General features: G+C 42.8%; 15 protein-coding genes, 4 long non-coding RNA genes, 1 other non-coding gene and 1 pseudogene across 64 annotated transcripts; 10 read left to right on the top strand and 11 right to left on the bottom strand.

Moving 5' to 3' along the window:
- Positions 1-13,533: 13,533 nt before the first annotated feature.
- EMX2 (empty spiracles homeobox 2) lies at positions 13,534-20,586 on the bottom strand. Its single transcript, XM_005671489.4, has 3 exons — positions 19,329-20,586; positions 17,194-17,378; positions 13,534-15,030 (listed from the first exon to the last, which is right to left on the bottom strand). Exons 1-3 carry the CDS (start codon positions 19,732-19,734, stop codon positions 14,863-14,865), a joined length of 759 nt encoding a protein of 252 aa, XP_005671546.2. The 5' UTR covers positions 19,735-20,586; the 3' UTR covers positions 13,534-14,862.
- Positions 20,433-150,572, top strand: LOC110256768 (uncharacterized). Of its 14 annotated transcripts, none has more exons than XR_014827046.1 (5): positions 20,433-20,872; positions 76,717-76,828; positions 98,226-98,289; positions 141,232-142,303; positions 146,099-150,572. XR_014827046.1 is itself a non-coding variant. In XM_084995750.1 (5 exons), the coding sequence occupies exons 2-5, from the start codon at positions 61,266-61,268 to the stop codon at positions 141,311-141,313; spliced, it is 285 nt and encodes a 94-aa protein (XP_084851876.1). In that variant the 5' UTR covers positions 20,433-20,872; positions 60,846-61,265; the 3' UTR covers positions 141,314-143,713. The 14 variants fall into 14 exon arrangements, 5 of the variants coding, with proteins under 5 accessions (XP_084851876.1, XP_084851874.1, XP_084851875.1 ...); XM_084995750.1 differs by lacking the exon at positions 146,099-150,572 and adding an exon at positions 60,846-61,292 and having other exon boundaries at positions 141,232-143,713; XM_084995748.1 differs by lacking the exons at positions 141,232-142,303; positions 146,099-150,572 and adding exons at positions 60,846-61,292; positions 130,628-135,817.
- LOC102163817 (uncharacterized) lies at positions 140,081-143,166 on the bottom strand. Its single transcript, XR_002338714.2, has 3 exons — positions 142,807-143,166; positions 142,424-142,589; positions 140,081-142,341 (listed from the first exon to the last, which is right to left on the bottom strand). It is a non-coding gene; the product is annotated as an uncharacterized LOC102163817 (long non-coding RNA).
- A 17,790-nt stretch (positions 150,573-168,362) lies between the features above and the next one.
- PDZD8 (PDZ domain containing 8) lies at positions 168,363-270,054 on the top strand. Its single transcript, XM_001927541.5, has 5 exons — positions 168,363-169,436; positions 200,224-200,349; positions 227,755-227,857; positions 260,881-261,043; positions 265,429-270,054. The coding sequence occupies exons 1-5, from the start codon at positions 168,571-168,573 to the stop codon at positions 267,633-267,635; spliced, it is 3,465 nt and encodes a 1,154-aa protein (XP_001927576.2). The 5' UTR covers positions 168,363-168,570; the 3' UTR covers positions 267,636-270,054.
- LOC146397088 (uncharacterized) lies at positions 200,128-203,949 on the bottom strand. The gene is made up of 3 exons (XR_014827067.1): positions 202,908-203,949; positions 202,111-202,620; positions 200,128-202,048 (listed from the first exon to the last, which is right to left on the bottom strand). It is a non-coding gene; the product is annotated as an uncharacterized LOC146397088 (long non-coding RNA).
- Positions 270,055-273,396: 3,342 nt separating the features above from the next.
- On the bottom strand, positions 273,397-309,793 carry SLC18A2 (solute carrier family 18 member A2). Its single transcript, NM_001315654.1, is given in 16 exon segments — positions 273,397-273,605; positions 279,983-280,116; positions 280,272-280,391; positions 282,384-282,447; positions 283,247-283,298; positions 283,485-283,563; positions 293,508-293,603; positions 296,766-296,826; positions 296,895-296,938; positions 297,044-297,133; positions 297,792-297,884; positions 298,157-298,240; positions 298,517-298,575; positions 307,399-307,750; positions 309,131-309,266; positions 309,766-309,793. Coding segments are annotated over 15 exon segments (1,554 nt in total). The 5' UTR covers positions 309,252-309,266; positions 309,766-309,793; the 3' UTR covers positions 273,397-273,500.
- A 17,497-nt stretch (positions 309,794-327,290) lies between these two features.
- KCNK18 (potassium two pore domain channel subfamily K member 18) lies at positions 327,291-343,625 on the bottom strand. The gene is given in 12 exon segments (XM_084997504.1): positions 327,291-327,400; positions 328,113-328,382; positions 328,660-328,663; positions 331,148-331,368; positions 331,811-331,939; positions 331,942-331,986; positions 331,989-332,247; positions 332,249-332,466; positions 332,469-332,595; positions 332,597-332,613; positions 340,621-340,746; positions 343,406-343,625. Coding segments are annotated over 12 exon segments (1,746 nt in total).
- Positions 343,626-377,531: 33,906 nt separating this feature from the next.
- Positions 377,532-377,626, top strand: LOC146397087 (small nucleolar RNA U3; annotated as a pseudogene).
- Positions 377,627-391,858: 14,232 nt separating this feature from the next.
- On the top strand, positions 391,859-398,882 carry VAX1 (ventral anterior homeobox 1). The gene is made up of 3 exons (XM_001927239.5): positions 391,859-393,436; positions 394,591-394,778; positions 396,603-398,882. The coding sequence occupies exons 1-3, from the start codon at positions 393,196-393,198 to the stop codon at positions 397,173-397,175; spliced, it is 1,002 nt and encodes a 333-aa protein (XP_001927274.1). The 5' UTR covers positions 391,859-393,195; the 3' UTR covers positions 397,176-398,882.
- Positions 398,883-405,724: 6,842 nt separating this feature from the next.
- Positions 405,725-493,909, top strand: LOC146397086 (uncharacterized). Of its 3 annotated transcripts, XR_014827064.1 has the most exons (6): positions 405,725-406,248; positions 451,610-451,800; positions 453,510-453,623; positions 476,803-476,868; positions 493,484-493,674; positions 493,802-493,909. It is a non-coding gene; the product is annotated as an uncharacterized LOC146397086 (long non-coding RNA). The 3 variants fall into 3 exon arrangements; XR_014827066.1 differs by lacking the exons at positions 405,725-406,248; positions 451,610-451,800 and adding an exon at positions 453,141-453,289; XR_014827065.1 differs by lacking the exons at positions 451,610-451,800; positions 453,510-453,623; positions 476,803-476,868 and having other exon boundaries at positions 405,771-406,248.
- Positions 493,910-494,319: 410 nt separating this feature from the next.
- Positions 494,320-594,344, top strand: SHTN1 (shootin 1). 6 transcript variants are annotated; one of them, XR_014827010.1, is made up of 19 exons: positions 494,320-494,482; positions 507,589-507,641; positions 517,461-517,521; positions 524,267-524,361; positions 530,885-531,053; positions 533,257-533,354; positions 535,317-535,398; positions 539,573-539,667; positions 544,733-544,879; positions 547,320-547,473; positions 549,634-549,733; positions 555,966-556,048; positions 562,896-563,005; positions 564,459-564,579; positions 566,253-566,306; positions 571,487-571,607; positions 576,232-576,424; positions 587,255-589,728; positions 592,583-592,991. XR_014827010.1 is itself a non-coding variant. In XM_001925635.6 (17 exons), the coding sequence occupies exons 1-17, from the start codon at positions 494,425-494,427 to the stop codon at positions 592,803-592,805; spliced, it is 1,896 nt and encodes a 631-aa protein (XP_001925670.2). In that variant the 5' UTR covers positions 494,320-494,424; the 3' UTR covers positions 592,806-594,344. The 6 variants fall into 6 exon arrangements, 2 of the variants coding, with proteins under 2 accessions (XP_001925670.2, XP_005671544.2); XR_014827008.1 differs by lacking the exon at positions 564,459-564,579 and having other exon boundaries at positions 592,583-594,344; XR_014827009.1 differs by lacking the exon at positions 587,255-589,728 and having other exon boundaries at positions 592,583-594,344.
- Positions 594,345-596,177: 1,833 nt separating this feature from the next.
- ENO4 (enolase 4) lies at positions 596,178-622,599 on the bottom strand. 13 transcript variants are annotated; one of them, XR_014827007.1, is made up of 14 exons: positions 622,379-622,599; positions 618,998-619,126; positions 618,025-618,215; positions 615,773-615,921; positions 613,842-614,011; positions 613,623-613,754; positions 612,221-612,274; positions 608,377-608,433; positions 606,127-606,294; positions 603,670-604,564; positions 602,139-602,334; positions 599,974-600,041; positions 599,329-599,446; positions 596,178-596,972 (listed from the first exon to the last, which is right to left on the bottom strand). XR_014827007.1 is itself a non-coding variant. In XM_003483559.5 (14 exons), exons 1-14 carry the CDS (start codon positions 622,541-622,543, stop codon positions 596,842-596,844), a joined length of 1,854 nt encoding a protein of 617 aa, XP_003483607.2. In that variant the 5' UTR covers positions 622,544-622,599; the 3' UTR covers positions 596,178-596,841. The 13 variants fall into 13 exon arrangements, 8 of the variants coding, with proteins under 8 accessions (XP_003483607.2, XP_084851809.1, XP_005671541.2 ...); XM_003483559.5 differs by having other exon boundaries at positions 603,670-603,795; XR_014827005.1 differs by having other exon boundaries at positions 613,623-614,011.
- Positions 622,314-799,766, top strand: HSPA12A (heat shock protein family A (Hsp70) member 12A). 5 transcript variants are annotated; one of them, XM_084995682.1, is made up of 15 exons: positions 635,511-635,646; positions 635,758-635,817; positions 635,993-636,083; positions 648,728-648,757; positions 761,396-761,481; positions 763,033-763,160; positions 769,104-769,290; positions 771,787-771,891; positions 777,561-777,677; positions 784,933-785,101; positions 788,953-789,039; positions 789,635-789,739; positions 790,774-791,032; positions 793,998-794,101; positions 795,522-799,766. In XM_084995682.1, the coding sequence occupies exons 3-15, from the start codon at positions 635,993-635,995 to the stop codon at positions 796,157-796,159; spliced, it is 2,106 nt and encodes a 701-aa protein (XP_084851808.1). In that variant the 5' UTR covers positions 635,511-635,646; positions 635,758-635,817; the 3' UTR covers positions 796,160-799,766. The 5 variants fall into 5 exon arrangements, with proteins under 5 accessions (XP_020929058.2, XP_013839241.3, XP_084851808.1 ...); XM_021073399.2 differs by lacking the exons at positions 635,511-635,646; positions 635,758-635,817 and adding an exon at positions 622,314-622,544; XM_013983787.3 differs by lacking the exons at positions 635,511-635,646; positions 635,758-635,817; positions 648,728-648,757 and adding an exon at positions 622,314-622,544.
- On the top strand, positions 642,825-642,900 carry MIR9851 (microRNA mir-9851). Its single transcript, NR_128545.2, is given in 1 exon segment — positions 642,825-642,900. It is a non-coding gene; the product is annotated as a microRNA mir-9851 (primary transcript).
- On the top strand, positions 652,182-663,806 carry LOC146397085 (uncharacterized). Its single transcript, XR_014827063.1, has 2 exons — positions 652,182-654,536; positions 658,102-663,806. It is a non-coding gene; the product is annotated as an uncharacterized LOC146397085 (long non-coding RNA).
- A 1,252-nt stretch (positions 799,767-801,018) lies between the features above and the next one.
- SPMIP5 (sperm microtubule inner protein 5) lies at positions 801,019-811,821 on the top strand. 2 transcript variants are annotated; one of them, XM_084995673.1, is made up of 7 exons: positions 801,020-801,095; positions 802,248-802,313; positions 805,243-805,461; positions 807,148-807,334; positions 808,104-808,204; positions 808,316-808,488; positions 810,527-811,821. In XM_084995673.1, exons 2-6 carry the CDS (start codon positions 802,259-802,261, stop codon positions 808,462-808,464), a joined length of 711 nt encoding a protein of 236 aa, XP_084851799.1. In that variant the 5' UTR covers positions 801,020-801,095; positions 802,248-802,258; the 3' UTR covers positions 808,465-808,488; positions 810,527-811,821. The 2 variants fall into 2 exon arrangements, with proteins under 2 accessions (XP_084851798.1, XP_084851799.1); XM_084995672.1 differs by lacking the exon at positions 810,527-811,821 and having other exon boundaries at positions 801,019-801,095; positions 808,316-808,679.
- A 9,531-nt stretch (positions 811,822-821,352) lies between these two features.
- On the bottom strand, positions 821,353-842,670 carry PNLIPRP2 (pancreatic lipase related protein 2). Of its 3 annotated transcripts, none has more exons than XR_014825625.1 (13): positions 842,612-842,670; positions 842,247-842,348; positions 839,221-839,375; positions 837,209-837,334; positions 835,627-835,761; positions 834,727-834,838; positions 832,604-832,723; positions 828,868-830,826; positions 828,226-828,714; positions 827,597-827,726; positions 825,070-825,181; positions 823,998-824,165; positions 821,359-821,478 (listed from the first exon to the last, which is right to left on the bottom strand). XR_014825625.1 is itself a non-coding variant. In XM_021072050.2 (13 exons), exons 2-13 carry the CDS (start codon positions 842,320-842,322, stop codon positions 821,415-821,417), a joined length of 1,443 nt encoding a protein of 480 aa, XP_020927709.2. In that variant the 5' UTR covers positions 842,323-842,348; positions 842,612-842,670; the 3' UTR covers positions 821,359-821,414.
- Positions 842,671-848,490: 5,820 nt separating this feature from the next.
- Positions 848,491-863,723, bottom strand: PNLIPRP1 (pancreatic lipase related protein 1). The gene is given in 13 exon segments (NM_001142897.1): positions 848,491-848,609; positions 849,995-850,162; positions 850,748-850,856; positions 853,151-853,280; positions 854,439-854,557; positions 856,012-856,131; positions 856,231-856,350; positions 859,523-859,631; positions 860,472-860,606; positions 862,232-862,357; positions 862,834-862,988; positions 863,544-863,592; positions 863,709-863,723. Coding segments are annotated over 12 exon segments (1,404 nt in total). The 5' UTR covers positions 863,709-863,723; the 3' UTR covers positions 848,491-848,545.
- Positions 863,724-871,597: 7,874 nt separating this feature from the next.
- PNLIP (pancreatic lipase) lies at positions 871,598-888,785 on the bottom strand (the record flags this gene model as incomplete). The annotated part of the gene is given in 12 exon segments (NM_001177912.2): positions 871,598-871,660; positions 874,278-874,442; positions 875,497-875,605; positions 876,690-876,819; positions 879,196-879,314; positions 879,794-879,913; positions 880,030-880,149; positions 881,679-881,790; positions 883,876-884,010; positions 886,388-886,510; positions 887,112-887,266; positions 888,739-888,785. Coding segments are annotated over 12 exon segments (1,397 nt in total), but the record flags the coding sequence as incomplete, so codon positions are not given.
- Positions 888,786-923,452: 34,667 nt separating this feature from the next.
- Positions 923,453-981,293, bottom strand: PNLIPRP3 (pancreatic lipase related protein 3). 2 transcript variants are annotated; one of them, XR_014827001.1, is made up of 13 exons: positions 981,215-981,293; positions 971,018-971,172; positions 964,995-965,114; positions 964,209-964,340; positions 961,746-961,854; positions 957,140-957,259; positions 956,937-957,059; positions 952,230-952,348; positions 949,412-949,544; positions 947,213-947,324; positions 944,741-944,908; positions 944,304-944,473; positions 923,453-924,810 (listed from the first exon to the last, which is right to left on the bottom strand). XR_014827001.1 is itself a non-coding variant. In XM_021073715.2 (12 exons), the coding sequence occupies exons 1-12, from the start codon at positions 981,261-981,263 to the stop codon at positions 944,410-944,412; spliced, it is 1,404 nt and encodes a 467-aa protein (XP_020929374.2). In that variant the 5' UTR covers positions 981,264-981,293; the 3' UTR covers positions 939,432-944,409. The 2 variants fall into 2 exon arrangements, 1 of the variants encoding a protein (XP_020929374.2); XM_021073715.2 differs by lacking the exon at positions 923,453-924,810 and having other exon boundaries at positions 939,432-944,473.
- Positions 981,294-1,022,814: 41,521 nt separating this feature from the next.
- On the bottom strand, positions 1,022,815-1,112,001 carry CCDC172 (coiled-coil domain containing 172). 5 transcript variants are annotated; one of them, XM_021073407.2, is made up of 9 exons: positions 1,111,646-1,112,001; positions 1,111,345-1,111,488; positions 1,111,067-1,111,152; positions 1,089,541-1,089,657; positions 1,084,772-1,084,937; positions 1,063,160-1,063,261; positions 1,062,392-1,062,494; positions 1,025,390-1,025,477; positions 1,022,815-1,024,371 (listed from the first exon to the last, which is right to left on the bottom strand). In XM_021073407.2, exons 2-9 carry the CDS (start codon positions 1,111,421-1,111,423, stop codon positions 1,024,330-1,024,332), a joined length of 783 nt encoding a protein of 260 aa, XP_020929066.1. In that variant the 5' UTR covers positions 1,111,424-1,111,488; positions 1,111,646-1,112,001; the 3' UTR covers positions 1,022,815-1,024,329. The 5 variants fall into 5 exon arrangements, with proteins under 5 accessions (XP_020929066.1, XP_084851793.1, XP_084851794.1 ...); XM_084995667.1 differs by having other exon boundaries at positions 1,111,905-1,112,001; XM_084995668.1 differs by having other exon boundaries at positions 1,111,950-1,112,001.
- Between the last annotated feature and the right edge of the window lie 41,432 nt (positions 1,112,002-1,153,433).

The following is a 1,153,433-nucleotide window of genomic DNA, read 5'->3' as shown; positions in this document are numbered from 1 at the left end:
ACACCATATACACATGCACATCCATATATGCTCATAACACACCCACGTATACATCCATACAAATATACACACCCTTATACACACCTGTTATACACATAAACACATCCATGCATACTCATACACACACACACACACACACACACACACACACACACAGCTCTCTGGGGGCCTCTCCCTTCCCCTCGGCCCCCACAGTGTTATCCACACACCCCTGACTAAGCTTCAGGGCCCTTTCTCTGGCTGCAGACCCGTGGACCCTCTCAGCCCGGACTTGAACCCCCTGCTGCCTGACCTTAGAGGGCTTCTCAGATGCTGCTGGGAGGGCCCAAAACCCTGGAGGGTGGAAGAACGTGAGAGATGGTCGGTGGGTTGTGGCCATGGGGAGAGACCGGGCAGCACAGGGACGTCCTGACTGGAGGGGCCAGTGACTCCAGACACACACCACAACTGCTCCCTGCTGGCCTCTGCGTCCCTCCCGCACTGGGCCACCTTCTGGGGCTGTAGATCCATCTCTGATGCCCCCCCCACCCCCGCCGCCCTCCTCGCCCCAAGGCCTCCAAGGCCCCCAAAGCCCACGGGCCAACCTGGCCCCACCACAGCCCCAGGGTATCCATTTCTCCCTCACCTCTTGAGCGCAGGTAACAACAAGGCTCCAGAGGAAACTCGAGAGGTTGGCTCCCTTGAAACAGAGAAGGAGGTCAAGAGACACGTTTCCCAACTTTCAATAGGCACTGTTTGGGATAATTAATGTACACATCACCAACACCCAGGGATCGTTTTAAATCAGAAGACGTGTCATTAAGGAAACAATAGCAGGTTCATTGTATATTTTGTCCCTAAAGAATGCTAATTACTTTCAGCACCCTGACGCCTCCAATATTTAGAAATCCAACAGAGGTTGGCTGAGAGGTATCTCTTTGCCTAGACTCAGAACAGGGAGGGTGATGGAACAAAACAGCCCTCTGGCCGGTCTCAGAATCAGCTTTGGGGCCTGGGACTGCTGCCCTAGAGAGGAAAGCCCTTGCAGTTGCTAAACTGCACTCCCCACCACTTAATGACACCTTTGGATCAGCACCTAATTTGCTTAGGGTGCAAGTGAGCTGGGGTGGGTGTAATTACTTGCCAGGGACACTACTTAACAATGCAGCCAAGGCCGGGGGAGGGGGGTGGAATGGGGAGCCACGCTCAGCTCCGCTCCAAGAGGCCGTGGCCCCGTGGCTGTGGTTTCCAGAGCCACGGACCCTAGCAGAGGCCAGAATGGAGAAAGGCAGCCCTGGCCCAGCTGTTCCCCAGAAGCTATGTGGGTGCCAGGAAGCTCAGAAAGGTCCAGAGAGCAGCTAGGAGGACCCTCCCAAGCTACCCGTCCTGGTGGGTCCCTCCCCAGCTGAGAGGTAACTCTAGAGAATGACAGTAGCTCTGCCAGGCTGTGTCCCATGGGCACTCCACAAGAGGACACAGTAGGGGAAGTAGCACAGGCACCTAAGCCCCAGGGCAGGGAGCGAAGCCCCCTCTCCTGGGACCCCTCGAGTCCTGCCAAGATCTGCAGAATAGTCAGATGGTCAACATCAAGAGCCACAGTACCCATAGAGGAATGGGGAGACATCTAGATTGCTCCCCAAAACAGACTTTCTTGGAAGGGAACTCCTCCAAGTGGGAGGAGGGCACCAGCATTTACAGATGCACCTGCCCTCTATCCCAGATAGGCTGTTTGACACTTGTACCCACGGGGAGTTCACACCCCGGGGCTGGGGTAACACAAATGGGTCCATCACCTCACAGAGGGGAGAATGATCAAGAAATCACGGTAGTGTGATTCAGCTTCTAAAGGAATTCTGTTTGAGATGCCTCCTAAAATTGTGAAAGACATGATGTCCAGAATTTTGCTTCAACATAGTGATGGGATGGGGAGTGCCTGAGAAAGACAGATGGAACAAGAGTGACCTCGAGTCTATCATGTGTCTTAGTTCGCAAGGGCTGCTGAAGCAACTATCACACTCAGAATGGTTTCAACGGAACTTTATTTTCTCACAGTTCTGGAGGTGAGAAGTCCAAAATCAAGGTGGCAACGAGGGTGGCTCCTTCCAGACCTCTTTCCTTGGCTTGTAGATGCTGCCTCATCTCTGTCTCTTCCACCTGGGCATCAGGGTCCAAATGTCCGCTTTGTATAAGAACTCCCCTCATGAATGGATTAGGGCCCCTGCTAACCACCTCATGTTAATTGCTACTCTAGGGACCCTATCTCCAAACAAAGTCACATTCTGAGATACTAAGAGGTCCTGAGGCTTAGGATTTCAATGCATGAATCTGAATACATGAGCGTAACTGTTGTTGAAAATGGGAAATGTGTCCATTACACTGTCCACTCTCCTAGAGTTATAAGTGTGTGCTTTTTCATAATAATTGGAGGGAAGAAGGCATGCAGGAGGCAATGTTTCAAATGACTGTCATGTCACCAGGTCAACTCCAAGGAGATGAGATGTTCCTCAGAGCTCAAGGAAAACCCCAAAACTCAGAGCTGTTTCTGAAGAGACAAGGCAACTTTGGGAAGTGGTGAGCTTCCAAGCCCTGGAAACATCCAAGCCCAGACTGGGTGACACCAGTGAGGCCCTCCGTAGAATTCCTTCTCAGAGGGGAAGCTGGCCTGGCCAACCTCTGTGACTTTGCCCGACTCTTGGTTTCCCAAAACACCAATGCTTTCTTGCATTAAAGTCCAGCGGGAGTTCCCGTCGTGGCGCAGTGGTTAACGAATCCGACTAGGAACCATGAGGTTTCGGGTTCGGCCCCTGGCCTCGCTCAGTGGGTTAAGGATCCGGCATTGCCGTGAACTGTGGTGTAGGTTGCAGACGCGGCTCAGATCCCGTGTTGCTGTGGCTCTAGGGTAGGCCAGGCGGCTACAGCTCTGATTCAACCCCTAGCCCGGGAACCTCCATATGCCACAGGAGCGGTCCTAGAAAAGGAAAACAAACAAACAAACAAACAGACTGTGGGCTCCACCCATACCAGTTCCTTTTGTATCCTCCCAGAAAGATTATAAACAACTTCAAACAAATATACACACCCCTCATTTTTTTTACACTAATGACGGTGCAAGAATACGCTTTTTGCTTTGATCAGTGAACATGTACGTATCTCAGAGATCCTCTCTTTCTAGAACAAAAACCATGCCCCATTCTTTGTAACTGCTGCAAAACATTCTATCCCAGGGCAAATTATTTCACCAATCCCCTAACAATGGACACTTAGATTGCTTCAAATCTTTCTCTAGAGTAAACAATACCTAATAATTAATCGCATACATATGTCACATCACATGAATGAGTACATTTGTGGACTAAACATCTATAAATAAAAGAAGGAAAGAGAGAGATGTTTCCATTATGGCTCAGCAGAAACAAACCCGACGAGTATCCATGAGGATGCAGGTTTGATCCCTGGCCCGCTCAGTGGGTTAAAGGAAGCTTTGAAGGAAGGAAGAGAAAGAGAGAGAAAGAGGAAAGAGACATCCAAAGAAAGAGCCGGGCTCTGGGAGGCAGCTCTCCACTCTTGCTGGAGACAGACATGGCGACATGGGTATAAACCACCATCAGCCAGGCACCAGGAGGGGCACAGGGGCACAGGCTCTGGGTGGGGAGGGGGCTCTGAGGTTCCTCTCTCTCTCTTTTTTTTTTTTTTTTTGTCTTTTTGCTATTTCTTGGGCCGCTCCTGCGGCATATGGAGGTTCCCAGGCTAGGGGTCCAATCGGAGCTGTGGCCGCCAGCCTACGCCAGAGCCACAGCAACGCAGGATCCGAGCCGCGTCTGCAACCTACACCACAGCTCACGGCAACGCCGGATCGTTAACCCACTGAGCAAGGGCAGGGACCAAACCAGCAACCTCATGGTTCCTAGTCGGATTCGTTAACCACTGTGCCACCACGGGAACTCCTCCTCTCTTTTTACAGCAACTTCCACCCCAGCCCAGCTTCCTTCCTCTGACTGGTAGAAGAGAGCAAATAAGGGCCTGGGAAGAAGAGGACACAAGGCCCCCTCCCTCCCCCGTGCATCCATCCCCCATCCATCTGCACCGGGGAGGGAGGCCAGTGAGGGCGGGGGGCAGGAAGACAATAACAAGGATCTGATCTACGGCAGGGGGAGGGCACAGACTGAGAGAGGCTCAGAAAATGCTGGCATGTGGGAATTCCTGTTGTGGTACAGAGGGTTAGTGATCCAGCTTGTCTTTGTGGAGGCACCTGTTTGATGGGGCCCAGTGGCCCAGCATTGCTGTAGTTGTGCCATAAATTGAAGCTCTGGCTAGGATTTGATCCCTGGTCAGGGACATATGCTGCATGGGGTGGAGGGGGGTCAGAAAAAAAAATTAAAAAATAAAAATGAAATGCTGGCACATGGTACGTGTTTGGAGCAGAAGCACTGGCTACTCAGGCCCTGTCGATGGGTTGACCTCCAATCTGGCCCAGTGGCTGGAGATGGGGAGGGAGCTCCTGAGATGGGCAAACCCAACACAAACTCCCAGAGGCTTCCAGAGGCTCCCACCTTTCTCTTCCCTGGGGCCAGGGACCAAGTGACCCCTCTAGACTGTTCTTCCTGGGGATTACACTGTACTTGCTCAGACAAAACCTTTTCAGAGAGCGATGAGCAACTGGGACCTCTGTCGTTGGTCCACACACTCACATTACATGAAGTGCACACAGCCCAACCACACTCTTCATCAGCCTTCCTGAGACTGACAGGAGGGCCTGGCCTGTGACACATTCTAAATCTCATCTCTTTTTCAGCTGAGAAAACTCAAGATTTGGGGGATGAGGGGAGCAGAGGATGTGGGCAGAGAAAAGGAGCCTTGAAAATACCCTGGCTTTCCATAAACTTCAGCAATGACCCCCCCTCCTCCTCCCACCAAGGTCCCTGGAGCTGAATAAGGCCCTTTGCTGCCCCTAGACAACTAGAAGAGAAAGCCAGCTCTGAGTCAGGATGGCATTGCTTTCTTAAGAAAATAGCAGCCTTCCACTTGAAGTCATCTGCAGTATTAGACACAATTTCTGCTTGTCATGGAAGACAGAATTGCAGTCACTTAGCATGTGGGACAGGGGGGCAGAGAGGGGAAGGGCAGGGAGCCCTTCCCAAGGCACAGGGGGACCCCTGTGAGGCTGGGGGAGCCAGGACAGGGAATCCAGCTGCATTCCCCAAGCCCTTACATGGCTCCTACCAACACACACAGCCATACCTCCCTGCTGTGGCCACACCTATGCCCCTACCCACACACACACACACACACACATACACACACACACACTTGCAGCCCTCTCCCACACATGCAAACAAATGTCCACAAGCACATACATGCTCATTCATCTGCGCTTGTGAACTAGCTCTGTCATGCAGCCTCATTCACACGTGCAAAGGCACCTGTGGTTGCCAGCCTTTTGCATGACATTTAGGAACTTTGTGGTGGCACAGAGTGGTGGCTGTTGCATCCAAAACCTCGTGCTGGGAAAGGAGCAAGGGGCAATCCCCAGCCAATGAAGGAGGGACCATTCAGAACAAAGAGGATTCTCCATCATAAAGCCACTTTCCATAATATCACACCCAACATACAGAATCCCCACCAGAGCCCAAAGGTATGGAATACAGATTGTGCATTGCTTAAGAGGTCTGGGAGTGGGGTGGGGTGGGGTAGGGATGGATAGGGTGGGGCTGTTCACTGAAATTCGGCTCACATGTCACCTTCCACCCAGAAGAAGGAAAACCCTTTCCTAAGTTTTGCAGACACAGTACAGGCTCCAGCAGCCTCTTCGCCCCAAGGCCATATGCACACTTACACATCTATGTATGTGTCCCTGTGTTCAGGTTACATGCTGTCCAAGCCACATTCATGTACCGCCACTCCTGCACCCATAGCTACCAGCATGCAAGGTCCATGGCCATCTTCAGGCACAAACTCTCTTCCTTACCGTGCTCACTCCCAGGGACCCAGACACAGATTCCTTGATTTGCCCTTCATCATGCACTGATGATGACGCCCTCGGCCCCCATCCCAGGCCCTGCACCCCAGAGACAGGGCTTCAGAAGTGTAGGGCAACCCTGGAACCCTCCTCCCAGGCCTGCAGCCTCTTGGAACCAAACTGGGAGACACCACATCAGATCTCAGATTGCTAAATATAACAGACCCTTGGAGTTCCCATCATGGCACAGTGGAACCTAGTTCTGATTAGGAACCATGAGGTTGCGGGTTCAATCCCTGGCCTCGCTCAGTGGGTTAAGCAGCTGGCGTTGCCGTGAGCTGTGGTGTAGGTCACAGATGCGGCTCAGATCTGGCATTGCTGTGGCTCTGGTGTAGGCTGGCAGCTGTAGCTCTGACTAGACCTCTGTTCTGAGAACTTCCATATGCCACAGGTGTGGCCCTAAAAAGACAAAAAACAAACAAAAAATTTAATAAATAAATATGCCAGACCCTCTGACAAGAAGGCAGGGTCCCACTTTCCATCCCCTAGGTACACCTGTACCTACCCAGAAAGCACAAAGAAGTCACCAGGTAGGCCTTGGGACAGCTGGCTTTAATGACCTCACCTCTGATGAGGCCCAAGATATTCCTATCTCCCGCTGGGCCTCCCTACGAGAAAGAGGCCCTCCAACCTAAGGAGGCCTAGAAGGAGCCCAGGAGCCCCCACATCTGCTCAAGCACAGCGCCCTGAAGGTGGGGGCAGGGGGAGGAGGACCAAGCTCCAGACTATACCATCCTTCTATCCCCACCTTTCAACCCGGACAGGGCAGGGTCCAACCCAGGGCACCCACTGACCTGGGATGGGGGCGAGCAGTCCCCGTGGCCTCCCTGCCCCCTCCCAGCTCCAGGCCAGCTCCTCTGGTTTAGGAGGGATGGGGGAGGCATCCTCCTTCTCTGGGGAGCAGAGCAAAGCCCCGCGAAGTGACCCCGTTTCTGAATGAAATTGAGCTGCCATTTTCATCTTCTTCCCAAATGTCAGCAGCGTTAGATCAGATTAGGAGCTAATCTCTTGCCAAAATTCATTTCTGAACAAGAGAGGTGGCTGCGGGTGGGTGGAGGTTTGCCGTTTGTGTCAGTATTTCTCCCCACCCGCCCTCTTTCTCTCGCGGTTACCAGGGTGGAGATTGGGGTAAAAGTTAGAACAGACGGCGCCGAGGCCCCTGGGGGCGCAGGGAAGGTCCGGCAGAGGATGTAGCGGGATGCAGGCGGTGGAGGTGGGAGAGCAACCGCCTTGGCCCCTCGCCCCGCAGTAGCGCAGCGCGTTTGTTCTCCAAACGTTCGACGGCTCCCGGGGCGCGCCCCGGTGTCCTTCCGGGCCAGAAGAATGGGACCGAGTCCAGAGCGAGCGGGGCCCAAGAGCCAGGCGCTGCCTTGAGGCCTGAGCCGCATCCTCCCCTGGAAAAACCGAAGTCCCTCCCCTAAACCCCGCCTACCCTACCCCAAGCCCCCAGCCTCCCACCCCGCCAGGGTGATAAAAGGAAAAGGGAAAGGCAATTGCAAACTAAAAAGAAAAGAGGAAAAGGAGGAAATAAACGTCCAAACGAACTGGTCAGTACCTTGCAGGAGGCCTCGTTTGACAAGTGACCAGAATACAGCCGCTGGCCTGAATGCATAATTACCCCCAAGTGAAAATTCCCCATCTAATTTGATATTTGGTTCTTTGCAGAAGCTATAGCCTTCGTAAATAATATACAAAGTAAGAAACCTAATCCCGCCTGCTAGAATGTTTAATTCATCATTATGCGAGCTAATTGGAAGGTGATTATATGGTAATTGCTCATTAGTGGTGTATATTTATCGCTGTACCTTATGTCAAGGCCATGGGAATTGTGTAGAGTCTGTTCTCTCATTTCAAGGATCAGTTTCAGAAGCAGGAGCGAAGCAGGCAAGATCAAGTTCTTCCTGACGTCAGGGTCCAGCCGAGGGCTGTGGTGACCCAGTATATATAGGACCTGGAGCGGACTGGGGGCAGGGGCAGCCTGGGGCTGGGCAGAGGTGGGGAGCTGGGCAGCCAGACCACTGCCTGGCAAAGCCAGTCCTCCCTGGAAAAGAGAGGAGAGGCGGGCCTTGGGGCCCTGGACCGTTTTCCAAACGCGGCCCCATCCCAATTCCAGGCACCTCCCTGATCCTTCAGGTGCGTCTTGGCCCCTGGGTTTATGCAAAAGGAAGAGACCTCGCCCCTGCGCTTTCTCTAGGACCCTCCTCTGGTGACGAGCATTGGGGCCGAAGGTGTTAAGGAGAGAGGGGGAACAGGAGGCTTGATGTGTACGCTGCGGGGGAAACAGGGAGAGGGAGGGAGAGAGAGTCTCAATTTGGAGAGCCAGGTAGAATTGGGGTGGTGGAGACCCAGGTTTCCTCCTCCATCTCATCGACTCTTAGTAGTTGGTCAACTCCCACTTCCTTGGCGGGCAGGAAAATACTCTCAATTCCCCCGCCCATCAAAGCGGGGTGCTGGCCCCACGAGAGTGCGGGGTTGGTGCCTGGGAGGGGGACCCAGAGCCTCTCGGTGGTACGCGGCTAAAGCAGGGCGACAGAAACACGAAGGGAAAGGCAGGACGTGAGCCCAACCCAGCCCCAAGGCCAGCGCCTGAGCTGGGAACTTGGGAGAGGCAGGAAGGTAGGTCTGAAATCCCAAAGGCGTGGAGGTTCAGTCTGCAGGTGGAGGTGGGGGCAGGGACGAGGTCGTGGGCCTCAGCAGCTCAGAGGATCCGGCCCCCGGGCGCTCAGAGACCAGCCTCCAGCTGAGCATCCTTGCACGTGGGCGTGATCTTTGGCGCGCTCTGGCGCCCCCTCGGAGGAGTGCGACGCGCCTTTGCCGCACCCAGACCCTTTCCCGGAGAGCGCCGGGCACCCCTACTTGCAGCCCCGGGGCCTTCGCAAGTTCCCCCCAATCCCCCGCCTGGCAACAGGCACCAAAGAACAAAAGACCAATTAGACGCTGGGGCGCGGCTGATGAATGGACCTTTCGTTTTCAAACGAGGCACCGCCTCGGTTCCTGGTACTGGGTCAAGCCCAGAGCAGCCACCTCCCCGAGCGCGGTCACAACTGGGTGAGCGGGTTCTCAAAATTCCCACTTCCCCCTCGCTGAAGGCCTGGTTGGGGGAAGTAAAGCCCGCGGCCGGCCGGCGGGCGCAGGAGGAGCGGAGGTGCGACGGGGCGCCCACCGGGGCCCCTCAACTCGGCCTCGGGGCACCGCGCCTGAGCGCTGCAGGCCCGTTTTCTTCTCCCGCCTGGCGGCACCCAAGTAAACCAAATGCCGATTGCTGGAATGAGAAAGGCCGGCCTGGAAAACTGCGCAGTTACCCCCCCAAAAACGGCTGCTGTTGGCCCAACTCCGAAACGGGCGGCGCGCTGCGGAAACAATCACTGAACTTGCGCCTTCTCGCTACCCACACATCCAGATTCCGAGACACACAAATCCCGCCCTGGTGCCCGCACGGGAGCCATCGCAGGGGACCGCCACCCAAACACAGAGCTATGTTCCCGCAAGTACATATGCACTGAGGCCATTCCCATCCTCTGAGACCCACGGCTACAGCCGGGCTCGCAGCGACCGAAGCTGGCACACGCCATCTATACACAATTGCATTACTGCACCTTTGTAGGCACTCTAATCACAGCCGCACAGGAGCTGGTTCTTGCCCTCACTCAATACAATCCAGAGGCACAAGGAAAGCTGGACATGTTGGCACTCTCACAATCTACACACGTAGCACTGGCCTCTCCAGCCTCTAACGCACGCCGTTAGCACAATTAGCACCTACACATCCTGACTTAAATCCTGGCTCAGACACACAAACACAACTGTTTCGCAGACCAAACTCATACGCTCAACCAACCTCTAGGAACCCGCAAGCACAGCCTCTCGCCCTAACTCACATCCACCCTTATTGGCCTCTCGCCCTAACTCACATCCACCCTTATTCCGACTTGAAACAGCCTCGGTGCAGGGAACCCAGCCCCGATCTCCCCAACCGCGGCGCAGGGCCAGGCCTCCGACCCGTCAGAGTTCCTCCCCTATCGGCCTGCGCGTCCGAGACTTTGTTTCCTGCGACTCGAGGCGGGGACGGGGAGGAGCCGAGGTTTCCAAGGCCGCGCGCAGGCCCGAGCCCCCTTTCTGCCCGGCCCGCTTGGCGCGGCTCTCCGCCTGCCACAATCCGCCCCCAGTACAAAAGTGGCCCGGCAGGTTCCAGGCCGCCGCCAAAGCTCCCGCTCCGGCTGCGCTCGGCTGCCAGGAACAGAGTTGGAGGGAGGCAGGAGCACCGGACACTCAGAACAAGAGGGAGAAAGGCGTAACGGTCTGGACGTCTGAGGCTTTGAGCACCCCAGGAGTTTCGTGCTCCTTGAACAGCGCTCTCAGCCCTCACCCTCGCCCAGCCGGCCCGTTGCTGTGCGGAGCAATCCGACCCGAAAGGAGGAAGGCATGCGGCGCCCACGTGTACCTCACAGGAAGGAGAATGTAGCCAGGGCACCCTTGCTTTGTACCTTCCGTTTGACTCTGTCAGGGAAATGCGAAGTGAGAACCCACGCCCCTCATCTCCCCAGACTCACTTGGCACAAGGGGATGGATGCACAGGGAAGGCCCACACGTAATCAACAAGGGAGCAGGACTTGGACAAACGTGTAACCTGCGTCCACATTCGGAGTAACAGGCAGCACCCAAGGCACCAGGCATGCAGTTCCTTGTACCGAGAGGAACGCTGACCTGGCCCTCGATGTCCGCCGAGCCCTTCCAGGGGCATCCAGGCCTGGCACCCAGGTACCACGAGGGAGGACGCAGACCGGGAGGACGCAGACCCGCAGCACGCAGCTCCCACGCTTCCCTGCTCCAGCCCAGCACGCGCGCACTGGGAGAGGGACGCAGCCGCTAGGCACACGCGTCCCGCGCCCTGCCCCGCGCCCCGCGCCCGGAGAGTCATCGTGGGATGGCATCTCGCAAATATTTATATTCCTCAGTGCCACGGCAGCCCGCGTCCACATTAGACGCTCTAATCCTGCCACTTTAAATAGATGAATTAATAAAGCAAACGAGCGGCTAATAAGCTGACTGTCCAGCCTTTTTGAGGCGGGGGAAGGACTCGAAAGTGCGCCAAATTTGTTTGCAGTGGATCAAGGCGAGCCGCCTCTGCTTCACTTTCTTTATCTTAATTCCGACTTGAAAAGATATAATTATCTAGTTTGAACAGAGCTGCTATCAAATCCTTCTTTGGGCCGGGAAGGGGGGCGTTGGAGTGGATTGCGGCTCTCTGAGCCGCTCCGTGCAGCCAGAGATAGCGCGTAATGAAGATGTGGAGGCCTGAGATACAAAGGGCATTAACCTCATTAGCATGAAACCTTTTCTTCTTACCATTGTGGGACCCTTTCAGCCGCCTAATCCCCCCTTTTTTCAAAGCTTGGTTTGTAATAAAGCTTTTAGTTTTTTTTTTTCAAAGCTAATAGTATTCTCTGATGATTTTATTGCGGTTACACTACATAGGACATTTACCAAAAAAGAAAAAAAAAAACCTTCATCGCCCTCCCCCATTCTTGTACTTAAAAAAAAAAAAAGTATATGGTTCTTGCAGAAATAAGACTTTCAGCAAGATGGGAAATTTTCTTCAGGAAAGGCCAGTCTGAATTTTAGCAGGTCTGTACCCTGTGTTTGAAGCATTCTGGGTTTGAGGAAGTGAGTAGAAGGAAAAGGCAACTCGCTGAAGGCAAAGAGGTGCAGCGATGCTGTAGCAAAGACTTCGGAGCCCTCAGGACATGAAGGTCCCCCTGTCCAAGTGGCTGGAAACCTCCACTTGAGTTTCCAGGATATGCAGGGCAGCACCTGTCCCTTTGAGAGGCAAGCTGGCATCTCCTGAGGCGGCCCCCTCTTGCCCCAGCATCTTCCAGCAGCATACCAGTCTCTCCCCAATACACCCACACCTCCCCAAGGAATCTGTGCGGAAATGCACTATGAACAGCTAGGGTTCTCCAGAGAAACAGAGAGGGAGCAAAAAGAGAGAGAGAGAGAAAAGCAGAGATAAGGGGGGGAGGAAAGAGGGAGAAAGACCAAGAATGAATTCTACTTTAGAAGAGAGGAGGGGAGGGGGGAAAAAAGAAAGAAAGAAAAATTTCCATAGTGCCCTATAGTCCCCACACGTGCACGGAATGTCTAATCTTAACTTTTCAAGGCAGGATGTTAACAAAGCTTGTATTTTTGCCCTGCATTGTAACTTGGCCTTATCACAGTGTAAAGGGTGGGGAGATTGTCCTAAATTATGTCCAGGCAGCCCCCCTGGATCTGTGGATTAAGAGATTAAAGGAGACCACTGGGCAAGGCCTCCTCTTTCCCCTTCATATTCCTGGTATGATAATTGCTTAAACTGATTTGCACTTTCACAAAAGCTCGCAGGACGCTTTGTAGCTCGAACAGAACAGACGAGGTTTCTCTATCAATGGAAATAAAACTGATTAATGCAGCCTATCAGGATAAGAAGCAAATGAAGCATGCAAAAACAACCTCGTACCCCCAGAAGGGGGAAGGGGGGAGTTAAATTTCCTCCAAGACTGGTTACAACTTTTTTCTTTAAAGTTAAAATTAAGAGTTGAAGGTTTCTCAGAATGCTTGCCTTATAAGGCTGCTGAGGCCCTTGGGCTGCCTCCTCACCTTCAGCTGATTGGGGCCAGAGAGGGAGGAAAAGAAAGAAGGAAGCCAGGATGGGAGGATGGGGAGAGGGAAGGAAGGAAGGAAGTAGAGGAGGGGAGGAAGAGAGAAAGAAAGAAAGGAAAGAAAGAAAGAAAGAAAGAAAGAAAGAAAGAAAGAAAGAAAGAAAGAAAGAAAGAAAGAAAGAGAGAGAGAAAGAAAGAGAGAAAGAAAGAAAAAGAGAAAGAAAAAGAGAAAGAAAGAAAAAGAGAAAGAAAGAAAAAGAGAAAGAAAGAAAGAGAAAGAAAGAAAGAAAGAAAGAAAGAAAGAAAGAAAGAAAGAAAGAAAGAAAGAAAAAGAAAGAAGGGGGGGAGGAGGGAGGAAAGAAAGAGAAAGAAAGATTGAAAGAAAGAAGGAAAGGGGAAAAAAGGGAAGGAGGGAAGAAAACAGGAAGGAAGACAGAGAAAGAGGGAGAAGAGAAGAGGCAGGGACATTTGGACTTTGGGGTTTGAATTCAGAAATACAGTTTAAAAGTCCTAGGTTTTCTGATTCTGCTAATCCAATCCTGAGGGGAATATTGGTCATTGCATAACTATATTCCAGGTTTTTTTTTTTAATAGCTAAAGGTTAAGAGTAGTGAGCATTTTTAACCTGAAATTCAAATTAAACCCCCTCTTTAGCTCTTGCTGTGGGCAGAGGTCTGGTTGGAACACTTTTCTCCCATTCCTTTTCTGAAGGACTTAAGTTTTCCTAATCCTCTCCCCTTTTCCACCCTCTTCTCTCTTTAAAATGCCCAGGAATCCATCAGTCTGGCCCTATTGTGGGTGGGAAGCCTGGGTTTCTTGAATCTAGTTGGGTTAGGACCACACTCAAGTTAAAGAGATACTTCTTTCTAAAAGATTCACTTCAGTTTCCCAAGACGACTACTCTGAGGGCATATTGATAAATCTTTATTGACAAAATATTGACATTGACATACTTCTTGGAAGTATATAGTGTGTTAGAATTCTAACAAATTAACACGAAACACAAAAATATTTACATTCTGGTATAGAAGACATTAAGGAAGCATTTGTCACTCTCTTTAGTAAGTCTATGATCTTGGAATAGAAACTCAGTGCTTGAAAACTTGCCGCCGTGTCCTTGGCCATAACTTATCATCCCCGCTAACTACAGTCCTTCGGTTTTTGCAATAGATATATTTAAAGTTTGAAATGGCCCTTATGGCAAATGGTTGAACTCGGCCGATATCTCCAACCACTAAAAGGAGAAGTTTACTTCGTGGGTTTAAGCCTCGGGATGTTAGGAAAGGGAATGTCCAAGAAATATAATTAATTTAGGGTTTTTTTTTTTCCAGCACAAGTCCTGACTCCTCTTGTGGGCACCCTCCCCCGCCACCCCCAGCCCCCCATCCTGCTCCCCGGTTCTCTGTAAGAGGACCACTATCGCTGAGCCTACTTCATTTAGCTTTCACAATCACTTTGACAGTCAGAAGGTATCAAAAAGTGTTTACAGACTGCACGTTTCGGAAAAAAACCAAAATAAGAACACGCAGAACCTGTCTTTAAAAGGAAAAGCATATGACAATTCATTTTCTGTCTTTAGACTCTTTAGACACCATTCGCCCAACAACTGCTACATGCAATTCAAGTTTTTGAAAAGGTGTGGGATGGGGCTGGATATGGAATTTCGATTGTTAAGATTACTAATTATTTTTAAAGATTGGGGGAAAAAAACACTCGAAGTGCAAAATAAAGTCCTGTGCCTGGTTGAGTTTTTTCTTTTATCACCATCATTATCATCATCATTAAAAAAAAACATCGGACTGCGATAAACGGAATACCTGCCAATCATCTTGTCTCGCTGGTTTGGCGTTTGACTGACAGCTCCCCTTGTCAGAGCCCTTCGGCTTTGCCACCTTTGGATCTCTCTCCCTCTCTCCCCCTCTCTCTCTCTCTCTCACTCTCACTGTCTCATTCACTCACTCAGCTGCCTCTTTAGACAAGGGTTGCATGTTCATCAAGGAGCCTCCTTCCTCTGCCATCTCTGCGCGGCCTCGGATCAGGACCCTGCGCTCTGGCTGCCCCACGTCTGCGACGCGCCGCTCCTCTGACTCCCTGTCCCCTTCTCGGTGAATGTGTGTGTGCGGTTTGTTTTTGTTTTGTAGGGTTGTGTGGTTTTTCTTTTTTTCTTCTTCCCCTCCTATCCCTGTCTCTGTTTTGCTCCGTGTTGTCCGTTTCGTGGGGTTCTGTTTGTTTTTAATCGTCTGAGGTCACATCTATTTCCTCCGGACTCGCCTGCTTAGTGGCGATTCTCCACCGGTTAATATGGTGCGTCCCTTTTTTCTTTTGTTGAGAATCTGAGCCTTCTTCCTCCAGCTTCTGCCTTTTGAACTTCGTCCTTCGGTTCTGAAACCATACTTTTACCTGCAGGAGAGGCAGATGGGGCGAGTTAGTTCCTCCACTGCGCCCTCCTACCACCTCCTCTCTTGCTTGGCCCAGACCCGGGCCTGAGACTATGAAAGTCCTGTTCCCTGGATGTGTGTCCTATTAGCCAGCTTCCCCAGGCCTCCCCTTGGGGAGCAGAGCTCCTGTTCCTAGGCAGGTTTCCCACCTGGCTCTCTGCCCTTCTGGACCCTCCCGGGACACCTTTCCCCCAGCCCAGAGGGTCAGAGGACTCAGGTACCCCTGCTCACTTTGTCCCACCTGGGACACCCACATCCTGTTGAGTGCAAAAACCTTGCGAACACTGGGAAACCCCCTATAAAATAATAGGTAGGGGAGAAATAAAAAGAGACACGTCCCTGACTCCCTCTACCTAGCCGGTGCAGGAAAGAGCTCACTCCTGCTGCTGCAGCTTCCTGCAGGGCCCAATGTGCTTTCTATTTTCTGTGGGTTTCCGCAGCCACTGCCAAAATACAGCGCCTCCTCTGCAAGAACTGGGCCCTGGGTAGGTAGGCAGGATCTGCCTGAGCTTCCTCCTCCTGGCCCAGGACTCTTGCAGGTGAGCAGAGGCAGCTGGGGGCAGGAGGACTTCTGGAGGAAGCCAGGGGGATGGCAGACCCTGGGGACCAACCCAGCTGTATCTTTCCAGCTTGTTAAAGAGGTTCAAAAGTGAAAGCTTCTGAAAGACCCGTGGGATAAAGGGGAAATAAGAGAAAAACTGAGCAAGAGAAGAACGAGCCCCTCCATCTTCCTGCCAGGCCAGGGCCAAGCTCCCACCGGGTCACATCACTTCCCACCAGGGTGAGGCGCGCGGCCAGGCCTCCCCAGAGTGCTGCTAGAGATCTGGGGAGCAGTGAGGTGGCTGTCCCCACCGTCCCTTGGGGCAGCTGATGAAGGGTCCCCATTCGGAGACCAGACCAGACAGCAACCTTGCCCAAGCATCCCCACAGCGAGGGACAGGTGAGGAAAATGGTGGCGACTGCACCTTCCATGCCCCTGGGGGGCTGTCCCTATTCTACTAGCAGCACCCCAGGCTCTTGAAGTCCGCTCTACTCCCTCCTTTGAGATGGCAGGCCCAGGTCCGGGCTTGTTCTCCCCGAGTGCCCCCAGTCCCCCAAAGTGCCCCATGAAAAAGCCGAGCTGGAACAAGGCTGAGTTTAATTTGCTTTGAGTTTGCTAATTGAGGGGGAGGACGGTTCATTTCTCCCCGGCGCTCGCCCAAGGCGCGCGTCGGTGCGCTCGGGGCTTGACACGCACACAAAGACTCCAGGCAGCGTGGGCAGCGAGGCGGACAAAGACCACCGCCGCCTCGGCTGTCCGGGAGAAATCAGCCGGGCCCCGCCTGGTGCCGGGCCCCGCACCCACGCACGAGGCCCTCCTCGGTTTTGTCCGGGGGGAACGTTTTAAAACAAAAGCCTCGACCTCTTTGAGGCTCCCAGAAAAAAGTGTTACAACTTAATCTGCCCGAAAATGTTACTGTTTGCCGGGAACTTTGACCCCGCCCTGCGGCTTCGCGTACAGTAGCGCCTACAGTAACCCTAAACCCCCTCCCTGCCCCGGGGGCAGGTCAGAGCCTGGCCCGCCTCGGGACCCTGTTGCGCAGGAAGGGTCTGCTTCCTGAAGCAGCCCCTTCTCCGCAGCCTTCCAGCTCTGTTTCTCTGATTTAGGGGCACACCCAGGATGCTTGGCTCGGAGGCCTGACTCTCCGATCCCGAGCCCCCTAAGCGTAGTAACTGCAGCCGTCGGTGCAAGTCGTTGAGCCTGTGGTTGCGCAGAACCCGCCCTTAACCCACTCCCAGCCCTCTCTCCAGCCGAGAGCCCCAAACACGCTGACACTTCCTAGACCCCAGCAGTGTCCTGAAAGTCTCTCCAAAAGTGCAGAGATGCCTTATGGAGGAGCTGCAAATCCAGCCCAGCCTTACAGAAGGAGTAACTCAGCCCGTCCCTGCAGAGCCTGGGGCGGCTCGGCTCCAGAGCCCCTTGCTGGAACCCAGGGAAGCTAAGAGCACCTCCAAACGTATACACCTTGAGCCAGGGCGTGGAACTAGTTCCCCGCCTGTTTCCCGAAAGCGCCCTGAGCTCTGGCGGCTGCGTGAGTCCAGAGATTTGGGATGCGGTTGCCGGGCCTGGAGCCCGCTCACTCACCTGAGTTTCCGTGAGGCTGAGGCTATGCGCCAGCTGCTTCCTCTCGGCGCCCACCACGTAGTGGTTCTTCTCGAAGGCGTGTTCCAGCCTCAGAAGCTGGGACGGGGAAAAGGCGGTTCTGATCCGCTTCGGCTTTCGGGCCAGCGCGTTGTGCAAAAGGAAGCTCTCTGGGCTTGTGTCATTCCCTGCGGGGAACACGGCAGAAGTCCCATTAGAGAGGGCCGCGCGCTTCTCCTGAGCCGGGCTGACCCGGCACCGCGCTCATGGCCTCCTGGTAGCGGGTACGTCTGGGCCTACGGGGGCCCGGGGGCCTCCAGAGGCACGAAGCGGACACTGTTCCAGCTGCCTGGCCTGGACCGCTGGGACCGTACCTGTGCAGCACCCACCCAACAGTCGCCCCGGCGGGGCGAGTCCCCAGGCTCCCGACCTCGGCGGGCTTCGCAGCCTCCGTGGCGCCACGGGCCTCGCTACCTCCGCGCCGCACCGGGTGCAGGGGCCAGAGGAGGGGGCAGCAAGGCTGGGCTCGGGGATGGCGCCCAGGACCCAAAGAAATGGCTTTCCCTTCCTTCTAACCTCTGGAAGAACTTTGCCCTGGGGATAAGGGGCGGAGAGGCGAAGGGTAGCTATCTAGAGTTTTCTCCCAGACCAATTTTTTTTTTTAAGTGTTAAGTCTTTCTTCTCCAGCAAAGTGCAGAGGCCGGGCGTGTCGGTGCAGCCCGACTGGAACTGAAATCTCGCCGGCGTTTGCACAGGATTTGTTCTGCCGCAGCCTTCCGAAGCCCCGGCTCACCCGATGCCCTGCTGCAGAGAACTAGGAGACAAGAGCCCAGGCATCGAAACCCGGGGAGGGGGGGGACCAAGCTGCGGGCACCAGATGGGACTGTTCGAGGCCCCGGAAGATCCGGGCTACTCTGGGCCTGGTGCGGGGACCAAGCGCGTGGCAGGCAGAGAACAAGAAAAGGGAGCCTTAAACTTTTCAAGAAAAGCCAGGGAGTTTTGGGTTGACTCATTAGAATGGGAAATCGATTCACCAAAAACTCAAAGAAAAACAGTTCGGGGGAGTGGAGACAAACTGGGTCTGGGAATAAGAGTAAAACGTTTTTGTTTGATTTTTTTCTTTTCTTTTTTTTTAGTTATGGGGGAGGGGGAATCTACCTGATTCTAGGCTCAGGCAGGAACACAAAGGGTTAATGAAGGGACAAGCCTCTGAGTATTGATCCAGAGGCCTCGGGAGGTAGGTCTCCCCCCCCCCCCACTCCTGCACTGATCACTAAACTAATTACTCGCCCCTTTTTCTGGAGTTTTAACTTTCCTCTCACCACCACCCAGAGGAAAAAAATCCAAACATTAGCAATAATGGAAAACACTCAAACAAATCTTCTCCTCCAGTCTATCGTCCGACCTCGTTCATTTCTTTTACAACAAAAACAAAAACCAGACTGAACCTGCCTTCCCGCCGCGGCCGCTCGCCGCGCGAACAGAGCAGGTCGCGGCGAACAGTGCTGAGCCCCGGAGGTTTCCACCCGCGCGGGTTCCAGCCCCTTCCCGAGCCTCTCGGGGGAAAAAAAAAAAAAAAAAGATTAAAACAAACCCCAGACTATGCAGACTATGCCATGGGGTCGCGAGGGTCTCTTCGTCTCCGGAAGAGGGTCAGAAACCAAGTCGCGGGTCTGGGATGCAGGGGCTCGGAGTAGGTGGCGAACAGGATCGAACGCAGTCGAAGGCGAACCTGGCCGCCGGGCCCTGTCCGCGCCCCCTCGGAGCCTGGGTGTCTAGGGCCTCGCGGAGGAGACGGAGAGCCTGGGGACCTCGCGGGCTCCGGATTCCTTGCTGGCAGGCACTCGGAGCTGCCTGGGACAGCCTGCCTGGACCCGAGAACATTCGGGAACAAGTCCTCTGTCTGCACCCTTCCCTAAAAGGGACCAGCAGCCGCAGGCCGGCCCCCAAACCGGCCGCTGCTCGGAGACTGGGGACTAACACGGTGCCCGGCCCCTTGCCGCCCTGTTTCCGTAGCCGGCGCGCGCGGACGGTCGAGCCGGAGGAAGCTCCGTCCAGGCCTCGCCAGGCGCCTATCCCGAGCAGGCCGAGGGTGGTGAGGGATGCGGCGCGTTGCAGCCCCGCGATGTGGCACGTACCTTGGAAGCGGTGGCCCAGATATCGGTAGCGGTGGATGAGCCAGGGGTAGAAGGTGGACGGGTCCCGCTGCTGCGAGGCGAAGAGGGGGTGTGGCGAGTGCGAGGAGGGCAGGGGGTGGGCGGCCAGGGCGTGCGGCGGCGGCACCGGGTGCACTGGCACGGCGGGGTTGGGCGGGTGCGAGACCGCCTCAGCGAACACCAAGTCCGGGTTGGAGTAGACGCCCCTGCCGGCGGCGGCGGCGGCGGCCGAGTGGAAGCCGTTGAGGAACGGGTTTATGGGGCTGGAGTTGGCGTAGCTGAGCGCCGCGGGACGGATGGGGTCCTCGGAGCGCGAGGCGGGCAGGGGACTGTCCTTGGCCACCAGCGACTCGATGGTGAAGCAGCGCTTGGGCGCCGGCTGGAACATGCTGTGCCGAGGAGCGGGCGCCCGGGGCTCCCGGCTCCCGGCGACCGCGGCGCGCTGCCTCCGCCGCCCGCTGTCCGCTGCCCGCGGCAAGGACGGACGGGAATTGGGGACTTGTTTGTTGGGGGTGGGGGTGGGGGGAGGAAAGGAAGAAAGAAAGGAAAGGAAAGGAAAAAGGAAAGGAGGGGGGAGGGGGAGGGAGAGAGAACGCCGTGGATCCCGAGAATCTTGCACCAAACGCGCCCAACCTGGAGAGAGGAGGAAAAATCCTTCCAGAAGAATTTGCAGGCGTGGATTGGGGTAATTTTTTTTGGGGGGGGGGCGAGATGGCGTGGGGGGATCGGAGTTAGAGGCGCGCGGGGGGGGGAGTTTCTCGGGGGAGGCAAAAAAAAAAGTTTTCTCTCCTCTGCAAAAGGCGGGCAGGGCGCCCTAAGTCCAAGGACAATCCATGGAAGTGTTCGCTTCTTCACAAGTTGTGCAAACGATTTGTTAGTTCATGAGCCTAATTAGTGCGGGGATCACATAAACAGCTTCCTCCGAAGCCTGGTAAATGGCTTGATGATTGGTCGCTATTACTCGCCCTGAGGTGGAAGGGGGGAGACTCTTTAAAGTGCGTCAGAGGGAGGCGAGCGCCTGGGAACCCGGAGGCCTGGATCCGGGCCGAGAGTGGAACGGAGTCGGCGCCGCTGCCTTGGCCGAACCTCCTGCGCCCGCCGGGCCGCCTGGCCTCTTCGCGCCGTAACCCCGCGCTCCTAGCTCACTCGCTCCTGCGGCGCCCGCTGCGGCTTCTTCTCCTCTTTCGCCTCCTCCTCTTCCTTCGGCTTCTTCTCCTCCTCCTCCTCCTCTTCCTCCTTCTTCTCCTCCTCCTCTTCTTCCTCCTCCTCTTTCCCCACCTCCTCCCCCTCAGCCACCGCCTCCTTTTCCACCACCAACACCACTCCCTCCGGGGCACCCCGGTCCTTGCAGAGTCCCCAGCCGGCGCGGCCTCCGCTGCGATCCCCTGGATCCTGAACCTGCTGAGCCCAAGCTGGTGGGACAGATGGACACAGTGACACAGATTTCTTGTGCGTAGCTCTCCTCTGCTACTGCCCCCCGCGGCCCGGCATCAGAGGACCTGGGATCGCCCCGGGAGCACGCGAGGGTAAGCGGGCAAGGGTTGGTTCCGGACGAGGGTAACGGAGCTGTTCGGTCGGACCAATCCCCACCCCCAGCAAAACTCCTGTCGGTTTCCTAGGTGAGGAGAGAGGCCCGAGCAGGGTGTCCTCCAACTACGCAAAGCTTTGAGGTCCGGGGTCGCTGCGTTCGCGATTCTTGGCTGGGCTCGTCCGTTTGCGAGTTGGGACGGAGCGGCTGAACCTTCCCCGGGCGGCGGGCTTCCCACTCTCCCACAGGCACTTAATTTTTCTCTCTGGGAGGGTGCTCATCCCCACCCCCACCCCCCAAAAAAACACAATTCCTTCTGCAACATCTGGGACTGGGGGGGATCCAAGGTCAAGGGAGAGGCTAACGTGGTACTACTATTACTGAGACGTTGTCGTTATTGTTTCGGTTAATGTGGTTGTCGGTGTTATTATCGCTGCTGTTATTATTACAGTTATTATTATTATCTCTATTTCTATTATTATTCTGCCATCTGTTGTCCCAGGCGGCGGATCGCTGTGCAAACCTAGGGCTTGCAACTAGGGAGTACAGATCGCTTCTCCGGTCCCAGGCCGTGTCCGCATTTTCGAGCTCGCCTTCGGTTTTGGGATGATTTTAGGGCTGAGTTCCCTCGTCCCCATTGGCTCACGCAGCGGCATAATTATGATCACATCCCCCAGGCTGCTGGCGCTGCTCTCTGTTTATTGGTGGTTAAAGATCTATTATCTATTCATCAGTCGCCTCTTTTTTCCTCTTTTTTTTTTCTTTCTGCCAATTACATTCTTCTAAATTGAAGTACCAGCAGGTATTTTGCACGTTTACAATTAATGATTTTTTTTAATCTGACGTCGTTTAAATCTATTACTTGGAGGCCCATGTCATTTCTCTTAAGGTTGAAGAAATGCCTGTGTTTGGAGACTAGGTTGCTGTGAGACCCCAAAAAAATGTCAGCTGGGAGAGGGAGAAGAGGGAAGTCCTGTTAGGTCAGACTGCAACACCAGCAGTTTCATCAGTTGAAGGTCCCCAAGTCTTAGACGTGTCCCCTTGCTTTCCCAGCTACCCCCTCCCTGCCTTGGGATCTCCCCCTGATCCTCTGTGGTTTCGTCTGCTGTGTATTTATGTTTGTGTCAATTTCTCGACTTTTTTCTTCCAAGGATAGTCTGTGTTGGGGGAGGGTGGCAGGAGGAGGGTCCAAACTCCTTTTGGAAAACACTCCAGGCAAGTAGTTAGGAATGTGTTTTCTGGGGTTGTCTGGGCATCTGACCTTAGTGAAAGCCCAATGAGATCATCTGTACTACCTCACCCAGTGTTCTCAGGACACATATACTACACACACTCATACACACATGCATACACAAGATAGGTATGGGCCTCAGCTCTGCATTCACACCCCAAGAAATCTACTCCTGGCTCAGGCTGTGGTCCTCTGATGCTGGCTCTGGGTGGGGGCCTTGGCTGGGTTTTCCCCCCTATCGGGTACCCTATCGGGTACAAGGATCCAGGGTGTTCGATCCAGCCTTACAGGGGGGTTACATTTTGAATATGCAAAAATATTGCCTCCAGCTCAGAAATCCTTCTTCCAGTTAGGCTGAGGGACATGAGCCACAGTGTTCTCCGGGGCAGCAAGGCACCTGAAGCCACCAGGAAAAGTGGAAGTCTTTGGGCTGTGCTAGCCAGCCAGTCTGTGTGGAGGTAGAGGTCGGCCTTTGGTCCCTGGAAAGAAACACACTCTTTAGGTGGGCTGTGCATCCCGGATCCTGGAGCCCGTGGGAGCGGACCCCATTCTCCATGGGAGGATCTCCAGGAGGGCTGGAGGGGCAGGCTCGTCCTCGGGCCAGACCTTCCACCTGGGCCTTAGGCTCCAAGTGCAATACTTGGAGTGTGAAAAGCCCCACCCTGGCTGCATTTACCGCACAGTCAGTATTCTTGATCTTGGCTGGGGATGTGAGAGCAAAAGGGATGCATTCAATGTCCGGGTGGTGGGATGAGGCCTGCCACGGTGTGCGATGCATTTCCCCTCTCCTAAGCTCTCAGGCTGATTGCTAATGTGCAGTTGGTACCGCCTTCAACCCTTTCCCCAATTTAGCCAGATTGTGGCCCACGCGGTGGTGGTGGGGGGGTGGGGGGTGTCCCAAGGAAGTGAGCAAGTCTGGAGCCCAGAGACACTCAGCCTCCCTCTCAAGGCAGGGACAGTTGGCTGGGGCAGAGGGCTGTGCCCAGTGTACAACATCCTTGCAGGCCACCGCCTCTTGCAAACTGCCATGAAAGGGCCAGCTTCGCTCCCAGGGGCTGGCTGGAGTTATCCAGCAGGTGAGTGAGAGTGAGAGAGTCTTTTGACCACCTTCCTGGCTGGAGTAAAATGTGCCAGTTCCTCTGTCCCTATGTGCTGCTGGCCGCAGGCCTCTCTTGGGCCCCCACGAGGAAGAAGTGTGTTTCCAGTGAGTCAGGGACCAAATTCGGAAGCCCTGGGAGCTCTGCTAATTCATGCACCTGGACCGAGGAGGGGAAGGTTCGCACTGCCTGTTGATGTGCGAGAGAATTAACTAGGAAAGTAACTCATTAACCTGGCTGGGAGGGTGGAGGCACGCCAGGGCACTGGGCACTTCAGCCTGGACTCAGACCCTGAGCTGCCTCTAGACTCCCCTCCTGGGAACCAGCGGCCACCTTCCCTTTACAGGTGGCTTCTTCAGCCTTGCAGAATGCTGGCCCTCTTTGTTCCTTGGTGGCCCTGGGAGGGTGGGTATTCAGTTAAGTACCGGTGTGAGCGGTGGGAAGTGGGGGGATTTCTGAGGCTCTCTCTTAGAGCAAGAGTCTCCTGACCCCTGCACCCCAACGACTGTGCTCTGGAGCTTCAGGAACCTACACCCTGCAGGCAGCTGGACTCGCAGACACCTGATGAAAGTTCGAGTCTCATATCTGTCACAGACTGACTGAGCGATCCGGGGCAACCCCAACCCCACAAGCTCTGCTGACCTCTATTTTGTCATCTGTAAAATCACAGCCAGTGCTGCCTGAGAGGCCAGTGGAGGGTAGGAGGCCCGGCTGGTTGAGGGACTGATAGAACCCTTCTACTTCCTGGTCATCGTGGTCATACCACATCTGAATGTCTTTTTAAAGCTCATAGAGTTGTACACTACAAAGGGTGCATTTAACTGTATTTATGTTATACCTTAATAAACCTGCTTCCCTGTCTCTCCAAAAGAGTCAGGCCTGGCTGGGCATTTACCTAACCTCTCTTGTTGCCTGTTATCTCTTCTGTGAAATTGAGATACATAATAGTATTTTGGCCCTTGGGGTTGTTCAAGAAGATAAGCTAAGCAAACTGCTTAAACCATGTCTAGCCTATAAGGAATGAGCTATAATAAAAGTTAGCTCCTGTCCTTGATCTTGTTGTTATTAGCGTTACCTACCCACCTCCAGAGATTGCTGCTGAGCTTCAAGACTGAACAATAAAGTTGTACAAACATAATAATGCTCGCACTCCTGCCATGCTCTCTTTCACACACACACACACATACACACCCCAAAGCCCAGAGGGAAGCTAGGGGTGAAAGAGGCTTGGATTCCTGGCTAGTGGGAGATGGCAGAGGGCAGAGATCTTTCCTGATCTTGATACCATCCGCTCTGAGTTTCCCAGCAGGCCCCCTACCTTTGGAAGAACAAACAGCAGTGCTGCTCCCTTGCCCCGCTCCTGCTAGGCCTGTGCGGTAACTGGGGTGGATGCCTAGCTTAGCTTCATACAACTCAAGAGAGGCGGCCAGGTCCTGCCTGGTGTCTCTACCTGTGTGACCTTCCCTATCTTGAGCCTTGGTTTCCTCATTTCTGAAAAGGAAATATCAGCATCTTAACAGTTGCTTGAGAGGAGTGAACTCATCCTTGGCCATTCATCAAATATCAGCTTATGTCAGACTATAGCCTTGTACGTCCAGCCTAAGAAGTGAGCTCAGCTAAATTCAGATGAGTGAGTACCCTGAGGCTGCACTGTGCGCCCCGCCAGGCAGCGCGGGAAGCACTGATATCAGTGGAGGGTGAGCCCTTTCCCGGGGCCCAAGGCATGCGGAAGGTGTCGCGGGATGGGAAGATCCGGTTAAGAATTGCTCCAACTCACTGTGATTCCCAGTTATTCGGCCTCTTCAAATGCGTAGGACGGCGGTGGTAAAACAAAAAGAAAAATTAATATCCTAAAAACATTTTTTAAAATTATTATGGCAAATCTCTTTCTGGTGTCCTCCCTAGAGGCCGCTTGCCGGGCAGGCTCGGCGGCACGCGGCGGGTATCTGCGTGTGCGCAGCGGCGCCTAGTGGCGAGGGCCGGGCGCGGGCAGCATCCCTGCGGAGCCACTGAGCCGCGTGCGCCCCGGGAGTGCTGGTTGCGCTCCACTGCGAAGACCTTGCAGGGACCGCAGACTGAGCCAGGAGAGGAAGGCAAAGGAGGCTCACCGGCCACAGAGGGGAGAGGACGACTTGGAAATGCTCCCCTCCTGCATCCATCAGCTCCAGCTCTCGCCTCGGACGGAGTTCACCACCCAGGCTAGAATTTCAGCTCCACGAGGAGTTGGACTTCCTTCCGAAGGGTGCAAGGGAGAGGGGACGGGTTCTGCTCTTAAAAAGACGAGGAGGCCGTGGTCGCCTGTGCTGGGGCGATATGAAGAAAATGTAGCCACAACTTCGTGCCTGTGGTCCCAAACTCCGTGGCGTGACCACGGTGGCTCAGAGAATGGGCCCGTGATGGCCTGCGCTGGCCTCGCCTGGGGTGGAGTCTGAGGACCTGGGGTCTCGGGTGCAGCTCTGCTAACTTCACGCCCCCTCGTGGCTGGCCGAGGACCTCCAAAGACAGGGTTCCTGGTGGTTATTGCTGAACTAGTAGTGGATCACCAGCCAGACTGGACGGCTGCGACCTGGCCGGATGACCAGCCCCTTCCTCTTGCAGCGCGCGGACCCGTATATGTCCCGACGCAAGTTGATTCCTCCAGTGAGGTGATGCGGAGAGTCCGCGCGGGGTTCTTTAGAAACCAGTGCGTAACTGTTCAAAGCATCCACCGGGGGATTGAGCCCTCGCAGGAGGTTCCGGGACCCCGGTCCAGGACTCTGATGCCCCGCCCGGCTGCAGGAAACAGGCGCCATCCTTCTCTGGACATTAGCGGGAGCCGACGAATGTCTAGGTCTCCGAAGTCCTTCTGTTTTGAGAGCCACCATTTCAGAGCCAGGAACTCCGCACTGACGCGTGAAGCCACAGGCAGACCTGACCATCGAGTTTACCACGTTGAAACTCGTCAATCTCTCAACACACAAACTGTCCCGGTTCATTATTGAAAGCAAGGAAACCCATCAGAGGAGGTGCCCGTTTCTTTCTCCCTTGGCTGCCTTCAAATGAAAGTCTTAAAAGCCAAGCAAGGAAAGGCCAGGGGCGGACTGAGGGACATAGGGACGCAGGAATTAGGGAATATGGATGCTCTTGGGCAGGCGACTGCCTGGCAGGGGAGGAGACAGCTCTGTCTCTCCTGGACTCTCTCTGCTGGTGGGTGGGTGGGGTTGTCACCCCCCGACTTCGCCCCCCCCCCCCCCGCCGCCGCCTGCAACTGTCCCAAAAGCTTTGGCTTCATTGGTCCACAAGGTCACGGACAGTTGCCAGGGGCTCTCTGCCTACGGATAGGACCAGCATGGGGGGAAAGCATGTGCCAACTTTTCTGCCGCCTTCTCTGGCATCTTTCTGTTCCAGGCTCAGCCCTAGTCACGGGTCACAGACTTTGTAACTTGGTGTCCAGTTCTATAAGAAGCACCCTGCGGTCATCAACAGCAATCCACTCTCCAGTGTAGGTGCTGCTTTTGAAGCATGGCATCCACCAGCCCCTCTCTCAGAAACCTCTCTCTCTCATACTCTGGGAGTTGGGGATAGCCTTAGAAAGGAGATCGTGGCCAATTGAGGAAAGAGAGAAACTGGGGGCTTTTTCTCTTGGAAGCAGAAGCTCTCGCTGAAACCTGCTGGAGGATGCTGGAAAGGCTTAGGAGAACAGTTCCTCTCCCAGGGTCAAATTTTAGCTTCTAAAGGCATGTTTGCTCAACTCGATCTCAGTGAACCTCGTAATCTCGTGAGGAAGAAGTCATGATACCCATTTTCCAGATGAGAAAATCGAGGCTCAGAGAAGTCACTCCTAGAGGATCCCTGACAGCTCTGCCTCCATCCGCAGCTCCCGCCACCTCCCGCGTTGCCGGGCACCTGCGTTCAAGCCAATGAGAAAAGGCAACGAAGAGCCCTTGAAGGCGGCCGGGGGGCCGGGGGCGGGGGGCCCCCAAACCCTCGCACATGGCGAAGCTTGTCCAGGTGGCCTCATACTTGCCTCGAACCCACTTGGCCACCATTGTCCTCCAGGCCACTTTTTTCCAGCCCCGGGCCTCGCCCCACGCCCTCTTGCCTATTCCCGGGTCGCCTCCCGCAGACTCAAGCCCCAGCTTTAGGACTAGAGAGGGGCGGTGGCGGCCTTCCTGCGACCGGGAAGCGGAAGAGCTGGGGGGCAGCTCTGGGCGGCCTCGGCCGAGACTCCGTGCGCTCCGCACGCACTCGAGTTGTTCTTCAAAGCATCCCTGAAACCTCCGGGGACGCCCACAGATGGGCCCTGCGCCGGCGGTCTGGTATCCCTGAGCGCAGCCGGCCGGAGACCCCTGGAAGCCAGCAAGGCTCCCCGAAAGCCCTGGCCCAGCGACCTCCGCCTTCCTGGCTCCTCTCAGCCTTCGGGGAAGAGGCTGGGGGACAGAAGAGTGGCCCTGGGCTGGGAGCCTCCGAAGGGACCCAAAGAGAGGGTCTGACCGCCGCCTCCTCCTGAGTAGAGCCCCCTCTCCCGATTCTCGGCCCTGGCGATCCGTAATTATCGGTTACTTCCTCTAGGACGATCGGAAAGGAGCCTTCTAGTTTGGGGCCGCAGCAGAACTACCCTACACACACACACACACACACACACACACACACACACACACACACGCACCCAGAGGTTGGACACACCAGACCCGCTCCCCTATTTGCGTCCTCTCCACGTGGGTGGAGAGTACAGCCGATCCTGGGCGTAGGTACACCCCATGTGCCCCGCTTCCCCCGCGACCCCGTGGAGCCCCCGGCGGCTGGAGGAGAGGCGTGACTGCAGTCGCCCTCCGCTTAGCCCGGCCGCCAGCGGCTCGCCCTGAGCTGCGCAACAAAGGGTGGCATCGCGGCGGCGCGGGCAGGGACCTCATTGGTTCAATATTAGCTTTTCATTCCAGTCTATTGTGCCCATCTGAGATAATATTGACTCTGAGGTGAGAGCCCACAGACGCCAGGGCTTGTCTAACACTCCGCGGCAGGGCGCTCGAAGGAAAGAAAACCAGAAACGGAGAGTTAAAGAGACTGCAAATAAAAGCTGCTGGCGCGGCAGCGCGCCCCTGGGCCGCGCAGGGCCCGGCAGCCAGGCGCTCCCCGCGGCGTGCGCTGGGGCCTCCGATCCGGGAACCCAGGGTGGGGAGAGGGTCTTGGGTAGCTCTCAGAAGCGGCACTGGGCGTTCTCATCGAAACCTGCCCTCGTTTAAAACACCCCTCCCCCATCTTCCAGACAATTGATTTTGAGGTTCCGCTTCTGGCTAATTCTGCGGAAAAACGAGTTTCTATGCACGTTGTTCTAGTACGCCAGTAAGCCCACTTGGGCAGTCGAGATATTTTCCCCTTTTTAAGCCATGTGATTCCTTAGGATAACTTTGCTGTCGAAGTGTTTCTATTCCGCGGTAGCAGAAAAGTAAACATGCGCAGCGATTATCTTTAGGCTGCATTACCTGCGAGGGCGCGGTTAATAGCGAATTTCCGTCTATGCTTTTTCCTCTGCCCTGAATCGCCGCCTTATAGCCCATCCGAAGGTTTGTAACCGCCTTTCTAACCAAAACTTTAAAGGGCCTCCGGAACGTCCAAATCTTGCATATGAAGATTCATTTCAATTTCCAAATTGCCTCTAAAGGGCCGCATTGGAAAAATGACACTTAAAGCTGTCTTAGGTGTCTGAGAAAGACACCTAGGTTTACACTCGCGGGACCAAACGCCGAAGGTTCAGGGCTTGCAGTGAACGGTGGGAATGGATGCGCTCCCCGTCTCCTTTCCGAAATTTGTGTCTCCCCCTTAATGGAGTCTGACCTCTGTAGGAGGAGCTCCCTTAACTCTATTACTCCAATTTAGAATCTTTGCATTTATTTCCAAGACACTCAGGCATGTGAGGAGCTAGGATGGGGCAAGGGACGAATCTGGGCCACCGTTGTGCGCCTCCCTCCTTCCGCTTAGGCTGTCTACGCTGCGCTGGGGCTAAGCGATCCCAAGCTCTAGCGCCCTGGATATTTCACAAGAGGACGTTTCCTTTTAACATATGTGATCTATAATATATATGGTCCATTTGTATTATATATAATTTAACATAGAATATTAATTATATTGTTTCATCATATTAGGTACTATTTAGTATATATTTAACTTCTATTTCCAATATTCTATTAGTTATTTAACATCTTTTTATGTATTATATCGTATGTGGAGATAGGTCTGATATATGTGCACATTTAAATGTATTTGTTTTGTGTATGTGTGTAAAAGTATTTGGAGGAGTCTAATCTCCCTGCAAGTATATATTTGTTCGTTTTAATGTTATGTTATTTAAAAGAAAAATTCTAATCGAAACCACTTTGACACCAGCTATGTCTTTATAACAAATACCCTGGGATCCAATTTCAGCTCCAGAAAGGCAGGACGAGGGGAGTCGGGTAACTCTGCCATAAGGGACAACAGGTCCTCTCTGGAAAGTGGTTTTCCAAATGCTCATTCCCTGGGGACAGAGGAGACAAGGTTTTGGACCCGGCGGCCGCCTCCTCTCCTCGATTGCGTTGTGGTGGTTGTTTTGGTTTTTGAGAGAGGCTGTTTAGAGGCTCCGATGGTCCCTACCCTGATGTCATGAATTAAAAATGAATTTGGGAAGCGCAGCATATGCTCAGCTGAGGCGTCTGGGAGAGCAGCGGAGGCCTTTCACCCCAGCTTCTGGGTTCCAGACGCTGGGCTGACGGTTCCGGCCTCAGCGCCCGATGCGGGAGCGCACAGTGCTCCGGGGTCAAGGGCGTTCCTGCTCCAGCCTGCAGCCGTCCTCCGACCCCGCGCTAGGAAAAACTATCCGTGGCTTGGACCGCTTGCAGATCAGGTGGTCCCAACTACGGTCCGCTTCTAATATTGATTAAGAGCCAGCCGAGGAAAGCAGGCAGCAGGGAACTCCTGCAGGAGGGCAAGGGCCGGGCGGAACAAAATCCGGATCTCCGAGGTCCGCAGGTTATCGCCCCGCACCGGAGACCCACTTTAGGGAGGGAGAGAAAAAGACAAAAGTCAGGTACGGCCGGCCGGCCAACTAAACCTCGAAAATGAGGAATGCCCCAACTTTACAGCCTGATGAATGAACACGAAGAGTCTACTTCCGAGGCCTGGGAGTGGGGAAGAGAAGTTGGGGGGCCAAGGAGGAGGAAACGGGTGAGGGGCGAGGAAGACTTAGGGAAAGGGCGAGAGGGGTCAGAGACCGCCAGGATGCAGGACGCGGTGGGTTGTTTTTTTCTTAAAAGCGAAGCCTCCAAATGGCTACCTGGCGAACAACATGTAAAACAAAACGATGCAACGTGGCTCAAATCTGACCCAGAGACGGGGCTTCCCACTTCAGACAAAACCCCGGATTCAGCGAGTCCCGGCGGGCGGGCGGCGTTCTCCTCTGATCTGGTCCCATCCCCCCAGCGTCGGAGGCGTGTGGTTTAAAGCCTTGTGCTCTGTCCCTGACTGGGCTCGGGGTATGTGCTAAGATGAGCCAGGGACCGGAAAGTGAGAAACCATCCTCACGTTGCTAAAAATAAAACAACCGACCCCTCCCCCTTCCCCAAGGGCTGCAGTCTCAGCGCCTGGCTGCTAGGGGAGGTGTCTGAACAAGCACTGGATGCCAAGGCTTCCAGATGAAGGGTGGATCACAGTGCCAACCATGTGGATGTGGGTCTCCCCCAGATGGGCTCACATCTGGCCCATCTGTAGTATTTTCGCCATCCAGGTGATCCATCTTGCCCCTGCCCAGGGTGGTGGAAAACTTTTTGTAATTGTGGAAGCATCAGAGTTCCATATTTCTGCCCCTTGCTCTGAGCTCCCACTATCCTGGTTTAAGAGCAGCTGCTCAGGTGTACTGGGAACAAGAGAGGGTCTTTTCTATTGCTCATTTGCCAGTGGAGCATCTTCATGAAAGAGACCATTTCTGCCATTCCTGGCACCTGTTGAGGATACTGCGCTAAGCACCTTTTATGAGGATCCATCACTTCCATTCCTCCAAGTGACCCATTGAGGTGCATCTCTTCTCACTTTCCAGATGAGAAAATTGGGGCTCCAGATGTGAAGGGATTCACCCAAGGCCACACACACAGCTAGTAAATGAAAAGGTCTGGAATCCAGTGCAAGTTAATTTGACTTCAACATTTCCCCCCCCACACACACACACACCTCCTATTTCCCATCAAAATGCCCACCTTTCCCCAGCAAAGAAATCCCACAGGGTAAGAAAAGAGTTAACACTTTGCCCTGGAGTCCCCACAAAAGTCTAAGACCAGAGGATACAGAGCCTGGATCCCACATTCTCTCCGGAGCATTTATTCCAGGTCTGGAAGAAAATGAGCAGCTGGCATGTGATGTACATGGTTTACAGAGAGCTTGCTCACACCTCACTGTAGTCACCTCTCGCACTAGCCTTCAGGGGGATTCTGCCCTTACTGCTCCCATCTAGAGAGGCAGCAACGGGCTCGGTGCGGGGGAACTACTTGATCACTGCCCAGCCAGTTTGCACAGAGCCCTGGCACGGGCCTGGGCCGGCCCATTCCAAGCCTCACAGCTCTGCAGATACCACATATGGGACCATTTAACCAACAGAGCCTTGCATTCTGTTGTGAAATTGCTAGGTTGTTTTCTCTTTGTTTTAAGTGTTTCTGCAAATGTTATTTCAGGATTCAAAACTTTCTCTTCATTTACACCTCTCTTACACTCATTCTTTCTCCATGTACCTACCAATCTGTATTGTTGGACTTAAAGAAACAGAACAAGGAGCTCCCCTTATCTCTATTCAAAAGTTACCCAGAGACCATCATGTACAGATTTTATCCATTTTTGCTCTATTATCTTTGCTCTATTATCATTTGCGTATTTGACTCTATTTCCATTTGCTTTACGTGCATCACTATCACTCAAATGTGGGATTGAGGGTTTGAAATGGTGTGTGTATAGTTTTTATGACTTTAATAGTGTTTTTAGCACTTGTCTGGAAGATGCTTTCTCTTTGCTAAGATCTAAGGGGGAGAATGTGAGCTTAGAAGAATTCTTTGAGCAAATAATTCCATATCCAAAGGGATAACTGAGACTCTAGATAGGAAAGGACTTGAAGGGTCTCTAACCTTGAGATGATGAAGCAAGTCCCACACCACCAGCAAGAAACTGGCCGGGGGTGGGGGGGGGGGTGTTCTCAGCCTTCAGACAGCCAGGGGTCCATCCCCACACTCATTCTGAACCTTGCTTGTTCACTCTGCAGAAGCCCCCATCTTATGAAAAAGCTTTATTTGTTCTCATTATCATAACATTGTATGTATATTTCTATACTAGACTAGATAGACTAGAATGTATAAAGAAGAAAGTAACAATCACTTAAATTCCCCCTGGCCAGAGGTCACCACTGTCAAATATTTGGGGATGTTAATTTTTGACACCTTGAAAAGTGCATGCTTACAATATGTGTTCTAGGAAATAAAATAAAGAAATATACTATGCGATTCTGTTTACATAAAGTTCATAACTAGATATTAATTCTCTGGGAGAGGGTTCACTGGAAAAGGGCACAGGGGAACTTTCTGGCGTCCTAGAAATGTTCTATATCTTGATTCAGGCCATGGTTAACACAGATCCATAAAAATGCCAAAACTCATTGAACTTAAGACCTGTATATTTTACTATAAAATGTTATACCTCATTAAAGAAGAAAAGAAAAGAATTCTGGACAAATACTATAGCAAAAGAATGGCTAACTGGGCAGGTGGGAAAGAAGCAACATTTTAAAAAGCATGAGATGGGAATTCTCGTCCTGGTGCAGCGGAAACGAATCTGACTAGGAACCATGAGGTTGCAGGTTCGATCCCTGGCCTCACTCAGTGGGTTGAGGATCTGGCGTTGCCGTGAGCTGTGGTGTATAGGTCGCAGACATGGCTCGGATCTGGCGTTGCTGTGACTGTGGTATAGGCCAGCGGCTACAGTTCCAATTAGACCCCTAGCCAGGGAACCTCTATATGCCACGGGTACAGCCCTAAAAAGACTAAATAAATAAATAAATAAATAAATAAATAAAAAGCATGAGATGCGGAGCTAAAACAAGCCACACACAACACCTGCAACCTGACAGAAGAGAATACCAGGCTTGCTCCCCCACCCCACTTCTGCCCCAATGCACCAGCCTCTCTAAATCCAAGACGGCTGGATTCTTTAAAAGGAAATACAATCTTAAGATCCTGCTGGGGCCCACCATTTACCAGACTTTCTCTTCTTTGATGCTATTACTCCATGTTTGCATTTCCTGATAGAGGCAGGAGGGAGGGGTCCCTTGGCGTCTAAGAAGTTTCTTTCTTAATCACTCTCTAGGACTCGGGATGTTTGAACCTCCTAGAAACAATGTTATAAATGATGGTCAAGGTTCCAAGTGTCTCCTCCCCAAAAATCTATTAAATGCCTACTCATAAGCTATGTAATTTTAGGCTTGGTAAGAACATAAGTACATTGCGTTATAGTGGTTGTGTGCCATGTAAAAAAATGAGAAGAAAGCAAAATTCCTTTTCCAAAAGCATATCTGCTATCTGCCATTTGAGATTCAAAAATAAAAACTCGCATCATGTCTTCCCTCAAGCAGCTCCTTATCTAGCGGAGAAAGACTACCTTGTAAATAAATAAGTGCCATAAGGTCTTATAGATGTTTTCATGGAGGTTGTCATAATTAAACAAATTTAATTTAAACATAATTTCAACAAAACAGAAAAATAGAAGTGACTGTTAGCTGGCGAGAGAAAACATAATTTGCAGCAGGCAGAATTGATGGGATAAGGAAATAGAGGAAGACCTAAGAGAGACTCTAAGAGGCTATGGGGCATTTTGGCCCCAAATCTGGTTCTTCTTCAGAATGTGTCTTCCCTTTTCACTGCCCTCAGAGCGTTACCACTTGACTTCACAGTCCTGACTAGGGTAGGTTATTGGTTTTGCTTTCGGAGGGAGGAGTTTCTGCTGTGGTGCAACAGGATCTCTGCAAGTGCTGGGAGGCAGGTTTGAACACTGGCCCAGCCTAGTGGAGGCATAGAAGTGGGTAAGACTTGCAATTCCAAAAAGAAAAGGAATTTCTTTTTCTTACCAAGCCTTCCTCCTAGGAGAAGGATTGTCGGAGCTAGATTTAGCCAGGAGCAACAGAGGAAAAAGCATAACCCCCAACACTGAAGAAAGAAAAAGCCATTCCCCACACCAGCCACCAGATGGTGAGGTTGGCTTAGAACAGCTTGGTTGCTGTCTTGAAAGCAGAGTGGATTGAAAGCAGAGTGGATTGGAACCACTTAAAATCACATATTTATTGTATTGGGGGATCATTTGTTCATTCAACCAGCATGGTGCATTTGCCATTTATAAGGAAATTTGCAAGTGACTTGCAATTAACAGGGTTAAAATATTGACTGAGTTGTGGTCCTTGCCTTCAAGAACAGTTTGGAGAACTAGAAAACTGTTACTTAATGTACCCAGACAGTGTTTTTCCCTCCTGATAGTGTTTTCATCAGTAAGTTGGGAGTAATGAGAATGCAGGATCTGCTGACCTCACACAATTGTTCTGAGGCTAGAATATGATCAGGAAATAAAAAATACCTTTGTAAAACTGGAGGTGTTAGACGAGCATTCATCATGAAAATAGTTTTCAGCTGCATCCTCCCCTGGTTGGTCAATTATTCATTCAACAGATGTTTATTGTGCACTTAGGCTGAGCAGTCATAGTTCTGGACACTGGGGACATAATAGTGAAGAAAACAGACCAAATCTCTGCCTTCATGGAGCTGACATTTCTCAGTAGGGCATTCTGCTGACACGAATAAAAAGACTCATCAGCCACATGAGGGAGGCCAAAAGCTTAAGGCTAAAAAACTATCTATTCACTGTTCAGAATATTGAAAAATTGGCAACAATCTAAGCATTCCTTGCTGGGAGACAAGGTTTGTTGTTTTTTTTTAAGTTTTGATACTTAGCTACAACAGAAAACTGTGTCAGTATTAAAAAAAATGGAAGTAGCTATCTGTATAGAGTATCGTGGAAAGATTTCTAAGACCTGTTAAAGGAAAGCTAGTTCCAGAATAATGCATAAAATCATCCAGTTAAAGTTTCAAATTTACCCTACTTGTTTATGTTTTATTCACATCCTAACATATAGGTAAGTGTGAATACTTAGATGGAAACTCGGAGAAAAAGTCTGGAAAGATACACAGTTGACAGTAGTGTTACCTCAGGAAAGGAGAGGTGAACTGATGGAGGTGGGGTGTAGACAGGGCACTTTCACAACTACGGTGGTAATTTCTGACAAAGAGAGTGCGTTCATTTCTGCCTGTGTAATTAAACAAGGAGACACATGCATGTGGGTATAATTGAGTTATAGCAATATGTTTATGGATGATAATTGTTACTCTTTAAATCTCCTCTAATATTGTTTTAATATATCTATAGAGATATATACAGAAAGATGAAATGATGCCAAAACATAAAGGGTGGAATTAAAACATGGTGTCCTGGCTCAGAACTCTTGCCTCTCCCCACCCCACCTGCAGTTTATAGTGAAACCTTTTTTTAAGAGCATCATGGGATGTTGGATAGAAACCCTTGATCTCCCAGTTCTGAGGCACATGTAATTATTTCATAGTTAAGTAGCCTCAAGGATCTTTGCAAAAGATATGATTTCATTATGAGAGCATCATGCCTCTCCCAGGAATAATTGAGTTTCAGCTGGAGCCAATGCAGGGGTTCTGGTATGTGATGGGTGGGTCCCAACTGGGTCCCCTGGTTCCCAAACCAAGCCAAGTGAGCTAGCCTTAGCTCTGGCTGATTTCTGAAAACCAGCTCAGACATCCCGGCCAAATTTTCTCCATTGTGTGTGGGTGTCTCTCTCTGTGACCTTGAGCAGGCCTTTGTTGCTGCTGGGTTAATGGAAGAAGCTGGACTGTATGGCCTATAACTTCATTTCCAATCTTAAACTTCTAATTTCTATTGTGGCAAGTTGTTATGAGAAAAGACCACATTTGTTCCCAAGCACCTGCCATGTGCTGGGACAGAGAAGCAGAAAAACAAGGTCCTTGGCCTTAAGGAATCATGGTGGAGTCAAATTCTTGCAGATGTTGAAGCTGATGAAACTGCTAGAAATATGGACTCAGGACAGAAGCATGGAGATCTTCCTCCACTGCTGTGGTCCCCGGCTCTATATTTCTTGGATAAAACTGACCTCTGTTCTTCTAGTCTCCTTGCTCTGAAATAAAGCTGGTAGTAGAGCCCCTAGCCATTCTGCTTGGCTCCAGGTCCCAGAGACACCCACATCCATGTTACAGGAGGGAAAAAAAGTCTCGGGTGGGGCAAGGATAGCCTGAGGTCAGATGAGCTCTAGGAGGGCTGGAAATGGGACCTGGGTCTTTACAGCCAATCCACCGATTCAGCAAACTCACAATGAGCACCTGCTGTATGCCAGGCACCTTGCTGGATTGTGGGAGCACAGGTGGGAATCAACCAAACATAGGGCTTACTGAGCAGGGCTTCAGAGCTTAGAAGCCTCCCCTGGGCAGGACCATACCCTCCTTTAGAAACCCTCAGACCTGTGCCCTTCTCCAGGGCCCCCTATATCCGGTCTAGCCACCAAGGCTACTAGCATGCTAGACACTGAGTCAGAGGCAAGGGGGTCAGAATTCATCCTAGGCTATGCAGCTCCACAGTGCCTCCAGCCATTCTCAAGCAAAGGGAACTAGCTTCCATGGGCTGTGGGCAGGTAGGAGTTTTCCCAGAAGAGAAGCAGCAGTGCAGCAGGAGCAGAGAATTAGCACCAAGATGACCCTACCTCTCATTCCCTCTCCAGACCTCCTCGCTGTGGGACAGGCCAATGCCTCAGCCTCCTGAGCCTCAGTTGTTTCTTCTGTAAAATGGGAATAACAACATTCACACCAATTCTTCTTCCTTCAAGAGATGATGCTGGAGATCAAATGAGGCAAAAGGTGGAAAAGTCAATTATAAAGCACTTTCAAATACAAGCTCACGGTGTGGCACACTTGGAAACAGTGATCTTCCTGCTATCTCCCCTGTATGGCCTGCACCCCATCAGGAAGACCCTTTGCCAGGCAGCTGTGCGAGGTTTACGAGTGCAGTGAGTGCAGGAGCGGTAGCTGGGGTGGCAGAAGAAACTCTGGGCCCGCTCACCACTCGTCGGCTGGAGGGGTCCTTCCAGAGCCCGAAGATTCCCTCCCCAGATTTTCCTTATGAGGCAAGCGGGCAAGCTGGCACTGGCACTGGCTGGGCAGCCCCAGGAGATGGGGCTGGAGAGGCTCCATCACTACTATGGGTTCAGACCTCACCCTGAAACCCATTAAACCCATGTCTTGTAAGCCCTACAGGTGGTGTCAAGAGGAATTTTCAGGGCACTGACAGGCTTCTCCAAAGGGAGAGGCTCTAGCTGGGTCTGTGCACTACTCTGCAGGAAGAAGCAGTGTTTAGGGGCAGCAGGATCTGGGGCATCAGGAGAACCACCGCCTCTGGTCCTCACGTGCTGTCCACCTTGGGCGATCCCCTCCCTTCACTGGGCACAGCTGGCAGGTGTGCATCATTTTTTGTTTGTTCTTTTAAGTTTTATTGAAGTATCGTTGATTACAATGTTGTGATAATTTCTGCTATACAACAAAGAGATTCAGGTATACATGTACACACATCCATTCTCTTTCAGATTTTTTTCCCGCATAGGTTATCACAGATGTGCATTTGTTTTTTATTTTAAAGGTGACCCATGATCATAAGACATGTAAATGTGGCAGAAGAGGAAAAAGTTGGTGACAGTGCCTCCCCCATCCTACGATCCTTGATAGTCTGCTGTAAAGTTTCTTCTCAATATTCAACTAACCATGCACGCTTCTGAAATGGAATTTGGGATCACACATACATCGCTCTCTTGGGCTTTCTTGCTATCCATGCCTAGGTCTGCCGCCTTCCTTCAACCAACTGCAGAGTATCCCAGCATTGGACTATTTTGTGACTATTTCCACAGGGTAATCCCTGAAGTGAGATTACAGGATCAAAATATTTCTCTACCTCCTCAATATGTTGCATTTTATCATTGCTTTTTCGAATTTTGGTAGTGATGGGTGAAAATGAAATTGTGTTCGAATTTTAAGTTGCTTAAGTATTCATGAGGCTGAGCATCTTTTTTCTTTTTTCTATGTTTAGTGGCTATTGTATTTCTTCTGCAAAAAGCTTGCTTGGGTGGCAGCCCAATTTTTCTCTTGGAATGATGCTATTTTTTCATATCTTTTAAAAAATTTTTAGAAATTTTTATTGAAGTAGAGTTGACTTACAGTGTTGTGTTCATTTCTGCTGTACAGCAGCGTGATTCAGTTACACATATGCACATATCCATTCCCATATAGGTTATCACAGAATATTGAGGAGATTTTCAGGGGCTATACGCAGGGCTCCATTTACCCTGCATTCCGTATACCATAGTGTGCCCGTGCCATCCCAAGCTCCCCAATCTTTCCCTCCCCCCGACCTGGTATTTTTCTTAATTTAAAACAGCACTTTATATAATAAAGCCCTCAATCTACTGTTTGTCATACATTTTCCCCTCATTTATCTTCTGTTTATGGTATGTGTTTTGCACACACAAAACTTAAATAATTGTGCAGGTGAAATTTTTAATTTTTTCCTTTCTGGATTCTGAGGTGTATCTCTTTTCAAGAAAGGCCTTCTCAGTCTCAAGATTATGGAATTCTTATTTTTTTAGTTTCTTTTCCTATTTTTATAATTTTTCAAAATGTATATACATCTTCATTACATTGCAATGTATTTTGTGTGTGTGAATGTGGCATGAGGTGAAAACTCAATTTTTCCCTCCTCCAGATGGGTAACTAATTATTCCAGCATTGTTTATGGAAAAATATTTAGTCTTTCTCCACTAACAAGAAATACAATCTTTATCAGATACTAGATTCCCATATATACACTTTATTTTATTAGCCTATTTTATTCTATTTTACACTCTATTTTATTCATTTATCTATATGATCTTCCTACAACCTTGTCATAATGCTTATTATTCTGACTTTGTATTATCTTTTAAAATCCAATAAAGCAAGCATCCTCTTTTATTTTTTTACAAAAATTGTTTATTCTCATGTATCCATCCAATCTTCTAGACAAAAGTTCGAATCAATTTGTTCTTTTAATCAGAAATTTAACTGAAACTTATAAACTAACTTGGAGGAGAATTGAAATCTTCACAACGTTTAGCCATCCCAAGCAGAAATACAGTATTTAGTTTATTTAGATTTCCTTTGATATACTTCAATATTTGCTTCTAAACAGGTCTTAGATATTTCTTGCATGAATAAGTCACTGTATTTTCAGTTTTGTGGGTGATTTATGCTTTGTTTTGTTTTTGCTATGGTGAATGGAATAATTTTCATTTTATATTTTCAACTTATTACTATTATATAAGAAAGCTAGTTTGTGTCTGGGAATCCTTGCAAACTCTCTTGTTTTTTCTATTAAGTAATCAGTGGAGTCTCTTGGATTTTCCATTTAATAACTGCTTGACTTATTAGCCTATTACAGAAAATGAAAACATAAAAAAGGAAAGAAGCGAACAGTACCTGTAAAATCAATTCTTCTGAAATAGACATTGTTAAGATTTTGATGAATGTCCTTCAAAAAAGTATGATATATATATATACACACACATAGGTACTTAAAGAGTATCATAATATATAACACTGTGCATATATCTACTGAAGTAGACAAACATATATGTCTATGAATTAAGTAGAATGTATACCAAATCTCACAGACAGCATCATAACATGAATATTGTTTTCTAATCCACTTTTCCTACTTAATAAAATGTTATCCAACCTTTTTTCCATGTTATTATTCTACATTAGCATTTTAATGACTGCATTAAATGTATGAATTTATTTAAGCGATCCTCTCACTTTGAACAGTTGAGTCCATTTTGCAATATTGTGATTCTAGAGTAAACACCTCATTACCAAAATATTTATGAATATTATGATTCTTTCTTTAGGAGAAATTTCTAGAAGTGGACTTTCTGGATGCAAAAGGCTTTTGCGACGAAGCTGACAAGTTGCCTTCAGAAAACTTATTCTCCCACCTCTGCTTTTAAATACATATTTCTGCTTCACATCTCCCCTTCTTCAACGAACATTATACAACAGGCATTTCTTAAGTTCTTAACCTCACTGGCAACATTATTTTAATAGTAGTATTCTGTCAGCCACCAACCCTCCTTGGAGCCTTCACAGTTCCTTCTGTTTCCTGGGATAACCCCCAAATTCCCAACTTCCAGACCAAGTAGCTTCATTTGACAACGGGGAGCCTCCCCTGGGGGTTCCAGCTTCTAAAGTCAAAATAAAATGGTTAACTCAGCCCAATCCTGTTCACTCCGTGCAGCGGGAAGGTCGCCAGGAGGCACCATGAAATGGAAATCATTCCAAGTTTTCTGCCGTGTATTTTTTCTACACGGTGGAGAAGATCCATTTGTGTTTTAAACAAAAACGCCCCCTTCTTGTCATCTTCTCTCAGTCAAAAAGGTATCATCTTTTCCCCCAACAGGTATTTGCTTGGCAAGAAACTCCTCATTCAGAAACCCTTCCAGCAAGGGGATAAATTTTTCTAAGGCAGCGAGTGACTACACACACATCTGCATTGACAAGTCACAACTTATAGCCTTCTATGGTGTTTCTGCGCTTTTGAAAATGTTAATAAAAACTTAATGTGGAAAAAAACCAACTTTTTCCAAATATGTGTACCAATAAGCCCAAGGCAACTCATACTTTCTTATAAAATAAAGTAGGTCACTCACATCAATCATGTTGTCTTAGCACATTTTTTCCAAATTAGGAATTCTCAATCCATCAGACCCGGTTATGGCATCTCTTTTCCAAACATTTCCTTTTAATATGCTCTTTAACATGATAAGCAAATCTAATAGAATACATTAGTGTCACTTTTCCGTGATGGAGTGTTTCCTCCTGTTGTGACCCACGATGCGTTCAGGGAAAGATTTTTACTGGTTCCCCCTGGAACAGCGATTGTTTATGGCACATGTGCCAATGGCCCTAAAGCTGCCAAGGCTACACTTGGGTGCTGACCTTAGAAAGACCCCAGGACTCTGACCTCACCTCTCCAGGGATCATAGATGTAGAAAAGTCAAAAGATGTGTGTTTCCCAAAGCAAAATAATAAATCCAGATTCTGTACGTGAGGAGTGTTTAAATTGAGGCTGTCGATACAGTAGAGTTGCTCATGCACACGGACTATCCCATACAGATCAAAAGCTTGTACTGGGCTTCATTTTAAAACCACATTGCTTGCAGAACATTTCCAAATCTCCTGAATCACGCAGCAAGGGAGGATCCTTGGCTTCAGACACGTGGGATGCTCCAAAACCAGTTACCATCTTCTTGCAAGTGAATTTGGACATTGTATGAGATGCACGCTCTGTTTACAACCCACTGGAGATAAATATATTTGTATGTTCATATATTTGACAACATTTACCTGGCAAAACCAGAGTCTTTGTTTCCACTCATACCTCTGGTTCCTGGACTCGTGTGTTCAGTGTTAGCACTGGCCTTTCTTTTATCTGGACAGAGTTTGGGAATAAAACACTTGTGAAAGTTGGGGATTGGGAGAGGTTTGTGGAGCGCCCAGGAATTCAGTTGTTCAGACTTTTTGGCCACCCAGCAGGAAAACATCTGAATGGAAAAGGAAAAGTTTAGTTTGTCTTCTGGATCTTTCGAATGGATACGTAAGGTCCTGCGGACACTGGTTTCGATGGCCCATCCTGTAAGTCACATCACTTCTTCCTAATGTCCTAGGAAACAAGAAAGTAACGTTATGGCCTCTGATCAGCCATAGCTTCCTGACCCTGCCCCATTGTTGCCCAGAGCTAATGACTTGAGGCTCTGTGTGTCCATCACAAAAATGTGTGTGCTAGGGGCAGTGACGGACACATAAAGTCATAGCTCCTGCCCTTGAGATGCTTGAGGTCAGGCTTGATATCAAGTAGAATACAATAAGGAAAAGAAAAAAAAAAATCCAGGGAGCTCAGAGGAGGGAGAGGTCATTGCCAGGTAAGGGTGAGTGCAGAAAAAGATTGAGAAGACGGTCTTCGAGCCGGGCCCTGACCAGTGAGTGGGCTTTGGATCTGCACAGATGGGGGAAGGGCATTCTAGGTCAAAGGCACAGTGAGAGTAAGGGGCGGGGAGCAGGCGTGGGAAAGCATGCAGGGAGCAGAGGCATGACAAACAATTGAGGACCAGCTGAACACAGGCTGCAGAAAGAGAAGCATTAGAGGAAATCAGGGAAGGGAGATTGATGCTAGTGTGTGAGATGCCTTGAGTGCCAACATAAGGAGAAAAGCCTCCAGGGAATGCTCCCCCTCTGTACCCCCAAAATTGTTCTGGTCACATCACCACGTCTGCCTGGAATAGGAAGATTATTAGGGTGATCATGTTTATGTGGGTGCATTTAAACCCCCTCAACCTTTTGTCTCTTTAACCCTTCTTCTCTACGTAGGCTAATGCTATGGCAAATTTAAGTGTTTTCCATTGCTGACGTTTGGAGCACCATCCTGGAAATTCCTGCTGGCCTCAAAACCACTGCTTACAGAGATTTAGGATTCTTGCAAGTTCAGTGGTTTCTCTGAGTCGATTAACATTTGTAGAAGCTGCCCCTTTCCTTGTGGCCCATGGACCCAGAGGGGACTATGCAGTGCAAGACTTGAGGTGTTTCGGTAAACCCATCACTTTGTTCACCACACATTTATTGAGCAACTACTATGTGTCTTAATATTGCTCCATGTGCTGAGGACGAAGTGTGTAAACAGAACAGACAGGGTTCCTTGTCTTCATGGGGTTTACTTTCTGGTGGGACAGACAGAAAGTTATCGAGATCATTTCAAAGTTATAAGGAAAACAAAGGAAATAAGCTAAGCGACATGAAAGAGTGACAGGAAGCAGGAGAAGGATGACCACGTTGGAGAAGATGGACAGAGAAGGCCTGAAGGAGGGAGGCTGGGAAGGAGGCAGCTAGAGGAATGGCTGAGGGAGAAACATGGAGAACAGAGGATGCAGCAAGTGCAAGTGTGGGGTGAGCTGGAAGAAGCTAGGAAATGAGAGGGACAGGGAGCAGATAGGGCTGGAGCAAGGCAGGAGCCCTTTTGGGATTTGAGGTACCATGGGAAGTTCCTGCAGGGTTTGAGGCGGGAAGTGACCAAGCTATGAATGTTCGAGCCACCATGAGGCACCATCTGCTCCGCCTCTCCGTTGCTGGCTTGCCCCGCAAAGTCAAAACGAGTGCTCGGAGTGCATCAGCTTTTATTTTTACAGCAATCTTTGTACCCAAACCACCGTAGCATTTTTAATAACAAACTGGCAGGGAGTCAGACATCTGTACTTGAAAAAAACAGCCCAAGCCAAGTATTTCTAAATGTTTTATATTTACTTGTAACATTAGAATAACCATGAGGTTGCTTTTTGCATAATCGGAACCATTCTCATTAGGGTTCGACAGATCTCATCCTTCATGGGCTTGGGTGGTGGTTTTCATTATGGCAGTGACATTGATCTGACGGGAGTGCATCTCTCCTTGAACGTTTGTGGATAAAAGAGGAAGAAGATGAGAGAAGTCAGGGCAGGCCAGGAAAATGAGAACTCTACAAAGATAACCATCAGCTTGGCATTGGGGTGCCCTGAAAAGAGTCCAGGTTTCAAACTTCAGCAGATCTGGGCTAGAAGTTCAGCTGGGTGACCTTGGGTGAGTCACTTAACCTCTCTGGGCTCCTGTCTACTCATAGGCAGAAGGAGGATGATAATAGAAACTACTTCATGGAGTTGTGGTGCGGTCTTAATGCAATAACATGGGTAAAGGGGCCTAGTACAAGGGTGTTTTCTGCTTGCCTTCCTCCAAAATTAGCGTTTCACATCCAAGATGGAGACACTACCCTCCATCTTTTTTCTAAAGTAGGCTCGCAAGATTTATCAAGCAAAAATACAGTATATCCAGTTCAATTTGGATTTCAGATAAACAACAAATACTTATTTTCTATAAATGTGTCCCATGTAATATTTGGGACACACTTAGAGCAATCAAGGAATCCTTTATCTGGAAACACTGTTCTAAAGGTTTACTGATCCCAGGAGTTCCCTGGTGGCCTAGTGATTAAGGACTGGGCATTGTCACTGCTGTGGCTCAGGTCACTGATATGGAGTGGGTTTGATCTCTGACCTGGGAATTTCCGCATGGCATGGGCATGGCCAAAAAAAAAAAAAAAAGAAAAAAGAAAGAAAAAAGAAAAAGAAAAAAAAGGTTTAATAATCCTAAGAAAGAAGGGTTTTGAGGCCCAGTCTGGTCTTGGTATTCTACCTGGTCACCTGGTTCAGAGACAGCTGATATCCTTGTAAAGACTGTCTTTCTTGCTCACTGAATCTACAGTGCCTAGAACAGAACCTGGCCTATATTAGGTGCTCAATAAAAATGTATTGCATGAGCAACTAAAAAACTGTAAGACTTCAAGTCAATCAGATTTGGGAAGTGCATATAAATATATTTTAAATAAGCCTTATAAATCATGCATCCCCTATACCTGAGGTCAAAACGAAGACAGAGCCATTGACCACCCCAGCCCTCACTCCCCACCCCCAGAATCCACCTGGAATCAAAAAGGAGGGCAGCCATCATGTTCTCACTGCCTATTAGCCACCTGCAACCCCTGCCCTGAACTCAATTCCACCCACCCCCCAACCCCCCCCCCGCAAAAAACATGGGTTGCAAGAATATTTCATATCAACTCATTTCATACTTCATTTATTTTATTAAAAAAAAAGATAAACTTACACATTCAGAGTCCACTTTTTTCTCCCCCTTCCTTCTGGCAAACAGGAGACATCTGGGCTGGGAGGTGGGGGAATGGCGGGGTCTCAGGTTGGGAGAAGCTGCGGGTGTGGGGAATAGAAGTCAGGTGTGGCCCCTTCTGAGCTTCCCAGCCTGGCAAACGTCTACATTTCTCGGGAAGTTGTGAGCACAGAGGATTTCCCCAGGAATCCAGGCTGGGCTTGTAAAGAAATGATCCCAACATCAAGAAAAGAAACCGGCCAGTAAAATCCTAGTTAGTTCATTTTCTAAGACTTCTGAATGTGTTTTGAATTTTCTCTAAATTAAGATAATCATAAAAGGTTAAGATATTTAAACAGAGCTCCACCTGATCCCGGGGCTTGATGTGTATGCTTAATTAGTTCCCGAACATATGGTTCAGAGCTTCTTATAAAAACAGGGTAATGACTCGAGGTATATTTGGGTATTAGATTGAACGATGTTAAAGGGACATTCAGACCCATCTCAAAGGCCCTAACCTGCCCTTGATCTGTGCTGGAAGCTTTTGCTGACATCTGTTTCAAAGAGATATCAAAAAACTTTCCAGTGGCCTCATGATAAAACAAAAATCCACACGGAGATAGATATCAGGCATTAAAATACTTAGGATTCGACATCGCGGGAGGAATGTGTGGCCCCAGAATGTAACAGTCGGGGAGGGGGGCGGGCGGGGGGGTTAGTCGAGGAGGGCGGCTCTGAGAATCATGATGCCGGGGCTCCATACGGAGAGGGAGCAGCTGGGTCACAAATGTCCCCAGGGCCCTTTGTTCTCTCGTGTGTTTCAGCCCCTGATAATAAACCAGGTGCTCCCGTGCGAGGAACATAACTCAGGTCGCCAGGAGTCCCTTCCACAGCTCCCAGGCAACCCCACTCTTCCCTGACCCCACGCCGGGAAAGCGCTGGTGGCGACGCCCCCGAGAGGAGCGAGGGAGGGCACAGACTCAACGCCACGCGCGGTCCGCTCGGGTTGCGTGCCCAGCCCCACCCCTAACCCTGGTCCCCAGAGAAGGTAACGCGAGAGTTCCTCTGCAGCACACAGCGGCCCCTCCCCAACCTCCAATCAGATTGCAGCTCCTAACCCCTTTCTGCGTGAGCGCCCTGGATCCTGTCTATTTGTGAAAATTGGGGCCGTAAAACAGGCTCCGGAGGGGATCAGACTCATCTCTTCAGCTTTAGTGCACCTCACTCTACCCGAATTCATTTATTCGTTCCTACTGTCGCCCATCCTTTCAACAAAAGTACTCAACCAAGCACCGATCGTGGGCGGGGCCGGGGGACTAGGTAAGGAAGCGCTGTGGGTGGGAAAATCAGAGTGGCTTTCAGTAGCGTCCTGCCCTCCGGGGGCTCACAGTCTAAGGACATGAGGCGGATATGGGAAGATGTCTGTGGCGAGGCCATCACAGGTGTTTGAGAGCAGGGTAAGCAACGTGATATAGGAAACCTGAGAGGAAGAGAGCATTTCAGGCAGAGTAATGACGACAGCTTCACAGAGGACCTGGCGTTTCCCCTGGGCTCTGAATGATGACCATCTGGACCGTGGTCACTGAGGGTGACAAGGCAAAGGAAACCATTGTGGCCCCAAAACAGTAAGTCGCTTTTCAGGTGGAAAGAGCATACCCATACCCCCTCATCTGATCCTCAAACATCCTTATTTAGTTGATAAGACAGGGATAATTGATTCCACTTAATAGATAAGGAAGCCAAAGTGCACTGAGGTTATATACATTTCCCGAGGTTTTCACAGTGGAGCCCAGATTCGAACTCAGGCTTAAGCTTCCCAGATCCACCTAAGGCTGAAAAGTTAAGGAAAGGTCAGATTGCCAAGGGTCTTACATTAAAAGCCGAGGAGGTTGCTATTTCCTCTGTGGTCACAGGGAGTCATCGAGGACTTTGAGCAGGGCTTGAAGATCCACTGGGCAGCTGGGAGCAGAAGCAGCCGGAGCAGGACGATGAAAGAAGGGCGGATGGCTGTCCCTCAAAATTCGTTAAATCCAACCCGGGCTATGAGCCAGAGAGAAAAGAGAACGAGGGTCCAAGAAAGCGGGAGTTAGAGTCCCGTCATGCAGAAGGCAGAGAAAAGGCTCCAAGAACCACTGTAGGCTGTGCTTCTAAAGAGCTGGCTCTGATTCCTCCCAAAGTCAGCTGAGACCTCAGCATCCATGACACTACAGTTTAGAGTGAATACAACGAGCCAGGCACTTTCACATATATCTCTTCATGTAATTCTCATAGCAACCCTTCGACGTATCTCATCTTATCACCCCTCTTTTACAGATGAGCAAACAGAGGCTCACAGTGGTTCAAGAACTTGGCAATGGCTGCACAGGGAATAAATGGCTTAGGCTGGAATGTGAACAGGTCTTCCCACCCAGAGCCTGGATTCCTGACCATGACCTCCCACCACCCCCTCAGGTCTTCCACGCCACTCAGAAGGCCAGGATGTGTGGCTCTCTTTGCCCATCAAAGTGTGTCTGCCTAGCTGCCCTCGGCCTGCAAACCTCTCCCCGGTCTGGCCCAAAGTCACCTTTTTCCTTTGTTACCTCCCCCTGTGTCCCTCAGCGGGGGCGGGGGGTGGGGGTGGGGGGAATCCATAGCCCAGCAGGCAGGAGGCCAGATCCAGACTGTGATATTGTGAGACTGCGTCCCTGTGCACTGGAGTTACAGCCTGGGGCAGCCCAGCGGGGGACCTCAAAGCTCAGGCCAAGCTCCAAGGGACTGAGATCAAAGCCAGCGGGGGGTGGCAGAGCAACAAAGAACAGAAATGAGCAAGGGCAAGCGAATCTGGTCCCATATCATTCCTGTGGCTGCATTGTAGGGCTGAGACTTCTTTGAAGGTCTGGAACAACCCCCACCCCCACCCCCACCCCGCCCCATCCCTGGATGCAAGGCCCCCCCGGGTTCCCTTTCAGGGGCTGGGGGCCCAATAAAATGGGGGCTGAGAAAGTTGTCTGTGGGTAAATGAGGGTTCAGCCTGGTCTCAGTGACCTCTCCTTCAACTCTGTTGCCGGCAACACCTCAGGGACCCCCACACCCACGTTCCTGGGCATAGCTGTTTTCATTTTCCTGCACAGAAAATGGGTGTGGCTCCCTGGTGTTTGGGTCTGTGATGCTTTTTTGTGGCTCTGGGCACAGCACCATACAGACTGGGGGATTTCCAGGAATCCTGGGGACCAGCCTGATGGAGCGACCCATCCTTCGTATAGTCCTAGGTCCATGAAAGTGCTCAAAAGGAACATTCAGTGAGAGCTAAAGGGGTCCACAGCGTAGGAAGAGCACTGGCCAGGGGAGTTCAGACCCAAAGTCCTATCCTAGCTTTGCCAGTGACTTCCCAAACAAGTCATGTCCCCTCAGTTTCCCCGTCTGTGACACTAAAGAGAAGCTGACTCTCCTAAGGTTTCCACATGCTTCCACATCTTCTCCTGTGGCCCCTGTTCTGGGTCATCTCCTATGAGAGGCCCTTCCTGACCACTCAGGCTACAGCAGCCCCCTCCCCTCTCCAGACAACTTTTACTATGTCAACTTCATTGTCTCCGCTTGACTTTTTCCTTTTGGATTTTTTTCTTTTTTCTTTCTTTTTTCAGTCTTTTTAGTGCTGCACCCGCGGCATATGGAGGTTCCCAGGCTAGGGGTTGAATCAGAGCTGTAGCCGCCAGCCTAAGCCAGAGCCACAGCAATGCCAGATCCGAGCTGCGTCTGCAACCTACACCACAGCTCACAGCAATGCCGGATCCTTAACCCACTGAGTGAGGCCAGGGATCAAACCCACAACCTCATGGTTCCTAGTCAGATTCATTTCTGCTGTGCCATGATGGGAATTCCTCTGTTTGGGTATTTTTCCACTTGCTTATTAACTATTCCCCTGAATAGGATGTAGCTCCAGAACAGCAGGGAGCCTGTTGGAGCTTGCCTCTGCTGCTCCTTGCTCTGTCTGGCCCAGGATACAGCCCAGCATGGAGGAGGTGTTCAGCTAATGTTTGTTGAGTGAATACATGAACTATGCACTTTTCTGTGTCAGAAGGTGTTCTTCAAAAACCATGTTTATAATGGCTACAAAATAGTCCAAAGTATGGATATATTAAAATATATTGAACAAATCCCCTGTTGTGGGATATTTAATTTAATAAGTACCTTTTACTAAGCACCCAAGGAAGGTCACTTTTGTGTCTCTATGTTTTGTCTCCAAGGGAGACACTTGTGTACCACTGTTCTCTGCCCCAAGCATGGCCTGGCACACAGGTGCTATTCAAAGGTGTTCGTTAAATAAAGACTTTTCTCCTCCTGGAATTTCCCATTGTGGCTTAGTGGTAGCTACCCCGACTAGTATCCAGGGTTCGATCCCTGGCCTTGCTCAGTGGATTAAGGATCTGGTGTTGCTGTGAGCTGTGGTGTAGATCACAGACGTGACTCAGATCCCGAGTTGCTGTTGCTGTGGCACAGGCTGGCAGCTGCAGCTCTGATTCGACCCCTAGCCTGGGAATTTCCATATGCTGCAGGTGTGGCCCTAAAAAGAAAAAAAGAAAGAAAGAGAGAGAGAGAGAGAAAGAAAGAAAGAAAGGAAAGATAAGAAGGAAAGAAGGAAGGAAGGAAGGAAGGAAGGAAAGAGGCGTTCCTGTCGTGGCACAGTGGTTAACAAATCCGACTAGGAACCATGAGGTTACAGGTTTGATCCCTGGCCTTGCTCAGTGGGTTAAGGATCTGGCGTTGCCGTGAGCTGTGGTGTAGGTCACAGACGAAGCTGGGATCCCGAGTTGCTGTGGCTGTGGCATAGGCCGGCAGCTACAGCTCCGATTCGACCCCTAGCCTGGGAACCTCCTTATGCTGAGGGAGTGGCCCTAGAAAAGGCAAAAAGACAATAATAAATAAAATAAATAAAAATAAAAAAATATAATAATAATAAAAAAAGAATTTCCTCCTCCCCAAAACATTTTGAATTATTTTACTTCTCCCTACAGTTCTATTTTGAAAGTTGTTTGTCTACCAAGCAAATGAACTTATCACGAATTAATTGCTTTCCTAGTTTAATAAGTCATTTCTAGCTGCAATCCTGCCTTTCCAGCAGCTCTGGCTATCATGAGAGAATTGGCGTCACCACGTGCAGCTGATGTCATTCCAGATCACTGCAATGGAATGTGAAGTGTCAATCAGCCTGAGTGATCCTGTAGGGAGTAATCTTACCACTTCATGAGGCCCTTCAAAATTGCCACAATGCTCAGTAATGGGCAGAATGGTCTAAGCCAACCCTGAGGCTCTGGGATCCCTGTACTGTACATCCTCACTCCTACCAGGGGTCCTGAAACCTTTATCTCTGTCTCTTCTTATTGCCATAGAACCCTGCAGAGACCCACAGACCATGCTTAGCACTGAGGCCAGGGCAGGAGACGAACCAACTTCCGGAATGTCCACTTTGTTCTGGCCCCCCAAACACGTGGAGCACGGAAACCTGGCTGGGCACATGAGCCTCTCATGACTGTGCAAAGCAAGTCCAGATGGCACGAGATGCCATGAAATCCTAGCTTTGCCCCTTGGGGAGCCCCCTCCAAGGGCAGACACAGCCCGGACACGATGCATTTCGCGATAGCCGTCCGAAAAAGGACAGAACCACCAGCCTATAAAGAAAACATGGTGAATATGGATCATGTCATCTTTAATGTGCTTCCATCATTTTAATTCACATCTGCAAGGAAACTTTTGACCCTTCAAAGGTTTCCCACAGGCAACATCCCCTTTAAGCTTCATTCAGGAGGAAGACAGCAGAAATTGTGAAGGTCGACAAAGATATTGTGACAAATCTGAAGTCAACCAGAAAGATGGGGCTGGAGAGGCCAGGTCCGGAGCCTTGTTGCTCACACTGGCCTTCAGCCAGAGGATGCAAACAGGGACTGGGTACCATGAGGAGGCTGTTAAGGAGTTAGGAACAGGATCATCCCAGACAGCTGGGCAGGTTGTGCACTGCATCAGGGCACCTCCACCACAGGGATGCTAATCACGTCTTAGACATGGCAGATCTGTATATGTATTCCATTTCTGTGGACTGCAATAAAGTGTTTATTCTAATAATCAGTCTGTTATAACACTTCTCCAACAGATTGAGGTAAGTGTCTTGGGAAAGAGGCCACCTTTTAAAAATCTGCACAGAGGTGCTGTATGACTGGTGGCAACCCTGAGAGAAGACATTCAGAATTGGGAAGCCTGGGCAGAAACAGAAAGGAAGAGTTCCGGTCTTGCTATGCCCCCAGAAGGTTGCCTGCCCTAATGGCTGAGGCGTCTGGGAAAGGGAGCATGCAGGATAAAAAAGGTATCTGCAAGCCAGTAAGGTAAAAGACAAAGAGCCCAAGAGGACAGTGGACAGTGGCAAAAGTTGTCTTTTCTGTAAACTGGCCAGGATCCAGTTTCTATTGCTTGCAAACAAGATCTTTAATCATATTAGCTTAGATTATGATTAGCTGCATAGGAGAAATAACATTAATAATAATGGCTTAAACAAAACTGACATAAATAAATGAAGTGCAGAGGTACAGAGTCTAGAGCTAATAGGACAGCACCCAGGTCTTGCCATCTCACCCCTCCATCCTCCTTAGCAGGCCAGTCCAAGATAGTTGCTCCTGCTCCAGTGATCTTGACACATTTCAGGCAACAGAAAAGGAAACACGGGGTGGAAAAAAATCAAGCTCTTTCCCTTTAAGGACACATCTGGTAAATTGCCTGCAACTCTTCTACTTGCATCTCATTGACCAGAACTCAGCCAGATAACCACACCTAGCTGCAAGGGAGGCTGGGAAATGTAGTTTTTATTCTGGACAATTATTTCCTCTCCTAAGAAGGAGAGGCTCTATTGAAGAGGAGGAATGAGGGTTTGGATATTGGAGTGTATGACAGATTCCATGTATGTCACACAATTGCCAACCTCAACTTCATGTAATCGAAGAGAACATAAATTAACAAGGAGAATATTTTTGTACCCATTAGATTAACACAAATTGAAATAATTGACAATATCCACTGTAGTGAGGCTGTGGGGAAACAAATACTCATGCACTGATGGTGAAAATACAAATTGTACAACCTCTTTACTGAGAATAAATTTATTCTCTCTCTTGGCAGTATTTATTTAAAAGCACCATATGCACAAAGATACACATATAAAAATACTCTGGTATTAATGGAAATTTAGAAATGAGTTCAACATCCAGAAATAGGGGCAGGGAAGTATAAACTCGAGTAGCTGGTTTGCAGAATCGGCAGAGGTGAAAAAGACAGGGACAGTCCTATATGTACTAGCATAAAGATAATTCAGAGAGGAGTTTCCTTTGTGGCTCAGACGTAATGAACCCTACTTGTAACCGTGAGGATGTGTGTTCGATCCCTAGCCTTGCTCAGTGGGTTAAGGATCTGGCGTTGCCCTGAGCTGTAGTGTAGGTCACAGACACAGCTCAGATCCTGCTACAGCTCTGATTCGACCCCTAGCCTGGGAAACTCCATATGCCACGGGTTCAGCCCTAAAAAGACAAAAAAAAAAAAAAAAAGATAATTCAGAGATATATCTACAAATGACGGTTGAAAAGAGAGATGCCTTTTATGTTTAATCTCCTATGAGCACAAAGAAAAGGATTGTTTTTCTGATCGTACCCGTATAACCAAACACACAGGAAAATATATGAATAGACACTCTATGAGCTGTTAACAGTTGTTGTGGCGAGGAAGAGAAGTAGAATTTTGCTATATTTATTCAAACTTTTTTTTTCTTTTTTCTTTGTTTTTCTTTTTAAGGCCACACCTGTAGCATATGGTGTTCTCAGGTTAGGGATTGAATTGGAGATGCAGCTGCCAGCCTACCCCACAGCCACAGCAACGCTGGATCTGAGCCGCATCTGCAACATATGCTGAAGCTTGTGGCAACGCCAGATCCTTCACCCACTGAGCTGCCAGGGAACTCCTGAGCATTAATTTTCTTAACTGAGAAAATCCATATAATATGCTTAGCACACCCAGCATATAGGAATGGTTCTATAAGTGTTATTTATATATCTTGGTATCTCTGCTCTCCCCTTGCCCACAATCCTTTCAAAGCCTTAGTAGATGCTTACAAATTTTGGTGAATGAATAAGTTGCTAGTGGTAACACTTTTTCTGAGTGTAAAAATAACCAAGAGAATTAGGTTTAGAGAGCCCAGATTTTACTATTTCCACATGTCTTCCCACTCAGGGTTCTTCAAATTATAGGTCATAATCAATTAGAGGGCTTTCTTTTTTTTTTTTTTTTTTTTTGTCTTTTTGCCTTTTCTAGGGCCACACCTGCGGCACATGGAGCTTCCCAGGCTAGGGGTCTAATCGGAGCTGTAGCCACTGGCCTACACCTGAGCCACAGCAACTCGGGATCCGAGCTGCGTCTGCAACCTACACCACAGCTCACGGCAACGCTGGATCCTTAACCCACTGAGAGAGGCCAGGGATCAAACCCTTAACCCCATGGTTCCTAGTTGGATTCGTTAAGCACTGAACCACAAAGGGAACTCCAATTAGTGGGCTTTAAGACAATTTATTTGTTAGAAACTAGTATTTAGAAATATAGAATAGGCTGACGTCATCTTGAGCTCAGCCCACCTGCTTCAGATGCCTTAATAAATCTCTCTTGCTTCACGGAAAAAAAAATACACATATGGAATAGAAAAATATCAAGTGAAAGAACAAATCTTGTTACAGGAGATTCATTTTGTGGATGTGTGTACTAGATTGCAATGTAAGATGTAGTTCTTACTGTTAATTGCAGTAAAAATTACATGGGGAAACCCCGCTTCAAGTGCAATCTTATTAAGTCTGAGTGTAGCCTCCCACTGCTGCCCAATTCCATGCTAAACGTTATGAGCTGAAGAGAGGCAGTCTTTTGCAGCAGCCACATGGGCCTGTCAGGTGGACAAAGATGACAGGTGTCCACATGAGAGCCTCCTATCTCCCTGCCTGCTGGGGTCTTCCCTTCATCACCATGATGCTGGAACTTGGGCAAGTAGAAATCTCTGGCCCTGTATTAGTTTGCTAGGGCTGCTGTAACAAAGTACCACAAACTGGGTGACTTAAAATAAATTTATTCTCTCATAATTCAGAAGGCTAAAGTCCAGGATCAAAATGTCATTGAGGTTGCTTCCTTCTGGAGCCTCTGAGGGAGAATCTTTTCCATGCCTCACTCCCAGCTATTGGTGGTTGCCAGAAATTCTTGGCTATTCCTTGGCTGCTCCTTGGCTGAGACAGTATAACTCCAATCTCTGCCTTCTTTGCCTTCACCTTGCCTTCTAATCCCTATCTCTCTATTTGTCTCTGTTTCCAAATTTCCTTCTTATGACACCAGTCATTGGATTACGGCCATCCTAATCCTAGTCCGTTATGACCTTAATCTTAACTCAGCTATATCTCCAAAAGCCCTATTTCCAAATAAGATCATATTCACAGGTTCTGGAGGACATGAAATTTGGGGGTGGGGTGGGGAGAGGGACACTAGTCAATGCAGTACCTCCAGTCCCAGAGAGAGGAAGGAACCATGTGGATGCTTCAGTCTGGGAGGCGGGGATCAGGATGGAGGTGAGGTCCTTCTCCGGCCAGTGTGCTGTGAGCATCAGTCCAGGAACCTAGAACTCACAATCCTTGGAATAGAAGTTCCACTTTGCAGAACCCATGTCCACACCTTTAGAAGAGTCAGACTGGTTTATGTACTTGACACTAAGATTGGGGACATTCATTGACTGAAGTTTTTTGCCTGAGGGACATTAAAGATCATATTTTATAGCTAAAAAACCCTGAAGTCCAGGAAAGTTAAATTTTTTCATGAAGTTACACATTTTGAGAATGGTCAAGTCAGGGCAAGAGCCCAGCCCTGGACTCTGCCCAGCGCATGACCATAACCTTTTGTCTTAATTACTTAAGTCTAATAACAATTGTGGCACCTACAGGTGGCTTGCAGGAATGAGGGAGAATCCAATTTCTCTGCATTCTTCAGCCTCCCCACCAATGGCACTTCAAATTTTTAAAAAATACATAATTCAGTATAGATTGTGCTCAACCTTATAAAAGTGCGAAAGCTATCTCTATCAGGATCTTTAGAAAACTTTGCAAATGTTTGTTGTTGTTGAACCCTATGACCGAAGCTGATGCAATAGCCTTGATTTTAACTCTTGCAGCTCCAGTGCATGATTCTTAATCACCCCCTCCTTTTCCAGTCAGACGGTCTCCCACAAGCCCCACTGGTAATGGGATTCTAGAGTCTAATGGAAGAGTGACAAGGCCCCCTGCTGCCTCCTGAGTGCCTAGCATGTGCCAGGCCATGTTAAATGCTGTATGTGAATTTTCCCATTTTCCCTTCCAACAGCTTCTATCTGCTCTAGCAGATGGGGAAACTGAGGCCACATCTTAGCAAAAATAGGCATTTTTAAAAATCTGAACGTCTCTATAGGGGACACACACTGTCTAGTGTCATTACGGGTCCCACCGATCCATTATGGTAACCACTCCCCCATAAAAAATAAGATACTCTCTCTTTTAAAATATTTTCTTTTTAAAAAATAGCTTTACTGAGATAATTCACACATGATACCATTCATCCCTTTCGAGCATACAATTCGATGGTCTACAGTATATTCACAGCCATGTGTAGCCATCATCACAGTCAATTTTAGGACATTTCCATCACCTCATAAAGAAACCCTGCACTCTTTAGCTATCACCTCTCTATGCCTCCACCAGCCCTAAGCAGTCATGAGCCTACTTTTTGTCTCTATATATTTGCCTGTTCTTGACATTTCATGTAAATAGAACCATACCATATGTGGCTTTTTGTGTCTGGTTTCTCTGACAACATAATATTTTCCAGGTTTATCTACATTGCAGCATATATCAATACTGCAGTTCTTTCTCCCGGTGACTAATATTCCATTGCACGGATATACCATATTTTATTTATCCATTCATCCATTGATGGACATTTGGAAGATAGTTCTTTCTTGATACTATACACCAGTCCCTGTTTGAAGTGCTTTATTTAATCCTCACAACAGCCTCACGAGGTAGGTGTTACTATTACCTCTATTTTACAAAGAAGGAAATCGAAGCACAGAGAGATTATCTAACTCACTCAAGATCATACAACTAGGAATAGCTGCTTGGCCAGTGAGTTTGTAGTTCCTAGTGGCACATGCCCCTCTTTTTAGTGGAGTCTTCAAGGGCAACTCACACACACCTCAGCACACTCATGTATCCAAAATGGCACACCAAGAGCCTACCATCCTTGCCCACCTCCCCACTCCTCGGCCCCTCCCCCACCACCCAAACTTGGCTCTGTCTCCAGCCTATTCAATCACCCCCTCAGTTAGGAACATGGAAAAATCTCTCCTGTAGTACAAAACAACACCTTTATTCAACAAAAGATGTTTGGTCAATACACCCCTTCCAAAGGTGTCGTCTGAGCTCTATAAAACCCTTATTATTTGGGACCTCACTAATTCAATATTTGTAATCTTTTCAAGAAGCTGTGCTGGGCTAGAGTATGATCTGGTTAGCAAACTTTTCTTCACTATGAAGTTGCAATTCATAAATTAATTAATTGCAAACAAGATTGTAGAAGGTGTGTTTAAACAATGTTTTCCAAGTTTCTCAGAAATCACAGAAACCCCAAAAGCAACCCAATAACTGACATGAAAATTACAGTCAACTCTTACCCTTTCTTTATGTAGATCCCTGAAAAACCTGAAAGATAGTCTTGCTAAATGGGGCAGGGATAAGATGCCCCATGCCACGGCCACCTCCCTTCAAAATACATAGTATTGCAGACGCACTCTCTGATTCTCCAAACTGCGCTGGTCCTCAGCTTCACTTCTTCTGTAGAAAAGCTTGTTTCTGCCAATCGGACATTCAGCAGAATGGTGGGTAGTGAAGCCCAAATTCCCTCTTGGGCTGAGCAATATTTAAGTTCAGGTTCTAGGAGGAGACCAGCAGGAGAGGGACTCCGGAGGGACCTCTGAGCTTGAAGACCCTTCCTTCCTTTCACAAAACTATTACTTTTCCCAGACAGAAATTCAGCCTGGCTGAAAAGTCTGAGGACAGCCTGCAGCCAGTCCAGACAAGCGCTCAGCCTACTGAGTCCTGGCTGCTTTTGATCTTGGCGTTTCCTGTGGTCCATCAAGGGAGAGAGGGGTGGGAAAGGCTGCAGTGGGGAGTGTCTGCCAACTTTAGAGTCTCCAAAGTGAAATCTGCCATTTCTTTCGAGAATCTTAGACTCCAGATTACAAAATGCCATGGGTTCAAGCTGCCCCAGTCTGTCTCAATTTAGGGATTAATTATTTTAAAATAACAAAGAGATTTCAATCTTCTGCACTTTTCCAGAGAACGCCTTTCATCCTGTTTGCAGAGCGGCTTCAGTGATATCCTATCGGGTCCCTGGGAGAGAGCAGAGACCCAGCAAAATGTGGAAGCTTCTGATCCACTGTACCTTGGCTTCCATCAGCCCCACTGGGGTGGATTCGGAGAATACCAGGCAGGGAGACCAGACAACCACTGCTCAGAACTGGCTTCCTAACTGGCTTCATTCATAGCTGACTTCTCTCCAAGCCCCCATTTCTCCTGCCACAAATGGAACATTCAGTTGGAAGGGATTGCAAATGGCTTTCAAGTTCTGCCCTAACACTGATCTTTTAGTAGAGGCTGCCTGGAGAGCTGTGCTGAGAAGGGTTTTGAGGGATCGTGGGAGAGAGAGAGCTGGGATCAATTAGCAATGTCTGCTGAGGGCACAGGAAGGAGAGCAGAGCCACGTTTCCTTGCCATATATTTCCCACCCCTGACATAGATCTCCAAAGTCCTCTTTGGCTCAGATCTTGCACAATTTTATGAGTCTTCTTTTCTGGGTTGTTTTCTTTGCCTTCCCTGAAGACCTATCTCGAGTGTCCCCACCCATTGGGAATTGACAGTGGTGACAGATAATTGCTTACAGGGTTTGGAGCGTGCCAGTTAGAGACCACCAAGATGAGAGGAGACCAGCTCTCCTCTGTGAGACTAGAAATAAGTCCCCAAAGGAGTCTTTCTCTATCAACACTGAACTGAAACCCACAGGGCATGAAGCATGGCCAGTGTGGATGACCAGATGCCAGGTTATCCACTAGGAGACAGATGTCAGATGTGGCCTCTATCTGCAGGGTTGAGGCATGGAGGACTGAGAAAGCCAAATGCCATCTGAAAAAAGGAAAAAGAATTTAGAGCAGAGGGCTGCTGGGAATAGGGGAGTCTCCCCATCTGTCAAGCAGAGATGATACAAATACCTCCTCCTAGAATGGGCATTGTGACAGTGCAGTGACATAATGCACACAAAGGGCTCAGCACTGAGCTTGGCACCAGTGCCTGATGCCCAATAAGAGCGATCCAGCGTCCACAGTATTATTATTCTCCAGGATCACCCTTTGGTGGCCTGGGGCCTAAGACATAAAATCTGTTCTGAAGCCAGCCCTCCCATCAGCAGGGCGGGGGCCTGCGATCTCACCACCAGGGCCCTGTTGACCAGTTCCAATAACATGATTAGTCATTTTTCATTCCGGAGATGTCTACCCATGGGTGGGTGCCTGTGTGCACGTGTGAGTGTGTATGTGCCTTCCAGAGCAGGGGAAAATCCATATTCTCTCTCTTCTGACCGAATTAATCAAATAAATCTTCTGTAAGGAGTTGCTAAATGAATCACAGATGGCTCTGCCCTTTTACAGGTTGCAGAAAGCACCCGTTACAGTTCTTTTAATTTATCAGAGGAAAAAAGATGCCCTTGTGTGCCCCTTCCCGTTTGCAATAATAATCAGAACCAGTCTATTTTCCAAGGGTCCGAGACTCATTTTCAAAAAATGTGTATCAATAGATGTAACAGCGGGAAGATTATTTTGCCAAGTTCCAGCCTCCAGCACAGCAAAGGTGCCCTGGCTGGGGAGAGCGTTTATAAAACCACATTTAATAAAAGAGAGTGTTATATTAAGTATGTTTGCTAGTGTATTTAAGCATATGGTTTCCATATCAGGCGTAAAGATGGCAAACACATGCTTTACCTTCGTTCTAACCTTTCCTCGAGACGTCCTTTCTAGGCGGTGGTGGGATAGGAGGATTCGGGGTGGGTGTGAGTGAGTGTGTGTTGTTTTGTTTTGCTTTTTACAACTCTGGCTCACATGGAAAAGCACTGAGGATTGTTCAGGAAAACATGAGAAGACTTTTCGCCTTTTCTATGTATGTAATTCGCCCAAGAAACATGCTTTGCTTACTTTCTTAAACTGTCCCAATGGTCTCCCATCTCTCCCTTGCCTCCTCCAAGGCGCTGGAGACTGGCTGACTTTACAGTGTGAATCCATTTCAGCTGCAAAGAACTTGAGCTCCTGGATTTTGAACGTGAACCCTTTGGAAAAGGGAGAGCTCTGAGGATGGTCACCCCCGGCTTTGTGTCCACAAGTCCTTGTTTACCAGCGAGCTATCCAACTCCAGCTCCCCAATTCGCCTGCCCAGAGATCTTTTCGTATTTGGGTTGGGTATCGGGAACTTTATCTTCTTCCATTAGGTCAGAGGCTGTGCGTGCTGTGGCCCTGCAGGTCTGGGATTCCCAGAAAGGCAGCCAGGAAAGGACTCCACAGCTCACCACCACCACCACCACCACCAAACAGTTTAAATAATCCCCCTGTTCTGAGACAATCTCGGAAGCCAAAATGCAAAACTAGGAAGGGGACTGGATGGGGGCAGCTGCAGCAAGGCCTCCCTGCCACCCCCACCAGCCCAAACAGATTTGCCTGAGCGAGTTATAAATCTACTGGTACCATTTCTTTTTCGTCACTTGCCTAATCCTGTGCCCTTCGTTTCATGTGCTGTAATTATTAACATCTGCTTTCTGAGCCTGGCCCGCATGGAGTTTGCAAAGGCAGTTTTCAGCCCAGAACAATGGTGACAGCTGTTTCATTTAGCCTAGGGCCAGCACTTCCTGTTCAGTCTACATCTGCCCTCCTGTGTCCAATTTCTGATTTGGGGTTTTCTGTTTTGTTTTCTGGCGTTTTTTTTTTTTTTTTTTTTTTTCCCCTTCATCTGACCTTACTATATGTTTAAGAAGAATTTCTAACTTAGCACTCCAGCTAGTATTTCTAGCACATATGCTTATTAGATTGGCGACAGGCAGAAACAGAGATAGGAGAAAACCAGGATTGTCTTCAGCAGCTAACACGGTGGAGGGTAGAGGCACAAAGTAGGGCTGACTAGGAACCCCCAGGGGACCAGGCTAAGGAAATTCCTGGGCCTTAAAAATCCAGGAACAGACTGACCTCTCTGGAAGCTAGACACAGGAAAAATGAGCTTAGCTCATCTGTCCCTTGGCCTCGGGTCATCTCCACAGCTTATTTGGTAAGAGGTCACCAAACATACCACTAAGGCAACTGTGTGTCTGGGTGGCCACCAACACACAGGGGCCCTTCTTTGGTAACCAAGTGAGCTCATCAGGTGGGGCAAGATTCAGAGGGCCCACATTCACTTTTTCCCACTGAGTCTCCAAGAGGGCAATACAAATCTTTCTAATTTGTACAGGGAGGTATATGGGATGGGGAGAGGAAGTACTGTAGATGGAAGAAAGGAAGCCAGGCTTAGATGATCTGCCTGGACCCCTTTACATATACAGCCGTGTGTGACTAAAGAGAATGTAGAAGGTGCCCTGATCCTGCCCTTCCATCCGCCCCACCTATAGCAATTCCATCCGATGCACGCCTGGGCTCCCCAGTTCGACTGGCACGAAGATACCAAGTTACCATCTGAGACCTCACCACAAGGGCTAGAGACTCCAGGATGTGTGAAAGCTGTCCTCAGGCAGTGATGGATATTTATGGCCAAAGAGGGCGAAACCCAGTCTTTGCCTGGAAAAGAACTGCAGAAACCTGGAAGTACCCTGTCAGCGCACACGGCACAACGTGGGAGCCCCTGACTGGCTGTGACCACCCATCCCGACATCCGAACTCTGTCTCTGCCTCTCGCGAGATCTCGAATGTGCGTTCGTACTTCTCGCGGGATCTCAGGGCATCAGGATTGAAGATTAAATGATGCCCGCCCTAATCCCTGAGCGCCAGGGACCTGAGATGCTGGGTCTGCGGTTGTAACCTGCTCAAGCTTGATGCTATCGACAGAGAAACAAGTGAAGGTAAATCTGTGTTGCTTCTAGGAGCTTGAGGCATTTTCACCAGCTCCGTACGAAATGTCACCTTCAACCCCAGACCCTCTCCGCCCTTCTCAGTGGCTCCCTGCGAAACAGCTCGGACCTCCACTCCCAGGTGGGGACAGTGAGGCAAGTTCAGGAGACCGCAGCCTGGCTGTTAGTACTTTAGACCCAGACCATGACCCATTCTTCTGGCTGCCAGGGAAGAGCTGAACCCAGCATTCTTGAGAAAAGAGTTTATGCTGACACGGGGCGTGGGGGATGTTGTTACAGGGGTTCCTGGCAGGTGGCCGAGGCTCCCATGTCTTTGCAGGGCAAATAGAGCTCAGGTGTGAAAGAGATGCAGCTGAGAGGGCCCTTCTCCCTCCCCACCATCTCTGCCAGATGTCAGGTGTACAAACTGGTGCATCCTGGACCGGAGGAGACCCATCACTCCCATCGCTTGGCTTGAGCCGGCGGGGTGGTGGTGGTGGTGGGGAGTGTCACAAAGGGCTGTCCCTAAATTCTGGAATCAAAGGAGCTGATGGTCCAAGGGAGGCTGGGGTTTGTGTCCCTTTGCCCTGCGGGGAGAACCTCTGGCACCCAGCTCTTCCGGGCCTGCCAACCCCACCCCCTTCCCTGCCCCCACTCACAGTCTCCTCGCCTCCTGGCCTCCCCCTTTCCCCCTTCCTTCTCTCTCTCACTCACTCCTTTTCTTCTTAAAGTTAATTGCAACTTTTTTCTCAGCGCCCTGATCTGGATAAGCCACATCTCATTAGAAAAAGATTTAGCTGGAGCCAAAGCAGGCTGGAGAAGGAATCCCTAATCAACAGAGAAAAGATTTGGGTGTAATTGCTCTCTCCCGCCATTCTCCCCCCTCCCTCCTCCAATCTTTCTCTGCTCATTAATCTGAAAAGAAAGTCGCAGTTAAACGTCCTGGTGTTCAAGTATCTGCTGCTGTGGCAAACAGACCTAAGTGCCTCGGGGTTTTCTTCTGTGGGGAGGGGCTGCACCGAGAGCTTGGGCCGCTGTGCGTAGGAGTAAAGCGTTTTTTGCTCTTGGGGGGATGTGTACGAAGACCTTGCTTGGGGGAGTAAAACTCTTTAGGGGATGTGTGTGTGTAAACTGCTTTGGTTGTGGGGACTTTGTGGGTGGGTGTATGAACCCTTTGGTTGTTGGGGTGTGTATGTGTGTGAAGCTCTTTGGTTATTGGTGTGTGTAAATGAAGTGCTTTGATTATTGAGTGGGTGTGTGAAGCTCTTTGATTATTGAGGGCTGTGTGTGTGTGTGTGTGTGTGTGTGTGTGTGTGTAGACCTTTGGTTGAGGGGGTAAAAGCTCTTGGTGTATGTGTGAATCGTGTTGGTTGTCGGGTACATGTGTGTTTGCGGGTGTGAGGTATGGTTGGAGGGGGTGTGGGAGGCAACCCTTCAGTTGTTGGTACAAGAAGATTGATGTGGTTTAGTTGTCAAGGGGTGCAGTGTTGCCCTCTTGGGTTGTTTGGGGGGTGGTGTGTGGTGACTTTATTTGTTATGTGCCTGTATATTCATTCACATGTGCTAGTAGCCCCTTCGATGTTGTCCTTTTGCCTCAATTAAATCCCAGCCAGTGCTTAAATGGGGACACATGGAAAATGAATTTAGGATCAAACCTTCTCCCCAGGTAGGGACCCCAGGTCTGCAAACGTCAAACAGTGAAACAACACGTCATTTTCATGTTCTTCCTTCAAAATTTGGAAATTTCTACAGTGGCCACGTACCTCTGTAATTGGTGGGGAGGGGGAGGATATTTTAATTAGTTTAGTTTTTATTGAAAAAGTACTGCCTGCTCAAAAAGAAGACAAGCTAGCTATACTACACTCTCCTGGTATAATGTGAGTATTAGAAGCATCTAGATAGTGAAAAGGTCACCTCTCTTGCACCCCTCACTTACTCCTCAGCCAACTTTTATTTAATTGTTATTTTTTATTGGAGTATAGTTGATTTGCAATGTTGTATTAATTTCAGGGGTACACAGCAAAGTGATTCAATCATATATACATATATATCCATTCTTTTTCAGATAGGTTATTACAAAATATTGAGTAGAGTTCCCTGTGCTGTACAGTAGGTCCTTGTTGATTATCTATTTTATATATAATAGTGTGTATATGTTAATCCCAACCCCCTAATTTATCCCTCCCCCCAACATTTCCCTTTGGTAACCATAAGTTTGTTTTTGAAGTCTGTGAGTCTATTTCAGTTTTGTAAATAAGTTCATTTGTATCTTGTAAATAAGTTCATTTGTATCTAAAGATTTCACATATAAGTGATATCATATATGTGTCTTTACCTGACTTACTTCACTTAGTATGATAATCTGTATGTCCATCCATGTTGCTGCAAATGGCATTTCCTTTTTTATGGCTGAGTACTATTCCATCGTATATATGTACCAAACATCTTCTTCATCCATGCATTCAGCACAATCCCTATCAAATTACCAGTGGCATTTTCATACTACTAGGACAAAAATTTTTTTAATTTGTATGGAAACAAAAGACCCCCAAATAGCCAAAGCATTCCTGAGAAAGAAAAACAAATCTGGAAGAATCAGGCTTCCTGACTTCAGACTCAGCCAACATCAGGAAGGAGCTGAGCTATTATCCTCTTCATAGATGGGGAGGTTGATGCTCAGAGAGGGTGGGTAACTTGCTGAAGTCACACAGCAGATGGCAGAGTCACAATTTGAACTCAGGCCAACTGAAGGCAGAGCTCTGGCCTTCAACCACTGTCTTCTAGAGGGAATTAAGGAACTGTCTGGGAACTGGTGAGGAAGGAAGAGGAGGTAGGTCCTACTGCTGTCAGAGCTGCTGGAGCACCCAGCCCCCTGTGTCTAAGTTGTCCCACCTACATTTCCCACTTGGTCTCATCCCGGGCTCATAAGTCCCTCCTTGTTCCCATCAGCCATCTTGCGCTGGCCCTCTCCCCTAAACCCCAGTGGCTGCTGCTGTCAGGAGCACCCAGGCAGATGGGGGCTCCCTTCCCCCATCCCAGCCCCTGAGGATGAAGTTCTCTGAGCACAGTGGGTGCACAGCTGCAGCCCTGACCCCAGAGAATCTTCACATGTAAGGACTGGCCACAGGAGTGGAGCTTCTTGGTAACGAGGGGGTTTCAGGTCAGGCCACAGGGTTGAGCGGGGTGTGGCCAGCTGCGATACTGAGCTGGAGAGAAGGGACAGTGTCCAGGTGATCAGGGTGGACACCCCAGGATCCCACCAGGCGGGGAGGACACAGTTCCTCCAGCTCTCCTGTTGCTTCACCCTCCCCTCCCCTCACCGTCCTCATTGGAGCTCGGTCTGTCATGCAATTGTTATGAACACTCCTGTCATACCAGGGGCAAAATGGACATGGATTTTCGCAGAGAACACAAAAATCCTGTTCGCGACGCTGAAGGGAGTGGATCTGGGAAAGGATTTTCAGAGTCACCCAGTGACCTTGTCAGAGCAAGGAGAGGCTGGGGATTTATCCCCTCCCACTGCCAAGCTAAAAGCAGACCCATCAGGGTCCCAGCAGATCATCTTCAGATGTACACGGTCTGCCACAGACAAGGTATAAATACATAGACTCTTAAAACATGGAGCCATGTGCTCAGAACATTTGTCAAGATCGAGAACAGTGGTGTTCAACTCAGCAGCCACTTGCCACATGTGAAACATGGCCAGTCCAAATTGAGACTTTCCATAGGCACAAAATACACACTGCATTTTTGAAGGTTTGGTATGAAATCAAATGTGAAGTATTCCCTTGTAATTAATCAACTCTATACAGTTGTGTACATTGTGGCCATACTACCCAAAGCAATCTACAGATTCAATGCATCCCTAGCAAATTACCCATGATATTTTCCACAGAACTAGAGCAAGCAATCCAAAAATTTATATGGAACCACAAAAGACCCAGAATTGCCAAAGCAATCCTGAGGAACAATAACCAAGCAGGAGGCATTAACTCTTCCAGACTTCAGGCAATACTACAAAGCCACAGCAATCAAGACAGTGTAGTACTTGTACCAAAACAGACAAACACAGACCAATGGAACAGAATAGAGAACCCAGAAATAAATCCAGACAACTATGGTCAATTAATCTTTGACAAAGGAGGCAAGAATACAAAATTGGAAAAAGTCTTTCCAGCAAGTGGTGCTGGGAAAGCTGGACAGCCACGTGTAAACCAATGAAACTGGAACACACCCTCACACCATGCACAAAAATAAACTCAAAATGGCTTAAAGACTTAAACCTAGGACAAGACACCATAAAATCCCTAGAAGAAAACATAAGCAAAACATTCTCTGACATCAACCTTACAGATGTTTTCTCAGGTCAGTCTCCCAAGGCAACAAAAATATAAGCAAAAATAAGCCAGTGGGACCTAATCAAACTGACAAGCTTTTGCACAGCAAAGGAAACCATAAAAAAAAAAAAAAAAGACAACCTATGGAATGGGAGAAAATAGTTCCAAATGATGCAACTGACAAGGGTTTAATCTCTAAAATATACAAACAACTTACACAACTCAACAGCAAAAAAGCCAACAACCCAATTGAAAAATGGGCAAAGTACCTCAATAGACGTTTCTCCAAAGAAGATATACAGATGGCCAACAGGCATATGAAAAAATGCTCAACATTGCTAATTATTAGAGAAATGCAAATCAAAACTACTGAGGTACCACCTCATACCTATCAGAATGGGCATCATTAACAAGTCAACAAAAAACAAATGCTCTAGAGGGTGTGGATAAAAGGGTACTATCCTCCTGCACTGTTGGTGGGAATGTAAATTGGTACAACCCTATGGAAAACAGTATGGCGGTACCTCAGAAAACTAAATATGGAACTATATGACCCAGCAGTCCCACTCTTGAGCATATATCTGGACAAAACTTTCCTTGAAAAAGATACATGTACCCATATGTTCATTGCAGCACCTCTCACAATAGCCAAGACATGGAAACAACGTAAATATACATCAACAGAGGAAAGGATTAAGAAGATGTTGTATATATACACAATGGAATACTACTCAGCCATAAAAAGAACAAAATAATGCCATTTGCAGCAACATGGATGGAACTAGAGACTCTCATACTAAGTGAAGTAAGTCAGAAAGAGAAAGACAAATACCATATGGTATCACTTATATCTGGAATCTAATATATGGCACAAATGAAGCTTTCCACAGAAGAGAAACTCATGGATTTGGAGAACAGACTTGTGGTTGCCAAGGGGGAGGGAGTGGGATGGACTGGGAGTCTGGGGTTAATAGATGAAAACTATTGCATTTGGAGTGGATAGGCAATGAGATCCTGCTGTATAGCACAGGGAAGTATACCTAGCCACTTGTGATGGAATATGATGGAGGATAATGTGAGGAAAAAGAATGTGTATATGTATTAGGTGTGTGTGTGACTGAGTCCCTTTGCTGTACAGTAGAAGTTGACAGAACACTGTAAATCAACTATAGTGGGAAAGGTAAAAATTATTAAAAGACAATTACGTACATTGCAATCAATTGCATATTGGTTAGATAGTGAAATAATATTTTGAATACATTGGGTTAAATGAAACGAATTACGAAAATTAATAATGGTGTGTGTGTGTCAAGTGCTTTGGTTCTCCTATTTCCTTTACCTTTATTTAATGTGGCTACTGGAAAATTTTAAATTACAACATCACTTGCTTTTGTGGCTTGTGTTATGTTTGTGTTGGACAGCACTGGCCTAGAATATAACATACCCTTTCATAAATACCGTTATCCCTGTTTTACCAATGAACAAGCCAGCTCAGGTTGAGTGGCTTGGCCAAGGCCACCAGCTGCAGAAGCCAGAATTCGCATTTTGAGAGTGAAGCCAGGATCTAGAGAGTCTACTGCTTGATGGAACTCCTAAAACAAGAGATGTGTCATTGTGACATGATCTTATACAGAACTGTTTAGTGCCAGCAAGGACTGAAGCACATTTGGAGTCTGGGGGAAATTAAAAGCCTGTGACTCAGGGATGAAGATCAGCTCCTGACACTAGCCAAGCATGATAAGCACAAGATAGCTCTTAGTGCATGGTGCTTGGGCAGGCTTCTGGGTTCCCCGTGTGAGCTTAGACCAGTCCCTTCTCCACTCTGATCCTCCACTTCTCTCTCTGAACAGGGGAGGCTGATTTAAATGTTCCCTGCTGTCCATCAGTGTCCACGGTGGATCTCAGCAGATTCCTCCCTCCCTCCCAGAGATTGAGAGTGAAATCAAGAGCAACTTGCTGGGTCCTTGCTGTGTCATCTGTGAGATGGAGATGAGAACAGTGTGGACTTTTGAGAGTTGCCCTGAGAATTAGTGAGAGAACACAAGGGGTACACGCAGCACATGCCTGGCACACAGGACGCACCCAATAAATGCTAACTCTCACTGTCAGCATACCTGTTAACCAGGTTGACCAGCTGGCTTAGATAGTTCTGGGTCAGCAGACTCAGATTGGCAAGCAGTATCTTCCTTGGTGCCTCCCCACTGACCTGACACACTCTTAACGCCGAATTCGATCCAATCCGGGATCACCTTGAGCTTGGCTTTTGAAAGGTTTGTTACCACTGCAACTTGATTCCCTGACTGCATGGGTAACAGAAACATCCAGGAAGAGTGCAACTTGGCAAGGGCCCAGAAGACAGTACTGCGGAAGGAGACTCAAGGTTCTTGTAATAGAGCATCTTCTGGACTGTTCAGAGGAAGAAGTGTTGTTAGTGTTATTTTTGTCCCTCCGTGGTATAGTGGTCAAATGTCACTTTTCCATCCTCTGGAGGAGTGATGCAGATCTGAGGCTGTTGGCTTTCTTCACCCATTTTTTCCCACCGTGGGAGGACTCTGACCTCAGTTCTTTTTTACAAGCTGCTTTCATTTTTTTTTTAAACCCCTGAATTGTGAGTAAACAGTCCCTGATAGTAGATAAAGGCTTTATCAGCTCTGCAGCTCACCTCCTACATCCAGCCTGTTTCTCATGAATACAAATCTGCCGTGGGGAGTAAGTTGAACTTGAATTTGTTGGGTTGTTATCTTGGATTTAATTGGGAGGAACCTTAAATTCAGAGTATAGGCTCCCAAGCTGTCTCTGGCGTTCATCCACCGCCATCTGCTGGGCAGTTCTGGTATGACAGGGTCTCTTTGGCTGGCAGGCTAAGAGATGAAGAGTCCTTGAGTCAATCAAAAAATATTCATCTGGCAGGACCTGGGTGCCAGGCATAGCTCTAGGCACCTGGGATTCATCAGTGGACAAAATAAATATTTCTGTTCTTCTGAAATTACATTTTTTTCAGGTGCTAATATTAAGGCAATCAAAAATAAAAATAATAAAGAAAGAATACCATATTTTACAAAGTGATTGGTGCATGGAAAAAAAAGTAGAACGTGGGAGGGGAATGGGCAGTGCTGACTGGGAAAGGTGAGTTGCAGTTTTAAATTTTCAGGGTCAGCCTCCCTGAGAAACTGACTTTCTAATGAAGGCTTGATGGAAATGAAGGATTCTGCCGTGGAGGAAGAGCCTAATGGGTGTGCAAAGGCAGTGGCATAGAAATGCGCTGTGTGCCTTTGGAGAACACCAAGCAGCCAGGATGGCCAGAGAGAGTGGGCCAGGGAAGAGGAATCAGAAGGGTGGTTGAAAAGAAGGAGAGGGGCTGACAGCGCAGGGTCTTGTAGGCCATCATAGAGGACTTTTTCTGTCTTGACTGGCTTAGGACACCATAGCCACAGTGCCACAGCCTGGGTGGCTCACACAACAGGCACTTACTTCTCACAATTCTAGAGTCTGGGAAGTCCACCTTCCAGGTGCCAGCCGACTCAGTTTCTGGTGAGGGGCCACTTCCCACTTGCAAAGGGCCAACTTCTCCTCACTCTGTGTCACATGGCCTCACCTCAGCTTCCTTCTGTCTTCTTCTTATAAAGCTACCAACCCCATCACGGGCGCCCCTTCCTCGTGACCTAATTTAACCCTAATTACCTCCCAAAGACTCTGTCTCCAGCTTCCATCACAGTAGGAGTGGGGGCTTCAACATATAAATGGGGGGGACACAAACATTCAGTCTGTGATATTGGCTTTTACTTCAGAGCTGTCATTCTAGAGAGGAAGCAAGGCTACAGCCCCACAGTGCTAAGACATCTGGGAAACACTCTCAAACCCACAACCGCTCTGGCAATTCCCTTCATTCAGTGAATCTATAAATAAGATGGGAAAAATGGAGACATGCCATGTGTGTCGAAGGTGGTGTGTGTGTGTGTGTTCACCCTGTGTGTGCATGGGCGTATGTGCAGATGGGTTTGATGTGGGTGTGAGTATGTGTGTGTAATGCTGAGCACTCACTGAGTGGTTGATGCATTATGCTTGAATTTTGGTGCCTCCTACAACAAAACAAAACAATTTGCTCCACAAGCCTGCTTTCTAAGCACCTGTTTACTAGGACAAGTGCGCCTTCTGCCAGAGCCCCTCACTTTTCCTTCCCCATCCAGCTCAGCCCCAGGAGCTGTAACTGGGAGGGCTCTGTCCTCGTGGCACATTGACATACAGCAGGCTGTACTGCCTCTTCCCTCAGTCCTGCGAATTCACCTGGATGTCTTTCCTTCTGCAATTTCTGCTTCCTACTTCCTTCTCAGGAGTGGAGCCCGCCCTTCACCCAGCCTCCCCTGGGGGGTGCACAGGGCTATGGCCCTGCCTGAAGGAGATCACTATCTCCTGGGTCGCCAAAGTCATGACTTAGACTTAAGGGCCCAGTGTAGAGAGATAAAAAGCACCACGTGAGATTTGGAGGCGAGATTGCGTGGCTTTAAATCCTGTATTTGCCACTTCCAGTCTCAAGGATTAGAGGAGAATTCTTTCACCTCTCTCTGCTCCAGTGGGAAAGTCAGTACCCATCTCGTGGCGTGCTTGGGGGGACTAACGGAATCCGTCATTTATGTCCCTGATTTCCTGAGCACCTACTATGTGCCAGGTGCTGCTCTGGAGTCACAGCAATGAAGTCTCATGGAGTGTATGTTCCAGCTGGTTGCAATATTAACTGGCACAAGACGTCAGACTTCCAAAGGCAGGTGTTCAAGTTTCTTAAGCACCTCCCCAGTATGCGCCCAGTTGTTAAAATTTTATGTGTGTGTGTTTGTGTATGTGTGTGTATGCACACACACACTTATGCATGCATATGCTTAGAGAATGGACGATTCCAAAGGATAGATACTGGAGATAGTGTTTAATAGCTTTTGTGTTTGTTTAAAAAGCACAAACCAGGCTATCTGAATATGTTTAACATGTATTTGGGTAGTAATACTATTAAAACATTTACCAAAAATAACATACGAACAATTTCAGGGTAATGTTCCCTGGTGAGAGAGAATGGAATATGGAATATAACGTGTTAGTTCTCAGGGTTTAGTTCGGGGTTTTAGAAAATCCCCAAAGCAAATATGTGGCAAAATAATAACTTCCATCGAATATTTTAGATGTATTGTTTCACTTACTAAACATAAATGTAAATTCTAAATCATGTGTGTTGTTTCTGTATTAAAGATCAGTAAACTGAGGCTCGGTGAATTATTACACCAAGCAGGAAGCTGGTAATTGAAACGTGTATCTGGATTTGAAGTCTTAGCTCATTTCATTAACCAATCTCCTGAGTATATGCTAAAGCATAGTTGTGTTCTATTTGCTAATATTTTGTTGAGGACTTACACATCTAAGTTCATGAAAGATTTTGGACTGTAGTTTTCTCTTTTTATTATTAAAAGAATTAGCAGCTGTAGGATCACAGCAAAATTGAGTGGAAAGTACAGAGAGTTCCCTTCGCCCTCAACCCGCCTCCAGCCTACCCCCCCCCGCAATTATCCACACTCCCCCCCAGAGTGGTACATTTGATATGATTGATAACCTACATAGACACATTGTTATTACCCAAGGTGCACACTTTACACTAAGGTTCACTCTTAGTATTGTATATTCTGTGGGGTCGGACACAGGTATAATGACATGTATCCACCACTGTAGTGTCGTACAGAGGAGTTTTACTGCCTTAAAGGTCCTCTGCCCTGCCTCTTCATTCCCTCCCTGTCACCCTTGGCAACTTCTCATCTTTTTACTGTCTCCATCGTTTGCCTTTCTAAGTGTGTCCTGTAGTTGGAATAGTACAATATGCAGCATTTTCAGATTGGCTTCTTCCACTTAGTAGTGTGCATTTAAGATTCCTCCATGTCTTTTCATTGCTTGATAGCGCATTTCTTTTTAGAGCTGAATAATATTCCTTTGTCTGGAATATTATTTATTCATTCGCCTATTGAAAGGTACCTTGGTTGAGTTCAAGTTTGGGTCACCATGAATACAGCTGCAGTAAACATCTGTAAGTTTTTGTGTGTATGTTGTCAGTGTTTGGATTTTGGCCATTTCAGTAGGTGTGTAGTGGTATCTCATTGTTTTAATTTGCATTTCTGTGATAGCATATGATATAGAGCATAGTTTCATAAATTTTTTTGTCGTCTGTGTATCATCTTTGGTGAGATCTGTTTTGATCTTTGGCCAGTTTTTAAATCAGATTGTTTTCTTATTATTGAGTATTAAGAATTCTTTGTGTATTTTGGGTAACAGTCCTTTATAAAATGTCTTTCACGGATATTTTCTCCTAGTCTGTAGCTTGTCTTATTTCTCTTGACATTGCCTTTCACTGAGCAGTTTTTAATTTTAATGAAGTTGAACTTATCAATTATTTCTTTATGGATGGTGCCTTTGGTGTTGTATCTAAAAAGTCTTTGCCATACCCAAGGTCATCTGAATTTTTTCCTGTGTCAATTTGCTCTTCTTTTTCTGGTTTTCTAATGTGGAAACTTAGATTATTGATTTTAGACATTTCTTCTTTTCTAATACAGGCATTCAGTGTTGTGACTTTCCCTCTAAGCACTGCTTTTACTGTATCCCACACATTTTGATAAATTGCATTTTCATTTAGTTAAAAATATTTTAAAATTTCTCTTGAGATTTCTTGCTTGACCCATGTGTTATTAATACTTTTTTTTTGGAATAAGTGTATTTTTTAATCTCCAAGGGTTTGGTGATTTCCCAGCTATCTGTCTATTGTTAATTTCTAGTTTAATTTCACCATAATCTGAAAGCAGGCATTGTATGATTTCCATTTCTTTTAAATTTGTTAAAGTGTGTTATATGGCCCAGAATATGGTCTTTCTTGGTGAATGTTCCATGTAAGTTTGAGAAGAATACGTATTCTGCTGTTATGAGATGAACTAGTCAATAAATGTCAATTATACCCAGTTGACTGAAGGTGCTGTTGACTTTATGTCCTTACTGGTTTTCTGCCTGCTAGATCTATTTCTGATAAAGGGGTATTAAAGTCTCCAACTATAACATTGGATTCTTCTTTTTCCCCTTACAGTTCTGTTTTTGCCTCTCGTATTTTGATACTCTGTTGTTAGGCACACACACACTAAGAATGATTATATCTTCTTGCAATGTCGACCCTTTTATCATTCTATGCCCCCTCTTTATCCCTGATGACTTTCCTTGCTCCGAAGTCTACTCTGTCTGAGATTAACATAGGTACTCCTCCTTTCCTTTGGTTAGTGTTAGCATGGTACATCTTTCTCCGTCCCTTTACATTTAATCCACATGTGTCTTTGTATTTAAAGTGAGTTTCTTGCAGACAACATATAGTTGGGTTCTTTTTCTCTTATTACTAGTTCTGACAATTCCTTTTAACTGGGATATCTGGACCACTGACATTTAAAGAGATTACTCATGTAATTGAATTAACATCTACCATGTATGTTAGGGTTTTCTATTTCTTATCCTTATTCTCTGTTTCTGTTTTTTGTCTTCCACAATTTTTTCAGCCTTTTGTGGTTTTAATTGAGCATTTTGTATGATTTCATTTTCTCCTTTCTTAGCACATCATTATACTTAAAAAAAAAAATTTTAGTTTTTGGCCCTAAGTTTGCAGTGCACTTTTACCACTACTCCAAGTCCTCTATTTTTCACACTATACCTCTTCACAGGTAATATAAGTACCTTATAATAACAACAAAAATAACATATAACAACAAAAACAAAATCCTAATTCTTCCCTGCCATCCCTTATGTCGGTACTTTCCTTCAATGTGCTTTTCCATAAGTACACATAAGTGTGTGTGTATGTTTATATACAATATAATACATTGCTCTTGTTTTGAACAAATTCTCTTAGCTCACTTAGGAATAAGAAAAAATAAAATTTTTTATTTTACCTTCGCTTATTCCTTCTCCTCTGCTCTTCCTTTCTTCATATAGATCTGACTTTCTTATCCGTCTCATCTTTCTTTCCTCTAAAAATCTTTTGACATTTCTGGAAAGGCGGGTCTACTGATAACAAATTCCCTCACATTTCATTTATCTGAGAAAGTTTGTTCGTTTTGGTATTTACCCTGCTTGATGTTCTCCGAGCTTCCTAGATCTGTGGTTTGGTGTCTGACATTAATTTGGAGAAGTTCCTAGTCATTGTTACTTCAAATATTATTTCTGGCTTTTTTTTTTTCTCCTCCTTCAGGTATTTCCATTACATGTATGTTATACCTTTTCTAGTTGTCACACAGTTCTCGGATATTTTGTCCTGTTTTTCCAGTCTTTTTTTTTTTTTTCCTCCTTTTTGCTTTTCAGTTCTAGATGTTTCTATTCAGATAGTCTTAAGTTCAGAGATTCTCTCCTCAGCCATGTCCAGACTATTAATAAGCCCATCAACGGCACTCTTCATTTCTGTTACAGTGTTTTTGATCTCCAGCATTTCTTTTTGACTCTTTCCTAGACTTTCCATCGCCCCACTTAAATGATCCATCTATTCTTACATGTTGTCTGCTTTTTCTATTAAAGCCCTTAACGTGTTAATCATAGTATTTTAAAATGCCTGATCTGATCATTTGAACATTCCTGCCATATATCTGACTGAGGTTTTGATGCTTGTTCAGTTTCTTTAAACTGCTTTTTGCCTTTTGTATGCCTTGTAGTAGCTTTCGAAACCGAGACATGATGTTGTAGGTAAAAGGAACTGCTCTAAATAGGCATTTAGTGATGTCGTGGTAAGACGTGGGGGGAGAGGGGCATTCTTTAGTCCTATGATTAGGTCTCAGTCTTTTGGTAAGACCATGCCCCTGGTCTGTGAACTTCACCAACGCATCTGCTCCTCTCCCCCAACTTTGGTGGGACAGGATGGCTAGAGGGACTGAAGCTGGTATTTTCATTCCTCCACGTGGAAGACTAAAGCAAACTGGAGCTGAGTACTTCTCTCTATGTAGGTGGATTAGACTCTGCTAAAACCCAATAAGTTAGTCTCTAGCAAATTGTTCTGCTTGTAAATGGAGGGCAGGCTTGTTAAAAACAGAATTCTCTGGCATTTTTCAATATGGTTCCTTTTCCCATCCCCCTTACTGGAAGCACAGGGGATTTTTCTCCAGTATTCACTGGTACATCCCCTGGAGATAAAACTCACAAAAATGTGGGGATCCCCTGTGACTGGGCTTGGTGGAGAGTTTAATTCACAGACTTGTCCACACCGAGCCTTCAACTACTTGTCAATTGCAGTTCAGGTTTTCCTACCCCTTCACTGGTTTCCACAGAGACTTCTGCTCATGGGTTTCTGCTTTGTTAAATTATAATTCTCTGTATCCTCTTGTTTGTTTTTCCCTTTTTGAGGCAGAAATTTGCCCTGTGACTTCACTTCTCTGATGAATATAAGGAGTTACTGACTTTTCGGTTCAGCTTTTTATTTGTTAGGATGCATTGGTGACTTATAAGCTCTATACCTGCCATGCCAGAAACTGAAAGTCTCATGCTTTTCTTTTCTTGTACCGTTTTTGTCTGCTTTTGGTATCAGGGTAATATGAGCTTGATAAAATGAGTTGGAAAGTGTTCGCTCTTCTTCTATTTTCTGGAAAAGATGATGTAAATTTTATGTTACTCCTTTAAATGTTTGGAAGAATTCTCCAGGGTGCGGCAGGAGATTTCTTTTTCAGAAGCTTTTAAAATTACAAGCTCAATTTCTTTAATGGTTATAGGGCTATTCCAATTATCTATTTTATCTTGGTTACATTTGGTAGTTTGTGGTTTTTGAGGAATTGATCTATTTCTTTTACGCTGTCAAATCTATGAATATAAAGTTGTTCAACATATTTGCTTATTACCGTTTTAGTGGCTGCAGGATCTACAGTGACTCTTGTCTCATTTCTAGTGCTGATCATCTATTTCTTCCTTTTATCCTTGTCGGTCTGCTAAATGTTTATCCATTTTATTGATGTCTTTATAGACCAACTTTTGGTTTCATTGATTTTTCTCAATTTTTTTTCTTTTTAAATTTTCAGTGATTACTGATGCAACCTTTAATATTTCCTTCTACTTAGTTTGCTTCTATTTTTGTTCTTTTCCTAGTTTTTTTTTGATTTTTATTTTTTCTATTACAGTTGATTTACAGTTTTTCCTAGTTTCTTAAAGTAAGAACATAGATTTTTTTGATTTAATGTTTCCTCTTTTCTAATGTAGTAAGCATTTAGTGTTACACATTTCCCTGTCAGTTTCTTTGTTAGCAGCACCCCACATATTTTGATGCTCTTTTTAAATTTTCATTTAAGTTCTGTGTATATTTTATTTCCTTTGAGATTTCCTCTTTGACTCGTGAGTTGTTTAGAAGTGTGCAACTTAATTTCCAAATCTTTGGAGATTTTATTCTTGTCTTTCTCCTCCTTGGATTTTAATAATTATCTCTGATAATATTTGATCTCCATGAGAATGGACTTTTCCCATTTATTCTACCCATTATATCACTGATGCTGAGAACAGGACAATAGTTTGTGCTCAAAAAATAAGGATGAATGAGTTATGAAAATATGTAACTTAAAAATCAAAAAAGAGAAAACTGAAAGTTAAAAGGGGGAGAGAGGCATCAGAACATTGATGGTGATTATTGCTGAGAGGGCTAATATGGATATGGATGCCTTTTATTTCTTTTTTTTTTTGTCTTTTTTTGTTGTTGTTGTTGCTATTTCTTGGGCCGCTCCCGCGGCATATGGAGGTTCCCAGGCTAGGGGTTGAATCGGAGCTGTAGCCACCGGCCTACGCCAGAGCCACAGCAACCCGGGATCCGAGCCGCGTCTGCAACCTACACCACAGCTCACGGCAACGCCGGATCGTTAACCCACTGAGCAAGGGCAGGGACCGAACCCGCAACCTCATGGTTCCCAGTCGGATTCGTTAACCACTGCGCCACGACGGGAACTCCCCTTTTATTTCTTTTTGTTTGTTTTTCCTATTTTCCAAATTCTCTGCAATGAGCATGCTTAACTTTTATAATTAGGTAAAGGAATTATAAAAGTGGAAGCTACTCTTTCTGATAATTCTCACTTTCTCTCCAGCAGGTCATATCAGAATTTGAATTGCCGAAACAACTGGAGATAAGAGGCAGGGCCCCAAAAAGATCCTGTAGAAGGTCCCAGAACGGAACCGACCCACCCCTCAGGGAGCCAGGTAAGGACCCTGCTAAGCCATCACCTTCTGTCAGCTTCTGAGATTGCTGCTACAATCACTTTCTCATGAAAACCCTGCCCATTTTGAGTCACAAGGGTCAATTTCATGCTTCTTTTCTCACCTCCCCGGAGGCCCCTTGAGAGCTCATGAATGAAAGTTCATCCCTGAAGATCTGGTTTGCCATTGGAAATAAAATAATCTCTCTACCTAAGTCCAACCTACAAAATTCCTTTCACAGTTTATGTTGAGGAAGCAGTACTGGCATTTGCTTTTTGGGTTCATGGTGTGCAAAAGATTACCAAAAATAAAAATAAAATAAGAGAGAACAGAGCGGAGATACTGTCTTTTTAAAAATGTAATTATCTTTTACACCTTTAGTCACAGTCTCTTCATGGTTTTTCAAGGTAATTTCTTTGAGAAGTCAAGCAGATAAGTCTATTTGATGGTAACCCCAGATGGCCAAAGCCATCTCCCAAATAGTTTTTACCTGTGGACAATGCCTGAGGACAACTGAATATGGCTTTTTTTGCTTTTGAAAACTGTGCTGGGAATTTGTTTCACTTTTTTTTTTTGTTTTTTTTTTTTGTTTTTTGTTGTTGTTGTTGTTATTGTTGTTGTTGTTGCTATTTCTTGGGCCGCTCCCTCGGCATTATTGTTGTTGTTGTTGCTATTTCTTGGGCCGCTCCCGCGGCATATGGAGGTTCCCAGTCTAGGGGTTGAATTGGAGCTGTAGCCACCGGCCTACGCCAGAGCCACAGCAACGCAGGATCCCAGCCGCGTCTGCAACCTACACCACAGCTCACGGCAACGCCGGACCCTTGACCCATTGAGCAAGGACAGGGATCGAACCCGCAACCTCATGGTTCCTAGTCGGATTCGTTAACCACTGCGCCACGACGGGAACTCCTGTTTCACTTTTAAAATATTTTTATTCAACAAAGAAATTGTCTAGATTTGGACTTTTTTTTTTTTCACCCTTTCCTACTTTTGAGGTGAAGTGACTCGCTACAAGTTCCAGGAATTTCCTGGGGGCCCAGGATTGGGCAACTGTGTAACCTGACGTCTGGGGGTGGCACTGGATATCATTCCTGGGGGATACCCCACACATGGAGGGGAGTGTGGCAGCAGCTATGTTTTCCTTGGAGCTGAGCCCAAGAGAAGGCATCAGGATCAACAGGCATATCTATATCAGTTTGTTGGAGTCTTAAAGACTAGCCAAGGACATGAGACTCTAGAAAATAATGGCATAACGTGATGGGGAAAAACAATAATTCACATCCCGGGAGTAATTCACATCAAATGAAACAGGCTGTGCTGAAACTAGCCAGAAATATTTATTATAATATAAACCAGTCTGTCCATTTTAAAAATCATTTGATTTTCGTAATTCCTAGACACTTGATTTCTGACTCTTTGTTGCTGTTGCTGACTTGACTAACTGGAACAGTGTGTCAAAAGGCATAGATTTGTTCAGTCATTTCATTTTTATTGACAGTAATGTTCAATTAAATTCAAAAGCACCAGTTGCCCCTCCAGGGTTCCCCAGTAGAGACCACCCTTGCCCCCTGTGGAAACTATTTCTAAAATATTTCTGGCTCCCTGCTTTCTGAGCATATAGGGACTCTGCCTCCCCACTTGTAAAAGTGAGGTATTGCCACTAGTCTTGCCTTGGCCAAATGAGATGTGTGCATAAGTGTAAGTGACACAGTGGGCAGAAGCTTCCGGCCAGGGTGTAATTACCTCATCTTCTTCCCTCTTCTGTTGTAATTGGGGATGTGCATGTTAAGATAAACCGTTCTGGGTCCCAAAGTAACTGTGACATACAGAGCACCCCTTGCTGATCTGTAATGGACAGGTAGTGTGAACAGAAAGCATTCACTGTGTATAGCTGCTAAGATCTTGGGTTGTTACTGCAGCACAACTTGGCCTGTCTGCGCGCGCGCGCGCGCGCGCGCGCGCGTGCACACACACACACACACACACCGAGTACCTATGTGTGTAAGGGCGGGACCCAGGGCCATGGGGGAAATGCAAGGTAAGATGCAATCTCTGTCAAAGCGTTTGCAAGCTGGTTTGGCAGATGAGATATCTAGACAATGTAGACCGATAACACAATAGTGGGAAGTTCAAGAGAAAAAAATAACAAGATGTTTGTGTGGCTGCAGCTCTAAGAAGGAATTAGTCAGGTGGGTCCAGCATGAATGTAAGAAAGCCTCCCGTGCCAGCTGTCACCTCTGGACCGTCCACATTCCCCTCTACCCTTCTCCCCCTGCTCCCAGTCCAGTGGCTGCGGCACTGACCTGTCTGTACTCATTACTAGGCTCCCGCCCCTCTGGGTCCCAGGCAGGTTAAGTCAATGGGGGAAAGGGTGAGGGCTTAGCAAGGAGGGGAGTGAAGCTGGAGGAGTTATTCCTCTGGCTGCCTTCTCACAGGTCCACTTGGGCTGCCTGCACCCTGGGCTGAAAGTCTCAGCTCCTCCCAAAATGACCCTCCCCACTTGACCGGCTCCTTCCAGATTTCCAAAATGCTCTCTCCCCTCGCCCCTTCAGGCCCAGGGGTAGTAAGGGCCCCCCAGTCAGTGATTAGCCTCAGCACCCAGCCCTGTCCCCCTTGGTTTCCCTGTGCCCTGCTCACACCTTTGTAAATGGTCCTTTATTCTTAAGGAGGCCTTAATTTTTCCCATTTTGATCATGCCATCTGTTTCCTGATAAACCCTGAACTAATCTGGCTTTGGGTAGCCAGCAATGGATCAGGAATGACCATGCTTTGTCTAATTTTAGGGTCACTTGGTAAAAGAGGCAGGAAACTTTAAAAATGATCAGTTCTTCATTAAGAAATGGATTTTTAAGGGACTTTGCCTCTCCCACCCAAATTGGAAAATTCTGCTCCAAAGTAGAAAAGGGTTGGCAGTAAAGCTTTGGCCTCTTTGCACCTAGGAGGAGAGAGTGGACCCAACAGAGCTTTTGCTTCACAAAGGCCTTTGCAAATGCTGGGGCCACGGGAGCCAACCAGGATGTCACGTCACCTCCAAGGAGCTTCCCCATTCCCCCTTGTCTGGCAAAGTTGGCACCAGAATTCCAACCACTATTTTCATCTTGAACCTGAGGACAGAAGCCTAATTTTTAGCTACTGAAGAAAATTTATAGATCTTTCTTTGGGGTCCTACATGTGCCATAGAGCCTCTTGGAAAGGAGATACCATCTCTTTCCATAACTTTACCCACCAAGAGTTGGCCTGCGTCCTGCCTTGGGGTTCCTCTGTCAAATTCACTGAATTTACTCATTGGCTACTTGGTTGGTGGGTTGGTTTTCCATGTGGAAAACCAAAGAATTCTTTGCAAGAGTTGGTCTTGGGAGAGTTCTGAGCCCCCTTCTCTATTCCTGCCCCCCACTTCTTAGCTGTCCCCCACTCTGAAGGTGCAGCCAGGAGGAGGCTGCTACCTGGAGCCCTGGCATTTCCCAAAGCAGCAGGAATGAGCAGCTGCTGGGGCTGGACCCAGGGGTGGGGGCCGCATCCTCTTGGGTATGTTAGGATACAAAGTTAGAGCAAGTGCACGGAGCAGTTTGGAAGATTTAAAAGTTCTTGCGCTGTTGCTGGAGTTTACTGTGGTGTCCTTGGCACACGTTTACATTCTCTCCTGAGCAGGTGAGAGGTGGGGAGAATCGACCTTGAGCCAGATCTGCACAGCTGGGCAGATGAGGAAGAATGCGGAGGAGGAGGAGGGCAGGGATCGTCTGGGAATCTGAACATCCTGTTTCTCCTTGAGTGCCAGCGGGAGCATGCCAGGGCCAGGGTGGGACCAGAGAGGGGCGATAGAGCTCACAGCAGCACCGCTTGCATTAGCAGCTCCCCTGGATTAAAAACACCCCTTGCATGGAAACAAATACAGATTCCACCAGCAAACAGCAGAGGTTTCTCAATATAATCATGAAAAAAGGCAGGGCTCTTGAGCAGCATGAGTGTCAGGAAAGGAGAAGGGAGATACTCTGGCAGGAAGGAGCAAGCGCAGAGTGTGTGCCCCGCACCCACATCCTCTTGATCAGATACTGGGAGCGCTTTCTGGAGTGGGGAGAAAGGGCCACTCCTGCTAGCTTCTCTTCCTGTGGTGACCGAACTGTAGCAGGCCCGAAAGCAGGGCTCTCAAGCTTTTATATGCACACACAGCCCCTGCAGATCTTGTTGAAATGCAGCTTCTGATTCCATAGGTCTGGCCTAAGAGTTTGCACTTTTAACAAACTCTCAGCTGAGGGCGAATTTGCTGGCCTGTGGCCCCCACTGAGAGTAAGTAACCAGGTGTGGGAGGGTGCTGCCTTGGCTCAGCACCACTCTTACCTCCCTCCAGATGACTGTACAACAAAGGCAGGTGTAGACGACCCAATGTGGCCACCTGGGAAGTTAGGTGAAATGACCCAAATGGCTGCACCAGGAGCTCCTTCTCCAAACTTGACTTACTACCCACTAATTCGTTCATTTCTTCAACAAACACTTAGTATCTGTTACCCTAGACACAGTGCTCAGTGCTAGGGGTCCAGAGATAGGGTCGTGAGATTGTGTCCTCATGAAGCTCACAGCACAGCCAGCCCCGGGGCACGGATCCACTCCATGAGGGCATGCGGCTGATGTATACAAAAGAAAACTGATGCGCTTATTTATTACGGTGTTTGGGTTGTGATGATGGCAGCTTATGCCTTTGTAAAGGCCTGTTATGTCCTCACCAGTGTGCTACGTAAGCACTTTGCAAAGATCATCTCATGAATCCTCACAACAGCCTATGTAACAGGTGCTATTATTAAATCCACTTCAAAGATGAGGAAACTGGGAGTTCCCGTCGTGGCGCAGTGGTTAACGAATCCGACTAGGAACCATGAGGTTGCGGGTTCGGTCCCTGCGCTTGCTCAGTGGGTTAACGATCCGGCGTTGCCGTGAGCTGTGGTGTAGGTTGCAGACGCGGCTCGGATCCCGCGTTGCTGTGGCTCTGGCGTAGGCCGGTGGCTACAGCTCCGATTCAACCCCTAGCCTGGGAACCTCCATATGCCGCGGGAGCGGCCCAAGAAATAGCAACAACAACAACAAAAAAAAAAAAAAAAAAAAAAAAAGATGAGGAAACTGAAGCTCAGAGAGGTTAGGTAACTTTCCAAAGGATACCGGCTAGTGAGGAGAGGAACTGGGATTTATACCCAGGCAGGCTGACTCCAGTCCAGACTCTTGGCTTCTATGCCTGTGGACTAGGTCTGTGCTTCCGCTCATGGACTCTTTCCCTCCCTGGGGAAGGGCTCTTGGGAAAGCCAAATGGCTGAGCAAGTTTGGGATCTGATGGTGGGGGGCGGGGCTTTGGATGCTATGGGAGATATTAATCACAGACGCATCACACTATAAAAACTTACCTATCCCCCTAAATGGTCACACCGTCAGCACAGGCCCCGTGCCTGAATTCCTGTCCCAATTGTCCCTCTTTCCCCTGGGGAAAGCCACGGACGCACTCCTTGGCTCTCCAAGTCTTGCTCTCTCTTCCTGGGGTCTCCCCAGCTGTGTACACACACACTTCTGATGACCACACTCTTTCTTGGATACGTTAATGCAGTGAATTGAGCGAAACAAAGACTTTGTTTCTGCTCGGAACTATCATGTTTGTCTTATAGATGAACTCTCCGAAGACAACCCTATTTCTCTGAATCCGGGCTCCACTGGGGCCCCTCTCTGTGGCCCAGAATTTCTTTCCACTTTTAAAGCCTCCAAATGGTCCTGTAGGGCCACTTCCCTTGACACCCGGGTGTGAGATAAGAGGAGCCTGAAAAGGTCTGGGGTGTTGATGGTTTTTTTTTAATGTACTCTCAGTGGGAGGCTGGAAACTTGGCACCCAGTTTTCCTATATCTTGGGAGCTGCTGTTTGGTTCTTGTGCTGGAGAATCTGTCCTGGTCAGCTTCCATCTAAGCACTGCAGCAGTTGCCCTCAGCTCTCCACCCCTGCGTATCTCTGCATAACCCCGCGTCTGCGCATGCTGGGCCAGTGTACCTAGCAAGCCTTCTGCGGGCATTCCTTTCAGATTTTCAGTTACCACCTAACCTCCAAACTCCTAATACCAGCAGATAAGAGAGGCTCTGCTGTGCTGTGCTTGTTTTAAAAGTTACAAATGCTATCCACCTAGATTAAGCTCAGCCTTGGAGAGACAGAATATAAACACCTAAGGAGGCCAAGCCTGCCCACCGCCACTGAGTTCCTCAGACACTAGGTGCTGTAGGAGTTGCAGAGGGAAGATGCCCTGAGCTTGTGTGGGAGCAGAGGCTTCCTCCAGGAGGTGAGACTCCTGATGGACCTTTGCTATGGGTTGAATGATGCCCCCCCTCCCCGCCCCACCCCAGTTCATGCATTGAAGTCCTCAGAATGTCCACTGTCTAATAATATAATCCCAGTCAGCAATTAACTAAGTGCTTCCAGAGGCTTTGCATGCTTTGCTTCCTTTGTACTTCTCACCTCCCCTCATGCAGGAGGTCCTGTTATTCTCATTTGACGCACAAGGAACCCATGGCCAAGGTCTGAATGATCACCACTAAGCGTCCAAAGTGCTCTACCTGGAGCCTGCGTGCTGCCTTGGGAGCTTGGGACTGACTTCAGTGGGGTGCAGGCTATAAGGACAGAACAGTATCTGAGCTGCTCAGCGAGTCCTCAGCAGGCAAAGCAGAAGGGAAAGGAATTCCTGGGTTTCAAAGAGTACAGTTAGGGGCATGCATCCTTTGTTTAATTCTGGAATTTAAGGCTTTCAAGGTAGTGATGGGAGAGAGGCAGGGCCAAAATGATAAAGAGCTTTAAATGGCAGCCTATAAAGCACAACTTCTGGAAGGAATAGGGAGCCATTGAAGGTTGTTAAGCAGAGGAGAGAGCATCTGAAAGATCCCAGGGCAGTAGAAGTGAACCGTATCGTTAGTGCCCTGAATGATAGGGACAGGAGCCTGGGTGCGCTAGGCCGAGAAGGTTCCTGGAGGCAGGGCCCTCTGTCAGAGAGGAGCATCCAGCTGGGCTCAGTGCCCCAGGGGAGCACAGCATGCTGAGAGGGAAAGGCAGTTTGTCGAGGTCAGCCATGAGCAGAGAAAATCACACCTGGAGCAGCTTGGACTCAGTCTAGATTTTCACTGCACCCACCTCAGCATAGGGAACTAAAAAAGAAACAGCTAAGAAAGTGTCAGGTTTATTAAAGCAGCTGAGTTCCTGTTTCCCTCAAGCTCTCTAGCTCTGACCTTCCCACTATTTTTAGATGTTCCAGAATTCTCCGCCTAGCCATTCCCTACACCCCCATGAAGAGTGGGTGTGTTTCCTGCCTCTCCTGCCATTGCCAACCTCACTTAGCTTCCTGTCTGACCCCGAGGCCCAGTTTCTGGTGGGAGTCTTGGGGACTCCAAGTGTCACAGGCCCCTCTTCTCCCCGAGTCTAGATTCCACAAAGAACCACCCAGGACTTGGACTCTTGAAGAAAAGAAAGCCTGAAATCTTTCGTTGGCTGGGTTTTTCACCGTGACTGGTTTTCATTAGCTTTTCAAGTGGAAAATAAATTCCCTGCAGTGGAAACTTGCCACTTGTGTGCAGAGAGTCATTGTTCGTTTAATATTTCTTTTTTATGCCGAATGACCCAGGCCCCAGTCTGCTGGGGCTCTGGCCAGGGCGCTGGAGAAGTATGCTTTAGAAACCTTCCTGGCAGGCCCTGTTTGAGGAGCCAGTGGCCGCTTGCCTCTTGTTAAAACTTCAGGGTTGCAGAAAGGTGAGCAGCTTTGCATCTGCTCTCCGCTGCCCAGCCCAGTCTGCAGAGGCCGGACCCTCTTCTCAGCTTTCCCTTCCAGTCCAAGTCCTGGTTCACCTGGTGGAGAAGCTTCTCAAAGCCTCCTCTGCCTCCCAGCCTTCCTCACCCTGGAGCTGAAACGGAGGATGGGGCAGGGGGAGAGAAAACCAAATCAAGGAAGAAGTCCAGCAGAGAACACCCCAAGTCACGCTGCTTTGTGGAACCAGAGGGGGCCCACCCAGGCTCCGTTCTCCCTCTAAGGGGCCTACTCTGCAGGGCTGAGAGTAAGAAGGGTCTGGGTTCCCAGGCCAGCCCCCAGGGGCTTGAGTGACAGCTTAAGATACGGGTGAAAAAGAAGAGAGACAGATGGGCAAGAAGTAGAGACTTGGCCAGTGGCAGCAGAAATGGCCAGCGGGGGCCTGTGTGACTTGGGATTCCTTTGCCAGCTGGATTCCCCATGCCAGGGGATGAGGAAAATTTAAGTCTCTACCAGGAAAATTCAAGCCTGGAGATAATTTAAGCTTTCCTGGGACTCTGCCAGCCATCTCCAGGGTTTTGTCAAATTTTCCACCTACTCTTTTGCCTCCGAAACCTCAGTCTCCATCTTAGAAACCCCACCCTCAACACCAGCCCTTGGTTATTCTGGGGGGTTTGTAGATGAAGATGTGTGGGGTAAGGGGTTTCCGGGAACTGGCTGGGGCTATGCCTTTTCTCCCCCACCCCACCCACCTACCCACATGCACACATTCTTGTGTAGGGGACACTTAGAGAATCAGGTATTGGGTTGTCCTGCTTTCACCCCTAGAGAAGTGCCAGGCATCCACAGAGCCCAGGACACCCCCCCACACCTCCTCCATTGCACCTGCTTAGTAATCCAGGGTCTTTTTTCTACTTTATTGTGGAAATATGGAACCAAATCCCACAATATATGAAAGTGTTACATAAATATGTATTTTTTAATATCACAGTCTTCCCCTCTCTCCTTCTATTCCCATCTGTCTAAGGATTACTATTTTGATATGTACCTTGGTTTTTTTTTTTTTTTTTCCCACTTATAAAAACACTTTGACAGAGTTCCTGTTGTGGCTCAGCAGTAACAAACCTGACTAGGATCCATGAGGATACAGGTTCAATCCCTGGCCTCGCTCTGGGTTAAGGATTCAGCATTGCCAAGAACTGCAATGTAGGTCGAAAACGTGGCTCGGATCTGTCGTGGCCACTGTGGTACAGTGGGTTAGGAATCTGACTGCAGCAGCTCGGGTTGCTGCGAAAGCGAGAGTTTGATCCCTGACCTGGTGCGGATCCCTGGTGTGTTTCGGGATCCGGCATTGCCACAGCTGCAGTGTAGGTCCTAACTGCAGCTCGGATTCAATCACTGGCCTGGGAACTTTATATGCTGTGGGTACGGCCTTTAAAAAAAAAGAAAGAAAGAAACTCATTGACCTACTGACTTTTGTCCCCCCTGGACAAAGTGGGAACACACAGTATTCCTAAACTAGCTTTGTTTAAAAAATCTAGCATATGTCCGGTTATTGTTCCAGCTAGGGAGCTATGGATCTGACTCATTGTTTTTTAACAGCTCTGTTGCATCCCATTGCGTGGATGTGCTATTGTCTTCTTAGTCCTTTCAGGCTGTCATAACAAAAGTATTACAGACTGGGTGGCTTATAAACAACAGGAATTTATTCCTCGCAGTTCTGGAGGCTGGGAGGTCCAAGATCAAGGCACTGGCAGGTTCAGGGACTGGTGAGGGCCTGCCCCCTCTTTCACAGATGTCCTCGTGTGGCAGAAGGGGCGAGGGAGTTTTCGGAGGTCTCTTTTCTAAGATCGCTAATACCATTCCTGAGGGCTCCACCCTCATGACCTCATCACCTCCCAAAAGCCCCACCTCCGATTACCATCTCACTGAGGGTGAGTTTTCAACATCTGAAAGTGAGAACACAAGCATTCGGTCTATAGTAACCATGATTTTAATAACAGTCTTCTGCTGATGGACATTCAGGTTGTTTCCAGGTTGGGTTTTGTTGTTCTTGCGGGGTGCAGGGTTGTTTTTATTTTGCTATTATCATCAACAATCCTGTAATAATTACAGTGCATCTCTCCAGACATACTGGGGTTTTGATGCTATAGGTCAGAGTCCTACAGAGGGATTGCAGAGTCGGAGGAAATGTGAGTTTAAATGGTACCCAGCACTGCTCAGTAGTAGCTTCTCAAGATCTTGCAGTTCACACTCGTTCAGAATAATCTTCAACTCCCAAACCAGAGGGTGATAATTTCTCAGGGAAAGCCTTTTTTTTTTTTTTTTTTTAATATTTCATGTCACTTTTAGGCAAAACATGTGAAATTACTTCCTAAACTCTAAAGTGTTTATGGATCAGATATCAGCTGGTAATAACTTGCTCCTCAATTTCTAAGTAGTAATGCTTCCATTCTATAGATTTTCCTAAGTCATTGCCTCGTCAGGGTTTCTGAAAGTTCTCTGCGAGGAGGGGTGGGGGGAGAATGCAGTTTTAGGGTCACCTCTGATTCCTCTCTCTGGGCAACTGTGAAATCATTCTGTTAATAGTCTCACACATGCCGTTCTGTCCTGTGCCACATTAATCCAGATTGGTACCCAGCCCTTTTCTGTGACACACACACACCCCTCATACACAGTTGTTCATATGTGTCCAGACTGCTAAAACTTTAGGCAAATGGAAGGATATACATCTTAGGATACATATAACCTGAAATGCAGTATACCTATGGCTAAAAATCCCCCCAAACCTTTCTGAAATGGGCTCTAGTCTCTGGATTTTTGCTTGGCCTTTCTCCTTCTTCCTGTCTTTCTGTCCTCTCTCAGAGGAGCAGCAACTGACAAAATAATAATAAATCCCTCCTTTTCCTATGCACTCACATTTAGTCCTCCCACCCGCCCTGTTCCTGGATTTTGCCACAGCAGGACTGAAGAGCCTTTATATAATGAGATCACTCTCCTTAGAAAGGAGCATGACTTATAAATAGTAAGGTCTTCTGTCCTTTCCACACCAAAAGGATCATTCTTTTAATCCACTCTCCACCCCAAGCAGAGTGTTGTTTAAAAAATGTAAATCAGATTACATTGCAACCCTGCTCCATCCCTACTGGCTTCCCAAAGCCATTAGAATAGAATCCAAACCCCTTTTCTGGGCACAGACCTGTGCCCTTTCCTGCATCCTCCTGGCGTGCATCCATCTCGGTTCTCAGACCTCCAGATGCATTTTAGGTTCTGCCACGTGCCCTGCCTCCCTTCTCCCTGTGCGCAGTGTACACGGGAGCGCAGCCGAGGAGGAGCCCACCCCAGGCCTCCTTTACCCCTTGCCCACCCAGCCCCCGCTGGTAAGCACTGGATCTCCTCTCCTGGGGGCAGGGGTTGATCACACAGCTTTCCAGATCTTTTGTTCCATACTTGGACTCTGGCTTTCAAAACTCTTGTTCTCTGCCTTATGCTGCAACTGTCCTCTCTTGGGGTGATGGTCTGACTGCCCCAAGTTGGGGAGGGAGGGGTACAAGGTGACAAGAAGAACCAGGAGCAAACATTTGAATGAGTGTATCAGCTCCTATTCTCTTCGCTAAGACACCCTATCAAGTCGGCTAGTTTCTTTCAGTGAAAACTTGGATAAGCTGGGGAGGGGGGGGCGGTTAGGGGGTAGGGAGGCACCCCAAGGGGCGTCTTGAGGGGTAGGGGGCGGTTTCTGTCCAGCCAACCACCTGGCTTACTTCAAGAGAAGGGTGAGCGCCGACAGGGGATCCAAGGTAATGAGGACGTTTCGAGAGACTGTACATTAAAAGAAAGAGGAAACCTGAAGCAGGGAAGACAAACTTTGCGGAAGGAGCAAACATCTCCAGAGCATTTCTCTGGTGTTTTGCAGTCACGACATCCTGCTGCCTCTTTCCGGGCTACGGCGACAGTGTCCTCACTCTCTCCCATGTCCCCACCAGAGCGTTCCCCACACACTGACAGAGTGACCCTTCTGCAACGCAAACCTGATTGTCCCTTTCTGCCTACAAGCTTTGGTGGCTCCCCATTGCCCTCGGAATAAAATCCAGACTTTCCAAGTCACCGCGAGGCTCTTCATGATGTGGCCCTCTGCCTCCCATCCCTCCGCTCCTCACCTTCCACTCTTGACTTGGCAAATCACACTGCTGCCCTTACTTCACTCCCAGCCCTCCCTGTGCCGGACTTTTCCTCACCGCTGGGCCTTCGCACAACCACACACCTCCCCTGGAACTCCCTGCCTTCTCCTCCAGGAGCTTGATTTTATTTTTTGCTTTTTTTTTTTTTTTTTTTAAGGCCTCAGGTGTGGCCTACAGAGGTTCCCAGGCTAGGAGTCAAATGGGAGATATAGCTGCTGGCCTCGCCACAGCCACAGCAACGAGGGCTCCAAGCAGCATCTGCAACCTACACCACAGCTCACGGCAATGCCGGATCCTTAACCCACTGAGCGAGGCCAGGGATCGAACTGGCATCTTCATGGATACTAGTCGGGTTCATTACCGCTGAGCCACAACAGGAGTGCCCTCCAGGAGCTTTCTTAATCCTCACAACCAGCGTGGGAGGAGGGGATACTTATCCTGGTTTTAGCAAGGAGGAAACTAAGGCTTGGAGCATTTCAGTGCCATGTGGAGGCCACATAACTTTAATAGCAGAGGAGCCAGGGTTTCAAACCAGGTCTATCTGACGTTTCTGCCTTTTCCAACATAGTGCTGCCACCGAGGCCAGCCATCTCAATGCACAGATGCGTAGGGGGAAACGTCGTGATTTATCTTTAGAGGACAAGAACGACCTAGATGCTGTTACCTGACAGGACATGGAGGCCAGGTAGTTGTGCTGGTGGGAAGGAATCAAGAAAGGTCCAGAAAGACAAATAGCATCTGATGCCACCTATATGACTGTACCTAGAGTAGTCAGATTCATGGAGACAGAAAGTAGAGGGGTGGTTAGCAGGGGCTGGGTGGAGGGGGGAATGGGGAGATATTGTTTAGTGGGTACAGAGTTTCAGATCAAGATGATGAAAAAGTTCAGGAGATGGAAAGCAGTGACGGTTGTACAAGGATGGGAATACACATAATGCCACTAAACTGGACACAAAATGATTCAAATGTGCATGTTATGTGTATTTTACCACGAATAAAACAACTTTTAAAATTACATAATAAAAATTATAGAGTTCATAGAAAAAAAGGAGTTAGGGCATAAGACTTGAAAACTTGCTCACTTACACATTTTTAAAAATACATAGGAACCTAACAAAAACAGCAATGTTTTACAGGTGTTAAATGGTTTTAAAAAATACATAAACACTACAGTAAAGACGATACTTCACCTTGAAGGAAAAAACAAGATACAGAAGAGAGAGTCTCAAATTTGTTGGTCTCAAGACCCCTTTACCCTCTTTTTTTTAATAGTTTTTTTTTTGTTGTGTTTTTTTTTTTGTCTTTTTGTCTTTTTTAGGGTTGCACCTGCAGCATATGGAGGTTCCCAGGCCAGGGGTCCAACAGAGCTGTAGCCACCGGCCTACACCACAGCCACAGCAACACGGGATCCAAGCCACATCTGTGACCTACACCACAGCTCACAATGCCAGATCCTCAACCCACTGAGCGAGGCCAGGGATCGAACCCGCAACCTCATGGTTCCTAGTCAGATTCGTTCCCACTGCACCACAACAGGAACTCCCCCTTTACACTCTTAAAGCATTTTGAAGAACCCCAAAGGGCTTGTGTGTCTGTGGTTTAATCAGTATTTTCCATATTTAAAATTAAAGCCAAGAAATGTTTAGCAAACAAGAACACAGGAGCACACAGTCCGCTGGGGTGATGACGTCATCACACATCACATAGCCTCCAGAAACCCCACCACACACTCGTGAGAGAATGAAAGGGAAAAGGCAAATAACATTTTGATATTCTCTTCTTATGAGAACAGTTTCGGCTTGTGGGTCTCCTGAAAGGACCCAGGGGACTCCCACACATTCCCAGAACACACTTTGAGGATTGCTGATCTATTCTAGAGCTGAGATAGGGTCTCTAGAGGGGCCTGTGGAGGGGGTGGAAAAGTGGGGGCAGGGTATCTGAATGGGAAGTCAAGTACTGTCAGGAAATGTCCCCCTAGGGAGGAGCTCCAGAAAGGCTGATGGATGCAACAGGAAGGGCAGAGAGGCCCAGCCGGGCTCGCCGGGCCCAGGTACAGTGATGCCCACAGCCAAGCCATTGGCCCAAGGCTGCCCACATGGCACTGCTCCCCAGGAAGATGCCTTCCAGCCTTCCCCTGGGCCCCAGCGGCAGGGATCTGCAGGTTATTCCCGATTTGAAGAAGGAAGGAGTGGTTGTTCAAGATCAGCTTTGTTGCTGGCCCAGACAGGGGTGGCCAAGATCTGCCCTGCGATGCTCCCGCAGATCCAACGTGAGTGGCAGCCAGTTTAATAAGGCTTATTTAAAAACAAAACAAATCAGCTTATTCTTGGTGTGAAATGAGTTGTGTTTGGCCTTAGTCCCCTGTGGTCAGTCCGCACTCAGGGGCTATGCCAGCTGTCCCAGTCCCCGCAGACTGCCTTAGTGAAGGTTATGTCCCCTTTCCAATGACGAGGAGCAGAAATCCAGTAATGCATTCAGTGCCGTGAAAACCTAATCCCAAATATCATTTTTACTCATCTGAGGAATGTTAACTTGCTGAAGATTCAATTCAACAAACACTGTCTCTGAATTGAGGTCATCCATTTACTTAATTGTAACATTGCTGCTTCTCACATAAAGTCTGACCAACACCCAGGTCAAGGCTCTCCTGTGGGTAATATTTACCAGGTTTTCTGGTCCCCTCCCAGTAAGTGAAGCCAAGACGGAGTGGGGATTGGGAGTGTCCCCACGCCAGTGCCAAGCAGAGGCCCCAGAACACGCAGGCATTGGTGGATCAGGAGGGGTCACAGGCACAGGGAATGTCAAACAACCTGCCCCTTTGGGGGTGCTCAGATGCTGGAGGATCCTCTTCAGCAGGGGAGCTCCCGGGCCACATGGGGGAAAAGGGGGCAGGGCTTCGGAGCCTCACAGGAGGGCCCTGCACTACCGGCGTAGGGCACTGTGGAGGTCAAGGTTCTCTAGAAAATAGAGCTGATAGGATGTTCGTATATGTAGAAAAAGATTTATTCTAAAAACCAGGCTTACACAACCACAGAGGCTGACAAGTCCCAGATCTGCAGGGTGAGTCGGCAAGCTGGAGACCCAGGAGAGCCAGGGATGTGGCTCCAGTCTGAGTCTGAAGGCCTGAGAAACAGGAGCACCAATGGTGTCAGCTCCATTCCGAGAGCTGGCAGACTCAAGGCCCGGGAGGGGCCAATGCGTCAGTTCTGGTCAGAAAACAGGGGGAAAACCAACATCCTGGGCAGAAGGCAGGCATACAAAAGGAATTCGCTCTTCCTCAGAGGACAGTCCCCCTTTTGTTCTATTCAGGCCTTCACCTGATTGGGTGAGGCCCACCCACAGTAGAGAGGGCCTTCTGCTTTGCTTAGGCTACTGATTTAAAGGTTAATCTCATCCCAAAATAGCCTCCCAGAAACAGGAGAATAATGTATGACCAAATATTTGGGTATTCTGAGGCCCAGGCAAGTTGCACGTAAAATTCACCCTCACAGGCACCCAAAGAAAAAGGAGACAGTTATCGCCACAGCAGGAGAGAAAGGGCGGTACTCACTCAGAAGCAAGGAAGAGAGGAAAACTGGCAGCCCCATCTCAAGCTGGCGGTTGCGGCGGGGCTGGGGCTCCCGTTGTGGGTCCTTCCTGGGTCCTGCAGCAGTGAAGAGCATGCCTTGGTGATAGGCTAACCTTGAAGGGCCTACGCACCTGTATCTTTAGAAAGCCAGGCCAAACAACCTAAATGTCCATCAACAGATGATTGGATTCGGAAGATGTGGTATATATACACAATGGAATACTACTCAGCCATAAAAAAGAATGACATAATGCCGTTTGCAGCAACATGGATGGAACTAGAGAATCTCATACTGAGTGAAATGAGCCAGAAAGACAAAGACAAATACCATATGATATCACTTATAACTTGAATCTAATATACAGCACAAATGAACATCTCCTCAGAAAAGAAAATCATGGACTTGGAGAAGAGACTTGTGGTTGCCTGATGGGAGGGGGAGGGAGTGGGAGGGATCGGGAGCTTGGGCTTATCAGACACAACTTAGAATAGATTTACAATGAGATCCTGCTGAATAGCATTGAGAACTATGTCTAGATACTCATGTTGCAACAGAAGAAAGGGTGGGGGGGAAATGTAATTGTAATGTATACATGTAAGGATAACCTGACCCCCTTGCTGTACAGTGGGAAAATAAAAAAATAAATAAATAAAAATAAAAAGCCAGGCCAGGAGACACCACCCCCACTTCTGAGGCCAAGGAGGACCTGTCACCAGCTGCTGGGCCTTTCAAGATAAAGTGACATCCTAGACCAAGGTGTCTCCTGATGACATTTCTACAGCTTTATTGATTAAGGCCAAGTCTCTAAACAGCCAACAATGAGAGAAAAGGGCCTTTACAATGGAGAAAAGGAGGGAATAAGAATCCAGAGAACCTGCCCAGGACACTGTACAGGCAACACCTGACAAGTTTATCATCTCATAGAGCCATGAAGAAGGTCACAGTGGCCTCCTGTAATTAATTAATCACAGTCAACATAACTGAGTGCCTCTAATAAACCTGCTCTTAACTCATTTGTTCTGTTAACACATTAACTGGAACAACCCCAGAAGGTGGGAACCAGTATCCGCCTCATTTTATAGAGGAAGAAAGTGAGGTGCATGGGAATGAACTGGCAGGGAATCATATAGCTTCTGCGGGAAGAGCTGAGATTTGAACCCACGCAGTCCTTCCAGAATCGACCACTCCACTATACCACCTCCTCACGTGAGTGGGTTCCCCACATGGGGTCCCCTGGGTTTGGGTTATACACTGGGCCCCCAGGAAACTGAACTGAGAAACACAGTTGGTGCAGACTCGCGGGTGTAGACCCAAGGGCGCCGCTGAGTGGAGTGAAAAGTGGGCTCGCCAGTGATGAAGAGAAGGCACACCAGCTTCCAGTCTGGATCCCTCTGTCTCCTGTCTTCTCCCTGCCATGACCATTGGCAGCCCCAGGGAGAGGATTACCAGGAAATTAGGAAAGAAACAGATGGCCACTTGTTAAAGAAAAAAGCCAGAGGCCCAAAGTGGCATCACCTGTGCTAAAACCTATGCTGCTAGATCTGGGTTTCAGAGCTGAGCTAAGCCTAGTTGTGACCTTTCCTGGACCGTAGTGGTAGCCAGCACCAGTGAGGCAGACTGTCACGGGGAGGGGGGTTCTCCCTTCACCTACCAAGGGATGGAGATGTCATATGCGTGGTAGACCCTCCCCCTAGCGCCCCCCCCCCCAGAAGTGACCTGGTCTTTTCCTTTGCTTATGGCTTCCTTGCCCCAACCTCCTCCTGCCTATAAAAACCTTCCATTTTGTACAACCCCTGTGAGCGCCCTTCTGCTTACTAAGTGGGCTGCTGCCACCTTCATGAATCATTGAGGGAAGCCAATTAGATCGTCGCATTTCCTCATTTGAATTTTGTTCTCTAACACACTTAAAGCAACCATGGGGGAGGTGGCAGCTCTGAGGACGGCAGTAGGGGTGCCCTCACCTACAGGAAGAGCCGATGTTCTGGGACAGGGTGTCAGGAGGCTCTTTGCTGTCTGAGGGTCCTTATCATCCTGTGCCCCCTCCAGGCTCTCCTGTTAAGTCTGTAAACCCATGCTGACAGTGACTCTAAACACAGCAGACAATCCATCAACCCAGTGGCCCCTCTGCTCCAAACTGCTGCGACAACGCTTCCCCAGCCAGCCTTGGGCCTCTCTTTATCCCTGAGGAAAACAGTGAAGGCTGCCCTTCAAGTCCAGAGCAAGCTCTGAATTTTAATTCTGGGTTTAATTCCATGTGGGTTGAGCCAGGAGCCTTTCGGAGACGGATTAGCAGCCCTGACACTCAGCGACATAAATCAGCACCCAGTAAGCCCAGCCCCAGTGGAAGTCTCCCTGTGACTCAGCTAATGCTGCTGGGAATGACTGCTCTGGGCTAGTTCGCCATCTTTTCTGGATCACTCTGCTCACCTGGAGCAGGATTCAGCAACGTGATGGGGAGGCAGCCGGGGAGAAGGATATGGCAGAGATAAGAGGTATTACTGTAATACCAGTGGCCATGACTCCTGGGGTAGGAGGTCTCCCTCCCCATGGCCCTTGATGGACACACACAGACACCAAAACCAAGAGGACAAAAGGGAGTCTGAGGAACTAGGGCTTGTAATCGGGTTATCCCGAAAAACAGAACCAATAGGAGGCACACGGGTATAATCTAAAGGCCTGAAAACCAAGACAGTTGATGGTTTATGTTCTGGTCCAAAACCAGCAGACTCAAGACCCAAGAAGAGCTGATGCTTGGTTCATGTCCAAAAGCAGGAAGAGCCTGATGTCCCAGCTCAACAGTAGACAGGAGGAATTCTCTCTTCCTTGCAGAAGGGTCAACATTTTTGTTCTCTTCAGGCCTTCAGCTGTCTAGATGAGGCGTACCCATAGGAAGGCAGCAACCCGCTTTTCACAGTCTATGAATTCAGATGTTAAGCTCATCCCCCAAACCACCCCCACAAACGCACCTAAAATACCGTTTGACCAAATATGTGGGCATGCTATAACCCAGTCAAGTTGACACACAACAGTAACTCCCGCAGTGCTCAAGGTAGAAAAAGAGACTACTTAGCCTAAAAAGATAAAAGTGCTATGCAGGAGAAGTCACTTTGACCCAGGAAGGGCCTGATTGTCTTGGGATAGCTCAGCCTGAGGCCAGAGCAGGTGCAAAGCCAAGTGAGACTGAGTGACTGTGGGAGTGAAGAAGAACCCTGAGGAGGACCCTTGGCAGGGGCCCAGGGTAAGGGGACATGCAAAATACATACAACCTGGGCCATAATTAATTAATATGCAAATCCACAAGAGACCACTACCTTCTGTTCTCTAAGCAAAATCACTCAGGCTGACATTTCATCTGAGGGATAAACACTGTAGCACAAATTGTTCACTCAGTCCGTCCAATAATTACAAACCCATTTGTGGAGTGATTTGTCTTTGTTCTGGCTTCCACCAGCTGGCAAGCCCCTGTCTGAGCCATGGATGACTATCACAACTGCATCAAATTCTTCCAAGGGTGTCCCCATCAAAGGGATGGTCACTAGGTCCCTGGCACCTAGTGTTCTGTTGCAGCCAGTGAAGCATGGCCTTGCGCCCACACATCATGGCTAGGAACACACACCTACCACATGGTCTGGAGGCAGAGTGCCCCTGGGACTTCCTTGCCACCAGCTCTGCTATGCCCACCAGCGCTGGCTACTCTGGAGTGGTGGGCAGGCATGACGCTTACCCTCGCTGCCCTTGTCCATTTGCCCTTATTCCCGCACCTGACCAGCTGGGAACCCTGGGCTGCCAGGGTCAATGTCATTTGATGATTTGTAGTCTCATGAACTCATAGTTATTTTTACCATCTGATATGAGAGGACTTCAGTATTTTAACCACAATGAGGGCTTACCAGTGGGTCCTCACAAAATAATAGCCCTGATTAGAGGGACCTGGGGACATGAGGAAGGAGTGGAGATAGAGGGGGACCAATGAGGAGGGGTTTCCATATTGGCTAGACAGGAGTAGCTGAGTGAGGCCACCCAGGAATCTAGAACGAAGGCCCCCACCATCACTGTGGAGCTGGAAAGAGAAGCTAGAAGTACAGGTTCTGCTTTGAACATCTTCTGACCTCTGCACACCTGACCACCCAGTGGTAAGAATTAGAGTGGAGTGCTGGGCATACATACCCTGTACCAGGCACCTACTCCATGCCAGGCCCCATTTCTCAAAAAAATCTCTTTAAAGAACATATTAGCTCCTATTTCACATGAGGACAGTAAAGCTCAGAGAGTGTACTTACTCATTCATCCCATAGGTGAACATACTGGATACTCTGCCAGGCACTAGGTAAGACCCAAACAGACATGGGCCCTGTGAAGCCCTGCCTTCACAGAGCTCACAGTCTGGTGAGCAAGGCCCACATTAAAGGAATGAGCCTGCAAATAAATAGACAAGTATACATCACCATAAAATACAGTAAAAAAAAAAAAATGCCATGGGTCCACCTTCTGTCTGCAGGAGCCCATGGTTACTCAGCCAGTGGTGGCAGAACCAGGATTCTAACCATATCCTTGCTCCTCCCACTGCTTCCCCAGCACTAAGCAAGTGGGGATGGAGGGCTGATCCATCTCCCCTTTGGACGTATCTTAGGCCCCTGTGGTCCCAGGTTTTCACCTCTGCATTCCCAGGTCTATCCTCCCTCCCTCAGTGTATGGGGTTGAGATCAGTCAGACATGGGATGCTGGCAATGGGGTCCTTTCAAGTATGTTGAACTGTAGCCGGATGCCTTGAGGCCCATTGCTGACTTGGCTACTTACCAAAGATGAGACATTTGTTTTACCCACACTCTGAGGGGGTAGATCATGGTGGCCTTTTACTAAGCCACCTACCACCCCTCAGGAGCTGCATAGCTGCTTTGAATGAGCATTGTCATCTGTGGTTGACTAAATTATCAACCCTGAGTCTTTACCCCCTCCCTGCACCCATGCTCTTGCCATGGGCAGGTCGTGGGCAGGCTATGCTCTCCGATCCCTGTCACTGGGCTCCGCCACATGACTGACTTTAAACCACGGGATGTTCGTAGATAAGATGCAGGCAGGGACTTGAAATATGCTTGAGCTGTCTTTTCTAGTGTCTCTACTGCCATTGCTGTGAGAGGAGATTCCCCCAGGCAGTGTTGCCACTTCAGCCTGGGCCTTCAGTGAGATTCATGGAGTAGACTGGAGCCAGCCAGACCTGCAGCTGGAATCAGAGCTGCCCAGCCAATCCCAGCGACAGCAGCTGGTCCTGGCTCACCCTTGGAAACATTGAAAATAAACAGCTTATTGTTGGATGTCACTGAGATGATGTGGTTGATAGTTACAAAGCAAAAGATATCTGATACAGTATTTTAGCCTCATAACAACTCTGGGAAGTACTGTTCTCTACCATTTTACAGATGGAGAAACTAGAATTGAGGTATATACTTTCGCCCATGTCATAAAATTAGCTTGTGGCAGAGTTGAGGTTTAAATCTAAGACTTTCTGGGGCTAAAGTCCAAATTATAGTCATGGATGCTGCTTCAGTAAAATCCTTGCATTGATGCTGATCTTGTGATGATGTAAATTTCAGTGTGCTGTAATTGACAACTGGCCCCTAGAGCCTGGCTACTTACCAAAGTAGCTCAGCTGCACAAGCTCACCCCAGTTGTTTTATAAACTTACCAGTGATGCTACCCCATTTCTTGTGTGTAAATTTTGAGTCTCCATTTAATGGCATTACAGCAGGTCTTATTGTTTTATAATTAGCTAGAGATTAAGAACAATTTTTCAAATAAAATTTCAGTGTCTGGAAAAGAGAAATGAAAGGAGATGGTTTGTATTTAAGAATATAAAAATTCCTGTGAGGGGAAGGAGGAGAAAATGATCTTATTCTTTATTTCAAAGGGCTGGAGAGAAGCTATCACAACACCCAGAAGATCAGCGAGGAGGCTCCTGTGGTTATCATCAGGCAAGTGACGATGGTGACATGATCCAGGTGAAAGGGTTAGGAGAGCACCTGTAGAGTGAACACGAAGTTGGACCAAGTGCCCTAAAGCCATGCTGTGATGGCAGCGGGCAAGTAAACCAACTTAAGCTCAGTGGACTCCCCCAGGTTCTTTCTCCCCATCCAAAGTTACAAGCCACAGAGCCCCACTTGGCTCGGAGCCGGTTTCCAGTTCACTGGGCACCACTTCTCTTCTTCACCCGGGGGAGGGGTCCCCAATTAGCTGGAGGAAGGGTCCCCAGCATGGTCCCATGTCCTCACAGCAGGAGGGCAGCTGCGTAGTCAGGGCTCCTCCCTCTTCCCATGGCTCTGCCAAGTCCGCATGGCCAAGGTATGTCCCCACTCCACCTGGAACTGCTCCAGCCTCAGGGGGAGGAAGGACTGGGTTGAGGCTCCAGAAATTCTGGAGTGTCTTCTGGTTTTCACAGAAGCCAAATCAGGGGGCTGGGAGTGGGGCGGGGAATACTGCATATGAATCCAGGGTTGAAATGCTTTCCATCAGAGACTGGTTCTTCCATCTTTCATACATGAACTGAAAGCCAGGAGGCTTGATTTGCCTGCCAAAGGATGTCCCAAACCTCTGTTCTTCACCCGTTCAGGCTCAGCTCTCAAGGAAGGCCAGGAGACAGGAATCAGAAGCCCCCGGCCTGTGTCTGGCTGTCTCTGGTGGCAGCAGGCGTGTGCTTCCTCCTCCCTTAAAACTCAGTAGTGGAGACTTGGGGGAAGTAAAGGAAAACCATGTGGGTCACCAAAATATACCACGATCATGGCCTTACTCTCTCCAGTGTCCTCTGACTTGACTCCAGAGTCCATTTCTGCTGGGGCAGGGTACACCTTTCCCTGCTTAAGCATCTGGGTCATGGCTTTGCTAAGTGTTTGTTTCTAAGCAGACTGACTTAAGCGGTGACTAAGCTTGGAAGTCATAAAACCTGGTACTAAACCTGTCAGTGAGGCTGTTAGCTGAGCCACGATGCAGACTCTGGGTGTCTTTGGCAGCAAGGCAAGGCCTCTTGTTCCAGCTCCTCCAGCTGCCCCAAGCAGTCCCTGTCTGACCGGCACTGATATCTACAGGCTCCCAGGAGGTCCAGCTAGGACCCACCTCGGATGCAGAGCCAGACTGAGCCTGGGTAGAAAGATGGATCAGGATCAGTGTGACCAGATGACCTAGGCTTGGTCATTTTTTGAAACACTTTCTGCATCTCTGGGAAAAGAATCTATGGGCAAGGATTTGATGGAGGGGGTTGTCTCCTTAGGGGTTTCCAGCTCGGCACATTGCAAAACCTTCTGACTCCTGTGGATGGTTTCCACACACAGTGGCCATGAAACCCGCAGTCCGAGGAGCCTGACCTCAGCTCAGCTCAGCCACGGGACTTAGGCAGGCAGCGTCTTCTCTCTGAGCCTCAATTTTGGTCTGCTATAAAATGGGAATGATGGTATCACCTGCTCTGCCTGCCCCACAGGCATTTGAAAGGCTTAAGTGGAATACTGAATTCAGAGAATCTGGAAAGGGGGAGGGCCTTGTAACAATGAAGAATAACATGTCTTGAGTTCAACCCAGCAGACCTTTAGCAAGTGCCACCTTTGTGCCAGACAATGTCTGGGCACCAGAGACGCAGAGGTGAGGGAGAGAGAGAGATTTTCACCCCCATGGATTCAGGACCCTGCAGGATGCTTGGAGGAGACAAAGAGGTATCCTATTAGTAGCACTAACAATAATAACAGCTTGGAGTTCCTGTTGTGGCTCAAAGGAAACGAACCTGACTAGTATCCAAGAGGACTCAGGTTCAATCCCTAGCTTTGCTCAGTAGATTAAGGATCCAGCATTGCCGTGGGCTGTGGTGTAGGTCACAGACGCTGCTTCAATCTGGCGTGGCTGTGGCTGTGGCTGTGGCATAGGCCAGCGGCTACAGCTCCTCTTGGACCCCTAGGCTGGGAACCTCCATATGCTGTGTGTGTGGCCCTAAAAAAAAAAAAAATAATAATAATAATAATAACAGCTCTTTCACTGAGCCCTTGCTATGGCCCAGGCTTGAGCTAAATACTTGACATATGTGGGATTCTAGAACAACTATGCGAGGAAGGCATTGTTTCCATTTTGCAAGTGAGGAAACTGAGGCTCAGTGAGGTACAGTCATTTGCCCAAGGCCACTCAGCTGGGAAGTGAGTTCAAATTCCCAAATCACTGTGACCCAAAAGAAAATGATAAGAAAGCTCATACTCAGGTTTCTTCCTCATGGAGAAATTGAAAACTTTGAAACACTTTTTCTTTGTTTCTGCTGCAGCTAATTCAATAGTTCTTAAGCTTGAGAGTGTATAGGAAATCACTCGTGGTGTCTGTTAAAAGGCCAATTCTTACCCACCTTGAGATACCCTAGTGCCTCAGGTCTGGAGTGGAGCCCAGGAATTTGCAGTTTAAGTTGCCCTTAAAGAGACCCCACTGAGAAAACTGAAGTTTGGCATTCCCATTATTCACCAAGGTATTGAGCTGAAGGTACTTTTCCGCCTCTCTTTCTCTCCTCTCCTTGTGTGACCTCAGCTTGCGATTGCATCATCGAGGGCATCTGATGAGCCAGGAAAGAAGACATTTCCTAAATATGCTATAACTCGGCCAGAATCCCAGTCTCTACATAGAGGAAGATGTGTAGGGGTGAGGCAGAGGTTATCAGCTGCCTCCCCAACAGCCTCCCCTTCCCTGGTCCCCCTGTCCATGTTCTTTCTTGCTACATAGAACCCCAGTCCTGTTCAGGAATCAGGGATATGTGTTTTACAGCAGCTGGTTCCCAGCCCCAGGGAGGAATCTTGATTGGTCTAAATGAGGGGTTTGTATTTATTTATTTATTTGTCTCTTTGCCTTGTCTAGGGCCGCTTCCCACAGCATATGGAGGTTCCCAGGCTAGGGGTCTAATCAGAGCTGTAGTCACCAGCCTACACCACAGCCACAGCCACGCAGGATCCGAGCCACGTCTGCGACCTACACCATAGCTCACGGCAACACCAGATCCTTAACCCACTGAGCAAGGCCAGGGATTGAACCTGCAACCTCATGGTTCCTAGTCAGATTCGTTACCCACTGCGCCACGACGGGAACTCTGAGGGGTTTTCAATCTTGGCTCTACATTCGAGTATCTGAGGAGACTTTAAAGACACCCAAAAATGGATCCCATCTGAGATCAGTTAAAGTTGAGTCTCTAGGACTGAGATCTGGGCATAGACGGTTTGGTGGTGTTTTTTACAAGTCTGCAGGTGATTCTAATGTCTAGCGTGGTGAAGGACCAAACCAATCATAATAGTAATTCCATTCTCCTTGCCAATGATTGACTTAAGAATGGACACATGACTTGTTTATGGTATGAAGGTAGATGTAAACAGAAGTCTGGTCTATATTCTTTAAAAGGAGCAGGACTTGTCTTCTGCTGGCATTTGAACATTGTTGTGTGAAAGTGATGGCAGCTATCTCGTGACCATGAGGGGTAAGCTTGCAAAGGTCAGTATGCTGAAGATGGCAGAGCAAAACCATGGCAGGAACCTGGGTCTTGTATTTGCCATGGAAGTCTTGCATTTGCTGCTGAACTGCTAAGTTAACCAACCCTGGAGCATCTCATCTCTGGCTTCTGGTTACATGAGATAGTAAATATTCCTTATTAGTTAAATCACCGGTTAATTTTTTGTTGTGGCGGTGGTGCATTTTTGGTGGTTTTTATTTGTTTTGTAAAACAAAGCAAAAAGCATCTTAGTTGACACAAGACAGATCCAATCAAGGCCGCCCGTCGGTTCCAAATGCCCTTGTAATGACGCCCTTCTTATCCCTTATGCCTCCCTTCCACAGCACCTAAGCTGAGTCTGGCTCCCTTAGGGTTCCAGAGAGGCAGAACATCGTACTGATTAAGCCCATGGCTCTGGCACTCAAGTCAGCCTGCCTGAGTTCAGACATGCATTGTAAGCCTCAGTTCACTCATCTGTAATTTGGGGATAATTTTTACCTATTTCCCAAATTTAGGAATTCGACATGTAGATTTCATGAGATAATCCATGCAGAAATCCATTTAATGACGTTCTTGGTGCCTCCAGCTTAGTATTGAGTCAGACCCAGAGAGTCTGAATTTACTAGAACATTCCCAACTTTTCCTTGAAGGCAACTCAGTAGTAAAACTAAAGGCCTCTCTATGATTATTATTGTAAATGTCAAGAAAAGGCTATCACAAGGCTCTGTCTCGACTCCTGTTTCAAGACATGAGGTCTCCATGGCCCTTCCAAGGAAAGGAGTGAGCATGGCTTTATACATCCTCTGACAAAGCGGAGATGAGGGGAACAGTTATCAGACACAGCACGGACACACGTGTCACCACAAGCTGTTCTTGCCACTGTAACTGTGAACTTGACAATGCGTTTCCTGACACATGATTCATCAGGCTCGAGATATCCCATGAAGATGCCTGTCTGTCCCTGTGTTTCTGTGACGTCTGTTGCCTGGTACTCAGGAGTACTTGAAAGAGAATCACAAAGGTGCGAGAAAGCAGCCTCCTGGCCTCTCCTGGTGAGCTGTGACCCAAAGGCTGGAGACTCATCAAGCCAAGAAGTAGGTCTGCCCCTTCTGGAATGTCCTGATTCCAGGGCATGAGTCTGGGTTACAAGTTCAAGAAGTTCCTAAGGCAACCCCCTCAGCAGCGGTGGCCCTTTCTGTAGCCACTGCAGCCTGCAGTATCCGTGGGCAGTATCCAGGCAAAGGACACCAGTGGCTAAAGACATCTGCCTGGTCTCCCTGGCATTCCAGCCTTGGACTGGGCTTTGCCAGCAGTCACATGCCCACGTTGAGGTTCAGCATGGCTAGCTCTGAGGGCTGGGATTAGACAGGAGGCAAGGTTGTCCATATTTTACTTTAATTACCTCTGGTTGAATTTGTTGCTCTGAAAATGTGGGGTTATCAATACATTGTTTTTTATTCCCTTAAAATGAAGATAGGAATTGGTGGGGAGCAGAGGGGTGGGGTGGGGAGCTGGGGTCCAGGGACCCTTCTATGACTTGTCTGTAGTGAGAGCTTCCTGTTGACTTAACCCAGATGGGGTCTGGACAGCGAGCGTGAGGGAGCAGTGCCCAGCCTTGGCCTTCTTCTTCCCTTCTTGCTTCCAAACACTGGGTTTGGTACCCACAGGCTGAACCCACCCTTGCCCTTCAAGGCTTGATCACTCTGTCCATGAGGCTTATTCAGAGGCTGGGCTCAGGCCCCAACACCAAAGCTGATCTGGATGCAGAGCTGAGGTGAAGCCCCATACTGCCACCTTTTGATTATTTTTCCTTGTGTGCCTGCCCTTGCTTTGGCTGTATTTCTACCAGTCCCCTTTCAAAAGATTTAATTTTGGCACTTAGCTATAGCCCCAAAGTATAAAATATAACGTAATTAACACCCATATGTCCACCGCCTAGCTTGAGAAACAAGTTTTTAAACTGAAAAGCTTTTGCACAGCAAAGGAAACCAAAAAGAAAACAAAAAAAACAAATTACAGAATGGGAGAAAAATAGTTTCAAACAATGCAATGGACAAGGGCTTAATCTCTAGGATATACAAGCAACTTATACAACTCAACAGCAAAAAAGCCAATCACCCAGTGGAAAAATGGGCAAAAGACCTGAATAGACCATTCTCCAAGGAATATATACAGATGGCCAACAAACACATGAAAAAATGCTCAACATCGCTGATTATAAGAGAAATGCAAATCCAAACTACCATGAGATACCACCTCACACCAATCAGAATGGCCATCATTAATAAGTCCACAAATAACAAGTGCTGGAGGCGTTGTAGAGAAAAGGGAACCCTCCTTCACTGCAGATGGGAATGTAAACTGGTACAGCCACTATAGAGAACAGTTTTGAAATACCTTAGAAATCTATACATAGAACTTCCATATGACCCTGCAATCCCACTCTTAGGCATATATCTGGATAAGAGTTTCCTTGAAAAAGACACATGCACCCGCATGTTCATTGCAGCACCATTCACAATAGCCAAGACATGGAAACAACCTAAATGTCCATCGACAGATGATTGGATTCAGAAGATGTGGTATATATACACAATGGAATACTACTCAGCCATAAAAAAGAATGACATAATGCCATTTGCAGCAATATGGATGGAACTAAAGACTCTTATACTGAGTGAAATAAGTCAGAAAGACAAAGACAAATACCATATGATATCACTTATAACTTGAATCTAATATACAGCACAAATGAACATTTCCACAGAAAAGAAAATCATGGACTTGGAGAATAGACTTGTGGCCACCCGGGGGGAGAGGGAGGGAGTGGGAGGGATCAGGAGCTTGTGGTTATCGGATACAACTTGGAATGGATTTACAATGAGATCCTGCTGTGTATCATTGAGAACTATGTCTTGATACTTACACTGCAACAGAACAAAGGGTGGGAAAAAAATGTATACATGTAAGTGTATCTTGGCCCCCATGCTGTACAGTGGAAAAATAAATAAATTAACAAAAAAAAAGTAACAAGTTTTTACCAATAGAATTGAGGCTGATCACACTCTCTCCTGCCCTCTCCTCGAAATAATCTGAATTTGGTGCCCATCTGATATGTCAATGGGGATTAAATTTGGCTACAAATAACAGGAAAACCAAACAATTGCTTAAGCAGGATAGAAGTTAAAAAGAGATCTGGAGAAAAACAGTTCAGGGCTGTGGTGGGAGCTCCATGGCACTCAAGGACCAGCTCTCTGTGTACCACCATCTGCAGCACAGTTTCCACCTCCTGGACTAAGACAGCTGTGAAGATCCAGCCATTTCATCTACTTTCAAGCCAGAAGAAAGAGAAGGGAAAGAAAGGAGGTGATTTCGTGAAAGCTGCATTGGTTATCACTTATCCCATTGCCCAGAATTTAGGCACAAGCCAAACCCAGTTGCAAGAGAAGGTCGAAGATGTAGTTTTATTCCAGCTGGCCCTGGGCCTAGTTAGAAGTCTCCTAAGGAGGAGAGGGAGAGTGAAATTGGGAGGCACCTAGTGGTCTCTGCCACATCACAGTCTTAACCAGAATGCCAGTTTAGGACCTCGACATGTTAAAGAATTGTTTTTAAAAAGAACATCTCTATCTATTTAGTGTTCTTCAGTAAAAACTATCCAAATAATAAAGCTCAATGAATTTTTTACAAATGGATCAAGAAACAGAAAATTACCAAAAACCCAGAAAGTCCCCATAAAACAAGAAAGAATTCAATTAGAAAATAAAATCCCAGGTTTGCAGCTAGCTCATTTCATGTTGGCCCACGAGAATTTAATTTGTACTACTCCTTGATCTTACAGGGGTATAATCCCACTTTCTCTTGCATAAATCTTTGGCCTGATGAACGAACTGAAACTGAAGTTGAACTTTCCTTAAAAGAACTCCTGACTGACAAGAGATATGTCCATGGACTTGGTTCTAAGCAACATTAGATATGGAGAGATGGCATTTGTTGTGCATCTACGATGTGCTAGCGGCTATACTGAGTAAAGATGCCGCTTTGATGCCATCCCCATTCCTGGATCTGCCATTGACTGGGGGGTGTGAGCTCTACCTTAGGCTTCTCATCTGCAGAATGGGAATAATATTGTTGTGATATCAAGAGAAAAATGTTGCCCAGGTAGTCTATCAGTTTGAAGCTCAAGCTCAAGACATCACTCTGTTCTTTCCAGGAGACCAAATTTCTGAGTTCACCTGGTACCATCATCCCGCAGCAGATGGACAGCTCTGTGTCTGATGGTGCCTCTCAGCTTCCATGAAGGCAAGAGCCACCCATCTCCCATCGCAGAGCTGATGGCAGTGCGAGCACTAAAGAAGCATCTCTCTGCTTGGGAGAGCCAAGGGCTTGCTCTTTTTCCTTTTTCAACTGTATCTAAGTTGTGACCCCTTTGCCTGGTGCTGTGACAGCCCTCCCCTAGGTTTCTGGAACTCTCAGGCTGTCTACGTGTTTGACTTTTGGGCTGCCTTCTTCCCTCCCTCCCTTTCATGCTGCGCCAGCCCATATAGACTTAGCTCTTTTAATCTTGCTTCATAAATCATTTCTGTACGTCAAGTCCCTGAAAGTGTTTCCCCTGAACTCCCTCCAAACCATATCTAAAGCTCTTACCTTCTGGCAAATGCATCAGAGCCAATTCAGTCTGCCATAGCTGCTGTCTTGCCCAGGAGGAAGATGATGTGGAAAGTGCTGGAGGAACAGAAAAGGCAGGCCCCGGCACTCTAGGGGGTCGCCCTTCCCCACCCCCACCCCGTTATAAAGATGCTGAAACAGCATTGAAAGATCTCAGATGTAATTTGCTTTTTAGTCTTGACCACAGCAATATAATTTGGTGGTTAAGGCTTTGGATTCTAGCATAAGTGCCTGGGTTAATATCCTGGCTTCATCACTTGTTTGCTATGGGATCTTGGCCAAGTCACTTAACTTCTTGGAGTCTCAACTTCCTAAGCTATAAAATGGGAATGATGAGTGTTTATCTCACTGGGCAGTTATGAGAATTAAGTGAGATAATGCATGCCTGGTACTTGATAACTGCTCAATGAGTGTTGCCTGTTGTTGGTTTTTTCCTGTGGCCTACCCAGTGTCTGTTCTCCTGTCATCATTAGCAGAACCCTGATTTTAAGCTGGGTGCCAATACACCTCGATTTAAAACGATGATGCTAATGTTTTCTGGCTTCCTTTGCACCCAGAAGTAGTCAAGTGACAGTTCTTGCCAAGGTGACCTCAGCTGGAATCCCTGGTAGTGCACCCAGGAAAGCTTTTTAAAGAGAGAATGAATTGGCATGTGCCTGTCCGCCCTTCTCCTTTTCCTCCTTTTTTTCATTTAGAATGTGAATGTGATGTCTGGAGCTTCAACAGCCATATTCTAACCATGAGCCAAATTTGAAGGTGGCAGCCATATGCTCAGAATGATAAAACAGAAAAGTAAAAGGAGATGATGCCCTGGAGCTGCCATCCTGGCCTGGAGTGCCTGCCTTCAGACTTCTTGTTACCAAATAAATGAATGAATAAATAACGCCCATAATCTGCTTAAACCTTTATTTGTCAGGTTCCTTATTACTAGCGACTGTGCACAATTCCTAACTGTTAGCAGCACTAGGCTTCTGCTGATGAGGACAAACTCCACTTAGAGCTGGGTAGGAGCCTGAAGTGGTTTTCAAACTGTGTGCCACAGAGGTTGGGGGGTTCCATGAGCCCCCTGTCAGGCTGGAGATTTTGAGTAGGGGATTAAGGGACCATGCTGTCTCTCCCTACCCCATCTTCTTTTCCAGTGTCATTTTAACGTTTTGCAGAGGGAGAGGTGGCCCAGTTAGCTTGTGTTTAAAGAACAGATTCCAGGGCAAAAAAATTACAAGGTTTGGAAACCAGTGTTTTTTTCCAACCCCCTCATTTTTACAGAAGAGTGATCTGAAGCCCCAAAAGTAACAGTGAGGCCATTTGCCCAGTCAAGCTCATCCAGGCAGAGCCAAGAGGAGAACCCAAGTTTTCTGCTCTTTCCAGAGACCCTGCCAAGTGCTGGAACTGCCACTAAAAAAAAAAAAAAAAAATAGTTCAGATCCAAAGAGTTTACAATGCCTGACGAAGCCCCAACCCACTGAGTCCCGATCAGCTGCCCGCTCTAGGGGGAATGGACAGACCTCTCCAGTTAGAACTAATGAGGGCTGGGAATGCCCTTTCAAGGCTCCAGGCAGCCAGTCTGCCCTCCTGCTGAGACAGAGTTGGACCTGTTTCCTCTTCTAAGTAATTCATTAATTGTTTGTTTATTTTTTTTTTAAACACACACACACCATAGATGCAAAGGAGTGAATGGGTGGTGTGAAATTCTCAGCACATGGGGTTCTTTGTTCTTGTTCCTGTAGTTCTCCTTTTCACAACGCTGGCTTCATCAGTTCAAGATCAATGGCTGCTAAGTTGCAGCTGTAAACACTGCCTCATTCAAGGTTAGTTAGAGTAGCCCAGAGTTCTATAGCAGGAAGTTAATTGTGGGAGGGGTGCTGGAGGGCCTTTATCATGGAGCCTTCAATAACTGTTCAGAGGCACTGTCCTTGCAGAGTTGCCCTATTTGGGCCCACTTGGTCCACTCAGTAGAAAATAAATTGCCACTTGAGTGGAATAACCAGATGTAGTAACAATTCAGAATACTCACTCTAGGACTTGAACTCTTTTCCTCATCCCCCCATTCCACCCAGCCCTCCATCCATCCATCCTGCATGTATTTATTGAGCACCTACTCATGGTTCTAGCACTGGCCCAGAAGACAGCCATGGTCTTCTCTGGAGCTTACTGGGGGGGAGTGGGAAGAGACTAAAAACCATCATGTTTAGGCAGACAACAGCAGAGCCTGTGGAAGCTGCCCACAGGAGGCCATGTAGCCCCATGTAGCCATTGCCAATTGAGCAGAGCTGGCAGGAGACGTAATATCTATATGGCATCCTTGAGTCGAAGTATCACTGATGCCACCATCCTCCTTGCAACCATAAATATCTTTGAGATCACGTGGGACCTTAAAATGGTTTCAATCATGAACAGCAAACTGCAGGGTGATTAGTTCACCAACGTGCTGGTTGAGGTTCCTGGTTACAAACGATAGAAGGCAACTCTGGCCAATTCAAGAGAAAATGCCAAATCTATACCGAAGACATTGGGGTGCTCACAAAATTGAAAAAGAAACAGAGAAAAGAGGCAAGACCATGGAATTTAACAGGAAAAGCTTTATTGAGACGTCACTGTTGGCACCACTGGATACTCCCCACCACAGCCATTTCATTGGCAAGCCAGTGGCTGCCACCCTAAACAACCTCTGCCAGCCCACCTTTTCTGGTCACTCCAGATTCCAGGTTCCAGGGCAGAGAGCCAGTAGCCACTATGAGTTAGGTGCTGCCCCCTAGTGGGCAGGAGCAGAGGCCCTCTGCCTGAAACCTTCCTCAAGGAACTGGAGGCTCCACCTCCCACGTTAACCCCCACTATGGGAGAGTGAACCTACTCCTGATCAGGTTCACATGCTAGATCCCCTTAAAAGAGGATCCCTTTTAAGGGGATTGGTAGCACAGCTCAGCCCTAATTCTCCGAGGTCTCTTGCCTTGAGATAATTACCATGGGATAGTCCTACTAGAAAAGACTTTTGAGATCTATAGTTCAGCACTCTTGTTTCAGAAGCTCAGAAGGCCTGGTTTGCCTCAGCTGGGACTAGAAGACAAGCCTCCCAGCTCCACCTCCAGTGGTTCTCTGCCCCACTGCACTGTCCTCCAGCCTGCAGCTGGTCTGCTCCAGTGTAGGACCAGAACAAAGGGGAGGCAGGTGTTGCCATAGCAACTGCTAATCCCTGCTTTTCCAAGTATGGATGAATTTCTTGAGCTGTCATACTTTTCCAAGAAGAGATGAGTAGTAGCTCTATGTGATTTAACCCTTATGCCTCTGTAAACATAACTTTCAGGTGAAGACATTAATAATCCAGCAAAACAACCCTTTGCCTGGCTCTGTATATTCTTTCTGAAAATATAATTGCCTCAGGGACAGGTCCATGAACACCACAGCAGGGGTCTCTGGGCAGCAGGGAACCACAGTGCCCGGAGTGACAGGAGAAAGAGGAAGCAGGAGGGAACCTGGGCTGACAGAGAGGGAGCTGGGACTTTCAGTGACTTCATTATTTTTCATCAAGCTGGCACAGCAACCCTGCATCTTGGCTGGACAGGGCAATTAACAACTCCCCAAGCTCCTAATGAGTCGTTTTCTCGAGGTTTAAGAATTTAAGAGTCCCTCGGAGTTTCCCAAGGGAATTTATTCCTGGGAGCTGACTTCCCCAAAGTGTCCTCCCCTGGGTGCACGTGGTTCACCCATGTGCACGTGGGCTACTGGATTTGGCCAATTGGTTGGAAACCGGGAATTCTGGGTTCAGAGCCATGACCTGTGATTTGCAAGGGGTGATTGGTAGCACAGCTCAGCCCTAATTCTAACATTTGTAATCATGTCTGCCAAGGCCACTTCCCCTTCTGGGGCAGCTGAGGGGTCCTGCTCCCCCAGAAGCTTCTTCTGAGACTCTCTTTCCTCGGAGGGGCCTCCATGCTTTGTACCTAGTTCACCTGGGATTGGACCCAGCCCCAAAAGGCAGGCCTTATAGTTGATCAGGGGCTAAAGCTCTGTCCTAGAGCAGAGCCTAAGGGATCCAGACTCTCTCCTGGGGAACTTGAACTTGAGACTTGCATAAAATCTGTTCCTGGGTAATAGCAAGACCACTGGAACTATTTGCTGAGAGGAAGTTGGTCTCAGGAGAGAGAAGACTCCTGGGGCTTGGCTGCTTGAGAGGATGTGGAGCATCACATGATGCACCCTGTCACCTGCAGCACCCTGAGTTCATCTCTTATCTCTGTGACCCAAAGATCCTCTTTCACAAACACACACATGTACACACACACAGGCACGTGGACAATGGGACACTTTCATTCGACTGACTTAAGCCTGAAGGACCCTACCTTTGCCTCACTGAGAAGATATATGAGATCCCTCAAAACTCAAAAACTGTCTCCAGTTCCTCACTTCAGTTCATCCCTGAAACATGGGCAGGGTCAAAATCTAGGAGCAGTTGATTCCTCCACAAGGGAAGATATTCTCAGTGGTCCATAATCTTCCAAAGTCCTAAACTCTCACCTTTAATAGCCATTCAAGAACCGTTAACATGAGCCAGTGGAAGAGGCCTTGGGCTTAGTGGAAAAGTGCTGAGCTTCAGTAAGTTATGCAGGAGTCTCAGTTGCCGGGCCTGCAAATTTGAGTGTGGCTTGCAAAGCCTGGGCTGGTCCTTGTGCACCTCCAGCCCTTCACCCGCCTTCTGGGAGCAGCTGCAGCCATAGCCAGTGCTTCCACAGTACTGTTTCATGTCTGCATGCCCAAAATGTCCCCCCCCCCAAATTCCTTTCCAACCTTCAGTACTGTAGGAACTAGAATTTTTTTTATTGCAAGGTATGGAAACTGACATTGAATTGTTAGAAGGCTCTGGGATGCCTCGCAGATTCAAAAGAATAGTTTAAGTACCATATCTTAAACTATGGTAGTTGGATATGGATATTGAACATGGATAGGACAGCTCATGAACCTGGGGGCTGTCACTCTAGAGAAGTGGTTCTCAGCTAGGGGATGATTTTGGCAATGTTTGGAATCATTTCTGATTGTCATGACTGGAGACGAGGCATTAGAGACATCTACTAAGTGGAGGCCAGGGAGGCTGCTGAACATTCTACAGTGCACCAGACAGCTCCCCAATACCACGCCCCCCCAAAATCCAATCAATCCAAAATGTCAATAGTGCCAAGATTGAGAAACTCTGCTCCTGAGGGCTGCTATCAACATGATTTGGCTCCAATGACATCCAGCCTCTGAGACTCGCCATTCCAAATTTCAGTGTATTGGGCCACCTTGAGGCTGTGTCCACCTGCCTATCAGCTATAGCCGGGGAAACAGAGGGACCTAACAGAGATCTAGCCACTGGGGGCCCTTCTTTCCATATTAGGGGATTTTTTTAGTGGCCATGCATCCCAAGAGCTGTGGTCATGGATCAGACAGACATCACCCTGCAGGGAGCCATCCCAGCTCCCTTAAAGTTGAGATACCCACCTGCTTTCTGGGCTCCAAGTCTATCTTGTACATGTTTGTTTTCACTGAATTGTGATTTGGTTTTGTCCATGTGTCCATCTCTCACAGGAGACTGTGAGGTCTCTACTGGTTGAAACGGGTCTTACCTCTGAAAGTGTCAATGTCCCAGTTACCTATCACAACATAACTACCCCAAAACTTACTCACTTAAAATAACAACCCTTTTACATCATGATTTTGTGAGTCAGGAATTTAGGCGGAATTCAGCCTGGTGAATTCTTTTACAAACAATCTCAACTAGGGTGACTCATTGATAGTCAACTGACCACTGGGCTGGGCTGGAGAGTCCAAGATGGCTTCTCACATAACTGGTGACTTAGTGGGATAGCTGGCAGTCTGGGCTCTGCTGGGACCCTCTCTCTAGTCTCAGGGCCTCTCCACACAGTGTTTCCAGAAGGGTGTCACATTTCTTATGTGACAGATCCAAAAGCAAATGTTTCAAGAAAATGTAAGCTAAAACCAAAAAGCTCTTAAGACCTATCACTGGAAGTCCCAGAACATCGTTTCAGCTGCATCTTATTAGTCAAGCAAGTCCCTAAGAACAGCCTAGATTCTAGAAGGGAATTAGTTCCCACTTCTTAGTGAGGGGTAGCATCCATGAACAGAAAGAGAAGAAACTGGTGACCATCATCCTTAGAGATAATCTCCCACAGCCTAGTATAGTAATTACCCAGTAAACATTTAATGGATACATGAATTAATACAAAGACAGATTAGCCCTGTGAGTTCACGCAGTTGATGGAGTTGTTCAATGAAAGTAAAGCACATAAAAAGCTTTCCAAACCATCAAATGCTGCAGAGAGATAAGGAGTTTGCATTAGGAGAAAACTACCAAGCTTATTCTAGTTTACAAAGGGAGGTTTACAAGGTTCACACCTTGTGTGCGAGGCTTTTGCCTCCCACACAGATTCATGACAGACATCACTAATCAATCACAGCTCTTTTTTCTGCTGACGCTGCACATAGTGTCAGAATCCTTCTCAACACAACATTCCAGTCACCCACTAATTGATCAATGTTATCTAAGTTATCATGGGACCTGGAACCTATTTGCTATTGTTCTTGCCTAAATTCCAATTGCTAAACTATCCCCTAAAAGCTCAGGCCCTTTGTTTCTTAAAAGCATCCAGACAAACTGCTTCCTTTTTTTAAAAGAGAGAAATAACAAAGTTTAAGCTCTGAAGAAGATGAAATGGCAGACACTGTCACCTTCCAAAATTGGATTTATAATGGAAACAGATTAATGGCAGTGAGCTCTGCCATTATGAATTATTTGAAAAGAAAATAACTGCATGCAAGAATAGTCACATGACATCTCATAAAGGAGAGAATCTGTCTACCTTGACATATTTTCCTCCCTGAAAACTGCATTTCACGGTGAGGCAAACCAAAACTTGTGTATCTGGATGAACAAGAGTTATGCTGACTGACCACCATCTGCCTCCATGCCCGTCACCCATTCACAGGTTCCCCTAACACCCACCCTGCTGGCTCTTCAGGCTTTTGGAAAATACATTTTGACTGCTCAATGAAAGTCCTCAAGGAAAGACAAAGAAAACACAAAACACAATCACAAAACAGCCTCCGGTTCTGAAGTGGCTTTCTGCCATCTGATGGGTGATGCTGCGAGGCCAGTGGTGGCTCATGCATCCCATGGAGTGAGGGGTCCTAAAAACTGTTTCTCTTCCCTTCTCAGCCTCAAGGTCCCCTACTGTCCTCAAGCAAGAAAATAAGAGGCTTGGAGTTCTCTTGTGGCACAGTGGGTTAAGGATCAGGTATTGTCACTGCAGCAGCTTGGGTGGCTGCTGTGACACAGGTTCAGTCCTTGACACAGGTTCCACATGCCGCGGGCATGGCCAAACAAAAAAAGAAAGAAGAGAAAACAAGAGGCTGAAAATGAATTTGGGGAGGGTAACTGGCTGGCTAAGGGATTTGGAATGAGGAGACTTGAGTTCAAGTCTTAGGGAGGTCACATTATTAGCAGACTACCTATACCTGAGAGTCCATTTTCCCATCTGTGCAATGGGAGCAATAGTAGGATGACCTCGAAGGAGCTGGATGGTTCAAAGGCAGTGATGAATGGAAGCCGGGAGCTCTTTCTATACATCTGTGCCAGGGGCCACCGCAGCGTATGGAACTGAACAATTGGAGAGTCAGCTTTCCAAAGGTTGGCATCCCAGCTTTCTCAAATGTGGAAAATCCAGATCTGACAAGCTGCCCTTCCCCGAGTCACAAGGATCAGGCCCTAGCGACTGGGATAATGCTTCACGGAGCCATATGCCTTGTGATCTGCTTAGAAACAAGTGAAGTAAAAGAGTCATAGCTAATCCTGCTGGTACTGCACCGTGCAGCAGCTCCTGCACCAGTTACTTACAAGCAGTCCTCTGAAGCAAGCACGAGGTGTGAGTTACACCTCATGTTAGTTTCTCACTGAGACACAGAGAGGTTATGGAGCTTGCCTATTATTTCCTAGTTAGAAGATGACAGACTTGGGTTTTAAACCTGCAGAATCTGGTTCCTGTGGCTTTAAACTCTAGGTTACCTCTCCAGAAGATAAGGATGGCTAGAAAGAAGTTGGGACCAAGCAGCTCAGTTAGAAAGGGTTTCTTTCCCTCTACTTCTTCTAACACTTTGGAAGCAGCATTTTCATCCTTATACAGCAGGGAAAACTAAGGAACCAGAGCCACAGGTAAAAACATGGGCATTTAGGTTGTTTCCAAGTCTTGGCTGTTAGTGCTGCAAAGAACCTATCTACAAAACAGACCCAGACTCATAGATTTAGAGAACAGACTGTGGTTGCCAAGAGGGAAGGGGGCCGGAGTAGGATGGACTGGAGTTTGGGGTTGGTAGGTGCAAACTATTACGTTTAGAATGGATAAGCAATGAGGTCTTACTTTACAACACTGCGTACATCAGTTATGCTTAAAAGAAACCGGGTAAATCTCACCTTTGATATCAAACACTGTGTTGAGCAACGAAAGGATGCTACACTATGATGTCATTTATATAAAGTTTCAAAACATACAGAAGATATGTTGTCTAGATTTTCAGACCTTTACAGCAGTACCAAGACATTCCTTGGCATGAAAAAACATCACCTATAAGATTCACCTGGGGGGCAGGTGCATATTGGGGATGGGCATGCAAAAGCCTTCAAAAATATCTGTAATTCTGGGAGTTCCCATCGTGGCGCAGTGGTTAACGAATCCGACTAGGAACCATGAGGTTGCGGGTTCGATCCCTGCCCTTGCTCGGTGGGTTAACGATCCAGCGTTGCCATGACCTGTGGTATAGATTGCAGACGCGGCTCGGATCCCGAGTTGCTGTGGCTCTGGCATAGGCTGGCAGCTACAGCTCCGATTGGACCCCTAGCCTTGGAAACTCCATATGCCGTGGGAGCAGCCCAAGAAATAGCAAAAAGACAAAAAAAAAAAAAAAATCTGTAATTCTGAAATCAGTTTCAGTGGTGGGGATACGAATGTTCAGTAAATTTCTGTGCCTTCCTGGACGTCAAAATTATTTTCTATTTTAAAAAATAATTTTCTGCCTTAGAATGCTGACATCTCAATATTGACATCTAGTTCATTTGTTGTCCCTTAGTGGGTTTTTTTCACCCTTTTAAAATTATAGTGGATTTACAATGTTGTGCCAATTTAGGCTTTACAGCAAAATAACCCATATATATATCTTTATATTATCTTCCATCATGATCTATCACAGGAGACTGGATATAGTCCCCTGTGCTATACAGCAAGATCTCATTGCTTATCCATTCTAAATGTAATGTTAGCATCTACCAACCCCAAACTCCAAGTCCATCCCTCTTCCTCTCCCATCCCCTTTGGCAACCACAAGTCTGTCCTCCATATCCATGAGTTTGTTTCTGTTCTATAGGTATGTTCATTTGTGCCATATTTTAAATTACACATATAAGTGATATCATACAGTATTTGTCTCTGTCTTTCTGACTTATTTCTCTTAGTGTAAGAATCTCTAGTTGCATCCATGTTGCTGTAAATAGCATTATTTGCTCTTTTTATGGCTGAGTAGTATTCCACTGTATATATGTACCACATCTTCTTATTCCATTCATCTGTCCATGGACATTTAGGTTGCTTCCGTGTCTTGGCTGTTATAAATAGTGCTGCCATGAACATAGGGATGCATGTATTTTTTTTTTTTTTTGAATTGTAGTTTTGTCTGGATATATGCCCAGGGGTGGGATTGCTAGATCATATGGTAGTTCTATATTTAGTTTCCTGAGGAATCTCCATGCTGTTTTCCATAGTGGTTGTACCAATTTACATTCCTACCAGCAGTGCAGGAGGGTTCCTTTTGCTCCACACCCTCTCTAGCATTTGTTACTTGTAGCCTTATTAGTGATGACCATTCTGACCAGTGTGAGGCAGCACCTCATTGTAGTTTTGCTTTGCATTTCTCTAATAATTAGTGATATTGAGCATTTTTTCATGTGCCTGCTGGCCATCCATATGTCTTCTTTGGAGAAATGTCTCCTTAGGTCTTCTGCCCATTTTTCAGTGGGGTTGTCTGTTTTTTTTGGTGTTGAGTTATGTGAGTTTTTCGTATATTTTGGACATCGAGCCCTTGTCAGTTGCATCTTTTGCAACTATTTTCTCACATACTGTATGTTGTCTTTTCATTTTGTTTATGGCTTCTTTTGCTGTGCAAAAGCTTATAAGTTTGATTAGGTCTCATTTGTTTATTTTTGTTTTTCTTTATGTTGCCTTGGGAGTCTGTGGCTGTCCCTCAGTTTATATCAGCTTCCATCCCTTTGTCAGCTGATGCTCAGGAGGTCCTGAGCACCTGCTAACAGTAACATTAATCATAACAATAGCTAACACTTGTCGGGAGCTTAGTATGTACCAGTACTATTAAATGCTTTACAGACATCAGCTCACTTAGTATTCGCAATAACTGCAAGGTAGGGGCTGTTATTAGCCCCTGTTCATAGATGAGGAAACAGGCTTAGAGGAATTGGGAAGGTTTCTGTGGTTCCTCAGATATATGTGGCAGAGCTGGGATTTGAATCCATGTCTGTCTGACCCCAAAGCCTGACTTCAAGCAAAGCTCAGGTGCGGGGGGAGGGAAAGGCAAGCAGGAAGGGTGGCATGGTCCCCAACCTCAAGGGGCATTCCGTCAATAGTGGACACCATGGTGGCTTCGTTCACCCCAGCTGTCGGAGGTGCTGCTAGCTGCAGCTCTCGGCTCAGTCCCTTTTCAGGACTTGCCCTTGCCTGAGGAGAGACAGCTCACCCAAGATCTCGCCTTTTTCCCAGCGCAGCAGCATCCAATGGCTGTTGACATGGGTGTATAAAAGCCCAGCCTTGCCCAGCATGGAGGGCCCTCCCAGGTTCCGAGCTCCTGGAAGTTGGCTGAGATGGTGGTCGCAGGGTTGCAGCTCAGCTTCTCCCTCTGCCCACTCCTGCAGCTGTCATTCCCCCATGAGACTGGGCTCAAGAGCATTCCCCAGGAAACTTGCCTGCAGAGAGCCTGCTTCCCAGGGAACTGGCCTGTGACACTGTCTGATGGGGAAAGAAAGGATGCAAGAACGAGCCTGTGCTGCACTGTGAATATCCCAGGGAGAGGTCAAGAGGCCTGAGGAATTACAGAAGTTTCCTGGAGCACGTGGCGAGCAGGCTGAATTTTGAAAGATAGGCGGAATTAGAGCATTATTATTTGTCCATGCAAAGGAATGGACAGGCAAACCTTGGAAATGTTATGCTGAGTGAAAGAAGCCAGTCCACAAAGCAAAAGACCACATGTACGGATTCCATTCCTATAGAATGTCCCAAACAGGGACATCTGTAGAGAAAGAAAGAGGCTTCCTGCTTGCCTAGATCTGGTAGTGTGAGGCTGGGGGATTGGGAGGTGATTGCTAAAGGGTATGGGGGTTCTTTTTCTAAGGTGATGAAAGTATTCTACAGTTAACTGTGGAAGGTTGCATATGTCTGTGAATATGCTAAAACCTATTTTGTCGTACACTTTAACTAGATGAATTGTATGGTATGCGAATTATATCTCAGAAAAGCCATTTTAAACAAAAAGAGAATGCGGAGGAGAGTGGGAGAATTGCAGATGGACAAAAATGCAAATATGTGGAGACTTGTGTGAGTGTGTGCGTGTGTGTGCGTGCGTGTGTGAGTGTGTGTGTGTGTGTGTGTGTGTGTGTGTGTAGGTGAAGGTGTGTATGGGTGTGATGGGAAGTAGCAGAAAACATGGCCAAAGGAAGGAAGGTGGGAAGTCCCTGCAGGGCAGAAGTTTGTCCTGGAAGATCTGAGAGTAATAAGATAAACATGGTGCTTTAGGCTGATGAATCTGGCAGAAAGGAAGGTAAGTACAGTGGGGAGGCCAAGAGACCAGTTAGGGGGCAATCTAGGCATGTGGGCTGGGGGACAGTGTCCCTGTTACAAGATAATACCTGGTATACAGCACACACACGCTGTCGTGTTAGATGTCCTTGTATGTCTTTCTCAGTTATCCTGCTCATCCCTGCTTCCCTCCCTGATGGTCCACCTGTCCCACACCCTCAACACTCAATCGCATCAACATCCATCATAATTATGTTCCTATAATGTTTCTTCACCAGGTTATAAAAGTTTCCCTTAATGTGGGATGAATTTACAAAAATGCTGAGCCTCCCTGTAAATCTTGTCACTTACCTCAAAGGTGCCTTCTCACCTCCTAAATCAACACTGTAATTTGGGCAAGGATTTTCATGTGGTTAAAGATAAAAGTAATCTTGCCCTTCTCCCCGGACCCCACCCATCTGCCATCTAGGACTTCATTTTGTTACTCTTACCCACTATCAAGGGTGAGCTGGGAGTCTGCCCACCTTGAATAAGGTCAGTCAGGTGCAACTACCCAGGTTTCCTTTAAGAACACAGAGCATTAGAGGTGGATGGACAAGAACGGTCCTCCAGCTCCACTTGGCCACTTGACAGGTGAGGAAACTGAGGCCTTCCACTGATCCCTCACTGAGGGGCTGGGGGGCGGGGGCTCCTCTTCCCTCTGGGTCCCACCACTTAAACCACTAAGTCTGGCCTTCAACCCAGAAGTCAGTGTGGCATAGTCCACTCCCCAGGATGGTAGGCCAGAATTCCCAAAGACCTTTGCTCCAGGTCCTCCTCCTTTCTAAGACCCCAGCGCTTCCCACAAAGACACTGTGTGAAAGCCCCCATGCTCACCCAGCAACCCCTGGACCTGTGGTCAAATGTCAGCTGAGAACCCCAGAAAGTGAGTCCCTACCTAAAACTGAAGGCTGGGGTCCCTGGTTTCTTATGGTTGTAACCCCACCTGGCCCAGGGCCAGCTCAGGGACAAAAATTGGTGACAGGAACCTGCATACTCAGTGTCACTGCTCCAGGCTCCTTCCTGCTTCCTGGCTTAAGAAAGTAATGGGCACCAGATATCAATTCCCACAGGCAGGGACCAAGTATGTTTTCTTTTCTGCTCTAGTCCCAGAACCTAGATAGTGAAGCCAAAAAATACATTTTATAACAAAGGGATTTGGAGACAATGGAGAAAAGATAGTCTTTTCAACCAGTGATGCTGGAACACCTGCATATCCATATGCAAGAAACTCAACCTAGAAGGTCCCTTGTTAAGGATCTGGCAGTATCACTGCAGCAACTTGGGTCGCTGCTGTGGCAAGGCTCAATCCCTGTTCCAGGAACTTCTACATGTCACAGCCAATGCCAAAAGAAAAGAATCTAGACACAGACTTTACACAAAAATTAACCCAGAATAAGTCATAGAGCAAAATATCAATCTGCTGTAAGATAAACAGGAGAAAATATAGATGACTTCAGGTTGGTGATGCCTTTTTAGATACAAAATCGAAATACTATCCATTTAAAAAAATTGCAAGCTGGATTTCATTAAAATTAAAAAATTCTGCTCAGCAGGAGTTCCTCCTGTGGTGCAATGGGTTAAGAATCTGACTCCAGTGGCTCAGGTTGCTGCAGAGGCACAGATTCAGTCTCCAGCGCAGCACAATGGGTCAAAAGATCCAGCATTGGAGTTCCTGTTGTGGCCCAGTAGTAACAAACCCTACTAGTATCCATGAGGACACAGGTTCAATCCCTGGCCCCACTCAGTGGGTTAAGGATATGGTGTTGTCATGAGCTGTGGTGTAGGTCGCATATCCGGCTTGGATCCAGCATTGCTATGGCTGTAGTGTAGGCTGGAAGCTGCAGCTCTGATTTAACCCCTAGCCTGGGAACTTTCATATGCTGCAGGTGCGGCCAAAAAAGAAAATAGAAAAAACGAAAAGAGATCTAGAGACACTAAGGGGGTTGCTTGAGGTCACTAAAAAGAAAACAAAAGTTCTGCTCTGCAAAAGACAATCTCAAGAGAATGAGAAGACAAGCCAAAGACTGGGATAAAATATTTGCAAATGACACATCCAGTAAGAGACTGTTATCTAAAACATACCAAAAACTCTTAAAACTCAACAGTAAGAAAACAACCTGATTTAAAAATTGGCAAGATATCTGAAGCGATTTCACCAAAGAAAATATTCATGTAGTTTAAAAAAAAAAAAAAGCTTATGAAACCATGCTTCACATCAGATGTCATCAGGGAAAGGCAAATTAAAACAGTCATGAGATAACACTGCATACCTATCTCCATGGCCCAAATCCAAAACATTGACCACACCAAAGGCTGACAAGGATGTGGAGCAGCAGGAACTCTTACTTGCTGCTGATGGGAATGCAAAGTGGCACAGCCACTTTAGAAGACAGTTTGGAAGTTTCTACAAAACTGAATACTCTTATCTGGTCATCACACTCTTTGGTGTTTATCCAAACAAATTAAAAACGTATGTCTGCTTAAAAACCCAACCATGTACATTCATAGCAGCTTTATTTATAATTGCCAAGACTTGAAAGCCAACAAGATGCTCTTCAACAGATGAATGGATGAACAGTTATACATCCAGACAATGGAATATTATTTAGGACGATGAAGAAATGAGTTATCAAGCCCTGAAAAACATGGAGGAACCTTACAAGGGTGTGACTAAGTGAAAGAAAGCAATCTGAAAAGCTACAAGCTGTATGATTCCAACTGTATGACATTCTAGAAACAGCAAAACAATTGCTGTTTACTGGAGATGGTAAAAAGATGAGTGGTTGCCAGGGGTTGGGAGGGAGAGAGAGAGGAATAGGCAGAGCTCAGAGGGTTTTTAGGGCAGTCAAATTACTCTGATACTGTAATGGTGGACAACACATTCTTATAAATTTTCCATATCTGTAAAATGTGCACCACCAAGAGTGATCCCTAGTATAAGCCATGGACTTTGGGTGAGTGATGTGTCAGCACAGATTCACTGATAGTAACAAAGCCTCTACTCTGGCGTGGGAGGTTGTTGGTGGGGGAAACTATGGGAATTCTGGGAATTCTGTACTTTGTACTCAGTTTTGCTGTGAAGCAAAATTTCTCTAAAAATAAATTTCATTTAAAATATTTCCAATTTCCCCTCATATTTCCATTTCCACAAAGATGCCTAAATGCGTCCATGAACCAGCCCTGGTCACGGCTTGTAGATTACGCAGTCCCCTGATTGGTAGCCAAGTGCCTTCTCCATGATTATGCAGCCCCACGACTGACCTGACCCTTGATAGGTCAGCCTCTCTGAGGCTTGAACTATCTCTGGCAAGGGTAGAAATCCACACCACAGGCCTAGTGAAATTAGGGAGAAATACATATTCTTGCTGCCTTATGCTCAGTCTAGAGATGACCCACAGCAAAGGTTTCTGGGCCCCAGAACATCACATAGCCACTCAACCTTTCTCTTAAATAATCTCATGCTGTGCTCTGGGTGGCTAGTTGAGAAGGTACTTGGCTACCAGACACCCCGGTCCATCTTTGATGGCCCTGTTGCTAGGTTTCTATCTGTGGGGAAAGGCCCCTGACAGTATGTGCACCAGATTGAGTGGCCTTGGAGGTGCCTGGAGCTACAAACAGCTTCCAGGGCATAGGAGGAAGGATGGGGATCATCTGCCAGTTTGGGGGTATCAGAATAGGTTGAGGGGTACAGGCAGCACTAGGAAAAGAAGGGAGGGTGCCAGGAAGCTGGGCTGGACCAGAGCTTTGCCTGTGTGGGCTGTTGAATCTGCCTTCCTACTCCGGAATGGTGCCACAGCCATCTGGGCCTCTCCCCAAGACACAAGCCTCCTTGGCCTCATCTTCCCTCGGTTCTAACACTGGACAAGGCCCAGTGAGATCATGGGAAAAACACATGAGACTGTCTGGGAACTTCAGTGCTTAGTCCCTGCCCCAGGCCTCCTTCCTGTGCCACCAACGTTATGTGATCATCGGCAAGTCACCTGGACTCTGTGGGCAAAGGGGAAGGGAGGCAATGTGATAGAGCAGTCAGGAGATGAGTTCTGGAATCGGGCAGGCCTGGATTTGGAGCCCACTTCTAACCACTGGCTCCTCAGACAGGTCACTTAAGCTCCCTCAATCTCCATGTCCTCATCTTGCAGTCCCTCGAGAGGCTGCTGTAGGGCCCAAAAAGGAGGGAATGAATTAATCCAGGATCGCTGAATCTCTAACCCCCAGTGCCATCGCGGCCAGTCCATGGGTCCACCCTCCTTTCCTTCCCTTCCTTCCACATTAGTAGCTATGTTTTAACACTATTTTTTGCTTCTGTCTTAGTAAAACTACACAATCATGTAAAATTTGTTTTTTTGCTTTTTTTTTTTTTTTTTTTTTTTTTTTGCTTTTTAGGGCTGCACCTGTGACATATGGAAGTTCCCAGGCTAGGGGTCAAATCGGAGCTACAGCTGCCAGCCTGCCCCATACACACAACACCACCAGATCGAGTCTCATCTGCGACCTGCATCACAGCTCATGGCAATAGCGGATCCTTAACCCACTGATTGAACCCACACCCTCATGGGTCCTAGTCAAGTTTGTTACCGCTGAGCCATAACAGGAACTCCCATAACCACCAAATTTTAAAGAATCATATAGTTCTACAAGGCTCCCCCGCCACGCCCAGTTTTTCCCATTTCAAAGGCAGCCACTTAAACTGTTTGATTTATGATACACCTGAAGTTGTACCATCCTTCAAAAGGGAATTACAACAGAGATGTTGTAACCTTTGCTTGGTGTTCCGGTTGTGCACTTTCTCTTGCCAGAACAGCTAAATCGAACAACTTAAAGGGGGAATCTGAGAACAGCAGCCTACAGAGATGGGGCCTTGGAAACCCAACTGTTTAATTAAAATAGGTAGTCACGGTACACTTTGCTTTTGATCAACATGCCCCTCCTGTTCCATTTGAAATCCTGGCACCGGTGGCTCTGCCCTGCCTGGGAGGAGGTTCTGCTATCAGGCGTAGATCAGTACTGACATCCAGTGGTCACAGAGAATTGTCTGGCAGAGGCTCTCCATCTCTCTCTTCCCAGAATCCAGTGGGTGTTTACCCAGAGGAACAAGGACTGATGGAGGCCGACAGCTACCAATGGGTGCTATTAACGTGGAGAACTGTGTGATCTGCAGCCAAAGGCCAAGCAACCCCGGGTGAGGCCTTGCAAGTTTACAAGCTACACAGGCATTATTTGAATGATAATCCTGGAGTCCTAGGGAGAAGTGGGGCCATCACTGGCAGTGTGTTAAGACCATAGAGAATTTAAATGATAAAAGACCATAGGTCCTTGGAAAACATTCTGGATTTTAAGTTAGGAACCTTGATTTAAGACCTGCTGCTCTGGGGAGTCCCCATTGTGGTTCAATGATAATGAACCAGACTAGTATCCATGAGGACACAGGTTCGATCCCTGGACTCGCTCAGTGGGTTAAGGATCTGGCATTACCATGAGCTGCAGTAGGCTGCAGACATGGCTCGGATCTGGCATTGGTGTGGCTGTGGCATCAGCTGGTGGCTACAGCTCTGATTCAACCCCTAGCCTTGGAACTTCCATATACCTCGGTGCAGCCCTAAGACACCCCCACCCCCACCCCCCAAAAAAGACCTGGTGTTCTGTGTCCCCTTGAGCAAGTCCTTTAAGCTCTCTTTGCTTTAGCTTCCTCATCTTTTAGGTGAAGCCGACACTGCCTGCTCAGCCAGCCTCACAGGGTGTGATAAATGTCAATGAGAGTGTTTGCGAAGCGTTTGGTAAGCTGAAAAGAGCTGTATGGCTGGGACTACCTAGGATGAAATGGTGATGGACCGGGCAGGGCAAACCAGAGCTGGTGAGGAGGTCCAGAGAAGTAACTTTGACCCCAGAGGCTTGGCCAGATGACAGATAACATTTCCAATTTCCAATTCCACTGAAGCTTTGGAAGACCCACTGCCAGGGTGACCCCATCAGAAAAGGGCATTCTCCATTTTCCTCTGGACTCAAGTCTCTGAAGTAAACATTAGTGAGTAACTTCAAGGGCCATCTAACTTTAAAATTCACACATCAAACAGGTTTTTAAAAATAGAATATGGGAGATCCCATTGTGGCGCAGCAGAAACGAATCCAACTAGGAACCATGAGGTTGCATGTTCGATCTCCGGCCTCACTCAGTGGGTTAAGGATCCGGTGTTGCCTTGAGCTATGGTGTAGGTTGCAGACTCGGCTCGGATCCCGTGTTGCTGTGGCTGTGGCGTAGGCCGGCAGCTGTAGTGCCGATTCGACCCCTAGCCTGGGAACCTCCCTAGGCCGTGGTGTGGCCCTAAAAAGCAAAAAAAAAAAAAAAAAAAAAAAAATTAAGAAATAAAATAAAAATAGAATTATGACCCAAAGGAAAAATATGAGGCACCGTTCATTCTAATGTCAAAGGCAGCTATTGTTAATATCAACTGCACTAGTAGACTACACCCTTGTACATTTCCTTACTTTTTTTTTCTTGTTTTTCCATTTCTATTTGGCCTAGGGTTGGAAGTCTTACGACGTGGCTCTAAGTGAACTTATGAGCTGACCAGAGGTAGAGAAGTGGTGTGTGCACAGGAGAGAAATGTAGGGAGGTGATTTTGGAGGCTAAAGACCACAGCCCTGACTCAGTTTGTGCCATCAGATTTCATAAATTACCAGAATGGAATTTTTAAAAGTTCAGTCCAGTCTTTCTCCTTGAGTTTAATTTAAAAGAAACAAAACCCAATTTTCTCATGCTTTCTAAAGGTGTCAAAGGGCTTTGAACCCAAAGACATACATACCATGTTGCTGCTTCCAGATTTCCATGTAAGTGTATCTGCCAAGAAAAAAAAAAAATCTATTCTAGCCCCAGAAGGGGTTTGTTACAGTTTAGAGAATTATAGGAAGGGCTGGGCGGTGGGGTGGGGAAAATAATTTCCAGTTACATAGTAGAATCAAGCCAGAGGGGAGCAGTTGACTTTTTTTTTTTTCTTTTTGTCTTTTTGCCTTTTCTAGGACTGCTCCCTCAGCATATGGAGGTTCCCAGGCTAGGGGTCTTTTCGGAGCTGCAGCCACCGGCCTTCGCCAGAGCCGCAGTAACGCGGGATCCGAGCCATGTCTGCGACCTACACCACAGCTCATGGCAACGCCAGATCCTTAACCCATTGAGCAAGGCCAGGGATTGAACCTGCAACCTCATGGTTCCTAGTCGGATTCATTAACCACTGCACCACGACGGGAACTCCAAGGGGAACAGTTGACTCTTCTGTTACCAAGAAGCCATCTACTGACCTCGGAAGCTTCTAACCCTCAGCTCCTCCTCCAGAGAACCAGTGTGCTCTGCATGCTGCCCCCCAGAACAAGGGATGAGACTTGCAGACTTTGGGTAACACTGCCTCCAAAGAGCCCGGTGCCCCCTCAGCTGGCTGAGCTTGTCAGCACAAGCAGCAGCTGAGCAGCCTCTGCTTCACATCCTCCTTCCAAATCTCACCTAAATGTGTCTCACTGGCTAAATCTAAGCCACACCTGGAATCCTACTGTAAAGGGAGCTGGGAATGTAGTTTTTCAGTTTCTAGCTTCTGCACTGTGGAAGGGACACCAGGAGAGTGTAATGAATGGTGAGCACCAATCAACCGTGCCCCCACCGTGGCTTATTTTTATTTTATTTTAGAGTGATTTTAACTCTTCATTTCAATCTTTTTTTAATTACAAAAGTAATATATGCTTGGAGTTCCCATCGTGGCTCAGCGGTTATGAACCCGACTAGTATCCATGAGGATGCAGATTCGATCCCTGGCCCTGCTCAGTGGGTTAAGGCTCCAGTGTTGCTATGAGCTATGGTGTAGGTCACCGACAAGGCTCGGCTCCCACATTGCTATGGCTGTGGTGTAGGCTGGAGGCTGCAGCTCCGATTCAACCCCTAGGCTTGGAACTTCCGTATGCCTTGGGTGCAGCCCTAAAAAGACCGAAAAAAAAAAAAAAAAAGTTGTACCTGCTCACTGTCAAAGACAACAAACAATACAGAAATGAAGTAAAAAAATGAAAGTGCCCTGTTCCAGTCCAGTTCTCCAAAGGGAACCACTGTTCATAGTTTGGAAGGTAGCCTCTCAGTGGTTCTGTGCATTTGAGGGCAGGGGTTGGACTGCATACTGTTCTATAATTTGTTTTGCCACTTGAATATATATCCTGGATGTCTTTCCATGAGAAGAGGTGTGATTGTAACTCGTGTTTTAAGAGCAGCCGAGTGTCCCATCAGAGAGGAACCCCACCAGTGGACCTGAGGGTGCCTCTGATTATTCTCTATTCTACATACTGCAAAAGCAACAGCTGTTCAAGCATTTGGAAAGGTCAGATTTCCAGAGTGAAAGACATGAACCATATTTTGAAGTTGGGTCTTCCTAATCACCAGTCAGGGGACTTTAGCTGGCCAAAATTTAAGACTCAAAAATTTTGGCCTGATCACCTTAAAGTGTTTCCCTTGCAGTTGTTTTTAAAACCTTCACTGCAGCTTGTCTCTATGCAAGCTGGGCTGCCCCAGCATCTCAGCCCATCCCAACCTACGCCTGGATACCCAGCGGCCTGGGCAGTAAGTGTTGCAGTGGACATATGCTGTTCTGCCCATCACATCATTTCCCTGCTTCTCTCCCCAACAGTGGCTTTCCTTTAAAGAATTCTCCCTCCTCCATTCTCTGCCATGGAATCTGGACAGAATTGCCTCCCACCCTTCCTGCAACTCAACCACCTTCCTGGGCCAGTGGCTTACTCAAGGATAGGCCCCTGATTCAGCTTGAGCCATCAAGGAAGAACAAATCCCAGCATGTCTGTAAAATCAATAGTAAAAAATACCCTCTCTTGTTCTGAAGGTCTGAAACTGAGCCATGCTGCTCTTTTAGGGAAAGCCTGAAGCCTGATAGCTCTGGGGATATTCCTGTAAACCCCGAGGCAAGCGGAGTAGAGAGGTAAAGAAATGACTTCAGGGACATCATTAGAGCCTGGATCAAGCATCACCTGAAAGCAGGATTTCTCTAGACTTCTAAATTAAGTTAACTATTAAATACTTTATTGACTAAACCAGTTTAAATTGGTGTTTTCTATCATTTGCATCATACAGAGACAGACACTTTTTTTTGCATATCATCCGCAGGGTCGTTTTCTTTATATGGCCTCTAAAAACAACGTGTATGCAACCTCTACCACTGCTCCTCGGGCAGCTGCTGGCCCCTCAGTGAGGGCTCTTTGAATATATGTCCTAGAAAGTTAACCCAAACTGACTTAGACAAAAAAGAGGAGGGACAGGGGAGTCAAAACAAGGGCTTTCAGCACTTCAGGATTCTTGATCGCTCCTCAGCCTTTGGCCTTATTCCACAAACCTTTTTTCACAAGGCTGGAACACAGCTACCCTTGGCTCTGGGCTCAATTGCACAATTATTGCTTAAGAGAAAAAGGTTCATTTCTCCAGATAAAAGTATAAAAAATTCTAAGAACAATTCTGATTAGGCCAGTTTGAGTCGCACGTACACACCCTTGGGCCAATTCCTGCAGCCAGAGAAGTGACCTTCCACAATTGGCCCAGTTTGGTAGGTTGGTTGGTTAGTTGGTTAGTTGGTTGGTTGTTTGGTTAGTTGGTTGGTTGGTCTTTTGGTGCAGGGCAGGATCTATTGCTATGGCCCTAGATCCAGTTTGTTGGAATGAGGAAGGCACAATTCCTTAAAAAGGGGGAGCAAAGCTGAGAAAGAGAATAAGGGATATTGACAAGTAATAATAAAAATGTCCATGACACCTCACAGAGCTGTTGTGTAGATCAACTGATGATAGGTGTGAAAGAGCTCCCATAAAATGGTTCTGTTTAAAGCCTAGCCTGTGATGCTTACTGTCATTTGTAGACAGAGAGTCACTGGTAAAACTCAGAAGCCAAATCATTGGCTGACCAACCCAGAACTCAGAGGTAGGTGTGATAGGTTTGTAACTAGCATTGAGACCTAGGGGCCCCAGACCTCTCCAAGTTCATTCCTATAAGGATTAAATGATATAATGTGCCTGGCACAATGTCTAAGCTTTTAGTATCTTTCTCTGAACACTTAGAATCATTATGGAAGAAGAATTTAAAAGCCCAATTGCGAAAGTCTTTTCTCAAGATGTCAGCAGCTGGAAACTTCAAAATGTTGGGCCCCAAACTGAATGGGACCCCATTGTCCAAGAAAAGAAAAAAAAAAAACAAACCCATGCCAAATCAGCTTTCAACTAGAAAAATTTCAAAATATCATCCCTAGCAAAGAGATGCCAAAGGAAGGAAGCAAAGGAAATGTGAGTTCGGGGTCAGGGGAGATATTTTTTCCTCACTCAAGCCATTGTTCAGTTAATGTACTTTTTTTTTTTCTGAAGTTGAGTCTTACATCAGTTCTTGGGGTTTCAGAGTCCAATTCTGGCTAAGCAATATGCATGGGGAATTCTTTAGCCATTTACCTACATCCTTCATTGGCGATAGGATGCTGGGTGTATAAGCTAACAAGACAGTTTTATTACCATGGTAGCCACGTGCCCCAGATCTAGGACTGGCCCAGTATCAAATAGCCTACCTTGCTCTCTTCAAGAGCTTACTCACTCACTCTATGTCCCATTTTGTTTTCTTTTCTTTTTCTTTTTTTTTTTTTTTTTTTTGTCTTTTTGCCTTTTCTAGGGCCACTCCCGCAGCATGTGGAGGTTCCCAGGCAAGGGGATCTAATCCAAGCTGTAGCCACCGGCCTATGCCAGAGCCATAGCAATGAGCCACATCTGCAACCCACACCACAGCTCACAGCAATGCCGGATCCTTAACCCACTGAGCCAGGCCAGGGATTGAACCCGCGACCTGATGGTTCCCAGTCGGATTCGTTAACCACTGAGCCACGATGGGAACTCCCCATTTTGTTTTCTTTATAGCACTTCTCTATTCAAAATTTTCCTGTCTACTCATTTCTCGGTTGACTTGTTTATTTTCTGCTGTTCCCATAAGGACATCATCCGCGTAGAAGCCGCCCTCATTTGCTCTGCCCATTGCAGGATCACCAGCTCTCAAAACCAAAACTGGCCTGTGGGGGCCACTCAGCAATATTTATCAAATGGTAGTGAACTGAATCAAATGATTGAGGAGTTATCAGACCATTTGGCCTGTTTTTTGTTTCACAGGAGAGTTATAGCACTTGAATTGGGAACTTCATTCCCACTTGAGCCTTACAGTAAACTCGTGAGTTAGGCATTATGATTATCCCCATTTTATAGATGAGGAAACATTCAGAGCGGTTAAGTGGTTTGACATCAAGTGACAGAATCGGGGCTCCCAGTCCAGTGTTCCTTCTACCCTAGCACACACATGTCAAGGTTAGCTGCGGATCAGAAGAAGCCATGAGGAGACTTTGAGGTCGGAAGTAGTTAGGGGACACTAGAAGTTGCATTTTATTTGTTTGGTTCTGGAAGCTCTTTCTGAGAACGTAAATTAATTTCCTCACAGCCATTTCTAATTTGCTGAACTCTCTCATGACATCATCTTATACAGGTGCTATGGTGTTTCTTAAGATCCAGGTGGGGGTTTTAAAGACAAAAAGCTCCCAGCATGTCAAATGCTTGATACAGTTTTGATTCTGTGACACTATGGGTTGCAAGTGACAGAAAAGAGGTATTTCATCTAACTGTGGGAAGGAGTCTGCAGCTGGGCCACAGGGACAACTGAAACCAGGAACTCCCACACTGCCTTTCCTCTGCCCACTGAGTTGATTCTCACTCCCTGCCACCCGGTTTTCCCATGTGGTTGAGAACATGCTCACTTACATCTTCCATCTCCCATCCCAGTGCTCCCACCTCCAAACGGTTCCAATTTTTAAAATACCCAGGAAAGAACTCTGAGCTTGAGCCAGATACCCACCACTGAACTAATCAATTGCACGGTGGCAGGAGCCTGGGATTATATAGTCCAGACTTGGTCCTATTCCTGTGAGCCTCCTTCAGGGAAAAGGCATTTGTTGTGATCTGGGCCTCCTCCCCATCAGTATCTGCTCCAATCTGCTGTGTGATCACTTTGACTGCCATGTGGCCTCTTCAGTTACTTTCATGGTGCTAAGAGGTTCACACTCTTCATGAATTAAAACAAAACCAAACCTCCTTCTACTTTCCTTATTCTTAAATGGAAAGGCAGAAATGGGCTGTTGCCAACTCCTCCCCATCTGTGGTTTCTGGATGGCAATTTCTCTTTCGTTCCAACATCTTTCCTAAACCTGAGCATCCCTCTGCTGTACATCTTAGGATCAGAAAACCCAGTTCCCAGAGAACCTACGGGTGCTGGAGAATAAACTTGACTGAAGAGGATGAAACTCTGTTTCATGGCACCCAACAGGAAGAAACTACCAGCCTACAAAGGCAGCAGTCGGCAGAGTCCAGGTCTTCTAGCTCCTCATTCACCAGACTGCCATCCCTGGGAGCCCAGAGCCTCTGAGGCCTCATTGCCTTGCAAAAAGCCACTTGGATGTGCCCTTCCATCACTCCCTAGACAGATGAGTGTGTCCCCCGCTCCAGAGCCTCCTTGAAAACACAGATTTCCAGGATGGAGGAGTCAAACATGTAAAAGGCCCCGATACTGCAGTGGTGCTCTGCCCTTCGCTCTGTGGGAAAGAGACAGTGAAAACCAAGAAGGTAGACGGCGCTTCCCCAACAGGGATTAGCGCTCCCAGCAGTTACTGCTGAATCATAAAATGAAAATAAATGCAAGAAACTTAATGTTTCTCATGGTGGCTCTCAACCTTCTGAATCTCAAAAGAAAACTGAAACAGAGGCTGGTGCCTCTGTAGTGCTTCTTCCACCTAAAATGTGCCTGTATATTACAACGTCATGCCTGAGACACCTCTGTCGGGTGTATTTCTTTGGTCCACAGCACTGAGCTGGGTGTAGAAGAAGGTAGCAGTAAGTGGGTGACATTTACCTGCCACTTAGAGGACAAGATGTAGAGGAGGTGATGCTGGAGCTAGTAACTCAGGGAGTAGCAAGTAGCCAAGTAAAGGCATAGAGAGAGAGCAAAGAAAGGGTATGTGAGCATGCAGCATTCTAGATAATTCTTGACCAGGGCATAGGGTTGAGATCAAGGGTGAGCTCATGAAGACTCTGAATGTCATCTGACACATTTAGACTATGTGCTTTCTAAGAACCAAGCCAGCACAGATTACTTTCCAGGTGGGGAAACCGTGACCAGAAAAAGGAGGGGGCTTGTGAGCTATACATGCCCAAAGCAGAGCCCAGCCCGTATTGCCCTGCCACCCTCGGGGACGCCAGCCTGCTCCCTTGCCAGCTCGCTTACTGCAGTCAGCTGCCTGGAGAAGGTGAGAGATACAAAGACAGGAAGGGCAACATGCAAAAGATCCATCCACGATCAGCCGAGCCTGGGAGATGGCAGACGGCAGTTTGGAGGCTGGCCATGGTCCGTCAGCCCCACGTTAGAGCTCCTGGTGTCAGGCCCGTGTTAGAAAGGAGGGCCATTTGGACCCAGAAGACACTGTGCCTTCCCAGCAAGGCTTGGAGGGCGGTGGGGCTCAGGACCACAGGAGGTTTATCAGGCCTGCACCAGGGAAGCCCCTCCTTCATGGGCAGTGAGATGCCCTGGGTAGAAGAGAGGCAGTTTGGTCAGAGTTGCAAACGCTCAGGCAGCCCAGAGAACCACTTGGCTGCTCCCTCTGCTCCTGGAAGCCACGGGGGCCCCAAGAGAAACAGGCACAAAACTAACAGGCGTGGATCATTGTGGCTGTGCCCTTGTCCCTAGACCCTCCTTTTAGTAAGAGGCAACTCTCCTGATTAATTTCTGCCTGCCGGTCATTGTTCCTGACATGTCGTCTGTCTCGAGGTGTGCCAGGATGCTTTATAGTTACTTGGAATTGCTTGCGTCAGCCTGCTGAGTCGGCAATCCTATTAGCAGAACTTTTTTCCCCATTGTATTTGTGAAGTGAAATAAAATAAAAAGGCCCCATCTCCAGAGAGCTCTTCCTGCTCCATTTCTCTGAGCACCATCAAGCTCTGGGGAGCTCATGAGGTCCTTTTGGGGGGCCAAGGGTACGCCTCTGCCTTTGGGGAGAAGGTCTAGGAGAAGGTGTTGCTGCCTCCTCCAGCTGGGGGCAGGCGGATGAAAGTCCTTCCTGAAGTTAATGAAGATAGACTTATGGTGAGGGCAGAGGAAGAGGTCCTTGACCAGCCACAGTGAAGAGGTCATGCAGCTGATCACAGCCAAGATGCTGTGGCACAGGATAGGGGCGGGGAGCAGGTTAAAGCAAGGAGATGAGTCCTAGTCCCAGTTTGGCCCTTCCTACCTGGGAGCCTTAAGCATGTAATTCAGGCTCTGTCTCTGAGTGTCACTTTCCTTGTTTGCAAAGTGGAGAGAACAATTCCTGCCTCATAAGGTGCCGTGAAGATTAAATGAAATTTCATATGCATAATTCCTTGGCATGATGCCTAGTGCAGAGACATCTAGCAAAAATTTTAGTGATTCCTTTTGGGGCATTACATTCTATTGTGCTACATATTAGAGTGTGGCTTCTGATGGCACCGGAAGAGAAGGGGACCTTTCTCTGGGAACTTTGGAGGAAACGATAAAGATTTAGGAAAAGCTTCTCCAAGCCTGAAACATTCATATGACTCAAGATGAGAGGGCAGCGAGCTGTCCTGAAACTGCTCCAGGGAGGTGATTTATTGCCAAGAAGCAGAGGTGCTCCGGAACCACTAACTGGAGAGAACCCGAGAGCACTTTTCTGGGTCCCTTGCACTTGTCATGCTCCACGTGAATAGTCTCTGTGTCGGAATTTATAAGAAGTCTATTCTTGGCTGGGCTTTGTGGCTGACTTCATTATGGTAAGCACGGGCTGCAGGCAGAATGCAGCCCTCTTGATTCATGCTGGAGAGAGTGGGGAGCGTGTTCCCTCCTCAGGACAAGGTAAGGAAATGTTTTAAGCAATAGTCATAAAAAAGAAAACCCTCCTGCAAATCCCTACCTGTATGGAAATCTCAGTCCAATCTTGCAATAGAACATTATACAGTCAGTAAAAATGCTTATGTTGAAAAACGCCTGTGCAAAAAGCAGAGTACAAAGTTGTGCATACTCTATGATCTAAGCTATGTTAAAATGCGTTTTACAAATTTTAAGATGGGGAATTCCCTAGTGGCCTAGCAGGTTGAGGAGCCAGCATTGCCACTGCTATGTCAAAGGTTCCATCCCTGGCCCAGGAACTTCTGCATGTTCCAGGCACAGCTGAAAAAAAAAAAATAAGGTGAAAATATACCTCCTTGTATCTAGCCAAAGGAAGATGAAGTTTCGTTTTGTTTTGTTTTTTCTGGCCTTCTGACTTTGCTGTGTTTTACTAAGTTTCCTATGAGCATGTGTCTTTAGAACAATAATAAGGACAAAGAAAAAGGATGAGGAGGTAAAGAACTCAAAAGTCTTCTCAAGCCGCTCTGTATTGCTGGTTCCCATCTTAAAGTCACACTTTCCTTCTTTGGATACCAAAAAATCACTGAAGATGCAGAAGCACCATGGTGTCAAGTCCATGGGCATCAGACTAGAGTCTACAGCTGCAGGACTCAAGGCCATTTCTCGGGCCTGCAGGATGCTGACAACCTAGGGAATAACACACCCACGTGTTGACTTTCTCAGCATCTCACATGCTAGAGAAAGAGAAGATTGATGAGGCTGGTGGTTCTCCAAAGGAAATCTTATACAGAAGTTCAGTACATAAAGCAGGTTGCAGAGGAGCCAGACAGCTTATTAGGAGGGAAGGAAGGAGGGAGGGAGGGAGAGAGAGAGAAGCCTCCACCATCCCCACTCAGCCCCCCGTTGTCCCCACCCTCCTCCCACCTCCCACTTGTCCATGAGGCCATTCTTTTGATTTCTGCGGAAAGGACACACAGCTTGAAAACTTTGTAAGGTTCCACAGGCCCGTCATGGGGAGAACAGACAAGATGATAGTGGGGAAGGGGGAGAATGCTATTTCTAAGTAATTGAGAAATATCTTTTTGCTGCAAATCTATTTCCATTTAAACAGGTGCATCCAGGAGTTCAGCGATAATGAGCCTGACTAGTATCCATGAGGATGCAGGTTCCATCCCTGGCCTCACTCAGTGGCCTAAGAATCCAGAGTTGCCTTGAGCTGCCATGATGAGCTGTTGTGTAGGTCACAGATCCCGTGTTGCGGTGGCTGTGGCATAGGACGGCAGCTGCAGCTCCAATCTGACCCCTAGCCCGGGAACTTCCATATGCCACGGTGCAGCCCTAAAAAAAAGACAAAAAAATAAAAAGCTGCCTACAGCTCTGTTTTAGAAACAAGCAATAGGTTTTTTGTTTGTTTTTAACCAAACAAATGTTTCTTTTGGGAAAGGTATAACCTTTGATTTGTGAATACATTTAAGTCTTGACGTATCTAGTTGCTTCATGGGCCCTACAGTTTATGAGGTTGAATAAAATTGTGATTAATAGCAGTTGATCAGGCTTCCAACAAGTTATCTGCTCCTGGTGAGTTCCGTGCTGAGCTTCCAAGGGAGAAAAGTACCCTTTTAGATTACTTTCCACCTAATTGTCTCCTGGAAGAGCAGATTGCTCTGGGTATTCGTTTCTTTACTTTCTTTTTTAAAATAAAGATGACTTTGTATATTATTAGAACTCATTTGCAAATTTGATCTAAAATATTAAAGGCATGTGTTTTTCTCTGCATTTGGACCATTTAACTTGTCTCAGCACCTTTTTGCGTCTAGAGCCTAGTGAATGGAGGCTCTCAGCAGCCTTCAAACTCATCTGCCTTCTCAGTGTGTTCAGACACCAGGGGGGTGGGGACTGAGGCTTTTCTTTCTTGTGTCTTTAAAGAGAGGCAGCCAGAGAAGGCAGGAGGCCTTCTCAAACATGCTGGTGCAAGTGTGTATGTGGGCGGGGGTATGCAAGGGTCACTCTGAGTGCACTTCTGGACTGTCCTGTGCTACGTGCTGCCAGGATCCAACTGAGAGAGACCTCAAAAAAGGGTCTGAGAGATGCCATTCTTTCCTCTGCGCCAGAGGTGGCAAACACCTCTCTGCAAGGATCCTTGCTGGGCCACCGCAGAGACCAGGGAGCTTTAAGCACAGGCTCTAATGGGAGACTGCCTACTCCACCAGCTACCTCCTGGGTGACTGTGGGCAAGTTTTTCCGCCTCCGTGGGGCTGTGCACTCACTTGTAAAATGGAGATAATAGCTGTAGCTCCTTCTGAAGACTGTTTACATAATCCCACTGGCATTGTGACTGTGTAAGAAGATACCCATAACTTTTAGAGAGAGAAACAAAGTAGGTAGAAATGAAACATCATGCAGTCGGGGTTTTAAAATAATAGAGCATAAATATAGTGAGGGGTGATCCCATATACATCAAGTTCAAGAACAAGCAAAACGAATCTACGATGATACAAATGAGAATGAGAATTGAATGAAATGAATGAAAAGACATGAAAAATGAGATGTAGAAAAGAGCATCAGGCAGCTGCTTTCTGGAGTGCTGGGAATGTTCTCTAACCTGATCTGAGTGATAATTACATGGACATAAATATTCAGCAAAACTCAACAACCTGCAGTGGTTATGAAAGATAACAATAATAATAATAATAATAATGTGTTTGTAAAGTCTGATAAAGCAAATGTAGTAAAATTTTATATAGGAGTATATAGGAATTCTCTGTTATTTTTGTAACTTTCTGTAAGTATGCAAATAATTTCAAAATAATAAAAGTTCAAAATTTAAAAACTCATACCTGTACACTTAATATCTGTGCATTGTATGGTATATAAATTCTATGTCAAAGAAAATTCTTAAAGGGGGCTTAGGAAGTATACATGCCAAGATCTTGATCAATGTTGAATCTGAGTGGTAGGTATATGGAGGTTCATTATACGGTGTTTCTACTTGTGTGTGTGTTTGGCTATGCTTATGATGCAAAACGAATTTTAAAAAATTAAAAACAACCAAAATATCCGTCAGGGTCCTGGCCCTGTGCCTGGCAGAGGGAGGCTTCCGCCTCTGAGAATGGCCCTGTCAGGGCCAGTCTGCACTTTCTTGTCAAGTGATCAAAGAATTGCATCTATAGCAGCCTGTTGGATGCTGCCCTTGCCTGCGACCACACTGGACACAAAAATGCACCCGAAGCTGTTCTTCTCTGCCCTTCGACTAAAATAAGGTGAAACAAATAGCCAGACAAAGTTGAGGATACGTGTCCTTTCCAAACACCCACTCTGGTGAGTCCCTTTGCCAGGGGTCTTCCTTCTACAGAAGCAGCTACAGCCACAGCAAGGCCACAAGGAAGGAGAAGTCAGGGAGGGCAAAGGCGGAGACGTGTAAATACCTTGTAAAACAAGCAGGAACTACTCGGGATCTAATTTCACTTTTGCAGAGTAAACATTTGCCTTGGCAGAGACGGGGGGAAAGCGAGGGCTGATGACCTTTGAAGTGAGTCAAGCACGTCTTTTAAGAAAGTCTCAGTTTTTATGAGGACACTGACCCAGGAGGGGGAGACCTGGGTCCTCTCCCATCCGCATCACTCGTGATCCATGTGACCTTGGGTGATCACCTCCTCCTCCCTGGGCCTCTTTCCTCTGCCCACAAATGAGGATTTGAACCAGAGGAACCCTCGGGAACAATCCAGCCTTGGGGTTCTTTAAAACAAACATCGGGACTTAGCTGGAGAATGGCTCCAGGTGAAGGAAGGAGCACAGCTGGCCCATGGAATCCACCAAGAGTCAAGGCTTCGTGTGCTTCGGGAGCCCACACAGGAGACAAATGAGGATGCAGGCAAGACAGAGACTGAAGGAAAGATGCCTGGTGTGGCTAAATCTTCCGAGTTTTCCAGAAGCTGAAAAGTCTAGATTCTTATGCTCAACCTCCTAATTTTCAAATGATAGTCATTATTTCACAATAAAAAAAAAAAAATGCAGTGTGAGCCTAACAGAAATATCTGAACGGAATTCAGTTCCCCGGGCTGCTAGATTGGGCCTTTGATGTGATGTCATAGCCTCCTGGCTGGGGGCTGAATCTGAAACTGATAACATCTCTGACTCAAAAACCCAGCCAAAACCCAGATTGGGACTTGAACCCACGAGTTTTTTGTTTTTGTTTGTTTTTTTTTTAGAATCCCTCACCTGGTGTCTGGACTTACTGAGGCTCAGGTTCTTTGTGTCCCAGCATAGAAGGAATTCAGTGAGAGAAAAAGTGATAGCCAAGAAATAGATTTATTAAGTTAGGACACCTATGAGAGATGCAAGCAGGCAGGCGAGGAGGCTCTGCCATGAGGGTTAGATGGGCTGCAGTTTTAGAATCCAAGGAAAGTGGGGAGGGGGGAAAAAGACCACATTCTTCCTCATTCTTCAAATAGACATCAGGCTTACATCACCAGCTTCCTTTTATTGGGTAAGAGGGTATTTGACCCTATGAGGTCATGGTGTTTATTCAAATCAGCAGAACAGTGGTAACATATGCTAAAATATGTTGAGTCATTTGAGGTTTCTGTATAAAGAGTGTCTCCTACTTTGGAATGTCATCTTTCCCTTAAACTCCTGTCCTTGATCCCAGGGACCATTATCTTGCTGCACTTGAATGCAGGCCTCATTTTATCTTTCACTTAATGACTTGAGACGTGTCTCATGCTTTTATTTATGGTTTTATAGTTGAGCAGGGCTGCTTCGTTCCATGACATCCTGATGCCCTTCCTGAGTGATTGATTTCCAGGGGTCTCTCAAAGTTCCCTGGGTTTCCCTCTATCTCTGGTCACCTAGTGGGACTTCTACAACTACCTGTGAAACCATCCTACTCTATCCCTATCAGATCCAGGGTCTCTGATCTTTTCAACATTAGGGTTTGGTGCCTTCCTAGGTCTCAGAGATTACAGCTGAAGGAAAAATTTAATGACAAATATTTTGAACATTATTTATCATAACCTGCAGTAAAAAAAAAAAAAAAAACCATTTATGGTCTGTCTGTGGTCACACACATGCACACGAATATATAAAACTGAACTAAAGATGCACAAAATAAAATCTTACCTCACCACAAGTGATGCCCTCTGAAATTTTTTCTTTCTTTCCTTCCTTCTTTCTTTCTTTTCTTTCTTTTTGTCTTTTTAGGGCTGCACCTGTGACATATGAAATTCCAAGGCTAGGGGTTAAATCAGAGCTGCAGCTGCAGGCCTATAGCACAGCTTGCAGCAATGCTGGATCCTTAGCGCACTAAGTGAGGCAAGGGAATGGAACCCAAATCCTCATGGATACCAGTTGGATTCTTAACCAGCTGAGCCACAAAGGAAACGCCCATGAAATTTTCTAATCTATTTTATGTGACTTTATTTTTTAATTGAAGTATACTTGATTTTCAATGTTGTGTTAGTTTCTGGTGAGCAGCAATATATTCAGCTATCTATATACATATACTTACATATATGTATATATACTTTTTTGAATTCTTTTCCATTATGGTTTCCATTATGGTTTATTACAATATATTGAATATATTGAATATGTGCTACATATGGGATGTTAGCTAATTCCCAGCTCCTAATTTATCTTTCTCCCACCCCTTTCCCGTTTGGTACCGTAAGTTTGTTCTCTATGTCTGTGAGCCTGTTACTGTTTCATAAATAAGTTCATTTGTGTCACATTTTAGACTCTCTATATAAGTGATATCATATGGTATTTGTCTTTCTGATTTACTTCACTTAGTATAATAATCTCTTGTCCCTCTACTGCAAAGTTACTGCCAATGGCATTATTTCATTCTTTATTATAGCTGAGTAGTATTCCATTGTGTATATATATCACATCTTCTTTATCCACTCATTTGTTGGTGGACATTTAGATTGCTTCCATGTCATGGTTATAGTAAACAGTGCTGCTATGAACATAGGAGTGCATGTATCTTTTCAAATTATAGTTTTGTGTGGAGTGGGATTACTGGATCATTTGGAAACTCTTTTTAGTTTTTTTAGAGGAAGCTCCATACTATTTTCCATAGTGGCTGCACCAGTTTACATTCCCACCAACAGTGTAGAAGGATTCCCTTTTCTCCACACCTTCTTCAGTATGTGTTATTTATAGACTTTTTAATGATAACCATTCTGGCTGTTATGACAGGGTACCTCATTGTGGTTTTGATTTGCTTTTCTCTAATAATTAGCAATGTTGAGCTTCTTTTCATGTGCCTATTGGCCATCTGTATGTCTTCTTTGGAGAAATGTTTATTTAGATCTTCTGCCCATTTTTAAATTGGGTTGTTTGTTTTTCTGTTATCAAGCTATATGAGCTGTTTGCATATGTTGGAAATTAAGCTCTTATCAGTTGTATCATTTGCAAATATTTTCTCCCATTCCATAGATCATCTTTTTATTTTGTTTATGGCTTCCTTTGCTGTGCAAAAGCTTACAAATTTCCCATTTGTTTATTTTTGCTTTTATTTCTACTGACTCGAGAAACTGACCTAAGAAGACATCGATACAATTTATGTCAGAGAATGTTTTGTCTGTGTTTCTAGGAGTTTTATAGTGTCACCTTATTCAGTTTTTTAGTGCTGATGGCAACCCATTAAATCAATTTCATTAGGTCATGTTAGAACAACATTGTCTTAGCATTCACAGTTACTTAACTCTCCCTCCTACCTTATGAGGTAAGAATTATCATCCCCATTTTACAGAATAGAAAAATGAATCTCAGGCTTCACACACCAGTTCTGATTTTCTTTCTTTTATTCTTTTAATCAAAAGAGGCAAGAACTAGAGGAATTATGAGACTCCAAAGGCCCAGGTCAGAGAGAAAATATTCCAGAGTTTAAGCAATCAAGGACCTTGGGGAGAATAGAGAAATCAAGCAGGGGGATAAGGCTGTATGCTGTGGGATGTGCGATTTAAAGGCACCCCTTTGTCTACCCTGTGAAATCTGCAGTAAAATCTACATGGCTCTTCATGCTGTGGGTGAGTGGCTTCTAGAAGGAGGGACCAGATTTGTCATCCAGGTGGCCCCAGTAGACTCAAAGGGGATGAGAAAGTTGCTCATCCCTCAGGTCACCTTCATGAACTTGAAACTCTCTAGCTCCCAGACTTGTAGGGATGGGCGATTGGTGGGAGAATGGATAGGATTCAAATCCAGATCCATTTGACTATCAAGGCTGGCCTGGGAAACGTCATCATTCAGCTCTCCTACCTCCCAGTACCTCATTCATGAACTAACAAAAGCTCTGTGTCTTCTCCATAAGCAATGATCAGAGACGATAAGAGACAGAAGCTTAGCCTAGGAAATTAGTGGGGGAGATTGGTTGCTTAAGACACTGATGAACTTTGCTCCTAATTGGACCAGTCAGCTGAGCCTAATAATACTGTTTCTAATCAAGCTTTGCAGCCATCTGGTCTGGTGGAGAGTCTGGCAACACCCTAAGTAGCCCAGCACAACCCAACACTGCCCAGAGTATCCTGGCCTTCACTTGCAACCTGTCTGGGCTGTATTCTAGGATGGTGGAGTCTCTCCTCATCTCTTTGCCTCTTTTCCTTGTGTTTTCCACCTCCAGACTCCCAAAGAGAGCCAATGGAGTTGAGTGTCTGTTTATAAAGCCCAGAGGCCATGATTTCAAGCATTTGCTTTGGGTAGCTTTCTGCTTTCTCCAAAGTGTGTGGTATGAGTGCAGTTGTTGAGTAATGTTTAAAGCCAAGGAGTCTTAGATTAGCATCGCAAAAGTCAATTAACATGGCAGTTTCTTCCCTTGGTTTGTATTTGTATATTATTAATGAACTACAGGGCCTCCTAGTGCGGTAAATTAGCCTAGGTAACTGGGGAGCAGAGTACAAACATTTTTTTTTCCTTAATGGCCCCAAACTTTTATCTCATACAGGGAAAACTATACACAAGCACAAGAAGAGCTCCTTGTTCTGGCAGCCGCAGAAGCACATCAGAACAGCTCTGATAAATATTGATGTCTGTTTATCCAAGTGCCACAGACCAAACTGGCAAGCTGCCACCCCCTCCCACCCTCGAGCAGCCCTAACTGGCAGGACTCATTATGCAAGAAGGAGATCCAGGAACCTCGGCTGCCTTTGCTGAAGGACTTTCAGCCTTTGTTTCCTGAACACACAAACACACACACACACACGTACACACTCACGCACACACATTAGGGGAACCAGTTGTCCTGACCTACAAGGGTCAGGAATATAACAACAAAAAAAAATGTGTCCTGTCTTAAATTGAAAGGCAGAGGTATATACTCTTATGTACAGAGAATGGTAATTGGAAGATTCCGCCTCACTGAAAACGAATTTAAGAATGTGTGACTTCTACTTCGGAGTTCTGCTTTGTTACAGAATCAATGCCATTAAGAAACAAATTGTGCTCCGTATATGCGCCAGAACATTGACATGGAGACACTGATAACCACGCATTCGATAAGTCACAATTGCACACCTACTATGTGCAAGGCAGCGTGAACAATACTCTTCACTTAGTCCCTACTCATCTACTTCTAAGCAACGTGATGCAGCCTCCAAATGTTTGTGACTAAAAGCTGAGTGAAAATTAAGAAGGTCCATGTATTCATTCCATTAATAAAGACTTACCGAATGCTTATCATGTCAGTGCCAGGTGCTAGGCGCAGAACAAGAACCGAAGAAAACACAGTCCCTCAAAGAGCCAGGTGGCTGGTCCGGGAGACAGGCAGTCAAAGCACTATAAAGCAGGCCATGTGAGAGGTGTCACCCGGGCTCCTGGGACACACAGCAAGGAGTGGAATATCAGGGATGGCCAGTGAAGGTTAATGTCCTGGGGAGAAGCCGAGTGCCCCCACTAATGTCCTCTTCTTTGCCCTGCATTGATTTCTCCTCCGGGGAAGAAAACCTTTGTCCTCCAGGTGGCGCTCTAGGAGGACGGGCAGACCTCAGATGGGCACCGCTCAGATGGCGTAATCTCAGGTGGGTGTCGCCTCAGCCCCAAGACTCCCAACGTCTCCCTTTAGAGACAAAAATAAAACAGAACAGCTCTTCCTTTCAGCATGAATTTGCTTTCTGACAAAAATCTGTTTTCTGTCTTACTGGGCGCCTTTAGATGAGAGCTCTTGATGCTCTCTAGAGGAAGCCGACCTGAGGGAGCCCCAAGGGCACTCAACCTGTCCCAGGGTGCCCAGACTCTCTTTCAAGGCTCTACGGAGAGCTACATGGGGTCAGAGACCTGGGGGGAGCGTCCTGTGGCCTCTGGTACCTGCAGGTGTGCAAAAAAGTCAAGTATAACTGCCTGACATCTCATTTCTTCATAAGGCAGTGAGTCTGCCTTTGTGTGTGTGTGTGTGTGTCTAATTTACATTTTATGGGTTTCTGCCTGGATGGCATAATGAATATCTGCATGCAGTGTTCCCTTTGCCTGCAGCCTCCCCAGTCTCCCGCCTCTATCATCTTCATCTCGTTAAACACCTACTCACCCTTCAGATCGCAGGGAAATGTGCCTTCCACAGAGAAGCAAGCCTTCCTTGACCGCCTCGAGCTAACTGCTAATTATTCACTCTCACTGTGCCAGGCACCTCTTCTCCATACACTTTGTTATAGCTAGCAATTATACATTCATCTGGGTCATTTTCATTTATCTCTGCCTGCCCTTCCCATGGTCACATGCTCCACGTAGGAAGCACGGTGTCCAACTTATTCCCCTCTTTAATCCTAGCTCTTGCTCAGTGCTCTGCATGTAGTATGCACTCAGCAAATTCTCCTTGACTGTTGAAGGAATGTTGAGGAAGAGGGTTCTCCCCAGAACCTGTTTCTCCTGTTCTGCCACACCCTTGCCCTGCTTGGATTTCTGTTTGGTTTGAGGCTTTGCTTCCCTGATCAAAGGCATTATAGGTAAAGGCAAAGTCCTTCCACCCCCAGATGTCTCCTGTGCCACTTGGCCTAAAGGAGCCTTTCAAAGGCAGCATGCAAAAATAATAAACAGGAATTTTAAAAAATTAAGAGTCCAAACAAGCCAAATACTTTGCCAAGAGTAGTACATGTTGTTGTTTCAGAAGGCTGTCATATATACAAATCAATAATATTTTTGTTCCAGTGGATTAACTTCATGTTTAGAACAGGAAAAGGGTCTAATGGACAGCTCTTTGTCTGCTTTGTCCTCCTCTGCATTATGATGTGGTTATGCCAGAGAGAGGAGAGAGGAGCTTGAGGACACAGAAGGTTAGAAAGCTAAGGACATTGTCTAATGCAGGAAGGAAGATCTGAAAGAAGGTCAGATTCTCCCTGACATGTCGAGTTGGTGAATAGAATTGTTTATGCACTTGTATAGATCAATGGAACAGAATAGAAAGCCCATGTACCTACGGTCAATTAATCTATAACAAAGGAAGCAAGAATATACAATGGATAAAAGACAGCCTCTTCAATAAGTGGTGCTGGGAAAACTGAATAAAATTAGAACATTCTCTAACACTATATACAAAAAGAATGTGTAAAAGAATAAAATTAGAACATTCTCTAACCCTATATACAAAAATAAACTCAAAATGGAGTGCCTTGGTGGCTCAGTGGGTTAAGGATCCAGCATTGTCACTGCTACAGCTCAGGCCGCTGCTGTGGTGTGGGTTCGATCCCTGGCCTGGGAACTTCCATATGTTGCAGGCCTGGTAAAAGAAACAAACAAACAAAACTCTCAATCGATTAAAGACCTAAATGTAATACTAAATACTATAAAACTCCTAGAGGAAAACATAGGCAAAACACTTGGACATAAATCTTTGTGGATCCATCTCCTAAAGTAAGGAAAATAAAAACACAAATAAACAAAAGGGACCTAGTTATACTTAAAGGCTTTTGCACAGCAAAGAAAACCATAAACAAGATGAAAAGACAACCCGCAAAATAAATAACATATTTGCAAATTATGCAACCAACAAAGGTTAAACTTTCAAAATTCACAAATATACTCATACAACTCAATTTCAAAAAGACAAACAACCTAGTCAAAAAATGGGCAGAAAATATTTCTCCAAAGAAGACATACAGATGGCCAATAGGCACACAAAAAAATGTTCAACATCACTAATTATTAGAGAATTGCAGCTAAAAATCACAATGAAGTATCACCTCACACTGACCGGAATGACCATCATCAAAAAGTCTACAAATAAGAGTTCCTGTTGTGGCTCAGTGGATTTTGAATGAGACTAGTATCCATAAGGATTCAAGTTCAATCCCTGGCCTCACTCAGTGGCTTAAGGATCTGGCATTGCCGCAAGCTATGATGCAGGTTGTAGATGCATCTTGGATTGGCGTTGCTATCGCCATGACTGTGGCATAGGCCAGTAGCTACTGCTTTGATTCAGCCCCAAGCCTGAGAACTTCCATATGCCATAGATGCAACCCTCCTACGTTGTTGGTGGGAATGTAAATTGGTATAGTCACGATGGAGAACAATACAGAGATTCCTTAAAAAACAAAAAATAGAGTTACCATATAATCCTGCGATCTCACTCCTGGGCGTGTATCTGGAGAAAACTACAATTCAAAAATATACATGCACTCCAGTGTTCATAGCAGCATATACAATACCCAATACATGGAAGCAACTTAAATGTCCATCGTCAGATAAATAAAGAAGATATAGTGTGTGTATATAAAATATACACACAATGGAATATTACTCAGCCATAAAAAAGAATAAAATAATGCCATTTGCAAGCTACATTAATGGCCCTAGAAATTATCATACTAAGTGAAGTCAGACAGGGAAAGACAAATTTCACATGATATCACTTATATGTGGAATCTACAAAAAAAAAAAAAAAAATAGATACAGGAGTTCCCATCATGGCGCAGTGGAAATGAATCCGACTAGGAACCATGAGGTTTCGGATTTGATCCCTGGCCTTGCTCAGTGGGTTAAGGATCCGGCACTGACATGAGCTGTGGTGTAGGTCGCAGACACAGCTCAGATCTGGCATTGCTGTGGCTGTGGTGTAGGCTGGCAGCAACACCTCTGATTAGACCCCTAGCCTCAGAACCTCCATATGCCGTGGGTGTGGTGCTAAAAAGACAAAAAGACCAAAAAAAATGCAAATTAGCTCATTTACCAAACTGAAATAGACTCTCAGACATAGAAAATAAACTTATGGCTTTCCAAAGAGGAAAGGGAAAGGGAGGGATAAATTAGGAGTTTGGGATTAACATATACACACTACTATATGTAAAGTAGGTAACCAACAAGGACCTACTGTAGAGCACAGGGAACTATACTTATATTTTGTAATAGCCTATAAGGGAAAAGAATCTGAAATCAGTTATATATATGGTATGGTATAACCTGAGACTAACATGACACTGTAAATAAACTACACTTCAGTTTTTTTAAAAAGATTGTTTACACACTTAAAATGCAGTGCAAGGACATGTCACATTGAAGGTGCCTATTTCAGCTTCCTTTGTAAGAACGAGAGAAAGCCAGCCTGCAGATAGAAGATGACAAGAGAGGTCAAGTGTCTATGAACAAGAGAGCCACCCCAACGCCAACTTCTAGTCCTGGTCCTCCTCCCTTATGGGGCCAGTCTGAACTTCCCATCCTTGGAATCCATGATATACCCATGATATATGCATGATGTCCTCCTAGAAAATACCCTCTCTCCACCTTTCTTGTTTCTGTTTCTGTTCCTTATGTATTAGTTTCCTATTGCTGCTATAACAAATGACCACAAACTGGGTGGCTTAAAACAACAAAAATGTATTCTCCCACAGGTCGAGAAGCCAGAAGTCTGAAATCCAAGTGTCAGCAGGGCCATGCTCCTTCAAAAGTCTCTAAGGGAGAATCCTACTTTGTCTCTTCCAGTTTCTGGTGGCTCCTGACATTCCTTGCTTGGCTCGTGGCCAGCATCACTCCAGTCTCTACCTCTGTCTCTACATAGCCTTCTCTTCTGCCTGTATTTCTCTCCATTTGTCTCTTCTAAAGACATTAGTCACTGGATTTAGAGCCTGCCTGTTAATTCAAGATCATCTCTTTGCAAAATCTTCAACTTAATTATGTCTGCAAAGACCCTTTTTCCAAATGAAGTCACCGCGAGTTAGGACTGGACATATCTCTTTGGGTGGAGTTGAGGAGTGTGGGGTGCACAGTCAGCTCACTATACCTTGCAACCCACTGAGCCTTCGGATGGATTTGCCAAACATTCCTGACTGGCCTTGCATAGTGTCCGTGACAAGCTGATGCACAGCCCACGACACAGACTGTTTATAAATTCTGACGAAATGAATAAAAAGCAATTTGCATTTTCTTGTGGGAAAAGTGCTTTGTGGCAGACTGTTTATGAATATTCTGGGATGGAGTCAAGCCTTGGTCTGTCACATCTGAACTGTCTTCCCTAGACTCTTTTATTTGTATTAATGAAAATATAGCAGAGTGTATTGAGCACTAGCTAGGTCCCTGGCTGTACCCAGCTCTTTATGGGGCGGCACAGTGATCTTCGGAGGGTGGTATGATTATCCCAGGAGTCACACTCCAGTTGGTCTTTCACCACCAGGATGACCTGTTTGGAGATCTGGCACCTTTGAAGGCTGTGGATATCAGAGGGAAGAAAAGGTGCTAGTGTGGGCAGCACCTACTATGTGCCAAGCCCTGCGTTTGGTGCTTCACGTTTATTATCTTCTTTGATTTTTATTATTATTATTATTACTATTACTATTATTATTGGCTGCACCTGAGGCATAGCCTGGGTGAAATTCCCAAATTGAAGCCACAGCTTCAATTTGCCACAGGTGCGGCAACTCTGGATCCTTAACCTACTGTGCCAGGTAGGGATTGAACCCCATCTCCAAAGAGACCTGAGCCACTGCAGTCAGGTCCTTAACCCACTGTGCCACAGCGGGAACCTCTCGTTTGACCTTTATAGCTCCTCCAGGAGAGAGAGGGTGCAGAAATTCGTGGAAGCCTGATCACATTAGCCAGGGTTTCCCATGGACACAACTCCCCTGCTGAAGTCAGTAGGACAAAGTCCCAGATGTTCCTGCTCATCAGCGCCCGGGAGTATCAGCCCCTACAGTCTACTCCTAACAACTTAGGGAAACATGACCCATGTAGACACCAGAATGGCCTTTGTAAGCTGAAGGTGAGACAGTACCTCCTGAATTAGAATACTCTTCTTGTTTGAGAAGCTGCTAATGTCACCTCCCAAGTTGTGGGTCTGGACAGGAACTGAAGTGAAGCAGCCTCCAAGGTCATACCGCAAAGGAAAAGCCTCTCTTGGCATAGGTTTTGTCTTAGTAGTTTTGTACCCCAACCCTAGGAAAGGATTTCTTTTCAAAAGCCTCACCCTAATCTCATAGTTTCCCTTTTCCTCCTTATAGCCAATGGTATCTTCCCCCCCAACCTAAAGTTGAGGACACAGTGCAGATCAAGATCCCAACTGACTTCCCCCTTTATTCCACTTCATGCAGCTCCATCCACACAGTCACCACGTCAGCCACCAGGACATTATCCTCAGCTCTCCTGTGCCCCAGAGCCATCAGGCATCGAATCCTGCTGCTCCATGACTTCCTCCCTCCTCTAGCAATCACTTCCCTGGATCAAATCAGTTCTTGCATTTTTTTCCTGGACCCAATCAGTTCTTGCTACCCCCATTAGCTTTCTTTTTTTCTTTTTCTTTTTCTTTTTTTGCCACACCCTCAGCATGCAGAAGTTCCAGAACCAGGGCTCAAACCTGCACCACAGTAGCCATCCAAGCCTCAGCAGTGACAATGGATGGATCCTTAACCCTCTGAGCCACCAGGGAATTCCTGAGCTCATCTTCTTTAAGAAAGAGACCCACTCTGGACCCCACCCCCATAGGCCTTTGAGGCAACTAAGAGCATGGAAGAAGAAAGGTCTGCCCAGCTAACCAGTTTTATGGAGAAGATCATACACTCATCAGACAAGAGTCTTAATTACTGTCACTCTGATGGGAATGACCATAAAAAGGCCCATGGTCTAAATTGGGCCAGATCAATGTCGTTAGCCAGCTCTTGAATTGTCTTCAGTCCAAAGATATTTTGGTCTAAGCCAGGAAGTGAAACAGTGAGGGTAAAAACATCTGAAACCTATGGGCATTTTCCACCTATTGATCCAAAGGCATCAGACGATGTAATGAACCCAAGCGTGGTTTGAGGAAAGTAGCTTTAGCTCAAATGAGAAGAGAATTTCCTGGGTTTGAATGAGCGTCTAAGTCAATTTCTACAGAGTTCCGGGAAAAGAGGAGTTTTGACAGCCATCCATTTGTTTGATCAATGCATTTAGGTCCTCAAATGGGTTACTTTCAAATATATGTGTATAAAGCCTGACAAGGCTCTTAATAAACCCATACTTGTCAATGAATCCAGTAATTGTCAAAGTTCCTCTTCAGTCTGCATAAGAAACATGCCCACAAATGTGACTTCTAAGGTCAGTTATAAAATTTAAGTTCACATATATCACATGTATCCTGATCTTTCTTTCAACACACTCTGAATTCCTGGGGCTGGAGTTATAAAGACAGATAGAATGTGGTCCCTGCCCTCAAGAAGCACAGTCTAGCTGGAGTGACTGGCACGTTAGCAAATGAGAGGTTTCTGTGGAGGGACAGAGTTAAGGATAGACGTATGTACCAACACGAGTGAGGTCCAGAGGAAGGGGTGTTAGGATGCCTGCGGAGGAGACAGAGTTTTCAAGCACAAAGGGGGAGTCTGGCAGGAAGGCAAGGGCCCTCCATTATGGGTGAACTGCTTATGCAAAGGCCCTGAGGTATGAAGTCTTAGTATTCAGGGGACTGCTAATGGTTAGGTATCATGAGTATTGGAACAGAGAGGGAAGGCATGTAGGATAAAGGTAAGGAAATATATGGAGTTCCTGTTGTGGCTCAGTGGAAACGAATCTAACTAGCATCCTTGACGCAGGTTCATTCCCTGGCCTTGCTCAGTGGGTTAAGGATCCGGCATTGCCATGAGCTATGACATAGGTCACAGACGTGGCTCAGATCCCACGTTGCTGTGGCTGTGGTCTAGGCCAGTGGCTACAACTCTGATTCAACTCCTAGCCTGGGAACCTCCATATTCTACAGGTGTGGCCCTAAAAAGGCAAAAAAAAAAAAAAAATCTAGCAAGAAGTCACGTCTTTCACTCACTGCTTCAGACAGCATTACTGAGTACCTGTTATAACATGCCAGGCAGGTACTGTTTGATACAGCTCTGAACAAGACAGATGCAGCTCCTGCCCTCATGGAGTTTCTGTTCTAATGGGAAGAGACAGAATAAGTTAATAAACATCATTTTAGATAGTGGATGAGTGTGAGGAAGGAAATAATCAGGGAGATGAGACAGAGTAATGGGTTTGGGAAAAAGTGTAGAAAAAGCATGGTCTGGGAAGACCATTCGGAGATGACGGCCATTAAAGAGGTAAAGGGTGAAAAGGCCAGAAATGAGGACTGAGCACCAAATGTAGAGTTTCCTATCATTTAGGGGACAGAGAGAGGAAGAAGAGGCAGCAAAGGAAACCAAAATAAATAATCAAAGATTAAGACATAAGTTGGGAAACGACAGAGTGATGGAATACAAGGGCAAAGGGAGTGTGCAGAGAGAGAGACCTCCACTACATCATTCACCTTTCACTTGGTGTTTTTAAAATAGATGGTTATTGGATTCCCAGATGAAGATAGTGAATGAAGCCAAGCATCTGATTTTCTGCCTCTTAAAACCTCACTTAAAACTATGTTAACCTCAGAAAACTAAATATAAAACTACCATATGACCCAGCAGTCCCACTCTTGGGCATATATCTGGACAAAACCTTCACTGGAAAAGATACATGCACCCTTATGTTCATTTCAGCACTATTCACAATAGCCAAAACATGGAAACAACCTAAATGTCCATTGACAGATGAATGGATTAAGAAGATGTGATATATACAGAAAAGAAAATCATGGACAGGGAGAAGAGACTTGTGGTTGCCAAGGGGAAGTGGGAGGGAGTGGGATGGACCGGGAATTGGGGTTAATAGATGTAACTGTTACCTTTGGAATGGATTAGCACTGAGATCCTGATGTATAGCACTGGGAAATATGTCTAGTCACTTATGATGGAGCATGATAATGTGAGAAAAAAGAATGCATACCTGTATGTCACTGGGTCGCCTTGCTGTATAGTAGAAAATTGACAGAACACTGTAAACCAGCTATAATGGAAAAAATAAAAATCATTATTTAAAAAATGTGGTATATATACATGATGGAATATTACTCAGCCATAAAAGAACAAAATAATGCCATTTGCAGCAACATGGATGAAACTAGAGACTCTCATACTAAGTGAGATAAGTCAGAAAGAGAAGGACAAATACCATATGATGTCACATATCTAGAATCTAATATATGACACAAATGAACCTTTCACAAATAAATAGAAAAGAAACTCATGGACTTGAAGTATAGACTGTGTGGTTGCCAAAGGGGATGGGGAGGGAGTGGGATGGACTGAGAGTCTGGGGTTGATACATGCAAACTATTGCATTTGGGGTGGATAAGCAATGAGATCCTGCTGTACAGCACTGGGAACTATATCTAATCACTTGTGATGGAACACGATGGAGGATAATATGAGGAAAAGAATGTATGTATATATGTATGGCTGGGTCACTTTGCTGTACAGTAGAAATTGACAGAACACTGTAAATCGACTATAATGGAAAAATAAAAATCATAAAAAAGTTTTAAAAAAAGAAAGGAAAGAAGGAAAGAAAGAAAGGAAAACTGTATTAAAGGAGGAGTTCCCTGATGGCTCAGAGTGTTGGGGATCCATTGTCACTGCTATAGGTCGGCTTCGATCTCTGGCCCGAGAGCTTCTGCATGCCATGGGCATGGCCAAAAAAAAATTTTTAATTAAAAAAAAAGCCTATATTAAATGAATTTTTTTGGTAAGACCTAAACCCACAAGCACAGGGAGAGTTACCTAGGAGACAGCATCAAAAATCTGGAATGTGGATGGGTGAGTATTAACTAACTTAACAGACACAAGGAAGCCAAGTCCTAAACTGGCAGTAGAGGATGTGAGAGCTAACATGATATAATGGAATATGGAGAAAATTCAAAAGACTCAGGAACTGGTGGCACCAAGTACCTTAGAAATGAAGATGAAGGTAGGTGACTCAAATTAGGAGGACTGGTTGAAAGCTGTTTGAGAAATAGCTAGCTTCCCTTCTCCCACTTCACATTATGTGTCTGTCCCTCTCTCACCTGGCAGAAGACGGGAGATGTAATTCTGGGAGAGAGTAAGTCACAGCTGAGGGCAGGAGCACTGTCGCAAAATAATGGAAAATTAGTAAACGGATGCAGACTGAGCTCTGGCTTCCTCCTGATTTCTGACCTTATTTGGTTGCCAGAACCCTGACATTCTAGTCTTTACCTTCAAAGCAAGAGAGTCAAAGAGCATTCCCCAAGAAACCTGATTTGCCCAAGAGGAAATAGCTAAAAATAAAACATGAGCAATACCCTAAGAATGGCTGATTTAGATCAATCTATAACGAAGTGTAAAATCTAGGAGCCCACCAACATACACAAAGTTCCCATTAGCTTTTTTGGCCCACCTCTCTTAAATATGTGCAGATGGCCATGGATTACTTGACTCCTGAGAAATGAACTCTCACATTCACAGTCAATTGATTTTTGAAAAGGATACAAGATAATTCAATGGAGGAAGGAACAGTATTTTCAACAAGTGATCTAGGACAACTGGATATCTATATGAAAAGCATGGTTAACCCCCTATCTCACACCGTACACAAAAATTTGGACTATAAACCTAAAAGTAAGAGCAAAAACTGTAAAATTACTAGAACAAAATATAGGAGTAAATCTTCATGATCTTGGGTTAGGAAATGATTTCTTAGGTATGATGCAAAAGGATAAGCAACCAAAGAAAAAAACAGATAATATGACCTCATCAAAATTGAAAACTTTTATGGTTCAATGGACACAATCAAAAAAGTGAAAAGACAACTCACAGAATGGGAGAAAATATTGCAAATTATATCTCTGAAAAGGGCCTTGTATCCAGAAATACAAAGAACTCTTACAAATTAATAATAAGGATGAATAGCCCAATTTAAAAATGGGTAAAGGATTTGAGTAGACATTTCTCCGAAGAAAATCATCATTTGATGTGAGGGAAATGAATATCAAAAGCACAATGAGATACCACCTCACACCCATTAGGATGATTAAAATCAAGAATACAAGCAATGGTGAACAAGTGGATAAATTGGAACCCATATATACTGCTGCTGGGAATGTGAAACGGTGCAATTGTTTTGAAAAATCGCCTAGCATTTCCTCAGAAGTTTAGATATTGTGATAACATATAACCTAGCAGTTGTAGTCATAGGTGTATATGCAAGAGAAATGGAAATGTATGTCCACACAAAAACGTGTACACATAAGTTCATAGAAGCATTTTTTAAAAAATTTTTGATGTGTAGTTGATTTACAATGTTGTGTTAATTTCTGCTGTACAGCAAAGCAATTCAGTTATACATAGGTATACACTCTTTAAAAATATTCTTTTCCATTATGCTTTTTTATTACTCAATACATTTTGTTACATTTATAGTTGTACAATGATCATCACAACCAAACTTTATAGCATTTCCATCCAAACCCCCTAACCTGTCTCATTGGGAATCCATAAGTTTTTCAATGTCTGTGAGGCAGCATCTGTTCTGCAAAGAAGTTCATTGTGTCCTTTTTTTAGATTCCACATGTAAATGAGGATATTTAATGTTGGTGTCTCACCATCTGACTGACTTCACTCGGCATGATAATTTCTAGGTCCATCCATGTTGCTGCAAATACCCTTATTTTGTTCCTTTCAATGGCGGAGTAATATTCCACTGTGTATAAGTACTACATCTTCTTTATCTACTCCTCTGTCGATGGACATTTATGTTGTTTCCATGTCTTGGCTATTGCAAAGAGTGCTGCAGTGAACATTGGAGTACATGTGCCTTTTCGAGTCATGGTTTTCTCTGGATAGATGCCCAGGAGTGGGATTGCTGGATCCAATGGTAGTTCTATTTTTAGTTTTCTGAGGAATCTCCATACTGCTTTCCACAGTGGTTGCACCAATTTACATTCCCACCAACAGTGTACTAGGGTTCCTTTTTCTCCACACCCTCTCCAGCCGTTATTGTTTGTAGACTTTTTGATGATGGCCATTCTGGCTGGTGTAAGGTGGTACCTCATAGTGGTTTTGATTTGCATTTCTCTAATGATGAGTGATGTTGAACACCTTTTCATGTGGTTTTTGGCCATCTGATGTCTTCTTTGGAGAATTGTCTGTTTAGATCTTCTGCCCATTTTTTGATGGGGTTGTTTGTTTTTTTTTGGTATTGAACTGCAGAAGGTATTTATAAATTTTGGAGATTAATCACTTATCAGTCGCTTCATTTGCAAATATTTTCTCCCATTATGTGGGTTGTCTTTTTTTCTTATTTAAGGTTTCCTTTGCTGTGCAGAAGTTTAAGTTTAAGTCCCATTTGTTTTTTCGTTTTGGGTTTTTTTTTTACCGTTACTCTAGGAGGTAGATCTAAGATGTTGCTGTGGTTTATGTTGGAAAGTGTTTGCCTGTGTTTTCCTCTAAGAGTTTTAGAGTATCTGGTCTTATATTTAGGTCTTTAATCCATTTCGAGTATATTTTTGTGTATCATAGAAGCATTATTTGTCGTAGCGAAAAAGTGGAAAAACCTAAACATCTAACAGCTGCGTAATGCATAAATATATTGTATATTCATACAATGGAATATCATTTGGTCATAAAAAGGAGGGAAATACTCATAAATGTTATAGCATGGATAAATGTTAAAAGCATTATGCTAAGTGCAAGAAGCCAGGGACCGAAAAAGGCACATATCGTGTGATTCCTTTTACATGAATTATCCAGATTAAGCACCTAGATAGAGACAGAAAGTGGTTTGAGGTTGCCTAGGCTAGGGTGACAGGAAATGGGGAGTGATTGCTAATGGGCATGGGATTTCTTTTCAGGGTGTTGAAAATGTTCTAAAATTAGATTATGGTGATGGTGTCACAACTCTGAATATATTAAAACAAATCAGCTGTACATTTTAATCTTATGGAATATGAAAAATATTTCAATAAAGCTGCTAAAATCTCATTAATCATAAAGATATCAACCAAACTTAAAGATACTGTCAATATCTTCATAGCACTACACTGTGTTACCCCATCTTACTGCTTAAGGCCCTCTTGGCACTTTTTCAACTTGTAATAACCTTGTAAAGCCGGTTGATCTGCAAAAGTAAGATGAAGCAAGTCAACGTTTTGTAATTAGAGGGAAGAGGTCCTTCCAAGTTCAGTGGTTGGTCAGGTTTTTAATCAATAGGAAGGGGTATGTCAGTAAGTGTTGCTTTACAACATCTTATAACCTAACACTTTAACTTTTTTTTTTTTTTGTCTATTTTTGCCATGGCATATGGAGGTTCCCAGGCTAGGGGTCTAATTGGAGCTGTAGCCACTGGCCTACACCACAGCTACAGCAACTTGGGATCAGAGCCACGTCTACAACCTACACCACAGCTCACGGCAACGCCAAATCCTTAACCCATTGAGTAAGGCCAGGGGTCAAACCCGCAACCTCATGGTTCCCAGTCGGATTTGTTAACCACTGAGCCACGACAGGAACTCCTAATATATGTTTATTAACTGTTTGCCTGGTATTCATAAGACTTGCTTGTCTTTTGGAGAACCTGAGGAGTAAGCAGAAAAAGATGCTCAGCCAGAGGTCCTACTGAATTTGTCTTCACTAATGTTGATTATATGATTTCTCTGGATGTGAGGCCGAAGGGAGCAAAAAGCCAGTGTGTCATGGTTGTCACTAGGTCCAAATCTGGACACAAATGAACCTGGCTTGGAATTCTTCCCTTACCACTTAGTAGCTGTGTGACCTTCTGCATGCTGCTTGCCTCTCTGTGCTTCCATTTCCTCTCTGTAAAATGAAAATTCTATCCTTATCTCCGTTTTCAGTTGAGCCCCCAGCCTGTTGTAGGCACCATTGTTTTAAAAAGGTTTTTAGGAGTTCCCGTCGTGGCGCAGTGGTTAATGAATCCGACTAGGAACCGTGAGGTTGCGGGTTCGGTCCCTGCCCTTGCTCAGTGGGTTAAGGATCCGGCGTTGCCGTGAGCTGTGGTGTAGGTTGCAGACGCGGCTCGGATCCCGCGTTGCTGTGACTCTGGCATAGGCCGGTGGCTACAGCTCCGATTTGACTCCTAGCCTAGGAAACTCCATATGCCGCGGAAGTGGCCCAAGAAATAGCAAAAAAAAAAAAAAAAAAAAGACACACACACACAAAAAAAATTAAAGTAATTACTGATAGACATTAAAAAAAATAAATAAATAAAATAAAAAGGTTTTTAATAGGCATTTATGAGCAATACAGCTTAGTGATTTTTCCTGACTTAAAAAAATTGTGTTGCCATTTTTTACAGATCAGTATCTTATCCTTCTTTCATTAGTTTTATTTTGATGTGTTTGTTATTAAGTTACTTGTCAGAGTACTTCCCTGAAACTCGGCTGTCAATCAGGAAATAAAGAAGTAAAGCATTGATTGCTGTGTATTTTGTTACTTAGCAATTGTGGCTCTACTGCTGCTTAGCAAAAGCATGTAGAGTGCAGATTCAGAATGAGGACGCCTAGCTGAAGAATCCTGTTCTTCTCACATGGGGTCGGGGCAGTAAAGGACAGTGAGGGCAACAGGCGTTGCCTATCTCCTCAGGTCAGACTTGCCTTTTAAGGCCCCATTTATCCTGGGGATTCTCTGAGGGCTGAATAGGAGTCTTTGTTTTGTTTTGTTTTTTGGCTACACTCATGGCATGTGGCAGTGCTTGGGCCAGGAATTGAACCTGCACCACAGCAGTGACCCAAGCCACAACAGTGACAACACCAGATCCTTAATCCACTGAGCCACCAGGGAACTCCAGTCTTTGTTACAATGCAGATATTTCTTGGCCATCAGCAGCCCCTGAACAATAATAATTAAATTCAGTTTTCTCTGCTATTTTGCCAACTTTCAGTCATATAAACACTAGAGTTTTCCAATTTTTACAAAGTTTTGTCATACTGAAACCATATTTGTCAAGCTAGAGGAAGAAGACAAATCCTTTTTTTTTTTTAATTAGAGTATAGTTGATTTACAGTGCTATGTCAATTTCTGCTGTACAGCTTAGTGACCCAGTCATACAAAAATATATACATTCTTCTTCTCATGTTATCTTACATCATGTTCTATTCCAAAAGATTGGACATAGTTCCCTGTGCTGTACAGTGACAAACCTTATTTGACAGCGTAATGTTTAGTTTTCAATCATTTTGAATATTTGTACTCTAACCCTGACCCCACATACTTTAAAGATGGGCCCAGTGGCTTCAATCAGATAATCAGAATGTTCTTTTTCTAAAATTTAGCCAATTATTATTATTTACACTAAGTGTATGTGTCAGACTTCCTATTAAGTATTTCTACATATTACCTTATTAAATCTTCCCAATAGCCCTATGTCAGAGGTAATTTTATTGTCTTTGCTTTACAGAGAAGAAACTGAAGCTTGGAGAGTTTAAGTGACGTGTTCAAGGTCCTATAACGTTTAGGTTGGGAGCTGGGATCTGACCTCAGGAGGCCCCAGGAACTCTGGAAAAGGGTGTGTAGAGACAGCTGACCTTGATGCATCCCCACATCCCTGTGGGGAACCTGGACAGAAGGGAGGAGATGTGGGAGGGTCAGGGTTTTGGGAGAAAGGACTGTGAGGATACGCTCCAGCCAACTCTGCAGTCAAACTGGAGATGTGATGTCATCTCCAGGGAGAAGCCCCAAGTGCCAAAGGCTACCAGATGTCTGAATAGGTGGGAAGGAGTGCCGCGTTGCCAGTTCTTCCTGTGCTCCTGATTTTAACAATGCACAGGTAAGAAGAATGTCCTTTTATTTTTGTTACTCTTAGATGCTCAGTCATTCAACAGCAAATTCAGAGGACTGATTCCTCCCTCCCTCGAACCCTCTCTCTTTCTCTCCTTCTCTCTCTCTTTCTTCCAGGAAATACATACTGAGCTACAACTATGCATTAAGCATTATGCCGAGTATTGAACAAAACAGACTGGGCCTCACCCTTATGTCTTTTGGAAAGACAGACAGCAACTTATCGTAAAGAGCCTGAAAATTATGACACTAAATGCCATGAAGGAGACACATGTGCTCTAGGAAAATAAGTACTAGGGAAATCTAGCCCAGGCTCAGGGTATCAGGGAAGGCTTCCCTGAGGAGGTGACATTTGCACAATGATTTAGGTGGTGGTAGAGGTTAATCGTACAAAGATTCAGGAGAATATGTCAGGCTGGGAGCCCTATGAGGGAGGGTTGGAGCATGAAGGTTCTGAGTAGGCAAAGTATGACCTCCTGCCTATTTTAGCAAATGAGGTGTTCTTGGAACAAGACCATACTCGCTTATTTAACTACTGCTTAAGGCTGCACGCGGCTATGGTTGCAGAGTTGAGTAGTTACAACAGAGAATTTTGGCCCCAAAGCCTAAAATATTTACTCTCTGCTCTTTACAGAAAAAGTCCGCAGACCCCTGATCTAGGGGGAGTTCCCAAATGAATGCAATGCTAGGCAGACCAAAGAAAAAAAATTCCAAACAACATCAGGCCTGCTGGATTTGCCAGGCAGGTACCCACAAGCTTTGTAGAGGAAGCCACTTCTGCTCTTGTGGCCAGAGTTGAGCAGAACAGACATCAGTCCCAGAGCAGCCTGCAACATACATCAGCTGGACACAAGGGAGGCTGATCAATACTGAAGTGACTCAGCACAAAAGGGCATGGGGTGGGGGGCATATGGGGGGCTCCACTGATGGGAACTAACCAATCAGACCTTCTCTTTTGGAAATGTAAATGCCAGGTCAGCAAAATAAGGAGGGCTTTTTGCACTCAGATTGATAAGGCCAACAACTGATAAAGCCAACAACATTTAGAAATGTCCTGGTTTCTGTATAGTTCACTCTACATCCCAGGGTATAAATAAGAATCCATATAATAAACCTCCTTGGCTGAAGGAAAGCCAAGCCTGACTTTTCCTCCTAAGGAATTTACTTGTCTTTTTTTTTTTTTTTTTTTTTTTTTTTTTTTGCTTGCATCTGTGGCATGTGGAAATTCCTGGGCCAGAATCAAACCTGCCAATCCTTAAGCCTTAACCCAATAACCCAGGGAACTCTAGAACTTGCCTATCTTGATCCCTACAATTTGATGCTCTGGGAATATCTTCCTCTGCTTTTTCAAGGGAAAAATATTTCCATCCTTGAATTCCACACAGTAAGAAACAAACTTCTCTTCTCACAAGGAATAATATAGTCAAAAGAAAGATTCCCTCATTGAAAGAGAATTTAAGCACCTCAGTAGGTGGCCATGGAGACATAACTACAAGTTTTCTGGGGAGGAAGCTGAAGTAAAATCTAAGCAACCACTGGTAGTTGGGTCAGAGACCTGAGTTCAAGTCCCTGCTAGGACACCAGGGGCAAATCACTTCTCTTCTCCTCTCCTCTCCTCTGGGGAATGAAGCTTTCTGCATTTTTTTTCCAAAGCTATAGAATAATGACTGGATCAAGAGGACATTGTGGCTAGAGTGATAAAAGTAGAAAGTGGGAGATGAAGCCAGAGAGGTGACAGGGACCAGATCATTTGGAAGCTTGGACTTAACTGTATTTTTTGTTTTGTTTTGTTTTGTTTTCAAATGATTTTTGTGTTTTCCATTATAGCTGGTTTACAGTGTTTTGCCAATTTTCTACTGTACAGCCAAGTGATCCAGTCACACATACACATGTATATTCTTTTCCTCACATTATCCCCCATCATGCTCCATCATAAGTGACTAGATATAGTTCCCAGTGCTATACAGCAGAATCTCATTGCTTATCCATTCCAAAGGCAATAGTTTGCATTTATTAACCCCAGATTCCCACTCCATCCCACTCCCTCCCCCTTGGCAACCACGAGTCTGTTTTCCAAGTCCATGAGTTTCCGTACTTCACTGTTGAACTTCAGTTTCAGCTTGCATGAGACAGGGAGCTTTGTTAGCTTCTTGTGGTGGTTATAGCAAAGTGCTATAACCTTTAGTGGCTTAAAGCAACATAAATTTATTATCTTATAGTTCTGGGGGTCAAGAGCTGGACTGAAATTAAAGCGTTTGCAGGGCTGTGTTCCTTTCTGGAGGCTCTCTGCCTTTTCCAGTCATCACATCTGTATGGGTATCGAACAGGCAACTGGCAGTCGCTATCACAAGCATCGCGACAGAACAGGATGTTATATAAGCATGTATCAGGGGCCGCGTCAAGGCCTGACCTGGACAGCCTCTTAGAAATAAATATTTAGACTTGAAGGGTAGTGGTTGCCTACAAAGGGAAGAGGAAAAGAGTTTCAGGTAAAAGAAGTAGCATGTGAAAAGGCCTAGAGGTAAGAAAAACAACTAGGGACAAGGAGGAATCACAAGAACTTTAGGAATCTTGGAGCACAGCCACGAGCAGGGAGGATATTAAGAAATGGAGTGGGAAGGTGGACAAGAGCTAGATAGTGAAAGCCTGCTTCTGAAATGTCTCATAAGTCCAACCTACTACTGTAGTCTAGTCCCTGATCCTCTTTTGCCTGGATTCTGGCAAAGGTTCCTCATGAGTCTCACTCTCCCTTGATATAGATTCCATTTGTAATTTGCTACCAGCTATATCTTAAAACATAGCATTTATCCATCTATCCATCCATTCATCCTACGAGCATGCTCACTAGTATGTACTTTGGGGGCTGAGGGTACAGAGACAAGAAAGCTATGGTCTTTGCTCATGAGCAGCTCACAAGTGTACTTGTGATCCAGAGCAAATCATAGGAAATCTCAGAACATGGTAAGAAATGCTGTTTGGGAGGGGACCACAGAGTTCACTGAGAACAATGGAGAAGATGCTAACCCAGACTTAGAGGAGGGCAGGAAGGACAGGGGTGGGGTGAGGGGTGAACAGTCAGGGAGAACTTCCTGGTAGAGGTGACATTCCAGTTCAGTCATTAAAAAACCCCAAGTAGGAGTTATTCAGCCAGTGGTCAGGGCTGCCAAAAAGTGTTAAGATCAGAAGGAAAGTATTCATTCACATATCCACAAATATTTCTGGAGTACCATCATGTGCTAGGCAAGAATGACAAAAATAAGAGAAGAAAGATAATTTTGTGTTTAGGAGTCTTCAAACAGTCCCATACGGCTGAAGAGCAGGGCCAGGATTAGGGTGAGATGAATGAGGCACGCACCTTGGGCACAAAATTTAAGGGGGCACCAAAAACCCCAATCATCAATATAAATAACATTTTTTTCTTTTTTTCTTTTTTTTGGGGGGAGGGGCTTTTTAGGGCCTCACCCATGGCATATGGAAGTTCCCAGGCTAGGGGTTGAATCGGAGCTACAGCTGCCAGCCTATGCCACAACCATAGCAATGAGGGATCTAAGCCACATCTGTGACCGACACCACAGCTCACGGCAACTCCACCAAGCGAGGCCAGGGATCAAATCTGCATCCTCATGGATACTAGTTGGGTTCGTTTCTACTGCACCACAACAGGGATTCCACGATAAATAATATTTAATGCAACATCTAAAAAATAAAAATAATCTATCTATGATAAACAAAATATCAAGATTTCATGTAAAGACAGGATCTGACAATGCCATGCCAAGAAATACTGGTGCCTGAGACAACAGGAAAAATGTGGACAAAAAAGGGTTGCCTCCTATTTCAGTAAACAAAGAATGTTGCCTGCCATCAAGTCATCAGCCACAACAGCCATCCCCTATGGTGTACCCTGAGGAAAATTCAGAATGGACAAAAACAGAACACTGGCCCTGGATAGTTAAGATTCGTATCTAGGTGATCATGTCAATGAGCTCAGATGCTTGCATTTTCCCATATGTAGAAAAGCACCAAAACCATACACTTGAGATCTCAGGGGGGAGGGGGTTGTGATTAGCAGTAATCTTTTGATATTCAACTACATGTTTTGTTTCGTTTTCAGCAAAAATTCCTTTATATCCAGGCTCCTCCCTCCCTCTTTGGAGCAGTTCCTCAGAGCTATCTGAGAGGCTGTTTCCCAGGCTATAGTTCCCAGCAAATTCTTCAAACGAAACATAACTCACAACTTTTAGGTTGTGCATTTTTCTTCAGTTGCCATGTGAATCTCTCTATATGCTTTTTTGTATATTTTAACAGCTAGTTTATTGCAGAATGTTGAAGTAGTTGAAAATATGCTGAAATTTTGAAAAGTAGATATATTAAAGTTCACATTAAGTTTAAATATTTTATTTATACCCCAGAGTTTATTATAATTTTACTTTCCTGGCCTTAATGAAAGCAAATTCAGGTCATATTCAGGTCATAGGTCACAGATGCAGCTCAGATCCAGTGTTGCATAGGCCAGCAGCTACAGCTCCAATCCCACCCCTTGCCTGGGAACTTCCATATGCCACAGGTGCAGCCATAAAAAGAAATGATAATAATAATAGCCGTAAAAAGAAATAATAATAATAATAATATCTTCAACATCTCCTTATGGATTGGTGAGAGAAGAAGCTGAAGCGTAAGCAAAGGGCATAGTTTGCCATGCTAATGAGTTTGGACTGTATCCTGAAGGAATATTGACCTAAAATGAGAGGTTTGGGGGTCAGAGTTTGTTCAGATTTCCACTCTTCCACTTAACTACTGACTTTTGGCAGATTATTTATCTGGATCAAGTGTCTGTTTCTTCATCCATGAATGAATGATTGTACCTGTTTCTAAGGACAACTGTGAGAATGTAAATGCTTCTTAAGTGCTTAGCACAATGCTTCCCATTTACTGTGCTCTTGGTCGTGATAACTATTACTATGAATATGGTTGGGAGGAGCCACTGAAGAATTTTTAGCAACAAAGTGACAAAGTCAGACTTGTACTGGAGAAAGATCATTGTAGCAGCAGTATGGAGAATGAGTAGAGTGACTAGGTTGGAGAAACTGAAGAATTAAAGTCATGGCAAGAGAAAAGAAGAGAGCCTGCAATAAGGGTCTGGTGATATGGCTAGAGAAGTGGGGACACACTTGAGATATACTAAGGAGATAGAATTAAAAGAATTCAGGGAGTTCCCGTTGTGGCTCAGTGGTTAACAAATCCTACTAGGAACCATGAGGTTGCGGGTTCAATCACTGGCCTTGCTCAGTGGGTTAAGGATTTGGCGTTGCCGTGAGCTGTGGTGTAGGTTGCAGACGTGGTTTGGATCCTGTGTTGCTGTGGCTCTGGTGTAGGCCAGTGGCTACAGCTCCAATTAGACCCCTAGCCTGGGAACCTCCATATGCCGCGGGAGTGGCCCTAGAAAAGGCAAAAAGACTGAAAAAAAAAATTAAGAGAATGTGGGAGAGTAAGGGGGCAAGCGAGGTTTGGATGGGTGGGAATGGTAGGGAACACAGAGGAGGGGCCAACTTGGGAAGGATATTTATTAGGATTAGGTTTGACTGAATATATAACAGAAAATCCAGGGCTGCTCTGGTAGCTCCAAGAAATCATCAGGGATCCAGAGGTCTGTCTGCTCTGCCAACTTTAGCATCTGGCTTCCATCATCAAAGTTACCTTAAGGTCCAAAATAGCTGCTGGAGCGCCAGAAATCCTGCACTACATTCCAGACAGTGCAGTGGAAGGAGGAACAAGAGGGGAAAGCAAAATGATGTAGCTTCCAGCTAGTCAGTTTCCTTTAAGAGACTTCCAGGAGTTCCCGTCATGACTCAGTGGAAAGGAATCTGACTGGTATCCATGAGAACGAGAGTTTGATCTTTGGCCTTACTCAGTGGGCTAGGGATCCGGCATCGCTATGAGCTGTGGTATAGGTCACAGATGTGGCTCGGATCTGGCGTTGCTGAGGCTGTGGCTGTGGCTAGCAGCTACAGCTCCAATTCAACCCCTAGCCTGGGAACCTCATATGCTGTGGGTGCGGCCCTAAAAAGACAAAAAAAAAAAAAAAAAAAAAAAAAAAAAAAAAAAAAAGAAAGAAAAGAGAGACTTCCTAAACACTTCTTAAATATCAGAAACCGGTAACATGGCCACATCTAAATATAAGAGAGATTGTGGAATAAGTGCTTTTTATCTCCATGCATTGATATTCATGATAAAATGGGAGTTCTCTTACTAATAAAGAATGGGAGAATAGACACTGGGCAGGCAACCAGCAGTGTCTGCCAGAAGGAAGACATTCAGTTTGGGTCAAGTTAAATTGGAGATGTCTCAAGTATAGGTAGGAGAGATGGGTAGCTGGAGAGGTGAGTTGAAGTCTTTGAAATGGATGTCTTCATCCAGGTAAAGGATGCAGAGTAAAAATAGAGGTGGACCAAGAAGAGAACCACAGAATTACTCAAAAATGTTATGGGCTAGTAGAAGGATAGTAGCCCTAAAAAACAAAACCAAAACAGAGAAAGAAAAGCATGAGAAATCAGCATAGTAATGTTTAATCATTCAGGGGTACAAAATGTAGAGGTTTTTTTGTTTTGTTTTGTTTTTTAAAGAATCAATAACTCTCCTCTTCCTTACCTGAGTTCTGAACTAATTAAGGGTGAGTGTGGCCATCAAGTAGATAGATGGTAGCTAAGATAATAGAGAGAAATGTCTGAGTTGCCTTGAGGGCCAGATGAGAACAAAGACCATGAATTTGTAGATGCAAGAGGGGAGGAGGTAGATGATTGGATTGGTCCAGAGCTGAGGTTTTGCAGGTGGAAATGATGGAAGGAAAAGGATTAATGTTATACTCTTGGTTAAAAGCCTTTGGAGACTTTAAAGGCCACAAAGGAGTACCTGTCGTGGCTCAGTGGAGATGAATCTGACTCATATCCATGAGGACTCGGCTTCGCTCAGTGGGTTAAGATCCAGTGTTGCCGTCAGCTGTAGTGTAGGTTGCAGATGTAGCTCGGATCCTTCGTTGCTGTGACTGTGGTGTAGGCCAGCAGCTACAGCTCTGCTTCGACCCCTAGCCTGGGAACTTTCTATTTCACAAAATAGAAGCCAAACTTGTCCCGGTATTTAAGCCCTCCATCATTTGGCTCAAGTCTACCTGACTACCTTACCTCCATCTCTCTTATTCTTTGTACTGACCCTATTCACGCCACCCTCCAACCATCCTGGTTTTAAGTTCCCTAAATTCTGTTGGATTCCCAACTTCTGAACTTTGTTCTTCTAAGCCTTAAAGCCTAATGCAAATTCCATTTGTCACAAGAAGCTTCCCACCTTCCCCATCCTGAATTTCCCTTTCAACTTCTATTGAACTAGAATTGCCCATCTATGCTCATTCTCAATCCTCTCTCCCTCCTTGGAGAAGCTGCCTCACCCACCAGAAGAGGCAAACCCCTTGGGCATAAATGATAGTATTAGCAGAGCCCAGCTGCAGTGACTGGGCTTGAAATAGCAGGTCACATTAGGTACCCTATAGAAATAGAGGACCCTATAGATGTGGGTGCAGAGCTGATGCCTCCCAAAGTTGCCTGCGTGCTGAGGTTATGGCGGAGTAGGAACCAAGAGCCTTATGGGGGGAAACGGCAGGGACTTGCATAGAGATGCAGAGACAAGATACTCAGTGGGGCCAGAAAGAATGAGAAAGGGAGAGAGCCCTCTCACTTCCAGGTTGCTGGAGTTTTCTGAGCCCCAGCTGAATGCCTTGGAGTTCAATGATGTCTTTAACGTGAATCCAGTTTGAGTTAACTGGAGGCAGTTTCTCTTCCTTGCAATCAACTGTATCTACCCTTGAACCAAAAGGCTCTCATCCCACAGTGCTCTGGGTACTATCTTTTAACATCAGTTACGTAGGTGTATGTCTGCTTCACCTGGGCCTGGCACCCCTGAGGGCAGGGACTCTGACCTATTCATTCAATATCCCTGGAGCCTGGCACATGTTGGATGCTCAAAAATATTTGTTGAATTTGAATTCTGACACTGCACAAAATGGTTTAATGTATCATTTTTTGGCAAACAGTCTAAACTTCTTTACGCTTTTCTCCATATTTTGTGATATTTGCATTATTTTATATCATTTTTATCAAGTTAGCTTGCATGCTACTCACACACTCCCATACTCACCTGCTTTGGCTTTCTCAGCCTATTTCGTCACCAGGAGGGATTCAGAGTTTAACAGCAGAAGTGGTCCATGCTCACTCCAGCTGGTGAGAATGTTAGTCTTACATGCATGCCATCTTCCAGTATTCTTCCCCTTGAAATGGATACTTCCCATGAAACCTATTTGGGCAGCTTAATTTCAGTGATGTCACTTAAGACTCATCAAAAGGTCAGCAAGCAGGCTAAGTACTTCTTCCTTCAAAAACTTACTCAGAATCGGAGCTGAGGAAGCCAAAAGTTCTCAGACTTCTGAGTTTCTTTGAACTAGGATTAATTTTTTTTAAAAGTTTGCTGAATTTATATTCTTCCAGGGAATGCCATTTAAAATAATAAGCTTCTATCAACACTGCATTCATCACCTCCCACAATGCACAGGACAGACCTCATAACAAAGACTTTTCCAGCTCCAAATGGCAGTAGTGCAAGGTTCAGAAACCCTGCTTAGTTGAATCACTGAGTGAAAGGCAAAAGAAGAAAAGCCCCCAACCTGGCAGACATTTGCAGGTTGACATGTGGGGGTTGATTGGCAGGTGTGCTATGTTGAGGTCAGCCAGCCAAGAGCTGGACTGGCTACCCCAGGCCTGGGCAGGGTGGAGGGACAGCTCCAACACTCATGGACATTTTGATTTTTAAATGAGATAAGGTATATTAAATGCTTAACACTATGCCTGGCACATAAATTCTCTATAAATATAATAATTTATTGTTATTGTAAGTATTCAATACATGTTTGCTATTTTAACACATGGGGAAAATATTTTTTTCCCCAAAATGTGCTAAGCTCCTTCCTGGATTTGGAGTGCACTCCTCAGGGGGCAAGTTTTGCTGGGGACCCTGTATAATGGATTGAGAAGATTTGGGATTCCCAAAGGTAATCTGAGGAATAAGGAAGAGGTATGAGGGAGAAGAGGGAGGCACCTGCGAGATGGAGTATGAGACCAAGTACTCTTTCCCAGAAAATCACCGACTTTCCTTGTGGGGAAGGGAGGTGGTTGAAGGATATTTTAAGATGCAGAATGCATTAATACATTCTTGGAAGATTTTGTGTCTCAGTAATATGAAGAATACTCAGATAATCTTCCACCCCACCTCCCGCTTCTGTGGCATCTCCAGCTACAGTGGTGCAGGAGGGTTATGAATTAGGTTTTGGTGGAACTTGAGGAACGGTCTATAGTTCCCATTTGGGATGAAACAGTGTAGAACTGAGATAGCAGCCCAGAAGCAGAGGCCAGGAGCCAGAGGGGACCACAAGCAAAGAAGTTTCCTGGAACTCCCAGATATCCTGGCAGGGCTCTGACATCTACAGGATGTGGATTATGGTTTTCAGCCGGCTTCCCTCAGCCTGCTTACCTTTGCAGAGTAAAGGAGCCATTCTGGTCTCACACCTGGACCTGAGTAAGTGAGATGAGATCCGCCGCGTTCCTAAGTTCTATACCTGCTTCGGTTGGGTCAGAATGGGGAGAACTCTGTTTTTTTGTTCTAGAATCACCCAGACTTAGGACAGGCACTGGCTTGGAGATCTTCCAGGGCTAGAGAGGAGCACTGCCCTGGCCCCTTAAAGACAGCCAGGCTCAGCCTGACTTTTAGGTATGGAATAGCTGACCCTGGTTGGAGTAGGGGTAGATCGTTGGAGTATCCATGTAGTTGGAACACATTAAGCATTTATGATGTAACCAGAGGGCAGGAGGAGTAATAGTGTTGCTGGGCAACCTGGCTTCATTAACTCTGGCTTTTGTCAAAGTGCTACCCTATGCAAAATTCCCTGAAGTACCTACCCCCCCGCCCCCCGCCCCCGCTCCGAACCCCTGCCCAACTTCCCCTTCCTGTGCACCTGGATACAGTAAACCCCCTTCCAACTCTATGGTATCATAGTCCAGAGTAATGGACAAGAGTTTAGGATTTAGTTTTAGAAAAATCAGTCTCCACTGTGTGACCCTAGGCAACTTCCTTAGCCTCTCTGCGCCAGTGTTTGCATCTGTAAAGTGGGTGGTGGCTAACTCTGTCTCTTAAAAGGACTAAATGTAATCATACGCTAAACCCTGCAAGAACTTGACAGTGAGGCTCTATACATCTTCCAATCATCCTGCTAATTCATCTCGCTCAACCTCGTACTGGCTCTTTTACGTCTCTATCATTCAAATCTCGAATATCCACCTAGGTGATAAAGTTAGTTCGCATCTGACGCCTTTTTTCTCGTCCCTCCTTCCCAGGGCCCACCCTCCGCGGACGCAGAGCGTCCGCTGGTCAGACTGATGGTCGGCGACGGTAGTCTCTGAGGCAGTCTAATCTTGTCCTCGGCTTGGAAAGTCGCAAACGGCCAGCTCAGATCCTCTGCGGCGCTGCCCTGCAGGGAAAGCCGTCAGCCTATTCTCTGGGGTGTGAGGGGAAGAATCACACTGCAGCAGAGGTAACAGACAGGGATCGCGGCCAATGAGGGGGGATGGGCGCGTTAGAAGATAACGAGAAAACCAGGATCAAGAACGCCGCGTGCCATCTCCGCCCGGCCTCCTTATCCTCCAACTGGTGGCCCCAGTTATCCTCTTGATTCCGACAACGACTTCAGAAGTGACAGCCACGTGGATTGCGGGGGATTGGAATGTTGGTCTGGGGGGGCGGGGCTGGAAGGGCGCTAGGAGGTGATGAAGGACCCGCGTACGCGTACCCGGGCGCTGGCTGCCAGGCGACGCCGTCGGGAGCGAGCACGTTGCTGATGTCACGCGCCGTTCTTCCAATGAGCGGAGGTCGGAGGAAGACGCCGTCCCGCCCCCTCCCGCCCCCGCCGCCTCCGCCTCAGCGGCCGCCTACGGGAGTGTCTAAGGAGGCGCGGGCCGCTGCAGGCTCTGGCGCTGCGCCGCGCGGGCCGGAGCCGCTGGACGAGGCCGACGGAGCCGCTCGCCCGGACCCCGTCGCCCGATGTCCTCAAGATGGTGGCAGCGGGGAAGGCGGCCTGAAGAAAGCAGCGCAGTGGGCGCAGGGACAAGGGCCCGGGCGCCCCGGGCGGAGGCGGTGGCGGGATGGGGCTGCTGCTCATGATCCTGGCATCGGCCGTGCTGGGCTCCTTCCTCACGCTCCTCACCCAGTTTCTGCTGCTTTACCGCAAACAGCCCTTGCCGCCACCGGACGAGGCCGCCCGCGCCGCCGAAGGCTTCCGCTACATCAAGCCGGTGCCGGGCCTGGCCCTGCGGGAGTACCTTTATGGCGGCGGCGGGGCTGAGGAGCCCGCCGGCGGGTCCCCTGAGGGCGGCGCGACCCCGACCCCCGAGACCCCCGCCCCGCCGACGCGGGAGACCTGCTACTTCCTCAACGCCACCATTCTGTTCCTGTTCCGGGAGCTGCGGGACACCGCGCTGGCCCGCCGCTGGGTCACCAAGAAGATCAAGGTGGAGTTCGAGGAGCTGCTGCAGACCAAGACGGCCGGGCGCCTGCTGGAGGGGCTGAGCCTGCGGGACGTGTTCCTGGGCGAGACCGTGCCCTTCATCAAGACCATCCGGCTTCTCCGGCCCGTGGTGCCCTCGGCCACCGGGGAGCCCGACGGCCCAGAAGGGGAGGCGCTACCCGCCACCTCCCCCGAGGAGCTGGCTTTTGAGGCGGAGGTGGAGTACGACGGAGGCTTCCACTTGGCCATCGACGTGGACCTGGTCTTCGGCAAGTCCGCCTACCTGTTCGTCAAGCTGTCCCGGGTGGAGGGGAGGCTGCGCTTCGTCCTCACCCGCGTGCCCTTCACCCACTGGTTCTTCTCCTTCGTGGAGGACCCACTGATCGACTTCGAGGTGCGCTCCCAGTTCGAAGGGCGGCCCATGCCCCAGCTCACCTCCATCATCGTCAACCAGCTCAAGAAAATCATCAAGCGCAAGCACACGCTGCCGAGTTACAAGATCAGGTGAGAGGGAGGTGGGGTGGGGGCCTGGCTGCTGGGAACTCGGGCCTGCCGACTGGGTTGGGGCAGGAAGAGCAATGATATATCCCCAGCCCTGGACAGGGCCCTAGATAAAGGCAAGTAGTGCCCACATTCTTTGCTTCCGAAGGGCATTAATAGGAGCTAGAAAACTCTTCTTGTGTCTTGGGCATCCAAGGAGCTGTCAGCGTGGCTCAAAGCAGCCTATTGAAAATGGAAGGGAAGTCCAGCCTCCTGCCCCCACCCCGGGAGTTGGCTCTGGGACTGTTGAGAAACTGTTCTGTACGTGGTTGCTGCATTGAAGGCAACTTTGCAGCATCACCTCGGCTTCATTGAGAAATTGTTCCTGGATACGAAGTGCAGGCGTGAAGCGTGTGCTGGTAGCCCAGGGCTGTTGTATTTTGCAACTGCGGACCAGTTTTGGCGGTGATGCTTTGGCAACTTTCGGGGCAGAGGGAGTATCCATCGGAAACGAAAAGTTTTCCTCAGCAAATTGGAAAAGAGTTGGAAACGTATTGTAGTTCTCTGTACTTTCTGTATTACATTTTTTGTGTTAATGTCCTCTGCCCTTTTGTGGCAGCTTCTATAGCGCAAACCCAGATTCTAGCTTTACTGTCTACTCTCTGTGGTTGTAACTTCCTCATACAGTACCTGAAATATAGTACCTGCAGACAGTATTTTAAGGATGGGTAGTGATTTTAACTTTTTAAAGGCATCCTGTATCTGGTGGCTTGATTTTATGTAGTATACTATTTTGGTTAATGTACAAGGTGTTTTTTTAAAGTCAAAGAAGTGAAAGGGAAGAGGAAGTTTTAAGACCAGAGGCTTCATCCACTTTGGAAAGACTTGTAGGCATCGAAGTGGGGTCATATATGGCTATTTCTTCTAAAATAGATGAATTTTAAAATTTTACTTTCAGTTCTTTAATTTTCTGTTCATTTAAATGTTTGATTTTTTTGAAATTTGTTCTTTAAAATTCTGCTATTTGCCTTACCTAATTCCCTTTAGTGGAAGTTACATATTTCTGGATCACTAATTTTCTACCACAGTTTCAAGTATCAGTGACCCAGATAATTCAGAAATATTTTATGTTTGGGTTTGGGATGGAGTATTGACAATATGTATGTGGCAGACTTACCTTACAAATATAATTGTGTTTTGTTTGGGCTAATAGCACAGAGTGACAGCTTAAAACTGTCAGGTGGCAGGAGATATTTATAATGGAAATATTTCCATAGATTTGCAGAGTATGGTCAACTTGTCATTCACAGTTTGATTTCCTGTTCTGTGAAGTAGAACCTACTTTATAAATATTCTTTCAGCTGTGTAATATAAGTGACTAAATTATAAATGAATTCTAGTATTTAAAGCAGTGAGATGTTCATAGCAGTGTGTTGCTAAGTAAGTCATGAGAGAAAGTTGTTACAGATTTTGATATTCTATCAACTTCAATTCTTATGTTTTCTGGGTGACTTTCAAATGATAAAGCTTGACTAAGTTATTATTTGGAGATTATTTGCAGGATAGCTAGTGGTAATGAGGTTACATGTCATCTTGACATTTGTTCATTTCTAATGTAAACTTAGAATTCAGTTAAATTTGAAGGAAATTATGATTAGGAGTTATGAAGCTATTAATGGGTTTTTTGCTTTGAAGGAACTTTATCATCTGTATCATTGAATAGCATCATCATTTAAAATACAGCTAAATTCCCTTTCATTTCCTCCAAAAGGATTTTTTAAAAAACAGCATATGTTTGGTTGTGTATGGTATTTCAACTTTTAAAACCTTAATTATTTATAATATTTAAAGGCATTTCAATGGTCAGTCAGCAAATACTGCACAGAACATATCACTTGATCTGTAAATATTTTTTTCAATCTGTAAATGTTTATTGTACAAACCTTCTATGTGCTTATCTTTATTCTAGGTTCTGGGGCTTCAATACTGAACATTCTCTGGGAGTTCCCTTCATGGCTCAGCGGTAATGAACCCAGCTAGTATACATGAGGACCTGGGGTTCAATCCCTGGCCTTGCTCAGTGGGTTAAGGATCCAGCGTTGCCCTGAGCTGTGGTGTAGGTTACAGACACAGCTCAGATCCCTTGTTGATGTGGCTGTGGTCTAGGTCGGCAGCTGTAGCTCTGATTCAACCCCTAGTCTGGGAACTTCCATATTCCTTGGGTGCTGCCCTAAAAAGACGGGAAAAAAAAAAAACACCTGAACAGTCTCAACCCTCATGGAGGTTGGAGTTTAGTGAGCATTGAATTAGCTATACCTGGTAAGATTTAAACTGGAATGTAATCGATGAGGTTGAAGTAACTAGGAAGCTGATTTTAGTTTAGTAAAAGAAAATAGTAGAAATGTAAGGATGAAAAGGGCTGCTTCAGGAATTTGAGTTCTCTCATTTGTGTGTGGCTGTTCTGCCAAGAATGCTTTAAACCACTGATGCTGTGGAGCAGATTCAAATTTCAGTTAAGAGAATGAGTTAAAATACATTTAAGATGTATCGCAATTCTCATAATGAGAATTAAAGTAGCTAGTGTTTATCCTTTTTTATAGATGAGAGAAGAGTGCTCAGAGTAGTTAAATAACTCGCTTACAGTCACACAGTTGTCAGGTGGTGAAATCTAGCTCTTATAAAACCAAACTGCCTTTTTTCCCTTAAACTATACTGTGTTGTTCTTAAGGGATTTTTTTTTTAAGTGTGCCATTAATATACTATATATGGGGGTATCCTTCCAAATTAACTGAGAACTCTGGGAAGAGTGTGACTATAAAACTTTTTTTTTTCTTACATTGAAAATTTTGAGAAAGATTTTTTTTAAAGATTAAATTCTTTTAAGATTAAATGATAAGGTTAAATCTTTGGGTGCTGCCCCACATAGCATTTCTTTTTTAATCCAGTAGATTTTGTTTCCAAATAGAAGGTCTTGCTAGTTATCCTTTTTAGCCATCTAATCTACTTAGTAGAGCTAAAGCAGTAAGGAAATTGTATTGAGTTTTAGGATCCTTTGGCACTGTAAATTATATAACAGAAATATCTTGCCAGTTAACATGGTTGTCACTTCTTCCCCCTCTTCATTTGTTTTTCCATTTTCATGTTGCTAAAGTAAAGGTGGCCCATCAGGATTGCTAGTTTCCTGATGTCTCATCCAAAAATGAGAAGGGAGCTCAAGTGGTTGTTTTCTTTGTAAGGACCCAATTGATAGACACTTCATTTTACCCAACTAACACAGTCTGTAAAGCATTACAATATTTTTTAATATGTATTTATTTTCTGCGTATGATAATTTTAATTTTATTAATTTTATCAATATTTTCATTTCACCACCTCAATGTTAATTTTTTTGATTTTTTTCCTAAAATGTATATACTTTAATAAATTGAAGTCAGTTTTGGAGTTTTCTTGTGGCACTTTGGGTTAAGGATCTGGTACAGGTTGCTGTTATGGCATGGGTTTATTTCCTGGCCCTGGGAATTTCCACATGCTGTGGGGGCAGCCATAAAAAAAGTCATAGTTGGTGTTTGTTTCTGTTTTAATTAACCAAAAATTAGCCTTCAGGAGAGGAAGATTACCACTAATGTTCTTGACTACATGGAGAATCCATCTGCAACATGAAATCTTAGTAAGTCCTGATGAGTTTAGGGTTTGGAAGTCAAATGTTTGACATTCTTACTGATGCTTCTGTTTCTAGAGTATTATTACTGTGTAGTTAGCACTGGTTACATTCCAAAAGGCCAGATTGAGTTTGTAGGTACTTTTTTTTTTTTTTTTTTTTTTTGTCTTTTTGTCTTTTTGTTGTTGTTGTTGCTATTTCTTGGGCCGCTCCCGAGGCATATGGAGGTTCCCAGGCTAGGGGTTGAATCGGAGCTGTAGCCACCGGCCTATGCCAGAGCCACAGCAACGCGGGATCCGAGCCGCGTCTGCAACCTACACCACAGCTCACGGCAACGCCGGATCGTTAACCCACTGAGCAAGGGCAGGGACCGAACCCGCAACCTCATGGTTCTTAGTCGGATTCGTTAACCACTGCGCCACGACGGGAACTCCTGTAGGTACTTTTAATTTGGCCTGTACCATGGAGTTTTTTTGGTTTATTTCTTAATTGCCAACATTGAAAAGTGGAAAATTTTGCATGACTTGAATTTCTGGTTTCTCTTAGGAAAATTTGGACAATCTTGTAACACCACGCGTGCATTCATCCTAGCAATAAGATAGAGAGATGGAGTCTAGCAGCAGCTCCAAGAACCTCTTACCTGTGTAGTTTATAGTCCCTACCCACTTTCTACATTTACTGAAGGTACTTGCCTGGTCTGGCATCATATGAATTTGAGATGCTTACTAAATGAGGAGCAATACTGTTGCTCTTCATTGAAAATGAGAAGTGTTAATAGCTTGATACCAGAGGGTGATACTTTTTAACTCCTCTTTAAATATATCTTTAAAGACACTTTCACTAAGTGATTTTATTTTATAAAAGAAATTATTATAATGTTGAATTAAAAAAATGATCTATTAGCAGTCTTTAAAAATCTCTTGAAACGTGTTTTTTGTTTCTCTACAGTGTAGTGATAGTAAGCAGATTGCTTTAATGCAAGCTGTGGGTCATTAATTAACTATATACAAGCATTTACTTTCCTGATCTGTAAATAAAGGGGCATCTACTATTGACATTATTTGAATTTAATAAATGGGTATGGAATAAATATTTGAGGAGAACTTTACTTTTTAGGTTCATGTGATGTCTTCTGAACATGACTGTTTTGTTCTTTTAAAAGTATTCTGATATGTATTTGTGGAAAATTTTCAAATACTTTTAGTGACTAGAGATTGAAGAGGCAAGGACTGGGGCTATATTTGGTTAGGGTCTTTTAGCATTTTTATATTTATCTGTATCATCTCTAAATATACCATTTCAGAGAACTAAATTGGGCTTGGTCTGGAAAGCCTCATATTCTATAAAGTGGTTTGTAATTGTGTAATTTCTTCCTTGGTCTTCCAAGATGAGGAAGAAAAACATCTATTCTTAACGTTAATTACACCTTTTTAAATTTTACTGATTATTTGAGGTAAAGATGGTTTCAAGTAATCCATGTCTTAAACACTTTCAAAGTAAATTCACTGAAAGCTGACAAAATCATTTTAAAGTGTAAAGTACTAGATTTATTCACTCACTCTTTCATACTTTTCTTTATCTGTATATGGACAAGTTTTAAAAGGTGTCTTTGCTTAGGCTGGAAAATACTTTAAAATAGGTACTAAAATTCCTTAGTAATTGTAGGGATCATAATTTCACTTACTAATGTTAGTAGAAAATATAATTTATCTTTGATTCTTTGGGAGAGTGGAGACTTGATAGTAGGGCGTCACTGTAGCTGTTCTAGAATGATGATGTAGTAGATAATTTTTTAATCTATTGTACTTTTTCTTATACTCCTGCTCAGATGAGTATCTCTGTATAAGTGGAATTGTAAGATCATTGTCCCAGATAAGTAATTGTCATTTTTAAACTAGTCACTTATTTTCAGTAACTATTTCCTGAGGACTGCCATACCTAGTATTGTGATGAGAGTATGGTGCTAGAAATAGTTATGACGTAATTCATGCTCTCAAGCTGGTTAGTCTTCCTGAGGAAAACAAAGAACAATTAGAACTCATTGTAATGCTATTTGGATATGTTTAGGACCTTCAGTTTTGTGAGAATCAGAGATCAGTGTCTCTGTTAGGCAAACCCTTGATAGCTTTGTGTTTGTGTTCCTTGGTGCTCCTAAGTATACTCCGGTTTAAAGCTGGTTTTACTTCTTACATGTTGGGTTTTCTTAAGCTGATTTGAACTACTGTGATTTAGGTATTTACAATATTTTAGATGGAAAATAATATATTGAAAATTAAATCTTTGCCTAGAAATTTGATTTACACATTGAAGGGAGAAGAATAATTATGAAGAAACTGTTGGATTCTAATCAATAATGTTCAGATCTGTCGGCTCTCTGGAGAATCCCCACTTTGTTCCTGGAAATAGCCAAAGTAGATCATTATAACATAGATTGCATTGGAGGAACATGTTTGATTAAATGCTTAGTATTGATTTATAAATATTACTAATCTGTCATGTGAGGCAGAGGCACAGGTAATGAAAATCAGTTTGCTAATAACTATGCCAGGTATTGTGTGTGCAGTTCTGTACGCCTATTATCTCACTTAATAGTTAAAGCTACTGTGTAGGAGAGGTCAGTATCTCATTTTTACGGATGTGTTAACTTGAGACTTGGGGTTAGTGACCTTCTCAACGTCCTTTAAAAAAGTCCTGGACTCCCAAAGGCATGCTATGTTATTTCTGCAGAGATAAATCAGAAATTACTGTAAATAAACCAGAAGTTTGCAGATGAGCTGGTGTTAGGCCCACAAATTAAGGATGATTTTTACATCTTTTAACTTTACATTTAAAGCTGTTCAAAAAAAGAAAAAGAGAGGACTGATGTTCAACAGACCATGTGCACCCACAGAGTCTAAGATATTTATTATCTGGCCCTTTATAAAAAGAGTTTGCTAATCCCTGCTAAACCCTTAAGCAAAAAAAACTATGTCTAAGTGTCTATAAAAAAGGAACATGTATGCATATATGTTGAAAGGTACTTTTAAACCTTTTTTTTTTTTTTTTTTGAGCATCCTGTCTTTTTGGAAAGCTAATGAAAACTGTGAATACTCTGCAGAAAAATGCATGAACAATTTAATTTCATGAAAATTGTAAGATCCCCTGGAAACCTGTCTGGGATCCTCAGACTCCAGGTTGAGTAGTAAACGCAGACAGAAGGATACCGTTTTCTTTCCATAAATATAACTAAAACTAACATGCTAAAATAAGTATTAAATACTTCATACTTTTACTGGCCTTTTATGGCTTGTATGGCTTAGGCATTTCTAAAGAGCCTCTCTCTATCCAAGAAAGAATAATCTGTCTCTTTTCATTTTCCCCCTTATAGTATGATTCCCTTATAGCAGGCTGAAACTTTCTAAATCATTTGTTCAATAAGAATATCTGGCATTTCAAGTTAGTTTCTACCACTGAATACCTCATATAGAAGTTAAATACTGGAGTTCCCGTCGTGGCTCAGTGGTTAACGAATCCAACTAGGAACCATGAGGTTGCGGTTCGATCCCTGGCCTTGCTCATTGGGTTAAGGATCTGGCATTGCTGTGAGCTATGGTGTAGGTTCCAGGCGAGGCTTGGATCCCGCGTTGCTGTGGCTCTGGCATAGGCCGGTGGCTACAGCTCTGATTCGACCCCTGGCCTGGGAACCTCCATATGCCGTGGGAGCGGCCCAAGAAATGGCAAAAAGACAAAAAATAAATAAATAAATAAAAGAAGTTAAATACTGACCCAGTATTTTTTCTCTTCACATTCTCCATTTTTCTCAGAACAATGTCACCAAGAAAAAACTGTTATTAAATCCCTTTGTTCCTTTCTAGAGCCATAGGACCTACCAACACTTTTGGCATGGCAATAGAGCACGTCACACTTTGTTGGAAAGTTGGAAAGCAACTTCCTGGTCATTAGAAGTTTTACAGGGTGGTTTCAAAATCTCTTTTGCCAAATTGCTAGAACTCCCAAAAAAACACATGTACTCTTTTTGTGCTGGGGGAAATGAGGTGTAAGAGTTAATTATTTACTTTCAAATAAGTAGAACTGCAGCCGCTACTAGACACTACCAGTAATAAGGAATTACTTCATTCTTTTGGGTTGAGACTATAGAGAAGTACTTAAATTGTCTATTCCAGGTAGATAGAATTTTGGGTTAATGTGTACCCGATTTCAGCACTCTATGGAGCAAGAGCCCTTGGACAAAAGGCTTTATCTTCTCTTAGCCTCAGTTTCCATATCTATAAAGTGGAAATAATATCTGTGTCATTGGAGATAATAGACATCACATATGATACCTACTGAATAAATGTATCTTTCCTTTAGTAATGAGTTGAATATCCTACGTTGGTCAGACTTTTTTTTTTTGTCTTTTGTCTTTTTAGGGCCGCACCCGCTGCATAGGAGGGTTTTCAGGCTAGGGGTCTAATCAGAGCTACAGCTGCTAGCTTACGCCACAGCCACAGGAATGCCAGATCCAAGCCACATCTGTGACTGACCCACAGCTTACGGCAACACCAGATCTTAACTCACTGAGCAAGGCCAGGGATTGAACCCGAAACCTCATGGTTCCTAGTCTTACTCGTTTCTGCTGTGCCACGGTGGGAACTCCCAGTCAGACATTTTGCTAGAGATATGTCAGACATTTGCTAAGTAACACATTCCAAAGAATTTCCCTTTTCAAGTGAGTGATAAGCTCATTGAAAAAATACAGACAGAAAATATGAAATATCGGAGTGAACATATTCTGTGACATGTTTTCTTACAACTTAAATTCAGGGACCGTCCTCTTTCTTTTGGCTCTGCCCACGCCAAGTTCCTGGGCCAGGGATCAAACCCACGCCAGAGCAACGACCCAAGCTGCTGCAGTGACAGAGCTGGGTCATTAACTTGGCTATGCCACAAGAGAACTCCCCAGGTACTGTTGTATACTTTTTTCTAAATGTTTTCTACCTTGTTACTAATTTGTAAGAACAAGGTCATAGTTGATACCCTACTGTTTGCATCTTGAGTTTTGTCTTTTTTTTTTTTTTTCTTTTTAGTGCTGCATCTTTGGCATATGGAGGTTCCCAGACTAGGGGTCTAATCATAGCTGTAGCTGCTGGCCTACACCACAGCCACAGCAACGCCAGATCCAAGCCACGTCTGTGACCTACACCACAGCTCACGGCAATGCCAGATCCTTAACCCACTGAGCAAGGCCAGGGATAGAACCCGCAACCTCATGGTTCCTAGTCGGATTCGTTTCCACTGCACCATGACGGGAACTCCTGAGTTTTGTTTCTTTGTTTTACTCATTATATCTTAGGTTTTTAAATATACCTTACTTTATTTGCTTTAACAGGTGCTTAGAATTATTACATGGGTTGGAAGTACCATAAGTTAACCTATTTCTTGTTTTGTTTCTTAGTTTTTCACTAATGGTACCATAAATATCTTAGTACCTATATCTTTGTGTGGATACGTTTTTCTTTTGATGTTTTTAATGTTTGTTTTTTTTTTTTTTTAAGTTTGTTTTTGTTTGGTTCTGGTCAGTTTTTTTGTTTGCAGATAATCAAGTAATGCTTAGGAGCATTACAAAGTTAAAAATGTACTTCTCTCCCTTTTAATTTCATTCCTTTGATATAACCACTGTTTTTGTTTTGGCTTGCTTTTATTTTCTGTTGGCCTCACCCATGGTATGTGGAGTTCCTGGGCTAGTGATCAAACCTGTGCCATAGCAGCAAACCAAGCAACTGCAGTGACAATGCCAATTTCTTAACCTGCTGCACCACAAGAGAACTCCTGATATACCCAATGTTAAGTCTGAGGTGTACACCCAGCTCTATGCTCAAACACACATATACAAGCCTCTTATGTATTCAAGAGGTGCCTCTCTCTCCCTCTGCCCCTTCCTCTCCCACCTTCCTCCCCCTCCTTTTCTCCATAATAATAAAATGGGGGTATAATATAAATGTGACCCTGAAAATTGGTTTGTAGGTATATCCTGGACAGCCCTCCAGGCAGTATGTTTGGATCCAGATCATTCACTGATTTACCCTTGGCCATACTCTCTAGCACTGACCTTATGTTCTGAATTCTTCCTCTCAGTAGTCTGGTCTGGCCTCCTAGGTGTTCCCAGGCACCAAGTTTGCACCTGTCACAAGGCCTTTGCTAGTCCTTCTGCAGGAATATTTTTCCCACAGACAGCCAAAGAACTCACCCTGTCACTTTTTGGATCTCTGCTTCCATATCATCTTTCAATTATCCTATGTAAAAAAGTACATTCGGTTATTAAATGTGGAATTTTTTTTGCACAAACTTTTTATTGACACATAGTATGTGTGTTTCCATGTGTGTATACAGAAGCTGTCCAAATCCTAAGTATGTACACTTAATACATTTTCACAAAGTGAACTTAGCTGTATAACTGAAGTGCTGGGATTTTGAATTTTGAATTTAGTCTGTCTAAAGGATACCTGTTCATTGAATTTCTTTCTTTCTTTTTTTCTTTTTTTTTTTTTCAGGGCTGCACCTGCGGCCTATGGGAGTTACCAGGCTAAGGGTCGTTGAATCAGAGCTATAGCTGCCAGCCACAGCAACACAGGATCCGAGCTGTATCTGCAACCTACACCACAACTCATGGCAGCATCCAATCCCCGACCCACTGATCAAGGTCAGACCCACATCCTCACGGATACTAGTTGGATTCGTTTCTGCTGCACCATAATGAGAATGCCTGAATTTCTTTAAACATTGTGTGGAACACATTAACCTTTTTTTTCCTTAGTGGTTGAAGGTTGTTTTAAACACAGACTGATGATATGTAACCCAATTCAGATAGTAAAATCAGTGTTGAAGAAGAGTGCCTTCCCCCTCTACACACACATGCACATGTACATCACACACATGCGAAAGATGCTAATTGAGGTCTCCAACAGTTCACAGTGCTGACCTCAGGGTCTTTCAGGCACCTCATGGACACTGTCTCTCCTCCTCTCATTTGCACATACAAAGACAAAACATAACAAGAATATGTTTGCAACCTTCTCTAATGCTCCGGAGCCTTGATTTTTAATTTCACGTTCTTAGGAAGGGTCAGTATCTGTTAACTGTAGATTATCATTTTTCCCTTGGACTGATATCGAATGACAATAAAACTTATTTTCACTGGTTTGGTGCATAATTACCAGTTTCCGTGAAATCAGCAGAATGCTTGGAACATGTATTTCTTTTTTAATCAGCTTTATTTATGCCCAGGAATTCTTCGTGTATTGTAGGGAGAATGGAGCTGATGATAAGGGAGGTGAAGTATCTATGCTTTGATTTGTATAACTTTTCTTTTTAAAAAGCTACACAGTTTCCTACTTCCCAGAATAATTAGTTCTTCTTGGCATGCACTTAAAACAAAAATGCTGATTAGCAAGCACAGTAAGGATGTTTCAGTTGGGTTTGTTCTTTTGTATTAAGTACCTGTTACGTGTATTAGGTTCATTGGTAAGGTATGTACAAGTTGAATAGGTATTTGTAATCTAAGTATGTTTGGAAATAGTGTTTTCTGCTAGGATCAGCTCCGTATCCTGCCTGTATAATTTGTACTTTATAAGTGACATTTTTTTTTTTTTTTTTTTTTTGCTGTAAAATCTTAAGTAGCAGAAATGGGGAGATATTTCTGTTTAGTAGCTAGGTATTAGAATCTGTTTTTAAAAATGACTTTTGTGTTCTTAGATACCACTATTTTATGCATACAACAATATCTACTAAATAGTGCATCTGGTGTTCTATGCTAACTCATTGTCATTTTCATACAGTAGCTTTTCATGCATATTAGATTATATTCATACTCATTACCAAGGATGAATGTGGTTGCTGACTACACAGTCTTGCTGTCTTAGTCATTTGTTCAAACAAGTAAATAATTCAAAGCCTTTAGTTCTGTGAAACTTGCTGTGACTGCAATAAGAGCCATCTTCTATAGCTAATTTCGTTGTATGATAATTATTTTTATATACACTGAAAGTTTTATTTTGTTCTCACCGTTATTACACATTACTTACTGTAAAATTTAGGAAGACAATGCCTGGTCTATTTTAATATTTGGAAAGGTTATTCTCAATATTTAACTTTGAATTTTAATCAGGACTAGAATTACAAACTCTTGACATGAGAAGAGTGTAAAAAAAATGTTAGTAGCAGAATATAATTCTTTTTACTAGTGTTTTAGTGGTAGATAGCACAGATTGAATTTAGTTCAGATATTTTGAAGTTAGTGAAGTGTAAGGAGAAAATTCGTGACAATCTATAGTAAACCCCATGAACACAATTTATCTAAATTACAGGCCATTTTTGGGTAAATTGCTTGCTTAAAGTATTTAAGTAAATTATTCAAAATATTTGAATTTTTTAGTATAATAGAGTTAGGATTTGCTCATTTTGAAATTCATGACAGTCAACAAGCATTTATTACATCAGAGTCCTTGGTAATAATTATTGCAGCCTCTATGCTCTACAGGTTTCTCTTGAAAGTAACTTAGCCTCTTATCCTGTAACAGTAGGATTAGATGATGAGGAATAGCTGTTTACCATGGATTTCTTGATTTAGTATATACTTGGGTAAGTCACACAACTCGTAATTTTTGATACTGAATGAAATGATCTAAAATTTTTACAGTTCTTAGAGAAAAGAATTACATAAATGTTTAAGTGGCATTATTATTCACTGCTCTTTTATTTCTGCATAGGCCTAATGTAGGAATTTCTCCTAAATATGCAGGTACAAATCATCTTTAAAATATTTTAATCTAATAAATTGTGACTTCAGTTAGGTGATTGATTATAAACTGAGGGTAGCAGAGATATGAGTAATATTAAAAATAATTTATACTTCAGAAGATGCTTTACTACTTTTATTTGGATAGAGAAAAATGAGGGGAAAGCTGGACAATTATACTATTAAAGTATCAACTTTTGCCTCATTTCCCTTGTTCACATCTTTTGATGTTTCTTCATATTTTGAGTGAAGTTTTGGTCTGTTTAATAACATCTAGCTGGTTTAAGAAGAGAGACCTCTGTCATATACTTCATCTTTCACAGCTTTACCAAAGTAGAGAGATGATCATTTTGCGTTAAGATATTTTCTTTTCCCTCATCCGCTAGACTTCAGAAGAGATTTGGTTTACTCAGTAACTGTTTGATACCATCCTTGTCCAGGGCACTATGCACTGCAAAGAGATTGGTGCAGTGAGGCAATTAATAAAACAGTCTTTCCTTCCTTCAAGATTTTTTGTTTTAACCTAGCAGTGAGAAACTATGTACTTAAAGTAAAATAATGAGTTTTTATAACTTGGGATTTTAGCATTGCCATGACTAAGAGTTGTTACTAATTCAGGGGTTTTCAAAGTATAGTTTGGGGACCACTTTGGACCTTAAGAGCCTTGCAGAGGATTCTCTTAGTCAAAACCATTCTTATAATAATGCAGACGTGTTATTTGCCCCTTTTCACTCTCACCTCTCATGAATGTACAATGGAGTTTTCTAGGAATTACCTGATGTGTGATGACATCATCACCCTGAAGGATAATGGAATGTTAGCTTTTTTATTCTTATGTTTAAAAGTATTATGTCTAATTTCTAATATAGTAAGTATGTAGATATAACCCACATAAACAACAGCTTTTTGGAGTCCTTAATACTTTTTTAAAATGTATAGGGGTCCCGTGAACAAAATACTTGAAAATTGCTGGTTGAACCTGAAGTTTATTTTTACCATATGTAAAGAGGTACCCCTATTACCTCATTTCTGAGTCAGCTGTAGTGAATATTAAATGCATGTATTATTTTCCATTGCTTTATAGTATTGCTTGTGTATCTTGGTGTTGTAAGGAGCACAGGGCTGGGTGGATATGTTATAGTTATGATTGTACCAGTTACTATGTGATCACAGAAAACCACGTGAACTTCCTCATTCTTAGTTTTTTCACGTGTAAAGTAAGTCTTACTGGGGGAAAAAAAGAGAGTTCCCCTTGTGACTCAGTGGGTGAAGGACCCAATGTTGTCTTTGTGAGGATTCAGGTTTGATACCTGTCCTTGCTCAGTGGGTTAAAGATCTGGTGTTGCCATAAGCTCTGGCATAGGTCACAGATGAGACTGGGATCTGGTGTTGCCATGGCTGTGGTATAGGCTACAGCTCTAGCTCTTGATTCAACCCCTGGCTGGGAAACTTCCATATGCTGCAGATGTGGCTGTAAAAAGAAAGAAAAAAAGGAGTTCCCGTTGTGGCTCAGTGGTTAACAAATCCTACTGGGAACCATGAGGTTGTGGGTTTGATCCCTGGCCTTGCTCAGTGGGCTAAGGATCTGGCGTTGCCGTGAGCTGTGGTGTAGGTCTCAGACGCAGCTCGTATCCCGCTTTGCTGTGGCTCTGGTGTAGGCCAGCGGCTACAGCTCCGATTCGACCCCTAGCCTGGGAACCTCCATATGCCGCGGGAGCGGCCCAAGAAATGGCAAAAAGACGGAAAAAAAAAAAAAAAAGAAGAAGAAGAAAAAAAAGACTTATAGTGCTATTCATTGTTGTGAGTTAGAATTGAGGCTGTATATGAAAGTGTTGCATAATTTATAGGTGTGCTAGAATTGCAATTTTTTTTTGTTTACTTCAAGAGAATTACTTTTGTTCCCTGAACAACTCGTTTCTTTTGTTACTTTATCTCTCCTTCTTTCATGCATAGGATATCAGTTAACATTGACTCACCTTTTGAGTCACCAGCTATTGAGTTCTATTTTGAGCTACCAGAAGTCTGTTATCACTCTTGTTCTGCATGTATATAAACCGCTTCAGAAAACTGTGACGCATTTTAGATCTTGGTTATTCTGTGCAGAATTAGCAGTTTGGATAAAAGTGAACCTTTCATATTAGGAAGAGAGCACATGGATGGGTAGAAGGGAAAGTTTTTTAGTAACAGTAGTTGTTATCCTTGTTATTATTAGTTTCATTACTATTTGGGAGTACTTTTTTCTTACTAGGAGTACAGAAATTAAAATCATTTTCCTCAGCATGAACTTTGTCAGCCTAGTGCACACCATGGAATTCCATAAATAGAACAGTTCTTCCTAGGTTTCCTTAAGTTGCTTTCCTAATATATTCAGTTTAATATAAGCCTTAGTTATAAAGCCTAATGATGCAGAGGTAGAAAGGTGATACCTAAGGAAAGGAGGTATACTGACAATTATTTGTTTCCTTCCCCTTGCAAGTTTATATCTTCATAAAGGACACAATTTAAAAAAAAAATCAACTCGTATGATGACTGAAATCATGGCCGTGTGAAATCTGAAGTCCAAGGAAGACAAGCACCTATGACCTTGAACATCGTATGTAGTGACTACTGAGTCCTGAAATGGTTCCTTGTGGAAGGGAGGAAATTTGCTGTCTGATATGTCTCTAGGAGACCAGTCTTCAAATAAAGAGTTTGATAGGAAATATTTCTAGAGCACCTCCTGTGCCAAATGCTTGATGAGAACTTTCTCATCTTAAGAGTAACCCTATAAGAAAGGTGCTAATTATTATTCTTCTTTTACAGATGAAGAGACTGAGGGTCTCAAAGTCAAAGTAGCTTGCCCAGTGTTTCAAAGGTAGTAAGTGTTGAACCTAAAATTCAAAACTCAGTCGTGACTCTAAAACCTGTTTAAAACCTAATTTAAATACTGCTGTAAACTACTTTGTCTAAAAAGTTGAGAAGTGAGGGCTGCTAAGTGCTTTTCATTATTTCATGTAAGCCTTTTAATAGCACTGTGAAATAGGTGTAATTATTATCTTCCTCCTGCGTATGAAGAAATCAAGGCTTAAAATCAAGAGTTTGTGCAAGATCATATTGCTTGCAAAGTTGTAGAATGAGATCCCAAGCTAAGCTGTCTGGCTCAGAGTCTGCTCTTAGCTCCTATTCTGTACTACCTGTCATAGATGTTTCTCCTCCTCAGGCAGCTTCCAATTTAGTTAGGAAGAGCGGTGGTATGGGAGAGCTAGAGAGAGACAGACTTGTAAACAGGGTGATGAGTGGTGTAACAGAATAACGAACTTTCAGAACACAGATGAGGAAGCAGTGACCCGAGTGGGGTTAGAGAGGGGGTGACTTTGAAGGAGAACTTGAATAGTGAAAAGGAGCTTAAGCTTGTGGGCTAGTTACTGGATCCGAGTTAAGTCTCTTAAGAGAAATAGTATGGCTGTGCTAACCTTGCTAAGTGTGCAGGAGCTTGGTGTATGAATGACCTTTTTAATGTAATATCAGTTGAATTGTCTAAGTAAAATTAAAGATTGAAATTTAGGTTCATGGTTTACTGATAAGAAAATTAAGAGTGTTTTGATCCACTTGTGCTTTATTTCTAGTTATATGTTATTTTGCATTAGTGTGCCATTCTTTGCATAAAATGTGTATCATACAAGTTATGGCTAGTAGAGGTTTTGTGATCATATTTAAATGCAGTAGGAGAACTCATTATTTAAAGGACTAGTGAGGTGACTCTGAAGAACAATAAATGAAAATGCATTTTGAAAACAGTCACCATGGACTTATCTAGTTTATATATTTGGTTTAGGAGATTTTGGAGCATATTTATGTTTGCTAGCACCTAATTTAAGACAGCCAAGACTGTCAGACCAAAAGGCAAAAACCACACAGAATTCCCAATTATACCTGCTTGTTCTACTCTCTTCCTTAGGCAGGATGTAGTGCTGTTTGTATCCATGAGCCTGAAATAAGACTGTGGTCTCTGAATGCCTGACTTTAGTTGGTCTCTCTCGGCATATGGAAGTTCCCAGGCTAGTGGTTGAATCAGAGCTGCAGCTGCCTGCCTATGTCACAGCCACAGCAACATGGGATCCAAGCTATGTCTGCAGCCTACACCACAGCTCACAGCAACCCTGGATCCTTAATCCAAGAGCAAGGCCAGGGGTCGAACCCAAATCCTCATGGATACTAGTCAGGTTTGTAGCCCACTGGGCCGCAATGAGAGCTCTGGTTTCTTTATTCTTAAGTAAGCATTAGGGATGAGATGACATTTGAGTTGACTGTTAAGGAGTGGTGTAGCTTTAGATACAGGGAGATGGGGTGGAATACGGTGTAGGTAGAATAGCAAAGGAACAGAATCAGGACATTGTATATCTTTAGGGATTCTGAAGGAAGCCAGTTTAATAAGACTCAAGCATAGAGAAGGAAGAAAAGCAGAATTTGTGTACCTCTTATGTGCTGAGAGCTCTATGAGGTACTTCATTCACTTTGTGAACTCCCTAAATCTTTGTAGTAGTCTTCAAATAAAAGAGGCTTTTGGTTTTGGTTAAAAAAGTAGTCTTTTTTTTTTTTTTTTCTTTTTACCACTGCACTCGCAGCATATGGAAGTTCTCAGGCCAGGGGTCAAATTGGAGCTGGAGCTAGAGCTGCAGCCTACACCTACACCAACTCCAGATCTAAGCTGTATCTGCAACCTATGCTGCAACTTGTGGCAACGCTGGGTCCTTTACCCATTGAGCAAGGCCAGGGATCGAACCTGAATCCTCACAGAGATAATGTCAAGTCCTTAGCCTGCTGAGCCACAATGAGAACTCCAAAAAGTAGTCTTTTTTAAGAAGAGGAAACAAAATCTTAGAAATAAAAAAAAGTCTTAAGTAATCATTGAAAACCTGAACCAAGCTAGTGGGGAACACAGAAAAATAGTAGACCAGACATTTTTAGCAATATAAAGTTGGGGGAGTGGAGGGGTAACTGGTTGGTTGTGAGAAAAAGGAAAAAGGTAACTTTTGCTTTCTAAGACTATGAAATCAGTGGCCAATAACAGAAAACAGGAGAGGAGCAAGTTTGAAGAAAAGATGTTTCATTTGCTTTTGAGCATAAATAAATGGAACTTAAGCAGCGAGAGCAAATGATACTACCATGGAAAGTATAGAGGAGAAAGGAAACAGAGAGAGAACCCAAGTTGTTTTCGTATACAGAACTAACCTTTGAATTCTCCGTTATGGGAAATTTCAGATATACTCAGAAGTTGAGAATAGTTCAGTGAGCCCTTATTATCAGTAACCAGACAACATTAATCTGTATCTTCCCATGCTCCCCTCCCTTGATTATTCTGAGACAAATCTTTAGGAGTTGGGACTATAATCTATGTTTGTATGATTCTTATTTTTGTGTTCTTTACCTTCCTTCCTTGATGAAAACCTCATCTAACCTCTAGCTGAATATTTCTAGAGACAGAAGGCATGCAGTGCATTGAGACAACTTTGTCCTTTTTGACTAGCTCTGATTACTAGAAGGTTTTCCCTTTTGTTGAGCTGAAAAGTCTAGCATATTTATTATTTTGGCAAGGACACAAGAACCCATGCTGAAGTAAAGAGTGGATTTAGACCTCAGAATATTTTTATATTGGGTTCGTAGTAAACCCATTTTCTCTAAAGATCACAGTGTTTGCAAACAGTTTTAGTGCTGCCGTGTGATGGAGATGTCACCAGCTGGCATTCAGGGTGCTTATAGAGCAGTCTTGAAGAAACATCTTAGTCAGAGCAAAAACATATTTTAAGATGTTAAAAAAGATCTTCTCAGATCCACATATGAGAAGAAGGCTTGGCTTCTCTTGTAGGTGTAAAATTTTAAATATGTATTTTTAAAATGGTAGCAAAGTAATGCATATTTTAAATTAAATATGTTTTTTCTTTTAAACATTTATTGAAGTATAACTCATTGCTTACAAAGTGCAGTAATTGTAAAAATCCATTAAATGAACAGAACAAGGAATAGAATATCACCAGCAACTAGGAAGTCCTTCATATGCCACCTTCCCTGCTTTGCCTAAGAGTAACTACTGTCCTGACTTCTACCACCTTTGCTGGGGGGGTGGGGGGGATTGGGTGTTGCCTGTTTTTGAACTTTATATAAATTGAGCCGTAGTATATGCCCTCATTGTTTTTCTAGATTCTTTGGCTCAACAGTATGTTTGTGAGAATAATCCGTGTTATCGTATATAGATGTAATTTGTTCATTGTATTTGCTGTGGTGTATTCCACTAGAATGTACCTCAGTTTATCCCTTCTATTGTTGATGAACAGTTGAATATTACTGTTATTAATGTTTTTATACATGTCTTTCAGGGAGCATTTACACACATTTCTGTTAGATATGTAGGATTGCTGGGTCATAAGTTAAGCATCTTTTCAGGCATACTAGATAATGCCACACACAGTTTTCAAAGTAGTTATAATGCACACTAGCAGTTTCACATCCTTTTCAATGTTTGATAGTTTCTGTCTTTTCATTTGAGTTAACATACGTAATTTAAAAATCAGTATAAACAGAAGGACTTAGAATTAAAATCAGCAGTTACCTCTCTAAACCCTCTACTTTCCTCCCTGACTCTTCAGAAGCAACCATTTGTAACTACTATTTCTGTTATTTTTTTCTGGTATATAATTTTTTTAATTAAGTATAGCTGATTTACAGTGTTGTGTCAATTTATGCTGTATAGGAGAGTGACCCAGTCATACATACATGAACATTCTTTTTCTCATATTATCTTCCATCATGTTCTGTTACAAGAAATTGGGTATAGTTCACTGTGCTATACGGTAGACCTCATTGCTTATCCATTCTAAATGTAATAGTTTGCATCTGCAACCCCAAACTCCCAGTCCATCCCACTTCCTTCCTCTCCCCCTTGACAACCACAAATATGTTTTTATGTCTGTGAGTCTGTTTCTGTTCTGTAGATAGTTTCGTTTGTGCCATATTTTAGATTCGACATATAAATGGTATCATACGGTATCTGTCTTTCTCTTTTTGACTTCAGTTAGTATGAAAATCTCTAGTTGAAACTATTTCTGTTTTTAACAGCTTTTAAGAGGCAGTGATTAATAACTCAGAAGCCAGACTGCTTGGATTCTTTTTTTAGCTCTACCACTTATTGTGTAACCATGAGCAAGTTATTTAACTTCTGTGTCTCAGTTTCCTCATCTACAAAATGGGGATTCAGTATAGTACCTAAACGTAATGACTTTTACATGGTAAGTACTGAGTAAATGTTAGCTACGCTAATTGTGATGTTACCTCTGTATTGCTTTGCAAAGTCATGCAGCTATCCTGATCCAACAACTTTAGACACTGTCTGTTGATTGAGTTCCTACTAGGATAGATGAAGATTTAGCTAGGTGCCACCCTTTTTCACCTTCCCTTCTGGAGAAGTGGGTAAAGTCCCAGTCTGGTTATGTCACTATTTTCAATTCATTCATTGAACTACATTCTCATTTATATATATAATCGATAACATTTATGTTCTCTTCAGTGTTCAGTCTTCCTTGAATGGAGTATTTACATTATCATTAGGTCTATTCAATTTTTTGTTTTTGTTTTGTTTTGTTTTTTTGTCTTTTTGACATTTCTTGGGCCACTTCCATGGCATATGGGAGGTTCCCAGGCTAGGGGTCTAATCGGAGCTGTAGCTGCCAGCCTACGCCAGAGCCACAGCAACGTGGGATCCGAACTGCATCTGCGACCTACACCACAGCTCACGGCAATGCCGGATTGTTAACCCACTGAGCAAGGGCAGGGATCGAACCTGCAACCTCATGGTTCCTAGTTGGATTCGTTAACCACTGCGCCACGATGGGAACTCCCTATTCAGTTTTTTAAATTGCAGCACCACCTAATATGCAGGTTTATGTTTTCTTCTCTACATCCCAGTTTGAAGATCTTTTGTGCCACTCAAAGCATATTGCTTCCTAGAGTCACGTTTGAAGTCTTCTCTACTGTCTAACCAAATTGCCTTAACCAAATCTTTAAGATGTAATTGAAAAATGAACCTCTTCCTTCTCATTTCTTCTGCCTTGTCTATTCATTCTCTATTTCCTGGAGATCACTTCTTGGAGCTTTCATCACCTGCCCCAAACTGGACTTCTCTGTTTGCCACGCCCCTGTCATCTGGATTTAGGAAATCATTGCTTCCTTGACTTGGATCTACTGATTTATGCCCTCATTTTGCTGGCGTATATCTTCTTCATGCAGCTGTTTAATAAAGCATGCAGTCTCCAGCAAGACTCTGTTCTCTCTGAACCTGTTATGTGAAATGGGGAAATGATTTGCAACTGTGCCTCACCATGTCCCTGAGGATCAAGCGGAGTAATGTATTGGAAACCATGACCATCCTTGTCAGGTACCTCCAGACCAGGTTTAGAGCATGTATCCCAGCAGAAAACAGAATGGTAATCAAATCAGCCTCAGGAACTATAGACCAGGCTTTGGAGTTATATTTGAGTTCATTTACGGACAAAATTGTGACCCCAAAATGTTGAAGCCCCAACTCTCAATATAACTGTATTTGAGATACTAGGGCCTTTAAGGAGGTAATTAAAGTTAAATGAGGTCAAAAGGGTGGATCTAATCCAATAGGATTGGTGTCCTTAAAAGAAAAGGAAGAGTATGTATGCAGGAAAAAAAAGCCAGGAGAGGATGCAGCAAGAAGGTGGCTGTTTGCAGGCGACGAGAGAGGCCTTACCAGAAACCAGTCCTGGCACCTTGATCTTAGACTTCCACTGTGAGAAAATAAATTTCTGTTTTTTAAGCTACCTAGTCTGTGGTATTCTGTTATGACAGTGCCGGCAGACTAATACAGGTTCCAATTCTGGCTGCAATGTATACTATTTGTGAGACCTCTAAGACTGTTTCCTTATGTACAGTGTGCTAATGCCTAGAGACTTGGCACACCACTGAAATAATCCAAAAAGGGGATTAAGTGAGCAAATAGATGCTTTATACAGTCAGCATCTGGTATGGTAACCATTCAATAAATTTTGGCTTTTCATAAGCCTTAAAAGGTGCTATAAATTGTTTTAATGGAGATGTGTCATTTATGGTTTTGCTTCTAAAATTGGATAATTCTAACCAAACATTTACATATCAAAGCAATGACAAGAGCAGTTATTTTTGGGTAACTGAGCTTTATTGAGATATAATTCATACTACATACAGTTTACCTAATTAAAGCTTACAACTCAGTGGTTTTTAATGTATTCACAGATATTTACAACTATCACCACAGTCAATTTTAGAACTTTTTTTTTTTTTTTTTTTGGCTATTTTTGGGCCACACCCGCAGCATGTGGAGGTTCCCAGGCTAGGGGTCGAATCAGAGCTGTAGCCACTGGCCTGCACCACAGCCACAGCAACTCGGCATCTGAGCTGCGTCTTCAACCTACACCACAGCTCACGGGAACATCAGATCCTTAACCCACTGAGCGAGGCCAGGAATCAAACCTTTGTCCTCATGGATGCTAGTCAGATTTATTTACCGCTGAGCCAGGAAGGGAACTCCTAGAACATTTTTACCACCTCAGAAACAAAATCCCATACCCTTGAACCCATCATTCTCCTAACTCACCTACCACCCCCAACCCTAAGCAAACTTTCTGTCTCTGTAGGTTTCTCTATTCTGGATTGTCGTATGAATGAAATCTCGTAATCTCATAATTTGTGGCTTTGGGGCTTATTAGCTACCTCTTTATAAATTTTTTCGCTCTTCTTTCTTTCCTCCTCTCCTCTCCCCTCCTCCTGGCATTCCTATTATGTGTAAGTTGGTATACTTAGTGGTATCATTTCTCTAAGGCTCAGTTTATTTTTCTTCATTTCCCCCTCCCTTTGCCTTGTATAACCTCTGTTCCTCTGTATTCAAATCACTCCTTTTTTTTTTCTTCTGTCAGTTCGTATCAACTGTTCAGAGCCCTTTTGGTAAATTTTAAAATTTCACTGTACTTTAAGTTTTCTTGTACTTTTCAACTCCAGAGTTCCTGGTTGTTGTTGTTTTTTTTTTTTAATATTTCTATGTATATATTCATTGATATTACATATTTAATGTGACATTGTCCTAATACCTCCCTTTTTAAATCATGCTTTGAAAATTCTTTTGTGGCCATATTTATAAGGGCTGTTTTGAAGTCTTTTACTGTTAAATCCAACACCTGGTCGCTTGAACTGGCAGTTTGTGTTGCCTGCTTTCTTTCTGCTTTATGGATCATGTTTCCTGTTTCTTTGTAGACCTCATAATTTTTTTGTTGGAAACCAAATATTTATATAATATATTGTAGTAACTAGACACTGATCCCCCTCTCCCAAGGGCTTATTATGTTTTTGTTTTTTAGTGATTTGCCTGGATTATTTCAGTAGAGTGTTAAGTCTCTGGCATTGTGCGTATTTTTTTCAACAACGCCCTGGGGCATTGTTCTACAGAGTAATCCAATCAAAGTGTGGCTCCTTTTTTGTTAATTTAATTTTTAATTTTTATTTTATTTTGGCATATACTTGATTTACAGTGTTGTGTTAGTTTCAGGTGTACAGCAAAGTGATTTAGTTATACACACACACACCCACACACACATACATGCATTCTTTTCCCATATTACAGAATTACAGGTTATTGCAGAATATTGAGTAGAGTTTCCTGTGCTATATAGTAGGTCCTTGTTGATTATCTGTTTTATATATAGCAGTGTGTATATGTTAATCCCAAACTCCTAATTCATTCCTCCCCCCTACCTTTTCCCCTTTGGTAAGAATAAACTTTTGAAGTCTGTGAGTCTGTTTTTATGTTGTAAGTAGGATCATTTGTATCATTTCTTTTAGATTCCACATGTAAGTAATATCATATATCTGTCTTTCTCTGACTTATTTCACTTAGTATAATAATCTCTAGGTCTTTCATGTTGCTGCAAATGGCATTATTCTTTTTTATGGCTGAGAACTATTCTGTTAAATAAATATATACCACAACTTCTTTATCCATTCAGCCGTCTGTTGATGGACACTTAGGATGCTTCCGTGTCTTGGGTGTTGTAAATAGTGCTGCTATGAACATTAGGGGTGCAGGTATCTTTTCGAATTATAGTTTTGTCCAGGTATATGCCCAAGAATGGGATTACTGGATCACAAGGGAACTCTGGTTTTTTGAGGAACCTCCATACTATTCTCCATAGTGGGTGCACCAGTTTACATTCTCACCAACAGTGTAGGAGGATTCCCTTTTCTCCATACCCTCTTTAGCATTTGTTACTTATACACTTTTTAATGATAGGCATTTTGGGTGATGTGAGGTAGTACCTCATAATTTTGATTTGCATTTCTCTAATTAGTGATGTTGAACATCTTTTTATGTGTTTTTTGGCCATTTGTCTTCGGCAAAATGTCTGTAGATCTTCTGCCCATTTTTTGTTTGGGTTATTTGTTTTTCAATATTGAGCTGCATGAACTCTTTGTATATTTTGGAGATTAATCCTTTGTTGGTACTTTGTTTGCAGATATTTTAGCTAGATCCCACTTATTTATTTTTGTTTTTATTTTCATTACTCTGGGATACTGCTGCGATTTATGTCGAAGAGTATTCTACCTACATTTCCTCTAAGAGTTTTATAGTATCTGGTCTTACATTTAAGTCTTTAATTCATTTGGAGTTTATTTTTATGTGTGGTGTTAGAGAATGTTCTAATTTCATTCTTTTACATGTAGCTGTCCAATTTTCCCAGCACCACTTATTAAAGGGACTGTCTTTTCTCCATTGTGTATTCTGAGCCTCCTTTGTCATAGATTAACTGACCATAGGTGTGTGGGTTTATTTCTGGGTTTTCTATCCATTTATTGATCTATATTTCTGTTTTCATGCCAGTATCATACTGTTTTGATGACTGTAGCTTTGTAATATAGCCCAAAGTCAGGGGACTGGATTCCTCCAGGTCCATTTTTCGTTCTCAGGATTGCTTTAGCTATTCAGGGTCTTTAGTGTTACCATACAAATTTAAAATGTTTTTGTTCTAGTTCTGTGGAAAATGCTGTTGGTAACTTAATAGGGATTGCATTGAATGTGTAAATTTCTTTGGATGGTATACTCACTTTAACAGAATTGATTCTTCCAGTCCAAGAATATGGTATATCTTTCCATCTGTTTGTGTCATCTTCAATTTCTTTCATCAGAGTCTTATAGTTTTCAGAGTACAGGGCTTTTACCTACTTAGGTAGGTTTATTCCTAGGCATTTTTTTTTCTTTTTGATGTTTGATATTTGTTCTGATCCCAGGAGAGCTCCTCCCATCTGTCTTATTTACTAATTCTCTGCTGCAAACTAGGAAGCCTTTATTGTGGGCTCTATCTTCATTAAATCCGTGACTCTCCTCCCATTGGCCTTTCATCACAACCTCCATTGTTCCTGAAAACACCCTTAAGTTTGAGCTTCATATTCTATTGTAAATGTAGCTAATTCCCTTTGGGAAGAGTTTAGGAGCTATTTTATGCCCTCCTTTCCCTTTCCTTCTCCCTCAGCAAAATCTTTGAGCAGGGCTCTGGAGCTAGGGATGGGGACAATGGCCAGCTTCGCTGTGAGTGACTCTCCCACTCTAGCTGTTGGATGCTAGATAGAGGTGGAATGAGGGCTGGCAGCAGCCTGAGATCCTCTTGGCTTGCCTCTCATAGAACCACTGTGTCATGAGCTGGGGCAAGGATAGTCAAGGCCCCAGTATTCTTAGTGTGCTATGCCCAAGGTAGAGTCCCTGTTCCACAAGTGAGACTGGGCAAAGAAAGGCACTCCCCAATCTCTTGATCACCCTTGCCAGGATTTTATCCTAGTAGTAGGTAGCTGAGGGCCAGATGAGAAACATTCATACCCTCCTCTTCCAAGGAGGAAAACACTCTGACAGGGAGCTGGGGGGGCCAGACAGACTGTGTTCTTGGTTTCTGCAGTCCCCAGTGGAATCTCCTCCTTGTTGAGCCTGCTGGAGGAAGCATTCTTGGCTCCAACACCAGAGTCTCACCTTTCTTACCATATTTCTGTTTATTTTCTCTTTCTTTCCTTCTTTCTTTTCTTTCTTTTTCTTTCTTTCTTTCTTGCTGGCCACCCGCTTGGCATATGGAAGTTCCCAGGCCACGGATCAAATGTGAGCTGGAGGTACGACCTATGCCACAACTGCAGCAGTGGTAGATCCCTAACCCCCTGTACCATGGTGGGAACTCCATTTTCTTTATTTGCTATTTGCCCTTAGGACCATTTCTAGGGCCTTTAATTTTTGTTTTAATTTTTGTTTTAATAATTTCACCAATTTCACTGGGCAGCAGGTCAGTGGAGTATTGTGCTGTCATTTATATAAGAGGAAGTACAGGCAGCTTGTAAAAGAAGCCTAGTTTTCTGGGAACTGAAGTGAGGAAACAGTGACATTTTTAAGTTGATAGGAGATAAAAGCTAATGAATTCTAAGGAAGGATTTTGTGGTAGGATGGGAAGATAAAAGGAAGGGATAGAAGTAACCTGCTATCAAGTTTGGATTCCTTTATGGATTTGGGATACTTTAAGGGTTGCACTAAAAGTTTTGAAAACAAAATGTTCTTAGAGAATGTGAATGTGTAGATTCTGTTTATTAGCTTGCCGAACAAGTAGCTTTATCCCACTGTTTAATGTGTTATCTTTATCTTTTTATTTTTGTCTTTTAAGAGTTTCACCCACAGCATATGGAAGTTTGCAGGCTGTGGGTCGAATCGGAGCTGTAGCTGCCTGCCTATGCCACAGCCACAGCAATTCGGGATCCGAGCTGCATCTTCTACTTATACCACAGCTCCTGACAACATTGGATCCTTAACCCACTGAGCAAGGCCAGGGATCGAACCTGCGTCCTCATGGATACTGGTTGGGTTTGTTAACCACTGAGCTATGATGGGAATTCCTAATGTGTTATTTTTAAATGAAATACATTTTTCTGATTTTAGTTTATTTTTGTGTGTGAATCTCTTAGCAAACCCCTTAGAAGCATTAATAAACCCAAATTAGATTCTACTATTTATAACATTGAAGCCACATACCTGTGAGAAAACTTTTTATTGAATTTTAGCTGTCTACTTGACAAGAAAAGTTGATTCATAGAGCAACTGTGATTTGGCAAACTTGGATTATAATATTCAAAGTTACTAATGTATATAATGCTCTTTATGTTTTTTTTAATAGAGTGACAGAGTTACATGTTCTTTAGGAGCCATAAGGCTTGTTTATTAAAAAAAACTCTCAGCTACAACATTGTATTAACATGATAGATGTAATTTCTAACCTTTTTTCCTCTCAAAAATTTGGTGCCATTCTGTCTGAATCAAATGATTTCAAAGGAAGCTAAGAAAATGAAGAGGGCTTTCCGTTTTCCATCTATTTCAGAAGCAAGAGAAAAGCACTGAACATTATCTGTATATCTTCTTACCTTTCCCTAAAAAGTTTTTTCTTTAATCCCGTTCATTGAGAAATCATAAAATAGTATTCTTCTCCTCCATCAATATCTTTAAGTTGTGGGCTATTCATATTTTCCAAATGTTTATTTTTAATGTTGAATTTTTATATACCAGATCAACACATACTTTAGTCCTGATAGTATGTGTAAGGGTACAGACAGTTGTGGAATCGGGTCACATTTGAGATTTTAAGGCATAAATGCTCAGCAATTTGACTTCAAGCTAAAGAATGATAGCAGTGCGTGTGGTCTGCTACTGTCTAGGACCTAAAGCTGATTACAGTAAGTATTTAGGATTTGGGTAGACTTTGAGGGGTGGGGGAAACTTCCAGTTGGTACAAAAGACTTGAAAGCAGGAATCTGTGCAGTATATTCTAGGTATGTTGGGGTGACTATGCTTCCTAGATTGGAAAGTTTCTAATAAAGGAAAATAGCATCGGAAAGATTGATAGACCCCCAGTGTGAAACCAAGAACTTTTTTTTAGGGCCACACCTGTGGCATTTGGAGGTTCCTGGGCTACGGGTCAAATTGGAGCTGCAGCTGCTGGTCTAAATCACAGCCACAGCAATGTGGGATCGGAGCTGTGTCTGTGACCTGCACCACAGCTCACGACGACGACAGATCCTTAACCCACTGAGCAAGGTCAGGGATTTAACCCACATCCTCATGGATACTAGTTCGCGTTTGTTACCACTGAACCACAAGAGGAACTCCATAGAACTCTTTTATGGTGTGTGGTTAGTGAGAAAGCATTAAAGCTTTTTGAGCAGACGAATATGTCTAGTGACAGTGTGCAGGATTAATTGAAAACTATAGGCCCTTAAGCCCAATTGTCTTTCATTTTCTTTGTCCTTTGCTTTAATAGATTGAAGATTAGGAGTTCCCGTCATGGCTTAATGGAAACGAATCTGACTAGCATCCATGAGGATGCAGATTCAATCCATGGCCTTGCTCAGTGGATTAAGGATCTGGCGTTGCCAGGAGCTGTGGTGTAGGCCACAGACACGGCTTGGATCCCACATTGTGGGTATAGGCCAGCAGCCACATCTCCAATTGGAACCCTAGCCTGGGAACCTCTGTGTGCTGCAGATGCAGCCCTAAAAAGATCAAAAAGGAAAAAAAAAAGGACTAAAGATTATACACAGATTATGTTTCAGATTAAAGTTTTTTAACTCCTACAGTTTATAACTTGCCATGAGCTTCTCCATAAAAAACAAGGGTGCTAACAGCACATAAAGGCCTGAATAGGAGTTCTTGTCATAGCTCAGTGGTTAACAAACCTGATTAGTATCCATGAGGATGCTGGTTCAATCCCTGGCCTCGTTCGGGGGTTAAGGATCTGGCTATGAGCTGTGGTATAGGTCGCAGACACAGCTCAGATCCCATGTTGCTGTAGGTCGGGTGTAGGCTTGCAACTGCAGCTCCAATTGGACCCCTAGCCTGTGAACCTCCGTATGCTTAGGGTGCAGCCCTAAAAATAAAAACAATAATAAAAAAAAAAAGTCCTGAGTAATTCATGGGTAAATGAAATGCTACATAGTTTGGGCTTGATGAAGTGAAACTAGCTTGAGTTCTGGTTATACCACTCACGGTGTAATGTCACACAAATTCTTTAACCTTTCTAACCCTCATCTGGAGAGGAAAGTTAGTAATATTACCCACTCAGGATTGTGAGCATTGAATAAGATATAAAGCCTGTAATGCTCTTAGCAAACAAACGCTCTTAGTAAACATCTCTGATAAATACCTTTGCTGCTGCTTTTGCTGCTGTTATTTATCATTATCATGTACTAATCACTATCCAGTTATATTATTTCCATGGAACAATCCATTCTTTTTTCGGGGGGAGGCTTTTTAGGGCTTCACCCATGGCATATAGAGGTTCCCAAGCTAGGGGTCCAATCAGAGCTGTAGCTGCTGGCCTGCTCCACAGCTCGCGGCAATGCCAGATCCTTAACCCATTGAACAAGGCCAGGGTTTGAACCTGCAACCTCATGGTTCCTAGTTGGATTCATTTCCACTGTACCACAATGGGAACTCCTGCATTCTTTTTTTTTTTTTTAATTTATTATAGTTGATTTACAATGTTCTGTCTGCTACAGCACAGTGACCCAGCTGTACATTTATATACATTCTTTTTTCACATCATCCTCCATCATGTTCTATTACAAGTGATTAGATATAGTTCCCTATGCTATACAGCAAGATCTCATTGTTTATCCACCCCAAATGCAATAGTTTGCAACTACTAACCGCAAACTCCTCATCCATCCCTCTTCCTCTCCTGTCCCCTTTAGCAACCACAAGTCTGTTCTCCATATATCCATGAGTTTGTTTCTGTTCTGTAGGTAGATTCATTTGTGCCGTATTTTAAATTCCACATATGTGATATCATACAGTATTTGTCTCTGTCTTTCTGACTTATTTCTCTTAGTGTAAGAATCTCTAGTTGCATCCATGTTGCTGTAAATAGCATTATTTGCTCTTTTTATGGCTGAGTAGTATTCCACTGAATATATGTACCACATCTTATTCCATTCATCTGTCCCTGGACATTTAGGTTGCTTCCATGTCTTGGCTGTTATAAATAGTGCTGCCATGAACATAGGGATGCATGTATTTTTTTTTGTTTTTGAATTGTAGTTATGTCTGGATATATGCCCAGGGGTGGGATTGCTAGATCATATGGTAGTTCTATATTTAGTTTCCTGAGGAATCTCCATACTGTTTTCCATAGTGGTTGTACCAATTTACATTCCTACCAGCAGTGCAGGAGGGTTCCTTTTGCTCCACACCCTCTCTAGCATTTGTTACTTGTAGCCTTATTAGTGATGCCATTCTGACCAGTGTGAGGCAGCACCTCATTGTGGTTTTGCTTTGCATTTCTCTAATAATTAGTGATGTTGAGCATTTTTTCATGTGCCTGCTGGCCATCCATATGTCTTCTTTGGAGAAATGTCTCTTTAGGTCTTCTGCCCATTTTTCAGTTGGGTTTTTTGATTTCTTGCTCTTGGGTTGTATGAATTGTTTGTATTTTTTGGAGATTAGTCCCTTGTTTTTTGCTTCATTTGAAGGTATTTTTTCCTATTCAGTAGGTTGTTTTTTCATTTTGTTTATGGTTTCCTTTGCTGTGCAAAAAAAGCTTTTAAGTTTGATTAGGTCTCATTGGTTTATTTTTGTTTTCATTTCTATTGCTTTGGGAGACTGACCTGAGAAAACATCTGTAATGTTGATGTCATAGAATGTTTTGCTGATGTTCCCTTCTAGGAGTTTTGTGGTATCTTATGTTTACGTCTTTAAGCCATTTTGAGTTTATTTTTGTGCATGGTGTGAGGATGTGTTCTAGTTTCATTGGTTTACATGCAGCTGTCCAGTTTTTCCAGCAGCATTTATTGAAAAGACTGTCTTATTCCCATTTTGTATTTTACCTCCCTTGCTGAAGATTAATTGACCATAGTTGTCTGGGTTTATTTCTGGGTTCTCTCCTCTGTTCCGTTGGTCTTTATGTCTTTTTCCATACCAGGGATCAGTGCATTCTTAATTTTCATCATTTACTGTAGGAACACTCTTCCCATCTGGTCCAGAAAGAATCTCTGTCCTGCTGCACCCAAGTTTTAGGACCTACTTGGTGGGCTCTAGATGTTCTTTTTCTTTGTTATAGGTGTTCTGCCTTGTCAATGAGAGTATGCCAAAAATAACAGGAGATCTGGGTACCACAGAAGGCACCATTTGCTGCCAGTTATGGGGGAATATATTAAGTTTTGGTTTTGTAGAGTGCATGCAGTATTAGGTATTTGTTTTGGGTTGTTTTCCTACAGCTAGGTTTTGTTATTATGCTTTAAATGTTTATTATTCAGAAACTTAGACTTATCTTTACTTTTGTCAGGTTTAAGCCATTTTTCCCATTCCAAACCTTGAAAGGATTTGAAGAAGAGGAAGAAGAGCATATCCATATACAACAGTGGGCACTTACTGAAGGCCGCCTTAAAGTTACATTGCTAGAATGTAGCAGGTATGTTCTTTGTTTTGTCATCACTACATTATGGGAAAGAAAGTACAGTGAAAATGTATCTGAGCAGTATTTGTGTTTATTCCCTCTCTGTGTTAACTTACATTATATTATCTGTAAATTTTTTAAACATAAATTTTATAAAACTAGTCCTTTTCAACTTGTAAAAGATATAAACTGTATTTTAGAAAGCATTCTAATGGGGGAGGGGGATCATTTATTCTGCAGTAATTTCCAAACTTTTTAGATGCATAATGCTCTATTGGCATATTTCTTATTAGCAGTTCATAGCATAACAGTTTTCAGAATTGTTTGTAGTAATTGAAAATACACTGGAAAGTTGTAAAACCAAACCTGTAAACATACCCCTGTGATTCTTAACATTTTAGAGCTGGAAGAGAATCCTAGAAGTAATCTTGCCCGGCTTCTTTACTTTATTTTTCCAGCCCTATAGTCTAAGCTGTGTTCATATTTTGCTTAACTACTTTCTACATTAAGCTTCCTTACTTATCTCCTAACACTGGTTACATATAACAATCAGAATGAGCTTTTCACAATGCATATCTTATTGTTACTTTCCTACTTAAAACTCTTTAATGCCTTCCCCATTACTCAGAATTATAGACCCAAATCTTTTCCATAGCCTGCCTTCCTATCTTTACTTCTCTAGATTCTTCCCCCACCCTCCCCTCACTCAAGCCTTCCTAAGAGAAGAGGTTAACAGACTTTTTCTCTGAAGGGCCAGATTGTAAAATATTTTAGGCTTTATGATTCACATGGTCTCTGTTGCAACTACTCAACTCTGCCTTGTGGTATGAAAGCAGTCATAGACAATAAGTAAATGAATAGACATGGCATTGCTCTATGCCCTTAAAACTTTATATATGGATTTCATAATTATCATCTGCTGTAAAATTCTCCTTTTGATTTTTTTTTCAACCATTAAAAAATACAAAAACATTGATGGCCCACAAGCTATACAAAAGCAAGCAGTGGACTGAATTTGGCCCATGGACCATAGTTCATCATTCCTTGCCTTAGATATTTTAAAGTGTTAAACTCCTTGTGTTGACTCTACTATTTTCCCAACTGAAGGTTCTATCCTATTTTCTTTTCCTTGAAACCAGCCTTTCTCCTTTCACCTTTAAAGCTACTTCCTTAATGTATCTCCTGACATATTAACTACAAATATACTATCCTTATGCTACATTTCTCTTGCCATTTATTTAATAATCACTCTATTTTTATTTCCAGCCCATAATAAAAATAATTGCTTGAGTCCAGAGGTTTTATTTTTATACCTAATGTATTTGTATCCTTGCTAATAATTAGTTTAATTTAGAGAATACTAATAGTATGATAAATGTTTGTCTTGGAGTAAATCAACATTGTGCACCATTATGTCATTATGTCAAGAAGTCTAGTTTAAATGGAATTCTTTTATCACAGAAAGACTAAATATGCTGTATATTTTGTAAAAGGGACTGCAATATACAGTAAGATGATATGTACAATAAAAATATGGCTCTACACAAGTCTGAGCTTGAGGTAGCTAAGCCAATATGCTATGATAAGTATGAGAACTAAATTTACAATTATAATTTAGGTTTGTCATATTAAAACATTTGGAAGGATCTTTCAAGTGGCCTGTGTCTAAGGTAATTTTTGATTGATTTCAGTGAATTTTCACAGGCATCAAAACCTGTGGCCTGTGTCTAAGGTAATTTTTGATTGATTTCAGTGAATTTTCACAGGCATCAAAACCATACCATTGGATTCTCTTTTCTAAAATAATTACAGCAAGTTGTAAACGTTTGAAAGGCACCTTCGGACAAAATTTCTTGACTCTCCTGTTCTTAACTCCTATCTACCTATTTACCCACCCATCCCCAAACCTGCAAAGATAGCCTTAAAGGTGATTCATTGATTGATTCATTGAACAGATATTTGTTTAATACAGTGTATATGATGTGTAATAGGTACTGTGCTGGGAACTTCAAAAAACTAATTTTTTTGCCTTAGTGTTGCTGGTGGCATTATGGTTTGGTTGTTTGTCCATTGCTTGTGGCTTTTTAACCACTAGCTGTTGTCACCTTTGCTCACAGTTCTCTTGCTTTACCTAAGGTACTGCTCACTTAAAGCATTGCTGTCAGCCTTTAACCCAAGACTGCATGAAGGCATTGAGAGAGTGTAGTCAGGCATCATTGAGGTCCTGTTGAATTGAGATAAATGGTACAAAGAAAAATATTATAATTTTTCAAGTATTTTATCCTACTTTTTTTTTTTTTTTTGTCTTTTGTTGTTGTTGTTATTGTTGCTATTTCTTGGGCCGCTCCCGCGGCATATGGAGGTTCCCAGGCTAGGGGTTGAATCGGAGCTGTAGCTGCCAGCCTACGCCAGCGCCACAGCAACGCGGGATCCGAGCCGCGTCTGCAACCTACACCACAGCTCACGGCAACGCCGGATCGTTAACCCACTGAGCAAGGGCAGGGATCGAACCCGCAACCTCATGGTTCCTAGTCGGATTCGTTAACCACTGCGCCACGACGGGAACTCCCTACTTTATTTTTAATAAGGAAGTGTATAATGAATTTCTAAAACTGTGCTATATCATGAGTTGAAGTTCCCCATGTTAGTAGCATTTAGACATGCAAACATGCATATTTCTCCTGCTTGAATGAGATTTAAACATGTCCAAGTTGTTGTAATGTCATATGGATCATTTAGTGATGTTATAGTTTAAGCTTGATATTCTTATAAATGTTTATTTTTTAGAACTAAACGTTGAATAAGTTAAAAAGAATGTAACTTTAATAATTTTTTCCCCAAATCCATGAAATAGAACATCATACTCATCATTCACAGACAACAGTGGTTCTGTAGTTAGGATGTCTTTCTATCTAACTATCTATCAATCTATCTATCTATTATTTTTACTTTTTAGGGCCTCATTTGCAGCATATGGAAGTTTTCAGGCCAGGAGTCAAATCAGAGCTGAAGCTGCCCTTGAACGCCACAGCCACAGCAATGAAGGATCTCAGCTGCATCTGCAACCTACACCACAGCTCATGACAACACCAGATCCTTAACCCATTGAGCAGGGCCAGGGATCGAACCCACATCCTCATGGATACTAAGCGAGTTCCATTACCGCTGAGCCATGACAGGAACACTTTTATTTTTTAAACCGTTATTTTGAAATAATAAAATGGTTCTATGTGAGGATTCTTTCTTTTTTAACTGCTTATTTTGAAGTAATTTCAGACTTTCAGAAAGGTCTGTGTGAAGATTTTTATCACACCTAGCTTTTGTAAGGCTCTTAAAAGTGAATTTTGCCAGTGAGGAAACAAGTTAGAGGTATCCATAGACAACTGGTTACTGAAAATACTGGAGTGGTTGTACAACTAGAAGCTTCAGGCATCAGAAGGCAACATGAAGGGGAAATAAAACTGGCTTTGAGTTAGAAAGTGCTATGTTCAAGAGTTCCCTGGTGGCCTAGTGGTTAAGGATTCCGTGTTGTTGCTGCTGTGGCTCAGATTCCATCCTGGCCAGGAACTTCCACATGCCATGCCACGGGTACAACCAAAAAAAAGAAAAAGAAAAGGTGCTGTGTTCACATTCTAGCTGTGTTATGTGTTCTCAGGCAAGTTACACATCTGCAAAAATGGGCAAGGGTACTGCTACACTGCTGGTGATTGTGATCAGAGATAGGTAAATAAACCATAGTGCCTACCACATAGTAAGGCTTCAATAGATGTGGCTTCTATTAGTATGCCTTAATGAAATCGTTATAGTATTTATCAAGAAGACAACAAATCTTTAAACAAAACTGTGGCCTTATTTGCATATTTGGTTGTAAGAACTGAAATGTGAATTTTTTTAATTTGAGAGTGTCTCACATTGCAAAGGGAAGTTCTTTTCTAAGTATATGAAATGTAGTTTTGCATTTCCCAAAAAAAGCTTGTGAATGGAAAAACAATTTTTTTTGGAAAACTTGGTTCTAACACTTCGCTTTTATCAAATTTTTAAAAGATGCTATTATTCTGAATAGTTGCTTGTTTTTGGTATTGATTATAGCTGGCTTTCTAACCACCAAAAATCTCAGTTGCTATTTATAGTATTTATAGTACTGCTATTAAGAGACTAAATTATTTCACATTAGTGTTACAATCATATTAAGATTATTATTTCTGAATTTATAATTTATAGTCAATCTTCTTAAAGGATTTTAGGTATTTTGCCCATTTGCAGTTAAATACAAAATGAATTAGATTAAAAAATCCATGTAGAAAAGATCAATTTTCTAGCAGCAAAGGAAACTTAGCTTTTATTTCTTCTCTTTTTTTTTTTTTTGCTTTTTTAGGGCCGCACCCACAGCATATGGAGGTTCCCAGGCTAGGGGTCTAATCAGAGCTGCAGCTGCTGGCCTACGCCACAGCCACAGCCACAGCCACAGCAATGCCAGATCAGAGCTGTGTCTGCGACCTATACTGCAGCTCACGGTGATGCCAGGTCCTTAACCCATTGAGCAAGGCCAGGGATCGAACCCACAACCTCGTGGTTCCTAGTCGGATTTGTTTCCACTGTGCCACAACAGGAACTCCAGCTTTTATTTTTTGATAAACCGTTTCAGGGGAAAGGAAATGCTGAGTCAGATTGTGGGAGGGATTTGTCCTCTATGTAAAAGACATTGAATAATGTAATGGATACCCCTTCTCACCTCTTCTTATCTCTCTTCTCCTATTTTTTTATCAACCAGTTACAGATTTAAAAAACAAACTAAGGAGTTCCTGTCATGGCTCAGCAGTTAACAAACCTGGCTAGTGTCTATGAGGACACAGGTTCACTCCCTGACCTTGCTCAGTGGATTAAGGATCCACTGTGGCCATGAGCTGTGGTGTAGATCATAGATGTGGCTCAGATCTGGCATGGCTGTGGAATAGGCCAGCAGCTGCAGCTCCGATTTGACCCCTAGCCTGAGAACTTTGATATGCTATGAGTGTGGCCCTAAAAAGCAAAAAAAAATTATAGTCAGTGAAGGCAAAACTTATGAAGTTTTGTTGTGTGAGAATTCCGTATTCTAAAGCAGTATATATAGGGTAGTCTGTCCTAATTATAGATAGAAATTCTAATTAAGGTCAATTCTTCACTGAGTCACACTTCAGCTGTTCTTAAGCCTGTATTTTTATCAGCACCTTTTAGAGTGTTGTTTTGGTTTACTGGGTTCCAAAAATACATCATTTAAATTTTTTTTAAATGTTAACATAAATACAGAAAACCACAGCAGTTGACATTCTGCTTTTATTACCAAGAGTCCTCCCTATTTTGCAATTATCTTTTATCAGAATGAACTAATAGATTCCTATTTTTTTCCAATGGCTATAATGCTTTACCATCCTTAATTATTTTGGCACCTAAATTATCTCAGATCTGGCCATGCAGAATCTCTTCAGACTGCCTCCTATATGCCTATGCCATGACCCTTTTTTCTTTGCCTTTTTCCTCCTTTTTCGTTTTTTCTTTCTTTTTTTTTCATTTTTTGAGGTCTTCATTACTTTGTAGTATATGTAACAAACTGTTCTAGGTTCCTTTTGTATCTTCCCTATCACAGTCCTAGAATCAGCTGTTTTTCCAAAGAGCCCTGGTTCTTCTTAGGTAGAGATTGATTTGGGGAATCGGAATCTGGGGTTGGGTGTTTTCATTGCTACTTCATATAATCATAGGGCCCTTCAGTGTGCAGAGTTAGGAAATACATGTATGTGTAGACACTTAAAAATAAATATACACACACAAAGAGTTTAGAAATCAGGAGTTTACCTAATACTTCCAGTGCCAGTTCATCCTCACAGGGTTGTTCCTTGCCTTAGTTCTTCCCACTTCCATATTTTTATGTCCCTTGAACCCTGACTCCCAATAATATCAGCACTTTGACTCATTTACTCAGTTGTGTACTACATATTAGATAGTTTGAGAATTGCTTTTTCCCTGCGTGTATAAAGAACATACTTAACTAAAAGGAATTCAGGATTTATTTGTAGTTCTCCCCTACCCTACCCATTGAGGGCATATATATGGTCAAATACGTATTCATAAATTAGAATAATTTTTCCCTTTTAGTGTGGTTATGTTCATTTGAAATATAGTTGGGTTTGTTTCAGTTTATTTTCTCATCCTACCCCTGCCTTTTTTTTTTTTTTTTTTGTCTTTGCTATTTCTTTGGGCCGCTCCTGCGGCATATGGAGGTTCCCAGGCTAGGGGTCGAATCGGAGCTGTAGCCACTGGCCTACGCCAGAACCACAGCAACTTGGGATCTGAGCTGCATCTGCAACCTACACCACAGCTCACGGCAACGCCGGATCGTTAACCCACTGAGCAAGGGCAGGGACCGAACCCGCAACCTCATGTTTCCTAGTCGGATTCGTTAACCACTGCGCCACGACGGGAACTCCTTTTTTTTGTTTGTTTTTGTCCTGCCTTTTATCCTCATTGATTTTTTTATTTAATTCAATGAATTTTGTTATATTTATAGTTAACCATCATTACAACCTAATTTTAGAACATTTCCATCCCACCCACCCCCTCCAGTCTATCTCCTTTGGTAACCTTAAGTTTTTCCAAATCTGTGAATCTGTTTCTGTTCTGCAAATAAGTTCATTGTGTCCTTTTTTTAGATTCCACATATAAGTGATAGTATATGATGTTTGTGTCTCACTGTCTGACTAACTTCACTAAGATTTCTTTTCTTTTCTTTTGTCTTTTTTTTTTTTTTTTTTTTTTTTTTTGTCTTATAAGGCCAAACCCATAGCATATGGAAGTTCCCAGGCTAGGGGTTGAATCAGAGCTACAGCTGCTGACTACACCACAGCCACAGCAACTCGGGATCCTTAACCCACTGAGCAAGGCCAGGGATCAAACTTCATCCCCTTGTGGATACTAATTGTTTCGCTGAGCCACAACAGGAACTCCTAGCATAACCAGGTCCATCCATGTTGCTGCAAATGGTATTATTGCATTCCTTTTTATAGCTGAGTAATATTCCATTGTGTATATGTACCACATTTTCTTTATCCACTCCTTTGACGATGGACATTTAGGTTGCTTCAGTGACTTGGCTATTGTATATAGTGCTGCAGTGAACATTGGGGGTACATGTATCTTTTCGAGTCATGATTTTCTCTGAATAGTTGCCTAGGAGTGGGATTGCTGGATCATATGGTAATTCTATTTTTAGTTTTTTGAGGAATATCCATACTGTTTTCCATAGTGATTGCATCAATTTACATTCCTACCGGCAGGATAAGAGAGTTCCCTTTTCTCCACACCCTCTCCAGCATTTATTGTTTGTAGACTTTTTGATGACAGCCATTCCGGCTAGTATAAGGTGACCTTCATAGTAGTTTTGATTTGCATTTCTCTGATAATTAGTGATGTTGAACATCTTTCCCTGTGTATTTTGGCCATTTGTACGTCGTCTTTGGAGAATTGTCTGTTTAGACCTTCTGCCCATTTATTTGATGGGGTTGTTTTTTTGTTTGGGTTTTTTTTTTTTTTTTTTCTTTTTGGTATTGAGCTGCAGAAGGTGTTTATAAATTTTGGAAATAAATCCCCTGTCAGTCGTTTCATTTGCAAATATTTTCTCTCACTATGTGGGCTGTCTTTTTATTTTGTTTAGGGTTTCCTTTGCTGTGCAAAAACTTTTGAGTTTAGTTAGATCCCATTTGTTTATTTTTGTTTTTTATTTTCATTACTCTAGGAGGTGGCTCTGAGAAGATGCTGCTACAGTTTATATCAGAGAGTGTTTAACCTATGTTTTCCTCTAAGAGTTTTATAGTGTCTGGTCTTGCATTTAGGTCTTTAGCTTATTGGGAGTTTGTTTTTGTGTATGATGTTGGAGAATGTTCTAATTCTTCTACACATAGCTGTCTTATTTTCCCAAAATCGCTTATTGAAGGGACCATCTTTTCTCAATTGTATATTCTTTCCTCTTTTATCATAGATTAGTTGACCATAGGTGTGTGAGTTTAATTCTGGGCTTTCTGTCCTGTTCCACTGATCTATATTTCTGTTTTTGTGCCAGTGCTATAGTGTTTTGATGAATGTAGCTTTTTCATATAGTCTGAGGATAGGGACCCTGATTCCTCCAGCTCCATTTTTCTTTCTCAGGATGGCTTTGACTATTCTGGGTCTTTTGTGCTTCCAAACAAACTTTAAAATATTTTGTTCTGTGAAAAATGCCATTGGTAATTTGATAGGGATTGCATTGAATCTGTAGATTGCCCTCGGTAATATACTCATTGTAACAGTATTAATTCTTCCAATCCAAGAGCATGGTATCTTTTCATCTGTTTGGGTCATCTTTGATTTTTTTTTTTCTTTTTTGTTTTTGCATTTTAGGGCTGCAACTGCAGCATATGGAAGTTTCCTGGCTAGAGGTCTAATTGGAGCTGTATGCTACCACTACAGCAATGCAGGATATAAGCCACGTCTGTGACCTACACCACAGCTCACATCAATGGCAGATCTTTAACCCACTGAGCAAGACCAGGGATTGAACCTATGTTCTCATGGATACTAGTCAGAGTCGTTTCCACTGAGCCACAACAGCAACTCCCTCATCTTTGATTTCATTTCATTGACGTCTTATAGTTTTCAGAGTATAGGTCTTTAGGCAGGTTTATTCCTAGGCTTTTGTTTGTTTGTTTTTTGATGTGATGGTAAATGGGATTATTTCCCTAATTTCTCTTTCTGATCTTTCATTGTTAGTATATAGAAATATAGTCAGTTTCTGTGTGTTAATTTTGTATCCTGTGACTTCACCAAATTTGTTAATGAGCTTTAACAGTTTTCTGGTAGGATCTTTAGGATTTTCTAGGTATAGTATCATGTCATCTGCAAACAGTGATACTTTTACATCTTCCTTTCCAATTTGGGTTTGTTTTATTTCTTTTTCTTCTCTGATTGCCATAGCTAGGACTTCCAAGACTATGTTGAATAGAAGTGGTGAGAGGATATCTTTGTCTTGTTCCTAATCTTAGCAGGAATTCTTTAAGCTTTTCACTATTAAGAATAAATGGGTTTGGCCTTTATTATGTTGAAATTGGTTCCATCTATGCTCACTTTCTGGAGGGTTTTTATCAGAAATGGGTGTTGGATTTTGTAAAAAGCTTTTTCTGCATCTTTTGAGCAGATCATATGGTTTTTATTCTTCAGTTTGTTAATGTGGTGTATCACACTGATTGATTTGCAGATAATGAAAAATTCTTGCATCCCTGGGATAAATCCCACTTGATCATAGTGTACAATCCTTTTAATGCTTTGCTGGATTCGGTTTGCTAGTATTTTGTTGAGGATTTTTGCCTCTACGATCATCAGTGATATTGGCCTATAATTTTCTTCTTTTGTGATATCTTTGTCTGGTTTTGGTATCTGGGTGATGGTGGCCTCATAGAATGAGTTTGGGAGTGTTCCTTCCTCTGCAGTTTTTTGGAAGAGTCTCAGGATAGGTGTTAACTCTTCTCTAAATAATTTATAGAATTCGCCTGCAAAGTCATCTGATCCTAGACTTTTGTTTGTTGGAAGTTTTTAAATCACAGTTTCAATTTCCTGATATAGACGCCTAAGTTGATAATTATTTTCCCTTAACATTTTAAATATGTCAATCCCACATTCTGCTGAGAAGCAGTCAGTCTGTGGTTCCTCTTCATGTGCAGCATGCCATTTTTCTGTAGCTGCTTTCCAAGTTTTCACTTTATCTTTGACTTTCAGCACTTTGACTAATGGTTTTTTTTGTTTTTTTGTTTTTTTCTTCTTTTGTCTCAGTGAACATCTTGGGTTTGTGCATTAATTTTTTAATCAAATTTGGTAAGTTTCGGGGCATTAATTTTTCAGATATTTTTTCTGCCTCTTTTTTACCTCTCCTTATGGGGTTCCAAATTATGCTTATGTTCAAAGGCTCCATAGGAATCTGGGTTGGACCTGACTGCAGTTCTTGGAGGATCTCCTGCAAAAACAGGGGGTGACTGTGGCTCATTGTGTGGGAATGACATTGGAGGCAAAGCTCTCTGGAATATTCATCAGCATGTGTTTCACTGGAGGAGGCCATTTTGGGAAAATCTGGCCCCACCCATCAGTGCTGAGAAGCCCCAGGCCAAACAATAATCCTGGTGGGATCACAGCCCCACCCAGCAGTAAACAGGCTTCCTAAAGACCTCCCAGGCACACAGCCACCTCTAATCTCATCCAGAGACAAAGCCCCACCCACCAGAGGGATAGGAAACAGCCCCACCTACCAGTGGGGAGGCACCAGTCCTTACCATCAGGAAGCCAACAGCAAGCCCCTATACCAACTTCAGTCACAATGGGGGCAGTCTTCAGAAGTAAGAGCGCCTACAACTCTATTGTCTGCAAAAAGGACACCACACCAAAACCTATAAAAATGAAAAGGCAGACAACTGTAACTCAGATAAGGGAGAAAGAAAAAACCCCAGAAAAAAAATCTAAGTGATCTGGGGATTTTTAGCCTCCAGGGAAAAGACTTTAGACTAATGATGCCCAAGATGATTCAAGACATAGAAAATAAACTGGAGGCAAAGACTGATAATTTACAGCAAACATTGAGCAAAGAAATACAAGATTTTTTAAAGCTTACCCAAGCAGAGATGCAAAATACAATAACTGAAATAAAAAATTCATTAAAAGCAACCAACAGCATAATACAGGAGGCAGAATAACAAATAAGCAAGGTGGAGGACAGACCAGTGGAAATCACAGATGCAGAACAGAAAAGAGAAAAAAGATTGAAAACAAATGAAGAGAGTCTCAGAGAACTCTGGGACAAGGTTAAATGCACCAACATCCATATTATAGGGGTGCCAGAAGGAGAAGAGAGAGAGAGGGGACAGAAAAATTTTTCGAAGAAATAATAGCCGAAAACTTCCCTAACATGGGAAAGGAACCACTCACTCAAATCCAGGAAGCACAGCAAGTAACATATAAAATAAACCCAGGAGGAACACCCCGAGACACATATTAATCAAGCTGACCAAAATTAAGGACAGAAAATTCTTGAAAGCAGCTATGGAAAAGAAACAAATAACATACAAGGGAACTCTGATAAGGTTATCAGTAGATTTTTCAGCAGAAACTCTGCAGGCCAGAAGGAAGTGATGAAGGGAAAAAAACCTCCAACCAAGATTACTTTACCCAGGAAGGCTCTCATTCAGATTTGAAGGAGAAATCAAAAGCTTTACAGATAAGCAAAAGCTAAGAGAATTCAGCAATACTAAACCAGGTTTACAACAAACACTAAAGGAACTTCTCTAGGCAGAAAAGAAAAGGCTACAAATAGAAGCAAAAATACCACAAATGACAAGGCTCACCAGTAAAGGCACATGTGTAGTAAAGGTAGGAAATCATCCACACACAAATGGGCTACCAAAAATCAAAAGTAGTGAGAAGAGGAGGGTACAAATGCAGGACACTGGAGATGCACTTGCAATTAAGAGACCAACAACTTAAAACAATCTGGTGTATATATAGACTCCTATATCAAAACTTTAGGGTAACTGCAAACCAAAAATCTACAGTTGATACACACACAAATAAAACAAATCAACTCAAATATAACACTAAAGATAGCCATCAAACCACAAGAGCAGAGAACAAGAGAAGAAGGGAAGGAAAAAGAGCAACAAAAACAAATCCAAAAGTTAATAAAATGGCAGTAAGAACATACATATCAATAATTGTCTTAAATGTAAGTGGACTAAATGCCCCAACCAAAAGACATAGACTGGCTGAATAGATACAAAAACAAAATCCACATGTATGCTATCTTTAAGAGACCTACTTCAATACTAGGGACACATAGAAGTTAAAAATGAGAGGATGGAGGAAAATGTTCCATGTAAACGGGAATAAAAAGAAAGCTGGAGTAGCAATATTCACATCAGACAAAATGGACCTTAAAATAAAGAATATTTGAAGAGGCAAGGAAGGACATTACATAATGATCAAAGGATCAATCCAAGAAGATGTAACAATTTTAAATATATATGCACCCAACATAGGATGACCACAATATGTAAGGCAACTGCTAACAACCTTAAAAGGAGACATTGACAGTAACACAATAATAGTGTAACACCCCACTTACAGCAATGGACAGATCATCCAGACAGAAAATCAATAAGGAAACACAGGATCTGAATGAAGCTCTAGACCAGATGGACTTAATAGATATTTATAGGACATTCCATCCCAAAGCAGTAGAGTACACATTCTTCTCAAGTGCACACACAACATTCTCTAAGATAGATCACATTCTGGGCTACAAATCAAGCCTCAATAACTTTAAGAAAATTGAAATCACATCAAGCATCTTTTCCAACCACAACACTGTATGACTGGAAATCAACAAGAAAAAAAACTGCAAAAAACACAAATGTGGAGACTGAACAACATGCTGCTAAACAACCAATGAACCACTGGAGAAATCAAAGAGGAAATTAAGAAATATCTAGAAGCAAATGACAACAAAGATCAGACACTCAAACTATGGGATGCAGCAAAAGCAGTTCTAAGACAGAAGTTCATAGCAATACAAACATACCTCAGGAAACAAGAAAAAGCTCAAACAACCTAACTTTACATTTAAAGTAGCTAAAGAGAGAAGAACAGACAGGATGTAAAGTTAGCAGAAGGAAAGAAATCATAAACATCAGAGGAGAAATCAATCAAGTAGAAACAAAACCATAGAAAAGATCAATGAAACTAAAAGCTGGTTCTTTGAAAAGATCAACAAAATTGATAAACCCTTAGCCAGACTTATCAAGAAAAAAAAAGAGGACTCAAATCAATAAGATTAGAAATGAAAAAGGAGAAGTTAACAACAGATATCACAGAAATACAAAGGATCATAAGAGACTACTAATGCAACTATGTGCCAATAAAACAGATAAGCTAGAAGAAATGGACAAATTCTTAGAAGAATGCCATCTTCCAAGACTAAACTAAGATGAAAAGGAAAAGATGAGCAGACCAGTCACAAGTACTGAAATTGAAACTGTGATTTAAAAACTTCCATCAAACAAAAGTCCAGGACCAGATGGCTTTACAGGCAAATTCTGTCAAACATTTAGAGATGCGCTAACACCTACTCTTCTGAATGTGTTCCAAAAAACTGCAGAGGAAGGAACACTCCCAAACTCATTCTATGAGACCCACCATCACCCTGATACCAAAACCAGACACAGATATCACAAAAGAAGAAAATTATAGGCTAGTTTCACTGATGAACATAGATGCAAAAATCCTCAACAAAATACTAGCAAAGCACATCCAACAATATATTTAAAAGATTGTACATCATGATCAAGTGGGATTTATCCCAGGGATGCAACAAGGATTCTTCAGTAGCCACAAATCAATCAGTGTGATACACCACATTAACAAACTGAAGAATAAAAACCATATGATCCTCTCAATAGACCCAGAAAAAGCCTTTGACAAAATCCAACACCCATTTCTGATAAAAACCCTTCAGACAGTGGGCATAGAGGGAACCTACCTCAACATAATAAAGGCCATATATGACAAACCCACAGCGAACATCATTCTCAATGGTGAAAAGCTGAAAGAATTCCCACTGAGATCAGGAACAAGACAAGGATGTCTGCTCTGGCCACTACTATTCAACATAGTTTTGGAAGTCCTAGCCACAGCAATCAGAGAAGTAAAAGAAATAAAAGGAATCCACATTGGAAAGGAAGAAGTAAAACTATCACTATTTGCAGATGACATGATACTATACCTAGAGAATCCTAAAGACTCTACCAGAAAACTGTTAGAGCTCATTAATGAATTTGGCAAAGTCACAGGATACAAAATTAATACACAGAAATCGACTGCGTTTCTATATACTAAGAATGAAAGATCAGAAAGAGAAATTAGGGAAGCAATTCTGTTTACCATCTCATCAAAAAGAATAAAATGCTTAGGAATAAACCTACCTAAAGAGACAAAAGACCTGTACTCTGAAAACTACAAACGCTGATGAAAGAAATCAAAGATGACACAAATAGATGGAAAGATATACCATGCTCTTGGATTTGAAGAGTCAATATTATCAAAATGACTATACTGCCCAAGGCAATCTACAGATTCAATGCAATCCCTATCAAATTACCAAGGACATTTTTCACAGACCTCGAACAAAATATTTTAAAGTTTATTTGGAAGCCCAAAGACCCAGAATAGCCAAAGACATCCTGGGGGGAAAAAAAAAAAAAATGGAACTGGAAGAATCAGACTTCCTGACTTCAGGCTATACTACAAAGCAGCAGTCATCAAAACTGTATGGTACTGGCACAAAGACACAAATATAGATCAGTGGAACAGGATAGAAAACCTAGAATTGAACTCATGCACCTATAGCCAACTAATCTATGACAAAGGAGGCAAGAATATACAATGGAGAAAAGACAGCCTGTTCAATAAGTGGTGCTTGGAAAAGTGGACAGCCACATGGAAAAGAATGAAATTAGAACACTCCCTAACACAATACACAAAAATAAACTCAAAATGGATTAAAGACCTAGGTATAAGACCAGATACTATAAAACTCTTAGGGGAAAACAGGCCAAACACTCTGACATAAACGACAGCAACATCTTTTCAGATCCACCTCTTAGAGTAATGACAATAAAAACAAAAATAAACAAATGGGACTTAAATAAACTTAAAAGTTTATGCCCAGCAAAGGAAACCTTAAACAAGACAAAAAAAGCCACAGAGTGGGAGAAAATATTTGCAAGCGCCTGACAAGGGATTAATCTCCAAAACTTGTAAATACCTCCTACAACGCAATACCAAAAAAACAAATAACCCCATCAAAAAATGGGCAGAGGATCTAAAGAGACAGTTCTCCAAAAAAGACATACATCGGCCAAAAAGCGCATGAAAAGATGTTCAACGTCATTCATTATTAGAGAAATGCAAATCAAAACCACTATGAGGTACCACCTTACACCAGCCAGAATGGCCATCATCAAAAAGTCTACAAACAGTAAATGCTGGACAGGGTGTGGAGAAAAAGGAACCCTAGTACACTGTTGGTGGGAATGTAAATTGGTGCAACCACTGTGGAAAACAGTATGGAGATGCCTCAGAAAACTAAAACTAGAATTACCATTTGATCCAGCAATCCCACTCCTGGGCATCTACCCAGAGAAAACCATGACTGGAAAAGACACATGTACTCCAACGTTCATTGCAACACTATATGCAATAGCCAAGACATGGAAACAACCTAAATGCCCATTGACAGAGGAGTGGATAAAGAATACGTACACAATGGGATATTACTCAGCCATTAAAAGGAATGAAATACTGGCATTTGCAGCAACATGGGTGGACCTAGAAATTATCATGCTAAGTGAAGTCATTCAGATGGTGAGATACCAACATCAAATGCTATCACTTACATGTGGAATCTAAAAAAAGGACACAATGAACATCTTTGCAGAACAGATGCTGACTCACAGACTTTGAAAAACCTATGGTTTCCAAATGAGACAGGTTGGGGGGTGGGGGGATGCACTGAGGGTTTGGATGGAAATGCTATAAAATTTGGTTGTGATGATCATTGTACGACTATAAATGTAATAAAATTCATTGAGTAATAAATAAAACAAATTATACCTGTGTTAATGTGTAATTAGCACATTAACTATTTCATTTTCCCTGTAGGTCCTTGAGGTTCAGTTTGTTTCCTTAAACTCTTTTTTCTCCATGTACTTAGGATTAAGTAATATTAATCTATCTTCAGTTTCACTGAGCCTTCTGCTATCTCCAGTCTGCTTTTGAGCCCACCTAGTAAATTTTTAATCTCATTTATTATGCTATTCAGCACTAGAAGTTCAGTTTTGTACCAGTTACCATTTCTCTTTTGAGATTCCCTATGTTTTCATTCATTTTTGTGTTTCTTTCAATTCTTTGAATATATGTATTTTTTTTTCTTTGAAAAAAATATATAAATGGTGCATCGAAGTCTTATCTGGGTTTGTTAGGAGTCAGTTTCTATTGACTGCCTGTCCTGTTGACCATCAGTCATACTTTCCTATTTTCTTTGATTGAAAATTGGACATTGTACCTAATGAATTTTAACAATTCTGGATTCTATTATGTTCTTAGGATGATTTTATGTTCTAGTGGGCAGTTAACTTGCCTATTCTTATTACAAACTTTGTTTCCTTACTCTTCCCACCCTCCCCGTCTTCTCATTAGCAGCATATTTTCATGTTCTTACCTTTTTCTTCCCTCTGCTGCCTTTTTTTGACTGGTGCCCTGAGATCTTCTCCTTTATTAAGCAATCAGTCAAGAATTTGAGCAGAGACAGGGCTTACCCTCTTAGTGGTTTCTTTATGCCTAGGGATCTCTCTATAATTTCTAACTGCTCTGCTGCCAGGTTTGCACTCTAGCCTCTGATACTTGAAACTGTAAGGCCTCAGCTTTCTGCTACTTGAACTCCATCCACCACAATTTTCCTACAGCTTTAGTCCTGAGTTTTGAAAGCCCCATGTTAGCAATTTATACTCCTTTTTGCTGCAGTTTTTTGGAAGTAGACTGTCCTCTGGTTTCTCTCTGCTTTGGGAAGGTTGTCATTGTCTTTAAATATGCTTGTTTTTTTTTTCACTTTTGTATCCAGTTTTTATAACTTCTGTCTGTGGGGAGTTTGGGTGACCACTTTATATCACTGTTACCTAAAGTACTGTTGACTTGGTTTTATTGTAGTTGTTGTTGACAGATTTTGCCTTTGTTTTACTTTTGTTTTCCTGGTTATTTTTTGTGCTTTTATGGAGGGATTTGGTGAAACTCAAAACCTGTGTTACCACTCTTGCCATCCTTCTAGAACCAGAGGTACATATTTTTACTTTGATTTCATAAGGCAAGGGAAAGCATTTAATTATGTTGTTAAACTATTTTTAAATAAAATCAGCTGGTTTTGTTTCATATACTGGGTGAGGCAGCTTCAAGGTAAAAATTTGATAGAAGAAATTAATACTTTAAATAGCACTGTATCCATATTATATAGTGAAATGTTCAGTTTTATAGAGAAGGCTGTTGACATTATAGAATTTTGAAATTCATTTATGAGATGAGCTGTTTTAGAAGTTAAAACCAAAGAAATATTTCTAGCTTGTATTTGTGATCTTCTGTTTACTTTAGTATTGAGTTTGATTACATTCACTTGTTTTGACTCAAGTAGTAACTTTTTAAAAAATATATAAGTAAATAAGGCTGAAAATTAACTTTTCCTCCACTCGGTGGTTGATAAATGGGTGTTCTTTATACTCTGCATTTATTTTTGTTTGGCAGTTTATCTTTTTTTTTTTTTTTTTTTTGTCTTTTTGCTATTTCTTGGGCCACTCCCACTGCATATGGGAGGTTCCCAGGCTAGGGGTCTAATCGGAGCTGTAGCTGCCAGCCTACGCCAGAGGCACAGCAACTTGGGATCTGAGCTGCATCTGCAACCTACACCACAGCTCACGGCAACGCCGGATCGTCAACCCACTGAGCAAGAGCAGGGACCGAACCCGCAACCTCATGGTTCCTAGTTGGATTCGTTAACTACTGTGCCACGACGGAAACTCCAGTTTATATTTTTTAAAGAGGGAAAATATCTAGCAAAATTTGAAGATATATAGGGACATGACTCTCAAATACCTCTATTGTTATTAATAGCATTTACTTTTTACCTGCAATAGATAATATATAGTGGGCATTTTGCATTATTTCAGCCCTCAGAACATCTTTACGAGATTAGTATTATATCCATTTTATAGATGAAGCACTAAAATCCATAAGTTACTTGCCCAAGACCACATAGCTGAAATCTGAATCCAGGTTTATCTGACTTCAAAATCCTTCACTTTTCCATCTTCATTGCCTTAAAAAAAAAAAAAAAACTTGTTGAAAAAATAGTTTCCGATATTTTTCATACTGTGTTAGAAGTATATACCTACATGAAGGCAAGCCATTTTTTTTAAGACTATGTTGGCATATAGAAATTTGTATTAATAATGAAGCGTCATTTAGATCAATGCTAAAATTCTTCATGAAGGAAGAGATAAAAGGAGAGTGGCTCAAACATGAGACTTTTAAATTTGTATAAGGGAGAACTACCACTCAAAGTGATTGCTATTGAGAAACAGAATAATTACTTGGAGCTGCTGCTGAATATTATTCCTAGAGGCCTTTTTTTTTTTTTTTTTTGGTCTTTTTAGGGCCACACTCGTGGCATATGGAAGTTCCCAGGCTAAGGGTCAAATCAGAGCTGTAGCTGCCAATCTACACCACAGCCATAGATAGCAGTGCCAGATCCAAACTGCATCTGTGACTTAAACCATAACTCACAGCAACGCTGGATCTTTGACCCACTGAGTGAAGCCTGGGATTGAACCTGCATCCTCACAGATACTAGTCAGGTTCATTACCATTGAGCCATAACGGGAACTCCTTCTAGAGGTTTTTAAAGCTATGTAGATCTACTGTACAGCATGCTGACCCAGTTACACATACATGTATACATTCTTTTTTCTCACATTATCATTCTCCATCATGACTAGGCATAGTTTCCAGTGCTACACAGCAGGATCTCATTGCTAATCCATTCCATAGGCAATAGTCCACATCTATTAATCCCAAGCTCCCAATCCAGAAAATTGACAGAACACTGTAAACCAGCTATAATGGAAAATAAAAATAAAAATCATTATATAAAAGAAAAGAAAGAAAAAAAGAAAGCTGTATAGATCTATAACCATAGAAGTCTGTAACTCTGAATTTGGGCACAACTGAACTGAATTCCTGTAGAGGTCTTAAGACCATACCTGTATTTATTTAGCTGCTTGAGTTCCTCTAGCAGTAAAAAAAAAAATAATAAAAATTCAGTCATGTTTCTCCTTAGTTTCTATACATTTCTCTAGGATATAATTAAATAATCTTTCCTATAATTAGGTTACTTTTGACTAGAAGCAGACTTTGGAAGATTCCAAATTTGGAATTCATTTGTCCTGCCTTTATGCAGATATTCTTTTCTTCCCTCATCTCCTCTTCCCTAAGATTATTGTGTTGGAAAATAGTATTGTTTCTTTTGTAATTGTATAAATTGCAGGTATAGTTCCAGAACACCACAGTAAAGTGAATATGTAGTAAAACTAATCACTTGAAGTTTTTGGTTTCCGAGTGAATGTAAAAGTTATGTTTACACTATACCACAGTCTGTTAAGTGTGTGATAGTATTATGTCTGAAAAAATGTGCATAGATTAGTTAAAAAATATTTCATTGCTAAAAAATGCTAACCATCATCTGAGCCTCAGCGAGTCATAAGATCTTTTTGTTGGTGGATGATCTTGCCTCAATGTTGATGGCTGCTGTGACTGATCAGTGTCTGAAGGTTGGGGGTGACTGTGGCAATTTCTTAAAATAAGACAGCAGTGAAGTTTGCTGCACTCTTCCTTTCACAGACAATTTCTCTGTAGCATGCAGTGCTATTTGTTATTGTTTTTTTTCAAAATTGAAATCAGCCCTCTTGAAAGCATACCACTGCTTTTATCAGCTAAGCTCATATAATAGTCTAAATCCTTTGTCATTTCAACAGTTGACTAAGTTTGCAATCTTATATAGGTATGATTCATAGTGCCCCCAAATAATTACAATAGTAACATCAACAATCATTGATCACAGATCACCATAGCAAATATAATAATAATGAAAAAGCTTGACATGTAACAAGAATTAACAAAATGCGACACAGACACAGTGAGCAAATACAGTTGGAGAAATGATGCAGATAGGCTTGTTCAATGCAAGATTGCCACAACCTTCAGTTTATTTTAAAAAATGTATTATCTACAAAGTGTAGTAAAGCAATAAAGCACAGTAAAACAAGGATATACCTGTATACCTCTACTGGTATTTCATATAGTAAAACAGCTATTTCAGTTCTTCTGATGTCTGAATTGTAAGAGAATTTAAGAAAATTAAGTATGAACTCAGGTGACAAAAAACCAACACTGTGTTTTAACATGCCAGACTCCAACATGTTTAAATGTAATGTTGGCATGCAGTATACTTACATATGATATTCCCAACAAAGATGAACTGTAAAATGAACTGTGGTCAGAAAATAAGAATTCGGGAGTTCCCGTCGTGGCGCAGTGGTTAACGAACCCGACTAGGAACCATGAGGTTGCGGGTTCGATCCCTGGCCTTGCTAGGTGGGTTAAGGATCTGGCGTTGCCGTGAGCTGTGGTGTAGGATGCAGACACGGCTCAGATCCAGCGTTGCTGTGGCTCTGGCGTAGGCCGGTGGCTACAGCTCCAATTCGACCCCTAGCCTGGGAACCTCCATATGCTGCGAGAGCGGCCCAAGAAAATGGCAAAAAGACAAAAAAAAAAAAAAAGAAAAAGAAAATAAGAATTCAAGAGTATTATGTCTGACTTTGCCCTCTCTGCACCATTATGCTGTAACTGTCAATCAGTGCTTTTAATGTTTTTTGTTTGCAGGTAGGATTAATGATTTTAACCAAAAAAATACTGCCTTTTTTTCCTTTTCTGTCAAAATTTCTTGAACTCATTCACTCATTCATCTCAATTTACATAGTTCAGACTCTTCCTTTACTTGCTGTATAATCTTGGGCAAATTCCCTAACTTCTCTGTGCCTCAGTTTCTAAGCCGTAAATTAGGATAATAATAAATATATATTTTGTAGAGTAATTGTAAAAATTGAGTGAGATTAACAAATGTAAAAATTCTTAGAACTGTCCTACACTAAATGTTAGCTGCTGCCGCTATTGCTACTACTACTGCTGCTACCAACACCATCAACAATGAAGGCGTTTTGTCTGAATAGTTCAGAAAAGTGTGAGTCCTTGCCTGTGCTCAAAATTTTAAAATGTAGTTGGAGCTCACAGATAAGGACAAGTAAACAAGTAAGCTGGCTACACAGGGCCGTTTGATTTGAACTAAGGCTTAGATAGTACTATAGAAATTTAGTGCAAGGAAAAAGTATTTTGGAGTTAAAGCTGCTATGGAACACCATGGATAATAGGTGTCTCTTCCAAGACAGGCAGATAGATGGGTAGTCAATTTTAGGTAATTGGGTAAAGAGCCCATAAGGTAAAAAATCACAGTTTTGTCCAGTTATTTTCAGGGACCTGTCTGAAGTAAGTATAGATATTTATGTTAAAAATTAGGGCCAGGAGTTCCCACTGTGGCTCAGTGTGTTAATTATCCAACTGCAGCAGCTTGGGTCACTGAGGAGGCATGGGTTTGATTCCCCTGCCTAGGGCAGTGGTTTAAGGATCTGGCATTGCTACAGCTGTGGCATAGGTCACAGCTGCTGCTTGAATTCAGTCCCTGGCCCAAAAACTTCGATATGCCACAGGTGCGGCCAAAAAAAAAAAAAAAATCATGGCCAAATTTGCTAGCAAAAGAAGTTAGGATAGTTAATCTTTTAATAAGAGGGAGTTATCTTTTAATTAGAGGGAACTATTGAAAATGTCTGAAGGTGAATTAAGATACACTTGTTTTCAGAAGATTGTTGTTTGGTATAACTAGGCCAGGGTTTATTGATGACTGGATATGTGGATGGATATAGGTGAGGAAGGCAAAGGAATGTTAAGGATTTTGAGTCTAGGAGAATTATGGTCTCATTGATTTTGATCATCAAGTACTGATTTTTTTCTAATATTGGAGGATATAAAGAACAAGACAAAACTTAACGCCTTTAGGACTACTGGGGAAAATAGGTGCTTGTTTCAGAAGGAGATGAATTTGATTTTATATATCTTAAGTAGTAGGGTGTGGATTGATTTCCCTTTTGAAGTGTTCTGCAAACTTAAGGGTTTAGACGTGGAGAAGGAGAAAGACAAGGACTAGAGATTAGGTTTGGAAGTCTTCATCATAGACAGAAGAGTTGAGTCCTGGATGGGGATGATTTCTGAGAGGGAGAAATGTAGACCAGAGGTAGGCATGCATAGGGGGTCAGCCAAGTTCGATTCTTTTCACAACCTGTGAATTGATATTTAACTCCCTTAAGGCGTGAGGGTCTCCTTAAGTTAACCATTAAAAAAAAAAAAAAAAAAAGACTTGCTTTTCACTTTTGATTATAAAAGGGACTTTCTTACAGAAGGGTACATTGAGAATTCCTTTTCTTAGTGATTGGATCTTGAATCACATAAATTCTCTCTTTCCTTGTTTCTTGATAGGGGATGTTTGTGGTTATGCTCAACATAAGGTTTCAGTATACCTTTGCCCTAAAAAAATAAACATTTTCAACCTGGAAAGAACTTTTATTGAGCTAATAATAGCTCTTTGGGGAGACAGAAGGGTGTAAAGGCTTGCCTTTTTGCTCAGCAATATGGACTCCTTCTCCCTTAGAAAGTAGTAATAGCAGAAATATATTTGTACTCATTTCTTGCTTATTCAGTACTTGTTGAGTGTTCATTTTACCCAAAATATGCAGTGATTGTTGCTTCTTGTTTCTGAAGATTATATAATTTAAATGGAAAAACCTTAACTCAAGGTTGAATTGTAAATATAGAATGAAAATGGATACTTTCGTTTTAAATGTTCTGCCTGAACCAAAGCAAATATCCTCTAAATTCATGCAGTGTTCTGGTACTAGTGGTACAGTGGAAACTCATTTTTGTCACTTTTTCAAAAAATTATGTTTTTACAAATCAGTCAAGCTATCAGTCAAGAAATCAGGAAAATGGGGGCTACTATTTTTATTCTTCTGTAAGAACTAAATATTAACAGTCAACATAGGAGTTCCCTTCGTGGCACATTGGAAACTAATCTGACTAGGAACCATGAGGTTGCAGGTTTGATCCCTGGCTTCGCTCAGTGGGTTAAGGATCCAGCGTTGCCATGAGCTGTGGTGTAGGTCATAGACACGGCTCAGATCTGGCATTTCTGTGGCTCAGGTGTAGGCCGGCAGCTGTAGCTCCAATTAGATCCCTAGCCTGGGAACCTCCATATGCCGCAGGTGTGGCCCTAAAAAGACAAAAAAAAAAAAAAACCAAAAAAACAGTCAACATAATCTCATTAGTCGTTGAAAGAATCCGCTGGTTGCAAGCCAAAAGCAGGTTTAGGAAATGCTAAACTAGGAATGATGTCCTTGGGACCAGATCTGGTGCTTGTAGAAGAAAAACAGTCACAATTAGTCTCAGGTATTTCTTTTGCCCTGACTGTGGTGAGTCATTCTTGCAAATCAGTCATTTGCTAATGGTGAGTCATTCTTGCAAATAAAATTAATGTTAAGATGTTTATACACATAGTATACCTTACACTAATCCTAAAAAATACTTTTTTAAAAAAATATTTTTTAAGCAAAATAAGTCCTTATTAAATTTGCAGTTATGATGTATGTTTCTTTGTAGTGTTGTTAGCTTTCCTAGAGTACTGGCGATGACAGCTGGCTTTTTCCAGTATTTGATTATTCACCATAGGCTACAGATCTTCATAAGAACTTTAACAGAAGAAATGTGAACAGTAGAAGAAGTGAATTTTGTGGGATGCTCTGACACAAAATCACAAGGAGATCTAAAATCAGAATTAATAAAGGAGGTATCTATTTCAATGGCAAAACCAAGTTCAGGATAATCAGACAAAATATTCTCATCATTAAAAAAAAAGGAGTAGGAGGAGTTGCCCTCGTGGCACAGTGGTTAACGAATCCAAATAGGAACCATGAGGTTGTGGGTTCGATCCCTGCCCTTGCTCAGTAGGTTAAGGATCCAGTGTTGCCATGAGCTGTGGTGTAGGTCGCAGACGCAGCTCAGATCCTGCGTTGCTGTGGCTCTGGCGTAGGCCGGCGGCTACAGCTCCGATTCGACCACTAGCCTGGGAACCTCCATAGGCCGCAGAAGCAGCCCTAGAAAAAGTCAAAAAAAAAAAAAAAAAAAAAAAGAGTAGGAGTTCCTGTCGTGGTACAGCGGAAATGAATCCGACTAGGAACCATGAGGTTGAGAGTTCGATCCCTGGCCCCACTCCGATTCGACCCCAGCCTGGGAACCTCCATATGCCGCGGCTACAGCCCTAAAAAGACAAAAGACAGGAGTTCCCGTCGTGGCGCAGTGGTTAATGAATCCTACTAGGAACCATGAGGTTGAGGGTTCGATCCCTGCCCTTGCTCAGTGGGTTAACAATCCTGCGTTGCTGTGAGCTGCGGTGTAGGTTGCAGACATGGCTCAGATCCTGCGTTGCTGTGGCTCTGGCATAGGCTGGTGGCTACAGCTCCAATTTGACTCCTAGCCTGGGAACCTCCGTATGCCATGGGAGCGGCCCAAGAAATAGCAAAAAGACAAAAAAAAAAAAAAAAAAGCCAAAAAAAGAAATCTTATTGTAATATATTGATTCATAGTAATGATAAAGCAAACATTTGTCATATTTTTGTAACCAATCTTTGAAACTTTTAGTATAAGGCTAATGAACACTCATATTTCTTTTTCTCTTTAATCATCTTTATTGAGAAATAATTCACATACCATACAATCCATCCATTTAAAGAGTATGATTCAGTGTGTAACAATCTAATTTTAGAACATTTTTGTTCTCTCAAAGAAACCCCATACCTATTAGCAGTTAGTCCCCCAGTCCTCCACCCTTGGCCCTTAAGTAACGAGAGCCTACTTTCTGTCTATAAATTTGCCTGTATCCAGACACTTTCATATAAGCGGAATCATACAATATATGGTCTTTTGTGACTTTTTTTACTTAGCATGTTTTTAAAGTTCATCCATATTTTAGCATGTGTCATTACTTCATTTCTTTTTATTGCCAAATAATATTCCACTGTATGTATATGCCACATTTACTCATTAATTGGACATATGGGTTTTCATATTTCGGCTGTTATAAATAATGCTGTTATGAACATTCATGTCAAGGTTTTGTGTGAATATTTGCTTTCATTTCTCTTGGTTATACACCTAGGAGTGGATTTCTGCGTCATATGTTAACTCTATCTTAACTTTTTAAGGAACTGCCAAAATAGTTTTCAAGTTGACTGCATGGTCGTACAACCCCTCCAGCAGTGTGTGAGGATTCCAAGTTCTCCACATCCTCACCAATACTTGTTACTGTCTTATTTTAACTAGTTATCTAGTGAGTATGAAGTGGTTTCTCATTGTGGTTTTGATTGGCATTTCCTAGGTGGCTTATGATGTTGAATATATTTTCATGTGCTTATTAGCTATTTGCATATATTCTTTGTAGAAATATCTTTTCATATTTTTTATCCTTTTTTTTTTTTTTGGCTGCCCCACAGCATTTGGAATTCCCAGGTCAGGAATCAGATCTGAATGAGCCTCAGTTTTGACCTGTAGTACAGCTGCAGCAATGCCAGATCCTCTACCTGCCCAGGAAAAGAACCTGTGTCCCAGGGCTCCAGAGACACCACTGATCCCTTTGAGCCACAGCAGGATCTCCTCTTGTTCGTTTTTAAATTGGGTTATACTAGACACTTATGAGATACATGATTTGCACATTTTTTTCTCCCATTCTTTGGATTGCTTACAAAAAGTTCAATTTTGGAGTTCCCATCGTGGCTGAGCGAAAACGAATCTGACTAGTATCCATGACAATGCAGGTTCGATCCCTGGCCTCTCTCAGTGGGTTAGGGATCCGGCGTTGCTGTGAGCTACGGTGTACGTCACAGATGTGGCTCAGATCTGGCATTGCTGTGCTGTGGCGTAGGCTGGCAGCTACAGCTCTGATTTGACGCCTAGCCTGGAAATCTCCATATGCTGTGGATGCAGCCCTAAAAAGAAAAAAAGAAAAAAAAAAGTTTAATTTCAATAAAGTCGCATTATTTTTTTTTCTTTTGCTACTTTCTTAAGTGTCCTACCTTAAGAAACTATTGCCTAGTCCAAGGTCACAAAGATTTGCTCTTAGGTTTTTCTTAGACATTTAGGTCTGTGACTCATCTTGAGTGATTTTTATTGTAATTTTATAAAACATAGAAAAGGAGCTATGACAAAAAAAATGGGATGATTTATGATTTCTGGGTAGGATTTCCAAGAATTACGCTTTCTCATCCCTGAATTCTGTAACATCTGATGAGAATTGGGGAGTACTAGCTGGTGCATAACCTTCTCCGCTTGATAGTAAAGGCCTTTAGGTAGTTTGTTCTTTTGAACAGATGGTGGCAGCAGAGCTTTGATGAATGAAAATTCTCATTTTTCTACACTCGGTATTTTATAATTATGGATCTTAATGCTCTTAGCAGCACATTATTAATAATTTTAAATTTCCTTTTAAGATTAAAAATTTTTAAATTTAGGAACTTTTTTGCCTTGAGTTTATTCAGGCTTTTTAGTTTATAAAGCTGACTTGTGAGGTATGGGCATGATTTGCTTGAGTTCTCCAATCTTAAGACATGATTTTCTCTTATTGCTCTAATATCTTTTATCTATCTTTATTTTCTCACTCCTACTCCTGATCTTTGTGTATTGATGAAGTATTAGAGTGGCAGTCGAATGTTGATTAATACTAAAGCTATTCTCAAATTTACTCCTAAAAACATTGGCAGACTTAACATTCTGATTTATAAGAGACAAAAAGGAAGTTGAATATGTGGATGACAGTCTTTTTCTTCAGTAAGAAAAACTGCTTTATATCATCTCAAGATTGGACCCAAGATTTCCTTTTTATATCTGAATATTAAACAGTAAAATTAGGTGATGCAATTATTCCTTGAAAAGATAATAGAAAAATAAACATTTATTGAGCACTGACTGTTTGCTACAACTATGCTCAATGCCTTATATGCATTGTCTTTTATTCTCACAACAGCTCTAAGAGGTGAGTACTGTTCTTGCCTTGAATCTTCCAGAGGAAGAGATGGGTTTAGAGAAGTTAAATAATTTGCCCAAGGTCATATTAATAGATAGAGAAGTGTGTGTGTGTGTTCATAAGCAACTATATTATACTATTTCATGTGTGCGATTTAATTTTTACAGAGATGGTATCACAATATATATACATATAATATATACATACACATATCACTCCGCAACTTAATTTTAAAATTTAACAGCCTTATATAATAATCTGTAGCTTTTGCTACTGTGTATAGCTACTTGCTCAATTTATTTACTTCATGAATAGGTAGTACTTTCAATTTTTTTGATTTAGCTGCTGAAAAACTGCTTGTCCTGGAATTTCATTCAATTTTAGTTTTACTTCAGCCTTCCACTAGAGGGTGTGCCAAGTATTTGATTAAATTTTTTCCTCTGTTAATGGAGTAATTTATTACTTTTTGGTATAATGGTCAGAAAGAAAAATTTCAATATATATAATTGGTATAATAGTCTCCTTGTTTTATTTTTGTACTGCAGGTTACTTATTTTTGGATCCTATGATAGAGAGGCAAATATTCATTGCACACTTGAGCTGAGCAGTGGCGTTTGGGAAGAGAAGCAAAGGAGTTCTATTAAGACGGTAAAATGGATTTATATAGTTTTACATTTGTATAAAGTTTGTATTCTATAAATGTTGTTTGATTAATATTTTTGTATTCTGGAGTTGTTTTTGGTCATATGCAAATAATTATGAACAGCTTTTATTTGCCTTGTTACAGTACATCCATAATGAAATGAATCCCGTAAAACTGTAGTATTTGCTTACATAAGAAACCTTGTCTGACTAACTTTCCTTTTATAACTTTAAAATTGTTTCACGATTATGGAATCAGAAGGAAATGATTCTAAACACCTTAGAAGGCATGAAAATTCAGAGCATTCATTCAGTCATCAGATGTTAGATGAGCACTTACTGTGTACCAGGCACTGTGTTAGATGCCAAGGAAACAGTTCAGGACAAGAAAAGACCCTGATTTTGTGGTGTCCAAACAAGGAAGAGGTTTGGTAATTGTCTGCCTGTAGAAAGGTTTATAGGTGGACAGAGATAAACCTGCAGAGAAATCAGATCAGCTAGGAGACAGTTAGAGGAAGTGTTAGCTACTTTAGGTGGTAGCTGAGGAAATGGAAAGAAGAGAATAGATTTGGGGCATACTTCTGGTGTGGGAAGGACTTAAGAGTTCTGGTTTCATTTTTGATCTCTCTCAAAAGAGACTGTCGCCTTAATTGCAAGAAAAAATGTAAAGGTGTTAAATACTTTAAGTGCTATAATTAAAAAATAAACAAAAACAGTGCTTTACTCTCAACATGTTTTAACTGGACATGTTTGAATTCTTGGGTTGGGTTCTTTGGATTCCTAAATAAAAATTGTCACTAGGTTATTAGCCAATTTGTTTCCAAAGTTGAGTTGGTATTTATTGAATACTCAACATAGAGGTTTTAGTAGTAATTTTGACCTGCTTCCTGGAATTTGTATAAATCTAGTAGTCTATTAAAGGTTTTAGAACATTTATCAAAATGTTATCTACAGAGTTTCTTTATTAATAAGTGTATGAAGTTTCACAATGAAAATAGAATCCCAGAATTTTGCGGCTAAAAGAGGGAAGGAAAAAAATAAAAAAACTTTGCCCTGCTGGGATTTACAGCCTTTTTTTTTTTTTTTTTTTTTTTTAAGAAAATTTATTTCATTTTCTAAGCATATATTGACATATTATGGGTTTGGAATGTAGTAAAATTCCAAGAGTGCTTTTTGGAACTCCCAGACATCTCAAGTTACCTTTTAGACTATTTTAAGATAGGATCTATTTTGCACATCAGTAAGTTTTTACAGGAAGAAGTTGTAATTGTGTTCTTTAAAGTTGTATTTAATAAGGTAGATATTTAGCTGTTTCTATCACATTTAACTCTTCATGGCAATATAGCCAGTCCTCTATTATATGTAGCCAATATTTAGAAAAACAGTCTCTGTCATGTGCTCACTATACTGGTGAGTAGGTATTTTTAAACTGTTTTGTCTAGCTGATTTATAGTAATGGTAACATGCTTTTTGGTATTTCTAGGGTAATCTTTATTCTTCATAACATATTTTAAAATAGTCATAATTCTCAGTTTTCAAACCAGGTACTTAAGTGTATCACCATGTTCTTGAAGAATATGACTTTTAATAGTTATGTGATATTTTTATGAATGTTCCTTTGGCTTTTAATTTGTTCACGGTTTCTCTTTGTAATAATGGTTGTGAACATCCTTATAATAAAAATTGTAGTGTGAGATTGTTTCAGAGTAAATAGAGTAATTATGATGAGTATGAAAAAGTAGGGAGAAGCAGGCTGGAAAGAGAGGATGGGCTGACCCATAGAGTTTGAATGTATAAAAGTAGTAGGGAGCATAGGATTTGGGGCATGGGAATGACTTAGTCAAAATAATGTTTTTTTAGGAAAGTCTCCCCTTTTTCTTACAGTTGTTCATGCCCCACCATTCCTTTAAGTTGTATCTCCCAACAATTTGAAGCAACTTCTCAGAGAAATAAAAAGTGTAGGGCACAACTTTACAATTTGTTCTGAAATAAATACATAAAAAGCAGTATTTGGAGTTCCCATTGTAGCTCAGCGGGGTTACAAACCCAACTAATACCCATGAGGATGCAGGTTCAATCCCTGGCCTTGCTTAGTGGGTTAAGGATCTGGCATTGCCGTGAGCTGTGTTGTAGGTTGCAGATGCAGCTTGGATCCCACCCTCCTGTGGCTGTAGCTCTGATTCAACCCTAGCCTGGGAAAAAAACTTCCATATGCCACAGGTGAGGCCCTTAAAAGAAAGAAAGAAAGCAAGGCAATATTGTTTTCTCTGGGTAGGAAATGGTCATAATTTGCCATTGCTATTGGCATTTTCTATTTCCATTATTATACTTGGAAAAATATGAGATTAGACAGTTTTAATATTTTACAGCAAAGCTTAGCAAGACTTTAATCTTGAGTCATAATTTTAGATTTCAGCATCTGTCATAGATAGTTTTGGAGAAAGAATTCTAATTTACTAATTATATTTGGTGTCAAAAATGTCAGCAGCACTTAAAGTGGCTCCAGGCATTAAATTACATATATCTGAATTTAATAACTCTAGGGAGGAGAATTAGAGTGTTTTTCAAGACTACAAGGGGCCAGACCAAAGCATTGCAGAATAGGATTTGATTATTTGAGATATTTTGCAAATTTGGCTAGAAAAAAAGTACATCATTAAAAAATAAGTACGCTAAAAAGTATTGAGTTTAGAGGTGATCTCTGTATAAATAAATATTCAGGTTTAAATCATGTTTTTTTTGTTTGCTTTTTTTTAGGGCTGCGCCCATGGCATATGGAGGTTCCCAGGCTAGGGGTCAAATCAGAGCTACAGCTGCCAGCCTACGCCATAGCCACAGCCACGCCAGATCCAAGCCACATCTGCAAGCTACACCACAGCTCAAAGCAACACCAGATCCTTAACCTACTGAGCAAGGCCAGCGATTGAAGCTGAAACCTAATGGTTCCTAGCCGGATCTATTTCCACTGCACTACATTGGAACTCCTAAATCAGCGTTTTTTAATTTTGAAATTTATTAAGGGAAATTAGCCACCAAGTTCTTGAATATGCAAAATGAAAGAAACTTAATTTTATATTTTAAATATGTCTTGAGCTTTTAAAACATTTTTTGAAGCATAATGTACCTTTTTGTACAGTTAAATTAGGGAAGACCAATAATAAATGGAAAGTTTTAAATTAGTAGTATTTGCACAGATGTTGGGAGGAGTGGAGATGAAACAGTTGTAATGCAGTCACTGCAAGTACTAGCAAAATCTAATGAATGGTGGCTTAGCAAGGAAAGGACTTACTAGTCTTGTGTGATAAGCCCTGGGTTAGTATAGCAACCCAACAATGGTGGAGTCAGTCAAGGAGCATGACTTTTACTGGTTTCCTCCTGCCTCATCCATAGCCCTGGGTTTTTGTCCTCATGGTTACAAGATGTCTATTGTGACCCTAGGTGTCCACCTTTCAAGAAAAAGGATGAGGTGTAAGGCATGCCAAAGGGACATGTCAGCCGGGTTTTGGATTGTTTAATGCTTTCCTGGAACCTCCATTTATAGCTCACTGGCTAGAACTAAATCACATGGCCTCCCCCAACAGTCAGGAAGTATGGGGAATCATTTTAGTTTTTCAGCCTTAATAGTAGAAGACAAAGGAAAAGAGTTATAAATACCTTTTAGGTGGCCAGTCCACAGTCTTGCCATAAGAAAAAAAAATCAAATTTATTTAATAACTTTTTATTCATTGGTTTGCTTTTGTTTTTTACAGCCACACTTGTGGCATATGGACATTCCCAGTCTAGGCATCACATCAGTGCTGCAGCTGCCAGCCTATGGCATAGCCACAGCAACACCATATCTGAGCTGCATGTGTGACCTACACCACAGCTTGTGGCAACACTGGACGGGGCCAGGGATCCCATAACCTCACAGAGACTAGTTGGGTTCTTAACCTGCTGAGCCACAATGGGAACTCCTAATGACTTTTTATTTTTAAGGAAATTTTTCTTAAATTGGGATGTTAGGGAATAATAGAAAAGAATAATTTAACAAATACCCTGCATAGAACCTTATCCTACCTTATTAGAAATCAAGGAAAGTTTGGATTAAAATCACTCAGGTCAGTGTCCTCTTTATCAGCTCATTTGCAGACCAAAAGAGCTAATAGGATAAATGGTAGTGTTTGTTCTTGAAAAATAATAAATAAGGAAAGATTCCTCATATGAATTCCATAAGCTGTAATAGCAAATAAATTAGAAATTAGGCTTAAACAAAAAGTAGAGGATCATCTTGTAAGAACCAACAGTCAATACTAAAAATATGTTTACCTACACCAAAAGAGACAAGACAGTTTATGATTTATTTCTGTTTGTTGCATTATGCAGGTTTGTTGATGATAATTTTGCTTCCCTTTCGCTAAGGAAAAATTTAAGAAGTTTTCAGATTTTAAAAAAGTTTCAGGAGTTCCTGTTGTGGCTCAGCAGAAGCGAATCTGACTGGTATTCATGACGACGCATGTTTGATCCCTGGACTCACTCAGGTTAAGGATCTGGCATTGCCATGAACTGTGGTGCAGGTTTCAGATGAGGCTCAGTTCTGGTATTGCTGTGGTTATGGTGTAGGCCCACAGCCACAGCTCCGATTCAACCCCTAGCCTGGGAACCTCCATATGCCTCAGGTGCAGCCCTAAAAAGACAAAAAAAAAAAAACCCCAAAAGTTTCAGGCCATGACATTTCAGTAGGAAATTGTGAAAACAACTATGTAACTCTAGAATTTATAGAATTTAGCAAATAACATTCACAATAAAGTTAATCTGACATACAATAAACATTTTGAACACATAGTCATTATTGTTTGCATAATAAAGCAGATAGATCTCATAAATGACACATAGACATACATGGTTTTAAAGAGGGAGAGATCTTGAGTCTTACCCTCCCAGAACTGGAGCTCCCTCATCCTTGACCATCCCCTTGTTTTCTCCTTAGTCCCAGACGTAAAATAGGGTATCAGCAAATGTTCTTTTCTCTTAATCTCACTCATCTGTCCTGCCTGTGCCGTCCATGTCTTCTCTTCTGTCATTGTCCATACTGTCACTGGAGTCTTCAAATACTGTTTTATTCTTAGTGCAGCCTGAAATGCCTGAGATCATTTGGGGAGAAGAGAAGAAGGCACCACGAAAATGAGCTGTGCAACCTCTGAATCTGAGAGTTCTGAAGTAGAGGAAAAACATCAGGGGCCAGACCAAATGTTTTAACATACATTTTTTGGATACTGACCCTGTTCCCTCTCCTTCCATCCTACCACATTATGTACTCAGACATTTGATAGCAGTTGTCCTTTGTAATGGTCAAATCTTTCCTTCTCTAATTAGAGATAGAAGGTTAAAAATCTAAATAACTGTGAAGTCAGTACATTAGCATAAATAAGTTACTATCAAAGAGGAAGAAAGAATATTGAATTTCTTCCTTCGAAGGAGAAGAATTAGAAAGGAATCTTCCCTGAATATAGTAGATGGACAAGAGAAAGGTACTGGAACAGTCATGCGTTTGGTATAAAAAGAACTGGAAGCACTTTATGTCTTATGTAGCCTAATATGCAGGAACTAGAGGGAACTGTGGTTAAAGACAGTAGGAGATGTCATGATATTTCAGATCTGCCTGAAAAATTAAGAAGTAATAAATTCCTAAAGAGCATTTGACTAAAAGTTGGGGAGAATCCATAAATAGTAATTTGGAACTCTTAGTCGGGATGAATGTACTCCTTTTAGAGGGTTATATGGTGTCAACTGGCAACTCAGAATTGGCAACTGCTAGGAGAAGAGCTTTAGGTAGGGTCAGCCACCTCCAAAATTATGAAGTCAGAAGAATTCATCTATATTCTGGACATTCTTTTGATTTGACTAGATTGGTACTTTTCCTTCTCTCCACTGTTTCTTCCCTATCAAATCCTCATTTTTTGAAAGATGACTCTGAGAGGTAAATAATTTGTATCAGTTACCCTTCAATTTTCTTTTAAACACACCCTTACAAATAGACAATTTGAAGAGATGATGCCTGCTTTCTGAGAACTATCAGTGTAGGAAAAGAGACATGTGAACCAAGTATGTCACATATGTAATACTTTAGAATCTATGAAATACTTTTATCATATACAAGTAAAAGTCTTCTGCCGATGGGATCTGTACTTGTTCCAATAAATCCCACTACCGCTAATAAAAACTAGACTGTGTATGGTATTCTGATAATTAGGAGACAATTTAGGAGTGGTGTTAGTGGAATCATTTTAGAGTACAGGCAGGAAGAGCTCTGAAACTATGGGGAGATGGGATTTGAGTGGAAGGGGCTTCATAATAAAAGCAGCCATGTTCGGTTGCCTAAGAAGATTGAGCCTGAATCAGAGGCAGTATGCCTTATCATAGAATTCGGTGGTTCTCCCTTTACTTCCAGAGTAAAAGGGCTTCTGAATACAGGAAACATTTGGATTAATCAGTCGGGAGAAAATACAATATATAGGAAAAATCTTTCCTGTCTAATGTGAAGATGCTAAACATATAGAAGAAATGGAAACAAAAATGCATTTTCAACTTTCAGATAGTATGAAGAGCCATACCAAAGGTTCTCAGATCATCTAATTACTGGGAGAATATTTTGTCACAGATAGATCTGCCTTAAGGATATGAGACACAGGGTAAAAATGACCAGGTATAATATCCTGAATGATTGAGTCCAGGACTTGGATCAGTTTTCACAAATGATCTAAAATAGCACTGTGAAGTAGAAATAAAATGCATTCCACTTAGGTAATTTTAAGTTTTCTTATAGCCACATTTTTAAAATAGAAATTATCAAGTAACAATTTTACTAATCTTCTATTTGACCCATACACGTAAAACATTGTCATTCCCCCATGTAATCAACATAAAAATTAAGGAGATTTTTTTAATACTCTCTTTGAAATTGGGTGCATGTTTTACAGTTACAGCACATCACAGTTCATCTTAGTTTCAAGTGCTCAGCCACATGTGGCTTAGTGGTGACCATATCAGACAGCACAGATGTAGAGGAAACAGTGTACAATATAATATTCAGATTACCATGTCATTAAACTTTTCTGTTTTTAAAATTCCTGTTTCAAATACTTATGGGTTGTCTGTATTCTTATCAGTCCCTTACTAATTCACCAACCAGCTGTATACCAAAGAGTGTGAAACTCTTTGGTGCTGTCTCTCACAGTTGGGAGTTTTCATTTGTATTTGTATGATAATTTGTTTGGTGTTATCTCTACCAGTATCTTCCTTTGCAGTAGATGCCATGATTATTTTGCTTTCAGCACTTGGCAGTTAGTGGGTTGAATACTCTCCAGTTCCTGGGAAGACTGAGGCTATCTATTTAGCTATGAGCCTCCATTTACCTTTCGCTCTCTTCCATTAATTTCACCATGACTTAGTCACGTTTCTTCTCTTTTCTCCCTTCAAGGCTATCTCTGATATGTGCTTTAAGCAAATAAAAACATTTAGGTTGAGGAGTTCCCGTTGTAGCTCAGTGGGTTAAGAACCAAACTAATATCCATGAGGATGTGGGATCAATCCCTGGCCTTGCTCAGTGGGTTAAGGATCCAGTGTTGCCACAAGCTGTGGCTTAAGACACTGATGCAGCTCGGATCTGGTATTGTTGTGGCTGTGGAGTACACTGACAGCTGCAGCTCCGATTCCACCCCTAGCCCAGGAACTTCCATATGCTGCAAGTGCAGCCCTGAAAAGAAGAAAAAAAAAATTTAGGTTGAAGCAGTCCACAAAATGAAATTTACTGCTCAATATTCCTTCTGTGAAAAGCCTGTATTTTAGAGTGAGGTGTTTACAGACATGGTGCATAATGCTATAATGGCATTATAAAAAATAACAGAACTTCTTACCCAGTACATATAGTTCAACATAACCTAAATAAAATGACCGTGGGATCTAAAATTTTACTCGCCTCCCCTTTTAATTTTGGAGAGTTTTAGAAGTTCTTGCTGAATAATATCTATCCATGAATTGTTGAATGTACATACAAAGAGTCTAAAAGAGCTTCCTAAAGAAATGTGATTTCAAGTAAGAATTGAAAGAGTTTGGGTATAGTGATGGGGTACAGTAATGAGGTACTATCACTGATCAAAGGTCACTCTAGAGATGGATTTTTTTTTTTTTTGATATTCAAGTAAGAATATCAGAGACAGACAAGTTTATAAATGCATTAGGCTAGATGCTTCAGAGTTGGCATTTTGGTGTGTTTGTTTAAGGCCAGATGCCTTGCAGATAATATTTTGGTGTGCCTATTTAACCATTTGCCATTTACAGTCTTAATCTTGTCAAAAGGAAGAGAAAGATTAAAGCAAATAAAGCTTTTTTGAAAATGTCAGTTTTTATGAAAACTCTGGTTTAGTTTCATTTGACAATATTTGAGAATGCAGTAGGGACTTAATGAAATTTTAACCATATATAACATTTTATAGTTCAGCTTCTTAAATAAACTAAGTGCCTTTGAGCTTTAGTAGTAAATCCTATGAAGCATTTCCACTCTTAAAGTTCATCTTGGTTAGAAGTGAGGGATGCAGGTTTCTGTCTCATATTTTCTAAATGTGTTTAATATGATTGTGAAATTCTGTGAAAAGAGTAGGAACTTAGGTTAAAATATGGGAATATCATCTCTCCAAATCAAATCAGTTAATGTAAGACACTGTGAGTGTGAGAAAGAGGGAACTGAGTATGAGGTACAAAGCAATAAGAATGAGGTCCTTTCCTTCAAGGAAGGTAAAGCAGTGAGGAAATAAGCTCAACAGTATCACATCATAGTAATATTGATGAGCATTATCATATAAATACGCCGAGAGTTTCCAATTAAAGTACTATGAGCTTCTGTGGAGAGGGAGGTGACATTCTTTTGGGGAAGAATATTTTGAGGTAACATTTGCACCAAGCCTCACAGTATATGTAGGGTTTTGAAATGGTAGGGAAGGCATTTCAGGGTGGAAAACATGGGATAAACCCAAATAAAGAGAATATTTGAGTATGTTTAGGATACATTGAATTGTCCAGGTTGACTAAAGAATATGGTGATGTAAGGATAAGTGAGATTCTGTATATTAAAATGTCTTGTTGGACTTCCCATCATGGCGCAGTGAAAACGAATCCAACTAGTGTCCATGAGGAGGCGGGTTCAATCCTTGGCCTCGCTCAGTGGGTTAAGGATCTGGTGTTGCCGTGAGCTGTGTTGCTGTGGCTGTGGCATACGCTGGCAGCTACAGCTCCAATTCAACCCCTAGCCTGGAAACTTCCATACGCCGTGTGTGTGGCCTTAAAAAGCAAAACAAACAAAAACAGAAACAAACCAAAAAAAAACAATAAAATGTCTAGCACAGTATCTGGCATGTAGGAGGTGGTAAGATGTTTACTAAATCTGGCAGCAAATGGGTAAGGTCAAGCAAGGATGATTTGACAAGGAAAGACTTGAAACAGAAGAGGTGAGAGGTAATGAAAGGCTGAACCAGAACATGGAAAATGGAATCATTGTGGCTCTAATATTACTGGCAATGAAGGGGCTTTGTGAGAATGAGAGAGGAAGCCAGAAAGACAGGAGACTTGAGGAAGGAGATCTCATTCTGAATATGATGAAGTTCAGGCACAGTGATGGGGTACAGCAGTGAGGTACCATCACTGATCAACGGTCAGTCTAGAGATGGATTTTTTTTTTTTTTTTTTGATGTGCTGCTTTGATTATTTTGCTTGTTTTTAGTATTTTTCAGTGCTGTTGTTTGAAGTTTTAATATCTGGTAAGTTGAACAGTTTATTTGGAGTATATAAATTACTCCAAATAGTTTTTAGATTTCTTCTTTCAAGTAGGATAAAGAGAAGCAGAATGAGTCACAAAAGAGTAGCAAGAATTTAAGTATTTTTTTTTAAAAAAAGCTTTTGAGAACAAGTTAAGGAAGTAATGAAACTTAAACATTGTTTTGGGATTTTGTTTCTTAAACTTCCAGTTTACTGCAGTCTGAGTAAAACTGATTCATTCAGTCCATGTTTTAAAGACAAGAGTTTCAAATAGTGAAACATTTAAGAGTATCAGCAAGTTTACTAAAGGCTATTATAAAAAGGATAGAGATCAACTGGGGCCTTTTTTTTTTTTTTTTTTTTTTTGTCTCAACTGAGGGTAGAGCATTGACAGACATTTACATTTCAGGGACGTTTAAGATAATTAAGAACTTAGAAATAATAAGTGTTAATGCATAGCATAGGAAACAAAGTCTAGATGTCTTTAGTTAATATAATTTTAGAACATTTACGAAGTAGTAGAGATCTCTAGCACTCATTTTTGCATTTAACTATAATTTTGAAATGTTATCATTTATTACTTGAAGGTACTTTAAGATGAGTAGGCTAAAAGTAAAACCAGGTTAAAATTTGTGTTATCATCTTTAAACAGCCAAGTGTAAGAAGAAAAAAAACAACAGCCAAGTGGAAAGGGGCAGCAGCAATGCTTAATTCATATGTCCTATTAAATCAGTATCTCCATAAGGTGGTGTGTATTTCTGCACAGAAATATGGAACATGAATAGAGTTTAAAATAGGTTTGGGAACAGCTGCGTTTCCTATTTGTAAGCATATTGATTTACATTGATAATAGACTGTACTAGACAAATACATGGTTATATTTGAAAGATGTTTATATATAAACAGTATGCTCTATAGTGAAAGGGATAAGAATGTTTAATTAATCACTGTAAATAAAGACTACTTCTGGGTAATTCATTTTATTTAGAGGTTATCAAGTGATTCTTAGTGTATAGACAGATGGCTTGTTTTCTAAATGAATGATGTGTGAATTTTCTTTCTTGAATTGATGAACACTGAGAATGTTATCAGAAGTCTAAGTAAGAAACCATTAAGCATAAATAGGTATCGTGAAGTAGAGTTTGAATTTTTGTGATGGTAAACTGATTTCTGAAATTTGAGGCAACTTGCATATTTTAACAATAAAATCGGTAATTTCTATAAAAGTGATGTATATATGTTTGGAAATGGGTATGAGCTTTATTTTATTTTTTTGCCCATAAAATTCAGAAAGCTATATTTATGGTTCTTTAAATGAAAATAAAATGAGATTGTGTAATTTATAACCTACTTTTTTTTTTTCCAACTAAGCAGTGTACTAAGGGCATATTTTTGTCTCTGTACATATTATTGTTTCTTGTCTGCATGATATGCCACTTTATACGATAATTTATTTCACCAGTCTGATTGACGAACATTTAGACCTTTTCCAGTTTTTTGATGTTTAAAGAAATCTATAATGGCAGTATGTGTATATTCACACCCATTTATTAAATCATGGTTTGGCACACTTTTTCTATAAAAGGCCAGTTAGGAAATATATTAGACTTTGTGATTCATATAGTAACTGTAGCAACTACTCATCTCTGCTGTTTTAACTCTAAAGCAGCCAGAGACAATACATAAATGAATCTGGTTGTTTTCCAGTAAAACTTTTTTAAAAACAGCCCAGAGGCTATAGTTTGCTGACCCCTGATCTAAACGATTCCTTGGTCAAAGATTATGCAGAAATAAAAGGTTATTGGTAGGTATTTCAGAGTTACATCTCAGCTAGAATTAAGCCTGTAGATTAGATAATAGTATTTTATCAATATTAATTTTCTGATTTTGATAATTGTACTGTGGTTGTATAAGAAAATGTCCTTGTTAGGAAATAAACACTTAAATATTTAGGGATGAGGAGAAGTCTGCAGTTTATTTTCAAGTGGTTCAGGAAGAAATATGCAGAGAGAGAGAAACATGTGGGACAATGTTATTAACAAGTGATAAATCTGGATTTAAGATAAACAGAGAAACCCTTTGTACTATTTTTGCAACATTTCTGTAAGTTTGAGATTATTTCAAGATAAAGAATAATTTAAAAAAGTAAACAATCTGGCCTTAAGGCTTTCACACTTCCATAGTGAGATGTAAATCACCCTGCAGAAGAACAGTGATAATACGGAAAGCTGAGGGTCCACTTGGCGACTCCAAACAGATCTGTTTCTATTTGGCAAAGGAATTAAAAAGGGCAAGAGTGTTCCACTCCATTGTTTCCATAACAACTCAGACGACATAGATTTCAAAGCTTTTTATTTCACTGGAATGGTTGTATAAAATTTAAATTAGTTTCAAATCAAAATATTAAAGGAGGCTTCAATCGCACTGAGAGAGACAAGAAGAAACCTAAGAGTATTGCATGGTAATCATTTGGATGTGATTACTTTCCTAAGGGTCTTTGAACCTGGGCAGAGTATCGCTTTTATTCTTTAGATCTCTTAGGTCAATTGTATTTGTATAATGGACTTTACTTTCTCAGCATATTTCTATGTCTTTGTTGTCTCTTAGATGAGGCAATGAAAGAATACGTTCCTAATTTACCATCCAATTGCTTTTAGAAACCAGGTTATCAGATGGCCAAGCTGGCATTCTGTTTTGAAAATTGAGGAAGGGCTCGCTTGTATTTCCCCCCAGAAAGAAATCTTATCTTCCTAATCTACCTGAAGAGAGATAATGGGAATGCCTGAATTGTGCTAGACGTCTATTCCTGTAGTTCATTTAGTCTTGACAACAATCTAGTGTGATAGATTTTAGTATCCCCTTTTTACAAATAAGACTCATAGAGGATAACCCACTTGCCTGGGACTACAAAACTAGTAAATATTAGAGCTAGAATTCAAACCCAACACTGAATACAAGCCATCCTAGACACTGCAGTTTTTCTTCAAAAAAAAAAAAAAGAAAAAGAAAAAAAAAGAATTTTGACTCTGCCTTAGTACTGATGCACTGGTTTCAGTGTATTTGCTTTGCTTTAACTGTTCATTAAAAGGCAGTCGTTAAAAATTTAGGCATTCTGCTGTCAAAGAAAATGTTTACATGTAAAACCCATTAAAGAGAATTTAGGATTTATTCCCTGTAGTGTTCACGTATGCCTCTTTAAAAACCAACCTTCCTTTTTTTTTTTTTTTTTAAATAATTTTTGTCATCATTTGGGACAGGGAGCATGAAAATTTACATCTGCAATAGCACTTCTCTTTACTTGACAGTCTTTTTTATCTGGCGTAGGAGTTTAAGAGCGATTTTGATTTAAACCTTTATGAATTGGTTAAACTTTAACGACAAGTCTTTTGAGAAGTTCTGTGAGAGTTGATAGTAATTTGTATGCCAGGAGATTCAAAACAAAACAATAACAAGACATTTACCATATATCTGTTTCAAAAGTTATACTTTCCGTGAAAAAGACAGTTATAATCATGTGTATCTAAATTGTAAATCCTCTCTGCTAAGAGACAATTTACAAAGAAGATAGCTAATGGACACAATAGCTCTTTTTTCTGTTAGGGTGATAAACCTGAATGGAAGGCAACTGAGTATTTCGTTGACTCCTTGGAAGCAACACAGTTACTCAGTAGTTGAGTGTTCTATGAAATGTTTCAGTTTGAATCTTCTGTGCTGTTAAAACTGTCTGAGCATTAAAGTAGATTAGATTTATACAGAATGATGCTACAGAGATTCAACATTTTCTTTCATATGTGTTTCCTTTTTCATTCTATATCTTAGAAATTGTTTTTATAACTTCTCAGAATTAAAATTTATTGAAATATGCTTTAAAAGCAGAAATTGAATAATAGTACTTTAGTTCTGGCTCACTCCAGAATTGAACCAAATATTACTTATATTACTTTATACTCTAGGATGTTTGTATATGGAGAGAAAGAAGGAAAAGAGAGAATGAATATGAACAAGAACATCTACTTTTCCCTTGTGAGTGTTTAGCATGGCAATAATGGAATTAATGGAATCATCAATTATGGTTATGGTTATGGTTTTGAAAGGTGATGGATGTGAGTTCCCTTGTGGCACAGTGTGTTAAAGACCTGGCATTGTTACTGCTGTGGCTCTGGTTGTTGAAGTCCCTGGCCTGGGAACTTCCACATGCCACAGGCATGGCCCAAAAGAAACAATGACGGATGGTAAAATATGAAATCTGGCCCTAGATCTTCAACAGCTTCATTGCTGCTTCTCATTGAGATGGACAGTAAGCTGTTGGTCCTTAGCATGGCAGTAATCTGTGCCCTGTAACCATAAACAAATTGGTCTCACATCTCATATTCAATCAAATGACCAGAAAGTTATACCTCTAACATATTCTGTGCTGAGTATATTGTACATGGAAGTTCCTCTTGCAAACAGCTCAATAACTTATTTAATATAAAAGTTGTTCTACTATAAAACATTATCAAGGAAATTAAAGAAGATGTAAAGAAATTGAAAGATATTCCATGCTCCTGGGTTGGAAAAATTAATATTGTAAAAATGGCCATACTACCCAAAGCCATCAGCAGATTCAATGCAATCCCTATCAAATTACCCATGACATTTTTCACAGAACTAGAACAAACAGTCCAAAAATTTATATGGAACCACAGAAGACCCAGAATTGCCAAAGCAATTCTGAAGAACAAAAACTAAGCAGGAGGCATAACTCTCCCAGACTTCAGGCAATATTACAAAGCCACAGTCATCAAGACAGTGTGGCACTGGTACCAAAACAGACATGCAGACCAATGGAATAGAATAGAGAACCCAGGAATAAACCCAGACACCTAGGTCAATTAATCTTTGACAAAGGAAGCAAGAATATAAAATGGGAAAAAGACAGTCTTTTTGCTGGGAAACCTGGACAGCTACATGCAAATCAATAAAACTGAAACACACCCTCACACCATGCATGAAAATAAACTCAAAATGGCTGAAAGACTTAAATATAAGACAAGACACCATCAAACTCCTGGAAGAGAACATAAGAAAAACATTCTGTGACATCAACCTTACAAATGTTTTCTCAGGTCAGTCTCCCAAAGCGACAGAAATAAAAGCAAAAATAAACCAATGAGACCTAATCAAACTGACAAGCTTTTGTACAGCAAAGGAAACCAAAAAGAAAACAAAAAGACAACTTACAGAATGGGAGAAAATAGTTTCAAATGATGCACCTGACAAGGGCCTAATCTCTAAAGTAAACAAACAACTTATACAACTCAACAGCAAAAAAGTCAACAACCCAATTGAAAAATGGACAAAAGACCTGAGTAGACATTTCTCGGAGAAAGATGTACATATGGCCAACAAGCACTTGCAACAATGCTCAACATCCCTGATTATTAGAGAAAACTACCATGAGATACCATCTCGCATCAGTCAGAATGGCCATCATTAATAAGTCCACAAATAACAAATGCTGGAGGGGGTGTGGAGAAAAGGGAACCCTCCTGCACTGTTGGTGGGAATGGAAGCTGGTACAGCCACTGTGGAGAACAGTATGGAGGTACCTTAGAAAACTATACATAGAACTACCATATGACCCAGCAATCCCACTCTTGGGCATATATCCAGACAAAACTCCCCTTAAAAAAGACACATATACCCTCATGTTCATTGCAACATTATTCACAATAGCCAAGACATGGAATCAACCCAAATGTCCACTGACAGATGATTGGATTAGGAAGATGTGGTGTGTATATATACACAATGGAATACTACTCAGCCATAAAAAAAGAACGACATAATGCCATTTGCAGCAACATGGATGGAACTAGAGACTCTCATCCTGAGTGAAGTAAGTCAGAAAGAGAAAGACAGATACCATATGATATCACTTATATCTGGAATCTATAATATGGCACAAAGGAACTTTCTACAGAAAAGAAACTCATGGACTTGGAGAATAGATTTGTGGTTGCCAAGAGGGAAGGGGAGGGACTGGGAGGGACTGGGAGCTTGGGGTAAATAGATGCAGAATGTTGCCTTCGGGATGGATTAGCAATGGAATACTGTTGTGTAGCACTGGGAACTCTGTCTACTCACTTATAATGGAACATGTAACTGAGTCACTGTGCTGTACAATAGAAAAAATATACACATAAAGATAAAAGAAAAATAAAAACCAAAAACTGTTACAACTAATAAAGTTTCATAATACAAAATCAACATACAAAAGAAAAGTTGTTCTAGTTTTAGAAGTCAGCTTCTCAATTATAATTCCATTTTGAGGATAAATCTTTAATAGTCATAATTGCCTTGATTCCTGATATTCAGAATTCATTTGCCATAACCCAGAACAAGCCAAGTAAAGGTGATCATACAATGGTCATACACCATTATGATCATACACCACATCATAAACAATGATATTTAGTAACCTCTAGAAATCCTTAGCATGTAATTTTTTTTTTTTTTTTTTTTTTTTTTTTTTTTTTTTTTTTTTTTTTTGGTCCTTTTGCCATTTCTTGGGCCGCTCTTGCAGCATATGGAGATTCCCAGGCTAGGGGTCCAATCGGAGCCATAGCCACCGGCCTACACCAGAGCCACAGCAACTTGGGGTCAGAGCCGCATCTGCAACCTACACCACAGCTCACAGCAATGCCAGATCCTTAACCCACTGAGCAAGGCTAGGGATCAAACCCGCAACCTCATGGTTCTTAGTCGGATTCATTAACCACTGAGCCACAACGGGAACTCCAAAAATTTTGGTTACTTTTTTTTTCTTCTCTGGCTTTCTGGCAGAAATATTTGGGTGCTACAATAATAGAATGAGTTTTAAAGACCATTTTTAAAATTTGAATACTCCTAGCATATTCAGGATATTTGGTTGTCACAAACCGTTCAATTTTCAAGTACGTATTTTTGAAAACTTCTGTTTATAAGCTAATTGTTCTTAGAATCTCTATACTTGTTACTCTAATTCTACCCCTGTTTATTTAGGATGTTTCTCCGGCCAGAGGGCCCTTCAAGAATAGCGCACTTTTCTGGGGTAACTAGAGGGAGGAAGCTAGCATGAGTTCTAGATGGTAAAAGGAAGGGGAAAGCAGGCCAAATCTCTGTAACCTGTGAGAAGTAGGTGACGCTAGAGAATGGAGAGCTGGCCAATACTGAAAAGAGACCTGGAAGAGAAGAAGGTGGAGGTGTGGACTTAGTGTATAAACTGCTATATGGGATCCTTAGCCAGTTTACAAAAGCCCATGTTATAGCTGACAGGATTGCTGTTTTTTGTCGTTTTTTTTTTTTTTTCTTCAGTTTTTTAAAATGTAGGCAACAAACCACTGCAGATAAGCGGTGGTAGTTGACTACTGCAGTGAATAGGAAATCCTCCTCCTCCAAGAAATGTTTAACAGGGATTAAACTGTGTAGACAGCTCCTTCATCAAGACTCTCTTCTTTTGGAGTCAGATGCTTTTTGTCACTAGCCATCTGGCATCACTGTGCTTCTCAAAAAGAAAGCTCCTATAGGAAGCTTTTCTGTTATTCCAAGCCATCACTGCCCTAAGGTAATCTAGTACCTGGCCATTTGAAAAGAGCTGTGTTAAGTGGTTTTCCTTCCATGTTTTATTTATTTATTTATTTTAAAACAGCCGCACCTGCAACATATGGAAGTTCCTGGGCTAGGAGGGCAATCAGAGCTGTAGCTGCTGGTCTATGCCACAGCCATAGCAACACCAGATCAAAGCCACATCTGCGACCTATGCCATAGCTTGAGGCAACGCTGGGTCTTAACCCAGTGAGCAAGGCCAGGGATCAAACCTGCATCCTCACGTATACTGTATTGGGTTCCTAATCCACTGAGCTGCAGTGGGAACTCCTTCCCTTCCATATTTAATGTTTTTGTCCTGGGTCTTTGGTAGCTGGCTCTGGGATCTTACCCACTGCACAGGAAAATGAAGGAAGGTAGAAAGGAGAATTAGGTTTCAATCTGCCCAGACAGATGGGAATGAATTAGTCCAACGACCTTACCCCTTGGATCCTCGTTGGTCCTAGGGCTGGGCTGAACTAGCCCAGAAACTTAGCTGGAACTTGAACTGCCCCAGTCAGACCTGTTTCTATACTCCTCACTGTCACTGTGTGTAGGCATTCAGAACTCCAGCGTTCTGTCTTTCATAGCCCTGAGCAATCTCTCCAGGTGACAGGTCTTTTCAACAGCAGATCTCCCTGAGAAAAGCAGAGAGAACTTTATGGTTTTATTTTTAGGGCCTCAGCCTTTATTTAGCAATTTATGAATTGCATCTTTTTCAACATTCAGCTTTTGGTTAGGTGAATAGAATGTGTCCATAGGAGAAGTCTGTTTTCCGACTCCCTAGGTTTGTGCTTTAGGGCCTCGAGAGTACTGGAGTTTGGGGAATGTGGATAATGTAGAAGTGGCCTGTGAAAGGAAAAGCACTTAATGATTTACAAATACATGTATCTTTATGAAAATTTTTTGTAGATGGTATGTTTTATTTATAAATGGTATGTCTTACAGCAAGCAATCAAACTTAAGCAATTTGGAGCACAGTTTTAACCCATTTGACTTTTTAGGGTTTTTTTGTTTTTTTTTTTTAAGGAGAGAAAACCTTCCTCTTATGCTAATATTCATAAAATCAAAATTTTACCTTTAAAGGGCTTAGATGGATCCAAGTGTATTAAATATTATTTGCATTCAAGTTTCAGCCACATTACATAGCATGAATTAGCACATTCAAATGCTTTTTATACTGGTTATCATTCATCAATTTTGACCACCTTGGGCATGAAATTGGTAGTGGAACTGATATTATGCTGCTTTCCTTTGAGAGATTTTTTTTCAGTTGAATGAACCAAGGTTCCCTCCCTCTTCACATAGACTGAATTTGCCAAAGAGCTGTACGTTTTTCCACTTCTTCAAATACTTCGTGCTAACCCTCACCTCCTCTTTCAGACCTGCCGTTCTCTTAGATATATTGCCTCCGCTTCTGCCCTGGCCTACCAAACTCCAACTGATCCTTCATGTGTTGAATTATACTTGTTTTTAAGGGATGCCTTCCCTGCTTTCTAAGTGTCAGTTAGATGAGTTCTATTAAATCACACAGGTATTGTAATTATTCGTTCATGCCTACCTTTCCTACTTCCATGATGCCAGGGAAGCTCATCTGTGTGGTTCATGACTATACCTTTCAGACTCAGCACGAGTTTGAATGAGTGAGCGAAACTCTAAATACATTTCTTTCTATTACTTTTCTTCTCCGTAGGGTTGTTCTAGTTTATGCTAAATGTGTTTCTTAGGTCATTGTTGGTTTTCTGAAAATGTTGCCACTGTTTCATTTTGGAGAGAGAAGGTAAGAAATACACCAATGTGCCTGAAGGTCGTGGGCATCTTTTTTTATTTTAATATAATGACAATTCTGGGAAAATAGGTATTAGTTTACTTTATGGACCAGAAATGATTATCCCGTTATGGAATGAGAATGGTTATCTGCATTTAAAAGCCTGCTGTCTGGGAGTTCCCACTGGGATGCAGCAGAAACGAATCCAACTAGTATCCATGAGGATGCAGGTTTGATCCCTGGCTTCACTCAGTGGGCCGGGGATCTGGCGTTGCCGGGAGCTGTGGTGTAGGTCGCAGACGTGGCTCAGATCCCACTTGGCTGTGGCTGTGGCCGGCAGCTGGAGCTCCAATTCGACCCCTAGCCTGGGAACTTCCATATGACACAAGTGTGGCCCTAAAAAGCAAAAAATTAAAATTAAAAAAAAATTAAAGCCTGCTGTTTAAAAATTCAGTTTTATACAGGTGTCATATATGTACATGTATAGGTAATTGTGTCATTTCTCCCTTTCCTGCCCCACTTCTCCACTAAAAAAGCTAGGAATTAGTCCTTAGGATATCTTTTTCAGAAACTTTTTTGATGAAAGAATACTCAAAAGTATACCTGGTAAGAGTAACTTAGGGTCTTTCACTTAGTGATCCTTTTACTCTTTCTTATATTTTTGGTTTTTTGCTCAGTGTCACAGGCTCAAAGAGAGAACAGTTTGTAAAATAGTTATATTGATTTGTTATTAAAATATATCCTCTTCTTATCCATTATATAAAATGCTCATGTTAGGAAGGGATTAAAAAATCAATATGTTGTTTTTCCCCATCAAGTGAAAATAAGGCATCCCAGCTTGGGTCCAGGAAAGGCTAGAAAGAAGTCAGAAAGCGCGAGCTTTTAAAGGTTATCATGATGTTTTTAAGTAAATTGTTCTCCACCAGATAGGCACACATGCAGCTAGAATTTTTAACCTGTGTCTGACATTATTGGAGAAATTAAATGCAGAGTGTCTGCAATCTTGTATTACCTCATGATTCAGCTCATGTAATTGCTGTTTAGTTAGTATGTGTCAGCAATTGCTGACAGTTGGTAAATTTGTTGTTGGGGGTATGTCATACAAAAAAACACTAGCAATAGTATTTCTACTCTAGTAGAAATATTTTCATTTCAATAAAATTCAGGCTTAGTTGACACAGGCTAAGCCAGAGAGAAAATACTTTCGGTCCTACTTTTTTTTTCCTGTCTCTATTATAGACTGGTTTACTGATTATGTACAGTGACATTGCAAAGCGTTTCTTCATAACAGTTCAGACTATAAACCACTAAAATAGGAATTACAGATAATAAAGACCACTTTAATTTAGCACATGAAGGGTGCTACAAGGGCAGGCACAAGGAACATGCTCCTGGGCCAGCAAGGATGGCCCCCACTCCTCCCAGGCTCTCTGAAGCCATCATGCTGCCCTGGGGGTAGGGATGGCAGCTCAAGCATCATGGAGACGCTAGGTATGCAGCTTATGAGTTTGGAGGTGCCTGAACCTGCACCCTTCAGAGGCCCTCTCTGTTGCTGACACTCCAGGAGTCGCCAGCCTGAGGGTGCTCTTGTTATGGAGCAAAGGCTCATGTGTCCAAGGTGTAGAGAGCCCCACTTTTGACAGCAGGTGTTTGAATCAAAGTAAGAGTTTATTTGTAGGGTACCAAGCAAGGGAGTTGGAGACAAGTCTCAGATCTCTTCCAATTTGGTCTTTGAGTTAGGGCCTTTTTAAAAAGGAACAACAAAGGCTGGGATTAATCATAATCTTGTGACATTTCTGTGACTTTTTTTTAGTAATGTGATTTTTTTTTTAATTGAGGTGTAGATGATGCACAGTCTTAAGTTTCAGGTGTACAACATAGTGCTTTACACCTTTACAGGTTATATTCCATTTATAGTTATTATAAAATATTGGCTATATTCCCAGTGTTGTACAATATATCCTTATAACTTGTTTATTTTGTACGTAGTGGTTTTTACCTCTTAATCCTCTACGCCCACCATGCCCCTTCCCCCTTACCTCTCCGTACTGGTAAACCACTGTGTTCTCTCTCTCTCTCTCTTTTTTTTTTTTTTTTTTTTTTTTTTTTAAAGACCTCATCCACAGCATATGAAAGTTCCCAGGCTGGGGGTCGAATCAGAGCTACAGCTGCCAGTCACAGCCACAGCCACAGCCACAGCTCATGGCAACGCCAGATCCTTTAACCCACTGAGCAAGGCTAGGGATGGAACCCACATCCTCATGGATACTGGTTGGAGTCGTTTCCACTGCACCACAACAGGAACTCCTACTTTCTTTCTTTTTTAACTGAAACATAGTTTATTTACAGTATTGTGTCAGTTTCAGGTGTACACCAAAGTGATTCAGTGATTTTTTTTTAGATTATTTTCCATTAAAAGTTTACTATAAGATATTAAGTACAGTTCTCTGTGCTATACAGTAAATCCTTGTTGCTTATCTGTTTTATGTATAGTAGTTTGTATCCGTTAATCCCATACTGTATGTGACATTTCTTTTTTTTTTTTTTTTTTTTTTTTTTTGTCTTTTTGCTATTTCTTGGGCCGCCCCTGCGGCATATGGAGATTCCCAGGCTAGGGGTCGAATCGGAGCCAGAGCCACAGCAATGCGGGATCCGAGCCGCGTCTGCAACCTACACCACAGCTCACGGCAACGCCGGATCCTTAACCCACTGAGCAAGGGCAGGGACCAAACCCGCAACCTCATGGTTCCTAGTCGGATTCGTTAACCACTGCGCCACAACGGGAACTCCCTATGTGACATTTCTTAGTCATACTTTTGGGAGTCAGGAAGTCTCTGGTTATGATTCTCAGGCCAGGTGGTCCATGCCTCATGGGTCTGTTAGCTCATTTTACCCTGGAGAAAGCTTGAGTTTGTACATTAGTGATGATATTTATAACAGCAGTCTTAGCCCTGTGACTCTGGTTGATTAATGTTTAATTAGCACAGCATTAGGGTCAGAGGTGACAGAAAGGGAATAATGTTATAGATAGAATAACCGTAAACTCAGTAAGGAAACTCTGTTTTAGGAGGACTTGGTTTCACTCTGTAGGAGGATAGCACCACACTTTTGAAGCCCTGAGCCTTCATCAGCTCCTGGACAAGCCCCTGTTCGTGGAAGAGGCAGCCTCTGGGGTCAGGACTAGTGCTGTCGCACATGCTCCCCGCCTTCTTGGAGCCATCTTGCAGGCACCAGGTTCCTGCAAGGGCAGGTGGCAGATGCTAAGGTTAGGTCTGGTGGGTTCCATCCTACATTTATAAATATATTTGTAGCTTTGTAGTTAATAAACACAGGACTCTGAGTTTTAATGAGATACTATATAGGACAGTCCTTAACACAGTGCCTGGTAAACTAGAACCTGTTTGGAATAGATATCCACTAAAATTAGCTTAGGGAAAAAAGTGGGGGGATGCTTATTCTGAGGATACCATGGTGTTTCATGCCACAGTCAGTTGCCAGGGCCACTGTTCACAGTTGTGTGCACTAGGTCCTGCATAGTCTTTTCTTTTCTTTTTTCTTTTTTTTTTTTTTTTTTTTTTTTTTTTTGCTTTTTAGAGCTACACCTGTGGCATATGGAAGTTCCCAGACTAGGGGTCAAAACAAAGGTGCAGCTGCTGCCCTCACCACAGCCATAGCAACATGGGATCTGAGCCGTATACACGACCTACACCACAGCTCACAGCAATGCCAGATCCCTAACCCACTAAGGCCAGGGGTCAAACCCGCATCTTCGTGGATACCAGTCAGGTTCCTTTCCACTGAGCCACAACAGAAACTCCCCTACGTAGCTTTTAATAGGAGTGCAGTCAGGCCTTAGAAACAAACTGGAACCAAAAACTAAACCACTGTGAGGCCTTTCTCTGTTCCTAGATGTTTATGTGCTTTGTTCTTCACTCTGCAGATTGGCTTTCTCCCCTTCCCAGTCCAAGTGAAGATAACACAGTTACTCACAGCTACATTTATATTTATTCCATTCAAGGAATCTCTGAATCTGAATTCCCACCATCCAGAAAGGAACTCTGATTAGTCTAGCTTGGGTAAAGTTTGTGTCCCTGGACCATCTGATGAGAAAGAGCAATGGAACCATGTCATATAAGAATGGCTGTTCCCACTATAACCATACAAGGGATTAGAGGGTTGTAGAACTAGTCCCAGAGAGAGGGGAAGAAAGAATTTGGCAAACATTAGTGTCTTTTTTACTAAGCATATAGTAAGTATTAACTTCATTTCTTCTTTCTATTGTATCTACCATGCCCGAGTACAGGTTAAAGAACATGTTTATAGAAAATAGATATCAGTAGCAAACCCTATATACATTTATTGCAAAATAACGTATTGTAGGACTTTTTCCTCTATAGGATAGTCAGAATGTGTAGGATTCTGTTATATTCTATGAAATGTTTTCTGAAATGCTATTTCTTTTTCCTAGTAAAATGTGTTTTGTTATAATTAGGGTAGGAATTTTTCTCTCACATTTAAATCAACTGACATTATCATGATGGTTTTTATTTTCTGATGTGTCCTAAACTTTTTTCTCTATTTATTTTGCTCTACCAGTGTATCCATAGCCTAGAATGATTGCCTCTCCCATTGCATGCCACACCCCCAAGCCCCAGCTCCATGAGTATCTGTTCAGATTCTCCTCATACTTTAAGGTATAACCAAATACCATTCCCATATATGAAGCCTTCCCCAACCCAGACTATTCACCCAGAGACAGTCTTCACCTCCCTTGAACTCCTGTCACACTATCCATACATGTCTTGTGGCACATTGTGTGCTATCTTGGAATATAATTTAGATACTCTCTAAAACAATGCTAACTGGTATTTAGACACTGGCCACAATGCTTCCAACCCTTGACAAAGGAAGAGTCCTTGTGGTCTAAGCAATCTCAGGACTCTGGAGTTTATATAGTTTACATTGCCAGAGATTTGGATTTGGAAGATTTAGCCTAAAACTGAATATAAAACCAAGATACTGCTTCAAAGGGGAGAGGTGTTGTGACCTCATCTATTACCTCCTCTGCAGCAGAAATTTCGATCCCAATTTTGATCCTCACTTGGGACACTGAGGGATCAGGTTTCCTTGTTCTTTACAAGAAACATAGAAAGCAAACTTTCACTGTTTACAAAGATTTTGACTGTGAAGTTTTTACTTTTTTCCTTTATCCTAGATTATCCTTTGGAATAAGGGAGTACCCCAGTTTTGGTTGAACTTAACATCTAATTGGCTTCTTATGAGAAAGGAAAAGTTATTACATGATGATTGTTGGAACTGTCTGAAGGCCTCTCATCTGTAATCCATACCTATGTTTGTTATCAGACATTTTTGCCTTCACTTTTATCTTTTTTTTTTTTTTTTCTTCTTGTGACAATGCCAAATCCTTAGCCACTAGGCCACCAGGGAACTCTTAATCGTTTTTAGTAAAAAGTTTTCATGATTTGCAATCCAAAGGACAATACTTATTGTTCCATGTTCACTTTTTTCTTTGCTATGCTTTCATTTATCGAAAAGAAATATAATTTTTCTCTCCCTGCTCTTCCTTTTTTGGCTCCTTCCTTTTTCCTTTCGTTTGGTATATCTTTAGTCTACTACCTAGAGGAAACTTTTTAGTGGGATGAAAACATAATTTTGTAAAAGATATTTACCTCCATAGGTATAATTTCTTTTCTTTGGAAGTAAGGGCCATGCTTGACCCATTCTTCTTCTAGTAGGTTTGAACTGGCTGTTCTCTTACTAAATGTTGACATCAGTCATCATCCTTGTCTTTTCAGATAAGACGGTTTTTTAAAGTCATATGATCATGAAATTATTTTAGCTTCTCAATCTTTTTTTTTCCCCCTCATCATCGTAGATGGTATCTTTTTATTTATGTATTTATTGTCTTTTTGCCATTTCTTGGGCCGCTCCCACGGCATATGGAGGTTCCCAGGCTAGGGGTCCAATCGGAGCTGTAGCTGCCGGCCTATGCCAGAGCCACGGCTGGATCCGAGCCACGTCTGCGATCTACACCACAGCTCTCAGCAACGCCAGATCCTTAATCCACTGAGCAAGGGCAGGGACCGAACCTGCAACCTCATGGTTCCTAGTCGGATTCGTTAACCCCTGCGCCACGATGGGAACTCCAGCTTCTCAATCTTGATCCTATAAAAGTAAATTAATGTTTCAACAATATAAGGTAGTTTAAATATTCTAATGTCCTGAATCGATGTTTAGTTTCATAATATGTTTGCCTTGTTTCCTCAGCTGTATTACTGAGTTCATTCACAGCAGATTGGTTGTTAAATTTCTTTTGTATCCCATTTTGACTAGTAATGCTAAGTCTTATTAATAACGACAACAGTAATACTGCATTTATTCATAGTTCCTACATTTGAGAAAGACATCTCATTTTGCCAGTGACATTCAGAGAAGTTAATATTTGCCTGAAGTTATAGGCAAGGATTGTTGAAGACATAATATTTCAACCAATAAATATTTCAGTATGAATATTCTAAAAATAGGACATTTTGCATAACTACAATAGCCATCATCACACATAAGAAAATAATTCCTTAATTTCAGCAAAGTTTCAGTCTATATTAAAATGTTCCCAATGTCTCACAAATGTTTCTGCAGATTTTCTTTCCCTAAACTAGAATCTTACCAACTCATACTTTTTTTTTGCTTTTTATAGGCACACCTACAGCATATGGACGTTCCCAGGCTAGGGATCAAATCAAAGCTACAGCTGCTGGCCTGTACCACAGACACAGCAACACCAGATCCCCACTCCACCGAGCCAGGCCAGGGATCAAACCCGCATCCTCATGGATACTAGTCGAATTCATTTTCACTGCATCGCAACAGGAACTCCTGTCTTGTTTTTTTATTTTCTGTTTTTGTTTTTGTTTTGTTTTGTTTTTAATCTAAAACAGTTTATTTTCCTTTGGGAGGATTACAAAAGGGTGATTTTTTTCAAATCTGATCATTCCTTCTACATTTATTAACTGGCTTTTTTTTTTTTGGCAGAAGGGCAGGAAGTATAGAAAAAGTTCCTCTTGACTAGGTGGTAAATAATTTGATATGTAAAAGAATGGATAGATGAATTTAAAAGCTAGTTGCAGAAGCAGCATTTATTACATAAATCCTATGACAGTGATGTTGTTGAAAGAAAAAAAAGGCACCAAGAAAAACAAAAGGCTACGCAAGATAGAAAATATAAAATTGTCCAGGTTTGCAATAAATAACATGTAGATAGTCACAGTATTATACACATAGCTGACTTTAGTTTTTAGAATTAGTCAACCTTGATAACTTAAAAATAGTTGGGAAATAAATATAATAGTTATCAGCCTTGACAGTAGAGTTTAGAAAGTAGAAGTTGTAAAGAGAGATGAAAGATAGATGTCCTGATATCAGGAGAGATAATGTCAATAGCTGATGAAATAAGAAATACAGGGGCATAGTATACTAATTAAAGTTATAAAGAGGTTATTTAGAGGAACTAAAACTAATGATGTGATAAGTCAGCTGTAGTTTGAGGGAAGGAAAGTGGGCTAGCATCCTTATCTATTATAGTAGGAAGTCAGTAGACTGTCTAAAATTTGATATATTAGAGTTCCCGTCATGGCACAGTGGTTGACAAATCCAACTAGGAACCAATGAGGTTGCGGGTTCTATCCCTGGCCTAAGTGGGTTAAGTAAGGATCTGGCATTGCCGTGAGCTGTGATGTAGGTTGCAGACGCGGCTCGGATCCTGTGTTGCTGTGGCTCTGGCGTAGGCCGGCGGCTACAGCTCCGATTGGACCCCTAGCCTGGGAACCTCCATATGCCTTGGGAAGCAGCCCTAGAAAAGGCAAAAAGACCCAAAAAAAAAAAAAAAAAAGATACATTAAGAAATAATGACGTTAATTCCTACAATTAATGTCTATCCTTAGGTTAATACCACACTCTTGATTACTCTAACATTGTATAGTAAGCCTTGAGGGTAGTTTAAGTCCTTCAGCCTTATTCTGTTTCAGGATGGTTTGGGTTATTCTAGGTCCTTTACCTTTCCAAAGGATTTATAAGTGGGATTATTTTGAATCTGTAGATAAATTTGGGAAGAATTGGCATCTTTATAATAATGAGTTTTCCAATCTATGAACATGGTATTTATTGTTCTTCATTTATTTAGGTCTTCTTTAATTTACCTTTGCAATATTTTATAGTTTTCAGCATACAGTTACATTTAATCCTAAAAGAAGATGTCATATGTATAAACATGGTGGAATACTACTCAGCCATAAACAGATGAAATCTTTCCATTTGTAACAACATGGATGGACCTTTTGTCCTAAGTGAAACAAGTCAGACAAGACCTTGTGATTTGACTCATATGTAGAATATAAACAAACAAAATAAATGAACAAACAAAAACAAATACATAGATATAGAGAACAGAGTGGTGATTACCAGAGAGGAAGAGGCTCAGGGTAGGGGTAGATTGTAGTAATGAAATGGGTAAAGGAGATTAACTATATGGTGATAGAAACTAAATTTTTGGTGATGAGTAAACACTCGTGTATACAGATGTAGAAATATAATATACACCTGAAACATGTTATAAACCAGTGTTACCTTAGTAAACAAATTTTTAAAAATTTAATCCTAAATATTTTGTGCTATTATAAACTAATTTGGTTTCTTTATTTTCTAATTATTTGTAATATATAGAAACTCATTTCCTTTTTATTGACTTTGTACTCTGACCTGATTTGACTTATTAGTTCTAAGAGTAGTTTTGTAGATTTCTTGGGATTATCTCTGTATAAGATCATATTACATGCAAATACAGACCATTTTTTCTCCTCCCTTTTCAATCTTTATGTCTTCTCTTTTTCTTACATTTTGACCCTGACTATACTCTCCAATACAATACGGAGTTGAAGTGGTAAGAGCAAAGATGCTTTCTTTGTTCTTGATCATGGATAGAAAACAGGTCTTTCTGGTATTATGTCACTTGTAGATTTTTGTAGATGTTTATAATCAGATTTAGGGTATTCCCTTGTATTTCTAGTTTGCTGGTGGCTTTTTATTATAAACAGTTGTTGATTCTTCTCTCTTTTTAGGGCCACACCTGTTGCATATGGAAGTTACCAGGCTAGGAATCAAATTGGAGCTTTGGCTGCTGGCCTACACCACAGCCACCCCAGATCCAAGCCATATCTGTGACCTACACCACAGCTCATGTTAATGCCATATCTTTAACCCACTAGACAAGGCCAGGGATCAGACCTGCATCCTCATGGATACTAGTCTGATTTGTTACCACTGAGCCACAATGGGAACTCCCAACCTTGAATTTCTGAAATCAACTTTACTTGGTTATAATTATTATCCTTTTCATATACTATTGGGTTGAATTCTCTAAAACCTTATTAAGAAATTTTATATCCATACTTAAACATTAGAAATATGATTAGTCTGTAGTTCTGCCTTCTTGTTTTGTTTGGGTTTAGGAATTAGGGTAGCATTGACCTTAACACATAATTTGGGAAGCATACCCTCCTTCTCTGTTTCTGCAAGATTCCAAGTAAGATTATTATTTTAAGAATTCACTAATAAAGCAGTCTAGACCTGGGAAGGTTTTTTTTATGTGAACGTTTATGAACTGGATGTATTTGATATATAGAGCTATTCAGATTTTCTATTTTTGAGTCAGTTTTTATTATTTTTTGTCTTTCAAAGAGATTTTTTCCAGTTCATCTAGGTTGTCAAATATATTAGCATAATGTTGGGCATAATGTTGCCTTACCCTTTTAATGTTTGTAGATTCTGTAGTGATACTCCCTTCTTGTTTTGATTTTGGTAATATGTGTCTTTCTCAGGCTAGCCTAGAGGCTTATCAGTTTCATTGATATTTCATTGAATTAGACTTCATGATTTCTTTATTGTTTTATTTTCTACTTCATTGATTTTTGTGCTTCTAGTCCTTGCTTTTTTGGGGTTTCTAGTTTTTTAAGGAAGGAACTAAGATCACTATTTTTAGATATTTTTTCCTGATATAAGCATTTAAAGCTGTGAATTCCCTCTGAAGACTTTTAGTTGCATCCCACAAATTTTGATAGGTTGTATTTTCATCATCATTCCATTTAGAATATTTTTTTTTTGTCGTTTTAGAATATTTTAAAATTTCTCTTCTGATTTTTTTCTTTGACCGTGAATTACTTCAGCTGTGTTGCTTTACTTTCCAAATGTTTGAGGGTTTCCTCATGATCCTTTTGTTGATTGCTAATTTAATTCCTTCAGAGAATACACCTGAATTTCAGCCCTTTTAAATTTATCCAATCTTGTTTTATGACCTAGCACATCCTAGTGAATTTACCGTATGCACTTGAAGAGAATGTATCTTCTACCATTGTTTGATCTAGTGTTCTATAAATGTCATTTAAGTCACGGTTGATAGTGTTCAGGTTGTCTGTGTCTTCACCTATTTTTTTCTAGTTACATTGGTTGCTGAGAGAAGGGTGGAGAAACAGGTTGTATCTCTCATGGCAGATTTGGTAAAGTAATAATTGCAAAGAGACATATATTCAAGGATAGGAGAATTTGCAAGTATATTTTATAACCTACCAGAGGGTTCATTTTGCTTTTTGTGTTTTTGTTTATACTTAAATTTTTCCATAATAAAACCTTAAAAACTAAAGCCTTTCTGGTAATAATGTCATATTTCAGGGAGTGCATGCCTCATGCTATCCCAGAGGTAGGGAAAATATTAGGATTTCTATTTGTTCATTTTTATCCCATCATTTAAAAGGTTCTGTTTTGACATGTGTTTTGTAGTACATGGTCTAGCCAGTAATTTTATTTTATTTTTAAGCTTTTTTTTTTTTTTTGTCTTTTTTTTGGCTATTTCTTGGGCCGCTCCCGCAGCATATGGAGGTTCCCAGGCTAGGGGTTGAATCGGAACTATAGCCGCCGGCCTCCGCCACAGCCACAGCAACGCTGGATCCGAGCCGTGTCTGCAACCTACGCCATAGCTCACGGCAACGCTGGATCGTTAACCCACTGAGCAAGGGCAGGAACCGAACCCGCAACCTCACAGTTCCTAGTCGGATTCGTTAACCACTGTGCCACGATGGGAACTCCTATCCAGTAATTTTAAATAAAATTTTAAAATAGATACTTGGGTAGGAGGGAGAATTATATAGTTTAATATATTTTTTTAATCTTGTTTAATAATAATGAAGAGGTGTTTTCATACTTTTTTTTTTCTTTTTTTTTTTTGGTCTTTTCAGGACCACACTCACAGCATATGGAAGTTCCCAGGCTCAAGTTCGAATGGGAGCTGTAGCCGCCGGCCTGCACCACAGCCACAGGATCTGAGCTGCATCTTCGACCTACACCGCAACTCATGGCAATGCCAGATCCTTTAACCCACTGAACGAGGCCAGGGATCTAACCCACATCCTCATGGATACTAGTCAGGCTTATCAATGAGCTACAGTGGGAACTCGTACTTTCACTTTTGAATCACTATTAGAACTTAATTCTAAGTTTTAAATTTATTTCAGAGAATGCTGAAACTGTAATACCAAAACTCGATGGGTCAGCGGTGTGGAGCTTAAAAGGAAATAAGCTTTTGGAGTTCCCCTTGTGGCTCTGTGGTTAAGGAATCCGACTAGGAACCATGAGGTTGGGGGTTCAATCCCTGGCCTCCCTCAAGGGATACAGCATGGCAGTGACCTGTGGTGTAGGTTGCAGACGCAGCTCAGATCCCCCGTTGCTGTGGCTGTGGCATAGGCTTGCAGCGGCGGTAGCTCCGATTTGACCCCTAGCCTAGGAACCTCTATATGCTGCAGGTGCGGCCCTAGAACAAGACCCAAAAAAAAAAAAAAAAAAAAAAAAGGAAATAAGCTTTTAATAAGAGGTGAAAGAAATAATGTCTTAAGGTCTTTATGCTGTTTAAGTATGAAATTAAGAGCATTTACTAATAATCAGTAAATTTGGGTGAGGAAAGGGAGTAATTTAGTATTTGCCCTTATTAATTATTCCTACTAAAAACTTTAAATCTTTTTCTAGCTGGAAAGTTTACTTCAAGAATCATTTGAAACTAAGAAAAGCAAAGAGAATAATATGATTGGTAGGGAGAAAATAAGAAACTGAATTACGCAAAAGCCTGCACTAGCCTCAGTTCTCTCCTCAACCCCATCCCCTCAACCTCCATTCCACTTTACGAACAAAGAGTAAATCCCCCCAAAAAAACATTCCAAGTCTTAGGTTTTTGTTGTTGTTTTCTCTAATAGCCACACCTGTGACATATGGAAGTCCCTTTTCCAGGAATCGAATCTGAGCCGCAGCTGCAGCTTACGCCTCAGCTGTGGCAACACCAGATCCTTAAACCCACTGCACCGGGCTGAAGAGCAAATCTGCGTCATCACAGTGACAACCTCCAGATCCTTAATCCATGGCAGGAACTCCTAAGTCTTAGTTTTTAAAACTTAAAGTAATACTCAGACTCGTACAATTTAGTTTTTTACCCATTTGCTGCCATTAGCTTTTTGATAATTAGAAATTAGCATTTTGAATTACAGCTTTGACACTCTATATTAAGAATATATTTATGCTCATGATTTGAGAGAACGTGTTCTTAAGGGCTTTCATTAACTGAAAAACACTTATTGTAGTTATTTACTATATCATAAGGCAAGAATTGGACAAATGTTTTTAGAGGTTTAAACACAAATATTTTATTGGAAGGGTTGTTTGGGTGGTTGTAAACCTTTAGGTAATCAAAACCTGCCTGCATTTCCCATTTCTGGGACATAATATGATAAAAGATTTTCCTTAATCTAAAAGCAACTTTACAATATCTATTAATAGCCATATTAACAACGTTCAACAAGGGTTCTTTTACAGACCAACGTCATTAGGTAGGAGAATTGAATTTCTAGCTTTTAAGTGGAATTTATAAATTAAAGCAATATAGACAGTGATATATTTGGATATTAGCAAGTTATTTGGTAAAGTCTATCATGAGATATCTTGAAGAACGGACATGATCTGAATGATAATACAATTAGACTGGTTCGTAATTTAGCTCAGTAAACACAGATTGAGTTCTTGTCATTTAGAGGGATGTCGCATTCTATCCTTTTTAAAATCAGTGATTCAAATGAGGACAGATAGCATGTGTTGGTTTTTTTCATGGATGATGTGAATCTGGGACACATACTCCTGATAAATTGGATGACATTCCTGTAGAGAGCAAAATGATCTTGATGAGTTAGAACAGGATATTTCACAGGATAACTCTTAATAAAACATAAGCATAAACTCCCCCCCAAAAAAATTTTTTTAGCAACATATCATAAAAAATGGAGATTCTAAAGTGCATCTAATGACAATGTAGATTATCCCCATTATATTTCAGAAAAGCAAGATTCAGGATTATATTCAGAACGGGATTGCAGTATATCACATAATGGGATATATTTGTTAAAATAGATATATATTAGAAAGTATAACATGAATAATAGTTCTAGATAGTATGATTGGAGTGGTTTTCTTTTCATTTTGCCTTTATTTCCAAATTTTCTACAGTGAGCATGAATCTTTAATAAGACACACTGAAGATAAAGTGTATAATTTTTGATGGCCCAAATATACAGTCTGAGCATATGTTAATTTATATTGTCACAATAAATAAAGATTTCCAGAACTTCCTTTTTTGATTTGCATTAATAATCACTATGGTACAAAAATCAATGCCAACCATAGTATTCTCAGTGTATTAATGTGTTCTCACTCCACCACTATCAACCCATTGACTCTGTTTTCATTTTTTTTTTTATCCAAGGTTGAATTAATAAAGGGGAATTTACAAAGTGTTGGACTTACACTTCGTCTTGTCCAGTCAACTGACGGGTATGCTGGGCACGTCATAATTGAGACAGTGGCCCCAAACTCACCTGCTGCAGTTGCAGATCTTCAGCGGGGAGATCGCCTGATTGCGATTGGAGGTAATTATGCTGATGTGCAATATACCTGACACTTACAGGGAAACCAGAGAATCGATGGTTTTTCCTCTCTTCCTTCTTTAATTCTGTGTTACTTTTATAATGGAAAGAAAGTGGTAACTATACTGTAAATAAAAACCTGAGGGAAGCCTTAAACAAAATTTAAAACCCATACGCCATTTTAGTTCTAAGGTATAAATCTTTAAACTGTTTAATCATTAGACCATTTTCCTATAACCTCTCTAATTTTCCTTTTCTTCCCTCTTTCTGCTCCTCTTTTTTTACTGAATGTGAAAGAAAGGGCAGGTCAAGTTATCTTTCTGTATGCCCACCGCCTTTATTACCCTGGGCCTCAACTTGACAGTATTAGCATTATCACCCCTTTCACTCAGGACCGTATAATGAACAGGAGAGAGATTCCTTGTCTAAGAGGGCACACATGAAAATTTCCTGTGGCTCCATATTGTTCCTGATTTGGCCAGCCATTTGTCAGACTATCATTCAGAGTATAGCCCAAATCACTGTCACTGGCAGAAAAATGTCACCTCTATGCCTTCCTATTAGTTGGATTGATAACAGCAAAAACTCTCTGTTGATAGGCACGTTATTTTCTTGAATGTTTATAAATAGGCAGTAAGATCCACTGTGGACACCAAGGGGAAAAAGTTCAAACCTTTTCAGACCTTTATAGTATCTGGCTCACCCATTCTAGGCTTGTCAAGAGATTTCTCAAACACATGGTTACATTTGAGCTTTTAAAGGCAGTGTGGAATATTTTCTTGTAGTTCAAGGAGTTGTCCTTGGTTAAATATCAAAGAAACTGTCTTTAAATCAAATCCATCATGACAATAATGAAAATTATTTAGTTACACATCGGGAAGCCCAACTAAGTCAGTATATTCACATGGAAATCCCTCTGATTATGTCATAAACAGTGCTTTTCAGACTCTCTTATGGATTCCAGTCACCCAGGCGTGGTGTTCGAATGTGAATTCTGATTCAGGAGACCTGGGTGGGGCTCCAGGTTCTACATTTCTAATAAGTTCCCAGATGATGATACTGGTCCATAGACACTTAGCATAGATAGTAAGGCTATAAAATAGGCCTCATTTGTTACACAGTTATTTAACATGACAATTAATTCTCCCTCAGCTAAAAACCACAGTTCAGCATAAATTTTTTATTCCTACACATACCCTGTTTTGGTTTTACATACAACATAAAATTGTTTTTATTTATATCCTTTTATGAAAGATTTTGTTTTAAATTTATAAGTATCAAAAATAAACAAATTGAAGTGATATAAATATATGCAGAGTGAAAAGGCAAAAGTCTAACATTTGTTTAAAAAGTATTTGTTGAGGTAAGGGGCAGGCGTGATATATCTTTTTTTTATACCTGTATATGGGTATACAGCATTTTAAAAATATTTAGTAACAGGATTGGTGATAATTGAAATAAGTTTGGCAAAATGTTATATTTAAGCTTGATGATGGAGTTCATTTTACTATTTCCTCTACTCTGCATATATTTGAAATATTCCAAAAGAAAGTAATCCAGATTAGGCTGACCAGTCCCAAGAGGCACACTGGCCATCTCCAAAGAGTTCTAGGTTGGGAAAGAGATGGGATGATGGCAGATGAGTTTAGATTGAGTTGAAGTTCCTTGCCTACTTCAGATCATTAGGTGGACTTATTTTTTTTATTTAAGTCAAACTACAATTTTACTGGGACATACTGTGTTTAAAGGGAAACAGTGGAAGTTTTTAAGGCTGGATTAATTATGAAGTCATATTAGAAAGCTCTGGATTTCAGTATGATGAGTTTGTAGGCTAAAAGTTTTTGAGCCAAGGTTTTAGGAAAATAGGGAGGGCCTAAGTGAGGGGTTTATAATGAAGAACTGTTTGTTAACTGCAGTTGAAGCCACCAGTCAGGAGGATCTGAACTGGGAATGAAAATGGATTGGAACTGGGAGTTCCCATCATAGCTCAGCAGATTAAGAACCCAACTAGTATCCATGAGGATGCACGTTCGATCCCTGGCCTCACTCAGCAGGTTAATGATCCGGTGTTGCCGTGAGCTGTGGTGTAGGTCACAGACGTGGCTCAGATCCTGAGTTGCTATGGCTGTGGTGTAGACCAGCAGCTGCAGCTTCAATTCGACCCCTAGCCTGGGAACTTCCATATGCCTTGGGTGCGGCCCTGAAAAGACAAAAAAAAAAAAAAAAGAGAGAGAGAGAGAGAAAAGGAGGGGGGGAGATAAAGAAATGGACTGGAACTGTAAGAGGATTGACAGCAGAATGAATCTAGGGAGTCAGCCATGTCCATGATTCAGACTGGGTTAACTGGGAGGGTGGTACAGTAGTGAGGACAGGAGGAGGAGAAGGTCATAGAGCAGTTTTAATTACACTGAATTTGTAGTGTCAACGAAATATCCGGGTGGCGACAGCCAAAAGTAGTTTGGAAATGTATGACTAGAGCAAAGAGGAGAGGACACCAACCAAAGAAAAAGTTGATAGTTGAAACTCCTGAAAAGAGTGTGATCTAGGGAGGAGAGAAATAATGACAAAACCATAGGAATGTTTTCATACAAGGGCAGATACAGGTGGGGAGAAAAGAAAGCAAAGGAGAGATGATCAGAGCCAAATTAGTATAGTGTTGTGAAAACCAAGGAAAAGGCAGGTTTTAAAGGAGAAGCAAGGGAATTAAAATATGAAAAAGGATAATATTAAGTGCAAAGTCCTGAAGGAGATGGGGAGCAGGATCCAGAGTACAGGGAAAGGGTTGCTCCCTCCTCTGAGACAGCTCACTCCTGAAAATGACTGGTAGGGAGAAGAGGTGGCTTCTTGTTGGATCTTTTCAGTAAATTAAGTGATGTCTTCTACAGAATAAGAGAGGAGGACAGGTGGGTGTCAGGGAATAAGAAAGGCTTAAAGCTGGTGTTGAAGAGATTTAGTTGTTTAGAGACCACTCAAAAGAATGCTAAAACAGCACTGAAAGCTTTGCTGAAGGTGTATAGTGTACCTTGGTGCTGTAAACTGGTGATGAGTTCAGGAGCAGGAAAGGGAGATCAGAGGTCAGCACTGCTGGGAATCAGAAAGACAGGTAGATGATAGAAGAGGAAAGGGCTGGGGCACAAGAGTAAAAAAGCTTGATGTGAACATCATTGAAATCTGGAGACTGAGGTTGGGAGAAAAGCAAGTTGTATGAGGAGACCAGCTAGATCATGAGAGCACAGGAGGAATGACTGGACGTGGAAATCATCTCAAAACAGACTTAGCTAGCAGACAGGATTGCAAAAGGTGGGAAATAAGAGACTGTGATCTGAGGTTAATTTCCAAGTGAAAGATCTTTGATGTGGAAAATTTCCGAGTGATAACCAAGTCTAAAGCATGGTCTAGCCTGGGAGAGTATAGTGGCTGAGGGAACTCTGGAGTCAGGTTATTAGATGGGACGGAGCTACTTTGATTTATTTAGGGTGGCCTTAAGACCTCTGAGGTAAAGACCCCTTCTCACCTTTTTCTAAGTCCTACAGATAGGGATAGCTTAGGTAAGTACTATTTCAGGGAGGGTGGGAGAGGGCAGGGAAAAAAATAGAGCCTTCGAAAGGTACACCGAGAATCTCTCTAGAAGAATACATCAGAAGCTGCTGGCTTTGCTTGTCTCAGAGAAGGGACAGTATGGCTAAGAGATAAAGATGGAAGGGAGATTTTTTTCATTGTACATCTTTCTGTACCTTTTGAATTTTGAACTTTATTAATGTAGCACCTACTAGAAAATAAAATGAAAACTTAAAATAGATACTATAAATATAGATCAAATAGTAAACCACTTGTTTAAAGCCTGCCTTATTCTTTCGATCCTGAAAAAGATTAGTTTGATGGGTAGGGCTAATAAAAAGAATCTGTAAGGGTCTACTATTCATAGCATAGCGGGTTTTTGCTAAATTTATTTCAAGTACTGGTCTCTTAATTTAAATCATTAGCTTCTAATCCCTATTCAATAGAATCACTCCATCATCCTAAGCCTGGCTTAACTATTAATAAAATCCTTTTTAATTGGTCCACTCTGCTCACTTCAGTTCAGAGGAAAAATGTCATTTAAACCTAGGAAGGAAGGAATGAGAAGCAATTAGAAGTTAGCAGCTTGACACCCTCCTAAGGATTTTCATGTCATCCTTTAGTTTGAAAAGGTAAACATTTCCAGGACATGAGAGCAGTCAGGGTTTGAGAATTAGCACACTGTTATATCCATAAGCCAATAGTCTATTTTAGAGGCTTCACTATTACTCTTCCATTAGTTAAGTAATCGTGAATTAATGGCAATTAGCAAATTTAGGTAATTTTATTATAGTAATTTACATGTTTTCCATTTTAAAATCTTAAAACAGGCGTGAAAATCACATCTACACTCCAAGTGTTGAAGCTTATCAAGCAGGCTGGCGACCGAGTCCTGGTGTATTATGAAAGGCCTGTTGGCCAGAGCAATCAGAGTGTGGTGCTGCAGGATAACTTTGGACAGTTGGAAGAAAACTTTCTGTCAAGCTCATGCCAGCCAACCTATGAAGAAGAAACAACTGGGTTGGCAATAGATGCTGAAAATAGAGACCTGGATTCTGAATTTGAAGACTTGGCGAGTGATGTCAGAGCACAAACTGAGGTCAAAGATGAGGCACAGTCATTAAGTCATAGTCCCAAACGTATTCCAACAACACTTTCTGTTAAACCTCTTGGAACTATATCACCAGTTTTAAACCGGAAATTAGCTGTTGGAGGTCACCCGCCACCACCAAAACTTCCATCCAAAGAAGGGCATAAATCCTTAGCCCTGAAATCTTCTGAGATAACAGAACCAGCACAAATGTCAAAACCCACCCAAGGATCCACTTTCAAACCACCTGTGCCACCACGACCGCAAGTCAAAATTCCTTTGCCTTCTGCTGACACCCCAAATCAGGCAGAACTAGATATTCCTGTTGAAAAACCAGAGAAGGTGACTTTGCCACCACCTCTTACAGATAAACCTGCTGAAAAGCAAGTGAAAAATCTGGATCACGTGGAAGAAGCCGCTGCAGCTAAACAGTTTTTAGCAAAGCAGGAAGTGGCAAAAGATTTGACTTCAGAAAGTTCTTGCCCTCCTAAGGACAGCTCAGATGACCCTCAAACGTGGGAATCATCAGAAATTCCTTATCGTAATAAGCTAGGAAAATGGACAAGAACCAGAGCTAGCTGTTCTTTTGACATAGAAGCCTGCCACAGGTACTTAAACATTGCACTGTGGTGCAGGGATCCTTTCAAATTAGGGGGTCTCATCTGCTTGGGGCATGTTAGTTTGAAACTTGAAGAGGTGGCTTTGGGATGCTTAGCCACATCAAACATGGAATACCTTTCCAAATTCAGACTGGAAGCCCCATCACCTAAGGCCATGGTCACAAGAACCGCTCTACGCAACCTGAGTGTACAAAAGGGGTTCAATGACACATTTTGCTTCGGGGATATTACTGTTCACTTCAAGTATTTGAAAGAAGGAGAGCCAGAGCACCATGTAGTTACTAACTTAGAGAAAGAAAAAGAACTCCATTTGGTCGAAGAGGTTTCTGCCCTGACTAAAGAGGAGCACTTTGTTGGACAGACGGGTTTGACAGAAAATAAGCATAGTTTCCAAGATACTCAGTTCCAGAACCCAACTTGGTGTGATTACTGTAAGAAAAAAGTTTGGACTAAAGCTGCCTCCCAGTGTATGTTCTGTGCTTATGTTTGCCATAAAAAATGTCAGGAAAAGTGTCTAGCCGAGACTCCTCTTTGTGGAGCAACTGACCAGCGGATAGACAGAGCCCTGAAAAACCTCAGGCTGGAAGGACAAGAAACCCTCTTAGGTCTGCCCCCTCGTGTTGATGCTGAAGCTGGCAAGTCAGTCAACAGAACAACAGGTTTGACAAGACATATTATCAATACAAGCTCTCGTTTGTTAAATCTGCGTCAAGTCTCTAAAACTCGCCTTTCTGAGCCAGGAACTGATCTAGTAGAACCTTCACCAAAACACACACCCAACACATCAGACAACGAAGGCAGCGACACAGAGGTCTGTGGTCCAAACAGTCCCTCTAAGCGGGGCAACAACACAGGAATAAAGTTAGTGAGAAAGGAGGGTGGTCTGGATGACAGTGTTTTCATTGCTGTTAAAGAAATCGGTCGTGATCTGTACAGGGGCTTGCCTACGGAGGAGAGGATCCAGAAACTAGAGTTCATGCTAGATAAACTGCAGAATGAAATTGATCAGGAGTTGGAACATAACAATTCCCTTGTTAGAGAAGAAAAAGAGACAACTGATTCGAGGAAAAAATCAATTCTTTCTGCGGCTTTGGCTAAATCAGGTGAAAGACTGCAAGCTCTAACACTTCTCATGATCCACTATAGAGCAGGCATTGAAGATATCGAATCTTTAGAAAGTCTCTCTCTAGATCAGCACTCCAAAAAAATAAGCAAGTATACAGATGATACAGAAGAAGACCTAGATAATGAAATAACCCAACTAATAGACTCTCAGCCATTCAGTAGCATACCAGATGACTTATTTGGCCCTTCTGAGTCTGTTTAAGTCTGTTTAACCTTTCAAGTGATTAAGGAAAAGTTGTATCTCAAGTACCACAGGTACAACACATTGAAACCCTCTTATTATGCACTTTGGCCTGCTTCTCCACAGTTATTTGCTTGTGTAAGAACTAGAGTGGACAAGGTTCTCCAGCAAAAACATGACCAGCTCCCTAAATTGGTTGTTTCAGATTGTATTTATAGCTATGCTTTTTGGGTTTTTACTGGGAATTTATTTTTACTAATTTATTTTTAACTTTTTCTAATTACGTAAGCTAACTTTTGGTGTTTATGTGTGATGTCTTGTTATTTTTCCTTCCTCTTCCTAGTTTTTGAATTAGTGTTAAATAGGATACCATCCAGATTCTTAATATTTTCATTTCCATCATGGTTATAAAAATAAATTTGCTGCATGCCCAAATTGACAACAGTGATCATTGAGGGAACAGGTTTTGAATCTTATTTTGTGTTATGAAGTTTGACATCTCTACTTGCTTGAGATTTTTGTTATCTGGGGGCTTTGGGGGGTGCTTTTTGTTTTGATTTTGCCAAATGTAACATGAAAGCAAAATGCTGCAGCTTTAGTCAGTTACGCTGATTTAGTAAAAAGAAAAAAAAAAGTTTACATATACAGCTTGCTTTCTATGATTCTGTGAAATTTGCTTCCTAAAGTTTCTGTGCAGTTTTAGTAAGACTATAGTGATTAATTTGAAGAGCTTGCGTTGAAAAACAAAATGTAATAGGGAATAAATATAGAATGCAGTTGGTCAAGAATTTTGAGAGGATGACAAGGTTAAAAGAGAGTAACCAGTAGGATTTTGAAATATAACCTTTCAAAATGTTGATGCTTTCAAGTGAAAGTTCTAAACATTTATGATTAGTTTTCATCTTCACTTCTCCCATAGGAAATAAAGCATGTGCAAGGATATTTGAAGTTTCAGAGGACTGTTCTTAAAATGACCTTGCTTGGCTGTTTTGTTTTAGAAATATTGTCATGCATGAGAATGTTGTGAGAGAGGAATCATGCGAAATAGATTTATTCCTTTGTCTGACATCCTACAGGCTTAAGGAGTGGTAATCATTCTGAATGCTTCCATAGTTCAGACTGTCTTTGTTGATTTTTTTTTTTTTAAGTTAGATGGCATAAACACGTAGGAATTGGGACCAGTTCTCTTAAAATGAAGATCTGCTCGGATACTCAGTCCATCAGATGGATACCAGTAACACATGACTGAGGGAAAATGTGTGAGCATGACCTTTGTTGGTATACATAAAAGTTTTCACCTTTTCTATAAGATAGATTTATGTATGTTTTTCCCTTTTGTAGGTAACTACTGTGATAAGTGATATATATAGTGAAACTGACATGAATTTTAAACTAGGTGGAACAGCTTTCATGGCTGGCAGGAAAAGGCACAGTAGAGCATAAGGATTCTGGCCCAGATCTATAAGCCGGGACTCTATACTAGAGTTTATGGAGTTGGCCATTAGTGAACTGTGTAACCATAGGCAAGCCCACAAAAGGTCTCCGTGCTACACTCTCCCCAGCTCTAAAGTAGGAATAAACAAAACTACCTCACAGGCTTGTTGTGAGGAAAACAATAGCATAACTGCAAAAGCTCTCTGAACAGTGGAAAGCTATTCAAATAAAAGGGATAACTTATGTGGATGATTAAAAACATGTTTATGGGTAGAAAAGTTATTCCACTTTTAAAATCAATAGCCAATTCTCATTCTTGCTATTTTATTATTGAGTGAAATATTAGGAAACTAATCTTGGCCAAGTTTATATCAAAAATATATCTGTTTGTACCCCTCTTTTTTGTTTAAGCATGCTTGCATTTTAAAAGAACATTGCTGTAGAAGTCTTTATGCACCAAATTCACTGAAAGCAAAGTACTGTTCTGTAACATAGCTTGAAACAATCTGCTGAATGTAATAACCAACTTTCGTCTTATCATTAAAAAAAGTCACTTACCACTGATAACCTGGAAGGCAGAGTAAATGGCTGGTGTCTTTGGATTACACCATGGAAGTTTTAGTGACATCCAGGCATGCTGCTGAAACTGATGCATTTGAAAGAGCTGTAGAAATAATGCAAAACTTTGGTTTCAAAAAATCTACTCATGTTTTAAAAGTATTTAACTCTGTAGAACCACAGTTAGGAAATCTCAGTAATGCTGCTAATGATATTTGTAAAATATATCTTCAATGTAGTGTAATATTTCTATATTTACTGGGAGAGACAATAGAAGCATCACAGTTGTACTCTAGTGCAAAGAGGGAGAAATTCCAAATAGCCTAGGGAATAGTAAGGTATAAGGCTTCAATGAAAAGTTGTATTAGATCACATTCCTGATGTAATCTTTCTGCCATGCTATGTTATCAATAGCTAAAAAATAACAATAAAAAAACTACCATGAAAACAAGAATATCTTCATTTGATGACATCTGAAAGAGCTGATTGCTGCATTTCCATGGAATTATTGCCTGGTATAACTGGGCCATAAAAACAAGCTTAACAAAGTCCACTTTTGCTAAACAAAACTGCTATTCTGAAAACTGCCTAAAAGCATTAAATTTTGGTTTTACTATTTGTGAAATATCAGATTTATGGATTTACCTCTGCTATCTAGTAGTAATTAGGCTATTTAACATGTATTTTCTACTTGGTATTTAGATGAATGATTGGGTTAGACAGTCAAGCCAAGCAACATTTTAGCATTAGTTTAGAGCCTATTTGCTACATTTCTTAATATCAAGCCTTATATTCTTCAGTATCAGAACTAGTTGAAATGGCTACAGTTGTGCATAACTGTGTAGCCATTTTGTGATTCTGAGAGGAGAAAGCATGCTAAAAAATGTCAGTTCTAAATTTAAGTATTTCTGAATTTTTTGAAAGGCAGTTTGACAATATTTGGCTCTTGCTAATATTAAGTCCCCTAAAAGTTAATAAATTTAAGATCACTTTAATTTTAAAATGTATTTTCTTCACTTCTAAAATGAGAGATAATAGCTTTCTTTTAAAAACAGGGTGGTGGTGGGGTTCTCCTAACCCTGTTGAAAACCATAGACTCTCACTCCTGAAAGATACCCCCACACACACCCTAAGTTTTATGGGATTTCCAGGAGGCCATGGCTCTCCTGTATCCAGTGGCTGCATATCAATTATTTTTATCAGATAGTTATTCATAGTAATCAGAAAAACAGTATAACTTCAGAGGTGCAAGAATAACTTACTGATTTGTTCCACATTGACACCATGTAGCTAGTTACATATTTCAATGTAATACAATTTTTGCAAAGCCAAAAGGTATGGTTCAGACTAGTCTGGAGTGGATTTTACCTGATGCCTGCAAGCAAAGAATAAATAGTTTTTAACTGACTATCTGTAGTTAAAACAATACCTTCATACATATTTTACTTGGATGATAGTATCTGCTTGACAAAGGAGTACAACAGGCACAGTAGTATTCAGAAGATTTATTAAGTAAACTAGCTAAGACATGACATGACGAAGATGGATACACTTAGCAGTCAAAAGAATTGAATATTCATTGCTACCTCATTAAGCTTTTTGTATCTGTTTTGTCAGGTATAAACATAAAAACCACCTCTGCTCAAAAAATAAGTATTAAAAGAGCTGTGTGTTCTTTGTTTTGATTCACACATTAAAAAAAAAAAAAAAAAAAAACCTTTTCGTAGTCTTGCCAACCCCAGAATATCAGGCATATAAAATAAATTATTTACATTGTTTCCCCCTTCAGATACAACTGATAGTTTTGCTTTCAAAAGAGTTCTAAAAATCACATCTTTTATATGATCTCAAGACCGACATGTCTGCCAGTCATTACTGAATAGACTGACGTCTTAACAGGCAAAAATAAAAGAGGAGTAAGTTATATAGTATTGAGAGTGAGGAGAACCACAAACTCTTAAGAGAATTGATTTGCAGCACATTCTTAAGACTCTCCCCCTACATAAGTAGAGAACAAACCTGCCTTTGTACTTTAACCCTAGAAGTGCCTCCAGAGCCATCTTTCAAAGCAGCGGCCTGGTCTAAGTTGCCCAGTACAAATACATGAGTAGGAAGCGTGTCTGCCTCTAACACATGCACTTGAAAACTAGACTTCACGCAAAGCTCCACATACAAAAGCTTCATAAAAAAAAAAAAAAAAGAGGAAGTATCAGCTACTTTTCTTAGAAAACTACACGGCCGAGGAGTCCTTCCAAGTCAATAGAACACAATTTTAGCTTAATGAAGAACTGCCATTAGGTCCTTTTTGTTTACTGTTACAGAACTACAGAATGAATATTATTTGAGATATTCCACAGTATCTCCAATCACATACAGAACTCGATGTAAAGTGACAACGTTCACGAACACGGTATTTGCTGTTACATCAAAAAGGCACATCAACATCATCATGCTTAGAAAAACTACATCACGCAGCACTAGATGATACAGTGATAGGTAGACATTTTTGATGTTTGGGGGTTTTCTTGGCTATGAAAGGGGGTATGTCCTGACCACCCTATTATTTTTACCTGTTTCCCAACACAATTCAAGACATAATTTCATTCCTTCTTTGTCTTCATTTAAAATTTGTTTTCACATTGGTGTGAACTTTCAGAAATCTAAAAAATAATAGTTCCAGACAACTCAAAATTAACAGATCCCTAAAAAACACTTGGATGACTTCCAGGTCAAAGATAATTATAGTCTGATCTTTTTCCACATCACAGAAGCTATTAGCCTTTTAAATTTCTTTTCTAAATAAATGTTGATAGGTCTCATCATGCTTAAACTACCTTGACAGTATAAGATACATCTCTGCTGTTTGCTTTCAGCTGATAAAACAAGTATATATTCGAAAGGGAAAGCTTCCAGTTGTGCATAACCACACATCTAGGTGCTTTTCTCTGCTTACGGAACATTTACTGTTTTGCCCTTACTGGCTTTAGTGTTTGCTGCCAACCACGTGACACATAAACATGTAATTTACAACCGTCTGTTTCCAGGTAGGTAATTACTTAGCAAACTAGTGCCAGCTGAGATTCATGGGTAGCTCTGAGATGGCTGACAAGTTCTTGTCCTCTGCATTTGCGATAATGAACTTCTAACTCATGAATAGATTGATAGTACAGTGGACCCTGGAACAACACGGTTTGAACTGCACAGGTCCACTCAACATGCGGAGTTTTTTGAATACATACAGACTGCAGTGCTACACGGCCCCAGGTTGGTTGAATCCACAGATGTGGAACTATGGATGCGGAGGGCCAGCTGGAAAGTTGGACACAGGTTTTTGACTGCATAGGGTGTCAGCATCCCCAAACCCTTGTTGTTCAAGGTCAGCTGTAATTACAAGTTAAATAACTCAACATTCAGTGTCATTACGTAATATATGCTGTCTTACTTGATTCTGTTTTTCAGACTTCTAGGTTTTCATTGTTGGAAGTGTCTCAGAGATAATGTGTGCTTTTAGTTTTAAACACTCATTAACCAATATTCAGAAAAAATATAACACTTTTTTGCCCAAGTGTTCATGAATGTAAGTTAAAAAATTATATTTGATTTGGATTCAAATATTTATAGATTTACACTATATTTCATCAAAATATATTGTATAATATTTAATAAAATCAAATACATAAAATAAAGTTTTCAACACTATTTATACAAACCCCTAGAAAAGCTGCTTTTTCTTTATAAGGCTGTTGGCAATCGATCATAACCATGGAAAAAGAAAGAACCTTTGGTTGTTTCACTTTCACCAGGGATGAGCGGTATGACTAAGACAGTTCTGCATGAGTCAGTTCACTGGAAACACTGTTTTATACAACTAGATACTTGGATGACTGGAGGGTCTCAATCACTTTCAGATTCTTCATCGTCACCTATTGGATACGACTGAATATTATTCTGAGTATACATTTTTGTTTTAATGGGGCAGTTGTGATCCATGAGGATAGCCTAAAAGAGAGCAAAGTACAGATACATTAACTTATTGTTTCACAGAAAAGGTGGTTTGTTTCTAAGGATTAGTAGTTTGAAAACCACATTAGTACCCCCACTATTAACCAACCAGTCATTTGGTGCAACCACCAGATCCCTGGCCTAGAAGACCTGGAGTTCTAAACTCAGAATTCTAATAGGAAACAACAGAAGCAGTCTCTGCAGAATTTTCCTTATACCTTTAAGGGCCATAAAGTCGATTTAGGAGAAACTAAGCCATGAAGAAGGGGGAATGCAGGTTAGGTTTAGGAAGAATTATATTCAGAGTCTTGGAATTAGGGTGGGGGGACCCTGGAGGTCACCAATCCACTCTTATTAAGGATGTGCTCTCTCCTTAATGGGGCAAGCTCTGACTTCATGTTTCTACTCATGGATCGAGTTCTGATTGCAGCTGTCTTCACAGACCGCCCTTAGAATATTTTGGGACCACTGCCGTGGTCCCTTAGATTTCCCCAGACTAGACGTCACCAAACCCTGATCTTTTCAAAATGGCATTTCCACAATACCTCTCTCCAAATCCTGACTGGCTTCTCTTGCTCAGGTATATTTTAAAAAATACTCTCATGAACATAAAAATTTTGTGCTCTCCCTTACTGTTGAAAAAAAAATTTTAATGACCCTCAACTGATAAACATCCTCAACTGAGAAGCACTATAATCATCACTCCTCCCAAAAGTGTACAGCCCAAGCATGTCATCTGGATTATATAGCAGGTATTAAATCATGCTAGGACCGTGCTGAGCATTTTCGATGCGTTACCTCAACTTCACAATAACCCTCTGTGGTAGCTTGATAACCCTCTGTGTAGTCACCAAGGTTAAAGAACTTGACAAGGGACATGCAGCTAAAGGGCAGATGCACACCCAGGCAGCCTAGGCCAAAGCCTGCTCTCGCCACACTCCCCGGGATAACCAGGGCGGCAGACACGGCCACAGGACGTCGGGGCAACTGAAATGAACTCTCATCGGGCATGACTGAGTTTCCCTCCACGTCAACTATTCCCCCTGTGCCTTTTTGTGCAGTTTGAAAATCTAAATGGCAACATTTATCCGGATTAAAATTTATCTTCTGCTGACCTACTGCAACCTCTCTGGGCGTCTGTTAGCTGCTCCTCCCAGCTCTCATCCCACAGATTTGATAAGCTTCTGTGTCTTCGCTAAGTGCTTAACCCACTTATCATTTCCAAAAAAAAAAAAAAAAAATTCTACAATGATAACGCCTGTGTGGCATGTTAAGATAAGGACTTCCGTGAACCTTTAAGTTAGGCTGCAACTCAAATGGTCAGTGCAAATTTAGCTTTTTTTTTTTTTTTTTTTTAACTATGCTTCTTGTCAAGTGAATTGACACATGGGCTTAATAAAAGGCTCCATTTTTCTAAAAAGAAGTGACTGAAGCAGTAGACCCAGGACACCAGGACCTTTGTCCCCGTGTGGATGTGTGCTTGCAACACAAAAGGTTTAACCACCAAAAAGCTCAAGGTCTTGCCTCCCTGGATTAGTGATCCTCAAAGAAACATGCCCAAGAATTACTCAAGGGGACTGGTTAAAATGAAATTCCAGGTAACTATCCTCACGTGACACTGATGTGAACATGCCACAAGAAACGCCACCCTACTGATGTGGCCTCTTCTAGGGCTATAGCAGGATTACATGGGACAACAGCGAGCAGCTACCAGGTATGCACGTTGGTGCCCTTAAGGTCCTCTACCAGCGAGCTAGTGACCTCGCCACACACAAATAACAGCATCCACAGGTCTGCCGGCGCAACACTCACAGGGGTTAAGTGCTCAGGGAAAGCACCATGGAAGAGATGGGGGTGCACCTGAAGCTTGAATGATGGAAAGGATTTGCACAGGGAGGGAGCTGGGAATGACCACAACAGAGGTTATTCACCAAAATAAAAATGCTGCATTAAGTAAAGCAGCCTGTGCCCCCACCTCTGACCTGGTGATAAGGCTCAGGGGGATGTTCACTGGAAAGCCCCACCAGGGCCAGACTGCAGGGCCCTGCATGCCAGGCAGGGGGCCTTGACCCTAGGCCCAAAGGCAGCGAGGCAGCCTCGGAAAGGAGGACCATCATTCTACTTTATCCACACCTGCCTTCTAGCCCTTGGTTGGTTCATCATTATACCGACAGTACGTACATACAGACTTAAGGGCCTCTCAAACCCAGCACGGAGCACATAATATGGACTTAATTTAAAAACCGCATTCATGGAGTTCCCATTGTGGCTCAACAGGTTAAGTACCAACATAGTGTTGGTGAAGATATGGGTTCAATCCCTGGCCTCGCTCAGTGGGTTAAGGATCCGGCGTTGCCACAAGCTGCAGGTCGCAAATGCAGCTTGGATCCGGTGTGGCTGTGGCGCAGGCCAGCAGCTACAGCTCCGATCTGACCTCTAGCCCAGGAACCTCTATATGCCGCAGCTACAGCCCTTAAAAAGGGAAGAAAAAAACGGCAGTTGTTGCAAGGGAAGTTCAGTCAGACTGATTATTTGGCATCACACAGGCTTAAATGGTCAGAGTTTATCAATTAACCAAACTGCATCTTATTGACACTACCTGTATCAGATAAAGAAGCTTGCTTTCTTAAAATAGTTTGTAGCTTTTAAAGCCTAGCTTACTGGCTTCAGAACCTCTTCCGAAAGATACACGGTACACACAAGAAATCCTTTCATAGTTTTACTTTTTCACAAAATCATACATGATTAAGAAGGATGGCATTTAATAGTCCAAAAGTGCCACGAAAGGAGTGGCATTGGCAGGACCAAGTAGGTAAGTCGAGTGCCTGAGGGACGCGGGCCCAGTGGCCCGGGTGCAGCCTAGTGATCAGAGCAGCGCTCTGTGCATGCTGTGGGGAGAAAGGCGTGTTTGACTCTCGACTGAAGGACAAGGGAAAAGGAGAGGGTTGCTGTGCGCATTCAGAGCAAAGCTCAGTTCCTAAGAGTTAAACCCCATCCTGCCAAATTCCCCGTTTCATCTCAGACACATCAGAGTCAAGATCTCCAAAGTGGTAAAAACATGAGGGACCAAGTGACGTGGAAGAATAAGACAAATACGAAAGTGAGACAGTGAAATAGTAAAAGTATTAAAATGTAAGAGTTCCAGGCTTCGGGACTTTGAAAGATACCAGGCCTATACGCTAAAAAAGATTCATTTGCCACCTATCTTTAAAAAAAAAAAGTGATGGTTTTGCATCAGAGTCATCCAGTAAAGCAAGATGCAGTCCTCAAACCACATACTTTCCTGTCTGTGCAACAATTAGAAACTTCAAGATTAAGAGGTAAGAAATGTGCTTCATCTTTAAATATAACGCAACCTAAAAAAATAAAACTCCATTCCAGAACACAGCTTTCCTCACGGGGACGGAGAGCTAGAGGCCACGAGCAATTGTCTTATAACTGGAACAGTTTCCTCAAATGACAGAGCTGGTGTTTCTTCTACCTGCAAAGAGACTGGAGTTAACAGGCTTTTTTCTCCGCCTGTATTGATGACACTGATTTTTTTTTTTTTTAAATCAGAAATCCAGTAAACCAAATGGAAGAAAAACGCAAGTGCCCACACACTGGTTCACGATCCATAAACTAGCATGCCATATTTCCATTTCTAACTTTCGGCCGCACACCACTTTCTCAGAAGGCTTCCTAATGAAAGGATGATTTGCTAAGGTTCGTGTGCCTTATTGTGGGCCTCACACGCGCTGCATTTGCTAACTGCAGATCCTGAACGCCAGGAATTGTCGGTATTGGATTTTCTCAAGTGGTTGAGTAATCGATGGCTCCCCCCCACGCACCTGCCCTTGAGCCCTCGTTAGGCGCCCCGGCTTCCGCCCGCCTCCTCCTGCCCGGCCTGCCCTGCCCGGCGGGTGGGCGGCAGCTGCTGGCTGCTCCCTTCGCACGTCACTGTTATGCCAGTCAAACAGCATCGGACGTGGTGCCTTCGATTCCGGGCATCAATTAAGGGCAGGGAAGCGCACATTCTCTGCAGTTTTTCATGATTCACCTCGCCGGGCACTAGAGGGTTTTGACATGTGATGGTGAGAGTGGCTTTTGTCTCAAAGGCGCCGAAGCCTGGGCCTCTCGTGGGACAAGGCGCCGGGCCGCCTTCAGCCGTCGCACGGCGGCCCCCGCTCGTCCCCTGACCCCCTTCTATTTCCCCCCACGCCTCAGAGAAGCCCTCGTGCCTCGGCCGACACGCAGATGACGGGCAGCCGCTGACATTCACCGTTCGGCCGGGGCGGCCCGCGGGGCGGCCGTGGGTCTGAGGCGAGGAAGGAGGCGCTCGTCTTGCGGAGGGAAGGCGGGGAGGACACGGGGCTGCGGGGAGGACACGGGGCTGCGGGGCGGAAGCCAAGTCAGAGGCGGGTTGGAGCAGGAGAGGAGCGGGGAGCTAGGAGCCGCCTCCGGGCTCTTCCCGGGGGCGGACACGCGGGGGCGCTCTGCTGGGAGGCCCTCCTTCCATCCTCACATCCACCCCGGCCCCCGCGGGCCAGGCAGCTCGGCTGCAGGGCCCCTGCTGGCCCCTCACCATCTCCCGAGGGTCTCAACAGTCCCCGGATGGCAAAGGCATCTGCAGCTGACTTTCTTTTTCCCTCTTTTTTTGGGGGGCGGGGGGGTGATCTTCACTCAGCCTTAGTCACATGGACACGGCGGCGGCAGAACAAGAGTTGTTTTCTGCTGTTGCACAGAGAATTCTCTGACCCAGATTCGGACAATGAACTGTGCTGGGGTCGGACAAACCGAGCTGGTCGGGGAACCCAGCGGGCCAGGCCGGAAACGAGGACGCACCCAGAGAGATACACGGTGAAGTGCTAGGGTTGTTCAGAGCCGCCGAGGCTCAGGGATGCTGGAGCGGGGAGAGGGCTGGCTCCCGTCACAACCCTTCCCGCAGCAGCTTCCCCTCCATTCCTTTGACTCGAACAGATCACGGGTAATTTGAAATTATCTAGTTAAATCCGATATGGTAAAGGGTACAAGGCCAGTAGTGCTCAGAGCTAGATACAGTCTTTAAATATATTGAATGAATAAATAAATGCAAAAGATGCCTGAAACAAAGACTGCAGTAACCTAACTTCAGGGTCTGTCTCTGTCTCTAAATACACCTTTTGGGGGAAACCGTAAAAGGGCAGTTCAAGAAATGCCAAAACATTAAGACCCATTTCAGCGCCAGCATCAGCAAGACCTTCCCATGTGCTCCCCAGAAAACATCACAAGTGAGCCTCACCCATTCCTACACACAAAAATACCACTTCCCTGGCCTTGTTTCTCTCATTCTTTTTTTTTTTTTTTTTTTTTTTTTTTTTTGCCATTTCTTGGGCTGCTCCCACGGCATATGGAGGTTCCCAGGCTAGGGGTCCAATCGGAGCTGTGGCCACTGGCCTACGCCACAGCCACAGCCACACAGGATCCGAGCCGTGTCTGCAACCTACACCACAGCTCACAGCAACCCCCAATCCTTAACCCACTGAGCAAGGCCAGGGATCGAACCTGCAACCTCATGGTTCCTAGTCGGATTCGTTAACCACTGAGCCACAACAGGAACTCCTCATTCATTCTTAATCTGAGGCTCTCAACTAGACATCTTTCAACCAGATGAATGTCTATCACCATTGGATGGCTAAAAAACATATCCTAAGCAGCAGCAGCACCACCAGGCAAGAACGCTTATCAGAAAGGTTAAAATGACTAATGCATTTCAAAATTCAGATTTAGAATTGAAAACTGAATTTGTTCAAAGAAGAACACTTTACACGCAATACTATACCTTGCCTACAGCTATGATTCCAATTGTGAAATTACAAATTTAAAGGTCATACATGCTCGCGAGTGCCCAAAGGTGCATAAACAATATTTTTTCATAAGGGTCTGTAACCTACATCAATACCATCTCCAGAATCTTATGCAATAGTACTAAGACATTACACTGAAAGCTGTAAAGGTAAAGAGAAAAGCAAATGGGACCAAAAATGGTTGTCTTAGGAGTAAGCACAGGAGGCAAAAAAAAAAAAAAAAAAAAAAAGTCATGTTTAAGATTTTCAAGAACCTTAGAAAATTTAATTGAACTATCCCATGTTTACATTTGGTTGACAAAACATCTATACTATTAATCTATGTACAACAATAATTTCATTCAAATATATAAACATAACGCTTGGTACAGTGAAAGTAGTAGCTGTCCTATGTGATATGAACTAAAAGAAGACTCTTACCATTCACGTTTGGGGAGTTCTGCTCAAAAGGAGCAGAAATATATTTTAGAACTAAGCTGTAAGGCACAATCTGGAAGACCACACTAAAACGATGAAGAAATACTTCAGTGCATCATATAATTTTCTTACCATTTTTTCTTCCTTGGCAGGTGGACTTCGAAGGAAAAAGCAGAGAGGAGCAAAAAGAATATCAATTATTCCAATAATTGTCATGAGCCATGGAAATCCAATTGCCTTTGCGATAGCCCCACCAGCGGAAGGACCTTTCAGGAAACAGAAAATTAGATAAAGCTCTCCCTAAATGTCTTATAGGCAGAAAGATGCAAAGGTTTAAATAATTTTCAGTAGGCATTATCAATCATGCACTGAGAAAAAAAAAAAAAAAAGGTTGTTTTGAAAAGCGAATGAATGTCCTTACCTATAGCATATCCCATACAAAAGGCCACATCCGCAATGGCATACACGCTCCCATAGACAGACACGTGCCGCAGGTCGACCAGGTAGCCCATGATGGGCATCATTGACGAGTCCACCATGCCTGCAGACAGTCAGGGAACACAATCTATAGAAAACTGGCAGACACCAACGACGGGCTGAATGTCCTCAGGGACTGAGGGATTGTTCTCAACTCACAATCCTGCCAAGGTTCTTCCCCTTTCATCACTGCTACCTGCAAGTCTTGAGGCAAACTTCCTACAGCTCACCTTTCACTGAGAATAAACTGAAGATGCTGGAGGCTGGGACTGGAACCCAGACTGCCACGTGCCTGTTCTCTGCCTTGCCTCACCTCGTCCTCCAATGTCTCACCTGCTATTCTTCAGATTCAGAGGGATGCGGGTGACTGGCTGTGTGGACCCCCAAGTCTGCTCCCTGTGGGTGTTTTCCTGATTCACTATTTCTGGTCCACGCATCCCTTGCCCTCGAAGAGCGGGCACACACCTCCATGCCTCACCCAGCCTCACCCACACCTTGGCCTCACACTTAGACTATGAGAGGTAAAGCTGGAAAGTATTAGGGAGACTCTGGAGGAACCAGAACAGGAAGAAGTCTGAGAGGCCATCCTGCCCTCTTCAGGAAAGTAAAACTGAAAGAAGTTTGCTCATTTAGTTGGCTAAAAACCACCACCACCAAGACCTATATTAGGGTCTCTGATCTCTTGAAGAGTCAGGGACAGGAAGCATTAAGAAAGAACACATGCGGAGTTTCCATCCTGGCTCAGCAGTAATGAATCCAACTAGTATCCAAGAGGACACCGGTTTGATCCCTGGCCTCACTCAGTGGGTTAAGGATCTGGCATTGCCATGAGCTGTGGCGTAGGTCACAGACACAGCTCGGATCTGGCATTGCTCTTGCTGTGGCGTAGGCTGGCAGCTATAGCTCTGATTTGACCCCTGGCCTGGGAACTTCCATTATGCCATGAGTGTGGCCCTTAAAAAAGAAAAAGAAAAAAAGAGAACACATGTATTCAGATTGGGTCCAAATCCCTGGCTGGATGACACCACCATGCCTTATCTCTCTGAACAGCAGTCTCCGCATCGATAAAACGGAGATGATAAGGACTGGCTAAATGAGATGACGGCTGTGCACACACCCAGCTGGGCATTCAAATGTTAGCTCCCTCGCCCACACACCCACCAGAGGCAGGAGGATAAGGGAAATTTCTTTCATTCAACCGGTATTGGCTGATCACCAGAAAATGCACAAGGTGCTGGGATGCAGGGACAGACAAAACAAAGAGTTGAAAAATGAATTATGGTTGTGAATGATGCCATGAAGGTGCTGTGAGAGTGTGTGTGTGTGCATACATACATATACACACATATGTATGCACACACACACACACAGATACACTAGGAAAACCTAACATGGTCTGAGGGCTCAGCAAAGGCTCCATCCCTGCTTTGGTACCAAAGACTCAATTCCCGCTTTTACCATGTCACAGATTTAGCTCTACTCTTCATCATGATCAACTTGGGTCTTCCAAATGAGAAATAAGCGTTCACTATTGATCCAAAATATCAACAAGATTTTTCCTACCATGACTCACTCTTCCTCACATTACTGTTAAGACTCATCCCCTTCATCTGTGAAAATGCCCACATTTCACCAATACATTAGTTACCTTTTTCTGTACCAAACCTTCTAAAAAATACATACGACATCGTCGTCATCCCCCAGCCCCACATAGAAGGTCTTTGCAAAGATATGAGCTCAAACAAATGTGCTCTGAGTAAGCAATTCTCCTGTTTGCCCAAGCTCAGCAGTAGAACAGCAGTCAGCTTCTGTAAATATCAGGCTTTTACATTTCTGGTTTTCAGGAAATAGACGACCAGTATGTGGAAGCAGATAGCCTTCTCTGGATGATCTACAAGTTGCACTTGAGCTAAGCTGCCCACAGCCTCACGTCAAGCTTCTAGAAATTTTAGATTGAGTAACTAGAGTCTGCCCGAGTAAAAGGAACTTTTTCTTAGTAATGGGAAAAAAAAAAAAAAAGAGTTTTAAATTTAAGTTCAAGGTGCGTGAGACTTACCAATTGCAAAGCCAACTCCGAAGTTGGGAGCTATGAGTCCGTAAATGTTCTTTGCAAAAGGAATCTGTAAGAGGAAATCAAAGTTATGCTACAATAACATATGATAACCAACTCCAAGTCATCTTAGAAAGTCTTAAAGATATGTGTTCTCTAGCCTGTTATGCACGTTCCTTTCTGGAGGAAATAGAAGGTGGAAGCCGGATGGGGTCTGGGCAGAAAGGGACCCTCCAAATCTTTAACAGAGTTGAAATGGATTTTGTGACCGCTACAAAAAGCTAATTCACTGCTGTATGTGACAGGTCAGCCCAGTCCATACTCCATATTTTTGAAAAGGACCAGGAGGTCTCATTTGTGGTAGATATTGGCCTTTGATAGAATATCTTTTATTCTAGAAAAAATCTTGTTATTATTTCTGGCTAGTTGCCCTAGAATATACAAGACATTTGTATTGTTTAAGATCTTGGCCAGGGGGGGAGAAATGAAAACGATATAATAAAACATTCTAAATAATTTCTAATGGACAGAAAATGAAAATAAACCCTTTGGAGAGTTCTGTCCAAAATTTTTAAGAAGATAAAAAATGAGAGAGTTCCCTTCGTGGCTCAGTGGTAACGAACCCGACTGGTATCCATGAGGATGTGGGCAGCAGTAACAGCTCCAATTCGACCCCGAGCCTGGGAACTTCCATGTGCCGCAGGTGGGGCCCTAAAAGGACAAAAGAAAAAAAAGATAGAGAATGGAAGATGGAATAAAACTATCAACAAACTTCAAACAGCTATAAAACATTTCTTGGTGATCCTTGCCCAAAGCAAAAGTGTCATTCACAGATTATTCCCATTTGCAAAATGCCATCTTTTACTCACACATAAAATGCTGATTCCAACAATTATCATTCCTAGAAGAGCACAAAGCCACCTGTCAAAAAAACAAAAAAGCACTATCAATAAATGACTTCCCCTCCCTTCCAAGTTTTCAATGGAAATCAAAGCAATTACTTGTACTAGCTGAGCAAGGCAGAAACACTTGGAAATCCTTTTTTTTTTTTTTTTTTAAAGAACTACATTATTATAGCAGAATGAGTGGTGTTTCATTTCAGCTTACCTCCCCATTTTGTGCGCGAGGATCCCAAAAATATTGGTTCCAATGAGATAAGAGATACTAGCTGGCAAGAAAGCAACGCCTGTGAATTTATGAAAAGGACACCGTATCAGTACTGCTATCAGTCAAATGTGAGAAAAGCTAATAAACGGGAGCCACCACAGTGGTGATTAGAGGCGATGAAATGAAGCCCGGAGGCCCTGCTCCCAAGCAGCTAATATCCGGCAGCTGATGGAGCCAGTCCGGACCCTGCCTGGCTCATCAGTCCGCACGAAGCTGCTGAGGCACCCCAGAAATGAGATTCCTTCCTCTATCATCGGCTTCATCTCTCCTCCACCTCTGCCCGGTGGCAAGCTTTACCCGGGGACCAAGAGCCAGGAGCCACCAGCTGCTACCCACACAGGTGGCGAGCAGTGGTGGCATCTGCTTCTGTCACCCCCCTTTGCTTTGCATACAATAGAAGTAAGACACAGGAGTGGACAAAACTGGCAAACATTATGAGAGGCACAAAGGAAAAAGTTAAAATTATCCCACACCCATCACTCAGATAATCACCACAGTTGTTTTCCTTTAAGTGTATATGCACATAAATAAATGTATATGCAAAAGATTTTGGTGGCGTTTTTCCAAAAAAAAAAAAAAATGGGGTTATACTTCTGGTTCTACCTCCTGCTTTTTTCAATTAGCTTAATGAACATCTTTCCACGCCAAAAAAAAAAAAAAAAAAAAAGTTGATATGGTCACATTTGTAGTCAAGTCCTATGAGCAAGGGTGAACGCTCTCCCAGGAGAGGGACCTCACAAGCCCCAAGATGAGCCTGGTTTCCAGCTGCCGGTGGCAGTGTGGCCTTGAACGGACCCTCTTCATCAAACAGAAAAGCCTACTCAAGCCAACCCGGGCCTGGTGGCCAGGGTATCTGTCCGCATCAGCTCCACCGGGTCCCCATCCATTATTAGGACAACAGGACAATCTCTTTTCAAAAGATGCCGTCCCCCACGGGAAATTCTGGCTTTTCTAGAAAAGCTGGACTTCCTAGATTCTTATGTGAAATCTCCTGATTTTTAACTGCTGACAAGTTTTTTAAAAACATAAACTTCCTTGCACAGCAGAAATGATCACATTTTAAATCAACTATATTTCAATAAAACTTAAAAAATGAAAAAAAAAAAACCTAAAAAACAAAGCATAAACTTCATGCAGGCCAACAAGAGTACTAGCCAAGCAAACCCTACCTATGGGCTGAATTTGGCCCACAGACACTATGTGAGCGCAGGTCGAAGGAAGCAACTGGCAGAGAACCCACCCGAATGGCTTGTTGGTGACTCTTGACCCAGGAGCAAAGCATGAAGGCATCTCTGAAGCCAAAGCTTCAAAGCAGGGATGTGGACAAGCCCAGGGAAGCCCAAGACCAGCTACGTCTTCCTGAACCAGGGGGCCACTGAGCTCACACATGGGACCCAGGAGCAGCTTGCAATGTCTCCGTGGACAGCAGGAGGCTGACCCTTGCACAACATGGGTTTAAACTGCGCAGGTCCACTTGTGCACAGACTTGTAAGAGTACCATGCGCTCTGGAACCGCAGACACTGCGGGCTGACTAGACGTTACAGAGACTTTCAACTGTGCGGAGGGTCAGCGTCTCTGACTCGCGAGTTGTCCAAGGGTCAGCTGACTCTCGGATCGTAAACACCAACTTCATGATTCTCAAGCAAAAAGCCCAGAATGGGGGCCTGAAATGAGATGTTCATTTCAGCTGGAAACTTACCAGCTGAGGCTGGAGTGGGTCACTTTAAGCTCTCAGCGCCCACAACACAGCCACAGCTCCTACGGCTCCTACTGCATTCACCTCCATGGAAGAGGATCCCATGGCAACTGGCACAATAAGGGCCTTGGCACCTGCACTCCCAGTCTCACCCCGTGCCCTGCCACCTCTACAAAGCCCCTCCCCACCATGCAGCCCGGCTGGCTGACCCCGCAGGCTGCAGGAGGTTCCTGCCAGCAGAGAGCACTCCGACGGTCTCACCCGGCCAAGTCCACAGTGGCACACAGGAGCCCAGTACACGGCCAACCCCCTTTCCAAGCAAAGACCCTGCGTGAGGACTCCTGTCACAGAGCTGAAAGTATCCGGGCTGTTCCGTGAAGGTTCCGGGGGGCAGAGTCCTCAGTTCCCAGTCCAGGAACTCCAGGCTGGGACAGGACCCGCTGGATCTCGGGCCCCAGAGTTCCGATTCCTGTGTAGACACAGCCTCAGCAGCCTCTGCCTCACCAGAACCTCCCCCACTTCGCACATTCGACAGAACCGGCCTCTCTGACCTCAAAGAAAACTCAGCTCAGGAGCCCGTCTGGGGTCCATGGGCGGCGGGGCGGGCATCTAACTCTGTTCTGAGACCTGGGTCAGGGAGTCCACTCCTCTTCCGGACGCCCCTGCAGGAGCAGCTCCTACTGCAGGGCAGGCCTCCTAACACCGAGCCCTAAGCCTTCCCATCACCCACACCCACCGGCCCTGCTCCTGGCACACAGTCCGGAGCCAAGAGAAGCCAGTTTCAACCCCCTTGAGCCAGGCCTAAAGTGCGGGAAGAGCGAGCAACATCTTAGCCGCCACCCAGCTTTCCAATGAAACCCGACCAGGCTCTGGATTGGCCCCCGGTGACAGAGCACCAGCCATGGCCCCTTATACAAGTTCAAGTTCTTTCTCTACCTTGAAACCTGGTTCCCAGAACTTCCCCAACCTAGGATGGGCACAGAGCACAGGACCACTGGCATCTGAAGAAGGAAAGAAGGGCCAAATGAATGACTCCTCCTCTGCGGTCAGGCCCCTTGGTCAGCCATGCCTGTGCAGGCAATTCTGGAGCCCTGGTCCACTCGGCACTCAGCCGGCTTGCAGTGCACAGACCTGCACTTCCTCCAGGCCCCCCACTTTGCCTCCTTGGGGCATCTCCCACTCTGTGAAGGACTTTGCACTCTCACCAGAGGATTCCACCCCATCCTTTTCAGGTCTTTGTTTCTGCCTGTGGAGAGCTTTCAGAATCTGCAGCTAACTAGAACCTTTATCCCCCCAGCCCCCCGAAATTCCTATCACCTGCAAAACATTTTAGGCCTTTTCCCAGCCCTGTGAGAAAAGCCTTGACTGGGCCTGGGCAACCCTCAGTGCCAGGGCCACCGCCCCCTCCCCATGGCTGCTGGTGTCTCCTTGCTCACCTCCAGTCACAAGGGCTCACCAAGTGGTCTGCCCGTCCCTGATGTCCCCAAGGGCTCACTGGGAACCAGAATGGGCAATGGTCCCCTCCCAAAGGAGGCTCAGGAGTTCCCGTCGTGGCTCAGTGGTTAACAAATCTGACTAGGAACCATGAGGTTGCAGGTTTGATCCCTGGCCTCACTCAGTGGGTTAAGGATCCAGCGTTGCCGTGAGCTGTGGCGTAGGTTGCAGATGCGGCTCAGATCCCACGTTGTTGTGGCTCTGGCGTAGGCCGGCGGCTACATTCCGATTAGACCCCTAGCCTGGGAACCTCCATATGCTGTGGGAGCAGCCCAAGAAATGGCAAAAAAAAAAAAAAAAAAAAAAAAAGCCAAAGGAGGCTCAGGAGGCTGAAGTCCTCACATCCCAGAACCACGGGGTGTTGGCATTATCTTGTCTTTGCTACCCAGCCAGGCTGGCGGAGGACACGCCCGAGGTCACAGCTGGCTGGAGTAGCACAGGTTCCCCACCAGCAGGCAGAGTCCTTCCCTCCTTCCATCCTGCACTGCATCACCACACCTCCTTAAAGAACCAGAAGGGGAGTTCCCATCATGGCGCAGGGGAAACGAATCTGACTGGCATCCATTAGAACGCAGGTTCGATCCCTGGCCTCGCTCAGTGGGTTAAGGATCCGGTGTTGCCGTGAGCTGTGGTGTAGGTCGCGGACACGGCTCAAATCCCCGATTGCTGTGGCTGTGGCGTAGGCCAGTGGTTACAGCTCTGATTCGACTCCTAGCCTGGGATCCTCCATATGCCATAGGTGCCCTAAAAAGAAAACACACACACACACAAAAAAAAGAAAAAGAACCAGAAGGAAGAGCCTTGTAGGACTCTTGTCTCGAATCTGCTCCTCAGAGCTCAAGCTTCCCTTTCAGGGTCCCAGGCCTCACCATGACCGTGAACTTTGACTCTCTAAGCCTCTGGATGTCTCCGGGAACCTGACCCAGGACTTGAGGTAGAGACACCATGATGCGTCTCTCTCCACCAACCCAAACCCAGGGCCACCCCCAAGGGGGCAGTGCAAGGAGCTGAGGGGCCAGGCTCACAAGGGAGCCCTCCAGAGTGGGGGGGCGGCTGCACCTTTATCTCCCCCCAAAATCGCGGCCACAAACACAGCGTTCAACAAGAGCAATCGTGTGTCCGCCATGCAGCTCGTGAGATTATTCTGCTTTGACTTCAAATCCTCCAGCCTCTCTCCAGAAACTTCCCTCTTCACATGGGACTGGAGAGGACCTTGAACGGGGAGGGGCGGCTCCCGCCTCCTGCCACTGGGTCCTGGCCTCAGGGCCAGGTCCGCCACCTTCTCACTAAGGCTCAGAGGGGCCTAAGGGGCTCGGGAGGGGTGGGATGCAAGCTGCTGAGGCCCCAGAAAGGGGAGGGGGGGCGCTTCCTCTCACACCAGAAAGGATACGGCAAACAGGGACAGAAATTTGAGTCTCTTGAGCAAAACACAAGGCCAGCTCTGAGACAAGGGAGCAGTGACCTCAGTGGAGGAAAGGTAGGGTCAGGGGCCATCTGGCCTGAGTGATAAGCCCCACAAGAGGACCTCCTGATGAAATCTAGGCAGCCCAAGGCCTGCTATCTAAGCCGGCTGGCCCCGGGTCTCTGGCTGACGTGAGACTTTATAAAAGAAAGCCCCGGGCTGCGTCTGGAGAAGAGGAGGGCCCAGCAGCCGAAGAGCCCTGCACGCAGCCACACGCGTTCAATTAGCGTGTTAAGTCGGTTAAGTGGAGAAAACAGAGACACCAGAAGAGCGTCTCTGCCCGGGAGCACGTGCAAGGCTGACACGGGGCTCCAGTCGCAGCCACACACCCCCCACGCCGGGGCCTCCTGAGGACACTCGGAGGCCCCCCTCACCTCGGGCCCCAGAAAAACGGCTTCCCTGGGTCATCCTCCGCTATCAGCATCAAGGCCTGAAGAGCATCCACTCATCTTTTGCAAACCTGCTGTTTGCTAACTCGAGGAGAGAGAAAGTCAAGGGGGAAGGATTCTGAGAGCTAAACTCAGGCTAGTTCTTAGGCAGAAATCTGGCTCTGAACTTCCCAGCCTTGGAGACAGCAGAGGAAGCCCAGAGGCTCTCAAAGGCGCCAAGGAGGGCCCCCTACTCTGCAGGAGGGTGGACTTCCTCTCTCCTCAAACAGCAGTTTGGCAAAAGATGAGGGCATGCTCTTCAGGCCTTGATGCTGATAGCGGCAAATGACACATAACCAACCTACCACAAAATTCACCCTTTCAGAGTACACAGTTCACTGGCTTTTAGGATATTCACAGGGTTGTGCAACCATGACCACTATTTAACTCCAAACACTTTCATCACTCCAAAAAGAAACCTCCCACCCATTAGCAGTCTCCATCTGACCCAACTTCCAGCCATCTGGGACTTTTTGTCTGGGCCCACAACATTCAGGGCGCAGTGACAACGGCGGGTCTTCAACCCACTGCACCACAGGAGGACTCCTAACAGAGGACTTTTTGATGAAGGAACAGAAATTCAATGCAGAAGCCAAGAGGACTAGGGCTCAGGCCGGGCCCCCTGAAGCATGGCAGGGAAGACAGACACAAGCCCCAGCCAGGAGGCAGCAGCTGCCAAGACACCCCCACAGGGCAATGCACGTTCACCTGGGGAAGGTCTGGGGCACTCACAAGGTCAGCTTATTCAGGACGGGAGAGGCTGCATCTGAAGATGTTAACATAAAGGCAGAAAGGACCATGAAAAGCAAAACAAATCTCTAGGAAGGACAACTGATAAATTCTCACCAAAAAATCTGTGTGTGTAGGGACCAGCCTTCCAGATATGAAGCAACACTCTCAAGCTACAGTAATTAAATAGGAGGGAACTGACACAGGAATACAAGCAGACAACCAGAACAGAAGAGCAACGTCCAGAAACAGACCCAAGGACACACAGGCATTTTGAGCATGAAACGCGGGAAGAATCAGATGGACTCAGAGGGTAGGGCTGGCTGGCCGGACAGAAAACCGTAACCCCAGATCCCCACCACACACCTGAGGGCAAAGTGGATTCCCTGAAAATCCAAGATTTTAATGTAAAAAACAAGTCACAAATTTGCTGGAGGAAAACATGGGTGAAAAAAGCACCCTGGCCTAGATAGGCGAGGCCTTCCTGAGCTTGACCGGAAATGACGATGACGTAAAGAGGAAGCCTGCCCAATCTGACTCGTAGCATTTTAAATGTTCTGAGTGGCCAAAAAAAAAAAAAAAAAGAAAAGAAAAGAAAAAGAAAATCCATCTATCAAGTCAGAGACATACAACAAAGGGCAACATTTGCAAAACATCTGATAAAGATGAGTATCTGTTAAAATACTTACAATCAATTTTTTTAAAAATTCAATAGAAAAAAATGGGCGAAGGATATTAGTTAGAAATTCACAGTAAAGGGAATAGATATGGATAATAAACATATGAAAAGAGCTCAATTTCACTCACAAAGAATTTGTAAAAATAAATCAAAATGAGACCTTTTTCTCACACACTCTATTGGGAAAGATTGAAAGGCCGATCGATAATACCTGTGTTTGTTCAATGCTACCCAATATCAAAATGCAAATTCAAGTTTAGGAATTTGTCCTACAGTCACATGTACTTCACGTACTTCCAAATAGGAACAGGAATACACAGAAAGGTCATTCACTGCAGTATGGTTTCTGATGGCAAAAATTGGAATGAACCCAAATGTTCAGCAACAAGGATTGGTTGAAAATTTAGGGTCTAACCTTAAAGTAGAAAGACAGGCAATCATTAGCATGAATGACAGGCTTCCAGCTAAAGAGGGCTGATTGAATCTGTGGGTTTGCCATTCCCGCTCCAAAACTCATTTCAATTTTAGTAAAGGAATAAAAGAAAACTAGAAACCCTCCCCTCTCTGCTGAAGACAGACAACAGAAGAGGGGAGAGGGCAACCAGAGGAAGGAACACACAGGAAAATCAGCAAAGGATGCAGCACAGAACAATGGACCCTTCCACCTGCACATGGAGCGGGCTGAAGAAGCAAGAACTTTTGTGCCTCAGAACCCAGAACATTAAGAGACTGAAGGTTCCAGGTGTTGTGAACCTGGAGGGCGGAGGCTGTCAGCCAGAAAGAGGGTTGTTTTTAGGAGCAGTTGGACTCCCCCAGCCCTCAATGATTCACCCTGGCAGGAGAAGGTTTCTTAAAAGAACCTGTAATTGAAAAGGTTCAATGACCCCAGCAGACTGAAACTGACATAAGAGGCTGAAGTGGGAGGTGAAGAGAAGTCTTCCTACTAAATGGTAAGATATTATTTTGACGACCCCCCTACAGCCCCCACACATACACAAAACCACTGAGGGTAAATATGAAAGGACTCTTCAAAATTTGTGAAATGATGACACCAATTATAAAAGTCCAATAGAGTTTAGAGGAGGATGATGGAGAAATCAATGGAAATAGGGAAGGCAAGACAAGAAATCAAAAGTATAAAATGGAGAGGTCCAACATCTCACCAACTGGAGTACCAGTAAAGAAAACAGAAGAGAGGGGAGGATTAAAGAAGTCATACAAAAAGGTTTCCCAGAACTGAAAGAAGGGGTTTCTCAGCAGAGGAGACTGACCAAGCAAATGCCCAGCACAGTGCAGGAAAACAGACCCCCTGCAAATCACCATCATGGATGCTAATAACCTAGAGAGGAAGAGAAGGTCCTGCAAGCTCCAACAGAAGATGGGGAATGAGGACATGGCACCTCAACAGCAACCCTGGATGCCAGAGGATAACAGGACAGCGTCCTCAAGACTCTGAAGGAAAAGGATTTCCAACCAAGAATTATATACCCAAACAGATGAAGTTGACCAGACTTAGGATACAGCTGAGGCAAGATAAAGATGCCTGCAGATATGTAGAATCTCAGAAAACATTTACCTGCCAAGCACCCTCTTCTCAGGAAGCTGCTGGAGAATGTGCAGTGAGAAAGTAAGCCAAGAGAGAGGAACACAGGACAGGAGGGTACAAGAAATAGAAGAGAAGCAAAGAAGATGCCCAGGTATGAGAAGAGGAGAATCTCAGGATGGCCTGGAGAACAAGTCTAGACTAGAACAGGAAGACAGAATGACATGGGACAGATGTCCACCAGCAAGCAAATAACCAGAAAGCTTAGGTTTGCTGATATACCTGGCCACATTTAGAGGGTCTTTCATCTCTGCAAAAGAGGTTGAGGGATATATTCAGGAATGCTACACATAAATCTAAGGAAATGGAAATACACAGCAATTACCAACTCCAGGAAAAACAAAAGGTTTGTTAAAAAGAAAGGAATTACAGAACCCTAAAGAGCTCATCTTCAAACAATGTTTACATAGTCACAATAATATCAATACTGCATGCCAATCTAACCCAAATCAGAAGGTGAGAAAGAAAGGACAGAAGGTGAGAAAACATGTGAGTTGGTTGTTCATATTTTCCAGAAGAAAAATAATGGCATTAGAGCCTTGTCTACTCTATTAGGAAGCTGGTAGACAATAAACAAACTTGGAAATCAAAAAATAGGAGTGTACACATATTATTTAGAGACAAAGGAAATTAGCAGAAGAAACAACTACAAGAGTTGAAAGTGATCAAATCTGAGGAAGGGATTTGACATGAGGAGGCATGAGGCAAAGACTGCTGTTTTCTCATGATATTTATGATGCTACTTAACATAAAAATTACATGCATGTGTAACTTGATAAAAAATTAAGATTTAATTAATTTTGTAAAGTAAATCTACCCATTCTGACACAGAAACATAGAAAAATAAGTTGCACAATGATATAAATGGCAAGATGCCACTTCGGTTGGGTTTTCAAGCATTTCACACACATGGTGATAAATGCAGAACTATCTGGAAAAAGACACATGAATTGTTAACAATGAATGTCACAGAGGACTGGGTAGGGAGAGGACAGAAAGCTGAATATGAGATTTTTTAATTTTTACTTCCTCAGTCCCTGTACTTTGATTTTTTTTTTTTTTTTGGCTACGCCCATGGCATACAGAAGTTTCCAGGGCCAGGGATGGAAACTGCACCACAGCTATAACCAGAGCCACAGCAGTGGCTTCCTAACTGGATTCTTAATTGCTAGGCCATCAGGGAATGCCTTGATTTTTTAACAATAAGCATGCTTTATTTTCTAAATTAAAAAATACTTTCAGGGTATTCCTGTCGTGGCACAGCAGAAACGAATCCGACTAGGAACCATGAGGTTGTAGGTCGGATCCCTGGCCTCACTCAGTGAGTTAAGGATCTGGCGTTGCCTCGAGCTGCAGTGTAGGTCACAGACATGGCTTGGATCCCAAGTTGCTGTGGCTGTGGCGCAGGCCAGCAGCTGTAGCTCTGATTCGACCCCTAGCCTGGGAACCTCCATGTGCCATGAGTGTGGACCTATTAAGAAAAAAAAAAAAAAAAACTTTCAAAAATTCATCCTTTTAAGAACTAAGTTTGTTGTTTTTCTCACATAAATGTTATTGCTGTCTGCATACACTTAATATAATAACTAGTCCAGATCAAAAACATGGGGGGACGCCAAATGTACTCTTGCTCTCTCTCTTCCGCCCATGTCTGATGCCTTCGCACTAACCATGCATCCGTCGGGGATGACACAGACACTGGAGCTGAAACAAGCCCCAGAGCTCACTGCTTAACCTAAGCATCAACCCCTTTAAGCGTCAAACAGAAACAGTCACTTTATCATCCTGCTACCAGCAGCTCAGCAGGGCTACAAGAACGAGACCCACTCTGGGGAGAAAAGTTGCAGAATCAGGAGCACCCAGCCCAGTCTTACCCAGCTGCCACTTGGGCGAACACATGGTCTCCATCATCCAGATGGGCAGGGCCGGCTCCAGCATGGCAATCCCCATGTTTGCAAAGCAGATGGACCCTTTAGGGGAAGAAGACAGTCAGTGTCCTTCTGTTTGGGGTCTCGAGTGTCCCCCACACAGTGAAATCCCATGGGCCCACAGCCAGAACAATCAGCAAGGGCACCCAGAACTTCTACTTGTGTAAGAAAAAGAGAAACCACACGTTAAGGGATAGTGGGGAAGGCTGCCTTTTTTTTTTTTCTTTTTTGATCTTTTGGGGGCCACACTCACAGCATGTGGAGGTTCCTGGGCTAGGGGTCGAATCGGAGCTGTAGCTGCTGGCCTATACCACAGCCACAGCAACTCGGGATCCAAGCCGTGTCTGTGACCTACACTGCAGCTCATGGCAATGCCGGATCCTTAACCCACTGAACGAGGCCAGGGATCGAACCTACATCCTCATGGATACTCGTCAGGTTGGTTAACCACTGAGTCACGACGGTAACTCCGTGCTTTTTAAATTATTACTACTGAAAACAACCAGAACCCCAGAGTCATAAAGTTTGAAACTGGAGGGAGGCTTAGAAATCACTTGGTTTAATGTTCCCAATTTATTAATAAGTTACTTGCTTGAGGCCACTCAGTGACTCAGGCCACTTCCAGATCACACAGAGACTGACTCAGGCAGCCTGAGGCTCTTACAGCCATGTTTTCATCTGTGTAATGAACACAGATTATTTCTAAGGAGGCCCTTGGTTGCCCCAAAATCTAGAGCATTCAGTGCAAATATGCTGTTGAAGGATTTTTTTTTTTAATCAACTATACCTATAGCGTAGCCATGTAAATATCATTATCACTGTGTTAACCAGATCCCTTTGTAAATGTAAAACCACTTGGAAGAAAACACACAGAACTGTTCCCATCGTTCTGAGAACTTCCTGTGCCGTGTACGGCGGAACCTCTAATTTGCTAGAATCCTGATTCAAAGAACATCCTGCAGTCGTGATTAAGGTGCTCAGAATGGGAAGAAAGGTTTTTTTCACTCTTTGTAACATTTAAAGACAGACCATAAAAATGATGCTGAAATGGCTGGACTCCCCTCACCCACCTGTTCCGTGTTTTCGTGGATTCTGTACTTGACTATTTGACCTTAATTACAGGGAAAATCTAACAACAGAGTTGTTCACGCCTCCTGTGATCCGGAGCCCATACTCTGAGCCCCCCTTTATCTAACTCTGACCCACCCTGCCAGTATCCCCTGCACTTAAATCCTCCCAGGCAATGGGGACAGCCCCCAGACTAGAATTTCCTTTTTTTATTTTTATGGCCTCACCTGCATATGGAAGTTCCCAGGCCAGGGACTGAATCTGAGCTGTGGCCTGCACCACACCTGCAGCAATGCCAGATCCTTTAGCCCGCTGTACCCGGCCAGGGCTCGAACCTGCTCCTCCGCAGCAACCTGAGCTGCCACAGTCAGATTCCTAACCCACTGCACCACAGAGGGAACTCCCGGACTGGAATCATTTAAACTAGCCAATCCCAAACTGCTTACCCTGACCTGTCTGTCCCATGGAAATCCCGGGGCTCTGACCTAGACCTTCCCTTCACCCCTTTCAGCCTCCTGCCCAAACCTGTCACTTCCTTATGTGGCCCCAAGCAATGTCACATGCCCCCCCACCTTGTTTTATATTTTTGCCTTTTCTAGGGCCACATCCATGGCATAGGGAGGCTCCCAGGCTAGGGGTCTAATCGGAGCTGTAGCTGCCGGCCTATGCCAGAGCCATAGCAATGCCAGATCCAAGCCGCATCTGCGACCTACACCACAGCTCACGGCAACGCCAAACCCTTAAGCCATTGAGCAAGGCCAGGGATTGAACCCGCAACCTCATGGTTCCTAGTCATATTCATTCACTGCTGCACCACAAAGGGAACTCCCCCCCTTTTCTTGAGAATGTAAATAATAAACTCTTCCTTCAATGTGATTAACCTCATCACTCAGTCACCTCCATAAACTAAAATCCCACTGGTACAAATGAGACACCGCCTGGCCCCCAGCTCCCCCATCTAGGCTGGCTGGATCTCTATGTTTCTTCCGCGGGTAGGAGCAAGGCTGCGAGGGTCAAGGCAGCACCACCCGCCTGCAGGTCTGCCCCAAGGGGGCAGGGACCTGCACCTCTGGCCCCCACCTCTCACCACACATCTCCCCATCCCTACCTTGGACAGCCAGGGCTCCAGGGGAAGCTCAGCTCTGGAATCTTTTCCCTGTGTCCTGCTGGGGGCACTGAGAGCTCCCCCTGCATGAGGAGGTCACCACACCAGGTTTAGAACCCTTTGGTCAACAGGCATGACAGACAAGGTCTAGACTAGAGACGCCTATGTGCTGCCCTGAAGAAACCCACCAGCAGACGGCTTAACAAGACCAGCCTGGGGTTTTGAAAACAGCGACTCTGAATGCCCTCAGGATGGAGGGCCTCAGCTCCCCCCAGGCTCCCTCAGCCCCAGCGCCTGTGACCCTAACTGGAGGGAACCCTAACCAGACTGATGCCACACTGCACGGCTGTCCTCTCCGGCCCAACCCCAAGGGCCACTGCTGACCACAGCGTCTGGGCCCAGGCTGCATAGGCTGGCCCCTCCTGAGGCAGCCCCGGGTCTGTGCCCCTGGGATGGTCGTGGGAGGACAGTCACTCGGATGGATGCTGCCAATGGGCAGGATAATGCCCCCACCCCCAAGAGCCAGAGGACCCCAGGGTGTCCTCTGAGCCCACCTGCGCCAAGAACCCGAAGGGTGTCTTCCAGCTGGCCTGCCTGCCTCTGCACAGGATGGCAGCTCCACAGAAAGGAGGGGGGGCTCCCCTTGGCCCCTGCTGTGGTCTCTATTCAGAGACGCCAAGGTGACTCAGACCACCCACCTAAGCCACTGGCAGGAGGCCACGGACTCCTTCCCGAAGGTCAAGGCCAAACCATGATGGCCTCAGACACAAACACAGTGAGCAAATTTGGCCCCGAACAATCCGCTGTGGAGGGTATTTCTGGGACTCAGACATCTTTGCCCCAAATGAAAAACCACAAAGGAGCTTGGCTGTGTCCAGAACTGCTGATGGAAGAAAACCATTTCTCGTGACTTATGATCTCTTGTGTGCCTTTCATGTTTTTCTGCAGCCCAATGTTTCCAGCAGCAAAATGAACACTGGTCCTTGCCCCCGGCCCTTGGCTGGGAAGAAGCGGGGCAGCTGGGCACCCACCTGCGGCAATGAGGATGTACGGGTCCCTCAGCAGCGTGGTTAGCGGTGTCCCCTTCTGGCTCTGTTGGGAAAACAGGGGTTAGAAGAGGCCACACGGCCACCACAGGCCCACCTTGCCCTGCTGCTCACCTCTGGCTGCACCCGGGACGGCTGGAGCACAAAGAGCTGAATAGCTACAAGAGAGAAAAAGGAAAGTGTGGCCCCGGCCCCTGCCCACAGGGACCCCAAGCTCACTGCCCCCAAGGTCATGGCCAAGGCACCCACGTGGACTCACTCACCACCATCCAAGAGCACCAGGGCGGCCAGCACCAGGAACGGAGCCGTCTTCCCCACAAACTCATATAGCACACTCCCGAAGGGGGGGCCCACTGCAGGGAAGAGAGGGGCAGTGCCAGGCCCCAGGACTGACGCCCCCAATCCCCAAACGAGAGCCACTTCTCCCTCCACTCTGTTCCAAACACTAGGTGGGCTGGCCACCCTATGCTCCACTCAGCAGTGTTAAGCTGCCCTGAAAACTTCCTCCAAGTGGTAAAGTTTCACACCTGAGACATGAGCAAGAACCTATAAAGTTCACCCCAAAAGCAAAGGTCAGAGAAAACTAAGAACCCAGGGAACAGACGTGCGCAGGAAAAAGGACCAATGAGGGCTTCGTGGTGCTTATAAAGCAGCACAGCCAGGGACCACGGGCTCCCAGATGAGGCCAGCAGTGCAACAGAGGGTGGAGGACGGCTCAGCGGAGGTGCTTGCCCCGGGTCTGGGAGCTTGGCCAGGGCCGCTGAGGGAGGCAGGTTCAGAGAGCGGGAAGGTCCTCGGGTGGGATGCGACTCAGAGAACATTCGAGGGGAAGGACCTTGGCAGATCACCCTGTTCAAGACCTGGTTTTATATCTGGGCCCTCGAGGTCTGGGGAGCCCAGGTCAGAATCCTCCCACCGCTTTACAAAGGCTCCATGAAAGCAGGGGAGGAAAGAGGACAGCCGTGGGAAAGGGCCCCACCTCCCAGCTGGCCTCCGCAGCACCGCACCCACCTAAGACCCCCATGGCCAGGCCTCCCAGGGCGATCCCCATGGCGTTGCCTCTCTCCTCATCATCGGTGTACACGCTGGCCAGCATGCCCATCCCTAAACAGGAAAAGAAAGGCTAACAGCTGAGCTCTGGGAGCCCCAGACTCGCCCTTCCCACACCTGCCAGACCAACAAAACATACGGCCAAGCAGAATCACGAAGAAGTGGGCACCTCCTCCACGAACCCACTGCCACCCACCACCACCAATGCTTTGATTCCCTGAACCATTCCAACTCATTCTGTAGAGGCCTCCAGCCCGGGCAATGCCAGCGGCCCCTCAGACAGACCGAAGATCCCCAGGCACTGACTTCAGTGTGTCTACACCTACCAGCTACGGAGGAGCAGGAGGAACCGATGCCCTGCAGCGACCTGGCGATGAGCAGGAAGGCGTAACTGCGGGAGAAGGCGAACACTGCGGAGGGGAGAGCGGCCGAGCCGCGTCAGTGCGGGCCCTGCTGATGCTGTGACCACAGGGTCCTCTGCAGGGCTCCCCTCACCCCACGGGGCATTTCTGTACCAACCACCCCTGCAGGGTGCTTCTGCTCCCTGAAGCCCTCTCCTATGGGCTCTGTTCTGCAGCTGTTGCCGACACACCCACCCCCAGGCTGTGTTCTCAATTCCCAATGGGTGGCTGCAGTCAGAGCCCAGCCAGGGACCCACATTCAGAGGGCAAACATCAGCCACTTACTAATTGTGGAGATAAACATGATGCAGAAGCCAGCGAACATTGGGATCGGATAGCCGATTCTGCAAAACAGGACCACAGCGAAAACCTGGTGACTGCTTTGTAGTTTTTTTACGCCTTTCGATTGAGCCTCTCCCGCTTACCCCTTGGGATCAGGTGGATAAGTGTTCGGTCAACTTCGCTAAAAGTTCATATAGCAGGTGCTTCTTCCGACATGACCTTTTTTCTGTTTGACTGTCTTGCAACGTGAATACATTTATGGACTGCCTCTCTGAAGAGAAATTCCTCTGGAATAAATGTTAATATCGGCAAGGAACCCAGAACACATCCAAAATACACAGCTCCTGTTTCCATCATTGTGAACAAGGCTCTTTAATTATAGTCTTTGCTAGAGCTGCCCCAAAAGGGACAAACGGCAATCAAGTGCTTCTCGCAAAAGGTCACCATGTGAGTCAATGGACAGCAGACACAACGGCCCTACATCTAAGAGGCAACAGGCAGCAGCAGATTTTCAGATGTGTCTTCATGTTGACCCCGATGAGGCCCAGTGGAGAAAGACAGGCCTTGTTTTCTGTGCAAAAATTCAACATCCTAATTCCCCTCTAAGATGGGTGTCCATACAGGGCTCTGTCACCAGGTGGACAGGAGAGGTGGGAAGACCCTGGCTTCTGGTGCCAAAGCCCTGGCTGACACCTGGCCCTGCCACTCCACCCAGGCAAATCGCCCCTCAACCCCTTACAGCGAGCACCCCCCAACTCGCGGAGCTGAAGCGGGTAGTAAACGAGACATGAATGTTAAACTGCTACCAGACGCGCCTGGGACATAACAGTGCTTCAGAAATGTGTCCTCACTCATTCTCTTCCTTTCCCTCTGTTTCTGCAGATTAAACAAGCAGGTGGGTCCCTGTCATATGCACAGGGCATAAGAATGAGGGCACGAGGGAGTTCCTGCTGTGGCACAGCAGTAACGAATCTGACTAGGAATCATGAGGTTGCGGGTTCGATCCCTGGCCTCACTCAGTGGGTTAAGGATCCAGTGTGGCCATGAGCTGTGGTGTAGGTGGAAGACCCGGCTCGGATCTGGCGTGGCTGTGGCTGTGGCTGTGGCTGGCAGCTGCAGCTCCGATTCAGTCCCTAGCCTGGGAACCTCCCTATATCGTGGGTGCAGCCCTAAAAAGACAAAAAAAAAAAAAAAAAAAGTCATAATGACAATGTCTTCACCTAAAGGTTAAACTCAATTCTCTAAGTACTTACACCCATGAGCCAAATGATTTGCTAACTTTCCCATTTTACAGATAACTTTCCCATTTTACAGACAAGTCAGTGCCAAAAACTGACTTGTCACATGTCCTAGGGCTCACTCAGGGCTATTCCATCCAGTCTAGGACTTTTCCTTGCAAACTTTACCACCTCCTCAGGTAGACAGAAGGCCTATGTGGCTCAAAACTGAACCCTCCTAAAAGTTCTGGTCAAGCTCAATATTTCTCTTTTTTGGTGTCACCTGCAGCATGTGAAAATTCCCAGGCCAGGGATCAAACCTGAGCCACAGCAGTGACAACGCTGGAGGCTTGACCTACTGACCCATAAGAGAACTCTCCCAAGAGCCTATTTTTCTTTTTCTTTTTTTGTCTTTTTGCCTTTTCTAGGGCCACTCCCATGGCATATGGAGGTTCCCAGGCTAGGGGTCTAATTGGAGCTGTAGCTGCCGGCCACAGCCACAGCCACAGCCACTCAGGATCCAAGCCGTGTCTGCAACCTACACCACAGCTCATGGCAACGCCGGATCCTTAACCCACTGGGCAAGGGCAGGGATCGAACCCGCAACCTCATGGTTCCTAATCGGATTCGTTAACCACTGAGCCACGACGGGAACTCCCCAAGCTCCTATTTTTCTTAACTGCTTTATGAGCATCCAGAAACCAAATCATCACAAAATCATGACATTCCCAGGCAGTCGCCCTCCCACAAACACAGGCAAAGATTCCTCTATTATAACCTGAAATGAGCTTATAATTCACAAAGCGGGGCTTTAAGCCAATCCAGCGAACTAGGAATACCAGGGTTCTGAACCACTGTTCCGATGCCGTCAAACAGCAGCTTCTCTTGTCTCCGCAAGTCCCGAGCTGCCTGCTTTGTGCAGTTACCCATGTGGGCAAAAGAAGCCCATTCACAACATCGGGTCCAACATGGCCCCACTGGATACCGACTAAGGAAACTGCCAGAGGCTCAGAGAGAATTCACAGGTGCTTAGTTTTCCTTAGCAACTATCACATGTCTGGGGGAAGAACGGACATATGCCTGCTCTGGAATAAACACAGGCCTCTTTCTCACCCCCTTCAAGCTCCTACTTGGAGAAACCATACATGTGTCAAAGCTACTGGAATACCAGTGATGTTACATCCAGCCTCCAGCCCAGCCACTAGCCAAGGTCACCTGGCCACACACAGCGGGGGTGGGCTCCTTCTTACAGGGATGCTCCAACATTCCTGGAAAAAGTACACAAGGAACTGGTGTGCAGGGTCACCTGTGATTCTCACCATAATTCTGAGACCTAACTGGCTTTTTCCCTATTTTCAGATGGCCATACTGAGGCTCCAGGAATTTAAGTCACTTGCCCCAAATTCAGGGCAGTGGGTCTATCTTGAGTGCCTAAGGTGTGCCAGGTCCTGCTAACAGACACTTTGGTGGGCACACCAGTCACCAGAGCAGAAGTTCACATGGGGTGAGTGGAATGCAGGGTCCACAGTATCTTTTAGGACCAGGTGGCTCCATACCCACAGGGCTGTGTGTCGTGGAGGGTTCTTTTTAGCAAGGCCAGGTGCTGTCTTTTCTTTCAAAATGCTGCAGCTACTATTGTGGTTTTGGGGTTTTGTTGTTGTTATTGTTGTTTTAGTCTTTTCAGGGCCGCTCCCACAGCATATGGAGGTTCCCAGGCTAGAGGTCGAATCGGAGCTACAGCTGCTAGCCTACACCACAGCCACAGCAACGCAGGGTCCGAGCCACATCTGCAACCTGCACCACAGCTCACAGCAGTGATGGGTGCTTAACCCACTAAGCAAGGCCAGGGATCGAACCCTCGTCCTCCTGGATGCTAGTCAGCTTCGTTTCCACTGAGCCACGACAGGAACTCTGTGGTTTTTGTTTTTGTTTTCTAATTTCATTGGGATTTCAACAAAGCATGAGTGGAATAACCAAAGAGCAAAGCTAGAAGGAAACTCCTAGGCTGGCCAGTCCAAGCCCTCACCTTGGATGAGAAAGCCGAGGTTCAGAGGTGCACTGGCTCTCCATTCATCACAGAGCAAACCACCTGCTTCTAATGCCACTGGGCACATGCTGCTTCGTCTCATGACACATGCCCTACACTTCCCACACCGGCCACGCCGCTGACAGGGCCGCCCAGTGGAAAGGGCTGGGCAGCTTCCTTCCCTGGAGCCACCCCCAGGCAAATCCAGCTCCTGGTGTCCCCCCCCCCCCCCGCCCCAGACTCTCCTGCCCCTGAGCACCCTCCTCAGGAAAGCTGCCCAAGGCCCCAGGTCACTGAGTGATGGGCAGATCGCCACGGCCCTTCTCCTTCCCCACGACGCCTCCTCGCTGGACAGAACCTCAGCTGACATTAGTCATAAACGTCCGAGTCACCTCTTGTCCCCATTTAATGCCACCTCAATTACAGTGCCACTAAGATGACCTACATCTGATGTGGCGAACCTTTAGCCAAATATCCCATTATCATCCCCTCGTGAGTCATCCTGCAGAGAGAGCATCAGCGAGCGGCGGATGCAACTGGAGTAAGAATGAAAATCACATGCATGAATCCCGGAGAAAAAGCTCAAAGCCGAAAGCGTTATATTCATAACCTGTCCCTACCCAGTCAGCAGAGAAACCCCACGCTGTCCCTGAATGGGTCCTGACAATCGAGACGTTTTCTCTAATGCTACTAACTAGTTTATCTTTCTTCTGGAGATTAACGTAAACTCACTTCTCAGGCTTGCTCAGACTTTGGCTTCCTCTGCTATGTTGAGGGACTAAAGCAAGGGACAGGGCGGGTACAAGATGAGACAAGAGATGACATCTTGCTATTCAATGATCGCAACACCCCCGTTTCAGTGAACGGAAAGGTAGCTTACATTTGCTAGGATGTACTAGGAAGCTTACGGTCAACCTTTCCGCAAATAAAACAAAATTCTTAGGGTGAGCCCTGGGTCTGTCCTTTGCAGCTAGTAGATGCGTCCGGGGACCATCACACGCCTTGGATTTATTATTCTCCAGGAGTCCCCGACACAGCTCACTGAAGGCTCTGCTCCCACGAGAAGGAGCTGATTCCACCGCCGGCTTCTCCGGATTTCAAAGCAGAGACTCTGTCACGCCATCCCCAGCATCCTGCCAACATCTAGGATGGGAGATCCCTTTCCAGAATAGCTGGTTTCCCTGCTGCGGAAAAGCTCTTTGAAAAGGTCACTGCTTATTCCTACAAAGCCCACTCCAGACCCACTGCCTGAAGCTAGAGGGGAAAAAAAAAAAAAAAAAAAAAAAAAAAAAAAAAAAAAAAAACCCACGCACAGTAGATTCTGTAGAGATTTCATGCCCTGTGGCTTTCTCCCTGGGGTTCAGATGTTAGTGAAGATTTGCGAGGAAAAATAACTGCCTTTCAAATATACTAGGTAACTATGGAAATGAATTAGGCCACTGACGTGGACTTGATAAAAAGCAGACCCCTGAGACTTTGACAAGCTGGAGCCATCCTGCCCCCCGCAGGTTAACCCTTTCAGAGGGGCCGGGTTCAGTTTGCAGCATCTTGGGTCTGAAAATGCAACTGCTAGGGAAGCCTTATGTTAAGCAAGATGACAATGCCACGCGCTTCACCTGACACATGGGAGAGAGAAATGTAAAGCTGGTTTTCCCATTGTTTCCCTGGTTGCCCTGTCTGGAATGTTCCTTATGTGTGTGCCTGTCTAAAACATGCCTGCTGGGCCAAATGACAACTGGTGTTGCTAGTCTAAGTCCTTCCACACTCTTATACTGACAACTATGATCATGAAATGAATAAACCAGAATGAGAAAAGTCACACACACCTCAAAGACGGCGCTCAAGTCAAGCCAGGCACCCACAGGCGCTGGAAAGTGCGTTACTGGATGTGGGATTCCCCACCCTCACCAAAAATCAGAGGTCCTTTGCTCCCTAGCTGGTCACATAATTCTCAGTAAAAACACAGTCCTGGAGAATCAGTGACACAGGAATTATCTGTATCATACAACAGCCAAGGGAGCACGTACATGCTGCCCAAGAACTGTCATTTTTTTATTTTCAGGGTCTGGCTTGAGATCTTATCCAACATTTAACACAAGAGCTGGGCAGCCTGTCTCCTGTATTACCCACCCACGAAAAGCCCCTCGCCCCGCAGCACCGTGACCAGGAATAATGGGGCCCCAGGTTGTAACACAGGGGTTCGGGATATGACATGTGTGCTGGTGGGTGTCTCATTTCAGAGTATGTCCCGCTTACAGCAAGAAGCCCGTCTCTAGGAAGCTCACCGCACATCTTAGGGGAGGCAGGAGGCCTCGCTTCTCCCCACTGTCAGAGGCAGAAGCGCCACAGACACACTGGGAAGCCAGACCAGTTCACATTCTGAGCTGGAAGATCTTTTTCTAAGGCCAAACAGGTGAGGGAGGAACCACCTCCCAAAAAGGCTGATGTTTTCTAAACTGCCTCCCCTTGAATAAGAAGAGCACCCAACAACCCACTGTTTGGCTTTTACCCATTCAGCCTGTGCAGCCAGGGAGAGCCCAAGTAGGTGCAAGAAAGACCCATTTTGACCTGCATTACTTATTTATTGAAGCTAAAGGTACACACTGGTAACAGTAAGCAAGTGGAAAGAAAGAGAAGGGAGAAAGGCATTGGCCAGAGAGTCTGGACAAATGCTTTCTCCTCCTGAGTGGCAAACCCCTTCGCCTCTAAAATACTAAGACTGACCCAAAAGCTTTCGCTAAAGTCTCCTCGAGATCTGATGCTTCCTGTTTTAACTACTCTTCAATCAGAAACTAATATGTTTTACACCCAGCATCAAATGCCACTCTAAACTCACTTCTTTACAACACTGAAAATGTGAGTCACACATCTTGTTGGTAATTGCGGATGTGATTGGCACAAATTACATCAAAAGGCTATTTGCAATGGCCCACAAGGGAAGATTCTGCAAAGGGAAACGTATTCTTACTTCTCTATGCAGAGCCAGGGAGGGCCCGGAAATGCTGCATGTCCCCAAATTCATATCTACGGGGCTTGGAAAATGTTAGAAAAATTACTTACCGTGATCACTCTGGAGGGACCACAGAGTTGGTTCAATTTGTTGGCATTCCCACATCACGAGGCAGTGTGAGAAGATGAAGAAATTATTTTGAAATTTGCTGAAGAGCTGGGAGGATGCGTTGGGGATTAAAATTTTGTGCTCAGTACATTCCCAAGGGGATTATTCACCAGACACACAGACTAAGTTTCACAGGTCGCTAAAGGAAATTTGTTTCTTCTTGGATGATAATTTTTTTGGAGCCCCAAACCTGAGCCTCAGGGGCCTGCAATGTCAAATCATGTGGAGTATTTAAAATGAGAAAGGAAAAAAAAAACAAAAAAAACAAAGGAGTTCCTGTCGTGGTACAGTGGTTAACGAATCCAACTAGAAACTATGAGGTTGCAGGTTCGATCCCTGACCTTGCTCAGGGGGTTAACGATCCGGCATTGCCATGAGCTGTGGTGTAGGTCGCAGACGTGGCTCCGATCCCGCGTTGCTGTGGCTCTGGTATAGACTGGCAGCTACAGCTCCAATTAGACCCCTAGCCTGGGAACCTCCATATGCAGCGGGAGTGGCCCAAGAAATGGCAAAAAGACAAAAAATTTTAAAATTTAAAAAAAAATAAAATAAAATGAGAAAGGTCCTACTGGTTTTAAACAAGCTGCCTCCCTACAGCACAAGCAAAGCATTAAAAACATGAACAGGATTTTTTTTTTAAAAAAAAAAAGCTTTCCATTTGCCATTTATATTTGGAAGACTGGAACGCTCACACCATTTCAGCCGAGTTTCTGAGTCACGCGCTGTACAGCTAACACTCACGCCCAAGTAATTGGCAAGGCATGATTACAATAATGTCCTCAATTTTCCCATATAGTATTTGAGCTCTTTGCTTTCTCAGAACACAAAACCCTGAACTGTGTGCTGTAATTATACCACATGCATTTTAAGAAGCGCTCTTAGTCTTGAAAAAAGAAAGGAAACCCTGCAGCTACAGAGGTCTCTTTGGTTTTCCTTCTAAAGAACAGACGAACTGCTGAACGCCACCTTGACAATGGTGCCTCTTGGTGGGCTCACAACCAGCCCATCGTCCTGGGTTAATTTGCTTTGCATTTTATGTAGCTGCCTGACTACAGCGCACTACCCGCTGGAGGCGGGATGTGGCTTGGGATGGTTAAAATTGATTCAATGGCACTACTCCGTGCAGACAAGCAAATCACAGAAGTTGAAAACATGTTTCCATCTGACGTGCCATGAGTACCTTGCCAGCAACGTCTGTGTCAGAGGACAGGTAGTGAGGAGAAAGGCAGGTCCGCTGTCCCCTCTCTGAACCCTCGCCACCACCCCAAGCCTCATCACCTCCCAGACACGCCCCGCAGCCCCAGCCTAACCAGAGCTGGCCCTGCCTTCTCAGTCACACTCTGAGAAGATCTCATGCTTGCTTTGATGTTTCTGGGGAACATTAATAGTATCTGAATACAAGGCCCAACTTCACAGCTTAAAATGCCTAACAATAGGTTATTACAAGACCTGGCTGGCCCGGTTCCATCTTTCCCGAGGCCAAAGTCAGGTAAACCTAAACCAGGGAGTAAACCCAGGGGTGTTTGGCTCCCTCTCTCTCCACCTTGGCTCTACAGATCCTCAAGGGACCCCCGCCACACACACCCCCCCTCTCCTCCAGCACTTGGGCCCCAGCCCCGCCCAGCACCCCAGCCCTGCCCTCCTAAGTTCACCACCCCTCTCTTGTTCTCTTCTCCATCTCTAGTCCTTGTCTGTGTTCACGCTTCTAGGCCTAGTTCACAGGTAGAGCTCTGGGCCCTTACACCCCCACATTTCTCTCATTCTGCCTTTGGGGCCACACTGTCTACATGGCAGCCCACCCCCTGCCCGCCACCCCACCAGCTCCCACTCTTTGCAGCTGACCCCTCCTCCCTTCCTCTGCAAGCCCCCCCTGTCCTGTGCTTTGAGCCCCCATGTGCCAGGCAGAGCTGGGCCACCTCAGCTGTAGAAGAACAAGTATCTGCTGGATGGCCACAGACAATGGAAATGGAAACAATTATTCAAAATAATATGGGTCTCGAAAGACTCCGGAACATCCGGATTCATGTAAAGCTAGTTAGGGCAGCCCAAATTAGCCAGAAAAAAATTATCTTCCCTTCGTGCACATGGCCACAGCTCAGCAAGCTGCCGGGGGAAGAGGTGGTGCAGTGCCCAGGACCTCGGAGTCGGCCAGATGTTTCATGACACACAGCGGGACTGCAGGTCACCTCCTATGTTCTCTACCTGGCCGTCCACATGCGCCTTGGCCACGCCAGCCCTGGAGGACACCACCTCGGCTGTCTACTCGGATGTGCAGGACCAGAGGTGGAAGAGGAGAGAAAGCGGCATGGCACGTACGACCCCACGGTGGTGGCCATGGTGGCCGGGAAAAGGAGGATCAAACAGGAAGGTGACAAAGGACAGAAACCTAAGGCAAAGGAGACTGGATTTTCCCCCAGCTTTGGTTCTCCAGATGCTGATAAATGAATGTGAAACAGACTCCCAGGGGCCAGCGATTTGGAACAAGATAAACATCGAACTCTCCGACCAAAATAATATAACCTACCTGTTGGTCAACAGTCCGATGAACGGGTTGGTGAGAAGCTGGACGGTGGCTTTCGAGGCAAACAACAGGCCAACCTGCACGTTCTCATTCAGAAGGTCTTTGTCTTCCTTGGGACAGTCGGAAGGGGCAGCGGACCTGTTGGTCACCATGCGCTGTGTGGTGGCCTTCGGCAGCAGCCCCCCATGAAAGTCGCCAGTGTGGTTCCCAGTGGCCATGGTAGAGTTGTCGTAATAAGAGAAGATATTCTGGAAGCCGCCAGAGGTGGAGGCTGTGAGCACTGGCTTGGCTGTCTGGATCTCTGCAGCATCTTTCTCATGCTCAATGCTGTACAAGTAGCTTGGGATGATGGGGACTGGGGACAAGAATAGGAGAGTGGTGACTACACTGACCCTCTCCTAGGACGAAAGCCAGCAAAACTGGGGTCATGCCCAACGCTAAACGAGCCCAGAGAAGAGGCACGTCTGCCTCAGGAATGGGACCCCCACACCCACACGTAACAAGTTCGCATGGCTTAGCTCTGAGAGCAAAGCCGCCAAGGCTGCCAAGGCTCCGGCCGCTCTCAGGATCAGCCTCTGTGCACACCTGTCGGGCCCCAGAGACCCCCTTGTCCTCTGTGGGCTTTCTCTTCACAGGGCTTCTTCACGGGAATATTTTAGGAAAGCAAGACCTGAAGTCCAGTCAGTACTGACCTGGGGTCAACCAGTGCTTCTCAGAAAGAGGCTAGAAAGACCTTTAAGTAAATGAATCAAGGCAATAGAAACCTAAATTTCATTATGTGGCTTAGGAAAAAATAAACCTGCAGGAAGCAATAATTGGGAACCACTGCACCAGGCCCCCTTCATCTTCCTACTGCTTGAGTCGGAAGCTGCAATATTTTCTACAACCTGGAAGATTCAAGAATTTCTGAGACTCTCATAAAGGGAAAGAAAAACTGATGCAATTGAAGCTTTGGGCATGTGTCTAATAGAACACTCAAGACAAAGGAGGACTCGGGCCCTTGTTACAGAATTCAGATATTCCTGAAAGTGAAAACCTATCTGATGTTCTGAAAACCTTCACCAGAGAACCTTACATGGAGAGAAGGGAACCAACCCTTTAAAAAAAAAAATCACCTTATTCATTAAAAATTGGGATCTTTTTAAGGAAAAACATGTCAGATCTGTTGCTTTAATGGAGCTAATTAAGAGAACTGGATGTCAATTGTTTAGTTTTTCAAAAATCCATTCCAGGAAAAAGATTAAAACCAACACTGTCAAAATTGCTCTTGAAACGGGTCCTGCAATGTCTCCATCCCAAGTCATTCATGAAATCAATGCATTTAAATGTCCCCTCCTTTTGTGGAAGGCGGGATGACGACCTGTTCCTTTAGGGGATACACCCAAGTATTAACCCACCTTTACAGGTGGCATAATAATTATTACAACACTATTTAGAATCCTGATAATTGCTCCTCCTTAATAGGATTTTTTTTTTAACCGCAGTGAAAGTGACAAGGGGAAGTAGGAAATTATCAGAAGGAAACATAAGTTCCAAGTGTTATCAGATGTCACATTTTTTCACCGGGCCGCCAGGAAAACGAAGCCACAAACGCAGCTAGTAGCCCAGGTTCTGCAGCCTTGGGGAACGCATTTTTTGCCAAGCGGGTTCTCCAACTCTTCCTGAACCGCGCTCGGGTAAGTGGGACGCATGGCAAGGGGTGCTCGGGGAAGGGATACGCCCAGTCTCTACGTACCCACGACGGTCAGCAGCATGTTGTCGAGCAGCAGTGCCAGGAACACGATGAATAAGATGAGCTTCCGCGAGCGGTGGCTCTCCTGCAGCCAGCGGAGCAGCGCCAGCTCGCTCAGGGCCATGGCTCCGGGGCTCGGCTGCGGGGCGCGGTGCGCGGTCAGGGGCCGTGAGGGGCCGAGGGCTCCCCAACTCCCAGGGCTCAGACTTCGCCCGGCCCGGCCGCCGGAGGGGCGCTCCGGGAGCCCCGCGCACCCGGCGGAGCCGAACCGGCCCGGGCGTCCCACCCTCGGCTCACCTGCGGCCAGCGCGTCCTCCCCGGCACCTGCGCTCCCTGTTCATCAAGCCCACGAGCGCCGTCGGGGCCGCATCCCAGGCGCCTCCCGACTCCCCACCGCCCTCGCGGGTCCCCCTTCACCCCCCGAGCCCTCGGAAAGCGTCGCGGGACCCCGCGCACCATGCACCACATCCCGCGCCCCAGCTTTCCCGGGACGCCCCGGAGCCCCGCGCGCAGCACCTCGGGGAGGGGTGGAGGGGGGGCTTCCCCTGCCCTCGGCCGGGCCCCGCTCTCCCCCGAGCCCCGGCGGCGCTCTGTTTCCAGCGCGGAGCCGAGTGGGTCGGGAGCTAGGTCGGTGTTACCTCGGGCGCTCTGCGGCTGCCTGCCCTGGGCGCTGCGAGCTCCGTCTGTCCGGGCGGCTCAGGGTCACAGTCTCCTCCCCAGCGCCCCACCGCCGCCTCTCCGTTTACCGGGTCCGGCTCTGACGTCACGGCCGGCGCGGAGCGGGGGCGGGGGGCTGGGGCGCCCCGGCCTCCGCCCTCCCCGCGCCGTCGCTGCCTCCGAGTGGCCGCTGCCTCCGTGTCCCCGCCCCGGACCCGCGCCGCCCTGCGGGGCTCTGCGGTGGGGACCCCGCGGTTCCCCCCCCCCCCCCCCCGTCCAAAGCCTCCCAGGGGTACAGAACCTTGCCCGCCCCTGCACACAGCCGCGTGCCGTGGAGACCCGGCCGGGAGGAAGTGTCTGGATCACGGAGGGAAGAAGTCAGGAGCCTCAGGGCAAGGGGTCAAGGGTCCCGAGGTCAAGGGTCAGAAGCCAAGGTGAGGAGTCAGGGATTAGTGCTTTCATCTGGCCTCAATTAGGGGCTGACGCTCCCTTTCAGCCTCAGGGTTTCTCAATTGGCGGTGAGGACTTGTAGGCTAGTGAGTGTGCCAAGGAAAAGAGGTCCTAGGGTGTTGGGAGCCGGCGACAGATTTCTGGAGAAGCCACTCTGCACCCCGCCCCAACTCCCCCACCTCGAGAGCATGATACAGGCTGCCACTTGGAGGCTTTGACCATCAGGTCCATGGCTATGCTCCAGATGGTGATGTGGAAACAGGGACACCTCCCAGTGTCACCCCACAGTGAGCCTGGGGAGGTGGGGGCCCCAGATCTTTAAGTCCAGGTCTTAGAAAGTGGGGGCATGTCACCCTGGGCAGGGGACCCTGGAGACTAGGTGAGTCTTAGTAAGAAGGCTATGGGGCAGCTGCTCCATGCCCTTGTGTGCTGCAGTCTTAGTAAGAGGACTGGTGCCTTATAAGAGGGCTGGGGGGCAGCTGCTCCAGGCCTTGTGTGGTGTAGTCTTCGCCCCTCTGTGTTTCCCCAGGAATTCTGGTTAAGAGATGGTTAAAACAGCAAAGTGTCTGTTTGTGTCTGATCTGAGGCTGTCATCCTCACTGCCCCAAGTAGAAGCCCAGCTTTGATTTCCAAGTCTCTCCATTTGATAAATAACAGAGAAACAGACATCCTCTTGACACAGGTGGGGCTTTGGAGACATTTCTAGGCTTCCGGAGAAGGAGTTCCCATTGTGGCTCAGTGGGTGAAGGACCGAGTGTTGTCTGTGGGAGGATGCAGGTTTGATCCCTGACCTCACTCAATGGGTTAAGGCTCCGGCATTGCCGTGAGCTGTGGTATAGGTCATAGATGCAGCTGCATTGCTATGGCTGTGGCCTGGGCCAGCAACTACAGCTCCAGTTCAACACCTAGCCCAGGAACTTCTACATGCAGCGTGCGGCCCTTAAAAAGCAAAAAGCAAAAAAAAAAAAAAAAAAAAAAAAAATGAGGGCAGGAGAAGCAAAAAAAGAGGGCGAGAGAACCAGGAGCTGTTTTCTTGGAAAGCCACTTAGAATAAATGTCATCTGCTGCAGTCTCAGCAGTAGAGTCTGGCCTTGTTTTATTAATGTTTGCTTGTCAGCTGGAGACTGCTTAGAGCAATCGGGTGATGTGTGGGGCTCCCCACTCTGCACCTCCTTCCTTCCTTCCAGACACCCCCTCTGCTTCCCATTGCTGCCCCCGATGTGAGAAAAACGGTTGGATAAGTAAGTAGGTCAGTAACATGGGGACTCCGGGATGTCCCAGGATGTGTGCAACTTAAATATTAAACAGGAAGGAGAGAAGGAAAACCACTTAGGAGGAGAGAACAGATGGCAGGGAGCTGTTTAAGGTGGCTATGAGGGGCATCACGTCCATGGGGTGCCCCAAAGCACCTGGGGTTTCAGAACCCAAAGACACAGGCCCTGACTCTGGGGCAGAGAGGCGTCATGGTTAAGGGCACGTAAGGATGCCTGGATCCCAGTCTACTTCCTTGACGGGTGACCTCAGGCAGCTGATATATCCTCTCCATGCCTTACTTTCCCCATCTCTGAAATGGGGATGCCAACTGGATATACTGGAGGGGTGTCATGGGGATTAAATGGAGATCCACAGGCAGCCTTCCCTTCACAGAGCGCCTGGCACAAAGTGAGAGGAAGCACCTGCCGTTCATCCATCCATTTGTTTACTGCATGCCAGGCGCTGTGGCTGATACTGGAGAGATATTAATGGCCAAAGAGACAAAAATCCCAGTCCCCAGAGTGCTTTCACATGCTGGTAGCAGCACAACAATGGCAAACGCAAGAAGCCACACCCACTCCAACCCAGCCAGCTGGAGGAATGTGGCACCAGGGAACATGCCAACCCCTGTGCTCCCTCCTCCCAATCTCTGCCACCACCCCTAGAGCACCGTGGCCTACAACAGTGTCTTCAAAATTTTATTGACACTCACAAAAGAATTTTTTAAAAATAAATATGCCTCGGAGTTCCCGTTGTGGCTCAGCAGATTAAGAACTCAATGTAGTCTCTGCAAGGATGTGGGTTTGATCCCTGACCTTGCTCAGTGGGTTAAGGATCTGGTGTTGCTGCAAGCTGTGGCATAGGTTGCAGCTCTGTTATGACCCCTGGTCCTGGGAACTTCCACATGCCTCAGGTGCGGGCATCAAAAATAAATAAATAAATATGCTTTAAATATTTCTCAGTTGGCATCTAAAATGCTGTTTTACCACAAATTTAGATAGTTTAGGATATATCATGTGTATTCACCCTTGTATGTAAAAACCATTATAACTCTCTTTTGAATGTACCCAATGGATTATAAAACTGCTATTATGTTTTAAAATACAAACAAGTTTCTGGAGTTCCCTGGTAGCCTACTGGGTTAAGGACCTAACAACATCACTTCTGTGGCTCTGGTCTCTGCTGTGGCGAAGGTTCGATTCCTGGCCCAGAAATTTTGTGGATCTTTTATGTTTGTTTTTGTTTGTTTGTTTGTTTGGTCTTTTTAGGGTGAAACCCTTGGCATGTGTTCCCTACGTTCCCAGGCTAGGAATTGAATTGGAGCTACAGCTGCTGGGCTACGCCACGGCCATAGCCACAGCAACTCGGGGTCCAAGCTGCATCTGAACAGCCTACCGAAGCTCACGGCAAGAGATCAAACCCCTGTCCTCATCGATACCAGCTGGGTTCATTACCACTGAACAAGGACGGGAACTCCCAGGCCTGGAAACTTTTGAAGGCTGCCAAAAAAAAAAAAAGTTTTTCTTTAACAGTCAAAAATTTTACATTGTTTCCTTTATGCCTTTGAAGTATGTTTTCATTCTGATGCCAACAGAATTTTATCCAACTGTGATGTTTTTACTATTTAAAATTCTGTATTCAACACTTTATCATGTGAACTGCAGCAAATACATGAATATGCATTAGCTTTTAAAAATGTTCTCCTGGGGTGTTCCCGTCGTGGCTCAGTGGTTAACAAATCTGACTAGGGACCATGAGGTTGGGGGTTCGATCCCTGGCCTTGCTCAGTGGGTTAAGGATCTGGCATTGCCATGAGCTGTGGTGTAGGTCGCAGACGCGGCTCGGATCTGATGTTGCTGTGGCTGTGGTGTAGGTCGGCAGCTACAGCTCTTATTAGACCCTAGCCTGGAAACCTCCATATGCTGTGGGAGCAGCCCTAGAAAAGGCAAAAAGACAAAAAAAAAAAAAAAAAAAAAAAATCTCTGTGGCGCAGTGGAAATGAATCCAACTAGTATCCATGAGGATGCAGGTTCCATTCCTGGCCTCACTCCATGGGTCAAGGATCCGGCATTGCCTTGAGCTGTGGTGTAGGTCACAGACCCAGCTCAGATCTGATGTGTCTGTGGCTGTGGCATAGGCCGGCAGCTGTAGCTACCATTTGACCCCTAGCCTGGGAATTCCATATGCCATGGGTGTGGCTCTAAAAAGAAAAAAAAAAAAAACTCACTGTGTTTTTATGCCTCAGAACAATATAACAGAGTAAAACGGGATGAGTCAGGTTGGGGTGGGAGGTAAGCCTTTCCTTGTCCAGCGGGAGACAGGAGGTTATTGAAAGGCCAGGTGATAAAAGGGAATCTTCATGGCTCTACCTGAGTCCATCTCAGCCAGACCAACTTTTAATACAGAAATTAAGGGTCTCCTATAGTTTGGGAAGTCTTCATAGATTCCCAGAGTCCTGGAGTAGCAGGTTGTAGGGCAACCTGGGAGGCCCTGAGGGACTCCAAAGCCTCCTCTTAATCCCCTCATCTCCTGCCTTCGCCTCCTCCAGCCATACAGGTTCCTCTCAGTGTTTCTCTGCCTCAGGGCCTTTGCACATTCTGTTCCCTCTGCCTAGGAAATTCATCCTCTTCTTCTAGTTATAACCTCTTTCTTAATTACCAGCCCTAGTATCATTTCACAGGGGGACCCATCCTTTCATGGCCACCCCACCCCCAATATCAGACAGATCCTTCTCTTATAAAGGCTTGTGGAACTGTTACTTCCTCCAGAGTATGTCTGTCCGCAGGAAACAATACTCCCATGCCTGTGATCAGTTATCTGTGTCTCCCCAGGTATCAGGACTGGGGATACTTTTTTTTTTTCACTTATCACCAAGATGCAGGTGACAGTTGATGCTCATAAAATTCCTGCCAAGAGGTTGTGCCCTGGGCAGGTCGGGTTGCCTTCTGAAGCAGCGCCATGGGAACCAGAGGGAGAGGCATCTGTGCTGGAAGGCAGAGGTTAGATTCTTTGCTCTCCTCCTCACACCCCACCCCTCATGAGACGCCATTTCTCCAGAACCAGGGTTCGAGGAAGCCCCTCTACCCCCGCCCCCAGTGAACATGATGTGTATTTGCTCTTCCTGGGAACTCAGGACTGGTGAGCTCAGTTGCCCAGCCCCCTGCCTCCACCCACTCCCATCCTTTTCAAACACTAGGGATGACGAAGGGACAAAGGTACAGAGGGGTTGACTTTTTTTCACTAGATTTCAATATTTAGGAAAGATAAGGCATGGAGATTTCAGGAACATAGCAGTTATCTGAACTAGATCTTATTTGAGATAAACTAACATGCATTTAAGCTGTAGATGGCATCCCAATTGGGTCACTTTTATGATTCTGCAAATTTGGGCATGTTGCTAAACTTTTCTGTGCCTCAGTTTCTTGTCTGTCACTCAAGCAAGAGAAGAGGTTCCCTAACCGAGCTGCTTTGGGGATCCAGGGAGATGATGCTTGCATAGTGCTTGGCACAGAACAGATGCTCACACACTGTGTTCCCTGGCCTCGGGAGAGTGGGGGTGCTGATACTGGGAGGTATAGGTGGTCCCTGGGAAAAATCCTCCCCACCAGTGAACTTGAAAATAAGGAAAACAAACTTAGGACCCGGGCATTAAGCTGTGAAATGCAAATAGTGGAGCAGAGCAGAAATTAACTATGGCATCCTGAAGAGACACAAAACCTGAGACACAGGATAACATGAGGCTAGAGAAGGGAAGTGGAGGACCCAGTGGGGAGCCAGGCATAGGGTGGAAGAGACTGTTAGTAGAAGAGGAAGCCCAGGTGAGTTCCCATTGTGGCCCAGCAGAAACAAGACTGACTAGTATCCATGAGGGCATAGGTTCGATCCCTGGCCTCGCTCAGTGGGTTAAGGATCCAGCATTACCAGGAGCTGTGGTGCAGTTTGCAGACATGGCTCTGATCTGGTGGTGGTGTGCCTGTAGGCATAGGCTGGCGGCTACAGCTCTGATTCAACCCCTAGCCAGGGCACCTCCATAGGCGGAGAGTGCAGCCCTAAAAAGACCAAAAAAATAAAATTACAAAGAAGAGGAAGACCACATGGCTTACCAGGCTCATGAAGAGACACTCAGGCACTCTAGTGATCAGAGAAGTGCCAGTTAAAATGAGAGCATAATGCAGCACTACACCTGTCAGCCTCGCCACAATCGGGAAGTTGGGTAAAGGCCATTTTCTGTGACAATGTGAGGAAATGGGGACCCTTCCCTTGCGGGTGGAGTGGGGACTGGTGCAGCCTTTCTGGAGAGCAATCAGGAGTTTTTGGTGGAATTAGTCAGTATGTACCCTCTAATCCCGTCACCTCTCTCCCCATCTATGTGTCTGGACCTCCCCCTCCCACACCAAGGGGAAAGAGCTAGGGTCGTTGCCGTGTTTTCGTCAGCAGCAGGGAGTGGAGGCAACCTTGGTTTCCATCATTGGGGAACAGGTAAGTGAGATGGGAGGATGTCCCAAGTAGGGCTCCAGGTACACGGGATTCCCTGTGTGTCTGCGTGCAGATTTTACTAAGCCTTGAGTAAGAAGGACGAGGAGGAGAGCCCGTTCTGTAGCCCGATTCCATGCTGGTTCAGCAAAAGCACACAGAGCACCACTTATTTTAGAGGCTTCCTTCCAAGTCTAGGGTCCCTGTTAAGCCCATCAGAGTGGGTGCCTTTGCAGGGGAGGGGCCCAGGGGTGGGCATCTGGGATGAAGGGAGAAAGTAGAAAAAGTGGAAATAAACCAAGAAATGGGCCTTGCAAGGATCAATGATGATAGTATCCTCCAAACGGAGACTGATGAGCAATTCAACTCTCTGAGCATGTGGTACCCCCACCAAACTGGGCGGCCATTGTCCGTGGATGCCTAGAGAAGGCAAAGCCTTTCAGTGCAGAGTTGGCTGTTCTGAGTGCATAGGCTGCCCCTGGGTGGCATCTCCCAGGCCGAGCAGGGCTGTGCTCTGGCTCAAGCCAGACTGACTGACGGGAAATGAGAGCAGATAGAAACCCACATCCAGGAAATAACGGAGCACATCAGTCAAAGTTAACTCTGGCTAAACACAAAAGACACAGGTGGTTTTCTGACTTGTTTGGTTTTTGGCCTTCTCCCTCTTCTTTTCTTTATAAACCTTTCGCTGTTTAAAATTATGACATTGTCTTGAGGGATTTATGACCTGGGGACATGTATTACTTATAACAGCTATAATTTCAAGGATGAGGGTGGTCGTGGGGCTAAAGAGCAGCCAGATTCTATATTTTATGTGAAGCGGTATATAATTAACTGGAAGTGCATTCTAGAAAGTCCAGGATGGTACTGTAATCTCTAGGGCAACCATTGTAAAAGGAATACAAAGAAGAATAGTTAAATAGCTAACCAGAAAATTAAAAGTAAATGGAATGCTTTAAAGTGTTCAAATAATTAAAAGGCAGGAAAGGAGGAAAAGATGAGTCAAAGTAAATAAATAAGTAAACCGGAGTCAAGGAGAAAACAAAAAATAAAATGATAGCTTGAGCTCTAGCTACGCTAACAATTACACTGTATACCCGGGACACTATAATTAAAAGACAGAAATTGTCAGAAGGGATTTAAAAAAATAGTCCCACCTCCATGCTGTCTAAAGGAGATGTTCTTTAAATATAAAGACACAGGTAGGTTGGAAGTAAGTGGATGAAAAAAAAAAAAATACACCATGCAAACCCTAAGCATTAGAGGCGACTACATTAATATCAGATAAAATAGCTTTCAAAACAAAACTCTAAATGGTGACATAAAGAAGGCGGTTTCATCAAGATAAAAGTGAACAATTCAGTAGAAGACATGAGAAGCACAATGCGTATACAGCCAACAGAGCTTCAAACACATGAAATAAAACCTGACAATTAAAGGGAAAAAAGACAATTTCACAATCCAAATTGGAGAGTCTGACACCTAGAGCCAAAAAATCAGCAGACGTAGAAGATCAAAACAATACCATCATTGTTAAACCACCCTGATTTCATTGATATTTATTTACCCTGAACATATAGCAGATTTCGCATCCTTTTCAAGGAAGGTCCCGGCCAGGATCTGTCCCATTCACGGTTGCTTTTTCCTGGAAGCCAGCCTTTCCGTTGTCAAACACACATATAAAGAGCGAGACTACCATGAGGGGGAAAATGCATTTCATTTTCCTTCTTTTCTGCTTCTGTATACTGCAAAAGCACATTTTCTGTATAAAAGTTAACCAAATCTGCTGTTCTGGTTTTAGGACAGAATGGCACAGCAAACGTCAATTTACTTGAAGGAGGCCTTGCTGACCGCCAATGAAATTAACTCATAGATGCTCTAACTTAATAATTCAATCACTGGATTAACCGGCTTCATGCAGCATTATCTGTAGAATGCGGTTCTCCAGGTTTGGCCACTTTAATAGAATCACTAACCTGTCTGAGGCCATTTGCTATAATTGAAGGCTGCAGAGGAGCCAGCCAGCTGTGAAGGGCCGTGCTTCATCAGCTTTAGGCCTTGATGCTCCACTCTCACCTGGACTATTGCCCCCTGTGGCTACTCTGATGGCCACCCAGGCCTCCCACAGTTCATAGTCCTTGCCAGCTCCAGGGAGCTCCAGAATGCCAGTGTGGTCACCCCACACCCTGGTCTAAAGCATCCGTGGTCTTGCACGTGGCATAACGTCCAACAGCTTCAATGTGACCCAGCAGGAACCTGCCTGGTCCTGCCCCGACCATGCCTCCATCTTCATCTGCCACACGGCTCTTCCCCCTGATTTAAAATCACATTCCCTGTAGTTCCTGTTGTATTTTTTGGAAACAAACCCAAACAAACCCATCCATGAGGATGCAGGTTCAATCCCTGGCCCCACTCAGTGGGTTAAGGATACAGCGTTACCATGAGCTGTGGTGTAGATCCAGACATGGCTCGGATCTGGTGTGGCTGTGGTTGTGGCGAAGGCTGGTAGCTGTAGCTCCAATTCAACCCCTAGCCCAGGCACTTTGATACGCCACACCTGCTGCCCTCAAAAGAAAAAAAATTCAAATTCCCTTATAATTATCCAGCCTCTCACTCTGCTTCACATGTCTTTGTGTATCTCAAGGGCCCCAGCATTGCAGCCTGAGGAGCCCTGGCCAGTCCAGCCGGGGTCACATAGCATCTACACACCTCATGACACTTGGCCTCTGCCTTCCCCCTCTAGCCACAAAGGGCTCTTTTCAGTAGGGGTTCTCTGCCTCAGGGCCTTTGCACACTCCATTCTTTCTGCCTGTAAATCTCTTCCTCTCTTTCTTTGTCTGATTATCTTTTTCCTTCCTTGTCTCCCATCTGTTCATTCAGCCTGTGCTCCTTCTCACCCCAGAGCCTTTGCTCAGGCCATTTCTGCTGCCTAGAGTGTCTTTCCCTCTCCCTGCTCTATTTTTTTTCTTACTGCCTTACCTGTGGCATATAGAAGTTCCCAGGCTGGGGTGGAATTGGAGCTGCAGCTGAGGTCTACACCACAGCCACGGCAACATGGGATCCAAGCTGCTTCTATGATCTACAGCAGCTTGCAACAAAGCCAGATCCTTCATCCACAGAGTAAGGCTAGGGATTGAACCTGCATCCTTACAGAGACAACATTGGGTGTTTAACCCACTGAGCCACAGCAGTCTCCTCTTCCCCCTTTTAATTGGTTAATTCCCCCTTAGCTGGTATGTCACAGGTCAAGACACAGGTAAGCTGAAAATAAATGGATGGAGGAGCTCCTATTATAGCTCAGTGGGTAAAGAGCCTGACCAGTATTCATGAGGATGCGGGTTTGATCCCTGGCCTCACTTAAGGATCCAGTGTTGCAGCAGGCTGTGGTATAGGTTGCAGATGCAGCTCAGATCCCACGTTGCTGTGGCTGTGGTGTAGGCTGGCAGGTTCAGCTCCAATTCAGCCCCAAGCGTGGGAACTTCCATATGCCACAGGTGTGGTCCTAAAAAGAAAAAGAAAAAAGAAGAAAAGAAATGGATGGAAAAGGATCTCCCCTAACCCCTATGCACTTGTCCCCTGTACTCTACTGATAGGTTTCTAAACTTTTCATTCCTGGTACTTATTATAATCAAGTTTTACTGACGAGACAGTGGTTAATGCCTGACTTCTTCATCCCTCCCCCAACCACAAGCTGAGGCCAGGGCGGGGCCTCTGGTGTCTTGCTCCCCACATCATCCTCTGAGAGCCTTAGGCTGCTCCACAGAGTATCAATAAATGCAGTGGTTGACGTGGGTTCTCCCATCACTTAAGCAGTGAGCGCCCTCTGAAGGTGAATCACTGAATTAATCTCTGCTCAACCAGGCTGTCTAGTGCCAGGCCCAGCCCAGCTTACAAGCGTTTGCCAAAGTGACATCCTTCACCTGCAGGGTACACCCTCTTTCTTCTACCCACTCAAGCCCCTGCCCCATCCTACCTGGTTTGGCTTGAAAAACCTTTTTCCCACCATCCCACGAACTTACCAAAAAACCCACTCAATGTATGATGCCCCGAGGAATTGGTCTCGGCTTGTCAAGCCTCAAATCATTGTCATTCATGCCCCCTCCCTCCCCAGCAGTCACCTGCAGCCATCTCGCCCCCTTGCACCCCTCCATCTCTGGTCTTTCCTGACTCTGAGTCTTTGCTTAGGCAGATCCATCCCCCTGGAATGACCCTCCCGCCCTTGGGAAGGGGAACCCAGCAGGAAGCAAAACACCCAGATGACGTCACATGGCCACATTTTCACCATCAAAGCAGAAGACCCACAGCGCGGCGCAGGCTCCCCCTGATTCTGTGGATGCTCCTCTTTCCTCTTACCCCCAGTGCCTATCACCACCTCCTGCTCCAGCAGCCCCCTCACTGGCGCCCTGGCACCAACTCATCAGTGACTCAGCAGATTTCAATGAGCCACTGCTTCCAATCAGCCCCTCCCCGGCTCAAGAGTCTCTGCCGGCTCCCTAATACTCCTGTCTGAACCCTCCTGCCTGCGTTTCAGGGTCACCCCCCTTACCCCCCAGCTCCTGCCCTCAGGGCCCCAGCAACAGACATCGTTGGTGTTTTCCTCATGCCTCTGACTTTCCAAATCTTATTCCTGGCCCCAAAGTCAAGCTTGGGAGGACCGCTGTAGCCCCCCCTTGGGCTCCACCCCCAAGAACACCCAAAGCCCTGATGGCCTGTGCCCCCCCCCCCCAAAGTATCCACCAACCAGCACCGTTGTCCAAGAGGTCATCTGGGCTCATTCTTTTTCTTTTTCTTTTTCTTTTTAGGCCTGCACCCACGGCAAATCGAAGTTCCAGGCTAGGGGTCAAATTGGAGCTACAGCTGCCGGCCCACGCCAGAACCACAGCAACACCAGATCCTTAACCCAGGGAGCGAGGCCAGGGATCAAACCCGCATCCTCATGGATCCCAGTCCACGCTGAGCCACAATGGGAATTCCCATAGGCTCATTCTTTTTCTTTTGCCCCTCCATGGCACAGGAAGTGCTTCCTTCCTCCCCTGCCCCCCACCCCCGCCGCCCCCACCCCCCGAGTGGCTGCCCCGTGCTCTGTTCAGGGTAGAGCCCCGGGACAGCAGACCAGCATTACGTGCACAGTGCAGAGCCTGGGTCCAGAGCCGGTCTGTCCTGGTGAGTCTACCTCAGTACAGACACTGGATGGACCCGTTAGGCCTGCACTGTCCAGTCCAGTGGCCAGTCGCCACCCATGGCCAAGGAGCACTTGCAAGGCCCCGAGGTCCAATTGAGATGTGCTGTCAGTATGAAATACACACAAATTTCAAAGACTTGGTGTGAAAAAAGTGTAAAGAATTTCAATGTTTTGTATTGTTACATGCTGAAACGATAATATCTTAGATACACTGGGTTAAATAAAACATTATAGGAACTATTTCAAGAGTTCCCAGTGTGGCACAATGGGATCAGCAGCATCTCTGTAGTGCCAGATTCGATCCCTGGCCCAGCACAGTGGGTTAAGGATCTGGGCTTGCCACGGCTATGGCGTAGGTTGCACACTGCGGCTCAGATCTGATCCCTGGTCCAGGAACTCCATATGCCGTGTGGCGGCAAAAAATAACAAAAATATAAACCTCCTCTCATCACCTTTAAAAATGTAGCTGCTAGAAACTATCTATGTGGCTGGAGTTTGGGGCTCAAATTGTATTTCTACTGGACAGCGCCAGGATAGAATATCGCTGCTGGAAGAGCCTTGAAGCTTACCGAACCAAGCAGGCTCAGAGAGGGACAGAGACTTGCCTGAGGTCACACAGGTATGAAGTCAGGACAGCAAGGACTGGAACTCTACTTCCTGGGCCTTCTTGGTTGGGAGATAGCTGACGGCAATAGTGGAGGTGTTGACAGGTGGGCCTCAGCAGCAGAAGATGCTGGGAGGGACCATGGACTCCGGACGCAGCTCTGTGGAGGCTCCCACACCCCCTGCTTGGAGCTGTTCTCGCCCACTTGCTATGCTGACCGCACACCCAGATACCTGCAAGGCAGGAGATTTTAGTGGCTAATCAATAGTCCAATAGGGCAGGCTGCAGAGCCCCAAACCTAATTATTTTGTTCAGAAAGTTGTCTGTAACTAAAAGGCATCTGAGAAATCACTGTCACCCTCTCTGAGGGGGGAGAGAAATTCAGTCATTATGTCCAATTGGATTTATATTGACTGTTGTCTTGTTGTGGAAGATGTTGTCTCCCTGCGTCTGGGCACCACAAAGACACACACGCACACACTCACACATACACAGGCACTTACACACTCACCTCCGGGCACGTACACGCATGCACACACTCACACACATGCACGCACATGCACCACTCAATGGAGGAGCCGTCCCTTTTCGGGGAGACTTTGGGAAGGTTCTGGTCCACCCTTTTCCCACGGGTGGCCAGAGCTGCTGTTATCTGGGTGACTTGCTGGGTCCTATTTTTGAAGTTTCAGATTTTACTTCCCTAACTCCTCTGAAGAGAGCAGAAAACAAATCCCTTCAAAATAGCAGCATGGAGTTTCCACTGTGGTTCAGCCGAAACAAATCTGACCAGTATCCATGAGGACACAGCTTCGATCCCTGGCCTCGCTCAGTGGGTTAAGGATCCGGCGTTGCCCTGAGCTGTGGTATAGGTCACAGATGTGGCTCCAATCCCGAGCTGCTGTGGCTGTGGTGCAGGCTGGCAGCTGCAGCTTGGATTCCACCCCTAGCCTGGGAACTTCCATATGCTGCAGGCGCAACCCTAAAAATAAATAAAATAAAATAAAATAACAGCATAGAGTGATTGAGTGTCTTCTGCAACCCCAGGCACTCGCCAACGCCCCCTGCCATGAGAGAAAATACTTAAGGATGAGAAATCTTTTAAAAATTAGTTAATACAATTGTATTGTATTAACTGTAATTGAAGTCACACAACTAATACACTTGTGTGATTTCACCATTGCAATAGGGAAAATCTGGAAACTTCTGAAGGGTCCACAGTAGGGCCTGTGAAAGTAACGGTGGACACTCTTCCAGTGAAATACCCAGTGGCCGCTTAAGAAAATGAGGTAGCACAGGGTTTGCCTCGGAAAAATATCCAAGACAATCTTTAGTGAAATCAAAGTTCACAGGAGAGCCTGTCTGCCATGAGCCACTTAGGATGGTAAACAAACTTAGCAAAAAGGCTGCACACACATTCCTAGCGCAAAATGCAGACAGATCGGTTCTGGATGGATATTGGGTATTGACTGTATTTAGTTCCAGGGACTGAAAATCGTGGGGGGAGGGCAGAGGAGGAGGGTGAAGATTTTTCTCTCTCCCCAAGTAATTTTATGCCCTTCCATCCTTTGTGAAGCGCTATTTACCAGAAGCTTCTATTGTTTCTTTCTCATATTTTTATTATGAGATATGTTGTATATACAGAAGAGGGCACAAAATATATGTTTACAGGGCAAAAAACTAACTGTTCAGTGAGCCCCATGTGACCCCACCAGGGTCAAGCTATAAATCCTTGCTGGAAGCCCCAGAGCTCCCGAGGGCCTCTTCTTCATTGCAATCATCTCTTTCCCTCTAGACATCCTGACTTCTTATCTCTTCTCTGCTCTTCTTTATAATTCTACCACCTATGGTGTTTCCCTAAAAATGCAATTGAGATTTGCCTATTTTTTAATCTCTTTATAAGTGGAATCATCCACTTATAGGTATTATTTCTCTATGTGGTTCCTTTTCAATATCACGGTCGAGGTTCTTCCATCTCATGTATCCCTGAAGTTCATTCTTGTTCACTGCTGTATAGTATTCGGTTGCAGGACCATGCTGTAATTTCTTTGTTCACTCTGTGGATGGACAGTGGGGTGTCCTGCATTTGGGGCTATTATTAACAATGCTGCTGTGAGATGTGTGACCTGGTCCCAGGAGCCCTTGGGGACCTGGGAGGGGAACAGCTGGATCATAGGATACCCAAGAAATGTCAAATGCTTTCTGAAATAGTTACATGAATACATATTGCTAATTTTTAAAAATTTTTAAAGGTCTTTATGCAAATAGAATACAAGAAAGTGAAATGCATTGTAAATTGTGGGCCAACAGACCAGCCTGCTTCAGATCTGGACACAGTCCTCTCCCCACAGCTCACATCTCCCCGAAGATGAGGGAGGGGCTGGTTGGCAGGAATACTGGTGACAATGAACCCCACACGTCCCCCAAGGGAAGGGATTCCCCAGAACTAGTGAAGCTGAGAGGCCGCTGAGCCTACAGGTGCAGCAGCAGATGGCCCATCCCCCTTCTCTACAGCAGCCCCACTGTGTGCCCAGGACTGTGCAGGGCAACCTGAGGGCCTCTGAGCTCCCAATGGACCCTGCGATGATAAGGCAAGAGAGAAAAGTGTCCACAGCCCCGAACAGTACGGTGACTTTGCTGAGTTCAGGGTGTTTAGATAGAAGCTTCTCTCCCATCAAAAATCCCTCTTTGCTTTTCGCATCAATTTGGCCCTTGGGGAGAAAGGTAACAAGCATCCTAGAGAAAGAAATATGAGAAGACTCAGCCTAGGGGTAAAAATACTGGCTTGAGGAGTTCCGTTTTGGCGCAGTGGTTACAAACCCATCTAGTATCCAGAAGGATGCGGGTTTGATCCCTCGCCTTGCTCAGGTTTAGTGGGTTAAGGATCTGGCATTGCTGTGAGCTGTGGTGTAGGTGGCAGATGTGGCTCAGATCCAGCATTGCTGTGGCTGTGGTGTAGACCAGCAGCTGCAGCTCCGATTCGACCCCTAGCCTAGGAACTTCCACACGCCATGCATGCAGCCCTAAAAAGACAAAAACTAAAAAAATTCAAAAATTCAAAAAGAAATAATGAGCTCAACCCTCAAGTGGCCCAGGCAGCTCAATGGCTATAAATGAGATTGGCTGGACCGTGTGATCAGCCTTGGGGAAAGACTGTGATGGCCTTTGTAAAGGGGCCCAGTGTCCCTCAGTCACCTGTCGGGAAGGAGGAAGAGAGGATGCTGCCAGGGGAGGGAAGGAAGGCGGCAGAGGGCCTACCACGCTCTGCATTTCAGAAAATCCAGGAAAGGCGCAGGTGAGGGCAGGTCCCAGCACCTCATTTCCCAAGACTGCTTCCACAGACATCCCGCCCAGAGGGCGTGTGGTCCAGCTGGGCTGAGGGCATAGACCGGGCATCACAGGGCGGGCACACGGAGGCTGGTGGGAGGTGGGGAGAGGGGGAAGGGCAAGGCCAGGGCCCCAAGGTGGGATCCAGAGTCTGGGAGGGCAGAAGCCTTAAGAGTGAAGCCTGAGTTTACGAGGAAAGAAACAAAATGGGACTTGCTCTCTTTCCAGCACTATCTGAGCGAGGTTCTTTACGCTGTTTAAAATGAAGGCATGAAGTTGCCTTCCCAAACAGGCTTACATCCTAAACACACCTGTTCCTGTGGATTGGTCTCTATGTGACTGAACAGCCTGGAGAAACTGCAGTCTGCTTAGCTGCAGCAATACAGAATATTCCATCTGGAGAAAGACTTAGCAAATCCTCGGCCAGTGGTTTTCATTTCTAACCGCACTTCGTCCCCCGCCCCCTCCACCCCTCTGAGTTATGGGCTTCTATCTTCAAACAAAATATTATACAGAAGCAGAATATATCAAACAGAGTAAAGCAAAGCTACTCGGGCCAAAATGGGGAATAATTGTGGGTAAGAAGCCGGGATCGTTGCCTGGGATGCAGAAAGCTATTTGAAAACACCCCGGCTACTTCAGCCCCCTTGTTCTCTGGGGAAACTGAGGCATGGAGAAGAGGTCCTGACCATAAACTCTGAAAAAGTAGAGAGCTGGTTGGTCTTGTTCACCGAGAATTCCCAGCCCTCCCCCACCCAAGTCTGGGCACATAGGAGGCACTCAGTAAATATTTACCGGATAGTGACATGCAAAAAATGTGGACCTTCTTTGCAGGGTCATCTGTTTTTTGACACATGGAATTGCCTTTTGAACACACTATAGTGGGGTTTGAAACCTCCGAAAGGCCCCCTAATTGCCTATGTCTTGAATTTACAGCATTTGAAAGGGTTTTATTCTCTGATCTAAAAGGCAAGAACAAAAGCAGAGCCATAAAGGCCCCTGGAGGATGAAGCCACAATTTGCATCCAAGATGGAGGTGCCTTTGTTGTCCTTCTTCCAAGGCAACTTCAAAGTTCTCCGCTGAAGAGAAGGATGCACATCAGTTGCCATGGCAACAGTCTAGCGGCCAGGCCACCTGACTTGCCAGCCCACTGCCAGCCTGGCTTCTGGGGAGCTGATTGGGAGTGGGGGGGGTGGCACATGTGAGGCCCCACTCTCCTGGTCCCTCTGTCGTCCAGTTGTCATTGGTTCTCTGTCAGGGGACAGGGGTCAGGGGTCACTACCTCCACCTCAAACACCCATGAGTCCTGCCAGGTGCCGGGGCATCAGAAGAGCTCTCCTCGGAGTTCCCGTCATGGCGCAGCAGAAATGAATCCAACTAAGAACCACAAGGTTTCGGGTTTGATCCCTGGCCTCACTCAGTGGGTTAAGGATCTGGTGTTGCCGTGAGCTGTGGTGTAGGTCCCAGATGTGGCTTGGATCCCACGTGGCTGTGGTGTAGGCCAGTGGCTATAGCTCCAATTCAACCCCTAGCCTGGGAACCTCCATATGCTGCCGGTGCGGCCCTAAAAAGCAAAAAAGAAAAAGAAAGAAAAAGGGCTCTCCTCAAGGGCTGTGCCTCAGTACCTGGCACACAGTCATTGGACAAAAGTTTGTGGTAAATAAATGAATGAAGAAGCTGCCAGAGTCACTGAGAGATTCTAAAATATACAAATGCCAGGCCTCACCTGAAATGAGCTGCATAGGAATTGCTGGGGGGTACACTCAAGACTGGAGAGGCTTCTTTTTATTTATTCATGTAATTTATTTTTATTTTTTTGTTTGTTTATATAGGGGCTCCCCCACGGCATATGAAAGTTCCCAGGCTGGGGGACAAATTGGAGCTGTAGCCAACTGGCCTACACCACAGCCACAGCAATGCCAGATCTGAGCTTTGTCTGCGACCTACACCACAGCTCACGGCAACACTGGATCCAAAATCCACTGAGAGAGGCCAGGGATCAAGCTCACATCTCCTGGATACTAGTCAGGCTCCTTACCACTGAGCCACAACAGGAACTCCTGGAAGGGACTTCTTAAAAGCTGCATACATGCCTCTCAATCAGAGAAGGAGAGAGAAGAAAGTGGAGTCAAGACAGCCTCCCAGGCACATGGCTTGAGCAACCAGCAGGCTGGGGCTGCCTCTCCTGAGATGGGGCAGAGCAGGGCCCAGGGAGGAGCTAGCGCTTCCTCTTGGACTTGTCTGGGGAGAGGTCCTGGGGACGCTGTTGAGGCTGCAGTTCTGGGGTGAAGTCAGGACTGGAGATGGAGTTTTCACTCACCAGAGTGGCTGAGGACAAAGGAAGGGAGTGGAGACAGGGTCCCCTGAGGTGTAGCCCTGGAGCCCAGTGATGTGGGCCCAGCGAAACAGAGCAGCCATCAGCGGGAGCGCCAGGCACGTGGAGTTATGGAAGCCAAGAGAAAGACACAAACTCCGGCTGGGGACCTTCATACACCCCAGGTGAGATGCTCCCCCTCAAAAAAGCAGCAGCTAGTCAAACCCCAGGGGTCAGCAGAACCACAGGGGCCGCCCCTGCCAATCCTCTCCTCTCTGGAGAGACCCAGAAGCAGGTTCCAGCCAGGACTGGCACTCCCCTCAGGCCAGTGACTCCTGGTCCCTCTCTCTGTCCCCAGAAGCCCTCCCAGGAAACACTAGGCCTCCTCCAGCCCCTTCCCAGCGGAGCCTGCCTGGCCCTGAGCCTCCCCCACTCCCACTTAGGGCAGTGGTTTCACTGAGAACCACCCGGCAGCAGCTTAGAAACAGAAAGCTACCCACAGCCCCAATAACACAGCCAGCATCATGCCAGGGCCTCCGATCCATCAGATTTCAGGTGGGACAGGGCATCTCCACATCGTAGAAGCTTCCGGGTATCTTTCTTAGCAACAAAAGAACCATCCAGGGTGACGGAACGGGACACCACCTGTCAAGTGGCTGAGACAAGTGGTAATATTTCAGGCACTGACATGAGCTTGGCAGGACATGGAGTTTGAGGGACACCGACAGCCGACCGAGGCGCCCTCTCTCAGGGCTGAGCCAGGGTGAGGACAAGAGTCTGAAGAGACCTGTCTAGAGGGCTGGTCTGGGGACACAGGTTCGCGCTGCTGCTTCCGCCGGTGTCTGCGGCGAGGACAGAAGTCCGAGGTGTCCCCCCTGAGGGCCACGGGGGAAGACAATGGTCTGAGGCTCTCCTTCCTGGGGAGACCACCAAGTCGGGGTATTGTCTGCTCGCTCAGGTACCTTCCCGAGAGGCGCCGGGTGGCGGGTGCACCACCTGCCGGTTATGGAGCGCGGGGCCCACGCGGTCTTGTGGCGCCACCTGGTGGCCGCATAGGGAAGGACTCAGCTTGGGATCCGGAAGTGACAGGAGTGCCCTTAAGCCGCGGCTGTTCTCCTTGGCATCTGTGCACCCAAGTTCTACCCAGAGTTCTCCCATCGGTGGCAGACACCGCGAAGTGTGGATGGAAGGATTAAAAGAAAGAAGAACAATGAAAGTGAAAAAGACAAGCAGTTTATTTGGGCAGCTCAGAGTTTGGAGAGGAACTAGTTACCATCCTGTAACAGATGAAGGGATTACAGAGAATGCAGGGGGAGCATGAGGGAAACCAGGAATCAGGCGACACTACCCAGAGGAGGGGACATGCGGCCTGAGGCACGGACTTAAGTCTTCATCAATCCTAGAAAAGAGAATCCTAGCTGCAAGAACAGCTAGTGCGTGGTTCTCAACTCTGACTACACACTAGAATCAATTGGGGACCTTTTCAAAAAAGCCCAGATGGCACCCACTGACCAGTGACTTGCGAATCCCAGGGGGAGGGAGAGGGGGAGACACCTGAATTCTTTGAAGCCCCCGGTGTCTGAATACCAGGCAAAGTTGAGACCCACCAAACAAAGGCTCAGAATGATGAATTTACATTCCTGCCTGGGATGCAGGAGTAAAAAGCCCCAGGTGGATGGAATAGGGGGTGCCTGAAGCAGAGAGGCAAGAAATGAGGAGCAGGAAGGCGTGCTGGGCCATTTCCTCAGAACCACAGAAGAATACCCACTAGCAAAAGAAATACATATTATTTGCATAATTCACATTCCTGACAAACTCCATGCTTGCATTTGAACAGGACTTTTTTCTTTTTCTTTCTTTTTTTGTTTTTTGGGTTTTTTTTTTTTGTCTTTTATCCTTTTAGGTATACACCAGCAGCATATGGGGGTTCCCAGGCTAGGGGTCTAATCAGAGCTGAAGCCGTCGGCCTACACCACAGCCACAGCCACACTAGATCCCTAGATCAGAGCTGCATCTGCCACCTACACCACAGTTCCTGGCAATGCCAGATCCTTAAGCCACTGAGCGGGGCCAGAGATCGAACCCGTTTCCTCTCATGGATACTAGTTGGGTTCGTTAACCACTGAGCCACTACAGGAACTACTGAACAGGACTTTCTACTGCCTCGCCAAGGGAGTGGCTGAGAGACTCAATACCACCTATAATTAGCTCCACATTTCTGAGGATGTGCCTGATTGTTTCTGGAATTCTCTTTGAGCCTGAAAACAGCAAGCACTCAATGAATGTTGGCTGAACTGTCTGATCAGGTACTCTCACTTGAGTGGCCAGTCTTGATGACCTCTGGGTTCGAGGGGCTTTGCTGCAAGGAAACTGGACTGCTGTGACCTCAAGGACTCCAGAAGCTCCATAGAACCCACAGTCCCAGGGGCTGCTGACTGCAATTCCACATCCTTCAGCGATTCTTTGTCATGTTCCATTTCCTGTATCAATACTATTTCCTGAGGTAGGTCTTAAAGAACTGAAAGGGTTCAGAAATGAATAGTTATGAGGAAGAGAAGGAAAGATCCAGAAAGGAAGGCCTGTGACCCCTCTGAGAGCTGGCCCTTGGCACTGGCCAGAATCTAAGACAAAACAGAGAGGCCTTCAAAAATAGGCGCTTCCTTTCTTTTCAAACTGGAACCTCCTGGCACTTTTCACCAGTTCTTACAATTTTTGTTCGAAGCCTGGGAGCAGAGTTCAGCCTTTCCTTAGGAGCTGCCTTATCTAGCCAATCACAGGACACACGTTGATTTTTTTCCAAGATTCACTCAAAGAAGCAGTCAAGACAATTCGATTCTTTCAAAGAGACACTTCTCACAACTGACCAGGAAAACAGAGACCCTTGTACTGCCCTGTACCTGAGCCAACCAGTTCATACACTGGTTTAACACTCCTCTCGCAGGCTGGAAGTGACTCTGAGACAAGGATTTGAGTGCAAGTGGGTTGGCCGGGGGTGGGCCCAAGACAGATGGAGACACGAGACAGGGAAATGAAGGAGGCCGGTCCAGGGCACACTCATCACAGGTGAGGCTCGATTCCACTGGGGAACTTGGGGAGACAGTGTTGAATGTGGCCCAGGGTTATCCCGTGGGAGCCACAAGAAGCTGGGGCCATATGTCCACCCACTCCCATGGGTCACTGGTTCAGCGACAACTGCTCAGCACTACCAGCCTGCCCTGCACGTGCCCACACTTTAGTGGCCAGAGAGAGTCCTCAGGCAAAGGGAGCTGGGGTACCAGGCCATATGGGTGGACCGCCTCTAGCATTTGCCACCAGATCCCCCTCCGTTCACATGCTATTCATAAAGGATAGGTTCCCAGGCTCCACCTCCTGAATGTGGCCCTTCAGCTTGGAGACCTGCTGCAGATAAGGGAATAGGCCGACGCAAGATGTATGCTGTCTCCCAGAAGGTGGATGCTCAGACAATGGCCTGTGGCAAACATCTGCCTGCACAGGTTAACCATCTACAGAGATGCCCTCTGCTGTGGGACTCGACGCCCTACCCCTCCCTTAAATCGTGTAACCCTCCCCTCCTTCTTTATTGTTCCCACCACAAGTTCCCGCCACGGATCCTTTATAAGCCTAATATCTCCTTGACGTTGGGGCTGGCACCATCGTGAGCATCTGTTTCAGTGGCCTTAGTAAATCTCTCTTGCTCTACCGTCTTGGCCCTGCGCATTGCTCACTCGGCAAACGTAACAATGAACCCTCCAAAAGGGTACCCACCAGCCGAGCGCCAACCCTTCCCAGTACCCATCCAGCCACATAAGCATGGACACTGGTATCAGCCACCTCATTCCGGAGGTGCCATTGCCAGCACGGGCCGCTTGGTGAGAACACGGGTCTACGAATTTGGCGATCAGGAAATATCCCAGGCCCCGGCGAACACAGGTGGCAGTCCCACTCAGTGCCATCCGTGCATTTGACAAGGGCTGGGATGAGGCTGATCCCATTAACACAGTCATTTAAGAAAAGGTGGCTCAGATGAGCCGTGTCATTGAGGGAAAAGGAGAAGCAGCTCAGGAGGATCTGGATTTAGCTGAGAGTACAAATTGCAAAAAAAAAAAAAAAAAAGTAATTTTTTTTCTCATGTTGCAAGAAATCCAGTGACATCTGTAAGATGGTTTCATCTACATAATAGGTGGGGCTTTTGAAAAAATGAAGACGGGACAATTCATTGGACTTGGGGAGATGGTGACAACTTTTTCTAATGTCCTGATAGCTGCATAATGTCCTGGGGTTGCATGTCATGCCTCGAGAATGAAATCGGCCATCACGCAGGTTGGGTCTCCGAGGTCTCAGGTGACAGGCTGCAATGCCACCAGTTCTAACTCCACTGCCCCTAAAGAGGACAAGAGAGCCAGCTGGGCCGGCGGCATTGTCACATGAGAGCCAATGGAGCCTTTGCTTTTTAACAGGAGGCTGAAACTTCCCGTTTGCAAAGAATAGCCTGAGGCTTTCGTGGATGTGGATCAGCCTGTTTCGCACCAGCGTGAAAGCAGTGTACACCATCCCCATCCAGTGATGATGTAAATGGAGATGGGCCGGAGGGAGTGAGGGAGTCTCACACCACGTCCCCAGGCCCCGTGGTGGTTAGCGTGACGAAGCGGAAATGGAAGGCGTTCTCGAAGTCCAGCTGCTTCGGCCAGATGGGGAGGATGGCGGCCGCACAGGAAATGCAGGCGAGGACCACGGGGGTGATGACGGGGAGGGGGCTGTCCAGCCCCTCCAGCGGCTGCCCCAGGTTGCTGATGATGGAGGAGGAGAGCTGCCTGCACATCATCTCGGGACACGAGGTGCTCCTCTCCCTGGTCCTAGAGGGGCACGTGCGGTGTGTTTTCTTTCTCTCGTGCTAGAAGTTTCTCAAAGAGCTCCACGCTGCTGCTTGGGACTGAGGAGCCGCTGCCAAGTTTGGGGCCTTGGACGTTTTGGGCGTTGATGACAATCCTGGGGGGATGTCCACAGGCCTGGTGTCACACCTGCTTTTACAGGCGTCAGGAGCACCACTTGGGAAGGGGGCAGGAGCAGAAAGGGAGTTCTAGAATAGATTCTAAGACCTGGATAAGATGGTTGCCAGGATGTCACCTATGTCCATGAGGACCAGGAACATCAGGGGGATGACAAAGAGGGCGTAGAGGATGCGCAGGTACCTGCTGAGCCTGGTGACAGGGGTAGATGTGGCTGTAACCTGAAAGAGAGGACAGGGCTTGGGCTTTTGGTCTGCTCTTCCCCTTCCCCCTCAAAGCAGCTCCTTTTTTGTGTGTGTCTTTTTGTCTTCTCTAGGGCTGCACCCACAGCAATGGAGCTTCCCAGGCTAGGGGGTCTAGTCGGAGCTGTAGCCACCAGCCAATGCCAGAGCCACAGCAACGTGGGATCCGAGCTGCATCTGCAAACTACACCACAGCTCACGGCCACACCGGATCCTTAACCCACTGAGCAAGGCCAGGGACCGAACCCACAACTCATGGTTCCTAGTTGGATGTGTTAACCACTGAGCCACGACAGGCACTCCTCAAAGCAGCTTTAAAGAGACCTTCTATCATTTCCTTTCCTGGGCATGACATTTTACACAATGCATTTAAAATTCATATTTATCTTGGAGTTCCCTGGTGGGCTAGTTAAGGATCTGGTGTTGTCACTGCCTCTCTTGGGTCGATAGTGTAGTGTGAGTTCAATCCCTGATCCAGGAACTTCCATTTGCTATGGGTGTGCCCAAAAAATATACATATACATATCTATCTTAAAACATTCACCTGGAGTTCCCATCGTGGCTTAGTGGGTAGCGAATCTGACTAGGAACCATGAGATTTCGGGTTTGATCCCTGGCCTTACTCAGTGTAAAGATGAGGTGTTGCCGTGAGCTGTGGTGTAAGTCGCAGACGCGGCTCTGATCTGGCTTTGCTGCATCTCTGGCATAAATTAGACCCCTAGCCTGGGAACCTCCATATGCCACAGGTGCAGCCCTAGAAAAGGCAAAAAGATAAAAGACAAACAAACAAACAAAAAAATTCATCTGCTGTTAGGGCTGCTTTGGTGTGGGGAGCAGGAGGCAAAACCCTACCTCTCTTTAGAAAAGGAATAACTCATGTCCAGATATTTGGCTTGGCAGGAGAAAAGCACATGCTTGGGGGTGAGCTGACTGCCTTTCCTTTTGCCGTTTCTGAGCCTGCAAAACTGGATGGGCCTGGCTTGCCTGCAGGGCCTGGATGAGCGAGGCTGAGAGGGTAGGATGTCTCTGCGTCCATACCGGCCACCTCCACCATCCTCCACCAAGGCGGTGTGTTTTTGTTTTGTTTTCTTTCAGGTTCCCAGGCTAGGAGTTGACTTGGAGCTGCAGCTGCCGGCCTATGCCTCAGCCAAAGCGATGTCAGACTTGAGCCTCGTCTGCGACCACAGCTCACAGCAACACTGGATTCTTAACCCACTGAGTGAGACTAAGGATCAAACCCATGTCCTCCTGGATACCAGTTGGGTTTGTTACTGCCGAGCCACAGTGAAACTCCACCGTGTCGTTTTTTGCTTGCTTTATGGCTACACCCACAACATGCAGAAGTTCCCGGGCCAGGGATTGACTCTGAGCCTCAGCTGCTACCACTTGCTCTGCAGTTGCGGCAATGTTGGATCCTTTGACCCACTGCACTAGGCCAGGGATTGAACCTGCGCCTCTGCAATGACCTGAGCTACTGCAGTCGGATTCTTAACCCACTGCGCCACAGCAGGAACTCCCAAGGCATCAGTTTTTAAGAGGCCTCCCCTGTCTGGCTGGGATGTCTGCCCTCTGTGTTTCTATATAAGAAGCACCTATGGGCCCATGGTGTGAACAGCGGTGTGCACAGTACTGGGACAGTGGAAAAGTGGATAGTGAATAAAATACAATCGCTGCCCCGCCGAGCCGCTCGTGGTTTAGTGGATTAAACAAACATGGTCACAGACGGTAGCGAGATGTTGACAACCCAGCATCAAGAATCTTAGTCCCAATCCCAGCTCTGCCATTTAGTGCAGTTAATACCCAGCTCCCTTGCTCACATGTTCAGGGTTTTTGTGTTTTCTTTTTTTTTTTTTTTTTTTTTTTTTTTTTTTTGTCTTTTTAGGGCCACACCCATGGCATATGGAAGTTTCCAGGCTCGGGGTCCAGTCAGAGCTACAGCTGCCGGCCTACACCATAGACACAGCAACTTGAAATCCGAGCTATGTCTTCAATCTACACCACGCCAGAGCTTGACCTACTGAGCAAGGCCAGGATCGAATCTGTGTTCTCATGGATATTAGTTGGGTTTGTTACTGCTGAGCCCCGATGGGAACTTCCATTTTCAGGTTTCTTATCTGCCAAATGGGGATGACAATCCCTGCTTTGTATACAGAGCAGCTGGAAGGACTACAAGAGGCCAGAGCCACACACACAGTGGATATGTCATTCCTGGGAGGTTCTTATTCCAAAAAAGCTGGTTTTTGAGCCTTTACTGCGGGAGAGATATCAACCAGCCTTCATTGGTAGGTGTGGTTATCACCATCACAGATGGGGAAACAGAGGCTCAGAGAAGCCAGCCTTCAGATGGGGAAACGGAGGCTCAGAGAAGTGAAGCCACCTAGCAAAAAGCACATGGTGATGGAGCGGACTTAGGGGCCAAACTCCCAGGGCTGTCCAGCTCCTCCACTGGGTCAGGAGCACCAAGGGGGTGGGACCCTCCAGCCACGGGGACCAGGTCAGCCACGGGAGCCGTGAGCTGAGGCCCCCATGCTCTTCCACGTCCCCTTCCTCCATCCTGAACCAAGCAGGGCCCTGTGGGGTTCCCAGGCGCAAAGCCTTTGTGCCCCTCCCCGCATTTCTTGTTTTTTAGGGAATAAGCTTCAGTCTCTACCACCCTCCCTGAGTTCCAAAGGGCAGGTTCCAACAGTTGCTAATAAGAGAAGGGAGGGGATACAGAGACCAGGCAGGAACCCTCACAAAACAATAGCACAGCCTTGAGGTGGGGTCCTGGCTCCCCCTCAAGAGATACACAGAACAATAGCTTTGAGCTCTTCTGCAGAACTAAAAGCCCCAACAAATGAAAGATGCTAACTACGTGATGAAACTTTTTTTCTTTCCAGGAAGGAGGAGGACCACCAGAACCAGTCCTGGGGCCACTACACACCAGCTGTGAAGAATGCAAGCTTTTACCTACCCCAATCCTTATCTGCACCCCTGTTTTCCACTCCCGACTATAAAACCATCTTCTATTCTCTCCCAAAGGAGGGCACAGTCTTAAGGGCATTAGCTTGCTGTGGCCTCCTTTGCCTGGCAAAGCAATAAAAGCTATCTTTTTCTTCTTCATCCCAAACTCTATCTCCTGGGAGCTCCCCTGTAAATCCAACTAGGATCCATGAGGATGGGGGTTCGATCCCTGCCCTTGCTCTGTGGGTTGGGGATCCAGCATTGCCATGAGCTGTGGTATAGGTCGCAGATGTGACTCCAATCCTATGCTGCTGACAGCTACAGCTCTGATTTGACCCCTAGCCTGGGAACCTCCATATGCCATGGAAAAATAAAAGCAAAAACTCTATTTCCATGTTTCTATTTGGTACAGGTGGGCAGAAAGCTGAGTTTCAGCAGCAATCCCCTGGCCCCCAACCTCCTGTCTATAGAGGGGCTGGAGCAGAGGGAGGTCAGACCCCACAGTGCAGGTCATTGGCTCTTCTGGAGAGGGCAAATTTAGTGCCTTCAAACAAAGAGGGCGAAGCTTGCACATTGAATGCCAGTGTTTCATTTTTTGATGTCATGAGGGATGATTAATACAGAAAACCCCAGCCCAATTATGTAAATTAATTGGAAGGCAATTCCTAGGTTGGCTAAGCCCCAACCTCCTCCAGGGCTGCGGCCTCCTGTGCAAACTCTGGCCTCAGGCTCTGCCCTGCAGGCACACACAGGCCACCAGAGTCCTGGGAGAGAGCTGTGGCCCTTCTCATCAGCTTGCATCTGGCCCAGAGCCCTCCACGCCACCCTGGCTGCTTCCATGAGGTACCATTTGATGGCAGGAGCGGTGAACTTGCCGCATTCATACTATCTGTGCATACTGAGCGCTTCCTGTGTGCGCTCACATGCAGGCAACAGTGGTGAGCGAAGCAGAAAATGGGGTTCAACCTGGCTGAGCTTTGGGTTTAGCAGGGAAGGCAGTAATGAATCAAATAGCACCCTAGTGAATATGCAGTTACAGGTGGGGAGCAGTAACAGGACATAAAAGATGAGACCATTGCATGAAGGATGAGAACAGAGGCGTTGTCCTGGCTGAGCATGGAGCACTTACTCTGCACCAGGCTCTTGGGGCGGGGGGGGGGGGTGAGGGTACAATGAGGAACGACAGAGGCCCCGCCCTCTGGGAAAGGGAAGCAATGCCTTGAACTCAGCTCCCCCCTTCTGGCAGGACCTAACAGCACCAGGATCAGGAGTGAGCCCGCACTGGAGAAACCTCCCATCAGAAACCAGGGCTTGCTCTGCGGGGTGGGACTGGCTGAGAGAGTCTCCATCCTCTTCGTGCCTTCCCTGTTCCCTGCAGGTGTCCAGCAGCTCCGGGCCACCCCTCAGGGAGAGGAGGTTGCAGAAGTGACCTCAGGGCAGCACCTTGACCGGCTTGTTAGTGAGAGCCCGGAACCACTGAGGAGATGGCAGGGGGGTGGGGTCTCAGGAAGAGGGAGGAGGTGGGGGACAGAGGGGACCCTGGATAGAATGCCCAGTGTGCCCAGGACCAAAGGCTTTCCCAGAACCTGAGGCTTTCAGTGCCAAAGCCATGGCAGCCCTGGGCGCATGAGGGAGCTGGTCGCTGTAGCCAGGAAGGAGGAGGCGGTGAGATTCTTGAGCAGAGAAGAGGAGGAGGGAGGGGGCCTGGGGCCTCTTGTTGGCTAGGGGAGAGGGGGAGTTCAGAGAGGCTGGCATGGAGTCTTGGAGGAGCCCAGGCCCCACATGACAGCAAAGATTCCTGACCCCCAAGCCTGTCATGGGCCCCCCACTCTATAGGAACGTCAGCAGCAGCCATGAGGTCACAGGCAGGGGCCACCCTGCTTTCCAGATGTTGCCTAAGCCCCCAGGTCTCATGCACCCCTAGGAAAGTCAGGAGAGGCTCCCCAGTGGAACCCACTCCCCACCTCCAGGATGGAGTCCAAGGGTGAGGTCTTCTTAAAGAAAAGAACACTGCATTTCTTACAGGACTTATGGAATACAGTGACTTTTAGAGTCTGCGCAGCAGAACCCCTAATGTGGGCAACCCCATTATCACTACATTTAGTGGATGAGGAACAGGGAAGTCAGGTGACTTGTTGGGGTTGCACAACCTGCAGGCCACAAGGATGTGCACCTCTTGCCTGAAGCTCTCTTCCTACTCAATGCTCTTTGGCAAAGTAGAAACAAAGTCTTTGTGGCTGCCTCTGGGTGGAATATGTTTGCAGTCCACAAGATGCGCCACGTTCCAGAGAATGCGTCAAGGAAGCAAGACTCAGAGCACACACAGCCCCTAGGAAGGAAGTGAATTGACTCCCAATGACCAAATGTTGAAACGCGTCATGGAAAATCATATCAGTTCTCACAATGCATGTGCATATGCCAATCTCATCAGCCACTCCACTCAGCCTGTGCATATTCAAGAGGCCATGCACGTTGCTTCCTAATCCAGGTGGACTGAGCTGACCAGGAAATGACTGCGGACCGACCAACCTGGCACCAGGCAGGGGTCCCCTTTTCAGCAGCAAGGCCAAGGGCATTACAGGGGACCCAGAGACGCAGGACAGGAAGCAGTATTACCAGGAGGACCATTATTGATTACGGTCAGTGCAGAACCTCCCGCAGCCTCCTCTTCCAGTTGTAATTAGTGGATGGCATGATGTCCTAATGGTCTTGTACCAGGAGAGGCAGCATCGTATTCTTGGGATAGAAAGGAAACTAATGCATTTCCATTACATTAGTGGTTCAGACCCTGAACTTCCGTTAGAAACACCTGGAGAGTGCTGAAAAATACGAGGCCCAGGCGGGATTTGAGTGGCGTGGGGTCCAGGCAAGGTGGGGGAGGGGCATTAGGTCAGTGGTTCTCAACAGGGGGCAATTTTGCCGCCTAAGGGACAGTTGGGGATATCTCGGGAATGTCTGGAGACATTTTTGGCTGTTGCAACTGATGGAGACAGCAAGGGAAAAGCAGGTGCCGCTAGTGGGTAGAGGCCAGAGACACTGCTAAACGTCCTGCAATGAATGCACAGGACAGCTCCCACCACAAAGACTCCTCTAGTCCAAGATGCCAAGAGTGCCAAGGCTGAGAAACACTGCTTTAGATCAGCACTTTTTTGTTCTTGAGGAAAAAACTAACTCAACCCCAAATTCTCAGCCCCTTTGCTTCCAGTCACTGCCTTATAACTGCTGCTTCCCTGTAACTGTTGTCCCCTCGAAGCTTTCCCTTGAGCTGCGGGGTCCCTAAACAGGCCAGCCGTGCCCGGCTTCTGCCTTGCTGGCCACAACTTTCCTCTCCAGAGCCCAAGCTCACTGCTGAATGGGGCAGCCACATCACCGACCTACTAAGGCTGTCGTGAAAATAAAATTATGCATGTAAGGCATATTGACACCGGGCCTGACAATAGTAGGTGCGCAGTAGTGCTCAGTAGTGCAGCCATTAAGTTATTGCCATTCTTTCCGCTCCGTATGGGTTCCTGCCTTTATCAGCATCTGGGGAATGAGACCGATTCTGAAAGAAACCACGAGGGGGCGCCCTTGGACACAAGCATGTGCCCATTTACAACACAACGTTGCCGCACCCTGGTTGTCACTCCAGCAGCTACTCCCCCATCTTTCCCTGGAATGCCACTGCTCCCCACCTGATTTAGGGACAGATCCGATTGGTCTAAGTCAGCCTGGTAATCTAATCTCCTTGCGAGGGACTGGCTTGGGGGTGGGAGGCTTCCAGGAAGAGGTTTCTTGCTGATTACGACAGCCAGCCCTTCCTCTGTCTATGTGACTATGCCTGGCCTGGGCATGGACCTTAAGGGCCATCTTGTGACCCACTGAGAGAGATGGACAGAATCTGATGGTCAGTGTCACAGGTGAACTGCACATCAACCAGCCCGACAGCTGTCTCCCGGGACTTCTGACTTTGAGGGGGGCGGGGGTTGTGTGAGAAACATTTTCCTTGCAGTTTAAGCTAGCTGGGTTGGGTTTTCTGTTGGTGGCAGCTTAAAGAATCCTGGCTGCCGCTGATACAGCTGATCCTCACTCTGACCCTGAGAGACAGGTCTGGGAGGAGTTATAAATTAGGGGACAGGGCTCAGAAGGGCTACACTGCCCACTGGAGGTCACAGCTCTGGCCCGAGGTGGCTGAGAGTCGGTAGCCGGCCACTGTGCTCCACCCACCCTCGCTTCCACGCGTGAGCGGACCTCAAGACGACGGCCTTTTGAGGCCAGCTCCCCACTCCGGGTACCAGTTCTCTCTTAAACTGATGCTCTCTTGAATGAAGATGGGGCCCGAGTCCGTTTCACCGGCCAAGAGGGGCAGGGGCTGGGCAATGGGTCACACTCCTGGTGGGGACGTTGACCCGGGAGCTCCTGAGCTGCAGCGGAGTGGAGCTCTACTCCTCCGCTCCTGTGGCCCCGCCCCCAGCGGGGGCGGCTCCTGTCGGGTGGGTTTGGCCCCTCCCACCTGGCCCACCCTTTGTTCCTTGAAGGTCCTCCAATGCTGGCCCAGGCCACAGTGCCCAAGGGCAAGACCAGCCGTCCCTCATGGCCCACCAGCCTCAGTGGTCTCTCCCTCAAGCGGACCTTGAAGCTCCAGAGCTTGGCCTCTGGCTGGAAGCTCTCTCAGCGGTCTTTGCCGGGTGGATCTCTACAGATGCTTCTGCTCAAATGCCACTTCCACAGACGAGCCCCTCCGACTCCCCACAAAGCAGGACCACCCTCCCCATCCTGTTTCACGCTCTTCCACAGCCTGAGTCTCTTCTCTTGAGCTAAGGCCCCATCAGACTCTGGGGCCGCACCCACCCAAAGGAAGGGCGCTCTTCCCTAATTCACACAACTGGGCCCGGGCGGCTCTGTTGGCTGCGGTCTCATGAGCACAGGGTCGTTCTCCACAACCATTTCTTGCGCTAAATGAAGTGAACGTTCCAGCATCCCCACCAAGGGCCCCTGGCTCCCCCACTCCCTTCTCCCACCCCCAGCTTTCTCTCGCAGCCCTGCCCTTGCCCTGGGACTTACCCACCGTGCTGATGACTGTGCAGCAGAAAAAGAGTGAGCTCAGGAAGGACCAGTCTGCAGAGCTGCTAAACCACTGGGGCTTCTTCTGCAGCAGCTCCTGGAGATCCTGCTTCCTGCCTTCCTCAACTTCAGAAAGACGACCAGAGTGAGAGAGAAGGCTCCACCCTTGAAGACAGGGTGTGCCCAGGTGAAGGGGGGGTCTTCCCTAGGCCACGTGCACACCCCCTGCCGGGTGGCCCTCATCAACACCAAAGGTAGCTCTCCAGACTTCTTTTCAATGCCCACAGTTTAGGTCCTGCTCCAGCACCTGGAGAGAATAGGAAGCCACCTAGCCCCAGGTGACAAGCCCCCAAAAGAGATGCCCACAGTAGCCTGGCCTGAGGTCAGCCAAGGAATTGCTCTGTGGCCTTCCGGAACTTTCTGAGCCTTGCAGAGGGGCCTACTAACAGCTGCTCTGTCTCTCTCACTGGAATCTTGTGAGCTGAAAGGAAAAGGCTTTAATGAAATGCAGGCAGTCGATGACTGCAAACTCCTGGAGGCCCTTAAGCCTGGTGGAACGTGGTGGTCATACTGAAATCAGCTGCCTGAGGATGGCTGGGAAACCTTGGTAGAGGGAGGCTTGGGGGCCCTGGTTCTTAGGGAGGTTCCCAAATGGTTCCTTTGGCCTAGCAGCCAGAGGGGTTGGGATCCCAGAAGCCCCCTGCCAGCTGGTACAGTTGTAAGAGGATGTCACAGAGCCTTGCACACAGTAGGAAGTCACTCCTCATTTGAATGGGCACCAACCTAGGCGTTCAGACACCCGCCACCTAGATTCCAGCTCTGACCCTGACTGGTTGCTGTAGCCATAAACCACGCACAAGAGGCTTCTTTCTGAGCCTCAGTTTCCCCACTGGAGAGGCAGCATGACATGGTGGGTGAAAAGCTCTGGCTTTGGGATATCAATGCCTGGGGTTGAATCTCTGGCTCCATTTTCTATGGGTGCCCTTAGGCAAGTTAATTCCTGGTGCCTCCATTTCCTGATCTGTAAAAGAGGGACAAAACACACCTGTCCCCTAGGGTGGATGCGAGGATTAAGTGAGATAGTGCATGGAAAGCACTTGGCGCAGGGTCTGCACTTACTGAGCATTTTAATCTTCAGGAAAAGTTGGTACAAAATGGGGATGGACCAGCTCTGTTTTCCCACATTGTTCTGTGCATCAGAATCACCCAGGAAACTTTTTAAAAATAAGATTCCTCTGGAGTTCCCATTGTGGTACAGCAGAAATCAATCTGGCTAGGAACCATGAGGTTGCAAGTTTGATCCCTGGGCTCACTCAGTGGGTTAAGGATCCAGCGTTGCCATGAGCTGTGGTGTAGGTCACAGATGAGGCTCGGATGTGATGTTGCTGTGGCTGTGGTATAGGCCAGCAGTTGTAGCTCTGATTGGACCCCTAGCCTGGGAACCTCCCTATGCCAAGGGTGCAGGCCTAAAAAAAATTAAAAAAAAAAAAAATAAGATTCCTAGCCCAGCCCCAGAGATTCTGATTAAGTGGGTTTGGGGAAGAGCCTGAGAATGTATATTTTAGACAGGCCCCTTGGAGAATTCTGGTGTGTGGCCAGGTTTCGAAAGTCTTGAACTTGTTGACCGTCTAGACCCAGTGACAGTTAAAAGTGTCCAATGGCAGATGGCACCTCAGATCCGCTGAGTAGGCACGTGTCTGTCTGGCACAGATGCAGACAGGAGGAGAACCCTCCACGACCCTGCCACCTGTGACCTGCCTCTGGTCAGCCCTGCCGGCCAAAAGGACCTCCCACAGCAAAGTCAGAGGGGTTGTTCGCAACCCAGCTGAGGTCCTTGTGTACCAGGACCTTGTGTACCTGGTTGTCCCCTGACTTTTAGAGCCTGTTTTCCCTTTTTCTTATTTACTCTCTATTATTTTGATCTTGCTCTGTTGAATACATCTTTGCCAGCTTTGGGGGACAGAGAGAATAATAGAAATAAGTGTCAGATACAAATGAACAGTAATAAGGATGTATATAAAGTGCCTTGTGCCTCTCAAGAGGTTTCAGGTCTATTGTCTCATCTGCTTCCCACAGAGTCCCTATGATTGGCAGGCCTGGGATTATGGGCCTTCTGCTCACTGGCAGACTGAGACCCAGAGAGGGCAATTGTTCTGCCCCAGGTCACACAGGAAGCCGGGAAAGCAACTGGGACTGGAAAAAGGACCCAAATTCTTGTCACATCCCCCTCCCCCACCCCAGAGTTCCATCATGAAAAAGGCCATTTGTTAGAAAAAGGAAGAGACTAGGGGGAAGGCTGCTATCTTGGAGGGTCCAGGCCCAATTTGGATTGTCCCTTGAATTCTAGTCCCTGTAAACTGAGTCATGGGGTGGGGCAGGCAATTCTGAGGACCAGCCTAGGAACCTCCATCTCCAGAGCCGGCGACCCATCCACCCCACCCCTACCTCTTCAAATCTCCCAAAGTCCATTCTCCCCATAGCCTTCCCCCTCCCCGCCCCCCAAGGCTGGGAGCTGAGGCAAAGGGAAGGGAGCCCCTACTGGGTGCTCAGAGCCTTTCCTACATTCTTTACAGCAACTCCGAGAGGCTGTCCATTATTCTCCCCTGATGCACAGAGGGGAAAACCGAGGTTCAAAGAGAAGTCACTTGCCCAAGGCTCCCCAGGAATGGGGAGGATGCAAGCAGAGGGCTCCCAGACCCAGCCTCCTGCAGGGCTGCCCTCTGCTCCCCAGGGGCTGCCTCCACCCACAGAGAAAAGGCCTGCCCTTCCCAGGTGAGCCACCTACCTGTTGTGTTGCATCCCAAGAAGCCACAGAGCTTCTCCAAGAACACCTCAAACTCGGGGTCATCTGCCTGCAGGTCGTGGCTGCCCTCAATGGCTGAGAAGAGGGTGGCACCCTCTACTGCATAGGTCACCAGGGAGCAGAGGAAGCAGAGGCGAGGGAAGAACTTCTCCAGGGCCTCCAAACAGCACCTTCTAGCCACGGGTGGCCCGGTGGCCTCCATCCTCCCAGGAGCGGGCAGGACAGGAGCTGCTGGAACAGGCAGGAGCCCAGAGGCCCCGCCAGGAGGAGGAGGGGGAGTGCCCCGAGAATGGCCAGGCTCCGGCGCTAAGTGGATGGTGCCTGCCCTTCCCTAAGGACTCGGGAATCAGCTTGTGCTCATCGAATTCAGTTCCTGCGAATTTCTCAGATAGCGCCCCCCCAAAATGATATTGATCCACCTGCCTGGGGCTGTGTGAGGAATGCGCGGTGGTTGCTTTGGGCTTTGGCCTTTCCCATCCTGAGGTTGCCCTTTGGACTTCCAGGTACCAAATGCGACTTTTGGGTTTTAGCCAAGCGATTGTCCTTCATGGGGGTTGTCTGTGGACAGGTGGAAATAACAGTAATTAGTGCAGCCAGAGCTCCACAGTTTACAAAGGGCCCTTATCCTGTGTGGATCTCATTATTGGTCGCAATTCTTCCTTCTCCTGTGCCCTATCCAGCCTTGTCTTGGCCTCAAGGTGGGCGGAACATACACCCTGGCTTTTTAGAGTTGGACTAAGCCATGTGACTAGTTCCAGCCAATCAAGTGTTAGCACACCATCAAGATGTAAGCAGGGGTTTGAAATGAGCAGGTGTGGTTGGACTTGCTCCCTTGTGATCTGTTTCTGCAACAAGAAGAAAAGGTGCTGCAGGTGGTGGATGTGAAGATGTGTGTGGTTTCGATACCACTTCATGAAAGTGTTCTCTGTGCAGCTTGGAGGAGACTGGTCCTTGAGAGGCTCTAGCCACTCCTTCTTTCAGGGTTTGTCTCTGATTTCAGGCCCTGTTCTCCAGGAAACCCCTGTCCAATGACTGAACAAGGTGGAGATACAAGGGCTTACTCATTTCTGCTGCCTCGAGACTCCTCCAACCTGATATCTTTGTTCCAGAGCTCTCCATTGGACTGCCAAAGGTTTTTCAGGCCTGTATCGTGATCTGAAGGCTCCCATTGTCCCATCCTGCTTCCCCCCACCCAATGTCCCAATAAATAAAACTGTTGCCTGCCTCACTCTCTTTGTAAGAGTAAGCATCTTCACAGAGCATCCAGCATCCAACCTGCAATAGTGGGCACCGGAAGTGGTCTGAGAGAGCAGGATCTTTTTTTTTTTTTTTTTTTTTTTCTTTTTAGGGCCACACCTGCAGCATATGGAGATTCCCAGGCTTGGGATCAAATTGGAGCTGTAAGCGCTGGCCACAGCCACAGCCGCAACTCAGGATCTGGGCCGCGTCTGGGACCTACACCACAGCTCACGGCAACCCCAGATCCTTAACCCACCGAGTGAGGCCAGGTGTCAAACCTGCATCCTCATGAATATTAGTGGGATTTGTTTCCACTGTGCCACAATGGGAACTCCTGACAGAGCAGGATCTTATTGAGCAATGGGATACTCAACACCCACTGGTAATGCAGTGGTGTGCAGACAGCTCTTGGCTCGAGGCAGCTATCCAATTGTCAAACGTTTGCCAGTGGCGAGCTTGGATGGTGTGCAGGTGCAACAATTCAGGCATTTAAAAAATAGGGAAGGAATGATAAATATAAGCATAAGTTTGGATGGTTATTATGAAGTTGCACTGATCTCCTGAAGGCAAACTTAGAAAAGGAGGTTAGCAGGACAAAGCACAGCCTCCACTGCAGCTGGACTCAGACTGCAACTGATATTCGTAGTCTCCTTACTTCACTGTGCATTCTAAATTCCCCTTGCCCTGTGCCACACCTTTTACTGCTCTCAATGGCTTACCCAAGGGCATGACCCAGATCCTCACTCCTAAAAGGTCTGAGTCTTTTGTAACCATGGCCTTTTCAGGTTGGAGTTGCCTGGGTATGTTCATCCACAGACACACTCAGTTAAGAACTAGGTCACCTCATTTCCACCCATATTCTTCCCTGCCATCATTGTGCAAGTGTTTTAGTATTAGGCAGAGTGATTCCTCCTACCTTATTTGTCTTTTCAGGATTATTTTAGCTATTTTAAAGCCTTTTTAGCTTTAAAACAATCTTATCTATGTCTATATAAAACCTCACTGGGATTCTGATAGGAATTGCATTAAATCCATAGATTGATGTGGGGAGACATCTCACTGTGTTGAGCCCTCTAATCCATGAACATGGTCTGTCTCTCCCAGCCATTGCTTTTGAACAAAACCTGAATGTGCTCCCATCATTCTTTACTCAAGCCAAGAATCAACATTTTAAGATAAGAATGCATAATTATTATGTAATGCCCTCTGAGTGCTGTTTAATGAGTTTAGGGGCAGCGTTAATGGATGAAATTGTTAGATGATGGTGGTCAGAAAGTGTATTTGTACTCCTCTTTTTTTTTTTTTTTTTGTCTTTTTTGTTGTTGTTGTTGTTGTTGTTGTTGTTGTTGCTATTTCTTGGGCCGCTCCCGCGGCATATGGAGGTTCCCAGGCTAGGGGTCCAATCGGAGCTGTAGCCACTGGCCTACGCCAGAGCCACAGCAACGCGGGATCCGAGCCGTGTCTGCAACCTACACCACAGCTCACGGCAACACCGGATCGTTTAACCCACTGAGCAAGGGCAGGGACCGAACCCGCAACCTCATGGTTCCTAGTCGGATTCGTTAACCACTGCGCCACGACGGGAACTCCCCTGTACTCCTCTTTTTTAAATCTCTTTGGAAAATGTGTTTCAAACATCTAGAATAGTGTAGAGAATAACAGAGCCTGTGTACTCCTCACCCTTGACGATAAGTGTCATGACGCTATGCATCTTCTGGAGGTTCAGACAGGTTGCCGGGAAGAGTGGGAGCCTGTGATGGGCCACAAACTGACAATAAGTGAGCCCCAGCTCATTGGCCAGATTATCTAGTTGCATGTAATTCAACTATTCCTCAGTTTTGGCTTTTAGTCAGTGTACAAGAAAGAGTCTTTTCACTACCTTTGGGCCAATGCAATGCTGGCAACAGGAATAGGTTAAGAGCCCACAAGAGAAAGGGACTCTTGTAGATAAAGTCAGGGCCATGTCATCTAGCCACCCCTCTCCTTGGTGGTGATCTGGGTTTCTTTTGTCTCTAGGAAGGAGAAATTTTCCTGCAATACCATAGGTTATCCAGCCCCCTTTCCTAGGGAGGAAGTGAGACAGGGTAACAAGAGACCTGCCTCTCCCTGAAGCCTAAATCTCTCTCCTAATGAGGCATCAGATGGACATCAGTCAACCAGCCAACAAGCACTTCCTGAGGGCCTGCTAAAGACTAGGTGATGTGAGGGCAATTAGGGTCCCTGATGTCCATCAGAGAGGATGGAGATACTTAAATATAGTGAGGGATGAACTACAAAGTGATATCCAAACACTATGTGGCTTATGGAGCCAGAAGAAAGAGTGATGCTGTGAGGTGGAGCAGCCCCAGCAGCCCTCATGAAAGAGAAGAGTTCAAAAGGTATCATAGGATCAGTTGAATAAAGGCCAGGTGAGAGCAGATCAGTGATAACAGACTGAACTAAAGTCAAACTCTCTAGTTCTGGAGGTGGGATAGAGGTAGATGGAAATAGTAACACAGATTTTCCCCCTTCTAAACAAGTGGCCTCATGGCGCAGTGAAAGGAATCCAACTAGGAACCATGAGGTTGCAGGTTCAATCCCTGGCTTCGCTCAGTGGGTTAAGGATCCAGTATTGCCAAGAGCTGCGGTGTAGTTTGAAGATGCAGCTCAGATCTGATGTTGCTGTGGCTGGCAGTTGTAGCTCCAATTTGACCCCTAGCCTGGGAACCTCCATCTGCCATGGGTGCAGCCCTAAAAAGCAAATAAATAAATTAATGAATTAAACAAGTAGCCTTTTTTTTTTTTTTTTTTTTTTTGGAGAACACAATGAGATGGAAATTGCACACATCACTTCTGTTTTCATTCAGTTGATGACAACTTTGTCACAGCCACACCCAGGCTCAAGGTCATCCAGAAATTGTAGCATCTAGAAGGGGGCCATTGCCCAGGAAGAGGGGGGGGAGTTGATTGTGAGCGAACAACCGTCTAGGGGCATAAAACTCTGAACTCACCCAATCTCATCTGTGAGGCCACAACTGACCACAACCCCACCACCAAAGCAAGGACATCTTGAGACTTCTGCTAAGTCACCATTCCTATGGATGGAGTTTTTGAAAGGGCTTTCATAAAATCTCCTTTTGGAGGTGACTTCTTATTATAGCCTGCCTGCTGGTTGTTGAGCAAAGAATGAGGAAAGTCAAAAGATAAAACACATATGAAAGTGTTTGGGGAAATCTAAAGCACTGTATAAATTCATATGATCCAGATGCTAGAGGGAGCAGACAATTGCTTTAAGATAAGTGTAACTAACTTGTTAAAGAAATAGAAGAAAAGATTGACAAACGGATGAAAGAACAGTTTCAACAGAGAATCTGTAAGTCTATAAAAGACAATTAAAGAGATATTCTAGAATTTAAAATTAAAATATATGAAATGTAAATCTCATTGAGAAGGAGAATATGAGGCATAGATTGGGATAAGTATTTGCAAAAGATGTGCCTGCTAAAGCATTTATCCAAAATATATACATAGAACCCTTAAAACTCAAAAAAGGTAAAGAACAACCTCATTTTGCAATATATGAGTATCAAATCAATGCATTGTACACCTTAAACTTACACAAGGTTTTGCGTCAATCACATCTCAATAAAGCTGAAAAGTGAAATAAAAGACAGTCAATAAGTACAGTCAAGATGGAATAATGGGGAGTTCCCATCTTGGTGCAGTGGAAACAAATCCGACTAGGAACCATGAGGTTGTGGGTTCAATCCCTGGCCTCAATCAGTGGGTTAAGGATCTGGCATTGCCATGAACTGTGGTGTAGGTCACAGACGTGGCTCGGATCCTGTGTTGCTGTGGCTGTGGCTGTGGCATAGGCCAGCAGCAACAGCTCTGATTAGACCCCTAGCCTGGCAACCTCCATATGCCATGGGTGTGGCCCTCAAAAGACAAAAGACAAAAAAAAAAAAAAAAGATGGAATAACAGGGATAAGATTTAGAGGGGAAAAACCACTAGGTTTTTTTCTTACCAGGAAAAGAAAAAAAAAAAGACACTAAAACAGTATCAAAAAAACACAAAAACTGACTATCAGGCAACAAAAGAGAGTGACCCACAAAGAAAAGAATAGACAAATAAAAAATAAAGAGCAAGATGATAGACTTAAAACTAACCATAACAATAATCACATTAAATATATATGGTTTAAACATTCCAATAAAATGGCATAGATTGTCAGATTGGATTAAAAAGCAAGACCCATGGGTGCAGAAGGCAGAAGTGGGTACCCAGCTCTGAGGGGGTGGCTGCTGCCTGGCCCAAGAAGGATCACCCAGGGACCCCAGTACCCATAGCTGGTTTGTGAGCAGCTTGCTCCCGTAAGCCAAGGTCTCCAATCTGAGGCAGTTGGGAACAGGCCCTGGTTCAATGCCTGCTGGTAAAGATGGCATTAAATAAGCATTCCATGCCAATAGAAAAAAAAAAAGCCAGACCCAACTAAATGCTGTCTACAAGCAATACACTTTAAACATAAAAACACAAATAGGCTAGAAAAATGGAGAAACATATACTGTGTTAACACTGGCCAAGGGAAAAGGCTACAATGGCTATAATAACATCAGATAAAATAGATTGCAGAGCAAAGGATATTACCAGAGATAATGAAAGTCAATTAATAATCATAAATGGGTCAATTAATCAAGAAGACATACAATCTTAAATGGTTTTCTCTTAATGACACAGTTTCCAAAAAACATGAAATAAAAACTGACAAAATTCAAGAAGAAAAAAAATCCATTATTATACTCAGAAATTTCAATACCCCTCTTTATTACTTTTTTTTTTTCTTTTTAGGGCCACACCTGTGGCATATGAAAGTTCCCAGTCTAGGAGTCAAATCAGAGCTGCCACTGCCAGCCTACACCACAGCCACAGCAACGCTGGATCCGAGCGGCAACCATGACCTAGACCATAGTTCGTGGCAACGCAGGAAACTTAACCCACTGAGTGAAGCCAGGGATCCAGCCCACATCTTCATGGATACTAAACAGGTTCATAACCCACTGAGCCATAACAGGAACTCCCTCAATACTCCTCTTTAAATAACTGATACCTGGAGTTCCATCGTGGAGCAGTGGAAATGAATCCGACCAGGAACCATGAGGTTACAGGTTCCAACCCTGGCCTCACTCAGTGGGTTAAGGATCTGGCATTGCCATGAGCTGTGGTGTAGTTTGCAAACGCTGCTAGGATCCTGCGTTGCCGTGGCTGGGGTGTATGCCGGCAGCTATGGCTCCAGTTAGACCCCTAGCCTGGGAACCTCCATATGCTGTGAGTGTGACCCTAAAAAAGCAAAAAAATAAAAAGAAAGAAAAAAAGAAGATGACTTGGGCTTGAACGGCACTGATAGAGATGGATTTAAGAGTCTTTATTCCACCCACTCTGAGTCACATTTTTTTCACATTTATACTTCTCTAAAATCAAGACATATTCTTCAATCAATAGCATCTTTCAATTGCTAAGGAAACAGCTGTGAAGTAGTTGCATGGCGAAAACATTCCTTTGATACCTTCTGGTAAGATTAATTACCAGTAACAAAACATCTTAGATTTGATGAAATGTGGATATAATCATATGTGGGTATATTTCAGGCAGAATTGTCAGGATTTGGTGATGGATTGAATGAGGGGAACGAGGGAGAGGAAGATATCACAATTCAGGACATTCGAAGATGGAAGAGTAGCAGATTTTGAAAAAAAGAGATCAACATCTCACTTCCATTCGAAGTAAGTTGGAGGTTCCTGTATGACACACAAGTGAAAAATACCAGAAGGCATTTGGGTATTTAGGCTGGAGCTCAAAAGAGGGACGAAGACTGGTGATCTGCGATTGGGCGGATGGCATACGATGGCACATGAGGATGGCAAAGGACTCAACAAGACTTCCCAACACATACAGCGTGAGCAGAGAAGATGGTCCATGGCTGAGCCCTGAGAAACTCCAACTAACGGGGCGGAAAAGGAGAAACCTACAAACCTACAGGAGCCACTGGGGTCAGGCAGCCGGAGCAGTATGTGGGAAGTCACAGGGGAGTTCACCTCTGAAGCCAGGGCAGCCCAGAGTAGTCAGCCCTGACCAGTGCTGCCGACAGAACAAGTGAGATGCTAATGCATCTGCATTTCAGCACAGAGAAAATTCTGGAGGATTATACTTACACCATAACCAGAGATGATCTCTGATGGCTGGAATGCAGAGCTTTCCTTTTTTTAGTTTTATTTTCCAAAATTACATATGTCTGTGATTATTATTATTATTATTATTATTATTTTGCTTTATAGGGCCACACCTATGGCATATGGAATTTTCTAGGCTAGGGGTCGAATCAGAGTTACAGTTGTCAGCCTAAGCCACAGCCAAAGCAATGTGGGCTCTGAGCCTCGTCTGCAACCTACACCACAGCTCATGGCAAGGCCAGATCTTTAACCCACTGAGAGAGGCCTGGGATGGAACTTACAACCTCATGGATGCTAGTCTGGCTCATTACTGCTGAGCCACAATGGGAACTTCTAACAATTTGTTTTTTTTTTTAAGTTTCATATTTTTATCTTATTATTCAAAGTGAGAAAAAATTAGTAAATATATTTACACCGGTAGAAAATCTGCAATATTTTACAGCAATTTGACATAATTGGTACATTGTTCAAGAAACTTCACATATTTTATAAATAGTAGAAAATTATTACTCTTGGGCAGTTTTTTTTTCTCCTTTTTTTAAAATACTGAAGAGTTCCCATCGTGGCTCAGTGGTTAATGAATCCGACTAGGAACCATGGGGTTGCAGGCTCAATCCCTGGCCTTGCTCAGTGGGTCAAGGATCCGGTGTTGCCATGAGCTGTGGTGTAGGTCACAGACGAGGCTCTGATCCAGCATTGTTGTGACTGTGGTGTAGGCCGGCAGCCACAGCTCCCATTAGACCCCTAGCCTGAAAACCTCCACATGCCTCAGACGCCGCCCTAGAAAAAACAAAAAAAAGACAACCCCCCCAAACAAAACAAATACCCTCTCTCTTTCCTAGATCATCATTAAAAAATAAAATAAAATATTGATATTTTTGCTGTAAAATTCAAGAAAGAATATAGAGTACTGTAGTAAGTATGCACACACCCCCCAGAAATAACCAATATTAATACTTAAAATATACTCGCTTTCGGTCATTTTCCTTACTTATGTATTCATGAAAATTACATGGGTTTTGTGTGTGTGTGTGTGTGTATAGTGTGTCCACAATGTGTGTCTTTTTTGTTTGTTTGTTTGCTATGTTTTCTTAGGGCCACACCTGCAGTGTATGGAAAGGAACTTCCAACAATTTAAAAGAAAAAACTAATAAAGCAAGTTTGCAAATCATATCTATTTTGTGGGGGAGGATGCATGACAATGAAAAAAATCCCAGAAGGTGTTCAATACATTTTAATTTTCCTCTCCTCCCCTCCTCAGGCTTTGCAGTTTGAAAGGAGCCTTCCAAAGAGGCAAAGCCCTCGGAATGGTTTTAAGAGAGGGGTTGAATTTCTGATATCTCAACCAGCAAGGAGAAAAGGCCTGTTTGAACAGAGGACAGGTCCTTTCCAGACCCTGAGATCATGGCACAGAGGGGTCCAATGGCATTGCCCACAACGACACTGTGCCCACACGCTCTTTCCCTGACCCTGCGGAAGAGGCTGAAAAGGAAACTCAGAGTTGCCTTGAAATCTCAGCACAACTTAGAGTCATCATTCTTCTCTGAGATCTGAATGTTTCATAGCTTAGACAGGCCCAGCCATTCAGAAGGTGAACCGAGAGCCAAACACTGAAAAGAGCGAATACCCTGCTGGCGATTTCTCCAGTCTGACGTTCATTTCTGAGAATGTTCCTTGAGGTGAATAATTTATGCCATTATTGATTCACATTCCTTAAGAGGCCTGGGTTAGAGGAGGCTGGAGGTCTCCAAGTGCAATCTAAGTGCAAGTCCGGCTTCCCCACAGGCACTTCCGATCGTCAGGATGCTTGGCTGCCCTGGCGCTGTGGTTTGAAAGTTGTCCAACGACGCTCGTCCCACAGCGCCAACACATTTGCACCAAGATCGTGAAAGTCCTTGATGCAATGTAACTATGAAAGAGAAAAAGTAAATTAAATATTAAAAACACTCCTAGCCCCTTACAGAGAGAAAACAAGCCATTGGGATGGTGAGGTATAATCGTTCCCCTTCCTTACTCTTTGCCTCTAATACCACGATACAGCTCCACTCTGTCCTGTGACTTTGTAGGGCTCCCAATAGAGCCAACGACTCTTACATCCCTTCTCCACTAAAGATGGGCTTGGCCATGGGACTTTGGCCAATGAAATGGCAGCAGATGTGATGCCGGGAGAGGCTTTTAATGTGTGTGCATAGATCGGTTTGGTCTCCTGGGCTCCTGCTATGCACCTTGAGAAGAGCATCTATCTCTGAAAGGTATTTCCCAGACATGTGGAGCCAACCAGAACCCCTCACCCCAGACAAGTAAAGTCACGCCAGCCAGCTCACAAAGCTGCAACAGATCTGGGAGAATAAATAAAGAGGTGGTAGGAATTATTCTCCATCAGATGCTGGTGGAGATCATCTTCCCCTCCTATGACACATCATTCTGAAGTCTCAGTTTATTAAAAAGTTAAACAGGAGTTCCCACTGTGGCACAGTGGTTAACGAATCCGACTAGGAACCATGAGGTTGAGGGTTCGGTCCCTGCCCTTGCTCAGTGGGTTGAGGATCCGGTGTTGTCATGAGCTGTGGTGTAGGTTGCAGACGTGGCTCGGATCCAGTGTTGCTGTGGCTCTGGCATAGGCCAGTGGCTACAGCTCCGATTGGACCCCTAGCCTGGGAACCTCCATATGCCGCGGGAGCGGCCCAAGAAATAGCAAAAAGACAAAAAAAAAAAAAAGAGTTAAGCATAGACTTACTATATGACCCAGAAATTCCACTCTTAGATATATACCCTCAAAGAATTGAAAACAGGGACTCAAAAACAAATTTGTAGATGATTGTCCAAAGAAGCACTATTCACAAGAGCCAAAATGTGAAAACAACTCAAATGGCCATCAGTGGATGAGTGATAGATTCGTAATAGAATATTATTCAGCCATAAAAAGGAAAGAAGTTCTGATACATGCTACGACGTGTATGAACTTCAAAGACCTTACACTCAGTGAAAGCCAAATACAGAAGGACAAATACAGTAGGATTCCACTTCATTTACTAGAATGAGGTAAATCCACAGAGACACAATGCAAACTGGTGGTTTCCAGGTAACTGGGGATTGGGAACTGGGGACTGGGTACTAACTGCATAGGTACAGGAGTTTTCTTTGGGAATGATGAAAGAAAATAGACGGTTACGTAACATCATAAATTCCACTGAATAGTTCACTTTAAAATGGCTGATTTTACATTTTGTAAATCTTACCTCCATAAAAAGAAGAAAGAAAAGGTTGTCTTCACACAAATGGGGTGTTTAATACCTACAAGTGCCACCAGGGCTTAGCGTCATTTCTCTTTTTAATGAATCCACTCTGGTGAAGCGTACCAAGTCTCAGAAGTTGGCACATTTTAATCTGTGAGTCAATTTATGAGCGGATTTAGGTAATCTGGCTGTAAATCTACTTAAAGATTACTTCTAAATTACTAACTTGAAGTAAAGCCAAGGCATTAAGGGGGTGAATGACTAAGGCATCTGATCTTGTTACAAGCATATGTCCCTTTCAGCGATGAATAAAGCTTTGGGGACCTTCTTCAACCCTTTTATATATCCAAGTTTATAAGGTTTTACGAATTGTGGAATTTCTTATCATCAACCTACAAAATTAGATTTGCTGCCACAAGGGGGCAGTGGTGTCCAGGCAATGCCCCACCAATGAGGACGATGACAAGAATTCTTGAGTTGCAGATTCTAGTTCTCATCAATGAAAGTGGTAGCAAACAACCCCAGGCCATTGAACACACACCATTAGCTATTTTAAAATACATTGTATGTATATTGAAAAGAATATCGAGATCTGGCAAAGGATCTTTGGAAAACATGTACACCAAAGTTATGCAGATACTGGGTTCAGGGAGCCTCCCAGAGCCGCAGAACCAGGCCTCCAACCTGGGTCTGGTGTTTTCATGTCCGATGCTCTTGGAGCCGTACTCCCCCTGCTCTCTAGAGCTTTCCTTGAGCTTTCAGCGCGTCATGTCTGCGTGTTGAATTTGAGCACTTCTCACTGTGATTCCTGCCGCGGGTCTTTGTTCCAACCCCACGGCTGCCCTGGAACTCCTGCCGTGCTGCTCCAGACAGGTCCCCACTTCCAAGCCTAAAGCATTAGCGGAGAAGCCCGGCACACAGAATCAGAGCTGGCGGTCCAGGAGCAGTGAGTGGGGACCAGCGTCCTCACGGAGCTGACGAGCTGTCAAAGCCGCCACCATCTGTCAGGACCTATGAGAATTCACACGCAGGAGGCAGGCAAGCAGCTGACGCGGTCGGTCACCCAGCATCAGCCTCAGAGGCGCGCAGTGCAGTTCACCTTGTGACCTGCCCCGGCTCTAGCGTTCCTCCAGGAAGCACTCGGATCAGCAGCGGAGGCGCCCTTCAAAGATGGTTAAGGTGCCACCTTGGCGCTGGAGGAGCTGCCAATCTGGTTGGGAAACTGAGGCCCACCTAGAAAAGGGTAAGCAAGTATAGGAGCGCCAAAGCAGCACAGAGCAGATTTCCCAGTCCTCTGCACCCCAGGACACGTGCACATCAGCAGGGCCAGACGTCCGGAGGAATTTCAACTCCTCAGATTCCGAACGGCGGCCACCTTGCAGAGGGAGGGAGCGGACCCTTTGCCCCACCACTAAAAGGGTAGACCATCTGTTCTCCTATTGCTTGTTACCGAAAGCCCAGGCAGCCTCGGTGTCCCTAACTCCCCGCAAAACCCACAGAACTGGAGTATTCTTGATGACTGCCACCAGAGGGCGCTCAAAGAACAAGTCTGGATTTTCCTCGACGTTTACAAAGGAAGAGGAGGGGAAATGCTGCTCCCCGCTTTCAGCCAAGTCCAAAGACCGGTTAAACCCCCCCGCCCCGACAGTTTAACCTCATTCCTAACTTGGGAAAAGTACACAGGGTTCAATGATGCTCATCTACAGATTTACGGAATAGCTGCCCTCTTCCACCGAGAATATGAATATTTTCCCGAGAATATGAATATTTCAGACTCAAAAGATTCCCCCAGGCAGAAGTCCCGCGTTTAAACTCCGCCAGTAGGGCTCCCTCCAGAGGGTGGGATGCCAGCATTCTCCCAGCCTGGATTCACAGCCACTGGAACTGCTCTTCCAACAAAACTAAAGCCAGATTCTGTCTCCAATGGCAACGGGAGTGCCAGCCCCACCCCTCAGGCTCCCTCCTCTTTCCAAGCCAGCCCATGAACATATGACAACACTGATGTGACAGACTGTGTTATACAGGCATGGAAATTAAAATGGAAATTACTTCCAGCTACTCAACTCCACGTGCCTCCTTTTTACTGCAGAGCCTCTTCTCAGTTGGGGTGGCACATGGCACCGTGTGGCAGTGCAGTGTTCTGCTGCCAGGATGAAGTGACAAGATTCTCCAGGGAGATGCAGCAGCCATACCCATCTTCGATCACCTGTTGATGAGACGAGCAGGACTTCACGAGGTTTTCATCTTTATTGCCACGTGGGGATGTTACAACTGCTTTTCCCTTCTCCCAAGATTATTCTGCTCCTGCAGAAATTTCCTTTTCTTAAAATGTGTTTGGAGACAGAACTGTAAAGAAGGATGCTCCCTTGGCTTTGGTTTCCCTGCAGAACCCAGGGGGCAACCCAGCAGGGAGGCAGAGGGAACTGGCCCTGAATTTCTGGTTTGTGGGTTCGGCACGGGTTTGCTGTCCTGCGCTCCAGACTTGAAAGTGGGCTTGTGAACAGGGTCGGATGCACGGTTCCTACATTCAGGACATCCGAGGAGTGCATTACCACTCAGTAAGGGCGGTTGCTCTGGAGAAGTCTAGAAAGACTTCTGAAGACTGATGTCCCCTGGGCTTCTCCTGGTAGGCTCCTAGGTGATTGCAACCACTGCTCTGAGTTCACCCCTGAGCTGCCTTCTGGTCTGTGCCAGCACATGTTCCCCCACTAGAACCTTCTAAGTGCTTGCCAAGTCAGGTGAAAGGACCAACAGGTAGGTGGCTGTGTCATCCTGTGTCTTATCTCCCTCCCCAGGTCTCATGTGATATTCACGACTCACATCTGGGGTGGATGGATAACACACTTGCCCTCTGGGGCTCTGTAAATGAAAAAGTCCCTTTGCATCTCCTTTCTTCTCATGCTTGGTCAAAAACTCAGAGTCTTTGAGACAGTGTACACAGGGTTTAGTTTGGAGCCGAGTAGGTCCCTTAACTAGTTTTTCACCCACACGTCAACTTGTGCCTCATCTGAAATGGCCTAGAACGTCCATGCCATTGGCTTTGTGGCCATAGGCTCGACTTCTCTGGCCACCCTTATGTCCTCTGAATGGTATTTTTTCTTTTGCAAAAAGCGTTCACTTTCACTGTATTGTCCCCATCAGACAGATGAGGAAACTGCTTGCCAGCATCCAAAAGTCTGGTGAATTGGAAGCCATATTACAAATCTGCAGAATTGACAGTCTTGAAATCAAACTGTTGCTTTCACAAGCCTGCCTCCTGGATGGAGGAGAAAATGCTAATCTGAGGCACTTCATATTGCTCAAGCAGCTGTGCCTGAGCTTGGGGGAATCTCTGGAAAACCATCTGGATTCCAGAAACCGCATGAGCTGGGACTGCCACTGGAAGGCTGATGTGCTAAGTAATATCTTTTGAGTCCAATTTCACATCTATGGTGGATGACTTTGGTTTTGCTATCCTAACACCTTGGCTGCTCTCTCCTGAAACCTTGATTTTCCTAAGAGCAACCATCCTCTCTCACATTCAGTATGATGTTTCACCTGTATCGGGAATGAACATGTAACTCAGACTTGAGCATTTGGAGCCCTGCTTATTCTTGGCCACACTGATTGGTTGAGGTGTAAGCACACAGCCCAATCAGAAGCATTGAGGCTCCTGCCGTTATCAAAGATAGGCACTCTCTATCACAGCACTTAAACCTGAGAAGAATGCCAGCTTGGGGTGCCTGGCAGCATTCTTGTCACCATGAGGAACCCAAGAAACAGAGTGAAGAACTGAGGATACCATTGGTCTCTGGATATAGCTCTGCCTAAAATCAGTATTCCCCTGGACTTTTTTTGTCGGGTGATCCAATAAAGGCCTTTCATTTCTTGGGTCAGTTTTGAGTTAGCTCAAAGGTCCTAACCAGTGCAACATCTCTTCTGCTATAAATACCAGTCATCCCACTAGAAACACATTCATTCCATTTCTAGACAGTGGGCTGGGTCCTTGTCTCTGTCTCTCTTGTCAAGTCACATGGAAGCTAACTGAGAACTCCAGCTACCTATCCCTTGGTCCAATGAGTTGATTCATGGAATGAGGGCAAATGACAATACCCAGATGAAAAGAGCCAGGCATCGTGCTTGCTACCCAAGTCTGTCTCTCTTATTTATTTATATAAGGATACCTTGTACCTTCCTCACAACAAGGCCTTTCATGTCTTCTGAATCTGCACCTGGAGCCTGTTTTCTCATCTACAAAACAAAGGGGATGGACCAAGTAATTTCTAAAAATGCAGTACAACTGACATTCGGTTACCCACTTACACATTCTTTAAGAAAACACAGAAAAAGGTCCTTATCAAGGAAGTGTGGCCTGTGACCAGAGGGCTTTGGCATTTGGGAAAAGCCCGATGTTTCTGGAAAATGTCATTAAGGGGGACGTACCTGCAGACTTTCCATTTACAGCAACCTGTGACTCTAGAAATGTCTCAGTTTGGGGGGAAATAAGAAGGAATAAGTGAGAATAAGGGTCGAGGTGGGCCTGTGTGGGGTATTTTCTTTGCCCAAGGCCTCAGATCTGTAAGCAAGCGCCATCCAAAAAGAAGCAGAGGCGGGTCCCTTTCAGGGAAAACTTCTCATACCAAGGTTCCCAGAAAATTGCGTTTGGAGAGCTAAGAAGCTTGGCTGTGAGTAATTTGTTTTTTTAAATAGCCCTGTTAGTTGGTCCACATTGTGTTTTTCATTCCACCAGAGCCGAAGGTGGCGTTTCTTTTGTTTATGGTATTAGTGTTATATTATTGGTGATCTCATTGTTCTTGTTTGTGACATGTTTACCTCGGTGGGACAGTTATTGTAGGAGGCAAGTCGGGGGCCAATCTACCCACCAAACCTGCGGAACTAAAGAAAAAGACGCCAATCTGTCCTGCAGGGTGCATATTACTCCTCTCTTGGATTGTTAAAGTCTAATTATAGGCTGTTGATCCCAGTTAGAACCATTTATAAGCCTAAACACTGTTCTGCAGTGTCTTTTGCCAATAGGTGTGTTTCGTTCTTATTGTTGTGTAAAACATAACATTTGCGCATTTGGGAGACTAGAACAGGTTATGTTCCCCTGGAAAGTTGGATGGAAATAAATGTGACTCAAAACTGGGATGGGAGGAAGCAATAGACCTTGACGTTTATTTATTAGGAATTTCTGAAACCCCAGGACCATGGAGCACTTCTTTCAGATCTGAGCCCCAATGCCACCTGCTCTGGGAAGCTCTCCCTGACTGCTCACCTCACTTTCTTGGGACAGCAGATCTCCCCAACCCCCACCTCACCTTCCTGGCGTTTATCACCTTTCACATGACTGGGTGGGTTGTTTGGTTGTATTTTTCCACTCCATGGAAGGCTGCCTAGCGTGATGATTAGCACGTAGTAGGTGTTTAATAAATGCACTGTGTAATGTGTATCTGCTGTGTTATTTGAAAATACTGAATCATGTTCTAGAAGAAATACAAATGGGATAAATTAAGCTCTTAAGAGGTGTGAGGTATAGATGGCAAGCAAGTCCGGAGACTAAGAAATTTAAACCAGATATAGGATGTGTTCAGGATAAAGGATGAGTCACAAGTATGTGTGGGACACAAGCAAAATTCCCATGCAGGTAAATCAGCAACCTGATTGGAATAAACAGAGAAGATGGACAGAATAGACAGAAAATAGGATAGAACAAACCATAGTGCCAAGGACAGATAGAGACAAAAAGAACAAGTTATAAAGTACAATCAAGCCACCCGAGGGCTGGTAGCTATGTTATCCTCTAAACTAGCCACCCACTGGTGACAACCATTCATGGTCCCAGATGTGGTCCATTGAAGAAGCACAGCTAAACCCATAGATGTTCAGGAGGCTAACAGTAGAGTTCCTGCTGTGGCCAGGTGAACTTGACCATGGCTCTCTAATGGTGCAAGTGTGTGTCATTGCCTTGGGCACCTTCTGTCTGTTATCCCATTGCTCGCTCCAGACTCTAGGGCTTGTAACCACATCACTGAGGGGGAAGGTTAACATGGAAATATGGAGAGAGAAAGAAGGGGGGAGGGGACGTGAACACGCATGTGACATAACCCACTGTTCTGGGAGTGGTTCTCCCACCTGCTTACACCTTATCATATTTGTGCTAAGCTACCCCATCTCCTTCCTCTTCCTTCTCCCAGAGTGTTTTAAATTTATCCAATAATCCATGAGATTCAAGCACCTTAACTTGGTCTGTGTGCCTTTCTATTCTGTCACCTCTCGAATAGCTTGCCTAGCAGTGCATTTGGAGGCTAATTTCTTTACAACACGTTGAAAGAGTGTATTGTGAATTACCTACTATGACGGCTAATTAGGGTGAGGGGTAGGGTTAAACTACTTTCTGAATGTAGCTATAAAAAAAGAGCCATTTTGTTGCCACTCAACAGTTATCCACTGTGTTAAGTATTGCGAATACAGGGACAAGAAAACAGCCATGCAGCTTAGAGCCAAAGAAAGACAACCTGATGCTCACACAAATAAATGTAAAGTTTGGGGGGGGTGTTTTGTTTTTTTTTTTTTTAGGCCACACCTGCAGCATATGGAAGTTCCAGGCCTGGGACTGAATCTGAGCCATAGCTCAGACACAAGGGAGCCGCTGCAGTCAGATTCTTAAGCCACTGTGCCACAGTGGGAATTCCTCGATGTCAAGTTTTGTGGGGGTTTGTGTGTGTGTGTCCTTTTAGGGCCGCACTCATGGCATATGGAGGTTCCAAGGCTAGGGGAAAATAGCTGTAGCCACCGGCCTCTGCCAAAGCCACAGCCACACCAGATCTGAGCTGCATCTGTGACCTACACCCCAGCTCATGGCAACGCTGGATCCTTAACCCCCTGAGCAAGGCCAGGGATCGAACTCTCAACCTCATGATTCCTAGTTGGATTCGTTTCCGCTGCACCACGATGGGAGTTCCCTCAATGTAAAGTTTTAACAGTGATATGTCCTCATGAAGAGAAGGCGTGTGGTCCTCTGAGAGCATACGGCAGAGGAGTTTGACCCATTCCGAGAAGGTAGGTGCTAATGAAGCAAATGGAAAGATAGCAGTGCAAGGCCACGTTTGGGATGATCTCATCAGCCATTCATTCGGTTGGGTGCAAGACTACAGAGGAGAAAGACCAGCTCTGCCCAAGACAACTACAAGAAAACCGAGGAGAAAGACCAGCTCTGCCCAAGACAACTACAAGAAAACCGAGGAGAAAGACCAGCTCTGCCCAAGACAACTACAAGAAAACCGAGGAGAAAGACCAGCTCTGCCCAAGACAACTACAAGAAAACCGAGGAGAAAGACCAGCTCTGCCCAAGACAACTACAAGAAAACCGTCAGGCCTGGGAGACACCTGAGTCCTGACTCCCAGCCTTTCTTATTCTCACCCATGCAGGCTTCCATCCCACCTATCACTCATTTTTGAGTTTGACCCTCCCAGGATTAAAAACTGACCACGTAATAATATCCTTGCCTTCAGCCTCATCCTTAAGTCCAAGTCAAATCTACTTTTCAAACCTTCATTAGCTAAAGTCTCATTGAACTCCAGCTTTAGGAGAAATAATCAAAGTATAGTTCCTTAGAGCCATTCTAAGCTCTTGACACGCAAAATATTTTATCTTTATGACAACAAGTGAAATAACACATTGTAACAGGAGAGAAAACTGGTGCTTAGAGAGGTGATTTGCCCAAGTCATTCAGCTATTAAGTGACAAAAATCGAGATTCAAATCCAGGCCGTTCTGACCCCAGAGTTGAAACCCAAGAAGCTCTAACCAAGAACTGTGGTTAAAATGAATTGCCAGTTGGCTGGATGGTCCATGCTTAGGAATGTGAATTTCCTGGGTGTATCTTGGTACTGTGAGTGTGTTGATGGTTTGGGGTTTAGGTAACGTGGTGATCTTTTGGCAATACATGCTGAAAATACTTGCAGATTAAATACTGTGATGTATGGGGAGGACGGGTCTCAAAGGGGTTGAGAGAATTAGCCCAGCACGGTGCCAGTGGCTAGAACTCCTGGCAAGGCTGTTTGGGCACTACCAGTTTTCCCCACTTGCTAGCTGGGTGTTTGAACACTCTCAGCATTTTCCTCCTGCTCTGGTTCTGATTAGCACCTCTCTCCATCTCATCTGCCCTCGTGGGATTTTCAAGGGAGAGAAGGTGCTTCACACAGAGACCTGAGCAGATGGCACCAGGGACACACATGTGACAGCCCAGAAAATTGTGGTGTATTTGTCCTTCCAGTTCACAAAATACAGCAAGGGGCAGTGGACAAGAGGGTGTGTTTGTGGTGGTTGCGTGGAACATTTTCTTTTTGAAAATCCAGAACCAGAAATCTACAGTTTTCCTTGACCCCTTGGACTTGAGTGGGTGGGTTGTTTGTTTTTCCTTTTCTCAACCATAGCGCTTGCCTCCAAGAGGCCTAGGGTCCAGCTGAAGCCAGCCAGTGGGTGGCGGGTTATCTGGCCTCTGGTTTCTCATCAGGGAAGACCCGACCAGGCTGGTTGCTGGACAAGGTGGCAGGGCTTGGGACAGCCGCGCGCCTCGGCCAGTCAAAAAAGCCTTGAGCGGCTCTCGGAGGTCTCTAGGGACGAGGCTGGCCACCCCGCTTGGAAGCCCAAGACTGAGCGAAGCAGGCGAGGGCGTCTGGGTGGGAAGGGGCGACCTGCAGGCTCGGGCCAGAGCCGCGAGGGCGACGAGTGCTCTCGGCTTCCTACCGCCAGGGGGCGCTTCGCCCAGCGCGGTCCGAGATGGGGGCCGAGCAGGGTGGCAGCCGTAAGGCGAAGAGGGGAGGAGGGTGGGTGGGCCCCCCATGGAGAGCACAGGTTAAGACCGAGAATGGGGGCTCTGGGGTCGCCCTGGAAATGGACAGTGACTGGGCGGGGGGAGGGCTGGGTGCAGGCCTGGCATCAAGGAGGCGCTCACTAAATATTTGCTGACGGGGGAGCTCAGGGACAGCTCTAGGGAGCAGCTGGCTTGGGAACCCCAAGTCCAAGTCCTCTCTCAGTGGGGTCTCGGTAGTTGACTGCCTCTTAGTAAGGGGGCCGTGCGCCGCGAACCCGCAGTTGGTTACACGCAGTAGATTCCCCTCGACTCCCGGCCTAGAGAGCTTCGTTTAGGCTGGGGGAGCGAGCGAGCTCCTGGGCGGCGTGGGCACCCGCCAGAGTCCGGAAGCATCCGGCTCCGTGCTCCTCCCCGCGCCTCCCCGGACTCAGCAGGCGTGGCCTCACCTGGGTTTTTAAACGGTTCCTTCCCAAACGCTGAGCTGAGACTCCAGGGAGGTGAGAGGTTTCTTCCCCGGACCTTTGTGGCGGTGCTCTGGTGGGTGAGTCTGATCGGAGATCGCCGAGGGGCCTAGAGACGAAAGGGACCCGATCAAAAGGTCTCAGGACGCCCCGGCAACTAACTGCGCGACGGAAAATGGCGCGCCAAGGCCCGAGGTTCCCGGGAGCGGAGCGCGCCTCAGCTGCCGCAGTGCCAGCGCCGCCGGGAAGAGGAAACCGCGGTTTAGGCAACGTGGAGTGAGTGGAAAGAGGAAAACTTGTGCTTTCTAATGTCACACATGAGAGGGCTTGGCCTCTGGGGGAAAAAAAATGCTTGGTGCAAATCCCTGCTGTGCCACTTACCAGCTGTGTGATGTCGAGCCAGTAACCTAACCTCTCTGAGCTCCGTTTCCTGCTCCATCAAATGGAGATTTAGAAACGTAACTACCCTGTGCTGGCGTTGTGAAGATGAAATGGGATAGTGAATGCACAGCTCTTAGTCCTGTGTCTGGCGCAGGTTAAGACTGGGTGTGCCACAGGTGTTAGGCCAGTGTTTTCATCACTTGATGCAGTCACAAGCCAGGATGACTGGCTTCCTTGAGCTGAAGGATGTAAACGAAGTCCTCCCTTTCTTGCAGTACCGTCTGAGCCCTGGTGGAAGACACCCAGAAAGCATGGGGGACCCCAGAGCTCAGCTTTCAGGGGTGTCACTGATCTGTATCCTCCTCCCACCCCCCAAAAAAACTGGAGTTTAGAGATCCTCTAGCACAGTGCTGCAGACGCCCGGGGCCCCCACCCCCACAGGGTGCTTTCTGAGGCACTTTCCTGCTGCGAACACCTGTACTCACCAAGGGTGACCTTGACTGAGCCCATGCAGGCACTTTAAGGACATTATCTCTATCAATTCTCACAACAGCCCTGAAAAATTAACAAGGAAAATGATGTACAGAGAGGCTGAAGTAACTGACTCAAGGTCACACAGCCAGTGGGTGGCCAAGGTGGAAGTCCAGCCTCATCTGGTTCCGGAGCAGGAACGCCTTCCCTCTGTCCAGGGATCTTAACACCTACCTCTTCTGCCTGTCCCTCAAGCTTAGCCGCCAAGCATAGAACGAATCCTCCAGTTAGTAATGTGTCCTGGTGCGTGAGCCCATTACCCACACATGGCATCAGATACCCAGCCTAGGTAGACTGCAGAAGAGGGCAGTCTTCCTCCTGGCCTTCCAGAAGCCAGAGCCAGCAGGGCGGGTAGGAAGGGGCACCCTGGGGTGGAGTGATGGGGGGCAGGCAAGAGTCTCTGGGCTCTCCCGGTCCAGCCCTGGCGTTTGGAGTAGGTCACCTGGTACCTTGCCCATTTCTCCCACTTTGGGGTGTGGGTGTGAGGAAGAGGCAGACCCTCCCTCCTGGTGTTCTCTGGAGAGAGCCCACCCCCCCCCCCCCAGAATGCCCAGGGGGCTGGTGTACATTAAAGAATGTATATTCCCAACCCGTTGAGAGTCTCTGTGTGCACAAGCCTCCCACGCTTGCCCAAGCCTGTAGTAGAGGCCTCCTGGCAACCCCCACATCTCCAGTTCCCTCCTAAATTGACATCAGCGGGGACTGGGGCGCAAGAGTGGAGTTGAGAAGGAGCGCGGGCCACGCTGAGGACCTGGCTAGGACAGCCTGCTCCTTGAGTCTTCTTTGGGGAGGTGAGTGCCTGGGGCGGGGCGGGGAGGCAAGCTTTGAGCTGGGCACGAGGGCCTTCTTGAGGCCTCCGGAACAGCTTCTCAGGCAGGGCTTCTGGCCAAGAAAGAAGAAAAGGTCGATCGGGGCCGCGGAGGAGAGAGAGAGCGGTCGCCGCTGAGCGGGGCAGTTTCGGCGCGGGATACCAGGGGGCAGTGCTGCGCAGCGAATGCGGCGGAACCCCGGCTTGCCGTGCCGTTCTTCCACTCCCCTCCGGCCTCTCAAATACGCTGCAAAGTTGCTCCTAGGGCGCTCCTGACCCCAACAGCCCGCATGCCCCAACACGTTAAAGGGGGCGCGCTCCTCCCTCCGCGCGCCGCGCTCGATGCGTTGGTCCGGAAAGTCTTTGCTGGGTAAAGACAGGGCCCCCTGGTCGGTTTTCCACCACTGACTCGGCCCTAAAGAAGGGTGAGCTGGGGCGGCAGGGTACCCCATCGGGTTTTTACAGGCCTTGCTCGCAAGGGTGGGGTTACAAGGTGGATGGGGTTTGAGGGGATAGCCGGTAAAAATGCAGATGCCACTTTGAGAGCAAAGGAAAGGGCCGCCAGCTTTCCGTCGCCTTCCCGATTGATGTCGAAATCCGTCCGAGGAAAGAGCCACAGTAAGATGGAGGCGCACCCTCGGCCAGGTTGGAGCCGACCCAGTGGGGCGGGGGTGAGAGGGTTGACCTTTAGAGCCGGACCCAGCCTCAAGCCCACCCCACCTCCGGAATCAGTGCTACGTGGGAAACGCCTTTCCTTGTAGCCTAGACGAGGCTCTACCAGATTTAAAATTTGCAGAAGCTGTGGGCAGATGGGACCTGGTGACACTCGCGGGGCTCTCCCTACCCGCGAGGCTGTGAATTCCACTCCCTGTCCTGCGCCGGAGGAAGAGGTCGAGTTCTCCGAGCTCTCGGACCAAGTGTGAGCCCAGGGAGCTTGGTGAAATATAACACGAACAGGATTCTCTTGAGGCTCGGCCTGCTCTTGCTGGGATTTTTGTTTTTGTTTTTCTCTCCTTTTTTTCTAATAGCCGTTTTGCAATAAATAAAATTAAAAGGCAGCTGCATGTCAGTGTTTGAATGCTAGAGGTTGGTTGTTCTTTGAAGAATTCACTCTTTAAAATTGCTTTCTGTGAGCCCAGAGGAAGAACTTATAAACTACCGTTATGTAATTTGAAACCATCAATAGCCCCACTTTAAGGCTGTCTTTATTGTGGGAAGTCAAGGTAATGATTTTGTCGCTGTCTAATTTCATCCCAATGTACAGCATGGCTTTTATAGCCTTTCAAAGGTAAGTGAAAGGCGTCAATCTGGGACCCTTTTTGTGGCCGATTAACAGTTTAAAATGGTTTTCTAACCCTGTCACAACTATTGGGCCGATAAACAGGATTTCTGCAGAGGCATTAGCAAGTCTGTAAATAGATCATTTTTTAAAAACTCAGGCAATTCTGCTGCTCCTCCAGCAAAAATAAAACATAGGTCCACAGGATGGGGTTGGGGGGGTGTGTCACCTCCAAGAAGAGGTAGTTACCAAGGACTTCTCAAAAGCTGTTTGTGTCCTGATTATTATTATGATGATGATTATTGCCATAATCTTAGGAGAGAGTGAACAACAAGCTTACGACACAGGGGCGGAAATCAATGGCTTGTGGGCACCGCATTGACTCTACCTTATTGTAGGAAATGTCCTTCCATTAATCACTGGCAAAGCTGGGGGGCTGCCACCTCTGGTCTTTGACGTAGAACCATCCAAACAGAAATATCCGATTTTATTCCAAGGGTTCTACAGAAGAAAATATTTTACGTGGACACTGCTGGGACAACTGCGAGGGAAATGAAGGCAAACTAGACACAAGCATAGAGTGACCCACCCATCACAATTTTTTCAGTAGACGCAAAAAGGCAAGCTAGATAATTAGGACTTTTTTTTTTAAATTAAGTTTAGGCTTGGCCCTACTATAAGTTTATGTTCCTTGAAGCCATCGTGTTTCTCTGAGGCATCAGAAACTAATTCCTGGCCCCAGGTCGCAACAAGGGCAGACAACCAGGCTCCCCAGGTCACCCGAGGATTCTCTCTGGGTGCAGGCGCAGCCTCTTTCTCCAAGAGGAGGAGGCAGCTCCCCCAGTGCAAAGCAAAGCGAGGGAGAAATTAGACGTAGGCATGAAACTGTCAAGAAGCCCAGCCTGGCACCCACCCTTGCAAGTCATTGGGACAGGCGACACCCCCGAACTTGGAGCGCCCCCAGATGCTCCTCCGGCTTCGCGGGCAGAAAGCTTGGACTGTTTTGTCTTCTCTGCCCTCTCCCGGCGGGGGTTCCGGGGGCTTAGAGCCCCAGACCCGGGGAGGAAAGGGCGAGAAGGAGCGTCTGGGCCGGCTACGGATACGGCCGCTGCGGAGTCCGCGCCCGGCCTCTGTCCTCGCGGCCCCAGGCGGGCCCCGACGCTAAGGCGAGGTCGCCGAGAGGGCGAGGACTCCCGCCCCGAGAGGGGCCCTTGCTCTCCGAGCCGTCGGCGCGCCGGGGAAGTCGAGGCGAGCGGACTGCCTCCCTCTGCGCTCCGCTCCCGGGCCCCACGTGGCGGTCGGCGCCGGAACCCCGAGAGCGCCACGACTCAGGACCTGCCGGGCGCCTCCCCAGCGCTGGAGAAGGACTGCGGAGACCGAAGGGGCAGCGGACCTTCGGGATTGCAGTTCGTGCCCAGCGGCCGCCCGCAAAAAAGAGAACTTGGAGCCCCACTTGTATCTTCACTCCCGGCCCATCGCGGCCCGCGGCGCTGGGCGAGGCTCCGAGTGACCCCTCTCTCCTCCCTTCCTGCAAACACTACCTCCAGTAAAACGGGCCCACCCCACCCAGCCTTGCGAGCCACCCAGCCCCGGGCTGCCCCCGCCACGGCTCAGTTTCGCTGGGTGCGGATCCCCGGCCGAGCCTGGCGAGAGAAGCGGGCAAAGCTGAGCATCCCTTAGGCTCCCACCTCCCCAAGGCGGCCGCCTGGGCTGGGGACGGGAGGGGGAGTGGGGCAGTGGGCGGTGGCCTGGCGAAGGGACCCAGCTCGGCTGCCGAAAGAGCGGCCTGGGGCTCGGCGGCGCACACCATCGGGACGCAGCCGGGGTCCCACCCTACCTCTTCCCCGTCCCTCTTCTGGCTGCGTTCTCCGCCTTCAGCATTTCCTTTTCCTCCCGGGGTTTCCACCCCACCCCACCCCCGCTTATCTCTCTTACTCTCCTCTCCTTCGCCAACTCCTTTCCTCCCCACCTTGTCCCCCGCCCCCCACTCTTCTGCAGCTTAGCGCAGATAGAGCCCCCAAACAACCCTCATAAAGCCAATAAACTAAAAATGTAAGCACTGCCCAGATCCATGTGCGTATTCTATCGCTTCTAGAAGGCTAATTGACCCCGGGTGCATTTGGATCGGCTTCCTCAGAGAGGCCACAAAGCTTTCAAACATTCCAAATCGGGAGACAGTTGGGTGTTAGCATCTCTGCCGCGACTGAGCACTTCTTCCTTCATCCTCAGACATCCCCAGCCCAGGGACGTTAGCCCATTGCACAGATGGAGGACTTGGAACAGGGAGGTAACCGGAACTATTATCAACTTAATTTTTCTCATATGGTGGATTTCGGTCCTTTGAATATGATCTCTACCTCCTGTTTTCCATTCTTCTTAATTTCTTGACATTTTCTTGGCTGGTTTAAGGAAGAGAGGGCAAAGATAGCTCCATACCTTTCAATAGAATGAAATAGCAGCCCGGAATTACAGCCACACAACTATCACAAATGAAACTGCGTTTGTGAAAATCTGTAACCCTAGCTATGTAATTTGGAAACAGTCATGAAAAAGGATATTGCACAGGTGAAAGTGATTTTACAATTGCTCCCATATTTTTAATATTTTTCAAAATTGCTGAGAGGACTTTTCCCTGAATACAAGGATGAATGTTTCAACTTGGAAAGTTCAGTGTAGCCTTAGTCATCGGAGGGCTACAGTTATCATAAATTGCTTTTAAAGTGTATATTAAAGTGATTGAAATTTACTTCCTTTAAAAAAATAGTCTCTGAAGTTGTAAACTTTCCACCTTTACCAAATAGACTTTCCTAAAACTTTAAAATAGTTCCTGTGAACTTTTTCTTAGAAAATTTTCACGTTAAATAGAACGTTTCTGGGACAAAAAAAAATGAAAGAGAAAAAACAAAACAAAACAGGAGTTGGAGCACAACCTTCACAACCAGCAATTTCCTGCCAGATTCTTTCCGTTGAGCATTTGCCTGGGTGCCTGGACCTTCCTCTTCTTGAAGCAGAGTTCTCACCAGGGAGAATCTTCGTTCCTGAGAACTCTGCTTTATGGCAAGTCTAGAAGAGATACAGGTTTATACATCCCACGCCTGTCAGAGTGACAGGATTTTTGGATCAGAGCAAAGCCTAGCAAATATTCTGAACATGCTGTCAAGATGAGGGAGATGCAAAAACCAGCCATACTCCTGGAGGATGAAGACAATTAGAATGGTCCCTTGTTTTGCATGGAGGCACTCAGACATGGAGACACAGGAGTCAGTGTTATCAGACTTGTCCACAGCATCTATGTACCTTTCTATTGATCGCTAATTTTTATTCCTTGTCCAGAGCTCGTTTTGTTTGGCCAGCTCTGAGTCCTGGGATTTACCAGAAAACTTGTTTGCTTTGATTTCTCCCCCATATTGGAGTAACAGTTGGAACCGAGTCTGTCTGATTCAAATTCTTATACTCTGATTTTGTGCTTGAACAAGATCTTCAAATTAAAAAGGTTTTCCTGTCCCTACATATGTATATATATTTTTTACTTTTTCCCTCTTAACTTTATTCCTGTACTTCAGACCAGCTCTCCTTCCTTATTATTCACCCCATTTATTCCTCTCTCACTAGAGGTTTCTAGGATGGTGATTTACATCACTAAACAAACTTCCAAAGCACCTTCAAAATTAACTAATGCCTTTTCTCACCCACTGGAGTATCCTTTTTAACTAAGGAGCCCTTGTCCACCCAGGAAGGTTGAGGGAGAAAAATGAGATTATCACATACAAGTAACAAAACAAACACACGAGGGCAAAAAGCACCTTCTCATTGAATTTTTTCTTTAAGCATATTTTTAGATTAAAAATATCAGGTTAATTACTGTAAGACAGATATAAACTGCCACTGTTCAATGGGTATACACGTCAGTATCCTTTTGTGCTAGCGATATTATAAAACACAAATAGTGGCTGTACAAAACATCAAAAAGTTGTGTCTAATCCCCATGCCTCATTCCTATTACTGACAATCTCTCTTAGAGGAAAAGGAAAAGTTGGAAGGACACCTTGACAGCTGATATGAAATCATTCTCTAGTTGAAACACTTGAAGGGAATTCCAGCAGAACAAATTAGTATTTCCATGACCTGTGTCTGCCCCAAAGAGAGGGAATTTGGGATGGGAGGAGAATGGTAGTTATCAGGAAATGAAATGCGTGTCCAGAGAATTCTAAGCAAGTCAATCACAGATCAAGCAGGAGCTGCTTTTTTTTTAAAAAAAAATATCCACTTCTCATTTATCTTACCCAATTCAAAAATTTTTCCCAAGAAAAAATACGCTTGTAAAATGTCTCATTAACAGCAAAGATGAATTGGACCTCAAGTTTTGAAAGCTACACAGCTTTAATGGAGATTGTAGAAGTTTGTGGAATGAAAGAATAGTGCCAGCTTGCATTCGGACCAACTATTTTCCATCTGAGTGGTAGAGTTTGAGCTGTGTGTGCCACAAAAGCTTCAGTTGGCTGAAGGACAACATTGGCCCTGAATTTTCATTTATTTTTTTGTTTCAAATCTGAAAGGATATTTGTTATTTTCTAAAATGTCTAATTTTCAATCATTTCCGCTTTTTATCTGGTTTAAATTATGTTTTGAGATACACATTAGAGATTCCCTGTATTCAATATTATTTTACAAGGAAAAAAGAAAAAATAGGAAGGTACTGACTTTCTGAGTCAAAGGAATGAATTGCTGGTTTCTGTCTTTAAGCATCTCTGATTAATACTTAAAAAATGCAGGTTTTCTCACATATGAACTTTGGCAACACAAAGTATATCAGTGTGACACAGTCATAAAATGGGAGGGGTTGAGGGTGGGAAGGGGGGCAGGTAGAACTCTTTTGGTACGGATGTGTGTTGCGGGGCGTGTGTTTTTATGGAAAGCCTGTTTTGTCTAGCAGCTGGTGACATTCAAAATGGTCCCCAAAGCCTATCTCTAAAGCCAGCAATCCAGGAAGAATAGAGCCAGTGGCTCTGTTACCTCTGTACCCTGCCCCCCAACATTCAGGGACACCCAGCCCAGAGCAGCTCCGAAGCAAGATGTTTCTAACTGAATGGAAGCTGCTGGGAGGGGCTCAGTTCCAGGAGCAACAGTTTTTGCTTTAAAAGGAAGGTAGTGGTTCAGCCCCTTGTTTGTTTTTGCTGAGCACCTCGGTTTTACCTCCCCACAAGCACCTGTTTCCCCCACCAGCAGGAGACCATTACCTGGGACAAAGTTCTATTCCACTGTCATTATCTCCCAGGAACTAAAACAATGCTCTGTTTGGCTTCCCAGGCGAGGGGGATTTGTTCTGCTCTTCCTGAAGCAGAGTTTCCGACTGAGTTTCTGACCTAGTCATTTGATATTCAGCAGGGATACCTGGGGACAATTTTTAAAAAATCTGCTGTCTTGTGTTTTGTAATTTCATTCTCTGAGAAAGAGCCCAGAAACTCGATTCTCAATCAAGAAGAGTCACACTGTGGCTAAAGGAAGAGGGTTTGCTCAAGCTGCATGAGCCCTGTAATTTAAATCAGCTAGATAGGATTTATTTATAGTTGTCTTATTTGTTTTTGTTTTGTATTATTGAATAGCAGACCCCTAAAAGATTTTGTAATTTTGTGTCGGTGCATATCAAACCCCAAAAGTTAGAAACCACAGGGTCTCAGATATTTTCCGCTGGTACAGAGTGCTTCCTTTTTGTTTACTTCTTTTTAAACACAAAAGTTAAAAAACACAGATACATATATAGATATACACACATGTATCCCTACATGTCAAGATTTCTAACATTTATGACAAGTGTTGGTAAATATTAACTCTTTGGAGCTATTTTCTCATATTTGAGATCTTCCATAAAAGCGAAACAAGCCCACAGAATAGAAACCCTCTGATCTGCTAAAAGCACCTTCTGTCTCTTTACATACGTCTACACAGGCCTAGCATGCTAAGTATTTTCACCTGAAAAATATTACGTCGCTTAAGGCAGTTTCAGTGGCATAAAGACTTGTTTGTCCTGGAGCTCAAGAGTCAGTAGGACACTTAAGACTGTTTCGCCCTTGGACTTGAGACAAGCTAATTGTCGGCATCACTCCAGTAGTTGCTATCAATTTATTACTCATGTTTAGCCATGAGTAACCTGGGAAGCACAAATATAACAGCTGCTTATAATAAAAGTGTAATTGGCCAAGGCTGGCAACCTGAGGAGATTGAGCCTCATGCTAATGAGGCCAAGGTCGTATGCTGATTTCCTTTGCTCTCAGATGGTAATAAGTCCCTGTCTCCTGCAGTCCCAGGCTGGATCTGTGCAAACATACCTCCACATGACCAGTAGAGAAACGGTTCAGAGCCTAGGTCTTATTGCAGAACAAGAGATCCACTGAGAGGGATGAGATGGAAAAATGCTTAAGAGCTGGGACTGCCCAAACAGACTGGTCTTTGAACCCTGGCTCCCCCCCTTGCTTTCTCAGTGACTCTGCACCACTTTGAGCTTCTGTTGCCTTATCTTCAAGAATAGGGAAAATGGAAATAATAGGGCTCGATTATTTGTTAGAAAACTTAAATGACAAGGTGCATGCAAAGCGTTCAGCACTTAACATTCCTGAGCATCAGTATCATTTGTGTATACAATGAACAGCACTGGCCATCCAAGACCCAACCCCATAGTCCTTCCCAGGCCCATCCTGGTCACTAGAAAGAATGTCCACTCCATGGATATGACCGTCACATGTTTTACTCCTAGAACACAGGAGACTTGTCATGAACAACTGAAGCTCCATTAATTGGTCTGTTTGGCTTACACACTTACATTTTGCAAATCACGGTTGTCTCAACAGTCATGATTCTTGTTTTTTATGAAAAAGAATTGAGAAATCTATAAGTTTTTAAAAGTCAGTTTTACAGATAGGAACCTGGAGAAAGGAAGGAATCAGAGTATTCAAGTGCCCCAGGTAAGACTGACCAAGAGTTTGAGATCACTGAAGCCAACATATTTTCCTTAAAAATACCAGACATGTGACAAAATTAGTCCAGGCTTCATAAGGGCTGTCTGAAATATGGGCCACCGTCTTTCAAGTAAATTCCTGCTGTCTGAGCTGGTCAGTTGTACATAAAAAGTTCTCATTTCCCTGCTGATGGTCTGAGACTCTGAGAAGTCTATAAACAGAAGAAGTGCCTCCAGTTTTATGGGAGGTAATTTAGTAAGGTTATGGTTACTCTTTCCTGGCAGTTCCCTAGTCCTACATTTACTAATTCTGAAATGTTATACTTAAAGTGCCTTTCCTGACACTATATTAGTTGGTTTGTAATATGATCCCATTGCATCTTATTAGACATTTGCAGGAAGTCCAGGATCATACCAACAAGGGAACTGGATAACCCCTACCATTTCTTACAGCTTATTCTGGAAACGTCCTTACTTTGCTTTTTAAAACATTAGAGCTTTGGCTTATAAGAGCAAAATTGTGCCTAGAAGATTCTGCCATAAGTTCTAATCTATTAAGTGCTTTCTTGATTACTCAGTTGGGCATCATTTGTCTTGTTCCTATCTTTTGATCCAATTCCTACATCTCATCCTTTGTTACCTGTGAAGCTTCCTCATCACCTGGGCTGTTTTCCCCTCATCATTGTGTCTTTAACTGAAACCTGAGTCCCAAACCTCACTACACTGGCCACAGCTTCAGGATGAAAATACAGTCAAGATGATAAGTGCTATGGCATATCCCACTCTGAACCTCACTTTGCTCATCTGAAAAGCTGGACCTGAAGCAATCTAAATGTCCATCGACAGAGGAATGGATAAAGAAGATGTGGTATATATATATATATATATATATATATATATATATATAAAATGGAATATTACTCGGTCATAAAAAGAATAAAATATTGTCATTTGTAGCAGCATGGATGGACCTAGAAATTATCACACTAAGTGAAGTTGGACAGTGAAAAACAACATTATATGACGTCACTTATATGTGGAATCTAAAAAAAAAGGATACAAATGAACTTATGTGCAGAACAGAAACAGACTTACAGACTTTGAAAAATTTATGGTTACCAAAGGGTACAGGTGGGGAGGGAGAGGGATGGACTGGGGGTTTGGGACTGGCATATGCACACTGAGGTTTATGGAATGATTGGCCAGTGAGGACCTGCTGTAGAGCACAGAGAAGTTTACTCAGTATTCTGTGATCATCTATGTAGGAAAAGAATCTGAAAGAGAATGGATGTGTGGATATATAACTGACTTGCTTTGTTGTACAGCAGAAATTATCAAAACCTAGTAAATCAACTATACTTTAATAAAACTTTAAAATATGGGGGGGAAAAAGAACAGAAAATCTGGACCTAATCCTTCATGGTCAGCCCCTCACATAAGATTTCAGTGAAAGGCCAATGATGTGGTCTATATGGGAAGCTTCCTGTCAACCACAAATCAACTTTATCCCGCCCCCCTCCCCCAAAATGAGCATTGTTAAGTTATAAGATGCAGGAAAATCACAGAACTATTATTAAATCTCGAAAGGTTTAATGACAAATGCCAGATTTAGCAGTATGGTGGTATGGCTCCCTCTGGGGTGGGGGTGAGGATAGAAGGGACAATGAGAATGGGTGCCCCGAAGAACTTCAGCTGTGTTGGCATGCTCTGTGTTGTGTGGAGGGGTGGTCACAGGAAAGCTCATTGTCTCATTTTTATGAATGCTGGTAGATAGGACATATTTTATGCTACACGTACATTCAGAGGTGTATAACATATGCATATACACACATCAAGGACTTCAGTTATTGAGTCTAAATGGTTTCATTTTACAGATGAGAAAACTGAAGCCTAGAAAAGGAAATGCTTGCTTAGAATCAAACAGCCTCTGTAGCTAAACTAGCACTGTATCTTAGATGTTCCCCCTCCCCCCAATCTGTATTTTATCCTCTGTAAATCCTTTTTTTGGGGGGCCATATCCACAGCATATGGAAGTTCCCAGGTTAGGGGTCAAATTGGAGCTACAGCTGCCAGCCTACCCCACAGCCACAGCAACTCGGGATCCAAGCCGTGTCTTCGACCTACACCACAGCTCATGGCAACGCCTGATCCCTGACCCACTGAATGAGGCCAGGGATCAAACCCACATCCTCATGGATAATAAGTAGTCAGATTCATTTCCACTGCACCACAATGGGAACACATTTTTTCTTTTTATGGCCGCATCTGCTGCATATGGAATTTCCCAGCCTAGCGGTTGAATTGGCGCTGCAGCTGCCAGCCTGTGCCAGCCACAGCAACACCAGATCAACCCATGCCATAACTTGTGGGTCCAGGCCAGCCTGGGCTCACACCGCATCTTCATGGACACTATATCTGGTTCCTAATCCACAGCAGGAACTCCCGTCCTCTGTAAATCTTATTGTCATCCCTTAGTCCGCTCTTTCCCTCACCCCCGTCCTCCATCCAGCAGTCTGCCCACGTCTCCCCACTGCCATTGACCGTGGGCCTGTGCACTTCCCCAGCAGCCCTGGACTGATGGTGGAGCAAGGCTGTGCCGTGCTGTGCATGGCTCCGGTTCCAGGTCTCCTAACTAGGTCCCAACTGAGAGAGGACTGCATTTATTCACATGGAAAACCTAGGTAACCAACCCTCCCATTATGCATATTTCACAAGGCACTTATGGGGATAAATGCGAAGGCACTCTGAGAGTGTAAAGTCTTTTGCATGTGCATGTACAAATCTGGAAGTGCACACACGTTTCTACAGCTGCTGTTATACACAAAAGGCATGTACTCACCTCTCATGCCCCTCAGTGTTTTCTCCCAATCGCTAGTGAAATGTCTCACTTTTCGCAATGTGATGGATCATCATGGGACTGCCTTCTTGCCAGATGGAAAACCTTCGAAGATAGGAGCCCGAGGCATCTTCACATCCACAGCAGAGCCTGGGGCCCTACAGGGACATGTGATCTGCCGAGTAGGTGTTGAACGAAACTTTACTCAGAATAAGCCAGTGCTGCTGCTGCTGTTTCCATTTCACCATGGTTCCTTTCCTCGTACCCCTTTAGATGGAAGGTACCCCCTTCTCTCACATGTCCATCCTTTCCTTTTTTTTTTTCTGCCTTTTTAGGGCCACTCCTGTGGCACATGGAGGTTCCCAGGCTATGGGTCCAATCGGAGCTGTAGCAGCCTGCCACAGCCACAGCCACATCAGATCCAAGCCACGTCTGTGACCTCCGCCACAGCTCACAGCAATGCCAGATCCTTAACCCACGGAGCAAGGCCAGGGATTGAACCCGCAACCCCATGGTTCCTAGTCGGATATGTTTCCGCTGTGCCATGACGGGAACTCCCTTTCCTTCTTTTAATGCCTGTTGAGTCCCACATCTTCAAGGAAGCCATGCTCCCCACTCCAGCTCCCATGGCGGTCAGCCCTTCCCTTCTTCTACATTCCCTCTCCGCTTGGAGCTGGAGCCACAGAATCCAGCCTCTAGGGCCGCCTTGACTCATTTGACGTTCTCCTGGAAGATTGGAAGTATCCATGGCTGAGACCATGATGTCTCAGGGTCTCCCCTTTATAACCCACTCACCTCCAAATTCCTTGAGGGAGGAACTTGGTCTATTTTGTTCACCACTGTGTTCCCAGCAGCATCGGTACATTATTTGGTAGAAGACATACTCAGTAAATATTTGTAATGAATGCATAGATTTTACACATAACAAGTGCTTAATAAATACTAAAGCATGCTTGGCTAAAATAATCCAATAACGCCCTACTGTTGTTTCTTCATAGCACTTACCACTGTCTGAAATTATCTAGTTGGTTCATGAGTTCACAGGTTTCTTGTCTGTTGCCACTTCTCCCACTAGACTATAGGGAGTTTATAGTCTAACAAGCAAGGCTCCTGTTTGCCTTTTTCACTGCTGTGTCTCTAGACAGTTAACAGACTGTCTGACAGTTTGTAGGTGCTCAGTAAGTGAATGAATGAAAAAAAATCATATCACACTGTTATGGATGAATTCCTGCCCTCATCCCATGCATATGTTGAAGCTCTAATGCCTAATTTGAGCATCTTTGGAGATAGAGCCTTTAGGGAGGTCACCGAGGTTAAATGAGGAGATAAACATAGGGCCCTAGTCCAATAAGATTGGTATCCTTATAAGAAGAGGCAGAGAAAGACTATACTTTCAGGGATCATTTCTATGATTTGTTACTAGAGAAGTTTCTCTGAATGCATAGAGCACCTGCAACCATGAGGAGGAGATGTAGGAAAAAGAAAAAAAGAAGAAGAAGAAGAAGAAGAGGAAAAGAAGAGGCAGAGATACCCAGTCTCACTCTCTCCATGTGAGCTCAGAGGAAAGGCCATAGGAGGACACAGCGAGAACTGACTGCAAGTCAGGAAGAGAGATCTCACCAGAAACCAAACTTGGCAGCACTTTGATCTCATATGTCCAGTCCACAGAATTGTGAGAAACAAATTTCTATTGTTTAAGCCACCTCATCTATGATATCTGTTATGGCAGCTATAGTAGACCAAAATATACACAGTTACTAACTCACTATCTAGCCCTTGGGCAAGTCACGTAACCTCTGTGTACCTTAGTTTCCTCACTTAGAGTTGTGATGAAGATTAAATGAGTTAATCTAGGTAAGGCCCTTAGGGTACAGTATTAGTGTGAGTTATTTGAATTAGTAATAGAAGGTTCAATCAATTTAGTGAATTACAGCAATCATGCAAAATTTTAGAACTCCAAGGACGACAATTGGAAAGACAATGTCACCTGGGGAAAGACGTGACTTGGAGAGGCCTCAGACAAATAGGCAGATGGAAAAGGGGCAGAAGAGGAAGAGAAGTTATTCTAGTGTGAAGATGCACTCTGTGACTTGTCCAGGGGCAGCAAACAGTGTAGCCTGGCTTGGGCAGAGAGTCTGTAGAGCAGAGAGTTCCACTTTTATCCACAAAAACATCAGTCTTCCAAAGTAAGGGAAAAGCCAGCAGACGTTCTGAGTGTGCTTTGCATCGCTGGTGATTCCATTTAGTTTACCGGCCTTCTCAGGTTTGTCACCAGGCCCTGCCCATTGCCAGCTGTCACTTCTCTCCTTTTTGGCACCGTGCTCTTTCTTACTCAGCACACTCTGCTTCTGTTCTCCTCCAAACACCCACCAGGGTCAATGTCCTTGTGCAGCAGGACGTCAGCCACAGTGCTACACGGTCCTAAGTTTGCTTTCCCCTCTCTTTCTGGCACACAAGGATTTGCTCTATAAAGAGAATTGAACTAGAATGTTCAATGTACTGTCAAGTAAGTTGATCTGTGTAGACAGCTGGAATAAATTGTTTGGTTTTATGGGTTTTAATCCTCAGAACTGAGGCAGGGTTGGGGTCTGAAGCTGTGGGCCACACATTGCCTTTATCTTTCTTCTTTGCTCTTCCTGTAGAACTGAAGGGTTGGCCTTTGTGTCTGTGAACTCATGCCCATGACCTTGCCACTCCATGCCTGGCAGGATCAACACCAGCCAACAGTCTCTGCCACAAACTCTGGGTGCAGGAGAGGAGATGCAGGTCTTGGAGGGGAAAGCATAGGCTGGTCCCTTGACTCTTTCTTCTTCTCTAGCCCTATCCCTCTGGGAAGGCTGAGCCTCTGGTTCCTCATCTGTAAAAGGCACAGGCAACGGGGAGGATCATGTGAAAGCTCTTGCCCCCAAGGGGTGGGGGCAGGGGGAGGGGTGGGGGGAGGATGGGGTTGTTCTCCTTGTTTCCACCCTCTGCCTGTCATTTGTTCTTTCACCTTCCCTGGCCTTGCGGTGGCTGGATCTCTGAATTGGGGTTGAAGAGAGGAAGGCCCCAATCAGCCTCAGGGGCCTTCCTCTGAGGTGACTCGGGGTGGAGTCATCCACACCATGGATGGTGCATGCCCCAGGGGGCAGTTTTGTGAGATGCTGTTTGGGAACAGCGAGCAGTGAGAACCCGAGACTGACCCTGAGGCTCTCCCACTTTGGCAGCTCCTCGGAGCAATGGGAGCCTGCACTGCCAGCTTCTGATGCAGCCTGACTGTCTACAGCGCCTGTTCCCTACAGCATCATTTTAGACTCTGATGCCTCCAGCCCCGAGTGGGGAATGGGATGGAAGGGGCTGGTGTGGTGGGGAGCTGGGGAGCATGTATCCCTTCCCAGTGAAGGTAGTCACTTCTCATTTCTTCTAATTTTCCTTCTATTGAGAGGGAAAAATGAGCTCAGTGCAACCAGGTCAACTAATTTTTCCAGAGAAATGGGGCGTTCAGGTCTTTAGATGAAACTGCTTATTTTAAAAATATTGGAAATTAACTTAAAAAAACCAATAACAATGTGAGCAGAACAAAACACAAAGTCACAGATTGGATTTGGCTCAAGTTTTCAGCCTCTGCTTTAAAGTAATCCACGTGAGGAGTTCCCATCATGGCGCAGCAGAAACAAATCTGACTAGGAACCATGAGGTGGCGGGTTCGACTCCTGGCCTTCCTCAGTGGGTTAAGGATCCGGCATTACCATGAGCTATGGTGTAGGTCTAAGACACTGCTCAAATCTTGTGCTGCTGTGGCTGTGGTGTAGGCCAGCAGCTACAGCTCTGATTGGACCCCTAGCCTGGGAACCTCCATATGCCATGGGTGTGACCCTGAAAAGACAAAAAAAAAAAAAAAAAGTAATCCATGTGAGCATATTGGTAAATGCTTAGCGTTAATGTTTTGTGACTCATCTGCATTTTGGGGGCAGGGGCTTGTCTAAATACTCAGCAACAGTCAAACAATAGCCTGATGACTCTGCCAGGAAGCAAGTGGTCTTTACCTAAGGACCCAACTCTCCCAGTGTCTAACTATGGAATCTGAGCCTCTTAGAGTTGAGGTTACCAGCTCTCCTTGGACCACCAATCCTGTCTCGCTCCTCTTTCAGCAAAAAAGATAGTGAAGATTAGATGGGGTAGGGTCTTGCCTGGGATCACTCAGATTTTTGGTGAACCCGTTGAAGCAATAGTGCACTCTCCCAACCCCTGGTCCTATTTTCTTCCTCTTTTCCTAGAGCTTCCATTTCCTGCTATTAAATAATTGTTTTTCCTTCAACCTCAAACACATTCTCCTGAGAAGTGGTATTCCTCTGAGCCACTGGGATTTCAAGCCATTGAAGAATGAAAGGCAGGTTGAATGACTGGCCAGCATTGTGGTTCTTTATGGTTAAGGTCAAAATCAGGACGAACAGAATGTAGAATCCCAGGGGTTCTAATATGGTAAACCAGAAGGCGCTGACATGCATTTTCATCTGACGCCCTCTAAATTACTTCACCAAGAGTAACTACACCTCCCATTTATGAACAACATGGCAACATGTAAAAACAGACAAGAAAATGCATCCAAATTAAGAATGCTGTGGCATAGGTCTGCAGCTACAGCTCTGATTTGAGCCCTAGGCTGGGAACTTCCATATGCCATGGGTTTGGTCCTAAAAAGATAGACACACACACACACACACACACACGCACACACACGCACACACACACACACACGGAATGCAGTGGAAGGAGTTCCTGCTGTGGTGCAGTTGGTTAGGAATCCAACTGCAGCAGCTCTGGTTGCTGTGGAGGTAGATTTGATTCCCTGTCTGGAACAGTAGGTTAAAGCCAGGGAACTTCTATATGCCATGGGTGTGGCCATAAGAAAAAAAAAAAAAAGAATGCAGTGGGAGAAAGTGCTGTAGAATCTCAAAACTGTGACTTTTTTTTTTTTTTTGTCTTTTTGTCTTTTTGCCTTCTCTAGGGCCACTCCCACATCATATGGAGGTTCCCAGGCTAGGGGTAGAATCAGAGCTGTAGCCACTGGCCTACACCAGAGCCACAGCCACAGCCACACGGGATCTGAGCCACATCTGGGACCTACACCACAGCTCACAGCAACGCCGGATCCTTAACTCACTGAGCAAGGCCAGGGATCGAACCTGCAACCTCATGGTTCCTAGTCGGATTCGTTAACCACTGAGCCACTACAGGAACTCCCCAAAACTGTTATTTTTTTTATTATTATTATTTTATTTTATTTTATTTTCCCACTGTACAGCAAGGGGATCAAGTTATCCTTACATGTATACATTACAATTACATTTTTTTCCCCATCCTTTGTTCTGTTGCAACATGAGTATCTAGACATAGTTCTCAATGCTACTCAGCAAGATCTCCTTGTAAATCTATTCTAAGTTGTGTCTGATAAGCCCAAGCTCCCGATCCCTCCCACTCCTTCCCACTCCCTCCCACTCCCTCCCTCTCCCCCTGGGCAGCCACAAGTCTTTTCTCCAAGTCCAAGATTTTCTTTTCTGAGGAGATGTTCATTTGTGCTGGATATTAGATTCCAGTTATAAGTGATATCATATGGTATTTGTCTTTGTCTTTCTGGCTCATTTCACTCAGTATGAGATTCTCTAGTTCCATCCATGTTGCTGCAAATGGCATGATGTCATTCTTTTTTATGGCTGAGTAGTATTCCATTGTGTATATATACCACATCTTCCTAATCCAATCATCTGTTGATGGTCTTTTGGGTTGTTTCCATGTCCTAGCTATTGTGAATAGTGCTGCAATGAACATAAGGGTGCATGTGTCTCTTTTAAGTAGAGTTTTGTCCGGATATATGCCCAAGAGTGGGATTGTGGGGTCATATGGAAGTTCTATGTATAGATTTCTAAGGTATCTCCAAACTGTTCTCCATAGTGGCTGTACAAAACTGAGACTTTTTATTTTATTTTTTATTTTTTTATTTTTTTTTTTTTATTTTTTTGCTATTTCTTGGGCTGCTCCAGTGGCATATGGAGGTTCCCAGGCTAGGGGTCGAATCGGAGCTGTAGCCACTGGCCTATGCCAGAGCCACAGCAACGCGGGATCCGAGCCGCGTCTGCAACCTACACCACAGTTCACGGCAACGCCGGATCGTTAACCCACTGAGCAAGGGCAGGGACCGAACCCGCAACCTCATGGTTCCTAGTCGGATTCGTTAACCACTGCGCCACGACGGGAACTCCCAAAACTGTGACTTTTTAAAAGCTTTTGTATATTAGGCAGGAGCAGGCAAATATTTGAATGAGGATGGGGGTGGGGCTGAGTGTCCTGCTTTATACCAGATATTTGGCCACTGGCTGGTACAGAGCATTGGAAAGGTGTCTGCTCCCCACACCTCTGTGTGAGGCCCCTTCTGTAGAGATGGTAGACAGACCTTGGTTGGCCCAGGAGGCAGGCTTCCTCCTTCTTACAAGTATCTGGGGCTCAGACCAACCCTCGCAGAAGAAACCTTAAGGAGAGGGGTCCATGGCCAGCCACAGATGCTCAAGCTGCTGGCCGAAAGAGCGTCCTTGGTGTTTTGACGTGGTCTTCTGTTGGCATTGTTGTGGCAGGGGCATAATGTTGCCATAAAGAGCCTCTGAGCATATCAAATGCCACCGTCACACCTCCATCTTTAATCCCTCACAGAAGCTGTTTATGCTTCTGTGTACTCCTCTTCAAGAATATTACACCTTAATTTTATTAGCTTTTTCAGAGAACTCAAGCAGATTACAGAGGCTCAATTTTCCCTTCCAGAAGTCATGCTGGTTTAATTAGTTAATGTTTGTAAAGTACTTGTGAGGAGGGAAAATGCTGTAGGAGCACTAAGTGTAAGTAGTATTAGGAGTTACTCAGTGTACTTTACTGTAACATCTCCAGGTTGTAAATGTCATCCCTTCTATCTCACTGGGCGTGTGTTAGTTCTGACTATCACGTAATCCATTCCATGGAGAGCGTTTCTGTTTCCTTTTGGGGTCACATGGGCTCCCAGGCCAGTTGCAACTCTGTGACCCACAGCTCTCCGCTTCTGTTGCAGCTAAGAGTCGTGGCAAACTCTTAGAACAAACGTGTCAAAAATAGTGATGAGTCCTCTCATTTTCTTTTCCTCTTTTTGCAAATACTAACGCGTGCTCACCATGTACCAAACCCTCCTTCCCTTTTGGTCCTCTTTTCTTGTCTGGGCTCATGGTTTTGCTGGGTGACCTTGGACCCATCAATTCACCTTTCTGCTTTCCTTGATCCTGTTGGCTGTGTTACAAGGACCTAACACAAAACATCTGGAACTAAAACTATGCCCACGCTCAGTTCTGTATTCCTGTGTTAATGATCTCACCTCTGCCAGCTTTAAGGAGTGAATGAAGGAAAGCCCATGTTGCTTACACTGCTTTCACACTGGTATAATTTTGCCCTTCAAACTTACAGTGATTTCTCCCTTATTATAAGGGAATACAGTGTGACACCTATATAATTTTTCTGAGTTTGTTCTGTATTAAAATGTTTCTCAAAGGTTTTATGTGCTTCCCCGCCCTCTTAAATAAAAACACAATTTAATCTTGTGAGGGTCATTTCCCTGAATATCCATTGTCACATTGCCTGCTACCTTTCATGCCCTCGGGAGCACTTGAGGTTGTAGTTACTTGTGTCCAAGCAAAGTCACCCCAGATTGTGATAATTTTCAAGTTACTTGGTCTGTTTTCTCTCCCTCTCCAAGCAGTACTTTCCCTTCCCATTTGTTGCCTTTAATCGTCGGTAGGCTAGGAAATGGGAGAGTTAGGTTTGTTAGAATTAGGTTAAAATAAGAGTAAATAGGCTCTGAATGAGAGACCAAGAAGCTCTCCTCTAAGCCAAGAACCCAGGTTGTAATGTGTAGACTCTTGGATATACACATTTTAACTACTTGATGGCCTTGTCTTCATCCTTCTCCAGTTGCGGCTCTCATCTCGATGGGGTCAGGCTTATAAAATAAGTGATTCTGGGCAAGTGTCCCTGCACACTGAAAGAAAAACACTATAGTTCTGATACCGGGAGTTCTTAGAGACGTGCACAAAGTAGATGTCGGTACCTGCTTGTTGAATAAATGGCTCCAGCAGCTTTTCAGGCAGTAAGAAATTTTAGAAAATTGTGGGTTTAAAGACACGTTGAAACACAACTGTACTCCTGCGAGAAAGATACAAATTTATAAGTCAGGTTTCCTGGAAAACCTCAAAGTTCTCTGTGACCCCAAAAAACATTGTAATGAAATCAACCTTTCTTTTTCTTCTCCCAGAATGCTTCACCTAGAGAATTTCACAGCCAACAACCACCTGTTGTCATTTTCCATTTACCACCCTAAATGCAAATGTGTCTCTGATTTCCTGAAGGTGAGAGCAGAACACGTCTGCATCTTTGTTTTTAAAAGGAGAAAGTAATTCAAGGCTCTGTACCCTGAGGTACATCCCAGAGAGGTGGCCCTGCTCAGTTTTCAATAAGTGATGAATGACTTGGCAAAGACCACATTCATTTCATTTCTAGCTCTGACACTTTTATTCTCTATGGTCTTAGAGTGACATGCTATGTCTTTTATTAGTCCAGTCTACACTGTGTAATGTCTGCAATAGGGAAAATACAAAAATCAACTTATGAATTATTCTTTAGAATTTGGTTATGCCTTAAAAGACACTATATAGTTCATGATCATGAATTTGGGTGTAGGATGGTCCTGGGATTGAATCCAGGCTGTGTCACTTCCTAGCTGTAACACCAAGGACAGTTGCTTAATCTCTCTGAGCCTCAGTCTCATCCAAAATATGGATGTTTCAGTTACTCATTGCTGTCTAACAAACTCACCCAAGGCATGGTAGTCTAAAACAACAGCAACCATATATCTTTTCAAGAGTCTGCTATTTGGACAGGATTCAGCATAAATTGCTCATCCCTGTCTCACATACTATTGTCAAGATCTCTAATAAAGTTACATTCAACTGGAAGTTCAGCTGGGCTGCAACATCCAAGATGGCCTCACTCACATTACTGGAAGTTGGTGCTATCAGCCAGGGTACCTCAGTTTTCCATGCGGCCTCTCCTCCTCTTATAGTCTAGATAGACCTTTTTTATAGCAAGACAGCTGGGGTCCAAGAGAGCAAGAATAAAATCTGGAGTTCCCGTTGTGGCGCAGTGGTTAACGAATCCGACTAGGAACCATGAGGTTGTGGGTTCGGTCCCTGCCCTTGCTCAGTGGGTTAACGATCCGGCGTTGCCGTGAGCTGTGGTGTAGGTTGCAGACGCGGCTCGGATCCCGCGTTGCTGTAGCTCTGGTGTAGGCCGGTGGCTACAGCTCCGATTCGACCCCTAGCCTGGGAACCTCCATATGCCGCGGGAGCGGCCCAAGAAATAGCAAAAAGACAAAAAAAAAAAAAAAAAAAAAAGAATAAAATCTACCAGAGCATTTTAAGACCTAGCCCCAGAACCGACACAGTGTCACTTCCCCACCTCATTCTATTGATCGAAGCATGTCACTAAGCCAGTCACATTTAGCTAAGTGGAAATAGACTCTTGAGGGAAGAAATGGCAAAGAATTTAGGACCATCTTCAGTCTCCCGAGGCAATAGAAATGAAAACAAAAATAAACAAATAGGACCTAATCAAACTTACAAGCTTTTGAACAAGAAAATAAATCATAAACAAGATGAAAAGACAACCTATGGAATGGGAGAAAATATTTGCAAATGATGTGACTGACAAGGGCTTAATTTCCAAAATATACAAACAGCTCATACAACTCAACAACCAAAAAATAAGGCAGCCCAATGGAAAAATAGGCAGAAGATTTAAATAGACATTTCTTCAAAGAAGACACATAGATGGCCAATAGGCACATGAAAAGATGCTCAGCATCACTAATTATTAGAGAAATGCAAATCAAAACTACAATGAGGTACCGCCTCACACCAGTCAGAATGATTATCATTAAAAAGTCTACAAATAACAGGGAGTTCCTGTCATGGCACACTGGAAACAAATCTGACTACTATTCATGGGGATGCAGGTTCAATCCCTGGCTTTGCTCAGTGGGTTGGCATTGCCATGAGCTGTGGTGTAGGTCGTAGACACAGCTTGGATCCAGCATTGCTGTGGCAGTGGTATAGGCTGGAAGCTGTAGCTCCAGTTTGACCCCTAGCCTGGGAACTTCCATATGCTTTGGGTGTGGCCCTAAAAAGCAAAAAAAAAAAAAAAAAAAAAAAAAAAAAAAAAAAGGCTGCAAATAACAAATGTTGGAGGGGGTGTGGAGATAAGGGAACCCTCCTAGACTATTGGTAGGAATGTAAATTGGTGCAGCCACTATGGAAAACAGTGTGGACGCTCAAAAGAAAGCTAAAAATAGAATTACCATATGATTCAGAAATCCCACTCTTGCACATAAATCTGGACAAAACCACAATTCAAAAAGATACGTACACCCCTGTGCTCATAGCAGCACTATTTACAATAGCCAAGACATGGGAGTAACCTAAATGTCAACTGACAAAGGAATTATAAAGAAGATGTGGTACATACATATAATGGAATACTACTCAGCCATAAAAAAGAACAAAATCACATCATTTGCAGCAACATAGATACAACTGGGGATTATCATACTAAGTGAATTAAGTCAGTGAAAGACAAATATAATATGATATCACTTATATGTAGAATCTAAAATATGATACAAAGGAACCTATCTACAAAACAGAAACAGACTCACAGAAAGAGAGAACAGATTTGAGGTTACTAAAGGGGAGAAGGGTGGGAGAGGAATGCACTAGGAGTTTGGGGTTAGTGGTTGCAAACTATTACGTATAGAATAGATAACAAAAAGGTCCTACTGTATAGCACAGAAAACTATATTCAATATCCTGAGAGAAACATAATGGAAAAGAATATAGAAAGAATGTATATATAAATGCATAACAGTCTCTTTGCTGTACAGCACAAACTAACACAACATTTTAAATCAACTATACTTCAATTTTAAAAAAGAATCTACAAGTTCCCATTGTGGCTCAGCAGGTTACAAACCTGACTAGTGTCCATGAGGATGCAAACTGGATCCCTGGCCTCACTCAGTGGGTTAAAGGTCTGGCGTTGTCATGAGCTGTGGTGTAGGTCACACACAGATGCCACTTGGATCTGGCGTAGCTGTGGCTGCAGTGTAGGCCGGTGCCTGTAGCTCAGATTGGACCCCTAGCCTGGGAACTTCCATATGCTACAGGTGTGGCCCTAAAATGCATAAAGAGAGAAAGCAAGGAAGGGAGGGAGGAAGGCAGGGAGGGAGAGAAGGAAGAGAGAAAGAAAGAAAGAATCTATGGCCATTTTTAACTCAACACAATGGGTATACATAATTGTCCTTTTTTCAAAGGGTTGTTATGAGAATTCAATGAACATAGGCAGTCAGTAAAGCCCTTAGTAAATTACTAGTTGCTTACTACTGTTATACAGTATTGAATTAATATGAAGCCACTTGTCTTTACCACTTGCGATCTGGAAGTTTTGGTTATTCTGTCTGGCTCTTGGTTCCTTCTTGCCATTTCTGGTTCTATCTAACAAGTGCTAGCCTCATGGGAGATGGCTGAAGAAAGACAGTAATAGTAAATATTTATTCAAAGTGTTAGTTGTGTGACAAGCACGGTCCTAAGCCCCTTGCTTATACTACAGACAACCTGAAAGGTACAGGGCTAACCTTATTGTGTAGAGAGGCTACTGAGTCACAGAGAAGCAACGAAAACAGCTTAAAGTAAAATAGCTAGTAAGTAGTGGTGCTGGGATAGGAACATATGAATCAGACAGCCTGGCTGACCCCAGAACCCTATTTGTTTATTACACAACCGTGAGGTCCTTTCCAACTCAAAAACTGTGTTGCTTCTACATCCAAAATATATAAAGTAGTTGAAAGAACTTAGTTTCCTGTTACAAAATACAAAATGGAGAAATGGAGTCCAGTGGAATTATTTGATTGAAATGTGGTCAGAATAATTCAGAACTTAGCCCTCTGCTCTTTGGCTCATACTCTACCTTCAGCTAAAATAGGGAAGAAATATCTGAGTATAAGGCTGTCTTTTGCACTTTGGATATTCAGCGCCAGTTCTTAATTCAATTGCTTCTCCATTGCCTTGACTACCTTCTGTAAAATGGGGTAATGACAACTGGATGGTATTGAATCCATCACCACATGCAACGCTGATTGGGATGAAAGTCTCTGTATAAAAGGCATTCTTATTTTTAATTAGTCATTATTATCAGGTGTTCTGATTCATTGTCACAGAACCTTAATTTCTGGTTGTATCATCTGCAGTTCTTTTTAAAATGATGTCTCAGACATTAAGTTATGCTGTGCCCAAGCCACTCATGATCTAAGAGGATCTCAGATTTTTTTTTTTTTTTTACCAGCATGTTTTCCCCTCCTACATCTTTCTGAAACAAAAATGAAGATGGAAAGGGGGAACCACGTATAATGCCTCTGATCCTCCTTTCTGTTGCAGTGACAGGATGGAGGCAGGAAATATGAAAAGCATCCCCAAGGCTCAGATTGTGATTTAGCTAATTTATATGGCATGATTTCATCAATTCCAGAGAGAGCGTTTATCTCATTTAGGTTTTGGGAAGACTGTGTGATGGTGGGAGTGTAGCTTTAAGTCAGGAGACCACGACTGGAGCGCAGATGCCCCCACTAACTAGTTGTCTAATCCTTAACAAGTCACTTTGTCTTTCCAGGCTCATTTTCCTCATCTGTCAAATCAGATGAAGGTCATGGAATAGACAATCTCTAAAAATCCTTCCAGCTCTACAGTTCTATTCTGGGTCTGTCTGCACCTGCAGACAGTGATGTGGGGGCAGGAAGGGCACTGGGGAGGGAGGCACATTTAGTCAAGAGAATAAAACAGTTCTACCTGCAGCAGCCCTGTGTCCTCACGTGTTATGGAGACAGGCTGGTTTCAGAATATCCAAATAATTGACTGGATTCCCTCCTTTTGTTGCCAATGGACACACAGCTTTAGTTTTTCTGGGAGCAGCAGCTGCTTTTCTGAAATTTCCATCCCGGGGCTTCTGTCTCCGCTGTGTCCTCCCGGAAACCTGTCATGGTTTTTTTCTGGATGGATGCCCAGAGAATTTTAATACAGTCACAGAAAAAGTACTATGCATAACAAAAAGCAAAACCAGGTTATGGGGTGATTGTTTATTGAATTTGGTGACTTCAAGGGCTTGGAACATAGAAGGCTCAACAGCACCATTTGTGCTGCCAACCAGGAGCCATTGCTAGGGACAATTAGTTCCCTTAGTTAAAGGTTTGAAGCCATAGAAAGTAGTCCTATAGGATATAGGCCACCCTGGGTCCTGCCCCAGATCCTGACACCTCCAGGCACTTCATAACTGGCTGCTTAATTAAATTAGTTGTTTTCCCATAATACCCCTCTTTTCTTCCCTTTCCTAATAAGTATTTGCATTTCCAGTGGGGGGGGGGTGTGGATGGGGGAGGTCCCTGCCCTCAGAAAGCTTATCAGAGTTCTCCCACTTAAGTTAACTTTAGAAGGTGTAGTTTTCCAACTTTAACTTGTAGAAAATTCCCTGACAGAGGTAGCTAGAAATGCACATTCCTGGACCCTGGTCTCAGATGCTCATTCAGTAAATTTGGAGCCAAAAAACCCCTATATTTTATTCATCCCAGGGCAGCTTGATGTAGGAGGGTGAAATGCTCATGGCTAGAAACACACAGCATTATCAGAAACAAAAATCTAATGTTTGCCTTTGTGTTTCATATGGTCTGGATAAAAGTCGTGAAAACTGATGCTTAATATTTAGGATTCCTGGCATTAACATTAAGGTCATCACTCTGTCTCTCTTTGATACACATCACCCTCACGGGCAGATTCTGAAAACTTAAAGCGGGCAAATTACTACCTCCCTGAGGGAGAGGTTAAAAAGTTAAATGAGTTTATGCATCAGGTAAGTGACTGCTCAATAAATACTACTAACAACAAAATATGCCATTGTTATCCCCTGGGGGGGGGGAAGACAAGGATGTCGAAGGCCCAACCTGTATCCGTATTTGAGATTTGGTCACAGTTGGCGCCTCCTCTGGTGCCTGGGAAATGCGGCCCTGGACCTCAAGAGTCATCACCCCAGGACGCCCAGGGGGCGTCCTTATTATGGCAGTAGTTGGTTCCTTGGACAGTCCCCCCTCCTCAGCCTCCAAAAAGATGTAGTGGGTTGAGCATTTTTATTTTTAGACTTCCCTCTGGACCTTTGGCCCAGGTGTCATTGTGGGTTTCATGGGCGGCGGAGCTGGGTGTGGCAGGGACCCCGAGGGTCCCTACGATCTAGGACTCTCCACAGTCCGGAGGTCTGCGGACGGGGTAAGGAAGCCCCAAATCTTCCGGAGCAGGGAACCAGAACAGTTGGCTTGGGGACCCCTAATTCGAGTCAGCTGTCAGAGGATTTGAGGCCCCAGCCCCGGAGGGCGGGGAAGGGCTGGGGTTTGGGACCCCACATCTCCCCGCCCGCAGAGGCCCCAAGAATTACTTCTGGTTGAGCCATGTAAGTAAACAAGCACAGGATCCACTACTTGAATCCCCATCGTGAAGACCCGAATCCCTGGAGCCCGCACTGGCTACGTGATATTGGGAGCCAAGACCCTGCGGCGGTGCCCGGCGTTGGCTTGGCCCGCAAGGGAGTGAAACCCTCGGGGCCTCGGAGCGCCAACCTCGGCCACTGTGTTGCAGCCAATAACCGGAGAGTTGGCTGGATTTTGTCTAAAGCCCACTCTACATCATCAGGCCAGGACGGCCTCAAGGACCAGTCCCCCTCTTCACTCCCACCCACCCCTACCGGCCCGCCCCGGAGAGCGGGGAATCAAAGGCACTTTCTTCTACCCAGAGGCCCAGTGGCGTCGGGCTGGAGGGCCGCACCCGTGGAGAAGAGGACTGACGGGCCATCCTTCTGCTGGGGACCCGGGAAACCCGCCGCCCTGCAAAGAGTAGCTGGGACTATCGCGCGCTCGCACACGCACACACACGCGCACACGCGCGCACAAACACACACGTACACATGTGCACACAACCCCCAACCAATGAAATAAAGTAAAAGCCCAAGGTCTCCCTTGGGGACCAGAGACGCCCTCCGGAACCGGACCGAGCGTGGGTTCTCCCAGGGCATCAGAGGGCCTTGCGGAGGAAGGGGGAGGCGGGCAGTGCGGAGGCCCCGGCTCTGGCCCCCCCTCCTCACCACCACTCCCTAGACGTTTGAGGAGTCTGCCTGGGCGACGACGGCCGCGGGACGCTGGGGCGGACAGAGGCCGCCTCGCTGCCAGCCCGAGTCCCTCGGAGCCCACCGCACACACTCGCGCTGCGTCCCCTCCCCCCTCCCCCCGGCTCGCCGCGACCCCCGCCCCCAGCCCCCTCCCTTCTCCGCCCGCCTCCGCCCCCATTCTTGGAATTGTGTGGAAAAATTCTCAGCCAAACCTCCCACCTCTCCTCTCTCCCCCACCCCACTCCCTTTAAAAAACCCCCTTTCCTCCCCGGCCCCTGCACTCTTTGTGAATGAGGGCAGGGAACACGGCCCTTCCCCCGCCCAGGAGCCACGCCAGACCGCCGCACTCAGAGGACTGTTTGTTAATAGTCCAATTAGATAATTGCCATCTTTCACTCCTTTTGCTCCGCATTTCCCATAAAGGAATGAATGGGGAGAGCGGCGTGGAGAGGGCTTCTGCCCCGGCAAGGTGACGAGAAGGGCTGGAGCATGCTCCTTGCACAAGGCCATGCGCTTGAATTGAATCATTGTGGCCTAATCAATGCTCTTATTGGATTACTGGCTGTTGCTTTTCTCAAAGATATTGTAGCAGAGACAATGAAATAGCTAGGGGAAAACTTTTTTTTTTTTTTGAAGCAGATCTCACAGTTGAGATTTTTCTCGGTTCTCTCTCCCTCTCCCCCCACCCCCTCTCCTGCTGGACTCTCTGAGTACAAAGCTGCCCTTTGAATGGGCTGCCTCAGGGCTGCTGGAGGTGCAGGCATGAAAAAATCCAACTGGAACTAAATGAAGAGAGGTGGCAGTTTAAGATGGCTGTCAGCGTGGAGGTGTGTTAAGGAGTTGTTTGGGACGAAAGCTTGGCTTTTTAGAGTGTGGGGGAGATACTTTTGAGGAAAACTTTTTCTCCCCCCCTCTTTTTTCCCCCCTAGAGGCAACTGCTTTCTTCTGCTGCAGGGTGTGTAAGGGTTTTGGGGGGGGGTTGTTTTTATTTTTTTTTTCCTCTTCCCTCCACTCATTCAGCACTATCTGTCGAGTGTGGAGAAAACCCCTCTAGCCAGTATGTGAGCAGGAGGGTCAAAGGCAAAGGGAAAGTTAATAATGCCTGCTAATGGTACTAACAATTCAGGATGAATCTTGTCAAAAGTTTTTCTGGAAGTGTGGGTCTTTGATTGTGTGTTTCCTGAAAGCAAGACCAATCATTTCCGTTTATTCACTGGCTAAACCCCTACTTGATTGGGGACAAGGACAGAAACCATCCATTACGATCTGATATATTATCCAAACAATTTAGTGTATTCATGAGGTAACCGAAACGTGGGGGCTGCGAAATTACCCGTAATCAATTGCAACAGCGAGCGTGCGTCCCCCCGGGTGTCGGACAACTGCAACTCGCTGTCTCAGTAATAGGCGGGAGCCGCAGCAATTCGGAGTTGCGCTGATCGCTACCTGATCGCCAGGCTGGGGACACTGGACGTGCTCAGAGGACGCGGGCGCTGACGAGGCGGCCTCGCCGCCGCTCCACCGGGACCCTGGACCAGACCCGCCGCCTCTCGGCGAGCGCGCCACTCGGCGGTCGCCGCTGACCCGCCCGCGGCCGCCACAGCCGCCCCGCGGGGACATTCATTCTTGCCGGTTGCCTCTCTCTGAGCCGGGCGTAGGGGCTGCATTGTAGGGGGTTTTGTCCCCCCCGCTGCCTTTTTTTTTTTCTTTCTTTCTTTTTTTTTTTTGTTGTTGCTCTTGCCTCTCCTATGTTCGGGAAACCAGACAAAATGGACGTTCGGTGCCACTCGGACGCAGAGGCCGCCCGGGTCTCGAAGAACGCGCACAAGGAGAGCCGGGAGAGCAAGGGCGCGGAGGGGAACCTTCCTGCCGCCTTCCTCAAGGAGCCTCAAGGCGCCTTCTCCGCGTCGGGCGCCGCAGAAGACTGTAACAAAAGTAAATCCAGTTCCACCGCCGACCCGGATTACTGCCGCCGGATCCTGGTCCGAGGTAGGAAGGGGGCAGAGCGGCGGGGAGCGTTCTTTTGGGCGACTCCGGGGCCCAACCTGCGCGCTGCCACCGGCGTTGGCCTGCGGGGAGGGTCGCCGGCTAAGACTTAAGAGAAAGTTGCTGGCCCTCCCCACCCCGGCTCCAGCCGGCCGGCCGCTGGGGACTCCCACCTGGGACGCGCTCTCCAGGAGCCTCGGTCCCTCCAAGCCTCGAGGGGCCCCGCTGGCTTGGCCGTTGAGAGAGCCGAGGGGACTGTGCGGGCGGGCCCAGGCTCCAGGCTGCGGCCTCCGACCCAGGAAAGGAGCCGGAAACTCTGGAAGACGTGTTCTCGTCCTGCGGGCCAGAGGAACTGCGGGGGGCCGGTCCGAGGGCTGCCGCACCCTGGCGGGTTGAGCGCACCCAAGAGGAGGGCGGACGCTGGAAAACAGCCGCGGACCGCCGGCTACCGCCCGGCCCGTTGGCGCGCTGGGCCGAGGGGCCCGGCGCCGGGCTCGGGGCTGGTGGCCGCCGCTGGGAGAAGCAGCCGGATTGGGTTGCCGGGCCGCGGACGCCGCCTTAGTGCTGGGCTCGGCCCGGCTCCGCTGCGCGGTGTGCGCTCGGCTCCGGCGGCGGCGGCGGCGGCGGCGAGGCCGGGCCCGGCCCGGCGCCGCCCCCGCTAGCAGATCGCCAGGCCCCGCCGGCTCCGACTCCGTCCCTCCTCCTTCCGCCGCTCGGGTTCGGGAGGCAAAGAGACCCGGGGTGGGGGTGGGGACCGCTGGAGCTTGGTCTGATCATCACGCTCCAGAGCTGGGGTCGGCAGGACCTGGGCTGGTCAGTGCGGGAATCCTCAAACTACAGGGGACCTAGTCCATGCAGCCGAGGCCCCCAGGCCAAAAGGAACGTCAGTCGCTTTGGAATTGATTTTTTTCCCCCCTCCCCTGTCCGGAGGGCTCTACAAAGGCCGCGTCCGATTCTCCCTCCCATCAGCTGTGTGGAGTTAGTTCCCTCACTGCCCCCCCAACACACAGCATCCTTGCCCCCTGGCTGTGGCTGCACCCCTACCACCCACCTCCGGATTGTGGGCTGCTGGTCCCTGTGTCCCAGAAGCCAGCTCTGACCAGGGGAGGTTGAGGGAGACATGAGGGTTATGGTGCCTGACATCTCCCCTTCCCCAGATGCCAAGGGGTCCATCCGAGAGATCATCCTGCCCAAGGGCCTGGACCTGGATCGGCCCAAGAGGACGCGCACGTCCTTCACCGCGGAGCAGCTCTACCGGCTGGAGATGGAGTTCCAGCGCTGCCAGTACGTGGTGGGCCGAGAGAGGACCGAGCTCGCCCGGCAGCTCAACCTCTCCGAGACCCAGGTACACAGCACATAGCTCTACACCAGCCTATTTCCCCACCACCCTCAGCCAGCTCTTCCTTATCACCTCGTTTGACTCCGGATGGAGCCTCCAAGGGGAAATGGAGGAGATAGGCTGGGGAAGAGAGGCCTAAGGCTTTTTCCTCTTCCTAAGCCATCCCTTTCCCCCCCTTCCACCCCCAAATCTTCCAGGGCCCCTGTCCTGCTCACCTTGGCCTAGCCCCAAGGAGGCCCCAAATGCTGTTTTTCTAGATTTCATTTTTGGATCCCAGTCTTGAGAATTCCCTGCTTGCCTCTGCTCTTGAAGGCACCAGTGTTTGCCCCAGTTTTGGCCACCCCATTTTGGCCGGATTTTCCTCTGGAGACCCTAGCCTTACACAGCACCCAGGCCCATTCAGCAAGAATGGGGCTACAGTCAAAGCTCCTGGTTCCAGAGCTGTGGGTAACAACTAGGGATTAGAAGGGTGCATCTTCCAGAGACCTGCCTTGGCAGGCCAAGCTGCCTAGATTCTTAAGGCTTTCCCTGACCTTGGGCTCGATCCATTCCCAGCCCTGAGTACCCACCATGGGTACCTAGGAGGCCTGTCTTCAGTGCCAGTGATGTGTGAGGTGTGAGGTATGGCATGGGAAGCAAATCTGGGCCTTGGGAGCCAGCTCTGACAATTTTCTCCTTTACATGAAATCTTTATGATGCTACTGGGACTGACTCTGCACTCAGGAGCACTTTACGGCCTGAGAATGTTGCATTGTGGAGGTCATTTAGGGCCTGCCCAGGGCATGGCACCAGCTTGGCCTAGGTAAGGCATATATTTTTCTGAAGACAAACCCTTTCCCTGTGCCCGGCACTAAAGCAGGTGGGGGGAATTTTAGGTGTGGGGATCTGGGCAGAAAGCTGAGAACCTAGGACAGAACCTACCTGATGTTCATTCTGAGTTTGAGTTAGCATGATAGTTTTTCCTTCTCTCTCTGCTACCAACCCTCTTAGTTTACAAAATCTAGGTAGGATAACCTTTCCCTAGAGCTTCCAGACTTCACTCTGGGCCACCAGCTAGGCCTGAAGAGGGGTAGAGGGAGAAGAGAAAGTCTGAGGGAGTTTGATGGTGAGAATTTAGTCCACCCTCGCTACTGACTTCTTCCCAGGAGTCCAAGGTTCATGATGGAGAGCAGGAGAGTTATAAATTAAGGATATTACTTAGACCCTCCAGTCCAACTGGTCGTGAGGTGGAGAAAGAATGGCCTGCAAAGTCCATCCTGCACAAATTATTCCTTCTATAGCCATCTTCCTAGCTTGCTGCTAGTTGACGGTCAAGTCTGACCCTAACCAGGAAGAAATAGCCTCTTGTAGCCTTTAACAGGAGTAGTGCTGCTGTTGGGCCAGTCTGGGTCCTGAAAGGCAGGGCAACACTCCTCCCCATCCACCCTCACTTCCCAAACAGCATCCTTTTAGGCCTTACACCTTCTCCTGGAAATGCAGGCCTGTAGCAGCGGGTAGTGTGGCCCCCACTAAAATCCCTTCTGGTCTTTCTTCCAGTTAGGCGTGTGGACCTTTTTAATTACTTTATTTGTAACAGGTCGGCCTAGGCCTGCTTCCATGACCCGGAAGCGCAGCCTGTGGGAGCTGTGTCCCTCTCTTAGCGGCCTTGGCTCCCCCTACCCTCTCGAAGCTCCCGGGCCGACCTCTCAGGCTCTGGGATGGGGCTGGGACTGGGGCTTCAGATGGAGCTGAGGGAGGCCCCCCCAACCCGCGCGCCCCGGGGAGCCCACTCACCTTGACGCCTGTCTCCCCTGCCCTTCTCTCCCACCCTCCCTGCTCCTCGGCGCGCAGGTGAAAGTCTGGTTCCAGAATCGGCGCACCAAGCAGAAGAAGGACCAGGGCAAGGACTCGGAGCTGCGCTCAGTGGTGTCGGAGACGGCCGCCACGTGCAGCGTGCTGCGGCTGCTGGAGCAGGGCCGTCTGCTGTCGCCTCCCGGCCTGCCCGCCCTGCTGCCGCCCTGCGCCACGGGCGCGCTCGGCTCGGCGCTACGCGGGCCCAGCCTGCCGGCCCTGGGCGCGGGCGCCGCCGCGGGTTCGGCCGCCGCTGCCTCTGCCGCCGCGGGTCCTGCCGGCGCTGCTTCCCCGCACCCGCCGGCCGTGGGCGGCGCTCCCGGCCCCGGGCCCACAGGGCCAGGGGGACTGCACGCAGGCACACCGGCCGCCGGCCACGGCCTCTTCAGCCTGCCGGTGCCCTCGCTGCTCGGCTCGGTCGCCAGCCGCCTATCCTCCGCCCCGTTGACAATGGCCGGTTCGTTGGCCGGGAATTTGCAAGAACTCTCTGCCCGATACCTGAGCTCCTCGGCCTTCGAGCCTTACTCCCGGACCAACAATAAAGAAGGGGCCGAGAAAAAAGCGCTGGACTGATTTTAAGTGTTCCCCGGTATTTATATTTATAGTATCTATTGTGGTGATATTTATGGACTCACGCGCATTAGGCGCCCCGGGCTCCAGCGCTGGGCTCCCGGCTCCCACGAGGCCTCTGACAGCTCTACTTCCCCATCAAGCTCTGCTACCAATATTATCCCATTTGGGCTTTTTTTTTTTTTTTTTTTTTCCTACCTGTCCTCTGTGACCTCCTACCCCCACCCGCCGCCCCCACCTTCCTTCTGAATCCAGGAGAATCCAAAGAATCAGGGGAAAAGCCCGAGTTAGTCAACTTGATGCCGAAACCAGAGCCTGGCCCTGGAGGGAAAAGACTGGTTCTGAGTCCAAAGCACAGGACATCTGCTCTAGATCGGGCCACTGCTGCCGTTGATTATTCGTATGAATATTTGAAAAAGGAAAGCTGCAAGCAGACCCCAGCTGAAAAGGCTGACAAGTTTCGTTAGACCAAAAAGGAGGACGTTCCTTCCTCTCGCCAGAGAAACCAGGGCTTTTGGAAACCCCTGGGCCCTACTTTGAGGACCTCTCGGGAGAGCCGGTGCACACGCAGCTTCCTGGCTTGAAAAATCCTGCTGAATTTTCTCCCCTTTAAAGAAACTCCAATCACAACCAACCCCGACCCCAGGAGACAATAAATCAAACATCAAGCTAGGCCTTAGCGGTAATAAATTTGATCTAATCAACAATGAAACAAGAGTAATCACTACCACACAAACCAAATGAACTGGAACCAGTGTTTAAATACTCAGAACGACGGAGTTTGGAAGGCGTAAGAAAATTCGTGAGAGAAAACGCGTTCCAGCGCAATGCAAAATTAAAATTCCGGGTTTTATGACTTTAGACAGGAATTTAAAAGGGGGAAAAAGCAAAAGAAAAGCCTACTGAGAGAAAATTCAGAATATCTAATGAAAGAAAATTTAGAATCTTCCGAGGCTGTTCTGGTGGGTGGCCGACAGCTCCACGCTCCTCCAGGAAGGAAGGAGAGCGGTGCCGCTCTCGGCAGCTCCCAGACGCCCTCGGCGCTTCTCTCCGCCGGTCCTCCGACGCGGAGCTCCAGGCAGAATTGCTGGGTTTGGAAACAAATCAGTGCCCGCTGCCTCCTCTCCCCAACTCCCCGGATTCACAAAACCCTTCCAGCAGGAGGGAGGCGCCCGGATTTGAGTTCTTTGCGGCCCGCAAGGCAGGGGTGCAGCGGGGGACTGGAGGGCTGCCGGGCCTCCTCTACCGGTTGTCTCCATAACCCGATCAGTCCCTTGCGTGGGTAGGAAAGGCATCCTTCTCTACTCCCTCCCCTAGAAACCTCCCCACCCCAGCCCCCGCCGCCAGGGTTTCCACTGTCCCAAGTCCGAAACCCAGACCAAGATGCCGGCGCGGCCTCACCCCCTACCCGCGCAACCAGGACCGTTCCCACAGCCACCGCCACCCGCATTTTAACCAAAACTACAGACCCAGTCGGCGAGGTGCCGCAGTGTCTAGAATGTATTCCTCCATCTGAAGCAAGCGCAGAGCATTTAAAAAAATAGTAATTTTATTGTAAATTATTTACGTCGGAAGCTTTTTTCTTTCTTTTTTTTTTAGACAAATAGTAAAGAAAATAATGAACGATTCAAACGCGGGTAGGTGTCACTGAATCCTGGCTACTAACTCTGTTCTGAATGTTTTGGATATTTGGATGTTTTGTATTTATGTGGTGAGAGTGAAATATATATATCTATGATGATAAGTGAGGTGTATTTTTGTCTTGTATTTGAAGGACACAAAAACAAAAAGGAAGAAGAAGAAAGAAGTAAGACCCAGCAATTGATGAGTCTCTGCCTGGAGACTCCTAGGGCAGAGGGTGGCAGCCCTGGCAGTGCCAGGGCCCTGCAGTCCATACCCTGAGCTTGGGGTGAGGTTCGGGGGAGGATGCCAGTAAGGGAGACAGAGGTGCCTGGCTACGATTTTATTCTGCTTCCTTGAGTGTCTCACTCCAAGGCTCTCTGTCCCAATGGTATTGGACTTCAGACCCTCCCTCCTCAATCTTCCACTTGGTGTTTCTCATTTTATTTGGGAATTTGTCTCCAGACATCCTAGAGTTCCTGCCTAATAACACTCCCAACTTCTAGAGTTTTCCAGCCTCATCTCCATACCTGTGGTACTTTGGATTTGTGCAACCAAAGGGCCCGGAATAATAAGAATGAGTCTCTATGCCATCAAAAAGAAACTTTGAAGGAGCAAGAGAATGAAACAGATATTAATTCCTGCAGAGAACTCCCCCCATCCCACCCCACCCCACCTCAGTACATACACAGTGGTGAGGGATGTAGATTTTGTAGGCAGAAATCTGGGGAATCTAGGAGGGCTGGGGAGACATTCTCCTAAAGCCTTGGGAGGCGGGGAGGACGTGGCAGCACCAGCCCCTTCTCCGTGGCATCTGAACACTGGGGACTCACAGTTCTCTTGGGATACCACACACAGGCCAGGCCCCTCTGTCCTCCACATGTGGACTGTGTCTAAACTGCAAGTTTAAGGCATCTGAAACGAGCTGGTGGCACAGTGTGGGCGGTGGAGTTCCAGGGCTGAGTGTGGGTTAGGCTCTACCGGGTTTTGTACCCTGGCAGTGAGCTCAGCATTTTGCAAGATCAGAGCAGCCGAAACTCCCAGTCCACTTTTGTTTCTCGAAGTCGATACACACCCCTCAGCTTCACTACCTTTAAGGCTTTTCTCCTGCCCCCTCCCTTCTTCCCTCCCCCCTTCCTCTCTCCCTCCTTTCCTTCCTACCTTCCTTCCTTCTCTCTCTCTCTCTCTCTGCCACTTTCCCTCCTCTGCCCTTCTTGTCTACACTTTGCATCCCCTCTAAGGACCTCTCTCTCCTCTGGTGGGCTCTTGGTCTCCACCCGCTTTTATCTCCCCCTTTCCATCAATTCTCCACAATCTGTCTGTCTGTCTGTCTGTCTCCCTCCTTCCTCTCTGTCTCTATCTAGAGACTTCCACCATCTCTCCCCCTCTCTCTTTCTCCCGGCTTTTTGGATTCTTCTGCCAGCCCCGGTGGCCCCAAGGCCGATGTGTGGGTGGCTCTGGCTGCAGTTTCACAGCTGGTGGCTGGGGCCAGCAAGGGGTGGGGGGAGAAGGGAGTGAGAAGGTGGCATAATTTTATAGAACAAAGGAAAACACAAAATCCTAGCTTCAGGATCCCCATAAGCTCAGTCCCCTCCCCCAGAAGCCTCAGCCTGGGGAGTCACCAAGCAGATCCCTTAACAGCTCCCTCCACTTTCTCCTATTTGCTTTCTTATCCCTAAAAGGAGAAAGAACCAGTTATCCTGTCTCCTCTCTGCTCTCAGGCCCCTTCCCCTCCCTGGCTTTGGGAGAGCTGCTGAGCTTTTCACCTGCCACTCCAAGTGCAGTTGTTCTTAGAGAGACTCTTCTGCATAGAACAAGAATCGTAATTTTAATTAAAAAACATTTATAGACAATTCAGCTCATTTTTGTGCCTTTTTTCCCCTCCTTACCCAAGAGCCTCCAGCAAGTTGCTTTGGTCCCTGGAGGTCTCTAGTGGCATCGCTGCCCTCCAACTAGTGACTCACAGGCCAGGGAGGAGGCAGGTGGCCTCCTTGACAACAGCTGGCCCTGCCTGGGAGAAGGTGGAAGGGACTTCTGAGGTCAAGGAGAACAGCTGGATGTGGGGGTGCTGAAAGGAATCTCATGCTCAGGCCTGCACAAGGCAACATCAAAGTTAGTGAGCCTGGAGCAGAGATGAAAAAGAAAAGAAATCTTTCACCAAACTCCTGTGCGTTTTGTAGTCAGGTGTGGTGAAGATGAGGGAAGTCACTCAGGGAGCTGAACCGGACATGGGCTCAGATCCCCAATTGCAGGTGGCCTAACTCTGAGCCAGAATCTCTTCACAAAAAGCAGCACTTAGCAGCCCTTTAGGGTTTACGAATAGCTTTCCAAATACACTATTTCTATTGCTCCTCACTTTCTGAGATCCAGCCTCATTTTAAAGAGCCACATTCAGGCTTGGAGAAGTCAAATGACTTGTTGAAGTCCACAGAATCAGAGCCACACATCTATAAGCTCCACCGAGGGTCAGGGCCCTCCTGTTTCTTCCTCCTTCTTTCCCTTCTTCTTCTGCCTGTCTCCTTCCCTCATTCCCTTCTTTCTTTTCTTCATTCCTTCCTTTTGTATCCAAAGTGCCTGTCTCCCAGTCACCCCAATTTTTTAACCCATTGGCAACCACATCTGCCAACTCCTATTTCCAGCCCTCTTTCTACTCTACCAGCTGCTGAGGATTTACTTGGTGCCTTCATCAAGAGGTCTGATTTCTCCCTTCTGGTTTTCTTTCCTGCCAGTACCCAACTCCTTTCCCCTACTTTCCTCTAGAAAGATTTTTTTTTTCTTTTTAGGGCTGCACCTGTGGCATATGGAGGTTCCCAAGCTAGGAGTCCAGTTGGAGCTACAGCTTCCAGCCTACACCACTGCAGTAGCAACATAGAAAGCTGTCTTTAAACCCTCCTACCCTTTTTACCTTACGTTTCCTAAAATTTTTAAAAATTGAGATATAACATTCACACAGTAAATATGTATATGGTAAAGTACACAAGGCTTAAGTATAAAGTTAATGAAAACCTACACACACACACACACACACACACACACACACACACACACACACTTCTTGAATTGTTCCAGTGAAATTTTGCAACTTCCCCCTTGGGCCACATCATGACACAATGCCTCTCTCCTGTTTGAAAAGAAATGGTGTCATAATTGGTGTGGTATTGTTTCACATAAAACCATTCCAGCAAGTCTTCCTAAGGCTTCTTAAAGGAATTAGAAATCACATATCTTCCAATCCCCTGCAGACCTGAGTTTAAGTGAATTAAATACCTGATCGGAACTTCAAGTCTACTAAGTCAAGTCTTCATTTCTCAAGACACAAATGAAAAGCACCCGCTTCAGAATAACTTGGGAACTAGCTAAAATGCAGATTCTTAAACCTCGGCCCCACCTGATGAATCAGGAACTCTGGGGGTGGGGTTCAGGAACATGCATTATTAACAAGCTTCCCAAGTAATTCTTACCCACGCTAACATTTAAAAACTACTGTACTAAAAGGCAACTCCCCAAACACTGCATCCTCCAGCATCTGGCCCAGGGCCTGGCATTTGGTAGAAATGCAATGAATGTTTATTAAACAAATTAATCCTCATTTTATTTTAATTAATTAATTAATTAATTTGTCTTTTTGCCTTTTCTAGGGCGGATTCCGCAGCATATGGAGATTCCCAGGCTAGGGGTCTAATCGGAGCTGTAGCCACCGGCCTACACCAGAGCCACAGCAACGCCAGAGCCAAGCCACATCTGCGACCTACACCACAGCTCACAGCAATGCCGGACCCTTAACCCACTGAGCAAGGACAGGGATTGAACCCGCAACCTCATGGTTCTTAGTCGGATTTGTTAACCTCTGAGCCACAATGGGAACTCCTCATTTTATTTTTTAATATATTTTTTTCTTTTTCAGGGCTGCACCTGGAGTATATGGAAGTTCCCAGGCTAGGGGGTCAAATCAGAGCTGCAACTGCTGGCCTACGCTACACCATACAACTCTGGATCTGAGGTGCCTCTGTGGCCTCTATGGCAGTTTGCAGCAATGCTGGATCCTTAACCCTCTGAGTGAGGCCTGGGATTGAACCCGCATCCTCACAGACACTATGTTGTGTTCTTAACCAGCCGAGCCACAGTGGGAATTCCTTAATCTACATTTTTATGATGCTGTTTCTTGGATCACATCATACTATTATAATTTAACTCCAAATCTTTACATTTCAAAGTCTTTTTACTCCAATAGGCTTCATTTTGATGAAGCAAGAGAGGAAGATGGATAGATTTTGGTGGTTTCTTGGGTCCCAAGGGGGTCTTTTACCAATCCAACTGGGACCATCTTGCTGGATCAGCTGCTCCCTTTCAGACCTGGGAGTCTGGGGAGGGTGGAAGGAGAGTCCTTCATAGTTGCTGAAAGACACTCAGGTGCATGTCTTTTTGGTTGGAACTGGAGGTGTCTGTTGAAGACACATGAGAGCTGTGGAAGGAGCAAGACCACCAGGTCTGGAGGAACTGCCATGGAATGAACAAGGAAGCTGAAAATTCTTCTATATTTTCTGGTTTATATGATTGATATGGAACTTATTTTCTATCTAGAAGCATATTTGCTTATCCTCTTACACTGAAAACAGAAAATAAATGTTGTGCTTTATGTGGTAGTGTCATATCCATTCTTAGCAATAACAGCAACTCATACAAAACAAATGTTCCTATCTCATAAGGCTCATGATGATGGTTTGCTGCACTAAGAAAAAGTAATTCACTTTAGTGTTACTGGTTATGGGCTCTAGGGTCAGAGTGACTTGGGTTCAAATCCTAGATTCACCACTTAATAGATGTATAGTATTGGACAAATTACCTGGCTTCTTTAAGCTTGTTTCCACATATGTCAAATGAAGATGATAATGGTAGCTACGTCATAGAGTTTTCATGAATAATTAATTAAATAAGGCATATAAAACATCTAGTACAACCTAGTATCAACATTCAGATATTAGCTATTTATTTATTTTTTTGGCTGCACCTGGGGCATATGGAAGTACCTGGGCCAAGGATTGAATCCGAGTGGCAGCTGCAACATATGCCACAGCTGTGGCAACACCAGATCCTCAACCCAGTGCTCTGGGCTGGGGATCAAACCTGCACAGCCTCAGAAATAATGCCCAATCCTTAACCCACGGTGGGCGCTCCCAAATATTAGCTACTTGTTATAAGACTGTGTCACTATGATAGCTGATGGTTTGAGACCCTCTCCAGGCCTCAGTTTCCCCATCTGTAGAGTGAGGGGGTTGGTCTTAAGTCCTTACTTGAGGAAGGAGTTGAAATTGTGGTTGAGCCAATCATAATGGAATTTATTCTCCCTACTTTTAGAATGGATACCATAGCCATCAGTAAGAATAGCATTACTAAAAACGATAAATTAATGACTTAGCAGACAGCCTTCAGCTATCAGTTGCTAGGTAGCCCTCAGTTATCAGTCTCCTTTGGGAACAGCTTCAGCTGAAGAGAACCACATTGCCTAAGGGCATCCCCAATTTCTCAGGGTGGCTTCTAATGTCTGGGAGACCTGAGGATAAGTCTGACATCCTTGCATTCCAACTTTGGATAGTTTTGAAGGTCCATCCCATCTCCCAACTTCCTGAGATGTTGGCTAAGGTTATGATGAGACTTCAATGCAACTTAATTTCTACTCTAATACTACTTCCTTCCCTTCCACACTTGTTGAATTTGGAGTGCTCCCTTATAAACCTCCTACACGCTAATCTCCTCACTTCTTTGGGAACCCAATTTGCATCAAATGTTATGGGAAAGAGCAGGCTAAGTGATGGACATGGAGAGGAAACGCTGAGGACCTAGAATGACTGAGGGCAAATGGTGGGAGAAGAAGCAGAAACGCAGGTAGGATCTGGCATGCCATGTTAATGACGTTTGGACTTGACTCAACAAGGTCATGGGGAGTCACTGAAAGGTTCTCCCAGGGAGATCATGAAATCATTGCAGGTCTCTATTTTGTTTCTTATTTTGTTAATTAAAAAAATTTTTTTTTCTTTTGTTGTTGTTGTTGTTGCTATTTCTTGGGCCGCTCCCGCGGCATATGGAGGTTCCCAGGCTAGGGGTTGAATCGGAGCTGTAGCCACCGGCCTATGCCAGAGCCACAGCAACGCAGGATCCGAGCCGCGTCTGCAACCTACACCACAGCTCACGGCAACGCCGGATCCTTAACCCACTGAGCAAGGGCAGGGACCGAACCCGCAACCTCATGGTTCCTAGTCGGATTCGTTAACCACTGCGCCATGACGGGAACTCCTAAAATTTTTAAAATATAATTTTAAAAGTTATTTTCCATTTCCAGTTATTACACACTATTGGCTATATTCCCTGTGTTGTACAATACATCCTTGAGCCTATCTTAAGCCACTTTCCCACCCCTATATTGCCCCTCCTCCCCCTCCTCACTTGGTAACCTCTAGTTTGTTGTCTATTATCTAGGAGTTGCAGGTCTGTTTTTTGAAAGGTTGTTCTGGCAGTTGGGGGAGAATCTATGGGAACAGGAGCACAAGGATTCTGAGGCAGAGGTCGGTTGGTGAGCTCCCTGAAAGAGGGACAAGAGAGGATGGTGGTGGTGGTGTCAGTTGGTGCAGTGGCAGCAGAAGTGGAGAAGAGAGAATGGGTTCAAAGTATTTTCTGAAGTAAAATCAACAGTAATCGAACGGAGGTGACAGGGTGGTGCTACTGATTCTAATATCGAGTCCAAGTGGAACTTTGAAACCACTTTCCTTGAGTCAGGGAGGAAATGAGATGCAGAACCTGAACCCAAGAAGGGATTGGGGTGGAGCCAGCCCCGTAGGCTGAGGTGAGGGGGGCGAGCTCAGGTGGAGGCTTCGGCTTGGCCTGGGTTCGAGGGTGGGAGCATCACTGAGCATGCGCGCTCTGATCTGCGTGGCAGCGCATGCGCACGAGGCGCGCCCCAGGCAAGACAGCCTGAGAGACCCCGGGAGTGACTGGGCTTTCTTGTCTGCTACGTCAGGCCCCTGAGCCTCACCCCTGGCAGTTCCCGCCTGACGGGCCTAGGACCAAGTTCCGCGAGGTGCCAGCCGCCAGGAAAGTGGAGATGTGGACCTGGTTTGACGCTTTCGCTCCCAGGCCTTGACCTAAGCGAAGCCTGACTGTGGCGCCCTCTTGCCCAGCATGGGCAGAAATAAGCCGTGGGAATGGCCTTCCTCGAGGGCTGGGTTCTGAAGAGGTCAGCCATGGCCAGATCTGTGGAGCAGCAGGAGCCGGTGGTGCGCTCACCAACCCTGGCTGCCCAGCTCCTGAAAAAGGAGAGGGAGGTAGGCCAGACGCCGCCTCTCCATCCTCTGGACCGACGCTCTGGGGTCTGGGCAGCAACACGGGCGGGGCCCACGTCGTGGTACTGCTCACCTCTTGGAAAGAGAAGTAGAGATGAGGAGATTGCTAAGGATGCCCCGTGGTGAGTGCCTGGGTTTTGTTTTGTTTTCCTTTCTTCTCATTTGTTAGTAAGACTGTGGTCTCTTAGGTAGGTGGTCAGTAGGGAAGTTCATCTCACCCATTTTACTGAGGGTCAGACTTTGTCCATTCCAGGGAAGAGCTAATTCTAAGTTTAATGTTTCTGTCCTCAGTGTCAGTTGATGCTAGGGAAGGTAAGCTCGGAGGTGTGTGAGGGCATTCCTGGCAAAGGTGGAGCAGAGATCTTGCAAGAAAGGACTGAGATGTTCTGGAAGGTGTTTCAGGCCTTAGCCGAGGCAGCCCAGGAGGAATGGGAGGGAAGAGGGAAATGGAGTGAAAGGAAGTGGGGTGGGGTGGGGGTGAGGGGCGGGGAGTGGGAGTGGCCGCATGGAGCAGAGGGGAAAGATGAGAAGATGCCATGCATCTTTCTTTGCGACTGTTCTGGGGATCATTATCTTTTTCTGGGTTGGAAGCTTATTCCTGGATTCTGTTTCTTTGATGATTTATTCCCTTGTTTTGGTGGAGCACTTACTTGAGTGGCTCATTGAGACATGATGCATGGAGGTGATTGTTGTTGAGAGTTTGCATGTCTGAGAGTGGCTGTATTCTACTATTACATTTACAAGATTATTTACTTGAATGCAGAATTCTAGTTTGGGACTGCCTTTTTCTCAGAATTTTGAAGACATTGTTTTGTTGCCTTTTAAGCTCCAGGGTTGCTGTTAAATTCAGTGCTCTTATTTGTGATTTAAAAGAAAATGTGATTGTTACTTCTCTGGACGTTTTTAGGATCTTTTCTTTATTGTGGTGTTTTGAACTTTCAAAAAAGTGTGGTTGGAGTAAGTCTTTCTATATCCATTGTGCCGTACTCAGTGAGCCTTTCATATCCTTCACTTGGAAATTACCTTGAATTGTTTCTTTTTTTTTCTTTTACTTTTTTTTGGAATTATTTCTTTGATCATTTCTTTCCCTTCTTTTCCTCTGTTCCATTTTCCTGGAATTATTATTTGGATATGGCTCTTCTGGACTGATCTTGTAATTTTCTTATCTTTCCTATTTTCTATCATTTGGTGTTTTGGATGAGTTAATATGTTATAAATGTATTGGGACAGTATCTGGCCAACTTTATCCTCCAATGTAAGATTAGAAGATTTCATTCTGCTAAGATTTTCATTTTGGCTATTGCTTTTTTTTTTTTTTTTCTTTCTTTTTAGGGCTGTACCCTTGGCATATGGAGGTTCTCAGGCTAGGGGTCAAATTAGAGCTGTAGCCACCGGCCTGTGCCACAGCCACAGCAACACAGGATGTGAGCTACATCTGTGACCTACACCACAGCTCACAGCAATGCTGGATCCCCAACCCACTGAGCCAGGCCAGGGATTCAACCTGCATCCCCATGGATCCTAGTCGGGTTTGTTAACCACTGAGCCACGAAGGAAGCTCCCTGCTTTTTTTTTTTTTTTTTTTTTTTTTTTTTTTTTTTTTAATGGCCACACTTGAGGCATATGGAAGTTTTCAGGCCCAGGAGTTGAATTTGAGGTGCAGCTGCGGCAATGCTGGATCCTTTAACCCACTGTGCTGTGCCTAGGATTGAACCTGTGCCTCTACAGTGACCCAGGCAGTTGCAGTCGGATTCTTAACACAGTGTACCCCAGTGGGAATGCCATGGCTATTGCATTTTTAATATCTAAGAGCTGTGTTTGATTTTCTAAATCTGAGCTATCCAGTATGGTGTATTCTAGTCACGTGTAGCTATTTAAAATTAAGTATAACTAAAAGTCATTTCTTTAGTTGTATTAGCTACATTTTGAGTGATCTGTGGCCAGATGTAGCTAATACCTACCATATTGGACAGTGCAGATGTAGATCATTTCCGTCATCACAGAAAGTTCTACTGGACAGTGTTGCTCTAAATTTGTAAAAAAACCTCTAGTTTTCTGCTGAGGTAGCAGAAAGGAGATATATCCTATTATTGTTTCAAGAATGAATTCTCTGAGAATATTAATGGTAATTTGTTTGATGTTTCTTCTAACTCTTATTCTGTTAGATTGCTCCTACTTACTATTAGGACACAAAAAACCTGGTTGGAAGCTTTCTGTGCATGGCTGGGGCTTGTTGAATATTGAGATTTACTACATGGTCATCTGGAGGGACTGTTTTGTTAGGAACCACTGAATATCAGTATCTTTTTGTCCTTTCTTTATGCCAGATTTTTCAGAGAAGAAATTTCCAACCTCCTAACCAGAAGGTATAGGCCAGCTGTCAAGAGTTTTGGCAGTTAAGCATGGAAGGAGGAGTTGGGAGTCTTATTGACCAGGATGCAGACTTTCACTTACTCCTTTTGCCTTTCGTTATGCCTAGTGTGATCACATTCAGAGTCCTTCTGGTTTAGTATGTTAAACAACAACAACAACAAACCAAAAAACCTCTAGATTTTTGCTGGAGTAGCAGAGGGGTGGTCTCCTGTCTGCTTTGGGTAGGGGATAGAATTGAACTGATAGTCCAACTGCTTCTTTTGTATATTCATCTTTTTTCTCTCTCTTTATTATTTTTTTAGTTGATTTATAGTATTACATTAGTTTCAAGTGAACACCATAGTGATTCAAAATTTTCATAGATTATATTCCATTTAAAGTTATTATAAAATATTGGCTGTATTCCCTATTCAGTACAAATACATCCTCGTGGCTTATTTTACACATAGTAGGTTGTACCTCTTGTATATGTATTTATTGTGTATCCTATAACTTTTATGAACTTATTTATTCTAGTAGTTTTTTTTGTGGATTGTATTTCTTAGTTTTTTAAGATGAGTCTTGGCACATTATGAAAAACAGCATATTTTGGATTTATTGAAGAATGAAATGAGCTTTCTTTCTTTCTCTATAGTGTAGAGGTACTGTTTTCAAGTGGAGCAATAACTACTGAACTTTAATGTGAAATGCTTCATTCTTGTTGTTTAGTTAAAGCTGCTGACCTACCTTCTTTAAGACCCTGGAAACCTGGGCCAGACACAGGTAGCTCATAGTTCTGTGGTTGCAATATTGTGATATGATCCAAGAGCTAATCTCCTTCTGGATCAGCCAGCTGTTTCTTAGATGGGAAAAATGCTGGGTGACTAGGAGAAATTCTCCCTGCAGGATGCAAAAAAGAAGCACAGAACTCAGTGAAAATGGGAGTTTTACAGTATAATCTCTAAATCTCTTAGGAGAGGATGTTTGCTTTTTTTTCATTATTTCTGCTCTAAGCAGACCACCATTGTCTCAGTGCCTTGATTACTGTAGAAGTCTCCTAATTTATCTCTAGTTTTTCTTCCCTACATCCTATTCTCCTATAGGATATCCTATATTGCAGCCACAGTGATGTTTCTCAAATGCAGATCTAAAGCTTAGCAGTTATTTTACGTCAGTACTCTTGATGGCACATTTGAAACAGCAATCTGACATGAAGAATTAGGGAGAGATAATTTGGCATGCAGGAAGAGGCTGACTGGCCCTAAGTTCAGAGGTCATTTATGTAGTTATTGGGGATCACAGGGTGCTAATCACTCACTACTCTTCCCTTCTAGTTTAATCAGCTGAAAATAAGGCACTAAATAGGGTTCCAAATTTAAGTGGCAACAAGGGACCCCCAGGTTATCTGTCTCTTGTTTATTCAGGCACTGGTGGAGAAAGAAAAAGGTGGAGAGGGGTCATGCCTCTGCTCTTTAAGGCACCTGCATAGTGGTTCCATGAATATTAGTGCTCACCACTCAGATTAACTCCTCACTTTTTTCTTGAGTTGTGTGTTAGAGGAATAGTTTCCTTTGCCAGCACTTTCCTAAGTGGGTAGATGCGTTGGCTAAACTGTCTTTTTAAAAATGTGATAAAGTGCTTTAATTATTGTTGTTCTTTTTTTTTTTTTTTTTTTAGGGCCACACCTGTGGCATATGGAGGTTCCCAGGCTAGGGATTGAATCGGAGCTGTTGCTGCTGGCCTACACCACAGCCACAGCAACACCAGATCTGAGCCGCATCTGTGACCTACACCACAGCTTACGGCAACACCGGATCCTTAACCCACTGAGTGAGGCCAGGGATCGAACTCGAAACCTCATGGTTCCTAGTCGGATTCGTTTCCTCTGCACCACCATGGGAACTCCCGTTGTTCTTAAATTTAAAAATATACAAAAGATCGAGAGTTCTCATTGTTTTGTTTGTTTGTTTGTTTTAATTAGCTTTAACTGTGTGGATGGCCATTCCTGGGTCTGATACACTGTAAGCACTTTAACATTTGTTGGCTCACTGACATTAAGACAATATATATGAGTCCCTTTGATTTCATAAGTCATCTCATGAAAATACACCTTTTAAAAAACATTTTCATACATGTTTTATTGTCTTCACTTCCTCTATATACTTCACTGTTTGTCTGCCCTCCCCTGAACCACTTGAGACTATGTTGCAGACATGATTCAGAAGGTTATCTCCTAAGGACATTCCTGTACACAACTTCAATACCATTAACACATCTAAGAAAATCAATAATTTTGAAATATTACCTGAATCCACTATGTATTAAAATTTCTCCAATTGTCCCAACAATATCATATCATATCATATCATATCTATCTATCTATCTATCTATCTATCTATCTATTTAATCCAGGGTCAGATTTGGGTTATTGTACTATATTTGGTTACAATATCACTCTTTTAATTTTTTAATTTAAAAATTTTTTTCTTTTTACAGCTGCACCTGTGGCATATGGAAGTTCCCAGGCTAGGGGTCCAGCTGGAGCTGCAACTGAGGCCTATGCCACAGCCACAGCAATGCCAGATCCGAGCCGCAACTGCAGTCCACGCCGCAGCTTGTGGCAGTACCAGAGTCTTAACCCACTCAGTGAGTCCAGGGATTGAACCCTTACAGAAACAATGTTGGGTTCCTAACCCACTGAGCCACAATGAGAACTCTGCCTTTGGTTTTTTTAAATATAGAAAAATTGTCTGATTAGCACCCCACCCCCGCCACCCAACTCATGATACTTACTTTTAGGAAGCTTTGTCTAGGCCAGCTGTCTTATAGAATGAAATGCATTGTGGGGTTTTTGTGTTTTCCTCACTGTGTCATTTAACTTACTGCTCAACTCCCCATGTTTTCTGTGAACTGGAAATTAGACATATTTGGCTACACTACTTTATAGGTGATGTCTTGTTGAAATTGTCTTCTTGTACGGTCTGAGAAGGAGAACGGTTCCATTTTACAATCATCATACAATTATTGAGCTTCCAGTAGGTAGCATGTAGGTATTATGTTAGATAAAATGGGGAACATAAGGAAACATTGTCTATCATGGTGCCTAGCATATGATAGATGCTCTGTAAATATTTACGGGCTGCTGAAAGATATAAAAAAGATAATTGACATTGTAAGGCAATGGATGGTTGGTTAAGAGTCAAATGAGTTGCTGAATGGAGTTGTAATTTAACAAATATTTAAATTTTGTTGAATAGTGCTGTTTCTCTGAACTAGTTAGTGTAGGCAGTGTTAGGTATTGGAAATATATTGATGATCTACACAGTGCCAGTCTCTGCCTTTGAGGAGTAAATACCACTGCATTCAGAAGTTGGAGAATAAATTTAGCTGGGAAGGAAGAACTTGTCTAAGTATCCAACAATGTAAGTTGGAGTTAGAGGAGTTAGATTCTGAAAGACTTTTAATGAAGGTCGGATTTTTCTATCAGAGAAGACACTGGTTTTCCAATACATAGTTTTGGATGGGTAACTGACTTTGAGCAATTTTGCTCTATGACTTGTGTGGGCCTTAGTTTCCTCACTTGTAAAACAAGCAGAATGAAAATAGCTCATACAGCTCCTATCTATTTAGTACTTGCCACATGTCAGATACTATTCTAATTTATATATATACACATATATATATGTGTGTGTGTGTGTGTATGTGTGTATATATATATATTTAGAGAGTGAGAGAGTTGGGGGGGAGTCTTCTTTGATATTCATATCTCTGTAGCCCCATTTTTTTCTTTCTTTCCTGTCCCCCCCGCCCCCATACCCTGAGACGTTTACCAGAGGGGCTTGCTTGTAAAAGTCATTTCCTGTGCATCTTCAGGAAGTCCATTAATGACTGCTCATCATCACCCACAGGGATCTCCAGTGACATTCAACAGAGCAATTTTTTTTTTTCTTTTCTATAGGTTTGAGTCTTTATTGTTTTTTGTTTTTTTTTTTTTAATTTTTATTTTCCCACTGTACAGCAAGGGGGTCAGGTTATCCTTAGATGTATACATTGCAATTACAGTTTTTCCCCCACCCTTTCTTCTGTTGCAACATGAGTATCTAGACATAGTTCTCAATGCTATTCAGCGGGATCTCCTTGTAAATCTATTCTAGGTTGTGTCTGATACGCCCAAGCTCCCGATCCCTCCCACTCCCTCCCCCTCCCATCAGGCAGCCACAAGTCTCTTCTCCAAGTCCATGATTTTCTTTTCTGAGGAGATGTTCATTTGTGCTGGATATTAGATTCCAGTTATAAGTGATATCATATGGTATTTGTCTTTGTCTTTCTGGCTCATTTCACTCAGTATGAGATTCTCTAGTTCCATCCATGTTGCTGCAAATGGCATTATGTCATCCTTTTTTATGGCTGAGTAGTATTCCATTGTGTATATGTACCACATCTTCCGAATCCAATCATCTGTCGATGGACATTTGGATTGTTTCCATGTCCTGGCTATTGTGAATAGGGCTGCAATGAACATGCGGGTGCATGTGTCTCTTTTAAGTAGAGTTTTGTCCGGATAGATGCCCAAGAGTGGGATTGCAGGGTCATATGGAAGTTCTATGTATAGATTTCTAAGGTATCTCCAAACTGTTCTCCATAGTGGCTGTACCAGTTTACATTCCCACCAGCAGTGCAGGAGGGTTCCCTTTTCTCCACAGCCCCTCCAGCACTTGTTATTTGTGGATTTATTAATGATGGCCATTCTGACTGGTGTGAGGTGATATCTCATGGTAGTTTTGATTTGCATTTCTCTTATAATCAGCGATGTTGAGCATTTTTTCATGTGTTTGTTGGCCATCTGTATATCTTCTTTGGAGAAATGTCTATTCAGGTCTTTTGCCCATTTTTCCATTGATTGATTGGTTTTTTTGCTGTTGGGTTGTATAAGTTGCTTATATATTCTAGAGATTAAGCCCTTGTCCGTTGCATCATTTGAAACTATTTTCTCCCATTCTGTAAGTTGTCTTTTTGTTTTCTTTTTGGTTTCCTTTGCTGTGCAAAAGCTTTTCAGTTTGATGAGGTCCCATGGGTTTATTTTTGCTCTAATTTCTATTGCTTTGGGAGACTGACCTGAGAAAATATTCATGATGTTGATGTCAGAGAGTGTTTTGCCTATGTTTTCTTCTAGGAGTTTGATGGTGTCCTGTCATATATTTAAGTCTTTCAGCCATTTGGAGTTTATTTTTGTGCATGGTGTGAGGGTGTGTTCTAGTTTCATTGCTTTGCATGCAGCTGTCCAAGTTTCTCAGCAATGCTTGCTGAATAGACTTTCCTTTTCCCATTTTATGTTCTTGCCTCCCTTGTCAAAGATTAATTGACCATAGGTGTCAGGGTTTATTTCCGGATTCTCTATTCTGTTCCATTGGACTGTCTGTCTGATTTGATACCAGTACCACACTGTTTTGATGACTGTGGCTTTGTAGTATTTCTTGAAGTCTGGGAGAGTTATGCCTCCTGCTTGGTTTTTGTTTCTCAGGATTGCTTTGGCGATTCCAACAGAGCAATTTTTAACCTTGTCTTCAAGTTCAGATGTGATTTGGCCAAGACTGTGAGATCTTCCTAAGAGACAGTGAATGAGAAATCAAAATGTTACCAACGGTCATTTTCTTAAATTTCACTCTAGTGATTCTCACTCTTTTGCTTCAGGAAACTTTTACACTCTTAATAAATAGTGAGTACTCCAAAGAGATTTTAGTTAGATTTTAGATTTTATCTATTGATAGTTACCTTACTAAAAATGAAAAGGCAGATATTTCAAAAATATATTTATTAATTCTTTTAAAAATGATCAACTTGTTACATGTTAAAATAAATCACAATGTTATGAAAAATAAACTATCCAAAACAAAACTTAGTGGCATTTAAAAATATGTTTGTGAATCATGTTCATGTCTGGCTTTATAGGTGACAATTAGATTCTATGTCTGCTCCTACATTTAGTTTATATTCTATAAGCCATTTTCTATAATTATCTCCATCCTACAAGAGGGATTGAAGGGCACAGAGGTTAAATAATTTGTCCAAGATTATATAGCCAGTAACTGGTGGACTCAGAGTCAAGCTCAAACAGACTATAAAGATTATACTCTTAGCCTTCTATATACTAAGTTGCCTATAGGGCTGTTTAAAGGATTAAATGAAATACTGTATTCACTTAATCAGTGGTTGACATGTAGTAAGAGCTTAATAAAATGATCTGTCATTATAATTTCACTGAAGGAATTCTTTGTGAAATGTTTAAAAACATGGTAGATTATTAAAAGTTTGTGAGCTTGAGAGCATGTCACAATTTATTGATTTTTGGAATATTAATGTGACAGTGCTAAGTAGGATGGGATATAGAAGGAGACACTGGACACGAAGAGATATTTGGTTGCTTGAAATAGTCCGGTTGAGTGTGAACAAAGATCTTCCATCACTAGAGCAGCTTGACAGAGAAGGGAATTTTAAGACAGCACTGAGAGTCAAGCAACAATATTTATGGAACACCTGAAGTGCACAGATAACTGCTGGTTACTGTGGGAAAGAAAACTAACATTCTCTGAACACCCATGACAGTTGCCATTACGTATTTTATTTTTTAAGTTGCTGTTTATTGAGCACCTTCTATGGACAGACACTTATCTATGATTATATCTCAATCTCACAGCAGTACAGCAAGGTAGGTATTATTGGTGCCATTTTTCTGGATGAGGCTCAAAGGTAAGAGACTTGCCTAAGGAAGTGTGGGGAGGAGGAGAGAAGGGAGAGAGAGAGGAGGAGAGGGAAGGAGGGGGAGAGGGGGAGAAGGGGAGGGAGAGGGAGAGAGAGTTTAATCCTAGTCCTAGCTGACTTCAGAATTGTAGGCATAGTTTTGTGAGGAGACGGTCATTTAGCCGACTTCTCAAAGGAAAATATTACCCCACAGAGAAGACGAGTTTTCTTAGACTGTCAAACTTGGAAGGTTACTTAGTCCCCCTGGCTTCATTGCAAAGTTGGGCAAACAGGCACAGAAAGGGGAAAGAATTTGTTATAGAGTGGCTCAAGCAGCAGAATCAGCACTTGAACCCAGTCCCCTTGTCCCCTAGGCCACTGAATCTCCATTTTTATACCTTATGTGAAGGCAGCAGGCCTTCTAATGTCCAGAATTATAGTGCCCTGGACAGATCTCCTTTTAAACTGCCTTGGCAAGGAGTTAGTCAGGCACCTCTGGAGGGAGGTTTGTTAACTCTTCAAGGACCAGGTTCTAAATTAGTGCTATTTGGTAAATTGCCACTCTATAAGGTACCATTAGTAAGTGACTGCTCTAAAGCAAGCTCTGGAGTGTAGAAGAGCAACCCACCTCTCCAAGGGCTTGCTTCTTGCCCAGTGTATAGTTTTCTCCTTAGGTAGAGGAAACCCTGCCTAGGCTTTGGCAAATTAAGCCTCCCTTGAGGCGGCTGTAGTAGAAGGTGGGGGGAAAGGCAGGAGAGCTGCTTTTCGTACCAGCAGAAACTACGTGCAGGAGCAGCTTTAACATAAGGAAGTGCAAGTGATATTCGTATTCCCTCCGTGATCTGTCTTCTACAGGCAGCCCCACTTTCTTCTTTCCTGCAACCACAGCCTTTTCCATTTCTCAACTACAGTTTAAGGCTCGCTTTGTTCTACCCATCACCTAGCTCAGTGTCTCGCACTTACAAGGTTTGAATAAGTATTTGCTGACTAAATAAATGAGATTCTACTTGTGCCTGAATCTTGATTCTCTCCCTTAGAAGCTGTGCCATTCTAACAAGTAAGTTGATTTCTCTGAGCAATAATGCCTGTGGTTACCTGGTAAAGAGGAAAGCAAAAGAATGTCTCAGTGATGGTCAGGACAGGCCCTTTGGGGACCCTGAGGAAAGGATTAGCAGGAGCTTGACCCTCTTGGGGAACTCAGAGGCAGGTTGGCACTATAGTTGCAGCCTTCTTTGGACTTTGGTCAGAGTCCTGAGGCCTTGCTTTTGTGAACATTGGGCTATTCCTCATTCTTGGCCTGCCTGTGACATTTTCTATCCTTTGACATGATGGCCCATCAGCTTTTCTGTCCTCAGGGCAAAACCGAATTTGTGTCAGCATTATTCAAGATGAGTGCTATCTGGAGGAGATTCCTACCTGAAGAGGATTAGGAATGGAAGACTTAGAATTTTTTTTTTTTCTTTTTTGGCTGTAGCATGCAGCATCGTGATGTGGCTCTGTTCCCAGATTAGGGGTTGAACCCAGGCTGCAGTGGTGAAAGTGCCGAATCCTAACCACTAGACCACCAGGGAACTCCCTAGAGTTTCTTAAAGAACGGCCCCTTCCACTTCAGACAAGTTTCTGTTACTTAGCTTTTTCCAGAAAATGACTGTTGTTCTAGATAAAGCCTCTGTAGTTTCAGACCTAATCATGATAAATCTACCAGGAATTAATGCCTGACATTAGACCAATTGCCTAGAAATCATGACACTTATAAGAAATAGTCATCTCTTTATTTGAATGAAAACAAAGCATTCCAGGGCAGATTTTAAAATACATTATTTTAATTTTTAGAGGAAAAGAATTCTTTAAAGAGAATTGTCAACGATCAAAACTGGTTGATAAATCACATATGTAACTATGTAATTAAACTTCTCCATTTTCAGAGACCTGCAATTAGAGTTCTTCGTCTAGTTACCTGTAATAATTCATTCTTGCTAATATGCTGAGGAAAGGAGTCAGGAAGATAAATTTTAATTTGAATTTTTCCCTAATTTGGATTAAGAGGTGGTGGAAGTATACTTAGGCTGGGAGGTTGGGAAACTGGAGGCTTTAGCCAAATCACCAAGCCTATCTGAGCCTTTGCTTCCTTAGCTATAATAATAATAGCTAGTTCAGAGTATTGTTATGAAACTCTAATGAAACTATGGCTGTGGTAATGCTTTGTAAATTTTAAAGTGCTATGAGGTCCTAATACATTTCAGTATTGTGCTTTCTTATCATAGCAGGCCAGGCCCTCTGTTGGTGGTGGGAGGAAAAGGCTTTAATGTACAGTATCAGCCTTTGAGTAGCGTGAAAAGACAGTCATTAATGAAGGGCTGGGATTCTTTGTTTACTGTGTCTGTGATAGACTGGTGGCCTTGCTTCCGATGATCATGAATTTATTATTAACAACGTTACTGTGTACTTAGGACTTGGTTTGTGCCTTCCCAACTGCAAAGGGTCACCATAGATGCCGTAGGTGCTGTTGTACTGACTTGGCTGGATTCACATTTAAAGAGAAGCCTCTTATTTGGACCAAGTGGAGTTCATGGGGATTATGATAAGGACAGTGAGAAATTTCAGGGTTCAATTCTAAGTTTCAGTATGGGACCATACGATAAGGATTGAGGTTTGAATTAAAACAGAATATCAGGGAGTTCCTGTTGTGGCGCAGTGGTTAACGAATCCGACTAGGAACCATGAGGTCGCGGGTTCGGTCCCTGCCCTTGCTCAGTGGGTTAACGATCCGGCGTTGCCGTGAGCTGTGGTGTAGGCTGCAGATGCGGCTCGGATCCCGCGTTGCTGTGGCTCTGGTGTAGGCCGGTGGCTACAGCTCCGATTCAACCCCTAGCCTGGGAACCTCCATATGCCGCGGAAGCGGCCCAAGAGATAGCAACAACAACAACAACAACAACAACAACAACAACAACAAAAAAAAAAAACAACAGAATATCAGAGCTGCCAATGATCTAATCTGGTGGTCTTCAAAGTATGACTGAGTTATAGCTTCAGCATCACCAGGGAACTTGTGAGAAATGCATATTCTTAGGTTTCATTCCACACCTGATGAATCCAAAACACAGGTTTAGTACTGTGTTTTAACAAGCCCTTTTATTTTGATGCACTTTGAAGTTTGAGAATCACTGCTTGAATCTAGACTCATTTTGTAAATGCTTGTAAAATGCTGAACCTAGTGCCTGGGACACAGTAAACTGCATAAATGGTAGCTGTTGCTCCTTTGCTATTCATATCTGCAGAGCTGGAACTGCGAAAGAAATAAGACTTCCTGGCTGCTTTTCCCATGACCCCACATTTTGCCGTAGTCCTTACAATTCCAAGTTGCATGGTAGTGATCACCTCTTTGATGGTAGCAACAATGTGTGAGAGCAATTGCTGGGATTGCTTTTGAAGTGCAGGTGGTTTAACATGGATCTGTTGGAGGTGGTGGTGGAGACTTAGGGATCAGATGGACCTGAACAGCTTCAGCACTGATGCCTCCAATTCCTTATATTACGAAGAGACAGAACTATTCTCCAAGGAATATGAGAGATGTTCTGGAAAAGAGAAATTAGTTGTGATCATCAGTATTAGCTATTTTGACCTTAACTGCCATCAGAATCCTGTATAAACCTAGGTAGACTCTACTTCTGTGATTCAGTTTTTCCATTGGTAAGTAAAGTGAAAATAATGTTGCTTCCCTATTGATTAATTGACAGACAGGTTAATTATAGGATCATCTTTATAAGGTAAAGTACCTCGGAAGACTCTTTTCTCTATTAAAATTTAGCTTCCTTAATTTTGTCATCATAAGTGTAATACATGTTAGTGCTTTTGGAAAAGTATAAAAAAGAAAATAAAAAATCGCCCATAAATAATCCCATCACTCAGGGAAAATTACTATTAATGTTCTGGTGTATTTCCTTTTGATCTGAAATTTTAATGAGAACACTATGAAATAAAAAGATATTTTCTGTTGAGGGAAACTTGCATGTATATGTGTGTACTCTGTGCGAGGTATTGTGCTAATTACTGAGGATGTTTTAACTCACTTAATCCTTACAACAGCAGCCCTCTAAGGTAAGGGTTTTCAACCATGACTACACATTAGAATCACCTGGGTTGGTGGTTAAGGTGTGATCTTTAGAAATTGGAGACCAATGTCTCAGACCAATTTTATTAGAATCTCTGGGCATGGGACTATGGCATCAGCATTTTTAAGAGGCTGTTCAAATGACTAGAATGTACAATCAAGGCTAAAAAGTGGCTGTAAGGTAGACTGTTGGTTCTCAAATTTTAGTGTGTCTCATTATCAGCAGGAGAGCTTATTGCTGGGCCCACTACCAGAGTATTGATTTCTTGTTCAGTAGATCTTACATGGGGCCTGAAAATTTATAGTTCTATCAAGTTCTCTGGTGGTGCTGATGCTGCTGCCCCAGGGACCACTTTGAGAATCTTTGAAGGAGATCATGTACACACAAAGGTGAGAAAAATGAGGCTCAGGTTAAGTAATTTACCCGAGGTATACTACAGCAAAAAAATGTGTAGAGGCCCCCAAAGATGTGTAGAGCCAAAATACAAACCCAGATCTATACAAGGTCAAGCTTTGCTCACTTCTCTAATTCCCTCACCCTGTTAGTGTCACTTAACTAATGTCCACTAATTTAATAGATTATATTCATGGTAATACATAATTCTTTAACCTCTTGACCCCCCCCCCCCAATTGTAAGTATGGGAATAGTAGAAGTCAGATTTGAAAGGTAGCTGGGAATTTATTTATTTTTGGTTTTTGAATGTCAGGCTAGGCAGTTTAAATTATATCCAAGAGCAGCTGATTCTTCTGGGTTTTTTTTTTGTTTTGTTTGTTTGTTTTCTTTTCAGGGCTGTACTTGAAGCATATGGAGGTTCCAGGCTAGGGTCGAATCAGAGTTACAGCTGCTGGCCTGTGCCACAGCCACAGGAATGCAGGATCCGAGCTACATCTTCGACCTATGCCACAGCTCACAGCAGTGCCAGATCCTTAACTCACTAAGTGAGGCCAGGGATCGAACCCGAAACTTAATGGTTACAAGTTGGATTCATTTCCACTGTGCCACAATGGAAACTCCTGATTCTTCTGTTTTTTTTTTTTTTTTTTTTTTTCCCCTAGCTCCCTCCCTTGTTTATCCTGAAGGGTTGTCTATCCTGAAGATTTATCCTGAAGATTGCACAAGGGGTGGAGACCTAGGGGTAGTTCTGTTTTTGCAGTCCCTTGGTGGTCCTGGTCTCAATGTGAACATCATTAGAACTGTTCTGTTATTAATTTACTTAGTTGATCTGGTGTTTTGAAACCATGATCATTTTCTGGTGATAAGCTCAAGCCAAAAAAACAATCCCATGCTTTAATCTCATGTTTAAAAAATATACTGTCAACATAATTTGTTTATCATTGGACCAAATTAAACTAAGGTCCTGTGCTTATGAGAAATGGGACTAGGAATTAAAAGATGGAGATTCTAGTCCCAGCTCTGCCAAATGCTACTACTTCTGTGACTATGGGCAAATCATTTGACCTTTCTAGGTCTTGGTTACTTCATACACACACACACACACACACACACACACACACACACACACACACACACACACACGCGTATGTTTTTATTTTTTATTTTTAGGGCCACACCTGAGGCGTATGGAAGTTCCTGGGTTAAGGGGTCGAATCTGAATTGCAGCTGCCAGCCTATGCCATAGCAATGGCCGTGCCAGATCCGAGCTGTATCTCTATCTGTACCTGTGACCTATGCTGCTACAGCTTGTGGCAATGCCGGATCCTTAACCCACTGAGCAAGGCCAGGGATCAAACTTGCATCCTCATGGATACTAGTCAGGTTTGTTTTCACTGAGCCACAAGGAGAACTCCTCATTCTTTTTTTAATGACTGAGTAATATCCTACTGTATATATACACCACATCTTTTTATCCACTCATCTCTCCGTGGACATTTAGGTTGCTCCTGTGTCTTGGCTATTGTAAATTCTGCGACTATAAACATTGGGATGCATGTATCTTTTCAAATTAGAGTTTTTCTTCAGATATATGCCTGGGAGTGGGATTACTGGATCATATGGAAACTCTATTTTTAGCTTTTTGAGGAACCTCTGTACTGTTCTCCATAGTAGCTGCACCAATTTGCATTCCCACCAATAGTGTAGGAGGGTTCCGTTTTCTCCACACCCCCTCCAGCATTAGTTATTTGTAGACTTTTTAATGATGGGCATTCTGGGCAACATGAGGTGATATTTCATTATAGTTTTGATTTGCTCTTCTCTAATAATTAGTGATGTTGAATGTCTTTTCATGTTGGCCATCTGTATGAGTTCTTTGGAGAGATGTCTTTTTAGGTCTTCTGCTCATTTTTTGTTTTTGAGTTGTTACTGTTAGTGAGCTGTTTGTACATTTTGGAAATTAGGCCCTTGTTGGTCACAACCTTTGTAAATATTTTCTCCCATTCTGTAGGTTTTTTCAATTTGTTTATGGTTTCCTTTGCTGTGCAAAGCTTATAAGTTTGATTAGGCCTCATTTGTTTATTTTTGTTTTTATTCTATTGCCTTGGGAGACTGATCTAAGAAAACATTGGTATGATTTATGTCAGAGAAAGTTTTGCCTATGTTCTCATCTCAGAATTATACAGTGCCATGTCTTATATTTAAGTCTTTAAGCCATTTTGAGTTTATTTTTATTTATGTTGTGAGGGTGTGTTCTAACTTCATTGATGTCCATTTGGCTGTCCAGCTCTCCCAGCACCACTTGCTGAAATAACTGTCTTTTCTGCATGGTATATTCTTGCCTCCTTTGTTGATGATTAATTGAGCGTAGATGCGTGGGTTTATTCCTGGACTCTCTGTTTTGTTCCATTGACCCATATGTCTATTTTTGTGCCAATACCGTACTGTTTTGATTACTGTAGCTTTGTAGTATTGTCTGAAGTCTGGAATGGTATGCCTACAGCTTTATTCTTTTTCCTCTGGATTACTTTGGCAATTCTGGGTCTTTTATGGTTCCATATAAATTTTAGGATTACTTGTCTTAGTTCTGTGAAAAATGTCATGGGTAATTTGATAGGGTTCACATTAAATCTATAGATTGCTTTGGGTAATATGGCCATTTTAACAATATTCTTCCAGTCCAAGAGCATGGAATATCTTTCCATTTCTTTGAATGATTGTCAGTTTCCTTTATCAGTGTCTTATAATTCTCAGTATGTAAGTCTTTTATCTACTTGGTCAGGTTTATTCTGAAATATTTTTTAAAAAATGTGATTTTAAGAGGGACTTTTAAAAACTTTCCCTTTCTGATATTTCATTGTTAGTATAAAGAAATGCAACAGATTTCTGTATGTTAACCTTATATTCACTATCTTGCTGAATTCATTTATTAGTTCTAATAGTTTTTGGGTGGATACTTTAGAGTTTTCTATATCATGTCATCTGAATATGATGACAGTGTTACCTCTTCTCATCAAAAATATTGGCCTGTAATTTTTTTTTGTGTGTGTTGTCTTTGTCTGCTTTTGCTATCAGGGTGATGGTGGCTTCTTAGAATGGCTTTGGGAGTATCCCCTCCTCTTCAATGTTTTGGAAGAGTTTCAGAAGGATTGTTGTATATTTGGTAGAATTCTCTAGTGAAGCCATCTGGTCCTGAGCTTTTGTTTGCAGGGAATTTATTTTTTTAATTACTGATTCTGTTTCACTTCTAGTGATCAATCTGTTCAAATTATGTATTTCTTCTTGATTCAGTGTTGGTGGGCTGTATGTTTCTAGAAACTTATGCATTTCTTCTGGGTTGTCTAATTCGTTGGCATGTATGGGGGCTATTCAAGACAAATAATTATAATGGTATTAGTAACAAATAAATGGTGAATTAATATTACTAGATGTAGGACTAAGGCTTTCAGTAAACTCCACAACTGCCTCATTTAGTTTTGTCCACAGCTTTATGAGTTAGGTGTGATTATCCACATTTTATAGACACACGTCTTGATGTGGTCACACACAGCTAGTCGGAACCAGAAGTCAAACCCAGGTTTATTTGGCACTAAATCCACCATCTTTACCATTATTCTGTGCCTCCTTACTTGTTCTTTAAGTGTTTCCTGTATTCATGTCTGGTCCTAAGGTTGTGTTAAGAGATTCTTTTACTTGGCCTTCAAGACCCAGTTCAAGTACCACCTCTTTCTTAACATTTTCCCTTCATCCCTCAGATTTGTTTTCTTAGCCTTTAAAATTTGTGCTTTCACAGCAGCGCTCCACATCTTCTGCTTTGTCTTAACAATTTGGGTACGTGAGTGTCTTCCCCCATTAAGCTGTTGCTCAGCAATATATCTAGCTAAGGATTGTTTTTCAGTATGGTTTGCTGGTAATTGCACTCTGGGGCAGAAACAGAAGCTCTAAAATCCACAACCACTAAGGGAAAACTCATGTGAAAATCTGTGTGACATATTAGGTTATGTTTCCATCAGGTCAAATATGAGCAAGTAAAGAAAAAGGAAATAAAGGCCTGTTTTTACAATCATTCTATTGAAATGACCCCAAAGAAGCAGGTGACAATAAATTCTCTATGAATTCTGAGTGAAGCGTCATCTGGTTCTGGTTTGCAGAGCACCCGTTTCTTTGCCTTTTAATCATATAATAGAAATGACTGAAAGAGTAAAGATGCCGGGCCAGTAGTTATGCTGAGTCCATTCTTCCCACTGATGCTTAAGGGATTTATGTAGGTAAGTCCCATTAATGTTAATGGAAGTTACATGTGTAATTCCCCTTTTTCATCACTGAGAGAATAGAGCTTTATATTCCTTGGGTAATTATGGTACCGGCACTGTTAGTTTTTTCAGTTAACTTTTTCACCTGCCTTTCCTGCTTGGACTGTTAAGAAAGGAACTGAATTCTTCAGTTCAAAAAGGAAAATTGCCAAAATATCTGAGAGGTGAAACAAATGTAACTAGATCCACTTGTTTGAGGGGGGAAAAAAAGCAAGAAAACACTAGGACAGGAAGCTGGAGGGTGAGCTCCTGCTAATTTTCAGATCCCAGGAAGCATGTCGTGGTTTGGATTTTCTAACAATGCAGGGCTTTTCACTGGCAGCCCATTTCCTCAGGTATTTGAAGTGAGAGGAAAATAAGTCCCTGAACATTTGGACTGAATTAATTTTAGTGTGTAAGATTTGAGTAGCAATGCCTAAGTCTTTGTAGAGCCTAATAAAGAATTAATCTTGGTCTCTGCCTAAGATGCAATAAAATATTTGAAATACTTTGGTATCTGAGATTTTAATTCACAGGAATTTGAAAGGACAGCTGTATTACAGTCCTATTAGAAATGTGAGCCCCTTGGATGTTCCTCTGTCATACCAGGTGCTCTGATTAGAACATAGAGCAGGTCATCCAGTTCCTTAGGATACAGCAGTGCCTGTGCCTTAGCTGGAGATAGGAAAGTCAGCATACTAGTCTTGCTATGTAGAAAGGTCATTTTTCAGAAAAATTTTCAGGGAGTTCCTGTTGGGGTTCAGTGGGTTAAGAACCCAACTAGTATCCATGAGGATGCGGGTTCAATCCCTGGCCTCGCTCACTGGGTTAAGGATCCAGCATTGTCATGAGCTGTGGTGTAGGTTGCAGACGCAGCTTGGATCCTGTGTTCCTGTGGCTGTGGTGTAGACCGGCAGCTGTAGCTCTGATTCGACCCCTAGCCTGGGAACTTCCATATGCTACAGGTGTGGCCCTAAAAAGCAAAGAAAAATGAAAAAAATTTAAAGGGGCAAAGGTTCAACTTTCCTATTGCCTTTACTTCTACCATTTAAAAAGCGTTGTTTTTTGTAATTGGGAGTAGAAGGAAGATATACTTGAACACATAGACACTTAAGGTACTTTTACAGTCCCTTAATTCAGCCAAGTGGTCCAAAAGCATTCAGTGATGGGGAGTTCATTCTAGTACTTACCATCGTTTCTGGAAGACTGTTGAGTAAATGACTTGAATCAGCCTGTCAAAAACAGACTTCTTTCTCTTTGGGCAACTTTGTGTTAGGAAGTTCTGCCTTGTGGCAAGGTAAAAATATGTCTTTCATTAGTTTTCTTTTATCCATTGGCCCTGCTCTATCTTCTTGGAACCATAGAGAATATTTTAGCTCTCTGCCATTTGAAAAATTTTCGCTTGTTTTTCAGAGTTAAGAATTGTGTTCCTGTTGTGGCTCAGTGAGTTAAGAACCCAACTAGTATCTATGAGGATGCAGGTTGGAGCCCTGCTGGCTCAGTGGGTTAAGGATCTGGTGTTGCTGCAAGCTGTGACGTAGTTTGCTGATGTGGCTGTAGCATGGGCTGGCACCTGGAGCTCCAATTTGACTCCTAGCCTGGGAACTTCCATATGCTGCAGGTGCATCCCGAAAAAGAGAAAAGAAAAAAAGAAGGAAAAAAAAAAAAAAAAGAATTGAGGCATTTTATTGGCCTGCCTTTCTCATCCTAGATGCACTCATAAGTTGGTTCCTTAGGCCAGAGTTATGGCTATTCATTCTGTAACTGTTCTCTTATTCCTTGTGCACTTGAACCAAACTTCTCCAATTTGGCTTGTGACAGAAGGTCTTTTATGTATCATCTTGTCCTTTAAGTCTTAGCCCCTTATTTGTCCATGTAGCTGTCTATCCCTGAAGCCCCTTCCAGATAGCTAATGAAAACTTGGAAAAGACCCAGATACAATATTTTGTGAGCTGCTTCCTCCAAAACAGCCAAATTAACTAAAAATTAGGAGACCTGGATTTTAGCCTTTTTTCAGTCATGGAGACTCCGTCTTTTACCTCCTTTCCATCTATTCATTTAATTGTTATGCAACTGCCAAAGTGATCTTAAAATGTAAATTGGATTATATTGCTTAAAATCTTCCATTGGGTTTTTATTGTTGTTGTTTTGCTTTTTAGGGCCACACCTGCAGCATGTGGAAGTTCCCAGGCTAGGGGTCCAGCTGGAGCTGCAGCTGCCAGCCTACACTACACCACCCACAGCAACACCAGATCTGAGCCCCACTTCTGTGAGCTACGCCACAGCTCACGGCAACACAGATTCTTAACCCACCGAGTGAGGCGAGGGATTGAGCCCGTATCCTCATGGATATTAGTCAGATTTGTTTCTGTTGCACCACAATGGGAACTCCTCCAATGGGGTTTCTTAACCCACTTACATCTTAGCCTAAAATCCAAAGTTTAGTTTTTGTTTGTTTGTTTGTTTTGTCTTTTTAGGGCCACACCCAGGATATATGGAAGTTCCCAGGCTAGGGGCTGACTTGGAGCTACAATGCTGGATCCTTAACCCACTGAGCCCAGGGATCAAACCCGCATCCTCATGGATACTGGTTGGGTTTGATACCACTGAGCTACAACACAAACTCCTAAAATCCAAAGTTTTTGCTGATACCCGCAAGATCCTCCATGATGTGACTCCATTCCAATGACCACCCCTCCTCCCCCACCTCATTTTTACCTTTTTATGTGTTATTCACTATGCTTCAGCCACACTAGCCTTTTCATAAGATTTGTCCCACCTCAAAATCTTTGATAAGCTGTTTTCATTTCCTCAAAGGCTTATTCCCTCAATTTTTTGCCTAGCTACCTTTTTTCTTTTCTTTTTTGGCCACCCTTCAGCATACAGAATTCCTGGGCCAGGGATCATATTCAAGCCACAGTTGCAACCTAAGCCACAGCTGGGGCAATGCTGGATCCTTAACCAACTATGCTGGGCAGGGAATCGAACCTACATCCCAGTGCTCCTAAGACACTGTCAATCCTGTTGCACCACAGTGGGGACTTCCTGCCTAGCCAATTCTTAATCACTTTATTTCAGCTCAGAAATAATTTTTTCAAGAAGCTCTTCCTAACCTTGCAGACATACCCTAGCTAAATGAATGGCAACCAGATTGAATTCCATGCCCTGGAGATACCGAGCCTCCAGCCTGTGCTTCAGAGATTCACCCAGCATTTCTTGTGGCTCTTTTCATTGATCGTATTACATGCAGGTCTTACTCTATGAAGGCTGGATGTATAGGGATGAGTGTTAACAGTATGGTACTTGGGTTGTAAAAACTTAAAAAAACAAAAACAAAAACAAAACAGTTCACTCAGGGGAGGAAAGGTAACATAAATTTATTGCTTATTTACTTCTCATTTTGGCAGACTTGTTCTGTAAAAGGGCCAGATAGTCTCTGTTGAACTTTGCTGTTTTAGCCTGAAAGCAGCCATAGATAGTACCTAACAAATGAGTGTGTCAGTGCTCCAGTAAACCTTAGTGACAAAACAGATGGTGGTAGACTGCCAATCATTATTTCCCAGACCCTGGGAAATAGTATGTAACCTAGTATGTACCAGATCCTTTACAGGTATTTACTCTTTATGATAATCTGATAGGCAGTTATTTATCCATGTTATAGGCTCATGGATGTGAAGTAAATTGTCTAGCGCCACCTAGCTTAGTATAAGCAAGAATTTGATTCTAACCAGGGCTTCAAAGATAAGAGAAAGGAAATGGCCAATAAAGTTTAACCAAACAAATATTACTGAGCACCTACCATATGATTATGGTAGTGCTAGACATTTGAAAAGACTCACACCTTTATACTTCATTTCTTTCTGATTACCTAGTTAGATTTTCAAGTAATTTGGTGAGGCATATGGTGCTGTGGTATGATGAAAAGAAAGTGATTTTTGGAATCAGACACTACTCAAATTTTAACCCCGCTATCTAGCAGCTCTGTGAACTTGGGTAAGTTATTTAAGTTCTGGCATAAATATCTGGAGACCAAAAACAAATGAAGTGGTATTGGTAGATGGTAGGCCCCCATTAAGTAATTTTTAAATAAGATTTTATATTGGAAGGGACACTGTACTTTTTGTTTATACTCTTTCTGTACTAGGTGCTGTTAAGGGCTTTACAGATCTTAAGACTTTTATTTTTATTTTTTGTCTTTTTAGATTCGCACCTGCAGAATATGGAAGTTCCCAGCCTGGGGGTCAAATCTCTGGCCTACACCACAGCCACAGCAACGTGGGATCTGAGAGGTGTCCGCAACCTACACCATAGCCCATGGCAATACTGGATTCTTAACCCATTGGGTGAGGTCAGGGATCGAACCTGCGTCCTCATGGATACTAGTCAGATTCATTTCACTAAGTCACAGCGGGAATTCCTTAAGACTTTTAAATTAGGAATATAAAGGAAGCAGGGCCATTTTTTTTTTTTTTTAACAGGATTAGCCAGTTTATTTATTTATTTAGTCTTTTTGCCATTTCTTGGGCCGCTCCCGCGGCATATGGAGGTTCCCAGGCTAGGGGTTGAATTGCAGCTGTAGCCACCAGCCTACGCCAGAGCCACAGCAACGCAGGATCCCAGCCGAGTCTGCAACTTACACCACAGCTCACGGCAACGCCGGATCGTTAACCCACTGAGCAAGGGCAGGGACTGAACCTGCAACCTCATGGTTCCTAGTCAGATTCGTTAACCACTGCGCCACAACGGGAACTCCCCATACTTTCTTTATGTCTCTTTCGGGGCCGGTCTGTCTCTAAGAAGCTGGCTTGTGTGATGGAGCATTAACTGTCTCCACCAGTAGAAGAAGTGTATGGAGGGGACACAGATACTGAATTTGAAAGTGAATAACTTTTCAAGTCCTACATTCTTTCTCCTTTATTTGCTAAGTGTCAAAGGAATCATTTGGGAGAGTGTCTTGTAAGGTCTAAATTATGGTCATATTTGATGCTTATATTCATTGTTGGTTTTTGGCATGGTCAATGTATTACTGTTGGTGAATGTTTTTAAAAAATGTAGTGGGATGAGGGTAGTGGTTTGAGGGAAGGATGTGTATGACCACAATAGGACTGCTGTTCTTGTCTTTGGAAAACTTTGCGGATTGTCTTTAACATCTGATTATATCACACAAACTCCATCTTGATGATTGGACTCTCTTATTCCATAGGTGAGATCATCTCCAATTTCAGACTTTCGAAAGCACACCAGAATGGTGCTTTCTGCTCTTGGAGTGATCATTCACTGCCAGAAAAACTTTCTCTTCCCTTTCTGTGACTCTTTGGTTATTTTGAGGACATTCTACTCCATTTTAAATGAGACACCTTGCAGATGTTCTAACTCAAGGCAGCCGTCTTGCTCACTTGCCCTCATCTGTGTCTGATGTGCTAATGGAAAAAACATCAACAACCTTCAAGAGACAGTGTGGGATATTGAAATATAAATGAGGTCATGGTTGAAAATTTGGCATTTGGTACAATTTTAGTAATCCATAACCTTCATATCTTTCTGCTTTTATCAGATGAAAGACAGACTCCTTTGACCCATGAAGTTGATCTGTGAACTCTGTCAAAAAATTCAAAACCCCACAGTTGTAGATCGTGCATGCTATTAGCATAATTTGCCACCCAGGGTGTAAATGTATATTCTCTAAATTGGTACGTAGTATAGATAGTGTTCTACAGTGTGTTAAGAAAAGATTATTTTGCAAGCAGCACAGTGCATTGAAAGTTTGCCAGAAGAATTACTGTTCTTTTTCTCTTCACGTTTTCTTCCAGAAACTGTGAATTATAACACAAATTTAAGTGTAGTCATTGAGATAGATACTATACTTTAACCAAGACAGACAATATTTTCTAGCTAAATCTTTGGGAGGGTTGAACAGAGTGGGAATCTGATTTTCATAAGCCTGTCAGTTTGGTAAATTAAGATGGAAAAAAAAAAGTCTCAACTAGTCGGAATCAGTCTTTGAATTTCAGAGAATAAGTTTGTAAGCTGAACAAGTTTATAATTTGAGAATCTGAATTTCCTTTTGCCCCTGTTCTGGGGCTTCCTTCTCTCACTCTCTCTTTGTGTGTGTGTGTGTGTGTGTGTGTGTGTGTGTGTGTGGAGCTTGGGTGTTTGTAGGACTTACTTCACTGTTATTAAAGCTTTGTAAGATTTCTCTAGGATTGCCATGATGATGTTCCTCTTTTTTAGTTCCTGAAATTAAAATGTGTTGGAATGCTTGGCTGCCTTTCACTCCCTCCTCAATGGACCCTTTAGTTTTTCACACCAAGGTGTCCTTCTTCAGGGTGCCAGGTCAGGCTACCAAAACAGCTTCTAGGAGGGGATTAGGACCAATTAACATCTTTGTACACAAAAGCCACTGGCAGCTGAACAGGCAGCCTGGTGGCGGCTCCGGAGCTGCATTTTAAATAGGGGGCTTCTGTACTTGAGTTCAAGTAGGAAGAGGTGGAGAAAGTTTTTATTTATAATTGAAAATGCTGTTTTTGGATAAAGTCTAATGAAAAGAAAAGTAGTGTTCAGAAGTATCTAACAAATACCATTTGAATGTTGGTGTATATTGTATTTGATTCTATCAAGGATGCTCTCACAATGTAGCCTATTCCTTGGCACATATTGAGATGAAGTGATGTTTCTTCACATAACAATTTTGTCCTTACATTTCTCTTGTTCTCTGTTTAAAAAAAGTTCAGCTGGATCCCTAGGCACAAAAAAGAGCCGCTCCAGTGGATATATGGTCTTAAAAGCCAGTAGCCTTTTCATAAGAAATCTATCATATGGATACCTGTACCACAGAATCTTTGTTTAGGGCAAAATAAAGTGGAGAGAGGCATTGTGCAAAGTTTGTTTGTTTCTTAACCCTTCAATTTGAGAGGGGTTCCGTTAGTTTTGGTTTTGTTTTAATCACCATAACAATATTGTTACACTTATTTTTTACCTTAAAGTGTTTTTTCGAGGTGTGTGTATTTTTGAGTTAGAAATACTGGAATCAATAAAGATGTTAGAGGTTTTGTGACCCAAGTAATTGGGAAGCAGCTTAAACAGAGATCCAGTTGGAATCTATTAAGAATAATGTTGTTAAAGATGTAATGGAACCTGTTTCCACACTCGGATGATTAAAGTTTTCAAATATATTTTAAAGATCAAGGGCAAAGGAGGAGTGTTTTCCATCCATTTAATATTGCGCCTTTCTAGGAGCTTCCTCAGCTGCCAAGGCACATAGCTCTCTCTGTGATTGAAAGTGCTAGAAAGTAAAATACTGCTTTCAGAATTTACAGTGGGAATTCATGGGAAAAAAACAGAAACCTAAAAAAGAAATTAACATATGGTAGGTCAAAAGAATGATGTGATAACACATTTACCGAATCAGGGTGGAAAGTACAAGGAAAAACATGACAACCTGATACTCTATTTCCTGTCCTGAGATATATTTTCATTTTATGGAAGGAAATGATGAAGAGAATAGTATGCATTTCTTTTTCAATGGCTTGAATAGAAAATGTTTTTAAAAAGTCAGCCTTTTGCTCCCTAATCTAAATTATGGTCATTTTCAGTTTCCTGCGTTTTATACATAACTCTAGATTCTTCTTAGTGTGATATTTTCGAAGCAAACCGTAATACAGTCTCAATGTGTGGCTTCCCCCCTGGGTTTTAGTTTCAGATACTGTATTGTGAGTCTTCAGACATGTTGAGTCCCCCTAATGTTAAATGGTAATTGCCAGAAGTATAGGTGGGGACGGAAACATTGTTATATTTTGTTCATTTTTCACACTTGAGCAGTTATCCCTTTTTCTCTCTTGCTGTATGCTTATTAGGGTATGAAATGCAGGTGTGTGGGAAATGGCTAGCGGACATTGACAGGTTATTTTGTTGGTCACTGCCTAATTAGTAGCATAGTGGATGCACCCTGCTAAGCTTTAGTGTGGGGCAGCAGAGCTGGTCTGTTCTAATTTCCTCACGGCTTTGATATTCGCCAAAAGATTGACGGTTTACACAAAAAGCCAAGGCCCGAAGGAGGCCTGTGGAAACAATGAGCCTTCTTGCTTGTAGACACCACAGATGTGAGAGAAAGCTGGCTAAAAACAATTGGCTGACACTGTCTAATTGTCTCCGATGTCAGCGTCATTAATGTTTTCCCATGTAAAACGGAGAAGGCCAAGGTTGTATCCTCCCTTTATTTTGAGTCACATGATTATGTAACTTATCGAGATTCAGATTAAGTGTTAATTGTATTTGCACAATAAAGAAACTGAAGCTACCTTGGGTTTAATGAATATGTGCTTAATTAATTTTGACAGCTTTTATCTTCATTACCTTTGGGATAATCTTTATCAGAATAACTTTTTTTAAGTAATTAAAATCACAACTCATTTAATAATAATATGTATTTACATTTCTTTTTGAGTTCAGACCAGGGAAATGATTATGAAAGTTTGCTCCTAAGAGGCTTCTTGTGTGTGCTAAGCAATAATTAGAACAAGTACTGTGGGGTGTGAACAGAGCTTTACAAATTAGACAACTGACCCAAGTGTTCTGAGGAAACGAATACATGCTAATAGCCAAGAAACACAAAAGTTACAAGGTTATGCCTGTGAAACTCCAAACCTGTTTTTATCTATGAAATGGTTTTAAAGATTTTTTACTGAGGAGGGGAAAACTGGGAAAGGTGAAACCCTAGGAAGAACTGACAGATTGGCCTGAAATTAAACTTTTTCCTGCAGTGCTGATGATACATCTATCCAAACTGAAGTATATTCCTTGTGATAATCAGCAAATATCATCATACAGTTTGCACTGTACAGCAATACCTGTGCTACCAAAATAAGTCAGATACTGTAGTTTCTACTCCTTTTGATATTTTCTAGGTTTCTTCTGGGTAGTATCTTTCTTTCTTTTTTTCATCTGAGCCATGTAATGCCTCAGAGTAGTGGCAGGGGAACAGAGCTGTGCTCCGAAGAAGAGATTCTTTGTGATTTGTTTATTGTCTGTGAAGCTTTTGAGTCAGGAAAGCTCCCTTATCTTCAGTTCCACATTGAGTTAAAATGTATCAAAGCTTATTTCCCAAAATAATCTCTTTGAAAAGTTATTAGCCTCCCCCCAAACCATTTTTCCAGGGAAGCCCCATGGTTTCCTCTTTGCCTTTTATTATCCAGGTCTATTCCTTGAGCACACAGATGCCCTTGATAGGAAGCATTAGTTTTTGAACTTGGAGTCATACAAAGAAAATGCATAGAAGTGGGGTATCTGGCTTCCTGTGTGCCTTCTTCACTCTAATACTTGCAAAGGCAATCCACACAGTGGATGCCCAGTATAGGGGGGGGCCCAATACAGTGTCCACAGTGGTTTCCTAGGGAGTGTGATACGGCACAACTTATGACTGAAGAGAGCCTGGTGTCAGGGAAAAGTGTATAGCCTTTAGGGTCAGATAAATCTGAGTTTAAATCTGGCCTGCTCCTTACTAGCTGTGACACTTTGGGTATGATCTTTCTGAGCCTCAACTTCCTTGGATTTAAAGGTGTAATAATGCCTTGTAGGGTTGTTGTGAGATTTAAAGATGATAATTGTGAAGTGCTTAGCACAGGATCACCTGCAGTAGCCGTCCTGTAAATACTGGCTACCTTCTGCACTCTAAGTCTTGTCTGCCTGTGGCTGCTCCCTCCATTTTCTAATTGTGTGTCCCAAACTTGTTCACCTCATCTGTGAACTGTGCTTAGTTCCTCATCTGTAATACGGGGATGGTAACTAATTACCTCATAGTGTTGTTGTGAGGAGTAAGCGAATCCAGGAGGGTAATGTTAATAATTGGCATAATGACTACTACCAACATTTATTGAAGTAGGACTCAGTGCTAGGCACTGGGCTAAGTTTTGTTTGATTTTTTTTTAATGCACTTTATGTCATTTAATGCACATTGCATGGAATTTGGAACAAAGTAAATATTTTATAAATATTGCCTGCTATTGTTGTGCTTATTGTGAAGCCCTGAGAGTTGCTGAAGAATTTTAGTGCTGCCAGTTTCTTCACTGTTAGGCAGCCCTGGTGAAACAGTTCCTTGGGTCTTTCTTTTTTTTTTTTTTTCCTTTTCCCCTTGGGTCTTTCTTATCTGTGAAGATAAGAGAGTATTACAAGGAGTTCCCGTTGTTGTGGCTCAGGGGTAACAAACCCAACTAGTATCCAGGAGGACACAAGTTTGATCCCTGGCCTCGCTCAGTGGGTTAAGGATCTAGCATTGCTGTGAGTTTCAGTGTAGGCTGCAGATGCCGCTCAGATCCCGTGTTGCTGTGACTGTGGCATAGGCTGGCAGCTGCAACTCTGATTGGACCCTTAGCCTGGGAATTTTCATATGCTGTAGGTGTGATTCTAAAAAAAATAAAATAAAATAAAGAGAGTATTACATGTGGACCTATCCCCCTTTCTTTTAAACCCTGTAGCCTCAGTCCCTCCCATATCTTCCCCTCACTTAAAAAAATTATCTTCTCGGAGTTCCTGTTGTGGCACAGCGGAAATGATCAGACTAGGAACCATGAGGTTTCGGGTTCAATCCCTGGCTTTGCTCAGTAGGTTAAGGATCCGGCATTGCCATGAGCTGTGGTGTAGGTTGCAAATGCGGCTTGGATCTGGTGTTGCTGTGGCTGTGGCATAGGCTGGTGGCTTCAGCTCCAATCGGACCCCTAGCCTGGGAACCTCCATGTGCCATGGATGCAGCCCTAGACAAAGACAAAAAAAATTATATTCTCTGAAGATGATAACAGTTGAAATAAGTCCAAGCTTCTCCAGAAGATAGTATTTGCTCATCATGATTTATTCCGGTATGTAAGCTGTCTGAATGTAGCTTTCTCTTAATGACCTGAACCGGCTGGATACTGTTGCCTCATGATTGGTAGGTCCTTATGCATTGGGTGCAGCCAGATGGCTTAGAAAATACCCTTTTCTTCTTTGTTCTTATTTGCTTAATTGGCCCCCAAATGAAGTAAAGTCTCACAGTGTTTAAATATGGTGCCTTCATTTGTGTGTATTGGTTTATTTATCACTTAAGTTATTTGTCCTTTATCATTGGCTTCAAATCAGTTCAGCAACCATTTTCTAAAGGTCAGTTTTTGCAAGGTACTGTGTTGCAGGTAGGGAATATAAATCTGAAAATGGGAAGGACTGTGTACTGTAGTGGTTACATGTACCACTAGGCTTTGGTATCATATCTAGGTTAAATCTTTCATCTATTCCTTATTAACTTGGAGAAGATAGCTGCTCTAAGACTTTTTTCTCATTTGCAAAAATGGTGTTGAAAATATCAATGTCATTTGATTGTTTTTAGCATTAAATAAGATAATATATAGAAATCAGTAATCACTCAGCAAATGGTAGTCATCAATAAGGCACAGTCTCTTCCCTAACTGGGGGGAACAGGCACAGAAAAGTGGTAATTTCCGTGGAATGTGGGAAGAGTACTAGGCTCATTCTGGCAGAGTTGGGAAGAGGTGGCTTAAGGAAGGCTTCCTGGAGAGGATGGGAGTTGAGTTTAGTTTTGATGGTTGGGACAGTCATTCTGGTCAAGTAGGGCAAGGGACTGTGTTTTCCCAGTGGAATCAGTAGCATGAGCAAATGCACAGTGAGGGAAATATGGTATATGCCAGAAACTGCAAGAAATTCAGTGTTATTAGCAACACCAAGTTCTTGGGTTGGACTTCCCTGCAGGAGGGGCTGGCCCTCATTAACCTTTCCTTGTTTACTCCCCACAAGCTGCCTTAGTAGGTTCTAGCTTTCTTTAGAAAGTGATGTGGTCTAAAGAATGCCAGGTCTTATTTTATTTAACTTCTGTTCTGAAAGAAAAGGTTATTTATGGGGAAAGGGCATGTTTATCACTGAAGGAAAAGTCAAACATGAATTTCCAGAGCGTTCCTTACCAATCATGTGACCTTGTACTATTATTTAACCTGTGGCTCAGATTCTTTATCTATAAAATTAAAAATTGCATAAAAATATTATTTACCTCATATGGAATATTTCAGGACTAAATGATATGCTAATGCATGTAAAGTACTTGCAACAGTCCCTGATGCAAAGTAAAAGCTCAATATATGTTAATATTAATATGTTTGTTATTCCCAGAGTACTTCCATTCAGAGGAAGGCAGCATTTAACTGAGGGAAATAGTGAAATTTTTCAGCATGATGTCATTTGCTTGGAAACAGAGGTCAGTAAGAGAATTAGAAAAAGTGATCCAGCTCTTTCAATCTTATTTTCTAGAGGAAAATTTAGTGCTACTGTGCAAACTCTACTTTGAAAGGGAAATGCCAATCCTAGGTAGTAACTATGAGCCACCTGGTGCTGTTCTTGCACAGAATCAACCTTTTAAAGCAGAAGTCCCAAGAACAACTCAGCCCACTGGGCAGAACCTTTTCCCCCTTCCCTGTTCCCCCGCTTCCTCTCTCTCCCTCCCTCCATCCTCTTCCCTTTCCCTTTATCCTTTCTTCTTTACAAATGAGGTTGCTTGGCTTGGAGAACAATATGGGTTGAATTTCAAACCCACGGCCATGTACCCTTGTGTAGGACAACTCGTACAACTGTGTAAGGCAGCTCTTATCCCCTTCTGAATTAACTCCTATCTGAGCTCACTCAATGGTAATTATTTTGTTTTTATTTTTAGTCGTGATAACATGGAAGCTTATCATCCTAACCATTTTTAAGTGTTCAACTCAGTAGTATTAAGTATATTTATATTGTTGTGCTGCCAATCTCTAGAATTTTTTCATCTCGTGAAACCGAAACTCTATACCCATTAAACAACTCCCCTTTGCCTTCTCCTCCCAGACACTGGTAAGTGTCTTTCTGCTTTCTGTCTCAGTGAATGTGTTCTAGGTACTGCATGTAAGGGGAATCATATAGTATTTGTCCTTTTGTGACTGGCTTATTTCACTTAGAAAAATAAATATTCTGAAGGTTCATGCATAGTGTATGTAGCATATGTCAGAATTTTCTTCCTTGTTTTTTGGCTTTGCCCAGCATGTGGAAGTTCCCAGGCCAGGAGATCCTTAAGCCACTAGGCCACCAGGGAAGTCAGAATTTCCTTCCTTTTTAAAGACCAAATAATACTTCATTGTGTGTATATACCACGTTTTGTTTACCCTTGCATCCTTCGGTAGACATTTGGGTTGCTTCTGCCTTTTGGTAGTAGCATTATTGTTAATAATGCTGCTATGAACATGGGTGTACAGATATCCCTTTGAGACCCCGCTCTTGATTCTTTTGGGTCTATACCCAGAACTGGAATTGCTGGATCATGTGGTAATTCAATTTTTAATTCTTTGTGGACCTTTCATAATGTTTCCACAGTGGCTGTATTGGTTATATTCCCAGTAACAGTGCACAAGCATTGCGCATTGCATTTTCTCCATATCCTTGCTAATACTTATTGGTTTTTTGTTTGTTTGTTTTTTTTTTTTTTTTTTTTGGCAGTAACCATCATAATGAGAGTGGTGAGTGGTGTTATCTCACTGTAGTTTTGATTTGTATTTCCCTAGTGATTAGTGGTATTGAATATCTTTTCATGTGCTTATTTGCCATTTGTATGTCTTCTTGGAACAATATCCATTTAAATCTTTTGCTTATTTTTGAATTTTATTGTTTTGTTGTTGTTCATGTTGAGTTTTAGGTGTTCTCTATGTATTTTGGATATTAATCCCACACATTAGATATATGACCTGCACATACTTTCGCCCATTCTTGCCTTTTACATTGTTGATAGACAAAATTTAAAAATTTTCATGAAGTCTAATTTGTCTGTTTTTGTCCGTTTTTACCTATGCTTTTGATGTCATAGCCAAGAAAATCATTGCCAAATTCACTGTCTTAAAAAGCTTTTATCATGTCTTTTAAGAGTTTTATAGTTTCAGGTCTTCCATTTAAGTCTTTGATCCATTTTGAGTTAATTTTTGTATATGGTGTTAGGTGAGAGCCAGTTCCTTTAAAAAATTTTTTTTATTAGAGTTGATTTACAATGTTCTGTCAGTTTCTACTGTACAGAAAAGTGACCCAGTTATGCATAAATATTATACATTCTTTTTCTCACATTATTCTCCATCATGTTCCATCACAAGTGACTAGATATACTTCTGTGTGCTATTCAGCAGGATTTCATTGCTTATCCACTCCAAACGTAATAGTTTGCATCTACTAACCCCAAACTCTCATCCCATCTCATTCCTTCCCCCTTCCCCTTGGCAACCATGTCTAAGAGCCAATTTCATTCTTTTGCATGTGGATATCCAATTTTATCGGTACTATTTATTGAAAAGAATATCCTATCCTTTTTTTTTTTTTTTTTTTTTTTTTTTTTTTTTTTTTTTTTTGTCTTTTTGCCATTTCTTGGGCCGCTTCCGTGGCATATGGAGGTTCCCAGACTAGGGGTCTAATTGGAGCTGTAGTCGCCGGCCTACGCCACAGCCACAGCAACACTGGATCCTTAACCCATTGAACAAGGCCAGGGATCGAACCCGCAACCTCATGGTTCCTAGTCGGATTCGTTAACCACTGAGTCACGACGGGAATTCCAGAATATCCTATCTTTATTGAATGCTCTTCACACTCTTGTCAAAAATTGTTTGACCATATACACAAGAGTTTATTTCTGGGCTTTTTTGTTCTATTCCATTGTTCTATATGTCTGTCTTTAAGCTAGTACCACACTCTTTTGATAACTGTAGATTTGTAATAAATTTTGAAATCAGCAAGTGTAACTACTCTAGTTTTGTTATTTGTCAAGATAATTTTTGCTTTTTGGGGTTCCTTGAGGTGTTTTTTGTTTGTTTGTTTGTTTTGCTTTTTAGGGCCACACTTGCAGCATATGGAAGTTCCCAGGCTAGGGGCAGAATCAGAGCTACAGCTGCCGGCCTACACCAGAGCCACAGCAACGCCAGATCTGAGCCGTGTCTGTGACCTACACTGCAGCTCATGGCAACACCGGATCCTTGACCCACTGAGGGAGGCTAGGGATCAAACCCGCTGATCAAACCTGTCAGGTTCCTTAATGGCTGAGCCACGATGGGAACGCTCCCTTGAGGTTTTTGATAGGACCGCATTGATTCTGTAGATTTCTTTGGGTAGCACTGACATTTTAGCACTTTTTGAGTCTTCCAATCCATGATAATGGATTTGTTTCCACTTTTATGTCTTATTTAATTTCCTTTCAGCAGTGTTTTATAGTTTTCATTATAACCTCCTTGGTTAAATCAGTTCCTAATCTTTTAATATTTTTGATAATGTTGTAAATGAAATTGTTTTTATAATTTCCTTTTCAGATTGTTCATTGTTAATGCATGGAAATGCAACTGATATTTGTGTCTTGAATTTGTGTTTTGCTACTTTATTAAATTAATTTGTTGCAGTCATTCCTCAGTATCCTTGGGGGATTGGTTCCATGAGACCTCAGTACCAAAATCCAGGTATGCTCAAATCCCTTATGTAAAATAACATTGGTGCAATAAGTATAATTGGCTTTATGCATCTATGGCTTTCCCATCTGTGAGTTCAAACAGTGTGGATAGAATATGGATCTATGGTTAGGTGAATCTGTGAATGTAAAACCCACAATACAGAGAGTTGTCTGTATTATTGACCTTTTTTTTTTTTTTTTTGTCTTTTTTGCTATTTCTTGGGCCGCTCCTGCGACATATGGAGGTTCCCAGGCTAGGGGTCGAATCGGAGCTGTAGCCACGGGCCTACACCAGAGCCACAGCAACGCGGGATCTGAGCCGCATCTGCAACCTACACCACAGCTCACGGCAACGCCGGATCGTTAACCCACTGAGCAAGGGCAGGGACCCAACCTGCAACCTCATGGTTCCTAGTCAGATACGTTAACCACTGCGCCACGACGGGAACTCCCTGTATTATTGACCATTTTTTAAACCATTTTTTGGGGGGGGAATCTTTAAGGTTTCCTACATATAAAATCATATCATCTACAAACAATGAAATTACTTCTTCCTTTTTGATTTGGATGGCTTTTATTTCTTTTTCTTTCTTAATTACTTTGGTTCAAACTTGCTGTACCGTTTTGACTAGAATTGAAGAAAGGGGCATTCTTGCCTTGTTTCTGGTCTTAGAGGAAAAGCTTTCAGTTTTTCACCATTGGGTAATGTTAGCTGTGAGTTTTTCATATATGGCTTTTATTATGTTGAGGCAGTTTCCTTCTGTTTCTAGTGTTTTAAGTATTTTTTCTCATGGAATTGTGTTGAATTTTGTCAATGCTTTTTCTACACCAATTGAGATGATCATGTGGGGCTTTTTTGGTTTTTCTCTTCATTCTGTTAATGTGGTGTATAACATTGTTTTTTTTTTTTTAATGTTAAACCATCCCTGCATTGCAGGAACAAATCCCTTTTGGTCCTGGTCTCCGTGCTGAGGATCAAGCTGTAAGCAAGCTGCTCCTGGCACAAGCCTGCCTGCTATGTGGCTGGGGTGGGAGATAGGTAGCTGCTACTGTGCTAAGAGCCGAAAGTGACTAAATCACCTCTCTTACAGTTCAGTTCTGCTGGCCCTTGAAAGCCTTCAATAGACTCCAGAGTTCCAAAACAGTTCTTTCAGACAGATTCTGCCAGTTCTATTGTTATCTAGGTAGTGAGACAGATTGTGGTTGCTTCCTACTCCTTTATCTTCCTCAAATTCCCCTCATTTTCTCAACAGTGTCATTTGAAGAGGAACCTTTTAATTTTTGATGAAGTTCAGTTTATCAGTCTTTTCTCCTATGGCTTGCACTTTTTGTGTTCTAAAATTTTTCCATATTCCCACATTACAAAAATCTTGAGTTCTCTTTTAGAAGTTTTTTAAGCTTAGTTCTTAAATTTAGGTTTGTTACCCATTTTAAGTTATTTTTGTTATATGGTATGAAGGAAGGATTGAGAGGTTCTTTTTTTTTTTTTTTGGCACAGACTATCCAATTGTTCTAGTAATATTTCTTGAAAGGATTGCCTTTTACTTGTTGAATTAACCTTTGCACCTTTGTTGGAAATCAATTGATGTATATATGGTATTCTAGACTCTCTTCTGTTTATGTATGTCTATCTTTAAGCCAATACCACACTGCTCTGATTGCTGTAGCTTTGTATAAGTCTTGAAGTCAGATAGTGTAAGTCTTCCTACTTTATTTTTCAAAATTGTATTGGCTATTCTAGATCCTTTGCATTTCCATGTAAATTATGGGATGAGTTCTTTGGATATAGAAGTATGTCCAAATCTTTTTGTGTCACCCCATAGTACCTTCTACAACACCTGCTAAGATACTTTTCTGTATTTGTTCAGTTAATAGGAACTGATGGAATTCAGTAGGATTAACTAGTTGAATTCTAGAATCTTAGAGCTGTAAATCTTAGGATTTACAGGGACACTAAGGTGAAGTTGAGGAGTTCCTGCTGTGGCGCAGTGGGTTAAGAATCCGACTGCAGGGCTTGGGTCACTGTGGAGGTTTAATCCCTGGCCTGGTACAGTGTGTTAAAAGGATCTGGTGTTGCCACAGCTGTAGCATAGTTTGCAGCTGTGGCTTGGATTCGTCCCAGGCCTGGGAACTTCTGCATGCCTTGGGTGCAGCCATAAAATTAAAAACAAAAAACAAAAAGTTTTAAAAAAAATAAAATGAAGCTCAACTACCTCATTAAAAAGTGACCTGCTTAAGGTTATACAGAGGCAGTGAGGACCAGAACTCAGGTCTTTGGCCCACCTAGTCCTAAATTAGGCACTGGGCTTACCTGGGTTGGTGGATCTGTGGAGCTCTATTTTTGTGCCAGATATAAGATTTCATTTTGCCTTTACCACGAGGACTCATCAATAATGTGTCTGGTCACAGGGATGCATAGAATGGACATGGTACTTACATGTGAGGTGTTCATGGTCTGCTGGGAGCTACTTCTCTATGCCTCACTGAAAGTGCCCCCAGACAAGGTCCCTGATGTGTGTGTGTGTGTGTGGTCTAGGAAATGTTCCCAAAAGTAGACTTTAGGCATCTATGTTTTAGTGGCAGACCTAAGGCAAGTCAGCACCTGAATGACTTTGATCAAAGACTCTCAACAGAGGCATAGGCAGCAACGCCAATGACAAAATTCTTACAAAACAAACAGCCTACACATTACAGGTGCTGTCATCTGCACACCTGTATTGGAGGAGTTGCTGAGTACAAGACTTTTTGACTTCTTAATGGATGACCATGAAATTGACAAATTAGGTGAGGAGGAAATTACATCTCTGAAAGCTTGTGGTTCATCATTCTACTGGAATGACTCAGCTTCTTCCCTTTAGGCTATAATTTCCGTTTCTTTTTCTAATGGACACATTGATTTTTTTTTTTGTGCTTATTTCTAACCATACGGCCTCCTGAATGTTTTCTTAAAAGGAATTAGAAAAGTTGGGAAGTATAATTCGAAAATAGCTTTTAGGCGAAGTTACTCTATCAGTATTAAGATTTATCAGTGCCTTATAATGGAACATTTCTAAACTTTTATTGCCTATAAATAAATGTTACTATTTTGCTATGATAAAAGAAAATTTTCATTCTTTTTAAATACTTTAGATATAATTGTTAAGCAAAAGCAAATGTTAATTTCATTGGAAAGAATTAAAATTAAAATATACTGTTTCCTTTATCAAAAAAAAATGTTTTTCTAAAATTTTGAGTTTAGACCTTAAGTAAACTAAATTAGATTAATAATGTAATGAACTTTTGGAGTTCCCGTTGTGGCTCAGTGGTTAATGAATCTGACTAGGAACCATGAGGTTGCAGGTTTGATCCCTGGCCTTGCTCAGTGGGTTAAGGATCCTGCATTGCCGTGAGCTGTGGTATAGGTCGCAGACATGGCTCAGATCTGGGGTTGCTGTGGCTCTGGTGTAGGCTGGTGGCTCCAGCTCCGATTCGACCCCTAGCCTGGGAACCTCCATATGCCACGGGAGCAGCCCAAGAAATGGCAAAAAAAGACAAAAAAAAATAATATAATGAACTTCTATGAAGGTACCTGGGGATCTAGAAATTACTAGTAAAACATAATTACCGCTGTCTATGTTTTCGTCCTTATTCCATTTTTGTCTGCCTCTTTTTCAGAGGTTACCATTATCCTAAGTTTTGTGTTTATCATTACTTTGCTTTTAAGTTGTAAAGCATGACATGTGTATTTGTCTAGATAATAAATAACTATATATTTATCTAAAAATAAATATATATTTAAACAATGTATTGTTTAGTCTTGCATGCATTTGAACTTCATAAAATGATACATCATCCAGTCTTTTGGAATTTACCTTTTTTCTACTCTGTATTCATGTTTTTCATTTTTAATTTATTTTTATGCACATATATTTTTCTTTTGTGTGGGAGTTCGCATTATGGCTCAGTGGTAACAAACCTGACTAGTATCCATGAGGACATGTGTTTGATCCTTGGCCTCACTTAGTGGGTTAAGGATCTGGTGTTGCTGTGAGCTATGGTATAGGTCACAGGTGCGGCTCAGAGCCCATGTTTGTGGTGGTGGTGTAGGCCAGCAGCTGCAGCTCCGATTTGACCCCTAGCCTGGGAACTTCCGTATGCTGCAGGTATGGCCCTAAAAAGAAAAAAAATTCTGTTGTGTGAATATGTCACATTTGATTTATCTGTATTCTGTCAATGGGCATTTGTTTTGTTCCCAGATTTTTGCTATTATGAATATTGATGGTATGAATATTCTCAAACATTGTCTCCTGATGTACATGTGCAATACTTCTGTTCAGCCCTGAATGTAGAGTAGACTTGTTGAATTATGAGGTATGTCGGTGTTTAGCATTGCAAGTTACTGTCAAATCATTTTCCAAAGTGATGATAGCAATTTAGAATTATATATACCCACATATAAGTAATTCCATTATCCATCTATCATCAACTCTGCTATAACACAACACTTGTGTCATCACAGGGCTTATGGGAAAAATGCTCAAAAGTTTTGTCAGTGACATGTAAAAACAGCATGGTTTTACATGTTAAATAAAGGACAGAAGTCACAGTCTTCTCGATAGATGCAGAAAAACATTTGATAAAATTCAACACACTTTCATGATAAAAACCCTCAACAAATTGGGCATAGAAGAGGCAAACCTCAATATAGTAAAGGCTATATATGAAAAACCCACAGGTAACATCATACTTAATGGTGAAAAGTTGAAAGCTTCTCCTCTTGGTTCAGGAACAGGACAAAGATACCCACTCTCACCACCTATTCAATATAGTACTGTTAGTCCTAGCCAGAGATATTGGGCAAGAAAAATAAATTAAGGGCATCCAAACTAGAAAGGAAGAAAAAAAATTGTTTGTTTGCAGATGACTTAGTTTTACATATAGAAAACCCTAAAGATTCCACCAAAAACTGTTAAAACTAATCAATGAATTCAGTAAAGTGGCAAGATACAAAATAAATGTACCCAAATTAGACTAATGAAAAAATATCTGAAAAAGAAATGAGGAAAGAATCCTATTTGTAATAACATGAAAAGTAATAAAATAGGAATAAATTTAAACAAGGGGATGAAAGATCTATATGTCGAAAATGACCAGACACTGATGAGAGAAATTGAAGAAAGCACAACTAAATGGAGAGTTATCCTATATTCTTGGGGGGGAAGAATTGTTAAAATGTCAGTACTACCAAAGTGGTCTATAGATTTGACACAACCCCTATCAAAATTTCAACAGCACTCTTCATAGAAATAGAAAACAAATCCTAAAATTCATATGGACCCCCAATAGCCAAAGCAATCTTGAGAAAAAAAGAACAAAGCTGGAGGCATCATATGTCCTGATTTCAAATCGTATTACAAAGCTATCTTCATCAAAACAGTATGATATTGGTATTGGTATAAAAACAGACATATAGCTCACTAGAACAGAGTCCAGAAATAAACTCACACATATATAGTCAACTAATATTTGACAGGGGAACCAAGAATACTCTATGGGAAGAGTATTTCTCAAGAAGGGAAGGAAGGAAATTACTTATTGTTTAGTAAGTGCCTAAAATGTGCCAGGTGTAGTTATACACTTTTACATTTTTTAGTGTCTTCTTTAATCCTTAAAGTAGCTCTGTGAAATAGATTTAGCTTTTTATAGTGAAGGAAATGAAACAGACTATGATGTCCCCATGTTATGCAAATATAAATATATCAAAGTACTCTTTTTCACACCTTTTAATTATGCTTTGGTATATAAGAAAATTCCATTAAAATGGTCCATCCAGTTTTGGAACTTGAAAAGGTTCAATATTGAGTTATTTATTTTACCGGGACCTAAAGCTACAGACTAGGTCAGTGCTACTTAAAATGATTATGTGACACTATGATTACAACTATATTAAAAATGCTCATGCCTTTTCAGGTGGGTGTGTTCATTATCTTGATTGTGGTAATGGTTCTCATGGGACTACACATAGGTCAAAACTTATCAAATTGTACACTTGAAATATGTGGTTTGTTGTATGTCAGTTGCACATTAGCAAATAAAACTGTAAAAAAACATGACCTAACTTTATGTTGTCTATAAAAAACCCACTTTAAGTATAAAAAGACACAGGTGGGTTTAAAGTAAAGGAATGGGAAAAGGTGTGTCATGCTACCACTTATCAAAAGAAAGCAGGAGTAACTATATTAATTTCAGACAAAGCAGATTTTAGATCAAGGAGAATTCTTAGGAATAAGGGGGAGCATTACATGATGATAAATGGGATAATCCTCCAAAAAGATATAACAATCTTGACAATAGAGCATCAAAATATGTGAGATAAAAACCGATAGACCTGCAAGGAGAAATAGACCAATCTAGGGTCATAATTGGTGACTTTATCACCCATCTATCAGTAATTGATGGATCCAACAGACAGAAATTCAATAAGGGCATAGTAAAACTGAATGGCACCATCAGTCAACTGGGTCTAATTGACATTTATAGATAACTTCATCAAGTGACAGCAGAATATTCATTCCTTTCAAGCTCACTGGGAACATACCAACATAGACCATTTTTGGGGTCAAAAAACAGCTTACAAAATTTACAAAGTATGCTCTCATATTACAATGGAATTAAACTAGAAATCAGTAACAAGGATAGCTGGAAAAGCCCAAGATATTTGGAGATTAAACAACACATTTCAAAATAACACATGAGACAAAGAAGACACCTTAAGCAAAATTTAAAAATATTTTGACTAAGTGAAAATGAAAATACAACTTATCAAAATTTGGAGTTCCTGTCGTGACTCAGGGGTTAATGAACCCGACTAGGATTCATGAGGATGCAAGTTTGATCCCTGGCCTCGCTCAGTGGTTTCAAGATCAGGCGTTGCCCTGAGCTCTGGTGTAGGTGGCAGACATGGCTCAGATCCCACGTTGCTGTGGTTGTGGCACAGGCTGGCAGCTGTAGCTCCGATTGGACCCCTGGCCTGGGAACCACCATATGCCTCAGGTGCAGCCCTAAAAAAAAGACAAAAAAGAAATTGTGGGATATAGTGAAAACCGTGTTTAGAGGGAAATTTATAGCAGTGAATGCATATATTAGAAGAAAAGAGAATTAAAATCAATAATCTTATGTTCCACTTAGGAAAAGTAGAAAAAGAAGAATGCATTAAATCCAAAGTAAACAGGAGAAAAGAAAAAATAAAAATTAGAGCAGAAATCAGTGAAATTAAAACCAGGAAGTCAATGAAGAAAATCAACAAAACCAAGGGCTAGTTTTTGAAAAGTTCATTAAAATTAATACATCTCTATGCAGGCTAACAATCAAAAAAAAATGAGAAGACATAAAGTACAATATTAGACATGAAACAGAAGGTATTCATCACAATCCCATGAACATTAAAGGATAATTAAGGAATATTATGAGCAACTCTATGCCCATCAGTTTGATAACTTAGATAAAATGGACCAAATCCTTGAAAAACAGTCTAATAACAGTCACACAAGGAGAAATAGATATTGAATGAACATGTAGCTATTAAAGAGATTTTTCACTTCTATTTCGCCACATGTTTTTACTCTTCTTACTCTCTTCATTCCTTCTCAATAACTTCCTCTGCTTCTGTTCTTGGGTTATTTTCTGTTTGTGGTACTTCTACTAGAGTTGTGTGTACACATGTACTAGAAACAGTTCAGTTAACTTTTGTGTTTTTTAGGGCCACACCCATGGCACATGGAAGTTCCCAGGCTAGGGGTCCAATTGGAGCTGCAGCTTCCAGCCTACACCACAACCACAGCAATGCCAGATCTGAGCTGCATCTGTGACTTGCACCACAGCTCACGGCAATGCCAGATCCTTAATCCACTGAGCAAGGCCAGGGATCAAACCTGCAACCTCATGGTTCCTAGTGGGATTTGTTTCCACTGTGCTATGATGGGAACTCCTCAGTTAACTTTTTATGTTAGAGAAAAACTCCAGCCTTTTAGAGAATGGAGACCAAGCAAAACTCCATAGGTGCCAAGAATGGACAAGAGTTAATGGATCACAGCAGAGCAGTTTATTATTCATAGTACAGCAAACATCAGGAACATCAACCTGGTACCCCTGTTCCCCATATCATAGCAAATCTTGGTCTTAAGTGCTATTATAGTGTGGTCGGAATCTGCTGGTCTCACAGGTATGGCATTTCCATAACGAGTGTTGTGTCAAAGGCTGTTGGACACCACTGGTGGTCCTAAGATTGTAGTAGAGACCTGATGTAATGTGTGTGCCAGGAACCAGTGGATGCTTACCTATATAGAAAGGCAAGTCAGGTATTGACAGGAGCCCCCATCCTTGTAGACCATTTAGCCTCTTTAGCTTATAAATGGAGGCTCATCTTTTGAGTCCATTGGGTTTTGTTGGGTTATGCTGGTTGCCGTCCCAGTAATCACCACCCAGTGATCAGATGTGTCCCACGCACATGACCGTGGTTGTCTCACACTGAGATTTCTTGGAGTCTATAAACAGAGGTCAATAGAAGACTCCCAATTTGGCTAATGAGGGACCTGATGTCTAAGTCTTTATTCTTGTCAGTTTTTCCTCAGGGACTTGCTACTCTAGTTAAGATTTCAAAGTACAAATCTTTGCTCTGCCGGTTAATAGCTATATCATTTTGGGTAAATTACGTGATCGTTCTGAGGTTATTTCCTCATCGATAAAGTGGATATGTACTTACCTATCTTGCAGATCTTTTGGAGAGATTAAAGGTAATAATGCATTTCATTCATGGGACATAATAAGTATTAGTTTTCTTCTCTCCCTTCCTACTTTGTTCCCTCCTAATGATAATCAGCTGCAGTCATTTAAGGACGATGTAGTTATAGATTCCTTTCTGCCTTCTCAAGTAGAATTTTAATGGAATATGAAAATGACTATAAAATAGCTTAGCCATGTCTTTTAAAGCTTAATTCTATGTTTAAGAATTTGCTCTTAAAACTCTGGCTTTTTTTTTAATGAGTTGTACTTCTTCCATATACAACTGAGTATGTTAACTTTTATTTGGTTAAAATAAATTCCCATAGCAACATTATTATTTTAGTATAGTTAATTTTTTTGAAGTGTTTTAAGTTTAAGGAGAAAATCATTTTGACTGTTATTATTTTTCAATTTGTTCTTTTTCCTTGGGGCATGCAGAGATAGTGATCAAATAAATACAGTTGATGATTCCTTCAAAGTAGAGTCTCGTCCACCTAAATCATAATTTTGAAGATTTCCATGATTGCCTTGTAGTGATCAGTTGTTTCAAATATCTAGTTATACTTTCTCCCGAGGACAAACTTGGCAGTGAAAAACCTATTTTCCTTAAGTACTCAGAGTTGTTCTTAACACATACACACACTGCTATGACAAGATTAGAAATTACGTGACATTCTAGTCTTTTCACTTTAGCGCCATTGGGGGGCAGGGGACGACCCGTCAAATGCATAATCTTTAGAATCTAACTTCCCTTAATGCCTCTTTCTGATTAGTTATTGAGGAAAAGCTGCCATCTTTCCCCACATTCTGCTTTGAGAAAATCCTTCTGAAACTCATGACTCCTTTTCCAGTTAAGGAAACATTCTTAGAGGTGAGGCTTTTTATCTTTGTAACTCCATTCCTTCTTAAACTTTTGTACAAGCTTTGGTGCTGGAGAAGCTTAAAATCTAATACGAAAAAATAAAATGAGAGGTACAGACATGTGAATGTACCAGTGAAAGCCCTTAAAACTTTTCTTCCCCTAAAATAAAGCAATGCAGTCAGCAGCTAAACATACCACCAATGACATTTTATGTATCTTAGATTAATAATAATGGATACTATGCAGTTGCATTCCATTTGCCACTTTTCTCCAGACTCTTATAAATCATATTCTCTTTAATGCAGCTAATGTGCAGACTCAGACTTCTATATGACCTTGGACAAATTAACATGGACCATTTTTTTCTGTTCCTTCCCAAAAGTTAAATGTTTTTCAGAGTCTATGAATCAAAATTAATGCTGACTTTTACTTAGAAGTCTCAGCTTTGAGTCAGAGATTCAGAATAACTTTGGGTGCTTAAAATGATGAAATCTCTTGGTGACTTTGATCTCTTCTTTCCAGTGTTATTGAGTAGGCTTAGTAATTTGTCACCTTATGTGAAACTATGGTTTGCATATATTTATTTCTGTACAGGTTTTTTTTTTTTTTTTGGAGGTGGGGGGAAGCTTGAGAATTTCTGTTCCATTTTATTTAATTTGTGTTGGTATCAGATCATGGGTTTGGGAATGGAATAGAGAACAGATGTGAGCAGATGTTGGAGGAGGAGTGGCAGTCTTCCCAATAAACTGGTGGGAAAGAGAATGTCGAAGCAAAGAAAACTTGGGCCTTTAATAAGCAATGTAAGAATGTAACTATGTAGCAAATCAATTTACTTTTTTCTACTCTTGCTGTCATTTTTCTAAATTAGCCTTCACTTCACTTTGTAACAGGTTTTTCTAGCTCAGTCTTGGCTCATTCAATCTGTTGTTATTGTTATAGTTTCTTTTTTTCTTTTTTTGTTACACCCACAGCATATTGAAGTTCCCAGGCCAGGGATCGAATCTGAGCTGGAGCTGTGACTTCAGTGGCAGCAATGCTGGATCCTTAATCCACTGCTCTGGGCTGAGGATCGAACCTATGCCACCACAGAGACAATGCCAGGTCTTAACCCACTGTGTCATAGCAGGAACTCCCTCATCTGGTTTTTTGGTTTGTTTGTTTGGCTCAATGTGACCAGCGACTTTACTTATTTTTTCCCACTCTCACCACTTCTATTTATTTATTTATTTATAGAGGAGCTTTATTTTTTCTATTACAGTTGATTTACAATGTTCTGTCAATTTCTGCTATACAGCAAAGTGATCCAGTCATATATATATATATATACACACACATTCTTTTTCTCACATTATCCTCCATCATGTTCCATCATAAATGACTAGACATAGTTCTCTGTGCTGTACAGCAGGATCTCATTGCTTATCCACTCCGAATGCAATTGTTTGCATCTACTAATCCCAAACTCCCAGTCCATCCCATTCCCTCCCTCCCTCAATCTGTTTTCTTATGTGTACCCAAAGTTATCTTCCTAAAATACAAATCATCCTGTCAGTCTCTTGCTTAAAATCCTTTTTTTGTCTCTCCATTGCTCTCAGGAAAAAGTCTCAGTTTTTAAACATGACCTACACAGACTTAATGGTCTGGCCCCCTGTCTAACCGTATCTCCAGTTACTCCCCCCTTGATTATCATTCTAGTAATACAGGTTGTTGTAATTGTTGTTTGTCATGTGCTTCCATTTCTTCCTATGCCCTATTCTTTTATTTTCTAACTAATTTTGATTTCTTCCTTCAGGTCCCAGATGAGCCATTACTGCCTGTGTCTTCCCTGACCACCTGCTACCAAGTAGAGTTTAGGTTCCCTTTTAATGTGCCTCCCCTGGAATATCCCCATCACAATGCCTATCACAGTGGGTGTTAATTGCCTCTCATTGTTTTTGTATCTTCTACTGGACTAGAACGTTTATGAGGGATCAGGCCATGCTTGTCTTGGTCATTATTGCATCCTTAATGCCTAGCAGAATACCTGGCATGAAGAAGGTGCCCAGAATTTATTTGGTTAATTGAATGAATGAAGGAGCTGAAATTTCTGAATGGTTAACCCAGAGTCTTTACATCTCACATGTACAAGTTATTCTGTGATCTCTACTGGGATCACTGTAGGACCCAGGAAATGGAACTCAGGACAGGAATGGACAGCTCCGACTCATCAAATCTAAAACCTAGGGAGCCTGTACATGGCTTGAGAAATAAACTCTCAGGATGCAGAGTATCTACAATGAAGCAATGTAGATTTCTAAATATTATGTTGAAACTCCGAGGAAGGGAGATCTTAGAACATTTCTACCAATCAGGGAAAAGGTAAATGAAAAATAATAGAACTGTTTCTGTTTCTACTAATTTAAGATGTGTGGAATTCAGTTAATTATGCCTACACTGTTTTACTTTAGAAAATAAAAAAAAGGTCTTTTTCTTCATAAGAACTTTTTTTTTTTTTTTTTCAACCGCAGGTGCCCTTGAGGAGTTGAGGAATTGAATCTGTGGAGGACTTCTGTATTTCTCAGTTTCTCCTGTTAAGAGCCTTAGCTTTGTCCAGGATGACTCCAGCTGTAGCAGTGCTGTCTGCCCATCCTCCCTACAGACACGGGAGGGCAGTGCAAAAGCAGGTTTATGTTCCCTGGACTTCTTTATCTCTCCCAAGGTGTCATAAAAATTTCTGTTTCTGTCCTGCCAACGGATGCATTTCCTGTTCCTAGTCTCCATTCCCCATTCTTCTAATTATCCCCAATAGAAATGGCATGAATGACTGAAATCAAAATTCTTATAGTTCCCCAAAACAACACAGAAAGAAATTCACACATATCAAAATTGTACAAATGTATCACTGAAATGCACTACTTACACATTTTTTTTGAAATCATGGATTATTTGAGAACCTGTTGAATGTTCTCTTGATGGATGGGATCCTTTCTCCAGAAATATGCACATACACACAATTTTGCATACAATTTCAGAGGGCTCATGAACTATAGCTTAAGTGCCTCTGATGGAATATGTTTACTGAAGTTCTAAGATTTGGGTCCTGGGATAAAGAGTATTAGAGATTCTCATACCTTTCTATTTGTTATTAAAAATGAAACAAGTTTCCAAGATATGCACCCAATCAGAGTTTGATTATATGCTTTGACATGTACTTTGTTAATTTATGATTCTGGGTCAGTGCAAGTCTATTAGGAGTTTCAAAGGAGGATCATTTGATGTTTGCTGAGAGTAGTTTGAGACCATTAACTTTCTAATGAAAATATGTGGATGTACAGTTAGAAAAATGGGAATTAGCTGAAGTTAGCTAAAAGGGGGGAGTCTATGTACTTTAATATTTCCAAAATGCCAGGACTTTAATTTATGTATGTGTAAAATATATATATATATAACATATAAAATATATATAAAATTACACATATAAATAAAATACTGCCCCTCCCTCACCTTGTGCTGCCTCCACCCCTTCCCAGGCTCCAAAAATTCTGATATATTCAGCAGTGACTGGGAGGATCCTGGGCTGTGGGCAGCTGGAGTTCTGTTTGTAGGAAGCTTAGAAGAGGGACAGTGCCCAGGGGGCACTAATGCTGATGGCTCTCCCAAGGGCTACGACTAGGTACAAAAGCCATTCCTTAACCTTGTAGAGTGTATGTCCTGATGTTCATCTGAAGGAGACAGGACTGGGGGACACAAACTGGGGCCTCAAAGGGATTAGTGAGTTGTTTTCTGGACATAGACCCTCGGGGTCTATGGGTCTATGTCAGGGAACTAAAATTTAAAACAAGTTCAGTGAAGCTGCAGGACTACTAATGAACTTGGCATTTTCCTTATCTCGGTGATTGGTAGGTTCTAGATGTTAGTGTAATCAGTGCAAATGCAAAAGTGGAGGTGCTTTTCTTCCCCTTACCTGCAAATTTTCTCCTCTCAACTTTGTGTGACATATTGGAAATACTTTTTTTCTTTTTTCTTTTCTTTTCTTTTGGCCACACCCTGGGCACACAGAAGTTCCCAGGCCAGAGATTGAATCTGAGCTGCAGCTGCGGCAACGCCAGATCCTCAACCTGCGGCACGGGGCTGGAGATTGAACCTGCACCACCACATAGACAATGCTGGATCCCCAACCCACAGGACCACAGTGGAAACTCCTGGAAGTACATATTAATGTGGTACACGGCTCAGCCGTTTATCAGCTATGGGACCATTGAAAGTTATCTAGCTGCTCAGCTTCTCATCTATGAAATGGAGACAATAACAGTATATCCTTCATAGGGTTATTGTGAAAATTAAATGAAATAATGCATGTAAGGAATTTAGTGCAGTGCTTGTTGCCTAGTAAGCAGCTAATAAACGTTAACTTTTTTTTTTTTGTAGTTATTTGGACATCTAAACTTCCCTACTAGGCTGACTATAAACTTCTGAAAGTCAAGATTTGTCCTGATGCATCCTATTTTTACTACAGAACTTACATAAAATAGGCTTTTAGAGGTATGTTTTGAAAGAATGGAGGAATGAATGAGGGAATGTGTGAAGCTGGGTTGAAAAATAGATGTTTTGAATAAACTTGGACAGATGTCCTAGGGGCAGGCCCTCTGACTGGACTGGTCTTCCAGTGTCTTTGCATGGCCACTGACCATCTCTTATCTTTTGCTATCACCTTGGTGTAATCTCTTTAGAAGACCTTTTATAATGAGCTCTATTCAAATGAGCTTCTTTGCCCCTGGCTCCACTAGTTATATTTTCTATCACTATCCTTTGTTCATAGCACTTATAATTTGTATTGTAAAGTATATAGTTACATGGTTATTCAGCTTTTAAACTTGTTTTTTCTGTCCTACTACACAACAAACTCTGTTACAAAAGAGAAGTATTTTTCCTCATTAATCCATGGAAAGACAACATAGTCTAATGGGCAGAGCTAGGGCTTGAATCCATGCAGTCTGACTCCAGAACCTGCCTGCTTTCAAATCCTGGTTCTGGCCCTTATTAGCTGTGTGACCTAAGACAAATTGTTTAACCTCTCATTAGTTTTCTAGTCTTCAAATTTGGTATAATAATTATAGCTTCCTGGGGCTCCTGCCCTGGGTCTTGTCCTTTAGAGGACCCTCCTATGACTCTCTTCTGGCGGTATCTCACCCAATGGGTTAGCAGTCCATAGGGCCAAAGGCACATGCCTGTATCTGTCTCTTCTAGACCATACTGCTAATACTTGATATCCCAGGACTCCCTATCCAAATAGCTCTAAGCAAGTTTCCAGAGCCAGATGGGCTTTTCCCTATGTCCATTCTCCCAGAGCTAGACTGTGTCACTCATGTGCACATCCAGAGACCTGATGGTGACTGGGGATCTGCTGTGTGCAGAGTGGGAAGGTAGACACAGCTTGGATGTTTGGGCTGGGGGGTCTGTATCCATCAATGCAAGGCTCATGGTATGGTGAAAGATATGTCGCAGGTGGGAAGAAATGGGAGGTAGGCCAGGGTCCTCTAATTTACTCTTGCTTCTAACGTGGCAAGTATTAGGCCAGTAGATCGTTATGAGGATTAAATGAGCTATTACAAGTAGAGCCTTTAGAAAATTCTTAGTATACTGTGAAGTAGTCAATAAATATTAGCTATTATTTTTATGTCTTTATTTGGCTTAGACAGGGTTTAGTGCATAACAGGGATTTAATAAGTTATTTTTTAAACAAGTGAATAGATGAACTATTAACAACTCATTAATTGGAGTAATCATCTGTGTGTTTGAACTAAAGTTTTCTTCATTTATTATGGTCATGATTAATTGAAAGTAAGAAATCCTGGCTTGACATTCACAGTTAAGTATGAATTATAAACCTTCCCATATGGAAAAAGATCTTAGATGTTAATTTCATAGAATGACAGTTCCCAGAAAGGGTCTGCATCTTATTAAGCTAATCAATTATTATCTTTCACAAGAACACCACAAGGGATTTGAACTTATGTACTATTATATGTTCCTTGCTAGCTTAAGTACATTGGCAGTGACATACACAACAGTAGTATCAACAACAGGATTCTAGACCTCAAGACAACTCCACTGGTTTTCTGGCAGCATAGAGGAAGTGACTGCCTATATTATTTGCGCTCCCAAAACCCAGCTCTGATGATTGACCAGGGACCAAACCCCTCAAGATCAAATCATTTCAGCTCATCAACATATGTGGAAGGATCATGGACTTTAGAGACAGAACAGAAATTAGTTCTGCCTCTGCCACTTACTAGCTATGTGACCTTGGGCCAATTCCTTGATTTCATTTTCCAGTTTCCTCATCTGTATGAAGAGAATAACAATATCCACAGAGGTGGATTACTGAGTAATGCTGTTGGAGGACATAGCCTGGCATGCAGTAGATTCATTCCCTTCACTAATTACATTTATAGGGCTATGAAACCAAGAGTTTTTGATAATACGCAAGAGACTGAACATACACTTTCAAATCTGATTAAAGAGTAAAGTATCTCACCAATGCAGTGTCAAGCATGAGAAAACTTCATAACAATTGAGAGCAAGAGAATATAGTGAATTACTTTTTTTTTTTTTTTTGCTTTTTAGGGCTGCACCCACGGCATGTGGAGATTCCCAGGCTAGGGGTCCAGTCAGAGCTGCAGCTGCCAGCCTATGCCACAGCCATAGAAACGCAGGATCTGAGCCGCGTCTGTGGCCTATACCACAGCTCATGGCAACGCAAGATCCTTAACCCACTAAGAGATGCCAGGAATTGAACCCGCAACCTCATGGTTGCTAGTTGGATTTGCTTCCACTGTGCCACGACGGGAAATCCTATAGTAAATTACTTTTAAAACATAATTCAGACATTCATTTTATTTAAGTCATGTAAAATGCCATTTTATTGTCTTTTAATTCATATAGCTTAATTGCTGTTTTATTGGTAAAGTAAGAAAATATAAATAAAACATTTTAAAAATAAACCACAATTATGTTTTAATTCTGATTTCTCCAAATCTGTTTTGTATCCTTATTAAACCAACATCTACAGAACTGCTTCAGGGCCCTTTACCTATGAGCTGGTTAAGAGGACACACTCTTCTCTCCTGGATTTATTGTCCTCTGAATGACATTCCCCGCTCCCCTCCCCCCACTTCAGCCTCACTAAAGTCGACTCTTAGAAAAGGAAAAAGAAATTTCAATTTCAGTAAATCTGGGAAAGTGAGCTGAGAGCCAAAGGGGAGCTTCACTTCCAGATTGATCTCTTACATCCACTCAGGGTGCTGTAGCCAGTTGGACGTGACTTCAAGGACCTGAGCTGAGCTGCCCATTCCTTCCCCCAAAGAGAATCTGTCTCTCATTTTCCTATCAGAATATGGAGACTCCCTTTTTTACTGTTAGAGATAGCTCTGAAAGTACAAATGCCTTTTGGGACAGGGGACTTAAAACTCATGATAAAAAATTGAGTGACTCAAGTGAGCTAAATTCTTGGCAGTAATTTTGCTGGGTATACAGAAGAAGAAGGGAAAAAAGAATAAGAGAAGAAGAGAAAGGCATATGCAGGAGGAGAAAAGCATAGAGCAAGAATCAATAGGGAGCTCAGAAGGAAATTTTCACTGACTGGGGTTTTAAACCAGAATCTGAAGTTTTGAAATTCTTTAGTTCTAGCAATAGGCTTTGATTTAAACAAGAAAAAAAAAATACTAGAATAGACACAAAATGTGTCTCACGTATCCATTTAGTGGTGGTTTGCAGCCATTTAACTAACACTTGTGGTATTGACTTCAGGGTCCATTATGGGCATCAATGCAGCAGCCTGGATTTTTTCTTTTTTTTACAGTTTGATTTTCAAGACTTTCCCATAGCTTTTAGTACTGTTTTTTGGACTCATCTTCATTAAGGATTTTAAAAGCAAAGGTCTTTGCTTATACTGAAAGTGCTACTTTTCCTGGCATCATAGTTCCTTGCTAATGGGTTTCTGAATACCGTTTTCATTATTTAATTTTTATAGAACTCTACTTCCTTTATTATTGCCTTTGCCTTTGTAATATGTACAATCTGTTAGCTACATATTGCTAAGCTTTAAATATTTTTCTTGTTTACCATTAATAAAAAGTGGTTGCTGATTCATTTGCTTTGCAGAATAAATCACTAACCTTGTCTATGCCCAGCAGAAAAATGGCATATATTATCTCCTGATAATCCTCACTTGCTACTTCATTCTGATCGCTCTCTTTTCCCCTGTACTGTTGAAGATATAATGTTCTTTGGTTATGGAGAGGAAATAAGCATAACGGTAAGACTGCTTGGACTTTACAAATTTTAGTAGTAATCACTTTATAGTAACATATGTAACACCTGACAGCTTACAAAAGACTTTGACTTATCTTGTTTGATTCCTGAAGAGTTGTCCTAATTATGATCCCATTTTACAAATGTGACCTACATGAATTCATGATTAGCAAGTGACTGAAGCTACCCCCTTCGTTCCTTTAATCAGGCTCAAATCTTTTCCATCTAAAGACCTAACATCTCTCTCTCGGTCCCAAAGGGTTTTAGGTACAACCCTTTTCTCTTCCCCTTTGGAGCCAAGCAGCTCGAGAATGGTCTGTACTCCTTTTCCCATTTCCTCACATCCTGTTCATTTTTCAACTCCCTAAAATCCAAGATTGGTGTCCCCCACTGATAGATTGACTTAGTAAAGGGCGTTGCAACCTTCTGGGTTGCTAAGTGCAGTGAGTACTTTTTAGTCCTTTTATCTGAGTCTTCTGTACTCTTTGACAGGTTATTTCTGCCTTCTTACACCTCTTCCCTTGGCTTCAGGGACATCACCCTCCTGGGATTTTCTCCTGCCTCTCCAGCAGTCTCTAGGTCTCTTCAGCGACTTCTTGTGCTTTACCTTTATATAATGAGATGCCTCAGAATTCCAGCTTCCACTCACCCCACTTTTCTTCTCATACCAGGGCAGTTTCAGTTTCATTCATTTCTGACTTTTCCCACTATAGGTAGATGGTGGAAACATCTATCTCTTTCTTTTTTTAACTACTACAGATGTTTTCAAACAAAAATAAAAGTAGAGATAGTAGTTTAACTAATGCCCATGGACCCATCACTCAGCTGCAATAGTTAACGACATTTTGCCTATCTTATTTCACTTGTAAATACTTCAAATCCATCTCATAATGGCTTTTTAAAAATCATAATCACTGTGCCTTTCTCCCCCCCGTCTTTTTAGGGCTGCACCCATGGCATATGGAAGTTCCCAGGCTATCGGTTGAATTAGAACTGCAGCTACCGGCCTACACCACAGCCACGGCAATGCCAGATCCTTAACCCACTGAACAGGGCCAGGGATTGAACTCACATCCTCATGGATGCTAGTTGGTTTTGTTACCGCTGAACCGCACTGGGAACTCCCTATGCCATTTTTATACCTAAGCAGAATTAACAGTACTCAGTGTCATCTAATATTTGCTAGATTTCTATGATTATTTCAGAGATATCTTTTTATAGTTGCATTATTAGAATCTAGATTCAAATGAGTTGATGACTCTTAAATGAGTCCTCATTTCTAATCCTGCTATGTCAGGCCTCTCTCTTGGACTCTAAACACAAGTATTCAGGTGACCTTTGATACTTGCGTTTGGAGGCCTCAGCAGAGTTTCAGATTCTTTATGTCTCTAAGTTAACTTCCTTTGTCCTTAAAAGCTGATCCTCATCTTGTGCTTCCTCTCTTAGTAAATGCCCTTACCACCCAGTTGTTCACGCCTGAAACTCAGGGTTTATCTCATTCACTTTCTACATCCAGCATGTTACCAAATACTGTCATTTCTGTCTTCTAAATATCTTTTCAGTCCATCTTTCCATCCTTCCTGCGGTCTTAGTTTAGGTCATTGTTTTTCCCTGGATTGCTGCGACAGCCTTCCAAATGGTCCCCTGTTTCTAGTTCTGCCTCCTCCAAATAGTCTTTCTATTACATCTAGGGATCTTTCTAAATTGTAAATCTGATCATATCACTCTCCTGCTTAAAGCTCTTCAATAGCTCCCCATTTTTTTCAGGATAAACTTTAACATATAAGGCTTTCAAAACCCAATGTTGGCTAACGTCTCTAGCTCCATTTCCCCCTTTCTTTCCTGGTACTGTGTGCTCTAGCCATACTTTCCTCTATCGTTCTGTGTCCTTTCTCGCTTTGGGCTTATGCACATGATGTTCTTTCTGCTTGCAGTGCTCTGTTATTTCCCCTTTCAACCCTTTCCTTGTTGATTTAAGTCCTATTTGTCTTTGCATCTTTGCTTAAACAACACTTTTGGACAGTCTTCTCTTATGCCCAAGCCTGAGTGGGTGCCAGCTCTCAGGATGCCTGGGGTACCTGGGGGTACTCAGTTTTGATCCCTTCTGTAACATTTATTCCACAGATTTGTAATTGCTTATTTGATATCTTATTTGTAGTTATAGCCTAAGTGTCAAACATAGTGTCTCTTATAGGCAAATGCAGAATAAAGATTGATTAAATGAATGAAGCAATGGTTCTTCTACGTCCCAAGTTCTTTCTAGTATCCTAGTGTTTCTTAGTGTTGTAGTATAGTTTCTCAGTGGTGTGATATACTAGTTAGTGTTGTATACTAGTATACTGGTGTGGTATACTGCTAGTTTCTCAGTGGTGTGATACACTACTTAGTGTTGTATACTAGTATACTGGTGTGGTGTACTGCTAGTTTCTCAGTGGTGTGATATACTACTTAGTGTTGTATACTAGTATACTGGTGTGGTGTACTGCTAGTTTCTTAGTGGTATGATAACCATTACTATATCTTATAGGTTTTGGAAAATTCAATTGAATTTCCAGAAAACAGTTGAAATATGGAAAAAACATAGTGTAGGGGAAAGTTTGTGAGCTTGTTCCTGTCTTAGAGCCTTTGTACTAACTACTCACTTGCCTTGGGCTATTTTTACCTAGTTGATTCCTTGTTGGTTAGACTGAAGTATAAATATCAGTCCCTTCAGACAGGCATTTCCTGACCACATTGTCTAATGCAATCGCATGGTTACTATCACATGTCCTTGTTTTATTTCTCTGTATAGCACTCATTGCTATTTTTTTTTTAATTGTTCTTTTGTCTTTGTCTTTCTCCCCAAAGGTGACAAGGGACCTTGTCTATCCTGTTCATTGCTGTATAGTAGGTACTCTACAAGTATATATTGAATTAATGGAAACATGAATGAATGAATGACTGCTCTAGAAGTTGAGGTGATACAATTTTAGGACTGATGAGAGAAAATGACAAGCTTATTTCCTGAGGGGTAAGGTTTTTCAAAAGTAAACAAACTTTTTGTAGGTTCTGCTGTTACTTAGACATGAGATCTTGTTTGTAACCTTTTTCTTTGCTATTCCTAATTTTCCTTTTCTTAAGGGTGTGTGGAGACCTGTTTGATGGACACTCTCCATTGGACCACCTATCACATGAGGTGATAGGCATGTGTTAATATTAGCAGAATCAAAAGACAAGCAAGCTCTGAGGTGTAAATGAATAAGAAAGGTAATCAGGGAACCTTCTGAAAGAAATCTTTTAACAAAAGAGAGAGGCAATGCTTTGTTTTTAGAAAACCTGTTTGTAGAGGCTTATTATAAGGCTAACTGATTTAGCCCAAAGAGCAATCATAAGGTTCAATTTGGCTAGCTTTGTTAACGCTGGCAGTTTGTGGGGACTTTGGATAGTAATGGGTTGGGGGAGGGGAAGGGAAGTTTGGTTGGAAAGGCAATAAAATGTGAAAGTACATTTCTCGTGAGGCAGCAGAAGCTTCACCTTCAGAGGCAAGATAGAGCCCATGGCTCTGAATTTGGGAATGCAGAGAGATTAAATTACTATTCTGGTTCCTTTCCAGCCCTTGAGAATATTGTCCAAAGATAGTCTCAGTATCCCAGTACCCATTTAGTAGCCACAGTAAGCGCATGATTGAAGCACCTACTTGTAAGGCCAGCCTTGAATCGAAACATTTGTCTCATCTAGTTCACTGAAAATTAAATACCATATGACTCCCTATCTTCTAGTTTCATGGTTCCTTAATGCCAGTGCTCCCTTTCCTTCTGCCTTCTGCTCTCCTGCCAATACCTCCTATTAATAGAAGCTAATAGGAAAGTATAGTTTATAGACTCCCAGCCACAACATTATAGAGCAGAGTAGAAAAGGATGAGTACTTAACAGAGTAGAAAATGATGGGTTAGAGACAATAAAAGTGTGAGTCAGTACAAGTGTCAAAGGAGAGGAGGGATAAGAATCCCTGAATTGTAGACGGATTGATATCATGTTAGTGACACCTTCCCTCGTGGGGCTCACAAAGTCATTTCCCTTTCTGGGTCATATTATCTAGTGAATTCCCCAGTTGCTTAACTTAAAGCCTGTTGATCTTACATTCTTTCTAATAGAGACCTCTGAGTTCTACAAGAGGATCTGACAATAATAGATATCATTTGTGAAGTATCTGTGTGCTACAGCACATCAGTGTCTCATTTAATCCTCACAACAAATTATAAAGTGAACACAATTATTATCTCCACTTTATGGTAGAGGTGACCGAGACTGAAGGAGGGACATAAGCTAATATAAGCCAGTGCTGATGTTTGAACTGGAGCTTTCTGACCCAACACCTGTGCTCCTACAATTGCAGCGCAGTATCCAGCCTAGAATTTGGGATGAGTTTCTCACTATGAACCTCCAAATGTAAGTTTTCTCTCTGGTGTTCAGTTTCTTCTTACTCGTGAGAATCCCAGTGGGAAATCTGTGTTACTTGGGTGGGAGACCCAGCGCTCAGGATCTTTTGTTTCTTGAACTTTTTACTAATGATTCTTCAAATTTATGGTCAAGAAGGTTTTTTGAATTTTTTTTTAACTGTAAAAAAAAATTTTTTTTTTTTTTTTTTTTTTTTTTTGCTAAGTGTTCTCCCTTTTACCAGTCAATCATATGGTTCTCTTCAGAGCAGAAATGTCGCAAGATTTATTCCACCCCATAAGTAGGTTATGAGGATAAATGAGACGTTGTAACATGCTATAACATGGCAGGTATTCAACAAATAATATTCAACAGTGTTTACTTTTCAATTCGCTTATTTTGTTGAGAACAAAAAGTTTCGTTAAGAGACAGACCTGTATGAAACATTTTGCAGATACTTGATGAGGCCACAGTGATTGAAAGGGAAAATATTCTGGAGGGTGAGCTGAAATTCCTTAACAGTATCTATCTGGCCCTTTTTTGAGGTTAGGAGCAATGCAATAGTTAAATAGCATTTGGAAATCATTTGAACCTGAAGAAAACCCATGAAATACCATTATACTTTACCTACAGTGCAGTTGAGAGAAACACCATGCACATAGTAGTAAGGAAGTGCTGTTTTAAAATACAGCATGGAGAGTTCCCGTCGTGCCTCAGTGGTTAACGAATCCGACTAGGAACCATGAGGTCAACCATGACGTCTGTTATACAGACGTCAAGCCAGTAAGGTCATCATTAAAGTAATATTATCTGGTTAAAATTTGTTACCTTTTGTTTTCCATGTTATCTACTCAAGGTGAAGTTCTTGTGTTATTGTGTACACTTCTGGCACATTTCCTTGGTTGATTTACTGTAAGCAGCTATTACATAGATAATCAAGGGTGTAAAGACCTTACATATCAGTTACTCTCTGTTTCTTAAGTCTTTGAAGTCACCTGGGTTCTAAGTTAAATGCAACTATTCCTGCTTTACCACGAATGGAGAAATCCAAATCTATAGCTACAGGGCAGGGGAGAAGTTCTAAAGCTGTTCAGTTCAAGGATTCTACTTTGAAAAATTGTTGAGGACCCCAAAGAGCTTTTCTTTAAGTGGGTTATATCTTAATATTTGTTCTATTAGAAATTAAAACTTGATAAATATTTCATCTCATTAAAAATAACGATGACAAATCCACTAAACCCACTAAATGTTAACACAAAATACAAGTAACTTTTAAAAAAAATCTTGCAGGTACATTTAGTCATGCATGAGGGCAGCTCTACTGCTACAAATGTACACAATGTCCCACTCCCACTTTCCCACAACACTGTTTCATCCAGGCGAAGCTGCCTAATGATGACCATGAACAGGTGAAGGTCTGGACGCTTTCAAGGCTTTACTTCTTCTTCTTCTTTTTTTTTTTGACAGGAATGTTGTTTATTTGACATCCAAACATCATAAGGGCTTGACTTCTTTTATCAGCACTCCCATTTTATGAATGATAGCCCATCAACCCATCCTTACTTAAATTTCCTGGTAAACTTGGGTATAACAGGGTGTCATGGGATCCAAACTTTTTTTTTTTTTTTTGCTTTTTAGGGCTGCATGCACGGCATATGGAGGTCCCCAGGCTAGGGGTCGAATTGGAGCTGTAGCTGCAGGCCTACCCAGAAGCCACAGCAATACTAGATCCAAGCAGCGTCTGCAACCTACACCACAGCTTATGGCAACGCCAGATCCTTAACCCCCTGAGCAAGGCCAGGGATTGAATCTGTGTCCTCATGGATACCAGTCAGATTCGTTTCCACTGAGCCATGATGATAACTCCCAAACATTCTTTTTTTTTTTGTCTTTTTTAGGGCCGCTCCCGTGGCATATGGAGGTTCCCAGGCTAGGAGTCCAATCGGAGCTGTAGCCGCCGGCCTACGCCACAGACACAGCAACGTGGGATCCGAGCTGCATCTGCAAGCTACACCACAGCTCACGGCAACGCAGGATCCTTACCCCACTGAGCAAGGCCAGGGATCGAACCCGCAACCTCAAGATTCCTAGTCAGATTTGTTAACCACGGCACCACGACGGGAACTCCCCCCAAACATTCTTAATAAGACTTTGAAGCATCTTGGTGCCAGACCAGCAGCTCAAGCAGCCGCAGCCCACAGCCAACTATAGGTAATATTTTTAAATGAAATTAATATTTTTAATTAAACTTTTTATTTTGACATAATTTTAAATTCATATGCAGTTACAGATGAGACCCCATGTATTCTTTACTCAGTTTTCCTCAGTGATCCATTCTTGCAAAATTGTAACACAACCAGGATATTGACATTGATACAGCCAAAATACAGAACAATCCCAGTATCACAAAGTTCTCTTCTGTTGCCTTTGTAGCCATATCCCTCTTCTCTCACTACAAGACCCTTGAAATCGCTAATCTGTTCTCCATTCCTTTAATTCTGTCATTTCAAGGATGTTATATAAATGGAATCATGCATATGTAACTTTTTAGGATTGGCTTTTTTCCCCCTTTTTACATACACATGAGGCATAAGGACTAGGGGTTGAATCAGAGCTGCAGCTGCAGGCCTACGCCATAGCCACAGCAACACCAGATCTGAGCAGCATTTGAGACCCATGCTGCAGCTTACAGTGACACCAGATCCTTAACCCACTGAGCAAGGCCAGGGATAGAACCTTCGTCCTCAGAGAGACAGCATCAGGTTCTTAGCCGGCTGAGCCATAACAGGAATTCAAAGATGGACTTTTTTTCACTTGGCATAATTCCCTGCAGATTCTTCCAAGTTGTTGTGGGCATCAGGAGTTTATTTTCATTGCTGAGCAGTATTCCTTGGTATGGATGGACCACAGTGCATTTAACCATTCAGTTGTTGAAGGGCATGTGGTTGTTTCTAGTTTTTAGCTATTATGAATATGGCTGCTGTGAATATTTATGTACAGGTTTTTGTGTGAACATGTTTCAGTTCTCTGGGATAAAAATGCCCAAGAGTATAATTGCTAGATTGTATGATAGATATATGTTTAATTTTATAAGAAACTGCACAACTGTTTTCCATTGTACCATTTTTAATTCCCACCAGCAATATAAGAGTGATTTAGTTTCTCTGCATCCTTGCCATTGTTTAGTGCCGTCCTAATTTTTTTTGCAGGGAAGCGAGAGACAATTTTTTCCTTTTTTTTTTTTTTTTTTTTTTTTATGGCCACACCTGTGGCATATATGGAAGTTTCTGGGCCAGGGATTGAATTCAGGCTGCAGCTGTGGCAGCTACTGGATCCTTTAACCTACTGCTCCAGGCCAGGGATGGAACCTGAGCCTCCACAGTGACCTGAGCTGTTGCAGTCAGATTCTTAACCCTCTGTGTCACAGCAAGAACTCCTTTCCTACTTTTTTATTGTGTAAACATACACCTAAGAAAATTTACCATCTTAACAATTTTTAAGTGTGTGGTTCAGTGGTATTAAGTACATTCACATTTTTGTGCAGCCATCATCATAATCTGTCTCCAGAATCTTCGTCTTATAAAATTGAAACTATATGCTCACTAAACAACAACTCCCTATTACTTCCTCTCCTTGCTGCTGACAGTCACCATTCTGCTTTGTCTATATGAATTACCTAGGTAGTTCATAGAAGTGGAACCACACAGTATTTGTCTTTTTGAGACTGGCTTATTTCACTTAGCATAATATCCTCAAGGTTTATCTATATTGTAACATTTGTCAGAATTTTCTTCCTTTTTAAGGCTGAATAATATTCCACTGTGTGTATATACCACATTTTGCTTTTCATTCCTCATTTGGTGGACACTTGGTCTGCTTCTCTTACTAAACCAGGTTCATTTGCTTGATGTACAGTAAGCCAAAATGCTGAGGTGCCAAGGTTTGCAGCAGAGAAAGGGTTTATTCATGAGGTAGCCAAGTGAGGAGACATAAAAGATCTCATATCTGCCTCCCTAAAGGCCTGGAGCTTGAGATATTTATGGGATAAAGAAGCAGAGTCTTAGGCAAGAAGAAAGGTGATTGAAGTAGGGAAAAGATAATCAGTGTTCTGCGCAGCTGTGTCTGAGTCATGTTTCTTCATGTGATGCGTATTCAAAAATGGAGGTGCTTAGGGTGTCTGAGGGTGGAGTTTTCAGCCCTCTGATGTTAAAAGGTCATTCATTCATCAGACAAGTGAGCAGAGCCTGTTTTAGGGTCGGTGGTCCCAACCAGTCTTGGCAGACTTGAACTTGACAGGAGCAACTCCATATTCCTGGAAAACAACTTAATCTCCCCCATTACTGCAGTGACCCATATGTGAGGCATATCTATAGAGGTGGTTAAGGAGTCAAATAATTAAGGTGAACTTGGTCAGTGAAGGCAGGTTACAAGCGAAGGGATTTTTAGCAAGCTGTTCCCTTACCTGCTGTTCTATGAGACAAGCTCAGGAATTTGTTAGTCACTAGTTTCCATTAACCCTATGTGGCATGGTTTCAGGATGGGTTTTTTAACCCTGTGGGGCACAGTTTCCCTTCTATCTTTTATCTATTGTGAATAATGCTGCTAAGAACTTGGGTTCTTATCTCTTGAAGATGCTGGTTTCATTTCTTTTTGGTATACCTAGAAGTTGGAATTGCTGGATCATATGGCAATTCTATTTTTATTTTTCTGAGGAACTGCTGTACTGTTTTACACTGCAGCTGCACCAGTTTACATTCTCAGTAACAGTGCACAGGACTCTAATTTCTCCATATTCTCACCAATACTTGCTATTTTCTATTTTGTTTTGTTTTAGCAGCCATCCTGCTGGGGATGAGGTGAGATCTCATTGTGGTTTTGACTTGAATTTACCTCAAAGTTAGTGATTTTTGAACATATTTACTGTGCCTACCTGGTTTTTTTAGTAGGCTGTCTCTATGCCATGGGTCACCTGAGGTGTAAACTTAAGGTCCTTTCAGGTCTTTTCTGAGCCTGTGCCTTTTGCTTTGCATGTGTGGTCACTTTCTAAGTTCCCCTGTATGTATAGTTGCTTTTGAATGTCTTAGTCTTTAAACACCTAGCTCCCAAAGGGGAAAAAGAGAAAAATGGAGAGGAGACAGGGAAAAAAAGGTCTGATTCTTTAAATCCCCTGGAAGTCACTTCAGCCAGAATAGGGAAGCATGTGCAATAATGGCTATGCATCTCTGTGTCTGTTCTTCCATAATCAGAAGCAGCAATCACTGATTAGAACACAATTCCCCAGTGGTTGGAGGACAGGGTCCTTATTGTCTACCCTGGCCCTGCAAGCAGCATGCAAGATCCTCCAGGAATAGACGCATGGCTGCCTGCCATTAGTCTGGGGATGGTGGATGGGTAGCTGCTGCTGAACTAAGAGCTGACATTGATCAAATTAACTGCAGTTTACCATTCATATCCTTGAACTTGCAAGTCTTCAATAGACTCCAAAATAGTTACACTAGATTCTGTTGGTTTGGTTGTCTAGGTGGGGAGATGGATTCTTTGTGCTTCCAACTTTACCATTCTCCCAGAGTCCTTCTCCTGGTGTATATTTTCCTCTTTTTCATGTTTATTTTTTTACAAATTTAAAAAAATTTAGTTTTTCTTATATTGAAGTATATAGTTAATTTATAATATTGTACTAGTTTTAAGTGTACAGCAAAGCGATTTATTCAGTTATATGTAAATATATACATATATTTCCCATTCTTTTCCATTATAGGTTATTACAAGATATTGAATATAGTTCACTGGGCTATGCAGTAAATTCTTACTGTTTTATCTATTTTATATAGAGTGGTGTGTTATCTGTTAATTCCGCAGTTCTAATTTGTCCCTCTCCCACCCTTTCTTCTTTAGTAGCCATAATTATTTTCTGTATCTGTGAATCTGTTTCTCTTTTGTAAACAAGTTCATTTGTATTATTTTTTAGATTATACATATAAGTGACATCATATGAGATTTGTCTGACTTCACTCAGTATTATAATCTCATGGTCCATTCATGTTGCTGCAAATATCACTATTTCATTCTTTTTTATGGCTTTGAGTAATATTCCATTGTATATGTGTGCATGTGCGTGTGTGTGTGTGTATTTGGGTATATTTTCTTTAATAGGCTGTTTTATTATTTTATTTTTTTATTTTTATTTTTGTCTTTTTGCTATTTCTTTGGGCGGCTCCCGCGGCATATGGAGATTCCCAGGCCAGGGGTCGAATCGGAGCTGCAGCCACCGGCCTACGCCAGAGCCACAGCAACGCGGGATCCGAGCCGAGTCTGCAACCCACACCACAGCTCACGGCAACGCCGGATCGCCAACCCACTGAGCAAGGGCAGGGACCGAACCCGCAACCTCATGGTTCCCAGTCGGATTCGTTAACCACTGCGCCACGACGGGAACTCCTAATAGGCTGTTTTAAAAGAGCAGTTTTAGGTTCACAGTAAAATTGTCAAAGTACAGAGAGTTCCCATAGACTCCCTGCCCTCACATATGCACAACATCCCCCACTGTCAAAATCTTTTGCCACAGTAATGCATTTGTTATTTTCTATGAGCCTACATTGATACATCATTATTACCCAAAGCCCATAGTATTCTTAATTAAAAAAATTTTTTTACGGCCACAGGTGCCCAGGCTAGGGGTCAAATTGGAGCTGCACCTGCTTGCCTATGCCACAGTAATGCCAGCCGTGTTTGCGACCTACACTGCAGCTCATGGCAACATTGGCTCCTTAACCCACTGAGCGGGGCCAGGGATTGAACCCACATCCTCATGGATGCTGGTTGGATTCGTTTCCACTGAGCCGCAATGGGAACTCCCCAAAGCCCATGGTTTACATTAGGGTTTATTCTTTGGTTGTATATTCTATAGGTTTTGACAGATGACATGTATCTACCATCTTTAGCATCATGAAGAAGAGTTTCACTGACTTTAAAATTCTTTGTGCTCTGCCTTGACATTATTTTTGTTTGTTTGTTTTTAGCCTTGATATTATTTTTATTTTAGCCATTCTAATAGAGTGTGTAGTGGTATCTAGTAGATTTTATTTGAATTTTTCTTTAATGGCTAATGATGTTGAACTTTGTTATTTTGTGTGGTTGTTTGATTTCTTTTTGTAGAAATGTCTGTTCATTTCTTTTGCCCATTTTCAAATTGGATTTTTTTTTACTATTCAGTTTCGAGAATTCTTCATATATTCTAGATATAGTCCTTTCCCAGATATGTGGTTTGCACATATTTTTCTAAGTCTACATCTTTCATCCTCTCAATGGGGTCTTTTGCAGAGAAAAATTTGAAAAATTTGGTGCGATCCAGTTCATCAGCTTTTCCTTTTATTGATCTTGGTTTCGATATCAAGTTTAAGAATCCTAAAGACTCTCTCCTGTATTTTTCTAAATGCTTTATAGTTTTGTTTTACATTTAAGTTTATGTGTAATCTCATTTTGAGTTAATTTTTTTTTTTTTTTTTTTTGCTTTTTAGGGCCGTACTTGCAGTAGTATATGGAGGTTCCCAAGCTAGGAGTCTAATTGGAGCTACAGCTGCCAGCCTACGCCACAGTTACAGCAATGCCAGATCCGACCCATGTCTGGACCTACACTACAGCTCATGGCAACGCCAGATCCTTAACCCACTGAGTGAGGCCAGGGATTGATACCCGCAACTTCATGGTTCCTAGTTGGATTCGTTTCCACTGCACCACAACAGGAACTCCTTATTTTGAGTTAATTTTTTCATGAATGTGTGAGATTTAGGTTAAGGTTTTTTTTTGGGGGGGGGGCCTATGGATGCCTAGTTGCTCCTCCACTATTTGTTGAAAAGAAGATCTTTCCACCATTGATTTTTTTTTTTTTGTCAAAATCAGTTGGATATATTTGTGTGGGTTTATTTCACAGTTCTGTATTCTGTTACATTGATCTATGTGTATATCCCTCTGTTAGTACCACCTATCTTGATTACTATGTATATTGTAGGCCTTCATATAAGATTGAGTTCTCTCCCTTTATTCTTAATTTTCAAGATATTTTAGCTATTCTAGGGATTGTGCCTTTCCATACAAATTTAGTGGATTCACAGTGTTGTACATTCATCACAAGTATCTAGTTTTAGAACATTTTCATCATCCCCAAATAAAATCCCATACCCATTATGTGGGCACATCCCATTCCCCCCTCCCCTAAAGCCCTGAAACTATTTTTTATTTTTTTAAATTTATTTTTCTCAGTATTTTTTTAATTGATATTTCCCCAATACATTTTTTTTCTACTGTACTGCATGGTGACCCAGTTACCACATATATGTACACTTTCTTTTCTCAAATTATCATGCTCCATCATAAGTGATTAGAGATAGTTCTCAGTGCTACACAGCAGGATCTCATTGCTAATCCATTCCAAAGGCAATAGTTTGCATCTGTTAACCCCAAGCCCTCAATCCACCCCACTCCCTTCCCCTTGGCAGCCACAAGTCTATTCTCCAAAATCCATGATTTTCTTTTCTGTAGAAAGGTTCATTTGTGCTGTATATTAGATTCCAGATAGAAGTGATATCATACAGTGGTTGTCTTTCTTTTCCAGACTTACTTCACTTTGTGTGAGAGTCTCTATTTCCATCCATGTTGCTGCAAATGGCATTATTTCATTCTTTTTTGTGGCTGAGTAGTATTCCATTGTGTATATATACCACATCTTCCTAACCCAACCGTCTGTCGATGGACATTTGGGTTGTTTCCATGTCTTGGCTATTGTGAATAGTGTTGTAATGAACATGCGGGTGCATGTGTCTTTTTTAAGGAAAGTTTTGTCTGGATATATGCCCAAGAGTGGGATTGCAGGGTCATATGGTAGTTCTATGTATAGATTTCTAAGGTACCTCCGTATTGTTCTCCATAGTGGTTTTACCAGCTTCCATTCCCACCAACAGTGCAGGAGGGTTCTCTTTTTTCCACAACCCCTCCAGCACTTGTTATTTGTGGACTTATTCATCATGGCCATTCTGACTGGTGTGAGGTGGTATCTCATGGTAGTTTTGATTTGCATTTCTCTAATAATCAAGCCCTGAAACTGTTAATTTACTTTTTGTCTCTATGAATTTTCCTATTCTGGATATTTCATGTGAATAGGATCATACAATATATGGCTTTATTTATTTATTTTTCCACTGCACAGCATGGGGACCAAGTTACACATACATGAATACATAATTTTTCCTCCTATTGTCATGTTGCGATGTAAGTAGCTAGACATAGCTCTCGGTGCTACACAGCAAGATCTCATTGTAAATCCATTCCAAGAGCAATAGTTTGCATCCGTTAACCACAAGCTCCCAATCCTTCCCACTCCCTCCCTCTCCCTCCGGCAGCCACAAGTCTATTCTCCAAGTCCATGATTTTCTTTTCTGTGGAAAGGTTCATTTGTGCTGTATATGGCCTTTTTGTCAGGTTTAGTTTGCTCTGTGTAATGTTTCTGAGGTTCATCCATGTTATAACATATATCATACTCCATTCCTTTTAGTGGCTGAATAACATTCCATTGCATGTTTATAGCACATTTTATTTATCCATTAATATATTGGTGGACATTTGGGTTGTTTGCACCTTTTGACTATTGTGAATATTGCTGCTATGAATATTCTTGTACAAGTTCTTGTTTGAACACTTGTTTTCATTTTTCTTATGCATGTACTTAGAAGTGGAACCACTGGGTCATGTAGTAATTCTATGTTTAACCATTTGAGGAACTACCATACTGTATTCCACAGCACCTGCACCATTTTGTATTCCTACTAGCAATGTGTGAGTGTTCTTATTTCTACATATCCCTGCCAACATTTGCTTTTTTTCATTTTTAAAAAATAAAACCCAATATAGTGAGTATGAAGTGGCATCTCCTTGTAGTTTTAATTTGAATTTCTCTGATGATTAGTGGTGTTGAACACTTTAAAATATACTTGTTGGCTGTATGTATAGCTTCTTTGGGGAAATACCACTTCAAGTCCTTTGCCCATTTTTAAATTGAGTTATTTGTCTTTTTCTTGCTTAATTGTAAGAGTTGTATATATTTTAGGTACTAGACCTTTATCAGATATATGGTTTATAAATATTTCCATCCATTCTTTGAGTTGTCTTTTCACTCTCTTGATGGTGTTCTTTGAAGCAGAAAAGGTTTTAATTTAATGAAATTCAGTTTATCAATTTTTTTCTTTTGTTACTTGTGTTTTTGGAGTAATATCTAAGAAACCATTTCCAAACTCAAGATTATGAAGATTATCACTATGTTTTCTTCTAAGAGTTTTAGCTTTGACACTTAGATATTTGATCCATTTTGAGTTAATTTTTGCATGTGGCATGAGGTAAAGGTCCAACTTCATTCTTTCGCATGTGGATATTTAGTTTTCCCAGCACCATTTGTTTTTATTTATTTTCGTTTGTTTGTTTTTAATTTTTGCTTTTTAGGGCCTTATGTGCAGCATATGAAAATTTCTGGGCTAGGGATCGAATCAGAGCTGCAGCTGCCAGCCTGCACTACAGCCACAGCAACTCAGGATCCGAGCCGCATCTGCAACCTACACCACAGCTCATGGCAACACCAGATCCTGAACCCACTGAGCAAGGCCAGGGAGCAAACCTGCATCCTCATGGATAAGAGTCGGATTTATTACCACTGCGCCACAATGGGAACTTCAGCCAGCACCATTTGTTAAAGAGACTTTTCTTTCCTCATGGAGTAGTCTTGACACCTTATTGAAAATAAGTTGACCATTGATGGATGGCTTTATTTCTGCACTCTCATTTTTTTTTTTTTTTTTTCCTATTTCTTTGGGCCACTTCTGCGGCATATGGAGGTTCCCAGGCTAGGGGTCGAATCGGAGCTGTAGCCACCAGCCTACGCCAGAGCCACAGCAACGCAGGATCCGAGCTGCGTCTGCAACCTACACCACAGCTCAGGCAACGCCAGATTGTTAACCCACTGAGCAAGGGCAGGGACTGAACCTGCAACCTCATGGTTCCTAGTCGGATTCGTTAACCACTGTGCCACGACGGGAACTCCTGCACTCTCATTACTATTCCATTGATGTGAATGTCTGTCTTTATGATGGTACCATTCTGATTCCTATTTTGATTACTATGTTACTGTAGCTTTATAAAGTTAGGAAATTGGGAAGTATGAGTCCTCCAACTTTTCCTTTCATGATTGTTTTGGCTATTCAGGGTCTGTTGAAATTTCATATGAATTTTGGGGTGGGTTTATCCATTTCTGCAAAAAAGGCCATTGGGATTTCAATAGGGATTACATTGAATATGTAGACATATTTGAAAAAGTTACCATTCTAACAATATTAAGTCTTCCAACCCATGAACACAGGAATTTCTCCATTTTTTTAGGTCTTCTTTAATTTCTTTCTCCAATGTTTTGTCATTTTCAATGTACAAGTCTTATCTTTCTTTTGTTAAATTTATACCTAAGTATTTTATTCTTTTTGATGCTATTATAAAAGAAATTGTCTTCTTGGTTTCCTTTTCCATTATTTAATCTTATTTTGTATCATACAGTTTTGCTGAATCTCTTTATTAACTCTAGTATTTTTTTGTGAATTCCTAACAGTTTTCTGTATATATGATCACGTCATCTGGGAATAGATAATTTTGTTCCTTTCCAACTTGGATGTATTTTATTTCCTTTTCCAGTCTAATCACCTTGGCTAGGAACTTTTCAGGGCAGTGTTGAATAGAAATGATGAAAGCTGTCATCTTGGGCATGAAGAGCTTTCACTCTTTCAACTTTGAGTTATGATGCTAGCTGTTTTTTTCCCCCATAAGTTAACTCTCATTTGGTGAGGAAGTTCCATTCTATCCATTTTGTGTGTGTGTGTGTAAAAATCATGAAACAGTATTGGATTTTATCAAATGTTTTTTTCTGTATCAGGGTGAGATTAGGTGATTTTCCTCCCTTTATTCTGTTAATATGATGTCTTACATTGATTAACTTTCATATTGAACTACGCTTGCTTTCCTGGGATAAATTTCATTCCATCACAGTGTATAACTCTTTTAATATGCTGCTGGATTTGGTATTCTACTATTTTGAGAATTTTTACTTCTATATTCCTAAAAGATATTTGTCTATAATTTTCTTGTAATATCTTTGTCTTGTTTGGTATCAAGATAAAGCCAGCCTCGTGGAATAAGTTATGTTCACTATTTTATTTCTCTTAAGAGTTTGAGAAAAATTGGTACTGGTCATCTTTAAAAATTTGATGGAATTTACCAGTAAATTCATCTAATCCTGGCATTTGTTAGCTAATTTCATCTCTTTACTTGTTATAGGTTTATTTGGGTTTTATGCTTCTTAAGTTAGTTTTTCTAGTTTGTGTAGTTCTAGGAATTTGTACATTTCATCATGGTTACCTAATTTTTTTTGCATACAACAGTTCATTGTGTAATCCTTCTTATTTCTGAACTCAGTAACAATGTCCTAATTTTACTTCTGATTTTAGTAATTGAGTGTTCTCTCTTCTTTCCATAGCTGAAGTTTGTCAGTTTTGTTGATTTTTAAAAATAATTAACTTTAGATTTTACTGTTTCTTTCAGTTGTTTTTCTAATTTTCTGTCTTATTTCTATTCTTATCTTTACTGTTTCCTAACTTTTGCTACTTCTGGGTTTCATTTGTTCTACTCATTCTAACTTATTAAGATGTGCAGTTAGATCACCAGTTTGAGATTGTTCTTTTTTCATTTTTAAAAGTTCTATTGAAGTTTAGTTGATTTACAATTGTGATCATTTCTGCCATACAACAAAGTGATTCAGCTATACATGTACACACATCCATTCTCTTTCAGATTCTTTTCTCACATAGATTATCACAGAATATTGGGCAGACTTGTTCATGCTACACAGCAAGGCCTAATTGGCAATCATTCCATATACCTCAGTGTGCTTATGCCAGTCTCAAACCCCTAGTCCATTCCTCCCCTTACACCTGTCCCCCTTGGCGACCATAAGTCTTTGAAAGTCTGTGAATCTGTTTCTGTTCTTCAGACAAGTTCATCTGTATCCTTTTTAAAGATTCCATGTGTAAGCAATATTGTATAATGTTTTTCTTTCACTGTCTAACTTCACCTAGTATGATAACCTGTAGGTCCATCCATGTTGCTGCAAGTAGTGTTCTTTTTTAATGTAGGCATTGACTATAAGTTTCCCTCTGAGCACTGCTTTGGCTACATCTCATACATTTTGTTATACTGTATTTTCATTTCCATTCATCTCAAAGTATTTCCAAATTACCCTTGTAAATTTTTTCTTTGACCTATAGGTTGTTTAACCCTATATTATATTTTTAATAGTTGTAGTAATATCCTCTGTTTCATTCCTGAAATTGGTAACTTATGTCTTTTCTGTATTTATCTTTCTCAATCTCGCATAGAGGTTTAGCAATCTTACTGATTTTTTAAAATAAAGTGTCTTTCTGTTTTATTGATATTCTCTTGTTTTTCTGTTTTAAATTTCATTTATTTCTGTTCCTAATGTAATTATTTCCTTCCTTCTGCTTGCTTTGGTTTTACCTTCTTCTTCTTTTTTTTTTGTAGTTTCTTGAGTTACTTATTTAGATTATTGATTTGAGAACTTTTCCCCCTGATGTTTATCAGTATAAATGTCCTTCTCAGTACTACCTTAGCTGTGTCCCACATATTTTGATAAGTTGCATTTTTATACAGAAAAAAATTAAAGATACCTATTATATCATGGCTAATAGCCCCTAGTTTCCTCGCCTAAGGAACTCTCCTTTATAACTCTCTTAAATCATGGTATTGAGAACATAGAATTTTGGGTTAGCCTGGCCATTGAATAACAGAACAGGAATGTCTGTTCATTCCTTTGTGTGTTTATTAATTTGTTAATTCAGTTATTTGACATTTACTGAATTCTTATGCCAGGTATTGTACTGGTTAGGAATATAGAGATGACTAAGACAGATGTAGTTCCTTTCCTCATGGTTCTTTCTGGCAGAGAAGAGAAATACTTTAACAGATAATTTCAAGGGTGACCACTCTCTCCTTTATTATAGAAAGTCTACTACCATTCACACAGAGCTAGGTTTTTGTTTTTTTTTTTTCCTAACCAGTTCTGTTGTTTTCTACCCTATTTTCAAAATCCCTACTTGTCTTTAAGCTAGAATAATCTAAAACTCATAAGTACTCTGCAGGTCATACCAGTTCCTTAAAGGTGACTTCTTTCTGGTTTGTTACAATTGTGGTTAAATATTTTGGATATTGTGCCTGGCCCAACTATGACTGCAAATATCTCTGTCACTTTTCATCAGCCATCCTTTTAAACTACCATCTGAGCCTATAAATAAAATAGCACTTTAGATTTCAGGAGAGTGATCAATTTTTTAAGAGTTCTCCTATCAGTTAAATCTTTTGATCCTTACCAAAATGCTAGGCAGTTACAAACCCCAGTTGACAGATGAAGAAATTGAGATTCAGAGGGCCTAAGTGACTTGCCAGTTGGGAAAAATTAAAAAATGTATACAAGTTTCCAGACTCCTACCTAAGGCCTTTACTCTTGCCTCAATCTCACTGCCTCTTCATAGCTGACCATTAAATATGTTTTAAAGAGGGCAAAGTCCAATTGTATAATAGATCTGCCTGGCTGAAACATAATTATTAGTGGTAATGGTTGGGTATTACCTGGCATGCATGTGTTAGGTTTACAGTAAAGAATGCCTACTTTTTATTAACTGTCCTCTTAGATATATTAGTGACTGTCATACCTGAATTATAACAAAGAAGCACTAGAGAAAATTCAATGTGGGCGGCAAAATTCTTTGAAGAATAACTAGTTATAATTGGGGAGTCTGAACACATTTCAGAGTTGCACGTTTAATATGCAGTATGGTTAATTGCACTGTAATTACAGTATTTTAGAATGCCATGCTAAGTGTTTAATCCTTTTCAGGTTTGCCCTCCAATCAGTGGTCTGCCTTCATTTTTCAGACTGATGAAGTCTGCCTCAGAGAAGGGGGTACGTAACAAGATTGTGCTGATGTGTGTAATCAACTGGGAAAGTTGTAAAATGAATCTTTCCTATCTAGAATTTATATTTAATCATAGTTATGTTCTCTTTATGAATGAGTGTTGATTAGTTAGTTGTAAGAATCTGAAAACAATAAGAGCTTTTATTTACCCAGATAAGTTATGCTAGAGTCATTATTTGGGTCTGATTGAGTTGATGGGGATATTTACATTACCTCAGCACATAGATCCACTTAATCTTATTCATAATGTTAATTATATACACCAGGAGTTACTGTCAGGCACTTATTTATGGTGTTTACTATTAGGGTTTATTTTAGTGCTCCCATGTGATTGTATGGTTCCCCCTCCTTCCACTGGACTCTGCCCCTTTTATAGTTGCAAAAGGCATTTCCAGTCAATACAAACCTCATCTTCAGTAGTTTGTTCACACTGATTTGATGACATCTACTTCAAGGACACTCAGTTCTGTTTCAGAGAGTTGGTTAAGACAATACCATTTAGCTGACTTTCAGTGGTTTTTAAACCTTCATGATTTGCATATTTTTTTTCAATGTCTGCATTTTCTTTCTCTGCATAGCCCCTGAAAACTGCAATTCATCTTTTAAGGTCTGCCTTGAAATTCCGTTCTTCAAGGAAGCATACTCTAATTCTACCAAAGAGAGTGAATCATTGCTTCCTTTATCTCATTTACTATATCTGAACATTAATACACTCATAGCCCCATCATACTATACTGTTTTCCTCCCACTATTCAAAAGGAGAGCATTCCTATGAAACCTTTCCTAAGCTGAGATGCTGTAAAGTGAGAAGCAGTTACCTTAGGACCCATCTTGCTAATGGATGCACAAAATAAATCAAAACAAAGCACCGATATTCACAGACAGAGTTCAAAGCTATGGCAGTTTGATGCTGAGATGTTGATTGCAGTTCCCAGGGAAGGAGCTTGGGGGTGCCACTCTTGCAGCTCCTTGAAGCTTGCTGTACAACAAACACCGAATACTATTTTCACTTTCTGCCTCTTTTTGTGAAAGTGAAAACAAGTACTAAAGTACTCTGTTAAAGTGAAGTGGTGTAATGCAAACTTTCGAAAAGCAGAGGAGACCTGTATTGCAACTATCTTTTGGTATCTTTGCTTTAATTAACAGACTGATTTGTTTGAGGGTAAGGGCCAAGTGGTATTCGTTTCTCTCATCACCCAAGTCTAACAGTGCCTGGTACATGGCAGGTGTTTAATAATTTCTCAATGTTAAATGATGTAAATTATTTTTGTAGTCTTTTTTCATATCTAAAGACAATTTTTAGAACAGTTTTAGGTTCACCACAAGGAAGGGAGATACAGAGATTTCTCATGTATACTCTGTCCCAATGAATGCATAGTCTCCTCCATTAACAACATCTCACATCAAAGAGGAATATTTCTTACAACTGATGAATGTACATTGACACATTGTTATCACCCAAAGTTCATAGTTTACAGTACAGTTCAGTCTTTTCTTTTTTCTTCTTTCTTTCTTTTTTTTTTTTTTTTTTTTTTTGTCCTTTTAGGGCTGTACCTGCGACATAAGGAAGTTCCCAGGCTAGGGGTCAAATCGGAGCTGAGCCACTGGCCTACACCACTGCCACAGCAATGCCAGATCCAAGCTGTGTCTACAACCTACACCACAGCTCATGGCAACACCAGATCCTTAATCCACTGAGCTAGGCCAGGGATCAAACCTGCATCCTCATGGATACTAGTCAGATTTGTCTCCACTGAGCCATGACAGGAACTCCACAGTTCAGTCTTTATGTTGTACATTAATATGGGTTTAGACAAATGTTTAATAACATGCATCCATTGTTATAGAACCATACATTACCATTCACTGTGCTAGACTTTTTTTTTTGGCCACCCCGTTGCATTTGGAGTTCTCAGGCCAGGGATCAGATTTGAGTTTCAGTTGTGACCTTAAGACATATCTGCGGCAATTGCAGATCTTTAACCCACTGTGCCAGCCTGGAAGTGAACCTGCATCCCAGCGCACTCAAGACACCACCAATCCTGTTGCACCGTAGTGGGAACTCCTGCCCTAGGTTTTTTAAGTTGACATATAATTTATATATATGTATATAATTTATTAGTTTTAATTGTACAACATAATGATTTAATATTTGCATATATTGCAAAATTATCAACACAATAAGTGGTTAACATCTATTACCATAATTACAAAATTTTATTTTTAAAAAATAATATTTGAGATATAATTTACTCATATACCCACTCTTTTAAAGTACACAATTAAGTGGTCTTTAAATATATTAAAAAAAGTTGTGCGGATGTTGTCAATTTCAGAGCACTTTTATCCCCACAAAAAGAAACCACACGCCCATTCTTCTTCCATCCACTAGCCCTTGGCAGCCACTAAACTAATTTTTCTCTCTGTGATTTACCATTACTAGACATTTTGTATAAATGGAATCATATAATATGTGTTTTCTTAGCATAGTGTTTTCATTTGTGTCTAGTTTGTTCATAAGCCTAGCCAAAGCATTCTTCACTTCTGTTAATACTTTTTTATTTCCAGCATTTCTTTTTGAATCTTTCTTAGAATTTCTGTCTCTTTGCTTGCAGTGCATATCTGTTCCACTTTTTTTTTTAGATATCTTAGCATATTACTCATAGTTATTTAATTTAATTTTACTTTTGCTTTTCAGGATCATACCTGTGGCATATGGAAGTTCCCAGGATGGGGTCAAATCAGAGCTGTAGCTGCCGGCCTATGCCACAGCCACAGCAATTGGGGATCCAAGCCATGTCTGCAACCTACACCACAGCTCATGGCAATGCTGGATCCTTAACCCACTGAACTAGGCGAGGAATTGAACCCGCATCCTCAGGGTTACTATCGCTTTGTAACCTGCTGAGCCACAAGGGGAACTCCCCATAGTTATTTTAAATTCCTGGTCTGAAATTTCTCAAACTTTGTCATATCTGAGTCCAGTTCTGATGATTACTCTGTCTCTTTAAACTGTTTTTTTTTTTCTTTCACTATATCTTGTAATTTTTTTGTTTAAACCTGCACATGATGTATTGGGTAAATTGTGAGGCTTTATGTTTATCTGGCTGGGAATTAGGCTGTGTTTACTGTTTGTTGATATGATTTCAGCCCTATTAAATTTGTTAAAACTTGTTTTGTGGCTAAAAATATGATGTATATGTCAGAAGAGTGTGTATTCTGCTGGAATCTTCTGGTACATGTGTCTTGGTCCATTTGCTCTAAAGTGTTGTTCAAGTCCAATGTTTCCTTATTGATTTTCTCTTTGGATGATCTATTGTTGAAAGTGGGGTATTGAAGTCCCCTACTATTATTGTATTGCTATTTATTTCTCCCTTCAGATCTGTTAGTATTTGCTTTATATATTTAAGTGCTTTGATGTTAGGTGCATATATATTTATAATTGTTATGTCCTTTTGATGAATTTATCCCTTTAGCATTATATAATGACCTTTTTTTTGCCTCTTGTTACATTTTTTGACTTAAAGTCTATTTTGTCTTATATGACTATACCTACCCTTGCCCTCTTTTGATTTCATTTGCATGGAATATCTTTTTCCATTCCTTTACTTTTGTCCTATGTGTAAAGCTGAAGTGCATCTCTTGTAGGCAGCATATATTTGGTTTTTTTTTTTTTTTTTTTGTATCCATTCAGCCTCAGTATGTCTTTTGATTGTAGAATTTACTCCATTTAAATTTAAAATAATCATTGAAAAGTAGTAATTTACTACTGCCACTTTCTTATTGTTTTCTGTTTTGTAGTTTTTTTGTTTCTTTGTTCCTCTCTTACTGTCTTCCTTTGTGCTTTGATGAATTTTTGTAGTGGTATGTTTTGATTCTTTCCATTTTATCTTTTGTGTATCAACTGAATTAATTTGTTTTATAGCTTTTTATGAAGCTTACACAAAACATTTTATTGTTGCATTTAAGCTGGTAACTTAATGTTGACCTAATACAAAAAACTCTACGTTTTCATCTCCTCCAATTTTAATGTGTTTTGTTTTGTTTTGTTTTGTTTTGTTTTGCAGGGGGTTGTTTTCTCCTTTTTATGGCCATACTTGTGGCATATAGAAGTTCCTGGGCCAAGAGATGATTCAGAACTGCAGTGCAGACCTCTTCCACTGCCACAGTAATATCAGATCTGAGCTACATTTGTGACTTACACTTCAGGTTATGGCAATGCTGGATCCTTAATCCACTGAGTGAGATCAGGGATTAAATCTGCATCCTCAGAGAGACAGCATCAAGTTCTTAACCTGCTGAGCCACAACTAGAACTACCAATTTTAATAATTTTGAGCGTTCCCATCATGGCTTAGTGGTTAACGGATCCGACTAGGAACCATGAAGTTGAGGGTTCGATCCCTGGCCTTGCTCAGTGGGTTAAGGATCCGGCGTTGCTGTGAACTGTGGTGTAGGTTGCAGACGTGGCTTGGATCCCACGTTGCTGTGGCGTAGACCGGTGGCTACAGCTCCAATTAGACCCCTAGCCTGGGAACCTCCATGTGCTGCAGGGGCAGCCCTAGAAAAGAAAAAATAACAGTAATAATTTTGATGTCACTCACAATTTACATCTCTTTATATTGTATATCCACTAAGAAATTATTGTAGCCATTTTTAATTCTTTTGTATTTTAATCTTTATACTAGAGTTAAAGGTAATGTAATATACTTCATTAGAATGTTTGCTATATATTTCTCTTTTACAATGAATTTCATACTTTTGTATAATTTCATTTTACTGATTAGAATTCTTTCATTTCATTTGAAGATCTGTCTTTAGCATTTCTTGGTGATAAACTATGTCAACTTTCGTTTGTCTGGGAAAGTCTTTGTGTTCATTTTAGAGGGACAGCTTTGCTGGGTAAAGTATCATTGGTTGGCAATTTCTTTCTTTCAATACTTTGAGTGTATCATTGCACTCTTTCCTGGCCTTCAAGATTTCTGCTGAGAGGTCTGATGGTATGCTTATGGGAGTTCTTTTGTCTATGACATTTCACTTTTTTCTTGATGCTTTCAAAATTCTCTCTTTGTCTTCGATATTTGAAAGTTTTATTATAATGTGCCTCAGTGAAGTCCTTTTTGGGTTGAACCTCTTTGGGGACTTTTGAGCTTCATGTATCTGGATGTCTAGATCTCTCCCCATATTTGCTAAGTTTTTAGCCATTTTTAAAATTAACATATATTTGACATATAATATTGTATAAATATAAGGTATACAGCATGTTAATTTGCTTCATTTATATATTGTAATATAATTACCCGTTTAGCAATAATTTTCATCTCTATCACATTATATAATTTTGTTTTTGGCAGTTGGAATAATTAAGTTTGGCCTACAGTTGGGTCCATGGTTGGCAGGTGTGATTCCTGTTGGATCCTCAGGTGGACAGAACTGTCTCTGGGACCATGCTTAGTCTCTTAGCAACTTTGATGATTACAATAAAATATTGTCTATATTCACTATATTGTGCATTAGATGAATAGGACTTCTTTACTACCCGTTGTAAGTTTGTACCCTTATACAACGTCCATCCCATCCTCCTACCATCATTCGCCAGTAACCACCATTTTACTCTCTGTTGTTATGTACTGGTCAGCCAGTATTTCTATAATTAAGCTTTCTTCCCCTTTCTCTCTATTTTCTCCTGGAATTCCCATATTAATTCTCGTGATCATTCCCCATAAATCCTATAGGCTTTCTTCATTCCTCTTTATCCTCTTTTCTTTTTTCTACTCTTATTGATTTCAAATGGTATATCATAGATTCTCTTTTCTGCTTGATCAAGTCTCTATTTTGATGCTCTCTACTACCTTTGAAAATTTCCTTCATTGTATTTTTCAGCTCCAGAATTTCTGTTTGTTTTTTACGATTTCTGATTCTTTGTTAAACTTCTTTTGTTCATGCTTTGTTTTCATGAATTTGTTGAGTTACTTATTTATGTTCTCTTATAGCTCACTGAGCTGCCTTAAGATTTATTTTGAATTCATTGTCAAGAAATTTGTAGATGTCTATTTCTTTAGGGTCAGTTAAGAGCTCTATTAATTTCCTTGGATGGTGTCATATTTGCCTGATTGATTCTTTGTGGTCTCTGTAGCTTTGTGTTGATGTCTGAGCATTTGAAGAAGCAAACATTTCCTGTCTTTACAGATTAGTTTTGGCAGGTAAACACTTTCTTCTGGCACGTTCCCAGACTGATAGGACTGCCTCCAGAATCTCAGTCAGGTGGGATTGGAGCTGGGCCATGTGGCTGTTGCTGTGTTCTACAGTGGGGGCCATGGTTGGCAGGTGTGATTCCTGTTGGATCCTCAGGTGGACAGAAATGTCTCTGGGACCATGCTTAAGCAGGGCTGGAACCAGGTCATGGAGCTGCATCCAGGTCCACAGCTGATTCTACAGACAGCAGGACTGTTATCAGGGGCACAGACATATGTGGCTCCTACAGGATCTTTGAGTGGCTCCTTCTGGGTCTCTGGCTGGGCAGGACTGCCTCTAGAACATTGTAGCATGGAGCTGGAGCTGGATCAAAGGAATGCTTCAGGGACTGCAGTCAGGACCAAGGTCAGCAGGTGTGCCATAGGGCTTGGACAGGAATAACTTCTTTCAGATTGTAGAAGAGTGGAACTGGAATCAAATCTTAGAGCTGCTTCAGAGTTCACAGCAAGGACTGAGGTTGATAGACCTGCCAGGGGCATAGATTGGCCCTTCTGGGTCCCTGGTTGACTGAGAGCAGAAATGAAGTTTGGTCACAGGACCATCTCAGAATTTATGGTCATGAGTGAGGTTAGCAGGCTTGTAAAAGGGGGCTTACATGAGCTTGAGTTCTTGCCAGATCCTTGTGCAGGGAGGACTGAGTATGGATTTGGTGGTAGAGTGGAACTGAAGCCAGGTCACAGTGTTGCTTTAGAATTTGCCGTTGGCTTGCTAATGGAGGCATGAGTGGGCATAGCTCCTTTTGGGTTCCTGTACAGGCAGAACTAACTCTGGACCAGCAGTAAAGCAGAGCTACAGCCAGGGACACAGATGGGTGTGGCTTTTGTCAAGTCACTGTGTGGGCCAAACTGACTCTAGACAAGTGGTAGAATAGGCTAGGGCAGGGTCCCAGGACCACTTCAGAATCTGCAGTCGGATCTTTGGCTTTTACACCTGTTACTAGGAGTATGAATGGTTGTGCGTCTTCCTGGTTTCCTTGGAAGATGGGACTGGTTGCAGGATCCTGGCCAAGAAGGGCTAGAGCTAAGTCTATAGGGCCTTCTCTTGGTCTGCAGGTAGGACCACATTTGGGAAGCTTGCCATCTGGGTCAGGCCTACCTTTTCAAAGCAGCTATCCTTGATTTGGAATTCACTAGAATTTTGTAACTTCCTGCTTGGATTCAAAAGCTTCCATAGAGGCACTTTGTCTGTACATGGCTGCCAGATTATTGTTTGTGTAGGGGAGTGTGAATTGGGAAGCTTCTATTCTACCGTCTTATTTCATTACCAATAACTTTTTTCATTCAGTAGTCTGAGTATATTTGCCTAATTTGTTTGGCCTCCATAGTTTCTGGTGGGAAATCAGCCATTAATTTCATTGAAGATTCCTTGATATGATATGTTGCTTCTTTCTTGCTGCTTTCAAGATTTCCTTTGCGTATTGATAGTTTTATTATGATGTGTCTAGGTATGGATATCTGAGAGTTCTCTGGTGGCCTAGTGGTTAAGGATCTGGCATTGTTACTGCTGTGGCCCTAGTCACTGCTCTGGAATAGGTTCGATCCTGGTCTAGGAACTTCTGTGTGCTGTGGGTGCAGGCAAAAAAAAAAAAAAAAAAAAAAAATAGGTGTGGATATATGAGTTTATCCTATTAGGAATTTGTTGAGCTTTTTGGATGTCTAGATTAATGTTTCTCATAAAATTTGGAAAGTTTTCAGCCATTATTTTTTCAAATATTCTTCCTGCTCCCTTCTTTCCTCCTGTCTAGGACTCTCATTATGTATATGTTGCTACATCTGATGGTATCCCACATGTCTCAGAAACTGCTCATTTTCCTGCACTCTTTTATCTTGTTGACTTTAGACCAGAGAATCTCAATTGACCTATATTTAAGTCCTCTAACTTGATTCTTTCTTCTAATAGTCTGAATCTACTGTTGAGTGCTGCTAGTGAATTTTAAATTTCAGTTATTATACTTTTCATTTCCTGAATTTCTATTTGGTTATTTTAATAATTATATAATTTATATTCTGTATTTGGTGATGTGTACTTCCTGTACTTTTCTCTGGACGTAATTTCCTTTAGTTTTTGAGCATATTTTAAATAGCTGAGTAAGTCTTTATCTAGTTCAATATCTGCGTTTCCTCAGGGAAAATTTCTTTCTTTTTTTTTTTTAGGGCTGAACCTGCAGCATATGCAAGTTCCCAGACTAGGGGTCAAATCCATGCTGTAGCTGCCAGCCTACACCACAGGCATAGCAACATGGGATCTGAGCCACATCTATGACCTACACCACAGCTCATGGCAATGCTGGATCCTTAACCCACTGAGCGAGGCCAGGAATCAAACCCATGTCCTCATGAATCCTAATCGCTGAGCCATGATGGGAATTTGGGAAAATTTCTGATTTCTGCTTTTTTCCTCCTGTTTATGGGCCATACTTTTATGTTTCTTAACACTCGTAGTGTAATTTTATTTTTTAAATTTAGACATTTTAAATAACATAATTTGTTAGCTCCCTTTAAGGTTTATTACTGCTGCTGTTTTTAGTAGTTGTTATTGCTGATGTTTAATTCTGAATAGGCTGTATTCTTTCTTGTGTGTGATCGCTGAAGTCTTTGCTTGGTTAGTTTATTGGTGATCTAGTCTTGGATAGAGACTTACTTAAAAGTGAATTGAACCAGTAAGTCTTCTCTAGCCTTTGCCTAAGGGCTCTTTGTGCATATTGAAACATGCCCTCAAGGGTTCAGGAAGGCTGTTTACAACTCTACCTTAGCCTTTAATTCCTATCTATTCAAAGCCTCAAGGTCAGCCAAAGGTGGTAGCCTAAGGTCTTTTCTAGTCTTTCCTGGTCATGTGCACTGTCCTATGCCTGTCCTAGGAAGCCTTCTGGGTTCCTAGGAATTTGTCAGAGCTGTTGAATGCGCCCTACGAACTTCTAATTTCCTAGCTTCTCCTTTTAAGTGTTTTGGTCAGCTTGTTGGTTACCCTATGTTTGTTGCCGCAGGCAGCTATCATGTTAAACAATTGCTACTGATTATTATTATTATTATTATTTTGTCTTTTTGCCATTTTCTTGGGCCGCTCCCACGGCATATGGAGGTTCCCAGGCTAGGGGTCGAATTGGAGCTGTAGCCGCCGGCCCACACCACAGCCACAGCAATGCAGGATCCGAGCCGCAACTGCAACCTACACCACAGCTCATGGCAACGCCGGATCCTTAACCCACTGAGCAAGGGCAGGAATCGAACCTGCAACCTCATGGTTCCTAGTCAGATTCATTAACCACTGTGCCATGATGGGAACTCCTACTGATTATTTTCTACAAATTCCCCTGTGGAAGAGGCTGTTCACAATGGGTGAGCTCTGAAGCAGGTGGAATAAAGAAAACTCTTATGAGGATTTTCCAAGCAACAGGCAGACCAGATTACATGATGATGGTTATCTGGGAATGGGGCTATGGAGGAGCTGCAACTCCACTCTGCCCTTTCTAGAGACTGCTAGGCTGCTGGTTTTCACTGTCATTGTAGGGCTGTCAATTTTCATGGCTACTGGAATTGAGGTGAAATGAAATTCTCCTTACTTTGAGTATAGTTTGGATTTAGAGGACTTACATAAAGAAAGGAGGATGGAAAAGTTAAAAACCAGTAATTTTACAGTGGGGAAACTTGGTGCACAGTACTGTAACATCAACAGGGATAAGTCATGTTAATATCTTATACCCAATGAAATGACGCAGTGAGAAAGACACTTTACCTCTCTGATAGTTTTCCTAAAACCCGTAATTACAGTGTAATAATGAGAAAACATGAGACAAGCACAAATTGAGGGACATTTACAAAATAAGCTTCCCAGGACTCTTCAAAACTGTTGAGATCATAGAAAACATGGAAAGACTGAGAAATTGTCACAGATCAGAGAGGATTAAGCCATGATGGCCACAAGTAATGTAGTTTCCTAGATTAGATCTTAGTACAGAAAAAGAACATTAGTAGAAAAACTGGTAAAATCCAAATTAAATCTATAGTTTGGTTAAGGTTATTGTGCCAGGGTTAATTTGTTTGTTTTGACAGATATACTGTGCTTATGTACCAGAAGGCTATAGACATATATAAACCTCAGTACTATCTTTGGAACTTTTCTGCAAATCTACAATTATTCCAGAATAAGAAGTTAAAAATCAGTTGGTATTCATCATATTAACAAACTAAAAATAAAAATCTATGTGATCATCTCAACAGATTCAGACAAAAAGGCATTAAAAATATTCAGTACCAATTCATGATGAAACCTTCAACACACTAGAAATAGAAGGGAATTAGTCAGTCTGATAAAAGGTTTCTAACAACACAATGATTAAAGGCAAATGTTTTCACTTAAGATTGGATGTCTGCTCTTACGACTTGTATTGAACATCATACTGATCATCCTAGCCAGTGCAACAAGGAAAAAATAAATAAAATGCATATAATCTAGAGAGGAAGAAGTATTTATTCATAAATGACATTATTATATATATAGAAAAATTGAAAGAATTTTTTTAACAGCTACTGAGACTAATGAGTGAGCTTACCAAAGTCACAAGACATGGAGCAAAATAAAAACAATCAATTATATATGTCTGTATAATAATAGCAACTATATAACAATAGCAAATAACAACTAGGAACTAAACATTTTAGATGGTTATTAGGTTCTTATTTTTTTGTGAGCATCACTGACAAAGTTTTTAAGTGTACGCTACCTCATTTTTCTCATAAGATACATGGTTGTTTTGGTTCAACTTTGCAGAGCATGATGATTTTTAATAACATACGTATCATATTGCAGAAGAACTAACTATAACTTCTTTCTCTGACAGTTTCTTTCTACATCCCATCATCTATAATTTACTTACTTATTCAACTCTAGCATATACCTTAAATAGTTTCAGAATTGCTAACCCATTCCCCAGGGAGAGGCAAATTTGTCAACTAGGATAGTGTTTGTGTATAGTTCATTTTATTTTTAGGCTTACAGTATCCAGTTGATTTTTTTTTTTTTTGGTCTGTTTTTTAGGGCTGCATCCCCAGTATATGGAAAGTCCCAGGTGAAGGGTGGAATTGGAGCTGTTAGCTGCTGGCCCACACCACAGCCACAGCAATGCGGGATCTGAGCTGCATCTGCAACCTACACCGAAGCTCCTGGCAATGCTGGATCCTTAACCCACTGAGTGGGCCAGGGATCAAACCCATGTCTTCATGGATACTAGTTGGGTTCATTACTGATGAGTCGTGATGGAAACTCCAAAATATTTTTATCTAAAGTTACTTAGGTCAGCTCCTTTTTATTCCATCCCCTTTAGTGAGGTAATGTCATACATTGGTAATACAGTTAGATTTATTTAGCTCTTACACTTCAGTATTTGAGAGATTTTTGAGGTAGTTTGTATATGGTGTAACTTCATTCTTTTTGCATGCAGATATCCAGTTTTTTTTTCCAGCACCATTTGTTGAAAAGACTGACCTTTCCTTGAGTGGTCTTTGCACCCTTGTCAAAATCAATTGAATACACACACACAACATATATGGATTTATTTGGGGCTTTCTTCTCTGTTCTTTTGGTTGATATGTCTATCATTATGCCAGTACCATATTGTCCTATTTATTATAGCTTTGTAGTAAGTTTTACAGTTGGAAGGTGTGAGTCTTCCAATTATATTTTTCTTTTTCAAAACTGTTTCTGGGTATTTGGGGCTCCTTACAATTCCATATGAATTTGAGGATCAGCTTTCCATTGCTACAAAAAAGGCTATTAGAATTTCATTGAACCTATGGATTGCTTTGAGAATGACTGATGTCTTAACAATGTTAAGTCTTTCTATCCATGAACACTATATATCTTTTCATTATTTAGGTCTTTTAAAATTTCTTTCAGCAGTGTTTTGTAATTTTGTCTCATTTCTTTAGAGTTATTCCTAAGTATTTAATGATTTAAGATGCTATTACAAATGGAATTGTTTTCTTAATTTCCTTTTGATTATCCATTGCTTGTGTATAGAAACAACTGATTTTTGTGTATTGATATTGTGCTTTGTAACTTTGCTGAATTTATTTACTCTGTTAGCTTCCTTGTGGGTGGTTTTGTTTGCTATTGTTCTATTAACGTGATATATTAAATTGATTATTTTCTTATGTTAAACTACTTTGTCATGCCGTATAAGCCCTGTAATGTGCTGTTTGATTAGTTAGTAGTATGTAGATGTGGGCTTTTGTGTCTGGCCTTGCTTGGTGGGTTTAGGATCCGGCGTTTCTGTGAGCTGTGGTATAGGTCCCAAAAGCAATTCGGATCTGGCACTTTTGTGGCTCTGGTGTAGGCTGGCAGCTACAGCTCTGATTCGACCCCTAGCCTGGGAACCTCTATATGCCACAGTTGCAGCCCTAAAAAGACAAAAAGACAAAAAGAAAAAAACAAAACAAAACAAAAAAACAGAAAAAAAACCCCATTTGGTAGAACTCACCAGTGAAGACATCTAATCTTAGACTTTTCTTTTTTGGAAGGTTTTTGATCACTGATTCAATCCCTTTCTTGTTAAGAGTCTATTGAGATTTTCTATTTCTTCTTAGATCAATCTAGGTAATTAGTGTGTTTCTAGGAATTTGTCCATTTCATCCAAGTTTTCTAATTTACTGATGTACAGTTGTTGTATTGTTGTATTATTTTCTTATCCTTTTTATTTTTTGTATTGTTGGTGGTAATGTCTCCACTTTCATTTCTGTTTTTAGTTATCTGCATCATCTCTATTAGTTTAGCTAAAGGTTTATCAATTTTGTTGATATTTTTCAAAGAAATAGTTTTTGATTTCTCACGGCAATGCTGGATCCTTAACCCACTGAGTGAGACCAAGGATCAAACCCACATCCTCATAGAAACTAGTTGGGTTCATTACTGCTGAGCCACAATTGGGAACTTCTCTGGCTGCTTTTAAGACCTGACTGTTATATTTAGTTTTAAGAATGTGACCATGATATGCCTGGGAGTGGTCACTGTATTCCTGATGGAATATATATAAAGAATATGTATAGTAACAACTCAAATATCTAAGAATTTGAAAATGGCTAAGTATTCATTGATATAATGGAGTGGTAATGAGTAAATCTGTAGATTATGTTGGTACAAGATAAAATATATATGAAATAATGTTTAGTAAAAAGTATTATTATTATATATACAAATATTTGAAAAAGGAAAAATATTCATTTAGACAAGAAACTTATAAATTTAATAGAGTTATATAAGTAGTGTATTGTTCTCTTCTGAAAACTTGTTTTTTATAACAGCTTTATTGATATAATTCACATACCACCAAACTCTCCTATGCAAAAATATACACTTAAAGTGTACAACCTTAAGGTTTTGAATATATTCAGAGTTGTTCAGCCATCTCCACAATTTTAGAAAATTTTATCACCCCAACAAGAAACCCCATAGCTGCTAGTAGCTGCTTACTAAGTTCCCCAGTAGCCCCAGTCCTAGACAATGACCCGTCAACTTTCTCTCTCTATGGATTTACCTATTCTGGACAATCTGTATAAACAGAAACATACAATGTCTGGTGTTTTCTGACTGGCTTTTTCACATAGCATAATGTTTTCAAAGTTTATCCATGGTGTAGCATGTATGGATACTTTATTTCTTTTTATTGTTAAATACTGTTGCAATGTTATTTTGAGATCATAATTAACATTATAATAAATAGCTCTATACAAAGCCTTCTAGGGTTAGATTCTCTAATATGGAATCAGTGGATCAAAGGAAATGAACCTTCTTTTTGTATTATATTTCAGTTTTATTTATGTACCTCAAAGGATTACATAATGGGATTTTACTTTAATTTCCTGGAAACACAAGCAAACATTAACGAGAACACCCTTTGGCCACTGTTCTCTCCCAATCCGCTCTTCACTCCTTGGGCCTTTTCCTCTACTTTCTAGCCCTTAGAGGCAGTCATTATCCTGAGTTTGGTACATAATTCTTTCAACTTGTTTTTCATAAGTTTCTCCTTCCTCTCTCTCTGTCCATATATGTCTGTGTATATACACATGTATATACATCTTAGAGGTTTTAAATTACTTTTTATATAGAGGGTAATGAATTCATTGTGCTGCCTGCAGCATAAATCCCTATGTGCATTATTAAAGAGAACAAAAACTAATTATTATCACTTCTGTCCTTCCCATCAATATTCATATCATATAAATAAACCATAGTGTAATGGGAGATCTGAATCCCAATAATTGACTCTAATAGCCATCCTAATAATTCATTCCATGCCCTCAAGATAATACTATATTGTATTTCAGGAGGCTATTTGATTTCAAGGAAGGTAAACAGGATTAATTTCAAGGGTCTGTAGATTCTGTGTGGGACCAAAGCACTTAATTTGATTGTAGATTTGATATAGTTTGATTGTAGATTTGATAATGAACTCATTCTTAAACTCTAAAAGTGATAACTAATTACTATATAATTGGAGTAGACAGTTAAATCAACCATTTAAAAAGTGGAACCTTGTGAATTAACCCAAATATTTAACAGGTTCTCTGCTGGTATTTGGGTTATATGAGAAAATATTTGATTATTTAGGTTTGGAGGAGGCCTCTGGCATTGTCCAGCAGTCAGAGTGACTGATCAGGTATAACAGGTTTCCTGGCTGCAGTATGAAAGCTAAGTGGCCATGAATTATTTTTTACTCAGATCTCTTTATTTTTTTTTCCCAGAAAGCAATGATTTCTTTTTATGCAAAATACCTGATGGCAGCACATATCATTCATATTTTCATGTTGTTGAGTCTGAATTGTCTCTTGTTTCCTGGGCCTTTTAAACTCTGAGGATTGAGATCATCTCAGATCATATAGATATTATATCTAAAATATGACAGAAATCAACATCTCTATGAAACAAAAAGCCTCGCTAGATATAGAGAACAGACTTGTGATTGCCAGAGGGGAGGGGGATGGGAGAGAGAAGGATTGGGAGTTTGCAATTAGTAGAGGCAAACTATTATATATAGGATAGATAAATAACAAAGTCCTATTGTATAGCACAGACAACTATATTCAATATCCTGTGATAAACTATAATGGAAAAGAGTATGAAAAAGAATATACATGTATAACTGTGTCGCTTTGCTGTGCAGCAGAAATTAACATTATAAATCAACTGTACTTCAATACAATTTAAAAAAGATATCTCAGGTAAAGTTAAGGCAAAGGCCATTTGGTTATTTTGGGGGGGCAGCTGCTCTGAAACTGTCTTAACTATCTTCTGAAAAACTAGGAAAGGACTGACTAAGAGCCTATACCAAAATTATTTTTGAAGTTTCAAAATTTTAGTTCTCTGTTTAAAAACACCATGCTGTCCTTTTAGATCATTCTGCCACTAAATCACTCATGCTAAAGTATTATGTTGACTTTATAGAAGAGAAAGCAGTGCTACTGTTTTTTTATTTTCTTTTGAATTAGAATTTAGTAGGAATATCAGATACTAGTTACAGCATTTACCTATCTATGTTCTAGCTCTCCTTCCCCATCCATCATGGAGACCCACTCAGTGAATGGAGTTGGATATTTACATAAAATAGCAAAAGAGGAATTAGCAGAAACACTGTGCTAGTGTAGAACCCACATTAAGAGCTTGGAGGTAGTGAGGAAAACCAAGATGTACAGTAAGCCTAATTCAATTTGGATTTATTTTGCATGCTTAATGATTAGTGTAAAAGAACCGCGTGCCTATTTAATTTATAATTAGCATCCAAAACCTCCTTTTCACAGACTTGTAACCTTTATTTATTTATTTATTTTAAAGACCATCTATTGAATGTTGAATTCTGGATGTGATATTTTGTGTATCTTCCTCTGCTTGTTCAACACTTACAACTCTTACAGGAGAGTAGGTACTAGTATTATTACCTTTTTTTTTCTTTTTATGGCTGCGCCTGTGGCATATGGAAGTTCCCTGGCCAGGGGCCCAATGGGACTGGAGCTGCAGCTGAGGCGTATGCCACAGCCCTGGCAGCAATGGTGTGAGCGGCTTCTCCATCTATGCTGTAGCTTGCGAAGGATCCTTAACCCACTGAGCAAGGCCAGGGATGGAACCCACATACTCACAGACATGTCTGGGTCCTTAACCTGCTGAGCCACAAGGGAACTCCTATTACCATGTAATAGGAGTCTTGAAGTCTTTGGACTTGATCGATTGACTGGCAACTGGCGTTTGGGGAGCGCCATTTTGAAATCTGGCGGCCTATTCTGGTCAGGCTCTAACTCAGAGGTGGGTTTAAACGGTGCAGAAGGCAGTGAAGTGGGACAAATTCTGGGGTTTACTCCATCAGGCTCTGCTCCCAGGCATACGTGTGACCTCTGGCATTAGGACTGCAGTGACGTCTGCCCTGAAGAGAAGAGTTTCCACCGCAAACCAGATAGTTCGGGGAGGCCCGGCAGTCCACATGCAGCAGGGCCCACTTCTGACCACCTCTCAAACCTTTTGCTGCTTGGAGGAAGCCAGACCAGGAGCTAGGAGCTGGTAACTACCGCACCCTTCTTCGCTCACTGTAATTTAGTAGGCCCGGCCTGTTTCAGTATCTTTAAGCTTTTCAAGGTGCCAATGCACAACGCTGAGCCTGCCCCTGCGGGCATCTATGTTTCCCCAGGCCGCCCAGGTACACCTTGTGAGAATTGGGGAAGAATCCTGTGTTTTGCCCATTATGGCCCGCTCTACATTGGCAGCTCGCAGAAAGAGGCCTTCGGCGGCGTTCAAAGTGAGCTTCTCATAGATATCTTTACTGCTGGCCCACAGCCGGTTTTCTCCTGAACGCGATCTGGGTGTCCGCGGTGGGTGGGAGCGGAGAAGGGGTGCAGGAGCAAGTCAGAGAGAACTCACTTAGGCCCGCACGCCCTCCCGCCTGCGCATCCTCCTGCGCCGGCTTCGGCGGAGGAAGCCGAGCCGCAGTAGCCGCCGCAGGCTAGGACACGGGTTGCGGCCCCGGTGCCACCGCGGGTGCCTCCATCGTCCCCACCCCCGGAGTTGCCGGCCTGTCTCCGCCCTTCTCTCCAGCCTGCCGCCTGCCTGCAGGTGAAGCAGCCAAGGCCGCTGAGTAGGTGCGTGGGGATGATCTCACCCGCGCGCTCCGCGCCAGGAGGAGGAGGAGCGGGAGCTAATCCAACTTCCGGGTAGTGAAGCCGCAAGCCACCGGCATCTTGCTTTTCTTCCCCCCTCCCTCTGCACCCCTCGCCTCTCCCTCCTTTCCTTTAATTCCCGGCCCCACCTGCCAAAATGAACAGCTCGGACGAGGAGAAGCAGCTGCAGCTCATCTCCAGTCTGAAGGAGCAAGGTAGGCGGGCGTGTGGCCGCCAGGTGCGGGCAGCACGGCCCGTGGGCGGGGACGGCTCCGGGGCGCTTGGTTTGGGGTGGTGGAAGCTGGGCGGGAAGTGATGCGGCCGCAGTGGGCACCCCAGTAGCTCCGTCACCCGTGGAGAAACGTCCTTCGCGCCCCGCGCGCTTTGGGGAGCCCAGGGCAGAGGGTAACATGCGGGTGTCTGGGAGTGTCTCTCTCGCCGGGCTGTGTGGGAAGCGTTACCCCCTGGTTGCTTAGCAAGTGAGGCAGGTTTAGGGGAAGGGACGTGGATTCGGCGCGGACAAGGTCCCACGGTACTGCCTTCCACGCGGGAGAAGCGGGTGGGGTTGGTTGTCTTGGAGAGGGGGCGGTTTGATCGCCCTGCTCCCTAGTCTTGGCCCCACCCTTGCACATTGAGGCTGGGAGGCCTGCGGCACTCCTTCACAGCCTTTCCAGCTTTTCTATCTGCTTTGGCCTAGTTCCTCTTTCCTTACCCAGCTAGGATTTTCAGACCATGGTGTGTTTTAACGCTTCCCATTTTTAGTAATTTATTAGTCTGTGAGGCAACAGCCTGCGCGTGTGGGGCTTCTTGAATTAAGACTTGGCTGTGGTTTGCAGGAAAGCCAGGCCATGTACATGCATTTCTACTGGTGGCTAGATAAAGAATAGTTTTAATGCCCTAATAAAGAAGTGTTTTAGTTGGTCATTTTCATCACTTAACACTTATGAACAAAGCCAAATTACTAATCATATATGATCCTAACACCTTTTAAAATTATTTTTATCCAGACCAAAGGTGGTCTGAGAATATGGGTCAAGAAAGAGAGGAACTATACAAATTTAGAAAGTGAATTGTATAGGAACGTGTGCTTTTCTGAATAACTTGCTAACATGGCCCTGTAGTGGAAGGGGCCCTGCTCTGTGGCTAATTGTGGTGTTTAGTCCCAGCTCTTTCACTTCTCTTGGCTCAACTCAGCAACTCTGGGAACTTGGAAGAGTCACTTCCCTTCCATGTGTCTTACAGCTAATCAAGCCTTACCTGACTAAAGGCAAGGGCTAAACCAGATGATTTCATGAAGTCTGTCCAGGACCATGACCTGTTGCTCCTTGACGCCATAAACATACCATTCCATAACAGTATGTGGATTCCTCTGGAGTATGCACTCCTGAAGACAAATCTCAGCATGACTGTTTAGTAACTGTATGACCTTGGGGAAATTATTTAACCTCACCAAAATGGACAGAATACATTCCTCTGTGCTATCTAGTATCTACAAAGTGCTGGGTAAATGTTAATGGCTTTTGCCTTCTCAGTACCTTCAGCTCCCATCCTAGATTAGCCTGATGTCATAAAGTCAGTCACAAGCATCAGTGAATCTTAGTGGATGGGCAGAGTGCCTTTATCTGGAATTTCTCAAGTGTTTCAGTGAGGGGCTGGTTTCTATTAGTATTTTATTTCTAATAACACCTCACCCGCCCAATGTAAGGACTCTTTATACCTATTCTAGACTGTTGGAGCTTTCATTATTGGTAGTATCTGTCAGTGGATACCAGATCTTTTGATGCATGGTTAGTTGTCAGATAATGTCAAAATTTAAAATTTCACTTCTCATTCTGTATATAATTTAAAGGATAAATTAACAATGCAGATAATCCACAAGTTATTTATATTTGATTTTGGAACACATTTCTATCTTTGTGTTGGATTTGAAAGCTGAGAAAAAGGGAGGAGTCTTAAGTTTCTGGTTCTTTCTCCAATTATGTTGGAAAACAAACAAATCCATGCATTAGTATTTTTAGAGGATATATTTCCTTGATTATGGGTATATCAAAGGCAATAGAACAGCTAGACTCTGTATTTCTTTGGTTACACTTTTTTTTTCTTTAGGATATTGAGTTGGTTACACAGCAGCTGTTGTTTTTTTTTTTTTTTTTTTTCAGCCCACGTGTAATTTTTATACATCTCAAAACTAGGGTGTTTATTTGTCAGTGGATCATAGACTGTGATAACAATTGACTTATTTCAAGAGTATTTCATTGTTGTTTAACCTATGGAACTAACCAGGAAGCTCGGGAGTTGAGGTTAAAAACAAAAACAAAAACAAAAAAAAACAGGCAACTGGTTGTTTGGGCTCTTACCAATGTTATGATCAATTTTGTAAGCTGGTGTGTGTGCTTTGTTTTTGAAAACAGACAATGCTTTTTATTGCCTGTTAACATTGTAAATAATTCCACTACTCCTGTTTAATGTGAAGAAGAACAATTATTGATAAAATACTCTTATTTTCCTTTTTTAATGCTGAGTAAACATATTTATTTACTTCTTTGACAAATACCAGGTACCTAGCGTATGTGGGCCCCAAATGCTATGCACTGGGGGAAGAGATGGTGAACCAGACAGATAAGTTTCTTGTCTAGTAGGCCATCATTAATCAAATAATCATTCAAATCAGTTTTTACAATTATCTTTTTTTTTTTTTCTGGGATAGATTCTTAGAAATGGAATGATTGGATTTGAGGGCAGATACATACAAAGTTTTGCTGGACAGTGCAACATTCCCACCTAGCAGTGTCCATTTCCCCAGGCATTGATCAGCATTGACCATCCACAGTCATTACTAATTTGGCGGCTTGACAGATTGCTTTATTTTTGCCATTCAGCTGAATAAAAATGATACCTTTAAAAAATTTGTTTGACCTGGTTATTAGTGAGGCTTGAAATCTTTTTGTGTGTTTATTGGCCATTGAGGATTCATCTTATCATTCCTTCTCTAGTATGTTTTAAGTCTAAAATCTCAACCCATTCCCCAGGAGGGTGTTCAGAAAGAAGGTTCCCATCCATTCTAAATGGCAGAGCTGACAGCAGCCTTCCCTAATGTGAAGCCTTTAGTGGTGTGGTGAATAAGGTTGCTTTTGACAAAAGTTGTGAAATGTAATGACGGAGTCTGTCATAATATGAACAATCTCTAATTTATACTTACGATTCCCTAAGCTCTATGTCTTGTAAATCACACCCACTTCTGAATTACTTCAAAACATTGTATGTTCCCTTCTAGTGAATGGTATAATTAGCTATATTATGTCTTTCTGGAAAGTTATATTATGTCCCCTTAAAAAAAATTAGCCAGTGTGCGATTGCTTATGTTCAAGCAGATGTTGAGGTAATGAGGTAATTCTCCTTTTGTCTTTTTGGGGGCTTTATTTTATTGCACTGATTGACATCTTTAATGCACTGAGAAATAGCAACTTGGGATACTATTTCCAATGCATATTTCTTCACTTACTAAAGTGGACATTTCCCTTACAAAACATAATACAATTTGCTCCCCTTCCAGAATTCTGTTGGGAAATGATAGACTTAGCTCTCAGCATTTGTTTAAGGTACATGATTTTCTTTGTATTTCATTCAGTCCACATGCATTGAATATTCATAGCCAGGCACTGTGCTAGGCATCAGAGATACAGAGATGGAAAAGCCTTGTCCCTGCTGATGAGGAGTGCCTAGTCTAGAGATGCTGATAGAATGTCCAGTTGGCCTCATTTGGGTCATGTGTTTAAATCCTTTGGACAGGGAGGGGCAGAGCACCTTGATTGGCAGCCCTCACAAAGACCAGTGGATTGGCGTAGTCCAAAAGAGAATGGTGCCACTGCCGGAAGGGCGGATGCAGGCTGGGCAGAGACAAACAACAGATGTCCACTAAACTGGTCATCATAATAATGCTGTGTCATTTGGATCTTATTGAGGAACTTTGAAGAGAGGGATTACCGCTTAGCAAAAAGGATGTTCTAATGTAAGATCAATACAACAACAACAAACAAGCAAAAGTTAGGAGCTATTCCTGGACTAACACTATTAAAAATGGATTTCCTATGGTAAGATAATTGGTTTTAAAGCAAGGTATCTTCTTTCATCTTGGGAATTGGTATCATTTTCTTCAAGATTATTCAGCTAATGCTTACAGTTCAGCTAAAAATTTATTCAAGCTTATTCCTAGAGCCAAGTTAGTAATTAAAAGGCTTCCAGTGTTCCCTTGGCTGCTAGACTAGAAAGTAGGTAGAGCATTATTTTGACAAAAGGGGCTGAAACTATTGTCTACCACAATGACCATATCAGTCTAGAAAAACTGAAGCATTGCCAATCTTGGATCCGTACAAAGTCAGTCAGTAGAAAGCAGTTTGGGACTAAATGTTCGCCTTGGGGTCAAGTGCAAACTTGGCTTTATACTGCTATTTTCCAAGTGTGGTCCAGGGGCCATTTGTATCTGAATAACCAGGGTACATATATACTTATTTACACATGAGAAGAAGGCTGGTAAACTTATTTTTCTTCATCCGGTTACATTTTTGTGAGATTTATATTTAAAATTTTTTTTCTTTTACAACAAAGTATAATATGGGTTGAGAAAAGTGCACAAAATGGGAATGAACATCTCAATGAATTATTTTTAAAAAAGCAAATATGTCTCTAACAACACTTAAATCAGAACATTTCCAGAAACCCTTTCTTAACCACTCCAGTCGTTGTCACCTTCCTTTCCCCATAGTCAGTGTCACCAAAGATAAGTTTTGCAAGTTCCTGAAATTTACCTAAATGGAATCATACATCGTGTATTACTTGCTTCTGTCTTCTTTCATTCATTACATGTGTGAGATTTATCAATATTGTTGCATGTAGTTGTGGTTCATTTGTTTGCATTGCTGAATAGTATTCCATCGTATGAATATATCAGAAGAATTAACGCTTATATACTAGAGATCAGGGGACAGCAGACTTTTTCAGTAAATGGCCAGTGAATAGCTATTTTAGGCTTTGTGGGCCATATGGTTTCTGTTGTAAACCAGCATATTTATTAAAAATTCAGTTTCCTCCTAAAGTTGGCTGCCGAAGAGACCCCAACTGGGTAACAACCCTCCATGAGGTGGATATTCAGCATGGCCTGAGAAGTTACATCTTCTAGTAAGAATTTCACTGTTGACTTAACACTTCCATTAGGTAGATCCATCATTTTTAAAAATTAAATGTTTAAATTTAAAAATAAACATATGCTTACAGAAGAAAAAAGCATATAGAATAAAAATACAACTACTTATTCCTTTAACTCATTGTTTCTCAGTCTTTATTTCATTATACTGTCTTAGAGAGTCTTTTCAGATACCTTTTCACCTTAATTGCTTCCCATCCCCTATGAAATTTTAATACCACAGATATACTCTGCATCTTTTTATGTACCTGATCCTTTGGAGGGCTACAAGCCATTGTCATATATAACTTTGTTTCTTCTTTAAGGGTTATATCACCCTGTTGGTAATGCATGTTGTAACCTCATTTCCTTTCTTCAAAGTTATCTACTGTAACCTTTTGTTGTATTTCTTTCTAGACATTGGGTTTGTATGTGCATATATACTTATCACTTAATATATATTGTAGAATTCGTATCAGTACATATAGAATTAAATCTTTAAAAATTGATTTCATAGTCTTCCACTCTATGGATCTCCCAACAGTGTTTTCTAGAACTAATGTCCTCTAGAAAAAAACAAACTTCTTTATTTCTATTTTTTCTATTAAAAATGATGCTTCTAGCAATAGATAAGAGTTAGAGAGGTCATTATGAACTCATGCTTAGCTTGCTATAGATGCAGATGGTTCTATATGTGTGTGTGTGTGTTTAGTTAGTATATGCACATCTGTTTCATTTCCTCACCCTGTCAGCTGAGGGCCTACGTGTCCTAGTAGCAGTGAGCACGTCTAGCTCCAGAACATGGCTTCTAATCCCATTCTCTAATAAAAGGAATTGGGTTCCTGGGGAGAATGGCTGATTCTAGGGCTGGAGTGACTAGGCAGACTCACCGTATACAGGATGAATCTGGAGCATCTTGCAGTCTTGAAAGTAAAGAGGTGCTCAAGCAGAGAGCCCAGAATAATGGGGATTTGTCGAAGAGATACAAGAGCCAACTGGAAGAACTTCCAGTGGCCAAAGATGGAAGTTTGAATAACAAAATATTGAACTATAACCCAAAGTATAAAATAAATATTCACGAGTCCATACTAATGTAAATAAATGGTTGAACAGATAAATGAGAAGAGACATACCTTCCATACAGGACAATTCCAGATAAATTTTGTTTACTGCTGCTCAAAGAGGTTGAGCATAAACACCCTGCTCCTTAAGTGTGGGCTGTGCATAGTGACTTCCTTCTAAAGAGGACGGTATGAAAAGGGAGGGAAATAGTAACTTTACAGTGGAGGAATCCAACACGTTACTTCAGCTAGGTGATCAAGGTTGATTTCAGTAGTGATTTAAGTCATGTTGACAGATGTACCTTTGATATGAGATGCTGAAAATGGCACTTTACCTCTTTGGTTCTCGCCTGAAAACCCATATCCTAATCATAAGGAAAATATCCCAAATAGAATGAGAGACATTCTACAAAATATATGATCAGCACTCCTCAAAACTGTCAAAGTTATCAAAAAAAACAAAACAAAACAAAAAAAACCCCAAGGAAACTCTGAGAAATATGTCATAGCCGAGAGGTGTCTGAGACACAACAATTTAATGTAATGTAGTATCTGGATGGAATCCTGGAGCAGACCTAGAACATTAGTTAAAAACTGAGGAAGTAAGATAAAGTATGGACTTTAGTTCATAATAATGTGTCGATATTGGTCCATTAATTGAAATAAATGTACCATACTAATGTAAAATGTTAATAATAGGAGAAACTGGGTGTAGGTTATATGGGAACACTACTAGATTTGCAATTTTGCTCTAAATGTAAAGTTAATAAAATCAGAGTTTATTGGCGTTCCCACTGTGGTGCAGTGGGTTAAGAATCCAACTGCAGCTGCTCAGGTAGCTCTTGAGTCACAGTTGCAATCCCTGGCCCAGTGCAGTGAGTAAAGGATCAGGTGTTGCTGCAGCTGTGGCCCAGATTCATTCCCTGGCCTGAGAACTTCTATATGCTGTGGGTGTGGCCATAAAAACTTTTTAAGTTTATTAAAAACAGTTACATCCTTGTAGACATATCTGTAAGTGCAGCTGTAGGAAAAATTCTCAAAAGTGGAATTGTTAGATCCAAAAAGGATGTGCATTTTAAACTTTGTTATGCTGCAGGTTTTTATAAAGCTGCTACACAACCAAGCTTTGCTTTAAAATGTAGAAGGAACACTACTTTTTTTTTTTTTTCAATCTGCATACCATGCTGGCTAAGTATTTTAAACATTAAAACACGAGTTCTGAAATTTTCGTATGATACAGTGAGCAGTAATGTATTAGGATCCTTTTAGTTACTTGGGTCTGTCTCAGATCCGCTATGACACAAGCCAGGGTATGTTTCTGTTGATGAGCATTGTAGTTGCTTCCAGGTTTTGGCTGTTGGGAATAAAGCTGCTATGTACATTCACCTGGTAGTAGGGTACGGGGGAGGGGGAGCGGGGGGGAAGGAGATTGTCCCGTGATAGGTAGTGAGCCTGTGCCTCATGGCCGTGACTTTCACAAGTGCATCTGGGTATAATTTTTCCCCTGTAAGTGAGACAAGAAGGCTAAAAGGCCTGGAGTTGAGTATTACCTTCCTTGAAGTCTGTTAGGCTCTGATGAAATAATTTGTCTTGAGGGAAGGCCTTAAGAATAGAATGCTCTGGGCATATTTCATGATGGCTTCTTTCCTCCTCCTCCGCCAGCAGCAGTAGGGAAATTTTCGCAGTATTCGCTGGGAAGACCCAGTAGCACTCCTGGAGGTAAAACTCACAAAAGAGGCTTCCTGAGACTGGCCCACCCCTGCAGTTTTGAACTCTTAGACTTGTTGGAACTGAACCTCTCGCAGTTTGTCAATTATAGTTTAGATTTTTCCTGCCTTGGTGCTGGTTAATGAGGGGGTTCTGCACCTTGGCTTCTGCTCCAAAAAGTTGTAGTCCTCTGTATCTGCCCAAGTGTCTCTCTCATTTGAAGAATAGCAATTTTCCCCATGACGCTACTTCTCTGATGGATCTTAGAGGAGTTGTTGATTTTCAGTTTGTTCAGCCTTTTTTTGCTATTATGAGGACCAGAGTGACAGCTTATGAGCTCCTTATATGCCAGACCAGAAACCAGGCTTGTGTCTGTATTTTAAAGCTACTCAGGTTCCTTCCTTTCTGTTGGTTAATTTGAAGTCATTAATACAGTTTGTTGAGAGTACTTTCTTAAGCATCATTAAATCATTAAGGCTACTGTGTGTTCTAACCAAGTAATGAGTGGATTTTAGGTTTGCTGTAATTTTCTTTTTGGATATGAAATCTGTCACCTCTGTTTTTTGATCAGGTTTTCCAGCAGTGTTTTCCCTGGCTTTTCTTATGCTTTAATTAACAAGTAAGGTGTAAGTGACTTTTCTTTCTATTCTGGCTTTAAGAGCAGGACTCACTGGGTTGTGTGCAGGAGAGAATGTCCTAATTGAATATTATCTGTTATGACTCATGTCCTCATACCCCATTAGTAAGAGGAGTTTCAAGGCCCTGTGATTCTCAGAGATGCACACTTGGTGGATGAGAATATACATTAGAAGATCTCATGAGGCAGTGTTTCTCTGGTTATATTTGATGGCTCTTTAAAGCTTCATTTTAATTAAGTGTCTTGTTGTAACATATGATGTAAGAGGCCCTTATAGAGCAGAGAGTATGTGCTCTTTTATGATTTTGTTCATATGAAGATCTAGCTCCATTCTTCCTTCTTCCTTAATTTAACACACATTTATCAAGTGTCTACCATGTCAGACATTATGCTAGAAGAAGGCATCGGGATGTATAAAGACATGGCCTTCACCCTAGAGGGTTATTTCTGGTCCAGTGCTTTAGCACATTGCACACAGTAATGCTCAGAAATGGTTTTTACATGAATAACTGAGAGTCAGTAGATTAATTCTTCTTCCACCATTTCTTACTGTGGGATTTGTCTTTTCTGTGCATTTGTGTCTTCATCTTTCTTTCTTTTTTTTTTTTTTGTCTTTTTACAGCCGCACAGACCTATACTCAGACAGCTCATAATGTTGCATGCAGATGCTTTCATAGAGATATATGAACAATGTATTCTAGTAGTTATGTTAGGGATATAGTACTGATTTTTGCCCAAGGTATGTGGAGAGAGTTTCTTAGAAGAGATGTCTGTTGAATTGCATTGAAAAGGAGGAGGTAGGGAAGATGGGATGGGGAGGACCTTGCAGTCAGAGGGAAAAATATTCGTAAAGACACCTGGATATGAAAGGTCTTAGAGGGTTCAGGGAAGCGTTGGGACTTTGAGTGTGATGAAGTGAGTTGTGGTCTCTGAGGCTGAATGGGGAGAGGAGAGGAGAGTGGGGTTCCCAGGTTGTGAAGCTAACATTTTTGGTGGCTTTTAAACAAGAGAATGAAATAACCAGGCTGCTTGGTTACAAATGCTAACTACCGTGTAACGAGGAACTTGGCATAGAGGGGAGCTAGAGGCTGGATGAGAGGGTTTTGCCATTATCCAGGGTCAGAATTAGGGCAGAGATACTGGCTGTAGGGGAAGGGCAGATTGGAGAGACATTTTGATGTCTGAGCTGTTTGGTGATCCTTTGGAGGTGGAAGAAGGTGGGGGAGTCAGGGGTGATCCTGAGGTACTAGGTTGAGGACTAGGTAGCTTATGATCCCTGCGTATAGGAAGTAGGTAGGTTTGGGTGAACGAGAATTGATGAGTTCACTTTCTAACATGTTGAGTTTGAAGTTCTTGTAAGTGCTCTGGACAGAGACGTCTAGAATTGTGCTGTCCAGCAGAACTTTCTGCTCTTGATAGAAGTGGTACCTAGTAGCCACTTGTAGCTATTGAGCATTTGAAATGTCAGTGCAGCTGAAGCGCTGAATTTTAAATTTTATTTAATTCTCATTAATTTAAATGTGAGTAGCTGCATGTGACTAGTGGCTACCACATCGGGCAGTGCAGGTCTAGAAAGTATTGGTAGGAAGGTACTGATCTGGAGCTCATATTAGGATAGGGTGTTTAAGCTGAGAGGTTTTCAGGGGCACTGGAGTCTTCCAGGCTAAAACTGGAAAAGGCTCAGGCAAACCGATTGTTGTTTACCATAGCCAGAGGTGTTACTGGACTGTAACCATGAACCTTAATTGTCATGTTTCTCAAGCAACTGACTCTCCTCAGCTGCTTCCTGGGATGGCAATGTCATGACTTGCAGTTTGGAAAGAAAATTCCCTTTCTTGGCATTAGGGAGTTAGAAAATAGAAAACCAGCATGATTCTTGAAACACGTGCTCTGCTTGATATTCTCCTTGTTTCCTCCACATCTTCTTTTTTCTTCCCTTCTATACCCTATGTAGTGAGTCCCCTCTTTGGCTGCACATTAGAATCACCTGGTGTGCTCACTTCTAAAAAAAAAAATATGTATGTCCAAGGTCCCCCCTAGACTAGTTAAATCAGAATCTTGGCTTGGGGGTGACGGAGAGGGTCCTAGAAGGCTGGAGGATTTACAAGCTTCCCAGGTGACTCTAACATGCAGCCAGCTTCAGGCATGCTTTCACTTCTTTGCCAGCTTCCTTTTTACAACTATAGTTGATCTTTAGCCCCTTCTCTCCTCCTTTTATTTGGTGGAGGGTATAGTACTGAGGATTTCAGAGACCGTATAGCACTGCCAAAAAAGAAGTGGCTGAATAACATAGGTCACTTCAGTTTTTACCAGTTTTGCTGATATATAGATATTCAGTAGGGTGTGTGTGTGTGGAAGAGAGGGAGGGAGAGGACCAGAGAAAGTGGGCTTGGTTTTTTAAGTTCAAAGAAATAAACATACAAGTAAATGTTTTTCTTTTATGCCCTATTCCCCAAATGCCTCTTCCCATCACCAAGTGGTTGAGTTCTTCCCTTTCTTTTCCGTTCTCCTTTCCCTGTACCTAGCTTCATTTTTTTTTTTTTTGAAGTCACACATAGTCACAGAAAGCATATTTTCTGTGGTTTCCATTAAGATATGATAGGTGAAGGGTTATTAATTAATGCTTTTCATAGAGACCCAGTAATTGGGAGTTTGCAGTATTTCATCTGGATTCTTTTGGCAATAAAATGGAAGAATAGTATTGGTATTTTAAAAAAGGCCTTCAAAACTGTTATCTGATGTTTTAAATAGAAAAATTTTCTTAATGTCAGAGTAAGATCATGGTTTTTAAGCCCCTATTTTTGTATGTCTGTAAAGTAGCTCATCAAGAATAGAGTGGTAAATTCAATTTTGATTTTTCAGCTTTCTCTAAAGATACTCTTAAATGTCAAGTAAACTAAAGTCTCTCTCTCTCTATTACATATATATATATATATTTTTTTTTTTCGAACCACTATTAGATACAGTAATAAGATTTAGGACCATGACCATAGACTACCCATATTTTTAGAATCTCTTAGTTCTTATTTCTTTCTGTTAAAAAAAGGAAGGAGGGGGCATTTTATTAATTTTTCAGAACTAAGGACAGTTCATACTTGCTGGTTGGGGTATGCGTGGTAGTGGCTGATAAGGAGCTGGTGTGCAGCGGGCCTCATTCTATGGTCAATCAAATCTTTTCTCTTGAAACTATTTTTAAAAGGGCTATATATTTACATGTATACATTCAGCTATTTTATGGGCTATCCAGTTTTCAAAGAATCTTTTTGATTGTGGTTTCAGTAAAATTGTCCATTGGTTCTTACTTAGGTGGTCATGAAGTGCTGATAAAACTTCAGGGCGTTGATGGTATAATCCCATAAACATTTGTTTATTCGCATTAGATTTTAAGATTTCAGTCTTGACATCATAATAACTATTCTAGACCCTTTAGAAATAGCGTGTACTTTACCAAGGGAATTGTTTTGGGGGTGTTCTCTGCCCCAGTGGTTAGGATCATACACTTGCAGAATTAATGACCAGGTTATCTGGAATACTCTTGAAAACACTTGTTTCAGATTTTTTATTTCTATCTACAGGTTCTTCACAGAAATAGGAACTCTTTTTTAAAAAAAGAAAAATTGAGCTTATTGTAGATAAATCCCAAATGAAATTAAAAAAATAAAGTATAGGAGTTCCCCTCATAGCTCAGTGGAAACAAATCTGACTAGTATCCTTGAGGACACTATTTTGATCCCTGGCCTCACTCGGTGGGTTAAGGATCTGGCGTTGCTGTGGCTGTGGTGCAGTCCAGCACCTATAGCTCCGATTAGACCCTAGCCTGGGAACCTCTGAATGCTGTGGGTGTGGCCCTAAAAAGACCAAAAAAAAAAAAAAAAGTATAAAAATCCAGTCTGATGGTTGCCTACTTCTCTGCTGCCAGGCAAGGTGCTGTTCTGGGAGTGGGCTGCAGTTCTGCTGGGCTCACCTTAGACATTCTGCTCCATCATTAATCCTAGATCATTCTCTTTCTTCCCATCATATGCTGTGAACATCACATTCTCAACCGTGAGGATATCTGAAAATGGTGATTTGGCTAAAAGATGAATGTTGAGTGTTCAGGTGATTTTTCTAGCAGTAGAAGATTTTAAGTAGAAAACTAATACTTTTCTAACATAGTTGGAAATGTTTCTGAAACAATTCGCATATTTTCCCAACTGAGTGAAATGAATCTGTCTAGGATCTGATCGTGGCTTGGTGGTCAGTGATCTTGCACTGCTTGAAAATAGTTGTTCTTAGCTGAATGCTCATAGCATAAACTTTTTCCTCTGCAGATAAAGTAGATATGTGACATTGAGTGGAATGTGTAAGCCTACTTTATTTTCTGGCCAATTTAAAAAAATAAACCTCCAATTGCAGCAGCACAGACTAATCATCTAGGAAGGAACTCGAGTAACACCCACCTGTCTCCTTACACAGGCCCAAGTGCTAAGCATCAAAGATGACAAGGGACTGGCACTTGTGTCTCATAGGTCTTTCTCATAACCTAGGAGAACTGAAATTCAGCTTGGTGGGCCCACATCCACGCTGGTCTCTTTTTCTTCCTTATTCTTAAAAGCAGGAGCCCTTCTTCTGTGGCCTCTTCTCCATCCCACCCCCAACCTAGTAAATAGACAATGGAGGTTAGTTGGGTTCCCGGGTTTTTCATGGTAAACTTTCGATAGCATTATAACATTGCCTTTCTCTTTTTTTTTCTTTTAGCGATAGGCGAATATGAAGACCTTAGAGCAGAGAACCAGAAGACAAAGGAGACGGTTTGTCCTTTACCCTTTCTTTCCTCTCTTACATGTGTAAAAGCCTAGGCAGCATGGCGCATTGTTCTGCCACCAATTTCAGTTAAATGCGAATGAGAGTTTTTTTTTTTTTTTTTCTTTTCTCCTGCATGTGTGGTTCAGGCTAATATCAACTCCAGACTCCAGATGGTAAAGAATAGCAGGCATGCCACAGTGGGCGCTGCTCTGGGAGATTAACTGCACAGCTAAATGTGCAGCAAGGCACCAGGCCAAGCAACTCAAACCCCCAAGAATTGTACTTTTTCCAACAGTCAGATTTGGGATGCTAGTGATGGAATTGAAGGCCTGAGACATTTACCTTTGGGGCTCAGACGTATTAACTCTGGCAAGAACTCTTTGGAGTGCAGTCATTGGTGTTTAACTTAGAAGCCTCTATAAACCTTTTGTGTGTTTGCGTCCTCTAAGTATGTGAATAATATACTGGAAGCTTAAAAAACACCCAGCGTGAAGACAGTAAAATCTGGTGAATAATTTCCTGGGTTCTGGCAGTTTTATTTTTTAACTTAAACAGTTGAATTCTCCTTACCTTTATGTCTCTGAACATGTCCACTTAAGATCTGTGAGTGTTTTTTATTTTTATTTTATTTTATTTTTTTTGTCTGTTTAGGGCTGCACCCATGGCATATAGAGGTTCCCAGGCTAGGGGTCCAATTGGAGCTGTAGCTGCTGGCCTACACCACAGTCACAGCAACGCGGGATCCGAGCCGCATCTGCGACCTACACCACAACTCACGGCAATACCGGATCCTTAACCCACTGGGCGAGGTCGGCAATCGAACCCACAACCTCATGGTTCCTAGTCGGATTCGTTAACCACTGAGCCACTACAGGAACTCCTGAGTGTTTTTTAAATGTATTTTTTTTCCCTGTAAGAATAGAGAAAGGACAGATAGAAGGGAAGGCTGAGTTTTAAAAAAGTAGAGGGACTGAATAGAAAATGAAAAGGAGAGAGCAAGACTGTCCATTATTATTTTTTTAGATGTTAAATTTATTTTAGAAATCAAAAATTTTCTATTTTTAGAAATTAGTTTGATAGGAGTATTTAAAGGCGTAACATCCATGGTGGAAAATTAATAAAACAGGTCCTTCATGGTTATTAAAGAAGGTACTCATCATTGCTATAAATTATGTAACCTCGTCTTTAAAATTTCAGAGCAAGAGCTGTAATGAAAATTGGCAGTGAGCTAAACATTGTAAAACTTGCAGCATATGTAGAGGGTATTGAGCTCTTAAGAATCATATTTAACCTTTTTATTCATATTAATTTGCCGCCTATGTTGATATAATATGGTTGATGATATTAGTGGTAAGTACTCTAGTTCAAAGCACATTATAATGGATTTTTAGATCATTATTTTTTACCCAGTTTTCATGCTGCTTTGCTTATTTGTAAATAAACCTTTGGTGTTCTATGAAATTTTAAGTATCTTTCATTAGGCAATTCAGGGAATGATAGGTGGGGTGATGAAACTATCTGTGATAAAAGGTGGCTGCTGCCTGCATCTCTAATGTGGTAAGATAGTCATAGAAAATAGTTTGACAAGATTTCTAATTCTAACACCATAACCACCCCAAATCACAGATGTCCTCAGGGTGCCAACAGGTGGGAATTATGTAATTAGATCCTAGGGCCCTGATGCCCCATCATTTCAAAGCGAAGCTAATGGGTGATGATTAAGCCAGATAGCTTGAGCCTCCAATACCCAACCATCTTCCAGCTATAGGAGAAGAAGCCAGGATGTGATCAGTCAGTTGAGTCTCTTCTGGGAGTTCCCACTGTGGCACAATGAGATCGGTTGTGTCTGTGCAGCACCAGGACACAGGTTGGATCCCTGTCACGGTGCAGCGGGTTAAGGATCCTGTAGCTGCGGCATATGTCACAACTGTGGCTTGGATCTGATCCCTGGCCCAGGAACTCCATATGCTGTGGGGTGGCCAAAAGAGAGAGAGAGAGAGAAAAGAAGTGTCTTTGTAGATGTTCCTGGTGCAAGAGGTGAAGAGCCTAAGTTGGAAGAGTTAGTTCAGGAGAACATCTTGACTTAACCTAGAAGATATGGGGAGGGAAGGCAGACAAGTGTCTTCCTGTGATAGAGAAAGAATGACATGACTAACATAAGAGGAAGAAGAGTAAATTTTTTGTTTTTTCATCCCCTTCTTTAATCCTTGCTTGCTTGTTGACCTAACATTGCCCTGAAAATAGTAGATGTTCTATAAACATCTGTTGTTGGTGGTGATGATGGTTGGTTAACTGCGAGCCACTTTCTGCAGTGAGATTTTAAGTGAACCATCTGTTATGCAAGTGAATTATAGGTAAGATGCATTTGGTAAAAGAAGGATTATAAATTACCTTAGCCCATTACCTGTTTACATGTTTCTCTACACAGAGTATGTCCTGATGCTTTTATAACATCTGTGTTGACCTGCTTCTTTTCTGATTCTTTAAAAATAACTATTAACAGAAATGGGAAGAAAAGAAAGGAAAGCAATGTGCAGTGCCGTGTGGTTGGATAAAACAAAATGGGTTTTAAGTTTATTGCACTCTGTTTATCTTCTGTTAAAAGACTAGAGGGCTTATTACTGCGGATTTTTTCCCAAAAGAGGGGGGCTATTTTACAAAGGAGGGGAGGCTGTAATAAAAGCCTTTTTATACAGCATAGAATGAGTAAAAGCAGCTTTATTTCCGGAGGTGGTAAATGGAGAACACCATGTTCTCTGGCAAAGCACTTCCTCGTGCCTGGCTGGGTGAGCTTTGTCCATTCCCCATCAGCAAATATGGTCATTCTTACCCCAAACCAGAGTTCAGTTAAATCAGTCAAGATAGGAATCTAAGGTAAGACTCCTTTTGCCATAGTTGATTTGATGTGGGAACATTTTGCAAATGTGGAAGGGACTAGAAAAATTAATGCCAAGTGTTTTCCTTCCATGTGTCCACATTAAGTCTAGCCACCTTTGTTGTCAGATCGTGAACCGCATACAACGGGAAGAGACAGTGGGTGTGATTTCTTTGGGTAAGATCTTTTTATGTCCTGTTTTCAGTCTCCTCTGTTGAGACAAGTGGTAGGACATGAGTTTCCTCAGAACAGGCAGTTGCTTAAGAGACTATTACCAAGTAACTGTGGACTTGCCTATTCCTTTATCTCCCTTATCTGACGCTCCAAACAGCCCTGTGCCAGCTGTGTTTCACAGAAAACAAGACTTCAGGGCTTAACACAGTCTAGATTCGGACCTGGGTGTTCTGATCACACATGTTCTTTTTGAAGCAGGTACACTTATGAGAGCTAATTTGTCCACAAAGGTCTTGGTTTTATTCTTAATTCTTTCTTGTTAGCTCATGAATTTTGCACAGAAAATGGTCAGACTCAATACTTTGCTGGATCGCTTGTCTTTACTATCTATTGGTTTGTATTGAAAAACTGAAAAGTTAAACATCAGATCAATCTTACATCTGAAAAATTCTCATGTGTGCATGCCTCTGTGTGTGTTTGTGTGTGTAGACTCTGACATAATGCACTCCGAGGGTAAGAGCAGAAGATTTGGGAGGGTGGGCCAATGTTTTAATGATCTTTTCCTTTGCAGTTTTCCCTTTTAAAGAAAAATGTAATGCTGATCATTTTGTAGTTTTTATCAATAATTTTGAGGATGGAATCAGAAGCTGAGTTGCTAAGGAAAACTTTTTTTTTGAAGGGAAAACTTTTTGCTAATTGCCTTCTGAGTACTGGGTTATAAGGAAAAATGGGTGAAGGTCCCATTCTTGAATAAACCCCCTCTAATGAGGGACACAAGCAAGTTGACAGATAACTGTGACAAATTGTATGGTTATAAGTGAATGCTTAGAGTTTGGGGGTGGGATGGGAAAAGAACAAAAAGACGAGGTTCTTACTCGATTCCATTATTATCTTAATGCTTAGGTTCAATGTCACTTAATTTTTTCAAAGTCTTCTCTCTTTCACCAGAAGAACTAATTGTTTTCCCTTTGTAATAAAAATCTGTATATTTCTTATGCACTTAAAACATTTTGTCAACCAAAATTCATTATCAGATGTTATATAGGGTACAAGTAAGAGTTGTCTGGAATGGGTTAAAATGTAAAATCTTCAGTTTTTGGTTTTTTTAGACATCAAGATAAGTGGAGATTATGGAAAGGCTGCTATTTTCCATTTTTTCCCTACTTTTTAAATAGCGTTATCAACAGTGTGTTAAAAAATGAGGCCAATCACATGGAAAATCTTTCAAAATATTTTTGGGGTAAAGAGAAATAGAGGACTATATATATTGAAATCAGCCAAATGAAGTTTTACTTTGCTCGTGAAGCAATCATCATATTTAAATGTGTTAGTCATGCTTCTACAATTGAAGGGCATTCTCTTATGACTCATTCAGGATCTTTGTCATAATTGTATGGGGTTTTTTTCCTATATGGGGGGGGGAGCCTCTTTGAGCTTTTAATGGAATAGCTTTCACATTTCTCAGAATGGTGGGGGTGTGTGTGGAGTGTGCATAAAAAGAAGGAAATCTGTGGAATAGAAGAATGTCTGCCTTTGAACAGTAAGTATTTATGTTTAATATTATGTCCTGAGATCGAGTTTTGAAATGAATAAATGTTTAAGTGGCTGATTAGGAGTCGTTTGGGTGAGCTACTGTTAACAGTGCATCAGGCGGTTCTGTCAGCTTGCCAGGAACAATGAATGAAAAGGGAATGAGACAGACACTTTCCAAGACTTAGGTTTCAAGAAGCAAGATAGATGATACTGTTTGCATCTTGGCTCAGTTGTCTATTGTTAAAATTTCTTCCTCTTGTGTAAATTTCAGAGGTGAAGGTCCCAAAGTATTTTATTTTTAAAAAAATCAATAAAGAAACCACTTTAAAGAGCAAGATATGCATCCATTATGCTAACTGTTCATGCATAATACATTCACATACATGCAGTTTCTTTAGAACAGAGTGGCAAGTGGTTGTGCCAGAGAAAAAGTAATTACTTAGCAGTTTGAAAGTGAAAATGAGTCTCTTATTAACAGCAATCTATCCAGAAACAAAGAGCAAGGATCTCTGTTCTGATGACATGTGTTTCCATCTAACACACAATACCTAGAATTTGGAGAATGCTGTAAGACAGCTTTAGGGGGCAGCTACTACTTTATTGCCTGTGAAAATTGGAGGGAAAGAACTTTGAATTGGAAGAAAGAATACCACCAAAAGAGAAAGAGGGTGAAAAGAATTCCATCCTAGTGGGAATGATTTAATTTATTGTATTCTTTAAGGATAAGTATGGTTGAGTTCTAGCCAAACTTACATAGGTGGAACAATAGAATTGTTGATTTTTTATTAAAAAAGTGATTTGATGGTTCCTGGACTGCATCACCAAAGATTCTAAAACAGGTAAATATGTACAGTTTGGATGCTATGCCTATATTTAAACTTTTAAACGTTGTACCCAAACGTAAAAGGAATGAACTTCAAGAAAAAAAAAAAAGTAAAAAATGGTATGAGGTTGAGACCACTTCAGATGTAGTGTTATAACCTCTGCTGTATGTTTCTATGGTCCAGTATCCCTCTCATTATAACAAGTCTTCTTATAAATTGCTTGCTTCATCGTCAGTCTTTCTTGGTAGATCATGAGTTTAGCGAGAGTGCATGGCCTATTACATTCCCCACTGTATTTTCCCAGTGCTTAACACAAGGCCTGGTAAGTCATTTGTCCAGCACTTGGAGGAAGGAAATAAAGGCATTCAGTTATTACAGTAGGTACCTTCTTAGAAGTCTAATTCAGTCAACAGTGACGTGTAGTTATCTTTGTGTAGATTATCTACTCTGTTGTCTTGTGTGTGCAGTCTATGTACGCTCCTCCTGGGTCCCACACTGGCTTTTTCTGTAGGCTGGCAACCCATTGTTGCATTTGTATGCCATGGAGATAAAAATGAATGTTTACATTAGTGGAAGTTAGGCATGTTTCAGAATATTGGGGGTTTTCTTGCATAATATATACGCAGGCAAAATATAAAGATGTCTTTGTGTCTGCATCAGTTATCTGTACTTCTGCTGAGCCCTGTTAAGCAGATGTTTTAGTATAAACTGAGGTAGGATGATATGCGAGGCAGAAAGAGCAGAACTGCCCATTTGGGTGGGGGAGAGGGAAATGCCAATTCATACGGGAAAGTGTTTCCCCCACAAATCAGGCTGCTGATCCTTCGAAGTGCTAGTTTAGTTTCAGAAGCTAGGTATCTGCCTGGATGAACCTAAAGGAAGAAATCTGGAAAATAGCCAGAACTTCTAATATTAAGGGCTTTTAGAACCAGTGAGGTTAACCTCTAGCCACTTCAACTATTTCTTGAAAAGCCAAAATAAAGACTCTAGAATAGATGTAATGTTATCAGCTTGCCTAAACCAGCCAGCAGGAGTGCTGCTGGGTTCTACCCCAGCCTTGAGCTAGAGAATCGTTGAGCATCATAATTAAGTGATATGGGCCCAAGAACATCTGTTGCCATTGCAGTCTTCATGGGCAATTCTCACACAAAAAGAAGCAGTTTCTACAAATGGTGCAGCTGCGTGAGCAGGGAAGAGGAAGGGGTAGGATGGGTGAGGGGCTTCTATGGGACATAAAGATGTAACAGTCTTCTGAAAAGGCCCAGAATCTTTGCTCATTTCTCTCTTTTGGTAGAATGAGAGAAAGATTACAAGATATTTTTTCTGGGTTCACCTAAAATGATGAAATAAGTGGATGTTTGGATTTCTGCTTAGTAAACGGGTACGTCCTTCATATTTTGCTCAGCTCTGGTTTGGAATAAATAAGTTGCTGTTGCAGCATGTATAAATCCCTGCCCCCCCCCAACACACACCCCTTTCAGTATCCATAGCAGATGGTAGATTCTGTGGCTGCCAGTTCTATCATAATGTGGTTGCAGAAAATAGAAAGCAAAGCAACATGAAGACCCCTGAGAGAACACAGCTGGTATCGGGAGACAGCTTCTGAATCTGCTGGTGATGACTAGAGGGTTAGTGTGAAAGCATATGGCTGCACTGTAGGCACTCGACCCTTGGATGTTGGAACAGGACTGTGATGTTGAGCCCTGTTATTCACCAAAGCCTGTCCACCTGGGAGAACATGGGCAGGGGTGGGCAGACTGGCAGGGTAGTGGGAAGTACAAGATGCTTGGGTGCCTCATTCTAGGAGAAGAGAGGAGCATTTCTGAAACAGCTGGCTAACACACTCATCAAGTTAGGTGTGACACTGTCTGGTGGGGAGAAGGAGCTCATAAACTTATTTGAGAATCCAGGACACTGTTTAGAATTGTAAGCACCAAAAGACAATAAATGCAGTTTACCTGTGAAGTTGGGACTAGAAACTGTTAGAATTGTGGTTTTTTTTTTTTTTTTTTTAATGGAAGTTAAATTTCTGTAAGAAAACTTGAATGAAAACAAAACAAAACAAAACAAAAAACAACCAGCCTTTTCCTTTAGAAAATGATATTTCCTAACCCCTTTGTGGAGGGTCTAGGTCAGGATTTAGTAAATAGCCTTGCTGAAGTTTAACACCATGTACTTGTTTCATGTACTTTAGCCGGAATAGATTTACCTAAATGAACGGATAAGTTTTTTAAAGTTTCAGTTATTGAGAGAGAGACAAAATTGAACTGTTTGCTTTTTACTTTTTTTAAATTTTAAAAATACTTTAAAAGCATAGAAAAGAGCAGAGAATAATAGAATAATATAGCAACCACATACCCCACAGAATTAGAGTGTTTGGCATGCTTAATGTATCATTTGGTATATATTCTACAATTCCTTTGACTCAACATTATGGTTTTTGAGGTTTATCTGTGGTGATGCATGTAACTTTAGTTCATTCATTTTCACTTATAGTGTATTATCTGGATATACCGTGATTTTTGTTATTATAAATGCAGACCATGTTTGTATAGATCATTTTATACTTATTACTAGGGATTCTAGTAATAGAATCTAGGAGGATAATCACCGAGTCAGAGTGTGTGCAATTCCAGTGTTGGTAGTTTATTTACAAAGTAGTTATGCCAGTTAAAACTTTCACCAGGAGTTTGTGAGAGTTTCCAACTCCTGCTGTCAGACTTTTGTTGTTTTTTTGGCAGTCTATCAGATGAGAATATCTCACTGTTTAAATTGGGTTTTCCCAGTTATCAGTGACATCATAATTTTTTAGCCATTGACATTTGAAGTAAAACATACCCAAAGGGTATGAAATCCCAAAAAACATACCCCAGATGGTTTACTTGACACGGTAAGATTAAAATATGATTTATAGTTGTGTTTTCTTTTCATGGTCCTCTTATTATGGTATTATAGTATTCCCACACAATTAAAGTTTTAACTATCATTCTAAAAGCTACAATCACATTTTAAAGTTTTAGGTAGTTTTGATGAAAATCTTCCTAAAAATGTACTCTATTTCCTGTTATGTGAAATTCAAGGTCAGTTGAATTCAGTGCTCATAATAAGTATTAGGTTTTTAAAAAACTTCATTAATACCTTCTGGGCCAGATGCTTATTTCTATACCAGATACCCTAAAACGGTTCTTTAATAAGTTTATTTTTTGCCTTGCTCCTTTTAATTTGCTCCCTTCTTCTCTTCAGAATTCTAAGGATATAAGGAAGATTTTTTTTTTCCTCAGTGAGCAAGTGCCTGGGGACATTGGGCAGCAGTTTGCCTCTACGTAGTTGTCACTTCCAACGTGCCCCGGTGTTGTGGAGAGTTGAAACTGTCCAGTTTTAGGAATCTGACCTGCAGATAAGTGGGGTTTTCACTGTATGAGCAAAATGCCTGCTAGAAAGAGGCACAAATATTCTCTTAAGGAATGAATACATCTTAACTCAAGGGTATTAAATTGGTCTGTTACTGAGGAGATAATGAGCAGGAAGGCAACTCATTATCTTAGAAGGTCTGAGAAAATTGGCCAGATGCAAATGGTACAAGTACCATGCTGATGAGCAGTGCAAATACCATGTGGCCATTAATGCTTTTTTTTCTTTGTATGTTTTTTCTTAAAACTTTCTTTTTTATTGAACTATTGTTGATTTACAGTATTGTGTTAGTTTCACCTGTAGAACAAAATGATTCAGTTGTGTGTGTGTGTGTGTGTGTGTGTGTGTGTGTGTGTACTTTTTCAGATTCTTTTCTGTTATATAAGATATTGAATATAGTTTCCTGTGCTATACAGTAAATCCTTATTTTTTAAACTATTTTATATAAAGTGGTATGTATCTGTTAATCCCATACTCCTAAATTTGCCTTCCTCCCACTGTTTCCCCTTTGATAACCATAAGTTTGTTTTCTGTGTCTGTGAGTCTGTTTCTGTTTGTAAATAAGTTCATTTGTATTATTTTTTAGATTCTACATACAAGTGATAGCATGTAATATTTGTCTTTCTTTGACTCCATTTAGTGTGATAATCTCTGGGTCCATCATATTGCTGCAAATGGCAATATTTCATTCTTTTTTATGGCTGAGTAATATTCTGTTATATATATATATATATATATATATATCACCCATTTCTTTATCCAGTCATCTGTTGATGGACATTTAGATTGCTTCCATGTCTTGACTATTGTAAATAATGTTGCTATGAACATTGAGGGTGTATGTAGTTTTTCAAATTAGAATTTTAATCTTTTTCAGATATATGTAATTAATGCTTTTTTTGAGATTTTAATTTTTGTTTTCATAAAATTGTTTATAAGTTTGCTCTTCCTTGCCTTCACAGACTTATGGTACAAATTTGAAATTTTTGTTGTTTTTCTCATTTCAGTGTGACAAAATTAGGCAAGAACGAGATGAAGCTGTTAAAAAACTGGAGGAATTTCAGAAAAGTATGTAAGCATTTCAGTGGCATTATTCTAACACAACTGTGTTTTGGGATTATGTGGGTAGACATGTACCCTATGTTTAGTTGCTGATGCATTGGACAGCTAAGAAAGGAAGAATTGTCTTTCCATTTGCCAAAAAAAAAAAAAAAAAATGCCCTGGCATTACTGTGATTTTTAAAGAAATGGTTGAGCATTACCGTTTTGTGAAAATATTATTTATAAAAGACTGTATGTAGTACAAAAATTGTTACTATGCGGAACAGTTAAGCGAGAACAAAAATTGTTATCTTGACTCTTTGAGAAAAGCCAGTATTAGTATTTTATAGTCTGTCTTTCCTGGTCTTTTATCTGTGTACTCTATTTACCAACAAAAAATACAGCCATACTTTGCGTTCAGTTTTGTAGCCTGCTCTTTTCAGCGGACAGTGCACTGTGGTCATTATTACATGTCAATAGAGATACATATCAGCTTTAAGTGTTGCCCATAGTATTCTGTTATATGATAGTATCATAATTTATTTAAACATTGCTTTAGTAAGAGATAGATTATATGTGATTTTTAGTTATTATAAATAATGCCAAGTATTCTTATACATGCATCTTTACAATGGTGTGATTAATTCCTTAGATTAATTAATAGAAAAGCAATTCTAGCCTTATAGAACTTAGGTATTTTTAGGAGTTTGAATAATTGAAATAGCCCTCTCACCAGGGAAAGTTATTCCCACAAAAGCTGTAATAATCTTCATTTTTGTATTTTTTTATGTGATGTAATTTTGTTATTACTCTGTAAGGTTAGAAGGAAATAAGTCATGGGAAAGGGCCAGACCTTAGCAGAGAAAGTGACCTTCCCTCTTGGAGGCAGGGCCTTTCTCCATTATTCTGCAGATGCTATATTAGTCAGGCTCTTTGATTACATCATAAAGTCTTGACTTGGTAACTATACCACAAAACATTTTCTTCTTATTGAAATTAACACAGCTGTTAAAATGCAGCATTATAGTTAAATTTCAGTAGCCAGTTTATTTCAGGTGTCTGGCTGTAATAAGGAAAACCTAAAGGGAATATTGTTGGAACACCTGTCTTTGGTGGCCAATATGCTGTGACAGAAGGATTTTTTTATTTGTGAATGTGTGGATTGCGATTGTTTAGGACTTTCTCCATCCCTAATGTAGGATTAATGGGACATTCTTACACTTGAACTGACACTGAGTCATGGCTAGAAGAGTTATGCCATTGACATTGTTACCAATTAATGTACTTGAATTAATTATTGATAGTGGATTGGCATACTGTCTGCAGTGGGAATAGTTCAAATTCTTAAGGTTTGAATTATCATAGGATGTTTTGTTCCAGGTAGGTACGAGGGACTTTTACCCCTCTTACATTATGCAAAAGAGAAAGCAATTTCCTGTCAAATCCTTTAGAGTAACACGTGAACTTTGCTTTCATCTACCATTTTTCTTTTCCCTTTCTTTGTCTTTTCCTCTAAATACTTTTGATAGTTTTAAAAATTTACATTTTTCCTGGAAGTTCCTATCGTGGCTTAGCAGTAATGAGCCCAACTAGTATCCATGAGGATGAGGCTGAGGATTCAATCCCTGGCCTTGCTCAGTGAGTTAAAGGATCCAGCAACGCCGTGAGCTGTGGTGTAGGTCACAAGTGCAGCTTGGATCCTGCGTCGCTGTCGCTGTGGTGTATGCTGACAGCTGCAGCTCTGATTCGACCCCTAGCCAGGGAACTTCCATGTGCTGCACGCGTGGCCCTAAAAAGCCAAAAAAAAAAAAAAAAAAAGAAAGAAAAAGAAAAAATTATGTTTTTCATTATGAACAACTCAAAGTCTAAAATAATCAAAGGTTAGTTTGACAATCTTTATTGTTGTAGTCATTCAGTTTTTACCTTTACTAAGTCAGCCTAACTAAAGTTTAGATGGAAGGAAAACAGAGAATTAACTCGAACAGAAAATGGAGACTAAAGAAAACTTCAAATATTTGTTAAAAATTGTGTCTGAGATAAATGATTCATGACGTTAGAGCAGAAGATAGAATTTCGGATTTGGAAGGGAATGAGGCAGTTATCACCATGAAAAGCTCTGTGTGGTGTGAATCCCTGTAGCCTTGAGCAACTACTGCATTATTGAAAGTGGAATAAATGATCCTACCTCATAGGCTGTTCAAGGATTAAATGAGATAATCTGTGTAAAAAGTGCTGAACACTGTGCTTGGCACTATAGTAAGTAGTGAATTAATATTAGTTGCTGCCATGCCCATCTCATTTACTGCACCATCCAGGGCTTGACTGCCCTTTAGTATTAAGAGCTCATGTCCATTACCTTTTGTGAATTAGTTTCCAGGCACCAGCCTCCATATTCGGGCAGTTCCAGAGAAAGGTTTCTTCTGGAACGAAATTGAAATCTGCCTTCCTGTAATGTTTACCTCCTAGTTCTAGTTCTCAAGACACAGGAGAAACATCTGAATGAGGACCAGGAAAAGTTTTGCTAGGTGGTAGGGATCAACTCTTCCTAGCTTGACATACTTCCTAGCTGGTTTTGCCCATATGTCCATGTGGTTCTTGGCTCTCTGTCAGCTCTTCTGAGCCTTTTCCTATCTTTCTGGATAAAGTACACCACTTCATAGCAAAGCAATGTTCCCTAGAAAGACAGATGTCTATGAAAATAAAAGTCAAAGTCCTTTCATGACTTTCAGGCTATAACATTAGATCCATTGCTCTGTTTTCGGGCCTCTCAGTTTTCTGCATACCTGCTAGTTCATGGTTGTTTTCTCACTACATGAAAATTCTTTCTAAGTAACCTGATACTGTAGAAGAACTTACAGTATGTTCAGCACATATACTTTAGAGATACCCTGCATCTAAATATTGCTGAGAGTTGGCTGGATAGAGAGGAGTTTTGCTCAGGAAGCAACATCATTGGTGCTGTGTCTTTTAAATATAAAAGACATAGAGCACTGGACTCACCTAGAAAGAGCTTTGGCTGGGCTTCACCAGTTAAAACTTTATAATCTGGGGTATGTTCCTTGACTTCTCGGGGCCTCAGTGTCCTCAAAGATAAAATTGCTATGATAATACCTATCTCGTAGGATTGTTGTGAAGAATTATGAGCGGATACATGCAAAGAGTTCAGTACCTGAAAGATACCTAGTAGGCCCAATAAACGGTGATGGTGTTTGTTTCCTAAGCAATTCCGTACTACAGAGAACATTCCAAAAAGATGTTCACACATGAACTTAAGCCTGGAACATTTTTTTTTTTTTTAATCATCAGACAAACACAATCATGAATACTTACTTTGTACCTAGCATTTTTGCTAGGTGCAAGAGAGTCAGCCATGAGTAAAGAAAATCCCTGCTCTGCTGCTCAGAGTTAGTAGAAGACAAAAATAAAAGAATCGCAGTTACCCTATAGAACGAAGTGTTCTATGATGATAAGTATGTAAGAATGTTTGGGGTTGTAGGACAGGAGAGACAGACTTTGCTACTGATAGAAGCAATGATTAATATTCTTTCAGGTTACCCTTTTGAGTTCTCAGAGTCATTAAAAAAAGAATTTTTATTATGGAAAGTGTCAACCTTATACATAAGTGAGAAAAAGTACAATGGACCCTTCTGTACCCATCACAGAGCTTTAGCAGTTGTTGGTTCATGGCCAGTCTTCATCTATACGTCCATAACCTGCTCTCACTGACCTCAGATTATTTTGAAACTAACTCTAATCATCATATCATTTTATCTGTAAATATTTCAGTATGATTTCTAAAGTACTAGGATTTTTAAAAACATAACTGCAGAAATAGGGTCACTTTATTTAAAGTTCATCTTTTTTCTTTTTTATACCTTCAAGTCATCCAAATTGTAGGTGTTTTAGGTGCAGTGGCCATGGATTGTGGATATTACGAGACAGGCCACAAATCAGGGCCATAAGGCAAATAACTAATGAACAAGTAAAGGTTTTTTAAAAAAGAGTTTATCCTTTGATAGGTGGAAATAAATTTGTATATATATAAAAAATTCTGTTTTGTATCAGGTGACCTAACTTTTGGTTTTGGAAATTGGGTTATTCTTTTGAAAACTAAATAGTTTGAAATGTATTCCTTCCTTTTGAATCTAGAGAGTTGATAAGTAGGTTTCTGTGCTGTCAATTTAGCATTGGGATAATTTTTAAGATTTTAAGTTCAATTTAAAATTTCCACTGCTCCTTTTATAGGAAGAAATAGAAACACTGCCTGATGGGATTATACCGTGTCAGAACTGGAGAAAATACGGGCTAGTGCCACCTAGCTAAGTTTATCAAGTTAAATTACAGGGCAACTTTTTACAAAATGTTTAGAAAATAAGTGGGCTTTTTTTTTTTTTTTTTTTCCTTTTGATAGGCCTAAACCTTACTGTAGAGTGATTTTTCTTACTCTTCCATGAGCAAGAATATTATTGAATAAAAAGTCAAATTCCTGTGAAAAATGCAGAGTGTTTATGTTTTTGTTATGATAGTGGAAATACTAGATTGTGGTAGAAGATGTCAAGTAGTTAAGGCTAAAAATTCGAAGTAATATTTGATGTTGTAAAAATTGTATAGGTTTCTTTTCTCTTTCCTTCACATTTTTGAAGAACCTACCTTGTAAACATAGTGATAAAATGCCAGGAATATTAGGATTTTAAGGAAATAATAGAGCCTATTATTTAAACTACAATATAAAAGGCAATTATATTGATGAAGAGCTACATGGGCTTTGTGTGTGTGAATAAACTTGGCCTGTGTTCAGCTTCTATTTGTTCTTCTGGCATAAACACATATTGTGTGTGATTCCAGTTTAATGGGGACCCGTTTGTATGCCAAGCAGCTGCATTTTAGGACCTATTGCGTGATTTCATAGCTCTCTGAAAATTGGTTCTATTCAGAACAAGAGATAGAAGAGAAGAAGGGGGGTGGTGTGGGGTGGGGGGGGAGCTTCAACACACAATCATTTCTTTTCAATTGGAGCCAGAAAGGTTGATGACAACATGACCATTGTGTTATAATGATAAGACCACTAAGGCATCTGTACCTCTCATCAAGGCTTTCACACAACAGCAGATACAATTTAATTCACTGCTCTGTCAGCAGTGCTGATACCATTATGCCGTCTGTCTCCACAGTTATAATCACTGTCCTCTGAGAAATGCAGTTGAAATGATCTTGAGCAGTCAAAGAAACTCTCAATTAAGGCTGCCACTTCCAATGTGTCAGATTGTGTCTTATGCACTTGGTACAATTTTCACTTCCAATCCTGTTTATTTACAATGTCTACCAGTAATTACGCTTAACGTGTCATTTAGTGAGGGGGGCCCCTGCCAAGCCGATTGTTGGGTGCTGCTGTACCATTGAGTGGGAGTTTCTCGAAGTCAATGCCATCAGCAGCTTTTAGGCCCTGATGGGATGCAGTAGTAATGTTGATAATGCAAGTATCGTGCTCATCAAGTCATAATTAGATGCCACTCAAATGTGCCACTTGTAATAACAGTGTTGATTCATGTTTTTCTCGGTGACTGCAACTACTAATTAGTTAAGTGGTTTTTGGTTGGCCTGCATTTGCTGCAGATTATTATTACCCCTGAAAAAATGTCAAGGTTAGAGATGTTTCTGGCCATTTAGTGCTGCTTTATGAATTTGAATATTAACATAATAAGAACTTTGGACAGACTTAGGAAGTAATACATTTTTGTATTTAATTTGGAGAGAAATTTTTTCCCCTGAGTTTAATCATAATTGCAGGTTAATTAAGCTTAAATGAAGCAAAAGTAATCTCTCTTTGTGTTATATGAGCCCAGTGCTTTTTGCCTAACTTTGTTGGGTTTCACATTTGGGTGTCCTTAATTTTTCTTTTTTAAAGCAAACAAATGTCAATAAGTATACATATCTAAAGTTAAGTTTGAGATTCTGAGCATTTTCTTTTAACTAGAAATATTTGTGAAAGGGATTGACATTTTTCTTACTTGATCTTCAAAGTATAATTTAAGTTCTAAATTACTTTGTACCTTTGAATCTCAATTTTTATAAACGAGCTACCAAAAGTGTCTGAAAATTACTGTTTTTGAAGCATTGGTTAAATATCAAGTAAAATCTTATTTTTTCTTTTAATCTTCCTGACAATCTGTGATGTAAGATGCAATTTATTAGCATCTACTTTCATCATCACATAATACATAAATCTTGTTGCTGTACTTTTTTGGCCTGGAGTTTATTTAACTACTTGGTTAGTAATAAAGACTGCTATTGAAATACTAAGCTAAGCTGCCACATTATTATTCCAGTTATGAGATCAGTATAAGATTTATTTTAAAACATTTATCTTTAGCTAATTTTCCTTAGTAGATGCATGGGTTACATCCTGCTAATAAAAGGAAATCATGTTTGCCTCTTATAATTTATGAGAAATTCTTTTGTTTAAATTAGCAGACATGTCTGTGGTTACGTATACAGCTATATATAAAAAATAGACCCTTAAAAAAAATCCTAAATAGCTTTCTTAAAATTTGCGTAATAGCAGTAAGCATTCTTCATTGTGTTTTTTCTTTCCACATTCAAATATTGGCTAAGATTTAATCAGAGCAGCATTTTAAATACTTTTGTTCCGAGATAACTAAAGATCTGGCTAGCTAAAGAATTGAAGTATTCTTAATCATGGGACAAGATGTGTGGGCTTCTGGAATAGCTGACTAATCTCTGAATGCTGAGGCTTTTTTCCTCTCATTCCTAGTTTCTCACATGGTTATAGAGGAAGTGAATTTTATGCAGAACCATCTTGAAATAGAGAAGACTTGTCGAGAAAGTGCTGAAGCTTTGGCAACAAAGGTGAGACATTTCAAATAAAGGAATTCTACCTGAGCTTTTAAATTTCAACTTGCTTTTCTAAACAGTGGCTTCTATCCTTCCCTTGTGCTTTTCTAGTTATCTCATCAGTTGTCTACCCTGATAATCCTCATCAGAGGTCTCAGAGTCCTGGAATAAGACTATGTAAATATCGATCTTAATGCAAAGATTATCTTGATTGTTGAGAAAGTATTTGTATGTGTGAATTTCAGCATTCATGCTTTTTGCCTGTGAAAATGGTCCCGGAGTAGTCCGTTGAACTGGACAGTCCAAATGTCTGTGCATTTGGTTAAGATACTAACCAAGTTTAAAACTAACCTGGAATGACATAAAAGAGCAGTGGATGTTTCCTGTTTGAATCAGATGAAAAAGTCAGCCTCAAGCCGTACGTTTCAGGTGATTATTTGTGAAAGCAAAGTGAGAGCCTGCTAAAGGTGACCTCCAGTTCTCCACTGATTGCTTCTAGCTGATGAATTTACCAAGTGTGTAATTTTCTATATTCTATCTCATCAGAAGTACATTATTATTAAAGAACATTTTTATCTCTGTCTTATGTATTTTGAGTTGGGTAAAATGCATCTGAACCACTTCATCAGAAAATGGATTACAGCAATTTTCAGCCAAATTTCATTAGCGATGCTGGTTTTGTTTCTTTTCTCTCTCCCCATCACCTACCTCCAGAGTATTTCTTTGGATGCAACTGAAATTCTGCAGATCAATCATCAATCAATCAGTCAATTTAATTTGTATGCATTAGCAGTGTGCTCGCTAGAGGTATTTACTTAATTGTTTGCATAACGACACTACATTAGAATTCATCAGATAAGCAGGCAGAACCTAAGAGTATAAATGTGTGTATATAACTTCTGTTATTTGTCTGAAGAATGTATAGCAATACAGGCCATTGCTTTAAAAGCAATAACATGGCTGTTCTTACATGATTTCTGTTCTGCTGCGTATCACTAGAGTTCACTGGTCCATTATACTGTTTGAATTCTCTTTTCATTTCCTTTCCTTGTTTTGGAGCAATTAGAAAAAGTTGCATTTGGAGCTTACTAGCTGTTCTGAATCTTGTAGTGGCTATGGATAGTTTCTGTATTTTTTCTTATGATTGACAAGAATTTCTATTGCAATAGTACACCCAAAGTGAGAGCACTGACTGCCTCGCAGGACTGGTAGTTTATGGAACATTAATGGTTTGGGAGGCACTTTACATAGGGTTTTTTTCTAGTTATATCATTTGGACATATGTGTCTTTTGGCAAGTTAATTCTGTTCCTTGGACCACCATTGTCTCATCTTAAATGACAGGATGAGCTAGAGTTAGGACTAGAGTGAGGATGTGAGGGCGATCTGGCTGTGACATCTGTCACCCCATTGATCGCCAGGGTTGATCTGGCTGACCTGGCTGGCTCGGCGGGTATCCCCTTCCTCCCACACTGCTCCATGTACGTCCCTCCAGAAGCTGCACGCACAGTCGAAGAGCATGACCATCCCCTATAGAGGAGGACTGTTCTTCGGTCAAGGGTATACCAGTAGCTGTGCAGCCCTGCTAGAACCTCTCAACAAGCTCTCAAGGACTAGAGTGAGAATGAGAGACTTACTTTCTTCATGATGCACATGAGTCATTGGTCCATATGTGGTCCCATTTAAAAAACTATTTTTTTCTTCCCTCTTTTTATTTAACAATGATTTTGAGCAAGAGAATTCACCTCTCTAACTTGCAATTATTTTGTCATGATTGTCAGGATAGACCAGGGTTGGATTTCTTAAGGATACTCCAGACCCACCGACTGGGACTATGGCCCAGGTATGGGAATGTTGAAAAAGCTGCCAGGTGACTGTTACATTCATCCCTGGTTGTGAACCACTGTGTTATTAATCTCTAGGGTCCTTTCTACAATTTAGTATTAACAGGAGGATCCTTAACTTACAATTTGTCATGTATTCTTAAGAAGCCTTTTTGAAAATGGACATTTGGTTTGTTTTTGAACTCATGGAGTTAAGAATAAAAAACAAACCAAAAAACCATTAAACACTATAGGAGTTTCCATCATGGCTCAGTGGTTAATGAACCTGACTAGTATCCATGAGGATGCGGGTTCAATCCCTGGCCTTGCTCAGTGGGTTAAGGATCCAGTGTTGCTGTGAGCTGTGGTGTAGGTCGTAGACATGGCTCAGATCCCACATTGCTGTGGCTGTGGCATAGGCTGGCAGCTGCAGCTCTGATTTGACCCCTTGCCTGGGAATCACCATATGCCTAAGGTGTGGCCCTAAAAAGACGAAAGACAAACAAACAAACAAACAAAAAAAAAACCATAGATGTGCTCATTTGATGTGGAAGATACTGTAGCATTGAATGCGAAGTTTGGAAACTTCACTATATATGTGATCAATAAATGGAAATATTACATCTTGATTTAAGTATTAATTGTCCTTTTTGAGTGGTTTTCATTTTCTAAGCAGTAAAGTTTCACTAAATTCTTATTTTTCTAAGTCTTCACTAATGAAAAATGGAATGTTTAATTTTTATTATGATAAAATTTGACTGCATAGTTTTCTTAAAAGCAAATGTTGAATGCTTTGCTTTGCTAAAATGTGCACATTAAACTGATAAATATAGACCAGTTATTTAAGTCATATGGTCCAAGTCTGTTTAACTTGCTTATTTTGTATCTTTAAATATTCATTTAACTGTGCTGAATATAAAACTCTATTTAAATTTGAACATAGTGGAAGATTCTGTTATTGTTGGGTTATGAAAGATTTATATTTGCCTTGTAGCTTAGAAGAGTTCCAAAACATAAGTAGCATGCTGTTAACTCATATAACTTGATGAATAATAACTGCAATGAAATTGCTCAGCCCAAATTTGTGAATTCAGAGTTCTCAGAAATGTTCACTTAGCTTGGTTATAAGATTTCATGTGTCTATAAATCTTATATTTCTTCTTTTAGAAGGTAAAAATGTTGTTTCAGAGAAGACTTTTGAAATTGTCTGTTTGGCTTTTTTTCTTGAGTTAATAATTTGCAAATAGAGTAGTTGTATTACAGCTGGTAGGTTTTGGCACCTGATTTGATAGAAGTTCTGAGGGCAGACCTATTAACTATTAGGTTATTATGTATTATTTCATGGTGGCATAGGAAGTAATAGATTAATCACCAGATGGCAAAAATTAGTATTTTCATTTTATCATGAGTATCCTGGAGGAATAAACTGTATAGATGAATACCGTGGTTGAAGAAAACTAGCTGATAAATGATTTCCAAAGGAAAATTAGACACATAAACTAAATGGCTTTTGTTACTATCAGCTAATATTTGCTGAGTTTTTACTTTGCCAGTCGCCCAATTAAACACTTTATGTATAATACCTAATCTTCATATTATAGGATAGAGACTATTTTTTTTTATAATTTTTTTTATTTTCCCACTGTACACAAGGGGGTCAGGTTATCCTTACATGTATACATTACAATTACATTTTTTCCCCCATCATTTGTTCTGTTGCAACGTGAGTATCTAGACAAAGTTCTCAATGCTATTCAGCAGGATCTCCTTGTAAATCTATTCTAGGTTGTGTCTGATAAGCCCAAGCTCCCGATCCCTCCCACTCCCTCCCCCTCCCATCAGGCAGCCACAAGTCTCTTCTCCAAGTCCATGATTTTCTTTTCTGAGGAGATGTTCATTTGTGCTGGATATTAGATTCCAGTTACTATTTTTATTCTTAGTTTGCTGATGAGAAAACTCTGACACTGAAAGATTAGATTATTCTAGAGGCAAAGACAGAATTTGATTGCAGAGCTGGCTTCTTAACTCTGCTATACTGATTTTTCTAAAAATTTTTTCATTATGATTGATTTACAATGTTCTGTCAGTTTCTGCTGTACAACAAAGTGACCTAGTCACGCATATAAACATTCTTTTTTTATCACATTATCCTCCATCATGTCCCATCACAAGTGATTAGCTATATAGTTCCCTGTGCTATACAGCAGGATCCTATTGCACATCCACTCCACGTGCAACAGTTTTCATCTACCAAACTCAGACTCCTAATTCATCCCACTCCCATCTGTCCCCCTCCATGTCCATGATCTTTTCTGTTTTGTAGATAAATCATTTGTGCCATATTTTAGACTCCACATATAAGTGATATTACATGGTGTCTGTCTTTCTCTTTCTGACTTACTTCACTCAGTATGAGAGTCTCTATCCATGGAGTTCCATCCATGTTGTGGAAAATGGCATTATTTTGTCCTTTTTTAATGGCTGAGTAGTATTCAATTATATATATGTACCACATCTTTCTCATCCATTCATCTGTCGATGGTGACTGATTTTGTAGAAATGTGTCCTACGAAGTATTGCATTATTCTGTGTCAGTTATTCTTAGTGTTGATGTACATCATAACCACATGGTTATGATGTACATCAACACTATGTTAGCTGCATTGCCAGAGATTTTGGTCTGAGATTTTGGTCTGCACATTGGGAGTTTTAAAAACTCTGAAGATTGTACTGTGCAGGGTTGGGAACCATTAGTTTAAATATTGGAAGCAGAATTACAAATTAAATCTTGACTGTTTTTCACTTGTTTCTTAGATTGTTATTTTCTCCATACATTCAGAAGAGATAGCATCATTTGAGAATTGGTGATGATCCTTAAGCTTCTAGTGCTGTCCTGTAGCATTCATAGTTCAAAGAACCCACGACGTTTGCTTGAATTTTCCATCTGAAGGAAGAGGGATTGGGAAATCATGGATCTCATGTCTTATCCCTGATCCTCTAATGTAATATGGAGAGCTAAAAGCTGGAGCTGTGGGCTTCAGGCTAAGACTGAAGGTTTGTGACTGGTCCCCTGAGCAGATCTCACCAGGCTTCCCGGGAAGAGTCCATGGAAAGGTTCATAGCCATTTCTAAGTGACCCTTCCTGATTCCCCAGAGAGGTCAGGGAACCCGCATGTGCTCCAGACCATGCCACTGGGGTATATTTAGTTTCCTTATTATTGGGGTATTCAAATCAAAGAATCTCCCAAATTGAAATGGGTTGGTCTTTCCTTGCGAGAAACCCTGAGGGGTCCCAATCATAATCACAAATGAAGGGCTAAAGTCAGACAAGTACCATACTAAATGTCTTATTTTGGTGTAAGGTTTACAGAGGGAAAGACATTTAGCTTTCCAATGAATGGTTCCTGTTCATTTTTATTTCCAGTGTCAATTATTAAATTCAGAACTTATCTTGATGGCCAGTGGCCCTTAGTAAATGCAAACACATTTTGATATCTTATATATTTCATATGAGAGAAATTAGTCTACGTAAATACTTTCATATACTTAAATAAGAGAAGACCTTTTGTATTTTAGTCTTGGGGAGAGAACACATAAGCAAAACCATATTTTCCTTCTGTGGACTTTGGATCAAGTTTAGCCCTAATGTGTGCTTTGTACTATGCACATAAACACATGAACTGAAGAAGGTAATAATTGCTAACTAAAACTAAAAACCAACTCATTTTTACATGTAGGAATAACAAATATGTTAGTAAATTAGGATTCCCTTTATCTGCTATGAATTAGACCTCTTAATAGAGATAATAGAAACATGTCTTGAACTTTCTTTTATTAGAACTCTCTGTACAGATAGAAACACATCTTCAACTAGCTTAAGCAAGAAAAGGAAAAAAAGTAGGAATTTGTTTTGAGGGATATTGGAGAATCTCAAACTCCATGAGTTAGGAGTGTTTTAGGAATGGACTGGAGTCCTATGGGAAACCCCATCTGCGTTACTTTTCTCTGTCTCTCTACACGTTGACTCCACTTTGGCTTTGGAGTGGAGCCTTTCTCTGTTCCTCACTTCAGTAGTGTAATGTGGTTACTAATAGCGTCTGTACATTCAGACACGTGGGAAAGGGACTCATCCCTCTGTTCCAGCCTCCAAATTTCTAGATAAGGAATCTAACTGACTACGTTTGGATCATGTGCCTAATTCCTGGACGAATTAGCTATGGCCAGAGAGATAGGGTATGCTTTAGGGGAACTTGGCTGTTCCCATAAAAACCATGTGGAACAATGAAGAGGACTGGCAGTGTCCAGAAAGAGGGAGTGCTGGGCAAACGAACATTTGAAAGATACTCATAGCACAGCATCCAACAAGATATGTGCTTGAAATCAAGTGTCTTAATTAAGACTATTAATGACTGAATAAATTGAAATTTGATTTAACCTATACCGGTGTTTATCTTAATTCTTCTTGTATTCCTTACCATTCGTAACTAGCATTTTTACATGCTGCTGGCTATAAGGCATAGGTCTTACTTAAAGTAATAAGTTTAATATTAAAAAGTATAAATAAACCCCCCATTTAAAGAGTCTTCTAATTGTTGTTTCATGCTGTGAATGTTGATGAATGTCTAAGACAAAAATACATTTAATTTGTCTGTTGTTTAAAAGTCCAAAACACTCATTTGGCTGCTGCTAAAATAACCGTTTTTATATTTGCCATAGCTAAATAAAGAAAATAAAACATTGAAAAGAATCAGCATGTTATACATGGCCAAGCTGGGACCAGATGTCATCACTGAAGAGATCAACATTGATGAGGACGATTCAGCCATGGACCCGGCGGGTGCGGCCGAGACATGTGTCTCCGTACAGTGTCAGAAGCAAATCAAAGGTAGAATTCCCTGCCTACCTGAGCATGTTTCTGACTCCTCTTAGGATAATGCTTCTCTCAACCCTGGTCACACATTGTAATTACATGAGAATCTCAAAAAGATATTGATGCCTGTGTCCTCCTTTGAAAAAATTCTGAATATTTGTCCCAGAGAGTAGCCTGATTGAGAATCATGATAGGGTGTCGCTTTATGAGTTACTTTCTTGTTTGACATCAGACACTTTAGAAAGCATTTTGACAGTAATAGCCAAGTTTGCCCATAAACTTCTTAAGGATATGGACCATGTGTTAAGATATTTTTGTTGGAGTTCCCGTTGTGCAGCAGAAACGAATCTGACTAGGAACCATAAGGTTGTGGGTTCGATCCCTGGCCTTCATCAGTGGGTCAAGGATCCAGTGTTGCTGTGAGCTATGGTGTAGGTTGCAGATGTGGTTCCGATCTGGCGTTGCTGTGGCTGTGGTATAGGCTGGTAGCTGTATCTCTGATTCAACCCCTAGCCTGGGAACCTGCATATGCCCTGGGTGTGGCCCTAAAAAGCAAAAATAAATAAATAAATAAATAAATAAATAAATAAATATTTTTGTTAACTGAAAGAAAAAAGTGGATAAAAATATACTGAGCTGATACCTCCTGTTAGTCTGGTTCTCTGCTGGAATCTTTAGGGAAGCTACCTCCCCAGACTGCTTAGACTTTGCCCTCCAGGAACTTTCCAGATGATCAGAGCAAGGAGCTAAAAGCAATACATAATAAGCAACCGTGTTGGCCCCCAGGTATTGCTATGAGGCAAGATGACACGATGCATCTGTTAAGTACACATTAGCTTTATATATTTATGTTTATATATTGTTTATGTTAAGGATATCAGAAAGGAATTTGGGGTTCAGTAATTCTCAGGGCATTTTAACTAAGTACACTTGTCAAGAGCAACACTTGTTTAGTTTGTTTGGTAGATAAGACTTTAGTTGAAAGTATAAAGAAGCAAGTAAAAAGAAAGAGTCATCTTAACCTGACTCACTACCCCCTAACCTAAGACAAAATCGTGTTTATGTTGGTGGGAAGGGAATTTCCTTTTGTTCCTAATTGTCCCTTTTGTTAGATCTTTAACCGTATGGTCTCTTGTTCTTTCTTCAGGATTAGCCAGCCCCTGGAGAAAGTGGTTTTGAAACAAGTGTCTGAGAACTCCTTCAGTTAAGCTAGGTTCATGTAAAAAGTTTAACTTGGAGTTTCTGCTTTGGTGCTGCAGGTTGAGGATCTGGTGTTGTCTCTGTGGTGGTATGGGTTTGATCTTCAGCCTGGTGCCATGAATTAAGGATCCAGTATTGCCGTAGCTGTGTCAAAGGGAACTTCCTTATACCATGGGTGTAGCCAGAAAAAAAGTTTGATTTAACTTATAAATAAATACCTATATAGCAGGTTTCTTATTGTCCTTGGAGAAGGGTAAGAAATGAAAAGCACTTAAAAGCTAAGTGGCAAAACCATGTAGGCCTGGGTGTATATTTAAGTACTCTGTGCTAATCCATGTATTTTTTTTTTTTTTTAACATTTGAGTGGCAGAAGTAACTTTAATGTAACACCAGAAGCTTATGCACTTAGAGTTGCTAATATTTTCACTCCAGTAACACAGTTTTCATTAAATCTCAATAATAAGAAATATAAAATAAATTAAGAAACAAAGCACCTACAACTCTGGCGAGAAAATTATTAGAATTAACCCTTTTCAAATAGGTTATATTTTAAGTCAGTTCAAATAATGTTTAAGGGCTATAAATTGGCAGCAAGTCAGCATTTTTTTCTTTACATCAAAATCTCCAAATTTTCAGCCACCCATTTGTTTGTATTGCATGGTGACAAGAGCCCATGGCCATTGTACAATAAAAAAGAAATTAGTGCAATGCCTTAATTTGTTTTGCTGAAAGCTTAAGAAATTCTCTTAAAATGCCGGATAGTTTTCTAGAATACAGGTTTGATAGAATGCAAGGAAAACATGATCTAGTGATATAAAATTTTAGAAACATAGCTATACTGGGGGGAGGGCACAGAAATGAAATTTCCATTGTCTTTTGCTCCTTCATTTTCCTTTTAATCGTTAAATAACTTTAACCATAAGTCACACATGTACTGCTGTTTTCAATACTTCTGACAAGATTGATTTCTTCTTTTAAAAGTAAAGTTTTTTTTCTTATTTTTTCTTTAAAAATGCAGAACTTCGAGATCAAATTGTATCTGTTCAGGAGGAAAAGAAGATATTAGCCATTGAACTGGAAAATCTCAAGAGCAAACTTGTAGAAGTAATGGAAGAAGTATGTATCTAAGCCCAAAAGGCAAGACCGTTAGTGTTTTCAGGTGTCTGGGGACAGGCTAAGGAAAAAGCTTGCTATTGGAAGATAATTTCTGATATGAGAACCATGTACTGATTTTAATCTTCTCTTTTGTCCGCACTATTTCAGGTGTATGAGATGGAACAGAGCATAAGATCATGAACATTCATATACACACCCCCTAGCTCAAGAAATAAAATACTAAGACAGCATTGACATATTTCCTTTTGTCCCTCATATTTCACTATCAGGCAGATTTATGAAAATGATGTCTGCAATTGAAGTCATAACACTTTGTTGCTACTGGTGAACAATTATTTTGCTTCTCCAGCCATCTCAGTTGGGAAAGGCTGGCCCCACATGTACCTCCAGCACAGGCATATGTGAAAGATGGCTTCTAGTGGGTTTTGGAGAATATTTTTCTTTTTCCTTTTGAATTGTCTTTAAGAGCAGGAGCACATAGTTGGCCTTCTTTGCATGAGGTTTCAAGGATCTGCCTTTGCAATCTCAGTTTAACTTGTGTCAGTGGTTCTTAGAGTCTGTAGCCCAAGGCTTCCAAAATGATGTTTTTACAGCACCTTGATATTCCTGGAAGGACTCATGTAGGCCAAGGTATTGATCCTTTCAGTGAGCAGCCTCATCCAATTACCTCAGCTCCCCTACCCATATTCTTAAGGCCCATAATGTGCCAAAAGTTGGGAAGCAGTGCCCACCAACTCCCAACCGTGGTTGCTTTTACTTATCATGGCAATAAGTGTGAATGAGAAGGAGGTTGATGACAGTTTGGAAGTGGCATTCCAGTTGGATAATGTATACCAGTTCCTGATTTAAATTGGAAAGAAAAATATCGCTTTTGCTGAAAGAAACCAGTTCACAGACAATCTAGAAGTGCTGATTGACTCAGGGTCCCTTTCTGGACCATTATCAAAGTTTGTTTCTTAAGTATAACCATGGAAGAGAGAAACACCTTTTGATGCATTCTATTCCTCAATTATAATTATTTATTGATAATTATCTCCCCTCCCACTTAGAGGTGTTGTTGGAAGCCATTTAGGAAGGTATTTTTATTATGACCATTTCAGACATCTGAAAAGTATGAAAAAACAAAATAATGAATATCCATATGCCTACTATGTAGTTTAATACATAAAGCATTTGCATAGTCTTGAAGCCCCTATGTGTCTCTCCCTAACTACATTCTCCTTACCCCCTGCCCTGTTTCCCTAAACAACCATTATTCCGAACTTGCTTTTATCATTTCATACATATATTTACATTTTTTACTACAGTACCTAGTGTTTTGAGTGTTTTTAACTGTATAAATGTACCTGCTTTTTTTTAATTCAACATAATGCATTTGAGATTTATCCACTTGATACGTGCAACTTTACATTTTTAAAAAACTATCCTATGATAGTCTCTTTTCCTATTGAGAGATAACAACAATTATTTCAGAAATTTAAAGTTTTGGGGGAAAGATTTTCATATGTATTTTATCTAAGCCAAAGTAAAAGTATTTTTTATTTTAAAAATTTATGTTTTACTCAAGGCAAATGTCATCAGAGTTTAAAATGAGTAACAAAATTGAATATTGGATCTATGATTAAATAAGTCGAGTATTTTCTGAGTGCAGTCCAGTTGGATTTTTGCATTAAAAAAATCAATCATTTACATTGGTTGGCTAGAACACTGCCATACTTAGGAACCAAGGCCAATGCCATTTGGAATATGTAAAGAAGTTCTCTGCTAGATGTAATTCCTAAATTAACTAGTTACTTTGAGGCTTTAAAAAGCTTTAATAAAAGCCTAACACAGTGAAGCCAGTTACTGCTTTAAATTGTAACATCATGTTGAAAGTTGAACAGCTGTTTGAATATCAAACATCACATATATCATGTTTTTCAATTTTGGATGTTTTCTCCCCTCAAAATCCCATATTTTTAGGTAAATAAAGTAAAACAAGAAAAAGATATTTTAAATTCAGAAGTTCTGGAACAGAGAAAAGTCTTAGAAAAATGCAATAGAGGTATGTATTCCCAGTCTTTTTCCTCTGTATATGTAATTTTTTTTAATATGTATTTTGTGTTGTTTTATACCTGTGTTTAAAGATTCTGGTAGTAAAACTCTTCTGTATTGTGTTTTTCTAACTTGTAGCAACAAGTCTTCCTCATTCCTGTCTTGTGTCACCTTCCTTAGAGTCTGCGGACCTTTAAAAGTGCCTTTACTTGAATTCATGACCCACTCATTGTGAAGCTTCAAACCTAAATACTGTTTTGTCCTACACATATCCTGGAATGATGGCCTTATTGCCTATCCCCTCAGTATTTATGTATTTGGAAGGTTATATGGTAAATCTCTCTTCAATCCGGAAGAGATAGGATAGCTACATAAAGTTATGCAAAATTGTATAGTAAAATTTTAAACTAAGAGAACATGGAAGATGGGACAAAGGGAAAGTGAGAGTATGTATTAGTATACAAAGTGCTTACCTGCTCTGAGTTCTTGTACATTTCCTGCCTGTGTGCCTGAAATCCGACTCTGAGCTCTCTGGGGGCCAGTGTGATGAGCGATTCATAATCATTTGTGTGAATCATGTAAAAATTAACCAGTTGATCAGGTGAATGAAACGAACGTGCTCTCATGGGAAGAAGCAAGTTTCTCCAAGGCTACTTCTAGAGAAAATTCTGTGTGATTTGATTTTATCATTCTTGTCATAAAACACAGCATGAAGTCTCATGGGGCTGCTTCTTTTGCACCCTTGTTTAGGGCAAAGGAGTGAGGCCAAAGTGCAATTAATTGCGCAAACATAGCTTTAAGTGAGGGGACTTCCTGTGCTATTTGTTCTGCTTTTCCCCTCAGCCACTGTCTTTCCTGGTTGAGAAGCTACAACCCTAAAAGGAAACCTTTCAGACGCAGGGCTTCCCTGTTGTTACTGGTGGTAGTTCTCCATCTTTGCATCATGTATGAATTGAGATTTTTGAATAAATAAAGGTGGGAGTTGTACTAGATTGTAACATTTCCTCTGCCTTTTGTGCTTTAAGAAGATAGACATGGTGTAGAGGAGTTTTCAGTCTTGATGCACTGTGCTAGCAACAGAGGGTTCTATAAAAGTTATCATCATGGGCCTTGCCTTCAGGGAGCCCCCTATCTAGGGAGAGACATTGTATAAATAAATACCACTAGTACCAACCCAATTCCTTTCAGAATCCAAGAGGGCCAGGACATGTGAAAATTCACTTTTTATTATAGTGTTCCGGATGTAGACAAGAAAGTCAGTTATCTTGCCCAGGGCTTCAGATAGTCATAATCTTCTTTGTTTTCTTTGGGAAATTTCTTCTTTAAATAGGTCTGAAACTCTTTTAACTCTCCAAGACCTATAATTCACATCCCAAACCACCACTTACATTTCTTTACTGAGTAAGACTATTAGTCTTTCCTCTGAGGAGGCAGTAGATTGACCGAGTGCAGAGTTGAAATTCTATGTCATTACACAGCAAACCGGTCCTTAGTCAGTTAGGACTGAAGTGCCCTGGTGGAACATTTTGTGAAAGCAGCCATTAAGGGAGCCTTTGTAAAGATTGTATCGATATGACTCAGCTCAGGATTGAAAGTGTGCCTGGCTAGAAGCAGATGGACAGACTGGTGTGCTACCCACTACTGTGTACCCTGTCTGGAATGGCCTCATCATTCCCTCTCTCCCGTCTATGTCATTACCCAACAAAACAGGCCGCAACATGTGAAAAGTGGGAAAGAATTCATGTTCCTCTGATTTGACAGGATCTTCCCTTTGACTCTTTCTGTCCATAGCGATGCTTTAGTTCAAAGCTCTGACCTGGGCCTGTATGGATGTAAGGCTGTTTCTCTTCTGTCTGAACATGGAGAACACTTTAAAATAACTTAAATATATATTTTTCTTTTCCTTTTTCTTTGGCTTTTTAGGCCCACACCCTCGACATATGGAAGTTCCCAGGCCAGGGGTCGAATCAGAACTGTAGCTGCTGGCCTACACTGGCTTACACCACAGCTCACGGAAACACCGGATCCTTAACCCACTCAGCCAGGCCAGGGATCAGACCCACATCCTCACAGATACTAGTCAGGTTGGTTACTGCTGAGCCACAAGGGGAACGCCAGTGCCCTCTTTTCTTAGACTCAAGTTATAAGGAAATTAGTAGCTGTGGGCTCAGCTGAGCCCTGAGTAAAGGAGACAGCTTTGGCCAAAGTTGGTATAAAGGGATTGAACCCACATCCTTGTGGATCCTAGTTGGGTTCGTTAACCGCTGAGCCACAAAGGGAACTCCTATGTATTTCTTTTTATTCAGGGAGTTCCCATGAATAAAAAAAAAAAAAATCTAAAACTACTCATACCCTCTGACCAACAATTTCACTTTTAGGAATGTATTTGTTTCCTAAGAGAATAAATTTTGAACATACACAGAGGTCTAGTTGCAAGGGTGCTCTCTGCATCACTGCTGAAAATAGCAAAATAATCTAGATGGTCTAATACTGAAAGATCAGTAGGTAAAGTATGCTATGTACAGGAAATAGTCTGTCATCAAAATTGTATCATATGGTGGAAAGTATGGATATACCTTGAGAAAGGAAAAAAAATGTCAACCTTTACAGCCCAGAGATAAGCACTATTAACATTTTGCTGTATATTCTTCCAGAACAGAGGCGGGGGGAAGGGGCAGGTACAAACTATTAGGTATAAAATAAGCTACAAGGATATATTCTAGAACACAGAGAATTTAGCCAATATTTTATAATAAATATATGGAGAGCATAACCTTTGAAAATTGTGAATCACTGTATTGTACACCAGTAATATAATACTGTGCATCAACTATACTTCAGTGAAAAAACTCTATATATATACACATTAAACTGTTTACTAAACGTGTTTATAACATATATGGCAGACAAAATACCAAGAAAAGAAATATCTCTTTTATCCATTGGTACTTTGCAAGCTGCTGGACATGAATTTCTACTTGTACCTTCCTTTGTTGTTGTTTTTTTTGTTTTTTTGTTTTTTTGTTTGTTTGTTTTTTAGGGCCACACCTGCAGCATATGGAGGTTCCCAGGCTAGGGGTTGAATTGTAGCTACAACTGCCGACCTACACCACAGCACACTGCAACCCCGGATCCCCTACCCACTGAGTGAGGCCAGGAGTTGAACCCACATCCTCATGGATACTAGTGGGATTCGTTTCCGCAGCACCACAACAGGAACTCCCTTCCTTTGGATTTTTAATCATTGCTTTTATTCATAGTTTTGCCAGATATGTATCTATCACTAAACAGCATATTTTTTAATTTTGTATGTTTTTGAACTTTATATAAATAATACCATATTGCGTATGTCCTTCTGCAGCTCTTTGTGTTTGTAAGGTTCATCCATATCAAAGGATATTGTTGTGGTATGTTTATTTTCACTGCTGTATAATATTTCATTCAGTGGCTATACCAGATTCATTTATCCAGTATCCTACTGGTGGATGTTTGAGTTTTTTCCAGTTTAAGTTTATATTCCTGTTAACAGTGTTTTTGTTTCCATTATCCTGTATCCTCTCCAAACCTGACATAGCTGTGCTTTTTAATTTTTACCAGTTGCCTCTTTGGTGAGTATAAAAAGGTGTCTGTATTTTAACTCTCCATTTCCTTGGTTACTAATAAAGACATTTATTGTCCTTTCACATGTTTCCTCTTCTGTAAAATCCTTGTTGATGTGTTTTGTATGTATAGCTTTTAAAAAACAAAAATGAGCTCATTTCACTCAATAAATCTGCCTATACAATGCAATTTTGATGACAGATATTTCTTGTACATAGCATACTTTACCTACTGATCCTTCAGTGTTAGACCATCTAGATTATTTTGCTATTTTCAGCAATGATGCAGAGAGCTCCCTCTCAACTAAATTTCTGTATATGTTCAAGATTTATTCTCTTAGGAGAACAAATACATTCCTAAAAGTGAAATTGCTGGTCAGAGGGTATGAGTAGTTTTAGATTTTTTGATTCATATGGCCAAGTTACCCTCTTGGGTATAAAAAGCTCTTATCAATTTATATTCCAAGCAGCAATGGATGAGGTCCTTATAGCCCTGAATAAGGAATCCTTTCTACACTATTTTTCATCTATATTCCTGCTAATCTTTGTGGAATATTGTCCATTTTCTTTTCCTTGTCTCCTAAGTGTCCATGCTAGCAGTAGAAGAGTATGAGGAAATGCAGGTGAACTTGGAACTGGAAAAGGACCTTCGAAAGAAAGCAGAGTCATTTGCACAAGAGGTAAATAACTTGCAGAGATCTTCTTATTTTTATTTTTAAAGAACTTTGCAGAGGACATTTCAATGTATTTTTTTTTTTTTTTTTATGGCCATACCTGCAGCATATGAAAGTTTCCAGGTCAGGGATCAAACCTGTGCCTCTTCAGCAACCTGAGCTGCTGCATTCAGATTCGTAACCCTCTGCTCCATAGTAGAAACTCCTCAAAATGTTTTTTAAGCGCTTGTCACTTTGAATTAAGGATCAGCAAATTTAGGGAGCCAGCTATGGGATAGTATCAAGTTCATTGGATTTCATTTTCACCATCTGTAAAATGGGCGATGATGCCAATCTAACCAAATGGATTTTAAAATCAAATGGCAGGATTTTTCAAAAGTATTTTGTAAACTATAAAATGCTATATAGGGGAAACAAATTGTGTTTGGGGGTACCCAACTTGTGATGGAAAGTCCAGTTCGAGTACAGGGTTTTCATGTGTTTCCAGTAGCCTTAAGAATCTAGGTTGCAAAGTTCCTTTGTGTCACAGCGGGTTAAGGGTCTGGTGTTGCTGCAGCTGTGGCATAGGCCACAACTGCAGTGGAGGTTTGATCCCTGGCCACGAAATTTCAGCATGCCGCAGGTACAGCCAAAAAATAAAAAAGAGAATCTAGATTCCATCTCAATATATCATCTGAAATAACAATATTGTAGCCTTACTATATCTCTTCAGCTGCTATATGGGCTCTCATACTTGAATTGATTCTTCCACTCGCTGTGGAACATTGTCATTATCTGAGTCTTTCATCAGTGTGCTGATTTTTGTCTCATATTAGAGGTAAGCTTTGAGCTTCTCATGTTCTGGCTTAGCTTTGTTGACATGTTGTTGGGTATTCCGTGGCTCAGGGACTGGTTTCCAGGGAAATGGTGAGGTACCAGTTGCCTGAACTGTAAGAGCTTATGATGTGGAGCTGATCTGCATGAGATTTCCATCATGTATAAATATTTTGAATCTGTGTGCATCTTGTAGGTTCAAGGAAAGTAGCTAAGAGAATGTATTTCATTCCTAGGTGGACGCATCTAAGATGTAGAAGGAAGACAGAGCGTGGGGTTATGGGGATGACATTTGAAAATTAGATTATGGTTTTGTGCAGGAATTTTTCTGTGTTTGAATGTAACTGTGCTAGCAATGAACTCTATAAAAGGTTTGGTCCCAGAAGATCTGATGTGAAATATTATGATTCAGTTTATTCAGAGAATTTAATGAAAGGTGAGTAAATATTGTTTTCTTATGTCTTGGAGGGGAGAAAAAAGATTGAAGTGTGTTAGGGCCCTTTGGAAAAAGCTGCCGCATATAAATGATGGAGTTAAATAAATGGTTGAGGGGGAGGGAAAGTAGAGATAATGTGAGGATGCCTCCACTGCAGAGCTGAAAAGGTTGGCTGATTTTGACCTGAATGCTAAGGTCTTATTTTGAGAGACATTTTTCAGTTTTCCATCTGTTCTTTGTAGAATGATGTTAGAATACAAAGCAGCTCAAAGAAAAACTTGAAGGCCATGCAGTAGCAGAGAGGACAGATGGAAGAAGTAAGGTTCCTCTAAGAATATGAAAATGAATGATTTAGTATGCGTGTACCTTGTAGTGAATGCTGGAAACAGGGATGCTCACACATGAACCCCGAATGAGGAGAGAGCAGTGTGAGGAGGAGAGCAAGAGCAGCGGTGGTCATATTCCTGGTAGCCTAAGTATTTGCAGCTGTGCTCAATAATTTTACAATATCTAGGTTTGATCTACCCAATAGTGAGAAGAAAATACAAAGCTAGATTAAAACTAGGATACCTTCCCTTTTGCAGGCTTTACAGACTCTCAGATTTTCAACAGATAACGGCTGTTGGTGCATAACTTAGTTTAACCAGAGGAGTACAACTTTTGCATTTTGTTTCTTAGTGTGTTCAGCAAACATCTGTTAAGCGAGACAGTGTTCTGATATTGGGAATATGTATTAATAGTAAAGAAAGCAGATGAGATCACTGCCTGTTGGAGTGTACAACACAGAGCCTTAGAAACCAATTTTTAAGGTTAATTTATATTACATTTTTAATTACAAAAGGAAGATATATACCTTGTAAAAATACAAATAATTCTCAAGTGTGTAAATTTAAAATGAAATGTTTCTTCCTTACTTCTGCTCGCACTTGTCCATTTAAAATCTAAAACCAGGGGTTCCCTGGTGGCCTAGCAGTTAAGGACTCAGTGTTGTCACTGCTTTGGCTCGGGTTCGATTCCTGGCCTGGGAACTTCTGCATGTCATGGGTGCTGCCAAAAAAAATAAAAAGCAAGAACACTGTAAACCAGCTATAATGGAAAAATAAAGATCATTATATAAAAAAAAAAAAACTCCCACAAAGAAGTAAGTCTTCATACTGTGTTGTTTTTGTATTTCTATAATGTAATTTCAGTTTTTGATGACTTTCTTGTACTTTTTCAGTACATTTCTTTTTGCTGTGTAGTTTTTCTTTTCTCTATTTAAAGGTGTGGATACCTTTTTCAGCACATAGTCCCAACACACTATGAGATATTATGTAATCATTTCTTTCCAGATAACTCAGATTATGATGTTTTAATGTTATTTTGGAAATAATTATATATTAATGATAGAATATTTTCTTCTCGTACTTTGAAAAGATTTAGGAAATTTCTCAGAAATACTGATACCAGTGATGTTATTTGTCTGATAATGAACTTGTCTAACCAACAAGTTCTTACCATAGCTAAAAACCAAATTCATTAGTGTTTGGTAACTGAAATTTCTCTTAAAGTGTATAAAAGGTTGTCTCATGGGTAATATTTTTCAAGTGACCATTATTATTGAAAAGGATTTCTTTTCTGTATATTCTTCTTGTATTGCAATTTAGAGATTGTTACAGGATTTTGCAAAAGAAATTCATGTTATTAACATCCCTAAGGCATAATCTTTATTTTTTTCTCTCCAAAATAACAGAGTTGAGACAATTTATAATCATGTAAAGTACCTGAGTGCTACATGGAAAAGGAGAACTATCCCTTTTCCCAAGAGAGAACCAAAGCGCAGAGAAGCATTGCAGGGAGAGTAATAAAGCCGCCCTTGGCATTGACAGTCTGCTTGTGCCGACATTGTCTTACTGCCCAGCTCCCACCTCTGTCTTGGTCAGCCCCACTGACAACTGCCTCTCTGCCTGCTACTGAACTCTGGGCTCTCTTGGTGAAAGGCCTCACTTACTGAAAAGCCAGAGCATCTCATTTACTTAGGTATCATTTCTTGGCCTTTCTCGTTGACTCTTTGAGATATTTTCTAAGACACCAGCAAGGGACTCCAACCAGTTAAGTTTTAAGAGGGAAAATTGTATAAAAAAAAGAAATTAATAAGTTATCTGAAATAACCCATTTCAATTAAACCGTTGGTCTCAAATTTAAGATAATATGATGGAATATAGAAGTCCCTGTTGTGGCTGAACGGTAACAAAACAAACTAGTATCCATGAGGACCTGGCTTCAATGCCTGGTCTCATTGGCCTCACTCAGTGGGTTGAGGATCCGGCATTGCCATGAGTTGTGGTGTAGGCTGGCAACTGCAGCTCCAATTTGACCCCTAGCCTGGGCAAGTCCATAGGCTGCATGTGTGGGCCTAAAAAGACACACAAAAAAGAGATAGCATGGGAGAGTACTGATTATTCTTCCCTAGTGTGTGGCTGCCTCTGGTCTCACTTTTCTCTAGCCCAGCACTTGTGCACATGCACACACTCATCCACTCATGCTATCTCCGTACCTGTTCATACACAGAAATGAGGAGTCAGATGGAAGAAGAATTAAAGTTCACTTGGAAATGTTGTTCTATTGTAAGGTGGGCCTAATTTCAGAATTTGTAGAATATTTCATGCTTGGAATCACTCATTGACTGCCTTATGTAGGGTATTAAGAAAATGAAATGAGGTGACTAGAAAATAATGTTTTTTTCAGTCGTGTAAAGTGGTGATGATTAAATGAATCATGTATGTAAATTGTCAAATAAAATGCTTAGTAAATATTAATATACTTTTTCCATTCTCCTCTTTCCCTTCCTACTGTTAACTGTTTCGTCACTGGGTGAAAACTAAGTGGTTAAAAACAAAACCTTAGGTCTAGGAAATAGCAGAGCAAGGAGATTAACCAGTGATTAAGAGCTTGGGCTTGTAAATCGGTCACATCTGTGTTTAAATCTTTTTTTTTTTTTTTTTTTTTTTGTCTTTTCCAGGGCCACTCCTGTGGTATATGGAGGTTCCCAGGCTAGGGGTCTAATCAGAGCTGTAGCCACTGGCCTCTGCCAGAGCCACAGCAACATGGGATCCGAGCTGCGTCTGTGACCCTCACCACTGCTCACGGCAATGCCAGATCCTTAACCCATTGAGCGAGGCCAGGGATCAAACCCGCAACCTCATGGTTCCTAGTCGGATTCATTAACCACTGAGCCACGACGGGAACTCCTGTGTTTAAATCTTGATCTTACCACTTACATGTGTCTTTTGGAAAGATGCTTAACCCCTCTGAGCCTCAGTTACGTTATTAGTAAAAGTGAGATATAGTGTCTACTTGACAGCTGTGTCCTTAGGGTTAGATAATATGTACGTAAAATGATTGCTACCGTATCTATCACATAGTGTTTAGTACATTTTAGCTTTTCATAGCCGATGCACTTAACTCAGGGTTAATGTAAGGATTAAAATAATGTATATAAAATATTTAGTAGAATACCTGTTATAAATTCTTGATAAATATTAGCTGCTACTGTTAATCAATGTATTCTAAAGCAATAACAAAATATTAAAAGCTACAGTGTAAGACTAAGCTATCGTATATATACTGTGCTGATACAAGGGTAAAAGTTCTGAAGATTGTATAAAAGTTACAAATAAAGTCATAGCCATCATTCCTTCTAAAACTGTTATACTACAATCCAGAAATTTCCTTTAACTTTTTAGTAAAAACTCCACAAACTTTTTTCCTTTTGCTCAAATCTCATTTGAGGAGATATGTGAGAAGGATTGGTATACACATTTTTGTAATTAACTTTGGCAGATGTTTATTGAACAAAACAAGCTAAAGAGACAAAGCCACCTTCTACTGCAGAGTTCTGCTCCTGACCAGCAGCTTTTAAAAGCTTTAGATGAAAATGCAAAACTCATCCAGCTCCTTGAAGAAGAGAGAATTCAGCATCAACAGAAGGTAACAGATTGTCTTCTGGAGTTTTAATATACACACACATACTTAAAATGAGAGGAGTCAGTTCAATCCCTCATCGTCCCAGGATTTTGCCTAAGTTGTGAAGTCTTTACAGTCTTTTCACCTTTTAGGGAAAAAAAAAAACACCTACCAAATGAATTTAATTTAGTAGTCAGCTAAATGTATAGCACACTGTTGTAAATTTATGATGTTCCTTTAAACTATCTGAAAGGTCGGGAGAAGTGAGGGAAAGAGACACCTCGAAGAGAGCTTGGATAATGCAGTTTCGAAATCTATCAGTTGATTGTTTTCTGGAGACTGCAAGTACACTCACAGAGTGTACTGTGTATTGGTCTCAAAGAGCTGGTGGGAGGGGTATCGGTTTTATTCAAAGAGAGAGGAAGAGTCTGTGTTCATAGTAATTGTTTGCTTGGAGAAAATTTCTGATTTTGTAAACTTGCACAAATGTCTGTGTTTAAGTGGTTATTTCAGTTTGAGTAGAGCTATTCCAGCTGACACAGCCTACCCCTGTGTGCTGGGCAGAAAGGATAGTCATCCTGATGGGTGAGAAAGGGAGGCAGAGAGGCGAAGAGGTGGAACAAAGCCTATCCAACTAATGAAACCACTTAAGAAGATTGCATCAATATTTATACTGCTTACCGTGCACCTAGTTTGAGCAGGAAAGGCTGTTAGCTGCCATTTGTTATCACCTGTCGAGGTCTTTTTAAGCAACAATATTGACATTCAATCCTTGGAATTTCCTAGAATTTTTACAGAGTTGGTTGTGAGGCAAAGTTAATGTTTTTTTTCTTCAGTAAGAAATGTTGGCGTGTGTGTGGAGAACCTCTCGATGAGTAGGTGGTCACACTGATTTTCCCTGGGAAAGAAGCCTGGGGAATAGGATACATTTTTTTTCTTTTTTTTTTTTTCTTCTTCTTTGGTCCCCATATACAGGAAATAACCTTTTCAAATAAAGAGAGAATGAAAGAATGTTTTTTATTTAACTTATGTTAGAATATTTTGGTTCCGAAAAGTTCCACTTCTTGTAGTTAATTCACTTAGGGAATAATGCATGCTAAGAACTTATGAAATTGTGTTGAAGTATGGAACTAAATTGTTGTATATGTACCTTGTTGGGGTAGGGGGAGAGGTACTAAAGATTAGATAAAAGTTATGAATGAAATTATAGCAATCAGTACTTCTAAACCTGTTATATTATGCTATAAAATTATTCTGGATAACATATATTTATAATACATATAAAATTATATATATATGTATTTTTTGCTTTTTAGGGCTGCACCCATGGCATATGGAAATTCTCAGGCTAAGGGTTGAATTGGAGCTGTAGCTGCCAGCTTACGCCACAGCCACAGCAATGCAGGATTCGAGTCACATCTGCGACATACACCGAAGCTCACAGTAACACTGATCCTTAACCCACTGAGCGAGGGCAGGGATCGAACTCGCATCCTCATGGATACTAGTCATATTTGTTTCCACTGAGCCACAACGGGAACTCCATATTCTGAATAGTCTTTAATGTATGTGGTTGAAAATATTTCTTACTGGTCTCTAAGGTCCCTTGCAGATTCAGCAATCTTTTAAACACAGCTGTGTTGTTTTGATGATTATAAAAACATCTTTTGCCTCTTCTGGTAAATAAATTTTTACAATACAGAAAAAATTAAAGAAGAAAATTAAGATTACCTGAGAATCCCATATTTGGATGCATATACAAACTTTATGTAATTATATAACTTTATGGATACAGTTTGAATGGAATCATACCAGGCATATCGCTCTGTTTTTTTTTCAGTTGGTAATATATCATCCCCTATCAGTGTATCATGAACTATGTGACTTTAAATTGTTGTATAGTATTTCATTTAATGACCACTCCATTATTTATTAAATCAGTAATATCGTTGGACATTAGAGTTATCTCCAAATTTCCCTGTTACAGAGAACACTTTAATGAATATATTTGAACCTTTGTCTTGCTATTTCTTTAAAACAAATTCTGAAAAAGTATTATTGAGTTAGACCTTTTTTTCTTCTTATTTTTAAAAATATATTTGTGACCAAATTGCCCTCCCCGAGTCTTTTTCATAATACCTGAATTTTTCTCTTAAAAATGGGCACAAAAGTATTAATCTGTTTTAAATGAAGTTTTTTACTTAAATGACTATTTTACTTTTTTGAATCATGTTTAAACATTAAATTATCTGGCTCATAAGTCTCCAGTAAGTTTATATTGAATCTCATGGCTGATAATGATTTTAAGTATAATCTGTATCCCAGAATTTGTGTGGCTTTTAAGATGACTGGACTCTCTTTGCTATTAAATACAAAGTAAAAGAGAAACATTCTTTTTTCTTCTTATTTTCCTTGACAGAGGAAAAACTGTATCACCCCATAAATGTCTGTTTATAACTTATAGGTCAAGGAATTAGAAGAGCAGCTACAAAATGAAACTCTCCACAAAGAGATACACAGCCTCAAACAGCAGCTGGAGCTTCTAGAAGAAGATAAAAAAGAATTGGAATTAAAATATCAGAATTCCGAGGAGAAAGCTAGAAATTTAAAGCATTCCGGTAAAAGCATTGCGTAGGCTATTATGTCTTATTATTAATTTGAATCTCTCATGACCAGTAAAAACCTGGCATATAGTTGGTTCAGAATATTTCCTGAATTCTATAGAAAAATACCAAGATTTGTTTTAAATTCCTTCATTTCTGTCACAATTCAATAGAATAGCCGCTGTAATCAAGTGATTTGCAAATATTTAGGCTTCTTTTTTGGACTCAGAGCCTTTGTGAGTATCACATAACAGCATTAAGAGACAGAAGAGATACTATTAATGTTGGAAGATCAAGACTTCAGCTTTTCTCAGGGCTTCAGAGAGGAATGTTCATTCAATACTTATTTTGTTCATTTTAGGGTGCATTTTTAAAAAGAAACTTTTTAGGTTCATACTGGCTTCATTTTTGGTGTCTAATTATACACACGAAATAATACTTTTCACACCTAACAATAAAATGGGCAACAATATATATATTAAATGGAAAAACTTTTAAAACACCAGGGGATATTTAAAGGATTTATTCATTCAGTCTTAGAAGGCTTAACAGGAATGTGTGAGTTGGATTTCTACACAGGGATAAGTAATAAGTTTCTGTTGGAAGGTAGGTAATTTAAGGAGGCAGGTCGTTCCCTTTATAACAGCTTCAATATTCACTTTAGAATTTTTTGGTTAATTTTATACTAGAATTTTGAAATCTGTACAGAAGAACCAAGTAGGCTTCTCTTCCTTTAAAAAATATTAAAAATACCTCTAATCCACAATGAAAATTAATTACAATTTTTAAAAACATTGATCGAAAATGAAGAAAATAGTCCATTCTTTTTAGTGACTGTCAGGGTAGTGTGTAGCAAAAGCCATCTTTATTGTAAATGAGACACACGCTAGAGATACTCGAGATTGGTTTTGAACATGTTTTATTTAGCATATGCTGTATGTGTACCCACCCATACCCAATAGCCTAGGGTGCTATAAGAAATATAGAAGAAAAGAAACCAAACTCCCTTTGGAGAAATAGACATATGCATATGAAATAACTAGGGGATACTTTTTTTTTTTTTTTTTTTTTTTGGTCTTTTGTCCTTTTAGGGTCACACCTGAGGCATATGGAAGTTCCCAAGCTGGGGGTTTCATCAGAGCTGTAGCCACCGGCTTATGCCACAGCCACAGCAATGCCAGATTTGAGCCACGTCCATGACCTACACCACAGCTCACGGTAGCGCCAGATCCTTAACCCACTGAGCGAGGCCAGGGATCAAACCTGCATCCTCATGTATGCTACACAGATTCATTTCCACTGAGCCACGACGGGAACTCCATCTAGGGGATTCTTGATGTTGGAGAGCCCACTGCTTACTTACTGCTTACTTAGTGTTAAGAGTAAAAACAAATGGACAGACTCTTAGGGTAAAGACAGTCCTAGAAAGTGGAATGGCTGTGGAGAGGGAGAGCTGTTCCTGCGTGCAGTACCTGTAGCACATTAGAGCCCAATTAGAGGTATTCACCTTGTGATAAACATTTAAATTGAGCTTCTTGAAGTCAGAAACTGTGACTTGAACAGCACCAAGCATGTTCTCTTTCATTGTTGGTGAAATTAATGGCTTGAATGAATTGAAAGAATACATTGTGTTTCCAGAATTCTCTTCAAGAGAGCAAAAAGTTTCTGAATTAAACATTTGAGAGTCTTAAGTCTGGTTAGAATCATGAGCTCTAAGATTTGTAGTTTTTGAAGGAAAGTAAGTAGAGGAGGAAAGTATGCTATTAAAATTCATCACTGTCATCTTTAAAATTAATTCTTGGTCTGTACACTTTAGAAATCAAGTATTAATGATTTCTTAGTATCTGAGTAGTGTGTTCTGTTAACAGATGTTTCTTCAACCTACTCAATTCTTACTTCCCACCTGTCCAGCCATTGTCTTAATTTTTTTTTTTTCCTTTTCCATAGTTTGTATATACAGCAAAAAGATGGTAACAGTTACTTATAACATACGTAAGGCCTCTTTTGCTGGATGTTGAAAAGTTTTAAAATGTTCTGCAGTTTCATACTGAAATTTCTAACTTTAGCTTAATAGAAGAATTTGATTTTGAGAGAGGTTGTTTTTTTCCTTTACATGTAAATAAGTTGTCAAGTTGCTTATTTCAGCTCTTTTCTGAATGCTTGCTCTCTGTGCAGTTGATGAACTCCAGAAACGAGTGAACCAGTCTGAGAATTCAGTACCTCCACCACCTCCTCCTCCACCACCACTTCCCCCTCCTCCCCCCAATCCTATCCGGTAAGCACATCTGGGAAGACCATTCTGCAGCAAATATTATTCCTTCGTAGGGAAACTAAAGTTCGTGTTATTGGTATCCTTTTGAAAAAATACTGGCTTAGATTGCATCATTAGAGGGGGCTAAAAGTACGAACAATATCAGCAGGTGTTTCTCTCAGAGAATGCATTTTCTGAAAGCCAATGTATTATTCACCTCTTGTAATATATATAGAAAGGGCCTTAAACACCTGACAAAGACATCTTGTGGCCCACAGTATTCTGTTGCAGATGTTGGAGTTTCACGTGGATGTTCCAAACCAAAGAGGTAGACATTTAAAAAAACTTCTCGATACTTCAGTTTTAAAACTTCAGTCTACCTCATTGAATTTCCTTCGATGAAGAGCAAGGAATTTTGAGCTTCTCTAGAATGCATTCATGTTTTTCTTTCACTAATATGAATTTGAAAAGCTCTGGTTTGTGCAGTTATTTAAAAAAGAAAATTATTGGGATTCCCATCGTGACACAGCGGAAACGAATCTGACTAGGAACCATGAGATTGCAGACTCCATCCCTGGCCTTGCTCAGAGGGTTAAGGATCCAGTGTTGCCATGAGCTGTGGTGTAGGTCGCAGATACGGCTTGGATGTTGCTGTGGCTGTGGCGTAGGCCAGCAGTTGTAGCTCCGACTGGACCCTAGCCTGGGAACCTACATATGCTGTGGGTGCGGCCCTAAAAAGCAAAAAATAAATAAGTAAATAAATAATAAAATATAATTACTGAATTAACAAGTCTTATGGCGCTAATTGTTTATAAACTAGTAATTAAACTAAAAGTACTAATTATTTTTTACCTCTAACCTCATATAAACCTTCAATAATTCTGAGAGAGGAACCTTCCATTAGTAAGAAGAAGAAATATTATGTTTAAATTTTTATGACAAAAAATCATATATGCAGACAAAAAAATTCACTTTTTCTGCTCTGAGTGACTTATTGATGTCACATGCCTGAGTTAAACACAATATACCCACCCCGGGAGATCTAGAGTCAACTTTTGCCTTCTTTGTGGTTCTTCGTTTCACTGTCCAGATACGTAAGACAACCTACTTGCCACCGTAACAGTTTACCTTCTCCTGTCATCATGTTAGCCACTTAATTTATTCTAGAACAAATAGAGTTTAAAATTTTGCTAGATTTTTACCTTTCATTAACTCATGTGATTTGTTTAATCCCTTCACACAGAGAGGCCATTTATTCATACTTTGCACGTTTGCTGATCCATCTGAATAGAATGTGTAGCGTGTTCCTCCCACACGACTATGAAAATGGATCTTTGCCTTTTAAAAAGATTCTCATTAGTTTCCTTACTGAGTAGGGTATGACATAATCTACTTTAAGCCAAGAGTCAATTGAAAGAATTTCAGGTATTTTAAATTCATTCTTTGCTGGGTAGCTAAATCTGTAGGAGATATTCTGAATTTGACATTTAAAATAGGAAATTCATCACTTTGATCTTTTTCTAAGGTCTGGAATTTTGAGCTTGATCAGAAAGGTCACTTCTGTCTGTGAGGAAGGACAAGTATTAAAAAGTGATTATAATTTTGCTGTTGGCCTTTAATTTTTACTCTCAGAAATCTTGAGAGCTCTTGGAATTAAAAGTAAAGTACAACCTAAATAGAATATTTTCCCAAAAAGCTCCCTACAGTTATACTGAGAAATGAATGTAGGATTCAGACTATGAAAAAAACATGAACTCATATTTTATAAGTCCTGTTAAAGAAATTTTTCATTGAATAACATGACTGATTTTTATTTTTAGATAAATTTAAATAATACAAGACATAATTTCTCAGTAGAAAGATTTTTTTGGTAAGGAGTACTTCGCTATCAAAGAAATATATTTGCATATGCATTGAGTTTCAATGGACTTTGAATCCAGTAATCAAGGTTTTCCAACTTTGTTTCTGATATAGATCATGGATAGAAGTAAAAGTGGAAAAAAGAGAGGAAGGCCTTTGGCTTTAAGTGGCTTTTTTGCTTTCCCCCTCTTCCTGCTCCTTTAACCTAGAAGACAGATGGGAGAGAGGTGAGAGAGGAAAAAGGTTTTGTAGCAGGGTTGATGAAAGGACAGGTCCTGGCCAGGTGTGGCTTTGCGGGGGAGGAGAGGGCCTATTAGTCAGGGTTCTTGAGTCAGAAGGCAGGACAGAGCAGATGTCCTTGTTTCAAGGCCGTCAGACCTGAGGGATTTTTCTCTTACTTGGGGGAGGGTCACTCTTGTTGTCTTCAAGCCTTCAACTGATTGGTGAGGCCCATCCTATTTAAGGGAGGGCAAGCCACTTCACTCAGGCTACCTATTTAAGTGTTAATCTTACCTAGATTCTTGCAGAAACACCCAGAATAATGTTTGACCATATATCTGAGTACCCATGGCCCAGTCAAGTTGATTCATAAAATTAAGCATCATGGGGCTGTGAAGAACACTTCTTGAAGAATTTCAGGGTGAATATTTTCCATTGAGCTGTTCCATCATTGGGGGACACTTAGCTGGAAGCTTTTGTCCCTTCACTTGAAGTGGCTGTGAAGCAGGACAGTTTTAGGCAGAGTTCTTGGTTGGCTGGTCCCAGATGCCTTGTCCTGGTCTTCTCATCTGTCCTGTGAAACCCACACTGCCTGTTTCCTCTCTAATCTAATTACCGTCTGGACCAATGGTTCTTTTTTAATATTATTATTACAGATAATTTCCCTCTGGGCACCATATCAGTCTTCAACTTATAGTTCAATTCAGAACATTTAAAGCTAACACTTTCTCTCATCTCTTAGGTGGTTTACAATGATGAACATATATTCTTAGTTCACATGTGTAAATATATACAAATACTCTAAGCAGTACAAATAACTTCTTTGTAATCTTTATGTACAATAATGTACACTCCCCAAATTTCCTCTCAGAATCAGAGGTGGGGCCATTACAAAGTGTTGTGAGAAGGTGAGGAGAGGCGTCTGATTAGTGAGAGCCCTCCCAAGGCTCCTTTTATGAAATATTAAGTAGACATTGAATACTCCTGCCTTCAGTTGGCAGAATGGAAAAACTTAAGTTTGCATTATTTCATTCCTCCCAACTTATGAAATAAAATGTGCTTATTTTAAAGTTTTCTGTGCAAATTAGAAGTCCTAACTTTTATGACAACAATTTAATTCCATTTGGGGCCACCATGAGCCCAAAGAAGATGAACGAGACAAAGTCAAAAGCTCAGTGATGATCATTTCCCAGTTGGTAAGTCCTGGTGGAGCAGGATGTCGTGCTTTTTTTTCTCTCTGTGCTTTGTGGGAGAGTGTTCAGTGTGTTGGAGAAATTTCAGAAAAGGCAGTTAGAGAGGGAATTGATGATATAACCAAAGATAGAAGTGAGAAGTAAAAAAGAAAAAAGATTCTAAAAATGGTAATGGCTAAGGACCATCGAGTTATTCTGTCCTCAGAGCGAATAATACGGTCCCTCTTTTTGTAGAGGCAACATTATGCCTTTTTTACCCTCTACTGCTAGCTTCCCAGCGTGTCTTCCTCAAGACTGTTTTGTCAAATCCAGTTTACCACACTGAAGATATTGTTACTGTGGTTGAAAGAATTTAAGGGTTCTTGATTCATTTTGGGGGAACTTTTTTTAGGAAGGGATGATAACATATATAGAAGAGTACACAAAGTTATGTACAGTTTAAAAATAAGATAAAGTGAATATTCATGTAATCACCATCCAGTAGAATAATGCTGGTACTCTTTTATCCTTTTTTTAAAGAGAAGAGTTTTTGCCTATATATTTATCCATAAACAACTATAAATACATATGTGGTCTATTTTCGTTACATACTTTGAATTTTAGTGTATTCCTTTGTGTCTTGTTCTTTTCACATTACATTGTCTTGTAAGATTCATCCATGTTATTTTATGTAGCCAGAGCTCCTTCATATTCATTGGTACATATTCCACTTTATGAATGTCCACAGTGTGGCTGTGGCATAAGCCGGTGGCTACAGCTCTGATGAGACCCCCAGCTTGGGAACTTCCATATGCCTTCCATATGCCTGTTCTAAAGTTAGTGTTATTGGTATCCTTTTGAAAAAATACTGGCTTAGATTGCATCATTAGAGGGGGCTAAAAGTACGAACAATATCAGCAGGTGTTTCTCTCAGAGAATGCATTTTTCCATTGGTTGATTGGCTTTTTTGCTGTTGAGTTGTATAAGTTGCTTATATATTCTAGAGATTAAGCTCTTGTCCATTGCATCATTTGAAACTATTTTTCTCCCATTCTGTAAGTTGTCTTTTTTGTTTTCTTTTTGGTTTCCTTTGCTGTGCAAAAGCTTGTCAGTTTGATTAGGTCCCATGGGTTTATTTTTGCTCTTATTTCTGTTGCCTTGGGAGACTGACCTGAGAAAATATTCATGATGTTGATGTCAGAGAGTGTTCTCTTCTAGGAGTTTGATGGTGTCCTGTCTTATATTTAAGTCTTTCAGCCATTTTGAGTTTATTTTTGTGCATGGTGTGAGGGTGTGTTCTAATTTCATTGCTTTGCATGCAGCTGTCCAGGTTTCCCAGCAATGCTTGCTGAATAGACTCTTTTTCCCATTTGATGTTCTTGCCTTCCTTGTCAAAGATTAATTGACCATAGGTGTCAGGGTTTATTTCCAGGTTCTCTATTGCCCGCTCTAACCACTGCTATTCAACATAGTTTTGGAAGTCCTAGCCACAGCAGTTAGACAAACAAAAGAAATAAAAGGCATCCATATAGGAAGAGAAGAGATAAAACTGTCACTGTACACAGATGACATGATACTATACATAGAAAACCCTAAGGACTCAACCCAAAAACTGCTTGAACTGATTAATAAATTCAGCAAAGTAGCAGGATATAAGATTAACATTCAGAAGTCAGTCGCATTTCTGTATACCAGCAATGAAATATTAGAAAAGGAATACAAAAATACAATACCTTTTAAAATTGCACCTCACAAAATTAAATACCTCGGAATACACCTGACCAAGGAGGTAAAGGACTTATATGCTGAGAACTATAAAACTATAATCAAAGAAATCAAAGAAGGTGTAAAGAAATGGAAAGATATTCCACGTTGGTAGATTGGAAAAATCAATATTGTAAAAATGGCCATACTACCCAAAGCAATCTACAGATTCAATGCAATCCCTATCAAATTACCCATGACATTTTCCACAGAACTAGAACAAACAATCCAAAAATTTATATGGAACAGCAAAAGACCCAGAATCACCAAAGCAATCCTGAGAAACGAAAACCAAGTAGGAGGCATAACTTTCCCAGACTTCAAGAAATACTACAAAGCCACAGTCATCAAAACAGTGTGGTACTGGTATCAAAACAGACAGACAGACCAATGGTGATGTCAATTTATAACACCTTCTTCAATTTGAGAATTCTTATTACTCCACATACCAACCAATACTTGATATCAGACTTAAAATGTCTTGCCTATTTGATGAGTATGTAGTAAAACCTCAGTGTGGCTTTTGTTTGTGTTTTTCTGATAACAAAGTGGAGCACCTTAGTTATATGTGTTGGAAATTTGGACATCCTTTTCATGGAGTTTCTTGGTTTTGTCCATTTTTCTGTTGGTTGTGCCTTTTCTCATTGATGTGTAGGGTTTCTTTTAATTCTTTGTGGTGTCTTTTAATATGTGGAGGTTTTTAATTTTAATGTCAAATTTATCATGACTTGGAATTTAAAACATGGACCGGAGAGACGGTGGTCAAAATATATTTTATCCCTGACATATCTGGTGTATATTGTGCAGATTCAGGTGTTTTTTATGCCCATATTTCACAAATAGATATTTACCAAAAACATCCCCTCATTCTTTCATCTTTCCTCTCCAACATACATAGATAGCTGTTTCTGAATTTTAGATATGGATCTTGAAAAGTTTTCTGTATCTTTTTCACTTTGCAAATGTCTGCATCATATTAATAATAATCTTAGCAGCTGCCTTCTTTCAGTAATGAATTTGGTTTCACACAGAAATGGAGGAGACATCTTTCTTTTCATTAAATTGATGAAAAATTTAATAATTTATTAAAGGTAGAAAGTAAGCTACTTAAATTCTAGCTATATATTCATGTACCTGGAGAAGAGTTGGATTTTTACTGATCACTTAGAATCTGTACATTTTATTTCTTGGATCATAAGGCATACACTAATTTCCTGTCAATTTTTTTCTTTCTCCCAAAGATCCCTCATGTCCATGATCCGGAAGCGATCCCACCCCAGCGGCAGTGGTGCTAAGAAAGAAAAGGCAGCTCAACCAGAAACAGGTAATTCTCACCCCATCCCCTTGGTTTACTTTTTAAGTTGTTGGTGGGGTACAGTTTGTTAGCAATACAAACATTCGTTGTATTGTGACTGTGAACACATTGTTGGGGGAGAAATGTGAACTTAACAGGTATAATAATGAACCAAAGAACAGCCATTCCCTTCGTGTAGTTTACTGTGTAGAGCAGGTAAACATGCACACATGTCCCTGTAATGGGAGGGAAGCTGGGAAATGTGTTTTCATTAAAGAATGAGGTACTCTGGGTGGAGAGGTAAGAGAGGGAGGTCATTCCAAATGAGAGATTTGGGGAAAGCCTTTTTAGAACTGATGGCAAGTGAACTGAGACTTTATCGAGCACTTGCTGTGTGCCTACTCCAGTGCTGTGTACTGGAACAAAACATAGAAGTCACATTTGAGTCGGGGGAGACAGGAAGTAAACAAGTAATTACCAATCTAATACATAATTATTTAAATACAATTTTTGATCAGTATGGTGGAGGAGGAATTATCACTACTGATCTAGGAGATGATGGAGGTGGACTGCTGGTATCAGCAAGTGATGTTTTAAGCTGACTAGTTGTGGATTTAGAAAGTCAGGTAAGCTGACTAGTTGTGGATTTAGAAAGTCAGGTTATGGTAAAAGTAAGTCCCATATAGGGGCAACAATTTGAAGGTCCAAAGTGGGGAAGGATCTTGGCATGTTAGGAAACTGAAAGTTGATATGACTAGAACAAGGGGTGCCAGAGAGCAGGTCTACTAGGTAGGCAGAGCCAGATTCTGACGTTTATCCTAAAGGCAGTGAAAGGTTTTTTGTTTGTTTGTTTGTCTTTTTGCCTTTTCTAGGGCTGCTTCTGCGGCATATGGAGGTTCCCAGGCTAGGGGTCTAATCGGAGCTGTAGCTGCCGACCTACTGCAGAGCCACAGCAACGCGGGATCGAGCCGCATGTGCAACCCACACCACAGCTCTTGGCAACACTGGATCCTAATCCTTAACCCACTGATCAAGGCCAGGTATCGAACCCAAAACCTCATGGTTCCTAGTCAGATCTGTTAACCACCGAGCCACGACGGGAACTCCAAGGTAGTACAAGTTTTAAGTAAGACTATAACATGATGAGATTCATCTTTTTCGCTCACTGGCTGCAATGAGCGAAGAGAACAGACTATAAAGGAGTAAGAGTGGTGGAGGGGAGACTGTCCCACTCATTCATTGACTGTTAGAGGACTGGGATGAGGGCGGTGGCAAAAGGGATAGAAAGAAATGGCTACATTCAGGAGCTGTTCAGGGAGGTAAAATTCACAGGACTCAGTGATTCTTGGGAGAGAGAGAAATTGAGGGTGACGGGAAGAGTTAGGAATGGAGAGAGAAGAGAAGGGTTTTCCTGCTGACCAGAACCTCCAGGTGGGTGGGTGCGGAGTCCGTTCACAGAGCACCAGGCAGTTTGATGTGGGGCCACAGTGAGAAGCAAAAACTTGAAATGTTGGGCTGGATGTTGGGCCTTTAACCACAGAACCCAAATTAAACTCAGCCATGTTTGCTCAATCTACCATTTACAGAGCATGGTGGGTTTGACTGGTTCAAGAACAGACAGGTACAAACTTCTTTTATCTATATGAATTGGCTTTCTGTGCCTGCTTCCTATAGCCCTTTGGAATCTAGTCCTTTGCATAACCATGCAGCTAAAAAACATACTCTGCTTGGCACAAGACTTTCAGCATTCAGAAGAGTCCTGCCTTGGGTAATTTGCAGAGCAGCCCTGCTCTTGGGTTATTGGCTGTAAGCCTTCCCTGACATTGTAATTAAGATTAAAATTTTATTTGGGGAAAATTAGTAAGTCTTAGAGGGTCAGGAGGACAGTCAGAATAAAATGAACTCTACTTCTTAGTAAATTACATAATTAGCTTATCAACCTCAATAGCACCCTTAAATTAAAAAAAAATTATCCAAGAACTTACTCTCATTGTTAGAAACTATACGGTTTTCCTTATGAAAACAATATTTAATTTATAATTCATGAAATGTGGCAGCATTTTCTCCCTCATCCTTGAACTACTGGATTGTTACTTTGGGAGTCTAAGTAAAGTTATTGGCACAGAAATTGCTCAGGAGATTTTAAACTGGAGCCACCCTAAAATCCTACTGCCTTAAATGATAAGTACGATAGCCACACTTTTGCTATGTTTGGTATGGTAGTTGTTTGTAGTATCTTGTTAATCATTCACACTAAAAAGTAATTGTTGAAAGGATAAATCAGGGGTTCCTTTTGTGGCTCAGCGGGTTGAGAACCTAATATCCATGAGGGTGTGGGTTCAATCCCTGGCCTTTCTCAGTGGTTAAGGATCCAGTGTTGTTACAAGCTATGGTGTGAGTGGCAGATGCAACTTGGATCTGGTGTTGCTGTGGCTATGTTGTAGGCTGGCAGCTGCAGCTCCAGTTTGACCCCTAGCTTGGGAACTTCCGTATGTGGTGGCTATGGCCCTGAAAAAGACCTAAAAAATAAAGTAAGTCAACAATGATTAAAAGCATGATAAGGAGTTCCCTTGTGATGCAGTGGGTTAAGGATCCAGCATTATTACTGCAGCAGCTTGGGTTGCTGCTGTGGTATGGGTTTGATCCCTGGTCTGGGAACTTCTACATGCTGCAGGAATGGCCAAAAAAAAAAAAAAAAAAAAAAAAAAGCATCATATGATGGCTCTTACTATACAGTTGGTGTGCTTTTCAGAACTTATGAATGCAAAACTTTTATTGCTAGGTTGTGACCATTAGAAAACTTAATTATAGAGAAGGTCTGTGAATTACTTTAGAAGTAGTTTTAAGGTCTAAATATAAGAAATCACTACATACCTTGGCCTTAATAACTCTAATTTTGATAAGAATGGACAGGTTCTGAAATGCCTGCTGTTTATCAATTGGTTAGATCATTAATTAATTGATATTTTCTTACCTCAGTTTGCTAATCTGTAGATGGGGATAATAGTTCCTATCTCATAGGATTGCTTTGAGAATGCTGAGTCTCATAACATGTAAAGTGTTTAGAGTAGTACCCAGAACATGGAAAATAATTGTAATGTTAACTTAAAAAAAAAAAAAAAAAAAGCAAGTTCCTTCCCATCGTAGTGCAGCAGAAATGAATCCAACTAGGAACCAGAAGGCTGTGGGTTTGACCCCGGCCTTGCTTAGTGGGTTTAGGATCTGGTATTGCTGTGAGCTGTGATGTAGGTCGCAGATGCGGCTTGGATCCAACATTGCTGTGCCTCTGGCTTAGGCCAGCAGCTATAGCTCTGATTTGACCCTTAGCCTGGGAACCTCCATATGCTGCTAGTGTGGCCCTAAAAAGACAAAAAAAAAAAAAAAAGAAAAGGTACCACCCACCCTGAAGGGCAGAAATCCTCACTGGGCAGGCTTTTATGATCATTGTAGGTAAGGAAATTTTCCTAACCTTAGGTCAGATTCAAATTGCTCAACTATGGTGTTTTCTTTCGAAATTTTGTACATCATGGTGGCTTAAGATTTTTTTTAATGCCTTTAAAAAATGTTACTGAAAGAGAAAGGAAAACCTGCGGAATTTAGAAATTCATTTCAGTTTCCTCCAGGTAATAACAAAAGGTTTTCTTGAGCAATAAGGTGATGGTTTTGTCTGTGGGTCTTTTTTTTTTTTTTTTTGAGGAACTAACTTATTTTTCAAGTGGGTCTTAAAATTTAAGCCTCAATTAATTACACGTAGCTTTCTGATCCAAGACTGACCTTGAAGCACTAACTCAAAGAACATTTGATTTTATTTTCCTGTGGCAGTTCAATAACATTAGACCCGTCGTCTTCATTTGTCCCTTTTCTTTAATCTCCAGTATCCTGCATATTTCTATTGTCCCCCTGATTACATGCTTTTGTGAGACAATTACCAACTGCGTGATTGCAGAAAAGAATTACAAAACATACCGTGAGCTCTCTGTAGGTGATTCTTGCAGATTTATTAGAACTGCTTAATAGTTCAGAAGTTCATATAGATTGCTTTTTGCTAGTTCAAAAACAGGGTTGGTGAGAGAGAAAGCTTGCGTAGCTAACCTGGCCGTTGCCCTTGTATTGTGCCTGAGTAGGGTATCTGATAAGGGTGATTTCTTTTCCTTAAAACCAATTAAGCCTTTACATTTGAAAAAGACCGAGAAATTAAAGCCTGGTTTATAATCTGTATACAATGCAGATAGTGGCACTTCTCTGAATTATCACTATAATTCTGGCAAGCAAAAATAAGAAACTACTTTAAATTCCTGCTATGTTAGATGCGGCAGCAGATTTGAATGGTGTTGACCATAATTCTCCATCTGTCTGCCTTAATTAGTTTTTGTATGGTGCATTTAATTGGGTTTCAGTCATTCCTTACTGAGTGCTAATCTGTTTGTAGGCAGTGTTTCTGTTGCCGTGCAGCTCTTCCCAAGTCTCACTCAAAACGGCAGCCTCTCTGAAAAATCAAATGTTTTTTGAAGATTTTTTAAATTCCCAGGAATAAACTCCATACCCACACCAGGTGCTTGAACAGATCTGGGACTTACTTCCTCTGATTGTGAAAAGGGTCAGCAAAAGCACTGTGTAGTGTGGAATAGGTATTCAGATATTGAGTGAGTTGGCAAATGAATGAATGAATTTCTATTCATAGTCATTTTCTTGTCTGTCCCCTTGTTGATGCTTTGTGAGCCATCAGCAGAGGCTGCCCTAGAAGATGGTACTTCAGGGCACATAATTGACCAACCCACAGTTTTGTCTTCTTTCATTTATTGGTGGGTGAGTTCTGACTCTGGTGCCATGTCTCCCATGTTGCCTGGCAAAAGATGCTTTCTTGCCTTCTGGAGCTAAAAAATGCTGTTTGGATATTGAAAATGTGAATTTCCAGCATTTCGGTGGCTTCTGAGGATCACAGAACACCCGATTTGCAATCAGGACTGTATCGGAAAACCTAGGTTACAGATGAAGGTAACAGTGATCCCATCACTGTGATGCTCAGAGTCAAGGATAATGGAACCTTCTGGGTTCTCTTGGTTGGCATGTATAAGAGAATAGCTCCCCAGGATTAGAGTGAAGTCTGTCACATTAGTAGCAAAAGAAGCTGTGAGTTAGGCCTCCTTAGCGCAAAGCCTGACAGGACTGTGAATTCGTTTAGGGATGTAGTTGCCTCCCCTTAGAAGCCATCCTTTTGAGGCTTAATTATTTCTGATAGCCAGTTAAAGCCCAAGCATTAACTGTTCAGTCAGTAGGTAGATACTTACTAAGTGCTCACCGAGTGCCTGCCCCACAATGTGGTGTCAATTAAAGATGCCGATTGGAGAGTCTTTATGAGATATTTAACCTTAAATGTATTGACTGCAATGAGTTAGCTGGAGGTAAACACAAAAACTGCATTCATAGTGATGCGTGTTCCAAAACGATCTTGGTGCTTTTGGTCAAGCTGTTCTGCAAGAGACAGATTTCACTATTCTGATCAACAGGTCTCCGCTCACCTCAGTTGGGTTCATCTACTTGACAAGTATTACAACAGCTTTATTGTTTTTTGCAGCAAAAAGAGTGTAAAAGTTAAACAATATAGACAGTTGAAATGGTTTATCAAATTTAATTACTTAACTGCAGTCATTTCTGGATGTATGTTTCCTTTTAACATTGACAGTTTTTTTTTTTATAATTTTTTTTATTTTCCCACTGTACAGCAAGGGGGTCAGGTTATCCTTACATGTATACATTACAATTACATTTTTCCCCCCACCCTTTCTTCTGTTGCAACGTGAGTATCTAGACAAAGTTCTCAATGCTACTCAGCAGGATCTCCTTGTAAATCTATTCTAAGTTGTGTCTGATAAGCCCAAGCTCCTGATCCCTCCCACTCCCTCCCCCTCCCATCAGGCAGCCACAAATCTCTTCTCCAAGTCCATGATTTTCTTTTCTGAGGAGATGTTCATTTAACATTGACAGTTTTAAAAGATCAGTAGGTTTGCTTAAGTGTTACCCTCCCGTGTGATTCCTAAACAAAAGATGGCAGTTTAAAAATAGATTTTATGGAGTTCCCATGTGGCTCAGTGGTTAATGAACCCAACTAGGATCCAGGAGGACACAGGTTCGATCCCTGATTTTGCTCAGTGGGTTGCCATGAGCTGTGGTGTAGGTCGTAGACATGGCTCGAATCCTGTGTTGCTATGTGTGGTGTAGGCCGGCAGCTGTAGCTCTGACTAGACCCCTGGCCTGGGAACTTCCATATGCTGTGAGTGCAGCCCTAAAAAGACAAAAGGCAAATAAATAAATAAATAAAATAGATTTTGCCTATTTGCTGCTCTTCTGTTGACTGTGGATTTCTTTCAACAAGTAAAAAGATCTCTTTAATCTTTTATTCCCTAATGGACTTTTAAATAATTATTTCTGCTTTAGACCTATTTCTTTGATGTAGGGTGTACTGTAAGTTGTAAAAACATCTTTCAGGTTAAGGTGAATAGTTTATTTGGGGCCAGGTACAAAGTTGGGGTTTTTAAAGACCTGGAGAAATTCAGGCTCATCATTCTGTTGACAAATTGAACAAAATCCACTTTAATTGTTTAACATAGATGAGCCAATATTGATTTCCAGGCTATAGATTAGACCTTAAATTTTATAACTTATTTTTCAAAGCAAATCTCTTATTAAAAGATTTTTTTTTTATTGGAAAAAAATATCACTTCCTGGTAGCTGTTAACCTTAGTAAATTATTGGTGTTTTGTGACTGTCTGAAAAATGATTGTGGTTAATTACATAGTACAGTCTTTCTAAGTCACCAGAAACAGGAAGTAGCTGTTTTCTTGTAACACAAGATGATTTGTGTGTGTTCTTTGAATAGCTGAAGAAGTCACAGATCTCAAGAGGCAAGCTGTTGAAGAGATGATGGACAGAATTAAAAAGGGAGTTCATCTCAGACCAGTAAATCAGACAGCTAGACCGAAGGCAAAGGTATGGAGTAATTAAATACTTTTTCCGTCTTGATGTTTCCTTTTTCAAATGTAAAAAGTTTAAATTTGATGAGAGCTACCTCAGGACTGTTGTATCTTAGGTTCAACCTAATGTGTCATAAAATCTTTTGCTTCCATGAAGCATGTATTAAGAGGACCCTGACCCACAGTAAACCTAGGCCACTATAGAAGTCCGTGAGTGCAGGGTGCTGCCATCTCCTTGAGTGAGGCATTGATACGAACTGATGCAGCAAACAAATGATAATTAACACACCCTTTATTTTCTAATTCTGGTTCTTTTGTATAATTCAGCAAGTGTTTATCAAGTATATACTATGTGCTAGGCACTGTTTCAGGCACCTAAAATAAAGCAGTAAATAAAAAACAAAAATCCCTACCTTCCTGAAGCTTCTATCTTAGTGTGTGGAAGAGAGGAAGCTCGGTTTGGGGATCACACAGTAATACCAGAACATACCTAAGATAACTTTTGAAAATAATGAGATTTATATGATTGTTTTCATTAATTTCACAAACCTATTCTGGGTCACTTCAGGGAGAAAATCCTGTGTATACATGTCATCATCTGTCTTTTAAACTAGACCACAGTGAGCTCTAGGATGTAGCCAAGCACCTAGCATCCCACCTAGCATCCCCTTGTGTATCTGAACCATTTAAATATACCCAATAATAGAGTTTTTGACATTTTCCTTGAAAAAGTATTTTTTCTTTCTTCACTCTAATAAAATATCATCAACAGATTCCTTTTCTTTTAAACCTAACTTTATGGTTCTTCCTTACTCTCAAGGACTTCCCTTTTCAACTGCCTCAGTGTCCCCAGGTGTCTTGACCATTCATTAGAAATTCTGCTGGGCTTTTAAAGTTGTCAGTTTGTCACAGACAAACAAGATAGCTGAGCAAGGCTGGAATGGTCACAGTGTGGGCTGACCATGGAAAGGGGGTTAGAAAGGGAGAATGAATAGTCCATTGCAAGAGAAGGTTTACATCTAGTGAAATAGAAGCTTCGGCCAACTATGGAGAGGAATTCAGTCTTGTGCCAGTGCTCCGAAGGCCAGCAGACAGAATGTAGAACTGGATGAGAAGCTGAGTTTGTAGATAGCTGGGCATGACTCTTTCAGTGCCTGTGCCTGGTGACTGAGTGAAGAACGCTCTTGTTGGAGCTGGGGTCCTTGCACTGTCATCCAGTTTTCCAGGCTTTTTCTCCACAAAATGCTCTCTCTGACGCACAGGGTCAAATGGAATAAACCCATTTATTCCAGGGTTTAAGTAGAACCTTAGTAAGGAATACAAGGCACAACTGTTCTGGATAGCAAAACCAAACTATTACTAGATAAAAATGCAATGTCACAAAGAAACAAAATTAGCTCAGAAGGAAAACTGTTGAAAACTTCTTAAATTGTAAGCAATCAGTGTTCTGTATGTACTTTCATTTTCAGAACATCACTTTGTCCTTTTCTTTCTTGCCGTGATGCTTTCAGCAGTTACACATTATTTAATGTCAATTCAAATCTGGAAAACAACTGAACAAGGATCAGTGGACAACTGTTTTTTTTGCTGGTAATCATTAAGCTATGTAGATATAGTACTGAACGACCTGGTTAGTAACCTTTAAAACAAATGGTCACCGCATGCCTCAGTACAGACTTCCTCCCCCTTCCCTTCAAGGGCTTTCCTGAAATCTCGCTAGTTATAAAGCGTTTGCCATGCTGGCTTTAAAAGGTGTGTGCAGTCAAGGCAACTTGAGTGGCATGGCAGCACTCTTGAGTATGCCTTTAGCCAGGGCGTTTGTTCAGAAGTCACAACTTGTCACCAAACGGCTTACACGCAGAAGTCAAGCTTGCCTTGAGAATACTAATTTAACTGCGTATTTCCTAAATCCTTGATGAGGTCAGTGCTGGTATGGTTAAAATTAGTGTCTTAGAGCTTCTGACTGGCACTTCTGACTGGCACTGATGGCATGCGTATTTCACAGAAAACTGAGGCTGTGAAAGTCAAATGCCTTAGTCTAATTTGTACATGAGCAGCAAACCTCTCTCAGTTTTTCTGTCCATTTTTTAAAAATTGGAAGGAAATCGTATTCCTTTATTATCTTTTGAGCAGAAAGGATTATAGGTTACCATTAATCACCTCCCATTTCTAGATGAAAGATTAGCCTTGCCTGTTTTCTGGGAATGAGAGGCCTGAGTGGTTCCTTTCACTGTGTCTTGCAGATTTTTTTCTTCTTCTCTATCCTTTGTGAAAGGAAGTGGTACAGAGAGGATCAGAGGTCTTTTTTAGTGGTCTTTTCATTGAGGGCCGCATGCGAAATTTCCCCTCCATTAAATTAGTTGAGGGATGTACAGAGACTCTTAGGTGTCATGGAGCAGGCAAGTATTACCCAGAATTTCGTTCAGATTATCTTGCTCATGGCGTAGCCAGATGGGAACTAGGCTTGTATTTGAAACACCTGACTCAGATACAGCCTTCCTCAAGGTGTAACTTTCCTCGTTAAGTAAGATAAGGTGATTGGACCACACAGCCTCTGAGGTCTTTTACCGCTTTGCTGGCCAGCGATGCTAATATTCTCCTGTAAGCTGGGTTCTTTCTGATCCCTGCTCTGACTCAACACTGTGGTGAAATTCATGAAATAATAAAGACACGCCACTCCTCTGTAAGCTGGCCTTCGCCTGGAGCTAATGGAGCTGAGAGAGGTTTTCTGCCCTGTTGCTTGCTTTCTGCTCTGTGCTGCTGCCTTCCCAGCCCTCACTTGCTGGCGCAAGTCTGGCAATGAGAGTCAAGAAATTTGTATTGTAAAACATTCTGAATAATTTGGAATTAAATCTTTGAAATCTGATGTTTACCAAATCTTTTCTATGTTTGATGATAACAAGAGGTAACAAATAATATTTAGAAGATGGTCGTTTGAATCCTTTTACCTTGACTATTACTTCTAATTTTCTGTTTAACTGCCTCTTGGGAGCACTAACGTGTCTAGTGTTTTTTTTTCCTAACCGTAAGACATAATTCTAAAAATATAGTCAATATAATATAAGCTACCAACACTTTGCTGGTAGACCTAATTCTAAAAAATATAGTCAATATAATATAAGCTACCAACACTTTGCTGGTAGACCTAATTCTAAAAAATATAGTCAATATAATATAAGCTACCAACACTTTGTTATGTAAAAAATCTTTAGTATTTTAGAGCGGAATTATTCAGTAATTTTTTCTTCTTTTTAAAATTGTAGCCAGAATCTTCAAAAGGCTCTGAGAGTGCAGTGAATGAACTGAAAGGAATACTGGTAAGACTAGATCCCAGTTTATTATTTAGTTAATGGGAAAATGAAAGAGTACTTTTAAAATCCCTTTCCATAAATAACTGGTGTTGATATATTTCCATTTATAGTAAGCCTCATTACTTTTGATAATTTCCTTGATTGTGCTGTGGACTCCTCCTTTGGGTGTGTTAATAATGTACCAATACTCTGTTGGTTCTAAAAGAATGGGTACACCCCCCAAAAAAATTACTGTTTCCCTTTCTGGCCCTCCAGTCCTTGCCTTACAGCTTGGAGGTGAAAAGTGTCTGGTCAGATGTGAAGATCAGTACATGCTTATCAATGACAGAAATATACTACTATGTGTTATAAATATAGATATGGTAGATAATGCTATAAATATATTTTTATAATATATTTAATATTATAATAGATTTATTTATAAGTAAGACTGATAGATACAGTAGATAATAACAGTATATTATATATTGCATAGTAGTCTTTCACATGGTTAATGCTTAACTTTTGGGCAGGGAAATGGAATCCTTGGCCCCTAAATGTAAATCTAAGCTTCTACCCAAATATGTTAGCAACAGAGATACAGTCTGCTTTTCTCACAGTTTTAAAAAAAAATTTTGATGATAAAGTGGAGGATAAAATAGAAGTTGCTTTCTTTATGTTACTAAATTCATTTTCTAAAAGTAACTCACATCCATCGGAGAACACAGTTAACGCCCATCTCTAGTCGTATTCCTTCTCTCCAAAGTAGGAGCTTCTGCCAGCAGAGTAAATGAGTGCTGCTCTGTCCAACAGTTTCTGTCAGAGACAAATGCCTCACTTAGAAAATGTTTCAGATACCAAGAGCTCTATTCTCAAATCCTGTTACAGTCTCAATACCAGTTATTATGCACAGTAAGTCAACAAACATGGGGGCGGAGGTAAAGAGCTAATATTCCCATGTTTGTTGTTACTGTGCTAATTATGCATTGCATGCAGACATCCACATAATTGTGGTAAACAAAATTATTTTCATCAAGCTTGAAACAGTAGACTTAACTCAGAATGGCTTAATGAGTTCGCTGTAGTTTTAGGTGAGTGGAATTGGTTCTAAAGAGAGGTAGGTAGCGCTGGCTAACAGGGGTGGTGTACCTACAGAATAAAGAATTAAAACCATCCAAAAAGTATGTGGTTATTATCTAATGGATTCTTTGGTGAGACAATTTTGTTATCCAGTGTTCCCTTAAGGAGATTGCCTTATGAGGTGCGTTTTGTTGTCTCTGCATTGTAATGCTAATTCCATAAGATGCCCTCAGGGGCAACCTGAGGTTCTAGGGTTATAGTTCTGGGCCTCAGTGAAAGAGTAAACCACACTGAGTGTATTTCTTAAATCAGGTTCATTGGAAAAATCAGACATCCACCTGAGAGACATTTGATGTTTGATTGCCCAAGATATCCCACTTGCTAATAATGTAGCAAGTTTACGGAATTAACAGCATTGCTTTTAAAGAGTATGTTCACTGTACAGTTGTCTTTACCATAGTTTTGTGCTACTTCAAGGAGAGAAATTTGTGAACAGATTTTGTGAAATAATTTACAAATTATAGAAGTGGTCAAAATATCTTTCTTTTCTACAAGTTGCCCCCATCCTCTTTTGCACTGGATTTATCTTAGATTTCTCTTCTGTATCTGGCAATAATGTATCACTAATAGATGTTATTCTGGAAATATTATTTCTTTGCAATAATTTTTTTTTAAGTGGAACTCACGGTGCTCTCCCCTATTTTTCTTGGCCAAGTGGCAATTTTCCACTGTCCCCACAGACATTTCCTTTGAGAGATGGAGGGTCGTTTGTAGCTGCCAGTCACTTGGGGCTGAGAAACCGTACAGCTGCTTACAGAATAGAGGAGGAGCCCCTGTCAAATGGGGCTTTATTTGTGCCTCTTGCTGAAGTTCAACTATTAGGATTATTAAGATTAGTACCCAGCAAAATGACACCAGCCTCAGAGATGTAGCATGTGTGCAACAAACATGAAAAAAGACATGAAAAGCCTACAGATTGTGTACAGAAGTGAAAAGTAAACACCTGATCCAAGAGCTGCCAAGAAACCAAGGAGCAGTGTGTTCAGTCCTATTGTAGAACAGAAGCCAGGAATGACCTCAGTGTGGGGTGTTTTGCTGAAATGAAAGTGACCTGACGTGTAAGCCTACTAATGGGTAGAAAACACAACTCGAATTTGGGGGAGTTAAAAAACCTCACTCTATTTTGAGTTGTTCACTTTTCAAGCCAACTTTTAGAGTTTCAGTGTTGACTGAACTTATTTTTCCAATTCTACTTACATTTACTTTTTAAAGTTGTATATTCTGTGGATTAAAAAAAATATATATATATAGCTCATTTTTCATAGTCACACAAGAGGGTTTTTTTTAGGTTTGGGAAACCTCTTGAGTCACTCCAGCCATTTAAAAGCCACTCCAAGAAGGAAATGGCAGTTTCTGAAGAATAAGTCAATAGAAATGAATCTGAAAATCTCAAGTTCAGTTGCCTCCACATCAAAGAAACAAAAACAGCTTTTGAAAAATTCTCTTTTCTTTTTTGAATATCTTGAGTTTTTCAAAGTACCCAGGAATTGCCGTATATAGTTAATTTTGCTCCCTGACAACTAGTTTTGTCAGCATTATGAACATTTAACTGATATGGGGACTAAGATTGTTAAATGGTGAAAGCAGTCTGAAGTAGAAATAGTACTGTTTTGGAAATTAGAAGAGCTAAGTTCAAGGTCCAGCCCTATCACTGACTTATTGTGGAACCCGGCCCCCAAACCCGAGGCCCACTAATGTCGAATTCTCCTCTCTGTGAAGCGAAGGAATTGTCTGTACCACATGGTTTCTAAATTAATTTCTGATTCTCCAATTTTTATGATTATAATGTAAATAATTAAGACACTTGGTATGTCATTAGCTGAGCTCCTTGATCCTTTCAGTGGAGATGCACGCAGAAACCTTTCCTCCATAATTTCCTCCATATTTCAAGTTTGCTCATATGTTAGCTGAATCAACCACATCAGTCAGAGAATGGAGAAAAAAGTTGGAGATTCAAAGAATAGCACTTGGAAAATGGATTCCTTCAGTATCAGGTATGGTGAGGGATTAGCTCACCATAGTCAGGAATTTGGGAAAGTACTGTTATATTCCAAACAAAAATAGAGAATATTGTGAAGGGTAAATTCTTCAATGAAAGATATCCTTGGAAGGTATGTCTGTATGTGCATGGACATACACAGACACATAACTTTTTCTTAAATTAACTCTAGCCATTGGGAAAATCACGCAGAATGTCCTGGAGTTCAAACAAACAACATGGTAGTTTTATGAGGGATTTTAATGGTAACAGCCATACGTTTCTGAAATAGCTGTTAAGTGATACAACTTTTTAAAAATTATAAACACAAATGATTTGAGAACAGTTTTTCTAATACATTAAAAAATGTATTTATCTAAATTGGTTTTAGTTCTGTCTACCTTATCCATGTTGATCCTACCTTACTATATGTCTTTGATGAGTAGGTACGCGTTGTCAACTGTTAAAAAAACAAAATCATTTAATTTTTTAAATTATAAAATAAACTATTATAGTGTTACATGTAATATGATTTTTCTTTGCTATATGTCATGAATTCTTGCAATAAATGAAAAAACAAAGAGTTTCTTCAGGGGGAAGTATCAAATGGCTGATTAAAATATGAGCCTTAAGTATTTTACAGATGTTTTGGTTAGCTAGCTGACAGCAGAAGAATATAATCGCCTAATCTCGTTAGTCAATTTTCCCCTGACAACAGACTGCTTTTCTGTAACTTTGTGTGCAACTGGGGAAACAAGCACCTTTCTAAACAAACAACATAATAAGCTATATCATGTGAGATTTGTAACTATCTAATTTCACAAGCTACTTTTTTTGTTTTATAGGCTAAAGAAGAAACATGAGTTACCATTTTAGCCAGTAGGATTCTTAGAATCCTTCAGGAAGTTAGCAGGGGGGCAGGGAGCAGGATTAAGGCAAGTCCATAGAGAGCTGAAATGACAAAGGCTGGCCTGTTTGTTATCCTTGGTAGACAAAGGCTGCCTTCTGACTCTGGCATGTTATACCTGACTTGAGGATCTGATTCTCTCTGATCAAAAGATTATGGTTCTCCTGGCTTTTTATTTCCCCCCCCTGAGCCTGTGGCACAGCTAAGGAGGGCTATTTCAAAGAAATAGTGGGCATTTCTTATGAAAGAAAATGGACCACTCATGATGGTGGTGTGCTAAAGCCTTACGTGTAAGAAGAAGTATGTCACCCAGTGTTCTGTACAAACACCTGAGTGGTAATGGAGGGAGAAAAACCACAGCTCTGCCTCCGTAATAGACTTCCTAGACGAGCCAGGGCAAGCAGCCACTGCCTGGGTCTTTCTCTGTCGTCTTGAAGGTCAGTATCCCTTTCCACAGGAGCACAGCTTTATGGCATCTCTTGTTTCCTTTAGTGTCTTCTGAGCCCTGAATAATACATTCATTCACTGCCTCCTCTGTTAAGAGGACGGGATTTCCGTGCCGGGCCCTTGCTTGTCTCCCTGTATGATTCTAACCTTCCCTCTTTGACAATGAGGTTGAGGTGTGCTCAAGTGCAGCACTTCCTTGGGTAGAGGCCACTGGGGAGCATTATGTGCCTTCTTTGGCAGCACGGCACCATTGTCACCAGGTGTGCAGCCAGGGTCATTCTCTCTGAAGAATCAGCCACATTTTTCAGTGCCGCAAGAATTTGGGTTCAGTAACTCGTGGCTGCCATATCAAGATAACCTTCTAAGGTGAGTTCAATATATCCGTTCTCTTCTCCACGTGGTCGATCAACACACATCAGAATCTTAATCATCGATGTGCAAGTACCTTCCCACCACTGAATTTCATAGAGTTAGCTCATCAAGAGGTGTTCTTGTGCCGTTCTTTTGATACCAAAGCTAACATCTTACATCATCAGTAGCATCTTCTTAAATGATCCAGCACTATGTGTTGTTAACGGTATGCACATTAAAAATGCATATACAGCAAATTCATTTTATTTCCTAACTCCATTCAAATTCTGGTAATGTTTTGGTGGTTTGACTTTTATATTATTTTGTGTATTGTATTAAGACATTAACCTTTTTGTTTTTGTTTTTGTTCTGTTTTCACTTTAGGGGACACTTAACAAATCCACTAGTTCAAGAAGCTTAAAATCCCTTCACATTGAAAACACTGAAACTGAGTTAGAAAGGATTTTGCGTCGCAGAAAGTTGACAGCAGAAGCAGATAGCAGTAGTAAGCTCGTTTGAATTCTCCACAGTTCTACTCTTCCTCTCTGCAGCATCTTCAAGTCCCTTTTTAACATAAAATAATCTTTTAAAATTATTAAATTTTTTTGATGTGAATGAGAAGTATTGGATGGGCAAAGTACTTAGGGACACCTCACTAGATCTCTTATGTATATTTATTTATTTGGTATATTTATTTGTTTTTAGGGAATCAGGCTCTTATGGATCTGGTTTCGCTTAATGCAAGATGCCCAGCCTCAGAGACATTAGGATAGGCTTTGGCAACAATGTAGCATTGAGTAAAGGCTCCCTAACCAGAAGGCAGCAGATTGAATCCTAGCCCTGCCATTTGCTAGCTGCCTACCCTTTAAGCACTTATGCAAACTCCCTATGCCTCAGTTTCTTCATCTATAAAATGAGGATAGTAAAAACACTGTCATAGGATTTTTCTAAAGATTGAGTCAATATATGAAAAGTGCTTAGCACTGTGCCTGGCTCAAAGCACACAATAATTAGTAATAATAATAGTAATTACGCATCAGTTACGAATGCAGAGAAATCGTCTTTATTCTTCATATTCACTTAGTTTATTGTCTCTGCCTGTGAACCAAGTGAATGAGAAAGTCTAGCTTTGTCACCAACTGTAAATGACCATCTGAGTGTCTTGAGCTCAATTTACATTTATGTCATGATACAAATGTATTAGAACAGAGAATGTGGTTCCAGAACTCACTGTATATATCTTCGGTTTTTTTCCATCAGCTTGGTCATGGGCATTAGCAGAAGCCTTTATGAGATTTTCCCCTTGTTGTCAGGAGGCTGGTTTGAAAAACTACCCTAAAGTAAAATTAATAGCAACCATAGCTAATGAGCTGAATCTGTTAAGGATTCTGTTCAGTCAACTCCAGTTAGTCCATCATAACCATTTAAATTTGCATGTTTACCAAGTTTAAATTGCTAGGATTGGGTTTTTTGGATAACGAAGCTCTAGGTTTCACATAGGGATTTACTCAGTTGAGTAAATTGGGTCCTTGAACCAGAAGCAACATTATACCAGCCAAACCTTTATTATAAAAAGATGAAGCATTAATGGACTTCCTTGGGGAAAAAAAATCAGTCATTCAGTTTTTAGTTTGGTCTAGAAATTCTGCTGTTAATATCCTGTAAGAATTATCCCCCACCTCCCAGTAACCACCTCTTAGGAAAAGTAAGGGATTCCTTAAGGAACTTTTTTTCTTACGAATGCCTTACAGGCATTTACCAGCCTCCGTACGAACCATTATTCATTTGTGACTTGATCAATGCTTGTGACTTTTGCCTCGTTTCATCCTTAAAGTATTTGTGTAGTCATCATTCATTTTTAGGACTTTGTAGATGCCATTTTGGTGCTCTGTGGCTTAATATTTTGTGTCTTGCCACTGACCTTTTTGTTCTTTGAGAGGCATTCTTACTCCACTGACTCAGTCAAACATGCAGCCCTCACTATTTCACAGTTATCCATGGGAGAAATGAGGAAGCGTTGTCATTTTAGTCAGTGTGAAAATTTAAATATTTCAAAGTGTGGAGCAAGGGAGGAACATATTTTACAGGCATCTTTAAATCTTTCATTTTATGGATTATATTCCACTTATATATAAATAGCCAAGGTGTCATTTGAAGGAAGTTAGAATAAGAGATAATATTCAGGAGCTCCCGTCGTGGCGCAGTGGTTAACGAATCCGACTAGGAACCATGAGGTTGCAGGTTCGGTCCCTGCCCTTGCTCAGTGGGTTAACAATCTGGTGTTGCCGTGAGCTGTGGTGTAGGTTGCAGACGCGGCTCGGATCCCGCGTTGCTGTGGCTCTGGCGTAGGCCAGTGGCTACAGCTCCAATTCGACCCCTAGCCTGGGAACCTCCATATGCCGTGGGAGCGGCCCAAAGAAATGGCAAAAAGACAAAAAAAGGAGAGAGAGAGATAATATTCAGTAGAATCATTCATATTTGGATAGAGAAAGAACTGTATAATTGGTAGGGTGGAGAAGAAACATACTTGTGGGTGAGCAGAAATTTTCTTATAAGTTCTCTAGTAGTCAAAGCAAAAAAGGCAGGGGGAAGGGGGGGGAAAGGAGCTTAGAAATTCTATCATCTAGTGGAAGAAATCATGCCGTTTTTTACATTGTTTAAAATTTTTTCTAGCATCAAACTGGCAGCAGTATTTATTACCATGTAGATCTTTTTATAAAAGTCATGGAATGACAAGATAAAAATGCCAGAAGAGGAAGAAATAAGCTAAAGCAGCACAACTGCATAGTGGGAACAAATTACAGAAATGAGTTTGATGAGTTTGTTCCCTGAATCTCTGAGATTTTTTTTTTTCATCACACCAAGGCTTGTGGGAAGGCGGAAGGTGAGGTCACAAGGTGGAGAAAGGAAGAAGCATCATTAAGAGAGGCAGAGGCAGCCTGAGGTTGGCAGAACTCAAATCCCAAGTTAATATCTCCTCCAGTGGCCAGGGAAGCACATTTTTCTTTAGAATTTTTCATATGGACCTAACTGGTATTTCCTTGTTTGATCTAGACTCCAAAACTGACATTTCAAAGAGTAGCAAGTGCCTGTTGGAAAACACTGGACAGCTCAAATAGGCTGCAGTAATAATAATATTAATCAGCATCAGCATCATCTTAAATATTAAGCATTTTTCTTTATTTCTTTTTGTATGTAAGAAAAATAAGAGCTCTGGCTCAGCTCACCCACTCACCCTTCCTTGTAATTGGCTTCATTTGCAGAACAAGCAGCAGGCGTTGGTGTGTACTCAGAAACAGATCTTGCTTTTCTACAAGGACAGCTTGTTTAAAGCTATCTAGTGTTGTGGTCCACGATTATCCAAGGGCAGAATAGGGCTGCTCTGAATCAGATCTTGACTTTAGCTTCATATTTACATTTTCAGGAATGAACTTTCTTGATCTTTCTGCCCTTTTCTTTACTCCCACATCCTCATGAAATATGAGGCTTATCACAGGCAGGAGGGAAAGGCCTTTTGAACAGAATATTCAATAATGTCACAAACTTGTCTGTTCAGATGATATAGAAGAAATAAATGAGGAAGACCGACACTGATGCTTTGTGAGTTGAGGGCTTCCAGTTGACAGAGGAGGGTCTGTGTCTCCCACATGGAGTAAGGCTAAAGGAGGTACACTGACAGAACGGCTGAACAATTTTCTAGCCCCTCTTGGATAGATTTTTCAAATTAGAACTTCATTTTCGGAGTTCATATGTTATACTGTCGCAATACATCAGACATATTTATATATACCTAGAAGTGTAAAATCTGAGATTTAGGTAGAGAAAGAATTGTCTACCTGGCTTAATATGAATGATCAAGGATTAGCTAGGAATTTTGGATTGTACCCACTAGTACTTTCCATTTTAGGAGATGATCTGACATCTCTTAAGGATAAAGAGACTCCCAATTTTTGTCGTTTTCTTAGCGGCACCTTTCAAGGTTGGTTGTTCTCTTTTTTTTTTTTTTTTTTGTCTTTTTGCTATTTCTTTGGGCCGCTCCCATGGCATATGGAGGTTCCCGGGCTAGGGGTCGAATCGGAGCTGTAGCCACCAGCCTATGCCAGAGACACAGCAACGCTGGATCCGAGCCGCATCTGCAACCTACACCACAGCTCACAGCAACGCCGGATCGTTAACCCACTGAGCAAGGGCAGGGACCGAACCCGCAACCTCATGGTTCCTAGTCGGATTCGTTAACCACTGTGCCACGACGGGAACTCCGGTTGTTCTCTTTTTTAAAGAGTTCTCATTTTATTGGTACCTGTGTGACATTTCGTAAATTGCTTTGTTTTAAAAGGATTCCTCCTGAAGCTTCAAGAAAGACATATTTTAATTTTGCTTTGAAAAAAACTGTCTAGGACAGTATCTAACTAACCAAAGATAGGAAAAAAAAGTAATGATGGAGCTTATTAGCTTCAGTGCTCATACGTTTTAGATTGATATGCCAATAATTTTAGTAACAAGCCCTATTAGAGTTTTCTGATCTAATCCAAAGAGTAGAAAAGTCCAAATGTTAAAACAGCCAAACTCTTTGCCACTGAATTTTTATAATCCTGTGTCTGTATTTTAACAGGAAGTAAATCCACTTACTTCTCAATCACATTAAAATGAAAATGTTCATAAAAGCTGTTTAATGCTCAAGAAGCCATGAGCTGTTTGAAAAGAGCCTTTTGACATCATTCCATTTTCTGTTTAAAATCAGAGCTGAGTTTTGGGAAGAATTAACTCTTGAGAGGCCAAATGGTTCACCTAGGGCTGTCAAAAAGCCATACTCTGTGAGAAGTAAAGAGTTTTCACAATTCCAGTATTCCTAAGGACTCTGGTCAGTTGAGGGAGCCTTGGCCTGGCCTTTTATGGTTTATTAAAGGTCTGTACACAATTTCTCAGCGTGGTCCTGGGGCACTGAAAAGCACTAGTACCACCAAAGCAGAGCAGATTTCTAATAGGAACATTTTCCAGCAGGCTCTTGAAATTTTAACAGAATTTGGCCTTTCACTTCCTGAGGGATTTTCAGCTAATCTGTTTTTCAGTACCATATTAATAAGCATCGAACAGAATTATTAAACTTGAGGTATGTGTTTGGTTTTAAGGTCCAACTGGAATATTAGCCACCTCAGAGTCCAAATCCATGCCAGTGTTGGGTTCTGTATCCAGTGTAACAAAAACAGCCTTGAACAAGAAAACTCTGGAGGCAGAATTCAACAGCCCGTCCCCCCCAACACCTGAGCCAGGTGAAGGGTCGTGTAAATTGGAAGGATGCACAAGTTCCAAGGTTACCTTTGAGTAAGTAATGCTGCTCTTTACTAAATAGTGTGTAGAAGCATCTGTCATGACTAACTTGTGTGTTACTTTGCTTTGTTTCTCTGTAGAAAGATTTTGATTTGGTTAGTCAGTAAATACTCTTCTTCCTCTGTTTGATGAGCCAATTTTTGATTCTGGGCTCCTGGCTTAGAGGTCTTATTCTGATGCCAAGCACAAACATATAAAGAGAATGCCTTCCCTAAACTGGTTTCGTAATCAGGTTCTTCTATACAAAGAACTGACTTGGATGATCCTTATTCAGCATCAAAAGACACTTAATCATTCTTTCCAGATTAAATACTTAGATCATTCCTCTTAATGGCTCACAAGCAGCCAAAGAAGATACTAGATCTTCAAATGTGCTTTGAAGGGTACATTTTTTACAACTTTTTTTTTCCAGTTTTCAAGTAAAGATGGGCCTTAATATTGCTCTATCCTGAGACTGAAAACATGCTACGTAGAGTTATGTAGATAGACTGACTTAAAAGTGGCACTTTGATTGTCAAAGAGTTAATCCTGCTATTGAATGCGTTTCAGACAGATCTGGTGGCGGATCAATTTGTTTTATAACAAAGGCAAGCTCTTTTTGAAATTAGGCTAGTTTTGCTTTAGTTCTCTTGCCAGGATGTCAGCTGGTTTGTCACATAAAGAAAAGGAAGAGGTGAGACAAATCAGATCAACGAATATTGTAATCACGGTTAATTAAACCTCTGATTTCCTGTTCTATCAGGAGAGAAAGAACCCTTTTCTGTAGCTCTACCTGTCTTAGTTTAAAAGGTGAAGCCTGGACAAATTAAGTTGAAATTCAATTTAGATCTATTTTTGCCAACTGGTACTTTTTTCCACTCTTGCCTTTCTCTTACTAGTACTATTAACTTTTTTCCCCCTCTTTTGGAATGAATGACCTTCTTTGCTGATGTACAGTCTTATCTAATGTCATTGTATTTAAAAGTACATTTTCTCCGGCAGTCATGTGTTTCCTTTCTTTTGACTGGAGTCATTTGAACAGCTCTAACAGAAAGATGATCTTTATTCATCCTTCATCTTTCTTATTAAATTTGTTTAGCACCTAATTTGACATCAACAATCTGGCTACGTTTGAACCAATATCCAGACACAAAAGCAATTTGGCCGAGACAAGTTAGTTTCTGAGAAATGCTTCAATGTGTGTGCATAGATTTTTTTCTTTTACCATTTTACACAATCTTAATCAGAAAATACTGCAACTCCTTCCTCCTTTTGTCTGCCTTTTATTCTCCAAAAGTAAGTGGAAATTACATTTCCAAGAAAGGAAATGAAATAATTGCAGGCCCAAGGTCTGCAAAATGTGTGCTGAATTGACAGTGAAAAGGATCCATGTGTTGACAGACACAGTTGTTAGATGCCATAAAGGCCTATGTGAAGCTCAATTTATTTCTCATCTTGCTTGTTCAATGACTGCTTAAGAGACATGTTTCAATTTATCTGCTTAAAGCACTAATACAAATACTCTGTGCTGCTGTATTAACTTTTAAACTTTGTAACCTAATGCTTGATTATTCAGTTCTTGACATTCTTTAGCTGAAATAACTAACGCCATGCATTTTCATATTGACAGTCATTTAGCACAGAAGAGTGCCTTTCTGAAAAATGTGTTTAAGTACAATTAGACTATCCAAATGAATCCAAGTATTTTGTGTATGTACATGGTAATTATTCACTTCCCAAACAGGCATGCTTCATTCATTTATGTTTAAACCTAGCTTTATAACAAGCAAAAGAAATTTAACTTAATGTAGTCATATGTAAGCTTTAAAAATAAAAACTCATGTGATTTCTTAGCTCCTCTAAACCTGGTTTAGCTCCCAGAAGTGAGAAGGGATATTTTTGAAGCTGCTTCTGGCTGGCTTTGACGAGTCAGCTCACTCTGTTATACTAACCATAAGGTAGAGGCCACCACATTGTCTTATCTCGTAGACTGGAATTGTCAAGGCAGTTTGAAGTGAGATCAGCAGTTAAAAAGTGAAATGTCTCCTTTGCTTTTAAAAAGTGTCCTTGCATTCTAGTAATGGCACTTTTATTTCGATCTGTGGAAGCACCGCCATAGTGTTTTTCAGGTAAGTGGCACTATTGGCTCTTGATGGGGAATCACGGTCAAGGGAGGATCTCAATCCCAGTAGCCTCTAATACATACACTATTGCACACGTGCGCACGCGCACACACACACACACACAGGTCCCTACCACTCTTACGTACATTCCCTTCCGCCCTCCACTTTGGCCTCTCTGGCCCAGCATCATTCTACCCCAGCTCTTTGCTTGTGCTGTCCCCTCTACCTTGTATGCCCTCCCCCAGTAGCTGTGCCATCTCATCATCATCATTGCTTTGCACAGACATCGTCTTTTCCATGAGGCCCACCCTGGCCGCCCTACTTAGAATGGTGACTCCTCTTCCTAAACTCTGATTCCTCCTTACCCTGCTCCATTTCCCCCATAACAGTTATCTTCTAACATACCGTGTACTTTATTATATATATGCCTATTTTCTCTCTTCCCCTTTTAGAATGTAAACGCCATGAGGATAGGAAATTTTTTTCTCACTAGTGTGTCTCAAACACCTGGAAAATGTTCTGCCTTATGGTAGGCTCTCAGGAAGTACTTATCGAATGAATGAAGGAAAATACATCTCTAGAATCAATAAAACAGCAGGATAACAATTAATTAGAATATTCAACCAACAGTCCCCCATTGTTTAACAGTAACATGTATGCACAAGCTAAATATTAGAGATTTGGGGTTGTTTGGTTGCTTATTTGGTTTTTTAAACATTTTTTTGAATGCCCAGGAGTTGCTTACATTCAGCTCAGTCTTGCATATCTTTTGCATCTTTGTACCTACATAAGATAAATTTATCAGAGACAACAGAATACCCAGTTGTAAAAGAAAGATTCAGCTGTGCTCACTTGGTTGGCCTCAGGTGGACAGGAAAATTTACTAACCTACTAAGAAACCTTTTAAAGGAGGAAACAAAGATGTTTTCTGGATACGACTTTCACTTAGCCAGAAAATTAAATAGCATCCAGCCATTGCCAAAAAGTTTACTTTTCCCAAATCAACATATGTGTGTATTCCAAATAATTGACTAACTCCTGTCTGGTATATTATAGGGCCAGAGATATGTGGATTTATTTCTTAGGAACTTATGAGATAGCAAGAGATAGCTTTCGTACTTAATTGCAAGGATTAATTAAAATTAACATTCTTGTTACCAGCCTAAGATTTTTTTGTTGGTTTGTTTGTTTTTTGTTCTTTGTTTTTTTAAGAAAAAAAGAAGAAAAAGGAAGGAAAAGATAATCAGGACTTGGAAAAGCCTAATGGCGTCTATTTCCCTTTTAATAATAACTTTAGAAATATTTGTGTTCTGTTAACCATTTCTAGTAAGTATATACTATCTAGTAATAATATCTTAAAACTAATAGTGAATTTGAATTTCACTAATTCTGATGAGTTATTATCCAGACAGGAATTAATGCTCATAATCTCCCTTTATGCTGTGAGGTAAAGAGCTGGCCAAGCAGTGAAGAGCATTAAGTCTTATTTGTGCTTTTCATGCTCTTTCTTGTTGATGCAGAGTACTCTGACCATGTTAAAACAGAGTAAGAGGAGTTCCCGTCGTGGCTTAGTGGTTAACGAATCTGACTAGGAACCATGAGGTTGCAGGTTCGATCCCTGGCCTCGCTCAGTGGGTTAAGGATCCAGCATTGCCATGAGCTGTGGTGTAGGTCGCAGACGTGGTTCGGATCTGGCATTGCTGTGGCTGTGGCGTAGACTGGCAGCTACAGCTCCCATTGGACCCCTACCTGAGAACCTTCATATGCTGCGGGTGCAGCCCTAAAAAAGACAAAAAGACACACACTCACACAAAAAATAGAGTAAGACTCGTTGACTCAAACTGATCAATGGCTTGGATGGTCAATATAAAATAGGAAAAATTCCACATTATAGAATTTTTAAAAGGTAACTATTTCATTACTTTCAGACAGCTCTAGTATCTGGAAATAAGCTGAGTGTTGCACAGGGTCAAGAAAACAAAAATGATTCGTATTTTCACCAGTAAAAGCCAGTAGACTGACAAGGAGGAACAGGGAAGCACAGTGTGGCCAGCTTTCTAAACCAGTGTCTTTCCAATGTGGATGTGGCAGGCAGCATTGAGCTGTTTCCAGAACTCCAGCTCTACAGTCACATCTTGGGTTTACTATTTATTATTTATTATCTTTATGACCTCGGGCAAGTTCTTTAATCTGTGACTGTTTCCTCATGTGGAAGATGAGTGTAATGATACCTACCTTGTAGGGTTGTCCTGGAAAATAAATAACATATGAAAATCATTTCAGTAAATTCCTTTTCTGTCTTACATTAAAATGATAATGCTGACCTTGGGATTATCAGAGACAAAAGCGAGAGGTGAAAGCTTAGGTACTGAACACCTGGGTTATTGACAGGGGCCAGATTTCCTTGGGGAAATCATGTGATCTCTGTTTTGTTTTCTTGTTGTGTTGTTTCTTACCTAAAATTGAGGCAAGCAGATGAGGCTCTCTCCAGAGTCTCTCTCAGCTCTAGAACCCCAATAATTCCTCTCAAATGTGGTTTCTTGATAAAGATGTTCACAGTTAAGATAAAGGACAAGAGTTAATGAGCACATATTTTTTTTTTTACCCTCAATATGGATTTATAGTAAAACACACACCTAGAAATGTAACATAACTAATTTTCAAGCTACATCATGGGCACTTAAGTCTAAATCAAAATGAGTGTTATCCTGGAGGGTCATAGTCTTAGAGGTCAGTATATTCATTCTAACCCTGTCACTATTGTTCCAGATACTTTTAGATCTGTTTGCATTAGAGATACCTGATCACAGAGGAAATAAATTGGACAATCTTCCCTCTCTATTTTGAGGTGGAAGAAGTAGCTAAGAAAGTGCTTTAGAGCCACTCTGCTGGTCCTATAAAAGAATTTGTATATTTTGGTGAAAAAATTACATAGCCCATTTTAATCACCACTGTATGTTCAACCTATGTTTCCAAATGACTTTGGCTTTTGCAAGTGGATTCAGTTTTTAGAAATAGCCATCAGTTTGCCACCATTGCAGTTGCATTTTTTAAAATGTGACACAGACACTTGGCATGTCTCCTGACCACATGTACAGAACAATATCATGCAGTACAGTCAGAAAGCACCATGCAATACAGTCAAGCCAAAGCTTGCTTCTTTACCTCTAGTTAAATTGACTAGTTCCAAATTTACACATTCTGGGGCATTGATTAATGGGTAACTAGGAAATGAATATTTCAGAAGCACATGTAAGTTGAGCAGTAAGAAAATGCAGTATAATACCTAGATGTGGGTAGAGTTGTCATCCACTTCAATCCTGTGTGAGGCACCTGAGATATGTTAGCTCTGTTATCAAAGGAATGGGGAAGCCTGATGATCTTGATTGGGATAAGTGAAGTAAATGGGAAAACATCTGGGGATTAAAAATATAAGCCTACTACCTTCCATTGTATGTCTTTTTTTTTTTTTCTTTGCCATTTCTTGGGCCGCACCCGGGGCATATGGAGGTTCCCAGGCTCCAGGTCTAATCAGAGCTGTAGCTGCTGGCCTACGCCGTAGCCACAGCAACTCGGGATCCGGGCCGCGTCTGTGACCTACACCACAGCTCGTGGCAACACCAGTTCCCTAACCCACTGAATGAGGCCAGGGACCGAACCCACGACCTCATGGTTCCTAGTCGGATTCGTCAACCACTGAGCCACAATGGGAACTCCCCATTGTATGTCTTTTTCCTCTCTTTTTTTAGTTAATATTTTCTATTTCTCTTCATTAATATATACTAACATATATCCATGTTATAATAACATTCTTCCAAGAGGAAGTGTGTGTAAATTGCTATAGGCAGGATAGCTGTGTTGATTATAGATGGAGGCTCTGAGTAATGGAGCCACTTTCCAATTGGAGGGTATCAGGATTTTGGAATTTGCTTCTATGGTGTCTTGTTGTTACTAACATTTCACTAACATTTATTAAGCCGCTATTTTCATGTGTTATTTTCATTCTTCCAAAGGTACGAAGTGGACATTATCTCCATTTTACAGATGAGAAAACTGAGGCTTAGTGATATAACCAGTTTGCTCAAAATTCTATTCCTAGTCCATAGTTGGGTCAGATTTCATTTGAACAAAGCCATGCATTTGAACTATAGCATACCATGTTGAGTATATTGAGAGCTTTAGGAATGGCAGGTAAGAAAATTATTTCTCCTGGAGGAAGTTTTCTCCCATAGGAAGCAATGATTCTGTAGCTAAATTGCTCCATTTGCCTTATGACACATCCTGCTCCTCCTGCATACTCATAGATCATGTCATCTCTTGCCTTTTCCTTCCTTTTCCTAAGGCTAACCTAAGCAATTAAAGTATCTTTTCCAGGAGTTCCCGTTGTGGCACAGCGGAAACGAATCTGACTAGGAACCATTAGGTTGCAGGTTCGATCCCTGGCCTTGCTCAGTGGGTTGGGGATCCAGCGTTGGCGTGAGCTGTGGTGTAGGTCACAGATGTGGCTCAAATCTGGTGTTGCTGTGGCTCTGGTGTAGGCTGGCAGCTATAGCTCCCATTAGACCCCTGGCCCCTGGGAACCCCCGTATGCTGTTGGTGTGGCCCTAAAAGGACAAAAGACCCCTCCCAAAAAAAAGTACTACAAGAAAACTTAAAAAGAGTAGTTGGAAAATAGTTTTAATGTTTTTCATGTCAAATGTACAATAGTCATGCTTCACAAATTAACTTTGGAAATTACCATATTAGAATACCAGCTTAAGCTGCTTTTGTCTTTGGCATATCATTCACACATTTTTTAAAATATATTGACATTTTCAAACATGCGGAAGATTAGTTCATTCCCAGAAGTCAAATATCTTGAAAATTTCTGACTGTAATCTTTGGATTAGAAAGGTGTTGTACTAAATGATCATATGAGCGTACAAAGATGAATCACTGTGAATACAGTTTCAAAAACACACACTCTACAGCCCAAAATAAATGTTACTGCTTACCCACTTTATGCTGCACCTCTATGAGTCAGCTCCATCTTTGGTCAGTTACCAGTTAGCTCCTTTGAGTTTGTGCTTAAATATCCACTGGTCATCGTATTTGAGGACATCCATGTTCTGTAGCAAGGCAGGACAAGGGGGCCAACAGTATGGAGAAAGAGGTAGGCAGGTCTTAAAAGAGGTCTGCGTCTCGGTCAGGCAGAGACCCAAGAGTTTCTTGTGTTCTCACCATCTTGCTTTTTCATCTCTGCACAGTCTCATCTAGAAGTAGCCGTACTTGTCTGTATTGAGCTTTATTCAACTGAGTGCACTTTTTCTATTAATTACTTTCAGGAAGGTGGCTATCCTCCTGACAGTTACAATTAAACAAGGTGGTCAGCCTCAAAGATCATTTTTTTAGTTCCTCTTGTTACATCTCTAAAACCTTGCTTTCAAGGGGAGAATCCAGTTTCCATTGTAATTGGTGTGATTTGCAGCAATTTCATACCTGTGTCCTCATCTCTTGGTCATTCTCAGAGATGCTTTTAAGCCAAAGTTTCTGGACACCCTTCCAGTTAACACTTCTCTAATTCATCATGCTTCTCTTTAATCCCAGATTTCCCCAAAACTCTAAGTTTATCAGGCTCTTTAAAACTTCTGTTTTAACCATTAGATAGGCAGCTAACTTGCTTTTTTAGTTTGGGAGGTCAAAACAAATCACATTGTGCCCCAGAAGAATTTAAAAAACAAAAACCCATATAGCAATTACAGGGCTTCCATTTCAACAGAAAAATGATCTTTTCCAATGAAACTATTTTTATTTTAATTTGCACTTAATTTCGAGATCTGTGATGCCTCTAAATGTGACTTTTGGCCTCACACAGATTTATTTTTGCAAGAGCTTATCTTGTTTGAGCCATTAACTGGATACCAAAGGGTAGTTGATAAACGATAAATTTTAGATGTTTCATAGTGTAGTCAGATGTTTCTCTGAAAGAAAAAAAAATCTAACTGCCTTTCAGGTTTTGAATTAAAAGTAAGATTTACCTCTAACTGGTCTCTTTCATTTTTTTCCCCATTCTTTCCAGTGTGAAACTAATGTAGAAAAATGAGATTGAAAAGTATTGCTCTTTTGAATTGGAGCTGGAGAATCTGAGCTTTTGAAATATGTTACCAAATAGAAATTGAGATTTGCAGCTTGCATTTAGGGAAACTTGGCATAAAATTATTGTCTCACATATTGATCGCAGCTGGAAATTAATTTGGTTGGTCATATAGTATTCTTCTAGACAGATCTGGGTCAACATTTTGTTCAAAGGGGAATGAGAGAAGTTCTTTTAGTCCTTGTGGTGGAAAGAGTGAGTTTTCTTCCTGCTGCTCCCATCTCTACCATTTTCTCCCTCCTCCTCTCCTCTCTCGCTTTTTGTGTGTGGGGGGGGGGGGAGGGGGAGGTGTTTGCATGCATAGTATAGAGGAGAGGAAGGAGGGCACCTTCCCTGTACTTCGTAAACATTTATTTCTGAGAAGAGACTACTAGCCAGCAGAATGAACTCCATGGAAGTTTCTGCTTAATCTGATGCTCTTATACAATTAAAGGATTTTCTCAGCTCTCAACTGTAATCTTAGTACCGCTGAATTGTGTACTGACACTGCAGGAAACAGCTCTGCTCAGCAAAGCACTACTACAAAGGTTCTCTATGTGTGCCTGTACATGGACAATTAAGTTTTAACAACAAAATTAGGAGAACAACTGGATGTTCTGGAAGTTGAGATCTCCTCACTGAGTCTCTTTTCCCCCGTCCCTCTGAGGTTTTCCTGTGAGCTGCTCCGTGGATCCGCCTGTCAGCTTTGTCTTACAGGTGTTTTGAGTTGCTCTACAGACAGGAACTTCTTCCAGATTAATTGTTGAGGCTAGTGTTAAAACTCTGTTGGATAAGTCTCAAAAGAACTGTTAAAATGCTGCTAAGTAATTCTCAATTCTCTCAGAGAATTAATTGCCTTCTACCGTGTGCCTCCAGTTGCAAACACCTATGACTTTAAGAGAGTGATCATAAAATACGTCATTTCTGCCTGGAGAACCAAATTGCTTTTGGTGCTTTGTAATTTTTTAAAAACATCTTTCAATAGTCTCTACAGTATTTGTGTTTCTTTCATTTTTGTATAGTGAAGTAGTGGAAAGTTTTTAAATTTATTCAAATAGAAGTGGCTGATTAAAACTTAAATGCAATTTCCAGTCTGAGGATAAATTGACCTCTTGAAACTTAATAAATGCTTTTCTCTGAAATACATTTTGTCATATAACTGTATCTAAATAAGCACACTGAATTAAAAGTTTAAAGTACATAATATAGTAAATTTAAGGAAAAATCTTTCAAAATTGAAAAATATTGTTCTGAAAATTAGGAAGGAAAATGCAAACATTTTGTGCATGGCAGCTTTCCTGAGGAGCCAGCATTATATATGGTGAATTTTTGGGAAGATTTTATGTCTCTTAAAATACCTCTTTTAAATGACACATTTCCTAGCTGAGATAGCAGTGGATTTTCCATGGTGACTTAAAGTTGTACAAAATTACAAAAAGCTTTAAAATGGCCCAAAAAATGTATCATACGCATTTCAGAATCTTTGCCTGAACTAAAGTCAATCTTAGCTCATGCTTTATCATTGATTTTGCTGGTGAGAACAGTTCAGTTTCCTCAGCCTCCCTGGGCCAGTGTATTTTGGAGTCTGTAAATGTGCACAGTCCAGCTTACACTAGAGGAATAAAAGAACTGGGACAAGGCTTCACAGCATGTACTGTGGTCTGGGATGTAACCCATGCACTGAGATGCCTGTGCTGCAGTTACCCCACCAAAGAAAATACGGCTCAGTGTGGACACGGAGGTCTTTGCGCAGCCATTGTTACCTCTCTTAAAAAGGAATTCTTATGAATCTTGATAGCAAATCAGCCTCTAGAAGCTGATGTCAGATTTTCAACCATGACAGCATTCTGTTTTTTTAATGATGTTATTTTTCAAAATTTAAAATTCTGTGTTTTTCCTTCAAATAGAACCTGACCCAAATTGGCAAGCTAATTTGTTCTTTGCGCTAAAATGGAGTTTTGTTTTGTTTTGTTTTGTTTTGTTTTTAAACCCTTCTAAATGTACACCTTTACTAACAAATTGAATTACCTCACCATAACTAAAAAGACATTTTAATATTTTAAGATGTATGAGAATTCAGAGAATTGATTATTTTAACTTTTGGTTAACATGAATACCTTAATTTCCCTAGTGAATAAAAAAGGAAAATGAAAGTTTTGTATTTTAATATGACATCAGTAACATGTCTGTTTTAATACAGTGTAATTTACTGTCCAGTAAGCATTATCTATAAAGTGGAGTTTATAAAAGTACACAAAGCCAAAAGAAATCAGCTTTGTCCTTCCATCATTATATTTAACAGTATTAGAATTAGTAATAATACAGGAAGTTTCACCTTATGTTTGAAACTTTATTTCGGGGAAACTGTGGACACGTTTGTTAAAATATCCTGAAAATAGGATGTTCGAGGGAGACAATAAAAATTACCTCTGCTGTAATGCCACTCCTGTTCACTGCTGTAGTAACTGTAAAAAGGGCTTGGGGGAAAAAAAAACTAAGACTTTTTATTTTTACGCAAGGGAGAATAAAAACTGACTTCGTCTTTGGAGTTTTCCTAGGAAACTACTTTCTAAAGACAAATTTAAATCTTTCCGTTTTCTGTCCTTGAAGGTGGTAAATATGATTGCCGTTTTATCCGTTTTTATTGTAAATGAAACAGAGTTCAGACCGTCCGGCTGCGCGTCATCTGTTGGCTGGCTGCCACGGACTAATGCAGGCGTCCCACTGGGAGACCAGAGAAGAACTATACTTTGATTCACCAGATTGTGTTAAATAGTCCAGCTGTTGCGATTTGAAAGATAGTTACCTCAGAAGTGAAATAGAAATGAACTTGGCATTTATGCCGCAAACCATTTTTATACTGTTTGGCAATCAGCTTTTCAGAGGTAGCATTTTATAAAATAACTCTCACCGCTTAAAAGTTTCATTCACTGTAATGTTCAAAATGTCCCACCTTTATATTATCAGTAAAATTAAGCCTGAGCGATATGCAAAATTTGCATGAAATAAGCATTTTTCCCCCTTCATTTCATGAGCTTTGATTGTATTCAATTGAGCTCAGAACCATGTCTATTAGGGCTCTTTTGGGCTTTAGTTAATTTGAATTGCAGCCGAAATGTTAGCTAGAATGTTGTTGAATATAATTGGAACATGGAAAGTTGATTCTGAAAGGAATTTCATTGAATGCAAACAATGATGTGCTTTTTAAAAATTAGAATGCTGTACTTTCATCCCTTGTAATACGGCCTTAAGAAATCACTGAGTCCCTTTATTATAAAGTTCAGCTTGGGCAGTACCGTTTCCAATTGTTCTGATTCTTCTGGTACCAGGACCCGTTGGAGTCGGGTTTTTCCTCTTACCAGCAAGTGGCTCCATCTGTCCAAGCCTCATCTTCGGGTTCTCTTATGTTGGGGAAAAGTAGCAGCTTTCTGAAAGAGCAGCCAAGTTGTACTTGGGCCTCAGGCTTCATAGAGTGGCATAAATTGCTATATTGGGCCTCAGGCTTCATAGAGTGGCATAAATTGCTATATTGTCTCCTAGCTTTTATTTGGCTTTTGGGGGGTTTTGTTTTGTTTTGTTTTGTTTGTTTTTTTGTCTCGAAATAGCCTTTCACTGACAATCTAAAATGACCCATGAAAATATCTATTTGAATGGATCAAAAATCATTCCCAGTATGTTGTAGTAAGAAAAAAAAAAAATAGAGGACAGGAAACCAAGATTCCACAATTTTAATCCTGTATCTGCTATGATCAAATTGTATGTCCTTGGACAAATCATTTATCTCACTGTTCTTTGATGTCTTCATCTGACAAATGAAAAGGTTGGACTGGTTCATGTCATAATCCCTCCTAGCCTGAGTATCCTATGATTTCTGTCTTCATAACATCTGAAAAATTTAAGTTTTACTCGGAGATCTTGCAGCACAAAGGTCTGCCCTACTCTTTGTGGATACCGAATTTTAATTCCTCATTTGTGGTTACTGCTCTTAGATGAAGAACCAAAGTACAAAAACTGAACAGAACACTAGTATACTATAATTCCTATTGGATTGTTGTATTTGAGCACCTAAGTTTTTTACTTTGGGAGAGAAGCTTCAGATTTAACCTTCTAGAAGGGCCCCTATGGCTGTCTAGAGCAGAGCCTGGGTTCTTGCCACCAGGACTGATAGGGCTCTCTGGCTCTTTCAGTAAGATGTGAATGGAGCTAGAATGAGGCCTAGGAGGAAGGCCCTTCATTCCAGAAGGAGGCCCTTCATTCCTGGGCAGTTCCTCAAGGGAACCAGGAATGGATTTAATGATGTCAAACCAGGAGGAGCTAACTATAATTGACAAAGGGAAAAAAAACCAAGGGATAGCTTGAAGGGATGGATTTTATATTTATAGATCTGAAAGAATCAGTAAACATGCCACAATTAGCCTGTGGCATCACGGTCATGTTTGTAGAAGATGCCTTGGGTTGCCTTGGGTAAAGAGCTGTGTGATGTTGTGGGAAAATCAGGAACAAGGAGATAGGAGCTTCTGATTCTTGTCCTGGCCCTGCCACTAATGAGCTGTATGATTTTAGGTCAGGCTCTTTCCCTCTCCACACCTCATTTTCCTCATTTGTAAAAGGACCAGCTGGACTGGATGATTGCCACCATCCCTTTTAGCCTTAACCCATTGGGGTTCCAAGTCAGTGGTCATTATCTTTAAGACACTAGTTACTCTCACTCTCAACACATAGATTCAGAGAAATTTCCCACTGTGCCAAGTTCAGTGATAATCAACAAAGGAGTTCTCAAATTGGAGCCTACAGGTGACTTAATAGATTCCTCTATTATCGAGAAGCTTACTTCAGGAAAGAACAGCAGTACTCTGGACTGAGATAATTCCAGGACAATTTCAGCCTTGGCAATACAAAGTTTCTGAGTTTTCAGTTCAATCAACACCTATTTGTTGCTGTTGTGGAGCCCTGAGAGCACTTCCTGGAAGTTTTCAGCCTCCAGCTGATGAAGAAAAGCTTTTTAGGATGTGTTCACCACCCCTTCACCTGCAGACACACATGGCCATGAAAACATCCATGGTAGTTCTACAAAAGCGATGAAGGTCAGTATGGGTTGATGGAAGTTGCTCACCTAGAATGAGATGGATCCTTTGCATGTGTAGAGCAGATTGGCTGGCTTACATACAGTGGGCTCAAGCCCAGGGTGGGAGAGCCAGACTGGGGCCTTGACCAGCAGAGTTTGTGTAGCTTTGACTAACAGCTTAGCTTGGCTGGAGCTTCATTTCCTAGAATTCCCTTGTCCATTTACTTGCAGGTTAGGGTTGGCCACAGGAAAAATTTGCATGAGATTTGGAAGATGGAAGTGACATAGTAGTCTTTAAAAAAAAAAAAAAAATTCTCTGAAGGTCTGTGTAGGGCAGGCCCTATTACAGTTTATGCACGTTGTCACCTAGTTAGCACATAGTTTCTCCGGCTCCCCGGCTCCCCCGATCTTCTCCACCTTCCCCAAATTCTAGGCCAGGTGCATGTGCAATTTCATGTGGAAGGGTTCCAGCTGACCCTGCAGCTCATCTTCACCATCAGGATTGGAGGTTGTGAAAGACAGATGCAGCTCTGGTTTGTCCTCAGCTTCTTGCCACTTTCCACCCATCTTCCTTTTCAGCTGTAAGAACCGTTGACTTCAGGCCCAGCATCATACATAGAGTCAGCAACCTCACATAAACTGCCCAACTAGCTCTCTCCTTGCCTCTAATAAATCCCTTAGGCCATTTGTGGTAGTTCTGGTTCTCAGACGCTGCCCTAATGGATTCAGTCTTTTAGGTGTTGCCTGAATCAGAGAAAGTTAAGGCAGGTAGCAGCAGAGAAACCATATCTCATACTAATTCCCAAAGCACAGTGACAGATATCTTGAGTAGTGGATCTTTGGCCAAGGTGAATGGACAGTGTCACGGTATTTTCTAATAACAAGGGTGTCATCAAATGCAGGCAGAAATAAAGCAATCTGTCCTCACTACACTATAGCTTTCCTCTCAGGCTCCTGGTCATCTCTTTGCTTTTACCACCTCCAAAGAAGACAGTTTGTGGTAGTCACTTATCAATGATGATCAGGTCACAGAGTATAACTGGATAGCCCTAGGGAGTGGTTTTCAAGTATTTGGACAAATCTCATAGTACTTGTGATAAAACTGTCGTCACTGGGTTTGAGTTTTTGGTACCTGTGGCTGGATCATGCAGGCCACTTTGTCTCAATAGTTGAACACTGGTTCTGTTGCTTTTGTTGTATAAGAGACCTCTATACCTACTCATATCAAACCTTGGTTTCTGTGTATTTATTCTGAGCCTTTCAAACACAGTTAGTTCATTAGTTTACTCCATCTGTTTATTCCACAAATGGATCTGCCCTGGGTGCTGGTGTATAACTGTGAGCAAACCTAAACAGCCCATCTCGTGGACACATACATTTTATTTGAAGAGGTAGACGCTAAACCACTGATTGCCATTATTTAATTGTAACTGTGGTAAGTCCAACAAGGGAGAAGTATTAGGCGGTAAGAGAGTATCTAAGCAGCAGATCTAACCGAGGGGCCAGGGAATAGGAGAAATCAACTCCTGGCAAGGGCCTGGTAGAGCAGTGGACAGACCCTGGCTAACAGTTCACCAGTACATGTCCTGACATCCAGAGGTGGAGGTGGGACAGGGGTGTGCTGATCATGGTTGATATCTAGCATTTGCCAGGAAGACCAGATGAGTCTGAATAGCCCTTGCCCTGCCCACTACATACCCCTTAACCTCCAGGCATCAGGTCAGCAGTCCACGACCTTCAGATGGTAGCTCCTGACCAGTAACTTCTGAGAGGAACAGGTGCCCACAGCCTAATTTCCTGGCACATGGCAAGTGAGGAACATTTCAGGACATCTCTGTTTCTACAAGGAAGTTGTCACCCCTTCAGCTTGAGAAGCAGTAGCTTCTTAGATCAGAAGAGAAGAGAGGAAACCTTGATGGCAAAAGAAACTGCATTTGAAATTTAGTAAGAAATTTCTTGGAAGTTCCTGTTGTGGTTCAGCAAGTTACCAACCCAACTAGTATCCATGAGGATGCAAGTTTGATACCTGACCTTGCTCAGTGGGTTAAAGATCTAGCATGGCCATGAGCTGTGGTGTAGGTTACAGATCCTGCATGGCTATGGCGTAGGCCAGCAGCTGCAGCTCTGATTTGACCCCTAGTCTGGGAACTTCCTTATGCTGCAGGTGTAGCCCTAAAAAGCAAAAAAAAAAAAAAATTCTCAAACATGATTCTTTGTAGAAAAAGTGTATGGTCACTTAGCATTTCAACTTATTCTCTGGATTCTCCTATCTGCCCTAGTTCCTTCCGTCATCCCTCCCTAGGTCTGACCAGAGTTACTCTTGCAAGTGTTGACAGCAGCTGGCACACCTCTCAGCTGTCCATCAGGGATGGGGGTGATTAATTTCCCTCCTTGATGCAGTCTCCTCAGAGCTAATCTGCAACCACATGGACTCCGGGACACAAGCAAGGGGTTAACTGGCTCCTTCCAGCTGCCTGGGGGTGGGACGGGAGTCTGGGGGCGGCAGGCATTGGGAGGTATGCACAGTGTCCCTGAGCTTTGTGCTTCTCTGAGAAGAGCATGCAATTAAGCAGGTAGGTGCATTTGGCTTTTAACACTTCCGCAAGTTAATTGCTCTGACTTTTTCTGCCATTCTTCTGGCCTTGTGCTCCTAATATGTAATCTAATAGCCTCTTCTTCTTCTTCTTCTTTTTTTTTTTTTTTTTTTTTTTTTTTTTTTTTTTTTTAACGGCTGGCTCCTCAAAGACCACTTTTTGCATGTTGATTAGACTTAGAACATTTTGGGTTTTTTGCTCATCTGAATGGAGAAATATGAAAGACAAATATTTTCTCTCTCTGCTTTTAATTTTTTTGTTTAACTGTTCATCCCCTAGGCCTCCCAGTAGCACTGGATGCAGGAGACAATACATTGGCAGTGAAAAACAAGCTGAACCAGTTGTAGTTTTAGATCCTGTTTCCACATATGAACCCCAAACCAAAGACCAGGTTGCTGAAAAAGATCCAACTCAACACAAGGATGGTGAAGGCGAAATTAAACCAGAATACAAAGAAGACAGCGTTGAGAAAATAAGAGATACGGACAGCTCCAACTGCTGATCCATAAACCAGAAGGCTGACATGTTCAGAAGTCCTTTTTAATAAGCACATGATTAGTTCTGATGTATTGGCAAGGGCTATAGACATTCTGTTCTTGTCACTGTATTCAGAATATAGGTTCTTTTCTGATGTCACTTTTGTAAGTAGTTGACCTATAAATATAAGTAAGCTATTTAGCAAAATACACATTCTTTGTAGGGTTTTTTTTTTTTGGGATCTTTATAGAAATATGACTTTTTTTTTTCTAATTACTGTATTAAGTGTGACTTCTTTTAGAAGGTTACAAAAAATTCAAATGTTGATATCTTTTTAGGTAATGTGCATACCACTAATCCAATGTCATGCTCAAAGTTTGCAGCACTTGTGGATAATTGGGTAAATGGAACTGAACAGTTTAAGGTGATTTAAAAAGCCCCCAAAGAAGCTTCTGTTTTAGGTCTGATCCTTTTTTGATGGAGACACTGCAGTAGCATGGAAATTGTTAGGCACTGGGGCATGAAAATTACTTTCAAGGGTATACGGAGATAAGCTGAAAATTCAGGAGCTGGCATCAAACTAGCAGCCTCATAATGTTAATTACACGTATTATTAATTTTGGGATGAAAAGTACATGCTCTTGTGTCCAAAGCTTCCCAAGGACTTTGGTGGGAATGCTCTAGTGTCCTGAGTGCAGAATTGAGGTGAAAGTCCAAACCTCTGAGTATTATCTTGGTGAACTGTGTGCTGTGTGCTCTGAGCTGTGTTTTCTTCTGTGCTCATGTGGCACAAGTACCATATTTTATCACAGTTCTTATGTACAGTGAAGATAAGTGACAAGCATATAATTTTCCTGCTTCACTGCTGTTCTACATTATGCAGGTTTGTTGTTGTTGTTTTTAAAAGAAATTAAGTGGTAGTTAGTCTCTAAAAATACAATGTTTCAGTCTACCACAAGGAATAAATAGAAATGTAATCAGGGATTTAAAAAAAAAATAACTTATGCAGCTTTTCAAAGTTGATTGTTTCAAAATTGGTGTTTATTTAAAATAAGTGGTAATGTACTTGAATGCATTTTTTTATGACAGTGATTCAGCAATGGTAATTTTACTATTAAAGAAAGTGAAAGGTTTAGTTTTGTTAGCATGGCTCAGCATGAAGCTGTCAGGTGTTTCTCACCTAAGGGCAAAAGAAAATGATAGTAATAATTGCAGTAGTTGTATTTTATTTTTGCACGTATGCTAAGCATAGGCTTGAAAAGGTGGCTAGGCAGGTAAATGTACTTCCTAAATTTGGAGATAATTATCTTTCCGTAGGTTCATTATACGTGACTGTTTCCATGTTCTTCTTCCAGTGATGATTTTACAGTTACAGTTATCAGTTTACTCATAGGGAATTAAAATGTAATGTTTTTCAACTGTGATTTCCCCTAATTGAATAATACTGCTATGTGATATACTAACTACAAACTGCATTATTAATTCACTTAAACAAGTTCTGTTATGCTGTGATTTAAACTCTCCTCACCACACTTATTAAAAAGGACCAACAGTTGCCCACTAAGGGTCAGTTGTGGTTATTGACATGTTTGGTTTAGTTTCCCCAAACTTGACATTCTGTATTAAGAACATTATATGACTTGATAACTTTAGTAATTTTTAATAATCCACAAAACGGTTTATTTTGAGGAATTTAATTTTGTGTCTCTTCCTTCTTTTTGCATTCCTATGTCTGTTATCAGTCTGCTGGCATATGTCTTACACATATTTGGGAATACAAAAATACACACACTTGTTCCATATTTTATCACACACCCTTTCCAGGGTAAGGAATTAATATACGGCTATATGTGTTAGCTGGACCAGGCAGTATTTAGACACTGAAAGTATTCTTGCCTTTTCTGAGCTGCTTATTCCTTCAGCATGATCACAAAGCATTTTAAATTAATTTGATAAAATTAATTCTAGCACCCTTCTCTACCTGAGCTAGTCTCACATAAATACCTCACCTCACCTCGGCAGTTGATCAGTCCTTTGGAAATTCTGACTGGCAGGAGTTAACAGAGCTCTAAACCACCAGCCTTGGCTAGATGGCTGGATGTTTTGGCTCTGGCTTTGTAGTGCAGGTAAAGATTATGCTAATTATCCTTCCAGACCATTTTGTTTGTCAGGTAAATGACAGTCTGTCTCACAGAATCTTAAAAACAAAGTTTGGATGATTTTTTATAAATGCACACTATACATGTTTAATCACTTGCATGTTTAATCACAACTTGAGCTGCTGTGGCAGTAAGTATATTGTTATCACTGACCTTAGGAAGATCATCAAGCAGCTTTTCATTAAAGACTGGATTTGGTTTGAAGTTTCTTCCCAGTCCCACTGCCATTTTCTAATACAGAGAATGACTAGTTTCTTTCATCTATTTTACATATTATATCATTTTTATATCTATTATATACCCTTTAACAAATATGGAGAGAGAGAAATATATATATATATATATATATATATAGAAACAGTGCTTATCACTTGCAGAAACTTAAAATGCAACATGTCCATTGGTGACCCCAGTCCTGGAGTGAGAAAAAAGTGAATAGGCTGTGCTCAGTGTTGAAATTAAAGTGTTCGCTTGGTTAAGGTAATAAATCATCTCTTTGGTTAGTTGTTAAATTATTAACATAGTTGCACATTTTCACACTGGTTTCATTCATTTAAGTATAATTTGTATCACAGTTCCAGGGCATACTGTCATGCGATCTGTTACAGGTGGTGTGTGTGTGTGTGTGTTTGTGTGTGTGTGTGTGTACACATGTGCAGAGGTGATGTGAACACTCAGTCATGTTCTTCCTGCCTTTAAAATGAATTTTTCTTCCAGTTTCTCATAACCCATTGTTTACTGTTAAGCATCCGGAGAGGCAGAAGCAACCACAAACTGTGACACGGTTCTCCCAACTTAGAGTGATACCAGCCAGTTCTCCTGCCCTGTGCTCTGAGAGACTCTGCCACTGCTTTTAGAGTAAGACCTTGGCTCTGCCATAAGGCCATTAAGTTCCCCTGTCAGTAGTCTTCAAAAGGAGAGGGCCTCAGTGTGCTTAGTAAAAACGTATAGAATATATCAGAAATCTAAACTTAGCCATCTCTCCCACAGGTCCATAAATAGCAATTTATATAATTGAGGGGAAAAGCAAACAGTAGCTTTTAACAGGAAATCTAAATCAATCATGAAAAGCAACTGATGTTATTCTGTCCCTAGGTATGTGTTTGAATATGTGTATGTCTGTAGTCCTCTGCTCTAACCCCAATACTGGCTTTCAAAAGAGATTGCAGTCAGTCCCTATGTTGCATCATTTTTAATCACCTATTGCATGCTGTTGTAAAAAATAATTGGGCATTTAATTACCTTAAGAATATTTATTCATTCATTGATGTATTTATTCATTCTTGTTCCCAAATGGATCTAAGGAGACCCACAGGATACAAATAATAAGAGAAAAACTAAAATTTAGAAAAAGGTGAGAATGAGGGAAAAGGGAATTAAGGGTAGAAAAATGTGAGGGAAGCTGTTTGGTTCTTACAAACATCCAGGAACCTCCCGTACTTCTGCGCAAGGTTAGCTACAAAAATGTGTTTGTACTTTTCTAGTACGTAAGATAAAAACAGAAGGTGTACACTTCTTCCTAGCAGAGAGCTCCTAGGATAAAAGATTTTTGTTTTAGAGATGTTCTGATTTGTAAAGAACAAGGTGTTTGAATTTAAATGTGGCGTTGGCAATGAAACTACTGGGCTTTTACTAGGTCACAACTCTCCAGAATGGACAAGAGCTAGTATATTAAACAGAATCCCCATAGACATGTGAGGGCTGGAAGACAAGGTTCAAGGTATCGTTTCAGGCAAAATACTGTCTCTGTATTTCACCAAACAGTGAAATTAGAAGAAGAAAAAGCACACATTAGTGAAGTTTAGAGCAAAACCAAAATGAAGACATCCTTCAGGTCTACCAGTCTAGTAATACCAGTGGTATGGCTGACAGCTGGGGTGTGCAGACCTGTCCAGAAGATACTCATGTTCTGGTTGATTCCTCCAAAACTTCTGTGGGGAAGATGAGCTCCAGGGGCTCAGGCAGCTCACCGGCCACAGCAGCCTTTTCAGCTTCCTCATTCAAGTAGAAAAATGTGTGTTCTTCAGTGAAACCTATTTCAAAAACAACAACAGGGAGTTCCCGTTGTGGTTCAGCAGGTTAAGAACCTGAGAATATCCATGAGGTTGCAGGTTTAATCCCTAGCCTTGCTCAGTAGGTTAAGGATCCAGTGTTGCTATGAGCTGTAGTGTAGGTTGCAGACATGGCTTGGATGCCACATTGCTGTGGCTGTGGTGTACGCCCACAGTTGCGCTCCAATTTATCCCCTAGCCTGGGAAGTTCTATATGCCACAGGTGCAGCCCTAAAAAGCAAAAAAACCTTTAAAAATGTTTAAACAGCAATAATAAAGTTTACTATCTAATCCAGTGGTGCAGATTTTGCCGTTACTTGATATTTAAAGATCATCCTCAGAACTGTCCAGAGGTGTCCCATCACCATTAGAAAAGATTTTAGAATCACCTGAAAGTGGGCCCGTCACTGGTTATACATTACCTGCTGGAACTTTTGGTGTGCAGTGGACTCTGGGCAGAGGCTTAGCAGCAGAAGATAAAGAGGAAGATGAACTAAAGGGAAGGCAATTACTCTGTTTGAAGACAAACCATGGCCAACTAACTCTTCCAAGGTAAGCCACTGCAGACGGACTGTTGAGTTGGGTCCACGTGGGCAGTGGCAGGGTTTTAATGGTTGAGCTTTTGCCAATTTCCTGCTCAATCTTTCAGTGGAGTGATTTGTTTTTCCAGTTTTGGGTCCCCTTCACATTTACTGACCACTACCCATGTCAGAGGAATTCTCATTAATCTGTTAAGCCATTCCGAAGTGCTCAGGGGCTGGCACTGTCACCAGGGAGGGGCTGGGTCTCCAGTCACTAGAGTCCTTTTTGACACCTGGAGGCAGCTGTTCCCCTTGGGGTGAAGTCTGGAAATGTGATCGGTCTATTTGTGGAACCCAGAGCCTCCCCAAGTCAGGACAACGTAAAAAAATAATCAGAGGGTATGAAGAACAATATGATTTTACCTATTTGAAAAAAAGAAGCCCTCACCTTACATACTAAACAATACAAACTCTAGAGTTCCCTTCGTGGCCCAGCAGTTAATGAACCCGACTAGCGTCCATGAGGATGTGGGTTTGATCCCTGGCCTCACTCAGTGGGTTAAGGATCTGGCCTTGCCGTGAGTTGTGGTGTCGGTCGCAGACGCAGCTCGGATCCTTGTTGTTGTGGCTGTGGTGGAGGCCAGCAGCTGCAGCTCAGATCCAACCCCTGGCCTGGACTTTCCATTATGCTGCAGGTGCGGCCCTAAAAAAGCAAAAAAAAGAAAAAAAAGACAAAAATACAAACTCTGACTGCTTTTACGTGACTCAGAAATAGTCTTCCAAGTATTTATTTTCTATAAATCTTAGGATGTATTTCAAGGTCATTGCATATGTTAAATAATAAATTTATCATTACTACTTCTGCTGGTCTCTTTCCTTTTAAGAAATGCCTGTGTTGAGCACAGGCAGGACCGCCTCCTTTCTTTCACATCCCGTAACTGGCGTGCTCCACAACGCATTCTTCAACACATCCTATTTAATAGATTCCATTTGTTGTATACAAGGAGGTCAGCACTATGTAACGTCCTTTTTTCAGTATATCAATTATATTTAAAAACACAGAATACTGGCACGGAAGATTAAGGATCCGGCGTTGTCACTGCAGTGGCTCTGGTCGCCACTGTGGCACAGGTTTGATCCCTGGCCCAGGGAACTTGCGCATGCCTTGGGCATGGCCAAAAAAATCAAAATACAAAATAGTTTTAGAATTGCAAAGACTTGGTCTCTTTAAATATCTTTGCATGCTTTGTTCTGGTTATCCCAGTGAGAAAATTATAAAGAGTAAAAATGCATATTTGGGGTGTTTCTCTCCAGTTAGCTGGTACCTAAGGTGCTTCTACCCACACAGATTTATTAAGTTCGATGTAGTAAATGTTTGGTTTATTTTTCTTGAGATCATAGCCTTTCCCAGTTACATTCATTAACGTGCTGTCTATGTTAGTAAAATGAGTTGTTGCCAAGAACCACCAGGAAAACATCTGCCTTTAACTTTCCTGGGCTGTGCAGAGAAGCCTTAAGTATAATTTGGACCATAACAAAAGGTAGGCTTGGACATTCCAATCAATTAAGTCTTTTGAAAAGCATCACACAGCCTATTCATCAAGAAGAAGGGCGAGAGTTTTAAACATTCAGGTAAATAGATAATCCATTAAGAAAACAATACACATTGTGACAAATGCCATCCTAGTTTTGTCAGCACTTATTTATAGTCTTTGGATTCCCCTGGCCTCCTGCCGAGAGACTTCTATTCCCCTTCTCCCAATCTTTGTTCTCTTATTCATGGCTAAGTGAAAACAAAGCAAGAAAGCAGCACATACCCAGTGTTCCATTCTGGACAAGTTCTTCCTCTATAGTCAAGAGGCGGTTGTACTTAGTCACCCGTTCACCACGAGAAAGACCTCCCAATTTGATAAACCGGACACCAAGTCCAACAGCCTAAAGGGGCGGGGGAACAGCTTATTTTAAATGGAGTCATACTTGGCTAAACTCCAAACAGTTCTTTAGGGAGAAAGGACACTGCCCCTGTGTGCTGTTTTGGTTTTGCTCTCATCAGTTAACTTCTCATCTTTTTACGTAAATAGAGTGACCTGCTTACAAGCTGAGAGTGTCAAAGGTAAGGAGATAGTGTGACTACACATCTGATGCTCTCCTAGTCGTGGAAGCCCACTGCTTTCATCTAAGAACATTCTGGCCTTTCTCACGTCATTTCAGGAGGTAAGATTGCAGCAGTGCCTCCCAGTCATGTAAGAGTGCTCATCATTTTCTGATGACTTCAATTTTTCTTCTTTTTAAAAGTTCAAAGATTAGCTCTTTGAAAATGGTAGCTGTCTGGGAGGAAGCAAGTCTATTTCATAAAAGGTTACATGACTTTCTCTGCCAAAGACCACCTTTCTCTGAAATACCAGTTCGTGATAAAAGCAGTGTTTTGGCAATTCTGCAATTGACCAGTTTTCAGCACTTACCAAATCGACAAGGCTGTCATCAGATGACTCTCCTTCTGTACTTCCAAAGACAGCGATGTGCTTCTTACCTACAAACAGGGGAATTCTTTTCAGGTTTAGATGGTATGGAAACCATCAGAAAATATATGAGCCCCTAGGTCAAAATTTAAAATTTGCCAGAGATTTTTAAACCGTGAAGAGTCAATTATTTGACCACCTAAGAATTCTAACCCAAACATTTGCATTTCTATTACCCTGATTTTATGTTTACCTCTTTACAGTAGTTTAGATGATAAATACTATGCAGTGTTTCATCAAATTTAAGACACCCTAAATTGTAAGAAGCACCATTAATACCACTAAAGAGAAAAAGTGCTCAAATTAGACTGACACATTTCTAAGACCACAACTGTAAGACATGATTCAGTGTCCTCTTTGTTCATCGTAGAAAGACGTGCATCTTTGAGTCAAGATGTAATATACAGTAAGTGCAAGGGCATCATATGGGGAGTTGATAAGCATAAATAATGGTTTTCACAATTCATCATGTAAGATAACTACTCCAAGGAATCTGTCATTCTGAATGCTGACTTACTAGAAGAACAGTGTTGATAGTATTTAATCACTTGAGAATCTCAAAACCCCCTTAAAATTTGCCAAAGTCTATGAAGACTGCAAGTCAAAGTTCTTTCTCTGGTGACAGTGCTGTGTTTTAGAGGCAGAAGCTACAGCAGTTATCTGGAGTGGATGGCAGAATGGGTGCTGAGTGGTAGACCCAGGACGCAAGGCCAGGCCCGGGGCCTCCCATCCACCAAACCTGCAAGCCACCCTGCCTGGGCCCTGGGCCCTGGGCCGGGGCAGCCTGCAGGCTAAGGGACTAGGGGCATTTCATTCCATCCTCTGACACTAGCTCAGGCCCCAAGCTGCCAGCCCTGGGCCTTACCTTATTTAGTTAGTTCCTGAGACCCACTCAACAATATTCATGTGTCAGATATTGTACATAAGTGAACAAGGCTCCCATGAACTCATGGGAATTTGCAGTCTACTGGAGGACACCAGACATTAAATAATTGTGTAAGTATTTGTGGCCAGTACTATAATTGAAAATAGAAGATGAGAAGTTCCTGTCGTGGCTCAGTGGTTAACGAATCCAAGGAATCGGGTTAGATCCCTGTCCTTGCTCAGTGGGTTAAGGATCAGGCATTGCTGTGAGCTGTGGTGTAGGTCGCAGACACAGCTCAGATCCTGTGTTGCTGTGGCTGTGGCGTAGGCTGGCGGCTACAGCTCTGATTAGACCCCTAGCCTGGGAACTTCCATATGCCGTGGGTGTGGCTCTAGAAAAGACAAAAAAAGAAATATATATGTATATATATGATGAAAAAAGTTCAGAGCAGGAGTTCCCTGAGGCTTAGTGGGTTAAGGATCTGGTATTGTCACTGCTGTGGCTCTGACTGCAGCTGTGGCATGGGTTTCCCTGGACCAGAAACTTCCATATGTATGTATGTATATATGAAGAGATTGCATTTAAGGCAAGAAGATCTGAAGGATCAAGAATAGTTAGCCGACTAAAAAGTACAGGGCAAAGCATGCTAGGCTGAAGGAACTGTGTGTTCAAAGACCCCAAGGTCATAAAGAGTTTGAAGGAATTCCCATCGAGGCTCAGCGGAAAGGAATCTGACCAGCATCCATGAGGACGCAGGTTGGGTCCCTAGCCTCACTCAGTGGGTTAAGGTTCTGGCATGGTCATGAGCTGTAGGTTGCAGACATGGCTCGGATCTGGTGTTGGAGCTGTGGTGTAGGCCAGCAGCTATAGCTGTGATTCGACCCCTAGCCTAGGAACCTCCATATGTCGCAGGTACGGCCCTAAAATGACAAAAAATAAACAAATAGTTTGATACTTTTGAGGAATTTTTAAAAAGCCAGTGTGGGCTACTGTTTATTTAGGAAAAAAAAAAAAAAAATCCCTGCAGTGTCTAGTCCTCTCTAAAGGGGATGGCCTCCTGGGCGGGGCTGTTACTGGAACATTATAAAGTGTATTGGTTGTAAGCTACATTTTGTTTTCCAGCACCAAATTGCTCACAGATGGTTGATTTTTTTTTTCCCCAAGATTTATTCCATGCTTTTTATTAACTGATAGACTGCACATTTAAGTTCATTATGCGTCTCAGATCTATACTTTTACTCACTGTCCATAAGATTTGTTATTTCCACCAAGTCAGACATCGTAGTTTGATTTGTATGTTTTATGATCAGCCCACTGTATTTGAGGACGCCGATGTTCCCATCCTCTAGAAGTTTAGAAATGCTTTTGGATGCAGTTCCTGCAATTAGGTAACACCTGGCACCGAGAGCATCATAGATGCTGTCCCACGGTTCAGAGTCCTGGGTAAATATTTAAGACTCGATCATTATCATGTATGGAGCCTCGCCACAAAATGACAGGAATCATATAGTACATAATCACAGTGATACACCTTTCTGAGGTACACAAAACAGATTCTTTTGGTTTGGGTTTTGGTTTTTGCATTTGCACCTGAATGATGCCTATACCACAGCCACACAAATCAACAACCTTCATGGAACAGAAGCTTAAAGTGATGAAATAAATTTGAGCTTAAAGACCTAGTGAACAAAATGCTAATACACATTAAATGCTATTCTCCACGCTGATTCTGACCTTCACACACAAGCTCTTCCCACCCACTGCGTTATCCATAATGCTGCTACAGACTGGCAATTAGAAGATTTTTATGATATTTCTGGTAAAAAGACAACTGAAACAAATGAGCCTGCAGTGCTGTAGATCCTCCTTCTCAAGGCCCTCATTTTTTGATTGGTGAGACCATAAAATGAAATGCTTATCACTTAAATAGTAATATACAAAGTCCTCCCAGTCCTTGGACCAGATTTCAGCCTGTCCCATTAGAGCAGACCACACAGGTACATCTTATCACATTAACAAGCGCTGTGGCCAGAGCCTCGGGGCAAAGAGCACAAGACAAGTCTGGGGAGATTAAAGAACCCGGCTTGGTCAGCATCTCCCACAAGTGCAGGGATGCCACCCAGGCTGTGAAAGGAAAGATGGGGCTCCAGGAAGGTCCAGGAGCTTCCTTGTCCCCAAATTAAAATAGCCAAGTTATCTCAGGGAGGATATCTGCTCACTGTAGCTCATGGTTCTCCAATTCATATCATCAAGAATGTCAGTTTTGAAGTTCAGGTGGGTTAGGAAGAGAGATGTTTCTCCTATGGCACATAAACAACCCTTTTCAGATGCATTCCTTGGAACAGATCAGAAAACCTCAGTATCTCAAAAACTTTTAAAAATACGGTTTTGTAACTTTAATGCATGTGTAGTAACTAGATTTAGGTTTTAAAAAACATTCAGCCTAGTTGAAGTCTTGTTTCCATGAGCACTTGAAAATGACATGTGATTAACCTATCGAAGCACTAGCTAGCACAGTGCTCTCACCTGCTATCAGTGAGGCCGCTCATAAATACATAGGTACTCCTGAAGTGTTTCATTCTGCAGACAGGCTCCCTCCTAGGTAACTGTTTCTGCTATTCATTTGCTTAATAGTAAGTGCCTTTTATCATAAAAGCCAAAATAAAGCAACTCAGCCCCAGCCCAAATTACAACACATTTCAAATCTATAGATTTCCCCCCCAAAAGAGAGATTTTTATTGTTTTACTATAAAATTCAAGGTGAATCCCATTACCTCCTTCCTGAAAGGATCAATCAAGGCAATAATTGAGGGGAACTTATTGATCAGATCCACATACAGGTCAACCATCTCAGCTGCATTTTTGTAGGTTCCCATCATTACTTCATACTTTCCTTTACTCTGATAAATATAAGGAAGGTATTAAAATAAAGGGTAAATGATGAGTTCTTCAAACATTAAAGATGTGATTCAAGTTCATTTTCATTCATTTCACATAAAAGACTGCAAACATTATTTTCAGGCCACATGCATGTGAGAAATCTATGCATTGTACTTTAAAAATCTGTTAAATATCACCCTGGAAAAAGCAAGTCAGCATTCCTCCATGAAGAGCCCCATAAAGTTCTTCCCACTGACTTCAGATAAAGCCTTCTGCACAAAAAACCGAGTACAGAGTAGGAGGGGAATAACTTCTTATTCAAGTTTTATGACGTGGTGCCACATACCTAGCTGCTTGGCTGGATGGGCCGTAACATATAGTCATAATCAGAAGAGTAGTGCAGTCCTGCCTACTCAATAGAACCACCATTGTTCACCTCACAGTGAGCAAAGAGCTTGTTGAGATTTATGTGAAGGCAAGCATGCAAGTTCTAGTAGGAAGAACATTGTTTTGAAAGTGGAGTTCTAGTGCAGCCCACTCATTTGAAGTCTGGAAAGCCCCCAGGCCCTTTGAGGGTAGAAGTAAATGGAGCCAGAGGATCTTTAATCTCTGCACAACACAGCACACTGATGTCCAGCCCAAGTTTGTGTCAGGGGATGGAACCTGGGATATTTAGGGACTGAGAGGGAGGTGGAATGAACCGGAATGACTCCTGGGTTTAATGTCTTCCTGTTGCTGTTCATAGGATGGTTTCCATTGGAATTAAGCAGGCTCCTCAGAAGTCCATCACTGAAAAAATTTTATATTTGTTTCATATTACAAAGCAGCAAGAACGTTTAGTTTCTCTACTGCAAACCTTATACAGTCTGATCTTGTCAGAGAGGAAATGCTCATGACTTTGAACTAACATTATAAGAATTATCTGATATCAAGCTGATGCATTTCACTGAATATAAGCAATAAATACCCATTCTAGTTAGTGCTGGTAGTCATTATATTCATAGTTCTTGCTATATATTGCTGATGAAAACGTGCATTATTTTTCTTCATGGTAGGCCTAGGAACTGATTGTGATGTGAAGAATAGGAAATTACATTAAACATTCCTTTATGCACTTAGTTTCTGTAGAGAAGTAAAAACTTTTAGAATTCAACAGAAACTTAGGCTTCTTATACACGGTTCAAGATTTCCTTTGCAGTTAAAACTTAGAATCAATCACAAATCAAAATGGAATCCTACTTGGTCATGTCTCCTGAATTTGGCATTAATTACTATTATTAATTATTCTCCAGAAACTTCAATAACTTGAAAATATTTTTATATCTAAAAAACGAGAGTTCCCTCTGTGGCGCAGTGGGTTACATCCAGCCTGCCTGATGCAGTGGGGGTAAATATCCTGCTTTGGGAGTTCCCATCATGGTGCAGTGGAAACCAACTAGGAACCATGAGGTTGTGGGTTCGATCCCTTGCCTCGCTCAGTGGGTTACGGATCCAGTGTTGCCATGAGCTGTGATGTAGGTCACAGATACAGCTCAGATCCTGCATTGCTGTGGCTGTGGCATAGGCCAGCAGCTGTAGCTCGGATTCCACCCCTAGCCTGGGAACTTCCATATGCTGCGGGTATGGCCCTAAAAGGCAAAAAAAAAAAATCTCATTTTGCTGGGCTGTGGTGTAGGTTGCAGTTGCAGCTTGGATTCGCACCCAGGCCCAGGAACTTCTGAATGCCACAGGTGCAGCTGAGAAAGAAAAAACAGAAAAGAAAAAAAAATCTAGTCACAGAGTTTCCTGGTGACTCAGCAGGTTAAGGATCCAGCATTGTATCTGCTGTGGCTCAAGTCACTATTGTGGTTTGGATTTGATCCCTGGCCTGGGGACTTCCACATGCCTGAAGCCGTGGCCAAAAAAGGAAAAAAAAAAAAAAAAAAATCAAGCCACCAGCAGAAACTCCGTGAGTCATAGTTACAACTGAGCCACTTGTCATGCTTGACCAATTCAGCATTCACCGGTCAATGGTGCTTAGCACAACATACAGGTTTGTTCAATTATTTTCAATAGTCCTTATGATTTCAATGTAAGAAATCCATTTTAATCATTTTTATTACAGAATTTCTATATATAGTTATTATGACATTTTCTGTTAATTTTTTAAGTTATATGGTTACATTACTCTCTGGTTAGCTAATGCTAACTTGGCTTTTTCTCAACTCCGTTTATATTCGCACCCCTCACATGATATTAATTTAAAAGTAGGATGTGTTTGGAAATATATACAGACAGGCTCTTCTTTTGAGTTCTATTTTAAAAATAATGGGACCTCAACAAAAAGCGAACGTTCTGGAGTGGAAACTTACATAGTCCATCAGCTCGTGTGCAGCACAGTTGATGGCTAGATGCAGATTCCTTCCCAGTTCTAGCCCCAGGTTTGCACAGATTCCTTGTATTAGAAGCAGTGGCTGCTCTATGGTGTCATAATTAATGGTTAAGCAGCCCAGATGGGACATCTTGCCAATGATCTGCTGCTGCAGGATCACAAGGAAATCATGCATGTAAATATAGCACATTCAGGTTCCTGGAACTTCCAGTGAGTGGCAGTTTATAACCAGACCCAACTCTCCAAAGATGAGGTCCTCTGATTCTCCACTAATCCCGCCCCTAGTTCCCACTCATCTCCGTGTGACTTTTGGGCAGATGATTGTCCTATAATATCTGGGAATAATTTTCTCACTCCCAAGGTTTTCAAGTTTGACTGGGAACACACTTTTCTCTTTTTAGTTGTCCACGTCATCTCTGAGTTGGCCCTACCATGGTACATGGGCTAACCTGAGCTATAACCTCCAGGTTGGTGAATCTTCAGGCTGTCCCCATAAATGTCTGTATTCTTCCTCCAAACCTGCTCTTTCCCATGTTCCATTTTCCTTTAGAAGAATGCAACTATTAAAACTTATAGATATAACTCTCCTTCAGGAAAAGTTTTATCTTAAAGAGGATTGAAGACTTCAGCTAAAAGGATGCAGCACTGAGCATGGATTACAGTGGAAGACTTGATAAGGACCCAAATGACCTCAGGGAAAGGCAGCCATATGCTTCAATTGCAAGGTCAGATTTGATGTGCCTTCATCATAAATTGTCACTACACAATTTATAGCATAGGTTAAAGCAGTATCAGTAAGGAGTGAGCGTGTGCGTGTGTGTGTGTGTGTGTGTGTGTGTGCCAAACTCAAGAGCAAATATGAAACTAGGTATAAATATCCCATTTTTACTGGTGATAGTACTAGTTAATTATAAGAACCATCCAACGTTTTTAATGTCAGTGAGAGGAATCTTTTATTTGGCAAAGGAGTAGTTGGGGAGGTTTTCGTGCATCAGTTGAGGAGTTTGGTTATACAGAGGCTTCAAAACTATGAAAGCACCACTTTTTGGGGCTGACTAAATGCTGAGTATTATTCTAAACACTTCACATAAAGTAAATACATTTACTCCTTCCCTCGGTCCCATGAAGGAGGTACTATTGTTATCCCCACTTAAGAGAGAGTTAAGTAATTTGGACCAGATTTTAATCCAGGTAGTTTAGCTTGAGTCCATGGCTGCCTCTCTAGAATCTATCATCTAACTTGTTTCTAACGGGGGTGGGGTGGGGGGAGTAGTAAAGCTGATCTAAGGAAGGGCTGATCTTGGTCTAAGTTTCTGGAAACACATCAGACAACCAGCCCCTGCCTCTCTTGCAAGGTCTCATGTTACAGTGTCCTGCTCATTCCAGTGATACACTTACTGCTGTTATCTGTTCACACACATTTCCTTTCTCTCTCCCAAGTTTGAGGAGGCACTTAAATTTTTTATCAATACTAAGTCCTCTCCTTCCGTCCAAGTCCCCTCTTGCTGATGGCGTCAGGAGACCCCGAAGTCCCTAACACCGGAGAGGGACTGCAAGCTTATATCACCCATGTGAACACCCTCATCCCCGTGCATTATCTCCAGGGTTCTTGTTGGTCGCTCTAACTGTACTGCTGAGAGTTCAGGCATGTGCTAGGTGTGTCTCTCAGAGCACCCACAATCCAGTTCAGCTGGTCTCCCAGGGCTCTGAAGCCAGTGTGGCCCATTTTCACTGGGCGTGTTTGCCTAACTCTCCTGGCAAAATCTGAGCTCTGGCAATGTGTCATCTGAAATGGTGCTTCAGTGCCTTTTGGGGACCAGATAAAGGAATGGTTATTTTTTGGAGCCTTTTCTTTCTTTCCTTGGGTGTAGTAAAATCAAAACCCAAAATAGCTCATGTGCCTTTGAGCTGGTTATCAGATTCACCTTCCCCAGCACGTCACCTCGAGGGTTTCCCATGGAATCCTGTCACTCAGAAGTGCCCCTCCAGCCCCTCTGAGATGTCAGTGTCCAGACAGCTTAGGCAGTGTGGGACAGAGAGGCAGGGGCAGAATGACCTGCCAGCTCTGGGGGTGGCCTGGCTTAGTCTCCTTGGAGTAATATAATCGTGTGATTTCCACGTGTGTTAGCCCTGGTCCTGGGGAAGAAATGACTATGGGAGAGGAAAGGGGGCAGGGGATGTAGGAATGAACCATCATAGGGAAGCGTGGGAAACAAAGACATTTACTTACTTGACCTCTCTTGCCTCCGTTATGACCTCTCTTTGTCTCTGTTTTTGGAGGAGGGGGCTGTGGGACACAAGATAAAGACACATCATTTGGGATTTTCAGACATGGCTGTGGCTGCAAGCAGAGCTTCAGGTCCTCTGGCCTGTCCACTGCCCTGGGGCTGAGCTGGTCACGTGGAGAGTCTCACACACACACATACACACACACAGGAATGACCATGCCAGCCACTCTAATTTCATCATCCCTGAACTGTTTGTCGCATTCAGGCAGTGTTTGCTTTAGGTCATCCTTACATTCTGTCTCCATCACACGTACGGGGTATGGATAGACACGTGCATGAATGTCTGCTTACATACATAATTATTCACCCATTGTGTCCTGACTCTTGCTGTGTGCAGGAACTCTTTTTTCCAGGAGGACACCAAGTCCCCTCCTTGTCCTTAAGGAAGAACCCCACCATGAGATTTGCTTTGAAAGGCTCAACATTTTTTTTTTTTTGTCAATATTCTCATGGTACAAACATGTTCCCCTACAGGGTGGGTTTGACTTTTAGAAAAACCAAAGGTCATTAAATCTAGTGAATCAGAAGAAAGGCTGGGGAAAAAATGTAATTGTAATGTATACATGTAAGGATAACCTGACCCCCTTGCTGTACAGTGGGAAAAAAAAAATGATAAATCTGGTGAATCTGATATGTGTATTGTTATTTGACATTAGAAGCAGAGATAATTACCAAAGAGCTGCTCCCACAGTTTGGGGTCTTGAAAGCATATTGTAGCAAGGATTCATCCATTTTTTTTTTTCTTTTTAAGGCCACACCCGGGGCATATGGAGGTTCCCAGTCTAGGGGTTGAATTGGAGCTACAGCTGTTGGCCTACACTACAGCCGAAGTAATGCCAGATCTGAGCCACATCTGCGACCCACACCATAGCTCACAGCAATGCCGGATCCTTAACCCACTGAGCAAAGCCAGGGATCGAACCTGAAACCTCATGGCTCCTAGTCGGATTTGTTTCCGCTGCCCCACGATGGGAATTCCAGATTCAGTCTTTTAAATGATGGACTTTATTTTTCATTTTTAAAATCTATTATTATTTTTTGGCCTCTCTCATGGCATGCAGAAGTTCCTGGGCCAGGGATCCAACCTGGGCCACAGCAGTGACCTGAGCCACAGCAATGACAATGCTGGGTCATTAACCCAGTGAACCATTGGGGAACTCTAAGGATGCACTTTCATGCCAGCATTTACTGGCTCTGTAAGCTTCGGCATGTTTGTCAAGAATCAGCAATGGCTCACACCCAAATATATGCAAATATAAGTGTTATCTTTTCACTATGGAGTCAGCTGAACTTTCTGTCTCCCCATAAAAATAACATAAGAAGCAAACTGATGTGCCAGGCAAGAAAGCTACAGCTGTGAACAAGACACCAGGGGCACTGCTTCGGGGAGCTTTGGTCTAGTGAGGCAGACACATCAGGTGCAGTAACAACACAGGAAGAAGGGGTGTGATGGGGAGTGCAGAGCAAGGCGACTTCCTTCTATAGGGGAAGGGGACTCTGAAGAAGCTGATGCGTGGGGGTGGGTGGACCTGTTCATCCTTCTAGGGAAAGAGCAGCATATTTGTGGCCCAGAGCTGAGCAAAAAGCAAAAGCCTTAAGGCAGAGTTTTTCAGCCTTGGCACTCCTGATGCTTTGGCTGGATACGCCCCTGCTGTGGAGGGTTGCCTTGAACACTGCAGATATACAGCATCCCTGACCTCTACTTCCTCAACCCTCCAATCTGCGACAACCCAGAATGTCTCTGGGCAGCAATGCCCAATGTCACATGTCCCTTGGGCAAAATCTCCCCCCCACTGAGAACCTTAAAAGAACATAGTGATACATTTTACTACGTTAAAGTTTAAAAAGAAAAAAATCTCTGTGACTCCATAAAATACAGTTAAAAGACAGGCAACATGATAGAGGAAAATAAGTATAACATGTAGAAAGGATTGAAGCCTTTATAAAACATAAGGGGAGCGCCCATCATGTTTCAGTGGTAACAAACCCTACTAGTAACCAAGAGGACACGAGTTCAATTCCTGGCCTCTGTCAGTGAGTTAAGGATCTGGCACTGCTGTGAGCTGTGATGTAGGTCACAGATGTGGCTTGGATGCCACATTGCTGTGGCTGTGGTGTAGGCTGGCAGCTACAGCTCCAAGCCAACCCCTAGCCTTGGAACCTCCATATAAAAGACAAAAAAAAAAGGAATTCCTAGATGTCAGTAAAAGATGAACACTTAAAATGGCAAAGAAATAAAGCAACTTGTAGAGTGAATTGTGCAGAATTTTATATGATTCTAAACACAACAACTCCATATATTTATATGTGTGGTGTCTGTGTGTCTAGATACAAAAGAAAGGATGGAAGGCCATACGACATTCTCAACGGAAGGGACTGGAACTAAGGGTAGTAGTGGGTGGGGGGCGGGGTGGGGGGAATCAGTACAGGAGAGTAGGGGTAACTCACTCTATCAGTGTTTGAATTTTCATAAGTACATTCATGAGCTACTTGTATAATTAAAAATCTGAAAGAATGATTGCAGAAAGCTCTACTATCCTGAGTTTTCTATTATTCTCAGCTGGACTTCCTCCACCTGCTCTGACCACCACCCCTATGTATTGCTCACTATGCTGTGTCAGCTCCTCCTCTAAGCATGTTGCACATATCCAACTTATCTACGCATGATGTATCAGGCCCATTTTATAGATGAGGAGACTGAGGCAGAGAGGTTATGTAATTGACACCCAGTCTCACAGCTAGTAAAGGGCAAAGCAAAGTGCAAGGTCAGGGTGAATTTGTCCAAGTCTGAGTCTCTGCAGGCCGGTCACACATAAAGAAGTTGGCCTTCTGAAAAGCACCCCAGAAGCAGGCTCTAGGCTGGTGCTTAAAGCAATTCTGTTCCACTGTACAGCTTGGGCCTGAGCTACCGGCTCCTATCATAACAGGGGAGGGGCAGGCAAGAGAGCACTAGAACTGGAGTTCCCTCATGTCATATTGAGATTATAACTCGGTGCCCATCCTGCTGGGGAATGAGTTAGTGCATCCTAATCATGTAGCTGGAAAGCCTTGGGCTAAACGAATGTGGGGTCTTGGACTGGATCCTGGAACAGAAGAAGGACGTTAGTGGAAAAACCAGTGAACTCTGAATCAAATCTGGAGTTTGGTTATTAGTAACGGAGCATTTGGTTTCTTAGTTTGACAAACGTGCTGTGGTAATGTATCCTGTTACCTTGGGGGATACTGGGTAGGGAGAGTTGGGAACTCTACTATCTTTGCAGCTTCTCTGTATGTGCGGTATTATTCGTGTGTGTGTGTGTGTGTGTGTGTGTGTGTGTTTAAAGTCCAGAGACCAGGATTGGGTCCCTCGGCCCTGCTGCATCATTGTGCGCTGCCCCAGTTAGAATAGGATGGCACAGCTCGTGCTGTGTTTGTGACTCCCCTTTGAGGGCTGCTCAGCCGAGGGTGCTTGTTTGCCCAACACTAGAATTCAAAGCAGGCACAAGTGAGTGTGCCTTAACTATTAGACTGTCTCTCACTAATCCTAGGGGCCAGATCCTTTCTTTCTTTGCAAATCCTAACGGGTGATCTTAGCAAAGAGCCAGCTGCCTCCGAAAGCAAATTAAGATGGTTAAATTACATTAGAAACTAGACCCATAGCCTGTGAGCGGATGTATAAGCTTGGCTCATATGGGAAACCCAAAGAAAATTAATGCTTTATTGATATCTATAACATTATTGAATTTATTGCACTATAATTTCGATACTAGCATCAGTTATTAGATTCCATAGTTTGTCTTTACGTACCATCTCAATTGTTTTGGTAATATGTTTCTGAATTTCCAGAAGCATCTCCACACCCTGTAAGTAGAATAACCGTGACCTTCCACAACTACAGTCTAGACTTATAAACACAAAAACTTATGCCACACGTGGCTATTTCTAACCCAGAATATTTGTAGGGTCCCCGATAAGGCATCCTGGTTAGTGCATTACATGTAGTCTAAGGGTCAGAAGGTTAACTGTTAATCTTCAGCCCTCAATTTTTACTTGGTTGAGTGTGAATGAGAGGCTCTTCTTCCCCATGATCCTCTCTTCATTGCTCAGACCTGATTGGTCCAGTTCGTTGGGTCAACCTAACCTCATTCTCTTTCACGGGCTCCTGACCAACCTCCTTGCAATTCATGTCCTAGGTCACCAAGGGATTCTGCATGACAGTGTTCGAATTAGAAAGTAGAGAAATGTATTCTAATGGTGGAATCTGCATATGGAGACAGAGAATGGCCTGCCAAATGCTCCGGTACCCAAATAGCGCAACAGATATTAACTGAAGGAAGGATCCTGGCACCAGGATCGGAACATGATCTGACAGATGGTGAGCCAGATATCAGTCCTAGTCTTCCAAAACTGACATAAGTGAGGCAATGATTATTCTCCTTAAAAAAGAATTCTTTATGATCATCATAAAGAAATCATCTTGAGATTTATGATGATCATAAAAGAAATCATCTTGAAATTTTTTTTTTTTACATTCACTAGGCAAAAAAAAGTCAATTAGATAAAATATCATCACTCAGTGGGGGGTGGAGCTTCCCGTACTTTTTCTGAAAACATCCACTTTAGAACTCGAATGTTATTAGTTCTCCCTCCCACCTAATTGGTAGAATAGTTCATGAGGAGTCAAAGAGACATATTGATGCATTCACACCACTGAAGAACAATCAGGGACTAGCAAACCTCTGAGTAGTAAAGACGCCACTTCGGATTCCTTCATTCATATTCCATAAACATGCACTAAACCTCTCTTGGGTGCCAGGCCATCTGCCAGGCCCTGGAGTTCCTGCTTAACAGAATGGGCTGCTATGCAATGCCAGCTTCCTCCGGTCGCTGCCGTAGTGCAGACTAGTAAACAAAGATATCTCAACCGCCCCACGCAACATCATTCCAGCACTATCAAGGCCTACAGAGTTACACGCCCAGGGCTTCTCTGTGAGTCCGTGTTGTAATGAAGCCTGAGACCCGACGTGGTCTAAATGTGGTTCCCTTTTGTCTGAGGTCTTATTATCTTCCCATGTCCCTGACTTCCTAAAATACTTTCCCTCATTTTATATTTTAATTCCCTCTCCCTTGGTGTCATAGGTCTTGGGGAGGCATACACGAAAATCTCCTCCATGATGGGTTTTTGTTTAGAGAAAATCTGAGATAGTACTTGTTTGGCTGTTAATCCAGGGTGGGGTATACAAATCAGTTCTTTCATCAGATTCAGCTTCCCAGGTGATGCCTTCCCACAGCTGACCAGAGAGACCATCAGCAGAGGTAGAGTTAGCTTTGCTGGCTGTTCCTGAAAGAGGCGGAAAGCAAAGGGACCTGGGAAACATGGCCTGGAGACACTCACGGGTCCCTGTAAGGGAGTGTAACGGATGCGTACCTGGTGGTGCTTCAGTAGTGCAATATTGAGGTATAGGGGATTACCGTCCAGCATGGCACCGGTTTTGGCAACAGCCAGTGACACAGCCCCTATGGCCATGCTGCCACAGAGTACGTGTTCATCAGGTTCTGGAGGTAAAATTGGTTTTTCTGTGAAAGTATCCCTCCTCCCTGAAGAAGAAAATAATACCGATAAAGAATTGCTTTCTAGGAAGCATGACTATGATAAAGCTATACTTTTTCATGCCTTACTTAGAGTTGTGAAGGCCCAGCATAAAGTCTGAAAATGGAGGCTGGGAAGCACATAGTTGCCACTTTAACCCCCAAGAAGTAACCTGGGGGCTTAGGTTAAAAGATCTGCCCAACTTCCAGCGGAAAGTTAGAAATTCCTCTTCTAAATGAAGAGAGGATTTGGAGAGTCTTTGAATTCCAAACACTTTGTTTTTCTATGTTCCGCCTTAGCTCTGCACAAGCTTCATGTTGACTGTCTCCTCATGTGTATCTCTAGTTATCTTGCTTGCCAACCCCAAACTGCTGCCTTTTTCTATTAGAAATTCCTTCCAGATCTAACTACCCACCCAGAAGCCTTACCCATCTTCCACCCTGACATATTTTCGGCCATCCAGTCTGATCAGGTCCCTTCTGTCCTCTCCATCCCCACAGCTACTGACCTGAGTCAGGCAGGTAAAAGAAGTAGAATAAGATGTGTATGCCCCCAGCACACATTAAATGTTTAGCAAATTACTGTCCCCTCCTGCTTCTTCCCCTCTTATGTTTTGAGTTCTATCTGAAAATAAAATAAAACAAAACAGGAGTTCCCATCATGGCTCAGTGGTTAGCAAACCTGACTAGGATCCATGAGCGTGTGGGTTCTATCTCTGGCCTTGCTCAGTGTGGGTTAAGGATCCGGCATTGCCGTGAGCAGTGGTGTAGGTCACAGATGTGGCTTGGATCCTGAGCTGCCGTGGCTGTGGTGTAGGCCAGTGGCTACAGTTCCAATTAGACTGGGAAGCTCCATATGCTGTGGGTGCGGCCCGCAAAAGACAAAAATAAAACAAAAACACCAAATGAACATCAATTGATGTTCCCTACCTGTGATTCAGCTGTGGCCATCCCTACCCTCCCAAGAGAAGACTGATTCTAACATGATTCTTTTGCCTTGGCAACTCTCCTCCCTTCTTTGGGCCTCAGCATCTGAATCTCTGAAATAAGAGAACTTGTCTTCATGATCTCTGTGGTCCCTGGCCCTGGTGCTTTCTCATCCAATGGGACCCACATTTATCTGGTGTTTGTTCCCAGCATTGTGCTAGGTATTGGTAGTGCTAAATTGAATGAGGCATGACTCATGCCCTCAAGGAGCATGTTCTAGTTGGCCAGACCTACAAAACACTGTTATAACACTAGCAGCAGCTCCAGAATTGACCAGATGGAGGAGCAGAGGTTAGCTGTATGTTGGAAGGCATCGAGCAAAGGGCCGTGATTGCCTGGATCATTTGCCTTAAATAGCAAAGTCTTCCAAAGAGATAATTCTCAATGTTACCCAGGACTGAGAAAACATTGGTTATCCATATCGAAGGATATAATTAATCTTGAAAATATGGAGTGGCTTTCTGATGAGCTCATGGAAATTGGGAGGAACAGTTAAAGGTCTCCCTGCCACCCTCCCCTTCCCCGCCTTGGGCACTGCCACTGTTCGGTGGTGCACTTTGTTTGGTGAGTGCTCCCCTCTGGGTAAGAAATATTTTTATCTTACAAATAAAAATGGAAGGCAGGATGGGGTAAAACCTGCCCACCCAACATAGTAGCATCAAGCAAGAAAGTGACATAGAGGGTGGACAGTACCTGGAACTCAACCTAGGTCTGCAGCAGAGAGACTTGAACCTTAAAAGCAGCCCAAGCTTCAGCCTTTCTGCATGATGATAAGCCACTGACCTTGCTTTTGTCCTTTTTTTTTGTCTGGAGGTAGAGGAGGTGGGGGTGGTTGTGTTAGAGGTGAAGGTACAGGCACTGTTGAGTCTTCCAGACTCTTCTCCAATTCTTTTCTCTCCTTATCTTCTTGTACTTTATTTTCAAAGAATATCCTTTGTAAGAAAATAATGGCTTTACAATGAGATATTTAGGAATACTGCAGGTACTTTTGGCAGTGTTTTAGTGCTGACCCCAATATGTTTCGATAATTAATTCTGCTTTCTGAGCTACCTAAGAACAAATCAGCTTCAATTTTCAAGGCCAAAAGAAAAAAAAAAAAAAAAAGAGGCTGTTTTAAAGCTGTGTTCAAGAATTGAAATTAATTTTGTCCTGGAAATAAATGTTTAAAGATTTCAGGTGATCATTTTTAAAATGATTGGAACCTTGTTTGTTATTTTTAAAGTAAAAGTGGACTATATATATATATATATATATATATATATATATATATATATAATTAAGGGCCATTGGATTTTCTTTTTGAATAAATGACCATCAGAAGAAAAATGAGGCGAGAATAGACAGTGAAATATGTGGCACTACATGCATTGCTTCTTTTTTCTTTTTTCTTTATTTTTGAGGGGGGCTGCTTAAATTGAATAGTTAAAAAAAAAAAAAACTGTTGAGAAAGCCAACTTAGGCACATGTACATAAAATTTTAGCTCCTCAGAATAAAAAGACGCTAAAAGCTTCCAAAGACAAAAACAAGAAAACAAAACAAAACAAAAAAACCCAACAACAACAAAAACGAAGAAAAAAAAAGAGGTGAGAATCAGATTTGCATATGATTCTCATGGGGCAGTGCTGTTTAAGGACTGAAGCAAATCCATTTCAAATGAGAAGCCTACACGCAGCTAAATGGTCAACCTCGAAGGCCAAGCACTGACATCTCCACACACAAAATTTACATCCCAAATCCCCTTCCTCATCCTTACTTTTATTTTTTAAAATTATTATTATTATTATTATTTTGTCTTTTTGCCTTTTCTAGGGCCACTCCTGCGGCATATGGAGGTTCCCAGGCTAGGGGTCAAATTAGAGCTGTAGCCGCTGGCCTACACCAGAGCCATAGCAATGCTGGATCTGAGCCGCATCTGCAACCTACACCACAGCTCATGGCAATGCCGGATCCTTAACCCACTGAGCAAGGCCAGGGATCGAACCCGAAACTCATGGTTCCTAGTTGGATTCGTTAACCACTGTGCCACGATGGGAACTCCCCTTATCCTTACTTTTAAAGTATGTAATCCAGCAATTCAAGAAAGAGGAAGCCAGGGAACCAGGAAACAGGAAGAGAAGGAAGGGATGACTTATGGCATCTGTGTGGCTGGCCTAGTGAGGAAGCAGTCAAGATGGGGGATTTAGGAGGAAAAAATTCCGGGGAAAAAGGAATGTAGTAGAATAAATAGTATGACTGAGAGCTAAGAGGGGAAAACAAAAACAAAACCAAAACCCTAAGGATATGTTACTAGCAGATCTCACACACACATACATCCCCCGCCCCCCAAAAAAAGACACAGAGGAATAAGTGGAATAGCGTTCAAAAACTCTACAACAACTGAAAACTTTTAAAAAGGTTTTTTTAAGGTGATGATCCAGCTCTGAGGCAAACTATGATGTTCTACGCAATTAAGCAAGTGAAAAAACTTAGATAAAAAGAATCCAGCTGACCCTCTTTGGCCAAGAGGGTTGTGGCACTGCACGGGCACAGAAGGAAAAGTAATGCTAACTCACACTTGGGCGTTGAATGATGATATTCACAGAGCCCTGGAAAACACTTCCTCACGTTTCACATTTTAGAGTCAACCTATGGGCAAAGCCTGGCAGACTTGTTTGTGCCTGGAGGTCAGAACATAAGCACCACCCACTGCGACTATGAAAAAGGGTAAGAGCCGCTCATGGGGGTCTCTGAGGAGGGGGGAGGGAAAGGACGACCATGTCTGGATTCTTAACTTAAATCCTCTTCCTGAGAAACTCTTCACTGAATCCTGGGAACGCTCTTTGCATAAAAAGAGGCCTACACAGTAAAATTGTAATAGGGTTTTCAGAAGAACATTTTAGATTAAATTTTTAGATTAAAATTTTCTGCTTTAGCACATGCTTCTTAGTCGACTTTCCGACTGTACTCTATAGATATGACAGACCTGTCTTACTGACAGGGGAAATGGAAGGAAAAGATGTACAAGGTTTGACACATTTCAAAGTACAAGGTTTACCTGAGCACCTGATCCACACCAGCCTGGTTGGAGGGCTCGATGCCCCGAAGCTCCTCGGTGATGGTTTCATTGACCCATCGCACCGCCGTGCTGACGGCATCCGCTCTTTCTACTTCCTCCGCTTCTACCAGTTCAGGTAAAGCGTTCTCGTGGACTTCGAAGTGAGTTGAGATCACCACAGAACATATGCTCTGAAAACAATATAAACGCCATCTACAGTTTCCCTGCCTTTCACAGGAAATAGGAAATTGAATGTATCCAGCTTTTAAGGTATATATTTTATCACCAAGTTTCAAAGAGAAAATGAGAATCTATAATTTTCTTTGAGATATTTTTATAGCTACTGAAACACTGTGGAATCCAACTTCAAGGAACGTTTAAAATTATTGCCCTGTTAAAATACCCTTGTAAAAAACTTTGCACTGAACTTCATTTTTATCACTACCTCTCCAATAAATTAAAAAAGACAGATTTAATCTCAATTATTTTCCTCCCAGTGACTGTAGCAAAATTACTTATAACAACAAATATGTAATAATTAAAATGAATTAGTAAAATTATGGAAAAGAATTTTTCTTTAGTAGATTTATGGATCTATAGATCTATGTAAATCCATATATAAATCTATAACTCTGTAAACCTATCTGCAGATTTATAGAACTCATCACATTAATAATGTCAGAGTTTTAAAACTATTTTTGCCCCATTTCCTTTCTCCATCTTGGATCATCTTCAGATGAGCAAGTTGTGTCTGTACCAAGAATACACTTAAGCAAAATAAAACCACTGTGGTAGATTGTATGACTCATGCTTTGTGTACACGACTATCTACAAATGTGTGTGTGTGTGTGTGTGTGTGTGTTTCACAGACACTGAATTTCAACACATTGCTTTTCCACAATTTAGACAGTAAATGCTAATAAATGAAGTACAGCCAGGACACAATGCAGAACACATTCAAGCAGCCTCCTACCTTGGCAAAATTTTGAATGGTGCAGAATATTTCCACTTGTAAGGTTGGAAGCCCCAGGCCATCCAGTACATTTTTCCCCACTACTTTGCATATGGTGGGAGGCTTTGCAAGTTTAGAAAAGCAGTTTGCCTTCAACAAACCAAAAAACACAAAAATCACCATAGCACATCTAATTTATATTTAACAGGTCATTCACATTTACTCTAGTTTCTACTAAACCTCTTTGCATGTCTTCCTTAGGCTGGGATTAATCCAGCAGCACTGTGGGAACGTACAGAGATTTGTAATTTGTCTTTTGAACTCCCAGCGGAAACTCGCATATAGGTCTTAATTGAAAGGTCCATGTCACGCTTTTTATTTATGTATTTATGTTTTGTTTTTTAGGGCTGCATTCGCAGCATATGGAAGTTCCCAGGCTAGGGGACAAATCGGAGCTACAGCTGCTGGCCTACACCATAGCTCACAGAAACGCCAGATCCTTAACCCACTGAGCGAGGCCAGGGATCGAACCCGAAACCTCTTGGATCCTCGTCGGGATCATTAAGCGCTGAGCCACGAAGGGAACTCCCCAGGTCACTCTTTAGTGGGCCCTAACCTATCCTTTTGTCCAAGATACTGAAGTCAATTGGTCTCTAGAACACTAGAATCAACTCAAATCTGAGAAACCTTACGTGGGTCCATTTTTATTCCTCCCACAAGGCATCTGCTATTTTAATGGTGAAGATTTGAGCAGAGGCTGTATTTCACTTACCATCAGTTCATGCCGAGAACTAGAGGACTCTTGGGAAATTAGCAAGAGCAGTTTCATTGATGTGGAAGAGCAGAAGTCATTTGGGAATCATCCAAGAAAGAGACAGAAGAAAGAGAGTGAAGCTGAGGAAAAAGTCCACTCAAGGAGCCTGAGTAAAAAGATTCAAGATGGTTCCCACTGGTGGTGTGGTTCACCGGGGCCATCAATCTAGGGGTTTATGACTGCTACCACGCGGCAGGGCTAAGAATCAAATCCAGATCTGCCTGATTCCCAATCACAACCTCAATTATACATTTTATCAAGGTGTAAATAGTATTCTACTGCCCACAGGCATCTTTCCCATTCCTGAATTCCTCTAATATGTAAAAGACGTGTAGAAGAAATGGCATTTGAGCTGAACGCTGGAGCTTGTGTAGTATTTCAATAGGCAGACAAGGGAAGAAGTTGAGGGCAGATACTTCCAGCAGAGAGAATAGGAAAACCAGAGGGGATGGACGTGGGGAAGTTCTTGCTTCAGGGAAAAGTCAGTGGGCCTCTGGGGAGGGCACAGGAGAAATACGCCCGTTACTGAGGTCTGGGGAAGCATTATGAGTCACGCTGTGTGATCTCACTCAGCATGCAAGGGAGAACCACAGAAGGCTTCTGAGCAAGAGAAAGAAGGTCAGATTGAAGATTAGGAGCACTAATGTGGGATGGACTTCGCAGAGGGAGAGACTAGGTAAGAATCAGGATGGCCAAAACTAGGGCAAGGACTGAGAAACGAGAAGGAGGTTGCCATTTTGCCAACCCAATTCCTGAACATCCTTCAAACCCAAGCCAAACTCCCAGCCAAACCACAGCCCACAGGGATATGCCCCATCCACGAATCCCTTTTCACAGGCTCACAGGTGATCTATTCCTCAGGCCAGCACAGCAGCATATATCACCCTATCCAGTCATCTCATGTATCATCAGCATTCACCCCTAACTGAGGTATAAGATCCCAGAGAGCTGTGCTAACCAAAGTCCCTGCTGCCTAATAGACTGGGAAGAGCATTACACTTGGGACAAGAGTCCAAGTTTCCAGTCTTTCCTTTTGGACTGAGTCGCTATGAGATAAGGTCTTCATGAAATGAGGAAGTTAGACGAGTTAAATTTCAGGAATTCCTCTAAACAGAGACAGTGGAAAGAGAATGGAATGCCGCATTGCCTTCACTCCTTCATCCTATAAATAGTTCCTGAGAGTCCATCATGCATCATGCCCTCTACTAGGTACCAGGGACACAGACCAGGTTTGATGTGTTACTGTCATTTACTGTGTCCCTTGGGAAAATCATTTAAATTTACTGGGCCACAATTCCTTTATTTGCAAAATAGGAATCATGTTTATCTCACCATGGTCCTAGGGATGAAGTGAAATCACATAAAGCACAAGGTGCTCAGTAAACACTGCCCTCCCCCAATCTGACATATGGGCCGTGACCAAGAAAAATGAACATCTGTGGAACATCCCTTATATTAACCGCTTCAACAAGATGTGGTCTTGAACCCTGTGAACACATCATGCTTCTTAGTGCTTCGCCGTGGTGCAAATTCCTGCCAGTCCCAACCATGATGCCTTCCAAAAGGTAGGTGTTGGTTAGTACTTATGGTTCTAGAAATGAGAAAACGCTTGTATTTGTTCCAGCTGCCCACTGCTTAAGGTAAAGGTGTGTGTCAGATGGACTGAGCTCCCACAGTGTTGCAGTGGAAACGAATTCCACTAGGAACCATGAGGTTATGGGTTCCACCCCTGGCCTCACTTAGTGGGTTAAGGATCTGGTATTGCCGTGAGCTGTGGTGTATGTCTCAGAGGCTCCCATCTGATGTTGCTCTGGCTGTGGTGTAGGCCTGCAGCTGCAGCTCCCATTTGACACCTAGCCTGAGAACATCCACATGCTGCGGAGGTTTTTAAAGCAAACCCCCCCCCAAAAAAAAAAGCAAAAGTATGTGCCAGACTAGATCCAGGGGCACAGCTCTAAAGCAGGCTAGGGAGGGTTTCAGAGAATGCTACAAGAACACTGAAGGACGATTAGTCCAGGATAAAATGGGCAGGATTTTGATTATATCTGAAGTTTAGGTGGGAGCTGGTCAGGTGGGATGGACATCCAGGTAGACAAGGGCGCAGAAGCCAAGGAGTATAGGTTGAAACTTGGCACGATGGGAGCCTACTGGGTTTGAGGCCCCAGGATAGGCTGAGGCCAAGTTGTGGCAAATGCCAAGGCGTCCATCCCGGGGTCAAAAGGAGGCCACTGAAGGTTGGTAAACTGAGCTACAGAGTATTAAGTTCCGTGATTAAAAAGACAACTGGCAGGCGAGCCCACAAGGACACCTGCCAGGCTCTGAGCAGTCGCCGTAGCTACAAATCCGCCTACAATCCTCTTTCCTCTAGCTGATTCCAGTCCACCACTTTCTCTCTCTCGAGACTCCTGCGCCCAGGTTTCCGCTCTGCTTCTTTCTTCACGGTGGCAACTCTGCACAACCACCACCCCACGACCCCCGGCGGCGGCGGCGCGCGTGCGCGGCTCTGCGGCGCAGGCGCACTGCATTGCCGCAGAGCGGGGCGGGGGAGAGGGGCTGGAGGGAAGAGGGTTCCTGTCCCAGGTCCCTACCAGGTGCCCGTAGACGTCGGCAGGCTGGAGGTAGAAGGTGGAGTTGAGCAGCTCTTCCAGCCTGCGCGGAACGTCGTTCTCCCGGTAGTACTCCAACGCCTGCTGCTTCAGCTTCTGCAGCTCCCTAGTGGTCCCACAGCTGCGGCCGCCGCCTTCTTCCCCCATGGTAGGAGATTTAAGGCTACAGCGGGGGTTAGCTTGGGGGCCCGTGAGCGTCCTCCCCGTCGCTAGGCAACGCAGCGAGATCACGACCTCAGATCTCGCGATGCTTCCAGCCCCGGGTTCTTCCCGCGGCTGGAGCCGCGAATGGCTCCTTCCCCCTCCTCCCTCCCTCCCTCTTCCTGAGGCTTTGGCCCCCGGGGTTGGGCTCCTTGCTTCCTGAGCCTAGCACGCTCCCGGCGTCTTTTTCCACTACTTTCTCGACGGGAAAGTGGTTCACGCTCTCACGCAGCGCTTTTTGCGGAAGCGTGGGAACCCTGGCTTCCAGCTGGGGGACTCGAGCCTGCGGTGGTGCGCCGGCTTCCCGGGGGCCCTGGAACTCGGGCCGTCAGGCTTCCTCCACCCACCCTATCGTTCCTCGCGGTCGGGGAGCCTCTGTGGGGGGCGGCCCGTTCCGGCCCACTTCCCTGGGAGGATTATGAGAACTCTAGACATCCTTACCAAGCTGTGGGGGTCCCAGGAATTCATTCATTGGACCGATATTTAACTACCTTCCCCGAGCCGCGCAGTGTGCTGGTTGGGCTTACTGCGCTGTCCTGGAGAGAAAAGCGGGGTGAAATCAGTAGAAGAAAGAAACAGTGTAGGCCGAAAAATTGGGGGTGAACCTTAAGGACAGGCCTCGGGGTGGGGGTGTTAGCAGGCAGGACTTGAGGAGAAGCAGAAATGGAGGACTGTCATTGGGTCATGTTCCCTCTCCAGAACCTGCATCTCGCCCTTTTAAATTGAGACTGCCTGCTTGGCTTCGTTCCACCTGCCAGGTGCAATTATAGAACTTCTTTAATGGGCGCCCTCTGCTCTAGATACTTCTGCTTCAGGAAAGGGCTGAGATGGACTGGGTGTTCTTGTTCAACTCTTGCCTGTTTGTATTCGTGACCTAAGCAGAGCATTTAAAACATTCATGCTGCACTTTGCTCATCTGGAAAACAATCTTAACTACGCTGCCTGCTTTCACCAGTCAGTTCAAATAAAATGAGAAAATGAGTGAGAAAACACTTTGGAACATAGCTATTTTCAGTAGAGGCAGGTAGGCTGTATAAAAATAATGTGCTTCTATAAATACTGCTGCAGGAACCCGACATGCCTCCTTCTGAACTCCCTCTGTATTTTCTCCAGTTCTCTAATGGAACATTTCACTCTCTGGAGTGTAATAGATCAGCATGGGTCTACCTTAGTCTTGCTGGATGGAAATCCCTCCATGGTAGGAGTGAGGTCTGTGTCATTTTCATGTCCACAGCAGAGCCTGGGGCCTGGCAAGGACATGTTCTCTGCTGAATGACCTTTGCTCAGAATAAGCCAGTGCTGCTGCTGCTGTTTCCATTCCACCATTCTTCCTTTCCTCATACCCCTTTAGATGGAGGGCATCCCCTTCGCTCACACGCCCATCCTTTTCTTTTAATGCCTGTTGAGTCCCACATCTTCAAGGAAGCCATGCTCCCCACTCCAGCTCCCATGGCGGCCAGCCCTTCCTTTCTTCTACACTCCCTCTCCGCTTGGAGCTGGAGCCACAGAATCCAGCCTCTAGGGCCGTCTTGACTCATTTGATGTTTTCCTGGGAGATTGGAAGTGTCCTGCGATGGGACTGAGATGTCTGTCCCCTCTGTAACCCACTGGCCTCTAAATTCCCTGAGGGCATGGACTTGATCTGTCTTGTTCACCAGTGCATTCCCAGCATAAGTACATTACCTGAGAGAGTAGAGAGTCACTAAATGTTTGTTGAGTGAATGAATGGATTTTATACATAATAAACCCTTAATTCACAATCAGGTGTTTTGGAGTTGGGTGAAGACAGGCTGTACACCAGGCTGGCTCAAGCAAAGGGTTTATTTTCAAGAACAGTAAGAAATAAGAATGGAAAAGCAGTCCGAGGTGAGATTGTGAAGGGACTGGGATATGATTCTGTAAGAGTGGGGAGCCCTCTAACTTCTGAATAGAGGCTAGGCAAGATGAAAGTGGTGTTGTGAGAGGTGGTTGGTAGGCTTCGGGGGGGTGTTTGGTTACAAAAATCAGAAGACCCAGGCAGAAAATAACATAGATGTAAGAGCCTAAACAGTAATGGTAGCAATGGAAGAGAAGGATGAGGCAGGTAATAGGAAGGAAAGATGAAAATCCCCTTTGAGTGATTGGATGTGGGGTTGGGGAATCAAAGATGACTCTATCAAGGATAGCGTGTAGAATTCTGTCTCAGTTGAGAGAAATGGGGTAAATGAGAGAGTGATCTGGTTTTGATGGAGGGAATATGGTGCATTTGGTTTTGGATTGTAGAACTTGAGGTACCTCGAGGAAAGGAAGAACTAAAGACACAGACGTAAGACATCCACAAGGAATTTAAAGCTGAGTAAGAATAGGTGAATCTTCAGGAGGGAAAAAGACAACCAATCCTCTTGAACTAAGGACATAAATATTGAGGAAGATATTTATTTAGGATACGGGGGGACAAAAAGAACTTAAAAGTTTATCTTTTAGTGCAAAAAATCCACCTTTTTTCGTCTTTATGTGTTGGTAGAATCTGATTTGCCTGGAGTGAGTGTATTTTATAACTTTGAAGAATTAAACTAAAATAAATATGTGAGGGAAGGATATTATGGCAAATATTAAAGGGGAATTGAAGACTGAAAAGAGATTTTTAGGAACTCAGTTCTTCCCTTATGGATCATTCCATTTTCCTCAAATAAAAATAAAACTCTACGCAGGCTACAGGGATAAATAAACCTACCGTCTCTGTTTACCTCTGTCATTCACTCAGTCAACCAGTATTTATTGAATGCCCACCATGTGTCAGGCACTGTTCTAGGAACCTGGGGAAAAGTGGATCAAATGGATAACTTTTCCTTGGGGCACTTAAGTTCTTTGGTGCTTCAGTAGCACTTACATCCTAGTGAGCCACTGGGACAATAAAAGGAAATAATAATAGATGCAAAAGCATTTTGAAAAGTTGGTATGCTGGGGGTTAACAGCCTGTTGGTGTTGACAGATCCAGGGTAAATAAAATTATTATTCATAACAATTCCCATTTATCTTTTGCATAGACATTACAAGTACTAGGGTTTTAGCTGTAAGCTACATTTACGCATATGCATATTTTATATACTTAATACATTGCTTGTTTTAGTACCTTGGTGACTGTATTTACATTTCATATTGAGGCTAAATATCTCAGTGAAGGTACTCTCAGAGCACAGAGCTTGAAAGGGATTGAATGCTGCCAACCTTAAATGTAGAAACTGGGGAGTTGAGGAGGGGAGGGAAAGGAAGAGAAGGAAAGGTTTAGAAGATGTAGAACGTTCTGGAACATATCTAGGGAGGGAGAGGAGGGAAAGGAAGAAAAGGAAAGGTTTAGAAGATGTAGAACATTCTGGAACATATCTAAGGAGGGAGGGTAGGACAATTTTCTGAGAATTGGAAAACCTGGAGTCCCACTGTCCCCAAGATCTGCTGGGACCTCATGAATGAAATGAGAGGGTTGGACGCGATCAGTGTTTCCTACCCTTTTTGAGTATGAACACGACACAGCCCAGGTAACAGTGGTTAGATACAGTGACTGTGAATTCAGTGGTCCGTCTAGAGGCATTTGTATTTCATTCATGAAAACTCTATACATGTGACAGAATTGCATTTACAGGCAAGCCATTCCTCAGTGTCGGGGTGTGTTTGCTGCACGTGTGGACTTGCCCACCGTTCGCAGGCTTTTCAGGGACCTTGATCGAGAAGCATTGAGCTGGGTCTCTCCATCTTAAATCTCTTCTACATTCTAACTCTGATCCAAGATAAAGTATCAGGACATGTGAGTCTGTTTCTTTCTGCTAATTGAGGAGCCTTCAAAGAGGAAGCGAACCATTTTTCAGTCTGGGTTTCAAAAAGAATTTCCAGGCTGTGTCAGACATTTCCTAAACGGATGAGGATAAAGACACATGTATGTGTTCACTTTTCCTTAATCCTTTCCAACACCTTTATATAAATTGGAACTTGTTTGCCAGGACTTCAGATGTCCAGACGTGATTATTTAGATGTTATTTGGGGGTTGCTAGCAAGCGCTTGTTAATTCTTCTTTCCTGCATTTGCCATCTGTGTGGAATATCATTTTTCACAGGCAACGAAGGAACATGATTGCAGGTGCCTTTAATCATAGAATCATAGAAGCTGGAGACAGAATAGATGGAAATGTTGCCTTTTCCTCATCTAGAGGATGGGAGTAATAAGGTTACCCTTCCAGTTGTCATGAATGAGAAATACGATTGCCAAGCTAATTGCAGTATAAATAGCTTTAAATTAAATGCTAAGTAATAAAAGTAGGAATGATTTGACTAATAAAAAAATGTTTTTTCCTAATTTGATTGTTTCACTACTAATGCCTCCCAGCAGCAGTCATTTTCCACTGTAGTAGAGTAATAACAACAACAAAAACCACAGCAGCTACCATTCATGGAGCATTTTTATTTGCCTGGGTTTTTGCTTATATCAGCCCATTGAATCTGCAAAACAACCACAAAAGGTAAGTGATTGGCTTGAGGTTGCACAAATTAATAAGTAGTGGAGGTGAGAGCTCCTGTTGTGGCTCAATGGTCACGAACCTGGCTAGCTTCCATGAGGACGCGGGTTCAATCCCTGGCCTCCCTCAGTGGGTTAAGGATCTGGCATGGCCACGAGCTGTGGTGTAGGTCACAGATGAGGTGGCTCAGATCCTGTGTTGCTGTGGCTGTGGTGTAGACTGGCAGCTGCAGCTCCAGTTTGACCCCTAGCCTGGGAACCTCCACATGCCGTGGGTGAAAACCAAAAAAAAAAAAAATTGGTGAAGGTGGAATTTGAACCCAGGTCCAGCCATCTCCAGTGCCCAGGCATTTCCCGATGTGCACCACTTCCTCTTAAATCTAGACCTCTCAGTCAGATTCTGCTGTCAGCTTTTGCTGGATTCTTGCCCATCCTTGTCTAGAGAAACCAGTTGAGTTGCTCACATTGAGGGTTTAGAGAGGGGAGCCTGGGGAAGTAGTGGTAATTTCTTGATCCCTGGTTCTCAATCAGGGCTGTACATTAGAATCACCTGGGGATTCTACCAGATTCTTCTAGAATCTGAGCACCATTGGAACTTAAGCACCATGAAGAGGATTACCTGTTTTATTCACTGCTGTCATATTGAAAAATGCTGAATCCTGGGCCTTACCTCAGGCCTGTCAAATCAGAATCTCCAGAGGCAGGGCCTAAGCAGAGGTATTTTTTTAACATGTGATATTAATGTGCAGCCACGGTTGAGGACCACTGCTTCTTCATGGATCACATCATAAAGAGAATGACTAAGGCTTCACCCAGGCATAGTTCGATAGTGGATGCCACCAAGAAGGCCTTGAGGTGTTGGGTCTTGGAATCAGAGACCCCATGGGTTCAAGTCCTGGTTCTTCCAGTTCCCAGCTGTGTGACCTTGCACAAGTTACTTAACCTCTCTGAGCCAGTTCCCCATTAACTAGTATTTCCAATTCCATAGACTTGCTATAAATTGAATTTAAAAACCATGTGAATTTCTTCCCACTGTGCCCAACACATGGTAAATGATGTCATTATTACCAAAGAAATTAAGGACCGACAAAGTAGCATGTTTAGCAATTTTGTAGTATTTGTCTGAAATCCTTCATTTAGCCTTATATAGGCATTAAGATGGAATTAAATGATAAGAGGAAACTCCCTCTTCTAGAACAATATTAGTGACCTTTTTACCTTTCCCATGTGTGCAAAATTATAAAATTGATACGTCATTTCTTGCTTGCTTCCCAAATGCACTAGGAAGCTGGCGTCACAGTCGTAAAGCCAGTGTTCAAAACTGGCATCCCGTCAAAGGCTGTTTTAGATTCAGCCTTCCGGTCATTTGTTCAAAGGGCTCTGAGGCTGAAGACCAAAAGATAACTGTTGCAGATGCTGCTGCTGGCAATTTAATTGGTATTTTTCAGGGTATAGACACACAATTTCTATATAGGCAGAATGAAACTGGAAGTAGGGCAATTATCCAGTGAGTTCAGACAGTAAAAAGGAAAAAAAAAAAATCAGACAAAAGAAATTCTTTAAGCAAGCTACTTTGCCATTTTTAAATAGATACTTTTTAACTTTATAGAAGTAGATACAACTTAAGAGTATTTTTGTGACATAATTATGGGGCTCATAAAGCAAAATGAATACGTATAAAATATCTGACAAAGGCCAGGTTTTCTCATTTGTACTCTTAATATAAAAGTAGCAAAATAAATACAGTAATTACATTTATTGTGAATAAAGACAAAGTTTAATGTCTTTTCCACATAGGGGGCAGCAAAGAAGAGAGGACTCCTGGTTAAGAGGACCAGTTAGATGTTTTATCAAATTATGGCTAAAAACGTTTTTACTGGTGCAAATATTGATTTGGTTTATCTCCCGGCCCTTGAGAGTTGTGGGCCTACCTATTTTGTTGTTGCATTTGAGTGAGAGCTAATAAATTGTTTGACTTTTGTAATTAAACATAAGAATCTGATTGAGGGGGATTTTCGCTTCCCAGAAAATGTACTTTAAGTTAATCTGCTTAAGAGGAATTATCTAGTTCTTGTTAGCAGAATCAAAAGACTGTCTATACCTTTGTAACTAATGATTTCTGCCGGCCTGGTCATGAATCTCATGTTAGTATTAAACCTTCAAAAAATTATTTGGGGGGATTAAAAAAAATTCACTTGTCAAAAATTTACGTATGTTACTGGCAAAGTGTAGGATTATTTATTGTTGTTTTCTCTTAGTTTTCCTTGATTTGCCTTTTTTTGGGGGGGGGCTGTTTAAGAAGTTCGAGAAGTTAGTTATTTGAATATTTTTAAAAAATGCTAGCATAGATGCAGATGAGAATTATTTTTTGAAGAATTATGATTGAGGGAGTAAATTCCCACAAATTTTTAGTGAATAAAATAGTTTGGGGCAGATTTCTCCATATTGATTTAACTGCATCTCTTCCATATATGACAGTCATATATGAATTTTTATCATCAAATCCCTGTGTATTTCCAAAATTATTTAAGATGACACTTGTGATGATTGTCTAATGCTGATCTGATGGGTTAGATTAAATTCCTGCGCAGTTTTTAAAAATACACAGTGTCCTGTTGTATGGTAGCAGGGGCAATGGATCCTGTTTTTAATTAGATAATATAATTATTACATTTTGCGATTGAATTATTACATTCAACACCTTCAGTGGATATTAGAGAAAGAAAAGGAGTAATGATCAGAGTCAGAAAAGCACATAATGTTTCCATTAATACTTGAAGGAGAGACATAGGAAGGTGAAAAACTAAAATATCATTTCTGAAGTGGAAAAGATTTCAGTACATTGTTAATGATGCCTACCGCCTACCTTCAGCTTGGGCTATAGGCAGCGTACCTATACTGAAATGCTACAACTGGAGACAGGAAGGAAAAGGAACTCTTAACACCGTGATACTCGGACAGAAATGAAGAGTTGATGTGTATTAGGATGATTCTGTGTGATGGTACTTTCATTTAAAATAAATAATTGAGGCAAAAGGGAGGTTTGGAATAGGCGTAGCCGGGTGCCACGGTCCCCGTTTCTTCTTGTGTGGGTAGGATGCTGCCAGAGGAAGTGCACTGCCCTTGTCGGAACCAGCTCAGCTCCCGAAAGGAGCTGCACTTCTTCAATAGCTGCTGTTAGACTGTTGTAAAAATATGAGCTGATTTATGACCAACAGATGATTGAAAATATTCCTGAGCTATTCTAGGGAACCATCTCTCCTGAAGTTCGTGGCCAGATATTTGTATAATCTTTGTGGGAATTTGAAAATGGAGAAGATTGCAAAACAAACGCACGAGGCAGGGAATTTCGCAGGGAAGAGCTTGTAACCGTAGCTGTCTGTACCTTTTAAAGAATTTTTCTACCTCCAGAATTTTAAAGGTAGAACCCCCGTTTGAGAGAATTCATGCCAGATGTCTTGATGTAAAAGGATTCCATGCGAGCGCTTGTTGGAATTTTTATGAACTTAGGAATCTGACCTGAGCTTTGGTGGTCTAATCATAAATGCTTTCTCTTCTTTATAGCCAAGCTGACAGGATAGAAGGGAAAAATGAAGTTCCTGTGCCGATTTTGAGGATACAAAAATCAAAGACTGTCTTTTGTAGGTTAAGAATCAAAGACCATGTATTGTAGCGGAAGAACAAAAATAGAATTTCCATTTTAATGTATGATACTGGAAATAGGTAAAATGCGTGTTTATCAGTTTATAAGCTTTACAGTGATTATTGTTCTATGTAGCATCAGTTTTTACTTTACTGAAAATGCAGCCATTTTGAATTCTTAGCTAAGACCATTGCAAGAAAAATACAAATACACAGCTGTTCAATTTTTTTTCTGTATATTTCTCTTTAACCTATTGTTGGAAAATTCATTGTCTTTTTTGAGATAATTATAAATCTACAAAAGCAGAAATGCAATTCACATGAAGAATCCAACACGATAAGCTCTTTTAAAAAAATTTTTAACAGCTTTATTGAGATATAATTCACACTCCATACACTTGGCTCTTTTGAATTCCATGGTTTTAAATATATTCAGAATTGTGCAACCATCCCCCATATAAGCTCCCTTTTAATTTATATTTGCAATAGAATTTTCAATCTCCAAGTATTATTTGCTGTATGAGAACAAAAGGAATCACGGTGTTTGTGTGTGTGATGTTTTACGCTAAAAAATAACTGTTTTTATCTTCCCCTGTGGATGTTGTCTGGGTTTGATTCTGAATCACTAGGGGATGCCTTGAACTTTTCACACTCTTTTCCAAGCCCTAATGCTAAGAAAGAAAGCGCTGTCCTACTTGACACAAAACGAGAGCCTGGCCAGGGGATCGGAGAATATCACACACATGCCTGTACCCTCTGGGGTAGAGGTTCAGCTGCCACATCTGGATCAGCCAATGTGATTTTTATGTTTTTGAGAGACTCACCTTGCGCTCCAAATTTAGACTTTAGGACTCTATACCTCATGCCATCCTATCTCATCTATTTTTGACAAGATGTGTAGGTAAAATTTTAGGTTTTGCTTTTTTTAAAAAATAGTAGGGGCCTTTGGATCAGTCGGACTTGCGTTGGTTACTGAAGTGCATCTGTTTCTGTTGGATATTTGAAAATAAGCTATAACTCTGGAAGGCTATGATTGGAGGAAAGGCACTGTGATCCTTTATCAAACAAACTGGAGAAAAATAGTATGGGAAGCACCCAAGGCTTTCTGACTTCGGAGAGTAAGGAAACTTTGCAGCATGTAATTCTAAGAAAATTGTAGGACACCCAAAAAAGGAGACGCAAGCTCTCTTTGGGGGAGGGGAGTGAAGCCTGTGCTTGTGTAGCTTCTGTAATGTCTGACTTCGTCCTTGAAAACTGCAGCTCTGGTGTTTGTGGAGGTGATTTCATGCCCTGTGCCAAGGGATAAAATACTAGAACCTTTTTCTTCCCTTAGCTGGTGGCTCTGTATGAATTCAGGAGCAAGTCTCCAACTGACATCCTTTTCTAACTGGAAAGTGAGCAGATACAAACATTTCAACAGGTACCGTTACCCATCTGCCTGATGTTGACTCTTTATTTAAGTACAAAGGATCTTAACATTTCTGTGTGTTAACCTGTAGTGGATGAGATATGTGCCGTGTATCAAATGTAAACAGTAAGTAAATCAAGGGCTTAGGTTGAGATGCCTGTGACCTGCACTGCAGAAGTAAATTTACACATCTGATTGTGAAGAAAGTTAGGTCTTACCCTTCAGAACAATCAGATATTATTAGCCCAGGGCGTAACTCTCATGGCTCTGTGCACATTTCACCAGGAAGGTGTGCAAAGACACAGGAATGATGCTGCATTTTAAAATGCCTTCTTTTCTGTTTGAACGCATGCCCAACATCTTGACAAACCCTGTTTCGTGTGAAGTTCAGACACATAACCCAGGTTTAATTTCTGCCTTGTAAAGTCAGCTGGTTGAAAATGTGCTCTGAAAATTACCCGAGGACTAGGATGGATAGTCCTTTTCTCTTGTCTCGGAACTTCGGAATTTGATTCAGCCCTCTCGCAAACACAGGAAAGAAGAGGGTGCAAAAGTGAAACCAGTCCTGGCTTCTGCCAGATTTGACATTCATTCCCTGACGATGGCTTCTTTTCCTCCTCTTTAAAGGTCCTGCCCCCCCCCCCCATGAAAAATGGTGAAATAGTATTAACACTGTTCACGCGAGCTCTCGCTCTGGGAGTTCACGAGGAGGACACTGGACTTGATCACCAGCTACAAGCCGCCCACCCTCCCGCTCCCCCCACCGTGAAAGCCACCTTCCCTGGCTGTTCTGCTGTGTAAGAGGGTCTGGGGCTCTGGCCTTGATGGTTCAGGTGCTCCCAGTTTGGCCTCCGGGCTTACTTAACCCACTTTTACTCTGTCTTGACCACCCACCTAATAGGCAGAGCTGCTAGAAGTGACTGTGTGGTCATTTGCACTGTTCATCTCTCGCTTTGCTGTTATAGAATCACTTTCATAAATAAGGAGGTCATACAGCCAGGCAGAACTTTTGGGGTCATTCAATTCTCCCCCTTCAGTTTAGAGACCAAAACAAAATAAAAACCTTTCTTTATAATAAGGAAAAATAAATTCTAGTTGCTGTCGAAAGAATGTCAACACATTGGAGTCAATTTATTTAATGAGTTGCAACTTAAAAAAATTTTTTTTTGGAATTTTCTTCACCATATGAGTAGCTAAAGCAAAGACACCTTTTAGTCTATACACTGTGTCTTGGTGCTATATGTGTGATTGCCCTAACTGAATATCATGTATGTTCTGACGGTATTAAAAAATGTTTAAATCTAAAATCCAAAATTCCAAGGAAAAAAGCATTGTACCTGCTTATAGTTATGGAGCTTCTAGCACGACCTTTCAGAGTGTTAAGATGTAAGAAGTTCTATGGCTTTTTTCAGATTTGTAGTTTTAAATGGCATTGTAACTGAGGTCTCTATACTCTTGTTTGTCACGTAAGCAGGCAGATGTTTTTGCCCTTTTTTTTTTTTTTTTAAAGTGCAGTAATAAGCGTGTCCTGCCCTAGCTTTCATTGGCTACCAAAAATATTCATGGCTCATCCAGTTGGAAGGTGATTCACCTGAAGCTTTGTTCCCAAATTAGTAACGTGGCAACATCTCAAATGGTGCTTTCCACCAGTTGAATTGAAAAAAGTCTCTCTCTTACTCAGATACAAACTTAGGCTTTCACCTGTCAGAGGAAAATGAAACCATCACTAACTGCTCTTTATTTTGCTGGCAGGTTCATGCCTACGACAAAGTAATTTTTTCCCCAGGTGAATTACTCCCTCACATTGACATGGCGATGACTAATAAAGTATTTATGAAAACTCCATAAGTGTGTGGTCCCCGTTCCCACAGTGTGTCACTGCTGCCGCCAAGTGACAGGTCTGAAAAATCAGCAAATCTTAAACAATTAGAGCATCGATTCCTTTTTCCAAAACCCAGGCCCCTGCTACCTTCCAGACAAAGATATTGTCTTCTTCTGTGATGGGAATTAAGAGAGGACACTGACCTCAAGCACACTTGACCCACGTGGGCGTCCCCCTGGAATTCATGGTTTCGGAGGAAAGAAAGGCATGGGTGATTAAGAAAATAATTTCTTTGCTTGAACGAATACATCAAATTTTCGGGTTGAGGCTGTTTTTAGTTTAGTTTGGCTAGTTTCCCACAGGCTCTCACAAAATCGCACTATGCTACAGGAAGGGAACTGTCTTAAAAAAAATCCATCTGTCGCACCGAAAACTTGTAACTCTCAGAGCACGCAGGTGCTTGGGGACGTCTGCAAAGGCAGTTCTCTTGAGCCACCTCATTCTTGAACTGGGCTAAGAGCTTTTCAATTGCTGTGACATTTTCAGCCAGGGAAGTAGTAGTTGTTGCAGAGCCATGTTTTACAGGCAATTACTTTATATGATCAATGGAGCAATTCTCCTTCCAGAAAGGAACCAAAGCGATCAAGTTAAATCATTAAAGAGAGAAAGAGAGCGCGGGAGAAAGGATTCATCTCGTTAGCAGGTGCCGGTGCTGCAGCAGTCTCCGCGGCGGCGCACAATGTCACTGGCCCTTTAAGACAATGGCTGCGCTCCCTCCACCGCCGCCGCCCCCTCCCCGCCGCTGTTGACAGGTCTAAACCTCCCTCGCAGCCCATTGTGGCCGCAGTAGGAGGCACCTGCAGAAAATGTGCCAAAACCAGGCAGGGAGCAAGAGCTTTTCAATAAGCTCCGCAGCTGGAGAGGAGAGGCAACACTAAACAACCGGGCGCGGAGCAGGCACGTGATGGGAAAAGGGGTCACCGCCAGACACCTCCTATCGGCTTTCTGAGCGCCGGTCGGTTCAATTTGCTGACATCTTCTAGCTGGCTTTTCTCTATTTGCTTAATATGCTGAGGTATTTAGCTTAAAAGCACTAAATGCTCCATCACGATGAGCTGCTCTCTCCCTTTCCCATTTACTGTTATTAAGGACATTTTCCCGTATTTTCTTTCTCTTTCTGCCCCAAACTAAGATTGTTTTCTTTGGCTTCTCTCTCACTTACTGCTTACAGGCATTCTCCGCCACACAGCCGCCTGCTTGATTTTACTCGTGTTTAATTCAGGGACAAGTAAAGCTCTCCACACACGCAGGATCTGTGCTGCCTTCCTAAAGCACGCACATTCTGGCCGCCTTAAGCCCAGGTCTGGAAACAGTATCACATTTCAACTCAGTAAACATTTATTGTGCATCTCCTGTGTACCCACCACTGTCTGTGGGGCCCCTGGAAATACTGCGATGGACAAGAGTGGGGCCCCTCTTGTGCTGTTAGGATCCAGCAGAGAGGCTAAATCGCTATTATAACAATTTGTTTTGCACCCATGCACTTCTCTATGTAGCTTACAGCCCTTTTGAGAATAAGCAGGAGTGGAGCGGGTGGCAGGGATGTGCTGGTTGGGGCTGTGGCTTTGTTCAGCGTGCCTTGGGAATCAAGAGAACAGATTGGAAATTTCAGATCTCCAAGATAAATGATAGGTGAGAACCCGGCAGCCCTGCAGCTCTGAACACACTACTTTCCAGTTCTCATGATATTTCCATCTGTTGTTTTCTCGCTTGAAGTGGTAAGGCGTTATCTCTGTCTTCCAGATGAAAACATCTGAGACTCAGGGCAAAGCACCTTGCCCAGGGCCCCACAAGGAATAGGTGGTAAGTCAAAGGCCCACAGGGACCAGCCCCTCTGCCTCCCACCGAAACCTTGATTTCCTTTCTACCTGGTGCTGCCTCCTCGGACTGTCTGCTGGTGTGAGCGCACATTCTGAGAGCAGCGTGGAAGCACGCAAAATGACATTCTCACGTGGACCTCTTCCCCCCTCCCCTGCAGATGGAGAGTGTCGGCGTGTACGGATTCTGTGGCTGTACAGCAAAGAGCAAAATGAAGTGTGATGATTCAAGGTGGGAAATAACCACTTCAGGTAGGAAATGAACTAATTCGTGTAAGTATCAAACCAGCGTCGGAAGGAGTTACCCCTGGAACACCATTCCTTTAGAGAGGGACTAGGTACCCTTAGATTTGGACACAGGGCTAAGGTATTTGCTAAACTGCTGCTGGTTCAGAAGTGCTTGCTCGGAATTGCAACAAGTGGTAAGAGGTGTGAGCGAAAGAGTATTTTAGAGGCATTCAACTCAGCCCAGGATGGTCACTGTCCACGCTCACAAGCACAGGTGGTGGGGTGGGACCTGGTCTAGCCTTCTGGGCGCACGCTGTCCCCCTGCTCTGCTGCCCCTGGGGGCCTGTATCTGTCGGGGCACCTGGTAAGGCAGGAGGAGATGGTCTCTCTCCTCCACCAAGCTTGTTTATGCTTTAGCATGTCTCTCCTCTCAGAGGACTGGTTCTCTTCTTCCTTCTTCCCCATGCCTCCCTCCAATTCTGGTGGAAACAAGCGGACCATTCATGTAACAAGAGAAAGAGTGAGCGGGGAGGGGGGAGATGCCACCGACAAACTCCATTGAAAGCCACTGGCTGTTCATTTACATTCACACTTTTAAAAAATGTTAACTAATGATGTTAAATGGTTTGCCAAAGGTCCTGGCAGGTCAGTTGTAGAAGTGTCATTTCTGCCTAATTAGGGCTCTTGTGGCTGCCCGGCGCCTCCCAGTGCAACTGGTGACAAGCCGAGAGCTGACAGCTTCAATTGGTGCCAATAGGAAGGTTGGGCCGGTCATGTTTTCCAACTCAGCCAGGTGTTTGCTGAATGGGGGAGGGGGCCTGGCGAGATCTGAGCGCTTCTATGATCCCTTTTCTTTCAGGGCTCCCTCCCAAGTCCTTCCCCTTTGCCTGTCTTGTCTTGTGTCAAGGTCAAGAATGGGCTTTGCTAAATCAGCAATTTGGGTTATCTCTGGGAGGTCATTAGCAGTCCCTGGCCCAGACATTTCAAGTGGTCTCAGACCCCAGATGCTAGAATTTTTTGTCCCCCCTAAAAATCAGAGAAGGGGAAAAAAAAGTTGTAGGTGGAAAAACAACAGGAGGAGGAAGACAAAACAAAACAAAACAAAGACCCCGAAAACTCTGCAAAGCCATCAAAGCATGAAACTTCCGATGACAGTCATAATAATCAAGTGGTGTGAAAACAACTAAATCCTCTTGATCCACACCTTACATATTTTATGGAGGAAAAGACATCCCAGTGTGTTCAATTGGGTATAGAGTACCTGTCACATAGTAGGTGCTCAGTAAATAATTTGTCATTTGGTTTGATTTTTCAGGAGAAAAACCCTTGTCTGAGAAACAAAGAGTGATTGATGGAGATTCTGCTATTTCTCATGCTTAATTCATTGTTTCTATGGCACTCTTTGAATGTCTCAGTTGACCATGAAATATATGCTAAGTTGGAGTACCACGTGATGGGGTGATATGATTGTCTTATTTTTTGTTGTGTTTTTTTCCTTTTTTTTTTTTTAAGAACTTAAATCAAGCAAAATACCACTGGTGCACAGGCTGCAGCAACTGTGACACAAAGAGGCCATCCTGTGGCAGTGATAGGACAGCTGTGTCTAGAATTGGGGATTCACACCTTGGCAGATCCTGCAGGGTCTAGGCATTCCTAATTTGTTCCTGAATTGAGCCCACCTCAAGCTCACACTCACAAGAGCACACACACACACACACACATACATACACACACACACACACACACACACACTCACACCGAGCCCGTTTGTGAGCCTGATAGACAAGGAATTATAAGATTAATATATGGGCTTTGGGAGGCAGTGCTGCGTTAAAGAGAACTGGAAAACAAAGAAGCTGTTTGTTTTATAAAAATCTCAGACCAGATCCAAAGCTTACAGATCTGAGAAGGGGAAGGAGACTCGGGCAATGGGCATCTGATCCTTGAAGTTTCCCGCTTCCTTCCCTCACACGGCGATGCCTCTCCCTCCCGCCACCTCTGCTTTCTCTAATGTGGACAGTGAAAAGTGGGGCCAGAAAAAGACTGTTCACGTCTGTTGAGTTTCTCAAAGGAGTGTTGTGAAGATTAGAGGAGCCAGCGTATGTGAGCACACCTGGGCAATACGCGGCATGTGTCAGGTGCCAGGTAGCAGGGAGGTCTCTCTTCAGGGTTGAGACCATGTGCTGTTCTGTGGTGTCAGGTTATTTTCTCAATACCCAGGGCATAGTTGAACAAAGAGAATTAATAGAATTGACTAATAGGCGGACCTCATGAATGATGGGTGAGCAGATGAATCTAGACATTTTCAAACAGTTAAACTGTCTGTCTCCACTTTCCCTCCGGGACCGCTTTTGTCAGGGAAGTCCCTTCAAAGACCCACTTTGCATTTCTGTCCATCCGTTTCATGCCACAGCAATGCTCTTTTTCCTCTTCTTCCGGGGGCTTGCTTTGTTTACGTCGCACTGCTTTTATCCTGGGGGGTGATTCTGCTCCTGGTCCCCGTACTAACCCCTGTCTGCGCTCTGCCTCCTGCATCTGTCTCAGTCCTGATCCGCCAGGCTGAGGCCGCTGGATGTGTACTTTGAGGGCTAACGATTGCTGTCTGGCGCTTAAAAATGCTAACAAGTGGCCACTTAAGACTCTCCTTGGGGTTGGGACGATGAATATTTAAAGTGATTCTGTAGGATAGTAGTGGTAAAGAAAACCTTCTGCAGCAACTAAACCAGCAAAGGAAAAATAAGCCAATTAGTTACCAAAACCGAAAAATAAGTTAATACATAAATAAAAAACTTCTGAGGACTTGGGAGGAAAGAACATGGAAATTACAAGTTCTCTGTTTGGTGACATGCATAGACCGCAATTGCAGTTCCTGTGGTGGCTCAGTGGGTTGAGAACGTGACGTGGTATCCGTGAGGATGTGTGTTTCCTGCCTGGCCTCCTTCAATGGGTTAAGGATCCAGGGTTACTGTGAGCTGAGGCGTAAGTTGCAGAGGTGGTGGCCCTCGAATCCCATGCCCTATGAATGTGGCGCCGTGAGCTGTGGCTCTGATTTGACCCCTAGCCTGGAAACTTCCATATGCCACAGATGCAGCTTTAAAATCTATATATTTAAAGAAATCACGCAATTGTAAGTGTGATAACTGATCCTCAAACTTGCAATCCCAAAAAGTGGAATTATGTTCAGTTGCATGTTCCCTAAACCTTTCTGCAAGGCAAGTGTGAGGTTGGTTTTCCTTTCAGCCCTGGCTCTGGGTTCTCTTTGACCTTGAATGCTTCCTCTGATTCTGCTGACCTCCTGGCAGTTCTCTAGACAGTTCAGGATGTTTCATGCCTCAGGGCCTTGGAACAAACTCATTTTTATCCTTGGAATGCCTTTCCTCTCTAGTCTCCTGGCACACACCTATGCATCATGCCACCTCCTCCACAAAGCTTCTCGCCACACCTTCCAAGTGAGATCCACCTTCCCCTCTTTTGTGGCCCCTCAGAGCCTCACCTTCTTCACCATAATAAGAGGAGTATGGGTTCTTTTTCACTGAGTGCCTTCCGTATGCCAGTGCGTGCCCGGGCTGTCACCGTGATAGGCAGTCGCTTTACCACCGAGGACCCTGAGGCTGCAGGTGTGTGTTTAAGGTCACCCAGCCTGAAAGCTGAGCCCAGCCAGCATGACTGGAGCTCCCACACTGATGCTAACCTTCCTCAGTCTAGAACCACCAAACCACGCTGCCCCCCCCCCCATATACATGGCCACTGTGCTGATAGATCCGGGGGTGTGGTTTCCGTTTTGTCCTCTCTGGATGGTGAGGCCCTGGAGGTTGGTAACACTCTGTGTGTTCCAGTGCCTAGCGTAGAGCCAGCGAATGGCAGAGGCCCTGAGTGTTGGTTGAATTTAATAAAATGGAATGGAACTGAATTGTGCTACATACTTATGTATGCTGTACCTATGTGTGTATTCTTTCTGCCTCTCTTTATGTATATATATATGCATATTTCACATGCATGTATGCATGTACGGATAACATGTAGAGAGAGATACAGATGGAGTTATATACATGTTCTCTGGGAACATGCAGGTCTGTACACAAATGAACAGACATATATGTATATAAAAAGAGTAAGGGAGGCGGGAGAGAGTCAGTTTCGGTCTGGAGGAATGTACGTGCATCATCCAGTCTCTGCTTTGAATGCGAAGTTTGGAGTCGGCATTCATGTAGCTTCCTTGCAGCCCAGGTGAGACTCATGTACCGTGTCCCAGACCTCAACACTCTCACCATTCTGCACTGGGCGTCACCACATTTAAGTCAAAGGGTCAGCAGAGCAGGAGGACGCTTAGGTAGAATAGCTGTTTTGAGTTTTTCCTTAGGTGTCGTCTCAGGTATGTTTGCTTTGTCCAAACATTTTGCTCCCCGTTCAGCTCTTGAGCCTGGGCCTGTCAGTGATGGTGAGCCTGGGTTTCCTTCTCTGCTGCAAGCAACCGGCGTGCCCTCCCATCCTGCAAGGTGCTGTGTGTCACGTATGGAGCGAGACTGACTAAGGACCCAGCCCGGAGACCAGAAAGCTTTGCTAGAGGGGAGAGGTACCTGTGAGGTCTGGAGAGTTGGGCGAAGGTTCAGCAATAGCTAATTCAAGGGCAAAAAAACCCCTCTCTCATTTACTTCGGATTCTGCGTCTCAGGCTATTGCTTATAGAAGGAAAAAATTCATGTGTCCCTTACAGGCCTGAGCCCAGTTGACCCCAAAGTGCCTCACATTTATTTTGTCCTTCATGAGTATGAAATGCCTGTTTTAAAATCAGATTCCAAAACTTTACAAGTTGGAGTTCCCATCGTGGTGCAGTGGTTAATGAATCAGACTAGGAGCCATGAGATTGAGGGTTTGATCCCTGGCCTTGCTCAGTGGGTTAAGGATCTGGCATTGCTGTGAGCTGTGGTGTAGGTTGCAGATGCGGCTCGGATCCCACGTTGCTGTGGCTGTAGCGTAGGCCGGAGGCTACAGCTCCGATTTGACCCGTAGCCTGGGAACCTCCATATGCCGCGGGAGTGGCCCTAGAAAGGCAAAAAGACAAAAAATAAATACATAAATAAATAAAACTTTAGAAGTTGTCAGGTTCTTATGGTAATTCAGTGGCCACCCCGTGGTACTATTGACCTTCTGCCCCAGACCCGTCTTGCCCCTTGCACCTCTGCGCCTCTCTCTCTGCTCCTCTGCTGCCCTTCTAGAACCCTTCCTCTGAGCCTTGCTAGACCCCACCCATCCTTTGAGAAGGATGTAGGCTGGTGGTGATCTGACTCCTTCCTGCTTTGCCAGGGTATTGAAGTTCTTCCCACCCCTTCCAGACATGCCTCTTAAAAGGCAAAACACTGACTGGTATGAAGATTTGGAAGGAAACATGGGAAAAAATGAAGAGTATTGCTCGTGGGCTTTCACCACAGTAGGTCAAATTGCAGAGCTGAATCAACTTTTGCTTCTGCAAGAATGGAATGGCTCTGAAGTTGTTTGTTCTATTTTTAAGGTATTTGCCAACTTTTAGGATTGCTCCATAAAAATAGGAATTTGTGTTTATATATAAAAACAATTTTCTAAAGGAATGCCTTTGACTGTCCTTGATGTGGCACTACATTCCTTGGGGGTAGGGCTGGTGTGGACGTCTGACCTCCACTGTCGCATGGGGCCCTGTTGAGTGGGTTTGGTTCTTCTGTCACCATCTTGAAATTCTTACAAACTTGAATGAGGGATCCTGAATTTTCATTTGGGGCTGGGCCTTGTCAATGAGGTAGGTGGCCCTGCCTTTGGGGTTATGTGACCCCTTTGACTTCAAAGCATGGAGTTGTGGCATTAAAACCAGGGCTTTGCAAGAGCCTGGATGCTCTTTAAAGAAAGGGGTTCTGAAGGCTATGGAGGGCCAGGGAGGTTGGGGAGCCTGAAGGCCAACTTCACCCAGGATCAGCCATGCCCAACCGGGTTATTCATGTCTGTCTACAAAGGACAAGGGATAAACATGCTATAATTCATGTTCAGGGAAGCTTTTTGAGAGAGCCTTGTTTTTCACCTGGAACTACCAAGTCCTTTGGCCAAGAATTTCTGCCTGTTTGACATCTTCAGAAAGGACTCCCCATGGAAGCAGATCAGATTTGGAAATGGACTTTCCTTTTTAAAGTTGGTGTGTGTAAGTTCTCCCTCCTGCTCTTCATTTGATTTCCTTTCATGTTTGTAATCTCTCCTGTCTTATTCCAAAAGCAACTTGAGGATATACATGTAGTATAACAAGAAGAAGGATACATCTGAGGAACAGGAGTGAAGGGGACCCCAGGCAAAGTCAAGGGTAAGGGGGTTCACAGGTGCACATCATGAGAACTGGTGGGTTCTGAAAGATGAGCCACAAACATGTATTGTGGGGTGAGACACCACCGTTCCCCGCTCCCCCCCCCCCGCCATGGGATGTAGAAATATCTTGGGAATATGAGTTGGGTTTTCCAGGCATCTGTTTGCATGAGGGACCAGTCATCTCCCAGGAATCCCAAGGTAGTGCAGAGTAAATCTTCCCTCAGAGAAAAGGGCAATTTTGACAGCTTTGAGTATGTCATGATGTCTTATCATTCAGTCTGTCCCTCATCTGCCTACAGACTGGGGCTTGAGCAGATAACAACAAAAGCTCCTTGCTCCCACACCTGCCTCTACCTCTGAGAGCAGGGGGGAGCCAGGCCAGCTCTCTGGGGTGCTGACACAGGCAGTAGCTCCAGCAACGTGATGCCAGCAGCAGCAGAGGCGGTGAGCCCGGCGCTGGCAGTGTTGGTGGCACTCGTGTGGTGGCAGTGGCACCAGCACTGGCGGTGGCGGTCGCACCAGCACCGGCAGCGCCTGTACCAGCAGGAGATGCCACTGCACCTTTGAAGTGGACACAGCAACCTCCCAGCGGCTGCAGGAATCAGTCAGCTTCAGCCAGTGTAGGATGGGGCGGGATGGAAGTGGCCCAGAGTGGCTCTGCTTGCAGTGGCAAGGGTCTTGCAGTGGCTCTGTGGATGACGGAAACCTAGACAATGGGAAACAGTGGCGATGCCACCCAAGGTATTTGAGGCTCCCCTTGAGGAAGAAAGACTCCTCTGATAGCTGGTGGGAGTTGGAGCCAAAGGCATGCTCTTGGCTGTTAAATGACCACATTTTTAGCCGTAGGACAGGGTGAACCGGGAAGAGATAAGCGAAAGAGATTTAGAGCATTGGTAAGATAAAAACCAAGCAGCTGGTTAAGAGAAGCTCAGTTCTTCCTAGTGCAGGCAGCTGAGCACTCATTCATTCATTCATTCATTCACTGACTCATTCAACAGACATCAGTGGAAGCTTTGCTGGAGTCTGGAATCTGGTACCTGGGATTGGAACTGACTCTGCCATTTCAGGATTCTTCAGTCTTGTGGAAGTTCATGTGATTCTTTACACCCCAGTTTCTCCATCTGTAATGTGAACTGTTAATAATGTTAAGGGCCTTCCCATCGTGATGCAGCTGAAATGAAGCCAAGTGTGAATCATGATGTTGCAGGTTCAATCCCTGGCCTCGCTCAGTGGGTTAAGGATCTGGCGTTGTCGTGAGCTATGGTGTAGGTCACAGACGTGGCTCGGATCTGGCATTGCTGTGGCTGTGGCGTAGGCTGGCAGCTGTAGCTCCCATTTGACCCCTAGCCTGGGAACCTCCATGTGCCACAGGTGTGGCCCTAAAAACAAAACAAAACAAAAAACAAAACAAAACACCCTCGTGTTAAGGATTCACCTCAGTGGGTTTTAAGAGAAATCTGGTGCCTGTGAAGTTTTTAGCAGAGTGCCTGGCTCACATCTAGTAAACGTGACCTAAGATGAAAGGTTATGAGATACACATAATCCCACATTGACTAAAATAGTGTTTGTCCACATAATGAAATGCCACATTGCCACTATCCGGAAGGATGTGCCATTTCCTGTGGCTGTGGCTTGGTAGAGAGACGACGGGTAATGTGATTGATTTGATTTGATTACTTATGTTATCTGCCTTTCAGGATTTTTCCAGAGCACATGAACTACAGATGAGATTTTCAAACAGCAAGGAAAGGAATCCCATCGGACTCTCTCTTTGGTGCATTCATTTGCTCCCTGACGCCTCTGTCCCCCACATGCTTGAACAGTTCCCATGAAGAGAGGCGTAGGGGCGCTCAGCGCAGCTTTTCCAATCTGTTGGCAGCTCTGATTTTCAGGAAGTTCTTCCCTAGACTGTTTCTAGTCTCTGCCAGTTATGTTTCTTGTTCATCTGTCAGTTTGACAAATACTTACTAAGCACCCCGTGTATGGCAGGCACGGTGATCCGTTCTGGGGAGACAGTGGTGTATGGAAGTCGATAGGCTACTTCATATGGCTGGTGGTTTAGCAGGTCCTCGGACTGTAGCCCAGTAATTAAATAAATATGTTACTACAAGTGGGAGTGCGAAGGTGGTGGAGACTCGGGGGAATGTCCCCGAGAGGTGACAGTTAAGCTGAGACATGAAGGAGGTGAAGGAGATATTGGGGGTGTGGGTTGGGGGGCGGGCAGCAACCCGGAAAGAGGACCAGAGTCTGCTTAGGAACCACGTAGAGCGTCGAATTCGCTTTCCACATTGAGACCTTCAGGTGTTTGGAGAGAGCTTCTTCCTCTGAATCTTTCTCTTTTACCGCCGGTCTCTTTAGCTTTTCTTCCCTGGATGTGATTGGACAGCCTTTTGTTATTCTGAGATCTAGTTGGTTGATATATCCCCTCCTTTTTTCCTACCCTTTTTTCCTTTTTGGCATGTGGACATTCTGAGCCACGGCAGCGACCCAAGCCAAAGCAGTGACAATGCCAGGTCCTTAACCTCTGGGCCACAGAGGAACTCCTATATTCCTCCTTTTACTATCAATTTTATTGAGCTAAAATTCGCATAGCATGCAATTCACTCATTTAAAGTGCACCGTTCAATGCTTTTTAGTGTATCGTGGAATTGTGTAACCATCACAGGTCAGGTTTTTTTCTGTCTTTTGTATTTTTTAGGGCCGTACTCGTGGCATATGGAGGTTCCCAGGCGAGGGGTCAAATTGGAGCTATAGCTGCCAGCCTACACCACAGCCACAGCAGCTTGGGACCAGAGCCTGCAAGTGTGACCTACACCACCGCTCATGGCAACGCCAGATCCTTAACCAACAGAGTGAGGCCAGGGACGGAACCTGTGTCCTCGTGGATGCTGGTCACGTTCATTTCCAGTGGCACAGTGGGAACTCCAGGTCAGGTTTTTTAATAGTTGATTTACAGTGGTCTGTCAATTTCTGCTGTACAGCAAAGTGACCCAGTCACACACACATATACGCTCTTTTTCTCCTATTCTCTTCCATCATAGTCTATCACAAGTGATTGGATATAGTTCCCTGTGCTATGTAGCAGGATCTCATTGTTTATCCATTCTAAATGTAGCAGTTTGCATCTATTAACTACAAACTCCTAGTCTGTCCCACTCCCTCCCTCTCCGCTTTGGCAACACAAGTCTCCTCTCCACATCTGTGAGTCTATTTCTGTTCTGTAGATAGGTTCATCCATGCCGTATTTTAGATCCATATATGAGTGATAACCCAGATCAGTTTTAGAACATTTTTATCAGCCCAAAAGGAAACTCCCATGCTCCTTAGCAGTCACTCTCCATTTCCCCCCAAACCCCACCCCTGGGACAGCTTTCTGTTACTAAGAGTTGCCTATTCTAGACACTTCTTATAAATGGAATCACACAGGATGTGCTATTTTGTAACAGTTTTCTTCACTTAGCATAATGTTTTTAAGATTCATCTGTGTCACAGCATGTATCCACTTCTTATTGCTGAATAATATTTCGTCGTATGGTTATATTGCATTTTGTTTCTTGTTCATTAGTCAATTGATGGACATTTGGGCTGTTTCCCTTTATTGGTTCTTATGAATAATGCTGACGTGAACATTCACATACACGTTGTTGTGTTGTTGTGTGGATGCGCGTTTTCACTTCTCTTGAGTCTGTACCTTGGGGTGGAATTGTTGGGTCAGATGGTAAACTCTATGTTTAACTTTTTAAGGTACTGCCAGACTGTTTCCCAAAACCACTGCACCATTTTACATTTTAAGAGCAATGTATGAGGGTTCTTATTCTCCACATCCTAACCAACACTTGTTACTGTCTTTTTGGTTATTATCACCCTCCTGGGTGTGAAGTAATATCCCATTGTGTTTTGATTGGCTTTTCACATGTGCCTGATGATGTGAGCATCTTCTCATGTGCTTATTGGCCACTTACAGAGCTTCTTTGGAGAAATATCTATTCATATTCTTTGCCCATTTTTAAATTGGGTAATCTTTTCATTATTGATTTCTAAGAGTTCTTTATATATGTTGGATACAACTTCCTTATCACATACATGATTAACAACTCTTTCCTCCCATTCTCTGGATTATTTTTTCACATTCTTGATGGTGTCTTTTGAGACACAAAGGTTTTAAATTTTAAGTCCACTTTACCTTTTTTTCCCCTTCTTTTTTGCTTATGTTTTTTGTGTCGTATGTAAGAACTCATTGCCTAATCTAATGTCTCAAAGATTTATGTCCATGTTTTCTTCTAACTCTTATTTCTTCTACTAAGGGTTTTGTAGCTTAGCTCTTACATTTACACCTTTAGTCTGTTTTGAATTCCTTTTTGTGGATGGGATGATTTAAGGGTTCATCTCCATTGTTTTGTATGATGTTCAGTTGTCCCAGCACCATTTATTGAAAAGACTATTCTTTCTCTCACTAAATTGTCTTTCTTAACACCCTTGTCAGAAATCAACTGAGTATAACACAACATTGTAAATAGCTATACTTCAATTAAAAAAAAAATCTCAGCACCAAAAAAAAAAAAAAAATCAATTGACTACATATGTGAGGGTTCATCTCTGAACTCTCAAGTCTATCCCATAGATCTATCTTCATCTACTACCACACTCTATTGATTATTGAGGTTCTGTAGTAAGTTTTGAAATTATAGAGTATGATTCTTCCAACTTTGTTCTTATTTTTGAAGATCGTTTTGGCTATTCTGGATCCTTAGCGTTTCCATATAAATTTAGAATCAGAAGCCAGCTAAGATTTTAAGAGAAATTGTGTTGAAACTATAGATCAGTTTGGGGAGTATTGCCAGGTTAACAATATTAGGTCTTCTGATCCATGAACCTGGGATGTCTTTCCATGTATTTAGGTTTTCCTTCATTTCTTTCCTCAATATTTTATAGTTTTCAGTGTACAAATTTTACACTTCTCCTGTTAAGTTTATTCCTAAATATTTTATTATTTTTGATGCTATTGTAAATTAAATTGTTTAAATTTCATTTTTGGATTGCTCATTTCCCATTCCTTTTAAAATGTGGTCTATAAAACCAACGGGCCATCACTGAACACAGTAAGATACCCACCTTATACTTGTAGATATAATTCCATGACCATAACCCACGACAAAGTAAGCTTTTTGCCAGAGGGGTAAGGTGAGGTAGGGTATTGGCACAGTAACATCACACATGATGACACATGACATATGTCAACAAAAGCCCTTCATATGTTTTCTAGTCTTCTGTCACTGAACCATGCTGCCCTCATTCTCTACCTGGACAGGTGGGGAGCCAAAGGTTGTATGTTACCTTTTCCTTTCATATTCTTAGATTCAGTCCATTGCCTCTAGTCTGTGAGTGAGGTTGATTTGGTTGCTGATTCTGACCTTGGTCATATCTTCATCTCCCAGCCTCTGCGAGTGTAGTGAATACACCCTCTTTATTTTCATCCAATCCTGTGATACAGATGTTCAGCAGGATTTTGCCAAGGATAGAGGCTTGAGGTCTTGAGTTCAGACCCTCTCTCTCTGAGATCGTTAAATTTCAATCTCTGTAAATCAGTATCCAGCCAGTCCCCAAACCACCCAATAGTCCTTGCACCCAGCTGAGTAATCCTTGCATCCAGTCCATTTGTCAGCCCCACTGAACTTATCACATACCTTCCTGAAGTCAAAGCCCTTGATCTGCTTCACTTCTTCTCCCAGTCTAATAATCCTGTTGAAGCAGGAGACAAGATGTATCTGACAGAGCTTTTTCTCAGTGAACCGGTGAGAAACGAGGCAGGTCCTAGTGATTCTTGCTTTCTACATATTCATAAACCACAAATCTCCTTTAGCAGCCATCCCTGAATCTTTTTCACCAAACTTACCAGCCAGTTATTCTTTTATTGTAAGAGAATTAACTTCAGATGAAGAAACTGAGCATCACAGACTAAAGTCATACTTAAGGCTGGTAAGTGTGGAGGAAAGACTCGAACCCGAGGTTTCTGGCGACGTAGCCTGAGCCCCCTCCACTCATGATGGGGAAAGTTCACCTGTGGACAGTGATGGGAGCAAATGCAGATGAGGGAGGAAACTCAGAAATGCCAGGTCCTCAACTAAACAAAGATGAACTACTTCCTGTACCAAAAATGAAATACTGTTGCTCTCCCCATGGTGATGGAATTACCCAAACAAACGCCAGAGGATGCGCAGGGCGTGGAAAGGTGTCTTCTAGCCCACACTCGTGGTTTAATATTATCTCATCTAATCCAGGCTCCTCTTTCCCCTCAATTATCCAAATGTCACTAATTCTACGAGCATTGACTCCCTTGTTTTTTTCCAGGTCCCTTGGTCAGCTCTGGAATCCCGAGAGGTAAGAGGCACAGAGGAGGGGGAGAGGTCAATCCAGTGTCCTCAAGTCCCACAGTAGGTACTGTGGTAGTGTGTGACTTGCCCTCCTGTCCCCTGAGACTCCAGGTTTCTTCCCATTCAGTTAGGGTGACAAGTGACATGGGCAAACCAATGTGGGGCCACAAAGCAGCCGGAAGATAATTATGTAACCTCTGTTCCAGACATCAGAATCCAAAAAACAAATTCCTGTCCTAGTGGAATTTATATTCTAGTGTGTGTGTGTGTGTGTGTGTGTGTGTGTGTGCATGCGCGCGCACACACGCACGCGCGTACCAATATGTTAAAGGATAAATGGTACAGAGAAAAAATAAAGCTGGATGGGGCATAGGGAGTGATGGGGTTAGAAAATAAGAGGCCTCACTGGGAAGGAACATTTGAGCAGCAACCTGAGGAGGGTGAGTGATCAAGCCATGGGGATGCCTGAGGGAGGAGCATCTAAGGCAGAGGAGCAGCTGGTGCAAAGGTCCTGAGGTAGGAGTTGCCTTGTGTGTTCGAGGTTCATCCGAAGGACCACATAGCTGGGAGATGAGGCCAGGGAGGGCCTTGTAGGCCATGACCAAGGATTCCAGCTTGTCCTCTCAGACAGGAAATGAGGGTCTTGGGTGGAGGAATAGTATGATCTAACTTACATTTTTAACGGGTCCCAATCGTGGTGTTGAGAAGAGACTCTGATGGGGACCCAGGCAGGCAGGGAGGCCAGTTAGGAAGCTATTGTGAGGTGGAGGTGGAGGTACTGCCGATGTGGATTAGGGTGGTGGGTAGAGGTGGTGAGAAGCAGACAGATGTTGGAGAGGGGAGCTCCAGGGTTTCTGGCATCTGGATGTGGGGTGTGAAAGGGACGAGTAAGAACGATGCCAGCATTTGTGGCTCCAGCAGCTGCAAGGGTGGAGTTACCAGTTACTGGGGTGCCCATGGCTGGGGGAGGGGTAAGTCAGGCCTTGGGTCAGGGGCCTATTTCTCAGAATTGCCCATTAGACGTGCAAGTGGAGATGGGGCACTCAGACCGGAAGTGTCAGCGTGGGTGTCCTCAGCTGTCGATGGTGTTTAAAGCCAAGAAACTGGAAGAGACTTCCCCAAGGGGAAGGCGTTGATGGAAAAGGGGAGTCTGTGGACCAAGGCCCTGGGCACTCCCCCCATTAGAGCTTGTGGAGAAGAGAAACGAGACATGGAGACATTGGAGATGCTGGGCCAGGGAAGGAAGAGGACAAGCGGGGCCTTGAAGGTCAGACAAGGAAGGTCTCTGCAGGAAGAGGGGTCTGCTACGGCGAGTGGTGCTGATGTGCCAGCTGAGAACCGACACGTATTTGTGGTCTTTGTGGCCTCAGCAGTGGCAGAAACAACAGGCAGGTACCACTCCTGAGTCATCTCATGGGCCCGCCAGGTGCCACCTGCATCCCTCCCCAGGTGATCTCAGTGAGTGTCCTCGGCACACATCTTCCACGCTTTTCCTGTCCTCCGGTCCCTGTCGTGGTCCCTAAAACGGTGAAATGAGTCTCTCTTTTGATATTCCTGCATTGACAAGCATCTTCCTAAGGTGTTTGTTAAATTCAGAAACTGTATTGGTTTCCTTGGTTTTCTGTACTTTACTAATCAAGACATATTTGTCTCAAGAGTTCCCTGGTGGCTTAGCGGTTAAGGATTCAGTGTTGTCATGGCTGTGGTTTGGTCACTGCTGTGGCTCGAGTTTGATCCCTGGCTTGGGAAATTCTGCATGCGGCAGGTGTGGCCAAAAAAAAAAAAAAAAAAAAAAAAAGGAGAGGCTTATTTGTCTAATTCTAATGCAGCTGATGTGGGACAACCTATTTCTACCACTTAAACATGTACAAATTATTTCTAAATACATTTGGCCACATACAGATTCCCTCAGAAGGAACCTTTCCAGTACATGTATTATTTAATTTAATGATTCCCCCCCCCCCCATTTCACTGATCTCTGCATCATTCCTGCCCATCCTAGGTCACATGTGATAAGGATCGGTTCTGCCCTCTGTGTTGGGGACAGGAGGTGGGTGGATCCAGCAAGAAGTGGAGCCATGTACATAAGAGGAGTTTGGAGTTTCCCTGGGTGGCTCCTGGACACTTGGGAGTGGGAAGGATGGAAAAAGCAGAGTCATGGAGCTGGAAAAGTGCAAGTGAGTTTGGAACAAGTGAACAGTCCCTGTGGGTAGATTATAGACCCGCGGGATGCAGGGTTTGGGCTGCCCAAGGTGGAGCTGTCTGTGAAGAAGAGGAAGAGTCAGGAGGTGCCGGCTCAGGGGGTCCGTTCTGTGGATCGGTCCCAGAGAGCTGTGGACACTGGAGAGGCCCCGAGAGACACGAGGGGAGGGCCTCCAGGCAGCGAGGGCTGCAGAGGGTTAACAGACCAGGGCCAGGTGCACACCCAGGAAGGGCTGCCACAGAAGACGCACTGGGACTTGGTGAGGTAAGCACGCCACCACTTGGCATCCATTATTTTTCTTTGCTTTGACTTTCTAATCAAGTGTAGTTTGGGTTTTCACACTCACTGATGGAATAGAACCGTGATTTACAGATCACGCCCAGCCACGTTGCCTACTCTCACATTTTTTCAGCTCCAACAGTTACAGTTTTGCCTCTGGGACGTCAGGCCATTCTGTGTTGCAGGGACATGCTGTGGCCTCAGCCATGATGTCACAGCCGTTACGAGCAAAGAACCGGTGGGTGAGATGGGCTTCCCCTGAGGGGTGGGTTTTGCCCTGGCCCAGACCCCATCTGCCTCTTAGGGCAGAATCCTTAAGGGACCAAGAGGGACAGCAAGGCTCATAGGTTCCCAACCAAGATGGGGCTTCTCTGCCCAGGTGACAAGTTGAGACTTTATTCTGTGGCTCAGGGAGACCCATCCAAGCTCTTAAGAGGACCGATGTGAACACGTTTGCTCCTATTTGGAGAAATTCATGGCAGTGCTTGGCGATGGGGAGGCAGGGAGGCCAGGCAGGGCTGATGCCGTAGACCAGGTGAGAGGCAACCAAGACTGGACCCAGGACAGGGACGCTGGCAAGAAAGAGGAAGCTGGAGGCGAGAGCATCATTGTAGAGGTCTGATCAGTGGGAATCCATGCCTGATTGGAAGTGAAATCCAGAAGGACCGCCAGGTGTCTGACCTGGAAAAACCAAATCAATGCCACTGCTCCTCCACTTCCAGCAGGGAGAGCAGCACAGTGGTCTCGCAGCATCTCCATATTCTGCAGATTATCTTGAATGACACACATCTTTGAGGCAGAGGTTTTTTTTTTTTTTTTTTTTTTTTTTGGCGGGGAGATGCAGAGAGAGGGGGAAATGAGCCTGAAATATTCAAACAGTGGTTTTGATTCTCCCTCTCTTCATCCACTGGCAGCCTGACATTCCCAGGAACTAGGAGCACAGAAAAATCTTTTTTTTTTTTTTTTTTTTTTTTTTTTTGTCTTTTTGCTATTTCTTGGGCCGCTCCCGCGGCATATGGAGGTTCCCAGGCTAGGGGTTGAATCGGAGCCGTAGCCACTGGCCTAGGCCAGAGCCACAGCAACGCGGGATCCGAGCCGCGTCTGCAACCCACACTATAGCTCACGGCAATGCCGGATCATTAACCCACTGAGCAAGGGCAGGGATTGAACCCGAAACCTCATGGTTCCTAGTCGGATCCGTTAACCACTGCGCCACGACGGGAACTCCGCACAGAGAAATCTTAAACGGAGAGTTGTTGTGTGTAGATATGAGGATGCCATGTCCCTCCCCCACCATCAGATTTCCTCTGCCAGAGCTGTGGCAGGAGTGACTAGAAGACTCTCCTGTGCCTGAACTTGACAGCGTCAGGAGTGGCTGGGCTCAGGGTCACCGCAGACGTGTGTGGGTTAGCACTCAGCGCACTAAACAAGCACCTTCTTTCTTATCGTCTGTGTACCTCCTTTGTTTTAAGAAAGCCACCTTCGTAGCCAGGGTTCATTCACTACAGACAAAGCCTACGTTAGAAAAAATTAGATCTCAGAAGCTTCTAGAGAGCTGGGGGAAAATCACAAGCCATTAGCCGTGGAAGTTTCAACTTCAGATCCCTAGGCAAGACTGGCAGATGGTGTTTCTCCCTTGTTAATTGTAAAAATAAATACATAAATACATATGAAACAAGTCTGGAGAGTGGGGGCGGGGAATGGCCTCCAATAATTATTTGCTCCTGCCTGACCCCGGAATACAATTTAGAGTTAGCGATCCAGATGATTCTGGCAAACTATCGATTTCATTTTCAACATTCGCCAGTATGGTTGAGATATGTACGGAAAGGTACTTGACACAGCTGTCATGGCTTGAATGGCTGGAATAGCATTTCAACCCTGCTTTCTTTAGGTGACTGGATTTTTCCCCCTCATTGACCAATTCGGAAATTGTTTGAAAACAGCCCAAGGGTTGCTTTCACCATCAGAAAAATAAACTCAGACCCAAGAAAGTAACAGAGCTCCTGGGTCATTGGAAGCATCCAGTAAGCTCCATCTTCAGAAGGAGTCTTTTAAGCCATGGACCAAAAGCTCTGTTGAAAATTTAAGGCAACCTCAAGCTTGGTATTTCTCATTAGATGGATTTGTATCACTCTGAAAAGAAGGGCAACCCCCATTTTAAAAAATGTTACTATGAGTGGCAATTTTTCTGGAGCCCACAGCCACACGGGCCACTTGAGTTAGACATCAGAGGTGTTCGATCTGAGCAAGGTGGCACTTTTTATGCTTCTGATGGCTGCTTGTCATGTCCGCACAGGACAGAAAGGCCTCCTATGCGTGCTCCTTCCGTGAAATGATTTGAGTGCCCTGAATTTGGGGTTGGGGTGTCAGAAATCTCCGGAGCTCTGAGAAAAGGTGGAGAGTGCATGGATCAAACTATAATTTGTAGCAATGGTTGGCCTGGCAAGTGGCCAACGCTCTCTGCTATGTGAGTAGGGGGTGCCCGAGACAGGGCCAAGGGTCCTCTGGCTCTGGAGATGCCCGCTGAACAGGGAGAACAGTGTTTGGGGGATTTTACAGTCTTCCAGTTGGTCATTCCTCTGGTTGGGCACCAGATGATACGAATGTTTCAGAAGGAAAAGATTCTTGGAGCCGGAAGAAGCTTCCAGAATCATCCAGGCAGGGTAAACCACTGGTATTCAGCATGAGGGCATGCAGTCAGATGGCAGTCAGGTTTTAAATATGTCACTCACTAACTCTGTCACCAGCGTGTCACCATGGCTTAAAAGACTCCTTCCCCTTTCCTAAAATGAAGACACAATAGCCACTGGATATTGGAGGATATTTAGAGGCTTCATGAGATGATATAATTTAAGCGTTCAGCACGCAGTGTTCCATAAATGTGTATTAATATAAATAGCCTAATTCCTTCATCTCAGAGGGCGCAGGAGCCAAGAGCTAGAACAGAAATGCAGATCCTACAGAGATACCTGTTTTGTCTGATAGGTGCATCACCTGGGGAATGCAGACCTTCCCACCGCTAACAGGCTTTCTGGCTTTGAGCATCGTCCACAAGAGATGGTGAGCCGCAGGCAGAGCACATGGAAAAAGTAGAATTTGTCACTGGCAGCTTTAGCGGGATGTGTGGAGGGAACAGTGGAAAGACAAATCGCAGATTCCGACCCGCCCATCTTATTTTGGACAATCGATTCCCCTTCAACTTGTGTAAAGCAGAGTGCTAATCTTCCAGTTCCCTCCTAGGGTTTTGATTACTTGCTTATTCATTTATTTTTTTTGTTTGTCTTTTTAGGGTCGCACCCGGGTCATATGGAGGTTCCCAGGCTAGTGGCTGAATCCGGAGCTATAGCCACCGGTCTATGCCACAGCCCCAGCAACATGGGATCCCAGCTGGGTCTTGACCTACACCACAGCTCATGGCAACGCCAGATCCCTAACCCACCGAGCGAGGCCAGGAATTGAACCCTTGTCCTCATGGATGCTAGTTGGGTTTGTTAAGTGCCGAGCCACGACGGGAACTCCTTGTTTATTTTTATATTTTGGATCTGAAGCAGAGGAAATCCATTACTCTGGCCGGATGTACAGGTGACCCAGAGTTGGTAGAGGATGGCAGAGTCATTGGCTGCTGGGGTCACAGAGCTCGCAAAAGTCTGAAAAGCATTGAAACAGCTAATAATAAAAATGGGATAGTGATACATTTAAAGTTCTGTGCTGGGTCCAAAAGTCAGCTGCATAAACAAACTGCATAGGCGTTCCTGCTGTGGTACAGTGGGTTAAGGATCCAGCATTGTCTCTGCAGTGGCTCGGGTCACAGCTGAGGAATGGGTTGGAACCCTGGCCCAGCGCAGTGGCTTAAAGATCCGGTGTTGCTGAAGCTGTGCTGAAGGTCTTAGTGGCCACTCAGATTTGATCCCTGGCCTGGGAATTTCCATATGTCGCTGGTGTGGCAAAAACAACCAACCAAAACACTCAACAAAAAGACAAGAAACCCCTGCATAATTGCAACAGAAGGGACCATGTGAAAAGAATTTCGGGTTTGTCCCAGGTTATTGAAAAAGTAAGACTATCCCTTACAGGCTTCTTCCCCATCTAATGAGTTTTAGGAAGTTAAGTCCTTGCTCTGAGTTGATTTATTTCCCCATCTCTGTAATGAAGGCTGTATTATCAAAAAGCACACTTATAACTCAATCACCTTTTCTCAGTATAGAACAGGAGGTTTACTAGATTTTAACTGGGACGTGAAGGTGGTGAAAGATCCCAATTTGGCAGGTATTCCCAGACGTCCCTATCTGGTGGCAGACTAGCTGGTCCCAGAAATGTCCTTCCCCTTTTGGCATTAGGCAGTCACCCCAAGGCTTGGTTCTGACCCTTCCACTAGGGTACAGCTAGATAAGGGGTCATCAGGATGGGGGCAGTGTCTCTGGTGGAAAACATTCAATCTGGGCAGGTTAGCAAAGATTCTGAAGCCCATATTGGCCAGAGTTTAGTACAAAATCAAGTAGGCAAAAAAAGTTCATCTTTGTTTGCAGGTGGATATAGACAGCAAATGTGGGGTCTCACTTGCTGAGCCGGGAGGCAAAGAGAGGGAGATGCTGAGAGGCAGGCTCCAGACCAGGTGGACAGAAGGGAGGGTCCGCCAGTAGACTCTCACCAACAGGTGGCTTCCTGCTACTTTGGGAACTCTGCTCACGTGTTAGACCTTTTTATGTGTTTCCATCTATCTTTTATCATCTTTTCTCTCTTTTCCAATTTTTTTTTTTTTTTTTTTGGTCTTTTGTCTTTCCAGGGCCGCACCCTCAGCATATGGAGGTTCCCATGCTAGGGGTTGAATCGGAGCTATAGCTGCCGGCCTACGCCACAGCCACAGCAAGGCCAGATCCGAGCCATGTCTGCGACCCACACCACAGCTCACAGCAACGCTGGATCCTTAACCCACTGAGCGAGGCCAGGGATTGAACCCGAAACCTCATGGTTCCTAGTCAGATTTGTTTCCACTGTGCCACGACGGGAACTCCATCTTTTCCAATATTTTTACCCTCTGTCCTCCTGTCTGAATATTTTCCATTGGCATGTCCTCAAATTCACTGATCTTCTCTTCTCCTGGGTCTAATCTGCCCTTAAAGCCATCTGACTTAATTCTAATTACTATATTTTTCAGTTCTACAAGTTCCATTTAATTCTTTAACAATAGATTTTAATTCTCTGGTGAAATTCTCCACCTTTTCATCTGTTTCCTCTACCTTTTCCTCTGTGTTCTTGAACATACCTGGCATAGCTACTTTTGAAAAAAAGTTTTTTTAATGATTTTTTCCCATTATAGCTGGTTTACAGAGTTCTGTCAGTTTTCTCCTGTACAACACAGTGACCCAGTTACACATAGGTGTACACATTCTTTTTTCTCACATTATCATGCTCCATCATAAGTGACCAGCTATAGTTCCCAGTGCTACACAGCAGGATCTCATTGCTCATCCATTCCAAAGGCAATAGTCTGCATCTATTAACCTCAAGTTCTTAATCCACCCCACTCCCTCTCCCTCTGCCTTGGCAACCACAAGTCTATTCTCCAAGTCCGTGATTTTCTTTTCTGTAGAAAGGTTCATTTGTGCCTTATATTAGATTCCAGATATAAGTGCTATCATATGGTATTTGTCTTTCTCTTTCTGACTTGCTTCACTCAGTATGAGAGTCTCTAGTTCCATCCATGTTTCTGCAAATGGCATTGTTTCATTCTTTTTTATGGCTGAGTAGTATTCCATTGTGTATATATACCACATCTTCCTAATCCAATCATCTGTCGATGGCATAGCTATTTTAAAGTCCTTGTCTGCTAATTCCAGTGTCTAAATGACCTGAAGATCTGCTTCTTCTTTTTTTTTTTAGATTTTGGTCACTTAATTCTGGTAATAGACACGTCTAGTAATTTTTAATTGCATGTCAGACATTTTGTATATAAATGCAAAGACTCTAGATGGGCCCCATCCTTAGTGGCAGAGAAGGTGGGAACTGGTTGCTATACTCCTATCAGGGCTATTCTCTTACTAGGGTTAGAGGCAAATATGCAGAGCATGCTATGTCATGGGTATAGGATCAAAGGAAAAGAGGCCACTTTTCCCATGAATATAGTGACAAGCCTCTCTCTTTCCCACTCGACTCTGGTTTTATTCCAGAAGCCAAATGGCCAGAATGGGAGGGAATAGGCCACTGCATTCTGGCCTGGCGTGACCACATGGGGTGATCCTGCAGAAGGAGTGATTATCCAGCAGCAGGGTTGATCAATGGCACCCATTTAGGGGGAGAAAACAGGGTGTTGCATGTATGGAAAGCAAACCCTGTGAGGAGTCAGCTACACTAGTGGCCGATCCTCCCTGAGTGCCTATGCCATTTAAACTCACAGCGAGCCTACACAGCATTATGCCCATTTCACATATGGGGAAACTGAGGCCCAGAGGTTATGCTTGAGTGTGGGCAGTTTGATTCCAGAGCTGTCATACTGCCTCATAATGGGCATGAAGTTGTTTAGCCTGAACAAAGATGAGATGAGGTGGGGGAGAGGCTGATCACTTTTGATGGGGGGCATGGAAGTTCCTGGGCCAGGGATGGAACCTGCACCACAGCAATGAGAACACTGGATCCTTAACCTCCTGAGCCATCAGGGAACTCACATGATCACTTTTTAAAATATCATCAGGAAAGAGGACTCAGAGTTGGGCTCAGTGGAGTTCCCGTTGTGGCTCAGCAATAATGAACCCAACTAGTATCCATGAGGATGCAGGTTTGACCCCTGGCCTCGCTCAGTGGGTTAAGGATCCGGCATTGCCATGAGCTGTGGTATAGATCTGCAGCTGTAGCTCTGATTTGACTGCTAGCCTGGGAACGTCCATACGCTTTGGGTGCAGCTGTAGGAAAAAGCTCCCCCCAACCCCCCCAAAAAAGAGTTGTGTTCCATATATAGAAAGATCAGTCAGGACTTTCCAGAGTTGGACTAGTTGCCTTGTGTCAGTTGTGGGGGAGGGCAAGATCTTCCTAGTCCTGAAGGATGCAAGCAGAGACTGGACCAGCTGCATTTGGCTTAAGGTGGAGTCTGAGGGCAGATAGCAGAGGAAGCCCCGTGGAGGTGGCCTGAGGCCAGGAGCCCTAGCCTGACTCTCTGGGCTCCTGAGGCCCTGCATAGCCTCAGCAGCCCCCTCCCCACCACACACCTCCCCCTTCTTCCCGCCTCCCCCCCATCCTGCTTCAACCACTCCTGCTCCCTCCAAGCTCTAACCACACCTGGGTTTCTGTTTCTGGTGGAGGCCAAGCCCTTTCTCCCCTCAAGCTTTTTGTTCAAGCTGTTGCCTCCTCCTCCTTCTATTGCCTTGACCAGCTCCTGCTCATTATTTCTTTATTTATACCATGAATTTTATTAGAGCATAGGTGACTTAGAATGTTGTGTTAATTTCAGGTATACAGCAAAGTAAATCAGTTATACATATACCTGTTCCTTTTCAGATTCTTTTCTGAATCTGGGGTTATTACACAGTATTGAGTATATTGTGCTGTACTGTAGGTCCTTGTTATCTATTTTATACATAGTAGTATGTATGTTAATTCCCCCCCCCCACATTTCCCCTTTGGTAATCATAAATTTTGTTTACAAATCTTTAAGTCTGTTTCTCTTTTTCCCACAAACAAAACACAAAGACAACCCACAGAATGGGAGAAAATATTTGCAAATGAAGTGACTGACAAGGGGTTAATCTCCAAAATATACCAACAACTCATGCAGCTGAATATCAAAAGAAAAAACAACCCAGTCAAAAAATGGGCAGAAGATCTAAGTAGACATTTCTCCAAAGAAGACACACAGACAGGCAAAAAATACAGGAAAAGCTGCTCAACATCACTAATTGTTAGAGAAATGCAAATCATCCTTTAGAGCTGCTCCAACATCACTTCCTCCAGGAAGCCTTCCCTGCCTACCTCATCCTGCATAGCTCTTCTCCAGTAAATCTCAGTCTTATCTCCATGTTTGTTTCCCTCATGGCACTAACCACAGTTAGTGATCTTTGTTTTTTCCTTGTAGAAAGTAAATCCCATGGAAGCAGAGCCACATTTGTCTTTTTCATTTTGTGTCCCTAATCCCTAGTAGCGTTGAATATTTGTGGGATAAAAGTGAATGTCCTTGACCATATTCCATGAGTCTCAGTTTTCTAATCTGTTAAGTGGGGAGCAGTGTAGAGGAAATTAGATGCGCGCAGTGGTTCTCAAAGTTGAGCATGCCTCAGAATCATCTGGAAGACTTGTAAAAACAAATTGCTGTCCTCACCACCAGATACTCAGGAGGTCTGGAGGAACTTTCTATTTCTAATACGTTCCCTGTAATGTTGATGCTGCTGGCCAGGGGGTCACACACTGAAAACCACTGGATTTGACTCTCTGCAGCTCTCTGAGGCATTCATCTTTAATTTTATCAAGTTGAAATAATGAATATAAAAGTGCTGTGCTTAGAAAAACAGTATATCTAAATGCAAGAAATGTTTTGAAACATAACGTTACCTTCAAACATAAAAGGGGAGGGGAGGTGGAAGGAAAGGAGAGGGAAAAAAAAATCCTTGTCTAAATCCAGAGGGATTAACACCTCCCGATGGCGGTTGTAATGTTTATAATGGCAAAAGGTCAGTTAAATGGAGGTGCCAGCGGACCGGACCGGGCGAAGGGCTAAGTGGGGGCCTGGGAACAGTGCTTGAAATGCAGCGATTGCTGCAGCCGGGAGGTGTCAAGAGCGTTTCCCGCCAGCTCCGAGGGTAAAAAACGAGAGACATTCGCAATTAATGAGGGAAGCGAGAGTCCAAACCAGGGCGAAAACAAAACGAAAGAAGAAACCCATTGTGACGCTAGAAGAAACATCTCATGACTTGCAGATTGGCCTACATCTGGCTGGAGGTTTTGTTTGTTCACGCTGCTCAGAGCTTTCTTCAGTTTCCCCCCGGGTGGTCTTTGGTTGTGCTCCACGTCTCTCTCGACCACACAGCCTTCCACCATCCAACCGCATCCCTACCCAGGGACCCTCTGCAATCAGAACCTAAGGTTCCTGCCATGATGGGTTTTGGGTGGCTGACCACTGACTCCCTGGAGGTCTTCTTTTAACAGGCTCTTCCAGTTCTGTTTATGTGCTCAAGAGGAAGCCTCCGCCGGGGCAAGTGTCTTGCCTCCTCTGTTTACTAATCCCCTTTTAGCCTGGGGGGCTTTGGGGGTCCTCCAGGGCAGACGCAGTAGCAAGGATAGGCCTGCAGGGGCGCTAGAGAGCAAAAGCCTTTCTAGCCTCAGCACGATTGTTGAAATTGCAACAAACGATTTAGAATATTATGCAAACTCAGTTGATTCAGCAGTGGTGGGGTTTGAGGGATTGACTCCAATTTTGAACCAAGTTTTACTGTGTCAGTATATCTAACAGCATTTCATGCTACAGGGAAAGAGTTTGTAAAATGGAGAGTCAATATATATATATATTGAAGCGAGGCCATCCTTGCGTGGCTGAATTGTATTAAAAACATCATCACCCTCCTTATCGTCACCGTCACGATCACTTACTATGTGCCAGGTAATGGGCTATTCATTTTATTGGACTTTTCCATTTAATCCTTATCTTAGGTTGAGAGCCCAAATGCTAATTTCATCTTCCACCCCTTCCACCCTACAACCCCCCTACCCCGCCCCACTCACCCATCCCTCTACCCCCATCCCCACCCCTGCGCTCAAGAAATGTGGACATTCCCTGGGCCGGGGATCAAACTTGCCCCACAGTAGCCACCCAAGCTGCTGCAGTGACAACGCCAGATCCTTAGCCCACTGCTCCACGAGAGAATTCCATCATCCTAATTTTTAAAGCCAAGGAAACTGAGACTTAGAGGAATTTAGAAAGCTGACCAAACTCAAGTTAGAAAGAGGCAGATCTGGCTTTGAATCCAGACATGCCTGACTCCAGAGCTTTTGCCATAATGAGGGTGTGTGTGAAGGAGCATAAGAAAATCCCATTAACTACAATTACGAATAGCTGGAGTGGCAGTTTCTACCATTGGTATTTACCACTCCCCCAAATAACTGCCCCTGCTGACCAGCCTCCCACCTCCTCACTGCTGCAGGGGGCACAGCACGCCACTGTTGCCTGGTGGGGGCACCACTGCTCCCTAACCCTAGGTTGCTGGGGGAAGTCTGAACATGATGCTGAGAAGGCGGTGGCGGGGAGGGAGGGTGGCTCCACAAAGAAAACTGCACACAGGTGAGCTGCAGAGCATCCAATGTGCAGAAGTCAAGGACTGCCTGAATTTGAAAGCTGACTTTCAAAGGAGAGACTCTTAAACCACGATTAGAATATAGGTGGCAGGATAATTGTGGATCTCATCAGAAAGACACCAGGAGCTGTTCCGTGGAACTGGACATCAGCCAGTTGAACTGTGAAAAAAGAGATTCTGGACATAAACAGGCTTAGGGAAATGCTGTGTTGAAGTCCCATAGGTCTCTTGACCAAAGGACTTTGCTCGTGACTCTAATATGCTTTGGGGTCATGATAGGGCTCAGCTGGGAAATTAGCCTCATTCCAGGATGCCTCCAAAACCACACACATCAGACCTCAAAAGAATGGCAGTTGTGTGGATATTTAGTGAAGGTTTCTGGGGAGTGATCGGCAGAGGAGGAAGTTACATTGCCTGACTTGCATTTAAATTTCCTGAAAATCCTCTTTAATTTCCTGACTGCTCCCCTTCCCCCAGGCCCACCAAGGCCTATTAGGCTGTAGCAGGAAGGGCACACTTTCCCACCAATTCTGATGGATTGTAGGGCCTCCCAGAGAGCTGTGCTGGAAAAGATCCCAGGACAGGTCTGGACTCAGTCTGAGCATCACGATTGATTAGTGATGTCTGCCATGGCACTGACCCGGGAGGTGCTGGCAGCCTGAGGACTGCAGATCTGCCACCCCAGGCCTACAACTGAGTCTGGGAAAGAGCCAGAAATGGGGCTGGAGGGAGAGTTTTTAATCCTTTGCCCTGCTCTAAACTTGTATCATAACCATCAGAAATTGTTTACCTCTGTGAGGCTCACTTTGCTCACGGGCGTGGTACAGTCACACCCACCACCCCCATGTCATTAAAAAATGGTGATCACCCACTGATGTACCAGGAATAAATGTGCCACATGAGGATACAGAAGTGTCATTACTTTCATAGACCATGTTAATCAAGGTCTTGGTAGCAGACACAGGGCACGCTCACCTTGATTCATTTGTAGATATTTCGATAAAAAGACTGTTTACAAATGAGCAGTTTTTAGGTAGGACCAAGGCTGGTAGCACCAGGGATTATACAGGGGTGAGAGTGGGGAGCCAGTCCTGGGACCCAAGAAGCGAAGTCCCTTGTGGAGGGCTGGCCTGAGAGGAACTGTGACCACTGGATCGAGGGCACTGCCAGCTCACAGTGACCCCATGAAGGGGATCCAGGGATTTCACATCTCCCCTCTCTCTCATTCCCTCCAGTCCAGGCACTGGCTGAGCCCATGGACATAGTGTGTTTGGTCCACCTCTGCCTTAGCTTGGGCTGCTATAACACAGCACCATACACTGAGAGGCTTACCAAAAACAGAACGTTATGGTTCTGGAGGCTGGAAGTCAGAGGTCAGGGTGCCGGCATGGCTGGGGGTATGGTGAGAACCCTCTTTTGGGTTGTAGACTGTTGCCTTCTCACTGTGTCCTCAGATGATGGAAAGAGAGAGTTCTGGTCTCGTCATCCCCTTATAAGGGCACCAGTCCCATCATGGGGTCCACCTTCATGACCTCATCTAAACCTAATTACCTCCCCAAAGCCCCATCTCCAAATACCATCACACTGGGGTTTGGGGTTTCAACATATAGTTTTGGGGGACACAAGCATTCAGCTGTAACAGCCTCCTGGGGCAGGAGCGTTTTGCCAGCTGTATTAGCTTTCTGTGGTTGCGATAACAAATCACCATGTGCTAGGTGGCTTACAGCAACAGAAATGATGATCTCACAGTTCTGATGGCCAGAAGTTCAAAATCAAGGTGTAGGCAGGATCCTCAGGGGAGGAAGAATCCCCCCCCCCCCCCCGCCTATTCTGACCTCTGTGGCTCTAGCTGTTCCTTGGCTTGGGTCTGCATTGCTGCCATCTCTATCTCCATCATCTTCTCCCTGGCAGCTCTCCTGTGTGGGTCTCTTATAAGGGCAAGTGCCATTGGATTAGGACCCACTAGGATAATCCAGGACGATCTCACCTCAAGATTTTAAAATTACATCTGCAAAGACCTTTTTCCAAATATAATTTTCACAGGGGTTTGCTGTGGATGCATCTTGGTGTGGCTACCATTTAACCCTCACATCTAGGACTTCCCTTCATGGCTCGGCGGTTAATGAACACGACTAGGATCCATGAGGTTGAGGGTTCGATCCCTGGCCTCACTCAGTGGATTGAGGATCTGTTGTTGCTGTGGCTGTGGCGTAGGCAGGCAGCTGCAGCTCCGGTTCTACCCCTAGCCTGGGTACTTCCATATGCCATGTGTGTGGCCCTAAAAAGCAAAAAAATAAAAAGTGAAAAATAACTCTCACATCTACTACCAGCCTTCCACATCTGAGTTTTGGGGCCGGACTGAACTATCTCCTGATGGCTAAAGAAGGTCACTCTTTAGCTCTGTGAGCTAGTGCTCCTTTGTATATCTGCTCTAACTTGACATTGATCCTAAACTGGGGGTGGTGATGGTGGGGTGGATGTTTTGCCTTGTTACACAGAATGATAAACGCTATGGCCTTTAGCAAATCATGTACATTCATCCCTTAAGTTTACGTGGGGGATGGTTCCAGGATCCTCTAAGGATACCAAAATGTGTGGATGTTTAAGTCCCTTATATCAAATGGCATAGTATTTGCAGATAACCTAGGCAATGCTCCTGCATGCTTAAAATCATCTCTAGATTCCTTATTAATACCTAATATAATGTAAATGCTATGTAAATGGTTGCCATTGTGCAGCAAATTCAAGTTTCACTTTGGGGAACTTTCTAGAATTTTTTCCCCAAGTATTTTCTTTCTTTCTTTTTTTTTTAAATTTTTTTCTGCTGTACAGCATGGGGACCAGGTTACACATACATGTATACATACTTTTTCCTCCCATCGTTGTGTTGTGATGTAAGTATCTAGACATAGTTCTCAGTGCTATACAGCAGGATCTCATTGTAAATCCATTCCAAGAGCCATAGTTTGCATCTGTTAACCCCAAGCTCCCAATCCCTCCCACTCCCTCCCTCTCTCCCTGGGTAGCCACGTCTATTCTCCAGGTCCATGATTTTCTTTTCTGTGGAAATGTTCGTTTGTGCTGTATATTAGATTCCAGATATAAGTGATATCATCTGGTATTTGTCTTTCTCTTTCTGACTTATTTGACTCAGGATGAGAGTCTCTAGTTCCATCCATGTTGCTGCAAATGGCATTATGTCATTCTTTTTTATGACTGAATAGTATTCCATCACATATATATATACACCACATCTTCCTAATCCAATCATCTGTTGATGGACATTTGGGTTGTTTCCATGTCTTGGCTATTGTGAATAGTGCTACAATGAACATGTGGGTGCATATGTCTTTTTTAAGGAAAGTTTTGTCTGGATATACACCCAAGAGTAGGATTGCGGGGTCATGTGGTAGTTCTATGTATAGTTTTCTAAGGTATCTCCATACTGATCTCCATAGTGGCTGTACCAGCTTCCATTCCCACCAACAGTGCAGAAGGGTTCCCTTTCTCCACACCCTCTCCAGCACTTGTTATTTGTGGGCTTATTAATGATGGCCATTCTGACTGGTGTGAGGTGGTATCCTGTGGTAGTTTTGATTTGCATTTCTCTAATAATCAGGGATGTTGAGCATTTTTTCATGTGCTTGTTGGTCATCTGTATATCTTCCTTGGAGAATGGTCTACTCAGGTCTTTTGCCCATTTTTCCATTGGTTGATTGGCTTTTTTGCTGTTGGGTTGTATAAATTGCTTGTGTATCCTAGAGATTAAGCCCTTGTCCATTGCATCGTTTGAAACTATTTTCTCTCCCATTCTGAAAGTTGTCTTTTTGTTTTCTTTTTGGTTTCCTTTGCTGTGCAAAAGCTTGTCAGTTTGATTAGGTCCCATGGGTTTATTTTTGCTCTTATTTCTGTTGCCTTGGGAGACTGACCTGAGAAAATATTCATGACGTTGATGTCAGAGAATGCTTTGCCTGTGTTCTCTCCCAGGAGTTTGATGGTGTCTTGTCTTATATTTAAGTCTTTCAGCCACTTTGAGCTTATTTTCATGCATGGTGTGAGGGCGTGTTCTAGTTTCATTGCTTTGCATGCAGCTGTCCAGATTTTCTATTTGTTATGGAGTGAATCTGCTGCTGTAGAACCCAAGGATACGGAGGGCTTACAGTATCATCCATGAGCCCCTGTTTTATCTCTAAAGTGCAGCAGTGAGGTGAAGTGATGCCTAAAGAATCCCATGATGCTGATACCTCTAGAATCCCATGATGCTGTTAACTAATGCCAGGGCGAGGTGCATGTTTCTCTGGTAGCCCTGGGCCCACCACTCCGACCCATGCAATACTGGCTGGCACCTAGGGGTTGAGCTCAGAGACACAACCTTCAAGCTCTCTAGGCAGCCATGAGGGTTTTGTTTTTGGTTTTGTCTTTTTGTTTTTTGGCCTTTGTAGAGCTGCACCTTGGCATACGGAAGGTCCCAGGCTATGGGGTCAAATTGAGCAGCAGCTGCTGGCTTACCCCACAGCCACAGCACCACCAGATCCAAGCCACATTTGCAAGCTACACCATAGCTCATGACAACACCGGATCCTTCACCCACTGAGCGAGGCCAGGGATGGAGCCTGAGTCCTTGTGGATGCCAGCCAGATTCATTACCGCTCAGCCACCATGGGAACTCCAGCCCTGAGTTTTTATCTGCTGATGTCAGTTGATCACAAAGAAATGGCCTGAGGCTGATGATCTGCAGGACCCCACAGCCTGGGCGTCCTCCCTGGTGGTTTGACGTGGCATTTAAGCTCAGGCGTCTTTAATAACTTAGCTCAGATTTCCAGCCAAGCGATTCTTGAGTCTTTTCATGCGGCAGAGTGGAACAGTGATGCCGTGACACCTTTTCTAATTGTGTTTTAATTGAAAAGACTTGATTTGATTATAGAAGCCTACACTGTAGTTGAAGGGCTTGTTAAAACATGTATTAAATCCAAAAGATTGCAATGTTTCGCTGTGTAATTATGTAAACAGTCACGTAAACGGCGCCGTTTACAGCCAGCAGGAATGCTTTTTCAATCGCATGCTGGCAAACTGGCACCGTTGATCAGTGACAGGTGAATTTTTTTTTCAAGGACAAACCCAAGTTGGTATCCACCCCCTCACATCAGCGGGGCCAGCTTTTCCATTTTCTCCTTGCGTGTATGTTTTTCCTTGAAATCCCTTGTGATTTTAAGTAATGTGTCTGTGGTCCTCAGGTGTGAGTGAATTCCCCGTCATTGTCAAGGCAAAGAAAACGTGCCTTGTCTCTACAATGTTTAGATTTCTCAGCAGCAAAAATGATCCAGGCATTAAAAAAAAAAAAATCCTCAACTATAGTTTTAAAATAGGAGTAGAACTCCCTTAAAATGCCCTGCAGTTTTAATGAAAGTGTCCATTAAATTTACTGAGGATAAGAGAGTAATTACCCCAAACCCCACTATCCCTGCCTTCCTGAAGGACCCATGATGCACAGCTATCTTTTCTGAACTTCAAAATAAATGAAACATTGATCAGTGCTGTCATTGAAACACGACTGCTTCCTGTCCATCTCTTGCTCAGCCCTGGCCTCTTTGGAAGGAAACAGGCCCTGCAATCACGATTTCCTTCCAGCCCTAAGAAAATAGAAGCAGCAAATGGGCTGGTGAATTATGTGCTTCCAGTGGTTTTGAAGGGAAGCATTTACTGAGGGCGAAAATTGTCTTAATCTTATAACAACCAAGGAGGAGAGTTTGTAAAAACACAGAACACCTACACACACACTTGATTTGGTTGCATGGGAACACACGGGAACACTTCTTCCCACAAACGTTCCACGTGCCGGAGCAAAGAGGTCTTGCTGTGGCCTGGGCCGGGGGCTGGGGAGGGGGACAGGCCTGGGGGTGCAGGGTGGGGGGCGGGAGCCCCCTGGGGGGCTGTGAGGGTAGGAAGACCACAGGACAGTCAGCTGGGACTCCCAGGGAGGGCAGACCCCATCCAAGATGAGGGCTCTCCAGCCCCTTCTGGAAACTTGGACCTACAGACACCCCGAGCTTTGCGCCCCCAAGGCCCAAGCCCTCAAATCACAGGATGCGGAGTCTGGGGCCACCTTTTCTCCCCCAGGCTGGCTTAACTTCCTGGCAAACCCAGCCTTGGTCCTTCTTACCCCAGGTATCCCCGGCAGAAGCCAGCATTTGGGGGTGTTTTGGGAATTTAGCATCCATGGTAGCTAAAGATCGCAAACAGACCAGGAGATACATTCAAATCCTCAGGAAGCCAGTCCTAGAAATGGCGAGGCAGAGAAAAAGAAGGGTGTCTGTGGCTTAAGAGGAAGTTGCAGACGTGCTTCCTCTTTGGGGGGTGGTGTCGAGGAAGGGAAAGGCGGGGAGGGAAGCAAACAAAGGCTGTGTGGGAGTGTCTGTCCCAGCTCAGTGGGAACCAACCCCCCAGCCCCCAGTATCCATGAGGACACGGGTTTGATTCCTGGCCTCCCACTGTGGGTTAAGGATCAGGCATTGCTGTGAGTTGTGGTGTGGGTCACAGATGTGGCTCAGATCCCACATTGCTGTGCCTGTGGCGTAGGATGGCGGCTACAGCTCTGATTCGACCCCTAGCCTGGGAACCTCCATATGCTGTGAGTGCAGCCCTAAAAGGACAACAAACAAACAAACAGCAAAAAACAAAGGCTGTGTGAATGCATGTGTGCCCCTAGGTGAGCAAATGCTCACAGCAAAGAGCTGGCAAGTGTGTGTGTGTCGCCCAGGAGAGGGCAGAGGCTCCTGGTCAAGGGACTTGCACATTTTGCTAGACGTACTTATGGGTCTGCATCTTTTACCCAGGAAAGCTAGTCATGACTTCCTTGTGTCATTTTCGAAAAGGGGAGGGGGCAAGATTTTAAACAGAAAGGTCCAGATTTGGAGAAGAGAATTGCAAGTGACCTGTGTGTCCGAAGCAGATTATGAGTGAGCCGTGGTAACGCGCCGCAAGAAGAGGCGATGGGCAAACTTGGTATTTATACCTTCTTCTAGCTCATGGCCCTTTGTTTCCTTTAAGGGAATGCATTTTGCACCAAGATGGGCTTTGTTCCAACACGAAACCGCTGGTTTCTGGAAATACAGTTCATTTCCAGTTGACACAGAACTCGGTATGGAGAGTACATGTCCCAGCAACAAAAGGCACCACACAGGATCTCTAGGTGGTGGGTGTTTTCTTGCAACCTCTGGTTTGAAGGAGAGGGTGAGTATACGGCTGCTGATGGCTTTCATGCTTTATTAGAATGCCCCAGTCAGCCCTGTTACTATGTGTGAGCTTTAGATGCTGAACCTGAAACTTGGCCCATCTCCAGAATCTCCCTCCTACCCCGATGGGCCTCCTCCCCTCCGCAGTGGCAGGCTGTCCTCACTGCCCTGGCCCCAAGCCAGTGTGTGGGCATCTCTCTGTGCGAGCATCATCTTCCAAATAGATGATCTTGTAGGGCCAGAAAAAACCTTTTCCTTCCACCCTCCCAGGTTCTCCAAGCAGGGCCTTGTTCAATTAGACCAACAGGAGAAAGAGCAGTTTATAAAGGGTGCAGTGCCTCACTCTGGAGAAGCCTCAGGATGAGTAACTCAAAGGGGTGGTTAGAACTTGGGCTTCCCGAGCACCTTTGCCAAGAACAACACGTTTGTAGAGAAGTGACAAGACATTGGAAAAGGGGAGTTCCTGTTGTGGCTCAGTGGGATAAGAACCTAACTAGCATCCATGAGGATGTGGGTTTGACCCCTAGCCTCGCTCAGTGGGTTAAGGATCTGCTGTTGCTGCAAGTTGCGGTGTAGGTTGAAGATGCAGCTTGATCTAGTGTTGCTGTGGCTGTGGTGTAGGCCAGCAGCTCCAGCTCCGAATGGACCCCTAGCCTGGGAACCTCCATATGCCGCAGGTGCAGCCCTAAAAAGAAAGGAAAAAAAAAAAAAGACACATGAAAAGGGTTTTAGCTTTCCAAGGGCAGGTAATGAAGTCCAAGTTGTTTGTGCAGGTCCATTTCAGAGCCAACTTTCCTTTTTCTCCATGGCCATAAAGCTTCCCCAGGAGTGGGGATTTATGGCCATCCCCATTTTCTGGAAGTTTTGTCAGATAAAGCATCTTTCTACATCTGCTGATTCTCACTTGCCTCCAACTCAAAATAATCTTTATATGAAAGAAGCGTATTTTGGGATGGCAGGTTCCGATCCCCTACAGTGTGCATGTTTCTTACATTCCCTCTGCTTCCCCCTAACCCCCCAACCTTGTGCCTCTTACCTCAAGTATAAGTTCTTCACATAATACACCCTCAATCAACACACACCAGCTCCTTATCAGTTCCCTCATTTTTTTTTGGGGGGGGTGCCTTTATCTCATCTATTAGCTTTCATGAGGTAAGGCTGTGTAACAAGCATCCCCACATCTCAGTGGCTTCCTGCATGATGGTTTATTTCTCACCCCCCTGTTACATGGCATTTGCCAGTTGGCTGTGGCCGATACATGTGTCTTCGTTTTGGGTTCCAGGCTGAAGGAGCAGCTGCTGCCCAGGACACATGAAGAAAAAAAAGCCACAGAGCTGGTGGAACCAGACAGTGACTTGAAACTTCTATTCAGGAGTTCCTGTGGTGGCTCAGTGGAAACGAATCTGACTCGTATCCATCAGGATGTAGATTCGATCCCTGGCCTCGCTCAGTAGGTTAAAGATCCGGCATTGCCTTGAGCTGTGGTGTAGGTCACAGGCACCACTTGGATCCTGCTTTGCTATGGTTGTGGCATAGGCCAGCGGCTATGATTCAGCCCCTAACCTGGGAACCTCCATATGCCTTGTGTGTGGCCCTAAACAAAAACAAAAACAGAAAACAAACAAAAAAAAAATCCGCAAAACATGTGCTCAGACCTTGCCCAAGTCTCATCTGCTCACGTTCCATTTTCGAAGCGAGTCACGTGTCCAATTCCTCCCACAGGAAGCTCTGTAGGTCCATGGCTGCAAACAGGATGTTGGAGTCTCTCATGGGCAAGGGTCCAGTGATGGGTGATGGAGGCAGCCAGTAGGGATTTTTTTTTTCTTTTATGTTTCTAAGGTCTGTTGTTCCTATGTTAAAAGCGACGCATTTTCACTGTAATGTATTTCAAAGTGAAACTGACTTACCAACCGAGACTAAGAACTTCCCATTTCAGAAGCAATCACTGTAAACGGGTTAGGGTGCATCATTTCAGACATGCTCCATGCTTATACAACCATGTACAGTGTGTACACATAAATAAGATTTTAGGCAAATAGGCTCTTCCTACTCATATCCATGTTATTTTGTGACCGATTTTGTACTTAAAGCTGCACTGCAGATAGCTTTGTGTTCAGCTGCTTTATTTTTTTAATGCTTGCACAGCGTTAAATGGTATAGGCATTCCACATTGACTTTCCCCCTATTCATGGAGGTTTAGTTTATTAGTTTCTTTCTTTGTCTTTCTTTTTCTTTCTTTCTTTCTTTCTTTCTTTCTTTCTTTCTTTCTTTCTTTCTTTCTTTCTTTCTTTCTTTCTTTCTTTCTTTCTTTCTTTCTTTCTTTCTTCTAAACAGTGCTGCAAAGAACTTCCATGTTAACATGTGCAAGTAATTTTGTGAGCTGGATTCCTAGAAGTAGAATTGCTGGATTTGTACATTTTACATCTTGATGGACACTGCCATATTCTTCTCCTGAAACACCTGCCAGTTTACACCCTCAGCACGGTGGCTAAATGCATCTCCTCAGCCCACACCTTTAAAAATGTTCAGCTTTGAAATAATTTTATTTATTCATTTATTGAATTTATTTATTCTTATGGCCGCACCCATGGCACATGCAAGTTTCCCAGGTAGACACTGAATCTGAGCTGCGAGTGGGACCCGAGCTGCTGCAGTCAGATTCTTAACCCACGGTGCCACATTGGGAACTCCTGAAATAATTTTAGTCTCATATAGAAATGTGAACGTAGTCCCACCATTGATCGTACACAAGATTAGTGTAACCAGTGTACCTGTCACCCAGTCCCCCCAAAGATATTAGCCTCTTTTATCACCACGGCAGAGTTATCAAAACCAGGAAATTGACATTGGCACAATACTGTTAACTAAACCTTATTTGGGTTTCTCCAGTTTTTCTGTTTTTGTTTGTTTGTTTGTTTGTTTTGGCTACACTCCATGTGTGAGTTCCCTGGCTAGGGATTGAAACCACGCCACAGGAGTTCCTGTTGTGGCTCATCAGTAATGAAACTGACTAGTATCCATGAGGACGCGGGTTTGATCCCTGGCCCCTGCTCACTCTGGCGTTGCTGTGAGCTTCGGTGTAAGTCACAGACATGGCTCTGATTCTGTGTTGTTGTGGCTGTGTTGTTGTTGTGTTGTTTGTTGTTTGTGTCTGATTCTGTGTTGTTGTGGCTGTGTTGTTGTGGCTGTGTTGTTGTGGCTGTGTTGTTATGGCTGTGTTGTTGTTGTGGCTGTGTTGTTGTTGTTGTTGTTGTGCCTGCAGCATAGGCTGGCAGCTGCAGCTCGATTCCACCCCTAGCCTGAGAACCTCCATATGCTGCGGGTGCAGCCCTATACAGACCAAAAAAAAAAAGACCAAAAAAACCAAACCTAGGACAACCTTCTGACCTCAGCAAGCACACTGGTTCTGTTGTGTATTGAGGTGAAACCTCAAGGTGGGTTTTCCGTTTGCAGCACGATTATTCATCCTGAACGCTTTAGAGGTGTGTATGAAAACTTTAGGGGCAATTAATTTTTGAGAAGTAAAACATGCCATCTCATTTTGTTTTAAAAAGGAAGACAATTAATATGAGTGCTGTGTTTCTTATGTTTTCATACTGAGTCCATTCACTTAGAATCAAGCCATTATTGAGTACCTTTGTTCTTGATGAAAGGAACGCAACATTAAACTGGAAATGGAAGTGTTGAAATCAATGTAGAGTCAACCAGATCAAGCCTTTGTAAAACTGTAGGTTTTGTGGACTTTTAAAACACAGCTTGTTTATTTGGTGGAATTGAACCACGATTTATATTTCTCTGAAACAGACAAAAAGAGAGTCAGAGCAGATAATCGACAGGCAGTGTCCTGGGCAAGGAAGTGTGATTTTTGAACCGTATCTGCTTTGTCTCATCATCCTCCCCACCCCACCCCCTCATTGCAGCTCTGGTGTATTAAGAGTAAAATGTAAAAAAATTCAAGGCTGTATATATTTTTTTCTTTTTGGCCATGCCCATAGCATGCAGAAGTTCCCAGGCTGGGGATCAAACCCACGCCACAGCGGCGACCTGAGCCACAGCAGTGACCATGCCGGATTCTTAACCCTCTGTATCAAGGCTGTATATTTCGATGGTACTCTTACTTTGTGCACCCAAATGGGGTCTTCATGAGAGCTTCCATTTGAATGGAGAAAGTGATGGTGCAGGTGTGTGACCTATTAGGTCATGGGCATCACTTACCAGGGCAGCCTGGAGTGTGGCCAAGGCAACATACACCATGTAAATCACCTCTGAAAATCACCTTGCCTCCTCCAGCTAAGAAGTCAGTCCTGGAAGTGGAATGTAAGTCATTTGTCAATTTCTTGGTCTCCGCTGGCATTGAAGAAAAAGACAGAAAGAGCAAAAGCTCTGGGGCACCCAGTGGGTGCGGGAGGGGTTGTTGCAAAGCTGGGCAGTGCAGGGAAGTTCCTAACTCTCTTTTGGAGTTCCCTGGTAGCCTAGTGGTTAAGGATTTGGAGTTGGCACTTCTGTGGTTCGGGTTACCGATGTGACTTGGTTTGATCCCTGGCCCCGGAACTTCCGCATGCCCCAGGTGCGGCCCCAAACAAAAAAAAACAACAGACAAAAAAATCCTCTTGGAGTTCTCTGATGGCACAGTGGATTAAGGATCCGGGTGTGGTTACTGAAGCGGCTCAGGTTGATGCGTGGCGTGGATTCAATTCCTGGCCGGGGAACTTTCATATGCTGCGGACAAAGTCAACACCAAAAAGAGACCGAATAAAAATCTCTCACCCTTAAAAGTAGACCTCAGTTCCCAGAAGTGAGCACCAGGTTTTCATGCTGAGCCAAGACCCCGGCTCTCAGGACACAGAGGGAGCTCAGGAACTGCAGAGGATGCTTGAACTTGCCCAGTCTAACCCTTTTGTGACAGTGGCCTGTAATTGGGTGACGCTCCCTCAAGCCTCTGTGAGCAGCGTCTGCTGGAGCCAGCTGGGGTGGGGGTCATCAGCTGTCAGAACTGGGGGCGAGTGGGTGGGAGGCCGGGGTCTCTACAGCAAGCTCTGGCTTCCTTTCAGAACCATCTTGTCGCTGGGGGAATGGACTGGGCTACTATGGAGCCAGAGCCCTCCCCAGCTCCACCCTGGAGCCCTCTATTAGCAAAAACCCGGTCGCCCACGGGTATCCGCTTCCTTGCTTTCATTTTCTGGGAGGAGTGGGTTCCTGTTTCATTCTCTTCCATTGCGGGTAATTAGGAAGGAGAAATGGAATGAGCGTAGGAGGAAGCAGATTTCCTGATAGACGCCATGGGAAAAGGCAAACCAAACCAAGCCACGGCCACAAAAAACCTGCACCCGCCCACTTTCGCATCTGCCCAGGAGATCTATAAGCCTCTGTGGGGAGAGATTTTTGTCTGTCTCTTCACTGCTGTATTTCTGGCACCTGGACCAGTGCCCTGCCCATAATAAATTCTCAGTTCCTATGTCTGTCTGAACGGAAGCCAGTCATTCATTAAACACGAGCCTGAGCACTTAACTCCATGTCCAGCACTTGGAGGCAGAAGGAAAAGACAAGTCCTTGCCCTCATGGAGTTGGCAGTCTAGACAAGGGACAGACAAGCAAAGGGATCTTTACAATGCAGTGTGGACCCGGCAAGTGGGGCAGCCGCTGGAGGGCGGGGCAGCGCATTCTGAGATTTCTGGAAGCTGAGAGGTTTGATGTTCTCTGTCGGGAATTTCTAGACCCCTTTCTGTTCAGTTGGCCTTCTGAGAACAGAGGCAAGGCTGTGTGTGTGTGTGTGTGTGTGTGTGTGTGTGTGTGTGTGTGTGTGTTTGCTCAGGTCACCCAGTGTTATGTGGGAAGCTAGAACATGAACTCACATCTCCTGCTTCCAAATGCAATGTTCAATCCACCACTTGGGCCCAAAGATGCTGTCTAGTGGATGAGCATCGCCTTGAACAGGCTGGGAGGTGAGCAAAGGAAGAGGCAGACGGGGCTGAGCTATGAGGGGGACAAAGGCCAGTCGAGGCTCAGAGATGGCCAGGGGCCTGGGTTGGGGGTCATACCCAATCCAGTCCATGGCCAGGAATAGATGACTTCAAGCCCAGGACAGTGAAAAATTCTAGATACACCAGGGGGAGGGGTGAGAGTGGGGGAGGAGACAGCTTGGGTGAGAGGTGGGGGCTCCTGACCAGGCTGTGGGAAGAGGCAGTCAGGCCCCCAAAGGCGATGTGAGGCCCAGCGAATGCCAGCAGTGAGGGGGCATTGTGCCTGCTGGCCCAGGCTGCAGAGAATGGCCCTAGCAAAGGACTCGAGCAGAAGGAAGTGACAGTTTGAGTGAAGGTCAGTTCATGGGCGCTTGTTACTCCAAGATGTTAACTAGGGAAACAATATGGACTTCATCCCAGTTCAAAAAGAGGGACCAGGAGTTCCCGCTGTGGCGCAGCGGGATCAGTGGTGGAACTTAGTGGAATCAGCCACATCTTGGGAGCGCTGGGGCACAGGTTTGATCCCCAGCCCAGCACACCAGCACGGTGGGTTAAGGATCAGGCATTGTCCCAGCTGCAGCATATGTGGCAACTACTGCTTGGGTCTGATCCCTGGCCTGGGAACTCCATGTGTGGCAGGGAGGCTGGAAAAAAAAAAAAAAAAAAAGATTGACCAATTTTAAAGTAGGTTTAAATTCCCATCTTTAGTATAGCCTGCACTTCAATCAAGACATTGATTTGAGTTCAGTTGAGTTTTCAGTTCAGTAAATAAATGTAGAGTCATAAAGCTTTGGGGGGGGCAGTCAGCGGCCCCTGGAGGTGGCTGTGGTTTGCAGAGGCAAAGGGGGAGCCTGCAGAGAAAGGGGGGGGGGCGGGGATCAAATCCCCCTCCCATCCCCCATTTCAGCCTAAGTGGCTCTGCCTTGGAGCGTTTCCTACACTGAGTTTCTGTGTGAGGTTTTGTTGCAAGATGATGCTCAGTTCCTAAAACTCATTAGAAATTCGCCAGTCTGCACTGCGATCGAAAGTGAGAGAAGTAAGGTTATGTGAGGTTAAGGGAAGGACTTCGCTGATTAGTGGCTAGTGGTTAATAGGGTGACCAACTTGTCCCAGTTTGCCTGGGACTTTCCGGGTCTTAAAACTGAATGTTTGGAGTCCTGGGAATCCCCTCATTTCTGGGCAAACCAGTCCAGTTGTTTGGTCCCCATGGTGCCATATAAAATTAGCCACCTCCTAACTGGGCTTCCTGCTCCTTCCCTCACCTCCCTGCCCTGACCATCCACCTTCTACCCTGCAGAAGAGCAGCCTGCTCATGTCATTCCCCTGCAGAAAGCCCTGGAAGGTCCACTCCCGCATGAGAGCCAGATGCTTTAGCCTGGCTTAGAAGACTCTGCTGATCTGGTCCTGCCTCTACCACCCCTCGCTCCAGAATCATCCACATGGCCTAGTGCTGGGTCTGCCCCACCTGTGCCCCCTGCTGAGAGTGTCCTTCTGCCGGGGCTCCTGGCTAAAGCCCTATGTCCCCTCTGGTCCTCTGGGAAGCGTTCCCCTGGTCTGGCCTTAGAGGGAGATGACGATTTCCCGCCTCAATGCCTCCACGGGGTGATGTGGTGTGTGTCCCTGTGACACCACTTCCACACACGCAGGTGCTGGGGCGATAGCACGTGTTGGCTTTGACAAGTGACCCACGTGTCTGACTCGTCCTGGAACCCTTGCACTACCCACCCCCACCCCATCAGACTGAGGCAGAAGCAGCCCTCAGTGAGGCCCTGGCAGCCCTGTGCACAGCCGAGAAGTGGAAGTGGAGAGGATTCACATAGACCTGTCCTGTGTGTTTAACAGTTTTCAGATCCACAGGCCACTCAGCTCGCAGAAGGGCGAGGCACGCTGGGCAGCGGGGCGCTGGGCGCCAACGGGAAAGCTGGAGCTCCCCCTGGTGGCCGCAGAGAGTCGGTGCTGTCAGCCCGCTGCTGTGTATGGAAATAGGAAATCCAGGCCGCCCTGGTGGCTTTCACTTCCTTGAGGATTTCCTTCCAGGACCTTAAGAATTAGGTGCTGAGGAGCAAGAACAGTCTTTCAGGGAAAATAAAATCATTGCAGTGGGGAAACTTCCCCGTATCTCTGCTAGTCATGTTTGAAAGGGAGGGAGAAGCGATACAATTAGAGTTTGAAGATGACAGACTGGAATTCTTCCTGGTGTGAAAAACCATCAAACACCCAAAGACATCACTCTTGTCAAGTTATAAAGGCCAATTACCCTCAGGTTTAGGGACCCTGCGTCCACCGCAAGCAGAGGGTGGGCAGGGCTAAAGGTGTCCCCTCTTGGAGATGCCCACAGACTGGGAGGCTCACCCTCAAATCTCTATCCTGCTCTTCAGCTGGTAAAGGCTTTTGCCCTTTTAAACAAAGATTTTGGGGGAGAGGCAACATCCTAAACCCCATGAGCCAGAGGCTGGGCTCCGTGATGTGAATGTCAGCATCTGGGCCAGCTTGGGTGTTTTGTTTTGTTTCGTTTTTGTCTTTTTAGGGTAGCACCTGTGGCATATGGAGGTTCCCAGCCTAGGGGTTGAGTTGGAGCTGCAGCTGCTGGCCTGCACCACAAGCCACAGCAATGCTGGATCCAAGCCGGGTCTGTGACCTATACTACAGCTCAATGCCAGATCATAAACCACTGAGCAAGGCCGGGGATCCAACCTGAGTCCTCATGGATACTAGTCAGGTTCATTACCACTGAGCCACAGTGAGACCTTCTGGGCCAGCTTGGTTTTGATGGGAAAGGCAAGGCAGGAGAAATCCAAAGCCTAGGTGGGGCCAGCGTGGGGCCCAGAGCTCAGAGCCAGAAGCTCTAGGGGGACAGAGGGCGTGGTAGAGGGCACGATGGTGCCGCGAAAACCCGTCTTGTCCACTTGCCTTTTCCCTGCAGAGTTTGTCACTAAAGTTTACCTTTGGAGCCTTATCGGATTAGTGTTCCTCAAAGTCTCATCATTCAAGCAATAGTTATTATAAATGCAATTATGAGAACCAACATTTACTGAGGTTTTTTTTTTTTTTGTCTTTTTTGTCTTTTTGCCTTTTCTAGGCCCACTCCCACGGCCTAAGGAGGTTCCCAGGCTAGGGGTCGAATTGGAGCTGTAGCCACCGGCCCACGCCAGAGCCACAGCAACACGGGATCCAAGCCACGGCTGCGACCTACACCACAGCTCATGGCAACGCCGGAGGATCCTTAACCCACTGAGCAAGAGCAGGGATCGAACCCGAAACCTCATGGTTTCTAGTTGGATTCGTTAACCACTGTGCCATGACAGGAACTCCTCAACAATTTTTTTAAAACACTGTCCTCTTACTTAAGAACATGTAATGTTGTCTTCCATTTATAGTAGGAAAAGAAAGTTTACACATGTATTTATTTAGTAAGAGGAGGAGATGCAAAGAAAAAGATTAATACATAATAGAAGAGTATGATCTGCCAGAAATTCTCATTTCTAAAATGGGAATAATAATCGCTCCTGTCTTACCACATTGTTATGAGGATATTAAATAAGTTGTACCTAGTAGAATACTTCGAATTAATAGATCGCTTGTAAAATTTCCTAAGAGTCCCTGGTACTTGATAAAAACTCAGTAAATGTTGGAGTTCCCAGCAACACTGCCTTTCTTGTTGCACCATAGTGGGAACTCCCATTTGTCTTTCTTTAACTCCACAGGACATTATCATTTTTGTGTTATGCAGTCAATGTTTGCTTAAATTTCCGTGCATTTCATTCCTTCTTCCATCTTAGGTCTTCAAAGTGGCATCCCTTTCCTTCTGCCTGAAATGCATCCTTCGGAGTTCTCTTTGCTGAGTTTTGCTGGTTGCAGACTCTCTTTGTTTTTTGGTTGGTTTGCAAATGCAGTTATTTTTCTCCCAGCACGTGGACTGTGTCATATCTCCATCTCTCCTTCTTGCTGGTAAAGAGTCCGTTGTCAGTCCATGTTCAGGTGAAAACCTTCTGTCTTTTCCTTCTGTCCGCATTTCAGATCTTCCTTTTGTCTTTGTTATTAAGCACTTTCCCCAGGATGTGTCAGGGCATGGACTTCTAGTTTTTCCTGCTTTTGGATTTACTGGGCTTTTGGCATCCAGGGGTTGGCAGTGCGCATCCGTGCTGGAAGGGTCTCAGCCCTTATCTCTTATTATCCCTCAAACTCGGGCATCTGTCTACTGGTGCTGAATGGAAATGTGGAGACCAAGTTTGGGGCAAAGGAGAAAAAAAAAAATAGCTTTACTGCTTTTCCAGGCAAAGGAGGCCACAGCGGGCTCATACATTAAAGACTGTCCCCTCCCTGGGGAGAGAAGAAGAGGTGGTGTTATAGTTTGGGGAGTGGAAAATAGGGCAGCAGATAAAGATGAGGGTAGAGTCAAGCTTGGATTCTTCCTCCAGCTGGTGTGTAGTGGCCCCAGGACAGGTTCCAGTGGGCCTCCTTCTTTCTGGAATGAAGAATGCTTCATCAAGTAGTTAGCCTCTTTCATTTGTTGGGGGTTTTAGTTCTGCAGGAGAGCTCAAAGCTGTTGTTCTGGGTATCCTTTGTGGAGGAACCAGGACCCCACCCCAAGGCTGCGCTATTGTTTCTGGACCTTTCCTCCCTGGTCTCTGCGTCCCCTCCCTTCTCTGACTGGCCACTGTTTGAACCTGCCCTTTGCGCCTCAGGGAAAGTCATGGAGGCTGAATGAGGCCTATTTCCTACAGATAAGAAATGGGGGGCCACATAAGAGCGAAAGCAGCCCCCCAGGGGCCTGCTTGGTTTCATTATGTTGTCCCATCTCACTCTCCCTTCCTTGTAGAACTTCTCACCTACAGATAAAAGTATTCATTATCTTTAGATTGTGATAAATTAAGTGAGCACGTTGTAATTTTTACGGTAACCCCTAAACTAAAGGAAGCAGAGCGATGCTCTTTGACTCTTCATCTCCTTTCATATTTCCCTGTTCCTACCCTTCGATGGATATTTTTTCTCAGTTCTATATTCTCAATGGATAGCTTCTTCAGATTTATTTCTAACGGTGGATTCTCTTACCTGGGAGGTTTGTAACTTTCATAATTTTCAGTTCTAAAGATTCTATTTGGTTCTTTTCCAAATATGCATGGTCTTTCTCATTTCTTGCACACATGTCCATCTGGTCTTTGAGTAAACATGATTGGTTTATGGCCTAGGACTGTTAAGTAAAAAAAAAAGAGGGGGTGCACCCCGTAGCTTTTTTTTTTTTTCTTCCTTTTCTTTTTTTTTTTTTTTTCAGGGCTGCACCCACGGCATACGGAAGTTCCCAGGCCGGGGAGTCAAAACAGAGCTGCAGCCGCCAGCCCACACCACAGCCACAGCAATGCCGGATCTGAGCTGCATCTGCAACGTACACCAGAGCTCACAGCAATGCCAGATCCTTAACCCACTGAGTGAGGCCAGGCCGGGGATCGAACCTGTGTCCTTGTGGATCCTAGTTGGGTTCATTACTGCTGAGACACAACAGGGACTCCACCAACTCATTTTGTCAGAAAAATCTTTGCCCGGTGGCCAGGAGGAACAGGGCATCCACGTGGCAGGTCTCATCATTCTGCTCTGCTTTGGGGGTCAGCCCCTAACACAGTGTCATTTCCTAAGGCGGCATTTCTGCTTCCCAGCAAGTCCAGGTTAGGGCTGGGGCTCTGGCTTGTTTGGCTTCCTGATAGTTCTCACTCATGTCTCATTTATGTTCGTGAAGAGCATGGTTTCAATCCCAAATAGACCAGCCACAAGGGAACAGGGCGCTCTGAAGGCTTTCTAGAGCCCTGGGGCCTCTAGGGACAGGACACAGGTGGCCTCAGACAACCCGCCAGACAGAGGAGAAAACTGGAAGAGGAGACTCCTTTCTTAGGAGCTCTCCCAGGCTGAGTATTTGCAGAACTGAAGCTGTGTTTGGTCCAGTCATTTGCTTAGATGACCCATGTATGTGGACGTACATTGCTCCATGTGGATTCAAATCACGCATGTTAAAGTTCATTGGCACAGTGCCTGAGACAGAGATGTTCAAAAGGCATCCACAGCCATCGTCATTATTGTTGCTCCTATTATTATTACGGTCCCAGGAAAGAGCGATCTGTTAACAGCTCCAGGGTGCCAAGTTGCGGGCCTTTCCGAAAGAACAAGGTCCCCTGAGCAGGGAGAATTTGCATCTTTTGCCCCAAAGCTTCGGAACCGTGCCTTGGGTGTGGAAGATGGAGAGGAAGCCCTGGGGTCCGAGTGAAGCCGAGACAGGAGAACCAGCAGGCAGAGAAAGAGGAGAGGTGACCCTGGGGGACGCTGGTGGGGGTGGGAGGTGGCAGGTAATGAATAGGAGGTGCCAACCCTTCCTCCACAATTCTTTTACATCTTGGGGAAAACGAGGGGCCCTCTGATGACAGCCTGAATTGGGTAAAATTTAAGGATAAGGAATTACTAATTAGTAATAAGGTGGAATACTTAAGTGTATGAAATGAATAATATGTAGCTAAAAAATAATGATATAGCATTAGGCATCTGAGACATGTGGACTCCAAGCAATTAACCTCTATTCTTCTTCTGAATCACAGTCTCGCTAATTGGCTCCTTTCCTCTGATGGGGCAATATTAACCTTTCTATTTTTCTCTAAAGGAGCAAGTATGTGGGGTGGATGTGCTGCTCTGGTTTGGAGGAAAAGTATTTTTCCTGAATAATAAGCCATTTGCAATTTTTCTCCCAAATGGTTGCATTCAAATTGTTCCATCAGATTTTCCTGATAAGGCTCTACCGAGATGGAGAAGATGATTTAAACACACCTGACCTCATTCTGGAGCAGTGGAGAGAAAGAGCCTCTCTTAGCTATGCAAGCTTTACTTTTCCAGGTGTTACCAGCATGTCATTCATTCAAGAGACAGGACTTTACTGAGGCTACACGGGCCAGGCGCTGTCCTGGGTGCTGGAGGCACAAGACAACCAGACAGCTTCCTGCTCGTGGAGCTTATAACTTAGGGAGGAACACCAAAGGCAAAGGAGTGCTCAGATGTCAAATTCAGTCTCAAGGTTAGGAAGAAAGAGAAACCGCCTAAGGAGATGGCGTCTGGGAAGGGAGGGATGCCTTTTAAGGCAGGGTGTCAGGAGGGCTTCTCTGAGGAAGCAACATTTGAGCTGAAATACAGATGTATCGAGGAAGAGGCTTGAAGGTCTTTAGAGGATGCTATTCCAGGCAGAGGGAATAGCAAGTGCAAAGGTCCTGGGGCTGGTATGTGCTTGGAGTGTCAGGGAAAACAAGCTGGCCATTGTGGCTGGAGCAGAGTGAGGGCAGGAGGGGGAGGAAGATGTGAGGTTGGAGTGGTCCATGGGCCAAAGGGTGTGGGGCTCCTCAGGGGCCATGGTGAAGATTTTGGCTCATTTCCAGTGGGGAGTGAGGCTCCTGGTGGGTGTGAGCAGGCCTGATAGGAAAGGTTCACCCTGGCAGCTGTGAGCACAGGAAAGTGAGGACGAGAGCAAGTGTGGAAGTGTGGCGATAAATGGAGTCAAGACATTAAAAGGGACATCTGGGCTAAAAGAGCCAGTGAACTTGACCCATAGTCTGGTAGAATAGAGCCTCCAGAGCTACAAAGCATGGCCAGAGTTGATGCCACCCCACCCAGACACAGACTCTAGGTGCTTAGAAAACCCAGTCGGGCAGAGAGCAGGCATCAAACTCACTCTGTGATGTGTCGATAGGAAATATCAGGGATAATGCTCATGTAACACCTATGGGAAAAGAATCTGAAAAAGTTTAAAACATCAATACAGAAGAGACAAAGTGAAAGGTCAAGTTTTCACATGTTCTTTGTCTTTCCAATCGTATTTCCTAAGAGAGTTTCAATAATGCCCTTCAAGCAACATTTCCTTCTCAGATACAGGCATACACGTATACACATGTATACACATATATTCTTTTAGGCTGAAGTCGTGCTAGAAATACTCTACAGTAGTTCTGCAAATATTCAAAATAACAATCAAGGTTATTTTGCAATTAGATCACATGCTTTTGCAATTTTGCAAAAGATTGTATACTTCATTATATGATCTTTGACATATAACCACATCAATACATTAAATTAACAGCTACATAGTATTCCTCTGGATGGATATACCATTATTGACTCAATTTGTCTGTTATTAATGGGTTAATATATATATATATATATATATATATATATATATATATATGTATATATTTCATTTGTTACTCTGTGGGTGTATTTTCACAACTTTTACAATTTAAAACATTAAAATTGGCGATCTTGCCTGTATTTATTGTGCAGATGTCCACATGAGAGGAAAAAAGTTGGCCTGCAAAACAGCATGAGTTGCATGGTTGCTTTGATTTAAATTTGAATAGCTCTCTTTTGTGTATATATTTATAGCCAGTGTGGAGGGATGCGCACTAAAATGCTAACAGGAGTCTTTGATCACAACCTAATGATTGCAGGTGTTTCTTCTCCTTAATGCTTTTCAATATTATTACCATTCAGAATTTGAATACATACTTTTTGGGAAAAATTCAAGCTATTTTATTTTTGAAGAAGAGTTCACTGGAAGATGGTTCATGCACTGCACTTAAAACATGAGTTTTTTCTTTGGATCTTTACTTTTCTCATTGAGTGTTTCTTTTCAGTTAAGAATTAAATTGTATTTTTTCCTTCTCCAGTTCGGATCACATAAGCAGCGCGATTTTGGACCTGAACGCAGTTCACCGACCGCACCACAAGAGGGCGGTGTTTGCAGGACATTGTGCGCAAGCTCCCCGCTTCCGCGCCCCGCTCGCCAGGGTCTGGCATTTTGCAGGATGTCATCTCTGCGCCGCCAGAGCAGAGATGAGATGTCCTGTGACTTCCACTTTGTGCCATGACACGCAATTTTCTTTAAACGCCGTTGCGGGGTGGGTGGCAGGAGGAAGGGATTTGCCTGCAGCTCCTCCCTCCCGCCGCACTTCACTCCAAGCCGCCCCCACAGCCCTCTTTTCCGCTCACTGCACCCCCACATGCACCAGGGTCTTCTGCCTCCAGGGACTGACTTGAGCTGGGGGACTTATAGTTCCCCACCCCGGCCACCGTCCCCGCCCTGCACCCACAACACGAGGGTGAAACTGATTTGCAGCTGAGAGCACGCCGCCATGCAATCACCTACATTCTGACCAGCCCCCTCTGCATCTTAGTCCCAAAATGCTGTCTATTCTTCTCTCTTTCTCCCCTCTTAAATTGTTGGAGAACGTAATACATATTTATGACAAGGAGTTCCCCTCGTGGCTCAGTGGTTAACAAATCCGACTAGGAACCATGAGGTTGCAGGTTCGATCCCTGGCCTCGCTCAGCGGGTTAAGGATCTGGCATTGCCATGAGCTGTGGTGTAGGTTGCAGATGCAGCTCGGATCCCACATTGTGGCGTAGGCAGGCAGCCTAAGATTAGACCCCTAGCCTGGGAACCTCCATATGCCACGGGTGCAAAAAGACCAAAAAAAAAAAAAAAAAAATCAAACAATACAAAGGGGAAGCGCGTGAAAACCTTGTCCCTCTGTCCAGCCAGGCTTCCCAGTTTTCTCCCCTAACATGTAACTTCTTAGAGGTGTTGGCAAAGCGCGTCCTCCCAGATATTCTGGGTCCATAAGCAAATGGCAGTGCGCCGGGGATGTGTTCACCCAGGAAACTCTCCGCTGGGCTCCTGGTTTGCGTTTGCCGGCGGTGGCGGAAACCCACATCAGTTCAGAGGGCTGCAGGTCCTTCTTCCTGGCCATAGAGTATTCTTCTGTGTGGATGCACCATGGTTGATTAAACCATCCCTCTTAGGGAACATTTGAGCTCTCTCTAGTCTTTTGCTCTCAGGAGCAGAGGGCAGTGACTGTTTTGAGGCTGACAGTTTTAAGCGCAGGTGCACAGTCTGCTGTAGGCTCAATTCTTAAAAGCGGAACAGCTGGCCAGAGGGTGCAGGCACTTGTAACCTTCATTGCCAAATTGCTCTCCAAAGACCTCTTGAACCAGTCTACACTCCCACAAACGTGAGAGACAATCCCTGCATGAAGGCCCTTGGCCAGTTTGACAGGTCACTAGTTCTCAGTCTTGACTGAGGTCAGAATTACCTGGGGAGCGTTCTCAAGACGCCAGGGCCCACGCCATATCCCATATCCCAGAGCGATTAAATCAGCATGGGCTGGTTCTGTGTTTGTCAGGGTTGGGGGGAGGTGTTGGGGAGGGGGCTGGGCCCTGGCACTTAATTCCTCCAGGAGATTTTAATGGGCAGGCAGCGGTGAAGGCCACTAGCAGAGGTGAAAAACCCCTCATTGATTTCAGTGTTTGTGTGTGTCTTTAGTGGTAGATGAGGACAAATATTTCCCTTTGAGATCAGTGGTTTAGACCCATCTTGGGTCTCAGACCCTTTGAGATTTTGTGACAGAAGCACTGGATCTTCTCCAGAAAAATGTGTGCGTCTGCTGGTCTTAATTCAAGCAGGACCCTCTTGAGCCCCAGGTTGAGGCCTGGGCCCCCCACATGTTGTTCCCTGCCCTTTCCCTGCCTCCCCGAGTGCGCCTGGGCCTCACACGTCCCCCCTGAGGCCTGAACCTGACCTGTGCCCACATGCTGAGATCCGCTACAAGCCTCGGCTCCAGCATCCCCTCCTCCCACCTGCAGCGACCCAGGGCTGGGGCCTCCGTGTGAGGGGAACTTCATGAGTCTTGGCAGGGACTGCCAGCCTGCCTGCCCTCAGAGGGCTGTGCTGTGTGACAGGGGCTGTGGGGATGGGCGTGACACAGTGCAGAAGGGGCTACAGGTAACTCAGCTGGCAGCACCGTTGGGACCTCCTGGGGCAGGTCCCAAGCTGAGCCCCCGGGTGAACAGGAGCTGGCAGAGGGGCTGGGGAAGCGCTGAGGGCATAAGCTGGCACCTGTTGGGGAGATGAAAGCCATGGATGTATGAGCATGAATACATCCTCAGGGGGCTGCCAGCACTTTGGGGCCCAGGGTTCGGGGAGAGGATGGGGGCGAGGCAGGGAGACAGGAGTTAGAGCTTCTGGGGCATCATGACTGGGCAGGGGGCTTGGGTGGGAGAGGGATGTGCCGCCAGCCTGTGCTCCATGGGGTCCCTCCCAGCTGCCCTGTTGGTCGGTGATGGGGGAGGGGGAGGGGAAGGGCAAGGCCGATCTGGGGCCAGGGCTTGGGGCCGAGGGCCTGGTGGGGGGCGGGGGGTGGTCACGTGTGCACCAGGCTTAGGCTGGGGGTGGCTGGGACCACTTCTGGGGAAGGAGGAGAGGATGGTGTTCGTTGGGCAGGTGGCTATTTGTGTGTGTGTGTGTGTGTGTGTGTGTGTGTGTGTGTAGGGAAGGCAGGGGGAGACAGGGAGAGAGAGGGCAGGATGGGGTGGACATCAGAGCAAAGATGTGTGTTTCCCAGGCTGGGGGTGAGTGGGGTGCGAGGGGGGCCCTGCAGACACCTGCAGGGAAGGGGGGGCTTACAGGAAGCCACAGGGAGGTGGGGGGCCTGGGCGAGGGGCAGCAGGCCCGGAGCCCAGGGAGGAGGAGGCGGGGCTGCTTCTCCATCACTCTGGCCCAGCACCAGGCCCTGCCAGCAGCCAGGGCGGCCCAGTGCCCATGCTCGCCCCACGTGTCTGCGCCTGCCACCCCCGCAGGCAGGTCTGTGCCAGACCGTCCTCGTCCCTCCCATGGCAGGACCCTGACAGGGCATCAGACACTGTCCTTGCTCTGGAAGCCCCCCCTGGCCCCGCACTCCAGGCTTCAAACATTGTGATGACGGGAGGGGTGGGATGGGGAAGGGTCTGGGTGGAAATGGAGAATCAAGCCCCAAAGCCAGCTCCGAAATGGGGATGATGGCAGTTTCAGGACACATCTCCCAGAGCCAGGACAGGTCTGCTCTGGAATCAGCATCTGGGGCCTTGAACTTGCTAGTGGTCCTGTGCTGGCCAAGACCCTTCTGGATGTCAGTAACAGAAACTCATCTTTTCTTTTTTTTTTTTTTTTTTTTTTTGGCTTTTTTGGCTTTTTAGGGCCATACTGGCAGCATATGGAGGGTCCCAGGCTAGGGGTCCAATCAGAGCTGTAGCTGCCGGCCTACTCCAGAGCCACAGCAACGGGGGATCCGAGCTGTGTCTGCAACCTACACCACAGCTCACAGCAATGCTGGATCCTTAACCCACTGAGCAAGGCCAGGGATTGAACCTGTGTCCTCATGGATGCTAGTCAGGTTCGCTAACCACTTAGCCACCACGGGAACTCCAGAAACTCTTCTCGAGTCAGTGTAAGGAGTGGCGGGGGGGGACTCGTCCTTAGGGCCTGGGGGTTCCTTGATGCCCTAGAGAGGACAGGGATGGCACCAGGGCCGGGGTTCCTGGGGTCCCCTCTCTGGGAGCCATGCCTTCCCCCACCCTTTGCCGTGTTACTGCTCCAGCCCCACCCGAGAGAGTCCGTGCTGGCGTCTGTTTATCTCGTCTCAACTCAAAGATCCCAGGAAGGGACACGTCAGTCCCGCTCACTCAGGCACTCGCTTCTCAGCCAGTCGACCGGAACAGGAGGGCACAGGCCATGTGGAGGGAGAGGCAATTCCCACTAAAGGGGCACCTGGAGGTGCCAACCACAAGCCACGCCTACTTCCCAGACATACCCCCTTCGACATTCATCTGCCTGCTGATTTAACAGGCATTTATTTACTGGGTTCCTACAGAGTGCGGGCCCCAGAGCCGTGAGCCAGCAAATGAAGTTACTGCTGCAGGGGAGCTGACACTCCTGCAGGAGGAAGATGATAAACCAGTCCATAAACAGGAAAGGTGTCCCGATACCACCTGCCATCTCATCGTGGTCTCACATTGCATTTTCCAGTCACACCTGGGCTTGAGCATCTCTGCAAACATCTCTTTGCCCTTTGCCTAGCCTCGTCTGTGAAGTGCCCCATTTTTTTCAGCCTTTTTTTTGTTTTGTTTTTGTCTTTTTAGGGCCACACCAGTGGCATATGGAAGTTCCCAGGCTAGGGGTCGAACTGGAGCTGTAGCCACTGGTCTACGCCACAGCCATAGCAACACCAGATCCGAGCTGTGTCTGTGACCTACTCCACAGCTCATGGCAACGCCGGATCCTTAACCCACTGAGCGAGGCCAGGGATCGAACCTGAGACCTCATGGATGCCAGTCAGATTCGTTTCTGCGGAGCCATGACGGGAACTCTTTCTTCCCCATTTGTAAAGCTCTGTCTCTTTAAAATGGATTTGTAGACATTTTTTGCATCCTGGGTACCAGCCCTGCATCAGTTCAAGGGCAAATGCACGTCACCTCCCAGTCTGAGGCCTCTGTTTCCATCTCTATGGGGCCTTTTGATGAACGTTCTCTTCTGAATTTTAACGTGGCACAAGGTTAAATTTCTTTTATGGTTTGCACGTTTTGAGTCTTGTTTTAAGAAATCCCTTCTGTGTTGAGTCTGATTGGACCACTGGACCAAGGACCCTGCGAGCAGCTCCTGGAGAGGCGGAGGCAGGGCAGCCCCTGGGGCGGACAGCCTGACATCCGGGAGATGCAGGCAGACCTGGATGAGGCCCGAGGGGACAGCAGCAGAGAAGCTGAATGCTTTGAATTTGATCCTTTTAGCAACAATTAAGCCGTTGCTTAGGAAGGGACTCCCTGAGGACGAGGCACTGGATGCAGGAGGGCCTGTCACCTTGGCCTCACCTTGGCCACGTGGCTCCTGCTGCTGCCCCTGTCAGGCTTTACTGAGACTTTTCATAGCGACAAGCATCTTCTTCCCAGGAAGGGTAAACTGTAGAGAAAGAGAAGCACATCTGAGTGTGTGTGTGTGTGTGTGTGTGTGTGTGTGTGTGTGTGTGTGTGTGTACTCACTCAGGGCTGACTGTTCTGACTTTATCATCATTGTCATGGATGGAGACGGGGAGGTGCTGATTGGCAAGTGGAGAGACTGGTCCACAGGGCAGCCTGGAGCAGGAGCTCCTAAGGAGGCTGGGAATCAAGGGGTCAGTGAATTAGGATGGAAAAAGCATTTATACTCTTATTTTCACCAACCTCTAGCTGAAATTTAGCAGAGGCACCTCAACAGTACTAGCAATGCCTGTGGCGTGTCACTCATTAGAAAAATCACAGATAATTTTACCTTCCATTATTTTCTTGTAGATATTTTTGAAATATCTCCTTCAAGATTGTAGTTGTTATACCCATTTGCTAGGTCGGTGGTAGTTAATGAAGAAGCCCTTGTACTAATTACTGCATCACACTTTTTAAAAGTATTTTGGGAGTTCCCGTTGTGGCACAGTGGTTAACGAATCCGATTAGGAACCATGAGGTTGCGGGTTTGGTCCCTGCCCTTGCTCAGTCAGTTAGCGATCCGGCGTTGCCGTGAGCTGTGTGTAGGTTGCAGATGTGGCTCGGATCCAGCGTTGCTGTGGCTCTGGCGTAGGCCGGTGGCTGCAGCTCTGATTCAACCCCTAGCCTGGGAGCCTCCATATGCCGTGGAAGCAGCCCAAGAAATAGCAAAAAAAGACAAAAAAAATAAATAAATAAAAAAATTAAAAAGTATTTTGGTCATCAGACTGACACATAGGTTCCTTGGTCATTCTCTGTGGTTTATGTTATGAATTTAAAAACATTATTCTGGGAGTTCCTGTTGTGGCTCAGTGGGTTATGAACCCGACTAGTATCCATGAGGATGTGGGTTCGATCCCTGGCCTTGCTCAGTGGGTTGGGGGTCCTGCGTTGCTGTGAGCTGTGGTGTAGGTTCAGACGAGGCTCAGATTCCGCATTGCTGTGGCTGTGGTGTAGGCCAGCAGCTGCAGCTCCAATTTGACCAGGAAACTTCCATATGCTTCAGGTACAACTCTAAAAAAGCAAAATGAACAAACACACACAAAGAAAACATTATTCTGAGGAGGGATTCATAGGTTTCTCCGGATGACCAAACAGTCCCTGAAACAGAGACGGTTGAGAATGGGGTGAAGACCCTTCTTCCAGGGGCAGCTGCTAAATCCTGTGTTCAGACAAGCTAGGTGTGCGGGGAGGCTGGGGAGACCAGGGGAGAGCTTTGCAGGCATGCCAGTAATTCCTGCTCTTTCGGGTGCCCCAGGCCAGAGGATGCCATGGATCCCTACCGTTTGGGTGGGAATTAGCTGGTGCTGAAGCAGCTCACCCTGGGTCCTGCCCTTCTCTCGTTAGTGGCCTGGCTCCTCTCAGCAGACTCCAAGCTCTGGGAGGGCACGCTCGCCCCTGTCCATGTCCCAGACAGGGGGACTCTCCCATCCTCAGCCTCATGCCCAGGTAGGGGTGTGCTGACCCCTAGCTTTGGCAGCTGTGCACAAGCCCCCAGGAATTCATCCATGACTTGGCCATTGCTGTGTTGCCAAGAGAAGCAGCAGCTGCTGAAGGTCTGAGGCTTGCTCTGAAACCACAAACCACGAGTGACGGGGGGTTGAGAATTTTAACCAGATTCTGTGGCCTAACTTGAAAGGAGTAGATGGACCTAGCATGACCCTTCAGCACCTCTGTGACCCAAGAGCAGACAGACCCTTCCACTCGGCTGTGGTCTTCTGGATGGAGCCAGGCTTGCCTTCTGGGAATTAGGGACCAGACAGGAGAATCTCTATCCACCTGTAGCCAGGACGGCACAAAGCTTCAGTCAGAGTGCAGGTCCTTTTGACTGGTTTCTGGAGGGCACTGGGCTGGCTGGGAAGAGCTAGCTCCATTTCTGCACCTTCTAAGGCCTGCTGTTAGAGCGCCACCTTGAGGCTTTGGTGTGACTAGTCCATCAATGCCGCGCCATCCTTTTGAGAATTAATGGTATTGCACAAGATTAAACCCATTTGTAGGGGAAAACCTACTCTGAATTAGCGAAACCAGGGGCATATGAAAGGCTCTATGGCTCGGAAATGTCAAGTGAATATCTTGTGTCTTTGGTCAAAGCCATGCCCTTCTCCTTTCCAACCCACCCGACCCGGCGAGGTGTTGGAGCTGCTTGTAGCAGCTCATGAGGGCTGATGGTTACGTTTTCAGAAATTACGCTGTTATATTGTTGTTAGTAGTTGTTAAACACCACTACTGTTAAAAATTAACTAGTAGAATATTGCCTTTGAATAAATTATTTTAAAACTACCGCTGAAAGCTCAGCCCTTTGGAATTATTTGACTACCATCTGTGTGCTGAGGTTATTTCCGGCTCTTGAATCTGTGTGAAGGAGACACTAGATAATGCGCATCTCTTCCCAGCTCCACGTTCAGTGACATCTTGTTGGTGGCCAAGGTGGCCATGGTGAGGGTGTTTACAGCACAGGAATCTGCACACACTGCACAAATCAGCCCTGAGAGAGCTGGTGGTTAAAGGTTCACCAGCATTCTTCCCTGCTCGCCGCCTCCTCCTGCAAATCCTGACTGCGAAGCCTAAGGAGTGGGCATCCCCCAAAGGGTGTGAGGGTGGAGGGATTAGAGGGGAGGGGTGGGGGGAGGACAGGAAGTGGTGCTGGGGACCAGGAGGAAGAGAGGGGCCAGGAGCTGGGGAGGGAGGGGCAGGCCATTGCACCCGTTCACCCGAGGTCAGCTTTTAAAGTGCCAGATAGAGCTTTTGGAAAAGAAAGGCCAGTATTATTCTAAGGTCAATGATTTCATATTTTTTCTTTTATTATTATATAGATTATTTTGGCACTTGACAGCGTGGGTAGGCCATTCTGGAAAATTCCCCAGGTAGCACACCTGGAAAAGGGGGCACTGCGGGGGCCCAGAAGGGGAGAGAGTGCGCAGTGCGGCCTTTAACCAGCAGGTAGTGAGGCCTGAGAAAAAGGGACGTGTCTGCAGCTCTGCCCCGCCCCGCTTCTCCAGCGTGGCTCCCACTGCTGGGCTGTCAGAGCAGAGATGCAATGAGCCATGGTCCACCCAGAGGCTTTCTCGGCTCCTGTTTATCCTTTGCATTGCTTCTTTGATGCTTCACGAGTAAATCAAATTAAAAGCAAACTTGAACCGAGTCCAAGTTATCCATATCTCCCGTTCTTGAACCAGTCGAGGTTTCCATTACAGCCGTTAAGCAATTTGTATGACGTATTGCATCCCTAAATCATGATAGTCGCATCACACTTTTAAAGATATCTGTTTATATATTTATATATATATATATTCCTCAAATTGTTTCTAATAAGATGACTTTAAGTCCATGTTGTACCAATCTGAGTTTTAAGCATCACTTATGGAGGTAATTCTAAGAAATAAAATGGATGTACTTTTAATTGCCCTTAAATCTGATGCTCTGTGACATCCATTGAATCAACGGGTTTAAGTGCCTCAGGGAATGGGTAGGTTTCTGCTGGAGTAATAAATTCATTGCTCAGCTTTGACAATCAAGTTTGACTTTTTGTGTTCCGTTTTTGGCAAAATAATGGTCTTGAAAGCCGGGCTTTGTTAAGAGATTAAAAAGGGTTTCTAAATTCCAAAGCTTCCCTCTAAACATAAAGTCAGTATCTCCGACTTTGATCACAGAGTTTTACTCTAAGCCATAAATAAAGAATTCAGGATAGGATGGCAGGGAAGCTCCCAGAAGACAGGAAGACAAAGAGAGAGGGTTCTGCCTTGGCGGGGAGAGGTTCGGCTGTAAGACCAGCATGAGGATGTGGCCGCGGTGTTGCAAAGTGACACACGAGCTCTGAGGGAACCCGGGGGTATCCAAGCAGGGGAACCCGAGGTCGTGCCCTTGGTGTGCACACGTGAGACCAATGTGTCTCTTACAGAAGGTGTGGCAGCTTGGGTGTCTCCCGAGGGACAGAGATGCTGAGGCGGAAAGGCGAGATGGACTGTGGACGGCAACCTGGGAACTGGAGCAGTGGCAGAACCCAGGTTAGCAGCAGTGGGTACTGGGGTCCCTCAAAGGCCGGGTAGGCAGAGACAGCAGGATGGGACACCTAACTGGAGGCCAGAGAGGATCCAGAGGACAGCAGGTGCGCCTGAAGCCCCTCCCCCACCACTCTAAAGCCACATTCACTTCCTTTATGACACTGAGCTGCCACCATGGCAGCCCTTGGTGGAGTCAGCACACGAGGAGGTGTGTCCCCAGCCTGGCTCTGTTCTTGGCCTGTGAGGGGACCGCAGTGGAGGGCAAGCCACATGCCCCAGGAGCCTCCTGTGGGGTTCAGTCCCCTGCAAGATGCCACAGACAGAGGGGCCACCCAGGCCACTGGCTCAGTGAGGGACTGGGAAAGGGACCGAAAGCTCTCCTGAACCCGATGTCCCCAGAGCTTCAGCCCTGGGCTCAGCCTCTCCTTGAACAAAGGAACTGACCCCGTGCCATCCTGAGCACTGAGGGAAGTCAAGGCTCACTCAGGAGCCCTGAGGATCCCAGGGGTGGCCCGTGGCGGGGAGCGAGGTGTATCCCTCCCCCAGTCACCAGGCACTCTGCCAGTCCAGTGTCCAGAGGCTATTGGGGTTAGCGGACTTGTCCTGCAGGTCTGGGCAGGAGTGAACTAATATAGAACAGGCAGAAAACTGTCAGTGTTAGACTTTCTAGTTCAAGAAGGTACACTGGCCAATTCTCTCCCTCTCAGAGCTAGACGGGCAGGTGTTCAAATTCCAGGCCTCCCTCTTGCTGGCTGTGTGACCCTGTGTGACCCTGGGCATGTCCCTTTCCTTCTGAGCCTCCGTTCAGTCATCTGTGAAAGGGGTCACCGGGCCCCTCTGCAGGGTTGAGGGTCATGGTGATGCTGATGAGAAGGACTCGTCCATTCTTGGCTGTTGATGGCAGTGATTGCTGCTAATGGCTTCTGGCCCAACCTCTTGGGGGACCGTGCCAGGCTCTGCGCAAGACACTCACGAAGGGTGAATCGGCAGAGCCAGTCAGGCCACAAGATGGGAGGGAGGGCGCAGGGAATGCTGGTGTCCCCCAAAGGGGCAGGGTGGGTGGGCAGAGGGGCTGGGAGGGGGGCGGAGACAAGAAACTGTCAAGAGGGAGGGGTGGGGGAGGAGGCACCTGGGCCCCAGTGGTCTGCCCTGTGGAATCAGGCCAGCACCCGCGGGGGAGACTCCCGCCCCCCGGGATGGGGGACCCGGGGTTTTCTGGTGGCAGGAGGTTGCACAGAACACCTTCTCCTTAATACCCGCTGTCCAGTATTTCCTCTCCAGTATTTTGCCTTCAAAAGGCAAATCCTAGCAAGGTTGCATCTTCATCGAGATTGAAGAGGACTCTTGGCAATTCCTATCCCCGGGGTACTCTCAGGTTGTGGCTTGTATGTCTGTCTCAGAGTCTCTGGTCCAGTCAGTCTGCAGTGGACCCAGGAATCTGCATTACTACTAAGTTCCCAAGTGATGTTTGTGTGCTGCTGGTCCAGGGAGCACATTTTGAGAACCATGGACTTAGGTCTTGGGCCGGTATCTTCTGAGATCCTTACAGCATCCTCTGTGGCAAGTATTACCTGCCCCCCTCTGCCTCGCCACCACTTCATAGCCCATGACAATCAGAGATCAGAGAGGGCTAGTGCTCTGCCCAAGGTCACACAGCTGAATGGTGGTGGAGTCATAATTTGCAGGTAGGCCTGCTGGCACCTGGCCCTCTGCCCCGTCACCATGATAATGACCATCATCCTTCAAACTTCGGACTCCTGAGGGTGGCCTGTTTTGTAGCTTTACCCTTGTCCGGGGCCCGGGCCCAGACAGAACTCAGTAATTGCGAGCTGAGTTGAATTCCTTCCTGGAGCCGGTCAGTGAGGCCGACTTTCTCAGACTGTAATTGGCCATTGCTGGCCGAGGTACCCTCTGTGGGCTTGGCCAGGGCATTAGGAGGTGGGTCAGAATTGGTTCTTTGGTGTCGTTATTTATTATAAGAAGGGGCAGGGAGAGACGGTGAGGTTTAGAGGTGATGGAGGGAGGTGACTCGGCACCCTGGCCAGCTTCCCTCTGTCCCCTTCTTGGAACCCCCTGGAGCAGCTGCCTGGACTAGTGCTGGCGTCAGTGTGGACCTGAGGGGGCCACCATCCCTCAGCCTCGTGGGGCCTCCTAGCGCAGTGTTTCTGGTCCCCGGGCTCCATTCACCATGGTCACCTCTCAGCCAGGGACCTGGACCCTGTGACAAGCTCTCTTGACTGAGAGAGGCCCTCTATCCACCACAGAGAGAAAGTGCCATTTTGGCTCCCTCCCCACTCCCCAGAGCCCCCCTTGAAGGCGCTGGCAGGTTGGGACTCCTGTGATAGGCTTTTGCAATCACACCCCTGTGCATTCCCTCATTCTGGAAGTACCCACGGTGGCCCCTCGGTCCATCATCTGGAGACGATTCAGACTCTGCTCTGCCCTGGGTTCTTGCCCGGCTTCAAATCCTTTTCCTCCATCACCTCCCATTTTAGCTCCCAGAGGATGTTGGCCCCACCCCACCCCAGGCCTGCCACGGACCCCACAGCAGAGCTCACCCCTACGTTTCCGGTTTTGGCCTCTGTCCCAAATGGCCACCACGGCTTCCGTGCACCCTGTCCCTGCTGCTCGGCTGAGAGGCCTTCCGAGTGAGCTTCTAGTTTCATTTTCTCTGTGAATATGCCTCTGCTGAGCATATGTCGGTGGGGTGGCCCAACCAGATCCTCCGTGGGGACAAAATCAGTGGCCTTTGAACTGTAGAACGGGCATCTCCAGCTTGTCCTGAGCCTGGCCTGCCTCTGCATCTTTGTACCTGCAGTGGCCCTGATTTTCCCTCGTACCTGCTTTCCAGGTTCCGCAGCCCCGGGGTTGGCAATCAGGCCCCTGGACCACACTCGAGAAGGTCCCAGGCTGCTCTCGGCTGCCCCCTCGCCCAGCACACACAGCCTGTGCTAAGAGAGGGAGTTTTTCCCTTTAAAAGTAAAAATCTCACCCAGAGAGAGTCCTGAGTGTCCTTAGAAAGGCTTGCTGGTGGCTGGGGCTTTTATTCTTTAAGCAGATTCGGACAAAGTGGGTGAGAAGTGCAGCACCCGGGAGAAGTGCCCGTTCTCAAAAACAGAGGGCTGCTGGGGGGGTGGGGGGGTGGAGGGTGACACTGCGAGGGGTGTGGAGGAGGAGAAATCTGGTGACCACCAGGCAGCCAGGTGGGCCTCTAGGACATTCCCCCCGCCCCAGGGGTGGGCCTTTTCTCTGCCATCTGCTCCCTCCTACCCACCCCTGTCACCACCACCCCCCTTGCCTGGGAAGGGGGGGGTCCTTCTCCATGTGCCTCGTGGCTTTGAGCTGTGGCTCTCACTTTGCGCCACTCTGCCTCCTTCACGAATTCCCAGCCCCCAGGAGGGCCTGTAATTCGTCCAGCCAGGTGCTGTCCACACAGGACCTAGCTGTCCTGGGCACACAGGGTGGCCTCTGGATGGGACCTCCCCTGTCTGCCCCGCTGCCTGTGTTGATAATTCTGCAGGGAGCCTTTCATCTGAGGATGTGTTTGGACTTCACCAGGAGGGCTCGCAGGGGCCCACGTAAACCAAAGTCTTGTTAATCATGTGAGAGCCAGGAGTCCTTACTCTGTTATTGGCAGCTGTGTGACCTAGGGCTGGTCACTGACCTCTCTGAGCCTGTTTCCTCCTCCACAAGGAGATGACACTACACCTCTTTTATCAGGCTTTTTTTGGGGGGCAGAGGCGGCTGCGCCTGTGGCATGTGGAAGTTCCCGGGTGAGGGATTGAACCTGTGCCAGAGCAGTGATAATGCCAGATCTTAACCTGCTGTGCTACGGGAGGACTCCTTATCAGGCTCTTTTGAGCTCCACTGAGATTACGGGATATGGGATATCGAGTGCCTGGCTCAAGGCCACACTTAAGAAAAGTATCGGCTCCTCCTTCTTTGTTCACCTCTCTCTGGAGGTGACTTGGAGGAAGCCTGAGCGCCGAGGAAGGGGAATGTCTGAAAGACCTTGGGGCTCTGAGGCCACTGTCTCCTGTAGCTTTCTCCCAGAAAGCTGGCACTTTTGGGCTGTACTTGAGATAGAAGGAATTTTAAGCAAAAGAGTTGAGAACGGCACTCATTAAGATGTCTTGGGGTTCCCGTTGTGGCTCAGTGGTTAATTGAAGCTGACTAGCAACTATGGGGATGCAGGTTTGATCCCTGACCTTGCTCAGTGGGTTAAGGATCCGCAGTTGCTGTGAGTTGTGGTGTAGGTCGCAGACGTGGCTTGGATGCCATGCTGCTGTGGCTGTGGTGTAGGCCATCAGCTACCGCTCTGATTAGACCCCTAGTCTGGGAACCTCCACATGCTGTGGGTGTGGCCCTAAAAAGACAAAAAAAAAAAAAAAAAAAAAAAAAGGTGTCTTCCCGCAGCTGGCTTTTTTTTTTTTTTAAGATTTTTTTTTTCATTATAGTTGATTCAGTTAGCCTCCCTTTTTTTTTATTTTTTTTTTTATTTAAATGAAAAAAACCTCTGGGGAGTAAATGGGCTTCTTAGGTGGTATCTTTGTTTTTCTGTCTGTTGTCTTTGGGGCCCTGCTTCATGCATCTCCAGGAGAGTTGATAACTGAATCAATAGCTGTTTTGCTCTAATTTATCGAGCTCTATTGCCTAAACCTAATTAGCATGTTTCAGAGCCTGGAATTGCTTCTGAGTCCTGGGCTTAGATGGGGGGATTGATTGCGAAGCTGCCCTGAGCCAAGCAAATTAAGGAAGAAGTGGGGAGGCTGGACAGATCTTACCCACAGCATCACTGAGAGTAAAAGTAACAGCCAGTCAGGGAGACGTGGCTCCCAAGGGCAAGTTCCTGGTGCTTTGGCTACCGAAAGCCCAGCCCCCACAATGGGAGACCCCCAGGCTCTGTGTTGGAGACCCACACCCCTTCTCCATTTCCTGGGCTGGAGCAAGGGGCTGATGACAATGCCATAGCTGGGAAGGAAGACAGAATCTTACAGAAGAAGGGAACCCCTGAGACAACATCTTTGGCTTTTTTGCCAAGAGGAGGACCTTCTGGTCCAGCATGGAGGGTCTGCCCTTCTGGAAGGTTGGTAGCTGGAGGAGGGGCAAGGCTGGAGTCATGGTGGTCTGCCAGGGGGAGGCCCTGCTGGTGGCTGGGCCAAGAGACTTCGAGGGACAGAGATGCTGAAGAGTCTGATTTGTGTCTCCATGTGCTGTGCTGGATGTCACTCTCCCATTTCCCCCCCCCCCCAAATTTTCTGCTCCCCAGCAACAGGGGTGTAGGTCAGACCAGTGCAGAGGAGAATGTGGGAAGCAGAGGGCAGCACAGGGATTTTAAAGACCGTTTAGAGAAACATGCTTGCGGGGATATGGAGCAGTGCTGGGCGGAAGGTCGGGGCGATTCTAGCGGACGGCTGTCTTTGAAACAATGAAGACAAAATTCACAAAACAAAATGCACCAGTTTAAAATATACAGTTCAGGGGGACTTTGGCATTTGCACTGTGTTGTGCAATTATCACACATTTAACTTCAGAACCTTTCCATCTCCCCAAAGAGAACGCGCATCCCCATCAGCAGCCACTCCTGTGTCCCTCCGCCCCAGCCCCTGGCAGCCATTAATCTGCTTTCCGTCCTGGGGAATTTGCCTCCACTGGACATTTCTTATAAATAGAATCAGGCAATATTTATCCTTTGGTGTCTGGCTTTTTTCACTGAGCATATTTTCAAGGTTCATCCATGCTGTCGCTCGTGTCAGAGCTTCATGCCTTTTCACTGCCGAATAACATTCTGTTACACAGATACACTCATTCCTGCATTAGCTGATGAAGGTTTGGCTGCTTTGAATAGCGCTGTTATGCACAGCTCTGAACTTCAGATATGAGTTATTGCATGAAGATAGGTTTTCAGTGATCTCGGCTGTTACCTAGGCGTAGGCTTGCTGGTCATTTGATAATTTTAGGGGTATCTCTACGAAACCTTCCCAGCTGGGTCCAAAGGTGGTGTCCCTGGCCCTGCATGTCAGATGTTGGAGTTAGCAAGAGATTAGAAGAATATGGAGCCAAGAGAGGCTGTCCCAGAGCAGGGGAGCGGGAGACGTGGGGAGGAACCCTGAGCTGGCCAAGAGCAGCTTCCTTAACAGACTTGAGCCCAGGCTGGCACAGAGCCCAAGGGGGTGAAGGGTGACCAGAAGAGCAGTGCCTGCTCCTTGGGGGCAGAGCTCTGCTGTCACTGGCTGACACAGGGAGGGCCTGGACTAAGGGTGAGGACTCAGAGCATTGGCTTTCATCTCTCCTGCTTTCTAGCCTTTGTAGCTTACCTAGTCCCAGCCCCCTGTCCTCTGCTCGCCTCTTTGGTGCCTCCTTCCGTGGTCTTGTTTTCTTGGACTGGTTTTTCCTCCAGGTCAACCAGGAGATAAGGAGACACGATGGATCAGACTCTCTAGGACCTGCTAGCACCAGCCAGGGCACCTCCTCGGGCCCAGGAGGCCAGCATTTCTCTACTCCTGGCCCTGGTTCTTCCTAGGGTCGCGAGTTGGGGCAGACCTTGGCGGGTGTCCCCGGGGGGCCTGGCTGCTGTTCAGTCCCCAACCAGGATATGGTTGGCTGTCTGCCTGATGGACCTTTTCTGGGGGATGACTCATGGCTGCAAACCCAGCATTTCCCTGGGGATCCCAGTTTGCCAATGTTCAATTTTCCTTTTTAAGTCTCTCACCTCTAGTATATTATTTAAAGGTAGTCTCTTGGAGTTCCCGATGTGGCTCAGTGGTTAACGAATCCGACTAGGAACCATGAGGTTGTGGGTTCGATCCCTGGCCTTGCTCAGTGGGTTAAGGATCTGGCGTTGCCGTGAGCTGTGGTGTAGGTCGCAGACACAGCTTGGATCCTGCATTGCTGTGGCTCTGGCATAGGCTGGCGGCTACAGCTCTGATTAGACCCCTAGCCTGGGAACCTCCATATTCCATGGGTACGGCCCTAGAAAAGGTAAAAATAAAAAAATAATAATAATAAAATAAATAAAGTTAGTCTCTCAAGAAAATTAAATTAGGAGGAAAGACTAGGAGGTGAGAGATGATTTGAACCAAAGATACATGAAAGGCATCCCCTGCTCATAGCAAGAGAGATTTTGAAGAGAAATATGATTAAAACAAGGGGATTCCCCTGAGCCGGGCCACATTGATTGAATCATGGGGAGGAAATGACAATCTGGGTTAATTTGTTCGCCGTTTCCAGGCATTCAAACCACTGGGGGAGCTTTGCACTTTCTTGTGAATGCCTCTGAGAGGAGATGGGTGGTCAAGCTCCAGGGCCGAGGGGTGCAGCCGCCTTGTCTGAAGATGCAGGTGGGCAGAAAGTGTTCCTTTCTCACTAACAGGTCTTTAGATGCTGGGCCTGGGCAGAGGCATCTGGAGGGGCTGTTTGGAGGGGGTGACTTCTACCCAGGGGCACATTTTGTCTCCTCCTGAGGTCAGCAGCCACTTTGCTCCAAGGTGGAGTGACCAGCCATCCTGGTCTGCCCAGGACGTGGGGCATTCCTGGGATGCCAGACATCCAGTTTTTAAACCAAGACAGTCTCAGGCAAACCCAGACGAGGCGGTCACCTTATAGTCTTGGGACTGATGGTGATCAGACCCAATGCTGGGTGTGGCCAAGCGGTGGGGCAAGGAGGCGAGGAGGTAAAGAGTGGGAAAGGAAGGGAAATGGACACAGCCAGATGGCAAGAGGGAGCAAATGCCTGTCCAACAGGACCCGGCTGCATGAATTATGGTCCATTCATGAGACGGAGTGACAAGCAGATGCAGAAAGTAACAGCAGGTCTATGGGCCATGAAAACAAGTGCAAGTACCGTGTCACAGGGAGAATAAAACAAAGGTGCAGAACAGGGTATGGTGTGTTCCTGCTGGGTTAGAAATAGAAGAAAATATATGTGTGTGTGCGCTTGTCTCTATAGCAACGGATAGTCTCTGTCATAACTGATGACACTGACTGTAAAGAACGGGGAGGCTTTACATGGCAAGCTCTCTCTAGGGGGCGCTCTCACCTCTTTGAGAACAAACTGGTACTGGGGATCTCCTGGCTCATTTTGTAGCATCTTACTGGGAAAGGATCTATCAGTCCTTTCCTTCGTGCATGTTCCTTTTGCCCCGTCAACTTGAAAAATTTGAATATTTTATCTTCCCCTAACTTTACTGAGATATGATTGACATAAAATTGTGTAGGTTTAAGGGGTGAACATGATTTGATACATTTATGGGCGATAATTACTATAATGTTCGTTTACACATCCATCCCCTCATGTAACTATTATTTTTTGCGATGATCCCTTCAATGTCTGCTCTTGAAAATTCTCAACCCTGCAGATAAACTACAAGAATGGTGCAATAAATACCAATACATACCCTTAAAATCTTCCTTTCCCCTTCTTTTCTGTTTGTAAACATCTTTTGTTTTGATCTTAATGTTAATTTTTTTTGTTTTTAAATATCAGGAACCCGGATCTAATTTTATTTTTATTTTGTCTGTTCAGGGCTGTACCCATGGCATATGGAGGTTCCCAGGGTAGGGGTTGAATTGGAGCTGTCACTGCTGGCCTACGCCACAGCCACAGCAATGCCAGATCTGAGCCACATCTGTGACCTACACCACAGCTCATGGCAATGCCAGATCCTTAGCCCACTGAGAGAGGTCAAGGATCGAACCTGCATCTTCATGGATGCTAGTCAGATTCGCTTCTGCTGAGCCACGTTGGGAACTCCAAGATCTAATTTTAAATTCGATGTCTTGTAATAAATTATCATCATTATTCCTTTTTTTTTTTTTGGCTTATTTTGTCTCAAATTTGGTCAGTGGGAACTCCTTCGTACTGGCTGTGTCTTTTTGACATACGTCTTTGGTCTTGGAGCATGTGTTTACTTTCTGCCACAACAAGATGTTTCAGGCTTAACTTGTATTTTTCTCATCTCGGTCCTAAAATTAGCTATATCTGCAAGGAGCCAGGTTCCTTTTGGTGGAATATGATATTTAGAAACCAAGATCTCGGCTCCATGGGGCTCATTGCAGCTGGGGTGTCATGGCTTCCAGATCTTTTTAGTGAATGGAATTAGGAACTCTATATTCCTTAAAGCATGGGTACACACTGATATGTTTAATTCAAATCCAGTAACATATGCTTTTCTTCACCTTCCCCATTCTATATCTATATCTCCCCCTCCGCAGGTAAAACCCTGTCCCCAACAACATCAAATGTTTCCTCATTTATTCTATTCTTCAATAAACACACAAAAAATAGTTTCGGAATTATACCACCAACGTCTCTACCAACAAAAAACCTATTGCATTAATTTCAATATGTTTTTGCTGTTCTTTTTGTCATTAGAAAATGTCATATAAAGATAGTCAGAATACTAGGTCCAAAATTACTTGAGTTAATGATTTTCTCTGTGTGGTTATTTCATAGCTACCACTCACATGATGCACAGGAAGGCTTACTTATTTATCTTTAGTCAAACTTAGGGTTTGCTTTTAAAAAATACTTCAGACCGAATTTTGGTTTTGGATATATAAACACTCCAAGTTAAATCTATACATATAAAGGTACATTCATAGATATTTCTCTGCTGTCTCCATCCCCTTCGCCACATCCCCCCCATTTCTATTAGCTTCTAGTTTTTTGCTTCTATATTTCTTTTTGCAAAATGAAGAATACGTATATACATATATTTCCTCCTTTCTCACACAAAATAGAACATTTTATGTTTTTGTATTTTACTTGTTTTCCTCAATACTATACATCCTGAAAATTGCTCCATGTCAATTCATGAGGATTTTCTTCATTTCTTTCTTCCTCGCTTCTTTCCTTCCTCCTCTCTCTTCTTCCTTCCTTCCATTGTTTTTCATTTTACGGCCATACCTGTGGCATATAGAAGTTCCAAGGTAGGTGTTGAATCGGAGCTGCAGCTGAGGCCTATGCCACAGCCACAGCAATGCCAGATCCTTAATCCATCGAGTGAGGCCAGGGATTGAACTCACATCCTCATGGAGTCTATGTCAGGTCCTTACCCTGCTGAACCACAATGGGAACTTCTCGATTTCCTTGAATCAGTCAACCATGGTTTCTATTCAACTAATCTGTGAAGATTATTTGTGTTGTTTCTAGTATTTTGCAATTGCAAACAATCCCAACTTTTGCATTGTCATTTCATATTTGTAGGTAGATTCCTACATGTGAGATTATTGGCTCAAAGTATAAATCCATATGCAGTGACGGTTTTCATAGGGTAGTACCAATTGATGGATTTTTCCAAAAGTGGGTTATAAAGGAATTCATCACTTCCTTGGCAGCCATAACAGAAGACCTCTGGTGGGTTCTGTGGGACTCAGCCCTGGGCAAATCCTATCATTAACTCACTTATATCCTCCCATCACAGATCTCCTTATGCAGAGGCCCTACTGGAGACTATAGAGACGTGAGAGAGGCTCATCGCTGAATCCCTGCCATAACTCAATGATCCTTTCAGAGTCATTTCAATGGTCCATCAGTGTACAGATCTTACCCATATTCTTTCTTTTTCCACAAAAGCCAGCTGTTCTCCCAGCTTTCATAATTCATGGTGATTTTGGACAAAAGTAAAGCTTCAGTCTATGCTGTCTTTACATCTGACTTTCTTGGGAAACCTCAGATGATCTTTTGCAATTGAGTTGCATCTTGTAACTCAGAAAAACTCCCAGTGCAGAGCACACTTTGTACATGAGGGAAAGAAAAATGACCCTTTTGTGTCTGCCTGGAGATGGCCCCAAGTTGGGACTGGGGCCAGCTATGTTTCTCCCCAGGGCCAAAGCCCCAAATGGAGGGTCCCTTGGTCCCACCCGGCAGGGGGAAGTTCCACCCAGGTTCTGGGAAGCTGGGGCCCTGTGGGCATAAAGAGACCGGATCATGTCACATTCGACTGACAAGTACAACACGTGTGTGGAAAAGAGTTCTGTGGAGCCCACTGCTGGAATGTCAACCGTGATTGCCTCTGGGTGGTGCGTTCCCAGAGATTTTAATTTTCTTCTCTATGTTTATTGTTCTTTGGTTGTTGTTTCTTGACAATGGTCATGTAACATTTTATTAGTTAAAAGGTCATTGACTTCTCCTGGTCCACATATGCCATGAGATAGAGAAAAATAGATCCATTCAAAAGCAGCAAGTTTCCACCATGCATAAATTTAAGTTGAATTGCTAACTGGTAGTGCCACCCCCTCCCAGCAGCAGGATGTATCTTTCTGCCCCCGTCATCTCTGTCACCATCAGCAACAAAACTTCTTGGCACATCTACCCCATGCCTGGAGTTATGCTGGAGGTGACTGTGGTGCATTACTGTCCCTATGGTGGTGGCAGTTGAGAATCAGGAGCAGACATACACAAAACACTACTCTTTGTAAAGAGAGAAAGGCCCTAGAAAGGGAAGCATTACCTTTGTCCGAGATGGGAGCAAGTGAGTGATCCCCAGGGAAGAGTGAGGTCCAGCTGAGTCTGAAAGAGTAAGAGGTGAGGAGTTTCCCTTGTGGCTCAGTGGTAAGGAACCTGACTAGTATCCATGAGATCGAGGGTTCGATCCCTGGCCTCGCTCAGTGGGTTAAGGGTCCAGTGTTGCCTTGAGCTGTGGTGTAGGCTTACAGCTGTAGCTCTGATTAGATCCCTAGCCTTGGACCCCTAGTGGGTGTGGCCTTAAAAAAATAAAAAATAATTTAGAAAAAAGAAAGAGCAAGAGGTGAAAAAGAGGACTCTGGTGAGTTTTTCAGTCAATGTGAAAATTCGAGAATATGAGATGCAGAGGACATAGGGGAGAAGAGGTCATGGATTAGGCCCGACCCAGATCCCGAAGGCCTTGCCTGTAGGGGTGAGGAGGAAATCAAGATTTAACGAGTTAAAATAGGGGCAAGCCATGGTCAGTTTCACATTTTAGAAGAAAAAAAAAATTGGCAGCAGTGTAGCAAATGGATTGCAGGGAAGGGCTTGGGACTAGAGGCAGGGAGGCAGGGAGAGCAATCCAAGGAGAGAGATGGCAGGGCCTGACCGGAGGGGTGCCTGTGGGACTGAAGAGGGGTGATCGTGGATGGCGGGGGGACTGGCGACCTCCAGGATGGGAGAGTGGGGCAGAGGGCAGGCCAGTCGCTTATGCTGCCTCGTGAGCTCTGTGTGTAGTCATAGAGCTGTGTGTAATCAGAGCCTAGCATCGTGCCTGGCACATAGAGAAGCTCAATTAATATTTGCCTGCCTCCCCCGACTCTTATTTTTGCAGATCCATGGCAGCCACCTCCCACATCTCACTCCTCTTTTACTAGATTTGCAAATTGCCTTTCTAGGGTCTGCTCTTTTTTTCCTTCACCGTCAGCTTTTAGATTAAGGCTGTTTTTTTCCCCCTCTTCTTTTTCTTTTTGGTGAGGGTTACAGTTCTCTTTCCCACATGTATCAGCTAGCCTCTGGCTTCTCCAGTTGTGTGTGTGTGTATTATCCTCTATCTCCATTAATATCCTAGAAATCCAATACAGAAGCACACTTTTATTTTATTTTATTGGCCATGCCCGAGGCATGAGGAAGTTCCCAGGACAGGAACTGAACCCATGCCACAGTAGCAACCCAAGCCACTGTAGTGACAACACTAGATCCTTAAGCTGCTGTGCCGCCAGGGAACTCCGGAAGCACCCTTTTAGAAGCAGGGAGAGGGGAAGACTACATATACTTGTAATTTAATATCATTTATTTGGTTGTTACATGTTGAATGAATAAGCAAATGTTTATAGCTGATATTGGGAAATTTTGATCTCTCGCACTAGGCGGCATTTAACAGAGTTGAAAGTACTCTCGCCAGTATTATTTTATGTAATCACACAGAAGACTCAATGTGCTGCTATTAGTCCTTGTTTTATAAATGAGGAAACTGAGGTGTAGAGAAGTTTACTGTGATTTTAAATTTGATAATCCATTGAGCAAGGATTTGCTGATTTGCGGCTTATTATTTGTGCCCTTGATTGCAGTGAGATTTCTGGAGCTGGATGGACGCATTCATGTAGGGTTTTTTGTGTTTTCTTTTTTATTTATTTTTTGTTTCCAGTCCTTGCTGGGATCAAGGTGATGTCAGGGCCTGACTGAATAGAGATGCTGAGTGATTTTCATGAGATCAAAAAGCTAGTCAGAGGATTGCTAAGAATCTAGATTCTCAGATTCAAATCCAGATTTGGCAGAGCCAGGTTCTAGAGTCCAGGGTCTGTGCATTGTTCTGTGCCATGGCCAGAGTGGATCACGGAGTTTTCAGGGCCCTTGAATCTGTTGGACTGGTTAGAGTTCTTTGGCTGCAAGCAACAGAGACTGGGTCTGGCTATTGAAGATTTAAAAAAAATGTGTTAGGAGTTCCCATTGCGGTGCAGCTGAACAAATCCGACTAGTAACCATGAGGTTGCAATCTCCAAATTGCTTGTTATTGAATCAAGATTTTGTTTTTGTTTGTTTTGGTTTGGTTTTTGCTTGGCTGCACCCATGCAGGCCATATGGGCACATGGAAGTTCCTAGGACAGGGATTGAACCTGCACTGCTGCAGAGACCACACCAGATCCTTAACTACAGTGGGAATTCCAAGTGAAGATTTTTTATTACCTACAACTGGAGGTGTCCTAACTGACACAGAAGATCTCTTGGCTAGAAGGCAGATTTATTCCTTATAGCTCCAGAGTTTGGAACTAAGACCAAAAGATGATGTTATGGCAAAGACATTTCAACTGCAAGAGGCGTCATTGCTCTGAGATGGGGACTGAGTGTGCTACCTCTTCAGCTACTAAATTCCCATTGAGGGAGGAATTCAGAGAAGCTGGCTGTTCAGGGTGCGACAGGAGATATTTCTGCATGGAGCTGAAGATTCAACAAGATCACCTCTAAAGCTCCCTCTGACCTTGAACTTCCAGGATTTTGTTCCAGGAACAAGGATCTGGAATTGGCCTGGGCCTCCATCCCAAACACATGGTCAGACTTTTCCATTTTCTACTCATCTGAAACCATCCTCTTAATTTTTTGGTTTTAAATTCAGTACCTCTGATTCTTTGCAAAACCTGAGCAGGTGTTGGGACCTATTCTTAGAGTCTTTGAAGAACATTTTATAAATAATATTCTCTCTCTGTCTGACACACACAGTCACACATGCAAGCATGCACACACAAACATACTTACACATTTAACACCCAAATGATCCACAGGAAATATTCTAATCAGAAAATAGAAGCCCCCTCCCCTGGCCCCGGATTATATTTATCAAGGATCTGACCGCTAAGATGAACTCTGGACTTGAAGTGGAAAGACACGTGTTTGAATCCAGCCATGCCACCTCCTGGCTGGGTGGTTGTGGGCAAGTCACCTGCTCTTTCTGGATCTCAGCTAAGAGATGACCCAGGACTTGGCACATAGTAGGTGGGCCATAATCAGCAATGGAGATTATAAGATATTGCCTTGAGGAGGTCTGGACCTGTGCAGAGAAAGGAACCAAGTGTGGGGAGAGGATGGACAGAATTAGCAACATTCTCAGAAAATGGGACATGAGTAAACATAACCCACGATAACTCTTACAACTCATATAACACACAATAATCTAAACCCGCAATAACACACATAATCTGTATAACCCGCAATAATCTACATAACCCACAATAATAATGGAGAAGGCTTAGAGCCAAGCCTGGCATCTAGTAAGCACTCAGTAAATATTAGCTTTTGATATTGGCGTAATTTTATACCTGGATCATCCCAACCCGAATTCCCTGGAAATTTTATCTTCTTTTTTTAAAAATGATTTTTATTTTTCCCCTTATAGCTGGTTTGCAGTGTTCTGTCAATTTTCTACTGTACAGCAAGGTGACCCAGGCACGTATACAGATATACATCCTTTTTCTCACATTATCCTCCATCATGCGCCATCGTAAGTGACGAGATAGAGTTCCCAGTGCCATACAGCAGCGTCTCTTGCTTATCCACTCCAAATGCAATAGTTTGCATCTATTAACCCCCGATTCCCAGTCTATCTGACTCCCTCCCCCTCCCCGAAATTTCATCTTCCAGTTCTTGGAAGTTCTTTCTTTATCTTCCAGTCACCCGTGACCTCCTTTAGGGCAGGGACCCGGTTTTCCTGCCATTGTATTGATCCTCATGACTTGATACATAATAGGCCCTCATATATGCTTGTTTTCACGCACAAATGAATGAATGAATGAATGAACTCCCACCATGGAGAACTATGAACACCTCAAAATAGTTCATAAAGTCTGAACATTTATTAGATTCCCAATGGGGCACACAACCCAGAACAGGCTGAGAGGGGGCCACGGGCCTCGGGCTGGGATGATTAAGCCCTGCCCAGCATGGCCCTTGTGCAGGGGGGCTCCAGTGCCAAGGCCAGTGAGCGCTGAGAAGGGCAGTGTTCTGAGCTTGCTCCCGGAGCCTCAGAGCGCCTTTTGTGGGGACTGACATTTCATGTCCAAATGTGAAATTCCTTGGCCCCAGCACAGAGCTGCATGTGTCAGCTCTAATGAGGTATTTACTGGGGCTTGTTTGCTGTCTGATCTCACACGCCCTCCAACCAGTTTGTTTTGAGAACTGCAGTTTCAAGAAGCAGTAACACCATTTAGGAACCAGATCAAATGGTGAGAGTTGGTGCAGTGACAGGAGCAGGATGAGGCTGGTCTCAGGGCAGAGTTTAGAGAAAGAGGGAGATAGAAAAAAATGATAAAACCTTAAAGGAAATCTGGAAAAGACTGAAACCTCCCTCATTATCCGTCCACTCAGTACAAGTGTTTGATTTTTCTTCATGCCAGGATCTGCAGGTATCATTTTAGTGGTTATAATAAGTGTCTGTATACTTTTTCTGCTCTTTTTCACTCAATACTATATTACCACATTCCCATGTTGTTATATCTTCATATTTATAATTTTATTTGGTTGTGCCCCTTGCATGAAATAACATTTAAAACTACATGGATAGGAGTTCCCGTTGTGGCTCAGCAGGTTAGGAACCTGACTAGTATCCATGAGAATGCAGGTTTGATCCCTGGCCTTGCTAAGTGGGTTAAGGATCTGGCATTGCCACAAGTTGTGGTGTAGGTGGCAGATGCAGCTGGGATGTTGCATTGCTGTGGCTGTGCAATAGGCCGGCAGCTGCAGCTCTGATTCCAATTCGACCCCTAGTCTAGAAACTTCCATATGCCTCAGATGCAGCCCTAAAAAGGAAAAAAAAAAAAAAAAAAAAAAAAAAAAAAAGGATAAAAAAATACACGGATAAAAATTTTCTTTTGACACAGGATACATTTTTATGAGGATTCATTGATCCAAGTATTCTTTATGTTATCATATGATTTTCCAAAATGTGAAACTACTTAGTGTGTGATGGCATTATGTATGCACGTATGTATAAAAGTATAGATTTTAACACAATTTTATCATCAGATATATATATATATATATATAAAATTGGTTCACTGTTTTATAATTTACCCCATGTTTGATAAGTGTTTAACTGCATATATGCATATAAATTACCGATGAGATTGATAATTTTTCATGTGCTTGTTTAACTGTTTTCTTTCTTCTTGGGGCAATTTCTTTGTGACTTTGGCATATTTAGCTCTTGGGCTTTGATAATCATGAGCACTCACTCGCCTGTTAGATCACATGTAATGCCACCTATTTCCTCATCTTTTATCCTTCTTATCGTCAATTTGCATCGTTTCTAAAAAAACAGAAACAAAATTTTAAGTTCAATAATTTGACTTTCTTTTCTTTAATTTCTTCTCTTGCTCCAACCTTAGAAGGGTACCTAGACATAAGACAAAATAGGAAATGAAGAAAATGGCAAACCTTTTGGATAGTTAAGTAAATAATACCCTCTTACCTTTACCCAGATCTTAGCCCTTTCCAGCCTCGTGGAAATCCAGGGGTTTGGGACACCGCCACGTTGCTCAAGAGGGCTGCTCTGGTCCTGTGCACGAGGCCAGCTTTCTTGTGAAGGTGAAATATACCCAAGTCAAGTGCTTGGTGGGGTGCCCAACATGAAATAAGCAAACACAGGAGTTCCCATTGTGGCGCATTAGAAACGAATCCAACTAGTAACCATGAGGTTGTGGGTTCGATCCCTGGCCTCGCTCAGTGGGTTAACGATCTGACGTTGCCATGAGCTGTGGTGTAGGTTGCAGATGCGGCTCAGATCCCGAGTTGCTGTGGCTCTGGTGTAGGCCAGTAGCTACGGCTCTGATTTGATCCCTAGCCTGGGAACCTCCATATGCTACAAAGCAAAAAACCTCCATATGCTACAAAGCAAAATAAATAAATAAATAAAAATTTAAAAAATAAGCAAACACAGAAAGGAACGGATGATGATGATAAAACCCAGCGTTGCAGTCATTCTTTACCAGCGAGCACCCATGATCTACCGCTGAACGCTTATATGTGCCTGACCCGGGCCGAGCAACCTGCCCACTTTGCCTCATTTAGTCTTCTCCACAGTGCTAGGAGGTAGGGCAATACTTATTCCCATCTGACAGATGATGAAAGTAAGGCTTAGTAAGATCACATACTAAGAAATGGCCAAGCTGGGATTCTACTCCAGGTCTGTGACAGGCCGGATGAGGCAGGAGGAATAAATATGATTTGTATCGGTATTTTACAAACAGGGAGACTGGGCATCAAGGAGTTTGGTAACCTGCTCAAAGCCACACAGCAAATATGTGCAGCACGCAGTTCTCAGAGCGAGAGTCCCGAGACCAGGACTCATGCTTGTCACACTGCATGAGGTGATACCTTTATGGACAAAGTGTGTAGCGTACCTGTGTGCTTGCTGTCCTTCTGAGGTCGTCTTGGTCCTTATCAACCTAAAAGGAGGTTTTAGGGAGAGACTGGGTGGGACCCAGGATGGCTTGAGTCTGAAGCTTTGGCTCTGGCCCCCCCAGGCCTGCTGCCCATGGGTTTGCCCTGTGGAATCACGGACGTGTGCCAGCCTGGGGCTGGGAAATATCAGAGTGTCTTTGTCTTTGCTCCACGGCCCACCAGCTTGTTCTCCTCACACTTGGCCAGCATCATTGGCCAGCTGAGTAGGGAAGGCTGAAAAGTTTTGATTTTTTAATTTTATTTATTTTCCAAATTTACAGACTTTCTGAGAGGCTGATTGAGAAAAACATCTCACTGGGAAATGTGTGCGCTCTCTTACAAAGCTTCTGCCTCACTCAGGGACAGAAGCTGGGACTCATTGCTGAGAACTGTTATGAGTAATATCCAATTGGAATGGCCAACATTGATGGAAAGCTTCTTGCCTTTGTTGAAGAAACTGGGTTAAGCATTATCTAATGTAACACTCCATCTGCTCCAGAACATGTGGTTTTCTCAACCCTCTTTACAAGTGAATCAGAAAGGGTAGGTGACTTACCCAAGGCCACACAGCTAGGAAAGGATGGAGCTAGGATTCAAACCCAAGGATAATCCAGCTCCTAAATCCATACTGCTTAACTGCTCTGCTTCCTGCCCCCTGCCCTCCAGAGCCTTGCTTCCTGATGGAGGAGACAGAGGATACATGAGGTCCAGGGAATATTCCTTATAAATTTTGCAATCCGAGGCAATGGTCAAGCAAGGTCTGCTTGAATTTTGCTTATGCCTGTCTGTTTCTCTCCTTTCCATGGAGACTGGGAGCTCCTGGAGGGCTGGGTTTGTGTCTGGCTAGAGCGTGTGTGCAAGCGTGGTGAGGGGTCTGCACGTGTCTGCTGGAACTGGAAAACGAATGGGAAAGAAGGCGGGAGAGGGTGAATGGAGGGCCAGATTGACTGATTGGGAGTGAGATGCTTTTGGAAATGATGTGATTTTAATGCAAACTGTAGGTGTAAAAGAAAGAGAGCATGGTCCCATTTCCTTGACTTATTTTAGAGAGTTTATTTACTGCCAAGTGGTTAAGCTGACTGGCTCTGGGTGACTCCTGGACCTGCCTCTTCCAGCTCATGGCTTCCAGCAAATGACTTCTTTCAGTATTTCCATCTAAAATATAGGTCAGTATTAATTCGTACTTCTGAGAGGGAGGGCTGTGAAAATTAGATGAGCATATTTACCCCAAAAGTGTAAATGACAGCTCCTGTGATTTCTTCCTGGGAGAGCCAGTTTCACTCAAAGAGTTGTTTTTTTAAAAAATTATGTAACTTGGGTGACAGGTACCTGGGGGTTCATTACATTATTCTCTAAAATTTTCTACAAGACATTTTAAAAATAAGTAATTGAAATCTGATATATTTATTTTGTTTGGAAAACAAATGCAGAAATATCATTGATGAGAATGCAAACTGTATGTGCAATTTTTATTTTTATTATTATTTTTCTTTGTATGGTCGCACTTGCAGCCTATGGATGTTTCTGGCTTAGGGGTTGAATCGGAGCTGCAGCTGCCAGTCTATACTGCAGCCATGGCAACACGAGATCCCAGCCGTACCTGTGTCCTGTGCTGCACCTGGTGGCAATGCCAGATCCTTAACCCACTGGCAAGGCCAGGGATCAAACTTGCATCCTCATGGACACTATGTTGGGTTCTTAACCTGCTAAGTCACAATAGGATCTCCTACATGCAATTTTTAAAATAAAACGCATAGAGAAATGAATGGCTTTAAGCAATCCCTTTGAATCACGATCTCAGCCAAAGTTACGCATGATTTCACCAGGCCTTCAATTTTCTCATCTTAAAATGTTGAGAATAGTGACGCTTCCCTCTGAGTGCTTTATGATTCAAGCGAGATGTGAGGGTGCTTTGTAAACTGTAATCAGCCTTCCAAATTTGCTGATTTGTTCATTCATTCAACATATTTTTCTTGAGGCCCAGCTGGGTGTCAGGTGCCAGGCCTGGTGGGGGCTCACAGCCCTGCACAATCTCCAAGAAAGGCAAGATAGACCTGGGTACTCTGCTGAGCTCAGACTGCCCAGGTGCCAATTCTGATTCTGCTGCTTCCTCCTTGGGTAACCATGGCGGGCCTCAGTTTTCTTGTCTTTCAAATGGGGACCATGATAGGAAAGTGCCTTCTTCTGGTTGTGGTGAAGTTTGGCAGGGGCCATAGAAGTAAAGTGCCTGGCCGTGTCTAGCACACAGCAAGTGCTTAATAAATGTTCATTATTACTGCAGGAAGATTATAGCCTAGTGGGGGAGGCTCATGATAAACAAATAAGTAAAGTGACTTTAAGTATGTGTGTGCCATGGAGAAATGGGGTGGCATGATAGGACATGGAACAGCAGGTGAGGCCAGGGAGACCTCTCCGAAGAGCTGACCTTTAAGATGAGTTAGCAGATGATATAAAGAAGGGGTGGAGGTGGGGGCAGCAGAGGAGGAAGCAGGAAGAACTTGATCTGCTAAAGAGCCAAAGAAGGCTGGACAGGTGGTGAACCGTTCAACTTCTGGGGAGCATCCTAGGCACTGTGGTTTTGCATATTTTTTCACTTCCATTTTCTGGCACATGAACTGAATGTTTTATTTTGACAAGTCAGGATATTTGGCTGTATTCCTAGTAGTTGGAAGTAAAGTGTCTTGAGAAAGGGGCAATGTGTTCTTTTGGGGGGGGGGGGCATTCCCACAGCATATGGAAGTTCCTGTGCCAGGGATGGAATCCCAGCCGGAGCTGGGACTTATGCTGCTGCTGCTGCAGCAACACAGGGTCCTTAACCCGCTAGCGAGTCTGGGGCTCAAACCTGCACTTCCGCAGAGATAAGTTGGATCAATAACCCACTGTGCCACAGAGGGAACTCCCAGGGGCTCCTTGTTCTAATTGTCTCCAATGTGTCCCGTGGGCTTGCAGAGGCCCAGGAGTAGGAGGATGGGACAGGGGTGTGATGCGGATGAGGCTGGCAGGGTGGATGGGGCCACTTCTGAGGGCCTCAGAGACCTGGGAAACAGGTTTGGGTTTGTTTGATCCTAATTCCAGTGGGAAGTCTCTGGACGGGTTACTGACAGAGGAGAAGTAGATTTCTACAAACTTCCCAGCCAGCCCTCAGGCGGCTTTGGGAAGCTGGACTGGAGGGGGAGGGGGAGTGACAGCTAGAAGGCTGGGGGGATGGAAGCTGAGAAGAGGTGACCTGTGCCAGGGTGGTGATGCTGGCCTCGCAGAAAAGTGATGTTCTCACTCATTTGTGTTTTTTTGTTTTTTGTTTGGCTTTTTAGGGCCACACCTGCAGCACATGGAGGTTCCCAGGCTAGGGGTTGAATTGGAGCCACAGATGCTGGCCTATGCCACAGCCCCAGCAACATCAGATCTGAGCCGCATCTGCAACCTACACCACAGCCATGGCAATGCCAGATCCTTAAGGCACTGAGCGAGGCTAGGGATCGAACCTGAAACCTCATGGTTCCTAGTCAGATTCTTTTCCACAGCGCCATGACGGGAACTGCTCATCACTCATTTGCTGACGAGGTCAAAGGCCAAGGGAAGGTAAAAACCCAAAGGAGAGGTGGAGTAGGAGGTATTTTATAGCTAGAAGCTATTTTTTTTCTGAACCCCCAAAGTTCTTGAGGACCCTGAAGTTCTGTCTCCTCTGTTAAGTCAAGATGCCTGTGCTTTGTTCCCACAAGGCCTGGAGCTTCATCCAGATTGGAAATCCATCTTAAGCCTATGGAGCTGGAATTTTCTAATAAAGGGAGAGAGGATGAGAGAATCTCTGAGGCCGGAGGGAGGTGCAGGTGGGAGGGCCAGCCTGGATGCAATGGTTGTCTTGTGTCAGCCCCAGCTGCTGCCTGGGTGTGGGAGGGTACGTGTTGGCTCTATGCACCTGACACTGTTTGAGCCCTCCCCTGCCCTGTCTCCAGTGATCTTACTACCCTATAAGGTGGGCTCCATGACTGCCCACATTGTACAGGGAGAGCTAGAGGCTCTGAGAAGGTCTATAAGTTGCCCAGAATCATCAGGCCTGTCTTATGCCCGCCTCCTCTCCTGCCTGTGCCACCCAGCCACTGCCTTACATGGCCTGGCCTCCTCTGCTCAACACGATGGACAGAAGAGCCGCCATTTTGTTTCACTGCTAAGCAGCAAAGTCTTTGGAGTTTGGCTCTTAATCTGATGTCTAAGGGTCCTTGGCTGGGCTTCAGGGTGCTGACACCCTGGAACTGTATGGGGAGGTGAGTACACATCTGTGCATGATTCTGGGGAGAAGAGCCACAATTCTCAGTTTCCCTGAAGGGTTTCCCCAATTAGTGATAGAGACTTGGCCAAGACTATAAATTTTGGCTGTTTTTTTTTTTTTTTTTTTTTTTAAATCTCTAGGCTTAGAGTAGTGGTACATAGTAAAACCTCAGTATCTGTGGAAGGAGTAAATGAATCTCATAATTAAGAGCCCTATTCAGTCATTCTTCCTGGGTCTACGGCTTTCAGAACTGAAGGACATCTTTTCATGGGCTTTTAGGAAAGACTTAAAAGCCCTCTCGTGTAACCTCTGCACTTTATAGGTGACAAAACCGAGGCTCAGAAATTAGGTTCCATGAATTGAGAACTATGTCTAGATACTCATGTTGCAACAGAAGAAAGGGTGGGGGAAAAACTGTAATTGTAATGTATACATGTAAGGATAACCTGACCCCCTTGCTGTACAGTGGGAAAAAAAAAATAAAGTTTGAAAATTAAAAAAAAAAAAAAAAAAAAGAGAAATTAGATTCCACAGGGACGGAGCTCAGGAACTTGGTGACCCAAAGATAGAGCTCCTTTCCTTTCAGCCCAGTGTGGTCTGCATCTCTTCTCTAAGCAAATACTGTGACGATGAGTCTGCCACCAAGAATGAAACACACAACTGTCTAGACCAGCACACCAGCCTGCCTCCATCTATGCAACCGCTCCTGGGATGCAGGGGGAGAACCATCTAGAAAGGTGGCTCTACGACTGGGGGACCAGGCAGCACTGTGATTAGGGGAGCTTTGATTTTTCAAAGGCTTTCCTGGCATTTGAGGCTGCAGGTGGCTGGATTGGCTGAGATTTATCTTTGCACGGTGCAGAATACTCTTTGCTCACTAAAGAGTCCTAGAAAGTTAGAGATGAGGGATCCTTGAAGTCAAGGCATCATGACATGGATGTCACCATGTCCCCATAGTAGACAGACATTGCTAATCGTTTCCGTGCTCATTTTCACAGAGCTAAGTGCCTCTCCTGGCGTCCCAGTCAGTCATCATCAATCAATCACAGTTAGCATGAGCCAAGCCAGTATCCTGCTGGGCCTTTTGCAGAGAGGAACCTGGGAGGCCTGGGGCTGGAGTCTGGTCTCAGCTCTCTCACTAATTATGTGAGTTTGAACAAGAGATGTCGCAGCTCAGAGCCTTGGTTTCCACTCTATTATTGATTTGCTTGATCATTCATTCATTTCTTCAACAAAAATTTATTGTGCCCCTAAGGCGAGCACCTTTAATGTAGTAAAGGTCAGAGGTCAAGGGCTGTGACCCAGAGAGGATGAAAGAAGAAGTTTTTCTCTGTAACATGAGACCTTTTGGCTCTAATAGTCTTGATTTCCTTGCAGCGCTTGAGAAAGCTCTCCTGGCCATGCCACATCATTTCAGTTTTCCCTCTCTGAGCCTGGTTTCACTTTGCAGTGTCCCCCTTGAGATGTGACTTCCAGAATGTTCCATTTTATTATGAACCAGGAGCGTGCAGGGCCCAGGGTTAGCCGTTCTAAGAACACTGCTGAGAGAGTAACCACAGACATGTGTTCTGCTGTTTAAAATACTTACCAAAAATATTTGGATAACCCTTCGTTACCTGAGCAGGCATTTCTAAAGTTTACATTGTAGGCCGGAGTGATTGTAGTATTTTGAGGAATAATTTCCCCTGGCCCTTGAATTTTTCCCCTGGAAGAGTCATACTGCAGCCCCTGTTGTATATGTGAAGTGGGATTTGGAATGTTAGCCGAGGGGCTGAGTCACACCAGATGGGATGGAAATCCAAGGGGAAAAGGATGGATAAACTGGGCACTGTGATTCAACTCCAAGGTTGGATTTTTGTTGTTGCTGTTTTAATGTAGTAAAGGTCAGAGGTCAAGGAGCTGACCCACATCCAGATTCTTCCTATAAGTTTTTATGCTGCCTGAACTCATCTGAATCTTGCTCCTGTTATAAAGGAAGCACTCTTATGACATGGAATTTATAGACAGAATTCTGGTGGCCTATCGTAAAGACCAAAGCAGCTTTTACTGGAAACTTCCCACTTAAAAGCTCAGATTTGGATGAGCATGGGTGTTTCTCAAACTTAACAATTATAAATAAATAAATAAATAAATAAAATTTTTTGGATAAACATTTCATTCGCCCCCATTCGCCCCCATATCTTCTATGTGTCTTCACCTGCCAAGAAAATTTTGCCTAGATCCCATTCTATAATTTATCAAGCACAAGGAATAGGCATTTCTATGGTCCAAATTTTCAAATTAAATAATAAGGCCTATTTACTATGACAGATGTAGCCTGGCCCTATGCTGAGTGTTTTACATTTATCACCTCCCATAATTATCCTAGCTGCAATTATCAACCCCTTTTACAATGAAGAAACAGACCTAGGGAGGTATGTCCCCAGGTCACCTGAAGGGGGCGGGGAGGGACTCAGCCCAGATTTGGATTGTGGTCTGGCCGACCCCATGTCACCTGTTCCCCACTCTGCTTTCTCTGCTGGTACTTCCCCTGTCCTGGATCCCCATGAGCCCACAGGACCAGTGCCCTCAGTGGCAAATGCATCGGCAAATATTCTGCAGTTTCTTCTGAGCCAGGGGCTGGACTGCCCATGGCCACCCACTCCCCACCTGTGTGTCCAGCCCTTTTCATCATCAGCGGTGGGTGCAGGTGACAGGGTGCCCTGGCTGTCTGCGGGAGCAGGTGGCTGGGCCGGCCTCTGGACTCTGGCTTTGGCTTTTATTTGCATTAATTGATATTGGAAGAGGGGAGGGTGTGTCTTTGTTTGGGTGGAAGAGCAAAGAGGGAGCGGAGGGCTGGTGGGTGAGGAGGATGCTGGAGAGGATGAGAAAGGTGCGGGCCCGAAGCCGAGGAGGCTGCTTTCCCTCAGCATTTAACTATCTGTTCCAGGAATTATGCCAGAGTCCGGGTGCTACAAATGTGAACGTGGCCCACCCACCCACTGGGAGCCCGCGCCTAGAAGGGGAGGGGGCAGCCTGAAGTTGAAAGAACCCAAGTTTTTGTCTCAGAGTTCTCGTCTCGACTCTGCGGCATTTTTTTATTTGTGTGTTTTTTTAGGGCTGCATCTGCGGCATATGAAAGTTCCCAGGCTAGGGGTTGAATCAGAGCTGTAGCTGCCACCCTACACCACAGCCACCACTACGCCAGATCTGAGCCATGTCTGAGACCTATACCACAGCTCAGGGCAATGCTGGATCCTTAACTCACGGAGCAAGGCCAGGGATCAAACCCGAATTCTCAGGGATACAAGTTGGGTTCATTACTGCTGAGCCACAACGGGGACTCCGACTCTGCAGTATCTTAACCAGGTGGCCTTTTGCGGTCTCAGTCTTGTCCTCTGTACAATGGATTAATAATCATACTAACCCCTGAGTTGTGGCAAGCGCTAGGATAGGAACACTTGGGGAGTCAGGTGCAGAGGGCAGAGGAGGGCCTCATGCTGTCTTAGAGGACTTCCTGGAAGAAGTGACATCTAAGCTGAGACCTGGAGGACGAGAGGGGTTTACCTGGCAAAATGAGTGGAGACTGGCTCCCAGTGGAGGCATGGGCTGGGACAGACCTATGTGGCTGGAGTGACCAGCATGAGGGGACTGGAAGATGCTGTGGGGCATCCACAGGGAGCATTGGGAGGCAGAGTCTCTGGAGGGGGGCTGGAGGGGACCCGGTAGCAAGTGATCTCCCACAAATCTGGCCATGCTCTGAAATGGCTGAGAACCCCTGTTCCCATGGTGGGCTTGGTCTTTCCAGCTGGGCAAAACTTGTCGTGCTCCGGTTTTGCTGACGGAGTCAGTCCATTCATCATCAAGCATGTACTGAGGGCCCGCCATGTGCCAGGCACTGCTCTGGACCCGGGGACACAGGACTGAGCATCACAGTCCGAGATCCTATTCTGTGGAGCTGACTTTCTAGTGGGGAGGAGGCAGCAGCCTTCCAGAGAACAGCCTAGAAGGTGACAGTTCCTGGAAGTAAGGGAGGGAACAAGGCACATGGGGAGTGTGTCCCAGGCAGGGTGACCAAGGACCGCAGAGGCCCCGAGGTGGGGCCAGAGTTGACATGTTTGGATGGGTGAGGTTTTGGCTTGAGGGATGGGGAGCTGAAGGACTGGGAGTTGAGAGACATTGAGGGCAGTTCACGCAGGATCTGGAAGCTGAGGATGACATCATCTCACTCTGGCAGCTGCTGGGAGAGAGACTGTAGGCATCAAAGAAGGATGGTGGGAGCCCTTCCTGATGTCCAGTGACAGGAGGTGGGCCTGGCCTTGAGTCCCAGCCCTGCTGCTTATGGCCTGAGGATGCCGAGGGGGCGTCTCGACATTTGTGTGCTTCCATACTCTCTCCTGTAAAATGGTGAGGGCCACCGTGGGAATTCGGGGAGATGGTGCGTGCAGACCATCCTGGCACCTGGCTGGCTGAGCGTGTGCCCACCAGGGCGATTCTTAAAGCTGTGAGAGCAAACCCAAGGCACAGTGTGCGTTGCCTTTCATGCTCTCTGAAAATCCGAACTGCCTGCTCTCTGCCCCCGGCACGGGGCCTGCGTGTCATCGCTCTTCCTGCTCCCGTGCTCTCCTGTCACTGCAGCTGGGGGTCTGCGGAGAGGGGAGACGGTGCCCAAGGCTTTTCTGCAGCAGGCGGCAGGAGAGGGAGGGCCATGAGGGTCCTGCTGGTTCTGACAGGCTGTCAAGGCCAATGTCTTGATGCTGGGGGTGAGGACCCTGATAAAGAGAGACAGGGTGCCACAAAGAGGACACTGAGGAGGGGCCAGAACAGGGGTTCAGAGAGGGCTTCCTGGACTGAGGAGGTCCACGCTGAGTCCTCCAGGTTGCTGGTGGTGGCCAGATGAAAGGAGGATGGTTCAGACATCAGATGCGTTTTGAGGTGTTTGAAATTTCAGCATAAGGAGTCAGGGGTGGTCATGAAGGATCAAAAAAAGTCATAGGCGAGAGATGGAGCTGGAGAGGTGGGCGGGGCAGACCAGATTCCCAGTGAGTGGACTGAGGGTGCAGGGCAGAAGCCAGGGAACGGATCAGAGAGGCCCTGCAGACTCGTAGGCAGTGAGACGTGATGGCGCCTGGACAAAGAAGTCGCAGTAGGGATGGAGAGGAAATTTCTGAGGTCAACTGGGCAACACTTGACTTGGAGATTGAACAAACTTGGATGGATACAGAAGGAGCCGTGAAAACTGGCTCAGTACCAGGTGTGTGGTGCTGCCTTTACTGAGAGCTGGCCCCCAGCGGGAAGTGGGTGGGGAGAGGATGAGCTGGGCTTTGGTTGAGTTGGAAGGGCCTGGGAGGCACCCGGGGAGACTCTCAGGGGGTCTGGAGCCCTGGAGGAAGGTCCGGCCCTGAGTTGGGAGGTGAGCATCCCTGGAGGTGGATGGAGGGGCCTCCTGAGTGCTGAGCTGCCCTGGCGGCTGGCAGTGTAGAGGGAGGAGAAAAATAGGAGGGTGTGAGTATATAGAATACCCTGGGAGCCTGGGGGTCAGGGGTGGTGTCCTAGGTTTCTCTGGGCTGGTGGCTTTGGACTGGGGCCCCGAAGGATGTCTGACGGGTACAAGGAGGGAAGGGAAGGGGGTGCCACACGTGGAGATGGAGGCAGCCTGTGTCCATGGCTGAGGAAGGTTGATGGTGGACAGGCTTCTTGGGAAAGAGACTACGGGAGAGGAAGGCTGGGCTCACCATTGTGGAAGGTGTTGAAGATCTCCCTAAAGAGTTGGGGCTTTTTCCAGAGCTCCCGTGGTGGCTCAGGGGTTAATGAATCTGACTGGTGTCCATGAGGATGCGGGTTCAATCCCTGGCCTTGCTCAGTGGGTTAAGGATCTGGAGTTGCCATGAGCTGTGGTGTAGATCACAGACACAGCTTGGATCCAGCATTGCTGTGGCTGTGGTGTAGGCCGGCAGCTATAGCTCTGATTGGACCGCTAGCCTGGGAACCTCCATATGCTGTGGGTGCGACCCTAAAAAGACAAAAAAAAAAAAAAAAAAAAAAAAGGGCTTTTTTTTCCCTGAGGATGAGGGAAGCCCAGGATGGTTTCGAGCATAAGGGAGACTCAATCAGAACCATGTTTACAGAAAGCACTTTCTGCCATCACTGCCCAGGCTTGTGTCCCTGTGACACTGGTGCTCAGTGGGCAGAGTGCTGGTGGCAGTCCCTGTCCTCTCCCCTGCTGCTCCACATAGCCTCAGCCCAGCCGTCTTCACTCAGCCGGATACATGAGCAGAATGGCGAAGGCAGCTGTAGGGTGGATGCAGGGACAAGCGGGGGCCCTTCCGCTCCTCCCCTGAGCCTGCTCTTCTAGATTGTCACCCGCACAGCTGCCTTACCCTTCCTCTTGCCTGCATTTGGGTGCCACACACTCCTGGCCTCCAGACCATCCCCTTGGTCTGCCTCTGAGACGGTGGGGCAAGCAAGCTGCCTCGGTAAGGGGAGGGTACTCTGTGGGAAGACACTCTTCTCTACCCTGGGAGTCCCTCTCCCATATTCCCGTAGGACCCATTGCCCTGCCCAACTGGCCACTGTCCACTTAGGAAAAAAAAAAGCTTATGACTCAATAATACCTAATACTTGTTGGATTGCTTACTATGCACCAGATCCCAAGTGAAGCGTATTACATGCATCATCTCATCTAGTCCTCTTCAGTCTTAGGAAGGGAGTTCTATTGTACCCATACCACAGATGAAAACATTAAGGCTCAGAGAGGTTAAATAACTCGCCTATGGTCTCACACACTGCCAGAGACTGCACATTTGGGATTTTTAATGCAGGCAGATAGAGGACAAGTTCATCCTTTTAACTCATCATGCCACCATTCCCTTCTGAGCAGACCCTGGTCTCTGTGCTCTCCCTGCAGCCCTCTGTCCACCACCTGTTCCACAAAGGGGTTTCGTGCTTAAGCCTCCCCTAAATGCGTTTGGCAGCTGGGGCCCATCTCAGGGCATAGGGGAAAGCCGGTGAATTTGATCTGGTTGAGGATTCCAGCCTCGGCACTTGCTGTGTGTGTTCTTGGAACCATCTCTTAACACTCTCAAGCCTGTTTCCTATTCTGCAAAGTGGGGACCGCTGGTCCCCTTCCTCTTAGAGTTATTCGGAGAAAATGAGATTAAGCTCTTAAGCATTTAGCATAGCGTCAGGCACCAGGGGAAGGATGTAGAAACTGTGATCATTAGAATCTCATCATCGCCCTGCCCTCGTTGCTACGTTGCACAGCGGACTCAGAAGCCCCCCCTGGCCAGGACCGAACAGGTGCCCGCCGTGCGTGTGTAACGGAGCCCCGAGGACAGGGAGAATGAATCATTGATTGCCCATGCCCTGAATTATTAATGTTGTATTCTCAGACTTCTAAGGAGGGCCCTGGCTGGAGCCCATATATGGAAAGGCTCCACGCAGCCTCCGCAGCCTCCAGCAAGCGCCTCCTGGGGTCCCGAGTTGCCATGGAGTCCTGCAGGCGGCCTGGAGGCGCACGCCCGCGGCGGTGGCCGTAGAGCGGCCCCCGCGCATGTCCTCGGTCTGCGGCCTGAGCACTGGCCGCGCCAGGTTCTGCACTGACCGCTCCTTTGGGACCCTGAGGGAGAGAAATAAACTGGAGCGCGCGTCCTGGGGAGAGAGGGGTGCCTCTGCGGTGCGTGCTGCAGGGCTTCGGCCCCCTGCTGTTCCAAAGGCTGGACGCGCAGCGGGGCCGAGGGGGCGCAAAATCTGGTCCCAGATGCTTGCCCACCCGAGCGCCTGGCGGGTGCCTGCGTCCGGCCGGAAGGCAAGCCGCGGATCCCGGGCCGCGCCACCACCCCCGGCCGCTGCCGGCTCCGGGGCGAGTCCCGGAGAGGAGGGGCCCGGCTAGGAGCTGCGGGTCTGGGCGGGAGGCTGGGCGGAACGCCGAGCCTGCCTTTCCTATTGGACCTTGGCTCGGCCGGGCGGGGCGCGGGGCGGGCCCGGGAGGAGCACAGGGAGGAGTCTGAGCTGCGGCGGCAGCCGCGTCAGAGCAGTGCTCCCGCTACCCTGCGGCTCAGACCTGGCCGGAGTGCCGCGGAGGACGCGGGACTGGGACCTGCACGGGCACTGGCGCTGCGCCGGAGGGTCCTCTCGCGGGCCGGGGCTGTGCGACCATGGCGGACAAGGAGGCCGGCGGCAGCGACACGGGGCCCCGAGGTGAGCGCGAGGCGGGCCGGGGAGAGGATGAAGCGCGCTCGGCCCGGCGCCCCGCAGCCCCCTCGCGGGCCGCGGGAAAGTGGGCGCCCCCGCCGCATCCTGGCCTAGCGGGCAGGGCCCAGGTCAGCACCGTGGAGAGGCTGGGAGTCCAGGGGGCTGGAGGTGGCTCCGCCGATCACGTGCTCTGCTCTCAGCTGGGGTGCGGACACTGCAGAGAGGACCGCGGCGCCCGCCCGCCCGGGCATGCCGCTGTCAGCGCCGCCGGGTGTTGCCTCCTTCGGGGCCGATGCGAGTTCGGATGAGAACTGCCTTCCCCCAAGTCCATCCCCTGCACGCTGTGCGGAAACGCCCGCGCTGGCCAGTTAAACTGCCGGCCTCGGGGTGGCCCTGTATCCCTAGCGGCTCATTTTCGTGACTCAGCGAGGCAAGAGTGGGAGCCAGGGGCAGTCAGATATTTGGACCTGTTCTCTCACCCAGCCGAGGCCGGACGTAAGCGCCTGGAGTGGGGGCTGTAGCTCCCGCCGAACTGCAGTCCACTCGCCATCCCCGCCCATCTCTGGGGATTCTCTGGGCTGAGAAGGAGGAAAGCGGCTGGGGCTCCACTGTCCCCTCTTGCCTGGGCAGGAGGTAGCGCCCGGTGCAGAGGACAGATGCTTGCATTTCGCAAATGTACCAGGGCCGCTTTCTTTAGGAAGCGTGGTTAGGGCCCAGAAAGTGGGGGGAGGGTGAGTGAGGAGCGAGACAGGACCTGGGGGTGTGGGGGAAGAGGGGAGGCAGCTCTTGGAGCCTAAGGCTATAAATCATGACCTCGCCAGCCGAAGGGACGGGCTGGCCAGGATTGTGGGTCCCAAGTGGGGAAAGTTGGGCGCACAGAGGGCGCCGCGCGTCCCTGACCTGCAGAGCCTTGGCAGGAGCAGCTGCCGGAGCGGAGCGTGGCCCGGCGGCTTCCTCCAGAGCGACAAGGCAAGCTTCCTAGCACGGGTGAGATTAAAATGCCTAGGACGTAAGGGAAATTCATCCAGGAAAGGAGCGCTGGGCTCTGCGGGGGACCCCACCAGAGCTGGGGAAACTGAGTCAGGTGGCATCACAACCACCACAAGTGTACTCACGGTCTTGCTGCGGGTGGCCATGTCCCCCGCCCTGTACTTCGCTCGGAGCCGCACCTGCCCCCTCCCCGGCCCATTGTTCCTGCGGATCTGGGAGGTGCCTCGCTATACAGCACTGCAGTGGTGGGGGAGTGCTGGGGGAGGGGGAGATCCTGACAAGGCTCACTCCTGGGAGGGACGTGGAGAGCCCAGGCGGTGCCCACACACAGCATCCCGAATTTGCCCCCCTTTCTTGCCCTTCCTCAGCTGGTGAACGGGGGTAGTGGGCTGGAGGCTGTCTTTGTCTGAACATCACTCAGCAATTGGATGGATTTATCTTTTCCCCGTTTCCTTTAAATTGGAAAAAAAAAAATTAGAATGATAGGGAGGAATGTCAGAACTGCTAAGAATTGCTAAAGCTTAAGTTAGTGAACCAGTGTCTTGCCTCTCATGCTAGAATAGTGGGTGTCTGTATCTGATGCAAGATTGGCCATAGGATTTGTCAAATCAGAAGAGTGAGCAGAGATGTGCGCTAGTTTCTCCCTCCCCCAATTTCCACTTTGGTAAAGTGGAATTCCACGTGCACACGGGAACACACACACAAACACACACACACACAGTGTAGCTGTCTCTCCTCAAGCTGAGAGAGCTTCCCATCCAGAAGGGTGTTGGACCACCTGCCACTGTTCACCTGTATCTATTCTAGAGTGTTTTTTCACTTCCAGTGATCTGTAGTTCAAGGTGTGCTGTGACAATTCCAGGCACATGGACTTGGGACACAGAGCAGGCTGTCCCTTGGCAGCTCACTGCTTCTCTCTGGCCTCCATCCCTTCATCTATAAAATGAGGGATATTAATAGTACCTCATAGGAGCAGAGCCTGCTCACCCACCACCTAACACATCTATTTCTAAGGTTTCCTCATTGCATATTCTGTGCTGGGCAATGAACAGGCTTTATTTTGGTTTTTAAAGCCTCAAACAAACCTGTTACCAGCCCCTGCCCTTTTCCTGGGTAGGAAATCTCAACATAGGTTGAATAACCTATCCAAGGTCACACATCTAGTAAGTATTAATTTGGACCCAGGCCATCTGATTCCAGGGCTTCAGCCCTTCACCACCATCCTGTAATGACCCACGTGGGCCAGTGATTGCTATTCCTTTAAGGAACTGAAAATGATTGTTCTTCAGGGGATTAGTTCAAGGATTCTCTTGGTGCCAGAGGCATCAAATTGTGTTGGGACTCCTGAGCAGTGGGAGCCCCCAGGGTGGGATGTGCTAGAAAGAGTCTGGCCATAAAACTTTTCCCAACAAATCAAGTGAGGGTGGGGTGGGGAGTGGGGGAGGTGCCCGTGAAACAAAAATGGCAGGTTGGTAGTTGTTGAAAGTGGGTAGTGGTAAGTTCATGACTCTTTCTTTCTTTTCTTTTTTTTTCCCCTTTTTTGGCCACCCCTCGGCCTATGGGGTTCCTGGGCCAGGGATCAGCTCCAAGCTGCAGTTGCGACCTAAGCCGCAGCTGCAGCAACACCAGATCCTTAACCCACACTGGAGATGGAACCTGTGTCCCAGCTCTCCCAAGACTCCGCTGATCCTGTTGTGCCACAGTGGGAACTCGCATGACCATTCCTTGCTGTTCCATTTGCTTTGTATGTGTTTGCAAATTTTCTTAATAGGACATTTATATTAGTTAATTTACAAAATCAGAAGGGCTTCCCTTTTAACCCCTGGAGCTTGAGACCCGAAAAGGCTGAATGACCTTTAATCCCGCCCCAGCAAGATGGAGCTGGTTGACACTTGGAACCCTAGAAGGATGAGATGAAGTGGGTGAGGGACCCTAGGGTGGTTCAGGCTGGACTAGCTCCTCCCGTGACTGAGTCAGGGCTAAGTGTGGGCAGTAGAAACCTAGTCATTTGCTCCAGGGCTGAGGGAGGCACAGCAGGCAGGGGCTTTGCCGGGGTTGGAGGTATTTCTGGAGGTGGTGCTTTGGACCTTGGAGCTGAGAGTCTTGCTATCTTGGCAGATAATCATAATTTTAAAAAAATTCTTTTTTTTGGGCTGCATCCATGGCATGTGGAAATTTCCCGGGCTAGGGACTGAACCCGAATCACAGCAGCAACCCAAGCCACTGCACTGACAACGCAGGATCCTTTACTGGCTGTGCCACAAAGGAACTCCAAAAGCTATTTTACTTTTTTTTTTTTTTTTTTTTTTGGTCTCTTAGGGCCACACCTGCGGCATATGGAGGTTCCCAGGCTAGGAGTCGAATTGGAGATGTAGCCACCAGCCTAAGCCACAGCAACACCAGATCTGAGCTGCATCTGCAACCTGTACCACAGCTAAGATCAACCTTTATGCCACATCCTTAACCCACTGAGCGAGACCAGGGATCAAACCCACGTCCTCATGGATACTAGTTGGGTTTGTTAGCTGCTGAGCCATGACTGGAATGCCAAACATTTTACCTTTTAAAAATTTTATTTATTTTTTACTTTTTATAGCTGCACCTGTGGCACATGGCAGTTCCTGGGCTGGGGATGAACTGGAGCTACAGCCACTGGCCTACACCACAGCCACAGCAACGCAGGATCTCAGCCGCCTCTGAGACCTACACCACAGCTCACAGCAACACCAGATCCTTAACCCACAGAGTGAGGCCAGGGATCGAACCTGCATCCTTGTGGACACTACATCGAGTTCTTAAGCCACTGCGCCACAACGGGAATTCCCACAAACCGTTTTAAATCGTGATGTTTATTGAGGACTTTGTTTCTACGGAAATGTGAGAATATTGAATTACCTCATTTGCTCTGATCACATCTGTTGTTGGATGAATGACTCTAGGAGGGCGTCATTACGGAGAAGAAAGAGGCGAGGCCGGTGTTGTATAGCTGCAAGTGGGCTGAGAGAGGGTTAGGAGGTGGCCCAGCTGTACAGCCTCTCCCAGCACTCGCTGGGCCCTCAGGGAATTGTGCTGGTGTCTGAATAAAGGATACGGGACTAATAGAGCTGATACGAGTGGGGCTGCCCCACTTCCCTATGGTCACCAAACTAAAGAGGGATGTGGAAACATGCTGGTTGTGGCTTCCCAAGATGCCAATAAACAGTCCAAGTGATGCTCTGGGAATCACCAGTTCCGGCTGTGGCCACGGGATCCACTTCCACGTCCACAGCTGCCTCTGCAGCGGTGTTCCCTGTCGCTGTGGTCCCTAGACACCTCCCCCCACCCCCATGCATGTTTCCCACCCTATGTCTTGCACTTCCCAGAGCCCTTTCATCTTTGGCCCTCCTGCAGTTCCCTTTGTCTGGAACATCCTCACTTTCTCTAGCAAACTCCTCTTCATCCTTCAAAACTCAGTTCCGGTATCACTTCTTAGGAAGCCTTCCCGGACCCCTCCATCTGGATGAGATCCTGCCTGTGTGTTCCCAAAGCCTTTGGTACTAACCATGGGTAATCCCAACTAGTGTTCATCTCAATTTTATATGTGACTATTCCATTGACTCCCTCGACAACCCTATGAAGTTGGTGTTATTTACACCCATTTTGTTGATGAGGCAGTTGAGACCTTCGAGAAATTTGGTAATGTTGCTCCGCCCATGAATCTATTCACCCAGCCAATACTGGAGTTGGGGTACAAGCCTAAAAGCTTGTGCTCTTTCTCTCGATGCCTTTTCTCCCAACAAGGTCAGGGACTGTGTCTTTCATTTCCCTGCTCTGCTCCCTGGTGCTCAGTAAACGTCCAACTGCGCTGAGCGACTCAGCAAGCTGGGAGGGAGCACAGCCGTGGGGAACGGCATCCACATCCAGCCCACTCCGCAGGGAGGTGGCGCTTCTAGAAACGCGGATGTTCAGGAGTGGGTGGAAGCTGAAGGGGGAGGCGGGTGGGGCTCCATCAGTCCTCGAAGAGATGTGACTTTGATTCCAACAAGGCTTTGAGTGACGACTCAATCTTGAGGGGGCGACATGCTCTCTTGTCGCATAAATAGGCCTCTTTGGTGAGGGAGAAAGCTTCTTTATTATCGCTGCGCATAATTAGAATGGCAGGGAGGAACCAGGGCCTTTAATGAATGAGCAGCATGTGGCAGGGAGCAGTCGCCTCCCACCCGGGTCTGGGCATCGCCAGGAGAGTGGGGTGAGCCAAGGAGACAACCAAGAAGAGCAGGCTCTGCTCAGAAATGACACTGGCCCCATGGCAGTGGGCTCTGCAATTCCTTGCTGCCTTGGTTTTATTGCATGTGACTCTCAGGCCTGCTCTTGGTCGAGATGAGATGTGCATTGGAGGTGTGGCGGGCTGGAGGAGCAAAGTGGCTTCGGAGCCCAAAGATTGTGGGCCAGCTCCACTTAAACTTTCCTTGCCTGGTCTGTGAAAGGGGTACGTGATGCGTGCTCAGTCTGCTGTGGGATCAGTGGAGATAACAGATGGGCAGGAAACTTTTTTTTTTTTTTTTTAAATATATTGAGTTCTTTCCCCATAGGAGCAAGGGAGAGCCGGCCTTCCTGCCTCTACCTCCCAGATGCCCGCTGGGATTGCTGTTGCCTTGTGTGACATGGTGGCGAGTCCAGCTTTCTTTGGAGGCTTCACAAGAAGGGCAGATGCTACTCTGATTTTTCTGGCATGGGGCTACCTGAGAAGTATGTTCAGGTCCTGATACCTTTAGAAACTCAGGCCTCTACTCTGAAGCCAGATCCTGGGAGGGGTTGGACTCTTCTTTCCTGGCAAAAACGAAGTCCGCCCTCTTTGTTTTTTTTTTGTTTTTTTGTTTTTTGTTTTTGGCAGAGGGTTGCTCCTGAAGCATATGGAAGTTCCCAGGCTAGGGGTCTGGAGCAGCTGCCGGCCACAGCCACAGCAACATGGGATCTGAGTCACATCTGCAACCTACACCACAGCTCATGGCAACCCCTGATCCTTAACCCACTGAGCCAGGCCAGGGATCGAACCCGCATCCTCATGGATACTAGTTGGGTTTGTTACCACAGAGCCATGACGGGAACTCCAAAGTCAGCCCTCTTTGAACACCTTTCCCCATCTCTGCAGATTCTACTGGTGGGAAGTAAGAATGAGAGCAGCTGTCCTCCAGGGCTGGTCCCGAAGCACCTGGTGTCAGGAGCCATACTTTTTTGGTCTCTGGGCATCCCCTGGGGTTAGTTCCCATAGTGGTTCTCAATCCTGGTGCCTGTTAGAAACACCTGGAGACTGTTTAATATTCCTGATGCCCAGGCCTCATCTCAGAATGACTGCACCGGGACCTTCTGGGTGAAGTCTGAGAATCATTGGGTTTCCACGTGTCTGCATTTCAGACTTGGGACCTCAGCACGTGGTGGGTGGAAGGCAGGGAGCAGCGGACATGGTTCAGTCCCTGATTCTGGACTCTCTGAGTCAGCAGAATTTTAGCACCAGCTTTGTGTTAAATGCTTCGCTGGTATCGTCTCCTTTAATCTTCATAAACACTCCATGAAGTGGGTGATCGTACACATGAGGCCGGACAGAATTAAGTGCATCCCCCAGGGTGACCTTGCTCTTGGGGATGATGTTATGACAGGGCTCAGGGCAGCCAGGGAAGCCTCCTCAGGCACATCTTATCCTCAGGGAATTGATTCTCAGTCTTCAGCCACTTGAAGGTTCTGCTTCCTGCTTCCACTCTATGTACCAACCACCCAAATCGTGATGTATTGATTATTTTAAAAATTGACCTATTGTTTTTTTTCAAAATTTAAGTCTTATTTATATCAATTCCATAAACAGAAAACCTGTGCCATTTGTCATAAACAGAAGGTAACCACAGCCCAAATGCTTGGAAACCCAAACAAAGCTAGTCCACGTTAGGCAGATGCTGCTGCCTGTAGAAGCCTTTGCGGCAAGGCTGTGTTCTGGGTACAGAGGGAGGCTAGAGAGTTTGAGAAGAGGTCAAGGACATAGGAGCACCAGACTCTTTCATAGAATCAGACTCAAGAGGGGCTTGAACAGGAAGGGAAAGTTGTTAGGAATCACCTGGGGGAGGTCATTATAATTCTTATTCCCAGACTTTCTAGAATTAGACCCACCAGGGAAATGGGGCCTGGGGATATATTTGCAGAGCTCATCCATATGTCTTATAAGTAGGCGAGAACTAGTGTGAAATGTGACTGCCTGGCTCCTGGCCCACCAGGAAAATGGGACTTTCCTTCCACGGGACCCTGCACTAGACTGTGTTGCCCTGGGTTGGCCAGTTGGGGAAAAGAGACATTCCAGTGGGATTTTATGGATTTTATTTACTCCTATAACCCCTGGTTAGTGCTGAGCAGACTTCCTGGATCATGGTGAATTTCTGCTATTCCCGTTTACTGCTACGAATACCATGGATGCAGCTAAGGCAGTTACCAGAGGCTGCATTTCATCCAGGAGGCTCAGAAGAGAGAAGGGCTGGAAGAAACCTCTGCTAGAAAGTGGCAGACCCAGCCTGAGCCTCAGGCCTTGCAGCTTCTTGTCCAGCAGGCCCAGGACTTTGGAGGAGAGCTGGTGTCTCAGGATGCTGGCCCCGTTTGGCTTCCACTTGGCCCTTTGCCAGGGCTCTGAGCTCCAGGGTGGGTTTACTGACTGGAGCACCAGCGGGGTTCAAGGTCTCTTTGTATCCCTGGACTCTATCCAGAGCTGCCAGACCTCTGCCCTCAGATGGACTCTCAGCCCATCGCCGTCGGACAGGCTCAGCCTGCTGTACTGACGCCTCAGATCTGGAGCTTTGCAGATTCTGCTCTGAGCTCTGCCAGGACCACCCTCCTCTTCCAGCCTTGACCATGACCTGGCAGCTGTGGATGTCATGTGGGTGGGGACAATGGCTGCTCCACAGCACCCCTTCTGGGGAACTGTGAACTGCAGCGTATGCGCCTCAGTTTTAGTCCCTTTATTTTTAGGCTGCGCATGTGTCTGAATTCATGGGGACAGGTCTAGTCTCTGCCGTTTGTCCCAGTGAAAATATGAATGGCGACTCTGTTTATTTTCCGAGTATCTCAGTTTGGAAGATAAATTATGTGATTGCGCTACTTATCTCTGGCCTCTTCTCAGCCATCTGGGCCTCAAGAGGGACGAGGGAGGCAGGAGGGTACGTGGTTAAACCCGAGTTTTGGGCTCTGATGCTTCTGATTTCAGATGTGTTTTACATCTGAATGTAACATTGCTGTGACTCAGTTCCTTCGGCTGTAAACAGAGATGATTAATAATCCTGATGCATTAAAGTGCTGTGGCAATTAAGTGAGAGAAAATATGCCTGGGGCTAAGCATGAGCCTGGTACCTAGAGTGGGCTCATTAAATAGCTATAATTGATTATTGTCACTGTTGGTTTGATTCAGGAGATGTACTGGTGAAATGTGTGATCTGGAGCTAGACTGCCTGGGTTCAGGTCTAGACTGTGTCATTTACCTGTTCTGTGGTCCTGGCAGGTTACTTAACCTCTCAAAGCCTCAGTTTTCTCATCTGTAACATACAGATGATAATACTCTTCCTCATACGGTTTTTGTGAGGATTAAATGAGTTTATACAAGAAAAGCACTTAGAACAGAGCTGCCCACAAAGTAGATATTGCATTAATGTTAGCTGTTATTATTAGCTGTTATTGTTATTGTGAATAATAGTTCCCATGTTAAATTCTTAGAGGCAGGAGGAATTATCCAGTGTATTAGTTTCCTATGGGCACCATGAAAATGATCACAAACTCAGTGGTATAAAACAACATAAGTGTATTACCTTAGAGTCTGGAGGTTGGAAGTAATTCCAAAATGGGTCTTACTGGTCTAGAATCAAGGTGTTGGCATAGCTGTCTGGAGGCTTTAGGGGAGAACCAGCTTCCTTGCATTTTCCAGCTCTAGAGTCACCTGCATTCCTTGGCTTGTGGCCTCTTCTTCCATTGTCCAACTCCATGGCTCCAGTCTCTGCTTCCATTGTCACATCTCCTCCTTGGCTCTGGCCATCCTACCTCCCTCTTATAAGGTTCCTTGCAGAAGGACCTTTTATTAGGTCCGCCTCGAAATCCAGGATCATCTCCCCATCTCAAGATCCTTAATCTAATCACATCTACAAAATCCTGGAGTCCCCGTTGTGGTGCAGCGAAAACGAATCCAACTAGTATCCACGAGAATGTGGGTTCAATCCCTGGCATCGCTCAATGGGTCAGGGATCCAGTATTGCTGTGAGCTGTGGTGTAGGTTGCAGATGGCTTGGATCCCTCATTGCTGTGGCTGTGGTGTAGGCCAGCAGCTGTAGCTCTGATTTGACCCCTAGCCTGGGAATTTCCATATGCACTGGGTGTGGGCCTATAAAAATAAAAAATAAGTTAAATAAATAAAAATAAAAACAAGATCTCTTTGTCACATGTTCATGGGTTCCAGGGCTTAGAACACAGGCATACTGGGGAGGCCATTATTCAGTTTAGCATAGCCAGAAAGATTTAGGTTGTTAGAGAGGCTTCAGTCTTCCCCAGAAGCAGACTGAATGTTGGGGACTGTTCCTCCTCTGTGTTTTGCATGTGTTGGGTTCCTCTTGAACCTGTTGCATGATGCTTTCCTGGAGTTGGGGTATTGGTCAGTCGTTGGCTTTTACTCAATCCTGGTAGGGTCCTTGGAGACATTGCCACCTTCAGGGCTGGAGAGCCCCTTCTCTGGGGCCTAGGGAATCATTGAGACCTGAATCAAAGGTTTATTGGCTCCCAAGTGGAGAAAACTATTAACTTATTCAAGAATTAGCAAAACATCTACAAAATATTGCCATATATCTGCTTGTGCTATGGAACAAGCTATCCTAGGATTTCATGGCTTAAAACAATAGCCATTGTATTTGCTCCTGATTCTGTGGGCAGGTCTCTGCTGGGTAGGTCTTTTGCTGGCTTTGCCTGGGGTCACTAATGTGACTGCAGCTATCTGATGACTCAGCTGGGCTGGAGAGTCTCATTCATGGGCCTAGGGGTTGATGGTGGCTGGTGGCTGGGTTCTTCCTCCATGTGGTCCTTTATCCTCCAGGAGACTCCTGTACCTGGTGGCCTCAGGGAGGCAAGAGGAGGAGAAGGAGGCTGCCAGGCCTTGAGACCTTCCTCAGAAGTCGTATAAAATGACTCCTGCTGCATTCTAGTGCTCCAAGCAAGTCACCAGGCCAGCCCCAATACACAGGGTGGAGAAACAGACTCCACCTGTTAATGGGAGGTGCCGCAAACAATTTGTGGCTATTTTTAATCTGACAGAGTCAGCTTGATGCAAATGTTAAAGTAGAACATTTAAACCTTAGAAACTTGTAGTGTAGTTTCAAACAACTCGTAGGTTGGCTTTTCTTACTTTTTAAGGTATTCTGTGCGTACAGACCAATTGTCTAGAAATCGGCCCTTTGTAAATCCGATGTTGCAGTCAAATGATCTTAAAACACACTTGCAGTTGTCCTCCCCAGAAATTATTTGTTGCAACCTGCATTTCTATGATGGATATGTGGGGAATGATGTGTTGGCTCGTTGCCAGTTTTCCCCAGTGTGTTTATGTTTTTGGTGGGTTGGGATGTGCTTTCTCATGATTAAAGATCAATGAGAATTAAGAACAAAGCCAACTGTATATAAAGGCACTTCCCTTTGGTGCAGGTTGTGGCTGTTCGATACCTTCCCGTCTCCTTAAGCTCTAGGGGGAAGCTCAGCGGGCAGATAAAGGAGCTGAAAGGTGTTGCCCCTGCAGGCGAGCAGTGGTGCAGGTGACACCCTGGATGCGGCTTTGCATTTTGATGAGTTTGGTCTGTGTCAGAAGTGCCCCGAGGTCCTTCATCTCAAAGAGGGAATAAGCGCCAGCAACTTATTCGTGTGGCCTCGGGTCCAGAGCCAGGTGGCTGCTGAGCCAGGCTATCACTCGAGCATGACTGGTTTTGGAAAGGCTTGGGTTCAAGGTTCTGTCGGTCTGACGGGACCGACTGTGTTCTCCCCATGAATCTTGTTATTTTTAGTGGGGGATTTTACCAACTGTGAAGATGTTGTAACAAATACACTGCAGTGTAGCAGCAGCAGTATCTGTTCATTTTGGCTGTGGGATGCATGTCCATTTAAAAATGATGAGATGAAGAACGGCTCAAATGAGTTGGCCAACAGGAAGAGCCTCTCATCGCTCAACTGCTTTCATTTTCACTTCGTTTCTGAGTATATTCACTGCACCTTGGAGACCATTTTACTTCCTGGATGTTTTGCATACTTTGGGGATAGTTTTGTTTACTATGTTCCAGTTTGACGGTCAGAAAAACCAAAGCTCCGGGATGGTAATAAGTTCTGTAGGATGGAGCTCTTGCTCCACCGGCCCAATTACCAGCCCAAGACCTCAGAGGGCAGTGGGTTTTGCCAGGGTCCTCTGAGTCCCATAAACTGGGAATAAGGTGATCTCCCTTGGGGCCTTCTGTTTTTTATAAATCAAACCCTGTGGTCTTGTTGGCTTCTCAGTGACTGCGGACAGGGGCTTCTGCACCCAGGTTCCTGGCTCCCTTTTGGGACGCAGAAGATGTGGGTGGAGGGGCCTGAGCCTGCTAAAGCGGGGGCCTCAGGCTGGCCTCTCTTTGTTTGTGTCCCAGGTTTCTGTGAGCTAAAGGCTGAATTCCTCTGGTCACTTCCTTCCTTTCTGTTCCTTTTCTCACTGTCCTTGAGGGCCCATCCCTGCCAGCTGGGATAGGAAACTGTTTCCAGCACAAATGCCAGGAGTCTTGTTCCCAAAGCAGCGATGAAAGTTGTTGAGAAATCCTAGGTGACATCCACAGCCAAGTGAGACCTGGGTTGTCAACTGCCTGGGCTTGGCCTACCCTCTTACTTTACAGATGGGCAAACGGAGGCCAGGGAGGGCTAAAGAGATGGCCCCCCAAACCCTTGGCAAAGCCAGGTTAAGAATCCAGGAGTTCCCGTCGTGGCGCAGTGGTTAACGAATCCGACTAGGAACCATGAGGTTGTGGGTTCAATCCCTGGCCTTGCTCAGTGGGTTAAGGATCCAGCGTTGCCATGAGCTGTGGTGTAGTTTGCAGACACGGCTTGGATCCCGAGTTGCTGTGGCTCTGGCGTAGGCTGGCAGCTACAGCTCCGATTTGACCCCTAGCTTGGGAACCTCCACATGCTGTGGGAGCAGGCCAAAAAATGGCAAAAAGAAAAAAAAAAAAAAAAAAAAAAAAAGAATCCAGGTCACTGGTTCCCTCTACATACTTCCCAATGGAACCCAGAGGTGGCCTCAGAATCCTCCTCAACTCAGTAGTCTAGCCAGCCGCTCCCAGTCAGTCCGAGATGGCACATGGATCTAAACCTCTTGGCAGTTAATAAATTACTGGCTTGTCCCTCCCTGCAGGAGTTATATTTTAAGACTGTTTGAAGAAGTAATGCTTAACTCAGAAGGAATGAGGTGCCAAATCAAATTGCTGTGAATAAAAGAGGTCTTAACGGTAGGACCCAGCCTTTTCTCTCCCACTGTCTTGCTTGGCATTGATTTTCTTGGTTGACATTGATAGTTGCCCATCTTTTGTGCCCTGGGCCTTGGAAGAAGATTTGTCTTTTTTTTTTTTTTTTTTTTTTTTTTTTAAAGAAAGTGTCTGTTCTTTCATTAATTTAATATTTGCCTTTTGTCTTTTGTCTTTTTAGGGCCGCACCGCGGCACATGGAGGTTCCCAGGCTAGGGGTCCAATCAGAGCTGTAGCTGCCGGCCTACACCACAGCCGCAGCAACACTGTATCTGAGCCACCTCTGCAACCTACAACCACAGCTCTCGGCAACACTGAATCCTTAACCCACTGAGCGAGGCCAGGGATCCCACCTGCCTCCTCATGGATGCTAGTGAGGTTCGTTAATCGCTGAGCCATGACGGGAACTCTAAGATTTGTCTTAAAGGAGTGTTAAGTAGGGCTTTAGGTCGCAGGTAACCAAACCATTTCTAGCTAGAGGAAGCCGGAAAGAAGATTTTATAGAGGATGCTAGGAGGGCTGGCTGGGTCTCGGAGGGAAAGGACTAGGAGCCTGGAATTGTCCCACCCTCCACCCCACCATCTCCTACTCTTGCTCTGCCCTGCTTGTCACCCATCCTTCCCTCCCTGCGGGCCCACTTTATTCACTCCCCAGTCTGTCTTTCTCTCCTAAATCAGGGTCCCAGAGAAGGCCCCTAAGTCCAGGGCACAGGGTCACCTGACCTGGAGGGGGAGCTGGAGGAGTGTTATCCAGTGGTCAGAGAGGGCATGTCTCCTACCTGCAGTCATGGTGCTAGGAACTGAGCAAGTCATTTGCAGGAGATGGTTCCTGGGTGAGGGCCGTGCATGCTGATGGTCATACACCTGTTGGAAATTTTACTCTTTTGCTCCTTCTTGGAGAAAAGGACTTGCTTCCATGTAAGTGTTTCATACCGTGTGGAGTAACTGACAAGCAGGTCCCTCCCATGAGAATAAAGAACAGCCCCATGGGGTCCTGTCCTGGTGCATGCTGGGCCGTGGTCAGACCCCATGGCCCTGGCCAGCCGGCCCCATTTGAAGGGCTCATGGGCATCAGGTTAAGCTGGGATTTCCCTGGGCCAGTGCTTAGAAGACAGCAGAAGGGACACATCCTTTGTCCGATGATGTCAAGTCCATCGTCTGGTGCATTTATTCAGCACCTGCTCTGTCTTAAGTACAGAACTGATGTGAGGACCCTCCAGGGAGGCCCAGGAGTCGGGTGGGGTCCTGTCAGGGATGTAACCCTGGCTGAGCCCACAAAGGCCCACCTGGGGGAAACTGGAGCAGACCACTGAAAGAGGCCTGGGCGTTCCCTTTCCTCCCTGCAGGACATACTGGGGCGCTGGGGGGATGGGAGTGGTGTTTGTCCCAGCCTGAGGAAGCCGGCTGGGCCCAGCCCCTTCATAGCCAGATGTTTGGGGCTACACAGGTGTCCTTGAAGGGCCCTTACTCCCCAGCCTGGGTCTCCTGGTTTCAGACCAGCCTTGGTGAGCTGTCTGAAGGTATTTGCAATAGTCCATCCCTTGGGGTGGACCTCTGATAGTCTTGGCCAGGACACCTGTTAGGACAGGTGGTGGGAGGATGGGGAGGTGAGGGGAGCCCCATAGGGCCAGGTGGTCTCCAAGGGGAGGGCCGAGCAGGTGGAATGGGGTGTGAGGGACCTCAGGCCTCCTCTGTGGGCAGTAAGGTAGAGGGGGCTTTGGAATCAGACGGCTGGGTTCAAAGCCTGCTAGCTTTGGGATCTCAGGTGCGTCACTTAGCCTGAATGAGCATTAAAACATCCATCCAACACTCCCTGCCTGGAGCTGGAGAGGGATGGGAATTTGGTGGTGTGAAACAGGCTTAGCTGAATCCTGATCTGAGTCCTGGTCCCACACTTGCCCGTCATGTGACCTTGACCTGATCAGGTTACTCAGCCTCTCTGAGCTCCTGTGATCCTTTCTGTAAAGTGTGGGAACTAATACCTTATATAGGATGGTCTAACACATTAAAGTCAAGTACATGAAGGGTTTTCCATGCACACAAAATGTGCACAATGTTTGGCACCTCTGCTCTTTAAAGCACCCACCTGGAACGTGCATAGTAGGTGCTCACAAAGGCCTTTTCAGAAGGTAGGATTGACTAACCAGGTGTGGCGTGTTCCCTACCGGGGAGATTTTTAAATTTATTTTTACTTTTTAAGTTTTTAAATTTTTTTCTTTTTTAGGGCCACACCCACGACACATGGAAGTTCCCAGGCTAGGGCTCAAATTAGAGCTGCAGCTGCCGGCCTACACCACGGCCGCAGCAATGTAGGATCCAAGCCATGTCTGCGACCTACACCACAGCTCACAGCAACGCCGGATCCTTAACCCACTGAGCGAGGCCAGGGATCGAACCCACATCCCCATGGATACTAGTTGGATATGTTTCTGCTGCACCACAGTGGGAACGCCTGGGAAGATTTTATTTTATTTTTTAAAGTCACACTTACTGAGGTGTAATTTACAAAAGGTAAAACTCACACTTTTTAGGTATAAGTGTGATGAGTTTTGACAAATGTGTATAGTCATCTAATCACAACCACATCAACATACAGAATATTTTCAACTGGGGGGATTTTGTCATCCAGAAATCTTGCATACAGGATCCTTCTGGTTTGGGGCGGGGTCCGCCTTGGCTGGTGAGGACCTCGAGGCCCAGACCTTGCCAGTTAGGGAAGGGACCCCCAGGTCTTCTCACTGATAGGAGCTACGCCTGCATCTTGGGGATCTTACTTCCCAGAGGCTGGAGTGGAGCTTCAGCAGCCCTGCCCTGCTGGTTCCTCACTGGCTCTAAGAAGGGGGAGGGAGAGGCTGCAGGGTGCAGAGGTCAGGCCTTGGGCTGGCCGGTGCCCACTCGAACTGAGATAAAGCCCACTTTTTGTGAATTGCCCAGAGAGCCAGGGCTGGTGAGGTGTGGTCCAAAGTGAGGGTCCCATTGTCATGCTTGTCAGTAGTCACCTGTGCAGAGATATGTGATCCTTTGGTCCGGGAGGCTCCCTCACTGGCACGTGAGCGTATTAAGGTGGGACCTACCAGTTATGGTTTGATGATGGGGGACGTCTCCCCACATCCTCCACTGATCGCAGTGCCTGGAATTGCTGCCATCTTCCTTTGGGTTAAGCTTTTCTTCTCCAGTGTCCTCTTTCAAAGGCCAACTCCTTCTCTGAGATAAAGCCCTTAGGTAGGTGATGGAGAGTAGACTTGAAGTTTGAGTGCTCTCTCTGACCCATCGGGAAGAATTTGGACTGCTCTATTGAGAAGTATTCTTTCTTTCCCCTTTCTGGCCATGCCCGAGGCATGCACAAGTTTCCTGGCCAGGAATCAGACCTGCACCACAGCGGTGACCCAAGTTGCAGCAGTGACAATGCCAGGTCCTTAACCCACTGGGCCACAAGGGAACTCCTAGAAGTATTCTTGAGGCCACCTCCGGCTAGCTGGAAAGAATGTGAAAATTGATAAAGGCTGCATTTTCCAAATGCCAGCTTTGGGACTGGAAATGGCTCTGATGAATGAAAGCCTAATGGGTCTGTGTGGAATTTACACAGATGATTGGGTAGTAGGTTTTTATGAAGCTAAATCTATTCCACACACACAAAAAGGGAGAATTTCTGATATTATGCCCTTGTGGTAGATGGTTACATTAAATGTCTCCAGATATCCACACCTTGTGTGGTCTCCTCCCATCTCGACTGGGGGCTTAGGCATGTGGCCGATAGGATTTCAGCTCACCGGAAGCCAGCAGAGTGCCTGTGCATTGGGACTCACCCACCTGTTACACTGCTGTGTGGGACTTCCTGGCTCTCCTGCTGGAGAAGCCACACAGAAGGGAACTGAGGCTCCCCATCCGACAGCCCAGGAGAGCATCAGACACAGTGAGTGGGCTTGTCCTGGATCATTTAGCCCCAATCGAGCCTTCAGATGACTTTCACTGCATGGGTTGACCCCAGATGAGAAAAACTCAAATTACAGAGTTCTTTGCTAACAAGTGGTTGTCATTTTAAGCCACTAAATTTTGGAGTTGAAAAAAAATTTTTTTCTTAATAGCCATAGATAACAAATGCAATCCTATTTTCCTTTCTTTTATGAATTAAATATAAGAGCAGACAATGGGTTTAGTAAAAAAGTTTTAGTGTCTGTCCTTGACAAAATAAAAACTTGACCATACTTTATTAGGCCCACAAGGGTGGGGGGGTGGATTTCATTGCTTGGCAAATTGAGGCACCATGGAATCATGGGGGAGGAGCTGCTGTGCAGATTTGGGTCTTTATCAGCCATTAGCACTTAGTGTGATTTGATGATCAGAGTGAGACATGGTTAAAGCTGGAGGGTATAATTGGGGCTTTCAGCGTCTATGAACCAACCTCCTCAATTTCCTGAAAAAGAAACAGAATCCTAGAAAGTGGCAGTCACCTGAGGAGCACACAGTGACCCAGTGGCGGAATAGGGTCAAGCCACCTCAAGGCCAGTGGAAGACTCTGCTGGGGTTGGGAGCCTGGGGATGGGAGGCTAAGGAGAGGGACTTTGGGGTGGCACCACTCAGCTTGGGCCTGGACGGGACTTGGGAAGCAGAGCATTGTCTGCATGAGGGGCTGGGGAGGGTGGGGCCACCTTCTAGTGAAATATTAGCATTGAGGTTGACATAAGCTACAAAACACAAACACAGAATCCAAAAATACAATGACTGTGGCAGAGGGATGACCCCGCTCATCCTGTGACTCATGAAAGAGTCATCAGGGATTTCGTGTCCCAAGATAGCAGCCCCCCACCCCCTTCTGCCAGCAAAGCTCCTCCCACCCGTGCTTCTTACAACTGGTTCTGCCCTTTGCCCTCAGAGAGAATCTGTAAATTGGTTTCCGTCTGTGAATATGCCTACAGCTCAAGGTGGGTGAATTTCTCCTGCCTCTGCCGACCCCTAGCTGGACCCTCAGGGTCCAGAGCCCATTGGGGGCCATGTGGGGGGCCCAGGCACACTGCCACCTCCAGGCTTGTTCCCAAAGTTGGGAACTGAACAGCAGGACTCTGACCAGGATCCGGCTGATTAAAGCTGAGGGCAGTGCTGGTTGAGAAGGTTGGAGCCTGGGGGTGGAGCCAGGACATGGGAGCCCAGGGTGAGGCCTGGAACCCAAGCAGATTGCACCCCCTGCCCCCCACCCCCACCCCAACTCTCACCTCCCCTGCCCCCCACCCCTTTCCACCCTGGGGCAGAGAGGCAAGATTTCTGTCTCAGCATCCAGGATGGCCCACTTCAGGCAGGGGGCATTAGGGACACTTAGGGGGTTGAGTATTAGAGCCACAGCAACCTCATTAAGTATAGTTCTCCTCCTGGGTCTGAAAGAGGCCGAGAAGTGTGAGACCTCCTTCCAGGTAGGTCCCTGAGCTGAGCTCCCAGCTCTGGGAGGCAGTGTAGTGCTGTGGGACCAGCTCAAGTTCTGGGTTTGAGTCTCAGCTCTGTGGCTGACCCTTGTGAAGTCTCTAGCGGGCCTGGGAACCTTCCTGAACTTCTGTCTCCTCACCTGTAGGATGGAACTGAGACATACCCCCTACCTCACGGGGTTGCTGGGAGATTTGCTAGACAGAGAGTCAGCCCCCGGTCGGTGGGAGGCGGGCGATCCCCAGGAGCTGGGGGTCCTGGAGCAGGAGACAGAGGAGCAGGCAGGACCAGGGCTGCGGCTGAGCAGCAGGGCACCAGGTGAGGCTGCAGGAGGTGCTGGGGAGAGCCAGCCTCCCACCCTGCTCACCCCACCCTGCCCAGCCTCTCCTCATCTGCATGATGTCCTGGGCAAGTCCTGGGTAAAAATGAAGATAACTTTGGTTCTCATGACAATGATATGGCATGTTCATCACGGAAAATATAATCCAGAGGAAGAGAGAAGGCAACAGCCAGGACCCACACCCAGAGGAAGCCCCTGTTAACCCCTTGCGGTTTGGCCTTCTAGAATTGCCAGGCCAAACGAGACAGAGCCAATTGGCGGGCTTTCATAAAACCCACTGGGGAAGGGAGTGCTATCCTCCTTTTATAGACAAGGCTGCAGAGCTTGAAAGTTTATGGTTCTTAGTTAAGGCCTTGGGAGGAGAGAGCGAGGGGTGGGCCTGATGGTTTTGAGCTTGGATTTTTGTGTTCTTCCTAAATCCGTGTCCTGGATACTTTCTGTGGCACTGCCTCACATGCCTTGCTCCCATCCCCAGGAAAGCCACTGCATAAGACCCGGTAGGGCCCTTACACCAAACTTGGGGGGTGGGCAGGATGGGCTGGGCGCTGCCTAGGGGCGGGGCTCTGTGCCGGCGGGGCGGGGCTCTTGCTGGCGGGGCGGGGCTCTGTGCTGGCGGGGCGGGGCTCTGTGCTGGCGGGGCGGGGTGCTTGGAAATGCAGGATCCTAGTTGTCTCTCCCTAGAGCTCAGGGCTGATGCTGCCTGCGCTCCCAGCCCTGGGTGGCTCAGCAGGGCTCTGCTGGAACCTGTTCGCTGGTGTCGCAGGCCCCGATATTGGGGTGCAGTCAGGGGCCCTCAGGTAGGCATCCCTTTGGAGGTGCCTTGGTGGCAAGAGCAGCTGGGATCTCAGGAGCAGGGCCTCGGTCCCGTCTGGAGCATGTGTTGCCATCAGGCAGGAGGCCTCATTACAGCTGCCTCGTGGGTGCCCTTTAGGAGTTGTCACAGATGCAGCTCTGCGCCCTTCTGGCACTTTCCCTGCGGGTGGCCATGGCCTGCCAAGAGCAGAGCCGGTTCAGCCGGGCAAGGCTACCGAGTGCTGGTGGCCCTGTGGAGGTGGTGGAAGGGGTAGGATGGGGTGTGCGAGGTGCAGACTGGAGGCCTGTGGACAAATGTTTGCTCATCTATTTGGGTTCATTGCCTATAATTAAAATGAATGAAATGTCACATAAAAACCTGGATTTCTGACGCCTCCGCTGGAACCTAAGCACCGCGGCCCCTCGGACCGGGCGTGGGGTCTTCCCTGCGCAGCTGCCATCACGCCTACTGTCCCTACCTTAAGTTTTCTTTTCTCATTCCACGCATACCATTGTTTTCCTCAGAGCAGAGTTAAGGGAAAGTTCTGGTACCCACATGGCAATAAAAGTGGGCATCGAAGAAAAACCTCGGTCCTTTGTGCCACCTTCCTGACCCCTGTAGCTGAGGTCTTTGGTGACCTTGGGTTGCAGGCAGAACTTGGATTCAAATTGGCTTGGCTTTCTACCAGTTGCAAGGGAGGTTTTCTCTCGCCTTGTGTCTTGGTTTCTGCAAAGCAGAGAATGAGGCAAGGTGGGTATGAGGATTAAGTGAGATGGTACTTGCAAAGCCATGGCCTGGGATGTAACAGTGACAGCTCAGGTTATAGGTGCGCTTTTGTGTGTGTGTGTGTGTCTTTTCGCCTTTTCTAGGGCCGCTCCCGTGGCATATAGAGGTTCCCAGGCTAAGGGTCTAATCGGAGCCGTTGCTGCCGGCCTACACCAGAGCCACAGCAACACCAGATCCGAGCCGAGTCTGCGACCTACACCACAGCTCACAGCAAAGCCGGATCCTTAACCCACTGAGCAAGGCCAGGGATCGAACCCGCAACCTCATGGTTCCTAGTCAGACTCATTAACCACTGCTCCACAATGGGAACTCCTCAGGTGCCCTTATTTGTTCTTTTATTACTATTATTGGTATGATTTACACAGAGTGAAGCATACACATGTTAAGTGTGCAGCTCATGGATTTTTACACATATATGTACCATGTACTCATGTGCTGTGGGCCCATAATGGCCCGTCAAGATGTTTACATCTTAGTCCCCGGAACACTGACTTATGTTCCCTCTAACGGCCAAAGGGACTTTGCGGATGTGATTACACTGAAGGGTTTGAGAAGGGGAGATTGTCCTGGATTACCAGGGTGGGCTTGGTGTAACCCCAAGGTCAGGCATGTAGGTCAGAGTCAGAGAGAGATTGGGAGGTCTGTGCTGCTGGCTCTGAAGACGGAGGCAGGGGATACAGCCAAGGAAGGCACGTGTCTTCTAGAAGCCGGAAAAGGAAAGGAAGTGGACTTTCCTCTGGCACTTCCAGAAGGAACGCAGCCCTCTGGACACTCTGATTCTAGCCCAGGACGACCTGTGTCAGACTTCTGACCTCCAGAACGGTCTGGTTTTAAGTCACTGAGTTTGTGCGGACGTATTACAGCAGCAATGAGAAGCTGATACGCTGTGTCAGCACCACACAAGAGAAGATATAGGACATTCTCATCACTCCAGAAAGTTCCCTCATGCCCCATCACTGTCTCTTATCTACCCACCCTGTGAGGTAACCATTGTTCTGATACCTTTCACCTTAGGTGTGCCTGTTCTTGAACTTCACATGGATGGAACCTGAGAGCAGGTGCTCTTTCATGTTCAGGGTCTCTTGCTCAACACAGTGCTTTTGAGGTTTATTCATGTTATTGGGGGTATCTGTATTTTGTTCCCTTTTTATTGCTGAGTAGTATTTCATTGTATGGCAATACAACACTTTGTTCATCTATTCTGTTGATTTTTTTTTTTTTTTTGTCTTTTTAGGGCTGCACTTTCAGCATATGGAAGTTCCCAGGCTAGGGGTTGAAACAGAGCTACAGCTGCCGGCCTACACCACAACCACAGCAGTGCCAAATCTCAGCTGCATCTGCAACCTACACCATAACTCATGGCAATGCCAGATCCTTAACCCACTGAGTGGGACCAGGGATCGAACCTGCATCTTCATGGATACTAGTCGGATTTGTTACCACTGAGCCAAAATGGGAACTCCCTTCCGTTGATGTTTTGATTGTTCTTAGTTTTTGGTGATTATGAGAAAAACTGCTGTGAACATTCTGGAACAGATCTTTCTGTGGATGCATAGGTGCACTCATTTCTCTTGGTAGGATCCTGGTGGTTGAGTGCTGCCTCATAGGGTGGGGATGCATAGGTCAGCCTGGGCGGGCTTGAGGGCTGGGGCTGGCCACCCTGCTTGCCCGAAGTGGTTTCTGGGGTGTACATGTGGTTGGGAGGGGGGCTTCTCTGGTCCAGGGCAGGAGGCTTAGTGGCCCTCATATGGAGACGCAGGTGGAAAACCTCAGCAGGTGTGTGCCCTGGGCCTGGGAATGGTGGGTGGGCCTGTGCTTTTTGAGCACCTGCTCTGAACCCAGCTCAGGGCTGGGATATTCTCACGCATCTTCCTTTGCCATCCACGCAGCCCTGTGAGGGGGAAACAGTCACTAGCCCAGGTTGCAGCTGTGGAAACTGAGGCCCAGGATAGAATCCTGTCTGCGGCAGAGCTGGGGAGGGTGGAACCGAATGTGCTCCGGCCCAGCTAACTCTGTGTCCTTGACCCCATCCCCTGGCCCTGGAAGAGTAGCTCAGGGCTGTGCCTGATTGGAGGGCAGCCACGAGGGTCAGCGCCTCCCATGGGAAGGTTAGCAGGGCCTTTTCTCCCTGCAGACGGGCGCACAAGAGGGCCTGGGGGACGGCAGATGGCTTCCCAGATGGCAGAGTACACAGCCCAGCTGGTGCAGGGGGTTGTACGGGGGGGCGCTCATGATGGGGGGGCCATGATGAGGGGCTAATGGAGATGTCTGATTGGTTAAAGAGTTAGATCTGAAATGAAGGGCAGTGGGGAGCCACCGCAGGTGCTGGAGGGTGGGAGTAACCTGATGAAATTGGCGGCTGTGTTGAGATCCGGGGGGCGGTCTCCCAGGGTGCAAGGCTCTCTGGGAAGCTCTCCACACTGCTCTGTCTTTGCTCATGCTGTTCCCTCTGCCTGGTCTTCCCTCCCCATCTTGTTCATTCGGCAAACTTGCCCTTCAAGATGCCAGACGAGCACCACCAGCCTGGGGCTGCCACCCTCACCTCAGTCCCCCACGGCACTTATCTTGAGGTCTAATAAAGAGTTCATGTGCAAGATAGAATTTTCTAGTGTTCTTAATGACAGTGTTTAAATTGAAAGCACTCACTCTGTAGTGGCCTGAGAACTCATAGTTGGATTCTTATAAATTAAGGTGCATATCCATTTATCCATTAGACAGGACTGATGGCAGCCCAGTGGGGGTGGGGCAGAGGAGGGCTCAGGCAGACGCAGGGGGGATGGGGCCCAGGACTGCTCCGCTGACGAACTTTCCAGGTAAGGCCAAGTGATGCTCTGTGGCCCCCTGCCTGCTTCCCTGCTACAGGTTTAGCTTCTGGAAGACTTCTTGCTCACTAATCCGGAATGTCCCCAGAGTTGTGTCCACAGCATCTGAAACCTTTCCAGGCTAGGTCTGTGGAGAGAGAGGGACAGAGAGACAGGGTGGGAACGCTGGCCTGTGAGGAAGTCCCTGTGACCAGCTGCCACTTTCCCAGCCTGAGGCATTCCTGTGGGCCCCTCCTGAAAGTCACTGCCCTGTGTGGGGACATTCCGGGCTCAGCGGGTGGGGGTGTGACTGCGGAGAGGCGGGCGGGTCACTGTGCATCTGGAGCTTTCTGCTCTGAAGAGGAGGTGGCCGCTGATTAATTAAGTTCCAGACAGAGCTTTTAAAGATAACCATGCAGGCAGAAGCCATCGTGGGCCCCTTTAGACTTAGTGAAGCAGGCTGGCCTTGTGAGGGCGGGGCGGCCAGCAGCAGCCTTGCAAAGCCGGAGACACCCACCCTGGGCTTTGGCCATCCACGGGTACAGGTGAGGGTGCAAAGTCTCATTCCTTGGCCCTCGGTCCTTGCTTCTCCAGGTACCACAGGGGCTGGAACAGGGGCTCCTGGAGGCCACATGTCCTGAAGCCTGAACACCGGAGCATAAATACCATGCATGCACCAGGGGGTGTGGCGCTTGTAAGGGATCTGAATATTTTGGCATCCGGTGCCGTCTGTGTGGCCTCCTCATGGCCCCTGAACATATATTATTTCCTGGGTTCGTGTGGCTTTGAGGCTTACTGTCCCCCCCTCAGCTGGGAGAGGATTGGGAAGGACATACTTGCATTTCAGCCTGGTGGGGGTGGGTGGGGATTAGCAGGGGTGTGCCGTGTGTTTGCTCTTATCCTGCTGGACCGATTCACACCAGGGGTCTGGTTTGGTTTTGTTCTCATTGTTGTTGACTTGCTTTAAGTTCGGATTAAAAGCAGGTCAAAGTTTGGTGATCAGCTTCTGCTTGCTCTGGGATGGGGGCTGGGCCGAGTGTGTCTGTGAAGGTGGGTCTGTGGCCCGCATCATGGCTGCTGGGCCTTAGGTTGGCCACAGGATACTCTGGGGACACTCTGGGTCCTGCAGCTTAAGGCTTTCCCCTGCTCTGTGGAGTAGCCCGAGGAAATTAGCCCCACTCTAGGAAAGGTTTCTTTTCTTTTTCCTTTTTTGGTCTTTTTAGGGCCGCACCCATGGCATATGGAAGTTCCCAGGTTAGGGGTCTAATTGGAGCTGTTGCCGCCGGCCTACGCCAGAACCACAGCAACGCCAGATCCAAGCCATGTCTGTGACCTACACCACAGCTCATGGCAACACCAGATCCTTAACCCACTGCACGAGGCCAGGGAATGGAACCCACAACCTCATGGTTCCTAGTCAGATTCTTTTCTGCTGGGCCAAGACGGGAACTCCCTAGGGCAGGTTTCTTAACATGGCCTTTATATGCCTTGGGAAACAGCTTTGAGCAAGTTCGGTCCTAGGGGAATTGTCCACTAATTTTCTTTGTTTTTGTCTCCTGTCACTGCTCTGGAAGTTAGATATTCTATTTCAACTCCTCTCAAGAATAGTTACTCTTGAAAATTTGCCATGCATACTTAACTTAGCAAGGTCAAAAGTTAATCAGCATCTTAACCCAATTTATGAATTCTATTTTTGTGAGAATGTCAATCGCTCAGTGAAGGTTCTATATAGAAAATGAATTGGGAGTTCCCTGGTGGTCTAGTGGTTAGGATTTGGTGCTTTCACTGCTGTGGCTTAGATTCAGTCCCTGGCCCATGAACTGAGATCCCACATCAAGTCACTATGCACCATAGCCAAAAAAGAAAAAAAGAAAAAAAGAAAAAGAAAAAGAAAGAAAAAAGAAAAATAAAAAGAAAGTAAAAATTAGGAGTTTAAACTGAGTCTTGAAAATTCTGTAAAAGGACTTTCTCTCCTTCTGGTGGATGTGAAGCCTTTGCCCAGCACGTGAGGAATGGTCTGGGAACTGGTGCCAGGCTGCCCCTGCTGGAGGGTGTTCGCCCCCTTGGAAGTCCCTTTTCAGGTTGCAGTGAATGGGCCACACTTGACCTGCCCAGGGCCTCTTTTGAGTTCCTTGTGGCATTTCTCTTCTCTTTTTCTTTATATTTTGGAAGCAGAAATTTCTCAGGCAGGTTCCCGAGCACATCCTGGATGCAGCTCAGGCAGTGGGCACTTGCAAACTGTTAACAGAAGACCATTTTAATGCTGCTGCAGTTTGCCCTCTGGCTGTGACTCCTGCCAAAGGCTATCAGGCACCTTCTCTGGCATTTATTCCAGAGCCCTTGAAACTACTTTTCCTCGGGGAAGCACGGACGAGGCCTCTGTCTGCAGCTGGCTGTCAGGATGCCTGGCCCCTTAGTTCTGGCCAGCCAGCTTCAGAGCATCTAGGGGAAAAGTGAAGACACAGTGGTGACCTGGGGTGCTGGCTCTGCTCTGTGCCCACATTCTCGTGTTGCTAAATAGCAGGGTGTCTGGAGACAGGCCAGTGCCAGCTGTTGCCCCTGGCCTGGCTGTAGTCAGCAGCCATTTCCCCAGAACCACGGAGCCCTGCCCAGCAGAGAGGTCGGCCTCTGTCCAGGGAGGGAGCTGCAGCCAGGGTGGATGAACACGACTAATCGCCACGCCCAGGGAGCAGGGCTGTGCTCCTGAGGGCAGGTGGGGTAGGGGACAGTTTTCCTTACAAGGTAGTTTCCTGTAGCTCTTTGATTTTTTAAAAAAATGGAGATATAATTTACATATCATAAACCTCACCATTTTAAAGTATACAGGTCAGTGGTTTTTGGGATATTCACCAGGTTGTGCCGCCACCCCCCATCACTTTGCAGAGCATTTTTCTCACCCCCCCCAAAGAAACTCATGCCCATTAGCAGTGCCTCCTCATTGCCACTCCCTTCCGAGCTTTGATTCTTCATTGCTTTCCATTGCACGTTCCCAATGGTACAGGGGGCCAATCTCCAGGTCCTGGAACCTCAGGGCTGGAATGTGGGGAGTGAAGGAATTTGGGCGTTAAGAGACAGGCACGTCCTAGCTGTGTGAATTTAGGGAAATGCTTAACCGCTCTATGCCTGGGTTTCCTCTGCTGTTAAACGGGGCTAATCACTACCTATTTCCTACTTCATCGGGTTGTTTGTACAGAATAACAGCTACACCTGTTAAGACCCTGGCCTGTGTTATTCTTAGTGAATCCTCATTCATCTTAGACAGTAAGAGTCAGTCATCTCTATGTAATTCAGAAGGAAGACTGAGCCACAGGGACGTTTAGTCATTTTTTCAAGATGGCACGCTGTGAACCAGTTTTTAGCAGCAAAGACCTGGTCTTGTTTCTAGAAAAAGGAAATTAATGATGACCTTGAATGGGAAGTCCAGAGGTCTGGCAGGCTCCAAGGCAGGTATTCAGCAGCCCATAGAGGGTCTTTCCATGTTGGATGCCTCTTGGGCTGGAGGCAAGATGGTAGCTGGCCAAGTGGGCTTGTTTGAGAGTCAAGACATTTCTTTCCCAAGGAGCCTCCAGTAGACTTCCCTTCATGCCCCATCAGCCAGAACTGTGGGTCCCAACCCCATTTCCCTGTCCATCACTGGAAGGGGAACGGGTTGGCCCTGATGGGTTTGAGCTACTCGGGATCTACCCTGGATCTGGGGATGGGTCATGGCTCCCCCAGTTATGTAAAACTGATGTTTAGTTAAGAAGGGAGAAATGGATTTTGGGTGGATGCAGCAGTATCTTCCAAGATCAGTAAATGACTGAGCTGGGATTTGAACCAGTCCCTCCAGTTCCAAGGGACTGGAAGATCCCTGAGCCTAATTACAGTGCTACGTGGCTTCTACAGCTCCCAGCAGGTAGTGAATCATGTGCTCAGTGAATCTTTTTTTTTTTTTTTTTTTTTTTTTGTCTTTTGTCTTTTTTTGTTGTTGTTGTTGCTATTTCTTGGGCCGCTCCCGCGGCATATGGAGATTCCCAGGCTAGGGGTTGAATCGGAGCTGTAGCCACCGGCCTACGCCAGAGCCACAGCAACGCGGGATCCGAGCCGCGTCTGCAACCTACACCACAGCTCACAGCAACGCCGGATCGTTAACCCACTGAGCAAGGGCAGGGACCGAACCCGCAACCTCATGGTTCCTAGTCGGATTCGTTAACCACTGCGCCACGACGGGAACTCTGCTCAGTGAATCTTGATTGAATGCCTCAATCCACACAGTCTGGTTTCCACTCCTCCCCAGTTACCCCACCACCACTTTTTATTCTGACCCCCTCTTGCTCTTCTATAGCTAAGTGGTTGCCTGGCCTCAACTTGGACTCCTCCAGTGATGGGGAACTCAGAACCTTTCCAGGCATTTCCTTCCGTTTTGGGATTATTAAGTGCCAGGACTACCTTCTTTTATGGTGCTTTTAGATGCATTAGAAAAAGATACAAACATTGGTGCAAACATCGGAAAAGGGTGCTCACTCTAGGCGATATAGCCCTTCAGTTCATGGCTTTGGATGGCACCTCTGTGGTAAGAAAAGGGCACCCCCACTTCTGGGTGGGTGCAGTCATGCTTGGGGGATGTCCCCCATGGTGGGTGCCTTTGTGCAGTGCACAAACTGTGCCACTGTCTGGGACATTTCTTCCATTAAAGACACTCCTCAGAGGGGTCTATCGTGAGCACAAGCCACAGCTCCAGGGCACTGGCTGAGTATGGGAAGTTTGTGCTCTCATTCTGGCTTGGGGTGCAAGTGGATTAAGGGCAACCCTTTTTGGCTGGAGATGGCACAGCTCTGCCGTCTGTCTCCCCAGCCCTAACCTCCTGATCTGCCTCTCCCTCTCCCCTCCCCAGGAATAGGTGCTGAGCGTTTGGGAGGTGAAAATGCCTCTTCATGGCTCCGCAATGGACTGGATGGCTTTGCCCCTGTCTTTAGTCTTGGTACAGTCAGTGCCAGCCATGCCGTGGCCTCTGTAGGCTGAGCTGTCCCAAAGCTGTTCACGGTAGAAACTGGGGGAGTCTAAACCCTCCAGGTGCCCAGGCAGGTGGAATCTTTTCCTTGGTGGGAGAGCCATTCTTCATTTACCTGGTCAGTTTGAAAATGTGCCTCACTGGGAAGGACAGGAAGTACTGAGTTTAATTGCTCAGCGAGGAGTGTCACGTGACTTCCCAAGTTCTGCTGGGTTATTCTGAAAGTGCCCCAGAGGTGACAGATGGCCTGGGCGGGAAGTCGGGGCCAGACAGCCTCCCTTACCGGGGGCAGCCAGGCACTCATGGTTCCCATTATTCATAGTTTTCCTGAAGGTTCCTTTTTACCAAGTTTCTGGCTGATGAGACTTTTTATCCTTGATTAACAAGCGCAGAGAAGCGTGATGTAAAGGAAATGCATCTGCTGCCCTTGCCCATGAGTGGGGACTCTGCCTGTCGCCTGGTGAAACATGGGTCTTTTCTCAGTGGCAGTTGGAGCACTTTGATGATGTTGACAATAGAAACGATAATACATAACGTCTACAACTTATCAAGTGCTTGCCCTGCCAGGCTTTATAGGTATTATTTCATTGATTCATTTCATGGACTCATGTATTATTTTACAGCCATCCTATAAAAGGTATCACCACCATCATGATCCCTACCCACGCCCATTTCCCAGGTGAGAAAACTGAGGCTCGGAGAGGCCGAGTGGCTGACCGCAGGGCACGGCTCTGGGACGTAGCCATGCTAGGATTCGAGGCCAGGCTTTCCTGACTCCCAACCTCTGTGTTATCATAGCTCCTCGCCACCCTGACATTTGGCTTTGAAGAGTCATGGCTTTTGAAACGGAGAGCCCCGTTTGGCTTTGGAGCTTCAGGAAGGCTGAGGTGTGCCCTCAGTCTTCTGAGCCTGGAAGCAGGGGCACCAGCCGGGGGTGCCCTGTGACTGCGGCCTCCTGACTTCCCCCACGCTGTGTGCTCATCTGTGAAATGAGGATTTGACTTAACACGTCTCTCTAGTTTCACCTTGAATGTGAAATGATGCCTGTGCGAGACCTGGCATTGGGTACAGTGCAGGGGTGCAGGCTCGGAGGTGGCGAACTCTGAATCCAGCCAGGCAGCATCCTAACAGCGGGGGCTTCTTTCCTACTGGCCTAGGCCTTACTTTGCTCATCCATCAAATAGGAGTCAGGACAGTCCCTCGGGCCCCTTAACACAGCTGGACTTCATGAGCTGCCCCAGTGTGTTCGCATTCAATGGGTGCCGGCCACCATAGCTTTCCTGATAGACTTCTAATAATGTCAAATTCGTAACTTGAGTTTAATAAGCATAGGAAAAAGACCCTAAACTAAAAAAAAAAAAAACCCAAACCAAAACATGTATCTTTGACCCCAAGAAGGAATTCAGCAAATGGTGGGCGGGGGCTTTTATTTCCGAGGGCTTCTCAGGCGTTACCTCCTTTGTTCACTGAAATACAATGACAGAGCACCTGAGCATCTGAATTCCCCACCTCGAGGAGGGAGAAGGTGCAAGGGAGAGGTGGTAGTGTCTCCAGGCTCACAAGCCGGGGTCCAGACCTTTGCTTTCTCCACCTGCCACGCCGAGTTCGGCACTGTCATTTGGAGTCATTCCATTGTCTTTACTTCCCGCTGAGGACAGCAGCCTAGGAGCCAGCTTCGGCTTTGCTCTAGTTCCAGGGAGCCCTGGTTCTGGCAAGACATAGCCTTTGACCCCGAGGCCCATGCTGGCTGCCCTGCCTGAGCTTGGAGGATGCTGTGCCTACAGCCTGGTTTCCGCAGGAACCACCCCCCTCCCCTTCTGGAGGCCTCCGAGTGTGTTCTTTTAGTACAAAGGGTCACGGGGTGACATCTGACATTGGCGTTGCAGCTGGCCATTCCTTAGTTGGCCGAGCCCGTCCCTGAGGCTTCTTGCCCCTCCCACATGGAGTTGGGAGCCCGGTGCGTCTGAACACAGTAGAAAGGGTGTGCCCTGGTCCTTAGAGAAACCCTGCCTGTCTGCAGGGGCTGCTGCCAATTCCTTAGAATATGGGATGTGGGAGGACCCAGCAGAGGGCAGGGGACAGCGCCCTGACCTGAGGTTGTAGTCTAGGAGGGCCCTGGATCTGAGGCTGGGCTGGCACCCACCTCTGAGCGGGAGTCACTCAGCTGGTGGCCAGAATGCCTGCTTTGATGCCTGCAAGGGGACCTGGTGGATGCTGCTGAAATTCAGGCTCCTTCAAGGGCTGGTCAGATCTATTTCAACAGCTCAGTTCCAGAAAAGCCACGGGGACAGGTACCCTTCCCCCACTGGTGACCCAGGTCTGAAACCTTCCTAGGCCTTCAAGTCCACATGTATAGGTTTAAATGAGCTCATAGTCTTACTAGCTTGTTTATTCACCTGACAGATGTCTGGAGCACCTGCCATGGATGGTCCAGGTGCTCTGACTGATACACAGCATAAGAAAGAATCATCTCACCTTCCTGACACTAGGAAGATGGACATGAAACGGGTACATTAAAATGCCAACTCTTTTATTATGCAAAATTCAGAGCATGTGTAAAAGCAGGGCAAATAATGTATTGAGCCCCCATGAAAATGTCACCTGTTTCCATCATTATTAATTTGTGGCCCATCTTGTTTAATCTCTGTCCCTCCCCTCCTGCATTATTTTGATAAAAATTCCAGAGCATGACATGGATAAAAATCCCCAGAGCAGGGACAAATCCTGTTGTTTCCTCTGTAAATATTTCAGAATGTATCTCTAAAGCATAACAACTCGAAAATTACATACTCACCCCATTAACAATAATTCCTTCGTATTTTCAATAACTGGTCAGTGTTTACATTTCCAGTTGTCTCGTAAATGGCGTAAATTTTCTTCTTTATTTTGAATCATGATCCAATGAAGGGCCAAGCATTTCAATGACTGGAGTTGCTTTGTCTTTGAAGTGTCTTTGAAGCCATAGCAGCCTCTCTCCGGTTGCTGATCCAGAGAGCCCGGTAACTCATTAGAAATGCATATACTCAGCATTCCCAGACCTACTGGCGTAGACGCTTTGGGGGTGGGGTCAGCACATCTGCTTTAACAAGTGCTCCAGGTGTGTGATGTACATCAAAGTTTGAGACCCTCTAATCTACAGTTTTTCCTCTTTCTTTCCTGTACATTTCCCTTGTACTTTATTTCTTGATGAACTCTGGCTGTTGTCCCCAGCGTTTCCGCAAGCCTGGGTTTTGCCCGTCCATCCCCACTTGCAGATGAACAAGTTTCTCTCTCTTCTGTACTCAGAGAGTAGAGGAGGCTCTTCTCCCTCAAAGAGAGAGAGGGGAATGACCCTCAGGCCTGGAGGTCCCCAGAGGATGGGGCAGATGTGAGGTGCACTCCAGGCGGAAGCACAGTATGTGCAAAAATCTGGAGGCCTGATTGAGCACAGATGTTCCAGGGTCTGTGGACAGTAGCACTAGGGATGGGGGTGATGGAGAGAGGTGAGGCTGCAGAGAGAGGTGGGGTGGACCTTTATAGCCCTGGGTGCTAAGTGTGTGTTAGACTTTATCCTGTGGGGGATGGGACTAGAGGGGCCTGGCCTGGTGGACTAAAGTGAGCAGACCTCAGTTTGGGCCAGATGGTTCTGACTGAGCAGAGCACGACTTGGATGGGGAGACCTAGAGCAGGGAGACCAAGAGAGGCTGGGCAGGAGTCCCATCAGCAGGATCTGGACCAAAGTTGTGGTGGTGAGGTTGCAGAGGAAGGGTAATGTGAGAGATGCTAAGAAGTAGGAGTGACAGGGCCTGCGAGTGCAATGAGAAGGGCGGGAGGAGTCTAGGAAGTCTCCTGTCTGGGAGCCATGGTGGTTGTACTGGCCAAAGGGGACATTTGAGAAGAGAGGCAGGTCTGGGGGTGATTTGAGAGCTGATCCCACATCATTGGAGGTAACTCAGGATGTGTATTAATATCCTGGATCGGGGGGTTGACACCCTTGGTTGGGAAAGACCTCAGTGGCTCCCCAAGTTTATGGATAATCACTGAGTGCCCTTTTGGGCACACATAGAAACATCCACCCACCCAGCTACCCACCCAACCACCCATCTGTCTACATCCATCCGTCCATCCATCCACTCATCCACTCCCCCAACCATCTACCCATCCATCTACTCTCCAACCACCCACCCATCCATCCATCCATCCATCCATCCATCCATCCATCCAACATTTATTGAGTGCTTGTGACAAGTCACAAGTTGAGGAATCAGAGAAGGCATGGCCTTGTCCAGATGAACCTAGAGTCTGTGAAAGAGAAGCGGGGTAGACAAAAGTATCTGGATACTCTGTGTGGTGTTGATCTGGTAGAGCCTCTCCAAATGCTGCTCCCAGTGGACAGGGCCTGTGATGTTGCTGAATATAATTCATGAAAATTAGTAGGAAGACCTTTGGTCTAGAAAGCATTTCCTCACTTCCTCCAGCAGCTGCCTGGATACACGTCTGTGTGTGAATCTGTGGTTAAGGGAGACATAGCCAACTACCCCCACTCCGGACCTGAGGTTGCAGGAACTTGGGGATCTTACTGTCTCTGAGGAAACTCCACTTCCCCAGTTCTCTCTCCCTGGGGCATCTCATCTCCTAAACCATTTAGCGATGTAGGGTAACTGGAAGATTCTACCTAGTGTCAGGGAGGACCTGATGCAGCCCCTCACTGCCTGATGCTATAGTTTCTGCCACTGTAAATGCCCATTTCCATAATTATTATTTAGCATTTGGAGAGCAGCTATTTTACACTCAGTGTTCTTTGTAGCCAGGAGGGTCTCCTGGTTCATGCCAATAAAATTTCCATTTACTCTGGACATCAACCATGGTGATTAAAAAAAAAAAAAAGCCCATAAATTATTTACTGAAATGGAAGTTCAGCTTACGGTAATAATGCATTAGTTCAGCTAGCTGTGCAGCCTGTTATAGGGTAATAAAATTTTTAAAATTTTCCTTCTTAAAATATATTTGCTGGTAACCTACCCATGACCTTGAGCTGATCAATTTTCAAAGATGACACTGCAGGGAGGGTATATAAGGAGAGAGAGAAAAGGAGAGCTTTTCCAAATAGCCTGATTTTAGGCAATTGTCAGCAAGTACATGTTATCTCACAGCCAGCAGGAGAAAAGAAATGAGTGTGTGTGTGTGTGTGTGTGTGTGTGTGTGTGTGTTTAAAATCATGAAGGCCAGACCTAACACATCCTTTTGAAATTGAGCATTTATTTGATGGAACATAAATCTGAATGCTAGCGAGGAGGCCTATTTGGAAAATCTGGGGTGTCTCCATTGCTTAAGACCACCTGTCATTTTGCCTGAGCCTGGAGCCTTGTAAAAGAAAGTCAGCCCAGTGATTCTGTCTTCATCTTTAAAAATGTTGTATTTATGGAGCAGATTGATTTTCTGTATCTCAGAAAGTCCGTGATTCTGCTCCCGGCCATTTGCTGACTAATGTCTCCAGCAGAGAAGAGCAACAAGCAAGTTCATGAATTACGGCTGTCTCTCGAGGTCCTCTTATCAAGACTGCTTTTTATTTTAGGAATGTCTGCTTTGGTTAAAGCCAGTAGAGCCAGGAGCAAATAAAAATGTGTCTGGATTTTATGTCTTGCATTTTATAGCAGAAACCCCGATGAAGCCTACTCTTTAATTCCTACACCGTTAAGGCCAATGATGAATATTAACCTCACAAGCTCAACTGGTTCCCCCTCAATGACTGGCCTTGGGGTTCTAAAAAATCCTGTGGCAGGAGACCTTTTGGTTGAGTCCTCTTTTTACTTATTTATATCCTCTTTCTGGCTGTGTAAATATTTTCATTTATTTATGTGTCCCTCTTTGCTGCAAAAATCATTTTTTTTAATGACTTGGTTGAAGAATGTTTTGGGAGTGAGTCTCAGGTTAAGAGTGAACCTAGGGGGAGTTCCTGTCGTGGCACAGCAGAAACGAATCTGACTAGGAACTGTGAGGTTGTGGGTTAGATCCCTGGCCTTGCTCAGTGGGTTAAGGATCCGGCGTTGCTGTGGCTGTGGTGTGGGCCGGCAGCTGTAGCTCCGATTAGACCCCTAGCCTGTGAACTTCCGTATGCTGCAGGTGAGGCTCTGAAAAGACAAAAGACAAAAATTTAAAAAAAGGGTGAATCTAGGAACACCCTTATCAATTTATTTTTATAGTCACTAAACTAAAAATGATTGCACAGTAAGTATATGACAGAAGTGATGATATATCACCTAAAACCCAGTGCCAAAGAAGACCTGATAATTATTTTCCGTTGATTTACTAAATTACTCCCAGGTCTCTGAAACTCCGAGACTTAATTCTGTGGCTGATCGTTTGTGTTCTTGAACATGTTGCGTATTTTATGTTTTTCCGATTCTGTGATGTGAAATCATCAAATCCCTCTGTGTTACTGCTTTTCAAAGTAACTCAGTGCTCGAAACGGAAGATGTTTTGCCTGTCTGTTTAATTCAGCAGAGTAGGTATTTCTTAAGACTCCTAGATCCTTTGGCTCTGCCCTTGACTACACTTCTGGTAAAGCCTTTTTCTTTAATCTCTATCACCAGTCCTCTTGCCTTACCTCTGCAGATGGGTATCAATTTTTTTTCATCACCTTCCTTTCTTTACCCTAAGCCTGCACTCTCAAAGTCTCTATTTTTGTCGGGCTTTTAGCTTTGCCTTTCTCTTCTATTTCTGATGTGCCCAAGTCACTCTGTGTTTACTGAACTGGAATATCATGTCGGCGGGGGAGTAGTCACAGGGCAGATGTTATTATATTGGCTTTACAGAGAAGCATAAACAGGGTTGCAATTAATGACAGTCAGTATTCCTTACTGTGGATAATGGCCTATGTTTAACTGATAGTCAGGACACACAGCATAGACCTTCCCTGTATCAACTCTCTCCTACTGTCTTTGAGCTTAGATCTATCAGTTATCCACAGACCAATAGATAATATTCATTAACCCCATTGCGTATATTCTTAGTTGCTTTACCTATTGCATGAAAGCTCTCAAAATTGGTTGGGATTATTAACACAGCAGAAACTTCCCACACCCCTCAGGGGCTAAAGGAGGCTTTTCCATATTCTTTTTCCTAAGAATTTTTGAGCACTTTTTTTTTTTTTTTTTTTTTTTTTTGCTTTTTAGGGCTGCACCCGTGGCATATGGAGGTTCCCAGGCTAGGAGCTGTAGCCCCTGGCCTACACCAGAGTCATAGCAATGCGGGATCCAAGCTGCGTATGCGTATGCGACCTACACCACAGCTCAGGACAACACCGGATCCTTAACCCACGATGTTGTTGATATGCAACATTTCAAGAACCCCTGAGTGAGGCCAGGGATGGAACCCCCAACCTCATGGTTCCTAGTCAGATTCGTTAACCACTGAGCCACAACGGGAACTCCTTGAGCACCTCTTTGACATCCTGAATAGTACAGACTTGGTACAATCCTGTGGTGCATCGATGCATATTAGCTGGTTGAATTATCTTTGATTTGAGATCTGTAAAGCTGCGGACGGGGGCGTGCATGCTATGCAAATGTCTAGAAAAACCGTTACTCCGGCATACCTTCTATGCAAATCAGTTTTAAATCATCTCACAATGCTTCTGCATTTTAATATCTAATGGAGACAGTCCGCAAAGTTCAGTTGCCTCCAGGCCTGGCTGAGTGATCAGCAAGTCAAATGATTTATTTCATATTGAACCAGAGACAGGGAAGTTCAGGGAGAACCAAAAAAATCCTTCGTTCTTGTCCTCACATATCCCGGAGTCCTCTAGGGGCCCAAAGCATGTGTTCTGTGTGTGGCCCAACACATGCTATTTTGCAAGTCAGTAAGACATGCTCTGAGAAGGGCTGAGTGATGGGATAATTAGAACCAAGCTGCCAGTGGGGTGGATGGTTTGTCTGCAGATAATAGCTTGTTTGCTAATTGCCAACACCAGATTTTCTGGGTAATTAGACATTTGGTTTCTTCCAAGACCTTCTGTGCAAATGTGGACACATGGCCACAGGCCTTATAGGTAGCAGGTGGAGAGAGGGTGGCTCCCTGTGCAGGATGACATCTCTCTGCTGGCTGCCCGAGGGGCCATGGGGGCAGGGCAGACTTCTCATCAACAGGTAGAAAGGACAATCTGGCTGGCCCCCTAGTGGACATGCTGAGCTCCCCATGCTTTTCTAGAAGGGGGTGCCCTTGTGCTGAGAGATTAATGAAGGAGCTGAAGTTTAGTGGGCTGGTCCAGGAGCCAGGCTCACTTTCTTTTCAAGAGCATGGAACCATGGTGCTTAATAGAAATCGGAAATTGCCTCCCCTCTCAGATGAGCAAGTTGGTTTTTCTTAATAAAAATTTTTTAAATTGTGGTAAGGTCTATATAACATAAAACTTGCTATTGTAACCATTTTTGTGTGTGAGAATCAATGGCATTAATTACGTTCTCAGTGTACCACCACTAGTATTTCCAAGACTTTTTCATCACCCAAAATGGAAATCCTCTATGGGAAATTCCTCATTCTCCCCAGCCCCTGGCTACCTCTCCTCAATGCTTTGTCTCCATGAATTTGCCTAGTCTAAATATTAAACAATGCTGTTCTTTTGTGTCCACCTTAGTTCACTTAGCATGGTTTCCTAGGTTCATCTCTGTTCTATCATGTATAAGAATTTCATTCCTTTTTACAGCCTAATAATATTCCATTGAATGGATATACCACATTTGGTTTATCCATTTATCTGTTGATGGATGGATACTTGGGTTTTCATTTTTTTTGGTTTTTGTGAATAATGCTGCAGTGAATATGCACATATAAGCATCTGTTTGCATTCCTGTTTTCAATTCTGTGGGTCGACTTAAGAGTGGAATTCCTAGGCGTGGAACTGGGTCTCTGGTAATTTCGTATTTGACTTTTTGAGGAACTACTCACTGTTTCCATGAAAAATTGCTGTACTATTTTTCATTTCCATAAGGCATATATAGGGGTTCCAACTTCTCCACATCCTTGCCAGCATTTGTTATTTCTTTTTTTTTTTTAATTGTAGCCATCCTAGTGGGTGTGAAACAGTATCTCATTGTGGTTTTGATTTCCCTAATGACTAATGAATTCATTTCCCTAATGACTAATGAGTGAAGCATCTTTCACATGCTCAACAACTATTAGACTATCTTCTTTGGAGAAATGTCAGCTTAAGTCCTTTGCCCCCCAGATTGATTTTTTTGCCTCTGTGCTTACTTGCTTCTGCACCTTTGTCCCAGGGTTGGAATTGAACCTCATCAGGAGGCCAGGGATAATAATGCCTGCAGAGAGAGGAGGTGGCTGTGCAGATTTGAAGCTTCATATTCACTGTTTCATGATTCATTTTATCCCCTCAACCTGTTTGGCACCCACTGTAATGATGCTGGTTGTGTTCTCACCAAGCAGAAAAAAACAATCAGTAAGTGCGTGGGATTAACCAAAGTGATTTGGCAGCAGAGGCAGATGGAGCCCACTCCGAGTGCTTCCCTCGAAGCAGAAGACAGGTCTTTTTCAGGTACCACCAACCCCCTGGGTTCCTTTGGCCTCAGGTATTGTTTTAGCAAGTTACCTGCTTTTTCCCACCAGTCTATTATGGAATGGAGCATATTTGCAGGACACCCTGGATGGTACCTGGAATTTGTGGGTGTTGAGGATCTGCCCATCGCCTCTGTGAGGGGAACCTGCTGTCTTTGGTCTGCTGCTCTATAGGCCCTGCCAGTCCTGGGCAGCTGGCAGGGAGAATGAGTGGCACTTCCATTTCTGACCAGGGACAGAGTGACTTCTCTTTGGGTGTTCATCCCCAGAGGAGAACCATGGGGCCCTGGCAAGGTTTCAGGACAAATATCTGTGCCTGAGTAATTGCAAGAGCAGCAGGGGGAATGGGCCAATCACGCTGCCTTGCTGTTGGCTCTTCTCTGGTTTGACCTCATGTCCCAGGCAGTGGGATCCAGAAATGCTAATCTAGCTCTCCTTCTGCTGTGGGTTTTCTTGCTGAATGTCAAAAACCTTCATCATGGGAGTTCCCTTCATGGCTCAGCAGTTAACAAACCCAACTAGGATCCATGAGGTTTGATGCCTGGCCTTGCTCAGTGGATTAGGGATCCAGCATTGCCATGAGCTGTGGTGTAGATCACAGATGCGGCTCCACTCTTGCATTGCTGTGGCTGTGGTATAGGTTGGTAACTACAGCTCTGATTCGACCCTTAGCCTGGGAACGTCCATATGCTGTGGGTGCTGCCCTAAAAAGCAAAAAAACCAGAAACCAAACCAAAACAAAACAAACAAAAAAACCCCTTCTGCATCCCTGAAGAGAGATGAATTTCCCTATGTTCTGGCAGGGCCATATGCCAGAGGGCGGGAGGAGGTGACACACCCACTAAGAAGCAAGGAAGTTCTTTCTGGAAGTTGCACTCCTGTCCTATATTCCTATGACTACGGTTGTTAATTTTGGGGGTTGGGGTCCCATACTCCTCTGGGAACCTGAGGGCTGTGGATGCTCTTCCAAGAAAATGCACGCAAAAAATGTGCACATCCTCTTAGGGGGCTACAGGTTTCTCTGGTCCATACTGGTGCTTGGGTTAAGAACTGGCTCTATGAGGGGGCACAAGCCAGGTGCTGATGCAGTTTGGGGACCAGGCAGCATCTCTACTAAATGGGAGTTGGGTGGCCTGTGGTGACTGGGAGAAAAAGAATGTCTCATGTGGTCAAGTTTTAAATATCAAATACAAGGGGGAGCATAACAGACACCCCACTTTTCCAGCTGGAATTCCGACCGGCCCCACACTGGCTGGCTTTCCAGGGGCACCAGTCCCTGTAGGAGCAAAGCCACCCAGCCCTCATGTCTGCTCCCTGGCTCAGCCCACCCCACGTCTAAGGCTTGCACTTGTCTTTCCTTTTAGAAGCGGCCCCCGCATCTGCATATTCATCTCCAGCCCGGAGTCTGGGGGACACAGGAATAACACCCCTGTCCCCTTCCCACATTGTGGTAAGAAATGTGTGTGTCTGTGTGGGGGGGTGGGTGCTGATTATCCTTCACTCTCTGAGTCTGCTCACACATGACAGGCTGCAGCTTCTCCTGTTCTTGGGTGGGGATTAAATTGTCCTGGGAACTAGCCACGTGAGCTCCATGGAGCCCTTCCGCATGCTGATTTCCATGGTGTGGCCGGTGCTTGGGTGTGGGGACCATGAGCAGGCAGAGTGGGAGCAGCTCTGTGAAGATTCAGGGCTCCCAGACTGAAGCATCCTCAGCAAGGAAGCAGCTCCATCAGGCTGGTGGGTGAGTCAGGGAAATGCAGTGGCTTTTCCACTGCAGTTTACTGCCTCGTCCAAACGCTGTGGCTGTCATTGCTTCTGCACCAGCCTTCCCTGGGAGAGAAGACGTGGGCTGTGACGGGCCATGGGGACGGGGCATTTGCTCCCACCCTGCCCCGCACTGCAAAGGTAAATACGGTGAGGCAGCTGATCAGGAGGTTTGCACGTAGCCAACCAGAAAGACTTGGAGACTCCATGGACTAACTTTGGAGACTTGGGGGAGGGCCCTGGGGGAGGAGAGAGGAAAGGGTGGCTTTGCTAAGAGCTGCTCAGATCCGCAAAGCAGACCCCGCTGAGAACTTCAGAGCCATCACTGGGTAGGGGGGCCAGCTCGTCCTGGTTTTCCCGGAACTGTCCTGGTTTTCCATGGAAAGTTCTGCATCCTGGAACTCCCTCAGGTTTGGGAGGCTGGGTCATCTACAGCCAGGTCCTGTGGTTTTCAAACTCTAGACCCTGAGGGTTCTGTGTAAGAGCTTCAGGGTCCCCCTGGGGTGTGGGGGGTGGGGGGCAGGGTGAGGAAAGCCTCGATGAATGGAGCTCTCACCCCCTGCTCTAACCAATACACTTCAAATCCAAAATCTGTTTAAAATTTGAAGGTCTGTGGCTGTTTTAAAAAAGTCTACACTGCTTAAAGGTTTAGAAATCTGGAAGGGCCTGACCCACTCGCTTGACAGATGAGGAAAGCCTCTGGGCCCCAAGGGGACAGGACTCGGCAGGGTCATGTGGCTGGCTATGGCAGGACCGGGCAGGGTCCCTGCTCTGCTGAGCCCTACACCCATATATGCCTGGGCAGATGGAGGGGTCACCTGGCAGGTGTACAGAGCACAGCTGAGTAGCATCTGGAGTCTGTGCAGGCACTGGGGGAGGGCTGTAGGGGGAAGACGGTGTCAATCAGGGAACCACTGGGCTTCCGGCCCAGATGGAAGAATTTCTGCAACTAGCCATATTCATGCAAGGTTGGTAAAGGGAGAGTGGGCAGTGTAGGCAGGTGCCCTCACCCAGTCAGCTGGCCCTCCCTTCGGGGGGGCACCTCCATTTCTCCCCGAGTCAGGCGGGGGCTGAGGCAGGCCTGCCCTCTCCCTAGGGCTCATCATGTGGCAGCCTTGAACCAGACAGTGTCCTGTCTGCAGTGGGTGCACAGCGGGGTAGGGTGGAACCTTCCAGAAAGCTTGGCTTGATTGCCTTCCCCCACCACCCCCTTGTACCCTACACGATGTATCTGCAGAATGATGCAGACCCGAACGTGTCTGAGCAGCAGACGTTTCTTGTGGTGGTGGCTGTCGACTTCGGGACCACGTCCAGCGGCTATGCCTACAGCTTCACCAAGGAGCCCGAATGCATCCACGTGATGAGGTGAGTGCTGTGGGCTGGCGGGGAGCATGTGCGGGCTCCAGTCACTGTACCTATGGACACTTGGGGGAGGGCCCTGGGGGAGGAGAGAGGGACAAGTTCAAGGAGCAGGTGAATAGTACTCAGTAGGCAGGTCCTGGATTCAGGCTCAGCTTGGTGCAAACTCACCATGTCACTTTCGGCAAGCGACTTCTCTGGGCTATAGGTTCCTGGTGTGTAAAAGTGTTGGTTCAGTGTTGGTTTGGGGAAGGGCCTGGACAGTGTGTTTGAAACCTGACCCAGGTGATTCCAGCCTGCAGCCTGGGCGAGAGGCGCATCTGTGACGGAGGTGATCTGGGAGCTGGCTCTGCCACTTACTGTGTGACCTCAGGCAGTTGCTGAACCTTCGAAAGCTCAGTTTCTTCATCTGTAAAAGGGGGATATTGGCAGGGCCTGCCTCACAGAGTGCGTGTGCAAATGTAATGAGACTTCCTATCAAGTGCTTAGCATACAGTAAAATGTAAGCAGGGAAGGTGCCACCAAGAGAAGTCGCAAGGTGACAGTAACCAACAATGGAAAGCACCATGCCTGAGAAAACGCAGAGCAGCGTGAATGCCAGCTGACTTCACCTTGAAGTTGCCCTGGGTCTCCTGGGCCACTCCCCCGACTCCTCATGCTCACACACACGGCATCTTTGGCATCCACCCCATCCACACGTGATCAGCTGTCTGTGAGGACCCTGGTCTATCCGGGCACCAACGCTGGCTCCCCTATTCTGGCCCACACCTCCCAAAGCCCCTGAAAGCTTTGGGAACCATGGACTAATCACCTGGATTTTCAAAAGCCAAGGTTGGCTCTGAGGATATATTTTTTTGTTTGTTTTGGGTTTTTTTTGTTTTTTAATTTTAATGATTTTTTTGTTATTATTTTTTTAATAGTTATTTCCCCAACACAATTTTTTTTTCCTAAGGTACAGCATGGTGACCCAGTTACACATAGATGTACACATTCTTTTTTCTCACATTATCATGCTCCATCATAAGTGACTAGACATAGTTCCCAGTGCTACACAGCAGGATCTCATTGCTCATCCATTCCAAAGGCAATAGTTTGTATCTATTAACTCAAGCTCCCCAACCACCCCACTCCCTCCCCCTCCCCCTTGGCAACCACAAGTCTGTTCTCCAAGTCCATGATTTTCTTTTCTGTGGAAAGGTTCATTTGTGCCTTATATTAGGTTTAATTATTTTTATGTTTTCCGTTATAGCTGATTTACAGTGTTCTGTCAATTTTCTATTGCACAGCAAGGTGACCCAGTCATACACACACACACACACACACATATATATACATTCTTTTTTCTCACATTATCATGTTCCATCAGAAGTGACCAGATATAGTTCCCAGTGCTATACAGCAGGATCTCTGAGGATACACTGTGATGGGCTTTGCAATTCCTTCAACTGGTAATTGTGGAATTTCGTTATCACTCCCAGAATTAAGATCTTATGCTTTTTTATAGAGTGCTGTTTAAAACACAGGTCATAATGAAAGTGGGGTGGACTGGGTTGGGGTTAGTATTTTTTTGTTGTTGTTGTCTTTTTAAGGCCATACCCTCGGCACATGAGGTTCCCAGGCTAGGGGTTAAATCAGAGCTGCAGATGCCAGCCTATGCCACAGCCACAGCAATGCAGGATCCGAGCCGCGTCTATGACCTATACCACAGCTCACGCCAAACACTGGATCCTTAGCCCACTGAGCAAGGCCAGGGATAGAACCTGCGTCCTCCTGGATACTAGTCAGATTCGTTGCCACTGAGCCCTATGGGAACTCTGGAGTTTTGAGTTAGTAGATGCAAACTGTTGCATTTGAAACAGATAAGCAGTAAGATCCTGCTGTATAGCGCAGGGAAGTATATCTAATCACGTGATGGAACATGATGGAGGATAATGTAAGAAAAAGAATGTGTATATATGTATAACCAGCAGGAATTGACAGAACACTGTAAATGAACTATAATAAAAAAAAGTGATCCCCATGAGTTCCCACTGTGACTCAGCAGCAACAAACCTGACTAGTATCTGTGAGGATGCGCATATGATCCCTGGCCTTGCTCAGTGGGTCGGGGATCTGGCATTGCCGTGAGCTGTGGTGTAGGTCACATACACAGCTCGGATCCCACGTTGCTGTGGCTGTGGTGTAGGCTGGTAGCTACAGCTCTGATTCGACCCCTAGCCTGGGAACCTCCATGTGCCACAGTATGGCCCTAAAAAAGGCAAAAAAAAAAAAAAAAAGTGATCTCCACTCCACTCTTGGTTTAGGCCCCACCTTTCCTCTGGAAAAGCAGATGTCCTGAGAGCCTCCAGAGACCTGAGGCTGTGGTCTCATCAGGAAACAATGAAAAGTCAGTTCCGGTAGCAAACCCTGATGGCAGCATAGCCCTCAGTGTTGAATCCTCACTTGGATTCTGCTGTGGGTTGGCTGGACAGGTGCTATGAGGGGCTGCTCTGCGGTCCCCCCCAGAAAAACCTCCAATAGAAAGAGCTGTTTAGGGAGTTCCCGACGTGACTCAGTGGAAACAAATCTGATTAGCATCCATGAGGACGTAGGTTCGATCCCTGCCTTGCTCAGTGGCTTAAGGATCTGGTGTTGCCATGAGCTGTGGTGTAGATCACACATGCAGTTCAGATCTGGCATTGCTGTGGCTATGGTCTAGACCAGCAGCTACAGCTCCTAGTTGACCCCTAGCCTGGGAACCTTCATATGCCATGGCTGCTGCCCTAAAAAGACAAAAAAAAAAAAAAAAAAAAGAAAGAAAAGAAAGAAAGAGCTATTTATTGAAAGCTACAGTTAACACTTACCAGCTTCCCCATAGTTGTTTTAAGAAACGTTATTTCAAAGGGATGGTTATGCAATGAAAGTTGAAAAAAAAAGAAAAGAGCAGAAATAACTTTGAACTTGCTGGGGAAGAATCCTCACAAAGCATCCACAGAGCTCAGGACCTCTAGGGAGGTTCTCTTAGTTATTGTAGAGATTTTGGAGGGAGGTTCTACCTGAATTTTATTTTAATCAGAACACATTAACATAACCATTATCCACACCGACAGAGTTACAATGAGAAAGTTTACTTTTTTGTATTTAAATAGGAATGAAGAATTAAAAATCTGAAGAGCATGGAATTCCTTGGTGGCTCATCGGGTTAAGGATCCGGTGTTGTCACTGCTGTGGCTCTGGTTACTGCCATGGCGTGGTTTTGATCCCTGGTCTGGGAACATGGACCTACTGCAGGCATGGCCAAAATTATTTTATTTTTATAAGGCAAAAACCCAGAAGGTCCATTACCTCCCGAAAATGTCCACGTTAATAGTGATGGGAAATCTATTTCTGAAAGGTTGTGTGTGGAGTTCAGCCCTGACCCAGGGGTCCGTGTCTGCCTGAGACGGTGTGTCTCAAGGGAGTCACCTTGGGGACTGTGGCTCCTTGGAGAGAAGCCTGCATCCTGATGGGGCTTGACAGGGAAACCAGCCAGGAATGATTCCAGCCCTATCTTCATGGCAGATCTAGGCAGAGGCTGGCTCTGCATCCGGACGGCGATGGTCCCTAAAGCTTAGTGATGCAGTGTCGGGAGCAGGTGGGAGCGCAGCCAGGAGCTCAGCCACTGCCCCAGAAGGCGGGCCAGAAAGAGAGAGGTGCGCTTCCCCTCGTGTATGTGTCTCCACTGAGGGTTCTCATGGCTAGTGGCCTGGGGAAGGAGAGAGCCTCCTGGCCTCCTGGCCTCTCTGCTGTGGCCCCAAAGGAGGGAGAAGCATCCAGTCCTCTGCCTTCTCCATTCGCTTTAGTTTCCTCCTTCTATATATCTGAGTGAAGGAAGGAAGCTTTTCTGGGGCTCACTTATCCCCTGCCTGGCTCTGTCGCCTCCCCCCATCAGTTCCAGGATGCAAGCCTATCGCATCCGCCTTCCTGCCTGTCTGTACCCACCCCTCCTCGCTCTGGCTCCTCTTCCGCACACAGATGTGCGGGTTATGGTCCCTCCCCTCCTCATTGGTCCTGTCAACGCTCCCATCCACCCTGTCGCTGGGGCTGTCACCCCAGCAGGGGGCCCTCAGATCCCGTTTCCTGCCTGGATCTCTCCTTGAGCCCCAGGCTCGCATCTTGCATCCAGGAGTTCCGGGCCAGCACGTTCTGCAGGAGGGCTCCATGTTCCCTCCTGTCTCCTCCTTGGCCAGGGCTGCTGGCATCTGTGAAGGATGTTTTCTCCTCTAGGCTCCTAGGCTTGAGACCTCTGGGGTGCCTTGGCACCTGCTCACCACCCAGGCCACTTGGCTTGACTGTCCCTCTGGGCAGCTCCCCCTCTGTCCTCCTCCCTTTCTCTCTCCCTACAGCTTAGCTCTGTACTCTTTTTTTTTTTTTTTTTTTTGGTCTTTTTGCCATTTCTTTGGCCGCTCCCATGGCACTTGGAGGTTCCCAGGCTAGGGGTTCAATCAGAGCTGTAGCCACCGGCCTACGCCAGAGCCACAGAAACAAGGGATCCGAGCCGCGTCTGCAACCTACACCACAGCTCATGGCAACACTGGATCCTGAACCTACTGAGCGAGGCCAGGGATCGAACCTGCAACCTCATGGTTCCTAGTCAGATTCGCTAACCACTGAGCCATGACGGGAACTCCTTAGCTCTCTACTCTTGTATGAGCTCTCCCACCTCCAGGCCTGAGCCTCCTCCTCAGCTTCCTGGCTTCTGATCTCCCTTCCTTTAGTCCAGTGTGCTCTGATCAATAGCAGCTCTGATTCCAACCTGCCACTGCTGCTCTAAAACCTCTAGTGGCTCCCAATTACTACTCACCGATTACATTGCTCACTCCTCCCCCTTCGGCCTGGTTCTAACCACCTTCCCAATCTCATTTCTCACACATCCCATGTACACAATCACTCGTCTCATTTACACACTTCCTCTAACCCACGCAGTCACTTAGCATTCCCATTCATGCCCCATGCTTGCCCACCTCTGAGCAGCCCGCAGTGTCCTTCCCTCCTTCAAGATCCAGTTGTTTCTCACTCCACGTCTCTTTTGAGCTCTGTCTTCTTCCCCAGCCCCAAGGCTGGCACCTCTGCCTCCTCTGACTCCTCTGGAACATTTCTTTCTTTCTTTTTTTTAAGTTTTATTGAAGGGTAGCTAATTTACAAGGCTGTGATAATTTCTGCCGTAGAATAAAGTGACCCAGTCATACACATACACATAGCCATCTTCAGATTCTTTTCCCACACAGATTATCACAGAATATTGAGTAGAGTTCTCCATGTTATACAGCAGGTCCCCATTGGCCAATCATTCCATATACCTTGTGTGCATATGCCGATCTCACACCCCCAGGCCATCCCTTTCCCTCCCCACCTGTCCACCTTGGCAACTATAAGTCACTAAAGTTAACTTATGCATTCTTCCCCCCACTCCAAGTCTGGTACCTCTGCCTTCTCTGACCCCTCTGAGACATTTCCCTGGACCCTTCAACTCCATCCGATAAGGCAGGTATTTATGGGTTTGTTTATACCCTGCTTGTTTCAAAGAGGAGGCAAACCAGCTATTCTTGTGCTGGTGAGTGCTTGCAAATTAAAAAACCAAAACCAAATCCAAACCAACCAACAGAAAAAACATTACCTACTATGTTGTGAGTTATTTGGAGGCAGAGACATAAATGTTTCGCCAGTACCTGGCACACAGTAGATGCTCTATATACGCTGAGGGAAAGAATAAGGCAGACTTTGTGACTGAGCAAGAACCTGGCACTCGGCCTTGTCATTTTTCTTATTAACAAGACCCAACTAGAGTTGGGTCTCTAGTTGCCACTCAACCCACTGAACTGGACTGCACCTGTGGCAGCTGCTGGGAGCACCCATATCTGTAAGCAGTAGGTGTTCCCACACTGGGATTAGGAAGAAGGGCCCATAACCTCTGCCTTTCCTGGGTGGCAGGCGATGGGAAGGAGGCGACCCTGGGGTGTCCAACCAGAAGACACCCACCACCATCTTGTTGACTCCGGAGAGGAAGTTCCACAGTTTCGGGTACGCAGCCAGGGACTTTTACCACGACCTGGATCCCAACGAGGCCAAGCAGTGGCTGTACCTGGAGAAGTTCAAGATGAAGCTGCATACCACTGGGGTAAGCCGGCTTCTGCTTGGCCCCAAGTTCTCCGATTGGAGAGCGGAGGTTCCTCCAGCTTGGGTGGGGGTGGGGTCTTTCCAACCCAAAAAACCTCTGGTTTCTCACAAACAGAAATGAAGGTCCATTCACCTTGACTTTAGAGACACTGGAACACATAGCACTTTTGTGGAACACACAGCACTTGCTGATGTGCACGCAGGCTGGGAGAATTTCAAAATATTAGCAACGTGTTCACTTTGGAAATTGACCAATCAGAGTGGACACTGGCTGGTGCACAGGCTTGGGGGTGCTGGGGGCCCCCTGCTGCGCCAAGAGATCCCCTTTCAGTTGCTGGATTGTTGGGAGAACATCCTGGAGGGAGGACTCGGGGGCTAGGGAGCATTTGGGGGGCTCAGGGTAGTGGCTATTAACTACCCAGTTTGGAAGTCACGACCAGTAACAACTGGCTCATTAACCCGTATGGGGAAGGAGGCAGCTCAGGAAATCAAGCCCAATAATTGGCAGTTCCAGGTCGGAAGCAGTTCTGCTCCCAACCTGCCAGTGTTCCATAAGATGACCCCTTCCCCAGCTCCATGGAAATATCAGGCCGTAGAACAGGATTTTTTCTTTTTCTTTCTTTCTTTCTTTCTTTCTTTCTTTCTTTCTTTCTTTCTTTCTTTCTTTCTTTTCTTTTTTTTTTTTTTGTCTTTTGTCCTTTTAGGGCCGCAACCGCGGCATATGGAGGTTCCCAGGCTAGAGATCTAATCAGAGCTGTAGCCACCGGCCTACACCACAGCCACAGCAACGCCAGATCCGAGCCGCGTCTGTGATCTATACCACAGCTCATGGCCATGCTGGATCCTGAACCTACTGAGCGAGGCCAGGGATCGAACCCTCAACTTCATGGTTCCTAGTTGGATTTGTTTCTGCTGCACCAAGATGGGAACTCCGGAATTTTTTTCAATTTAAGCATTTTATCCCTTAAATTTTCCTTAACTTTCAGTGCTTAGAGACGTGGGATGGTCAAAGTGTTTAAGACCATGGACCCTGAGGCCAGATGGCTTGGGTTTAAATCCGCCTCTGCCGCGCCTTTGAGTTACTGAATCCAAGTCACTTAGCCTCTCCGGCCTTGCTCTATCGCTTCTGTGAAACGGATGCACTGAGAGTGCTTTTCTCCCGTGGATGTCGTGAGGATGAAAGGAATTACAATATATGAAGCTCTTAGAACTGTGCGGGTGCTTAATAAGTTCGAGTCAATTGCTAGCTCCTTTCATTGTTATCTCCCCATGTCTGCTGTTAAGTGTTTGCAGATGACAAAACTAATGTTACTGGGAAACCCCGCAGCCCACAGCCTGCCTTCCAGGGCTCTGTGCTCAGCCATGTGGTTGTCCCTCTCTGACACAGACCAGCTTCTGCTCCATGGAAATGCATCCTTCCTGTTTCACCTGATGGGATTCAGTGCCTGATAGCGGTTGCCTGCTGGTAGAAGCACAGGCATTTTTTTTTTTCAATTTGAATTTTTCAATTCCAAGCCCATGGCTTCCTGGTACCTGGAAGCCACCTGGGAGCTGCTGCCCCCAAACTGGGATGTCTTTGCTGAGCCCTGGGTATGGGAGGAGTATGCTTGTGTGGAGGAGTCAGGGCGGCAGGCAGACCCCACGAGGCCAGGTTAGCAGCTTGATACCCCTTCCCGTTTCAAAGGCAAAGACTAATTACCCAGCCTGGATCAATCCAGAAGCCCCAATGATTTTTCTCCCTGGCAGTAATGAGCCTGCTGGTTCCAGGAGACTTGAGGGCTTCCTCTGGATGGTCACTCCCCCTCTCTGCCCATCCCCACCCCCTGGGGACTATTCTCATGTTCTAATGACCTCAGTCCATCCAGCATCTTATGGAGCATCTCCATCCGAGGACTGCACTAAGCAGCTGCCGTAGCTTCTGGCAGAGGAAGGAAAGCAGGGATGCTGGGCTCCCAGCAGATTAGACAGCACAAGCCTTAAAATAGGAGCTCTTCTATTTTTGTGCCTTGGTTGGCAGCTCATTGGGTAGCAAAAGCTTCATGTCTGTTTAGCATCATACACGTCAGTGAGATGGCCCGATTAGCTGGTCCTCCAGTGGGGGGCTCCCCAGGGTGACCATATGTGTCCATGTGTGGAATAGTGTGTAAATTGCACTGGGAGTGGCACCTGCTGCCTTTTCTATCTTCCCCTGTTCTCTTGTTGCCCTGAAACCCCTGCTCCCAGAGGATCTGGGAAAGAGGAAAAGAAGGAGGGAGGGGAGGAGGGAGCAGTGGAGGTGGGGGCTGAGGGGAATAGGCAGAGCCTCCTACATGGTAAGGGGACAGTGCTGCCAGCCCTATCCTGGGGGACATGCCATCTGAGCCTGCCCCTCCCATGCCAGGAAACACAAACATGGCTCACTGGGTTCCCCAGGTCTCCCAGTGGCAGTGCTTAAAGCCAGAAGGCACCTCTCCCCTTTGTTATCATCTTACTATTTCCCTCCTGTCCCCTGCTCCAGGACCTCACCATGGATACAGACCTGACAGCAGCAAATGGCAAGAAAGTCAAAGCCCTTGAAATCTTTGCTTATGCCCTGCAGTACTTTAAGGAGCAGGTGCTGAAGGTAGGCACATATCAGTGCTTTGCTGAGGGGATACCTGCCTGCCAGGGGAGCAGGATCAGCCAGGGAATAAGAGCGTCGGTTTCGTATTCAGAAGCATGGTGCACCCACATGCATTGCTGGTGAGAAGGGAAAATGGTGCAGCTTCTGTGAAGAACAGCCTGGTAATTCCACAAAAGGTTAAAACACAGGATAACTACATACCTAACAATTCCAATCCTAGTTACATACTAAGAGAAGTGAAAATATAGTCACACAAAAACTTGTGTCTATAGCAGCACTATTCATAACCAAAAAGCAGAAACAGCCCAAATGTCCATCAGTTGATCAGTGGGTAACTCAATGGGACCCACCCATACAATGGAGTATTATTCAGCCATGAAAAAGAATGCAGTACTGATACATGCTGTGGCATGGATGAACCTTGAAGACGTTAAGCTCAGTGAAAGAAGCCAGACACAAAAGGCCACATACTGTCTGACTCCATTTGTATGAAATATCCCGAAGAGGCAAATCCTTAGAGATAGAAAGGAGATTTGTGGTTTCCAGAGGCAGCGGGAGAGTGGGAATGAGCAGTGCCTGCCACGAGGTATGGGTTTCTTTTGGTGGGGGGGTGATGAAATTAGCAAGATGGTTGCACAATCTTGTGAATATACTAAAACCCAATGAATTATGCACTTTAAAAGGTGAATTATGGAGTTCTCGTCATGGTGCAGTGGTTAATGAATCCGACAAGGAACCATGAGGTTGCGGGTTCGATCCCTGGCCTTGCTCAGTGGGTTAAGGATCCGGCATTGCCGTGAGCTGTGGTGTAGGCTGCAGACATGGCTCAGATCTCGTGTTGCTGTGTCTGTAGCTCTGATTCAACCCCTAGCCTGGGAACCTCCATATGCCATGGGTGGGGCCCTAAAAAAAGGACAAGATATTAAATGAAACATTAGATACCACCTGCCTCTCTGGGGGCTCCACAGAGAGTAAACACTTGGTAAATAGTTACTTTTGCCCCTCCCCCACTCTAGACCCCATGGAAGAAGCTGAGTGAGTTTGTGCAATGATGGCCCAGAATGCAGAGAATGGCTGATTTCTAAGTGGAATATGGCTGTCCATTTAGTGTCCCCTCCCACGGGCATGGTGACGAGTAGATGTAAATCAGGTGACCAAAGAGCCTCATGCATTGAGTGCTATCCAAAAAAGAACTGGGAACTTCAGGAGCATTGGTATTTGGTAATCACTAGAAGAAATTTAGTCAATTCTAGAGATAGAAGAGAATTCTAGAAATAGGGCCAGAGGGAGACAAAGAAGTGAGAATACCTTTCACTTGGAGTACTTTTTTTTTTTGGCCGTGCCCGTGGCATGTGGAAGTTCCACAGCCAGGGATCGAACCCATACCACAGCAGCAACCCAAGCCACTACGGTGACAACACTGGATCCCTAACCCACTTTGCCACAAGAGGACTCCAAGTACTTTTTTCCACGTGCCAGAGCTCGCCCCAGTCCTGGCCGTGTAGAAAACCACAGAGCAAGGTGCATGCCGTCAATGGGTCAGTGATGCCAGGAGGTAACTGGGGGCACTGCGCATTGGGTGCAGGCAGGGGTTCTGCCCAAGGGAAGTAGCAGGGAGTTGTCCCCAGAGGAGAGGGTTTGGGGGCCTCGGACAGACAGCAGCTGGAAGGGTGGGTGTTTCAAGCTGGTGGAGTGGCCCAGGAACAGCGCAGGAGAAAGAACGCATAGCCAGCAGCTGTGGGAAGCAGGCGGAGGGCACAGCTGCAGCCAGAGCAGAAGCCGTGGGTCAGGACAAGACTGCATCGTGCCTCAGACGGCTTCCTGGGGAGAGGGAGCCATCGGAGGGCTTCCTGTGAGGGAATCCCTGGCTACAAGGATAGCGTTGGAGGGGAGACCCCAGGGGTCCCAAGGACCTGCAGGTGGGGGCAGGATGTGTGAGCAGCTCACTCAGATGTGGGAGCCGGTCTGACGGAGGGCTGGGGGTGAGGCTGAGACTCGAGAACCTCGGGGCCCCTTGAGGAACAAGAAGACCAAGAAGATAAAGGGGGGTGGGGTGGAGGGAAGAGTGGTTCCTGGGAAATCTCTCTTCCAAGAAAGGGGATGGGGAGAGGACTCTGAGGAAGGAAGAGGGAGGGAGGCCGGGCTGGGTTCGTGCTGGGGAAGAAGGTGGTGACTGGGCGGGAGCAGAGAGGTGGACTGGGACCTGCAGAAGGGGAGCCGCCGGAGTTCCCATCGTGGCGCAGTGGTTAACGAATCCGACTAGGAACCATGAGGTTGAGGGTTCGATCCCTGGCCTTGCTCAATGGGTTAAGGATCCGGCGGTGCCGTGAGCTGTGGTGTAGGTTGCAGATGAGGCTCGGATCTGGTGTTGCTGTGGCTCTGGCTAGGCTGGTGGCTCCAGCTCCGATTCGACCCCTAGCCTGGGAACCTCCATATGCTGGGGCAGCGGCCCAAGAAATGGCAAAAAAGACAAAAAAAAAAGAAGAAGAAGAAGAAGAAGGGGAGCTGCCGTCGGTCCAGGAGGTGGAGAAGCCAAAGAAGAGGGGTAGCTCAGCTGGCCTGAAGAAGGGGTTCCCAGAGGGCATGGCTCAGGGCCTGGAGAAAGATGACGGCACGGAGGGAGGCAGGGGCCTCCAGATGAGCAAGAGGAGCCTTGGGGGCTCAGAGAAAATGTAGGATTTGAGAAAGCCCACGGCGCAGGAGTGTGTCTCAAGTTGGCCAAGAGGAAAGGCGTGAACAGCCCATCTTTAAGAGGAGGGTGGAGGTGGGAGGGCGGAGGTCAGGCAGGGGCATGGGTGCAGGTGGGGGTTGTGGACCTGTCAGCTCAGCCTGAGGCTTCGGGAACCTTCTGCCAGCAGGGAACGCATTGTAAAGAAATTCCAAGAAGAAGAGCTGTTCCAGGCAATGTAGAGGAACCAGGCCCTTCACCATAGGGCTGGCTGGTGTTCAAGGGACGGGTGGGTTTGGAGGATAGAATAAGCTCAAGGAAAACACCCCAGAAATCACCTCACTGGTGCGGTGTCATTGTTCACGAGGGAACGTCAGTGAAAGTGCCTGACGGGAGATGTTCAGTCAGTGCCAGGTTCCTTCCCTTCCAGGCTCATCTCCACCCACTGGCAAACAAACAGCTTCTGCAGACAACCTTCCATGCAGCTGGGGAAGCCCATCATTCGTCTTTGAGCCTCTTCCTATTTAAAGAATTTTAAATAGCCTGGAGGGTCAAGGCTGCCATGCTTAGAACGCCTCCCAACCCATCACAGGATCACCTGCTTTTAAAGCCCAGTGCAGACCTACAAGGAAATAAAATACGATTAAAAAACAAAACACGAGTTCCCATCTTGGCTCAGTGGTTAGCGAATCCGACTAGGAACCATGAGGTTGTGGGTTCGATCCCTGGCCTTGCTCAGTGGGTTAAGGATCCGGCGTTGCCGTGAGCTGTGGTGTAGGTTGCAGACATGGCTTGGATCCTGCGTTGCTGTGGCTCTGGCTTGGGCCAGAGGCTACAGTTCTGATTTGACCCCTAGCCTGGGAACCTCCTTATGCCACAGGAGTGGCTCAAGAAATGGCAAAAAGACAAAAAACAAAAAAACAAAACAAAAACAAGCAAACAAACAAAACAAAACAAAATCACCCTCAACAAAAAATGTCTGTTTTTCAGTAGCAATCCACCCCAGGACATATACCTGGAAAAGAAGAAAACTCTAATTGGAAAAGATTCATGCACCCCAATGTTCAGAGTGGCACTGTTCACAAGAACCAAGATGTGGAAGCAACCTAAATGTCCACCAGCAGATGAATGGGTAAAGAAGATGTGGGTGGTACATACATACAGTGGAATATTACTCAGCCATCAAAATTAATGGAATAATGCCATTTGCGGCAACATGGATGGACCTAGAGATTATCATACTAAGTGAAGTAAGCCAAGCAGAGAAAGACAAATATTACTTACACATGGAATCTAAAAAATGATACAGCTGAACTTATTTGCAAAACAGAAATAGACCCATAGACATAGAAAACACACTTATGGTTACCAAGGAAATGGAGGAATAAATTAGGAGTTTGGGATTCACAGATACACACTACTACATACGAAATAGATAAACCACAAGGACCTACTGTATAGCACAGGGAACTATGTTCAATATGTTGTAATAATCTATAATGGAAAAAAGAATATATAAAACTGAATCACTTTGCTGTACACCAGAAATATATGCAACATGGGAAATCAGCTACACCCCAATTAAAAAAAAAAAGGCTATTCCATGATGGTCTAAAGCAGAGATGTTTTTAAAGGCATGTTTATTAAAAAAAGTTTAGTGAATGTACTTAACATTAGTGAACCATAAACTTAAAAATGGCCATGATGGTAAATTTCATGTTATGTATGTTTTGTCACAATGAAAAATGGAAAGATTTTTTAAGGCCACAAAAAAAGGCCTACTAATCAAAGAGAAAGTTAGTTCAGTGAGAAGGGTGGGTCAGTCCCAAGATTAAAAACATGAAACAAAATAGAAAGTGAGATACCCAGTAGAAAAAAAATCCTCCAGCCTCCTCATCTTCTGAAACACCTCCCCAGCCTTTGATGCAAAAGCACGTTAGTGTGTGTTTAGGTTTGATTTCAGATTCGTCCGGTGCAGGTGACCACAGGAGGGAAGGGGAAGAAAGGAACTAGCATCCATCAGGGGTCTTCCCTGGGCTGGATGTGTCCCACGTGTTCTCATTTAATCCTGTTGTAACGCTGTGGGTTAGGGTTCTTCTTCCCATTTTACCGGTGGCAATGCTGAGTCTGAGAACTATGCTAGAGACGAATTTTGTCTGTGTGGGCCTGGTTGACACCTCTGATGCTTCTGCCCATCCCATTTATCCACAGGGGCTCCTGCTGATATGGTTTTACCTGAACTAAAAGTTAAGGGCAGCATGGTTGTCGCCTAGGTCATGTTTTTCAAGTCTTTCTCACTCTGCCAGGAAAAGTCCCCTGATGTGCTGGGCTTGCAGTAAAGTGGATGACAGGGACAACTCCGGTAACAAATGCCACCAGCTGTGAAACATCACCGTGGGCCAGGTTCTATTCCAATATGGGACCAAAAGTAACACTTTAGGGAAGACCTTGGCTTTTAGAATCAAGATAGACCTGGTTCTGGGTTCAGAGTTTAGCTCTGCCTCTTTCTAGCTGGGCAACCATCACAAAGACACTGAACATGTCTAGGCCTTACTTTGCCATCAGTAGAGAAAGGAGTAGTTCTAGTCTGTTCCTAACAGGATTCTCAAACGGATTAATGGCGTGCTGTCAGTACGTGTAGCGCTCAGAAAATTATCAGACCTCCCAACAATTGTATGAGTAAGGTAGTATTACTCCCCTTGCACCGATAGGGAAGCTGAGGCCTGACAGGTGGTCACTTACTCTAAGTCACATGACTAGGAAGTGGCCAAAGACTTCAGCTCTGCCCTCCTCCCACCTGCAGTTACATTCAGTAAGTGGAAGGAGCTGGGAGCTCCCTGTTTGCCAAATATTCAGGAAACAGACTCTTGCTCCCCGATGCTGGTAAGTTCAGGAGACTGTGGAATAGAGGCCCCAAGAGTTCATGGCCAGGAAGCCTGAATTTTCAGTGAAGCCCCTGGAGGCCTGTCCACTTGACCTGCTGCATTTTCCTTGGCTTCAGGAGCTGAGTGACCAGGCGGGTTCGGAGTTCGAGAACTCAGATGTCAGATGGGTCATCACAGTACCTGCCATCTGGAAGCAGCCCGCCAAGCAGTTCATGCGACAAGCGGCCTACCAGGTCAGTGCGGGGCTAGGGGTGGGCAGGGGCCCATGATGTGCACGGCGGTGGTTGTCACCCCACTCAGGTGTCCCCAAGCACTCACCAGTCTCCTGGGAGGCAGTGAAGTGTCTCCCACAGGCCAGGCCACCAGGAGCCTTCCCATGCCTTGGCTTCCTCCTGGTGGGTCACAGCAACAAAGGGAGGGGCTGGGCTTAGCTTTCTTTCTGGCTTTATTTATTTCCAGGTCTTGTCATCACTGTAGATTCTTTGGGACTAGCATTTCAATTAAAAATTTTTTTTTTCTTGTTAGGGCCGCACCTGCGGCGTATGGAGGCTCCCAGGCTAGGGGTCGAATCAGAGCTGCAGCTGCCGGCCTACACCACGGCCACAGCAATGCTGGATCCAAGCTGCATCTGGGACCTACACCCCAGCTCACAACAACGCCAGATCCTTAACCCACTGAGCGAGGCCAGGGATCGAACTTGCATCCTCATGGACATCCCTGGGACAGAGCTTCTGTTGTACTCAGTCCCCTGAGCTAATAAATGAAAGTCCACCCTGGGGCCTGGGTCAACTCTGTGCTGAGAATCCGTTTTCAGAGACTTCAAACCTGAGCCAGGCTGGGGAGATGCGCTAAGGTCACAGATGTCCCCTTGTCCCCTGCCACGCCTTTTCAGGAGAGAGCTACCTTTCCCAGGAAGCTCTGATGTTGCATCTGCGGCCACATGTACAAACCTTTCCTTTTAAATCCCCCACCGAATCAACCCTGAGCACCAAACGCAGTCCAGTGGCCCTGGGCAGCTTGGTGTCATGAATTGTCCTGACTCCCCGGGGGCTTTACTCCAGGTGGCAGGTGGAGGTCAAGGAAGGGCAGGGTCCCCTCACCCACTCTCCCTGTTCCCTTTCCTCCCTCCTCTGCCCTCTCCTTCCTCTGTTCAGCGTGAGAATCTGGCTCGGTCTGTGTATCGGCCAAAAATAGATTTGTTTGTATGGGGCTGAAGGAAGAGGATGGAAGTTCCAGAGAGACGCCGCTTCTTTAAAAAGGAAGAGCCACACATGCAGTTTCACTGTGGACAGAAGCACTGGGCATCATGGAGCTTTTCCGTGCTGTCGGCTTTCAGGCAGTGTCTGAGGATCCAAAGCTGGGCCCTGGGAAACGGCTGTCTGCAAGGACACAGTCTTTCCAGGAGGAACACGCAACAGTCATGGTTTTGACTTTCATTTTCCGGCTCCTGGCAAGACTTCAGCAATAAACGTGTGACCCGGAAAGGGGGCAGTTCTTATTTTTAGCCTGCAAAAGGAGATGAAGTAGCTAGTGGATTTGTCAGGGCTCTAGGAGTCCTGGGGAGGCTCTTTAAGGACTGCCCCTCTGAGCGGGTAGCAGGGGGGTGTGGAAAGAGGCCCTCTATGCTGTGGGGATCCAAGGGGAACCCCCCGGGGGGGGGCACGGCGTGGCATCCTCTGGGCTTTGGCCAAATCCATATGGCACCTCAGGCAGCAGGAGGGTCAGCAGCCCCTGGGCAGAGTCTCTGCCAAAGCACTGATGGAGGGACAGGGGAATTTGCCTCCTGAGGCCCAGAGCTGCCCTTCAGATGGCCTGTCCCCTCCATGCCAGGTAACTTTTGTCCAGTGCAGTGTTTGTGCAGCTTAATTTTTGACCCTTTGTGGTTCTGATTTGATACTTGTGTTCAGTTTACCATCACTGGATGGATTTGAAGATGGCAGAGACCCTTCATTCATTTATCCTTTGTTCACTCACTCATTTATTCCTGAAACAAGACTGTGCCAGGGGCCTCCTGTGCCAGGACTGGGGTAGACGCTCGATTCAGATCCCATGTGACCATGACAGGGGCCCTGCTCTCAAGCTGCTCACATCTGAGTGGTTCATTGAAGCTGTTTGTCCTTCTGGGAAGGGGCAGATAGCATGTTAGGGGCACCCTCTTTAGCCTGTCTTCTGGAAGGTTCTTCAGGACAAAATGGAAATGGAGCTTGATACTCTGTGGCCAAAATTAGCATCTGTCTAAATTTACCTTCTCACTTCCCATTTGTTATAAGAATAAGAAAGATGTGTACCTGTGGTGATTAATCTTATGTGTCACCTTGACTGGACCTAGGGGTACCCAGATATTTATTTGGTCAAACATCATTCTGAGTGTTGCTGTGAGGGTGTTTTCGGATGAGATTAACATAGAAATTGATTGACTGAAGAAAGCATATTGCCCTCCCTAAAGTGGGTGGGTCTCGTCCAATCAGTTGAAGGCCTAACTAGACCATAAAGGCTGAACCTTCCTAGACAGAATAAGAGAGAATTCCTCCTGCCTGCCTTCATACTGGGACATTGTTTTTACCCTGACTTTGGACTCCAACTAAAGCATCAGCTCTTTCTGGGTCTTGAACCTGATGGCAAGAGAATGATCACTTTGACTGTCTTGGGCCTCCAGCCTGCTGACTGAGGTCTTGGGATTTGTCAGTATCCATAATCATGTGAGCCAATTCCGTATAATAAATCTCTTTCTGCATAGACATACATCCTACCGGTTCTTTTTCCTTGGAGAACGCTGGCAAATACAGAACCTGAGCAACCTACACAATTTTTGGCCCCACGAGCTTCTGAGACCTGAGAGTGCCCACCAGCCCTTCCGCCTGAAGCATTGGCTTCGGGCCAATGAGCTGGAAGGATGGAGGAAGGCTGGTTCTCCCGCAGGACACCTGGGAAACCAGTCATCCTCTCTGCTGGAATATGGCAGATGGAACCCTTCCTTCCCGACCTAGCAGAGGCCTCCTGAGTCCAAGTTCATGGCACAGTCACGTGGAGGCTGAATTTCATCCTCCCACCAGCCTAGAAGAGGAGGATGCAGAGCCAGGAGAGGTGGCACTGGGCAGCACTTCCCAGGAGAGAGCAACCCTGCAGTGGATGGGCCGGGGGCCTGCACTTGGGGGCGCCTGTGCTTCATTGCCAATGGGGGCGGCTCAGCACTTGACATGAGGCAGTGTCCTCCCTGAGACTCCCCAGACTCCTCTTGTGTCAAGTGCTTGTTGAGAAAGTGGGTTAAATTCTCTATCTTTTATTATCCACAGCCCCAGGACAGCTTTTTAGACGCTGTAGGAGGATTCAGTGAAAAGATGGTGACAGAGAGAACACCTGACGCCTCTTCTGAGGCCCTTGGAAAGGGCTAGAATGAGGAGATGGTTCCACTGGGTCCTGAGAGCATCGCACCTAGGAGACAGTGCAGTGCATTTCCAGAGGCACTTTGCCTAAAACGCATAACTCTCGTAGGTTCCAGAAACCTGTTAAATAAATGATGCTCCCCTATGTACGATGCTCATCTAACATGGAGTGGCAGCTTATCTTTGCCTCCCTTTCTGAACAAACTGCAGTGAAAAATAATCACATCAGAAAAAAAAAAAAAACCCAAAAACCAAAAAACTCAACTCCATGACATGCAGAACTGGTGCAGCTGTAATGCTTTGCAGCTTGATGCCAGACCAGCTGAGCCCTGGACCGGTCTGGCTCTTTTTCTCAGCTGTGGACATAGCCCCTGGTGGGATTTCCTGGCTGGCTGGAGGGCTGAGGAGCAGAGTAGTTGGGGTGGTACCCGCCCACATCCTTGGGCTCCCTGGAGTGCGGGTTTTCTTACCCTCCCGACACTCCCAAGTGGAGCCCGTGACCAGGAAGCAGAGCTCTCAGAACTACTACAGTGGAGCGCTAGCTGGCCCAGATTCACGGAGGAGTCAAGTGAGGTGACTTAATCTCGGTTCAGATGCTTTCTGATTGTAGAATCCTCAGGTCTTGTCAGAGATGCTCTTGGGAGAAGGGCCGGAAGCTTGCGGAATAAAGGCTGGCTGGAGGGAGGGTTGATTCATTTATTCATCTAGCAGATGCTCTGAGCACCTACTGTGTGCCATGGGGCAAGAAGACCTGACGCTGCCCTTCAAAAATGAACCATCTTGCAGAAGAGGCTAGACAGGCCTCTTCTGGGGGCAGAATATGCTGAGTGCTGGGCCAGGGTCCCAGTGGAGGGAGGGCTCACATCAGGACAGTGGCCTTGAGAGACCAGCTCCAGAGGCAGCGTGACCCAGAGTGGACAGAGAGTTCTCTTGCTGCCCTGGTCTGATCCCTGGCAAAGGCCCCCGCCTCCAGGTCTCCCACGAGCTGCCAGGCCAGAGGCGTTCTGCTGACAGTGACCGCAAGCGTTTTGATGCAGAAATAGAGCTCCCACTTCGGCCCAGATAAAGACATCTGGGTTTCTGAGAGTCTGGCAGAGACTTTTGCATTTCCTCCTCTCTTGGAGTCCACAAGCAGCTCTGGGAACCCTCTTGGGGAGATGGAGTCTGTACGGAGACAGCTGCCTCCCCTTGCCTCCCCGCCAGCTCTCCTCTGTGGCTTCCAGCAGAGTCAGCTGCTGGGGACTTGGCCCCCCACCCTCGCTGGGGAGCAGGCTCAGGGGCTTGTTCCAGCAAACAAGGGTGGTTACTCTGTCCTGGCCACTGCTGGGCCCCCCCACTGACCTCGCCTTTGCCCTCCCCTCTGGTCTGAGGTCCACTTCACCTCTGGTACCATGGGGGACCCTTCATGGAAATGGGTCAAAGCTTTTGCTGTGGAGCTGAGGCCATAGCTGGGGAGGGACGGATGAAAGCCCCACCCTCACCCCCGAGAGGTGGCGCCCCCGCTGTTTGTACAGATCTGGGTCAGCCTGCTTGTCTTTCGCATCTTCAGGATGTGGGAGCAGCCCGATGGGGGGTGGTCTCAGCCACACGCAGGTACCTCGGACCCCTTGGAATGGGATCATTTTACTCAAGGCTTCTCACACCTCTGGACTTCTTGCTGCGATTTCCTTCATAGATATTTCACAGCTAAGTCAGAGATGCTGCTCAGAATTTCTGGGAAGGTGTGGAAGCAAATAAGGGCATTTATTTTTGGCTCTTGTTTGAACCCTCCCATCTCTACCCTCGGGCTCGGGCCCCTGTTGCTCTTACTAGCCACGTGGGAGCCGCCTGGCTGGTGACATCCCAGGGGGACACGGTGACAGCAGCAGTGTGCCTTTTGAGTGGGCAGGGCCCGTGGCTTTCCTCCACACCGAGCCCTGAGCCACCCCACCTCCTCCGAGTTTACCCTCCACCTTGAACCACAGAGGGGGGGCTTTACATCCGGGGTCTCCTGTTGCTTTGCAGCTTGTCTTTCCTTCTTCTAGGGAGTTGTGGGAGCCGGGGCTGTGGGCTTCTGTTCTAGGAGGGCCTTGGCTTTATGTGCAAACCCAGACACATGGAAGAACCAGTCCGTGAGCGCTTTTCCGTAGAGGGGGCCCCTCCCCTCCTGGTGTTACTTCGGATTTCTCCTTCCGGGATCCTGGGGGTAAAGGTTCAGCGGTTTCGCGGTTCCTGGTGGCACTTCACGGGCCATGTCCTCTTGCATCGGCACTTTAACCTCGGGCTGTCTTTGCTCTGCCCATGTCTGAGGAGATGTTGCAAGAAAGTGAGGCTGGGGGAGGGAGCACCTCTAACTCCCATCTGCATCTGTAACCTCCTGACCCACGTAACCAAAGGGCAGACCTGGCTTCGTTGACCCGGGGACCCCACTGATGGGCGTAGATGCTGCCTGTGTGACTGGCCTCAGCCAAGGGGACGAGGCAGGACCGAGGTGGATTCCCCGCGGAGGGCGTAGGTGTGTGAGTGGTTCCATCTGGTTTCGTAAGGTCTGTCTTCCAGAAGGGTGGTGCCCCTTGTGAGGCATTGGGTTTTGGCAAAGTGGAGACTTTCAGTCACCTGCCAGCCGATGGTATCTCATTCATTAACTGGTTTGGTGGGTAGGATATGAGGGAGAACTCATGACCACGGGTAGAGGCAGTTCTGTCTCAGGGTAAAGGCGTAGAGATGGCACCTTTAAACCCGTTGAGGAGGGGGTGTTAGGGGCCCCAGGAGTTGTCAAAGCACAGAGACCTGGGCCCAGCCCAGGACCCGGAGTTACCAAGAGTGGGAAAGCGGAGACCCAACTGAAGAGTGGTCTGTGAGGCTCAAGACCTGGGCTGGGCTGGCTCTGCCACTTCTGCTGGAGCCTCAGCCTGTCTCGGGTTTAGAACAGAAAGTCCAGCGTCCCATGAAACCTGGGACAACTGGTCACCCTGCCTTTCCGAGCTTTGGTTTCTTTCTGCACAAAGTAAAGGAGTGAGACCAAAGGCATTTCTAATATTCTAACCTGAGCTCCCTCCCCTCCTTGCCCAACAAGGGAACCTCCTAAACCCCTGTGCCTGGGACTCCAGGCCACCTTCTTCCCACTGGGACATTGTGTGTGAGTATGTCATTAGGCAGCCTTTTGTCCCTGGAGATGAGTCCGCTAAACCCCCTGGGCCTGGGGCAGAACTGGTGCTGCAAAGTGGGTTCTCCAAAGGGGATGCTGCACCCCGGGTTCCCTGGGAAAAGGCAGCAAAGACAGCAAACACAGCGGGGGCAGAACAGGCTCATTTTTATTTGCCCCTGTGTGGGCAACCAAGCAAAGCCGTGAGCTTGGACAGCTTCACGGAGCAAGTGTGACCTTGTGCTCCAGGTCAAGGTCACGAGAGGCCGGGCCAGGCTGTCTGTCTGAGCACCCTCGGAAGGGTGGTCCCAGGGCCCCCCGGCTGGTGTCCTTGGTGAGGCTGGAGAGTCTATGCCCAGAACAAGTCAGATGGCGCGGGGCAGAAGCATTTCTTCTGCTAAAGGGATAAAGGCCTTGAATAAGATAACCCGCAGCGGCCTTTCCACTCACTCTAGAAAACGGGGACCCTGTGGGATTCCAGGAGGGGCTTTCTCCTGGAGCCCCCCTGATGCTCCAGAGACAACAGGTCAGATTTCCACACAGCAGAATCAGAGGCTTGCATAGCTGAGGCCCAGCGCCGGCCCATCGGGTTCCTAGGCCACCAGAGATTGGGGTTTGCTACCGCTTGGTCAGTCCTCTCGTCTTGCAACCGGATAGAGACCATTGGCTTTCCATCCCTGGTGGTTTGCAAAGCATTCAGCCCCTTTGTGCTTCTCAGTTCTGGGCCAAGCAGGCCCCAGATGCAAGAGGCTCTGAGGCTTGCAGAGCCTGGCATTTCCCAAGGGTGCCCATGTGTTTTCTTTGCCCACTTGGTGCCTGGCGCCCCATTGCGCCTGATTTTAGATTCTGCAAAGGCTGGAATTTCCCAAACAAGCAAGCTGTGACTGTTCTTTCCTTGAGGGTCTCAGCCCCAAGTGTGGGTGTCCTCAGAGCGGTCCTGGTCAGGGAGCCCGGATCCCAGCCGTGCCTTCTGTCTTCCAGGCAGGTCTGGCCTCCCCCGAGAACGCGGAGCAGCTCATCATCGCCCTGGAGCCTGAGGCGGCCTCCATCTACTGCCGGAAGCTGCGGCTGCACCAGATGATAGAGCTGAGCAAGGCCGCGGTCAATGGGTACAGCTCCAGTGACACAGTAGGAGCTGGGTTTGCACAGGGTACCTCCTGCTCTCTCTCTCCCCCTCCCTGCTGTCTCCCCTCCCGCCCACCCCCTGCATGTGTCTCTGCCTCTGAGTTTTTAAAGGCACTCAGTGCTGTCATGAGAAATCCATTTGCTTCTGGAGGAGCTTAGCTTTAAGTACTTCTGGGCTCACTCGCCATTCGGGCCCCTCCAAGGACGCCCATAATCTCCGCAGGGGTTTCTCTAGTTCATTCCCCGCCCAAGTGCCCCACCCAAGGGCACTTCTCTCCGAGAACCTGAGGGTGGCCTGAGAGTGGCTCCTGGCCTTGCATTTTACTGGGCTTTTAATCTTTCCTGTCTATTAACTGACTCTTAATCTGACCCCACTTGCTTGTTATTAATTCCTGCATTAAGACTGTTGATTTATTGCCGACTCACTCAGTGGGGCCACTTCATGCGTGATGAGCTCATTATGAGGCCTAACTATACACTGGTGAGAGTTGAAACGCTGGCTGCAAAGGGCTGACTTTTCCTGAGGGGCTGATGTTCCTTTGGCTGTGGGAAGGAACACCGCCTAGGGAGACTCGGGGTGGGCATTTTAAGGGCCTTTTTCTCTTTAATATTTACCTGTTCGCAAGTTGGTTACACCTTGGTTCCCGGGATTGTTTTCCCTGGTAGGCAGGGCTCTGCAGGACTGTCCAGGGCCACAGAGTTGGCAGAGATCCTAGGTCTTGGTCAAAGCCACATGAGCAAGCACAGAAGCTAATGGGAGCTGGGGTGTGTGTGTGTGTGTTTTGTGTGTGCTGTGCACCCCAGCTCTGAGCTCTGTGCCCAGGTCAGGACCCTGAGGACAGAAACGCCTCATCATCCAACAGGCCCGGGAGGAGGAGAGGGGTGACATTGTGAGGAAAGTCACCAGCTGGTCCCAAGGCTCCCTTGGTCCACACCCCGAAGTCTGTCTCTGCACCGCCCGGGCGCGGGGGCCTTAGCAGGCCCTCATTCCTGCCCAGACAGGCCTGGCCTCTTCCTTTTCACAGGGTGACTCTGCACCAGTGGCCACCACTCTGCATTGTCAAACCAACGCAGAGTGGTGGCTGTGAACCTGAGCCAGAGACAGTGGCAGATAGTTCATTTGTCGCCAGGCTGCTGCCTCAGTCTGCCGGGGGGCCGTGTGTTAGCCCCCAGATCTGCTTCTTCCAGAATGAATGCAAATGGGCTTCCCTCTAAGTCTCAGGGCTAGATCTGCCTTTTTCTCGCGAGGCTTGGCCTCCCTGCAGCATCCCGAGGCCGGTCTCACCCCGACCTAGATGCAGTGCAGCCACGTTTTAAATACTCAGGACAATCCTGTTGCTTAAATTGCCTTCTCCATTGTTTTAATGTGGGAAAAAAAGCAGTGACTGACTAGCGTCTATATTTCAATGCTGATCCTTACTCAGTTATTCATAAACAGCAGCTCATGCCAGAATTAGCTAATTCAGCATCCCTCTCCTTGACATTGCTTGAGAATAAAGCCGCCCCCCCCCCCCGGGGGTCTTTCTAGGGCTGCACCCGTGGCATATGGAAGTTCCCAGGCAAGGAGTTGAATCAGAGCTGCAGTTGCCGGCCTACACCACAGCCATAGCAACACTGGATTCAAGCCACATCTGTGACCAATACCACAGCTCATGGCAATGGTGGATCCTCACGCCACTGAGTGAGGCCAGGGATTGACCCCACATCCTCATGGATGCTAGCTGGGTTCTTAACCCACTGAGCCACAATGGGAACACCCAGCCTTTGAGGGGGAAATTCGTTTTGGAAAGATTTTCTTCCCCAAGGGTTCAGTTTTCTATTCCCTTTCCTTTATTTCCCCGTCTGTGTCCTGTGCCTAATGGAATTCGCTTCTGTTTCCTATACTCAGAAGGGTGTCTTTGGTTTTAGAAATCCTCAAATGTCACCCCTTAGGAGCAGTGAGGCAGGAGTTCTGTCTCCACCTGGCTTTCGGGTGAGAATCTCTCTCCCAGAAGGCTGGGGTGCTGCAGCAAGGGGTCTGGGCTGAGCACTTAATCGGGGTTACTCTCCATGGCATGGACACCCTGAGACCCCCAGGCCTCTCTCCTCTGATGCTCCTTCCTGATGGACGCCCAGTGGCTACCACCCAGGGGGACGGAGCCGGCTCTCTGCCCCCAGCACTGCAGGTTTGCCGTCGGTATTATTTTATTCCAGAAGGACTTAGGGAGATTAGCAAAGGGTATATTTTTCACAATCATGGGCTTAATTTGCCTGAAAAGTGGGGTCATTTTTTGAGAGCTCAGAACATGTTTTATTAGCCTTACTTGGTCATTTTTTTTTTATGAATGCTCTTTTGTCAGCCATCTCGATGGCTTTAGAAAAATCGATGCCCACCACAAGGCGGGCAGTGTAAGGGCACCAGGAGCTGGTTCTGGGAACAGGAGAGAAGCCCCAAGTGTGGGGATCTCCCCAGGCCCGCAGGAGCTCTTTCATCAGGGCCTGGGCTCTCCACCGTAAACCAGAGCCCGAGGAACTTGAGGCCCACCCCATGTTTGCCATTTTAATCCCCAGAGAAGATGTCGTTTTGCCAACACTGTGCTCCTTGCTGAAGGAGGCCGGGGGGTCAAGGGTTAACCAGCAACAGATGGATTTGTAGGCCATTCAGTCAGCAGCACCCACTTAAGGACTAGAAAATTGGTGGGGGTGTGTGGCTGTGGGATGAAGCAGCAGAGCAGCGGACAGAGTCTCTGTCTGTAAACCCAGGATTGCTCCAAATCCCTCATGGTAGCAACCATTTGTTGGGTTCCCGGTCTCACACTTCGTGCATTGCCTTCATTATCACCTACTGTGTGCCTGGTGTCACACTGGGTGTTGAGGATCAATTGGAGGACTGGTCCCTGCTCTGCCTGTCAGGAACCTGTGCCAAGTATTATTATCCCCATTTTATGGATGAGGAACTAAGGCCCAGAGGGGTTAGGTGATTTGCCCAAATTCCCACCGTGGCTGTGCTCTGCTGCTTCCCAGGTTCTCTCTTTCGGCACCTTTCCCATCTCCTAACATTCGTATTCTGCTTTTTTAGACTTCTCCCCAAATTGCTAAATCTCAAAGGCAGGGAAGTCCGCGGGCTGAGGGTTAATTTCAGGCTGCAGGACAGAGTCGTGGGAACTTCAAGGCTCTTAACCTCCGTGATGTGGTCTCCTCATCTGAACATAGGGCAGTGATTTGTGTCCTGTCCGCCTCACCGGGCTGTGAGGAGAGGCCTGGGGGACATGAAATACCCATATGAGGCGTCACAACGCCCAAGCCCTCAGAGGCACGGCCAGGTGGTCCCCGCCGCGTGCAGGAAAAAGGCGGCACCGGCTTTGCTCAGGGCCGAAGCGCCACCTTGTGGCTGAAGAGCATATCGGCGCCAACAGGGTCTGCAAATAGCTCCCGGCGCGTTTATCCAGGATCCAGATTAGGAAAACATACCCCACATTCCCTGTATCAGCCAAAGTTCCTTGATGTGAAATTATTTAACCTGGCGCACTGCAGGCTGCTTGGAAGACAGAGTCTTCCTTGGGGCAGCAAAGCCAGGAAGTTGGCCGACTTTATTCCCGTTCCTCTGAAAGTGCTACTGGAAGAAGAGAATCTCGGCAGGGCGCCGGCCAGAGCTGCCAGGCAGATGAATAGATGAAGGCTGGTGGAACGAGCTACGCGCTTTGGAGACTGGCTTTCTCATTCCCCATGTTGTATTTATGTAATCATTTTGATCACGTATCACTGAGTGTTCTGTTCCTAACCGCCCCCCCCCCCCCCGGCCCCCGTGCTCTTTTACCGCCACTGACTGCAGGTGACCATCTGCCTGCTCTTTTGTGCTTTCTCACCCTTTGTTATTTTCTTTCTTTTGGCCACTAGCTAAAGAACATATACGACGTAATCGGCAGAGTCGGACCTTTTTGGTGGAGAATGTCATAGGAGAAATCTGGTCTGAGCTAGAGGAAGGTAATGCCCTTGCATGTCCTTTGTCCCTGATGGACTTTGTGTGTGTGTGAGTGTGTGTGTGTGTGATGCTGACAAAAATGCATTCCTATTTGTTCCTTTTGCACTTTTGGAAAATGTTCCAAATCAGTCAGTTTTAAAGACCACTCACTCACCCAGGGAGTGCTCTTTTGGGGGCTGTAATTCTGCGTGTTCTCAAAGCACATAGGCTCTTCGGAGGAAACGTAGGAACTGGAACTTAACCGTTCCTGAGTGAGTCTGGTGTTCAACAGCAGGTCATTGGATGATGCTATTAACTTGGCAGGAAGCTGCCCACTTGTACGTGCCGGGTACGCAGCAGCGTGTGACCTGAACGCTTTAGTCTTGAAGATTCACTCGTCTCGGGTCTTCATTATCCATGTTAACTGGCACCTCTGGGCAGACGTTCTCTCATTCTCTTTAGTCATGAATAACTCACTGCCAGGCTGATTAATGAGCAAGAGCATTGTGCTAATAAGTGATGATGGCCCTTAGCTGGCTATGCCCAGTCTCCCGCACCAGCTTGTTCCGGACACGGTGGACAAGACGTCTATATAAAGGATGGCTGTTTTTGTACCAGGTGACAAGTACGTGGTGGTGGACAGTGGCGGTGGCACCGTCGACCTGACAGTCCATCAGATCCGGTTACCGGAGGGACACCTTAAAGAACTGTACAAAGCCACAGGTGAGCCTGAGGAAATGAGAAAAATGGCTAATTTGGTCACACGTGAGCTGTTTTCCTCATTGCAGATTTCTCTCAGCAGTTTGTCCTTTCAGCGCCACCAGCAGGTGGGATTATTTGTAGGCAAGAGAGGATACAGATGTGTGAAACCAGAAAGCAAAATGCACTTAAATGTCCTTTCAAACACAAACCACCATCGTGCGGGGTTTGGGTGTAAAGGGAGCCTGTTTCAGATCCTGGCCAAGGGGAGTTGTTTCTGAAAGTTGTGCAAGAACGTGATGGACCCTGTGATTGGGACCACCTGTGGGAGGTCCCAGGACACCTGGTCTTGGATCAAGATCACCAAACCCACGAACATGCTCCTCCTCTTGGCAGGGGCGGGGATAAGGAATAAGCAGGAGCTCACAGCGACAAATCGAGGTCTGCTGCTTTCCCAGACCCTGCCCTGGGCTTTCTTGGGTGGGAATACCATGGTGCCGTGGGTAGTGAAAGGTGATGATTTTATTTAAAATGCAGATTGTTGACAAATGATTTCTGTAGGAAAAAGCTTCTCCACGTGGAATGAAAAGAACCTAAGTGGGTTTTTTGTTTTGTTTTGTTTCTTGTGGGTTTTTGGGGTCTTTTGGTCTTTTTAGGGCTGCACCTATGGCATATGGAGGTTCCCAGGCTAGGGGTCTAATCGGAGCTGTAGCTGCCAGCCTACACCACAGCCACAGCAACGTGGGTTCTAAGCCATGTCTGTGACCTGCACCACCGCTCATGGCAACGCCAGATCCTTAACCCACTGAACTGGATCAGGGATCGACCCCATGTCCTCATGGATACTAGTCAGGTTCATGAACCACTGAGCCATGATGGGAGTGCTCTAAGTGTTTTAAAGTGTAAGTAAAAACACCTGGCTGCAGTCGGCTGGGTGGGTGGGTCTGCGTTGGTGCCACTTTCTTCAAGCAGAACCCAGGCTGTTTCTCTGACTGGGATTCCATCTCTGACTGTTGTTCACCTAGCGGTCTCGGCCTCCCGTTCTGTTCTTGACCCAGGTGGACCCTATGGATCTTTAGGAGTCGATTATGAGTTTGAAAAGCTTCTGTGTAAAATATTCGGAGAGGATTTTATCGAGCAATTCAAAATCAAGCGTCCTGCGGCCTGGGTTGACTTAATGATTGCATTTGAGTCTCGCAAAAGGGCGGCTGCCCCCGATCGAACGAACCCACTGAATATCACCTTGCCTTTCTCCTTCATTGACTACTACAAGAAGTTCCGTGGCCACAGCGTGGAGCACGCCTTGAGGAAGAGCAAGTGAGTTGGGGTCGTGTTTGATGCAGGCCCTTCAAGAAGGCAGATTGTGTTGATGGGGGGAGGAAGGGGGTATGGACTCTGAATTCCAATCCTATGTACTTGCTGTGTGACCTTGGATAAGTGACTCAACGTCTCTGTTCCTCAGTTTTTTCACCTGGAAAATGGGAATGATAATTCCACTTACCTCAGAGGGTTGTTGTGAGGGAGAAATGAACTCATATATGCTTAGCACAATGCCTGGGACCTGGAAGGTATCCATGTGTTAGCTATGATTATGCAGGGACGTTTGTCTGTTGTGGTCCCTACTTTACCCCCAGTGTCTACCTGTTTACCCCCAGAACCTGGTGCACAGGGTATAGGTTCCTGGTAAATAGTCCTTGCATGAATCCTATGGGAATCCGGGTTTCTTAATTCTGAGTCTCCTGGCTCAGGAGAAGTGTTTGTAGCTCAGCTTGCTGCAAAGCAAACATATTTGGAGGATGTTTTAAAGCTGAATTTGGAGGATGATCAAAGCATAGGTTTCTCAAAACCTTTTTAAATTTTTCGTTAACTTTGTACTTTCAAATTTTATCTAACTTCAAGGATTGTCAGTTCCTGGCCAGTCTAAATCCGCATCTACCCTCCCCCAATTTTAAAGCCAACCTTCGATTTTCATCTAATTCATCAATGCATCAGTATATGTTCTAAAGGAGATACATTTAAAATCATAACCACAGTACTACCATCAGACTTCAAATGAGTAATTCTTCAGTATCATTAAATATCTAGTTAATAGTAAAAATTTTCTAATGTCTTCTAAACTTTTTTTGTCACTTTGCATGAGCATCCAAATGATGGTTCTATATAGCAATTATCTGATGTGCGTCTTAAATCCTGTTTCATATATAGCTTCACCCTCCGATTTTCCCTTGCAGTTTATTAGATGGCAAAGCTGATTGTTCATCTTTTAGGGTTTCCCACAGTCCAGGTTTGGCTCAGCGCATGTCCACATAACATGTTCTTCTGTCCCCTGGTATTTTGTACAAACATTGGCAGGTTGAGCTGGAGGTTTAATCAGATTCAAGTTTGAGTTTTGGGCATATCTGTTTCGTGGGTGGCCGTAGTTCCTGTTGCATCGCACCAGGGGGCGCAGTGTCTGCTTGGCTCTCCTTTTGTGACGTCATCATAATGCGCGGGTCCATTCCTGCAAGGGTGGCCCGCGGTTACCTCCTTAGACCACCACTCCCCCTTCGTTTATTAGCTAGAATACTTCCGTAGGAACTTTTCTCCTTAACAGTTTGGTTGCCCTGAAACACAGTTCATATAGGAAAGACAGGACAAACGGTTGGTTCGTTCCTTCCATTCCCAAGCTTTGTTTTTAAAAAGTTGATTTCCTGGCATCCTCCAAAGTGACAGGTGATATTTTTCTTCTGTGGGAACACAGGGGAGTATCATTAAGAATTCAGCGTATTCGATGTATTTGAAACCATGGCAGTTTTATCCTTACTGATGTTCGAATCGTCCCACCTTGGCCAGTAGGAGCTTCTTCCAATTGACATTTGTGGTCTTTGACAGTCTTTGCTTTCTGGTAGATGAAGATGCTTCTGGCACCTCTTGTGTGTTCCCTACCCCAGACATTTCTCTAAGAAGCCTTGTTTCCTTTGAGTGGGAAACAAAGTAGATTTGATTCCAGGTCTTCTGGGATCTTACTAGTCTTACCAGTCTAGCCAGATTCTTACTAGACTGATGTTCTGTCTGCCCCATTGGTCCGCCACAGAGGCACCTGCTTTCGATCGAATCCCATGTCTTGCCTGCACAGTTCTGGGGAGACTGGCTGCAACCAGCCTTTGGGTCCCTCCTTAGCCTAGGCCATGGAAAGAATTTGTGGTCTGGCAACATCTGGAATGTGATCCTGGGAGGCAGCTGGTGTGTGTTTGCCAGAGAAGCCATTTGCTTGGCCCCTTTGAATGTCAGAGCAGGTCCGGAACACACTGTTACACACGGTTCCTGGTATTTCTTTAGTGCCAGAGAGTTTGCAAAGTGTTTTCACAGAACTGGTATTTAACTTGATCTTCACAACAACCCCTGGGAGGGAGTTAAGGTAAGTGGTATTATTACTCTTGATTTCCAGATGAGAAAACCTGGGCTCAGAGATAGTGCAAGTCAACTCGCCCAAAGTCCCATAGCTACTCAGTGGTGGAAGCCAGACTAGAGCCCAGCAATCCCGATTCCCTGTCCAGGGCTCTTTGTGCTCCACACTGCTGCTTTGGTCTTTTTTTTTTTTTTTTTTTTTTTTTTTTTTTTTGCTTTTGCTAGGGCTGCACCCATGACATATGGAGGTTCCCAGGCTAGGGGTCCAATCAGAGCTATAGCCACCGGCCTATGCCAGAGCCACAGCAACATGGGATCTGAGCCACGTCTGGGACCTACACCACAGCTCACGGCAACGCCGGATCCTTAACCCACTGAGCGAGGCCAAGGATTGAACCCGCAACCTCATGGTTCCTAGTCGGATTCATTAACCACTGAGCCATGACAGGAACTCCTCCACACCGCTGCTTTGGACATGCTGCATCTTTGACAGGGACAGTGAGGGGCATCCAGCAGGGTTAGGCTTGTCACTACCATGGGCCTGCAGGGCTGAAGGAGATGCACCTGGGCTCCAGGCTTGTAATCTTATGCAGCAGTACAGCAGACATATCATACAAGCCTTTTTTGAACTAGACTTTGGCTTCCATTTTTCCAGGAGAAAGTTGGCTACAGCCAAAAGCAAAGAGAAACAGAAGAGGTTATGTCTCAGCTTTTGAGCTTCTAAGGGTCCAGGTACTTGTGGTTTAGAGTATTTCTAAGGGTTCTTTGGGCTCTCAAACTCCCTCGTACCCTCCTGGATGTGACAGATGTTCTGCCAGGGTCTATGACTAGGCAGACTAGCTTGGGTATCCTTTGTACACTCACTGCCCATTCTCTCTCTTTCACGCTTCCACAGTGTGGATTTCGTGAAGTGGTCCTCACAGGGGATGCTGAGGATGAGTCCGGATGCCATGAATGCCCTTTTCAAGCCAACCATCGACAGCATCATTGAGCATCTCCGTAAGTGATCAGCCAGGGCTCTGCCCCTCGGTGGGGCAGAGCCAAGAAAGGGACTGATTTTTGCAGCATCACCAACCAGTATACTTGAAGCCAGGTCTGCAGGGGTCTCGGGGCTTGGAGCCACAGGCCAGGACCCCAGCAGAAGTGGGCAGAGCCTGGGTGTGTAGGAGGGAGGTGACCGGGCAAAGGCAGTGGATCTCTCCCTGCAAAGAGCCCAGCCTGTTCTTACCTGGGCTTTCTGTTTGTCTTCAAAAGTCAGAGCTGATGGAGTTCCCGTCGTGGCACAGTGGTTAATGAATCCAACTAGAAACCATGAGGTTGCGGGTTCGATCCCTGGCCTTGCTCAGTGGCTTAAGGATCTAGTGTTGCCGTGAGCTGTTGTGTAGGTCGCAGATGTGGCTCGGCTCCCACGTTGCTGTGGCTGTGGCGTAGGCCAGCGGCTACAGCTCCAATTAGACCCCTAGCCTGGGAACCTCCATATGCCACGGGAGCGGCCCTAGAAAAGGCAAAAAGACAAAAAAAAAAAGTCAGACCTGGGATCTGTGTTGTCATTGAGTGATGTGTCTTAGGGTGTGGATGGGCTTTGCTTTATTAGAACAAATTAGAAGCCATAATCTTTGCTGGCAAGGAGGAACTCTTGTGTAAACTGTGGGAAATTCAGCCACGAGAGGGCAAGCAGATCCTGGCTGTGCAGTAAACCTGCTTCCTCAGGGCCGCTGCCCTGGGACACAGAGTAAACTCACCAGGGGCCTCCTTCAGTCGCCAGGTGCCCCATCCCCTTCCCACCCATACCCACCCAATCCGAACCCCCAGAGGTGGGATGGGACTTATATGAAAACCAAAGAATACTATTTATAACAGTCAGCCTTGACTTCCTTAACAGAACTGCAGGTTTGGAGAGGGTGGGGGTATTATTCCTTGACACATAACAAAGACCTGCTTGAACCCATCACCAGCTAGCTGTTGAAATGGGTTTCTTGTTATCAGTAGCTTTGGTTTTTATTCCTCACAGCACAGCGAGGTACAAATCTCCTGTCTCTAAAAGACCGGCTCTGGAGCTCCTGCTGTGGTGCAGTGGGTTAAGGAGCCCTGTTGTCTCTGCTGTGGCTCTGGCGGCTGCTGAGGCTCGGGTTTGATCCCCGGTGGGAGCAGTGGGATAAAGATCCGGCCTTGCGGCTGGGATTAGATCCCTGGCCCGGAAACTTCATATTCAGGGGGTGTGGCCCAAACCAAACCCAAACCAAAGGAGACTTGCTCAACAAACACCCTCCGTTCAAATCCACACGAAGCCTGTTTCCTCCCCCCCCCCTACCCCCGCCGCCGCGAGCTCCAGCGCTTTTGTCTGTTCACCACATGCTCAGGCCACTTGTCCCCCTTGGCTTCTGGTGACTGGACCTCGTTCCCTCCTCTTCCCTTTTAGGAGACCTGTTTCAGAAGCCCGAGGTGGCCACGGTCAAGTTCCTCTTCCTGGTGGGTGGCTTCGCGGAGGCGCCCCTCCTGCAGCAGGCGGTGCAGGCTGCCTTCGGCGACCAGTGCCGCATCATCATCCCGCAGGACGTGGGCCTCACCATCCTCAAGGGCGCCGTGCTCTTCGGGCTGGACCCCGCGGTCATCAAGGTGCGCCGCTCGCCGCTCACCTACGGGGTGGGCGTGCTGAACCGCTACGTGGAGGGCAAGCACCCGCCCGAGAAGCTGCTGGTCAAGGACGGTACCCGCTGGTGCACCGACGTCTTCGACAAGTTCATCTCTGCTGACCAGTCCGTGGCCCTGGGCGAGCTGGTCAAGCGGAGCTACACCCCGGCCAAGCCCTCCCAGCTGGTCATTGTCATCAACATCTACAGCTCTGAGCTCGACGACGTGAGCTTCATCACCGACCCCGGGGTCAAGAAGTGCGGCACGCTGCGCCTGGATCTCACGGGGACCAGCAGCGCCGCGGTCCCCGCGCGGAGGGAGATCCAGACCCTCATGCAGTTCGGCGACACCGAGATCAAGGCCACGGCCGTGGATATAGCCACCTCCAAGAGTGTCAAGGTTGGGATCGACTTCCTAAATTACTAAGCGGCCCTCCCCAGCGCCTGCCTGTCCCCGTGGACGCAGCTCCCCTGCATCTGCTGACCTCAGCCCTGGACGGTTCTCTCCCTGCCCTTGACCCCTGCCATCCCCCAGCCGAATTTCAGCAGGGAAGGTGAGAACAGCCAGGGCTAGAAATAATTAGAGATTTTTGAGGGCACACTGGAGTCAGAGAAAAACTGTTGGCGATTAAGACTGAGGTTGGGAAATAAGAAATTTGAGGATCCTAGAAGAGCAGCTAGCGTGTCTAGGTACAAAGTGGGGCAATACCCATCCGCCAAGGGAATCCGTACATTTCTGCAGCGGTGATGGAGCTTGGTTTGAGCAGATCTCCCTTTGCTAGAACAGAAGATGCCCTATCGCGATCTTTCCAGATTTGAAATAAGATCTTTGAGCCAGGAGGAGATTCTTCCGTTTTTTTTTTTGTTTGTTTGTTTTTTTTTTTGGATGGCAGTCGATATAAAATGCCACCCATCTGCAGTTAATCTCTTTCCATCATCCTGTGATTAAAAGCGGTGATTCAGTGGGAACTTGGAGCAGTTTTAGCTGGAGGGGGAAGACTGCCTACGCTGGGCACTATTTTAGGGTCTCATCATTTCAATTCCAAATAGGTTCAGATAGCCTCAGCTAATCCGCTAGGATATGTGAGTGGGAGAGCTGACACGGCAACTTTTCAGCAGGTAAAAACCTTGCTTCAAGGGAAACTGATACTGAGCTACTGACATAATCCCAAATGACCTGCTGTGATATAACTCCCCAAATGCCAAATCCTGATTTCTGAATTCATAAGTAATTCGAGGTAACCTTACTTAGTAGGATTCTGTGTGAGAAAATGATGTTAAGATTTGCCTCCTTCTTACCACTAATCCCAAGAGTCCAGAACAGCCCCTCTCTAACTTTTTAAATGAACATAATTTAAATTAACTCCCTCCTCCTGACTCACCCACATCTCCCTGAGTTTATTTCCACATTTTGAAGAACTGGAGTTCCCTGGTGGCTCAGCAGGTTAAAGATCCAGCGTTGTCACGGCTGTGGCTTGGGTTCATCCCTGGTCTGGGAAGTTTTGGCACAGCCGAAAAAAAGAAAGAAAAAAGAAAATACATTGGTAGCACATGGGCAGAGAATCTGTTCTATAAAATGTTTCATTAAAATCTTAAACCCAAACTGAAGATTCCATCTAAAGGAATTCATAGATCTGTACCTGATGAATGAAGCTAGGTTTTTTCAAAGCAGATCTGTGCATCTCCTGCGTGAGAACTGCCTGGGTGCTTCTTAGAAACAGGTTCCTGGATTCTATCCCTTTTAGGAGCTGAAGTCAAGTCTTGGAGAGGGGAACCAGAAGCTGTAGTTTTTAGTAAACAACACAGGGGACTGTGGTTCAATTCGAATTTGAAAACTCCTAACTTTAGGTTTTTTGAAAGCTGTCCCCTCGTGAGTGGGACTGGGGCTCCACCTGGTTTGGGGATGGCACTTGTAACCCTTACAGGAAGGGCCGGGTGGGGCGGGGGGAGAGTGGAAGAAAGACCGCCTAAGAAGGGGGCCGAGGAACCAACTGGTATGTGTGCCCGCTCTCTCTCCTTCTCCACTTAACAAAGTCTTCGACATTCAGGAAGCAGCTGAGGAAAAAGAATCAAGAATCTGACTCATAGCCTGCTGATCTGTTCAAAGCTGTCTTTTCCACCTGCTGGAGTTCATTGGATTTTAAATCACCGGAGGCATGCATAATGAATGAGGGGAGGATGGATAAGCCACTAGCTTTAAATGCAAGTTGGATTCACAAACCCATCATCACAGCCCATTATCATATGCAGATTCTAAAATAGCACTTCCAATTTCATCTTAACATGTCTTCTTTTTCACATCGCTTGCCGCAGAATTCCCTACTAGAATGTGAATCACGAACAAACCACAGAACTGGAGAATGCTCGTCACATACTCAGTAGCGGGATTTCACATCCAGGCACAAAGGTGTGCTCGCTAAGGTTCTCTTGCTGCCTGCTCTGCTTCCAAAGCTAAATGGGTCTTTCTTTGGTGTTGCCGGCCATACTCTACCAATAAGACTTCAATGTAGTTACAAGTTATATAATTTTATGTACATAACAATGTTAGAAAATTGTACAGAATCTTGATTTCTACAATGTGCTCTTGTTAAAAAAAAAGGGTGGGAAATGCTTTTTGAATTTCATTGATGACATTGCTGCCTTTAATTTCCCATGGTTTCATTTCTTCACTGTGCTTTCTAATCATCAGTTTGTTCCGATGCTAAGCTATGGACTGTGTATGCAGCCTGAGCAATAGCCAGAGGTGCTTAGGGTCAGAATCCTCTGAAGAACTAGACCAGCTGGATCCACAGCTTCCCTAGACCATTTTACAGGCATATCTCTCCCAAAGGTTTGCAGTTTATATTTAAAGGAGCATAATAATGTATCAATTCTCCTGTCCTGTCCTTGAGAGCTGAACTTTCCGGGTCTGTAAGCCATGTGACTGTGCAGAAAAACCTTCAACAACTCTGCGTCCCTGCAGGGCTGCCAGCTTCTCCTTGTGGGGAAAAGCAGTCACTCTGAGGGGAAAGTGTGATGTTTTCAGGCCACCAGAATCAAAGAAAAGGAATGAAGTGGTGCATGAATTGAGCTTTTCTACTGGATGAAGTGTCAGTATGAGTAATAGCGTCAAGTCCTTTTCTTGGCCAGTGTAAGGCCTTTCCCATCTTGCATGAAGGCTGTCTCCTTGTCTGCTGTTTCTCTTAAATGAACTGGTTGAAATTTGGAATATGGGCAAATAGGTGATGGAGAGGGGGTGATGATTTTCCTGGATTTTCTTCTGGCCCCAGAGATGCAGCCCTGATAGTCAAACTTAAGAGGGAATTCTCACATTCACCCCTCTGACAGACATTTACTAGAGGAAGAGCACTGGGTAAGTATATTTGGACACATTTACTAATCTTAGAAATTTTCTAAAAGGCCTGTTGTCTTGACCCATTACTCTGTTGTCCCTGGCGTATTAGCTGAGGTTCAAGGTTCCCGGAAGCAGAACTGTCAAGGGATTTCCTTTGTAACTGCCCTCTCTGTACACAGCAGGCATTCATAAATGTTGAGAGATAGACACGTCACAGACAGACAAGATAGAAAAGGGGAGACATACAAATGTTTGTGCAGACTGATGGCTAAGATGAGTCCAGATTACAGGGCCTCCCCTACCCCTCGAATGGTATTTAGGTCAAGTTTAGCTTTTAGAGTCCAGGTCTGGTTAATTGCCAGGGTGACAAAGAATCGCATGCACCGATATAAACAGGAGTCAAAATGCATTATTAGCTGAAGATCGAATCACCCATTGTGGAGATGAAATAGCTGTGATGAAGCTGCATATTTTATGCCAGGAAGTGACTTCAGTGGATGGCTAGGAAAAAGTTGTTTGCCGTAATGTCACATCTCTCATCTGCTTGGAATATGGAACTATATTCTAAAATATCTGCCATTGGGGTCTTGTTCACTACAAGATAAGTTCAGACTTCATAGAATTTTGCAGCAATTCACAACTTGATTGTATCTGCAAGCTGTCTTCACAGATGTCAAATAAAGCAAAACTCTGGATCTCACGTCGCCCAGAAGTGTTTTCTTTAACACTCTGAATTTGTAAATAGAATTATAGATGAATTATTACTGGCCTCTTCCTCCACCCCCATCTCAGATGGAAATTGATTTCAGGTCCTTTCCTGGGTGTGGCAGCCTTTATTCACTTTCACTCCAACAAGACTAACTCCTTTGTTCCTTGGGAACCAAGTCTCCATCGACATCCCTGAGCCCCATTTCCCTCAAAGCCAAAGACAGTGGCCCCACCGGAGAGAAGGCAGCTAAGCCTCAGTGACCGCTGACAACTCCACTGCACCCAAAGGAAGGTCACTGGAAAAAAAAAAGAAGCAGAAAACCAAGGGCAGATGCCTTGTCTTCTGGTGTCCTAGCAGGAACACCTAGCTGGCTGCTGCATCTAGGGCCTGGGGTTTATTCCAGGCTCTATGTCTGGGTCGCCCTCCAGAGTTGGCTCCTGAAGCTTCTGGATAATCTGAGATGGGTCCTAGGACCCTGAGGGCGGTATAAATGGGCTCTTCCTAAGTGGGCAGCACCACCAGCTTCCATTCCCGGGAAGTTCAATTCCCAGGAGAAGTGGGGAAGCTGGGAGATGCAGGCAAACAAAAGCACATTGGAAACAAGGGCCTGCAGGCAGGCTGGCTGCAGTTTCCTCATCTGTTCAGGAGAGGATGGGACTAGCAGTCCCTAAAGGCCACTCATTCCCTGGATCTGGGTCACCCAGTGGGTATCTCATCTCATTCCAGTGAGATGAAAGCTCAGTGCCCGTAAAATGAGGATGGTTTGAAGGAGTCTGGCTGCACATCCCTGGCATCCTTCATTTTGCTGCTCTGCCCTTTTCTGTCCTGGCCACTGGAGACTGCTGGCAAGAGACACAAGGATAGGAGGACAGGGGGGAAGGCGGCTGGGATCCAGGCCTCTGCTTCCCTCCCAGGCGGGTCCTGCCAATCCTATCCCCTGCATGGGACCTCCCAGCCCCAGCCCAGGCCTCCCCAGTGTCCACATCAGAAAAGGTGTCTTTGACCTGGATCCTTTTGTGTACCCCTCTCTCCCCAGCTTCAGAGGCAAAATCCCTATATTTCATCTCGTGGGGCGATGGCCCCAGGGTTCACTTGGCTTCACCCGCCCCTTCTGGCTCACACCACCGGGGGACCTGGGCCTCTGGTCTGGCGGCTGATGGATGGGGGAGGGGGGAGGGGCAGGCTGGGGTCTAACTCCGCCCCTTTCCCCTCCCCTTCCCCCTCCCCTCCCCCTCCGGTCTGTGAACACACAAAGGCCTGGAGACCGGAAGGTCAGGTGGAGGTGGGGTTTGGGCAGGAGCCTCTGATGGGCAGGTCCAGGTGAGGACGGGAGGGGAGCAGGGAGGAGAGGCTGGGGCGGGGGCGTGTCCACTCTTTCTCACCAGCTCCCGGCCCCACGAGCCCCGCACACCTCCTCTCCAGGCTGGTTCCCTCCACCTCCTCCAGGCAGTCCTTCGGGCAGGGTCTGCAGCCGCCCAGCCGACCCACCCACCCAACGCCACCTCCCCAGGGGCACACTTTTGGGCAACATAGTCTGCCCTCAGAGTATGGACATCTTTCGTTCATACCTTCTTGAATTCAAGAATCATCAAGCAAGTCACTTAACGTCTCTGTGCCTTGTTTCACCATCTGTAAAATGGGGACTCAAATATCAACTAACCTTTAGGGTGGCTGCGATGATTTAACGAGAATGCAGCCACGTTGTAGCAGGTATTATTTAAACGTTTGAATTGTTTAAAACTTTCCCATCATTGCTGCCTAAACCCCGAGGCCCTCCCCTCCACCTCATGCTGAACTGGCTGGGCAGGGCAGGACTTGGAAGCATCAGCAGAAGCCTAACCCATTGGAGGGGTCCACAGGCCATCCCAGAAGTGGGGAGTGGCCTGGCTCTGGAGATGGCATCTGCATAAACTGATACTGTGTGTTTCCCATCACGCCTTCTGCTCGCCCATCTTGGACTCCATGCCAGCCTTTGGCATTTCTGACCGTTTCCAGCCACAGCTGACTCGTGCTTTGCTGTGGGGCTGTCCCGTACCTTGAATGTTGAGCAGCATCCTTGAATAATGGTGGTGATTCCTCTCCATCCCAGCTCCTTGGCGAGCTTATTGGACACCCAAGGGTTTTAGCACATGTGCAGTGAGTTTGCCGGGCAGGTACTTCTGTTTGTTTTTGTCTTTTTGCCTTTTCTAGGGCCGCACCCGTGGCATGTGGAGGTTCCTAGGCTAGGGGTCTAATCAGAGCTGTAGCCACCGGCCTACACCACAGCCACAGCAATGCAAGATCCCAGCCACATCTGCAACCTACACCACAGCTTACGGCAACGCCAGATCCTTAACCCACTGGAGCAAGGCCAGGATCGAACCCGCAACCTCATGGTTCCTAGTCGGATTCATTAACCACCGCGCCATGACGGGAACTCCAGGCAGGTACTTCTGATGAGACAAGTTTGTTCCCTCTTCCCTTCATTAACAGAGAGCAAAATCATGGAGTCTTCCAAGACCTTCATGAGACACCTGCCGATCACACCAGGCTACAGTGGTAAGTGGTGATGTGCCCTGCAAAGGAACCGTGGTCCTGATCTCCGTCTCTGCCTTGGACCACTGCCATGTCCAACTGGCACATAAGCTTTTAAGGGAGGCACGTTAGCTTTTAAGGAACTCACTGAAAGTGCTCCTTTGGTGAAGATGGCAGATAAGCAGTCTCCCAGGACATGACCTGCTCTGCAGGAAGTGCTTAATTATATGCATTAAATGCATTTGGACCAGGAGAGACACAATGAATAAACTGGGATGCTGGCCTTCCCAAGTTGTGCTATTTTCATGCACTAGGGCTGTCCATATGGTCCCATTTCTTCCAGTGTCCCTTAGGGGAGGGAGGGTAACCAACGCCTCTGGTTTGCTGGGAATGCTCCCAGAATTAACACAGAAAGTCCTGCATCCCAGGAAACCCCTCAGTTCTTGGCAAACCTGGACAATTTGGCACCCTACCTAAAGGCTTCTCCTCAGGCTTCTGGGCTACTGAGAATTTACTAAATCACATTCCTCTGGGTGACAAAGCCAGTGGTCCCGAGAGGCCCTCCACTGTCACATAGAGATGTCCTCAGGAGGGAGAGATGTATGGAGACTATTCCAAGGTTTCCCATCCTCACTCTGGTCCTACTGGTTGGTTAAGAGAATAGGCTTTAGTTGCATCCATGTTGCTGCAAGTGGCATTATTTTGTCCTTTTTTATGGCTGAGTAGTATTCCAGTGTACATATGTACCACATCTTCGTAATCCATTCATCTGTTGATGGACATTTAGGTGGTTTCCATGCATTGGCTATTGTGAATAGTGCTTTGATGAACATAGGGATGGCATGTATCTTTTTGAATGAATGTTTTATCTGGATATATGTCCAGGAGTGGCACTGCTATGGTAGTTCTATATTTAGTTTTCTCAGGTATAGTAAATCAGAAAGAGACAGACAAATACCATATGATATCACTTATATGTGGAATCTAAAATATGGCAAAAATGATCCTGTCTACAAAACAGAGACAGGTCACAGCCATGAAGAGCAGACTTGTGGTTGCCGGGGAGATGGGGGAGGGAGTGGGATGGACGGGGAGTTTGGGGTTGGTGGATGCAAATGGTTGGATTTGGAATGAATGGGCATTGGGGTCCTACTGTGTGGTACAGGGAACTGTGTATGACTGGGTCACCTTGCTGTACAACAGAAATTGAAGAGACACTGTAAATCAACTCTAATAAAAGATAAACATTAATGACCAAACAAAAAAAAAAAAGGGAGAGAGAGTAGGCTTTGGGTTCTAATAAACTGAGATTCCAATCTCTGCCTGGCCATTATCTATGTGATTATAAGTAAGTTACTTACCTTTCTCTGATATGTAGGAATTTCTAGCAAATGGTTATATGAGCTTCCTAGAACAGTTACTTGTTCTCTCACAGTTCTGGAGGCCAGGAGTCTGAAACTCAGGTGTTGACCAGGCCATGCTCTCTCCAGTGGCTCCTGGTGTTCCTTGGCTTATGACAGCTTTACTCCAGTCTCTGTCCCCATCATCACATGACTCTGCTCCGTGTCTCTGTGTGCACATCTCCTCAAATGTCCTTCCCCTTTCTCTTATAAGGACACCGGGCATTGGACTTGGAGCCCACCCTAAATCCATGATGATCTCATTACCAGATCCTTAATTACATCTGCCAAGACCCTATTTCTAGAAAAATTCCATTCACAGGTGTGAGGGGTTAGGACTTGGACCGATCTATCGATTCAACCCACCACGTGGGGTAATGATCAATTCCTTCTAAGATTGTTGTGAGCATTCGTGGAGCCAGCTTATGTAACTTATTTAAAATATCTTGGCTCAACCAAAAAAACAAAAACAAAAACAAAACAAACAAAAAAATTGGGAGTTCCTGTTGTGGCTCAGTGGGTTACAAACCCGACTAGTATCTAGGAGGATTCGAGTTTGATCCCTGGCTTCCTCAATGGGTTAAGGATCTGGTGTTGCTGTGGCTGGCAGATATTAGGGTATATTTAATTGTCCAAGGGTTGCTATCTGGCTATGGCTGGCAGATATTAGGGTATATTTAATTGTCCAAGGGTTGGGGAGACTGGATAGCAGGTGGAAGAATCCCATCACTGTCAAGAACAGTCTAGTAATTTGATTCTTCCAGAGATGTCTTGCAGGTGCATGGGGTGGGGATTACTGCTTTCAACTCTGGGGCCAGGTTTTCTTACCTGGGGACAAAGGCAAAAATGCTGGGCTTCCATAATGAGGTGTATTTATTTATTTGCAGTTTAAAGGCAAGTTCTTAACCAGCTTTTCCTTCTTTGTTCTTAAAAGAAAAAAATGGTCTTATTGTGACAACATTGTGGTACTTAGGATTCAGCATCCAGTTTAAATAAATAGTTGTGCTTTACCCATGCTAATTATAATGATTATATGCTATTTTGTGGGAAATGCTGAAAAATTGGGCCAGAGGTGGGTCTCACAGATAATGAATTTACCTCTTTGTATAATCGCGCACTGTTTTTAATAAGCCTGCGATTTCCCAATGGTCCAACAAGAAAGATCCCAACTTGCATTTGGGAAGTGCCAAGGAAAATAAGCTTTCTCTCTGGAAAGATGAGTAATTTCAGGTTCCCCTCAGACTATCATTTTGACCCATTGAATGCATTTTGACCCATTTGCTGTTCAGGCTGACATCAGGGACTTTGCTATCAAAGAATATTACTGTCATCGCCTTTGTTGAAACGGGCCTTCCCAGCTCCAGGGTCATTTTTGTGGCCTTGGGAGGGCCCAGCCGCAGTGGAAACAGCAGCACAGTTTGTGCTAATGGCCTTTGGGAAAAGGCAGTGTTGCTGGGCCAGGAAGAAATGGCGAGGGTTGGGCTGAGGTTCTGGGGATTTGGGGCCGGTTCTGAATCCCCTGCTGAAGGCTGTGATTCCCTCGGCTCTTGCAGGCTTCGTGCCCTACCTTAGCTGCCAGGGAACCTCCAGCGAGGACGACATGTCCCACTGTCTGAGAATCTTCCAGGAGAACACACAGCGGTATAAAGACCAGCTGGAGGAATTCCGCTGCTCGGTGGCCACTGCCCCGAAATTGAAGCCCATCTGCTCCGAGGAGACAGTCCTGCGGACGCTGCACCAGTACTACCGACAGTACCACCCTTTTAGTCTGGGTACCTGCTCCTGGAAACCAGCCCCTCTGCCCCCCCCCCGGGCCCAAGAGCAGGGCCTGGGAGGCTTGCCGAGCTGCCACCAAGAGCACAGGGTGCAGCACAGCTCCAAATCCTCAGGCTTCTGTGCGAAAAAGAGAAAGAAGCATTTCCAAGGAGCCAGGCGGGGGGAGAAGGAGGCGGGTGGGGGAGAGGGGGCTGGGTACCAAGACCCCTGGGCAGTCATCACAAATGGGCAGACATCAGCTGTTGTCTCAGTCAGTACTGCTTTTTAGCTGCCTTCTCTGTGCCAGGTGCCTCATTTCATTAGCCGTCTAGGGTCAATACTGTTATTCCCACTTTAGAGATGGAAGAAATGAGGCTTCGGGAGGTCGTGTCCCTTGTTTGAGGTCAGACCTGGGTTTGAACCCAGCTCCTCCTGGTGCCAGCGGGGTGGGAAGGGGTTTTGCCCCGAATGACAGCCACAAAACAGTGACAAAGACAACTGATGACATGACTTTATAATGTTAATAATATTATTATTCCTATTAATAACATTATTAACAGTAATTTGTCCTAGGCTGTTTTTAAGGTCTATAGTCCTGTAGGAGAAGTAGTGGACTGATTGCCTTTATTATTATTATTTTAATTGGGGACTTTTCAAGAACACATGCTAACACACATGCTTTGTGTGTTTTAAAAATTTCCTAGCTGTGGCAAGAGAAATCTGCCTAAGAGTTTGGAATTTTGCCCAACTCTGTGACTATCTGCTGTGTGACCTAGGGCGGTTGCTTCCCCTCTCTGGGCTACAGCTCCCTCACCCAGGTCAGGGAAAGATGGACTAGACACTCTCTAGGGTGTCTTCCAGCTCTAAGGTTCTGGAACTCCATAGCCTCCTCTTTCATCTCACAAATGTGTCATTGCCAAAGGGCAGCTAGCCAGGCAGCCAGAGCTGAAGCTGTTTTTCTGACCTGCATCTTCTCTTGATTCTTTTATTTTTTTTTTTAATTTTTATTTTTTGGCTTTTGACTTTATAGGGCCACACCCACAGCATATGGAGGTTCCCAAGCTTGGGGTCTAATCAGAGCTGTAGCCACCGGCCTACACCACAGCCACAGCAACGCAGGATCCTAGCCACATCTGTGACCTACACCACAGCTCACGGCAACGTCAAATCCTTAACCCACTGAGCGAGGCCAGGGATCAACCCCACAACCTCATGGTTCCTAGTCGGATTCATTTCCACTGCGCCACGATGGGAACTCCGATTCTTTTATTTAAACTATCAAAGAGCAATGTCTGAAGCTTTTTTTTCCTTTTTTAAAATTAATCTGAAAAAAAGAGCAGGGTTTGTTTAAGAGCAAGAACTTGGAAATCAGAGAGATATGAGTTTGAATCCTGGCCCTGTTACTTCCTTGCTGCGTGACCTTGGCCGAGTCTCTCTTAACCTCTTTAAGATTTCAGTCTCCTCCTTCATAAAGTGTAGGTAATAATGGCATCTACTTTTTATGGTTTGTAAGAGAATGAAACGAGAGGCTTAATAAAGCCCTACCAAGGTGCTTGGCACAGAGAATCAACCAAACAGTGCTGGCTGCCCCCATCAGAGCCTCCAGCTTTGCCTGGGGCTGATTGTTGGATGAAGGTGAACTTGGGAGCCCTGCCCACTAGTGGCTCTCAGAGCTCTCAGGAAGCATGGCATCTTTTTCATAGAATGCAAAGACTTGAAGAAACCTCTCCAGGAGCCCCCGATCCCTGGCTGGGCAGGCTACCTGCCAAGAGCCAGGGTCACTGAATTAGGCTGTGCCACACGGTACACCGTCATGGCCAGAAACTGCTACAGGGACTTCCTGAACATCACGGAGCAGGCCAGGAGGGCACACCTGAAACCATATGAGGAGTAAGTCTGACTTGGGAATGAGAAAGAGGGGGGAGCACATCTCAGGCCAGGGGGGTAGCCAGGTGCCCCCAGCCCAGCACTAGGACTGTTTTTATGTCTGATTTGTTTTGCAGGAGGGGCTGGGTTTGTAACTGCAGGACCTTCTAAGTAGGCAGACACCCTCCGCTCCCCTCCTGTGCCTAGCAAGCTCCAAAAACCCTGCTTCCGGCCTCTGCTGTTTGCAGGAAGAGGCTGGAAGTAAACACCAAAAAGACCCCCTATCCTGGCAGCAACCTGAGGCTCAAGGATGCTGAGAAAGGGAGCTTGAGGGTGCTGCTTAGGGGGATTTTTGTGTCCTCAGTTTACCCTTCTGTAAAATGAAGATGATAATCTGACCTTTGGGATAAATCATTAGGATGACAAATAAAAATACTATGGGAGTTCCCATTGTGGTGCAGTGGTAATGAATCCGACTAGTATCCATGAGGATTCGGGTTGGATCCCTGGCCTCACTCAGTGGGTTGGGGATCCGGTGTTGCTGTGAGCTGTGGTGTAGATCACACACTCGGCTCAGATCCTGCATTGCTGTGGCTGTGGGATAGGCCAGCAGATGCAGCTCCTATTTCACCCCTAGCCTGGGAACTTCCATGTGCCGTGGGTATGGCCCTAAAAAGCAAAGAAAAAAAACAAAAGCGAATAAACATGCTATGCACATGTGGAACCTGCATAGATTATATTTATTTTATTATTAATAAAAAGAATAACTCTTTGACTTTGGTTCTTACTTTAGAATATACGGAGTTAGGGCCACACCACCACCTCCTGTTCCTTCTCCAAAAATTTTGCTGCATGAAGGGTTGCTGCCGAAATACCCGGATTTCTCTATTCCAGGTAAGGGAGGACGTTCCTTCCTGCTGTTTTATAAAGGGGGAGGAATGCTGCAGTGGCCCCTCTGCTTTGCTGGCCACCTGCCTGCAGTTTGTGGGCTGGTTTCTCTCCCAGAAGCCACGTGTCCTACCCTGGGAAGAGCCCTGATGGAGGACCCCAGACTTCCGGTGACGTGTGGCTGCACTCAGAGGCCAAATATTTCCTGCAACGGGAAGATTTATCTAGAACCACTATCCTCAGCAAAGTACACTACTGAGGGGTAGACGTGGCGTGCCTCCCAAGGAAAGGTGAATATTAAGGGGGCCTTGAAATTGCGCCCCTCATGTACCCCTCATGCACCCCACAAGGGCACTGGGGAAATTTCATAAGAATCCGTTTTACTGTCGCCTACACCTGGACTGGTTGGCGATTACATATCACATTCGCAATAAAGGCCTTTTCTTGTCATGTGAGAATAAAGAGGATACACTTCTCATCATGCTGAAGGTTTCTGTGTTTTTCCTCCACGTTATGCTGACCTTGAGAAGGTGCCAGGGTGGCGCCCGTCTCTTCCTGACCCCCAGGGAGAGCTGTGCACCTGGATCAGGCTCTTCCTGAAGCCCTGGCCCAACCCTCTGAGGAGTCGGTCTCCACCAGCAGCTTGGGTCCCGGCGTGGCAGTTCCCAGCACTAGCACAGACCTGTGCCCACCCCAACCCTGGTATTTCAGAGTCCCAGGCCCCACCCAGCTGGCAGATGCCATCTGTGATAGTTTCCTAGGGCTGCTGTAACAGTACCACAAACTGGGTGGGATTAGACAGTAGAAATTTATTTTTTATTTTTTTCATATTCTTTTCCATTATGGTTTATCACAGGATATCCAATATAGTTTCCTGGGCTATGTAGTAGGATCTTGCTGCTTATCTATCCTATGTATACTAGTTTGCACCTGCTAATTCCAAACTCCCAATCCTTCCTTCCCCCACTCTTCTCCTTTATGTCTGTGAGTCTGTTTCTGTTTTTTTCTTTTCTTTTCTTTCTTTCTTTCTTTCTTTCTTTTTTTTTTTTTTTTTATTTAGGGCCACACCCACAGCATATGGAATTTCCCCAGGCTAGGGGTCAAATTGGAGCTGTAGCCTCTGGCCTACACCACAGCCACAGCAACGCAAGATCCTAGCCATGTCTGCAACCTACACCACAGCTCACGGCAATGCCAGATCCTTAACCCAATGAGCGAGGCCAGGGATCAAACCCGCATCCTCATGGATTCTAGTCGGGTTCATTAACTGCTGCGCCATGATGAGAACTCCTGGTTTCTGTTTCAAAGATAGGTTCATTTGTGTCATATTTTAGATTCCACATGTAAAGGATATCATGTGGTACTTGTCTTTCTCGTTCCGATTTCGCTTAGTATTATACTCTCTAGTTCCATCCATATTGCTGCAAATGGCATTTTCGTTGTTATGGCTGAGTAGTATTCATATATACATCACATCTTCTTTATCCATTCCTCTGTTGATGGACATTTAGGTTGTTTCCGTGTCTTGGCTACTGTGAATAGTGCTGCTATGAGCATAGGGATGCATATATCTTTTTGAATTACAGTTTTGTCTGGGTATATGCCCTGGAGTGGGATTGCTGGATTATATAGCAACTCCATTTTTAGTTTTTTGAGGAACCTCTGTATTGTTTTCCATAGTGGCTGCACTAATTTACCTTCCCGCCAACAGTGTAGGAAGGGTCCCTTTTCTCCACACCCTCTCCAGCATGTGTTATTTGTAGACTTTTTAAATGATGGCCATTCTGATTGGTGTGAGGTAGCACCTCGTAGTTTTGACTTACATTTCTCTAGTAATTAATGCCGAGCATCTTTTCATGTGCCTGTTGACCATCTGTATGCCTTCTTTGGAGAGATGTAAGACAGCAGAATCTAATGATTCTGGACACAAGAAGTCCACTTGGGGCTGTTAGCAGGGCTGTGCTCCCTCTGAAGTCTGAAGGGAGAATTGCTCCTTGCCTCTTCCCTCTCTCCTGGTGGTTTGCTGTCCATCCTTGCTGATCTTTGGTGCATAACCCCAAATCTGTCTGTGTTGTCCTGTGACTTCCCCGTGTCTCTGTGTCTTCACGTGGCTGTCTTCTAACAAAGACAGTGGATTGGGGTTCACCCTTCTGCAGTACGACCTCATCTTAACAGATTACACCTGCAGCAATCCTATTTCCACATAAGTCACACTTGCAGGTCCTGGGGATTAGGACGCCAACATATGTTTTCCGTGGGGGCAGGAGACGAAGAACTGGGGGGACGCAATTCAACTCATAACATTGGCTGACTTTTCATCATTGACAGGCACTCTCTCTGACCTCACTCTGCAGCTATTGGCAAGAAGAAGAAATCAAAAGCAGCTCCTGGGGCAAGGAGGCCATTGTTACCAAAAGGCTCAAGGGAGTTTCCTGGTGGCATAGTGGGTTAAGGATCTGGCATTGTCATTACTGTGTCTCGGGTCACTGCTGTGTTGTGGGTTGGATCCCTGGCCTGAGATCTTCTGAATGCTGTTGATGCCGCAAAACCAAACCAAACCAACCAACCAAGCAAACCAAAACAAGAACAAAAAACCAACTCAAAACTGCAGGGCCAGAAAGATGCAAGCCACTCCTGGGAGTTTTTCCCTAGGTGGGAATTTTCACTTGGGCTCCCTGGACATCCAGGGTTTCATGGGTAGAAATCAGGAGTCAAATCCTTGATTCTTATGAGAAAAAAGGACTTGGATGAGAAAAAAACTTACATCTTTGTTTTCACTAACCTCCAGGTGAAATATTTCCTTCATTTATGAAAGTAGGCAACAAACCACAGTTGCACCTGTCACCTTAGCCCAATAAAAACCTCAGGTCTTTTTATATCACATGACGTTTGTTGCAAACATCTTAAAATAGTGTTAATGTTGATGACGCCTTTATAATTAGTTGTTATTAGAGCTCCTATATCTGCTAACATTATTATTTAACATACGTACAAGCAAACACTTAAATAGCTATTTCACGAATTTGCCCTTTTCACTATGTTGATAGTAGTTCCGTACAATTAGTTTCCAATAGTAATTTCATATATCATACTTCATATATTTAAAAGCATTATTCTGAGAAGAGAGCCACAGTTTTCACCAGAGGGCCAGAGGGTCCCTGGCACAGAAATGGAAAGGAGCTTTGGTTCTGGGAAGCAACCTAGGATGTGTGTAAAGGGTGACTGTCACACGAAACAACAACAACCCAAGCCCAGTGGGACTTGGGATTACAGTGCATCCTGTTATCAAAAAATAATGTGATAAAAGAATGCTGTTGTGGGAAAATATTTATGACATAATGCATGAAAAAAGCAGGCCATAAGACAGTACAAATCCATAAGACAGTACACACGCACACACAAACCCCATCATCCTATATTTTTGTTGACAAGGGAGGAGGGGTAAAGGGAGCTAACCCATAATACTAACAGTGGTTGCTTGGATAACGGTTCTATTTATTGTTCTTCTTAAATTTCTTGTGTTTTTTCCCAGTTTTCCTCAGCCAACAAGTATTGTTTTCATAATCGGGAGAAAAATGTGATTTTCCTTATTTGAAGTGATTAAAAGTCATTTTAATCTTTAAGTGAGATTGCCTGTTTAAAGAAAGAAAGCCTGGAGTTCCCCTCGTGGCCCAGTGGTTAACGAATCCGACTAGGAACCATGAGGTTGCGGGTTTGATCCCTGGCCTTGCTCAGTGGGTTAGGATCCAGCGTTGCCGTGAGCCGTGAGCTGTGGTGTAGGCCGCAGACGCGGCTCAGATACCAAGGTGCTGTGGCTCTGGCGTAGGCCAGCAGCTATAGCTCTGATTAGACCCCTAGCCTGGGAACCTCCATATGCCTCAGGAACGGCCCAAGAAAATGGCAAAAAGACAAAAATAAGAAAGAAAGGAAGAAAGAAAGAAAGAAAGAAAGCAAGCCAGCAGAAGGTAGATAGTTGCATTTTCTTCAAAGGGCTGGGACCATGCTCAGTGGATAGTTGGGATTTTTTTCCCAGTGTTTTTTTTTTTTTTTTTGCTTTTTAGGTCCGAACCCACGACATATGGAAGTTCCTAGGCTAGGGGTCAAATCAGAGCTATAGCTGCTGGCCTACACCACAGCCACAGCAATGTGGGATCCAAGCCACATCTGCTATCTACACCACAGCTCACAGCAACCCTGGATCCTTAACCCACTGAGCAAGGGCAAGGATTGAAACCGAGCTCTCCTGGATACTACTCGGGTTTGTAACCCCCTGATCTGCAACGGGAACTCCTTTTCCCAGCTTTCTTAACACCCTGGGAGAATGACTTCACAGGACAGAGACTCATGGGACAGACCTGCCTGGGGCTGGTGGGCCAGGCTGCTGCCTCTCTGTTGGCTCCTTAGACGTGAAGAACCTTTGTGGCAGCTCTGCCTGTTCCCCTCTCCCAAACCCACAGAGTTTGCAGATGACAGCTCTGGACGCAAGGATTCTGAAGTCTTTACCCAGGACATGAAGGGATTGCCAGGACTGAAACCTCTCCTTGCAACTGCCCTCATCTTCATTTCAGCCACAGGATCAAATCAGGTGTCAATGTTTAAGTCACTAGCTAATTCCCTTGGCACCCACCTTTCAAAAATGGCTTCAGCAGGAAAACAAAAAGCAAACCCCACAACAACCCAATGACAGAAATAGCAAAAGTGAATAAAGGCAATTAAAAATTGTCTAATAGTATCTCATTCTTTTACCACGTCATGATTAAGATCACCAAGTTCAACGTGCAAATCAACTCCTTTTGTTGAAGCAGTTCCGCAGTCCCAATTCTTTTCCTTTATCTTTTCTGTTTCTCCCTAGCCTATAATTTCTAGAGCATCGTCTGTCGGGGGAGGTAGAAAGGTGATTTTACTGCACTGCAAAATTATCATTATTAGCACAAGCTGCATCTGTAATGAGCTCATTCTTGCCACGAAAAACAATCCCATTACCTGATAAGACAAAATTCCCCGGGTCTGGAAATCCTGGAGTAACGGAAGGTTTGTATGATTTCTTATGACAAGGGGGCCTTTAGTGGGGGTGGTTTGAATTCCGTGGCAGTTCAAGTGCTGCTTTGGCATCCCTTCTTTCTCTTTCTGTGGGTGAATTGACAGTTCCCTCCGGCCGGATGTTGGGAAGGGCTGCCTGGGTTCCCAGCCTTGCTCCCGATCCCTGGAGTGGTGACTGATGGTTCTGAACAGGATCTCAGTTACTTGTGGCTTTAACGTTGTTCCCACACAGCTGTGAAGCATGTGGCCAGGAGTCAGACCCTCCCTGAGTTCAGATCTCAGCTCTGCTTTTTTTCTGGCTGACTTTGGGCACTTTCCTCATCTCTCTGAGCTCAGATTTCTATTTTGCGGCTAACTGCAGAGCTTACCCAGTGTCAAGAGTGTGAAGAGATTAGGCAGGTGCCTCTGACCCACAGGTGCTCAGTTAATATTATTGATTACCATTGGGGCAAAGGGATCTGGGGACACTGCTAGAGCTGACATGGATTAGGGGTGGGGACATGATGTCTCTGAGCCCACACAGTGAGTTCTTCAAGGAAGAGGGTTCAGAGCCAAGGCTCCTGGCTTCTATTGAGGTGCTCTATTCACTGCTGCCCTTTTCTTCTGGGGACCCCACCGCTGGGAGGCAGGCAGAGCAGGTGTGATTGGCCAATAATAAAAGCAGTCACAGCAGCCCTGATAATGTGCTTGCCTAGGTCAGGCTCTGGCCCTTTCTCTGGAAGAGTTTGTTTAATTAGTATTATCTAGCATACATATTTTCACTTAATAGATGAGGAAACTGAGGCACACAGATGTTAAGTAATTCGCTCAGGGTCATTTTTCCCAGAAAAAAATACAGGCGGCCCCTTCAAAGGCAGCTGATACATCCCCCCAAAAGCTCCATATCAGTATTTTTTTCCTTGGGTAAAGCCAGCAGCACGCAGAAGTTCTTGGGCCAGGGATTGAATCTGTGCCACAGCAGTGATGATGCCAGATCCTCAACCCACTGAGCCACCAGGGAGCTCACAATATTTAGATTCAAATCAGGTTTGTCTGGATTTTCCAAAGGCTGAGAGGGAGATGTTCCCATCTTTCCTGATCAGCCTAGGGTGCCTTCAGGAAAGGACACTGGGGGGGCTTCCTATTGTGGCTCAACGGGTTAAGAACATAGTGTCCATGAGAATGTGGATTCGATCCCTGGCCTCCCTCAGTCCATCCTGCATTGCTGTGGCTGTGGTGTAGGTTGGCAGCTGCAGCTCTGATGCAACCCCTAGCCTGGGGAACTTCCATTTGTTGCAGATGCGGCCATAAAAAACAAAAAGGAAAGAGCACCAGGCCCTCTATGACCTAGAGGAGCTGGCCCCCCAGCCTTGAGGTCTTCAGACACTGTGGCTGGTTTGTGTTCTCCTGAAGGTCACGGCAAGCGCAGCTCTCCCCAGACGGCCCTCTCTAGCTGCCAACACCTCCCTGCTCCACACTCCCAGACTCCAGCTTCCCTTTATCTCCAATCACTCCTTACACTCAACCCAGTTTTGGTGGGGGCTAAAAGTGCTTTAAAACCTATTTGTCTAAGGCTCTCTCTGACACAATTCGTGCGCGCATTTATTGCAACTGCAGCTCCGTGACGTCTCAGGTTGTTTTGTTTCCCTTGGTTGTTGTCTTTTTCCAGATTTTACCTATTGTCTTTCTTTCTTTCTTTCTTTCTTTATTACCTGATTCTTTGTCTTTAATTTTACCATATATTAACATCTTTTCAACAAGACCATTTGGGCATGCTTCCACTAGCAGTACTTGGGCATATCTTGTTTAGCCATAACCAAACTTGCTTCCCTCCCCAGTGTTTTGGTGGAAAATAAACTCCAACATGCTATTTCAGTTATCAAAACTTATCTGAGAAAATGGGTACTGAGTTTGGACTGTAAACCGGAACCCAAGGAGGAAACCACAGCATTGGCTGGATGGACGGAGTTATTATAAGTCCCACTGAGGACCCTAAGAATGCCCTGTTTGTCTAATGACCCACAAAGATGGCCTGTCTAGCTATAAGCCCCTAGGTAGCAGTGACAAAGGACTCACAGGTCACCTCCCCCCACTGCAGGACCCGGTGCCAGTTAGTCAGAGCCCATCAGCCTGGAAGTGGCCTCCCAAACCCTCCCATTGCAAATGTTGTGGCAACTACCATTTCACCCCGTCATCTGCTATGAAGCCTAGTTTCCATCCTTCCTGATACCCTTGTCCTGGCTGAAGAAACACAAGACTTTTCTAGAACTGACCTCATCATCAAGATTTTACCTATTTTCAAACACTTTGAGGACATTTTCGCCAGCGTCTGAAGAACCTTTCTCTGGATTTATTGTCACGAACACAGCATTTTATCTGAGTGCTGCCTCAGCCGCCTGCCCTGAAGGTGCCGACCCTTTTAATAGGACATAGACACTAAAGCCCTTCCTTCTAAACCAGAGGTTGCAAACGTCTTTGGTAAAGGGCCAGAGAGTCAATATTTTAGCCCATATGGTCTCTGTTGCAAATACTCAATTCTGCTGTTTTACCCGCCAAGTAGCAATAGACAGTATGTAAATGAATGTGTGGCTGCATTCCAATAAAACTTTATTTATAGGCACTGAAATTTTAATTTCATATCATTTTCATGTATCACAAAAGATCATTCTCGTGAATTAAAAACACTTTAAAAAATGTGAAAACCATTCTTAGCTAGAGGGCTGTTCAAAAGTCGATGGTCCTTGGGCTCCAAGTCACTGACCCCTGCAAGTCACTGACCCCTGCTCTAAACCACAACTTAACCCAAGGGGATGATGCAGCCAGGATCTAGCTGTAAGTGGTTTATTCTGTAAGCAGCATGGTTCAAGCAAGTGCCCTCTTGAGAAGGAGAGGCCTCTTTGGGGGGTCCTGGGAACAGGACCCCCTGTGCCCAGGATACTGAGAATGTCGCCCAAACCCACTGCCAAGGAGGATAGGGAATGGGCTGATGTGAAGCTCAGATGAGCTGGGAGAAATCCTGCAATTGCTTGAGAGAAAAGGTAGAAACGAGGGCCTGTGGCGGCTTTTCATACCCTACGTTAAACTTAAAATCTAATTTAGATGAAAATGGATGCATAGAAATTAACTGTGCATGCGAGGCTTTCGTCGTTAAGCTGTGTACCCTGTAACGATGGCTTTACCAAATTTATTCCCTTGGCTTGAGAATAAAGATGCTTTTTGAAATCTGATTTTGTTGTTTTACAAATCGTTTTAGCCTTGTGAATCATGCAAACTCCATTTCTGATCGGCCTCAAACAAAAACAGAACATTAAAGTGTTTAAGATTCAATCAAAGGCTCGCTGTGAGAGGCACAATATTAAAATAACAGAAAAATCAATTTGATTTTTATTTGGAACATGATTTGTCACAAATAGCATTCTAATAGATAACACTGATTATATGGTAGCAAATGTAATTTATATATACCGAGTTCTGTGCCTTTGTCAGAGTCATCATTAAGGAATTTGACATGTATGCAGGAGAACAATAAATGCCAACTGAAATATATACCAGTTACATATAAATGGGATGCAGAAATGAGTGATGCTAGCACACGCTATACTTATAAGTAATAAGATGCCGAGTAAAGCAGCTTGCGTTTTCAAACAAGAACTCTTTTTATGTTGTCATTTAAAATATCTCATATTTCTGAAGGTCAGAAATAAATGGCACTATTAGCATTAAAAGCTAGTAAAAGAAAAAGTAATTTGTTGTGCATTTAACATAACATTTTATGAAATAGCTTTGTAAAGCATTCATATTTTTTCCCCCTGTGGAGGCTGAGGAGACAGGATGAAGATGCCTTTCAGGATGAAGAGGACTTTTTATCGCATCTTCGTTATTGGTAACATTTTAGTTCACTGAGATCTTTGGGGCATTACGAGGTTTGTGCCTGGGCAGGTACCTGCTAAGAAATGAAGCTGTTTATGTAAGTGTGGTCTCTGCTGGCTCTAGCAAAGTGCTGCCCAAGTGCTGGGTTTGGTCCTCATTGATAATGTTATTGATACAGGGCTGCAGCGGGACACGGAGGACAAGCAGTGAGGCTGCCAGGGACTGAAGACACAGGGTTTTGATGTGACAGACACAGGTCCCCAAGAGTAAGAGGAGAGAGGCTCTTGATCTGTGTCTGGGGACCAATGGCAGATATTCAGGATTCGCATCCAAATGCAGATGGGGACCACGTGGCTTCGAAACCTTTCACCAGCAACTTTTCCTGCCAGCCACGGGTCCTGAACTCCAAGATATTGTAACACCCCCCCCCCGCCTCCTTTTTCTCTTACATTTGGATAAAAATTTAAAACTACCCAAAAAATAACATTGACCAATACCACTATAACCACCACCTGGAATTAGCTTCAAATCCTTTTGTAATAGAAAATAAATATGACACCACCAATAAAGAAGGATGGTAAGTGTCCTTGTTTTGATGTTTTTTTTACCACATCTGCAGTGAGTAGCCGTAATTTGAGAACAGAACAGTATCAGTGGTAACTTCTGTATCTAGATGGTACCTTCCTGACACTTTTCTCCGCAACAGGACACGTGGGAGATCTGCTCATGGTCATGTGTGTGGACCCTAGTTCATTCTGAAATTGTATCTGGGTAATCGGATTGGTGCAAACTTCATTGGTTTTCCCCCAGTTACTAGTGAAGACGAATCTCAAGCATTTATGATTCAGGTGTCTCTCTGTGTGCTGCCTGCTAGTGTCTCTTTGTCATCTTTTCTTTCTCCTTCTTTTTAGGGCTGCATCTGCAGCATATGGAAGTTCCCTGGCGAAGGGTGGAATCAGAGCTGCAGCTGAGGGCTACACCACGGCCACAGCACAGCCAGATCCAAGCTGCATCTTTAACCTACGCCACAGCTTGTGGCAACTCCAGATTCTTAACCACTGAGCAAGGCCAGGGATTGAACCCACATCCTCATAGATACTAGCTGGGTTTTAACCCACTGAGCCACAATGGGAATTCCCCTTTGTCCCCTTGTCTATGCAGCTGTCCTTTTCTTTATGTATTCTGAATACTAATTCTTTGTTGGATCTGCTTCAAATACCTTCTCTGAATCTGTGCTTGCTTTCAGTCCTAATCCTTGGGGGTCTCTGTTACACTTAAAGAGTAACTCAGACCTTCCCACCACTTCTGCTTCATTTATTGGTTGTTTTATCATGTGTGGGCGCATTCTAAGTGTTGTGTGTGTTTTACCATATTGAATTGTCACAGCCACCTTGTGCAGGAGGGCTACTGCGATTCCGGGTGTGTTGAGGTCAGGAAGTGGAGAAGCCAGTCCAGGTAGTACAGGTAGAGAAAGGGCCAAGACCCAACACCAACTTCCCCTTCCTGCAGAGCTGGGCACTTAAGCCCCATGTCACAGTCAGAGAATTAGCAAGAGGGGAGATTAGAAAGAGCCCTTACAAACTCTTAGAAGGAAACACACACAGCAGTTCTCAACCCTGGCTGTACATTATGAAGTACCGGTGCTGGGCCCCTACTCCCAGAAATTCTGGTTGGTCTAGGATGTGGCCTGGACATGGGGGTTTCTTTTCTTTTCTTTTATTTCTTTTACTATTTTTTTTTTTTTTTTTTTAGGGCCACACTTGTGGCACATGGAAGTTCCCAGGTTAAAGGTTGAATCAGAGCTGCAGCTGCCAGCCTACACTGCAGCTGCAGCAACGCAGGATCCGAGCCTCATCTGCGATCTACACCACAGCTCATGGCAACATTGCATACTTAACCCATTGAGCAAGGCCAGGGATCAAACCCACATCCTCATGGTTACTAGTTGGGTTTAACTACCACTGAGACACAATGGGAACTCCCGGGGCTTTCTTTTAAATCTCCCCGGTTAATGTTAATATGTATGTAGCCGAGGCTGAGAACCTCTGTTCCATCATCTGTAGTTTTACCGAGATCTAGAAAGTCTAGAAGGTCTCAGACACCGACCTATTTCACTGCACCAGGCTGAGATTTTACATGCTGTATAGGGCTTCAAGGAAGAAATTTTAGAAAATACAAAGAAAAAAGGAGAATGAAAGAAAAACCCCAAGGTATTGAGCTCAGGCACTTTAGATCTGCCGTGAATGACTGAGAAGCATTCCTGTAAAGGGGGGGCCGAGCTCCTCCTGCCCTCCTTCTCTGAATCTCAGGGGGTGAACCACCTGCCATTCCCATCAAGCACCAGCTCCTGCTGCCGTGGCGCCATTCACAGAATTGCTGAGTGAAGCCATTTCTGGATTCCTGGAATGGAGCAGTGGATATCCCCACTCTGCCCCCACAGGTGTGTCCCGCACCAGCATCCACACACCTTCCACTTGCCACCAGCCTATGGACCCACTGGCGCCCCAGGGACTAGTGAACAGGTCAGCCGGGGGCTGTTGGGAGGCCAGGCTGCAAGGGCCATGCTCTGCTCCAGCTCCCGCAGCTCTGCCTGCATTGGCACTGAGCCCCTCATGATCTGGCTGCAGACCACTCATTCATTGGCCTTGAAAGGAGACCCCCCTCAGGCTGAGGCCTTATCCAGCTCAGAAATCAGAGCCTGGGAAACCTGGCCCTGAGCACGTGTGAGGGTGGCTGGTTCGAGCCCCTGGGCAGCCCCTGTGGTTAGGTTTCAGCATCTGCAGACTCTTTGTATGAGTGGCTGCCCAGGGCCCTCTGACCGACTTCCTGTCCCCTCCCCGAGAGAAGGCTAAAGCGGGAAATTATCTGCATATGAAGAACATTTGGATTCTCTTAATATTCAAGAGCTCTTTAAAGTAAAAGTGATATCAAAAAGATGCGTAAAATCGACACACAACCTGCGCACTTCACAGAGACAGAAATACGAAAGGCCATTCAACACAGAAAAGATGTTCACACGCATTCGTAACCAAACAAACGCAAATTACCCACAGAAGGAAAAGCACTTTCACACGCCACACTGACAAAAGGTTTGACATTTCACCACATTGGTGAGGGTACCATGTGCTCTCATGTTAGAACACACCATATGAGTTTGTCAATATTTGACTCTCTGGGGGCCCGGAAGAGTGGCAGTTTCACACAGTCCATCCTACTGTGTTGGAGGGTAAATTGGAGTGTAATTTGGCAATTCCGATCAAAATAAACATCCTGAATGCTTCTTGGACAAATCTGTATCATGTTGGAATATCTCAAAAGGATAATAGTTGCATGAATATTCATGATAGGAACACTTTATATGTCCATCAGCGTGGCTGACCACACCACATGCAACCCTCGGTGGAATCTGTGAAGCCACACAGAGATTGAAGAAGTCTTTTCTAGACCATGAGCGAATAACATCCAATTTATTGTGTGTGTTGTATGTTACCATTTTTTTCGAAAAAAGCTTTTAAAAAAGGTGGGGTGGGGCTGAGGTGTGTGAAATAGGACGTGAATATTTATACGGGGAATATTTCTGGAAAACACTCAGTGTGGCTCTGGGGGTTAAGGATCCAGCATCGCCTCTGTGGCAGCGTGGGTCTGATCCCCAGCCTGGCACAATGGGTTAAAGTTCTGGCATTGCCGCAGCTGTGGTGTAGGTCAAAGCTGTGGCTCGGATTCAATCCCTGGCCCAGGGAATTTACAGATGCCGCTGAAAAAGAACCCCCACCCCTGCCTCGCCAAAACCCCCAAACTCAAGTTGTTCTGGGAAGAGGAACTGAGAGCCCTCTTCTGCATCGTTTGCATCTTGTGCCATGTTAATGTATTAACGTTTTTCAGCCCTGCCTCCTCCAGGGCCCTCCAGATTTCACCTAAATAATACTCGCACTGGGTCACTCCTGCCTCGGGCTGCTCCTGCGTGGGGTCTGTTCTCTACCCCAGGAGCTGAAAGCTGCGTGGGCAACATGTGGAAGCAACGGCGATGTTTCCAATTAGGACAGAATTTCTCTAAGTACATAAAATACATTAGAACAGGCCACACACACACACACACACACACACACACACACACACACACACACACACACACCGTGCCTTGAAAGAGAGAGACGGTGGCAGAAGAGGATCAGTGGGTTTTTCAGGCATTCCTTGTGGCCAACTTGGCTCCAGGCCCCCCAAATCGTTTCTGAATGTGACCCTGGAACATAGAGACTGTCAAACCCTCAACGTCAAACCACTGGCCATTAAAATTTATTACCTCAAAGATGAGGAGGACACCTCATTTTTAACAGGGGTTGAGGGTTTGTAAAATGTTCTCTCGCACCGTGTCGCTGCCGCAAAACTTATGCCTGTGGAGGAAAAACATTTTCAGCATGACGCTCATTTGCTTGTGGAAATGTGACCCCAGAAGAGTAAACAGCTTTAGGCCAACCCGCTAGAAGTCATATCCCTTTGACTGTCAAGCTCTGCCACACCAGGCAGGGTCCAAGAGGTCCTCACTCAGCAAAACCCACTGGAAAGCATCCTCCCCTTCTCTGGGTTTTGAATGAGCTGAGAAGGAATCGGCTCGGTCAGACCAAGGATTTTCGAAACCCAGGGAGTCTTGCTCCAGGGGACCTGCAGCTTTGGGTCTGGCAATGAGTGCCCAACCTGCCCAGAGGGTTCTTGTGCACTGCTTCCTGGACTGTACACTGTGGCAGCCACATTAGAAAACAGTCTGGCAGTTCCTCCAAAAATTAAATATAAAATTATTATATGACTTTGCAATTCTGCTCTTTAGCATCTACCCAAGAGAAAGGGAAAACACAGGTCCACACAAAAACTTGTGTACAAATGGTCCTAACAGCATTTTTCATAATAGCCCCAAAGGGGAAATAGTCTAAATGTCCATCAACTGATAAACGAAGAAATAAAATGTGGTACGTCTATATAATAGAATATTAGTCAGCAGTAAAAAGGGATGAAGTTCTTATATATGCTACAATATGGATGAACCCTTGAAAAGATCATGCTGTGTGAAAGAAGCCAGTCACAAAGGGCCATATACTGTATGATTCCATTTGCATGAAATGACCAGAATAGGAAAATCTATAGAGACAGAAAGTAGGTTAGTGGTTACCTAGTGAGGAGAAAAGGGATGGGGGATTAGCGCATGATGGCGAATCGGTTTGGGGTTTCTTTTGGGGGTGATGAAATGTTTTAAAATTGACTATGGTGATGATAGTACAATTCTGTGAATATACTAAAAGTCAGTGAACTGTATACCTTCAACGGATGAAGTATGGGGATGATAACCCAATAAAGGTTTTTTTTAAAAAAAGATCATGGGAGTTCCCATCGTGGCTCAGCAGTTAATGAACCCAACTAGTATCTGTAAGGATGCAGGTTTGATCCCTGGCCTCACTCCTTGGGTTAAGCATCTGACGTTGCTATGAGCTGTGGTGTAGGCTGGCAGCTACAGCTCTTATTCGACCCCTAGCCTGGGAACATCCATATGCTGCAGGTGTGGCTCTAAAAAAAAAAAATTATAGAGGGTAGTCACTCTTGCAGGTGTGGGGCCTGGTCAGGATGGGGCTCCCACTTAACCATGAGAAGCAGGGCACTTCCGGCCTCCTCCTTCCCTTGAGGTGTCTTTGGCTAAGGAAGAGTGGTTGACCAAGCTATCCCTCCCTCAGGGCTCAGCTTCAGCACGTAGCTCCTTGACAAGGCTGCCCTGACGTGGGGTGGGGACTTGGGCATTTGCTCGAAGAGTGTGTGAGCTGTATTGCACTTGAAAAAAGTAACTCCACCTCTACCCCCACCCCCACCTAAATGCTGGAAATCCAGCCAGTTCCACAATGCAGCCCACCACCAGGCCTTACAGACTCTTCAGGTGTGCGTCTGGCTGTGTGAGCAGGACAGGCAAGGTGGAAAGAGGACTGGATTGGGCATCAGAAGACCTGGGTCCAGGTCCTCATGGTGCCTCATGCCTGTGCTCTGCTCTTGAGGATACGAACTGATGGTGCAGCTGCAGTGGCATCTGATCCTTCTAGCAACATGCTAAGGGGTCAGGAATATTACCAATTACCACCAGCACCTTAAGTCATGCAGCTGAGCAAGGTCTTATTGAAAACATTTCGAAGTCCAGTATTCTTCCCTCTAGCTTCCCATGTGGCCTTAGACTAGTTACTTGACTCCCCTATCTCCCTCCCCTCATCTTCAAATGAGAGCAGTGAGAGGTGACATCTAAGTTTCCTTCAGGCTTCCAACATCCTATTATTTTCTGATGATCCTTTTCTAAGATGGCCTTCTTTCTTTCCTTATGCTAAACACAGTTTTGCACTCTCCCACCTCCTACCAAGGAAGACTCTGTTCCCTTTGAGTGAGAAGAGCCTACCGCTATGAGCTAGATCCCAATACATGCCATCGTCTCCAAACAAAGCAATTTATATTAATATCTGTACCCCAGCTGCAATTAACTTGGAGATTTCCTACAAGAATGGCTAGATGTTTTCCTTAGGATTTAAGATAAAAGAGTTGTACATCTGCCTGTTTCTTGAATCTATGCCTTAACCACAGGTGCCTTGCTCCTCTTAAGTTGAATTTGGCTTAAAGAAAAGGACTCATTTTTCAAAGTAAATTAGATGGACAGATGAAGAGTTGAGATGAATAGATGGGTAGATGAATGGATGGATGGCTGGATGGCCAGAAGGATGAGGTGACAGGTGTCTGGTTGGCTGGCTGTGGATGGGTAAGTGGATAGACAGAAAGGGCTGAATGAATGGATGGGTGGGTGGGTACATAGATGGGTAGGTGGATGATTGGATGGATGTGCAAATAGATTAATAGCTAAATACAGAAAATAAAACTTAGAATAAAAGATACGCACTCAGTCTTGTCTTCACCACTTTGCACCATCACTTGGGAAGCCCCCAGTTCGGGGTGGAATAAGTCTATTATATGGTTGTACCAGAGGAACTTGACCTTCTGGACTTTTCCAACATTGAGGTCCACATCGATGTCATGTGTATATCTTGCATTTGGTTGGAGGGAACCCCTGAAAACATAGACATAAAATGTTATATCAGTTGGATATATAAATACATGAGATGATAGCAGCCTCTCGTTTCTCCAAACAATGGCTGCTGTTGTTGGTTTTCTGAAAATAGGTTGTAGGACTTCACACATATCCAGGAGCTGCTAAAACACAAATGTACTTGGGAAGAATATACCTTTAAAAAATATTGGACTCTAGATTTCCACTGGATTATTTTGTCCCTGAAGGGAAGTTGAATATTTGGGGTGGTGTATTAACCCTGTTAGTTCGGTATGGAACTAATTAATGCAACATCTTATGTTCAAATATGCCTGTGGGTCACCAGAGGTCATTTGTTAGTCCTACATATGTAGCGCAGGAAGTTGTCAAAGAAATTTAACTTAACGTGAAAATTACTAGGTAAAAATTAGTCCAAAACCAAAATCTAATTTTACAGCACAGTTATGCATTCATGCAATTCACATTTACCAAGCACCTCATATGCCCAGCAAAAGTAGGTGTTGAGGCTGCCATAGCAACGAGGTAGCTGGCCTCAGCCTTCCTGCCTCTGTATGTGTGTGGGATGGAGTGTGTGTGTGTGTTTGCAGGGGAGGGGGCTGGCATATAAATGTGTCTGGCTTATGGAGAATTTGATATTCCTAACACCCAAGTCAGCAAGCAATGACTGACATTCTAGGAGTTAGCAGTTGTCTTATTTTAAATTGTCAGTTCCCTCTCTGGGCCACCCTCTCATGTATAAAATGCAGTGATTCAACTAGATGCTAAGACTTCGTTCCAGCTTTGACATTCTGGGATTCAATGGTTCTGTATAAGAGATGGCTGGATTATAAAGCAGTTCACCTCGATCTTTTATGAATACCCTATTACGGAAAGTATGGCCATTTCACTTTACTATCAAACTTACTTGAAAATATTATACTGTTTTGAGTTTGCATTACTTCCATACAAAGCAATCCTGATGTATCCATGCAAGTTCCTTTTTCCAGCCAGGGTGACAGATACCCTGTATCTCCAACCTGTACAAAAAAATCACAATCATTCAGTTAACTCCTATGGTTGAAAAAAAAATGACCCCACAGAGGCAGTCTTGTCCCAAGCTCTGAGTCCCCTGTGGGTGAGAGGTAAGGGGCAGTGTGAGTAACGATCTCCCTTAGTGAGTTCAGGGTCCTAGGAATTCAGACTCCACGTGAGGGTGAGGGTTTAGCACAATCTCTTGCCAATCCAGCAAGGTAGGTGCCCTGATGAATGAAGGGCCGCCGGTTACCATGCCTGTGGGCCCTTGGTACACGGCACTGGCCATCCCCAGAAAGGCCACAGGGAGAGGGAGAGGTTTGTGGCTAACATCTGGATAAACCACCTACTGTTCTTTTAGTTTTTTGCCATCTTCACATGCAACGGACATATTCTCAACAGAAAAACAACACAGATAAGTTAAAAAAACCAAAAACCCTTCATCAGCACCCATCCACTGGCCCTTCATCCCAGGTCTTTCCCTGAGGTAACCAGTTTGGTCTCTATACTTAATCAAGTCTAGTGGTTCTCAAATGGGGTGTGTGTGTGTGTGTGTGTGTGTGTGTGTGTGTGTGTGTGTGTGTAGCTTGCCCCCTTGGGGACATTTGGCGATGTCTAGAGACGTATTTGGTTGTCACAGTGGGGGTGAGGTCGGGTGCCAGGTTGGGTGCCATGTCTAGAGACGTATTTGGTTGTCACAGTGGGGGTGAGGTCGGGTGCCAGGTTGGGGAGTTACTAGCATCTTGTAGGTAGAGACCAGGGATCGGCTAAACATCCAGGAATGCACAGGACAGCACCCCCGCCCCCCCCAACAACAAATGGTCCAGCCCCAAATGGTGTGATGCTGAGAGATGCTGATCTAGAGCCTTCTCTGAGCATTTACACAAACATGTATGTGCACAAAGGAATAGAGGTTCCCCCTTCTTTAAATAATATGTGTTGTTATTCTCTATTCTCTCCACCCATCCCCACTGCAGAATGATTCAGCCCCCTTCTCTGTCCTGCCCTGTGTTCCAGAAAGCTCGCCCCCTCGCCCCCAGGATCCTTGCAGTTTGGGTTGGATTTAGCCAGCAGGAGGCTTACCCAGGAGATGAGAAGATCGGAGGAGCAGGTGGACTTAGCTGGGAGATGAGAAGGCAAGAGGAGCAGGTGGAGGTGTTGGGGTCCTTGCTCCCTCCTTGCTCTAGAACCAAGGGTCTGGCAGTAACTCCCTCCCTCCCAGGAGCCCCATAGCCACCAGATTCCGGGTGCCTCAGTTCCCTTGCTTGTTCCTTTAACCCTGCCCACACCTCTAAAAGTAGACCCCTCGATAAAGTCTCTTCATTTGAGCCACGTGGATGAGCTCTGTCTACAGTTGGGACCCTGACTGATACATGATGTTTTGCAGGCTGTTTGGTCACCTGCCTTTTCACTTAATATGCCTTAGAGGTTTTCCCTCTTCTTTTTCACTTTTACCTACAGTATTTGGTTGATTACCAACTGGGGGGCAGCTAGGTTGCTCCCCCCAAGCTCCTGGTATTAAAAACTGTGCTGCAGTGACCATCCTGGGGTGCACATTCTCATGCCCATATTTACCTAAAGTACCTTCTGAGAAGTGGAACAACTGGGTTAAAGGAGTATGCATATTAGAATTTATAGAGACGGCCAACCTGTTATCTTTCATGATAAATGCTGTGAGGAGTACATAAATATTGGATGTCAAAAGTGTTTCGTGACGTGCTATACACATTTAAAAAAAAATTTTTTTTTTTGTGTGTGTGTTTTTTAGGACTGAACCCATGGCATATGGAGTTTCCCAGGCTAGGGGTCAAATGGGGAGTTTTAGCTGCTGGCCTACACCACAGCCACAGCAACTCGGAATCCGAGCTGCGTCTGCGACCCACACCACAGCTCATGGCCACACTGGATCCTTAATCCACTGAGCGAGGCCAGGGATTGAACCTGGTCCTCAGGGATGCTAGTCAGATTCAATTCTACTGAGCCACGACAGGAACACCTACATACATTTTTAAAAATGTAAAGCTCCCTTGGAAAATAATTGCTTTTCTATTCAGCTACCATGTGATATTACTTGTAAGAAATGAATCTTGATCATTTCAAATCTTGTTCCAGGAGACTTCTTGATTTACAGTGACTTTGCCCCACTCCCCCTCTCGGTTACTGGATCCATCCTTCCTGCCATGGGGGTGGGCGGACATGTGACCCAGCCTGGGCCAATCACTGTACTTTATTCCATTGATCAGGATTATTGGTTGAAGAGGTAAACTTGAAACCCAGGACAAATGCCATTCTATTGTCCTTCCATTATAGCTTAAACTCGGAGTTGAGTTTCTGTCGATTGCCACCGAGGGTCCTGATAGGGTTGATATGCTTTTTAAACTATTTGTTAGAATTTTTAAATGAGTAAAAGGTAAACTTACGAGTAAAGTTACCACTGTCTCCTGTGTTCAGGAAAAACGTTTGTCCCACGGCACTGGTTTTCCCCTGAAATTGGTCAGCATAGTGCCCCATTTTGGGGCATCCTTCAGCTGGACAAGGAAAACATTTATTCTAGTGAAAGAAAACAGTTGGTCTGTGAGTCATAGGCCTTTCACTCACTCAATCAACCCACCTCCTTAGGGCATCCTTCTACCCACCTATCCACCCATCCATCCATCCGTCCACCCATCCATTCATCCATCCATCCACCCCTCATCCATCTCCTCACCTACCTGTCCATCCTTCCACTCAGGTATCCATTCTACCCCCATCTCCCATCCCCCGATCCACGTGGGCATACATCCATCTACCCAGGCATCCACGTGGCCATTGGGAATTTTCCAGAATGAACAGTTGGGGATGTAGGGAAGGCCCAGCCCAGTTCAGGTCTGGAATGTTCCCCTCCTGCCCATCCTACTCCTGAGAGGAAGGATCTGTGAGGCTCGGCATTTCCAGGACCTCTTCTTATTAGCTGTAGAGTTGCACCTCTGTTCTGTTCCAAGCCACAGGGACAAACCCACCACCACCAATACCACAAACACATCCTCCCCGCTCCCCTGGTGTGACCCACCTCCTCCTCCTGGAACTCATCGTAGGAGGCACATGGGTAGCCTAGGAAGCCATCGGGGCTGAAGATACTGCTTGAGTAATACTTGTAGCTTCTCAGGTGATTGCAAGCTGCAAAGTCTTCGATGCCTGAGAAAGCAAAGGCCATAGGGGCTCACAGGAGGCATTAAACTTTTGAAGCCTGAACCACTCTGACCGAGTGAGGAATCACCTCCACATTTCACACGTGGGGGGTGGTGCTCCTGAACACCTGGGTCACAATGCGAAGTGTCTACCATTGACTTTGACATCCTCTGGGGCAGGTGGAAAATGTGGAGGCTTGTTTAATAGTGGTGGTTGGCCAGAGATGCTTCCTTTTCCTAGCACTGTCCGTCTTCTGGGGAGGTCCTCTTCAGGACTAGGCAAATGTTGGGGAATTACAGCTCTAACACCGTTGTCTGATCCTCCGAGGGTCAGGCATGTATTGTAAATGAATGACGAGGGCTTGGGGACTCTGGGGAGGAGTGAGAAATGTGTGTATATATACACACATACATACATAATATGATGAATATATTTTTATAAATATATACATATATTTTAAATAAATAAATAAATATATATATATATATATATACACATTTTTTTTTCCCTTTTACAGTCGTACCTGCGGCATATGGAAGTTCCCCGGGCTAGAAATCCACTCCAAGATGCAGCTGCCAGCCTACACCACAGCCATGGCAACACTGGATCCAAGCTGAATCTGAGACCTATGTTTCAGTTTGCAGCAATGCCAGATCTTTAACCCACTGAGCAATGCCAGGGATCGAACCTGCATCCTCACAGACACTATGTAGGGTTCCTGACCCACTGAGCCACAATGGGAAATCTCTCTCTCTTCCTTTCTCCTTTTCACGTGAAGCAAACTTTTCTGTCTTGGTCTCAGGCTGAGAAATTCCTCCTTCTTACTTTTCTAGGCACAGGGTAAAAGCAACAGAGAACAAGGTCCCCATGGCCTCTGACCATACTTCAGCTGCATTTTATTTACTGTCTTTTCTTTAAACCAGAGTCCTCTTATTTGGGAAATTATTTTTTCATTTCTCCAGCTCCTTGGTACAAAATCTTTCATGGAGTGAGTCACTGTGACCCGGGCGTATCTGGGGACCCTTTCTTGGGGGGGGAGGGTGGTCTGGGGCTTCATCCAGGAAGGTAGGAAGGTAGCCCTTTGTGCTGGGGGGGGGGTTTAACTCTCCCCAGCCCGGGTTTGGTGTGCCCCACACCAACACTCATTACCAGAAAACAGAACCCATTTCAAACAATTGTTTCTTTCATCCAGAATCGTTGCCCAGGGATTCCGTAACAGAAGAGCAAAGGGACTTAACCGTCCCTCAGTGACCACGCCTTGGTGACCAGGGGTGCCACACGATAGCGCACACGCCAGGGTCCCGGCCATTCTCTGTTCATCGCCTCTCTAATTAAACCTGGGCTCCTTCCTATAATGTGTGCCTTGCGTCACTTCTGGGAAGGGGCAGCCTTCAGTGTGACTCTGGTGTCCTTTCAGGGAGCGGAAACGTCCCTGGAGTTACCCAGTGCTGAGCAGAGAGGAGGTCAAAACTCCACCAACTGCCGGTGGAGGTTGGCTGTTGTTTGATCCGCTCTGCTATCTCACAGGAAGCACAGGCACTATTACAAGGCTACCGAGGACCACTCAGCTCAGCATAACAGACTGGACTCAGAGCATGCTTCGGGCCAGGTCTCACGCTGGGTTCCGAGGAGGCCAGGATGCCCATGACACAGCCCTCGGCCTTGGGGGACTCCCAGCTCAGAAGAAGAAACACTAAAATGAGACAATCACAGACTCAAAGTCCCACATTCAGGGAGGAGGGCGACACCTGTTCCCAGAGGAGGGGTGACAGGGGTGGCCAAAGGCCAGAATGAGCCACAGCTAATGGAGATGGTGCTTTAGGGGTCCTGAACCAGTTCTCGGGAATGAGAAATACACACAAGGCTTATCCCCCAGACCCCCAGGCCCCTGTGCCCCCCCCATTGTCCATACATGTCCCCGCCTCCCCCACTGTCTTCTCATCAGCTCAGTCCCTTTCTATTCCTAGCACCTGACGACAGCAAATGGCAAGAAAGACAAAACCTTTTAGATCTTTGTTTACAACCTGCAGTTCTTCAAGGAGCTCGCCCTGAAGGAAGGATGGGGGTCAAAGCTAGAGCTGGGTACCAGCCAGTGCACCAGCCCACATCTCAGCATCCTGATAAGGGGGCAGACGGTGCAGGCTATGTGTGTGGTCAGGCTTGGAAGCCAGAAGTGGGGCATCAATACAGGGTGGCCTTGGGCAAGTTTTATCACTTTTCTTATCCGGTTTCCTTGTCTGCAGAATGGGGCTAACCAGAGTAACTATCTCAGGCCACTGCTGTGACAATGCCTGGCACCGACCACATATCCTGCCTTCTTCCCACGTGGAGCAGCTGCTGTCTCGTTCTCTAATTTACGTACCTTCCCATATTCCATTTACATCAACGATGGTTGACAGGGTATTTTTCTGACATCCAGGCATTTCCTTTCCTCCATTTGGGTAGAAATCCAGATGGCCCACCTTTTGGCTCATTCCGAAACCTGAAACATTGGCAGCAGAGTTGAGTGGGGACAGAGGTGGTCCCAGAGTTAGGTGGTGGCCACCGAGAGCATTCAACTTCTTCCAGCTGGAGCCAGAGCCTTCTTGATAAGTTCTCCTCACAGTACAGCCACCCTGGCTCTGCAGAAAGTTCTCAGAGATGAGCACTTAGCAAGACGAGTAGGGAGGAGAGCACAGAGGATGTAAGATGAGGGGGAAGGTAAACTCTGGAAGAGTTTGCACATGTGTGTATTTGTATGTATCTGTTTTGGGGATACCCTAAGGGACAAGATGTCCTGATGCCATTATGCGCCAGAAGACACATAGCATGGTGGGTGCATTTTTTTTTTTTTTTTTGTGCTTTTTAGGGCTGCACCCGAGGCCTACATCACAGCCACAGCAATGAAGGATCCCAGCTGCATCTGCGACCTACACCACAGCTAACTCGGAATCCCTAACCCATGGAGCAAGGCCAGGGATTAAACCCGCATCCTCAGGGATCCTAGTCGGGTTCGTTACCCCTGAGACACGATGGGAACTCCACAATTTTTAATACTCTATTCATTTTCAAGTTTTGATTTCTGCAGCATAGCCTTGTACAGAGGCCACATACAATATATTGTTTTGTTGAGAACCATAGCATAAATGCCAGGCGGTTTGGATCTTGAAGCACACAGACCTGTGATCACGTTCTGATTCTACTTACAGACTGTGGTGATCTTGGGCAATTACTTGACCTTGTTGACAGTTCACAGTTTCTCATCTAGAAACTATGACAAGAACAACACCCACGTTTTAGGGTTGTTACGATGAATGAGCTAATGTGTACAAAACATTCAATGCAGCACATGGTAAATGCTCCATAAGTGATGCCAGCATCATCTTCAAAAACATACCCTTCATCAGCTCATTCCATGAGTGGTTATGTAAGAAAATACTGAAAAGAGAACGTTGGTTTTAGAAGAATTAAATTAAGGGCTATAGTTAACCTCTAACAAAACAAACTGTAGCCACAGCTTTGAACAAAAAAAAAAAAAAAAAAGAAAAAGAAAAAAAAAAAGAAAAAGAAAAGAAAAAAAGGAGTGGGATGGACAAGGAGTTTGAGGTTGGTGGATGCAAACTGTTACACTTGGAATGGATGGGCAGTGGGGTCCTACGTTACAGCGCAGGGAACTGTGTGTGATTGGGTCACTGCTGTATGACAGCCATTGAAGAAACATTGTAAATATACTATAATTTTAAAAAGTTCCATATTTGGTAGATAATCATAGTAATTGGATCCAATAAAATGTTCCTTTATGCCCTGGTGTTATTGAGAAAGGGTCTTCCACGTTTATTGCTCAGGTAAACCATTTTGAAAGAAAATTTCCTAAAATACTATTATATACTATTTTGACTTCTTTACTAATTTTATCTGATAGTCAAAAAATTAACTTTGCATTTTCCAAGTACACGTCAAACATCAATAATAAGTACAACTCTGGATATTGACAGACTAGGGGAGGACGGAGTTTGGAGACTGCCTGAGCCTTCTGTAGGGAGAGCAGAGTCCTTTGTCCTTCCTGGGGCTTCAGGCGAATAGCACAGGCACTGTACTGGCTGCTTGTGCGTGGCTGACACCCATTTTGACTCACTGGTGCCCTAACTGTTCCTGAGGTTAACCATTCTGCATACCCCCCTGTCATAGGTGCTGGCGGGAAGGGCAGCAGGGGACTCATGTCCTGGCCTGCGCTCATCAGGTGTAGCCCTGGTCACCAAGAGGTGGAGTGAGGAACTCACCTAGGAAAGGGATGAAGGGAGCAGAGTCCGTGTGAATCACATCCACAAACATGGCATCGGACGGGTCCAGCCGAACTTCCTCGGGTGTGTTCTGGAAGCATGGCTGAGCTGGATCCAGCCCTGTAAGGGGGAAAATGGACAGAGAGGCCACCCTCTAAGACAAAACAGGTCCCCACAAACTCCACGGGGGTTCCTGGGCAAAGGGCCCCACACCCCAGCAGTCACACTTTGGAGAACTGGGTCTGTGGCTTCTGGTCTGCTTGGGAGAGAGGCTGGGACAGGAGGACTGGAAGTGGGGTCGCTGCCTGTGGAAGAACATCCAAGAATCCCCACTGCCTGGCTCCACACGGGAGCATAATGGTGCCCTTGCTCCCCTCGTCTCCCCTTTTTTTTTGTCTTTTTAGGGCCGCACCCCTGTGGCATATGGAGGTTCCCAGGCTAGGGGTCTAATTGGAGCTGTAGCCGCTGGCCTATGCCAGAGCCATAGCAACACCAGATCTGAGCCACGTCTGTGACCTACACCATAGCTCACAGCAACGCCGGATCCTTAACCCACTGAGCAAGGCCAGGGATTGAACCCGCAACCCCATGGTTACTAGTCAGATTCGTTTCCTGCTGCACCACAGCGGGAACACATCCTTCTCCTTTTTTCCCCCTCACCCATGTTCCATTTGGCCACTGCTCTCCAAGATTGTGAGTTTCCTGGCCTGGTCCAGCTCGTCCCTAGTCTCTGAGCCCCACATTCTTCGCACTGTCTGTTCTCTGGAGTCTTTGTCCCCAGCCGGCTGCTCACTTCTTCAGATCTCCCTGAATCTGGATCTCTCCCCTCCAAGACCCCCTTGCAACAGCATTTCTGCATGGAGAACTTAGCTTCTCCTTTCCTGGTCATTCCCTCCTCATTGTACGAGATCCTTTTGCTTTTATTAATTCTGCTTTGGATTTTATTTGCCTACTTAGTTTTCTGCCTCCTGGACTAGACTGTGGAGATTTCCCGAAGCAGGGCTGTACCCAGTTCACCTTCAAAGAGAAGCAGAGGGTGGAAGGAGAATGGCACCAGGGACTCGGTGACGTACAGCTAGTGCTGGTTCTGCTCAAGGTCAAATGCCTGTCCTCCCTGAGCTCAGTTTCCTCATCTGGAAAGTGGGACTAACAACAATGATCCCTGCCCCCGCTTTCTGGGTTACTGTGAAAATCCTATGAAAATCCCACGAAAAGATGTAAGAGAAAGAACATTGCAAAGTGAAAAATTCTAGGTAAACATGATCCCTTTATCCTTCACCCAAAGTCTAGCCATGAGCAAAAGACACATTCATTAAATGTTGAAGTGAACGGTGTGCCAAAGTTACATACTGATGTTGTGTCTGTCTTGTGTGCCTTCAGTTTGCCTAATATTTCTTTCATTCATTTACTCTTTCATTCATTGACCGAGCCCCTCTTATGACAGGTCTCAGCTAGCGACTTTTCTTTTCTGCTTGTGACTGGCACAGCAGACATTCAACTAATATTTGTGGAACTGATGAATTGAGTTTTTTTAAAAAGTCAGCTCACATTTTTTTTATTTTTGGTCTTTTTTGCTATTTCTTGGGCCGCTGCCCCGGCATATGGAGATTCCCAGGCTAGGGGTCGAATCGGAGCTATAGCCACCAGCCTACGCCAGAGCCACAGCAACGCGGGATCTGAGCCGCGTCTGCAACCTACACCACAGCTCACGGCAATGCCGGATCGTTAACCCACTGAGCAAGGGCAGGGACCCACCCGCAACCTTATGGTTCCTAGTCTGATTCGTTAACCACTGCGCCACGACCGGAACTCCCAGCTCACTATTTTTTTTTTTTTTTAACGTTGCCATAATCTAGCAACAATAACCCTGAAATCACGAGCTTCATGTGTTATATTACATTTTTCTTTTTTAATAAATGAATTTTCGCTTAAAATCATGTATTTTCTAAAACATATGAAAAAAAAGTATATGGCCCGTTATGTTTTGAAGTCCCCTGCATCACCTAAAATCAGTTCCAGAAGGACCAGAAGGGGCGCCCTCGGCCGTGGCAAGTGCACAGACCTCCCTTCCACCGCCCACCCTCTTGGCTGCGCACCTGCCGCGGCTCTATCCGCGCACCTACCTGTGAGCCTGCCCACGTGGCCCCCCAGCCTCCTGCCCGCCTCCGCGGCCGTGTGCGCGCCCAGGCTGTGCCCGATGAGGTGCACGTTCTCAGGGTTGTAGTCAAACTTGGTCTGCGGAGGGCGGGATGGAGCGTCAGGTCCCAGAGGACCGGGTGGGGACGCGCGCCGTTTCAGAAATCAGGAATCCAGGCAGGACCCCGGGGCGGGGTGTGCCCTAGAAACACTGGAGGAAACACGGGAGGAACCACCCCGGCTCCCGGCCCAACCTAGGATAGGGCGATCCAGCCCCCCCGGCGGCCACAGTCTGTGGGTCTTGGGGTCTGTTCGGCGCGGGGTGGGGCAACTGTGCTGACCAGCGGCCACCGGGTCAAGTGCAGGCAGCCTTGGCCGGGACTGGACCTGCGCCGCGGGCTCCCACTGCCGGCCTCCCACTGCTGGGCTCCAACCGCCGAACTCCCCGCCCCGCTCCCGGGGCGGGGCTGGGCTAGGCTGAGGAACGTGGGTAGTGGGCCTGGCAAGGGGATTCTCCAGATCGACCTTCCAGAAGGCTGTTTTAGGGCCCTTCCCTGAGAATGAAGACACATCTGGGCTGAGAACTGCCAAGCAGGCCAGCCTGCTCTGTACTTCCCAGAAAGCCTGCAAGGAAGGCATATTTCTAAAGGGGAAACTGAGGCTCTGGGAGGTTAGGCTGCCTCAGGCCCCACAGTCAGGGATCTTCAGGACAAACCCGGAGGGAGAATGCTTGCAGCTTCTTGTAGCAAAGGCCGTCGTTGGGCTCCCAAGCTTCTGGGCCCTGGGCCTGCTGACCTGTCCCCAGGCTGCCTTTGGGTGCTACCCAGGTGCTAGCCTGCCCCTCTGCCTGCCCCCTACCCGCAGGATGTGGCCCAGGCAGGGTTTACCGACAGCCCTTGAATTAAGAAAGCTATCTCGGCTCCCACGACCCGAGTGTTGTGCACAGCTTGGGTGTATCGCGTCAGGGCCCCACGTCTCCAGTCCACACAGATGCAGTTCACCTTCTCCACTTTAAACATTTTCTGGGGAAGACAGACAAGAGGGAGAAACCAACTGATTAACAGCCACAGGTGGCACACTGCAGAGATAGGAATTCACATCCATCAATTGTCCAGCTGGTGTCAGAGCTTTAATAGTCCTCCCACTTTTCCTAATGCTTGCCACCATGCTACCAACTGTGAATTTCTATTCCCACTTAGCAGATGTGGACACTGAGGCCAGGAATGGCGTGACTTACAGATGGTCATTGACACAACCAGGCCAGAAAGATGACGTTTTAGATAATGGGTTATCCAGCTACTACCTGAGTGCCAAATCCACCTGCTTTTATAAAGTTTTCTTGCAAACGGCCATATCCGTTTGTTTACGGATTGTCTGATTCGATGATAAGTTGAAACCGTATGACCCACAAATGCTAAAATATGTATTCCTTGCTCTTCTACAGGAACGTTTACAGACCCTTATACTAGAATTGAAGCCTCAGAGACGCCGTTTTTAGGTTCCCAGCAATGCTTTGATGGGTGATAGACAGTATTAAGGGAAAAGTTCAATAAGATAAAATTTAGACGGTGCTAGGCTATGGTTCTCTCAGATACAGGCATCTTTTGTACTGTGTGGTGTGGCCCAGGCGCAGATACTGGCCCCTTGAGAAAAGAAGCATCAGAAAGGGCTGCCTTATAGCCTTTGTTCATCCGGGGAAGCCCTGGACTGCGTTTTGAGGTCGGGAGAAGCTGGCAGGAGGGCAGGGCATCATGGTGGGCCACATGCCCTGGCTTTCCTGTTTCTAGGTCCACACAGCCTCCTTCTGGGACTCAGAGGGCACCTGTGAACACCCAGATCCAAGAGGAGCAGAGAGCCTATGGGCAGAAGCTGCCCTCGGTCTACCCTGGGCAGCCTAAGCCTCCAAAAGCCATGCGTGGGCATCTCTTACAGGCTAAATCTGTAGACACACAGGATTGTGGCATCTTGTGGGCAGAAGGCCTGGTTTTACATTCCACCTCTGGATTCAACTTTAGGCAAGTATTGAACTGTGTTTTTTTGTTTGTTTGTTTGTTTGTTTTTGTCTTTTGTCTTTTGTCCTTTTAGGGCCGCACCTGCAGCACGTGGAAGTTCCCAGGCTAGGGGTCTGGCAGTGCTGTAGGGTATAACGTTTTAAGTATTTTTTACGTTGCCTAGAGGATTTCTATAAACCATCAGAGACAGATGCCAGGTAATTTTCTGTAGTCTCCACCTCCAGGACTTTCTGATTGGATGCTAGATCTTTTCAGCTTCCTAAGGAGATGTTTGGCTAGAGGTTGGTGGGTTGGGAGAACTTGACGCTGGGTGCCCCTGAGAAGCTGAGTTTCCTCAGTGGTTTTAAGAAGGACCCATCTCCCCATGGAGGTTATCCTTTCTCAGCGTCAGGGGCTGTGGCATTTGACTCTGTGTGCTGGGTGCTAGTCTCACCAGGCCAGGAGGTTGGGCACCTACCTTGCACATTTCAGAGGGCCAGCTATCCTCCCCCTTGTCTATGAAGCCATGGATGATGAAGCGTGTCTTGCGGTCCAGTTGGAAGTTTGAAGCCTCAATGGTGTCCAGGTTAGTGATATTGATCAGCTGGTTAAATTAGAAAATGACAAATTTTAGAGTTCTCGTCGTGGCTCAGTGATTAATGAACCCAACTAGTATCCATGAGGACATGGGTCCGGTCCTTGGCTTTGATCACTGGGTTAAGGATCCAGCGTTGCCATGAGCTGTGGTGTAGGTCGTAGACATGGCTCGGATCCTGTGTTGCTGTGGTTGTGGCATAGGCTGGCAGCTACAGCTTCGATTGCACCCCTAGTCTGGGAACCTCCATGTGTCATGGGTGCAGCCCTAAAAAGACAAAAGACAAAGAAAAAAGAAAATGATGAATTAGAATGTTGGCCTTTCTGAACCACAGACCTGTTAAAGGCAGTTCCCTCAAGACAGGAGTCACAGGTTTGATGCTCATGAAGTTGGGTCAGGCTAGATGAGGAGTTCCTGACCTGGGGTCTGAATATAAAATTCAGAAAGTCCAAGTTTGTGGACTTTCTATACTGAAATACAGCATTTTTGTTTGTTGTGAAATTGAGCAACAAACCACAGTAGTCTTAGCAACACTCTGTTACCAATAAAAGTTGCAAGTATTTTCATGTCCTATTTCCATTGTTGCAGATATCTTAAAAAAATATCATTTGGGAGTTCCCGTCGTGGTGCAGCAGAAATGAATCTGCCTAGGAACCATGAGGTTGTGGGTTGGATCCCTGGCCTCACTCAGTGGGTTGAGTATCTGGCGTTGCCGTGAGCTGAGGTGTAGGTCACAGGCGCAGCTCGGATCCAGCCTTGCTATGGCTGTGGCTGTGGCTGGCAGCTGTAGCTGTGATCTGACCCCTAGCCTGGGAACCTTCATATGCCGTGGGTGTGGCCCTAAAAAGCAAAAAAAAAAAAAAAAAAAAAATCATTTGTATTCATTGCTATTTAAAACTACAGAAGTTATCACACCCCCCTCAGACCTTGTCATTTAATGAGATAATAAAGTAGCACATATAATATTTCATGTTTATCTTTCTTAATGTTCTGATAACTGTTTTCCAATATTATTAGTATCCTTTGTAATACAGTGTATTTTATTTTATGCATTTAAAGCTCCTCTGACTCCTCTGAGCTGCATCTGCTCTTATGCTTGAAGCTTTTGGCCCAGGGGTTTTTCAGCTTTTTCTGCACCAGGACCTCTTTGGCCATCTGGGGATACCTGTGGGCCCTTTCTTAGGATTTTTTTTTTTTTTGGCAAATTAAAAACAATTTTTTAAATTTATTTTTTTAAATGAGGACTCCAGGTGTGGAGTTTGTCTCCTAGAATCCCACAGTAGGTGACCTTGGGGACCTCTAGACAGACACCTGGCTCTCTCAATCTTGGTCTGGGGCTGGAGCAAGTTCTTCCTCTTCACTCCTGAGCCGCTGGCAGAAGCCTGCTGGCCTCCACCTGGCAGGTCTGGAAATGGAGGGTTGTGCCGAGAGTCCCCAGCTTTTCTCTTTTGTGGTTACATGTTCCCTGTCTCCCATCTGTCTTTCTAGCTCCTGAGAAAGGCTTTACATCGCCTGAGATTCTTACCTTTGAGGGACTTCTCTCTGTCCACTGCCCGGTGTGGAAAGAAAACAGACCCTTCCAGGGATACATCAGGCCTGGGTTTCTCCATAAAAGCTGCTCATACCCTCTCCTTCCCAGGAACAGGGTTCTAACCCTGGGAAGCCCCAAAGTTCTATGCACCAGTGTGTGAATGTGTCAGGTCTAGGTTGGGCGTCTGTAGATAGGCGTGGGCAATTATGATCCCGAGAGCTAAGATGGCTCTAAGCCTAACACTGGTGAGGAATCGCCATCTAGAAAGTTCCAAGGCAGTGAATTATTCCTTAGACAACCATGTGACGGCTCCAGGGTGGGCACCCCAATCCCCCGCCATGTGGTCACTCCATGCCCCTCTTACTTGAAAGTTATTTGGATTCTCATTAGTGTACAGAAGAAAATGGGTGTCGATGTCCTTGGGGGCCCAGGGAAATAACTTGAAAGGCCAATGACAGGTCCTGGCCCATGGTGTTTCATCGGAGAAGCAGCCGAAAGGTTGATAGCAGATCTCCTTTCCTGGGGCAGGAAGAGGAACAAACAGGACACTTGTGAGGTTCTGAGAAGGGGCAGTGTCATCTTAGCTACACAGGAGGACACAGCAGGGAGCAGCCCAGGGCTGGTGAAGGCCAGTGCTTGTCTTTATCTTTGCTGTCAGTGTTCCTCAAACTTCTGTGGTGATAAGAACCCCTGGGGGCTGGGGGGGGGGAAATGGGTGTGTTAGGTATACACAATCCCAGAGCCCTCCTGTAGAGATTCTGATTCAGAGGGGTCTGGGAAGGGAGCCCCCGAAAAGGTATATTTAATAGGTGCCCCTTTTCATCATGCAGGTTGAGGAATCACTGAGAATTCCTGGGAAGCTTCAGCCTTAGAACCACTTTTACCCAGAAACTCCCAGCTGGCCATTTACATCCACTGGTCAACGATCAAGTATTTAGGAGGTGCCTAGGAATGCCATGGCACAGAGGTACTAAGGAGCCTTGAGGTCTTTGTTGCATCTGGCAAAGGCTGTGCACACAGTAGGCATTCGTGGGCCCTTGTCCAATTCTCATGTCTTCATGTCTCCCTTTATGCACCATTTTTTCCAAATGATCCTCTGCCATTTCAGATCTCCCTATTGTACTTTAAAAAGGTAAATATCTTAAGAATAGGGAGAATTTATTTTTGTATCATACTGTATATACTAGGGGCTCAACACATGCAGCTGATGACTAAGTAACCCCATCTGAATCTGAGGGTCCTTTCTTTAGTCTCTGACACAACATTTTCACAATTATGTCGCCTTTGATGTAACTGGGGATGACATAATTTCCAATCCAGAATTACAATGGATCTTCCCTCTAAGGCTTCCTTAACTGCTCAGCTAAGCGTACCAAATGTTGGTCATTCATTCAAAAATTGGTAATAGTTAATATTTGTTGTTTACTGTGTGCTAGATACCACACTAGCTCTCTTTACTCCTTTTAGTCCTTTTTAGCCTCCAAACAGCCCATGAGGAAGGAATTAGCATTATCTCTACTTGACATAAGAGGAAACTAAGGCACAGAGAGACAAAGTAAGCCACCCAAGGTCACAACCAGTGGTGGAGCCAGGATATGAACCGAGAGGCTCAACTGGGAACCCAAGTAGGAACTAGGGAGCCACAAACACACAGATCCAAACGCTGCCCTGGAAGAGAGGAAATCTCACTGGGAAAGAATAATGAGAGCTTTGAGTTCATTCTTGGAAGAGGACATAGTCCCACAAGAAGGGCTGCAGCAGCATTGCTTCAGGTGGCAAATGCAGGGACTTAAAGGCCAGGTTGAGACAACTGGGCTGTCAGGTGGATAGTGGGGAAGGGTGAGGGGTGTTGAGCTGGCGAATAAGGAGCAGGCTGTGTTCCCTGAAGGTGTTTAGAGGAGCCACATGTAAGAGGCTCAGACACAGGAGCGCCTGGAATGCAGGGGCTGTGGGCCTGGAGAGGGAGGGGTGTTCTGACCTTCGATGGCACTGGAAGTCAAGGCAAAGTTGGGGCGATGGGGTGGGGTGGCGTCTGAGCCTGGTTTGGGACAGATGAGTTTGAGGCATGGAGGGGAGGCCCTGGTGGAGCTGCCTGGGTCTTGGGAGGACTGAGCAGGAGGTTTGGGGGCATGGGGCAAGGGGGCGACCCTGAGGAAGAGAAAGATGAGGAGGATGCCCAGGAGTAACCTCTGGGGATGCCCACGTCTGGGGCAGGAGGAAGCAGTAGATCAACGCATGAGACCAAGAGGGGTTGGGAAGGCCTGCGGAATGGCCGGACCCCACCCAAGGGCTCTGCTGTCAGGGGCTGGGTCTTGCTGCAAGGCCAGGATGAAATTCCAGAAAGGCAAGAGGGGACTGGGGCCAAGCTGGGGAGACAAGGCAGAAGAGTCTAGATGAGAAGAAAGCCCTTGCAGGGCCCGGAGGAGACAACGTCTGCTCTTGGGGAAAGTGGGCCCCAGCAGGGTTTGGAGGCCAAGCCAGGTGGTGAGAGTTCTGGCTGATGGGAGAGGAGGTGAGACGACCTGGCAGCGTGGAAAGAGTGCACCTGTGAGGAGGTGGGGGGATGGGAATAAGCAGGTTGGGGCTCAAGGGGCTTTGGTGGCAAGGGAGGTTGTTTTTTTGTTTTGTTTTGTTTTTTGTTTTTGTCTTTTTAGGGCCGCGGCATGTGGAGGTTCCCAGGCTAGGGGTCAAATCGGAGCTGTAGCTGCTGGCCTACACCACAGCCGCAGCAACTTGGGATCTGAGCTGCATCTGTGACCTACACCTCAGCTCACAGCAATGCCAGATCCTTAACCCACTGAGCAAGGCCAGGGTCGAACCCACACTTCATGGTTCCTAGTCAGATTCGTTAACCACTGAGCCATGAGAGGAATTCCAGGACGTTACTTTGTTTTAGGACAAGTAGAACTTGGGTTTCTGCGTCTCCTCTGGACAGAAGCCAGAGGAGAGGGCCAGCTGGAGCTGGAGGGTAACCATGAGCGAAGTGAAACGGGGGCTGGGCAGGGGGCTGGGGACACAGGAGGACAGAGCTATGTGGTTTTAGTCTGTGGCCCTGCGCTTGTCCATGTCCAGGGGCTCAGGGTATTGGGGGCCTGACAAGAATGCCCCACTTCCCACCAGCCCCAGCTGCCACTTCTGCCACCAGCTCATAGCCACTGGCGCCTCTGCAGGAGGAACAGGACCAAGGTGGATGAAGACCTGGGATCATCCGTGTTGAGCATGGTGCCCTGTGTTTGCCAGATTCAGCACTCCCTGAATGGTGGTGATTGTTGTTGAAATAATGACAATGCTATTAATTAGGATGATAATAATGATGAGACCCCAGTCTGTCTTACCCAAAGGCCAGCCCCAGGCACTTTCTCCCCCAAGGCATGGTGACAGCATCCTCACCTCTGACTGTGGCCAGCAGGAGAAGGCCGATGGTCCAAGAGGGTAGCATCTTCGTGGATGAAGCAGAGACGCGCATGGAGACCCAGAGGCACAGGCACGAGGCTGGCAGACAGGGAAGGTGGCCCTCAGCACACACGGGACTGTGTGTGAAACAGAAGCCCAGCCACTGGGGTCCAGGGGGCCCTCCCTCAAGGCGGCCTCCCTCCCAAGGCTGAGGCCTCCTTGCGCACAGGGAGTTGGGCAGCGCCTCTCTCTCGGACCCAAGACCCAGGGTCTTGCCACTGCAAAGCTCCCCTGTTCTGGGCCAAGAGCCCCTGGCAGCCCCAGTGCCGCAAGCTCCCTGTCCCCGCGTGGCCATGACTTACTGTGCAGCCGCAGAGCTTCCACGGGCAGCCTGGCAGGTTGGTCGTGGCCTTTTATAACTAGGCTTTATCCTCTGGATTCCTCTGAGAAGAGGTGGGTGGGCAGGGGGAGGGGCAGATAGGGCTCTGTACAAACCTGCTTTGAAGCTAGGTTATCAAAAACACATAAAGCTTGCTCAGCGGGGGGAGCAGGACTGTTTATAAAGGAGATTGGGGAAAAGGGAAAGTGGCTTTATGGGATGGAAAAGGGCTCTATTAATTGGAATTTACAAGTACAGTTGCCAAGTGATAAGAGGCCAACACTAAGCTGTGGTCCCTCCCAAACAGAAACCCCAAACTCATCTCGTTGCCCTGAAGAGACCAGCAGAGCTGTGCAGGAATGGGTAGCCCCAAGGTTGCTCTTCCATGGAAGAAAACTGTTTTTGAAGATAATGGCCCTTGGTTACTTTGAGGGTGGGGTGGGTGGAGAGCATCTTTCTAAAGAACTCAGCAGATAATGAAAACCTGCTGGCGGAGATGTTCAAATATAGTTTTGTTTAGAAACAATATAGTCAATTATAAAAGCATTTCTGAGCCCCATGGACTGGACTTTGACCCAGAGATAAGAAGGTTGGAAGTGTTTTCTTTCCTTAGGTGCTGAGAGGAGAACCTGGGTGATAGCCAGGTGCTGCCCTGCTGTTTTTAACAGTGACATGTAATTTAGATGCTCCAAAGTGTATAACTCTTGTTTAAGACTTCGGTACAGTTTTAAAGTGTTTTGACATATGTATTCACCTGTGTATATGCCCCAGACTGAAAAGCATTTCCAACATCCAGAAGTTTCCTCCATGATCCCTCTACCACCCCCCTAACAAAGCTCTGACTTTTATCACTGTAGATTGGTATGGTCTTTTCTGGAACCGCACATAAACGGGATTATACTGTATGTGCTGCTTAGAGTTTTGCTTTCTTTCACACAAGACAGTTTGGTGATTCATCCCTGTCGTTACTCGAATCAGTAGTTGGTTCCTTTTTATTGCTGCGTTCATATATTTCAGTGTGAATCTATTACAGCTGGAGTATCCATTCTGCACTGATGGACACGTGAGTTCTTTCTGGTTTGGGGCTGTTATGGAAAATGCTGCTGGGAACATTCTAGTCTAGTACCAGTCTCTGGGTAGACATGCACTTGTTCCTCTCAAGTTTGTTTCCAGGAGTAGAGTTGCCAGGTCCTGGGGTGTGTGCATGCTTAGCTTTAGGAGAGGCTGCAGAGCACGCTTCCAAAGTGATTGCGCCTGCACAAACTCTAGCCACAGCTGGGGGTGAGTTCCAGTTGTTCCATATTCTACCCCTGCCCCTGGGTCCGTCTCAGAAGCACTAAGGTTGCCTGCAATTTCCTGAGAGTTTCAAGGATGAAAATGCCTTCTTTTTTGTGAACCCCCCTTCTGAGAATTCCAAGGCCGGAGGTGAGCAGGGTGGTGCTGAGGGAAGCCAAGGAATGAACTTCCCTGTCTCAAGTGGGCTTAAGAAAAGTCAAGGTTTGTGGAACCAGGAAAGTGATGATGGACCTGAGCGGGTCACCTATGCCTCAAGGATCCCAAAGCCCAATGTTGCTGCCCCACAGCCCCTGGAGGTATCCTGCCACGGAGGAGGTTAGTCTAAGGCCTGACACCATGCTCATAAAGAACCCTACTGAGGAGCCTGGGATGGTCATATGAGGCAGAATGGAAGCCCTAGGTCCTTGACATGGGACCAGTGGATGCCTGCCACTCTTGGGAAAACACACAAACCCTTACCAGGATTCAGTGTTACCTGGACCAGTGTTACCTGGACCTTCCCTCCCCTCCCTCACCTTGAGTCTCCCTCCTGGAACTCCAGGCACCCTCTTGGAAGTGCCCGTCTCGGAGTCTTTGCATATTCTGTTTATTCTTCCTGGAGCATGCTACCCTCACGCTTTCCCTGCACAAACTGAAGTTATCTCTTAGGGCTCAGCTTAAATGTCACATCCTGGAAAACGCCTTCTGCAATGCCCATGGTACAGCCAGACCTTCCTTGATATTGCTTATCATGTTCCTTATTTCTTCTTCCATGAAATGTACCCAAGTTGACCATTGTATTTCAGTAATTGTTTGTTTAGACTTTAACTGATGGCAGGGTCAAGGTCTATAGTGTCATTTATGTCTCCAGAGCCTAGGACAGTACTAGGTGATCAATAAACATCTGCTGGATGGAAGGATAGGACATAGGGGGCTAATGGCTTGCTGGTTAACTTCCAGATCGCTCCTGCTTTCTCCTTCCTGCTCTGTGGCTGCTGTCGCCTCCCTGTGCTGCTTGCTCTTGGCCTTCTGGTTGGTTTCAGTCAGTGGGAGGCACCATTGGGAGATGACAGGGTGGGAGGAGGGAGAGGTTGGGGTATTTCTCTCCTAGATGCCCTCCCTTAGGTGCTGTGGTCCCTTGTGTGCTCTGCTTATTTCCTGAGGGCTCCTCTTAAGCAGTTCCTTCCCAAGGCCCCAGCTCCTTCCAGACACTCATGACAGCTTCCTCCCTCCATGTTCCAGACTCCTGGGCAATTGGAGCTTTCAACTGTTGCAAATCCCTGGCACTCGGGTGGGTTCCTTTATCCCTGTTCACATCTCTAGAAATGGTCCCTTGGATGAGTCTGTGGAGTGGGCCATCTCTTGTTCCTGGGGCCCGGGGACAGGTGCTCTTAGCCATGGGACATCCTCTGAGAGACATGGCCGCAGTGGTTCAGAGGCCTGTGGTCCTTCTGGAGGGATTAGCTGGGCCTCGGGCATCTCCCTTTCCTGACTCTGGGCTCTGGATCACATAGGTGCTTTGGTTTCACCATCCATTCTGAAAGCAGTCAAGTGACTTGTTGCCATTTTGGACAAAGGTTTAGTAAGATATTGTCAGATAATCTGTGGGTCCTATCTTCCATGCTCTCCTGGCTCCAGCCACAGAATGCCAAGGAATCAGGGCAAGCTTCTCACCTCAGCGGCCAGTGCATTCCATCTGGTCAACAGCCACCCGAGGGGATGGAGCTGGAAAGAGAGGGAAGGGATGTAGTTCATTTAGTCAAGAAGTAATCTTTGTCACTTCCAGGTCATGAGGCTCCGTTCTAAATGTCCAGGGCAGGTTATGGTCACCTCTGTCCTCAAGGGACTCACTGAGGCAGATTTGTTCAATACGAGGGGAAATTTTCCAAAGGTTAGAAAGAGAGTAGAGGTGGAGAGAAGCCAAGCATCAGATGAGGGTTGACTTAGGTGATCTACTTCTAAGGTACCCCTGCCTCAGTCATCAGTGGTTGGGGACAGACCCACTGGGGGCTTCTGGGCAGTCCCAAGCCTGCCTGGTCTCTGCGGCAGGGTAGCCCAGGGTAGGCCAGCAGGGCCCACATTGCCTCCCACTTGGTGGCCCGTGGCAGGGCTGGCTCGGCTCCGCTCTTGTGCCTGGAGGCCTGAGGTTCTGCCAACTGCCTGCCCCGGGAGGGGAAGGAAAGCCGGCACCTGTGGGAAAAGTCAGTCACTGGTCACATGTTGGCAGGTGGCAGGATTGGGGCTTGGGGGGCCTTGTCAGCTGGCCCAGCAGCTGCCCACGGGAGGGGGGGGGCTTGGGTCCTCTGCCCCCTGAAGCCTCTTGAGACCTGTTCCTTCCTTGCCTTCATCACCTCTTTTATCTGTCCCTTCCCCTTGCCCTGAGGTGTGGGTGTCACCTCTCTCTAGGCCACTGCATCAGCGCCCCCCCCCAACAGCTTCCTCCTGGCTCTAGGCTCTAATCCTGGGGGCGCTCTTGATGCCCTTAGATGTGTGCCTCACGTGTTTGTTCATTTATTCATGTTCAACTTCTCCATGTTCATGTTTATGTGGCCACGCGTGCTGGCTGCTCTTAGCCTTGAGGGTACAGCACTGAACAGAACATCCTTCCTCTGCCCTCACAGGATGGAAGGTCCCTTGGGGCACAGTGACTGCCTAAAACAAATACACTATTCTAAAGGATCAAACGAGCTCACAAGGAAAGGCACGTTGATGCGGGCTTGTACTGGGGCTACGTCATTTGGGCTCTAAATAAAGAGCATGATCTGGGGTATCAGATGGAGAGGGACTCCTAAGCTGGGCATGCAAGCTTGGCCATTGTTATGAGATGGGTTGTGTTCCCCCCAACCCTGACTCCCCCCTAAAAAATATGGACTCCTAAACCCCAGGACCCTCAGAACATGGCCTTTTGGAGTAAGGGTCTTTACAGAGATAAAATGAAGCTGTTAGGGTGAGTCTTAACCCAAAATGACAGGTGTTCTGATACAAAGGGGAACTTTGGGTACAGAGATATGTACATGGGGGTGCTTGTGGTGTGGCCAACAGCAAAGGGGTGTCTCCAAACTGGCTCCCTTGACGCTGCACACTCTTCTCAGCTTCCTCCCTTTTTAAAAATTGTTTTCCCCAAGTAACTGATGGTATCTGTCAGTCTGAGGGTCAGATGACAGGCTGTCCTTGACCAGGGAGGGCCCTCTCACCATGGCCAACCAGTCCTGCCCCCTCCAGTGTACCTGGTTCCACTTGCTGTTGCCCTCATACGGTCTTCTCCCCTCTCGCCTGGATGTCTGCAGGGCTCCTCCTCCTTGCTGGCCTCCCAGCCTGCAGTCTCAGCAGGTCTTCTTCCTGCAAGCCTGGACCTAGAACCCATGGCTCTGTGGAACCTTCCCCACCTTCCTCTTCCTTCTTCTGAGCCCCCCTGTCCTGGGATAGACCTTGCTTTTGGCACCTATCAGGCAGCCCGACCGTGTTGACTCCCTACTGCTGTGCCTGCCTCCAGCACTGAATCCCGTGTGTCCCTCTCACTCCAGGGCCCAGCGCAGAGCTGGCGCAGGGTCGTGTTTGCAGAATCTCCATCCCACCAATGAGCTATTTTGCCAGCAATGTGTTGCTTCGCCCAGGGTGTGGGGTCAGGCCCTCGGCCCTGGGCCCATCCTCTCCTGCTCAGGGCCCCGCCCCTGTCACTACCACGTTCACTGAGCGGGCCCCCTTGTTCCCTTTACTGTTGTAAAGCTTTACTACTTTCACTCCATGAATCCTTGCTAGAGCATCTGCTTTCAAGGAACAATCTGGAGCCCACCCACGGTGAAGTTTGAAGCTCAGTAATAGCCTGACATGCCACTGGGGTTAGGATCCAAAGTCAGGGTGCTGAAACTGCCATGGTGGGCGGGTGACCAAGAGGGGAGACACTCAGGGGAGGCAGTGACCTTCCATGACCTTCCTGGTCCTGCATAACCCCTGGGGATGACCGTGGGACACGCTGGGCTCCTTGAAGAACAGCCCCCCCCCCCACCCAGTGCCAGGTACACAACACTGTGTGGGCAAGGCCTGAGGTCGGGGTGGCTGAGTGGATGACAGAAAAGTCCCCTCTCGGCAGGGCCTGCATTGGGCACTCCTCTCAGAGGACATCTCTGGACTCCTCCTCAGTGCCGGCCCTGCCCTGGGATGGCGCCTGCCTGGCAGCCAGAGAGAGGGCTGGAGGCAACCCCAGCACAAGGCCAGGGGGGCATCAAGTCTGTGCTCTGTGATGTGTCCCCTGCAGTCTCTGGATGCTAGAGCCACCAAGTGGTCCCACAAATAGGTCACATCATAGTACAAATGCCCTTCCGTGATCAAGGTGATGGCAGCATCAGGGAAGGGCCCTGGAACCAGAGTCAGGCCCCCGGCACCTGCTCTCTAGTCCTGTTCTTTGCCACCCTTGGGTGAGGAGCTGGCAGTGCACACGAGGACCCAGGAAACTGGGGGAAAGAGGCGGTAACTGGAGGTCAAGGGCAGGAAACCCAAATGTATAGAAACATGCAGGACATTTAAAAATATTCAATTCCCAATGTCCCACAGGGGGCAGCCGACATCAGCGACAGAGGTGGGCAGAAGGATGCATCAACGGATTTTATTGGTGTTAACAGGGCGGCCACATCGTGCCTGGAGTTTAACAGGGTGTGAGAGTGAGCAGAACGCCTTCTCTCACAGTCTGTTCGCTACAGAAATTGTACCTGTGGAGAGAAAGGAACGCTTTTTTAGTGCTGAGCATGCTTACTGGTGATGAGTCGTTAAGCAAAGCTAATTGCTGATTTACAATTAAAAAGGATGAGGGCAGCTTCAAACGGTTGTAGGGTTGGAGCTTTGCGGGAGGGGTCACTTGGGCCCCAAACTAGTCTGTGAGGTTTGATACTGGTTTTATCTTCCCATATTAAAAAACATCCGATGTCCATTTAGCCTCTCTTGGCTAGCTCCCCTCCAGAGTCAGCCAGTGGAGAAGCTGCACTCAAGCCATTGGAGGGGTCAAGTGGCAGCTGATGGACTCAGGGCTTCGGGCATGGCCTCAAGCACACTGTTCCATTTCTAGAAAGTGCAGGAAAGCCCTGACCTTTCTGCAGAACCCCCGGAAGTTGCAGTGCCCCGGCTGATTTGGTCCCGTATTTTTTCCTTTCTTGGATCTAGCTGTGAGCAAGTCATCTCCTGGGAATGCCTCGAAATTTAAAGATTCCCACGAGACCACTTTCTTTGGACAGGATTTTAACCACAGGGTCTCAGGATCCAGGCATTGGGTCCACTTGCTAACAGGATCTGGGGAATTGACCACAGAGCCCCAGTGTCCTTCAATAGGGGCTGGCAGGGGAGGCCTCAGCTGCACCCCTAGGCTGCCCAGGGCTCCCCACCAGCCTCATTGGTGCTGCGCTCCTGCTGAGAGGCTCCCCTTGTTCCACCCAACCCCTGCCTGGGCCCACCCTCTGCCCTCCCATCACAGAGACAGGGAGGACCTCCCAGGGGCGTCCAGCCAGATAAGACTGCTTCGAGGTCTTCCAGCCCAGCCCCGCTGCCTGGGGGAGTGACGTTCTCTGGGGCCTGAGTTGAATGACCCCACTTAACTTCTTAAACCTCAGTCAATCAGTGACCAAGAGCCCAGGATCCCCTTCCCACCGAGCCACAGAGGGGTGGCCTGGCGCCGGACTTGGGGTCTGGGCTTTGGTCATTAACCTCACATCCCCACAGCTGCCAGGGGCCACCTGTGTCAAGATGGAGATTCTGCGAGTATCGCCACCTCAGTTCTCTCTTCTCTCATCTCGAATTTTATATTTTTTGCTAATTTTTCCTTCTATTTTCCTGAACTTTCACTGATCGTCCTCTTTTTAGCATGTAGCCACTCTCTCGCCCATACGTATAACTTTACACCCTTCAGAAATTCTTTCTTTCTTTCTTTTTTGGCCGCACTTTCTGTTATTTTATTTTATTTTTTTCCGGGTTAGGAAGGGCCCCCAGATGGGTGTTGACTGTTGACTTTTCTGGCTGAACCATAACTGACTTCCGGGGGCGAGTTTCCGTGACAAACACAAATCTCTACAAACATCCTCAGGCGCAAGCCAACCAAGATACATACTCCGTCTTATCTTCTCCCTTCTGCACAGTGATTTTGGCTGCACCCACTCTGGGGAGAGTTGGGTTTAGCACGTTGTTATTCCAAAGAAACTTGACTTTCTCAATTGTTCCAACATCGAGATCTGCGTCAAACTCATTGGAATGAGTGGACCCGGGTGTGATAATCCCACTTTAAACAGAGAAAGAGAAAGGTTCCTGTTCATTGAAACAAGTTCTCGTGACCACATAAGTCCCTGCCGCTCTGGTCTACTCTAGGTTAAGATGATTTTTCCAAATTCATTCTCAAGTAAAGTTTAGCTAAATAAAAAAGCCAGCTATATGCCAGCAGCTTCAAACAATTATTTCAATATTTTTTCCTCAAACTTAATGTATCCTCAAAACTTTCTCATCGAAACTATATAATTCCATGATTTCTTTTTTTCTTTTTTTTTTTTCTGGTAGAATTGATGAGCAGTAACAAGTTATCCACTTAGTTTAACACAAAAGCATCTGTTACTAGGCTAATCAGAGAACATGATATCTGGGATAATAGTAGATTTACTTTTGAGAAGTCTGATCTATTGGGAAAGACGTAATGCCTGGATTTATAACAGAGAAAAGAACATTTATTAGCAGAAGTCTGAAATTAACTTCAATACATAAAGTAAATATTTTAAAATCCATTGATAAAGTGACAACAAGCCTTTTCAGTGCATGGATGTGAAGGCCGTGCACATCATCTAGTGAGAAGTGCTACCAAAAAAGGGGAATTTACGTGAAGATATTGTATTGGCGAGTGTTTCCCTTATCTCCAAACAAAGCAACTTTGATTTGACCCGAGGCTACTCTTCCAGACAGTGTTATAGTAACTCCATATCTCCAGCCTGCACAGGACACAGAAAAGAGTTCAGTTTATTCATGCACACGTAGTTCACCCAAATCTCAGATTCCTGTCCCCATCCCTTACACTGAAGCCTCAAAGAAGGTCTACCTGTTAATCTAATCTACAACTCAAATTAGGCCATGGGAGGAATACACATCTGGCAGAATCCCCTTCTAGACTTGCCCCACCCAGGAAAGGGAACCCTAGCCTCATGTGGCTGCTCAAATTTAAGTCCAAATTAGCAACTCCCATCATGGCTCTGTGGTTAACGAACCCGACTAGTATCCATGAGGATGTGGGTTCGATCCCTGGCCTTGCTCAGTAGGTTAAGGATCTGGTGTTGCCGTGAGCTGTGGTGTAGGCCAGGGCTACAGCTCTGATTGGACTCCTAGCCTGGGAACCTCCATATGCCACAGGTATGGCCCTAAAAAGACAAATACATAAATAAATAAAAGAAACTCAAATTAGATTAAATTAAAAAATCAATTCCTCCCTTTTCCTAGCCACATTTTAAGTGTGGAATTGCCATATGTGGCTAATGGCTACTGCATTGGACGACACACGACATGTCCATGAGGGCTGAAAGTTCTGTTGGACAGCTCTGCTCTGGAATCAAATTCCTACGATTTAAGGTAAAAAGAGAAGGAATGAGGGCCTGTGCCCGGGAGCCTCAAGGGCAAGGTCTGGGTCTTTCCTCTGCCTCTCCAGGGACCAGGTCACTCTCGTCTAGGACAGTCATTCAGATTATACCCGAAGGGCTGTCTCGGAGCACACAAACCTACACAAGTCTGACCACACCCTCGCGCACAAATCCACACACATATACACAGGCACGTATACATACATGCACACCCACCTACTCACATACATTTTCACACTCACGCACATACACATGTATGTCTGTAGACACACTCACACATCCTTTGGAATAACTACTTCTTGTCCTTTACATCCTCAGAGGGGTTTTCCCTGCCCCTCCTCTGATCAGGGCCAGGTCCTCTGTCCCACAAGATCACTGCAGCAACGCGCTGAGTTCAACACACTTGTCTTCTCCGCTGGGTTATAAATTTCATGCCAGTGTGTCTTGTTCCTCCCCACATCCCCCACGACTAGCATAGTCTGCGGCCCACAAATAAATATTAGTTGAGGAATGAATATATAGCTTTTCAATGTTTAATTTGTTGTTTTAAAATATGGGCAAGCTACATCAAAGGAAGGATTGATTAACCAATGTCTTTTTTAAAAAAATATACATATACAGTGATGGAAATGTTCTATATTGGGATTGTGAAGATGGTTGCATGATTTTTCACGTGTCAAAACTCGTAGAACCATATACTACAAAGGGTGACTTTGGCTGCATATAAATTATACCTCAACAAACTTGACTTAAAAAACTATGTAAGACATGCGTTATATTTATGTATTTATAGAAACCAGTCCCTTTTTGACACTACAACATCCTAGGGAACTATCATAGGGCAGGTTGGCACAAAGTGGCTGAAACATGTCCAGCTCTACTCTATGTCCTAGTCTATTCAGTAGAATTTGGAGAGAAATTAACTTTCTGATTCCCAACCACCCTCCCCCAGAGAGTCCTGCCCAAGGGCATCAAGAACACATGAGCAAAAGGGTGGAAATGGGGAGAGTGGAGCTGGCTTCTTAAGTGGGCCAGACAAGCAAGAGCTGGTGCCAAATACAATAGAATAGAAGAACGAGTGTGGATGACACAATTTTTAAAATGAGAAGAACAAGGAGTGGGGGAGGGGAATTCAGAGCAGAGGGCCACAGAGACAGAGAAAGTGCTGTTACCCTATTAACTCTGCTATTTGCTCCACTCACTTCATGTCGCAGAAATAAAATGGAAGAACAGACCCTTTCTAAGTCCTCAGTGGAGTCCTAGATGGGATTGTTTGAGTGGATGTGTGCTTTTACTAAGATAATTAAAACATACCTACAAATATTTCAGATTAGAGGCAAGCCCTTCATGTAAAACTAATACTTTTTTTCTGCTTTTTAGGGCCATGGTATATGGAGGTTCCCAGGCTAGGGGTTGAATCGGAGCTATAGCTGCCAGCCTATGCCACAGCCACAGCAATGCCAGATTCAAGCTGCGTCTGCGACCTACACCACAGTTCATGCAACGCCGGATCCTTAGCTCGCTGAGGGAGGCCAGGATTGAACCCACATACATCCTCTTGGCTATTAGTCAGGTTCGTTACCTCTGAGCCACAGAGGGAACTCCCTAAAACTAAAATTTCTTGACCTGCACAGGAAAGTCACAGTTCAACTCACGAGCAAAATCTTCGGAATCTCCTGTGTTCAGGAAGAATTTCTGCTGCTCCTCATGTGTCTTGCCAGCAAATCTATCGGCATAGTGACCCATCTGTGGGCATCCTTCATCTGGACAGGGGAAGCACTTGTTCTGTTGAGAAAGATGGATCAGATGGATTTTTTTCTTTTTTTGGCTGTACCAATGGCATATGGAATTTCCCGGGCCCAGGGATCAAACCTGAGCTGTAGCTGAAACCTATGCCACAGCTTCAACAATGCCAGATCCTTAACCCACCACACCACAGCGGGAACTCCTGAATTTGTCTTTTTATTTTAATTTTATTTTTGGCTGTATCCAACGTATTTGGAAATTCCCCAGGCCAGGGATCGAACCTGAGCCAGAGCAGTGACAATGCCAGATCCTTAACCACTAGGCCACCAGGGAACTCCTAAATTTGTCTTTTTTAGGATCCACACTTCTAGGGAGCCATTTTCCTATAGTTTGAGTTTCCTCTTTTGTAACTGGAAAGAAATTGGCATAGATGGTCTTTAAATTACCTTCATCCAGATGTAGTGCCCAAGTCTGATGCACATCACATTAGAACTACTTGGGGAGCTTTAGAAAACATCGATACCTGGGCCCCAGGTTAGATCAAATACATCTTCTATAGACGGGTGTGCTGGTGAATGATTAACAGGCTACTCTGGGGCAAAAAGTCCTGATTGTAGCATATGCCAATTTCCCCGGTGTAAATACACTCGGACTGTGGCCAGGTTCAGGTTACCAGCATGATGTCACTGAAAGGGGATTTGGGAGGAGATGTTCACTCCAGCTCCCATGGGCCCGAGTGGCAGGCTCTGGCCCATCATTTCTTCCATCTCCCTCACTGCCAGCTGCGCAGGTGCAAACTCCCAGCCCAGCATGTAGACCCCAGCATCTACATTTCCTTCTCTCTGGTGTGTATATTCTTCTCTCACACATTCTGTTCTTGCTCTGCCCTTGTCAGAAATGTGCATTCCTTTTTCCTTCTAAACTCTATGATTTTCCAAATCAGACTCAAACCTTGCCTCCTACAGGAAGCCTTTCTAGATCATCGAGTTGACTGTTCTACTTTCTGATTTCCCAGAACCTTCCTCCTTTGCATGATTCTTCTAGAACTTTACTTACCTCCTGCCTAAAGGTTTTCCCCCTCCACTCCACAAGACTGTGACCTCTGACAGGCAATGCAAAACAAGTATGGGATGGTCAGAAACTAGGGAGAGGGTACTGAGGATCCCAACTGGGACTCAGGGCGGGACAGGAGCTTACAGACTCAAAGGCCCTGTAGGAAGCGCAGGGGTATGCAGCGAACCCATCGGGATTGAGGATGCTCTCTGAGTAATACTTGTAGCTTCTCAGGTGATTGCAAGCCACAAAGTCCCGGGTTCCTGGGGAAACAAAGGAGGGAGTCTGCACAGGGGGTTGGGAGGCCAGTGACAATTTCTCTACTTTTCTCTCCAAGGTGGATGGTTCCAAAGTGGGACCGTATTTTCAGAAATTTAGGATTAGTCCAAAATACAGCTACAAAGATGACAGTTAACATATATAGGAGCTGTTTTCTGTGTGCCAGGCAATGTTCTCAGCACTGCGCATGTACTGTCCTTGTAAGGCTGACCTCTCCTCCAAGAGGAATACCATACCATCCCCAATCACATAAAGCTGTACAGACCACAGCCTCAGATTTCAGATTTCAGACAGTAAGTGGTGAAGCTAGGTATTAAACCCAAACCCATCTGGTGCTTGAGGCCATGCCTCTAACCTCTGTGGTGTCTGGGCACTGGGCTGGAAGTCCTTGAAGACAACCAGATGTGCTAAAGCCAGGGCAAGTGCATTTTCATGCTGTGTTTAGACAAATAGAAAAGGAGGTCTGAGAAGCTTAAGGTGGCTTTATATGAGCATCCCTTTCACTCTTATAATGTCTTGTCCCTTCTTACAACCTTCCTGGGCAGCTACAAACTCCTGCCGAATGGCAGCTGTCATAGCATCCCTTCCAGACCCGGCCTGAATTTACTTGGCCATTACTGATAGACAGTCTAGGCTACTCTATCCATGAAAAGTCTCCTAAGGCTATAAAATACAAACACATCATCCTCATCCTTAATATTTGCTTTGATGGCGTCCAGACTCTTCAAGCCTTTACACTCAAATTTAATAAAAATCTTTACTCATCAGATTTGGTCAGACCACTAAAGATTTCAACTTATCTGGTGCCAAGTGATGATGTGGCTGAAAATCTCACCTGGTCATTCTGACCTTATTAGATACAGAGTCAGGGCTGTATCTGAAGTGTGCCCTTTATCCCAGGTGTGCTGATCGGTGATAAAGAATAGCCACCTGAGTATCACAGTCTCTAACTTTTACCTGTGATTGTTTCTCATTCCTGACCCAACACAGAAGAGTGGTGACTCTCATTATCCAAAAGGACTTGCCATCAAAATGACTGGCAGCATTTTCATTTTGTCTATGGACTTGAAGCCGGTTACAAAGTTTGAGCTACATCACTGACTCCCAAGAGAGAACTGGCAGAAAAATTCTCTTAGAGTCACAGTATTTACTTTTACAGTATTTCTTTCCTTCATTGGGGAGCTATCAATTTATTGTTGGAGTGACAGCTTTAAGCAACAGTTTCGTAGTTCTTTGTGGCTTTTATACTCCAGGGTCCCCACAACATTTTAAAAGAATGCAGTCAGCAGGGCTGAGATATAACAAGTGCCACATGGCTATATTTTTAAGAAATAAGATCTAGAAGTGGGGAGTGTATATTTTTAAAGAGCAGTGTGTTTTCACTGTCAAGATTTGCTCCCCCAGGGAAGTGAGGCCCCTTGTTCTGCCCTGGCTTTACCTGACCAGATGCCGTCTAGGTCCACGATCTGCGACAGGGCATTCTTCTTGCATCCAGGCATTTCTTCTCCTCCATTTGGGAAGAAGTCAAGGTGTCCCAACTGTTGACTTGTTCCAAAGCCTGAAATGTTTAGAACAGCAATGAGCTTTTCCTAATGCTGGGATTTCCTGGTTAAAACACAATTGCATGTGCTTATAGCTGGAACATGGCAGGACTCACCCAAGAATGGGATCAGGGAAGCTGCATCCGTGTGGATCACATCAACAAAGTCAGCATCGGAGGGATCGAGTCGGACCTCTTCAGGAGTACCCTCAAAACTTGCTTCTACAGGATCCAACCCTAGGAGAAATGGCCAGTGTCGAGAAGATAGGCCCAGCAGTAGGTTCCAGAGGGGTTGAGGTGTACAGTTGTCCAGGCTGTGCACCGCCCAACTCAAGGGATGCCATTCCCTCTATGCAGCACCATGACCAGAGTACTGAAAATGGGGACATTGAGTCTCAATGTCGCTCGTTACAAGAGAGCCCCAGTGGCATGGATAGAGAAGGGCAGTTGAGCAAAGAAATTTAGATTTTGTTTAAGTAAGGATTTTTTTTTTCCATACCAGATTCTCCCATTGACTTGCCTATCTTTTTTCTTCAGCATGCTCTTTTTTCATCCCAAGTTTGAAGAAAAAAAGGGGCCAAGTAGCATGGTACCATAATTAAGAACACAGTTTCTAGAACTAGGATGCCTGGCTCCAAATACCTACCCCGCTATTTCTCAAGCAAGTTGCATCATTTTAGGCGAGTCACTCAACATTTTCTATGCCTCAGTTTCACCATTTATAAAATGAGGGTGATAATACGGCTGTAATAAGATTAAATGAGACTGACCTGAGAAAATATTCATTAGGTTAATGTCAGCGAACGTTTTGCCTATGTTCTCTTCCCAGAAATAAGAGCAAAAATAAACCAGTGGGACCTAATCAAATTGACAAGCTTTTGCGCAGCAAAGGAAACCAAAAAGAAAACAAAAAGACAACACACAGAATGGGAGAAAATAGTTTCAAATGAAGCAACTGACAAGGACTTAATCTCTAGAATATACAAGCAACTTATACAACTCAACAGCAAAAAAGACAACAACCCAGTTGAAAAATGGGCAAAAGACCTGAGTAGACATTTTTCCAAGGAAGATGTACAGATGGCCAGCAAGCCCATGAAATAATGCTCAACATCACTGATTATTAGAGAAATGCAAATTAAAACTACCACAGGATACCACCTCACACCAGTCAGAATGGCCATCATTGATAAGTCCACAAATAACAAATGCTGGAGGGGGTGTGGAGGAAAGGGAACCCTTCTGCACTGCTGGTGGTAATGTAAGCTGGTACAACCACTATAGAGATCAGTATGGAGATACCTTATAAATCTATACATAGAACTGCCATGTGACCCAGCAATCCCACTCTTGGGCATATATCCGGACAAAACTTTCCTTAAAAAAGACACATGCACCAGCATGTTCACTGCAGCTCTATTCACAATAGCCAAGACATGGAAACAACCCAAATGTCCATCTACAGATGATTGGATTAGGAAGATGTGGTATATATACACAATGGAATACCACTCAGCCATAAAAAAGAACAAAATAATGCCATTTGCAGCAACATGGATGGAACCAGAGACTCTCATTCTGAGTGAAGTAAGTCAGAAAGAGAAAGACAAATACCATATGATACCACTTATACCTGGAATCTAATATAAGGCACAAATGAACCTTTCCACAGAAAAGAAAATCTAATGGACTTGCAGAATAGACTTGTGGTTGCCAAGGCGGAGAGGCGGGGAGTGTGGTGGTTTGGGAGCTTGGGGTTAACAGATACAAAGTATTGCCTTTAGAATGGATTAGCAATGAGATCTTGCTGTGTAGCACTGGGAACTATGTCTAGTCACTTATGATGGAGCATAATAACATGCAAAAATAGAACGTGTACATGTTAAGTGTAACTGGGTCACCATGCTGTAAAGTAGAAAAAAAAATTGTATTGGGGAAATAACTATTAAAAATAATAGTAATAAAAAAAGAATTCAAGATTAAGTGAGATAACACAGTGCCTAGCACAGCACTGTGGCTGCATAAGCCAATATTTCGTGTTTTTTCTTCCTGAATATATTTCTTTCTTGACAGACTCCTAGATTTATCAATTTTTTTTTCTTTTTAGGTACACATCTGCAGCATATGGAAATTCCTGGGCTAAGGGTTGAATTGGAGCTGCAGCCTCAGGCCTATGCCACAGCCATGGCAATGTTGGATCTGAGCCACATCTGTGATCTATGCCACAACCTGTAGCAATGGCGGATCCTTAACCCACTGAGGGAGGTGAGGGATCGAACCTACATCCTCGTTGGACACTATGTTGGGTTCTTAAACCGCTGAGCCACAATGGGAACTCTTGCCTATTGTTCGTTAAGGTTGGATAGAACAGCTGAAAAGGCATGAAGATAACTGTTGAAAATAAAAGGGAGCATTCTTAAAAAAGTAGAGACTTGTTTGAGCCATTTGACAACAGAACTGGGTTTGAATGTCACTTCTACCACCAATCAGTTGTGTGACCTTGGGCAAATCATTTGCTTCCCTAAGCCTTTTTCTTTAGTTCTGAGGATTAAATGAGAAAATGTAAGGCACTTTGCACAGTATTTAGGATAAGTAGGTACTTAATCTATGCTTACTATAATAATTACATTGGCATTATAATGATTGTATTATGTCGATATATTTTGTTTTTGTAATTTAAAGGTTTTGCTCAAGTTAAAAGAATGCTTTGTTGTGATGTTGGTTGGGTTTCTTCTACCAGCAAAGGCAGTGGAAGCATAATTTTTGTGTTCTATTCTGTCCTTAATTTCAGAGAGGAAGGGAAAGGAATGACAATACAGACCCCCCCCCCCCTTGTTTTTTGGCTTTTTATGGCTATACTTTCAGTGTATGGAAGTTTCCAGGCTAGAGGTCAAATTGGAGCTGCACGTACTGGCTTACACCAGAGCTGCAGCAACTTGGGATCTGAGCTGCATCTGCGACCTACACCACAGCTCACAGCAACGCCAAATCTTTAACCCACTAAGTGGGGCCAGGGATCGAACCCACATCCTCATGGATACTAGTCAGGTTCACTTTTGCTGAGCCACAACAGGAACTCCCAGACCCTTCTTAATTATGTTTGCTCATGTTCATGTTAGCATTACCCTGCATTTTCCTGGATGCCTAATTCTGCTGAGAGATCCGCATTACTGGAAAAATGGGACCTAGCGAGAAGGGATGGGGACAGAGGCAGAGGAAGCAAAGGAAACGAAGCCACCACCTCCCCTGCCATAAAGATAGGCTTCTGGGGGTCTTGCTAAAATATTCTGTGCAGGCTTTAACCAACTTTGCCACAGGCGAGGGGATGGACTCCCAGGGGCCAGCTCCAAGCCAGGCTGCTGTCTTGTACCATGTTCTGGTGCTGGGCTTACTGGCCCTTGGATCTTACCTGTAATCCTGCCCAGGCCTGGAGTCTTGCTCCCTGCCTCTCCCGCCACGTGGGCCCCCAGGCTGTGGCCGATGAGGTGGACCTGGGACGGTGAGTAGCTGTAGTTCAACTGCAGAGGGAGAAGTGTATTTTCAGGCTCTTTCTGCGCTGCACTTTTTGCAGCATGCAAACCTAATGACATTATTATGCCTGGCTGAAAACTCTCCACGCCTCCTACTGCCCTCAGATCAAGCCCAAGCTCATTACCAGCTTTCCTGACTCAATACCTATTCCTCTAGACTCTTTTCTGGCCAAACACTTTGTGGAACTTCCAGTCCCTCAAATATGTTGTAGTCTCTCACATCTGGGTCTGGTTTGGACTCACCTTCCTGTTGTCAACCATCCCTCCCAACCATGTGCCCAGTTCATGTTGACGCAGCCTAGCCATCAGCTCTCAGCTTACATGTCTCTTCCTGGGAGACATCCTGACTCACCCCCACTGCCCAGAATGGATTAGCTGCCCCCCATGTGCTCCTATAAAGTCTGTAGCTACACTGCCCCTCCCTCGACATCGAAGCTCTGATCACACTCTACTCTTACTACAATCTCACCGTAAGCTCCCCCGCCCCTTTCCCCTGCCCCCCCAGGCCTGGGACCTCAACCATCCTCTGTACCTTCTAGCAGAGCTCCCAAAACTGTGCCCCCCAATATCAGATAATCAAACAAACAAGTGATACAAAGCTCCAAGTATGTACCCACTTGTCTCAAAGATGTCCACCCCAACATACTTATTTATTGTAGGCCTATAGGGTTTTGATTTACAGTGAATTTCAGAGTTTTAGAAGTAAGGCTCCAAGAGAAATGTCAATTCTTTCTTTTTCCTCTTTAAAAATATAACCACAGCTGCATCTTTACCCTGTGGGGACTGGTGGGCCCTGCAGGCCTTCTCTGCGGTCGGGCTGTCACTCACCTGGAGCATGGCCAGCATCTGGGCCACCTGGGCGCCCACCACCCGCACGTTGTTGGCGGCCTGTGTGTAAGTCGTCTGGGAGCCTTTCTTCCAGTCCACGCAGATGCAGTTCACCTCCTCTACCTCGAACAGGTTCTGGCGTTGGAGAGACACCCTGGGGTTGTCATGCGGCTCATGGAACCACATCCAACCAGAGCTCAGACACGGTCACCGAGAGTTCCTACTGGCCGTCCTTCTGCCCCCTCCTAGGTGGGGGCCTGGGATGAACTAGACTCTCTCAGGAATCTTATTGCCAATAGGAGTTGTCCCTCAGCGGGGAGGGAAGGCAAATCAATTCCTTCTCTAGGCTGTAGATTAATTAAAAGATGGCCACTGGTTTTCTTCGACCAGATTCAATACGATTGATTCAATCAGGTGGCTGAAACAACTGTGTGATTGAAAGAGCCCTATTTTGAAAAGAAAAGGTCTCAGTGCCATCTCTGGAGGCCAGGGTCTAAATGACCTTCTGGATTGGACCGCTAGGGGTCCTCGCAACCTCTTGACAATGTTTGGACTTGCTTCACCCCAGTCTGCTGGGTGTCACCAAGTTTTAAAGTGGGAGGGAAGTGTCACTATTTTTACAGTCAGGGTAGCACAATATTTCATGGAGGAAACACACACAGCAGATATTTGAAAAAATAAAAACTGCACTGATTTAAAAGAGATTGAAGAATTCTAAAGCAGAAACCTCCCTGGATGTCACAGGAACTGATATATCCTTAGAAGTTCTGCCAAGGCAGGACCTATGACCAGCTGAGTTTAAAATGGTCTTATAAACTTAAAATCCACCTAGGACCTTTTCACATATATGATATTAAGAAGTGTGATCACACACACAGATGCCGACAGTGGTTTTTCCCAGGACTTTTATTTTTACAGCAGCCCTGAGGAACGTCTTACAAATATGGAGAATTGGTGGTATTAATTATATTTTACAGTTTATACATTAAGATACAAATTAATGATGGGACAGAAGCAGTACCAAGAGTTAAATGCCTGGTAAAACCAAGGTCAAATGCAGAATGATTTTAATTTTCTGGTTCTGTAAATTTTCCTATTGACATTTGAGGTCAGAGTTATTCATGTGTGTGGAAGGCAGGCTGCTAGAGTAAATTCTTAGGTGTCAAAAAAATAGATTGAATCAATGTGCACTTAAAAAGAAGAAATGGTGGTATACCACGTGTGTATTTTCCTGTGCACACGTGTCTTTGTGTCTACATATGTGTACACACGTGTGTTATTCTGTCGTCTGTTGTTCTGACCGAAAGACACTATATCACAGTAAGTTTGGCACTTTCTATTCTGCCATTTTGGGCTCCCAGTCGCTCTTAGCTCTATTTCTCAAATAAATGGCCAGCACACACCTCTGACTCAAGGAAGAGGGAAAGACTTGAACAAAAAGGACATATTCCCTCATTTCTAGGAATACAAAGTAGCCTCACTGAAAAATAGAACAGGACAACATTTAGGCTTGATTTAACTCAAATGAGATAGCGGAAGTGTTTGTTCACATGGCAAATGCCATTGCTTCAGGCTACAGACGTGGTCCAGAAACAGGGAAGGGGATTTTATTTTTGTAAAGAGGCATTCTAATGGCATAAAGTTCCCTCTGCAGGTAATGATTTCCTGTTGGGAGCTCACTGATTGAGACTGCTTAAAGGGAGGAGGAGATATTAGTGGGAGGCAGTGGCGGTAGCCACAGGGGTTACAGCAGCCCCTACCTGGCACATGTTCACCAGCCAGCTCTCATCTCCCTTGTCTATGAAGCCATGGATGATGAACCGGGTCTTCCTGTCTGTTTGGAAATTGGAGGCTTCAATCGTTGATGGATCAGAGGGAAGGAGAATCTGACAAAAGCAGAAGGGTTGTGTGTTTTTACAACCCAGCCACTCAGGCCCATCTCTTTCTTCCCCATCTCTGCTGTTACAATGCCACAGACCTTCAAAGCGTCACATAAAGCCAACTCCTCCAGGAAGCCCACCTTGACCTCTCTTTCCCTGCCCTGCCTTCTCAGGTCAGGAATGGCTACCTCTACCAGGTCTGGATTGTGGCTCATGGTCTTACCTTCCATAGTTTCTTTGGTAAGCTTTTTGCCCCAGATCAGAATCATACCACTAGCTAGAGGCTCTGACAGATATAAACTATTCATTCATTCAAGCCAACTTTTTTTTTTTTTATCTCTCACCCAATCTGTTCCAGGTGTGGCTAGGCCTGGGGGCAGCAGGATGAGGTGGAGGAGGGTTCGAGGGTAAGGAACTCCTGGTCCCTGGTGGGCACAGTCCCTCACCAGGTTATAACAATGTTAAAATGGCAGAGGTCTCACTTGAAAGTTGTTTGGGTTCTCATTGGTGTAGAGCAGGAAGCGAGTGCCAATCTTTTCAGGGCTCCAGGGGAGAATCTTCAGAGGCCTGATTACTGTCCCGGCCCAGGGCTCATCGTCAGAGAAGCACCCGATGGAATCATAGCAAACTTCGTTTGCTGTGGAGAAAGGATGGCTCTGCTCAGGAATTAGCTCCCCAGGCTGGGCTGTGGGACATCACTGCCACTCAGGCCTGGCTACTCCCCTGCTTGGGACAGTCTGAAGACCACACAGACACCTGCCTCTGCCCCACCAATCCCCTCCCCTCCCCTCCCCGTCCCATGTCCACCTTTCGATCTGTGATCAATCCCACTGAATCCCACCAAGATATCTCTGCTTAAAAGCACCATCAAAACGTTAAAAAAAAAAAAAAAAGGAATTTCCTGGTGGGCTGGAAGTTAAGGATTTGGTGTTGTCACTGCTGTAGCTGGGGTTCGATCCCTGGCCTGGGAACTTCCACATGTTGCAGGTATGGCCAAAAAAACCCCACAAAACCTTAAAAGTTTCTGTGTTCCATCCCTAGATACTCAGACTGTCTCCTCTCCCAGGCACAGGGCCCACCTCACTCGCCCCTCTCTGCAACCCTGGAGCTGTTTGCAACTGCTGGAAGCCCTTCCATGGCTGGGGCTTTCTCTGGCCAGTGTGGAGATGTTGGGAGGAGGGCTGCTGCTTACCTCTGGCTGCTCCCAGCAGGAAAAGCGTGATTGTCCAGATGTTCATCATCTGTGATAAATTTAGACATTCGGCCTCATCAAGCATGACCAGAGCAATGAGCAAAAACTCAGAAAGTCAAGGCCCTTTGCCCTGCCTCCCTCCTTCACCACTGCTGGGAGACTTACCCTGTGGGATGTTCCAGGCCTTCCTTCCCTCTGGATCGAGTGCCCAGGCCGTTTTCTTATACTTGAGCCTTATCATTTGCTTCAAGGAAATAGCAGGTGATGATAGAGCATGCTGTGTGCACTTAACATTTTAATCTGCACAAATACACAAAACAAGATTAATATAGAAGTCAAATCTTCCCACAAGTCTGGGAAGATGAAAGAAAGCTTGTTTAAAAAGAGGTGAAAGGTCCCTAACCTTTCACCTAGATACATGTCCATGTAATTATGAGCCAAGTGGGTCCCACTTTGCAATTTTTTTTTTTTGGTCTTTTTAGGGTCACACCTGCAGCATATGGAAGTTCCCGGCTAGGGGTCAAATTAGAGCTGAAACTTCTGGCCTATACCACAGCCGCAGCAACAACAGATCCAAGCCATGTCTGCAACCTATACCACAGCTCACTTCAACGCCAGATCCCTAACCCACTGAGCAAGGTCAGGGATTGAACCTGCGTTCTCATGGATACTAGTTGGGTTCATTACTCCTGAGCCACGACGGGAACTCCTGCAATTTTTTATTTTATCACCCAGTACTTTACAATTCCCAGTAAGGATAATGGCAGCAAACTAATAATGGAGGGTAGGATTTCATACTTAGAATGGATAGAAATGCCTTTGCAAATAGCTGCTGGTGAAGGAAAGTGTCTGATTAGGAACTGACTCTGTCCGTCTGTCTGTTGTTGGTAGTCTAGTAATATTTGAGCACATGAGCTCTGGAGACAGTCAACTGTGCATTAATAGCCTCTTGACCTCAACTCCTCATTAACTCACATTCCAGTTATCTATTGCTATATATTGACCAAGCCAAAATGTAATGGTTTAAAGCAATAGCAGTTATTACATTATCTTGCTATAACTTTGAATAGCTGAGTTCAGGAGCTCCTAAAAGCCTATGTTACCAGATCAGGTAATGTCTGTTGAATTTCTCCAGACCATCTGCAGGTTGCACATCTGTCCTAGAGGACTCTACTCTCTGAGGCTGTCATGAATTACCCACTGACCCCAGCATCTGTGAACAACAGCTTGGCTGGTTCACACAACAGGCAGATAAGCCTTCCCATGGCAAATACCATTGGTGTCCTATCCCACCCCCAAGTTAAATATGTCTCTATGTCAAAGTTCACACCGCTCCTGAATAACCAGGCTGGAGGGCCCTCCTGTGAAGAAAACTGAAAGAACTTCCCCTAAAGTAATAACGAATAGCAGCTAGGAGCTTCCGTTGTAGCTCACTGGTAATGAACCTGACGAGTACCCATGAGGACATGGGTTCAATCCCTGGCCTCGGTCAGTGGGTTAAGGACCCGGTGTTGCTGTGAGCTGCAGTGTAAGTTGCAGATGTAGCTCAGATATGGCAATGCTGTGATTGTGGCGTAGGCCAGAGGCTATAGCTCTGATTTGACCCCTAGACTGGGAACTTCCATATGCCGCAGGTGCAGCCCTCAAGAGCAAATTAATTAGTTAATTAATTAAATTTAAAAATGAATCTATTAAAAAAAAGGAATAGCAGCCAGCAGTTACCAAGGCTTAGTACATGCAGAGTACTTAACATGAATTATTTAATTTAAATCTTACAACAACCCCATGAAGTACCCTTATTTGCCTCCCTTTACAGACATGGAAAATGAGGCACAGGCCTTTAATTGCCTATAAAGTCATACCACTAATGAGTGATGAGATGGGATTTGAGTCAAGACCATCCAGAATGAAATAAGGAGTTGCTGAATATCAGTTATCCTCAGCAAGTTATCAATAAGATTTGTTGACTTTTGACCACAAAGAATAGGGGAGATACTTAACAGAGAATAAATCAAAATATAAAAGAATTCCCCCCTACTCCAGACTTGAGCCATCTGGTTGACCTAAGTGATGAGAGATTTAAGCTTTGGAAGTCTGTTATGTGATCTAGAAAGGTGCTGGAGAACTCTACAGACTGAAGAGGTCAAAGGCATTTATGCTTTTCTTTGTCATCTCAGTGCTGATGCAGGAAGAGACTGGTGATAATCTAACAGTGGGTTAAACAGGTAGATTGTCTGGTGGGAGATGTTGATCACTGTCTGCCTCTTGGACCTCTTCTCTTCCCACTGTGCACTTGACCCTCTGCATGTGACACATGCCGAGTTCTTTCCCACCTCCAAGCTTTTGCACTTACCGTTCCCACTGCCTCAAACTCTTTCTTAGACTTCTGTTTAGTTGGCTCCTCCTTGTCATTCAACAATTAGTTTAAATATCACCTCTTTAGTGAGGCCATCCCTGAACCTCCCTCCCACCCCAGACCCCAGCTCCCTAGAACCTTGTTTCCTTCTAGTCACCTGTCATAGATTATAATCTCTCATTTACCCATTTATTTATTTGCAATCAGCCTTCTCCCATGTAGAATGCAATTCCATGAGGACACAGGCTCATTCACCTTGGCCCCTACTGCACCCCCAGCTTCTAGAACTATGTCTGACACTCAAGTAGATATGAATTAATGGAAGAAAGAATGTATACATGAATGGACTTCATAGGTGTTTTACCCTTACTCTCAGAGCAGACTGCAGGCCTGGGAAAGGCGAGAGGGTGCAGTTCACATCTGATTAGATTTAGGGGAAGCAATCAACACATGATTTGTCACAATTTGCCCAGAGGTCAGGTTCCCATGCCTTTTTTTGTGTGTCTTTTTAGGGATGCACTCATGGCATAGGGAGGTTCCCAGGCTAGGGGTTGAGTCGGAGCTTTAGCTGCCAGCCTATGCCGCAGCCATACCAAAATACCAATGCCATATCTGAGCCATGTCTGCAACCTACCCCACAGCTCACAGCAATGCCCAATCCATAAGTCACTGAGGGAGGCCAGGATTGAACCCACATCCTCATGGATACTAGTCATGAGGTTCATTACCGCTGAGTCACAATGGGAAATTCCCCTGTGCCTTCTTTCCTCTCAACTCATCTCACTGCCAAGTTCATTTGTGAGCTCCATGGTCACCCCTGTGTTACGGGTTCAATGGTTGAAACTGCCTAAAGGTGATCAGAGCTGATGTGATGTCTTCTGGGCAGGAAAGGAGGATTTAATCTCAAGGAGCTACTCAGGTGGGGTGGTGAGACTCCAGACACTCAACAGTGGAGGCATGGGCATTTAGTGCACAGGTTTTCTTTCTTAAACATTTTTTCACTCATGTTGCTAAGTAGGTATATATGCCCCATACATCTGATACAATACAAAGTTAAAAATGATGCTTCTCCAGCTCCTTTGTGTCCTTTCAGAGGTATTCTGTGCATTAGGATATATTGTATTTTATTTTAAAATATAAATGAGTAACACATTCTAGACATTATTTTGCCCATTGATTTTGAAAAATTAATCATATACTTTGAAAACCATTCCTTATCAGTGCATAAAGATGTGCTTCAATTTTTTGACCCAATGCACACTATTCTTATATTTGGATGGTTACTCTATCAGTCCTCAACTGATGAACTATGGGTTGCTTCCAATCTTTTACTGTTAGAAACAATGCTTTACTTAATATTCTTATGCATTTGTCAGCTGGATGGCTGGCATACCCATGGAATAAATTCCTATGAAGGGAATTTAAGGGACAAAAGATGTATACCTTTAACGTGTTGATAGTGGTCACTGCTCCAAGTTTCTATGCTTGGATACCTCCATTATCAGAAATCCCTCTGTATGCTGGCTCTTCTACCCACCCCACCCCTGAAACAAGAGTGAAAGAGAGACCATTAGCTATTTATTTATTTTTAGTTTTCTAAATTATAGTTGATTTACAATGTTGTGCCAATTTCTGCTATACAGGAAAGTGACCCAGTCATCCATGTGTTTGTGTGTGTGTGTGTGTGTGTGTGTATTCTTTTTCTCATAAAGCTTCTATCATGTTCTATCACAAGAGATTGGATCTAGTTTCCTACGCTATACAGTAGGACCTCATTGCTTATCTGTTCTAAATGTAATAGTTTGCATTTACAAACTCCAAACTCCCAGTCCATCCCATTCCCTACTCTTCCTCCTTGGCAACCACAAGTCTGTTCTCTATGTCTGAGAGTCTGTTTCTGTCCTGTAGATAGGTTCATCTGTGTCACATTTTAGATTCCACATATAAGTAATATCATGTGGTATTTGTCTTCCTCTTTCTAACTTACTTCACTTAGTATGAGAATCTCTAGTTGCATCCATGTTGCTGCAAATGGCATTATTTTTTATTTTTTTATGGCTGAGTGGTATTCCATTGTGTATATGTTCCACATCTTCTTAATCTATTCATCTGTTGATGGACATTTAGGTTGTTTCCATGTTTTGGCTATTGTGAATAGTGCTGCTATGAACACACGGGTGCATGTATCTTTTTAAATTGTAGTTTTATCTGGATGTATGCCCAGGAGTGGGATTGCTGGATCATATGGTAGCTCTATATTTAGTTTTCTGAGGAACCTCCACGCTATTTTCCAAAGTGTTTGTACCAATTTACATTCCCACCAGCAGCGTAGGAGGGTTCCTTTTTCTCCACACCCTCTCTAGCATTTGTTATTTGTAGACTTACTAATGATGGCCATTCTGACTGGTGTGAGGTGGTACTTCACTGTAGTTTTGATTTGCATTTCTCTAATGATTAGCGATGTTGAGCATTTTTTCATGTGCCTGTTGGCCATCCTTATGTCTTCTTTGGAGAAATATCTATTTGGGTCTTCTGCCCATTTTTTGATTGGATTGTTTGTCGTTGCTGTTGAGTTGTATGAGTTGTTTGTATATTTTGGAGATTAAGCCTTTGTCAGTTGTATAGTTGCAACTATTTTCTCCTCTTCTATAGGTTGTCTTTTCATTTTTTTAATGGTTTCCTTTGCTGTGCAAAAGCTTTTAAATTTGATTAGTTCCCATTCATTTATTTTTGTTTTTATTTCTATTGTCTTGGGAGACTGACCTAAGAAAACATTTGTAAGGCCATTAGCTATTAAGCAGGTAACTTTTTAGAATATGTTTAGTTATGGGGCTTTTCTGAAATGTGACATCCAGGGAAGCCCAAGAGGTGGCATGTCATCATCAGATCCCCCCTCTGCCTTGAATCTGATTCTGCTTTGAGGTCTCCCTGGCTTTGTTCATCTCAGCCCAGAATTCCCAGTTATTAGGCGATTGGCCTCGTGAGGTAAGGAGCTGTCCCTGAATTAATTAGCAATGGGATGTGGATCCTATTGGATAGTCCTGGATGTGCACCCAAAGATGGAGATAAAGTTGTGGCTGAGAAGCCATTGTAAGAGGTGCATCGCCCTGCAGTAATAAAATAGCAATTCTAAATCAACTGACTTCCAGATGGAGCCGAAGAGCTGCTTTCCTCCAGCCATTCAGATTTATCCTTTTTTTCTTCTTCAATTTCAAGCTTACAATGCACAGCTAACTTCTCATCTTATAAGAGAATGATCTTGTATACTCTGGGGGAAGAGTAGATTTTTTCAAGCTGGATTCTTGGAGCTCTTAATTCCAAAGAAGTTTTTGTCCAGAGAAACCTGTTTTCTAAGTCTTTTCCATAGCCTGGAAACTCACCTACAGTCCTTTGAACCACAGTTCTAAATATCCCTTGAACTGGCTGAATTGCTCCCTGTGTTTCTTGTAATGGAAGTGGGCTGCAAAATTTTGCCTTATCATTAGTCAACTCCTGACTTCTTTCTTTTTCCTTTATCAAGGATGTTCTGTCTGTGGGAAATGAACTAGTTTCTGAGTGTAGCTCAAACTTCCCAAAGCCCTTGATGGCTGTTAGTAGATTCCACTAATTCCTGTGGGCTGGTTAAGAAGTAAAAATCTCAGGCCAGACAGACCCTGAGGCCAGTTGGGAAGAATCAGGCCCAAAAGTTGTATCCTCTGTAGAGGATGTCAGTATTTCTGGAATAGCCCCAGCTTTCAGAATCCCAGAGTATTGGAAAGTTCTGGGCCAAGTGGAGAAAGAGTTAGCTCAGGCAGTGAGCAGAACCCACACTCGCTCCATGCTAGTACCAATGGGATTGATTTAAACCTCAAACTTGGGTCAAGTCAACTCTCAAAGCCTTTTGGGGTCTCTGCTCATCACTGGCTGAGTCTCCCATCATCTGAGAGCCATGGACCTCCAGGAGCAGGCACTGGGTCCTCTTTTGGTCACTGTGTGTCCTTAGTACCTAGCAGAGTGCCTTACACACAGTAGGTACTCAACATGTGCTCAGTGAAGGAATAAATGATCGGTCGAGACCAATCTAGTCCCACCTCCTACAACTCCCGTCTCTGAACATTGCCCACAAGACACGACGCTCTGGAGTTTGTCAAACACTCCATACTCAGGCCACCAATTTTTGGACAAGCTGTCCCCTCTATTTGGAATACCCACCCCTAGTCTTAGGCTTCCCTAAATACAGCTACTGAGGGAAGGGCTTGGTGCAGAGAGTTTATCTTGGAGGTGACTTCAGGAAGCAGGAGTAAGGGATAGAGGGGAGGAGGAAAAGTGTTATTAGGGTTTAACTCTGCTGGGTAATGTGAACCACAGACAGAAAGTGTCAGAATGGTTCACAGGATGGGTGCCTGGGGCACTGGCTCCCCACCCCGCCCCCATCCTTGGAATTGCCCTTGGAGGCACAAACTTTCCTTTATCCACTTTGTGCAGCCTTTTCCCTACTTCTTCTCTCAACCTTTCTCCCCAAATCAAATGACAGCCCCTCTATCCTCACAGGAGAGGAAGTCATACTCCTGACAATTTCATAACCATTTCCTTGTCCAGCTCCCTTATCAGACTACGAGCTCCTGGAGGGTGAGAAATGCATTTTCTTTCTTTCACATCCTTAGTGTCGGCAGCAATGTCTGGGATATAGTAATGGGGGCTCCATAAATGTTGAATTAAGTCATATATTTAAATTCAGTTCTAGTGAGGAAGTGACCAAGCTGGTGTCATTTCAGGAGAAACCCACATAGGAATAAAGTGGGACACCGTGGTGGCCACAGCAGTGTGCTGCTCAGATCCCTTCAGGAGAACCTGCTGCAGGATCACAGATGACTGCGGGCCCAGCTGCCACCCCTGGCTCCCCCAGGGCACTCATGCAGAGGCCATGCTTCTGCTGGTTATGTTCACCTATGGCTGAGCATGGCCTGGGGATGAGGGCCTTTCCATTCCTGTCTGAAGTAGGATTCCTGTGAAGGGCCACTGTCCATTGAGGACTTCCCCAAAAACCTGGCCAAGACTTTCTCAGACCTTTGCTGAGAGCTACAGCTCTTTCCACTGAATCTTTCCTTCCCTTTCCCTTTTCACGGGTGCTGGACCTGTGTTGGGGCCTGCAGTTTCTCTTGCCTTCTCTTGCTTTCTTCCCTTTATCCTTCACAGACATTTCCGTGAATAAATCTTTTGCCCGTCTCATCCCATCCTGGTATCTGCTTCTCAGAGGACCCAACTGACACAGACATGGAAATAGGTAAGGCCAAGGAACTCAAAGAGAAAATTCCAGTTAGAACTGGAGACTCTTGATGTGTCAGCCTTCCTGATATATCTAATTAAAGATGATTGAAAAAGTGGCAAAGGTGGATGCTTGTCACAGTGCCCACCAACAGGAAGGGTCATTTTGGACCTGGGAGTCTGCCTTAAATGATCAGAGTGACATCAGTAATACTAGTAATGGGCATGATGCCAGTGTCAAGTAAACAATAGTCCCAGGTTCAAATCCAGGTAAGATGTAGCAAAATCCAATAGCCATTTGTGGTTCTTCAGACCAATTCCAAATTTTGGACCTGAACCACATGAGTTAGAAGTTTCATTGGAAATAATGGGAGATGAGGATAGAAAGAAATGTATTGCTTCACCACCAGATTTTATTAGCAGTAAGATTCAGTGTTCACATGTCAGCAACTCCTAACAGGGGTTGAGGGTGAGCAGAACTTCTTCCCTCACAGTTTCTTGGCTACAGAAGTCATACCTGGGGAAAGAAAACAAAAAGTCAACTCTTCCAGGCACACAGTGGGTGTGTTGAGTTTGAAGACAGCTCTGGCTCTCCCCTCAGTCTGAGTGAAGGGCACACCCTGTGCCCAAGACTAGACCTTGGCCAAGAAAATACCTCTTGGATAGAAAGGACAGAGTTTTCCTTTCCAATTTTATTCCATGGCTTTGCAATAGCAGAGAGAAAAAGTATCACTGGACACTCCAAAGGACAGGGAGGGTTCATTCGTCACATCCCCAAAGCACCTACTAAACGCAGCACATTGTCAGTGAAAGCAAATGAGAAGACTAAGGTCAGCAGCATGACAAGAAATCCACCAGGGTGAAAATTCTGAGGTCCCAGTGTCACGTTGGCTAGGTGTTCTTGTTTTAACAGAAATGTTCTTATGTTCATTTCAATACTGAATTGAAATGATTAGTTTTATTCATTAAGACTGAACAGTACTTAGGATGCTTCGGAGCTCATTTTCTTCAACAAAATATATAAGCATGTGTAAAAGTTCTTGGTACCTAAAAAGTGCTCAGAAAATGCTCTTTTCATTTTCATTTTCTCCTTCATAATCTGATGACTGGCGGATGTGCAAATAGCAAATTAAAGTTTAAAAGCTAATATTGCTAGGGGTCACAAGAAACAAAGGGCACACACTAAGCACATGTGAATAGCGGTGTTGTAGTTCTCATCACTAGAGACTTAACTTGGGTCTTTTTTCTATATATGCCGTAACCCTGCTGATCTTTTTAAACAAATGGAATACAGCTGAATAACTATTTTAATGTTGACATTTGCCATTCAACAGTTGTGTCAGTTCTGGTTTGGTTACATGGATTAATTATCTCTTCATTATAGGTTGTGTTGTCCCACTTCTTTATATACATGGAAAACTTTTACTTAATGTCATATGTGTGGATTTTAGCCTGATAGTTGCTGGATAATTTTGTATTCCCATAAAATTTTTTTTTCTTTTTGGCCATGCCCACAGCATGTGGAAGTTCCTTGGCTAGGTATCAAACCTGCACCACAACGACGACCTGAGCCACTGCACTGTCAATACTGGATACTTAACCTACTGCAACACAAGGGAATTCCTATAATTTTTTTTTATGGCCACTCCTGTGGCATATGGAAATTCCTGAGGTACAGGTCGAATTGGAGCTTCAGCTGAGGCCTACACCATAGCCATGGCAACACCAGATTTGAGCCACATCTGCGACCTACCCTTCAGCTTGTAGCAGCACTGGATCCTTAACCCACTGTGAGGCCAGGGATCAAACCCACATCCTCACAGAGACAATGTTGAGTCCTTAACCTGCTGAGCCACAATGGGAACTCACCTATAAATTTTCTTGAGCTCTGCTCTGGAGTGTAGTTATTTGGAAACAGTTTGATCCTTTCCGGTCTTGCTCATTTGAGGTTAGTTATTTTCCACTACTGATGGAAGACCTTCCTAAATACTCACCCAATGTTTCTTGAATTATGAGCTTTTTGGATCTGGTTGGCGGAAACAGGTATTCCCAGCCCTGCAAGGTACTGGATATTTCACTGATCTTGGCTGGTTCCCTCACATATATATGCTGATCAATACTCTGCTGAATATTTAAGGAAATTTTCTAGATCTTTGAGATTCCCTTTCCGTAGCACTCTCCTCTCTGGTACTCTGTCCTGTGAAATCTAGTTGCCTTGGATTGCTGGATTCTTAGTTCCAGCTCTTCAACTCAGTGATCCATAGGGTTCTGCCTGAATTTCTCTGCCTTGTGTGACATTCCTAGTGACCCTCTCAAGGCAGTAGGCTGGGACAATTTTAAGGCTCCACCTTATGTATTTCTTATCTCTCAGGGATTTTGTGGCCAAATGTTCAGTGTCTTGAAAACTGTTGTTTGATACATTTTGTCTGAATTTTTGTTTCTTTCAGTTGGGAAGGTAAATCTGTTACTCCATCTTTGCCAGAAACAAAAGTCTCCTTGCTGGGCTCACATGAGGACTGAATGATATGACGACAGAAGAAGCATTGCGCTGCGCCTCAGAGTTTGGCTTTAGACTCAAAACACTTGGGCTGATATTGGTATCGTTATGAGTACCATCACCATCGGCTCACTATTTCTAGCAGTTCACCATGGTAAATATCCTTTGTTTCACACACCCTCCGGTCTTGAGTAGAACCAAGGGTTGACCTTTGTCTTCACTAAAAGGGCCACTACACAAGACAATCTATGTGTATTCCTTGATAAGATAAGTGTTTTCCTGGTCATTTAAGTATTAATTTAGTGAACTCAGGAAGTGTGGGGAACATAGACATATCAAGCACACACTTAGCATAAGGCACGGCGGCTAAAGGAAAGCATCCTCTTCACTTTGAGGCCAGGAAGCCAGCTTCTCATTCTAACAGTTACTGGCGTCCAATAACAGAAGAGTCATGCTGCATCAGAGCTGTTTTAAAGTTCCACATTTTCTCCTAAAGAGACACAAAGAATTAGGAAGCACCTGTCGCTGAGATACAGGGAACCACTGTAAGTGATTGGACTTGAAGTCGTCTATCAGTGGGAACAGAATTATAAATGTGACTGAATGCTTCAAATCCTTTTGGATTTTTACTACTTACACTTTTCCATCGTTTCTTTCCACGGTGATCTTGGATGCCCCCACTCTGGGTAGAGTTGGGTTGATCACATTGTTGTACCAAATAAATTTCACCTTCTGCAAATCTCCAACTTCTACATCTGAGTCAAATTCATTGGAGTGAGTATTGTCTGGTTGGAGAGTACCCCTTGGGAATAGAGACGTTAATAAAAACATACATGAATATATATAAATATACACAAATATATACATACGTGTTTCTAAAGCCAGCTCACAAGGTATCTCTCTTAAGAGGACTGATAGTTCATCTGTTGATTGAAAGGTTAAATATGCTAACTTGGTGGTAGTTCATTTGCCATCAATAACTCATATTCATATTGCTTTAAAGCCAAACTTATTTGAATAAAACTTCAAATATGTTTTAGTCACAATCCTCCCACAATTTAATACATGATGACGTCATTGTATAATCCTTTTCCGGTTGTTGTGTGGATAGAATGTTTTTTTAGTGATTATAAATCAGATGCCACATATCCAAGCAAACATCTGTGGTTTTCTCAGGAAATAGTATAGAAAATAATTAGAAATTGTATTCTAAAATGTATTAAGGTGTAAGGGTAATATTATTGCTTCCTCTTAATGACACGTGGCAGTCTCCCTGGAATGTGCAATTTTGACACATGGACTATTTTGAGCTGAAGGAAATCAGGTGCAGTAGAGTCAAAAATAACTTTCTCTTCCCTTAACTGCCTAAAAGAATTTAGATGGAAGTCCCGGTCTAGGAAGAGAACTATCACCAGAGATAACTATGAAGAATATGGGTGAGGTGTGCTAAGCTGGCTGGGAGCTCAGCTGGGCCTGGAAATCAAATTCCTCTGTGTCCCAGTGCCACAGCTAACGTGTTCACCAAACATTTGCTCTTCCCATTTCCTGTGAGTTGTCTTCTTCCCTTTTGAAGTCTCAGACCCTGTTCCCTTCTCCTTAGCTCAGAATGGCATAGAAGCCTCAACTGTCTGACTGCCTGTGGGACCCCTATATACAAAAAATTAAATTAATTTTTCTGATGTTAATATGTCCTACGTTAATTTGATTATGGACCAGCCAAAGAACCAAGAAAGGAAAGGAAAAAATTTTACCTGCCTACATTCCCATAGAGTACCGAATAAAGTCTTATGTTCATGATATACATTATATGTCAAGTAGTCCAACATTTAAGAAGCTTAGAGTAATAGTTTACTCACTTGTAAATCTCATACTGCCTAGAGTTTCCTTCATTTCCAAACAAAGAAACGAGTATGTGTCCTGTGACCTTCTTTCCTGACAGTGTGACAGACACTTTATATCTCCAACCTGCAAAGGAAAAACATTTGCGAAATACCAGTGTTTAGAAAAATTACTTTGAAAAGAGCCTAACTTGAATTCTAGTACTGCTAAATTTTAAATAATTTTTGTATGGTTTTAGTAGTTCTTCTAATCAAATAGCGATAGGTGTTCCTTTATCTAAATGTTGAGAACAGATAGGGGAGGGGAGGAACACAGAATCTTTCCAAAGTCAAAAGATTTCGAGCCAAGGGGCTAAATAATATATTTTGTTTCTGCTTTTTTTAACCTAACAATTTATTCTTGAATGTCATAAGAACTTTATGCTAAAAGATAATGGGAAAATAATAGAGTGTGACATTTTTATCAGTTTATTTCATTTTCATAGAACACAAAATTTTAGAGTATTGTCATCTTTTTGTCTAAATAATCGACATTTATTTCAAACATTCTATAATTCAACTTTCCATCACCATTGGAATTGTGTTACTTTATGGTAACCATTTTATGGTACCAGTCAATAGTGAAATATCAGTTTTTGCCATTTAGAGCTAGCCTGGGCCAATGGGAAGAGGGTAAAACCTGGCTTTAGTTATTACAACGCAGCTAGTCCTACTGACTCCCACCTAAATAGTTTTCTTCCTTCATTACTCAGAAGAGAAACCCAGAGCTTGTCCCCAAGTCTCACCCTCCTCTAATTCCTGTCACCCACGGGGTCTACAATCCTATCATTTGAAGCTTCCACCTCCTTTCCAGTCCCCAAACCTCTGCCATCTCTCTCCTGGGTTACTTTTCTGTTTGCCAAAAACTTCAGAATTTTGCCCAGTAAAACTTTTAACTGAATATGAAGAGCCTGGAGCAGAAGAAGCCTCCTAAATTTGGCACTCGAATCAACTACAAAGAAATGATTTTTGTATCATTAATAGTTCAGGCCCTAAACTCCATTCTGCCACCCACATTTGCCATGTTTACCCTGAGCATGGCATTGAAGTGTTTTCATTTTAGGGTAGAGTGTTTAAAAACTTTGGTGCAGAAAAGCAATTTCATACATTTTCACTGGACATGATAAAATACACAGCGCTAGAAATTTAAGATGAATAAAATAGAGACTTACGGGCGAAATTGCTGGCATCACCGGTATTTAGATAAAATACCTGGCTCACTCCGTTTGTCTTCCCAGGAAATCTATCAGCATAATGACCCATCTGTGGACAGCCTTCACTTGGACAGGGGAAGCACTTATTCTAGGGAAAATACACAAATGATGAATGAGGATGTTCTTTTACTATTTTTTAAATAGTGTACCATCTTATTCCACATGTTGTTGAATTCTCAAATATTCTAAAGCCAATTCTGTTCTGATAGTAAAAGACTTTAAGTGTCTTAGCAAAGATTAAAAATGAATCTCATTATTTACAATGATAAATCAGCAATCTCTTGTTAAATACTAATAAAACCATTCTAAAAATCACTTAAAGAACTTATATATATGTTTATATAAAATTTGATCTTTTCTCTTTTGCCTCTCTAAGTTGCTCCAGCTACCTTTAGGTGGTTAGTATTTATTTTAGAAAAACCGTAAAAGAAAGAGAAAGAGGTGATAATCAGCTTGTGATATGCAAAACAGGACCCTCTGGGAGGACAATAGGCTTAAAAGTTAAGTTTTCCTCAGTTTCTTTAGCTCCTACTTTGCACATCAAGGTCTGAAAGATTCGGATCTCAGAATTCTCCCAGTGTGAAGAGAAAATGATCCAGTTGGTCATTAAGGCTTAGCCATGAGGACAGGTTCTGGAGAAGATGGATATTACAGAGGAAAACGTCCACTTTTGGGGGGGGGCAAGAAAGATGGAAAGAAGGGAGAGAGACGAACGGAGTTGGGTGGACAAACATAGAAATTCCTGCTATGGAAGGGCACGGCTGCTTAACAGTAGAGGCAAGTGGTGAACTCCCCAGTCAACGCACCGTATGAGGACCGGGCTGAATCTGCATCCAGCAAATGCTAAGGGGAGACTGATCCAGCCAGGAAGAAATGGCAGAGGCTCTCTGAGAGTACTGCCAGAGCCAGAGGAGTGGACGTGTCCAGGCATCATCTACAGATGCCAACCGTGAGCCCATCAATAAGGTGGACGCCCTAAGCCTTCCCCCACCCACACACACTGACCACAACCACCACAATCACCTTGCCCAGTGACAGCTTGGAGACAAGCTGATGACGAGGTCCAAGCCTTAGAAATCTGTAAAACTGAAGCTTTTTTCTTATGAAAGTCCTTTTTAGGTGAGCATCACCTAAAAGGACTGTTTATATTACTGAATGAGATTAAATTTTAATTGGATGAAAATCTAAAGCTTCTGTGTGTGTTTGTTTTCCCCATTACCTAGAAAGTGGGGATTTGGGAAGAAAATAAAAATAAAGTCAGACTTGCAGGGGGTGGGGGGTTTTCTGTGCATAATGCACAGTATATGCAAGCTATGCTGTGAACAAAATGTGTACCCACCCCTCCCCTACACATAATAGCCAACATTTGTTGAATGCTAAGTTTTATATTTTAGGTTCTGGACTAAGTAATTAAAACATGTTATTTCATTAAATCCTCCCACCAATCTTTGGAGTCTACCATTAGTATTTACATTTGAAATGAAGAAAATGCCTTAGAGAAGTTAGCTATTTTACCCCATAGCATTCAACTACTTAATAGTGAAATCAGGATCCAAATCCCTTCTCCTCATTGCTAAAGTAAATCTCCTTGATAATTTTGACTTCACCTGGCATGTTACTTAAAACTTTATTAAATACCATAGGATATACATTTTTATTTGAAGAAAATTACAGCGAAAGGAAAGGCAATAGTAAAAAAAAAAAAAAAAAAAAAAAAACCCAAAAACCTCAAAACAGGCAACTGATATGTAATATTCAAGTTCATGTTTAAGGATTCTGACTTAGATATCCAGAAAATACCAAAAAAGAGGAAAGCTCAAAAAGAGTCTTGGCCATTATGAGATTGCACAGAAATTCTCAAATAGCCATAATCATACAATTTTTTAAAGTTAACATTTAAGACAAGTTTTCCATGTTCATCAGCAGGCTGTAGCCATAGCTCATATTTCCATAGACAATTTTTTTTTTTTTGCCGTTTCTTGGGCCGCTCCCGTGGCATATGGAGGTTCCCAGGCTAGGGGTCCAATCAGGGCTGTAGCCACCGGTTTACACCACAGCTCACGGCAACGCCGGATCCTTAAGCCACTGAGCAATGCCAGGGATCGAACCTGCAACCTCATGGTTCCTAGTTGGATTTGTTAACCACTGAGCTACGACAGGAACTCCTCCATAGACAATTTTTGTGCTTAAAATTAATTCCAAAACAAATTTGAACTTTTACTTGATACATACAGAAGTGGCAGAGAACAAAGTAGATGTGAAACACTTTAGTTAACAAGCCCACTTCTCTAAGGTTCTTCTGTGCCTTATCGCTAATAAAATAAACATGTATGATTGAAAATATAAATAGTGTGATAGTCATATACTAATACTCACTAAATACATGTCCTGTACAGTGAACCACACCAGTCATGAGAAGGGATGGTCACAACATTTTTTTAGGTGCAAGGTGGAATCTACTTACTGCAGTGAAAACATTGTAAGAGTCACAAGGAAATCCAGCAAAGCCATCAGGGTTGAGGATGCTATCAGCATAATACTTGTAGCTTCTTAAGTGATTACAGGCCACAAAGTCACGAGTTCCTTTGAAATCAGACATGATTACACATCAGTGACAGATTTTAATTTTCCAAGGTAATGTCATGTTCAGAATATAGTTGTTGAATAGATTTCTCTAATTAGAATGAACTCATGGCAGTCACAGAACACAAGTATTTAGGAAGTGTGGTTATGATTCAAGGTGCAATCAGAAGTCGAGCAGTAAGATAAATGAAATGCCATAGCTAAATGAAATGAAAAAATAACTCCAGAAGGAAAACATTGGTCCATATGGATATAAGTCTACTTTAGGAATGTATTCCCTGAATTAGATCCTTGGAAAGTTACATTTTCTTTTCTATAGTTTGCTCATGTCCACTCCCCCCAGGGAAAATCTATATCTTGGGGATGCAATAAAAGTCCTTAGAAAATGTGAGACCTGTACAATACCAAAATATTTAGCAAGTTTGTCAAAGCACAAATTTTCCCCCAAGAAAATTTCTTCACGGGCATAATAGTTTTACCTTCCCAGATCCCGTCTATGTCAACAATCTGAGAGAGAATGTTCTTCTGACAACCAGGCATTTCTTTTCCTCCATTTGGAAAGAAATCTAAGTGGCCCACAGTTTGGCTCATTCCAAACCCTGAGGAGTTTTAAAATATGAGAAAGCTGATGTTAATGTATGGACTCCAAATGCTTTGAAATACTCTGATGTGTAGACTCATGCAACACTCCAGGAAGATGACCTGAGGAACTGACCCAGGTTGGGGATAATGGGGGCAGCGTCTGTGTGAATCACATCCACAAACTTGGCATCGCTGGGGTCCAATCGGACTAATTCAGGTGTGCCTTGAAAGCAAGGTTCAGCTGGATCCAGCCCTAAAAGAGATAGGATGTGTCATGTTAGTATCTATCAGCGGACATGCACATTCATTACAGACCTGAGTGCAAGCACTGGTGCTTATCATGAGTAATGCGTGCAAAGAGACAAGCCAGTTCTTCCCTGTCTGACCATTTTCTGAAGGGAAATATCTGTCACTATTGGCAATAAAGTGAATTTTTCTTAAACCATGGAATCTGACCCTACCTGGATGCTTGGTATTTGACCCCAAATGGACGCTTGGTCATTGGGACAATCCCTGTTGCTGGCATTAGTTACAAGGAGGGAGCCAGACTTTGGGAGACCCTGAACTCCTAAAATATTTTCAGGTTAAAAGAGTTCCACCTATACTGTAAACTCCCATGAGGGCAAGGATCTCAGCTTTCACAGTCACCAGGACCACGGTTTGGCCAAGGCCCGACTGAGCAGGCTCTTTTGAGCATCTACAGACCTTGGGAAAGAATGTTCTCTCCAGCAAACTAACAAGAGATGTTCAAGATGCCCCCAGCAATCCAAATATAAACAAGTATTTAAAGTATTAAAAAAGAGAATTGGTGGAGTGTCCATCGTGGCTCAGCAGAAACAGGTCTGACCAGTGTCCATGAGGATGCAGGTTCGATCCCTGGCCTTGCTCAGTGGGTTAAGGATTCAGTGTTGCCGTGAGCTATAGCGTAGGTCACAGATGCAGCTTGGATCTCCATTGCGTGCCTGTAGCATAGGCCTGTGGCTATAGCTCCAATTTTACCCCTAGCCTAGGAACTTCCATATGTTGCAGGTGCAGCCCTAAAAAGACAAAAAATAAAATAAAATAAAATAAATAAAAAAGAGAATTGGGAGGTCAGAGACAGAATGGGAAGATGCAAATTAAAGTACTCATTCCCTGAAATAGTCACTTCTCATATCCAGGACAACAAAATCTTTCTTATAAAGTCACAAGGTTGTTGTAAGACCTGGGTATCCAACATATGACTCCACTGACCAAATGCAACCAGTCTGTGGTTTACAAAACAATATTTTTTACCTAATTAGCAGCATGCAGAACTGGCAGCCCAGGGCAGCCTGATTACCTTTCCCCCAACTCTTAGGGTGCAGTTAATAAGGACTGCTCTAATTATGGCCATTGAAGCAGAATATAATTAATTATACATTTTTGAGCTATTTGGGTTTAATTCTATTTATTATTTATTCTATCATTGATGGTATTTATTCTATTCATGAAACTCATTGTGAATGCCTGACAAAGAGAGAACAGATATGAATAAGACTTCCAGATGTTCTTAATTCACATTTGAGTCACATGCAACATTTCTACGTTAAACAGGACTCCATAGACCAAAGATCGGTATCACCAAAAAATTCACACACACTGACTTCTTTGATCATGTGGCCTAATTTGGAAAATGTGAAAACTTGTCTCCTCAGATAAAAAGGAGGTCTGTCTGTGCCAATTTTCTATCCTTTTCGGCCCCATATAGGCTACGTGTAGTCTAATTTTGACCAACTACTGTTGACTACTGTTTTGACCAACCTGTGATTCGTTCAATGGTCCCATTGGTCCTTCTTCCTGCCTCCCCTGCAGCGTGAGAACCCAGGCTGTGGCCAATGACATGGACGTTGGAAGGTGAATATCCTAATGATGACTGTTGGAAAGAAAACTTCTTCAGAATGTTTTCAGATTAGCACATTTAAGATGGGCAGAGATGAGGACACTGCAAACTCAACTTTTAAGAAGACATGCTGCCCCTTCAAAGCAATTGATTTTTATGGGTTTTTTTTCTTTTGATTTATAATGGAAAGTGGCCATGATTTAATGTTTAAACTAGTGGAAAAAGTGCTCCTTTTTTTTTTTTTTTTAATTGTTTTGCTATGCAGAGGGAACCTTCGATGGATAGGAGGGCTTGTTACTCACAGGTGGTGAAACTGGTGTTTGGATTAGAAAATAATAATAACTCCTCAATAAATGGTGTTGGGAAAACTGGACAGCTACATGTAAAAGAATAAAACTGGACCACTTTCTTAAACTATATACCAAAAAAACCTCAAAATGGATTAAAGACTTAAATGTAAGGCCTGAAACTGTGAAACTCCTAGAAGAAGCCCAGGCAGTTGTCTTTAACAACTACCTTAGCAATATTGTGTTTGGATATATCTCCTCAGGCAAAGGAAACAAAAGCAAAAATAAACAGATGGAACTCCATCAAACCAAAAAGCTTTTTCACAGTGAAGGAAACCATCAGCAAAACAAAGAGGCAATCTACTGACTGGGAGAAGATATTTGCAAATTGTATGTTAAGAGGTTAATATTCAAAATAGATGAAGAACTCACATAACCCAATACCAAAACAAAACAAAAAACAAAAAACACCCCCCCAAGTAATCTGATTAAAAAATGAGGAGAGGACTTGAATAGATATTTTTCCAGGTCAGATATATAGATGGCCAACAGACACATGAAAAGATGCTCAACATCACTAATCATCATAAAAGTACAAATCAAAACCACAATGAGATACCACCTCACACTTGTCAGAATGGCTGTTATCAAGAAGACAACTGATAAGCATTGGTGAGGATATCAATAAAAGGGAACCCTCAGGCAATGTTGGTGGGAATGTAAATTGGTACAGCCCCTAAGGAAAAAAGTATGGAGATTCTTCAAAAAATTAAACATGGAACTACCATATGGCCCAGTAATTCCACTTCTGGGTATTTAACCGAAGAAAATGAAAACATGAATTTAAAAAAATATATGCATGCTTATGTTCATTACAGAATTATTTACAATAGCCAAGATATGGAAACAACCTAAATGTCCACTGAGAGATGAACAGATAAGAAAGATGTGGTACAGGCATACTGTATTTTATTAGGCTTTGCTTTATTGTTCTTCACAGATACTGTTTTTTACAAACTGAAAATATGTGGCAACCTTGAGTTGAGCAAGTCTGTGGTGCCATTTTTCCAACAGCATTTGCTCACTATGGGTCTCTGTGTCACATTTTGGTAATTCTCACAATATTTCAAAATTTTATTATTATTATTATTATTGTATTTGTTATGGTGATCAGTGATTGTCAATATTACTACTGTAATTGTCTTGGGGTGCCACAAGCCATATGCATGTAAGATGGTGAACTTAATTCATAAATGTTCTGACAGCTTCACCAACCAGACATTACAATATATATGTTGGCACCTGAAACTAATATAATATTGCACGTCAACTATATTTCAATTTAAAAAAAAGAAAAAAAATTAAAAATTAAAAGAGAAAAAAATAGTGAAAGCAGTTATTTAAGCACTTTCAAGTTTAACATTTTCTAAATTTTTAGTTACCAAATCAGGTTAGCTTATCATTTGCTTCTATTAAAAATAATTGAACACATAAAATCAAGTTTAATCTTCAGGTTGGCATTATCAGGTCAACTTGGTTTAATATCTGGTAAAATTGAAAGAAATACTGGTGGAATTCAGTAGAAAAAACCTACCTGTTTGCTTGAATGATGGCACTTAAAAACATTATTCACCTTAATAGGTATATTGATGAAGCCCAAATCTAGTTTTTTTTTTTTTTTTTTTTTGTCTTTTCAATTAAGGGCAAAGCCAAATCTCAATTGAAAAATATCTTTAGCAAGTATCATACCTCCAGCAGGACTTTTTTTTTGGGGGGGGGCAGGGGAAGAGAGCAATATTCATGAGCTTTTATATAACTCCGTGGTAGTTACCTTAAGAACTTCAACAAAATACGCCACTTCTGCCCCCACGATGCGGATGTTCTGTGAGGCTTGTGTGTATCCAGTTCGGGAGCCGCCTTTCCAGTCCACACAGATGCAGTTCACGCTCTCCACCTTAAACAGGTTCTGATGGAAGAGACACTGCGTAGGTAACTAATCCTACTTATTACTAATAAGTAATACTAATACGAATACGAATAATAATCTTTACTTATTACTAATGAACCCATTTGAAGATTAGGATAAATTCCCTCCTCAACCTATACATATCATGCTTGCTTTTAATCCTAAACCAATAAATAAAACTTCTAATCTGCTATGGTTATGGCATCTCTGTTAAGGCCTAAACTGGCTCCAAACTAGAGATTTGGCGATAATGGGAACTGGATTCTTGCGATTTCTACAATGACAGAGGCATAGGCATTTGTTGTGGGGAAAAGTGTATAAAATGTGGTACGATGGGGTTGTCTCATTAGAGCATCATAGTTTCAAAAGACTACATGTCTTTACTAGAATGCACCCCAGGACAGTGCCTGTCTTGTTCATTGCTGTATCCTCAGTGCCTTGAAAAGGCACATAGTAAGTACTCAATAAACATTTACTAAGTAATTGAATAAATGAAAGACTATGTCAGGACCTTTAAATAAACATACTGAAGGTAAATTAATAAGATTTTCTGTGATGGAAAGACTAATCAAAGTTTTTGTATAAACACATTTTATTATACATCGGTGAAATTATTTACTGGAAATCTTATTTGATGGAGGTCAATGATAGTTTCATGAATGTTAGATCTGGCAGGAATTTTGTTTATTTAAATGTGCGTTTATGCATATCCCCACCTTTTTTCCGAGAGGAATTTGATAATAAAGCCATCCTAGAAGTCATCTCTGCTCTTTCATTTGAGGGGAAATGATAGGCTAGTGTCCTGGTTAGCTAAGGACAGAGTCAGAACTGGAATCTAAGGCATTTAACCTTTTAATTTAATCTACTCATTCATCATAAGCCCAAAGCCAAATAAATGCAAGAAAACCACATCTGCTTTTGGGATCTCAGAAATAAACTGTATACACATACCTGAAAATCTACATACTTTCCGAGCTGAGAATCATTTTTTTTTTCCTTTGCTGTAGTACAGAAACCTATTACTAGCCTCTGTCCTCCCCTAACCTGAATAATCAACCTCTTTATTTTGGAAGACAAGAAATGGTTTTACTGATTATTTCTAATCTTGTGAAGTTAGTGAGCCCCCTCATTTTAACTGTCTTTAGGATCGGGTTGAAATTCTCTGCCGTTGACTTAATTCAGCCTTTGGCTTGAGTCATAGGCAGGACTGAAATAAGACTGCTGAAGAAATGACTGCATCTTTCTACCACTGCTAGCCACAAAAGCTTGATGAAGAAATGAATCAATGATAATATTCCTCAAGCACTAGTAGGTACTTGGAAAACTTATCCTATTTGATTTTGTCTTTTATTTTTGTCGTTATCACGGGGACACATAGCCAAGGGCAAATTCAAGAAAATAGGATCACTACTGTTGAAACAACAGTAGCCAGAGATGAAAATCTATAGTTTTCTTAACTACTGCTACGATAGGAGATCAAAGAATAGCAAGTGAAAAATCAAAGGAAAATAATTAGTTTGGGCCAAATGAGTTATCTAAAACCTTCACACAGAAATTGAAACCGACTGAGGAAATCGAAAGCTATTGAGGGTCCTGCTGTATAGCACAGACAACTCTATCCAGCATTCCGTGATAATCTATGTGGGAAAAGAATCTGAAAGAGAATGGATATGTGTATATATATACGACTGAATCACTTTGTTGTACAGCAGAAATTGTCGCAAACTTGTAAATCAACTATACTTCAATAAAACTTTAAAAAAATAAATAATGGCCAAAACAGCTATTGAAAACGCAACAAATGTTGAATCAACATGGCAATGTGTTGCTAAAATTTTGAAACTTCTTTGTATTAGGTTTTTTTTTTTTTTTTTTTTTTGGTCTTTTTACCTTTTCTTGAGCCGCTCCCGCGGCATATGGAGGTTCCCAGGCTAGGGGTCTAATCAGAGCTGCAGCCACTGGCCACAGCCACAGCCACAGCAACATGGGATCCGAGCTGCATCTGCAACCCACACCACAGCTCACGGCAACGCCGGATCCTTAACCCACTGAGCAAGTCAGGGATCGAACCCGCAACCTCATGGTTCCTAGTCGGATTCAATAACCACTGCTCCACGACGGGAACTCCTGTACTAGTTCTTAAATAACCACTACCAGAGCCACCAAATGCTTGCCAACCCTGCCAGTCTGACTGTGCCAGGTCTTCCACCCCGTGTCACCTCCTGGACCTCCCCTGGGAACCCCAGGCCCAGAGGGGTCAGAGGATCCTCTGTGGTCATGGTGGCAGGCATTTGTCCTGACTGGGTGGGGTCTTGCCTTCTCTGTTGTTAATTATGGCTTCGGAAACAACCTTCCCTTAAGAGAGTGACAGCCTCACCTTGCAAATATTGGACAGCCAGTCTTCTTCTCCCTTGTCTATGAATCCATGAATAATAAAGCGTGTTTTTCTATCCATTCTGAAATTGGAATCTGTGATAGTTGATGGATCTGCAACAAGTTCCTGTTTGGGGGAGAAAATGTTGAACATCAAGTTTCTCAAAGTATTTAATGGAACTGCTTATATGGGGAGGGATCTGGCACATGGGAGAAGTGTGCCGGGACTCATGACCCTTTTGAGTAAGGGTTCTTCACAACAACCAAGCTATTTGCAATAATCACCAAGTTCTGCTTTCCAGGTGTCATAGCATCATTGCATTTGCTCTACCTGGGATATATTAATATGTCTGCTATAATATCGGTGGTGGGGTCTTGGCTTCACCCTATGAAGGGCGGGCTGTGTGTGTGTTATAGATACAAAATATGTTGAGAGGTTATATATGCTATTTGGAGATTATATTTACATAATATCCATATTTAGAATATTTATTAAATGGCACCATGGAGGTAGCATAAGAATAATATCAAGTTAACGGGTATTTTAAACAAATTTTAAAACAAAACTTTTATAAACAAGTTATGTAAAATAATATTTAAGCACACTACCTTAAAAGTCTACAGAGATACAGATTCCACTATTTGATCTGTTCTCTTTAGAAGACAAAGTTCAGTATCCTTATTACATAAAACAGATGAAACTTAGTTCCGAATAAGAGTGCTCTTACTTGATAGTTGTCTTGGTTCTCGTTAGTGTATAGGAGGAAGCGGGTGTTGACATCTTTTGGATCCCAAGGCAGTATTTTGAGGGGTCTTTGCACAATTCCTGCCCATGGGGCATCATCACTGAAGCAGCCAAGTCTTGGGAAACAGACTTCGCTTCCTGAAAACACCCAGAAGTGTTTGAAGGATATTAATTTAACAACGGTGCTCATTTTAGTGGTCTCTTGGCCAAAATATTAGTTAAATTACATTTTGCAGCATATTTTCTTCCTTCACATCCCCAAACACCTTCCTATATATGCACACACACAAAACAGCTTCGATAGACATTTGCGCTAAAGACAGGCTGCTGCTTCTCACTTCCACCATGTAGGACTGCCTCATTCCCCTCCGGTCTCTGTCCAGTCCCATTCTAGGCTCGTTTAAGGCTGTCAACTCAGATGTCTCCTTTGGGCCATTGGTGCCCAGGAAGGAGCAGCCTTGTGTTCCCAGGTCTTGGTAGTGGGAGATGGGGCGCTTACTTCCTCATAGCCATCTTCTGGCTTTGGGCTTTGGATGGGGAGGTTAAGTTTCACACAAATGCCAAAAATTTATATCTCTACCTGGATGAGTATTTAGGTCTCTGACCTATCTTGTGATGAAGAGGCTGCTTACAAATAATTAAACAGAAAGTCCACAGTTTGACATGACTCTGCACTTGAATGTTAATCCACAACACAAAGGAAGGGTTCTCCAGGAAGATAAAAGTCTAGATTAATAGTAAGAGTAGCTGGAGTTCCTGCTGTGGCTCAGCGGGTTAGGAACCCAACTGGTATCCATAAGGATGCAGGTTCGGTCCCTGATCTTGCTCAGTGGGTTAAGGATCTGGCGTTGCCGTGAGCTGTGGTGTAGGTTGCAGAAGTGGCTCAGATCCTGCGCTGCTGAGGCTGAGGGGTAGGCCGGCAGCTATAGCTCTGATTTGACCTGTAGCCTGGGAACTTCCATATGCCGCTGGCGTGGCCTTAAAAAGAAAAAGAAAAAGAAAAATAGTAGGAGTAGTTGTTGCAGCGGCTGCATTCTCGCAATGTTTCTAGGGGCTAGATGCTTGGCCAGAAGATTTACATGACTTTTTCATATCTAAGTCTTACAATTATTCTACAAGAGGGTTGGTATTATGTGCCCAGTTCACAATGTAGATAGTGAAACACAGAGAAGTTAAGAATTTTTCTCAGGGAAATACCGCTGTGGCTGGTGGAACCAGGGCTCAAACCCTACACTTGACTCCGGCTAGGGTTGCTCAATTTAGTAAATAAAAATGCAAGTTAAATTTGAGTTTCAGATAAACAATAAATTTTTCAAATCATAACAATACATTTAAATTTTGTTAAGTTCAAATTTTATTTTTTATAATGATAAATACTGTTATTTAAATAATTATGCCATATATTCTTTATTTATCTGAAATTCAAATTTAACGGGGTGTCTTAGCTTTTATCTGGCAGCCCTCCTCCCAGTGCTGGTGCTTTTGATCATGAATCTCTCACTCACTCTACCCCTCATCCTCATAGTGCCTTGAATTCAGCCATTACTGCCTTTCTTCGAACTATTGAACAGTAAATCTCTTCCAGCACGACGTAAATATTTTTTTCTTACCTAGTACTGCTCCCAGCAACAGCGAAAGTGTCCAGATTAGCAGCATCTAAATAAAATTCAAAAACATAATTGAGTCCGACTCTTTTTAAAAGACTGGCATAATTCAAATTTAGCTAGACCTCTGGGGGGAAAAGGGTAAGTCTGAATAAATGAGACTTAGCAAACATGCTCTGGACTCACCGTGGCAGTTCTGTCAAGTTCTGCACACAACCCAATAGCACTTAGAGGTCCTTTATAGGCAAACCTTATCTTTTTGAGCAGTTGCATGGAAAAGTGGCATGAAAAAAAGAGGAGGTTCCAAGGATGTATTTCTAATTTTAATCATAAACAAACCAAGATTGATAGAGTAGGTAAAGTTTTCCACAGTATTTTTGGAAAGATGAGAAAAGGGTAGGTCTGAACAGTTGTCTTTCAATGTGGTTATACAATGCTTAGAATCACCACAGTTTCGTTGTAGTGAAGGTTCTAGTCTGCCCCCTTTTTTCAGTTTACAGTTCTCTGTGCGGGCATGTGGATATGTGTGAAACTAAATTGTTTTCATAGATTTGATAGCAGCAGTCTTGACAACAAATACTGAAAGCCTACCAGCTCATGCAGTTTTTGTATAACCATGCCTCACCCTCCAAAACAGGGAAATAGAAGCAATTTTTCAAGAGAGTTCATTTCTTTTCTTTTTGGAAAGCTGTTGCTATTTTATTTTGATAGTCCAAAAGACTAGTTTATTTCTCAACAACAATATGGGAGAAAGAAAAAATGAACTGATAAAAGGAAATAGGGGTACTTCCAGGAGCAAAGAGGTGAAATCTGTGACCCCATCACCAAATGAAATTATGCATAAGAGAAAAACAAATTCACTGTGGAAAAAATAGTCTGAGAAATATATCTTGAAAGGGAAGTATTTGATGGAAAGGAACTAGGGTGTTTACTGCTGGTGATGGATTGCTCAAATTAATTTTAAAAAGACTGTGATATGATACCATGATTTTAAGAAACAGGAGCCATTTAACCCAACAGCATCACGGATACAAATTGAATTGTATGTAATTGCCACATTTGTAGGTCAAAAAATTCAATTCCCTGACAAAGTTTTATACGTACAGGAAATAAGTAAAAAAAAAATATTGTGTAGGAAAAAAATTCAAGAAAGTTGGACAAGAGAAATGTTAAAATCAGAACAGACGACACAAGGAAGGAATATTCCATGGTTGGGGTCTTTGGCAAAATTCTACTGAATCCTTTATGCCTCAGTATCTCATCTTCTCCAGCCCTGATTAGGTGGGTTTCCCTCTGCCCTCTAGAAACCCCTCCTCTCAGAGCTTTCCTCCTTTGACACCCACCACAGTCAGCGTGGATCATAAACGCTGAGAAGGCGGGAACTCTCTGGGCCTTGTCACACCTCAGTCTCTAGACCTGCAAGCCCTGAACCCATCCCTCTTGAATGAACAAACAAACAAATGAGGGCATGGATATAAAAAGCAATTTAGGTCTTTTTGTTTTGTTTTGTTTTGTTTTTTAGGGCTGCACCCATGACATATGTAGGTTCCCAGGCTAGGGGTCCAATCGGAACTGTAGGTGCTGGCCAATGCCAGAGCCACAGCAACCTGGGATCCAGGTGGTGTCTGCAAACTACACCACAGCTTACAGCAATGCCGGATCCTTAACCCACTGAGTGAGGCCAGGGATCGAACCTGCATCCTCATGGATCCTAGGTGGGTTTGCTAACCGCTGAGCCACGACAGGAACTCCCAAAAAGCAATTTAGTTTGCATAATTGCAATAGTAACAACTGCCTCTATAATCTCACAGTAAAGAGCTGTGATTTTCTGGAGAATCTTTAACTCAAAATAAGCAAATAAACAAAATAAAACAAAACAAAAGGGGTAGAGCCAAGCCAATGTTCACTCTGGAATGTATTATAAAGTAAAAATACATTCTGCATGAATTAGCAAATAATTCACACAATTTTTTTAGGCTGGTATTTTAGATAATACAAAATTTCATCCACAATTAGGGTGACCTTTGTTCAACATAGATTGTAGAATTAGGACCAAAAGTCACTGGGTTTTGAAACAGAGAGTGAGTCCGTGGGGAATTATTTTACGAACATTTCAGTTCAAATTTTAGAGTGTTTTGGGAAGAGTTAATTTCCCAAACCATTATAAAAGCTCAGAAAGGAACTGTACATTATCAGCAGTCTATCATGTCAGTTCTGGATGAATGACTTCCCCCAAATTCAGTCTTGCTGAATCTTTTAGCTGGGTCGTAAAATTTTATGAACTGTATTGTTTCATTCAAATCACTAACAGGCTATCTAGAAATGTCTGTTTATAGTATGCAGCAGAGACTTCTGGCCTGTTCGTACAGGGGACAGAACTAAATTCTATTACCCAATCTCCCTTGCAAGGAGATGGGCCACATGGCCAACTTCTGGCCAATGAGATGGGAGTGCACAGAAGTGCATCAGTTCCAGTTGTGTTGATAAGAACCCACATCTGATCCTCCATGTGCCTTCTCGTCCATGGCTTGGTGTAGACAGGAACAGTGACCTTGAAGGCCGTGTGTTAAAGGTGCCTGAGCCACAAGATGGAAGGAGCCTGGGTTCCTTGCCTAGAGGAAAGCCACCCACCAATCACAAAAACCCATTTTGAATTTTACATAAGCAAGAAATAAATTCCTATTGTTCTAAGCCACTGATATTTCAGGTAACTAGCATTACCTTAACCAAAAGAGATTATTTTATCATACAATAATTTCTCCTACTTCCAAGAACAGTTCAGGTAGCAAACACTGAATCCTGGGCTGCAAATTTTACTGTGAGATTTGGAATGCAAACATGACAGAAAACATTAATGCTCTGACAGATTTTTTTTTTAATTCTTGGTTTTAGAAGTCCCCTTTCCTGACACTTTCCAAATTATAAAAAGTAATTACTCAATTCTTCATGCCATTTTTGTACAATTTTAAATTTAATGGGCATTTTCAGTTTAGTGACCACCGTTTCACAAGCAATTTGAGGCCATATGACACTTCAGGGTTTAACAAAAATTCACCCAATGTTTTACCTGGGCCCCCAGATGCAACTTATGTGTGGTTAGAGAAGTTTGGTGTGTTGGGCACATAGGAAACACTCAAACACCACAAGTAGGTGGATTGGAGCTTCAATCAAAACCCTGCTTTCCACAAACTTTTGTTCCTCCTCACATCTCAGAATTGCCAGCTGGAGGATCGGCCATGTGAAGGGTGATAGAGCCATGGCAGTCCTTTCCAGTGTATCATCTCCTGGCACTGAAAATGGGCTTTCATTGAAAAATTGTTCTACATCTCCTGGATTCAGCAGTGCATTACATAACATTGACTCTGTTTTGACTCTGAAACCTTGGACATTTGAAAATAAAAAGATAAACTTAGAAGTTTCCGATCCAGTAGGTATGTTTGCAGAGGAGTTAAATATTGACATATGTTTAGGTTCTGATTCTGGCAACCTAGTGATACCAAACTCCAGGTGAGGGAAAGAATGACCCTGGAACACCTGTGTGGCCAGATAACCAGCATGTTAGCCAAATGGGTCTCATTTACTTAACCTTCAGAAAACATGTTCTGTCCTCCCTTATCTAGCTCAGCCCACTGCCAGGGTCTTCACTGGGAGGGAGAACATGAACTTTGCCTGAGGATGGCAAAGTTCCCTGATCAGAAGGAGACTGCTATAACCTGGGAGCTATTTTCCCCTCACACTTTCCAGAGCAATCATCCTGCCAAATATGAGAGGGTTAAGTTCACCCAGATCCAGAGATTGAAATTTTAGTTGACCATTCTCTGCTATGCAGGAAGGTGGTTTACCTCGTAAAAAAAGAAGAGCAAGCATATTTAAAATTTTTTAGTATTAACTATTCAGTTTTACATGTTTAAAAATTTTTTGCATTTAATTTCCCAAAGAACCTGTGGAATGTGAGGACAGTGAGATGAGGAGAGTTTAAGCAACCTTTCCAGAGTCACACTGTCGGTAAGCAGAGGAGCTAAGTCTAGAGGGACAAAGTTCTCCAGCCCCAGACGACTTGTGTAAATCCACAAAAGACCGTGTTCTCCAAAGCTGTGTTAGTCCAGAGTTGACATAAAAAAATGATCAAAAAGGGCACAGCAGAAGGTGTAAAATGTGTGTGTGTGTGTGTGTGTGTGTGTGTGTGTGTGTGTATACACATGTTTATGTATGTATGTCTGTATAAGACTGGGTATAAGCCACTCACATATTTTTTGGATAACTTGTTTTATTTGTATTTTGCGCCCCTACTACAAAGGCAGCAGGTAGCAATTTGACCAACTAGAAATACAACTTTGTTGATATTAAGTATGGTAATCATTTCTGTCTGGGGCCATCACAGTAGTCTTATAATTACTTTTCCTGCCCTCAGAAGGACAGTGTCTGTCCTCTACACAGTGCCTGACAGGCTTAAAATGCAGACTGGCCATGTTATTGGTCTTGAAACCTCAGCCTCCTTTCCCTGCTTGCCTAAGAGGAATACATCAGCACTGCCTAATAGGAATATAAGCCACATTTTAAAAAGTAAAAAGAAATAGGTGAAATGTATTTTAACAACTTATTTCATCTAAAATATCCAAAATATTATTATTTTAACATGTGGCACATTTCAAGTGATCAATAGTCACATGTGGCTAGTGCTTATTGTATTGGATAGCACAATTCTAAATCAAATTTACTCTTTGATCACAAGTAAGGCTTTACAGATCTGGTTAGCTTCTCTGAGGTTTCTAATCTTGTTGCATTCCCATTTGGCCCACTTTCCAGCCACTCTGAACTCCTTTCCAGACATGAATTCTCAAGAGGTTTTAATGGGATCCAACTGTAGGTATGTAAAGAATGGAATAACAATATTTACCAGATGTCATTGAGCAGGAAGATACAGCAAGTAGATAGAGATGCAAAATTCAACAGACCCAGAGATCCCGGCTTGGATATTGACAGCCATGATGAAAGAGGGACAAAAGAGAGGAACAAACAAAGGAAAAAGAATAAAGAAAGAAAAATATGAAACTAATCATTTGTACAAATATTTTTTTGTTTTATACTTTAGATGTTTTGGGAATTAAACAGTTAGAAACAACCTGAGGAACTTCACAGAGGTGCAGGCAAAGTCAGAGGAGTCTCATCATGTGTATTCACAGCCAGCCTTGTAAGGCAAGCAGCAAAGTCCATTTAAAAAATTATAAGCTGAAGGATTTCTACTTCAAGCCATGAAGAAGCAACTGGCATCAGACTTGCCCTTTTTCTATAAATACTGGACGAAATATATGATTTACAAAGATTGGACAATGGGTAGTGCAAGACTGTAATAAATGGAAAAATAAAAGAAAGCAAACAAGGTGAGATCTTCAATCACACTAGCTATATGCCCAGAGGCATTTCCTAGACTCCAGCATAAGGAGGGAGATTATAAGCACAGCCAGGAAGACTCACTGAGCTAAAGACATAGAGAGCAGAATTCAAGGAGGCTAAAGTAGTTAGAATTTGCAGAGCAAAATACTGGAGAGGAGGATGCTACAAAGATGGAGAGTTTTCAGAAATTGGCATGGGGTCTACTTGAGTCTTTGAATGAATACTCAGCTGTGCTTGCAGAGAGTGAGACTGAATGAAGCTGAGCAAATAACAACTATCAGAGAAAGACCAACTATTGGGTGAATTTATAATCTGCACAATTTCTGGAGTTCATGCATAACTAGGACACAGTTTGTCTAACAGAGTAAGATACTTCATTGAATGATCAAGGCATTCGTAGATATTCCCCAAAGGCTACCCTTTGGCGGAGGCCTAACACAGCCCCAAAATAAAGGTTAATTCCAACCTAGTTTAACAAAACATAAGAGATTAAACTGATCTGCAAGTAAATGAATTGTGTACCCCATCCAACTAAAAAATAAAAATTAAACTTCTACAATTTTCTTTTTTTTTTTTTTTGTCTTTTTGTCTTTTTGCTATTTCTTGGGCCGCTCCCATGGCATATGGAGGTTCCCAGGCTAGCGGTTGAATTGGAGCTGTAGCCACTGGCCTACGCCAGAGCCATAGCAACGTGGGATCCGAGCCACGTCTGTAACCTACACCACAGCTCACGGATCATTAACCCATTGAGCAAGGGCAGGGACCGAACCTGCAACCTCATGGTTCCCAGTCGGATTCGTTAACCACTGCGCCATGACAGGAACTCCTACAATTTTATTTAATAGAAGATAATAATCTACCAAATAATGTAAAACTATAAATGCCTAGCACGTAACCATAAATTATTAAGCATTCAAATAAATAGAAAGATATGACTTATCAGTTAACAGAAAGAAATACAGAATTAATAGTGATGATATACTTAGTAAATAAGAACTTAAAATAGCTATTTAAGTATATTTAAGATTCAAAGGAAAATATGGGCATTATTGAGTTAAGGAATAAAAATTATTACATATGGATACAGTAACAGATCACATATTGCAGAGGAAAAGATCAATAAGCTTGAAGGCATGGCAATAGAAACTATCCCATTGAAGAACACAGAGAAGAAAAGTCTTAAAAATTGAACAGAACCTCAGTGACTGGTGGGAAAGTAATAAGCAGTTTAACATACACATACTTGGAATCCTGGGGCATTTGTTACATAAAATCTTTTAATAAAAAACAGTTGAAAATGTCCAAAAAATGAACCCACACATTCAAGAAATGCAACAGTTCCTAAGCAGAATAAATCCAATGACAACCACAAGGAGGTACATCATAGTAAAACTGCTGAAACCCACTGACAAAGGAAAAAGATCTAAAAGGCAGATAGGGAAAAAAAGACACATCATATACAGGGAAAATAAAGATAAAAATAACTGCAGACTTCTCAACACAAACAAGCAAACAGAAGACAGTTGAATGGCTTATTTAAAGTGCTAAAAATCATAGACCTAAGCAGAAAAACTAAAACAAAACCTTTCTAATAGAAAACATAAAAAATGTTCAATATCTTGGGTAGATAAAGATTTATCAACTAGGAAATAAAAAGAATACTCTTGAAATATATAAACTGGATTTTATGAAAATTAAAAACCCTAATATTCAAAAGACATCTATATGGGAATATTACAAAACTCTGATCAATGAAATCAAAGAACTGAATAAAATGAAGAGATATTCAATGTCCATGGACAGGAAGACCCAATATTGCAAAGACGTCTGTTCTTCCCAATGTGATCTATTGACTCAATGAGATTACAATAAAAATTTTAGCAAGTTATTTTGTGGATATTGACAAACCAATTATAAAAAAATATATGGAGAGGCAAAAGACCCAGAATAGCCAACACAATACTGAAGGGGAAGAATAAAGTTGGAGGACTGATATTACTCTACTTTAAGACTTAAGATATCAATCCAATTTCACAGGATTTCCATTTGTTATGATCATTATACAACTACAGATGTGATAAATTCATTTGAGCAATAAAATAATTGAAAAAAAGACAATATAAAGCTATAGTAATCAAGTATAGTCTTGGCAAAAGAGTACAAATAGATCAATAGAACAGAACAGAGAGCACATATGTAGACTAACATAAATAAATCTGGGGACAGACTTTATACCACTCACAAAAAATTAACTCAAAAACCATAAACTTAAATGGAAAATGGAAAACTATAAAACTCCTATAAGTTAACCTAGGTATGGTATGGGTATGGTAATGAGTTATTAAATACAACAGCAAAGCCATGATGAATGAAAAAAATTGATAAACTGGGCTCCGTTAAAATTAAAAACACTTGCTCAAAGACAAGGTTAGGAGAATGAGAAGACAAGTTACAGACTGGGAAAAATATTTGTAAAAGACACATCTGATAAAGTGCAATTATCTAATCCAAAACATACAAAGAATTCTTGACCCTTAACAATAAGAAAGTAAACAATCTGATTTTTAAAATGGGGCAAACACCTGAACAGAAACTTCACCAAAGAAGATATAAAGTTGGTAAATAAGTACATTAAAAGACGCTCCATATCATAAGACATCAGGGAAATGCAAATGCAATGAGATACCACCACCAGCCTATTAGAATTGTCAAAATCCAGAGCATTGACAAGACCAAATGCTGGCAAGGATGTTGAGAAACAGAAATTCTTATTCATTGCTGGTGGGAATGCAAAATGGTATAGCTCCTTTGGAAACAATTTAGCAGTTTCTTACAAAACTAAACATACTCCAATCATATAATCTATACTCAAAGGAGTATAAATTTTAATCTGTACAAAACCCTGCAAATGGATGTTTATGGCAGGTTTATTCATAACTTATCAAAACTTGGAAGCAACCAAGAAGTCCTACAGTAGGTGAGTGGAATGGGTAGGTAAACCACAGTACATCCAGACAATGCAATATTATTAAGTATTAAAAAGAAATAATCTTTTAAGCCATTAAAAGACATGGAGAAAGCTTAGATGCAAAATACATAAAATAGTCTGATCTGAAACGGCTACATACTATAGAATTTCAATTAGAGGAAAAGGCAGAGAACAGAGGATTTTTTAGGGCAGTGAAAATACTGTTTATGGGGGTTCCCGTTGTGGCACAGTGGTTAACGAAACTGACTAGGAACCATGAGGTTGCGGGTTCGGTTCCTGCCCCTGCTCAGTGGGTTAAGGATCTGGCATTGCCGTGAGCTGTGGTGTAAGCTGCAGATGTGGCTCGGATCCCACATTGCTGTGGCTCTGGCGTAGGCCAATGGCTACAGCTCCGATTCAACCCCTGGCCTGGGAACCTCCATATGCTGCGAAGTGGTCCTAGAAAAGGCAAAAAGACAAAAAAAAAAAATTACAGTTTGTGATTCTATAATGATTGATGCATATTGTTATACATTTGTCCAAATCAGTAGAATGCAACACCAAGACTGAACCCTAGTACATATAAAAGTTACAGTTACATGTATTACAGTCAAAAGTGTGAAAGAGCATTATATTTAAAAATATACATACCTTAATTTAAAATAATTTATTGCCAACAAATGCTAACTAGCATCTGAATCTTGAGCAAGTCATAATCTCTTTCATAGTGGAGGGTCCTGCCTCAGTGTTGATGGCAGCTGACTGATCAGGGTGGTGGATGCCAAAGTTTGTGTGCCTGTAGTAATTTCCTAAAATGAGACAACAATGAAGTTTGCTGCATTGATTAAACTCTTTCTTTCATAAATAATTTCTCTGTACCATGCAATGCTACAGAGATAGCATTTTACCCACAGTAGAACTTATTTCAAAATTGGAGTTAATCTTTTCAAACCTTGCCACTGCTTTTTTACCTAAGTTTACCTAATACTCTCAATGCTTTGTTGTCAACAGTCTTCACAGCGTATTCCCTAGGAGGAGATTCCATCTCAAGAAAGCACTTTCTCTGCTCATCTGTAAGAAGCAGCTCTGCATCCATTACGATGTTATCACGAGATTGCAGCAATTCAGTCACATCTGTAGGCTCCACTTCTAATTCTAGTTCTCTTGCTTTTTCCACTACACTGGCAGTGACCTTCTCCACTAAAGTCTTGAACCTTTTAAAGTCATACACGAGGGTTGGAATCACCTTTTCCAAACTCTTGTTAATGTTGATATTTTTGAGTTCCTGTTGCAGATCAGCAGGTTACAAACCCAACTAGTATCCATGAGGACATAGGTTCGATCCCTGGTCTTGCTCAGTGGGTTAACAATCCAGCATTGCTCTAAGCTGTGGTGTAGGTTGCAGATGCAGCTCAGATCCCATGTTGTTGTGGCTGTGGTGTAGGCCTGCAGCTGCAGCTCTGATTCAATCCCTAGCCTGGGAACTTGCATATGCCACAGTGTGGCCCTAAAAAGCAAAAAAAAAAAAAAAAAAAAAAAAAGAAATAAAAAAAGAAAGAGAGAAAAGAAAAAAAAAGTTGATATTTTGACATCTTCCAATGAAGGGGGGCTGTCACATGGATGATTTTGCCAATTAACTCACTCTTAATATTTTGATGCTGGTAATGCACTCCTGCATTTTTTGAGTTGTCAGATAGTTAATTTTTTTGTTGTTTGTCTTTTTGCTATTTCTTGGGCTGCTTCCGCGGCATATGGAGGTTCCCAGACTAGGGGGTTAATCAGAGCTGTAGCCGCCAGCCTACACCAGAGACACAGCAATGCGGAATCTGAGCTGTATCTGCGACCTATACCACAGCTCACGGCAATGCCGGATCCTTAGCCACTGAGCAAGGCCAGGGATCGAACCTGCAACCTCATGGTTCCTAGTTGGATTCATTAACCACTGCGCCACGACAGGAACTCCAGATAGTTAATTTTCTATGTGCCTCCTAAGTTACTTCATACTTCTTTGTTACTATCACAGGTGGTACTGGGGATGAATAAGACCCAGAATCTTCTCATAGCAGTTGAAATGGCAAGACTTGACTACATTCTTGATGTATTTTTGAGGATAAGATTGATATGGGAGTATGGGAAATAGAGATGAATTAAGAATGACTCCATGGAGTCCCCGTTGTGACTCAGTGGTTAACGAATCCGACTAGGAACCATGAGGTTGCGGGTTCAATCCCTGGCCTTGCTCAGTGGGTTAACGATCTGGCGTTGCCATGAGCTGTGGTGTAGGTAGCAGATGCGGCTCGGATCCCGAATTGCTGTGGCTCTGGTGTAGGCTGGCGGCTACAGCTCGGATTAGACCCTAGCCTGGGAACCTCCATATGCTGTGGGTGTGGACCCAGAAAAATACAAAAAAAAAAAAATTAAAAAAAAAAAAGACAAAGAATGACTCCAAACATCCAACTGGAAAGCTGGAGTTTCATTAACTCAGATGGGAAGACTGCATGTTAGTGGAGCAGGGTTGGGAGTGGAGCTCCAGAGATCGATTTTGGACCTGTTAAATATGAAATATCTTATAGAGTCTAAGTGGAGACGGAGAGAAGGCAGTTATTCTGGAAGAAAGTTCTAGGTATGAAATATAAATTTGGGATTCACTGGACTGAGATAAAGCCATTAGTCTAGATGAGATCACTTAGAGAGAGAGATGTTATACGAAGTCCTAAAGCACTACAATGCACACCAAAATCTGAGGGAAATTAGGAAGACACTGAGAAAGAGCAGCCAGTGAGGATGGAGAAAAAAACTAAGAGAAAGTGCTGTCATGGAGACTAAGAAAAGAAAGTGTTTCAAGGAGGTGAGATGACAAAAGGCTCATGGTTGAGAAGGAGAACTGACATTGGCTAGGTGGAGGCTGACTAGATTTCTATTTTAACTACAATTTTTGCTCTGTCCTTCAACACTCAATCAGGGGCACAAAGCGTTTGGATGAGCACCAGCTGGCTTCTGAGACTCAGAACTCTGCTACTTTTTATAGCTTGAGAACCACCCCCTTCCCTGCTGCATACCCAGTGGTGTTGATCCCCATACATCTTCAGTCTGTGTTACAGCTCACGGAGTCATCATTGTGTGGGACATTTAGTAACAAACTAGACAAAAAGGTGTAAGGTATTTTTTCTTGTGCCACCTGTGCCAGCAAATGGTTCTTAGTGTGCACGTGAATGAGGCCATCCAACCATAACGTGAGACAGGTCACTATCACCCTCAAAATAAGAATTTCACATAGCGTTCCAGTGGTACTAAGTAACATCTGATAAGGAAATTTGGCTGATAGCTCATTATTTTCTTTTCAAAAATAATATGTATCATTATCACTGTGGCTGGTATTACAGTATCCTCTGTGGTAGTGTGATTTGCAACTGTTTTCATGATAATAAATGAAATTTCAAATAAAGCCTGTATAATTTTGAGTTGATTTTTGTCTTTGGTGGCAAAGCTAATAGATTTCATGCTGGAAAACACTATTTTTTAACTTGTTCTGGGGAAAATTATTTATTTACTTGAGCATGTCAGTGTATTATTAAAATATTATGAAGACAGTAACATGATCAGCTTCACTTTGGGCAAAATATTAATGGATAATCCCACTTTAGATTGGAGGTCAGGGTTTAAAGACAAAATGAAAGTTGATCTGCTACAATTCAAGTTTTAATCATCTCTGTATATCCCACTGGCACCATCACATTTTCACATTTCTTCCAAGACCTAAAGACTAGATTTTTATCCACTATTTAGGCTTATGAGTGTATTCTGTGTTATTAGTGTCATTTGTGTTACTATTTTTAACTATTTTCATCCCTGCCTTTTCACTTCAAAGAACCATTTTTAAGCCGCTGATCCTTTCTCTGCAAAAACGAGAATATAACTGAAGAGAAGAGGAATTACACAAAATACAAATTTAACACAAATAATGTGAAAATAATTAACTTATAAGAATTGTTCTCTGGTAAGGAAATGGTACTGAGGCAAAATGCCAGGTGCCACCTGCATAGCCTATGGCCATGATTATTATTAAAAAGGGAAGGGTATTTCTGTGGAATTCTGATAAGTTTTATTTTCAAATTTGTCAAATGTAGGTGAACAAAATTGTTTCATCACATTCTCTACCAAAACTGACAAATCACCTAGGCTGATTATAAAAATGGTCTCAATTTCCTAACTGTCTCTATCCATGCCTTTTGCAGTTTGACCTCTTAGTTTCTTCCATCAAGAGGTGGAGTCTATTTATCCAGTTTTGAATTTGGGTTTGCCCTGCGACTTGCTTCGCCATTAGAAGTAGTGACAGTGACACCTTCTGAGTCTATGCCTCAAAAGGCCTTTTTTTGTTTCTATTCATTTTCTTATACCCCTGGGAGTCCCAGATTAAGCCCACATTCATCTGTGGAAGGATGAAAGATCATGTGAAGGCAAGCCAAAGCAGATGAGGCCTGCCATCTGCTGACCTGACAGCTGACCACAGCCACATGAGTGTGACCAAGCAAGATCAGTCAAATCTGGCCCAGAAAAGAGAACTGAACAGCTGACCAATACATAAATGGGTCATAATTGCTCATTGTTTTAAGTCATTGAGTTTTGGGGTTGTTTGTTATATAGCAGTAGCTAACTGATTCATCTTGATGGACTACACGTTGAGAAACATTGAATTAGAGGGAAAACTCCATTGAGTTTGGGGATCATAATTATATTTTCAACTTCAGCTACCTAATACATTGTCTAGGGCTTTGTACATTGTTACCATTCTGTAAGTGCTTCCCAAATAAATGAATTAATTTCTTGCTGTTACCTTTAGGAACATTGTGCATTCACATATTCTTCAGCATTATCAGCATTTATTCTCAGACTTTCATGCAAATTAAGTGAGAGATGCATACTACTTACATTGTTTCACTGATATGCAACTAATGACAGGCATTAAAGCCAATGAACATGGTTATGTTCCAATATACTTTATTTATGGACACTGAAATTGCAATTTCATATGATTTTTCATATGTCACAAAAATATTATTTTTCTTTCAATTTCAAAAATTGTAGGAGTTCCCTTGTGGTTTAGTGGGTCTTAAGGATCTGGTGTTATCACTGCTGGGGCTCTGGTTGCAACTGTGTCCTGAGTTCGATCCCTGGTCTAGGAACTTCAGCATGCTGTGGGAGCAGCCAAAAAAATTGTAAAAAAATTCCCAGTTTGCAAGCTTAAGGTGGCAAGCTGGATTTGTCCTGTGGGCCATAGTTTCAGGTCTTTGATCTAAAAAACATAAAACCTTTCACACATTTGTGGTGAAGTGTGTGAGCTCTGAAAACAGACTCCACTGAGTATTGACGTGATAGTAACTTAGCCTAAGCTCTCTGTATCTCGGTTTCCTCGTCTATAAAATAGGAATGCTATAGAACTCACCTCATCGGGTTCCTGTGAGGAATGAGGTAAAGCATGTCGAATAGGGTTTGGCCCACGATAGGCACTTAATTGATATTATCATTATTATTATTCTGATGAACTTTCCCTATGTTATTTGTGCTTCTATAAGGCTTTGCAGAATTTACTAGCAATCTATTTTATTTTTTCCAATTAAACTCCATATCTTTCCTTCTTCTAAGATGAGAGATCTTACCTCTGATTAATGATACATACTTAACACATACTTTGATATTGTAATTGTAAAATGATACATATTCAATAAGTCTGAGTTTAATAAGTATACCTATTTTTTAAACTTCATAATGAGAAATAATTGACAAGGAGTTCCTACCATAGCGCATGGCTCTCTGTAGTGCTGGGAAGCAGGTTCAATCCCTGGCTCAGCACAGTGGGTTAAGGATCCGGCGTTACCATAGCTATGGTTTAGGTTCAACTGTGGATTGCATCTGATCCCTTGCCTGGGAACTCCAAATGCCACAGGGTGGCCAGAAAAGAAAAAAAATAAAAAGAAATAATTGATGAGTAATTAATAGTGCGTAAGGAAAATCACAGTTAATCCAATAACAGATAATTAAGCCAATTGTATGTTTTCACTTATATGACAACTATAACTTTGTCTGGAGAGTTCTGAACACATAGCTGAAATGTAAATATTTCAAATGAGGCAGTCATTTGGATACTTGAAGTTAAATTAAATGCACTTTGAAGTTAAATTCAATTTTCTCTAAAATATCCTTTCCTGGATAAGCAGTTATATAAAGCATTTCTTAAATGTATGAGAAAATTGTATGAGTCATAAAATTACTGGAAATAATATCCTATTTTTTACGGGTGATATCATTCCCTAGTCACTGCCGCATCATGACAAATACTTTCCTCAGTTAAACATTACCAGAAGGGCAAGGAGATCCTGCAAAGCTGTCTGAGTTGAGAATGGAATAGAGTAACTACTTCTTAAGTGTTTATATACACCATATATTCTCTTATGAAATCAGACTTGATTACATGTTAAAGATATTTTTTTTCCTATTTAGTATCCTGATCAGGATATACCAATGAAATAGAGTACTGTCAATTGGATCAGAATCACATTGAGAGACAAATTACATTCAAGAAGGAAAGTTTGTACCTTACAATTCATTTTCTAGTTCCTAAGAGCTGTTTGGAGTAGTTAGATCACAGATGTGTGAAAAAATTTAGGAAAAATTCCTTTAGATGAGTCTAACTCATTGATGGATCTGGATTAACTCAACATTTTATCCCATAGTTTTATCTTCCCTTGACCTAGTAGATTCCAAGAATGTTGGAAGAAAGCTCAAAATTCTTTTGCATAAAGAAAAAGAACTACTTAATATCAAATATTTAGCAAAATTGGCAAAACAATAGTTTGCCAAGGAAATCTTTTTATCCACATAATGGTTATATGGACCCAGACTCAGTCTCTCTCAGCAGAGTTTAGGAGACAATTCTTTTTACATATGATAACTCTTCCCCTCTATTTGTTAGAAATCTAGTTTCCTGCTGCTCAAAGTGTGGTCCATGGGCCAGTAGGATCAGCATCATCTGGGATTTAATTAGTTAGGGATGCAAAAATCACCTGCACTCTGCTGAATCAGAATCTAGATTTTAATAGGGTCTGCAGGAGATTTTGTGTGCACACTCAAATTTGAGAAACATCAATTTAGAGGACACCAATTTGGCTCATTCCAAAACCTTGTATACTTTAATAGAGAGAGGATGAAGTCAATAATTTGCCAACTAAAGAATAAGAGCTGGTCACCCTTAGAAACTAGGGTGGAGGAGCTCATCCATTTGGAGATGATAGGAACTGCACCTACAAACATAGCAAATGGACCTCCTGAATGAAGTCTCTAGAGCATCTGATCTGGGGTAAAATTTGTATGTGAAACTCATGCTCTGCCAACTCCAGGACTAGCATCAATAAAAAAAAAAAAAGAACACCGTGTTCACCACCAACCCCTGGACACTGGATTTCTAATCTTATGGTCCAGGATTGAAAACACTTGGGAACCACTCTCCCAGACTAACATATATGTATTTTAAGTTCTCTTTTAAATACCTTGCCTTTCCTACCCAGGGCTGTGGGACGGGCAGGCTGTGATTTGCCTGATGGCCCCACATATCCTCCTTCCAGCCTTCCCAGGAGGCTGGGAACCCAGTAGTCTCCAGTGAAGTGAACCTCAGAAGATGAGTGGAGAGTAAACTGTGTCAGAACGTGCTGAAATGGGTTAATAATAAAATAGCGTATGTAGTGGGAACCTCTGGCAACTGGATTTGCCAAGATAATCTGACGATAACATCTCCAGAGAAACAGTGGGATTTAGGTCCATTCAAGGGAAAATATGAAAGCATTCCAAATATTCCTTAGTCATGATTTCTTCACAATTATAGAGAAAATAAGAGTACATCAAACTCTTAAGGTAGTTGTCATGGGTCATTATCTTGCCCCTTTACTGTGAAAAGAAAGCTATATTTAATGAGGAGTCATTTTAGGATCTTGTTATTAGAAACTAATTTAGGAAATTTCTTTAAAAACTAATAATTAAATAATTACTTAACCTCATGAAATTCAAGTCTAAGATGATTTTCATACCTCCCTAAGTAAGCTCAGCTTTTCATTTGCACTTAGAGGTTCCTTATAGCACTACCACTCTGATGTTTTGGATGAATTATATCCATTTTTTAAAACCAAAACTAATAATGGATGAAATTCAGTTTAAAGAGCAAATTAATTAAATTGCTTTAGATATATTTATATCTTTTATGCAGAACTGATTAGCAAATGAGGTCAAACTAGCATCTGAATGAAGCTTAAAAATCACTGCCATTCACAGTGCTTTTCTATGGAATTAAGGGGAGAAGCATCTGCATTGATTTTCACACTTAGGCAATTGTTTTGGAACAAACTCCTAACAGTGGAGCCTGTGGAACCTGGACACAGTTACCTGACCGACACCCACAAGAGATGAACGTCAGTTCCCACCACCAGTCTGTGGGATCCGAGTTCATTTCCTTAGTGTGCCTTCTCTCCAGTTGACACAGATGTGTTTCTCTCTTTCATCTGAAAAATACAGGAATTCTCTAGGAAAGAGGTAAATGATTCAGGTCCCCAGAATCTTATTTTTGAACACATTTTAATTAGCATTGGTTCAGTGGTAGAATTTCTCTTTGAACATATTTTGGGGAATAACATAAGAACACCTCTATTTTATACATTCTCATGCACACAGTTAATCTAATGGCAATAAACAATAATTGGGACAGAAAAAATTTAAATGTTGTAATACTATATACATAGTCTCATATATTTTAATATTGAATCCACTAGAAAGTTTAACCTGAGTGAGAACCTGAATTTTGAGAATTTTTATGTAATATAGGCATAGATATATATTTTTTAATGTATAAAATGTAGTATCATGAGCTACTAAATCTGTAAGCAACTTAACTATTGCAGTGCTATACGCAAGATTCTTCCACTAGAGGGCCCCTCAACTAAATATATTGAAGGGAAGTGAGAAAAAATTGTTTTCATGATAAAAAGACCACTTAAAAAAAAATCAAAAGTCTTTTTAATTTCCACCATTATTGTATATCAGTGGAAAGTTATTTTAAAACATACAGATATTCAACCAGAGCTATACAAGGTGGGGAGTCTATGGCCAGAAGATAACGTCATAAGTAAAATAAAAAAATCAAATCTTACTGTGTTAGGGCTGCATAGAAACTTAAAAAAAAAAAAAAACCTTAAAAAATAATTAACCTTAAAATAATTAATTTAGAAATACTCCAACCTTATTTCAAATATTAAATTTTTAAAAGGAAGCAATATTAGAAATAATCTTTGAAAAACCAATGCTCAAAGATGGCAAGTAATTCACCCAGGGGCCAGAGCAACAGTTGCTGCAGAGCCTAGACCAGCCTCCAAGCCAAAGTTTTCCCCACTATTCTCTAATGTAGTTCTTCACCTCTATTGACCTATCTATCTATCTGGAATAAATAATTAACCTTCTGACTCTCAACTCCTGGGAAAAGCCCCTGAATCCCCTGACTTTTGTGCTGAGCATCAGCTCTTATTGCTGTTTTTATCACTATAGGTGGAACCCTGCTCTTCCTGCCACAAGCCAGGCATATCCCAGGCTTCTCTTCAGGTGTTGCTCAAGTTATTTCTGATTTTATAAATTCACTGATTTTAATTTCTACTGTCCTATTTTAATTTCTCTATTGAATTTCAGTGGTTCCTCTAGGGAGATATATATCTTTAACTCTTCACAGTTCACTTAAAGAGTTGTACCACTTCACATAAATGTTGACAGCTTCACAATTGTGTAGGTCCATTCCCCACCCTTCTCCATCCTTTATAATATAGTTGTCATATCTATCACATCTATATAACATGACATACCCCAGAAGACAATATTAAAATCAAGTCACAGATTTAAAAATTATAGGTGGAAAGATAATCTTTTTTTTTTTATTTGCCCACATATTTACTGTTTCCAATGAGCTTCATTCCAAGTTTCTGTCTTGGGAATATCTTGTAGTTTGGGGTTTGGGGTATGCATTCACTTTGTTTTCTTTGATCTGAAGACGGTTTCATTTCATTTCATTATTGTTTTTAAGACACACTCTTTTATTTTACAATATGCTTTCCCATATGATTTTCTCTCACAAGAACTTTATCTCCATTTCTTGACAAATTATTGAGGACAGAGTCCTAAGTGACAATACAGCCAGTAAGGAGAGTAAGTCAGGACTTAAATCCAGATCCTCTGACTGGAAAGTCCACAGCTTGCCAGTTATTTATAAGCAGAAACATGATGGGATGAAATAGCAGTAACTCAGAAAAGTAGCTAAAGGATTGATTAGGGATGACAGGAAAAGGAAGAAAGACTTCAGACTACTGAGGAAAGTGCTCTGGATGCAGATGGAAGAGTGCTCTAGGTTTAAAAAAATTCAATGTAAAGATACTGTTCTTGCCTAAAATCATGGCATACAGTAAGATTCAGACTACAGAGGAATGGTTATTGAGAGCAGAGGACTTTCAGATTGTAAAGGACTTACCCAGAAAACTTCTATTTCTGACAGCTCTCAAATTAACTCAAATTGAGAAATAACTATTAGGAACCAAAATAGAAACAGAATGAGGAATAGAAGTACGTTTTTTAAGCCCTAGTCAAGACACACAAGACAGAAGGCTTATATTTTAAGGATTGGTATGTGTCTTTGAAAAAGGAGAAACTGAAAGGTTTCTTCAAATCAGAATACCAAGAGGAATCATCCCAAGCCAGATTTACCATTGGTGCTTAAATTCCGGGGTCCATCAAAGTGCATGGGTTTCAATGTTCTGTGCCTAATTTTACATTCATAATTTTGCATTACTCTAGATAAAGCTCCCAAATTCTTCAAGGCTTTTTTTTTAATCTTTAAAAAAATATAAGGTATAATTGACATATAACATTTTATTAGTTTCAGATGTACAACACAATGATTCAATATTTATATATATTGCAAAATGATCAGGACAGTAAGTCCAGTTAACATCTATCCCCACACAGTTATAATTCTTTTTCTTGTGATGAAAACTTTTAAAATTTGCTCTCTAAGCAACTTTCAAATATGCAATACACTATTATAACCATAGTCACCAGCCTGTATATTACATTCCATAAGTTATTTCTTTTATAACTGGAAATTTGCATCTTTTGTCCTCCTTAACCAATATCACCTGACTCCCAAGCCCCCTCCCCTGCCTCTGACAACCACTGTCATGGTCTCTGTATCCATGAACTTTTTTGTTTGCTTGTTTGTCTGCTGTTGCTTTGTTTTGTTTTTAGATTCCACATGTAAGTGAAATCATAAATTATTTATCTTTCTCTGACTTATTTCACTTAGCATAATGCTATCAAGGTCCTTCCATGTTATTGCAAATGGCAAGATTTCATTCATTTGTATGGCTGAATAGTATTCCATTGTTCCTGTGAGTGTGTTTGTGTGTGTGTGTGTGTGTGTATCACATCTTTATCCATTCATACATCAATGGATGCTTAGGTTGCTTCCATATCTTGGTTATTGTAAATAATGCAGCTGTGAACATAGGATGTATGTATCTTTTTTTGAGTTAATGTTTTTGTTTTCTTCTCACTTTATTCTTAAAGGATATTGTGCTAGATATAGATATATGGCTTGATGGTTTTTTCCTTTAGCACTTTAAAGACATTCTGTTTTCTTCTGGCCTTTAGATTTCTGGTGAGAAGTGAGAAGCTATTTAAATCATTTGTAAATTTTATTTTTCCCTGGCTGCACTCAAGAGTTTATCTTCAGTCTTCAGAAGTTTGATTATATTGTGTTTAGATGTGGTTTTCTTTGTATTTATCCTTCCTGGAGTTTGCTAAGCTTGCTGAATCTGTAAGTGTATATCTTTCAACAAGTTTGGGGATTTTTTCTTCAAATATTTGTTCTGTACCACCTGTCCCTTTTCTTCTAGAATTCAAATTATAATAAGAATGTTAGATGTTTTGAAATTGTTCCACAGGTCCTTGAATCTCTGTTCTTTATTTTTTTTCAATCTTTTTCTCTGTTCTAAAGGCTGGATAATTTCTACTGATCTATACTCAAGTTCTACCAACATCAATCTTACATTAAGCCTATCTGTGGAATTTTAAGTTTCTTATATTTTACGTTTTCATGCTAGAATTTTAATTGGTTATTTTTATAGCTTTGATTTCTTTTTTGAAATTTTCTCTATGTTCATTCCTTATAACATAATTTCCTTTATACTACTGAACATAAGTGCATAATCAGGGAAATGCAAACTAAGATCACAGTAAGATCTATTTGATTGGCTAAAATTTAAAAGACTGATAATACCAAGTATTGACAAGAATATGGAGGTACTGGAAACTACAATGCTAGTGGGTACACAATAAAATATAACCACTTAGGGAATATATTTCTTGGTTTCTTAAAGTTAAACATACACTTACCAAAAGATCCAGCCATTCTATTCCTGGGTATTTGCCCAAGAAAAGTAAAATTGTGTCCACATATAGACTTTTATATGAATGTTCACAGCATTTTTCTTCCCAGTAGCCAAACCTGGAAAAACACAAATGTCCATCATCAGATAAATGGGTTGACAAAATGTGGCATGTCCATTTGATTGAATGATACTCATCAATATAAAGAAGTGCTCTACTGATACATGCAAGAACATGGGCGAATCTCAAAATAATCATGCTGAGTGAAAGAAGCCAGACACGAAAGAAGATGTACTGCCTGATTCCATTTATTTAAAATTCTCAAAAATATAAGTGAATCCTTTTTACACAAAGAGAAAATTAGTGGTTGCTTGGAGCCAGGGTGGAGGAAAGAATGAACTCTAAAGTGGCAAGTGGGAAATTTTCAGGGGCTATCATCTTGATTACGGTGGTTGTTTCATCAGCTTATAAAACCGTCAGACCTCATAAAATCATACACTTTAAATGAGTGAGGTTTATTTTAAATAACAAAGTTTATAAGGAAATTGATTTAAGAAATAGCTCCATAAAGGAACACTACTAAAATCTTCATTTCACAGAAAAAAGCAATTAATAATAGAATATATTTACTACACAGAAGAACAAAAATAATGCCAATGTAATATATTAATTAAAATTTAATTACATAAATGATACTTGGGCTCACTGATCCTAATATTTCCAAACATACAATTTTACTATTTGAACATTTTAAAAACCAAGGGCTTATGTAGAATAAAGTACATGTATATTAAGTGCACCATTTGATTTTTTTTTAATAAATGTATACAGCCATGTAACCATCACTCAGTTCAAGATATGGAACATTCCAGCACCCAGAAGATGTATCTAGGACCGACCCCTCCAGTGAGAAATTACTCCCAGCAGTAATGGGACCTGTATCACCTTTGATTGTTAGTTTTGTTTGCTTTCGTGTTTCATATAAATGGAATCACATGGTATATATTCTTTTGTGTCTGACAGTTTTCATTCAATATTTGTGAGAATAATTCATGTTGTTGAATGTATCAATATAGTTCTTTTTTTTTTTTTTTTTTTTGTCTTTTTTTTGTTGTTGTTGCTATTTCTTGGGCCGCTCCCGCGGCATATGCAGGTTCCCAGGCTAGGGGTTGAATCGGAGCTGTAGCCACCGGCCTACGCCAGAGCCACAGCAACGCGGGATCCGAGCCGCGTCTGCAATCTACACCACAGCTCACGGCAATGCCGGATCGTTAACCCACTGAGCAAGGGCAGGGACCGAACCCGCAACCTCATGGTTCCTAGTCGGATTCGTTAACCACTGCGCCACGACGGGAACTCCAGTTCTTTCTTTCTTAACATTGTGTTTTATTTCATTGCATTAATATACCACAGTTTATTTAGTCACCCCATTACTGGCAGACAATGGGCTGTCTCTAATTTTTGGCTATTTCAGTAAAGCTATGAATATTTGGGAACATATCTCTTTGGCAAGAAAAAGCAAATAATTTCTGGTGGATATACATCAAAAGTAGAATTACAGCATCATAAATAAAAAAAAAAGCATTGTAAGTTTAACCTTATTTTGATTAGGTAAAACACACTAAATACAAAAATAAGTGGACTTACTCAAAGCTTGCTTTTGCTATGGTTAGAGGAGCAGATGTTAATACCTTCCCTAGAGGGGGATCTCTCCAGAATGGCTGCTCTTGGAAAATTATGTGGAAAGCATTCCAGAATGAGCTTCAAGTTTATACAGAATGTGATTTGAAAATCTCTCTCTGCCAAATGGTCCATGATGAGTAAAAATAAAGTTTGTTTCCACGTCTTGGCTATTGTGAATAATGCTTGAATGAACAAGAGAATACTAATATCTATCTGAATTTCTGATTTCAATTCTTTTGGATAATTACCCAGAAATGTAATTGCTGGATTGTACAGTAGTTCTATTTTATGTTTTTTTTGAGGAACCTCCCTATAGTTTTCTGTAGCAGCTGTACGATTTTGCATTCCCACCAACAATGCACAAAGGTTCCAAATTCTCCACATCCTCACTAACACCTGCTGTCTTTCTTTCTTTTGATAATAGCCAATCTGACAGGAGTGAGGTGATATCTCATTGTGATTTTGATTCACATTTCTCTAGTGATTAGTGACATTGAGCATTTTTCATTCACTTCTTGGCTTCCTAAGAGAAAGGGCTATTCAAGTCCTTAGCCCACTTTAAAATTGGGCTATTAGTATTTATTATATTAAGGTAGGTGTACATTGTCAGATGAGTGGATAAAGAAGATGTGGCATAGGAGTTCCCTGGTGGTTCAACAAGTTAAGGATCTGTTACTGTTTTGCTGTTAACTGCTGTGGCTTGGGTTGCTGCTGCAGTGGGTTTGATCCTTTGCCTGGGATCAAACCCACTGCACATGCTGCAGGCATGGCCAGAAAAAAAGAAGATATGGCATATGCATACAATGGAATATTATTCAGCCTCTAAAAAGAAGGTAATTCTGTAATACATGACAAGGTGGATGAAACTTGAGGATGTGAGCTAAATGAAATAAAAGTGCAGAAGGACAATGAGATATATGAGGTATCCAAAATAATTAAACTCATAGAAACAGAGAGTGGAATGGTGGCTGCCAGTTGCTGGTAAGGAAAATAGGAAGTTACTAATCAAAGGCATAAAATTTCAGTTAAACAAAGTGAATAAGCTCTAGAAATCTGCTGTGTAACATTGTACCTACTGTATTGTTAACTTAAAATTTTGTTAAGAGGGTATATCTCATGTTAAGTGTTCTTAATGCACACACACACACACACACACACACACACACACACACACACACACACACTAGCAGGTATTTCTTTTCCCTCTATCCTTCCTCGCAGAAACTCACATCAAAACTTCCAAACAAATGTGTCAACAATAAACTTCAATATCAGCAGCAACAATGCTCCTTTCTAAGCAGGAAAGTGTCTTATCCCTGCCATTTTTCAGGTCAGTTATACTTTCAGACATTTTTTCCCCACTCAATGCTGGTAGCCATGACCATTAATTCAGAGAGAGGAGCAACACTGGTTTTCGATTTCCCTTAGTTCAGGCTTTACACTGAGAGCGTAAGTTTCCCATCCTGGCTAGGAGTCTTTCCTTTTCAAGCCAGGCTGAACTTTTCCCTCTCAAGTTTGAGGTGGGTGTATCCTGGATTCAAGTGCACTCATAAATAAAGCAATGTGTGGATTTCTTTGAAGATTTTAAAGCTATTTTATGAATACAAATTTTAAAGAAAATTTTTTTAGCATTTCCAAACTTTCACCCATTGATTAATTTGAAAGCATGTGATTTTAGAATTTTACAAAAGCTTTCATAAGACATCTCTTGAAATACAGTATTTGTGTTCATCTGCCATTGCACCTAACAGCAGCATCTAAAAACAAGTTCAAAATATTGTTGAATCTAGCTTTAAACGAATGGAAAAATAACTGAAATGATTCAATTTAAAATTGTGGAAAAACACATATAAAATTTATCATCTTAACCATTCTTAGGTGTGCCATTCAGTGGCATTAAATACATTTACATTGTTGTGCTGTCATTACCACCGTCCATCTTCAGAACTCTTTTCACCTTGCTCTGTGCCCATTAAGGAACAATTCCACACTCTCCCCTCCCCACAGTCCCTGGTAACCACTATTCTACTTTCTGTCTCTAACAGTTTGACTACTGCAGGCATCTCATATAAGTGGAATTATACAGTATTTATTTTATGGTAACTGACTTGCTTCTTCAAGTTTCATCCATGTTGTAATTTGTGTTAGACGTTCCTTTCTTTTTAGTGCTGAGTAGTATTCCATCATACATCTGTACCACATTTTGCTTATCCATTCATCCATGGATGGGTACTTGGGTGGCTTCCACATTTTGATTATCGTGAGTACAGCTACTATGAACACATATCTGTTTGAGGCTTTGCTTTCCATTTCTTCGGGTATATATCCAGAAGTGAAACTGCTGGATCACAGGGTAATTCTATTTACTAATTTGATTTTTAAAAACTTAAAAAAACATTTGTAATACTATTGTATGATTCCTATTATATGAGAGTCATGAACAGGAAAAACTGTTACAGTGATAAAGTCAGAGAGGTGGCTGCCTCTGAGTGGAGGAGGGCTAACTGGACAGGGCCAGGAAGGAACTCTCTATGGTGGTGGAAGTGTTTTACATCTTGATCTGGGTAGAGTTATGAGGATACATAAAAATGCATCAAGCCATACATTTAAGCCATATTGTACATTTTACTTCATGTAAATTACACCTAAAAACTCTCAAAGATATTTAACAGTGATATTTTAAGGGGATATGACTCAGAAAACTCAGAGCCATGATATATTTAAATTTAATTTAAATATAGATCGGTATGAAATAAATCTTACATATTTTTTAAAATTTTGTAATATCTGACAATAGGACAAATGTTTCCAATTCACCAGGCAGTTCCTAGGAGGTTCCATATATCGCACTAGAATATAAATGCCCTTTTATGGGTAAATGTTCCCTTTTGCCTATAATTTTATGAAAAAAGAATCAAAAAGAGAGACGCATCCAAGGATGTGATTCCAGCATTAACCATTGAAAAACCTATATCATTAACATTCGAGGGAAGGTCATAAACATATACTTAAAATTTATCTTTACATCTGAATAATCAGGGCTTAAATGAGTCAGTTTCAATGTGGTTCTTTTTTATTTCATAATTCTGAGTATATACATGCTTGTGGTTGGAAGGACTTTGTTACTACAGAGCCTGTTAGGGAAGATTGCCAAACAAACACTAAAAATTATCTGCCCACGTAGTTTTTACTATGAACAGCATGTCTAACCCACGGTAAATTCAGTAACTGAAAATTAAAGACGGTTCTTCACTGCTAACCCAACAAAATAATTCAGTCATTTTAGAAAAATGCATGTTATTTTGACTTAGAATAAAGTATACCTGGCCAATTTACCTTTCAACAATAAGGCAGAAAGAAAAATGGAGCTAACTGAAGGAGCTGGGGTTAAAGCATAAAGGAAGAATGACTTATAGACTACTCATGGAAATTATGAACGAGAGAGAGAGAGCTGATTTTTCAATTTGGAAAACCCCATCAAGGGGAAAAAAAAAAGAAAAGATCTCCTGAGGAGAACTGGAGATTTATGTGTCTGATCTTCCAGCGTTTACACGCTCTGTGAGGTCATGAGCAGAGCCTCATGACAGAGTCAGTGCCTTTGAGTCCTGAGTATGCGTCTCTAGAAAAGATGTCATCTTTTCTAGGGAAAATATTATTTGAGTCAAATCAAGACAAATAAGACAGTAGGTGCCCAAATGAGACAGTAGGTGCAGAAAAAAGAAAGCAAGGTGAATGAAAGGAAAGAGACCTTTGTGTATAATGAATGATCAAGAAGCTTGGTGAGTGACATGCTTGTAATGACACACACAGAGGAAAGAACGAGTTCTGATAAAATCAGATTAGTTATGGATAGAGGAAGAATGAATTCGCTTGTACAATAGGCCTAGTCACACCAGCTGTCTGCAAATCTTGCATGAGGATTTTAATGAGCTCTCATTATCTCAGAACTGGGTTAAAACATCAGAGAATAGAAACTTCTAAGAACCAGAGTCCTGATTCTTCAAGGCATTTGGTCATGTGAACATCAAGCTAACTTTTCAGTCACAGCCAAAAACTAAGTCTGGGCTTGTCGCTAAGGTGAGTTCTGCATAGCTTCTCCTGCAAGCTATTTAGAAAACATACCATCTAATCCCTAATGATGGCAGCCTTTGATATTGATAATTGTGTTCCAAGTTTTATCTATTCGTTAAAACATTTGACTTGCATGTTCACCTACCTCCCATTCCATAAATCCCTGGGAATAAAGCAGGGGCTGGGGGAGACTTACTTTAGTTGTTAAATAGCTTTAAAAATTAATATTGAATTGTCACAAAAGAATATGTATACAAATGTATATGGCATAAAGAATCATGACAAAGTGACAGTTAATTCTTTGCTCAAAATCTCCAGTAGTGTCAAGTCTCCACCAAAATCTTCCTTGTGATCCACCCCCACATGGCACCTCTTACTCTGCCTCCTCTTCACCCCTTCCCAGCTTGGTGTCTTGGCTCTGACCACCCAAATTCTCGCTGTTTCTAGAGGGTTGACTGTTCCCACCTCCGGCCTCTGGCTCTCCTCTGCGGCAGCTCTCCTCCCCACTGGGCTGCAGGGCTGAGCCTCACTTCCTTCAGTCTTCCATCAGATGCCACCTCCACAGTGAGCCTTCCCTGGCCACCCTATATCAAATTTCAGTACTCACCCTAGTCAGCACTTCCCCACCTCCATCTGTGCTTCACTTGAGAAATCCTTAGCATTTATCACTAAATAGTAGACTTTATTTATTTATTTATTTATTTATTTATTGCTTTTTAGGGCCGCACCTGTGGCATATGGAAGTTCCTAGGTTAGAGGTCCAGTTGAGGTACAGCTTGTAGGCCTTTGCTACAGCCACAGCAAACACTGGATCTGAGCCATTCTGTGACCTACACCACAGCTCACGGCAACGCCAGATCCTTAAGCCAACGAGTGAGGCCAGGGACTGAACCTCCATCCTCAAGGATACAGTTGGGTTTGTTACTGCTGAGCCACAGTGGGAACTCCTCTAGGCATTATTTATTAATCATATTTGTTGTCTATTCCTAAGCACCAGAAGTCAGCTCCAAAGGGTGGAATGACTGTTCTGTTCACTGTCACCTCCCCTGATGCACTGAGGGCTCTGAGTAAATACTTGTTGTATCTACCATCCGACTGCAGGACAGGACAAATCCCCTGCGTGAGTCTCCTCTGTTCTACCCTTTCCTCCCTGATCAGAGGTGGCCAGGACCCTAAACTTGCTTTTCACTCCCCTGCTTTTCTTCATATTTTGTGTGTTTGAAACACAATATATGTTTATATTCCTAAAAATATATTGTTTAGTTTTGCATATCTTTGACTTTTTATAAATGCAATCATACTGTATAAATTCTTCTGCAATTTGGTGTTTCATTCAGCATTATGTTTTTGAAGCTCATCCATGTTGTGTGTAGCTGTGGTTCAGTTTTCACCATTGTATAGTGTTCTATTATATAATTACACCACCATTAATTTATCCATTTTGCTGTTTATTGATATTTGAATTGTATCTGGTTTTGGTATTACAAAAAATCTTTCTGTGAACATTTTCATACATGATCTCTGTGATTGTGTGTTTTCAGATTACATATCTAGGACTGGACTTGCTAGATTGCAGCGTCTTTTGTTCTTAGTCTTTATTGTATAGTATCAAATTATTTTTAAAGAGATTGTTTCAATTTGCATTTCTGTCAGCACTGCACAACTGTTCTGATCCTTCCACACCCTCACGATAACTTCAATAACTTTTATAGTTTTGCCAATTGTACATAGTAAAACCCATGATTTCAGTCAGTGTTTCCTTGATTATCAATGATATTAAGTGTCTTTTCTTTGACTATTTGGGTTTCTTCCTCTTTAAAGTGCCTCTTGACCGTTTTTTCATTCAGTTATTTTTTTCTTTTGTATTTGTAAGCATCCCTGACATATTCTGGATACAAATAACTTGTCAGTTACACATGTTGCACTATATTCTTCTGGTTGTGAGACTGTGGGACTTTTACTTTATATTTTCTTTTCATGAACAGAAGTTCTTAATTTTAGTGTAATTAGTTACATATTATTTTATCAGTTATCCTTCCTAACTCAGAAGTTAGAAAGATATTTGATGTTGTCTTCTAATTGTTTTATAGTTCTCCTTTTTATATTTAAGTCTTAATCCAACTGGAATAGATTTTAAGTATACAGTATGATGTAGGGGGTCCAATTTCATATGTATAACCCATTGTCCATGTACTATTTGTTGAAAAATCCAGTCTTCTCATCGATCTGTGGATGTCAGTTCCATAGAGTATCACTTCCATATTTGTGTGGCTCTTTGCCGTTTGTTCCATTGATCTCTATGTCCACCCTTTTACTCAATATTCTTTTCATTTAATTTTTATTTTATTGTGGTAAGAATACTTTATATGAGATCTACCCTCTTAACATCATTATAAGTGCACAATACAGATGGTTATCTACAGTCATAATGTTATACCACAGATATTTAGAATTTACTCATCCTGCATAACTGAAACTTTTGACCTGTTGATTAACAACACCCCATTTGAAAAACACTTTAGAAAGCAAGAATAAAAGCTACCTCCTTAACATAGCAATAATACTTCTCAGGAACCAAGGCTTAACGATGAAAGACTGGCAGCCCCTTCATTTACACCAGATGAGACAAGGACATACCTTATTTATTACAGTTTAAATTGTTCTGAAGGCGCTACATAATGCAACAATTCAATAGCAAGCAGTATGCCACCTGGGAAGGAGGAGGAAATAGTCCCTTGTTTCCATGTGCTACCACTCTATTTATGAAAAAACTACTGAAAACAGTAAGGGAATTCTGTAAGGTGGTCAAATTATAAAAGTTATATGCAAAAATCAACAGTTTCCTCTCTATGGAAATAATTCAGACCACAAAGGAAGATATTCTACTCACAAAAACAATAAGACACTAAATAGCTAGGAATCCCAAGAGTAACTAATAACAAATACCTATTGAGGTGGAGGGATTTTTTTACATTATCAATTAATCCTCAAAGCAAACTATGGTTAGGTAGTATTATTATTATAGTCATTTTTTTTTACATTAATGTTGGGCTTTATTTAGTCATAGCAGTCCACAGTGAATGTGAAATAACAATGAAGCTAAATAACCTCCAGATAAATTAAAAATCTTTCTCATAGAAAGTTTCTATTTTCAAAGAAAGTTTGTCTTTCAAAATAACCAAGTTGCAGGGTTTATAGACCTGCCTATCAGAAGCTTTTGTTCTTTTTTTCTCAGAGTAAACATGTTTACCTCTTATCTGGTAGTCAAGAGTTTCATGGTAAAATTCAACTTTCAGAATAAGACTTACCTTTATTAAACCCTCTTCCTTATAACAGGTGCTTTACATGTGTTACCTCAGTCATCGAATTTACTGTTTGGTAATTCTATTTTTTTAAATGAAAACAATAAAAAAATGTATTAAGACTACATAACAACACCAGTGTGCTCAGCTTAAGAAAGAAAATATATTGAGATTTTGAAAACAAACGTATGGTTTCCAAAGGAGACAGTACAGGGGAGGGATTTATACTCATTTTGCAATGGAAAAAACTGAGCTGTGGAAGGGTTCAACAGCTTCCCAAGGTCATTCATAGAACACAGCAGAGACAGGATTTGAACCAAAGTTCATGATCTCAACTGCGAGGCAAGACTGCCACACTATCTTCTACAAAGAAAACCATAGGACTCTGCTAAGAGATCATAAAAACACTCAATTCAGTGGAGATATGCTTTTAAGAGGATGGCTACATGTCAAGAAGGATGTCAGTTCTTGTCAGATTATATTCAAATTAATGCAAACCCAATAAAATCCTAACAGAATTTTTAATGTAACAATTTTATTGATTTATAATTATTCATATCAGAATTTTTTTCTTAATTTACCAAAGGATTCTAAGTTCTGAAAGTCTAGACATGGAAATTCTGAAAGGAGGAAGGTAATTGTCTTAGCTGATAATAAAATATACTACAAAGCCATAGTTATTAGAATAATGAGAAACTGGAATAGAAACAGACCAGGAGCATGTTTTGTGTTTGCTTTTTCTTTTTATAGCCACACCTGAGGCATACAGAAATTCCTGGGCTGGGGTCGAATCAGAACTGCAGTTGCCACAGTAATGTTGGATCCACAGCCAGATCCGAGCTGGATCTGCAACCTATGCCACAGCTTTAAGCAATTCAGGATCCTTAATTCACTGAGCAAGGCCAGGGATCGAACCTGCATCCTCACAAACACTATGGCAGGTTATTAACCTGCTGAGCCACAAAAGGAACACCTCAAGTTGGAGCATTTTTGCTCCTCAAAGACATCTGATAATGTCTAGAGATATTTTTGATTATTACAACTCAGGGATAGGTCAGGTGTTGGGTGGACAGAGGTCAAGAATGGTGCTAAGTGCAGGACAGCCCCTTCACTCCTACCCTCAACAATAATTTGGCCCCAAATAAAGAATAATCTTGCCCCCAAATGTCAATAGTGCCAACATGGAGAAACTAAAAATTATTTAATAAATTTTAGATAATTAATTAACCATTTGAAAAAAAGAGTCAATACTAACCTCATTTCTTACACCAAATCTGGCAGTGCATACAAATTAAAAACATCTCCACAGCATAGAAACAAAATACAAACCACAACCTGGGCAGTGCAGTCTATATATCAGATGAGAAATTAATATCCCTGATATACAAAGAGTTTTTATAAGTCAACAAAGAAAAGATAAACCACACAGATAAAATAGGCAAAGCACACAGACAGAATGTTCAGAAGTTAAAAATATGTACAAAGTATAATAATGAAAAGTGAAAATTATATATAAAATACAAAACAAAATGTAATAACAGAATATGGTAATGAAGATGCAGATTAAAATATCATTTTGATAAGGAAAAAAACAAAAGTCTGAAATGACTTGAAGACACAGACATTTAAGTCAAATCTCTGGAACTAATCCCGCTCTCTTTTACTGGCAGTAATAAGTATTACCAGCAATGTAAGTCTTCAATCCTCCAATCTCAGGAAAGCTACAAAGGGCACCCACTGAAGGTGTGGTTACATAATGACCAGTCCAAATTTATGTTGCCCAAATGCTGGATAAACAGCATTCTTTTATATAGACTGACCTTATTTGACTGTGTAAATCTATACAAATTCAATCTTCCTGGTGCAATTTTACTAGAGGCAATATCAGGAAATTTTATTAGGTGTAATGATTTATCCAGGCCTCTAGAGTGCCATTTATTTCCCAGTAGAAAAGTAGTTTAGAGTATTTCAGTATTTCACTGTTCACTGATTTCCCCCTAAAGTCCATTAAAAGTTCAAGTTAAAAAAAAAAATCTCTTACGGGACTGCAAATGTCCATACTTAAGAATACTTCTGCAAAGAAGTTCATTCTGTCCTTTTTTCAGATTCCACATGTCAGTGAAAGCATTTGATGTTGGTGTCTCAACTGACTCACAGACATTGAAAAACTTATGGTCTCCAAAGGAGACAGTTTAGGGGGTTGGGGGATGCGCTGGGGTTGTGGGATGGAAATCCTATAAAATTGGATTGTGATGATCATTGTACAACTACAAATGTAATAAATTCATTGAGTAATAATAATAAAAAAGAATACTTCTGAAGAAATGCTATTTGTTCATAACCCTAGTATCTTGAAAGGAGCTATTCTATATGAGTGAAGAAAAAGAATCCTTTTCCAATGGCTGTACCTAAATTAAAATTCATGATTTGGTAGAGCACTTGAATACAATCCTTGTTACTTATCATGGCTGTGGGAATTGTGATTCCCAGGCAGCTTGAGGTCAAGTGAAACCCAAAATCCCAATACAAATTTACTCACTGCTGCCTGGGTCCTCAGACACTATGTCTATGAGGCTTGAGGGGCCCCGTGGGCCAGTATAAAAAAGGCACTCAAATACCACAGATGGGCTGTGTGGACTTGCCACCAAAGCCTATCCTCCAGTCACACATCACATCTTGAAATAGCCCATCCGCGATCACTCTCCATCAGCTCATGTCCCCACCAGTTACAGCTGCTGACTGAAGGGAAAGCAGTTCTCATAAATCTGTTCTTTCTGTCCACAGGGATGTTGCTAAGGCTTGTGGATTGTGTGAAAGAATGACTCAGAAACACAGGCTTTAGGAAAGAAAAGAGGACACTTACTCCTCCTCCCCCTCTTCTCCTTCCTCTTCCTTTTCCTCTTCTTCTTTGCTTTTTATGGCTGCACGCTCAGCATATGGAAGTTCCCAAGCCAGGGGTCAAATCGGAGCTACAGCTGCCAGATCCAAGCTGCGTCTACCACCTACACCACAGCTCACGGCAACGCCAGATCCTTAACCCACTGAGCAGGGCTAAGGATGGGATCCGCATCCTCGTGGATACTAGTCGGCTTCATTTCTGCTGAGCCACCAGAGGACACCTCTTCTTTATTCTTAAAGATGTGCCTATTTGGTGGCAGGAGGAGGGGGTGCAGGGGGTGGAGGGGAGAATTATCAAGTGACGGAAAATCTTAAAATCTTGGAGATCAAACCTTTTTTTGCCACAATTTATTCTTCTTAGAAATTCTAAAATTTTATCATCAGCATCAAACCTTGTTATTTTATCCAAGAAGTGAGAGGTTCAGGCTATTCAAGAAAATAGATATATTGCTGAGGCATCTCACTTGAAGTAGATATCATCACGTGGAATAATGTCATCAGCGGCCCTGAAAATGGGTATCAGAAGCGCTCTAGCATCCTTCACAGGAACACACTTTCCACAGCCACAACTCTCTCGTGTTCAAAATATCACCACTTTTTCCAACACTGTGTCAGTATCAGGAGGCGTTTTGTTGGCCACCTGTTCTTTGTGAATCCAGCCATGCATTAACTGGCCTTCTGGCACCTCTCAGCTGTGTAGTCACAGGCTTTTTGCTGCAAACATAGCTGGTGGTGTCTGTACTGATCCCAGGACACCTTTTGCAGTTTATCTTATGGCTCACAAATCAATTGTTTCCTGAATGGAAGTCCTTCCCCCTGCAACATGGGCTGGCTGTATACGGCTACACACCTATGGCACACACAAGTGACAGCAATTCCATGGAGTGGTATGCTACTGATACTGATGGGGTTCAGGACACGTGACCCAAAAATATGACACCTTGGCATATTGAACTTTTTAAAATGAAGGAATTTGAGAATGGCATGTACAGGAAGGACTTTCTGTCTTTCCCCTGAAGCAGGTCATAACACCATCACATGAGAGGCTCCCTCCCTCTCCCCAGAGGCAGGGACACAGAGAGGACTGTGAATGAATAGGCCTTGAGAAGTTTCCCCCAGTTTGCTACACTTGGCTCATACCCTTTGCCCTATCACATCTTTCTCTGACTTTCCACTCTTCATCAGATCCAGCACAAAACCACTCAAGTTTAACTGTTTCTTCAAACCTTCATTTCCTTAGGAAGGCTCCTATGTCACATAAACCTTACATTAAATAAATTTGTATGCTTTTCTCTTGTTATTCTGCTTTTTATTATAGGGGTCCCAGTCAACAATGTAAAGGATAGAGGAAAAAGATATATTTTTCTTCCCTTACAATACTATGCAAGTCTAACAATTTCATCTGATAAACGAATGTCACCAATAGTTTAATCTGTGCTCTTTCAAAAGTGTCTATCTCTGACCTTGAACCTGGTTTTACAAGCTCCTCTGTGATATTGTGGTACGCACCTGTTCTTGTTACAAGGATGCTTTTAAGGATGGTTTGAGTTCTTGACCTCATCCCCATTAATAAACCTCACACTGGAAGGTATAATGTTTTGCTTGTTTTAAAAATCACCTAATATACTTAACAAAGGTCATTATATTCTGCTTAAAAATGTCATGAGATCATCAAAAACTTTATGCTACTTCTGGAGAAATATTTCTATACTGGAGCCCTGAAGAAAAATGGAAGAAGTGCTGCTGTTCAATTTGTTCCTCTCTGCCTTCCAGTTTCATTTGACTGAGAACTGGTTTCAGGTAATTATATTATTCTGTGCTATCGCACTTGCTACTGTTGTCATCTCTGATTTTCCATCTCAATGAACAACTTTTGAACCACTGATCCTTTTCAGTAAAACTGGAGATGTATCAAACAAAGGAATAGCAACCTATGCAATTTTTTTTCTTCTTTGGCTGCCCCACAGCATATGGAGTTCCTGGGCCGGGGATCAGATCTGAGCTGCAATTGTGACCTGTGACACAGCTGCAGCAATGCTGGATCCTTTAACCTACTGTGCCAGACTGGGGATCAAACCTGTATCCTGGCACTGCAAAGATGCCACCAATCCCTTTGCACCACAGCAGGAATTCAAACTTATGCAAATTTATAAGTTTAGTTGATGAATAAACCCACAAATGATAAGGCAATCTGAGAATTGCTCTTGTTAAGTAAAATGACTGCTGAGGCCAAAGGACTTTTTTCATCTTCACAGCATAAGCTGTAATTGTTAGGAAGGGGACAAGATTTCCATAGAGATCATAGCATTTCATTCCATATTTGTTAAATGTATGTGAACAAAATTGTTTCATTTCTTTACTCCAAACCACATGCTTACCCCTTGACAGATCCCCCCACCCCGACCCTGAGAAGTATGGAATAGGAAACTCCGCAGGGATAGGACTGCATCTGTATTTCCTCCTTTTGAACCCTGCTGCCCAGTCAGGGACCCAAACATGGTCAACTCTGTACATACTTGCCGAACAAGTGAGTACATCCACCATCACTGGCCTCAGATACATGAAGTGTTCTTGAGTTCTCCCACTCCATCATCACCTACTCTCAGAGCCCTATGCATGTTAAGAGGTAAATGAAGAAAAAAAAGTAAATGCAAACAAATTATACTTTCCTGCCTATTCAAAGTGCACAAGGGATAGTGATCACACCTTGAGCCCAGGATGACAAATCGATTTTGATTTGTGTGTCAACAATAATTAACTGGTAGTGACTGCCTGGGGCACTGGAGGGAGAAGGATTCTGAGGTCACATCTGATTTCAGTGAGAACGAGGACGGAGATCAATTAGTAATGTGACTACGGGCTAAGAGTGAAGAATGGGATCACACTGGCCATGTATTTTCCATCCCCGTCTTTGGTTAGTTATTTTGACAGTAAAAAGCTAAACACTGTAAATGTTGATGGTAGAATTTAAGCTTCCAGCAAGGAGGGAGAGGAGTGATTGAGAATATTTTGATGGAGTCTCCAAAAATCTCAAGGCTTCACCTGCCTACAGCCTGCTCGATGCAGAATACTAGGTGAGGTTTTGGGGGAAATTAGTGACATAAATCAATGGTTCTCTTACCTGACTAAACATCAGAAATACCGTGGAAGAGCTCCTATCGTCACTCAGTGGTAACAAGCCCACCTAGAATCTATGAGGACGCAGGTTCTATCCCTGGCCTCGCTCAGTAAAGATCCAGTGTTGCCATGAGCTGTGGTGTAGGTTGCAGATGCAGGTTGGATCTGGCACTGCTGTGGCTGTGGTATAAAAAAAGAAATAACCATGGAAATTTAAAATAATGATTCTTCAACTGAGAACTACTGAATTATACACTCAGAGACAGTATTTAGGATTCAGTATTTAAAAAAAACATCCTCTGATGATATGGAAGCACCTGCAAGTTTGGGAGACAATGATAAAATCTACCCGGGAGAACTGAAATTGGAATCCTTCTCGGCAGACTGCCTAGGAAGCTGTTTATCAAAGCTTTTGCTGAGGGACTCTACACAGAAATGAAAACTAGTATGTTTCCAGACTCTGCTGCCCAGATATCTGGATGTCTCTTTTTGCGATGTTAGCAGCCATTGGGTGATCATTGCTGAGATTCTTCAAGGGTTTAAAATGAATGATGTTCTACTTTTTTACTTTTACATATATTAGCTGGAATATTACTCTAAAGAGAAATTTGCATCTTTGCTAACTATTATTTGCCTCTTTAGTAACCATTTAATTACTCTGAGTTATAGTTCATATAGGGAAGGCAGGATAAATGATCAATTTCCCATTTATTTGTCAATTTTCAAAGTAATGAGTTTAGTATCCTCCAAATTTTGGTTTTATAGTGTCATTTTGACTCAACATGTGTCCATCCATTGCCATATAACTACCATTTATTGATGCTTATTTTGCTCTGTTTGCAACCAGTAGGCGTTTCTGTGTGGTTGCTGGCTTCTCAGTCTTTGTGACTTGATCCAACTAACCCTTGGTAGTTTCCTTGCCTTTAGGTCTGACAAGATGTTCCAGTTTTATCTTTTATGTGGAATCAGCCATTATTCCATGGAGCCTTGGTTCTTTTTAGTAGGAAAGAACATTTAGAGGCCACAATCTGGATGCTAGGGGTGCTTATCACTACTGGATTGGTCATTGTTTCTCCGTTTTTAGAAAACTGGCTTAAAAAAAAAAAGCTTTTTTAGAGAAGATGAAATAGGTCATGAGTTCACAGTGGAACTTCCTATTCAGATTAAATACTGTAAGATTTTAATTTACCTCATTAATCTCGCATCTGTACATTATTTCTCCCATGCCAAAACTATCCGTTCTAAATGGCACCAACTTAATTCATCCTTTTGCAGTATTCTTAGTGACTCCAGAGCCAGACTGCATGGACCTGAATCTTGTCTCTGTTATTGACCAGCTGTGTGACTTTGGCCAGGCACTTAAGCTCTCTGTGCCTCAGGTGCTTCATATGCATATAATAACTACCTCATAGGGTTATTGTGAAAACTGAATCAGAAAATGTGCAATGCCTTTGGAATTTTAACTGGTAAAGAGTGTGGGCTCAGTTGATTTTAGTTACAAAATCTGATGACTTCTTCCTGACTTATATTGTTTCTGTATGAGGGAATGTCAACCTGTTTAATCTTATTCAAAATTTCCTAAAATAATTTATTTTACTTCCACTAACTAAGCCTAGTGATTCTCCCTTTTAAAGTGCAATTGATCTGATAAATATTACACATTCCACCAACAACCTACTAATTTACTTGCTAAATGACTATATTGCAAACTTGTTTAATAAATATTTTTAAGTGACATGTAATTAATATTTCACTTTTGATATTTTATTTAAAGATTCTCCACTACATATAAACCAATTACATTTTTTAATTTACATATATACTACAATTCTATCTCCAACCATGCAAATTTATCCACAGAATTTCAGATGAAACTGTTTTCAGGTTAATCTAATTTATAAGAGAAGTTTTTCTAAAAAAGGCTAATTCTAGTTAGTCATATAATAACATATTTTGATTGCATTGGGCATTAGATAAGGACTTTAAAGTAACTACTATTAAAATGTTCAAGAAAATAGGTGAATAAATGGAGTATTTCACTAGAAATCTGGAATTTATAAAGTAGAACCAAGTAGAAAAATGTAGAATAAAAGATACAATAACTGAAATTAAGGTTAATAGGAGAACAGAAACAGTAGAAGAGAAGATTAGTTTACTGGAAGATAGGTCAGTAAAAAGTATCCAGATTAATGGATAGACAGAAAATAGCTAATACACATAGAAAACGACATAAATAACATAAAGCACACAAAGACAAAAGCTTGATACATGTGCTTGACATTCCAGAAGGAGAGAAGAAAAAAATGAGTCAGAGACAATATTTGAAAAGTCACAGACTGAGACTATTTTAAAACTGATGAAAACTACAAAAGACACAAATAACCAAAGCACTTTCTCTCTCTCTCTTTTTTTTAATAGTTGCACCTGCAACATATGGAAGTTTCCAGGCCAGAGATTGAATCCAAGCCACAGCTTCGACATATGTCACAGCTGTGAGCAGCACCAGATCATTTTAACCCACTGCCCTGGGCTGGGGATTGACCCTGCACCTCTGTAGTGACCCAAATCACTGTAGTTGGATTCCTAACCCACGGCACCATAGCAAGAACTCCTAACCAGAGTAACCTTGAGAAAGAAATACATAGTTAAAGGCATAACACTTTTTTTTTCTTTTTGCCTTTTGGGGCTGACCTGTGGCATAGGGAAGTTCCCAGGCTAGGGGTGGAATCAGAGCTGCAGCTGCTGGCCTGCACCACAGTCACAGCAACACAGGATCCAAGCCATGTCTTCAACCTATACCACAGCTCACAGCAATGCCAGATTCATGACCCACTGAGCAAGACCAAGGATTGAACCTGCACCCTCATGGATATTAGTCAGATTCATTTCTGCTGTGTCACAATGGGAACTCGTGGCATTACACGTATTGATTTCAAATTACATTATGAAACTATAGTAATGAAAACAGTATGATACTGAAATAAAAACAGACATACAGACCAATGGAACAGAATAGAGAGCCTAGAAAAAAACCAAATCATATATGGTTAACTAATTTTGATGAAAGTGTGAAGAATATACAATGGGGAAAGATAGTCTCTTCAATAAATGGTGGTGTGACAACTGGATATAGGAGTTCCTGTCATGGCTCAGTGGTTAACAAATCTGACTAGGAACCATAAGGTTGTGGGTTTGACCCCTGGCCTTGCTCGGTGGGTTAAGCATCAGGTGTTGCAGTGAGCTGTGGTGTAGGTTGCAGACATGGCTTGGATGCCATGTTGCTGTGGCTGTGGTGAAGGCCAGCGGCTACAGCTCCAATTCGACCCCTAGCCTAGGAACCTCCATATGCTGCAGGAGCAGCCCTAGAAAAGGCAAAAAAAGACAAAACAAAACAAAAAAAACCCCTGGATATCCACCTGCAAAAGAATCATATTTGATCCTTATCTTACACCATACACAAAAATCAAATCAGGAGTTCCCGTCATGGCGCAGTGGTTAACGAATCCGACTAGGAACCATGAGGTCGCGGGTTCGGTCCCTGCCCTTGCTCAGTGGGTTAACGATCCAGCGTTGCCGTGAGCTGTGGTGTAGGTTGCAGATGCGGCTCGGATCCCGCGTTGCTGTGGCTCTGGCGTAGGCCGGTGGCTACAGCTCCGATTCAACCCCTAGCCTGGGAACCTCCATATGCCCCGGGAGCGGCCCAAGAAATAGCAACAACAACAACAACAACAAAAGACAAAAAGACAAAAAAAAAAAAAAATCAAATCAAAATGGATTAAAGACTTAAAAACATGAGATGGACAAAGACTGAAATTATGAAACTCTTCCCAGAAAACCTAAGGGAAAAGCTCCTTGACATTGACCTTGGTGATGATTTTTTTGAATGTGACACCAAAAGCTCAGACAACAAAAGCAAAGTAAACAAGTGGGACCATATCAGACTAAAAAGCTTCTGCACAGCAAAGGAAACAATCGACAAAATGAAAGGCCAACATTCAAATTGGAAAAACATATTTGCAAGCTATATATCTGATAAGGGGTTAATACCTAAAATATATAAGAAACTCATACAACTCAATAGTGAAAAAACAAATAATCTGATTTAAAAAGAGACAAAGGACTTGAATAGATACCTTCCTAAGGAATATATACAAATGACTAACAGGTATATGTGAAAAGGCGTTCAATGTCATCAATCATCAGGGCAATGCAAATCAAATTCACAATGAGCTATCACCTCACACCTATTAAAATGGCTGTTATAAAAAAAATGAGTGTTTTAACAAGTGTTGGTGAGGATGTGGAAAAAAATATGGAACCACTACTCACTAATAGTGGGAATATAAGTTGGTATAGGCACTGTAAAATACCATTGAAATTCCTCAACAAACTAAAAATAAAACTACCGTATGATCTGGCAGTCCTTTTTCTAGATCCATACCAAAGGAAGTAATCTTTTTTTTTTTTCCTAATTTTTTTTTCCCGCTGTACAGTGTGGGGATCAAGTTACTCTTACATGCATACATTTTTTCCCCCACCCTTTGTTCTGTTGCAATATGAGTATCTAGACATAGTTCTCAATGCTACTCAGCAGGATCTCCTTGTAAATCTATTCTAAGTTGTATCTGATAACCCCAAGCTCCCTATCCTTCCCACTCCCTCCCTCTCCTGTCGGGCAGCCACAAGTCTATTCTCCAAGTCCATGATTTTCTTTTCTGTGGAAATGTTCATTTGTGCTGGATATTAGATTCCAGTTATAAGTGATATCATATGGTATTTGTCTTTGTCTTTCTGACTTATTTCACTCAGTATGAGATTCTCTAGTTCCATCCATGTTGCTGCAAATGGCATTGTTTTGTTCTTTTTCGTGGCCGAGTAGTATTCCATTGTGTATATATACCACATCTTCCTAATCCAATCATCTGTAGATGGACATTTGGGTTGTTTCCATGTCCTGGCTATTGTGAGTAGTGCTGCAATGAACATGCGGGTGCATGTGTCTCTTTTAAGAAGAGTTTTGTCTGGATATATGCCCAAGAGTGGGATTGCAGGGTCATATGGAAGTTCTATGTATAGGTTTCTGAGGCATCTCCAAACTGTTCTCCATAGTGGCTGTATCAGTTTACATTCCCACCAACAGTGCAGGAGGGTTCCCTTTTCTCCACACCCCCTCCAGCACTTGTTATTTGTAGACTTATTAATGATGGCCATTTTGACTGGTGTGAGGTGGTATCTCATGGTAGTTTTGATTTGCATTTCTCTTATAATCAGCGATGTTGAGCATTTTTTCAGGTGTTTGCTGGCCATCTGCATATCAACAAAGTAATCTTAAAAAGATTTCTGTGCTGTCATTTTCATTGATACAGCTAGCTAGCTATCTGTTTAGATAGATATAGGCAATGGAATATTATTCAGCTTTAAAAAAGGATATCCTGTCATTGCAACAACGTAGATAAACCTGGAAGACATTTTTCTAAATAAAAAAGCCAGATATAGAAAGAAAAAAAAGGAAGATCTCATTTATATGTGGAATCTAAAAAAGTCAAATACACAGAAGCAGAGAGTAGAATGGTGGTTACCGGGAGTTGAGCAAGTGTGAAATGGGGAGATAATTGGTCAAGGGTACAAAGTCGGAGTTATATAGGATGAATACATCTAGAGATCTGATGTACAACATGATGCCTATAGCTGATAATACTGTACTGAATACTGAAAATTTGCTAAAGGATTTCAGTTACTCTCATCACACACACACAAACTGCTAAAGATGTGAGGAGAAGGTATGTTAATTAGTTTGACTCTAGTAATCATTTCATGATGTATATGTTTATTAACCAAAGAGAAAGAGATACTATGATCATGGGTTGAAATCATCAATACTGTAAAGATGTGAATTTACCCCAAACAAGCTACATGGAAATAATAAAAGTTAAAGAAGAGTAATAGTAACTTTGAAAAATGAAAATAAAATTGGGAGAACTTGCACTGCCAGATGTCAATATTAATTATAAAGACACTGCAAGTAAAATAATGATACGAACGCAAAATAGACCAAAAGATCAATGAAACAGAAGAGTCCAGAAATAGACCTACAGATATTCTAGCCACTTTATTTATTTATTTATTAATGGCTGCACCTGTGACAAACAGATATTCCAGGGCTGAGGTCAAACCCACGCCACAGCTATAACCAGAGCCACAGCAATGACAATGCTGGATCCTTAACCCATTGAGTCACATGGTAACTCCAAGCCATCTAATTTATGATAAAGGTATCAATGTAATTCAGTGGAGGAAAGTGTGATCTTTTCAAGAATGTATTCACTAAATATCCATGTTGAAAGAAGTCTTCCTCTTACTCAGCCATACTGAAAAAATCAATTACTTGGTTTTAAAAATAAAGCACTTGGAGTTCCCTTGTGGTGAGTCAAGTTAAGGATCTGCACTGTCACTGCAGTGGCTCAGGTTGCGGATTTGATTCCTGTCCTAGGAACTTCCACATGCTGAAGGCATGGCCAAAATCAAACAACCAACCAATCAAACCCACTAAAGCTTTAATAAGATATCATGGGAACATATCTGCATGAATTTGAAGTAGTAAAGGATTTCTTAATCAGATCATAAAAGTATAATCATCAAGAGAAATATTGATAGATTGAATTTAAAACAGATTAAAGTTAAGAACTTCTATACATCAAAAGACACTGTTGAGAAAGCAAAAAGTGGAGTTCTTGTCCTAGCACAGTAGAAATGAATCTGTCTATGAACCTTGAGATTGTGGCCTTGCTCAGTGGGTCAGGGAGCTGTGGCGTAGAATGTAGACCTGGCTTGGATCCTGCATTGCTGTGACTGTGGCATAGGCTAGCAGCTATAGCTTCAATATGACTGCTAGCCTGGGAACCTACATTCGCTGTGGGTGTGGCCCTAAAAAGCAAAAAAAAAAAAAAAAGAAAAAGAAAAGAAAGACGAAAGAAAAAAAGCAAAGACAAGCCATAGATAAGAAGATAAAAGTAATATGTATATACAACAAAGGATTCATATCCAGAATATAGTTTTTTAAAAAAAACTCTCACAAATCAATGAGAAAAAGATAGAAAGGTAGAGAAAATAATTACGAGCTTAAATGTTTAATAATTACAAAGGAGGATATGTAAAGTCCAATAAGGACATGAAAAGATGCTTTCTATATCATTTGTCATCAGATAAATTCAAATTAAAACCCAAATAAGATATCATTACACACTCACCAGAATGACTAAATTAGAAGGAATGACAATACCAAGTGTGGCGAGGACATGGGCAAAAGGAATTCTCAGCAGTGCTGATGTGAGTATGAATGACTATGTCCATGTGGAGAGCTTTCTGGCAGCAACTGGCAAAGCTGAGGATGTGCACTTTATGAATCTGCAATTGCTTTCCTAGGTTTACACTCAAAATAATGCACCCAAATATACATTAAAAATGTTCGTAAGCACAAATTATTCATAGAAGTCCTGTTATAGCTTAAAATTAGAAACAAGGTGTCTGCCAACTGTAGAATATATAGATAAATTGTCATGCAAAAGAATTCTACATAGCACTTAAAAGGATCAAAGTACTGCTATTTTCAGCAATCTCACAGACACAATATTGGCCACACTAAGAATGAAAAAATGGGAGTTCCCATCGTGGCTCAGCAGTTAACGAACCTGACTAGCATCCATGAGGACATGGGTTTGATCCCTGGCCTTGCTCAGTGGGTTAAGGATCCAGCGTTGCTGTGAGCTGTGGTGTAGATTGAAGACATGGCTCAGATCCCGTGTTGCTTGTGGCCCTGGCATAGGCCAGCGGCTACAGCTTGTGACTCGACCCCCAGCCTGTGAACTTCCATATGCCATGGGTGTGGCCCTAAAAAGACAAAAAAAAAAAAAAAAAGAAAAAGAAAAAATCCTGTATGATTCCATTTATTTCAAGTTATAAAATCAGAATAGTGGTTACCTTTGGGTAAGTCATGATTAAAAGGGGCACAAAGGAAGATCTGTAATGTCATTAATGTGCTTTTTTTTCGAGGTGTGTTAACTTTGAAAAAATATATTGATACATTGAGCTGTATATTTATGATTTGTGCACTTTCTTGTGCGTTTGTTACACTTCAATAAAAAGAAATTTAAATGAAAGCAAACTATGGCAGTCCCTCTCCTGGGGGCTTCCATCCTATATGGTGGCCTGGGTATACCATGTACATTAAGTGTAGTTTTCCAGCTTTCACTGTCTTTACCAACATGTGATTCACCCACTGGCCCCATACATCCTCCTTCTTATCTCCCCAGTGGTGTGGCAGCCCACGACATAATCCATGGAGTGAACAACAGAAGGAGAGGACATAAAGTGTGAAGACTAAAGATGTGGAGAATCCCTGCAAACATGAGTTATGCCAATGATGTCACTGGGGTGACAACAGGTACAAAGAGATGGCAGGGTTTTGCCCCATTCAACGTAAGAGGTATCAGCACCTCAAAGATTCAGTAATCATAAAATTTTTACATAGTTACATAAAAATAGAAATGCATCTAACTTTAAAATCAGATGTCATATAACTACCTACTATCCTTTTACTGTGAGAAGTAATCTAAATTTAATGAGAAGAGTTGTTATAGAAACTTATCGCATCAAACGTTGCCCTATAATATCTAATCAAGGTAGTTATTTCACTCCGTGACATTAGAGTTACTATATTTCCTTCTACCTTTATTTTCTTGTAACATTTTCCATACATACAACTAATGTTATATTTTGGATGAACTGGTGCATTCATATATTAAAATTGAATCAATAACTGGTGAAATTCTCTTTAAAAAAATCAGCTTTGTTGCTTGACAAAGATGTTTGTATCACTTTTTAAAAAGAAAACTGACCAGTTGATTGTGTTAAATTGGCTTATGGATGGAGCTTAAATGTGCTCTCATGCTGTTGGGTGCTGTTCAACCAAGGAGAAAGCTCAGTTTCTGGAGAGAAATATCTGTATTGATTACTACACCAAAGCAATTATATCGAAACAGCGGCTAGTGAGTAAGACTTCTAAGTTCTTACAAACATGATGACATTCACCTGAAGAATAGCCACATATGACCTTTCTGATCCCACACCCTAGATATTCTGTGACGTTAGACTATCAGCTTCTTGGTTCCACAGGCATAATCCCTGTTCCACTTGAAATGTGTTCTGGAGGAAATACACAGCAAACCAGCAGAATCCAAGACCCCAAGCTTCCCCTTCTTTACTGATGTAACTCATGCATTTGGTGAACAAAACGAACTGTCCTCCATGTTCTATATTACCCAATGCACACTGTTCCTCCAAGAGCAAAAATGCATGATCAAGGGAGGTTTTTGAAATGCTATTCTATCTTTACACAGGCTGTTATTCTCAAATTTCAAGATTGGCTCCAAATAAGAATTTGGAGTAAACCTAACCAGAGGTAGGTAGTGAGATCTGGAGGACTAAAAATTTCACTGCATATAGCAGAGGTTTTATTTATTAAAGCTGCATACAATCTTGTAGAGTGGTTTGTTGATTATTAAGCAGTTACTGGATGACACCATGTGCTCATTCTTCCACTAGAGGGCAGCTTCATAAATAAATACATTAAACTTAAGTAAGCAAGGCTTCCTGCAACAAAAAGACAAACCAAACTTTAGGAAGGTACAAATTTAATATGTACAATCAGGGTACATTATGAAAACATACAATTAGAGACATCTAATTAGAGCATTATGTGGTTGGGGAGAATTAGGAACACACAAGAAAATCCAAATTTTATTTAATTTATTTTTTTAATTAGAAAATTTTTATTATAGTTGATTTACAATGTTCTGTCAATTTCTTCTGTACAGCAATGTGACCCAGTCATGTGTGTGCCTGTGTGTGTATCCCATTCATATATACAGTCATATGTCACATTCTTTTTCTCACATGATCCTCCATCATGTTTCATCACAAGGGACTAGATAGAGTGCCCTATGCTATACAGCAGGATCTCATTGCTTACCCACTTCAAATGCAATAGTTTACATCTACTAACCCCAAACTCCCAGCCCATCCCACTCACTCCCACTTCCCCTTGGCAACCACAAGTCTGATCTACAAGTCCATGAGTTTGTTTCTTTTCTATAGATAAGTTCATTTGCACCATATATTAGATTCCAGATGTAAGTTATATCATATGGTATTTGTCTTTCTCTTTCTGACTTACTTCACTTAGTATGAGAGTCTCTAGTTGATGTAATCTGTTGAAAGACGTTTAGGTTGTTCCCATGTCTTGGTCATTGCAAGTAGTGCTGCAATGAACATATGGGTGCATGTATCTTTTTCAAGGAGAGTTTTGTCCAGATATATGCCCAAGAGTGGGATTGCTGGGTCATATGGTAATTCTATATTTAATTTTCTGAGGTGCCTCTGTACTGTTTTCCATAGTGGTTGTACCAATTTACATTCCCAACAACAGTGTAGGAGGGTACCCTTTTCTCCACACCCTCTCCAGTATTTGTTATTTGTGGACTTGTTAATGATAGCCATTCTGACAAGTGTGAGGTGGTACCTCATTGTACTTTTGATTTGCATTTCTCTAATAATCAGTGATGTTGAGCATTTTTTTCATGTCCCCTTTGGCCATCTGTATATCTTCTTTGAAGAAATGTCTATTCAAGTCTTTTGCCCATTTTTCAATTGGGTTGTTGGTGTTTTTGCTCTTGAGTTGTATGAGTTGTTTGTATATTTTAGAGATTAAGCCCTTGTCACTTGCATCATTTGAAACTATTTTCTTCCATTCCATAGATTGTCTTTTTGGGTTCTTTTTTTTTAATTTTTAATTTTTTTTTTTTTTTTTTTTTTGTTGTTGTTGTTGTTGCTATTTCTTGGGCCGCTCCCGCGGCATATGGAGGTTCCCAGGCTAGGGGTTGAATCGGAGCTGTAGCCACCGGCCTACGCCAGAGCCACAGCAACGGGGGATCCGAGCCGCGTCTGCAACCTACACCACAGCTCACGGCAACGCCGGATCGTTAACCCACTGAGCAAGGGCAGGGATCGAACCCGCAACCTCATGGTTCCTAGTCGGATTCGTTAACCACTGCGCCATGACAGGAACTCCTCTTTTTTTTTTTTTTTAATGGTTTTCTTTGTTGTGCAAAAGCTTGTCAGTTTGATTAGGTCCCGTTGGTTTATTTTTGCTTTTATTTCTGTTGCCTTGGGAGACTGATCTAAGACAACATTTGTAAGGTTGATGTCATAGAATGTTTTTCCTATGTTCTTTTCTAGGAGTTTGATGGTTTCTTGCCTTACGTTTAAGTCTTTAATCCAGTTCAAGATTATTTTTGTGCATGGTGTGAGAGTACGCTCCAGTTTCATTGATTTAAATGCATCTGTCCAGTTTTGCCAGCACCACTTGTTGAAGAGACTGTCTTTTCCCCACTAATACTCTTGCCTCCTTTGTTGAAGATTAACTGACCATAGGTGTCCAGTTATTTCTGGTTTCTCTATTCTGTTTCATTGGTCTGCACGTCTGTTTTTGTACCGGGATTACACTGTTTTGATTACCGTAGCTTTGTAATACTGTCTGAAGTCTGGGAGAGTTATGCCTCCTTAGTTTTTATTCCTCAGGATTGCTTTGGCAATCCTGGGTCTTTTGTGGTTCCATATAAATTTTTGGACTGTTTGTTCTAATTCTGTGAAAAATGTCATGAGTAGTTTGATAAGAATTGCATTGAATCTGTAGATTGCTTTGGGTAGTATGGTCATTTTAACAATATTAATTCTTCCAATCCAGGAGCATGGAATATTTTTCCATTTCTTTGCATCCTCTTTAATTTCCTTGATTAATGTTTTATAGTTCTCAGCATATAAGTTTTTCACCTCCTTAGTCAAGTTTATTCCTAGTTATTTAAAATTTTGCAGTGTGATTTTAAAAGGTAGTGTATTTTTATTCTCCTTTTCTAATATTTCATTGTTAATATACAGAAATGCAATCAATTTCTGAATGTTAATCTTGTATCCTGCTGCTTTGTTGAATTCATTGCTCAGTTTGAGTAGTTTTTGTGAGGACTTCTTAGGGTTTTCTATAAGTAATATCATGTCATCTGCACAGAGCGACAATTTTACCTCTTCTCTTCCAATTTGGATACATTTTATTTCTTTTGTTTGTCTGACTGCTGTGGTTAGAACTTCCAATTCTATGCTGAATAAAAGTGGTGAGAGTGGGCATTCTTATCAGATTTTAGCAGGAAGGCTTTCAGCTTTTCTCTGTTGAGTATTATATTGGCTGTGGGTTTGTCATAAATACATTTTATTATGTTAAGATATGTTCCCTCTATACCCACTTTGATAAGAGTTTTTATCATGAATGGATATTGGATTTTGTTAAATGCTTTTTCTGCATATATGGAGATGATCATGTGGTTTTTGACTTTTCTTTTGTTAATGTGGTGTATGACTGATTGATTTGTGTATGTTGAACCACCCTTGTGAACCTGGGATGAATCCCACTTGGTCATGGCATGTGAAATTTTTAAATGTTGTTAGATTCAGTTGGCTAAAATTTTGTTGAGAATTTTTATGTCTATATTCATCAAATATATTGGCCTTTAATTTTCTTTTTTGGTAGTATCTTTGGTTTTGGTATTAGGGTGATGGTGGCTTCATAGAATATCTTTGGGACTATTCCTTCTTCTTCAAACTTTTGGAAAAGTTAAACAAGGATGCATATAAGTTCTTCTTTGAATGTTTGGTAGAATTCACCTGTGAAGCAATCTGGTCTACTAAAAAACCAATCGGTCAATGAGGAAATCAAATTTTATTTTGTTTTTTATCGATTCACCCATCTGTCTATTCATTCATGTGTACACACCCTCACCTAATTAGCTGAAGGATTTCAGAACGACAATGCAACCAGAGAAATCATAAATATTATCTTCATTTTATAAGTGAACATATTGGGGCTCAAAGAGAACTTATTTGCCTTCATTAATTGATTTTGGAATCAGGGCCAGATCTCCAATTCACAATTCAATGCTGTTTTTATTATATTAAAATTTAAGATATTTTGGAAGTTCAAAATAATAACCTTCTGTTTCTGTGATTTCAGAAAACATTATCTTCATTGCTGGTACAAAATAATGTGTGTTTCATATTCAATTGCTTTTCTGCAGTTTACTTTTTCCAAGTTGTGTGTTTTGGACTCCTTAGGCTCTGTGATAACCAACAAAATTATAGTTTCTGGCTTTGAAAATCCACAAGCCTTTGTAAGTACTGGTAAAAGAATCCTCTGCAAATAATACGGAAAAATGTTGCATTTTTTTCCCCTACAGCTTTGGAGAAAAAGCAAACGGCATTGTGCATAATGAAAATGTTAGCTGCACTTTAGATATTGATGTAATATCCTGTGGAAGTAACCCTCATCCTGTAAAAGGTCTGCTTATGATTGGTTGACTTAAAAATGTTTTGCTGTGGAAATAAAATTTAAATTCCTTTCTGCTCTCTAGAAACTATAAATGTGCATATCTTTTCATTTTAAGCCAGAAGGGAATCACTAGCACTTCCCTTTTCTTACTCTTGCATGTCATACATATTATGATTTGGATAGAACTCTTTTTTCAAGAAAGAGCTTGAGCATCCTGTCTCATATAAATGAACAGTGTCCAGAGGCATCACCTGCTGTTCACATGCTCTTCGAGGTGAAAGTCCAGAAAAGAATGGTGTTTCCTTTACTTTTAAGTGTATTTTTACCTCCACATACTCATACATCTCCAGCCTTAAGTTATTTTAAATGTTAGGTTTGCTATGGTTATTCCTAAATGATGGATTGAAGTTTGGTAATTGCATCTGTCTTCATGATCCATGGGCACTGCTCTGTGGTTGACCCTGTAAGGACCACTGGACTGTGTCTTAGAGGAGCCTGAGATGGGTAGATTAGTCATGCTCTGGTTGGCATCATCCTAAATCTCTTGGGCATGGCCTTTGCCCCCTCTTCCTGAGACCCTCAAGGAAATTATTGCTCCTCTGGCCACAGTTGACAGTCAATAGATCCTTGACAGATAGATTTATGTGCGAATGTTTGAGTGAAATGTCAGTTCTGTTTCTCCAGGACCACAAGTGTCAGAAAAATAAAGTACACAGAATTCTAAAATGGAATCACTTATAAAAACATACATGATAACCACAGAATTCAGAAAGGAAAGCCTACCAATCTCTCTATTGTTATTGCTTTTACAGGAGATCAGTGAGTGAAGGGTGAAAGTTGTAAGAGCAGTTGAGTAACCTGGCTCTTTCTATGCTGCTCTTACCCCATGCCTGGTTCTATCACAATTCTTGTCATGATGTGTAATAATCAAGGATTTGCTTTTCCATGTCTCCTGCAATGTTGTGCATCCCTCAAGAGAAAGGACTATCTATTGTTTTTTATACAACTTCATGACTTAGCACAATGCCTGGTATATAAGGGTAAGGCCAATAAATGTTTTTTCTTTTTTTTAATGGATGAATGGGGGAAAAAAGCTTATGAAAAGAAAAGAAAGATATATGACTTTGTAAAGGTTAAATGGGCTGTATAAGGAAGAAAACATTTACCAAAAATCTTTGGCCCAGACTATAGAGACATTCAGCCATTCTCTCATCTTGGAGTGAAATCTAATAGAAACTCTACCCTCCTGAGTATAAGAGTTAAATCATTTAGAGCAGAACTCTTAGAGAATCATGTATAAAATAAAGAAGCCCATCTGGTATCATAATATAAATATGTACTTTTGGAAAAAATAACACAACATAACACAAAGCACATCTATCATTTTTATTATATAATCTGCAAAAACTAAAGATTTACGAAATCTTTTTGGCCAGGGGGTGTATGAAAAAGATTGATTTTCCCAAGTGGAGGAGTAAAGACCCCAGGAGGGACATGAGATTTTTATGTTTATCTAACATGAGCTTAGGTTTTAAAAGGCAAGGAAACAATAACTTGGCATAAATTATGCTTCTGTTCCTGAGGCTCTCTGCTTGTTCTGAAGAGATGCACAGTCAATAAAACCTGAGGGTTCTGTTAAGTGGGGTAATTTCTATTATTCACTCCAACCTGAAGAGCCTGGGGAAATAGATACACAACTCAACCAGATATCTGAATTCTCCTTAACTTCTGCAGGAACATTTATGATCCACTTCCTCCAGCCCTAGGCACAGTGCAGAGTTCAATGCTTCTTCCATAATTGGATCTTCACACAATTTTCCCTTTTCCTCCAGAGCGCAAACCCTTGCAAACCTTCTTCCAGGCACCCTTCTCCTCTTAGCTTGCCATTTAGCAACTAGATTTGAAGCCATCCAATATTTTATTTATCTACAACTCTAATTGGTACAGTCCTCTCAAATTTATAAGTGCTACTACACACATAATCCTTTGAATAAACAAAGGACCACCAGTTAACTTGAGAACTGTAGGTAAGGTGCAGAAATTGCCCATCCAGCAGACCAGCATGGAGAAGGTTAATCACCACCGCCTAGTGGACAGGAACCTGAATCCAATCAAGTGTCTCCACTAGTTTAGTAGTTTAAGTGATACCACAGAGACTCCATCAGCTGAATGAGAGAAATTTTACAGGATGAGTGACCTAGTTTATTTAACAACTGGTATGGAAGAAGGAGGAGGGGTCACTTTATAGATGAAAAGAGACTTAGGGATGTGTTAATCATATGCAACTTGTGGATACTGCCTGGATCCCAATATAAACAAACCAACTACCAAAAGACCTTTTCGGACAATCTGGGAAATTTAAAAACAATCTGAATATAAGATGATACTAAGGAATTATTGTTAATTCTTTTAGTTAATCTTAAATTTATTTTAAAATGATTATTGCTGGAGTTCTTTAGTGGCCTAGCAGGTTAAAGATCCAGTGATGTCACCACTGTGGCTCAGGTCACTGCTGTTGCACAGGTTTGATCCCTGGCCCAGGAACTACTGTACGCCATGGGCATGGCCCCCCAAAAATGTTTACTGTTAATTTTTATAGAATAGATATTATGGTCATATTTAACAAACTTATTGTTTAGAGAGTCATACTGATATGCAAATGGGAGAGATAGTATTACATCTAGTATCTGGTTTAAAATACTCCAGCAAAAATGAACAAACAAAACAAAAACAGGAAGTGTGTGTTTGTACACATACTCATAGTACAGAATGGGCAAAATCTGAAAATCATTTAACTGGATCACAAGTACTTGGAAGTTCTTGCTAATCAATTTCTCTGCTGCTGTGAATATTTGAACATCTCTACAATAAAAAGTAAAAAGGAAAAGGTTTTTTTTTAATTTTAAAAGGAAAGAGGGTTGACAGCAATGCTGAATTCTGCTGAGGGATGGAATAAATGAGTAAAACTTCTCATTCAACTTAGTAACTGGCAGTCATTGGAAATCTGAGTGATGGCTGTTTTCAGGTCAGCTGGGACTAGAGGGGAAGTCAGGGTTGAGAATGACTTGCTTCCCCCCAGTGGGAGAGACTTAGACTTCTAAAAATCCAAAGCAATGAGAGCTTGAATATGCAAGAGAGAAAATGTGATCAACAGGATAGGATTCCCAAGAAAGCTAGAGCGAGTGAGCTCCAGCGCACAGGGTCAGCACTGCCCTTGGATGGGAGAAGGGGAAGCTTCCCCACCAGAAAGAAAAAGGAAGAATGGATGCAGAGGAAAGTAATTGATAGGTTTGTATCAAAAAGAGGAGAGATTTGCTCTCTGACTCCTGTTTTCTGAAAGGAAGTGGAGAGTTTGGAGTAGGAGGTGTAAAAAAGCCAAAAATAAAACAAAAAACAAAAAACAAAAAAATAGGTAGAATTTCAGGACAGTGTTGATGACCAGTTTATAGTTACACATGTCCTCTTTGTGATATGACTGGCCTGAAACCATCAGAAAGGGTTTCAGGACTTAGTAGAATTTAGGTTCTCCTGTTCTGGTGCAGAAAGAAATCAGTGAGAGGCAGAGCGAGGCAAGAGTTTATTAGTGTAAGACACTTGTGAGAGATACAAGTGGCAGGCAAAGGACTGCTGTGCCCAGAACTTAGAGGGTTACAGTTTTAAAATAAAAGGAAAACTGGGGAGAGGAGAAGACTACCCTCTTCCTCATTCTTGAGTAGACATCAAACGTTCATCAACAGCTCCTTCTCCATGTCAGACGGGAGTTTTCTAGTGCCTACATGGTTAAACTGAGACTGTCATGCTCAATGGAAATGAGTAAAAAGGCAGTAACATATACTAAAATATGGTAAATCATCTCAGGTTTCAGTACAATGTCACCTTTCCCTATATTTTTGTTTTTAGTGTGGGTAGAGAAGCATGTCCTAAAAATCATTAACTGGGCAAGATGTGGGTCTCACTCCACCAATGTTTTATTGTTTGGGGGCATGTCTCATGCTTCTTTTGCATGATTTTGCTCTGAAGCAAGCCTGTTTTTGAGTGATCATTACCTTACAGGGGTCTCCCATATTTCTTACTTGCAATCCCCCAGTGAGATTAACCATGTAATCACTTAGGCCCTTTACTCTGTTCCTATCGGTCCCAGTAGCCCTCAGCTATTTGGGTGATGGCCTAGAGGAAAAGGAACACTGGCTGTGCTCAGGTTGAGATTTTTGCCAAATAGGATGCAGAGAAGGGAGCTTAGGGTGTTGATGGGCATTATTACTGAACTAAATTATCATGCAACTTAAGCTGGGTATGAAAGAAAACGGCTTGATGGGTTTCAAGGAAGAAGAAGGGTAATGGATCAGAAGTAGCAAGGAGGTCTGAGAAGTTCACTCTGTCAGCCCCAAGTGGAAGCAGTTGTGGTCCAAAAGGGGCACACTCCCATGAGCAAGAAGTGGGGCGTTTGTGGGTGATGGGATGACAACATATGAGTGTCAATCGATGGAAACAGGCAGTGGAGGAAGTAATGGCTTATGGACTTGGAAGTCACTTTTTAGCATTAATGGCAGTTTGCTCAGGAAGCAGACGAATTTCCTAACAGTCTTTGCCCCAACATGTGCTGGCCCCAAATACTCTGCTATAGTAATGCAGGGCACTCAGGAGAAAGGGAATCGTTTTTTTTAGAGCTTTCCTAGGCAGCAATACACACAGAATAATGTTGTTACCTTGAACTTTTTAGATCCGCCTGGATAGCTCATGCACTATTTTTCATCCTCAGAACATTCTTATAATGCAAAAAGCAACAGATATTAAGAACAATGGGACAGAAAGTCTATGCTTCATTAAAATAGGGTTCCTAGAAGTTAATTGACTCTAATTTGTCTTTTAAGCTTAGGAAGAGCTGGCCAAGAGACCCCTTGAACAAGGAGGCAGGCCAGGACTCACAGAGCCTAATAACAGCATCCTGATTCAGAATGGCGAACCCCTCCTCTAAGGAAGAAAGCAGAGAGCAGTGCGAGCTCTGGGCAGCTGCTCTCATAGGAAGTCTCCCTCCCCCAGAGCCATGGAACCAACTCCACTGCCAGGTTGCTCAGGAGTACTGGGGCTGCGACACAGTTACTCAGGAGGGTTCAGACCCTCCTCTATGGCTGCTCATAGTCACTCTGAGCCTGGGCCTCGGGCTGATATGCCACCAGGGAAGTAGGACACTCTGCTGGATGATGCCAAACATGCCCTCATCTCCTCTCCTCCTTCCACCAAGCCTTGCTCTCCAATCATCCTTCTATCTCCTCCTTGTACAGTGGGAAATTCACCCCACTTTGTTCTCTGCTTTCAGACACAACTCAAGTTCATGAACACCCATGGGTCTCTTCTTACGGTTCAGTTGGCTGCAAGGCACCAAGAAGAATGAAGAAACCCACTGCAGATTACCTGCTATCATTTCTTTTCAACAATATTTATAGCACAGTGCTATGGGTCAAACACTGAGCCCATTGTTAGAAAACAGAACAAATGAAAACATTTGTCTTTTATCGTCATTGGATGAGGACAAATGAATTAGAAGAAATCAAAGCAGAATAAAAGAAAAAGTACAACCAATATATTTAAATATTATAATATTGTTTTATAAAAACAAAGGTTGGCACAGTACTTTATAACAAAATGCTGCCTTTAGGCCACATACAAACTTGCCATGGGAAATTCATGGTCCAGGGAGATAAGTGGTTCTATGGGGTTGGGGAGCTTTTAGAGGAGTGGGCTCTTGATCCTGAGGGCCCATTACTAACTGATACACACATCATAGATAAGCTCTAAAATCTCTCCTACCTCACACACACGCTGAAGACCAAGGAACACTTTGGAAATACTAATGTGCTCTCATTAGTTTTCATTATTAAGCGATAGATGTATCAATCCACAGGGTCATCATCTACTATATATCATGAACGAGAGATGCAATTTGTCTTAGCAAGATGGAATATTCTTCAAATCATTTTAGAAAATGATTATTCCACCTGGAAATACTCTAAATGTACTTCAAACACTCAACAAGGCTCGTTTTCACTGATGAGTTTACACCACCATACTTCCACTTCCTCCTCTTATTCAGGGACATTCTAACGCAGCTCTGTTTCATCGCCGATACCCAGAATCCTGTAGATCATAGCACGGTACTCCATCACAGGGTTCAGTGTGTTTTTAAGGCACATACAAAAGTTTGTCAATAAGAAAAACATTGCATAGAGTACAAAGGCAACTGTACCTTTCTATCTCATTTACAAGGGCCAAGTTTGGTCTGGATACCAGCTGGAAAAGATGAATTTTTCCACTGCTCTCATTAAGTAAATCCATCACAATTAAATCTGGGATTAGCATGGTTTCAGGACCTGGGCAATATTAGGTCCTATAACATTCTGGCTACAGAAGGTAGATCTGAAAATTTTAAAGGGAAAAAAAAGATATGAATATGATTCCAGGGTGAGTGGGGCCAAAGACATAGGTAAACCTTCTAATTAATGAGTACTTATCTTTGTATCAACACTTACACATACAGTCTTGGTTTCTTAATTTTCCATTTCAAAATTTCAAAGCATATAAATTTTTATACCATTCACAAGTTTCAAATTATACATGAGTTTTAAATGTCATTTATAAAGTTTAAACTATGTTTGAAAAGGCAAAGGAAAAAGTAAGACTTACTCATATCCATATTTCCCAGATATATCTATCACCATTTCTGCTCCCAACTTATTCTGAGAATGTCCAAATGAATGTTCCTTCCAAATGAACTCAATACTTGTAATGTTTCCAACGTTAATGTCTGCATCAATTAAATTTGTGTAAGTCATGCCTGGCTTAAGTGTTCCACTGTAAATAGAAAAATAAGACGCATAAGCTTGCACTAGGTATTCACAATGTTGAAATGAAAGACAATATCCGTGCGTGTGTTCCTGACATTTGCTTATAGGAGATTTAGTCTCTCCACTCACATTGGTTAGCGTCTCACTAGCATGATTCTAAAGCTTGAAAGAATGGTGAGATAAATGGGAAGCGTGACTAGCTGATTTTCAGGCAGTGAGTTCTCCATAATGAAAGATCTAGTCTTGGCTTTGTGGTATCAGAAACTAGATTTTATTGATACAGGGAAATGATCAAAGTGTCAATGATTGACTAAATTCACACAAAACAGATATAAAACCCAGAAGCCTATTTATCAGTTCACAATGGTGAAATGCTTCCTTCTCATTAACCAAAATGCTTTCCTACTCTTTCCCTGGTACCTTCTTTACCTGTATAAAAAGAACTGGGTCACCAAACTAACGATCAAAAGATGTTTCGGTAAGTGTGGAAATAGAGCAGAGAGTGTAGATTGTCTTGAGGCATATTTAAGCCAAAAAGGCCAGATGAGATTTCTTTATTCCTGCTATTTCCTCATTCCTTTGTTAATATATTGTCTGTCTCCTCTAACAGAAAGATAGGCTCCATGAGAGTAGGACCTCTACTATTGTACTGCCCATTAGAACAATTCCTGGTATACAAGAGGTATTTAAATGCTTGTTGAATGAATGAAAGAATGTTGCTATTCCTGGGGTCTCTCTTATTCCGTTACATGGAGAATTAATTGATTTAATTACTAGAAGACAACTTTTCTTCCAGGTTATTCAGGTAAGCTCCCTGTTGCTCCATGAACTGTCTTCCCTCAGTGCACACAATGCAGCCCTTCATAACAGTGTCACTGGAAGCCCCAATAACTAAAATACAATCTATGGTGACGCCAGACTCTTAGAGCTTGATTGACAAGTAGGAATAGACTGGCAAACAAATTCATTTAGCCGACTTCGTTTCAAGGCGAGACATCTATTGTGGACTTAAAATGCTTAATTATTCTTTAAAAGAAGGACTGGATAGCTATGCAAGGGCATTACAAATAGCTTCTTTAGTCATTAGCAAAAGAGGTAGAGAAATGTCAAAACATTCTCACAAATCTTAGAAGGGGCAGGAACCGCACATTTCTCCCCCCCTGCCCTAGGTCAGCTATCTTTGTGCAGGACACATACCCCACAGCCTTAGGTGGTGTACTGTGGGCCTCAGAGCCATAGCCACAAGATTGTGTTGAACTATTCTCAGAGGAATATCTTAATGGCGACAAAAAGAGCAATAGATATGAAACATGCTAAGACAGGGAAGGGTATTTAGGACATGGAAGAGCATGGGTAAAGTCAGGAAGGGAGGAAAGGGTGGGATGTGTTTAATGCTGAGTGGTGTAATCAGGGTAACATGGCTGAGCTGAAGATGAGCAAAGCCAAATGGCAGGAGGCACAGCTAGAAAGGTGGGGTGAAACCTGTGCGTGAATCAGGATCCAGACAACCACTGACTGGACTCACCTTTTCCTGCAGCTGCACCAAGCCAAGATGATGAGCACATATGCTGCCAGAGTGATTAATACAATACATCCCTCAACTGACAACCACAAAATCTCTGCTTTCTGACCTCTGACCAGTATTTGAAGAGGACGTAAATCACCGAGGCAAAATATCTAATCTATTCATCAGTTTGCAAAATAACATCTAATTAGTATGTATAATGTTGATTCTGAAATGAATTGCAGAATTAGGCAATGAAAGTGAAAGATGTACAAAAATGCTAAGGCTGATCAAAGAAAAGATTAAGGAAGACTCAAGATAAAAGGAGACTTTAGCTCAACATGTGCAGTGAATGTCTCTACTGAATTATTCCTACCTTTGGTTGTCCCATCATTCATCCTGTATCTGTGGGTACTACCTAGAGGGCTTATTAGAAATTTGGCAATTTATACAAAATGGCTTATTTCATAAGGAATCTATACAAATAAAGTTATATGCCCACATTTATATAACATTAATAGATTGGATTAAAAATATATCTTGTTTCCTGTCAATTTTTTCCACTTGATTATCTAGGGACCATATTTTCATGTTATCATTTCCTAACATTTTCTGTCTGTAGCTGGAACTGTGGAGAAAATAGATATTATGAATTCCATTTTATATTTGGAAAACATAAAGTAAAACGAAAAGATAACTATAACATGATGCCTGGTGCTATTGAAGGAAAAGAAAAGACTGAGCCTTACTGAGCCAGACAAACTCAGTGCCAGCACTGTTATCTCTCAGGTCCTTGTCCTTGCCTACCTGATAATCCCAAACTCCCCTGTTTCCCCAGTTGTTCCACCTACACGGAGAAATATGCTTCCTTGAGTGACATTGTTTCCATCAAGTTTGACGGACAATTTGTGCCTCCAACCTGGAAGTAAAGAAAAAAAGAAAGAGAGGAAGGAGGGTTACAAACATGTAAAAAGCATGACATCCTGGCTACTTTAACATAAACACAACTTTCAAAGTTAAAGTGGAACAGTGCTATTCATGTTCATGAAAAAGTACAACTTTATATACCTTCAGTGAATGTGGGGAGAAACGACATCTTAAAAAACACACAAATGTTCACATTTTGATTTTGCTAATATAAACTGTTAAATTACATTTTTTAAATCAAATTCTTTAATTTTGCAGATTTTTTATGACTTTAAAAGGTGTCTTCTTTCATCCATTAAATTTGTATTCTGTGGCATGTATGCTTTCCACAGCCAAGTTTTAATTTGCCATAGTTTGACAACTAATGCAGAAAAAAAAAATCTAGAAAACCTATTGAACATGAAAGTCTGTGCTTTTAAAATAACTTAGGGGCAAAGTGAATTGTCCCTCCTTCTGCTGCAGGGATATGTGCTAGGAATGCCCAGTCAGTACGGTCTGGGTCAGCACAAAGCCCGCCAGGGATAAATCCCTGCAAACAGTCAAGTGTAACTTTAAAAAAATCTAGAGCTAAACAGATCTTTCACTCTGAATTCTGAAATTGTTGTATGCATAATAACACAGAAGAGAGGCACTTCATAAAATTGTCTGAAAAGCATCTGAAAGGGAAGAAAAAGCTATTAGAATTTTCAGTTGATGAGTTAATCACCGCCAAAGAGCTCCCTTTCCCTGCTCAGCCCATTCCATCGCAACGTGACTCCCACTGTCCCTTCTCTACTGAAATCCCAAGGTCACCGAGGACGGAACTGGCGCCTCATCCCACGAGCCTCTTTGGACCTTTGAGCATAGTTGAAGGCATCCTCCCTCATCATCTTTCTTTTCTTGCCTCCCACACAGCTTTACCTTCTACCTTCTCTCTCTCTCTGCCTATTCTTCAGTCTTATTCGCAGGGGCCTGTTTCTCTGCTCTCTTTCTTCTCATTTGACACATTCTTCTTGGGTAATTACATCATCCCCTTTCATAGTTTACACACCCAGGTCGGTAACTGTAGACAACAGTGATCCCCACAGGCTGAGACCTCTATCTCTAACCTCACACTCCCAAGTCCTAATAGCATCTCAGGACTAATGCGTTAGATTCTGAGCCCATTAACTCACTCCAAATCAGCCTCTCTACCTCTCTGCCAAACCTGCCTCTCTTACTAAGTTCATCAGATGGCACGTCGTCCACCCAGCCAGAATCATCCTTGACGTCTGTACTTTCTGCATCCTTCAAATCCATGTACCCAGTTCCTTTATGCTTCAACCTCCTATCTCTGTAATCACCTCACTTCACTCTACCTTATCTGGATTGTTGCCACAACTGTTTTTTTCCCCTCCAGCTTTATTGAGATATAGTTTACACATAATAATGTTGTGTAAATTTAAAGTATATAATGCGATGATTCGATATACATATATTGCAAAATGGTTACCACAGTAAGAGTGGTGAAGCAGCAATTCTGCCTCCCCTCTAATCCATGACTGATTTTTCTGAAAAAACCATCTGATAATCATAAAACCTTTCAGTGCCTCTTTATTAGCCCAAAGATAAAACCCAAACTTCCCACGTGGAGCACAATTTCATCATTTGATCCAATTTACCTCTCCCATCTGGTCTCATATTATTGTCCTCATATCTCTACAATCCCAGCAGGGGGAGCTTCTTTCAGTTCCAGCTCTCTTATCTCCAGGAATTTTCATGTGCAGTTCCCTCTGCCTAGAATCCTCCATTTCCTTCTCCTCTGACTCATCTTTCATGAGTCAGCTTAGAAATCACCTTCCCTCAGAAGGCTCCCCTGACCTGGTTCTGAAAATTCCTCTGAACTTCTCCCAATGGAAAGTTTATTACTCAGGGTTGAAAACGAGATTTTTTTTTTTTTTTTTGCTTTCCCTCTGGCCTAAACTCACTATATTGTTCTCCACTGCATCATCAGAGTCTGGCCCAATGCCCGGTTCTTTAGTAGACACTCAGCAAAAACTGCTGAATTTTTAAAGATAAGTACCTTAAAGCAGTACAATAAGATTTAGCTGCAATACTTACGGGCAAATGGGGAAAAGGTCCCTGTGTTTAAAAAATAATATGATCTATTAGGCTCCCGATTTTTGAGGTGAAATCTATCAGCAAAATGACCCATCGTAGGGCAACCTTCCTTGGGACAATGGAAGCAATTTCCCTGGTGACAGAAAATAAGAGGCAATTAGAATGTAATTAGAATTTTTGACCTTCAGTAAACTCAGGATGTATTATTAAACTCCAATAAATCTTTGCAATCTAAATAAAGTGTATGCATTTAAAAGTGACTAAGTTGCCTAACAGACCACCCTGCCTGTTTTCAAGAACAAAACATAATAAAAAGGGAAAAAGAGGGAAAAGAAAAAGGATCTGTTCAGAAAAATGAGTAAATAGGAATAGATAATCCACAGAAGAGGAAACTCAAATAATCAATAACTATGTAAAAAGATGCTCAGAAGTTCCTGTTGTGGCTCAGAGGTAACGAGCCCAACTATTATTCATGAGGATGCAGGTTCGATCCCTAACCTTGCTCAGTGGGTTAAAGGATCCAGTGTTGCCGCAAGCTCTGGTGTAGGTCACAGATGCGACTTGGATCCGGCATTGCTTTGGTTGTGACACAGGCTGGCAGCTGACCCCTAGCCTGGGAACTTCCATATGCAGAGAATGCAGCACTAAAAAGCAGAAGAAAAAAAAAAAAAGATGCTCAATCTTACTAGTCATCAGGAATGTGCTAATTAAAACAATATGCAATTTCATTCTCAGCAGAACTGCAAAAATTAAAACAATCAGCAGTACTAAGTATTGGTGAAGACACGGAGTGGGAGATTCTTATTTGCTCCTTATGGGAATATAAACTGACAGACATTTGGTAATGTCTAATAAAGATGGAAATGCACATATGCTTTGACAATTTCACTCCCACTATATGTCATAAAGAAACATCTACACATGTACAGAAGGAGATATGCAGAGGTGTTTATTGCAGAATTGTTATTAACAAAAACTAGAAACCAAAATGCTCACTAGCGGGAGAATGAAAAAAATAAACTGTGGCTGTTTGCTACAAAATAAATACAACAGATCTATACATATCAGTGTAGATCTTAAATTTATAAAATTTCATTTTAAAACAGCAAATCCAGAAAGACACAGTATGATGCTATTTATTTGCTTCAAAGTCTGCCTTAGGGAAGGACATGGAGGGAATATAAGACACTTTAATTTTATGGATATGTTTTAAAATCTAAAGCAAAACTAACAAAACATTAACAAAAAATCTGGGCAGCAGTGTTGGAGTTATTTGCTATTTTAGGTTTTGAACTTTTAGATTTACAAACTATGGACATTTAGGCTAGGACTATAGTAAAACATCTCATTTAAAAATTCCACTTTTAATGAATAAAAATACTAACAAAAATAACAAAGGCTCATGTTTATTGAGTGCTTTCCATGTTTGAGGCACTGCTCTAAGGACTTGACATGCATTTAAGTCAATTAATCCTCACAAAGTCCCTTATGATTACAATGCTTTTAGTCTCCTTACTTATTAGCAGATGAAGAAGCCAATGGGTAGGAGTAAACAATTTGTCCAATGTTGCATGTCTAGTAAGTGATAGAATAAGAATGTGAACCAGACAGCCTGGCACTAAAACCCCTCCTTATTTTATTTTTTTAAATTTCATCTCATTGTTTTATGACTGTTGGGTAAAAGAACAATTAAATATGTCAAGGATGTTTGACTCAATGTCCTCGAGTTCGTTGCTGTAATTAGCATCTGTGCAGCATAGGAGCCTATGGTTCTCCAATTTAGCAGACTGAACCCCATTACCTCTGAATATACTGTGAATCTGAGAACTGCTTCCACCTGCCACCAGTGTAGTGGAGGTCAGGATCCCCTGAGCTATTCAGAGCAGCATCTGGGACTGTAAGAAGGAGGTTTTGGGGAAATGCCAGTACTTGACTAGCAAGCTTTCTGAGAAAAGCAGTTCACCAGCCACGTAATGAGTAAGGACTACTGGCTCAAGAAACTGAGACGGCCTGAGGGAATCCACTCACCTTGCTGGTATTGGAAGGGAAGTGCTTATTCTTGTCCCAACACTGTACTTATTCACAAAATGCTATTATTTACAACACACTTCAGTTGGAAACCCCACATTTTTCTACCCTGATAAAAGAGAGGATAGGTCTCTAAAGCACAAGCAGGAAAATCTTTCCACTTCCCACTACAAAACAGATTTTCTTTCTCCTTTTCATAGTGATAACCAAATGAAAAATATGTTCAGCTCAGGTCTGGCACCACGTGCTTTATGACTCAAGCAAAATCAGATTTGGTATTTTGTAATGTATTGATCTATATGGAACTCCTCTGAGCTATCTATGCCTCAGTTCTGCTCTGTATAAATAATTAAATTTTAATAAAATAATTTTCATGTTCCAAGTAAATAGTAATATGCTTGAGTGTAGCTATCGATTGGTTCAGCCTTCTCGGGGCATCTTTGAGGATGACATTTAAAATATGTACACACCAAAATTTTTGCCCTGGACTTATGCCTGTTACATAGTGGCATCTAATTACTGTATAACAAATGGCCAAAAAAGCAAAATTGGATATAATCTTCAAAAGAGCTGAAGAAACCAGAATACAAATAGTTGGTTTAGTTATTTAGGCCCTTCAGCAACCCCAGCTACTGTTCCATATGTACTCGGCACAGAGAGAATCTACTATTATTTCCCACAATGGCAGATGTATTTTTTGCTACATCTCAAAGTTCTGATTTTTAGTTGGCAGATCATGCTTCAGAAAATGACTTGCTAATTAAGTTTCATTGCAAAATACTTTACTTACTGCTTTGAAAGATGTGTAGGATCTACAAGGATAGGCAATAAATGCATCAGGATTGAGAATACTTTCAGTATAGAAGCGGTGACTTCGGGCATGGTTGCATTCAAAGAAGGAAGACATCTCTGTGAAAAAAATTTCCAATTAACTGACAGCAATGAACTGATTAACTGATAACTGTTAGTATAAACCACTTCTTAGAAAAAGTAACTTTAAATGACAGTTTCTTGACTTGGGTCCAGGTCAACAGACCTTGTGTTTAGGCTTGGATGGTGCACATTTATCAATATTATGCATAATTTTCTTGTACCAAAGCATCTTTTGTGTAAATCTAAAGGGACAGTCAAGCTCAGTCAGTAAACAAATGCAAAGGTAGGTGACGGTGCTCTGACGTTAATATCCCAACACTTCCCAGATCTCTGACATAAGCACGCAGAGCTTTAAGGATCACAGAGATGTGAACACAGCATCTCTTCCTTAGACCAATTAACTCTCTGTCTCCCTGTTTCTGCAGGAATGATTGAATTCCCTCCTATTTAATCACTGAACAACCAGCAAGGTTAACTGGTAAATACCTTCAGCCGAGCCTGAAGGTGTGAAGGGGTAAAGAATGGTACAGACAAATTAGTTTTGTCATTGTCAGGCAGAACATTATTGACATTATAGGATTATTGCAATAATACATAAGAGTTGTAATTACATTTGTGCATTCTTAAGTTATCATAGCAGCACATTTACGTTTTCTTTTCCTTAGCATAACAACGTTTTTACTGTTTGGCATGGACTATTCTTCCAACAACCCACACAGCTTGGCTGACCTTTCTGAAACCAGATTTTGGTTTTAGTGTGTATGATAACTTACTTATCTATAAGAGTGTCATTTAAAGAATCACTCCTTCCCAGGTCCTCATCCCTTTGCAATATCATGTTACCATTCTTTTTGTTTATATTATTATATTTTATTTTTTGGTGGCATCCATGGCATGTGGAAGTTCCCAGGCTAGCAATTGAACATGTCCCACAGCAGCAACCCAAGCTGTTGCAGTGACAATGCTGGATTCTTAACCCACTGCGCCACAAGAGAAATCCTATCATTCTTCCCTTCAAAAGATAGAGTCTACTTTTTTGTTTACTCTCCAGGTTACAGGCTGGTCTTATGACTTCTTTGACCAATAGAAAGTGGAGGAACTGACACTGTGCAAGTTCCAGGACCTTGGCCTTCAGAGACCATCCAGCATCTACCCTTGCTCTTTTGGAACCCAGCTTCCAAGTTAAGAAACTCAGGTAAACTGGCTGGGTAGAGGGCTCTGAAGGATAACAGACCACTCAGAGAGGAAAGCTAGTACCAAGAACCTAGATGTGGAAGGCCATCTTGGACCTCCCCCCGCCCCAGCTTAGCCCAATCCAGGTTCCAGCTGGATGCAATCACATGAATTAGCTCAAATAAACACACTGCAAAGCAGAATCTCGCCAGAACTGCCTGAATCCTGAGCCTCAGAACCATGGGCAATAAAACCATTGTTTTTTTTAAAGCCACTATGGTTTGTTACACAATAGATAACTGAGACAGCATAATTTCAGAAATGCATAGTTAGCAGAGATAAGGAAAAGACTTAAATATGACAAGACACCATCAAACTCCTGGAAAAGAACATAGGCAAAACATTCTCTGACATCAACCTTACAAATGTTTGCTCAGGTCAGTCTCCCAAAGCAACAGAAATAAAAGCAAAAATAAACCAATGGGACCTAATCAAACTGACAAGCTTTTGCACAGCAAAGGAAACCAAAAAGAAAACAAAAAGACAACTTACAGAATGGCAGAAAATAGATTCAAATGATGCAACTGACAAGAGCTTAATCTCTAGAATATACAAGCAACTTATACAACTCAACAGCAAAAAAGCCAACAACCCAATTAAAAAATGGGCAAAAGACCCGAGTAGACATTTTTCTGAGGAAGATATACAGATGGCCAAAGCACATGAAACAATGCTCAACATCACTGATTATTAGAGAAATGCAAATCAAAACTACCACGGGATACCACCTCACACCAGTCAGCATGGCCATCATTAATAAACCCACAAATAACAAATGCTGCAGAGGATGTGGAGAAAAGGGAACCCTCCTGCACTGCTGATGGGAATATAAGCTGGTACAACCACTATGGAGAACAGTATGGAGGTACCTTGAGAACAGTATGGAGGTACCTTAGAAAACTATACATAGAACTACCATATGACCCAGCAATCCCACTCTTGGACATATATCTGGACAAAACTTTCCTTGGAAAAGACACATGCACCCACATGTTCATTGCAGCTCTATTCACAATAGCTAAGACATGGAAACAACCCAAATGTCCATGGACAGATGACTGGATGAGGAAGATGTGGTATATATACACAATGGAATACTACTCGGCCACGAAAAAGAACAAAACAATGCCATTTGCAGCAACACGGATGGAACTAGAGACTCTCATCCTGAGTGAAGTATGTCAGAAAGAGAAAGACAAGTACCATATAATATCACTTGTATCTGGAATATAACATATGGTACAAATGAACCTTTCCACAGAAAAGAAACACCTAGACTTGCAGAATAGACTTGTGGTTGCCAAGGGGGAGGGGGAAGGAATGGGATGGATGGGGTGCTTGGAGTTAAGAGATGCAGACTATTGCCTTTGGAATGGATTAGCAATGAGATTCTCCTGTGTAGCACTGAGAACTACATCTTGTCACTATGATGGAGCATGATAATGTGAGAAAAAAGAATGTATACATGTATGTGTAACTGGGTCATCATGCTGTACAGTAAAAAATCGACAGAACACTGTAAACCAGCTATAATGGAAAAAAATAAAAATCATTATATAAAAAAAAGAAGAATTGGCAAGGAGTTCCCATCGTGGCTCAGCAGGAATGAACCCAACTAGCAACCCTGAGGATACAGGTTCAATCCCTGGCCTTGCACTGCTGTGAGCTGCAATGTAGGTCACAAATGTGGGTCAGATCCTCTGTTGCTGTGGCTGTGGCTGTGGCCAGCAGCTGAAGCTCTGATTCAACCTCTAACCTGGGAACTTCCATATGCCACAGGTGCAGCCCTAAAAAGCAAAAAAAAAAAAAAGAATTGGCATCATTTTTTAAGGCAGACTTCTTTTATATCACGTTTCCTTAATACAGATTTATATTCATAATTGTGACTTAGACAAGATGGTTCATTAGAATATAGGGAACAATGAACTTTAAAGGTGAATGGTTTCTTAGAAATGAATATAATGTAAAATAGAATATCTTTAAAGTTAAAACTCATCTAAAGACTTAACATGAGTGATGATAAATGTGCTTTTAATCCAATAAAGTTATAGGAATTATAGTTTCTCAAAATGATAGCTTTTGCTAAATGTATATTTTATTTGAACTCATTCTTCAAAAAATTTCAAGTGTTCAGTGTATAACACAATATAGTTATATAAAATAGTCTTATGGTATATGGTTTATCCTAATAGAAATAATTTTAAATTATAATGTGGCAAATAATAAGGGATATAAGATTTATCATGGGTCTTTTTGAATGAATTTTTATTATTTTCACTAGATTGGATTGGCTTTAATTTTCATTCTGAGTATCTGTAGATTCACCAATTTTTTAAAAAGCAGTCATTGAAAATATATATTTCTAATTACATTTATTCCTTCAGAACAATTTTAAAACTTTATAACATCTCTAGTGAAGAGGAAATTTGAGCTACTCTCAGTGTCATGATCTGTGTTTTTTTCCTCTACAAAAGCCAAATAATTACATCATTTAGATATTCTGACCACATGGGATCTGGTGGTGGGATATTTAGAATCATCAGATATTTATTTTCATATCATCACACATTATAGTACTGTGCATTACTATATATTATGTATGATGCATTCCATTATTTACAAGGTGATGGTATATAAAGATAGGGAGGAATGGAACTCCTAAATAATAGCTTTTTGGTGTCTTATAACGAAATGCCTTATGAATATTATTATTATTGGAGATACATACATATAAATATATCACTATAAAAGGTTAAATACTATTTGTTTAATTTGTGATTAATTTCATTTGTAATCCAGAGTGACTCTGCTACAAAAGTCTTTACCCTTGCCATCTCCACCCCTTGGCTTGGAATGCCTTTCCCTGGTATCTGCATGGCTAACTCTTTAGGCCATCTTTTCATTAAGGACTTCCTGGCCATCTTATCAAAAATCCCCTTTCCCTTCATCAACCCCATTGTCATCAACACATTATATTCCCATTCCATGCTTTGTTTTGTCTCCTTATACTCATTCTATTATCGTTTTTCTAGCAAATATTAGCTCCCAAAGAGGGATTCTTTTCTTTTGTATGAATTTCTATATCTGCTATTCCTAGAATAATGTCTGTCACATAGTAAGCACTCAATACATATCTGTTAGGTGAACGAACACATCCCCCTTGTTTATATTGAGGGAATACAATATTCCAGACATGCTGTTAGACTTTGAGCATACAAAGGTAAATAAGACCTGGACCCTGAGCTTGCAGATCCCACAACTGGTGGGAACTTCACACATGCAACTGTGTTTTAGGCTAAAATATATATTATATTTTATCATATACAAAAGGATACAAGAGGGAGCCAAGTGAATTTATAACAGCAGCCCTCATATTTTAGAAAGTATTTACCTTCCTTGTAAACATTGAGATCAAATGTAAATAACGGTGTTATTAAGTCTTCACATCCTGGCATGTGCTTCCCTCCATTTGGGTAAAAGTCAAGGTGACCACAAGCATTAATAGTTCCAGCACCTGAGATAGAAAAAAGTGGGGTAAACACTTCTAAAATTCACTGTTCTTCAGGATAATTTTGGTTTGTGTTAAAAACTTACCAAGTTCAAAGAGGAAGCGAACTGCATTTGTGTGAATAACATCGACAAAGTTGGCATCTGAGGGGTCCAGCCTGACCTCCTTTGGAGTGTTGTGGAAATATGGCCCAGCTGGGTCCAACCCTGGGAAAAAGCTAAATGTGTATTAACCAAGACATACAAAAGTACACTGATAGTATTGCCATTTTGGAAAGACAGGTGGTAAAGGCAAGGTATTTTTTCTTGTATGATTTATGTAGGTCAAACACCACTCAGCCTAAGGACAGATACATAGACTATTGGGCCTGTTTATATTTATAAACACAAGGTCTGTATATATTGCAATGTCAAATTCCTACACACAAGTCAGACTGTATCTAGACAACGCCAAAAATCTAACCAAGTCAGAAAAATCAAAGTGGCTATTCTAGGGCTTGTACATGGACTATCATACATACAACTTGGGCTATGGATTGCAAATGGTCTTGAAAGCAACATTTATATGTAAAAAAATAAAAAGAGAAGAGCTCCTCAAAACATTAAGATGAATCACAAAACAACACAGTTAAAATAACAGAATCATAGTCCTTGGCTAAGGCTCAGTTAGTTCCATTCATTGTATTACAAAAGCCTGATGCCCAGAGAAGTGAAGGGATTTGACACGGCCACCATATGTTAGAGGCAAAGTGGACCAGGAGCCCTGGTGTCCAGACTCTCAGCCCATTGTCTCCTGTTCAAATGCCTACTAAAATAAAGGTCTCTAAAGTGTTGTGATCATTCACGTAACTCCTCATTTACACATCTGACAATTATTTATTAATTTACTATGTGCTAGGAATGGGGTTCAGCATTTGGATACAAAGAGTAAGGCCTAGCCTTGACCTCAAGGAGCTTTCTGTTTGGTGGGGAAGGCTCTGTGATACAGTGTGCTCAGTGCTGAGTCAGAGGTGAGCACAGGTGTTACACAAGCACAGAGAAGCAACATGTGACCCATGGGAAATTAGAACATGCTTCTGCTGCAGATGAGAGATCTGAGGAACTAGAAGAGTCAGCCAGGGTAAAGATGGGGTCAGCAGCCTCCTGGTGGGGAGGATAGAGAAGAATGTGTGCAACCATCAGGCAAGACAGTTAACCACATTTGAGAAAATGTAACTAGTTTTCAAGGGCTGCAGTGTAGAGTTTTAGAAAGAAAGATGAAGACAGCATTGAAAGCAGGAGCCAGATATAATCTGAACCATGATGGGTTTGGGCGGAACCTGGTTGTTGATGGGCAGCTCTTACAAGTTTGCAAATTTTGGGGAGATTTACCATCATATGTGTATCTTAGCAAAGTTTCTTTGCTGTTAAGTGGCGGCAGAGCTGTGGCTGAGCCCTGGGAAAATGTGGCACGAGTGAGAAATGAATGTGCCACAGTTAGGGGGTGTGAACTGTCATATTATTTTGCTGATAAATATAATTGTAGAGGAAGAAGTGATAGAGTGAGAAGAGGTGAGAGAGAAGAGGAGGCCTAGTGCAGAACCTTGGAGCACACCAATGAGTAAGGGAAGGCAAAAGAAACAGAACCTGAAAGAAGCCTGGAGAGAAGCCTTCAGACAAGACCAAAGACACGGAAAAAATGGCAAACCACAGGATCCAAGAGGAGAGGGTGTTCCAACAGCACGGGAGGGGTCAGTGAGTCAAATTCTGCAGAGGAGCCAAGTAAGATGGAAAAGGCCTGAAAAAGTCCCACTGAAAAGTCTCTGATGGTATAGGCAGAGTGGTTTTTGCCAGAAGGGTTGGGGAAGAAATCAGACTGCAGTGAGTTGAGGAGAGCAGAGGATGTATGGCCACTTTGGAACAATCTCAGGAGTGAGGAAGGCCAGGGCATCAGCTAGAAGGGGCTGTGATCCAGGAGGAAGGTGCACACATCAGTGCTAATTGGCAGAGCTGGGGAAAAGAGCTTGATGAGGTGGGAGAAAAATCAGACAAATCACAGTTAGGTCCCCAAAGTAGGCATGAGACTCAGAGCACAGGTAGAAAGATAAAATTAGACACAGGGGGTCAATGAAGTAAACCAATATGCATCTGAACAAAACATCCAAGCTTAAAAGAAAGATGTTGAAAGCATTTGTCTCACGATTAATCTTCAACTCTAGGGAGGTTTTGTTGTTTGTTTGTTTTTTTTTGGCTAATATACAATTGCTAATTAGATACAATCTGCTGATGAAAGATACATCCAAATATAGCAGATTATGTTGACCTTAGGACAAGGCAACTAGATTAAAAAAAAAGTTAAAAAAAAAAAAAAAGACAACTAGTCTTTCCAAGAGGCAGAGAAGAGGGAATCTCCTATTTGTGATTTTAGGATATTTCAGGAAGAAGGTTGACAGAGGGAGAACTATTAGGTTCAAGCGTTAATTGATCTGAGATGGGGAGATGTGACCCCTACTATATAAGTGAGAGCTTCACCATTTAGGATCTGATTTTATCGATGTGTATGTATTTGGGTGCATTTGTGTATCAGCACAGAGGGAGTAATCTCTTTCCAAACAGGGAAAACATCAACGCTGTTTATAGATAAAAGGAAAATGAAATCTTGAATCAGCTGATGCTAGAGTCATTTAAGGCAACTGCCTACCAGTTATAGATAATTACCATAGACAAAAACTTATATATGTCTTAAAATCTCTCACATTTTGTTTTGAACTGGTATTGTTATAAATACAAAATCTTTTTTTGATGTCTCAGTTCTTTTGTTAGTCAAGGAACATGATTGCTCAAAAACTAACCACTTGGAATACAGATTGCAACATCTAAATTATATAAATTCTTTGGACCTTTAGAGAGCCTTTAAAAATTTATTGTTTTCTATTTATTTAACGGGATAATTCACTTGGCAGGAAGAAGTAGAATTAAAAAGTATCTGATTTTTGAACTAAGAATACAGGAAAGCAAAATCTCCATGAATTTACTGTACCCCAGTGTGAATTTTTATTACATGCATGGCAATGTTCTTCTCTTTAATTTACGGCTGAAATGCCCCAAAGGCTGCGGAGGCCCCACGAGCTTCCATCTGCACGAGTTTCTTCCTTCCTCTGAGCTTAAAAACTTAGAGCAAAGGTAGATTTTTGCCACACAGTAATATCAGCGTAAATATACTATTTTTATTATCCTAAATAAGAATGGTGGTGGTGGACTGGGGTTGGAGTTGAGATCAGAGGGCTGAGAGAAAGAAGAAACTTTCAGCAGGAAAAGCCTGTTATACCAAGAGCTTGCAGAAGTAACATACTTTAAACTTCTTAACTATTTTTAGAAACAATATTTTAAATTTAAATTTGAAATGAAATCATGTACGTGTGTGTACACCTGAGCTAGCTGCAGTTTATTGTTCTGATAAACAGAAAGTGTGTACCTACTACGTGTCAAGATGTACACCCAGCACGGTAGTTTATTATTTTGACAAACAGAAAGTGTGTACTATGTACACACTCCCAGGCCTGGGACGGGAGTGCAGTAAGGGAAGCTTTCTAAGTAGTGCAGAGTCTTCTGAAAATAATAGGCACATACATAATTAATTAGACTTTGTGATACAGTATTTGTAGTTTCAAACATAACAGAGGCATATTTCAAAAAGGTGGGAAGTACAGAACATCAACTCTGCCTGAGGAAGAAACAGTCTAGATACAACTTTAAGGACGAACAGTGGATGTTTAGGGTGAGAAGGAATGTCATTTGCAAAGGCACAGAATCACGGAAAAACATGATGAAACATGAAAAATTCATATGACAAATTAAGAAGCTTTAGACAACAGAAAGTCTCAAGCAGTGGAGTGGCACAGCCTGTGTTTAGAAAGATGACACCGGCAATGCTCGTGTAAGACTGGGGTACCAGCCATGAATGGCAAAAATCTAGGCAGGAGATGGAGAGGACCTGAGCTAGGACAGTCACCAGGCCGTGGAGAGGCACAACATAGATGAAAGAGAAGAACAAAGGATGAAAGAAACTTGGGACTTGCTGATTGACTGCTGTTTGGGGAGGCAGCGCAGGGAGGGGCCAGCCCAGCTTGCCAGTGATGCTGCTGATATTCTGATCTCTATCCTTCTGATTCAAGCAGTTGGAAGTCTGAATGCAGGGAAGGGATGGGATGAATTACCATCCTCAAAACCCTAATTCATAGGATTCACTCTGCAATTTATTTTGAGACTTAACAGGATATCCAGGGGTAATATTCAAAATTTTAGCAACGAGAATGGCATGGGCCTTAAGCAAACCAGTTCAGCACTGGGGAGCTGTGATGCTGATGTGCCATGGATGTCTTTCCAGGACCATCTTGGGGCTCTCTCTCCCTCTGCGTATACGTAGCGTGGAATTGCGAAGTATGGAATGTGTCGTAATTCAGTCAACCATCCCCAACAGGTGGACCTTCCCAGCTTCCATTACTTTGCACCAAAGGCAACATTGTGGTGAACACTTCTGAATGCAGATTTATACACTCACACTTTGGAAGTATTTCATGTTTTAATGTGATGGAGTCACATTTTCTCCTGTCTTACATTTGCTTCTGTGACTTTCTTTGATGTTCAGATACTTGATTTTGTGTGTAAACAAATAGGTAAACAAACCCAAGGCCCAACTCCAGGGCAAGCTTACCAGTTATCCTTCCAAGGCCTGGCGTTCTTGACCCAGCTTCCCCAGCCAGATGAGCTCCCAAACTGTGGCCAATCAAGTGCACTTTAGAAGGGGAATATCCAAATTTTTGCTGGTAGGGTTTTTAAGAAGGAAAAGACAACAAATATTTTTAAAAGAGCAGGTAGACTAGATGAAACATGCTTAAAATTAAAAAGGAGCTGATATGTTTCTCCCTCTCATACCCATGACGGGGACTGCTAAAATGACAAAGTGACACCCATATCCACCTACATCCTTATCCAGATGAAGGAAAGGCATCAGAAGGGCTGGAGGAATGCCTTCTGTCAGAGTTCTTCTCCTAGTGCTAAGGGGCCTCAGAGGAAGGCGAACAGCCCAGGGACCATGGCAGTGGCTTCTGGGATCCCTCCTGAGGCCTAACCCATCCAGCACACCCCCAACACAGGTCAGAGGCAGCTCATCTTCCTGCTGTTACCTCGCCTGTGTCTGTCTCCTTCACTTTAAGGCAACTCTAGCAAATGTCTGAGATGCCTTTGGTCTTTAGAAAATTTTAAGAATTTTTAAGAATTAAATTTTAAGAATGTTCACAAAAAGACTATGTGTGAGTTTACACACACACACACACACACACACACACACACACACAATCAGCTTAATGGGGAGCAAAGGAGCAAAGTGTTTTCTATTTTCAGTTTCAGCAAAGGTTCGGGCTCTCTCCATGATAATACTGAAAAACAAGAAATTGCCGTCTTGGATAAATCTGTCATTTGATCAAATGTTCTTTTTATTTTTCACCAGTAATGACAGGGTCGTATGCTGCATTATGAAGAGTACTTTTGCATGTGAATGTCTTCCCCATTGGTTCCTCTCATTAGGGGACCCTGTCTTCCGCTGCTGCCACCATTTGAAATCTCCGCTTGCTTTCCAGCCTTTCTCTGCAGACTGGGGTCTGAGATTGGCTCCCACTCTCCTCCCCTTCAGCTTTCTCCTCCTCCTTCCCCATCCACCTGGTACCCCATTGTCAGGCACCTGCTTGCCCGAGGGCCAATCCAGGTGGGGAAGTAACCTAGTAACCTGTGATAAGATGACAGAAAAGGGGGCAGGGGAGAGACTCCTCCCCATTCCCCAGCTGCTCCTCTGCAGGCCTGGATCCTGAATCATTCCTGATGGCTCCAGGCCTCCTCACCCTAGACCTTCTCCTGCTCTTCACCTTGGGCTCCCAAGGGGGTGCAGAGTTCACTCAACATACAAGTCAGCAAACAGTTTCCCCTTCTGTTCATCAAACATCTCATGGCTCCCTACAAACCACTCCTATTTATTTCTTGGATGAAGAGCCCATAACTTAGGCTCCAGGATCAACGAAGATATTCACGAAAGCTTAGGACTGGTTTTTCTCTGAGGAGGAGATGAATTTGATTTTATCCTTTGTAAGACAAAGACCCACTGTAAGTTCCTTCTTGTAGTCTAGTCTCCCCTGAAACAGTGGGAAGAGTAAATAGAGATGGGGGGGGCAGGGAGAGAAGTGGGGGGCAGATGGAGAAGTCTGGGGCCTACAGAGAAGTGGGGGCAGATAGAAAAGTGGGGGCAGATAGAGAAGTAGAGGCAAATAGAGAAGTTGGGGGCAGATAGAGAAGGGGATGGCAGGGATGAGTACTGGGCTCCCTGACTCTTCTCCAGGCTGTTTCCTAGCTGGGTTCAGGCTTAGAAGGTCACCTGCCCTGACCGACCACCCACGTGCCTTGAATTTCTTCACAGTGCCGTCCCCACACTCTGTCAGAGCAGAAACACTATCTTGCTCACTGCATGCCCTCAGTGCCTAGGACAGCAAGTGCAGAGTGAACTATTTGTTGATGGAATGAGGGAACTTTCCTTAAGAATCTGAAATGGTCATAAATCTTTAGATTTTACTTCATTGCATTTTATGGCAGGAAATTATTTTCTATTATAGTAGAGCATTTGGAGATTTATAAATGTATCAAAGTACACCTTTCATAAATAGCAATGTCTATTTTCTTCTTTTAGAAAATGTGTACGTTAAAGAGTTGTGCCTGGACTGGCCTGTGGACCACAGAATCCAGTTTCTGTGGGAAAATGTATTTCACATTCTACACAAATAGAACTCATAAGGCAGAAACAGTTTATTATCTGCTATTAAGGATAGGTTTACAGTGGGAGGAAAACCAACAGAGATGGTCCCAAACACTGACCCAGGCTGGATCTTGGGGGACAGGGAAGGATTTGGTGAGGAGGCTGTGAAGGGACACTGCCACCAAGTGGCACTTTGTAGAAGCACAGGCACTTCTCTCACAAGTAAATTCCCTTTTGGCTACCATACATCAATACTTATTATTTCACATATTCAGTACTTGTGTAAACCAATAAAAAGAACATAGAATTGCCTCAAATTCTTGGTGTTATGATACAATGCCAATTAAATATAATTTTTAAAAAATTAATTGTTCTTACCTTGAGAACATCAATAAAATAAGCCACCTCAGCACCAACAACACGGAGATTGTTCACAGCCTGGATATACTGCTGGGAACCATTAATCCAGTCTAAATTAATGCAGTTCACATCTTCTACTTTTAGCAATACCTAAAAAGATTTATACAGTGTTAAAAATAAGAATTAAGGAAAACCAAAGTGCCTGAACAACTGATTCCACAACAAGAAATAACATATGCAGGTACTGAGAATCTACTTCATGCTAGGCTCTATCCTAACTCTTTTATATTTATTAATTTATTTAATCTCATTTAAAGATAAGGAATCTTAGGCACGGATAGTTTAATCAACTTTCCCATGACCGCAGAGCTGGTAAGTAGAACTATAATATGATTTCAGACAGCCTGACGCTACCACACTATATGGCTTGTAAATAATTAATTGCTTATACTATGTTAGCAGCCTATTAATCTTGAGTATAAGAGAGGAACATTAATTTCATGGAGTGAACTTGGAAACAAACGTTTTCCTTAAATTAAATGAGAAATTTATCATACCGTTCAATCTTTGTCAAAGATGAGAATTTACCAAAGAACAATTATAAAAATCTTCCATCATAATCCATGCAATTCACTGTAAGTGAAAATAAGTGGGAAATAGGCAATTCATTTGAGCCTTGGAACATGGACAATGCGAATAACTGAATGGAGAATTTCCATGAATACACATTAGTACCTTACAAAGTATATTCACATTAAACATAAAGCTTTCATACTAGAGTAAAGGAAGAGTTTATTCACATACATTGCACATGTCTTGCTGCCATTTGCCATCTGATTTCCATCCAGGTATGTTGATATGGGTGATCTTGTCTGTCCCAAAGTTTGAGGCTTGGATAGTTAAATAATTAACTGCACTGATTTCCTGTTTCAGGTGAAATGAAAAAATTAAGGTAGAATAACTGAATATTATTTAACATTTAGTAGAATTATTCTAAATTTGCTCAAAAGTCTTCCTCTAAATTTGATTTTAACAGCCTTCTTTAAAACATTTTTATCGAAGAAATAGTTACTGCTACATATTCCAAAAGTACCAAGAAATTATTACTGCATTACAAAATGCAACACAGAAATTTAATCATGAGGAAAGGAAATTAAAATATTTAGTTTTAAGGCAATGTTTGTAAGACAATGTTGGGTCAGTTTCAAATGTAATTTCAATAAGCCTTACTTTCGTATCATACTTTTCAGTTATCAATGTAATTCATGAGAATTATCTTATTCAAGCCTTAGAAGCATGCTCCAAAGGTGGCAAATGCCACACTTCATGAATGAGAAAAAGAGGTTAGACTCACCATATGAAATACAACAGCATATTAAAGACAATTTTATATGACTATGTTAAATGTTGTTTTGTATTTCTCATACTTTGTTGGATGGTTTTTATAACCAAACTCTCAAAGACTTTAGAATACTATGAATTTAAGTGATTTTACTATTAAGAGAAAAATTAAAAGTCATAAATATAAGCAGTTGTACTTAGAAAAAATACCTTAGAAATCTATACATAGAACTTCCATATGACCCTGCAATCCCACTCTTGGGCATCTATCCGGACAAAGCTCTACTTAAAAGAGACACATGCACCCGCATGTTCATTGCAGCCCTATTCACAATAGCCAAGACATGGAAACAATCCAAATGTCCATCGACAGATGATTGGATTCGGAAGATGTGGTATATATACACAATGGAATACTACTCAGCCATAAAAAAGGATGACATCATGCCATTTGCAGCAACATGGATGGAACTAGAGAATCTCATGCTGAGTGAAATGAGCCAGAAAGACAAAGACAAATACCATATGATATCACTTATAACTGGAATCTAATATCCAGCACAAATGAACATCTCCTCAGAAAAGAAAATCATGGACTTGGAGAAGAGACTTGTGGTTGCCTGATGGGAGGGGGAGGGAGTGGGAGGGATCGGGAGCTTGGGCTTATCAGACACAACCTAGAATAGATTTATAAGGAGATCCTGCTGAATAGCATTGAGAACTATGTCTAGATACTCATGTCGCAACAGAAGAAAGGGTGGGGGAAAAAAACTGTAACTGCAATGTATACATCTAAGGATGACCTGACCCCCTTGCTGTACAGTGGGAAAATAAAAATAAATAAATAAATAAATAAAGGCTCTAATCAGCAAATAGCAAGTTTGACAATGGTAATCCTAAACTGAAAAGCAACACATTTAGATACTTATGAAATTGAAATGGAGAGCCTATTACTAGCTACCTGTGTTTCACAGTATATGCAATTAATCATACACCTTAATAAGTTGCTTACAGCAAACAATTATGAGAATCTTAAGTTGGTTTACATGGCAATAAGTAGAATACAGATAAAATCATATCTATCTGTGTTATGGGTTCTCTACAGAGAAGCTCAGTTAACCCTCTCAGTACTGTGAGGTAGGTACTAATTTTACAAATCAGGGAGGGGCATAGTGAGAAATCAAGTCATTTGTCCAAAAGCACTGCAGCTAATGGGTCCTGGAGCAGGATCCAAACCCACATGGACTTTCTCTGAAGTCAGGCACTTAACCACTGGGCTTTCAAGCTGTAATCTGATCATAATGCTTTCTTCTGATAGGACATAGACCAGATAGATGTAGGATTTGTGAGACAGGTAAGAAAATCAATTGTATTTGGGCTTTTTAGAAAGCACTTCCCTGCTAAATAATTAAATCCAAGTGCAAAGATATTTGTTCACCTATGTATCTAAAAGAACCTGAGGCTCATTATAACTCCCCTTAAACAGCTACTTTGTTCTTGTTTCTAAATTTAGAAAAATATTTTGGAAGAGGACATTTGGTAGAAAAGGTTTGTTTATTCTTCCCCCGTCATGAGAATAGTTTGAAGAAGTAGGACATGGAGCAAGCCTCAAAATGGCAATCTGACGAGTATTAGCGGATCCAAGCATCCTCTGTCGTCACAAAAGCCACTAATGATTTAATAAAGTAGAGTTGGGAGAAAAAAAATTTTTTGTTCACTGCACATTTAATCTAGCACATCCCTCTAAAATGATATACTAATTTAGAAAATGGAAAACTTCAACCAACATCATGGAATCAAAAGAAGACAACTGGATTCTGCTACTGCAAAGATAGAAACTAAGAGAGGGCATTAGAACAGCTTATTCAGAGATAGGGCTGAAGTCTGTTGATATTCAGCTGGGTTCTGGGGTCTTTTCTCTTTGTTTGTTTGTTTGTTTGTTTGTTTTTTGTCTTTTTGCCATTTCTTGGGCCGCTCCCATGGCATATGGAGGTTTCCAGGCTAGGGGTCCAATCGGAGCCATAGCTGCTGGCCTACGCCAGAGCCACAGCAACACGGGATCCGAGCCACGTCTGCAACCTACATCACAGCTCACGGCAATGCCGGATCCTTAACCCACTGAGCAAGGGCAGGGATGGAACCCACAACGTCATGGTTCCTAGTCGGATTCGTTAACCACTGCGCCACGACGGGAACTCCTGGGGCCTTTTCTCTTGCATTCTTATCTTTGAGGGGGCCTGGAACCTAACTGGCATAAAATCAACCTGTCCTACAAGTGCTGACTACTTCTCATGGGATCTCATTTCCAGTGAGTCAAAAATAGTCATTGGTTAGGGTATGTTCTAGTCTTGATAAAAGCTGCAGGCACAGAAACCACCATTAACTATGCAAACTATGAATCATCACTAGTGAATGCACAAGCCACTCTCGGTTTAAGAAGTCATGGATTCATGGGAGAAGGGGGCTGGTTTTATTCTCCCAGAAATGTAAATGAGAAGGCCTATGACTCAGAAGACCAAGTTTACTGTACCATGTTTATCCTTGACAATTTCTTCCTCTGAGGAAAGAGTGTGCTAAGTCATTGCAGAGTTTACATCCGCTTTCTCATAAACAAAGGCAATCATATTTACATAGTATGAGGCAAGCCTGGGATGATCTTTGCTTTCAGTATCACACCTTCACTCATCCTACAACCTAGCTGTTATTAAAAACTCTGTAACAGCAAACCCTCAGGCTTCTATCCACTGCAAAATTCAAGTACAGATCCGGTTTGTCACATGTGATTCTTTCTAAATGGAAGGGAGGAGAAGATGTGGGAAACATTGCTTTTATGGCCTCTTTTATTAGAAAGTATGCAGTTTCTTATGTTCTCTGCAGTGCCCTTAGGGCTCAGTCTCGTTGCCTATAAACTAGTCTTTGTCACCTTCTGTTTTAGTGCCTGTGCTCTAAAAAGTTCAAGTGCAAGGTCTCTATCTAGAAAGATAAAGGATCGATGGGTCCTGTGATGACTGAGGGTCGAGACCAGGGGATACAGTTAGCCCTGAATAGAAAAACACACCCCGAAAGTCCTAAATGGACAAAAGTACCCCCCAAAATTGTGGTAAAATATGCATTACCATTTTAACCACTTTAAATGTAAAATTACTTGCATTGTCATTCACATTGTGCAATCACCATCCTCCCCCTAAAGAACTTTTTTCATCTCAGACTAAAACTCTGTACCCATTAAACCAAAGCTTCCTGTCACCCCTCCCCCAGCCCCTGGTAACTATTACTCTACTTTCTGTCTCTATGAATTTGACTATTTTTGGTTCCTTACATAACTGGAATCATATAATATTTGTCCTTTTGCATCTGTCTGGCTTACTCAATTTAGTAAAATGTTTGCAAGCTTCATCCATGTTGTAGCATCTATCAGAACTTCAGCTCCTTTTGAGATGGTCTCCTTTTGAAACTGAGTAATATTCTTCTCATTGCTTTTTGATAGTTATAAAGATCAAACTTTTGAGGACACTTTCTTTATAAGTTTCTCTTTACCCAAAATAAGGTCTTATTTTTTCTTCTTTGCTCTAGCTAGAGCTGTCATCTACAGAACAGATGGCATGTTTCAGTAAAGAGCTATGTGGACATATGGATGTGTGTGTCTATAGGTTGATAGCTACAAGTCACGTTATGTTTTCAAGGTGTGAGGTCATAGTAGAAGGCTATCTTGAAGTTCCTGTTGTGGTTCAGAGGAAATGAAGCTGACTAGCATCCATGAGGATGCAGGTTCGATCCCTGGCCTTGCTCAGTGGGTTAAGGATCTGGTGTTGCCATGAGCTGTGGTATAGGTCGCAGACATGTCTTGGATCCCGAGTTGCTGTGGCTGTGGTGTAGGCCAACAGTTACAGCTCTGATTCGACCCCTAGCCTGAGAACCTCCATATGGCCCTAAAAAGACAAAAAGAAAAAAGAAAGAGAAGGCTTTCTTGGCTGGTGAGACCTGCCCTGTGTGTGATAGGTCTCATGGAAAGCAAGCCTGAAGGTTATAGATACAGGTAAACTGGAGTTGATCTTGCACTGGGGAGCGATCCTTCTTTGGCCTCTTTTCCCACCTGCTTCCTAAATAAAGATGCTCCACTGGGTCTAGTATCATATTTTGTTCTTTCCCCTGAGATTTCATGCACTCCAAGTTTCAATTCTCACCTCTGGGTAAAAGACTTTGGAATACGTTTCTCCAGTTCTAGATGGCCCACTAAGCTGTAAGGCTAAATCTCCAATAGCCGAACAAATCTTGCTCATCTAAAATTTACCTTTCTCTTTCATCCTAAAGCTTTCACACAAGAGGATCATCATTCTTCCTATCATGTATAGGACTCTCAAGACTGCTAATGATGTTTAGCATGCCAATTTTCTATTATCTTAATCTCCTTACTCTCTGGTTCAGGCTAGTTGCCATGTCTGATCCAAACGGCATTAGAGCTTCCAATTCAGCTCTGTCAAAGAGAACTTTCCGTGATGATGGAAATATCCTATATTTGCACTGTCCAATACAGTAGCCACTAGCCACATGTGGCTATTGAGCACTTGAAATGTAGTTGGTGCAGCTGAGGAACCAAATTTAAATTTTATTTCATTTCATTAGCCACATGTAGCTAGTGACTATCATGCTGGACAGCACAGAACTAAATGGTCTGGCAGTCCCCTCCAGGCAAGAAGGTACGCTGCAGCCAGAGTCAGTGTCCTAAAGTCTCTTAAAAACTCTCAATGGGTCCTCATGGCTCCCACATCATGCCCGAACTCCCCAGGAATGAGTTACATCAATCGTCTCTAAACTATATTTCTAATTAACTACATTCGAGAACTTCCCCATGCCCCCAGCCTAACCCAACACGTATTCAGTTAATACACACACGCCATAGTCTCTCTCCTTTGTGCATTTGTTCACACCATTTCCTTTGTCATTTCCCTGTCTGTCTCTGCTTTCGAAAACTCTGCCCACCCTTCAGGACACACCTCAAATCCTCAACTTCTCCTCAAAGCCTTTCCTGGTTCCCATCCCCATCCCAAGGGGAAAGTAAGCCCTTCCTCACTCTGTTCCCAGAGTCTTTTATTTGTATCTTACATCACAGATCAGAACTTGTGTTGCAATAAAGGAAGTGGTTTACATACTTCATTTCCCCTAATATAATAAATTTAAGACACTGTCTTGTTTATTTAATTTAGTACATAATAGGTACTATGGCTGTTCAGTCATACATGTGGAAGGGTCTTATTTAATATATTATCTGAATGAATTACCAAGTTTACCTTATATGAAACACATATTCAGAGCAATATTTACATTTAAATACTAGGAAAAATATGAGAGCTCATAATACTAAAAAGAAGTATTTTCCTTTAACCCAGTTAATGTCAGAATAGGTTTCTCTAACTGTGTCTTATATATCTATAGCTGCATCTTACATTTTAGAATAATCTATATGCGAAGGTAGCAAGTTACATTACCTGATGGGTTTTGGGGTTACGTCTAGTATAGAGCAGAAAGCGAGTGTTTATCTCCTCGGGAGACCAGGGTAAACCTGCCAACTGTCTTGACAAAGTCCCAGTCCATGGTAAACCATCTTTAAAGCACCCCACCCTTTCATAGCAAACCTCTTCTCCTGCAGCAAAAAGAGAGAGTGTCAGTATTATAGGAACCAGGGTTAATTGACATTAGTCTTTAATTTAAACAACTCTGACTCAGGGAGATTCTCCTCAAAAAAATGCTCTCTTCTCCCCTTCCCTTCCCACTCCTTCTCCATAGTATGGCCATAACCATGTAGACTGCAATGCTACAGATGAGAGTATGTGGGCTTTGGAATAATACACTCCTGGCTTTGCATAATTATTTTACCTGTTTTGAGCCTCAATATCCTTCTCTGCAAAATGGAGATGGTACCACTTACCTTACAGCCAAGTTATGGAGGCTAAATGAACTATCACACAGGGAAGCCTTTGTTAATGGCCTGAGACAGAAGATGGGATACTGTGTCTTTCCTGAGCTTCTACATTTTCTTACTAGACTTAATAAAATTCTTGATGAAATGGATCTCTGTGTCTCCAGAGTCTAGCATCATGCTTGGCACCCAGCAGGAGTCCAATATATGTTTCAGAGATTATAAATGAGAGCAAAGTTTCATTTAGTTTTAACCATTTCTTCTTTCTGGAGCTCACTTTGCTCATCTCTAAAATGAGAGGCTTTAAGAAAACCAGGTCTTGGTCATTTCTTTAATTTCGCTGACTCTAGTTTATTCTTTCACTGTAAACTTATATTTTCATTTAATAGCTGAACACAAAAACTAAAATCTGATTCTTTGAAAAGATAAACAAAATTGACAAATCTTTAGTTAGATTCACCAAGAAAGAAAGAGAAGACTCAAATAAAATCAGAAGTGAAAGAGGAAATATCACTGACACTGCAAAAATACAAAGGATCATAAGAAACCATCACGAAAAAGTATAGGCACACAAATTGGACAACCTAGAAGAAATGGGTAAATTCCTAGAAACACACAACCTACAGAGACTGAATCATGATGAAATAGAAAATGTGAACAGAACAATTACTGATTGAGTCAGTAATCAAAAACCTCCCAATAAACAAAAGGACCAGATGACTCCACTGGTGAATTCTACCAAACATTCATAGAGGAATTAAAGAAATCCTTCTCAAACTCTTTCAAAAAGTAACAGAGGCTGGCATTACCCTGATATCAAAACCAGACAAGGATGCCAAAAAGAAAAGAAAATTACAAGCCAATATCCCAAACTAACACATATGTAAAAATCCTCAACAAAATATTAACAAATATAATTCAACAATCCATTAAAAGGATCATACACATGATCAAGTGAAATTTATTCCATTGATGAAAAGATGGTTCCACATCTGCAAATCACTCAATGTGATACACCACATTAACAAAACAAAGAATAAAAAGCATATGATCATTTCAATAGGGGCATTTGTCAAAATTCAATGTCCATTTATGATTAAAAACTCTCAACAAAGTATAGAGGTACAGAGGGAACATACCTTGATGTAATAAACACCATGTATATCAAGCCCACAGCTAACGCCATACTCAACAGTGGAAAGCTTAAATTTTTTCCTCTAAGACCAGGAACAGGACAAGGATGCCCACTCTAACCACTATCACTCAACATATTTGAAGTCCTAGTCAAGACAATTAGGAAAGTAAAATAAATAAAAGGTATCCAAATTGGAAAGGAAGAAGTAAAAGTGTCACTATTTGTAGATGACATCATAGTATATATAAAAAACCCTAAAAAAAAATCCATAAATACCTGTTAGAACTAATCAACAAATTTGGCAGAATTGAAGGATACAAAATCAATATGCAAAAATAAATTATTTATATCAATTAATCAGAAAGAAAAATTAATAAAATAATCACACTGACAACCACATCAAAAAGAAAAGAATTCCTATGAATAAATTTAACCAAAATGGTGAAAGACATGTACACTGAAGACTCAAAGAAATTGAGGAAAGAAATTGAGGAAGACATCGTAAATGAAAAGGTATTCCATGTTCATAGATTGGAAGAATTAATATTGTTAAAATGTCCACACTACCCCAAACAATCTACAGATTCAATGCAACCCCTGTCAAAATTCCAATGGAATTTTTCACAGAACTAGAACAAAAAGTCCAAAAATTTGTATGGAACTCCAAAAGACCTGACATAGTCAAAGCAATCTTGAGAAAGAAGAACAAAGCTGGAGGAAGTCATACTATCTTATTTCAAGTTACGTTAGAAAGCTATAGTAATTAAAACAGTATATTGGTATAAAATCAAACACACAGATCAATGGAACAGAATACAGAGCCCAGAAATAAAGTCAGGCATATATGGTCAATTAATTTATGACAAACAGGCAAAGAATATACAATGTGAAAAGGACAGTCTCTTTAATAAATGATGTTGGGAAAACTAGACAGCTCCATGTGACAGAGAGAAAGTGGATCACTATCTTATACAATACACAAAAATTAACTCAAAGAGATTAAATACTTGAACATAAGACCTAAAACCATAAAACTCCTTGAAGAAGACATAGGCAGTAAGTTCCTTGACACAGGTCTTGGGGATGATTTTTTCGAGTTTGACATCAGACTCAAATGCAAAGGAAGCAAAAATAAACAACTTGGACTACCTCAAAGAAGCTTTTGCACAGTGAAGGACACCACCAACAAAATGAAAAGGCAACTGACTGAATGAGAGAAAACGTTTGAAAATCATATAACTGATCAGACTAATGCCCAAAATAGATAAAGAACACACACAATGCAATAGCAAAAAAAAAATCTAATTAAAAAATTAGCAGAAGATCTGAATAGTCATTTTTCAAAAAAAGATATACAGATGACCAACAGGTATACACAAAGATGCTATACATCATTAATCATCAGGAAATACAAATCAAAACTTCAGTGAAATACCACTTCACACCTATTAGAATGGCAACTATCAAAAAGACAAGAAAAAAACAAGTGTTGGCAAGGATGTAGAGGAAAGGGAAACTTCATGCCTGTTGGTGGGAATGTAAATGAGTAGAGCTGTTATGGAAAACAGTATGGAGGTTCCTCAAAAAATAAAAAATATAACTGTCATAAGATCCAGCAAGTCCACTTCTGGGTATTCATCTGAAGAAAATGAGAACACCAACTTGAGAAGACACATGCACCCCCATATTCATTGCTATATTATTTACAATAGCAAAGAGATGGAAATGACCAAAGGTTTTCCATCAACCGATGAAAAGAAATTGTGGTATATAATGTTTATAAAGTGGAATACTATTTAGCCCTAAAAAGAATGGCATCTTACCATTTGTAACAACATGGATGGACCTCGATTGCATTATGCTAAGTGAAATAAGTCAGAGAAAGATGATATATCAAGGTCACAGATACAAAGAACAAATTGCCAGAGGCCAGGGGTTGTGGGGGTGGGAGAAATGAGTGAATTATTTTATGGGGTTTTTGGTGGTTTTTTTTAGTTTAAATAAATTTAAAAAACCTTTATTTCATGCTGTTTTATGGAGGAATAGTTTGATATATTCAATTATGATTATAATTGATAATTACTCAATTTATTACTAAATCATTCAATGCATTATTATTCTTAAATTCATTATAATTTATTTGACATGATTATTTATTGGTATTGGTTAGAGCTATTCAAATACTTGAATTTGAGGATTTTCTTTTATCACTTACCAAAAATACTAAATAAATACTGATTCTCAAGTCAACTAGATTTTAACTTCACAATTTTAGGAAATTTTGCTTTTCTCCATTCCCTAAGAGTGAGATGCCACAATAAATAGAGGGAGGATAGGAAATTTAAAAATATTTTTAATCAAAGACATGTCTGAACATTAAAAAGATATGCAGATGAGTAATAGTCCCTGCCCACCCAAAAACCCAACCTTTGCCCCAGAGGCAACAACTTTTAAACATCTATGCAGTACCTGTAGTTACCTCCATATCTATATACAATGTACTTATACCACCAAATTTTGGTTTATCGACTTTAGTCACACATGATCTATTAATTTGGTGCAATAATAAATGAGGATTTAATTCACTTATTCCCTGGATCTCCCAGAGCAAGAAGCAGAAACTATACTAGTTATTTTAACTGTGAGAGTTTAATACAATGAATTGCTACTAATTATGTATTGGAGAAGCAGACCCTGTAGTAACTCAGAGGGAGTAACCTCCGGAGCTGCTATCAGCTCCAGGAAAGAAACAGAAAAGGTGGAGTTATTCAAATGTGGGAACTTGGAAACTTGCTGGCTGGGGGAAGCAGTGGAGGATTGGGGTGGGCTACACTCCAGAGCTGGTTTTCAAGTCCCTGGAGAGGGAGTACTAGCTGGCCAGGGCTAACATCTTTGAATGGGTACTATGGACCTAGTCTGGGACAATTAGGAAAGCTGCAAACTGGAAGGAGCTGCTGCTTCTGGATAGTTGTGCTGGAGTAAAGAGCCAATGTTGAGAAAACACAGACAGGAACCAGGAGCAAAAAGGTGCTCTTTGCACCTCCCCTCTCCCAGAGCCTCAGTGTCCCTCTAGTGTCCCTATTGACAGTGCCTTTCTAGGAGTGACTGAAGAGACAACTGTGTGCCATTTCTCAGTACTGGCAAAGCAAGGGTGGCTTGAGGCCGAGGGATAACAGCTCAATAGCCAGCCTGCCTGCTCTCCATTTTTTCTCAACTCCTCCTCCAATACAGTTGATAACACTGCATTCAGCTCATTTATTGGCTTCACTGTAAGCTTAAATAGTCATCTGCTATGTCTTGATCCATAGCTCTTATTTCTTATAACGAATCCCTATCCTTGCAAGAGGAAGTTTGAAGAAACCGCTTCTGCTTCTCTTCTTCCCTTCCATCTTCCAAAGCCTGTCAGCTGCACTTTCACATTCCTACCATTAAGACTGATAACCTTCAGACCTTGCTCTACAATCATAATTAAGTCTTCCATGTTTTGTCTGTACACTGACTCCAAAAAATTGAAAATCAGTATACAGAATTTATATTATTATGACTAGATAAGTATTTTTCTTTCACAGCAGCGAGCATGCTACATTTTCTTCTCTGCACTTCCATTGTTCATACACTCCTTCTGTTCAAATGAGAACATTTAAATGAATTCTCTTTTCTTGTACCTGAGGAGCTCCAGAGCAGTATCATTTTAGCAGGTTCCATATTCAGATCATGCCTTTTGTGTGCCATTTTTGTTTTTCTGGATTCTCTGGTTGCCTTTGTTTCTTCTTATTGGAAGTCTGAGCATGGGCTTCTTCAGTATATCCCTCATTCAGTGTGATTTCTCAATCAATACTTCTCTTGCTTGGAATCTATTCTGGTTTTCCTCTTGAAGCACACATGCATCCAGTTTCAATTTTGAACCAATGATTTCATACTGGGTCATGGCTTTCTAATGCAATCATCAATTTTTCCTAGAATTCTCAGCTGCCTTAATTTTGGGAATTTCATAGTTTCCCCTCAATCTAAGTTCTCAACTACATTACTCAGTCTATGGAAGAGAGTTTGGACTATAAAATGAATATTAGTATAAATATTTGCATTTTTTCTATGTTTGTAACCTACCAGGGGTATTGGTCATCATGCCCGTTTCCCACAAGGCAATATCCACAGAAAGGGTATAAAGTTAGAAGAAATTATATGTGATTAAGAAAAGACTGATCAACATCATAAGATATTAAAGCCACTCAGGCAAAACTAGAAAGATGAACAGTTCTCTAAAAATAACATATTTCATGTAAAATTAATAAGGTGAAATTGAGTCAGTAATGTAAATGGGCCATATAACAAAGGATATAGTTCTAAAATTATAGAATTAAAGATATTATGTAGCCATTTAAGTGTTTATGGAAAATTATAATGAAACTTTTAATGAAAGTGAGGATGATACAGTGTTGGTGGGAAAAGACAGATTACAGAACTACATAGAATACAGTTTCATTTAAAATGTGTGAGGAAAAAATAAAATTCAGAGGAAGTACACTGAAATATTAACAATGATGTTAGCACAATTTTTTTCTTCATTATATTATTTATGGCCTCACATTTTCAATAATGAATACAAATTACCTTTATAATATGAAAAAAAGTCACAAAAGATGAGAGTACTTCTTCACCAAATTATATCATTCGGTTTCTTTGTCTTATTAATAATAATTAAAATAGTAAAGACAGATTGAGCCCTCTGTCATATTTGTGAATAAATGAAGACTTAGAAAAAGTGACCATCTTGCTCAGTGTTTCATTGCTGTTAAGCAGCAGGAAAAAAAAACGAACCACAATGCAGACCATTCTATCACTAAGTAGAGGTGGGAGGTACATTATTAATTAGTTTTTGATAGGTTGTACTGTGGTAACAAATAGTCTCCAAATCTTATTGGCTTACAAAAATTAAGGTTTCTTTCTTGTTCATCTTATATTTTAGCTGCAATGGTTTTCCGTTGGATGTGGCTCTGCTTTACCAGTCTTCTCATTCCCGGATCTAAGCTAAAGGAGCAGACCCTTTAGCAGGAGCTAAAGAACATGTTGCTCTTGAAGCCAAGGACGTAACAGCTGAACCAGGCAGTGACTCTTCAAGCAGGCTTCAGATTTGGCACTACTCACTGCCATTGTCCCACATCACGCGGACGAAGACGGGGCTGTGGACTCCTCTTGGGGTGGGTGTAGAGGGGAAATAATGGGGAACGATGATACAATTTACTGCGGAAGACTATGCACATTTACATTTTAACGTGCACCACATTTTGTCCTCTCAGTTTGCATTTCTTTAACTACCTGTACATTTAAATATCTTTTTGTGTATTTCTGGCCATTTATACATCTTCAAATGGGTGAGACTTTCCTGACCTATGCACATTTTTCTAAAGTGTTTTCTTTTTTTTTTTGTCTTTCTGTCCTTTTAGGGCCACACCCGTGGCACATGGAGGTTCCCAGGCTAGGGGTCGAATTGGAGCTGTAGCTGCTGGCCTACACCACAGCCACAGCAATGCCAGATCCCAGCTGCATCTGAAGCCTACACCACAGCTCATGGCAACGCCGGATCCTTCACCCACTGAGCGAGGCCAGGGATCGAACCCACAACCTCATGGTTCCTAGTCGGATTCGTTTCTGCTGCTCCACGACGGGAACTCCTTTTCTTAATTATTTACAAAAACTCTTTGAACGGTAAAAAGATTTGCCCCCTTTCGGTCAGATAGTTTAAAAAGACATTTTAACTGATTGTTTGCATTTTTGTTTTATAGATTTTACTTTGTGTCATATAGAAGTTTTGCATTTTATTCAACAACATAATCAATCTTTCCCTTTGCAGTTTTTTTCTTGTTTAGAAAAATCGTCCTCACTCCAAGATCATTAACAATTTCACTCTGTTTTCTTTTCATACTTTCATTGTTTCGCTCTTTTACTTTTAAATGTTCATATGTCTGGGATTTATTTTGGTGTAAAAAGTAATGTTTTTCACCTAGAATATCAGTTCTTGTAGGATGAATATATACCAAGTGTACATCATTTTAATGTCTTTCACACCTATGTTTATTTTCCTTTGTTTATTTAAAACTGCTGTCATGGTTTTCTATTTTTTTAGTTTTAGGAAGCAACTGCCACATAGATGTTATCAATTATATTGTTTTCTTCCTGTTTTTCTAATGCACTAGTCTCTCCTTTATTTTTATTAATTAAATTCTTTCTTGAACCTTACTTGTTCTTTTTGTAGTTTCTTCAGTTCTTGAGTCATATCTTGCTATATTCTACAATTTAAATGTTTTATTTCCTCTCTGATCTAAAGATTCTTTAAAGGAGCATTTGAAATACAGCACATTACATGAAGCTAGTTTTAATTGGTTAAGAAATCATATAAATTGGTATATTAGTTCAAGCAGGTATATGTGAGCAAGTATATGTGGGTAGATGGACAGATGTGGTGCTGGGAATTTGTGGAAGATCTCTTTTGTCTCTATTTTCTTATTGAAATAGGAAATAAAGTCATCAGCCAAGAGTGTTAATGAGCAAGGAGACATTGGAGGTTTGAGTAGAGGGGAGAAGAATGAAAAAACTCAGGAGCCTGGGAAAATGAAAGGACTAGGGCAGTAGAGTATGACGGCTTGGCAGATTTACGGTCCCCTTTAGTTTAATAACTATGAATTTCCAGTGAGATAGTCAGCGTGTGTGTGTTTTTCTCCAGGTGCATTCAGCTGCACAGGTGCAGGCACACGAAGTTGCAAAATGTTGGACCTAACCAGGGTCATGGTTAAGCTAAGCAAATCAAGAGCAGCAGAGAAGTCCAATGTGCTTGCTAAGGAGTGATTATGATTGACCATGGCATTTAAACTTGCTCTGGAGGAGACTGAAGAGAGGGTTACCTGCCAAATTAATTTTAAAAATATATAGCTATGTGAAATGTAGGTATTTTTATATATAAATGTAGGCATTTTATAGTGTATATATTTCTACTACGCACATATTTCTATTACACAGCTGACAAAATTAAAAAATTAAATCTATATCACATTTGTATTATTACCTATATTGCCTCTATTAAAATTTGTAAGAGCCTATTTACATTCAGTCCTCTGATACTTGTCATTTTACACTTTGTGCTTAATCAGCTTCTAAGCAGAAGTCACTTCCTTTTGAAAAGCAAGTATTTCTGATGGGCTCTAGGGAACTTACCAATCACAACTATGTCACCAGAGCTTAACACAGTGCCTGGCACATAGCAGGTGATTGTATTTGTTGATTTAAAACTGTATTAGCATTCTTGTTCAGTGAGGATTTTGAGGGGTGGGCTGTGAGTAGAGATAGCAAAAAGTGCAGTGCACTCTAGTGCCGAAGGAGGAGACACCACTGATGAGAGATGTGACAGTCCAAGAAAATGGACCAAGGCAGATTTCACTCACGTCTTAATTTTGTTCTGGAACTAATTAATCTGTTTTCAGTATTCAACTGGGACTCTTAGGGGGCAGGAAAATAATGGAAAACAGAGCACAGTTCCTGGCATATACTAAAATGAATAATAGCTCCATCTCCTTTACTTTTTATCCCATAGAGGATAGCTAGAGGCAGGAACCAAAACACACTGAAATCCCTTGATTCTATTTTGGCTAAAACACCAATTAACTTTTATTGTGCTTACAGGTACAATGTTGAACTTGTATGGTAAGAACAGAAGAAACCAATAACTACTACATAGGAAATGTATATGGAGTTCACAGTATAAAGTGTATAAATCACTGAGTTGAATTAACATGTAAGAAATGCCCACAGACCATATCCCTTCAAAAAATCAGGACCCAAATGGAAAAAAAAAGTCAAATCGGTATTGAGGGTCCAATCAGCATTGATCGTTCGTTCAATGAAACATTTATTGAATATCTACTGTGAATCAGTTATTGAAAATGGAAATATGGGGAATTCCTGTTGGGTCTCAGTGGGTTACAAACCCAACTAGTATCCATGAGGATGCAGGTTGGATCCCTGGCTTCGCTCAGTGGGTTAAGGATCCAGCATTGCCGTGACCTGAGGTGTAGGTCACAGACACTGCTCCGATCTGGCATTGATGTGGCGTATGGAAGTTCTCAAGTTAGGGGTCAAAATGGAGCTGCAGCTGTGGGCCTACACCACAGCCACAGCCACACCAGATTCGAGGAGCGCCTGTGACCTACACCAGATCTTTACCCCACTGGGCGAGGCCAGGGATCAAACCCACATCTTCATGGACACTAGTAGGATTCTTACACCGTTGAGCCACAACAGGAACTCCCATGTATGTTTTTTACTTACTGCTACAAACTCATCTTAGAAATGAAGAAACTGAGACTTTTATTGATAGGTTACTTGACCAAGGTCATAGTAAGGCTAGTAATTGATAGAGCTGGAGGCCCAGTACAAGACTGTTCAGCAACTTTCATATTTTTGAAAACAGATGCTCATCAGATTCATTCAATATTATGAAATCGATGTATTTTCCTTAGATAATTTTATGACAAATAAAATATAAACAGAACCAATATTTCAAAGTCCATTTTAATTACATTTTAGATGTGAATGTTCACTTTATTTTTTAATGAACTTATTATAAATAATAAGTCTTACCTGTTGATGTTCCAGCAAGTAAGAGTGCAGCAATCCATATTCCAAACATCTAGGTTGACATGAAAAAAATCACATAAAATATTCTTGAAAATTTTTCACTGACAAAGTCACCTCACTCTGAAATATTAAGCGGTTCTCTCCAAAATGACATCAATCAGTATTTACATTCTAGGTCCTGAAGAGCATGGGCTCACACTGCCTTTAATTCTTCTGCCCTGCAAAGAAAATGTGCCAGAGTCTAGACTCCTAGCTTCACATTAAGAGATGTAATTAGCAGGGTGTGCCTTGCATTAGGTGCTGGGTAATTAAACCTCTGAGGTTTTGCTGTTTTCATTATTAGCAATATTTTGGTTAGGTATAAACTGAGTCACTCCTGAAAGTTATTGTAATGCTCTGGGATGCTAGTTAGCAAACATTTAAAAAGCAAAATTTTTCCAAACCAATATAGACACTCTGTACATTTTTCCCTAACACATTTCTGAGTGCAAACATCCACTTAATACAAACAAGTTCTGCTAGAATATGCTATGAGTTAAATAACGAATGTGGCTAATCTGCCTGTCTCACTTGTGTGGCAGTGTAGCACAGCTGCTGCATGGTGACTGGAGCCTGATCTCCCGGATTGAAATTCTGGTTCTGCCATTTACTAGCAGTGATTGGGTTAAAAAGTTCACTGTCTTTCCTTGCCTGTAATATGAGGATAATCACAGTTCCTAACTCATAGGATCATTTCAGTGATTACTCATTATAATAATAGCACCTAGTATATAGTAAGTACTATATTGTGCTAATTTTATTGTTGTCATTTTTCAAGTATGTTAATGGTTACAAGAGCAAATTTATGTTCACATGTAGCTAAATATATCCTTACATCAGTGTACACAGTCTTCATAATACACTTTAATATGATGCAAATTTGCTTTTTTGGCTACTCCATTAATTTAAAGTGACAAGCAATTCAATTTACAGACATCCTTAGTTCCTCAATTTTTACATGTTTCTAGAAGATGGCTGAGGTATTTTTGGCTTTTCTTAATTTTTTTACTCTCATCATAATATCATTAAAATTTTAAATTATCTATGAGGCATTCAGCCTTTTCTTTTTTATTTTTTTTTGGTCTTTTTAGGGCCGAACAGGCAGCATATGGAGGTTCCCAGGCTAGGGGTCAAATTGGAGCTGTAGCCACTGGCCTGCACCACGGCCACAGCAACACGGGATCTGAGCCGCATCTGTGACCTACACTACAGCTCACAGCAATGCCATATCCTTAACCCACTGAGTGAGGTCAGGGATCGAACATGCATCCTCATGGATGCTAGTCAGATTCTTTTCCGCTGAGCCATCATGGGAACTCCCATTCACCCTTTTCTTATAAACCTGTTATACTATGCAAGAATCAGACAAAGGAGAGATTATAAACAAGGGTTCATGTGAACAAGATTATGAACAAGTCTCAGGTGCTTTTTTGGTTGAAATATTTCCTGGAACTCAGAGTAGCCAGTCCATCCTGGCATGCAGTCATGTAGTGATTAGAGAAGAGACCACTTAGCAGCACCAAGTTCAAAGCCTGGCACTCTGTCCAGTAACTACACCACAGAAAAGGCGTGCTCTAAAGCCTTCACCAGTTACAACTAGTCCTTTTTCCCAAGTGGTATTTCAAGAATCAGTGTTTTCAGCCACACACATAACATAATCAGCAGCAGCACCCCTCATAGGACTGCATCTTATTCATGTCTACATCCCAAGGGACAAGCACAATGCCTGGAACTTAGTAGGTGCTTAATAAGCATGTTTAAGTGAAAAAAATGCAAAGATCTACAATGATAACATAGAAATTTTAAAAAAATATTCTCTCTTCCATGTTTTCACAGTACTTTTCAACAAATCTACTATAGCATCTAGCATATCATAGAATTGTTAGGTAATTACCTATTAGTCTCCTTGTACAAACTGAACTGTTCTGGGACAAGGACTGTTTTTTGTTCGTCTCTGGGCCCCCAGCATCAAGCAACAGGTGTATCAGAGTAGACATATGGTCAATATTTGTAGACAGAAAAAAACAGCATAAGATTTCATTGATCTCATATCTTTCAAGGAAATTCTTCTTCTAGAGAGATTATCATTCTGAGAGTTGAAGGCTCATTATACTTTCACAATTATGTTTAATGAGAACAGATACTGGTGAATCTATAGACATTTACTGAAATCATGGCAGTTCTGCCTGAAAAACGTCAAATAGAGGAGTTAACAATAGCTTTTAAACGTTCATCACAAAATCAAAGCTGTGCTTATATATGACAGCACACCAAAAATGAGGAGAAACAGCAAATCAGTTGAGTTCTTGATAGAAAATAATTAATTTTGTCTCTGACATGATTAATTATTTTGAGAATTCAGTTAAGCAGAGAACCTTTCAAGATGTCATGATGAATATTTCAACATTAATGTCAGAACCCTGAATAAAACGGTTATAATTTTAAAATAACTTTTTAGGCTCTTTCTTAATGCACAGCTCTTTAAATTATCCAATATTTCAAGGAGGCTGGCGTCATAGCCATGTTGGAGAAGCAAAGAAAGAGTGAAATACAAAGACAAGTGCCTGCGTGATCTGAGCACTCATACATTCATTCACTAAGATTTGAGTGGCTACCATGCCCCAGGTAGTATTCTGGTTTATAGAGACACACCAATGAACAAAACAGACAACCAAGACCCTACCCTCTTGGATATTACAGTGGGGGAGAAAGCCAATAAACACAGTAAAACAACTATAGAATATGTGAAAAGGTGGCATAAGTACTACGGAAAAAAAATAAAGCAGACTGAAGGAGATTGGAGAATTTAGGATTTGACTAGAAAAAATGTTGCTATTGTGATCCAAGGAGGCCTCATTGAAAAGGCAGCACTTGAACAAAGACCCAAAGGAAGTGAGAGAGGTAACTGAGTGATTCTCCAGGCAAAGGGACAGGTCAGCCAGGGTGTTGAGGCAGGGGTGCACCTCATACCTTTGAGGAAGAGCAAAAAGGCCAGTGTGGGGGTAGCAGAGGGAGAGAGAGTGAGATGAATAGAGGGTGAGGCCAGAGTGGGTTAGGCCTTGCTGGACATAGTAACAATTTCAGCTTTTCCATTCAAAGAAAAGAAAGCCATTGGAGGTTTCTGAGCAGAGAAGGGATCTGGTTTGATTTTGGTTGTAACAGGATCATTCTGGCTGCTCTTTTGTCAAAATACTGTAGAGGAGGGAGGGCAGAAGCAAGAAGGTCAGTTAGGAGGCTACTGCAGTGATCCAGGTGAAGATAATAGTGGTTTGGCTCAAGAAAGGAGCAATGGAGGTGGTGAGAAGAGGACTGGCTTGGGATATAGTTTGAAGGTAGAGCCAACAGGGTTTCCTTTGTTATTATTTCTATTTTTGATTTAGTGCTTGAAGGATGTGAGGACATTGGAGCATCCTCAGTGGACCTTGCAGAGGCAGAAACATTTACTCGCCTTTTTCCTGTTTTATTCTTCAATAATGGATCTTCTCTCATGAGTATTGTCAGAATATTTCTTACAAGGTCTTATAGGACAAAAACATTTTCATGAATTTGTTTCCCCTGATTGGTTTAAGGATGTAATTTTTCTGCAAATTTTTGAAAATGTGTTTTTAAAACAGATTATGCTTCTAAAGTCAATTTTTTTTAGTAAGGCTTTATTTTATGCACATTTTGTAGTAATACACCACTCGAATGCAGACATAAAAAAAGCATCTCATATGGAAGTATAACCTCTACTGAGGCAATATTGCTGTAAATGATTACTTTGTGAACTATAGACTATAATTAGATAGTCATCACATACTTGTTAAATTATACACAATAAAAATATACATTGCATCAAGACAGTTCATTATAATTACAAGTAACTTTAGAAGGCTACTTAGAGTTTTCAAGTAGCACACCTTTCATAATAGCAATTTACCATACTAGAATGCGGTATTAAACTCTTCTACTATCAGCAAAGAAGTCAGAATAATATAATATAGAAAAATATCACCATCAAAGAGGCAATTGTAAGGAAAGGAGAGGTTGGGAGGATTATAGCAACGTCTAGAATTGGCGAATCATGTGAGGGATTTTAATACATTTTGAAAAGGTCTAAATTTCTAGAAGCAGACTCTCAGCGAAGGAATGGGAAGATGGAGCCTGGATTTCAGAATGTGATCTGGGTTCATAGCCCGAAGGACTTTTTTAGCTGCATGATATTGATAACTAACGTTATTTCTCTGAGCTTCAGATTCCCTCTGTACACTAAGCCATTAAGTATATGTCTCATTATCTTGCCTGCACTATTAGTGTTGTTTTTTTTTTTTTTTTCTTTTTTTTCTTTTTAGGACCACAGCCATGGCATATGGAGGTTCCCAGGCTAGGGGTCAAATCAGAGCTACAGCTGCAGGCCTACACCACAGCAATGCAGGACCTGAGCCGCATCTGCAACCTACGCCATAGCTCATGGCAATGCCAGATCCTTAACCCACTGAGCAAGGCCAGGGATCAAACCCACAACCTCATGGTTCCTAGTCATATTTGCTTCCATTGCACCATAACGGGAACTCCGAATATTAGTAAATTTTCCTTTTATCCTTTATCTAACTATGCTTTTCTCTCCTTTCGTCCCCAGCTTTATTGAAGTATGACTGACAAGTAAAATTGTATATATTTAAAGTATAAAATGTGATGATTTGATATACCTACACATCATGAAATGATTACCACAATCAAGTGATATCAAGATTAGGTAACCTAGAGTATTATTGTGAAGATAAAACAAGGCTATGCTCATAAAAAGCTTAGCCGAGCACGAGGCAAATAGGAAGCACTCGACAAATAGGAGTTATAAAATTATTATTATTTCTTAGGTTCAACCTAGTTTCTTGTTAAGTGTAGAGTAGTACTCAAAGAATGTCATTGAGAAAGGCTGGTTACTTGTTCAAACAAGCTCAGGAGAAAGGCAGGACTGGAAATGGAGGCTCATCAGTGGGTGAGACTTCTGAGGGAGTGAAATAACAATAAGGAAAACTGGGTGTGAATGGCTTATGTAATTACGAAAGAATTGTAGATCCAATCAATATAAACAACTGCAGAGAGAGAGTCATAGAACACCGGCTCATTAGGAAGCATGATGAAGTAAACAGGTATAGGTGAGGAAAGGCATGATTGAAGGGTGGGGACTTCAGGAAGAAGAACAAGAAAAGTATGCTCAAGGGCGAGTTACAAGAAGGTGACTTACAAGTAAGAGAGTAGAGGGTGATTTTTTTTTCAGAGTGGATTAAACTTGTGTCCTATGCACTTCTCGTTTCAAGACCAAGAATATTCCTAACCTCGGCTAGTAGTTCTGCCATATAGTTGCACCCATCACAAGGATAACTAAAGCATAAGTAGAGTAGTGCCAGACCAGCCAAATACATTTTAAAACAACTCAAATGCTCATCCACAGAAGGATTTCAAGGCTCCTCGCTAGTAAAGGTAATTTTAAGGCCCTGGAAGGAGACTTGGCAATGTTTCATCTGCTATTTTGACTGCAACTGTTCAAGGCTCTTAAGTCTCTTTCCACTCTGGCTTTCCTTACATCATACTCCCCTTGTGAGGGTGGTGCTAGAGTGGCAGTGGGTATTTCTGGGGTCCAGCTAAGGAAGACTTAAGAAAACCCTTTGCAAGAAAGAGTCTGACTCAATGTTTTGATGTTTGCTGACAGCATTTAAACATCACCACCACCTTTTTCCTTTCTGCCCTACACCTGGGAAGGCTAAGAAAGCCTGGGTTCGACCTCTTTGGGACCAGTGTGAAGTCTAAACCATGGAGGCCCCTGCCCACAGGAATGGGAACCCTCACCCTAGCCCCACCTCTTTACCACCATAAAGGTCCAAGCCAGTATCCTTTCTCTCCCTTCTTCAGCCATTTGTAGACCATCACGGGAGCCTGCCCCAACTCTTCCCAGAAAGACTCACGATGTAAGTAATAAACCTTTACTAGTCAGATTGTCAGCTTCTGTGTTAGATGTTACATACACATTAGCCCATTTTGTTCTCACAATTACCCTGTAAAGTTAATATTTTACTTCAATTTTTCTTCAGATAAGGATAGTGAAGTTACACAGGTTAGAGAAATAATCCCCAAGATAATTATGAAAATTGATCTAGGATTTGAACCCAGTATAAACTCTAAACACTACAATGTCTCTCAAACATCCTTTCAAATTGTTGGTCCTCTCTGACCTTTCCGCAGCATTTTTACTTTTCCTGGCATTGAAATACACATCTTTATCTTTAAGGTCCTTGAAACCACCTGTTTCTATGGCTTCTCTTGTTCCACTGCTGGTGGCTTTTTCAATTTTCTTTCCTTATTCTTCAAATACAATTATTCCCCAAGATTCTTCTCTTTTCTCTATACTTCGCAGATTCCCAGATATTAACACCTGTGGCAAGAGAGTCCCCTCCTATGACTTCACCTTTTGTCTCATGGGAGAAACTTCCTTCCATCCTCTTTCCAAAGCGTCCGGCCTGGCAATGCCAATTGTCTTCTGGGCCTTTCTAATGGTGGGTTTTATTTGAATTATAAAGTCACCATGTTCAAGTTTTAAGAAACTCTTTTCTCTCCAAAGAGCTCTTCTTTACACCCTTTCCATTCCTGTTCTAGGAACTGCTTTTCTTTGAGTCCTTGGCTGGAAATGTCTATACCATTTTGACCCCTTCAAGGCCCCTGGCTTTCAAAGAGCCCTGCCAGACTCTGCTCACACTTCCTCTTTGGTGCTTCCCTCATTCGTTTCCTGCTGTAAGACTCATCACAATCCCTGCTCAGGATTTCATCGCTTGCCTGAAATATCGTTGCTGCTCCAGCCTTCTGCCTCTTCAATCATGAATTCTAGACATTATTAACAGACCACCCATCTTGAGTCACATCTCTAATCACAATTCTCCTCAAGTGTCATTATCAAATGAAACTTGCATGAAGGACCTCCTTGTCCTCTGCTCAGTCGAGCTTCTGAGCCTTCAAGTCCACACTCCTTCATATCCATTGTACCTGCTGACATGCTGAAGTTTTGCTCATGCTGGTTCTTCTACCTTGACAGCCCTTCTCACCCTTTCTCTACATTCAAAACCATCCTCATAATTCAAGGACCAGTTCAGGTGTGACAATCTCTTTCATGAATACTTCCCCTCAGTCATAGAAGCCTTCTCTATTTTATTGATACTACTGCATCTTGTGTTATTTTTATCCTACTTAGAACATTTTCTATCATTCTGTTTTAAATATTGTACAATTTCCAATGTGCTTTCTTTTTTTCCCTTGTTTTGTTTCCCTTTTTATCCTTGACCCTCTTCACCCATTTCTTCTATCTCCCATGCCCCCCCACCTCTGGCAACTGCCAATCTGTTCTCTGTATCCATGACTTTGGTTTTGTTTATTTTGTTTTAGATAACACATCGTGTTTGTCTTTCTCTGTTTGACTTATTTTACTCAGCATGATGCCTTTGAGGATCATCCATGTTGCAAAGGGCAAGATTGCTTTTTTTTAATGACTGAATAATTTTATGTACGATAGAGTATTATCCATTCAATTTCTTTATCCATTCATCCATAATGGATGTTTAGGTTGTTTCCATATCTTTGCTACTGTAAATAATACAAATAATTACCTTTTATCCTTCCTGTAAAAATATTCCTATTACTTATTTTTTATCTCCATTAGTAAACCTGAAGGCTGAAGAGTATATATTTATATGCTTGTTATGATACCTGATTTAGTAGCTCTTTGTTTTCTAAAACACAAATCTGATCATCCCATTCCCCTGCTTTGTCTATGAGATAAAGCCCAAACTCATTAGCATGTAATGTATGGCCTTTGGGAAAGTACCCCTTGTGCTTCTCCCACTGCTCCTTATTCTAAGTGCCCATGAAGCAGAACCACTTAGGGCATTGCAAACAAGCTAGCTATACCTTTGACTCTATGTCTTCATTTTTTCAATTTCTGCAACACCATTCTCCCCCACTCCTCTACTGGGTAAACTCCCAATCCTCCTTCTAGATCCAGCTGAAGTATTTCCTACTCTGGGAAATCATCCCCAACCACTGAATTGGAAATTATCACTCATTCTGGGATCCTCCACACTTATCCAGCTATATCTCTAATTCTGATGCTATTACGTTACAGTCAGTCACACACTGGACCATCCCTCCTGATCGCCTCTTTGAGATTGAGGAAATCAATGTCTCATAGCCATCTTTGTGTTTCCCAGTATCAGGTAAGGGGCCTGTCACTTGGTGGACAGTCAGTACTTCTTGAACAGAGACTTAAATAAATGAATGAGAGAATGAATGAATGAAGAAAGGAAATAAGTGATCTAAATAAATATTAAGTGGACTGATTTGGTTTAATGTGTAAAATAATAAAACTCTTGTCTATGGTCAAATCTTCTATAACTACAACTTTCAACAATTTATGGGCAAGGAAGCAATTCTACAAGTTTATTTCACTTTTTGTGTTTCCTAGAATACATAGGCACTTAAAAAAATCAACTGCAGTCCTGGTTCCCGTTCTCTGAAATCCAAGGATCACCATTATGTATTGTTCTCATTGAGATACTAAAACTGGTTGGTATACGTATCCCAATATAACAAATACATGTATTTTCACAACAAATAATGCCAAGAATTCAACACTGGTACTGAAATTTGCCTCTAATCAAGCTAAATATTGGAATATTTCATTAACCAGATCAATTTTATTTATTTAAGCTTCCATACTTCCATAATGTCTAGTTGCCATCTTAGTGAATTTAAATTTCTGAGGAAAAGATGACTTAGGAGTAACTGGAAGACGAATTAGTTTCTCTTTTCCTAAGAAAGCCAAAATTTGGACTGCTATAGACAGAATGACATGCTACTATTTGAGGTTTATTGAATACATATCCTTAATCTCCTTAAATAATAAATCACAAAACACATTTTAACCAAAGCACTTATTTCTCTCTGGTAGATTTTATATTTAGATTTTATGTGACAGCATATAACATAGAAAAGATAACCTAATTTGATATCTGAAGAGAGTTGTACGAGAAAGCACTCTGGACCTAAAGAGACAATGAAAATAGGGCCGTGGTCTCTAGTTCTCACACTGCCACTAGTTAGCTTACCAAAGATAATGCACTCTGAGCATAACACCCTTCTCTATAAAATGGGGAAGTTGAACTTTGTAATATAATGTCCTTTGTGGTTCTAAAATAGTCTATGCTTTGAATTTTAAGAGTCCTATTCACAGATATTTGAGCTAGCACTTCTCCCAAGGGAAGGGGAACTTTCTCATAATAATTCTGGGGCTGTAACCATTTAAACCTTCCTAAAGTATGACTGTTTCTTACCATCTATACTGATTCAGTGTTCATCATAGTCATAGTCAGGTGGTGACTCTTGATACCACCCAGAAAGGAAATCTCTTGAGGCAGAATATCATTATAAGTAATTTTAAGAATGGAGAATGACTGGAATTGCAAGTACAAAAGCCAAGGACCAGTGTGCTTTGGTAAGTAAAGGGATTGACTGAGGTCCAATCAAATCTGAGACCTTGCAGAGGTACTAGGAAAATAAATACCACTGTATTTAAAGAAAACAAACAAACATACACTGAGAGGAATTCCTCCCCCCGCCCCCACCATTTTGGAAGAACAACACAAGGAAGCAATAACAAGGAGCTAAACACCTTTAAGCTCCACCTGAAAGATGAAACTCCATCCTTGGGATGGGAGAATCTTCAGAAAGGAATAGGACCAGCTGATAGACATTGAAGAGTTCAATTTCAGGAGTAAGCTAACAAGCAGAAGGAACCCAAACTGGAACTCATTTATTGATTACTTCAATAATACATTTGAGAACATTGTTTTAGGAAAAACACTTGTTATAATAAGATATTAGGGATTTAAATATTGAATCTGCCCTCAAGGAGACTATAGTCTAGTAGAAGTCATACAACATATACATAAAGAACCCTAAAACCAGACATAAGGTAAAATTTATGAACTGAGTAGAAAGGTAATAAATCCAGTGTTAGTGGCAATGTTCAAGGAGAGGCTGCATGACTATTTGGGGTGACGTCAGAAAGATTTATATGTCTGGTAGGAAGTTAACTACATGACCTTCAAGATCCTTTCCAACAAATGCTTTGCGGTTTTATTAAGACTATTGCTAGAATAAGGATTTAAAAAAAAAAAAAACAGGGTTATCTGATTTTTTGTTCTACCCACAGATTTTTTTCTTGCAGAAATGTAAGAAATCATTTTCCAACACAAGCTCTTAAAACAAACATTTTTAATTAATTTACTTAAAATATGTCTGAGAATTCAATCAGTTATAAAAAGCCAACAGAGTATATTTAAAACTATTTCTAAAAGGCAGGTACCAACATTTTTCCCAGTATAATCATGATGGATTTTTTTAAAGGAAAGCTTAATTATTTTATATAATACAAACCAGAAAAATGGGACTAATATAAGAAACTTACAGACATCTATAATTTCCATTTGCTCTTCATACTATTTTAGCTTTAAGATTAATTGTTCAGAATCTTATTTCACAGTCACTCAACTTTATTGACTTTGATATTGACAGTCTTGGTACAAGTTATAAAGCCTTATGTGGCATGATATATAATTAAAATACTTTGTCTCGTAACTTACATTAATGAGTGCATGTCAGAGAACGCCGATTCTCTCTGAGAAGAATGTAAACCTATATTAATTAATTTATTGAGGAAAAGCCTACCAGGGCCATTGTACACTTTGCCTGTGCCTTACCTAGTGAAGTGTTAGCAGCTGCAGGCTGTTTAGGAGCCCTACAGGCCTAACCTATAATCTTCCTTAATGTGACTTAACAGTAAATTCATATTTAACTAGCCTACAAGGTACATTTTTCAAAATGTAAAGCCAATGGATTAGATTAAAATAAAGGAAAAAAGCATTAGCATAAAATGTCTTTTCCTGGAACTACCCACTAGCAATTTTGATTAGCACTTTAAATAGTCCCAAAATTTCTCCCTAAGTCTTCACTAACGCCTCAGCTCATCCATTTTACGTCGGCTCTTGAAGATTAATTTTATTTCTAAACTGCTGTGGTAAGGGAGCCTCTCACTGTTCTTCCTAAATAGTCATGCATAAATTCAGCTGAATGGTAATGGGTATGGTCCAATCATTTTCAGGACACTGAGTTATAAATAAGTAAGCAGCAGGATCTGGCCCATTGTTTATGGATCAAGATACTTCCTCTGCTCCTAGTTCAAGGGTAACAAGGCGATAGCAATTGATTTAACCACCCAAACTGACAAGAGCCTGCTATGTAAACTGGAATGCAAATTTATAATGTGAAAGGGGAAAATTCACTTCTAAGGAGAAAAGATACTCTGGTGCCTGATAATTATGGCCTCTCCCCTAGGCCAGATCAATAATGTTCCTGCTGCTTGGTGAGCATAGCCTCTGACCAAGGTTAGCTAGTTGAATGATATTTATGGCCACTCTTATCCATCTAGGAAAAGACTGATGCATCTATCTCCACAGTTAACAGTATCCTTGAGGCCACTGGTTAGGTACATTTTTCCCCTAGACAGTCTTGGACAAATTCTTGATCTTCTGAATCTCTGTTTGTAGATACTGCACAGGTAATATAATCTTTCATCAAAGGATGACTAAGCATCATATACAGGCTTAGGTCAAGGTGGGGGTTACTTGTTCAAATGCCTACAGGGCCATGGAAATGTGAAGCAGATGAGATGTGGGAGAAGTCATGTCAGAAAAAACAAACAAATTTACCTTACATTTCCTGAATGTAGTATAAACAGATATGTATGGTATTTTTAGAGACATCTGAAATTTTAGAATTATCAACATTGAAAAAATAGGCATATTTAATTACTTAAGTCTTCTTTCATAATTTGTTACTTATTAGCTTGTTATTGAACCTAACATATCACCATCAGACCATGTGAACATAGACCACAAATACTTCAACTAGATTTAATAATTTTATTTACTCAATTTCATATGCAAAAATGGAAATGACAAACACCAGTGCCACTTAACATGTGTACACTCTCCTTATATGAGGGTTATTGTTGGACATGTGTTCAGTTCTGGCATTTCAACATCACTGCATTTGATTTTCAGTTATTTATTGCTTTGCAGTTCAGTAACTTCAACTGGTAGCTCTTTTTTCATATTATCAATGTCAAATTATAAAAGTGGGCTTTCTAATGTTTAAATGTTAGTTTATTTTCATAAAGTTTAAAATTAGAGAATTTTTTGGAATTTTATTTCAACTCTACAGCTTTGGTAATGTGGTTTAAGCCATGACTTTCATTTCAGGAAAATGATTTCAGTAGGATAATGGGCCAGATTATTCCTTGCTAAATTAATTTCTTAAAGATACAATTCCACTTCAAGTGAGCAAACTGAATCATACTTTTGTGTAGCTGTTTGTGCATGCCTTAGCAGAGAACTGTTCAAAGTCAATAGGTTCTAACATCAACCCCAAAGGCCAAAACATTGATCTACTTTTTATTGTTAGAAATCGAGTAAGGATTTTCCTCTTGAGTAACAAGTAAGTGTCCACAAACATCTTTCAACATTCAGCCACACAAACCCATGTACTATAACAGGATATCATAACACATATCTAATTCATAAAAATAAAGAGCATCTGGATTTCATTCTATGGTATTTTTTCTAGTTCACACTGTTAGTTACTGCACATTCATAGTGTATTACATTTTAAATTCTTTAGCACAAAGCAACTCCTGGCAAATAATATAATCAGGAGACCTAAATTCTTTGTCTCTTGGAAAATATCACCTTCTCATATTTAAGTTTTCACATTAATGCTGTCCATTTCAGGAGGTGAATCACACTATTTTGGCCAACCACATTACATTTTGCAAATTTTCTTACAAAGAAATTCCAATCAGAACTTATCTTCTGACATAAAAGTTTTTGTCAATATCACCAATTTAATATAGCTTGACTATGTGATATCATTTGTATCTGTGTTCTTATCATCTGAAATAGAAAATGCTACAACCAATTTAATTTTTTATACAACTCTTCTGTAAGTACTAAGACATGACTTGAACTTGCTGGTCAATAGTATTTCCAGTAAGACTTAAATTTATAAATGCTTGTCTGTATAGAATACATAATTTTTGCTTATATTCTATAATGCTCTTGTATAAACTTGCCATCTATAAAAGCTTTTTCAATTTTTTTTCACTTACTATATAACCTCATTCATAGTAGCATCAGATATTTTATTCGTATTTAAAAATAACTGTTGATATTTGTCCTATTTTCTTTTTTTCTTTTCTTTTTTTTTTTTTTTTCCGGTCTTTTTGCCTTTTCTTGAGAACTCCCGCGGCACATGGAGGTTCCCAGGCTAGGGGTCTAATCAGAGCTGTAGCCAACGGCCTACCCCAGAGCCGCGGCAATGTGGGATTCAAGCCTCGTCTTCAACCTACACCACAGCTCACGGCAACGACGGATCCTCAACCCACTGATCAAGGCCAGGGAACTAACCCGCAACCTCATGGTTCCTAGTCGGATACGTTAACCACTGCGCCAGGACGGGACCTCCTGTCCTGTTTTCAGGTTAAGTTTTTCATTTCTCACTCCATATAGCAGTCCTGGATCTTACATTTATATTTGCCAGTTTCATATGTTCTATTCATGTTTCAAACCCATTAAGTTGTAGTTCTTTCAATACAGATATCTTTTATTCACATATTACATATGGAAGAATTATCTTTACTTCATCAAAAAAGATGATCTCTTTCATTGTATCAGAATCAAGCATCTTTTCCCCATATTCAATGGAAATAGGGTATAGAGAAGCTAGTCTCTATTCTAGGAGAAACAAGTAAAAGGGGCAACTAAAATTGGCTTCAATGTTATACAATAGGGAGTAATAGTGATTGTGGGTAATGAAAGAGCAAATGTTCCATCTAAGGGAAAAACTGCTGCTGCTCCATTAAAAAAAAAAAAATGTGGCTAATTATTTTTAGATAGGAATGCAAGTCTTGTCAATTCCCATTGTGGCTCAGCAAGTTAAGAACCTGACTAGTATTCATGAGGGTGCGGGTTTGATCCCTGGCGTAGCTCAGTGGGTTCAGGATCCAGTGTTGCTGCAAGTTGCAGTATAGGTCACAGATGAGGCTCCAATCTGGCGTTGTTGTGGATGTGGCATAGACTGGCAGCTACAGCTTTGACTTGACCCCTAGCCTGAGAATTTCCATATGCTGTGGGTGAGGCCCTAAAAAATGTGGTGGGGGGAACGCAAGTCTTGTACTGCCAAAATCAATTTTTTAAAAAGAGAAGCTGAAAATGATTGGCTCAGTTAAAGAACAAAAAGCCAAAAACAAAACACTGTAACAGACTGGACGGAAGAATTCAGCAAGCTGAATTAGCCCCACAGGCAAACAGTATGCAATCTCTGTATTAAAGTGTTAGATATTTTCACAGAATTTTACATTTCTGAGATTATATCAACCACCATGATTAGACTGCTATATATTCCCCAACAATTAAAACATTTTCAAAATATTTTATAGATGTGAGTTTATAATGTGACTCTCTTTTTATTGTTATCCCAACAAATTCTCCCACTGGTTGGGATGTCCCTACTGGGTGGATGTACTGCATCCACTATCATAAAGAGGAGGCGATGTCCTAGCCACAGTTACGAGACTTATCGATAGGCTCATGACCCAAACCAGGCCAGTCAGAATCCTTCCCAGGTTTTTGTTGAGACAGTTGAGATACTCTCTTCCTTGAGGCTCAATGCCTGAAAGTACAATGAAGCCTATAATTGTTTATGGCCATTTTTCATTTTTGCCACAACAGAGGAAGAGTGTACTTCAAATAATGCCACCAACATGGAGGAGGATATCAGAGCCAAAAAACTGGAAGAAAAGAGACAAATTGGATAATATAATTTGAACTGCTGAATCCAGCCATTTCTGAAGCCAGGATTTTCCTTGTTCTTCCTGATTACATAAACCAATATATTCTCTTTTTGGCTTAGGTTGGTTTAGAGTGGGCTTCTAAAACAAGCAAAGAGTCCTGACTCTGTATCTGACTAGTACAGATAGATAATATTACCAATTATGTCTCAGTTGTTTGACAAGCTATACAGATATAATCCTGAATTTTCTTCATTGTAATTTACTATCTTTAATCTTAAATCTCTTATTTAACATCAATTTTACATGCTAGATTTGGAAGATTTTTTTCTGTAAAGTGCCAGATAATAATAAATTATTTTAAACATTTGGGCCAGACATATTGTCCCAAGTAACTCTACTCTGCTTTTTAATGTGAAATCAGCCATAGACAATACATAAATGAGTGTGGCTGTGTTGCAATAAAACTTTATTAACAGCACTGGAATTTGAATTTCATACAATTTTCACACGTCATAAAATATTACTCTTCTTTTGACTCTTTTTCAACCACTTAAAAGTCATTAGCTTGCAAGCCATATTTGGCCTGCAGGCTATCAATTGCTGACCTCATAGTAGATCATAACCTCCAAGGTGGCCAGGAGTGAGTCCCATCCTCATTGCGTCCTCAGCACCGAGGAGCAGTGTTTGCACATAGCAGTTTATCACTAATTATTGAAAGAATAGATGAATTCTCAAGGAAAATCAAGATTTTAGAAAAATTCACAAAAAATAAAGTCACACCAGGTGTTGTACAAATTATTAAAGATTTAGGAATCTGAGGAAGGTTGTGCTTCTACCTAGTTCTCTGGTCTTTGTCCCTCTCTAATCTCTTCACAACAATTGTTCCTGAGTGTCCCAGGAACCCTCAACTTTTTCTCCTTCTGTTATACAGATCAATTTTTTGTCTTAAACTTTATCCCCACACTTGCATATCAAAACCAATATATTCAGATGAGCAGAGGGATCTACCCTACAAGCTGGGTGACCAACCCTCCCAGTTCCATTGGAGATAGTTTCAATAGGTCACTGGTCTCAGGCAAAACACTTAAATGCTTTTTTAAATTCACACATAAATTGGAGAGAGTATTACCTATTGAAACAACTTCATGTCTTCTGGAAAGTTTCACATGAATTACTGAATATATACTAAATAGTGTGTGTGTGTGTGTGTGTGTGTGTGTGTGTATACACACACATATATAATGTAATATATACATAAGCTTTTAAAATTCTTTTAAAAATTAATGATTAATAAAGATTTTAGCAGTGTTCATAATGATCAATATGTATAAGGAATGTGATCTGGCCTGCTTAGATCAAATTTCTTTTTAGAAAAGCAGTCACTTTAATGAAATTTCTCAGTCTTAATAAACTCATTCAAAGGCTTTCTTAGGAAAAATCAACTACAACCAGGATAATTTTCATACTATGTTTTTCTTGATATTCTCATATTCAACTAATTTCAAACTGATAACGAATGAAAATGAAAAAAAGATGACATCTATGTTTTAATTGTGCAAAAATAAACAGAAGAACTTAACCAGAGATGATAAAATCTGAAAATTTACCCTTTTAGGATGTTTTCTCTAGAGAAATATGGATATTTCTCGGTATCTTTTAAAACGATATTTTATTCTGATGAAAACTTTTTCATTAACCTGGAGGATAAGCTTAGACTTTTTAAGTATCAAATTAATAAAACAACAATGTATTATCAATCATAACAGCAATCTTCAGTAATGGTATTCTAGATTTTTTAAGTCTTTCATACAATAATGAACAGGTCTCTTTTCCTCAAAACCATCTTTAATATGTTGCTTAGTTACTGTTGCCAAGATTTCTATTTCTTGAAAAAGAATAATATGTCACATAACCTATGGGCTCCTCTTTTCCTGCCTTAACATCTGCTATTACATATACATAAAACTAAAAGTCTACACAGATAGATCTTTAAGAATCACACATAAAAGTGCTTGGAATTTAAATTGTTTTAAATGTTTGCATTATGTTTCAAACTGTAAACTCTTACAAATGAAAAGTTTGGGTTTATAGCCCATACCATCCAGTTAATCTGTCCATTTATATCCATTTATGAAATATGCAAGTACAATAAAAAATTCCTGATGCTAAACAAAGGTGATTCTATCATTTATGAAACACAGGATGAAAACATCTTGTTGCTTTAACACTAAATAGAATTAATAGCTCTCATCGGTTATCTCCCTCTGGCTTTACAAAATCAAGCATGGACCTAAAATGGAATATTTTTTTCCTATTCTATTACTCTAGAAAGTAGTATCATTTCCCCACAGCTAACTATGAGGAACTTTTTCCAAAAAAGATTCCACTCTCTTTTTTTAATTGAGGGGATGGTGTGGGGAGAAGGGCATTAGGGGAATGAAGGGAATTAAACCATGTCTAGTCAATTTTCAAAAAAAGATAATGTGTTATTGTCACTTTTTGGTTGTAACCTCCTAATTGGTAGGAACAAAGGTTAGGCATGAGTCTAAATACCCTATTAAACTGTGAGTTCATCAACCGTAGGGTCCTGTTTTACTCATCATTTTACCTCCAACACCTAGCAGAGTGCAAGAGAATTAGGAATAGTTTAGTAAGAGTGTTGAAGGAATTAATGAATAGGCAAAAGGCCAAAAGTTAAGATTCTATTTGTAGCCATGGTCATAGTCTTTTTAGAAGAGAAATGAAAAGACATCTCATTAACTAGGACTGTGTAAGCCTCAAAGAAGAATAAGAGTAATCATTATTATTATTTTAAATATAGAAAATAATTAGTGAAAACCACTCCGAATTTTGCATTCATCTATTGAGATCTGAAAGGTTGGATTGATTTCTAGTTGACCACAGAATAGGGATGAAAGAAATACCACTGAATTAGAAACAAAAGTTTTGTATGTCAAGGACCAGCATGATCAATTATTAGAATATTTATTCCTTTCAAATTTCTGTGTTGCATATGTCAACATTTCAGAACAAGGTAGGGTTAGAATTGCTTTTTACCCAACAAAAAGCTACAAGGAAAAGATGGCTTATCTTCTATCATTTCCTGGTGGGATTCTATGAAACAAAAACAAAAACAAAAGCTGGACAAGGAAGGACATAATTAATTTGTTCTTATTACTCCTGATCTCTATCCTCGTACTTAGGTAGATCTTTTGTTTTAAAATGAGCACTTTGGGACATACTGATGAGTTTGCTGTTGATCAGTATATGTCCCAGGATTTCCTTGATGGTCTTTCTTTGCACAAAATAAATAGATGTCTCTGAGCAGTTTATGGAATCTGCTCATGTATTATGATAAGGCTTCCATCATTACTGCTTCACTTACAGTAGTAGCACTGATCATTAGAGCTAGAGCATCAGACATTTCTCAAAGAGCAATGACATCTAGAACTAAGTTGCTTAGGTTAAAGACCTATATACATTTTTCAGCATTTCAATTTTTTGCATTTCTTAGACAACATAGGACTAAATCTGTCATGGAGTCACCAATAAAATCCTCTCAAAATACTTTCTGACTGAACTCAGCCAGAATAAAATCCCCAGCCAGTGAGACTACATAACCAAGCATCACAATAACTAAAGAAACATATCCTAACACTAATGTTGTCCATATTACATAAAGAGAAAGCTTCTGCCCACAGAGTCAGCAGAACTCAAGAAATACATGTATCGGAATATGAGAAGACAAGCCCAATGTATAGGTTTTGGCTATGCAGTATCTAAAGCTTTACCTATAAATTCAAGGTTATATTATGCACATTTCCTCAGTAAGTGCCACTTTGAGTGAAACTGTCATTAGCATGAACCCTTGGCATTTTTATAATGAAGTTCATGTGACCTTGACTATAAAAGGTTCTTACTCAGAGTGTCTACTCGAAGGTCTACACAAGGCCTTAAGGCAAGGAAACATTAACAGTAACCCTGGAAATGGCCATGACTTGGCAATGTCTACTGCAGTTCATGGGAGTCAATCAACAGTAACTACTTTCTTGCTTGGTCTGTTGCGCAGATAAGCACCATATCTGATACAGCTAGAAACAGTGCAGAGAAGGGCAACAGCAACCTAGCAGGGGGACAACTTAGAAAAGTGTCTGGGAAAGAAATGAGTCACATTATTCAGAATCTCCGCATAATAAACTGATAGTGTGGCCTCAGCCAGCTATTGACAAATTTCCTAAAATATAACCCAGAGAACTTAAGAATTTATAGAAAGAAACCTGTATAATCCACCTGGATTCAGACATTATACCAATTTACTTAACAACTAAAACATGCACCTCTTGTTTTAAGGGGAAAAAAAGCTGAACACCCATTAAATTAATGAAAAAAGAGGGCCTCAGACTAGTGGGATACTAGTGGGATACTTGGACTACACCAAGCTCGTTCAGAAAGGTCCCAAACATAAAACAACAGGAATATGTTGGGAGACCACCAGGGATCCTTCAAATAAGAACTTAAGTACCAATATTCAGTGCTTACAAGCCACTCAGTTTTTACCATATCTTTGTTCAATAAATGTGAACTACTGCTGAATTACTTTATAAAGTAATTTTATAAAACCCACTAGAAAAATATTGTTCCATGATATTAAATTTACCAGCACAGAGATGCTTTTTGAAATATCAAGCAGGTATTGAGTCTTGAACTTGTGCCACAACATTATAAACACAAGCCACAATTTCTTTTGCCTCACATTATGAAATCAGATGATGCTGAGAGATTCTTAAAGGACAAAGTCATCCTAAAAATAGAAAGAAATAAAGGAGGCCCTTGATCCCATCTCAGAGTTGAAAGTTCTAGAATTATGTCTACAATTATGTCTATATAATTTACATTGATCACAAGCTACTTTCTGGGCTACAAGGAGGATATATATGCTTTGAACTAGTTGACAGAAAGAAGCCACAGTAAATGTCTTAGTGTAAATAGTTAAGCCTGGTGGGAGTAGGAAACTGGTAGTTGGATAAACAAGGCTTGAACTTTCTGACAGGATTAGCAAGGACAATCTGTCTTATTCACAGGCAGTCAGATGTCAGAGCCTTGGTGGGGAGGTGTCATCCAGAAGAGAATGTCCAGGCTCAGGAACATGTCCCTTTGTAGCCAGGACTGTATGGTGATTTTTCTTTTCCCTTCAAATAGAAAGGAGATCAGGAAGAGACAAGAGAACCAAGCATTAGAGACTTACAGGAAACACAATCATAAAAACAGGTAACAGAGCTAGAGATGCATTAGTATAATCCATATGGCCCCAATTTCCCTAGTAGTCTGCAGAGAAGTACAGCTCAAGATATGAAAGACAAAATAATTATTTTTGGCTCCCAGCTATCAGCAACAAATTATACATTTATGACACAATCATAGCTGATCTGTAGTTTCTTGAACCTGGACAAATCACTAGATGGGATGGTTTTGGACTCAAGAGTCTGAATGAGTGAATGTTTGTTGATACTGGGCAGTCTGTGAACTAAGGGATTATGTGAACTGTCCTGGAGTTTGCCTGCAGCAATTAGGCAGGTGGAATGGATGGTGTAGACAGCAAGGACTATCAATTTGAAGAAAATTGTCATTCTTAAGACTCATTGGGTTTCTCGTCACTCCAGTATAACTTGTCCCATATTAAAAATCAAAGTCTGTCTAGTGAAGACAAAGAGGTGGGATTCACTCGGCTTCAGCCATCTCTAAGCAAACAGAATTTGCAGGGCAGTCATTAAGCCTGCTACACTTTACCTGTCTTTTTTTTTTTTTTTTTTTTTTTAAGTCAGTCTTTGCAAAAAACTGTGGAGTTACTAGGGTTGTTTGCTGCCATGGGTACTAAGGAATCCAGCGTTGAAATACACAATACAATGCGCAGATGGGCCAACAGCTCTGGAATGGCCAACTGGAAAATCTTTCTCCCTCAAAGGAACTAAATAATACCAGAGCCATTACAGTATTTCTCAGACTCAACTGAATATTCAGTTTAGCTGAGTTATTCAGGGAGTTTTAAAGCCTTGGTATCGGTTTTTGCTTGCTTCTTGTTTATTAAGCATTTTTTCTTTTCAAAATAGTTTAAATTGAGATATATTTAACATCCAATAAAATATACATATCTTGTGTTCTTTTGATAAGTTTTTTAAAATTGTGAATTATAGATAACATAAAATTTATCATTGTCACCACATTTTAAAGTACATAGTTCAATGGCTTTAAGTACATTCACACTGTTGCACAGCCATCACCACCATCTACTTCCAGATCTTTCCATAACTCAAACTGAAACTCTATATCCACTAAACATGAACTCCCCTCTAATATGGAGCATCTTTTCATATGCTTACTTGCTATCTGTGTATCTCTTTCGTTGAGGTGTCAAAGTCTTTGGCTCATTTTTTAATTGGGTTGTTCGCTTTCTTGTTATTGAGTCTTAACAGTTCTTTATTTGTTTCTCTCTCACCCTTGCCTCTGCCTGAGGTAACCACTGTTTTGATTATTTCTCATCGTGGATTAGTTTTACCTGGACTTGAACTTTATATAAATGAATTACACAGTAGGTACTTTGAATCCGGCTTCATACAATGCCAGTGATATTTGCCTGTATTGTTGCATGTAATAGCAGCTCATATTAATAATTAATAGCAGCATACCAAATATTTCATTGTACGTATACAGCCAATACCATTCCAGATATTGATAATTTGTGTTTCCTTGTTTTCTTGATTAGGCTTATTGGAGTATACATATTTTATTAATCTTTCAAAGAATCAACTTTTCATTATTTTTTTCCTATTTATAATATAGGTACACACATGCAAGTTCCACATCATAGACTTTTGATGTTATTTTACCATATTTTATAAACTGCTTTTTTTACTTAACAATATATCATGGATATTTTCCAAAATTGATAATATAGATATTCCTCAAGTTTTGATAGTTGCATAGCATGCCCTTGATTCTCTATTTAGGCCAACTCCAAGATTTTTTTTAAAACTACAAATGATGCTGTATTCTTGTTGACATTCACACAACTCATGCTGGTACCCTGTAGTACCTGCTAGGTTATAAATTATGAAATTAAAATGATACGGGAGTTCCCATCGTGGCTCAGTGGTTAACGAATCCGACTAGGAACCATGAGGTTGTGAGTTCAATCCCTGGCCTTGCTCAGTGGGTTAAGGATCCGGCGTTGCCATGAGATGTGTTGTAGGTTGCAGACACGGCTCAGATCTGGTGTTGCTGTGGCTCTGGCATAGGCTGGTGGCTACAGCTCCGATTAGACCCCTAACCTGGGAACCTCCCTATGCTGGGAGTGCGGCCCTAGAAAAGACAAAAACAAAAACAAAAACAAAAGATTGATTTTCCCAAAAATATTCATGCCCGCTCCCTCCTATTTCACCAATATTGGTATAATCTTTTTGTTTAATTCTTGCCAATTTACAGGAAAAAATTTATCTTGTTTTTATTTGCATTTCTTTAATTATAAATGAGCTTTAACATCTTTGCATATAAATATTAACCTTTGTATCTTTTTCTATTAATTATTAACATCCTTTGTCCATTTTTCTATTACTTTTTATAATTTTTTAAGTCCTCTTTTTATTATTCATGATAACCTTTCGCTTACCACTTGTTGCAAATGTGTTTTCCCAAGTTCGTGTGTGTGTGTGTGTGTGTGTGTGTGTGTGTGTGTGTGTGTGTGTGTTGGATCTCTTTTGTTAAATCATTATTTGTGATGTAATTCACATACAATAAGATTTTAAATGGACAGTTGGTGAGTTTTGACAAGAGCAAAACCACCACCCAAACCAAGGGATAGAATAATTTTGTCACTACAGAAAGTTTCTTATGTCCCTTGCAGTCAATTCTTGCTCTTTTATTTTTAAGTATCAGAATAAGATAGATGTGTATAAAGTTTCTGGCACAGCATCCAGTGCATATAAGGCATTCAATGCATGAAACTGTAATTTTTTAAGGCTGTCCTGGGAATGGCTGATACAATAAGCCTACCTCACTCACCTGCCTGTACTACTAAAGTCCTCTAGGAAGTTAAGTGCTTCATTTTCCATACACTCCTGACCTACGTGGGACCTCTCCAGTCATGGAGAACTACTGCTTTCTTATTACCACATTTTGCTAACAAACCAGCTAAGTTTAAATTCAATTACAAATTCAGCTAAATTTAAACCTCCAGGAACTTAAGTTTTAATTAACTAATCCAACTCACACTAAGACACTGATACCATTTTTCATGACAAGCATCATAATTTAAATTATTATGACTCATCCTTGAGAACAAAATGTCCTCAGACAATGGAACTCAGGTGTGACATGGGTTAGTTGGCCTTAGAGTCAGTGTATCACGCTCCTGGATCAGAAAGAATGTCTCCTGGACAAAAAATGAAGAACACTGATGTCACACACTGCATCCCCTGCGCACCTTCTGCCACAGGAGACTGTGGTGAACTGTCTTACTTAGTTTGATCCAACAGACTTCAAGATACACAGAATTTCTGCAGGTGCTCTTAGATAAGACAGGCGTTTTTAAAAAAGAATCACAGGTTCTATGTGAGTGTAGATGGAAGAAATGGTAGAGCTCTCATGAGGCATCAAGAGAGTGTGAGATCTGACAGTCAACTGCATTGGCAAACAGGCCTTTTGAGTGATCGACTCTAGTCCCTCTCATATACTCTCTTTTGTCTACCAATGACATCTTCCTTTGTCTCAGATTATTTAAACCCAAACCAGTTTCTGTCACTAAAACTGTTCAGCCACTGGGAGAAGCAGAAAGCTGGGTGAGTATTAGTCATAACAATGATTTGTACTGTTATATGTTTTATCCTATCTTCAAGCTGCCTCACCTAAATTTTTAACAAAAGCAGTTCATTTATTTAACAAATATCTATTGGCCACTCACTAAGAGTTTTTACCCAGTCTTGTATTTGTAGTATCTAATGCTGAGCCTGGTACAATTGTTGGTGTTTAATAAACACTCATTTGATGAACGAATGAATGAATGAATGAATGAATGAAAGAAATTAGGTACTGGGCACTACGGACATGTTTTAATTCTCACTTTTCTTTCTTTCTTTCTTTGTCTTTTTAGGGCTGCACCTGAAGCACATGGAAGTTCCCAGCCTGGAGGTCGAATCAGAGCTGTAGTCAGCCTACACCACGGGCACAGCAACTCGGGATCCAAGCCACATCTGCGACCTGCACAAAAGCTCACCACAACGCCGGATCCTTAAGCCACTGAGCAAGGCCAGGGATCAAACCTGCATCCTTATGGATACTAGTTGGGTTTATTACTGCTGAGCCACAATGGGAACTCTTAATCTTACTTTTCTTGAAAGAAGCTGAAATTCTTGCCCATTTCTCCCTTCTTGAAAGCTCTCTTCCTAGACTTCTTCAATATCACACTCTCCTGATTTTTTCTTCTCTCTCTTAGGGCAATTCTCACTGTTCTTTGCTGGCTCCTTCCCCTCTATTTGACCCTTACATTTTGGCAGTTTCTTCCAGAATTTCTAAGTCTGCTCACTTTCCCCATTTCATCCATCTCCTCAGACAACACATCCCTGTTTTGTTTTTTAAGCATGTTTCAGTTGAATATCTGGTCTCTTGCAAGTAAAAACTGTCTCAGCTTATTCAGTGCTCAGTAAGTATCTATTAAAAAGTATACAAAGTTATTAGGCAGAAAATATGAAACAAGGTTCTGGGTAAAAGGAATAAACATCATAAGCAAAGAAGAAATTAAGTTTTGGGCAGCTTGGTTTAAGCTTTCTTAAAATGAAGGAATATATATATATATATATATATATTTCTTGTTCTCAGCAACCCACAAATGCAAGATTTTTGATATCTCAAAGAATTTATCTTACGGCCCCTTCTTCATCTTTCAAATTGTCATACTTAAGAATTATGATACATTATAAAGGAATGATTTGTCCAGTTTTTTTTTCTTTTTTTAATTGTTATTTCCCCGATACAATTTTTTTTTTCTACTATACAGCATGGTGACCCAGTCACACATACATGTACACATTCCATTTTCTCATATTATTATGCTCCATCATAAGTTTTGTTCAAAGAATGCTAGGCATCTTGTTCATGTTCTAAACAAAAAGATTCAAGACAACATCGCAGTATTCATTCATTATACCTATATTAAGCTATTAGAATCGACTTTTAAACCAACCACTTTGATGTCATTCTTCTTGACAAGCATTAGGAAAAATTCCTATTCTTCATTCATAACCAAAAGATTTGTATAATCTATGTTATATTCAAACAACATGCATTATGACTAGAGCACTGCCAACTCATGGTGACATTGTTTTACTGCCTCTTCTGCATTACCAAATTAGCCATTTATTGAATTAGATCTTAAATTGTCTTGTGTAATTCCAATGTTGCAACTTTTCTATACACACAAAGCCTCATTTCTATTTCTTAACATATTTCAAACATGGTCTATCTTACACAATCTTATTTCTAATGCACCTATCTTTTTTTTAATTGGAAATCCAAAATTTATACACTAAAGAACTTATATAACAAAGATATGATAAGAGCCAGGAATTGGCTTTTTTAACTCTAAAACCTAGGTTCTAAATTAACTTTAGCAGCTGCTAAAAATGCACTAATTGACAGAGATTCAAAGACTTAATCAATAGTAGTGCTCAAATTTTAGTTACACCTGGGGATCCCACTAAATTTAAACATTATGCCCCCTATAATCTTAAAAGGGTGACTAACTATAACATTTTAAAAATAGATATGTCTCACTTCAACTGTAGCCTGGCCTAAATTTCCCATAGTCATAGTACCCTCTGCCCTAAAATATCCCATATTGGGTATAAATGTGCGAACATAGTAAATAATAAATGAAAATTGAAGTAAGATCTTAGCACCTATAAATTGACTTGATAAATAAGACCTCATGGTCTCCCGGTTAAAATACTTAATATGGCCCAATGCAAATTAAAACAGAGCCTTTAAGGATGAGAACTTATTATATACAACTTAATTAACAGAGGGGTGGTCATTCTCATTGCTTCTCCATTTAACAGCCCAATTTCACCTATTCTTAAACTTGGAAAAAAATAAAGGGCATTCCAAGGTGGATTACTACTTAATGCTGGTGTCCCATTCATTAAGGCCACATACTCAATACCCAATATTATTAAACTTACTGGCTTCATCAGTCAACAAGTATAAATATTTTGCTTTTCTAGATTTGTCTAATATTTTCTGTTCAGTGTCTACTGCAGAAGACTCTCAGCTGTGATTTGCCTTTACCTCCAAAGGGACATCATGCCTTTTCCAGGCTACCTGTAGGGTACCTCAATAGATTTTCCATAGCACACAGTCTTTGTAGGCAAAGTCTTTCTTTATCACATCTATCTTCCTCCATGAGCACAAGTATGAGATTACACTAATGACATCTTCTTCCAAGGAGACACACTCACTTTTCTTCAATAAGAGACAAGGAGTTGCTACAGACCAAGCCAGGATTCCAGGACCACAGCTGGATACTGCTGTGTTAGCAAAGATTTTTAAAAATCTTTCTACACTATGAGGAAAAATGACAAAAAAGTCTTCATACTTTGTTCTAACAAGTAAATGATCTTTAGACTGACCCCCTTACCACACACCACCAATTACACCAGCTAAACCAAGCATAGCCCCTTATCTTCATTTATTCTCTGGAGTGGGGGAAAGGAGATCAAAGGACAAATACATCATGCTTTGTTTAATATTTTTCAAAGTTTTTAGCATAGCTGCATATTTAGTCATCCAGCCATTGTTCATTCATTCACTTAGGTAATCATTCACTGAGAGCTAACAGTGCTGGTCCAGTGCTAGGCCCTGGAATATGAACAAGGAATAAGGCATCATCTCTCTTTAGCAGCTCAGTTTCCATTTGAAGGCTCTTCTCAAGAGGCAATGAAAAGGAAAGATGATGGTTGTGTTTCCCCAGTTTTTACTTTTATCCAAGTTATAACTTAAAACCCCAAATTCTTCTATACATTTCTGCTTCTAGTCATAGATAGTAACAAGCACAAGATTTGCTATCCACTGAAAACAAGGAGAAAATGGGACAAAATATATGAGAGATTTTTCAGGCACTGAGGAGAGGCAGAGCACAATCACAACCTCTAAGACAGGAATCACGGGCAAGTTTGCTTCTGTTGCACAGAGAGGTAAGCCCCAGTCAGAGAGAGGTGAGGTATTGGTGGTCTTCCTGAGTTGAGAAGGCATATATCCAAGTTCCAGGTGGCTGAAGCAGCTATAATTTGTGGGGCAAGTTACCTAAGAAGAGGCTGCTACTGAACAGGGTAGAAGCAAAGAGGACTGAGTTGGGGTGGAGGGAGGTGCAGTGTAAGGAGCAGAGGTGGGGTTAAAACCTTCAAGAAGTCCACATCTTAGTATGGGGACCACACCCCTAGAGTAAGTGCTCTGCCCTAAAACTGAGTTCAGAATGAAAAGAGAACCATTCAAAGAATAAAATTGAGACCAACAGGATCAAAAGAATTTTCTAGTAATCAAAATGACTGTCAGGATAAAATGAAACACTCTTTAAAGGAAGATGTCATAATAAAAATGCATTACAGGAGTTCCCATCATGGCTCAGTGGAAACGAATCTGACTAATATCCATGAGGCTGCAGGCTCGATCCCTGGCCTTGCTCAGTGGGTTAAGGATCCAGTGTTGCCGTGAGCTGTGGCGTAGGTTGCAGACGTGGCTTGGATCTGGCGTTGCTGTGGCTGTGGCGTAGGCTGGCAGCCACAGGTCCGATTAGACCTCTCGCCTGGGAACGTCCATATGCCATGGGTGCAGCCCTAAAAAGACCAAAAAAAAAAAAAAAGGCCATGGTAGAAGTCTTTCCAACACTTTAAAAATCAGACCTCCCCTAAACCACTCCCACTCCAAGAGCTGGTTTATTAAATACTGATGGATTTACGATTAAATAAAATCAGCTTTGTAGATTTTAAAATAAAATGAAATCAGCTTTGTAGCTCATATCTAGAGTTATGGGCAATATCAAAGCAAACTTTCCAAAAGACGGTCCTGTAAAGATTATTTGTATTAATGCAGACTATCAATACCTCCTTCCCTGATCCCTCTTTCATCCTATCACCACTCTTCCCAGGCAAAAATTTCAACCCTTTTGGCTGTTTATCCTGGATTTGCCTTCATGTCACTAAATAACATGCTCATGCTGCTACTTATATTTTCAGTTTTGGCATTATCTACTGATTTCCCACTGTGGAAGATATGTTTTATTCTTCTTATCTACAAAACAACTGCCACTTATCAAAAATACATTTCACACCACTCCTTCCAATATTGTTATAATTTTAATTTGATCAATATTCAGTGTTTACACTAATATGGTTGTGAAAATATGCACAGCTGAACTGTCTAGTACCATGATTAGTATTACTTTTCCTTCCTTGCACAACTTTTTCTTTTCTCTGGAGTTAGTGATATTCTTGTTTGTTTCTTTTACTTATTTAGTTTGGTATGGACTGATTTATATTGAAATACTATTTTAAATTGTTTGAAATTGCTCTCAATAGTTCCAACATATCATGTAGTCTAGCAATTTCATTTCCTTGAAAACATCTTTGTGGAGGCTGTTCTTATTTGAGTTGGATTCACTAAAGGCTGGTACACAGCTATGATTCTGGAATTTATCATCCCTGTATCTGTGAGATTCTCATCACCTCTCTTGTGAATCATTAAATCAACTGTTGGATCGTTCATACCAGTATTGCTGTTGAGAAGTCCAAAGCATTCTGAGTCCTGACTCCTGAGAGGTGACTGGTTTTTCACTTTGGAAGTTTATAGGATTTCATCTTCATCCTTCATATCCACTGAAATTTTGTTATAATGTCACTCAGACAACAGGACTTTTGCATTGATTCCACTGGGGCCTTATTGGGCTTTTTCAATCTAAAAACTCAAATCCTTTAATTCTTAAAAATTGCATCTTCTATGTTTTTTTCCTGCTCTCTTTAAATTATTATTCAGGTGTTGAACAAAATGAACTGATTCTCTAATCTTCTCCATTTTTCTTCTGTCTTTTTGCTCTACTTTCTGGAAGATTTCTTCAATTTTACCTTTTAACTCTTATTTTTTTAAAATTTCTGCTAACATATTTTTAATTTCATTTATTTACATCCAGTATCTTCTCATTTCTTTGAGGATATCAATGATTTTTTTTTTAAGTTTTTATCTCAGTATAATGTCTTTCTCCCAAATTGCCTTTTCCCCTATTTGTTTGGCTAGGTCCTCTTCATGTAAAAGGCATGCCTTGTGAATACGGACTGTTTCTATTTAAGCATGAGGCTATAAAAGGTTAACTGAAGCTCTGGACGCATGGGTGGTGCTTGTCAATTGTGAGTTTTACCCTGGGTTCATCTGGCTGGACTGTTTCATAGAAAAATTTCTTTCCTAAAGTTTTTTATTTTGAGCCTATGAAATGCCTCAGAGAAGGATATTCCAATTTTTGTTCAGAGCAGTGTGGTTCTCAAGCTTGAGTGTGCATCAGGATGACCTGGAGGGCTGGAGCTCCCCTTGTGGCTCTGTGGTAGCAAACCCGACTAGGATCTATGAGGACGTGGGTTCACTCCCTGGCCTTGCTCAGTGGGTTAAAGATCTGGTGTTGCTGTGAGCTGTGGTGTAGGCTGCAGACGCAACCTGGATCCTATATTGCTGTGGCTGTGGTGTAGGCCAGCAGCTACGGCTCCAGTTCGAACCCTAGCCCAGGAACCTTCATATGCTGTGGATGAGGCCCTAAAAAGACAAAAAAAAAAAGTTAATACACAGACCACCGCTGGGTCTCACTTATAGCTCTTGATTTAGTGGGTCTGGGATAGGTCCCTAAGATTTACATGTCTAGTAAGTTCCTAGATAATATTAATGCTGCTGACCCTGAGAACATACTAGAAAACTCTGGCTGGCCTGGAGGATGTAATTTGATTGCCCCAAACAAACAAGCCTTGAGAGTTAGAATAAAGGGTTGGGAAACAACCTTCAGAAGGTAAGCTTTTTTAAATCCCTGTTCTCAGTAATTACACTCTGTCCTCATCAGTGCTTACTGCCCTCTGTCCAGAGATTCTCTGTCTTATTTTCCAGAAAATAAGCCTAAAATATTCTGCCAAAGTTTGGGAGGGAATGTTCCCCAGCTGGAATGGGGGATAGGATCTGAGGATCTCAGGGTTTCTTAAACACACATTTAATCAGTCCCTTTGTTCTCAGTCCTACTTTCACCTCCACTTCCAGAGGTACAGAGTACTGCCAATTTCCAAGTGTTTTGAGAATTCTTTAGGGGCAAACCAAGGCAGCTTTAATCTTTCTCTCTGCCAGTTTGGGCTCTACTTTCTCAAACTTGCTAAATCATTTACCACTCATCCATCCATTTTCCAGCTTTCAAAATCATACTGCCATCAACTCTCTACATCATCTTCTCTTTGCCCTTGAGTCTTTAAATCATTTTACTATCATATTAGTGGGGTTTGGGGGAGAAGCAGAGGTAAAAGCTTGTTTTCAGTCTGCTACTTTCAACTAGAATTCATAAGAGTATTTAGTGTCCAACAAACCATGTTCCCAGACTCTGATTATATCCCAGAACATAAAACAAACAGGATTTGCTCAAAAACAAAATCAAATCATTGCCAAAAGTTCCACTAGGCTGGTCAGTTTTAGCTGTTTCAGACTTGGCAAAAGACATCAACAGTGTTTGCATGTGAAAATCTGTTTAACACTGTCAGAATGCACCTCTCCCATAGCCAGTGTGTCAAAGGTCTTGGATACAAGCTACACATATGAAATTCTGGTAACTCAAAGCAAGAAATCAAAGTATATGAACCAGAAAGTTCATCTTTGCATATAAAGAGCAACAGTAAAACATTAATACCAAGCTAAGATTCTTTACCTGTCCCATACTACCTTCTGCCCAACAGCAATTAAAATGACTATAATTCAGTGTCAGAATTATGGTAGTTCTCTACGTAGTCTGTCTCATAAAATCTTTACAACAATCTGATAAGATTGGCATTATGTATTTTATTATTTTAATACCAATTAGGAAATTGAAATCCAGAAGAGTTAAATAACAAGTCCAAGGTCACACTGAAAGGGCGGAGCCAGAATGAGACTGTGGGTCGAAAGCCACCACATTTTTTTTTTTCTTCTTTTTAGGGCTGTACTCGTAGCATATGGAGGTTCCCAGGTTAGAGGTCAAATTGAAGCTGTAGTCACTGGCCTATGTCACAGCCACAGCAATGCTATAGCCAAGCCTCATCTGCAAACTACACCACAGCTCAAGGCAATGCCAGATCCTTAACCCACTTAGTGAGGCCAGGACCCACTTCGTCCACATGGATCCTAGTCAGGTTTGTTTCCAGTGAGCTACGATGGGAACTGCTAAACCACCACATTTTCAAATAACATGAGTTAAAAGAAAATAAAAATATATTTATTTAGAATGTTAAAAACCAAGCTGATTTCATAATGTAACACGGGATACTTGAATTCAAGGTTTTTACTATTTGGATCACATCATATTTTGTAGGTGTATGTGACCCACACAGCAGTCATCAGAGCAAAATTTCATTAGACTGAGGACTTACAATTTAATATCTCTATGAACAACACACAAGAACAAGTTCATTTATAATTATTATAAATATATATGCTAAGCCACCATATGGATTTCTGCCAAAAGAATCAACAGGACAGAAAACCCTTCAGAGACACACGGACTTGTTTACTTCACATTACTCTGCAATATCTTCTGTTTTTTTAAACAAAAACAGATTCTAAGAATTTGAACCAACCAAGGTGCTTTTCCCAAAGCATGTGTGGAGGGTGGGTATTGTTGCTTTAGTTTATATAGGTCACTCTGAAGTTATAAATTCTCTAGGGAGAATTCCAAAAGAAGCATTTTACCAGAAAAGAGAGATTCAGCTAGGGAGTAATCGCCAAGTTTTAAAATCTGAAAAACAAAGGGACACAGTTTCACTTAATACCAAAGAGTGGAAATAATCCAGTAAAACAGATAAACAAGACAAGTGTAGGCAAGACAGCAGAGAGAAAAAGAATGTTAAAAGCTTGCCTGGGAAGAGCTCAGAAAGGAAAAGCAGGGCTGTTAACAATTAGGAGGAGGAGGAGATGGAAAAAGAGGGAAAAAAAAGTGCTAACGTAAAACTTCCCAAGAAATGCTTTTGTTAAGGACTATGAGACTCTAAATGTTTCCTGCGAAGGAAAAAAAATTACTCAACTACATTATGTTTTTACTTTATTGCAGGACAGGAGAGGGGTCACAGAATCATAAAAAGTAAAATGTCATTAACTAACACTGAATAGTTCACTCAATTTAAAAGGATTTGTGGAATTTCCATTGTTGCTCAGCAGGTAACTAATCTGACTAGTACCCATGAGGATGTGGGTTTGATTCCTGGCCTCACTCAGTGGGTTAAGGACTGGGCATTGTCCTGAGCTGCAGTGTAGGTTCCAGACTCAGCTTGGATCCCATGTTGCTGTGGCTGTGGTGTAGGCCAGTGACTACAGCTCCAATTAGATCCCCGGCCTGGGAACTTCCATATGCCACAGCTTCGGCCCTAAACAAGCAAAAAAAAAAAAAAAAAAAAAAAAAAAGAATAAAAAAATAAAATGACTTGCTAAGAAAACTAACACAAAATGTGCTGCACCATTTAGAAGACAGATAAACCTGTTTGGAGAAGACGAATATTTCACTGACATGGTCAGCAGAGTAATGCCTCCTTCAAAGATGTCCACATCCTACTCTCCAAAGGCTAGGATGGGAATATGTTTGGTTATAGGGCAAAGAGAAATTCAGGTTGCAAGTGGAATGAAGTCCACTAATCCACCAAGTCTCCAGAGTGCAACCCTAACCACGCCTCGCGTTTAGTCCAGTGAGATTCACATCAGATTTCTGATCTCCAGAACTGCAAGATAACAAGTGTGTGCTGTTTTAAGCCACTAAATTTGTTGTAATTTGTCACAGCAACAAGAAATTAATACAACTGACTAGCCAATGTATGTAAACCTATCGTTAGTCTTATCTTACTCTCTAAAGCAAGCCAAGAAAACAAAAAGACAACTACAGAATGGGTGAAAATAGTTTCAAATGATGCAACTGACAAGGGCCTAATCTCTAAAATAAACAAACAATTTATACAACTCAACAGCAAAAAACCCAACAACCCAATTGAAAAATGGGCAAAGGACCTGAAGAGACATTTCTCCAAGGAAGATATACAGATGGCCAACAAACACTTGAAACAATGCTCAACATCACTGATTATTAGAGAAATGCAAATCAAAACTACCATGGGATACCACCTCACACCAGTCAGAATGGCCATCATTACTAAGCCCACAAATAACTAATGCTGCAGAGGGTGTGGAGAAAGGGGAACCCTCCTGCACTGTTGGTGGGAATATAAATTGGTATAAGCACTACGGAGAACAGTATGGAGGTACCGTAGAAAACTATACATAGAACTACCATATGACTCAGCAATCCCACTCTTGGGCATATATCCCGGCAAAACTCTCCTTAAAAAATACACATGCACCCTCATGTTCATTGCAGCTCTATTCACAATAGCCAAGACATGGAAACAACCCAAATGTCCATGGACAGATGACTGGATTAGGAAGATGTGGTATATATGCACAATGGAATACTACTCAGCCATTAAAAAGAACAAAATAATGTCATTTGCAGCAACATGGATGGAACTAGAGACTCTCATCCTGAGTGAAGTAAGTCAGAAAGAGAAAGACAAATACAATATGAGTGAAGTAAGTCAGAAAGAGAAAGACAAATACAATATGATATCACTTATATCTAGAACCTAATATATGGCACAAATGAATCTTCCCACAGAAAAGAAAATCATGGACTTGGAGAATAGACTTGTGGTTGCCAAGGGGGAAAGGGAGGTTGTGGGAGGGACTGGGAGCTTTGGGTAAATAGATGCAGAATGTAGCCTTCGGGATGGATTAGCAATGGGATCCTGCTGTGTAGCATTGGGTACTCTGTCTAGTCACTTATGATGGAATACTTAATGTGAGAAAAAAGAATGTATACATGTATGTGTAACTGGGTCACCATGCTGTACAGTAGAAAAAATACATACATAAATAAATGATAAAAAAATAGATCCTCATTTACTTACCATGCAAAGTAAAAACAAAAACTTTCTTTGTTAGAACAAAAACTTACTCAATTTCTTACTACTTCAAATAAGTTTATATTTCCAGTTAAACCTAGTTAATGAAGTTTTATGAAAACAGAAATTATAACTGAATTAAACAAGTACATCAATGTGTGTAGCACTACATCATCACTGCATAACACTCCTTGTCTTTGGTCAAGTCTACTTCTTTTGATACCTGCAGGATGGAGTTAACCAAAACATCCTTTCCTAGAACTTCTTCCACTGGTTTATATACATTCATTATTTAATCTGGCAGTATGTCATCAGCTAGTCTTTCAAGACACTTCCTCCATTCAGTGAAAAATGTTTCCATATCAGTAAGTAGTCCCACTTTCCCTTTTAATACTATCAAGGTGCTACTATAAATGACAAACGGCAATTGGTTGTACTGAGTACAAATTAGAGTTTTTGGGGAAAATCACCAGAACAGAATTTGAGAAAGAAATAAAGGTTCAAAAGTTAATGTGAGATAGGTTACTTAGATCGTAGCATACATGTTCTCTCACCTAAAGTATTAAAAATGATTAGGCTCCAGGCCAATCTATAAACTCTAATCAACTCATTAAATACGTGAACAGAAGTTAGTAACATGCATGAAGTCTTCCACAGTTATTGGGTATCTGTTCTGTGCCAGGCACTGTGGTTTGGATTCAATATGCAAAGATAAATAAATGAAAATCCCGGCCCTCACACAGCTCACAATCCAGGAGAGACTAACGACTATACCACTGCTGAATAATACTATAATGCACAATCAGAAAAAGTTCTATGAGGCACAGAAGGCATTTTTAATTTGCCTGGTGGTATCAGGAGACATGTGGTAGAAGCAGGAACACTTAAATATCTTAATATCTTAAAGGAATCAGTATTCCTATTTCAATTACCTCCATACCTGCTGGGAAGGAGGAAGCAGTGGCCTCCATTGGAGAGGAGGCAGTTTAAACATCCTTGGTACCTAGTAAACTCCTCTCTGCATCTATGAGAGAAATGACTCTTTGCTGTCTTTCCGAACCCAGGCAAATCAGACCCTAGGTATTCTAAATTGGGAAATATAGCATTTGCTAGAGAGCACTGAGTTCAGGTAGTCCTGGCACTGTATTATCTTGTCATTTGCTTAGCCTTGCAGCCTCAGTTTCCTTAGCTGTAGAACAATCATCAACATTCCTGTCTTGTAGGACAGAGGTGAGGATTAGAGATGACTGCTATAGAGGATCTAGCTTGAGAGATCAGGGATGGAATTCTGAATTCAGGCTAACACAAATATACATACAAGTCAAATGTTCACATATCAGGAAATACACAGAATTCCTTGCAAAAGACTGCCAAGTTTGATGTCCTTTAGAAAAACAAAGCAAAATACAATAAAACATAAACCCAACTTCTATGGCACTGAAGAATAAATCTAGCATCTCTGACTTCACAACAACCTCTTAACAATCCTCAGGAAGAAGTGTAAGTTCCTTAAGCACAGATCAGAGTCACCTTTGGTCTTATGCCACAACTATCATGACATTCTGTTTATTAGGTTCTAATTTTTCACCTTAAAATATAATGAGAGATAGTCAAACTGAGTGTATGTAACTGATAGGAAGGTTATACTTATTTGGACATTTTAAGTTGGATTCGAAAAAAGCACCAAGATATGTCCCTACTAATATAATTTATAAAATATTTTGAGAAAGAGGATAACTCAAAGCAAACCTATTTGCATAAGAAATAAATTTTATGAATATACTCTATGTGTCAGGCATTGCAGTAGGCACTGGGGAGAGAGCAGTGAATGAGAGACAAAAATCCCCTACATTCTAGTCTGAAAGATACACAGTGAATATGACAGAATTCATAAACAAGTAAAATATATATAGGATAAGTGCTAAGAGATAAAGCAGAAAAGAAAGGAAGTTTCAGGGAGCCTATACAAGGGCAGTAACCATACTGTGATGAGAAAAGATTTCAGGTTCTACATATATTTTGAAGGCACAAACAAGAGGATTTACTGATGGACTGGACATATATTTAAGTATGTGTTAAGATACTCTTGAATTCAATAGATACTAACCACAATTTCCCTTTATCAACAGCACTGTTGATGTTCCAATTGCAATTCATGAAATAACATGAATCATGATGTAATAAATTCTATAGCTGTTAAATGATAAGAAGAGGGATTCTTAAATAAAGCTTTAAAGGAAACACATATCTAGCAATAAAGCTGATTGGTAGGTCAATTACCAAAGATCCTAAGTAGAATGACTTCACTTTGATGGACTAGCAATTCATGAATGAATTTTTGAAGACTAATGACATACTAAATAGACAAGATGAACACACTCAGAAGTTACATATATCATCAACAACTTAAATTAACATCAACTTTTCATCTGGTCTCAAGGCAAAAGTCTGTTACTTATATATTTAAATTCAAAAGCAAAGAAAATGTATTGATTAAACCAATAAGGCTCTCTTAAGTTTATCAAAAGTAAAAACAGTACTATAATATTACAGAAATTTCACTTTTACATCCCTTAAACTTCATATTTTCTCTAAGGGTACATGTGATAGTAATTTGAAAATAAGCATCAAATACCCCCTATTTGAAAATTTTATATGGAAGAACTGGAGATCTATAGAGAGAAATTTTATATTTATCCCTACACAAATGGAGAAGGAAAGAAGGAGGGAAGAAGGGAAGGAGGAAAGGAAGGGACACTCTTTTACAAGGATTTGTTACTCCCAAACTTCCTCCAATTTTGTTCTATCTTGTTCAAGGTGGTGCCAGAGAAATCCAGCAGGTGGCACTCATACATTTTTCTAAATATGATGCTGAATTAAAAAAGAATTGCTTAAATTTTGTATTTCGGACCAAAAAGCCAAATAAATCATAGTTGGAAGCAAACACATTTCAAAATTTTCTATTACCATGGAGAAATAATGCTTTTAAACTGCTCTAATGCACATTCATAGCTTGCAAGCAACTTACAATTTTCACTTTCTAGCAGCTGATGGAAAGTAAGCATTCATAATCATTACCTGCCAATCAACAGCTTGATAATAGAAAGCTGTAAGTGACCATTGAGAGACTCACAAACTTTTTTCATGATGGGATATGGGATCATTATTTTCTTCTAGTTTCTTTTCAATGGTTTCATTGGTTGTTCTACACAGATGAGTCCTGGAATTAGCAAACATCATCACTACCATTTTCAACTAAGTAAACAGAGGCTCAGAAAGAGTAAAAAAATTAGGGATAGGTAATTCGACCAAGAAAGAGAACAATAAATGAATCCAGTTTCAACAACAGAATCAATAATTTTTACTAAAATCTTCAATTAATAAATATGGTTAACAAGTTAATTCAAGCCATACCTCAACATACCTTTATTAAACAATGTCTGTATGGTAACGTTCTAGGCTCTGAGAAAAAAGTGGTGCATAAGACAAATAATACCCCAGCTCTCATGCAACTAGTGGTTGAGTAGTGATAAACAGAAACAAAGAAAGATACCAGAAATCACAAGTAGTATGAAGAGAATTAAACCAGAGTGGGTGACAATGTGATCATGTGACTACCTTAGACCAACTGTTTAAAGGAAGGCTTCTCCCAGGTGGTGGCACTTCAGCTAACACCTGGATGACACAAGCAGACAGCCATACAAGGATCAAGAAGAGCAGCATCCCAGGCAGAGGAACACAGGTTCTGAAATGAGCCCAAGGCCAGAGTAAATCAGGTCTCTTTGTGAAGCAGAAAGGACAGTGTGGCTGGAGAAGAACATGCAAGGAGGAAAGTGTACGACACAAGTTCCAAGAGGTAGCTAGGAGCCAGGATGGATGGCTAGATGGACGAATGAAAGAATGGATGGAGGAACAATAGAAGAGGAAAAGAAAGAAATGAGAAGAGTGTTAATTTTCAGTTAATCAGAGATTCTTTTACATGTTTATCTTTCTGGAAGTTCTCCATTAGTCCATATTCCTGCTTTAGCAAGTATATGATTATAAATCTCATTATTTGATATTTTAAGAAGATGCCATTCCTCAGGTTATCACCTTAAATTATCAATGACCACAGGGTAACACTGAAAAAAATAATACATCTACAGAAAGTATAATAAAGTAGGATGAATAGATATTAATTTCAAGAGATACTCAGAAGGTGAATTCTCAATAATACTTGATTTGAGTCTGTTTTGTACTGATCTGCCCCTTTCTTCTCATGGAGCATAAAGGATAGTCTTAGTTATTTAAAGATTCACATTCACTGATTCTGATTAATCAATGTTTTCTGGTACCAAAAGGGTGATTTAAATGAGTCTCAAATTTCTTTCATTTTCTAATATTTATCTGTTATGTAAGATCTTATTATAAGCATATTTTCAAAACAGTGTATTTTTAAGATTGTTGGAACTGAAGCTCAATCAATTAAACTGTAAATGAAGAGGACCACTGCCCTCTGTGAACTTATATGAACCAGATCATCAATCAAAAATCTCAGTTCTGCAAAAACTGGGATATATGCTCGGTCACCAACTAGAATTTCAATAAATAAAGACTTTTGATTTTATTGGATAAAAATATTTTTATAAACTTTCATTTTGCAAATTTAATTGGTACCAGATTTTAGAGCTGACATTACACTGACCCTATGACCGCTTTCATGTCAACTATTCCCAACCAGGAGCTTCTTTGTCTAAAGACCACGAAAACTGTCAACAACCATATTATATAATGGTGGTCTGAATTTACAAACACTTTCTCTCAGTAATCACAAAGCCCTATCCAGAAATATTCATTAGTAATTATATTTGTATCTATTCAATGTAGATTAAGAGAATTTTATTTTAACAAGATTTTATTTACCGACTAATTAGAATGACAATTTATTACAACTCGCACAATAATTAACTTATAATTAATAGAATACTATAGCTCTTCTGGTTGTAAGAAAACAATAAATTCATTTTTCTCCCACTCTATGGGCCCGTTTTGCACAGCTACTTATATCAGTTATTGTTATTAATTTCACATTTTTACTCACTCTTTATTTTCCCAGACATTTGAATTCTGTTTCTGTCAATTTCACAAAGGTCTTCTAAAGATAAATTCACTATGTATCAAAAGCAGTTGTTTAAATAAGCATTCAGTTCTGACAGCTTTGCTCTTGATACTTTTCATTTCAGCAGCTAGGAGAGCATTTTACCATCAGTCATGGCTTTCTTTGTTATGCTTTCTTTTTTTCCTCCAACCAAAGTAAATATGTTCTTACAACCAGCAGTACCCTGCAAAATTTTCCTCATGTTTAATGAATGTGACCCTCAGTACAATGAATAACAAGAAACCAATGAAATCCCTGCTCTCGCTTATAGAATAGGGAATCACTACATTATTTCACTGATACATTACTCAATGCTGTCTCAGTATTATTCTTTTATTAAATATCAGTAATGAGAAAATAAAGGTTCTTCACTGAGATAATGATTTGATCATTAGTAGGCCCAGTAAAACTTAAACTTGAGAATATAGGGTTTGAGAAGCACAAATGCAACTAACTCTACATTCCTACCTCCAGCATTTTTAAAGACAACTTCATTCTTCTTGCTCTTCCATTAAAAAAGAAAAAAAGAAGAATCTGTTGTCTTAAGATAAAAGGACCACAAAATTCTAAGACTTAATCCCTGCTTCAGGCTAATGACAAAAAATATTTTTCATTTTTAGTTCGCATCTTGCAAAAAATTCCCTTGACAGAAAATGCTCTGAACTAGACTCTGAAAGGCAAATGTATTTGTTTCAAGTTTTTCAGGATAAGAAAGGAGAGGAGTCAAGAAGAAACATAAAAGTTGAACTAAAATTCTGCTTCAAATATTAAAATATTTCTTAGTATATTAAACAACTTCAAATTTCAAATTTTATACTATAAATAAATATTTGAACGACAGAACACCTTACCCTCTATACCCAGGGTTAAAAAACATATCATATTTATTTCTAATCATGTCACTGAACTGCTACTGTTTTCTGGGCTGCAAATAAATGACTTATTCATAATAATGTGACACAGTTATGTATGATTGATTGGTACAAAATAGAAAGGGACTTTGTCCTCAGCATAGATTAGAACAGGGCCTGTCCAGTACATGCTGTCTGTCCATCTGCAGCTAACCAGCTGAATTACTGATTGCCCTTTTGGTAAAAGACCAAACAGATTTTTCTCAGCATAATTTCTACTCTATAAAAAATTACCAATCTCAACTGACTCTTTTTTAAGACATTTCTAGATTCCAATTCGTTATGATACAATGACTTCAACCTTATACTGACTTTAAGAATCTCATTGTGCTTTTTCAAATTTCAAGAAAAAAAAGGGAAGACAGACAACGTGTGCCTCAATTTTCGTTTCTTTTACAGAAGAAAACACTACCATAGATAAAACAATGAGTAGTTTAGAAATATTCCTAACTGTACATACCTTAAAGCTTTTCCTTTTCTTTGCTTTTTCCTCCCATTTCAATAATTAGGCCAGAGAATAAAGAAAGGAATTTCTAGTCCAGTGATCATGCATCACATCTTATAATTCTGTTGCTGTTTTTCTACTAGCCAAACAACTCCATTAATCAGCAGGAAAAATATGCAGCAAACTGTCTATACATCCTAGTATTATCCCTAGTGGTGGGCTTAAAATTCAAAAGTTGCTTCTGCAAAGAAAGTTGCTTCAGTAAAGAGCTATGGTAGCATGCCAGGAACCCCAGAAGTGTATCAGTGTTGCTTTGGGTTACTTAGGCTTTGGTTATAACTAAGTATAGGGAAAATTTAGTGAATTTACTTAATGAAGAAGCATTCATTTAAAAGTTGTTTTTAATGTATAGTCAAAGTCTTACCTCCAGGGTAATTAGTTAGTCTGAGACACATTTTTATCTAGATAATTTCAGTTATTCTTCCTACTTGAGAGTTTCATGAATTACTAATTCTTTAAAAAATCTAAAAACAAATCCAATCTGCTGATATATTAACAGTGCATTTTAATTTCATACACTGCAATTTCTATTGATTGTTGTATTTTCTTTGTTCAATGAACTTGTTCCTTTGATTACATTGATTCTAATAGTCCCAGTTATTTTGGTTGGTATCACATGGTCAGTACTTTGTATTTACTCTATCATGAAGTGCTAAAATAATCATTCAATTGTTTGAAAGTCAGTTTAAACCTTAAAATATGCATTTTTAGCATTTTGAAATAATGAAAACATGTTATGAACCATTTTCTCAACTTCAATTCATATGAATTCTGATTCCATTACTGCATATTTAATCTAGATATTCTATTTGACACACATGTGAAAAGACTATTATATCAGTAAGAGTTTATTTTGCATATATGCCATTTTGTGTTATGCAAATAATTGGCACATCTCTACTTCACATTAATATTTCAGCTACAAACCAATAATGAACTGAAATTACTGGTAAGTGAAAAAGTCTTTACATGTAAACTTATCTGCATATTAATGATATGATACACATTTAATAATAAACATTCACAAGACTTAGAACTTTGAATGTGGTTGGATAAATAGACTAAACTATAAATAAACTAAACTAAGACAGAATTGAAGTCATGACTAATTCCAATAACCATTTCACACTCTATATTTTGATATAAAATAGACTGTAATTCCCTGATATCATTGTTTTTCTTAATCAAAAGTAATTATTATTAAATATTTAAAGAATCAAAATAAAAATAACTTCTGAAAATGCAAATTATTTAAACAGATGGCAACTGCTACACATCTCAAAGGAGATTTTTAACTTTGCTGCTTAAAAAAAAAAATTGTAAAGCAATCTATGCAAGAAGCTATGCCCAGATAAGACCTGATTTCAAACAGGACTACCTTAAATATCAGTAGATCTAAGACATCCGTAAACATCTCATATTTGATATTAAACTAATTCAACTACAACCACAAAAGAAAACATTTGCATTCAGTACTTTGAGCAATACCCTTAAACAGGTTCTGTTCTCCTCCCTCCTCTACCACAATTTAGGGCCTTGTTGAAAACATACTTTTCTTCCTAGTTAGGATTGCTAACAGCAGAACGATATCTGATGTTGGAAATTTGGTGGCACTACCGAATTTGATTCCAACATAAGAACACTGTTTTCATTTTCAGTATTTCAGGCCACCAACAAAAAGGAATCCTGACGGCTATAAGGAGTCTCTCTACATCCCCAAGTAGATGACATTTCATTTTAACCAACACTGGCATTAGGAAGAAAACTGGCAGCACAAACTGCTGAAAAGTGGCTACAGGTGCCCCAGACTTGACTCTACAGAAAAATTTAAAGAAAAATGGAGGAAACTGGCTTTTGCAGATGAAAGGCCTCTGAAGACCTCTGTCAACAGACATCATATGATTAGAGAAGGACTAAAATGAAAGGAAGCATCTTTGTTGGTGCAAATGGCACTGACAAAATTGGGTCAAAAATCTGAGCTTTTCTTCCTACATGTGTTTGACTGGATTCAAGGTAAACTGCAACAAAGAATAAACAACATAGAAAGTACAGATCAGCTTAAGGTTCAGGGGGATGTAAGAAGCCTGAGGGCCCAATATCTATTTCTCCTTTCTTCTTCCTATAGAAACACAATAAAGCCACATCAAAAACCCTTTAGGTTTTAGTAGGTAATAAAACTGCAAAATTATTTTTTTAAGTGCTAATATACCAATTCTAGATTTCAACAAATCTGAGCATTGTGGACCTCACATTTTCCACAAGAATCTGTTGTAATGGGTATCATTCATGTATCTATCACAATGACACTAAGATGTTTTGATCAAATCTTAGATAGCTGATCAACTCTCTACAAGTTATTTATTTCCTGAAGATCTTTCTGTGCCAATGTCTGAAATGAAACAAAATTATCCATGAGAAAAATTAAATTTTTAATAAAATAATTACATAAAATTCACATAAATTTAGCACAACAATAACGCTGGGCATTCATAAATTCTACTTTTGAAAGTTTTTACAAGTATAGAAATTCTAACATAAACTTTTTCTTGTTTAAAAATTTCCAGAATATATGTATTTTAGGGCTATACCCGCAGCATATAGAGGTTCCAATGCTAGGGGTCAAATCAGAGCTACAGCCGCGGGCCTACACCATAGCCACAGCTACTTGGGATCTGAGCTGTGTCTGAGACCTACCACAGCTCACAACAATGCTGGATCCTCAACCCACTGAGTGAGGTCAGGGATCAAACCTGCAACCTCATGGTTACTAGTCAGATTCGTTTCCACTGCGCCACAACAGGAACTCCCTAAAACTATATTTTAACATACTTTAAAGCTAGTTATATATGTCATCTATTAAAATAGAGCATGGCAAATACTATGTTCACTTTATAAACAACCAAAGTAAGAGGTTAAAAGCAATTTAAAGTGCTGCCACACAATCTGAAAATATTTCCAATAATTGGATCCAAAGTTCTTGAAATCATAAAAATCTGTAATAGGAAAGTTTTAGAATTAAATATAATAAAAGTATAATTTATGCCTATCAAAAACAAAAAGCTTTTAAGCATTATGGTAGTTAAATCTCTTTGGTGCATTAATCTTGTAACAGTTTCAGTCAAGGGAATATTGTGAGGTCAGTTTTGAACTTTTCTTAAATTGTACATATTCTCTTTAAATATAACTTGTTTCATGTAGCATCTAACTCTCCAGGACTCAAAACACTTCATAGATTTATATCTTGACCTTAGTTTTGTTTATTGTTGCTATTTTTTTAAATCTAGTGCAAATCCATGTGAAGGGCAGAACACTAGTTCCATGAGATGTGTTTGAGTAAAACCATTCTTAACGGCAGGTCTAAAAAAAAAAAATGCTGAACAAAAGTTAAACAATCAATGATAGCTTACCAACTCCAAAAATTCTATTTCTGTTTGAAGGGCATCATAAACACTTTGCATGTCATCTTCCTTATAAAGTTCTAATTCCTTTTTAAGTCTGTTTTAAAGGAAAAATTCACTCTATTAGTTCAGCAATAAAATTTTATAACAATTCTTTACTACATGAATAGTGGCAGATTTATGGCTTCTATTATCAGAGTTTCAAGTTAACACTAAAGAATTTGGAAAGAAATTTTAATTCTTTATAATTTTTTGAGTACTATATAAATTTTTGAAAAAAAAACTCCCATAAAGAAAAAAAGGTAGACTCAATAAATAATAGACACAAAAATATTAGTTAAATAAAAGAGCAATATAGTTTATTTGGAAAAATATAGTATGGTCTGAAAACTTCTGTTTCAGTCCTGGCCACTAAAAAACTGAGTAAATTGCTAAATTGTCTAGCTTCCCTGAACCTCACCTGAAAAATTTTAAGTACAGAAAAAATGACTTCTGAGATTGCTTCTTGTTCTAAAATTAAACATTAACTTTATAATACACATGTAAATATATATATATATATATATATATATATATTTTTTTTTTTTTTTTTTTCTTTTTACAGCCACACCTGTAGTATACAGAAATTCCCCGGCCAGGAGTTCCTCTTGTGGCACAGTGGAAACGAATCCAACTAGGAACTATGAGGTTGTGGGTTTGATCCCTGGCCTTGCTCAAGTGGGTTAAGGATCCAGCATTGCCATGAGCTGTGGTGTAGGTTGCAGTCATGGCTTGGATCTGGCGTTGCTGTGGCTGTGGCATAGGCTGGAAGCTGCAACTCTGATTTGACCTCTAGCCTGGGAGCTTCCATGTGCTGTGGGTGCAGCCCTAAAAAACCAAAAAAAAAAAAAAAAGAAGTTCCCGGGTCAGGCATCAAATCAGAGCTGCAGCTATAATCTATGCCACAGCTTACAGCAATCCTGGATACTTAACCCACTAAGCGAGGCCAGGTTTTGAACCTGAATCTTCACAGAGACAAGGTTGGGACCTTAACCCACTGAGCCAAAATGGGAACTCCTAAAATACATTGTAATTTGAGAGTGAGAAAGTATTCTCAATGTTTCTTTTCTCCAATTAAATCTTTAACCCTTTCAATATTCTGGGTTTTTTAAAATTATTTTATGCATAAATTTAATGTGGAAAATAACAAATAGTTTTTCATTTCTAGCATTATGACTAATATTCCATCCAAAATGAAAAACTTAAGCAAAAGCCATGAGCTGTGGCTGGAGAGGTAGAGAGCTAGGGCCTGGGACTAGGGAGCTAGGCAGATGAGGCTTTGTTAAGGGCAGATACTAAAAGCAACGTTGCTCCAAAACCTAAGCAAGTTGAGCCAGCCACCAGGTGACAAGTATGAACCAAGCTGAACTTTTCTAGGCCCTGACACTTAAGGGAAGGCTGAAGCAGTCCTAGGCTAGTGGCATTCCCTATACACTAACAAAAACAAAAAATTAAATAAAAAATTCTTTAAAAATCCCCTCTGAAAAAAACATAAACATATTTTAGGTTCACAGCCCTTCCATAAGTTAATAGCCAACAATGACCTCATAATCAAGGATTACCAAGCACCCAAGAATTCAAGCCACTATAAGTAAAAGTCAGCAGAAACAATAAACAACAGATTATATCCATAACATATGAATAACTACAAGTCAATCACAAACCCGTATCTGATTGTTCACAAAAGAAGGTATCTGATGGGTTAAAAAAATGCAAAAAGGTACTCAACTTCATTAGTTACCAAGGAAACACAAAGGAAAAACACAATGAAATGCTACTATGTAACCTCCAGAATAGCTAAAATGAAAAACAGGAGGAGTTCCCGTCGTGGCGCAGTGGTTAACGAATCCGACTAGGAACCATGAGGTTGCAGGTTCGGTCCCTGCCCTTGCTCAGTGGGTTAATGATCCAGCGTTGCCGTGAGCTGTGGTGTAGGTTGCAGACACGGCTTGGATCCAGTGTTGCTGTGGCTCTGGCGTAGGCCGGTGGCTACAGCTCCGATTCGACCCCTAGCCTGGGAACCTCCATATGCCGCAGGAGTGGCCCAAGAAATAGCAAAAAAAAAAGACAAAAAAAAAAAAAAAAAAAAAAAAAAGAAAAACAGGTAATTCCAACTGCAAACAAGGATATAAAGAAACTAGAACTCTGAGACACTGCTGGCACATATATCATTTTCTATTCTTTTACTTAAACCTATCTATGTCTTTGTATTTACAGTGGGTTTTTTTGTAGATACCATACATTTTCATTTTACTTAATATGATAATCTGTCTTTTTAATTAGTATGTTTAGGCCATTTACATTTAGTTATAATTATTTACATCGCTGAATTTAAAATACATCATTTTGCTAGTTGTCTATTTGCTTCATCTGTCCTTTGTTCCTTTTTCCCCTTTCTATCTGCTTTAGGATTAATTGATTTTTTTTAAATGATTTAATTTTATCTCCTCTATTGACCTCATTTTTATACATTTTTTAAAATTTTGTAATGCTTGCACTGGTTTTATTACTACAGACTCTCAAATAATATTATACTATTCTACAGCATGAGGACTTTATAATTGTTTATGTCCAAATTATCCCCCTTGTTTTTTATTCTATTGTCATCACAAATGTTTCTTTACATATACTATAAACATAAAATATATTGCTATAATTTTTGCCTTATTTATCTTTTAGAGCAATTAAAATTGAAAAAACAAGGCTTTTATATTTACCTTTATAATAACCATTTCTGGAACTTTTATTTCTTTGTGTAGCTCCAAGTTTCTATCTGGTGTTATATTCCTTCTTCCAAAAAAACTTAACTATAGTCTTGTTGTTGTTGTTATGTAGTGTGTTGGCAAGAAATTCTGTCAACACATATTTGCTGAAACTATCTTAACTTGCTTTCCTTTGTGAAAGATTTCACTGAGAATTCTGAGTTGATAGCTCTCACTTTCTATCTTTAAAGATGTCATTCCGTTATGGTCAGGTCTGCATGATTTCTAATGAGAAGTTTGTTTTAATTCTTATCTTCATTCTTTTGTATGTTTTGCCTTTATGTTTTTCCCATGATTTTCGTTCTCTTTATTTTTCAGAACTTTGAATATGATGGATATAGATGTTTGCTTTTGTTTACTTAATGCTGATTGGAGTTGTCTGAGATTATTATATCTATGCTTCAAAGTATTTCATTATTTTTATAAAATTCTCTGCCATTGTCTCTAATGTATGGAGCTGTATACATGAATCTGTCAGAGACATGTTTTTCCAATCTTCTTGCTTGATTATCCACCCATAGCCCCTCCTCATGTGATCGCATCAAAAGAGTAAAATAAAAGGGTGTGGTTTCTTGAGGCGGGGCTCTTGGTTCTAGAGACCTTGAGTCCCCTGGTTCCCACCTTTACTGTCTCTATGTTTTGCTTTGTGTTGGCATTTTGATTTGGGTTGGTTTTTTCCTTAAGTTCCACAGCACCCGTTCTTCAGCCCCATCCTGCTGAGCTGGTCTCGGCAAATCTCAAATGCATTATGCTAAAGAAACCAGGCCTATGAGGCAACATTGCATATTATTCCATTTATATTAATAATGCAAAAGACAAAACTTGGAAAAAAATAGATCAGGGAGTTCTTGCTGTGGCACAGTGTGTTAAGAATCTGACTGCAGCAGTTTAGGTCACTGTAGAGGTGAGGGTTCAATCCCCAGCCCAGCAGTGGGTTAAAGGATCCAGCGTTGCTGCAGCTGCAGTGTAGATCACAGCTGCGGCTCAGATTCAATCACTGGCATGGGAACTTCCATATGCTGTGGTTACAGCCATAAAATTAAAAGAGACAAAAAAAGAGATCAGAGGCTGGTTGTGGCTTGTGCACACTGATTTTAAGTGGGCAAGAAGGAACATTTTGGGGTGATGGAAGTATTCTATATCTTGATTGTGGTGGTGGTTATATGACTGAATTATTTGCCAAACATAGAGAACTATATACTAAAAAGAGTGAATTTTAGTGTATATAAATTATACTTCCATAAACATGTTTAAAAAAGACAATGACAGTAATCCAGGTTCCAACAGATTAACAACTAACTTAATAAAAACTCTTAATAAGAAGACCAATAAAGCCAACAATAAGCCATACCTACAAGGTAACTAGGAAACAGAATATTAAAAAATAACTTGAAATTACATGCAAGTAGGGATGAACATCCAGAAGAACCAGCTCTGAAGTCTACATCAATACAGAGAGTGAAGCAGTAATTAAATGGAAAGAGGAAAATAGAAAGGCAGGGGGGATACGGGGTAATGAAATACAGGCTAGATAACCCTCAGAAGGAGAAAGTCTCACCCTATGTGGAAAAACACTGAGAATAGGTATGAAGCCTCAAAGATGAGAATACTGGCTTTTGTGGAATGGAAGAAAGTTTTAGATCAATGGCTTTCTTATTTTGGGGTGGAAGGGCTGTTGTGTCTTTTTATTTTTATGACTTTTGTTTTTCCAGAGTCCATAATTCCAACTTTCCTTCTTTCTTGTCTTTAAGGTTGTACACCTTTCCAAGTTCTACTTCTAACCAATAACCATAGCTGAAACCCAGAAAGTTTTCAAAGAACTAAACTAAAAATAAAAGTCAAAAACACTTATAAAAGACCAGATAATCTCAATACTATGTAAATTGTCCAGAAAATAAAAAATGCAGAAAACAGTCAACTTCTGTCCTGAAGCAAGTATTAATAGTGATACCAAACCTGATAAAGATAGTACACACACACCCACACACACCAATCTATGAATACTGACGCTAAATTATAAATAAAATACTAGCAAGAATTAAATACTACATTAAGTAAATAATATGTTACGACCAATTAAGACATTCCAGGAATGAAATGTATAGTTCAATATTAGTAATTCATTAATGTAATTGAATATATTAATATTTCCAAAGAGAAAAACAATATGATTACTTCTGGAGGTACTGAAAGAAGTTTTGATACATTCAAAAGTTATCCCTGATAAAAAACATTCAAAAAAATCAGAATTAGGAGTTCCCTTCGTGGCTCAACAGTTAAGGAACCCGACTAGGATCCAGGAGGATGCGGGTTTGATCCCCAGCCTCACTCAGTGGGTTAAGGATCCAGCATTGCCATGAGCTGTGGTTAGGTCACAGACACGACTCAGATCCTGTATTACTGTGGCTGTAGCATAGGCCAGTGGCTGTAGCTCTGATTCGACCTCTAGCCTGGGAACTTCCATATTCCGCAAATGTGGCCCTAAAAAGCAAAAAAAAAAAAACAAAAAACAAAAAACCCAGGTCTGTCCAAAAGTAAGTATCTTACTGGGGTCAGAGTCCATTTCCTAGAGGTTAGGAACAAGGGTGCCTAATATCTCTTTTACTTTTTTAAAAAAACTATTTTTCTTTTTTTGGCCACCCCATGGCACAGGGAGTTCCTGGGCTAGGAGTCAGATCAGAGCCACAGTTGTGACCTATGCTGCAGCAGCGGCAACACTCAATCCTTTAACCCACTGTGCCCGATTAGGGATGGAAACTGCATCCTTCTGCTGGAGAGCTGCTGCTGATCCCACTGTGCAACAGCGGGACTATCTCTTCCTGGTTCTAGGCAAATTGATTCTAAAGTTCATATGAAAAGAAAGAATATTCTAGAAAAACTCGAATTTTATTTTCAAGAAAGCCCTGGAAAAAGAGAATACAAAAAACGGTGACCAGACCTACTAGATATTAAATGATACCATTAATCCTTTATGATTAAAACAGTGCGGTACTGGCATATAAATAGAGCAGAGGGACACAGAAGACAGAAATAGCATAAGGTACAAGTGGACATTTAGCATATGCTAAAGAAGCCAACTCAAATCACTGGGAAAAAAAAAGATTGAATTTTTAATAAGATGGCTATTTGCTCTGTGGCTATAAATGGATAGTCAGAGCTAAAATTGGACATGTATCTCACAGCATACACCAAAATATACTCTCAGTGGATCAAAGATTTAAATGCAAAAAATAAAACTACATAAGGACAAAGTGAAAGCATAGAAAATTTCTTTATAAGCTGGTTGTGGTCAAAAACTTTCTCACTATGGCACAAAATATAAATGAAATAAAAAAGTATTAAATTCAATTACATTTTTAAAACTGCATAGCAAAACACATGAGTAACATCAAAAGATGAATGACAGTCTGGGAGATAATATTTCCCACATATATTACAGATAAAAATCTAATCTTTTTAATATATAGGAACTTTAGTATCAAGGGGAAAAAGGACCAAATATCTAACAAAAAAAAATAAAAACACAAAAAGTCAAACAGATAGTTCACAGAGAAAAAAAAAGTAGAAAAAATTATCCCTAAGCATATGAAAAATGCTCAATAGTACTCATAAGAAAAATATATTCAATTTAATATAATAAAGATTCATAATAAAGACTTGAAATTTTACTAAACAGGGATATCATTTCTCATTTATCCGATGGGTAAAACTCTCAAAACTTGATAACACACTTTGTTCATAAGGTTATAGGTAAACAGGTGTACCCAACATTGATAGTGGGAATATAAATGGTTAAAATTCAAAAGATGAAAATTTGCAATATCTAACAAAACTACATTTAATGCTTTTCTTTTGTCCCTGCCATTCCACATCAATAATACACCCTCTAAATACAAAACAGCATATGCACAAAGTTATTTATGGCATTATTATTTGTAATCACAAAATACCGGAAAAAACTTCTATCCATTCTTATGATACTGGTTGAGTAAACTGCAGGACAACCATACAATGGACTATTATATGGTATGAAAAGAATGAAGATGATTTCTTTTAAGTAATATGGGGTGATAGCAAGAATATATTGTATGTATTGTTAAGTTAAAAAAAAAAGACAAAAAAAGATTATATATACTGAATATATATGGAAGAGATATAAGGAAAAAAATATATATATGTTTATTTTAGGAGCAGGATCAAGTTGGCAGAGGAGTAAGACATGGCACTCACCTCCCACAAACAAATCAAAACCCCATCTACATGTAGAACAATTCATACATAACATCTACTGAACACTGGCAAAGACCTTAGACCTCCAAAAAGGGCAATAAACCCTCCACATAACTGGGTAGAACTAAAGAGAAAAAAAGAGAGAGAGAGGAAAAAAAGGATTTAAAAAAGGAATCAGGACAGAACAAGTGCTCCAGAGAGGGAGCTACAAGAGGAAAGGAATCTGCACACTAGGAGACCACCTAACTGATGGGGAGATTAGCTGGCCAAAGGTGGAACCTCTAAGCCTTGGAGATAAGCAGAGCACCCTAACTGAGGAGGGAAAGACAGAGAGGTACAGGCCATCAGTACCACCACCCGGACACTGCAGCCTGAGACACTTGGGTGAGGTTGGGCACTGCAACTCAGGCTTTGGAGGTTAGTTCCAGGGTGAGGACTAGGGTTGGCTTTGTGGGGACCAGCCTGAGGGGGTTAGGAAGCAGTGGGCCCCATGCTGGGGATTGGAGGACCACAACCCAGAGGGTGTGGGAGGAGGCTCGGGCCTGCAAGAGAAGCAAGGTGCCATTGTTGGGGTGGGCAAGACAAAGAGGGGTGGGACTGCCATAGGAACATCTTTCTCTGGGCAAATGACGGCTCTTGGGTGGCACAGCCACCTCTTGGGCAGGCAACTATCTATAGGTGCAAACCACTGCAGCCATCTCAGACTCCAGGGGTGGGCATAGCCACCACCAATATGGGTGCGTGGGTTCCTGTGAACAGGAGCAACCTGCTGACCTAGTCACCTCAGGGGTCACCCCCAAGCCAAGGAAGGCTCTAAATCAAGTCCCACCTGTTGCCCCTCTCACTCCGCAACCAACGCACACACCCTGCCTTTGCCACTGCCAAAGTCTCTGGGTACCACCTCCAATTCCCTGAACATCGCTGCCACTGCCCAGGGCCCTGCAACCAGGAGAAGCCTGCATGACCACCTCCCTGTGAGTGCTTGCCACTGTCAAGGACCCAGCAACCAGGCACTGGCTACAGGCACCGCCCATGGGTTCCACCGCCTTGGAAGTATGACCAGGCTGTACACCAGCACACCCCCATCAAGGGGATAACAGCCTACACACACCGAGGAAAGAGACAGAAAACATCCAAATCAAAAGCAGGCCTCAAGCCAAAAAAAAAAAAAAAAAAAAAAAAATTGTAAGCCTTATATGCCCTCACAAGCTACTCAGCAGAACTCCTGCATATAAATAGCCCTTCAAGGCTACAAGATAACTGTTTTACCGTACTCACAGAGTAAGAAAAATGTAAGCAAAATGAAGAAGCTCAGGAACCATTCCCAGGTAAAAGAACAGGAGAATTCCACTGAAGAAGGAAACAATGAATGAGACCTCTGCAGTCTTACAGACACCAAGTTCAAAAAGGGGGTAATGAAACTACTGAAGGAATTAAGACCAGATATGAACAGTAATGCAGATTACTTTAGAAAGGAACTAGAAACTATAAGGAGGAGTTAAGAAAAATTAGAAAATTCATTTGCAGAGATGCAAGCGTAGTTAAAGGCACTGAAGAGCAGAATGAATAATGCAGAGGAACAAATAAGTGCCTTGGAATATAGAATAGTAGAAATTACTGAAGGAGGACAGCAGGCAGAAAGCCAAATGAAAAAAACATGAAAACAATATGAGACCTATAGGATAATATAAAGTGGGCCAATCTATGCATTAGAGGACTCCAAAAGGAAAAGGAAAAGAAAAAAGGAAAAGGGGATTGAAAATATATTTGAAGAAATTATGGCTAAAAACTTCCCAAATCTAAATGAAACAGATATCAAGATACAGGAAGCACAGAGGGCCCCCCAAAAGTTGAACCCAAACCTACACCAAGACATTATAATAAAAAAGGCAAAAGTTAAAGAGAGGAATCTAAAGGCAGCAAGAAAAAAAAACAAAGAGTTAATTATAAGGGACCCCCCATAAGGCTACTAGCTGATTTCTCTACAGAAACATTACAGGCCAGAAGAGAATGGAAATATATATATATTCAAAAAACTAGAAGAGAAAAAATCACAGGCTAGAATACTCTACCCAACAAGATTATCACTTAAAATAGAAGGAGAAATAGAGAATTTCTTCAATAACAAAAACAACAACAACAAACTAAAAGAATGGAGCAATGCTAAACCCATCCTAAAAGAAATACCAAAAGGTCTCCTCTAAACAGAAAAGAAGTAGGAAGATATAGGATAGAGGAAATCACAACTGGAAAGTAATTACTTAAATAAACCAGAATACAAATCTAAAAGGAAAAAAAAAATCTAAAAGTGATGATAAATACAATAAACAACAAAAGGATATACATGAAGATGTAAAAAAGGACATCAAAATCATAAAATGTAAGGAAAGGAAGTAAGAAAATCTAGACTCTTGTTTCTTAGAATGTGCTTAAGCCTTTATGACTGTCAGGCTAAAGCAAGCAGATATAGGAAGGGGTTAACATCCTTGAACAACATGGCAACCACAAATCAAAACCAAACAATATATTCACAAAAACTAAAAAGAAGGGGACACAAGCATAAAATAAAAGGAAATCATCCAACCAAAAAAAAAAAGAAAGAAAGGAAAAAGGAACAAAGGAGAAACATAGAACCAAATGGAAAACAAGACTTAAAGGCAATAAATACATCTTGTTCAATAATTACCTTAAATGTCAATGGAATGAATGCTCCAAGCAAAAGACACAGAGTGGCAGACTGGATGAAAAAACAAGAGCCTACAGTATGCTGCCTACAAGACACTCACCTTAGGGCAAAGGACACATATAAATTGAAAGTGAGGGGATGGAAAGATATTTCACATGAATGGAAGTAACAAGAAAGTAAAGTGGGAGTTGCAAAACTTGTATCAAAGTAGACTTTAAAACAAAACCCATAAAGAAAGACAAAGAAGGACATTATTTAATGATAAAAGGATCCATTCAAGAAGAGGATATTACACTTGTCAATATATACACCCCTAATTTAGAAGCACCCAAATACATAGAACAAATACTAACAAACATAAAAGGAGAAATTGATGGGAATACAATAACAGTAGGAGATTTTATCACCCCACTCACATCACTGGACAGATCCTCTAGACAGAAAATCAATAAGGCAACAGAGATCCAAAATGACACAAGAGAGCAGTTAGACTTAATTGATATTACATCCAAAAAACCTGGATTATACGTTCTTTCCAAGTGCATGTGCAACATTCTCAAGGACTGACCACATACTTGGGCACAAAACTAACCTCAACCAGTTTAAGAGTATAGAAATTATTTTAAGTGTCTTCTCTGACCACAATGGCATGAAACTATAAATCAACCACAGGAAAAGAAATTCCAAAAACTGACTACATCAACTAAAAAACATGCTACTAAAAATACCAATGGTTCAACAAGTATTAAAAAAATGTCAAGACAAATGACAATGAAAACACAACCATTCAAAATCAATGGGATGCCACAAAGGAAGTGTCATCCCATGGATTTTTTTTTTTTTTTGTCTTTTGTCTTTTTAGGGCTGCACCTGCCCTAAAAAGTTTCCCAGGCTAGGGGTTTAATCAAAGCTGTTGCTGACGGCCTATGACACAGCCACAGCAACGCAGGATCAAAGCCGTGTCTGTGACCTACAGCACAGCTCATGGCAACACCAGATCCTTAACCCACTGAGCAAGGCCAGGGATCAAAACTGCAACCTCATGGTTTCTAGTCGGATTCGTTTCTGCTGTGCTGTGCCGGGAACTCTGGCATCCCATAGATTTTGAGGGAAGTTCATAGCAATACAGACCTTCCTCAAAAAAGAAAAATCTCAAATCAACAAGCTAACCTACCACCTAAAAGAATTAAAAAAGAAGAATAAAACCTAAAGTCAGTGGAAGGAAGGAAATCATAAAGATCAGAGAGGAAATCAATAAAATAAATATTTTAAAAAAGAGAGAAATCAATAAAACCAAGAGCTGGTTGTTTGAAAGGGTAAAAAAAATTGACAAACCTCAGGCCAGATTCACAAAGAAGATAGAGAGAGAACCCAAGTAAACAAAATAAGAAATGAAAATGGAGAAATCTCAGTGGATACTGCAGAAATAAAAAAAAAATCATAGGAGAATATTATGACCAATTATATGGCAATAAATTGTCAACCTAGAAGAAATGTACAACTTGCTAGACATATGGCCAACCAAAACTGAATCAAGAAGATATATAGAATTTAAACAGACCAATCACTAGCAATGAAACTGAATATGTAATAAAAATACTACTAACAAAAATCCAGAACCAGATGGCTTCACAAGTGAATTCTACCTAAAATACAAAGAAGAGCTTATAACCATCCTTCTTAAAATTTTCCAAAATTCTGAGGAAGAAGAAACAATCCCAAAGACATTCTATGAAGCCACCAGCACCCTAATACCAAAATCAAAGATACTATCAAAAAAGAAAATTATAGGCTATTATCTCTGATGAATATAGACACAAAAATTCTCAACAAAACTTTAGCCAACTGAATCCAAAAAAAGATAACACACTGTGACCAAGTGAGATTCATCCCAATTTCACAAGGATGGTTGAACATATTCTAATCAATCAACATGAAACATCACATTAATAAAAGAGAAGTCAAAAATCACATGATCACCTCCATATATGCAGAAAAAGCATTTGACAAAATCCAAGAGGTATTCATAATAAAAACTCTTACCAAAGTGGAAATAGAGGGAACATAGCTAACATAATAAAAGCTATTTATGAAAAACCCACAGCCAATATAATATTCAACAGAAAAAAGCTGAAAACCTTCCAGCTAAAATCTAGAACAAGAAAAGGATGCCCACTCTCACCAGTTTTATTCTGCATAGAACTAGAGTCCTGGCCACACTAATCAGAAAAACAAAAGAAATAAAAGGTATCCAAATTGGAGGAGAAGAGGTAAAATTGTCACTATATGCAGAAGGCATGATACTATATACAGAAAACCCTAAGAACTCACCAAAAAACTACTAATTTTATCAATGAGTTCAGCAAAGTAGCAGGATAGAAGACTAACATTCAGAAATCAGTTGTATTTCTATATACAAACAATGAAATAGTAAAAAAAAAAAAAAGGAATATAAAAAATAACTTTTTAAAATTCTACCCCCACAATTAAATACCCAGGAATAAACCTGACCAAGGAGGTGAAAGACTCATATGCTGAGAACTATAAAACATTAATCAAGGAAATTGAAGAGGATTCAAAGAAATGGAAAGATATATCATGCTCCTGGATCGGAAGAATTAATATTGTTAAAATGGCCATACTACCCAAGCAATCTACAGATTTAATGTGATAACTATCAAATTACCCATGACATTTTTCCCAGAACTAGAACAATCTAAAATCTATGGAACCATAAAAGATCCAGGATTGCCAAAGCAGCCCTGAGGAACAAGTACTAAGCAAGAGGCATAACTCAACTCTCCCAGACTTCAGACAATATTGTAATGCTACAGTAATCAAGACAGTGTGGTATTGGTATGAAAACATATATACAGACCAATGGAGCAGAAGAGAGGACCCAGAAATAACCCTGGACACCTGTGGTCAACTAATCTTCAACAAAGGAGGCAAGAATATAAAATTGGAAAAAGACAGTCTCTTTAGCAAGTGGTGTTGGGAAAACTGGATAGATGCATATAAATCAAAGACATTAGAACACTCTGTCATGCTATGCATAAAAATAAACTAAAAATGGCTTTAAAGATTTAAATGTAAGACAAGACACCATAAAACTCTTAGAAGAGAACACAGGCAAAGTATTCTCTGACTTCAACCATACAAATGTTTTCTTAAGTCAGTCTCCCAAGGCAATAGAAATAAAAACAAAAATAAACCAATAGGACCTAACCAAACTTACAGACTTTTGCACAGCAAAGGAAACCATAAAAAACAAAAACAAAAAGACAATCTACAGAATGGAAGAAATTAGTTGGAAATTATGCAACTGACAAGAGTTTAATCTTCAATATATACAAACAACTTATATAATTCAACATAAAAAAAACAATCAATTTGAAAAAAGAGCAAAAGACCTAAATAGAAGTTTCTCCAAAGAAGACATAGAGATGGCCAACAGGCACATGAAAAAATGCTCAACATCACTAATTATTAGAGAAATGTGAATCAAAACTACCATAAGAAACCTCCTCACACCGGTCAGAATGGCCATCAGTAAATAAGTTTACAAACATCAAATGCTGGAGAGGATGTAGAGAAAAGAGAACACTCCAATACTGCTGGTGGGAATATAAATTTGTACAACCAGAGTTCTCCTCGTGGCTCAGCAGTTAATGAACCCAACTAGCATCCATTAGGATGTGGGTTTGATCCCTGGCCTTGCTCAGTGGGTTAAGGATCTGGCATTGCATGAGCTGTAGGGTTGGTCACAGACGTGGCTTGGATCTGGTGTTGCTGTGGTTGTGGCGTAGGCCAGCAGCTACAGCCCCAACTGGATCCCTAGCCTGGGAACTTCCATATGCCAGGGGTGTGGCCCTAAAAAAACTAACTAATTAACTAAATAAATAAATAAATTGGTACAACCACAATGGAAGACAGCATAGAGGTTCCTCAGAAAATTAAATGCAGAATTACCATATGATCCAGCAATCCCACTCCTGGGCATACATCCGGACCAAACTTCTATTCAAAAAGATACATGCACCCCTATATTCACTGAAGCACCATTAACAATACCCAAGAGATGGAAACAACCTAAATATCCATCAACAGATGAATGGATTAAGAAGACGCAGTACATATATACAACAGACATATACAACAGCAGTACATATATACTCAGCCATAAAAAAGAAAAAATAATGACATTTGCAGCAACATGGATGGAACCTGAGATTCTCATACTAAGTGAGGTAAGAAAGAAAAAGACAAATACCACATGATTATCACTTATATATGAAATCTAAAATATGGCAGGGATGAACCTACCTGCAGAACAGACACAGACTCACAGACATGGAGAACAGACTTGTGATTGCCAAGGGGGTAGGGAAGGAAGTGGGATGGACTCAGAACTTGGGGTTAGTATATGCAAACTATTACATTTAGAATCTATAAGCAATGAGGTCCTGCTCGATAGCATAGGGAACTATATCCATTCATTTGTGATAGAACATGATAGAAGATAACATGGGAAAAAGAATGTATATATATATATATATATGTGTGTATGACTGCTTCACTTTGCTGTAGAGTAGAAATTGTCAGAACATTATAAATCAATAACACTTTAATATAAAAATTTAAATATATATGTATATAAAGAAACACAGAAAGGATAAACCAGAAACTAGTGAAAATGGTCACCTGCAGCTGTGAGTGAAAAGGGGGTGAAATAGATATGGAATGTAATGAAACTCATCTGGGTATATCTTTTTTATATACTTTTGACTTTTGACTCCTGCTAAAAAATTTACATGTTCAACAAATAAAATTAAATAAATCTAGTTGAGGAAAAGAACCATAAAGTTTGACACTAAAAAACTTGATTTAAACACAGAAACAAATAAACCTGTTTTTCAAATTTATAATCACAGAGAAAAATAAAAAAGAATTAATTCAAGTAATTTTCATAGTACTATACACCCTCAGTTGGATATGTCATAAGGCAATAAGAATTACAAAGGAATATTACATTTCATTTACTATTTTTGTTGTTAGTGAGTACACACAGTAATTATAAAATTATTACAATATTGTAATAAATGGATAATTACATTGATGTTGCTCAGAACAAGAATTTTCACTCGAAGAAGGAAGAAATACATAGAAAATGGAGCGAGTAGGAAAAAATGCTCATTTTGGATTCCAATGGAAGGGATTAGTATAAAAAAACCAAGATTAAAAAAAATGATATTAATGATATTTTTATTTCTCTCCACTTGAAGTACTCAGATGCAATGACATCCAGCAGTAACAAGCATATCTAGAATGCTAATCTCAGTTTCTAAGTCCAGTACCAACTAAAAGGTGTCAAGGCCTCCTTGAAATAATTGGGCCAGGGCTGAGGTAGGTAATATAGCATGTGTGCCTAGAATATTTTGTTGCACATGAAGGAAGGAAGGTGACCAAAACTTATGGGAACATGTCAAAAGACACAGAAATTGATTTCAAGGGGCTGCCTCTAGCCAAATTTGGGACAATTTGAGCATCAAAAATAATGACAATAATAGATTATAACACATGAAATAGAAAAAGAAATCTGTGAGTCCACAGAAGATCTTAAAAGGAAGAAACTTAGAGTGGAGTGAGAGAAAGGGGAACTTCCATCCTTTTTTCCCAGATTTTACCAGCTAATAAATGCAGAGGGAATTTCATTATTAGAAAGTTACTGTTTTGCAACCACCAATGTAATACTTGTCTTCCATGTAGAAAATTGTGGTCTAATTTATTTTCAGTGAGAAAGTTACTGTCATTTACAGAAAAATTAAAATCACATCATATTACATAATACCTACTGGGCTCAAATCTGAGTTAATTTTCATAATCCTAATTTGCCTTTTTTGCTATTTATGGATATATAATTGATTTATAGTGCTGTGTATCTATCTATCCATCTATCTATCCTTTTTCAGATTCTTATGCCTCATAAGTTATTGGGTATAGGGAGTTCCCATTGTGGCGCAGTGGAAACGAAGCTGACTTGTATCCATGAGGATGCTGGCTCAATCCCTGGCCTCGTCCAGTGGGTTAAGGATCCAGCGCTGCCATGAGCTGTGGTGTAGGTCGCAGATGTGGCTCAGATCTGGCATTACTGTGACTGTTGTACAGGCCGGTAGCTGTAGCTCCAATTCGACCCCCAGACTGGGAACCTCCATACGCTGTGGGAGCGGCCCTAAAAGGCAAAAAAAAAAAGTATAGTTCCCTGTTCTATATATGGGACCTTGTTGGTTATCTAATTTATATATAGTAATGTGTATCCATTAGTCCCAAATCCTAGTTTATTCTTCCCCTCACCCTCTCCTTTGATAACCATAAGTTTTCCTTTGTCTGTGAGTATCTGTTTTGCAAATAAGTTCATTATTTACAAAAAAAAAAAAAAAAGGTTTTTTCTAAGATTCCACGTATAAGTGATCTCATATGATATTTGTCTTTGGCTTACTTCACTTAGTATAAATATATATATGTATTTCATATTTTATTGATATATAGAATATATCACATTTCTATTGATTTGCGGGATGAACATCTAGGTTACTTCCATATCTTGTCTATTGTAAATAGTGCTATAATAAACACTGGGCTGTTACCTCTTCAAATTAGTTTTCTCTGGATATATGCCCAGAAGTAGATTGCAGGATCATATGGTAACTCTATTTTTAGTTTTTTAGGACCCTCCATACTGTTCTCCATAGTGCCTGCACCAATTTACATTCCCACCAACAGTACAAGGGGGGTTTCTTTTTCCCCAAACCCTCTCCAGCATTTACTATTTGTAGACATTTTGATGATAGCCATTCTGACTAGAGTGAATGATACCTAATTGCAGTTTTTATTTGCATTTCTCTAATAATTAATTTTGTTGAGCATTTTTTTTTTCATGTGCCTGTTGGCCATCTCTAGGTCTTCTTTGGAGAAATATCTGTTTAGATTTTCTGCCCATTTTTTTTATTGGGTTGTTTGGGGTTTTTTTTGTTTGGTTTTGAGCCGTATAAGCTGTTTTTGGAAATTAATCCCTTGTTGGTTGCACTGTTTGCAATTATTTTCTCCCATTCTACAGGGTTTCTTTTTTGTTCATGGTTTCCTTTGCTGTGCAAAAGCTTTTAAGTTTAATTAGATTCTATTTGTTTATTTTTATTTTTATTGCCATTACTCCAGGAGATGGATCCAAAAAAGATAGTGCCGTGATTTATGTCAGAGTGTTTAGCCTATGTTTTCAGCTAGGAGTTTCATAGTATCCAGTCTCACATTTAGTTTTTTGGTTTTTTTTTTTTTTTTTTTTTTTTTTTTTCGTTTTTTGTTTTTAGGGACGTATCTGTGGCATATGGAGGTTCCCAGGCTAGGGGTCAAACTGGAGCTACAGCTGCTGGACTACATCACAGACACCACAACTCAGGATCTAAACTGTGTCTGCCACCTACGCCATAGCTCATGACAATGCCAGATCCCTGACCCACTTAGTGAGGCCAGGGATCAAACCCACATCCTCACGGATACTAATCAGATTTGTTTCTGCTGTGCCACGACAGGAATTCCACATTTACATTTGTAATTTATTTTGAGCTTATTTTTGTGTATGCATTAGAAAATGTTCTAATTTCATTCTTTTACATGTAGCTGTCCAGTTTTCCAGCACCACTTATTAATGAGAATGTCTTTTCTCCATTGTATAGTCTTGCCGCCTTTGCCATAGATCAACTGATCATAGGTGTATAGGTTTATTTCTGGGCTTTTTATCCTGTTCCATTGATCTATGTATCTGTTTTTGTGCCAGTACCATATTTTGATTACTGTAGCTTTTTAGTATATAGTTTGAACTCGGATAACCTGATTCCTTCAGCTCAAATTTTCTTTGCTTGGAGTCTTGTGTTTCCGTACACATTAAAACATTTTTGGGAGCTCCTGCTGTGGCCCAGTGGGATTGGTGGTATCTTGGGAGTGCTGAAATGTGGGTTCGATCCTCAGCCTAGTACAGTGGGTTAAGGCTCAAGCGTTACCACAGCTTCAGCTAAGGTTGAGACTATGGCTCGGATCTGATCCTGCTCTGGGAGCTCCATATGCCACAGGGCAGCCAAAAATGGGAAAAAAAAATGTTCTAGTTCTGTGAAAAATTCCATTGGTAATTTTATAGTGATTGCACTGAATCTGCAGATTGCCTTGTATAGTAGTACATTTTAACAATATTAATTCTTTTATCCAAGACACAATATATCTTTCCATTTGTGTCATCTTCAGTTTCTTTCATGAACATCTGACAGTTTGGGGAATACAAGTCTTTTGCCTCCTTAGGTAGGTTTATTCCTAGGTATTTTATTCTTTTTGATTCAATGGTAAATGGGATTGTTTCCTTAATTTCTCTTTCTGGTCTTCCATTGTTAGTGTTTAGGAATGCAAAAGACTTCCATGTATTAATTTGGTATGCTGCAACATTACCAAATTCATTGATGAGCTCTAGTGCTTTTCTGGTAGTATCTTTTGGATTTTCTATGTATAGTCTCATGTCATCTGCAAACAGTGACTGTTTTACTTCTTCTTTTCCAGTCTGGATTCTTTTTCTTCACTGATTGGAATGGACATCCTTGCCTTGTTCCTGATATCAAAGGAAATGCTTTCGGTTTTTCACTGTTGAGTATGATGTTAGCCGTGGGTTTGGCATACATGGACTTTATTATGTTGAAGAAGGTTCCTTCTGTGCCCACTTTCTGGAGAGTTTTCTTTTTTATCATAAATGGATGTTGAATTGTATCAACAGCTTTTTCTGTATCTATTAAGATGATCACACAGTTTTTCTTCTTTAATTTGTTCATGTGGTGGTGTATGGTTGTGGATACTGAAAAATCCTTGCATCCCTAGAATAAATCCCTTTTGATCAAGGTGTATGATCCTTTTAATATATTGATGGACTCGGTTTGCTAATTTTTTTTTTTTTGGCCATGCCCACAGCATGTGTAAATTCCCAGGCCAGGGATCAAACCTATACCACAGCAGTGACCAAAACTGTTGCAGTGAATACACCAGATCCCTAACCCACTGTGCCACAAGGAAACTCCAGTTTGCTAGTATTTTGTTGCATCTATGTTCATCAGTGATATTTGTGTGTAATTTTCTTTTTGTAATATCTTTGGTTTAGATATCAGGGTCATGGTGGCCTCATAGAAGGAGTTCTTTTCCTTCCACTGCAGTTTTTGGAATAGTTTCAAAATGATAGATGTAAACTCTTCTCTATTTGCCTATGGATTCTCTAAGGATTTGTCTGAGAAGCCATTTGGTCCTGGGCTTTTTTCTTGGGGGGGGAGGATTAATCACAAATTCAAATTCAGTAATTTGTCTATTCATATTTTCTAGTTCTTCCCAGTTGAATCTTAGATCATACCATTCTAAGAGTGTGTCTCTTTCTTCTAGGTTGTCAATTTTATTGGCATATAATTGCCTGAAGTAGTCTATTGTATTTGTTTCTGTGGTGTCAGTTGTAACTTCTTCTTTTTCATTTCTAGTTTTATTGCTTTGGGCCATCTCCCTTTTTCATTGATAAATTTGGCTAGAGATTTATCACTTTTTTTATCTTTTCAAAGAACCAGCTTTAAGTTGCATTGATCTTTTCTATTGTTTTCTTAGTCTCTATGTCATTACTGCTGCTCTGATCTTTATGAGTTCTTTCTTTCAACTAACTTTGGGGGCTTGTGGCTCTTCTTTATCTAATTGCTTTCAGTGTAAGGTTAGATTGTTTGAGATTTTTCTGGTTTCCTGAAGTAAGCTTATATAGCTATAAACTTCCCTCTGAGAACTGCTTTTGCTGTGTCCCATAGGTTTTGGATCAATGTATTTTCATTTTTATTTGTTTCTATCTCTAGGGTATTTCCTATTTCCTCTTTGATTTCTTCAATGATCCACTGGTTATTTAGTGGCATACTGTTTAGCCTCCACATATCTACGTTTTTGGGTGGGTTTTTTTTTTTTTTTTTGGTAGTTGATTTATAAGTTCATTGCATTGTGGTTGGAAAAGATACTTGATATATGATTTCAACTTTCTAAAATTTACCACGGCTTGCTTTGTGGTCTAGCATGTAATCTATCCCAGAGAATGTTCCATGGGCACTTGAAAAGAATGTGTATTCTCCTGCTTTTTGATGGAATGCTCTATCAATATCAATAAGTCCATCTGGTCTAATGCGTCATTTAAGGCCTCTGTTTCCTTATTGATTTTCTGTGTGGATGATCTGTCTATTGATATAAATGGGGTGTTAAAGTCCCCCATTATTATTGTGTTACTATCAATTTCTCATTTTATGTCTGTTAACATTTGCTTTATATAAACTGTGGTGCTCCTATGTTGGATGTATATACATTTACAATTGTTATATCTTCTTCTTGGATTGATCCCTTGATCATTATGTAGTGTCCTTCTTTGTCTCTTATAATGGTCTTTATTTTAAAGTCTGTCTGATATGAGTATTGCTACTCCAGCTTTCTTTTGATTTCCATTTGCATGGGATACCTTCTTCCATCCCCTCACTTTCAGTATGTATGTGTTTCAAGGTCTGAAGTGGGTCTCTTGTAGGCACCATATATACAAGTCTTATCTTTGTATCCATTCAGTCAGTCTATGTCTTCTGGTTGGTGCGTTAAATCCATTTACACTTAAGGTAATTATCAATATATATATGTTTTAATTTCCATTTTATTAATTGCTATAGATTTGTTTTTGTAGGTTTTTTTTCCCTTTCCTCTTTTGTTCTCTTGTCTTGGGATGTGATGGCTATTTTTAGTCTTGTATTCAGATTCCTTTTTCTTTTTCATGTGTATATCTATTACAGATTTTTGGTTTGCAGTTACCATAAGGTTTTGGTATAGAAGTCTAAATATACATGATTGTTTAAAGTTGTTGATCTCTTAATTTACAACACATTTATAATATCCTGCATTTATACTCTCCTCTGATGATGATTACTGGCTCTTTTTTTTTTTTTTTTTGCTTTTTAGGGCCACACCTGCAGCATATGGAGGTTCCCAGCCTAGGGGTCAAATAGGAGCTGTAGCTGCTAGCCACAGTCACAGCCACAGCAACTCCATATCCAAGCCACATCTGTGACCTGAATCACAGGTCACGGCAATGCCGGATCCTTAACCCAAGGAGTGAGGCTGGGAATTGAACCTGCATCATGGATACTAGTCAGATTCGTTTCCAGTGAGCCACAAAAGGACCTCTGATTACTGGTTTTGATATTATATTGTGTCTGGATGGTTTCCTAACTTTATTGTATGTTTTCCTTTACCATTTCACAATTTTCTTGTTTCTAGTTGTGGCCTTTTCATTTCCACCTAGAGAAGTTCCTTTAGCATTTGCTGTAAAGCTGGTTTGGTGGTGCTGAATTCTTTTAGCTTTTGGTTGTCTGTAAAGCTTTTGATTTCTCCATCAAATCTGAATAAGAACCCGACTGAATACAGTATCCTTTGTTGTATGGTTTTCCCTTTCATCGCCTTCAATTTATCATACCAGTACCTTCAGGCCTGCAGAGTTTTTGCTGAAAAATCAGCTAATAGTCTTAGGGAGATTCCCTTGTATGTCATTTGTTGCTTTTCATTTGTTGTTTTTAATATTTTCTCTTTATCTTTAATTTTTGTCAATTTGATTACTATGTATCTCAGTGTGTTCCTCCTTGCATTAATCCTGTATGGGACTCTCTTTGCTTCCTGGACTTGGGTGACTGTTTCCTTTCCCATGTTAGGAACAATTTCAGCTATTATCTCCTCAAATATTTTCCTCAGGCCCTTTCTCTCTCTCTCCTCTTTCTGGAACCCTTATAATGCAAATGTTGGTGCATTTGATGTTGCCCCAGAGGTCCCTTAAACTGACCTAATTTCATTTTTTTGTTGTTGTTCCATGGCAGTGATTTGTGCCACTCTGTCTTCAAGCTCACTGATCAATTCTTCTGCTTCATTTATTCTGCTAATGATTCCTTCTAGTGTATTTTTCATTTCACTTATTGCATTCTTCAACTCTGTCTGGTTGTTCTTTATATTTTCTAACTCTTTGTTAAAAAACTTCTTGTAACTTCTTACTCTGTGCATCCATTCTTTTCCCAAGTTCTTGGATCATCTTTATGATCATTACTCTGAATTCTTTCTTGGGTAGATTGCCCATCTCCATTTCACTTAGTTGTTCTGTGGTTTTATCTTGTTCCTTTGTCTGGAATATATTCATCTCTTTCTGTTTAAATTTCTATTTGTATTTTTATGTAAGTGGTAGGTTAGTTACATTTCTTTACCTTGGAGAAGTGGCCCTGTGTAGGGGATTCAGTGTGTCCCAGCAGTGCACTCCCTTCTTATTGCCCATGGGCTAGGGACCAGCTGATCCCAAGGTAGGTTCTGACTTATGTTTGCAGACCCAGTTCCTCAAGTTGTGCTATTGTAGTTTTCTCGCTGCTGGTGTCTACAGCTTGGTGGGTGAGGCTGGTCTAGAATCTTATGGAGGCTTCCCAGTGGGAGGACATAAACCTGCCCACTGGTGGATGGAGTTGGGTCTTGACCCTCTGGTAGGCAAGGCTGTGTCAAGAAGAGGCACGTCCAGAGATGGCTGTGGATTCAAGAAGTCTTTAGGCAGCCTGTCTGCTAATGGGTGGGACTACATTCTCACTCTGTTGGTGTTTTGGCCTAAGGCATGCCAGCCCTGGAGCCTACAGGCTGTCAGGTGGGGATACATCTTGATGGTAATGATCCAAACATTATATCCTTCTTCAACAGAGTTCATATAGATGAACCCTCCCCAATATCTCTGCCACCAGCATCCACATCCCCAGGGTGAGCCACCACTGTTCCCTGCCTCCCCAAGAGACCCTCTAAGACCAGTAGGTAGGTATGGTCCAGACTATTGTGAAGTCACTTCTTTTGCCCTGAGTCCCACTATGAGTGAGACCTTGTGTGAGCCCTCCAATACTGGTTTCTGTTTCCCAGTCCTGTGGAGCTACTGTAATTAAGCCCCACTGACTTTCAAAGCCAAATTCTTTGGAGGCTCCTCTCAATGCCACCCCCCTGGGCTAGGAAGACTGACGCAGGGTTCAGAGCTCTCACTCCTGTGGGAGAGCTTCTGTGATAGAATTATACTCCAGTTTGTGGGTTGCTCATCTGGGTGGTAGGAAATTTGATTATACTGTGAGAGTGCCCCTCCTACTGTCTCATTATGGTTTCTTCTTTCTGTCTTTGGATGTAGAATATATGTATTTTTTGGCAGGTTCCAGTCTTTTTTTTTAATTGATGGTTGTTCAGAAGTTAGGTGTGATTTTGGTGAGTAAGTTAGCTCAAGATCCTTTTACTCTGCCATCTTGTCTCCCTCCATCAGTATAATAATTTATTCAAGGAAGAATCATTAGTGGATACTAAAATGACTGCATGAAAGCTATCATGTAAAAAGGCTATGCCCAAGGTCTCAGAGTCATTACCTATATCAATTAGTAAACACTGATGGAAAAGAATATTTTCTCACTGAAGAAATCTGCCAGATACACTCTTATCTAAGGGATCAAAACTAACATAAATGAAAATGAAAGAGACATGATACCCCTTCTGGTGCAATGCTCTGAAGATACAATATCACTTATATATTATTCTTGCCCCAAAATATTTTACTTGAGTCTAATCTCAAAGGAGAAAAATCTAAATTGAAGAACATTCTACAAAATAACTGACCTAGACTCTTTTAAAAAGTAGCATAAGGAATATACAAGGAAATCATACAACTCAATATCAAAAAACCCAAACAGCTCAATTAAAAAATGGGCCGAGAATTTGAATAGGCATTTTTTTCCAAACAAGACATACAGATGGCCAACAGGCACATGAGAAGATGCTCAACATCAGTAATCATCAAGGAAATGCAAATCAAAACCACAATGAGATATCACCTCATACCTGTCAGAACGATTATTATCAAAAAGACAACAAATAACAAGTGTTGGCTAGGATGTGCAATATATGCAGAATACAATTTTTGATAAAATTTAACACCAATTCGTGACTTAAAAAAAAAAGTCTCCTAGCAAACTAAGGAAACAAGATAATCTTTTTAATTACATGAGGTATATGCATATGAAAATCTCAACAAAACATTTATAATAGGGGAAAAAAAAGTTTTCCTCTTAAAATCAGTTACAAAGTAAGGATTTTCCCTATCACTGCTTTTATTCAACACTGTATTGGTGTTCCAGTCTACAAGAAGACAAACTTTACCAAAGAATTAAAGTTACAGTGACTATAAAGAACAAAACTGTTATTTACAGATGTCATTATAGTAGATGGTTTGCTATAGAGACAGCTATATTCAGTGTTCCTCCCTATAGGATGTTACGTTTCTGCCCTACTGATGGAGAGCTTGGCCACGTGACTTGTTTTCACCAATAAAATATGGGCACATATAACTTTTATCTCTTCTGAGCAGAAGCTTAAAGAGCAGATGTATGCATCTACATGATCTCTTTTATTTATGCTGTGAAATTGCCTATATCCTAAATAGGGGCTGCTCCTTCACACTTGGTCACAGAATTAAAGTGAGAAGGAAAAATGTGGCTAACTCTCAAAGAATATGTAGTGTAAGGAAGAAATAAATTTGTTGTAAATCACTGATATTTTTGGGCTGTTAGCTTCTGAAGCATAATTTAGTCCAAGCTGCAGGAAAAAAATATTAAAATTAATTAGAAAGTCACTAGGAATTAAGCAGCTATGGCCACTAACATCTAAAAAAAAAAAAAAAGAAAGAAAGAAAGAAAAAAGAGAGAGGGACTAGGCAATATAATCCCTCTACAACCTTTGATACGGTTTTGTCAAAAAATCTCAACCTAAATTTTATCAAGCCTCTGGAATCAATTATCAGTGTACAGAAAATATAAGTCAAACAAACATGTTTAATCACACAGTGGCAATATAATCAACCACATCCAAACTGTAGGAAACTATACAGGATAAAAAATTGAATTTCTTTAACAAATAAATAACAAGTTAAAAAAAAGGAGAAGCAAGCTTATAGATTAAGATTTTAAAATATCAGCTTATACAGCACAAATGAACCTTTCCACAGAAAAGAAAATCATGGACTTGCAGAATAGACTTGTGGTTGCCAAGGGAGAGGAGGAGGGAGTGGGATATATTGGGAGCTCAGGGTTAATAGATGCAAACTATGGCTTTTGGAATGGATTAGCAATGAGATCCTGCTGTGTAGCACTGAGAATTATGTCTAGTCATTTATGATGGAGCATGAAAATGGGAGAAAAAAGAATGTATACATGTATGTGTAACTGGGTCACCATGCTGTACAGTAGAAAAAAAAATTGTATTGGGGAAATAACAATAGAAAAACATAAAAATTGAATTAAAAAATATATCAGCTGATTGTCATGTTTGGACTTTATCTGTAACTTAATTCACACAAACCAAAAAAATTACATTTATAAATAATTAGAAATTTGAACACCGGATATCTGATGACATCAATTGCTATTAATTATTTTATGTGTAATAATGGATTATAGCTATATTTTTTTAATTTCTTATTTTTTAGAGAGAAATAATTAGAAAGTAATATGATATGTATGATTTGTTTTAAATAATACAGGAGAAAAACAAGTAGACATGTAAATGAAACAAGACTGGCCATAAATTGATAACTGTTAAAGTTGAGTAATAAGTACATAGGATTCATTATATTTTTCTTTTTTACATTTGTATGTGCTTTAAATCTCCTCTAATAATTTTTTTAAGAAAATTTAACAAAGATAGTGGCCAAAAAGTCAACATACAAAAATCTATTATATTTCCATGCATCAGCAATAAATGGAGCATGGATGTCATTTTAAAAAATACCATTTACAACAACATCTAAAACTATAAGGCACATAAAAATAAAACTCATAAAATATGTGTAAGATTGATAAACAGAAAATTATAAGGTTTTGTTAAAATATATTAAATAAGGCAAATAAATTCATACATTTTAAGTTTTTAAGGCAGGAAGTCTCAGTTTAATAAAGATGTAAAATCTCTCAAAAGTGATTATATAATGTGTGGAATCACAAGAGATTTTCACAGATATGATAAGTTGATTCAGAAATGTACATATATAGCAAAGGGACAAGTAGAGACAAGATACTCTTGAGGAAGACAAGGATAAAGATAAAAAAGGATATCATGCCTTATATCAAGATTCATTATAAAGATTAATTAAATAGTTAAAACTGAATAGTGTGCATTCAGTAGTAATCAAGACAGGCTTTATTTTTTTTCTTTTTTTGGCCATACCTATGGCATGCAGAAGTTCCGGGGCCAAATATCAAACCCATGCTACAGCAGCAACCTGAATCACTGCAGTGACAATGCCAGATCCTTAACCCACTGAGCTACAAGAGAACTCCAACAATTAAGACAATTTTGAAAAAAATGAATGAACAGACCAATGAAACAGAATAGAAAATAGAATCTTGAAATAAATCCATAAATATATGATTACCACTAGAGGAGGGAGAAACCATTCAATAAAGGCTGCTGGGACAAATGGTTATCATGTGGAAGAAAATAAAGATAGATTTTACTATGCATATGAACAAAAATCAATTTCAAATAAACTAAAGACCTAAACACGAAAATGCAAATTTAAAAATTATTAGAGAAAATACAGAATAACCTTACGATCTTGGGTAGCAAAAAAGTTCTTAAAACAGGATACAAAAATGATAACCATAAGAAGAAATGACTCATAAATTTCAACTACAGTAAAAGTAGGAACTCTATTCAAGCACAACAGCGTAAAGAACACCAACAAACAAACTTCATAAGCTGGGAGAAAATATTTTCAATGTATAACAGACCAAATCCAGAATTGTTAAGACGCTATAAATAAAAAACTTCTAGAAATCAATAAGAAAAAGAAAAATACCCAAACAATCCAGTGGCAAAATAATTGAGGCATTTTACAAAAAAGGAAACACATGACCCCAAAACAGATGAAAAGATGCCCAATTAAATAGGTAGTTATGGAAATGCAGATAACTAAGACCACAAAGTACCATTTTATGTCCATGAGACTGGCAATGATTAATAAGTCTGAAAATAAAGCATTGGCGAGGATGGAGATCAATGGGAAATTTTATAATGTGCCAATGGACGCATAAACTGGTTTAATTGCTTTGGAAGATAGTTTGTTGCTATCTTATGAAGTTCAACATTTATATGGCTTACACTCAGCAATTCCACCAGGAATACATCCTAGAGAAATTCTTATACGTGCACCAGAATGGTCATACCAGGGATGTTCGTGACAACAAAACCGGAAATCAACCCAAATGTGGATTAAAAAGAGGGAAAAAATGTGGCAGATGCACATATCTACACTCAACGGCATGAACGAATTTTAGAAACAATGTTGTGTAAAAAGTAAATCCCAGACAGTATGATACCACTTTTACAAAACTCAGAAACAAGCAAAAATAACAAATATATTGTTTTGGCATGCATATATATGACAGGTAGATCACATATGTAAATATATTACATACATTTTAATAAATCATTATGTAACAAAGAAAATTATACGTAAGCAAGAAATAAACCAAGTAAGTCCTATCACATGTATACACACACACACACACAAATGAAACACAATGTAGGTCAGCAATTACATCTGAAGTATACCAACTATGATGGAAAAAATAAGGAAAAAATAAAAATCATTAAAAAAAAAAACCCATCTGAGGTACAGAAGAGAACATGAGTTAAAGGAGGACCCCATACCCAATGCAAGTTACTGGTAATGTTTCAGTTTAGTTCATAGGACTTACATATAGCTAGGGAAGAAAAATATAAAGTTATAAGGAGGGATGGGAAAACAGTACCTTATATACGTGAAGTTCATTGTGTTCTGAACTTTTAGGCATTTAATACTGAATAAAAATTCTGAAGGAATGCACAAGTTGGAAAGATAGAACAAGTTCTTAATTTGAAGCATTAGGTGTTTACACGAGCATAAAACCCATTGCAATAAATATTTTTAAATGGAGAGTTACAATATACGGAGGGTGCTCCTATACAATATACTTAAGGCTTCATTTTAATACGTTCATCTTTTCAAATACAATGTAGGGCTCTTTCTTCCCATCATGCCTTCGATATTTGCCCTTCCCCTTTTTCATTTCAAATGGACTACAGGTTCTATAAGAGCTTTCATGCCCATTAGAACTGGGCTGTGACCACTTCCCCTTTTAGTTAGCTAATGAAAAGAATAAGAGACTACTGAAATTAAGGATGGCATTTAAAATGAATTATAGGAAGTATTTCACTATTCAGCATATAATCAAGCTGTATAATTTAGATCTGCACTTAAAGAAAAGATTACTGTTGCTAGCTTTAAAAGAGGCTAGGTGCTAATGGTGTGAATATTAATGTACTTGCAGCTAGGCCAAAGCTATATAATGGTAAGCAGATCTCATGCTTCAGTGCAAAGACTGATTGCCTACAAGAGTCAAGAAGAACTTCCTTCACCTACTGCACAATAACTAACAGCAGTTTGCACTGGTTATTGTCACCTTTTTCTGAATCATCAGATATTGATGAGAATGGGTGAACATTGCTAGTTAGTTTAGGAAAACTTATATTCCATGTATTTTTATGATTTCCTGCCCCATTCCATTTTTTTCCAGTTATCTCTAAGTGCAACAGAAAAGCCTTCACTGAAAGAACACTCTTTTCGGCGACAGAACTGCAAACAAATACTATTTAATTAGAAAGAAGTACAATTTTCACCCAAAGTCCTAGTATACCAACTCAATGCTATTTAAACTTAGGTATACTTCATCTAGGTCTTTCGCTTCCATATAATAATGATTAGGTAATCCTGCCTCCTAGTTTTTTCTTTTGCTTAATGCTGTAAGATACATTCCCCCCAATTAATTACACATGTCAATTAAACCATTGAATATAGTAGTCTAAGTGGATACACCACAGTTAACTTGATCATTCATTTATGGGAAAGAATTTAAGTTGTTCCTATTTTTTCTACCATAAATAATATTTCTATGAACATCTTTGTGCATAAAGCTTCTTCTCTACTTATAATTATTTCCCTTGGGATAGAGCTCATAAGTGGAATGATTATGTTAAACAGCATAAACATTTTAAAGATGCTTGTGGGAATTCCCATTGTGGCTTAGCCGTTAACGAACCCTACTAGCATCCATAAGGACATGGGTTTAATCCCTGGTCTCGCTCAGTGGATCCAGCATTGCCATGAGCTGTGGCACAGGTTGCAGATGCGGCTCGGATCCTGTGTTGCTGTGGCTCTGGCGTAGGCAGGTGGCTACAGCTCCGATTGGACTTCTAGCCTGGGAACCTCCATATGCCATGGGTGAGACCCTAAAAAAAGAAGAAAGAAATAACAAAGATGCTTATAATAACTTAGACACATTGAATTGCATTGCAAATGCAATGTATACTGTCATAGCAATGTATGAATTATCTCTGTATCACATACTTGCCAATTTTATGGTCATTCAAGAAAGAATACCTTTCAAAATCTGATAGAAATTTGAGAGTAGGTTTAATTTGTATTTAATTGATGAGTAGTATAATTGAATTACTTTGTCTTATTCATCTTGGTATCCCTAGTAAGTTGCACAGTGTCTAGAACAAAGCAGGTGTTTAGTACATGTTTGCTGGATGAATACATGAATGAAAAACTATTGATTTTTAGTGTTTTCTTAGTGATTTTTTTATTGGTTATTTGATAAATTGTAATCCTTTGTCCATTATAAGTACTAAAGATTCTTCCCAGATTATCATTCCTTGTTGATGACATTTATGACACACGGAATTTTAAATCTTATGTGTTAAGTCTGGTGATCTTACTCTTTTTGATTTCCTTAATCACACCAAAAGTTTAATAAGTAGTCCTTCCTACTTTTCTCTAGTTTTTTCATGGCCTCACTTTCTAAATATTATTTTTAGTAATTCATATGAATATCATTTTAGTATCATTTAAACACAAAAACACTATTTTAAAGATATATGTGTCATTCTCTTTCATATATAATTCAATATACAATTTATTTATGAAAGTAGGTTTGAAAGTTGAAGTGTGAAAGCAGAATTCCAATCTTCTAATTATGCCTTTCCTCAGTCCAGGCCACCAGAAGACAGATAGGAACCTTCAGAAAGGTGTGTAAGGCTGAATCAGAGAGATCTGCTGAGAAGAAGGTAAGGTCCTGCCAGCATCTCCATTACTTCAAATCCTGGGTTGTTTGGACTAGGCATCTCTTTTTCTACATATTTCCTATCATCTCCCCATCCCCCACACATTCAAAAGGGGACGCTTATAAAGGTAAACATATGAAAAATTTTTTTAAAATATGTATTATATCAAAGATAAAAATGAATTTTGAAAATGATTAATATTATATATGATTTATATAATAAGCAAAATTACTGCAAAATTTGGGACATTTACAAATAGGCACATTTACATCAGAATGTATGTAACATGTAAAATAATCAACTAATTTCAACCATAAAAATTTCCTTCGTATTTACATAGAAGCTTTAATAACTACAGTGTGTGCCAAGAAGTCACAAAACAGGGGATCTCTATTAGCTTGAAGGCTACATAATCAATGCTGTAGAGGCACTTCTGTTAGTGAATAAATGATGAAGTTTTACCAGAAAAGATGCAGAGTCAACAGAAATATCCAACAAAATTCATAGCTAAGAATGATCCTGGAATTAAATGAGGATTTTCAGATTTTATAAATGTTTAAAAAGAGAAATGATATGGGTTAGCTAAAAATACATAATTTTTTGACTAGTATTTTCAAGAAAGTTTAGAACTGAGACCTTGTTATACCTGTCCACTTTGAACTCATTCTTGTTGATAACACAGAGTTTTGCAAAGTAAATGTACACTGTTTTCTAAAAATAGACTGGATAACAATTCCTATTACTCCATTAAGTAATGATTATCCTAAACAATGTTACAGAAAAACTCCCATAAGCAAGGACCCACTTATAAAAATGTTTCTAACTATGAATATTTAGGAACTCTTATACATCCATCAGTGTGAGAAAGTTTCCAAAATATGATATCTCTGTACTTTGGCATTAAAAGAATGAAGTTTGTCAGTATAAACTAATATGAGAAATGTCTCTAATATTTTGTAAGTAATAAAGCAAACTACCAACCAGTAAGTGTGATCCTATTTTTTTTTTTTGCTAAACACACCACACACACACATACACACATGAACACACACACACACGTGCATAGAGAGGAGACCTATGATTTACATTTTTGTAGTGTTTGAATTTTTTCTTCACTCAACATAACCTACTCTCATAATTTAAAAATATCTATATGTATTTGGTGAAATACTATGTCCTATCTCTTGGGATAGTACATGATGGAAGATAAAATGAGAAAAAGAATGTATATTTGTATGACTGAGTCAATTTGCTATACAGGAGAAATTGGCACAACACTGTAAATCAACTATACTTTAATAAAAATAAATATATATGTATGTGTAAATATACATATTTATCTGGGTATCTTTTAGACAGGTTGGAAGTATTTTAATACCATCATATGTTTATGCCTTCTTATATAGCTAAGGACCATCAGTGTGACCTCTGTGACCGACTTAAGTGGATGACTTTTCCACTTAAGAGGCAAGAGCACAGATTTACTACCTCATATATGTGCATTTAATGCCTCACAGTAGCAGGTGTATATTAACTTTTGTGCAGTTTCCACTGCAAATATACTCTTCACAAAACCACACTATCTTCAAATGTTCAGAAGGAAAATCACATGGTGTTGACTTTGCAGCTTCATTTCTGAAAGAAACTTCCTGTTGTATTAAACACGCACAAACACTGGTTATAAGAAATGTAAACCCATTCTAAAAAGTATTGTGGGTTAAGGAAAATGCCTGCAATGTTTGAAGTTGTCCGGTATGCTACTATTTGGAGTAAATTAAAAAATCATGATAAAGAACTGCATTTTGGCACAACCTTGTAAATCAACTATACTTCAATTAAAAAAAAAAAGAACTGTAGTTTGGTGACCCTGAGATTGAGTAATAATAAGAAATAATAGGTGTTGGGAGTTTGAAGGGGTCCGGTATATAATGCCTGAATTTTGCCTTGAATTCTTCCCTGCATGAATTGTGCCCAACTAAGAAATGAGGAAGGCAGAAGGGAGGCCAAGATGTTAAACTGACTGCTAATACAGCAGACCCTGGAGGATGTGGCTTGTATATGCAGGCAAAGGACTTAGTGACACTGAATCCCAGAATCAAACTAATCCAATTCACATCGTTGAAGGCAGAATTGGATGCAAAAAGTTTTCCCTCATGGAGTCTTAGCACTGTAAAACTTAAAGGACAGAGGAGCAGAGTGGAACATACATTCTCTGAGGCAGGCCAGACTCCAAAGAGACAGGGCAAAGGAAGGGACTGGGTTCCAGTTCATCCTTCCAAACTCACCAATCAGTCTGAATCATTCCTCTCCACCTTAGAATAAGACAGAAAGACTTGGAGGAGGAGGCATGGCTAGGAGGATTAAATCAGTAAAGCTTTGTCCACATAGAAGAAAAAATCAGAAGTGGAAAGAATTCCATGGGGCTATCCCAGTGGTTAATATACACTATGCCTTTGCAAATAACTGAAAATATACAAAGAACTTCTATCTTCTTTGTAGCAAAAATAAAATTATAGACTCAATCACTAGAACAAATATTTTTCAAACATTATGCACTCTTGACTACGTTATATGCAAACACTGATAGAAAAAAATGAACAAGAGGAGTTCCCATTGTGGCTCAGCAGTAACGAACCTGACTAGTATCCATAAGGATGCAGGTTTCATCCCTGACCTTGATCACTGGGTTAAGTATCCAGTGTTGGCTATGAGCTGTGGTATAGGTCATAGATGAAGCTCAGATCCTGCATTGCTGTGGCTGTGGTATAAGCTGGCAGCTGCAGCTCCAATTTGACCCCTAGCCTCGGAACCTCCATATGCCACAGGTGCAGCCCTGAAAAGGAAAATAAAAATAAAAATAAAATCTAAAAAGGAAAAATGAACAAGAAGTAAAGGGAGTTTCCAGTTCAGTGGGATAGACTGATACACATAACTATCATAAAATATGATCAATGATATGACAGAATTAAAAATATTCTCTATGAATACAGAGAAAGGAACATTAGAGGATAGCTTTCATAATTTATTAGTTCACTTATTCCTTCATTTATTTATTCAACACCTACTATATGCCAAGCTGTGTACCAAAGCATCAGACCATGAGTATACAATGATAAACAAAGCAGATAAGATCCTTCCCCTTATTGAGCAAGTGGCAGAGACAGACATTAATAAAATAAACCACATGAATATGTAATTACCAAATGGAATCTGTGCTATAAAGAAAAAACATAGTGTGTTATTAGGAAAAATAACAGGTTACAAAATTTAGATCACAGAGATCCTTCTCTGAGAAAACATTTCAACTGAGATCTAAAGGATAGGGTATGTCCCACTAGGTAGGAGACAAGCAGGCAAGGGTCAAACAAATAACTTGAGGAGAAGGAAAGTCATAAATAATGGCTAAGGTGGAACAAAGCTTGGAGTAGTGCAAGCAGAATGAGAAGAGGACTGCTGTTGAAAATAATACCAGGGAGGTGGTCATACACCACACTGTGACAAGTCATGGGCTCTAGATTTTATTATGCTCATTATGAAGCTATCCAATGACTTTAAAAAGGGAAATGACACGATTCAATTTACAGTGCAATGAAGGCTGCATGAGTGGTTGAGGGGAGAGCAGAAGAGAGATTATTACTGTGACCTAGGTGAGAAAGTGGTCGCTAGAACTAGGACGTCAGCAATGAAAGTAGGAGGATTCAAGAAATATTTTGGAAGTAAAAGCAACAAAACTTGGTTATGAATGGGGTAAGGTGAGAATGATATTTGTGAACACAACAAACATGGCTGCTACATTTTGGATTTGAGCAATACCCAGAAAAAAATGATATGTGAGCTAGGCCTTGAGGACTGAGTTGGATTTTAGCTAATGTTGATGAAAGAGAAAGACAGAGAAGTGTGGAGTCCTGTGATATATTTGGAATTCCACAAATAGTGTTCTGATACACTAGTAGTGTAGGGTATGTGACAGAAATGCACAGAATGTGTTTTTGTTTTTGTTTAACAGGAGCAGCATCACTTAAGGTCTATTTCTATGTTTATATTAAATTGTTGGGAATTCAGGACTGGAGTGTAGGAAGGAGGGATTACAGATAAAGATTTGGAAATTATCTACAGACAATAATGAAAACTTTGGACCAGATCTGAGAAACCATGGAGCGTACAAAGTAAGAGTACAATCAATGACTGACCTTTAGGGAGCCTCTGCCTTTAAAGGATGGGCAGAGAGAAAATAAGAAAGAAGCTTGAGAGGCATGAAATTCACACAAGTAATATGAAATAAAAATGAAATCATAAGTAATTACACAATTAAATTATGTCTAACAATTATAAAGATTTTACTGTGTACCAAGGACTATTAAAAGGGCTTTATATATATATATATTAAGTCATTTAATTTTTACTATAATCTTGTGAGGTAGGTGCCATCATTAACCTCATTTTATAGATGTAGAGAATGAGGCATAGACAAGGTCCCTAACCAGTAAATAGCAGACTGAGATTTAAAGGGGTTTGTAATCTTAAACCTCTATGCTTACCCCTTCTTGATACCCTGAGGTTTATTGTTACTTTCCTCCCTGGAATATGTGAAAAAACTAGCTCAGTCAGTTTTACAACCCTCAGAAAGCCTTCTTTGATATTAACCCAACCTCTGGCGTAGGTGTTAATCATAGCAATATTTTATAAGTTAGGTCTTTTAACATGCATTAATTAATGATCCCACAATTTTCACAATAGAATCTTTTAAATGAACAAACATCTTGTAATTTATAAACAGGGAAAGATTCCCTAAAGCAGAGACCATTAAATCACTGTGAGCATAAAGAACTGGTTCTTGGCATTAATGGATGGCATCGAAATAGAGTCCAACAAAAAACCTATACATGGAAGATTAACTTTAAAAAATATAATCATTATAAAAGAATTTCACAGAATTCCCATTGTGGCTCAGTGGTTAACGAATCCGACTAAGAACCACGAGGTTGTGGGTTCGATCCCTGGTCTTGCTCAATGGGTTAAGGATCTGGCCTTGCTGTGAGCTGTGGTGTAGGTCGCAGACGCGGCTCAGATCCCGCATTGCTGTGGCTCTGGCATAGGCCGGTGGCTATAGCTCGGATTCGATCCCTAGCCTGGGAACCTCCATATGCTGCGGAAGCGGCCCAAGAAATGGCAAAAAGTCAAGGACACAGGAAGAACCACACAGAGATGAAGTAATATTAACTTTTTATAATTGCTTTCTTAGTGGTTAAAGTTTAATAAAAGTAGAAGTATAATTATAATAACCATAAAATAAAACTGGTTCTGAACTAGGGACAATTTTGCGCACCCACATCTGCTCAGGGGACATTCAGCAATGTCTGGAGACATTTTTGGTTGTCACAGCTGGGCGTGGGTGATGCTACTGGCATCTAGCGGGTAGAGGCCAGGAATGCACATCTTACACTCCTAGGACAACCCTCCCACAATAAAGAATAAACTGGCCAAAATCCCAACAGTGCCAAGTTTAAGAAACCCTGCTATAGAAGTAGCATCTATACCAACAGTAGTTAACTATGAAAATTTAAGTAAAAGGCAATTATTTAGAATTAGGTATACATTTGAACACACAGATGAAAAAGATTATTCTATTCCAGAGTTTAGGGATAAGTTTTGGTTTTAATGCTGCTGAATAATGTCGTATCATTTCTCACTATCATTAGCTCCTTGTCATTGCACTAATTATATGACTAATGGCGCGCTTCTCTAAAGTCTTTACACTTAGTGCTTTGACTCTGCTCTTCACATGTGAAATAACTTTTATGAACATACCAGAAAGGAAACTAAGCTACACATATTAAAGAACTGAAAATGGGAATTGATAAATGTTGGCATTTTCTTTAATAACTGCTAAATGCAAAGAATGGACTAGGTGTATAGATTGATGTTTCTTCCTGTACAAATTTCCTCTGTCACCATCTGTGAAGGAAAAGCTCTCTCTAACAGACTTTGTGTATTTAATTTTAACCCAGGGCAAATTTTTATGCCTCAGTGATAAGCCCACAAAACTGGAGTTCATATTGGCAGCCCTTACACTACTAACTAAAATGATACCAGTGGGCATTACCATTTCTAAAAGTCTAAAAAAATCAACGAGCAGATTGTCATTATAGAAACTCATTCTGCATCAAACCTATCACCCAAGAGATTGATATTTCATGCTTATAAAACTTAACATAAAATTAAATTGCAAATATTTTCTCACAATCTACAAATTTATGGCCTAAGGCAATACACTGCTAATATGAAGCATTTGTTCAGCTCTAGTGGACATATTTCCTATATGATTTATTGAAAGGAAGCTTCATTTGCCTCTTCATGGATTTGGTAATGAGGTTTCTGTTTCTTACATTAAGCCTAGAAATTATAGAAAGTTCTTTAAAATTAAGCTAGCAAATATAACACTGAATTATTGATAAATAACTGTGAAATCAAAAAACAGGGGGTTCTCCTTCTGTATATGACTATCATTTGACACCTTGGCCATTCATTCATTATCAAATACAAAAAAGCATCTAAATATTTCATACAGAAAATTCATTTTCATTCTTTAGGCACAAAACCAGAGTGACAGATTTCAAATAAAGTAGTAGACTGTGATTTTGCCCCTGAAATTTAAAAGGATAAAAAATAATTTCAATCATTCCACCCCAAAAGTTAGGAATAACAGAAAGAGACTTTTGGAAACAAAGCTTTGTCTTAATCTTTTAGGATGTGAGAAAATTCAAGAGTCCATGAGATATATGAAAAGATAAAATTGATTTCAGTGTTATCAACCTGATGCATTTATGTGTAGCACTTTCTAGTCTGTGAAGTGTTTGTATATTACCATGTTTCAGAATACACATAGAAGGAAATTAATGTCTTCACCTGGAACTTAAATAAAAACTCTGGATTTAACTTTATGCTGAAATCTACTTGACAACTTGAAAATTTATGAATTTTTTTTAACCAAAAGATGCTAAGCATTCTTACCTTAAGCATTCAGCATCATTCTGAGGTTTTTCAGTGATTTTTATTTTTTCTGCTTCTAAATTTTTGGTAGTACGAACAGCTTCATTTTTTTTATCTTCAAAATCTAAACAATTAAGAAAATTACTACAATCTTTGAAAAATTAAACATAAGGTTATCTTTATTCAATAATAAGAATAATACTCTGATTTGTGGTGCTTCATGTAAAATAAGTGTAACAATGATTTCTATTTTTCTACTTTAATACAGCAATTAAAGGCACAAAAAAGATCTTAACAAAATCTGTGACATTAAAAATACCAGGGAGTTCCCGTCGTGGCGCAGTGGTTAACGAATCCGACTAGGAACCATGAGGTTGCAGGTTCGGTCCCTGCCCTTGCTCAGTGGGTTAACGATCCGGCGTTGCCGTGAGCTGTGGTGTAGGTTGCAGACGCGGCTCGGATCCCGCGTTGCTGTGGCTCTGGCGTAGGCCGGTGGCTACAGCTCCGATTCAACCCCTAGCCTGGGAACCTCCATATGCCGCGGGAGCGGCCCAAGAAATAGCAACAACAACAAAAAGACAAAAAAATAAAAAAAAAAATTAAAAAAAACAAATACAAAAAAAATACCAGACCTAACTCTGATCAATTCAGTGTTTCACCTATTCCTTTTTTACATCAATAACAGTACTATATTCCAATAGGTTAATACATTTTAAAACAATAATACAACCTGTAATCGGTACATATTTATATTTATCAGAAAAATAAACTAAATCATAAAGGTAATACCTTCGAGCTTTCTCTGCAAAGTAAATAATTCTTGTATTAATTCACTCTTTTGTTTTTGAAGTTCATTTAATTGGTCACTATCATGTTCCACTGATTTCATTTCTAGAAATGAATAGACAAAAAACATTTTGACTATTTAGGCTCTGCCTTATATATCTCAGTAATGATTAACTTTTTCTTGTTTAGTAAAAATTTAAGCAGTATATGGTCGATTTTAAGCCCCAACAGGCTTCCCTTGGTCACATAAGAACTGTTTCTTAATAAACTGACCAGGATTAGTTAAGTAAAAACTGGATACAAAAGAGTAAGTTAGCCGATGGTTAGACTACCAAAGAGAATTCAAAACAGTGTAATGTGGAGTTCCCGTTGTGGCTCAGGGGAAACAAATCTGACTAGCATCCGTGAGGACGCAGGTTCGATCCCCGGCCTCACCAACGGGTTAAGGATCCGGCGTTGCCGTAAGCTGTGGTGTAGATCACAGACGAAGCTCGGATCTGGCGTTGCCATGGCTGTGGTGTAGGACAGTGGCTACAGCTCCAATTTAACCTTAGCCTGGGAACCTCCATGTGCCGTGAAGGTAACCCTAGAAAGGCAAAAATAAAAAGCAAACAGCATAATATCACTAAGTAAAGCAAATTCCCAATGAAATAAGAAAACTCTATGCTTTATAACTGAAGCATATTTAAAGCGGCATTGCATAGTACTCACTACAAGGCTAAAAGATTCCACATTATTGCTAATGTTTTTTCTCCTACCTAAATGCCTTTCCCCTGCTTATTCCCAAAACGAACTCCAATTCACCCTTTAAGATTCATCTCATAATCTTTCAAATATTTTTTTCTGTTCCAGCATACACTCTGGGTCTTCAATTACCCATTTCTATGGACTGAATGCTTCTGACCCCCATCCACACCGCCAATTCATATGTAGAAGCTTAATCCCTGATGTGATAGTATTTAGAGGTGAGGCATGTATCAGTACTTCATTCATATTTATGCCTGAATAAAACTCTATTGTATAAGCACGCCATATTTTGCTTTTACATTCTTCAGTTGACAGACATTTACGTGTTTTCACTTTTTGGTTACCATGAACAATGCTGCTATGAATGTTCATGTACAAGTTCTTATGTAGACGTGTGTTTTCAATTATCTTGAAATACCTAGGGATGGAATTGTGGGTCATAGGGTAACCCTAGGCTTAATACTTTGAGAATCTGTCAAATTGTTTTCCAAAGTAGTTGTATAATTTTACATTCCTACCAGCAATGTATGAGGTTTCCAATTTCTCTACAGCCACATAAATGACATCTCATTGTGGTTTTGATTTGCACTTTTCTAATTACTTTGAGCATGTTTCATGTGGCCATCTGTATACTTTTTTTAAATAAATGTTATTTAAATTCTTCATCCATTGAAAATGAGTTATTTTTCTTTTTATTGAATGAGTTGTAAGTGTTCTTTATATATTCTGGATGCTAGTCCCTTATCAGACATATGATTTGCAAATATTTTCTACAATTCTGTGGGTGGTTGTCTCTTCACTTTTTTGATCATATTTTTTGAAACACAAGAGTTTGAATTTTGATGAAGTCCTATGTATTCTTTATTCTTCATCACCAGTGAATCCCAGAAAAACATTTCCTTATCCTAGATTTTTGAGATTTACAACTGTGTTTGATTCTAAGAGTATTATATTTTAGCTCTTATATTTAATGTTTGATCCATTTCGATTTAGTTTTTATGTACAGTGTGAGGTAGATGTCCACATTCGTTCTTTTGCATGGGGATATCCAGTTACACTAGCACTGCTACTTTAAAAGACTATTCTTTTCTAATTGAATTGTCTTGGCATCCTTGTAAAAATCAACTGACCATACATGTATGAATTTATTTCCAGATTCTCAATTATATTTTCTTAATCTATATGCCCATACTCATAACAGTACCACACTGCCTTGATTACTGCAGTTCTGTAGTAAGTTTGAAATCAGAAAGTATGAGTCTTTCAACTAATTTTTCAGGTTTGTTTTGGCTGTTACTGGTCCTCTACATTTCCATGAATTTTAGACTCACTGTGAAAAGCCAGTTAGAATGTTTGATAGGGATTGTACTGAATCTGCAGATCAGTTTGGGGAGTACTGCCATCTTAACAATTAGATCTTCCAATCCATCAACTCATGATGACTTTCCATTTACTTAGATCTTTTTAAATTCCATTCAACAATGTTTTTTGTAGTTTTAGTGTACAAGTCTTATACTTTTGTTAAATGTATTCCTAAGTATTTTACCATTTTTAATTGTAAATTGAATGTTTTAGATTTAATTTATAAATTGTTCATTTTTAGTATATTAAAATATAATTGATTTGTGTATACTGATGTAATAACCTGCAATCTTGCTGAACTTACTAGTTCAAAATTTTTTCCTGCCAAATCCCTAAGATTTCTATACACAAGACCATTTTAACTTTAAATAGAGATAGTTTTACTTCTTCCTTTCCAATACAGATGTTTTTTATTTCTTATTCTTTCCTGCTTTCCCAGGCTACAATCTCTAGTAAAACATATAAAAGTAGAAGGAATGGATGTCTTTGTCTTTTCCTAATTATAGGTGAGACATTTTCACTTTTTCATTTCTAACAGCATTCACTTTAGATTTTTCATAGATTTCTTTATCAGGTTGAGAATGGTTCCTCTTACGTGTAGTTTACTGAATTTTTTTTTTTTTGTCTTTTTTGTCTTTTTGTTGTTGTTGTTGTTGTTGTTGTTGTTGTTGTTGTTGTTGCTATTTCTTGGGCCGCTCCCGCGGCATATGGAGGTTCCCAGGCTAGGGGTTGAATCGGAGCTGTAGCCACCGGCCTACGCCAGAGCCACAGCCACGCGGGATCCGAGCCGCGTCTGCAACCTACACCACAGCTCACGGCAACGCCGGATCGTTAACCCACTGAGCAAGGGCAGGGACCGAACCTGCAACCTCATGGTTCCTAGTCGGATTCATTAACCACTGCGCCACGACGGGAACTCCTGAATTTTTTTTTTTTTTAATCATGAAAGGGTGTTGGATTTTGTCAAATGCTTTTTCTGAATCTTTGATTATTTTTATCTTTTATTTATCACTTTATTACATTCATGATCTTGAGTATATTTACAACATCAATTTTTAAAATGTTTCTCTGCCAATTGCATTATCTCTGTGATTTCTGGATTTTTTTTTTTTTCTTTTAACAGTTGCACCTGTGGCATATGGAAGTTCCTGGGCTAGGAGTCTAATCTGAGCTGCAGCTGCCAGCCTACACCACAGCCACAGCAATGTCAGATCCAAGCTGCATCTGCAACCTACGTTGCAGCTTGTGGAAACACTGGATCCTTAACCCATTGAGCAGGGCCAGGGATTGAACCCGCATCCTCACCAACAATACGTCAGATTCTTAACCCAATGAGGCACAATGGGAATTCCTGGAGATGTTTCTATTGACCTAATTTCCTCTTTGCTCTGAGTTACAACTTGCCTTTTCATACATATAGTGGTTTTTTATTGGATACTTGACGTTGTATTCACTATTTTGTGGAATATTTGAATTTTGCTATCTTCTCCTAAAGCATGTTGATGCTTGTTATTCAGCAGACATTAGGTAACATAATGAGGTTCAAACCTTGCTTTTAAGATTTTTTTAAAAGAGTGCAGAATAGCCTTAAGTCTAAGGCTAATTTGAATCCTACTATTAAGCGAGGACTCTTCTGTTTAATGAGATCTTTCTATTCTGACAAGATGGAACATTAATATCTTCCAGGCCAGTGTGCGTTCTTAGTATTGTTGACCTTATGATTCCTTAGCAGTTTTTCTTTACTCAGCCTAGTGGATTTTTCCCTTAGGTATTCACAGAGTATTATACAGCTAAGGACTCAAACCACCATCTATGCAGATTTCTGAAGGTTTTTGTGTGTTCTTTCCTCAAGTACATTGTCCTGAAAATTTCAGCTAACTCAGCCTCCCTGAACTCCAATTTTTGTATCTTCAACTCAATTAGACCACTTTGCTTTGCTTAAGTTCCCCCTTCTAGTCCTGTAAAATATATATATATATATAATACATACATACACACACGTACCCAGGTAAAAAGCTAGGGTAATCAAAGGGCTCACTTCAAGTGATTTCTTTCTATTATGGATCATAGTCTTAATCTCTTGTCCTCAATATCTAAAAATAGATTTTTATAGATTTTCTCCAGTTCTAATTGTTTGTGCTATGCTGCTTCCTGATCATAAATGGAAGTTCTCCAAATATATTTAAATTATCCCTTTACTTGTCTGTCTTCCAATGTAGACCATAAGTTCCATGAAAATAGGAAATATGCTTCATTTATCTTTAAACTCCAATTCTTGGAGTTCCCATCATGGCTCAGTGGAAATGAATCCGACTGGCATCCGTGAGGATGCAGATTCGATCCCTAGCCTTGCTCAGCGAGTTAAGGATCCAGCGTTGCTGTGAACTGTGGTGTAGGTTGCAGACACAGCTCGGTTCTGGCATTGTTGTGGCTGTGGTATAGGCCAATGGCTGTATCTCTGATTCAGCCCATAGCTGGGAACCTCCATATGTCATGGATGCAGCCCTAAAAAGACAAAAACAAACAAACAAACAAACAAAAAAAAAAAAAACCTCCAATTCTTGCACAGTGCTTGTCATGATGCATAGAGAATACACAGTGTGGTGAATTGAACTCAATAAATTATGTAATTGAATTAAAAGATAATGTTCTTGTCAACTAATTTAAACTTAATTTAAAATGGACAATTCTATGAAAAGAAATTTAATAGACTCACATTTATGCTTCTGCCCATTTAATAAATGAATTTTTTTTTAGGTATATGGAAGTTCCCAGGCTAGGGGTGGAATCAGAGCAGCAGCTGCCAGTCTATGCCGCAGCCACAGCATCGTGGGATCTGAGGCACATCTGCAACGTACACCACAGATCTTTTCTACTGCCTCAATTTTACTGCCAGATCCTTAACCCACTGAGCAGGGCCAGGAATCAAACCCATATCCTCATGGATACTAGTTGGGTTCATTCCCATTGAACCATGGAACTTGAATGAATATTTAAAATACAAGCACAATTACATACTAATAATTAAGAGAGGTATTCCAGGACACATAACAATCTTATAAGAGAAAAAAATTAATATAAGAGAAAAAAATTAATATAATTATTTATATTAATTTTTATAATAAGAGAAAAAATCTTATAAGAGAAAATAAGAGAATCTTATGAGAAAAAAGTATAAGAAAAAATTAATATAATTATTTATTTTAATTAATATAATTAATTAAATAATTAATATAATTATTTATATTAATTTTTATAATGAGAAAAAAATCTTATAAGAGAAAATAAGAGAATCTTATGAGAAAAAATTATAAGAAAAAAATTAATATAATTATTTATTCACTATGAATTGATTAGACATTCTGTGATAAAACTATCTTTATAAAATTTAGGCAAGAGTGATGGAGAAATTTTGGACTTAAATATTCATGAAGTAGAGGATATATTATTTTTTTTAGTCCTTATTCTCTGGGTTAAATGGAAAAGGCATAGTTCCAAGACTACTTCTCCCAAGAAAAAATAAAAGTGTATTAATTCCCTATGAAGCTTACAAAACAGAAAGAATAAATACAATATTTGTGATAACAAAATTCCCACTTTTCTACTGCCTCAATTTTTCATTTTTATATATATTTTTTTCTTTTTAGAGCTGCAAGTGCTGCATATGGAAGTTCCTAGGCTAGGGGTTGAATTGCAGCAGCAGCTGCCAGCCTACACCACAGCCACCGCAACATGCGATCTGAGCTCTGTCTGCTACCTACACCACAGCTCACAGCAAAGCCACATACTTAACCCACTGAGCAGGGCCAGTGATCTAACCCACGTCCTCATGGATACTAGTCAGGTTCGTACCTCTAAGCCACAATGGAAACCCCAACATTCTTTTCCTCATATTATCCTCCACCATGCCCTGTCACTAGTGACTGGATATAGTTCCCTGTGCTATAGAGCAGGACCTCATTGTTCACCCATTCTAAATGTAATATTTTGCATATACTAATCCCAAACTCTCAGTTCCTCCCACTCCCTCCCCCTACCCCTTGGCAACAACAAGCCTGTTTTGTATGTCCATGAGTTTGTTTCTGTTCTGTAGATAGGTTCAACGATGCCATATTTTAGATTTCACATATAAGTGATATCATGTGGTATTTGTCTTTCTCTTTCTGACTTATTTCACTAAGTATGAGAATCTCTAGTTCCATCCATGTTGCTGCAAATGCAATTATTTTGTTTATTTATGCCTGCATAGTATTCCATTGTGTATATGAACCACATCTTCTTAATCCATTCATCTGCTGATGGATATTTAGGTCCTTTCCATGTCTTGGTTATCGTGAATAGTGGTGCAGTGAACATAGGGTGCATTTTTTGCATAAAAATTTTGTCTGATTATATGCCCATGAGTGGAATTACTGAATCATATGGCAGTTCTATATTTAGTTTTCTGAAGTACCCTCATACTGTTTTCCAAAGTGGTTGTACAAATTTACATTCCCACCAGCAGTGTAGGAGGGTTCCCTTTCTCCTACACCCTCTCCAGCATTTGTTGTTTGTAAACATATTAATGATTGGCATTCTGACCAGTGTGAGGAGGTTTCTCATGGTAGTTTTGATTTGAATTTCTCTAATAGTGAGTGATGTTGAGCATTTTTTCATGTGCCTATTGGATATCCCTATGTCATCTTTGGGGAAATGTCTATTGAGGTCTTTTTTCCCACTTTTCAATGGTTTTTTTTTTTTTTTTTTTTTTTTTTGCACTAGAATTGTATGAGCTGTTTTTATATATTGGAGATTAAACTCTTGTCAGCTGCATCATTTGCAACTAATTTCTCCCATTCCGTAGGTTGTCTTTTTGTTTTTGTTTTTTATGGTTTCCTTTGCTGTGCAAAAGACTGTAAGTTTGATTAAGTCCTATTGGTTTATTTTTGTTTTTATTTCTATTGCCTTGGGAGACTGACCTAAGAAAACATTTGTATGGTTGAAGTCAGAGAATATTTTGCCTGTGTTCTCTTCTAAGAGTTTTATGGTGTCTTGTCTTACATTTAAAGCTTTAAAGCCATTTTTAGTTTATTTTTATGCATAGCATGACAGAGTGTTCTAGTGTCTTTGATTTATATGCCTCTATCCAGTTTTCCCAGCACCACTTGCTAAAGAGACTGTCTTTTTCCAATTTTATATTCTTGCCTCCTTTGTTGAAGATTAGTTGACCACAGGTGTCCAGGGTTATTTCTGGGTCCTCTCTTCTGCTCCATTGGTCTGTATATATGTTTTCATACCAATATCACACTGTCTTGATTACTGTAGCATTACAATATTGTCTGAAGTCTGGGAGAGTTATGCCTCTTGCTTAGTACTTGTTCCTCAGGGCTGCTTTGGCAATCCTGGGTCTTTTATAGTTCCATAGATTTTAGATTGTTCTAGTTCTGTGAAAAATGTCATGGGTAATTTGATAGTTATCACATTAAATCTGTAGATTGCTTGGGTAGTATGGCCATTTTAACAATATTAATTCTCCCAATCCAGGCGCATGATATATCTTTCAATTTCTTTGAATCCTCTTCAATTTCCTTGATTAATGTTTTATAGTTCTCAGCATATGAGTCTTTCACCTCCTTGGTCAGGTGTATTCCTGGGTATTTAATTGTGGGGTAGAATTTTAAAAAGTTATTTTTTATACTCCTTTTCTACTGTTTCATTGTTAGTATACAGAAATGCATGTCATCTGCATAGAGTGATAATTTTACTTTTTTGCTTTCAATTTGGATACCTTTTATTTCTTTTGTTTGTCTTATTGCTGTGGCTAGGACTTCTAATAGTATGCTGAATAAAAGTGATGAGAGTGGGCATCTTTATCTTGTTCCTTATTTCAGAGAAGGCTTTCAGCTTTTTTCTGTTGAGTATTATATTGGCTGTGGGTTTGCCATGAATGGCTTTTATTATGTTAAGATATGTTCTCTCTATACCCACTTTGGTAGGAGTTTTGATCATGAATGGATGTTGGATTTTGTCAAATGCTTTAACACACATATGGAGATAATCATGTGGTTTTTAACTTTTCTTTTCTTAATGTGGTGTTGATTGATTTGAATATGTTGAACCGTCCTTGTGAAATTGAGATGAGTCTCACTTGGATTCAGTTGGCTGAAATTTTGTTGAGAATTTTTGCATCTATACTCATCAAAGATATTGATCTATAATTTTCTTTGTCTGGTTTTCATATTAGAGTGATGGTGCCTTCATCGAATGTCTTTTGGAGTGTTCCTTCTTCCTCAATCTTTTGGAAAAAATGTTAAAGGATGCGGTATAAGTCTTTCTTGTATGTTTTGTAGAATGTGCTTATGAAGCCATTTGGTCCTGGGCTTTTGTTTGCAAGAAGTGTTTTTTGTTGTTCTTTTTGTCTTTTTCTAGGGCCACTCCCATGACATATGGAGGTTGCCAGGCTAGGGGTCTAATCAGAGCTATAGCCACCAGTGTATGCCAGAGCCACAGCAATGCAGAGTCCGAGCTGCATCTGCAACCTACACCACAGCTCATGGCAACTCCGGATCCTTAACCCACTGAGTGAGGCCAGGGATCGAACCCACAACCTCATGGTTCCTAGTCAGATTCGTTAACCACTGAGCCACGAAGGGAACTCACAGAAGTGTTTTTTATTACGTATTCAACTTCATTTCTAGAGATCACTCTGTTCAAATGATCTATTTTCTAGGTTCATATAGACATAGTCTAGGGCATACATCACTGGTAAGTTGTCCATGCCTTCCAGGTTGTCAAATTTGTTGGAATATAATTGTTCATAGTATTCTCTTATGGTTTTTTGTATTTCTGTGCTATCCAATAAGGTTTCTCCTTTTTCATTTATTTTATTTATTTGGGTTGTTCTCTCTTCTTATTGAGTTTGGCCAGAGGTTTGTCTCTCTTTTATTCCCCCTTAATTTTTAGAGCCATTACCCACAGCATATGGAAGTTCTCAGGCTAGGGATCTAATTAGAGTGGTAGCTGCCAGCATACACCACAGCTCATGGCAACACTGGATCCTTAAGCCACTGAGAAGGTCCATGTATCAAAACTGTATCCTTATGGACATGAGTTGGATTCATCACAACTGAGCCATAACTGGAACTCCAGTATGTCAATATTGTTGACCCTTTCAAACAAGAAGATCTTGGTTTTATTGATTTTTTTCTATTTTTTTGAATCTCTATTGATTTTCTCTCTGATCTTTATGATTTCCTTCTTTCTGCTTACTTTAGGTCTTAGTTGCTCTTCTTTTTCTAATTCTTTTACTTGGTAGGTTATGTTGTAGATTTGAGATTTTTCTTCTTTTTTGAGGAAGGCCTGTATTCCTATCAACTGCTCTCTAAGAACTTATACAGCATCCCACAGATTTTCAATAGTAGTATTTTAATTATCATTTACCTTGAGGTATTTTTTAATTTCCCTTTTGATTTCCTCATGACCATTGTTTTTTTAGTATCATGTTCTTTAGTCTCCATAGAGTCAGTTTTTTCAATTACTTTTCTGTGGTTGAGTTCTAGTTTCATGCCACCGTGGTCAGAGAAGATACTTGAAAAATTTTCTATACTCTTAAATTGGCTAAGGTGAATTTTGTGCCCATGTATCAGTCAATCTTTGAGAATGTTCCACATGCACTTGGAAAGAATGTATATTCCCGGTTTCTTGGATATAATATGTAATGTCCTAAAAATATCAATTAAGTCAAACTGTTCTCTTGTGTCATCTAGGATCTCTGTTGCCTTACTGATTTTCTGTCGAGAGGATCTGTCCATTGATGAGAGTAGAATGATAAAATTTCCTATTATTATTGTATTCCCATCAATTTCTTCTTCCTGTTTTTTAGTATTTGTTCCATGTATTTGAGTGCTCCTTTATTAGGGGCATATATATTGACAAGTACAATATCCTCTTCTTGAAAGGATCCTTTTATCATTAAACAATATCCTTCCTTGTCCTTCTATATGGCCTTTGTTTTATTTTTTTCTTTTGTAACGATTTTTTTTCATTATACCTGGTTTACAGTATTCCAGCAGTGTGACCCAGTATACATACATATATACATTCTTCATTCTCACATCATCATGTTCCACCATGAGCGACTAGACATAGTTCCTAGGGCTACACAGCAGGATCTCATTGCTAATCCATCCCGAAGGCTACATTCAGCATCTATTTACCCAAAGCTACCAGTCCCTCCCACTCCCTCCCCTTCCCCCTTGGCAACCACAAGTCTATTCTCCAAGTCCATGAGTTTCTTTTCTGTGGAAAGGTTCTTTTGTGCCATATATTATATTCCAGATATGTGATATCATATGGTACTTGTCTTTCTCTTTCTGACTTCCTTCACTCAGGATGAGAGTCTCGAGTTCCATCCATGCTGCAAATGGCATTATTTTGTTCTTTTTTATGGCTTAGTAGTATTCCATTCCACACACACACACACACACACACACACACACACACACACACACACGTCATCTTAACGCAATCATCCGTCGATGGACATTTAGGTTGATCCCATGTCTTGGCTATTGTGAATAGTGCTCCAACAAACATGCGGGTGCACGTGTCTTTTTCAAGGAAAAGTTTTGTCCGGATATATGCCCAAGAGTGGGATTGCTGGGTCATATGGTAGTTCTATGTATAGTTTTCTAAAGTGCCTCCATATTGTTCTCCATAGTGCTTATACCAATTTATATTCCCACCAACAGTGCAGGAGGGTTCCCCTTTCTCCACATCCTCTCTAGCATTTGTTATTTGTGGACTTAGTAATGATGGTCATTCTGACTGGTGTGAGGTGGTACCTCATGGTGGTTTTGACTTGCATTTCTCTAATAAACGGTGATGTTGAGCATTGTTTCATGTGCTTGTTGGCCATCTGTATATCTTCCTTGGAGAAATGTCTCTTCAGGTCCTTTGCCTATTTTTCAATTGGGTTGTTGGGTTTTTTGCTGTTGAGTTGTATAAGTTGTTTGTATATTTTAGAGATGAAGCCCTTGTCTGTTGCATCATTTGAAACTGTTTTCTCCCATTCTGTAAGTTGTCTTTTTTTTTTTTTTAATGGTTTCCTTTGCTGTGCAGAAGCTTGTCAGTTTGATTAGGTCCCATTGGTTTATTTTTGCTTTTACTTCTGTTGCTCTGGGAGACTGACCTGAGCAAACATTTGTAAGGTTGATGTCAGAGAATGTTTTGCCTACGTTCTCTTCCAGGAGTTTGATGGTGTCTTGTCTTCCATTTAAGTATTTAAGCCATTTTGAGTTTATTTTTGTGCATGGTGGGAGGGTGTGTTCCAGTTTCTTTGATTTACATGCAGCTGTCCAGTTTTCCCAGCAACGCTTGCTGGAAAGACTGTCTCTTTTCCATTTTATATTCTTGCCTCCTTTCTCAAAGATTAGTTGCCCATAGGTGTCTGGGTTTATTTCTGGGTTCTCTCTTCTGTTCCATTGGTCGGTATGTCTGTTTGGGTACCAGTCCCACACTGTCTTGATGACTGTGGCTTTGTAATATTGCCTGAAGTCTGGGAGAGTTGTGCCTCCTGCTTGGTTTTTGTTCCTTAGGATTGCTTTGGCAATTCTGGGTCTTTTGTGGTTCCATACAAATTTTTGGATTGTTTGTTCTAGTACTGTGAAAAATGTCATGGGTAGTTTGATAGGGACTGCATTGAATCTGTAGATTGTTTTGGGCAGTATGGCCATTTTTACAATATTAATTTTTCTAACCCAGGAGCATGGAATATCTTTCCATTTCTTTACATCTTCTTTAATTTCCTTGACTAGTGTTTTATAGTTCTTGGCATATAAGTCCTTTACCTCCTTGGTCAGGTACATTCTCAAGTATTTGATTTTTGGGGGTACAATTTTAAAAGGTATTGTATTTTTGTATTCCTTTTCTAATAGTTCATTGTTAGTATACAGAAACGGGACTGATTTCTGAATGTTAATCTTATATCCTGCTACTTTGCTGAATTTGTGGATCAGTTCAGGTAGTTTTTGGGTTGAGTCCTTGGGGTTTCTCTGTGTAGTATCATGTCATCTGCATACCGTGACCATTTTACCTCTTCTCTTCCAATTTGGATACCTTTTCTTTCTTTTGTTTGTCCGATTGCTGTGGCTAGGACTTCCAATACTATGTTGAATAACAGTGGTGAGAGTGGGCATCCTTGTCTTGTTCCAGAATTTAGTGGGAAGGCTTTCAGCTTTCCTCCATTGAGTTATATTATATTTGCTGTGGGTTTGACATAAATGGCTTTGATTATGGCAAGGAATGTTCCCTCTATACCCACTTTGGTAAGAGTTTTGATCATGCATGGATGTTGGACTTTGTCAAATGCTTTTTCTGCATGTTTTTCTGCATCTATTGAGAGGGATCATATGGTTTTTGAGGGGTTTTTTGTTGTTAATGTGGTGTATGACGTTGATTGATTTGCATATGTTGAACCATCCTTGTGAACATGGGATGAATCCCACTTCGTCATGGTGTATGATCTTTTTTATATGTTGTTGGACTTGGTTGGCTAAAATTTTGAGAATTTTGGGGTCTATATTCATCAAAGATATTGGCCAATAGTTTTCTTTTTTGGTGGTATCTTTGTCTGGTTTGGCTACTAAAACCAGTACCACTAGGGTGATGGTGGCATCATAGAATGTCTTTGGGTGTGTTCCATCTTCTTCAACCTTTTGGAAAAGTTTAAGGAGGATGGGTATAAGTTCTTCTTTGTAGGTTTAGTAGAATTTGCCTGTGAAGGCATCTGGTCCTGGACTTTTATTTGTAGGGATTGTTTTTATGACATATTCTTTTTCATTTCTAGTGATTGGTCTACTCAGTTGATCTATTTCTTCTTGATTCAGTTTTGGCAGGCTGTAATTCTCTAGAAAGTTGTCCATTTCTTCTAGGTTGTCAAATTTGTTGGCATGCAATTTTTCATAGTATTCTCTTATGGTTTTTTGTATTTCTGCAATATCTGTTGTGATTTCTCCTTTTTCATTTCTTATTTGGTTTTTTCCTGTCCTCTTCTTGGTGAGTCTGGCCAGAAACTTGTCTATTTTGTTTACCTTTTCAAAGAACTAGCTCTTGGTTTGGCTGATTTTTTTCCATTGCTTTTTGAATCTCTATTTTATTGATTTCCTCTCTGATCTTTATGGTTTCCTTTCTTCTGCTGACTTTAGGTTTCATTTGTTCTTCTTTTTCTAATTCATTTAGGTTGTGGGTTAAATTGTCGATTTGATTTTTTTTTTCCTGTTTGAGCTTGTGTTGCCATGAATGTCCCTCTGAGCACTGCTTTTGCACCATCCTATAGATTTTGAGTGGTTGTGTCTTCATTATCACTTGTCTCGAAGTATTTTTGAATTTCCTTCTTGATTTCCTCATTGACCCATTGGTTTTTTAGTAGCATGTTGTTTAGTCTCCACGTAGTTCATTTTTTCTCATTTCTTTTCCTGTGGTTGATTTCTAGTTTCATGCCATTGTAGTCAGAGAAGATACTTGAAATAATATCCTTAATCTTAAATTTGTTAAGGTTAGCTTTGTGCCCCAGTATGCGACTGATCCTTGAGAAAGTTCCATGTGCACTTGAGAAGAATGTATATTCTGATTATTCTGATTTTTTTTGGATGTAATGTCATGAAAATGTCACTTAGTTCCTTTCTAGAGGAATCTGTATTACCGTTCATATCTACTCTTAATTCCTTGATATTCAGCCTTAATTTCTTCAGTATTTTCACTATCTTTTTTTTTTTTTTTTTTTTGTCTTTTGTCTTTTTGTCTTTTGTTGTTGTTGTTGTTGTTGTTGCTATTTCTTGGGCCGCTCCCGCGGCATATGGAGGTTCCCAGGCTAGGGGTTGAATCAGAGCTGTAGCCACCGGCCTACACCAGAGCCACAGCAATGCGGGATCCGAGCCGCGTCTGCAACCTACACCACAGCTCACGGCAACGCCGGATCATTAACCCACTGAGCACGGGCAGGGACCGAACCCGCAACCTCATGGTTTCTAGTCGGATTCGTTAACCACTGCGCCACGACAGGAACTCCACTATCTCTCTTTTGAACTCAGTGTCTGTCAGATTGTAGAGGTCTGTTTCATTGTTTGCTGCTTCATGTGAATTCTGTTCTTTTAACTAGGAATGATTCATGAGCATCTTCATCTTGCTTATGTTTTTCTTTTTCTGAGTTTAGGGAAGCCAAACTAGTCTTGGAGGGCTACTTCTATGCAAGAGCACCCCTTTGTATTTTCTGGGGAGCTACTATTTATTTTTGGCATGGGAGTTTGTATATTTGCTGTCTCTTTCTTTGGTGTGAGCAGGCTGTTATCCCCAGGGTGCTGAGTGTGTTACCGGGGAGAAAGAGACAGTGGATAGGGCTAGTAGTCGGTGCCTGGTTGCTGGGCTTTTAACAGCAGCAAAGAACTGCAGGAAGGTGGGACAGGCTACTCCTAGTTTCAGGGCCCTGGGAAGTGGTAATGAGCCTAGGCAGATTTACAAGGTGCCCAGAGCATTTGGCAATTGCAGCAGCAGGGTGTGTGAGTTCCCATGGTAGCAACAACGGGTAGTATTCAATTGCAATGCCCTCCTCTGATGTGATTGGAACCACAGGTGGTGCCGTTCAGGGACCCCTAGTGGTGGCAGGCCACGCCCACCTCTGGAGTCAGTGATAACTGTGGTGATTTGTCCCTGCCACCTGCAGACCATTCAAAAAGCACCCTGTCTCACTCAGCCCACACAGGAGGCGCTGCAAAATCTTCTCCTAGTTGCAGGATCCTGGGAAGTGACTGAGATCAAGCGTGTAGACACTGTTCAAAGCATTCCACAGGGGCAGCAACAGGGCCAGTGTGCTCCCAGGGGTGCAAGAGCAACAACAGGTGGTGTTCAGTCACAATGCCTCCTTTGTGGTACCCTTGAGGCACTTGGGGCCACAAGTGGTGCCTGTTCATGGACCCCTAGTGGTGGCAGGGCACACCCACCTCTGGAATCAGAGATAACTGCAGTGGCTTGCCCCCATCACCTGAAGACCATGCAAGAAGCACCCTGTCCTGCCTAGCCCACACAGGAGGTGCTGCACAAGCTGCTCCTAGTTGTAGGGTCTTGGGAAAGGACAGTGATCAAGCATCTGGGTGCTGCACAGAGCACTTGGCAGTGGTAGCTGCAAGCCAGGTGTGTTCCCAGGAAGGTGAGAGCAATAACATGTGGTTCTTGATTGCAGTACCCTCTTATTTTTGCCAACACTGAGGTGACTGGGGCCACAGGTGGAGCCCACTCACAGGCCCCCAGTGGTGGCAGGCCACAACTCCCTCTGGCCTCTGAGATGACTGCTGTGGTCCATCCCTGCTGCCTGTAGATCGCCCAAGAGGCACTGCTTTGCACTTAGTTCCACTCTGCCCTTAGTCTACACAAAAGGTTCCCAGCCACCTGAAGCCTGAACAAGAAGCGCCCAGGCTCCCATAGGCAAAACAAGTGGCTTCTCACCACTGGTAGCCTGCATCAGAGGCTCCCTGCCTTCTGAGAGCCGGAGCGTGCATGCACAGGGAGATTGCTATGGCAGTCCACCCCTCCTCCTCTCATCCTCCCCAACAACGGCACCTTGCTTCTCCTGTAGGCCCAGACCTTCTCCCAGGTTCCCTCTGCCATGACGATCCACTCCCCAGCCCATAGAACACCATTCCCCTGCCCATGCCGCACTGCTCCTTGGCCCCTCAGGCTGTTTCCACACAGCCAACCCTAGTCCTCTCCCTGGGACTGGCCTCTGAGGCCTAAATCTCAGCACCCAGCCCCTACCCAAGGGTCTTAGGGTGTGGTGTCTGGGCTGGTGGTGCAGATGATCTGTGCGGCTCTCACTCTATTTTGTCCTCAGTTCAGCTGCTGCACTTTTCTCAGCGACTTTGAGGTCCCTCCATCTCAGCTGATCTCCCTGTCAGATAGGTGACTCCCCAGGGTGTGGGTTCCTTTTCTTCTTCACAGCTCGCTCTCAGGAATGCTACTCCTGTCCTGATTCCTTTTCTCTCTCTTTTGTTCTACCCAGTTATGTCAAAGGTTTCATGCCCTTTTTGGGGGTTTAAGTTCTTCTGCCAGCATTCAGTCGATGTTCCATGCAAGCTGTTTTACATGTAGATGTGTTTTTTTGTTTGTTTGTTTGTTTGTTTGATGTGTTTGTGGGAGAAGGTGAGCATGACGTCTTAGTCCTCCACCATCTTGATCCGCCTCCTCTGGCCTTTGTTTTAAATTCTACCTTGTCTGATATGAGTTTTGTGACTCACACTTTACTGTCATTTCCTCTTACTTCCATTCACATGAAATATCTTTTTCCATCCCCTCACTTTCAATTTATATGTGTCCTTTGCCCTAAGGTGAGTGTCTTGTAGGCAGCATACTGTAGGCTCTTGTTTTTTCATCCAGTCTGCCACTCTGTGTCTTTTGCTTGGAGCATTCATTCCATTGACATTTAAGATAATTATCAAACAAGATGTATTTATTGCCTTTAAGTCTTGTTTTCCATTTGGTTCTGTTTCTCCTTTGTTCCTTTTTCCTAGTTGGATGATTTCCTTTTATTTTATGCTTGTGTCCCCTTCTTTTTAGTTTTTGTGAATATATTGTTTGGTTTTGATTTGTGGTTGCCATGTTGTTTGAGGATGTTGACCCCTTCCTATATCTGCTTGCTTTAGCCTGACAGCATATAGGCTTAAATGCATTCTAAAAAACAAGAGTCTTGGAGTTCCTGGTGTGGCACAGTGAAAATGAATTCGACTAGAAACCACAAGACTGTGGGTTTGATCCCTGGCCTCACTCAGTGGTTTAAAGATCTGGCATTGCCATAAGCTGTGGTCACAGATTCGGACCCGGATGTGGCTGAGGCTGTGGAGTAGGCGGGCAGCGGTATTTCTGATTAGACCCCTGGCCTGGGAAACTCCATATGCTGCAGATGCAGCCCTAACATTAAAAAAAAAAAAAAAAAAAAAAGTGTAGATTTTACTTCCCTCCCCATTTATGATTTTGATGTCTTTTACATCTTCATGTTTATCCTTTTGCTGTTTCTTGTGCTTTTCACTGCTTTTACAATTTTTTTTCCTTTTAGATCTGTATACTCTAATTACTTTCCAGTTGTGATTTCCCCCATCTTACATCTTATTTACTTTCTGTTTAGAGACCTTTCAATATTTCTTTTAGAATGGGTTTAGTATTGCTGTATTATTTTAGTTTTTGTTTTTTGGAGAAATTCTCTACTTCTTATTTTAAATGACAATCTTGCTGGGTTGAGTATTCGAGCCTACAATTTTTTCCCTTTTAGTTCTTTGAATATATGTATTTTCATTATTTTCTGGCCTGTAATGTTTCTGCAGAGAAATCAGCTAGTACCCTTATAGGGGTTCCCTTATAATTAACTCTTTGCTTTTTTCTTGCTGCCTTTAGATTCCTCTCTTTAACTTTTGCCATTTTTATTATAATGTCTTGGTGTAGATTTGTTTGGGTTCAACTTGTTTGGGGCCCTCTGTGCTTCCTATATCTTGATATCTTTCATTTTGATTTGGTAAGTTTTTAGCCATAATTTCTCCAAATATACTTTCAATCCCCTTTTTCCTCTTTTCTTTTCCTTTTGGAATCCTCTTATGCATAGATTGGCCCACTTTATATTATCCCATACGTCTCATATTGTTGTCATTTTTTTTTTTTTTTTTTTTTTTTTGGTTTTCTGTCTGCTGTCCTCTGGCGATTTCTACTATTCTATATTCCAAGTCACTTGTTTCCTCTGCATTATTCATTCTGCCTTTCAATGTCTTTGACTGAGCTTGCATCTCCACAAATGAATTTTCTAATTTTTCTTAGCTCCTCCTTATAGTTTCTAATTCCCTTCTAAAGTAATCTACATTACTGTTCACATCTGGTCTTAATTCCTTCAGAATTTTCACTATCGCCTTTTTGAGCTTGGTGTCTGTTACACTGCAGAGGTCTGTTTCATTATTTGCTTCTTCAGGGGAATTGTCCTGTTCTTTTGCCTGGGAATAATTTCTGCGCTTCTTCATTTTGCTTATATTTTTCTTACTCTGTGAGTTTAGGGAAAAGAATTTATGTCTTCTTGGAGGACTATTTTTATATGAGAGCACCCCTGGGTATTTTGTGATAGCTGTGTGTGTGTGTGTGTGTGTGTGTGTGTGTGTGTGTGTGTGTGGACTGCTTTTGGTTTGGATGTTTGCTGTGTCTTTCCTCAGTGTGTGCAGGCTGTTATCCCCTTGATAGGGGGTGTGCTGGTGTACGGCCTGCTCATGCTTCCAGGGGATGGAGGTAATGGGTGGGGCCTATAGCCAGTGGCTGGTGGATGGGCCCTTGACAGCGGCAAAGACCCACGGGGTATAGGCTGCTCCTGCTTGCAGTGCCCTGGCAAGTGGCAGTGACCCTCAGGAAGGTGTATGCAGCATCAAGAGCCTTTGGAAGCAGCAACTGCAGGGCACATGCATTCTCAGGGGTGGGAGAGCAACAAGGGTAGCACTCAGTTGCACTGCCCTCCTCCGCGTGGATCCCTGAGGTGACTGGGACTGCAGGTGATAGCTATTCTCGGACCCCTAGTGGTGGTAGGCCACACCCAATTATGGAGTCTGAGATGGCTTCAGAGATGTGCTTCCACCACCTATATCCCACACATTAAGTGCCCCACCCAAGAGACCATGTGTGCAGAGAAAGATATTCCTATGGCAGTCCCACCCCCTCCCCCCACCTCTCCCCCTCACCAACAGTGGCACCTTGCCTCTCCTGCAGGCCTAGGCCTCCTCCCTAGCTCCCATGGCTGTGGTGCTCCACTCCCCAGCCCATGGATCACCACTCCCTAGCCCCTCAGGCTGTATCCACACAGCTAACCCTAGTGCCCTCCCCAGAACTGACCTCAGAATCCTGAGTCACCGCACCCAGCCCCCTCTCAAGTGTCTCAGGCTGTGGAGTCTGGGGGCAGTGGTACAATGGCCTGTGTGGTTCTCTCTCTGCTTTGCCCTCCTCAGTCAGGCTGCTGTGCATTCCTCAGAGGCTTGAGGTTCCTCCTACATCTCCACTGATGTCCCCATCTGTCAGGTGACCTCTCAGGATGCAGATTCCTTTCCTCTTTCACAGCTCTCTCTCTGGAGTGCTGGTCTTGTCCTGATTCCTCTCTTTTCTTTCTCTCCTTTTTTTCTTTTGTTCTACCCAGTTATGCAGAGGGTTTCTTAACCTTTTTGGAAGTTTAAGATCTTCTGTCAGCATTCCGATGTTCTATGTGAATCATTCCACATGTAGAAGGGTTTCTTAGATGTGTTTTTTGGGAGAAGGCAAGCACCGCATCCTACTCCTCCACCACCTTGATCCCACTGCTGTGAGTAATATTTCTTATTTAACTGTGCATATATTGCCTATCTTTAAAGGATACTAACAAGTAAAGAATGTAATATGCTTTTTTCTTATCTAATATCCACAAAGAACTGATTTACCAACTAAAGAAATGATTAAGAGGGACATTTTGAGAAAGATGTTACGATCATCATTATAGTCATTATTTTGAAGCTAAAAGTGATGGACCCTTTCATCTGGGGATTACAAGATTATCATGTTAGTTTTTAAGGCTCTGATCCATTTTTAGTGAATTTTTGTATATAATATAAAGTAAAGGCCCAATTTCATTTTTTGGCATGTGGTATCCAGTCTTCCCACAGAATTTGTGGAAAATATTGTCCTTTCCCTTTGAATGGTCTTGGTATCCTTATCAAAAATTATCTGACTATAAATACAAGGGTTTATATTTGAGCTCTCTATTCTATCCCGTTGTTCTGTATGTCTGTCTTTTTCCAGTATCACATTGTTTAGATTATTTAACTTAAGCTCTACAATAAGGAAGTGTGAGACCTCCAAATTTGTTATTCAAGACTGTTTTGGCTATCTGGATCCTTTGGGGTTCCATATGAATTTCAGGATGGGTTTTTCTTTTTTTTTTTTTAATTTTTAAAAGTTTTACTGAAGTATAGGTGATTTACAATGTTGTGAAATTTCTTCTGTACAACAAAGTGATTCAGTTATACATGTAAACACACCTATTCTTTTTCAGATTCTTTTCCCATATAGACCATCAAAGAATACCAAGTAGAGTTCCCTGTGCTATACGAAAATTCCCCATTGGTCTATCATTCCATATACCACAGTAAGCATATGTCAATTTAGAACGGGTTTTTCTATGCACCAAAAAAATTCTGGGAGTTCCTGTTGTGGCACAGCAGAAATGAATCCAACTGGTATGCACGAGGATGCAGGTTCAATCCCTGGCTTTGCTCAGTGGGTTGGGGATCAGCATTGGCATGAGTTGTGATGTAGGTCACAGTCGCGGCTCAGATCCCGTGTTGTTGTGGCTGTGGTGTAGGCTGGTGACTGTAGCTCTGATTTGACCCCCTACTTGGGAATTTCCATATGCTGCCAGTGCAGCCCTAAAAAGCAAAAAAAAGAAAGAAAAGAAGAAAAAAATGCTGTTGGTATGTGACAGAGATTCCACTAAATATACAGACTTAGTGGGTTTTGTCTGTTAATTTTATATTCTGCGACTTTACTGTATTTATTTATTGGCTTAAGCTGACTGGTTTTGTGTGTATATGTGTTTTGTTTGCAGAATCATTAGGTATTCTACCTATATGATCATGCCATTTAGGAATATAGATACTTTTACTTCTTCCTTTCTAATTTGAATGTCTTATTTCTTTTTCTTCCCTAACAGATTTGGCTAGAATCTCCAATAGTATGTTGAATAGAAGTGGTGGCATCAATGACTTTTTAAAGAAAGAAGGGTTTAGAGTATCTCATAAGGTTAATACCTATTTGAACTTATGTTCTACACTTGTGGTTATTAAACAATAGTACACATTAATGTTATGTAAGGGACTTAAAAATTAAGTTCCCTATCCTGATTCAACAGGTCTAGGGTGAGACTCAAGCATTTAATATATTTACTTAAAACTTCCCAGATGTGTGCCTATGGTTAAGAACCTCTTCCCTGAAAGTTCCCACTGTGGTTCAATGGGTTACGAACCCAACTAGTATCCAAGAGAATGTGGGCTCAATCCATGGCCTTACTCTGAGGTTAAAGATATGACACTGCTGTGAGCTGTGGTATAGGTCACAGATGTGGCGCAGATCTTGTACTGCTGTGGCTCTTGCTGTGGTGTAGGCCGGTAGCTACAGTTGTGATTAGACTAGACCCCTAGCCTGGGAACTTCCATATGACACAGGTGAAGCCCTGGAAAAAAAAAAAAAAAAAAAGGACCTCTGTCCTACACATAACAGATAGTAAACAGAATCTCATTATTAAGTGAATGACCAATGCTCACATCACACCTTCTTCTAAGGAATATGAGACTGCTCACAATAAAAGACACATATAATTAAGATAAAAGTAAAAGAATATCTATGTAATACCCCAGTTAAATGTCTGAAAAATCCATATAATCAAAATAAGTTGTTTTCATTAATGCTAGTTATTGAGGTGGTACTATGCATTCATACCCTTTTTCAGAATATTTGCCTGGTTTTCTAAGTCAGATATTTCAATCTTGATATTTTCTTTCACCAAAAGCTCTCGTTTCTTTGTTATGTCATACTCATTATTGAAGTCTGTAATTTCCTTAATAAATTTTTCCTCCTCCTCTGTCACTTTTCTCTTTGTAGCCTCCTAAAAAATAGAAACCAAAGATCAAATATAGTTGTTAACTAAAACATTTTTCTTAAGTGATTTAAAATGCAATCATTTGGAAATATTAACAAAAAGAAAATTATATTTCCTAGTATTATCACAAAAGTGCTGTACTCCTCCAGCAATATTAATTGAAAAAAACTGAAGGTATTACATAATAACCAATTATTTTCATGTGAAAGATTTATCCTTCATGTTTTAGAGGAATTATCGATATAGAAATTCTGCAACCAATCACTATATATGTGTTTGTGTACTGAACTTTCAGCCATATATACCATTTTATCATTGCAAAATAGGTGGTAAAATGACCAAAGTTGAAAATAAAAACTTATACTCAAAGGAATTATGGCAACTTTGTGGTAAAATAATTAAATGACCAAAGTTGAAAATGAAAATCCAGACTCAAAGGAATTACTATCTTAGGAATAAAAAAGAAAAACAAACAATAAAATCTAGGAAAAACTTTCATTATTTTTTTATTTTTTATTGTTTGGCCGTACCCAAGGCCCATGGAAGTTCCCCGGCCAGGGAGCGAACCCACGCCACAGCAGCAACCTGAGCCACTGCAGTGACCTGCTGCACCACCACAAAGTAACTCCTAAGAAAAGTTTTTGAAATGAAGATAATGAAGGCTAAATTATATACTCATTTCAAATTCACTTCTAAATAATAGTTGACATTTCATGAAATGTCAACATGGGATAAAAATAAGAATTTCCAGAGGAGGGAGGCAAGATAGCAGAAGAGTAAGAGGACACGCTCACCCTCTCCCACAAACACATCAAAAAAACACATTTACACACAAAACACCTCACTCAGGACATCAACTGAATGCTGGCAGAAGAACTTAAACCTCCAAAAAGAGCAAGAAACTCTTGACATAACTGGGTAGAGCGAAAGAAAAATAGAGAGAGAGAGAGAAAAGGAATCAGGATGGACAAGCATTCCCGAGAGGAAGCTGTGAAGGAGAAAGGGAACTCACACCCCAGGAAGCCACCACCTAAGCAACGGAAATATCAGCCGAGTTGGAGGGATCTCCAAGACGCCAAGGAAAGCACAGCAGCAGGTCTGAGAACCAAAAACCAGAGTGAGAGAAGCACAGATCATCGGAACTACTGGCGTAGACACCACAGCCTGAGATGCTCAGGTCAGGCTGGGCACTGAGACTTAGACTCTGGAGGTCAGTCCATGGGAGCGGGCTGGGGTTGGCAGTGTGGAGACGGCCTAAGGGACTAGGGAACAGTGTGCCGTGGGTAGGGGAAGCGATACACTAAGGGCTGGGGAATGGAAAGCCACGGCAGAGGGAACCCAGAAGAAGGTCTGGACCCACAGGAGAGATAAGCCGCCATCGTTGGGGAAGGGAGAGGAGAAGGGGCGGGCACCGCCATAGAAACCAATGTCATACACCACATTAACAACAAAAAAAACCCCTCAAAAACCATATGATCCCTCTCAATAGATGCAGAAAAACATGCAGAAAAAGCATTTGACAAAGTCCAACATCCATGCATGATCAAAACTCTTACCAAAGTGGGTATAGAGGGAACATTCCTTGCCATAATCAAAGCCATTTATGACAAACCCACAGCAAATATAATATAACTCAATGGAGGAAAGCTGAAAGCCTTCCCACTAAATTCTGGAACAAGACAAGGATGCCCACTCTCACCACTGTTATTCAACATAGTATTGGAAGTCCTAGCCACAGCAATCGGACAAACAAAAGAAAGAAAAGGTATCCAAATTGGAAGAGAAGAGGTAAAATGGTCACGGTATGCAGATGACATGATACTACACAGAGAAACCCCAAGGACTCAACCCAAAAACTACCTGAACTGATCCACAAATTCAGCAAAGTAGCAGGATATAAGATTAACATTCAGAAATCAGTCCCGTTTCTGTATACTAACAATGAACTATTAGAAAAGGAATACAAAAATACAATACCTTTTAAAATTGTACCCCCAAAAATCAAATGCTTGAGAATGTACCTGACCAAGGAGGTATAGGACTTATATGCCAAGAACTATAAAACACTAGTCAAGGAAATTAAAGAAGATGTAAAGAAATGGAAAGATATTCCATGCTCCTAGGTTAGAAAAATTAATATTGTAAAAATGGCCATACTGCCCAAAGCAATCTACAGATTCAATGCAGTCCCTATCAAACTACCCATGACATTTTTCACAGTACTAGAACAAACAATCCAAAAATTTGTATGGAACCACAAAAGACCCAGAATTGCCAAAGCAATCCTAAGGAACAAAAACCAAGCAGGAGGCACAACTCTCCCAGACTTCAGGCAATATTACAAAGCCACAGTCATCAAGACAGTGTGGGACTGGTACCCAAACAGACATACCGACCAATGGAACAGAAGAGAGAACCCAGAAATAAACCCAGACACCTATGGTCAACTAATCTTTTTTTTTTTTTTTTCCCACTGTACAGCAAGGGGGTCAGGTTATCCTTACATGTATACATTGCAATTACAATTTTTCCCCCACCCTTTCTTCTGTTAGGTCAACTAATCTTTGAGAAAGGAGGCAAGAATATAAAATGGAAAAGAGACAGTCTTTCCAGCAAGCGTTGCTGGGAAAACTGGACAGCTGCATGTAAATCAAAGAAACTGGAACACACCCTCCCACCATGCACAAAAATAAACTCAAAATGGCTTAAATACTTAAATGGAAGACAAGACACCATCAAACTCCTGGAAGAGAACGTAGGCAAAACATTCTCTGACATCAACCTTACAAATGTTTGCTCAGGTCAGTCTCCCAGAGCAACAGAAGTAAAAGCAAAAATAAACCAATGGGACCTAATCAAACTGACAAGCTTCTGCACAGCAAAGGAAACCATTAAAAAAAAAAAAAAAAAGACAACTTACAGAATGGGAGAAAACAGTTTCAAATGATGCAACAGACAAGGGCTTCATCTCTAAAATATACAAACAACTTATACAACTCAACAGCAAAAAACCCAACAACCCAATTGAAAAATAGGCAAAGGACCTGAAGAGACATTTCTCCAAGGAAGATATACAGATGGCCAACAAGCACATGAAACAATGCTCAACATCACCGATTATTAGAGAAATGCAAGTCAAAACCACCATGAGGTACCACCTCACACCAGTCAGAATGACCATCATTACTAAGTCCACAAATAACAAATGCTAGAGAGGATGTGGAGAAAGGGGAACCCTCCTGCACTGTTGGTGGGAATATAAATTGGTATAAGCACTATGGAGAACAATATGGAGGCACTTTAGAAAACTATACATAGAACTACCATATGACCCAGCAATCCCACTCTTGGGCATATATCCGGACAAAACTTTTCCTTGAAAAAGACACGTGCACCCGCATGTTTGTTGGAGCACTATTCACAATAGCCAAGACATGGGATCAACCTAAATGTCCATCGACGGATGATTGCGTTAAGATGACGTGTGTGTGTGTGTGTGTGTGTGTGTGTGTGTGTGTGTGTGTGGAATGGAATACTACTAAGCCATAAAAAAGAACAAAATAATGCCATTTGCAGCATGGATGGAACTCGAGACTCTCATCCTGAGTGAAGGAAGTCAGAAAGAGAAAGACAAGTACCATATGATATCACATATCTGGAATATAATATATGGCACAAAAGAACCTTTCCACAGAAAAGAAACTCATGGACTTGGAGAATAGACTTGTGGTTGCCAAGGGGGAAGGGGAGGGAGTGGGAGGGACTGGTAGCTTTGGGTAAATAGATGCTGAATGTAGCCTTCGGGATGGATTAGCAATGAGATCCTGCTGTATAGCCCTGGGAACTATGTCTAGTCGCTCATGGTGGAACATGATGATGTAAGAAAAAAGAATGTATACATGTATGTGTAACTGGGTCACCATGCTGTACAGTAGAAAAAAACATATATATAAATAAAAGATAAGAAATAAAAGAATTTCCAGAAACTTTAAACAAAGCTAGAACTTAAAACTTTTGACAATGGTAGAACTAAACATTACTGCATTTTCCTACCTTTTCTAAGAAATGTAACTTGTTATAAGCTACATTTGGAAACTGGCCATGTCATTCAAAACCATTTGGTGGTTGATTCTGACTTTAGATACATATTTTTAAATGTATTTTTAATGTAAATTAATTACAAGTCATATTCCTAAACTGGCCCTATCATTTACAGCTACCGAGTCTGTTGGCTTCTGACTTATGACAAAAAGATAAACAAAATCTACCTTTTCACCCACATCCATAAATATGTCTATCTCTGCTTTTCAAAAGCATTAAAACCAAGGTCTTGAAGCCTGAGCAATTCAAACAGTGTTACTGTTTCTTTTATGCTGATTACATCTGCAAATAATTTTATATTGCATCCTGCCAATAAAATTCTTTCAAACTATTCAAACTATATTACTCTACCAACTGATTTAAAATACCACTTAATAATTTTCCATATTTGAACTGGACTACCTGCCAATATGCATACAGATAATTTTCTAAAAGTATACCTAAGTATATTTAAATACTTTTTGACACAGTTAGTGAGATAGACATTTTTAAATGGCTGAAGACTTACAAAGGCTTGAAGGAGCATATTCTTTTCGTTTGTAATTTCACTGCACTGTCTTTTTAAGGCATTTTCATGAGTTTTCAAAAGCTGTAGGAGGAAGGCTTTTTCAGAAAACTGCTGAACCTTTAAAGTTAAAAAAAAAAAAAAAGAAGAAGAAGAAATCCGAATGAAACAATTAAGACAGTTTAGGGTACCTTAGTTAATAGAACAGATCTGTATAGTATACTTTTTTCTACATTAATCTTTAAAATGCAAAATTAGATTTACATTAAATATCTTACTTTATATGCTCTATCTTATACTATTTTATAAGTGTTTCATAATTATAATTTTTACAATCTCTTCCCCCAGTAAGACTATAGACATCTCAAGGGCAGAGAATGTGTTTTGCTTTTTCCTTTCTAATACTCAGCATTATTTTGTAGCTTAGGTACTAATGCTTTTTGATGACACACATTGAAATCTGCTCCAAGACAACCCGTTTTAAAGAACAAGTTTCTATTTTCATCATGTACAAAAAAGATATGGATGAATAAATCACATATACAATATGACTAATAAAATGAGATAAAATCTACAAATCACAAGCAAAAACCCAGTCCTATGACTACAGTTATACCAAATAAAACACAAAGCTGCTAAAGTCCTCAAATGGGGTTTTGAGACCTCATTTTTTATTTTAGCACCTCATTTGGTTCTAACTAGCAGAAGATATAATAAACATTAATATTAGATATGTAACTTATTTCATTTGGGCTGTAAAGAAGAGCATCTCCTGAGACCATGAATATTGAAATGAAAATCAGGAAGCTTTACTATATAAAATCTAAAAATGATGTCAGACTGGCCCTCACATGAAAGCATCACTTCAAGTTTGGGGCTGTTCCCATCTTCAAAGAGAAAAGAAAAAGGAAATAAATTCAACTTAAATTGCAGAAAGGAAGATTTATGTTGGCTATAAGAACTTCCTCAAGGTGAGAGACAAGTTGTGAAATCTCTGTTGCAGAAGATACTTAACAGCAAAGAGTTTAGGAATAGTGTAGTCCAGAGACAAGGGGTTGGCCTAAAAGACAGTTTGAAATGATATGACTAAAAAGCCCTAGAAATACTGGCATTAAAAAAAAAACAGCTGAAGTAAAACAGAAAATATGACCTTAAATTTATATAACATCATAGCACATCTGCCTACATCTTCACTTCGTGCTGATTTCATCAACTCTATTTTAAGAAAGACATCAATAGAGAAAGATTAGAGAGGTACAATTTACATGGCCAAAGGAATTCAGAAAACTTTCAAAACTGGGAGAAGGGAGAATGGAGCAGTTAGTATTTTAATATCTGAGAAGATAAAAATTAGCAAGTACATGTCCTGGGAGTTCCCATCATGGCGCAGTGGGTAACGAATCCGACTAGGAACCATGAGGTTGTGGGTTTCATCCTCGGCCTCACTCAGTGGTTTAAGGATCCGGCATTGCCGTGAGCTGTGGCTGTGGTGGAGGCCGGCGGCTAAAGCTCCAATTAGACCCCTAGCCTGGGAACCTCCACATGCCAGGAGAAGCAGCCTTAGAAAAGGCAAAAAAAAAAAAAAAAAAAAAAAAAGAAAGAAAGTATATGTCCTGATCCATAAAATCATATAGAAATTGGTAATAATGGTGAACAAGAGTATGATCATGAATTCTACCACATTTATTTCACATAAGACAATATTCTGAGCTATTTAGTATATATTATATATAAATGAGAATAAAATGACTTCCAGAGAAGTTAAATACCTTAACAAAGGTTATGTAACTAATTAGGGGAAAACCCAGGACTGAAGTTCAGGTCTTTGACTTTACTGTTTCTAAATCATGATATTAACATGGAAATATTGGAACTATTTCTAAGTAATAAAAAATTACTCTTGAAACTAAAAAGGGATTTCACTTTAGTCTCTGACAGTAAGTTGAAAGTATGAGTTTAAGAGAAAGAAAAATTACCAAAATACTAGGTCCCTTAGAACTCAGTGAGAGGATATTGCTTACAGTATATTCCGAACTCTCAGATTTGCAATATCATGGACAATAACCGTGAATATCTACAAAAATGCTTTGAGATCAAATATCAGGATGGATAAATCCTCATTAATCCAACTAGGTATTTCATGTAGTATGCCTTCCTGAATTCTGATCTTGTTCCTGTCACTGATCTACAGTTGTTGTTGAAAACCAAAAATAGAGAAAATATTATTTATCAAACTAAGGAATTTAAAAATAAGACTTTAAGCGAATTAGTACTCAAAATCAGAAAAGCCTTATATTAAGGACTCAGAAATTAAGGTGTTCTATTTCAGCTACCACTAAGACCTAAAATTATCACTGAAGTCTTGTTTTCTTTCCTAAAAGGGAAAAATAATTATTAAAGAAAGCTATTAGCATTTAGTTTGAATATTTTACCATAACCTGGGAAAAAAATGAAACCTATATACCCTAAATGAAAATCAGACAGCTGTTTAAAAGATTTATAAGAAGGGTATAGCTATAATTTCCCACTTCCCTAAAATTCCATGTAAATTATGCCTTTTGAAGTCTTTTCTACTTTCTTATTTGGTGTACTCTTCACTCTCATTTTCTGTTTTATACTCTCTTTATCTTTTACTCATACATTTTCCCCTTCTAATCAAGACCTAGAAAGTCCCAGAGAATTCATAAATACAGAAATATTACAGTAACATTAATTTTTAAATTTACTTAGGATCTGGGATGAAAACATTCAATGCATAAAGGAATTGGAAAATAGGGGAAAAACAGAAACAGAGAAAGAAACAGGACTCTGGAAAAGCTTAAGTTAGGAAGGTCAAGAAAGAATAGATGCCTACATTACATATAATACGCTGACTTACAAGTTGAGGATTGGAATAAGTTAGGAATGCAGAAATTACATGGGGTTTAATATCATTAGACCTTCTATATTAATGGAATGAATTAGACAAATGCCTTAGGACCCAGCCAGTTCCTCTCTACCAAGTATAAGTTATTAACTCTTCACTACCAAAAAAGCTTTACAAGGCCACCTATTTGCAGACTGTTTCTCAGTGTTCCTTTTGTTCTTGCTGTATTACAAATCATTTCTTGTTATTTTTCACATTCTTTTGTTTGAAAACCAGATCTATTGATGTGTAAATATTCCAAATATAACCCTGATGATATTGACAGGATCACAAGATAAGGTCACTTCACAGAATAAATTACCATCAGAAATTTTATCTCAACTTTCTTTTGTTGCAAAAGTGATGAGTGGGAATCAGAATTGGGAAGTACCAGAAGAGACGCAAAACTGTGATTTAAAAAGATATTTTTCAACTTCTCTGAGTCAGGTTTGAATTGAGGCACTATCTTATACCCATGGTAGTTTGGACATCATGAGAAATAAAAACTTAAGAAACTACTGGCTATATACCTGCTAAATTGCCCAAGGGGCTACAAACAATAAAAAGAAAAGGGTGGACGGTTCAAATTTCTCTTTCTCATCTCTTTCCTTCCTCTGACTACAAATGAAAATATTTGCGTGCAGCCTCAAAGTCATGTTCGAGAATCAAATAGCCAAACTTTGTCAGAAAATACTGCTATTTAGGAAAATTTTCATTTATAACATGACAACACTCTAGTTAATTTTACTTCTCTCAGCAATAAAGATTTTTTTCCCTTTTCCTGTTTTATTCCTCCTGGGATATTTGATTCTTCAACAGAGCTTGTAGTTTTCCCAGTGAGCTGACTTATCTGGTCAACCAGGTCAGTTTTCAGCATAGCCATGATTTGTGACTCTTCACTACTCTTGCTGCTTGGGTGCCTTTAGGTATCTTCTACCAGAAGAACTTGAAAATTGAAAATGAATGAGGACTTTAAATTAATATTTGGATCCAAGTAAGTGAAGTACAAAATACAAGCTACTCTTCGTTGTGGGTGTTATCGCTTAAAATAATTTCAGCACTTAAGAACTGACATTTTGTTCATTAAATACTCTGCCCAATATTAAAATAGGCAATACTACTTAAAAAAATAATGAAAGTTAAATAGAAGATTTCACATTTGTAAGATCATAGAAATTGGGGAAAAAATGTGTTTGTTATGACTATGATAAGAAACATTTAAACACTAGAGCACATCAATGATTATTTTATCAATTGCAGATATTAACTTTTTAAAAATAGATCATTTTTTGTAAAGACATTTCTTAACTATAGATGCGATACTTAAAGAATAACTCACTATGACATGGTAATCCTAGTGTTAGTAAGCAAGGAAGAAGGTTCAGTGTTAGCAAATATTAGTCCTTACAATGGTTTATAGGGCTTTACATGATTGCTCTCCCTTTTTCCCTCTCTGATCTTATAATACAGAATATCTAAAAATAGATACAAATATACAGTTATACGTGTGTGTGTGTGTGTGTGTGTGTGTGTAATGTTTCCAATCAATGCAGAATCATTTTTATTCAAGACATTAAAGAAAAACATGTAAAAGTACTGGAAGAAGACATTCTTTAAACAATGAATTTCAGAAATGAACAAAGGATTAAAAATTCCAGCAACACTAACATTCTAAATTTTGATTAAAAAAACATAAAAAGCCAAGCTACAAATAATAAAATTTGCAACAATGACAAAGAAAGTAGTATCTTTAACATATAAAAAGCTACAACTCAGTGAGAATAAGATAAAAAAAAAAGGATATGATTAGGCAAATCACAAAGTAAAAGTGAAAAATCTGAACAAGTGAAAAACTACAAGTAAATTAAAAAGTTTAAATTAAAACCATAAAAGTTCAAATTAACCAAATTAAAACCATAGATGTCATTTTTTCTTATGTTTGTTAAAAAATTGATAACTTCTACTGTATAAATTGTGAAATTGTGGGAATATAAACTGGAGGTTTTCTGGAGGACAACTTGGAAATTATCAAAAGCTTTTGATAATTTTAATTATCAAAATTGTACAGATGGCCCTTATACAAAACAGGGATTAGGAATGCTGACCCTTGGTGCAGGCAAAAATCTGTGCATAACTTTATAGTTGGTTCTCCAAGTCCACAGTTCTAATCCATATATTCAATCAACTGGGTCATGTAGTATTGTAGAATTTATTGAAAAAAAATCTATACATAAGAGGACCCATGCAGTTCAAACCTGTGCCGTTCAAGGTGAACTATATCTACCCACTGACACAGCAATTTGATTTCTAGGACTTCATCTTAAAAAAAAAAATAAGTGCACAAAGATATATGTAAAAAATTATCATCTCGGTGATATTTATACTAGTACTTATTAACAGTAAATATTTAACAATTGAAAATTAACAAATTTTAAATGATACAGCCATTTAATGAATACTACTTTAACATTAAAAATTGTTCACTGAAAGGAGTCCCCACTGTGGCACAGTGGGTTAAGAACCTGCAGAGGCACAGGCACAGGTTTGATCCCTATTCCAGCACAGAATGTACAAAGGATCTGGCATTGCCACGGCTGTGGTGTAGGTCATAGCTGAGGCTTGGATTCAGTCCCTGGCCCAGGAACTTCCATATGTGACGGGTGTAACCATTAGAAAAAAAAAAACGCTTACTTAGATATATATTTACTCATATATCCAGGGCACAGTAAATGGAAAAAAACTAAATCGATTAAAAGATATATAACTCATTTAAACAATTCTGAAAGAAAACCCATGAAAATAATCTATAACAACTATGCATAACTATATTGCAGAACTATAGGTGTTTATCACTCTGTTTTTGCCCATCATTATTTCAGGAATATTGCAATAAACAGGCATTACTTTTATGAAGAGTTAAAACAATAAAGCTAGTTCAACTCTGCAAAAAAATAAAAACAAACAAACAAAAAACTGCATGTTCAAATGTAATGGCAGAATAATTTCCCGAGAATATAATCCACTCTTCTAGTAGGGACATAAAAGTAAGCACTCTTAATAAAGATTGAGAAGACCAGGAGTTCATAATAAAGAACATTTTAGAGTAATAACCTGATCCATTTTCCTACTGTGATGGTCACGTATCTCTCATTCCTTCCTCTTTTCTGTCTTCACTTGAGAGGAACTGATTAGAATTTTAACCAAGAGAAACTGGACTATATTTAAAGCCACAGAACTAGTTTGAATCAAAGAAGCTGATGTAGGCAGCCTTTCAACTTACCTTGAAATAACAATTCAGGCAATAACAATTCATAAGATCACACAAGCACCAAATGCTATATGAAAAATTCTTCCCAGCGCATCTAGATCATAGGCACAGCTGTAAGTAGCCAGTTCGCCTTTGACCATTTCCATTCACCTTTTCCTTTTTTTTTTTTTTTTTTTTTTTGGTCTTTTTGCCTTTTCTTGGGCCACTCCTGTGGCATATGGAGGTTCCCAGGCTAGGGGTTTATTTAGAGCTGTAGCCACTGGCCTATACCAGAGCCACAGCAATGCAGGATCCGAGCCATGTCTGTGACCCACATCACAGCTCGCAGCAGCGTTGGATCCTTAACCCACTGAGCAAGGCCAGGGATGGAACCCGCAACCTCATAGTTCCTAGTCGGATTTGTTAACCACTGCGCCACAACAGGAACTCCCCATTCACCTTTTCTGAATCTATCTGATGTTCCAAAGTTCAGAGACAATCTAAATCTACCATTCTCAAAATGACTCTCATTCTGCAAAATTTTTCTTCCCCTTTTCCTCAAGTAAAACTCCCATTTCTAGAGATCTGCTGATGCAACTAGATGTTAATCTGATTAGAGAAAGACTAATAAAGCACAAATACTGATAGGCCAAGAACATTTGGTAATGATACTACTTAATCTGAAAGACTCTTGCTGGGGAACTACTCTGAAATAACGTGACTTCTGTGCAATTTGACAACTTAGAAGGCAGCACTTCGCCTTACCTATCACTGCATCTTCCTGTTCTGTCAGGATATAAAACAATGAAATGCTGAGAGTAATGATTTTTCATGTACTGTTTCTAATGGAAGAACTATGAAATATCACAGATGGTTTAAAATATACATTTTCCTCCTCATACAAGAAAACTTGGCAAATGAGCAAGAAAAGATCACACTTCAGTCAAGCATTCCCCAACAACACTAGAAACTGGGTTGGAAATATTCACATCAAATTGTCAAACAGCAGCTTTAGTATTAAGAAGATAGTTAATTCTTCAGGAACTCAAGAAAACAAGAATGGCACAAGGAACAATTTGTATATTGTAACTATTGGCAAAACACTGAGTCTGAAGAGTTCTCCCAGTATAACAACATAAACCCTACAAAAATACTGTAGAAGAAGAGAAAAAGAGAGATCTGAGATAAAGAGTACTGTATATATGCATAATAATTTTACTACAGATTACAAAAAAAAATGTTTTTGCTAATTAACTACTTGATGTCCTCAGGAGGATGCAAAAATATGTCCACTAAAAAACAAGACCAAGCAAGAACACAACAAAAAAGATAAAAATACAAGCCGTGATAAAAAGAAAATTAAAGAAATGTAAAAAAAAAAAGATGGCAAGACAGAATTTAAATTGCAGACAGTATTATATAACAGAACTAACACTTCAAAAGATGGAATTCGTGATGTAAAATATAAAGAACTGTCCAAGGCTGCTGAAAACTAGCAAATACCAAAAGAAAATCAATTCAGAGAAGAGAGAACAAAGATCCAAGCTGTAAGAAATAAGGGTACTTGAAAAATAAACCAGAATACAATAGTTAAGGTTAAAGATGGGAGACTCACCCTTGTTCTAGACAAAACTGAAAAGACGAGTCTGTGCACAAATTTGGAATCATGAAGATAAAAAAAAAGTTTATACAGGAAACCAGGGAGAAAAAAGAAACAAAGTAGGTTTATGCACATATTCTTCCTGAAAAATTACTTGAACGATTATACATATTGATCAAAAGATAAATAAAAAAATAGGAACTCAAGAATGAGGAAGTTGAGGCATTAAGAAATTGCATAGTGAAGAAATCTGGTACAACCTCTTTGGAAAACAGTATGGAGGTATTTTAGAAAACTATACATAAAACTACCAAATGACTTAGGAATCCCACTCTTGGGCATATATCCCGGCAAAACTTTCCTTAAAAAAGACACATGCACCCACATGTTCATTGCAGCTCTATTCACAATAGCCAAGACATGGAAACAACCCAAATGTCCATGGACAGATGACTGGATTAGGAAGATGTGGTATATATACACAATGGAATACTACTCAACCATTAAAAAAGAACAAAATAATGCCATTTGCAGCAACATGGGTGGAACCAGAGACTCTCATCCTGAGTGAAGTAAATCAGAAAGAAAAAGACAAATACCATATGATATCACTGATACCTGGAATCTAACATATGACACAAATAAATCTTTCCACAGAAAAGAAATTCACGGACTTGGAGAACAGACTTGTGGTTGGCAAGGGGGAGGAGGAGAGAGTGGGATGGACTGGGAGCTTGGGGTTAATAGATGCACACTATTGCCTTTGGAATGGATTAGCAATGAAATCCTGCTGTGTAGCACTGGGAACTGTCTAGTCACTCATGATGGAGCATGATAATGTGAGAACAAAGAATGTATATATGTATGTGTAACTGGGTCACCATGCTGTACAGAAGAAAAAATAATAATAATGTATTGCGGAAATAAAAAATTTAAAAAAATATTTCCGGGGAAAAAAAGAATTCTGGTTAATATGATAGTCCCAAAAAATGTGGGAAGGATCCACTTTCTATTCAAAGACAGAGAAATTCTGGATAAAATATAGCTAATTTAAAATATATACCATTTACATAGTTAAGCCAAAAGCAAGAGAGAGCGATCATCACGGTAGAATTCAAGCCAAGTGGGTATCTTTGAGATTGAATATAGGCAACAGGGACTAGAGTTTTTATAATGCCCATATAAGACCCAAAGTCAAGGCCAAAGCCAAGGCCAAAGAGAGCTGAAGTTGGGCTCATCAGATAAGGTTAGGAATAAAGAAGTGTGTAAGCAGACTACTCAAGTGGAGTCACAATAAATAGATCAATATAAAATACATCAAGGGAAATTAAGTGCTGCAAAGAAAAAGAAAGAAGATTAAAAGATAAAGAAAGAGATGGGATGAAGGGATATTTTAGATATGGAGCTAAGGGATGGGGCGGGGTCTTCAACAGCAGCCATTTTCAAACTTGATCTTTCAATTTTTGTCTTTAAGACTTTACAGTCTTGGAGTTCCTGTCGTGGCACAGTGGTTAATGAATCTGACTAGGAACCACGAGGTTGCGGGTTCAATCCCTGGCCCCGCTTAGTGAGTTAAGGATCCAGCGTTGCCGTGAGCTGTGGTGTAAACTGCAGACACGGCTTGGATCCCGCGTTGCTGTGGCTCTGGTGTAGGCCGGTGGCTACAGCTCCGAATAGATCCCTAGCCTGGGAACCTCCATATGCCACAGGAGTGGCCCTAGAAAAGACAAAAAGAAAAAAGAAAAGACTTTACAGTCTTGGAGTTCCTGTCGTGGCTCAGTGGAAAGGAATCCAACATGAGGTTGAGGGTTCGATCCCTGGCCTCACTCAGTGGTTAAGGATCCAGCATTGCTGTGAGCTGTGGTATAGGTCGCAGATGCGGCTTGGATCTGGCATTGCTGTGGCTGTGGCATAGGCCAGCAGCTGTAGCTCTGATTAGACCTCTAGCCTGGGAACCTCCATATGATGTGGGTGTGGCCCTAAAAAGACAAAAGACAAAAAAAGTATAAAAATAAAAAAAAAAAGGAGTTCCCGTCGTGGTGCAGTGGTTAACGAATCCGACTAGGAACCATGAGGTTGCAGGTTCGGTCCCTGCCCTTGCTCAGTGGGTTAACGATCCGGCGTTGCCGTGAGCTGTGGTGTAGGTTGCAGACGCGGCTCGGATCCCGCGTTGCTGTCGCTCTGGCGTAGGCTGGCGGCTACAGCTCCGATTCAACCCCTAGCCTGGGAACCTCCATATGCCACGAGAGCGGCCCAAGAAATAGCAACAACAACAACAACAACAAAAAAAAGACAAAAAGACAAAAAGACAAAAAAAATAAAATAAAATAAAAAAATAAAAAAAATAAAAAAAAAGACTTTATAGTCTTACAAAATTATTGAGGAATTTGATTATTTTTAAGTTATAACTATCTTCAATATCAAACATTAAAACTGAGAAATTATGAAAATATTTAATTCACTTAGTAATGATTAATAAACCCATTGTATGTTAAAATATTTTTATGAAAAGATAACATTTTCTGAAACAAAAAATAGCCAGAAGAGTTGGAGTTACATATTTTGCAAATCTCTTCAAAGTTTGGCTCAATAGAAAATTCTCATATCTGCCTCTTTATTCAATCTTTTGCAATACGTTTCTTGGTTGAAGTAAATGAAGATAATCTGGCCTCACAGAGATGTATAGTTGGAAATGGGAGGAGTGATTAATACCCTTTCTGAAAAATTATTCATGTTCTTTGATATTACACCCAAACTTAACAAGTGGTAGTTCTTTAATGGTCAGTTGCAATGCAGAATTTGAAACCGTTTCAATAAACGAAACATTGGTTTCTATTGTAACAGGATAAAATGTTTGTAACAGAATAAAATGTTTGAAATATGCTTTGAGTGGCTCTTCTACCATGTACAATTTTGTAACATCATGCATTGGTCATTTGCAAAATATTCCTTCACTGAATTATTCATATCCTCCAAATGTTGATATGCTTCATAATACAATATTAAAAAATAACACATTAATATCACCAATAAACTCATGAGAAAAAGGACTGGGAAACTGTCAAACTTACAATGACAAAACTAAGTCTTCCAAAATTCTATTTTTTCTTTGACAGGTTGAATATTATCACTGGCAAAATAATGATGATGTGATGATGATGATGATATTAGTTGTTTGACTTGAAATGTCAGGGTCATTTGGTTCACTTTTGAGAAAATTTTGCCAAATATTCAACTTTAAATAACTAAATTTATCTGTCAATTATTCAAGTAAAAATGGAGTTCCAGAAAAAGAAGAGCTAGGTCACATTGCGACTCAAACAATAATACAAATACTCTCCCTTGTGACAATCCTTTATGTGAACTTCCCATTTCATCATACATAATGTTAAAAACACACACCATGTCAGTTTCAAAATAACATTTTTTACACTTTAACCAAGGACATACAGTGGAAACTGGTGGGTTTTATTTTTTTACTATGAGTGCATAGCAGTGAAGAACACAATGACTACTAGTAATTTGTTGCCAATGCCTTGATTTGTGCTAAGTTGCTAACAGTTTTACTCATCATTGCCCTTGCACTATCAATGTACATATTAGCAAAGTGAAAATGGCAAATAATCACTCTGTATTATTAAGAAGATAACTTGATCTCACAAATCTCCTAAAGGAGTCTTGCAGACAACTAAGGATCACAGATCACACTTTTCTAAAGTGGCAACTGAGCAGAGACATAAGGTAACCAACTATCAAGATTTGCATGGGACTATCCCAGTGTTAGAACTGCAAGTCTCACTTTCAGTAAAATGGCTGGCCACTCTACTGGGAGAGATCTAAAAGAACTGAGTGTGTATAAAACACTACAAGCTGAGGGAAGAAGCATTTGAGGTAGAGGAGACAGCAAGTGCAAAGGCCCTGAGGTCAAAGAATAATTGGTATATTCAAGAACAAAAGAACCCTTTGCAAAGGTACATACCCTAGAAAATCAATTACCCCCAGACAGATGGGCTACTAGAAAGGGCCCAGTGCTACACTCAAAGGATATTTGGTGAACTCTCCTATTTTCATGTTTTAGATAATTTTCCATGACAAATGTGATAAGGCTTTCTCTACAGAATTACATAGAGAAAAGTAAAAGTAATTACACAATTTTTAAAAAATGAGAATGTCAAGATTTTGAGTTTACAGTTATGTTTATATAGTTGAAGTTGCTTGACCACCAACCTTCTAATTAAGGTAGAAAGCTGTTATATAATTTATTTGCCAATTCCTCTTAGTGTGATTTAGAAGTTGTTCAGTGTTTGTCGAGTGACTGAATTGGAGAAGTGAAGAACATAGCTAACTGATTTTCCAAGAAATCACAAATCAAAAGGTAAACTTTTTAAAAGGCATTCTTTTATGCTGTATATTCTTACAAGGCTAGCAAACTAAATGTTAATCTCATGCTTTCTGTATACTGAGCTACAAATTTACTGTCTTAAGGACCATTTGCTCAGTTCCTGGAAAGGAAGCATTTTTTTTTTTTTCTGTTCAAAACATATCTAACGTTTCAGGAAAAACAATTTATTTAGAGTAGTTCTTTTTAAAAAAGGAATAGAGGCACACTAGTAGATTTTACAATTAGAAACAGTGCAGTGAATTTTCCACCCTGCGGATCCAAGCCAGGAAGTGTGCAACTTTTGTGATTTATAAGCACTTACAAATAGAAAATCTATCTGGCATACTGTTACACAGTTTGCTCTAAACTGCTATTACCATGAAATATTTTTCAGAATTTTTTAAAATCATGAAAACAAAGTTGAGAAAAAAGGAATCCAACAAATGCTATATATAATACTTTTACTTCATTTGGAAATATAATAATTTCAGTTCTATTAATATGAAGAGATTACTACTTCTTAGAGAAAAGGCCCCTCCATAAATAATTGCAACCAATTATATAGCCATTAATAAAGCAGCTCATGTTAAGAAAAGATGCGCCAAATGGCCAGTAAGTACCCAAAAAGACATTCACCATTAATCTCATTAGGGAACTGGAAATATAATTCACAATAAGATACCACAAGAACCTACTGTACAGCACAGGAAAATCTACTCAATAGTTTGTAATAACCTATATAGGAAAAAAGAATATTTATATGTATGACTTACTTAGCTGTACATCTGCAACTAATATATAACATTGTAAGTCAACTATATGCCAATAAAATTTAATAAAATAAAAAACAAAACAAACAAAAATAGATACCACCTCTCCCCCGCTAAGATGGCTATAAAACAAACAAAAAAACACCAAAAATCTAAAAAAAAACAAAAACAACCCTATACAACAAAGAAATTCTACTCCTAGACAGAATATCTCAGAGAACTGAAACATATGTTCATTAAAAAGCCTATACACAAATGTTCACAGCACCATTACTCACAACAGCTAAAATGTGAAAACAACCCCATGTCCAGCAAGTGATGAATGAAATGGATAGACAAAAGCGGTACATCCATACAACAGAATGTTATTCAGCCATGAGAAGGAATCAAGTACTGACACATGCTCCAACATGGATGAACCTTAAAAACACGCTAAGTGAAAGAAGACCGTAAAAGGCCATTATTGTGTGATCCCACTTACATGAAATGTCCAGAGACAGAAAGTAGATTAGTGGTGACCTAGAGCTAGTAGGGTTTGAGGGGGGCAGAGGAATGAATAACATGGGTACATGGTTTCCTTCTGAGGTGATGGACATGTTCCGGAATCAGACAGTGATAACTGCGCAGCCTTCTGAGTGGACTAAATGCCATCGCTCTATAATTTTTAAGATGTATCTATTTTTAAGGTAACCTAATAACTATGCCCCCAGCTTAAGAAATAAAGCATTACAGGTACAGCTGAAATGCCCTGAATACCCTTCCCTGATTACATTTACCTTCCACTTCTATCAGAGATAATCACTATGCTGATGTGCTATTTATCATTCCCACGCACGTCATTATACTTTCACTATATATCTATCAAGCCCTCACAAAATGTATTATTGTTCTATGTGTTTTTGAATTGTTATCATACTTATGTACCTTTTACAGGTTGCTTTTTATCACAATATTAAGTTTCTATAATGTATGAGTAATTTTTTACATCATAATTGAGTGGCTTTTTTACAATGACACCTAGCACTTAGAATTCTGAGGTCATACTCCCAAGAATGATAACTAAATCAGTTAAGTGGCTTTGCCTACTTTTTAAATCTATTCAACCAGGTGATTTCTCAAGCCATCCCAAACCATCATTAAGTTCTTATTCAAAATAAGAGAATTTAAAGTACACTTAATAACATGAAAGGCTTTCTAAGGACTCCAATGTAAAACAACTTCTTTTTGATTTAAGGGATAACTTAGAAGGGAAAAGCTTGTATTATATTTCATTATATATGATAAATCATACTAAGATAAAATAATAAACATAATCAATTAATAAAATAAAATATTTCAACCACCTACAGGAACTCTCTACATGGCCATTCCGGTTTTAACCACTAAAACCTCTGTTGTAGATACTGCTGTGTAGTTCCTCCTTTCCCTGGTAACCAGTTAATTACTTTTGTGAAACTTGCACCATCACCAGAGAGCCCATGAATTTGGGAGAAGATGCTACCCCTTCACCACTGTTACTGGTTCAGGGATAGTCAAAAGTCACAATTTGTGAAAATGACATGAAAGAAGGTATCTGACAAGAACAATTTCCCTGCTTTTCAGAGAAAGCTTATGGAAACTTCCATCTCTTTCTCCCTGACTTTGAACAAGAAACCATGTGACTCCAGGAATTGCTAGTAATTATTTAGGGAACATGAAGCCATTCTACCATACTTCTTTACTAATAAAATTCCAATTTTGTTCACAGGAATAATGTATCTAGTCATAAACATTCATTCCCAGATTCCTTTTCCAAGGCTGACCACGTGACAAAAAGTAATCCTTGAGATCCAGACCCAGGTCCTTGGAGGACTTCCCTTCCACCAAAACAATAATAAACCACATGAGAAGAAGCCTTTTGATTTCCATCCTTTTATCTTTTTTCAGCTAGAATTCAGATACTATGACTAGGGATAAAGCATCACTTTTGACTACAAGGGTGAAAGTGACATGCTAAGGATGGTGGAACAGAAAGACAGAATGTGCTTGGGACTTTTAGGATTTCTTTGAGTAGCATTAATAAATGACCCTGGATTGCAAACCTCCAGATTTCCCATTACATGGGAAAAATAAATCCTTACTTGGTAAAGCTACCTTGGCTAGACTTTTGTTTTAAGCAACCTGATGCAATTCCAACTGATAGAACTGCTAAATCCAATACTGGGTTTTCAAATATATATGCCAATTGTTTCCCAATATTGTTTAAGCCATTTTGCACTGAATTTCTGTGACTTGCAATCAAGAGCGCCTTAAACTGATAGAGCCTCCTCTCTAAGGGGTAATACCTCTGATGTGACTCAAAGTCTCTCTAGAACAAAGGCCATGTGCTATTCATCCTTCACTGTTGCCGGACTGAACAGATCTTTAGCAATGAGCAGAACTGCATGGAAAATTCCACAATGAAGGCACTAACCTGACTGCAAAGCTCATCCAACTGGTAAAGCAGAGGAACAAAGACACGAAATATTAACAATAACTTCATTAAACATATGTAACATACTCATCAAAGTAACTGAAACAATAAAGCCAAGAGACTATGTGACTCAAACACAAAGTCTTCAAATGTTTCTATATCCTCATCCTTTCCTTATTCCTTCCTGTTACACTATGGTTGTTAAGAGCAACAACTCTCTAGTTAACCCAATATAGACTCAAAAATTAGATCTATTACTTAGCACTTATGTGACCTCATCAAAGTTATTTAAATTTCTCTGAGTCTTGACCTTCTCAAATGAATAATGGGGAGTTCCCGTCGTGGCGCAGTGGTTAACGAATCTGACTAGGAACCATGAGGTTGCGGGTTCGGTCCCTGCCCTTGCTCAGTGGGTTAACGATCCGGCGTTGCCGTGAGCTGTGGTGTAGGTTGCAGACGCGGCTCGGATCCCGCGTTGCTGTGGCTCTGGTGTAGGCCAGTGGCTACAGCTCCAATTCGACCCCTAGCCTGGGAACCTCCATATGCCACGGGAGCGGCCCAAAGAAATAGCAAAAAAAAAAAAAAGACAAAAAAAAAAATGAATAATGGGAGTAATATTACCAAACTCAAAGGGTCCTTGTTAGAATTAACTGAGATAATGTCTATAAAATGCTTAGCATAAGGCCTAATATATAGCATTTATTAAACGTTATCTGCTTAATTTTTACGACAGAATAGGTATTCCTCTTCTTATCTAAGGCTATCTTACCTTATGCTCTGGATCCCAACCTCCTTCCACCTCCTATCTTTCCACTCTAGTCTTTATCTTCAACCTCTCTCTATAGGCCCCTTCCCACTAATATGCTTAAATACAATAATGATGATATGGGAGATGACAGGATTTGAGGCACAGGTAAAGGAACTGTCCATTCAGCAAAAAATGGCACCTCCTTCATAACAGGATGGAAAGGGGAGAAGGGACTTCATTTAGGCAGGTTTGGAGATCTCTAGGTGGGCAAATAAAAAAAAATTTCTTTCGGATGATTTCTATTTCCTCTTTGAAATAAAAGGCAGTTATCATCTGAAAGTTAAGTAGTTCAGAAAAGAGGATAAAAATACATGAGAAGAGGGACGCTTTACAACAGTCATTGTAGAGAGTGAGAAAGAGAAATGCAGAAGTGTTTCCAGGCAGTGTGGAGGTTGAAGCTGAGGTTGAAGCTAACATTCATGCATATATACTGGATCCAATTTCTCCTGGAAACGCCTGAGTGCTGGCATAGTAGTAAATAACTGGTTCACCTAGAATATGATTATGGAGATCCATGGCTGAAGTACACTGAAGAAATGGGTCACTGAAAATGTGGAGATGAAAAAACTAACAGGCCCGGGTGGTAGCTGAAAGTATACTTAGACAATGACATCAAGATAGCAAGAGTTGAGACAGAACGGATGCCTGGGATCCAGATGCTAAATTCTAACAAGGGGGAGTATCCACTTTGAATGCCAGAAAAGAGGAAGGGGGAAAGTTGGCAGAGTCTGGAATACAGCATTAACTACCACAAGCAGGAAGAGAAATAATTTCCTGGAAGCAGCATTGGAGAGTAAAGAGGACATCCACTGAACCACCAACTATGAAGTATCTTGGGTGTGAAAAAAAAAAAATGATCTTCCACAGAAGAGACTCCAGAGTCAGATATGTATTGACTGCTTGTGGAATTGTACATCTCACCAAGGTGAATGTAAATGGCGTAATATACCTAAACTTCTATGTTACGACTTCTAAAAAATCAGTTGTACATGTTCAAGACAGGAGAGATTTGTAAAGGAATTCCATGTGAAAAAGTCATAGAGGAGTTCCCATCGTGGCTCAGTGGTTAACGAATCTGACTAGGAACCATGAGGTGGCAGGTTCGATCCCTGGCCTCACTCAGTGGATTAAGGATCCGGCGTTGCCGTGAGCTGTGGTGTAGGTCGCAGACGTGGCTTGGATCCCGCGTTGCTCTGACTGCGGCGGAGGCCAGCGGCTACAGCTCCGATTAGACCCCTAGCCTGGGAACCTCCATATGCCGTGGGTGCGGCCCTAGAAAAGACAAAAACAAAACAAAGTCATAGAGACTGAAAGCAACTATATATAACTACTCTCGGCATTCCCATCGTGACGCAGAGGAAATGAATCTGACTAGGAACCATGAGGTTGCAGGTTTGATCCCTGGCCTCACTCAGTAGGTTAAGGATCTGGCATTAGTGTGAGCTGTGGTATAGGTTGCAGACGCAGCTCAGATCTGGTGTTGCTGTGGCTGTGGTGCAGACCAGCAGCAACATCTCCGATTAGACCCCTAGCCTGTGAACCTCCATATGCCTCGGGTGCAGCCCTCAAAAGACAACCCCCCCCCAAAAAAAAACCTACTCTCAAAAGTGTCTTGGCCACAACTAGTAGAACTATAGGTGTGTACTAAATTGTGATAAGCACAATTTTCACTTTATTTTTTCATATTAAATAATTCACATTTCCAGCTGTTTAAACAAATATGAGAGGAAAAATGCCTTCATCTATGTTTTTAAGCAACTTTTAATCAACAATAAAATTAAACTTAAATAGGATATAAACTTTTAAAAAGGAAAAACCTCAATTACAAAACTCTATTTCAATATTATAAATGATAATAATTTGTGATTTTGTTCTTTCCCTAATTAGGTAACAGAGTATTAACGGATATGACTTTGCCTGCTGTTCTGGGAGGATTCCTAACTTTCAGCAACCAAAAAAAGGAATGTATATATTTTGAAGTAAAGGCTACCTTAAGTTACTTGTTTATTTTAGTATCACTTTTCTTTAAAAATTCATGGAATATTATTTCATTAGTGTTATGTTTATGCAATAGGTTAAAACTGGGAGAAGAAAAAAATATAAAACAGCCTCAAATTTTCCTCTGTTAACTTCCTCTTGAGAGAGTATGGCTTTATGTTTGGTTTTATATAATATGTTCATAAAGATTAAATATCCTAATTTTAACTATATGCTATTTTTAATAGAAAAAACTCTTAGATGCTTAAGAGAAATAATAAATATTCTATGAGTCCTTAATTTTGATTTTCTCTGTCTTCGATACTATAAAATCTTTCCTTGATGATCAGAAACTTTAGGTATACTGGTAAGCATTAATACAAAGCTAGGGCATGTTCTCATCTTTTTGTTTTCATATTACCAAACCCAACCAGGCACACCATGCTCTCCAATTCACAAAGTACTCATACTATATAATCTGAGACTTTTGCAACCATATATTTTAAAGGACTCATCGAGCCCTGAAAGGCAAATGCTATCATTCAAGTTCTAATTACATGCTACCTGGGTTTTACAGAACAGAAAAAAAAAAAAAAATGAGTACTATATTTCCTAAATACATTTTTTTGACCATAAGTAACTTCCGAAATAAATGCCCCAAATATTTTCTGAATGTATCACTGTGCAAATAGCTCAAGCACTAGACTATTCAAATTGTGTTCTAGTTTCTATTTATGCTACTTCTACTTGATAAATTGGTCAATAAATGCCAAGCCAAATATTCAAGTAAATATATTTTCATTGTTATTGGCAGACATATAATTAACTCTAAGAATAAAAGAAACAAGAAATCAATTTATGATTACTTGTTCAGTTCTTCCCATTAGTCATTTACATTGTAACTGTGACTCTACTTTTAAAATATTTATATACACATACACACACACACATACTCCATGTTGACTATATCATAAATCAAGTTATTCCAATTGCAAATTAGTACTGTACGAACTGTGAACCTCATGAGTTAATTTTATTAGTAAAACAACAATTGCTTTGCTACCCACATATATGAGCTGATTAAAAAGCAATGCACATTTATGAGCCTATATTAATTATAATTCCAGCATATGTTTCTAAACAATGCTAGGGATTTGCTCTGTCTTCTCTCAAGAATAAACAGTGAATCAACTCTTGCATGCATGTGTATATATCAGCAAATTACATTTCCATTTTCAGCAAAATAGGCTGCTAACCAAGAAAATATTACCAACAGTAAATCTACTTTTTTCAAAGAAGATATTCAAAGAGTAAAATTTTTTTAACATTTGTTATCTGCCAGGTCAAAATCTTCGCCAATCCAGGAAAAATACATCTGTACAAAAACTTACATAAGTAAACTTTAAAAAATATTGCCCTAGACCAGAGGCAAAAGCTTCAGATACACTAGTATATGTGAATTTCACAGAGAAAAAAGTTTAAGATGAGCTCAAAAAAACTGCTTTAATAAAATATGCTGTCATCATTCAATTATTACTTTGATTCCTGTAGTTTGTTTAAAATTATATACCATGGATAAGTCATTTAACCTCTCATTTTCCTGCCTTCAAAAAGGGGATTAATGATGATACCTCATTACAGGATTCCTGGCAGGATTAAAGGAATTAATACAAGTAAAGCATTTAGAACAGTGCCCAGCATACAGTAAGTGCTCAATAAGTGTTAGCTATACATTACCTCATTGCATATGTTTTGCCTATTATACTAGTTTATAGTTTCCAATCCTGAAAGTATCTTAACTCTTTTTAAGGAAAAATTTAAGCTAAATCATAACATTCTTAATGCTTTCTTCATGCCATAAGCTTTCAGTGTTGCTGGTAGCAGCTAGTTTATCTGCTACTCACAGGCAAAATAGGACCTAGGGTTTCACTGAATAATATTTCCAAATTCTATTTTAAAAGACAACACTCTCCATATTATCTCCCTATGAGTACTCATTAATTTATTCAAAACACTAATGTATACTATGTGCTAGGCACTGAATACAGGCTGTAGGAATAAAATTAATGGTTAAAAAAAAAAATTCTAGGAGTTCCCTGGTGGCTCAGTGGGTTAAGGATCTAGTGTTGTCACTGCTGTGGTACAGGTTCAATCCCTGGCCAGGGAATATCCGCATGCTATAGCCATGGCCAAAAAATAAAATAAAAATTAAAAAATCCAAATATATTGCTCACAAGATAATAAGGGATATGAACACAAGTATGTACTGTTTAGTTGTGGTACCCCAAATGCTATGATAAAAAATTTTTCCAAGATGTACAAGGGAGGGCTCATGGTGAAGTTGAAACAAGTCTTGAAAGGAAGAAGAGAAGAAGCCTGCCAGGTGGAGAAAGAATCTATGATTATTTTAAACAAAAAGAGAACAGGAAATTTCTCACAGTGCTAAGTCGATTTGACTTATTTTAGCAAAGAGACTTTCTCAAACAGATTTCCCATTGCACACTGCAGCAGAGTTTATCTTTAGGAGTTGAATAAATATTTTTGTATGACAGTCTGCCCCTACCCATAGTGAGGCCTTTATTGTGACATATTTGGATGATGTTCTTAGTTCCCATTCTCCCAGAGCTCAGAGAGAGCTTCCTAAAGCCACTTTTATCACACCATTCCCTGATCAAAAACCTACAATGGTTTCCTCCTATTTCCAGATATCAGCCCTCTGCTTTGGGAGATTTCTCTCCCAATATGCCTCAGCCATGTCTCCCTTTGGTTCACATTCTCCCCCTGCTTCAAATGCTTTTCACCTACCACTCTCCTAAATCCTACCCACACTTCAAAATCCTCCCTCAAGAAGTCATCTGATTCCTTTGCTTCTATTTCAAATAACAGATCTTTACAAATGCTGCAGCCAAGTGTGAAACGCTAGTGGGAAAATTATCCTTTTGGATGAAAGACATGTCCAAAATGTGGTAGAGAGTTGAAAAACAAAAGGCAGACACTCATCGGAAAGTTACATTCAACTGTTACATCAACACAGCACACTTCTTAAATTATTTATCACTCAAAATTTATATCCCTTACCAACTACTTATTGAATTATTCTTTTCCCAATGGCATTGTGCTCTTCTGAAACGTTAATCATGCTGCAACACAATGAATTCTTTACTTAAACTGGTTTCTTTAGCACAAATTCTTGTTAGGATGGAAGTTCTGGATTCAGAACTTTATTACCAGACAACATGTAACTACACTAACTGGCATGGTAGCACGCTTCCTATTAAAAAAACAATAATAATAATGGAAGGACAATTAGTTAAACAGTAAAGTATCCTCCAAAAGTCGAGTGAAAACACTTTTTCAAGTGATAATGAGCATGCTGTGTATGTTACTACCTTAGATTCCAACTTGATTTTCTCTTCATTCAGCTCCTCTGCCGCTTTCTTAATATTTTCACGACATCTGTTTATCTCCGACCTCACTGTAAAACAAATGCTTAAACATCCATCCATCTTTCTGGAGTCCCCATTTCAGGGCTTGTGATAAGACACCTTGCAGCTGTCTTCCCCTCGACGTGGAAAGCAGACCCCCTGCTCTGTCCGCGGCCTGGGCATTTCTTTCTGCTCCAAGCCCCCAACCCAAGAAGACCCAGGGCCCCAGGCAAACGCCCGACCTTCTCGCAGCAAGCGGCGACTCTCCTCCGCCCGGTGCTCAGAGAAGATGATGTGCTGAAACAAGGACTCCAGACTCATCTCGGGCCGGGCACCCGCCAATCCCTTTTTCACTCTTAAATATTTTATAACCGAGTCTGAGGATCCTGGAAAGAAAGCACAATAAAGGATTATTCCAGGACAATGCCTAGCTGGGCCTCGCGCGACCTGCGCCCTGCCCTCGCCAAGGGCGGGCCCCACGCGGGCTGACGGGAAGCTCCCAGCGCCTCGAAACGTGCTCCCAGCCCCCGGTTCATCTCTTACGAGGGACAAATCCGCTTTTTTCTCCCCGGCGCCCTCGTTTCGCCTGTGACCTGTCTCAAACTGCTACTTCCCGGGACTGAGCGCAGCCCTCCTCCGCCGAGGCCCAGGAGCCTGGACGGGTTTCTTTATTCTGGCGGCAAAAAAAATGGAGGCCCTAAGGCCTCGGCTTCGGAGTGGTCTGGACGGCAGCCCTTTCTGTGGTCCGCCTTTTCCTTTCAGCCCCCTCCCTTTTAGGGAAAAGGTCCTCAAAATACTCCACCTCTTAGCAAAACCTGTACTTGTAATTATACTGTGGGCTGCAGACCTCGCAGAAGCCCGCGGACAGCGCCTCAAGCTGGCCGGAGCAGATGGGAACTGAAACTACGGCGTCCGGTTGGGTCCACTGCGCATTCGCGTCTTTTGCTTTGCTTTGCTTTGCTTTGCTTTGCTTTGCTTTGCTTTGCTTTGCTTTGCTGTGGCCATGTGGTCCTCAAAGGTCTTAGGCCGAGCTTGGAGTTGGGGTGATCTGTCTCCAAGGATCAAACCCAGGATTATAAAGTACAAAGTACCTGTGATTCTAAATATAGACTTTTGCAAAGTCTTATCCTTTGACGATGGGAAAGATTGCTATAAATGTGCAGTGTCTGACATTCGCCTTAATCATTCCTTTGTAATCAGGGCAGATCTTTTTTGTCTGCTTTAAAATTAATCATTGCCTTTTGTAATCAAGCTGCAGTAATATTAACACTACAGTATCTGCGCAATATGTGTCAGAGACCAAAGTGGTTGCTAATTAAAGCTTAAACATGAAAGGCACCTTTGGGACTTTGATATGGGATTTTTTTAAATTAAAAAATAAAATACTTTTAGTTTTAACAGAACAAAATATTAAGAGTATAATAAACATTTGACTTTGTATCTTAATGTTAAATTGACATTGGCTAAACTTTTAAAATGTATTTAGTATTAAGCAAAAAAAAGATAAATATAAATTCTGTCACATCAGTATAATAAACTTAATTAATATTTTATTAATGCTGTAGCATAATCAGTTAGAAATGTTAACCTTTTCAAATTTCCTCTTAAATTTCTGTCAAGCCATGTATACAGAAAACTTAATTTTTAAACTTTATTGTGAAAGAATACATACTGAAAAGTGTAATGAAGTAGAAAAGAATTGCCCATAAATTGCCCGTTCAGAAGCAAATATTAATAACATTTTGATTATTGTTCTTTAAGTAATCTTCCTCACCTTGCATTTTTTTCTTTACAAATATATTGTGATGAAGTAATAATAATTGTTGTTATTTATTGAGTATTTGCCAGATACCAATCCTTTTGAGATGATTTTTACTACAACCTTCATAGAATAATTGAGGAAACAGGCACATATCTTGCCAAAGCTGCATATCTAGTAGGTGGCAGAGCAAGATCTGAAATCAAGAAATCTGAGATCAGAGACCATGAATTTAATTTTGGATTCTGCTCTTTTCCCCTCTTATTACTTCACAAGCATTTTACCATTTCATTGAAAACTCTTCATGAATGCATTTTTATAACTTCATAATCCTCCATCATATGGATGCCTGTGTAAAATTTAGATATATTGAAATAAATTTGACTCTGTTATCTGTTCAAGGATGGAAAACAAAGCTAAAATTGTGGTTGAGCCCTTTTCTTCGAGCACTCGTTTGGAGGCTTATGAACTGTGCCACAGCAGCCATCAAAGGAAAGGGCTTCCAAAGATAAATTATATTACTAATTAATACCACTCCCTTCAGAATTATTTCCTGTGGACGTGCATAGGGAGCACCCTCACAAGGAAGCTGGTTTTCAAAAGCATGCTTCTCTTTAACATTCCAATTTTATTAGTTATACTTGTACTCACATTTATTATTTAACATGATCTTTCTGTACTGAAACTTGGCAGAGTGAAATTTGGGCAGACTTTAAGGAGCCCAGTCACCTCTCTCACACAGGAATATGGAAGAGAAGGCTGCTAGAAATCTGGGAAAGAGGTGTGGGGAAAAATGCCTTCTTCATCTTCTGTAGTCTTCTTCACATCCCAAAATACTTTGGTGCTTTTAAATCCCAAGTTTGAGTTTTCGTAGAAGTACCACAATTGTAGGCATTAGAAGGGTTTTATTAATTTTATTTATTGAAGCAAACATGATTATGCAAGCTCATAATTCAAATTTTATGTGTTTCATAATTATGAGTAAAAGTAACATAGTAAGATATTAAAATATTCCTATCATATATCTAGCTTTATTCATACATTTCCCATAGAGTTAAGATTTTTTTATTGTGGATATACATGCTGATTCCATTCTATAATGTTCAGAGCAAGAGTAGCATTACCTAAATTTATGCCAAATAAAAATGGTATATGACATGGTAAAACTAGGGCATTCTATTTTCTGAAAATGTATCTTACAAGTCTAAAAAAAGAGAAACGATTCATTCAACAACTGTTTAATGAGTCTCTGTTATTCATTCAACAAATATTATTGAGCATCTCCTATGTGCCATATTAGAGAAACAACAACAGGATTTAATAAAAACAGAACTACATAAAAAGTATTTTCCTTCCCCCAGATATTTCAAACCTCAGTGGAGAATTATTATATTTTTCAGTATTTTGGCAGCAGTATAAACAACTGCTTTCAGATGTTTCAACAGATGTTCTTTAGAAAGAAAGCCAATTATTTGCATTATGATACCCACATATGATTCTCAGATTTAAACTTTCCATCTGTACATGTTTCATTGAATTGCATACCTATGGAATATAAAAGTTGAGATCACTCACTGTCTCTCAACTTCAGATTTTTGTTCATAATAACACTAGCACCTGGGTTATTGAGCCATTGATAATTGCTTTGCTAGAAGGCCTTATATAAGTCTATATTGCTCTTGTGATTTAAAATGCATTTCCTTTCCTTTCTTAGATTGATGACTTCCCTAAGTCCTAAACCAGGCTTGCAAATACCCACTAGCCCAGGGCATATATATTGCAATGAAAAGAAGAAAAGTAATTCATTTCTTTTATGATTTTCTTAGGGCATCTGCCAACAAAGAAAAAAAATGTGGGTTCAACCAAGTTTAACAACCATTTATTGAGTATCTACTAAGTGTAAAATCTGGTTAGGTACTACGGGTGATACAAAATTGAAAGATACAGGCTGTGCCCTCCTGTAGGTCATAATCTGTCGAATGGGACGTAGTTGCACAAGTAACCCTTAGTGGGCAGTGTACCAGAGCTTCACGCTGGTGCTAGGGAAATATGGCAGAAAAAGATAAGTCTGAGGTAGGTGATCTGGGAAGACTTTTCAGTGGAGGAGAAAATATGAGTTGGATTTTAAAGGAGGGTGGGACTTCAACAGATAGCAAGGAAGGAAGGAAAGAAGCAGAAAGGTGGTGGAGGACCGCGTAATGTTTGGTTAGCTGGTAAGCGGCATGTCAGAGTTGCTTTATACAGTCAACCGGCAATGGGTTAGAAGCACTAGAAAGAAAGAAACTACTGTGTGCCAACCATTATATGAGACCTTGACATATTTTCATTCTTTTAATCAATCCAGCAATCCAGCGAGATCAGTTCTTTTACTATTTCCACACTACAATTGGAGAACCGAGGCAGAGAGAGCTCAGTAACTTGTCCTAGGTCACATACGGTAGCTAAGGAGCAGTAGAACTTGAACCTTAATAGTCTCTCAAGGCAAACCCTTAACCACTTTATCTATTGCCTCCAAAAACCAAACCGAGAGGCTGTAGAAAATGAAATTATTTCAGCAGGTATGTTGCACTTTGAGATAGATGCATTTCCTAAAAAATGCTTATCACCAACTAACATATCTTTTTTCAAGACATTTTCAGATTTCTAGAATTTGGATGAACAACACAATGCATTTATAAAGAATTTAAATCAAATGTAATATAAGGAAAAATCACTGAGAATAGTTCATACATAGTTGTAAATGCTTACTTAACCAGCTATGTATCTAATATGCAAAACTAAAAAAATTAGTATATAAGTACTATATTCGTTTCTTAATATTTTTGTTAGTTTCCGAGGGCTAGTGCTGCTCTAAGATAATACCACAACAGAGTGGTTTAAGAGCAACAGAAGTGTATCCTATCAACAGTTCTGGAGGACACGAGTCTGAAATTGAAGTATCAGCAGAGTTACTTCCTTCTGGAACCTCTGAATCTTTTGTACTGGAGTCCTTACAGGTCATCTTGGCATTTCAAAGTCTTTGCAGATGCACCACTCCAATTCCTGCCTCCATTGTCCTGTGGCATCCTCCCTCTGTGTCTCTGCCTCTTTGTATGTTCTCCTCTCCTTATAAGGACACCAGTCATATTTGATAAAGGGCCTTCTCTACTCCAGTATGAACTTATCTTGGCCAATTCCATCTGTAACCACCCTATTCCCAAATAAGGTCACATTCTGAGTTATTGGGGGATTAGGGCTTCATATATCTTACTGGGGAATCACAATTCAAACCATAACAAACCTTGAAAGTTAAGTTGTGGGAAAGAATTATGATTTTCTTTAATTTTAAAATGGATTTCTGTTACCATCAAAGCATTTTTAGTGGTTTAATGGACTTTAGAATACATCTTGCCCTGGGTTCCCACCGTGGCTCAGTGGAAACGAATCTGACTAGTATCCATGAGGACGCAGGTTCAATCTCTGGCCTCGCTCAGTGGGTTAATGATCGGTGTTGTCGTGAGCTGTGGTCACAGAGGCAGCTCAGATCTGGCATTGCTGTGGCTGTGGTGTAGGCCTGCAGCTATAGCTCTCATTGAACCCCTAGCCTGGGAACCCCCATATGCCATGGGTGTGGCCCTAAAAAGACCAAAAAAAATTTTTAATTCAAGTTTGTGATAAAGGCTTATACATGATACATAAAAATGATTCTTCAAATTATTTGCTATTTCCTATTTAAATGTATTTAAAAAGAAAAAAAAAAGGAAACATCTTGCCCAATAATTTTATTTTACAGATGTGAACACTGAGGCCTGGAGGATGATGGATTTCCCCAACATGGCACAGGCAATTACTCTCAGAGCTTGGTCTAGAACTGTCTCCTAATTCCTTCTGCTCCAATAGAAGATCTTTTTTGTTCATTAGTGGCTTTCAACTACTTCAGTTAAAACAATTCCTCTTTTATCTTTTTTCTATATTGAAGTTGCTAGTAAGAGTTTGAAAAAAGGGTATAACAACTAGGGTACAGAGCAGGCCTCAGGCAATTTGTCTGCTGCAAGAGTGCTTCCCCATTAAGGAAATTAGGTAGATGGATGGATAGATAGATAGATAGATAGAGGGCAATAGAAATGGAGACAGAGACACACACACAGGTAGATAAATATAGGGAAAATACACGTGCATATACATATACATATGCTAATATAGAAGTTCACACACACATATATTATAGAACATAAATGTTTAAAGGTATCAATTTTATTTTAAGTCAGAGACTTCTGCAATAGAAATGAAAGTATCATTTCAGTAAACTGAAATAAAAGTAATTACTGATTAAGAAAAACTTTTTTTAGTTGTAAAATACATTGCATGAAGAAATTCCATTAACATGTTAGGAGTCATTAAATACCCAAGTCACAGGAGGAAAAAAAACTGTTGTGTAGCTAGTGAACTTGATTTTCACATTGTCAGAGCCCAGAGCCCAGCACAGGGTCCAAAAGGGCTGTTCCATGTGCTCTACCCAGGAGATTAGACTGTCAGGCCCAGAAAACAAAAATAAAACAAAACTTAGAAACCATTGTTCTCTACCTTGTATAATTCATTGATCTATTTAATAAACATTTATTGGGTATACACTATACATAAGGCAAGTAAGAATTCAGATTACAGAGAATAAACAAGGGACTTGAAACCTGGTTTATCAAATTATATTTCCCTGACAATAAATTTAAGTGGTTTGGGATTACATAGGAAGAATTAAAAGAGAAATGTAAGACTTTTTGTTTGGTTGTTTTCTTACTAGTTACTTATTTTAGTTATTAACATATTCTTTGCCTACCTAATAAATACATGGCTACTTAGTAAATAATTGACTTTTTAGTCATTGAATAGGTCCAAATTTAAACCAATAATCAATATATTCTACTCTAATCTCTTTTTACAGTTTTTCTGAAAATGTCTATTACTTCCAGCCAATTAGTCACTGTGACTATTTGGAGAAGTGGGATACATTTCAATATTTCTATTACTTTCTATAATTATTCATAGTGATTCTTTGGAAAGTTTAAAAAATGTACATGTATACACATATGCGTGTAAGTAGAGTGAACCATAAATCCTATTTCTTCTTAAAACAATTTGCAAAATTGCTCATTTACCAGGATAAAATGACTTTCCGTTTCCAAGGCTTAAAATGACTTTAGTGTTCTTTTTTTTTTTTTTTTTTTTTTTGTCTTTTGTCTTTTTTTGTTGTTGTTGTTGTTGCTGCTATTTCTTGGGCCGCTCCCGCGGCATATGGAGGTTCCCAGGCTAGGGGTTGAATTGGAGCTGTAGCCACCGGCCTACGCCAGAGTCACAGCAACGCGGGATCCGAGCCGCGTCTGCAACCTACACCACAGCTCAAGGCAACGCCGGATCTTTAACCCACTGAGCAAGAGCAGGGACCGAACCCGCAACCTCATGGTTCCTAGTCGGATTCGTTAACCACTGCGCCACGACAGGAACTCCGACTTTAGTGTTCTTAGTACAATAGTATTATGTTATAAAAGCCACACACTGCCATTATTTTACCTTCACGATGCCATAGACAGTTCAAAACATTTTATCATGGTTTACATGGCTCATAAACCTTATCTTTTATTTGACATTGCAGGTGTGGTGATAATAGCATATGGAAACTCTGTAAGATGGTTAAAGGAAACAATTAATTAGCATTTAAATAAAAGGGCTCCCTAAGAAACATTTTAAAACGAGAATAAGCTGATTATTTAATAGGTAAGAGCAAGCAGTTCTAGAATAGAATTGAAGGGAATGAGAAAAGAGTGAAAGGAATTTAAATATCTGAAAACGAATAAGGAAATATTGCAAAATACTAGAATTTCTGAAGTTGTGTACATATCATCACTGGAAATTTGACAGTCTTGTAATTCTGCCCTTGTTCTATCTCATTATTCTACCTATAAAAAGTGTACATGCCTGGGTTTCCTAAACTGATAGCTATCTTTCCCATTTCCTTTTTCGAGGTGTTAACACAGAGGAAAGCAGAAAACAGCTGAGATTCTGCCCTTCGTTGTGTCTCATGACGAAACACGGGATTGTGCAGAAGGGATCCAAACACTAGTAAAAAAGATTCATGGTGATATTCTTAGAAGAAATTGATAGAGCCTAAGAGAACTTGTCAGAAGCATGTCCTAAAGATGATTTTATTTCGGTAATTGTTGTATTTTAAAAGCTTTCATTTGCTTTTTCTGATGTCTTTTATCTTACTTACAAATGCTATTACTCATAAAATATGATATTTCAGTCCAGCAGGCGTAGCTGTGAATGAAACATAATATTCTCGTCTAGAAGTAGATAAGGAGATTCAGATCGCCTGCTTCACAGTGTAAGCTGATTACCACTGAGGTCAGAAAGCTAGTTTCTACTTCCTTTCAGCGCCAGCTATGATATTTTCTGTAGCTGACCAGACATCTCGTCTTTCATTTGCCCGGTCCCAGCCTCAGATTGGCAGCCTGTGCCAATGGCATACAGGGTGGACAGGGAGTTCCATGGCTGGAGAGTGGTGGCATGGCTTTTGGGTAGGGCCATGAAGAATGACCACAAACATCATTCACTAAGTTTTCATTGAAGAACTGCTGCGTACCAGGCTCTGCCACAACCGTGAGCAGGATGAATGAGATCTCTGCAAGCATGGAGCCCACGGAGACCACAAGAAACAAAGTATAGGCATTCCTTAGTTCAATACACAGAGTAGGTGACAGTGTAAAACCTATCCACGTGGGGCAGAGACCCACTGCAGGCTGTGGACAGCACATTTCTCTTTCTCCAAGTCCCTCAGGCTGCACAGAGTGGCATCTGGAGGACAGAGAGGAAGCGAGTGGGATCACAGCAGAGATGGGGTTGGTGGCATGATCAGGGCTGAATCATACCCGGCTTTCAGGTAATGGAAGGAGCTCAGGTTTTATTCAAAGTGCGGTGGATAGTCATAAAAGGACTCTGCTGGGGAATGATTGCATTTTAAGAACAAGAAGATGATGGCTAAGCACTGTTCCCTTAGTGCAAGAGTGATTAAACATCACTGGATGGAGTGAAGAGTGCCAATCCAGGTCCTGGGCTTGATTTGGCTGATAACTAGCTGTGTGACCTTGAGAAAGGCACTGACTCTCTTTTCCCCCCTTATCTCACTTGCTTTCAAATTGGAATAGAGAGGCAGAGTGAAAGAGAAGAGGAAACAAGAGAAAAAATTTTTAAAAGCCTTTATACTTACAGATGGAAATTCCAGATAGTAAATTGAAAAAAAACAACTAGGAATTTGGTAACAAAAGCCTTTAAGCAAGAAGGAGTCATCTCAGTCAATGCTGTGGAAAAGCCCAACAGAGGACATACAGAAAGGAATCTAAAAATTGGATGGCATCATTTTCTTGGTTCCTTTGGGTAAAGGTTAGCATCAGAGCCTAAGGAAGAAAAATTCAAGAGTGATGCCAGAATCCACTCTACATCCTTTAGATTTAGTTGTACAGAAGCATGTGCACAGTAGAAATTCATCAGCACACACATTCTGACTGTGAAAATATTGAAATACTCCCACAGTGGTTATTGCCCCCAGTCTCCAGTGACAACTCCCACCGACAGGCTGCCCCTCCTCCATGAAAATGCAGGAGCCCCACAATCTGGCAACTAAGGGTTGACACCTGGCTTAGCAAAGAGCATCAAGGAATCTGCTCAGGGTCAGTTCTGATTTCTCAGTGCCTGGATCTATAGGTGTATTGTCTTCCTGCTGTTAAAACAAATTGCCAAGAACTTGGCGTCATAAGACAATACAAATGTGTTATCTTACAGTACTGGAGGTCAGAAGTCCAAAGTCAGTGCTTTTATTGTTACTATAATTATTATTATTATTTGTCTTTTGAGGGCCACACCCACAGCTAGATGTCTAATTGGAGCTGTAGCCGCTGGCCTACCCCACAGCCACAGCAATACCAGATCTGAGCCACATCTGTGACCTACACCACAGCTCATGGCAACACCGGATCCTTAATCCACTGAGTAATGCCAGTGATCGAACACTCAACCTCCTGGTTCCTAGTCAGATTCATTTCTGCTGCACCACAATGGGAACTCCCAAAGTCAGTCCTGTTAAAATTATTCTTAAAGTATAGTTGATTTACTATGTTGTGCCAAATTCTGCTGTGCAGTAAAGAGACACATTTGTTTTTTGAAATATTATTTTCCATCATGGTCTATCCCAGGAGAGTGGATATGGTTCCCTATGTGGATATAGTTCCCAGTAGGACCTTGTTGTTCAAAGTTGGTCATAATGGGCTAAAACTAACAAAAGTCAGCAGTTCTTCTGGAGCCTCTGGGAGAAAATTCGTCTCCTTGCCTTCCCAGCATGTAGAAGTTGCTTGCATCCTTTGGCTCCTGGTCCCTTCCTCCATCTTCAAGCCAGCACTAGAGTATCCTCAAATCCCTCTCGTTCTCTGACCTTCCCCCTGTTCTTTTACAAGGACCCTTTTATTTCCAATGGGCCCACCTGGATACATCAGGATAGCTCCTATAGCAAGATCTTTAACTTATGATTGTCAAAGTCCCTTTTGCCACATAAGGTGATATAAATATTTCAGGGATTAGAGGCAGATGTCTTTTTTTTTTCTTTTTATGGTCACACCTGTGGCATATGGAAGTTCCTAGGCTAGGGGTCTAATCAGAGCTGTAGCCACTGACCTGTGCCACAGCCACAGCAACACAGGATCTGAGCCGCATCTGTGACCTACGCTACAGCTCACGGCAACACTGGATCTCTGACTCACTGAGCAAAGCCAGGGATCGAACCCGCATCCTCAAGGATACTAGTTGGATTCGTTGCTGGAGGCAGATGTCTTGAGGGGCGATTACCACAGTGATTATATATTTTAAATACCATACCTGAGTATATGTTACAAGTAGGTCCATATCACAAAAACTTTCTGAAATAATGCAGACCTTTAGTTTTCCTATCTGGTTGAGAAGTTCTCAGTATCAAATAGATGGAATAGTTAAAAGAAAAAAAAGAGTTGGGGGGAGTATAAAAAGATGGAGTAAGGAAGAGAGAAAAAGAATGCAAATATCATTTGCGTGTCCAAATCTCCTGATTCGGAGAGGGCTAAGGCAGGGAAGAGCAAGGACCCTAAATGAATGGATCCCAGCCAGGGCAAGAGGAGACCCCAGAAACTGATGGTGGGATTGCACCAGGTAAGGTCCGATCCTTCCAGAGTCAGTGGTCTCTAAATCTGGTATACTGAGGCACAAAGCAAGTGAAAAATGCCTGTCTGAATGTCCTCTGTGATGTAATGCTCATGGAACTATGTGCAGTTGGTTAGATGAGGTATGGGGAGATTTTAAGGGACAACTAATCTTAGAGGGCAGAACCATATCGGATGGGACTTTGTGTATCAAAATGCCTCGTACGCACTGAGGGACAGTCTCCTGAAATAAAATCCAGGAGACACAACAGACTGTTAGCTCCATGAGGAATCACCTGTTGGTCCTATCACCACTGATTCCTAGATTTGGGAACAGCGCTGGGCAAAGAGCAAGTATCTAGTAACTCTGTGTCAAATGAATAAAAGAAAAATGAATGTAAGAAAAAGTCTGGGGTAAATAATATGTTTTGGCGTGGATAATGAACATGTAAATATTCCTTTTAATAACCAGAGAATGCTGGAAACCAATACTCAATTCAGTGTACTGACATTTTGATGCTATCAGAACCCAAGTGATCAAATGAATGAAAAGTCTACATAGGAGGAGTTTATAAATACAGTTTCCAGACTTATCAAATAAAAATACGGGATGTCCAGTTACATGTGAATGTGGGATAAACAATGAATAATTTTTTCGTATTGTGTGTCCCAAATGCTGTATGACAACGTAGCTCTAAGATCATATTGCATCGTATTTTAGGTAAATCGTAACTTTGTAAAGATGTTATGGGCTCATTGATGGTATTATTAAGGAGAAAAGGAAGTGCTTTCACTAGATTGTGTTTAAAATGGGGGTGGAAGGTGGAAACTTGCTGTGTTGTATTGTGCTGTTTTAAAACCATGCTTGTCTGTAAGTGAGTGCCCATGGAGACGGACTGAAATTCAGCTTCTCAGAAATTCTGCAGAGCTACCAGGGAATGGTAATCAGCAAGGATAAAATCTGAAGGGAAGGTCAGTGAGGCAGGTAAGAGCTGCTGCATCCATATCACCTAAAGTACACACAAAGCAGGACCAAGCAGGAAGAACAAGAGGGAAAAACAGAATCACGCAATGCAAGTTGCATTAGATTGCCTTTAGGAAAGTCTCCATCAGTCCCAAAAGCCACTTTAATTTTATGTGCATATTGTGCTGGCATAGCCCATGAAATAGACTTGATCATGTCCTATGTACGGAGTGGTCTGTCTTCATAACACCCAGTTACTGGTAATTCACTGTTTTTCTTAGAAAAGACATGGTGTTGCTGTGTTCATTTGTGACTGATCTGAAAAATCTCTATCGAAGCCTTCTTTTCCACTAGGCATTGAAACGCTACCTGGCTGTTAGGCCTGAAAATACCAGATGGAGCCTGAGAGCAGAGCAGACACTGTTGTCATAGAAACGAGATGCTATCCCAGCTCTACACAGCTGCCATCTTTTTTTTTTCCTTTCACAGTGAAAAGTTCTGATAGGAACAAGTACTGACAAAATATAGAGATTCTCCCTCCCCCCACAAACTCACCTGCCTCAGAAAATAGAGCTACATTTCAAATGTTGCACAGATAATTCATTAATATATCTGCAGTGTTCCCAGAGCCTTAAACTATGGGAAAAAAATGACTCAATTTCCAGGTCTTCTAATCAGAGTACAACTGGGAAGCCCCTGCTTTGGCATCATCTTCTTTCCTCTCAACTGCAGTGATGCATTTGTCCTAACCCCAAATGAGACAATATTCTTTATTGCCAGGGGATCTCAGCTTTGACATTCCTGGAAAATGCATCTTAAGTGTTTGTAAACATTCTGCAACGTCTGTTCTTGGCAGGAGAATGGAGAGTGACCTCTCAGGATTCTCTGCCTTCCCCACAGTGGCCAGCAGACTGCTGAGCACACAGAAGGGGTGTGATGAATCCATGTGGCTTGATGTCCGAGCTTGAGGGAGGCAGTTATTGTCCAAGCTTGAGGGAGGCAGTTATTGGCCAAGGTCCCACACTGCTGCCTTTTCTCTTTGGGGCAACTATGGCATCGTCAGGGAATGTGACTGTGAGAAAAGTGCTCTGCTCAGATGGGAAGAGGGGCCAGCAGTATTTTCTAGAAACAAAAAATAGTTGCTCTTGTGGTCTTCCACCACTGGGAACAATTTTTCAGCCTAGGGCCTTGAAGCTCTGGCTTGAAGAGTAGTGTTTAGCAACAAAGGACCAGCCTCCCCCCAAAAAAAAGAAAAGAAAAGGAGTTCCTATTGTGGCCCAGTGGAAATGAGTCTGTCTGGTATCCATGAGGTTGCAGGTTTGATCCCTGGCCTCGCTCAGTAGGTCCAGGATCCCACATTGCCATGCGCTTTCGTGTAGGTCACAGATGTGGGTTGGATACCTCACTGCTGTGGCTGTGGTGTAGGCCTGCAGCTGCACCGTCAATTGACCCTTAGCCTGGGAACTTCCATATGCCAAGGGTGAGGCTCTAAAAGGCAAAAAGCAGAAAACAAACCAAAAAAAGACCATTAAAATTGATGATGGTTTAGGAGTTTCCACTGTGGCTCAGCAGGTTAAGGACCTGAAATTGTTTCTCTGAAGATGCAGGTTTGATCCCTGGCCTTGCTCAGTGGGTGAAGGATCCAGTGTTGCCGCAAGCTGTGGCATAGTTCATCTGGCATTGCTGTGGCTGTGGTGTAGGAGATGCAGCTCGGTTTCAGTACCTAGCCTAGGAACTTCCATATGTCATGGGTGCAGCCCTAAAAAAAATTTTTTTTTAATGACATGGTTAAGGGTAATGGGTCCTATATTCATTTCCTATTTCCACTGTAACAAACTACCTGACACAGGTAAAACAACACAAATGTATTCTTTTACAGTTCTTAAGGTCAAGATTCAAAATCTGTGTCACTAAAGTTAATATGCCAGCAGGGCTGGTTCCTTCTGGAGGTTCTAGGGGGGGACCCTCTTTCCTTGCTTTTTTCCACTTCTAGCACCTACCACATGCTTTGGCTCTCACCACCTTTCTCCATCTTCAAAGCCAGAAGCCCTGCATCTTGCTTCTATCATCATTTTGTCTCTCCCTTTATAGTCCAAGGCCACTGTCTCCCTTATAAGGACTCTTGCGATTATATTCACAGCCCACCCAGATAATCCAGGTTAATCTTCTCATTTCAAGAATCTTAATTACATCTGTAACCTCCCTTGCACTATATAAGGTAACAGTCACAGGTTCCAAAGATTAGGACACGGAGGAGTTCCCATCATGGCTCAGCAGTTAATGAACTCAACTAGGAACCATGAGGTTGCAGGTTCCATTGCTGGCCTCACTCAGTGGGTTAAGGATCTGGCGTTGCCGTGAGCTGTGGTGTAGGTCACAGATGCACCTTGGATTCCTGCGTTGCTGTGCCTGTGGCATAGGCTCACCGCTACAGTTCCAATTAGACCCCTAGCTTGGGAAGCTCTATGTGCTGCAGGTGTGGCCCTAAAAAAACAAAAAACAAAGATGAGGACATGGTTATCTCTTTGGGTCCATTATTCTGTCTACCACAGTTCCTAGACCCAAATAGTCATTAGAATTACCTGGGAAGCTTTTAAAAAATAAAGATTCCTAGACCCTATGCTGGAGGGTTCCTATCAGAATTTCTTAGGGGGTGGGTGTGGGGTGGAGCCTGAAAGACTCTTTGAAAGACTCTTTGAAAGACTCAGGTGATTCTGTTGGAAACTTCTATTAGAGCTTCTTAAACTCTTTCCTAAACACATGCAGTGTGCAGGATTAGTAACACTGAAATTGGCTCCTTCAGGGTCAATGAGTATGTGGAAGAGTTTTTAAACACGTTCTTGTTTGGAGTTCTCTGGTGGCCTAGTGGTTCAGGATTCGGCATTGTCACTGCTGTGGCTTGGGTTCACTGCTGTGGCTTGGTCCGGTTTCTGGCTCAGGAACTGCCACGTGCTGTGGGTGTGGCCAAAATGAATAAATAAGAAAAATGAAAATTAAAATGTATTTGCTTGGAAGCTTGGAAGGTCATGCCATCCTCCGATGTTTACAATGCTCCCACAGAATGGCTTTGGCAAGTGTTTGCATCACCTGACCTGGGCCTAGGAACTCTTCAATTTAGTGATAAAAATACCAGTATTGTTTGCTAATGCCTCACTAGACCTTTAACCATAAGAAATATATATCTTGATATCTGGGATCAGCTGTTATTTCTTTTCCTTATAGAGGCTTTTCCACTTACTGGCTCAGAACATTCTCTTCCTTCAAAGATGCCTCCATGTTCTCAGAGCTCTTCAAGTTGCCTATTTCACCTGCTTCAAGAAGAATGGCTGTGGTAGAGGATAAAACCCATACAGTATCTTTAGAAAAACCGTAAATATTTCATCGTTTCTTACTAAACATACATTATTTACTCTGTAATGTAAATATTTTATGGCCTGCAACTGGAATTTTGGAATATATTGGTATGTTTGGAGAATTGCTGTTCAGTTAAAAAAAAATCCTACCCTGCACCCCCAGCTCATATTTAACTTATACAACTCTTTAAGAGGCACTTAACTCTCAGAATTAAGGGAGTAATAGAAGCTATTTTTCAAAAGGGGCCTTGAGGACCATTCTCAGACCCTGAGACAACACATTTGTGTGAAAAGAGAAAGTTGAAAACTGTAACAGCTCAGAACTTCCCTCCACTGGGAGATGACAGCATTGGACCCAAGTGGGTCCAGTTTCATCCAGTGGAGAGAAGGGGCAGACATGCACACAACCAGCTCATTAGAATCTTCAGAATCTGGTTAGGAGTGGCATCTGAGAAGAAGAATTTTACCACCCACAAAAAGGCAGAAAATCTTCCTCAGCTTAAGGAGAAGTCTTTGGAACTATGGACAGAACAAGAAAATCCTTTCATTAAATAAAATGGCTCCATGTCAGACATTAAAGCCAGATTTTCAAATAGAAACCTAACCTGTTTGGAGAATTTTTTTTTTTTAATTTCAGTGACTCTCCAATATAGGAGGTCATAGGAGCTGCCATCATTCTAAATTACAGCCCATTTCAGAGGTTGGCTGTAATCCAGGAGGTTGCATTATTCCAAATTGCCTGTCAAAAACTGTCAAAACACTGCCATTATCAAAAAGTAGTCCTTTTAAATAATTTTCTCACTCTTTTCCCTGAAACTCTACTGGCATGGAGCCTTAATATCATAGCTTATAGGCATAGTAAGTGAAAGCTTTTGAAATGAGAAGTGGGAAAAAAATTCTAGGCATATAACAACATACAAAATTCTAGGCAAAAAATTCAGTTAAGTTTGGAAATATTGTATTCCTCAAAGCAATAGCCAGTGCTAATCTACTCAGGAAATGATAACCAAAGAATACAGAATTATGAGTCCCCACAGTAGGACTTTTTTCCACATTTAACACTTGGAAAAAAAAATTCTAGAGTAAATTGCTAGACTTGGAGTGGCTCAGCAGTTAACCAACCTAACTAGGATCCGTGAGGATACGAGTTCAATCCCTGGCCCTGCTCAGTGGGTTAAGGATCCTGCATTGCCCTGAGCTGTGGTGTAGGTCACAGACACAGCTTGGATCTGGCGTTGCTGTGGCTGTGGTGCAGGCCGGCGGCTGCAGCTCCAATTTGACCCCAAGCCTGGAAACCTGTATATACTGTGAGTGTAGCCCTAAAGAACAAAAAAAAAAAAAAAAGATTTTTTAGACTCTATAATTTTTTTTCACTCTTTCCATACCATCTTTCTAATGAAAAGTGTTATCTTCCAGACTACCAGTGCCTAGTCCTTTCATTTCATAAATGTGGAAATTGATACCCAGACAGCTGCCTGATTTACCCAAGGTTTCATGACAGATGTAGACCTAGTTCTGTACTCTTTTTAATACACATTCCAATCTTTTAAAATATGGAACTATGTCTCCTTTTTCTTCTCCTTTTTACTTTAGATTTGACCCTACAGAATTCCCTTGCTTGGGGTAGAAAAACCCACCCCCAAAAGAGTAATGCCTGCCACCTACATTCTCTCTGATAAAGACTTTGATGTTATAACTTCCATTCTAACAAAGAATTCCAGCAACTATTCTGTTTAAGACCATTTATCTTTCAAACAGTGTAAGAGGACAAAATATTTTAGAGACACTGCTCTTATTTTGAGTCATTACAATTCAGGCAATGAATTAGGAAATCAACAGGGTAATTCAGTCTTACAATCATTGTGACAGTCGTATTTGTCAACAACTAGTTTTCAGAAGAAACGGAACTCAAAGAAAATACATAGCTTCCCAATTCAGACAAAGAGATTCACAAAAATATTTTTCTACGCTATCAGGATTATATTATGGAGAAAATTTAATATCCAGGTGAATTCTTTTAACAGAAAGACAAGGCTTTGAACAAATGTAGCATAAAGATATTTCAAAATAGATCTGCAGCTTCTGGGGATGCCAGTAATATATGTAATGGTGCTTGATCTCATTAACAAGCAGCTCAAACTCTTCAGCTACCATAAAATACAAATCAGCAGCAGCACATTTTCAGGAGCAGTATTTTCTGACCCAACTTCTGCTCTACCATTAACTGTTTTGTTTTAATCCATAAAAAGAAATTCTCATCATCTCTAAATTGCACAAGTGATCACACCTAAGTCTAGTTTTCATGGTACTCATTGATTGTCCTGTGTTCCAGAGCCATCTCTAGGGTTGGATGAATGCTCTTTTTAAAATCTCGGACAAGGCATAATTAATTCATTAGGAACAAAGACAACCCTAAGACCTTCCAGTCATGGACTCCATGGAACCACTCCCCTCAAAAGAGCTTTTCACTTGAGTACTTTTGGCCCTTTGTCCTCTTATTAAAAACTACTAGCCTAAAATATCTGAACTTGAGAAAACTTAACATAAAAAAGTATTTTTGAGCTATGCCTTATGGAACCCTCAAATATTCCTCAAGATATTCAGTCTTTCTTTAAATAAACACGAATAGCAATTCTATATGAAAATAATTTAGGAATTGATGTTCTATAGTCCCCAAGAGACCACAATGCATTGCAGTTTGTTAAAGGTTCTGAGACATCCTGCAATAAAGAAACCTGATGTGTAGAGGTTAAAGAAGTGACCCCAGACGTATCTGGCCATGACCCTCGTTTCCTGCAGCATGCTTGACCACGTTAGGGCCAGTGACAATCTGCAATATACAATTTGGTTCAGATCCTGATGTGCAGTTCTGTCTCAGCAGCTACCAAAGCCTTGGTCACAGGCTACTCAGCTTCTCTCCGGCCAGGAGTTGCAAAGTTGTGTTCCTGATCTAGACAAGCATTCCAGGAAACTGGTTTTCACCAGGCAGACAGGACACGACTGTATGTTTTAAACAGAGTAAATAACCACTGATAACTTTGCTTCTAAAATTTACGTCCTCCTGATGACAAAAATAACGTTTATTAAACACTTACAACCTCTAGAAACACCATTCTCAGTACTTTGGCTATAATTTCATTTAATCTACATGAACATACCTGTATATGTTTTTCTCTTCCAGATAAGCAAATTAAGGCCACAAGGCTGAGATTGTGTTAATCTTTGGGATTATAAGCAAGTAAGGAGGATTCTAATTCAAGCCATCTAGCTCTAGGAGCCTGCTCTTCACACACATGCATGCGCTCACACATACACACATATACACTCATTTTTCCAAATGAATGGGTGGGCTTCTCCACATACACTAATTCTCACAATACCTAAGTATGACTGGTATTTCCTTATAACCCCTCAGCCGGGGAGTAAAAATAAGATTACAAAACAAATACCGCAATGATATCTCACCTTTTAAAAAGTTTTTATTAAAGTATTGTTGATTTACAATGTTGTGCCAACTTCTGCCGTACAGCGAAGTGACTCAGTCATATATACATGTATATATACTATGCTGATATAATATACATATGTATACATGCATTATTTTTAAAATATTATTTTCCATCATGGTCTATCCTAGGGGATTTGATATAGTTCCCTGTGCGATACAATAGGACCTCATTGCTTACCCATTCTAAATATAATAGTTTGCATCAACTGATCCCCAAATCCCTATCCACCCCACTCCCTGAAGGCAATAACTACCTTTGAAAATAATGTATCATCACCCTGCTTCCACACAAGACTACATGTAAGCTATCTAAGATGAAATAATAGCTGTAATTCCCCTTTACTTAATTGATTTCGGATACTAATATTGGCAGCTCACATATGCTATCCCATCCTCATAGCAATTCTGTGGGGAAGCAAAGCAATTACTATCACTGTCTCTGTTTTATAGATTAAGTAACCGAGGTTCTGATTTGTTCAAATATGCAAGTGACAGAGCAGATTCCAGACTCAAAAACCCCACTTTTGGTCAACCTTTTCTGAACTAAAAAGCCTTAATGTTTACATCTTCCTGGTTCAATTAAAAAAATTCTCTCAAAGTCACATTTTTTTTAAAGGAAGGTGAGAAGTCAGTGTAGACATGGCTAAAGGTCATTATAATGTCACTTGAAAAATTGACGGTATTTAACCAGTATTTAATTATGGATAGGAATTATGGTTTTCACCTATTCTGCAGCCATGTTCATTGATTTTGAAAAGTCTAACATACCTATTATGATATTACTTTTTTTTTTTTTTTGGCTTTTTAGGGCCACACCCTCAGCATATAGAGGTTCCCAGACTAGGGGTCTAATCAGAGCTACAGCTGCCGGCCTAGGACACAGCCACACCAATGCCAGATCTGAGCTTCAGCTGTACACCACAGCTCACAGCAATGCTGGATCTTTAACCCACTGAGCAAGGCCAGGGATCAAACCCATAACCTCATGGTTCCTAGTCGGATACGTTTCCGCTGAGCCACTACGGGAACCCCTAATGTTTCTTATTAAATACTTTTTTCTCAAATTCCATTGAGAATACAAACCATGGTGTGGCCCATTCCTGTTATCCCAACATCATGTTACACTTTTTCTAAATTGTATCTCCCTTTTGTGCTTAATCATCATTCAGAATGATGGATGACCACAAGGAGCCATATCTTGCAACTATTCAGATGTTTTAATAAATCACAAACAGTTGACACTTCCCTTTGGTGTACATTTCCAGCTAACAGTGAATTTAAGTGGCAGGTTTGTGAATAAAGTCATGGGAAATTCTGCCCTGGAAGAGTACAGCCCTAAGCACTCTCTTCTATGAGTTTCTTTTCAATTCGATATCTGCAATCAGTCTTGCTTTATTCCTTGTATATTAATTGAGATGAATTATAATATTGAGAAACAGTGAAGTATAAAAGGTATAAATAAATCTATGTACAATGCAACCCACTGAAAAGTTTGCCATGAGTGCTGTTTTCACACAAATTCATATATCAGCTCCTTTGTAAGAAATCAATTCCTAGTCAAGAGCCCAACAGGCAAACACCTTGTAAAGACATGCAGCCTTGACTCATGTAGCTACTCTTATGTGTCACATAAAGGGAATATTCATAGTCACTTCTGAACCGTAGACAACTCCACTGTTACCCACACCACATTTCAGTTAGAGGCTTATGCTTCCTTCTGTCTTATAAAGAGAACATGCAGCTCAAGCCAAAGATTACACATAGCAAATTCTGGTGCTTAATGCCCATAAAGTGACATGTTATTTTTCAGATAACATGAAGAAGTTCTGCACTGGGGGAGGGAAAGGCTTTGTGTCCTGGCCTTTGGAGCCCAGTATTAATCATAGTAAATCCCCTTCCTCCTCTCTCGGCAACCAAACTCATGAGATGCCAAATGGCCAAGATTTTCAGCAAACGAAGTCCAGGGCACTTCTCTTTCCTCTTTGCAAATAACAAGAGGGTAAAAAGCACTGAAGGTCATTCCTTGGCCTTCTGGTGATACACAACACAGATCAATGTCATAATGACAATTCCCAAATCACATTGTAACACCTTAATGAAGGGACCAACAGATGAAATAAAAAATGGTACCAGATTAGAATCTTGATGTCATGTCTGCTTCTGTGGTTAGTCCCAATTCTGGGGCAATTTTCTGTAATTTCATTGCTCTGTTGATTTCAAGATAATACTGTGTGCCAGGCACTATGTAAAACATTTTTTTTTTCATGGGTTGTGCCTTTTAATACTCAAAATAACTCTACGCTGTGGGTATTGCCATTATTCCAATTTTAAAACTGAGGTCTAGGGAGGTGAAGAAACTTGTCTAAAGTTGTGCAGTTGGGAGTTCCCGTCGTGGCGCAGTGGTTAACGAATCCAACTAGGAACCATGAGGTTACGGGTTCGATCCCTGCCCTTGCTCAGTGGGTTAACGATCCGGCGTTGCCGTGAGCTGTGGTGTAGGTTGCAGAGGCGGCTCGGATCCAGAGTTGCTGTGGCTCTGCAGTAGGCCGGTGGCTGCAGCTCCGATTCAACCCCTAGCCTGGGAACCTCCATATGCCGAGGGAGCGGCCCAAGAAATAGCAACAACAACAAAAAAGACAAAAAAAAAAAAAAAAAAAAAAAAAGTTGTGCAGTTAACAATGGTGGTGCTGGGGAGTTCCCATCATGGCTCAGTGGTTAACAAATCGGACTAGGAAGCATGAGGTTGCGGGTTCAATCCCTGGCCTTGCTCAGTGGGTTAAGGATCCCACGTTGCCATGAGCTGTGGTGTAGGTTGCAGACGAGGCTCAGATCTGACTTTGCTGTGGCGTAGGCCGGCGGCTACAGCTCCGATTGGCCCCCTAGCCTGGGAACCTCCATATGCCCCAGGAGTGGCCCAAGAAATGACAAAAAAAAAAAATAAAAATAAATAAAAAAATAATGGTGGTGCTAAAACTCAAACTGAGGTCCATTTGGTTTTTGTTCATTGGCAGGGTATTTTGTGGACTTTCAGCCAGAATGTCTTCCATCGTCAGACTTCTGCATATATTTTTGCCAAAGTCTTGTTTTCACATAAATCCATAATCTCTTTCCTTGCAAGGCAAAAATTTAATGCCACTTAATCTTCAAAGGATGTGTGGAATGTTAACATGTTACCTAGGCATTTGGGGAGATGGGATAATGGAGGAAAGGGCTTGGGAATCGACTCCTGGAATTCTACTTTATTTTGATATTGATGTTAGTAAATTCTTAAGAAAATTATTTCAATAATTACCACCCTCCTACTCCTATTAGTTAAGTTTTCACAAGACATACATTGCGTAGAGACACATGGTTTTTGCTCAGGGAATTTGCTCTCTGAAGTGAAACCCTCCCTTCCCACCCTCACCTCGCCAAAAAAAAAAAAAAAAAAAAAAAAAAAAAAAAAAAAAAAAGAAGGAAGAATGGAGAGAGACAGAGAGAAAAAACATTTTCGTTTTCCTTTCTTATAAAGTCTACTTTTCCCCAGTTGAATTCAGGTGTTCTGGTTTTTCTCTGTTCTGTCAAAAAATAATTTTTCCATCACTTAACATTGTGTGGTCTCTGGAATCCAGACTCTTTCTCTTACAAAAATGCAGCAATAGCCAAATGTCCACAGCCAGGAGAAAAGGAACTCTTGAGACAGTTTTCTCCGTAATTGCTTCAGTCCTCCCCCTCGTGCTAGCTGTGGAAATTTGGCCAGCGACTATTAAAAGGATGCTGGATTGACTTCCCTCTCCCTCCTATTACTGTTTCCTCCGCCTAAAATGTCTCCCCCCCCCACTTCTGCGTTATCACACTCCCTCTCATTGTGCAGGTCAGCTGTCACCTCCCCTGGGAAGCCTCTACTGACATCCCTCTCTCCCCACTTTCCTGTTTCCTGCTCATTCCCTCCATCTGCAGGAAAATTAATCACCTCTTCCTCTTTGCTCTTTGCTCCTGTAACACTTTGTATTTTTTTTAATTTTTTTTAGGGTCACACCTGTGGCATGTGGAAGTTCTCAGGCTAGGAATCGAATTGGAACCACAGCTGCCAGCCACAGCCACAGCCACAGTCACAGGGGTCCTGAGCTATGTCTGTGACCTACACCACAGCTCACAGCAACACCAGATCCTTAATCCACTGAACGAGGCCGGGGCTCGAACCCACATCCTTATGGATACTAGTTGGGTTTGTTACTGCTGAGCCACAGTGGGAACTCCTCCTGTAACACTTTGTTACACCACTCTCACATTTGCTTGTCTCTGTTCCCCTAAAAGCTGTGGATTTTCCAAAGGCAGAGAATTTTTTTAAAAATCCACCAATATGTCCCCATAATGCCTGGTCCATAAGAAGTGTTCAGTACTTCTTTATTTGACCTGGCTTGCTTGCACCGGAAATGGCATGTTGCCTCCTTAGCCAAATTCCAAGGGTAAAGAAATTTCCCATGCCAACACCTCCCCTCATTTCCTGCAGCAAACACCAGCTTACTCCATGGCCTGAGACACTTTGAAGCCAGAGTACATGCATACAAGTTTGGGGCAACACACTTGGGTGAGGATGGGTCCCAGGCCACATCAAGAAATGGAAACGAGCCTTCCTTTTCTCATTTACCTTCCAGTGACAGAAATCCATACTGGATTTATTTCAACTGGTTTTATGAGTCTCCATGGAATTAGAAAACTGAATTGGAGCAAATCATATAAAACAACAAATCCTGATTCTTCACAGTGGTTTCAGTAGTTGAGGTGGAGTCTATTTCTTATGCTGGTAGAACACTTACTTTTGGAGACCGCTTCCCTCACTCCAGTTGCACACGTAGTTGGTGGGGCTGTCCATTAAGCTGTGCTCCAATTCCCATAGGGATGGGCATACCCTGGGCTCATCAGAATACTCTGTCCCACCGAGCACAGCAATTGGCCAGGCTGAGAGGGGTGCTGATTTTAGCAGGACCAGTTGGTGTCCTGTTTCAAAATCTGATTTAGATTGGGAGGAGTAAAGGGCAGGGGAGTGAATGAGGAAAAATGAGAGACAGGTAGAGATTCTTACCTTATGAAATCTTCATAGAAGCCCTTGAGTAGAACAGTGATAGAATTGTGAGTGTGTGTGTGTGTGTGTGTGTGTGTGTGTGTGTGTGTGTGTGTGGAGTGGGGAAGACAGTGCACATGACAGGGCAAGAGATCCAGAAGAATGCTCTGGGCCTCAGTGTACTGATCAACACGAAACCAAGGATTTTAAAACAGTTGACCCATGAGGGAGCACCTGAAAACAAACAAACAAACAAACAAAAAAACCACCCTCCAGGCCTCATTAGCTCTCAGCATCCTTGACTGTCAGGGGCCTTCCTTCCATGTGGTTCCAACCTGTTGGGGGCTGAGTCCATTACAGAGGAAGCACAGCTGAGAGATGGAGAGAAACAGACACTTTCCTGATGACATTATCCGAACCCCTGGATCCAGCCTTGCTTGAACTCTCCAATAACATATAGCTATAAATTATCTTTTTGGCCTAAGCTAGGTGGAGTTTGGTTTCTGTCATTTGCAACGGAAAGAGTTCTGAGCAATAGTTTTTTTTTTTCTAATACATAAATCTGTTTTCCATTTCCAGGTTATGGGAAGAGCACTTTGAGCGCGGTGATGCAGGGCCATTGACTTCCTTTTAAGGCTGTACTTGACTGTTACTTTTGAGAAGATGTTACCTAAGGGTGATTTTAAAGAAGCGATCACACTGAGAGTGTTCAGACTCAGATGCTATTAGAGTGCCTGTTTTATCTGTACATCAGAAGTTAGTTCCTGATAAAAATCTCTTGCCTATATTAATACATTCTGGGTCCCTCAAGAGTAATGGCTTTGACCTACTAAGGTTTCCATGAAAAGATGTCATGACCTGTAGATTCTGCCCAACTGTCAACTGCTTCTAACATAAAGTGAGTTTATAGTCTAACTGAACATCTTGGTACTTTTCAGACTATTATCCAGGTGTTCGATAAGAAAGGTTTGATGTTAATGAGATTCCTCTTAGTTTGCACTGCTTTTCTATAACCTAGAAACAAAACAAAACCCCAAACCTTAATAATTTAAAATGACCACACCAGTCAAATGGTCCTCACATTTTCAATTTTCCTGTAATATATCATGTTTCCATTGAAGTGGACTATTATAGCTGCCTGAAAAAGTATTGTTTGATGTCTGTAAGCACAGTCAGCAATCAATAATTTGAAATTTGTACCATTTGTACCTTTAAGTCCTGGCACACCATTTTTTTATTTCATTCAATCTGCTTACTGTTGAAGAAAAAAGATTTTGAACCATTGCCATAGAGCACATTTATGTGTGAAACAGGGTTCATTTATATGGTGGGAAGTATATCATTTTGACGTTTATTTGCAATATTAATTGTATATATTGATTCCATTTTTTCAGAAATTGTAAATTTATTATAAATCCTACCACTGATGACCTTATTTTGGTGAGAATGTTCTTCTGCAGAACTTGAAAACATTTTGGAGTCAAGTCATTAAATTCAGAAAGACAACATATGCTGTAATATTAAATTAAAATTCCATAATCAGTTGTTAGTTCAAGGACAAACTCAAACAAGAAATAATACATTTTTTTTAAAGTTGTCTTTTAGCTGTTAGGTTGAGAACGAATGACCTTTTGCGATTATCTCTTCTTCACTCATTTCTTGTGTTTGATCTTAAGTCCAAATATAACGCAGTGTGGAAAATTATCTTAAGCCATTTCTAAGTGTCCTCAGTGTTTTCAGTTGATAATCATAAGAGCAGCCAATCTCAAAATCTTACTCTACTCTGCCAAAACATACTACCCACCACACAAACACACAAGGATAGTTTTGGGTTTGGAAATCTCTGAGTCACGATTCTTACAAGGAACACCTGAGTTCAGCAGGCTTGGGAAGAAAAGTCAGAGAGCTCCCACCCAAGAATCCTGGGTGCATCTTTGCAAAGAAGAAGATTTCAGACTCCTCACTAGGTATGAGATGCTCTCGAGCTGTTAAAAGTGATACAGGATGTCTGTTGCTGGGCAGGCAAGCTTGTCCCTAAAGGATAGTGGCCAGCAAGAGAGAGACACTCTTCAGACAGGAAAACTACCCTCTGGGAGAGAGCGTGATCATCTGGATTCTGTTCTTTCACTCACTGAAAAGTATATGTCAGTTAATTTGTTTTAGCCATTTAGTGCTTACATTTTATCAAGCACCTCCGGTGGGATGATGTGATAGTGACCGTGGAGGGGATGCAGGTGGGGGAGATGAAAGACTTGACCTTAGCAGCTAAGAAGTTGCTAACATGATGTGATACAAGTAAATGTATAGAACTATAAGGTAAAGTAGAAGGGGATATGTGCTGCAGAGATGTACAGAAAAGGTGCTATAAATATTTACAAGGGTGAAAGACTGTCTCTGCCATGGGGAAATTGAGAAGACGATAAAGGAGGGGGCATTTGAGTTGAATCTTGAAAGGTGAGTAAAGAGAGATGGTGGGAAGAACACTAAGCAAAGGTAATCCATGAGAAAAGGCAGGAAAAATGCATGGTATCTTCACGAAACATTATCCAGAATACATGGCATACAAAATATAGAGTAGAGAAGTGGAAGATAAGCCTAGAAAAGCAGATTGGGGACACACTGTGTCAGGGCCATTCTTAAACAACAAAAGCAGAGTTTGAACTTTCCTCGGCAGATGCACAGAGGCCACTAAATGTTCTTGGGTAGGAGAGCCACGATGCTCTTAGAGGCTAGGAAGGCTCATCCTAGCTCCACTCATGTTGTTCCTGAAAACTGGGGCAACTGCAGGGAGATGTTCCAGGATGAAGGCAGGGAGGAGCTGATGGTCGTTGGAGTGAAAAGAAGGGGAGCAATAAAGGAAACATGGCAGAGGGTAGAATGTCAGATCTCAGCCATTGCCTGAGTGCAGGATGCAAGAGGCGAAGGGAGGGTTGAGCCTGGGCAAGGAGACAGTGGTTAGAAGTGATGAATTTGATTCTGGACATGTTGACTTCAAGTTTCCGGTGTGAGGCTGAGGAGAAGGGTCTTGCCGACAGCTGGAAATGTAGTTAGGAGAGAGGATGGAGCTAAGATAAGGACTTGGGAGTCAGCCACCGAGAGGTGAGAGCTGACACCGTGAGAAGGGATTAGATCACGGAGGAAAAAACCATATGGAGGGAGGTCTGGGGTGAGCCCAAAGGAAACTGAAAATAGATGGGGGGGGGGGAGTGCTTCAGGAGATGGGAGGGTGCCAGAGAGATGCTATATACCAATGAGGATTCATAGAAGAAAAGGCTGTTATTTGGAGATGAAAGAGACGGTGGAGATCAACCGGTCCAATTTTCTCATTTGACAGGAAGTGGAGGCTCAGAAATGTTAAATTGCAGCCGGTGAACAGCTGTATTCTGGGCTATACTGAGTCCAGACGGAGAAGGAGGTAAAACTTGTCTCCCTGTCCTCCCTCCTCCCTTCCCCAGGCGGTCCTCTCGTTCTTGTTATTTATAGTAACATTCAGAGTATGACATTTGTTAGGCTCTTTCTCAGAGCCATGGATGGGGTCCTGGTGATGGACTTGGAGACAGACTGTCTGGATTCCAAACTTGACCCCACTACCTCCAAGTTATGTGACTTTAAGCAAACCACTTAACCTTTCCAAGCCTCAGTGTCCTCAGCTGTAAATGGGGTAATAACAGTATTTGCCGCGTAGTTAATATATGTAGAACACTTAGAATAGTACTTGGCATGGTGAAATCGCTGTGTAAGCATTAGCTGTTATTTTATGAAGTACTTTAAATTAGGGAACCGTATAATTTATTGTTCAAAGTGGGATGCTTTTGAGCAGTGCCATGTGGAGCCAGATGGGAGCCTGAGGCAAAAGGGAAAATCGGTAATAATGATCCTTCTTTTATTTAAATTTTTGGTATTTTGTTAGTCATGGATTTTTTTTCTTGCATTTTTAAGATTTAAAAAATTGCCTTAAAATAGGATTTATCTTAATTACTGAGTTTTCTGGCATCCCTTAAATTTTGCACCCTACACAAATATCTCACTTGCCTCATTCCTCTTCTTCTAGCTCTGCTATTGAGGGGGATGAGGGGGACTTCTAATAGTCATATAGGGACAGCAGGCATAACTCAGTACTTTCCTGGCACAATGAGACACAGAGTCCCCTAGAAGCTTTTAGCACACATCCGTAAATCTCGTTTGTGTGTGTCTTTTCACCCGCTAGTGGACACACTACCTTTTCTAGGGCATAGCTGTGACCTCAAGACCAATTGGGAGCCAATGTATGAAATTCAAGTGTTCTCCACAAACTGTCACCTAGAATTGAAACCTGGACCCAAACTCCTGCCTCACCGAAGTTTTTTTTCCTTATAAGGTTGTGGCTTCAACATTCAATCCTTATATTCCTGAAAACATGCCACTAGGGCCAATGGTAAGTTGACCTCAGGAGGGGAAAGTGACAAACGGCTTAGTATCTTACTATTTCCTGGAGTGTTTTCATAATTTGAGGGAAAATATTAGAACCTACCTCATAAGATTACATGAAATAATGTATATAAACTACTTAGCAAAATGTGTGGACCTGGTAAATCCTCAAGAGGTGGTAGGAACTGTTATTGCTATTTAATGACAAATGACTGCATACTCATTGCTAGAGCTGACTACTTGAGATTATCTGTAGTCAACAGTGTTTGACCTGTAAAAATAACAATCTCACACAGTTCAACATGCTACTACAACTAGTACTACTATTAATACTAGTACTACTATTACTGTGTTAATTAGAATAGATTGAACCATATTAAAATGTCACTTGGGGAGTTCCCGTCATGGCGTAGGGGAAACAAATCCTAGTAGGAACCATGAAGTTGCATGTTCGATCCCTGGCCTTGCTCAGTGGGTTAAGGATCTGGCGTGGGTGTGGCTGTGGCATAGGCCAGCAGCTGTAGCTCTGATTAGAGCCCTAGCCTGGAAATTTCCATATGCCCGTGGGTGCGTCCCTAAAAGCCAAAAAAAAAAAAAAAGAAAGAAAGAAAGAAAAGAAAAGCCACTTGGGGAATCAAAAAAAAAAAAAATCATCAAGTGTTGGTGATTTCATATGGTTCAACCTAATAATAACAATAGATTGTGGGCAACACTGAGTTAATCCAAAAGGCTGAGTAATTAGCAATTGTTATGGCAGGTAATCACTTCACATGGGCAACTGCTTGCTTTATGAATTAGAAAGCTCTTCTTAATTATATGCTATACGATTATCTGCACGTTCATTGCAATCATTTCGCTACCTTCCACAAACATTGATGAAGCTTCCTCTAAGTGTGAGGGATTGGGAGATGACGGAAAGGTATGACTAAAAAGAGGTGCCTGCCCTAGTGTCGATGTTTTTCAGAGAAGTGTCCTGGAGGCTGGGATTGTACCTCCTTTTGGACACTAGGTCCTACTGTAAGCACTTGCTCCACATGAGCATTCCCTATGCTGCTAATGTCTAAGATTCCAAAACCCATCACTTTTTTAGCAGCGCCTGTGAAGTTCTCAGGAATGGTAGATGAGATGGTGTCAGATGGGTGTGTTTCCGGCCTTATTCCCAGATCTGTAAGATACAGCCCGGAACAAGCTGAATGGAAGCCTAAACACTTGATTTTGATTTGCTGACATTCACCGTGAACCCCTTCTGCCTAGCCCCATGAGACGACGGGATTTAAAAATGCATAAGCGTTATTCTCTCCGGAAACACTGTGGTTTAAGTTACAGTGTGTCAGCCAGCACGACCTTTGCGTTTGTGCATTTGGAGAGAACTGGAGGCATCTGCAAACTCTTCCCTCTGTCCTTCCAAGTCTTCTTGATTAACTTAGATCCTTCCACTGTGTGCTAATTCAGCCTCCCCTAGTTCACAATGAATTTGTCTTCAAATGAAATTTACCTAAAAGTCAATATTCTGGCTAAATATGGGGGAAAAAAAAAAAACCACCTAGGAATCACCAGCAGTTCCTTAAAATGCTTAGGAAGTCAGTTGCCAAGAATCTATAGAAATAAACAGATTTGAGATTTTTCTTGAACTCCCGTTAAAACCAGTGCGGCAGCAACTGGGACATGATTAACTCTCAGAAATAGTGGGTGGTAGATAAGCAGGCACATGTGAACTTCAACATAAGCAATTTTGATTTCAAAAAGTTTCCCCCTGATAATGACTAAATATGAAAATATTTTTTAGAAACGATTCTTTTAGAAGAAGATGTTTCAGTCACTTAAAACAATATCGTGTCGCTCAATCTTTGTTTGACTCACTTGTAGTTTTTCTTTGGTAAAACCATTCAAGTTCTATACTTAGCAAATTTCAAGTGTACAATACAGTATCATTAGCTGTAGTTACCAAGTTGTATGTTAGATCTCCAGAACTGGCTCATCTTCGTTTGTTTTGTTTTTGTTTTTTAGGGCCGCCCCCGTGGCACATGGAGGTTCCCAGGCTAGGGGTCTAAACAGAGCTCCAGCTGCCAGCCTAAGCCACAGCCACACCCATACCAGATCTTAACCCACTGAGCGAGGCCAGGGGTCGAACCTGCAACCTCATTGTTCCTAGTCAGGTTCATTTCCACTGCGCCATGACGGGAAATCCACTCATCCTGCATAACTGAAACTTTATACCATTTGACCAACATCTCCCCATCTGGCCCACCCTCCAGTCCCTGGTAACCACCATTTTACTCTCTGCTTCTATGAATTTGGCTTTTTTAGATTCCACATATAAGTGAGATCATGTACCATTTGTCTTTCTGCACCTGGTGTGCTTCACTTCACAAAAATGTCTTCCAGGTCCATCCATTTGGTCGCAAATTACAGAATCTATTCCTTTTTAAAAGGCTGAGTAATATTCTACTGTATATGACTGCTTCAGTGGGCCATGCATGCCCACAGCCTGCAGAAGTTCCCAGGCCAGGGGTCAAACCCACACCATGGCAGTAACCAGAGCCACGGCAGTGACAACAATGGATCCTTAACCCTCTGAGCCACCAGGGAACTCCATGACTGCTTTATTTAATTCTCTCTCTCTCTCTCTCTCTCTCTCTCTCTCTCTCTCTCTCTCTCCCTGGAATAGAGAGGAAAGAGCCTTTCAAACTTCAAGTTAAACTTCCTCTCTTCCCTTTCCCTCTGGGGGTCTTGACCTCCCCTTTCCCCTTTCTCTCTGTTTACCCTTTCCCTGCCTAAAGCACTGATCTCGTGTCAGTCTGAGTCCCCGGACTGCTCGAGGCACAGACTATAAAATATGTCTGTCCCCTTATATTCTGTAACTCACTCTGAACTGTGCCTTTCTTCCAGACAGTATGAGGTCCTGAATTCCTCCTAGTCTGGTACTGGTCTGGTTTGTCCTTCCAGACAGGAGTATTCCCACTTCTGAAAAGGGTACTTTTTGAAGGATAAGCCACAAACTTTTTACGGTCCTGCTTTCCTTAAAAACAAAAAGTAAAGGTTTCATTTGCAGCATTTTTGTTTTCATAATTTTTTGCTGCCTACCTTCTCTGACACATAAATATGCTAATTTTAACCCATTTTGCTTCTTTCCAAATTGCTATTCTGTGAATCATGTTCATTTATTTCTTTGTTCACTGAATTTTATTGGATCTCATTACATTAAGGAAGTGTCCAACATACAATATACTGTGAGATTTTCAGTGTTGTGAGTTACTCAGTGCTATTGTTGAGAGGTATTCAAAGAAGATTAAGAAATAGTTCCTACCTTTAGGAAACTTGCAGGAGTTCCCATTGTGGCTCAGCAGTAATGAACCACAAGGACGCAGGTTCAATCCCTGGCCTCGCTAAGTGGGTTAAAGGTCCAGAGGTGCTGTGAGCTGTGGTGTAAGTCGCAGATGCAGCTTGGATCCTGCATTGCTATGGCTGTGGTGTAGGCTGGCAGCTGTGGCTCCACTTTGACCCCTAGCCTGGAAACCTTCATGTGCCACATTTGTGGCCCTAAAAAGACAAACAAAGAAAAAAGAAAAGAAACTTGTAACCTGATAAAGTAAAATACTAAATACACCCGGGAACCTATAATACAAAGTAGATTGTAATAAATATCATCCAACTTAAATGATTTAAGTATTCAGAAAAGCATTCTCCTGAATTTCCTTGAGTTTCCTTCAGTCTAAAACCTTTATCTCTGATACAAACATTCAAAAAATAATGTCCCACCAGGCATTTTTAATAATATCAGATCTTTTAAAAGTAACTTAGCCATGAAAGACTTCCTCTATTTTCCCTCTCAAAGAACCACAGCTTTCAATGTGTCAAGATAACCTCATAGAGAGTTGGTGAGCCCTGGTGAATATGAGAGTCATACTCAAATGAGGAAACCAAGAGATCAATGTCAATATTTCATCAGTAACAAAGGGATGGATTAACGATTGATATAAAGAATGCCTCAAAAACATAGAAATCATTGCAGTGGTAATTCCTTCAGGCCTAAGGAAAAAAAAATATGAATGTCCTCAGGTTAAGTTCCTGCAGATAGGTATTTAAGTATTAAAGACTCCTTTGACATTCCCACGGATCCGCATGGAGGGGAATAATTAATAGTGAGAAGTGATATATGTGAATTTCATGAACCAATTAACAAAATTATACACAGCACAATTTCCTATAGTTTTCCAGCATCTAGCATGGTGCCTGGCTCCTTCTAAGTGAATGGATAAAAGAGCACATGATATTGCTTGTACTCAGCAAAGTGCCTGGCATTCACAAGGCACTTAACACATATTTGTTAAAGGAATGATTGATTGACTAAGACTCTTGCTTTAGGTACCAAACTGAGTTATGACACTGATTTACAGTCCTCAGGGCTGATGAATTTTCCTGTGGCAATACCAGCATCTCTATACCTCAGGTGAAGTTCAGCGCCTCATTTTCAAGTGTCCGGGGTCCCTGTCCTTACCTCCTTTCGTCTGAAATTCTTGAATGTCCGTTTCTCCGAGAGGTTTTCCTTATCGCCTAGCCCAGCCTTTATCAAAGTCTGGCTCATGACCCATCTGTATCAGATTCAGTTGAGTTATTAATCCAAATGCAGATTCCTACAAATATCAAACAGATACTCATACAGCCATGCTCATAGCAGCATTTGGCCCAACAGCCAAAAGGTGGAAGCAACGCAAGTGTCCATCAACAGATGAATAAACAAAATATGATATGCATTATAATAGAAAACACACAATACCGTATATATATATATATGCACACACACAAGAGAATATTATTCAGCCTCAAAAAGGAAGGCAATTGTGATACATGCTACAACAGGGATGAAACTTGAAGACATTTCGCTGCTGGAGGGAAAGGAGAATGGGGAATTATCACGAAGAGTTTCAGATCGAAGATGAGAAAAGTTCCGAAGAGAGATGGTACTGATGGTTATACAACTATGTGAGGGTATTAACGCTTTTAAACTGTATTCTTAACAATGGCAAACATTGAAACGGTCAATATTTTGTTACCTATACTTTACCACAATTTAAAAGACAGGACAGATGCTTGGCTTCCACTCTGGCCCATTAAATCAGAAAACTGAGAGGAAGGGACAGGGAATCTGCAAGGCCTCTGGGTGACACTACTGATATAAACATTTGCGAACTTGACCCAGACCACATGAAATTCCCCCTGCTTTCTATCTCCATAGCCATCTATACATTCACTTTGGGATCATGCTTGTGATTTGAGCAAAGGCTCCTTAAGGGCAGGGACCGTGGCTTTCTTGTTCAGTTTCAACATCCCCAGCATTTAGTACCATACTTGGCTCAGAGTGGCACTCATTATGTATTGACTGACTGACTTTACTGAACATGAGTTTCATATTCTTTTTTTTTTTTTTTTTTTTTGTCTTTTTGCCTTTCTGCCTTTTCTAGGTCCACTTCCCGAAACATATGAAGGTTCCCAGGCTAGGGGTCTAATTGGAGCAGTAGCCGCCGACCTACGCCAGAGCCACAACAACTCGAGATGCGAGCCGCGTCTGCAAACTACACCACAGCTCACAGCAATGCCGGATCCTTGACCCACTGAGCAAGGCCAGGGATCGAACCCACAACCTCATGGTTCCTAGTCAGATTTGTTAACCACTGCACCGCAACAGGAACTCCTCATATTCCTTATTTATAAAAGTATGAGTGTCAAGTCTTCGGTGGTTGATTTGAGATATTACACATAAAGGACACCTGCCATTGTGCCTCATTCATAGTAAGTGTTCAATCACCAGAAGCTGTTTTATTATTATCTTTGTATTATTATCACCAGAAGAGAGGAGGAGTGTCAATAACTCTTCAGGGTTTAGACCAAGAGTTGCAGACTTCAATACCTATACCCTCCAACAGGTAATGTGATTGCATTCAGCATGGTGGTTTTTACACTACGCAATAGGAAGTGCTGGGAACTGTGGTGCACTGAACTTGCATAGTCCCTGTAAAGAAGGTCACCATGACCTTGCTCCTGTCTGTGGGTACTCAGGCCCAGAACGATCAGATCTTATGATCTTCCAAGAAAAGGCTGGACGTATGAATTCTCATCCTAAATGTTCCAATTTATAAAAAGACACCTAGTTATTTAAAGTTTTTGGAAAAAAAAAAAAAAAGGGAGTTCTCTGATGGCGTAGCAGCTTCAGGCTCTTGCATGCTCACCACTGTGGCGCTGGTTGCTGCTGTGCCGCGTGGGTTCAATCCCTGGCCCAGGAATTCCCACATATGGCCTGTGTGGCAAAAAAGAAAAAAAAAAAATACAAAAAATAAACCAAGAGAGAACCTGAAATAAAAGTTGCAACTCTCATTTAAATAAATAAATAAATAAATAAATAAATAAATAAAAAGTTTTTGAGAGCTCTGTGCAACTCAAACAAAACTCATTTGTCCAAGGGCCATGAGTTGGTATCCCCTGATCCATCCCAAGGCCCAGAGGATCCGAGGTCCCTAGGATAGACCCTCCTTTTACTGAAAATGGAAACATCCATCTTTATAGGGCTCACCGTAGACTTCTGGGTTTGGGAGAACTACGTAGTTTGAACCAATCAAAACAGGGGAAAGGATGGGGGCAGTGTCTTTATAACTGACGTGTTCAGAGGTTCGGGGGTGTGGCAGGCCAGGATGCATGTCCCAGAATGCTTACAGAAGTGTGGACATTACCATCAACCCAAATGGTAAGACAGTAGTTGAGGATCGTGCCAGATGCTTTTATTCAATTGTTTTCCCGTAGATTTCTTGGTGAACAATTTACTGCCTTTGCAGGTCGGTTATTTCTCTACACCCAGGAGGACAGAATTCTCTCTGACGGCTAGGGGGCTCTAGCAGTCCACCTTTTACATACAAATAGACTTTGCTCTTAACAGTTTCAAATCTCAATTGTCATCTTTAACTATCAATCAATTAATATTACCTAAACATTATTTAATTCATATGCAAAACTACCAATTTGCTATGTCAGAACTTATTTGCTATCTTTTTAAATTTTTTTCTCCTTTCCATTAACAAATTTTTTTCTAGATGTAATCGAGCTTTGATTTTATGTTGAAAGTGTTCTTCTAAAAATCCAAATCAGAAAGTAAATTTCAAAAGAATGTGGTAAATTATTGAAATGTCTGATAATCATACTAAGCATTCAGGTTGGTCTATTTTAACTCAATTCTTATCTAGCACATCCAGGGGGAAACCAAGAAAAGTAAAATCTCACTCCATGAAAATGATATAATTTGACCAATTTCTAACCAAAACAATTTTTCAGCTTTTAGGGTTGCTCAACAAAAGATTTAAGTGGAGCATCTGAAATTTTAGCTGCTTGTCACTCCTGCTATTTTTTTTCTGACATTTCCACTATAGAGACACTTAAATGTAATAATTTAGCTTTAATTCCCAGTTTCTCTTTCTTATGCCCTCCATTCTGCTCTAGGACATGTTTTAAAAGCACTTAAAGGCACTTAATGGACAGATTTAGCCAATTCTTCATCCTGTTTCCACAGCCCGGTCGCATACAAAAGCCTGAATAAACTCTTTCCTCCTTCTGCCTTCATCCCCTAAAAATATTGATTGTGGTCAAGGGGGGAGGCAGAGGGAGAGTTTTCTTCTATGAAAGCTACAAGGAAAAAAAAAAATTTTTTTTCAATTGGTTCTTTTCAGATGCTAAATGTCCACTTCCTTTTTCTTATCAGCCGCTTTAGTTACTACTGGAAATAACAGTACTTAAACAAGTACCCACACAAATTTTCAGTCTCCTGAACATCTCAGACACAACTGTTTTCCCAAATATACTGACTTCAGGAAAATAGAAAATGCATTTTATTCCAAGCTGCTCTTTCTGATTTGCAAACCCCAGAGAGTTCAAGGGAAATGCAATCCACATGTTTCTGGCCATTTCTACTCACAAGCATTCATCTAAAGGGTTCTTTTCTTTTTTCTTTTTCTTTTTTTTTTCCTTTATAAAAATAATTTGATGTCTATGAAGCTTTTAACATAAATCTTGGTACCTTTTATTTTTCTAAGAAAGGGGAAGTTTCTCTGGATAAGATTAAATGATAGAAACCCTTTTAGACTTGACTTTGGCTTCACATTTCAAAGTCATTTGGTAAGGGTGGGTTCTAAACTCACTTCTAAACTATCACATCATCTAGCCCTTCAACTGTTGGATTTTTTTTTTTTTTCCATCATTACATTGTTTCCAAGCCTTTTTGTTATGTAGTAAACCATTCATTCATCTGACATATTCAGAGGGCTGTGTGAGTCAGGCCCAGGCTAGGTGCTGGGGAAACAGCAAAAACATGGCAGACAGGCTTTGGCTTTGCCGAGCTTGGAGTCAAGAGGAAAAGAGAAATGTTGAACAAGGGACTGCAAGTCTAAGGAGAGAATGCCAGGGGGTAGCAGAGAAGGCTTTCCAGAGGAAGGGTCATCTAAGCCAAGATCTTCAGCCAAACAAAAGAGGGGCCAAATCAACAGCCAGACTAAAGCACCAGCAAGTTGTAAAGCTCTGCGGGAGAACAGAAAGAAGGTCACTGTGGTTGGAGCTTAGGGAAGTGAGAAGAGGGGTGCAAGCTGAGGCTGGGGAAGGTCCAAGGATCCTGTTTCCTCCTCTGCCTCTCAGAATTTACGGTACAGTCATGGCCACTCATAGGGACCAAACAGGATCCTCTCAGCCTGACACATCTCCCTGCCCAGCCCTCTGAGTTTTTCACCGGAGGGCCACCAGCGAGACAGAGCCAAGACTCAAAGAGCAAAGAAGAGCAAAGAACACCTCCTCTGAAATCTTTTTACCAAGATCCAACATAGAAAAATATGTACATTCATATACATATAACATACATATATGTGTAATATAATGTATGTAATATATATGAGTATATAAGGTATTCAAAAAATATTTATTTTATATAGATACATTTATGAATATGAATGTGTGAGTGTATCTTTTGTATTTTACTACCTTTTAAGTAGAGCCCTCTTCCTCGCCACTGCTGAAGCCTTGGTTTAGGATTCTTTTTTCATCACCCACCTCCCCCCAGACTGTATTAACCTCTTCCGTCTCCCTGCTTCCAGCCTCTTCCCTTTCCAGTCTCCACTGCCATATTTCATAATGTTACTTCCCTAGTTAGAAATCCCTGAGAGGTCCTAGATGAATCTCTGACACATCTGCTTCACCCCAAGTGCAGAATCCAGGGAAGTTTCTGGCTCCAATCCCCTTTGACAGTCGGGCCTGCCATTCTACCCTCCCCCACACCCTCCCTCCCCCCCCTTCTACCCCACCCCCACTCCCCAGCCCGGGGCACCCTGCCCTGTAGCCATGCAGTCACCCAGGCTTTCCTCTTTTCATTTCTTTTTGTCTTTTTTTTTTTTTTTTTTTTTTTTTTGGTATTTCTTGGGCTGCTCTCGCAGCATATGGAGGTTCCCAGGCTGGGGGTTGAATCGGAGCTGCAGCCACCAGCCTACGCCAGAGCCACAGCAACGCTGGATCCGAGCCGTGTCTGCAACCTACACCACAGCCCACGGCAACGCCGGATCGTTAACCCACTGAGCAAGGGCAGGGACTGAACCCGCAACCTCATGGATCCTAGTCGGATTCGTTAACCACTGTGCCACGACAGGAACTCCCCTCTTTTCATTTCTTGATCTATGCTGGGAAACACTGGTTCCATGGGACATTAGTGGGAGTTAGGCCTTCAGATAGTTAAATATGTTGGGAAATGATGATAAAGTTTGTTATCGGTTGAATTGAGTCCCCCTGCCCCCCATTTTTTAAAAATTATTTTGCTTTTTAAGGCCACACCTATGGTACATGGAAATTCCCAGGCTAGGAGTTGAATCGGAGCTACAACTGCCAGCCTACCTCACAGCCACAACAACGCAGGATCTGAGCCATGTCTGCGACCTACACCACAGCTCACAGCAACACCAGATCCCCAACCCACTGAGCGGGGCCAGGGATCAAACTCTCATCCTCATGGATTTTTTAGATTAGTTTCAGCTGCGCCACAGCAGGAACTCCCACTACCCCAAATTTATATGTTGAAGTCATAACCCCTAGTACTTCAGAATGTGACCTTATTTGGAAATAGGGTCTTTATAGAGGTAGTCAAGTTGAAGTTCTTAGGGGGAGTCCCAATCCAATATGATTAGTGTCCCTATAAAAAGGGAAATTTTGGACACAGCGACAAACACACATGGGAAGAACCTGAACCTGAAGGCAGAGATTGGAGCGATATATCTACAAGTCAAAGAGTGCCCAAGAGTCTGGCATCGGGACCCTTAGAAGATGGACACAGGCATGGAATGGATTCTCCTCCATAGCCCTCAGAAAGAACCAACCCTACTGGCAACTTGACCTTGGACATCCAGAGTCTGGAATGATGCAACAATACATTTCTTATTTAATCCACCCAATTTGTGGCACCCTAGGAAAAGGAATACAAAGGTCAACAGTTCATTTTAGTGCAAGACTTTTCGGAGTTTTTCATATGCTAATGTATACCTAATCTCCCAGAGGAGGTAGATCGGTCTAAATTTATTTGATGACACAGCTTTTCTTCCCCAGTGCCTTTCCTGAGGATCCATATTCTGAAGAACACACTTTGGGAAAAGCTGACCTAGGCCTTTGAACTTAGCTCAAGGTTAAGGAAGGAAAGAGGGGGGTGAGTGAAGGAGTAAATAACTTCTCTCTAAGCTGTGAATAACTAACAGCCAGTTAACATTCCTAGAGCTCTCCTCTTGCAAAATGACTCACCACCTGGTGGGCTTTGAGGCCCTGTGGAAAGCTGAGTGAAAACTTGCCAGTGGGGAGAGGGCAAGCGTTTGGGGAGGACAAGATAGTCTGTTCTTTTATCTCTTAAGTATCACTTTGATCAAGGTCCAGTTTTACAATTTGTGGGGCCCAACACAAAGTGAAAATGCAGGATCCTTTGTTCATCAATTATTAAGAATTGCAAAATAGTAACAGCAGCACATTAAGCCAAGCCAAGGGCCCTTGTCAGCTGGGGGCCCAGTGGGATTACCCAAGTTTCATGCTCAGAAAACCGCCCCTTCCTCGGTGGGTCCAGCCTAATTCTTTACAATCTTATACTGCTCTCTGTTCATTTTGGGAATTCTATTTAGTATATTTCTATGGAAAAGGTCCCCAAACGCCACCCCCAGGTTCAATAATTCTCTAAAAAGATGCAGAAGACAGTGTCTAGGGGCATTCATGGCTATGATTTATTACAGAGAAAGGAGGCAAAGCCAGATCAGAAAGGAAAAAGGCACACAGGGCAAAGTCCAGAGAAAACCAGGCAGACGCTTCAAAGAGGCCCCTCCTAGAGAAGTTACACAGGACCTGTTGAATTCCCCCAACAGAGTTGTGACCACATGTGAAATATGTCTCTGAGGGAAACTCATTAGAGACCTGGTGACTAAGGTTTTTATTGGAGGGCTGGTCATATAGGCACACGCTTCCCAGCATGAACCAAAATTCTTAACTTCAGAAGGAAAGTGAGTGTTTAGGATAAACCATATTGTTTTCACAAGCCATGTAGTCACAGTGAGTCATTCTTTGCAGGATATACTGGAACCTTCCTAAAATCCCAGATCCCTGATGCCAGCCAAGGCAGGCCTTTCTCAGGCCTGCTGTGTTGACTATTCTGCACAATTCCAAAGGTGAGTTTTCTACAACTCATTCGGTTTTGCTCAGAAATGTTTACACTAGTAGGGAGTCGTCCATTCAGACAACATCAGCGTCTCAGAACACTCTTTCCAACTCATGCTGAGTGGTAACACTTGTCAGTGAATTCCGATTTCTTCTGTTCAACAGTTTGAGATGACTCCTCTAAGAAGCCTGCAAAAGATGACACTCAGTGAGTCTCAGCTGTCTGGTGACAACACCTTTCTATCTCTGCCCCTAGAACTTATTGAGCATGCAGTAAAAGTGGGAGTTTCTCCTATCTTTTTTAGAAGCGGCACACTCAAGCATTAGAGTATGGTTACAAACCAACTCCAAGCCAGCCACCAATATCCAGAAACAAATCCCTTTTGGGGAGTTTGTCCACTCCAGAAGACAAATTCAATACAGTAGCCCCTTCCCCTACCAAACAAAGTGGCCAGAAACTTTGTCACACGGAAATGAAATTGACTGAATGAAAATGCTTCTAAGTTACCTCTCCCAAGGATGTTGATGTTTTGACAGGGGACACTAATTACATCAAAGCTTTAAAGATGAATCTTCAGTCCGCAAAACAGAGCATGATTTTGGAAGGCTAGGAAGCTGTCCCGAAGCCTCTGATGGACCTTCTATGCCCTTTGAATTGGTTGGAAGCATTCAACCAAAGCCTCAGTTAGTTCACTGCATGTCTGCACCGACTTGACGTTCTTAACCATTTCTTTGTCTTCTCAGTAATAACAGTGGGAATGACTCAGGGTAAACCAATTGTCCCCTCATATTTTGGAGAGGCATATAGGAGAAGGGGACTGGGGTAGCCCCTCAAATGATCCACATTTCTCTTTCTCCAGATTGTGTTTCATCTCGACCAATCCTTATGGGGTTATTACCTTACGTATTTAATGAATGGAAAAATTAGACAATTCTCCAATCATTTTCAAAGATCTATTAGTATTTGACACATCAATCCAATGTGCTAGGGTATGGAGAACATGAAAATGTGAGTTTTTCCCTTCAAAATATCATGAATCTTGGATAGACACTGTGGCATATGGGAAGGGACACTGGACTTAGAACTTGGCTCTGTGACTAAGAAGCTGAGTGGCCTTCAGCAAGTCACTCTTTGGCAAGATACTCAATAGCCCTGAGCTTCAGTTTCCTCATCTGCTTAATGGAGAAAAACAACTCTCCATCACAGAGTAGGCAGGAGGATAATGTAATCGAATTCATATGGAAGTGGTTGTAAACTATAAATTCTGTGTGTGTGTGTGTGTGCGTGTGCGTGTGCGCGCACGCACGCACTTAAAAATTAAGGGACAGTGACTGCATTTAAGAAAACTGGCACGTTTAATAAATGATGGCAATAACCCAGCCCCATTATGGGGAGTTGTTACTGTCATTGTCTGCATCGCTGATGGTACAATTAACTTAATTAACACATACCTCTGTGGTGAGTCTGCTGAAATAACACTTTTCCTTTTCACATGCCCCAGCCTTGCCAGCAAGGCGCTCCAAGTCATGCATCTTCCAAGTCGAGAAGCCAGAGTGTTAAATGGCTTTGAGTTGGTAGGCAGAAAACAGAATTCCAGAGGCTCAACATTCTTCGCAGTTCAAATTACCTCGAGAACTATTAGAAACCTCATCAGAGTCTTGCAGAATAATTCAGACACCAGTGCATCCTAAAGTGGAGGAATGTCTGGGTGGGATGGTTTTGACTCTCTAGGGAAGCCATTCTCACTAAATCCAAAATAACGTCCCATAACGCTAGCATCCTGCCCCACAAGAGATGCAAACAAAGGATCCTTTGGTCCGTCATGATGGTAGCAAGGGCTTTGGACAAGTGGAAATGAGTCTGTGTCTGGATAAGGAACCCTTTGCCATATCATGGACCCCTGCTGCTAGCCTTGGTTGAAAGCTACAGGAGGGTGGAAGGGGGAGACCTGGGACATACCGCTTCTATTTTGGAGGCCTTTAGTTTCATTCCAGTTCTTCAGGAATGTTCCTCCTACTCTCTTACCCTCTCTTTCCCCCTTTTCTCAAGTCCATGGATCCACTCACTTTCTACCTTTCTAACCTATCTCCTCTGACTCTGTTGCGCCTTATTTTTATTTTCATTCATGTTTACAATCCACCCCACACTCCTTTACCATATTATTTGATGATTTGAGATATGTGGCCCATCAGGGAGAATGCAACATTCTTTCAGAGCCAGCATTCTTCTGGATTTCCCACAGCAACCCAGTAGGGGCTGGTGCATGACAGAATCTCAGTAAAGAACTGTTGACTTTCTTTTCCTTTCTTTCTCTTCTTTCATTAGCAATTGGATGTACTAGTTCCATCAGGTTGGCTGCATGTATGGGAAACCCAATGTGACACTGGCTTAGGTAAGACAAGTT

The sequence above is a fragment of the Sus scrofa genome, chromosome 14, assembly GCF_054392235.1.
Source record: "Sus scrofa isolate SSC_HxYL_T2T_F1_AM1 chromosome 14, Sscrofa_HxYL_maternal_Yorkshire_Landrace_v2.0, whole genome shotgun sequence".
NCBI lineage: Eukaryota > Metazoa > Chordata > Mammalia > Artiodactyla > Suidae > Sus > Sus scrofa.
Note: the sequence above shows the minus strand (reverse complement) of the source record. Positions and strands in the feature narration are given on the sequence as shown.

Coding starts and splice junctions, on each gene's coding strand:
- PNLIPRP2 (XM_021072050.2), bottom strand. CDS start 842,322: ATGCGCGTCTCTGCTTCATCCACGAAGATGCTACCCTCTTGGACCATC. Junction 837,335..839,220: donor AGAATCCAAATAACTTTCAA/GTAAGAGGGGCA, acceptor TAATTTAACCAG/CTGATCAATATCACTAACCT. Junction 834,839..835,626: donor TCTTAATTCAAGGGCTGTCG/GTAAACCCTGCC, acceptor CGCCCTCCGCAG/ACCAAGTTTGACTACAACCC.
- ENO4 (XM_084995683.1), bottom strand. CDS start 622,543: ATGGGGGAAGAAGGCGGCGGCCGCAGCTGTGGGACCACTAGGGAGCTG. Junction 619,127..622,378: donor CCGACGTCTACGGGCACCTG/GTAGGGACCTGG, acceptor GGTTTGTTGAAG/GCAAACTGCTTTTCTAAACT. Junction 600,042..602,138: donor AATAACAAATCTTATGGACA/GTGAGTAAAAGT, acceptor CCCTGTTTGTAG/GTAAGAAGCACATCGCTGTC.
- EMX2 (XM_005671489.4), bottom strand. CDS start 19,734: ATGTTCCAGCCGGCGCCCAAGCGCTGCTTCACCATCGAGTCGCTGGTG. Junction 17,379..19,328: donor TCTGGGCCACCGCTTCCAAG/GTACGTGCCACA, acceptor TGTTCCCCGCAG/GGAATGACACAAGCCCAGAG. Junction 15,031..17,193: donor TCAGCCTCACGGAAACTCAG/GTGAGTGAGCGG, acceptor CCTCTCCTGCAG/GTAAAAGTATGGTTTCAGAA.
- PNLIPRP3 (XM_021073715.2), bottom strand. CDS start 981,263: ATGTTTGGAATATGGATTGCTGCACTCTTACTTGCTGGAACATCAACA. Junction 965,115..971,017: donor GTAACCCCAAAACCCATCAG/GTAATGTAACTT, acceptor CACCTGAAACAG/GAAATCAGTGCAGTTAATTA. Junction 944,474..944,740: donor TCTGGGAAATATGGATATGA/GTAAGTCTTACT, acceptor TAAAATTTTCAG/ATCTACCTTCTGTAGCCAGA.
- PDZD8 (XM_001927541.5), top strand. CDS start 168,571: ATGGGGCTGCTGCTCATGATCCTGGCATCGGCCGTGCTGGGCTCCTTC. Junction 169,437..200,223: donor CTGCCGAGTTACAAGATCAG/GTGAGAGGGAGG, acceptor TACTTTTGTCAG/GTTTAAGCCATTTTTCCCAT. Junction 261,044..265,428: donor TCGCCTGATTGCGATTGGAG/GTAATTATGCTG, acceptor ATCTTAAAACAG/GCGTGAAAATCACATCTACA.
- VAX1 (XM_001927239.5), top strand. CDS start 393,196: ATGTTCGGGAAACCAGACAAAATGGACGTTCGGTGCCACTCGGACGCA. Junction 393,437..394,590: donor CCGCCGGATCCTGGTCCGAG/GTAGGAAGGGGG, acceptor CCCCTTCCCCAG/ATGCCAAGGGGTCCATCCGA. Junction 394,779..396,602: donor TCAACCTCTCCGAGACCCAG/GTACACAGCACA, acceptor CTCGGCGCGCAG/GTGAAAGTCTGGTTCCAGAA.
- HSPA12A (XM_021073399.2), top strand. Junction 771,892..777,560: donor TTAAGGAGCAGGTGCTGAAG/GTAGGCACATAT, acceptor CCTTGGCTTCAG/GAGCTGAGTGACCAGGCGGG. Junction 785,102..788,952: donor AGGAGCTGGGTTTGCACAGG/GTACCTCCTGCT, acceptor TTTGGCCACTAG/CTAAAGAACATATACGACGT.
- CCDC172 (XM_021073407.2), bottom strand. CDS start 1,111,423: ATGAGTCTGGAGTCCTTGTTTCAGCACATCATCTTCTCTGAGCACCGG. Junction 1,084,938..1,089,540: donor ATATGCTCCTTCAAGCCTTT/GTAAGTCTTCAG, acceptor TCTATTTTTTAG/GAGGCTACAAAGAGAAAAGT. Junction 1,025,478..1,062,391: donor AATGATGCTGAATGCTTAAG/GTAAGAATGCTT, acceptor CCTTTAAAACAG/ACTTAAAAAGGAATTAGAAC.
- LOC110256768 (XM_084995748.1), top strand. CDS start 61,266: ATGCTATCGACAGAGAAACAAGTGAAG. Junction 61,293..76,716: donor CGACAGAGAAACAAGTGAAG/GTAAATCTGTGT, acceptor CTTTCTCTCCAG/CAGGTCATATCAGAATTTGA. Junction 76,829..98,225: donor CCCACCCCTCAGGGAGCCAG/GTAAGGACCCTG, acceptor TTTATTTCAAAG/GGCTGGAGAGAAGCTATCAC.
- SPMIP5 (XM_084995673.1), top strand. CDS start 802,259: ATGGAGTCTTCCAAGACCTTCATGAGACACCTGCCGATCACACCAGGC. Junction 802,314..805,242: donor GATCACACCAGGCTACAGTG/GTAAGTGGTGAT, acceptor CGGCTCTTGCAG/GCTTCGTGCCCTACCTTAGC. Junction 805,462..807,147: donor GTACCACCCTTTTAGTCTGG/GTACCTGCTCCT, acceptor TCTTTTTCATAG/AATGCAAAGACTTGAAGAAA.
- SHTN1 (XM_001925635.6), top strand. CDS start 494,425: ATGAACAGCTCGGACGAGGAGAAGCAGCTGCAGCTCATCTCCAGTCTG. Junction 524,362..530,884: donor CTGAAGCTTTGGCAACAAAG/GTGAGACATTTC, acceptor TATTTGCCATAG/CTAAATAAAGAAAATAAAAC. Junction 547,474..549,633: donor TAGAAATTTAAAGCATTCCG/GTAAAAGCATTG, acceptor CTCTCTGTGCAG/TTGATGAACTCCAGAAACGA.